The sequence below is a fragment of the Rhinolophus sinicus genome, linkage group LG06, assembly GCF_036562045.2.
Source record: "Rhinolophus sinicus isolate RSC01 linkage group LG06, ASM3656204v1, whole genome shotgun sequence".
Taxonomy (NCBI): Eukaryota; Metazoa; Chordata; class Mammalia; order Chiroptera; family Rhinolophidae; genus Rhinolophus; species Rhinolophus sinicus.
Window position 1 is genome coordinate 125,380,370 of NC_133756.1, and position 913,902 is coordinate 126,294,271.

Genomic DNA, 913,902 nt, shown 5'->3' on the forward strand with positions numbered 1-913,902 from the left:
TTCTTTCCGTTGGCTGAAGGCCTCGGTTCACCTCCATGTGGTCTCTAGTCTCTTCTCTCCCTCTTTATGTGGCCTCTCCAACTGGTTAGCCAGACTTTTTACATGGCAGCTCAAAGCTTCTAAAAGCACACAAAGGGAAGTTGCCAGGCCTTCTGACGGCTTAGGCTCATCACTGGCATGCATCAGTTCTCACGTTTAAAGTAGGGTATAGGGCCAACCCAGATTCAGGGGGAGGGACCACTTAAGGATGTGAATACAGAAGCTATTAGCCATTCAAATAGTTCACTGGAGGCCTGCAAGTGACAGTGCAACACCACTGAATTGAAAGCTATTTCAGTAATTGAGGCAAGACATGATGGTGGTTTGAACTAAGGTGTTAACAATAGAGATTGTGAAAATTCACTGGCTTCTGGATGTGTTTTGAAGGTAAAGTTGAGGGGATTTGCTGATAGCCTTGTATGTGTGAGACAGAAGAGTCCAGAGTAATTCTGAGGTTTCAGATTGAGCACCTGGAAGATTGCCATTGACTGAGAAGCCGAAGAATGAGGGAGGGGCAGGTTTAGGGGGATTATCAGGAGTTGTGATTTGGAATTTTAAGTTTGAGATTTCTATTGGACACACAAATGGAGCTATCACAGAGCCGCTGAATACACAGGTTTGGAGAGGCCCAGTATGGATATATTATTTGCACGTTGTCAGTGTGTAGATGATATGTAAAGCTGTGAGGCAGGATAACATCACCAAGATAGTTTGAAAACAAGGAAGGGAAATTTTCAAGTGCCAGAAACCAACAAGGAGCCCAGAGCTAATACAGTAGGCAGAACTGGAAGCTGGAGCAGAATAGGTCTTAGTCTTGAGGATGGCATTTTAGTGTCGACATGGCAACAGGAGATGAGACTTTGGCCTTGATATGATTTGGAGCTGGAATAAAGTATAAAAGAGTCCACTAAAAGTATAGCAGAGTGAATGAAAATAGGTACTCCATGGAGAAATTCCAGAACAGTGTGGACGAGTAGACGTTTCTAAAACCTTGCAGAGAGAAACAAGTTTTCTATGAAGGCTCAAAGGTCAGAATGCCTCTGAATGCTCAGCTTTCTCATGGAAAGCTAGGAGGCAATGGCAAAATGCCTTCCAAATACTGAGGAAAAAATAATTTTCAACTTAGAATTCTAATCTTACCAAGCTATCAAGTGAGAATAGAAAAAAATATTTTCAGACATGCAAGGTCTCAAAAAATGTTAACTTCCAATGCACTCTTGGGACATAATGGGAGACTTTGCTCCATTAAAACACAGAGTAAGCCAAGAAGTAGAAAGAATGGGAACCAAGAGACCAGGTCTTCATCACAAAAGAGAGGAAATCTCCAAATGATGGTACATGGAGAATCCAAGATGACGATGATGCTGCAGCCGTAGAAGAAAACCAGTTCATACTGGCGAAGTCAGAAGGCTCCAGAGGAGACTTCATCAAGTAGATGGAATAGATAGAGTGCCTAATGTGAATAAATGTACCTGAGAGGAGATTTACACAGCTGGTGGAAAGTTTGAAGATACATTACGATAGAACATAGAAAAACTAAGCAAATACAAAGTTAGACTTTTTTTAAAGGGAAAACAAAACTAAAAATAAAAGTTGCCAATTGATCATATGAAGAAACGTACATGTTAAAATCAAAATTCAGTAGTTCACTGAGTAAGGGCCACGAGTGGTAAGTACTTCTTAGTTTTTATACACTGAAATTTCCCCACCGCCCAATACTCTTGAATAATAATTTGGCTGAATGTAAATTTCTTTCATTCCTAAGACTTTTGATTCAATTCTGGGAAAAAAAAGAACTCAGTAATTTTCTCTTTCAATATTGTTTTTTCTACCATTTCTTTTATTTCTCTTTCTCTGGAACTCCTATTATATAAATATTTAAACCTTTTAATATGTTCTCCATGTTTTTAACTGCTGTTTCTTTTTGTTCATTCTGAGTTCCTCAGTTCTCTCTTCCAGTTGTCTAATTTACTCTTTGAACGTATTTAGTCTAGGGTTTCTCCCATTTATGGTCTTTTAGATTCAATTAGGGTATTTTTCATTTCAAGGATTTCTAATTGGTTATTGTTCATATTGTTTCATTTCAGTCTAGTTTTGCTTAATAATCTCCTTTTGAAATGGAAGATGTGCATTCATTTCTGAACATTTTCAACCTACTATTTTAAAGTTTTTTTATAAGTTTCCAGAGGAAGTTTGAGAACATTTCTGATCTGATTGTTAATTTCAAGGGGTATCTTTCTCACCAGTAGGTTCTTTCAGACGTTTTGGAATTCTGGTTTGCAAATTCTTTGTGAGTGAGAACATATTTGTTTTGTTTAATTTCTCTCTTTCTTACTTTCCTCTCACCCCTTCTCAGGATGCCTCTGTCGGGCCCTCTGGGCCTCAACCTAGAGCCAGAGCTTTGGATCATGATTCTCCATCCCAGGGTATTAGGGATATGACAGATCTAGTCACGGGCCAGTAGGCAGCTTTACACTTCCTGGTAGCAAGATGTTCTCTGTTCCACCCCCACCTGGGCTCTAATAAAGCCAGGTCCACAGATTGACAGCTGTTTTCTTCAGCTTCTTTTCAACCACATTGTGGGGAGCATATTTTACCCCCACGGGACTTGAACTTTTGCACAGCTGCCAGCGTCCAGCTTCCAGACTTAGAGCACACAAGTTTTCGTCTTCAGCTCCACTGATCTTTCTTTGTTTCTATTCCATTTTTGGTTCATGAAGATAAGTAAGAGTCCAGTTGTGTGTTTTTTTAAATCATTTTTATGTTTTAAATGTCATGGCTGGCTATGTGTTTGAAACAAAGGGGTTTTTGGAGACATAAACTCACTTCCTTGTGTTGACGTCAACCTCCTCACACCTGCTTTTCCCCCCACCCCTCTGTTGAAGCCACCAAGTCAAAGTCACTGGCGATCTCTAGGTTACCAAACCCAAAGGGCATTTCTCTGTCCTAACTGCTCTTGACTCTTCGGCAGCTTTTGACATACTGCTCTGTTCTGAAAATATCACTCTCTGGCTACACAGCATTTTCCTGGATCTCGTTCTTATTATCCTTTGCAGCTCAATAGATCAGCAATGTTGAGATATTCCTTTGTCTTCTGGCATTCATTGTTGCTGATGAGTAGCTTGCTAATGTTTGTCAGTCTTTTGTAGGTAGCTGGTCTCTTTCCATAGGTTGCTTTCAAGATTTTTGTTTCTGATATTTGATTTCTCCAATTTTACCAAGCTGTCGAGGTATGAATTTACTTGTACTTTGCTCAGTATCTTGTGGCCTGCACCTGAAGGATAACGTGAGTTCAGGTCCCACATTGGTGTAGAAACAGGCTTGGGGTTCCAATTTATTACAGATGATTCTTTTCCTCCCTGTGACCCCGGCCAATGGCAGCCTTGTTCTTTCCCCAGGCTGGTAAGCAGAGTTTTCTATCCCGTGGGGAGTAGACGGGACCTTTGTTTCAACTTCAGGTCTTGTCAGGGCTCAAGGCCTCATCTTTTGTTGTCTCATCAACATTAAAATCCCTTCTTAATACCTATCCTGTTTTAGCTTTGGATTCTGCTCACTATGCTAGTTTTGGGTTCCCTTTTGATTTCTGGCACCTCGGAATTTCCCTTTCTTGCTTTCAATCCCCTATATGTCTTCAGAAAAAAAAAAAAAAAAGAAGTATCCAGCATTTCTCTTTGTGTGAATGGTGAGTCTGGCTTCCGTTCTGTCAGCTTGCCTTATTTTAAGACACTATTGTGGAACTCAAAGCCAAGGATTTGACTCTTTCCCCTCACTGGGCTCTTTTGAGTCCTCTTTCCTGTACAACTAAGATAGCCTAAATTGAGTTTCAGTCAATTGAATCCAATTTTAATACAGTGGGGTTTGGGAATTTCTGGCCTTCAAGACAAAGTTCAAGTTCCCCAAACATTCTGACCCAAGATATGTTCCTAACTCTATTTCCTAGTATCCTCTCTAACACATCCAATGTTTTTAACAAACCAGAGTTCCTGCTCTTGTCTCTGTGCCCCTGAGCTTTCTCACTTCCATGACCTAGAACGTGATGCTCCCTTTTACCCGTGATAGTTTTGCCATTACTGCAGGCCAATCCAACCTGTCTTTCAAAATTCAGCTCAGTTGATGTTCCTGTGAAGCCTGGCTAATCTTTTCAGCCTAAAGTTGTCTGTGCTTCCTCTGGATTTCTGTGACTGAGAGAGGCGGCTGGGCGGCAAAGGACTGAATCTGCAGATTGACATCAAGACCTGATTCTGCTACACCTTAGCCATCTCTTTTTACCTCCCCGATCTTCAGTTTTTCTTACAGAAAACAGAGATGGAAATATCTACCCCTACAGAGTTCAAGTTTCTTTTATCCCTCTTTTGGTTTTGAGTGACAGAGAACTCAACCCAAAATGGCTTCTGACAAAAGGGCATTTATTGGTTTATAGAGGGGCAGAGATGGTTTCGGGCATGGCTGATTTTAAAGTTCAAATGATGATATCAGGACTCTCTTCTCTCAGCTCTGCCGTTTGCTTTGTCACCCTCAGACTCAGATTCAAAGAGTGGTTAGATAGCTGGCAGCAGTTCTAGAACCATGTTTTTCACTGCTTTGTGCTTCAAGTTCAGCGGTTTTTGTGCTTCAAATCCAGGACACAAGTGTGAGAACCTCTTTCTCAGAAGTCCTGCTATATTCGCGTTGTTCTCATTGGGTCAGGTACCCATTCCTGAAGTGGTCCCTATGGCCAGGAGCATTTGAGGTTTGGATTGGCTGGGGCCCAGGAGACTTGTCCTACTTCAGACCCTGGGGTGCAGCCCTGGCAGCAGCACATGACATGGGAGTGAATGGGTGGTGGCTCCGCAGGGAGAAGTTAACCTTTCACTGAAGTCATGGATAAGTCAGCTCTAGCTTTCTTCCATAGTGGGTGGGTGAGATAAATAATTTCAGAAAGATGTGTCCTCGCTTTGATTGATTTGTTGACTTGGCCAACTTAAGGCTCTTCAGAGAAACGAAAAGTCCTTCTAGTTTATTTATTCGTTTATTTTATTTCTGGTTACTTTTTCTCCTTCTGCCCTCATTATAAGGGGGTGGGCTTCAGGAAAGTGCAGACTGAATGAAAGAATTTCCCAAAGGCACTGATCAGCAGGGCAGGTTTGAGGCTCCCCACTTAAAGCATGAGCTTCCAGGAAGTTTTGAGTTTAATTAAAGTAACTCAATATCAAATCTAGTGGACCAGTCGGCAGCCCGGCCCAGTAAATCTGTTCTCCCGTATTTGGTGGTTATGCTCATTTCCTTAGATTTCCTATCTGAACATGGAAGCTGGAGTTACTGGTACCATACTGGAGTTTGGGAAATGAGCTCTTAAAAGAGGGAATGAAGGACCCAGATCACCTCTTGAAATAGGCTGCAGGTGGCCCCTGCTTCAGAGTTGGACAGAAGCTGCGTTGTGGCTGATTTTGCAATAAACACACTAACTCTTTGCAGCCATAAGTGTTAAGTAGGAAAGGTGATGAGGCCTAACATATAACATATTGGGGCTGTAGGGACCCTGCAGTTTTCAATCTGCCTTCTCTTAAGTTGTAGCAATGATGCTGTTCCAGGAACCTGGGCCCTAGCAGGGCAGAAACAACAGGGACACTTTTTTAGGTAAGGAAAGGTCCATGATTACAGGTATTCTGAACATGGACATAAACACTTGACTAAATTGCAGAGTCATTGTTGGAAAGTGTTTCAGTTCCTGTACTTCAAAGACAATTAATTGCTAGATGGTGGGGGAGTGGGAAAGAGAATTCCCCAAAGGCATTGTTAGCAGGTCAAGAGTCACCAAAGGAAAATCTGAGCTGGGTGGGCCCACAGCACCCAGCCTGGTGTTTGGGAGGTTGGGCAGCAAAGCTGGGTATTGCTTAAAAGGAACTCCCTGTTCACTATCTTCACTTCCTGGACTGTGCCAGTCAGTGCACACTCATTTCTGGAAGGATATCCCTTGACTTCCAGGTTCTGACCTTGCCTTCCCTCGTGTCTCTGTCTTTTCCCCAGTGGGTATCTTATCTGTCTTCCTGACACTGGCTTCCTCTTGGGGCCTCAGCAATGCGCTCACCACTTTTTGGGTAATGTTCTCCTTGCCTGAACGTGCCCTTTGGTCTCTCTTCCCCATAGGTAGCCGCAGGTGCTCTGCCAAGGGACTTGTAGCAACAGGGCCTCATAAAAAGAGGCTGGACTTGGAAGCCACACCGAGGTGAGTTCAAATCCTTGCTCTGCCATTTATTAACAGGGTGAGCTTGAGCAAGTTATTTCATCTCTTTGAGGATCCTCATTTGTAAAATGAGGATAACTGATCTTATTGGGTTTCTATCAGGATTTGAGAAGATAAAGGACTTAGGACAGCAAACAGGTTGCCCCTTTGTTAATGGCAGCTCTTATTAAGAGTGACGAGCAGGCTGGAGAAGACACATCACACAAACAGGACCTTGCCACCTCACCAGTGATAGCATCTGACCAATAGAATCAGACGTTACCCTGGCGGAAAAATCCTGTGTAGATGGAGCCTCCACTTCCTCATTTGTAACCTGCTCTAATGTTTCACAGTCTGTTAGTCAGAACATTGTCCTTAATATCTAACCTGTGTTCCTCCTGCTACAATGTGTCATATCACACTTATTTTAAAATACTGTAACACACAAATAGGCCCATGAAAATGAGCAGATTTTTCTCTGAGTCAGAGGCATTCACAGGCTTTAGGATTACTCTTCTTGTCTTCAAGAAACCAGGAAATGTTTATTGTATGACCACTGCAAACAGGGGCTGTGCTGGGCTGTGCTGGGAAGGTCCAGAAATGTGTAAAAAGACTCTCGAGACTCATGTCTTTCTTGGACCAGCAGTCTCAGTCTCTCTCTCTCTCATTTTTTTCAGTTGTAAGTGGATGACTGATTCCTAATTTATAAACCCTAGGAACACAGCAAAGGAGTTTAGTAGGACTAATCGCATTCGTGGTCCATCACTGATATACAACATGCTTTGGCAAGTATTGAAATGAAAACTGTGTGTTGGCCGTCACAACTGAAGGATGTGACACTAGCCAGCTCCATGCAACAGATCATTTCATTCAACTCTGCAGGTGCATTTTGCTGCTCATCCTTCTTGCTTGGCTCTTACTATGAATCACATCTTTTCGGCTACATGGCCCAGAATCTGAGTATCTAAGAAGCTCTTGTGGGAGAAATATGCTTGTCCTGCCTGGCAGCACAGGGCCGATGTCTCAGCTTTCACATACATCCCCTCTATGGACATGCTCCAAGCCTATGGGCTGAGGTTGCAATGGCAGCCCGTAGACCAGGGACATCCTGTAGATGTGTTCTGTTTGGCCACACAGTGTTTTGTTTTTAAATTTGAATTGGTTGCCCTAATCTAAAACTTGATGGATTCACACGATCCAGGTTACTGGCTTTTCTTGAAAAAAGGGACGATCTGGCAATGCTGAAGTTGCATTTCCTCACAGTAGCATCACCTAGGGCTGAGTGGAGGTGATCCCTGTAGATGGTATCACCGTTTCCAACTGCCGCACTCTCACTCACTTTCGTTCATGTATAGAAACTGTCTGGGTCCTGAAGGCATCTGAACTGGGGACTCTCAGCCTGTGAAATCCCCTTTGGTCACTGATAGAGAGCACAGTGGCTAGCAATCTTTTCCTTCGGGCTCTCTAACTTCTCTTTCTCCACAGAAATCAGTGTTTGTGAGTCCTGCAGATGTGCCTTCCCTGAGTTTATATTTAATGCCACAGTTGAAGACATGTCATGTAACCTGTGGGTTCTTACATAAGGATCAAGGGGATGAATCCTATGAAATTTGCCTCTTTGCACTGTTTCTAGGTTCTTTAAAATCCAGGGGGCTTCTGTGTGTGCAGTGGAACACTCGCTACAACTTCCAGTATAACTGGTGCTCAGTTTATCAAATGTATTTATATACCTGATAAACAAAACTTAGAAAATAAAAATTTCTTAAACTGTATTTTTACGTTTAAATCCTGATTATAAATTTTACTTATTTTGGGTGAAAATAACAGAAAGCCCTGAATCAAATGGCTTCAACAGTACAGAAATGTCTGATCTCACATACCACGAAGCCCTGGGGTGGGGTGCGCTTTTGTCCCAGTGCACCCGGCTGCAGTTTCACATCATTCTGCTTCTCTTGGCTGTGCCCTGCTCCGTGTATTGGCAGCACCTTCAGGCTTGTAGCAATGTGGCAACTACGATAGTATCGTATTCAGATGCAACAATTCAGAGGAGGAAGTGGGACTCTTATTTCTCTTTTTTGGGGACTGTGGAAACCTCTTCCGGAAGCCCCACAGTGGACTTTTACTGACATCTCATTGGCCAGAGTTGTGTCACTTACCCATTCCTAAACCAATCACCTGCAAGGAGAATGAGACTGCCAGCTGGCTTTTACTAATTGTCCCAGAGTGGAATGATATTGGGGTGTCCACCATACTGATCACTACATAATTTAATTAAATTCCCTTAAACAATCCAAGTTATAATCATAAATCCAATAAGACTGATTCCTTGAACATTTCCAACATCCTAACACACCAAACAGCAGACAGAATCACGAAAATAAAATAGTCACAAAGGCTATAGCCACATTTAAATATAATTTACAAATAATAAAACCATGGATTTAATTTCTTTCTCATTGCCTCTATACTTATTCTTGTAGGTAATATTTATTTGGATACTTTTCTAGGGTTATAGTAATTTTGTTAGACCCCAAGTTAAAATACCATCTCATGCTGGCCAACGTAGGTCATTTATTTTAGGTTATTGACGTAGGTCAGGGTTATTTATAATTGATTCTTGGCTGGAGCAGGGGATTTGGTGGCACCTTATAAACCTGAGCTGGCATGCATCAGGCTGCTCACCCCCTTTATCACAGCTTTATTGAGATAAAATTCCATCTCATACAATTCACCATTTAAAGTATACAATTCAATGGTTTTTGGTATATTCACAGAGTTGTGCCACCAGCACTACAATTAATTTTGGAACACTTTCATCACTCCAGTGAGAAACCCATTAGCAGTCATTCTGCATTTTCCCTTTCCTCTAAGCCCTAGACAACCACTAATCTACTTTCTGTCTGTATGGATTTACCTATTTTGGACATTTCATACAAATGGATCATATTCTATATGGAGACTGAACCTCTTTTATCATTAAACTTTATTTGCTCCATCAGTGCCTATACCTTTCATAGGGGATTTCCTGAAATCATGTATTTTTAAACTTTTGCTTGGGTATTATTAAATAACTGATTGTACTGTCTTTGTTAAATATCGACCCAGTTGTTTGGAATGATTGGAAATATAAACATGCCTTATATATTGGGCATTCACTCCCTTCCTTTCTTCCTCCATGCCTTCCTTCTTTCCTTCCCTCCTTCCACAAATAAGCATTGAGCACATTCTCTGTATCAGGTATTGTGCCAGGCGCTGGGGATACAACTATGAACACGCAGGGAGGCCCTTCCCCGCCAGGACTTACAGTTGGGTGGAGGTCCTGTCCCGTCTGCTGATGACATGAGGAGGAAAGGCCATGTGGGTGCTGCTGAGTTCCCATTCCTGAACTGTTCACTGGGCCCCAGGTAGCTCCCTGCTCCTTCCCACATTGCCAATCTTTCCCCATCTCTCCTACCACCTAACCCTTGACATACTTTCTTCAGGTATCTAATTATCCTCATTTATGCAAACTTTTCCAAACATGTTTAATTACCTTATTATCACAACAACTCATGAAATATGTATCACATTTGTTTTATTATCAAGTTTTATTTGATTGCAAAAATAAACTGTCCATTTATTTCATACTTATACTGAGATTCTTCCAAAAAAGGATTAAAATTAAAGCAGAACACGGGTCATTTATAAATAGCCAAGGTATAGATAATAACAGCTAACTGGAAAATCTGTCTTACAGTTGAGCACTAATTTACCTTGGACCAAAAAAAGAATGCAAATAAATCGGCATCTATGAAGAGACTTCTGAATGGTGATAGATGACTCAAATAAAGATTATGAACGGGATTATAAATCATAGATTTGGTGAGGGGTTACAAATTAAGGAAGTATATAGTAGACTAAGGAAATATATTACTAGAGCAAAAATAATTTAGAATTGGATAAAAATGGGAAGTTTTAATGAAAACTGATGGACTTGAAACATAGTCTTCCCGGTCTGTCACCTGGAAACAACTTTACTCACTTCTAAATGTTGATTTGCACACTGAACATCCAGATTTTGGATTCTTCTATGCTCCTTAAAAAGAAACCAGGGCTTTTTGAAGCATAGCCAATTCCATGTCTTGGAACATGGAAAAATCAGGAGGGGTTTGTAACATCCAAGAAAAGGATACTTGCAAAAATATTTGAAATAGTGCTCATCGGACAATGAAGCCAATATAACAGGGTTCTCACTGGCCATGTGATTCTTTTGAGCATCAGAAAAGAATAATTACAGTTAATTATAACATTTGTAAAATCCATGTCTCAAAGTGAAAAGTTTTGAAGAAGTATATGAAAAAGTAATTATAATACAAAAGTAGGATAAATACAATAAAATATATTTAAATTCTTGTTAATTTTCAAAGTAGGTGTTAATATTTTTGGCTGCTTTGTTTCTTCTGTTAGGTACATTTTTGTGTATAAAGTATAAATATATATTTATCTCTGTGTAATGAGGGAAGAGTATATACAAGGAAATATAAGTAAGCCAAAAAGTTATGTGAAAGCAAGGATTGTACCAAGAGCAGGAAAAATGATTTAACACAATGGTCACATAATAACGTAAAAAGAGGGACTGATAATGTGTTCCAGGATGATGCACTAATCAATTGTCATACAGAAAGAAAGCCAACCCAGTAGATTCAATCCTTTGTTTGCTGGAAGCTGAAATCTTTGGATGATTCTGCTAGTATATTAAAGATTAGCTGATGGGAGAGATGGGGAAAGATTGGCAATGTGGGAAGGAGCAGGAAGCTACCTGGGGCTCGGTGAATAGTTCAGGAATGGGAACTCAGCAGCACCCACATGGCCTTGCCACCTCATGTCATCAGCAGATGGGACCAGAACTCCACCCAACTGTAAGTCCTGGCGGGGAAGGGCCTACCTGAAAGTTCATTGTTGAATCCCCAGTGCCTGGCACAATACCTGATACGGAGAAGGTGCTCAATGCTTATTTGTGGAAGGAAGAAAGGAAGGAGGGAAGGATGGACGAAAAAACAATTTTAAAAAATTTTTTATTGGGAAATATTGGGGAACAGTGTGTTTCTCCAGGGCCCGTCAGCTCCAAGTCATTATTCTTTAATCTAGTTGTGGAGGGTGCAGCTCAGCTCCAAGTCCCATTGCCGTTTTCAATCTTCAGTTGCGGGGTTCCCAGCCCACCATCCCATGTGGGAATTGAACTGGCAACGTTGTGGTTAAGAGCTTGTGCTCCAACCAACTGAGCCATCTGGCCGCCCCAAACAATTTTTTTGGATGTTGTTGATTTCCCCCATCTTTATTGAGGTATAATTAACAAAAAAATGTTATATATATTCAAGATGTATGACTTGATGTTTTGATATACATTGTGAAATAATTGCCACAATCAAGCTAATTAGCATATCGATCACCTCACACTGTTACCATTGTGGGTTTTTGTTTATTCTTTTGTGGTGAGAACACCTAACACCTACCCTCTTGGCAAATTTCAAATATACAATAGTCTGTTAACTATATTTACATTGCTGTATATTAGATGCCCAGAGCTTATGCATCTTGCAAAACTGAAACTTTGTACCTTTGACCATCTCCCTATTTCCCCCTCCTGTAGCCCCTGGCTACCACCAATCTACTCTTTGCTTCTGTGATTCACATATAAGTGAGATCTAGCGGTATTTGTCATTCTGTGTTTGGCTTATTTCACTTAGCATAAAGTCCTCCAGGTTCATCCACGTTGCTACAAACATCAAGATTTCCTTTTTGATAAAGGCTGAATAATATTGCATTCTCTATATACTGGGGGTCAGGGTAGCTACAATTGAAGCTTTCCTTACCATTCCCAGGTCAAGTAGGCTAAAATTTTATTCATTAGAGATTAATTTACAGTCATAGGTAACACATATATAAAACACTCAAGGACTGGCTGAAGGTAGAGAAGCATTGGTCATTCAAACCTAATTGTGGACTGCTTTAACTCAGATTGCTTTCCTACACTCAGGAGAAAGGGAGTTTTGATGGAGAGCGTGGAAGGAAAGGATTAAGAACTAATTCAGGAACGAGGGGCGCTATGAAGGGAGAATGAGGTTGAGAGGGTTGCTAGGCGTTAGGGCGACTTTGGACCTCTCTGGCTGGACTTTCTTAGCCTTTTTCATAAACTCCTTTTTAAGCCATGCCTTAAATCTTGGTGTTTGCTGGGATTCTACCTTTGTCTCATCTTACTTTCTACTTTCTCTAGCTGATCTCATACACTTATCTACTTGTATGTCACACCTGGGCTGGACATTACCCATAGCCCTCCTGCCACACTCTTGTGTTTGACCGCAGGAATTCCTGTGTACAAATCAGACCCTTTTTCAGGATCTGCCTCCCACCCTTGGGCTTGGAGCTTTGCCTTGGTCCATTTTCCTGATTTCTGCACCACTGCTTTTCTACCAGATTCTCCTCCACTCTGTCTAGTCAAAGAGTCTGTCTGGTTTTTGGATTCAATATCTCCTAAAAAACACATGTTTGATCACCTTTCTGATTGTAAAGACCAAGGTTCCTTAGCCTATGATTCTGACACCAATTCTGATGTGTGGGTTTTTCCTTACACCAAGCAATTTTCCAACACCAGCCTGTGTCTATTCTGACAGTATTTACCCAGAGAGCATCAGCTCCCACAAATTAAGGGCTCAGTCCCCACAGGACTGCCCTGACTTCAGGTGCCTATCTCAAGTCTAAGCACCTGTCCATCTGACCAACTGGCTAAAAATCAGAGGTTCCTACAACCAACTCTTTGGGTTCAATTGATTTGCTAGAGTGGCTCACAGAACTCAGGAAACCAGTTTACTTACAGATTACTGGTTTATTAGAAAGGATATTAAAGTATATGAATGGAAAGCCAGATGAAGAGATACATAGGATGAGGTCCTGAACACAGGGGCTTCTGTTTGCATGGAGTTTGGGGCCTGGCACACAGATGTGTTCAGGTTCACCAACCTGGAAGCTCTAAACCCAGTCCTTTTCTGGTTTTATTTATGGAGGTTTCATTACATAGGGATGATTGATTAAATCATTGGCCATTGGTGATTGAAGTCAACCTCCAGCCCCTCTCTGCTCCAGAGGTCAGAGCGAAAGTTTCAGACCTCTAATCAATCTGTTAGTTCCTCTGGCTACCAGCCCCACCCTTAGGTACTTTCCAAAAGTTACCTTATTAACATAACAAAAGACACCTTTATCTTCTCACCACCTAGGAAATTCCAAGGGTTTAGGGAGCTTTGTGCCAGAAGAAAAAGACCAAACATATATTTCTTATTATAAATCACAATGTCACATAGCCAAAACACCATGTGTGTTCCTACTTCTCTTTCATCTCCCACATGCTTCTCCCCCCCACACTTCTGCACACACTACTACCTTTTTCTGAAATGCCTTTCCTTCTACAACTGCCTGTGAACTTTCACTAATTCTTAAGATTCCATCTCCACTTCCTCCGTGATGGATTTTTATGCATTCAGATCTGGCCTTGGTCTCAGTAAAAGATCATTAACCCAGGATTTTCTGTATAACATTGGGTTCAGCCTAAACTCCAGGTAGTGACGTCTGAGAAGGCTTTCAGAGTTAGCCCTGTCCCACAGTTCTTATAATTAAGAGACCAGATTTTGCTGCTTTTGCACCTTGAGCAAACCACCCAACCCTAAGGCCCCAGAGGTCTGTCCTTGTTGGCAGAACTCTATTATTATTATCCTCCTTCTTGTTCATCACCACTGCCCCTCCCATTTGGATGGGCTATAGTGATTATGCTTTCTCAGCTGTTATCTTATTTCTTCCTCACAATAACCCGACACTGTGAAGCAGAGAAGGCTTTGGTCTTTACCAGTTGAGGAGACTGTAATTTCACCTGACTGAGGGCCTGGGGGTAATTCTGGCTCCCTGTGGCTCAGTTTAAATCCTGGGACTGGCTTATGAAACTTCCCATGGCACCAGAAGCTTCCTCTCATCCCCAGGAAAGCTGTGGGGTAATGGCAGCTGTTGAGTGGCCAGTGGCCCAGACATCACTCCCACATCTGCCAACTTCACGCACAGTTATTCAGCATTTCTGCTTCTTGCTGCCAGATCTTTGGGGAAGATAAGAGCTCTCTAGAGCTAACCCGCAGGCCCGGTGTTCCTGTCTTCTTAGGATTCAGAGTTCTGACTTCTCTAATTTCTCCTCCCACCTCAGCACTCCTGCCATTGTTCTCCACACTCCTGTCACACTGGCCTTCACTTGGGTTTCTTGACTACACCATGGTCTGCCTAGGCTGTTCTTTCTGTCTGGAAGGTTCTTCCCTCACTTTTTGCCCAGTTAACTGCAGCTTATCTTTCAGGACTCAGACCCATTGTCACTTCTCATTTGCAGGCTTTCCTGTCCCCAAAGGAGCAGCATGTTCACCTGCATGCATTCTCCTATCAGCCCATACTTTTCCTTTGTAGCACTTAGAAAAAAAAAAAAGACAGAAGGGTCTGTAACATGGTCCAAGGGGAGGGAATGCCATTTATTTGTAATACTTAGAAAGCCACGAGTAAGTGTTAGCCATGACTGAGCTAGTCCTGAATGAAGGAATACAGTCCATTCAACCAAAAGGAATTTTGAAAGATTTCAAGTCCTTCATCTGTACCTTTCAAACACAATGGAACTATGTAGTCACCCATGAGACCTCGGAATTCCCCCTTTCCCATCGTCTGCCTTCACAGTCTACAGCTGCTTTTCTTCTCAGCAACTGTCCTTTTCCCCAGAAAACTGCACGATGAGACAACTAAAGAGTTAACAGGAGCTAGTTTGTAAGCTACTAAGAATGAGCTTAAAAATTAACCACTTGGCTCTGATTTCCCTGGCTAGCACTGCACCTGCAAACTGACAAGCACCTTACATCCATCATAGGTAGGAACGGAACAGTCCCAATCACAATGGCAACCCCCTGCAAGCTAACAAATGCCTATCATAGGTGGGAACAGAACAGTTCCCGAAAGAAGCCAGTTGTAACAGCAACCCCCTGCAAGCTGACATCCATCACAGACGGGAACAAGACAAGACAATTGGAACGGGGCAGCCCCCCTGCAAGCTGACAAGCACCCTACATCCTGCATAGGAAAATATAAAACTCCAGCGCTCCTTCTCATCGGGGCAGCCATCTTCTCTAGACACTGCCACCGCCGTCCTCGCTGCCCAACTTTCAATAAACTTTTTCTTGCTTTCCTACTTTTCAGAGTCTCACGAATTCTTTCATGTTCTGTGAATACCAAGGGGTAATTATAAACCAACACACTGCATTATGGTCTCCTTTCCCTCTTCTTTTCTTCCTGATTCTCCATTACAAAAAATAAAAACAAACAAACAAAAAATCTCAAACACTGGTCTGGAAAGGTAGGACTCTCATTGGAAGGCAGGGGAGAGGAAGAGTCTGAGTAAGGCTAAGACAGAATCTTCTATGGTGGGAAGGAGAAGGAAATGTTATCTTGGGAACATTATCTTGTCACTGTTGTTTGGTTACCCAATTACCCAAGACTACATAACAAACTGCCCAAAACTTAATGGCATAAAACAGCAGCCATTTTATTATTTTTATTTATTTATTTATTTTATAAGTAATTGATTTTCTACTTCTTTCCTCCTTTCTTCCCCCCCCCCCCCCTCCAGTTCAAGCTGTTGTTTCTCAGTCTAGCTGTGTAGGACACAGCTCCCTGGCCCATGCTGGTATTATGAGCCTTGCGTTCCCCCTCCCCACCCCCCACCCTTCCCCCTTTCCGCTTTCCCCTCCCCCCCAGGCAGTCGGTCATCGGTCTTAGGTGGGCCGCTCATGATAGCATCCATTTTATTATGCTCATGATTCAGTAAGTGGCAAGTTTGGGCAGGGCACAGAAGGGATGGCTTATCTTTCTTTCCCAATGTCTGGGGCTTCAGCAGGGTTGGCTCAAATGACTGGAGAGGGCAGGGACAGCTTGACTGGGGTAATATGTCTGGAGTTTCGGTTCTTCTCCATGTAGTATCTGCTGGGACTAGAATGTCCAACGTGGTTTCTTCACTCATATGTCTGATGTCTGGGTTGGAATGATTGAAACAGCTGGGGTCTGGCCAGCATTGTTCTCTCTCTCTTCACGTGGCCTTTCCATGTGAGTTTAGCTTCTCACAGCATGGCAGCAAGGTTCCAAGAGTGAGAATCCCAAGAAATCTGGGTGAAAATTATAAAGCTTTTTATGATCTGGCCTTAGAAATCCCAGGCTGTCACGCCTGCCACATGTCATTAAATCCAGCTCATATGCAAAAAGAGGGGAATTAGACTTCACTTTTTGATATAATGTGCAGTATGGATCTATAGAGAAAGACAGAGTTAATGGCAGCTGCCATTTTAGAGATTATCTACCACAATCCTCACCCCCCTCCCTGCTACCACAATTCATGTATGTTTCATGGAATTCTCATGAAGTCCAGAATCTCATCAAAATCAGGTTCAGGTGGATGAGGCTCCTTGATTGCAGCTCTTCTTCATCTGAAGAACTGTGAATTAAAGAGACAAGTTATTTGTCCCTTTCCTGCCTGTATTGGGGGTCAATTACCAGGTTTGATGATTCACCAGGAGGACTTACAGGACTCAGCATATAGCCATATTCATGTCTGAGATTTATTACAACAAAAGGATAATCAAAAAGCAAAATCAGCAAAGAGAAACGATACATAGGGGCAAAGTCTGGAGAAAACCAGGTGAAGCTTCCAGAGTCCTCTCTCAGTGGATTTACACAAGACATGCTTAATTTCTCCTAAAATGAGTTGTGAAAACGCCTGTGAAATGTTGCCAACCAGGGTTTTTAATTAATGGCTAGTTATGTAGGCAGTCTCAGCCTGGCATGTACCCAAATTGCAGACTCCTAGAAGGAAGACAGGTGTTCAACGTAAACCATATTACTTGTAGAAACAGTTTAGGCACAGAGAGCGAGCTTACCAGTTCATGGTGGAAATCTTCCTGAAATCTAGGTTGCCAGTTGCCAGTCAAAGGCCAATCCTATAAGTAGAACTTGCTAAGGATAAGCATCAGGATTGCTACGTTAACTTTTTGTTTTTATGTACTGGCCAACATGTCTTGGTAATACAGGGACAGAATAACGACAATAAACGCTCCCATGTAAAAAGTGGAGGGGAGAGGGATGAGAGGCATATAGCTGTCACTGGTCCATAGCAAGTCTGAAATCTATCCAGGCACATGTTTCTAGTTCCTTGGCTAAGGCCCGGCCCTGCTGCCTGGGAGTGTTTCTTGGCTCTTCCCCATGGGCTCTTGGCTTTGCACTCAGTCATTCTTCCTTTTCCATAAGAAATGCCCTATGTTTGCAAATGAGTGGCTTTTTCAGCCTACTTCTTGTTCACATAAAGCTGGGTGTCCCGAGGCTTCTTTTCATTTTGAACTATTTCTGTTATTTTTAGTCCCAGTTGGTAGCACTTCTACTAATACAATTCTCTTAACACCACTGTGGGTTTTCTGTTAATTGTATTTATGTTCGTTCTATTATATAAAAGCCACATCCTAAAATATCCTAAAGACAATCCCCTTTCTTCCTTGGGCTAAGAATCAAGATACTTTGAGATAATGCTCTTAAAAGTCTTAGAGCCTTTAGTCTAATTGGGAGTATCCATGAAGTAGACCCTTGAATCTTACATCTGTTTCCGTGCTGAAAAAACTCTTGAAATAATTTTTACCCAGAGGCCATATTTTACTTGAAGAGTGCTGAATTTAATCTTTGCTTAGTCTATATCTTGTTTTGAGAGTTTTAAACTGAGAGAGACTGGGGGTTAGAAACAGTTTCATTTTTGCACCTAGCAAATCTTGACTTGTACGTATATAGTTAGTCCCTTTAAATTCTGCTTGAAAATTGAACAATTGCTTCTTTAGTTCAACTCCCTTTTTGTATTTTGTCTCAGACAAATAGAAGAAGCCAATGGAAATTTCAACATTCTGATTGGAAACTCCTTAGCCGCATCACAGATCATTAAGTATCCTTTATATTTTTCATTAGATACCTTTTCCAATTGTAATGTTACCCCAGGCAACATTGTTGTCAAGCTTTCTGCCACTATATAACATGGTCATCTTTTATCCAACTGTATTAATTTGCTAGGTGCCATAATAAGGTGCTCCAAACTGGGAGGCTTAAACAACAGAGCTGGGTGACTCAGACAACAGAAATTTATTGTCTCACAGTTCTGGAGGCTAGAAGTCTAAGATCAAGGTGTTAGTAGGGTTGATTCCTTCTAATCTGTTCCATGACTCTCTTAGCTTCTGGTGGATTGCTGGCAATCTTTGGTATTCCTTGGCTTGAAGACCCAATACCTTGATCTCTGTCTTTATGTTCACATGTCTTTTTCCCTGTGTATATGTTTTATGTGTAAATTTCCCCTTTTATAAGGACATGAGTCATATCGAATTAGGGCCCATTCCAATGACTTCATTTTAACTGGGTTACCTCTGTAAAGACTCTATCTCCAAATATGATCACATTCTGAGGTACTGGGGGTTAGGATTTAAACAAATAAAAATTGGGGGAGACAATTCAATTCATAACACTAACCTTCAATTGCAATTCTGTCACTGTCTTTCAAGCCTTCACTTACGGCCACTTTAGCTCCTGCCCAAAGTGCACTGTCCAAAGCCAATAGCACATATATTTTGTTAACCGTATCTAACTTCACCAATGTCAGTATCAGTTAAAGGCTGATCAGGGAAGCAGCACCACTGTGGAATACAGAATTTATTATAGGGATTATATACATCATAACCGCAGAAGAAGCTAAGGAAGGAAAGGTCTGAAAGGAGATGGCTGGAGGATCAGAGAAAAGTGATTAATCAGGAATCACAAAGAAAGCTGGTGAAAAAGTCTGTGGAAGGCTGTTACTTCTGCATCCAGTAATGGGCCTGAAATTGATAGGTCATTATGTCTAGCACTCAGGAAGAAAAGTTGGATTGAATTGGGGGAGAACGAAGACAAACTAGAATCCACGAGGGCAAACTGGAACCCATGAGGACAAATGGAACCCCTAACTATCTCTCATGTTGATGAGGCAGATAGTCTGCAGAGGAAGTTGACGCCCTTTCTGTGGAACTACATATGTGCCTGTCCTCTGGGCTCAGAGAAGATGAAATAGGAAACGTGATGGGAGCTGGAGGAACTGGGGTCCGGCTGCTGCTCTGCATCGACAATGTGTGCCAGCAGATCAGTAACAAGTTTAGAGTCTGCAGCTGACACCTGGCACCTATATCAATCATTAGAGCACAGTGTGGCCTCACTTGCTCCTTCCAAATCTTAACACAAATTTCTCTTGTGGCCAAATCTTAACACAAATTTCTTTTATTCTGGAGCCGGACTTGGAAGGAAAATCTGGGAAACTAAATTCCAGTTTAGCTAAACTGACACAGTACAAAACCGCCACAAGTCAAACATCAGTAGTTGCCAGATACCGTGCCATGATGCTGTGTCTCATATATATTATTTTTTCATTTAAGCCTGATAGCAGTTTTGTAAGATAAATATAAGCACCCCCATTTTACAAATGAGGAAATGAAGCCTCGTATTTGCTCATAGTAGGGCAAAATGGCGGAGGCTGGATCCTGCCCTACGTCTGTGTGATAGCCAGCTTCCACGATGGCCCCAGTGATTATTGCCTACTGGTGTTCATGCTCTTTTTTACGTTCTCCTCCCACATTAACTAGGTCTGACCTGAGTGATCAGTAGAATATTGCAGAAATGATGGTGAGTGACTTTCAAAGCTGGATCATAAAAGACATTGCAGCTTCTACCTTTCCCTTTTTAGGATTACTTGCTGTGGAGAAAGCCTGCTGACATGCTGTAGGACACTCAGGAAGCCTGTGGACAGACCCACATAGGAAGAAACTGAGGCCTTTCGTGAATAAGTTCACCTGGGTGAATTATCTTGGAAGAGGATTCTCCAGCACCAGCCTAGCCTTCAGCTGACTACAGCCCCATGTCCTGACCGAAATCTCTCAAGAGACCTCAAGCTAGAACGATACAGCTAAGTGGCTTCTAAACTTTGGACCCACAGAAAATGAGATAATGTTGATTACTGTTAAAGCTGTTAAATTTGGGGATAATTGGTTACAGGGACCGATAAGTAATATAATCTGTTAGGTTTCAAAGCACAGCTCTTTCCATGACATCATTCTGCTTTAAATTTTGTTTGACTATGAGAATGGGGATTGTGGAAGAACTAGGAATTTGGAAGTTCAGAGTATCCTGGTTATGTGATTAAAAAAAAAAAAAAAAAAAAGCTTTGAAATATCTGGTGCTCCCAGGCAGAGAGAGAAGGAGGAGTGTCATCTAGTGGTTAAGCTGAACCTTGAGAATTAGGAGGGTTTCTTTTTTGTCACTACTCAGGGGAAGCTGAGTTGGCATGAAGAAATTAGAGGTTTTATCACTCGCTTCTGCTGACTATCAGACTTGGGTTGGAGTTGAGAAAGATAAATGATAGGAACTGCATTGTCACAGGCAAGCGAGGAACCCACAGTCCTTTCCTTCGCCCCCTCCCTTCAACTGGGCCTCCCTCTCTGCCCCACGATGCTCCCTTTGGGCTCACATTCAGGAAGGACCTTCCTTTTCTGCTCTTTCCTAATCACTTTTCATTATGACACCCTTTTCCTTTTTTATAAAGTACATATGTGTGCATTTAGGAACATACACTAGGAAAACAAAACCAAACTTTATCTGAGAGCCATCTCCTTTCGAAAACTCTTAGTATTTATTCTTCTCTCCACATTGTTCAGATTTGGTCTTGGATCAGAGAGGCAAGGCATTGTGCCTGGTGACCCAATCAGGTTGGAGTCAGCCAGCAATAATTATTATCCTAGAATGCAAGCACCAGAACCTATCCAGAACATCTGGTACAACCAAATTCATTTACTGTGTGAAGAATTTGAAGCCCAAAGAGCTCAAGTGACTATTGATACCAGATAGTAATTGAACATCTACAACGAAGAGGATGCTCTTTTAGATTTGGATAAGTTCCTTTAAAAGGTCAGCCCGTTCTGATTAGTAAGATGGGTGGAGTGGTTTGCTGGGGTCCTCCCAGATTTCCTATTATGTAATCACAGAGCCAGGAACAGCAACATAACCCAGGTCAAACCCTTCCTAAGTTGTAAACTGACCTTTCAACAGCTGGGTGAGAAAGAAAAGATTGCCTGACTTTCTGACTTCTAAGCCCTCCTTAAACCTTGTCTCTGTGCCTCCAGACCCTCTGATGCACAGTAGGCATCAGAAGCCCTTCCCTGCCTCCCGTCCTCCTCCACATCCTCTCCCTCTAGGGACAGCGCTAGCATTTGAGCTCCTGCCTGGGGACTTTTCGGGGTTTTGTCTGGTCTCTTCAGTGATCTCCTCCCTGGGGTAGGACCAGGACGCCCTTTTTCACTGAGCGGCGCCAGCTGGAGCCAGGCAGGCTGCTCACCCCGACTCTCATATTTTCCCTTGGGATAGGGGGGCTCTTGTTTAGGGAGTACGAGAGCACCGAAAATGGCCCGAGCTGGCCTGGGGAACTCTAGGGGGCTGCGGGGTGGCGTTTACCATCCTGGCCAGGGCAGAAAGCAGGGAATTCCCACCGGCAAGGATGGGAACCGACCCCACGGTTCCATCCCAGCGCGCGGCTCCAGGCAGGCGCCGAGTGGGCGGGGCCTGGCGGGGGCGGGGCCTGTGAGGTCAGGTGACTGCGCGGCGGGCTGCGAAGGCCCAAGGGTGTCGGACGCGCTGAGAGGCTGGCGGGGCAGTCGGGGTAACAGGGCCGCGGCCATGGGGGTCTTGAAAGACGAGCTGCTCAAGGCTATCTGGCACGCCTTCACCGCACTGGACCTGGACCACAGCGGCAAGGTCTCCAAGTCCCAGCTCAAGGTGGGCGCCCCCGCCGGGGTCTCGTACCCCCGGCCTCCCCGGCGCGCGCTCCACGGGGTGGAAGCGGGACCCAGCGCGCGGTCACTACAAGGTGGGGCCGGCCGGAATGCGGCCCGGCGGCCTGCTGGGGCGGAGCGGGCAGAGAACGGGATTTGGCACTTTTTGGTTCCCACTTACCCTCGGGCCAGTGTGTAGTTCCCCTCAGCGTTCCCCATGAGCTGGGGAAGGCGGCGGTGGGGTCTTTGAGCGGCGAGCGGGACTCGCTGTTGGCGCGGGGGCCCCAGAAAGTTTCAGACTCGGGGAGGGCGGTGGGAGACCCTCTTAGACAACCTACCCAGAGTGTACCCCTAATTTTGGGAGAGGAAGGGACTTGCCAGAGGTCATTGGGCAGAGCCCTTTTCAGTGCGCTTTACACCGCGTCAGTCCTCAAACCGGCCAGCTGCACCCGAAGCAACCGGGCAGTTAAAGAAGGGAGAAGTGCCCCAGAGCCCATCCTCCAACGGCCTCCTCCTTTGGGGGCTTTGGCGGTGGGGGAAACTGTGATTTGTGAAGACTTCCCCACCAAGCGTCCTCAGGTCTGGAACTACTCGAAGGCGTGTCGTGTCCCGCAGGGACCTTACTCCCGGGCCAGGAGCACTGATCTTTCTGGCTCCCTGTAAAAGCGACTGCTTTTGCAGAGTCTTTACTGTGTCTGCCAAAGATCCCATCATTAACTGAGAGTATAAGAAATAAATAAAGGAATGCTTGTAAATTGAGTAACCCCAAGCAGGGGAAGTGGCACTTAGCCAGGAGCAATTGGCAGCTTCTTGAAAGTATAAAATATGGAAACAGACAAGAAGAGCCATTCACAGGCATTTTCAAATATACACATTTTGGATCTGAATGGTTTTCTTAGCCTCTTCTGGGAATTGGTTTCTGAAGATTGGGTTTGCTTTGTATATTTTGTGCAGTAATCAGGAGGTTCTTATGAGTAGTGGCTTTTATGCCAGTAGGATTTAGCATTCCCTCTGTCTTTCTTTGGCACTCCTCCTTTTCTCATTTATAAGATCATAGTCTGGAAAGGTCCACGGAAATCATCAACTTAATCTTTATTTTACTTTATTTTTTAAAATTAACGCACAGTAAAAGTGACTTTTTTGGTGGATATTTTATGAATTTTAACACATATACAGATTTTGTATAACTACTACCAAAATCAGGTTTCCATCAGTTCTGTTTTCCTAAAAAACTCCCTCATGCTGCCTCCTTACCCCCAACTGTGGGCAATCAATGATCTGTCCTTAATTGCTGTAGTTTTATCTTTTCCACAGTGTCACATAAATGGAGTCATACAGTATGTGACCTCTTGACACTGGCTTCTTTTATTCAACATAATGCCTTAGAGATTCATCTGTGTTGTGTGTATCAATAATTCTTTTATTGCTAAGTAATATTCCATTGTATGGATGTACCATGGTTTATACAGTCACCCTTGAAGAATATTTGTATTATTTCCAGTTTTCTGCGATTATAAATAGAGCTTCATTTTACTTTTTACTGTTTTTACTTTTAATTCACCTATACTACTATATTTAAAGTGGGTTTCTTGTAGATAGTATATAGTTGGGTCTTGTTTTTCAATCCATTCTGACAGTCTCTGTCTTTTAATTGGTGTGTTTAGACCATTTACATTTAGTGTAATTATTGATATGGTTAGAGTTAAGGCTACTATTTTTTATTTGGTTTCTGTTTGTTTTCTTTCTTTTTTTGTTCCTCTGTTTCTTCTTCTTTTAGATTATTTGAATATGTTTTAGTATTCCATTTTAATACTGAGTTTTTTTTTACTTTATTTGTATAGTTTTTTTTTAATGGTTGCGCTATGGATTATAATATATACATAATCCGTATATAACTTTTAACAGTAAACTTAGAATTAATATTTTACGACTTTAAGAGGAATGTAGAAATCTTGTCATCATATAGGTCCCTTTAACCTGCCTGCTTTATGTTGTAATTATCATATTGATTAATTTTCATACATTTAAAACCCTATCAGACAATGTTAAATTTTTTGCTTTCAGCCATCATCTTTATTTTAAAGATCTCTCAAGAGAAGAATAGTATTCCCCCCCCCCCAAGATACTCCCACATTACGCCTTAATTTTATAGATAAGGTAGATGAAGCTTCTGAAATGTTTGGTGACTTGCCAAGAGTCACAGTTGCAAGTAGTAGCTAAATCTAGAACAAAGGTTTTCAAACTTTTGAGCCAGTGTTTTCCTCTTCTATTTGATTGCATAAATGAGATATTTTCTATTAATTTTGTTGCACTCCATTCAAAACTGTCCTTGTGGATGCTAATAGCAAAAGTGTTTAGAGGATTCTTGACTGCAGCTTGGCAGGAAGTATTAAAATCCCAGTTCGTAGCTTTCACCCACAAGATGTTGATAACGCAACTGTGCAATGTGTTTTGTCTCTCCCTTACCTACTTTACTGAGAGACTTTGGGTTGACTCAGTTTTGTTCATCTTGCTAGTGTTTCTGGAATTGAAAATACTAAAAAATATTTTCTATTTAGGTCTTTATCTTTTGTTTTGACTCTGAAGTTTGATGTTCATTAATCTATTGGAGTAGGGTTTTTACCTTAATTTGATCACTCATTTGTTCATTTGTGTGTTTACTCTGTGTAGAGTACCAAGATAATTTTGTAACAAGATTAGTATTTTTAGGCCCTTACGAGTTAATATCTCCTAGGAGGATATGTCACACAGAGAAGCCCCCCTTATCGGTGGTTTCACTTTCCATGGTTTCAGTTACTGGTGGTCAGCCATTGTCCAAAAATATTAAATGGAAAATTCCAGAAATAATTCATAAGTTTTAATTTGTGTGCCATTTTGAGCAGTGTGATGAAATCTGATGCAGTGTTTTATCCCAGTTCCACCCATCTGTTTGTCCAGCGTATCCACAATGTATACGCTACCCACTTGTTAGTCACTTAGTAGTCGTCTTGGTTATCAGATCAGTTATCGAGAGAGAGACTACATTCACATAACTTTTATTACAGTATATTATTATAAGTGTTCTATTTTATTATTAGTTATTGTTTTACTGTGCCTAATTTATAAATTAAACTTTATCATGGGTATGTATGTATAGGAAAAACGTAGTATATATAGGGTTTGGTACTATTCGCAGTTTCAGGCATCCACTGGGGGTCTTGGATTGTATCCCTCATGGATACCGGGGGACTACTGTAATTGTTTTATTAAATAGTAGACTAAAAATTAAGTATCCAAAAATGAGGGTTAAAATTTATCACTTTGGAAACTATATGGACATTCTAAAATATTTTTGACACTTGTCTTTTTGAATTACCTTCACAATTTTTGACACAATGAATGGATGCATTCACTATGTAATGGACAGTTAATTTGTTAGATACTGTGCCAAGTGCTAAGAGTGATAATGGTAGTAAAGGTCGGGGGAAAAAGAAACAAATATGAATCTTTACCTTCAAAGAGTTTAAATTTTGGTAGGCAAATAAAGAGAATAATCAACCATTAGAGAAGGCACTCTGTGTGTGTATATAAAATATTGTTATTCAGGCAATTACCCTATCTTTAAGAACTGTAAAGTCTGTTGGTAGAGATAAGAAATACAGAAATATTATTGGATAGAAGATGTTGAGTGTGACAGGATAAAGGACCATGAGATTTTGGAGAGACAATTACTTTTTACTGGTGGGATTACTGCATGAAAAAAAAAATTTTTTTTTGAAAAAATTTTTGAAATGAACTCTGAAGACAGCTAGGATGTGATTATGTAGTAATGGGGAGGATTAAGCCCATTCTTTTCATTCATTCATTCAACGGATATTTATTGACTGCTGTTAGCTCTAAGGCATCCCTGTGAACTATTGCAACAGACAGGAATTAATCAAGCATTTGTGGGGACTTTTCTGTGTAACTTTTCTTGATTGGAGTATAGAATATGAGTGGGTATGTGTACTGTATATGTATAAAAGAGAGTTATTGCTGGTGATAAAGCTGTAGAAATAGCTTGGGGTTAATGGCTTTGAGTGCCAGGCTAGTTAGGTAGATGCCACAGGGCCTCCAAGTTTCTGAGAGGTGGTGGCCATGATCAGAACTGCACTTGAGGAAGTCACTTGGGCAGTAACATACATACTGGGGTTGGAGTAGATTGGGTAGATTGGAATTAGGAAACTATTGCAGTAGTCCTGATGAGAGGTAATGGGGGTTAGAGGTGGTGAGGGTGGACCGGGGGGGACGGTGGGTGAAGGAGCTTTGCTGTCCACAGGCCTGGACCCATGACTGGGTATGAAGAGAAATGGAAAGGATAGAGTTAGAAATGTCTCACATTTCAACTGTGGATAACCAATGGATAGTAGTGGTTTTTAATAGAAACAGGAAAGTTATGAGAAGAAACTGTTTAGAGAAGAAACAGTAGTTAGCTTTGAACATGTGGAGGTTTGTTTTATTTTGTTTTGAGGTCCTTGATGGATGGATGTTTAGCTAGAGGTAATGCCCTCGGGAAGTGTGGGGCTGTTGGTATAGGATCCGGTTGTTGGAGCTTGAAAAAAGAAGAGAAGAGATTCATCAATGGCATTGGGGAATGGTTACAGTAGGTGGTAAGAGGAAGAATAGAAGCTAGGGAATCAGAAATGAGAGATAAGAACCCTTTGGGGCAACCCTGGAGCTGAGGGAGAAGAGAGTTTCAAGGAAGACATGGTCTCTTATCTGTGAGAGTTAATTTATTATTATTATTATTAACATATATTTTAGAGATTATAAAGTAATGAGATTGATTCTTCCTTGCCATAATTTATAAATGACATATTTCCTTAAAGAAAACTTGTGAAAAATTTGGAGTATTGGCATCATCTTGGAAATAAATTTATTTTTTCTAAGGAGATTAATTGCTCCTAAAATTTGCAGTACAGTACTCATTTAGATAAATGTGTTTGGGTCACTCTTATAATCAAATATTTTATTTGAGGGTCCCCAGTTTAATACCAACAAAAACTTATTTTTTATACCTAATTTTTATTATTAACTAATAGTATATTTTTAAGTAAAACAAGAATTACTATATAAATAAATTTTGAAACTTAACCCCCCCCAAATTAACATATTATTTTGCTGTTGCAAACGTGGACTTTCATTAAATTTATCAATAAGATAAAAATATAATACAATTTAAAAACCACTTGTGACTTACATAAGCTACTATAGAAGCTGACGGTGGGTTGTCCTCTAGTGATAGTGATGGTTCCTTGTTAAAACAACTAGGTATGCTGTCATTGTAGGTCAATATCTTTTTCATCTTTCTTAAAGTACCCCCCTCCCAAAAAACAAAAGAGGAAAATGCCTCTGCCTCACTTTCCTCACCTCCATTCTTTCTCCCTCTTCCTCGCACATTCCCTGTGATCTCACTGGGGTTTTCCCTGGCAATCTGTGCCCCCTCTGCAGGGGACCTCTGTCTCTCTGGCTCCAGTTGCCGCACTGCTGGCTCCTCACCTGAGTTGCAGCGGTACAAGTCTTCACTCACACACTCAGCCTATGCACCGCACAGAAATCATCAGCTACATTAGCTTAATTTGCAATTGGACTGTTGAAAGGCAACTCATTTTTTTTATTGTCATATTGATTTGGTGTTACTCCATTGTTTTAGGCTGGGATACAGAGGGATACTAAACTAAGTTCTTGTTTCAAGATAAGCTTTTTCTGATTGTGGAGAGATCTAGGTTTCAGCTGCTGAAGTAGATAGCATTAGGGTAATGATGGGGGAAGGAATCCTCAGAAACACATTCTCTACTTGCTTTTAAACTTGTATTCATGAATAGTCCTTCCTTAGAACAAACTGTATAGTTTAAGACTTTATTATTTGTTTTGAATGCAGTTTTGGTATACTCTGTGATAACTGATGGCAGATTAAAAACTACAAATAGTGATTGATGGAAACTTTAAAAAATATCGATAGGAAGGTGCTAGGTACCTGTAGGTAGCTAAGTAAATGTCATTGCTTTGAATGTTAGAAAAATTTTGTTGAACTTTTTCTTGGTTTGTTTTGGTGTTTGTGCCCTTTTTTTGTCTTTATTTTTTTTAATGAGGTACATTTATGTGTGGATTCCATATTTTAGGAAACCTTATTAATATGCCATCTGAAAAAGTCATTGTTACTTTTAGTTTATGATGTAAATTTGCAGAAGTCATAATGGAAGGTATAGGGCATATTATTTGAAGTAGAAGCAATAATTATTTTTTGTTCCACTGAGGTTTAAAATTATCTTCAAATTATTTAGAATTGCAGTGGTCTTGCTAAAGAATAATAAATCTCCAGTGTTACTTAGGAATACATAACAATTCCAAGAAGATGAAGGCTATTTAAACAAATATACATCAAAAAGAAACTTTGAGACCGCCATCTTCCAGTAATTCGTCAAAATGACCAACACAAAGGGAAATGGGAGAGGCACCCGCTATGTTCTCTAGGCCTTTTAGAAAACATGGAGTTGTTCCTTTGGCCACATACATGCGAATCTACAAGAAAGGTGATATTGTAGACATCAAGGGAATGGGCACTGTTCAGAAAGGAATGCCCCACAAATGTTACTATGGCAAAACGGGAAGGTTCTACAATGTTACTCAACATGCAGTTGGCGTTGTTGTAAGCAAACAAGTCAAGGGCAAGATTCTTGCCAAGAGAATTAATGTTCGTATTGAGCATATTAAGCATTCTAAGAGCCGAGCTAGCTTCCTGAAACGGGTGGAGGAAATGATCAGAAAAAGAAGGAAGCCAAAGAGTAAGGTACCTGGGTTCAACTGAAACGCCATCCTGCCCCACCCAGAGAAGCACACTTTGTGAGAACCAATGGAAAGGAGCCTGAGCTGCTGGAACCCATTCCCTATGAATTCATGGCATAAGTGTAAAAAAATAAAAGACCTCTTTAAAAATATTTCTCTTGAGGAGTGTGGCGTCTCCTCCCCCAAAGAAATATTTAAAGAAAACTTTTGTGTCATAAAAAAAAAAAAAGAGGAAACTTTGAATAGTTTATATATCTACGTGGTATAAAATTCTTAAAATTCAAAAGGGCATTCACAAAAGTGAGAAGTAAGTTTCCTCCAACCCCTGGAGCATACTAGTTCCCTGCCCTGGAGGTAACCATTATTACTAGTTTCTTATATTCCTTCCAGAAATCAAAATGTACCTTAAAATTAATACTTTTATTGTTATAGTTAAGTGTTACCCTTCTAAATATAGCAAAATCTAGTGATATTTTTGCAACCTCTATTATAGCTTTACTTTGCAATTATGGTTGCAGTGTGAATTACATGTCAGTGCTGAAATGTCTTGAAATAAGCTTATTTGCTCTGCACTTTTATTCCGTTGTTTTTAGAAACAGAGGGTTTTGTTTTGTTTTAAGTTGTGCCCTTTTGACGTAAAAGACCGTACAACTAGTGAGGATCTAAATGAAAAAAAATTTTTTTAGGAACAATGTGTAGTTTGAGTCTTTATTCATTTCTCAATGATAGATTTTTAACTAAGTTTTTTATTCTTTGCCTTGCAGTTGGTTTATGTTTCTTGTGAATAATGTGTGTTTTGTTCTCATGTAGGTATTTAGCCTCAAAATGTATTAACTTTGCTGGTTACAAAAGTAATTGAGCCAGGCAGTTGAAAATATAAAGGGAGCAAGTTGCAGTAAAGGGTTTTTATTGGGTGAAACTCAATGTAAAAGATATGGTTGGGAATGTAGTGAATAATATGGTAATAACTGTGTTTAGTGCCAGGTGGGTACTAGACTAGTCAGGGGGATCACTTCATAAATTATATAAATGTCTAACCACTGTGCTGTATACCTGAAACTAATATAAAATAATGTTGAAGGTCAACTGTAATTGAAAATGGAAAAAAGATAAGGTTAATTCTTGTGAAGTTGGAATGTATAGTATTCCCTCCCTAATCTTTAGTGATTTGATTCATGTAAACCCCTGTGGTAAAAATTGTTTCTGTTGAGGAACTAAAAATCTAATTAAAAAATGGGGTTAGGGTATCGGAGTCATGAGTGAGCCTATAGAAGTCTTTGTAAATATATATATATATATACATTTCACCAAAATAAAACAGTAAAGACAGATCTCTAAATAAATAACGTATAAGAGACATTTAAAAATCTTAAAATGGCAATAATGGATTCTGGGTTATTTCCCTTCTCTATTCCTTACTTGCTAGAAACTTTATGTGGGATAGCTTGGAAATTTTTGTTTTTTTGAAATACGTGTAAACTTTTGCTTTGCTGAAGGTAATATGCAAACTGTGAGGCACTTTTTGTGTGTGTGAGGCTCTCCATCTTAACAGCCAGCGCATTTCTAATCTTATGACTCAGAGCTCTTAACCTTCCTGATCCCTGTTTTGTATTTCCTTTGGGGTCTCACCACAGTCCCAGAGGTACATAGTAGCTGGAAGCGAGAGACGGAAGAGGCTTTGTGTGACCTTTTCTCACTGTTTGCCCTCACAGAGTAGGTATTTCTCATTCCCTCTCCACAAGAGGGTTATTATAGTGCCCTCGGTGATAATTAGCACATGGGAACCCAGGTACTCTGACCGCCTCCTCCGTCCTGCTTCCCTGTGTTCCTCTTCCCATCCTACTGCATAAGCTGCAGGTAGCCCTTTGTCAGAGCTTCACTTCATAAGTCTATTTCTGCTCTGCTTTCTGCTTTATTCTCTTCTTATTCTACTTTAAGGTTGTTTCCTTTTTTTTACTCAAAATCTGTGTCTGCTTGAAACTGTAATTCCCAGCAATTTATTACTTAATTGTAGAAATGTATTTAGGAGTAAATCTTCATATAGTCCAGTTTCATAAAAGGAGATCTTGCAATTAGGGAGAGATTTCTGCAATATTAGAAGAGCTAATTTTTTTCATCCTAGGACTCTTTTATATCTTTGCTTCTTTAGGAGTAATAATTAGTTTTATGACTATGTTTGATTTGGGCCAGTACAGTGGTATATGTGTGTATGGTATACCAGCCGGAAGAAGTAACACCAGTTAAGGATACAAGTTCTGCTCAGATGGACAACTGGCCAGATAGTTGAAGGTATCATATTTCACTGGGGAGACAGCTCTGGGAGGATGGCACACTCTTTCCTTACCAGGGAACAAATCGCCATCATTTCTATCAGTTCATAAGGTGATGGATGTCTCAGCCAGATGGTTGTTAACCCAGAGTTGAGAGCAGGAGCTGGTGGCCAGGAGCCTAACCTCTCAATGACTTTCTTCAGGGATGATTTGAGAAAGCGCTATTAGCTAATGGTGCACCACTGTTAGTAGGTGGTGCTAGATTGGAATTCTGAGATTCTTTACTTGGGTGACTTTGGGATATTTGCTTAAGGTTATCTGTTAAATGGGAATAAGAGGACATTTAACAATAAGAAAAAACATGCAGCATTGTTCCTTACCTTCATGAGTGTGTGTGGTTTAGTAAAGATAATACATGAAATGATTACAATAAGACAGCATAAAAGCAAGTTCTAGAGAGTGTGGAAAATGAGTGCTGTAAGCCATGCTGTCCAGTAATGTTAGCCATTAGTCACATTTGGCTATTAAGTATTGAAAAGTGGCTAATCCAAATTAAGGTGTGCTGTAAATATAAAATACACACTGGATTTTAGAGATTTAGTACAAGGAAAGAATGTAAGATGTCTATTTAATAACTTTAAAATATTGATTATATGTTGAAGTTATGATATTTTAGATATGTATTATTAAAATTAGTTTTACCTGTTTCCTTTTACTTTATTTTTATTTTTTAATTTAATTTACTTTTTAAAATTTTATTGGGGAATATTGAGGGACAGTGTGTTTCTCCAGGGAGATGTCCTTCAATCTAGTGGAGGGCGCAGCTTAGCTCCAAGTCCAGTTGCCATTTTCCATCTTCAGTTGCAGGGGGCACAGCCCACCATCCCATATGGGAATTGAACCGGCAACCGTGTTGTTGAGAGCTCGTGCTGTAAGCATCTGAGCCATCTGGCCGCCCCTCCTTTTACTTTTTAAAAATGTGGCTATTAAAAATGTTAAATTCTATATGGGGTTTGCATTGTATTTCTGTCAGACCGAGCTGCTGTAGAAGTTCAAAGGAAACAGAAAAAGATGCAGACAGTTGGAGACAAGGAAAGTTTCATGGAGGAGCTAGAACAGCAGCTGTTTCTGGCCGGAATGGGACAGTTCTCATGTCCATTATAGTCACAGAAAGATGGCAGGTATGGTGGTGGCATTGTAGATAAGAGCAAGAGCCCAAACTTGGGGTATTTGTGAACAGTAAGGAAATACTCTGGGTGGAGTAGGATGTTTGTTTTGAGGCATAGTGGAAAATTAGGATTTAAAGGGAGGTGGGGTTACATTTTACATGTTTCTGTTCTTGCACAGAATAAATGGTTACTATTCATTTGTTGACTCTATTAGAATGAGTAGTTCAGAACTGATCCTGTAAAGAGGGGAAGTTAATAAAACTTTCTGGGTAGATATATGATGGAGTTTTGAGATTATTCTGATAATGTGGGTAAGATGATTAGAGGTGAGAGGCTGGAGATCGGGACCCCAACTGGGGGGCTGCTATGAAAGCTGATGAGTCAGTTGATTGGTGCTGGATGGGGATGATGGTAGTGGGAATCAAAACAGATATGTTTCCTAGCCTTCTAGAGCTTAAAGTCTTGTGAGTGATACAGACCAGCAAACGGGCAGTGAACATATAGTGAGATAAAGAAAGTACAGTGCTGGGGACGGCAGAGGAAGGGGGCCTACCTGGCCTGCAGTGAGAATTAGAGGAGGTAGGTCAGAGAATGCTTCTAGAGGAAGAGACATTTGTCGCTGACCTGAAGGGATGTGTGAAACTCCTCTATAAGAATATCTATAATGAAAGATTTGGGAGGTAAATCTTTTGGAGGAACAGGAGAAAGTGTCAGGAGAGAGAGCACTGGTTGGGGAGTCCGGAGACCTGTCTCTGCTCCCGTTAGTTGTGTGGCCGTGGGAAGTCATTTCTCCTTACAGGGCTTCAGTTTCCTCATTTGTAAAATGTGGAGGAAAGGATAAGCTCTCCCAGGGTTAGCCTTCTAATTGAACTTTGTTAGCATGGTGTGTTTACCCCGCTCACATCCTGGTGAGTGGTTGCTATTCAGCAGCTCTTTGTTAGGACCTCAGAGGGGAGAACGGTCTCGCTGCTGTTGGCCCCCAGCCCTTGTTCCCCAGCCGCACGTTCTCTGGTCAGCCTGAAGCAGACAGAGCAGCTCACTCAGTGCAGACAGGAGGTGGCATAGGGGGGCTGACTTAGATCTGGAAATAAGACAAACGAAGTCAAAGAGGTACAAGAACAGAAGAGTCCATAGTTTTGTTCTTAGGGGAAAAATCGTACCAGAGCCAGAATCAGGGCGGGAAACCTGTTTTTGGGAGAAAAGTTCTCTTGGATTTTTTGGATGTGAGGCAAATTTGGCATAGAAATCTCTAGTATTAGTGATATAAACCAGAGCTCAGCTGAGAGGTCAAAACCAGAGAGAGACCTGAGAGTCATTAGAATAGAGGTGACTTAATGTTATCAGAATAAAAGTACTTTTTAAGAAAAGAACAAAGAGAACGAAGAACTAGGGCTCAAAAACTGAGCTTTGGGAAATGTCCAGAGTGAGGGGTGAGGGAGGTGATCCCATAAAGGCACCTTGGTAGAGGAAAGAGAAGAACTTAGAAAATAGTCTGTCATGGGACCAAGAGAAGGCTAAGAGGTGGGGCTGATCCACACTGCCGCGTGCCAGACCTGGGAAGGTGACTTGTGGAGAAGGTGTCTGTCCCAGGTTGGGTCCTCAAGGGAGCAGATGCTGAGAGAGTCAGGAGTACAAGGGTTATTGGGGAGAAACACCTAAGGAAAAAAAGGAAAGAAGAAGCAGGATTAGGAAAAGGAGCTGTCAAACCATGATACGAACTTGACAAAACTTGTAGCGCTGGAGCAAAGATGGCAGGTTAGAGGACTCCCACGGTGGGGAGAAATGACACTAGCACGTTGCTCAGTCATTGGCTGAGGTGAACCCTGCAGTTACTAATACTGGAGGCTCTCAGCTAATTACAGTCCTCGTAGCTGGGCAGCAGTTCCTTTCTTGAGGAGGGATCTGGGTGGTACATCTGTGTCTGCCACAGAATTAAACCTTTTAAAAAAGAAATGTCAAGAGATTGCTAGGGATAGAGCCGTATTATAGGGGCCACAGGAGTCAGAGTGGTCAGAAGGTGGGGTGGCAGAGGTAAACCTCGCATCAGTGATCGTTATCAGCACCTTGGGCGCACACTCTGGCTTCAGGGAAGAGTGGACTACGAAACTGAACTAATTTGTCTTCTATGGAGTTCTCTCTCACATACTTCTTAATTCTTACTGCGTCCTTTCCTCAAAAATCTCTGTTTGAATTTTGAGGAACTGGACTGCTTTACTAGCTCTCAGGCCTGATGAGTTATGCCTGCTAGTTCTGGTGGTGTTAATAACTAATGGAGGCATTGTTTTTTACTCCAAAAGTGATCTGAATGAGAGATTCCAATTAAACAAAAATTCTTTCCAGAAAGCATGTGCTGGTGGTATAGTGAAATAAATTCAAAGACACAGATCTAGATATAGATGATAGAAAATAAAAATAAAAAAAACAAGATTCTCAAATGGGATTCATTTAGCTAACATTTGTTGAACATCAGACATTCTCATCAGGCACTTGATTAGGTTTTGGTATTGCACAGCTGGATAAATATAAACCCTCTCTAAGGAACTTACAGAGTAGTAGGAGAGAGAGGCACACAGAAGCTTACTGGAGTTAAATCTTACAAATGCTTTATCTTCTTAAATACATTTGTCTAGCATGAGGCTGGAATCTAAGGGGGCTGTCCCAAATTGGGAAATTTTGTCGCCCATGGTGTGGTTTCTTCAAAAGGCATGGCAAAGCGTAGTTCTTGGATGACCCAAGTGAGTTAATTCCATCAACTTTATAGTCGTGATCTCTTCATATTCTGTAATTGTATAGGTGCTCTCTAGCTGGAACCCCTAGACATATTTAATTTAAAAATTTTCCATAAATATAAAGGCTGCACTTTTTCTTACTATAAAGATAATACCTAGAATATTCAAACAACACATATAGAGGCAAAGATAAAAGTACCCAAATTCCACCACCAAAGGCATATTAACTTTTCAGTGAGTATCATTCTAACGTCTCTCTCTCTCTCCCCTCCTCCTTTCTCCCTCTACCTCCCTCGCCCCCTGCATGCACATATGTGCAGGCAAACACGTGCCTATACTCGTGTACATACATACGCATCCCATTTTATGTAAATGGCATCATATTTCACATGCTTTTGTAACCTATTTTCCTTTTTTTTACCATGTTAAACATTTTAAAAATTTTAATTACATTTATTGGGGTAACATTGGTTAATAAAATATGAGTTTAGGTGCACAACTTTATAATACACCATCTGTATACTCCTTTGTGTGCTCACCACCCAAAGTCTAGTCTCCTTCTGTCATCATACATTTGACCCCCTTCATCGTCTTCGTCCTCCCCCTACCTTTTCCCCCTCTGGTAACCAGCGTTCAGTTGTCTGTGTCTATGAGTCTGTTTGCTTTGTTTGCTCATTTGTTGCTTTTTGTTTTTCATGTCCCACATATGAGTGAAAGCATGTAGTTCTCGTCCTTTTCATCTGACTTATTTCACTTAGCATGATACTCTCAAGATCCATCCATGTTGTCGCAAATGGCAATATTTCATTTTTGATAGCTGAGTGGTATTCCCTTGTATATATGTACCACATTTTCTTTATCCAATCATCGGTTGAAGGACACTTCTGTTTCCTTGTGTTGGCTATTGTGAATAGTGCTACAGTGAACAAGGGGTACATATATCTTTACGAATAAGTGTTCTCAAATTTTTTGGGGTAGATACCCAAAAGAGGGATTGCTGAGTCATGTGGTATCTCTATTTTTAAGTTTTTGAGGAACCTCCATACTGTTTTCTATAGCGGCTGCACCAATCTACAGTCCCACCAGCAGTGTCTGAGGGTTCCCTTTTTTTCACATCCTCCTCAACACTTATTATTTCTTGTCTTATTGATAACAGTCATGCTAACAGTTGTGAGGTGGTATCTTATTGTGGTTTTGATTTGTGTTTCCCGTGTGAGTAGTGAAGTTGAGCATCTTTTCATTTGTATCTGTTGGCTGTATGTATTCCTTGGAAAAGTATTTATTCAGGTCCTCTGCCCATTTTTAAGTTGGATTATTTGTTTCTTTTGGTGTTGCATTGTATGAGTTCTTTTTTTTAAATTTTGTACGAGTTCTTCGTATATTTTGGATGTTGTATATTTTTGGATACCCCCTTATTAGACATATTGTTTGCCTATTTCATTGGTTGCCTTTTTGTGTAACTTATCTTCTTAAACAGTATGGTAGGGTCATCTTTCCATATCAATGTGCATAGATACAGACACCATCCCTTATAATGGCTATGAACTATTTCACTGTGTCGATGCATCAGAGTTTATTTAATCACTTTCCTATGCACAGATATTTAAGGTGTTTTGATGTTTTGAGCTGGGGATGCTGCTAAACATCCTGCAACACATAAGATACCTCCTCGTGCTCCCCAAACAAATAATTATTTGGCTCAGAATGTCAGTGGTGTTGGAGAGAGCCTGTTCTATACCTTCTCCAGTGTTGGGTGCTGGCAATCTTTACTCTCCTCTGTTCTATCTGTTCAAACACCAGGTATTGTTACTCAGGCAAAAAGTAATACCTCTTTTAATTTGCATTATTTTTATTACTAGTGAGGTTAAACGTCTTTTCTGATATTTATTAGTCATTTGTTTCTTTTGTGAATTTTCTATTCATGTCCGTTGTCCATTTTAAATTAGGTGTTCATCTTTTACTTAGTAATTTCTAAGAGTAATTTGAATATTGGACCTACTAGTCTTTTTTGTTTGCTTATGGTGTCTCTTTTTAAATGGAAATTAAAATAATTTTTATGTGGTCAAATTTGCCAATATTTTATGTTTGATTTCTGAAGAGGGCTAAGTTAATGACTTATTCAAGATAACTTATTAAAGGTGGTTCACTTAGAATGTAACCCAATGGCATATACTGTCGTTTAGTGGCATGTATTTTATGGACAGCATCACAACACATGGTTTTGAGTTAGACATCCTGCCGAATCTATCCATACGTGTTACGCTCCTTCTGAGTTCTCCCCTAGCCCTGTCCTAGGCACTGTGAAGGGACAGAAGAAAAGTATTAGGCAGCGTTTCCTCCCTCACTGAGCTGCAGTTAGGTATTTGAGACTCCACTAGCGTATGAAACAGAATTCATTTAAGTGCTGAATAGGAATTCAGTGGACAGAGAAGGTCAGTGAAGGTTTCCCAGAGTTTATGAAGAATGAACCCGCCTTGAGGGATGTGACTAGGCAGGAGGGAATGTTTCCAGGATAGGGCATCATTGTGGGGCAGGCAATTAAGAGACCTGGGTTCTCGTCCCTGCTTTGGTACTAGTCAGTGTGTGACTTAGGCTCCAGTCCTTTTATCTGTGAATTAAGGGGACAGGAATAGGTTATTTCCTAAGATTGTTGTCATCATTAAAGTATTATGGTTTTACTATTTCCTGAAAATTTTGGGAAAGAATTCATTCAGCATTTAATGAAAGCCTTCTGCATTCTGGGTAGCATGCTAGGTGCTGTGGGAATGCAAGGATGGGTAAGACATAGGCCTTTCAGAAATATTCAATCTTATGGGAGAGAAAAATCGTGTGTGGTAGTTAGTATAAGATAAGAAGTACAGAAAGCCTGGGAAATAGTCGGGAAAGAGCATCTCGATTTGGGGTGGTGGAAGCTTCAGAAAGGGGTGGCATTTATTAGGTAGAAAGGAGGTAGGGATGGTTGGAGCAAAGGCCTGGCGGAGAAAGGGGCTGGAGACAGGGTTTGTTGGGGTACAGAGAGTAAACTTGTTTGGCTGGATTTGTATGGATGGTGCAGAGGGGTGGGACAAAATAAGGCTAGAAAGATAAAGTAGGGGCTGGCTTGTTGAGTGAGTTAAATGTGGAGTTCAGATACATACTTGTTTTTACTTCTGTGTGCTTTTGATGAATTTTAGACAAGGGGATAATGTGATATAAGCAGCTCTTGAAGATGAATTTGGTAAGTGTCTAGGATGGGATTGACTGCATTCCCATGGCACCTAGCATGCATCAACGATGACTTTGAGATTTCCGAGGCTGCATATAATAAAGATAATGTAAGAGAAAGCAAGCAAAACTTAAGCAGTGACAAGCAGGATGAAAGGATATTGTCAGGAAAGGGAAAATGACTCCATGTAGTAAGGGGCAGGACTTCTATTTAGACAATGCTCTTAAGGCAGGGCATAGCACTGGTAGGAAATTGGTCATTCTGGTTCATTGTTACGAAGAGTTTTCTGGTAATTTGCCATTAGCTTGAAATTTTACAAATCAGACAGGAATTTTCATGTTTTAAAAACAGTTTGCCCATTATGAGTTATAATTCTGTAATTGTGTCTGTTCAGATAAGCTTATTGGAGTAGTGATCTCCACCCCTCCACCCCCCTTCTTTTTCAGTGTTGAATTTTGTCCATTACGCACATCCTGTAAAGGGAAACTGTGTGACTGGGGGGGCACATTTCAGAGAACCTTTATAATCTCTACATCTTTGGGAGGGAAGAAGATAAACATTATGCACTAGTGTGTTAAAACACTGTTGGTTGTTCATCACCCTTGATTTCATTTTCATGGTAGTTGGAGGAAAATGCTTAAAAAGGGTGAGTGGCAAACCACTGAACAGGAACAGACCACACGAGCAGGGCTCATGCAGTTAATTAGTCAGCTCTTGTCAGCAGAGGCCCTGTAGGGCAATAGCACGCAGCTGCGAAGGAACTGGAGAAATGGATTTCTCCGTGGTTATGGATCTTTTACTGTAGTAACAATACTTGATTCTCCAAATCAGGGGAATGAGAGCAAAGCTGCTTAGCAGTCATGTCAGTGATAAAAGAATGGCCTTTGGAGGAGCAGGCACTTGAAGTGGGGTAAATTCAGCTTTTGGAAGAAACTTTCAAGCACTGTGATTAGAGTGCTTCAGGGGCAGTCCTTTTACAAATCAAGAATGTGTAGTTCTCTTTCCTCCTGATTGCTTTCGTCCTGATCTCCTTTCCAGCTTCCTCATCTGGAGAGGAGGCCATTGCTTCTTGGAACAGTTTCTCCCAAAGGTGGGTGCTGGGAGATGGGGGCTCCCAGAGAGGGAATGGTCCCAGATTTCTAGGCATGTGTAGTTCTTCACCACTGGATTTAACTTGGCTCTGCTAAGTAGCTCTGGCCGTCTTGTTGGGTCTCCTGGAGAACCGACTGGGTGGGGTTGTGCGAGCACCAGGCCATCATTGCACCTTAGCAACAGCAAGAAGCACTTCTGTACAGGAAGGGCTCTCTTTCCAGAAGGAGAGGGGAGGTGGCACGGAGTGGAAGGGCCCCAGAGCACAAGGTTTAGTCTAGTCTAGTTCTAGTCCCAGTTTCACTGCAGAGAACTCTGATTTGGGGCACATCTCCTAATCTGTCAAATAGCAGTAATACTCTCTCAGGGGCAAGACTCAGACCAACTCATGGATGACGTGTGTACTCTAAAAACCATCAACTGCTGTATAAACTTATGGAGCATTTACTTCTTGTCAGTAGTTTATATTCTGACCTTCGAGATTTGGTTTCTTTGTACGTTTCACTTTTTATACAAGAAAATCTTGAGATACTGTCTAGGCTTTTAAAAAATAGTTGATAAAGTTTTTTAAAGATAACACACAAGTTTTTCTCTTTTAGTAACAAAAACTTTTCAATTATCTATTATTTAGTTTATTTTGTTTGAAGAAGACTTCCTTCTTCTAGGCCTTACTAACACTAAATTTCTGATCTAGATGATAGTTCTTTTGTTGAATTCATGAAACGAATTTGGGTTGACAGTTAAGGATTGGGCTTTAAAAACTTTTTTTAGAGACAAGTCCAGCTCCCCAGTTTGCAGTGAGGATACTGAGACTAAGTGAGAAAGTAGCAAAATATTAAAATATCTAAAAAGGGAAAATGGCAACCGCTGAACAGAAACAGACCGACCGCACGAGCCCGGCGGGCACCCGGGTCTCCTCCTGTGAGTTCTTGTCACTATGATGTGCCGTCTGCCTCACAATTTGCTTAACTAAATAAAGGTAGTTAAGAAAATCATTACTGAATTCAGCTATCCCTATATTTAACAAAAGTACTGTTTAATTGTCCAAGGCTAGAGTTCAAATCCAAATCTTCAGTGGCATCAACATATTGAATTAAGCATCTATACATACAAAGAACATTTGACTTTAGAGAACTGAAAACCTAATGTTCCTTATCACTAGAGAGTGTTGGACTAGGGATTACAAAACCTGAATTCTGGTCTCAGTTCTGCTAAGCAACCTTAGTCAATAAAAACAAATTTAATCTCTTTGAGCCACTGCTCACCATCTGTAAGAGGAGAAGAATAGCAATATGGTGTCCAAGGGGCCAGGACTTAAGTTGGAGGATCTATGAAACCCCAAAGCAGAGAGAGGGCCGGGCATGGGAAAGATTGATGTCTCCTTTTTTGTACCCTGAGGATTTTTGCATTAATTAACTACTTTCTCATGTTATTTCCCTGTCTGGTAAGCCTTTCAATTTTCCCAAAAGCTTTTCCTACTCAAAAGCTCTCCTGATTTTAAGGTCCAGGTTACTTTTCACTTCCTCTCCAAAGTCACTGTTGCACACACTATTTCTCCTTTCTGAACTCATTTATTGCCCTTATATCGCATTCATCCGTTAATCATGGTATGTTGCTGTGGAATATGCCTTTTTTTTTATACCTAATCTCTAGGGAGTAGGTTAATGTAGAAGACAAAGTATAGACTTTGAAGATAAACAGATTTAGCTGTGTGATCTTAGGCTGGTCACTTTTAAAAATATACATTTTTAAACAGGTAATTTTTTCCCCCAAAACAATAAAAAGGGAAGTTACAGTGAAAAGTTGCCTTCTCCTGGTCTAGCATCAAACTAGTCTTTCCCCCACTGTTAGTTTTTTATATGTCCTCCTGGAGTTTCTTACTTTTTGTCTTCCCTTTTCTTTTACATAAAATATGGCACACTATAAATAGTCTCAGGCTGTTGCTTTTATCACTGAATTTATCTTGGAGATCTTTTCATATCAGTATCCAGTGAGTGTCCTCATTGTTCTTAGCATTTTATGAATGGATCATAATTTAACCAGTGGTGGGAAATTTTACTTGGGTAAAGTCCCAAATGATTTTGAAATTTGAAGGACTTTTGATCCTTACTAAGAGATATGTTATTTCTCTAAAACTTATATTTCTGTAATATGTTGCAATTTTTAAGCACTTTACATTCTTAAAGTTAATCCTCACAAAACCTCTTCAGGGGTAGCTAATTACTGTACAGGTTTTACTAGGACAATAAGAGAAAGGAAATATCTATGTAGGATTTTTCTGACTGCGGTGGAACATTCTTCAATAAAAGCTCCACCATGCTCTTTTCATGTGCTCTACTACTGGCAAATAGAGAGTTTGCTCGAGAAACACAGCCTGCTTTGTAGGGGCTGATAAAAGTCTTCGTTACTTCATTTATAACCACTTGTGAATTTACTTCCTTTACTTTACTTACTTCCTTAAAACCAGTAGAGCATGTAGAAAAGGATCTCCACATAAATGAAGCTTTGAGAAACAAAATAAATGTAGAAAGAAGATATGCAAATGTTCTTTTTGTAGATTCAATATTTTAATTATAAAAAAATCCTAACTGAAATATGTGTATGCAGAAAAAAATGACTTGCTTAATAGAATTGAAAGTCTTCATTGAGATGAATGGCTCTTAAAGTGATTAAATGGGTAGGACTGAGAAAAATAGGAAATATTTTAACCTGGCACTTAACATTTAATAAGATTCTCTGTTAAAGGAAGTGCAACCTTAGCTATGTAATTTGACCTGTTTAGAATGCACCAAGGAAATGGAAGACATTTAAGTTTTATTTTTAAATTTTCATTTAATGTGAAACAAGATTAGTACTGCGATGGCCCAGACTGCTAATTTAACTGCCTGAATGTTAAAGTATGCACTTAGATTATTGCCAGGACCAGTAACCCTTTTATATATGGAATGCTAATTTTCTACAAAATATTTCAACTATTTTGGTAACTCCTAAGACATTTTTGCTACTGATTTTTCTCATTTATAAACTGGGCCCTTGATTTCTTTCTCTTTTTACATTTATGCTCTTTTATACTTATGCTGAAAATAGCCTAGCATCGTAGAATTTTAGAGATGTTTGGGCACTTAGAGATTACTAATTAATACTTGGTATATTTGCATATTCATTTGGTCCTTTTTCTTGAACAAATAAGGAAACTGAAGCCCAGAGAGGTTGTAATTGGCCCAGATCAGGCACCTTGCCTGGAAACCCCGGCTGCAGCTACCTAGTACCTATTTCTTTTATAGCTCTAATTGACTGATACTATTCTACTTGGGAAGAAGTTTAATTTTGAACATATTCTCTTGCTCCTTCTCCCCTTTTTCTTTCTAATGTGTACCAATTAATAAAAGACTTCAAGGAGTATTATAGTCACAGATCTTGCATGGAGCATGGCTCATTGTAGGCATGTAAGAGAGACTTGTTTGAAGTGAACCAAAACTGAGGATGGAATGAGAGACATTCATGGGTAACCACTGGAGAATTGGCAGCTGAGCCATACTCACCCCACATTTGCTAGTTTATTCTCCATCTTGCTCTCCCCAGGGTAGCCAGTTGTGTTCAGATGGTCAAAGTGCCATGTGCTGGTTAGTGGATGCTTTTAAACCACCTTCTTTCCCCCGTAGGTCCTTTCACATAACCTGTGCACCGTGCTGAAGGTTCCACACGACCCCGTTGCCCTTGAAGAGCACTTCAGGGACGATGATGAGGGGCCTGTCTCCAATCAGGGCTACATGCCGTATTTAAACAAATTCATTTTGGAAAAGGTATGATTCTAACCTCTTCTTGCTCACAGCATTGCTTGATTTGCACGTTTCAGCTGCGCCCCAGAACCCCTGGTTGGTGAGAGTTCACTATGGAGTTCACTGTGGTGTGAAGCATCAAGTGGGGTGATTCAAAAAGGAAAGAAGGAATGAGGAACCGACTATTTCTCCCTCTTCTCCACTGTTTCTAAAACTTGTTTTGATATTTTCCCAACTTGTTCATTTTCTTAATAAGAACTGTATTTTGTATTAATCTGTACCTTTTTTCTCTCAGGGTGTTTTTTTTTCTTTTTAAATTTTGATTTCCCCATGTACTGGCAATGATTGTTAAAGCATGGGTATGATGGGGTAAAACGTGAATATTAAAGGGATGTTAATTATCTTTATTAAATAGATATTACACCGCAAAGGTTTCATCCTAGACTTTTCAGTGTACCACTTGGATGCTTCCTCTGGATGTTATGAGTAAAGATGCTGCAAAAAACCTATTATGTGTATGGAAGCCAAATATAACCTATCGGCACTGGTTGTCATGTTCAGTTTCTTCCGTGGTTTGGATAATTAAAAATTGACACAATTAAGTGTTGAATTTAATGTACTTTTATTTCTTTTTTAGGAGAAAATAATTTAAACTGATGGCACATTTAAGTAATTTAAAAATTGGTGATTAAAAAATTATGAAACGTAGCACATGCTTGTTTTTAAATAGGCAATTGATACAGAAATTTATGAAATAAAAAGTGAATTTTTTTTACCCTTTTTAGTCCGACTCTCTAGGAGTAATCACTGTTAACAGTTTGGTAAATATCTTTGCAGACCTTTCTGATATACATGCAAACACATACCTACACAATATACAATGTTTTGTTCCCACATAAATAAGATCGTGTGTATGTATGTATGTATAAGTTGAAGTATTCTATCAACTTATTTTTATTAAACTGAACAATATTTTAGTGTCATTTTCCATATCATGTGCATTTAGTTTAGGTATGAAAGTAAGCATATATTCACATGAAGGGTTGGGAATTCCTGCTTTTTCATATTTATAACACCAAGCGTGAAAGTTTTTTAGATATATGAGTATTTCACAAATGCCTTTCAAAAAGTGACAGTGATAATATTTTTAAATTAAAAATAAAATGCATTTAAACAGCTTTATTTTCCCGTCACCTAAATACCACGACTGTTTACATATTTTTTTCCTATGGCTCCTTTAGGTTTTTATTGCTTTTTAAGTGTATAAATTCTTTTTATAGTTCAGTATTTTTTTATAATAACAAAGTACAGTAATTAAAATTTATAATAATAATTTGTTAGTAGTTTGGAAAATGCTAGATGTAGGTCAGGATTCTTTTTAAAAATTACATTATATTTTTCAGAAATTTTGTAGCAAAGATTATCAAAATTACAGGCTGTTCCTTTATGTAGTATTCTTTGTACCTGTGTCTGTTATTCCATGTCACTCTCACAGTTTTCTGCTCTTTATTGTGTGTGTGTTTTATATATATGTTATATATGTTTTTAAAGTGTTTCCCTTGCAGAGATAACATTACCTTAATCATGCTTTAATTAGGAAAAAAAAGAGAAACCACACTATAATGAAATGTAAGGTTTAATCAGACTCACAAAAGCCATGTTGTATGATTTCATTTATGTGAAATGTCCCAAGTAGACAAATACATAGATATGCAAAGTAGCTTAGTACTTACCTGAGGCTAGGGGAGATAGGAATGCTGAGTGACTACCAATGAGTATGTGGTTTCTTTTTGGCGTGATGAAAATATTCTAGAGTTATACAGTGATGATGGTTGCAAAACCTTGTGAATATCTAAATAAAACTACTGTATCATATACTTTAAAGAGTGAATTTTATGATATGTGAATTATATCTCAATAAAAAAGATTTAATCAAATTGTACAGTGATGCTGTACTATTTTCTGGAGCTTTTAAAATAAATATTTTTTATTATTTTTTCAGTTACAGTTGATATTCAGTATTATTTTATATTAGTTTCTGGTATACAGCATAGTGGTTTGACATTTATACAGAGGGTGCCAAAAAACATGTATACATATTTTAAGAAAGGAACACACTATTAAAATTGTAATACTCAATATATACTGATAACAAAAGATGAATGCAAGTCACATTTGACTTCTGCAATTACAAGAGGTGCTCAAAGTGGTTACCATTAGTGTGATTTTAATACAGTGTTTTCCTTTCTTAAAATGTGTATACATTTTTCGGCACCCTCTGTGCAGTTTATGCAATGATCCCCCTGATTAGTACCCCCCTGGCACTATACATAGTTGTTGCAACATTATTAACTATATTCTCTATGCTGTACTTTACAGCCCCTTGATTATTATGTAACTGCCAATTTGTATTTCTTAGTCCCTTCACCTTTTTCCCTTTTTCATCTAGCTCCCCCCCAACCATCAGTTTATTGAGCTTTTTTTTTAATGATATTTTTTATAATGTAATTCCTTTTTTTTTTTTTTAAAGATTTTATTGGGGAAAGGGAACAGGACTTTATTGGGGAACAGTGTGTATTTTTCCAGGATTTTTTCCAAGTTGTTGTCCTTTCAGTCTTAGTTATTGTGGAGGGCGCAGTTCAGCTCCAGGTCCAGTTGCCGTTGCTGGTTGTAGGGGGCGCAGCCCACTTTCCCTTGCGGGAAATCGAACCGGCAACCTTGTGGTTAAGTGGACGTGCTCCAACCAACTGAGCCATCTGGGAGCTGAGTGGCAGCTCAGCTCAAGGTGCCGTGTTCAATCATTAGTTGCAGGGGGCGCTGCCCACCATCCCTTGCCGGGAATCGAATCTGGCAACCTTGTGGTTGAGAGCCCACTGGCCCATGTGGGAATCGAACCGGCAGCCTTCCAAGTTAGGAGCACGGAGCTCCAACCGCCTGTCACCGGGTCGGCCCTTATTGAGTTTTTTTGACTGCTGTTATATTCATTGATCAGGTAGCTCATTTATGTAGTATATTGTGTTATATATAAATGTCATACTCAGCAAATATTTGATGATCTGCTGTGTACATGTGTTTAATCTTAAAAATTAAAGACAGTAAGCAGAATTATGTCTGTTATTAAAATATAGAATGTGCTGGGATATTCTTGGAAATCTGGAAATTGCTTTGTTTTTTAGTGCTAGAATTTGTGTGGGCTAGGCCAGTGGATAGAGAAACATGGTTTAATATCTTTTTTTTCATTTTTTATTTTAAGGAGGGTGCAGCTCATAGTGGCCCATGCGGGGAATGAACCAGCAACCTTGGTGCTGCCAGCACCACGCTCTAACCAACTGAGCTAACCGGCTACCCTGGTTTAATATCTTTAAGTGCTGTACCCTCATAATACTGCATTTTTTTCTCCTTGGTGTAACTTTCTTTAAACATCTTGGATTTTAAGTTTTAACATGTTCTTTATTTTAGTATTTAGGTATTTTAAAATTTTGTAACTGGGGAGAAAATACAGCAGTATTTAAAAAGTCCAAAATTAGCCAGTAAATTTGGAGGAAAACTTATTCACGGAGCAAGTAAGGATGTGATGAAACAGTGAGCCCTTGTTTATTGTTGCTTAGCCACCTGGAGTGGAATTTTGCCAGTCCTTCAATCCAAATAAAGCTGCCAAAGTTTCCGTGGTGTGGGTTTAAATTGAGCAAAGATTAGTGCTTTGTTTTGAAACTTGGTTGAAAAAAATACACATAGTAACTGAAGAATGTTAACTCTAAACTTAGAGATTGTCATCAATTATGCAAATAAAATGTAAAATAATGATTACACATTTGCAAGATGTGCTTCCTTAGATACATTGTCTCATTTGATCCTCATGTTAATCCTGCAATGCCTAATTGGAATTCTTATCCCCATTTAACTCAGGAGGAAACACAGCATAAGATTGCCTAGCTAATAAGGGGTAGATAGATTTTGAACCTAAGCCATTTAACTTCTGGACCAGTGTTCTTTTAACTGTATTATTGAGGGATTAATTACCCCCTTCCAGAATCATTATGTTTTCCCAGTTATGGGATACATAGGGCAGGGTGGAGTGGCTTAACAGCCATTCCGATCATCTCAAACTAGCTCAGCTTCCATCTAGTTCTCTTAGGTTTTCTCTCGTGTTTTAAGACGATTTTTTTCATCAGTATCTGGTGTTCCTTGGTGTTCATTTTGGTCATTTCCCCGCAAGTTGTTTTAGTGTTTTTCTTCCTTTGCCTAGGAGAAGTATTCTAAAGGGGTTGGGATCAAGACATAAATTATATTGCAACTCGCTTTCCAAAAAGTAATTTTTCCATTTGGTTTCTATATTTGCTTCCTTAGAGATAATCATTGCTGTTGTTCCTTCACATTGACAGAATTTAATTTCAGGTCTCCTGAGAATTCAAATGATTAATATATCTGTTGTTCTTGTATTAAATATTTTGCCTCCCCTCTGAGTATTAAAGTTTTTTTCTTTGATTGTTTGCTAAATTCCTTCTTTAGTAAAGAATGGAATTCTGTAAACATCTAGGATGATTTTTTTTTTTTTTTTTTGGCAGAGAGATAACTATACCTGGATTATCTGACAGTGAATAATTGAAGAATGTGGTATATTGTTAGCTTTTTCCTATGAACTCCAGCCAATAGACTACATCAAAAACTAGTTCTGCTTCAGCATGTTTATGAGGCAGTCTAGTTCTTTCATGAGATTTAATTACCTATTAGGCTTTCTGGTCTGAATCATTGTCAGTTCTTTTCCCCGATTCTATATATTGAAGGTTGGTCTGGGCTATGATTAAAACCAATAATCCATTGGCAATATGCTAAATCCTAATTGGGGAATCTGTTGCTGTCTAACATAATCCTTGTTTTGGTCTTTTTGGAAACATGTATCACACAAAAGATAAACACACGAAGAGAAATATTTCAGTTCAATATAATGTCCCTTCTCTAGCGGCTAGCAGCCTCTGCATTCAGTTTTCTTAGGCTGACATTTATACTTTCTTACCAGATTCTTGCTGTTCACATGTCAGCTGTAGTTTTTCCATAAAATGAGGTTTCAAATTTCTGTTAGTTGAATGGATATGCCTTCACTCAAAATGTCTTCAAATGTGTGCCAATAACAATTGTCATTTAATAGGAAGTGGTACTGCTTGTAAATACCTCAAACCATACTTTTGCATGGTTCTTTCTTATTGTCCTTTAGCCTATGTTATTTTTTCTTTTACTGTTGCTTGAAAGTTATATAGTGTTAATTTGGCACAACGGCCTAGTTGGACTCTACATTTTCATCGTATTTGTGAAGTTGTATAGGACTAAAAACTTCTGAGTGAATACAGAGGTTCCATGCTGAGAAATATGGATGACTGTGCCATTGAAATCCAAATGTAAATCTGAGTGATGTAGTTTAAAGAAATAATGGTTTTAAAAATAACAGCTTTATTGAGATATAATTCATGTACCATACAGTTTAAGTGTTTAAAGTGTATAATTTATTGATTTTTAGTATAGTCACTTTTTTGTGCAACCATCACCACAACCAATTTTGAAATATTTTCATCGCCCTCCCTCAAAAAGACTGTTCCCATTAACAGTCCTCTCTCCTTCCCCACAGCCCTCTGTCTTTGGATTTGCCTATTCTGGACTCACAATATGAGTGGAATTATGTAATATGCGGCCTCTGGTGTCTGCCTTATTTCACTTAGAATGGTTTCAAGTTATCCATGTTGTAGCATGTAGTGGTGCTTTGTTCCTTTTTATGACTGAATAATATTCCATTATGGATATACCACATATTGTTTGCATATTTATTAGGTGACAGACATTTGACTTGTTTCCACTTTTTGATTATTATGAATTTGCTGCTCTCAGCATTCATGTTCAAGTTTTTTTGTGTAGATGTGTATTTCAGTTCTCTTGGCTATATACCTAGAAATGGAATTGTTGGGTCATGTGGCAATGCTGTGTTTAACCTTTTGAGGAACTGCCAAACTGTTTTCTGTTGTGCATTTTACTTTCCTACCAGCAATGTATGAGCATTCTAATTTCTTCATATCCTCACCAGCACTTGTTATTTTCTCTTTCTGATTATACCCATCCTAGTGGGTGTGAAGTTTGATATCTTACTGTGTTTTGATTTGTATCTCCCTGACGGTTAATGTAAAATACTGTTTTTGAAGCAATTTTGTTTATTGTAAAAGTAATATAGGCTATGGTTGGAAATTAAGACAAAAAATACTATTGTTATGTTATTCATATGTATGAATTTTGGTGAAAAGCCAATATATGTTAAAAATAAGAACAACTCGACACATTTCTTTCTAGGAAATTATCTTTCAGTTGGATACCTTGAAACCCCTGGCAGCTGTTTTTAGTTTTCCAAAAGATGTGAGACTATCAATTTAATGTGTGTGATGTAAACTGGGATTTGGGAGCAGTTTGTAATCTTAGATGAGCTGGAGTATGGAGTCAGATTTCTAGACCTTTTATAGTTATAACAGACTTAGAGATCATCTCTATTGAAGTCCGACATCCTTATTATGGCGTTCAGGGCTGTGTTCGATCTGGCCTCTGCAGCCTCTCCAGCCTCCACTTCCTCCTCTCCCCTTCTTGTTCACTTCAGTGCAGCCATGTTGGCCTTCTCTCTGTTCCTTTAATTATGAAGACTCGTCGTGCCACAGAGCCTTCAGACATGCTGCTTCCTCTGCTGTAGGACTTCTTCCACCCATAACATGCAGCTAATTCCTGTTCATCCTTTAGGGCTCAGCTTGATTGTCACTTCCTCAGAAAGGTTTCTCCAGGTAGCACTCCACCCTTCCCAGAACTAACCAGCTCTCCTGTAATGTCATAGCATCTTGTGCTTTTTTTTTTTTCATAGCATTTACCACAGTTTTCATCATACAGGTAGGTGGTTGTGTTATTGCTGTGTTGTTTGACATCAGATTCCCCACTAAGTTCTCTGATGGCAAGGTCTGGTTCACCATTGTCCAACTCTTGATTGTTCCTTTGTGTGCAAACTTTTTTTTTCCAATCTTTAGTTGTAGGGGGCGCAGCCACCATACCATGCAGGAATTGAACTGGCAACCTTGTTGTTGAGAGCTTGCGCTCTAACCAACTAAGCCATCCCACCACCCCTGCGGAGCTCAGTGGCAGCTCATTGTCTTCAATCTAGTTGTGGAGGGCGCAGCTCACTGGCCCATGTGGGAATCAAACTGGCAACCCTGTAGTTCAGAGCTCGTGCTCTAACCAACTGAGCCACGTGGCTGCCCCTGTGTGCAAACGTTTTTAAGCTTGATGTAGTTACATTTGTCTGTTTTTGCTTTTGTTGCCTGTGCTTTTAGTGTCATCCAATAAATTGCCCATTCCAATGTCATGAAGCTTTCCCCATGTTTTCTCCTAGGAGTCTCATGGTTTCAGGTCAGACATTTAGAACTTTACTCCATTGTGAGTTAGTTTTCGTATATGGTGTAAGATAAGGATCTATCTTCATTCTATTGAATGTGGATATTCAGTTTTCCCAGCACCATTTGTTGAAGAGACTATCCTTTCCTCATTGTGTAGTCTTGGAACTCTTGTTAATGATCATTTGACCATATATGTGAGGGTTTATTTCTGGACTCTCTATTCTATTTTATTGGTCTATGTGTTTATTTTTATGCCAGTCCCATACTGTTTTGATTACTGTAGCTTTATAATATGGTTTTTTTTGGGTAATATGTTTTGAAATTAGGAAATGTAGGGCTTCCAGCTTTGTCCTTTTTCAAGATTGTTTTGGCCATTCATGGTTCTTTGAGATTCCATATGAATTTTAGGATGATGTTTTCTGTTTCTGCAAAAAAAAAAAAAAAATGCCATTGGGATTTTGATAGGAATTGCATTGAATCTGTACATTGCTTTGGGTAGCGTGAACATTTTAACAATGTTAAGTCTTCTAGTCCATGAACATGGGATGTTTTTCCATTTATTTGTGTCATCTTTAATTCTTTTCAGTAATGTTTTGTAGTTTTCAATGTACAAGTCTTATGTCTCTTTTACGTTTATTCCTAAGTACTTTATTCCTTTTTATGCTATTGTAAATGGGATTGTTTTCTTAATTTCTTTTTCAAATTGTTCATTATTAGTGTACAGAAACATACAGAAACACAACAGATTTTTGAGTATTGATTTTGTATCCTGCAACTTTGCTGAATTTGTTTATTAGTTCTAACAGTTCTTTTGTGAACTCTTTAGAGTTTCCTGCATATAAGAAAGATATGTCGCCTGCAAACAGTTAATTTCTTTCCAGTTTGGATGCATTTTATTTTATTTTATTCACTGATTGATTGATTGCCTAATTGCTCTGGCTAGGAATTTCAGTACAATGTTGAATAGAAGTGGTAAGAGTGGTCATCATTGCCTTGTTCTTGATCTTAGAGGAAAAGCTTTCAGTTTATCACTGTTGAGTATGATATTAGCGTGGGCCTTTTCATATATGATCTGATTTTGTACTCACTAAAAAGGTATAAATGCCATCATTTAATATTCTTTTACCTTGGAGCGTGATTAAACTAAATAATAGTGGATGAGATTTTAGAGGAGGAATGATCCAAACAGACAGCTTATTAAAATTAAGTACGATACAGTGAACTTGGATAAAAAGGCCACTGCTTATTTCCCAGGAAAACTAATTCATGGAAAATATGCTTGGTTCCTGATCCCACTGTAATTTGACTTTTACCCAAACTTCTTAGCTGTCTTGAAGGTAACTACTGACCACTGAAGTGCAAAACCAACTTGCTTTGTCAGTGAAAGAGTAAAAGTTGCAAATATTTTCATTTAGTAAAATTAGCATATCCTTAATCTTAAAAACATCTCTTAAAAGCCTTCATTATCTGAAACGACATCATTCTGACCCAGTGTTTTCTTTTAATGTCTCCCATGAAAAAAGATGCTGCTGATTCTCTTCGTGCAGATAACAGAACATGTGTAGTATGACTTACAATCGTAACAAATTCTCCACTTATGTTTGAATTGCCTGTATGCATGTGAATTAATATCTCCATTGCTGTCGCTATAAAAGTCTCCTGGCACACCGATGAGGCTTTATGCTTACTCCTGAGCATTCTGAGAGTTACACATATGAGAGTGGTCATATTAAAAAAAAAAAGTTCCACAGCAAGACAGTTCTGCTGAAAAACATCCCCATTCCCTACTCATAACTTACAATAGCTATAGGTTAATACTACACACTAAAGTATAATTTACAGGCATACCTTGTTTTATTGCACTTCACTTTATTGCACATTGCAGATACTGTGTGTTTTACATATTGAAGGTTAGACCCTCCACTAGCAAAAAGATTACGACTCACTGGAGGCTCAAATGATGGTTAGCATTTTTTGGTCATAAAGTATTTTTTAATTAAGATATGTGCATTGTTTTTTCAGACATAATGCTATTGTACTTCCCCCTCCCCCCCCAAAGGACACCTTTTGCTTTTTTTAAAGATTTTTATTGGGAAGGGGAACAGGACTTTTATTGGGGAACAGTGTGTACTTCCAGGACTTTTATCCCAAGTCAAGTTGTTATCCTTCAATCTCAGTTGTGGAGGGTGCCGTTCAGCTTCAAGTTGTTGTCCTTTCAGTCTTAGTTGTGGAGGGCGCAGTCAGCTCCAGGTCCAGTTGCCGTTGCTAGTTGCAGGGGGCACAGCCCACCATCTCTTGAGGGAGTTGAACCGGCAACCTTGTGGTTGAGCCCATGTGGGAATTGAACCGGCAGCCTTCGGAGTTAGGAGCACGTTGCTCCATCCGCCTGAGCCACTGGGCTGGCCCGCTATTGTACATTTTAATAGACTACAGTATATTGTAAGCATAACTTTTATATGCACCAGAAAAACAAAAATTTGTATGACTCAGTTTATTGCGACATTCACTTTATTGTAGTGGTCTAGAACCGAACCCACCATATCTCCAAGGTATGCCTGTACTTGTTAAATATACTAGGCTCCCATACACGTTTAAAAAAATTACGTATTAAAAGGGCAATGATTTAACCCTATAAATTATTTTCTAAATGACTTACATATGAGAAACTAAAAGTGTGGATAAGTAACTATTTGAAACATGTTTTAAATAAATTAAACCAAAACTGACACCTACTAATTAAATAGAGGTTCAAAGGTTATGTGGCTAGATCTCTCTTTTTTTTTAAACATTTTTTTTTATTAGTTTCAGGTGCACAAAACAATGTAATAGTTAGACATTTATCATTTATATCCCTCACACAGTGACAACCCCCCTCCCCAGTGGTCTTTTCTTAAACTTCCCCCTAATCTCTCTGTAGCATTTGGCACTATTGATCAAACCTCTTCTTAACTTTTTCCTCACTTTATGGTTCTCCTACCACTTTGACTGTTTTTTTAGTCATCACAATTCTTCTTTCTACTGTCACTTTGCAAATGTACGTATCATACCCGTGTTGTGTCCAGCATGACAAGAGCAGTGGGAAGCAAGAAGGGCAGCACAAGGTTAAGAAAGACAGTGGACAAGAGTAGAGTGCAAGTGGGGCCAAGGGACTCAAGTCTCAAGGACTGAGCCCCGAATTGGGCCAACACATGGCTTTTATTAGTTAGGTGTGGAAGTAAAAGAAGTAAAGCTTGTCAGTCTCAAGATCTGTGAATCCCATACATTACAATGGGAAACTGATTTAAGCCAATCACCCTTGCCTGCAGGCAGCGGAACTGTAAGTCTCAGGATAAGTACTTCCCCAAGGGATAAACTTGATGCATATGAATAGATGGAGAGCACATCATTGAGTCACTTCCCCTGCAGGTTTGTGGGAAGGAATGCAGCCACAGAGGCAGAGGCTTTCATTGGGAAGGGGGGGGCTGTGCCCACCTCTATGAACCCCGTGGGTTCTCCTGTTGGTCCCCACTTGACTGCGCCTGGCTTGAGTTGCCCCCCCCCCCCCTTCGTGGGGAATCTTACCTGTCATTGACTAGCCAGCCATCTCTTTGGGGCCAAACAGGGAGACATAAAGTGTAAGCACAAAGGTAAAGCAAAGTCCCTGAAAGGATCCGTCTCACAGACTCTCCTTTCTTTAGGGGCAGGTACGAGGGGGCAGACGGGTAGGCTGCTGCGTGGCAACACCCTTGAGGTTCTGTTTCTGATCCCATCTCTTTTCTTTCTTTATGTTCTCAGTGATCTCATTGACTATTGTGGTTTCAGTCGTCATTGGCATTCAGTTGATTCACAAATCTGCCTCCGCTCTTAGGTTACAGTTTCACTTCTTTGGTTGTCTTTGGATACCTCCATCTAAATATCTTACCAGAACGTCCAGTTGAAGATACCCATAATTGAAAACTTTATCTTTCCTTCTCCCTTGTTTTTGTCTCCTTCACATTGTGACTATTCCCCAAGTGTAGTTGGTGTGCTTCTTCTGCCATGCCTTTGCTCATGCCATCTCCTTTTCTGTCCTTTGGAATACTTTACTTTGCACTTTCAATATACTTCAAGGTCCTCCTCAAATACCATGTACAGAGTACTGACCTGGTTGCAGATGACCTACTTATTCTCTGCTCCAAAATCCTTCAGATGAGGGTTTTCAATAGGCTATTTTTTAAAATTATGAAGCTCTTTGTGATCTGGTCTGTGTTTGCTTTTCCAGCCATAAATCAGGCCACTCTCTGTAGGAACCCTATAATTCACCACATAATCCACACAGAATTACTTCTTGTTCCTCAGAGCAATGCTATATGCTTTTGTGCATGGGCCATTTCCCCTGGGTGGCAAATCTTCCACTTAGTGTTTTTTAGGGGTGTGGGTGGATGGCATTGATGGTGATGGCCTTTGAAACTAATCCTATAGAGATGCCTTCCGTCATATAGCAGTTGGGCACAGTAGAAAGAAACAGCATTTAAACTCTGATGGTTTTGATATTTACCAGCCATATGAACTTGGTGCTCAATTTTTCTGAACCTGTATTTCCTGATTTGTTAAATCGGGCCAGTATTTAACCTTACAGGGCCAATGTGAAGTTTAAGAGAGAAACTGCATATAAAGTGGTGAGCAGATACTAAGTCCTCAATAAATGGTGTTAAAGAAAAAGAAAAAAGAGCAGCAGCAGCAGCTAGTGCTTTCCCTTCATGGGATCAATTGTGTGTGATGGGGGCGTGGGAAATGGTGCCACACTGAGAAACGGTGCTGAAGGCAGAGCACAAAGGATGTCTTCCTACTCCTGCAAACTGGTGTACAAGCTACAAATTCTAGTTTGAGATCAAGGGAAACTTCTCCCTACAGCCTGCTAGTGACTTCTTCCTTACAGTACACACAACACTTTGTTTATATTTCTCCAAAAAGAAATGCGTTTTGCTCAGATTGTCCTGTGTCTTCCATAATGTCCCAGAATGGCTTTTAAAATGAAGGTTGTTGCTCCCTTCTACTCTTTCAATACAAACAAATCCTAGCGATTTAATTTATAAGGCTCGTCATTATCTGGTCTTCACCTACCTCTCTAGCCTCATCTTTCACTGTGCCCCATGCAGTGGACATTTGTAATTTTTTTTGTCTGTCCAGTAGCTGACATCTTTTTTTTTTTTAAATTGGGGAAGGGGAACAGGACTTTATTGGGGAACAGTGTGTACTTCTAGGACTTTTTTCCAAATCAAGTTGTTGTCCTTTCAGTCTTAGTTGTGGAGGGTGCAGCTCAGCTCCAGGTCCAGTTGCCGTTGCTAGTTGCAGGGGGCACAGCCCACCATCCCTTGCGGGCCTTGTGGTTGACAGGATGTGCTCCAACCAACTGAGCCATCCAGGAGCTCAGCGGCAGCTCAGCTCAAGGTGCTGTGTTCAATCTTAGTTGCAGGGGGCGCTCCCCACCATCCCTTGTGGGACTCGAGGAATTGAACTGGCAGCCTTGTGGTTGAGAGCCCACTGGCCCATGTGGGAATCGAACCGACAGCCTTCGGAGTTAGGAGCATGGAGCTCTAACCGCCTGAGCCACCGGGCCGGCCCTGACATCTTTTTTATAGTTGGGAAAATCCACAACTTCTTGGTAAAGGACAGGACCTGTCTCACATCTCAGATATTGAAAAGTTCAGATGCTCATTTTCCCTGTTCCCTGGCAGTTAGAGTGAAAGGATGTGACCCAGACTCAGCCAGTGGACTTTGAATCTGCAGCTGGGTCAGTGGCAGTGGTGACGGCTGCATGTTACAATGGCAGTGGTATGTCCACCATGCTGTTCCCATGAGTAGTTTCAGTCACGGTTTTGACTGCCTAGCCTAGCTTGGTAACAGCTGAGATTTTCCAGGGCTTGTGTTGGATCTTTGAAGTTACCCATTGTTTTTCCAATAAATTCCTTTTCTGTTCAAAGGAACTCAAGGTAGTTTCTGTTGTTTGCACTTATTGAAGATCTTAACGCATACCACCCTTTAGCACCAGGTGCCCCATTCACGTGAAACTTCGTACGGTTCTTCCAAACTGACCACGATTGTCTCCACCTCTGGGTGTTCTCACATTCTATTCTTCTTGGGACACTCTAGTCCGTTCTTGAAGTGTTTGACTTTTGATGGACACAGCTCTGCTATGTCACTCTTTCTGCCAGTCTTCCCTCAATTCTTCTATTTATTAAAAAAAATTTTTAAAAGCAAGCTCTGGCCAGTTTTATTAGGGAAAACTTTTGCATGATTTACTTTTCACCAGTCTGTTCTGGCATGTTGCTGATGATACCAGAATCACCTGGATCAATGAGAGCCAGTGTGCATAGCCTGTAGTCTTGCCACTCGCTGAGCGCCGTTCAGTATCATTGCCCCCGTAGTGATGGACGCCAGTCTTGGTCAACATGGCGTAGTACTCTGTTGCAGATTTCCTCAAGGCTGGGCAGCTGTTGGCGAGGATGACCAGTTTCGCTTTGCCTTGTCTGATCATTTTCAGAGTCTGCTTGTACCCCAGCTCGTACTTTCCACTTTGCATAACATGTTGGAGCCTAGAGTTGATTGGCTTCAGTGACTTTTCCGTCTTGTGGCCACCGTCTTGCTCCCTTAGGTGTGGGACAGCCCCCAGCCAAGAGCAGCCACCAAGATCTCTTTTCCCAGTTGTTAAGACGGGGTCAGCTCCTCCATATTTCCACAGAACCCTCTGCTTATCTCTATTCTAGTGTTCATCACACCGTATTGTAATGGTTTTGACATTCCTTGGAGGCATGGGCTAGTATGTTAAATGTCTTTGCATTGTCCCTAACAGGTATTTATTACTATCTAAGTTTTAGTGAAAAACTATTGAATTATACACCATGTTATATTAAAATTTGTCTATTTGTATATCTGTTTTCCCTAATAAACTGAATATTTTAAGAGCAGAGACCAAGTTCTTCTTCATCTTTATATCCTTAATTTGTAGCATAGTACTTGGCTCATAGTAGATGCTGTGGGAATGTTAAATGCATGATTGAATGACTGAATAGCAGAGCTGTCTTTCAGAATTTCAGTTAAATAGTCTTCCCCAAAAGAAAGTTATCTTCTTTGACTGTATAGGTAAAGATACTATATGTGGCTCATCTTGAGTAGTTTGACATTCTCAACTCCTGTATATCAGGATTGGTAGTCTATTTGGAAGATAATGTGTATATATGAAAAAAATAACTGTGTGGCAAGTCAGTATTTTATGCACCGAGTAATGAGGACAGCTGTTGCTTCAGTGTCATACTGAATATAACATCCTTAATTGAGCCTTTGAAAGGGTGGTACCTAAGCATATACTTAGAAAATGGCTGTTGGTTAATTGGATTAATTAAAATGGAAGCCTATACCCTGTTTCCCCGAAAATATGACCTAACCGGACAATCAACTCTAATGCATCTTTTGGAGCAAAAATTAATATAAGACCTGGAATTATATCATATCATATCATATCAAATCATAAAGACCCAGTCTTATAGTAAAATAATAATATTTTACTTATTATAGTAAAATAAGACTGGGTCTTATATTAATTTTTGCTCCAAAAGACGCATTTGTGCTGATTGTCTGGCTAGGTCTTATTTTCGGGGAAACACGGTAGTAGGCTTTGTCTTTCTGTTTTACTTGTTTTATATTATACTGCTTATTTTGGATTGGTTCATTTGAATTTTTCCTCATTCTTTTTTAGGTCCAAGACAACTTTGACAAGATTGAATTCAATCGGATGTGTTGGACCCTCTGTGTCAAAAAAAACCTCACAAAAAGTCCCCTGCTCATTACAGAAGAAGATTCATTTAAAGTGTGGGTTATTTTCAACTTTTTATCTGAGGACAAATATCCATTAATTATTGTGCCTGAAGAGGTAAGGTGTGGCTCTGGGAAGTTTTTAGATGGTCATCTTAGTATTTAATAGACTTAGCTTGGAAGTAGTTATGTTAATTAAGTGTAGATATGGAAGGAGATCCTGGACTAGTCTTTTTGAATCAGAGGCAAAACAACTTAAATCCAAAAAAGTCCAAACCTTAGTGTTTTGGGGTCATGTAATACCTCTGGAGATTTGCAGACAGGGTGGGACTCTTCCTCTCTAAATTGCTATAATTATAGATGAATTTACCTTTATGTCCAAAGGGTATTTATTTAGTACAAGTCACAACATAATTTTCTGTCTACTTGCATATTGACAAAACCGTATGAACTGGCTGAGTCATGCTGTATGGGAAACACATAGGATTCAGAATGTTCTCAAGGCTGTTTTATGTGAGGAAATGCTGTTCTTGTTTCAAAGTCCATGATGGTGACTGTTTACTGTACTTTCCAAAGTAAATGAAAAAGGACATTTGCTTGTTTTGTTTTGGGTTTTTTCCCCTGAGCTTCCAAAGGAAAAACAAAAAGAGGAGTAAGGTTTTGTGCTCTCTTACTGCCCTAAAAAATTACACATGTAATGCATGCTTATTACAATAGTAAATTTAGAGAAGCCTCATAATATGCAAAATTAGAATCAGCGGTAGTCCTCCCCTTAAAAAAAAAGTCTATAATCCCTTGTCCTTGGACAAATTATTTAATCTCTTGGGTTTTAAATTCCTCATTTATAAAATACGGCTTATAATAATGTTAACTCTAAAGGGTGTGAGATTCTTCATTTAAAGGACTTAGCTTAGTGCCTGGCATGTAATATGTACTCAGTAAATATGTTAACTCCTATAACTACTATTGCATATGTTTTTGCACACTAGTGTGCATATTTCCTAAGGATAGGAAATTTTGAGGTCTGTGGAATTTTGAGGTCTAAGGAACGCATACTGTCAAGGTATTAGATGAACAAGGCAGAATGGCCCTTCAGAAAGACTATACCAATTTAAACACCTACCAGTAGTGGTTGAGGGTGCCCATTATTACCCATCCTGCTGATACAGAGTCTTGTCTGATTTCTCTGATTCACGTTCATGTGAGGAAAATCTTTTTAAAGGTTCACACTACAATATTTTATATAAAATCAGCAAGCGTTTATTGACTGCCAACAATAAGTGAGGCAACAAGAGGAATACAAAGTGAGAAAGATTACTTCCTGCCTTCAAGGAATTTGCAGTGTGCTGGAGGAAAAACAATATAAGTCAAGTGTAATTCAAAGTAATAAGAGAGATGCAAATGTTATAAGAGAGATGCAAGTACCATGCAATTACAGAGAAGGGAAAGATTTATACCAGCTTGGGGGAAGTAAGGGATCAGGAAAGGCTTTTTAAGAAAGGCAATCTAATTAGTAGTTAAAAGCAGGGTCGTAAGCCTTTTCAGCAAAGGGCCAGAACAGTAAATATTTGAGGCTTTGTGGTCCGTACTGTCTCGAAGCTACTCAACTCTGCTGTTACAGCATGAAAGCAACCATAGACACTATGTTGCTGTGCTTCAATAAAATCGATGTTGAAATTTGAATTTTATGTAATTTGCATGATGGGTTATGAAATATTATTCCTTTGATTTTTTTTTATTTAATTCCCAACCACTTAAAAATGTAAAAGCTCTTCTTAGATCATGGGTGTATGAAAACATGCTGTGAGCCAGATTTGGTTGCTGGGCTAGATTTGACTTCTGGACTGTAGTTTGCTGTTTCCTGGTTAAGAGCAGAGGTCTGGAGTTAGATTTCCTAGATTTGAATTCTGGGTCCATCATTGTTCACTAGATGTGTGATGCTGGGCAGTTTACTTACTGTTTTTGTTGCAGTCTCCTTAACTGTAAAATAGGGCTAATGTTAATATTTGCCTCCTGTTGTTCTCGTGAAAATCAAATGAGAAGAATGCCTGGCCCTGAGAGAATGCTTGTTAAGTGTTAGGTATTATATTTAATATGGTTGGAAAGTAGCACTTGTGCTGGGTCTTAAAAAAGATGGAAGAGTTTTGACTTATTGGAGAAGGCAGAGGAGAAGAATTCTGGATGGAAGAAACAGTGTACAAGTTTATATGAGGCAGTAAAGCAAATGGTGTGTTTTGAGATGAGTGAAGAATGCTTTCTTGGAACCATTGTAACTGGCTGATTTAAGCCAAAAAGGATGTTGGGTAGTTCACAGAGTCACCATGATGGTTGAAAAACCAGGCGTGGAGGCTGTGCAGCCTGGAACTACTCTGGTCATACCAGCGCGGAAGCACAGGGAAAATGCTGCTGCCACCAGAGGGTAGATGTTGCATTTGTGCCATGGAACACCTCTGGCCCTGCATGCTGGGTGCTCAGACCTTCCTGCAGCTGTTCTTGCAGTAAACCAGGGAGAGTTCTTTTGGTTGCCCACTTCCCAGGTCACAGTCTGGATGATGCATCTGATTGGTGTAGCTTAGGTCAGGTGCCATAAGCTAGCTGCAAAGGAGGCTCAGAAAGGGTACATTTGCATTTTTACCTCCTACATTGGGAGGTGGAGAATCTCTAGATGTAAGAAGGGGGTTAGATGCTGGGCAGTCAAAAAAAATGAACCATATCCTTTCTAACTGAAATGATGGCGGTGAAGGAGAGTGGTGATAGATGAGGCTGGAAAGAATTTTGACTTTATTCTGTAGGCATTGGGGAGCTATGAGCCACTGATGATTTTTGAGCAAGAGAGTGACAGGTAAATAGATGAAATACGGATAGATGGGAGGTGGGACGTTAAGAAAAGGTAGGAGGCATTGAGGACTGAAGTAGTGTCAGTGAGAATGGAAACAAAGGCCAGGTGGAGGGACCTGGAGGTCACAGGACCAAGCTCAGAATGCTTTTCTGTGCAGAAATGTAGGTAAGTTTCAGGCTGAGTGATTGGGAGGGAATATAGTGTAATCGTTTAAAGCATGGTCTTTGAAATCACCTGCCTGGTTTGAATCCTGATTCTACCACTTTTTGGCTATGTGACCTTGAGTAAATGATTTACTCTCTGCTTGGGTTTCCTCATCATTAAAATGGGGATAACTCCTCTCTGTACAGGACTCTTGTGAGGATTAAAATTGTTGATGTATGTGAAGCATTTAACACAGTGTCTGGTTCCATGGTGAATGGTGTGTGCGTACACACATGTACAAATGAATGAGAGGACAGTGAACAAATTGGGGATGTGATGTGTAATGATGGGTTTGGTATATTTGGCATTTTAGGTGGAACATCTTTGTGGAGCTGACCTGTATTCAACTGAAGTGCACATCGAGAGCCCGTGAGAGGCCGGGGCTGGAGACAGAGATAGGGAAGCCATGGGAAGAGGTTAGATCAGGTCGGAAGAGGACGTAGTGGGAGTAGTGAGGCTGAGGACAGAAACTTGGGACTGTTTCTACAGGAGGAGGAGGAAGTAGATTTGGTAAAGAAAGCTGAATTGAGAAGTCTATGAGGTAGGAGAACTGGGAGAATGTTGAGTCATGGGTGCCAAAGAAAGAAAAAGTTCTCAGAAGCAGAAAAGTAGTTACTGGCATTCGATGCTACAGAAAACTTAGTGATGAGTGAGAAGTTGCTCTTGGATTTAACAATTAGGTGGTCATTGGTGACCAAGGAGAAGTCAGTGGTAGGAACAGTTTCTTAGTACTCAATAGCCACAGTGATGTAATTGTGCATGGATGTTAAAGGGGAAGTAAAAAAAAATGAGCTATGGAATTTTTGTCCACAAAAATTATGTAGCTTAATATAGAGACATATAGAAGGGAATGGCATATTGAGTAGAAAGAGATCTAATGGTATATCTTTTAAAATGGTATATATTATAAAATGGTATTTTGAAAACATAGCTGCTGCTTGGAAGAATTATGCTAATAAAATTTCCAGTATCGTCTTTTAAGACCTCTGAAGTTACACTCAGTTTTCCAAATTTATTTGTGTTTTCTTTGGAACTGGAGGAGGGGTGGGTCTCTTACCTGTGATGTTTTGGTTCTTCCTTGGCCGAAATATTTGTGTTGGGCTTGAAAGTGACCTTGTCTTGATTTCAGAATTAGAAATTAATGAGCAAGGAGACTTACCTTCTTCCTCGAGGCAGCACCTGCTTGCTGGGAAGGACGTGTCGTTGGCTTTGAATGATAACTGAGTGACAGGCTGTGAAGGGAGCCAGTTAGCATCAGCTTTCTGACTGCTCTGCCTAAGAAACCCACCAGATTTCTGCTCCAAGTGGCCCAAAGAATGGGGACCCACGTGAACTTGGATGTATACCATGACTATCCTTTCTGCGCCCCACTGCCCAGCCAAGACTCCGTGCTTACCTTTATTTTTGTGGGCTGACAGAAATGTCTTGGTCCTCTTTCCAGATAAATTCGTCACATTTGAGAAGAGAGCAGCCTCTCCGACTTGGTGGAGTAGCCAGGCAGCACACCTTGTCATGTTCTTGTCTGGACTTACTCCATGTTTTGACATCCTTAACTCCTTCCATTTCTTCTGGTTAGAAATAGAATTACAGTTAGTTTTACAGATTATTCCTCTGTGGCCAGGAGGACTTCTGTGGGGAAAGAAGGATCATTGGAACAGATTTATGTGGAATTGCTTTGTCTGGCTGGTGAACCAGCCTCCCGAGGTTTAAAATATGGCCTGGTATTTATTGAGCTCTTAGCCTATCTCCTGGCCTTTCACCAAGGACTGCAAATTCAAGGTCACACTATTTTGTGGCAAACACTAGAGCCATAATATTTCTTAAGGTGGCTATTCTCTGTTAGATTTTCCTTCCTTCCTAAATACTTGAATACCATTTTTAAAAACTATATTTTGAACTGGTTTTATTTAGAATTATAGATTTTAATAAAATTCAATGTGAAAACATATAAATAAAATTTGAAGTAGTGTCTTAATTTGTCATGATTATGTACATGAGTTTAATTGTAATCTTATCAACAGTTTTTAGACTTTATACATTTAAAGTAATTCTTTATGTTTCTAATAATCAACCTACCATAATGATCATTTGCATTTTAAGTCCTGACTGTTTTTGAGTAAGATTTTATTCTCCAGCTTCAATTAATATTATATAAGTAACAGTGGTTGTTATATGAATAACATAAATGGTATAAATAAATTTACTTTTGACTCAGTTTCCCATTACCCAGAAATTAGTGTCAAGAATATTGAATAAATATTTAAGTGACTTAACACAAAAAAGTCAAGAAATAGTATGTCGCCATTTGAGAGGTTTCTGTAATTTTTGTCAAATGGTATTCTTGGAAATGTGTGTCTGTAAAGTATAGTTTTTACATTAGTGTTCATTCCCACAGAGCCAAGAACAAAATAGGATGTGTCTGTTGTGTGCTTATTTGTAAGAATTGCCTTGATAAAGTTAAATATCAAACCCGCAATAGTTTTAAGAGACCCTTCATGAAATAAAACCTGAATTATAGTTAAGCCAGTAAAGGCTCTTTTAAATGATGACAGGGAAAGAACTTTTAACTAAATGCATTTTGGAGCCAAAGGCCTCGAAAATCACATGCAGCTTAAAAGTTTATTCTTTGTTATTTTTGGTGAAACTTGCTTGGAAGGAGGAAGTAAGCTGCTTCCTGAAACTGAATGAGCTCTTAGAATTGATGCAGGCCACTTGAGACTAACACGGCAGCACGTGATTTATTATTTAGTATAATTGAATAGTTGAGAATGGTAATGTTTGTCTCTCCTTGGCCCAATATAATGAATTGAGAGGTCCTTAAGTTATTTGGTTACGATGAGTGTAAGATTGTGCCAAAAGTCAACAGGAAGTGAATCTAGATTAGTTGTCTGGCACAGTCACTGGGAATGCTGAATAGATACTGGGTGCTGATGACAAACTCGCAAGGGTTTGGGAGGGCACCTTCAGAAAGGTTCCGGATGAACCTGGGACGCTGCCTCTAGACCTGAGTTTGCTGCTAATAGGTACTTTCTGAGTCACAAACATTACAAAAGGTCGTCTGATACACAAGAGGAATTGAAGCTCAAAGTGCGAGGGGCTTGGGTTCATTCATAGTGGTAGGTGAGAAAGCGCTGAGGCTGCATTTCCTGACTTGGGACAAGTGGCCAGCCATCTTGGCACGCTCACTTTTCATCGTCCTGTGTGTACAAGTGGCCGTACGCATATGCTTACATTGGCCTTGCTACTGGAAATTCTAGTTGGGCCTGTTCTACCTTTACCCCAAGTTGTGATCAGGCAGCATGGGCCCTGCCTTCTTTTTGCTGCCTTAGGGAGATTGAATTTCTGTACATTTTAAGGCCTCTAAGGTATTTTGCCATGGGCAATTATTTATTTTAATGTTCTTTTTGACTTTCTTTTTCTCTGCTTTTCTTCAGTCTTGCCTGAGTTATTTCTCTCTTCTGTTTTCTGTCTCATTCTTTCCTTCTCTCTTCCCTTTCTCTCTCTTCCCCTTAACCATTTCCTTTTTCTCTCTTCTACTGACTATCCCTGTTATTTCTATTTAAGAGCCAAGAAAATATCTGATAAGCTTCACAGTAGATGATATATCTCCAACAAGAGAAAGGAAAGACCTAAGTGTGTTTTTCTCCAACAAGTAAACATTTCTTAACCACCTACTACCATGTTTCCCTGAAAATAAGACCAGGTCTTATATTAAATTTTGTTCCAAAAGACGCATCAGGGCTTATGTTCAGAGGATATCATCCTGAAAAATCATGCTGGGCTTATTTTCGGGGAAACACAGTATATGCTAGATTTAGGAGATTAGATAATCTAGATACTAGAGAATTTTACACTATCTCATCAAATTAAATCAGTAGAACTCTTGGTATTTTTTGACCTTGTAATGTTTTGTGAATATACTTTTCTTTGCAAACATGTTTTTCCTATATTTTGCATTCTTTTTCTGTTAAAATGTTATTTCACAAACAATATTATAACCAAGATAATAGAAGTGTAAAGAAGAGAAAGAAAAAATAATTCACAATCCTATCTGTAACAATTAGACTTACTGTTTCTATGTTTTCCTCTAGTATTTATCAAAATATTTACATAATCTTTATGAAGTGGAAATCATATGTAAATTTAATTTTGCATTCTTCTTCACTTTTTGTTATTTCCTAAATGCTTTCTTAAATGTAATTTAAAATAGTTGAATACCATTTCAGTGCAGATGGGAAGTTATATCGATGGAGTACCTACTGTGCCAGACATTGTGCAAAATGTTCTATATTTGTTTCATTTTTATCCCCATAGTAGTTATAAGTGATGAGTGTCACTTTGCTCATTTCATAGATGAGAAAATCGGGCTTAGCTTACTTTTTATTTCAGTTTAGTAAACATTAATTGAGCTCTAATATATTCTATGTAGCATGTTGAGTTCTGGAGATTCAAAGATGAGAGGGACATGGTCCCTCCTATAAGGAATTCAGAAAATGGTGCGAAAGCAAATGACAGAGATAATTTTGATACAGTATGTTAAGCGCAGGGACATAGAACATCTGACCTGAGTTAGGGTTGGTCAGAGCAGTTTTGCTAGAGCTGGGCTTCGCAGACTTTAATGTGCATATGGAAGTTCCTGGGGTTCTTGTTTAAAGGCAGATTCTGATTTGGGGGTCTTTGGTGGTATCTGAGATACTTCACTTCTCCCAGGCTTCCAAGTGCTGCTGTTCTCACTTGGAATGGGAATATCCTAGATGATGTAGGATGTTGAACAAATACCAGTTAGCCAGGCAGGGAAATGGGTAAAGGAGGACAGCATGGGGGGAGGCATAGAAGCATAAAACGTGTGTTAAGTGGGTAAACTACTTATAATCTATGACAAGTGTTGGCAAACTCTGACTCGCTGGCTGAATCCAGCCCACAGTCTCTTTTTGTATTGTCTATGTGCTAAGAATAGTTTTTATGTTTTTAAAGGTTGTTAAAAAAAAACAAAAAAACCCAAACAAAAAAGAGTATATAACAGAGATACACAAAGCCTGAAATATTTACTTTCTATTCCTTTACAGAACAAGCTTGAGACTCCTGATCGCTGCTGTTGCTAGTGTTGGTGGAGTGTAGTCTGCCGCGGGCATAGCGGAGGACACGTAGAGACAGTGGGCAGGGGGCTGGTCACCCAGGGATGTCCAGGAGATAAAGGCCAGGAGAGTGGCCTTTATTTTTGAAGTGACAGGGATCCAGGCCAGAATCCCTGGAAAAGAGGGGAGGTCACAGGCTTAGGTTTTGATTTGGAAAAATCTCTCTGGCAGAATATTGATACAGGGGGCAATGCTGGAGGCTAGGGTACCAACCGGGAGGCCTGAGCAAAGGCAGACAGAATATCGTGTTGCCTCGAAAATAAGACCTAGCCGGACCATCAGCTCTAATGTGTCTTCTGGAGCAAAAATTAATATAAGACCTGGCATTATATTATATTATACTATGTTATGTTATATAAGACCCAGTCTTATAGTAAAATAAGACCGGGCCTTATATTAATTCTTGCTCCAAAACACGCATTAGAGCTGATTGTCCGGCTAGGTCTTATTTTCGGGGAAACATGGTAGGAGGAGACAGATTTGAGAACTGTCTTGAGCACCGTTGTTTATTCTCTTTTGACTGCAACCTATATAGGAAGATGAACATTTTATTTCATGACCCAGCACATACAAAGCAAAACTTGATGCAAAACAGTATTTGTCTTTATTATGAGTGAAATCAAATATCTTTCATTCCATTAAAGAAAATGCTGGTTACTATCCACTAAGGTGATTTCATATTGGGTCCTAACTAAGTTTGAAAAAGACTGATCTAGGGAGGTAAAAACAGTAGGATTTTGGCACTGATTTGATGTAAGGGAGTAGAAAACAAGGATCCTGCCGTGGTAAATGGTGTTGCTCCCAACTGAAATCAGTAATAGGAAGGCAAGCCACTTGGAAGGTAGAGGTGGCTTGCTTGGACATGTTGAGTTTGAGAGCATTGTAGGATACCCAGGCTTTTCAGAAGATAAGAGATAATCAATTTCTCATTACATTAGTATTACTGCCTCACTGTTTTGTTTAACTGCTATGATTTTAACAACAGGATTTTTTGCACAAAGGTATATGTTTCAGGACTTAATAAGCTCTTCCAGCCCAGGCCAGGAATTCAACCATTGTTCGCAACATTGTCAGTGTTTTCTCATGGGAGGAAGCAGCATGGATTTAAAATAATTGGCTTACGTGGAAAATTTGTAAATTGGGGAGTAACTTGTACATACTTTGAGATGCTTATTTAATTTAGTGCTTGCATATTAGTTCAGTAAGATTAATATTCTGCTCTATTGAAATATTTATCCAAGAGGGAGTAATCAGATCACATTAATTAGAGTATGGCAGAGGATGTGTGCAGTTTGCTATAGTTCTGTATACAACTATAAGAGGCTATCGGCTTTTTATTCCTTTACTTTTTCTAGGTTAATATAGAACCAGTAACATTTATCCATACCTTCTTCCCTGATAGTATCATGATCCTTTAAAGATCCATTCTTGGAACTGTAAAAGAATATTTCTTAAATTGACCATATTAGTGTAAATAATGTAGATACATACCTAAGTTAAAAAGTTATTTGTTTTACCAGGAAACAATAATTTTTAAATTCTTTCTGTAGATTGAATACCTGCTTAAGAAACTGACAGAAGCTATGGGAGGAGGTTGGCAGCAAGAACAATTTGAACATTATAAAATCAATTTTGATGACGGTAAAGATGGCCTTTCTGTGTGGGAGCTGATTGAGCTTATTGGAAATGGACAGTTTAGCAAAGGCATGGATCGGCAGACGGTTTCTATGGCAATTAATGAAGTCTTCAACGAGCTTATATTAGATGTGTTGAAGCAGGTAAGAGTCCCTTAACACTGTATTTCTTCTCACTTTTAGAATTTGACATGGAAAAAAAAAATTTTTCATCACAAAGATGACTGTAAGTCACTTAGACTTTTACACTGATTTAGAACAGGAATAAAGTTTCTTATTTTCCCAGTCTTATAGTAAGCTTTCATTTTGTATCTCTGAAGTACGGTTAAGCATTGGGAAGTTACATTTTGAAAGAACTGTTTAAATGATCACATTTCCAAAAGTATTTTAAAAGTGCTTTCATGTCATGTGTACATTCATACTTACTGATATGTAAGATCCCCATGGCATCTTGTTCAGAGAAAAAACAGGTTGTTGAACAGTAGGTATCTTGTAATCTCTTGCATGCAATGTGATATGTGCATGTAGAGCTGGAAGACACTCACCAAAATGTTACAGTGATTGCCTTTAGATTGTGGGATTCCTGTAAATTTTGTTTTATTTTTTATTCCTTTATTATTATTGGACTTTCTGTGTATATGATTTTATATTATTTTTATAGAATCAGAAAAATATTCTTAATTTTGGAAATTTTGCTAAATAAATACCTTTATTTAGCAAAGTTGCATTTATCTTATTAGATATGTTTGTTTTCTCATCACCTACATAGCATCTGATATGCGTATGTGAAACTTAATGCTTATTAAATTGAATTTATATATATATTTAGTGGACCTTTCAAATTTCTTACTTTATTATATTGAATAACTGATTTGGGATTTCCTTACTTTGGTCCTTTTTTTGCTTAGTAGGTGATATTGTTGTTTTTGTTCTTTTTGCCTAATGGAGCCCATCAATAAACATTAAATGAGACTTAATTTGTAAAGGTTTTTGGTGTTACAAAGAGGTATGAGACATGGTCTCTGTCCAAATTTATCCATACCCTCTTCCCTGATAGTATCATGATCCTTTAAAGATCCACTATTGGAACTGTAAAAGAATATTTCTTAAATTGACCATATTAGTGTAAATAATGTAGATACATACCTAAGTTAAAAAGTTAGGCTTTTAGGCTTACCAGGATGACAGGATATAGGGCTATAGATGAATTTCAGTATGAGATAGCATTTGTTTAAATGTCTAAGGATTAGGAAACTGAACAAGTAATATGATTAAAACTTACTATAATAATCAAATGATACTTACCCCCAAGCTAATATCATATCTTTTTTTGGGGTCGGGGGGCGAAGGGGAACAGGACTTTATTGGGGAACAGTGTGTACTTTCAGGCCTTTTTTCCAAGTCAAGTTGTTGTCCTTTCAATCTTAGTTGTGGAGGGTGCTGTTCAGCTTCAAGTTGTTCTTTCAGTCTTAGTTGTGGAGGGCGCAGCTCAGCTCCAGGTCCAGTTGCCGTTGCTAGTTGTAGAGGGCGCTGCACACCATCCCTTGTGGGAGTCGCGGAATCGAACTGGCAACCTTTGTGTTTGAGAGAACGCCCTCCAACCCAACTGAGCCGTCCGGGAGGCAGCTCAGCTCAAGGTGCCGTGTTCAATCTTAGTTGCAGGGGGCGCTGCCCACCATCCCTTGTGGGACTCCAGGAATTGAACTGGCAACCTTGTGGTTGAGAGCCCACTGGCCCATGTGGGAATCGAACCGGCAGCCTTTGGAGTTAGGAGCATGGAGCTCTAACTGCCTGAGCCACCGGGCCGGCCCCATATCATATCTTTAATGTTATGAATAGTCTACCATGGACTGTCAGCACCTTTTAATATTTAATATTTAAATTTCAGCTGTTCTCGAACAACCCTGAAGGGCTTTGGCCTATAATAATGTGTAATTTTGCTGAAGTAAAAATTTGAATTACACATCTTTGAGGCTGATATGTGGGAAGGAAGTATAGGATTAGTATGTATGAGCGTAGAAGCTACAGTTAGAAGCCAGCATCCTAACTATTGGTCCAGTTCTTTTTCTGCTCATGTGGAACAGAATTCATCGTCCAGAATAGTGTGAGGTCAGGTAGAAAGGTAGGTTGGTGTCAGAGGAGATTGGTTGAGAAGATACACTTGGCCATGTTGATACCTTTTAGCATTTTCATTGATTGAGGTTTTAATTTACTAAGAATCACTGTTAGGGGTAGGGGCGTGTGTGTGTGTGTGTATGTGTGTGTGTGTGTTTGTGTGTGTGTGATTTAAACGGAATAGACTGAATAGTATAATGAACTTCCATATATCCATCACCCAATTCCAGTAACCACCAACATGTGGTGACTCCTGCCCTACCTACTTTTGCTGCTCCTGTATTACTTGAAACAAATCTCAGACATTTCATTTTATCTATAAATATTTCCATAGGTATCCCTAAAAGGAAAGGAATTTAAAAAACACACAATGCTATTAACATTCGGGATTTTAAAGTTTACTATCCATATAGCTTTGCAGTGAGGGGAGGGGTTGTCTCTGAGTGTCTAAAATTCTGTGTAGACTTTTGTTTGCGTATGCTTGCATGAATTTGACTGGATATAGTGTCCCTGGCTTTCATAGATCCTCAAAGGGTTCATGATCCACAAAGGACAAGAACCACTGATATTTATGTATTCACGACCATATATCAGTGAGGTAATGGAGTAGGCAAGAATATCAGGGAAGAGAGATATTAGTTCTTGTGAATAAAAGGACAGGCATTTATATCAGATTTGATGTCTCATAGGGTTACATGATGAAAAAAGGCCATAGACGGAAAAACTGGACTGAACGCTGGTTTGTACTAAAACCCAACATAATTTCTTATTATGTGAGTGAGGATCTGAAAGACAAGAAAGGAGACATTCTGTTGGATGAAAACTGCTGTGTAGAGGTAAGTTTTCTGGTGCTGCCCTCTGCTGCTCAAGTAGTTTATCTTCCTTCTTCTAGACTTGAGAGCCTTAACATAATCTTAAAATTTACATTTCTAAAATAATATAGTCATAAAATCGCCATAGTTTCTGAACTAAATATTAAAGATACCTGACAAAATTTTTATCTAATGTGAATTTATTTCCTGTCTTATACTCAGGAGCAAAGTATAGGGATTAAATCCCATTTACTTGTACATTTAAGGAATCATTTATTAAATAAAATGGAGTCATAAAACACAAAATAAAGCAAAAAAAATTTCAGGAAGACTGTGTTTGAAATCATGATTGTATCAGAAAATCTGGACCATTTGGAGTGCAATAAATAAAACTGATGAAGATGTGACCTTTGAATATTTTGGGTGACTTTCAGGACACTTTATTTACAACTGCTAATTCTGTAAAGAAGTGAAGTCCTCAAGAACATAATTTTTTGAGTTGTTAATTTATATCTGAACTACTACCATGTCTGTATTTGTTGAAGAATATTTAAAATACCTAAGATCTCACTCGTAAACAATAATGTATTTTGATGGATGAAGTGGTACAGATATATTAATGTCTTAGGGTGTGCAATGCCCACTTAAGGGGTCTTCTTAGAATCAACTAAACATGGAGACTCTCAAGGTTATGATAGGCCATACCAGCCTCCTTCTAAGGATGTAGGACAGGAACCGTAACTTGGAGCAGCAGCATCCCAGGTGTAAGGAGAGGAGAGCTACAGCAAGCGGGTGTGGAATCACCCAGGCCTCCCCAGGCTTATCACAGAGTCAGCTATTGGAACAATTCCATAGGTGTACCTTCCAGGGTTCCTGTAAGGGATGTGCTCAAGTACAAGAGTCACTGCTCAGTGAAGCCCAACGCATGGCATCCCGATCAGGTGTTGGTGGTTCTCCCAGTCCAGATGTGGTATGCTAATCAGGACGCGTGGTTCCCGTAGTGATGTCTCCTAGGGGACAGCATCAGTAAATCAGTAATAGGCACTTACAGATCTATATTTTTCACTGACGTTGAATTTCAGCCAGATTTGTATACATAGTTAAGATGGAATTGAATTTAAATACTTAAAAATGAAATTTTAAAGAACTAATTTTCCTTTCTGCTTTAGTCTTTGCCTGACAAAGATGGAAAGAAATGCCTTTTTCTCATAAAATGTTTTGATAAGACCTTTGAAATCAGTGCTTCAGATAAGAAGAAGAAACAGGAGTGGATTCAGGGTATGGTAATTTTGTTATTTATTACGACATAACTTGAGAGCTGTCACTTTTCTGTTTTTGAATTTCATTAGAGATACTAAGGGGTTGTTTCCTCATTGTCTATGGTTATTTCTGTGTGTAACATAGTAGCTTAAAAAAAAAAACAGTTAAGAGGAGTTCCCAAATTTTTCATCAATTTCATTTGCATGTGAACTTGTGGGAAAATTGTAAACTGGACATTTTGAGTTTTTTGCTCTTACTATTTAAAGAGTATGGAATTTCCCCTTTTAACAACTCTGAAGACTTTTAAAGTGGCCCCCGTGAGTGTTGAGTAATATGTAAAACAGAAGAGGAATAATGTAATAGTAGCTTTTGAATAATTTTCAAGATCTGTTATTTCCACAAGAAATCACTAGGTTCAAACACACACCTTAAGAACACAAACTTGATTTAATAACATTTAAACTGAAGTATTTTTCCAAAATTAGTAAAGAATGAGACACTATATATGAGATTTTGTATTTTTAAATCATGAAAGGGGATTCTGAATGTGATATTTTTGGACATAGATATGTTACCCGGACCTGAATTTTCTGTTTTTTGAATCCGTCTGCCTGCATGCACTGGCCCAAAGAAATGCATGAGCAGGAGTTTGCAGTATAGAAAGAAAAATAGTTTAATATTGAATTGGCCAATATGGAGGCAGGAAGCTAATGCTAAAAACCCGACTACCTGATGGTGTGTAGGTTGCAGATTATATGGGGCAAAATCACAAGACACTGTGGGTTAGGAGTTTGGGGTCCGGCTGGGAGCTGATTGGTTGGGAGTGAGGTAAAGGTAATAAACATTTCTTTAGGTCTTGAGGACAGCTCTGAGGTCTTTTCCAGCTTCCCTCTGTCTGGTTTCATGGGAAAGTAGCCAGGGGGTCATTCCACCTTAGGGCTCAGGAGCTGAAACATAACTCAGGTCAAGATGTTATCTTTAACCTGCCAGAGGTCCAGACCTGTGACCATGAGTCAGATTTGGCTACTGTCTGCTGCTGCCTCAGGGGTTGCTGATTATGGGGGAAAGGGTAGCTCTCTGAGGGGTGTATAGAGAGAGAGGGATATGCTTTCCAGAGCTGGGATTTAAAACTAAATTTAATCAAAGTTATAGGGACCCTCGGTTTCAGGTAAAAATATATTATATTGAAAATTGTGATCATTTTTGATGCGGTTTAAGAGTTTGAGGCAAGTGCAGCTAGGTTTGAATCCTCTTTCCTGAGTCACTTGGGTTGAGTCATGAATTCTGTAGCTGCTTTCCTCTTGTGTGGAATGGGGATAATAAGAATTAGATAATGAAGATATACTTGCACATTTTAAAATGGCTTATCCTTGCAGCAATGTTTGTGATAGATTGCAAGCAACTTAAATGTCCATTAATTGGGAAATAGTTGAATAAATTATGGTACAGTTACACAATGGAGTACTGTGCAATATTTTATGTATAGTGTTTTGTATACTGATACGGAAAGCTCTCCAAGATAAATTAAGTGAAAAAAGCGAGGTTCGGAAGAGTGTGTTATTCCACTATTTGGGTCAAAAGAAGGTGGAAGGCGTATATACATGTTTATTTGTAAATACTTAAAATATCTCAGGAAAGAAGCATAAGAAACTGTTAGCATTAGTTGCTAGGGGGAAGGGAAACCCAGTACTTGGGGATAGGAGTGGGAGGGAGACTTCCTCCATGTCCTTTCATGCTTTTGAATTTGAACAATGAAAGTATTAGCTATTCAAAAAATTCAATTTATATAATTGAAACAATCAGGAAAGAAATCAAATTTCATATAAAAATTAGATAATGCACATAAAAGGTATATATATAGCAAGTATTCAATAAATGGTAGTTACTGTTATCATTCAGGAAGGGGGTGTAGAGGGAGATGGTTTCATGAGGCATAGATGAAGGACAGACTAAACAACGCAGGTAGCAAATCAGATACCAGGACTTTGAATCTCAGCCCTTCCTACGTCTGAATCTTATTTGGCCTTCTGCGAAGTATGGAGAAGAGTTGAAAGTGTTTTAAATTCTTCCAGTGTGTTTGGTATTCCTGAGTCAAGTATCTGTTTAAGCTCAGATGTGCAGTTGTGGAATTTTGGAGCTAGAAGGGACTTTCGAGATCCTGTCTCTCATTTTAGAGATGAGGAAAGTGATGCTGCAAGAGCTTGTGTAACTTGCTCAGGGTCACAGTGCAGCTCAGTGACAGAATCAGAATCTACACGGGGTCTCTGTCTGGTTTTCTTCCCACTGTGCTTTTTGCATGTTAGGCTTACAAAGAATAAAGTGTATTTCCTGTTTTTTCTTCTACATCTTTTACAGCCATTCATTCTACTATCTATCTGTTGAAGTTGGGCAGCCCCCCGCCACACAAAGAAGCCCGTCAGCGTCGGAAAGAACTCCGGAAGAAGCTGCTGGCTGAGCAGGACGAGCTGGAGAGGCAGATGAAGGAGCTGCAGGCTGCCAATGAAAACAAGCAGCGGGAGCTGGAGACCGTGAGGAAGGTGGGAGTGGGCGCCTGGCTGGGGGCGGCTCTCATTTCATTGCAGGAGCCACAGCTGCCTTACTTTGGAGTTTTGATTTTACCAAGACCAGGTTACTGCAATTTTAGGGGGATTGTTTTTGGTGAACTGTGTTCTCAGGAAGTGTATCTAGACCACTGAATGAGACACCGTAGTTTTCCTAGCCCTGATAGAAGGGTGTCAGAGCAGAAAGGACATTTCATTGACCAGAAAAGCGTATTTATAAGAATGGGCACAGTTGAATTTTGTCTGAGAAAGATGAGAAAGTTTATTCTCCTATGGATGTCAAGGTCCCTTTTGGTGACCTGGGCAGGGTCTGTTGCTTCTTTATTTTTCCCCCCGTTAGCTCCCATCTTCACTCATGAGTACCTTGCAAGACCCAAGTATAGGACTGTGGGTTTTACTTACTGTTTGCAGTCAAAGATACAGTCTACCCAAACTCTCCTTTCGTCTCAGGGGTAGGGGGTCAAGTGCCATGGGCTGTACAGGATAGTTAATGTTTACTGGGGAACCCTGTTCCTCAGTTATATAATACAGTGGTTCCGGGGGTGGCAGTGAGTCCCCAGTGTGTGGGCATGGTCTTTGGGACACCTCCGGGATGAGCCTGTCTGCCTTGAATCATCAGTGAGCTCCTGTTAACCACGAGCTCAAAGACCTTTTGTGTCGTTCTCTGCAGCACCTTTGTCCTGGGGTATGGAGATTGTTCATAGTACAAAGCCCCACATTCGTGATGCGGTTCTCCCTTTGCAAACCATGGAAATGCTGCACTCTATGCTGACTTCCTCCGAGTAGACTCCAAAACTGTGTTATACTTTTATAATTTTAAGAACCATGGGAGCATACAATCTTAGAAACAGTTGTTGCTATCCAGCGCACCCACTTTCTAAAAGCAGCCCCTTAGGCTTCACTTCTCTTCCTTCTGAATCACTCCCGCGTCCTGCCTCTTTCTGCTGCAATACGTTTTCTTTCAAGACTCCCTTCACGGGCTCGGATGAGCACCGGCAGTACGCGATTGCTGCTTCCTCCATCCCCTTAGCACACTGCAGAAATGGGTGTTATGGGAGTGCGGTGGGCATCTATCTGGGCTTGGTGTCCCTTTATAATTAAAAAACATTATGAAATATGCATACAGAGGAGAATATAAAATATGTGTATACAAATAATTATGAAGTGAATATTCCTGAAACCACTACCTAAATTAAGATAGAAGCTCCTGTGTCCTTTCTTTCTTCTGTTTAATTTTTAAAAATTTAAAAACAGTAAAATTTGTGGGTTTTGTATAGTTTTTTTTAAATTGATTTTTAAAAGAATTTTTTTTATTGGGGGAATATTGGGAACAGTGTGTTTCTCCAGGGCCCATCAGCTCCAAGTCTTGTCCTTCAATCTAGTTGTGGAGAGCGCAGCTCAGCTTCAAGTCCAGTCACTGTTTTCAATCTTAATTGCAGGGGTGCAGCCCACCATCCCATGTGGGAATTGAACCAGCAACCTTGTTGTTGAGAGTTTGCACTCTAACCAACTGAGCCATCCAGCTGCCCCGGTTTTTGTGTAGTTTTATGAGTTTTTACACATGCACAGATTCTTGTAACCACGACAGACATAATACAGAACAATTCCAGTGCCTCAAAGAATCTCCTCATCCTGCTCCTTGTAGTCAGACCCTAACCCTCACACCAACCCCTGGGAACCACCGATCTGCGTTCTGTTCCCATATTTTTGCCTTTTCGAAATTGTCATATAAATGGAATCATACAGTTAGGTAGGTTTTCAAGACTGGATTCTTCCACTTAGCTTCGTGCATTTGAGATGCATCTATCGCACGTCCTTTCGGACTCTTTTAAACTCAGGCTTCTGGGAGCATGTAGGTGCCCTGCTTTGTGTTATGTGAATGTATGCCCGAGGCTAGGCCCCTGAGGCAGCTTCCCCACTGCCTAGTTTTATAGAATTATTTAAGCAACTGATTTGAGGTTTGATGGATAAGTGTTAGACAATTACTACAGGTCCCTTAATCTTTAATTGTCTTTTTCTTATCAAGACATAAAATTCTCCAATTTTTCATGGAAGCATTTTTAGAAAAATACTGCTTAGGTGAATATTTCAATCACCTGGAATTAGGTTACATATTTGTGAGTTTTGTTAAGATTCGAGACTGCTTAGTTAATTCAGAAGAAGGAATGAGAAATCATGGTATTTTTAAATAAATTAATAGATTTCTTTAAAAGGTTTACCAAATAACTTTTTTTGAGAAAAGACTTAGATTTTTTTTTTCTTCAGCTAAGACAGCAGATGATTTATTATACGCATTACATTCAGCCACAACTGAGAACGGAACTTGTCCAGAATGTCACAGGTCCGGAGCAAAGGACTGTTCTGTACGAGTAAAGTGGGTTTCTCAAAAGGTGGTAGCGGGGAGCAGATGGCAGTGTATGTTCTAGATCCATTGAGAAGTCCTAGATGTTAGGCATGCAGTCCAACAATTTGTTCCAGTATCCCTGGCCTCTGGCTTTCCTCATTTCTGCTCCTGTGGCTTCCACTGGTGCACAAGCTAGCGATTTACTTGGACCTCTGCCTCATCTTTCTTCTTTTGCGCTTCAGCCTAGGCATTCGCTTCTTCCTCCACCAACCACCTCCGCTTCTCCCCAAACTGTCCTTCATCTCCCACTACGTCTTGGGCACCCTTGAGAACCCATCGGTTCAGGAAATCATCAACTTAGATTTTTTTAGAGCAGTTTTAGGTTCACAATAACATTAAGAGGAAGGTACAGAGATTTCCCATGTGCCTCCTGTCGCTACACATGCAGAGCCTCCCCCATTGTCAAGTCCCCACCAGAGCGGTGCCTTTGTTACAGTTGGTTAGTCCACACTGACACTCGTGATCTCCCTAAGTCACAGTTTACATTTGGATTCACTCTTCTTGTACATTCTGTGGGTTTGCACAAATGTATAATGGCATATATCTACCGCTAAAGTGTCATTTAGAGTATTTTCACTGTCCTAAAAATCCTCTGTGCTCTGTCTATTCATCCATCCTCCACAAACAATTTTTAATTCTATTTTTCTTTATTTTAAAAATGTAATCATTTGAATAGGTAATACAATCATATGGTCCAAAATTTTAAAATACAAAAAGGGATTCAGTGAAAAGATTTCCTCCCACGTCTTTCTTCCCTCTGCCCAGTTCCCACCTCTTGCCTAAAATGACCACTATTTTTTATTTCTTATATATCCTTCTAGATTTATTAAATGTATATATAAGAACATATGCATATGCACTCTTATTTTCCCACTCTTTAAACACAATATGTACATACTCGATCTCATGGTTCTGCAACTAGTTTTTTTCAACTTATATATATATTTGAGATCTTTGCATTTCAGTATAAAGAGAGCTTTTTCATTCTTGTTTATGGCTATATAATGTTCTGTTAAATGGCTGTATCATTACTTATTTAACCAGGCCTTGGTAGATGAACATTTGGGTTTTAATCTTTTGTTTTAGTAGACAATACTGCAGGGGATTATTTTATACCTGTGTTCCTACACATGTTCTAATGTATCTGTAGAAAAAATTCTCAGAAGTGGGCTTGCTGGATCAGGGAATATCTATATCTATATCTATATCTATATCTATCTATAATCATGAAATCTAGGCTGATGAAACAGCCAGCATCTCAAATCTTGCTATTCACTGTATCAGAGTTCAAAGTGTTCTAGGGTTTGGCTATTAAGTACTTCAGCCCAGAAATGTCACACTTCACTTCTGTTTACAGTATTTTGACCAGAACTAGTCACGTGTTTCTGATGAGAAGTCAGCAATCAATCTTACTGGAGTTTCCTTCTAGTGAATTTTTCATTTCAGTTATTGTACTTTTCAGCTCCAGAATTTCCATTTGGTTCTTTTTATAATTTCTATCTTTTTATTGGTATTCTGTATTTGATGGGATATCATCATACCTTCTATTACTTCCTTAAACGTGCTTTTCTTTAGTTCTTTGAACATATAACTTCTGTGAAGTCTTTGCTAAATCCACCATCTGGGCCCTTTCAAAGGCAGTTTCTATTGCCTACTTTCTGCTCCCTGTGTATGAGTCACACTTTCCTCTTTCTTTGCTGAAAGAGATTTTCATAATTTTTTGTTGAAAACTGGACATTTTAGAGAACATATTGTAGCACTCTGAATACAGCTTCCTCCCCTCCCCCAACTGTTTGCTGGTTTATTTGTTTAGTAGTGTGGCTGGACTAGTGGCTGGACTATTTCCGTGAGGTCTGTTTTCTTCACTGTGTAAAGCCTCTGTGCTCTTCAGAGGAACAGCCTCAGGCACACACACAGTGCCCTGGCATGACCTGATATTAGCAGGGCTCTCTTTGAAAGTCTCTGTCACTCTGCCTCTGTTGGTGTCACAGCCCTCTCTGTTAGAGCTCACTAATCTCCAGTGGTTGCTCTGTTGTTTTCAGCAATACCCTGGGTCCTACAGTGCCCCACAGTCTGATATTATTTAAATTCAGGCCCACAGGTAGTCTTTAAGACTGGTTCCTACTGGTGAGGGCTCTTCTTGGCTGTCTTACCCAGGCTCTCTGTGTCAAACTTCCAGCTGGCCTGTGGTTGCTGGTCTCGCAGAGCTGGGAGCCTCTTATTCCTTACCACTAAAATCGCCATTGTTTGCAAGAGCATCTTTAGGCTTGAACTCCTCACACTGTGTTTTAAATAAAGTCAGTTCTCTTGGGGAGAGCTTCCGAGCCTGCCTTTTTCTCTGGGCAAACCTCTGCCAGTGTCTGGAGCTGGGGGCAGACAGTGGTCTGCGTCTTGTTGAGTGACACCCCTGCTTTATGAACCTGTCACTAGGTGGAGGTCATAGCCTCTGGTCTCAGCTTGCTGCTCCCGGTGTGGAACCTCTGCCCTACAGGTGAGTTGGGACAGAGGTGATCGTGCCCAGGATTCTCAGCCCATCATACCTGAAGTAGGACTTCCATCCTTTGAGTGGAGCTGGCTGGAGGAAGAGAGCCCCAGACCTCACAGCCACTCTTGCCTGGAATAGGGTTTCTGCAGCACGGAGCTGGGGAGGCTGAGAAATACTGTTGCCTGGCCGTCCTGGGGAGATGCTGCCGCCCTGAGCTGGGAGCTGAGGCGAGAGGCAGCACTGCGTTGTTAGTTCCATTGCTCGGGGGGAGCTTCCTTCTCGCTGACAGCATGGGGGAAGGGAGCCGCTGCCATAGACTCACTGTTATTCCTGAGATTTAGCTGATTTTCTTGGAAAAACGTTCTTTTGCTGTATGCCCTTAGAATAATTCCCAGAGACTTGCAGAGTTTTCATTTGTTTGTTTTTAATTGTTATTTTACTGGGGAGAGGGTCCCTGGAGTTCCTCATGCCACCCTTCTGGAAGTTGAGCTCTGGTAAAAGTTTTAAGGAAGAATGTGTGAGGTGACAAAGCTGTACAGGAAGAACTCAAGAAATAGATCTCGAACCTCATGAATGCGTTTGCAAGTGAATTTAACTCAATGATTTAATTGCAAAATGTTCAGACTTATTTGTTGGAATGGCTTTCCAGCAGATCTGAAAGTTTTTATTCTGTATTTATTGAACATGAACAATGTTTGAATTCTCACATATGTTTAAGTGTGACCATTTCTGTCTCCACTTTCACTGTAACATTTCCTGCTTTTCTGTGGATGGGTTTTTGATTGGGTAGAAACTGGAAGAAGCAGCATCTCGGGCAGCAGAAGAAGAAAAGAAACGACTTCAGACGCAAGTGGAACTACAGGCCAGGTTCAGCACAGAGCTGGAGCGAGAGAAGCTTGTGAGTACCACACGGCTGGGGAATGAGGCTGCATAAGCTCACAGAGCCATCCCGGTCGGGGGAGGGGTGGAGGTGTAGAGACAGGAGTGAGGCCATCTTGTCAGCTTGACTCTGCCACTGACTTGGCAGCAGGCTATTGGGAGAAGTTATATATTCATTCATTCATCCATTGTTGGTTTATGGAGCCCCTTCTATGTGCTTGGCACCATGCCAAGGATGTAAAGGTAAAAGACATAAACCTTGCTTTGAAGACCCCAAAGTAGAAATTTATGGAATTGGGTGATACGTACTGTGGTTAGGGCGACTATATGTCCTGGTTTGCCCGGGACAGTCCCTGCCATCCTGGTGTATTTTCCAAGGGTTCTGGCTTGGAAAATAAATAACTATGGAAAAAGTAAGCATAGGTTCCATGACATTTCTCCTCTATAATGAGCAAAGTGGGGGTTTCTGAAATCATGAGAACGCATGAATCTGGTCTGCTGTTCTGGGCAGCTCTGATTCATCTTAGAGGTCCCCATCCCCAAGAGAGCCAAGGTTCACGTGGTTCGCTGGTTCCTGGAGCACAGGTTTTCTCCCATGGAGTTGTGCTGAGCCCGCTGCCTATTACACAGATGCTCATCACGTCACCTTCAGTAACTCTCTGTTGTTTTGAGTTGAAATGGACATGTTTGTGTATTGAGAAAAGCACAGAGGAAGGCAGACGTGATGTAAAAGAATGCTACACGCACAGACAGAAGGTCTGGGTTTGTTGCCTCTCTGCTCCTTCTTACTGAGCATTAGTTTTCCTTTAAATTAAGGGGATCAGCATATGACCTCCCACAACTGTTACGAGGATGAAGTAAGCTAATGCCGTTGAAAATATTTTATAAAATGCAGGCATATATGTTACTATGTGTGCTATTACATTTAGGATGCCCCTGTCTTATGATTCTGAAGGCAGAGATTCAGAATCTTTAGTTCAGAAGAGAGAAACCATAAAGTTGTTAGGAGGAAGTGCCCTAGGGAGGGAGAATGGAGGGGTGCTCGGCAGACGGGTCCGTGCAGGAGGCGTCGTTGCAGGTCAGGGTTTTCTTTTCCCTTTGGTGGTTCTGACCAGGAGAGGGGTCATTCCTTTACAGAAGGCTCTGTTGGTAAAGAGCTTGTGTCTTTAAGACAGAAAAGAGAGAGAAATTATACAGGGAAACATTTTTTTTCTCTTGACTTGAGTCTTAAAGTGTGGAGTGGAAGGAATGGAGATATACCACGGCACTGGGCTTATTGTTTGTTATTGTTTGTCCCTGGACTCTTTGGATATGATCTTGGTGTTGGTATTGGGTGTGGTGCCCTCGCTGCCTCCACCTTCCATCCAAGGTCCGAGGGACAGGTCTGCCACCCTGTGGGCTATGGCGACCTCTCAGGATGGTGGTGGAGAGGGAGGCCTTCCTTGCGGGTGACGTCAGCCTGCGCTTAATCATGAGCTTTTTGTACCATCAGATCAGACAGCAGATGGAAGAACAGGTTGCCCAAAAGTCCTCAGAACTGGAACAGTACTTGCAGCGAGTACGGGAGCTGGAAGACATGTACGTAAAGCTGCAGGAGGCGCTTGAGGATGAGAAGCAGGCCCGGCAGGACGAAGAGACCGTGCGGAAGCTTCAGGCCAGGTGCCAGACCAGTTTGTACACTGTGCTTTATGTACTTTGCTTGGGCTAATAGTTTCTAGGAATTACTGACACTCTGGAGGAGAGGGGGAGTGTCTCTGCCAGATTGGGGAGACCCCAGCGGGTTGGCTGGCTGTGTTGTGTATTCTCAATCTGGGGCACTGGAAGAACCTTGCTTCTGGGGCTAAAGACGGCCTTATATCTATTTTAGAGCAGTCCTCTGGGTATATTTGCTTGGGTGCCCTTCGTCGTATTCTAGAATGTCCGTGGGCCCAGGATCAGCTCTGGTGAGAACCTGACTTCTTCCACATGTTCCAGACCAGAGAGGACCCTAGGTTTGGGGACAGGGGACTGCTTCAGGGTAGAGTTGCAGCCACTTTGGGGGGATAAGGAGGAAATAAGCAGTTTCCTTTGGGTCATTCAAGATTGGAGACATTCCTTAAATAATTATTATTTGAAATCTTAGTTTTAGAAGTTCTTAAAACTTAGATTTTTTCCCCTCTTATACCTTTTAAAGCCAGTATACTGTTTATGATAGTCATGTTCTGGGTGAAAATTCTAAATTTTTGGCTTTTGTAGCAGCAGGGAGGGCAAAGTAGAATGAAGACCCCAAAAGGAAATTTGAGCTATCCTCATCCAGTTTCTAACTTGCTCTCCCATTTACTTTCTTCAAGATGTCTGGGCTGCAACACTGAAAATATTTACCTCAGCAGCAGCAGCTGGTTGGTGCAGATACACCTTAGGCTTTGAGCTATGACGCCCTGTTTTGGGAGCAATTGTGAGATGAGCTGGGGCAGGTTTTCCATGGCTGCCATGCCACATGTGGAGCAGCCAAAGATGTTCATTTAGTCTTTAGGGAGGAAGAGAGAAAAAAAAGGAGGTCTTTGCTGTGTACTTCGCCAAAATGACTTCAAAAATAAATAGCCTTTAAAATTTTGATTCTGTTAAGGAAAAATTATCTTCCAAATAGAAACTTAAATGCTTAGCATATTGCCTGGCATTTATAGGTCCCACTGTATTTGTTCACTGTACTGCAATGGTATCCAGATCCTTGGGACTGTCAGCCAGTTGTCCTTGGCAGTGATGATAGCACAGGATTCTACCTGGGAAGGTTGGAGTCCCATGTGACTTCCAGAGAGGCATTCTAAGGGACATGAGATGTTTTTTTGATCCTCTTTATTGATAGTTCGGTGGTAAAGGAATGCACATGGTCAGGCAAATTAAGAATTTATTGTAAGAGAGATAAGTCTATTGGGCTGAGCAAAGACAGCTACAGTCTGGGCTGCATGTCTAAAGGAGACTTGCAGCCCCGAAGGAGGGGGTGAGGAGGGTTTTATAGGGGCTGTTCTGACAGGGGAGCATTGTTTGAATAGAAAACGTTGACTGCCTGTAAGCCAGTAGCTGCTTTGTGGCTTTTTCTGTTATCGCAAGTTTAGCTCAAGGTGCTTAGTTTATCGCAAAGTGCAGGCCAACAGACATTTTATTGTTTTCTTGCAGACATGGCTCTGTCTGTAAATCAAGGTCTCTGAGACCTAACATTCAGCGACCTAACTTTAAGTCAAGGTCTCTAACATTCAGAGACCTAACATTTATAATTTGCGATATGTTGGGAATTTATAGATTGCCCCTGTGCAGAGAATTTATAGGTGAGCAATGGTGCATGTATTAACTCTCGACAGTTTTGAGAGAGGTTGATTATGCCACAGCAGAGATTATACCACAAAGTGAATTAGATAACTCTAGAAATTTATTACAGTATTAGTTATTTTGTGTTTGTAGAATGAATGATGTTTTGAATAAGAGACAATTTTGGATAATAAAACTTGTTGTTTTTAACCAGTGGTAAATATCAGAATCACCTGTAAAGCTTTCACAAAATACATGTCGGGCCTGTCTCACATTTACTGACTCAAAGTATCTGTGGCTAGGAGCCAGGTACTGTTATTTAAAAAGCTCAGGCTAATTATTTGGTGCACTCTGGTTTAAGTACATAGCAAAATGGTTTCAAAGTTTTGAATGCAAATATAACTATTATATACAGATCTGCTCCAATAAACTGAAATTACTGTACAAAAGTTAACTTTTTCTTGGTGTGCAAAGGCCACTTTATGAATACAATTATTTTACTATTCTAAATTATTTTTCTTTCAACTTTGTTTTTGGAACTTGAAATGGACAAACTGCCCCCCTCTGGTGGTCATTTTTAAGTGAGGCAAGTCCTTCTCTTTCCGGAAGTCCCAAAAGGTGGGCCTCGTTCCGAGAGACATTTTGTCAGATTGGCAAAGGGGGCTTTCTTCTTGTTTCCACTCCTCAGAGGAGACCTTTCTGGGTAGAAAATCATAGGAAGTCGTCATGGAGTTGGGATAGAAATATTTAAGCCTGGCACTAATGAAATGAAACATAATCTTAGGCCCAGGGTGTATGACAAGGGTTAATCCTGTTCTTTCAGCATTAGCGAGTCATTCTTGGAATATCTGGCATCTTGCCCTTGCCATAGATGGTCTTTTCTCTGTCAGTGTCTTAAGTTTCCCCAGAGATACTTTTTAATAGTAAATTGTTTAAATACACGAACTTTGATTTGAGCCATCGGGGTCTTGTAATTTTTTTTTTCATTAAAATTGAAGTTTGTTGTGATATGTTGTGATATGTAATCCTAAAGGTTGTCCAATCTCTTCTGAATAGGAGCTCAGAAGAAAACTGTTCATTTAACATTTGGACAACTCAGTTCCTGGAAAGCTCTTGAGGCAAAGCCACATTCTGCCCCATTATAACTGCCACCCACTAAGTTTTTGGATCTGTAAGGCCTAGGAGCATACCTTAGTCGTGTCTGTGTGCCACTGGCACATGGTAAACGCCCGAGGGATAGTTTTTGAATGAATAAATGGATCCAAGTTTTATTCACTGGGGCCACGTGAAAGAATAGGCTCTCTTTTATGATCACGTGATAATACCTTTCATTTATTTGAAAGCAGTTAGGAACTGAGCTCTGGAGTGAGGTCTGGTTTGAGTCTCAGATCTGGTAATTTCTAGCTGTGTAATTTTAGAAAAGTTATTTCACTGCTTTCAGCCTTCAGTGCCTTATCTGTAAAATAAGGGTAACTGCCAACCTCGTGGGGTTGTTGTAAAGATTAAATAAGATAATGCATGCAAAGTTCTTAGGGTACGGTCTGGCATTTGGTAGGCACTCAGAGTGTGTTGGTTTCTGTTTCTTTATTTGCAGATGAGGAAGATAATGTGAAGAATATCAAAATAAGCATTTGTAAAAGATATTGACAGGCTGGAATGATTGTTTTTATACTAAGACGATAGTTTAAAATATCAACAGAACAAGTACAGGAGCCAGGAAACCTGGCTAAATAGCAATTCATTTAAAAAGATTCGGGGTTTTACTTCCTTGTCGTATGATTGCCAAAACCTCATATACTCTCAGGCAGCATTAGTGAATGCAAAGGACCCATAACAAATGAGGCATTATTCCCTCTGTAATAATAAGAACTACTATTTAGTGAGCATTTTCTACGTGATGGGCACTATTCTAAGTACCTTACACACATTGTCACATTTAACTCATCAGCAAACTTTTGATGGTGAGTGTAGTTCCTATTTCTTTTTTGTAAACAAGGAAACTGAGGCACAGAGAGGTTAAAATCTTTGGTCGGGCTTGTTTACAAACCACAGAAGCCAACCTGAGTTAGCTAAAGTAATAAAATAATTTTGTGGAAGATTCCTGAGTAGTTTACCAGTTCCACAGAAAGGGAGGTGGCCAGGCCTGGGACACAGGCAGGAACCAAGGGAGACTCAGCCCAAACCAGGCCAAGGGAAGAGTCCAGTTGGGATGCACTGATGCCAGTGGGTGGTCACTCCTGCCGTCACTCGACAGTGGATATTGCTGTCACTAGCAAGATACATTCTCCACGGTCTTTGCTTCTTTGTGTCAGTTGCTTCAGAGTCAGTGTTCCGGGAGGGACACCTGCTTAGCCAAGCCCAGCTGAAGCCTTCACCAGGCCCTGGCTGCCACCAGGCAGGGGGCAGGTGTCTGGCCTATGGCTTGTATAGTGGGAGATGGGCCATACTTCCCATCGAGATGCCTACTGTGACAGATTCCCTAGATTCATGAACGGGGTTCAGATGCTGGGCAGCCTAAATACCTGCAAATGTCCATCCCCCCTCTATTCTTTCACCACTAGGGTGAAGAAACAGGGGCCGGCCCTTCCAGTCTTGTTCACTGTCATACTCCCCGTGCCTAGAAAAGTACATAGAAGGTACATAATAGATGCTGCACTGGTCAGACTACATTTGCAGTGTTGTATTCAGGTGTGGACCTCACACTCCAAGAGACACCTGAGGAGGGCGCAGATCGGTCCTTTGTGGAACTAGGGATAGTGGATGGGAGAACTCATTTAACACGTTGCCTACGGATCACGAGAATCTTCACGAGGGATTTAAACCCCGTCGTATGCAACGTGTTAATTGAGGAAGAACTCTCTAAAGATTGAGGCTGCCCATAAATAGACTGACCCGATCTGTGACACTGACAGAGAATTTGAGCAGAGTTGTACAATCGTCTCGCAGGATGTTGTAGAGGGAATTCTTACAGTGGTGTGGGTGGGGTTTGGGGCTGGAGGAGTTGGTGGTCAGATAAGGGGCACACAGTCTGTTAATTTACTTCCTTTGTTGTTGGTTTTAGAAGAGCGGATGCTCTTAGGTAATACCGTGTTTCCCCGAAAATAAGACCTACCCAGACTATCAGCTCTAATGCGTCTTTTGGAGCAAAAATTGATATAAGACCCGGTAGTATATTATATATTATATTATACTACACTATATTATATCCAGTCTTATATTACAGTAAATTAAGACTGGGTCTTATATTAATTTTTGCTCCAAAAGACGCATTAGAGCTGATGGTCTGGCTAGGTCTTATTTTCGGGGAAACACGGTAGTAACTGGCCTGCCACGTAGCGTGTTGCCATAATACTGATGGTCAAGCCACTAGAGATGAGTCCTGTCCTGGGCTGGCATCTAACCACATTGTCCACACTTTGGATACAGGTTTGGGCTGTATGTTAGTTTGTTTATTTAAATATCTGCATAGCTGGCTGTTCTCAGATAGGTAGCCTGATATTGAAAGGTAACATTTTGGAGTCACACAGACCTGGTTCAAAATCCACTGCTACTTGTGCAACATACTTTTAAACTGTTTGATTTTTGATTGCTTCATCTGTAACTGAGGGATAATAATACTTTCCAGAATTATTGTGGGGTTAGCAATAATGCAGGTAGAATGCCTGGCATGTTCAGTAAATGGTATCTATTATTATTCTACTTTTTGTTAGTTCCTTCTTCCCTGATATGCATTAGTTTGTCAGCGTTTTCCTTGATAATAGGTTTTTACTAGATGAAAACTATTTGAATGTTGTAACAACCAGGCAAATTTCAAAACTTGGCCTTACCCCCTACCAGGTGAAAGACTTGGTACAGGTCACTTAACCTTTGTGCCTCACTTTCTCTGTCTCTAAAATGTGAATAATAATACTTAAGTGTATTGTGAGGATTAATTGAGAAAATACACTTAGTTCTTGACCCAGTTCGTGGCACATTAAGCCCTCCTTAAATGTTATTATTTTTCAGAAAGGGTGAAACAGAGTTTGGAGCAGGACACATGGGTCACCTTGCCAGTTTTGTGAACCTGGGCCTCTCTGGCAACTGGTTGCCTCCTTGTAAAATGAGACGCAGATTAGATGACCTCAAATATTCTTCCCTGCTCTAATGCGCCCCCATCAAGTGCTGGGTCATGTGTGGTGACCCGGCTCATTTGATCCTGAGCTGTCCACATTGCAGGTTGTTGGAGGAAGAGTCTTCCAAGAGGGCTGAACTGGAGAAGTGGCACGTGGAGCAGCAGCAGGCCATGCAGACAACTGAGGCAGAGAAGCAGGAGTTGGAGAATCAGCGAGTTATGAAGGAACAGGCGCTGCAGGAAGCCATGGAACAGCTGGAGCAGCTGGAGTTAGAACGGAGACAGGCGCTTGAGCAGTATGAGGTAAGCGCATCCCTGCAAATGTGTGTGTTTGAATGTTAAAGAGCAAACATTTTTTAATAAGAGAACATTTGCATAGCTATGGGAAGCCATAGTAAAAGTTTTGCTTCACTGTAAGTAAGAAGGAAGACGTTTGTATAGGTGATGAGACAGAAACCACACAATAACTCAAACAAGGGAAGTTTAATATAAACAAGTATTAAATATAACAGGATTAATTACGAAGAGGTGAAGAAAACTCTGAACACAGGAATGGCAGATGCAGGACGCAGCTAGTGCCTCTAGGACTGAGGCAGAGCACCCAGGAAGGAACATCTGGAAGAGGGTCCCCTTAAGCCCAGCCCTGTGAGCCAGACCTCTGTGCGGAGGGCACAGGCTTGGCCCGCTGGATGGCAGATAAGCTCTCCTGGGTGCTGTGCCAGCAGAGCTCCCTGGGAAGCTGCCCACAGGCAGGTGCCACTGAAACTCAGTGGGGTGAACACCATAGGTGTCCCGCGTACCACAGGAGCACAGTGAACTTGGAAGCAAAGCCCCTTCCTCCTCCACTGTCCCTTCAGCACCCTCTACTGACAGCTTACATTGTGCCAGCTGGTGTGGGAGAATTAAATGTCAGAAGCGGGACAATGAACTTGGAGCTGAGAGGCAGTAAGCCGTAACTAGCACACAGGATTTTATATTCATCTATAGTTAGTGTGGATTAGGTCCTGTGTGTGACCTCAGGCAGGTTACTTAACCACTCTGAATCCTAGTTTCCGCGTCTATAAAATGGGAGTGACAATAGTTTCTTGCTTCTTAGAGTAGTTGTGAGGGTTTAATGAGATAATCCGCAAGCATATAATAAGTGTCCAATCTTTGTTATGTGGCTCTTAGGCAACCAGTGTTTGCATAATCCCAAATCTCCTTTTGTTCCAGGGAGTTAAAAAGAAGTTAGAGATGGCAACTAATAAGACCAAGAGCTGGAAGGACAAAGTGGCCCATCACGAAGGACTGATTCGGCTGATAGAACCAGGTAACACATTCTTTGAGGTTATCATTTGTTTATTCAATTTATTTTTCTGTTTTATTTATGTATTTGAATTGTGCAAAGAAACTTCTTTAGCTCAAATATACAGAAACCCAAGCTGTTTAGGGTAAATTTCTCTTGACTGATTTAGCCTCTACCAGATAAGAAGGCCCAGGTAATCCCCTTTGTGTACATCTTCTGGTGGTTCTGGCTGGTTATGACATTTATGGGTGTTCCTCAGAGAAGAGATGAAGTAGGAGAGCTACTCTTTTGTCTGTGGAAAAATGATAATGCTCCTTGAAGAATACATACTTCCTACATTTAAAGCACGTTTGTCTTTTAGGTTCAAAAAACCCTCACCTGATCACTAACTGGGGCCCTGCAGCTTTCACCCAGGCAGAACTTGAAGAGAGAGAGAAGACCTGGAAAGGAAAAAAGACCACAGAGTGACAGCAGTCACATCAGTTCTGTAGATTCCGAGTGTCGCTGGAAAGCTTTATGCTAAAGACAACAGGGACTGGCTTTGCGGCTTCTAACTCTTCTTCCTTCAATACTCCTATTGGGTCAATATACCAAGGAAGCCTGATTTGTCTTCCTGCAAATAAGGGCTTACCAGAAAAGAAAAAAAAAGTCAGCATTGTCAAGCTCTTAATAGACTCTTTCTTTGAAAACTTCAGCTTCTGAAAATTCCTTTTTAGCTCTCAGATTCTTGTTGGAACAAGGCCACGTACAAACAGTGCAGTTGGCGCTGTCGTCCTCATTGTTTGGAGGGGAGCGGGGTTTGGTGCTCAAGTTCACTGGATAATCAGAACCTCTGAGGACGGGTCAGTCACTTGCTGTGGCCACGTGTCCTTCTCCAAGTACCTGTTTCTAAACTAGATGGGCCAGTCTGCTTGCCCTCATGTGCCAGTTCCCATGGGATGCCTTCAGCTGTTGCTGCTCTGATAGAGAAGTCACTAGCTGCCCGTGGACCTGGCTTTGACTAAGTGGTTATAGCCCATATATGCGTTGTACAGACAGTTTCTATTTAATGCAGTGTTACTGATTTACATTCTGGCTTCAGTGTCACTATCTAGGAGGAAGAAATCCTTTTAAACAATGCTTTGGCTAAGATAGATATAGTAAGTCCTCACTTAACATCATCGATAGGTTCTGCGACTTTAAGCGAAGTGACATATAGCGCAAAAGCAATGTTTCCCATAGGCAAATTCATATAAACAAGAGTTAAGTTCCTATGGCGTCTCATCAACATTATAACAAAACTACGTTGAATGAAATGGTTATTTGAAGACGTGCTGTACTTATGAATCAAAGCACAGAGATGAACTAAGTAAATCCCATTGGAATGATATTTTTATACTACCATGTTTCCCCAAAAATAAGACCTGGCTGGACTATTAGCTCTAATGCGTCTTTTGGAGCAAAAATTAATATATGACCCAGTATTATATTATTATATTATATTATATTACCCAGTCTTATATTATATTATAGTATAAGACCCAGTCTTATACTATATTATATTATATTATATATTATACCAGGTCTTATATAATATAAGACCTGGTCTTATATTAAAATAATACCGGGTCTTATATTAATTTTTGCTCCAAAAGACGCAGTAGAACTGATGGTTCGGCTAGGTCTTATTTTCGGGGTAAGACAGTAACTGAATTCCTCCTAAGGTTTAAAATGGTTTCCACTGTCAAAGTGCTGATGGACCCCTTGATTTTACTTTTGTAGTTACTGTACAGAAAATTTCAGGAGTGTGGGAATGCTTGTCAGAATCAGGCCTTTTACTTCATAGACAGGGATATGTTCATTTATAGGAATTATATGTGAAAAAAGTTTCTAAAATGTATTTTTGTGATGTGCTGTGTTGAGGGAACAAAATATTTATAATTTTCAAACATTCTTACCTAAATATTGTACAATGTAATATGCTGAACATTCTTAATTTTTTGCTAATTTTCTAAGGTATAGTAACAATGTTTTATATGGTTGTTTTTTTTTTGTAAAATGGGCTCAGTAAGAAAATAAAAAATACCAGAACTACATTTTAAACTGTCTGATTTAATAAGACAATTGGGTAAAGTTTGTATATGTGTGCATATTTTTCATATAATGAGATGGGCTTGGTTTAGGGACATTTCCTGAAAACACTGGGTTTGGAACCTGTCATGCGGGGTCTCTGGTCCCGCTCCCCACATAAGAACGCAGGACATGGTGAGGCCAAAAGGGAACACCCACGGAGCCATGGATGGGGGGTTCATACCACTATAGTCTCGCTGGCGGCTGGGTTGGAGACACAGGAGGCAGGAGCCACACGATCCGCAACCTGCTGTCTGCTTCTTGGTCAGCCCACCAACCAGTGTAGCAAGGGCAGTTACATGTCAGTGGCTAATGGCTAACTGGTGAGAGCTGATGGCCAACTAGTCACAGCTGATGGCCATCTACTACCCAAGCCAGCAACTTTCCACGTGAGGCTGAGAGCCTGGAAACTGCTCTCTGGGACTCTGTCCCCACACTCTACCCCTACAGGGTCTCGCCTCACAATTTATGTGACAAGCATCTTCAGCGAGGGGCCCTGTGCAGTATTAGCCTATAGGCACCTACAGACAGAAAGAAATAGTCGTAGGAACCAACAATGGCAAATCTCTTCCATCTGGGAAGATACATGCTAGCTTTTTGTCCTGGGAAAGGAGGGTTGCTGCCACGGGCACCTTTCCCGGTTTGTGGTACCAGACCTATATGGCAGTGCTTGGGTTCCCTTGCGTAGTTTCAACATGTAACAACAGGGGACCCCATAATAGGCCATAGTGAGAGCACATAGGTTCCCCGCAAAATCATCCTGGCATCGGGACCTCCATATACCACAATCAATTGCGGTGGCCACTTGGCCACCACCCCTGGCATCACTTGCAAATCATGGGTCACACCAGCCCCCCATGAGGCTATCAGGCCCAACCACCGATAGTGGGGGCTTTTGATCCGCCAGGGCCCAGTCCGTTGCTGCCGTTCCCCTGCTTTCAAGCATGTGGGTGCTGGCAGCAAAATGTTCCCATTTCTGCCGTAGCCTGGCTTTAACAGAGTCTCACTGGTGGTAACTTGTAATTGAATGGGAGCGGCCGTTCTATGTAGCAGAGCTTCTACTGGTGCAGGCCCTCCCTTCCGTGGTCTCTCATTCAGGATTCTTAAGACATCCCATAGACGCGAGGCCCAGTCACGCATCGTGGGAGGGTGTTTTGACACCCGGAGGCTTCGCTTCAAAACTCCGTTGCAGCATTCAATCACGCTTGTGGATTGTACGGAGCATGAAACAACCATTGCACATCCATCTTGGCACTTCTTGCCCCGTAAAATGGGTACCCCTGTCACTTTCAGTGACTTGGGGGCGCCCATAGAGGGCGCACAGCTGTGTAAGAGCGACCACTGCATGCTGCTGATCCGCAGCCGGAAATGGCCAAGCAAACATCAACCCCGCAGCAGTGTCCACTGCTGTGAACGCATGCATCACATTGCGGGCTTTAGGCACGGGTCCAAAAGTAATCTACTTGCCAGCGAGTAAGGGGCACCCCCCTTTGTGTAATCAGCTGTGTCTCCCAGGGGAGCCTCTGCCATTGGCGGCTGTCCTCGGCACAGACGGCACAGTCATAGCAGGCGTCTGCTGTCTCCTGCCATTTCAAAGGCAGACCCCAGCGTCTGCTCACCTGCCACATGGTTCGGCTTCCAGCGTGCTGCAATTTCCTGTGCAGCCAATGGGCCATATCAGTGGCAGGGCCCTGTTCTAACCATCAGACCCGTGCTAGGGCATCTGCTTCATGGTTACCTGGGGACACTAAGGGGGAGTGACCTGTGACATGCATTAAGGTCACCTACTTTCTCTGCCTAGGTCCCAGAGGTCCTGCCACATGGCTTGACCCCACAGTGGATGGTGTCCTACAAACCAGTTTTGGTGTTTCCATGTAGGGAGCCACAACGTTAGGCCCCGGAACACCACCCAGCTATCAGTACAAATAACTAGGGGCCGGGGCTCGTGGCTGATTATCATCCACACAGCCCAAAGCTCAGCCCACTGGCTACTCTGGCCCGTCCCAGTATCAAACTAAATGGTGTCTGTTTTGGGCTGCACACCAATAGCCATCCAAATGGCTGCAGCTCCCCGGCTGGAACCATCAGCAAACCAGGCATCTTCAGGTACTGGGGGCTGTCCTCTGTAGGGTGAGGGCTCCAAGTCCTCCCTCCTGGGGGCTGCTGGTCCTGCACCTGAGCTATTTCATTAAGTGCGTCCTCCAAGTTATGATGCAAAGCAGCGAGGAACATCCAGCCCACACAGCAGGCTGTCCCCTTCACATCCCCCGGCAACTGCTCAGCCAGAACCTACAGGGCCCTCTCCATGCTGGCTGGAGAGCCATCCATGTCCTCCCACCCCTCCTCGGGGGTCCAAATTCTGAGAACAGTGGCTACTGGGTACCACACACTGTGAGGGGGCCACATGTCCTGCCGAGAGTCAGACTCTATTCCTACCTGGCCAGAATCCTGCTCGCGCGCCAGGCGTCCAATTGGGTGGAGGCCTTGGTGTAAAATATCCACAACTCTAGGAACCCACAGCAGCAGCAGACCACCAAAAGGAAGATGACGCCTGCCACGGCCAACAGGGTGGCGTGCCATCCGGAGGCTTCAGAGGACCACCAATTCATCAAGAGGTCACATCTCTCCCGGGCAGACTGCGTTTCCTGCTCCTGGCGCCACTCCTTACGAGCCTCCCAAAACAGAGCTTTTATATGTATAAACTGCTCCATTACCCCTTTGGGGATTCTGGCCGACACCGTACCCTGCTCACTGCGCCATTTGTCATGCAGGGTGTCAGGCGGGGTCACTGGTCCCTCTCCCCGCACAAGAATGCAAGATATGGTGAGGCCAAAAAGGAATACCACCACGGAGCCATGGATAGGGGAGTCATACCACTATATTCTCGCTGGTGGCTGGGTTGGAGACACGAAGCAGGAGCCACACGATCAGCAACCCACCGTCCGCTTCTCTGCCAACCAACCCACCCACCCCTTAGCGTAGCCACGGCAGTTGTATCAGGGGCTAATGGCTAACTAGTAATAGCTGGTGGCCAACTAGTCACAGCTGATGGCCATCTACTACCCGAGCCAGCACCTTTCCACGTGAGGCCGAGAGCTTGGAAACTGCTCTCTGGGACTCTGTCCCCACACCCCCCCAAACCAATGCCAACATGACGTTAGCTATGGCCTCGTGTTTGGTGTTTGAGTCACTAATGTGGGAAACCATGGCTGACGTGTCAGCTCGCAAACGGGAACTTACAGAGATGATTTTCTCCCTCATTGTTGCTGTGACCTCCAAATGCTCTTAACTCTGCTTTCCCAAATTCATTTTATGCCTTTCAGGTTTTCTTTCAGTTTTCCCAGAGTAAACTGTGTGGTTTTGTGTTTTGGTTTTACATGGTTACCAAGATTGAAACACCTATTGTGGACAAAGGAGGCTGCTCGGTCCAGCTTGTGTCCTACGACGTTGATCTTCCTCTTCTAGAGGGGAGAGCACACTGGTTGGTGCTTTTTAATACTGTTCTTTCTTCACCACAGTGGTTCTCAACCAGGGACGATTCTGCCCTTCAGGGAACATTTGGCAATGTCTGGAGACATTTTTGGTTGTCACAACTGGGAGTGTTCCTGGGAGGCCAGGGAGGCTGCTAAACAGCCGACTGTTCACAAGACAGCCCGTGGTTACAAAGAATCATCCGGACTAGATGGTGAATAGTGCCAAGTTTGCAAAAACCTGCTCTGCAGAAAGGCAGGTTCCATTCTCCAGAACACAGCAGGCTTTTGAAGGCAGGGTTTCCCTGTAAGGAGTCCCAGGAGTTGACCTCTTTGGTGTAAATGGGGAGCACCTGGAAGGGAGAGGCTGTTTGCTTTGTGAGCTGGCAGGGAGCTTTGGCACCCCATGTGGGGCGTTGTGCTTCGGAAACTGTAAATGCCTTTCAACATAGACCCGAAGGGAATTGGTTTGGATATGTTTGAAAGTTTTTCTGTGAGGCAGGTTGCTGAGGCATGAAGTGTAAAAGCTGCTGTGAGAGACCTTGATTTCTTTCCTTGAGTGGCTAAACACAGGCAGCGTCTGTCAGAACCATTCAGCAGCTGGTGAGGGACGAATGCTTAGATTTACCACCCAGACGGTGACGTACCTCGTTGAACACTAGTGTCTGTTCCACTTGGCCAAGCCTCCCTCGTACTTTCAGGGTAGTGCCAGCAGGGCACAGCTGCCCTAGTGGAGCGAGTGTAAGTTAAGGTCAGGCCATGTGGAAGTGGGGAAGAGGCACTGGGCTTTCAGCAGTTCCTACTAGGTGTTCAAATTTTATTGAAAGGATCAGTTTTGGGAATAGTTTGAGGAATATCTGTTTCTTTCCCCTCTCTTCCTCTCTATTCCCTTCTTTATATATCCATCTTGAGACCTGTGAAAGTCACCCCTCAACTCTGGGAAGCTACTAAAGCTAAAGACACCTACCCTCTGGGCCAGCGGTTCCTCTCCCAGGAAATGAGGCCACATGTCCACCAAAGACCCTAGAAGCATGTTCACAGCAGTTTTGTTGTGCGGGGTCCCTGGTCCCCCTCCCCACATAAGAACGCAGGACATGGTGAGGCCAAAAAGAAACACCCACGGAGCCATAGGTAGGGGAGTCATACCACTATAGTCTCTCTGGCGGCTGGGTTGGAGACACAGGAAGCACACATCTGCCAGTATCCCAACAAGGGGTCTTCCTGCACCCCCGTCTTGCTGGCGGCTGGGCAAGACATTCGAAGTAGGATCTACACGATCTGCAATCTGCCGTCCGATTCTCTGCCTGCCAAACAACCAACTATCCAATCAAACAACCAACCAATCAACCAACCAACCAACCAACCAACCAACCAACCAACCAACCAACCAACCAACCAACGTAGCCACGGCAGTTATATTGGCTAACTGGTTGTAGCTGATGGCCTTCTACTACCCAAGCCAGCACCCTTCCAAGTGAGGCCGAGAGCCTGGAAACTGCTCTCTAGGACTCTGTCCCCACGAGCTTCGTTTAGAATGGCCCCAAATCAGACGCAACCCAAATGTCCATCAGTAGAGACTAGATCGATGAATTGTGCTGTAGTCAGATAAGGCTTGTCGCGCGGGTTGGCCTGCGGGGTCTCTGCTATTATATTAGTGGCCAATGGCTCGCTGGTTACAGCTGACAGCCAACTAGCCACAGCTGATGGCCATCCAATCACAGTTGATGGCCATTTACTTACTATCTGAGTGAGCACCTTTCCACGTGAGGCCTGGAAACTGCACTCCTGGCTCTGTCCCCACAAAGCTACTACACTAAGATATCACTGAGAGATGCAACAATGTTGATGAATCTCAGACATTATATTGAGCAAGAAGCCAAACACAGAGAACAATGATTCCATCTGTATTAATTTCCAGAACCAGCAAAGCTAATTTGTGGATTTTGAGGTCAGAATTGCAGTTACCCAGGGGTGTGTGCATGGGGGATGTTGATGGGAAAAGGGAACCAGTGAACCTTGTGAGGTGCTGGAAATGGGTAGGGGTTACACAGGTGACATGTATGGACCTGACACCCAGATTGGTGCAGTTTACTCTTCGTAACCAGAGTGCCTCTAGCACACTAGAAGTGGGTAGTCCCTAGAGGTCAGCTGGTCCAAGCCCCTCACTTTGCAGAGAAGGACCCGGCAGCGGATGATACAGGTCCACACTGGAACTCCTGACCCTCTTCTGGGATGTGGTTCATCACTCCACCTGCCTCCTCTTGGGTCCTCGGAATACATTTGGATGTCTAACATTTTTATCTTGGTGTTTCTGTCCCCTATGACCCATGCTCTCGTCCTATGCTCAGCTTCCACTGACTGTTGTGAGGCTGCTGAGTCTGTGGCCCTGGGTCATGGGTAGATTGTGGTGGACACTAAGTTCCAACCAGGGCTAGCCTCAAATTCCTTTCCTGTCCCACCACATAGACGCAGCACACTGCTTCTTAGGGTTATGCGCCCACAGGAATGCAGGCCTGCCTGATTATGTCCACCTCCTCAACAGCAGTCCACAGGGTGCTGCTGGGGCCAGCGGGACGTGAGGAGTGGGGTGAGGAAGGGAAGCTTTGTTTAGCAAACCCCCTATCGTTCAGCTCCAGCCCAGAAGCCTTCCCACTCCTCCCCATCCGAATCCCTTGTTTCCTGTCCCATGTCACCCTGCCTCTTCCCGTCAGCCAACACTCTTTGCTTTAACTGGCAGCCCATACTGGCTCTCTGAGAGCGGGCCTCCCTGGGCCCCACTTTCTACATTTTCCCTCTGCTGTTTCAGGGTCTCTGCCCCTCCTGATGGGTCACTCAGGACTGTCCTAAGCCAGCTTCCCTGGGAAGATACCCTTCCGGTTTCAGGCTGTCAGGACTACTGCCACCTCCATGGTCATCTGTCTCTCCGCTCCCTTCAGAAGCTCAGGCCCAGCCCCCTCCTCTCATGTGAGAAAAGTAAATAGCATCACTGTCCAACTCTGCCAAACTGGGCTCTCTGTTTACAGTTGAGGGCATTTGTGTCTGAAATATTTGTTTACAAGGAACACACAGCTATTCGAGAGAGGTGTACAGATGGAAGATTTCAATCCCGAGTCCCGAGGCCCCGTACTCCTCACGGCACAGTTAGCTGGAAGATGGCTAAAGGGACAGAGTGAATGGCTTTTTTTTTTTAGAGTGGCTGCTCTCACAGCCTGAGATTATAAGTGGGCAGTGCTTGGTCTTCAAAAGTACTGAGATGGAAAGGAGGCTGATTTCAGAGAGACACAGACTTGGATTCTATTCATGGTTCTACCTTACTGTGTCACTTTGAGTGTGTTAGATTCAGGGTCTGCATTCTCTAAGGGAATACTGCACAGGTGATGTGTCCTCGCAGAGTGTCACATCTGGAGGCACATGATGCCTATCTGTCCCTCCTTGGTGAGGGGTTGGATAACCTGCTCAGGTTTCTCCACATTGCAGAGACACACTACCCGGGATGTTTCATCACAGTGCATTTTCTTTAGAAAGTCATGTGGCCAGGGGCTTTCCATCTTGGCTGGGCCAGGCTACGAAATGGGGATTTTGCGGGGGTGCTGGCAAGTTCTGAGAAATTCCCACAGGTGACTGAGATAGGTCAGTCATGCAAGGTGACTGGAGAGTTTGGGAAATACCCAGAGTGCTCTTTTTACACTTCTACAGGTGGGTATCACTTCAGAGGTGTCCTGTGAAGGCAGGTAGGTATTTGACACATGTTTGAATGGATTAGTGAACAAATGAGGTCCTAGGGTGGGGGCTTCTGCCCAGCAAGGCTCCCACTTCCCTAGTCACACCAGCCCTTTGGAGGCCCTGCCAGGCCATGGAGTGGATCTCAAGGGCCTGTGACTGCGGCCTCCCAGTAGAGTCCTAAGGACCCTCAGCCTCTGCTTTTCCCTCAGGGATCCTGTGGCTTCCTTGGTGGCCATTACAGCTTTTCTACTGGGGAGGTGGAGGCAGAGCTGTTCACTCTACCTCCCAGGGCCTCAGCTGGCAGCTGTGGCTCCCACTACCACTTCTGATGTTCTTACTGATTCTGCATCAAGGGTCCTGGCTGGCACTTCCACTCCGAACTTTCCCAAAAGCAGGCCCAGAGCTTTTTTTTGTTTTTGTTTTTTAAATTAGTTTATTATGGTGACAATTGTTAGTAAAGTTATATAGATTTCAGGTGTACAATTCTGTAATACATGATCTATATCTCACATTGTGTGTTCACCACCTAGAGTCAGTTCTCTTTCCATAACCATATATTAGACCCCATTTACCCTCTTCTAGAACCCTCCTCTTTCTTCCCCCCATCAGACCTCTTTAAGGACGGGATGGCAGCCTCATGGTCGTATTGCCAGCACATGGCACCTTTTCTGAAACAAATCCCTGTCCTCAGAATAATCCCAGATACAGTCCTGCCCCTCTCCCATTCCCCCATCAGAGCTCCACAGAGAACCTGGAAATTCTCAAGAGTTTCTGGTCCGTTTGGAATATTTACCCCCCTCTATTCTAAAGTTGGGGACAATTTTCCTTCATGTCTTCTTAAATAAAGTTAGTCCCAGCATATGTGAAGTATCAACCCCAAACCCTCAAGTCCAACTACCCATTTTCCCCAGAGACTTCACCCAACTAGATACACTAAAACTTACAGAATTCCCTTGAGGAATAGGTCAATTAGGCCTCCATGTGATTTTTTTTTTCTTTTTTAAAAACTTTATTTTTCATTACAGTTGACATTCAATATCATTTTACATTAGTTTCAGTTTCAGGTGTATAGCATAGTGGTTACATATTTATATAATTTACGAAGTGATGAAAAAAATGGTTCGTAGTTTTACTTTAAAAAAAAAAAAATCACAAATACATACCCAATGTGGAAAACGGAGAAAAAGCAGGTATGCAAAGAGAATTAGACACGTAACTCTAACCTCACACTCCGCAGACAACCTACCAGGATTGCTCGGGCAGCCCCCAGGCCCTCACTTCGGCTCCTTTGCAAGAGGAACACCCCCCCGCCCACATGAAGGACAATCCCCCCATCCAGCGTCTCCATGGCAGGTCGTCAATCCGCCCACACCCAAGGCAGTGGAATGGTCACGCCTTAGAGGGAAAATGACCTTGTGCCTAGGCACGCGCAGCCAGGGCGGGGGCCTGGGCGACGCGGCAGCCGGTGCGGCGAGGCCGGCGGGGGCCGCCAGGTGGCAGGCGTGCGCCACGGCTCCCCACCGGACCCGGCTTGCAGCCTCGCGCAGTCCTGCCCGGCTCCGGGCCGGATGGATCTGACCCGGCGGGGTGGGGTGCGCTGCAGCCTCGTCTTCTCTCCTCAGGAAGGAGGCGGCCCGGAAGGGGCAGCGGGTCACAGCGGTGACCTGCCAAGAGCTGAGGAGACCCACAGGCGCTGAGCCCACCGGGAGCCAGCCCTGCCCCCTCTCATTTTATTTTCAACAACCCAGAAAGTTGGCGCTATTTTACAGATGAGGAAAGTGAGGTTCAGAGAGTGAGGCAATTGCCCAAGGGGACACAGACAATGATGGATCTGGGATAAAACCCATATGTCCTGACTCCAGGGACTCTCCCAGCCAGCCATTCCTGGCATGTACCAGGGGCCAGCAAGTGCAGGCCTGCCTGGGAGCACCTGAGGAGAGAAGATGGGGGCAGACCCCTTGTTCTGCCTTAGCCCATGAAGTGCTCTTGGAGGGCCTGCTGGCACCTTGAGGCATGTTGGTCATGATTCACACCATCCTCCCACCCCCTATCCCCAGCCTGGGCCCTGTTTCTGTGAGTGTCTAGGAAAGGGACAGCCCTCTCCCCTCCTCTGCGTCTTCTGTGGACCTGCTCTGTGGAGGCGGGAAGGAGAGTGGGTGAGGAGGAGCAGCCAACAAGCAGGAGCCTGTTTCCTGACTGGTTTGACCCCGGCTGTCCCTGTGGAGGCCTCAGCAAACAGAGCAAGGTCATCCAGGGCGAAATTCCAGCCTGAGCCCCGAGCAGTTACTTCAGTTTTCCTGATAAGGCTCAAGAAGGGACACAGAGTGTCCTCCCCACACCCACACCCTGTCAGCACCTCCACTCTTGTGAAGCCTCTGCTGCAGACAGCCTGCCTGGAGGAGACAAAGATAGACCCGGACAGATAAGGAGAGAGACAGCCAGGGAGAGATAGGGCAAGGAACGCAGAGAGAGAAGGTGGGGGAAGGGACAGGGCAGGACCACAGCCCCATAATGGGTCTAGAGCCCGGAGATCAGAAATGGTCCCTGGACTGTGCTTGCTAAGGCTACCGCTGAGCATAGATGTTGGGGAAAGATGCACCCATGGCTGAAACAAGGGTTTGTTGGAGTGTGGTAGAGAAAAGGATTGGGCTGGCAGCTCTGTATCTCTGGGCCTGGTTCCTGATTTGTGCCAACCTGGGTGGATCAGGGTGATGGAGGAGTTAATGTGGGGTGTGGCCTCCGAGCCTCCAGGAGGCTGGGTGGGGGAGACTGAGAGGGGAGGCCCTGTATCTGTGGTGGAGGGGTGGGGGTGTGTGGGGGGAAGCGGGGGGCAAATGCAACTGGGCCCAGACTGCTAAGTCTCTCCTGCTTGCCAGAGGCTCCTGGCAGGGACTTTTTCCCTGCACACTGTGATACAATGTTTGCACCCAACACTGGCTGTTTGGCTTGGCAAGTGAGCAAGGCTGTAAAGTCAGAGCTGGCCTGGGGGTGCCCAGTCACTGTATGCAGCTGAATCAGTCACAACCACTCCCCCCACACCCTGGGGGGCAAGAGCCTATGCTCGTGCCTGCGCACACAGACACATCCGCACAGGTACGTACAGATGCCATGTGTAGCTGAGTCATAGCTGCCTCCCCAGGGAGCACGTGCCTGCACACACATGCACACCGGTACCCACAGACGCCGTATCCACCTGATTCTGAGTCACCAGCACCGATGAATCCTGAGGGAGGGCACCGAGAGTATGTTCTGCCATCCTTATTTAGACAGATACCCATCTATACACGTACATACACAGGCCCAACATACATCCTGTTGTGCCTGCTACGTCATACTAGGGGGTCGACAAATATTTGTGGAATGAATAAATGAGTGAAGAAATGAGTGAATGAATAAACAAGTGAACATGTGAGTGTTACCCTCACTGCTTGGATAGTTGGTAAAATCGGTTGGGGCAATGCTACAGGGTGGGTCCTGAGTCTGTGTCTGTAGGGAGTTGTCACTCCAAATATAGCCTCCGTGGGCGGGCAGGGAGCCAGGGCTGCCGCCCAGACTGTGACTTCACTGGGCCTGAGGCCCAGCCTCTGAGGAGTTGGAGAAAATGAACAGAAAAGAGGCCCCAGCTTTTCATAGCCAGGGCTGAGCTGTGAGACTGGAGTTGGTGGGTGACTGGGAACTCTGGAAATGGCACTTGCTTGAGCTGTAGGACAGAGGGCTCTGCAGATGGAGCCAGAAAGAACGGGTTCTGGGCTGGGCTTCCCGGGAACTCCTTGTGCTGGACATCTTGGGCCGAATGTGCAGGAGGGGCAGCCCCATTGCCAGCTGGGGCAAGCAGTGTCTGTGCCCACACCTGGTGGTGGCCAGACCAAGGCCCCATTAGACGGTCCCCCAGCTGGGTGGGTTTGCTCCCAGGGCTGCTCCCCTGTGTGCTTCTAGAAGCTTCCTTTCTCTAGCTGGACTATTGCAATATTATCCCAACTGGTCTTCTCGCCTTTAGATTCTCTCCTCTAATCCATCTCATTCATAGCTGCTTGTGTTGTTTTTTAAAATACAGATATGATTATGTAACTTTTCTGCTCAAAATCCTTCCGTATGGTGAACACACAATGGGATTTATAGATGATGTATTACAGAATTGTACACCTGAAATCTATGTAACTTTACTAACAATTGTCACCCCAATAAACTTCAATTAAAAAAAAAATCTTTCCATTGCTTCCCACTGCTTAGCAATAAAGTCGGATTGCCTTAGTCTGGTGCTCAAGACCCTTCATAATCTGGCCCCACTCCACCAAGTATGTTTTCAAAGGCTGCTGTACAGAGGAAGAGCTGTTTGGTTGTGTACTGAGGGGTGGATGGGTGGACTCTCAGCTGATGGATGCTTATAGGGAAGAAAGCACCCGTGGACGGTAGACAGATAATTAGATGTCTAGGTGATTGGGAGGCTGGCTGTAGGATGGTGACATGGATGGGTGGCTGGTTGGAAATCAAGGCTATTTTGGTGGCAAGGAACAAAAACCCGAATGTCATCAGGAAAGGGGCAGGGGATGATTGTGGGGATACAATGGGCAACTTTGCAGATCTCACTGACGTTCAGGCCTCATGAAGATCGGAATGGCGGCTCTTCTCCCATCTCTTGAGGAGCTTGGTCTCTGTCACCGCTGCTTTTCGGTGTGTTCTCTTTCCTCTCTTGGCTGGCTTGGTTTTCCTCCTCACAGGCCAGCAGCCATCCTCTCAGTCACTCTGGCTCCTTCCTTCCATAGGTTTTTATGAGGGGCTGATTTATGTGCCTGTTTGGACTTAGATGATGCTTCTATGTGCTGGAAAATAGACTATGAACAAAACAAAGATGCTGCCTCCAGGAAGCATACTTTCTAATGGGACGAGACATATATATATATACATATCACATAAAAGCAGGTGTACGGGAGGTGGTGCTACATGCTACGGAAATGACAGAGCAGGGCCAGGACTGTGGGAGGTGCGTGGAGAGGGCAGGTGCTGTTACATACAGGGTGCTCGGGGACAGTATCTCTGATCAGCTAATATTTGAGCAGAGATCTGAAGAAAGTGAGAGGTGAGCCCTGAAGGTATCTGGGGGAACAGTGTTCTAGGAAGAAGGCATGACGAGTGTGGTGGTATGGCTGCTGCAGAGTGAACAAGGGGACAGCTATAGGAGCTGAGGTCAGAAGGACGCAGAGGACAGACCACGAAGGGTTTTGCCACTGTAAGGACTTAACTTCTACTCCCAGAAAGAGAGGAAGGCATTGGAGGATTGGCATTGGAGACAAGAGCCATGCTCTTACATCGGCCCCTCTGGCTGCGGTGTTGAGAACTGACGGGAGGGGCTGGGGTGGGAGCAGGGAAACAAGTTAGGAGGCTCCTGCAGGAAGCCGGTGGGAGACGCAGCGGGGTAGTTTGGACCAGGGTGGCAGTGCATAGGTGGTGATCAGCGGTCGAGTTTCGGATGTATTTTGAAAGGTGGAGTTATCAGCATTTGCTGATGGATGGGCTGTGGGTGTGAGAGAAAGGAACATTCTAAGGACGACTCTAAGACTTTTGTCTAGGGCAACTGTAATGATGAAGTTCCTGTTTCTGAAGAAGAGAATTAAGTTTTACTTTTTGGTGCGGAGGGCATGCAGGGCGAGGAATTTCATTTCAGTTCATGTTCTGATTGCTATTCCTACTGATACTCAAATGGGGATATTAAGAGGCAGCTGGATAGATGAGTCTGAGGCTCAGGAATGAGGTTTACGCTGGATTCCGCTGTGGAACTTCTAGCTAGCTAGATGGCATTTAAAGCCGTGAGACAGATGAGATCATCTAAAGAGAACAAAAATAGAGATGATTGGTTTGAGGAGTGACACCTGGGCCCAGTCCCCTGTTAGAGGTTTGGAAGGAGAATAGCCACCAGAGGAGACCTAGATGGAGTGGCCAGTGAGGTTGGAGGAAAACCAAGAGACGACAGAGTGAAGAAATGTTTGAAGCCACAGGGAATGAGTGCTGTGAAAGCTGCTGACGGCTCCAGGAGGATGAGGCCCAAGTGAACGTTTGATGGGAGACAGCAGTTTCTTAGTTCTCACTTAAGACCAGCATTTGCATGGCTCTCCCGTAGGTGAGGTGGCCCCATTCAGATCAAATGTGGGCAACGGGGACAATGTGGCTACCCAACCCTACCTTTCAGCACAGGCAGTTTTGCATTCATCCTGGATAACAAGGGTTTAATGCACAGATGCGGGGGTTGCCCAGCAGTACCCAGGATGCCCTACAGTACCCGGGGCGCCCAGCAGTACCCGGGGTGCCCAGGAGTACCCAGGATGCCCTACAGTACCCGGGGCGCCCAGCAGTACCCAGGATGCCCTACAGTACCCAGGGCGCCCAGCAGTACCCGGGGTGCCCAGCAGTACCTACATTGCCTGGGCTGCATGATCACTGTGGATCCCAACTCTTTCAATGCAGAGGCGAACAGCAAGCTTTATGGAAAACTCTGTGGAACAACAGCTTACCATCATTCAGGATGGAATCTGGAGCTTGAAGTGTCTCATAATACCTAACATCTGTACTCTCCAAGGAAGAGAATGTGTGTGATTGTCTACGTCTGCCACCTCTAGTACAGACAACCTCTTTTGGGCAGAGTTTTATGCCAAGCCACTCAAGTTATAAGTTGTATATGTGTGCGTGTATATACATACACATATATATCACACAAAGCACATATGAGATCTGACAACTAAGTTCGTGAACTCACCCTAGATAAAGTGCTACATACCTCATTGCTGAATATCATTAGTCACCTTCAAAGTACTCCCCTTGGGAAGCTATGCACCGACACCAGCGCCTAGTCCACCCTTCAAAGCAATTTTGGAACTCTTTTTCTGGAATGGCAGTCAGAGCTGTCATCATATTATCCTTGATGTCCTGAATGTCATCCAAATGTCTTCCTTTCAATATTTCCTTTATCTTCAGGTAAAGAAATAAGTCATTGGGGGCCAGATCAGGTGAGTAGGGAGGGAGTTCCAATACAGTTATTTGTTTACTGGCTGAAAACTCCCTCACAGACAGTGCCGTGTGAGCTGGTGCATCGTCGTGATGCAAGAGCTCCTTCGGGACCATTTTTGCACATACCTTTCTCATGCCAGGATTTTCAGTTAAGATTTTTCCTGTTTCTCTATCAATGTTTACTTGGTTTGCTATGCTTTTCACAGTCAGCCAACGATTTTGACGCACAATTCAACAAGTTTTTGCAATGTTTTCATCAGTTCTGCTTGTTACTGGCCACCCTGACCTCTCTTCATCAGTGATACATTCTCTCCCCTCAGAAAAACATTTGATCCATTTCTACACTGCTGTTTTCTTCATGGCATTATCCCCATATACTTGGACTAACATGTCCCTGATTTCACTTCCACTCTTGCCAAGTTTAACAAGAAATTTAATGTTTAAAAAAAAAATTAATGTTTGTTCGTTGCTCTAATTCAAGCTCAGGCATTCTCGCGATGGCGCACAGAAACACGCAACAACAGTAATGAATGCTCCTTACCTTCTGGTAACCACTAAACTATTGTTTGTGTCTATGAGTTTTGTTTCATTTGTTTGTCTTGTTCTTTTGTTGTTTTCAGTTTTATATACCACATATCAGTGAAATCATATGGGGAGGGGGATGGCAGATGAGGGTAAAAGGGATCAAATATATGGTGATGGAAGGAGAACTGACTCTGGTGGTGAACACACAATGTGATATATAGATGATGTATTACAGAATTGTACACCTAAAATCTATGTAACTTTACTAACAATTGTCACCCCAATAAACTTTAATTAAAAAAAACCCCCACAATAATGAACACCACTCAGCAAGACACCACCACACGTTGACACAAACACAGCTATGAGACACTGATATGCCAAAGTTATGAAACTTTGTTTGTACAGTGCTGCCAATGTAAGATCACTGTGGCAAGTTCGCGACCTTAATTGTCAGAACTTGTGTACCAATGGCAGTCGTGTCTCAGAATCACTGGAAGGTGGAACACAGACTGCTGCGGCCCCCAGAGTTTCTGACTCAATAGATGTGGGGTGGGGCCTGAGGATTTGCATTTCTAACAAGTTTCTAGGTGACACTTCTGGTCCAGGGACCCCCCTCTGAGCACCACTGCCCTGTGGTACGCCTGGGACTCATCTGCATTGGCAGGGCCAGGTGCTATTGCCAGGGTGCAATGGAGGGATCAGGGAGGTCATCCAGCAGGTCTCCAGGCTTCTCGTCACTGGCAATGGACTTTATGCCCATGATAGGCCTTGGGGCCCGTGGCTCTTCTCCCGGAGATGTAGCACCATCAGCATGGCCCACCACTGTCTGCCCAGCTAGCTCCAATCCCTGCTTTCCACAACTAGGGTTAAGTGGGGTCCATGAGGTGCATGCACTTGGCCATTGAAGGTGCTAGACTTTGGCTGTGGGGCACATAGAGCAATCACGGGCAGTGCCCAGCCAGCCCAGTGCGCAGGGTCAGAGGGGTTCCCTCTGAGCCCCTGGTGTTCGCTGCACCTCAGAAGCTGCCCTTGGACCTGCTAGAAGCTGCTCTCACCTTCCTTAACCTTAGAACCCTACAGAAGTTTCCCTCTCAGGACAGAACAGGATGGGGTGACTCTTTTTTTATTTTTTTTAAGCTAAGAATGGTTTTTGCATTTATTTATTTATTTATTTATTTATTTATTTATTTATTTAAAATTTTATCGGGGAATATTGGGGAACAGTGTGTTTCTCCAGGGCCCATCAGTTTCAAGTCGTTGTCCTTCAATCTAGTTGTGGAGGGCACAGCTCAGCTCCAAGTCCTGTTGCCATTTTCAATCTTTAGTTGCAGGGGGCGCAGCCCACCATCCCATGCAGGAATTGAACTGGCAACCTTGTTGTTGAAAGCTCGCACTCTAACCAACTGGGCCATCTGGCTGCCCCACCGGCAACTCAGCTGCAGCTCGTTGTCTTCAATCTAGTTGTGGAGGGTGCAGTTCACTGGCCCATGTGGGAATCAAACCGGCGACGCTGTTGTTCAGAGCTTGTGCTCTAACCAACTGAGCCATCCAGCTGCTCCAATGGGGCGACTCTTGAGCTGCTCCCCGTGCCTCTGGGGAACAGTGTGATAAGAGTGGGCCATGAAGACACTATTGGAAGGAGGCCATGGGTCGCACGTTCCCTGCAGCTCAGCTCTTGCCTGTGCAGTGGCCCTGGCAAACCCTGCTGCAGGCGCATACCTATTTTTCTGCGTGTCATGCCTGCTTTCTCAGGTCTTACCGACAGGATCCTCCTCAGCAACACAGAAACATGCTCACGTCCCACTTGCCTTAAAAACGAACCAACAAAAACCCCCTCTTTGACTCCATGCCCCTCCAGCTGCTGCCCCAGCTTCCTCCCTCCCATTCACAGTAAAATTCCTCCTGTGAGTGGCTTATTCACATCACCTCTGTTTCCTCACCTCTCAGTACCTCCCAATCCACTACAGTCTGGTTTTGTAATGCAGGGACTCTGATCCGCTCCCCTCGTAAGAACGCAGGACATGGTGAGGCCAAAAGGGAACACCAATGGAGCCATAAACAGGGGAGTCATACCACTGTATTCTTGCTAGTGGCTGGGTTGGAGACACAGGAAGCAGGACCCGCAATCTGCCGCCCGCTTCTCTGCCTGCCTGCCTGCCTGCCTGCCAGTCAGCCAACCAACCAACCAACCAACCAACCAACCAACCAACCAACCAACCAACCAACCAACCAACCCCTTGCTAACTGCAATCTGCTCTTGCTAGCTCAGCCACGGCAGTTATATCAGTGGCCAATGGCTAACTGGTTACAGCTGATGGCCATCTACTACCTGAGCCCGCACCCTTCCACATGAGGCCGAGAGCCTGGACACTGTTCTCTGGGACTCTGTCCGCACAGGCTTCTATGCCCCTCACTCCCCTAAAATGTGCTCTGTAAAGTCACCGTTGACCTCCAGGACTCTAAATCCTAAGTAACTTTTCAGTCGGCCTCTTCCAAGTTTGTGGGCAGCTTCCAGCACTCCTGAACACTCCCGGCTCCTTGAAAGGCTCTTCTCCACATCTTGCATGGGCACGCCATTCTTCTGGTTCTTTCTACAGCCCTGGCTGCTCCTCCAATTTCTCCCACCAGGCCCACCCTCTGTTGGCCAATCAGCAGCAGTGTCCTCCAGGCTCAGGCTGCCTCTCTTTTCTTTTTCTTACTCCTTACTCTCACCCTTGGCAACTTTATCCATGTCTCAGCTTGGATGGCCGTCTCTACTTTTCTGCCCCCAAATGTGCATCTCCAGCTCATTTCTTTCTGTACCTCCAGCTGTTCACTAGGACATCTGAAAGCACCTTGGTCTCTATGTGTCCAAGGCTGAATTTACAATCCTTCCTCCTCCCCGCCCTCCACTGCATTCCTGGTCAGCCCTTGGTGCCCACATCTCAGTGAGAGGCACCGCCAACTGTCCAGCTGTGCAACTCAGAAACCCAGGGGGCCTTGGACACCACTCCCCCTCAGCCTCCATGGCAAGACTACCACCAGCTTCTCTCCATCTTATTTCTTCAGTAGCTTTGGACTCTGTAGTTTTTCACATCTTCACTGTCCCCTCCTAATCCAAACCACCATCATCCTTCCCAGGACCACAACAACCTCTTAAGTGGTCTCCCCACATCCCCCTGGCATGCCTCCAACACTCTTCATGTTGCAGCTACTCTGCCCCTGGGTTCTGCCTCTCGGCTCAGAGATGGAGAGAACACTTGCCTGGAGAGGGTAGAGCCTGCTTAGGGTCACAGCAGGGCCTGAAGTCCAGGCGCCCTGTTTCCAGGACAGGAAGGCTGACCCACATGTAGGCTGGAGGCCCATTAGACACAGAGCTCAGCCAGGCCTTTGGAACGGAGAAGAGGCTCTGAAATTTGCAGTATCAGGTTTCAGAAAACACAGGGTCAGGGTCAGCAGAGCAGCTGGTAGTGGGGAGGGCCAGGCCTAGCTAATTTCCTGTCAGAAAGGCCCCAGCCCCTCTCTGGCTGGCCACAGGGGAGGAGATGCCGGGAATGGCTCACATTCCTCTGGCTGAGGCTCCACCGAACCTCCTCGGGGGACCTGAGGGAGTGAGGAAGTGGATCTGCTGAGGCCAGAGCTGGGGGCTCTCTGCAGGGACCAGGCATCTGTTGTCCAACCCTCAGGCTGGAGTGGGGCCAGGGACTGGAGAACAGATGCAAAGGCCATCACAGCTGCTGAAGCTTTCGGATAAATGCCCGATCTCGTGTTTCAGATGAGGAGACAGAGGCTCAGACAGGACCAGATCTCACCAGGATCACGCAAATGTCCAGAACTCTCTACTTCTTCTGGCCAGTCGTGCATTTCCTAGAAGGTTGAGCTGTATGATGGTGGGGCACAAGCTGGGCTAGGAAGAGAAGCAGGACCCCTCACATCCAGATCAGGATATATGCTCTCAGGGGCCTAGTGGTGGTGGGCAGCCTGTGTGCAGAGGGCGTGAGGTGCTGAGTGGCTGTGGGCCACTCTGTGCTCTCCCTGGAGGACCTCCGCTCATTACACCACAGAGGGAACCCTATGTCCTGGGCTGGTCCCCAGGAGGGGAGGCCATGGAGGTAGGCTCCTGGTCTTAAATGGCCCTCTAAGTGGCCGGGCCAGGCTGGGTGGGAGACGGGTCCCTTGCACCTCAATTGTCTGGCACCAAGACAGGCCTGGTTGAAGTACGACGGCTGGAGAGGGCGAGCCCAGGATGCAGTCACACAGGCCTGTGTTCAAACCTGGCTCCATCAGATGCCACCATGTCACCTGAATTGGTCATTTCACCTCTCCAAACCATGGACTCCTCAGCTGCAAAGCAGGGAGGGGCTACTCAATTTCTTTCTTTCCATCAAGTTGTACGGTGGGTCTGTGACTAGGGCAGGGGGTCTCCTGCCTGACGCTGTGGCAACCCCTAGGAACCCCCTCCAGAGCCGGGAGGTGCTGCCTATACCTTCTGCCAACCCACACCTGCACCCCGAGGAAGCACGCGGCTTGCTTGTGGAGTCTGGGCCAGGGCTCTGCTCTCAGCCTGGCTATCCTTCCCCCACTCCCGGCATTTGACTGTGAGCTAGGGCTATTTTCTGGGGTCCCAGGCATCAGCCTGACTGCCTGACTGCCCCTCGCCCCTTCTCCACCCTTTGCCCCCGTTGTTAGGCCCCAGTCCGTCTCTGCTTGTCTCTGAAGCTCCCACGTCTATTCTGCCCACTGCCTTCTGAACAACTACAACTACCGCCTTCCCTCCTTCCCGGTCCTCTATGCATTTTTCACGAGGGAAATCTTTCTAAACATGCATCACAACCTGCCTAAGCTTCCCTTCTTGCCGTCCTCCACCTCACTTTTGCTCAGCCAACTCCTTCTTGTCGTAAGACGCAGCATGGATGTCGTTTACTCAGGGACGCCTTCTCTCATCCCCAGGCTGGACTAGGACCTTCTCCCCTCTTTCTACAGGCCCCTAGCTGTCCCCACCCTCTCACAGCTCTGATTACACTACATTTTGTACCTTGCAGATATGGATAATGGTTTATTTTACTTGGGGTCCAAAGTAGCCAGAACAGGCAGCAGCATACAGTAAGCATCAATAAACATATGTTGAATGAGTGAACAATGAACAGACAAATGCATAGACATGTGGACACACTGTGGTTTGGGGTGACCAGCCCATTCACAGTAGGTTCCATCCTACAGTTGGAGGTCTGGGGGGACCTGTGCATGGGCAGGGCTAACCCTGGCACCTCACATACTGGGGCCTTGCAGAGAAATGACTTCCAGCCACCTCCTATGGGTGAGGCTCAAGTGATAGGACAATGGCAGGGACACCCAGACCCACCTGCTATACTCAGTGGTCCCCAGGAAATGTGGATGTTGAGAGAGGTCTCCAAAGACAGGTGGAATCCAGACAATGGTGGGCTGTGTCTGGCAGGGTCCCATGTATGAGTGTCTGTGTCACTAGGGTGTGTACAAGCGTGCCTGTGTGAACAGGCATGCCCCTGTGTGTTGTCTGTGTGTCAGGACTGTGTGTTTGCATGTCTGTGAGTGCCCCCCTATCAGGGCCCAGCAGCAGCTCCCTGCCCAACTCAGCCCTCTGAGCCCACACCTTCCATAGCACCTCTGCTCCTGCCTTCCCCCATCTCCCCCAGGCCCCTCTCCTGTCTGGGTCCCTGTCCTGGGCTCCTGTGCTCACACACAGCTCTGTCACTGCATATATCACTGTAGTTCATCTGTATGATGAGAAACAGGTTCCTGTTGCTGTTGTAACAAATTACTACAAACTTAGTGGCTTAAAACACAGATTTCCTTGCAGTTCTGGAGGTTGGAAGTCCATCATGGGTCTCACTGGGCTCAAATCAAAGTGTCGACAGGGCTGCATTCCTCCTGGAGGCTCTAGAAGATGACCTGTTTGCTGGCCTTTGCCAGCTGCCCACGTTCCTTGGCACATGGTCTCCGTCTATCTTCAAAGTCGGCAATGGCCGGGCGAGTCTTTCTCCTATCACATTGCTGTGACCCTTGCTTCTGCCTCCCTCTCCCACTTGTGACGACACTGGGTCCATCCAGGATAACCTCTTGAGATTAGCTGATAGGCAGCCTTAATTCCACTTGCAATGTAATTTTCCTTTGCCACATCAGGTGGCATGCGCACACGGTCTGGGGATTAGGACGTGAACATCTTTGGGGGGACTGCCGTTGTGCCCACCACAGACGGTCTGTTCCTTCTTTCAGTTGTGAGATCTCTGGGCCTGTGCTGTATTTCACTCATCGCTAGTCCTCAGTGACCGCCTGCACTCGGTGTTTATTACGTATTTTTAAAAAAATAAGATTTGGGGAAGGAGAACAGGACTTTATTGGGGAACAGTGTGTAGTTCCAGGATTTTTTCCAAGTCAAGTTGTTGTCCTTTCAGTCTTAATTGTGGAGGGTGCAGCTCAGCTCCAGATCCAGTTGCTGTTGCTAGTTGCAGGGGGTGCAACCCAGCATCCCAAGCGAGAGTCGAACCAGCAACTTTGTTGAGAGGACGCGCTCCAACCAACTGAGCCATCCGGGAGCTCAGCGGCAGCTCAGCTCAAGGTGCTGTGTTCAATCTTAGTTGCAGAGGGCACTGCCCACCATCCCTGGCAGGAGTTGATTTGTTGAACCGGCAGCCTTGTGGTTGAGAGCCCACTGGCCCATGTGGGAATCGAACTGGCAGCCTTCGGTGTTAGGAGCATGGAACTCCAACCGCCTGAGCCACTGGGCCAGTCCATTATTACTTATTTTTTGAACAAAGCTAATTTAACCAACAATTTACTGAGAGTCTATTTTGTGCAGGGCAATTTCACGCATATTATCACAGTTTTTATTCCATTTTACGGTTGAGGAAAATGAGGCTCAGAGAAGTTAGCGACCACCCTAGGCCACAAAGCTAGTGAGTGATAGAGTCAGAAGCTTCTGTGCACACTGACCTCAGGCAGAAAACACTGATGCCTTTGTTTCTTTGGGTCTGCAGTTCCCAAAGAGATAAAAGCCAGGCATTTTGTGGTGGCCGTGAAAATATACCTCTTAGATTGCAGATCGGCCGCTGCTGCTGTGCTATGTCCCATCACTGCTTGTAGTGAATTCAGTGTTGGCACAAGGACCCCCTTTGGCCTGGCCACTAAGACCACAGCCTAAGACTATTTCACCCCACCCTCTGTCCTTCCGTCTCTCCACTGCAGGGGTCAAACCTACATCACAGTTGGATGGCCCTCCCAGCTGCCCCCCCAGCTCCCTACCCATCTTCCCTTACAGGTGTTTCCCTAGAAATCTCTTGCACATCGAATCCTGTCCTCGTGTGTACTTCTTCGAGGACCAGCACTAACATGAGTGGCATGAGGAACCAGTGGTACGGTGGGGATGTGGGGCTCTCAGGAGGATGCCATCCTGGGTGATAGGGCCTCAGTCCCTGGAGCAACTTAGCAGCTCAAATGCTAAATGTCTCACAGGGGAGACCTGGGAAAATTCTAGAGGAGAGGAGTGCTGTGGCAGGTGTGATCACTTAGGCATTTGAAAAATATGCCGAAAAATGCCTTCAAAAATTGCCTGTGGTTACTGCTAACTTGTATTGGTGCCCTGCAGAGGGCTGGAGATGGACCACTAACAAGCAGTTAAGGGTAAGTGTGAAAGGCAGAGAGCCTCCGTGGTAACTTTCAAAGAGGCCCTTATCTCTTGCAGTGGAGAACAGATATAGCTGAGAGGCACGCTGAAGACAAATTGTTCGAGTTGCAGAACTCCTGATAAGTCTGAATGCTCAGCCAAGGTCATTATGTGAAAGTCAGGCCCTGGTGGGGAAAATCTGGAAACCTGAAACTTGAGATAAAGACATCTGGATGGATGCCCCAAAGGATGTGGGCGCTGCAGCCTCCCTGCCCCTCTCAGCTTGCAGAGGTGGCCCACTCTTCCTCGTAAGATCTACCACCTCTGCTGTGCTACAAGATGCCACAGAGGCCTCACCCCTGCAGGGCTACAGGTGCCCCCTCAGGAGTTGCCCCCACTGAGGAAGGACATTATTGTCCTGGCTGCCAAGGACAATAATCAGGGTTCAATTCCAGAATAATCTGGCTGGGGACATGCTTGGCCTGATAAAAGAGAGAGATTTTACCATGAAAGAATAGTAACTATCGTGGATGCTGGCAGGAGCCAGAGGGTACCTGCGACTGGATTTTGACATTGCTTGGTTAAGGAGCTGGCATGTAATATTGGATAAGCAAGAATCCATTGACTTGAGGGCACTTTCTTGAGACACAAGATTTAATACCCCAGATAGGACACCAGGGGCTGCAGTGGCTCTTCGGAATCTGGAAAAAGTAGTGGCCAATCTTTAGCAAAGTGTTAATACCAGAGTTCTCCTGGCAGATGGTAGAGAAGATATAAAAAAACTGAAGCAAGTTGGCATGCTGGAATGGATGCATTATATAAGTATGATTGGCGGGTCAAAGGGGCAGGCAAAGGGGTTTGATCCACAGAAAATTGTGGAGATGGTGAATAGAGCATGGTGTCCCTAAGGACAAAACAGATGGGCAGCCAATAAAGCCCTGCTCAATATCTACAACCAAAGAGCAGCTGAAAATGAAGAAGCAGAAGCCAGGGGCAACAGAAAGTCATGGTCCCTTGCTCACTTCCCCGACCTGAGCCAATTTTCAGATATGGAACCCACTGGGGGGCAGGAGGGATGGGGGCAGGTCTCTAGGAGGAAGGACCCTGAAAAATTACAGCAAGTAGCATCATGATGATTCCTTCAGTTTGCTTTTTTTCCTCCTAAGGACCTATGGCCATTTATTTAGGTGATTGTTCCCTAGAGAAAGGGGAATAGTAGACACAGAGGTTGAGTTAACATTAACATCTGGAGACTCAAAGCATCACAATGGACTCTTTTTCAGAGTGGGGCCTATGGAGGCCAGGTAGTAAGTGGAGTCCTGGCTAAAGTCGGGTGAGCAGTGGGTTCCGTAGGTCCACGAACCCACTCAGTAGTCCCTTGTATCCTAGTGTTTAATTAGAATTCACATGCGGTGACAGCTGGAGTAACCCCACATTGGGTTCCTGGCCTACTAGGCAGGAGTTACCATGTTTCCCCCAAAATAAGACCTAACCGGACAATTGGCTCTAATGCATCTTTTGGAGCAAAAATGAACATAAGACCCGATCTTATTTTACTATAAGGCTGGGTATAATATAATATAATATAATATAATATAATATAATATAATATAATATAATATACTGCATCTTATATAAGAGTGGGTCTTATATTAATTTTTGCTCTAAAATATACACTAGAGCTGATTGTCTGGCTAGGTCTTATTTTTGGGAAAACACGGTATCACAGCAGAGAACACCAAGTGGAAATTCCTGAAACTGCCTTCTCCCTACTCCCTCCCCTGCCCAATGTGGTAAATAAATAACATCTCATCCCAGGAGATGTGGCAGAAATTAACAACATCATTAATACCTTAAAGGATGAAGGGGTGGTGGTCCCCACCATTGCTCCATTGTAATTCACCAGTCTGATCCCTGCAGAAAGCTGACAGAGTCTGAGGGGAGACTGTGACTGGCCCCAGGCTTACCAAGTAGTAGCCCTGCCTGCAGCTGCTGTGCCACACTTGCAGTCACCATGCACGCAGGCTAATAAGGCCTCTGGTATGTGGTTTGCAGTCATTGGGTGAATGTGTTCTTTTCCATTCCAATTAGAAAAGAGGGTCAGAAACAGTTCACGTTCACATGGGAGACAACAATGCGCATTTACAGTTTTGCCTCAGGGCTATGTTAACCGGGCTCCCTGTCATAATATAATCCCAAGAGCTCAGGACCATCTGGATATCCCACAGAGCATCACACCGATCCATTATAGCAATGACACTGTGCTTGTCACAAGGGATGAGCATGAGGTGCCTCTATGCTGGAGGTCAGCTAAGTCACACGCACTCCAGAACGTGGCATGCGAAACTTATGAAGATTCAAGGACCTACCACTTCAGCCAAGTTTTCAGGGGTTCAGTGGCTAGGGGTATGCCGGGATATCCCCTCCCGAGTAAGAGAAATTGCTGCATCTTCTATCTCTTACTACAGTGAAGAAAGCACAGTGCCTGCCTGGTAACCCTTTTTTGGGTAGAGACAACACATTATTCTGGGTGACATGAAAGACTGGCAGCTGTAGGTGGGTCCCCTAACAGGAAGAAGTTCTGCAGAAGGTCCAGGCTGCAGTGTAAGCTGTCCTGCCATTTGGGTCACACAATTTGGTACTCCCGAGTTGGAAGTGTCAGTAGTGGTAATATATGGAAGGGGCATGAGGACTACTTTTACAGAAGAAGGAACTAGAAGGTTGGATTCCAAGCCAGGTCCATGTCATGAGACACAGAACTCAGGCAGATGTTAATCAGTCACACAGAACAGAGTGAGGGAAGCCTAGTGAGCAGAGATTCCATTGTGATGGCCTTCCCGTAATTAAACCTATTACCAACTAGCCACAGGCTGTACTTTACAAAAGTTAAAGACAAACCTGCCCCTATTCTTCTTGTACCTTGCAAGCTTCCCCATACCAAGAAGTTTTCCATGGAAACAACAAACACATATAAACCCTGCCTGTCAGGGTCTCTCTTCCATTAGTGATTTAGAGACCACCACTCCATCTGTCGGGTGGCCTTTTCCTTACTTACTGTCTGTTAAGTAAACTTATTTTACTGTATCAGCTCATGTTTGAATTCTTTCCTAGGTGAAGCCAAGAACCTTCTTGGCCCAGGGCTCGAGTCCCGCCTCCAGGGGATTTGCACTGCCCACATCACTGGGAAAGGGAAATGATATAGTATGGAGCTTATGGCAAGTCAGTCCCAGTGGGAGAACTGCAAAGCAGGCCCCTGGGATTCTACGGCAAGGCCACGCCATCGGCAACATAGAATTACACAACTACGGAGAAACAATTCCTGGCACATGATGAAGGTCTGGTAGAAACAGAACACGGCCATGGCACACCAGGTGGGACACCGCCAACTGCTCTGTGAGCTGGATGCTGTTGGATGCATGAAACCATCGTCCAATGGGCCTGGCTGCAGTCCATAAGATGGAAATGCTACCTCTGGGATTGAGTCTGAGCAGGGCCGGGGGTGGGGCGCAAGTTAACTGCTTGAGGATGTAGCTAGAACGTGTCCCCCGGCCTGTACCTTTGTCCACCGGGAGGGTCCTGTACAACCAGCTGAAAGAAGAGGAAAAATCTGGAGCTTGGTTTATGGGTGGTTGACATGGCACATGTGTACAAGCTGAGGATGGACAGTGGCGGCATGACAGATGTGTAAGGGAGGGAACATATTCCTCCTGGGTAGAGCTGTGAGCAGGGTACTTGGTTATGTACTTTGTGCACAAGAAAAGTGGCCCAAGGGGCAGAGAATATATACACACTCTTGGGTAGTAGCCAATGGCCTGGCCATTTGCTCAGGGGCCTGGAAGGAGGACTGGAAGACAAAGCGAGGAGGTGTGGGGTCGGCATGCAGATGGATACATGGGAGAAAGTGTGAAGTGGGAAGAGTTAGTACCACCTGCCAATGCCCATTAGGAAGCAGCCAACACAGAAGAGACAGTGAATGTGCAAGTAAACAAACGACCTGGACAGTCACATTGGCAATCCTTGTCATTGGCTGCACTGGAACCAGCACACTGGGCATGAGTGGCCAGTGGCACAGGCAGAAGCCAAACAAGGGCGGACGTGGGCCCAACAGCACAGACGCCCACATACCAAGGCGATTCCAGGTCCTGCTGCCTCTGAATGTCCAGCTTGTCAGGGTCAAAGACCAGTGCTGAGCCCCGATCGGGGACTATTTCTCGAGGCAATGCGCTCACCACCTGCAGGCAGGTCACCCACATGAGCCCCTCCTGCCTGGAAGGGCCAGCAGCGGGTCCTCACAGGAACATATACATTCTGGGGATGGCTCTGCCTTTGCTGAGCACACACTTCAGGCAGCACAGCATTCTGGGACTTCACCTGCTGTGGCCGCAAAGAATTTCACGCAGCACAGCACTTAACTAGGGCACAGCCAGGGTCCTGTTGAACATTTATGGTGCCAGCAGGGCACTTTGAAGGCCTGTGTCCAGAATCCAGGAGGGGCTTCCTTGATCCTGATCAGCAGTGGGGGCAAGGCTGCTTCTACAAAACGGGAACGAATGTGAGGAGCCCAGGTGATCCACTGGGCACCTCCAGTAATTGTCACTGTAATCGTCACAGGACAAGTACAGCAACTCTGACCTGAGCAGGGTTTGATATACACCCCCTTTTACCCCCTGGAACGAAGGTGGGGCACACTACCAGGTAAAGCCGTCGACATCTGCTGAGGCTGCGGAGGGTGAGGGAATTCAGAATGGAAGGTGAAGAGGGAGAGGAATTAACTGCATTGACGGGCTGTAGTTAGGCCCCTGACCTCCCTCTTTCTCTCTCTGAGTTTCCCTTAGGAATAGAGGACCCAGGAAAACAGGGAGGAGCTGCTCTCTGAACCTGGTGAGGAAGCAGATCTGGGTGGCCCAAGGGGTGGATGGTGACAGCCATGAAAAGACTTCTCTCAGGTCTCTGACTGTAGGGATTGTAAGTGACTGTCGGGCCCAGCTGCCATGATCTGAAATCTATCACTGTGCTGCACCGAGACCACGTTTCCCACGGGCTGCCTACTGATGACAGTGTGGCGGGGACCCCAGGCAGGCCCCTTCTTGGGAGACGTGGGATTCCTCTGACGATTTCTGATGGCTTGAGCACTTCTCACCCGCCTCGCCGAACTTCCTTAGAACTGCACTGCAGTCTGTCTCCTCTGCCCAACTTCCTTCCTTCCCTTTCTCTTTCACAAGAGTCACACGTGCATCACGGCCTCCGGGCTCTTCCGGCCTCCTCTGCTTTCCTCCCCATTTGGTGTCTGCATCTCAAGAGGACTGGGACTAACACCCTGTTACTCCAGCTGTGGTCCTTGGGCTAGCAGCCTCGGCAAGACATGGAAGCTTGTTAGAAATACAGCATGTCTACCCCACCCCAGACCTACCGAGTCAGAATCTTCATTTTAACAAGATGATTCATAGGTACTTCACAGTTTGAGAAGCACTGATTTTGATGATTTGGGCTTTTCCAGCAAATCCTTTAAATCTCAGTTTGGAACCTGAGTCTTTGCAAAGGTAAACAGTTGAAACCACAAAATCACAGATCACCTGGGTCCTTCATTTTATAGGTCAAAGCTCAGCAAAGTTAAGGGATTTGACTTCAAGGTCATACAGTGAATTAGAATGAAGCCTGCAGGTCTCTTCCTGCCACTGCAGATTCTACTGTGAGCAGGATACTTGCTCTAAATCTGCATTGTCTAGTATGGTAGTGTGGGGACAGAGCCCCAGAGAGCAGTTTCCAGGCTGTTGGCCTCACGTGGAAAGGTGCTGGCTCAGGTAGTAGATGGTCATCAGCTGTGACTGGTTGGCCATTGGCTGTTACTGATTAGCCATTAGCCACTGATATAACTGCTGTGGCTAAGCTAGCAAAGTGTGGCGTGGTGTTGTGGCGTCCTGGTGTGGCATGGCGGAGTGTGGATTGCAGATTGCAGAGAGGCGGGTTGCAGCTAGCAAGTGAGGTTGGTTGGCAGAGACAAGTGGATGGTGGGTTGCGGATCGTGTGGCTCCTGCCTCCTGTGTCTCCAACCCAGCCGCCAGTGACACAATAGTGATATAACTCCCCTACCTATGGCTCCGTGGGTGTTCCTTTCTGGCCTCACCATGTCCTGTGTTCTTATGCAGGGAGAGGGACTAGAGATCCCAGAAGAGACCCACCTGTCACCCTGCATGACAGGTAGCACTGGAAATGTGGTATACTACTACTACTGCTACTACTGCTACTAAACTGGTCTTTGTCCTGGGTTCCTGGCACTGAGTTCCTACCGGTAAAACCCTTAGAATTTCTTGAGTGGCGGGAGTGTCTTGTTATTCACCTGTGTTTATGCAAATAGAGTGACTAGGCTTTAGGATGGGGGCTGGTCAACAGAAAGACCAACCTTTGAATAGAGGGTGGCAACTTTCAGCTTCTGGGCAGGGGAGGGAAGCTGGAAAATGAGTTATAAGAAGTCTTGAACAAAATTCACAGAGCTTCCCTGTAGGTGACCATATAGAGGTGCTGGGGGGTCGGGTGGGGGTGTGGCATGCCCGGAGAGGGCCTGGAAGCCCAGCACCTCCCCCCCACCCCAGCCCTAGGCTTCTTTTCCATTTGGCTGCGGTTGAGTTGTATCCTCTGTAATACACTGGTATGGTAAACACTAAGTGAAGTGTTTTGCTGAGTTCTGTGAGATCTAGAGGATTAGTGAACCTGAGGAGGGGGTTATGGGAACCCCCCAAATTTATAGCCAGTTAGCAAAAAGTATGGGTGCCCCCTGGGACTTGCAGTTGGAATCTAAAGTGGGGGCAGCCTTGTGGGACAGAGCCCTTAACTGTGGGATCTGTGCTAACTCTGGAGTTAGTGTCAAAATTGAATGGAACTATTAGACACCCAGTCGGTGTTGGAGCATTGGTGAGGAGAGATGACAGGCATTCGGTGTGAGTGGTGTCTGAAAGCAGATTACATACTAGTCCAAACTGTGACGTGCTGCAAGTGTAAAATAAACCCTGGATTTTGAGGACTCAGTATGAACAAAAAATATAACATATTTCATTAATAACTTTGTGTATTGATTACATGTTTAAATAATAATTTTGACATATTGGGTTAAATAATGTGTATTATAAAAAATAAAATGAAACGTCATTAAAAGTCAACTCTTTTTTTAAAAAAAACTTTTATTTATTTTAAGTGTGTTTTTCCAGGACCCATCAGCTCCAAGTCAAGTAGTTGTTTCAGCCCAGTTGTGGAGGGTGCAGCTCACAGTGGCCCATGTGGGGATCTAACTGGCAACCTTGTTGTTAAGAGCACCGCACTCTAACCAACTGAGCTAACCAGCCGCCCAACGTTTTTTTTTCTTTTAAAAAAAGGCACATAAGTGTTTAGGATTATATGAATGCTACTCTAAGCCCCATCTTTTCATTAATACTGCTCTATTCTTTGTTTTATTCCTAGTTCCAGTCGCCATTGCTGAGGGCATTTCCTGGTTATCAGCTTGTTTCAGAAATTCTTTATGGGGTAATGGGGTTACTTAACAACTGGTAAAAGAACTGATGAAATACCTAGAAACGACAATTTCCATTGAGAAGCAAACCTACCATGTCATAACAGTTAAACTCTAGCTCTGGAGTGGGGACTGAGGGGTGGGGAGGTTTGGGAGGGGAGGAAAAGGGGCTGGGGGATGGAACTGGCAGTAATGTGCTACCCTGGGTCTGCACCTTTCCAGAGCTCAGACACAGAAAGGCTTTGTCACAGGAGCCACAGGTGAGGAGGGCCCCCTGGACGGCCCTTGTGGCGTGCCAGGCCCTCATCCTTCTCCCTGGAAACTCGGTGCCCCTCTCGCTGTCGCAGCCCAGACCTGGGGAATGAAGGGCATGTAGACAATGACCCTGAACACAGCTTGTGCTCAGCTCTGTGTCCCAGTTGTTTCTCTCCTGACTGAAGGTCAGGGGTACAGCACAGAGAGAAGTGCAGGTCGCAGGGCCCGCCATGAAGAAGAGGGGCCCGAGGGCCTTTACCTGGATCACAGGAAGCCTCAGCCTGAGGAAATCGGAAGGCTCGAGGGGGATGTCACTGCCTCACCTTGAGTCTGTCTCTGTGGCTCTTTGGGCCCCTGTACCTGGCTCAGAAAGGGCTCTTGGATAGCAAAAGACTTAAGGCGGTCAGCCGTGAGAAGGGAACATGCATTCCGTTGGCTACATGTTAAGATGTGGCCAAGGTCTCCAAGGTAAACTGCAAGGGCTTAACTAGAAGAAGTGTTGTTCAGAGACGAAATTACTGTTCCTTCATTTGTGCTGTTTAATAAGTTCCAGAAGCAGAAAAATCTCCTACAAAATTAGAGTTCAATTTCTCCTGCCTCAAGTTTTCACAAAATGCCACATGCCATGGGAGTTGACACTGTGACCCAGAAATGGCAACAGACTTAATTTTCCACAGTTCGTGAGGGGCACAGGGTGGAGCGGTGGCCTCAGGTCTGTCATCTAAACAGCAGCAGTGTGTCCAGACCCTGGACGTTCATGCCAGCATGTCCAATGTCTGGTTATGTCCTCAGCAAAGGGCAGTGTGACACTAATAAAACCAGGGCATGGAATGGGTTGTGCTGTGTTTTACCCTGGAACCTTTAGTCCCATGTATGAATCTCAGTGTTGTCACCTGAGGGCCGTGCACTGAAGAATGAACTGTATTTCACAGCAAACGAAGGAAGCTTTTTCTTAAGAAATAAATTTAATTTGAGGTGGTTAGTGAATGTAAGGCATGTAATGCCTTCATGAAAGTTAAAAGAATCCAGTTACAAAAGAAGCACTGTGTAGTTTCAAATAGCTGAAGGTACAATGGGCTCCATATTTTACATAGTACAAAAAATTATTTCATATACAAAGAAAAAATACAAATAATGTGCAAAAACCATTTTCACAGGTGGCAATTTATAAAATGAAAATGATAGAAAATCCTTCATTCTTATTATTCTCCCAATTTCTTATATATTAACAGTTCTATTTCCTAGTGTGTAGATAATTTTAAACTTGAATATCTGATTTATTTTTAACCTACAAAGTCAAAGTGGTTATGTTTTTAGAAAGGGAACGATTTCGCTACTGAAATATTATGACTGAATCAGTTTAGTTAATTTTATATTAAATTATAAGCAGACTATCTGAAAAACAAGGATACAGAAATCATATATACACATTTTTGAAATATTAGTTTGGTATTTAACATATTAACATTCCAAAACAAATGCAATGACCTAGCGACCTCTGACTCCAGTTGGCCGCAGTGCCTGGATCAGAGATGCTGCTTCTGTTCCTCATGAACAAACAGCATTCCACAGATCTGAAGCTGATCAAACACATGGTTACCAAAAGTAAAGAAAATCTAAAACCAGTTCTTACTGTTCATGTGCAGAAGTGTTGTTTGGGTTTCTGATCAAGCCGCAGTGTGCTGCGGTCCACACCAGCCCTCGTCACAGGCGTGTGGTCATGAACAGCTGGCTCTGTCTTTCCAACGTCCTCATCAGGAGGTCAGTGCATGGGTTTGTTCTGTGGGTTAGTGCATTCAGCGTTCTGCATGTTATTCTGCGTGAGAAGCTGGCAGGGAGCAGAAGAATACACAGGAACACAGGGCCCTGGACCCTCAGAGAAGCCAGGGTTTTGGAAGCACTACTTCCCTGCGTTGGCCTGGTCAGTTTTGCATCATTCCCTGGACAATCTTCCCATCAGGATAATCCTGTGTGCCTCTCTTTCCTGCCACTGAGCACCAATGTGAACCCCAATGGCATGGCAAGAAGAACCTTCTGGCAGCACCAGAGAACTGAGCATCTCCAAGGTCGGGCCCTAGAGCAGGAGCCTCTGACAGGAAACCTTCTCTATGCAGAATGTAACAATCTTGGAGGGTTTTGAGTTTTGCTTGTTAGAAAGCACTCCAAGGAAACTATGACCTTGGAGAGCAAAAAGGATCCAACTTTCGTGAAGAAGGACCCAAGTGGGCGGTAGCCATTTTGCCTACGGGATGGATGACAGTTGGCTCAGGAAGCATTCTTCTGATCCCTAACCACTAAGACCCTGTTAGAACAACTAGTGCAAGACTCGGGGAGTGCCTGGGGCTCTTGATCAGACCTGTGTGGCACATCCACTCAGGCTAAGTAAACACAGCAACTGCTGAAAGGGAACTGGGTAAGACTGGGCAGGAGAAGCTCAGGCGCTGGGTTGCTTCAGCAGAACCCAACAGGAAGCTGTCAGCTCCTCAATGGCTCATGCACTTTTTTCCTATTTGGCGGCATGAGTCTTTCCTCCCTCTTCTGGTTGGGTGGATCATGGGCATCAGGCATCAGAGATACAGCTCTGGATTCTGTCTATCCACTGCTGGGCACTCTGTCCGTCCTGGGCACAGAAGTTATACACACGTTTGCTGGTCTTGAGCTGCAAAGCCAAATGAAGAGAAGCAGAGATGAAAGGCAGGGCTGATCTATGGCTTCGGACAAGTGTGTGAGTCAATCCCTGCCATCTTCTCTTTCTGTACTACCCCAGCACATCGGAATTTCCTCTCCCCTGCACTACCGTACCGTCATTGCCGTCCTAGTCACGTTGCGTTTCCAGTCCCCAAAGTGATAGGGGACGATTACCATCCCCATGGCAGATTAAACCTGCCAAAGGGTTCTGGCAGAACAAGGAGACACACCAGGGGAATCTTACTCTGCATCTCCCTGGGGCCTTCCTACTAAGGAGGCGGCTCAGGAATGGCGGGACCTCTGGCCTTTGCCATGCACTGGACCAATACAGCGAAGGCACCAAACAAATTCCCTGTGCTCCTTGGGGAAGTCTTAGACGCATCCACACCACGGTGAAGTTGGCTTTTGTGTCCCCTTCCCATCCCTGTCTCTAGTCTTCACTTGGGGCCACGCTGGACACCCAGAGTCAGGGAAGCAGCCTCCTGGCCTGAGCAGGGCCCTGGAGTATGACCTCTGCCCTTTATGAAGCCCGGCTTGGCTCTGGGGACTGGATAAGTCCCTTATCACATCACCCAAAACAGGCTCCAAGGCCCACCTAAGGGCTGCTGAAGATGTTAGAGTCATCATGTGTGATTAAGGACAGCTTTTTTGTGGGTGGTCAAGCATGCAGACCACTGAAATGAAGGAAGTAGCATCTGTTTTTGACAGTAGGTGGTGAGAGGAATAACTAATAATATTAAACAAGGAGTTCATTTGTTTTTGTATGTGTTTGGATACTTTTTGCAGGACTGCTTTGTGTAAAGCAACGTGCAGCCTGCTGAGACGTATGGACAGCTGGGACAGGTCAGGTTGGAGATCAGAGTGCCAAGTTCAAGTTCTGTTGTAATTCCCAAAGCCAGGGGTCTGTGACCCATCTACAATCACCACCGATTGCTCCATAATTCTCGGAGGTAGATAGATGACAGGACCATGTGTAGACGGAGCCAGGAAAAGATGACTTACATCGAAGAAGGCCTTGTCGCTTGTGTGCTTTGGGGCCCCCATGCTGGGGCCAGCAGGGACAACCATCTCTACTTCTGCCAGGTCAATGTGGCCTTTACAGCTTGTGTCCTCGCCTGAGTCATAGTATCGCAGCTGGAACCAAAAGGATACAGATGGGATGTAAGAGACACACAAAGGGAAACCCACACGGCTTTGCAAACTGTGTCTGAACACTTTCGTCTGTATCTTGCTAAACTATGCCTGGAAGAATAGACAAGAAATTAAAAACACTGTTGTCTCTGGGAAAAAAAATACTAGGTGACTATAAGAAAGGAGGAAAAAAGACATATTTTTTGAAATTTGAACAAATACTAAATAATAAAATTAAATGTCAACTAACAACTATAAAAATATATATAACATAAAAAAGGGGTTAATGTTTAGACTATATATAGATTTTTTAGAAATTGATAAGAAAAAGATAAACTAGTTAAAAAAAATGGTCAAAGGATCTCAGTAGGTAAGTCACAGAAGAAACACAAATGACCTGTAAACATCTGAAAAGATGGGCAACCTCACTGTTCAGAGAACAGTAAATGAAACCAATGAGATTTCAATTTGTATTTAGATTAAGAAATATTAAAAATGGCTGATAATACCTAGGTTGAATGCAAAGCCCTAGGTGCTCTCAAACACTAATGTGAGTAGGAATATAATTTGTTAGAAATTTTTGGAGAACAATTTGGCAATATCAACTAAAATTTAAAATATTTATGTCTATTGATACACCTTTCCCTATGGAAACACTCGCACACGCATACATGCATACAAGAAAAAAAAAAAAACATGTATAAAGAGATTTCCTCAGCACTGTTTTTTTTTCCAGTTAAAAATTGAAAAGATGTATCTGCCTTTCAATGGGGTGTTGTTTAATTACATGGTAGTGCACCAATAATATGGAACACTATACAGCTTTTCAAAAATGATAAAGACCTATATAAACTTGTAGGAAAATATGTTCAAGATACATAAAAAAAGTAAGTTGCCAAATAGCATGTAGATATAAAATGATTTTTGAAAAAACAGAATAAATAGCATAATATTTGATTGAGTGGTTACTACGTACCAGGACTGTTCTGACTATTTTGTATATAACTCATTTTAACCTTCCCAGCAACTCAAACTATACATACATATGTTTACATGTATATATGCATAAAAATTGTTTAGAGAAATATATACCAAATTGTTAACAGTAGTTATCCCTGGGAGTTGGGGGCAAAGGGGACTTTTCCATCTTTATGAGATGTTTGAATTTGATATAACAAACATGTATTACTTTTGGAATAAGAAAAATAAATGAGAAAAATATTTTTAAAAATGAAAGAGATTGCTGGTAAAATAGCCTTATTGGTTCCCAGTCTGATTTCACTCTCTAACTTACATAGCAAAAATGTGTCTGGTGCCTTCCTCACTGTGGTTCTGGCCTCAGACTTTTATTTTTTGCTCCCTTCAGGGATGGTATAAGTAGGGTTAAATGGAAAAACTGTATATCTTTCGTGCTAAAGAAATCCAAAAGGTTGGTAAGAACGCAAACATCATTTGATGTAATTGTAAATTACAGAAAAATGACGACATTGTCCTATGTTATATTTAGTGGTTTAATGGAACTTTTTACACAGTGTAGACTGTGATTTCAGAGACATTGTTATTTTAAGGTACAGCCCCATACACAGTGCTTCCACTGCATATTTGAAAATAAATTCCCTACATTTTTCCAAAAAGACTCTGCATAACTGTTATGAAACCCTTTGATCAGAGGAGTGGTGATCCCCATATAAAGTCTTCACCTGGAAGGAGCATTCTAGATGCATGTCCAACCAGAACATTGTAGAGGGGTAACAGTTCATATCTTTCTCAACAGACTCCATTTGGGACATGAATGCATTGAGAACCAAAATGTGTACCCCTCTGCCTCAAGGATGACTTGTCAGTTCCAAGGTAGAGTGAGGCCAGCAGTCAGAACACGGGAGGCTACGCAACTCTCACTAGTGAAGGGTGCAGAGGGGCTGGAGGTTTCGGTAGGGGCCCCTCCCCCGAGATCACTGGAGCAAAGGTTATGACACTGAGGATGGGAGGGCCACTGCAGCAATGGCTAAGAACCCAACAATAGGCAAAAGACTTCCCGACACTGGGATTCCAGGTTTGGGTGGGTACACCCCCTTCTGCCTGCTTTGGGAGCCTCTGTTGCTGCCATCTTTGAGGGATAATGATGCCTTCTTCAGTACACGGTATAATGATGGGCACAGGGATGGTGTTCAATCACATCAAATAAATTAGTGCCCTAGGTTCTGAATGGATGCGTCACGCTGCAAGGCCAAAGGTAATTTGTACTCTGGGCCGTGCTCACAGGTGCAGGTTCTACGTGCATGTAGCATACCACACGCTGCAAACCTTAGGTCCTCTCCTGGCTTGGAACTTCCCTCAGAAGGCTATTTCCCTTGCTCAGGGACATGCTGGGTCCTGGGAGGAGCCCCCACACAGCATATGAGAGGCCTCTGGAAAGCAGTATGTACGGGATCTATCTGCTGAGTCACACAGCAGCTGGGCCCTGAGCCTCGCCGAGACAGAAGTGATTTCTGTAGGCTTTCACAGAACTACCTGATGTTTTGTTATATCCAAAACGAACCAACGGGGCTTCCAACCTTTCAGCAGAGCTCCTCTTTTGTAAAGTGTTCCTTCAAAGGACCTAAAAGAAATGACAACAGGGCAGTTAATTTTGATTTTTCACTTAAAAATTTTTGTAAAGGGATGTCTGTTGTTTTTGTTTGTCAAATCTCTATTTCCCTCAAATGTTCCAAAACAAGGCCAATCAGAGTTCTCCCTAGAATATTTCTGCTAGACCTTTGGGGAAAGACTGCTTCGTTCTGCTGGAATGACCAAATTGCTGGGCCTGGCGCTCTGAGTAGCCATCTTTTGTGCCATGCTGGGCCTTGGCAATCCAGGGGGAAAGCAGAGCTGGCAAACGGACAGAAGGCTGAAGCCTGTGTGAGCAACTGGCACAGGCCTGGCCTCCCAGTTTATGTGAATAAATGCTTTTTGCCTGAGCTAGCATGAGTTAAAGAGTTCTGATGCCTGCAACTGAGAAAGTGCTGGCTGACACACATTCCCTCAAAAGATCTGGCAGATGTGAGATAAAAGCAATCAGGACTCAACCACAAATAGCTACAACCTCTTGGCATTATTCTAGTTGTAATTTTGATTTTTCCTCTTCAAAGAACCCTCTAACACCTTTAAAATAGAAACAGAGAAAGAAACAAAGCAAATCCATTTTAAGTCTTCAGAAGACTGTACCGCACAGGCCGGGCTCATTACAGGGCCTGTGGTGCAGCCTAGGAGGGTGGGTGGGGAGAGTCTTTGCAGCCCACCCAGCAGGGCTCAGCACATCAACCTGTTTTCATCATTCTTGGACGTGTACTGGCTGTACAGCGTGGCTGCTCTCCGGTCCACTCCATTGGATGGGGCGGGGCTGGCACCCTGCTCCTGCCCCGGGCTGCTGTCCGGGAGGTGCAGCAGGGACCTCTTCTGATAGGAAGGGAGGTTGGTAGACACAATTCCTGGGGAGCCTGAAGGGGGTCTCTGGGGCTGGAAAAGACAGAACAGGAGTTAGGAGAGCTTTTCAAAGACTAAGCAACTCATCCGGTAATTTTCTTCCTAAAAACTTATCTCCAGCAAAACCTGGACCAATAAGCAAACTATATGTATAAAGCTGTTTATCCTGGAGTTGTATATAATAGCAAAACATTGGAAACAGCCTAAATGTCTATCACTAGGGGATTGGTTAAAAATCAAAAACTTCCCCCAGCATTTTTATACAATGGAATTCTAGACAGCCATTAAAAATGATGCTGATTTATATATAGTGACAAATGGAAGGACATGTATGCCACATATTAAGTAAAAAAGAAAGCAGGTTTTAAAATAGTATGTATAGAAATTCCTTTTATATGTGTGTTTCGAATGATAAAGCAAGTTTGAAAGCATAGTGGTTTATTTCCAGGTTATAAATTGTGGGTGATTTTTATCTTCTATTTCATAACCTTCTGTGTTACTTAAAAGAATACATATATCTCACTTTTATAATCAGAAACAAACCCAAGAAACTATTTTATTTTTCTGAGGAAAAAGCAGTAAGACATCACCCACCTGTGGCCTGTCTGATGACAGCTCCTCAAGTGCCATTTGAAGGCAGGAGACATAGCCCAGGGGACCCCTCCATGCCACTCTGAGGCTCTCTTCTGTCCATTCTCTTCTGATATCTGACCCTGCTGACCTCTCCTTTCTCCCCGAAATGCTCTTCAGAACACTGCCCTTCAGAACACTGCCCTAACTTCCTTTCTGTTGCACTTGGAGCCAGTCTGACACAGGTTTGACTCGTGGCTCTACCAAGTACCAGCTGTGTGATCTCTGTGCCTGCCCCTCTGGTATGAGATGGGACACCACTCCCTCACCGGGGGTTACACAGGATGCTAAAGTGTATATGACGCACATGTGACATGGCTGATAAAAGTTTCTCAAGTCAAAAATAGAAAACGGTGTGAGAAGCAGAAAACAGTATTTAGTTTTAAAATATTTTTATATGTTTCTTAATTCAGAAAGAGAAAAGGGGGTATGAACACTAGACAATAGCATATTTTGTCATTTTAAAAGACTTTATTTTTCTCTGATTATTTCTCTGGAGCAAACATGGTCTTGGTGTTCCCCTCCTCCCTCATGTGGTAGAAGATCAGCTGAAACCACGAGGCCCCGAGATAGAAAATAACCCAGTAATTTCCCCTGGACACAGGACCCTGAAACCTAAGTATTATGTCACTGTGGGAAAGTGAGCCACTCAGGAAGCATTCAGTCATTTGGAACTTTCTGCCCTGGAACCCCGGGGCATGACCCTCCTCTCTACCCTTCCCTTTGGCTATAAACCCACCTGGGTGACCTGTGGCAGTGGACCCCACCTGACCTAGCGCCCTCAAAAAGCTCAGAAGTAGTTCCTCAAATGACTTTGCCAACTCACACGGTCTGCTCTGGGCTCTTCTTTAAGGTCCACGGTTACCCTTTCCCACAGCTGCTGCCACTTCTCAGGGGTTTGGTTCAGCTTATGCTCCAATCTTTCAATTTCCTGCAAAGTAATTAAAAGGGGTTTTCTGACAGTTAAGTAATTCATAGAAACCAGGATGTGTCCTAAAACCACATCTCCTCTGTACTGGGCCCAGACGAACAGTACGGCCAGAGGGCAGCTAGACATTGGTAAACACAGGGCCCCCGCAGAGGTTTCCTAAGCCAGGAAGAGTGGCGGGAGCTCTAGCTGGTGTGATGCACTGTGGCAAAGACCATTTATTAGGATCTGTAACCAGGACTTTTTGTACAGAATGGCTTAAATAGAGAGAAGAAATATGTAACCCCAACACCTTCACCCCTGGCCATCCCATAGGAAATCTGATGGCCACAGCAAAACGTCAAGCATTCGGCCAGTGTCCAAACCCTAACAGCTGAGGTAGAAGAGAAGTCTGTCCTTCACAGAGGAACCCCTCAACTGTGATGATTCAAACCAGATGTGGAAAGAATGAATCCAGAAATGCCCAAGGAACAGAGTTTCCTTCAGGCAGGGAAGCTGGTGAGTGTTTTTACTGTGGTGCACTCCTCCTGGTCAGGAAACCAGACGGGGACTCTTCAGGAACTGTGACCCCTGTCAGGCTCCAACTCTTTCCTCAGGGCTGCTGCTCTCATCAGGGTGGCTACTGCCAGGATGGTTTCACTGCAGAATATTCCTTGTAGAAGATGGCTGGCAGTACTCCTATCAGGCCATCAGCAACTCACACTTCTGACCAGAGGAAGTGAAGCACCCACAAAAGCCATAACTTAGGCCTGACACGCTGCTTGGGCAGCTCTCACAGCTGAGAGGCTGCAAACTGCTCCATTGTTTGACTGCTTCCTCACAATGCTGGAAAACTCATTTTTTATTGAAACCCTTTTCCAGTAGCTGAGCCTGGTTCTCCGTTGAAGTTGGGGAACAAATCTGGTTTCCTGCTACTCCTGAGATGCCACCTATAAAACTAGACCCGAGTGAGGAGAGTCATGTCTCGAAGCCTGTGAACCCATCTTAAATGAGCCTGGTTCCCGAGCCCTCACGCACCTCCAGGGCCCACGCTGCCCGAGGTGTGTCTGCACACTGTTCACTTACACTGAAGAGGCTGGTGAGCGCATCGGGCTGACAACAGCTGACATCGTCATAGCACGGCCACACTGTTCTCCTGTGGCTCTGGGGCCCAGTGTCTCCGGCCAGTTCAGAGTCCTCAGAGGGGAGCTGCTTGGGGGTCAGCATCATCCAGTCATACGAAGGCCCTGTGGAAAGGGTCTCCTCTATGTAGTAATCCCACTTCTTGAGGCTGGAGACATTTACATTGGGCTTCAGGGCCTGTTTAAAGAAAATTCTGAAATATAGTTTCATCCTAACCCCAAGTTGACTTGCAGGTCGGTCCCTAACATTTGCAGGGCCTGGGGCAAGAGTATGAATGGAGGTTCAAGCACTACATTTTGTCTAAATATTTAAATGTATAAAAATAAATGATTAAATAAAATATGTTCTATCTTCCTACCTCGACAAATGTAACTTCTTAATGACCTGGAAGGCCAAGCTCAAATTGAGAATTCTTGGATTCCTTGGAATTCTTACCACGAAGTGTGTGGAACTAAGGAAGCCGGCCCCAGCTCCCAGTCGCTGGCCTAAGCCCCTGCTCCTCCCACCTCAGCTCTGTCCTATATTCTGAGGGTCTTTCAGGAATGTGTGTGTACGCCCCAGCCCACGCAGCTCAACTCTGTCAATAGCTACTTCTTAGCAGCCCTTTGAGCACTGGCTTGCGAGACAGACTTGGAGAAGTGGGCTGGTGAGTAACTTGAATTTGGGTAAGGAGTCTTGAGGTACCACAGCATGGTTTAGATGAAGGAGGGGCACCTAAGCACGTACCCTTTGTTTCTCGCACCCCTCAGCTCATGAGGAAGGAGCAGCTGGAAAAAGGCCAGAGTGGGGTGCTAACGCGTGGGGCCTGAACGCGTGGGGCGCGAGGCAGGGGCCGTCTTGCCCTGAGTAAAGTGCTCCTGCTTATCGAGCCAGTCTGTTCCACCTCAGAGCCTATTTTCATATAGATGTGTGTGGTAGAGCGGGATTGCCCCTGAGAAGTCATCCTTCTTGGGCGGGGTTCCAAGCATCCCTGTTTCCCACCAAGGTTGTTCGTGGCTTTGGTACACATGGACTTAGAGAAATCTTTTCTAAAGGATTTCAGATTTTTTAGCTTAGACGACCTGTTGAGGTTTTAAGCTTTACGTGTTCTCTCTTCCTAGGGAAAGTTGCCTTGCTTTGACTTTCTTGAAGTTATTCCTTCTAGGTTTTGGGGCCAGATCCTAATTTTGTGGTCAAGAATTTGGTGAACAGTCTCCATTCCATCACAGTCCAAACCAAATAGTGTACCAAATTTTTGAATAGCTTTTGGTATTAAATCTAGTCAAATGTTTATAAAAAGCCTATTATGTACCCTAAAAGTAAGGAAAACTTTAACACAAAATATTCAGAAAACGAAACAAATGCTTTCTTACTGTACCTCTATTTCCACTGGTGAATATAAATAATTAAAGAAAATGGGACTCCTCTTGTGCATTCTGTCAATACATTCCCAGATACAAATTCCTTTTTTGGCATGTTTATCTCCTTTATCATCAAATAAAGTTCCTGTAAATCCAAAAAAAATTTAACAGAAGTCAAATAAATCAACAGTTTGCCTAAAAGTATGATCAATGTAGCTGATGAAAAGTGGAATATTTCTCATAGCTCTAGAAACAGTAACGTACGTGCAGAAACCTTAGAAAATAACTGCAAAGCTAAAGATAGGAATGAATATCCCAGTTATACGGAAACAAATCCAAATGGAAGGAAAACATCTGATAAGGTTTCCCCAAGCATTTAGCAGTATATTGTGACTTTCTTCCAATCTACATTTTACATCTATATCGAGATTCCCAGAGGTCCGTACCAGGAGACATTCTACACATTTTTCAAGAGAAGATGGGAGGACTTAGAGTTGATTTGATGAAACTCAGTTAAAAACATAATTTTATGTTTCTTTTTTAAGTTGTTGGCTGTTTATTATGAAGCCATTTAAAGTGTTTTCCTGTTTAGTAGTTTATATATACTGCAAATCATGGTCATGGAGACTTGGGATGACAGAAGGGTGTGGTCTGTATCCTTGGGTGACTTAAAAACAAAAGCCGAATTTGGGGGCGAAGGGGGCCCTTCAGGGATTTTCTGACACTATTTTTGTACCTTTCAAACAGTCAATCTGTTACTTATATAAGCCCACTTTGTTTTTAATAGAGAAGAAGATGTGTTAGGGTGAGGCAGGAGGTATTTCTTTAAAAGGCCAGACAGGGTGCCTCTCTCAGCAGTGCTGTCTTGCTTTGAATGAAAAGACTCAGTCAAAAATCAACAAGCATTTGACCAGTTTATCAGAAAAGAATGTCTTAAGCCCAAGGCTGCACAAAGTCCTGTATAAGACTAATGCTTTCTTCTCTACCTTTTAACTGCAGAGTCCAGTGCAGTAGTTCTCAACCTTGGCCACACGTTAGAAAAACCAAGAGCTCTAAAAAAATCTCAATGCCTAGGTCCCACCTCAGACCAAATAAGTCAGAATCTCAGAGGATGCGCCCCAGATATTAGTTATTTTAAAAGTTCTCCAAGTGACTTGAATGTCCAACATATAACCAGCTCTATTTAATGCCTTCCCAACACAAGGGTACTTAAGAAATGAAGGTTTCTGATTATGATGTGTGGAAAGACAATTCTGAGTCAGCAAAGGTCTGGAAGTATAACAGGATGAGAAATGGTCTCACCAGTGCTGGCTCCCTTACCAAAAGTATGAAATACCATACTGGACAATTTTTATTAAAATGCATGCATTTAATTTTTTATTAAAATGCATGCATCCTGATTTCTTATTTTAAACTGAGAACATCAGGAAATATATCAGCTACTAGAAGAATATGAACATTCAGGTACAAATAATATTCTGAAAAGAGATTTAAAAAAATTTGCTTGTCTTCTTAACAAAAATAGTCATGTGTATTCCCCCTTCTCCTCTCCCTATAACAGAAGGAAGAATGTAAAATCCCCTTGGGGAATGTTTTCACAGGGGCTGACTTTCAGTATCTAGTCTCTACAATTATTTCTGCTTTTAAACTTTATAATAATGATATCTAAAATTTATTGAGTGCTTACTATGTGCTAGCAATTGTGCTAAGAAATTTACAAATATTTCCTAATGTGATCATCATGGCTCATAGGGGTGGGTGCTTTATTGTCCCCATTCTAAACATGAGGAAACTGAGGTAACTAACTTGTCCAAAGTACTCAGCTGGTAACTAGGAGTGCTGGCATTTAACCCCAGTCTGTTTGCTCTGAGCCCATGGCCTTAAATGCTATTCAAACTGCCTCTAAGGGCAGGTACCTATTCCTACCTGGGGTACCTGGGGTACAAAAACTGAGCCAAACATTTCTCCTCAAACAGTGACACCACTTTGAGATATTAAAATAGTAAGCAGATTTAATTTTCAAAGGTGCTACAGGGATGACATCTTGGAGTGCCTAAGAGTTAACAAAACACATAATTTTCGACTTGGGGAACACATTCATACCCACTCTACTTTTGTAGTTCAGGGTAAAACACTTGAGGGTAGTTATATTATTAGAGTTTTTAATTAAAAACACACAAAACTAACAAAAAAGATGGAACAAGAGCATACAAACACGTACCGTGCTCTAATCTTTCATAGTCTGAATCCAGGAGAAATGTTTTAAAGCGATTAGATACATAGTGGAAAGCCAAGAACTTTAAGTAATAGAGATTGAATTCAAACTCAGTTGGATACTGGTTGTGAACCTGAAACACACAAGGCAAAGAAGAGTAAGAATCAAACAAAATAAAAAGTGGATGCTATGCCACTGAATGCAGGAGACTATTTGGTCACGCAATCAATCGAATCCCTACCATGAGTGGAGGTGGGAAGGGAACCAGCCTTTGTGAGCACCTAGTATGTGCCAGATGCCAAACTATGGGTTGTTATAAACATAATCTCATTTAATCTCCATAACAACATTGCAAGATAGGCATTATTTTTTTTCACTTTATTGATATAACTGACATATAACAGTGTGTAAGTTTAAGGTGTACAATGTGATGATTTGATACATATACCTAATGTGAAATGATTACCACAACAGGGTTAGTTAGTACCTCCATCACCTCACATAATTACTTTTTTGGGGGGAGGGTGAGAACATTTAATATCCTCTTAACAACTTTCAAGTATATATAATACAGTATGGTTAACTATAGTCACCATGCTGTACATTGGACTCCTAGAATTTATTCCTCTTATAACTGTAAGTTTTTACCCCTTGACCAACATCTCATTCCCCTCACCCCTTAGATCCTGGAAACTGCCATTCTACCCTGTTTCTATGACTTTGGTTTTTTTTTAGATTCCACGTACAAGTAAAATCATATAGTATTCGTTTTCCTATGACTTATTTCACTTAGCATTACGCCCTCAAGTTATCACAAATGGAAGAATTTAATTTTTTTCCTCACAGCTAAATAATATTCCATTCTTTACATATATAACATTTTCTTTATCCATTCATCCCACAGATGGACACTTAGGTTGTTTCCATATCTTGCCTAGTGTGACTAGTGCTGCAGTGAACATGGGAGTACAGATATCTCTTTGAGATAGTGATTTCATTCCCTTCAATATATACCCAGAAGTCGTACTGCTGAATCATATGGTAGTTCTGTTTTTAATTTTTGGAGCAACTTCCATACTGTTTTCCATCGTGGTTGCACCAATTTACATTCCCACTAACAGGACACAAGGGTTCCCTTTTCTCCACACCCTCACCAACACTTCTTACCTCTTGTCATTATGATAATAGCCCCCCTAACAGGTGTGGGGTGACAACTCATCATGGTTTTGATTTGCATTTCCCTGATCAATAGTGATGTTGAGCACCTTTTCATGTACCTGTGGCCATTTGTATGTCTTTGAAAAAATGTCTATTCAGATCCTCTGAAGATAGATATTATCCCCACTTTACAAATGAGGAAGCTACTAATGAGGATGAGCAAGATTAAGCAGTTTACCCAACATCACTTGGCAGTAACTAGTGAGCCCGATTCGAACCCTGGCTGGTTAGGCTCCAAGGTCTGTGGTTCATTCACTGCCTTATACTGTGTTAGGCACTTGACAGATATAAATTAACATAAGTTACGGTTCTCACTTTGCAGGCACTTGTGTAATAGTGAATAATACAACAAGAAAAATGGTACTTACACACGTTTGTCAATGAAAGGAATGAGAAGGCCCTTTAGGGGGAGAGCAAGAGATGTTTTCTGGACAAAAGAAATGTGTGCCTTTCTGAAGGCAATGCAGAAAAGCCAACAGAGAGAGAATAAAATGTAGAGAAAGAGCTGATCACTAAGTAGATAAGGCCCTGGGCAAACAAGAATGAATGAAGTTGAGGGCCCAGAGACAAGGAACAGTCTTGGAACTGAGAAGGGATAGAAGAGAAGATAAAAAGAAAGATAGTTCCAAGTGCAAAGGGGAGGGAGAGGAACTCATGCCTTTTAACCTTAATTCTTCATCCGTAAATTAGGTAGTAAGGTCACTGGACACAGGATAAGGGAATGATATGGGAGTGAGGGAACAAGGCAGAGCTTGGACAGGTCACTGAGCTATAGCATACTTTATGCAAACTGTATGCAGACTCTGAGGAGCCATTGTATTTACGTTGGCAGAAGGTAGGCTGATGACCCTGTGACATTCTCCAATCCACCTAGCAATCTCACATCTATATTGTTCAAACAGTGTCTCATGACTAGTTAGAGAATTCTGTTTGCTTGAGATAAGTTCCAATCATAATTGCACTTGCTTAAAAGCTGTTTCAAATGAACACTGAAGGCAGGCTATCTAAATGCCAGCTTTCCTCTCCATGTTTAATTTGGCAATGTGGACCCACACTTCATCAGCCAAAGTGAGCTGAGCAGGCATGTGTATAATATGTTGTTTGCCCAATAGATCAATTGGGATTTAAAGTCATAATCTGTATATCACTTTGTCAAAGTTTATTGTCTGGTTATAAACCTACAACATTTTCTTACTGGCTTTTTAATTGAACTAAAACTTTCGCTTATGAGTGAAACAAAATAAAACTGATTTTAGGAAGACTTATTACAAAGAGAGTTTGACTCTTATGCAATGGAACTGCTTTCCTGACCTGAGCCACTGCCCTTTGTGTTACATCAGGTCTTCACAGGACAGGAGTGTTTTCCATGGGACAGTTGTGACATGGCTCTGAATAGCTAGGTAGAGTGCCATATTTCAGGTAATTAGAACTGTAAACATATGTATTAAGTATGAATTTTCTCATCAGTGAAAATAAAAGGATTAGACAATATGGGTTTCCTGTAATTATGCTATATGAGCCACTAATTATAAAGGTTGAACATACTTGAAGAGTTTAGTTATAACTAAATAAAACGTAAGACAATATGACACATATTTAATGTTCAACAGTTATTATTTTGCAGCATTATAACTGGGCATAAAAATAAGTTAAGTGGTTATTTTATTTAGCAATACTTTCTTCCATTTCTATAATGGAAACTACAATTTTTAAAAATAGCTTTTATTTCCTTGTTTTGTTAGCCCTCTATGTCTTTGGCTCAACTGTCAACCATGTCCCGCAGCACAATAGTCCTCTTCCGAACACCTCGCCCTTATTGCTACAGATGCACACCAGACCAGGCCTTGGGTTTGCCTCTCCACTGGGCCTGGTTCTCTGGTATTCCTGGCTCCTTTCTAAACATGGTTCAGAACTAAAGTTTTCTGCGCTTCCCCTCATGACCTGCCCTTTAATGCCAAGTAAAGCTCTCTAGTCCGAGCTCCTGGTTTGGAATCAATAGTACCGCCCGAGGGGCCAGCACACACAATGAGATGGGGTGACTCAGCCTGTGGGTGGCAGGACAGAGGAGGCAGGCCCAGGAGGATGGAATCTGATTCCTTACCATCTGAGTCTCAGGGAGGAGAAATCTGCAGTGTGCTCAGGCAGAGTGAGCTACAAGAACAGCTGGACCCCAACAGCCCCTGAAATAAACCCTGGTAGTCACTGGCCAGCCGCCTGCCTCACTGTTTTCAGGCGAAGAAGGGTTCAGGGCTATTTCCACTGACCCAGTCCACAATAGTTTCTAAAAACTCTTTTAAGAACTTTTATTAAACAAAGCCCTAGAATAACAAAACATTTCTCTCAATGACTGTTCTCCACAGGAACCACTGGCCTCATATATTATCTCTATCCTTCCTTAATTATTCTGATATTTAATATGTTTAGGAATATAATTTTGAAGACCCACTTCTGAGGTTAAGCAGGATGGAAATAATGAATATGACCTTAAGCTGAACTTACAGGCCTTTCAGGGAGATCATATGCTAGAAGTAAAAGCAAAGCTCTATAAGTGGAAAAATGCTTTCATAGCCCACTGTACTGAGCAACTGGCCTCACCAAAACCCTGAACTCTACAATTACATTAGAAAGTTAGACACTTCTCCATGGCCTCTGGCACTCACCCGACTTGAATTGGAATTAGTGCGTAGAGCGCATCAAGGTCATTAAGGTGTTAGTGCTTGGGGGAGGGAGGGAGGGAGAGAGAGAGAGAGAGAGAGAGAGAGAATCTGTGTACCGCAATGGCACCAACATTTGCTAACTGCTTGGGGCTGAAATACAATCTGCCTCCAAACTGGGGTTAATTATTAGGTCTACTGAAAGTGGAAGAAAAGATACTGAGCATTTTTTTTTTTTTTTTTTTTTTTTACTGTTTGGCAACAGTTTAAGCAAAAAGCAAAAAAAAAAAAAAAAATCAGATTGATGTGAATGCTGAGTTGATAAATACCTAGATACCACATTTGGAATCTGACATTAGGAAACACAAGGAATTTTCTGAAATGTCTTTCCACTATAACGAGAAATGAAGACCTGACTGCATTCACGAGACAAAATATGGTATTTATATTTCCAGTAAGAAAGAAAAATTACACTGTCCTCATTTAGTCATACATCCCAAGGACTCAGTTTGTCCCATTCATTGGCTTCTTTTCCTCCTTGTAAATGGGAGACCTAGACCCTTCTGCAGTACTACACCACAGTGGTCTCCAAAAGGCACAATCCACATGCTTTCTTCTCCTGATGAGGTATAATTGACATACAATAAACTGCACATATTTAAAGTGTACAATTTGGTAAGTTTTGCCATATCTACACACCTATGAAACCGTCACCACAATCAAGATAATGAAGATATCAATCATAACTCCCAAACGTTTCCTTGTGCCTTTTGCCTTCTGCACCCTCCTAAATAACCACTGATTTGCTTTTTGTCACTACAGATTAATTTGCATTTACTAAAACTTTATATAAATGGAATAAGTACATATGTACGCTTTTTGTCTACCTTCTTTCACTAAGCATAATTATTTGAGATGCATCCATGTTGTTGAGTTACCAGTTGTTAATTCTTTTTTATAGCTAAGTAGTATTCCACTATATATGGACATACCACAATTTGTTAATTCATTCACCTGTGGATGGACATTGGGTTGCTTCTATATTTTTGGTTATTACATACAAAGCTGTTATGAACAGTTATGTACAAGTCTTCATAGAGTGTAAACTTTCATTTCTCTTGTGTCACTGCCTAGAAATGGAATGCTGAATCATATGGTAGGTAGGTATATTTCACTTTTTAAGAAATGGTCAAACTGTTTTCCCAAATGGTTGTTTAATTTTATATTCCCACCAGCAGTATTAGAGAGTTCCAGTTCTTCCACATCCTTCAACACTCGAGGCAGTCAGTTTAAAAAATTTTAGCCATTACAATAGGTACGTAGTGGTATCTCACTGTGATTTTAATTTGCATCTCATAATGATGAATGATGTCAAGTACCTTTTCATGTACTTATTTGCCATCTGTGTATCTGTGGTGAAATCAGTACAAATATTCTGCCTGTAAAAAAATAGGTTAATTGTTTTTTTATTGTCAACTTTTGAGAATTCTTTATATATTCTGGATACAAGTCCTTTAGCAGATATACGATTTGCAAATATTTTCTCCCACTTGGTGATTTTTCTTTTCATTTTCTTAACAGTGGGATTTCTTTCTTTTTTTTTTTTAAGAGACTGACCTTGAGCCCTTATGTTTTTTTCTGTTTTTTTTTTTTTTTTTTTTTTAAAGATTTTACTGGGGAAAGGGAACAGGACTTTATTGGGGAACAGTGTGTACTTCCAGGACTTTTTTTTTTTTTTTTTCAAGTCAAGTTGTCCTTTCAATCTTAGATTGTGGAAGGTGCCATTCAGCTTCAAGTTGTTGTCCTTTCAGTCTTAGTTGTGGGGGGTGCTGCTCAGCTCCAGGTCCAGTTGCCATTGCGAGTTAAAGGGGGCGTAGCCCACCATCTCTTGAGGGACTCGAGGAATCGAACCGGCAACCTTGTGGTTGAGAGCCCACTGGCCCATGTGGGAATCGAACCGGTAGCCTTCAGAGTTAGGAGCATGGAGCTCCAACCGTCTGAGCCACTGGGCTGGTCCCTTAACAGTGGTTTTTGAAGAATAGTTTTTAATTTTGAAAAAGTCTAATTTATCAATTTGTTCTTTCATAGATCATGTTTTTAGTGTTGAATCTAAGATATCCTTGCCTAACCCAAGGTCACAAAGATTTCTTCCTGTTTTCTTCTAAAAGTTTTATAGTATTAGGTCTTACATTTAGGTTTATGATCTCTTTTGAACTAATTATTATATTGGTGCTAGGAATGGAGTAATTTTTTTTTTTTTTTGGTATCTGGAAATCCAATTGTCTGGCACCATTTGTTGAAAAGACTATCCTTTCTCTACTGATTGCTTTTGCAGCTTCATCAAAAATAAATTTTCCATATATCATATATGTGGGACTATTTTTGGAGTCTCTATTCTGTTCCATTGGTCTGTTTGTCTGTCTTTACACCAGTTATCACACTGTCTTGACTGCTATAGCTTTATAATAAGTCTTGAAATCAGGTAGTACTAGTTCTCCAATTTTGTTCTTTTTCAGAGTTGTTTTGGATATTCTAGATCCTTTGCATTTCCATATGGATTTCAGAATTTGTTTACCAGTTTCTACAAAATAGCCCCCAAGGAGTTTCTTTGTGATTTTTGTGGCAAAATCATTGTGAATTTTTCATTTTTCATTGTGACACCGAATCTTTAGATCAATTTGGGGAGAGTGACATTTCAACAATATTAAGTCTTCTGACTCATGAACAAGAGTTATCTCTTGATTTATTTAAGTGTTTAATTTCTCACAGTAATGTTCTGTAGTTTTCAGTGTTCAGGTCCTTAACATATTTTGTTAGATCTCTTTCATGTTTTTTTAATCGTCTATTAAATGGTAATGATTTTTAAATTTTAATATTCCAATGGTTAATTTTTTTGTAGATTCCATAATCATGTTGTTTGCAGATAAGATAATTTTACTTGTTCTTTTCTAATGTGGAAGTCTTTATTATTATTTTTTTGCCTTACTGCACGGTTAGGACCTTTAGTACAATACTGAGCAGAAGGAGTGAAGCAGACATCCATGTCTTGTTCCTGATCTTAGAGGTAGAGCCTTCAGTCTCTCACTATTAAGTATGATGTTAGCTATAGGTTTTTAAAATAGATACTATTTATAGCTTGAGGAAGTTCCTTTCTAGTCCAGGTATCCTTAGAATTTTTGCAGGAAATAGATGTAATATTTTGTCAAATGTTTTTTCTGCATCTATTGAGATGACCATATGGTTTTTCTTTTTCAGTTTCTTAATATGGTGAATTACAGACTGATTTCAAATGTGAAACCAACAGTGCATTCCTGGAATGAATCCCACTTGACCATGGTACATTATTATCTTTTAAACATATTGATTTATATGGATTTGATTTGTTAAAATTTTGTTTAGAAAACATGAATCTATGATCATTAGGGATACTGGTCTACAGTTTTCTTTTACTGTCTTTGTCAGGCCAGGGTAATGGTGGTTTCACAGAATGAGTTAGGAAGTATTCCCTTTGCTTTAACTTTATGGAAGAATTTTTGTAGAATTACTATTATTTCTTTCTTAAATACTTGGGAGAATTTACCAGTGAAGCCACCTGGGTCTCGAGTTTTCATCATGGAAAGGTTTTAAGTACAATTTCAATTTCCTCAATATTCAAGTTATGTACTGGGGGTTCCAAAAAAATGTATACTAGTGAACACTTTGGTCAATGTTGTTCAAGCCATAATCAGAAGTGTCTGGATGCTGATGGTAACCACTTTGAGCACCTCTTGTAATTGCAGAAGTCAAACGTGACTGTCTTCATCTTTTGTTATCGGTATATATTGAGTACTACAATTTTAATACAGTTTTCCTTTCTTAAAATTTGTATACATTTTTTTGGCACCCTCTGTGTTTCTTCTTGAGTGAATGTAGTAGCTTATGTCTTTCAAGGAATTTGTCCATTTCACTTAAATTGTTGATTTTTGGGGGCACACAACTATTTATAATATTCCCTCACGATCCTTTTAATACCTGTAGAACCTGCAGTGATGTCATCTTTTTCATTTCTAATATTGATAATTTGCGTCTTTCTTTGATGAGTCTGACTAGAGGTTTATCAATTTTATTGCTCTTTTCAAGGAAGAGCTTTTGGTTTCATTAGTTTTCTTTATGGTTGGCCACAAGATTTTGTGGGTCTAAAGGCAAGTCTCCTCAAATAAATTTAGTCTTATTATATTATGTAGAATTGGGACTGACAGGCATCTCAACAAATAAATTAATTCTACATGAGCATGTCCTAAAATATGCCAATATATAGAGTTTTAGGCCTCTCTTAGGCATCATCTGGATTCTGTTGTTCAAATAATTTTACATTTATCTTCATGAAGATAAAAATATACAGATTTAAAAGACTAAGATGTGTGAAGCATTTCAGTTTGGTTTCCATTATGGAGTGAAACCTGCCAATTTCACTTATTTATAAGAAATCTGAAATGGAATTTGGAGAAACATGAATTTAGAGACTTATTTTTTGCCCATGTGCCATTAAGTACTTTGTAAAACTTAAAGGCCCATAAAAATAAGCTATGACTCAAATCCCAGGAAAGGTCAACATTTTGGGAATAAAATATAATAAGTTAAAGTTTGATTTGCTTTCAGGAATTACAAATATTAAGCTACAAGAGACCCTATATAGAATGGTATCAATATTTTAGAAACTGTATGGTTAGTCACACTCTAGAAAAATAAGTGGCTAATACCAGTTTTTGCTGTTTCACAGATTGAGTTTTAACAAACATTAATTGTGTACCTTTACTGTGCCGATCATTTTATATTAAGATTTTGAATGTTTCATATATATATGTATATATATATATGTGTGTGTGTGTGTGTGTGTGTATATATATATATATATATATATATATAATATGTAATATCTATAAACTGAAGCACAGAGAAGTTAAATAATTTGTTAAAGGTCAAAAATTAGTAAGTGAGACTGATACACAAACTCAGACACTTGATGGCTCAAATATTAAAAGCTTTAATGCAAAATAACTTTGTTATAAAACAGCTTGGATTATGTAATTTTTTGCCAGTTTTCAGTTGACTAGGAAGCAGGTAGATACCAGAAACTCTTGAGTATACCATGAATCCCGTTAATTGCAGCTATTTTGCCAATAGTAATGGATACATTTTAGAGTAACCAACCTGTGTGAGGGCAGTTTAGCTCCTCACACATGTGCTCACAAGGAAAGCTCCTATCTTCAAAAGATGAAATAGCTTTTCTCTTTGGAACGGGACCTAGCATAGTGCTGGCATACAGTAACTGTGAGGGGAATCATATCGCAAAGCCAGAGCTGAGTGAGTTGATTTACAATTTGAACCAACTTCAAAGGCAAAGTTATAACTGTTATTTGTTTTTCTCAAAGTAGGAAATAATGAAACAGTTCTAAGATATCCTCAAAGATTTACTCTAATGCTGAAATAAAGGAGTTGCTTTCTTATGCTTCATGTTTTCATTCATATTATACACATTTTTCTCCTTGGTATATTTCAAAAAAGAAATTTTAGGTAAAAATTTCATTTTTGTATTTTGGATGTATTTTCCTTTTGAATTTGGTTCAACTATTTTAAGAAAAGGAAGTAGCCTGTAATGATATCATTTGAGCTAAGCCAATTTCTTTTAGAAGCAACAAAAAAATTTGCCAGATGTTGTTATTATGAAACAGTGATCTAGCATTTATAATTCATCTGACACCTGGATATACTGGCGTAAACAATGGCTTTTTATATGATGAGGCAGTTCCAATTTAAGATCAGTGCTTCATCTGGTTTTTTTGTAACTCTTATTAGTACTAATGGACAGGTCTAGGCATATTTCCATGGACTGCCTTTTGGCATTCAGCATGTTAGAAATGGTTAATAAGCAGAGAACACATTTTGCCCGGGAAAGTTTTGCTTGCTGCTGTGTAATTTTGCACTTATTTTTAAAATGTTGTTGGGCCTGGCTCTGTTTTATGCCCCTGAGAGACAGCACTAATTCAAATTGTCTGGCAAAAGCCAGAGTCATGTAAAGCACGAGTGTTCACTTGAAAAGTATTTAAAGAAGGCATTTTCTAATGCCTAAAACCAGTATGTAGGAGATGATGAAACACTACCTTATAATTAAGTCAGCAAGAGTCAGAAGCACTATTTGTTAACTATAGTCTTCTATAGTCTCCTGTTTTTGAATGAATAAACAATCCCTTTTCAGTAGAAAATAATTTGCTTCACCAAAGCTGATGCCTATCATAACCACGCCTCCTTGACATACTGCAATTAAGGTCACATACTTGCTTTGCCATGACTTGTCTGCACTCAGGTAATATATATGAAGTGGTAAGTCAAAGGAGGGTTCAGACAAATTTTTTTTAAAAAATTTATATTTTAATTAAAAAATTTTAATGTGCTATAACCAGATTTGAAATCGTACTAAAGAGGTCTTGAGACTCTGAACACTATTATTTTCTACAGTTTGTGAAGCATTCACCTATAAATAATTGAGCAATTGAGCTTTAATTAAAAGTCAACTTGTTTTCAATTTCAGAACTGGATTATACAGAACACTAAAATTTTAAGTCCTTATTTAAAATAAAAAGTTATCAGAAATTAAACCTAGGGCCGGCCCGGTGGCTCAGGCGGTCAGAGCTCCATGCTTCTAACTCCGAAGGCTGCCGGTTCGATTCCCACATGGGTCAGTCAGTGGGCTCTCAACCACTAGGTTGCCAGTTCAATTCCTCGAGTCCCGCAAGGGATGGTGGGCAGCGCCCCCTGCAACTAAGGTTGAACACGGCACCTTGAGCTGAGCTGCTGCTGAGCTCCCGGATGGCTCAGTTGGTTGGAGTGTGTCCTCTCAACCACAAGGTTGCCGGTTCAACTCCCACAAGGGATGGTGGGCTGTACCCCCTGCAACTAGCAACCGGCAACTGGACCTGGAGCTGAGCTGCGCCCTCCACAACTAAGACAGAAAGGACAACAACTTGAAGCTGAAAGGCACCCTCCACAACTAAGATTGAAAGGACAACAACTTGAAGATGAATAGCACCCTCCACAACTAAGACTGAAAGAACAACAACTTGAAGCTGAACGGCACCCTTCACAACTAAGATTGAAAGGACAACAACTTGACTTGGAAAAAAGAAGCCCTGGAAGTACACACTGTTCCCCAATAAAGTTCTGTTCCCCTTCCCCAATAAAATCTTTAAAAAAAAAAAAGAAATTAAACCTATACCCCATTTGCTTTATATTACTTAACATGAAGTACTTTTAGCATCTATTGTAACGTATTCTAAAGATAACAGAAATGTAATTTAGTACTTCACTTTAGTTTATGTTAAAATGCTTTGTTCACACCCTTAAGAGGTGCTCACAGAATACAGGTGACATGCCAACATTCTAGACTGTTCCCATTCTCACCCACTGCACCCCACCCCAACAACAAAATATAAGCATTACATTCCAAGTTATTATTATTATACATGGGGCACAGTGATGTTCCCATCTGGGAGGACAGTATGTCTTATATGAGAACCTCCCATCTCTTACTGATTGTGAGTGGATTCTTTTGCTGACTCTAATGTTTAGGTATGCAGAATTCTGCAAGTTGAACATGGACATTTAACACATTTAATAGTGCATTTAACTTAAGCTAAAAGCAGCCATACAAACTCAGTCCTCTTCAGTTAAAGGAAAAGAAAATTTAAAAGATAAAAAACCTAAAAGGAGGTTGGGAGAACAGGAGGGGAGACAGTAGCAGGCCAAGAAAATTCAGCAAATGTTTGAAAGATGGAAAATAGGAGAAAGAATGACAGTTAAGTGATGGTAAGTGACAATGAGATGCCTGGAGGATGAAAATTATTTGAGCAGGTAACAGTTTGCCCGCAAATCCAGAAAGGCTCCAGACTCGGAGGCCCATGTGCTGAGTAACATCAATAGGGGTGAAATGAAAGCTAAAAATGAGGCAGTGGGGAGACCTCAAAGTGCTTTCCTACCGCATGTCGTCATGTGATTACCTTCTTGCAAGCAAGAGATTAAAGGTTTGTTCTCTGGAAAAACCAACTTGATAAGCTCTGGACTTTGGGGACACCAGACACACTGGGTTAATGATGAGGCTTGAGACTAAAAAAGCATGGAAAAAGTAAAAATCTGCACACTTCAATGGGATTTCTGCTCTGCTTCCAGAAAGTAGGCAGCCAGGCTTAGGTATTCTCTGGCCAGCAGAAGGACAAAATTTTCTCTGGAGAAACTAGGTAGCTGCTGTTATCTTTATCTGAAACTCTAGTTTATGGCGATGTTGGATTTACTAATTAAAAATATTTCTCAAGTTCACTGAAGTATAATTCACATATAATAAAATTTCCCTATTTTAAGCATACAGGTTGATTAGTTTTGGTTATTGTATACAGTCATGTAACCAATACAATCAAGATAGAGAAGAGTTCCCTTTTCTACAAAGTTCGTTCATGGCCTTCCATGAATGATCCCTTCCCCTTACTATGAGTCCCAGTCAATCACTGATATTTTTTGTAACTGCGGTTTTGCCTTTAATAGAATTTCATATAAATGAAATTATATAGTATGTAGTCTTTATTATCTGGCTTTTTTTATGATCATAATGATTTTAAGACTCATCCATGTTGTGTGTATTACGGTTTCATTCCTTTTACTTGCTGAATAGTATTTTATTGTATGAATATACCGGAATTTGTTCATTGGTTCACCAGTTGATGGAGATTTGGTTTGTTTCTCATGCTACCCCTTTACAGCTACACCCATTCCCTTCCCCCCATTATCTCCAATCCCTGGAAACAAATAATTCTCTATCTCTATATTTTTGTCATTTTGAGAATGTTACATAAATGGAATCATATAGTGTGTGACCATTTGAGATCGATTTTTTTTTCACTCAACATAATGCTCTTGAGAGCCATTCAAGTTGTTGCATGTATCAACAGCTCATTCCTTTATACTGTTGAGTAGTATTCCATGGTATGGATGTACCAGTTTGTTTAACCATTCATCTATTGTAGGGCGTTTTGTCCCCTCCCTGCCTCCAGTTTTTGGCTATTATAAATAAAACTTCTTTAAACAATACTTTTACATTTGAGGTAAGTTTCTTATGAATAGCATATAGTTAGGTCATGATACATTTAGACCATTTTCATTTAATGTAATTATTGCTATGTTATGGTTTAAGTCTGTCATTTTACTTTTTGTCTTCAGTTTGTTGTATTTTTTCCTTTGTTTTCCTTTTCCTGCCTTTTGTGGATTACTTGAACACTTTTTAGAATTCCATTTTGATTTATCTATAGTTTTTGAGTGTATCTCTACATAGCTTTTTCAGTGGTTGTTCCCAGTATTACATTCTCTATCTTATGAGTTTACTGGTGTTGACATTTTACCAGTTTCAATGAAGTGTAGAAACCTTACTTCCATTTACATCCCTCTATTTATAATATAACTATCATAACTATTTCCTGTACATATATTGAGAACTACATCAAATGGTGAAAATTTTTGCTTCAACTATCAAACAGTTGAGGAAACTCAAGAAGAAAAGTCTATTGTATTTACCCGTATTTTACTTTCTGTTGTTCTTTTTTCTTTTCTGACATTCCAAGATTCCTTCTTTTATCATTTATTTTCTATTTTACGAACTTTCTTTGGCCATTTAGGTCTATGATCCATTTCAAATAAATTTTCGTGAATGATGTAAGGGTCAAGGTTCATACTTTTCATACAGATACCCAGTTATTCCAATATCATTTGTTAAAAAGTTTCCTTTCTCACAAGGTTGCTGGTTCGACTCCAGCAAGGGATGGTGGGCTGCACCCCCTACAGCTAGCAACTGGCAACTGGACCTGGAGCTGAGCTGCGCCCTCCACAACTAAGACTGAAAGGACAACAACTTGACTTGGGAAAAAGTCCTGGAAGTACACACTGTTCCCCAATAAAGTCCTGTTCCCCTTCCCCAATAAAAAAAAAAAAAAAGTATCCTTTCTCCATGTCCAGCTGTTGTAATTGTTTTCTGTGGGGGAAGTTGTCTTTAGAGTCTTAATCCCTCATTTGTAGAGGTAGCAAACGTATTTATCTTAAACTCTATTTTACCTTGTGAAATCTGAGATGTTACTTCAACATGATATATAAAAAAGGAACAGTCACAAACTTTTATTTCAGCAGAAATTGTAAAAATTCTTTATTTTAGGATAAAAATATATAAAACTGAAATATGGACATTTTCTATATGCCCATGGAGGCTATCTTAAAAGGCTGAGTAAAGAAGTTTGTTACACAAACAGCCTATCCTCAGTTTAATTCTTATTTTAAAAAAATGTTGACATGGGTTCAGTGTAATTCTTATTAAAAAAAGTCTCCATGGGTGATTCCACTTGCCATTCTTCTCAATACATTTATGCTTGAGTCAGATTTAGGTGAGAGATGTGACTCTAAGGTTCCGTCATTTAGTCTCTGTTCCTATGTGTCCTTTAAATGTCACATTATGAGGATTGTGATCTTAATATTTAAAGATACGCATTTTTATATATCACAGACACTAAAAGAAAGTCAACTGCTTCATCTAGTGTTCAACTGAGTAACAGTGGTATGATCTAATTGCAGGGGTAAAAATAGGTCGTGTGTACTTACTGAAACAGAACATAGGCCTCCGGTGAGCAGCCTTAAGAACTTTTCAAGAGAAAACTTGACAATATATTCAAATTGAATATGAGAAAGAATAATTCTTTAAGAAATGTGGAGTCATTGCAAGTTTTTCCTTGTCTCCTCTAAAGATTTTTGTGAAAGAATAACAGCGTCATATCTGAGAAGATTATATGCTAACAATTCTACTTAGGAGATTCTAGATGATCTTGATGAAGGGTGTGAGAGCCTGAACAAGGTGGTCATTAAAATGTTCATTTATTCATTCATTATACATATTTATTGAGTGTCTACTCCATTCTAGATACTGAAATTATAATTGTGTTAGATACTAGGGATATAAAGACTGGGGATACTAGGGATATAAAGTTAGATACTAGAGATATAAAGACTATATGATATAGTCCCTGTTCCCTAGAATTCTCAGTGTAAGTTGAAGGCAATAGACATATATAAATAAATACATTCTAGCGTTATAGACGCTAGCAAGAAGTCTGTACCTGGTTCATTGGGAATACAAATAAAGGGTCAGGAAAAGGTTCAAAGATTACTTAGAAAGAATCATGAAATAAAACGTAGTGCTGAGAATAGTGCCTGGCTCATAGTAAACAGTGAATACTATTAGTAATATTTTTAATAGTAGTAGTATATAACTACAGAGGCAGAAACAGCTTAGTACATTCGGTAAGCATAAGACAATAAGAAAGATAAAAAGAAGTGCTTTCATGAAGAACTCATATACTTTCACCTATTTAGAAAAAGAAAAGATAACTGCTCTTTTCCTTTGTTCTCAGTTAAGCTTTCTGTTTCATAGACAGTGGTCTCCAAACTTCTCTGTCATCTATTTACCAAAAGAAGTATGAATAAAAAGGCTCATACTCAAATAGGAAAAAAAATACAGTAAGTCCTTATTTAACATTGTCGATAGGGTTCTTGGAAATTGTGACTTTGAGCAAAATGATGTACAATGAAACCAATTTTACCACAGGCTAATTAATATAAACACAGGAGTTAAGTTTCTATGGCATAGTTCTGGTCACAAAAACATCACCAAACTTCCAAATAAACCTCCAAAACTCTTTTAATATTAAACACTGAAGTAAATATGAGCTGTACACATACCTTTAAGAAAGAGTAATAAAAACAAGAGATTATTTTCCTACCCGCTTCTTCCAGTTCAGGGTTGTGGGTTGCTGGAATCCATCCCAGCAGCTCAGAGCATAAGGCAGTAACCCACCCTGGACGGGTGCCCTTCTATCTCAGGACGAACTCACCCCCAAACCCACACTTACTCAGACTGGGACAATGTAGACAAGCCACTTCACCTGACGTGCACATCTTTGGGATGTGGGGAGAAACTGGAGGACCCAGAGAAAACCCACGCAGACGTGGGAAAATGTGAAAACTCCACAGAGACAGTGGCTCCGGCCAGGAATTGCTTATTTTTTTTCGTCAACATTATAAGGAAACGACATTGAAAAGCGATGTTGAATGAAATGACATTATTCAAGGACTTGCTGTATACCACTTGCTGCACGTTTTAAAAGTATAAACTCAACTTTGTGACCAGCTTCTCCAGATGCTGCTCAGACAGAATCAATAGGTCTCTTCTTTAAGAAGCTGATTGGAGCAAAAACATAACTGCCTATGTGTGTGTATGTGGGGTGGGGAGTGGAGATGGAAAGTCACTGCTAATGGGTACAGAGTTTCTTTCTGGGGTGATAAACTGTTATAAAATTGATTGTGGTAATTGCACAACTCTGAATATATGAAGAACTATTGAATTATATACTTTAAATAATTTTAAAAAATTACGTAGTAAATTAAAAAGCTGATCAAGTAACTAATAGAATAAAAAACAAAATAAAACATAACCATACACCAACTTGGCCTCTTCAGAAGACCTTGTTCCAATTGTTGTTCCTGAAAACATTCCCCCCTTTCCTTCTAATACATAGTTGAGGCCAACGTTATTTCAAAGAGGCTCACTTTTCTGAAAAATATGTTTGACATGCTAGAACCCATTCATTGTGGTGCAGATGAAACCCTGTCTTTCCTAGGCCAATTTAGCCTCTGGTACCAATGCCTTCAACTTGCAAATTCAGGGCCACCTAATTCTCCAGCCCAATCCTGACTAACTCCCCATTAGGAAGTTTTACCTGATGTGCCTGAGACGAAGGTAGGAGGGAACCTAGAGCATTCATATCTCCCCTATTCTGGCTCCCACTGGATTTGGCTGGATGATATCCTTGGGTTTCTGTTTGGTCTCCTGATTAGCTCTGTTTATGCTACCTGGTAGAACTGAGCCAGCGTTCTCAACCTCATAGGCTTGCCTGGTTAGGTCCTGGTTCTCTCTCCAGGGGTTAGTCTCTACTTCCTACCCTGTTTTCCTGAAAATAAGACCTAGCTGGACTATCAGCTCTAATGCGTCTTTTGGAACAAAAATTAATTTAAGACCCGGTCTTATTTTACTGTAATATAAGACCGGATCTTATCTAACATAGTATAAGACCCGGTCTTATTTTAGGGGAAACATGGTAGTTCTTTCTCTTCTCTGTTCTCAGGAGTCTACTGCTGAGATTTCGGCAAGTCTTAGGGCTGAGTCCATCAGTGCTATGTGAAGGTACCTGGCACAGCACTGCAGTGCTCCATGAATGCTAGCTCTTTTCTTTCCTTCGTATCAAGTCAAGTTAAGCATGCTCTACTCACCTGGTGTACGCAGTCTAAGAATTGGAGGAAGACTGGAGTAAAACCACTACCCTGACAGTTGAGGGTCAAGCTGCTCCGTTGACTGAATTTATGGCCAAAAGAGAGCCACTCTTTTTCGACCAACATCCGGAAGCCTTCAAGTGTCCTATAAAAGGGATCACTGAGTAACTGAACCAAGGATGTCACCTAGGGCACAAGCAGGATAGATACTTCATTACTTTCAGTCCTGACAAAAAAAAAAAAAAAAAAAGCAAAGATACCTGGACAGCAAATTTGTTCACTGTCTGCTTCAGGATAGCGGTCAAATTAATTCTGTAAACTTTCCAGTAAAAACTAAAAATCAAATTCATTCTGGCTGCATGTTTTCTTTCAGGGAATTAAGATTTTAATCCTTACCTGGCCAGTCTGCTGACTGTGGCTTTCTTTTAGGTTAATTAATGAGGCCAGAGAATCAGTTCAAACCTATAGCTACTTTTTTGGCAGGTGGAGCTCAACATCTTACTGTAGTTTATGTTCACATTTTTCCTTTTCTCTCTGGAGTAAGGAGGTGCTTATAGAGAACCAGGGAAAGGACTGACAAAACCTGGGAAGGATGGTCCATTCCCTACCCTGCTAGTAAAGAGCTCCACTTGCATGCTTGCATGGTGCATCTGTGGTGTGGGAACCTGATGATGCTTCGAGCCAGCGCTCAGACTCTGTAGGGCCAGGAGGCTCATGGCACAGAGCTTTCTGATGGATACCAGCTGGTGGTCAACACAGGACTTTTTCTGTCCATACACATTAGTTATACAAAAGATTCATTATACAAAAGATTCATCTGCAGCATTTAGATAGATGCCTGACCACTGCGCTGTACATCTGAAGCTGAAGCTGAATAATATTGAATGTCAACTATAATTTAATATATATATATAGTGGCAGGATGTGGAGTACAACATAGGGAATAGAGTCGATTGAACTGTAACAGCTATATACGATGTCAGACGGGTAGTAGATTGGGGGCGGGGGGGTTATCACTGTGTGAGGGGTGTAAATGTCTAACCATTACATTGTTTTGTACACCTGAAACTAATAAAAACAAAACAAATGAATTGAAATACAAATTCATACAAATATAAAACTAAATATATGAAAATACGTGTAATAGTTTACTTGTGCGGTGATGTCCCAGCCTTCTTCCAAACAGACCAAAGCCGAGGAACCATTCTCAAGCACTTCCGATACAACCACAGCTAGCTGCATTATTCTGTGAAGCTATTAGAGAGGAGAAGAGGCCACAGTTAGACCAGGTGCTTTCTGAGCACCAAGAACAGACAGATTTGCTATCAAACTTAGATAACCAGACAAGTTAGGGATAAAGTATTTGGACAAAAGAAGAACGTTAGTTTTAAAAAGTTAAAGTTCTTTGTCAAAATCAAGATTAAACAATGACACATTTTAAAAGTAGGCACAATTTAAAACAGTGTGTTCAAGGGATACATAATGAAATAAATTGATTTTAAATGATTTCCCAAAAGCATAAGAGCTATAATTCCACAGAGTAGAAAAGACAGATTCTTAGTATCTGTCCCAACATAGTTATTGGACTTAAAATTTGTTTTTCTGTGATGATGCAGTAAATTCTACTTTGGATACTCTTACTTTTTCTGGAATTAGGTAGTGGGGATGGTTGCAACAACTTAGTGATTACACTAAAAAGCACTGAATTGTACACTTTAAAAGGGTAAATTTTATGGTAAATGAGTTATATCTTTTAAAAAAGACACTCTTATTTGTCTGTGCTGCACATTAAGTGGGAAGAAAACTTGTGTTTGTGCCCAGCTTTAAAAGCCAAGCCAATTTACTCACAATCCTTAGTGAACAAGGATAGTATGAGCAGGGTATATAGATTACGAAACCAAATGTGCAACATTCTAGTTTAAAAAAATATTTTAAGCATCACTTGACATAATTTGTAGAATGACTCCAACCCTGAACTAAAACAAAACAAAACGAAACAAAACAAAAGGAAACAAAACAAAACGAGCCCCTATCTGACACAGAGCCAGGCTATTGAAACACAGGGACAGGACACCTGTCCTTTCCAGCAACGGGAAGCTCCTCGCTCACGGCTCCTATAAGGCACTAGTACCAGGCCTGAATTCTCTTGGGCTTGGCATTTGCTCTGAGTTAACTTTTAAAATGCCAATATCTCAAGCAGGGCAGTATTTTCTATGTTTTTAGTCACTAACTTCTGGTCTGGATCTACTTTGGAGGAAGGAGCAGAACAGAGAATGTACCAGAAACACACATAGGTTGGGTGGTGGGGACAGTTTGGGGCGGGGCTCATAGCTTAGGGACAGAAGGGAGTATTGATCTGCTCCTTTCGTGGTACTTGAAGAATCCTGAATACCCTTAATAGTAATTAATATACCCTGATATAGACTGATACCTAATTATATAGGTGGGCTATTTTCCTATAGTGTTAAGTATCTTAAGAAGAGTCGCTGTCCTGAGTACTCGACATCATTTTCTGGCTTTTTTTTTTTTTTTTTTTTTGCCTTTTAGTCCAATATACTGTAAGAAACAACCTTTTTCCCTCCTCAAGGGAGACAGGAGAATTGGAGGTGTATGGGGGCAGGAGACAGAGGAGCTGGGAACTCGTGCAGGGGAGAAGGAATATGGACACAGCACCAGGGGCCTAAAGACAAGGCTGAAGGTTATACTGCCGAGATGCTCCCGGCCAAATGTCTGTGTCAGTGTCTAAAATATGCAGCATGTCACAAACAACTTTCTTTTTGTGGTATGGAAAACATGTGGGTTATGCGTGCTTGCATACCTATTTCTTCTTAATTTCTCAAGAAGAGTTCAACTAAAGACATTCCAAGCTTGACTCAGCTAAAGGAAGGATATGAGATTTCTCCTAAATCTTAGGTAGGCTTCAGGGCATCCAGTGCATTTTTGGTGGCTGTTTTGGGGGTTAATCTATAACCTAGAGACATGGAACAGGCAGAGACAAATCCAAGGTGGGAAAGTAAGAGAGAGAGGCTTTTGGAGTCATCTAGAAATCACATTCTGTGCAGGATCTTCACTCTGTTGACAACAGAGCAGGAGCCCTATAAATATCTGTTAAATTTATTGTGCATCAAAAAGTTACCATCTGAAAATAATGATTTCCTCATCAGCATCCTATGGGGACCACGTTTTCACTTACACAGAGATATTAGGTAATAAAAACCCAGCGATGAAGAATTCTACCCCCTCCTCTCCTATATCATATGGTTTCCGGGAATGGAAAGGGCAGGATCTGAGGGTACCCAGTAAAGGGGTGAATGTCAGGTAGTGGGGGAACACAGAATTTTTTATTTTTTTTGGTCAACTATCATATCCTTGAGTTCAAAGACAAGTTAGTTGCGCCATACATTACCTGTGGAAACCATTCAGAGTCTTCGAGGGCTTTCAGGAAGGTTACTTCTGAGTCAGTAGGAATGGTGCTTGGGACACAAGCTCTCATCAGCTTTTTAAAACTGGCTTTCACTTGTCGGATATCATGAAATTCAACAGGAACAAACTCACAATTTAAAGCAAATTCTAACTTAAAGTTCTGTGGATAAAGAAGCAGAGAATTAGGCAGATGAAGTGCTATAGGTAAAAGAGCAACGCTTTCAACAGGGCAGTGCTTAATGATATACTGTTAGTTGAGGCCAAGTAGCTGCAGAGGCCGCAATGGGTCAGAAAAGTCAATATCGTGTGGCTAATGTGTCTGTACTGCTGGAAAGAGCCATCAATAAGGCCTGGTGATGCGACTTGGCTTCCTGTCATTCTGAGAACCTGATGGAGTTTATAACACCAAATATAAGCCAATTATAAAGTCATGAACCTGGAAGTCTAAAGAGGAACCAGTGACACATGGACAGTATGATTAATATAAAACTATAAACTAAGTCTCCCCAAGATACACACTGTAATTAAAAGATAACATACTGTTGAGATTCTAGAACTCTGCAAATTAAACACATACACATATCTGTTTCTTATTAAACGTGCAAAACAGTTATTGTAAAATGAAAAAAAAAGTAAAGATAAAAATTGAGAAGGAAATAAAATCACTATCTCACCGTCCTAAGACTAACATTGTAGTTACTCTTTTAACGTCAATAATAAAAAATTATATACAGTAAGACATGAAAGGCTTTGTTGGTTTCTAGCCTTGGGACAATAGTTTTTCACTCAATATGACACATGTCAATCTATATTTTAATACTTTTATCATTTATATCTTTAATCCATATGTAATTTATTCTATGGGAGGTTGCACTTGTAATTAAAGAATGCTAAACTGATGGTCCCATTGCAAATTGTATTTTGATAATCTAGTTACCTAATTCTGAAGATTTAAAAATTCTCTAACTTCTCTTGCTAAAGAATGAATTAATTTTCTCATATTCTTTCCACTTTCCTCACCTTCTGCCCAGATTACTCTCTAGGATCAATTTGCTTTTCTAAGAGTAAAACTGTTTTTTAGATGTTGGTTGTATAACAATGTAAATGTATTTAATATCATTACCTGTACACGTCAACATGGTAAATTTTATGTTATTTGTATTTTACTACAATTAAAAATAACTGCTGCCAAGGACTTATATATAAGGTATATTTATTGTTTTTTATTAGTTATTTTAGAGTACTTTTAAAAAGGTCTATTAAAGTTTTAAAATAAAATAAAAAGCAAAAACTCCCAAGTTTTTTTTTTTTTTAATAGCACTACTAATATATATCGAGAAGAAAAGTTACTTTGTCTTAGTAATTCCACTTTTAGGAATAATTTAAAATGTAGGGAAAAAACTCCTACTGAACTGTACCTCAATAAAAAAATTAGAAACTATATGCTTGAAAATGTGATTGCAATTTTACTTATTGAAGATAAAGAAACCAAAACTTCCAACAATATGGAATGTTATGTAGTATTAAAATAATTATGAAAACCATTATACAACATGAAAACATTTTGTGGCTTGAGATAAAGAACTTAGCAGTATATACTCATATTAATTCTTTAAAAAACTCATAATAGATAAAAGATAGTTTGCTTTTCAGGAAAACTAGGTTTTTTTCCATTACCTACTATAAATGAGCTTGGTATGCCTATTTTATAAACCAGGAGATATCAACCATAGTGTTGAGACACACTGTTAGGTCATAGGAATTTGTTACTATACAATATATATATGGTATTAAAGTATGTGAATTTAAAAAGGTAAATAAGACCAATTCAAGATTATTTAGAGTAAATCACTCTCACTTACTTGCTTTTCTATGTTTCCTTTGTTGGGAGAAAAAGGTGTGGAGCTGCAACTAGACTGCACTGTGAGAGCTAGAATGTGGCACACATCACAGATATGGACCCATACTCTACAGACACAGCTGATTTAATAAAAAGCAAAACTTGAATGGGATATACAAAAATCCTAATAACTACTGTGCCAGGATGGTGAAACTGTGTTCTTTAAATATACTTATTTATTAATAAAAGGAAGGAAGGAGGGAGGAAGGGAGAGAAGGAGGAAGGGTCCCAGGTGGTCAGTCTTTCTTACTCATATCTGCATGATCACACAGCGAACCTGAGGACTGATGTGGAAAGGCAATGGCAGAGGTGACCATTCAAGAGACCAACCTCGGATCACGAGTAAATGGTGCGCTGAAGTGTGGAAAGTCTGTACTCTGGGAAAGACACTGGTGCCAAGGAGGCTGTGCTGGCAGCCCTGGAACAACCCTGCAAGGTGTTCTGTTTCTCTGGCTATGAAATTATCTGCTGTATCAGAAGACACGTGTGCATATTTAAACACTGAGCATTACCCAGCAGTTTCATGCCCTCTACCCTAAAGGTTGGTGACTCAGTGATTGCAGCAGTCTCGGCAGTGGGAAAAGAGCTAGCAAAGCCAGCTTGCCACAGAAGAGATGACTCAGCTGCTGGCATCTAGACGACCAAGCATGTGGGATCCTGCTCACAGCCTCCGCGCCACAGTTCAGCTGGAGGTCTGTCTAGATGGCCCAATGCTGACTGGAGCACGGGACTCCACTTTGAGGGGATTTCTGAATTAACAAATACTTTTATTTCCCACACAACTATCAGTAGTAATAACATTTATTTTGTAATGTGTGAATTGCAAAAACATTAAACCTAAGGAATTATGGGTGCTTTTGGAGGCAGAGACTATCATTTATGGGATCTGAGCATAGTGAAACTCCTTAGCATAATAATTTAAAAGAATAAAGTTGATCAGCATTACTAATATTTTGAATTGTCTGACACGTCTTAAGACATGTGTCTTTGTATATATAGCCTTGCAAAGTTTTAAAAAAATGTAACTCAGAAAACACAGCCTTGGCCTTCCCTTGCTCCACATGCACTGCCAGTCATCTTCTTTCCACTCCTCTGCCTTCCTGTAGCTTTGTCAATCGGTTTATAACAAAAACTTCTGTTTCGCCATAGCCACAGATTCCTAAGGAAGCTGAACGAAGGCAGGGGAAAAAGAGCCTATTGAATAAGCCTTATTATTTCTTTTTTTGTGTATATTCCTGATGTTTATGCTGATCTTTTTATGATTATGAAAAAGGACTTATTTTCATGGCTAATAAATATGCATGTGTGTATGAATATCTACCTACCTACCTACCTACCTACCTACCTACCTACGTATATCTAAGTAGACATACATACATACATACATACATACATATAAAATGAGCTAACATTTTTTTGGGATTGATTATTAACTCCAGCTTAAGAATCGACACTGCAAAAAAATATTTTCTAGGAAAACTGGTTTCTTAAGTTTTATAAACTGCCTTCGTGCATCCGTAAAGTTTTTCAGTGAGAAGAAGAAATCTTACCCTTAGTTGTGACTTTTCACCAAATATATAGAGGGCTGCTTGGCGTTTCAAGAGCTGGTTTTGCAGGTAGGTGCTGTTGTTAAAGGAGGCCGAGTGATCCTTGCCGGCCAGTCGGGCACCAACATCAACGAAGGACGTTGGAGAACTGATCAGGCGAGTGCTAGAGCGCAGACTTGCCCATACACCTTCACAGAAGCCAAAATAATTGAGTGAGGTAATCTGATGTGGGAAAGCCACCGAATAGGGAAAAAGATGCATGCTCTGTAGGTATAGTTTTAGAGGTAGTATCAAGGTAATTAATCCAGGTAATCATGGATCATATTGGTCATCTGCCGTTTGCTTTTGCAACATATAAGCATTATTCAATACAGCACTTCAAAATTATACAATATTAGGCATGGAAGGACCTAAGAAATCACCCAAGTCAATCTTGTTGTATTTTGATGTAAACTCCGTGTTTATAAGTAAATACTGAATAGAAAGAGTGCACTGACACTGGGAAACAAAAAATGCTGGCGGGGGATAATGAAGCCTTGGGAGAGGAATGTGGAGCGACTCCATTTCTCAGGGCTTCATGAAAGAAGGAACATTCTTCTGCTTTAGTCAGTCAATTCAACAAGAAATCTAGATTAAGAAGTAAATTAGAACTTTACTAAAGCTACTAAAATCTCAGGCTGGATTTAGAATTAATATTTGTATATCATGCCAAAATGATGCAATTTTAAATTACTAAAGATTGTATTATACTCATTTTCCCCAGTATCCATGAAAAATAATGAGAAGATATAAGTTTAGTAATGTACATTTCACTAAATCTTAGGTTTTATTTAAAATTTATAGTCAGAAGCATATGTCTTCTAAGGGAAAGGCCAAGCTGAACTGTTAGAAGAATCTCATGTTATAAATTGACCCTAATTATATTAATTAGAAAATCAATATGTGAGACTATTAAATATTAAATAGCCAAACACACAGGCATATACTGAGTTTCAAACAGGACTAGCACTGTAGCACCTTCCAAACAATGGAGTCCCTGTAAATGCCCACAGTCGGTGGTGTTCTCTCAGTGATGTGATCACGGGTGTAAGATGCCGCCACTGCTTCCCTAAAGTGGGTTTTCTTCTCTAGATTTGGAAAGGCTCTTTGAGAAGTTTTAATCGTTGCCAAATGTTAAATCAAGCCATCTTTCTAGTGACTAGAAGTCATTATGATAATGTCACATCCGCTTCTCTCTTTGTAAGTATTTATAGGGGCAGGAGACCAATTTCTAAGAAAAGGTTTTATAGGTGATTTCTGCTTAACATGGATAAATCCTTCTATATAACCTACTATGAGCTTGTCTTAGATAGTATGGTAAGTTTTTGTAAATGAAACCACAGAGGAAATACAGAATGTGGGTGAGAATGAAAGATAATTTGACAAACAAATGTTAAAAAAATCGCTTGTAACACATATGCTTTCATATGAAGATGGTTAATAAGAGCGACATATCATGACATGTAATACAGTACCTTGATTATGGACTCTTCCCTTAGTTGAAGATTTGGGATTTGACTGAGTAAAACATTTATCTCTGTACCCATGCACTGGTCGGTAAGATTAAAGACAGAAGGAGGAATGAAATGTATATAGCAGCAAACATCAGAACAAATTGAGTAAGAAGAATAGGTTATTTAATTTTTAAAATTAAGTTAACATAGCAGAGAAATGTAAATAAAAGTAGAAGATTTGATTAACAAATAAAAAGTTCCACAGTCACACAAAAAAGATGAACTGAGCGCCTGTTAAATGAAATTTCAGCACCTGTTTATAAATATAAGCGCAATGAAATGAACAGCACAGCAGAGAGTGCCACTAAAAAATTATACCAAATGGAATAAGCTTTTGAAGATTGTCATTTGGTGACAATAATAAATTAAGGAATTTAGGGAGGGGGTAAATATTAGGAATACACTGGCCCTAATATTGAAGGAGGCTGATTGATTGGCAAATGTTACGTGTCTGTCACACAACACGTTTGCTCTTTGAGCAAGGTCATCACATCAGGAATGAAGCTCTAGCAACCATTTGGAATAACCAAGAGCATGTTTTTGCAATAGAGCATTAAGAATTGCCACACTATCTTCTTTTTTTTCCTTCATATGGAAATTACACTTATTTTCCATAAACAAACAGGCGCAGCAAAAATTCATGATCCCGTGACAATCCCCAATGCCACTAAAAATACAGCTTGTGATGATTGAATTTATGACTTCTCCTAAAATCCCTACTTGCATCAAAATGATAGGCAGTATCAGAGATAATACTTTTGTAATTTGAGTAATATTGCTGTAATATTTCCAACAGAAAGAAAGCACTTCATGACTACTGCAAATTTTACCTGGCAATAACAAAAATGGTGAGCAGTAAGTAACAGCTACATTATGTCCTGAGAAAAGGAAATGCTCAAGTCTATTAAGGAAAATGATTCTGTTATTTATTCAGGATTGAAAAGTTGAGCAGCAGTATTATTAAGCTATACAATGCAACACTGCATAAAATACGAAATAATTTGATAAAAGAAAAATCATTAGAAGTGATTTTTCATTTCTGCCTCACTCCTTTGGAAGCAGGAAGTGAAGGGCATTGATGACTTTAGTCTCCAAAGTAAATCTGGAAGCTAAGCTTTGCAGAGGCTGGCTGGTTGCACGGAGAATGCTGCTGCAAGACAGCAAAAACCTGGGATGGCATGGCAAAGGCACACGGTCTCCTGTGTGCTGGCGAATGCGCTCCTTTCTGCCAAGGTTTTGAGCTTTCCTATTGGAGAATGGGACATTAAATGCTTAAGATAAAAGTGAATGGCTGGTTCCTGATTCTGAAATACTGTTCTCTAAACACATCACACTTTTTTATGCTCATCCCTCTGCCTGGAATGATTTCTCCTATTTCTTTACCTGACAAATTCTTTGTCCCTTAAGACCCAGAAACAAAGTGAACTCCTTTGAAAACCATTCCTGACTGTCCCCAGACTTGTAGAGGGCTCTTCTGAACTCTAATCACATTTCATTGTGATTATTTGTACATTTTATTCTACTAGATTGTGTGCTCCAAAGAGCAGGGACCTAATAATATTTATTCTTGTATCCATACTGAGAGGCTGCTAGGGTACTAAAAATATTTGACTATTTTCTTTTTTAAAAATTGATACACTATGAGCTGTTATGGTCTTCTATATCTTCAACTCAATTATTTGACCTAAAAGAATAAAAAGAGGGGTATTAAATTAAAAATAAATTAAACACTTCCTCCAAATTTAAGCTCATTAATAAGCTTGTGATAAATTGCCAAGTTTATCATGTAGCAGAAAATCAGCAATGAGAAAATGTCCTGTACTGATATGGGGCCAGCAGAGGTCTTTGATAACTGTAATCCCATCTGGCAGTTGCATTAACCAAAGGAATTACACTATTCAATGGTGGTGAGGTCTACTTAGCTTCCTGAGTGATTCCTAGGTGCATTTATTGTAAGCCTGTAACACAGGCCTGGAGTTGTTTTTCAAAACTGCAGCATCCGCCTTAGTGGTTTGTGAAATCATGTTAGTAGGTCTAATCAGTATTTTTAAAAAAGTGAAACAGATTAAAATCGAAAATATTATGTGCACTGCACGTGGTTTAAATGAATATTGTTTTGTGAAACTTTCGTTTTAGTATATACTCATATACATTGTGCATTGTGACTTAATCCTACTGAATTGTGATATAAAATGAATACGTATATATACTTATAGACATAAAATGTATTTCTTACTGTGAGTCAAGATGAAACAAGTTTGAAAGCTATTGGTGTAGACTTAGAGGATATGTGCTCAATCTTCCAACCTGGCTTAAAGCAATTTAAATGCAAATGTAGACTTTCCTCCCATTTCAGTGGAGTATTAGGCAACAATAATGATGATAGCCACAACAGTAATAATAGAACTAACATTTATTGAACTCCTATTATTATAAGCCAGTTACTAAGTTAAGTGCTTTACATATATTATTTCTTTTATTCCTTGTAAATACTCTAGAGCTAGATTCTATTAATTATCTCCATTTTCCGGATGAAGACACTGAGAATTAAGAGGTTTCCTAAAGTTCTCACTATCATACACTAAGTGGTAGGGCTGTGGTTTGAATTTGAATGTAACTGAACCAAAATCCTAGTGTCATGTCACCTAAGCAAACACGTGATCCTGGATCGGTCCAGCTGGGTCTGGCTAAGAGGACTGCTTCAGGGAAAAAGTGACGCAATTCATCCCACCCATGGGAATGCATTGTTTTTCAGAGCACGAGTGTTTCCTAACCACTGGTGTTGTTCCCTCCACTTTGTTAAAACCAAACAAAGAAGAAAAGGAAAAGGAATGCTTGGGTTGGATACGGGAGTGGGGTGCTGTATTTATCAATGTGATCTTATGCCTAGTACAGTGCATGAGATTCAAGCTACAGTCACTGAAATGGACTGAACTCATATTAGTCCCAGTTATGCTGTTATATGCTAAGTGACCTTGTCATATCTCAGAGCCTCTTAAAACACCTATTCTGGAGGTTATTTCAAGGATAAAATAACCCATATTGAGTTAATTAAAGGGCCATGGAAATGCGAAGGATGAAAAATTAAAAAGCTGCCTCCACGCGGCTACTTCTCAAATATACCTAGCTATTGTATTTTTATATTTAAGAGACAGTAACAATTTTCTCATGGTATTTTTCTACTCAACAAAATAATTTATCAAAGTTGTAAGTAAATGTGTTTCTTTGCATGGGGCTCAAAAGCTAGTTTAATTTTAAATGAAAAGCAATGCGATCTTTTCACATCCTGATTTTTTCTAACCTGGTTCTTCTGTAAAGAAGGTTGCTTCCCCTGCCTTAGGAACTCATCAGCATGCATACTGAATGCAAAATGATCACCCTGACTGAAAAAAGGGTGAAGGAGAAGGTGGAGATTAATCTAAACTCTGGCTCATCCGAGTGAGAAAGGTACACAGTGGAAATAGCAAAAGCAGGAAACCAGGAACTAAGATTCTATGACAATGAAAGGAATGAAAAACAGTGAAAATACACAGAAGAGAATAAAGGAGGAGGTTAAGAGCAAAACTGAGAGCTAGGAGGCGCTTCCCACACTGAGTAAATAAGGAACTTCTGGAGAAGTGGTGCTTAGCCCTCTGTACTTGAGGGGAGGTATCAGGAAATGAACTACGCGCAGGGCAGTCAAGAGTCTACCCCTACTCCTGCCCTAAGTGTGTGTCTGCCTGTTCAGGTTAATAAGGAATCTTCTGAGACTTCCCAAACTTGCTTGTCCCAGTCCATTCTTGCTATTCTATGTGAGGAGGGACGACAATATCAGAAGAGACAAAGGAAGCAGATCTAGGGATCACAGAAGAAGTTCAAAGTGTCTGGAAACAGGAGGATCTCATCTGACAGTTAATCAGTGGGACGCTGGGAAATTTGGGAGGTTTTTGGGAGTGCAGAATTAAGAGATGGAATAAAAGAATACGACTTATGTTTCTGGATCCTAGCTGAAGATTCCAGAATGATGGGCACCCGGTTAGGAGCAAAAACACTGTCATAAGAAACACACCAAGGGGCAGCCAGATGTCTCAGTTGGTTAGAGCGCGAGCTCTTAACAAGGCTGCTGGTTCAGTTCCGCATGGGATGGTGGGCTGCGCCCCCTGCAACTAAAGATTGAAAGCGGCGACTGGACTTGGAGCTTAGCTGCGCCCTCCACAACTAGATTGAAGGACAACTATTTGGAGCTGATGGGCCTTGGAGAAATACACTGTTCCCCAATATTCCCCAATAAAATTTATATATATATATAAAAAGAAACACACCAAGTTCACAGTAATTTTCAGAAGAAAGTATTTGGGAAGGGTGTCAGAAATAATAATTATTACCTGATTATGCATAGAATGGATCAGAAACAAATTAAATAGGAGATTTAACCCAAAAGGTAAATATAGCCTTCCAGGTACCTTTGAGAAGACATAGAAGGGACTCATAATTAGAATGTAACCATTAGTGGGGATCCCCTTATATAAAAAAAGCCATGAGTCTGAGGCCAATATATATGAAAAAACTTATGCAGTTGAAATAGATTGATGAATGAGCCTTAGGTACCAACATAGGAGAGACAACTTTGTAGCTAAATTTTATATTACAGGTCACTTGGCTAAATGGAGGAATAGATAACGTGTTCTTGATGAAGTCTGCAAAGGTGAAATACAAGAGCTAGGTGTGGGTGAGGGGCTTCAACTAACCAGACAAATGCTGGAAATTGCATTCTACTAAAAGTTGAATGGAAAAATTGCTGACATGCCTTGCTGACAGTACAAACTTGGAGATGGTTAATAAAGTAATAAGGAGAACAGCAACCTTGAACCAAATTTGACAAGAGGGCTTGGTGACAGAAATACTAGGAACCTCAGGAGAAAGTCACTTTACTGTTTACTGTTTTTAGTTCAGATTCACCAAGAAAGAAATGATGAGAAGAATGAAGTCTGTATCTTAAACTTTAAAACAATGGTATTTTAAAAATTCAGAAAAAAACCTATATATGACTGTCATGGGTTGAACTGCTATGTCCCACCACTCCCCAATTTATATGTTGTAGTCATAACACCTAGTACCTCAGAATGTGACCTCATTTGGAAATAGGGTTGTTGCAGATGTAATTAGCTAAGATGAGGTCATATTGGAGTGGGATGGGACCCTAATTCAATATGATTGATGTCCTTATAAAAAGAGGACATTTGGAGATAGACACACAAGGAGAATGTCGTGTGAAGATGAAGGCCGAGATCTGGGTGATGCTTCTGTAAGGTGAGGAAAGCCAGAGATTGCCAGCAAACCACCAGAAGCTAGGGAAGAGGCATGGGGCAGACTATTCCTCACAGCCCTCAGAAGGCACCAACCCTGACAACATCTTGATTTCAGACTTAGAGCTTCCAGAACTATAGACAATAGTTGTTTAAGCCACACAGTTTGTGGTACTTCATTATAGTAGCCCTAGCAAACTAATACAATGACCTTAAGGCCTCATTAGGAAGATGGCTGAGAAGGTTGAAAGCTCTTAGGAATCCTGTTATAGCAGAAAGTTCTAATGAAGTATAACAATAAGTATCCAAAGAACCAATGTGATTGCCAGGAGATGTGCACAGTAATCTTGGTTTTCAAAAGGGGGAAAATTTTTTGTAAAATAGAGCCTTTAGGCTGATTTTGAATCAAATTCTAGAATGGATTATCAATGGACTATTTATGATTACTTAGGAAAAAGCACTAATTCCTATAATGAGTCATGCTAAACTAACCACAAAATCTTTTGTGATACAATTAACAGTTTGAAAGATTGGAAAATATTGGATTAAAAAGACTGGCAGAGGTTTAAAAATATGGGCCAGGTGAGTTTTAGCAGAAGGACTCGTAACTAGTATAGATGAACAGATGAATCTCTTTCTTCAGAGAAGCCTCTATGCTATTTTGCTAAAGGCTTTTGTCCTTAGCTCTGGTTTGGTCAACATTTTTTTAAACAACAAATCACACGAGAACAGTGATCAAATCAATGGAAGACAAGAGGTTTGGAAAAACAGCAAATACAGCAGTGGAGAGAATCAAGATCCAAAAGTCTAAAATGACGAAATTTCATAGGTACAGTATATAGTATATTTAGGTCCAAAAACTAACCCTCAAGACTAATATATTAAGAATGGCACATGTGAAGCAGACAAAGATTTCAAATGACGTTAACCTGAATATGGGTTAGCCTAAGGATGGACGGGGCTGTCCCCACACCCAACGTAATCTTAAGCTACATGAGTTCAATTCTGTGGAGTAGCCACAGAATGAAAAGGATGGCGAGTGGACTACAACCATCTGAATTGGGGATATTTAGAGTTAACTAAAGTTCCCAGAGACAAAAGATGAGAACAGTTTTTAAGTCTGAAGGACTATACTGGAAGAGATAAGATTTAGAATTTTCTAACTTTAGAGGCCAGAGCTTGGGTCAATATGTAATAGTTCATGGTGGTAGATTTTTAGATCAATATGAGAAAGAATTTCTAACAAATAGAGTTGCTTACAAATGCAAAGAAATGAGTTTCCCATTTCTGATGTTGACACGGAACCAGCATCACACACTCAGTGCATTTTCAAGGGCACTCAGCATTGCCCAGGGGTGAGAGGAGGAGTCTAAGATCCTGTGACTCCACTGAGAAACAGTAAGACTTTACAAGCAGGATACCTAGTCTGGAATTTCCTCCAAAATGTAAAAGAATCCACCATAAACCTCCAGAGACCAAAGTAGACCAATTGTTGGAGCTAAAAGAGCCAATACTCAGCCTTTGTCTATTTCCTCATGCAGCAGCTATAGCCCAGAGGAAAAAAAGGTAACCTGGGTATAATTCTCTCTTATTCTCCAAACTAACATTTCAGACAACAGGAGTAAAAATAACAGGCATTGGAGGCACCGCCCTGGGGTTTGGGATCACTTCTCCCTAGCTGTTCATGCTTCTGTGATCAGGTTTTCTACCCTGCACACCTGAAGCCTCAGAGAGTACTCCAAGGGCTGATTCACCAGTTAGACAGGCTCCCCTCACCTTCCAATGCTTCCAAACTCATCAATACTTAAGATTTCAGCAATTATTATACCTCTTGTTCCAAGAGGCTAACCTCATTTGTCACCATGCTAAGAATAAATTTGATCATTCATTTAGAAAAGGGTAATTAAAAACCATTTGAACCATAATTAGTTGATTTAAAGTATCACTATCTAGAAAAAGGTTTTCTGCTTTTAAGGTTGTGTCAGTGCTCGGTTATAAAATCAATCTTACTAACCTCCTCGAGCAAAGCTATTGGATGGGTTTACATCCAAATGTCCTGGCACTACCTGCTTAAGCACAGTGGACATTCTTGAAATCCTCCTTTCAGGCCCTAAAGTCAGCCAAAAAGAAGAACAAAAACCACGTCGTTCGGGTTAACATTACTCAAATGACAAAACGTTATCTTCATGTGTAGCATGTCTAATTGCTGCCAAACATTGTACTTTTTAAGTTTCTAAAGCTTTAATGGAGATAACAAGGCACTGTTACTATTTTCTCAGAGATACACACATTTGCAAGATTATAGCGAGTTAGGTTTGGCAAGTGCAATCAGAGAATTTAATGATAAATGAAGCAAAGCATGCATGGTGTTACTTTACAAGAAAAGCCACTTTCTGCTTATGTTGAGCTAATTCAAATAGCTGATTAAGCCAAGGAGACCAACTTTTCAAGTCACATGCTCCTGTGTCTAACACATTAGGGTTACCTCTACATGAACCCTTTGGGGTTCCATCACATGATAACTGAAACAAAATATTAGTACAAGTCTTAATGGCTTCATCCAAATCTAGTGAAAACAAACTGTACTGCAAATCATAAAAGGCTGCAGAAATTTCAGGAATTTTAAACTTATACATGATGATTTTAATAAACATACATTTAATAAACAGATATTCAACTTATACATTCAACTTTGTAATAATATTTTTAAGTCTATGTAAAACAGATTCTAGGAGGAAAAAAAGCCCAGATGACTTTATTTATGTTCCCTACCTCTTCTCCTATTACTCTTTTAAAAAGGAAATAATTGAATCTCTAAATTTGGTTACTATTTAATAGAAATTAACAGTGGTACCCTGATTTCTAAGTAAAAGGAGCAAAAGTTACGCTCCACAAGGTAAAACTTTAGGGGGTCATGTTGAATGAACAGAGCAAATAACTAATGAGACTAACCCCAGCAATGAATCTCCCTTTTCATAGCTGTCAAGAAGAAAAGTACTACCAAATCTTACCTGGAGACAGAGCAAGTGCTGGCCTGACAGTAAGGGTGTTATTACCACTGAGTTTCTGATAGACAGAAACTGCACTCAGTAAGGCTTGCAAGTACTTTTCTTGTTCTATGCTGCTGGAAGATTCTAAAGAGGAGGTAGGAGCTATAAACGAAAAAGATAATGAATAAAACAAACTGTGTTAATCAAAGAGGCATATATGCATTTATGTATACACATTTTTTTGCTTATTCTTTCTATATACAGTCTTCGAGTAACCACACCCAAATATAGAAACCAGCCCCACTTAAAGCTCCAAACTATTAAATGGCTAATCCTCCTATGATATTAGTTTCACCACACCTACTTCTTGATTGCCTCATCCTCCTCCCAGAAAGAGCCTAGGTCTGGAAAACCAGCTCAGGGCTGTCCTTCCAAGCACAGGTGTAGTTTCTCATTATCCACGCAACTCAAAAGGAAGATTCACAAAGGACAACATCTCTTTGATGATCTCCCCGAACTAGCCTGTTCATGCTGTTTGGGAGCAGAGGATGGAGCAGGTTCCCCTGCATCCCAGGATGGGCAGAGGTTAGAACTTCCCAATACCAGGGGTCATGTCCTTGTAGGGGTTATTTACAGGGAGACTGGAGGAAGATGGAGAGAAGACAGGAGCAGCTATTGCTAGATTCCCTGGTCTTTGTAAAAGAGGGGCAAAAAGTATGCACAGATGGAAACAATTGTGAGAGCAATTCTGGGTTGGAGGATGTCTGAGCCTGGTTTGTGTGGAGTAAAACAGAAACAAATGAAATTGGCCCAGAATTTTAAAGAGGCAGCAGGAAGGACTCACTAGAAGGACAATAAATATTAACAAATTTTCTTACAACCTGAATAGGAAATAGCATTATTATATTAAAATTAGCATTATTATATTACATTTCATCAACTTTAAGAGGTCATTATTATATTTTATGAACTATGTCATCTATTATAAAATATACCATTTTATGTACTAAGAATAAAGAACTCTGCCATTTAAACTATGACAGAACTCTTCCTGATCACTTCAATTGTAAAATGCATCCCGATTTCAAAGGTATTAAAATGTGAGCAAATGTGTAAGCTCAAAAATATGAACTAGTAAATTTATATTATATTAAGCATCAGAAACCAGTGGAAAAAAATAGTTCAATTTTTTCCAACTAAAAGTTCGGCAATATGCTCATCGATGCTCCTGAAATGATTTGCTCACTTTATGTAACCTACATACTGTGTTCTATTATACCCACTATATAGACTGGGAGGATTCCTCAGGGCAGAAACACTTAAAAGCCAACTGACTTCCCTTATACCAATGTTGAGATTCCAAGCCAGGTAGGATAACAGTAAAAAATATATGTGTTGTATGTGCTGCCCTCAGTCAACCGAATGATCAAAGACACATTGGCTAACTTTTAACTTTCAGGAGGCAAACGGAAGGGAATAAAGAAGAGACATCAAAAAGCACATGGTTTTACCTGCTGAACCACAGAACCTAACTTACCTCACTTCGAAAGAGGAAAGAATGAAGCCACTCCTAAATTGGATCTGATATCTTAGTGGCCCAGTGTTTAATTTTCTTGAGCATCTACTATAAGCTGGAAGTTATGAGAAAGGTCAGCAAAATATAGCTCCTGACTGACTTTAAGACCTCAGATATGGTGCTCATAAACATCCTCAGAAAAAGAGATAACAGCACTTACTATTTCTGTTTTCTTAAATTGGCCACCCTCTAGCTTCCTAAAAATGTCTTTGCTTCAGAGCCCCAAAAGCAGCATTTTGGTCATTGGCTTGCTGACTTGTTGGTGTACATGTGTGTGCGACTTGTAGGAATGAGACAGGATATCTCATATCACACGGGACAGAATTCCTATTTGCCTCTAAAGCTGTTAAATATATATGAATGCTTCCCAGAAGAGAAAAAAAAGATTAGTATAATCTAGTTTCCATCAGTGGATACCGAAAGGAAAGGAGCTTAGAACCAAAGACTTTATTATGTTAATTTCTATTACAATCCAAATATAGACAGACATATTAAGTAAGATATCAAATTCAAAATGGAGCCCCACACTATCAAGCACAGGTCTTGTTTAAGCTGTGCCTGCTGTATGGGGCACAGTGGGAAAGTTTATGTGTGAGAGGCTTGATGACACGGAACAAGTGGCGTGACCAGCTTTTATACCTTTTATTTTTAAGAATACTCTGAAATGAGAGGATCATAATTGTGTTGTAGAAGATACTTACCTGACTGAGGGGAGTTCTGAGATTTGAAAAGCCCAACTACTCCCTTGCCATGGAACCCTCCAGATCGGAGGAGAAGGGTACTGCTTCTTGAGTTCTTCCAGCATACAACAGGCAGGCGATTGTGGCGATAGCAGCGGGCTACTCTTGGTAAACTACTGTCCTGTACAGCGTGAGGTACAACCAAAAGGCCAGGATAGCTTCAGGAACATGAAAGGCAGAAAGAGAATGATTTGGGTGGGTGTGGGGTGGGGAAGAAGGGAAAAGAATGTAGAGAGTGGGAGAGAGAGAATATGATAATATGACTATCATGATACCACAGTAATTGTAAGACTCAGAAACACTGAGGCGTGAGACACACATTTCAAACACGGAACGCAGTCTCAGCTCAGTTCTTCAGGGGTTGAGAAGAAAAGGCCTAGATGCTGAAACCAGCGAACTCATCGACTAATCTGTAGTCTTCTGGGAAATAAGCCCCTTTCGGTGCTATTGCAGAATTTTGCTGAATAACCCGAGCTTAGAAAATGAAAAGGTTATGTGGAATTATTAAAAAGACCCCTGTTAAACTGATGGTCTCCCTTGCCTTACACGTTACTTATCGTCAACTTGAAATAAAGATTGTAAGATTAATGTGCTCATATTAATGTCAACTTTATGAGAATGACAAGTCAAACTGTCAACTCATTAGATTGCTGGAAAGACAACAGTGAATAGAGAACACTAATATTAGACTGCCTGACATAGCGAAAGGATTAAAATCAAATGATTTCTGGTATGAGAACAATATATTCAAATGTCAAAACGAGTTTAAATATTTTATTAACACCACATGTAGATAATTAAAAAAAGATTAGCTCATAAAGTTATAGGATATGATGTTGGGAAAATAAAAAACAGACAAGAGTACCTTGTTTTTATGGATTGGCAAGTATAAGTAGACAGGCAGGTTTCAGAGTCATTTCTTTCCTTTAGCCTATTTAGAAATGTTACACTAAAGAGATTTCAGATTAATAAACTTCCAACTTCTAATCTCATATATTTTTTTTATTGTGGTAAAATATACCTAACATAATATTTAACCTGTTAACCATTTTAAGTGTACAAATCAGCGACATTAAGTACATTCATAACCATCACAACTATTTCTAGAATTTCTAATCCCTAATCTTGATATAAGCCAGCTGAGAGGAGTGAGAGGAAATCCGGTTCATGGTCAGGTAAATCATAGCCCTCAATGACTTTAGTGAATGCCAGATTAACTTTCCATACTTACCCAGAAATACCTTGGAAGCATTCTGAAAACCTAGCACTTTAGTGCCGTAAGAAGTTATAGGCTGTTTTCTAACGCCGCCAACTGATGAAGAGACCTAGCTATAGACACAATCATTCACGAAGACTGGAAAAGCAGTTCCATTATTAGGGCTCTCTATTTCAAACTCCACTTTAATATCTGTTCGCCCCAACCTGCCCCCCCCCCCCCCCGCACTGTTTCTACATATAATGATTTTGTGTATTAGATAAAGGAGTATTGCTTAATGGTTTCAGGCACCGTTTCAATAACTGGGAAAAACCAGTATACCTCTTCACTCCCTGCCCCCTGTAGTGGACTGTCCCTCTCCTTCCATGGGACATGAGCACCACATACCATGCTCTGCTATACACAGGATCTAAGACTTTCCTGCTACCAGGCAGGAGTGACAGCTAGATTGCCACTAGTGCTGAGGCAAATATTGTTGAGCCTGAAGACCAGCAGGGATACTCTCATTTACAATGAAAGGTACCTCCATTTACCCTGCCACCCAGCTTATTCCCTACCCAGAGCCATCAGCTCTGGGCTCCAGAGTAAGCCTCAAGAGGGAGACTGGGCTTCAGAAGCTGCTGTGGAAACTTTTTAATCAAAGACTAGCTTGTACAAATGCTTGAAGCATAAATGAATTAATCCCAAAAGAAATCCATATCACTATCTCATAGGTTAAGAAGTGGACCATTACCAGCATCCAAGAAAATTCCCTTGTGTCTCTTCCAAATCACTATTTTTCCCTCCTTCTCAAGGAGTATCGCTATTCTTGATTGCTAACAACATGGATGAGTTTTGTTTGTTTTTAATTTTAGAAAAAAAGAGATACAATAGAATTTATTCTTTTGTGCCTGTACTCCCTATGCTTTTTTTGTTCAACATTATGTTCATGAGATCCATCCACATTATTGCATATAGCTGTACTTTGTTCATCTTCATTGCTGTATAGTATCCCACTATGTGATTATAGCACTATTTATCTATTTTTCTACTGTAGATTTTGAGTAGTTTCTAGTTTTTGATTGTGTAAGAAAAATGTCTCCATGAACATTCTTGTAGATGTCTTTTGGGAGCACATATACATTTCTATTGGAAATTCTGCTCCACCTAGGAGGAGATATGGTAGATAACAGGTTATGCATACATTCAATAGATATTTAGATTTTTAATAGATGCTGCCAGACAGCCTTCCAAAGTTCTTTAACCAATTTACAATCCCATCAGCAATAAATGGGAGTTCTGCTTGCTCAACATTCTTACTAGAATTTTGTATTGTTGGTCTTTTAAATTTTAGCCATTGTTTAAAAATAACTTATTTTTCAATTATAGTTGACATACAGTATTATATTAGTTTCAGGTGTACAACATAGTGATTAGACATTTATATACCTTATGATCACCCCAATAAATGTAGTACCCATCTGACACCATACATAGTTATTACAATATTAATGACTATACTCCCTATGCTATACTTTACATCCCACGACTATTTTTTAACAACCAATTTGTACTTCTTAATCCCTTTCCTCCCTTCACCCATCTCCCAATACCCCTCCGATCTGGCAACCATCAAAATGTTTTCTGTATTTATGAGTTTCTGTGTTGTTTGTTCATTTATTTTGTTTTTTAGATTCCACATATAAGTGAAATCATGTGATATTTGTCTTTCTCTGCCAGACTTATTTCACTCAACATAACACCCTCTAGGTCTATCCATGTTGACTTAGATGGTAAGATTTCATTCTTTTTTATGGCTGAGTAATGTTCCATTGTATATATGCATATGTACCACTTTTTCTTTATCCATTCATCTGCTGATGAACACTTAGATTGCTTCTTCCATATCTTGGCTATTGTAAAAAATGCTGTAATAAACATATAGATACATATGTCTTTTCGAATTAGTGTTCTGGTTTTCTTTGTATAAATACCTAGAAGTAGAATTACAGGGTCCTCTTTATCTCTTGTTATAGGCTTTCTTTTAAAGTCTATTTTGTGTGGCATAAGTATTGCTACCCAGCTGTTTGTTTCCATTTCCATGAAATATCTTTTTCTATCCCTTTACTTTCAGTCTGTGTATGTCTTTTGATCTGAAATGAGTCTCTTTTAGGCAGTATATGTAAGGGTCTTGTTTTCTTATCCATTCAGCCAACCAATGTCTTTTGATTGAAGCATTTAATCCATTTACGTTGAAAGTAAAGTCATTGTTGTTAGATATGTAGTTATTGACATTTTATTATTCATATTTTTTATCTTTTATTTTCTTTAACTAAGTCCCTTTAACATTTCTTGTAATATTGGCTTGGTGTTGGTGAACTCCTTTAGCCTTTTCTTGTCTGGGAAGCTCTTTATCGGTCCTTCAATTCTAAATGATAGCTTTGTTGGGTAATCTTGGTTGTAGGTCCTTGCTCTTTATTACTTTGAATATTTTGTGCCAATCTCTTCTGGCCTGCAAAGTTTCTGTTGAGAAATCAGCTGACAGTCTTATGGGAGCTCTTTTGTAGGTAACTGATTTTTCTCTTACTGTTTTTAAGATTTTCTTTTTGTCTTTAACCTTGGTGTTGGCCTCTTTGGGTTCATCTTGTTTGGGACTCTCTAAGCTTACTAGACTTGTATGTCTGTTTCTTTCACTAGGTTAGGGAAGTTTTCTGTTACTATTTCTTCCAACAGGTTTTCAACCCCTTGCTCTCTCTCTTCTCTTTCTGGTACCCCTATGACATGAATGTTGGTATTCTTGATGTTGTCTCAGAGACCCCTTAAAATACCCTCATTTTTTTGGATTCTTTTTCCTTTGTACTGTTCTAATTGAGTGTTTTCTGCTACCTTATCTTCCAAATTGCTAATTTGATCCTTTGCTTCATCTAACCTACTGTTGATTCCTTCTAATGTATTCATTTCAGTTATTGTATTCTTCTTTTCTGACTGGTTCTTTTTTTTATGTTTTCTATCTCATTTTTATGTTTCCTATCTCTGTTGAAGTTCTCACTGAGATCACTGAGCATTCTTATAACCAGCGTTTAGAACTCTGCATCTGTTAGATTGTTTGTCTCCATTTTGTTTAGCTGTTTTTCTGGAGCTTTGTCCTGATCTTTCATTTGGAACGTGTTTTTTTGTGTCCTTATTTTGGCTGCCTCCCCATGTTTGTTTCTATGTATTAGGTAGAGCTGCTATGTCTCCTGGTCTTGGTAGAGTGGCCTTATGCAATAGGCCCAGTGGCATAGTCTCCCTGGTTACCTGAACCAGGTGCTCCAGGTGTGTTCCTTGTGTGGGTTGTGTGTGCCCTCCTGTTGTAGTTGAACCTTGATGGCTGTTGGCACATCGATGGGAGGGATTGACCCATAGGCTGATTGGTTGTGAGGACTGGCAGTGATTACAATGGAGGAACTGTTGTGCAGAGGTTGACCCTATGGAGAACGATTTGGTTTAGTGTGGCTCTGGTGCCTGTTGAGTCTGACCTTTGGGTCTGTTGTTTGAGGAGGTGGTTAGGTGGTACACTCATGTGGTCTGAAGCTGGTCACTGGGTGTGTTGGTCCTGGGGCCTCTTGGCAGAGGCTTTGGTGCAGGCCAAGATCACCCTCTGCTGGTGCCCTGCCTAGTGCCACTTGGTATAAGCTACAAAGTGTTCTTCAGATGTTTGCCACTTGTGCTGGCCTTGGATGTGCCTGGGAGAGGCTAAGCTGTGAACAGAGGCCAGCTGCTGCTAGTGCCAGGCCTGGGGATGCTTAGCAAGAAGTACTGGACTAGGCGAGGCCAAATTTTCCTTGTTTGGGGTTTGTGAAGTTTTGAGAGATTTTAGGAAAGACTGCAGCATGAGTCATGATAGGCAGTTTGTATGGAAAAGCCACTGGAAGTTGGGTGGGGCGGGGTCTGAGAGAATCATCAGGGTGGGGTGAATGGTGTTAGCTAGGTTGATGGAGACTCAGAATGGTGGGAGGGCTCAACAATGGAATAATGGCTTCTGCCAGCACTTCTCTCTGGGAGAAAGCTGCCCCTCCAACCCTTGCCCTGAAGTCAGACAATTCAGTTCCTTCCCACATGTCCCTGCTGCCTTTCGAGTTGCCACCCCAGTGCTGGAGCTCAGAGTGAGTACATCAGTGAGTAAGTCCGTGCATGGGCTCTTTAAGAGGGTCATTTGGGTCTCCAGCAACCCTCCGTCTCATTCAGCCATAATCTCCAATGGTTTTCACAGCCAGAAGTTATGGGGACTTCTCTTCCTGTTACTGGAATCCTGGGCTGGGGAGCCTGGTGTGGGGCTCAGACCCCTTACTCCTCAGGGGGGACCTCAGCAGCTGAGATAGCCCTCCCTATTTTTAACTGTCACACAAGGGTGTGGGACCAGCCTGTTCCGCATCTCTGCCCCTCCTCCCAGTCTCAAGGTGGCTTCTGTATTTCCTTAATTAAGGACTTCTGTTCAGCTAGACTTCAGATGATTCTCAATGATGGTTGTGTAGTTTAGTTGTCATTTTGAGCTGGTCGTGGGAGGAAGTGAGCACAGCATTTACCTACTCTGCCATCTTGACTGGAAGCCCTCAATTTTAGCCATTTTTGTAGGTATAAAGTAGTCTCATTGGGATTTTAATTTATATTTATCTGAAGACTAATAGGTTGAGCATCTTTTCAGATATCTATTGGCCACCAGGATATCCTCTTTGTGAAATGCCTGTTAAGTGTCCTGCCATTTTTATTGCCCTTGTACTCTCTTAATGATGTCTTTTGATGTAAAGAAGTTCTTAATTTATCAATCTTTTACTTTATGGGTAGTGCTTTTCCTGTCTTAAGAAATCCTTCCCTACTTCAAGATCATGAAGGCATTCTCCTATCTTTTAGAAGTTTTATTGTTTTAAACTTTTACATGTAGATCTACAAACCAATGGGAATTGATTTTGTGTATAATGTAAGGCAGGGGTCAAAATCAATTATTTTCTTGTATGGCTATCCATAGCATCAATTATTGAAAAAACATCTTTTATCCACTGTTCTTAAGTGCTATCTTTATCTTAAATCAAGTGTTCATATATGCTGAGCTCCTTCTATGTTCTTTATTTTGCTCCAATCGTCTGTTCATTTACCCTTGTGTCAATCTCATACTATCTTAAATACTACAGCATTATAAAAAATCTTGATATCCTGTAAGACTCTCCTGACTACTCTTGGTCTTTTTCATTTTGATGTAACTCTTAGAATCATTTTTTCAAGTCCCATAACATTTTTCTGAAATTTTGTTTGGGAGTGCATTGAATCTATAGATCAATTCCTGGAGAAATTATAGTTTTAAGAGTATTGGGTATTCTAATCCAAGAACATGAAATATCTGTTTATTTATATCTTTAATGATCGTCAATATTGTTTTGACTGTTCCATGTAAAGGTCTTACACATCTTTCATTCGATTTATTCCTAAGTATTTAATATTTTTTAGTGATACTCTAAATATTATCAGTAGTGCCAAAATAACATCACTTAAATTTCAATTTTTAATTATTTGTTTTTAATTAGTTTTTGTATAATGACTTCATACTAGTGCCCTTACTAAATTCAGTTACAAATTTTAAAAGTTTACCTGTAGATTCCTTTAGATTTTCTATGTATATAATCAGGTGATCTGTGAATAATGATAGTTTTCTTTCTTTCTTTTCAATATTCATATCTTTTCTTATTTAGTACAACACTGAATAGAAGGAAATAATTGCCATCCTTGTCTTGTCCTGATCTTTAAAGTTTTCAATATTTTACCATTAAATAACTTTTGCTGTAAAAAATTTTAGACACTTACTAGATTAAGGAGCTTCCATTGCATTTCTAATTTATTAGTTCTTTTTCTAAAAATCATTTTATAAAACTATTTTATGTATATAATAAATTTATATTTTTCTTCTTAATTCTTTTAATGTGGCAGCTTATGCTGATTGATTTTCAATTGTCAAGCCAGTTCTTTATTTCTGTAATAAACTCCACTTGGTCATAATGAACTATCCTGTATGAGATTAAGTTTTTGTCACTATGAACCATCCTTCTTTACTGCTGATGAAATTTTACTTTAAGATTTACTTTGATATTTATATATTTACTACAGCTTTTTTTTTCTTAAGCAAAAAAAAATTTATTATCTTTTAGTCCTAGAGGATAGAGGTTCAAAATGGGTTTCACTGAGATAAAACCAGTGTCAGCAGGACTGCATTCCTTTGGCAACTCTAGGAAAGAATCCATTTCTTTATCTTTTCCAGATTCTGGAGACCACCCACATTCCTTGGCTCATGACCTTCCATCTTCAAAGCCAGCAATGGTAGGTTCAGCTCTTTTCACGTTGAATCACTCCATCATCATGTCTCTTTCTCTGACTCTGACCCTTCTTTTGCCTCCCTCTTTCTGTTTTAAAGACTCTCGTGATTACATTGGGCCCACTCAGATAACCAAGGATAATCTCCCTATTTTAAGATCACTTGATCAGTAACTTTAATTTCCCTTTGCCATGTAATATAACATATTCACAAACTTAAGGAATTAGGACATAGATACCTTTGGGGAGCCATTATCCCACCTTCCATAGTCACTCTAGTTCTGGATTTGTAGTCATTTGATATAACAAATTTTCCTATGTTTAAAGCCTACATAATTTGAGTCTGGTCTTGATTTATTCACCATAGTCTCCTTATCACCACATAGCACAATGCTTGGAATATAGTATATGACTGATAACTACTGTTGAAAGATGTATTTATTGGTGCTCTTAGTGCCCAGATAGTTTAGGCCGGTGATTTTCAAACTAGATCCCACAGAATCCGAAAGTGGCACTGCTGTTCCTTAGGGACCACTTGAGGATGGAGAGGGGAAACTGCTAAGAAGACGGCTGAGTAGGGCCCCCACTCCTAGCCTAGCTTCAATCGAAGCAATTTGCCCTTATCTATTTCATACTTTGAGATTCCGTCTAAAATTTTATTCATGAGAAGGGATTCTACTGCTGTAGAAAGTTTAAAGAACACTGGGATTAGATGTTTCAGGTGTTTGCTTATGAAGATATTCATATAATTTTGTAAGATAAGCTGAACCAGCTGTCTAGGTGAGTCATGTAACGAGAAGGATGTGCTTCACGTGGTGCCCAGCTGAAACTGCGTTGAGTAGAACTGGAGCATGAGACAGTCTCTTTACAACTCAGCATTCTAAATAGTTTCCTGTTCAATTCCTCAAATATTTTCTTGCAATTAAGCAATTCCTTTGGTCCTGTAAGTTTCACAAAGCTCCTTAGAATTCAGTTGGACATGAAGAACTGCCTTTTCCAAGTAGCTGGGTGATCTTGGACAAGTTGCTTGACCGTTCCAACCTCAGTTTCCTCTTTTGTAAAGTGGAGCTATCTAGTCATACTCTCTGGCCCCAGGGAATTTACGTGACTTTGTAGAGAATGGAAGGAATCCTTTGCAGTTGTCAAATGGGCTGCAGATCCCAGGTAGAAACAGGATGAGGAGACTTCTACTACTGAGGATGTTCTCCTAATACTGAGATGTCAACCACCTATTTATAGTAGTATGGCTGACGGGCTTGGGCCTTGGGTCTCCTTCTGGCACTTACTCTCCCAGAAAAGAAAAGTCTTAACGTCCTCTGGAAGCCAGATCTGATTCTAGGAGATGAATGTTTCACATTTGAAACCCAAGCCTCCCACCTAGTGTTGCCCACAGAAAAGGGCGTGAGGAGGGCAGTGGTCAAACCTACCAGGGCGACGAGCCTGACTCAGAGCCTGGCCTGGGATAGGCATTTGGGTGCTCAGAGCTGCTGCCATGCTCCTCTTTTTCTCCCGAGTTTGTATTAGTGATGTGGGGGTTCATGCAGGGTCCCTGCCTGCTTTCAGACCAGAGCACGTTTATGGGGTGTTAGACTTTGTTGCCCTGTTCTGTGCCCATCACAACAGCTTTTTTGAAGTAGCTTTGCATGGGTGTCTGTTCTTTCCTTTTACTCTCAATCTTTTCATAGTCTTGTATATTAGATATATCCCTTAAAAGTAGCATAAAGCTTTAAAAAAGTCTGATAATCTTTTTCTTTTAATTGGAGCATTTAGTCAATTTATAAGTAATGCAATGTAATTATCGATATTTGAATTTAAATTTACCATCTTACTAGGTGTTTTCTATTTGTTTCATCTGTTCTATGTTCCCCTTTATCTCCTTTCTGGCCTTCTTTTGGATTATTTTTTATTATTCCATTTCCTTCATTCTAACAGCTCGAGGGATATATATTATTTTATTATCACCATAAATGCTTTATCACAAATGTTCTAATAAGTGGTCTATTAAAATTTTATTTTGTTTCTGAAGACTGAAATGATAAATGAGGTCTATTTTCTCACCGGCAGGCATGATTTTGATAGCAAGCTTCTCAAATAGCAGGACATCACACCCTGACACTACCACTTATATTTATCTATAAAGAGAATTTAGTTAGAAGGACAGAGCATCCAGGAAAATTACTATATACCTGACAGAATCACAACCTTTCAGTACTTAATGCAATTTTTTTATTTGGCCCAAATCTCAAACTATATTCTCAGTTTGTTTGTTTTTAAGTTTCACACTGGTAGTATTTGTAAACTTAAACTGTCATTTAAAATGAAATATAGTTCCTCGACAATAGTAGAGTTGAAACTAATAGTAACATTAAATCAAGAATTTATAAATTAAAAAAAAGAACTAACCTGGAGATGAAAATAATTTAACTTGTGGATGGTGGAAATGTAGTTTTAAAAAATATGAAGCACGGCATAGGGCTTAATAGATATAGAAAACAGCAAGAGGTAAGAATGAAAAAAAGAAAATGAGTTCATTTACATTCTTTAAGTAATATCCCTTGAAAATATTCTAATTAGATGGCATAAGAAAACCCTGTCTACACTTGGGTCAACAATTTACAGCCTGTGGGCCAATTGGCCCCGCCCACTCATTTGCTCACTATCTATGGCTGCTTTTGTGGTAGTGTTGAGTAGCTGCAATAAGAGACCATATGGCCTGCAAAACTGAAAATATGTACTAACTGGTTCTTTAAAGAAAAAGTTTGTGGACCCCTGGCCAACAGCAGACTTTCATCTCTCCTGTCTGCCTGGGCATATTCTATTCTTACTTCAAGTTATCTTCAGGCATGCTAGAAAAGGGGCAAATGGAAAGAAAAAGGCAAATAAGGGCATTTCATAAAGGGGACAAAAACTATTATTACCTTTGACCTTCTGGTCTAAGGTAGGCACTGTTCCGTAATGTAACTGCACTTCTGGGAATGTCAATAGATGCCTGTTCATGCTTCATAAAGGTCCCTTAATCACCCACATCCCTGGAGACCTTGCTCCTATTTTCTGACATTTCTCTCTCTCTCTGGGCTATGGAGGCAAATAGCCCATTCAAGACTCAAATGGAAGAAAGGAAAGAAAGTCTCTTTTTAGAGCCCCCAACACACTTACCTCCGGCAGAGTGAATACATCCTGTTGGAGGCAGTGATTCGAAAATACTCTGGTTTTGAGCGAGAAGAACTGCCACTTATGGTTCCCAAACCTAAACGCTGATAGTCTCGGAAGCAAGCTTTTTCTACCAACTGTTCCATCGTAGACTTCTCTGAGGCTTTCAGAGTGGTGCTTGTGGGGAGTTCACTCTCATCTGAAACTGTGATGGCAGAAACAGGTTTTGAAGAAATGATATAGCTCAAAGTAGAAGATTAAAAACTTCCTTTTGAAGAGGATCCGTAAACCAAGAGAGGTTTATATTAGCGCTACAGGTACTATATATATCACAAATTAAATCATGTAACGTCTATGGGGAATCATTGTGTTCAAACATAAATTAGAACGGTAATGGATAGTTAGAAAAGAAAAATATCAGAAGCTCAAATAACTCAAAATGTCAGGGACATTAACTAAAAATTTCTAAAAACAATATAATTTTGAATTTATCACTTATTTTTCTGTTTCAGTCAGGCCTGCTTTTTAATGCCAAAGTGCAGTGATCTCTATTTAGGACTTCATAGAATAAACACTCGAACTTTGTCAGAGGCTAAACCTGTCAGTAAAATTGATCTTCAATATGATCACTATACAAACTCATCATCCAGGTTTCAGCTAACTTTTCAGAGCATAAACTTTTGTTAAAAATCTCTAGACTATGCAAAAGTTCACTAGCGTTGGAAAAGACCTTTTTTAGAGAGGTATGAAGAAGTTATCGCTTTTTTGTAGAAATATTTTTGTCAGAGGATGTGGTATACATGGGAAACTCCCTCACAATTTTGCAATCACAGGTTACAGAATCCTTTAAAATTTTAGATGTGGAAGAATTTACCCAATAATCAAGTATTTTAGGGAGGACTTAAAAAAACACACAACATTCCTAGTTGGTACTGCATGTTCTAACTAAAAAAAAATTCCATTGTTAAAAACTGTCTGAATTTACTTTCCAATTATTTTTAAAGTAAGGGAAGTTAAATTAAGCTTTCAATGTTTTTGGAAATGTACTCAAAGTTTTAATGTCAAAGAGATCAATATGCCTCTCTTCCATTAAAAGAAGCAAAAAAAACAACCTAACAACTTATCCTTGTAAATATATGATTGTGTGTCAGTTTATGAACTTCACAATGCAAGTATTATTATCAGGTATCAGTTTTGTGTTGGGCTTTTATTTTCAAAGGTGCAAAAAGCATTACATAATTAGGTCTTTTGGTGGAATAATAGTTTTTGCTCCATAAAATCATAAAAACTGTGAGTTAGAAGAGTCAATAGTGATGGGTAGCACTAATTTTCCAGGTCACTATGAGGAGGCCAGGGTTCCAACAAATGGTCATTTCAGTAATGCTATGGTGAGTCTTTACATTGCCCCAGAGGCAAGCTTGTAGGTACATATACTGAAATGGAGATCTTTGGACTGTACTTTATCTAAAGATGATGTTTCTTTCTTTAAAATGTTGTTGATGATGATGATGATGATAATTATCAGAAGTCGTAGTTAAATAAGCACTGGTAATTGATGCTAAGATCCTGAGAAGGAAAAGGGTGCAATGGCGTCCTGTCTATTAGATCAGATTCTCTCGTGCGTTAATTTCGTAAGCATACTCGATACTGGGTTAAGGAACAGAGAACAGTCAATAAGATGTTTTGCTACTGGTTTTTTGCCTCTGTTTTCCTGACTGAGAGGTATCTCAGATTCCCAGATTCTGTTCTTTTAAATATTTACCAGGCATTTTTTTTTCTTAAATCATGTAAGAATCCCTTCATCTTAGGTCCTCCATTTTGATTAAGAGCACCCACAATATTCTTACCAAAAACCCAAATCTTCAACTTCGACTATTCAATGTCCTTATATCCTTATTCTTAATCCTTAACAATAAGCTATAGGGACTACTTTATAACTAAATTTCCTATGCAGTGGGGTTTCTTTCTTTCTCCCTTTAAAGAGACACACATAACAATGCTTCTATGGATTTAGTAAAGGATAGTATATCTTTTACTACATTTAGTATAATTTAATAAAATCTTATCTGAACAATGGGATGTTGGGAAAATAAAATTTTTTTTTCCAGTTCTCAGAAGTTCTGAGTGAAAAGCTGGTAAGTGCCTCCAATCTTTTTATGAGATCTAGGTTTTAGTGAGTCAGGTTTAAGTGCAACTACATATTAGTTTCTTGTTCTTACTCACATAAGAAGAAAGAATAAAATTGACTCAAGGAGGAAAAACAAGTTCTCACATACCAGATATGTCATCTTCTTCATTCCATCCAGGACGATTCACTCTCTCTTCCACAATTGTCCCTGTCCTCTTCTTCAATAAATACTGACGCCCAATTGTCATTTTCCCTGCCCTTTTGGCACCTTTCACAATCGTTTTTGAGAAAGTGCTGCAAGTCATAAAACCAAAAGAGAATGTCAATTTAATATGAAGATACTGCCATAGCTCAACTTGTTTCTTTTCTCTTTCCACAGCCACTAGTATTGTTCAGATCCTCATTAAACCTCTCCTTCTTTAGACCACTTTTTATGTGGCAGCAAACTAATTTCCAATAAAACAAAGCTGTCACCAGGATACTGTTTTAGGTAAAAAGTACAAGAAGCTAGAGTGGGACACAAATTACTTATCATCCCAAATCTAAACTCAGGTTGGCTTTTTGGTCAACATGTGCCTAACCCAATCTGGTTATCCACGCCACTGCCTCCACCAGTGCCCACAAACTATGCTTATGGAAGTCCTGCAAGGAAAGCCAGCCTGCCCCCTTCTCTACTGATTCAAACTCTTTATACCAACTCATAGGCTTTTCTTTGAGATCATATGACAATTATAGTTGGTAACACCTTATTTCTTAAATGTTCTAAGTGTGTATGTGTGGTGTCTTGCCTCCTCACACTTTAAACCTTCTGAGATATGTAAAAGAATAATATAATTACCCTTTTTGAGAGGAGAAAAATCAGAAATCAGAAATCTTAGCACCCTTTTGAGAATCTGCTTTAATTAAAGGGAAACTAGGATGTAAATCACACAGACCTAATAGTACTTTATTTATTTAAATAGTTTACCTTCTCTTGCTGATAGAAAATCTGGGTACAGTGTTTTTACAATCACAGACAATTAAACAAAGAAACTACTTCCTAAATAATCATATTGAGATGAAGGTTTCAAATAAAATTGTTTTTGATTATTATGTTTTTCTCTATTACAAAGAACAGAACTTTTTCTGTGTTTTCTTGCCATTCGGTGGAAAGGATTCTTTTATTGTCAAATAGTTTTGCCAGATCCTGTCTTTAGTCATTTGAAATGTAAATCTGAGGGTTATGAAACATGTTTTAGATAATTGTTAGAAATCATAAAATACTGGTATTTCCTAAATTAAAGCCTATTGTGAGTCACTTCAGGTGTAACTTAAACTCAACAAGACTTTTGAAAAATTTTTCCAACTAGAGCTATATCCTTTGTTTTATACACTCAAGAAAATTCTAAGATGTTTTAAGTTTTAAAATTGCTGTATCTCTTTTGCAACTGGATAGTATAAGCTTGATACAATAAGCTTCATTTCATACATATATATATTTAAATTTATTTATATATAATATATAAATGTCCCCCCTGATAGTTTCTAAACATAAAACACCATGCAAAGCTTTGTTTCTTCCACAGAGGATGGGGATAATGAATATCATAGGCTCCTCTGTGGCTCCACAGTGCTAAGGCAAGATTCTTGGTTCACTGTTTAAATACCTAGGAAGCTGGTCATGCTTCAGCATATCACACCTGGATATGTGTAGTCTTCTTTGCTTACCAGGTAACTGTGGTATAGGTGGCTAGCTATGCAACTGAGAGATGCAACTGGAACCTCAAATCTTCTCTCATGCCGAGCCTACCTCAATTTCAGGCAAAGGAAAAGCTTTTTCTCCAAAGTCTGCAGAGAATGCCCTAATATGTAATTTGCATTGGCATATGCCCAAATACCAGGTGATTAATGATGAATAACTGAAATTTTAGCCCTACATTTTGTCACTAATTGATGAGAATTTTAAACCAATTGTTATTTTGTAATAACTAAAATTTAAAAGTTTCGACATAAGTTTCTAAAAATTTTCATCAGAAAATAAGCGTTCCTACTAAGAAAGAGGACAACTAAATACAATGCCTGATCTTGGATTGTAGTGTATACCAGGAAGGAAAAATAAGTAGCTATAATAAATCATCAGCAAAATTTGAATATGGACTCTGAGTTAAATAAAAGTTTTATACCAATTAAATTTCCTAATTGTGATTACTGTACTGTCATTATGTAAGATAATGTCTTTGTTCTTAGGAAATATAGACTGATGTATTTAAGGAGAAAGGGGTGTTAACGTATGTAACTCAAATGCTTTAGAAAAAAATATATATGAAAGAGAATGATAATGAAAATGGAACAAAACATAAACAACTGTCAATCTGGATAAAAGGCAGAGAGGAATTCTTTGTACAAGGTTGTAACTTTTCTGTAAATTTGAAATTGTATCAAAACAAAAAGTTACCCAAAAAAAAAAAAAAAGGAAAGATAAAGGCTCCCATATTTACAACACAGCAAAACTGTCTGCCCCACCTGGATATTTACAAAAACTAAAGAAATTGCTCAAAGACAGAAAGTTATCAATATGGGAAAAATGGACAATAGAATTTCACATTCTAAAAATGCATCATGAGCAATGAACATGATCTGTCAAGCCTCGTGTAGCTTTTAATTTTTGAAACTTGTTACATATATCAGTACTGCTGTTTCATAACTTTCTGAGCTTGGCCCAATGGGCTTGACAGAATAGCAAACAAAAAAAGAAGTCCTTACACCTTGACCCCAAAAATAGGCCTCTTCTCCTGACAGTCAACTATGGGAGGACTGAAATGAAGAAACCAGACTGTATTCTTACCGAAAGGAAGTGTTCTTTTCCTTCTGTTTGGGTAAAATTATCTGTGGGGTAGTTTGTCCAGCAGCAAAAGCAAAGGTGGTGAAAATGGACTGAGGATAACGGAACTTCATCAACTGCTTCTTAAAAATCTCTACTACTTCTGGACTCACTTCTTCATCAAATGCTACTTTAATCAACTAGAGACAAAAGAGATTAAACATATCAGAAGCATTAAGGATTTCCAGATAACTTCCGCCCCAAACGACTGAAATAACAGAAAATAACAATACTAAATGGAAGAGTTTGGAGGCTGAAGAGAACTTGGGTATTATGCAATATAGTTTTTAATTTTAAAAATAAAAATTAAGGCACAGAGAGGTTTAATTGCCACAGATAGTTAGTTGACAAGAAAAATCATATATCTTGAAGTTGGGTTGCATTAAGACATTCTTTTCTATGATGAGATGAGATAGGGAAGTTAACTTATAGTAGCTAAAGTAGGAAACATGTCTTCATTTCCCAGCTGTTGGTTCTAGAAGGGAATTGGCCTAATCAGCTCTCTTCCCAGCCAGAAATACTATATAAATCTAGGAAGAAAAATTCGGTGCGACTAGAATCCTACCAGTGTTGCCAGGCCATTTTCTAATTTAGAGTCCTTGGGCAGTTGGAACAGTGACTAAATCCCTAGGAAGTCACTGCTCTCAGGTGATGGGAGCAGGTCTGGAGCCTAGAGACCTGCAATCTCACATTTCACACAATTAGCATAGGGAAGCACTAGGGAGGCCTTCTTGACTGGAAGGAATGAGGCAAGAATTGGAGCCCTAGGAAATCTGAGAAGTCAGAGACAAGGCATGAAGAATAGCAAGAGCAAAATATCATAGACTGAGAATTGTTAAAAAGGAAAAACTAAGAAAAGACCACTTTTGCATCAGTAATTCCACAATTCTAATATGTTCAGAGTGCCCTGGAAAAACCTTTGCTTTATTAGGGGTTATGTAGTTAGTACCAATAACACTATAGTCCTAATTATAATTCTCAGAGTTTCACCTCTTCCACAGAAGGCCATAAAGCATTTCCTTCTGAAACAGCTGCCAAGAGAATTGCTTTCTATCTGAAGGCTATATCACACACAAATTGAGGTATGACTTGTCTGAGAACAGGAGTCAATTGTGTATCTCTCAATTTCTAAGATCACTAAATATGGACAGATAATTTGTTGGTACTCTGAGTTGGCCACAGGGTTCACAAAATGAGGAATTAAATCCAAGACTATTCATGTGTTTACTCAGTTGAAGATTACCCTCTCAGATCCTCTGATCCTTCTCCACAGAAAGTGGCCATGACATCAATTGTAAAAAATTTTAAACAACAGAATGGTTCCCTTTCTTAATACCTGAAAAGATGCTGATGTGATCTGCAGTCCGTCTTGCATGTTCTGCTGTAGCTGGTTCTGCATTGTGATCTTCTTTTCCTTGGTGATGGAGGCAATGGGAAAACTTCGCACAACTGTCTGCTCGCCAACTATAGGAAGACAGGACAGAGACTCAGCAACAGTACTTTACAGCTCATTTCTAGAGTCTCTGCTGCTCATTTCATCAGCCTCTGTTGGAGAAACACCCAGAGAAATGCCCTTTGGAGAGGATAATGCCCAGAAATGCAGTGAGAGAAAATGCTGTGAATCTAGAATCACATTCACTAATTTTACTGCGTGGCAATTCACTCCTGAAACACAACCCTTTCCACAGTGGAGGAACTGTCACAGACAGCCTGCCTTCGCTTTATTCTCCCAACCTCTGTGTGCCAACGTAAGATCACCTGGTTTAAGGCAATCTTACAGGAAGGGCAGGTTTCATACCGAATAAAAGAAGTATCTTCAGATATTGAAAAGACAACCACCATCTCTAATGTAAAAATAAAGCAAAAGAGAAAGTTTTAAAAGTTTGTTTCCATATGTGGTAAAGGTGCTGTACTATGTGTATGTGCCTTTGGAAGATATAGGACTGGGCTTAGGCCCAAGATTTTTAGGAGTTTAAATATTAAAGCAAAAAATGGAAAATATAATTAATTATCAACTGCCTGAGGTTAAGGAGATGAGAGTCTCGAAAAGAAGTGGCACACGTGAAGCCTCGCTTGGAGAGCTTACAGCTCCCCAAGGGACAGGAAAGTCATACATAGAATATAACAATATGTAATTAGCTCTTAGGTTTGAGGGAACAAGGCTTTAAATATTTCAGAAAGGGCGAAGATTTCTGCATGCTAGATGGCTAGAGAATGATTCTTGGAGGAAGTGCGAGAAACGTGAGCTTTAAAGAGAGTATAGGTTTGGGTCTGCAGAGGGGAAGAGGGAGGACATTTCAGGCAGTGGTACCAGTAACAGCACAGGAGCAGCAACAGGCAAGGAAGCCAGAGGGTGCGATGTGAACCAGCTTTATCTGACTCACGTGCCCACACCCATATCCACTTATCATCAGAACTGCTCATGCCCTGGACCTATAAATTCCCAGCCTGCAAAATTCTGATTATCCTCTATGTTAAGGTCACACTCAGAGGCTACACAAAATCAGGATGTACACAGGATTCAAGGTCACAACCTATGCTTATACAACACATGTAAAATGATCAGGTTTCTATGTGTCATTAAAGGAGAACTTTTAAATTAGAAATTTAAAAAGGGAACTAAAAGAGGCAAATGAAAACATTTTTTTCTGATAAAATAATTTTCCTGAAATGTGAAATTAACCCACAAATTGACAGGAAAAAACAAGAGAACAATACAAACTTCCATACTAAGTATGGCATTGATTTTTAAAAAATAAATAAATAAATTAGAGCAATTTAAATGACCAAGTAAGTGTCTCATGTGTGTGTGTGTGTGTGTGTGTGTGTGTGTGTGTGTATACATATATATATATATATATATATATATATAGGCATATATGTATAGATGCCCAAAATGTATGTTTATGCCCATTGAGCTCATAAAAGTCATAGAACAAAAAAGTTATTAAGTACTAGATATTTAGTTTCTTTAAGAATACATAAGCTTTCAAATACAAATATAATTTATATACAGTAATATCATAGAAGAGGGCTGAGAAATTTTGCTCTATTCTCATTTTTTCAAAATGAGCACAGCTATTCCTATAGATACATCTTGTTTATTGAAATTTATGCGCGTTTTGCTTATTATATGGTAAGCAATCTTTTATGTCCAAGATAATAAATCATCTGATTCTATCCACATAAGGAATTATACAACTGTGAGATTTTAAAGATACTATATTTTATACATCCGAATTCTACGGTCTAACAAAATGCATAGCACACAGTACATACTTATCAAAAGCTACTGAATGAGTAATTTCAGATGAGGAAGGAACTTTAGCGACCATTTATCCCAATGGTTCCCGATCCTCACTATGCATCACAATCATCTCTGGGGCTTAACACTTTGTAAGCGGGCATTTTCCCGCCAAATCGCGTCGTAACGTGGGGCTTTTTTGACATTTTCTCGCCAAAATTAGACTTTCCGTAAAATAGTCATATCTTTCGATCTATTTGATATTTTTCTATGAAACTTTCAGTGTTTTAGTTTAAAAAGAGGTCTCTATTTATTTACTTTGCAAAATTTTTGCCGGTTCCAACTAGAGGCGATATGACGAGTTTACTCGTTTCCCGCTTAAAAATACAGATGCCTAGGTCTCTCCATTCCTAGAATCCTAATTCAGATTTGAATTCAATTGTTTGAGGGTTGGGTCCAGAACTGGGTATCTTTAAAAAACTTTCTAGATAATTCAAATTCATCACAATCAAGGTTGAGAACCACTGCATTATCACCAATCAAGCTCAATTCCCTAATTTTATACAAGGGGAAACTGTAGCCTTACAGTTAACTGTAGGACTCAGAAAGGTGGGGCAAATCAGCAAGGGACACTGTTAGCAGCCAGATACTGTGAATATTCTAAGGACACAATATGCTGCCTCATGAAATTATAATCATTTCAGTGAACTTACGGGTTCTTCAAATAAGACTCTATGATCCAAATTATCATTAGCTGTGGTATACAGAAATCTTCTAAAAAATACCTGTGTGGTAAAAGCCTTACTTTGAATCTGAAAAATCTGCAAATCATTGTACATAGATGGAATCCAAACCTCATGTAGCACACAGATAGCCATGTTCGGCTGGCATGTGTGAGCCATACCTAGTTGATCATGGGGAGTCCCTCTGAACAGAATTCTGTATGTGGTGAGGAACAAGGCTCCTTCTGCTGGCAGCAGCTGGGGGCCTCCAAGAAGGCCCCCGGTAGCTTCTTCTCTTCCATCAGGATCCAGTAGGACGCGAAGGCCTTCACAAACAATTTCTTCTCCTGGCAGTAGAGCAGGTCTAAGAATCTTGGGCTAACAACAGAAAGAGTGTTTTAAACACAACTCTTGTGGGGTCTCCAACACTTAGACAAGGCTATTTTTTTAGTTACAGACCTAAAAAACTTGAGCCAGACTTCCCAGGTAGCCAAAATAAGAAGACAGATTTGGGAAGAGGCAGAAATGACAGATCTGCATCCAAATATAAAAAGATTCTTTGTAGCATTGCTTATTAAAAGTAAAATCATTGGAAATTACTAAAATGTTTGAAATATCTAGTCAATGCAACTTTCTGTAATCATTTTTAAAAATGGCATGAATCTATATGTATTAACATAGAAGGTTATCCAGAACACATTGTTAAGTAAAAAAAAACAAGTTGCAAACCAGTATGTATATTATGATCCCCTTTTTAGGAAAAAAAAGAAAATTGTAAGAATATGAACCATTGGGCTGGGTAAGAAAGGTAAAGGGATTAAGAAGTACAAGTTGGTAGTTACAAAATAGTCACAGGGACGTAAAGTACAGCATGGGGAATATAGTCAATAATATTGTAAAAACTATGTATAGTGTCAGGTGGGTACTAGACTTTCAGGGGGATCACTTTATAAATTATATAAATGTCTAACCACTATGCTGTTCACCAGAAACTGATATAAAATAAAATTGAATGTCAATTATAATTGAAAAAAATATATAGTCATTGAGATGTAAAGTACAGCATAGGGAATATAGCCAATAGTATTGTAATAACTATGTACAGTGTCAGATGGGTGACAGACTTATTGGGGTTATTACTTTGCGAGTATATAAATGTCTAAACATTATGTTGTTTTGTATACCTGAAACCAATATAATATTGTATATCAATGGTAATTGAAAAATAAATTTTTAAAAATTAAAAAAAAAAAAGAAAGAATATGAACCAAACTATTAAAGGTGGTGTTATTGTGGTTAAGGCTAGAGGTGGGATGGGGTGGGTAGGACCATGGGGAACTTTCACTTATACAATGAGTATCTCTTTAATGTTTCAATTTTATATAAAGAACACTGCTACTTTTGTAAGCTGGAAAAACACATACTTGAAAAAATGGATGCATCTTTAAGGACCTACCTTTCTTGGCTCTTATTGAGAATTAACACAATAAACAACTGAGTAATGAACATTTACATTGTGAAATAAGGAACCACATGATACTCTTCTGAAGAGTTTAGTTCTAAAAAAAGAAAAATCCATCTCTTCTGAAGTTGTTTATTTTTTGGTAAACAATAAAAGCTATATAAATCAGCCTTATTGTTTTTCTTGGCTCTAGGATGCTCAGAGCTAAATGTAAAGCCCAAGTATAACGATCACTGTATCTCAGATTTCTGATAGAATTATCTTTCCTATCCATCTGGCTTCTGATTTCCTTTGAATTTATTTTTAATAGTTGTGTTATAGGTAAGAGGGTCCTGAACCCCAGTCCACAGTCTGGTGCCAGACTAGCTGCAAAGTAATTGTCTGGGCGGCTTGTTACTGCACAGAGTCCCAGGCCAAGTCCCAGCGTGCTCCACCTCAGGAGGCTGGGGTGGCGTTCAGGACTCTGTTTTTAACAGACTTCCCAGGTACTTGTGATATGTGCTTGTAAGGTGTACAGATTCAAGAACCTGGTGTTTTATGGTAATTGCCTTAAATACATTTTTTGGAAGTAGGCAGAGCATAAAATCTTGGCTTAAAGTTAGAATGTTCATAATTTATGTCCTGTCTATAAAAGTAGACTCAACAAGAGATTATTATTGTTCCTGTTGAATCCACTATTCAGGATCCTTTTTGTGAGGATCTATATGATAAACTCCTCTGAAAGTTTAATGTATCATTAAAAGTGGAGATGGTCTCTGTAAAATGTTAGGAGAAGGTACTTTCTGGGGTACAACAGTCTATTGCTGCTTTTTAAAGAAGCAATGTTATACTCTGAAAGTATGTGGTCTGCAACATTTACCTTCTGTATAGGTGGAAGTCTTCTACTCTCTCGATGCACTGCTTCTAGGGTTTCAATGTGCATAGCTACAATTCCTAGGATGAATCAGAGTATTCAAAATGAAAGAACATAAAACAAGCAGAATTAAAATAAATATTTTAGAATTAAAAACTAATCACATTTTGGTGGTTCCTCAAAGAGTTAAACATAGAAATAACATATGACCCAGCAATTTGACGCCTAGGTATATATCCAAAAGAAATGAAAACAAGGCTCACACAGAGACTTCTATGTGAATATTCTTAGTAGCAGTGTTCCCAATAGCCAGAAAGTGGAAACAATCCAAGTGTCCATCAACAGATGAACGGATAAACAAAATGTGGCATATCTATACCATGGAATATTGTTCAGCCTTAAAAAGGAATGGAGTTCTGACACATGCTACAACATGGATGAACCTTGAAGACATTATGCTAAGTGAAATAAGCCAGACACAAAAGGACAGATATCATATGATTTCACTTACATGCAATATATAAAATAGGCAAATTCATACAGACAGAAAGATCAGAGGTAACCGGGTAGGGAACGGGGAGTTATTACTTAATGGGTACAGAGTGTCTGTTTGGAGTGATAATAATGTTTTGCTAATATATGTATACAGTCGTAACGGTTGTATAACATTGTGGATGTAATTAATACCACTGAATTTTACACTTCAACATGGTTTAAAATGGTAAATTTTATGTTATATATATTTTACCACAATTTAAAAATATTTGAAAAAACTAATCAGAACATAAATACAGTTGGCCTTCCATATCTGTGGGTTCCACAGCAGACTCAACTAACTGTGGATCAAAACTATTCTGAAACAAAACTATGTTGTTGCTGACACGTACTATGTAATTAGCTAGGCCTATGATGTGTCTGTACTGAACATGTACAGACTTTCTTTGTCATTAGTCCCTAAACAATACGCAGTATAAACAACTATTTACATAGCATTTACATTGTATTCAGTATTATAAGTAATCTAGAAATGATTTAAAGTATACAGGAGGATGTGCGTAGGTTCTACGCAAATACTACGCCATTTTATATAAGGGACTTGGGCATCCACAGATTTTGGTATCTGTGGGGGTTCCTGGAACCAATCCCCTGCAGATACCGAGGGAGGGCTGTAAATCACATGGCCAAACTACGTGGAAAACAAGTATTACAGGTGTTATGCTGGAAAAAGTAGACCCATAAGAACTATTCTTACCCAATTATCTCCAATATTTTGGTTATCTAACACCTGCAAAGTGATTACCTGGGATCATGCAATGAAGACTCTTGATGTGATCCTGAGTAACTCCACTCTCTGTACAAACCTTGTCAATAAATCGGGTTATGAAACGCACAACAGAATTGGCAATGTCATTATTCTCTGAATCTTCAAATCCACTTTCTGTATCATAGCTCTCAGCTACACTTCCTGCAATACTAAGAAAGTTAAGGAAAGAAATCTCAGTCAGTACATAAATATGACAAATTACTACTATATCACCATCAATTTCCATAGCAATTTAAAGTTGCTCAAAGAGATGTATACTCAAGTAGAAGCTCACTTAACTCCATGGTTCCTTTATAAGTGACCGTGGTGAAACATGGTACTCCACTTGCCTACATTTGGAAGCTACTGTCAGGCATTGCCCTTTGGACCCAGATTTATTTTTGTAAGGAATACCTTCTTGTTATTTCCCTAAAGGAACTCAGGAACCATAGAAAATAAAGCAAAAAGCGATGCTTTCATTTATTATCTGATACTTGAACCTTCGGGAAAAAACACACCAAAAAAACCTGTCCCCCCAAGTGAATTACCACATAGAATCAGACAAAGTCATATGGCTATCTTTGGCCTTTGGCAATCGCGGGACATGTTCCTTGGTAGGCAAAGCAAAAGAACTTTTTTCAGCAAATAGCACATTCTTCTAAATGGAAGAACCAAATTGTCCTATGAACCCTTCTCTTGTCAATATTTATCTCTCTCTGAGTGGAACGCAACCCTTTAAAGCCATCAGTCTTCTGTACGTGATAAAATCATGCAAGAGAGGGGAATTAATTTGAAATGGAGCAAATGTGAAAGCTCAGTCCTTGCCCTTGTTGCTCATTTAGTTCCCACTATTCAATAAATACTCCTGCCGCCTATGTCTTCTTTTAGACTGCTAATCATGGAAAAGGCTCATGTGAATGTTCTAACCTATTCAATTCTCCTTCCTCTTAATCCAGCCACGTTAGCTGAATCAGTGTTCAAGTAAAGCTAAGCAGTGAATATGGCTATCACACCGTCCCAAAGCATTAAAGAACTTAGGTGCCTCAGCCACTCACCATGTAAATCAGGTTGTAGAAAATGTCATGAAGGCAAAAAAAGCAGGGTAGGAGAAAGAGTGATGGTTGTGATACTTAAGATAGAGAAGTCAGGAGGGCCTGTCTGGGTAGGCGACATTTGAGCAGAGAACTAAAGGACGTAAGGGAGTGATTCTTAGGACTATTTCAGTGAAAGTATTCCAGATTGTGGGGACAAGTACAAAGGCCCTGAGGCGGTATGATGCTTAGGGTGTTTGCGGATTAGCATCAGCAGGGAGACCAGAGTGGCTGACAGAACAGCGGCAGGAAATGAGGTCAGAGCAGTAGCCAGAGGCCAGATCCCGTCAGGTTGTGTAATCCACTGGTTTCACTCTCAGCGGTACGGGAAGTTGTTGTAGGGTTGAGAGCAAGGCATGGCTGAGGTCTTGATTACAGGCAAATGCACTGTATAAACTGAGGAAAAGGAGGGCCAAGAAACAAATAATCACTTTGCCAAGAAGGAGTTCGTTAGTAATTTTCCAAAGTGCTTTCTGAAGGGCTGGATCACTAGTGGATGAGACATTTGAAAAATCAGGTCACGAAGGAGAAGAGAGTATGGGAGGTGGTTAAGCACCGTCAAATGAGATGAAGGTTTTTTAATAGAGAAGAGCTGAGCAGGTCTGAAGTTGGAAAACATGGTTAATTTTTGAAATATACACAGTAATATCTGCCCCAAACACTTTATATTCTGCGTGTCCACATTCCAGTACCTGTTTGTGACAATGCTGTTGCTCCCACTCTCCCAGTCGCCTGGTGCCGATGTTCTCAGAAGCTTGTTTTTACTTGTATCCAGTGGAACCAGAAGGTTGACCATGAGGTTTGCAAAGTGAATGGCCTGACTGAAGACAGTGCTTTCCTCACGTTGCACCAGCTCTTGCTGAGTTGATTTGCTCAGAGTAGGCCACAGACGGAGCTGCTCAGCTGCCAGGTCCATTGCTGTCTTCTCCTGATATTGGTCATCAGAAAACTTATCCTAAAAAAAACAAAGCAACACAATCAAAATCCATCACCTCATATGAGCTTCAGAAAATAAGATGTTTTACTAATTCATCTGTTAAAGACCTATACTGGCAAACATGAAAACATACACAAAAAGATAACAACAGAACAAAAACCTAGCCTTTTTTACCCAGATCCAGTAGGCCTTGAGTGAAACCCAAGGAAGAAGTAGCAAAGCACAGATGGAAGCAGGTGACATTTCACTGCATTTATTTATCTCCATGGCTCCCTCCCTTTTTGGTTGCCAGTTGTAACAAATTATTGACCCAAGTATGAATGTTCCAATAGCATTTACTAATACTGATATGTTTCTTTTCTTCTGCTCTTTGGGAGGAGATGGAGAACCAAAGTCATGAAGTACAGAGCTAGATTTCCTTGTAAATGTGGGAGTCAAATATTATCACCCACATGGGTATATGGGGGACCATGGGATTTGTAAGAGTGGTTTTCTAGCAGGGTGAAGAGTTAAACAATAAGAGTAATCTACATCTGCATAGCACTATACAGCTTGTGAAGAGCTGGACACCTATAGTCTCACTTGTATCTAACCCAGGGCTTGGAGACAGGCTTCTTTAGAATATAGGACACAGAAGCAGTGACACGTGTTTGGTCTACGAAGGCTTTTTAGATATATCAATGTTACCATTACAGCTGCTTAAAATATTATCAAAAGCACCGCACCAGCCCAATTATTTCTGGAACATGACCTCAGGCTAATAGTGTCTGCATCTGCTACAAGTTACCTACCCAAGGGTATTTGGTGTTTTGAAAGAAACATCTGAGTTTTAAATTTACACTATCACAATAATAATTTAGAACATCAGATGTCAGGTAGTATTATTTGTTATTAAAGTTTCTATTCTTATCATACTCAATAGCAGACCAATAATATGTTTAAAATTACACAAGGCATGGAAATATTGAATACTACTGTGTGGTTTCTGTAGATATTTAGGTTTATTTATCTCCCATAACATAAGGCCAATTTAAATGGAGGATAATGGAAAGGACCAGCAGCAATGTATTAACCCAGCAGGTAGAATGAAAAATTACTCTGAAGTGAATCAACATTGATAGTCAGGCTTTAATGCTGCTTTATGTTCAATTAATGAGAATAATAATTTCTAACATTTATTATTTACTATGTGTCAGGCACTCTTCAATACATTTTACTTGTATTTGGTATTAAAATCTTACAATAATCGTATCTATTCATTTTACTAACAAGGAAATAAGGCATAGAGGGTAACATAAATTGCCCAAGACCAGACAGCTAGTGAACGACAATTTAAAATTTCAGAAAAATTTAAACTCCTCTTTCAAATTAAAAACAATTTTTTTCTCTATTTTAAAATATTTTCTTTAAACTATTTGATGCCAATAAAATATACAGAAACATGTACAATATTCCTAAAAGAGAACCTAGATTTATCTCTGGCATACTTTTGGGCGGGCACACTTCTGAGAGCTACTGAATTTTACATTTACTTTAGAGTCAATTAACTTTATTTGACATTTCTTCAAGAAGTTAATTGCATCTGCCTAGGTATTTTAGGATTGTTCTTTTTGTTCAACTTCCTAGAATTGTTTCTAGGGAATTCCTAATTATTAAAATATAATAAAACAATTCTAGTGCTAAAGCACTGTTCAAGAAGTTATGGAAAAAATATAACATCAACAGAAGATGCTGTATCAACAGAAATCAACAGAAGAAAGATCTCACCACAGAGTTCCCTAACATAAACTCCAAACACACTGGTAGAAAGTGGCTAGATTTCCTTTGCCCTGGGGATATCCGAATAAGCTTTCCTTGAAGCCAGGATCCCAGACCCGTGCAGGTACCTTTCTTCTCTCATCTTACCTTTTGCTTCAGATATGAGGCATGATTGTCTTCCTTGGCTGAGAGATACAGTGAGCGAACTTGTTCCTGCACTGCATTGTAAAAGGTTGTCTCCCAAAACTGCTGATTCGCCCAGATGGGGTGGTCCTGCACACAGGTGTAAGCAAATTGGCTGACTCCAGGCGCCAGTTTCTGTGAGAACACACAGTAGACATCACCATGAGGCTTGCAGGGTTATGACAGTTCGGAAGGTTACAGGGGCTACAGTTAACCATAGATGTGCTCAAAGGATTTATCTAAACAATACCTTATGGCAGTATAAGTTTAGCAAAGAGCAGCTTGCTCATTTTTTAACCGGCAGTTTTGGGCTTGCTAGCAAACCCTTTAGGATCTCGGTCACTTTATCAAAACGAACATTTTAGCAACAGCTAAAAATCTAAGTTATATGAATTAGAGAATATATAGAAAGTACTTATACTGCACCATACCCACAGTAGGCACTGGAAAGTTGGTAGCTTTATTACAATTGGAACACAAAATAAAATCTATCACGACCTAAACATAAAACTCCAGGTAATTTAAAATTTCTTCTACTTGGTTTTAGAGTACATTTTTGGGGGGACATTAATTGAATGTGAGTGAGCCAACAACAGCCTGGCCTTACACACAAAATGAGGGCGTATCATGCGTTTGGGACTGAAGAGGAATTGCACTGTCCATACTGCTCACTCTAGCCCTTTACTTCCCCAGCGAGGCTGCTGCCTGGCTCACATACGCTCTAGCAGAGGGTCCTGGGCTTCAAGAGCATTTTCTGGTACCCAAGTCTGGGACTGGGAAGGTAATCCCAAACCAAACTTCTTTTCCAGGACTTCCTGCTGGGCTTTGGAGTAAGAGGAAACCTTCTTCTATGATTAACTACAGAAGGAAGGAAAACTAACTCTGCAGCCACTTGAGGCACTTCATAAATATTTATGTATCTCATTTAATACTAAAAATCCTGTAAGATGAGCGTTATTATTGCCAATTTAATGAAGAAAAAGCAGAAGTTCACAAAGGTTTAAGTGATTGTCCAAGGCCATATAGCAAGTGGTTAGAACTAGGTCTCAAGCCCAGAGTTTGGTTCCAAAGCCCCTGGTTTTAATACACCAAAATGTCTTGCAAAGAAACTGAAAGCGAATCATAAACACCAATTAGCACTGCTGTCTGTTTTTTCCTGCACTTTCGGATTTTGTTTCCCAAAGTTATATTCTGCCTTGAAACGTCTGACATGATTTCAATTAACAAAGCATTTTAATTTTTGGAATTTTTATAAGAGTTTACTTGAGCCAAACTGACATATGCTAGGGAGCACGATTTCAAATGTTCCCTGAATTTTACATTTTACAGATAATTTGCATTGCCAAATTTCAGTTAATGATTTAAGTCATCTCCACAGCCATTGCTTTCACTTCTAAAAGTTAAAGATGTTTCGAAAATTTAAAATCCATTATTTCTCAGTACACATTCTCAATAGATAGACAATTTTTTGTCCGTTTTATTCTTTTGAACTGAGTTCATCTGTTTTCTGTGAGTAGAACTAAAGTTTCTGATAATGTAAGTCTTCTTTTGAAGCAATTTAATGAGTTGAATTATCTTCTCCTGAAATGCTGGACACTGAATATCACTTTTAAGGTTATATACAAAACAATTATGTAGCAACAGTTGGTTCATTTCTTAGGGATGCATAACAGATGTGTAAGATATTTTGTGAAAATTATACGCTCAGTACATGATGATTTTCTCCTTACTCTTGGGCAGACTAAACCTGGAATTGGAATAGGCACCAGGCAGACCATGGAATGTAGTACCTGTGTAGTTGGAAGTGGTGTGGCTGTGGTTTTGCCTGTGAGAGTCTGTACTTCTGCATCCCATGTGATAAATCCCTTTCAAGATAGGTCTGTGCATTGCTGCTGAGGAGATGGGCTACGCGTCTATTAGATGGCTAAAAACTGGGGCTGACCATGAAGCAATAATCAGAGTTCCCCAAGTGGAAGTTACACAAGGATTATTGCTGATTTTCATAATGCTGTCTGCCTATTTCAGACATAGCTACTATATAAATAGGGAGAAATCATGGACAAAACGTGTGTGGGGCCATGAATATGTAAGCAAAAGCCACCGACACTATGAATCACATGTTCCTATACTCTGCTGGAAGATACTTGGGATGCACGTTGCACAATTTTTTCTTTTGCCCCTAAGTACCCTAAGGACTAACAATGACCTCTTGGCAGTGCACAGGCCTATTCTGAAAGAGATATTACAGGCGTGAAATTCAAGCAAGATAAAGGATAATTCCCACTGTCTTCCCCATGAATACAGAGGCAGCACCACTTCTTATAAATGCTATGTAATGAATAGCAGCTCTTAAAATTTTGTAGTTCTAAAATTATATTAATATAGATGAGCTCAGAAAAAGCAGCTCTTAACAGTTTCTCACAGAGTGCTTTTAGAATCATCAACACATAAAACGTTATTAATTATAAATTTCTTATTACACCTTGACAGCTCTACAGGAATCTGAGAATATTTATAGAGAATATATGCGTGAGAATATATATAAAGAGTACCAAAAATGTATACACATTTTAAGAAAGGAAAACTGTATTAAAATTGTAATACTCAATACACACCGATAACAAAAGATGAATACAAGTCATGTTTGACTTTTGCAATTATAAGAAATGCTCAAAGTGGTTACTACCATCAGCATCCAGACACTTCTGATTATGGCAAACTACTGCTTGAGCAACGTTGACCAAAGTGTCCACTTGTATACATTTTTTGGTACCCTTGGTGTGTGTGTGTGTAGAGAGAGAGAGAATTTATAGAGTATTTATAGAGAATCTGAGAGAAAAGCCCTGCCTTTCTCTTTTAGAGTTTTTCTTACTGATGCTGCATATTCACTTTCCTTGGCGTGCATCAGTTACCATCTTCCTGTTTATTCACAAACTAAAAGTGAATACGTCCCTAAATCTTTTGAACAAAAAGGGAACTACCTGTATGTGGTCCAAGGCAGAAGAATAGTGTAAAAGAGAGGACAGTAGCCCAAAGGGCCAGAACCCACAGCTCGTTTACTAGGTGAGAATTATAGAGGAGTGAAGTGATGATTATAGGATAATCAAGTGGCAACACAGTCACAAATGACTGTCATCTTATACATGCATAAAAATCATTAATTCAGAAATACTTCAAATATTATTTGTCCAAACATGAAATTTGCCTCCTTTCTTTGTGGTTTCAATTGCAAGCACGAGCACTGTGTCCCTGGCTGTAGGATGGGCAGGTGTGCTCTTAGGACCAGAAGAGGGCAGTAGCACCTTATTCTGCTTAGGTTCCATCAGGGCTTGAGAGAGGAACTGCAAAAACCGAGCTCTGCAGTCTGGCTGGGCTAGAAAGTGGGTGGGTGGTAAGGTGAATACGGCCTGTCCTCACTGTACATTTGAGAGACTCTAAAAGAAAATCAATTTGCCCAAAGTCATACAGCAAGATTGGTAGAAGAAAGGGGAACAGAAATAAGGTTTTCAATTATTCTACATCATTTCTGTAAGATACAAAAATTGAGATATTCCACAAAATAAAACTATAGTATAATTACTTAAGAAAGATGCAGTGGCAGTTTAGTGTTTCAGATTCACTATACCCTAGGTGTGACAGTATAGCAGTTTTAGTAAACAAAGAAAATAAGCACCTGTGGATAAAACTATCTTCTGATTCTAATCACCTCTTTGGCTTGAAGAAAAAACTTTCCCAAGATGGTCTCTCAAAATGGCCAAATAGGCCAGTTTCGTGGCCTTTATTTTGTACAAATATGAGACTTAATCCACTCTGAGATTGTGAGAGCAGTGGGTAGGGAATGTTGCTGACAGATGACATCTTTCTTTCCCTTCAATTTTGGCAACCATATTTACTTTATATTTCATAATAATTCTTATGATTCTGTCCTAAAGAAACAAGTGATATTTTGCCATGCAATTTTACGAGATGTTTAAGAATGTGTTGACTTCCTTCCTTATCTAGAAAAAATAGCCCTGAAGGTACTAGATTAAGCAATGCCATTCGTTTTCCACAAAGCATTCAAAGGAAACCCACTAGGCGACAGGATATAGAGAATAAACTCAGGGGGCTCACCAACCAGCAGGCCAGATTCAAATCCAAATAAATGGACACAAATCATCTCAGAGACAAGTTGGTCAAGGGAAAGGTTAAGATATCAGTATCAGGGGCCTGTCTGAGGCTAGACATGTTTGCTCTCCAGGTCCAAGGCTCCAATTAGGGAACTCAGAGGGAAACCAGATTTCAGGGGGAAAAAAGCTAGCTAGCAGGACTGATTCCATAAATGTGTAATGGTCTAAAAGAATAACGCAGAATACAAAGATTCACTGTTTAAATTGCCGGGTATTTCCTATGCAGTTCTGGACACTGAAATACAAGTGTACCTCATTGTACAGTACGGGGATGGTGCCAGCCAGTCCTTTTACAATTCTACACTGGCCTGACCAAGTCCAGATTTAAGTCACTTTAAGAATTAATTAGTATTTTCTGATGAACTTTGGAAGTGCTTAATCTTGAGAGACAAAAAGACAAACAAAAGGAAGCTAAGAATAGAAAAAAAATGTATAATCAAAATCTGTGTTTATTAATTCTTAACCAAACCTTAAAACATATTTATTTTGTGAATATTTGTTTTTAACCAAAGGACATACAACATTATGGATTTGGTTGCAGCCCACTGTGTACCTCTCTTGGTCTAATTTTCCACCTATCCCAGAGGTAACAATGATGCTACATTAGGTAGTTTTCATTTCCATTTATGTTTTATACCTGTATATAACCATAAAGAATATACAGGATTACATTGCAGGTTTTATTTGTTGATGATTTTCCAAGTATACAACTTATATTTCATTGATTTATGTAATATTGAACTGAACGATGTAATTATTTGAGACAAAACACAGTGGCTTTTGTAAACATACAAATCAGAAGGGACAGAAGAGTGGCCTGTAAGCAGTAAGTATTAAGGATACTGTGTTAGTCAGTGGGATTTAAAGAATGGTGAGTAATCGGATTAATTAAAGGGGGGGTGATTGTGAGTAGCTACTACAGCTTTTCCTTTCTACTACCTGATACTCTCAGATTAACCAGTGCAAGTAACCTCAAATTCAGAAAGCTCTAACCCTCTCCTAGGTTGCTTAGATGATCCAGGCACACAATTTCTGTAGGAGAAATTCATTCATTCAGCAGCATTGGCCAGTATTCATTTGATGTGCCAATGTCAGTAGGTGGAACGACAGGTTGAAGTCCTTAAATCACTTATCTTTCTAATGATTCTCTGTATTAAGTTGCTTAGCAAATATTGAGAGATCAGAGCATGAATCAATGTATTTCCTTTGTGGTCCAGAAATTAGTAGAAATCAAATACAAGCTTATTGTCAAGTCCTTTGCCTGGATTTGGTATTCTTAAAAATATAAGACAGGATCCAATCTGCTCCCCCCACTCCCTTTTTGCAGGTTTTTAAACTTTATATAAATGGTACCATATTGTGTCTTAATCTGCAACTTGGTTTTTCACACATTATGCTGCTAAGCTTATTTAGGTAATAATTATTATTATAACTAAGTATTGAGCTCTCAATATGTATATTTATTAACTTAGTCCTTACAACAACCTTATAATCCATTGGGATAAGTACTATTATTAACCCTGTTTTAGAAGTGAAGAAACTGAGGCACAGAGAAGTTAAGAAACTTGTCCAAGTAAATAGTGCCAAGAAGTGATGGAACCAGAGCTGGGATTTGAACCCATAAGGTTTAGCTACAGAATCTAGCTTCTTAATCACTGCATAATTTAACTACTGTACAGAATTCCACTGTATGACTATATAGCGTCTTCTTGTCCTTTTCAAAGGACATTTGCATTGTTTCTAGCTTTATGCTATTATAAACAGTGGTGTGTGAACATGTCAACTGTGAACTTTGATAACTGGTCTCAGTACCATTTCACAGTGCCTGGAAGTACTTGAGAGGGGTAAGAAATACGGTAATTCCTGTTGTTATCTGTACCAATAAACATTTTTGGGTTATTGTACATTGGTTATTTTTCCAATGAGAAATTATTTAATGCAGATTTTTTGCAAATCTACTATTAAAAAATTAACAATTCTTTAACATAAAATATCTAGTCAGTGTTTAAATTTTTAATTATCTTATATTAAAAAAGTTTTTGTTCCCTTTTTAAAAAAGTAATGTTTGACTCAGGAAGGCCCCAAATAAGGTCTATATATTACCATTAGTTTATATGTCTCTAAGGTCAGTTTTAATCTATGGGTGCCTCTCTCATCTGCCTGCCTGTCTCTCTGTCTGTCTGTCTCTTTTTTTCCCAACTTGCAACCTATTTGTTGAAGAAACTGGGTCATTTGTCCAACAGAGTTTCCACAGTCTGGTTGTTTCTGACTGCATCGCAGTGATGTGACACATTATTTTGTCCTTTTTATTTCTAAGTTGGTCGTTGGATCTAGAGGCTTGATCAGAATCAGTTTGATTGTTTGGCAAGAATACTCCATAGATGGTACTACTTACTGTAAGAGGAACATCTGGTTGTCTCCTTTTGTGATGTTAAAGGTCATTGATAGTCAATGCCTAGATTCATTAATCATTAGGTGTAATAAAATAGTGCTATTCTCATTCTAGCACTACTTCCTCCTTTATATTTCTATAAAGAGAAACTTCCCCTTGTCAACTGTTTGGTGACCCAGACATATAGTCTGCATTAGAAAACAGGATAAATACATGATTTTATCCCTTCGTTTATCAGTCTTTTTCTTAAAAAGGGTGTTTTTTTTTATAACATCCATCATAGATTACCAATTAGTTATTTTTATTCATATTCTTATGAACTCATGGATTTTTAAACATATTGGATTTAATTATTCTTAAACCTGTTTAGAAACAACTCTCCCCCACCCCCAAAAAGAAATCTACCATAAGTGTTTACTGAAAACTTGTGTTTTTAATTAACTCAGTACCATGCACTATGGGACCCCTGTCTACAAAGTGCCTGTGAAGAGACAGGAACTCCACATGTGATGGCCAATGAATCTAATAATGTTGTTTATGACAGTACTGTAAACTGGGAACACATAACCAGCAAAAAGACGAGTAGATACATAACAAGGTGTTTCCTCTGAGGTCTAAGAGCAAAAGGAGCAATAGAAGAAAGGCATCACTGGGTTCTGGCACAGGAAATGACGGAATTTGGTGAGTCATATTTCTCACTATGTGTACTTGCAAATGGCCCTAAAGCTCAACAAAAATGTTTATCATGGCATTATCTTTCACAGCTATACCCCCCTCCAAAGTTAGCAATTTTAATGTCTAGCTATAGAGAAGAAAGGTTAGGTACACTGTTAACACAAAAGGATACCACACTGCTATTAAAGTGGTTAATTTGATGATGTGCTTATGAATGAAGTGCTTATGCCACATTTCAGTAAAGAAGTAAAATACGGTATGATTATGTTTGCAAGGACACAAAGACTGGGAGGAAAAAGGTAAAATGAAAATGAAGTAAAGGTAATGGAATTTGGAATAATTTATTTTCCTTCTTCAAAAATAATTTTAAGAGATATTTTTATTAAATGTGGCAGTTCAGTATTCTTTGGTCTCCAAATCGTACTAAAATGGCAGCAAAAGAAAAAAAGAAAAAAAAAAAAAAAGAAGGCAAAAATATGTAAGAACAAAGAGAATGAGAAAGGAAAGAACACCAGATCAGCAATATTAATAAAATTTTAGAAGTTATAAATGAATTTAAAAACCAATAAACATTTTGAAGATCAGATAAAGCTGACACTCTGTAACTACATACTATTTAGAGAAGCAAAAGCTCTTTTCACACTTTAAAAAAGTGAATTTTATGGTATATGAATTATACTTCAACAAAATCATGAAAACGACCTAAATGTTCACCAACTGGTGAATACAATGTGGTATATATGTGCAATGCGGTGTAATACTCGTATTATGTGGCAATAAAAAGACACGAGGTACTAATATATGCTACATCATGGGTGAATCTTGAAAACATTATGTAAAGTGAAAGAAGCCAGTCATAAAAGACCATGTATCGTATGATTTCATTCAGATAAAATGTCCAAAATAGGAAAATCCATAGAGACAGAAAGTAGATTAGTGGTGGCCTAGGGCTCAGGGGATGAGGGTAACGGGTCGTGACAGATAATGGGTATGGTGCTTCATTTTGTGGTAACGAAAATGTCTTAAAATTGATTGTAGTGGAAGGGAATAAACCAAAAACCATTGAATTGTGTACTTTAAATGGGTGAATTGTATGGTTTGTGAATTGTATCTCAATAAAATATTAAAAAAAGGTTGCTGACAGGAGAAACTGGGTGAGGACATGTGGAAACTATCTGTATTATCTTTGCAACTTTTGGTAAATGTCAAAATACTCTAAAAGTTTACTGTAAGAAAAGGATGGAAAGCTGGTGTGGCTAAGATGACTTAGATTTCAAAGCAAAGAATATTACCACAGATAAAGATGGTCATTTCATAACGGTAAACGGTCAGTTAATCAAGAAGACACAAAAACCCAGTGTTTATGTACCAAATAAAAGAGCTTCAAAATACATGTATGAAATCTGATAGCAATGCAAGGAGAAATAAATATATAACTATAATTGGAAATTTGAATCTCTCTCTCTAAATAATTATTAGAAATGTAAGCAGAAAATAAGCAAAGATATAATAGACTTGAATAACACTGTCAACTAACTTAAGCTGATTGGCATTGATAGCACAACAGAAAATACCCATGCTTTCCACATGCATACAAAATATTTACCAAGATAACATGCATTCTGGGTGATAAAATAAGTCTTAATATATTTAAAGGGGGTTCAAATTATACATATTCTCTGATCAAAATGGAATTAACTTAGAAATCAATAACAGAAAGGTATCTGGAAAATCTCCAAATACTTGGAAATTAAATAACGCATGGATCAAAGAAGAAATAAAAGGGGAAATTAGAAAGTACTTTGTATTAAATGAGAATGAAACTACAACATATCAGAACTTGTGGGATATCACTAAAGCAATACTTTGGGGGAGACTTATCGCATAGCACTAAATGCCTGTATTAGAACAGAAGTATGGTCTCAAATCAATGACCTCAGCTTACACTTACAGAAATTAGACAAAGAAAAGTAAATTAAAAGTCAAAGCAAGCAGAAGAAGGGAATTAATAAAGATTAAAGCACTCACTAATGAAATAGAAAACAAACAAACAAATCAATGAAACCAAAAGCAGGTTCTTTGAGAAGATAAATAAAGTTGACAAATCTCTAGCCAGACTGATTAAAAATAAAGACTAAATTACCAACATCAGAAATAAGAGGTAACATTACTCAAGATTCCACAGATATTAAAAGAATCATAAAGGAATAGCACGAACAACCTATGCCAACAATGACAACTTAGATGAAACAGGCAAATTCCTTGAAAGATACAAACCACCGAACCTCACTGGCACTTAATATGTATTTAGCAAACCAAGGGCTCAAGGAGATAGTGGGGGCTGTGGCACAGTTGTACAAGCTCATTGTACAACAGCCAAAAGCCCATATGGGAAGCCATGGACATCTCTGGGAAAAGTGAGCGCTGCCTGGATAAAGGATCAGTAAGTGGTTTAAGGATCTGCAGAGGCAGCGAGATGGGCCGAGCACCTGGAAAAAGCTGGCTATGGCCACCCAGCTCCAGATATCCTGCATGGACATCTAGGTCAATACCATGTTAGGATAGAAAGACAAGGGTATGTCCCCTGAAAGAGCACATTTCTTTCCTTTTGTGATTAAAGAGTTTAAATCCTCTGATTTGAATAATGTTATCACTATCTTAGGACAGTTCTAATGACAGAGAATCTAGAGGAAAAATACAATTAGCAAGCTCTGATTTTAATTGATATTAAGTTGAATTTTATTACCAAGAAAATAATCCAAGAAAAATGAACTTTTTCCTTATACTATTTTCTACTTCTTACTACTTCTTACTGAAAGCAAAAACCACAGTACTATTGAATTACAATTTTGTAGTACATCTTTTCCTTCCTTGGTTTCCACCTATTCAACTTCTCCAGAAACAAACAAAAAATTTTTAAAATTATTTTGTTAGAATTATGAAAAGCAAAGTAACTCTTGAAAGCATTTCCTATAAACAACAAAATCAACATCTTGGGACCTAAATTTCTGAACTTCACTGAAGTGTTGACTCAAAAACTTAAGACTCTTGTCAATGACCAAATAAAGACTTAAATTGTAGGTTACATCCATGGCATAGTCAACTGTGGATGAAGTAACTGCAATTGTTACTTCAGTGCCTACATTTTCTAAGGGTTTTATTTTTGAAGAAACTGTGGTCTTTAAAAAATGAGTGACGGCCAGCCAGTGTGATTCACTAAGGTGGTACCTACGTAAAGTGGAGGCCACAGAGCAGTAAATAATGGGGTTAGACCTTGAAAAGTTTCTGACTGATAGAATCTTTTTAGATGAGTCACCTAAACTCCTAGCTTAAGTTCATTATGAAGATAACACCTTCTTGACTTGGATATGTATCTTATAAAGGTAGACCAACCTATTTTTTGAGAAGAAAAACTTAGTATTATAATCTGACTATATACAATGGGAGAAGAAAATGAATTTCTTGAAAAAGAAATATGCTTCTGCTTTTAAGAAAAACAGCTCTTCTTCAACTTTAGTTCTACTGCTTCTTATTTATTTTGGAAAGATTCATTAAAACTGAGCCTCTAGAAAGAGGAAGAAACTGTTGACCTACTATACTAGTCATTTCCCAGGGAGAGTTATCTATTGAATCAAATCCAGTGGGTCACAATTATTCAAGTGTTTGCATGGGTAAGCCCACAACTATACCTAGAATTCTAGAAAATAAGTAAATAGCAATTATCTGACTAAAATTAACCAAGACAGGTCCAGGGCTAAGAATAAATAGCTGTAAAGATATATTAAATGGTTCTAGGACTAGACATGGCTTTCAAGCTCCAGGGGATCATTTCCCATTTCTAAGTCTTTTAGGAGCAGCACAAAATCCACCTCGCCACCCCCAACCCCTAGACTCTACCTCCATTTATTAATGTCTAGAATTTTACTATTCATATTTTACTTGTATAGTTTAAGGCTGAGTTCCTACTAAAAAGCAAATAGCCTTGCAGGTCTGGGGATACTTTTACTCATTTGCCCACAACTGAATATGAAAGAAGGCTCTGAGATTAAGTTTCCTTAAAATGGTAGAAAAAGCAGTCATGAGGAAATTGGAAGTCTGAAGCAGAAAAAATAAGGCGGCCAATGAAGCTGGAAAAGGGAATGAAACAAGGCTGGGGAAACCATATATTCCCCCAATTTGTCTGGTCAACTCTCCCTAGGAGGGAGGTCCAGTTTGGGTCCTTAGAATATGCAGAGAAAGGTTCCCAATTTGTGGAGAGGTGGGAGGAGCTCAGACTCAAAGTCCAGAAGTGGCAGTAGATTTTTCTGCCTATCATCAAACACTTGTGAAAGTGTGCACCTCTAAGTGTGAGAGCAAAAATGTGAAAGTATACAGGTACACACAAACATATAACACTTGTTAAACTTAATCACTTGTTTGAAGTACAGACTCATGAATCTAAAAGAAACCCCAGAGACACTTTAGTGTTTTCATTGACATATGGGGGATACTAAGATACACAGAACTAAAGGGATAGAACCAAGGTCACACAACTAGTAAGAGAAGTACTGAAACCAGAAAATGACATTTTATAAGGTACTAAATAATTTGGCCACATCCTCTCTTTCTTGACTTCTGAGTGTGGATGCCATCCCTAAGGGGAAAAGAGCTGAATGCTCTGTGTGCTGAACATACTCTTTGCTTTCTCACTGCCATGACACTGGTTAAGCTATTTCTTCCAATAGCTTAATTTGGCACCAACACAAATGTCTGGTTTAAGTATCTTAAACGTGGGTATTGGAGACACATAGAATGCTTGCTGAATTCTAAAAAGGTTAATTACATATTTCCAAGGGTTTGCTTCTAACATTACAATTTTTATTCTAATTTAATTAGCTGGAAATGTCACCCAAGGGTATACTAAAATGATCTAATTTCTCATAGTCATTCCAGATGGTTCTCTGACTTCTGGTAATCTCCCTGCCATCAATACTGAAGCACTCCTATGACTGAGGGTTTCTTCCCCCTGCTTTCATTTCCCCAATACTGAAATCTCCCTCTGAAAGCGGTTTCTTTTCATCTTTATGTCTCCCACATCATGTAAAAATCTATCAGTAACAAACAGGGACAACTGTAAAGCTGCAGAAATTAAAAACAGATCTCATGAGTTTGGAACAAAATGTTTCCCTCTGGAAGTAAAGGTAATTTGCTGAGTCACTGAGTCAAGTATTTATAGCACAACATAATTTATTTTCTGCCGTAATAACTTCTTCTGTAATTCAGCAGCTCCTCCACAAGTCTCTATCAAAACTATGATTTCTCAAAAATGCTAACAATGCTGACTAATAAGAAGGAAACAGTGCTACCCAAGCAAAATTAAATTAGAAGAGTAATCTATTTATAGTTCTCTGTAGGGACAAGTTGTTAATAAAATCTTTGCTTTGGCTACTCAAGAGTCATGAGTTTTGCATTTTCCATTCTTTTCTCAATTACTTTATCAAGCTGTACCTCACCAAAGGTTTTCTAATTCCTTTCCTTAGTCCCTTTCTCTACGCTATCTCACAACAAGAATTCACAACCAGAAGAAGCTAAAAGTTACGTGTTGTAAAGCTGGCACCCTCTTAGCTCCATCTGGCTGCAGATGTTTTATTTTGGCTCTCTAGGGTTTTTTTAAAAAAATTAAGGCAACATTTAAAAATGAAGAGATTCTACATAAAAGCTAAATTTCCAGCTTCTCCTGAGAAATTGAAAGATGTGCTAACAGTTCCTGCATTCCTGCCTGGTGACAACTGCTGGAGATGAGTAGTGGCTGCCTTCCGTGACATGCTTTTCCTTTGGCCTGTTTAACCCATTTACATGATTTGTTTGGCCTCTGTGGGCCTCTGGTTTTTAAGTCTTGCTAAAAGCCAACCACGCATAGGAAACTTTCCGTGTGGCTCTCTACCTAAGTACTCTCATCAGCACTTGTCTGTTACACTCGTCTACTCAGGGGCTTCTGCTCCTCCAGCTCTTAGTCCTGAACATTTTCTACACCGCTGTAAGTTTCAGAAACACAAGTCACCGCCCTGTTCAAGAATATGCTATTGCACGCTTCTCAGTGGCCAGGGAATAACATTAGTCTGAATTATTTAACATGACATTCTAGGCATTCTGTAATTTTATTCTAATGACCTTTCTTGTCATAGTTTCCAAATCTAATGACTAAGTAGATTGACACTATCCTAAATGGAAGTGTCAAGTGGACTGCTATTAAGTTCTGCCCTTTTCAACATTTTAATCAATGATTTAGATAACAAGAAGTATGATTTTCAAATTTAAGAAGGAGAAGGAATAGGGAATATTTATAATTTGTTGATACCCATCCTACAAGATGCATGCCTTAATCCTTTTACTATCTTTGGCAAGTGCTCACCATGTAAAACAAAATCTCAGGTCAACGGTGTTTTAAGATTATCCACATGTCAATCATAAACATAAAGATACTAATGTTCCTTTGTCTTTCACAGCATAGTAAGCATTCCTCAAGCATTTCTAGATATAGAATCTCATTTCTGTAAGACCAAGAAGAAAAACAGGATGACAGATAAAAGGTCTAAATAAATTGAGGCAATGATTAAATAAGACCCACATTTGGACAGAAGGCTCTCTGCACAGCACTGGCAACTAAGGATAAATTAGACTATAAACCACAAACATTTTTCAGCGGACCAAAGATGTGTTTAACACTCTGATGGGGGCTGGGATGGTAATTCTCAAATGTACTATCACATACAAGGTCTGAAAACATTGGGATGGAGCCACTGAAATGGCATATAGTTGTGTCACAAAGAACGTAACTGCCAATTGTGACACAGCATCCTGTTACAGAGAGTTATGCTGTAAAAATGCAAAATTTATTCCGAAAAAGGTGATATAGTCCAAATTTTTTTTTTTTTTTACTCAATCCTAGAGAATTCAAATTCTACTCCTGGTAGACCAATTTCTCATGATAACACTCTGACATGGGGCACACCCAGATGTCAGCTGAAACGCACTTCCCAGAAGTCATGTCAACTTCACTTAACTTTCTTGGACGGAAAAGATAACAGATTTTAGTTTTGGCCAAGTATAGTCTCTGTAACTCCCCCTACAATATCAATTAAACAAATAAATTTGTTTTGAAGAAAAACAACAAAGCAAAATGTGGTGCTTTCCCACAGCTTTCCTTGTTACACCACAGATCTTTATAAAATAATGAGTCAAGTTATCAAACATGCAATTGGGAAATCAATTACTTAGTAAATAGACAAAAATTCTGGTCCAATACAAATGTCTCCTTAACTTGAGAGACACCGAAAATGCAAACGGCAGCCAGAGAACATATCAGAAAAAGCGTTCTAGGACTTACTTGAGCAAAAACAAACCTCTTTATTATTTGTTAACTTCTGAGAATTTTAAATTAGTACTTTGTTATTTTATAGAAAATTTCTTACAAAATTCACAGGTATCAGGATGAAGCCAGTAAAATTTTGATTGTAACCATGAGGAAGAACAAGAATTATTAACGGTGACACAATATCCTGAATCATAAAAGTTATAAAATTGCCTAATTTCAGCAGATATTGTAATATGTGAAGTAATTTGGCACAAGACCGTTGATTAACACTTCCATATAAGGTAGTTTATTTTTGTGAAACTTCTAAAACAGTTCTTGAAAATATCTTCTCTTGCACTAATGGGTATTTCTTTTAAACCATATTTCATTGCAAAGTTAATAAAACATTGTTTAATTTATGTGGGTCCCCAAACTCAAGCACCTACAACAGCTCCTTACTGCTCAAATTTGGTGTCAGAACTGGCAACAAAGATCTACATACTGATAATAATGTTATTAGCTAACACTTACATAGCACTTACAACGTACCAGTATTTTTTTTACCTATTGCTACATAAAAATAACAACCCGAAAGTCAGTGGTTTAAAACAACCATTTCATTATCTTCCACTACTTTAAAGGTCGACTCATAGTTAGGAGAATGGGTTCTACCTGAGTTTAAATAACTCTGGGTAAAAGTAGGGTTTTAAATCTCATAACTTCTCAAGGTTATGATTGTGAGGATTAAACGGATTAGACATTATTAGCATTTTCACAAAAGTTAATGATAGATTCTCAGGGTTTTGGGACCCTTAAAGACTTCTGAGTCCAACGGTGGAACTTTAGACACTGATATCCAGCCTCAGCCCTAGACATTTTGTTTTCAGCTGGCTTTCAATGGGAGCTTTGCATCTGTGGTCTTTAAAAGCACTCCAGGTGATTTTAATGCACATCAGAATGGATAGTCATGGCTCCAGGTGAAAGGATTAGAGCTCATATAGAGAGCGCAACGATACAGTCAGGATACTTGGGCTCTTGCATTGAACATTGGATAATCAATTCAACAAGCTTTTTGGTGACATGCTCTGGACCATTTAAAGATGGGAGTGGGTTTCAAACCTTTTTTAAAATCTAGTTTTAGCTTTTCTTCAAATGAAATCTTATCTGTAAGTTCAACGTGTGTAAAACACACAAAAGGGAAGTGGGTTGGGGGTTAGGAATTTCTGCTACAGTGCATTAGCTTTCCCATTGCTCTTTTCAGTAGGAAGCGGACTCTAACTCTGCGTTTTTCTCCTATAGTTTTGGTGGCACACTTGCTCCAAATCCCAAGGTTGCAGATTTCACTTTTTTCTGGAGCACAACCGAAATGAGGCCAAGAATTTGTCGCAGAGCTGTGGGTGCACAAAGTACCTACTTGTGCTCACAAGAACCCTGGCCCAGAAGGGTCCTTATCGGTTCAGCCCCTGAAGGAGGCTCTGCAGCCTGTGCCCCGTTTCTGACTTCTCAGACTTTCTCATGTGTCTTCTGAGCTAAATCAAGAATTAGCCACTTTTTTCCCAACTATTCTTGGAGATAGTAAAAGAAAACCTAACAAAATAAATTATGGATTCAATTACGTAAACACATTCCAAACATTTCATGGAGACACCCTAAGGTGGTAAAAATATAAACCAAAGCTTTTTGGGATCTAGATATTCAAATAGTGTAATTTCCATTACTACACATGATGTGAACACTGGATCATGTACTTTTAATTGCATTATTTAAAATTCTTGAAATTGTCTTTAAGTAATTTAAAATCTATAGTCCAACGCTTATGTTGCTTGTGAATAAAACCGTGTCTACTAGGCCTGTATAACTCACAACCGTACTGCCAACCACCAAGTTTTATAATAGGTGGGACAGTGGGTGGAAATAGCAGAGATCTCATAGGTTCTAAGCAAAATCAGTGGACTTCAAGGCTGGCTGGTTCTTTTCCCAACTTAGGGGGCATAAACAGTTTATACTCCATCACCATGTGTTCTATACATGGTGATAGCAAAGTAAGAAAAGAGATACTTTTGGGAGAACTTTATTTTCTCTAGAAGATGAAAACATTCAAACAAATTTCCATATTTTGATGAAGTTATTCTGTTGTAAATTTTTTATTTTTAAATCTGTTTGTCAGGGATTACGTGACTGCCCTGGGGTCCTGCAATAGGACCCAGGATCCAGGATGCCAGGTATACTATGGCTGGGGCAGAATCAGACTCAGAGGACCACCTCTGCAGCCCTGGCCCCACCTTTTCAGCAGATGAGATGCCTTCTCCCTTCAGTGTATTTTCAGTACATTTTTTTCTAAAAAAGAAAATGTACTTGGAGGGGCCAATAGAATATATCAAATTCCATTGTACTGTAGAGTAAGTTAGATCCTAGATTCAGCTCATAATTATATTTCTTTTCTCATTGTTTTCTTGCAAAATAAATGATTTGTTAATATTTAACGGCACTACACAACCTACTAAACGACTGCTCAAATTAGCAACTTTCTTTTTAACTTCTATTCTAAAATGGGAATTTTGCCACCTCTCTTCATCTATGTGTGATTTTCTTGTGCTGTCTCATTCTTTGGCTTTTCTTCCTTTTCTGATTCCATACATTTTTTTCCAAGTTTCTGACCTCTATTTAATTTTCTCTTCTCTCTTCTCCCAACAGGCTTAGTAATCATCTGTCTTTAGAAGCCTCTCAAATTTATATTGTTAGCCAGACCTATCTTTCAAGTTACAATTCTGCAATTCTCATTAATTTCTACACAGATCCACACAGAAGTTCTGTAACAGAGGCAACAAACTGGCAGCTTGCAGCTCTTTTGTTTTGTTTTGAATTTCACTATTCATTAGTAAAATTTTTAAAAAGCAGGTTGCTGTCTTCTTTTGAAAAGTGGAATACCTGGCAACGCCATACCCACATTTTTGCTTGGCAACAAATGACTGGAACTAAGCACAAGATGTTCCTTTCACATGGAACAAGCATTCTCCAGTTCTATACAATTTCCATCTCAATCATTTACATTACTTGTCTGGCTTCTTTAAGCATTTGAGTTTGCAGTCTTGTGACAGAAGATAGGAAGAACAGATTGAAAGCCTGATTAGAACTTTTAGACTCCTGCTACCCAAAGTATCAAATGTTTACAGTGACTGTTTACTTCTAAACACATATCTTTGCCTTGATACCATTGGGGAGTTAGTCAGATATTTTGTTTGTTTTCAGTTCAAGTAATCAGTATATGACCTTTCGGTAGGGAGTGGACAGCCTGATAAGTAGAGTGGTGTGCGTGTGTATGTACTGGGGAAGGGTGGTTTTTAATGGAGCCTTGGAGGTTTATCCCAAAGTTCTCTTAACTCAAGGGCTACAGACAAACCACGTCCTCCATTCTTCTACAACTCCCCCCTTCCCCACATTATTGACCTGTTAATGCCATCAAAACTCAGCACAGAGACAATAAGAATTAAATGGGCCGTTGGTTTGAGTGCCGATTCTTGTGTTAGACAACTAGTGTGTGTACCTATAGGACCTCTGATTGGCTTTTACCACATTCATAACATTTCCTGAGAAAACTGAGCTAAACTTCACAAGAGGAACAGAAGGAGGAGGACGTGAAAAAGGTGTAATAACAACAACCAAAAAATCAGCAGCAGTCATTAGCATTTATTGAAGGCTTATGTGCTGGGCAGTAAGTACTTCACATGTGCTATAGCATTTAATGCGATAGGGAAGAGACTATTACAATCCTTATTTATAGTTAATGACACTCAGACACAGAGGCGTAAAAAAATATGCCCAAGGTCACAGGCTATAAAGTCTTACTCTGATTCCAGTGTCCATTTTCACTAGATGGTTAAGATTTCTGAAAGGGGAAAGAAGCTGAATTTTGGAAGCTATGTACTGTGTGTGCAGTGGTTAAAGGGATGGATTCTGGAGTTAGACAAAACTGGAGTATGAAGTCTAGTTATTACTCTTTTCAAAAAACAGCTTTGGGCTTTGTTGATCCTCTGTACTGTATTTTTGTTTTCTCATTTCATTCATTTTCTTCATTCATTATTAAGGACTGATTATGTATGTACACAACACAGTCTAGGGATATACCAGCGAACAAATGCAACTTCCTGCTTTCCTGGAGCCTAAATAATAGTGGCAAGACACAGAAAATAAATATAGTAAACATATGTGATGCACACACACACACAAAAGGGACGGGGGAGTAAGAGTGCAGGAGAGGAATGGGAAATTTTTAAATAGGGCTATTAGGACAGGCCTTCCTGAGAAAGTGACATGTAAGCAAAGATAAGAGGGAACCGAGGGGCATAATCATGGAGTTAATTTAGGAAAGTGCCTCTGAGTAGGACGAGAAGCAACTGGAGGGTTCTGAGCAGAGGAATGACATGATTTGACCTAAGTTTTTAAAAGGGCAACTCTGGCAGCCATGTTGACAATAGAATGTAAGGGGCAAAAGTGAAAGCAGGGAAAACAGTAAGAGGGTAATAATCCAGGCAAGAGATTCCCGTGGTTTAGAAACTGTTCCATTTATGAGTATAAACATGTTTACAAATTTCAGTCTCCCACTCAATTCTGAAGGCTTTAGGTGCCAGTATTGCTAGATGTTTTCAGGTTAGCTGCAACCTTAGCTGGCAGCAGCATACCACCTGCTTCCTTTCCATTTTTCACCCTTGAAGATTTCCCTCACTTTCTTGTGCTTAGTTAAGCATTTAATAAGATATTTATATTTTATCCCGCATTTTTAGTGTTTTATTACTGCTGCTGGTGGTGTTTGGGTGCGGAGGGGTGTTTCAGAATATCTAATATGCTGTATCTCCAGAACAGAAATCCACTTGAATTTGAATTTGAAAAAAGGTTCGAATTCCACCTTTTTCTGTTTATTAGTTGTATGATCTCGGCAAGTTATTTAAATTTATCTTGACTCAGTCCTCAAATTTAAAATGGAGACAATAATACCTAGATCACGAAGTTCTGAAAATTATGATCTAATGCACATAAAGTACTTAGCCACAATGCTTGGCACACAGTAAATGCTTAATCTACTTTCACTTTCATTAGCATCATCATCATCACCACCATCCTTACAGCACCTTATACATAGTAGGTACTCCGTAAGTGATTGCTGAGGCGGTCTACTGAAAACGAATTCCAAATTTACATCTGTTGAAAATGAATTCCAAGTGTGCTCAGTGGGGAAGATGTGCAGCAGGCTTGTCTCTAAGTGTATATATATCATGACCAGACCCAACTGTATAAAAATGTACAAGGAGAACTCTTGCCACCCACTCCTTTAAAAAAAATGAATAGGGGCTGCACTCATAGAGCTGTGATTCATTAAATACCTTCAGTTAAACACCCATGCTGTATCTACTGCCACCTCCCATTACTCTAGGACCAAAAGTGAAGGGGAGGTAAACAGCCAAACGTCAGGCCCAATAATCTCATTCCTCCAAGAATCGTCCATGTAAACAGAGGGAAAGAAAGCAGATCTCTTCTCTGTAACTTGTGGGTCCCACTGAAATGTTAGTTCTTGTTTTCTTCCAGGCAGTGTTTCCTCAGGAGCTGTGCAGCTGATACGGTGGCAGTGGGTAAGCTATTCACTAAGTTCCCCGGAGGCGGCACAGGGCCCTGTATTTCCATGGGACTATTACACTCACTAGCTATTTAAAGAAGATGATATCAGACAAAAGTTTAATTGATCTCTATTTTAAAGTGAATATAATTAAAAATTTCCCCCAAAATGTATCTCAAATATAATGTTATTTGAATCGTAAATCACATAAGAGTCTGAAGGTCAGTACAAGTAGTTCTGGAGAAGTGGGTAAAGATTTGATCTAAGATCAGTTAGCTCGCCACAGGAAAATTTTATTTTATAACCTGAACTAATCATGAGGGGAATCTGGCATAAAACAATGGATGGCTCAGAACTAACTCAATTCCTCTTCTGAAATCAGCTCACAGTCTTTGTGGTATTTGTGGTGACTGGGCATCATCATCCATCTTTATTCCATTATTCTCTACAAAGGACAGCCCATTACACCAGCACATGTTAATAATATAACATATTATTATATATTACATCATATATATTACATGTTATATAATGTTAAGATATCAAAACAAAAAAATCTTTTCAGAGGTTTAACAAGTTAAAATGGCTTTGAACGTGGCTTACTTTTTTGACTCTGATAATATCTTTGTGGTTAATTTTTTTTTACTTGCATAATGAATTCTGTATACAAATCAAAACTATCAAGTATTAGAAAATCCATGAGGGGAAAATTATTTCATGAGCTTGCACCTCGTTTACTAAAACCTAGATATCTGAATTCAGATAAGCTCAAATTTTAGATGACAAGAATTTCAGATCATGTTTTAAGGAAGAATTCAAAAAATAACATGATTATATATAAAAAATGAGAATAAAAATAGTTATTAAATCATGAATATAAAGCATTTCACATAGTTCCTGGTATGTCAGAAGTATTCAATAAAAGTAATCATGATTATTATTATTCTTTCATTTATTTTCTGTGCCCAATAGCTATAATAGTTATATTAAAATTAACATTAATATATTAAAGATCATATTCACATGACAGTTTATAGATAGGGTCTTATGAGTGTCATTATTCCTATTAAGTCATTCAGTTTAATTGGGCTCTAGTGACACTGGAAAAGTATACAGACAATTGCCTACGTAGTTGGGTCTAGATCACATGCAACATAAGAAGTTATATGTAAACTTCGGTTTGTTGTGAACCAAATTAAACAAATAAATCAACCAGTAATAGTGAGGAAACTAAGTTAAGTAAAAGAAAGTAATTACGTACCATCATTATGTAGAATCTTTTCAAGATTCTATATATGTGTGTGTGTGTGTGTGTGTGTGTATATATATATATATATATATATATATATATATATATATTTACTATCAGTTACTTTGTGATTATTTCTTTTTTATTTTTCAATTACATTTGACATTCAATATTATATTAGTTTCAGGTGTATAGCATAGTGGTTAGATATTTACATAATTTACAAAGCGATCCCCATGATAAGTCGAGTACACACCTGGCACCATACAAAGTTATTACAGTGTTATTGACTATATTCCCTATGGTGTACTTTTTTGCAAGAATATTTTTATAAATGGTACCCAATCTATTACATATACATATTTTAAATATCCTTTTAAAATTAGATGGTTTCCCCAAAGCACTTATGAAAAGTTTCTGGAACTTAGCTGAGGATTTTATGTAACCAAGAGTCTGATCTTTTCTTAGTCTATAAAACACCCTTTACAATAATTGGACTCACATTATGTTCTCCCAATCTCTTAGTATAGTAGACATTATTCCCCCTTAAGACACCAAATTCCAGAACAGAAAAACAAATATTAAAAAACTAAGAAAAGAGTTAAGTCAGACCATCTTCCTGTTTCTAAGCATCTGGTTTGACCCCCACGTTGAATGGTAATTTGTATTTCAAACTCTGCCCTGTTATGCAGTAATCTAGAAGAAATGTCAGGCTCCTCCTCTAAGGTGTATATTTCTCAGAGATTGATTGGAGTTAACCTTTTTGATTGAAAATTGATAATAAATCTCGAGGTTGAAGGTTAACTGTTGGTAACAAATTATCCTTTGTGAATAACAACTTTCTCTATAACATTAATAAAAGTGTCTTGACTTGTGTAGCTTTCATGTATATTAATGTTGAAGGATGCTCTAAGACTAGCTGAAGTAAAAGAAATAACAGGAGCGCTTTGAAAAAAAAACAAAAGAGGAGGCAATGAAGAATGAGCCCAGGAAAGCATGGAAAGCTGATTAGAAAGCCTGACGGGGAAGGGTTTAAATATTAAGTATTATTGAATAGCCTGAGGGTTATTTATAAGTAACCACGTTACTTTAAATTTGTTTTTGCTATTAGTTTATTTAAATCTTTTTTAAAAAGTATGAGTGCAGAAGTGAAAAATCCTTGTTATTTATACATTATTAAAATCCCTTAACATGGCACACAAGGCCCTTCCCTGTTCCACAGACTACGTTTTTTTTCTTTCTGCCGCCAATCTCCAGTCACAAGTCCCAGTTAGTGATTCATAGTGTTTTCTCTGCCTGTAATGTTTATGTCTTCCCTGCCCACCCACTCCTCACCTCATCCCCACCTGTAATACAAATGCCTATTTATCTTTCAAGGTACGAATGTGACAATTTCTTTGTAGTGTCCCTTGCTGCACCAGGAATTAAGGTACTTACAGTACTTACGTTATATCTATTTTTGAACACTCATAATTTATTTTACTAAACTATCTTTTCTGTAAGTGTGTGCACTCCTCAAGAGCAGAGTCCATGACTTGTTCACCTTGTATTCCTAACACTTGGGACATTGTAGTAGCTCAATGTCTACGGAACTGAATTGGATTAAATTTCTTTTGGAATAGAGAAATGACCAGAGTCGGCTGCCTTATTTTCTGCAGAATGAACAAAAGGGCCCCAAACCATGGATCATAATATGAAAGGAGTTGAAATGTCTAGAAAAATACTCCACAAATACTTATTAATTCTTCACTGAAAAAACACAATAATTAATATCCGTTCTGGAGCTTCTGAATAAATTACTCCATAGATGCCTTTTTATCACTAGTTTAAACAGTGAATATAAACTTATATTAATGAAGAACAGCAATTCCAAACTAATTATAACACATGGTTTTTCAGCAGAGGTTTTCTAGGAACTAGAAGAAAGGAGCAGCCATCGAAAACTGGAAAGAAAAAGTGTGAGGAGCAAGAAGAGGTTGTGATGAGAGGGAGGAGGAGAAAGGAATGCTAAGTTGTACTAAAGAACAAGAAGAAAATGAAGGGAGGAAATAAAAGCAAGACACTATTTTTGGCCATTCTGAAATTCTGCTGTGCTGGAGGCATCTGCAATAATAAACACATTCATCTCTTTTCCAGGCCAAATTTGGATTTAGCCTGTCTTCACTCTCAAACCTTTTTCTGCTGACTTATTTTTAAGATTAGTATTTGATTTTACAGCAAAAAAAAAGATGAAAAAAAAGGGCTTCATCACTCTCCCCTTTTTTTTTTTTGCCAAAAATGTAATCCTTTGAGACCTTTTGTAGGGAATACAATGTATCCAGATCATGAAGTCTTAAGAAAAACAGAATTCTTTTCCTATTTTATATATTTTATAGACACTCTCTTGTCATTTACCAATGGAAATAAAAAGTTAAGAACTGGTGAAATATCTATTTTTTGTATTACTATAAGATTTTTTCTTCTAGCAGCAATCATAATATCATGAACGTGTATTCATTTGGATCTATCAGTTAGAATTATCTATAAGTTATCATATCTATAGTAGGACAAGTCAGATCCATATTAATGATTAAGAGGCAAACCCAGTTAATTATTCAAGTAACTTCTAAATCATCAGAGAAATACAAAAGTGCACATGGTGTGATTTTTGAGCACTTGGTATGTTTTCTATTAGAAAGATATGGAAATTATAAATTTATAAGTAATGATATGTGACAATTATTTATTAACTATAACATACAATTAATCAGCATCTCCTGACTTTGTACCCACCCTGCTGGATATATGGGTGAAAAGGGTTGGAGAAATGAGGGTGTAGGAATGATGCCAAGTCAATACCTCTAAGCAAAAAGACAGATAAAGCTCCCAGAAGTATGCTGCAAAAATTGGACTCACATGGAGAATCTGTTATAGCTCAAGAATGCAAGCTTTGGAATGCGACAGAACTGAGTCTGATCTGTGGCTCTGCCACTAACTTAGCTAAGTGGGACAGATTCTCTCTAAGCCATATTTCCTCCACCTTAAGATGGGAATAATATTCATTGAGTTGGATTAGGTACTGTAAATCAAATATAGCATCTTGTATACATAGCAAGAATTCAATAAATATTAGCTATTATTCTCATCACCTTCCTCGGGATTTCTGTTCTTTACCATGTTCTACAGGATACATGGGCTTACACAAGAAATATCAAGCTTTGACATGAAAGATGCAAGTAACAGATTTTAGGTTACTCATTTTGGAGGGCAGGGGTTGAGACAGAATTACTGCTAGTCTGGTGGCAGGAAGGTTATTATTCTGGAGATGCTCAGGAAATTCTGTGGTTCTACATACCTTCATGTATACTTTCTGCTTCTCTGATTAGGAAAGCAAGGTTTACACAAATGACTTTTTTCAGGGAGTGATCAAGATATTTCCTATCACACTACCCTGAATATATTTGCCTTAGGCTTTTATATTTTGAAATGGATATACTACCTAGGTCTAAAATTTTATTTACATTCAGATAAACCAGTGGATGTTCACTTAGAATGTATACACAGAAGTTAAAATTTAGCAATACAAAAATCAAAGAACTATAAGATCATGTAGACAGAAATGTAAATTATACATTTTTTCTAACTGAAAAATCATGCTTTACATTTCTAATTTTTTCCTAATGTATATATTAGAATATAATTAGTCTAATTATACATTACATTTTGAATTAGATACAATTTGAAATAATACAGAAGGTGACCGATGAACTCTGGGTATGGAAAATTCTTAATTAATAATTAAAAGTCCTAAAGAAATCTTTTACCAGCATGTGCGAATGTCAAATATATTATGTTCAGTAAAGGAAGCCAGACATAAAGAAACATATATTGTATGATTTCATTTATATGAAATGTACAGAAAAGGCAAATTTATAGAGACAGAAAGTAAATTAGTGGTTGCCTGAGAACGGGGAGTAATCCTAACAATTTAAATCTGGCTGTTAAGGCACGACCTTCAAGAAAGGCTTCATAAGTTAAAGAAGCATGAATTACATACAACTTATTAAAAGGAGAGAAAAGTGAGAAGAAACTGTAGGGGAAAAAAACCCCTAAACTGATGTCACAACAAATTCCCAAGGATCTAAGATAGACAATGTTATAAGTGGAACATCTTCTATATTAAGTAAAGCTCTAAAAGGCAAGTATTACATCTCATCTGGGCCAATGAAATATTCTGCTCTTATGAAAATGCTAAACATGTATACATACTATCTTTTCATTAAAAAGAATATATATATGCAGTCATCAAACACAATTAGGTATACGTGCTATCTACCTAAGGTATATGGAAGGCTCTCCAAGATGTACTACTTAGTGAAAAAAGCAATATAAGGAAACTGTGAATGGTTTGATTACTTTAGTTTTTTTAAAAAAGATAATTTTATCTGTATATTCTGGCAATAAAGCATGACTTTACACCCTCACCCCCTCAGGAAGAAATCAACTATCAGAGGAAATGGGAAACTGTCAGAGGTGGGAATGGGAGCTTTTCTTTTGCATTTGTATCTGTGCTATCTCAATTTTCTAACCATGTATAAGTATTACTTTTATTTTAGAAAATGTCTGTCTGATTGATGGAATTATTTATTGTATTAGACTAATATAAGCTCCTGGTGGCCATGTCAGTGTTTTATTCGTATTGCTGCCCATGATATTGCCAGACATAGTAACTTAGTATATTGAGATGCTCAATAAACTTGTTCTGTTGAAAAAAAAGGATGAATAAATGTTATTAAAAATATTTTTAAAGTAAGTTTAAAAAAGACATGGAGCTGAGACCATTCTCTGAAGCAATGCGAGCATGGCCCAGGAATATATACTGGCTGAACAGATGAGAATGGCTCATTTGCAACCTATGGCCAGGAGAATACAATTTACATCTACAGATTTTCCTGAATGAAGAAAGAGTCTATGCACCAGAAATAATCTGCCATAAGACAGAAATTTAGAAAGTATTTAAGAATCAGTATGACCCACCCTCATCCTCCTAAACCCTTCAGTGTCAGTTATCAATGTGGTGCTTCTTTCCTCCAATTCTACCTTTCTTTGCTCTGCTTGTTTAAGGTGACAGGAACTGGACCTGTAAACATTTCTCATTTGCCAGCTGGCACACTATTAAGCTTTGTCATTAAAGAGTACTGAAAGGACATTGCAGTATGAGTGGTCTGTCTTCCTGGTTCTGGTGTGCTTTTTCCTTCTGGTTCCTGTCTCATGCACCTGCTAGGGGGATGCTCACCATTTAGTAAGTCTCAGTGGTACCCCAGATGGTGGCTTCCTGTCAAGTTTCTCTGGCACCCTAGTGAGTGGATTCTTAGCAAGTCTTGCCAGAACTCCAGTAGGCAGTTTCCAGCTGGCAAGTCCTGGTTTGTGGCACCTCAGTGAATTTCTTTGTCATCCAGTGGCCAGAGCAATATCTTTCCAGCAAGGTTTGAAGCTCAGTCACGTTGGGGATGAGCCCTCTTCCAAGTCTGTTCCTTTCATGGGTACTCTGCCTGAGTCCTAGAAGTAGTAGCTGCTCCCTTTATCTGCTATTCCTGTGTTCTTTGGAATTCTCTTCACTTCTTAGTAGTTAACCCCTGCTACTACTGAATAACTCCTTATATTAAATTTTCCCTGCTCAAGTTACTGCTGTGGTTTCTGGCTCCTCAATGGACCTTAACTAATTCACACCCAAACCAAATCAAGTCAAACCAAGCCAACAACAAAGAATTAAATCCATAAGCCCACCATTAAAACATAACTTTGTATTAAGTTTGATAATACAGAGAAACAGCATAGGCATTTAGTCTAACTTGTTAACTGATTGTATAAAACGTCCCATGGAACTAAAAAAACACAGTGTAATGGTTTTATACTGTGTAAACTGAGCTGAGCTGGAACTACGAGGTCTGACAATTAAGTGCACAAACTTGCTACTGTGCGCTTCCACTGGCAGCACTGTACAAACAGCTCCATAAGGTTTCATAATCTTGGCATATCAGTGTCTCATAGCTGTGTTCGTGTCGACGTGTGGTGATATCTTGCTGAGTGGTGTTCGTGACTGTTGTTACACGTTTTTGTGTGCCATCACAAGAATGTCTGAGCTTGAATTAGAGCAACGAACAAACATTAAATTTCTTGTTTAACTTGGCAAGAGTAGAAGTGAAATCAGGGCATGATAGTCCAAGTTTATGGAGATAATGCCATGAAGAAAACGGCAGTGTACAAATGGATTAAATGTTTTTCCAAGGGGAGAGAACATGTCACTGATGAAGAGAGGTCAGGGTGGCCAGTAATGGGCAGAACTGACGAAAATATTGCAAAAATTCGTCACATTGTGCGTCAAAATCATCGGCTGACTGTGAGAAGCATAGCAGACCAAGTAAACATTGATAGAGAAACAGTTAGGAAAATCTTAACTGAAAATCTTGGCATGAGAAAGGTGTGTGCAAAAATGGTCCCGAAGGAGCTCACCAATGAACAAAAGCAAAGGAGAGTCGAAGTTTGCCAAGACCTTTTGGAGAGGCAAGACGATGTTTTGGGCCGTGTTATCACTGGTGATGAAATATGGGTGTACCAATACAACCCTGAAACAAAGCATCAAAGTGCACAATGGAAGTCAGCCAATTCCCCATGACCAAAAAAGTTCCGTCAGTCCAAATCAAGAGTCAAAACGATGTAGCTAACCTTTTTTGGTATCAGAGGGATTATTCATTATGAATTTGTACCAATTGTACAAATAGTTAACCAAGTTTACTATTTGGAAGTGCTGAAAAGGCTGCATGAAAAAGTTAAAGACAAAAACGACCTGAACTTTTCACCAACAATTCATGGCTCTTGCATCAGAATAATGCACCAGCTCACATGGCACTGTCTGTGAGCGCGTTTTTAGCCAGTAAACAAATAACTGTATTGGAACACCCTCCCTACTCACCCGATCTGGCCCCCAATGACTTCTTTCTTTACCTGAAGATAAAGGAAATATTGAAACGAAGACCTTTTGATGACATTCAGGACATCAAGGATAATATGATGACAGCTCTGATGGCCATTCCAGAAAAGTTTCCAAAATGGATTTGAAGGGTGGACTAGGCACTGGCGCACAGCTTCCCCAGGGGAGTACTTTGAAGGTGTCTGTAGTGATATTCAGCAATGAGGTATACAGCACTTTTTCTAGGATGAGTTCGCGAACTTAATTGTCAGACCTTGCATATTTCCCAGAATTCTCTTTCCTGCATGGTTCTGGGTTAGAGTTGGCCACAAGAGAAATTTGTCCAAGATTTGGAAGGGAAAAATGAAGCAGTAGCCCTTATACTCTGAAGGTCAGTACAGGCTGGCAGGAGCTGCTGTAGGTCATATACTCGTACTCTGTCATTGGTCTGCTGGTTCATCTTGTTGATGTGGAAAAGGAACTGAGCCCACAAATCCTCTAGTTCCTGCCGGATCTCCTCCCTTCGTGTCTCCTAGTGCAGAGCCAGGAACATGTGCAGCTCCATGGCCAATAATGCTGCTTCTCTTGCAGGTCATATGGGTTGTCGCGGTTGGAGGACTACCTGCTGCCCTGAGGACCTACAGCGAGGTTAGGCCCACAGGTAGACTCTAATTCAAAGCCTTCAATAAACTTCTTTCCCAGCTTCCGTAACAGTGTAAGGGCTGGTCCCTATAAATCCCTTACTTCGTATCATTCATGGTACTTCTGCTATCATGATCAAACACTCACTAGCACATACTGTAAAATGGTTAAACGATTCAGCTTAAGAAAAAACCAAACCATTGTGCAACGGGTCACTTGAACAATTCAGTTTCTACTGTCAATTCTTATTTTACCTATGTTTTTTCTTATTTTCACTTCTACATAATAATATCTAAGTTTAAAAATATCTTAGATGTTGAAAGTGGGAAAATTTTTAAATGCTTTATTTTATTTTATTTTTTAAACAAATGCCCTGTGAACGCTCTTAGATGCTATGAAGCTAGTTAGATATAGGATGGAGTTTTCTGGCTGCTCTGAGACATGGAGACAAATTTCCTAGGTGGCTTAGGACCCAGGAGAACCTGGCCTATTTTTGTCACAGTGTTCTCCATGCTAGCAGGGGAATGAGATAAAGAACTAAGTTCAGAGAAGGCTAGTATGTATGCATTAAAGAAAAACTGGGGGTACCTGAAGCTGAGCTTAAGCTGAGAAGGAAGACCAAAAGACGATGCGCAAACTTCGACAATGTCATTAGTTCTAAACCCAAAACTCATTTGTTTGACATTATTGAGACTTATACTTGTTTCCTGAGCATGCTCAGTATGACTTCCCAGTTCTCAGAAGTGTGAACCTCATAAATTCCACATCTGTTTTACAAGAGGATAGGAAGGCAAGTAGGAAAAAAGAAGGATATGCAGTGACTTTGCGGCAGAGAAAGCGCTCTTGTTGGAATAAGACCTTTAACTCTGAGATTGTAGACAGACTATTTGAATAAAGTTTTTAAAAAACTGGCCTTATCAATAAATATTTATTGAGTGCCTACTAGCTACTAAAAAAGTAGCTAGGCTACACCAGTTAGAAATGGTGGATAACACACAAAAAAAGACAGGCAGAACAGAAAGAATAAGACATCTGAGGGCTAGCATCTGAGGGCACGATCATTTCATGGCTAGGACTCTACATGAGGCATTGTATCTGGTGCCTAGTTCTCTACTAAAACAGATCTGGGAATGTTGAATAAGCTCTCCTGACTTAGAGCCCATGAAAACAGGGAGCAGCTTAAGTCAGAAGTCCTTCCACACTACCTTCTTGAAGTCCCAGGCCTCCTGAAGTTAACTGTGTATGGCTGAACAGTGAGTCGGCTGGCTGCCACAGGTTTATCATTTCCTATAGCACATCTCAGAAGGATGTGTTAAATGCGCTGTTCAGAGTGTGGCTATTTAACTTCTTACAAATCCTTCATAGGAAAAGAGAGAGTAAGACGAATTTGCTGAATTTGTTTGCCATAAAACTAATCTTTTTATGAAAAGGCATGGATGGAAAATGTAATATATGACAGAATTAAGAGAGTCACTAAACATTCCAGAAAATTCTCAGAAGGTTCAAAGAAATTGCCATTGAAGTTAAACTCTAATTTCTGCCTCCATTTAGTTATTTAGTTTGTTCATTTGTTCACTCATTCATTCAACAAATATTTACTGGTTGACCTTAGGATACAGCATCGAATAAGACAGATAATATCCCAACCTCATGGAACTTACTTTCTGTAGTGGGGGAAAATAGTCAAATGTAAACAAATCAATATATAACATAATTTCAGTTGTTATAAATTGCTATAAAGAAAAATAAAGCAGGAATGAAATGGGTGTGATTCTATCTTAAGAGATGATTTAGTATTATAGATTAAATTTTCTATACATAGTATGCAATAAATGTTATAATAAATATAACTACAGATATGTCTTAGATATCCAAAGGGGACAGGATTCTTGTACTGAGTACATTTATACAAATTATAATGAGCTTACATATAGATCAATACAACTTACCCTATAGAAAGCACTGGTCAAAGGGAGTAATGCTGCAGCAATGTTATATTCTTCTAAACTTGAACAATCCTTAAACAAAACAAATTAGTATTAGGACATTTATCAGAAATCACAAATATATGGAAATAAAAATCTGAAATACATTGTTTCCTGTCCTATGGGGTTCTTACTTATTCCAAATTGTCACTAAGGCTTAGCACTGAGGTAAGTTTGAAAAAAGAAATTCTGTCCCTGAAGCACATTCTTTTAGAAATGAGATAAAAATACATTTGAGAAAGATATTTTCATATACCAGTGGTGAGCAGCTACCTTTACTTACCTGCTTTACAAAATTGTGACAAAGTGTGTAATTTATACAAAAAAAATTTGGAGGGGCTTTTAGTATATTTAACTATAGTATTTCATTGAGTCTAAGATACACATTTTTTCACATTTTAACTTCTTTGAGACATCTTATAACTGATTGGAAATATTTGTTCTCTCTTAAGTGTTACATACAAAGGGTATTTTGCTATTGATCAGGCAAGAAATATCACTGATGCTGAAACCTATTGGGTGGGATAGTCAGAAAATCTCAGTGGGAATGTAACATGGTTCAGCTGCTAGTAAAAAACAGTATGGCAGTTTCTCAAAACTGAAAAATAGAAGTACCATAAGATCCATCAATTCTACTTCTGGGTATGTACCCAAAGTAACAGTGACTTGAATAGATATTTGTACATTCATGTTCATAGTGGCATTATTCAGAATAGCCAAAAAGTGAAAGCAACCCAATACCTAGATGAATGAATAAACAAAATGTGTGTGTGCATGTGTGCACACGTGCACACACACACACACACACATGCATGTGCACACAAAATGGAATATTATTCAGCATTAAAACGGAAGGAAATTCTGACACACGCTACAATATGGATGAAACTTGAGGACATGTGCTAAGTGAAATAAGCCAGCAAATACTGTATGATCCAAGCTAAAAAGCTCTTGCACAGCAAAGAAAACCATCAATAAAATAAAAACGCAGCCTACTGAATGGGAGAAAATATTTGTAAACTACTTATCCAGGAAGGAATTAATATCCAAAATTTTCAAGGAACTCATACAACTCAATAGGAAAAAAACAAATAACCCAATTAAAAACTGGGCAAAGGAACTAAACAGACATGTTTCCTTCCAAAGAAGACATACAAATGGCCAACAGGTACACGAAAAAGTGCTCCACATCATTAATCATCAGCGAAATGCAAATCAAAACCACAATGATATCACCTCATACCTGTCAGAATGGCTATGATCAAAAAGACAAAAAGTTACAAGTGCTGGTGAGGATGTAGGGAAAAGGAAATGTGTGTACATTACCCTGGTAGGAATGTAAACTGGTACAGGCACTACGGAAAACAGTATGCGGTTCCTCATGAGATTAAAAGCAGAACTACCATATAAACCAGTAATCCCATTTCTGGGTATATAGCCAAAGGAACTGAAATCATTATCTTGAAGTGATTATCTGTACTCCCATGTTCGTTGCAGCATTATCACAATGCCAAGGTATGGAAACAACCTAAATAGCCACCAATGAATGAATGGTAAAGAAAATGTGGTTTATATATACACTGGAATATTATTCAGCCTTAAAAAGGAAGGAAATCCTGCTATTTGCAACAACATGAATGAATCTGGAGGGCATTATGGTAAGTGAAATAAGCCAGATAGAGAAAGACATATACTTCATGGTATCATCTATAAGTGGAATTAAAAAGAAAAAGTCAAACTCAGAAACACAGAGTAGAATGGTGGTTGCAGGGGCTGGGACTTGGGGAAATAGGGAGAGGTTCAATTATAAGATGAAGAAGATCTGAGGACCTAATGTATAACATTGTGACTATAGTTGATAAAACTGTATTGTGTAACTGAAATTTGCTAAGAGAATAGAACTTAAGTATTCTCACCAAAAAAAGGTCAATAAGTGAATATGTGAGGTGATGGATACGTTAATTAACGGTTTTCAGAATCCTTTCACAATGTATATACTATAGCAAATCATCACGTTGTACACTTTAAATATATTACAATTTTATTTGTCAATTATACTTCCCTCAATAAACTGGGAAAAAGTGTACAGTTAGGCCAGGCAGGAAAACACCACACCTTTTTCCTATTTGGCTCCTGTTCTCTACCATCTCCATGGATTTTATAAAATAATCCCGGAATACGGCGAAAGTGTGAATCATCTTTTTCTGCCTGACTTAGTCCTCACCCCCTTGCTCAGGACACTGTTATGCACAAGAATGTCATCCCCTGTGTCCTAGCACATCTGAGTTTCTTTAACAGAAATGCCTTGCATGTTTTTGAAGACTGTCATGAGGCCCAAGGCAATAAAGTTCAACAGACTTGAGCTGTAATCTTCTCCTAAGGAAATGGTTGGGATGCCAAGATGCCTTTGGACTTTGATTTCACAGCAGGGCTTCATTTGTAACAATTCTGTCCAAACTTTAAATGACAACAGCTGTGATATGAAGTCCAACACACTCATTTATAAAAATTTCCCACAAATTAAAAAAAATTAAACAATGGGGAATTTCAATCCATGACCAATTAGCAGGGAACAGGCAATCATAAAACATTTAGGAGCTATTTATTATCTTACAAAATGTTTACACATTGTAGTGCATGTCTCAAACCTGAGCGCCAGTCAAACGCTGATTGCAAAATATAAATATAAAATTCTTTGCAAATCACGTTAGAGACATTCTAAGTTAATTAGGTTGAAAAATGGGAAAATTTTAGAACAATAATTCTACAACTATTGACATAGCAACAGCATTCCGGAATAGTGCAGTTATCTATTGGGGAATCAGTCCATAAATACACATCCTGGAGTCCCCGTGCTTTGGCCACATAATAGCAATGTAGTTACAGGCATACCAGGCAATTTATAAACTTGCAAGGACTTGAATACTTATACATGTTTTATTCTGAAATTTGCTATGTAGTTTTCCTTTAATTTTCCTGCTACAATTGAAGAGTGAGCCCTGCAATCTTAATTTCCCATTACCCTCAATTACTTCGTACTTTCAATCTGCATACCTTTGAACTGTCATGACCAGCATTCTTATTTCATAAAACTTTGGAATCTCTCAAAAACGATACATTTAAACATTAAAGAAAAAAAAAAAAAACGATCGAAAGGCACAACTGTCTTTTGCATAAATGTCTTATACAACTGACTTTTCTTTAGAGTTTAAATTAGACATAGCTTGGAAAAAAAATGTTTTTTGAATTGTCCAAACATTGAGAACATTTGCACCTTCTATACAGGGGCAAACATTATAAAACGACCAAAGCCAAAATACCTCTTTATATTATATTACTCTCCTGCTCAAAAATGTCAGCTGTGTTCTGACCATTACAGGATAATGATCAAACTCTTCTTCTAGGCTTGTAAGCCTTCCATGGTGTGGACCCATTTCCACACCCAACTGACCATATGACCCTACTGCTGAAAGCTTTACTTATCATCTTCTTTCCACATCATAGGTATTCCTACCATATCTAATACTCCTAGGAATACCATCTATGCCTTGCTTTGTTATTTACATCGTTCCCTCTTGGCACCTCCATATGCATGCTCCTATATTTTCCTACCCTTTCCAAGTGCAGTGCTAAGTGCGCGCACGTACATGTACACACAAATTCTTACTGTAGTTTCAGCCTCAGGTTATATTTTAATGCTAAATAAACTTACACAACCGTAGAGAATGTATCACAATTTTGAATACTATGGTCATTTACTATGTACCATGATTCCCATTGGGATAGAAGGTGAATGCTAGTCATGACAAATAATATCTAGGTTTAAGTTTTTGAGAAAATGGGCCAAATCTGCTTCAATTTTATATGCCTGGAAACTAGAACACTGCACCTGGCATATAGTAATAATAGCTAACACTTATTGAGTGTTTACTAAGTATCAGACAGGTTTTAAGTATGAATTTATACAAATTATTTCATTTAATTTTTACAACATCTCTAGAAAATAGATACTATATAATTAATTATGCCCACTTTGTTGATGAAGTAACTGAGCTTCTCACAGTTTAAATATTTGCCTGGGATTACGTGCCCACAAATGGCAGATCCAGAATTCAAAACTAGGTACTCTCACTACAATATCTGTGCTTTAAACCTCTATGTTCTCTTTGACTCTTAAATGCAATAAGGCATGGAACAAAATCTAAAAATGGCATCTGTGGAAACACATAATTTAGGCAAAAGAAGAAGTCTTCCAGTAATTATAAATAATGTCCTCAAGATAGTTTGAAACTATATTACATCTATGAAAAAGCAATTGAAAAATTTAAATGTGATTGCTAAAATTTAAATGCAAAGGAAGGGCTGGAAGAAAAACTTTTTTGTCATGTATCCTTTTATGTCATCTCTATCTTCAGGAATTTTTTAAAAGTTAAGAAATATAGAGGATCAAGTCAATGCTTCTAAAATATGCCTAACAGGAGTGTGGGAAAAGAATTTAGGCTTCATTTGCAAAGGGTATCAAATAGGATAAATGAGAAAAGACATTTGGTAGAATGAATAATATGTGGTATAATGATATAAAGGAATACTACATGAAAGTAAAAATATGAATTATAGCTATATCCAATATCATGGATGAATCTCCCAAACACAATTTTGAACCAAATAATTAAGACAAAAAGAATACATTACCACCACTATCATCATCATCATCATCATCATCATCATCATCAAATTAGTCAGCACTGAAACATACCTTCTTGATTAACCTTAGCCTCTATCTCTATTTATCCCATCAAATATATAAAGGTAAACATGTGCCAATACAATGTAGGATTTCATAAAATCTACCATAGTGATGTGAAAGAATTGTTTAAATCAAATCATAGGATACAAAGGATAATCCAACAAAGTTAGATCAAGTAAAAAGATAATCAGTTCGATGCTTTCATGATATGTACTTCAAAAGAAAATGATTTGATGTCAAAAGATTGAGTCTCTAGGGGAAAATAATGAAGGCTTTAAATATTTTTGCAAAAATGATCATCTTTAGGATAGTGCTATAAAAGCCAAACAAAAAGTAAGCTATCATGCAATTTTGTTAGAAAAATTATTTTAAATACTCTTCTCTCCCCAAAACAAAAGTCAGATTCATGCTTGGGTTCTAAAAAATATGAACACATGATAAATACTGTAACTTAAGTATTTGTTAAAATAAAATTTTATAATTTCTTCTTTTAAATGTAACGTCAAACAAACACTTTCCCCACCATTTGGTATGAAATTTTAGCCCCTATTTTAAATGGATTTACTGGTGGTGATAGTGAAAATTAGCTCCACTCTTAAGGATCTAAAGGATGCAGGAGTGATGGCCTCTGTCATAACTCTGTATTTAATTCTCCAGTCTGGTGTCTGCAGAAAGCAGACAGATTCTGGAGCATGAAAGTATTCTACAGCAAATTCAATCAAGCAGTAGCTCCAACTGCAGTTATATAACAAAGTTGTGTTGCCTTTGCTAAAGCAGACTATCATGGCTTCTAGTGTATTATATGCAACCGCTGATTTGGTGACTATGTTCTTTTCTATTCCTATCAGAGAGGATGGTCTGAAACAGTCTGCATTCGTATGAAATGGACAATGGTAAACATTTGCAATTTTGCTTAAAAATATGTTAACCAAACCCCCTCCCATCCAAATTCAGTCTGAAGAAATTTGGACCATCTGAACATCATATAGAACATTATACTGATTTACCACATTGACGATATCATACTCATCAGTCTGGACGAGCAAGAAGTGGCTACTGTGTTGCAAACCTTGGTAAGACATACATATGGACTACAGAGCATGGGAGAAAAACCTTATGGAGGTTCTAGAATTCTAGGACATCTCATTCAAAATAAAGGGTAACTTATTGTATCTTATATCTCCTACCGTGAGGAAAGAAGCACTACTTCTGTAGGCCTCTCGGGGTTATAGAGGTAGAATATTCCACATCCAGGACTACTGCTCTGGTTCATACCAAGTGACACAAAAAGCTCCCGGCTTTGAGTGGGACCTCAGGCAGGGAAGGGCTCTTTAGCGGATACAGGAATCAATAAGCCCTGCTTACCATCACACCCAGTGATCCACTTGGAGAATTTGCACCTTCCATTGCTGTAACTCTGAGCTCTGCAAGGTTAGAAATTCTAGACCACAAAGGAAGAATATTTCTACCAGAGGACAAAACAAGAATCTCATCAATCTATAAACTACAGCTATTACTAAGACACTTTAGGCTCTGAATGCCCAGGGACCAGAAGATAACAAAAGAGTTATTGTTCTGACAGAGATAACCAAACCTGAATGCCAGGTGGGGGTAGGGCTAATGCTACACGTGGGAGTACGGAGGAGTATGTTTGGCACTTGGGTAAGTCCCTGGGTACCTCTTGGTACTTCCTTGCCAAATTCTGATGTAAAATGAACCAGTGCAGAAGCCCTGAGCTGAGAAAGACATGGTGACCAGGGACTAAGATCCCTCCAGGATGAGGGCCTGGGTCATGTTGCCAGGAAGCCACTAAAAACAACAGAGATGCTAGTTAGGGATAACGGAATCAGGAATGGATAGTAGAGAAGGGAGGTAAGTATCACTTGCAACCTACGATCAGCTATAGTAGCAGGGGCTAAAGATTTTCCCAGTTACCCTTTTCAAAGCTTCTCCCAGCAACAAAGGAACACTAGAATTCTGGAGGAACTTTTCCTAGATACATACGAGTATTAAGAGGTGGAGCCAAGTAGCACAAGGGGTGAACATGGCAATGCCCTATCCGGATACCCCTTCAAGGAAGGACTTGTTGCCCCCATGACTAGGAGTGCTGTCAACAGCCCTTCTCAAGGCAGCCAATATTCAATATTCATTGAATACTGAATATTCAATCAAGGTGGGGGTATAAAGACCCAATCACTTTGGCTTAATGTGGGACAATTCTGGCTCCGGAACTGTGTGGGTTTCGCTGAGGCTATCTTTGGGCCAACAACAATATTGCCTGACTTCTCCTTCTGGCCAGTTCTACTTTTTCCTCCCTTCCACAGGTGTTGACCCCAACAATACTAACAAACATCTTTTGCACTAAACTCTGACTCTGAATCTGTTTCCAATCTGAAACAACTTCCCAATAACATAGTACTACACATATCTTTGCTTTGGATTCTGTTTTCTGGGGAGGCCAGGCTAGGACAGATCTAGAGTTTGAAAAGATCGCTATGGCTACAGGATGATGAATGGGTTTAGAACAAGTATAGACGTGGGATGATGCTCAGAAAGGGACTGTAGCAGTCTAAATGGAATAATGATAGCTTTGAGTAGGGTATTAGATATGGAGGTAGAGAGAAGAAGGCTGAGTTAAAAGATTTGTATGAGGTAAAAATCAGTACAACTTAGTTGAGGCAGAAGAAACTGTCAGGAATCTTAGATTTCTGTTTGTATAACTGGATCAATGATGATGCCATTTGCTGAGATTGGGAACGATGTAAGGGGATCAGGTTCGAGGCCTGAGGAGTAGAGGAGATGGATATCATGAGTTCAGTTTGTAACTATTAAAGGTGAAGTGTATTTGAGACATGAAAACAAAGTACCAGGTAGCCAATAGGCTATGTGGGTATAGAGCTCAGAGAAAAGGTCTGGGGGGAGAGAAATAAACTTGTGAGTTATCGATGTTCAGGTGGTAATTTAAGTTGTGGGTGTAGATGAGATCATCCTTGAAGAGGGTATAGAATGAGAAGGGGGGAAAAAAGAATATAAGTCTTGAAAAATTAAAGGCCAAGTGAAGAAGTATGAGCTTTCAAAGATGGAGAAGGAATGGCCAGAGAGGTAGGAGGCTATGTAGGAAATGCTTCATCATAGAAGGCAAGGAAAGAGAGCGCTTCAAAAAGAAACTCTAATTGATAAACTGCTTCCTCCATCTTCAAAGCAAGGAAAAGCTGGTGGACTTAACCATGAAGCGATAACATTAATAATTTATATAGTTTACATAGTTTCAAAGTAGCTCCTATACTGTATATTTTGTTTGCTTTCTTTTGCTGCCCCTCCCCCAAAAGACTATATCTTAAGTTCCTGGGAGGTAAAAAAAGAGTGAATTATAAATCTGTCACATTTACAAGGGCTAATCACATTTAGAAGAGCTAACCAATAAATAAAACCTATAGAATAACCTTTTACATTAGAAAACCTTCATGTATATAAGTCAAGTTATATAGAAAAATAGTTCTTTTTAAAAGCATTTTAAGTCCATAAGTTATTATTATGCTGCTTATATAATATCAAAAGATAAAACAATCAAATCTTTATATAACCAATTATCACAATAACTAGAGACAATTTTCTTCATGATTTATACTGTAAAAATAACGATAACATAACAGCACAGGAAAACTTAACTCACCCTTAGTTTCAAGAAGACTATTCTGCAATGTCATTGTAAATACTGTGTTTCCCCAAAAATAAGACCTAGCTGGACCATCAGCTCTAATGCATCTTTTGGAGCAAAAATTAATATAAAACCTGGTCTTATATAAGACCCGGTGTTATGTTGTTGTTATGTTATATTATGCTATATAAGACCCAGTCTTATATAATATAATATAAGACCCGGTCTTATGTAAAGCTAAGACCGGGTCTTATATTAATTTTTGCTCCAAAAGATGCATTAGAGCTGATGGTTCAGCTAGGTCTTAGTTTTGGGGAAACAGGGTAGTTAAAAATGGACATTGGCAGAAAAAATTTATAGTCTAAGACTATAATTGCCCAGTAGCATTATTTATGAAAACAGTTTTGAAAGTAAAAATCAAGTTCAAATCTTTTTGAAAGTCAAAATGCAATGAAGGAAAGATATGAAAATGAGACTCAACTATATATAGCCATCCTTAAAGTTAACTAGGCAAAGAATTATCAACCCTGTGGTTAAATATATATTTTTTTCCGAAGCACTGATAAGAAAGACACTCAGTAAAATGTGAAGTGTTACATAAGGTCAGGGTAGTAACATGAAAGCAGTCCTGGGAATCCTAAGAAAACAACGTACAGTTCTGAACTTATTTCTTAATAACAACATAAAACTAGATACTAGGCAAAAGATAAACCCCCTCTAGATTGATTTTGGCCTTCTGAAACCCCCAACCCCATTTTCACTGGCAAAGGTCATTACCAATGACCTCTTACTTGCCAACCAAATGGATAATGTTTAGATATTTAATTTAACCTCCACACCATTTGTTAAGATCCTCCTCCCCATCCTCCTTTTTCTTTTTTTAACACTGCTTCCCTTTAAAAAACAAAACTTCCATCTCATAAAGATGTAGGAAACACAGATAAGTGAAAAGAAAAACATCTTGCGATAAATCCCACAACCTTTAAGCAACCAATGTAACATTTTGGTGTCTCTACTTCGTATTTTTCCTAATCACAAATTACATATTTAATCGTATAATTTAACTTTATTTTTTATACAGGCACTTCCTTCTTAAACTAATTTTCTTCTTTGGCCTCCATAACCCGACTTTCTACTAGATCTATTACATCTAATGACCCTTTTGTTTTAATATCTTTATTATTCTGCCCACCCCTTAAATATCAGTATTTCTCAATTTTTTTCATCCTCAGATCTCTTCTTTTATATTACTTACTTTCCTCAGACTGGCTCAACCATTTCTATGGTATAATGTGGCACTGAAATCTTATTTCCAGCCTAGACCACCTTCTGCAGCTCCAGCTGACTAGACACCTGCAATCCAATGTCTTGCAAAGATCTCAAAGTCAATATATCTTAAACTGAATTATCTCTACTCCCTTCCCCTGCCTTCAAGCCCAATATTCTTTCATACCACCTTGGTTAAAAAAGACCAGACTTGATTTAGTCACCTAGCCAGAAACCTTTGTATCACATTACACACCCTTACATTCAATCAAATATCAAGTTGATACTTCCAATGTGACCTTCCTTCCACGTATCCATCCAACAAATATCTTTAGTTGAACTAGGTGCACTGTGCTGGAGGCTGTAAATTAAACAGTTCTATAATTACTTCCCTCTTGAATCTTAATCAAATACTGTTAATTCTGTCTTCATCACTTTGTCATTTGTTCCCTTTTCTTCATACTTACTACCTTTGTTTGGACTTTCACCATGGCTATAACTTTGTTACTCCTACCAATTACTGAGCCTTTGGGGGTAATTCTGCAGTCTAAATCAGAATGCTTCTCTGCTTTCCTCCCATCCTCCTAATTCCACATTCTGGAATGTCATTGTAAATAGTTAAAAATAGGCATTGGCAGAAAAAAAATTTAATTGTAAGACTATAATTGCTCAGCAGCATTATTTATGAAAATCTTTTTGAAAGTCAAGATACAATGGATAAAATACAGGAAAGTATTTTCTGTTAAGTCAGTTACCCTTTGTCCATTTGTTTTCTGGGTGTAACTTTCTTAAATAACACAAAAATATACAAAATAGAAAGAATCTATCTAGGTAGGACTGCTGCAGAAAAGACAACAAAGGCTGTAGGGACTGCAAAGGTACTGGATGTGAGAAAAAAGTGGCAAAGTTATTGGAAAAAGAGAGGAATTCTTATAGCAAAAGAGGAATCAGGGTTTGTTTTTTTTTTTGTTTTCATGAAGAGATGGGCAAAATTGGGAAGAGAAAAAATTTATTCTAGGTTGGGTGACTCAGCTTTGGACAATTGGGGGCAGAGGGTACAGGAGGGAAAGGCAAGAGCTAAAGCAAACTTATCATATAGAGAAGCTATCAGTTTTGAGTATAGTTTATAAGACCCGTTATGGACAGTCTAGGAACCAACAAGAGCAAAACATATCATTAATTAACACACATATACCTTAGTATATATCTGTATAAGACCTAATCTATCTTTCAAAATCTAGAAGAAATGAAAAAATTCCTAGAAACATACAAGCTACCAAGACTGGGTCAGGAAGAAGTAGAATATCTGAAGCCCATTACTAGTAAGGAAATTGAATTAGTAATCAAAAATCTCCCAACAAATAAAAGTCCAGGACCAGACAGCTTTACTGGTGAATTCTACCAAACATTTAAAGAAGAGTAAATACTAATCAATCTCAAATTCTTCAAAAATAGAAGAGGAAAGAACACTTCCAAGCACATTTTCTGAAGCCAACATTAGCCTGATATCAAAATTGGACAAGAACACCACAAGAAAATTACAGGCCAATATCCCTGATAAACATGAATGCAAAATCCTCAACAAAATACTAGAGCAAACCAAATTCAACAAAACATTAAGAGGACTATAATACCAAGATCAAGTGGGACTTATTCCAGGCATGCAAGGATGGTTCAACATCCACAAATCAATCAATGTGATACATCACATTAACGATGGATAAAAATCATATAATAAAATTTAAAAAATAAAAAAATAAAGGAAAAAAATCATATGATCATTTCAATAGATGCAGAAAAAGCGTTTGACAAAATTCAACCTACATTCATGATAAAAAAAACTCTCAACAAAGTGGGTATAAAGGGAATGTACCTCAATATAGAATAAGCCATACATGACAAGTCCACATCTAAAATTTATCATGGTGAAAATCTAAAAGCTTTTCCTCGAAAATCAGGAACATGACAAGGATGCTACTCTTGCCACTTTTAGTATTGGAAGTACTAGCCAAGGCAATTAAAGGAAAAAAAAGAAAAGGACAAAAGAAATAAAAGTCACCCAATTTGGAGAGGAAGAGCTAAAACTGTCATTATTTGCAGATGATATGATCTTACATGGAGAAAACCCTAAACACTCCACCAAAAAACTGTTGGAACTAATAAAAAATTCAGTAAAAGTTGCAGGCTACAAAGTTAATATAAAAAATCTGTTTCATTCTTATACACTATTGACAAACTATTGGAGAGAAACTAAGAAAACAACCCTATTTACATAAAAAAAGAATAAAATACCTAGGAGTAAATCTAACCAAGGAGGTGAAAGACCTGTACACTGAAAACTGTAACATAGTGATGAAAGAAATTGAAGAAGAAGAAAATAAACAGAATGATATTCCATGCTCACAAACTGGAAGGAAAATGTCCAATCATCCTAAACCATCTACAAATTCAATGCAATCTCTATCAAAATTTCATTGGTATTTTTCACAGAAACAGAACAATCTTAAAATTTGTATGGAACCACAAAAGACACCAAATAGCCAAAGCAATCTTGAGAAAGAAGAACAAAGGTGGAGGTATCATGTTTCCTGATTTCAAACTATATTACAAAGCCATAGTAATCAAAACAGTATGGTATCGGGTAAACAATAGACACATAGATCAACGGAACAGAATAGAGAGCCCAGAAATAAAGCAACACATATATGGTCAATTAATGTACAGCAAAGGAGCCAAGAATACACGTGTACAATGGGGAAAAGAAAGTCTCTTCAATAAGTGGTGCTGGGAAAACTGGAAAGCCACACACAGAAGAATGAAACTAGACCACTATCTTACACCATACACAAAAATTAACTAAAAATGGATCAGAGACTTGATTATAAGACCTGAAACCATAAAACTCCTAGAAGAAAACAGGCTGTAAGCTCTTTGATATCAGTCTTGGTGATGTCTTTTCGGATTTGACACTGAAAGCAAAAGCAACAAAAATAAAAGCAAACAAGTGGGACTACATCAAACTAAAAGGCTTCAGTACAGCAAAGGAAACCATCTATCAGATGAAAAGGCAACCTACCAAATGGGAGAAAATATTTGCAAATCAAATATTCAGTAAGGGATTAATATCCAAAGTATATAAAAAACTTACAAAATTCAAATATTCAATAAGGGATTAATATCCAAAGTATATAAAAAACTTACAAAATCAATAGCAAAAAACCAAACAATCTGATTAAAAAATGCGCAGAGGTTCCAAATAGACTTTTATCCAAAGAAAACACACAGATGGCAAACAAGTACATGAAATGATGCTCAACATCACTACTCATCAGGGAAATGCAAATCAAAACCACAATGACAGGGGCCGGCCCGGTGGCTCAGGCGGTTAGAACTCCATGCTCCTAATTCCGAAGGCTGCCGGTTTGATTCCCACATGGGCCAGTGGGCTCTCAACCACAAGGTTGCCAGTTCAATTCTTCGAGTCCTGCAAGGGATGGTGGGCTGCTTCCCCTGCAACTAGCAAAGGCAACTGGACCTGGAACTGAGATGCACCCTCCACAACTAAGATTGAAAGGACAACAACTTGACTTGGAAAAAAGTCCTGGGAGTACACACTGTTCCCCAAGAAAGTCCTGTTCCTCTTCTCCAATAAAATCTTTAAAAACAACAACAAAAAAACACCTTAAAAAAACACCACAATGACATATCACCTCACACTTGTTAAAAAGGCTTTCATCAAGAAAACAAGAAGTAACAAATGTTGGTGAGGAGAATAAGGAACCCTTGTGTACTGTTGGTGAGAATGTAAATTGGTGCAGCTACTATGGAAAACAGTATGGAGGATCTTCAAGAAATTAAAAATAGAACTATCTTATGATCCAGCAATTCCACTTCTGGATATTCATCCAAAGGAAATGAAAACACTAACCAGAAAAGATATCTGCACCCCCAACATTCGCAGCATTATTTACAATAGCCAAGACATGGAAGCAACCTAAATGCCCATCAATGGATGAATGGATAAAGAAAATGTGATACACACACACACACACATGAATATTATTTAGCCATAAACAAGAAATCTTGCCATTTGTAACATGGATGGACCTTGAAAGTATTATACTAAGTGAAGTAAGCAAAACAGAGAAAAAAATTATTGTATGGTTTCACTTATATTTGGAATGTAAAAAAGAAATCCAAAAGTTGAAGTCATAGATACAGAGAACAGACTGGTTGTTGCCAGAGGTGGGGGTCGGGAGATGGGGTAGTGGGTGAAATGGGTAAAGGGGGTCAAAAGGTACAAACTTGCAATTATAAAATAAATAAGCCATGGGATATAAAGTATAGCATGATGATTATAGTTAATAATACTGTATTGTATACGTGAAAGTAGCTAAGAGAATAGGTCTTAAAACTTATCACAAGAAAAAACTTGTAATTGTGTGGTGATGAATGTTAACTGTATTTATTATGATCATTTTGTAGTAGACACAAACATCAAATCATTATGTGGTACACATGAAACTAATATATGTCAATTGCATCTCAATAATAAAAATAACAAACAAAAAAACCTAGTCTGTATTTCAGAGTATACACCTGAAGGACATTTATAATTAGGCTGCAGATGATTAGAACTCCTCTACTCAAGTGATAAGGTTTTCATTTCTTTCATATGTGAAAGGAGACATTATCTAAGAGTTCTTTGTGATTTTATCTTTTCTCTCTAAGATTTTAGTGCTGTGTAGAAAAGTAGCACCTCCAAGTACTAGTTTTAAAAGACTAGCTGCAGGAGGCCGATTTTCTGAAACAATAGTGATTGCCTGGTAAACAGTGAGTTTGGTTGTGGTGCCCAGCACTTTATTTCTGAATGTCCAGGTGTCAGGATAGTGGTACCCTAGTCAGGGAAGTATGAAGAGAGAGGCCTCGTCTTTCTAATGCTTTGGTGTTGTCAGCGCTCCGCATCTGCGTCTACCCTTATGCTTCCCACTCATTGTTCCCAATGCCCCACTTCCTTCTTTTTCTTGTCCTGTTTGCCTATCTTGTCTTCTTAGTCTATATAGTAGTTCACAAGATGTGGTCCCTGGACCAGCAGCATGAATATGACCTGAGAAACTGTTAAATATGCAAATGCTCAGGTTCTACTCCACCCTAGTGAATCAGAAATCTGGGTGTGGGGACCAATGATCTGTGTTTTAACTAGCTCTACAGTTATTCTAGTGCATTTTAAATTTTGAGAATCACTGGTCTATATTGTATCACTATTGTTCTTTCTGATATGACCTTGAACCATTCTGGAAAGAAAGGGCTATGTATCTGACTTGATTTCTAGATTCAGGTGAATGTGTGAAATATTTTGTTATTCTAATTACTGTGCATTTGCTTAAAGTAACTAGCACCACATTTTTAAAAACAAAATCTTAAGTGTTTCCAAAAAGTAAGTTTACCTTACTTAGTTTATATTTATAGGTCATCATTTTTTTCAACCAATACATATGGGCCTACAAAATGAAAACTTATACATGGTCCCTACCATTGTAATTCAAAGGATTTACAAGCTAGTGGAACTGACAGGCAGGCCTCGCAAGAGCTAATGCAAATCAGTGTTTAATGTGCCACACAAGCAGAAAGAGGTGTTAATGGAACATAGAGGAGGAAGTGATTCACCATAGCAATCAGAAAAATCTTTATTGAGGGGCATCTGGACTGGACTGGAAGATGAAGAGGTTATTTGGATTCATTCATCTTTTTTCACATTTTTCTCTAATTTTTTGCTCTTATATGCCATTAGTTAACGGCTGTTATTTTGTATATGGTTTTACTTGCAGTGTTTTAACAATATATAAAGCTTAAACATGACACCCAATATATATTCTGCATTAAAAATGAGGTCCACTGATTTTAAGAAAAGCAGTTTTGTCTCAAGAGAAGTCACCAATATTGAGCTAGTTTATATTTATTTAAGTGAATTTTAAAATTTCCTTTACATAACCTTGAAGAAAGGTTATTACAGCCCGAACACTATTTTATTGTTTAAGGACCATGTGTGTATATTGGAAAAAGCACAGGACTGAACATCACCAAAGCCGTACTGTTATGCACAGTATGTCATTATCTAGTACTTTGATCTTGAGCAAATCACTTCACCTCCCTGGACCTTAAGTTTCTTCATCTAGAAAAAAATTTGGACTCAATGATTTCAAAGGACCTTTATTTTTGTTTCTTATTAGCTAAACCCTTTTGAATTCCATTTATGATTTCAACTGGTTCAATTATTCAAATATTCATCAAAAAAGGAAATGGCTCTTTTTGTGGCTATCTTGACAAATATCCTCTGCAAATACTTTGGCTACAGAGTAGATTCCAGAAACTAGTTGTATGAAGCTGACAGAACACAATGTTAGTCTCGAAACGTGCTCATGACAGACCACATTAGGAAAGAGTGTCCTTAACATTACATTACTTCATCTCTAAAGAGAAATGTCTCAAGAGTTCACAGCAGTGGTCAAAACGTTGGCTGAACAACATTTTGATGCGTTATTGATAGAAAAGTCATTTCTCAAACTGCAAAACCTGCTCTGAAACATACCCTAATTAAAACAACGACAACAAAACACATAGGGCCAGAACAGCATTCCACAATTCTGGAGAGCCTAAGAGATTTAAATCAAGTGGAAAAATTTTTGCTCCAGTGACACAGACTTTAGGAGGTGATGAGACTCTGAAAACATGGCTGAAATATTTCAGACCAAATATAATTCTTAGTGTACAGGAACTTCATGGAAATTGTTCAATATGTGAATTTTTGAACCTGTCAAAAGTTGAGTAAACTTAAAGAACGACAAGTTACATAAAAAGGTACATATCTCTGACTCTAAAACAGGTTCTAGATCTTCACCATTGTCTCTAACCTTTCTCCTCCTTGCACATGGAGGTCATGCTGTGAACTGCAGGAAGAGGGATTCCTTTTGGAATGTACCTCCTTACTGGCCAAGTGTCTGTACCTAATTGATTTTCCTCACCCTTTTAAAAGAGTACCTCTAATTCCTTGCCCTATGTACCTGCCTAAAGTTCAGTCAAATATCACAGCAAGATCCAAGCTAAGTGGATTTCACTAAAGTGTCAAATGGGAGGCAGACATGGAGTTATAGACCAGAAGGTTTAGTAGTTTGGGTTGAGTTTCATGCTAGTTCCATTATTAAAAAGGAATCTTTGCTAAATCTCTGGTAGGGCTTTGTTCTTTTTTTTTTTAACCAGTCTTCTATTACCAAGGTCAAAGGAAAATGAATGAGGTAAAGTGAAGGAGGACTAGTGTCTTGGGCTCACGTTTGAGTGTGATTCTAGAGCAATTATATCTGACAGAAATTATAATGTGAGCCATACATTTAATTAAAAATTTTCTAGTAGCATGATTTAAAAAAGTAAAAAAAAAAAAAAAACAGGTAAAATTAAACATAATAAATTTTATCTAACCCAATACATCTAAAATATAATAATTTCAACTTGTAATCAATATAAAAATCATTAATGAGATATTTTGCATTCATTTTTCTCAGTCTTCAAAATCCAGTGTGTTGCACACTATAGCCCATCTCAATTTGGACTAGCTACATCTCACGTACTTGGTACATGAAATGTACCATATGTACCACATCTGAATAATGCTGCATTAGACTGCCATAGCCTTAATATCTGGGTCTTGTCCCTAAGCTATAGAAACTATGATTTTCCCCCTATTTTATTCCCATAACTGCTCTTTCCTTGGCTTAATTGCTATTTTTGGAATATCATTTAGAAAATTTATGATAGGGCACTAAACTTCTTATAGGGCAACTAAAAATTGTCAATCTCTTCAGGCTCAAGAACAAGGTTTGGATACATGTAATAAAGCTTTTTTCATGAATTTAATCATAAATAAAAGAGAGAAGAGATCAGTCTGAACTTCAAAGGGTATCAAAGCCAGGCAGACTCAAAGACTGAGATATGGATCTCTGCTCTCTGACCTTGTTATTAAATTGAGTTGTCTCTGTTGCAAATTCTCTATAATCTGGGTTAAGGTGTACTTATTAAAAAAATGTTTCTCATCCTCCTTGTTTTTTTCTCTTTTCACTGTGAGGCTTGTTCATTTCTGTGCTGAATAAGTAGAAAAATATTGGGGGTAATAAATACTAATTCTCCTGTAGCTATTAGAAACTTGTAAACTTCTTTTGACATTAGTGAACTTTCAAAACTGTAATGGATTTGAGAATCAGGAAAGTTTTACCTTTTTCGTTTTTCAAAACAAACTACCACGGCAAAATTCTTATGTAGGAAACAAACAACAACACATCCCAACTTAAAATTTCACAGTGCTACACCCATCAAGGTTCGTATAGAACACACATTCTTCTCCAGTGTACAAGGAATGCAGGACTACTTACTAATATAAACCATACACTAGACCATAAAACACGTCTAAATAAACTTAAAAGGATTCAAATCATAAGAAGTGTGTTCTCTGACCACAAGGGAATTAAATTAGAAAGTATTAACAGAAAAATCTCTGAAAGATCCACAAAAACGTGGTAAGTACATAACCTAATTCTAAATAACCCAAAGGTTCAAGAAGAAATTAACGGGAAATGAGAAAGTATTTTGAAATGAATGACAATTAAGATATATCACATCAAAATTTGTTGGTTATTGCTAAGGTAATACTTAGTGGAAAATATAGCACTAAATGATTGTATTAGAAAGAAGAATGTCGAATCAATTACCTCAGCTTCTACCTTAAAGAAAAATGGAAAAAGAGTCAATTATACATGAAATAACAGGAAGGAAGGAAATATTACACAAATACTGGAGCAGAATTCAATAATAGAGAATAAAAGCAATAGAGAAATCTATGAAACCAAAAACTGGTTTGTTGAGAAATTCAATAAAATAGATAAATCTCTAGCCAGACTAAGAAAGGAAAAAGACAACATATTATTGTTATAAGAAATGCTATTACTAGACTCTACAGCTATTAAAAGGATAATAAGGAAATATTAGAAAATTTCATAAATCGTTCATAAATTGAACAACTTAGATGAAACAAATTCTTGTAAGATACAAGCTGCCAAAGCTTTTTTTTTAACTAGGTAACTTGATACTACATCTATGAAATAACTGAACTTACAGTTATAAACCTTCCTACAAAGAAAAATCCAGGGCTGGATAGCTTAACTGGTGAGTTCTACCAAATACTTAAGGAAGAAATAATACCAATTCTAGACAAACTCTACCAGAAAATTGAATAGGAGGAGGATATACTTGCTAACTCATTTTATGAGGTTAGCAATATCCTGCTTCCAAAACCAGACAAAGACATTAAAAAATAAAACAAAAAAACTATGGATTAATATCCTTATAAACATAGAAAAATTTTAAACACAATTTTGCAAATCAAATTCAGTAATAATTTAAAAATTAATACATCATGATCAAGTAGAATGCAGAGTAGGTTTTACATTAGAAAACCAACGTAACTAATCCTGTTAAAAAAATAAAGAGAAAAAAACATATGAGCACCTTAATAGATACAGAAAAAAAAGCATCTGACACAATCCAATATCCATTCTTGCATTGTGTTAATTTGGGGAGAATTAATATTTTATTATATTAAGTCTTCCTGTCCAATAACTGGTCCAATTTTCTATTTTTGTTTTATGCCTTTCAATAAACATCCTTGATAAAAACTCTCAGCACCCTAGAAATTAAAGGACACTACCTCAAACAGACAGACAGTATCTATGAAACACCTAGGTTCTGGCAAATATGTAAATGTTGTAAACATTGGCAAAGAAGAGATAAAATTATCATTTGGGGCGCTGATACTATTGTATGCCTAGAAACCACAGACATTCTAATAGAAAACTAAAATTAATAAGAGAATTTGGTAAAATGGATAGTGATAAAATAAATATACAAAATCAATAACTTTGAATTATTTTGGCAAAAAGTAACTAAAAATGGAAATGGGGAAACTGATCTATTCACAACAGAAATGCACACTATAAAATACGTACTAGGAAATACATTTAACAAAGCAAAAAACTTAAAAGAAGATTTTAAAAGCTTAATGAACTTAGCTTGAAGTAATTCAGTTTCAACATTAGATTGTGCCACATTAGTATCACCTACATCATGTGATGCTCAGCGGTTGTTGTGATTTAAAAGCAAGTACTATGCTTAAAGCAAAGTGAAATAGGAAATGTAGGTGGTTTGAGTGTCTGTGCAGTACTTAACAGGAGCATACAACCCATCAGTAAGCAATTGTAGTTATTTAAAAATAAAATACAAGTAATAATTTTTTTCAACTTATGTGTATTATTTTTTCAAGTGGTTATTTAGTAGTAAGGACATAAACACACATTAAGTTGGTCCTAACTACTTAATTAGTGAAGCTGTTACGTATTTCTTTTGGCCGAGGGGGCACCAAGAAACAACTAAGGACTCTGTGAATTCAGAAAGTTTAGGAACTTCTCAAATCTGTAGCTTAAGAAGTTAAAAATAACAATAAAACTGGCAAAATCAATTTTAAAAAAGAAAATTTCTTCTTAAAAAAGAAGAAATCAACAATAGACAAATCCCTAGGGAAAAAATTACCAAATTCATGAAAAATGAAAAACCTGGTTAGTCTATAATTAGAAATTTAAAATATACCTGCAAGAAAACTAGGTTCAGATAGATTTACTAGTGAGTTTTTTCGAGGCACACCCTTTTTCATCTAATGCACACTCTTTCGGAAAACTTCCTACTTCATTTTTCTGACACTAAGTATAACCTTGCTCCAATACCAGTGAAGAACATTATGAGAAATTATAGGCTAATCTCAATCATGGGAAAAAATTCTAATATCAAGTTAAAAAAACCCATGAAAACCACTGATAGTTGCAGAAAAAGTGTTTCATAAAATTCAACACCTTTTAATAATATGATAAAAACTCTTTAAACACTAGGAATGGAAGAGGACTTTTTAACCTGATATAGGACAAAATATTTTTAGCAAATATAAAGCTCAATGATTAAACTTTAAAAGAACGGTGCTATCACTTCTATTTAACGTTATACTACAAATCCTTGACAGACAATAAGGAAAACAATGTATAAAGTCTGGAAAATATGATAAAAAACATTACTATCACTGGATGACATTATTGCCAACATAAAGAACTAAAAAGAATATGTAGACAACTTACTAGAATTAAGGAAGCTTGCAGTACTAATAAATACATTTACTATAATTCTACATGTCAAAAAAAGCAATTAGAATATATAATTTTAAAAGATACCATTTACAATAATAACGTTAATAACAACAGCAACAAAATAGGGTGACCAGGAAGAGATCTAACAAAAGATGTATCAGACCTTCATGGAGAAAATCATAAAATGTCATAAAAGACATTAAAGGCCTATATACATCAAGAAATATACCAAGTTTATGGATAGACAGACTTGTAAAAATGTCACTTCTTCCCTAAATTAGTCTATAGGTTCAATATAATTTTAATCAAAGTCCCAATAGAGTTTATCATATAATTCAATGTGATTTTAAAATTATATAGAAAAGCAAACTGCAAAGAACAGACAAGATATTTCCTAGGAAGATGTAGCATGGAGACTTGCCTCTCAGGTATCATTTATTATAAAACTTTAAGACTATGTGATGCTTTTGTGAAACTAGGCAAAGAGATCAACAGAGAAGTAATCCTGACAAACACACATATTTATAGAAATGTGATATATGAAAAGGCAGCCACAGCAAATCATTGGAGAAAGGATACATTATTAAATAAATCATTCTGTGGGCAATGGTTGCAAATTTAGAAAAAAGTAAACTGGATCTCTAACTCATATAATCCACAAAAAATCAATTTCAGATAGATTAAGGACTTAAATATGAAAGGCAAAATTATTAAGCTTTTAAGAGGATATGTTATCCTCTTTTGCCCTCATGGTAGGGAAGGATTTCTTACATGAGACACGAAAAAGTACAAACCATACAGGAAATGATTAATGAAGTTAACTACATTAAAATTACACACTTATATTCATAAAAGATATCAAAGACAAGGAAAAGAAAACCACAAACTAGGAAGAGATACCTGCAGCATGAAAGGATTGTTGCTCAGAATAAATTAAGAACTCTTACAAATCAGTGGGGTAAAAACAAGCATTAAAGAAGAACGGGCAAAAGCAAATAGGTATTTCCTTATATAGAAACACACAAAGCCAATAAACATGAAAAAGAGTTGCATTTTATTAGTTATCAGGGAAATGCAAATTATAACTATGATATACCCTTTTACAATCACCAGATTAGTAGAATTTAAAATTATGAGTTTTTTAATAGAAAAAGTTGGCAAGGATGTGAAGTAACAGGAACTCTCATACACTGTTGTAAGACTTAATTTGTAAAGGTATTATAGAAAAAAACAATTTGTTATAATTTAGTAAAGTTGAAGTTGCACAAATTCTTGACTCAGCAAGTCCATTCCTATGTGTTTATACAAGAGAATTTCTTGCACAAGCACATCAATGTGTAAGAACGGTCATTACGACATTATTTTCAGTTATAATACTGTTTCCATCGACCGCAGTGAAAACAGTCCAAGTATCTTTCAGCAGCACAACAGACTCACACGGCAGCGAGTATGAATAAACCATAACCACACGTATCAACATGGATGACCATTATGAGCAGTTGATCAATAAATACGTACTGTATTAATGAAAAAAACACACACCAGGATGATCCCAATTATATTAAGGTAAAAACAGGCAAAACTAAACTGAATTACATTTTAAGAGTACACATAGGGGTAAAACCATGAGGAAAAGAGAAGGAAAAAATAAACTCAGTTCAGGAGAGTGGCTCTAAGGGAGAGGAAGAGTGGGAGCAGTTGAGGTGAATTCAATGTTCATGTTCCAGTTCTTAAACTGGGTGTTGGGCACATGTGTTTATTGTTTTATTATTCTTTAAATACATGTCATAAATACTATATACTTCACAAATAGAATGTCAGAGTCACACAATGACTACTTGAAAACAAGGTCAAGTTGAGATGGAGAACAGGTAAAGCAAGGGTTACACACTAGGTAAGAGTTTTAGTAGCACATATTTGCATTACGCGCACAACTCAACTTTTTGCCTCATCAAAAATACAAATTACTATGTACTTATCATGGATTGTTCTCAGTCAACACACAGAATGTCAAATCTGTTATTGTCAGCAGTCTGTTAAATTTCCATTAAATGTCCCTTAGATGTATATTGTAAACACTCAATGAAATCTGGTATAACTAGGTGGGATAATATTTTAAATCCCACTTGCAAAAGCAATTATTTTATTGCCCAGAATATTTGGGAATTATTGTTGGTCTTTTTTAACACATTTAGTCAGATGTAACTGAGATAAGTATAATACAACAAACTTGCAGACAGTAAGAGTGCTACTTAATGATTTTTCCGACCTGTACCTGAAGTTGTTTCAGGAGAAAAGCAACTTAAGGATGGAAATCTGGAATTGGCTTTTTTACTTGATTAGATTCAAAAGCATTAATAATTGGGGGAGGGGGATGAATAAGCAAAGCAAAGAGGATTTTTAGGGTAGTGAAAATCTGTAAAATACCAGTGATGGATACATCTCATCACACATTTGTTTAAATCCAATGAATATACAACACCAAGAATGAAACAAAAACAATGGGCTTTAGGTGATTATGATGTGTCAATGTAGGTTCATTAATTGTAACAAATAGACCACTCCGATGGCGAATGCTGATAGTGAGGGAGGTTATGCATGTGTGGGGGCAGAAGGTATATGGGAAATCTCTATAACTTCCCCTCAATTTTGCTGTTAACCAAAAACTGTTCTAAAAAATGTTAATGATTATTAAAAACAAAAAGTTTTAATAAACCTTTTGCCAGTGGTTAATGAGAAACCTTTAGTTCATGGCACTCAATGGCAAAACAATTCCCTAAATTATCACCTATAGACAACTATAATAAAAAATATATAGATAATCAAGTAATTGTTGCCATAAACATTTTAGTTCAAATAAGGGGAACAGTGAGGCCAGTGCACTATTTCAGAGTGTACTAGAGAATTTGGAGAAAAATCAGAGTAAGCTCTGGGTGTCAAATTTCTATCACAAGGTTCATTTAAGGGATGAGAAGTTTCTATGACTGCTCTAAAAGATAAATCAAGTAAGATTCTGTAGCTGCAGGGTTGAGATGTTTAATGATGATAACAAATTCTAATCCTGTAGGTGACTAAATTATAAGACAAACTGAGTTCACAACCTCACAGGGTCATATGTTACATTAGGGTATTGACTGGAAAGAGGGTGGTGACTTTGTGCTAAGCTAGAACTACGTTCCCCAAAATTCCCTTCTGTATGGTTCTGAGTTACAGTTGCCAGAGATCTGGAAGGTGGAAGCAGTTGCCATGCTTATGCTCAGAGGTCAGTGTAGGGGTAGGTGCTGCATACTGTCACTATGTGCTGGCTCATCCTGTTAGTCAGGCCGGCAGCTCCTCCAGCTCCTGAATTTTCTCTTTCACCTTCTTTGAATCCTGAGCTAGTCTATGTGCAGCTCTGCAGTGAAGGGAATTAACTTTTTTTGCAAGTCAACTATATCATTAAAGTTGAAGGCTTAAAGGTGGTGAGAGATACACAGGGGCTCCAATTTGTCCTTGCTTTCCCCTCTTCAAAACAGGAAAATATATGTTCTACATAATCTACAAATTATCAACTAATTACAGGTGTGCAGATAAATCCCATATTTTAATTCATGTACTAGGCAAGGGTAAATTTGAACATTGTACTTTATTACATAGGATTATAAATAATTCCTTTAATATACATACATGTTGCTATGTATACATTTAGCATATTAAAAAAACAACAACTGGTGCATAGTACTCTATGGTGTACAACCACCAAGTTTAATCCAGTGACAAACACTGAGATTGCCCCAATCTCCTTCCTGCCTTCAGAAATAAGAGAATAAGCAGGTATAAGCCCTTTATGGTTTTGTGTAAGATCTCTCTCTCTCTTTTATCAGGACTACTGCTGGTCATAGGGTATTCTTCTAACGAGGTAACATCTGATCTGATTGCTCTTCAAAATGACTGTACCCACCTCTGCTCTCACTAGCAGTGAATGAGGATCCTTATATTGTCATATCCCTACCAATACTTTGTACTATTCTACTTTCTAATTTTTGCTAGTCTGAATATTATGAGTTATTGTTTTAATTTGCATATCCTTATAGCTTTTGAGTTCTGTCTTTTATAAAGAGCCTATTTACATCTTTTTTTTCATTTTTTCCATTGGGGTTGCTGTTTTATTCTCTGTGATTTACAGAAATTCTTTGTATATTCTAGATGCTATTTCTTTGTTGATTTTAGACAGTAAAACAGCAAGATATTTGGTCTATTAATATCTGTATATTAACTTTATCCATGTCGTCCTTCATTGATTAAAAGTCTTCATAACTTAAGAAATCCACCTGTTTTTTTTCTTTGTATTGTTACATTTATGTTTTGAATTTAAAAAATTTCTTCCCTGCTGTTAGGTCACAAAGATATGAGCTTCATTTCTCCTATTAAATTTGCAGTTTTATCTTTACAGTGAGATGTTTCATTTCTCTGAAGAACACCTTTATACTTGCTGCTAGCTAGAAATGCTTTCTTTCTCTTTTCATATATGATCTGATTTTCCCAACACCATTTACTAAACAAACTCTCCTTTCCCCACTCATTTGTGACACCTATTAAGTTCCAATAAACAAGAGTCGGTTTCTGTGCACTCTATTCTATTCTATTTCACTGGTTTATCAATCTGTTTGTGTTCTAATACAATACTGGTTTTATTATTAGGATTTCAAAGTATGTCCTGAAATCTGATAAGGGAAAGACCCCTCTTCTGTGTTCTTCATTTCTTTCATATAAATTTTAGAAGAATATTACCAAGTTCCTCAAAAATTCCAACTAGACTGATTTAAAAACGGGCAAAGGACTTAAATAGACATTTCTCCAAAGAAGATATATGAATGGCCAAAAAGCACACGAAAAGATGCTCCACACCATGACCATCAATAGGAAAATGCAAATCAAATTCACAATGAGATACCACCTCACACCCTTAGGATGGCTGTTATCAAAAGAACAGAAAGCAAGTACTGGCAAGGATGTAGAGAAACGGGAACCCTTGCGCACTGCTAGTGGGAATGTAAAATGGTATAGCCATTGTGGAAAACAGCATGGCAGTTGCTCAAAAAATTATAAGAGAATTACCATATGACCCAGCAATTCTACTTCTGGGTACATACTCAAAAGAATTGAAAGCAGGGACTTGAAGGGATATTTGTACACTCATGTTCACTGCAGTATTATTTACAATAGCCAAAAGGTAGAAGCAGCCTCAAGTGTCCATCGACAAATGAATAGATAAGCAAAATGTGGTATATATTGACAATGGAATGTTATTTAGCCTTAAAAGGGAAGAAAATTCTGACACATGCTACAACATGGACGAACCGTGAAGACATTATGCTAAGTGAAATAAGTCAGTCACAGAAAAGACAAATACTGTATGATTCCACTTATATGAGGTACTCTTAGAGTAGTCAAATTCAAAGAGACAGAAAGTGTAATGGTGGTTGTGAGGGGCTGGTGGAGAGGGGAGAAATGGGAGTTATTGTTTAACTGGTACAGGGTTTCAGTTTGAGAAGATGGAACAAGTTTTGGAGATGGATGGTGGTGACAGTTGCATAACAATGTGAATATACTTAATGCCACTGACCTGTACACTTGAAAATGGTTACAATGGTAAATTTTGTTATGTATATTTTAGCACAATAAAAACAATCCAACTAAAGTTCATTCATTCTTTGAGCACTTCTATACTTTTTGGAATATAAAGATACTCCAAACCTTCCTTATATTTTTCCTTAACCTAGTATTCGCTCTAGCTATTTCTTCGAAGAGTCATTTCTTCCTTTTAGTGGGTACTAGTATTTAGTAACCAATATCTGGATACTAGATGTGTTCATTATTACTGGGGTGTCTCTGTTGCCAGGCTCTCTCAATGACTAGAACTGGGACATATATATATACACACACACACACACACACACATATATGTATATATACATATATATGTACATACACATGTACATATATATGTATATATACATATATATATATATATCCAAAAAAATGTATACAAGTGGACATTTTGGGCAACGTTGCTCAAGCAGTGGTTTGCTGTAATCAGAAGCGCCTGGATGCTGGTAGTAACCACTTTGAGCACCTCTTGTAATTGCAGAAGTCAAACGTGACTTGTATTCCTCTTTTGTTATCGGTGTATATTGAGTATAACAATTTTAATATAGTTTTCCTTTCTTAAAATATATATATTTTTGGCATCCCTGTATACACCCACACATATACACCACTCCCACACATATATACACATTTCCTCTTATATTTATTTCAGTATCTATATATATGTTGAAAACCATGAATTCATATCATTAGCTCTAATTTATTTAAAATCATAGGATTTATTCCAGCTTTCTCCTCTTCTGGATTTGTACCTTATTCTCTATCAGTGAAAAACCTGGCCACCATCATCCTCAATATATTTACTTATTTGCTCAGTCTTCTAAATATATTCTGATTCTACTGGGCCACCAATACCACCTCACCTAGACTTCGCGTTTGTATGCATGGGGCCTGGACTCTGCCTGGCTGCCATTACTGCCCTGCCTGAGCCTGCCTAATGGTACTTAAACACTGGGGGATGGAAGGAAAGGAGGGAGGGAGGGAGGGGAGGGGAGCGGAGGGAGGACTTTTAAAAATTTTACTTTTTAGTTGGTTCTTGCCGGTGGAAAAAAAAATGCTATTGATTTTTGTAGATTGATCTTATATTCAGCAACCTAATTGAAACATCTTAATAGTTAAAGTAATTTGTTTAATGTGGCACTTTTCCTGGGCAGAGGATCATATCATCTGAAAATGACAGCTTTGTCTTTCTCTGCTAAACCTTAGATCTCATTTCTTTTTCCCCCTTATTATTTTTTTTAATTGAGATATAATTGACATACAACATTGTATTAGTTTTAGGTGTCAAACATAATGATTTAACAACACTGTTAAGAGTAGTGTTAACAATATCTTTATCTTGCTGTAATCTTAATGGAAGCTTTTCTCTAAAAACAGTTTGCTAAGAATTGTCACAAATACACACTGAACTTTATTAAATGCCTTCTCTGTGCTGATTAAGATGATCATACATCATTCTCATTTAATCTATTAATGTGGTGACTTACACTTAAAAGAATCCTGGGATCAATTCCACTATATTGTGACATTTTATTTTTTTAATGCACTCCTGGAATCAATTAGCCAATATTTTATTTAGGAGTTCTGCATTGACATTGATATGAAAAACGGGACTCTTTTTTTTCTTTCCTTCCAAAGTACTTGTTTGGTTTGGAATCAGATTTACACTAGCCTTATAAAATGATATCAAAAACATAATGCTGAATGACAAAAGAAACGAATGAAATATATAACATACTATTTACATAAATTAAAAATACATGTGCACTAAATAATATGCATGTTTCAAGAACATCTGCATAAAAATAATATATTAAATACAGTAAAATTATTGGGAGAGATTAAGAGCATAATGGTGATAAAAATAAACAGGAAAGGGGCCTTGCATGGACCAGAGACGATCGTGCGCTATAAACTGAGGAGGACCGGGATTGCTCCTGGTGAGCAAGGATGAAAAAAAGCATCCTGAGATCATGGACCTGGGGGGCATCTAGTCCACCTCCCCAACAATGTAGGAATCCTTTTTTCAGCTTTCCTGAAAATGACTAAGGAGTATTTGATGGAATACTCTATGCAATGGGGATTGCATATCTGTAAAGCTGTCCATTTCGTTGTTGAAAGTTTTAAATATTAACTCCAATCTTCCCTTTTCCAGACTTACCAAATCGGAGATTCTGATGATAGGACCCAGAAATGCACGCTTTAAAAAATTTAAGAAAAGTTCTGAAAATGACTATACCAGATAACAGGGCACTGATTATTCAAATCTAGCTACATATCAAATTTACCTGTGGAACTTTAAAAAACTACAAATGCTTGAGCTTCATCCCTGGTGGTTCTAACGCAGGAAGTATGAACACTGGCTCATATCCGTGACAGCACTGCCTATTTGGACCGTATAGACCAGCTGTACGTGAACTTTAAGTTTTACTTTCAAGCAAGGGTCATGAACTATCAAACTATCCATCATATTATCTTAGATATTTCTGTGCACAGAGACGCAAAAGTGAACAGAGGCTGGCTCTAGTTGAGGATTGGATTATAGCCAAGAAAGGGTAAATCTCCTGGCCTGTATAGGGACGGAAACTGCTGAGGCAAGCAGTTACTTATATTACATTCACTTATTTGTTTACTCATTCATCAAATTTTTTATTGACGGACCATGTGCCATGCATAATGGGGAATATAGTTAAGTCAACAGGCAATTTCATTACATGTGATATGTGCTATTGCAGGGTCACGGTGGATAGGATGGGGCAATACAAGACACAGTGGAAGCACATAGAAATGGCTACCAATCCATAATTGATGGGCTGAGGAAGGCTTCCAGGAAAAAGTGACATATAAACTGAGATTAAGGGATAAGTAGGAGTTAGCTAGGTGAAAGGGACAATTAAGGGAGTGGAGTAGAAAGAAATAGTGTCCAAACTAAGGCAATAAAATGTGCAAAGGCTAGAGGATTGACAGCAATGAAAGATGAAGCTGTAGAGGTAGGAAGGGCTCAAAATATGATTAGAATTTACTCTGAGGGCAAAGGGAAAGGATATTAAGTTAGGAAGTCACAAGATCCAATGTGAATTGTACAAATATCATTTTGGTAAAGCAAGGAAACAGACATAGCAGAGGGACGGGTCAGGATAAAAGTAGGGAGATCAGGTAAGAAGTTGGTGCAGTAACAGAGTTAAGAAATGTTGGTGACTTAAACCAGGAGAGTGGAATTCATGGATCGAGAAAAGGAGATGGAGTTGAGAGACACTGGGAAGCAGAATCTATAGGACTCAGTGTCTGATCAGACATGAGGATAAGTCTAAGAGAAAAGAGACTAATTCCATGTTTTTGGCTTACTGGTGCCATTTGTTGAACTATAAAACTCAGGAGTAAGAGTTTGTGGATGATGGCTAGAAATGAGGATAAAAGATGACTATTTCAATTTAGAACATAACATCTAAATAGCTTTGTGACATTCAAGTAAAGAGGGACAATAGCCACAGAATATTCAGTTCTAGAACAGAGGAGGTAGATTTGGACTTGAGATACAGATTTGGAAGGCATACGTAAAGATGGTAAAGGGAATGAGTGAGATTGCCTAGGGGGAACTTAGGTTGGGAGAGCTAAATATGAATCTACAGATGCAAGTGAACATCACCTTTTGCGGGATGGGGGAGGAGAAGCCCTACCAAAGAGACTGAAGAAGAGATTCAAAAGAAGTAGAAAACCAGGAGAAATGGTATCATCAAAGGTAAGGGAAGTGGGTTTTGCAAAGAGATGGCAGTGGCCATCACCAAATGCTACCACTAGATTTATCAATGAGTTTTGATCAATGATCTTGGTTGAGTGATGGTAGCCAAAGATTTGGCCTTAATCTTACAGCTGTTAGAACAGCTTCCTTCTTAATGAATTTTCTCCTATCTAAAACTCAAAGCTGTTGACAACCAAGTTAGTTCCTTGATAAGTAACTTATAAAAGAAGACTTTTATTTCAATAATTACTGCTTCCATGGAATTATATAATCATTCATGTATTCAAACAATATCTGAATACTTTCTATATGCCAGTTGCTGTACTGGAGATTGGATATACAATGGTGAATACAAACAAGGTCTGTTTTCATTCAGTGAAGGTGGGGGCTTTTCAGTAGCAATTGTCATTATATTTTAAAAAATGAAAATAAAGATCCACAGGTTTCCAGAATACAGGTTCCTGATCTAAACTTAAGTTTAATTATAGAACATCTATTGCCATAATTTTTGAAGAACACAGTACCAGTGAGTTAAAGTCATAAACAAAACAAAACACAAACTAGATTTAGAACTCACCTCCTCAATTTACAAACTGTGTAATTTGGGAAAATTACTTAATTTCTTTGAGCCTGCTTTCAGGGGTAGTAGTGATGGTATCTGACTCAGCTTCAGAGCCAAAAAAAGCTGGTTGTGTGACGCAGTCCGAGTGATCGGGGTACCCAAGGAGGAAAAGAACAGGGCAACTGTAGATGCTGACTAGGTGGTCCTTTTATAAGGGGGAGTGGGAAATCAAAGCAGAGTTGGGGAACAGTGATGAGAAGCAGGAACTGACTTTGTTCAATGGCGCCTTCTCCTTAGGTCACCCTCCATCAGAAGTAAACCGAAGGATGATGACAAAATGAAAAGAATGTGTACATGGTGAAGCTTGTAGACTGCGAGCTTCATGATAGCATGGCCTAGTTGAACTGTTCTGTTCAGACACTCTTATATATCAGGATCTTTAGTAAAATCTTTCTTTTTAGCTGGTCACATTTCTCAGAGAACTGTCTTCCAACGTCCTGCCTTGTTGGCAGGCTGCCAGAGTTCTGAGAGCTGAAGGGAAAGTTGACTGGTATTCTCAATATTTGGCATTCACTTAACCTCCTTGCTTACAACAAAACAGAATTTCTCTCAGCCAGACCTAGTGTCTCCCAGGCTAGTGATGTCCTCTCTCTTAAAAATAAATACACAAACAAACCTCTAATCTTCTGTCAGGGTGGGTAATGGAGAGGCAGCTGGCTGTTTACATAGAACTGGAAACGGATCTGGGAGGGGAATCCAACTGCATCTTAAGGAGACTTTCAACCAATCCTCTTTTTAACATTTTAGCCCCATTGTAACCTCCCGCTTTCAGAGATAACTTGATGTGTCTCATTACTGAGCCTTTTGCTGTCCTGCAAATTGGGCTGCTTCAAGGCTTTTAACAATTGTCAGTTAGGAAAAGGCTTTCTTGGGTCTGCTAAGCAAAGTCACTTATCTATCAGTATTCTATATTCTAGTTTCCAAAATGTTGTTGTTGTCTCTTGTTTTGCATGTGTCTATGTCTTTTTTAAAATTGTTTACTTTTGTTTTAGTGGGGCTTGGGGTAGTAGCTGAGATTAAATGTACACATTCAATCTTTTCACTTTAACCAGAAGTTACTCCATTTACTTCTCTTGTCTCATCTCCCACTACCTTTGTATACTACATTCAACAACATGGAGAGATTTTTTTCAATTTGAAAAAACACAGGCCCTCTACATACTTTTTTTCTATTGGCAAATCCTCTGTCTGGAATACTCTCCTTCCTAATCCTTGTCTGACAAATGCCTTCTGTGACCATCTCCCTCCCATTCTAAATCTAGTAACCCCGTAATAGGATCTATATTACTTTTTCACACATCTCTATGAGTGCACACACCACTACATTAAAAATATTGGTTTACCTGTGAAGTTTTTCTTTTAGACTGTGAACTCTTTAAGAACCAGGATAATATCTTAATCATCTCAGTATGTCCAGTACTTAGTACCTAGTACAGACTAGTATGCAGTAGAAATCAGTAAATGTGTGAATAGAAAGAAAAGAGTAAAATACAAGTCCTCATTAAACAAGATGTATTTTACCAATTAATATAATCTTAATGTGTTAGTCTATTCCAGGCTGCTATGTGGTTTATAAATAGAACTTTATTTCTCACAGTTCTGGAGGTTGGAAGTCCAGAATCAGGGTGCCAGCATGGTCAGATTAAGGCTCTCTTCAGGGCTGCAGACTTTTCACTGTATCCTTAAAAGGGGTTAGGGAGCTAGTTGACTCTCTTTTAAAAGGACATTAATCTCAGTTGTGAGGGCTCTGCCATCATGACCTAATCACCTCCCAAAAGTCCCACCTCCTAATACCATCACATTGGGGGTAAGTTTCCTAATGTATGAATCTAGAAGGGTACATTCAGACTACAGCACTTAACAAAATCCCCCAAATTTGCTACCACATATATACAAACTGGTCATCAGTGCTTGAGTGTCTTTAAAAACTTCTAGATTAAGTCAATCTGATGTGGAAAGTTTGGGGTTCCAGAAGAGAAGCTTTTTTTCTCATACTTTTAAACCTCTATGTGGTTTCCTATATTACTCAAGAGCCCTTAGCCCAAGAAGCCCAATATAAGAATTTATCCAGCAACCAATGAAATTTTATAAAAACACTTTGTTGGTGACTGAATTTTCGTCTGTGACAAAATCTGAGGTTTGACTTTGAAGCCTCTCCTCTTTAATAAGGCAGCACCCTTGATTACTTTAGAGATACTGACCACATCCAGCTGAAGTCACACTGAGCCCACAGTTTAGTAAATCACTTTTTTTTCTTCACAGTAAGGCTTTTTCAATGAATTGAAATTCACCGATTTACATTCTGGTACAAGTTCCTGATCTTGTCACAGACTAGTACTTTGAATAGTGCTGTATTAAATCATCTCATTATATCCTCCATGTATCTTAACCGCTCTTCCATATTTTCCATTTTCTTGTCTCTCTCTTGTCCATTATATGTAATTGCTTCAGACGTGTATCTGGTTCACTATAATTCTTTCACTGTGTCTAGTCTGATGTTTAACTTATCCCTTTTCTGAAATTATGGATTTATTTCTTTGTTTACTTATTTTATCCTCCAAATTTCAAACGTATATCAAAATTGAATTTTATAATGAATACCTGTATACTTATCACCTAGAATGTATCATTAAATGTTCACTATGCTTGTTTTATCATTTATCTATCCATCTACCTATCCATTAATCCATCTTATTTTTAGTGCTTTTCAAAGTAAATCACAGACATCAATTATACCTCCCCCTAAGTATTTTAGCATGCATATCATTAATTAGAGTTCAATATTTGTTGACGCTTTTCTTTTGCTGCACAATTTACATACAACAAAAATATAAATATTAAGTGTACATTCACTTAGTTTTGACAAATATGTCATAATGTTTTTAAGATCTAAATGGTTGCATGTATTGTTAACTTGTTCATTTAATAGGAGTACATTATATGAATATATGATAGTTTAAAAAAAATCTATTCTCTGACTGATGGACTCCTGGGCTGTTTCAAGTTTTAGGCTATTACGAAGGAAACTCCTATGAATACTTTTGCGTCTTTTTTGTAGATGTTTCCCTTTTCTTTTTTTTTTTTTATAAGACCCAGAGGTGAAATTACTGGATCATAGGATAGACTTGCTTAGATTTATAAGAATCTCTCAGACTTTTCTCTGAGTGTACCCGTTTACACTCATAACAATAAAGTGTGAGAATTCCTTCTCACAGAATAACTTTAAGATCACAAAAAGCAGTTACTTTACAATCCTGCCAATATTTGGTGTTGTCAGACTTCTCAATTTTAGCCATACTGGTGGTTATACACTTGATGCATGAACAACACAGGTTTGAATGGCATGGGTCTACTTACATGCTGATATTTTAAAATAAATAAATACTTGTACTGTTTTTTAGTATAAGGTTGGAGGTACAAACATGCAGAAGGCTGACTGTATATATTGACCTATGCCATTTTATATAGACTTGAGCATTCATGGATTTTGGTATCTGTGGTGGGGTAGGGGTGGTGGTGGTCCTGAAAGCAATTCCCCTTGGACACCAAGGAACAACTGGGTGTAGTTAAGTTTCGGGGAGAATCAAGTTATACTCGGATTTCCTACAGGGGGAGGTCAGTTTCCCCAACCTCTACGTTGTTCAAGGGTCAACTGTATTATCTCATAATGGTTTTAATTTGCATTTCCCTGGTGACTAATGGTATTAACACTTCTTCACGTGTTTACTGATCATTCACATACCTGATTTTGTAGTGTCTGTGCAAATTGTCCAGTTTTAAAAATTAATTTGGCGGCTTCTTCTTAAGTTGTAGAAGTTCTTTCTATAAACATGACACACCAGTTTTTTGCCACATATATATTTTGGGAATATTTTTTCCCAGTCTTACCTATTCATTTTCATAATGGTATCTTTTGATGAGCATAAGTTTTAATTCTGATGAAGTACAATAATCGTTTTTTTCTTTTTTGGTTATCACTTTCTGTGACCTAAGAAACCGCTGTCCATTCCCAAATCATGAAACTACTCCACGTTTTCCCCTAAAAGGTCTGTGTTTATATTTTTTGTTTAGGTCTATGCTCGACCTCAAATTAATTCTTGTGTTTGATGTGAGATAGAGGTAGAATATCCATTTTACCATAGGGATGGATATTCACTTACTCCAGCACTATTTGTGGAAAAAACTTCTCTCCCTATTGGATTACTTTGGTGTCTTGGTCAAAAAACAAACAAACCATAAATGTGGGTCTGTTTCTGGGTGCTCTTTTCCCCCGATCTACCTGTTGATGCTATGGCAGTACTACACTGTCTTGATTATCACAGGCTGATAGTAAGTCTTGAAATCAAGTAGTTTAAGTCCTCCAATTTTGTTCTTTTTCAAGACTGCTTTTGCCATTCTAAGTCCTCCGCGTTTCCGTATGAATTTTAGACTCAGCCTGACAATTTCCAGAAAAAAGTCTGTTACAATTTTGCTTGAGATTGCATTCAACCCATAGACCCATCTGCAGAGAACTGACATCCTAAAAATAGTGAGTCTTCCACATCCTCTGAGTTTTTACTTTTAATTATTATATAATTTAAACTTACCTGGTCATTTTTATTAGTCTCTTGTTATTTGCTTATTTTGTATTCCATCTTTTATTTATTTAAATATTTTAATTATTATATATTCAAATTGGATAATTCCAATACATAAAGTCTTTGGTGGGTCTAAATCTGTTGTTGGTTCTGTTGACACTAATTCATACTGGCTCATTTCCTTGGTATTTGGTCATTTTTAAATTGTGAGTTCGTATCTTACTGAATTTAATCTATGGGGATCCTGATTGCCTAAACTAGGGTGGCATTATTCTAGACCGGATTTACAATTGCTTCTTCTGGAAGCAGAGGTGAGGGGCATGCCACTGAATAGGGATTATCTTACTCTTCTTCCATGATCTAGCCTGATGCAAAACTCTCAAGTTCAACCAGCTCTCTTTATAGAGGCCAAAACTTAATTGCGCTTACAAATCTGGTTTTCCCAACTGCTAATTGCTCAGAATTTGGTTTTCCCTGTTTGTCCATTTCTTGAGAGTAGAGGTTTCCTTTTCCACTTGGGAAAAACAATGTATCAAAACCATTTTTGGGGGTAATTTTCTAAGATCTATTGTTCTTTTAGTGAGAGGGTCCATCATAGCATGCAGTTTGTTTTGATTCTGGAAATGGAGGATTTCACTGTATTGTCAAATTGTAATTTGTTAAAAGAGCATAGCTAAGATCTTGACATGTAAAGTTTTCATCATCTATCTGCTAAAATGGAAATAGTTAAGGCCATGATATTTTTAGAGATTTATAGTAGCTTCAGTTATAAAAAATACTAAAATATGATCAGTTATTTGAAATAAGATGATATGTAGGAATAATCTAAAACCTCTATAAACCAGTTCTAAAAAATTATCCTGGCATTGAAATAACCTGATAAACAGAGTAAGCCCTTGGCAGTACACATGTTCCATTTCATTTTCCCTTGAGGATAGGAAAAACAGAATAACTTCAAGATCACGAAAAGCAAAAATTACCAAAGTTTTTGAATCCTTACCTAAAACATAGTTTATTTAGTTGATGTTTCTTTTTAAAACACCAACACAGATGTTTGGCTTCTTTGCCTTGACTCTACGCTTTTGTAAAAAATGTTCAGAATGTCATGTTAAATTCCCTCAAGTAAGGTTGTTACAACAAGAATATAAATACTAATAAATCCCAAGTTCGTAATAAATAACCCATTAAAATAAGAATATCACATGTGAGTCCATTTATAACTCAGAAGAGCCTCTATATAATGTTAAACAACAGCATGTGCTGGGATGAAGATAGAATCTAATTTTATGGATTTATGAAATATTGAATTATAAAATATTACATGCCTATCAGTCCAGGTATACCTGAAAGCAGGAAAAAAAATCCATGCCTTCTTTTTTTCAGAAATATTATTCAAAGGAAAAAAAAATATTTGTAGTCCAAGGGTACCTGACAAGTCAATAAGTGACTAAGTAGTATATGATAAAATTAAGTTTAGAGAAAGTCTTATAATTTAGTTCTTCAGTTAATAAACAGCACAGACAGAACTAATAGTAGAAAGCATCCTAAAATAGTTTTTGTAGTTTTATCACCAATTAGTTTAGGGAATCAGGAAATTACCTAACTATAGGGCTTCTAGAAACCTTGATCTGTATAACGAGAATACCAAAGTAACATTAACAAAGTAACAAAAGACATGTGGCTTTTTTTGGGCAAATTTATTATGCTGTATTCTTCTCATAAAGTTGTGATAATTTTCTTTCTACAAAAATGAGAATCTTTTAAAAAAAATTATAAAATAGATGCTTGTTATATTTTATATAATTTACCGTGTGTGTGTGTGTGTGTGTGTGTGTGTGTGTAGCTGAGAAAGGTTTGTATTGAAGGTCAAAACTCTTCTAATCCATATGCCAGACATAATCACTATTAAGAATTTAATGTAAATATACTTCCAGATTTTGAGAATGATATACATACATACATACATACATCCATACACACATGTGATTTTAGGTCAAAAATAAAATCCTATCTACTTTATGTAACCTCCTCTTTGCTCACTTAGCAATATGTAAGTTTCTCAATATGGGTACATATTATAGATGCACCTCTTTGTACTTAATAGCTGAAGAATATTCCAAAGAAAAGCTGTATCATAATTAAATTAATATCCAAATGGTAACATTTGGTTGCTTTCAATTTTTGCTATTATAAACTATTATAGTGAGTCTCTTGTACTCTAAAGTAAGATTATATTTCCCGTAAAAACGAATCATCACTTATCTTGTTAATTTGATTAAAGAAGAAACAAAGAGCTTGTTATAAGATTACAATGCTTGATTTTAAGTTAGAATTTCTGAGAAAGACACCCTTTGAAATGGTTTTGTAAAGATAAATATATCCTGCCAAAAAATCTAATAGCAGTGCCCTAAGACATAAATGTGTGTAAGTTATAAGGTTATATAAAGAATAATGATATAATGAACACCCACCTAGTTTAAGAACTAGAGTATTACCATTACCTCTGAAGATCTCTATGTTCACTGCCCTTCCTCTGTCCCCCAGAGGTAATTCTCTTCAATATTCTGTTAATTATTTCCTTGACTTTCTTTTTTTCTACCTTAATTGAGGTATAATTGGCAAGTAAAATTGTAGTATACAATATGATTTAATATACATATACATTGCCTTGCTTTTCTTTAATTTTACCACATACAGTATATTGTATCCCTAAATTAAATATCCTTAAATAATGTTACATGTTTTAAATTTTATCTGAATGGAACCGTATTATAATTGAATTGCCTTTTTATTTTTGCACAGAATTATCTTAATATTCATCCACATTGTTCCTTACAGCTGTAATTCATTCATTTTCGCAGTTAAATAATATTCCAATATAACAAGATAACATAATTTATATATCTATTCTGCTGGTTGGCATATGAATTGTATCCAGTTTTCTGCTATTTCAGACAGTGAACAATTTTGTACATGTCTCTTGGTGTATGAGGGCAAGAACTACTCCAAGAATGGAATCACTGGATTACGGAATATATTCATATTCAGCTTTATAGGAAAATGACAAATTATCTTATTTCGTGTTATCTTATATCTTACTATATTTTTTAAAGTGACTATACCATTTTATATTCTAACCAGCAGAGTTTACATGTTCCATAACTTCACCAATACTTAAAATAAGATTTTTTAATTACTACAAAATTGTGAATATAAAAGGCTATCTCATTGTGGTTTTAATATAGATTTCTCCAATTACTGACCTGGATCATTTTTTTATACACCTATTATCCAAATGGGTTTCCTTTACTTTTAGATACTTTTTTAGTTCTCTTTGCCCATTTAGAATTTGGGTTGTCTTTTCTTATTGATTTGTAAGAGTTTTTAAAATCTGAATACTAATCCGTTGATAGGCATATGCTTTGCAAATATCCTTCCCTCTGAGGTTTGCATTTTCACTCTCTTTGTGGTATTTGTGATGAACAGAAATTCTTAATTTTAATGTAGTCAAATTAATCTTTTCTTTTAAGGTTGGCACTATTTGTGACTTAACAAATATTTTCCCCACCCCAAAGTCATAAAGATATCTCCTTTATTCTGTTTGAAAAATTGTATAGGTTGTCTTTTCATATTTAAGTCTTTAATCCACATGAAACTGATTGTAGTGTATGGTGGGAGGTATCTACATTTTTTGTATACATGATACATTATGTATACATGGTCACCTAATTGTTCTGGCATTATTTATTAAATTTTTCATCTTTTTGACACTTAGTTGAAGTGTTAACTTTGTGATAAATTGTGTTTCCATGTATGTGTACATCTGTTTATGAACTCTATATTCTGTTCCATTGGTCACTTTGTTTGATTGTCCAATATCGCATTGTCTTAATTACTAAAATCTTAAACTAATTAAAATTTTTTTTAAGTTTTATAGAGGTACAACTGACAAATAAAACGATAAGATATTTAAGTGTTGATTATAATGATTTGATATATGTATACATCGTAAAAGGATTCCCAAATTGAGTTAATTAACATATTCATCACCTTACATACTTACCATTTTTTTGATGCAAACATTTAAGTTCTACTCTGTAAGCAAATTTCAATTACATAATACAGTGTTATCAACTATAGTCAGCATGTTTTATATCATATCCTCAGGCCTTATTCATCTTATAGCTAAAAATTTGCATCTGTTTCTAAGAGTTTGACTATTCCCCTCTCCCCGGGCCCCAGATTCCACATGTAAGTGACACCATGCAGTAGTCATCTGGCTTATTTTCATTTAGCATAATGTCTTCAAGGACCATCCATTTTGTCACAAATAGTACGATTTCCTTCTTTCTCATGGCTAAATAATATTCCTGTGTGTGTGTGTGTGTGTGTCACACAAATCATCTTTATCCATTCTACTGATGGACACTTAGGTTTTATTTCTGAAGCTTGGCTATTGTGAATAATGCTGCAGTGAACACGGGAGTATAAATACTTCTTTGATATTATTTTCATTTCCTTTGGATATACCCAGAACTGGAATTGTTGGATCACATGGCAATTCTCTTTTTAATTTTTTGAGGAATCTCCATACTGTTTTTCATACATTCCCACCAACAGGGCACAAGGGTTCCCTGTTTTCTACATCCTTGCCAATACTTGTTATCTTGTCTTTTTGACAATAGCCATTCCGACAGAGCTGAGGCGGTTTTGATTTGTATTTCCCTGATGATTAGTGATGTTGAACACATTTTCATGTATCTATTGGCCACTTGTATGTCTTCTTTTAAATTAATTTTTGATATCGGAAAGGCCAATTTCCACATTTTTCTTTTCTTTTTAAGGAGTGTATATATTGGTAATTTTTACGGTTTTGCTCTTCCAGTTGGGATTCTGATGGGAACTGCATTGCTTCTTATTTTGGGGAAAACTGATTTATATAATTTTATAATACTGAGTCTTCCAATCTATGAACATGGTATATCTTTCCATTTATTTAGACTTTCTTTCATCCACATAGAATTTTATTATCAATCATACCCTGCAATTCTCACTTTCCAATTTACCAGAATTTAACATGAATTTTGTTCAGCTTCTCATGAGTCCCATAGATTGTCTTTGAAATCTTAATATTTAATTACATTTTTCTCCTTGTGCAAAAAGTTTGAGAGAGGATTTTTACATCACTTGTAAAGAATATGATGCTAATGTCACAGAATATCTGAAAAGGGAGACAGGATGGGGAAACCAAATTATTTGCTTCTTCTAAATTATGTCTTCATGATTTTGTGGGAAGTTTATCTCTGTAAGATCATACACATATTTTGAAGCTATCTAGAAATTTATTTTTGTGCTTCACACATACAAAGTGCTAGTACATACTTAGCTGAGTAATTCATTAATCATTTGGATTATCCACCATTCATTAACCTCTACCTTAATAATACAACTGAAAACTGATTAGAAAGGGCTGACATGAATACAGGAATTAAGTAACATATAACCAAATATTTTAAAGATGACTTCATTTTCAGAAAGCTTGCTTACAGAACTAGTAAAATAACTTAGTACTTTTCAAGAGAAAACAAAGAATGAAAAACTTTTAATATTTTACAGAGTAATAAATTACTGTTTCTGACAGAAATGGTATGGATATTGGCTCTTCATCCTATAAGCTGTGGAAGGCTCAAGAAGGTGATATATCAGTAATTACTGAATCTCCTGGAAAAATAAAAAGTATTCTCAAATAAGAATAATCAACTGAAAGAACTGAAAATTACCTGTAGCGTACAGTTCATCATCCTTATTATGTAGTCAAACTGTTGATGGTCTAATATTGCCCGGTTTTGCTGCACATGCAAACCCAGTTCATCAGTGAGACACTGTCTTGCTGCCTTTCCTTTAAGGGCTCTCAGGGCAGCAGGAAGGGTCTGAGGATAAAAGAGGAAGAAGTGAACAAAAGGCACTGGAAAAAAAATTAACTTTTAATCTCACTGAAAATTTAAGTGCATTTTGTAAACCATTTAACAGTTATTAGTAAAATTAAACTAGAACAGAGTTGCTTTGAAATTAAGAACAATTATAAATAAGAGGATTTATAGTTATTTTTATTTGTAAACTAGTATGAAAAATAAGTAGAATTAGTTTATGTGATAAATTTAAAAAACATTAACTGTGCTTCAAAAAAAAAAAAACTCATCAAAACTTTGGTCACCAAAATGACTACTGCTTCAGATCACAAGTCAAAGCCACAGACACTCAGACACCTTCTTTCAATAACTGGCCACATCTCCATGACAAGAATAAAGAAAAATTAAAATGACAAGAAACACAGGTGGCTTTCTACTTAAACTGATCAGTTATGTAATCACTACTCAGTTTTTAATTTTATGACTGGAAAATTCTACAGTATCGTCTCCTCATTTCAATATCACAATAAAGAAAGAAAAAGGACTCAGAGCAACAAATGGAAATCTTTAGGTTTATTCATTAAAATTCTTTCATTTCATCACTCACAAGAATGCCTCTTCCAGTTCACTATGTAAAGCCTAGCTAATATACTTTATATGAAATAATAAAAGGTCTATTTAACTTTGAAAACCTGAAAAATAAATAGACAAATCAGCCAAAAAAAAAAAAGGAAGTGAAGAACTCTGGGAGTAGGAGGGCATAGTAGTATTACAGGCAGGTACAAGAAATAGGGTGTGAAAGCTGAAAGCAAGAGAAGCCAAACAAAGTCTGTAACACTTCAACTGTAAGAAAAAATGGAAACCAAACAACCTCAAAACATGAAGGGGCTTGGGGTCATTTAGTGTGAGGGTAAAAACTTTACTCTTTACTTGACATGCCTTACAAGCCCCTTGTAATAGATGTTCTGAACTATGACAAGTCACTAAGGAAAGGTTAAATTATGTTAGGCATGATTTATTAAAGGCTAGAAATGTGCTTTATTGAGGTACATTTAAGTTGAATACTACAGTTTCTATGGTTCATTACTTATTCTTATTAGATTCTTTGTAATAAATAAAATTATATTTAAAATGTTAAATTTCTAAACAATATGCCAAAAGAGGATTTAAGGGACAATGTGTAAAGTTTGAGGGAAAACAATGACTACCAATATTTCTCTGGAAGCCATATAATTAGGTTTGGCTGAGATTATAAATTTTAGACACTATTTATTTAAAATGATCAAAACACTTGACAAGAAAAAAAGGATGAAATTAGGGGAGAGGCCAGTTAGCAAGCCAAGCATGTAAATCTGAAAGGAAAATGATGAATTCTTACTTGGGAAAGATGGCATTTTATTACCTTTTCAGTCTCCAATGTTTTATTTTCAAATATGAATGAGATGCAGTTTCTAACAACTTCCAATCTCTGTGCACTGTTGAAAATTGTTGTCACCTTATCCATTATCGAAACTAGTAAAGGAATATAAAGAAAACACAAATAAATTAAAAACACCTTAGGCAATTATAAAAGCAAGAGAAATATTACCGTTTACAGTTTCTATGACCGACACTTAGAATTGTTTTTTTTCCCCTTGTTATATGGCATTGAAGGTATTCCACTTCATTACTTTCATTACATTTTTAGGTTTTGAAGTGTCCACTAGTCAATGGTTTATTGAGGATAATTTCACAGGATAGATTCCAATGATAACACTTAAATCTTATGCAAAGTAATTCATATTGCACAGTAAAATTATATTAAGAAAAGCTAAACATTTACTTTAACTTTAATTATAAACAAACTGATAAGAAATGTTTGGAGTACAAGATCATGCAAAGTAGCTAATATTTATATGTAAGAGAGCTACTAATGGAAAAAGAAGTTGATATGTCTAAGACATTACCAAAGAAAAACCACACACCACAAAAAATTAGATTCTATTAATACAAAGTAGAGTATAGGGAACATGAAGAAGCATTGTACAAAAAGAGGAATGATCATAGCCAAATAATTGTTATACAAGTTTGGGACAGTCACTTTTCAGTCCTGTGAACTTAACACCTGTAACCTCTACCATAATGTTGGATAATTCTAGTCTATACATAGGCTAAAATTATTAAAAATAAATTTAATTTATTAAAAGAATGTCAGAAGGATATAAATGAAAGTAGCATTTGTTAAACAGTATAATTTCTCAAAGAACTATACTATATCATTTGTACAAATGAGGTAGCATCAATAATTCTTAAGCCAAAAAGAAAGATCCCTTATATTTCATGGCTGTTCTTAGAATGAATCTATATAATTGCGTAATCCCTTCGGCTCCCCACCAGACCTAACAAGAAAGATACCTTACCCACTAGCATCTCTTCAATTTCATCAATATGAAACCTCATATCCTTCAAATCATTTAAAAATTTTTTTGGAATAATTATAAGCTCACAATAAGTTGCAAAATAGTGCAGAGAAGATCCATGCACTCATTGCTCAGCTTCCCCCAACGGTGACATCTTACATAACTATAGTGCTGTATCAAAATCAGGAAATCAATTGATGTAATATAATTAATGAGACAACAGATCTTACTTGGAAAGCACTAGTTTTCTTCAAATCATTTAACATTAATTTTCTGCATGATCATGATGATTAAATAGATAATTTCACATGACTTTTCTTCTGAAATGCTCATTCTTAATTGTGGGCTCTGGTGCTTCCTTCCCACACATGTAGGTTAGTGGCATAGACTCAAACAGAAATCAATCTATATTGAGTAGAAAACTTCTTAAGAGTCTCCAAATAATACCACATAACTTTATTGAGAGAGTAACATCTTTTAAGCTATGTTTATAAACTTTTAATTCTAAAATCTCTTCAGCAATATTTTAAATTTTCTTTAGGACAAGCCATTAAAACACATGAGCACGCGTGTGTGCGCACACACACACACACATTTTCTCATAATGAATCTGTTTACCATCTGGGAATTATTATTTTCCTTTGGAGACTAAGACTTAGTTCACTCCCAGAAGAAAGTTCTTCACTTGGAGTTACTGATACTTTGGGGATTGGCCAAATCCCCAGTTGTGGCATTCTAATACTAGCTTTCTAACATTCGATAACAGCTCTGATTTACGGGTACCTAACTTCCCAGGACGTCAGGCTTGGCTAGCAAATGCTAGTGCCAGGCAATCATCATTTCTCTGGCCCCTCTGAGGAACAGGTGTAAACTAATTAACTTCTCAAAATGCAAATGTCTCTTAAGATGACAGAGCAATTCTACATTCATTAAATATCATGTAAAATGAATATTCATAGCTTTTAATTTTAGTACAAGGGAAATCCTGATTCTGATTGACCCAAATGAACCAGAAAGTTGGATACAGGCTCCTGCATTCACTCATTCATTCATTCATTCATTCATTCATTCATTCATTCATTCATGTATTTTGGTTTACAGGAAGTGCATGCAGGGCCAAATACAGAGTCATGTGTATCTCCAAATGCATCTAAAAAGAGAATTTGAAGTGAACTGAAAATGAAGTAAAAAGAGTATACAAAGATGATATTGAGACAATTGGGGCTATTATTCACGCAAATTAAATTTTAAACAAACTTCTAATCTGTTCATGTGAGTATTTAAATAAAGTATTCAATCAAATTGTGGATATCAAAATTACATGACCAAAGTCCTTCAAAAAATAACTATTTAACCTAACATGTCTACCTTTTCCGTCCTCTTGCCTATGTGAAGGTACAATCGACATTTAAGTAAAGGCTGTTAATTCTTAGGAAAATAATGGCAAATTAACATTACTAAATAAATAATAAGTAACATTAACATTACTACACAAATGTTAACACATAAATCATTAGCATTATTACATAAATAATATAATTTTAAATTGATATCCATTAATAATAAAATGACACTCACTTCTGGGTATGATGGAACTGTTTGTAGCAAACTAAAACTCCTACCAGGAACAATTATAAAAGTCAGATAAAATGCAAAAACTATTTTAATATATCAGAGCACTACAGAAGCACAGGATTAGAGGACCTAAAATTCCAGAGAAGGGAAAGGACTAGAGTTACACAGCCATCTACTTTTTCCCTATGAGATTTGCCAATATTCGGTACAGACAAGAGGCTGAGAATCTAGGCTTGATTCTGGCATATGGCTAGGTTGACCAGCAAAGTTTCTAGTGAAAGCTGAACTGACAAAAATGGATGTGTGCTAGTTTCTAGGTAAATCTCTAAAAGAACAGTAAACAAATGTATAAATAACAACAGAGATAAATTATGGAACAAGAAAAAGTTTATTAATCTGAAAGAAGGAAAGAAATCAGGGGAAAATGTAAAGCGGGATCAAATACAAAAAAAAAATAACCCAGTAAATTACATGAAAGCCACTATACTAGTAATTATACTTATATAAATGAGCTAAATACAAGTAATACACTAAGATAGTCAGACTGGCTAAAGAATCCCACACCTGCTGCTTACAAGAGGCATATCTTAAAATATAGGGACCCAAAAAGTTTGAAAATGAAAGGATAAAAACAGATAAGCAATACAAACACTAACCAAAGGAAAGCTGGTGCAGCTTTATAAACATCAAAGTATACTTTAAGACAAAAGCATTACTAGAGACAAAGAGGGACATTTCATAATGATAAAGGGATAAATCACCAAGATGCTCTAACACTTGTTAATACACATGCATCTAATAAATCAACTTCAAAATATAAAAAGAAAAAATAGAACTAAAATGAAAAATAGGCAATTCTACTGTAACACATCTCTCTCAATAGCTGAAGAAAAAGAAGAGATAAATATCAGCAAAGGAAGACAACTCACAGAATGGGAAAATATATTTGCAAATCATGCATCTGAAAAAGGACTTGTATAAAAAATATATAGAGAATGTCTAACAACTCAATAATAAACAGACAAATAGCCCAATTTAAAAATGGGCAAAGGATCTGAATAGACATTTCTCCTGTAAGATATAAACATGGCCAATAAGCGTATGAAAAGATGCTCTGCATCATTAGTGCATGTGGTGAAATCAGGACCATACCTCACATGTGGGAATGTCAAATGGTGCAGCTGCTTTGGCAAATAGTCTGGTAGTTCCTCAAAACATTTAATGTAGACTTATCGTATGTCCCAGCAATCCCACACCTAAGTATATACCTGAGAGAACTGAAAATACACGTCTACACAAAAACTTACATATGAATGCTCACAGCAGCATTATTAATAGTACCCAAAAAGTAGAAATGAACCAAATATCCATCAACTGATGAATGAATAACAAAATGTGATATACAGATGGTCCCAACTTACGGTGTTTCACCTTATGATTTTTGAACTTTATGATGCTCCAAAAGCAGCATGCATTCAATACAAACTGTACTTCAAATTTTGAATTTGGATTGTTTCCCGGGACAGCGATATGTGATGCGACACTCTTATGATGCTGGCATTGGCAGTGACCACAGCTCCCAGTCAGGCAGGCGATGGTGAAGGTGAACAACTGGTACTCTACAGTGTACTATGTGCCAGCAGTTTTGATATTGTGTTCTGAGCACACTTAACGGAGGCTAGGCTGAGCTATGATGTTGGGTAAGTTTGGTGTATCAAATGCATTTTCAACTTAGGATATTTTCAACGGAGGATGGATTTATCGGGATGTAACCCTTTCATAAGTTGAGGAGCATCTGTATATCCATACAACGGAGTATTATTCAGCCACAAAAAGCAATGAAATACTGATACATGCAACATGGATGAACTCTGAAAATATGCTAAATGAAAGAAGCCAGTCACAAAAGAGCACATTTATAAATGTCCAGAATAGGCAAATTTGTAAAAACAGAAAGCAGATTACTGCCTCAAGCTGGGGAAGGAGTGTTTGGCGGGTAAATGGGAGTGACTGCTAATGGGCATGAGTATTTCTATTTGGGGGTAATGAAAATGTTCTGAAATTAGATAATGGAAATGGTTGCACAATCGTGTAACTATACTAAAGACCATTGAATTGTACACTTTAAATGGGTGAATTTTATATATAAACAGACAAATACATACCAACAGGTGGACCTGCTGGCACAACACATTTCTTTTCCACTCGTGAAGCAGGAGGTGCATTCTGGTTCTTAGCAAAATGTTCCTCTATTAATTCCTGCACCCGGGTTTCATTAATCTTTGGGAAAGGAAGAATATGAACTCGCAAGTGGGATCCTTCTGTTGGGCGTGGAACTTTCAGAAATGCCATATGAGGATTTGGATTCTCCTGCAACATCAAACATAGGTAAAGTTAATTCAAAAGTTAAAATAACAGTGGCAGATTGCCAGGAAGGCAGTGGGAGCTCAGAGAAAGACAAACTAAAATCAGATGGATGAGTGACTGTACATACATTCAGATATATGCCATAAAATCTAGAGTACCAGAATCTTACTTCTTACAGGATCTACCAGCAGCATCTGAAACAGCTGATCACACTTCTTCCTCTTCCATGAACACTTTCTTCACTTGATTTCTAGGTCTTCTTGCTACACCTTTACTTATTTTTCATCTCCCTAATCTCTTAACTATGTGAATACCCCTGGGCTCAGACTTTGGGCTTTTTTCCTATTTATATTTACTTCCTTGGTGGTAACTTTCAGTCTCATATCTTTAAACAATAAGAACGGTATAATTCACAAAATTTTACCTCCAACTGAGCTTTCTCCTGAACCCCATATCCACTATTCAATTTAAGTATTTTCATTTGGATTTAAAATAATCTCTTAAATATATGTCCAAAATGGAGCACTTAATTTTCACCTCCTCCAAATCTGCTTCCTACAGTCTTCCCCACTTCAGTAAATGGCATATTATTTTTCCAGTCACTCATGTGAAAAGCTTAGAGCCATCTTTAATGCCTTTCTCTAACACCCAATTATCCATCCCTCTGCAAACCTTCTGGACTTTGCCTTCAAAATATGTTTATAACCTAACCACTTTTCAACACCTTGGGTCAAGCCAACATCTCTCATTTACTACAGAACACCTGTCTCCTAACTGGTCTCCTGATGCCACCCTTGTTCCCTCCCTCCTCTATTCATCATACTGCAGATAGAGTGAACTACTACTAGTTAAAAGTATGTTAAATCATCACCTGACTACTCTTTTCTTTCAAATAGCTCTTTATCTCACTCAGAGTAAAATGCAAAGTTTTTATGGAATTGACAAGGCCCCCACAAGATCTGGCCTTTCTATATGACCGAGTCCTACTACTGTTTTCTTCATTCATCTGCTCCACACCATAGACCTTCTTCTTTCTGACTCAGGGCCTTGCATTTACTGTTCCCTCTGCCTGGAATGCTTGTCCTCCTCCCCACACACACCCCCCCTCCCGATTTACAGCATTCTCTCTCCCTTCCTGCATTTCTTTGCTCAAATGCCACCTTTCTTGGCCACCCTATCGAAAATTATACTCCCCAACCCCTTATATTTTCCTCCTTAGCACTTATCATCTTCTCACATAATATAAATTTTATTTAACTTGTTTATTGCCTATCCTTCTCTCAAGAAAATGAAGCTCCATGAGGGCAGACATTAGTCAATTCAAAAAATATTTTTTGATCTCTGCATCTAGTAACTGCCTGGCACATAGCAGGCACCCTAAACTACTTGCTACTATATCCTAATGAGTGGGGCACAATGTTGAACACACACTAGGATTGCAATAACTGAATTAAATGTGTCAGCTAATATTTTCATAGACCCTCTGGACTGGCATAGACTTTTTCTAGTCACCTAGTTAAGTAGGATTATATTTCAAATATTACAGGACGAATGGAATCCATCCTCTTTATAAAGTTATCTAAGGAAAGCTGCTTTACACTCATTCTTTGACCAATTCTAGCATTTATTATCCTTTGTGACCAGAAAATTCCTTTTCCCCCCTGAACCTATGTTATTCATGCTGTAGATTAAGCTCTACACTACCCTATACATTCTCTGGACAGTTAAAATGACCAAACACCATCATCTATTAGAGCTGCCCCCCACAATTCTTTTTGGTTATTTGGCCCAGACCCAGACAGAAGAAAGGCTGGGCCATGGCCAATGATATACGTAGCATATCTCAGCAATATAATGGAAACAATACTCCTTTAGAGTGTCAGAAAGGCTGGGTTCTAATTTTGGCTCTACTTATGTAATTCTGGATAAATAACTTTGCTCAAGACATACACTTAATGCTTCTCTCACAAGGTTCCTGAGAAGGTGAAATCAGATATAAAACTTGTTATTGCTAAAGCAGCCCTCATACACACTTTGCATTTACCCCTTACATTATTAGCAAAGGCAGGGAAGAATAAATAAGTAAATTCCTATGCTAATTCTTCATGATAAACACTTTCTAAACTCTATGTTGAAAAGCCTGTTCTAAAATTATAGCTGGATTAACACCAACATCACTGGTCTGTAGTTTCTGAACTTGCCTTTTTCAAAAAGTATTAGGTTGGTACAAAAGTAATTGTGGTTTAACAGGTTAAAAACAATTGCAAAAACCGCAATTACTTTTGCATCAACCTAATAGTATGTTCTTGTCTGTTTTTTAGGCACAAGTCTAAGATATCTTTTCAAAAGTTATATTAATAAATATCAATTTTCTAAAAGCCATTGAGCATATTATTTTTTTTCAGGCTGGGGATGTAATTCATATGGATTTTGAGCTCTAAATCAGAATAATTTAAAGTATATTCTTCGCTATTTCTATTTATGCTTATTTTCTTTATTAAAAATAAAAACTTTATATTTCCCATGACCTATTTATTTAATATTCATTACAACAAATTTTTAAAACATGGAAAAGTAAAAGTAGCGATGCCAGTATCTTTCTAGCTCTATTTTATCTATCTTTCTTCCTATATATTCTTCTATATTGTTCCAAAAATGATTTAAGGTGTTTAGAAAAATAAAGATACACATATTGTTTCTAGTCCAAATCCCATAATGTGACAAGTTCATCCTAAGCTTTGTAAGGAAGAACGAAGATCCAAAAATAGTTAAGGCTATTCTGAAGAAGAGTAAGTGGGAAGTCAAACTTTTCAGATATCAAAACTTATATAAACCTTTAATAACCAATACAGTATGGGAATTGGTATTAGTGAAGGGTTAAAAGAGCTAATGGAATAGAGAGCCCAGAAATAGGACCATGTGTGAAAACGTGATAGAGACAGGTGGCAGGTGGCACTACAGGTCAGAGGTAAATAAAGGGTGGACAATTCAATGAGAGAGGGAGTATTTTTAACTCATTGTCTCTGATGTCAGATCACCTGGGTCAAATCCCAGTTTAGCCACTTACTAGTAGTGAGACCTGGTGTAGTGTCCATTCACTCACCACTTGTATTTTAGTTACCTCATTTGTAATGAAGATAATAATATAGTACCTACTTCATAAGGTTCTTGTGAGGATAGAATGAGTTGTTATGGGAAAGCTTTTAGAACACACACACACACACACACTTCCCCAGAATAAATCTGAAAGCTGTTTTCCAAAAGTCTAGGGTACATTCATTTGAAAAATATTTATTCACTGCATATTCTATTTCATGACAGCAGGCCTCTAAAACCAAACAATCTCTTTCTCCCAAGATTCCCATATCACCAGCTACTTATATTTTAATAATAATAATAAATGGCTTAAATAAAAACACTAACTAAAAAAGATATTGCTGTTAATCATTAACAGTGTTTTTCTTCTCATAAGCAGTTTGAAATATTGTAAACCAAATCCATATACAATTCAGAATAATAAGCATTTATTTTTTATCATTTTAAAGCAAAGTTCAAAGATGAAGCTATCCTATAGCTGTACAGATAGTCTACATAAAAATTCAGATTATGGGTTAAAGTTACTAAATTATAATTCAATTATGTTTAGAAGATTCAAAACAGGTTCATGCCCCCAAATATAGTATATTTGGTTTTCTGACAGCTGTGTCTGTACACTGCTGCCCTCTAACGGGGAGTGTGGCAAATACAAAGGATCACATTCATCACCTACAATACACCCAGCTTGATCACATAATGACTTTTGAGAAGACAGTAGAAATGAGAGGAAGTTTAAGGCTCACTGAACTCTACATATTCTTAGAAACATCTGCTCTTATTTATAATTCCAAATGAATTTGGACCAGTCCCTTGAAGATTACTGAACTCATTAAAAACTGCAGCCCAATTTTGTTGTTGAATCTCCTTGTTGAAACAAGGAAATTCATCATTTTCCAGTAGAACAAAGAAGGAGCCAAATTTTCATCTTTAATTGCAGAGAAATGCAAACATAAAATAATAATCAAGGAGTTACACATCTAAACACTTATGGTACTTATGGTGAACACGGTAACAATTTTGTCCAAAGCAACCAAGATGAACTGCCAAAAAGCTGGCAAAATGCACTTCCACTCAAAGGGAATTTTGAAGTTGGATAATGATTTTCAAGAAATGGTCTCTGCAGAAAAAGTTGAGAACCATATGACTTCACTCATATGTGGGATATAAAACTGAAAGCAACAAAGGAACAAGACAAACAAACAAATAAAAACCCACAGACACAGACAACAGTTTAGTGGTTAACCAGTGGGTTAGGGGAGATGGGGATGGTAGAAGAGGGTAAACGGGATCAAATGTCTGGTGATGAAAGGAGAACTGACTCTGGGTGGTGAACACACAATGTGATATATAGAAGATGTATTATAGAAATGTATACTTGAAACCTATGTAATTTCACTAACCATTGTCACCCCAATAAATTTAATAAATCAATCAATCAGAAAAAAGGAAAAAAAAGGTCTCTGTAACCCTGCTATAAGGATTTATTATAGTAATGAGAGGTACAATGATTTTCTCAGACTTGAAAAAATGACACACATACCATCTGGTCTGGAAACATGGATTTTTCTCTATTCTTGGCAAGCTAAATGAGAATATGTCTTGGGCTTACTGAAAAAGAGGCTGAAAATGCACTTCAAATAAAAGCACAGCAAAGCAAAACAAAACAAAAAAACCCAACCCCCTACTGGAAATTCAAAGTAGGCAAGACCACATTGGGAAAAAGTTTCTTCCTACACATTGGTTTCAGCAGTGAATGACGAATCAAAGTGACCTTGTTAGAGGTTACCAAGTTTTCCATATTAATTTAGGTATTTAATAATTATTTAATATGCACCAATTATACCTAGAGCTGTGTGGGACAGCAAGTTATACAAATCCTTTCAAATACAGCTGAAACCAATACTATCACTGGGCTAAGTTGTTAAACACTGAGAAAATGTAACTAGACTTTTTAGATTTGCCTGGTTGTGAAATCAATATTGATGAAATGAAACATTCTCAATTTTCCATCCTTCTGGGCCTGTCAATGATCACCCAACTGAATTAATGTCTCATCCTTAATACAAATAAATTTGGTATATGACTTTAACATTTAATGCGCTGGTTGCCCTAATCCAGGGTTGCTCAACTTTGGCACTACTGACATTTTAGGCTAGATAATTCTTGGTTTTGGGGGGAGGAGGGTGTCCTATATTTTGTAAGATGTTTAGAAACATCCTTGACCTCTACCTACCTATCAGATGCCAGTTAGCATACCTTCTCCAGTTGTGATAACCAAAAATGTCTCCAGATATTGTCAAATTTCGGAGGGCGGTGGGGGTAGGAGTGGGGGAGAGGTTGCCCTTGTTGAGAACTTCTCTAATTCATGATTCTAGATGGAAGCTTTACATTCTAAGACAAGTATTACTTTTACAAGTACCAAGGAAGGATATAGTGACTAGCTAAGAGACCTACAAGCATATTCTCACTCACCTAGTCACATGCAAATTGAAACCATAATAAGATACCACTACATACCTATTAGAACAGCTAAAAACAAAACCAACCAAACAAACAAAAAAACAACCGAGGGGGGGCAGGCCCAGCGGCTCAGGCAGTTGGAGCTCTGTGTTCTTAACGCCTGAGGCTGCCGGTTCGATTCCCACATGGGCCAGTGGGCTCTCAACCACAAGGTTGCCAGTTTGATTCCTTGACTCCCACTAAGATTGAACACGGCACCTTGAGCTGAGCTGCTGCTGAGCTCCCAGATGGCTCTGTTGGTTGGAGTGCATCCTCTCAACCACAAAGGTTGCCAGTTCGACTCCCACAGGGATGGTGGGCTGCGCCCCCTGCAACTAACAATGGCGACTGGACCTGGAGCTGAGCTGCGCCCTCCACAACTAAGATTGAAAGAACAACAACTTGACTTGGAAAAAGTCCTGGAAGTATACACTGTTCCCCAATAAAGTCCTGTTCCCCTTCCCCAGTAAAATCTTTTAAAAAACAACAAACAACCGAGGATACCAAGTGTTGGTGAAGATATGGAGTAAATGAAACTCATATACTGCAGGTGGGAATGTAAAATGGTACAGATACCTGGGAAGACACTCTGGCAGTGTTTTAACATTTTGTTATCATATATCCCAGCATCCTATACCTAAAACTTTACCCAAGAGAAATGAAAATTTATGTTCATACAAAAATCTATGCCAATGTTCAGGGTAGTTTTATTCATAATTGCCTTCAGTTGGTCAACAGATAAATAAAACTTTGGTATATTCATACAATGGAATATTACTCAACAAAAAGAAATTAACAACAGATATAAGCAGTGACATGGGTGAATCTGAAATGCATTATGCTAAGTGTAAGAAACCTAACTCAAAAAACCATGAAAGAGGTAAAAACTACTCAGACAGAAAACAGATCATTTGCTAAGAGTCTGAGGTGGTGGGAAGATATGACTATAAGCGAGCATTAAGGAAATCTGAGGGGTAATAGAAATGTTCTATGTCCTTATTGTGGTGGTGGTGGTGGTGGTGGTTGTATAACTTCATTTATTTGTCAAAACCCATAGAACTATACACTAAAAATGGCAATTTTTACTATATGTAAATTATATCACAGTAAACCTGACTTAAAAATGAACAAACAAATCAGATAAGATAGGGGAAGGAGTTTGATTTTTACGCTTTGGGATTTTTATGCTCATTTCCTCATAATAACCTAAAGAAGCTGTTTATGTTTTGACTTTTTAAGACTAAAGATGATTACAGTATTTTCATTCCTTCCTATAACAATAACCACACAAAATCCCTTTACTCACAGTTACCAAAGAGTACAAATATCATCAGTGTAGACTAAATTTGCCTGGTAGTGAAATTAACTTTCTGCAGAAATGTAAAAGGTATAGATCTTATGTGATTTAGAATGGCTATTCCTTTATTTGGGTTTTGTTCTCCTGTTAAGATTTTTAAAACTGTTTTAATACCACAAGGCACAACTAAAAATCTCATATTATTTTATAAGAAAGTCCAAGTGCTCTCATTTTTCCTTTAACTTTTAGGAAAACTGTCAGACAAATCACACCGGCCAGCTAATATTTATGTAGTACTGCAAATGCAAAATTAGAAACGCTGCACTATATAAAACAGTAAAACATGTGTCCAACTAGTTTCTTGATGTCTTGAAATGGAGGTTTTATAAAGTTCTTGTCCTGGCCTATCTTAATATTCTCATTTTGTGTGCAGTCAGTGGTCCTTTACAAGTGTTTATCAAGAATCACAGGGATAGAGCAGGTAAGTAGCTAAATGTGCTGCTATGCAGATTGAAGATTCTGAAAGCCAAAGTAGGCAGACCCAGGATTATCAATTGGACCTGGAAAGAAAAGCTGCATAAATGTATGGCCAATCATCTGCATGATATAAAGCTTACCAATACTTACACAATTTGTCTCTAATGTATTTATTCCGTTCCTTCCCCTTCATTCCACTTTCCTATTCCCCTCCTTCACCAAAGTCACCAAATACCCTTTTTAATTATTTAGTAAGCTTCAGAAAGACAGAAGAGCAGCTAAACCCAGTTACAATTCACCCTATTCACATCTACTCACATTCCTACAATTCATCCCTACTCACTAAAAAGCAATATAAAGGAGTGGTGATAAGAAATTGGAAAATTAAGGTTCGTTTCTGAGGTATTTCAAAGGGAAGTGACGGAGAGAGGCTAGATACACATAACAGAGTTCAGAGCAATAAAATATTTACAAACCTCTAAATGGAATAACCAGGTCTCAATTATAGCCCAATAATAAGGAAACAGTCAAATTATATGGTTGGTTCTTGCTTACCAAAAGAGAATTTAAGAAATGTGATTAAAAAAAAATTGACTTGTTAAAAATGAATCATCTAGATTATTTTCCTTGCACTGAGACCATTGAGACCATCCTTCTTCTCTCCCCTCAACTTCCTGCATGACCCAAGAACTTAACTTTACCATCATACTCTGCTTTCTAACTTTGTAGAGTATTTACTTCAAGAATGTTGGGAGCACGAAAGACTTTTGAATCTTAAAACTAGAAGGATTCCCAGAAAGTCTGGGACAATGCATTGGGATATTCTCAAATTCTTACTCATCATGTACGTGTATCCTCTTCTCGAGGATATTAGGAGAATCATGTACCTAGAAAATGGCTGGCAATAGTAGGTGCCTAATAAATGAATGAATGGAATTGATTATATTAAATAGAATAGAATTAGATGGTGGTAGGGGAAAAAGTCCAAAAATGGCTCAAGAAATGTAGAGTTCATTTGAAGGGCAATTTCCAACTCTTACCTAGTAATGAAATCCCTTACGATGACCACTTTAAAAGTGTTAGAGGCAGAGGTTGTTTGTGTATTACATTCACCTTTAAGAATATATAATTATTAGATATTTGTTTTACTACAGTTTTCAGTTTTGTGTTGGCTTAGTGTTAGCTATGTATCATAAAATTTAAGTTCCAGGATGACAAAAAAAGGATTTACTTCATTTTTGCATTAAAGTGGCTCGACACACCCCCTTACATACATTGTATACTTAGTCATGTAACAGAACCCCAGCTCTGGTTACTTATTGGCTATAAAATTTTGAAGTTCTGGAATAGGCTTGTAAAGATCTAAGAAATACACATTCAATATTAAAGGAATCAGTCCCAGAGTATCAAACACTGACTTCCATTTGATGTTTTGCTATTCTTCGAAAGCTAACTCTTAGTGGGCAAGGGAAAAAAGCTTTCTAATCTTCAGTTTCCTCACATATCAACACCTGCTCTATCTATTTCACAGAGTAATTTTCAAGATCATATGAGAAAGCATGTTAAAGTGCTTTATAAAGGACTAAGTATAAAGTCAGTCATTGGAAATATCACTATTTTTCCAACTGGAGATGAGCCAGCCTAATGGAGTGAAAGAACACAGGCTTAGTAACTGGACAGATGACAATTCCTGAATCTAAAATCTGAATTCAAGTATTTATAGCCATATGATCCTGAGCCAACTATCCCCACTAAAATGGGGATAATGGAACCTATCGTACATTATCATTATGAGGATTAGGGATGATGTATGTAAAGTGTTGATACGTCACAAGTTTTCCTTCTGATAAAACTTTTCTTAAATTTGCAGCACACTAATTAAGAATTAGACTTAGTATAATATTGAACAGTTATATGTGGAGTTTAGGGTATCAATCCAAGGGATAAATTTTAAAATAGCTTCAGAAATAAAATTCATAAGTAATTGAATAAAGAAACATAATTTAGTATTCTTTTAGTATTCTTGCTTTTATCCAATTGGTTCTCAGATTTGGAATGGATGTGACTGATGACCCAACATCCAAAACGGTGCATCTATGCAAGTAATTAAGTTAAACAATACCAGGATATCGATCCCAAACCCTTCTTAACTATATCTCTTGAAAAATACATCTTCCCTCAACTTTACCTTGGAAGACCATATTTTCCACTTACTTTCCTTTTCTTAGTAAAAGTATTCAACTCTGAAAAGCTTTACAAGCAGTAGGAATGACTAGTAATCATTAACCCAAATGCATTTTTCTGCATGCACACAATCTCCCTGTCATCTTAGGTTCTCAATCTTCCTGGTATCCAAATTATTATTTCACACATTATCAGTGTGAAATATCAATCTTTTTAACTTACTGCATTTCTTTTATATGGGGAATATTTTCACCCTTGAGTTTCTGTGGCTGGTCACTTGACATCTTGCTGTCTTTCCTTCAGCTTTTCACTCCCTATCTATTCAAAACAAGCCAACTCAAATGATTTTCCTGATCCAGTGGACAATCACTGTACCAAGCTAAAGCAGAATGCATTGGTCAGTTCTATCTGAGATAGTTCTGGTCACCAATAAGTATAATCTTTATGTCTTAAAGTCTTATAATCTTAAAATGACATTATCTTTATGTCTTAAAATGTCTCCTAAGAAGACAGAGACCTAAATGAAAATCACAGTGAGGGCAAATGACAAACTGGAAAATTACGTGAATGACAGGAAAAGCACTTTACAAAATAAGGTCTATTTTGATGTACAGCACCAATTGTAATATCTTATAACGTATAGTCCCAAACGGCTGAACTCACAGTAAAAAGATTATCACTAGAGAGATGAAACTTGTTAGTTTTTCAAACAAAACACTTTATTAGTACTTTTACAATTAATGACTGTCTAAATAAATATACTTACTTACATTTTTGAATAGTTGCTCAGCAAGTTCTCTGACATGCTTGATCACCTTCAATGGGTTATTTTCTTCAACTTTAATTCGCTCTACTTCAAAAGCTACCAACTGGAAAAAAGGATCAAATAGCAAAACATCAACTTCAAATTAGGCTAGAAAACTGTGTGTTTATTTCATACATTTGCAAACCAACAAGGATCCAAAATACATACTATTATTAAAACAAAATATTTTAGGTTTTCACTGGACTTCACCTCTATTCTAGAGTTACAGAGTCAATCGAGTCCTTAGTCTGCTGGTCTCTCTCTAATGACTTAGGGCCCTATTTTTTCTTGGGAATACCGTGTTTCCCTGAAAAATAAGACTTAGCCTGACAATCAGCTCTAATGTGTCTTTTGGAGCAAAAATTAGTATAAGACCCAGTCTTATAGTAAAATATAGTAAAATAAAACTGGGTCTTATAATATAATGTAATGTAATGTAATGTAATGTAATGTAATGTAATGTAATGTAATGTAATGTAATGTAATGTAATGTAATGTAATGTAATGTAATGTAATGTAATGTAATGTAATGTAATGTAATGTAATGTAATGTAATGTAATGTAATACTGGGTCTTTTATTAATTTTTGCTCCAAAAGACACATTAGAGCTGATTGTCTGGTTAGGTCTTATTTTCGGGGAAACACGGTAGTCATTTCTGGAACTCAGAGAGAACCTCTCATTTTCCAGACCTCACTGAGAGAATTCTCTCACTCCGAGAATTTCAGATGGTCAGAAAGTCTTCAAACATTTCCCTCACTCACAAAACATGAATCAAATGTTCAAGTCAGTGGCTCAGAGGCCAGCCCTAGCTCTGCAAGTCCCTAAATTCCTGAGCTTCAGTTTCTTCATCTCTAAAGTAAGATGGTAAGCTTATTTTAATAAGAACAAGATGATTTTTAGGCTCCTTCTAGTCTCAAATTGTATAAACTCTAATCCATTTCCCTACTAACTAATTTGAAGGGAGAACTGTGTGAGTGTGTATACTTGGAGAAAAAAGTACCGACAGGAAAAAAGCTGTGTGTGAGAAGGATGGCTGATTTTTTTAAAGAGTATAAAATTTTTTTCTTTTAGGAACTAATAGATTCACTGAAGCAGACAGACATACATACTATGGCTTCACCTATTGTAGGCCAGGATTCAGAAAGATTGTCAAACAAAGGCAAACGTCTCTTTAATTCTAACAAGCCTATTTGATGGGTGTATGGGGATGAGACAACACACAATACAAGTTGCTTCTCAAAGCTCCATAAACCTGTCACGTGGTAGGCTGCCCTAGGCTAAATGAAAACAAGGATCCCTTTCCCAGTGGCAAACACTACTTTCCTACACAAATACATTCACATGCAAACCAATTAAATGGCCAAAGAGGGTAGAAGAAGAAATTAGGTCTAATGTCTCCTTCCTTTTAGGTCCTTCACTAAGGTATATATATGAACAACTGGCTTTCAAGTAAGAACATCAACAAGACACCAAAAATCATCACTATAAGCAGAATGCAGAACTGGATGAACACTAAGGTGAGACCCAAATAGGAACCCTGGACAGAATCCTTGCCTTATCATGGTTTCTATCGAGAGGAAATATATATCTTATGTATATAAATGTACATAATAAAAGATAGGTTGCCATACAAAGTTAGAGACACAAAATAAAGCTTAATGCAGACTAGTGGCTCTCAGAGTCATCTACTCTAGGAAAGACTGGAGGAGGTGGTGAGATAAGAGCAGAGTATGAAGAATGGAAAGTCATGGTTAGACTGATAGAAGAGGGCACTTCAGGCAAGGGAAGGACTTACAAAAATAGTCAGAGGCTGCAGCAAGCAAGTTTTCTGCAATTAAATCTGATTTATTAGTTGAGATGATATTGCCAGAGGGAGCTACGAAGGGAATTTGGATGGAAAAGAAAGGGGATACATAAACCAATGTCACGATTAAGAATGCTTCAGACACTAATAAAATATAGGAGCTATAAGACTCTGAAGAGCATCTAATTTAACCCCATAAAACATTATGTATCAATTACTTAGTTCAGGATCTAAAGGCTGATATATGTGAGTGTTAGATAATCAATGACTATGTCACATTTATTTAATAGTGGTATTAGGGCATCAGTGATTAATAATTGATCAGAAAGAATTGTCTGTCTCAGGGCAATCACTCCTAAATCTTCATAAGCTTTGTGTTAATTATAAACAAAAGCATCTGGTGCAGGTCTCCATACTCAGAACTAAAACATGTGTCTCTTCTTTCATTCTTACCTGTGAACACTTAAATATCTTTACAAAGAATAAAAGATCCTTCTCTGAAGCAAGGATCTTTAAAACTTTAATTCCTATCTTCTCTATATAAAATAAAACCACCAGCAGCAAAATAAGATCACTATACTATTCTCCTTTCTTGGGTGCTAAGAGTGTTTTTCTTTTATAGACTTCAAGGAACTTTTAGATTTATTGGTTCCAATACAGTGCTCTTTTGAACTGAAATGGGAGTAATATTCGTTGTTCTATCCACCTGAATGGGTTGCTGTGAAAAATAGTTCAATGATAAATGGAAAAATGAATTAAAATAAGAGAAATATCAACTAACACAAAATAGCATCCTTATTATGAGTCACATTTGTCCTAATTTTCTCTTTATATAGCCAATTCTTTGACGATGAAGACTTAAATCTGCCTTCCATATATTTAGTATCTCTCAAGGGAGCTAGCTAGACAAATGTTGATTATTGATTAGTAAGAATGCTAAGCTAAACTATGGCTCTAGGACACTGATAGACTACATGTAACTGTTTGAAACCACATATCTATACATTAAACTTAGACCTTTCTCTCTATGAAACTGATGAATAGTGTTATTGCCTTCAAAAATAACAGCTCCATTTGTACAATCACTGTCAATTTTTCAAAAAATTTTAATCAACTATTTAAAATTCAGTTGTTCAAGTTTTTTATGTACTTCTAAGACACCCTATAATTACGTTTTTTTCTAATTTTTCTAATCCACATTATAAATACCAAGATCCAAATACTATTTGGATTACTTGATATTTAATTTATACTTATGATTTCAATTAAAAGTTTAAAATACTACTTCTCTACTTTTAACCACCAATTTTGTCTGTAAATAATGCATTCATTTGATAAGAACTATACCTCATCAAAGAGATCACAGGATCTATAGGGAGGGCCTCTTTCTGAAACAAAACCTGCAAATGCCATTCCATTGAGAACTTTAGTGAGGAAATCATTCTCAACCAAACCACGCTGCCCCAAGAAAGCTGTCTGTAAAAAAAGAAAATGTGAAATGAATAATTTATCACTTAGTAATGAATGCATGAGCAAAACAAAATATAATAGAAAGATAAAAACCTGAATATATAAATATCTTTATGCATGGATGTGTTATTATGAAATACATTTCTCTCAAAAAAGGTTTTTGATACCTGAAATACTACATATACTAGAAAGAAAATGAATCTGTCTATAAAGCAGGAGGGGAGAAATAAAAAATTAACACTCAATTTTAAAAGAAAAATCATTTAAAGAATAACATACTTAGAAGGTAAACATGCCAGTTCCATAGTATAATATTATTAAATATTATCATCTAACCACACAAAGCAGAGATTTTAAAGTAACTTCATTTGATAAATTAAGGTCAAAATACATGGCTAGCAATAGACAACCAAGTTGTTTTATTCAGAGTCTACATTTTGGACAGATACAACACGGTATTGTATCTTACCTTGTGAAAATGTATTACTGGTTCTGCATGAATTCTTATAAGTTGTAGGCACGATCTATATCCTTGGAAAAGTTGTGCAAATAATCTAAGAAAAACTGCACGTACTTCTTTATCCTGAAAATATAAGAAGAAACATGTTAGGTAATGGAATTTCTTAAAAAACAAATGAAATATCACGAAATCAAAAAATTGTAAAGAACCTGAGGGATTATTTAGTAAGTCTATCTGTCTGTGCTTCCTACACATACGTCTCATTTGTGGCAGCCTTGAATGGTGGGCATCCAGTCTGTCCCACTGTTGGACAGTGCAGGCTATTAAATAGTTCTTTTTAAAATTGAACCAAACAAAACTAGATCCAATGTTCCTATCAAAAAAAACCATAAGTCACAGAGTCTCCCCTTTATCATGCTAAAGAAGGGCATATTTCCCAAGTCATTTGATTTTGATAGCCATCAAAAGAATTTGTCACAAATATAAAAGGAAAAAAACACCTCTATTTTAAAAGCTTATAAAATTTTTCCAAAATTCATCCAAATTATAAAAATCTATTCTTATATTAGTAATGTATGACTTAAAAATCTATTTTGATAATTCAGGTTTTAATAAAATCATAGTTTTAGAACTGTAAGGAAACTTACAGACTTATTTAGTCAATCCTTTAATTGGTGAGGAAATAGTCAAGAATGCTTAAGGAACTTGTCAAAGGTGTCCATCTATGAGGCTCCTCACTGGCCACAAAGGTCATCTCTTAAGAAATGTGCTCAGCAAAATAAAAAAGGGACCTTTCTTATATACTCACCCTTTTATGGCTTCTAATTAGGACTATTTTCATCTACTCCTTCCTCAAACTTAATTGTCTCTGGTTGTCAACAATCTCTGTTTCCATTTTTTGTAAGCTTCCCTTTTTTATCCTTGATCGACCCTTCTGATTTGCTGCTTGGCATGGTTTTCCAGGCTATAACCCAGGTTCTGATTTTTTTGGTCCCATACTTACTCTTGCCTCCTCACGGCAATAGCTGTAGCCCTCCCTTCTCCCTACCTGGTTAATGAGCTGCCCTGTGGCTCTTCCTTGAGCAGTTCACAAGGTCAGTCAATGGCAATTCTCTTAATTTCTTTTTACTAGGCTGCCCATCTAATCCCCACCTTTTATGTTTGTTTGTTTTTATTTTAAACTATGCTGTCCATCTCACTCTCATTATTTTTACAAGTCTATCCATCTAATTCGGCATCTTTAACAACCATACAAATAAAAGTACAGCTCTCTTTAAAAGCATCAAATTTTACTCTTAAACTTCTTACCAGCATTTTTGAGTGGGATAAAGCTGTTCGTGGAGGGGGAAAAGCATGATCTGCTACTTCCAAATCTGGGTGTAGAACCTAAAGCAAAGAAGTTTTGTTATGAAGAAGACCTTAATATCAATAAAACCTATTATTTAATCTACTTGGAACATTATGATGAAAAAGTGCCAGTACATGAATCATAGTATTGTTCTCTAGGAAATACAACACAATTAGCTGAGGCAACGTCGGTATGTACTATTGTGGAAAGATCTCAAAAACAAAATGATGAGACAAGTAAAGAGCTAACAGAAGGAGCGAGCTTTTGGGCTAACAGGGGTGAGCTTAAATATTAACCATTTGGCTCCAACTCCCCTGGTTTAGCACTGTACCTGCAAGCTGACAAGCACCTTACATCCATCATAGGTAGGAACAGAACAGTTCCCAATTGCAATAGCAAACCCCTGCACACTTACAAACACCCATCATAGATGGGAACAGGACAGTTCCCAGGAGAAGACAATTGCAACGGCAACTCCTCTGCAAGCTGACAAGCACCCTACATACTGCATGGAAAATATAAAACACTAGCACGCCTTCTCATCGGCACAGCTGTCGACATCAGACTCTGTCCTGGCAAGCTTCTTCTGCCAGTATTTCTCTTACCCCTCTGTCTCGGCAGCTCTCTCTATCAGACTGCCTGGACAAAATTCCTTTTGCCAGTTCCAAACAGAACTCTCTCTCTCTGCCTGACTTTCAATAAATCTTTCTGCTCTCCAACTTTGTAGAGTCTTGTGAATGCTTTCACGTTCTGCAAACAACCAGGGGTTAATTCTATGCTAATAAATAAAATATTTAATGAAAAAAAATGTTCTAGAAAAACACACATAATATAGTCTCATTGATTTGAAAATAAAACAAAATAAACCTTAAATTTATATATGTACATGTACTGAGAAGGGAATGGCCTAGGGCAGAGCTATTTGTCTACACAGTTGAAAATTTTAAACAAGCATTTGTTTTTATGTTTCTTAATATAACTAAAAATTAATTAGTTAATTAATTAACTGAAATGTGAGGAGAAAGAAAATAAGCTTATGATCCTTACAGTCCAGACAGGTAAAAGTACAATACAATGAGGCAAATACTATAAATATAAAGAATAACATGAAATATCAAGTATAATTAATTCAACCTATGCAAAGCTAATAAACGAAGATAACATTTGAGCTACGCTTTGAAGGAAAGCAGGTTGGGGAGCAGGTGAGAAAAAAAGATCTGTGCAGAATTTATACAGAGAAAAAGATAAAACTGCATCAGTATATAGCAAATTTTTGCGTTTCTATTTACAGAATCATTTTCAAATACTCAGGTTTTGGCAGTATACTTAAAATAGACTGAAGGATTCAAAACAATACTTTAAAATGACACTAAAATATTGAAAATATTTATAGCCTAATCACCCAAACATTACTACAGTACAATATCTTCATGTTTATAAAATCATCCAATGGTTATTACACAGTTCAAGTACTGTGTTGCCATTTGATTACAATTATTTACTAACCAAATGAAGCTCATATACTTGTGTATCAAAGCTCCGACATGGTCCAAACATGATTTCATTTTGGTCCTAGTCTGACAATATACTATACTCTTATGTCTTATTTATAGTACCACACTGTAGCACATAATCCACCATTGTGCTTGATAACTACAAAAACAGGCATGCTCAGTTTTGCCAAAAATGTATTTTACTCATTGATTAAATTTGGTGGTACACGTATTACAGGTCAAGGTATACATACCATTATGCAGCAAAACCTCTACCAAAAGCCAGTGACTTAAGAACTAAAATCTTAATCTGTGTTAATTTTAGTACTTAATCCCTGAATAATTACAAATTAAGTAATCACACATAAGATTTAAAAACTTAAAGACTTCTAGAAACATTAAACTTTTTTAAACCACTCAAATACTACCTTCTCAGCTTTTAATATATCCACATACCACCGATGTAATTATTTAGTTAATATTTTTCTTTAAATTGTCTTTAAATCAATTTACCTCTTTGAATCTAGTGTTTTCTTAGATGTTATCATCTGCAAAATTACAGGTTTTACGTGCAATTTTAAATAAACACTATAATACATATTAAAACAAAAATGGTTGCCATACACAACCCCAAATCATCTCCATACTTCACTTTGAGAAACAGTCATTTTGTCATCCTATGTATAAAACAGTCATTCTACAGATAAAGACCAGGAAACAGAGATCTAGAGATGGAATGTGATTTTTTCAGTAATATTCAGTGGCAGAATACAGACTGAATTTAGGTCTTCTGAGTCCTACACTAATATTTTTTCCACTCTATCACACCTTGTATTCCAGATTACAAATTACATTAGGAAAAAAAAATCAATCGTCTCTAAATGTTCCTATCCTATAGCTACCTCTACAACAATAGAGACTAACATAAATTTGAAATTTTCTGAGAATAAAATCCCTCCTGGTAATTCTAGACTTCTGAGTTCCTACTTAAGTTTCTATCAAAGAGAGAAAAAGAAGATTTTAAGCAGTTCAGCCTGGAATATTATTGAAGAAGAATATGAAGGCCTTGCCAAGACATGGAAACAACCAAAATATCCATCGGTAGACGACTGGATTAAGAAACTGTGGTACATTTATACAATGGAGTATTACGCAGCCATAAATAAGAAATAAATCTTACCATTTGCAACAACACGGATGGACCTAGAGAATATTATGTTAAGTGAAATAAGTCAGACAGAGAAAGACAAATACCATATGACCTCACTTATATGTGGAATCTAAAGAAAAGAATAAATGAATGAACTAATCAGAAACAGTCTCAGAGACATAGAGGAAAACTTGAGGGTTGCTAAATGTGGGGGGGGGGATAAAGGGAAGGGAAGGGGATTAGAAAGCACAGTCTGTAACTACAAGATTGTCACGGGGCTATACAAGTCAATTTGGGGAATGTAATCAGTAATGTTGTAATGATTCTGTAGGGTATCTGATGGACACTTGTCTCATTAGGGAGACCACCTCAGGGAAAATGTAGATGCCTGATCACTGCACTGTACACCTGAAGCGGAAGCTGAACAATAATGAATGTCAACTACAATTTTATACACATATATACAGTTACAAGAGGTGGAGTACAACATTAGGAAGAGAGACAGTGGAAATGTAATGGCTGTGTACGATGTCAGAGGGATAGTGGATGGGGGGAGGGGAGTTGACAATGTGTGAGGGATATAAATGATAAATGTCTAACTATTACATTGTTTTGTGCACCTGAAACTACAAAAAAAAGAAAAAAAAAGAATATGAAGCCCTTGAAAAGGAATATAATGGCTTGAAAAGGAATGCAGAATTTCTAAGTTTCAATTTTTTGATGATGGTTAACTGGACACCTAAAATGTCAGTCAAATAAAATACTGTGCTTTTAAAAATCAACTGAGATAAAATAGTTACCAAAAAAATTAAATTTGTTTCAGTGGGAAACACCCAGAATGTTGGACATTTAATCTATCTATAAGTTACATCTTCCTGCAGTAAACTGAAAACGTTGGCAAAACAATATCACACTATTTTGCAAGTAGCACATCTACTTAAGAGGAATGAGATGTCAATAAGGAGGTTGAAGGAAAAGGAACAAGTGCTGGCTTTTAATGGGGGATTTTAGAGCAAGCAGTGATTTTGGGGCAGAGTCTAGTCTTGTTTTCACAGGTGTGTTTCCAATACCTAGGACAGTATTAAATATATATATATATATAAAATAAATAGGCTGAGTGAAAGAATGAAAGTAGAACAAATACTCAGTTAAGATTCAAAGAATATTCTTTAAATAATATCTGACATAGACTCCTATTCTAAATACTACATGAGACTATATTCATGTTTTAAGAACTTTCTTTTTTAAGTAATTACATTGCCAATGATATTTAATTCTAATTATCTTATTTTAGATTTAAATTAAGAAAATTACTATTTAAAAAAATGCCATACCAAAGAAAGAGCTGCTTGAGTCTGATGCAGAAGTGGTTCCGGGAGGGAAGAGAGGTGAATACATTCAGGAATTTTAATAGTGCCTCCATCCAAATCTGCTATGATTACATCTAACTAAAAGAGATAAAAAAAATTAATATAATTGCTGAAATGTATTTGTTGTTAAACTAATTTGGCCTTCACTAATTCAAAATGAGAAGCATCGGTGTGGAAGAGCCTCTTGGCTGTTCACAGCAATAGAATGCTGGGTTGATGGCTTCCCAGCTACTGTATACAGTAGTCCCCCCTTGTCTGCTGTTTTGCTTTCTGAGGTTTCAGTTACCCTCTGGCAACTAATTCAAAACTATTAAATGGAAAATTCCAGCAATAAACAATTCATAAGTTTTAAATTGCACGCCATTCTGAGTTGTGTGATGAAATCTTGCGCTGCCCCACTCCTTCCTGGCCGGAACGTGAATCATCCCTTTGTGTAGCGTATCCATGCTTTATATGATACCCACACATTAGTCACTTAGTAGTCAACTTGACTGTTGCATTATTGCAATGTTTGTTTTCACATAACCTTTGTTTTACTTAATCATGGTCCCAAAGTGCAAGAGTAGTGATACTGGCAATTCGGATATGCCAACGAGAAGCTGTAAGATGCTTTCTTAAGTGAAAAGGTATATGTATATAGGAAAAAACATAATATATATATAGAGTTCAGTACTATCTGTGGTTTCAGGCATCCACTGTGGGCCTTTTAATGTATCACCTGTGGATAAGGGGAAATTACCACATTTCCCCGCTTCCTTTGAAATTAGGTGTGTCATGTGATTATGTTTCTGCCAATGGAACATGAAAAGTGATGTGTATACCTCTGAGCACTCAAAATAGAGGGGATGTTAAGGCACTACCCCTTCCATGGCTGAAACTATGGACTGGCAGCAACCCAACCTTGAACCCTCAGATGATGACAACACCTGACAGGATTCCGGTAGAGAAACAAGAAGGAAAGAAGCTTGGACCTTCGATGAGTTCATGGAGCAAACTGGTCTGGCATAATGGAACACCGCTACAGACTGCCATGTAAGTATTAAATAAAATTCCATTTTGTTTGGGCCATTGCATTTTGGATACTTTATTATAGTAGTTTACCCATAACCCAAATAGCACAGTAATCATTACAAGAGTTAATAAGCAAAGCAATCAGTATACATCAAAACAGTACTGTTTAGGTACTCAAGAAAGTAAACTACTTTTAGCATTTTACAAAAATTTATTTTACAATAACTAACATAAAAATGTAATAGAGACACTAGCCAAGGTTGCTGAAGTTATTACATTGATAACAAGTTTAAAATTCACTCTAATTTATTCATCAAAAAATTAAGAAATTTACTTTTGGCAACACTTGGTTCGTTCCCCCTCCAGAGAAAAAAAATTACTGGGAATAAACTACCTAAAAACCAGATGGATATGCTTCCAATTAGTACTAACTAGGTTTTACTGAATACGTTTATTAATTTACACATATTTTTATATGGTGATATCAAAGTTACACAGGAACTAGATGTTAACATATAAGGTTAGGGAGAATGATTAATATATGAATGAGGGCCCTGTTTACAATTAACTTGTTGAATCAGTTTAAATAACACCTATGACTTAATTTATGTATTAAGTACCAACTGCAATTATGTATTAAGTACCAACAGAGCTTACCCCTTTGCTGGCATTTAAAACTAAAACAAAAGTAGAATTACAAAATTTTAAAGATATGTGGATCATGGATGTCATATAGCCCAACTTTTTAAGAAAAGAAGTGTTCTTAAACGCCCTGGAAAGTGTCATGCAATCTATTCCTTTGCACTCTACTTACAGTGCTTGAAAGTATACTTCCTCACATAAGGAAATCCATTCATCATCATTGGGCAGCTCCAATGGTTGAAAACTCTCATACTGAGCCTAAATTTCTTTCTACATCCACTATAACCACTTATTCTATTTCAGCCTTTTAGAGCTACAAAAAGTAAATCTTACCCTTCTTTCCTATAACAGCCACTTAAATATTTATATTTAGTTATCAAATAGTATCAGGTTATCACCTGACAAAATTTCCTTAGGGCCTCACAGGATATATTTTCTAAACTCTTGACAATCCTGGATGTCCTTCTCTGAAGTGTATTATTTTATTACAATCCCTCTTAACGTGCAGTACAGGGAACTAAATACATTATTTCCAGAATTGGCTTGAATGTTGAGTATTACTTTGTTTCTTTGGTATTTCTATTCATATAGCATGAAGAATAGATAATTTGGTGGGGTACACACTGAAGTAGTATTCCACTAAAACCTTTCACTCTTTTGCAAATGACTTTTGTTTTTTAGTTATACCATTCAGCATTAACACAGGCCTCATTTCAAAATATGAATAAAGTACTCACAACAAAGGTATATATACAATACTAATTAATACATTATTTTATTTTCCTTTCCCATAGATAGGATGAAGAATACAGAAAGATAAACTTAATTTGCATTTTGCTCCAGAAGAGGAGCATTTTAAAATATTAATGAATCCATTTTGTAAATAATATTTCCTACAGGAAAAATTAATATATTTAGTTTTTTTAGTGATGCTTTTTTTCCCCAGCCAATTGTTCCTATAAGGAATGCAACAGATCTGAAAATAGCAATTAGTTGAAATGTTATAAAACTCAAAGAAATATGGAAATATGATAAACCTCTAGCCTAAATAATTGGCAATTTAAAGATGAATACTTACAAGTTCATGGACATCAGTTTTAAAGACAGAATGTACTCCAATAATGAAAGGTGTTGGAGAACTTAGAACTTCCAATAGCTGAGCTGGGAGAATAGGAATATAAGGGTAACTGAAAATAATAAAAATATATGTGAGATATATGTGTTTTTCCATAATATAAACATATTTTTCTTTCATTTTTATGCTGTATGAATTTTAGATTACTTATGTCTAGAAATTATCAATAATATTCTTACAGTTGTTAATATTTAATTTTTGAAAGGACAGATTTAAAAAATCTTCATGTGAAAGATATCAGAGAAAACAAGATATAAAGTAAATGGAACACAGGGCAGCTTCCTTATCCCTTCTCCTGCTAGGCAAACAGTATTCTTGGTTTTTTAAAATTTTGCTTGAAAGCATTTTTCCTTACATAGAAAGCTAATATCAGATGGTAACATCTAATAACTGACTCCTCAGATGAGCCCAGCTCTCCCCTCAATACTGGTGATGATTTGTCTACATAAAACAATATTTCAAATTCCCTTTTCTGTACTCAATTTTTGCATTCAATAAGAATGGCGAAGTAATATTAAGGCCTAGAAACTCTTTTAATCTATGGATTAAGAAAAGCAGGTAGGTCAAAATAAAAATAGTAAGATCTGGAGACAGTCTAAATTTTTTTTCTAGTATATATGAACCTAAGTTTCCTAGATGTTATAATTATCAAATTGACAAAAAAGTATATTGAATAAAATATTCTATTTACAGCACTACCAGGCATCACTGTTTAGATTTTTTTTTTTAACTTTTTATCATAGAAAAATTTTAACATACCCCTCAAATAACAGAGAAAAAAAGGAAAATGAAGCCCTATGTATCCAATCCAGATTTGACAATTACCAATGTATAATCACATATATTTTTCTATGCACTTCTATTCTCTTCCCTACTGTACTGTTTGAGGCAAATTCCAGACATCATATTATTTATATATAAATACTTTAGTAGATATCTAAAAAAGATAAGGGCGATTTTTTTTAACAAAACCATAATACCATTATAATCCCCAAATTAATAATTCTTTAATATCAAATAATCATATAGCACTAACTTAGAACATTTATCACCAACTGTATTCAAAGAGAACTAAATACTACTTATAATACTATTGAAATTATTTTTTTACTAAATCAACACTCAGTAACAGACAGCTTGGAAAAGTTCCAAATTCTAGGTTAGATTTCTATCAGAATCATGACTTTGTACAATATGCCCTGTGGTTCAAATCTATTATGCTATGACCTTTTGACTAATCATTAATAATTAATGCATAATTCGGAAATAAATAAAAGTACCAAATGAAAAAAATCTCACCTATATTTAAGAGGAAACATTAAAGATTCCAGAGCTCTGCAAGCATCACTAAGTCTCTGGAAACTTGCGGAATGGAAGAGAACCTTATTTTCTGTGAGGACTGCACAAAAGAGGCTGAGGACATTTTGAATTCCTGAAAAACACAAGAGTGAATGCTTACCAAATGCATTTAATTTTATATGTGTTGCCCACAAACACAGACTTAGAATGACATGGAATGAAAAAGCCAGTATTTTTGAAATCTCTGAAGAAAAATATTTGGTTAAACTATAAACTTCACATAAGCTATAGGTATTTGTTTCCCAAACTTTTAGGTTGTTTTTCTTTATTCTTCAAATCAGTATAACTCATTGAACATACTGGTTGTTTGGAAATACACTATTACCTTCTTTTCATTTCATCTCCAAGGTCTGTACTTAAATTCCTATTTTAGATGCTGGCATTGTTCTAATAACTTCTTTTTCCCTTTAAAATCCATTTGTCTAATGTTAATATAACCACACCATCTTTGCTGTTGACATTTTCCTGGTATAACTTTTTCCCTATCTTTACTTCAGTTTTTTCCACTTCTTGTAAATAGAGTATAGTTGACATTTAAAAAAATCCAATCTGACAACTTTTGTCTTTTAACTAGACCATTTAATCAACTTATATTTATTGCAATTATTTCTATATGTACATATATATATATATGACCATATTTTATACTTTTATTTGTTCTACCTCTTTTTTTCCTTTCTTTATGATTTCTATTATCCTGGCTCTTTAATCCCCTCTGGCTGTGTGGAATTTATAAGCTCTGTTCTTATTTTTATTTTTTTAGTGGCAACTCTAGAAAATACAGCATGGATATTTATCAAATTGAAGTTAAATAAGTACATAATTTCTTATTTTCTCTTTTACTACTGAATCACCTTTTTTTTTTTTTTAACATATCAGTTCAACCTTAATTACATGAACCCAGTAAATCAAGAGTTTCCATTAGTTTTCTAAAGGTAAAATACTTGCTATATTTCCCTTACCATAGCTTGTCCCTTCATGTGACACATGCAAATTTCTTCTTGGTCCATTATTAATTGCTGCAGTCTTTTATCATTTCCAACTTATCCCATATGATACATCTGAATTTACAGTTCAAGTTTTTAATCTCTCATCTAAGAGTTTCATAGCTGATTTCCCTTATCCAGTCCTTATTCACTTCAAATCTAACCTTCAGACAGTTTCTAGCATCATAGACATAAAATATAAATCTGATTATGTCATTTTCATGCTTCAAGCCCTTCAATATCTTCTAATCCTTTGGATTAGTGATTTTCAAATGCATTCCGTTCTGCAGAAGCAATTTAGTAAGAGAAATTTTGCTTCAATGTGTTTAATGTATTAATCTCTCTGAGATTCAGTTGGTAGAATGAGGATTATTATAGTTGTTATCATTAACTTCCTTTGAAGTTAGGGTTCTGATGCTAAAAATGTTTGAAAACACCTAACCTACAAGATTAAGTCTGAGCTCCATGCTAAAATGCCTTCATGGTCCTACTTCCATCTTTCCAATCCCGTTGTTCCATCCCACACTTGTGTGATCAATATTGAACTAACCTAGCTCTCAGAACACTTCTTTCAGTTTGATATCTCTTCTACTTTTGCTCATGTTCTTTCTGCCTATGTCTCCTTCATTAAAATTGAGTTCCTCAAAGGTAACATGGGACCTTATATACTTCTATATCCCTCTTACCAAGCACAGCACCTACTACCGTGTTTCCCCCAAAATAAGACCTAGCCGGACAATCAGCTCTAATGCGTCTTTTGGAGCAAATATTAATATAAGATCCAGTCTTATTTTACTATACTATAAGACCAGGTATAATATAACATAACATCACATCACATCACATCACATCACATCACATCACATCACATCACATCACATCACATCACATCACATCCAATCTTATTTTACTATAAGACCGGGTCTTATATAAGACCGGGTCTTATATAAGACCGGGTCTTATATAATTTTTGCTCCAAAAGATGCATTAGAGCTGATTGTCCGGGCAGGTCTTACTCTTGGGGAAACACGGTATAGAGTAGGCACTCAAAAGTGTTTCACTGAATGGACAAACTCTGAATGGCAACGTGAATCTCACTATTAAAAGATGTTAAAACTTGATGTATTATAGAATTGTACATTTAAAACCAATGTAATTTTACTAACCACTGTCACCCCAATATATTTAATTAAAAAAAACAGTGACTTAAAAAAAAAGATGTTAAAACTTTCATTAAAAGATGTCAGAGAATATCTTTATGAAATCAGGTAGGGAGTGTAAAATACACAAATCATAAATAAAAAGATTGACAAATTATGTTATTTAAATAAAAAATTTCTCCATCCAAAAATAAATTTAAAAATGAAGACAGGTTTCAAACAGAAATCATCTACAAAGTATATAAATGTAAAAAGATAAGTATCTAAAATACGATTTTAAAAATCCCCACTAAAATCAATAGGAAAAGAAAAAACAAAAAAGGAATACAGTTGAGCCTTCTACAACATGGGTTTGAACTGCTTGGGTCCACTTATATGTGGGCTATTTTCAATAAATACTGTAAATGTATTTTCTCTTCCTTATGATTTTAATAACATTTTCTTTTCTCTAGCTTACTTTATTGTAAAAATACAGCATCAGTGTTTAATACATAAAACATACAAAATATGTGTTAACTGACTGTTATTGGTAAGGCTTCTGGTCAACAATAGATTATTAGTAGTTAAGTTTTGGGGGAGTCAAAAATTATGTGGCTTTTCAACTGAGGGGGGATTGGTACCCCTAACTCTCATTTTGACTGAGGGTCAACTGTAATATGAACTTACAATCTACAGAAGAGGAAAGCAAAATAGCTGATAAACATGAAAAGAGGCTCCAGGATTTCTGATCAAGATGTCAGAGTAAACGTGGTGCTTGCCTCCTTTCACAACTACATCAAAGTTACAACTAAACTGCAGAATAACCATCATTGAGAACTGCTTAACGTCTAGCTGAACTGAAGCACTACAACTAAGGACATCCAGAAGAAGACACCTCAAGACGGGTAGGAGGGGCAGTGGAAAGGGCTGTTCTCACACCTATGTGAGACCATTAAAAATCCGGATGAATATCTTGGCTACAGAGGTCTTCATCGGAGGAATGAGGGGTACCAGCCCCACACCAGACTCACCAGCCCAGGGTTCCATTGCCAGGGAGAGAAGACCCCATAAATTCTGGCTGTGAAAACCAGCAGAGATTGTGGCTGACTGAGATGAGGGCGGCTGCAGTTCCAAATATTCCTTTTAAAGGGCCTGCGCACAGACTTACTCACTAACCGACTCTCTCTGACAGACTCACTTCTTCTGAGCTCCAGCTCTTAGGCGAAGGCTTGAAAGGCACCAAGGACATATGGGGAGGAACTAAAATTTCTGGCTTCAGGGTGAGGTCTATAGGGGCAGCTTTCTCCCAGAAGGAGGAACTGAAGAAAGCCATTGATTCTTTGATGAGCCCTCCTTCCTCCTGGTGCGCAGACTCAAGTAGCTGCCATATCTGAGCCTCCATCAACCTGGTTAACACTGTTCTTTCACCTCTCCTGGTGATTTCCTGAGAAACTGCCTCACCCAATTTGCAAATCCAACCAAACTGCTTCCAGTGGCTTTTCTGTATAAATAGACTGTCTTGGCTCAGGCAGTTCACTTTTCTAAAATCTCTCAAAGGATCATAAAACCCCCAAAAAAACACACCAACCAGCCTCTGGCTTCAGCATGTCCTGTAGCTCTAGCTGAGCAGCCCTAAGCCTGACACTAGTCACTGCTGGCCTCTCAAGACACCTCCAAGCCCAGTGCAGGCAGTAGCCATCTGTGGATTACTTTGTGACTCATGCCAGTTGGCCCGTGGCCAGGCACAGGCTATGGGTGAACTTGGCCTGAAGCAGGTCCCCTCTCAGGAGTTCCTGGAAATGGCACACCTGGTGGCCAGCTTCGGACTTAGCCAGAGCATCAGGTAGCCACCTCCAAGGATGACACACCCAAAGGTCAGGCACCAGAGCCCAGCTAAAGCAAATCCTGCTCTGTAGCGTCAGCTCCTGCACAATAATTCCTTCACTGTAGTCACGGCCAGTCCTCACAACCAATCAGTCCAAGGGTTGATACCTCCCATTAATGTGCAAACAGCAACCAAGGCTCAACTACAAAAGGGGGGCACACATAACCCACATAAGAGACACACCTGAAGCACTTGCCTCTGGTGACCAGGAAGACTGCTCCAGGGGGCCACATAGGACACCTACTACATAAGGCCACTCTACTGAGACTGGGAGGCATAACAGCCCTACCTAATACATAGAAACAAACACAGAGAGGCAGCCATAATGGGAGACAAAGAAACATGTCCCAAATAAAAGAACAGAACAAAACTCTGAACAAAAAGCTAAACAAAATGGAAACAAGCAACCTACCAGATGCAGAGTTCAAAATGCTGGTTATGAAATGATCAATGATCTCAAGGAGAATTTCAATAAAGAGATAGGAAACATAAAAATGGAGATTGAAAATATGAAAAAGAATCAGTCAGAAATGAAGACTACAGTAACTAAATCAAGAACACATTACAGGGAATCAACAATATTAGATGAAGCAGAGAAACAAATCAGCAATTTAAAAAATAAGGGAGTAGAAAATACCCAATCAGGACAGCAAAAAGAAAGAATCCAAAAAAATGAGGAGAGTTTAAGGGGTCTCTGGGACAAACTGAAGCACGCCAACATTCACATCACAGGGGTTCCAGAAGGAGAAGAGAGAAAGAGCAAGGAATTAAATACCTATTTGAAGAAATAATGATGAAAAGTGTCCCTAACCTGGCGAAGGAAATAAATATACAATCCCAGAAAGTGAGAGAGTCCCAAACAAGATGAACCCAAAGAGACCCATATCATAATTAAAATGCCAAAGGTTAAAGACAAAGAGAGAATCTTAAAAGCAGCAAGAGAAAAGCAGTTAGTTACCTACAAAGGAGCTCCCATAAGACTGTCAGCTGATTTCTCAACAAAAACTTCACAGGCCAGAAGGGATTGGCAGGAAATATTCAAAGTAATGAAAAGCAAGGACCTACAACCAAGATTACTCTACCCAGCAAAGCTATCATTTAGGATTGAAAGGACAGATAAAGAGCTTCCTAGACAAGAAAAAGCTAAAGGAGTTCATCAACACCAAATCAGTATTGCAAGGAATCTTATAGGGACTTCTTTAAGATGGAAAAAAAAGATAAAAAATATGAATAATAATAATAAAATGGCAATAACTACTTATCTATGAATAATTACTTTAAATATAAATGGATTAAATGCTCCAATCAAATGATAGGGTAGCTAAATGGATAAGAAAACATGACCCTTACATATGCTGCCTACAAGTGACTCATTTCAGATTGAAAGACATACATAGACTGAAAGTAAAGGGATGGGAAAAGGGTATCTCATAAATGGAAACAAATAACAAAAAATGCAGGGGAAACAATACTTATAACAGACAAAATAGATTTTAAAACAAAGGCTATAACAAGAGACAAATAAGGACCCAGTAATCCCACTCCTGGGTATTTATCTGAAAAAACCCAAAATGCTACTGAGGGGATGTGTGCATCCATATGTTCACTGCACCACTGTTTACAATGGCCAAGACTGGAGGGAGCCTGGGTTTCTGTCGGTGGATGAAAGGATAAAGCAGATATGGTACATGTATACAATGGAATATTGCTTGGTCATGGAAGGGAATTAGTTTCATGCCATCTACAGTGGCATGGATGGACCTAGTGGATATTGTGCTGAGTGAAGTATGACAGACAAGAAAAGACAGATGCAATGTGATTTCACTTATATGTAGAATCTAAAGAACAAAATAAACAAAGAAAACAGAAACAAACTCACAGATACAGAGAACATTTTGATGGTTGCCAGATGGGAGGGGGATTGGGGATGGTTGAAAAAGGGGAAGGAATTAAGAAGAACAAATTGGTAGGTACAAAATAGTCATGGGGATGTAAAGTAAAGCATAAAGAATATAGTCAATAATATGGTACTAACTATGTAAAGTGCCAGGTGGGTACTAGACTAGTCAGGGGGATCAGTTCTTAAATTGCCTAAGTGTCTAACCACTATGCTGTACACCTGAAATTAATATAAAATAATATCGAATGTCAACTTTAATTAAAAATGTAAAAGGGGGAGAAAATGTGAAGGGAGTAAGAAGTTCAAATTTCCAGGTATAAAACAAGTAAGTCATGGGGATGTAATGTACAGCATAGTGAATACAGTCAATAATATTGCGATAGCGTGGTACAGTGTCAGATGGTTCCTGGACATTTATCACGGTGATCACTTCTTTAGGTATATAAGTGTTGGATAACTACAGTGTACACCTGAAACTAATATAATATTGTATGTTAGCTACATTTTAATAAAAATTAAAAAACATGAATAAATCTTCTAAATACAAAATTGAATGAGAAAAGGTGTAAAATAATTATGTAGAATTATAGCATTTATGTTTTGTTTAAAAACATACAAAATACTACTGTGTATTATTTAGGTATATATAAACATACAGTCATATAAAGAAATGTCTGGGACTAATAAACACCAAATTCAGGATAGCGTTCGTTTGGGAAGAGTAGGCATATGCAGAAAGTTTCAACTATATTTATTAAACTGGATTATGGATACATGGATTTTTAACATTTCCTAGGAAATAATTTAAACCTTACATAAAAGTTGCAAGAATAAGAATAGTGCATAGAGCAACCATCTAGCATTTGCCATGATTGTTCCATTTGCTTTAACATTTGTACTTATGTGCTAGTGCGCACTCTCTCTTCCTACACACACCCACACACATATTTTTCTGAGTCATTTAAGTGTATACATCATAATATTTACCCCTAAATACTTCAGTGTTTTTCTTAAGGATAAAGATAATATCTTTCAAAACCACAGTATAGTTATCATCTTCAGCAAATTTAACATTGTTACAATATTTTAAGTCTAATCTGACATTTGTATAGTCATGTGCCATATAATGACATTTCAGTCAACGATGTAATGCACATAAGATTGTGGTCCCATAAGATTATAATGGAGCTGAAAAATTCTTATCACATAGTAACATCGAAGCCACTGTAACTTCCAGGGTAATACATTACTCGTGTGTTTGTAGTGATGCTGGTGTGAACAAACCTACTGAGCTGCCAGTTATATAAAAGTATAGTACATACAATTATGTACACTACATAATACTTGATAATGATAACGACTATATTTTATTAATACATTTACTATACCATATATATTTATTATTCTACTCATAAAAAAAGTTTGATGTAAAACAGTATGCCATGTTACACTGGCAGCAGCGTGTCTTGATTATATCATTTCCTCTTATGCTTGACTTAATCTCACGTTAAATGATTATATCATTTCCTCTTATGCTTGACTTAATCTCCTGTACAGCAACATGCTGTACAGGATTGTAGCCCAGGTGCAGTAGACTATACCATAAAACCTAGGCATATAGTAGGCTATGCAACAGATTTGTGTGAGTACAACCTATGATGTTCGAAAGACAACGAAATTGCCTAACACCACATTTCTTAGACATATCCCCATTGTCAAATGGCACATGATTGTATTCCAGTATTGTCCACTGACTCAGTAATAATTCTTTAGAGATTTTCCCCCACATTCAAGATTCATTCTAAGATCAGATATTCCATTTAGATAGGTGTTTTTAGTCTCATTCAATATGGAGCATTTCCACAACCTTAATTTTTTTTTTTATTCAGGTGAAATTTATATACCATAAAATTAACCATTTTAAAGAGAACAATTTATTAATTTGCTTATGTTGAATCATCCTTGCATCCCAGGAATAAATAAATCCCATTTAATCATGGTGTATGGTCATTTCACTGTATTGTTGGATTTGGTTAGCTAATATTTTGCTGAGGATTTTTGCATCTTCACATATATATGTGCGCGCGCACACACACACACACACCCCTGACAAATCCTGAGCTCACACCATTACTTTCAATTTTAATCCATTTCCACAGGGTTGCCCCACTGACTCCAATACATATTTGTACTTCCCTTCTTCTAGTAAGAACCCTGGATCTTAATAACATAAACACATTTATTCACTTGCTGAATCTTGTATTACATATAGAATAGTTGCAGAATTTTTTAGCCATTCGAATTCTAAACACCACACCAGCTAAAAAGGAATTAACAATTTATTTGCGATTCTCTCCTCAAACCTGTCTAGTACTGAGGTTATATATAGTCATATATTGTGTTCTTAAGTTACTTTAGTTAGTTTTTACTCTTTAGTGTGCTTATGTTATTCACTTGAAAGATAGTGAAGTTTGTTTCTGTATGCTTTCAGTTTTAAGATTTTCTTTTTCATTTTTTCCCGTCATGACTGATCTAATATTATTTTCTGAAGATATAAAACCTCAACACACTTCCTGAAGTCAAAATGATATAACAAGGTCTACTCAGAGAAGTGTCATTCCTCCCCTGAACTAATAATATTGTGCCAATATCAACTTCCTAGTTATTATAATGTACTATGATTATATATTAGTTGGGGGAAGGTGGGTGATGTATACTTGAGGATTCTCTGCACCAATTTAGCAAGTTCTTCTGAGTCAAAGTATTTAAATGTTTGTATTTTTAAAAGTCTGTGGTTGTATTAGTTTCCAATAGCTGCTATAACAAATTCACATAAACTTGATGGCTTAAAACAATACAAATATATTATCTTAAAGATCTGGAGGTCAGAAGTCCTACGCTTGGGTTTTTAAGCTTTTACCAACTGCCCACATTCCTCTGCTCATGCCCCTTTTCCATCTTCAAAGCTGGCAAAGGCCAGTTGAGTCTTTCTTCTTTATGTCTTGTCAGAGTGCATTACTTTGACACTGACTCTTCTGCCTCCTTCCTTCCTTCCTTAAGAACCCTTGTGACTACACTGGGCCCATATAAAGGAACTGACCCTCAAGTTGGATTTTGAAGGATAAGCTGACGTTAGTTAGGGAGACAAGAGCAGCAAGGCTTTCAAAGCTGACAGACCACGTGCAAAGAAATAGAGGACTTATAGAGGAAAAGGCTCTAAGAGACCTACAAGTAGTTGTGTCAAGGGAAGGTTCATGAGAAGGAGTCCTTGCTTTTTTCCTGAAGACTCTAGGGAAGAACTTTTCCTCTCCACTCTTATCTGAACCCTCTGCATTTCCCCACAAAAAAAGATAATCTGTTCTGATAATCTATTAGAAAATAAAACTCACCGTCACATCATTTAGTAAAAGAAAATTGTGAAGAAGGAAGACATGCAGTTGTAAGGGATTCTACCCTACTTAGTATCAATGAAAACAACCAGTTGATGAAATCAAGGGTGAAATATTATTACACTATACTTACCAAGACAGGATTTATGTGTCATGCAGTAGAAATGAGTTAGGGACAATATTCTAGTGCTCAAAGGATAAGTTTTTCATTACCCAAAAAATTATACAGTGTAATACAGAATAATTTATCCACATCTAATTTACCCATACCTCAAATATTTTAAGAAATTTCATTAATATTTTTATTTCTACCTAACAATACTTGTTGCTACGGTCATAATACACAGTTATTTAAAATCCAATGTCTTTGAACTACAAGTCATAAGCAGTTTTCTACATAACCTTGAATTGTCCTAGTCTTCAGTAGCCAATGTCTAGCCAAAGCTGCACAATAACAGCAGAGAAGACAATATGAAAAACAAACAGTCCAGTGATAATTACTACTGATTTCAGTACAATGGTACATACACATCCTGTTGATTGTTCAAATAGTAAAACATCCTGAAAAATTACTTCCTGAGCTTAACTTTTCTTTAGGGTTAAAGTTCTAAAATTCATAACATCAAATATTAACAAATGTATTTGTTTCCCGTTTTGAAAAAACAACACCAAAAACTTTTCTCCAGAATCTTCTTGTTCTCTGAATAATATGATATGCTGCACAAATAGAACACTACATCTTAGCTTTCAAATGAAGAATTGAAGGCCATGATTTCAAGACAGGATATATTTCAGAAAGCTTACAATTTATTACACTTCTTTCTGGTCAATCCACAATGACAAAAACAATATAATAATGGTAATGAAAAAGGAGATTTCTCATTCATTCAATCTGTTGAGTATCTACTATGCTTCAGGCACTGGGAATACTGCAGTAAAGAAAAACAAGATCCCTACCTTCACAGATTAAGTAAAGCTTGATGTATTTTATATAGTTCAGTTTTATAATTGAGGCAATGTTTAAAATTTGTTACCATCCAGAATATTATTTCCAAATGTTAGAAATAGAAATCTAAGTTAAAAAAAAAAAAAAGTTAAGAAATGTAAATGAATTGGGCAACCCATAAGTGGGTATAGTTTAGTGGTTACGAACACACATTTATCACCTTGAGGGTGACATGAATTAAAATATACTCTCTGTGCTTATAAGTAGAGTTTAGCAATATGGTAAACTTTAAATAGGAGAAGTCAATTAACAAATACATATGACCACAAAGAATTCAAATCTAAAACTGTATATATCCTAAGTAATCCATAAAAGACCAACTTAACCAAAACAGTGTAAAAAGGTACAGCACACTTCCTTCCTTGTTTAACACTATAATTGGTTTTCTGAGTCTAGGACAATCACTTCAACACCAAACGGCCCAGATTCCTAGTCTCTGTGCCTTTTCTGATTGACCAGGTTTTAAAATCTACTTTAACATCTAAATTTAAGAAGCAGGAAGAGAGAAGGGACTTAGGAGTACAACAGCAAATAAGGGGAAGGATAATAAAGTAACTGGAGAATTAAAGCAAGGAGCAGAAATAACACTTGTAAAACTTCTTCCTTTTTTTCTCCCTTTTCCTCCCGTCCTCCACTATTAAATCTTTACTGGACTGCTGAGATATATAAGAAACTGCTAAACTCTAGGGATGGATAGAAAGACATGTTTTTGCTGTTGTTGCCTCTTTCTTTTAATTAAAGTTTATTGGGGTGACAATTGTTAGTAAAATAACATACATTTCAGGTGTACATTTCTATAGTACATCATCTATATCTCACATTATGTGTTCACCAGATTAAAGACCCTTGAGGTAGGCTCGTACAAGCTCACAATTCAGTGAAGATGGCAGATTAGTAAATAAATAGTTAAAACACAAATAATAGAGATATGGACAAAGTGTTATAGAGCACAGAAAAAGAGGACGATTTGTCCTACCATAATTTATAAATTGCATATACTTAAATATTGGAGTAGCCATATTTCAAAAGAAGAAAAATCTCTAAAGTGCTAAAAGAGCACAATAAAATTTTAGACAAGAGAACTTTGTGACAATGAAGGATAATACTTAATGACAATGAAGGATAATACTTAATTAACCCAGAGCATTTGCATTCATTAAAGATACAGTACAAAGAGTCAGTACAAAGATGGAGACAGCTATTTAATAGCAGCATGTCAGCACCATAAAAGGTAAAGAAAGAAGACAGTTTTGAACCAGGATTCTTCAAACTATCCTCAAATTATATCATACAGCAACCACATACTTTATTTATGTGTAATTCTAACAAACGTAGCACACTAGTCAACAAATCCTTAAATGATCAATGACTGTCAGTCTTTGGTATTTTAAAAATAGTTTCCTTTACAAAACCAGCGTAAATATTTAATTTTTAATTTTGAAAGGAAAGCAATTAACTTCCTGATAACATTCTGACTATTATTTCCTACAATCCTATGCTCAAGCATCATCAAACATCAAACAACTATTTCATAAAGGCCTCTCATGGCTCTAGAACACTGCTTACGTTCTTCTTTCTGCTTGGAATGTCCATCTTGCTCTTTTCTACCTAGTTAAAAGCTAGCTATTGTTATCTCTATTATTGCACTAATTATACTGTACTATCATTTAAACTAAAAGTGTACTATCCACTAAGCTAAAAGTATATCTGGGATAAGGGCTATGATTTTTTTTATTTTTATATTCCTATGACTACCACAGAACTTGACATATGGTAACTGCTTTGAAAACATTTGATGAAAAAAATATATTCCTGCAGGTAGGAATTACAGGAACAATATTCTTTGTGATATTTATTACAAAAAAATTAAATTAGAACAGTCTTCCCTAGAGATCCTTATGCCTTTGGAGGTGAGTACACATGGTAAGCAATTTCTCCAGAAAAGTGCTCCAGAACAAGCTAGGGAGAAGATTTTATTTGTTTGAAATCCCCAAGGAAAATTGCTAATATTCAAACTGTTAAAAAATAATTAATCATAGATATACAGTTATATCAAAACACTATTCCTTCTTCACCTAGAGGGCAATATGCCATTCATAGTAATGGTCTAAACTCTTGTGCACTCAGTTTCTTCAACAATCTTTTTTACTATATATATTGAAAAAGAAAATGCCCACTTCATTTTCCCCCATTATAATGGAGAATAAGACTAGAACAAATAATAATGCTATATAAATAAGCTAAAAAAACTAAGTGAAAGTAGAAACGTGATCCAAGGTACTAGATTTTGATCACTAAAGAAAAATCATTCTATCTATGATTGATGCATTATTCGTATGGTTCATAAATTTACCAATCAACATATTCTTCTTAAAGGTGTTTCCTTTAAAGAGAACAATTTTGCACAACCTAACCCTTCATTCTTTCCTCTGGTATCATTTCATCTTTCTATTTCAGGAACATAAATTATTTTTGAAATTCTTATAAAACTTACTATCACTTCAAAAATAATTACATAGCATTATAGACAGAGATTTTCCAAGGAAAGACAAAAGAGAGAATACCAAAAGTTTTCCATTAAAATATTTAAAAACAGAAATAACTTTCTGAATAGCAAGTTACAGTTACAATCAATATTTAGAGAGTGTTTATGTACAAAGAAATGTTTGTAAGATAAACTGAAGATACACTCGAGCAAACATTTAATAATTTTTAAAAAAATCTATACTTAGTATTAGAGATAATCAATACAAATAATAAATAGTAGATAATAATTAACTATTATTATTGACCTAATAATAGTTAATGAAAAACTGGCTAAAGTCAAATATGGGTAAGTAAAAAGACAGTATGCATATAAAAAAGTATATACCAAGAATGAATCATGAGGAAATAAAATTTCGAATAGACCAATAATAAGTAAGGAAATTAAAACAGTAATCAAATCCTCCCAACAAAGAAAAGTCCAGGACCAGATGGTTTCACTGACGAATTCTACCAAGCATACATGTATAAAGAAGAACACCAATTCTTCTCAAACTCGTTTTAAAAAACTAAAGAGGAAGGAACACTCCCAAATTAATTTTCAAGGCCCACGTTATCCTAAAAACAAAGCCAGACAGTCCCCAACTTACTTGTACATTGGTGTTCGACTTACGATTTTTGGACTTTACAATATACATTCAGTAGAAATTGTACTTCGAATTTTGTTGAAAACTACAAGATTTTGAGGAAACAAATAAATGAAAGGTATCCTGTGTTCCTGGGTCAGAAGAATTAATATTGTTAAAATGTCCATATTACTCAAAAACATCTACGGATTCAACGTACTCTCTCTCAAAACTGTAATGATATTTTTCACAGAAATAGAAAAAAAAATCCTAAAATTCATATAGAACCGTAAAAGACCCCAACAGCCAAAGCAATCCTGAAAAAAGAAGAACAAAGCTGGAGGCATTACAATTCCTGATTTGAAACTATATTTCAAAGCTATAGTAATCAAAAGTATAGTACTGGCATAAGAACAGACACATAGAACAATGGAAGAGAATTGAGAACGTAGAAATAAACTCACATATATATAGTCAACAAACACTTGACAAAGGAACCAAGACTACTCAATGGGGAAAGGAGAGTCTCTTCTCTACATGGTGCTGGGAAAACTGAATATTCACATGTAAAAGAATGAAATTGGACAACATCTCACATCAGTCACAGAAAAATAACTTGAAATGAATCAGATACATAAATGTAAGAACCCAAACTATAAACCTACCACGTTTCCCCGAAAATAAGACCTAGCCAGACAATCCGCTCTAAAGCGTGTTTTGGAGCAAAAATTAATATAAGACCCAGTATTATAGTATATTATATCCAGTATTGTATTATAGTTATGTTATGTTATGTTATGTTATGTTATGTTATGTTATGTTATGTTATGTTATGTTATGTTATGTTATGTTATGTTATGTTATGTTATGTTATGTTATGTTATGTTATGTTATGTTATACCCGGTCTTATAGTAAAATAATACCGGGTCTTATATTAATTTTTGCTCCAAAAGATGCATTAGAGCTGATTGTCCGGCTAGGTCTTATTTTCGAGGAAACAGATTATTAGAAGAAAACAGAGAAAAACTCCCTGACATTGGTCTTAACAATGATTTTTTTGGATGTGACATCAAAAGTGCAAGCAGCAAAAGCAAAAATAAATAAATGGGACTACATCAAATTAAAAAGTTTCTGTACAACAAAAGAAACAATTAGTAAAATAAAAAGACAACCTATAAGAGAAAATATATGTAAACTATTTATCTGATAAGGAATTAATATCCAAAATATGTAAGGAACTCATACAACTTAATAGCAAAAAAACAAACAATCTGATTAAAAATTGGGAAAAGGATTTGAACAGACATTTTTAGAAAGAAGACATACAAATGCCAACAGGTACACGAAAAGATGCTCAACATCACTAAGCATCAAGGAAATGCAAATCAAAACCACAATGAGATATCATCTTACACCTGTTAGAATATTATCAAAAAGACAAGAGACAACAAGTGTTGGCAAGGCAGTGGAGAAAAGGGAACCGTGCTCACCAATGATAGAAATGTAAATTGGTGCAGCCATTATGAAAAACAGTATGGTGTTTCCTCAAGAATAAAACAGAACTACCATATAATCCATCAATCTCATGTCTGGGTATACATTTAAAAGGAAATGAAATCACTAACTCAAAAAGGCATCTACACTCCTGTGTTCATTACATCATTATTCACAACAGCCAAGACATGGCAACAACCGAAGTGTCCAGCAGTGGATGAATGCATAAAGAAAATACGGTATACATAATTCAATGAAATACTACTCAAACATAAAAGAAGGAATCTTGCCTTTTGTGACAATATGAGAAAACCTGAAGGCATTATGCTAAGTAAAAGAAGTCAGACTAACACAAATATCTTATGCTTTCATTTATATGTGGAATCTAAAAGAGGTGAATTCATAGAAATAAGAGAGTAGAATGGTTTTTGTCAGGTGCTAAAGGGTAGGGGAAATGGGGAGATGTTGGTCAAAGGGAATAAATTCCAGGTATAAGATGAATAAATTCTGGGGATCTACGGTACAGCATGGTGACTATAATAATACTGTATTACATATACACTTGAAAGTGTTGAGAGTAGATATAAAATGCTATTAGCATACACACACAAATAATAATTATGTCAGGGGATGGAGGTTTAACTAACCTCACTGTGGTAATCATTTCACAATATATATGTGCATCAAGTCATCACATGGTAAACTTTAAACTTATACATGTTTATGTCAATAATATCATTTATCAATACAGCTGGACAAAATATAAACACAGATGACTCAAGACTAAAACTTAACTATGAAAACTGAGCAATGATAGCTGAAGACCCAAGATCATGTTAGTCTGTGACTTTAAAAATGTCTAATAAATAGTACACCGTAAAAACTGGAGACTAAGTATTCTAAAACTAGTGAGTCTGTAGTTAAAATCCATATTGTGGGTGAGTGGGTACGACAAAGATGTCATGAGAATTTCACAAAATTATTTGGGTCAACACCTCAGGAACACCTGAATTAAAAAGCTATGGATTAGATTTGAAAATCAGAGGGGCTACAAAAACCTGTTCCTGTGAATACAATCTTATTAACATTAAAAAAAGCCCTCCAGTTTTCCACACTTAAAACGTAAATCACATAAGCTGCAACAACGAACAAACAAAAAAAGATGGGAAGTAAGAAATTAGGGTAATTAACAGGAAATTATGGGGAATGAGGGAGGTGATGGCAGAAGCACACATAATTATTTCAGGCAAACACAGAGAACTCTCAAACTACGGAAAACAAATTTATTATCTTAATCCTTGGAGAGAAGAACCAAGGAAATTTTATCATTACATTTAGACCTTTCACAGGAAGAGTAGTCAAGGCTACAAAAGAATCTTATACTCTTATCTGCTTCCTGTCTGTGCTGTGTAAAATCCACCACTACCACCCGACCCCCAACCCAGGTAGTAAACTCTGATAATAGTCTAATATTGGCTTTCCACAACACTGTAACCAAAATGACTGGTGATAACAGCACGCCTTTAGACAGAATTATCAGTACCACATGCTCTAGAAACTACAACTCTGCATACAGTGCTGTTTTAGAGGCATCTTTCTTTCTTCTTTCCTTTCTTATCTTTTCCTTATTCTTTCCCTGAAAAAGTAAATTTTGAATATGTAAGCAAAAGATAATTCAGCTCAAAATACTAGAGTGAAATAATGAAATCTGATCTTCAAGTGACTAATCATGTGTTTTGGCACACTTCATCCATTCACAAAACATCTCCTAATGACATATAACTGCAATTCACTTCAAGGCTAGTGCATTCATTCATTTATTTAACAAACACTGATGACTTCTGTGCTCAGAGCACAAAGATAGATATACAGGATAAAAAGAACAATAAGTTCTAACTATTCTTTTATTCTCTTATTATAATGGCAGTTCTTGAAATTCACAGTCTACTATGGGAAAATTCCATATTATGAATAGGGAAAAAGCATAGCGCATAATTTCCATATGATCCCTGGAGAGATCTCACAATCAATATTATCAGCCCTGTGATACTTAATTCTATACTTTTTGTTATCTGAAACGGATAAAATCTCTAATTTGTTCAAGCATTGTACTTTAAAAAAAAAAAGGTGTATATATATATATATAAATGTGTGTGTGTGAGAGACAGAGAGACAGAGAGACAGAGAGACAGAGAGACAGAGAGAGGAGAGAGATAGTTTGACAAGTTTTGAAAAAAAATTTTTATTGCAAGATAAACACAAATACAGAAAACTATACAAATCAAATATAAGGTTTAGTGAATTATCTTATAAACACTACCTTGGTCAAGAAGGAGAGGTTTGTTGGGAACCTTTCTGCCATACGTAAACATTATCCAGACTATTCTATTAACTGTTTCTCTGATTTTTACTATAGATAGTTTCATCACCCAAATGTGCATCCCTGGACACAATAGTCCAAACTCACTCTATTAAAAATGGGATGTGTTTTGAATCTCTTTTAATCTAGAGGTTTCTCCTCCATTCATTTCCTTTCCTTATAATTTATTTGTTAAAGAACCTGGGACATGTTACCAACAGTTTTTGAGAGCGTGGATTTTGACAAGTGTAGTCTCTCACTGCAGTTCAATATGTTCCCCTATCTTCCATATTTCTTGTGATCAGACTCAGATTTAATCCCTCTGGCAAAACTATAGATAATGTTTGGCAAGGCTCAGCACATAATATCTTCTTGTTTTTCTTCTTATGGTAACAGTTATTGATGCTTAGATCTTGATTCACTGAATTTTGTAAAATTACAATGTTCTATTTCTATAACTTCTTTTTCATTTATTGATAAAATGCTTTTAAAAAGAGACAATTCCCTTCATCTACTATTGGGCTACCCTGTACTATAGTTCATATAAACAATGCAGAATAAACACTTGATTCATTTCCTTTATTGATAAATTTTTCATGGTAAAAAATTGGTTCCCTGTTATATTCTGAGGTAACCATATTTTAATATGATTATGAGTTCCTGGATTTAAAAATATTTGCTGAGTTTCAAACAACTGCAATTATCATTTTTGAAACTCAAACTGTACCATCTTAGATCAGTTGCAAGCCTCTTCAAGATGGCTTCTGAGTTCTTCTGACAAGGCCCTAGTGGTTTTTTCATTATTGAGATAAAATTCACATACCATAACATTCACCCTTTAAAAGTGTACAATTCAGTGGTTTTACATAGTCACAGGTTGTAAAACCATCACAAGTGTTTAACTCCAAAACAATTTCATGACCTGAAGAGAAATCCCATACTCGTTAGCAGTCAATTTCCATTGTCTCATCCCCCCTAGATCATGGCAACCACTAAACTACTTTCTGTTTTTATGGATTTGCCTACTCCAGACATTTCAGATAAGTGGAATCATACAATATGTGTCCTTTTGTGTCTGGCTTCTTTTACTTAGCATTTGTTTGCAAGATTGATCCATGTTGTAGCATGTGTCAACACTTCATTCCTTTTTATAGCTGAGTAATACTCCATTGTGTGGATATGCCACTATTTGTTTATCTAGTTATAAGTTGACGGACATTTGGGTTGCTTCTATTTTTTGGTTATTATGAATAATACTGCTATGAACATTTATGTACAAGTTTTTATGTGAACATGTTTTCAATTCACTTTTAAAATTTGATATATTTTGACACACATATATACCTGTAAACCATCACAATTAATATAATGAACACAAACATCCCAAAGTTTCCTCATGTCCTTTTGTAATCTCTCTCTTCCCACCCCCAAGGCAACCATTGCTCTGTTTCTGTCACCATAGATTATAGACTACATTTTCTAGAACTTTCTAGAAGCCAAATTATACAGGCGAGGGGAGTTCATCAGGTTTTTTCATTCAGCATAATTACTTCCAGATTAATACATGCTATAGCATATCAATAATTTATTACTTTATATTGTTTCGTAGTATTCTATTGTATGAATATGTCAGATTATTTATCCCTTACTATCACTATTACTCATTACCACTAATGGGCAATGAGCTTGTTCCCAGTTTTTTACTATTATAAAGATAGGGATATGAATATTTATGTACAAATATTTCTATAGACAATGCTATCATTTTCCTTAGGATTTTGCCTAGGAGTGAAATGGCTGGATTATTTAGTTTACTTAATTTTTTAAAAAAGTCAAACGGTGTTCCAAGATAGCTGTCCCATTCCCATTTCCCTTAGCAGTGAATGAAAAGTCTCAATTCCTCCACATCTTTGCAATATTCAGGCAGCACTCTGGAAAGCAGGAAGGCTAAAATATAGCTCCTCACTCTCCTTCCTGAGGGGTAAGCTTCAAGCTGTGCACCTTCTCCCAATTATTCAAAGTGGTGATGGTTAGAGCAAACCCCCTCTCTATACCCTTTGTTCTTAGTGGTCCTTAGGCATCCAAACTTATGTGTTCAGGTTTTACCAAGGAAGATTCCTTTATAAAGCTCTCATGCTTTGAATTGGAGCCATAAAGGAACAAACCTAGGAGTAGGTAAATCATGAGTTGACAGGCCCCCTGAAAAACTGAAGTACAGCTTAAAATCATTTCAGTTCCTTGAAACGGATTAAGGTTATTCTTGATGCTACTATCTCTAGCCATATAGAAGAAATAAAAGTAAATCCTCTCTGGAACAAGATAACTGCAACTGCATTCTAGGCCTCCAAAATATCTATACATTTATATACATATGCCCAGCACTCAGTCAAAAATAAACAGGAATCCCTGGTACCCTCACTTTTAAGTTGTATCATTCCTTAAATGAAGTACCAGCTGTCAAATGTACAGAGGGCACTTTCTAGTGTCCTTCCCCCATTTCTTCATCCTAGCCATTACTAGAAAATTGGAGATAAAGTCCTGATACAAATGGTGGGATGAGATGAATGGGATTTTTAGTTCCATCTAACAAAGTTTCTACAAAAGTAATTCATCTATGGAAAAGCAAAATATACTATCTATTCATATTTTAAAGTATAAAGAAAATATGTCTACTTTCGAAATATCTAACTAACTCCGGAGCAAAAGGGGCCTGGGTTAAAGATTTTAAAAAACAAAAAAATGAGTGCTAGTTAAGATTAGGACCTATGTGATTATATATTTTATATATCAGGTATTTAATGGTTCGCTTTTTATTTTCTTCATTTACATCAGGTGTTATGAGCTTAAAATAAATCTTTTTTTTGGTATGCTTCCATAAGAGGACATTGAAAATGGGAGAACAGACGTACCGAGCTGCTGGAACAGGAGAGCCACACTAGTGCCTGTAACAGGAAGACTGTCATGCAAGGGAGTCTGAATCAGCTGTCTATCTCCCGCACCCAAGGAAAACAGCTTCTGCAGAATGGAGAAACACACACAAACACATTAATGATTTCTTTTCAGACATTTTCTTAATAAAATAAAAAATCCCTTTGAAGTTCAGATTTATAGCAGGTGATGATATTAAGATAATATTAAGATCAAATTAACAGACGCAAAGGGCACTAATGTAGCCCGAAACATTCAAGTTAATTTCCGTCAAACTGAATATAGTAAAAGAAAATTCAGTAGTTAAAAGTTGAAATTTTAGTAACGATGAAATACAAAAATCACTGACAATCACACATAGCTAAAAAATAATAAAATGTTAAAGTCAACATTTATATGCTAATTATATCAATAAAACTAGGAAAAATGAATGTAATATGAACCACATAAATAATTTTAAAATTTCTAGCTGCCACAATAAAAGTTTTTAAAAATTAAAAATAAGTAAAATAAAATCAAGTCAACAAAAAAACCATCATAATAAAGGCCCATAAACAAGCTCACTGTTTTAAAGTTAAGGTTCAATTGTGACCACTCACATTTCAAATTCTGCCCTTGGAGCAGAAGGAGAAGAATGAGGGAGGAGAGAGCAGAAAGGAAAAAAAGAAATAAAAACGTAAGAGTAACAAAAGACATCTGCATAGACAGAAGACAATTAAAAAGGTAAAGCGTGACGAAAAAGGATGCCAATTAAATTGTAAATAACTTCTTTGTCAGACTGAGGATAAATGATGTAATTTTTAAAGGACTATCCTCTTCCGCAATGTTACATAAGAATAAGCAAAATAAATGATCAACTAATCAATTTTAGGACTTAAGGAAGAGTCTTTTTTTTTTTTTTTTTTAAGTATGGTGCCTAAGAAACATTGTCATAGAGTTGAGGTTCTTATTTTTCTACTTCAGAGACAAATATGAAAATCTCAAGACATACAAAAGATGAAAAACAAAGGATCTCTGGGAAAGTTTTACTTCAGTAAAAGAGCTTAATGTCCTCATTTGAGGCTCAATTTATGACAAAAGCCTTGGGAAATTTTAAGGCATTGTTCACATTTTTCGAAGATCTGTGATTTTGGACCATGGTCAACATTATTATTAAGTTGGTGCAAAAGTAATTGCGGTTTAAAAGATTTAAAAAAAAATTGCAAAAACTGCAATTACTTTTGCACCAACCTAATACTAAAGGCAGCAAACTGAGATAAGAAAAATAAGCCCTCTTCTTTCAAAGTTTAAATGTAAGCCATTCTATTAAAGAGTACACACAACACACAAAATGGTTTTAGGACCACATATTATTATTGTTATCCAGGGAAATGAATAAATAAATAAATCTACTCAGAAATAGTTACAAGGTTATAAAAAAACTGTTTTGAGAGTTTTCTTAATGTTATCTCCTAATTTTTTTCACTCAAAAAAATTTTAGTTTAAGTTAATAAAATGAGGCATAATTCTATAGCGCAAGAGGAGTAGAAATAACACATTTTAAAAGTTCAACTTAAAAAAGTGGATTTCCAAGAAAATGTAAACTACAGTTCAAGTTACACAAAATATGACTTCCAATTATGCTATGTGAAAGGTGACCCTGTGTTAAAATTAACCTCACGACCTAAGAAAAGAATGGAATCTTGGGTCTCTAGGAGGCAGACCATAGGGACAATGCTTAACTAAACTAAGATCCTCTTTAAAACGAAAATATTTAAAGAATTCTTTTTTCCCCCTTTTCTTCACAAATTAAATTAACCGGAGGAGAGGAGATGAGGAACAGGCCCTCTTCATCTCCCTTTTGATTCTATTTACCTGAGACCCTCCAGCCGCTGGGACAAGGCACGCACACAGATTTGCAATGAGGCTTTCCAAAGAGACATTCAGACTGTCCACATACACAGTGTAGATCAAACCCAGGCAAGCCTGCAAAGGAAAGACGCATACAGTCATTTCATGGAAAAAGTAAGCACTAAAATAAATTGTTGTGACATCTGCTCCTAGGAAAATTTCTCTTTGAACCTAGGAAAGTATATTCTACAGTGTCCATGGAATACATTTTAAGCAGCAAATGTTATTAAGTTTATTAAATTTTCCTCCAGAACCAGAAGCTCTAAATGAACATTTGAGATGAGCTTATTAAAAACAGAAATCTATAATTTGTAAAAACAGGTGTTTGGGCTGAGATAACCACTCTAGCAAATTTGTAGGGCTTTAAACTGTTTTTGTCTCAACTTACTTTGCAAAACACCAATTTTTAAGATAAACATTTGGTAATTTTACCTTGTTTTGTGATTCTTCCAAATTCAGAACATTTATTCTACATAAAAATTGAACGTGAATTTTTACAAAAGATGACAAAATAGATCGAGGATATAATTTACACCTTAGAAGAAAGTAGGTGGTAAAAAGGAGACAAAATGTAATCTTTCTGAATCTCAGTCTGTTATAAAATGTTGTAACTCTGAAAAATTAGTATTTGTTAGGAGTCACCCCATTGTCATTGCTTTCTTGACACCAAGTTAATTTTTCTAGAATACATATAATCTCAACAATATGGAAACATTTGCCAGAAATTATGTATTAATTTCCCAAATCCTTGGGAAATTTTAAGGTATAGTTTATACTTTCCAAAAGAACATATGTGATTTGGGACCATGGTCAACATTACTATTGAAAGTAGCAACTGAAATAAGAAAAAAAATAAGCCCTCTTCTTTCAAAGTTTAAATGTATTTATTTATAACTAAATTCAAAGATTTTCTTACATGTGAAAATGCTGAGTGTCTAAAAAACATAATATCTGGAAGTAAACAATATTTTAAAGTTATGTTGGCAGTGGTACAATCAGAACTATTTGAAATCACAAATATCCATCCTATTTACTTCAATCTGGACTCCTCAAAAGAAGGTGAGTAAAAATACACCAAGTAGTTATATTACTATGCATTTTAAATTTGCTACAGGTAATCAAATAATTTCTTTAAGATACCTAATTTGAGTCAGTAAACATAGGACCTTTTTAAAACAAATACTACATCCTTAGAAATTTAAATAGTCACACGAACTTACTCCGGTATTAACGTCATCCAACACAAATACATTTCTTCTGTTCACAGAAATTTTATTTTATTGATAAATTCCTAAATCAATTTAAAGATATTTTAAATACAAAGAAGTTGTTACCATGGTTCACTCAAAATAGATTTACACAATAATACAAATCAATAATGACAACTAAGAGTTCTTTACCCTAAAAATTTCTGGATAATCTAATCTGGATACCAACACCAGGCTTTTGGGAGCAAACACTTCTGCAGGCTGAATTAAACCAGACACTTCCACTTCACCTTCAATCTCTTCCTTCTTTGTTCCCTAGAAATAGAGGCACTGTGATCAATAGATTTTCCTTGGTTTATAACTCATAAAAGATAGACATATCAATTTCATATAATTTACAAACTCCAAAATTACAAAATATAATTTATAATATAATTTACAAAATAAACTAAAAAAGCATACTTTGAAAGGAATCTAAGAAGCAGGCAAAGAAATTATGAAGCAGGGCATACTTACTACATTTTTTAAAAGCTCCTTCAGCTCTAGACATATACCACAACTTTGAGTATTTGGTTTCTGTGTTACGTACCAGTAATCAAAGGTAAATAAGACACATGCAAGTTATTTTAAACGGCAACACAAAAACTAAAAATGACACTCATTTTTCATGTTTGTTTTCCTGTTTGTCCCAATCTTTCAAACAACAATGTTGATTTTTTGAAGAGAGAACATTTTTACACACAAAACAAAGTTTCAGAATATGCTTCATATCACTGAACTGTACACTTAAAAATGGTTAAAATGCTAAGTCTTATGTCATATATATTTTAGCACAATAAAAACATCTAGAATAAAAAAATCTAAGTTTCAATTAAAATACTGGTTAATGAAGTATACTTTGAAAAATATTATTCTCGTTTGTGAGTTAAACATTTCCTGTGCAGCTACTGTTCCCATCATGATACTATATGATGCATTATGAAAGTTTTAAGCCAAAAAAAAAGGACAAGGTAGTAAAGCAATGATTTATTTCTAGGTGATATTCTAAGATGCTAGGACATTTTCCCAAACTACAATGTTCTTTTCTTTCCTTTCCATTAATCAAGGGTCCGGCTTAAAATTTATCTTCCTTCCTGAAGACTGTTCTTTACCTATTTTTCTCTTACTCTTAATTCTTAGCACAGTTTACCAACATATCTATCATGCTTGCTCATAGTTATTTCTCCTGCCAAACCTCTCCCCAAAATGCCACAAAATGCCATATCCAACTGCCTGCTTGACATCTCCAGTTGGATGACTAGCAGGTATCTCAAACATGTCCACAACATAGCTCCAATCTTTCTCCCAAAATTCCATTCCTCCTGCAGTATTCCTTATCTCAGTGGAAATCCTATTCTCCCATTTGGCAAATCAAAAATCCTGATTCTCCTTTCTTTCAAATCCCATATACAAACTGTCAGCAAATCCTGATTTCTTACCATCTCCACTTCTACCATAACACTGTGAGCCACCATCATCGTTGTCTGGATTGTTGGAACAGACCCCCTCAGCCTCCTCTATTTTTCTTCAGCCCCACTATGCTTCCTGGCTACTCTTCAAACATACTGGGCATGTTCCCAACTAAGGGTCTTAAGCACTTGTTACTCCTTTACCTCCTTTACTCTTTCCACAGATATCATAATTACTAATTCCCTCATCTCCATTAGGTCTTTATTCAAGAGACTTCTGCTCTGTTATAAGCCTTTGCTGATAGGATCTAGTACCTACCTGGCACTATACCTAGTAATTACAATATTATTGAGTATATTCCTTATGCTAGACCCTACATCCCCATGACTACTGTGTAACAACCAATTTGTACTTCTCAATCCCTTCCCCTTTCACCCATCCTTTCCCATCTTAAAGAAGTCCCTCTAAGATTCCTTGTAATACTGGTTTGGTGGTAATAAATTCCTTCAGCTTTTTCTTGTTTGGGAAGCTCCTTATCTGTCCTTCAATTCTAAATGACAGCCTTGCTGGGTAGCGCAATCTTGGTTGTATGTCATTGCTTTTCAAGGTGATAGATGGGAAGGGGATGGGGGCAGGGTGAAAAAGGTGAAGGTATTAAGAAACACAAATTGATTAGTTAATACAGTGTGGGGAATATAATCAACAATGTTGTAAAGATCATGTAAGGTGCCAGATGGGCACTGGACTTATCAGGGGGATCACTTCATAGACTGTGTCCAAAGCACTATACACCTGAAGCTGAAGTAGAATAATATTGAATGTCAACTATAACTAAATATATAGGTGTATATACTCACGGGATGTAGAGTATAGCATAGGAAAGATAGTCAATGGTATTGTAACAGCTGTATAAGATGTCAGAGGGGTAGTAGCTTGGGGGTGGGTTATCACTTTATGAGGGGTTCAAATGTCTAACTATTACGTTGCTTTGTACACCTGAAACAAGGAAGGAAGGAAGAAGGAAGGAAGGAAGGAAGGAAGGAAGGAAGGAAGGAAGGAAGGAAGGAAGGAAGGAAAGGAAGGAAAAAGCCTTTGCTGGCATCTTACTAGGAATTGCAAGGCCCTAACACTTCCTATCCCTTTTCCTTATATTATTTTTCTCCATGGCATTTGTTACCATCCAACATATTATCCACTTCACTTATCTTGTCTTTGGCTCCATTATTTCTATCTGATTTCTATCTGATTTCTTCCCTGTTAATTTCCCACTTCCTAACACAAGAGCTGGGCACATAGTTGATATTTAGTATTTATTTACTCAATACATGTAGGAATGAATTTTCTTGAAATAGTTTTCTGGGTCTTTTACCAAGGGAAGTCTCTTTCACCCTACTCATGGTAACCAAGAATTGTATTTTCTATCTCTTTTGGAGGCCGTATAGTTTCTAGTACAGTGAAATATAACCAAGTTGTTAGATGTCTATGAAATGCACATATCCAAAGGGAACTATCCATTTCCTTTTTATATGTGTGATAAGGTCCATATACTCTTGAAAGATTTTCATTTGTTACAAAGCAAAAGCTAAAATTAGGTTGCTTTGTTTCTGGAATCCTTAGAAATAATAAAAATGTGATAAAGATAAATTTACCAAAGATTTCCACACTTAATGAATCATATTCTTCATGGATTACTAATAAATTTGAAATGACAAAAGAATGACTGAAATTCCTGAAAGAGATAAAGCTATCCACATTTTTATGAGATTGTGATAAATGCCCTAGAGTGCCATTAGAAGTTAGCTTGAGTAGTAGATAACCATTTCAAAAAAATGAGGAGTAACCTACTTTAACCAAAACACAAAATAGAATGCACTGGTCATTTCTTAAAGCTATTCTTTAATTAAACTTTCATCAAATGGAATAGTTATTAACAAGAAAGAAAAAAGGTCCAATATAATGTAAATCAGTATTAAGTAAAAACAATTCCACTTTTATTTATATACTCATTACAGACGTTGACTTTTACTTTGTAAATGTGCTATAAATCATAAGGTGTTTTTCTTTTTAATTCTAACAGCCCTCCTACAAAAATACAATGTCTTAAGAGAAAATTCCTATCCCTTTTTGCAGCGCAAAATGTACTACTATGAAAAAAAAATTTTTTAACTCAAAAAATGTTGGTTAAAATAAAGGTTTGTTCTAGGAGACAGTAACGTGGTATTTTGATCAAAATTTTCTATAAATAATTTATCATGTTAGGGAATACTGCCTCTTCTCTATAGCCGCTCGAATATCTTTTATGTAATAATTATGTAATTATACCAGCTTTACTTGGTTTGTGTTTTACAATGACAGTCACATATTGAAAATATGTGAGAAACTTAAAAATAAGCAGGAAATTAAAATATAAGCTATGACTGTAATAGATGTTATAATAATGCTTTGAAATTTAATTTTTCATAGTATAAAACACTGACACATCATTTATCTCACTGGACACTACTTGCAAGCATTCTTCTAACCTAAAATTATTCCTTCATTTTAGTAGGTCTGCTTAAAGATACAAATTTACCTTTAATACTGTCTACTGAATTGTCTCACAGTGACTTGCAAGGTCCCTTATCTCTTATACATATCATAAGCACACACCACAGCTTGCCCATTTATAGATTTTTTTCCCCTACCTATTATTACTATGGATTACATCTGCTAGTGGGATTCCCAACTTCTATGTAGTTTACATTCTATGTAGCTCACATTCTCTATCCACAATAATAATTTCATCCTCACCAAAACAATCTGCCCTAAAAATGCTATTGCCCTTTAAACACGTCCTGAGACAACAATGCGAATAATTACTAGATTATTGATTTTATGGGTAACTCCGCACAGTAGATAGGCACAATCTTCAGGAAGTTTATCCTATCAATCACGTTGAAACTTCAATCTCATCTCTGTTGCACTGCTGATACTTAATTCTTGTTCCTTCTACCCTGAAAAGACCTGTTGTATTCAGTATCGTCTCTGTGTTAAGTTCATTTTCAACAATAATGTTTCACACTAAAACTCTTACTACAAAATTTCTTTATACACTCAGTTTAAAAAGAAGGATAACAGGAATTATGCAAATATAAAACTTTTAGTTCTACATTTCCTTTTTGAAATGTAAGTTATTTATTACAGTGTACCATTACATAGAATTGCCTCAGCTATTTAAGGACTTTAAAACTTTCCAAAATTGAAAATAAAGGAATCTAAGTAATTACAAAATTCTGTAAAGTTCCCTCTGAAAATTGTCTTCATTTCTTGCCAAAAAATCTGGTAATCATGTTGACATGTCCACATGATAAAACCTAGTTTATCCTTGCATTGGTCTGGAAAATAATTTTACGAGAAATACACATTTTAGGATAACAAGCTTTCTCAGACAAATCAGGTCACTGGTCTTCAGTTCAGAATTGAATTTTCCTCTAACAAACAAAACAAAACCTTGATATTTTCCCTTTCAATATCTCTTGGGCTCTACAGTATTTCGAAGGTAAGACAAATTCATTTGTAGGGCTACTATAACAGAAATCTTCCTATTTTTAAGTGGAACAAACTCCATATATTTTTTTTTTTTTTAAACATACTCATAAGGCAGCATTTTCCAAAGTATTTTTACTGGAAGCAAAAAGATATTACTTAGCCAAAGGGTCTACTAATCAAAAATTTCGAAAACAGTAAGTTAAGCCAAGTTGAAAAGGATTCATTACTGCAGAATTTCTCAGACTTTGATATGCAGATTTTATTTGTACAATGCCAAGCAAAGGAGATAAAATATGAAAATATTCCTCAAACTCATTGGACCAATGAACTATCTTTATTACAGAACATCTAGAGGACCTAATGGTCTCTGGAACACATGTGGGGAAATGCTGTCATGAGCTATTTTAGGATATAAAATGTGTGAAACAAGTATGTATAGGTTCATATGTTCTATATCTTTAGAATGTTGGGTAAGTATAATGCTTATCACATAAATAGATTGTTCTAGTTGATCTCAGTTTCATTAATTCTCATATTTCATAAAATAAGGTAAGATTTGAAAAGATTAGAAAATGGATAAGGCTGCTGGGATCTATGGTGCTACATGGCTGCCATAAGAAAATATTCAACATGCCTCTGGCCCCTTCTCAGCAGACGAATTAGGAACTTCTACTCTTGACCAGTGGTTCTCAAGCTTTCATGTGCATCAAAATCATGATGCAGGGCTTGTTAAAATAAAGTTCTGGGTCTCACCCCTACAGTATCTGATTTAGTAGGTCTGAAGTGGGGTCTGAGAATTTACATTTCTGACAAGTTCCCTGGTGATTCTGATACTGTTGGTCCAAGGACCACACTTTAAGAATCACAGCTCTAACAGTGGAAATGTAACGGCTGTGCGCGATGTCAGAGGGGTAGTAGATGGGGGGAGGGCGGTTATCACTGTGTGAGGGATATAAATGATAAATGTCTAACTATTACATTGTTTTGTATACCTGCAACTAATAAAACATAAAAATTAAAAAAGAGAATCACTGCTCTAGACTAACTAATATGACAATATAAAAGAAAATAATAACAGCTAACATATATTCTATATGCCAGACACTGTACTAGGCATCGTATCAGTATTAATAATTCATTTATTCAATTAAAGTATTAAATACTATTTACCAGGAGAGGAAACCAGGACTCCTTGGAGAAATGACACTGTTTTATTATCTGGCTCAGAAAAATATACAAAATGAGCCTGTTCATCTTATTGTATCAAAAAGTAAAGAATCAAAATGAATAAAAATTGTAGTTGATTGAAATCCATCAAATACACAAAAATCCATACGTTCATAATGATAATTTTTTAATTGGTCACTACCGAAGATTGCGAGGGTACCAACTATTCTGAAAAATTTTAGAAAGGGGAAATAAATTTACTGTCTTTTCTATCAAACTGTAATTGATGAAAGTTTCATTTTGTAAATTTTAATTAATAAGTGCAGAAGGAACAACAGAACTAGGAAATTATATATGTTTTTCAATTTCTATTGAAATAATCTATTTAGTCAATGATCACCAATAGATACTAAAACCATTAAGTAAAAGGTTAACATACCCCACACCCACAAATCAATTTTAACATTACCAAAAGTAAAACAACCAGGTATTAAGTGCCTCTTGATGTGATACCACAGGAAATACAGTACAATCTTTGAAGTAATCTTGCTTTAAAAAGTTAAATGTAAATCTAATCAAGCCTCTAGATCTAATTATCACTTTATGGAAACTATGGGGAATAGAGGTACAAGTTAAATAATAATTTGGGAATTAACCAGTCAAATCCAGAATGTAGGGCATTCCATTGGACAAATGAACCAGTTTCCTCACCATCCCCAAAAGAGGGGCTGTTACAGAGGAAACTTAAGAAATAGCAACCAAATAAAATGTGTAGATGTTGTTTAAATTCTGATTTAAATAAAACAAGACATTTCTGAGATAATTCTTTAAAATTTGAAAACATATAAGTTGATTACTAAATGATATTAAGGACTTACTCAAAATTATAATACATTTGCTAAGTATTATAATGGCAATTGGTAATGTAAAAAAAAAAAGCCCTTATCAGTTAGAGATGCATACAAAAATATTTACAGGTGAAATATGTTTGGGGTTTGCTTCAAAATGCCTCCCCCTACACTGCAAACTGGTGTGGCCTAAATGGAAAACAGTATGGAAATTCCTCAAAAAACTAAAAATAGATATACCTTATAATTGAGCAATTCTACTTCTGGTATTTATCAAAAAAACAAAAAAAAAACAAAAAAAAACATTACTTCAAAAAGATATATGCACCTCTATGTTCATTACAGCATTATTTACAATAACCAAGATATGGAAGCAACCTAGGTGCCCATTGATATATGAGTGGATAAAGAAGATGTGGTATATACTCTACATGCAATGGAATATTACGCAGCAATAAAAAAGAATGAAATCTTGCCATTTGTGACAACATGGATGGCTCTAGAGGGTGAAATAAGTCAGGTAGAGAAAGAAAATACTGTATGGTTTCACTTATATGTGGAATCTAAAAACAAACAAAACAAAAACAGACTCAGAAAGAGAGACCAAAGGGATGGGGACCAGACAGGAGGGAGTGGGGGGATGGGTAAAAAGGGGAAAGGGAATATAGTCAATAATATTGTGATAAGTTTGCAAAGTGACAGATGATTACTAGAAGTAGTGGGGTGATCACATTGTAAGATATAAAAATGTCAAATCATTATATTGTACACCTGAAACTATTATAACTAACGTAAGATTGTAAACCAACTATACTTAAAAAAAGGCCTTCCCCTTAAAAAAAAAACACACAAAAAAAACTCAGGGTCTTAAATTTTAAAAGATTGACATAAAGCTGATAATTTCTAAAGTGGGTAAAATACAAGGGAGTTCATTATATTATTTACTTTAATTTTCTGTATGTTTGAGAATTTCCATAATAGAATTAAAGCAAACAAAACCTTTATTGAGCACCTACAATGTGTCGGCATTGTTCTATGTAATGAGGATTTTAGCATAAGTCAAAGAGACAAATATCTGTATTCTTCCTATAGATCTATATTCTTGTAGATATAAGTGCATTATCTCATTAAACATTTCCAACAACCCTCTGAAGTAGGTACTATTATCATGCCCTATCTATAAAGAAAATAACATAGCAAGAGAGTAAATCATTTGCCCAATGTCACACTTGTAGTAAATTACAGAACTAAGGACTAAGTCCAGAGACTGCTCTGTTAAAAGCTAACAGGGATCTTAGAAAAGCATGTAATTCTACACTCCTATTTTATGTACAAGCAAACAGAGATTCAGAGAGGTTACATGGTTGGCATATAAACTGTAAAAGATAATGATATATAAACTTTTTTATGCACTTTACAAATTATGTACTGGGTGCCTAGGTGCCAAGCACTAAGGCTACAGTGGTTACAGAGCTGCTGCTCTTATGAAGCATACATTCTGGTAGGGGAGACCAAATGAAAAGATAAATAAACAAATAAGCAAAATAATTTGTTTGTGGTAAGTCCTGTGAAGATAAAAAAGAAGATGAAGAGATAGATAGAGTGACTGGCGAATGGACTAATACATAGAGCCAAAGAGGTCAGAGAAGACCTCTCTGTGAAGGTGATGCTGGAGCTGACATCTACAAGACAATAAGCAACTAGTCTCTTGAAAAGTCTAAGGGCAGAACATTCTATACAGAGAGACAGGCAAATGCAAAGGGTCTAAGATAGGAAGGAGTTTAACATATTTTAAGAAACAAAAAAGGAGCCAGAAAATATGAAACCTAAGTAGCTAGAGGAAAAATCACAGCAGCTGAAATCGGAGAGGTAAGTAGTGGCTAAATTATGAAGGGCCTTGAGGCCAAGACAAGGATTTCGGATTTTTGTACTAAATGCCATCGGAATCTGTTGAAGGGCTTGAAGCAATGAGAGTGACCTCAACTCTGTTTTGAAAATATCACAATGATGCTGAATGGAGAATACCTAGCTTGTAAAAAGGCAAAAGGAGAAACAGAAAGAATGGTTAAAAGTCTGATAGTTCAGACAAAATCTATGGTGAAGTGATAAGAGGGGGAGATAAAGAAAACTAGATGACTGAGGATTTATTTTGGAAGTAGAATTGCTGATGGCTATACTTAATGTGAAAGGCTAAAAAAAAGGGAGGATAGGGGATAACTCTAAGTTTTTTGTTTGAATACCTGGATGGATAATAATGCCATTTATTGAGATTAGGAAAACTAAGAAGAAACAGATTGGGGATAGGGATGGGAGAAAGGAATGGAGCGAATCAGGAGACAATACACCTTGCTTATAAAAGGCTCAATAAATGTGAGTTCCGTTCCTCTTCCATCCAGTGTTTTATCCATTATTAAAAAAACAGGACAGCAAGAACCTGAAATTCTTTCTAGAAATAAAGTCAATTATATCTCAAATTATAAAAAAGAAAGAATGGCTATAAAAACAATTTAAAGGTAATAAAAAATGTATTGACAAGGGATTATATCAATATAAACAACACAAGTTTAAAAAATACTATATAGTGTGTATGTGTGTATTTCTATGTATGTATATTTTTTATTGAATATGTTCACATTTTTAAAATGAAGAAGTAAAGGCCTGGAAGGTTATACTCCAAAAGATTAGCAGAGTCTTTGGGTGATGGGATTACGGCTGACAGACCACATAAAAATACTATACACATAAGCAGAGAAAAACAATTTTCTAAAATGTTTACATTTGTACTATCTTTGTAACAAAAGGTTCAAAGTTATAAAAAGTAAACAGTAATGTATCAGTATGTGTTTATTTATTAAACACTTACTACATAGTTGGCCACATAGTGGGTGTCACAGGATAGCTACAGTCCCTTGAATCAGGAAATTTATAATCTAGTTTAAGTGCTAAAACCAACACAGATGAAATAACAGCAACCAGTACAAAATAAGTGTAACATTTTGAAGTTCATATTTAAAGTGCTCAAAAAACTCTGAGGAGGGATGAGGCCCACAGCAGTGAACTAGGATTTAAAGGATAAATAGAACAGTCAGAGATAAAGGGAAAGAGAAAAGGAGAAATCCAACAATGCTGTAAAGTTAGAAAAAAGCAGCATGCTGTGTACTCTAATCAGCTTGAACTGTAATATACACCTACCCTGCCATTTCACTCTCCTAATTTCAGTCCTTTTAAAAATGTATCTTTTAAAAATATGAGCTAAAAACACTAAATTTTTATGCTAGGCATATTTATCTACAATTCTCTGCCTATGTTGACATTATTAGTTGATAAAATTGATTAATTTGCAATACATTTTGATATAAGAAACATAATGGTAAATTTGTTGAAACTTTAATTTTTGGCATATTTTATTTCAATAATTCTTACTGCATACCTTCTTTAAAACATCTTTATCCTCCAATTAATATCATGTGAATAAATCTGAATTAATGAATTAATCACTATAAACTGAGAAATATGGTCACTGGCACTGAGGTATGTTCCTGCTCATCATCTACCATATTTTGCCGTGTATAATGCGCTCCCATGTATAATGCACATCCATGTTTTTGGCCCAAACTTTCAGGGGAAAAAAAATCTTTCATTTTAATTTTTTAATTCAAATTTTTATTTGTTTACATTTAGGTACTTGTTTTTGTATTTTAAAGGAATTTTAGTATTTCTTTTTTAACATGGTACGAGAAATTTTAAGTAACAAATAATTACAAAACACAAGAACAGATACAAGGTACAATAAATTTTATGTACCAGTAACAAATTTACAATATTTATGCATCATAGAAGGCCAAGAATTCTTCATCGTTTCAAGTTTGTCGTAAGTTCAACAAAACCGATTATTGTATTCCAGGGTATCATTTTACATACGATATCATTATTGATTTCTAGAGTTACGCTTTTAACTCATAAGCATAAATAAAAGAATTAAAAACATTTATATAGATACACAATTAGTACTAACCATGTATGACGCGCATCCTTACTTTTCCCTCACAAATTGGGGCCAAAAAGTGTGCATTATACATGGCAAAATACAGTATCTCCGAGACATAATTGATTCAACTTTCATTTGTTAGAAAGTACTCAAGAATTCTTTGGTGTATCTTATAAAATTATTAAGAATATCTAAGACTTACATAACACGTCAAAATTATGAGAAATATTATTAAGCTAATCTTTCTCTCTGGAGAAAAAGAGGTAGAGTCAAACTTTTGTGTGTAAAGAAACAGCAGATAAACTTCATGTGTGTTTTCTTTCTAACAAGTTTAACCATTTCAAAATTAGGTTCTCATAAATTCAAGAACATTATTTTGTGAACCACCACAATCAATGGACTTTTCTGAAAGTTCTTTTCTACTGTTCGCTGAAATTGGTGAAAAAACTGACAGAAAAATTAGAAATGATAAAACACTAAATCACTTTTTAGCCGAAACAATTACATCAATATTATTTGACAAGTTAGAAAGTCATAGAACTTAAGTTTACCAATTCATAGGTTAAATAAAATATCCTTCCCTGGAATCCCTGATAGAGAAGTTTATAGGGTAGGCACAAAGATCAAGATTTCAGCTTAATTTTCTTAAAGAATACATGTGGAAACCTTGTTTAATGATCATGTAACATGGCATACTGAAACATTCCATAAAGAAATAAAACATTTGGTTTTAAGCAACTATCAAGCAATAAATTCTAGCAATGCATATTCATCTAAAAAGTATGGCTTGTTCAGATGAACAAGTATGGCATAGAAATAATGTTCTGTGATCATAATTTGGGTGGAAATTTTAAAGTATATCTACAGTGAACATAATTAAAATATATCTTTAAAATCACACAGTTATTATGATAGAATAATAAAAATAATATAATACTAGAAGGTATCTACTTCATTTTACTAACACTCTCATGCCAAATGACTTGCCAAAATCATAAAGCTTATTAAAGGTAGAATGGGGATTAACAAGTCAAGTTTTCTAATTCTTGGGCTATTTCTCTTTCTCTTGTATTCTTATATATAACCTTTATAAGAAATAGGTATTAGTTCAAAGAAACTGTTTAGAAGAGATGACATATGAGAAGTCAAATTGTAACTCTAGAAAGATATTCAGACTTTTTCCTTTAAGCATATTTCGATGTAATAATCCTTCTTGTGTTTAATTGAAATAATAGTAACAATACACAGTCCTTATTATAGCCCTTCCTGGTGTAAAATTGTTGTGAAAATTTTAAAAAAGGCATTTAATGTTGTAGGACTTTGGGAATTATTCCCCAAACTTTCTCCTGTTGTTTTAATGTCTCATATAATTTTAAACATATAACTAATTATAGCTAATTCAGTGAAAGTTTTTCCCTACAAAATGCTTCTGTGAGGATGTCAAGGGGACTGTTAAGATTCAGCATTCTGTCCATTAGCCAATTTTCATTTGAAAAAGGGGGAGAGGACAGATACAAAATCCTTTGTAAAAAACATAATTTTCACCATTCTTACTATATGAAGAATCATGTGGATATTTGCATATGTTGCAAATTATCAAACTACAGAACAAACTCAGAATATATAAATCCCCCAGTTTTTCCTGTTTGAATTATGTTACTTATGCTAGTTTTCACTAGACTCTCTTTGTTGAATAAGGTATGAGGATTAGTCTCTAGAATATTATCAAAAATAATGTTGATTCTATTAGAAGCAGCTTATTTCCACACTTCTCTGTGCATGCTTTCTAACTCAGTTAGGTAGATTATCATTAACAAAACCCACCTTCAGGGAATCAACATTTTTCCAAAAAGACATTCATCACAGGATTATTTATAATATTGACAAAAGGGGAAATCAATGCCCATCAGGAAATTAAGTGTATTATATCCATGTGATAGATTTGTATGTAGACATTAATTATCTACAAGAAGTTTTAGTAAAAAGAAAAACCAAACCTTTATTATTCAAAGAAAATAGGTCAAACCATTCTTTTTTTTCTGTTCTCTTACTTTTCTCCCAATACATTCTAAATTTTCTACAGTGACCACAGTGTAGTTTGATAACCAGGGGGAAAGGGTGGTGAGTGGGGGGTAAAAGGAAACAAAGAAAAAATGACTGGGTTATTCTTCAGAAAAATCTATCAAATATTTTGCATGTGATTTACCCCACTGCTGCAAGTTTTCCCATCAGTTTAGAAATCTATTTTCATTACTTCATTTTCCTGTCAAATTACTCGATCACTTGGAATTATGAGCATTTAAATTTATTTATTTTATTACAAAGCTCAACTATTTAAACAACACTTATTTATTTATTTTCTTTCTTTTCCCCCCCCCTTCTTCTGTCTCCTCCCACCCACTCTGGTTCAAGCCGTTGTTTCTCAGTCTAGTTGTGCAGGACACAGCTCCCTGGCTCATGCTGGTATTATGAGCCTTGGGCTCCCCCAGGCTGAGGTAGTCGCTGGTTGTCAGTTGGCCACTCACAGCAGCTCACGGCCGCTTTCGACGGCTACCGGCCACTCACGTTGGCTACCGGCTGCTCATGGCAGCATGTGGTAGCCTACAGCGGCACGCAGCAGCCCACAGCAGCCCACGGTAGCTCATGCCAACCTCCGGCTGCTCACGGCAGCCCAGCTCCAGGGAGAGTGATTGTTCACAATCTTAGCTGTAGAGGGTGCAGCTCACTGGCCCATATGGGAATTGAATCAGTGACCTGGTGTCAGGAGCACAGCGCTCCAACCACCTGAGCCACCGGGCCGGCCCCTAAACAACACTTATGAAAATGCAGATTCCACTGATTTGTAATGTTTCCATTGTCAGATATTGATAATAAATAAGACTAATTATGGTCTTACTCTTGACACTTATTGTCGAACCAATAACACACTAATATAATTTTTACAGCCTTGTTTTAGTATTTGACATTGGTATTTGGTCTTTGGAGCAAGATAGATTCAAGGTGTTTCACTTAGTACCCGAATGAGTCTGGGTAAGTCTTTCAGCTTCATCTACAAAATGGGAATGTTAATAGAACTGCCATATGATCCAGCCATCCCTCTTCTGGGTATCTACCTGAAAAATTGAGAAAAACTTACTTGTAAAGATATATGTACCCTTATGTTCATCGAAGCATTATTCACAGTAGCCAAGACATGGAAACAACCTACATTTCCTTCGACTGAAGACTGGATGAAGAAAATATGGTACATACACAGTGGGATACTACTGAGCCGTAAGAACGGATGAAATACTGCCATTTGTGACAACATGGATGGATCTTGAGAGTATCATACTAAGCGAAATAAGTCAGGCAGAAAAGGACAAGAACCATATGATCTCACTCATATGTGGGATATAAAACAAAAAGCGACAAATGAGCAAACAAACCAAACAAGCAAACTTATAAACAGAGACAACAGTATGAAGATTACTGGAGGGGAAGGAAGGCGGGAAGTATACGAAGGGTAAAGGGGGTCAAACATATGGTGACGAATGGAGACTAGACTATGGGTAGTGAGCACACAATGCAGTATACAATGATGTATTACAGAATTATATAGAAACTTATATAATGTTATTAACCAATGTCACCCCAATAAACTTAATTTAAAAACATCTGTATTACACAAAAGAATAAAAAATAATGGCAATGTTAAAACATACTGTGTTATTCCTGTGAGATGAAAATAAACTACATGTGAATTAAATAAAATGGAATAAAGTAAAGTGTAAAATAGCATAGTGCCTGGAACATGATAAACCTTCAATGTATGATAAGCACTAAAATCTTGTTTCCTACCCATAAGCTTTTTACCTGGATTGTCCTTTTTTCTTTCTCTTAGTCAGTCTTAGCTGTTGCATTTTAAATGTCCACTAAGTCCTTTAAACTTAGTAAGACTTTTCTAGCTACCCAGTCTTCAATTATTAACTCTTTCACTGAACTGGTTCTAGCATATGGTTTTGGTTTTGCCTCCCAAGCTATATTTTAAGCAAATTGAGATAAAGAAGCATATCTTATGCCTGCAATGTGCAATGTAGCTCCCTTTTTATTCCTCATCTTATTTCCCCAAAGTACCCCCATTCGTTGACCCCTTCCTTGACATTTTGTTTGCTGACATACTGAATGTCTTTATTGCAAATTGCATCATTATCATTGGTTCATAAACACTTTTAAAAACATCAAAAGACTTTAAAATGATAGAATAAAAAAATTATGTAAGTCTGTCAATTTTTTAAAATAAAGCACAAAAAACAATCTCACATCTATCATAATTTACTGATTATTTTTTTAAATTTACAATTATATTGCCTAGTTGAATAATTTGGGGAATATATTATCAAAAGTTTTATGCCACAGTTTTGCTTGTAATTTTTGACAGTGTACTATATCTTGAAGAGTCAGTGTACTGTATCTTTAACAGTCAACGCAACATTGTAAAAGTTGTACAATTATACTTTCAATGGTGTTATGTCCCTAAGTTCCTCCTCTTTAGACTTCCAAATAATGTGTCATAATATATTTGGGATGAAGTAATATACACCAGCTAAGAATTACAAGATCTATCTTTGAATTGATGATGTGATCCAAAAATAAAAGAAAAACACATTATTTAAAAACAACATATTAACTGTTCACACTGAAAAAGGGAACATTAGTGATAACCTAAAAAGGAATATCATCTGCATTTTTGTTTTTGTTTTCAAGTTCTCCGTCCTTGTTAGTACCATTTTTTGGACCAATTTAAAAAATCGTTAACTTTCTGTTCTAAGCACAGACTGAGCACAGAACAGCCACCATACAATTCTGGCTAGTACCTACTACCTAAGCACAAATATGTAGGAGCCCAAAGTTTTATAACTCTTTTATATTTTCAGAATTTGGGCAACACTCATAAGAAGTAAACTCTAACCTTCTATAAATTGATTGTAAAAACTAAATAAATTATATTTTTTGGTCAACTTAAAATAGCAAATGGGAAAATATCTGAGCTAAAAACAGTAATTTTTTATACATGATTCCAAACACACAAGAACCCAGATCTTGGTTTCTAATATTATTCTGTACTCAAATGTGCCAGGGTTCCTTGGAGAAATGACTGATTTCAAGGCTGAGGAAGGGAAAGAATAAGATGAGCCTGGATTAGTTGGTATGAAAGAAAGTAAAAAAAAGTTTTTAAAAAAATTATGGGGCCATGTCAAAAGAATATAGGAACAAATCTGAAGGGGTGCCCACTGGTCAAATCTAGGATAATTTGGGCATTAAAACAAGGAAAACCATTAATTATACACTACTAAAGAAAAAAGGAACTGGAACACGAGTCTTATCTCAGATAGACAAGATGGGAATGCTCTTTGCTTGTAATGAAGTGTCAACTGCTGACTGGTAATGATAAGGGCATATGGAGTTGGAAAATCATCATTTTGCAACCATCAAAATAAAATTTGGCACAAGAAAGAATCATCACTAAATGATATACCTAAGAAGGGGTATGATCAATGAGTATAGAATATTTGCATAGTCTAAGAGTGTTTTCTTAAAGTGTCTTGCTTATTAGTTGCAAGCAAACAATTAGCAACTATACAATGGAGATATGTGACAATCACTTGATCAGCTACACAAAATTAACATCATCAATGGAAGGCAGGTAAATATTGTGTACTTCCAGATGTGATCCTTAGAAGAGCACCCTTAGAAGAAACACACTTAGTGTCCCAAATGTTGGTAGTACTCCAACTGTTGATGCATAACTTGAATGTAAAGATGAATAACACCGGAAAAACACAAAATAATAAGCATTCTACTAAAAAAGGGCATGAAGACTTGCCTATTCAAAAATATCAATGTCATAAGACAAAGGAAGGCTGAGCAACTATTCCAGATGAAAAGAGAGAAAAGAGAAATGATACTAAACGCAATATGTGGTTTTAAACTGCATGGTGACTGGGGGGACCAAAAAAGGGCTATAAAGGACATGATTAAGTCAAATGACAAAACTGAAATACAGGTGGTAGACTAAAGTATAATATTGATGTTAAATTTCCTAAGATTGATAGCCATAGTATGTCTATGTAAAAGATCGTACTTATTCCTACGAAACATACTAAAGACTTCTCAGCAAAGAGAAATGACACAAGAAAATTTACCTCAAATGGTTCAGAAAAAAATTTATATTGATGTGTAAGGAGAAAGAGGTAGTGAAGGATGGAGGGAGAGATCTATTAAAAATAATAAAGTATTATTTATAATAAAGAAATGGAACAAACTATTAAAAATAGGTGAATATGGGTTAAGGATATATAGACATCTGTAATATTCTTGCAACTTTTCTGTAAGTTTAAAATTATTTCCAAATAAAAAGTTTTGAAAAATATCCAAGAACTCCTAGAACCTCTTTACACCTGCTATATTCTTTTTTTCTTTATTAAAGTATAATTGACGAAATTATAAGATATTTAAAGTGGTGATTTGATATACAGATACATTGTAAAAGGATTCCCCCCTTATCTAGTTAATTAACACATCCATCACTTCACATTTTTATCTTTTTTTATAAGAACATTCATGATATAGTCTTAGTAAATTTCAATTATACAGTATAGTATTACCAACTATAGTCACCATGTTTTACAATAGATCCTCAGACCGTATTCATCTTATAGCTGAAACTTTGTACCCTTTACCAATCTCTCCCTATTTCCCCAACCCCACACACCCTTATGATCACCATTCTACTCTCTATTTCTAAGAATTTGACATTTTTTCCCCCTTAAGATTCTACATATAAATGATGCCATACATTATTTGTCTTTCTCTGTCTGGCTTATTTCATTAACATAATGCCCTTAAGGTTCATCCATGTTGTCACAAACAGCAGGATTTCCTTCTTTCTCATAGCTGTGTGTGTGTGTGTGTGTGTGTGTGTGTGTGTGTGCGTGCGCGCGCGCGCGCGCGCCCATCAGTCTGTCTCACATCGTTATCCATTTAACTGTTGATGACACTTACATTGTTTTCATCTCTTGGCTATTGTGAATAATACTACAATGAACATGGGAGTACAGGTATCTCTTTGATATCCTGTTCTCATTTCCTTTGGTTATATACTTGAAGTGAGATTGCTGAATCTTACAGCAGTCTATTTGAAAATCTATTGAGGAACCTCTGTACTGTCTTCCACAGTGGTTGCACCAATTTAGTTTTCACCAAGAGTGTACAAGGGCTCACTTTTCTCCACAGCCTTGCCAATACCTACCTCTTATCTTTTGATGATAGCAATTCTATCAGGTATTAGGTGATATCTCATTGTGGTTTTGATTTGCATTTCCATAATGACTAATGATGTTGAGCATCTTTCCATATACCTGTTTGCAATTTGTATGTTTTCTTTGGAAAAATGTCTATTCAAGGCCCATTTTTCACTTGGATTGGTTTTTTTGCTATTAAATTATGAGTTCTTTATGTATTTTAGATATCAACACCTTATCAGATATATGACTTGCAAATATTTTCTCCCATTCTATAGTTTGCCTTTTGATTTTGCTTATAGTTTCCTTTGCTGTTCAAAGCTTTTACGTTTCATTTAATCCCACTTATTTTTTATTTTATTGCCATTGCTTTTGGGGTCAAATGTAAAAAATCAACACTAAGACCTTCATCAAGGAGCTTACCCCCTAAGTTTTCTTTTAGCAGTTATTTGGTTTCATGTCTTATATTCAAGTTTTTAACTCACTTTGATTTATTGTTGTGTATGTCTGAGAATGGAGATCCCTAATTTAATTATTTTGCAACTGGATGTCCAGTTTTCCTAACACTACTTATTGAATAGACTATCCTTTCATCCTTCTATATTCTTGGTACCTTTGTTACAAATTAATTGACTAAGCATGGGTTTATTTCAGGGCTCTATATTCTGTTCCACTGATTTATGTGTCACTTTTATGCCAATATCATACTGTTTTGATTACCATAGTTTTATAACATACATTAAAATCAGGAAGTGTGAAGACTGCAACTTATCGTTCTTTCTCAAGATTTCTTTGTCTATTTGGGGTCTCTTGTGGTTCCATATGAACTTTATGATTCTTTGTTCTATTTCTATGCCATTGGAATTTTGATAGGGATTGCACTGAATCTGTACATTGCTATAGGTAGTATGAACATTTTAACAGTATAAATTCTCATTTATTAGCATGGAATAGCTTTCTATTTATTAATGGTCATCAGAGACATTGGTCTGTATTTAGTTTTCTTGTGGCATCCTTGCCTGGTTTCGATAGCAGGCCTTATAAAATGAGTTGGGAAGTGTTCTCTCTTCTTCTATTTTATGGAAGAGTTGAAAAGGATTGGTATTAGTTCTTCTTTAAATGTATGGTAGAACTAACTGGTAAAGTCATATGGTCCTGGAGTTTTCTTTGGTGGATTCTGATTACTGATTCAATATTTTTACTACAAATTGATCTGCTCATATTTTGTATTTTCTCATGATTCAGTCTTGTTAGGCTATGTTTCTAGGAATTTATTCATTTCTTCTAGGTCGTCCAATTTGTTGGCATGTAATTATTCATAATAGTCTCTTATGATCCTCTGTGTTTGTGTGGTATCAGTTCTAATGTTTTCTGTTTCATCTCCAATTTTATTTGAGTGCTTGCTCTTTCTTCTTGGTAAGCATAGCTAAAGGTTTGTCATTTTGTTTACGTCTTCAAAAAACAGCTTGATAGTTTCATTGATCTTTCATTTTTACTCTCCATTTCATTAATTTTTGCTGATCTGTGTTATTTCCTTCCTTCTACCTACTTTGGGCTTTGTTCTACTTTTACTAGTTCTTTAAGGTGTAAACTTAAACTGCTTATCTAAAATCTTTCTTTTTATTAACACTAGATGTTCATAAGTGTTTATCACTACAACTTTTCCCCTTTATCTGCTTTTGCTTCATCACATAAATTTTGGCAGATGTATTCTCTTTTTCGTTTGCTGCAAGATATTTTTTTATTCCTATTTTGGTTTATTTTTTTTTTTGACCCACTGATTATTCAGGAGCATGCTGTTTAACCTCCAAATGCTTATGAATTTTCCAGTTTTTTTCCCTGTAATTCACTCCTAATTTCATACTTTTGTGATGGGAAAATATGCTTCTATTATTTCAGTCTTCTTAAATTTATAAAGCTGTTTTGTGGCCTAATATATGATCTATCCTGGAGAATGTTCCAAATGTGCTTGAGGAGAATGTGTATTCTACTCCTGTTAGATGGAAGATTCTATATATGTCTGTTAGATCCATCTGATATAAAGTGTTGTTCAAGAACCATTTTCCTTATTGATTTTCCGTCTCTATTATCTAGCCATTGTTGAATGTGGGGTACTGAAGTCCTTGGCTATTATTGTACTTCTGTCAATTTTTCCTTTCACATCTGTTAATATTTGATTTATATATTTAGGTGCTCCAATGATTGATGAATAAATATTTACAATTGTTATATTCTCTTGATGAATTGACTACTTTGTCATTAAATAATGACTTTCTTTGTCTTTCATAATGGTTCTTGGCTTAAAGTCTATTTTGTCTGATGTAAGTATAGCTACCACAGCTTTCTTCTGATTTCCAAAGAGATAGGATATCTTTTTGTATCCCTTCACTTTCAGTTTATGAGGTCAGACAATTAAGTTCATAGACTCATCCTACAAAAACTGCTACATACCTCATTGCTGAATATCACTATGGTCACCTTCGAAGTACTCCCCTTGGAAAACTATGCACCAATGCCAGCGCCTAGTCCACCCTTCAGAGCAATTTTGGAACTCTTTTTCTGGAATGGCCATCAGAGCTGTCGTCGTATTACTCTTGATGTCTTGAATGTCATCAAAATGTCTTCCTCTCAATATTTCCTTTATCTTTGGGTAAAGAAAGAAGTAATTGGGGTCCAGATCAGGTGACTAGGGAGGGTATTCCAATACAGTTATTTGTTTACTGGCTAAAAACTTCCTCACAGATAGTGCCATGTGAGCTGGTGCATTGTCGTGATGCAAGAGCCATGAATTGTTGGTGAAAAGTTCAGGTTGTCTAACATTTTCACGCAGCCTTTTCAGCACTTCCAAATAGTAAACTTGGTTAACTGTTTGTCCAGTTGGTACAAATTCATAATGAATAATCCCTCTGATATCAAAAAAGGTTAGCAACATTGTTGCAACAAGTTCGTGAACTTACTTGTCAGACCTCGTATGTGTGTCTTCAAAGCTGAAATGAGTCTCTGGTAGGTAGCATATAGTTGGATCCTGTTTTTTCATCCATTCAGCCATTCTATGTGTTTGGATTGGAAAATTTATTCCATTTACATTTAAAATAATTATTGATGGGTATGTACTTACTACTGTCATTTTGTTCATTGTTTCCTGGCTGTTTTTTAATTCTTTTGTTCCTTTCTTCCTTTCTTGCCTTTGCAATTTGATGATTTTATGGAGTGGTATGCTTAAATTCCTTTTTCATTATCTGTTGCTTTGTGGTTATCATGAGGTTGGTATAAAACAACTCATATTTATAACAGCCTATTTTAATTGATTACAACTTAACTTTGAACATATTCTAAAGCTCTACATCCCCCCATTTTGTTTTGATGTCACAGCTCATATCTTTTTATCTTGTGTACCCATTAACATATAATAATTATACTTCTATTACTATTTTTGTTTTTAAATCTTCATACTAGCTTTATAAGTGACTAACGCCCATTACAGCATTAGATTTTTCTGAATTTTACATATATTTACCTTTACAACTAAGATTCATACTTTCATATGTTTTCCTGCTATTAATTAGCACCATTTTGTTTCAGTTTAAAGAAGTCCCTTTATCGTTTCTTGTAAGGCAAGTATACTGGTGATGAATTCCTTTAGCTTCTGCTCATCTGGAAAACTATCTCTCATTCTGAAGGAAAACTTTCTGGATGGAGTATTCTTGGTTGTCAGTTTTTGTCTTTCAGCATTTTGATTATATCTTCCCACTCCTTTCTGGTCAGCAAAATTTCTCCTAAAAAATCTGTTCAATGTCTAATGGGAGTTCCCTTTTACAAACAAGTTGTTTGCCTCTCACTGCTTTTAAATTCTCTCCCTTTTATAAACTTTTTAAAATTATAATATATCTTAGTCTTGGTCTCTTTAGGTTCATCTTGTTTGGAATTCACTGGGTTTCCTGGATCTGGATGTTTGTTTTCTTCACCAGGTTAGGGAAGTTTTCAGCTATTATTTCTACAAATAAATTTTTGCCTTCCTCTTCCTCCTCTTCCCCCTCCCCCTCCTCCTCTCCCTCCTGGAAGCCCTACAAGCCCCACTTCCTCCTGGAAGCCCTACAATGCAAATGTTGGTCTGTTTGATGTTGTCCCATAAGACCTTTAAGCTATCTTCACTCTTTTTCATATCTTTTTTCTTTTTGCTATTTTGATTAGGTGATTTCCCTGCCCTGTCCTTGAGTTAACTGATCCTTTCTTCTACTTCATTGAGTCTGCTGTACCCTCTATTGTATTTTTCAGTTTAATTTTTTATACTTCAGTTCTGTGACTTCTATTTGGTACTTTCTTGTATTTTCTATTTATTTGCTGAAATTCTCAATTTGTTCATTCATTCTTCTTCTGAGCTCAGTGAGCATCTTTATGATCATTATTTTGTATTTTTAATCAGGTAAATAACTTATTTCCATTTCATGAAGGTCTTTTTCTGAGGTTTTATCTTATTCTTTCATTTAGGAAATATTCCTTTGTTTCTTCCTTTACTTGGACTCTCTATGTTGGTTCCTATCCATCATATAAAACAACGACCTCTCCTAGTCGTCAAGGAATGGCCTCTTATAGGAGATAAACTGTATCACTCAACCTTCTCCTAGCTCATGGCTGGCTCTCAAAACTTTGTGATTGTCCAAGCATCCTACTTTATCCTTAGTGCTCCCTGTTGTTGAGGGTGTTCCAAGACTTGTCAGTGTAGTAAAGGCAAGGATTTCAGTCAGCACCTAGACTGAGGATGATTGAAAGTCAGACCCTCAGGCAGCAGCTTTTAATGTATGCAAATATGCCTCTTTCAGTAAAATACTTGGAATTGGGTGTTTCTGTTCTGTCTGCTCCTTCTGCGCTGAACTCTTGGGGCAGGCGGGGGGGCAACAGATATACCCAGTTAAGAACTTTATTTGCTACAGTCCTGTGGGACCAGGGAGCTCCAGGCCCACTGGCCACCAGAACCAGGGTATTTAAAGGGTGTGTCCCTTGGATGGCAGCGGAAAATCTAGGTACCCAGACGTGTGCACAAGCTTTTTCCAAAGAGAAACCAGTGAACTGGAGTGAGCCAGAGAGAGAACAAGAAGACAGCACCTGCCAGCCTCTTTCGTCTCCAAGCAGAATCAGAATCAACCCCTAGATATGAGTTTAATTAGAAACTTGAACTTCAGGCAGGTTTTAAAATATGCAAACAGGACTCCTTCAGAAAATGACTGGGAGATGGGCATTTCTCTCTGTTCCCTCCATGCTGAGCCCTGGGGGGACAGCCACTGCAAATCTTTGCAAAACTGTTACAAATCCTTTGTTTGCTACAGTCTGTTAGGTCTCATAAACACAATTCTCATTGGCTTTGAGAGGTAGGTGTTTAGGGGAGACATTCCTCAGGTGAAAGTCTTAACAGTTGGGGGTAGATTATTGGGTCTGAACTTGTCATGCCTCAGGGAAAAGCTGGAAATTGTCTAAGTTCCTTTCTGAATGCCTGTCACTGTGCCAGGGGTGGGGTTTATGGTGAGAGTTTGTCTCAGCCTTTCCTATACATTTCAGTGTGGGTATTTTCTCATTTGCCTGATATATAAGAGTTGCTCAAGTATTTCTGGATTATTTTCAGAAATAAAATTTCTGAAAAATGGGAATTGCTCCCTGTGTAGCTTTAGATTCGGTGTGTCCATGAAAGGAAGTGTTTCAGGATCTTCCTGTGTCACCATATTGACTGGACCCCCCCCCCCCCCAACACACACACATTGCTCCTGTATTACTTTTCTGCCAGTTTACTTGGGGGGGAAAGGAGATGGTAGTGAAGGAGAGAGTAGGGAGAACCTAAATAATCACAGTTAGTTTCACTAGACAATTCTAAGGAGTTGTGAAGAGGTACTCTCAAGAATATGGAAATAAAGGAAAATGCTGCATTCTCAGCACTGACTTAAATTCTAAAGATCAACATAGATAGAAATGAAAGGTCACCTGAAAGAGACATAAGCTTTTGACCAGAGAAGACTCTTGATCTTCTCTGACTGAATTGATCATAATAGGAATTTGATCAGCTATTTGTTGGCAACATCCACCAAAACACTGTTTAAAACGGAGATGACTATAGACATAGACTTTTCTATTCACTGACAACATAATCCCTAATTTCAAATATAAAAAATGGGCTATATTAGTCTGACAGGTGTTAAATATTTGACATTAGACATTCCTTAGTTTGATTCCATAATCAAAATGCTTCTGATTTTGATATGGCTTCTCATAAATATCTGACAAGAAGAAGAGAATGTACTGATAATCTAGATAATGCATATTTTACTTTACTTAACCTTTCACTTATCACTGTAAATTAATAAACGAGCATGCTGGTTTTAATACATTAGTCTAATGAACTTAGATAATATGAGTCTGCATCATGAAAGGTGATTTGTCTCCTGTATCCTGAAAATCAGATTTCTGCATCTAGAAAATTCAGATCTTGGAATTTAATTAAAGCAACCAAAACAAATGCTCCTTTGTGACGCTGTTTCAGAAAGCAAGCCAATCCCTTTCCCTAGTGGTGATACTCATTCATCTGTATGTAGCGAAAGTACAGCAAATAATGCAAATTGGCTCACTCACTATCCTCCAAACTCTTTTATAGTTTCTTTCTTGGACGACCGAGCTTTGAAAGCGAAACAAACAAATAACAACAACGAAAAAGCTATGTCTTATTCCCTTACAGGGGAGTGGAATTTTCAATGTAATCTGACTCTCTTAAGGAAACAACCCATATGAGACCTAAAGCAGAAATCATCAATTTGAGAATGTGGCTCCACATGAGAGACTAGATTTTTTATGGCACCTATTTTGAAGATTATATTGTCTGGTATTCAACATTATAAGTGCTAAGTGGTAAAAGGTGGGGAAAGTATGGTTTCTACTACAGCAGCTCCAAACTAGGCAGTTCCTAGTAATGCCCAGAAATTACATAGTACTTACCCACCATCCATGAAATTATATAAAGTACCCAATACATTTTCATAAATTTTTTTGCATAAATTAGAGAAAGTAGATCCAGTTGTCTGAAACTAGGAACCCCAACTAATACTCTAAAAGACTCGGTATTTTTAACATCTTTAGTTATAGCCTATGAATTTCAGTTCCATTATCTTGATACTACCACTACTAATAGTATTGTGTTAGCATTTACTTGAGTGCTTCAAAAATAATATCAAGAATTGTGATAAGTGATCTATAAACATTTTGATTAAATACTCTATGTTCTCTGAAAGATCCCCTCGGGAAAAGACTGATAGAAAATTACAGGTTCATCATAAAAGGATACAAATCTTCTGAAACCAATTCATAGATATGCTATTCTTAGAAGAATTCAGATTATAATCAATATTTTAAAAGAGAACAATTAAACTTGGAAGCAACTTTTTGTTTTTGCTCTCATTAACAATATAGTAACTCAGTATTTTTAAAGTAGCCCATAGAACTCAAGCTGGCAGTTCTATCAAAAACAAATATGGCATAAAAAGATTCCTAAATGCTGTCCCTTTAGCTATATTTGGCTAGAAAAGTTGTTGTACCTGAAGATTGATCTCTGCTTCATAGAAGGTTAGGCATGAGCAGTAATGTCGATCCGAGTCAATATCTGTTAGGACCACCACAAAAAACGTCGGCTGCTTCCTCTCTCTGGACAGCTGCCATCCGCTGGGCTGACAAAACTAAATGGGATAGGGAAAAAAACTGTCACATTTTAAAAGTATAATGAAAATTTATTTTTACAAATCTGAGAAATGGTAAATGTCCCGCTATTTAAAAAATTTCCACCTGATGTAATATGTTACTTCAGCCAATATAAAAAATGAATCATGTACAGATTCATAATGTAGAACACCTTCACTAATATGCATATACATTTTATAAGAATAGCCTAGATTTTCCATAGATCCACTCATTCTGAGACAGGTTGGTATACATAGGAACACAGCACCAAAATGAGAGACTTCCCCCATTAGGACAAATCATAAAGTAAGTTAAAGTGGTAAGTCTCTACCACTGATGGAAAACAGAATTATTTTTAAAATTTCTCCATAAATCTATGAGTCTTCAATTCAGTACAATGAAAAAGATATCTTGTTCAAGACAGACCACATTCTAGGCTATAAAATACACTTTAGCATATTTAAAAGAATAGAAATCATATAATGTGTGTTCTCAGAACACAGAATTAAATAAGAAATCAGTAACAAAAAGATAGCTAGAAAATCCCAAAATACTTGGAGACTAAATAACACATTTCTAAATAAAATGTGGGTAAAGGCGAAATCGCAAAAGAAATTTTAAAATATTTTGAAATGAAAATAAAAATACAACTTATCAACATGTATGGGCTTCAGCAAAAGCAGTACTTAGAGGGAAATTTATAGCATTGAATGCATATATTAGAAAAGAAGAATGATCTGAAATCAATAATCTAAGATTCTATACCTTAGGAAACTATAAAAACAAGAGCAAATTAAATCCAAAGTAAGTAGAAATAAACATTTTTTAAATTAGAGCAGAAATGAATAAAATTGGCAAGAGAAATGCAATAAAGAAAAATCAACAAAACCTATAGCTGGTTCTTTGAAAAGATCATTAAAATCAACCAGCCTCTAGCCAGGCTAAATAAGGAAAAAAGAGAGTGGATACTAATTACTACTATCAGAAATGATCCCATGGATGTTAAAAAATAATAAAGGAATATTATGCAAAACTCCATGCCCACAAATTTGATAACCTAGGTGAAATGGACAAACTCCTTGAAAGACACAATCTGTTAAAACTCACAAGAAATAGACAATCTGAATAAATCTGTATCTATTAAAGAAATTGAATCAATAATTAATAACCTTCCAAAACAGAAAGTATCTGGCCAAACAGATTCACTAGTGAATTCTACCAAATATTTAAGGGAGAAGTTAAACTATTCTCTACAATCTTTTCCAGAAGATAGAAGCAAGGGAAATATGTTCTGACTCATTCTATGAAACCAGCATTACCCTAAATGCCATAACCAGAAAAATAATTACAAGAAAACTACAGGCCAATAGCTCTCATGAACACAGATGCAAAAATCCTCAACAAAATGTTTGCACATCAAATCCAACAATATGTGAATAAAATTATACACTACAACCAGTAGGATTTATTCTAGGTATGCAAGGTTGGTTCAAAATTTGAAAATCAACCAATCATATCAAGAAGCTAAACCAAAATATCACATGATCATATCAATAGATGCAAAAGAAGCATTTAAAAAAATTCCATTCATGACAAAAACTCTCAGCACACTAAGAATAGAGGGCAAGTTCCTTAACCTGATAGAAAACATTTACAAAACAAATCTAGTTAACATCATACTTAACAGCAAGAAACTGGAAGCTTTCTTGCTAAGATTAGGAACAAGGCAAGGATGTCCTCTCTCACATCTTTTCAAAATTGTACTGGAAGTCCTAGTAAATACAATTAGACCAAAAAGAGGGGAAAAAAGGAAAAAATTTTTAAATGTACATATTGGGAAGAAAGAAATATAACTAACTATCTTTGTTCCCAAATAACGTGATTGTGTAGAACATCTGAAAGGATCAACAAAAAGCAATAGACCTAGAAATAATAAGCAATTATAGCAAGGTTCCAGGACACAAGATAATAAAAGTCAATTGCTTTCCTATACACCAATAATGAACAAGTATTATCTGGAATTACAAATACAATAGCATTTACATTAGTATCCCTCACACGAAATGAAATACATTAGCACCCCCCCAAAAATGAAATACAAGTCTAACAAAATACACAAAAAGTTCTATATGAGGGAAACTATATAACTGGTGAAAGAAATAAAAGAATAACTAAATAGATAGATTCCATGTTCATGGATAGGAGGACTCAATATTGTCATGTGTCAGTTCTTCCCACCTTGATCTATAGATTCAGTGCAATCTCAAATCAAAATCCCAGGAAATTATTTTGTGGATATTGACAAATTGATTTTTAAGCTTATATAGCGAGGCAAAAGAACCAGCACGGCTACAGTAATTAAGACTGCGTGGTATTGGTGAAAGAAGAGACAAATTAATCAATCACACAGAATAGAGCCCAAAAATAGACCAGACAAATATAGTTAACCAAACTTTGACGAAGGAACAAAGACAACACAGTGGAGAAAAGGTAGTCTTTTCAACAAATGGTGTTGGACCAACTAGATATTTACATACAAGAAAATAAATCTAGATGCAGACCTTACACCCTTCACAAAAATTAATTCAAAGTGAATCATACACCTAAATGTAAAACACAAAACTATAAAACTCCTAGAAGATAACATAGGAGGAAATCTAGATGACCCTGGGTTTGAATGACTTTTTCACATATGACACCAAAAGTATGAACCATGAAATAAATAATTGATAAGTCAGACTTTGTTAAAATTACAAACTTCTGCTCTGTGAAAAACACTGTCAATAAAATGAGAACACAAGCCAAAGACTAGGAGAAAGTATTTGCAAAGACAAATCTGATAATGTACTTGTCATCCAAAATATACAAGGAATTCTTAAATCTCAATGAGAAAATGAACAACCCAATTTAAAAAAGAATAAAGGACCTGAACTGACACCCCACCAAAGAAGATATGCAGAAGGCAAATAAGCACATGAAAAGATGTTCAACATCATGTCACTGGGGAATTGCAAATAAAAACGAGATACCACTACACACCTATTAGAATGGCCAAAATCCAAATGCTGACAATTCTAAAATGCTGGCAAGAATGTGAAGTAACAGGAGCTTTCAATCATTGTTGGTGAAAATGCAAAATGATACAGACACTATGGAAGAGTGAGGCAGTTTCTTTAAAAACTAAACATACTCTTAGCACATGATCCAGCAATTGTGCTTCTTAGTATTTACCCAAGGGAGCTGAAAACACACATTCACACAAAAACCTGTACATAAATATTTATAGCAGCTTTATTTATAATTGCCAAAACTTGGAGGCAACCAAGATGTCTTTCAGTAAGTGAATGGACAAATAATCTGGCACATCTACACAATGGAATATTATTCGGCATTTAAAAGAAATGAGCTATCAAGCAATAAAAAGGCATGGAGAAATCTTAAATGTATATTACTAAGTGAAATACACCAATCCAAAAGGGTTAAATATGGTATGATTCCAACTATATGACAATTTGGAAAATGCAAAACTATGAAGACAGTAAAGAGTTATAGTGGTTGCCTGTGGTTGAGGGTGTGATAGAGACATGAATAGACAGAACACAGGATTTTTAGGGCAGTGAAGCTATCCTATATGATACTATAACTGGATACAAATTATCATTCATTTGTCAAAACCTATAGAATGTAAAACACCAAGAGTGAATTCTAATGTAAATTAGAGACTTAGGGTGATAATGATGTGTTAATCAATGTAGGTTTATCCATTGATTGTAACAAAAATACCTTTGTGGTGGGGAATATTAGTAATATGGGAAACTATGTTTTGGAAGTAGGAAGTACATGGGAACACCTTGTACTTTCTGCTCAATTTAGCTGAGACTCTAAAACTGTTCTAAAAAGTAAAATCTTTTTTACAGATCTGAAGAAAAAGAAGTATCTTGATTAGCAATATTGTTCAAGAGCTAAAACAGAAATAGAAATGAGTTCACCAATACAGCAGCTCTCTGTGCCAGATGACTCTGTTACTGTGCTTAATAACTGCAATTTTGAGCAATTTATTTAATCTCTCATTGCCTCAGTTTCCTCATCTATAAATGGTAGACTATTAGTACTTACCTGCTACTAATCTTAGAAAGCTTACATAAATTAACACATGCAAAGTGCCTCTCAGAATAACTCCTGGCATATAATTCAGTGAGGTAAATGTTAGTAATTACGATCATTACCCCTTTGGTTCCAGCCACAGTTCCTATCATCATATCTGTAACACTTTCTTTCCCCTTCTTTATCAATTTTTCCAAAACCTGTCCCTCCTTAATTGCTGCACTGACTCAGCATAAAAAGAGGAAAAAAGTAAAATCTGGGTTATTTCCTACATTTGGGGAGAACTTAATCACGTTTGCAACTTCTCTTCAGAATGAAAAATTCTACCAGACCAATATACTTTAATGTAACAGAGTATGAAAAGTTCACTGATGTGTTTACAGATTCCACACTGTAACTAACCTTTAAGAAATGACTATTTGTTAAATTTTGCTGTGGTATTCAAATAAGAGTTTCCACAATTATCTGAAAAGGTTATTAAAATACTCCTCCTTTTTCCAACTACATATTTGTGAGGCCTGATTTTCTTCATATATTTTAACCAAAAGAAAATATTCCAAGAGCTTGAAAGCCGAAGTAGGTATGAGAATCCAGCTGTCTTTATTAATCCAATATCAATGATATTTACAAAAATATAAAATAATACTACTCTTTACCCGATTTTTTTTGTTTGGGGAAACACAGTTATTTTTCATAAAAATATGCTATTTACTATGCAATTGTTTATTGTTATTTTTAAATGAATAGCTTTAAAATTTCTAATTATAATTTCTAATACATAAATGAATAGATAAAACTACATAAACAAAACTCCTTGAGGATCCTCAATAATTTGTGAAGCCTTTTGTGGGCTTGAAGCCTGCTATTCTAGTGAACTGGGTGTTAACATTGTAACCAGCCTTGGTTTAAGCTACTTGGGTAGCAGAAAAGTATAATCCTTGATAGAACTGGGGAATTTTATCAGATTACAACAAAACCCAGAAGTTTCTTTCAAAATCTTCTCACGCTCTCTCAACAAACTTCTTTACCGGATTAAGTACCTTTTTCTAAATTGAGTTTCAATCAGTTTCAAAATCAGGAAAGAGGTGTCTGAGCTTGGTAATAAAATGATATAATGATTTACAGAGCCTACATCATCAGTTCCACTTGTCAAGAAACAATTCTTCTGATACAAAGTGAATCCATTCTGTAAATTAATAGCAAATAATCTTATTCTCTTAGAGGTTTGTCATTCATTATCATTCGCTGCTCATAGAGCTTGGTAAAGGGTACAAAAAGCTATACACTACAGAATGACATTATTTTCACAAAGTTTGAATGAAATTATATGTTTTCAATAAGGATTAAACTAAATTATTTTGTTAGTTCTAATTCTATAAAACATACTAACTTCTCAAACCAAAGGTACCCATCATTGAGGATAGTTCACAAATAACAAAATAAATTTTATAAGCAAATGGATCTATTACTTAAATAAGCAGATATTTTGCTACTGAAAACTAGAAAAAAAAGCTCTTAATGTGCTCACTTTTCTCAAATGCTTTACACATACACAAAACATAAAAAATAACAGAATAACCAAAAAAATGTCCATAGCATTATTGTGACTAAATTTGAATTTGATCTCTCAAAAGTGAAATATTGTAGAAGGTTCTCTGCATAACATTCTCCCTTAGTGTTTCCCAAGACCTTCATCCACATCTATAAATTTATAGCTCACTGAGACACATTTTATTGTCCAAGTTTTATATAAAAAAATTTAAAGTATCCCTTTTTTAAAAAGCCTGTCAGAAAATTATTTCTTCTAATAGAAAATAATAAACATACAACATCCAGAAGGAGAATATGAGCATTTAGGTTGTAAGACCTCCTTAGTTACTTAAATGGCCTCATTTCCCTGAATTCTGTTAAATTCTGATTAAAAAATAAAAAGTATTAACAATAAAACTTTTGGGAAATTCCAAGGATCATTTTTCAGATTTAATAAGTACTTCTTCAAAACTAAGCTGACTGTGACCACAACTAAGATACTAATGATAGTTCATGGTCAGCCTGGTCAGGTATTTTTTTACTAAATTTTTCAAACAGGCTGTCAAGACAGTCAACTAGACACTGGTTACACATGAGTTCTCTTATTTGACATTTAAATTACAGCTATATAAAGAAATTCTTTTATACTATGCACTTAAAAAATCAGGATATACTCCACAGGAAATTTGACACTGTATTCTCAAATGAAAAATATTAATACACATTCAGAAAATAAAAAATAGCTCTCACAACTGAGTCTACACAAATGTTTTATAAAAGAATAAAATTTAACCTTCAGTTAAATGCATACTTTTCAAATTCACTGTATTATAAGAGTAAGTAATAACAGAATATGAGGTATCAGGAGATAGCCCACTATTTAATAAGAAGTACTCCTCAGGTTTGGTCTGAAATATAAAAATGCTAGCTGGTTCAACCATTTCAAATCTTAAACAAAAGTATGCTAAGGAAGTAATAAACTATGAGGGAGTAGATACTACAATTCCTGAACCGGAACTCAAGTCACATTTCTGACAGGAATGTGAGAGACTATTTAGACAGCTGGAAACAAGGTAGTCACTAAGAGATAGTAAGCAGAACGATAAGCATTAAACAAACAGGATAAAATCAGGATTTTGCTCTCCCAAATGCCTTTATTGGCAAACAGAAAAAAAAATGCTATCACAGGTGCGAAAGTGTTTAGAATTGACTATCATAACTGACTGGCCTACATTTGCCCTCCTTTCTCAAATCACTGAGAAAACACATATCTTTAGAGTGATATTATCAATGGACATACCATATAAACTAACAAATAATACTGTTTTCAAATATACATGATGAGTGTATGTGCAACAGTTTATGTTTCTGACTACTCCCTTCTTCTACTTGACCCTCATCATTTCACACAGAACATGCTAAAAAAAATTTTACAACATATCTGGGGACAGTCAATACAGGGATTCCTTTTCAGGATGTTATCTCTTTCTTCAGCTCCAGTTTTTTTTAAGACCTTGGCATAACCTGGAAACAAACGATACTTCAAGTTTGCAACGTTAGAACTGACAGCCATTACTAGACTCCACACATTAATGAATTACAAATACCAACTTTGTTTACTTGCTTGTTTCTTTTGCACAAATGTATGAAGTAGATCATTTGCAAATAGGCCACCTATCTGCAAACAAAAGTGTCAATAATTCCTATTTGTGAAATACTTTACATAAAATTGTATCCTACAAGACTCATTTTACAAATGACTAACCCAATGCTATGAGATGTTTAGGTCATACAGCTAGCATGTAAGAAAGGCAGGGCTAGAATTCAAGTCTCTCTATCTCTAGGAACTGTCTTTTCACTGCTGAAAAATATCTTTATAAATCACCCTATGGGTATTACTTTATGTTAATATAAATTCATGGTAGAAAAATTAGAAATGAAAAAAAAAAACCTAAAGTGTTTGACATGCTAAATTCTTTGACCGGCAACCTTGCAACATTTATCTCTGGATGTGTGTAATACTTAGATAAAAGGGAATATATTATATATATAGTTGAGTCCTGTTTTTCTCCACCTTCTGTAACATGTACGTTTTCCCATGTACTCACTTATATATAAGAAAATTATTTCTAATGACCGAATATTACACCATTATGTAAGTATACATAAGTATCACAACTTAACCAATCCCCTATTGTTGCTCATTTAAGGTGTTTACAGTTTTTTTACTAACAAATGCTGGGATAAGCATGGTATTTTATAAATCTTTCCAGGCATGTCTCATTATTTTCTTAGGGAAGGACTGGTTTTGTAGAGCACAACCAAAATGAGCACAAAAATGTTTAATTACCCTTGAATTCCTTTTAAAGGTTAGGCAACCTCTAAATTATTTTGTTTTGCTGATAGATTTCTTAAAAGGACCGAAAAAAAAAAAAAAAAAAAAGAAAACAAAGAACAATATTCTGACCAACAAAGAACTGATTTGTGAAATAAAGTAACAGAAACTTTGGGAGACTGAAATCTGTTGCCAAGCCGGGCCAGGGTAACGTCAGGTGTTTGCTGGCATTACCATACATACACGTTTTTTAAAAGTTCAGAGTAAACTCTGTAGTCATAATAGAAGCCAATTTGAGATTTGGGAAACTCTTCAATGTTTTTCTACCATAAAACAATGGGTATTACATATATGTGTCTAATTTTAGTGGACAGTTTTTGATGAAGTATACTTAAAAAAAGACTACAATCAAAACAATTTGCTTTAAATAACATTAATTTAAATGGCTCATCTACACTACTTTTAGTAGAAATTTACATTCAGTTATTTTATTACTACTACACTTTACATTGTCCTTATCAGTATAAAACTTTTATTATGTGTAAGATGATTGTGTGCCTAGAGAATCCAAGCAAATTGTCTACATACTGTTTGAATTAGTAAGAAGTTAGTTTTGTCTGTAGATATAAGAACATGTCAAAGTCAATACTTTTCTTTGATACCAGCAATAAGTAACTAGGGGGAAAAATGCTATTCATAATATTAACACATTCTCAAAGCCAGAGAATGAGGTAACTTAATGTCCCAAGTTTTTAATATTTTGGTATATCACTCTCATAAAAAGCCCTACATATAAGGCTTTAAATGTAAAATTTCAAGAAGCAAACTCCAAAGAGAAAAATGAACATTTGGAACAGATTCTAATATTCAAGTTTTGAAAAAATACACCTGCACATGATTTACAAATTTAAAACAATTCCAAGAGGAAGAGCACAAAATAAGTTACTAATAATTTCCAGTTAAGTATGGCAGATGAAACAAATGTGCTTACCTCTAAGACCTCCTGAAAACCCTCCAAAATTACAATAAAAAAAAAATACAAACAGCAAAGCAATGTGAAAAGAGGTTAACAGGTTTAAAATGTTAAGATTTTGGAAGCAGAGATCGGTTTACGCTACAAATTCTGGGAAAAGATAAGGAATGGGAGACACCCCGTATGTATGAATGTCACCAAATATGGAAGAAAGATCAAACAAACAAACAAGGAACTCTGTGGCCATAAAGACAATGCATGGAGAAACAGAAAGCTTCTAACACAGGAGAATGAAGACTTCAAAATCATTAAGAAGAGTTTATATATCAAAGACCATTTACAGAACAAGAGATGAAATTTTAAAAAAAAATTAAGTAATAATAAAGGAACTAGAAACCTGTCCCAATAGATGCCTAAAATGGAGAAATGGAAAATGGTAGCGAAATAAGTCAAAAAATTGGATCACTGCAGGAGCTCTAATTCTTAGAACAGGAAATTCAGAAAGAGTACATATAAAAAATTTATAAAAGAAATAACAACACAGCCCTATCCTGCCCAAATAAGCCAAGAATCTTAGGACAGGACTAAATTTCCATATGTCTAGCATAATCAATTAATGTTTTTTAAGACCCATTAATTTTAACATATCATCATAATATTTCAGAAAATGAAAGATAAGGAGAAGATCTTAAAAGTTTCCAGAAAGAAAAAAAATCAATATTTTACAATGGATCAAAAATCAAAATAGCAATAGAAACCTCTTAATATAATTAATCACATTAATAGACATAATCAGAAAAATAATAAAGTCAACTCCAAAATTATAAAATAGTACATAATTCATCACTCCCATTCTTAAATAATATAATGAGTTCCACTATCACTGATATTATTTACTGGACATAGCTGAAGCAATTACACTGGAGAAAGAAATTAAAGACACAAAAATTAGAAGGCAAAATTATTATTTGCCAATAATATGATTATGTAACCTAGAAAACTGAAGTGGATCAACTAAAAAACCGCTATAAACAATAGGAGAATACAACAAGATAATAAAATATAAAATTAATATATATAGATGACTCTCACTTTGGACTCTCACCTTTACCCTGTACACTGAAACACCTTAAAAAGCTGGACAAAATGTATGAAATAATGGTTTGCAAGACGCTGGATATCAGACAATGAAGGACAAAGATCCTTGAAAGGAAGGACACAATGTGTGCTCTACTACTGCCCCCGACTCCTGCCTTGAGAGAGATTAGAGGCCAAGTGGAGAGAGGAGAAACAGAGTCAAAGCTTAGGGGACTCCCTAGATAACGAGACATAGCAAAGGTGCTTTGGAGACCATGGCAGCTAAAGTTGTTAGGACAGAACACAGGATAGCAGGGATCTGCACAGAGAAAGAACGTGGGAGATCTTCAGAGGGTTCCTCTCAGGAATTCAGCAGGGTACTTGATCAGTGTATATGTGTGAGGAAACTAACTGAGGCTGCCCAAAGAGCCACCTGAAAAGATTACAGAAAACAGTGCCCATCATTTAAGCTTGACTGAGAAAAGTGCCTATTCCCACCATCGAAACTAGAAAAATTCATAGTTCATGGGATGCTGAAGAGAGTACACAGAAAGGTCTTGCATCAGTAGTGGGAATAATTAGTCCTAGACTAGATTTTCTCTGAACTCACATAACAAATCATAACAGCAAGATCCAAAGAGATCAAATTGTTTACAAACAACTGCATCTCAGAAGCTCAAGATTTATAGAAATACAAACTATCCACCACACATCAAGATAAAATACATGATGTCAGGCATTCTACTAAAGATTAACAGACATGCAAAGAGATAGGGAATGATAACACATAATGAGAACAAGCAATCAAAACTGATCTAGAATGATAGATGATAGAATGAACAGAAAAAGTAGTGGAAAATGTTACTATAACTGATTCCCATAAGTTGAAAAAGTTAAATAGAGACATGGAACACAGAAAAAAAAGACTCAACTTAAAGCTCTAAAGATAAAAACTACAGTGTACAAGAATTAAAAAAAATATCTGATGGGATGAACAACAGACTAAATGTTACAGAAGAAAAGATTAGTAAACTTGAATTCACACCAATAAAAATTATCTAAAATGAAATACAGACAGAAAAAAGAATCCTCCAAAATGAAATTAGCATCAGTGAGCTCTGGGACAACTTCAAGCAAACTAATATATGAGTAATAAGGATTGATGAAGTGAAGAAGAAAAACAGAAAAAAACATTTGAAGAAATAATGGCCAAAAAGATATCAGATGAAAAATATGGATCCCTACAAAACAATAAAGAGCACGAAAAGTGGTACCTACATGGGTAAATACATATAATTTAATATTATTATTTTACTCTGTTTTAAAGATGACTGGCTATATAAACAAAATAACATTGCAGCATGGGGTATGTATAAATGTGAAATTTATGTCAACAATAGCTCAAAAGTTGGGAGGGGAAAATAATAAAAGAGAACAGTAGTCCTGTATGGTTCCTATACTATAGGAAAGGTGGTATAGTATCACTTGAAGGTAGAGTGTGATAAGTTAAATACACCATAAGTTAAAGATGTATAAGACCAAGAGATGACAAAACAGAGCTAAAACTAGTAAGCAAACAGAGGAAATAAAATGGAATAATCAAGAAAAATGCTTGGTTAAATCTAAAAGAAAGCAGAAAATAATGGGGAAGAAAAGGCCAATGAGATGAACAGAAAGCAAACAGCAAAATAATAGACTTAAGCCTAAACATACTAATAATTACATTAAATGGCGAAGATACTGAGATTTGATTAAAAAGCAAGACCCAACTGTATGCTAACTATAAGAAACACTTTAAAAACAAAGATCCAAAGAAGTTAAAAGAAAAAGGATGGAAAACAGATATCCTATGCTTATATTAACCAAAAGAAAGCTGAGTGGCTATGTTAATACAGTATTAATGTAGATTAGAGAACAAAGAATTATAACAGGAACAAATAAGGCATTTTATATTGACAATATGGGCCAATTCATTAAGGGGATATAAAATCCTAAATATTTATGCCCTTATTGAAGACCTGCAAAATACACAAAACATATCTGATAGAAATGAAAGGAAAAAAGACACAAATTTCCTCTATTTAGTCAAAGATATCAAAATCCTTCTCTCAATAAATGATAGAACAAGTAGAACCAAAAAAAAAAAAAAAAAAAGAGTAAGGATGTAGAAGATTTGAACAATAATATCATCCAACTTAACCTAATTGATGTTTATAGAACACTTCACACAACATCAGCAAAATACACATTCTTTTCAAGCACAGTTGGGACATTTACCAAGATAAGAACATATTCTGGGCCATAAAATAAGTTGTAATAAATTTTAAAATATTCAAGTCATGAAAACTGTTCTCATACCACAAAGGAATTAAATTAAAAATCAAAAACAGAAAGATCTCTGGAAAATGTACAGTATCTAGAAACTAAATAACACATTTCTAAATAATTCACGGGTTGAAGAAGAAGTCAAAGGGAAATTATAAAGTATTTTTAACCAAATGAAAATGGAAAGAATATCAGATGTTGGGGTATGCTACTAAACCAGGACATAAAGGGAATTTAGGGCACTAAACACTTAAAATAGAAAAGAACAAAGGTCTCAGTCAATGAACTCATCTTTTACCTTAAGAAACTCGATAAAGAGAAAATTGAATTCAAAAGAAACAGAAAAAAAAGGAAATAATAGGGATCAAAACAGAAAACAATTGAATATTGATAAAAGAAAGTAAAAGTTAGTTCTCTGAGAATACAAAAAATATGACAATCTTCTAGCAAGACAACTGAAAAAAATTTAAAACACAAATTGCCTATATCAGGAATGAGACAGATGACATCACTAGAGATTCTACAGCTATTAAAAGGACTATAGGGAATCGTATGAATAAACTTTGCAAATAAACTTGACAATTAGATAAAACAGACAAATTATCTGAAAGACACGAACTATCCAAGCTCACTCATGAATAGCCTAAACAAGCCTATATTTATCAAAGAAATTGAAATTATGGTTAAAATCCTTCCCATGAAAACTACAGTCCTAGATGGCTTCATTAGTGAGTTCTACTAAATATTTAAGGACTCAATAATAATAGCAATTCTACACAAACTCTTTCAAAAGATTGAAATGGACGGAATACATCCCAACTCATTCTATAAGGCCAGTAGTATCCTGACACCAAAACCTGACAAAGACATTACAAAAAAAGAAAACTATAGTCCAATATGCCTCATGAGCATAGTTGCAAATATTCTTTAAAAAAATGTTTTTTAGTAACCTGAATCTAACTGTAAGGCTTGCAGCGAGATAATGAGGCTAAGAGAGTCAGGAGGGTTGAGAAAAGTGAGTGCTTTATTCTGCGCTTCTGGGCGAGGTTCACTGGTCTGCAGACGGGGGCCGGCAAAGTCGGGCCCAGGGCAGAGTGAGGGAGGCATATATGCGATTTTTGGGGTGGGGGTTGCCTGAGTGAGGTGGCAGATGAGCAGGCCTCCCCAGTGCAGATCGGGGGGCGAGCGGCTGCATCCGGAGTTGTTTATCGCATCAGCGGTCCGCTGCCTTTTCTGGAAAATGCCAGGGGCCTCAGTTTCCGTCATGCGGGGAGGGGTCTGACTTGGCAGAGGGGTATGACTTGGCTCCCGGCCGCTTTGACCATGCCCGCAACTGATCTAACACTAACAATATAGAAAAATGCTAATATGAGGTATGACAATTAAGTTAGCAAATTTGCCACCATGTGCTTATATTGGCATCGATATATAAACATCTTGGTAAGGTTTCATAACCTTGGTATATCTGCATCTCACAGCTGTATTCATGTCAACGTGCGGCAGTGTCTTGCTGAGTGGCGTTCATTATTCTTGTTACGTGTTTTTGTGTGCCGTTATGAGAATGTCTGAGCTTGAATTGGAGCAACGAACAAACATTAAATTTCTTGTTAAACTCGGCAAGAGTGGAAGCGAAATCTGGGACATGTTAGTCCAAGTTTATGGGGAGAATGCCATGAAGAAAATGGCAGTGTACAAAGAGATTAAATATTTTTCGGAGGGGAGAGAACGCATCACTGATGAAGAGAGGTCAGGGCGGCCAGTAACGAGCAGAATTGATGAAAACATTGCAAAAATTTATTGAACTGTGCATCAAAATCGTTGGCTGACTGTGAGAAGCATAGCAGACCAAGTAAACATTGATAGAGAAACAGTTAGGAAAATCTTGGCATGAGAAAGTGTGCACAAAAATGGTCCCGAAGGAGCTCACCAATGAACAAAAGCAAAGGAAAGTCGAAGTTTGCCAAGACCTTTTAGAGAGGCAAGACGATGTTTTAGGCCATGTTATGAAACATGGGTGTACCAATACGACCCTGAAACAAAGTGTCAAAGTGCACAATGGAAGTCAGCAAATTCTCCATGACCAAAAAAGTCCCGTCAGTCCAAATTAAGAGTCAAAACGCTATTACTAACCTTTTTTTGTATCAGAGGGATTATTTATTATGAATTTGTACCAACTGGACAGTTAACCAAGTTTACTATTTGGAAGTGCTGAAAAGGCTGCATGAAAAAGTTAGACAACCTGAACTTTTCGCCAACAATTCATGGTTCTTGCGTCATGACAATACACCAGCTCACATGGCACTGTCTGTGAGGGAGTTTTTAGCCAGTAAACAAATAACCGTATTGGAACACCCTCCCTACTTACCTGATCTGGCCACCAATGACTTCTTTCTTTACCCAAAGATAAAGGAAATATTGAGAGGAAGACATTTTGATGACATTCAAGATATCAAGAGTAATACAATGACAGCGCTGATGGCCATTCCAGAAAAAGAGTTCCAAAATTGCTTTGAATGGTGGACTAGGCACTGGCATTAGTGCATAGCTTCCCAAGGGGAGTACTTTGAAGGTGACTAGTGATATTCAGCAATGAGGTATGCAGCACTTTTTCTAGGATGAGTTCACGAACTTAATTGTCACACCTCATACACCATGATCAAGTGGGACCTATCCCAGTAATACAGGGTTGCTTTATATTTGAAAGCAATCAATGTAATTCATCATTTTAACATGTTTGCACAAGAAATTAAAACAAACTAAAAAAGAAAAATGATATGATCATTTTAATTGAAGGAGAAAAAGCATTCGACAAAATTCAGCATCTTTTCTGTTAAAAACTCTGAGCATGCTAATAATAAAAGTGAATGTCCTTAACCTGACAAAAAGCATCCATGCAAAAGCTAACATTATACTTAATGTTGAAAAACTGAATGCTTTTCTGCTAAGATCAGGAACAAGATAGGCATGTCTGCTGTCACCACCTCTATTCTACTTTGTGTTGCAGGTTCTACCCCAAGCAATCAGGTGAAGGGTAGAAGCGGGGGAGGGAGGGAGAATGGAAGGGAGGAATCTATGCCTGTGTATAAAATATTCAGGTTTAATTTGAATAGTACAATGAAACCCATCTACCCTTATCTAGATTCACTGCCAACATTTCACCACATACAAATATTTAGTTTTCTTTCATGTATCTTATTTAGTCTTTAAGGTAGAATTTATTAAGTTTGTAGTTACTAAAGTTGAAATTTTATAAATAGCTTCTAAGAAAAGATAAATCATATTATCAAGACTTTGAATATTTTATGAAAACATTAAGATTCTAGTCAATACAGAGAATTAATATTTCAAAAATCTTACAGACCCAATAAATTTGCTCACTTCCTGAAGCTTATTGCCCTTTAAAGAGTCAGGAAATAGCTTATTAGTTATAGATATACTTTTAATTGAAAAATGGAAATTAAAAAAATACTCATAAGAATTCCTTGATTTTTTTTTAAAGAATTAAAACTCAAAAGTTAGTGCTTAAATAAAGGAAACAGGTGAGTTGCAATTCCTCTTCCTTTCTGGTTTATAAACACTGGAATTTTACTAATTTTCTGGATAACAAATGAAAGTGATGCTATCATTTGGGGCTTTTCCACTTAATAGTTGCATTATCATAATCTCAAAAAACAAAGAACCCATGGAATCTTGATTTTAACTGACTCCTTCAAAAGACTATATAATGTGGCTAATATTACATGAAATTTAAACTTGAGAAATTACATGATATTTGAAATATTAATTTGCATTCTTGTCCTTTAAAGTACTTCAAAATTGCCCAAAGGAGAAGTTAACGAGAATTACTGGTTTTCTACTTAAAGAAAATAGAATTCAACGGCCTGCTAGAACCTAACACACAGCCTCATCTAAAGGGCAAAAGGAATGCAAGAGGTATTATTATTTTTAAGGCAAAAGTTTATAAAACAAAGGGGAAAAGTAGATGCTACCTACCCAAGGAAAAATAACTTATTAGAAGGTCTGAACAGGGAGAAACCACACAAGATGAAATCTTTTATGACATAAAATTACATACTATATATTAAGCTCAGTATGCTAAAAGTTGGCTTCAAAACAAAGTACATGCAAAAGTATCAACAAAATATCAGCAAATTGAATTCTATAGTATATAAAAATACTAAACCCAAATAAGTGGGGTTTATCCAGGCAACTTAAGACTGGTTCAATATTCAAAAACAAATCAATATAATCCATCATATTAACAGTCTAAAGTAGGGGTGTCAAAACTGCAGCCCACGGGCCAACTGCGGCCCACAATCCATTGTTAATTGGCCCGCAGCAAATTCCAAAAATATATTTAGTTTACTTAAATAAACAGGTGAGGCCATACGTACTTCACCTTGAGTGACTGGCCCAGCTGTTTGTGTATTTTACTGCATATGGCCCTTGGTAAAAAACGTTGAAAACAGTTTGGACACCCCTGGAAAGAGAAAAAACTACATCATAGTATCAGTAAATCAGAAAAAGCAGTTAACAAAATTTCAACACTCATCAGGATAAAATTCTCAGCAACCTGGGAATACAAGGGATCTTCCTCAATCTGATCAATGGTACACACAATAAACCTATAGCTAACATCGTCATTAATGGAGAAAGATGTAACACTTTCCTTAAGAACCGGAACAATGCAAGGATATATACATTCACCATTCTGGCAAGAAAAAGAAAGAAAAGACATATAGACTAGAAAAAAAGAAATGTCCCAATTTACAGGTAATAAGAATGTCTATGTCAGGGCCGGCCCAGTGGCTCAGGCGGTTAGAGCTCCATGCTCCTGATGCCGAAGGCTGCCGGTTCGATTCCCACATGGGCCAGTGGGCTCTCAACCACAAGGCTGCCGGTTCAATTCCTTGAGTCCTGCAACTAAGATTGAACACGGCACCTTGAGCTGAGCTGCCACGGAGCTCCCAGATGGCTCACTTGGTTGGAGCGCATCCCCTTAACCACAGGGTTCCCGGTTCAACTCCCGCAAGGGATGGTGGGCTGCGCTCCCTGCAACTAGCAATGGCAACTGGACCTGGAGCTGAGCTGTGCCCTCCACAACTAAGACTGAAAGGACAACAACTTGACTTGGAAAAAGTCCTGGAAGTACACACTGTTCCCCAATAAAGTCCTGTTCCCCTTCCTCAATGAAATCTTAAAAAAAAAAAAAAAAAAATAAGAAAAGAAAAGAAGCAAGGATTTGAATAGACATTTCTCCAAAGAAAACATACATATGACCAAAAACACATGAAAAGATGTTCAACATCATTAGTCATTAGATAAATGCAAATAAAATACACAGTGAGACAGCACTTCACACGCATTAGAATGGGTATAATCAAGTGATAAAAGTGTTGGCAAGGATGTGGAGAAACTTGGAACCCTCATACACTACTGGTGGAAATATAAAATGGTGCCGCCCCTCTTGAAAAACAATCTGGCACTTCAGCACAAGGTAAACACAGAGCTACCATATGACCCGGCAACCCCCATTCCTACGTAGGTATGTATCCAAGAAAAATGGAGATGTGTCCACACAAAAACTTGTGCATGACGATTCACAGCACATTATTCACAACAGCCAAAAACTGGAAACAATCCAAATGCCCTTTAACAGATAAATGGATAAACAAACTGTGGTATATCCAAATAATGGAATAGTAAGTAATAAAAAAGGAACAAACTACTGATACATGCAACAACTTAGATGAATCTCAAATATCTTATGCTAATTGAAAGAAACTAGGACCTAAAGGTTATATACACTGTATGACTCCATTTACACGGCATTCTCAAAAGCATAAAGCTACAGTAATGGAGAAGGTATCAGTGGTTGCCAGGGTTTTTGAGTGGCAGGAGGTGTGATAATAAAGGGACAGCACAAGGAAGTTTGTTGGACTGATGGAATTGTCCTGAATCCTGAAGGTAGTGGTGACTACAGGGATCTAATCATATGATAAAATTCACAGACCTGCACACTAAATAAACAAAAAGGTCAATTCTACTGTATAATAATTTAAACAAAACTTTTTCGAACAATAACAAAAAATTCTATAAATCCGACCCAGTAGCTTCCTATGAAAATAAAATTAAAAAATAAAGTAAAAAAATAAACATGGCTAAATCGGAGTGTTTACAGCCAAATAGGATATTTTTCCGGGGGTTTCTGATTACTTAGGAAAAAAAGTAGGTGTTGAGTGTACCACAATTTATGTTATGGTTTTCCTAGAATACCGGGAAGTAAGGCTTTCAGTGCATGTAGTTTATTTGGGAGATAATCCCAGGAAACTGTGATAGGGGAGTAGGAAAACAAAGGCAGCTACGCTCTATGTTAAAATGAGCAGGCTACAGTTGCAGCAACTGGAGCTTACCCATGCTGAGGAACTCTGAGACACAGTGCAGGACATGCATTCAAGTTGTCCCACTCAAAGGGGAAAGGAGCTAGAGGTTTTGCCCTCAGTTTCTGTACGTCAACAATCTGTACGTGCCAATCTGCAGGGGCAGAGCAGACACTTCAGGACAAAGAAGTCCCTCGAGCTAAAAATCACAGCTTCTGCCAGTCAGATGTCAGGACAATGGGCATAGAAATGGAAGGTACTAATGGAAAATGGCTAGGGTACTGAGGAAAATGGACAGTGCACTAACAGCATTTGCTCCAGATGGGTAAACATGAGTGGTTGGATATGAACAGAATTATCTTTGAAAAAAAAAACAAGAAACTGTCTGTTGAGGGTCAAAAGAGAGAGGTCACTTTACTTTCAATTCTTTTTGAATTTTTCACCATAAATATAAATATTATCTTTTGAAGCCTAACCACAATTATCCAAGAGAGAGATGATGGCAGCTGGGATTGTGCTAATAGTGTTGAGAGATGGGGAAGAATAAACAGGTTATTTTGAAAGTGCAGTTAATGTGATGAATGGAGTATGTGAGGGAAAGAGAAGAACCCTGAATGAGATTTAGGTTTCTGGGGTCTAAGCAACTATATTGTTAAATGGGGTCAATAATAGTACCTTTTTCGTAGGGTTGTGAAAATGGACGTGCTTAGAATGGTGCCTACTATGTAAATAAGTACTCAATAAAGGACACATTAAGAAAAATAAAGTAGGCTTGTACATACACTTAGCTATATTTATGTGTTTCATATATTCCTCATGAAATTGAAATCCAATTATTTTAATTTTCAAATTATTAAATTGCTTATTAAATTGAAATTAAGCAACAGCAATTTCTTTAACAAATGACTTGCTAGGAAAATCAGGCAAAGAAGAAAATTACCAACTAAGAAAGGTTTAAGAGATCTATCAACTAAAAGCAACATATGGAACTTGTTTGGATTTTGATTCAAGCAAACCAACTGTGAAAGATAGTGGAAGCACAACACACACACATACACGCGTAAAGGGGAAAATATGAAGACTGTTGGATATCTGGTGATATTAAGAAGTTATTATTAATTTTTTTAGGTATGATAATGACATTGCGACTGTATCAAAAAACAAAAAAAGGTCTTATCTTTTAGAATACAGTGTACTGAAATACTTATGAATGAAATGATAAGTTGAACCATATGGAATTATCACTTTGTAGGGAAAAAGTGGATGGATATATACAAGTTCATATGATCCAATTGATATAATATCTGTGATTTGTTTCAAAATAATCCAACTGGAAGGGTATGACATTGATGAGTAGACAGCTTATCAATGAAAAAAGAATGAGCCAGAGTTAATGACTGTGATAGTTAGATGATAAGTACATGGTATTTCATTATTTTGATGTTTTAATTTTTCTATGTTTTTAATGAAAAGAGAGAACCCCCATCTTATATAACGATGCCTTGTCCAATGCTCATTGGCACTCTATATGACATACAGTAAATATCAAAAATATAGATGTTGAAATGATGTCTAAACCAATATTCTTAGAAAGGCCCATCTATAAGAAATGATGGGCTAACAAAAACACAGCTAACAGTATAATCTGTAATCGACAACCTAGAGGAAGACTAAAAATAAAAGTAACAAATTAGACCAGCAAAGGAAGACAAATAAAAAAACAAAAATTAGAAACAAAATGTTCTTCAACTAAAACTCGCACTTGTGACTTACTATGATTGAATCTTCATTCTGCAGATTTGACTATCTGTTAAGGTTTAGGATAGCTGTATGTTCTTCACACAATCTTTTCACCTGCTTGTAGTCAGTATTTTAAATGATTTCATTTAGGCTGATTAAAAACATTTGCTCCAAATTCTATTACCTATCTCTGTTTACTAGATGCAGATGTTGGCACAGAGTAGGTAAGGATATAGAAAATTCTAAATTATGTCCATTAAGCTCTCTAGAGTCATTTTTTATTACATCACAATTTTAAACCTATATAAAAGATTTCTTAAAAAATAAGACATTTCTTGCTTATAGGCAGTCAAATGTTGTCTATACATGTAATATATATATTACATACAATTTGCAAATATAGTCAATGTTAATAAGGATAGACTCATTCTATCTTGGATCTCTCTGCAAGATTTTATTAAGACATAATAGTTCAAAAGTTATAGAAAAAAATATTTCTGAATATTACAAAGAACCTTTTAATAATGATAGCTGTCAAACAATGGAATTAACTATCTCCTAGAGAATAAGAAAGTACCCTTACTGGACATATTAAACCAAAAGCTAGATGGCAGCTTATCAGATGTACTAAAAAAATAGATTAATAAAGAAGGCTGACTTAATAATCTCCTGGCCTCTGAGACCAAACAGAAAAGAACTGATTCCTGATTCTAGCCCTAACTTAGGTTATGATTTTGGTGAAATTACCTAATTTGTCTGAACCTCTGTTTTTCTTGAACATAAAATACATCTTATTTTGCTGGTAAGATTAAAATTTATAATGCAGGTAAATTGTTTAGCATAGTACCTGTGGCACAGTAAATGCTTAATAAACACTATTATGGAAACTTTAGACTGTCACACAGCTGGTACTCAGATACACTAGCAATCAATGTCACCTTCATGGCTACTGCTATTGCTATTATTACACTAGGGAATAGTAAGTGGTTGATGAACAAAACAGAGGAAACCTCCTCACCTGAGACATAAGGGTGGGATAGTAAAAGGAACAGAAGGCCATTGTTGGAGGATAGAATCCAGGTCCTGTGTGTCAGTATTTCTAGAAGTAATAGGTGCAGTGATGGTGACCCTGAGGCTGATGGTAATTAATTCAATTTGTTTACTGAACAACTAGTATGTGTCAAGCACTGAAAATAGTGTGTCAAAGATAAAATCCGTACCTTGTGGGAGTTTACTTTGCAGTGTTGCTGGTGATTCCAATAATGCACTGCTGTTACTTAAAGTAATTCAGGAAAACTCCTGAACCTGAAATGTGTGTATAGTAGCTGTCTCTTTTGTGAACCCAGGCAAGGGTGCTGGGAATGGCTACATCCCCTTAAGTGGCTGGTACTATAAAGTTTGCAAAGGAATAACACTTCAAATTACAGTGGTACCTGATATAACACCATCAAATATACAGTAAGTAAACCTCACAAAACACCTGTAATAAAATCCGAGAGCAGCCACAGATCAAATGAAAGTATGTTTCCAAGTATCAACTCAATTCATGGCTGAGATTTCAATGGCAAAAATAACCCAAGTCTTACTGTAAATCGTGACTGTTTGCAACACTACACACATGCTATCATTCTTTAAAACACAAGATACAGTGTAACTTGTGATTTGGAAATAAATCAAAATATTCATCTAAGGAAAATAATGAAATATGATTCAAGCAGTTCAAAATTTGTTAGTTTTAGTTTCATAAGCTTTATAAAAATATGTTTGGTATGAAATGCTGACACTGTTTTTGATAAGACCTGTCTAAACAAGATGAGCATTATTTACCAAAACAGAAAAACAATGTTTTAGCCTGATATGGGCAGTTGACTAGCTTTAAATTCTATCATTTATCAGTCACCCAGAATATTTATTGCTTATTTACTTAATGCAGCCTTTCTGAGAAAGGCACTTGCAGAATATTCACTGGCTGCTAAATATTATTGTTAGAAGCAGCAACCAGAGATGGTTATCTGTTTAAGCTGTTTATCTTTGTCCCTTGAAAAAAAACTACAGCAAACAGAACAAAATGTTCTACTGCAAAAGCGCTGTCTAAAAGTATCTGGATAATAACCAAATGGGTGTTTCCATGGAAATTAGAGGTAACAATCTTTGAAAAGCAGGCTGGGGCGGGGGGAATCTTCTTTTCAATAATTACATTATTAAAAAGCAAAACATACGAGATTGGACAATTAAGTCGGCAAACTCATCCTAGAAAAAGTGCTACATATCTCATTGCTGAATATCACTACAGTCACCTTTGAAGTACTCCCCTTGGGAAGCTGTGCACCGACGCCAGTGCCTAGTTAGTCTACCCTTCAGAGCAATATTGGAACTCTTTTTCTGGAATGGCCATCAGAGCTGTCGTCGTATTACCTTGATGTCCTGAATGTCATCAAAATGTCTTCCGTTCAATACTCCCTTTATCTTTGGGTAAAGAAGGAAGTCATTGGGGGCCAGATCAGGTGAGTAAGGAGGGTGTTCCAATACAGTTATTTGTTTACTGGCTAAAAACTCCCTCACAGACAGTGCATTGTCATGATGCAAGAACCATGAATTGTTGGAGAAAAGTTCAGGTCATCTAACTTTTTCACGCAGCCTTTTCAGCACTTCCAAATAGTAAACTTGGTTAACTGTTTGTCCAGTTGGTACAAATTCATAATGAATAATCCCTCTGATACCAAAAAAATCTTAGCAACATCGTTGCAACAAGTTCGCAAATTTAACTGACCTCGTATAAAGAGAAAACTTTTCCTTTGAAAAAACAACATCCAAATCACTCATTCACACAAGAAAATTGAGAGCCATACCTAACCAGCGTGTGCCTAGACCCAAGCATCAGTAAGAATGAAGATTCAATAGCAAGGTTTGACCTACATAGCAAACAAAAAAGGAAAAGAAGAGATAGCTAAGTGGTCTCCAATCAGATTAGATCAGGAGAAAATGTTTGGCATATAAAATACACTAACAGTACCCCTTATGTTCACATAGTACCTTGGCATTTTTAAAGCACCAGGGTTTTGGATGAAAGATCAGCTTACTCAGTGAAATTTTTGCTTACTTCCTGAAGAGAAATTGCTCCTTTTGGGGGGTATCCTCTTAATTTGTTGTTTAATAACTGTATTTGACCATTTATCATAGACCACCTTATATTACACTTGATTATAAAACAAGCTGTATGTCTCATTATATTATAAATAACCATAGAGCTGTGCTTTATTCAATTACTTCTCTAGAACCTTGCAATATGTCTCTCTCCAAACAGGTGATAAAACTTTGAATTTGACTCTATTATCCTCTACAAGGACACAACTATCCCATGAGATAATGAAAGCAGATATCATACCTGTTTTATAGAGGAGGAAACTGAAATACAGAAAGGTTAAATAATGTGCCCAAATTCACCCAGGTAGGCTCCAAGACCTCAGATTTCCAGGCTAATAATGTGCCTTTGTTCTACAATGTTTAGAAGACTTGGGGAGCAGAAATTCATGGAGAATTAATTCACAAAATTTGGACTGAAACTAAGCAATCAAAAATTTGCAATGCTCTATAAAGAAACCACTTATGTATTACCTATGGCAGAGGACCAGTAAAAGAATAACATTTGATTTGTAATCCTGAGTTTTCCTCTCTGGTCCATTGAGAATCAGGAGGAGTTAAAACAGGTATATTTATTCTTAAATCTACTAATATACAAATGTGACTTCAAATCAGGATGGCATAATAGTGAACCTTCGATCATTAACTATATACCAAGACATGCACAGTGCATATCAAATATATGAAAAGATAACAAAAGACACAGCCAGGTTCAAAAACAAGATAAACATCTACAGTGGCCAGTAATAAAACAGAAATGGTTTTTTAAAAACAAAGTAAACTTAGCTAAAAGCTCAGGCCTGTTGACTATAGATTTTAAACAGGAGTGACAGAGTTCAGTACCACACCTGCCCTGGCCTTCAAGCAATAAGCTGCTGGTTCAAGAAAGGAGGCTAGAAAACACACAAACACAAGCAGTCAACCTTCATCTGGGGCTTTTAGAAAAATGCCTGCCCAAGCGGTGCAGGGAAAGAGTGCTGACATCACCCATTAACCTATTACCAGAAACTGAACTGAAGTACCAAATGTTTGTCATTTCTCCAATATAACTTGTGATAGAATCACTGAAATTCTGGAATAAGACTTGGTTCTGAATTGGGGACGGAGGGGTAAAGTGAAAGTTAACTGAACACCTAGCGACAGAGAGGTATAAGAGAGAGGGGAAGGGAAGAGAAACACAACAGCAGAAAAATAACTCCCACTCAAAATGAGCCTGCAAAAAATATTCAAAATCGTATGGGGAAATTTAATGGTAAAAATTATAGCCATCAAAAAGAATAATCAGAATGTGAATTTACTCTGTATGAAATTAATTTTCTAGAAATAAATAACAAAAATGTTTGAAATAAGTTCATATAGAATGTTCAAATAGATAAATGAGAGCAAAACTTCAATTGAAAATGAATAAGAAATAATGAAAACAATAGCAGGGGAAGAAAATAGGTATGAAGAGAACTCAATTAGAAAATTTAAAAATAAAAATAGAAATTGAAACAAACAAAAAACTCAATAGGTGAAATAAATGCTTCTCTAGATAAAGAGAGAATTCTTGAATTATAGGACAGTCCTAATACATTCACCAAAAACTCAGCAGAGTCAGAAAACACAACTTAACTGAAACCACAGCTAAAAGACATGTAAGATAGACTGAGAGGCTCTAATATTCATGTAATATGAATTTAGGAAAAAGGGACAGAATGAAATGGTGAAGAAACAATAATTGCTGAAAATTTGAGAACAAAAGAAAAATCAATCTTCATATTAATAATGAAACTAGACATTTGGAGTCAGCATCAAGAGAAAAATTTTTGAGATTGTTTCTTAATCTGTGATTTTCTGAGAAATCATAGATTTCTCCCGTTTCTCAGTATCCTACCAATCTATCAAATTACACATTCTCATGAAACTAAGGATAAATGAACTGGTTGGGTCAGATGGCATCTGGTGGGAGTAAGAGGGATAGTTTCAGTAATCCAGCTGTAAGGGCTAGAGTTGTCTGACGGGAGCGGAATATAGACATTCTATTACCACGGCTCCAGACAGAGTTCATTTGACAGGCAGGGGAAGTGCAGTCAGATGGTGGCTTTACTCTTTTGCTTTCTCTCTCTCTTCTATGCAATTCAAGTAAACTCAAATAATAAGTCAAATTAACAATAAGTACTGAGTACAAGATCCTGTACTACATACTAGAAAGGTTACAAAAGCTATCTTACCTTTAAGAGTTTACAATTTAGATAAAACAAGATTTAAAAAACTGAGAAGTAAAGGATAGGCCAAGATGAAGTAATAGGGGACTAGATCTAATCTCCTGCCAGAAACAGATTTTTTAAAAACGAAAAAAACTAGGCAAAATATTTAAAATAGTTTTCAAGAAACTGGACATCAGGTAATAAAGGGCAGTGATCCATGAGAGATGAGGTGACCCCTCTGATTGCCTCAGTTTCCAGATTGCAGTACAGAGAGGGATAAAGTCCCGCAGACTCCCGGAGTTGAGAAGACAGAGCAGATACCCAGAAAGGCAAGGGAGCTAGAGTTTGCAGAGCAGAGTACTACAGCAGAGAGAAATGCTCAGAGAGAAAAATCCAGAGGGTTTTTGCAGAGGGTTCCCCTCAAGTATTCAAGAGAATGAATCAGAAGCAGAATAAGATAAATAATAAAGATCAGAGGGGGTTTAAAAAAAACAAACAGAAAACAATAGAGAAAAATCAATGAAACCAAAAGTTGGTTCCCTGAAAAGTTCAATAAAATTTATAAACTTCTAGCCAGACTGACCAAAGAAAAAAGAGAAGACACAAATTATCTATATCAGGAATAAAAAAAATTACTACAGATCCAACAAAATACCATAATAAGGGAGTAATTCAAATAACTTCATGTCCATAAACTCAATAACTCAGATGGAAAGGATAAGTTTTTTCAAAGACACATTTCAAAGACACTGAAAAAGAAATAGATATCCTGAATAGTCCCATATCTTTGAATTTCTGGTTTAAAACCTTACAATAAAAAAAGTCTTAGGCCTTATTGCTTCATGAATAAATTCAAATAAACATTTCAGGAAGATTAAAATATTAATTCTACATAATGATTTCCTGCAATAGAAAAGGAAAAAATGTATCAAAACATTTTTTTGAGGTAAGCATTACCTTGAGACCAAAACCAAACAAAGACATAACAAGAAAACTAGAGACCAATATCCCTTATAAATATAGATGAAAATTCCCCAACATAATATTAAAAAATCGTAACCAGCAATATGTAAAAGAATAATACATCCTACTAAGTGGAGTTTATCCTGGGAAGTCAAGGCTAATTCAATATTTGAACATGGATTTAGTGTAATTCACCATATCAAGAGACTGAAGAAAAATATCCTATGATCAGCTTGTTTGATAGAGAAAAAGCACTACAAAATATTACATCCATTTGTGATTTAACAATGGAATGAAAATAGAATGAAATAGAACGATACTTTCTGAGCTAAAAAAAGGTTATCAACACAAAACTTAAACCTAACATTATATGTAATGGTGAAACATTGAATGTTTTTGGCCTCAAATATGAAACAGGCAAGGATATATGTTTTCATTACTACTACTTAACATTGTAGTGGATATACAATTAGTGCAACAAAAAAAGGAAAGGAGGCATACAAATTGGAAGGGAAGAAGCAAACTGTCTCCTCTATTTATAAGCCACATAACTGTTTACATTAAAAAAATCCCAAAAAATCTACAAAAAGCTACTAGAACTAATCAGTTAAGCAAGGGTACAAAACACAAAGACAATATTTTTAAGTACCACTTACAAGTGCATCAGAAAACATGAATTATTTAGGAATAACTCTAACAAAATATGTGCAGGAATAAATCTAACAAAAAAATGGAAGAAATAAAAAAGCTCTCAATAAATAGATACATCATGTTAATGGATTGGAAGATTTAATTTCGTTAATATGTCAATTCTCTCCAAACTGATTAAGAGATTGAACACAATCCCAATCAATATCACAGTAGGATTGTTTCTTTAAAAATCTGCAAGCTGATTCTGAAGTTTATATGGAAATACAAAGGAACTAGAACAACCAAAATAATTTTGAAAAAGAAGAAAAAAATAGAAAACTCATAGTACCAAATTTCATGACTTTAAAGACAGAAACAAGTATCAGTGGAACAAAACAGATTCCAGACACAGGAACATACATATATGAACACTTGATTTTCATAAAGGCAATTCAATAGAAAAAGGATATTTTCTCAAATACTGGCACTGGAACAATTAATTGGATGCCCATGTCCACAAAAGTAACCCCTGAACCATAATTTTCACAAGATACAAAAATTAACCTAAAATGGATCATAGAATTAAATGGAAAGGCTACAATTATAAAACTGCTAGAAGAAAACATAAAAGAAAATCTTTATGACCTTAGATTAGGCAAAGCTTAGATATGATGCCAAAAAGCACAAAAGAAAAAATTCATAGAGTGGACTTCACACACACACAAAAAAACACCAAAAAAAAAGCCACTGCACTTCAAAAGACAATGTTTTGAAAATGAAAACATAGCTACATATTAGAAGAAACATTTACAAAAAAACCCCATAAATCCGTAGAGACTACATAAAGAACTTTTCTTGTTAAGTCAATAAGGAAACAACTAAATTTTTTACATGGGCAAATATTAGAACAGACATTTCACCAAAAAACATATTTCAGTTGGCAAATAACCACAATAAGATACCAATACACACTTGTTGAAATGGCTAAAATTAAAAAGATTGAATCTACCAAATGTTGGCCAGGATGTACGAGAACTAGAAGTCTCATACAGTGCTTGTAAGAATGTGAATTGGTAAACTGTGTTTGGAAAAGTTTAGCAGTTTTCTCAAGAAGTTAAATGTACACCTAGCATATGATTCAGTAAGTCAAATTTCAGCAATTTACCCAAGAGAAATGAAATCATGTGTAAACATAAAGACTTTACACAAATGTTCTTAGCAGCTTTATTGATAATAGCCGAAAAATAGAAACAACCAAATGTCCATCAATAGGTGAATGGATAAAATTGGGGTATATATATAAAGTGAGCTATTACTTAGCAATAGATAGATATAATTTATTGATACATTCAATAACAAATATGAATCTCAAAATAATAATGTTGAGTGCAAGAAGCTAGACCAAAAAAGATACATACTGCATGATTCTATTTATATTAAACGTTTTAGAAGATGCAAACTAATCTATAGTGACATAAAACCTGAGACTGTCAGTCAGAGAAAGAGAAACTTTCGGGAGATGATACACATACATTCATTTTTTTTTATAATTTCAAAATTTTTATGGGTGTACATGTCAAAACTCAAATTGTACACTTTAAATATGTACAGTTTATTATACTTCAATTTAAAAAACACATGAAAATAAATATTTCCAGAACTTTGAGAACTTAGTATACTTGATCCTCTTAAACAGTGAAATTATATAGCTCCATAATTTTGTATACCAAAATCATTATAATGTAAATTTTTAAAAATAATGACCTAGCTAATTTGTTTTTTGCTCATATGAAAATTTTACTCATAAATCTACAAAAAATTTACAGAAAAGAAAAATAAGGCTACTTACAAGAGTAAGGCCCTTAAAAGCAAAACTGTGTTTTACTCATTCATTAATCATCATAGCCTAGGGCACTGCCTGGAACAGAGTAAATTAAACGTTTGCTCAATTAATAAGTTAATATGCTCAAATCGCTTCCTACTCCTGCTCCTTTTCAATTACTCACTAGCAAAGTCTAATGTTAAGACTCTTTATAATATGGAATTATTCCACTTCTAAAACATCAAACTCTGACCTTTCCTTCTTCCTAGCCCCCACTTTCTCACCTTCTCACAATCTATTACTTTTCCATTAAACCATATATCCACTTCCTTCATACTGTCTGCTAATTCTCAGCTACTCTGCCTCACAGACCTTACTACTCATCCTAGCTCCCAAAGTAACAAGGTCATTAAATAAAATAAACCAAATTCCATTGCCCAACACTCAAAGACTTTCTTACAGAAATTCTAGCCTCAAAATATTTTCCATATTTTTCTCTTATTGCATTTCTTCAGCTTAAACAACTACGTGCTAAAAAAGCTTTCACTGTTTTCAAACATACCTGGGACTTCCTTGATTCTGCATCTTTCAAAGTGTTCCTTTTTTGAATGTCTGCTTCGTCTCCCAACTGTTCATCAACGTACTACATAATTTTTCAAGCCTTAACTCAAGCTCACTTTCTCTACAAACATGTCCTTGATTCACTTTAATTAAAATAACTATTGTTTCCTCGGATACCCAGAGTACTTTATTTAATACTTCTTGTAAGCAAATATTATCTGTACAGAGGGCAGTCTAGGACCCAAAAATATATGTAAATGAAAGAAATAAGATTGTTAAATTTTAAAGAATCAATACATTTTAATATAATAAAATCACCTTTTTAAGAGATTCTGGTATATATGCCAGACCAAGACACAACTAATGACATTTTGCGTTACTAGCTTGTCTTGGTCTGGCCTGTAGACCAGGACACAAAAATAATTGCAGTTTAAAAGGTTAGATTGCAAAAACCACAATTACTTTTGCACCAACCTAATATTTAAAAACATATTTCCAAAAGAATTGTATTAACTAGAAAGGATGGAGAGAAATGGGAAATACATAAACACTCTAATAAAAACTCAGCAAGTACACCAATGTTCATAGCATTATTATTCACAATAGCCAAAAGGTAGAAACAACCCAAATATCTATAAACAGATGAACAGATAAACAAAATGCAGTATATACACAAAATAAAGCATTGTCCAGCCTCAAAAAGGAATGAAAATCTGATACATGCTACATGATGAATCTTGAAGACATTATGCTAAGTGAAATAAGACAGACACAAAAGGATAAATATTGGGCCGGCCTGGTGGCTCAGGCGGTTGGAGTTCCGTGCTCCTAATGCCGAAGGCTACCGGTTCAATTTCCACATGGGTCAGTGGGCTCTCAACCACAAGGTTGCCAGTTCGATTCCTCAACTCCCGCAAGGGATGGTGGGCTGTGCCACCTGCAACTAAGACTGAACATAGCACCTTGAGCTGAGCTGCCACTGAGCTCCCGGATGGATGGCTCAGTTGGTTGGAGTGCAGGATCTCAACCACAAGGTTGCCGGTTGGATTCCAAGGGATGGTGGGTTGCGCCTCCTGCAAGGAACAATGGCAACTGGACCTGGAGCTGAGCTGCACCCTCCACTCCACAACTAAGATTGAAAGGACAACAACTTGACTTGGTAAAAATCCTGGAAGTACACACTGTTCTCCAATAAAGTCCTGTTCCCCTTCCCCAATAAAATCTTTAAAAAAAAAAAAAAAAAACATTAAAAAGGACAAACATTGTATGATTCCACTAATATGAGGAGTTACTGTTTAATAAACACAGAGTTTTTGTAAGGAATGATGAAAAGGTTCTCTAGATGGATGGTAGTGATGATGGTTGTATAATGTAACCATATTTAACACGTTGCGTATGGTGGGGTTTAAATCCCTCGTGAAGATTTTCGTGATCCGTACGCAACATGTTAATGCTGATGAACTTAAAATGGTAAATTGTATGTTATGTATATCTTACCACAATTAGATATATAAACTTAGTGAGAGAAGAATTGACAGGACTCACTCAAATACTGCCCAGGTAGAAGGACCATGTCCACCTAACAGATATAAATTTACTATGATAAATGAACATGCAAAGTCATCAGAAAATGGCATAATTAAGTAATCCAAAAACCATTTCCTACTTTCTAAGTCCTAAGCATTAGGCAGGTATGCTAAAGCAAATACACATCCTTCTTGAATTTCCAGCTCTGGAAGCTATGAAAAAGGAGCTTCTACTAAGAAACCTAACTTTTATGGTACTACAGTTTTCACGCAGGAAAATACAAGAAAATAGTATTTGAGAAATAATTATTGGAAACTCATCAACTTGTAGAGATGATATAACTGAAATATCACTGAGTACCTACTCTATGCAAGATATGCTACAAATTAAGTACAATGAAGTATACTAACGTCACTTGGGGGGAATACAATCCAGTTTGGGACTAGATAGGCAAATGTTAAAAAGCAAAACACAATATAAAATAACATACACTTTGTGCCAAATGGGTAGAACAAACAATAGATCCTTAAGGAGCTAAAAAGAGGAAGAAATCTCCAGATCAAACGCAACATAAACTTTCCTATGAACTTGTCCATGGTTTTCAAGAAGTGTCAGTAATCTACTTGGTTACTACTCTCCTCCATTTGAAGTCTTCCCTAATTATCCTAGCCTTTATATATCATTTACCATACCATACGCCATATTCTGTATTTAGTTACTGTAAGTAGGCTTGTCACCCCAATGACTGTGCATTAACAAAAGGTATCCATATTACTTAGTATAATTCTGTACATACAGAAAGTGCCTCATAAAGACACAATGAACTGAAATGAATGTTTCCAAGTAAGTTAAGAACTCAGGAATAATGCCCGATGTATACAATAAATGGAAATAATTAATTACTATGTAATGTTTCTAATACAGATAACTTTGGGGGGAGGGGGAGGGGGAAAAGAAGGACCAATATTTCATCATTTTTCTCCCTTCAAAAAGTATTAGCACTATGGACATGGAAGGCATTTAACAATTGCTTTTATTTCAGCATAATTCTATACTTTATAGGTGACCCAGTGCATATTTTTGTGGTTTGCTGCAGAAGGAGATATATTTAATGAAGCATGAGATGATCTAACACCAAGAAAATTGTCAGTTACGATAAAGTTTCAGTTCCCAGTAGATTTCTAGGGAGTTTCTGGGCTTTGCTTCCATGTTTCTCTTACTTGGAAGAGGTCCAGTGGCTATTAACCCAATTTGGAATACTCCAGTAAAAGTTTCATTCAATTTATTTGTAGTTTAAAATTTAATCATCCTAAACTAATTTATAAGAAATTAAAAATTAAAAATTTCAAGACTACCAAATATAATTAAACTCAACTACAGAGGAAAAATCATGTCAAACATAATCTGAAGTTTTAAATATTTTTTTACAAAATAACTTTTCAAACTACATACAAAAGCAGAACAAAAGCAAAATTATTAATTTTAAGAAAGAAATTAAAATAAGAACTTTCAAGAAACTGTAAGGGTCTAAGGCCCTAAAAAGATTCATAATTTGACAACCAGAATTATAACTAATATCCTACTTTTTTCCTTAGTGATAATGTATACCAAGTGCTTTTATTTCCTAGAAAATAATTTTATCACTATATTTAGTTTTAAAACATCTTACTCTAAAAAGTAGAGATCGGTGAGCACAGGGTGTAAATTGCCATTTTTGCAACCTATGTATAGTTGTAATTAGCTGAAGTATAAAGATTTAAATGAAAAAATTTGATCTACCCCAAAATAGAACCTAATTTTCTCATACAAATATGAGAAAGGTAGATCATAAGTCATTTTTCAGTGCTCCCATGTAATCATATAACTCACAGTATTTATCACATATCTGTTTTCTCTGATGTTTACAACTAGAAAATCAATGTGGCAATTTAAGTCAACTTGTTATCTGTACCAAAGTTACAATTTCTGTGATAGGAATGAAACAGGGCATGAATTACAAGCAAAGAACAACTATTAAAGATTCGGATAAGAGGATGGCACATATACAAGGTGTGATCAAACAATACGGTGAAGGTTTAAATTTTTAAAAATTATTATAGAAGACACATTGCCATTAAGCCCCCTCAAAATACTCCCCCCTCCTTTCGAACACACTTACCCCATCGTTATTGCCACTTTCTGAAGCTGTTCTGGAAGTCCTCTTTCGTGAGTGTTTTTAGTTGCACTGTCGTGGCTGCCTCAATGTCCTGAATCGATTCAAAATGTTTACTTTTCATGGTCATTTTGACTTTGGGGAAGAGACACTCATAAAAGAGGACTTCCAGACTGCTTCTGAAAGTGGCAAGAACAGTGGGATAAGTGTGTTCGAAGCGAGGGGGAGTCATTTGAGGGGGATTAATGACAATGTGTCTTTTACTGTAATAAATGTATTTTATTTAAGCATCTACCATATTTTTTTAATCACACCTTGTATATGCATTTAAATTCAGTAGACTAAACGAATCTGGCCAACACCAAAGTGTGTGTGTGTGTGTGTGTGTGAGAGAGAGAGAGAGAGAAGAACCATGAATGCATTATTCGCAATTTTACCTTATATTCCACTCAGTGAAATTATACCCTATAATGAGCGTAAGATGAGAAATGAAAATCTGTTTTCCATATAACTGACTCAATTCAAGAAGGGGAAAAAAATTATTTGTACCATGTGTGATTCAAGTATTTAAGCCACAATTTATAATTTCCAATTAACATAAACCAGAAATAAAACTAACAACATCGTCTAGTGCTCAGGTGGGAAAAAAATAATAATCCATTTCTACCAACAATGAAAGAACCAGCTGCTTTAGATGCAAGATTTAGTTTTATATTATCTCTGTACTATACAGATTTATCAAATTTTGTAAGATAACTTTGGCCATTTAAGACTTTTGCCTTATGTGCTAACTTTAGAACCTAATTCTCACATGATTCTCACAGATGTAGCAGTTACTGCACAGAAGTTACCACAAGCTAAGCATTTTTCCAGTGTTATTTTAAAAAGTAATAATGGATATATAATTTCTGTTCTTAAATTATAACTGTTCGGAAAATAATTAATTTTTGAGTATGTTCTTTTTTTCTAAACATGAAAAAATTCCCCCCAATACTTCTGAGTACTCAGTAAATGTGCTTTTTGTAATAGAGCCATGTACCATAGAGTCTGAGAGAAAAAAAAAAAAAAGTACATGCTAGGATGAGAAACACGTATCTTAACAAATAAATGCTATCCTTATTTCAAACTGTCATTCCTTAAGCCTCTTTTAATAGTTCAAAATGTTTTTGAATTTCTCTTGAGATTTCTTCTTTGTCCCATGTGTTATTTAGAAATATGTTGTTTAAACTCAAAGCATATTGGGCTTTTCCAACTATCTTCCTATTACTGATTGCTAGTTTAATTCCATTGTGGTCTGAGAACAGACATTGTATGATTTCCATTCTTTTAAATTTGGTAAGGTGTGTTTTAAGGCCCAGAATGTATTTTATCTTGGGGAATGTTCCGCATGAGCTTGAGAAGCATGTGTATTTTGTTGCTGGATGAAGCAGTCTACACACGTCCACAGCCAATTGATGGCACTGAGCTCAGCTATGTCCTTGCTGATTTTCTGCCTACTGAAGATTTCCAAAAGAGGGGTGCTGAAGTCTCCAACTACGCTATCGTGTTTGCCCGAAAATAAGACCTAACCAGAAAATAAGCCCTAGCAAAGTTTTCAGGATGACATCCCCTGAACATAAGCCCTAATGCGTCTTTTGGAGCACAATTTAATATAAGATCTGGTCTTATTTTCAGGGCAACACGGTAATAGTGGATTCATCTATTTCTCCTTGTAGTTCTATCAGTTTTTGCCTCACATGTTTTGACACTCTCTTTAGGTATATACAGGTTTAGGATCATTATGTGTTCTTGGAGAATTAACCCCTTTAGCATTACGCAATGCCTTTCTTTATCCCTGGTAACTTTCCTTCCTCTGAAGTCACATCTGTCTGAAATGCAGCTACTTCTGCGTTCTCTTGATTAGCACTAGCATGGCATATCTTTCTCCATCAATTTACTTTTAATCTATGTGTATCCTTATACTTAAAGTGGGTTTCTTGTGAACATATTGTTTGGTATTGCTTTTTGATCCAATCTCACAATGTGTCTTTTAATTGGTACAAGTAGGTCTATAATCTGAACACCTTCAAAGACAGTTTTTATTACCTGCTTGTTTTCTTAAATGTGGAGCATACATTCCTATTTCTTTGCCTGTCTCATGATTTTTGGTTTAGAACTGTACATTTTAGATAACATATTTATTAAATCTGCATACCAATCTCCTACTCATCCAAGGATTGTTGCTGTGGTTTACTTGTTTATTTCTTTAATGTCTTGGCTGGACTATTTTAGTGATGTCTACCTCCCTCATAGCTTCCGACGTTACTCATCAAAGGACACAGCCTAGGGTGTGCACACAGATCCTCTGGGATGACAGGAGTTTGGGCAGGGCCCTCCTTGTCTCTTTATCTGATTTCTCTGTTGTCTGCCTCTGCTGGTATCACCCCAAGCTGTTAGCCTCTCCTAACTGCTAGCTCACTGTTCTGTTGTTTTCAACAGTGAACTGGGCATAAATTGCTCTAGTCTTACCAATTAAATCTTGTCTAGCTAGTCTACAATTTGTCTTGTTGGACTCAGGGAGCAGAGTCTTCTCTAATTGCCTCCCATCAAAATCACCAATGTTTCTGAGCACACACTTAGGCCTGAACTTTCCCACCTCCGTTCCAAATAAAGTCAGTTCCCTTGTGGAGAGTTTCAGAGTTCTCTGCTCTTACGATCTGTCTCACCCACTGTGCAAAATTTTTGTACCACTTCTTTGGAGCTGGCAGTAGAGTGGCCAGCTTATCTCAGAGCTAAAATATAAAAACATAAATATCCCCTATTTATGAGTAGGGTACTGGTTGGGCGCAGTCATTTCTAGTCATCTCATCTTCCTCTCCCAGTGTGAAACTTCCGCCCTACTAGCAAGCTGCGCGGAGGGCTACTGAGGCCCTACCAGTCTCAGCATGATGCCCCTGGGGTAGTGCTTCCTTCTCCCTAGGGGGGAGACTGGGTGGAGGATTAGAGTCCCAGACCTTTTACCTGTGCTTACGTGGAGTACAGCTTCAGTAGCATGGAGCTGGGGAAAAAATAAACAATGCTAGCATCCTGCCCCTTCTGGAGAAAAGCAGTCTTAGACCGGGAGCTGAGGGAATGGGAAGTGCGATAAAGCCTGCATACTTGTCCGAACATACTTGGGGTAAGGCTTCCATTGCTTCCATTGAAAGAAGGAGCAGGCCCTGGCTCAAATGCCATAGACTCTCACTGTTCTTATTGAAACACAGATTTTCTTGAATAAATGTTTCTTCATTGGGAATACGACCTTAGAACCATTTCCAGAAACTTTAAATACTTGGTTGAGATTTGTTTGAGTATTTAACTTTTAGTAGTTACACTGGTTTTACTGGGAAGAAGGTCTGCAGAGCATTTCGTGTCACCATTTTATTTTTCTAACTTATTTATTTTAAGTGTGTTTTTCCAGGACCCATCAGTTCCAAGTCAAGTAGTTGCTTCAATCTAGTTGTGGAGGACGCAGCTCACAGTGGCCCATGTGGGGATCGAACAGGCAACTTTGTTGTTAAGAGCACCGCTCTAACCAACTGAGATAACCAGCCACCTCTCGTGTCACCGTTTTAGAAGTAATCTCTGACTGTATATTTTTTTGTCTTTTATTGAGTGTTAAACAATCCTTGTATTTCTGGGATAAAGCCCACTTGGTCATAGTACATTACCTAGTTTATATATTGCCAGATTCAAATTGCTAATATTTTGTTAAGTATATCTTTCATGTACCTTCACTAGGGATATTGGCCTGTTGTTTCTTTTCCAGTGAGGTCTTATTCTGGTCTTAAGATCAGGATAATGCAGGCCTCATTATAAGTTCGTAAGTATTTCCTCTTCCTCTATTTACTGAAAAACTCTCTGAATGATTGGAAATAAGTTAATGCTATAAATATTCAAAAGAAAAAGAAAAACACTGTGTCCCGGGAATGATATAGGTGGTAGAATCTGAGATGTCCTAGAAAAGATAGTCCTTGGATAGTGGGGTAAAGAAATGGCATAACTAAAGGTACAAATATAGAAAACTTGAAACCAACCTTAGGAAACAACTGGCCTACTCTGCTAGAACTCAGCAACTTTTGGAAACTTGGCAATGAGCCACTAACACATTTTATAAATAGAGTTTATATCTCCAATTTTCAGTTCATTCATGATGAATTATCACAACACTGTAATCTTATTAAAATATATGAATTGTGCTAATCTTTATACAATACAAACATGGTATCACTACAATATACTCGTAAATACCTATAGAATGATAGAAGTTGGGGTATTTGATATTATTTTAGTCTGTGAAAGATTTCAACTCAATTTTTTATTTAATTAAGGTAATTGGTATATAACATCATATTATCATATTAGTTTCAGGTGTACAACATAATATTTGATAACTGTATACACTACAAAGTAATCACCACAATAAATCTAATTACTATCCATCACAATACAATTGACCCCCTTCAACCATTTTGACTAACTCCCCAATTCCCTTACCTTCTGATAACCACCAATCTATTCTCCATATATATGCATTTTGTTTTTATTTGTTTTATTTGTTCATTTGTTTCATTTGCTAAATTCCACAAATAAGTAAAATCATACAGTATTTATCTTTCTCTCTCTGACTTAAATTTAACTTAGTAAAATACCCTCAAGGGTATACCTCAAGGTCCATCCATGTTGTTGCAAATGGCAAGATTTTCTACTTTGTTATGGCTAAGTAGTATTCATTATATAATATATACCACAATTTATCCATTCATCCATCAATGGACACTTAGGTTGTGACCATATCTTGGCTACTGTAAATAATGCTGTAATTAACATAAGGGTGCACCTATCTTTTCCAATTAGTATTTTCATCTCTTCAGATAAATACCCAGAAGTGAAATAGCTGGAAAATAGGGGACTTCTACATTTAATTTTTTGAGGAACCTCCATACTGTTTTCCATGGTTGTTGCACCAATTTACATTCCCACCAACAGTGCAGAAGGGTTCCCTTTTCTCCATATCCTTGCCAACATTTGTTATTTCTTGTTTGCTTGATGACAGCCACTCTAAGAGGTGTGAGGTGATAATCTCACTGAGGTTTTGATTACATTGCCCTGATGATTAGTGATGTTGAGCATCATTTCATGTACCTGTTGGCCATCCGTATGTCTTCCTGTGGAAAAATGTCTATTCAGATCCTCTGCCCATTTTTAACTCAGATTGTTTGTTTTTCTGCTATTGAGTTGTATAAGTTCTTTATTTACTTTGGATATTAACCCCTTATTGAATATATGATTTGCAAATATTTTCTCCCATTTGGTAGGTTGCCTTTTCATTTAATTAATGGTTTCCTTTGCTGTGCAGAAGCCTTTTAGTTTGATGTAGTTCCACTTGCTTGTTTTTGCTTTTGTTGCCAAATCCAAAAATTCACCACTAAGCTTGATATCAGAGCTTATTGCTTAAGCTTTCTATTAGGAGTTTTTTCACTTTAGGTCTTCTATTCAAGTCTTAATCCATTTTGAAGTAATTTTTGTGTGTGGTGTAAGATAGTGGCCTAGTTTCATTCTTTTGCATGTGGCTCTCCAGTTCTCCCAGCACCATTTGTTGAAGACAAAAGTGTCCTTTCCTCATTGTATATTATTGGCTCCTTTGTTGTAAATTAATTAACCATATATGCATTGGCTTATTTCTGAGTTATTATGTTTTATAGATCTATATGTCTGTTTTTAAGCCAATACCATATTGTTTTGAATACTATGGCTTTGTAGAATACTTTGAAATCAGGTAGCACGATACTTCCAATTTCTTTTTTCTTCTATATCAAATTGCTTTGGCTATCTGGGGTCTTTTGTGGTTCCACATAAATTTTATAATTATTTTTTCTATTTTGTGAAAAAACGCCATGAGAATTTTGATAGGGATTGAAATGAATCTGTAGATTGTTAAAATGTTAATACTACCCAAGTCAATGCCAATTTTTCCTATCCATGAGTATGGAATATCTTTCCATTTATTTGTGTCTTCAATGTTTTTCATCATCGTCTTCTGATTTTCAGTACACAGGTCTTTCACCTTGTGGTTAAATATATTCCTAGGTTTTTTATTCTTTTTGATGCAATTTTAAATGGGATTGTTTTAATTTCCCTTTCTGATAGTTCATTATTAGCACAAAGAAATGCAACAGATTTCTATATACTAATTTTGTATATTAATTGGAATGTTGTATTAATATTTCCATTTTCATTTGTCTCAAGGTCTTTATTGATTTCCTCCTTGACCCACTGATTGTTCAGTATCATGCTGTTTAATCATCAATTTTCCAGTTTTCTTCTTGTAATTGACTTTTAGTTTCATTCCATTGTGGTCAGAAAATATGCTTGATATGATTTCAATCTTCTTAATATTACAGAGACTTGTTTTGTGGCCTAACATGAGACTATTCCATGGGCACTTGAGAAGAATGTGTATATGCTGCTTTTGGATGGAATGTTCTGTATATATCTATTACTCCATATAATCTAATGTGTCAATTAAGGCTGATGTTTCTTTATTGATTTTCTATCTGGATGATCTTTTCATTGATATAACTGGGGTATTCAAGTCCCTTACTATTGTTGCACTGCTGTCAATTTCTTCTTTTAAGTATGCTAATAGTTGCTTTACATATTTAGGTGTATCCATGTTGGGTGCATATATATTTATAAATATTGTATCCTCTTGTTAGATTGACTCCTTTATCATCACGTAATGCCCTTGTCTATTATTATTTGTCTTTGTGTTAAAATCTCTATTGTCTGACATAAGTATAGGTATACCACCTTTTTTCATTTCCATTTGCATGGAAAGTCTTTTTACATCCCTTAATTTCAGACTGTATGTGTCCTTAAATCTGAAGTGAGTCTCTTACCGTGTTTCCCCGAAAATAAGTCCTAGCTGGACAATCAGATCTAATGAGTTTTTTGCTCCAAAAGATGCATTAGAGCTGATTGTCCAGCTAGGTCTTATTTTCAGAGAAACACAGTATGGACAAATATAGATTAACCTTGTTTTCCAACCTGTTCAGCCACTCTGTCTTTTGACTGGAGAATTCAGTCCATTTATATTTAAAGTAATTATTGACAGGTACGTACCTATTGCCATTTTGTTCATTATTTTCTGGCTGTTTTGTAGTTCCTCTGTGTTCTTTTCTTCTTCTCTTGCTCTCTTCCATTGTGATTTCATGACTTTCTTTACGGTTACATTTAGATTCCTTTCTTATTACTTTATTGTGTAAACAATAAGTTTTTGGTTTGTGATTACCATGAGTGTCATATGTAACAGCCTATGTATATAGCAGTCTATTTTAAGTTGATAGCAACTTTAGTATGAACGCGTTATAAAAATTCTACATTTTCCCCCTTCAACCCCATGTTTTGTTTTTTGATGTTATATTTTACAACTTTTTGTTTTACGCATTCCTCAATTATTGTTGTTACAGTTAATTTTACTATTTTTATCTTTTAGCCTTCATACTAGCTTTATAATTGGTTAATCCACTACTTTTACTATATATTTGCATTTACCAGTGAGATTTTTACTTTCATATATCTTCTTGTTATTAGTGCTTTTCCTTTTCGGGTTAAAGAAGCCCCTTTAACATTTCTTGTAAGGCTTTTTTAGTGATGATGAACTCCATTAGCTTTTGCTTCTCTGGAAAACGCTCCTTTAATTCTGCATGATAACCTTGCTGGGTAGAGTATTCTTGGTTGGAAGTTTCTTCCTTTCATCACTTTGAATAAATCAAGTCACTCTGTTCTGGCCTGCAAAATTTCTACTGAAAGGGCAGCTGGTGGTCTTATGGGGGTTTCCTTGTACGTAACAAGTTGTTTTTTCTCTTGCTGTTTTTAAGTGTCTCTAACTTTTGACATTTTTATTGCAATGTGTCTTGGTGTGAATCTTTTGGGTTCATCTTATTTTAAGCTCTCTGGGATTCTTGGACTTGGATGTCTGTTTGCTTACGAGAGTAGGGAACTCTTAAGCCATTATTTCTTCAAATACATTTTTGCCTCATTCTCTCTCTCTTCTCCTTCTGGGACCCCTATAATGTGAATGTTATTCTGATTGATGTTGTCTCAAAGCTATCTTCACATTTTACAACATTTTTTTTTTCTTTTTGCTGCTCAGTTTGGGTGAGTTCCACTGCCCTGTCTTCCAGGTCTCTGATCCATTCTTCTGTTTCATCTAGTCTGCTGATGAGCACCTCTAGAATATTTTTCAGTTCAGTTACTGTATTCTTCAGCACTGTGACTTCTGTTTGGTACTCTCTTACATTTTCTATCTCTTTTTTGAAGTTCTCACTGTGAGCATCTTTATGATTACATTGAATTCTTTATCAGGTAAATAACTCATCTCGATTTCATTCTGTTATTTCTTCTGGGGTTTTACCTTATTCTTTCTTTTGGAATGTTTTCCTCTATTTCCTTGTTTTACTTCTCTTTCTCTCTCTCTCTCTCTCTCTCAAACAGCCACCACTCCTAGTCTTGAGAGAGTAGCCTTGTGTAAGAGCTTATCATTCAACTTTGCCCAAGCTCTTGGTGGTCTCTGGAACCTTTGTGATTGTCTAAGCAGTCTCATTTATTCTTGGTGAGTCCCAGTTGTTAAAATTGTGCCAAGCCCTGTCACTGTTCCAAAGGGAGAGATCTCAGGCAATACCTAGTTTCAGGCTGACTGGAAGCTAGACCCTTAGGTAGCAACTTTTAAAGTATGCAAATATATACATTCCTGTGGGACTGCAATCGTAACCCACACTGGCAACCAGACAAGGCAATTTTGAGGTTTCTCTTTGGTTATAGTTACAAAAACTGGGGTTCCAGAGGAGTGTATAAACTCTCTTGTGGGAGGTACTCCTCATTCCTTAGGGAGAAGCCCCGTATTTCTAAGAACCCTCCTGACTGCAGGTCACTGCACTGGGGGTGGGGTTTTTGGTGAGACTGCGTCTCTGCCTCTCCCACCTATCTCGATGTGGTTCTTTTAGCTTTTGTTGTGGAGGAGTTCTTCAACTAGTTTTTAGGTCTTATTTCAGAGGGAATTGATCCATATTTAGTTGTAGGTTTGGTGTGTCCCTGCGAGGAGGAGAGTTCAGGATCTCAGTACACTGCCATCTTGAACCCCGTTCCTGCACTCACTTCTTATATTTATGAATATCTAATTTATGAGGTCATACCACTAACACAGGCTGAAAATGCCAAATACTTGCTCTCAGTCTTAGTTGCACCCAGGGTAAGGCACATGAACACACCTCTGCCAATCTGCAATTACCAGTTACACAGCAAAGCAAGAATAGGTGATGAGAAGTAGCAGTTACATCCAGTTTTCAGGGTGTGGCAGACTCTGTAACTAATATTATACATAATGATGAAAGATCAAATGTTTTCCCCTTAAAATTGGTAACCAGACAGGATGCCTGCAGTCACCACTTATATTCAGTACAGTACAGTACAGGAAGATCTAGCCAGTGCAATAAAGCAAGAAAAAGAAAGAAAATATGCCTACGTTAGAAAATGGTCTTTATTAGTGGACTGTATTATCTAGGTCACAAGTCAGCACACTTTTCCTTTAAAGGCAAAGATGGTAAATATTTTAGGCTTGTGGGCCCTTTAGTTTCTATCACACTACTCAACAGTGCCATTGTTGACTGAAAGCAGCCATAGACAGTACAATAACATATGGCAAGATTGTGTTTCAAAAAACTTTATTTACAAAAAAAGTGGTGAATACACAGGCCATAATTTGAGGAACACAGGCCATACACAGTGGTCAATACACAGGCCATAGTTTGAAAATGTGATAGAATCTACCAAAAACGCTAACAGAAATAATAACTAAGTTTTAAATGGTTGAAAGAAACAAGATTAATATAGAAAACTCAACTGTAATTCTATATATTTGTAATAAACAATTGAATGTGAAATTTAAAAACACTGCTACTTACACTAGTATCAAAAATATGAAACAGAGATAAATATGACAAAGGCTGTAAAAAAACAGTATACTGTCAACCATCCTCACATTGGTCTATACATTCAACACAATCAAATCAAAATTCCAGCAGGCTTTTACATTTAGAAACCAAAAAGCAGATTACAGAATTTGTATGAATATGTAAAGAACGAACTAGCCAAAACAACTATGAAAAAAAGAGGGATAGATCAGATTTCAAGACTCATTATAAAGACACAATATTCAAAATAGTGTAGTAATGACATCAAGACAAAAAAATAGATCATGGAACGGAATAGAGAGCAGACACAAATTCAAGCATATATAGACTACTGATTTCTGACATAAGTACAAAGGCAAATTCACTGGAGCAAGGATAGTCTTTTCAACAAAAAGTCTCAAATAACTGGATTTTCACAGGCAAAAGTGAACTTTCATCCACACCTTGCACTGTATGCAAAAATCAATTGAAAATGGGTCATAGACCTCAATTTGAAACTCTAAAAATAAATATTTAAAAAGAAACATACACTTTTTTCCAATGTGGTTATACCATTTTATATTTTCACACACACTGATGGTGAAAACATAAAATGATATAACCACGTTGGAAAAAAGGTTTAGACATTTCTTTAGAAAGTTAAACATACACCTATCATCTGATCCAGCCATTCCACTACTGGCTTTTCACCCAAAAGAAAAAAAAAATCATGTGTCCAAAGAATACATAAATGTTCCCTGCAGTTTTATTTTTAATAGCCCCAAACTGAAAACAACCCAAAGATCCGCCAACAGGTAAATGGACGAACAAATTGTAGTATATCTACACAATGTAATATTACTCAGAAGGAAAAAAAAAGAACAAACTACTGATATATGATACAACATGGATGAATCTCAATATAATTGTGTTAATTGAAATAAGCCAGACAAAACAGAGTACACAGTATATGATTCCAATTCTATAAAACTTTAGAAACTGCAATCTAAATCCATGGTGACAGAAATCAGGTAAGCAAATTACTGGCTAAGGGAGGTGGACGGGGAAAGGTTGGAGGGAAGAATTGCAAAGAGGCAGTGGAAAATTACTAGGGGTGATGAATTCATTCATTATCTCCACAGAGGTGGTTTCATGGGTGTATACATATGTCAAAACTTTTCAAATATATGTAGTTTATTATATGTAAATTATACCTCAGTAAACCTGTTGAAATACAAAAATTAAAGAAACGTAAGAAAAAAATCTTTGTTACATTGATTAAACAATGGTCTCAGTGATACACCACACAAAAAAAGCAGTTCATTAAAAATTTGTTAAATTGGACTTTATTAAAATTAAATTTCTCTGCTCTTTGAAAGATACTTATAAAGGAATGAAAAGACAAGACACAGACAGAGAAAAAAATATTTACAAATCATATACTGGTGAACTACTGGTATCTAGATTCTTTTAAAATCTCTAAGCTCAGTAAGAAAACAAAAAACCCAATTTTAAAAATGGGCTGAAGATCTGAACACATACTTCGCCAAATAAGATACACAGATGGAAAATAAGCACATGAAGAATTGCTCAATATTCTAAGTCACTAGGGAAATGAAAATTAAAACCACAATGAGATGCCACTACCCAACAGTCCAATGGCTAAAATTAAAAAGGCTGACCCTACTAAGAGTTGGCCAGGGTGTGGAGGCACTAGGACTCTGATATACTACTTGAAGGAATGTAAAATGGTACAATGTTTTCAAAACACATTTTGGCAGTTTCTTTAAAAAGTTAATTAAATACAAATAGATAGTTAAATATATGCAATCATTCAACTTCTAGGAATTAATACAAGATAAATGAAATCATATGTCCACGTAAAGACTTAACACAAATTTCATAGCAACTTTATTTATAATAGCCCAAAACTGGAAATAACCAAATGTTCATCAACAAGTGAATGGATAAATTATGGTATGTACATACAATAGAATACTAATAAAAAGTAAATTATTCATACATACAACAACAAAGATGGATCTCAAAATAAATATGCTGAGTGAAAGAATCCATATTAAAAAAAGAATACACACTGTATGACTCCATTATATAAAATTCAACAAATTGAAAACTAATCTTGTATCCATTTCATTGAACTGCTGTGACAAATTACCACAAATTCAGTGGCTTAAAACAACAAAAATTTATTCTGTCACAATTCTGAAGGCCAGAAGTCCAAAATCAAGGTGCCAGTAGAATTGAATCTTTCTGCAGGCTCTGAGGAAAAAATCTACTCTATGCATGCCTCTTGCCTAGCTTCTGGTGACTGCCAGCAATACTTGGCAATCTTTGGCTTGTAGATGCATCACTCCAATTTCTACCACCCTTACATCACCAACTCTGTGTCTTCTCTTTCTTTCCTAAGGATATTTATCAATGGATTGAGGGCCCACTCTAATCCAGCATGAGTTCATCTCTAGATTCTTGATTACATCTCCCAAATAAGGTCACATTCAAAGGTTTCCAGTGGACATATCTTTTGAGAGGCCACCATTTGACCCACTACAAATATATAGTGAAATAAAGTAAATCAGTGGTTGTATGGGAATGGGGAGAGATGAACAGAAAGGATTAACAAAGGGACATGAACAACTTTTGAGGTGATGGATATGTCTGTCGCATCCAGCGCAACACGGGCAGTGAGGGTGCGAGAAGGGGCGGTTTGGGTTAAGTTTTTAAGAAAGAAACAAACAGAGACTTAATGCAGTTAAATCTCTCCGAAGGCCAGGGGTCTCTCAGTCTCAGAGGACTGGAGCCCAGAATAAAGCCGATTGGGGTTTTTTTATTGAATAGGTATAAAAAATAAGAGAAAGCAACATTGTTTCTTATATGGTCTCTGAAACTCACACATCATAACAGAAAAATATTTATCTCAATCACCCTGTGTCAGTCAACAGTTGAAGCACAAGGTCCCACAATTGTCTTAATTAAGGTATGTACCTTCTCAGGGTCAAGTCTCTCATTTTGTAACAGTTCCGTTGAGCTAAGTGGAGAGAACTGATCTTTATTGTTTTTGTAACTTCTCTCACAAACAGGTGCCAGGGAAAAGGCAGAGCCGGCAACAGCTTTTCCCAGGCAGGGGGAAGGGGAGGCAAGGACCTTCCCATATTTTTCTAAGGCAGCTCATTGGGGGTCCCCACTCGGTTCCGCCTGGCTTAGGTTGTATCTCCCGTGAGATATCTTACCCGTCTTTGGCTGCAAACCTTTTGGGGACCAGACAGAGAGACATAAGGTGTAAACATAAGGATGGAACAAAGTCCCAGAAAGGCACAGTCTCACAGACTCTTCCTTTCCCAAGGAAAGACACAGGGGGACAGTTGGCTAGACTGTTGTATGACTACATATGTCCATTAACTTGATTGTGGTAATGGCTTCATGGAAGTATGTTAAAAGTTATTCAAGTATACCCTTTGCAGTAAGAACACCACCATTTCACATGTCTTGAGTCTCAAACTACAACCATCAAATGGTATTGACCAAGGTACATGACCACAAATTCAAATTAAGATAAAGGAAAAGGGGTTAGAAAAGGCTATGGTGTTGAGAAAGGAAAGAACAAACTGAGCTGTAAATTTAATGAATGACAGAGTCTAATGAGGGAGGTTCCACTACCTGAAATGAAAAAAAGGTAAAAATTTGGAAGCTTAAAATTACCCTGAAACAGGGCCTGCTACAAAGACACTCAAGAAATACTTCTAAAAGTTAAATATATACATATGTACAGAAAAAATCAGTATATCAGTGAATTATATACATGAAAAGATCAGTGTATCAATCAATGAAGCATTCACTCAGAGTTCCCTGTGGTAAAAATAGGGCAGTATTATTCATAGGTCCTTGGACAAAAAGTAGGGCACACAGAACGTCAAAGTAGGTTGCCAGAGCAAACTGGTAATAGGTAACTTATTAAGGTGGCTGTATATATCAGTATACTGCAAATAATAGTAACACTAATATAAATATGATCAAGAATTTAATGTTTCCATCTTAATTCTCATTTGCCAAGAACAAAATTCTATATGCCAATGTCTAAAGTGGAATGAAAGGTTAAAAATGAGGAATAAAAGAAAGAAGTAGAAACCCTCAAGGACTGGTCCCTTCCAAGACTCAATATAATACCTACAATTTAGTGATGCACTGGAAAATCTGCTAAGACACAAAAATTCTTGCCATATTGTTTAGAAACCAGTAAATCAGACACATATGCAAAATGTATTTTTCTATTCCACAGAAAGTTCAAAGTTAAAAAACATAGAAAAGCAAATAGCTGTAGATTTATCTACAAATAAACTTTATTACATTATATATGGAAAATATATGACATGTTAAAGGGCCAAAAAATAATCCTTGGAAAAAAACAAACATCCCCTTTAATGAGCAACACCCATTTGTTCTGATGTACCAAGTTTAATTCACATGACTAGCAGCTTGGTTTGGCAATCTCAATGCATAAGATAAATAATTCATAAAAGTTTGACAATATTATTTTTAGTTCACATGCTTCTTGGAGTGAGCCCATAAATGCTTCTACTTTATGTTACTCTAGGGACTCCATTCAGACACAAATACATTTGTTAGAGAGACTGAGGGAGGAACTCAGTACATACACCATTATATTCTGAGAATCCAAACTTATACATCCTATTTGGGCAGACATTTAGAATACAATTTAAAAAATGATTGCTGTTACTTCTAAATGGAGTCAATGAAGTATGACAGTAAAATCGAGAGTACACAATACTATGTACGAGAAGTACATTTCTACTAATAGGTAGGATCGAAATGATCATGACCTGATAAGTTGAACAATTTAATTGATCTCTCATAAAACAATGTTTGAGAATGGTTACACAAAACATGTTACATATAAGCACTGTTTACAAGTAACTTGATTATATTATGAAGCACAAAACATTTTTATTTTCAGTGAGGGAGAAATATATCTAAAATTAGAACTTAACACAAATATCTGATTCAATTGTTTCTCCAACTACTTGCAAACAAAATATTTCAAATTCCGTACAAGATTCTGCAAACCCATGAGTACAAACTCTAATCTTGACACTGAATTTGGATCATCTCCATAGAGGAAATCCATGAACCAGATGTGAATTTATTCTTCCAGATGTATTTTATATGTTTGAGGAAAAATAAAACATTTTTTCATTGTTTTTATTTGAGGCCACTTAAAAATATACTAAGATAAGAATAGCAAAAAGGAAAACCTACAAATGAGTCTTCTACTATTCTAAAGGAGTCATTTACTGAATTATTCCTAATCAAACTACACACACACAACTGCTACATTACGGACGAACATTAAAGTAACTGGTAATTCAGAATCAATTTAATATTTATAATCCACCAATTTTCTCAGTGTTTATTAGCCATGCTAATTATACCAAATTGTTTTAAACTTTTGTTTTGACATTATACAGAAATTAAAGAAGAGAAAATATACCTACAGTTTTAACTAAAATGTCATGATCTCAACATCTGAGATTAATTTCTACACAGAAATAAATGAATCACAGCAAAATTTAATAAAATTAGTAATGCACATGAATATAACTATATAGTCCCAAAGTTTGAAATCTTTTTATAATATCAATGACACAAGTTCAATAATTAAGAGCTTGAATATCACAAAAACCAACCTCCATCATACTAAGATCAAAACTAACTAGAAACAAACAAAAATAGCTCCTCTGGCACATACATTTCCTTTGCCCTCCACCGGAGATCGTTTAAATATTTAACAGCTCCTATTTAACTTTTTTTTAATCTAACCAGGAAAATGAGTGATCCTGATGAAATGTTTACTTTTATCCAGGAAAAGGATATATACACATACTAATTAGTTATGATAGCTGAAAGTGGGTGTAACTTTAATAAATATTTATATGAAATTTGCTTAATACACCAAGAAATAGCAGCTAATGATACATCAATTCAAATTACAGAAATATAAATATACACACACAAGCACATTACAATGACTTAACTTTTATACATCTTATGTTTTTAATGACTTAATCAGATTATTAAAATTATGATATCCTGGCATAAAATAATGTAAATATATTAACTTATTTTAATTTTAATAAAAATAAAATTTTATATTTCACAGAAACACTTTATGGTTATATTTAAATTCTAAACTAAAAGAATAAACTTTCATGGTAGGAAATATTATATAAATAATTACTACTCAACCTACGGGATGGGGATGATTTCATATATGCATCAAAAATAAGTATGAAGTAGTAAACAAGAATATATGCTATGGCTGCAGTAAAACTGCAATAACTCAAATCAGAGAAAGCAGTGTTTTTGTTTCCAATACTATAAAGTACCAGAAATGCATCATTTTACACCCACACATACTTGTTTAATGCACAAGTTTGGTGTTGTGCTAATAACTTGGCTTCAAGAAGAACCTCTCTGGAAATAAGTAATTGTGGTTGGATTTTAAATACAAATAAATTAAGAACAAAAATTTAACTTAAGTGCTCTATTACAGATGTTTCCTTTTCACTATTTAAAAAATGTATCAAGTGCAAAACTTTATTCAATTAAGAAGAAACAGTTATAAGTTTTTTAACTTCACATTTGAATTTGAACATAAAAGTTACTCTGAATTGCAGAAAAGTGAAAATTCTCTGATTTCAAAGAACAAAAAAAAATATGAATGACACTATGACATGAAATTAAAATGTCACCTTCTACGTATAATAGGATTGAACCCTTCATTTCTAAGACATCTCTGGAATTAGGGGGAATGACATCATAGACATGGTGGCGTGATGTGAGCCTCTTGAAATCTCCCCTAGAATTTACAACAAATTGAACAACTATAACTCCACAAAGGACTCCCTGTGCAGCTGACAGGCAAGACTAAGAGACTCGCAACTGAAAGCATCTAAAGGGCGACCAAATTGGGCGAGCAGGAGGGAAGCAGCAAGTATGGCGACAAGGGCTATGTGGGCTGCACAGGACGCAGACCTACTTCGGAGCTCGGAGCTCCCTGGATTCCGGAGCTACCGCAGTTGAGGGAAAGGAAAGCAGTCCCGGGAGAGGGAAGAATTTGGACTGCTAGAGCTCCCCTTATGGCCAACAGTCCCTCCTGAGGGATCAGCCTGTAATACGGCTGAACCCAACACTCACGACAGAGAGTCCTCGGAGCAAAGACTGAGGGACAAAAGGTGAAAACTGAGGTTTACGCCCTCACTGCCAAGCAGATGACTGAAAGCTTAGGCACAAAGCCTAGCCACACCTTCCCACCCTCCCAGAGCTTCCCACACCCCCACCCTCGCAGTGCTAGAAGCTGAAAGTTACCAATGTCAGATCAAAAGAACAGAATATTTGCAGCTTTGAGAACTGCGGCCCGCAGCCAGAAAACTCACAGCCCAACAAGTTCCAGTGAAGGGGAGGGAGCATTAGGTACAGGACGGGATGTGCTGGTGGTCACTGCCATTGCTTACAGCCACCTCTGACAACCCACCCCAATCCGCACCCACATATGTGGGGAGATCCCTGCAGGAGTAAACAGAGCCGCTGAAACACACAGGCCCTGAATCTGGTGCAGGAAGAGCTTTGGAACTTCAGAAGCTCTCCACATTCCCCATAAGAGTGATATGCTGAGACCCAGGCAACATGCTCAAAGAGAAGCCCACATTCCAGGCAACCCCCACCCCTTTGTGTGAGAAGCCAGAACAGTGCAGAACAAATATAACACTACAGCATGAGAGAGAATTAAAGGCTGCTGGAGAGCAAAGAAAAGACCTCTTCCTACCAATCTGCTGCAGAACCCACTCCTGTAGATGCCTAGAAGAGAAATAATAATTCACTAATTTCTATGAATAACCAAAGTAACAAGGCAGCTCAGAAAGAAAATGAAAAGTCTCAAGAAAATGAACTTAAATACATGGAAATATATGACTTAAATGACAAAGAAGTCAAGATTGCAGTACTGAAAAAGCTCAACAAGATGCAAGAAAACAGGCAGTTTAAGGAACTCAGAGACACAATCAAAGAACAAAATTAACATTTTACCAAAGAGATTGAAATTTTTAAAAAGAACCAAATAGAATTTCTGGAGATTAAGAACACAATAAAAGAAATGAAAAATGAAATAGCCAGCTTACGTAATACAGCTGACCAGATGAAGGAAAGAATCAGTGACATCGAAGATAGAAACCTGGAAATGACACAGATGGAAGAAGAAAGAGACTTGAGAGTTACAAAAAATGAAAGAACTCTACAAGAACTTTCTGACACCCCCAAAAAGAGCAATATAAGAATAATGGGCATACCAGAAAGAGAACAAAGGGAGAAGGGAACAGAGAGTATATTCATACAAATAGTTGACGAGAACTGCCCAAACTGGTGGAAAGAACTGGATTCTCAAACCTAAGAAGCAAATAGAACACCTAATTACCTCAACCCCAACAGGCCTTCTTCAAGGCACACTGTACTGAAGTTGTCAAAAATTAACGACAAAGAAAGAATCCTCAAGGCACCCAGGAAAAAGAGGATGGTAACCTACAAAGGAAAGCCCATTAGGTTATCATCAGGTTTTTCAGCAGAAATTCTACAAGCCAGGAGGGAGTGGATTAAAATATTCCAGCTATTGAAAGAGAGAAATTACGGGCCAAGAATAATATATCCAGCAAAGATATCATTCAGATATGAAGGAGGAAAAAAGACCTTTCAAGACATACAGAAGTTGAGGGAATTTTCTAATACGAGACCTGCACTACAAGAAATACTGAAGGAGTCTATTCAACTTGAAACAAAAAAGCAAAAGAATACAAAACCATGAGTAGTATTACCAACAGACAGACAGAAGCAGGAAATGGCAACCCCTACACCAAATAAGATGCTATACACTTAAACATAATATACAGGGTAAAGAAGGGGGGAAAAAACACTTAAAGAAAAAGAGAGAAAAGACAACTTGCTACTGCAACGCAGGAATCAACTCACAGCGTATTAGGGATAATTTGTGACAACCAAAACATAAAATGGGGGAGAATAAAGGTCTGAACTGGCATAAGGGAATGGACAAAATAAGCATGCTGAAAAAAATGGAATGAATATTCTAAATATGAAACTTTCTTTACATAAACTTAATGGTAACCAGTAAAAAAAAAAAATCCAGAACTGAAAAATATGTAACATAATAAAAGAAGAAACAGAGGGAAAATCATAGAAAACTACCACACTGAAATAACAGATAATAACAAAAAGGCAAAGAAATAATGGACACACACTCCTACCAGAAAACCAAATGTAGAATGATAGGAAATCCTCATATATCAATAATCACCCTAATGGACTGAACTCACCAATAAAAAGGCACAGAGTAGCAGACTGGATAAAAAAACTAAACCAAACCATATGCTGCCTCCAAGAGACACATCTCAGCTATAAGGACAAATATAGACTCAAAGTGAAAGGGTGGAAACTGACACTCCAAGCAAATGGTAATCCAGAGAAAATCAGGTGTAACCATACTGATATCAGATGAAACAGACTTCAGGATAAAAAAAATAACAAGAGACAAAGATGGACATTTCACAATGATGAAGTGGACTGTAAAACAAGAAGACATAACAGTCATCAATATGTATGCCCCCAATCAGGGAGCACTGAAATATACCAAGCAACCACTAACAGAACTAAAAGGAGAAATTGACCAAAACACAACTATAGTGGGGACCTAAATACATCATTGACAGCTATGGATGGATCATCCAAATACAAAATAAAGAAATATCAGCCCTAAATGACACATTAGATGAAATGGACATAATTGACATTTACAAAGCACTTCATACTAGAACATCACACTATACATTCTTTTCTAGTATACATGGACATTCTCAAGGATAGACCGTATATTGAGACATAAAACTACCCTCAGCAAATTTAAGAAGACTGAAATCAAACCAAGCATATTCTTTGATCACAAGGCTTTGAAATTGGGTATCAACTGCAAAAAGAAAGCAGGAAAAGCCACAAATATGTGGCGATTAAATAACTTACTTTTAAAGAACGACTGGGACAAAGAAGAAATAAGAGGAGAGATCAAAAGATACATAGAAACAAATGAGAATAAAAATACATCCTACCAAAATTTGGGGGGATGCAGCAAAAGCAGTTTTAAGAGGGAAATTTATATCATTACAGGCCTATCTCAAGAAGCAAGAAAAATCCTAGATAAATAACCTCATGTTGCACCTTAAAGAACTAGAAAAAGAAGAACAAATGAAACCCAAAGTCAAAATAATGAAGGAAATAATAAAAATCAGAGCAGAGCTGAATGGAATAGAGAACAAAATGACAACAGAAAAAAATTAATGTGACAAAGAGCTGGTTCTTTGAAAAGGTTAATAAAATTGACAAACCCTTGGCTAAACTAAGATAAAAAGAGAAAAGACACAAATGAACAAAACCAGAAATGAAAGAGGGTAAGTTATCATGGATGCCACAGGACAAAAGGATTATCCAAAAATACTACGAAGGACTATATGTCACCAAATTCAATAACCTAGAAGAAATGTACTAGTTCTTAGAAATATGTAGCCTTCTTAGACTGAATCATGAGGAACTGGAAAGTCTAAATAGACCAATCACCACTAAGGAAACTGAATCAATCCCAAAAGCAAACCTTCCCAAAAGCAAAAGTCTGGCACCAGATGGTTTCACTAGTGAATTCTACCGTACATTCAAAGATCTAAAACCTGTCATACTCAAACTCTTCGAAAAAACTGAGGAGGAGACAATACTCCCTAACTCATTTTATAAGGCCAACATTACCCTGATACCAAAACCTGATGAGGATAACATAAAAAAAAAAAGAAAATTACAGACCAATATCTCTGATAAACATAGATGCAAAAATCTTAAAGAAAATTCTAGCAAATCAAATGCAACAATGCATTAAAAAGATTATACATCACAACGAAGAAGGGTTCATCCTAGGGGCACAAGGATGGTTCAACATACATAAATCCATCAATGTGATACACCACATAAACAAAATAAAGGACAAAAATCGTATGATTATATCAATAGATGCAGAAAAAGCGTTTCACAAGATACCACATCCATTTATGATGAAAACACTCAATAAAATAGGTATAGACAGAAAACACCTTAACATAATAAAGGCCATATATCTGAAATCTATGTAATTTTACTAACAATTGTCACCCCAATAAATTTAATAAAATAAAATTAAAAAAAGAAAAAAAGGTCATATATGACAAGCCCTCAGCTAATATCATAATTAACAGTGAAAAACCGAAGCCTTTTGCTCTACGTTCAAGAATATGACATGGCTGTCCCTATCACCTATGCTTTTCAACATAATATTGAAAGTCCTCCCCAGAGCAATTAGGCAAGAGGAAGAAATAAAAGGCATCCAAATTGGGAATGAAGAAGTTAAATTGTCAGTTTTTGTAGATGACATGATGCTATATATAGAAAACCCTAAAGACTCCACCAAAAAGTTATTAGAAACAATAAATTAATACAGTAAAGTTGCCGGCTACAAAATCAACGTACAAAAGTCCATTGCATTCCTATATACTAACAATGAAATCTCAGAAAAAGAAATAAATAAATAAAAAAAAAATTCCTTTTGCAATTGTAACAAAAAGAATAAAATACCTAGGAACAAACTTAACCAAGGATGTGAAAGATCTATATACTGAAAACTATCAGACATTTTTAAAAGAAACTGAAGAAGACACAAAGAAATGTAAAGGCATTCCATGGTCATGGATTGGAAGAATCAACATACCGTGTGGGAGAAGACCCGGTCTTATATTAATTTTTGCTCCAAAAGACGCAATAGAGCTGATGATCCGGTTAGGTCTTATTTTCGGGGAAATATGGTAGTTAAAATGGCCATATTACCCAAAGCAATATACAGATTTAATGCATCCCCATCAAAATCCCAATGGCATTTTTTAAAGAAATATAACAAAAAATCATAGGATTTGCACAGAACCACAAAGACCCAAAATAGCCAAAGCAATCCTAAGAAAAAAGAACAATGCTGGAGGTATCACACTCCCTGACTTTAGCTTGTACTACAGGGCAACAATAATCAAAACAGTATGGTATTGGCAGAAAAACAGACACACAAACCAATGGAATAGAACTGAGAACCCAGAAATAAGCCCACATAAATATGGACAGATAATTTTTTTCACAGAGGCCAAAAACATTCAATGGAGAAAAAAACAGCCTCTTCAATAAATGGTGCTGGGAAAATTGGAAAGCTATGTGCAAAAGAATGAAACTAGACTTCTATCTGTCACCATGTACCAAAATTAACTCAAAATGGATCAAAGACCTAAACGTAAGACCTGAAACAATAAACTGCATAGAAGAAAGCATAGGTACTAAACTTATGGACCTTGCATTCAAAGAGAATTTTATACATTTGACTCCAAAGGCAAGGGAAGTAAAAGCTAACATAAATGACTGGGACTATATCAAAGTAAAAAGCTTCTACACAGCAAAAGACAAAATAAAAGACAACGAAACAAATGGGAGAAGATTTTTGCAAACAATGGCTCCGATAATGGGCTAATATCCAAAATATATAAGGAACTCATGCAACTCATAAAACAACAAAAACAAACAATCCAATTAAAAAATGGGCAGAGGAACTGAACAGACATTTCTCCAGGGAGGACATACAAATGGCCAACAGACATGAAAAAATGCTCAACATCACTAATCATCAGAGAAATGCAAATAAAAACCACAATGAGATATCACCTCACCCCAGTCAGAATGGCTATCATCAACAAGACAAATAGTAACAAGTGTTGGAGAGGCTGTGGAGAAAAAGGAACCCTCATACACTGTTGGTGGGAATGCAGATTGGTGCAGTCAATATAGAAGGCACTGTGGAGGTTCCTCAAAAAATTAAGAATAGAATTACCATATAACCCAGCAATCCCTCTCCTGGGTATCCACCAGGAGATCTGAAATCTGAAAACATTTATACATAAAGACAAATGCTTTATTTACGGTGGCCAAGACATGGAAACAACCAAAATGTCCTTCGATAGATGAATGGATAAAGAAGTTGTGATATATATACACAATGGAATACTATTCTGCCATAAGAAAAGATGAAATAGTACCGTTTGCAACAACATGGATGGATCTTGAGATTATAATGCTAAGCAAAATGAGTCAGACAGAAATAGTAGAGAACCATATGATTTCATTGATATGTGGTATATAAAACTGAAAACAACAAAAGAACAAGACAAACAAATGAAGAAACAAAAACTCATAGACACAGACAATAGTTTAGTGGTTACCAGAGGGTACGAGGATCAAAGGGAATCAAATATACGCTGATGGAAAAAGAACTGACTCTAGGTGGTGAACACACAATGTGATATATAGATGATGTATTACAGAATTGTACACCTGAAATCTATGTAACTTTACTAACAATTGTCACCTCAATAAACTTTAATTAAAAAAACACAACAACAGGCCGGTCCGGTGGCTCAGACGGTTACAGCTCCATGCTCCTAACTCCGAAGGCTGCCGGTTCAATTCCCATATGGGCCAGTCCGCTCTCAACCACAAGGTTGCCAGTTCGACTCCTCGACTCCCGCAAGGGATGGTGGGCAGCACCCCCTGCAACTAAGATTGAACACGGCACCTTGAACTGAGCTGCCACTGAGCTCCCAGATGGCTCAGTTGGTTGGAGCACGTCCTCTCAACCACAAGGTTGCCAGTTCAACTCCCACAAGAGATGGTGGGCTGCGCCCCCTGCAACTAGCAACGGGCAACTGGACCTGGAGCTGAGCTGCGCCCTCCACAACTAAGACTGAAAGGACAACAACTTGATTTGGAAAAAAGTCCTGGACGTACACTGTTCCCCAATAAAGTCCTGTTCCCCTTCCCCAGTTAAAAAAAAAAAAAAAAAATCTTAAAAAACAAAACAACAACAACAAAATCTTAAGAATTACTGCTAAAAAAAGCACCAAAAAAACATGAAATGGACAAATTGTTTTATCTTCCATCATGACAACGCTTCGTGTCACATATCGCTTCTGGTATATGGCAATTTCTGTCAAATAAAAACTTTATGGTGTGTCTTCATCCACCTTATTCACCAGATCTGACACCCTGCAACTTTTGGCCTTTCCCCAAAGTCAAAATGATTCAGGACATAGAGGAAGCCATGACAGCGCAACTAAAGACACTCACGAAAGAGGACTTCCAGAACTGCTTCAGAAAGTGGCAAGAATTGTGGAATAAATGTGTTCAAAGTGAGAGGGAGTATATTGAGGGGGATTAATGGCAATGTGTCTTTTACTATAATAAATTTTTCTTATTTAAACATTCACTGTACTTTTTCATCACACCTGTACTCTCACCATTCATTAGTAGTACATATATCTCATTTTCTATTTATAACTATTCTTTTCTGTTTCCTGCTAACTCTGGATATTAAATCCTATAGCTCTCCTCACCTATTTTATTACTTCAATTATTAGTATATAATACTAATTGAGACGCCAATTAGTATTGGAGTCCAAATTCAACTAGACACATAATACTGCTATAGGCATTATGAAAACACTATATAATCTCAATTCTAAGATATATCTTTCACACTTCAAAATTTCTATAATCAGGATGGCTCTTCCAATTAATGTCACAAAAAACCTACCGGTAATTATGCAGAAAAGTAAATTATGACACCACTACAAACATAATTATACACATAAAATATCTGTTCATCTGAATATCACTTTGCATTTGTAGCAGCAAATGTGATTGAATTTTAATTCAAACTTAAATCCCTAGTTGTGTGTTAAATTTTTTACAAGATTATACTTTGTGATGCTCTGAAACAAAAAGTAAGAATATAAATACAAATTTGATTGTCACATACCAGATAAGATAATTAAATACAATGGAAAATGTGAAATCTTTAAGAACTGATTGCTAAATTCTAATGCCAGGACAGAATTTATGCATCAGGAAAAATCCAGATATTCTCTTCCAAACATTTCAATGAAGCACTGATAGATTAATTATCTAAAATACTGCATTTATCATGTAACTCTCTTGTTCATGAATCTATAACAGCTTCTTTTTACCTCCTTCAAATATACACTTTTACACAACTTTCAAGGCCATCCATTATCCAGCTTCATAAATTTATGCAATTTTAATAAACATTTTTCTCATCTTCTACCTCCCTGAGTCTCTGCTTCAGTCAATCATTCTCTTAAAGAAAGTCCTTATCTTTCTTACAACCCTGGCTTCATCTTCTTCACTTCCCCGATCCTCTTCTTCCTAGAGAATAAAACCCTACCATCTTTCATCACAATTCAAGTCTAAATCTACTTAATTTTGAATTCCTGTTGTAGCTAGAAACAATATTACATAAATTACCAAGGGTACTTATCTATTAATTTGTTTAACTATTCCTTTTTCCTAACTTAGGGCTTAAGAATCTTGGAAATATGGACAACATCATCCATCCTTTCTCTTCTCCAAAGAAAAGGAGGACTTAAAAGATAGGAAACTAAATCTCAGAGAAATTAAATTAAGTGCCAGATCAAGAGCTAAGTAATTCAACCTAGTCAAAAACCCAGTTTAGTGATCTTTCCCTTCAACACAGTATTGACACTTGAGACAAGTAGCTAAACAAAAGATATGTATCAGACCCAGGTCCTATTTTGCTTTTTCAGTTTTATATAAAAAATAAAATCACAAACAGGTCCCATTATATGTTAACCTACTGAAATTCCTCTTTCCCAGTTAGACTATAAGTTTATGAATTCTGAATTAAAGTTCCAATACAAATTAGGTGTGATTACTGGGAGGGGAGCAGAGAGAGAGGATTAGTTATGGACTTGCTTAGAGACACCAAGTTGTATTTAAACTTGGTAAAGGAGCCTCCGGAGTCTCTCTTGGGTGCTATTTACACATTTTTTTTTCTGATTACATTCATGCAATATGATTCCATTTGGGATTTCGAGTAAAGTTGGAATGCTGTATTCCCTAAAGAGCGAATAGTGTTTAGTTTAACAGGGAAAAAAAAGAAATGTGATACTTCTGGTCAAAAGTTCTCTTTCTGGAATTCATGATAAATGAAAAGAATTTTGGCAGTTCCTATGTCATTCTGCATCTCACAGGCAACGTGCAATTCCTCATGTCACTACCACTGAGTTATTCATTGAAACAACTGATCTTATTACAAAACAAGTTAAAGAAACAAACAAAGCCTCCCTCAGTTCCTGCCTTGATTCATTATTAGAATTCACCTTTCCTTTCACCTCACCCACAGTCTCAGATATTGAATACCAAATGTAGGTCTCACTGAAAGACAGGACATTAGACAATTTAAACATCAGCGAAATTGAATTCATCTATCCTTAGTCACTGACTAATGATTCTATTCCTATTTGTACATTTTTAAAGTAATACTATGTCCTTCCCGGAAGTTCTTTTTGCATTCCGGATTACGACAGGGACTGAAGTACAACAAAGGAAAAATGCAAAATGTCAAGTGTCAAGACAAGTTAGAAGCATACACACATTATGTAGGTAAGTTTGGTCAAAGTCCTGTTCAGTAAAACATTAATCTTTATGAAAATTTTAAAGAAATATTATTTATTCTAAAGAAACTTAATTCTGCCTTAGCATCAAATTTAAAATGTGATACATTCTAACATATGTAAGGGGAAAGTATTTACAAAGTATTTCACAACTCTGTAATAAATAATATTTGATTGTACCAAACATCCTATTTTCTAATGTCGTGTGATACTCGGATATAAGAAATATTACCATCAATTTTTCATTGTCCCCCCTCCGCAACCATCCCAAATCAGAAATACGATTGAAGTAGTTAAAATTTATTTCTAAAATTTACCTAGAGGAGCTCCAAAATACAATTTTCTAAGAACATTAGAAATCACAAACATTTTAACAGTTGTGTATACTCTTTATCTAAATCGACCAGAGTTCATTTAACAAATGATTACTATCTTTACTTCTGCTAATTATCTATTGGAGCACCATATATATGTATGCAGATGTGACTCTAACAGAGGAAGATATCTATATCTAAATATAAATATATAGATATCTTCCTCTGTTAGAGTCACATCTGCAGGAAAAAGGCTACTAAAAAAAGAAACAATCTGCTGTTCCAAGTTAATATCCTGCCAGTGGTTATTTTGTAATGCTCAGGGTTGAAAAATGTTCTTAAAGAAAACATTTTATATTCTCATATATTTACAGCAGAAATTCCAGACCCAAAGAATTAAAATGGTAATTATATTTAATTAGTATACTTTACTGAGTAAGTCTGACAACTTTGTCTGGGTCTCTGATTTATACCATATTTTGTAAAACCCAGTAATAACAAAAATTGTCTTAATACTCCATTTCCCTTGCCTTTCGCACCAAATATATTTACCATTTATGATTCTCATGTGCAAATACTAGCATCGACAACAAACTAGAGACAAATTTCATTTTGAAAAATCCAGAAAGTGAGAACTTGGATATATGTACAGATTAAAATATTGGAGGTATACAACAACAAACACCGTTCTAGTTTAACTGTTCTCAATCTTCTAAATAAAGCAAGTTTAAGTTAAATGTTATTTAACTGTATGGATGCCACTGCAAAGTTAAAGGTAGATTTAAAAATTCTTAACCAAGTGATATGCTATTATCTTGTAGACAGTGGTGAGAACCATTCATAAGACAACTTGATACGTTTGTTTTCACAAACTTATTCAATTTACTATTAAGAGGGTTCTCTGATTTCAATTCTGATGGCTGAATTAACAAATTATTGCTTAGTGAATTAGAATTTAACAGTATACAAATCAAAGAATATTTAATTTCCTGGAATGAAATTATTTACAAGATCACATGGTATCATCTACTTAGTGGCTTGTCTTACAATTCTTATGTTTTTATGTTTATTTCAGTGGTTCTCAAAGTTAACTATACTATGGAATCATATGGGAGGCTGTTAACTTTTTTCAGCACCATGACCCCATCTCACACCATATAAATCAGAATACCTTGGCAATTAGGCCTCAGTATCAATTTTTTTTATTCTTAACTGTGGTAAAAACATAACATAAAATTCACCACCTTGGGCGGCTGATGGCTCATTTGGTTAGACTGTGAGCGCTGACCAACAGGGTTGTTGGTTTGATTCCCACATGGGCCAGTGAGCTGCGCCCTCCACAACTAGATTGAAGGACAACAGCCTGGAGCTGACGGGCCCTGGAAAAACATACTGTTCCCCTATATATAGATATATAAATGTATCTATATATAAAAATACACACACACACACACACACACACACACACACACACACACACAGCTTTGAGACTCGGCTTTCAATTATTTTGGGTATATATCCAGAAGTAGAATTGATGAATCATATGGTTAATTCTATTTTTTAATTTTTTGTGGAACCCCCATACTGCTTTCCACAGTAGCTGCACCATTTTACATTCCCACCAACAGTGCAAAAGGGTTCCAAAATTCTCCACATTCTTGCTAACACTTGTTATTTTCTGGTTTTTTGAGTAGTCATCCTTAGGGGTATGTGGTGGTCTCTCATTGTGGTTTTGACTTGCATTTCTCTATTAGTGATGGTGGCAACCTTCAAGGAATGAATAACCTTTAGAGTCAGAGATATGGCATTGACATTCGAAAAGAAAATAACGCACAGGCTGGTAATGGTTGAAATACACTTAGATGATAGTAAAAACTTTCAGGTAAGACTTGTTTGTTTTCTTCCATCCCATTCAAACTGCGTCCTTCCTTGAACCTCCTTAATCTCTTTTTTTTGCCACAGAGGATTCTCTCTTTCAATACATTCTGTTAAGAAATAATTTAATATGAATTTGGGAATGTTTCTGATTTCTCACTGGGATATTTATATATAAAGCCTTAACACTGTTTAAATAAGGAAAGATCTTTTTTTCACATGGTAAGAAGGAGAAGCTTTAAGCCACAACTACAAGGCAGAGGTAGTCACAGTTGGTACTCTTGCTCATAAGTCAATTTTGAAAATGATTAACTACTACTGGCCACCGTATTTCATCTAAGGCTGACCATTTATAGAAAAAAACAACAACAAACTAACATTAATTTAAAAATATACTATGGTACACACCAAGCACTTACTATTTCTTAGTTATTTTAGTGTGAAGCTAAACTTCAGAGTAGGTCCTAAAAATCTAATCAGTGTTTGAGTCAAAAGAATCTTCCAACTTTTCATTTGTTCAACACCCTCAATTATGCAGAATACAGCCAAGATCCTAAAAGCAGGCCATCTAAGCAAATAGTTAAGTAGAAAACTTAGATATCAATCTTTGTTAAAAAGAACTTGATTTTCCTCATAGGAGTATCCTTGGACTCTCACTGAGTTATTGGATACTATCAGTTTACACACAATTTTAGCAAATTTAATTATATGATTTTTCCATCTAGAATAAATGAATTTACACTGGGGGGGGGAGACGAAAACATGGAAGTCTGAACAAGCACAATCAAGGTTGAAGTCCTTCTACTTACGCACTGCATATTACTTGCAAGCGTCACTTATTACAGCATATTATGAGAAGTGATATTCATATTGAGTAGCCTTACTCATCAAACAAAGGTTAAATTACATTGGTATGCAATCTTGGAAAGGTGCATAGCTTGTTGTAGCATGCAGGCATGCGCGCACGTGCACACACACACACACACACACACACACACACACAGTTTGTCCACACCTTTCTAAGGCTTTCAAACCTTGACTCTCATGAGTCACCACATAAGCAGCTCTTTAGTTGGCTGTTCCCTTCCTCCCTGCCTAGTCTCACCATTCCAACCACCTGACTCAAGTAGAGGAAACCCTCTCCCTGTTTTCTCTACTGAAAGTAAAGAATACATCAGAATTAGAGTGTCAAAAAATACCACAAAATTGAATCCTAGACTGTTCACCTTTGGAAGAGAAAAGTAGGGAGGAAGAGTATTAAGAAAAAGAAATGGAAGTAAGAAGTGAGACATGAGGCCCAGCTTACAAATACTTGTAATTTATTTTAGTAAAAATATTGACTCCTCTTCTCTTAATAGTTTATTTATAACAAACACTTTGGGGAATTACATGATATTAATATTTGTTCTGCTTTCTTCTTCTTTAATATCAGTAGGAAAAACTGAAGGGCTTTCCTATTACCTGGGTAGTTTTATAAAACCCCTCAACAAGAAATCTCCCAAAGGATGTCGTATTTAAATTTTTGTATTTATATCCAAAAAAAATCTTTAAAATATACAAGAATTAAAATCCTCTATCCCTACTTGAAAAAAAAGTAAAACTTTTTCTTATGCCACTAAATAAATTTTCCTATATTTCTTCATACCTACCTGTAAATATACACATTTAACAGTTTAATAAAAATTAATATCTGTCCACATCTTTTTCTCATGTAACAGTATCATGGAGAGCTTCCAGATAAATCTACCAGTTCTTTTCCATAAATCTGAAACTTGGTATATTTACCTAACCATAAAGCTACTGAGAAGGTTTTTAGTATTTTGCCATTATAAGAAAGACCAATTAACATGTTTGTTGTAACAAATTTGAATCTTATTATTAATGCATGAATATGCCTACAGTTACCAACAGTTGCTTATAGACCTTTCATAGTTTGGCCAATCTCATAGCCAAACTCTTCATTCACTGTTATTTTAATATGCCTGTAAAAAGTATGACTGCAATTGGAGGCAGCTTCTCATGGTTACTGGCAATGTGAATGCCTTCTTCAGTGAACGGACAGTTTGTATTTTTCTATTTTTTTCTCTTGGTTTTTATTATCCAACTCTAGTGCTCATTGATTAAGGATATCAACCATTTATTTTCACTTGTTTGACAATGTCTACCGCACTATACAGTGTTAAAAAAATTTTATCCAAAACTCGGAAATGAAGAGTATAGCACATCTTTTCAATGTCTTACTGGGGTTTTGTTTTAACAAGCCCACCAAAGGATTATTTAATTTTTGAGGAAAATAAACCTGTGATGGACTTTCTAACTTTCTATTTAAAGATTAGAGCACAAACACTGGGAAGTTCCATGTAACTTATACTTTTCTATCCTAGAGAAAATATAAACCTAAAGGGTATGGTTTTATAGCTTTGCAGGATATTAGCTAGTTTTGTATCTTATCGACCTTTTTCTTATGGCATCTTTTTGAAAAACGAAAACCTTTCCAGATAGATTATACAAGTCGGTTCTCCAACTGTTCTGGAATCTAGCTTTATTATCTTACAAGTTCCTGCATTAATTAAAAGGTTGAATGAGTTTTTGACATGTGTTCATTCTATATTTGTATGACAGATGCATTTCTAATATTTGAAATTATACTTTGACAGAAGCATTTAATTTATTTATGGATAGATTTCATTTTATTCTTTAAGGCTTCTGGGCTTTCTATTTAACTGAGGAAGGCCACGTCCATCTCTGCATTGTAAAAACAAATAAAAATGTACATTCTTTTATATTTACCACAGATTTTTTTAACTGTTTTATTAAGAATTTTATTATAAATACTATAATCATGTAGTTTTACTCTTTCAATATGTGATGAATTATATTGATATAATTCATTACAGTAAAACATGCTATATTTCCAGAGTAAAAACTACACAGCATATTACTCTCAAAACACACTAATAGACTCAATTATCTAATACTTTCTTTAGGAGTTTTGCATTTATATATTCTTTGCATTCTTCATTAGATTTTCTGTATTAAAGTAATGCTGTCTTCATATAATTAACTGAGATGCTTTCTATATTTTCAATGTTTCGAAATTGTTTTAATAAGTGAAGAATTACCAGTTGCTTGCTAATGAGCTATAGTAGAGAGGGCAGTAGGCCAATAAAACCACATAGGTCTGCTGCCCTTTTATATGACAGATCTTTAACAATTCTTTTAATTATTTAAATTAATTTTTTAATCTTAAAATAATTTTAGATTTATAAAAAGTTTTAAATGTAATACAGAGTTCCTGTACATTCTTCACCAGCTTCCTCTAATGTTAACCTCTTACATAGCTATGGTACCTATGTCCAAGCTAAGAAAACATTAGTATAATACTATTAACTACGGTACAGACTTTATCCAGATTCCTATTTTTCCACTAATGTCCTTTTTCTGTTCCAGGATACTGCACTATTATGTATTCAGTATCTTGACTCTTTGGTCTCCTGTGACCCATGACAGTTTCTTAGTCATTTCCTTTTCACAAACTTGACCGTTTTTAAAAGTACTGGTCAGAAATTGTGCAGAATGTCCTGCACTTTGGGTTTGTCTAATGCATCCTCATGCCTAGACTGCCGTTACAGGTTCTGGGGAAGAATGCCACAGGAGTGAAAAGCCCTTCTCATTGCACGGTATCAAGCAGTACACGCTATCATCATGACTTATTACTAGTAATGTTAACGTCGATCACCTGTTTATTAACTGTGCTTTTTCACTTCATCCATTGTTATCAGTCTGTTCAAATTTTCTACACCTCCTTGAGTTTCAAAATTTTAACAAAATTTATATTTTGTTAAAAAAATAATTTGTCTCACCTAGAACTTAACAACTGTATATGTTGAAATTGCACAAATCTTTTATTCTTTATTGTTAATGTCCTCTACAACTGTGGTTATATTGCCTTTCTCAGTCCCAATGCTGTATATCATTGCTTTTGTTCTTTGTTTTTTTCTTAGATTTCTTTGGGATTTGTCTGTTTTGAGTTTTGTTATTATATTTTTAGTTTTCTAATTTACTGTCACCTGTTAACTCTATTATTTATCAAACAGGCAGTATTTAGATCTTGACAGATGGCCAGGGCATTGACAGATCAAAAGAGAAGGTAAACAGAACAAAGCAGATGACTAAAGCAACAGAGGACTGGAAAATACGGGACATGTAATGTGACCTAGCTATAATATATAATACATGCAGGAATGGCAAAGTAAGAAAAGATGTAAGCAATATTGAACAGGTTGGAATAAAATGCTACACTCAATAAATAGATTTCAAAAAACTACATATAAAATTTCCATATAATCATCCAGCAATCCCACTTCTGGGTATATTTTCAAAAAAATTCAAGTAAGATCTTGAAGAGATAGGCACACGTATGTTCACTGCAGCATTATTCACAATAGCTAAAAAGTATAAACAATCCAAATGTCCACTGATGGGTGAATATATAAACAAAATGTGGTATATACATAAAAGAGGTATTATTCAGACTTCAAAAGGAATTAAATTCTGCTACTTACTACACCATGGATAAACCTTGAAGTCATTATGCTAAATAAAATAAACAAGAAATAAAATGACAAATACTGTATGATCCTACTTATACGAGGTACCTAAAACAGGCAAATTCCTAGAGACAGAAAGAACACAGGTTACCAGAGACTGAAGGGAAACGGTAATGGGAAGTTATTACTTACTGAGTACAGGGGTTCAGTTTGGGATGATAAAGTAAGTTTGGGAGATGGATGGTAGTGATCGCTTTACCACAATGTGAATGTACTTAATGCCACTGAGCAGTACCTCAAAAATGGTTAAGATGGTAAATTTTATGTTATGCATTTTTCCCCAATTTTTGTAGTGGTAAGATACACACAAAATTTACCATCTTAATACTTTTAAATGTATCATTCAGCGGTATTAAATGCATTCATAATATTGTGTAACCATCACCACTATCTATCTCCATAATTGCTTTCATTTTGTAAAACTGCAACTCTCTACCCATTAAACAATACAGTAGTAGTCCCTGCTTATCCTCAGAGGGATATGTTCCAGGAGCCCCAGTGGATGCCTGAAACTGTGGACAGTACTGAAACGTATTCAACTTCTTCAATGCTGCCAGAAACTTGGTAGCACCTGTCTTCATCGGCAGACACGGCCTCTCCTGCAATTTTTATATTTTTCAGTCCAAACCTATTTCTGAATCTGTGTAACCATCCGTTACTTGCAGAAAAAGGCTTGGTGCCACTCATTTTAGGGGCTCCCTTGCTGAAGTATTCATATAGGTTCAGTGCTTTCTGGAGCAACAAACACACTGCCATCATTTGGAACACGTTTTCTGTTCCTGTCTTCCACCCACAAATTTAATGCCATTTCCAGCTTAACTAAGTACTTATCATGTTCTCTGGCCGTAATTTTTGCAGTTTTGGGTGTGACAGCAAAACTAGCATTAATTACTTTTTCATTCTTCATAATTTCACGGATAGATTATTCTTACCACAGATCTTAGCAACCTCAGCGTATGATATTTTCACTTTCCTTATTAAGTTGAGAACTTTCACCTTTTGACTTAAAGGAAGCGTTTCATGGCTTTTCTTTGGCATATCCAAATTGCCAGCACCAGTACTCTTGCACTTCGGAGCCATTATTAAGTAAAATAAGGGTTATCTGAACACAAGCACTGCAATATCGCAACAGTTGATATGATAACAGAGATGGCTACTAAGTGACTAACAGGCAGGCAGTGTCTACAGTGTGGATGCACTGGACAAAGGGATGATTCACGTTCCAGACAGGAGGGAGTGGAACAGCACAAAATTTCATACACCACTCAGAATGGTGCACAATTTAAAACTTATGAACTATTTATTTCTGGACCTTTCCATTGAGTGTTTATAGACCAAAGTTGACCACAGTAACTAAAACTATGGAAAGCAAAAGCTTGGACAAGGGGGGACTACTGTAACTCTCATTCTCCCCTGCCCGCAACCCCTGGCAACCACCAGTCTACTTTATGTCTCTGTGATTTTGACTACGCTAAATACCTCATATAAGTAGAATCATACAGTATTTGTCTTTTTGTCTTTTAGTGACTGGTTTATCTCGCGTAGCATAATGTACTCAAGGTTCATTTATGTTGTAGCATGTGTCAGAATTTCCTTCCTTTTTAAGGCTGAATAATACTGTATTATATGTATGTGCCACATTTTGCTTATCCATTCATCCATCAATAGACACTTAAGCTGCTTGCACATTTTAGCACAATTTAGCTATTGCTGATAACATTTTGTATGTGCAAATATCTCTTCAAAACCCTCCTTTCAATTCTTTTGGATATACCCAGAGTGCAATTGCTGGCTCCTATGGTAATTCTATTTTAAAATTTTTTGAGGCACCTCCATACTGTTTTCCATAGTGTTCCAATCAACAGTGCATGAGAGTTCCAATTTCTTCACATCCTTGCGAACATTTTTTTTCAGTGCATGAGAGTTCCAATTTCTTCACATCCTTGCGAACATTTTTTTTCTGTATTGTTTTTTTTAGCAGCCATTCTAATGGATGTGAGATGGTATCTCATTTGCATTTCCCTAATGATTAGTGATGTTGAGCATATTTTCATGGGCTTATTGATTATTTGTATATCTTCTTTGAAGAAATGTCCATTCAAGTCTTCTGTTCATTTTTGAATCAGGTTGTTTCTGTTGGTTGTTTCTTCTGTTTCTGGTGGTGAGTTTGCAGAGTTTTTATTCATTCTGGATATTAATCCCTAATATATATGATTTGCAAATATATTCCCTCATCCTGTGGTTGCTTTTTTACTCTGTTGACACTGTATTTTAATATACAAATTTTAAAAATTTTCATGAAGTGAAATGTGTCTATTCTTCCTTTGGTTGCCTGTGCCTTTCATGTTATATGTAAGAAATTACTGCTAAACACAATGTTTTTAAGCTTTTCCTCTATGTTTTCTTCTGAGAATTTTACAGTTTTAGGTGTTACATTTAGATCTTTGAGCCATTTAGAGCTAACTTTTACATACAGTGTTAGGAAAGGATCCAACTTGATTCTTTTGCATGTGGAGATCCAGTTTTCCTCACACCATTTGTTGAAAAACTATCCTTTACTTGTTGGATGGTCTTGGCACCCTTGTCAAAAAGCATTCGATTATATATGCAGGGGCTTATTTCTGGGCTGTCTATGTTATTCCATTGGTCTATACGTCTGTCTTTATGCCAATACCACACTGTTTTGGTTGCTACAGCTCTGTAGTAAGTTTTGAAATCAGGAAATGTTAAGTCCACCACTTTTGTTCTCTTTCAAGATTGTTTTGGCTATTTGGGTTTCCTTGAGATTCCAAATGAATATCAGGATGAAATTTTCTATTTATGCAAATAACATCATTAACATTTTGATAAGGATTGTTTTCGGTCTGTAAATTGCTTTAGGTAGTACTGACATCTAAAAACATTAAGAATTCTAATCCATGAACATGGAGTGTGTTCTCATTTATTTATGTCTTCTTTAATTTCCTTCAGCAATGCTTTGCAGTTTTCATTGCACAAGTCTTTCACCAATTTGATTAAATTAATTCCTAAATATTTTATACTTTTGATGCTACTGTTAATGGAATTATTTTTCATAATTTCCTTCTCAGATAGTTCACTGTTAATTATACAAATGCAACTGGTTTTTGTGTGTTGACTTTGTATCCTGCTACTTGGCTGAATTCGTTTATTAGTTCTAACAGCTTTGGGGGGTGGGGTGGGGGAACATTTCGGGTCTTGGGCAAAGAAGATCATACCATCTGTAAACAAAGATAATTTTACTTCTTCCTTTCCAATGTGGATGCTCTTGTTTATTTCATTTTTAATTACTCTGAGTAGAACTTCCAAGTATTAACAAAAGTGACATAAGTGAGCATCTTTGCCTTCTTTCTGATCTTAGAAGAAAAGCTTTCAGTTTTCATGTTGATATTTGCCATGGGGTTTTCAGCTATGGCTTTTATCATGTTAATGTAGTTTCCTTCTATTCCAGTGTGTTTTTATCATAAAAGGGTGTTAAAACTTTGTAAAAGGCTTTTTCTGCATCAACAAGATGATCATGTGGTTTTTTCCCCTTCATCCTGTTAATGTGGTATATTGATTTATTTTCATATGTTGGAATACCCTTGCATTCCAGGAATAAATCCCAGTTGGTCACTGTGTATAATCCTTTTAATATGTCATGAATTCAATTTGCTAGTATTTTGTTGAGGGTTTTTGCATTAGTATTCACAAGGGATATTAGTCTGTGGTATTCTTGTAGCATCTTTGTCTGGCTTTGGTTATCTGGCCTCAGAATGAGTTATGAAGTACTCTTTCCTCTGCATTTTTTGGATTGGTTTGAGAAGGACTGGTTTTAGTTCTTCTTTAAATATCTGGTGGACTTCATCAGGGAAGACATGAGGCCCAGGGATATTCTTTTTAAGAAGAGTTTTGATTACTGACTCAATCTATTTACTAGTTATGTACCAGTTACAGATCTACTCAAATTTTCTATTTCTTAGAAAATTGATTTAGTGATTTAGTCTTAATAAGTTTTTTGTTTATAGAAATTTGTCCATCTCATCTAGGTTACCCAATTTTTTAGCATACAATTGTTCATAATACTCTCTTATAATCCTTTTCATATTTGTATAAGTCTGTAATAATGACCCCACTTTCATTTCTGACTAGTAATTTGCGTCTTCTCTCTTTTTAACTGAGTTCATCTAGTTAAAAGTTTGTCAATTTTGTTTATCTTTTTAAAGAAAAACTTTTGGTCTCATTGATTTTCTCTGTTGTTTTTCTATTCTCTATTTTGTTTATCTCTACTCTAATCTTTATTATTTCCTTCGTCCTGCTAGGTTTAGGTTTAGTTTGTTTTTTTTCTAGTTCCTTAAAGTTTGTTATGTATATTTTATCACAATAAAAAAATAGTTTTCACTTATTATCTCCCCAAACTCTCTGACAACATGTCTGGCTCTCAAAATTATTTTTAAAGAATAAATTAACAAGAGAATTAGAAGACAAGCTGAACTGGGAGGAAATATTTGTAAAAGACACATCTGATAAAAGAACTGGTACCCACAGTATATATTAAAAAAAAAAACCTTAAAATTCAACAATAAGAAAACAGGGCCGGCCTGGTGGCTCAGGCAGTTAGAGCTCCATGCTCCTAACTCCGAAGGCTGCCGGTTCGATTCCCACATAGGCCAGTGGGCTTCAATTCCTCAAGTCCCACAAGGGATGGTGGGCGGCGCCCCCTGCAAATAATATTGAACAGGGCACCTTAAGCTGAGCTGCCTCCCAGATGGCTCAGTTGGTTGGAGCGCATCCTCTCAACCACAAGGTTGCCGGTTCGACTCCCACAAGGGATGGTGGGCTGCACCCCCTGCAACTAGCAACAGCAACTGGACCTGGAGCTGAGCTGCGCCCTCCACAACTAAGACAGAAAGGACAACAACTTGAAGCTGAATGGCACCCTCCACAACTAAGATTGAAAGGACAACAACTTGACTTGGAAAAAAGTCCTGGAAGTAGACACTGTTCCTCAATAAAGTCCTGTTCCCCTTCCCCAATAAAATCTTAAAAAAAAAAAATAAGAAAACAAACAACTCACTTAAAAAATGGGCGAAAAACCTTAATAGATACCTCACCAAAGAAGATATACAGTTGGCAAATAAGCATATAAAAAGATGCTCTACTTCATATGTTATCAGGGAAATGCAAATTAAAACAACAATGTGATACCGCTATGCACCCATTAGAATAACCAGAATCCAGAACACGGACAAAATCAAATGCTGGTGAACATGAACCCTCAGACCCTGCTAGTAGGAATGCAACATGGCAAAATGGTACAGCTACGATGAAAGACAGTTTGGCAGTTTCTTACAAAACAAGACATAATCTTACCATACAACCCAGCAAGCACCTCCCTTGCTATTTACTCACAAGTTTGAAAATTGTATGTCCACATAAAATCCTGCACACAAGATGTTTATAGCAGCTTTATTCATAATTGCCAAAACTTAGACGCAACCAACATGTCCTTTAGTAGGTGAATGGGTAAATAAACTGTGGTACATCCAAACAATAAAATATTATTCAGCACTAAAAAGAAATGAGCGATCAAGTTTGAAAAGACATGGAGGAACCTTAAATGCACAGTACTAAGTGAAAGAAGCCAATGTGAAAAAGCTACATACTATATTATTCCAACTATATGGCATTCTGGAAAAGGCAAAACTATGGAGGCAATAAAAAGATCAGTGATTGCCGTAGGGTTGGGAGGCAGGGGGATAATAGATAGGGCACATATTTTTAGGCAGTGAAAATACTGTGTATGATATTATAGTGATAGACATATGTCATTGTACATTTGTTCAAATCCATAGAATGTACAACAGCAAGAGTGAACCCTAAGGTAAACAACGGACTTTAGGTGATTATGATGTGTTAATGTAGGTTGTTCTTGGTAAAAAGCATACCACTCTGGGGAGTGGTGTTGATAATAAGTGAGGCAATGCATATGTGGGACGGGGGATACATGGGAAATCTTAGCACCTCCCTCTCAATCTTCCTGTAAATCTAATGTCTTTTTGTAAAAAAAAAAAAAAAATTAATGAACTGGCAAACAGTTTCCCCGTCAGTTTCCTCACAATCTTCTGAAGAGGCCATACTATTCCTCCAATGCTTGCTACCTTTTCTCATGCTCTTTTCTCCCTGAACTTCCACTCCCTCTACATCCCATCTTCCCATCTAAATTTTACCCATCTTCCAAGGATTAACTTTCTTCCATGAAGTCTTTCCCAGGAATTCCAGTTTTACTTCTACTTCCTGTCCAAACATCCTTTTGTGCCAAAGTTTGTAGGTTAACTATAATCAATGTAAGCATTTTGTTTATTATCGTCATACACAGTATCTACTGGAACAAGATTGAACACACCCTAAGAGAGAGGGATTATATCACGATTCTTTTATATTCCTACATTGCTTATCACAATGCTACACAATAGGGAATAGAATACAAAAGTAGTTAAGAGCTCAAGCTCTAATGTCACTAAGTCAATGCAAAACCCAGTTGTACCACTTAGTACCTCATATGATGCTAAGCAAGTTAATCTCTCTGAGCCTCACTTTTTTCATTTGTAAATGGGAAGAAATTTGTAAATGGGAAGAATAAAAGTATCTACACTTTATAACATTATGTGAGGATTAAATTAATTAATAAGAATATAAGCAATCAATAAAGATTAGCTTTTAGTATTACTATTAGAAAGTACCTTATAGTATTTAGTATAATTTATAAGAAGTTTAATTATAAATGAAACTTTCAAACTATGGTAAATCTACAACACACTAATACCAAACTTTAGAAAATAACATGATAAACACATACTTGTTTGTTTGCCAGTTCATTATCCATCTTCCTAACTAGACTAGCTTCATGCAGCCAAGGATTAATTGTATTTTACATACTACCACAGAGAAAGCACCTGTTAAACTGTCAGAGAAACATAGTTATGCACAAACTGGCATTCAAATAACTACTGAATAAATTAATGTAACAGCTAATATTTTATAAAGTCCTGAGTTTAAACAGATGCTTACATCACTGACAACAACAACTTCTTTTCCCTTCAAAACAATCGATTCTGCCTTCCTCAAAACTAAAAGTAAAGGTTATATTTTTGTAAGGGTCACGACAGAGTATCAATCTATTTTGGCCCCCACCTATCTTACAATATATTCTAATACCACGCCATCTAAAGAATCTAGTGGTACAGCACACACTGATTAAAGACACTGATGGCTGTGGAATTAAAGTATAGTACTGAACTTCAAAATCCTAAACAAACTATTGTTGTTTAGACTGAAAGTAAGAAATGATATATTTTGTCAGTTTTATTAATTTATAAACTTAATTATAGGAAAAAATGCACAACAAAAGGTAGGGAATTTATAGTTGTAAACCTTTCATCAGTTTAAAACAAGTAGGGGAAATAGCTGTGTTTTCTTTCAAACTATATTTCCTATTAATTTTATATGAATAAATGTTTACTTTTTTCTGCTTGTTTTCTTATCTAGTTTTAGTTATCAAAACAGGAATTCCTCTCCACCTGAACCAACAGACAGTAACCAAACAAGTTCGCCACAGGCTCAGAGAGTCATGTCTCCCATAGAATACGACTATCTTGCTCCTTTGCTATTACCGTGTTTCCCTGAAAATAAGACCTAGCCAGACCATCAGCTCTAAAGCGTCTTTTGGAGCAAAAATTAATATAAGATCTGATATTATATTATATTATACTAGGTCTTATAGTAAAATAAGGCCAGGTACATATATTATATTATATTATATTATATTATATTATATTATATTATATTATATTATATTATATTATATTATATATTACTATACTATATTATATTACATTATATTATATTATACTGGGTCTTATATTAATTTTTGCTCCAAAAGACGCATTAGAGCTGAAGGTCCAGCTAAGTCTTATTTTTGGGGAAACATGGTATTTCCTTGGTGGTAAGAAGCCTTCAGAAAAGTGGTTTGCTTGTTACCTGTGTGCAACTGCTCTCCTCTCCTCAAAGTAATCAATAGCTATTAAATAAACACATAACCACACACTATGCTTTAAGCCTTGAGGAAACTATGAAATTAAACAGTAAATAAAGCAGGTATTCTCTTATATGAGCTTACAACCTTATTAGATCCTCCTGTAATTTTTAAAAATGTATCTATTTTTATTACCTTTGATTCTCACTTTGCCCTCACCTACCTAAAAACCCTCAGCAATCATAGGTTGAACCTGTAAAATATATTGCAAATCCATCAATTTCTCTCCATATCAAATGCCATCGCCCTGGTTCAAACCACTTTTTTAAACAGAACTATTGCAATAACTAACTAACTTACTAGCTAACTAGCTAATAAACTAACTCACTGATCTCTTGCTTCCACTCTTGTTTAGTTTATAGGCTATTGTGTGAGCTTTCTAAACCCTAGATGCATTTCAATATTTTTTTATTAAGTTTAAAAAATTTATGAAAACTTACAAATATTAAAAAAGAGAAGAATCTAATGAACATGCATATATATCTGCCATCCAGACTTAACAATTACTAAGATTTTGTCACAAATACGTTTTCTTAAATTGGGGTATAATTGACATATAACAGTATGTCAGTTTCAGATGTACAACATAGTGATTCAGTCTATGTACACACTGTGAAACGATCAGGTCCTCCTCTAAATTTGTTGAAATCAATTAATTGTAAATCATCTAACTCTCAAAAGGATTTGTACCCAGACATAAGAATGATTATTTTCTCATTTTCTGGGAAGTCTATAAAATGAATTTTCAAAAAATTATCTCAAGAATATTAATTACACATGTAACTCACCTAGAGACAGCTTCATTATAAATAATAAAAAGGGATTGTAAAAACTACTCTTAAATTTCAATATACCTTTGGCAAAACAATATTTTTTAAACTTTTTATTTTGAAATAACTGTATAATCTATGCAAGTTGCAAAGATTAAAAGTAGAGACAGGCTTCTTGTACTCTTTACCCAGTTTCCCCCAATGGTTACTTCTTATACAACTACAGTACAATACCAAATCCCACCTGTTCTCGAGAATTTTTTTCGCTTTCCCATTCCCGAATCCTGAGAAAAGTTGGTCTGGAAATCGGGAAAATCGGCTCCTTGAACCCAGGTGGTTGGTAGTATTGGCCGTCACTTTGTGGAAACGATTCATCGTGGATAACAGAAAACAGTTTATATCTCAGGATTTGGGAACAGGAAAGCGAAAAAAAATTCCTGAGAACGGGTAGGAATTCCCTCCCGGAAACCCTAGTACAAATGTGTATGTACAATTCTGTTCAAATATATACAGGTCATTTTATCACCTGTATATATTTGTATAATCACCATCACACAAACAAGAAACAAAACAATTCCATCACCACAAAGATCTCCCTCATGCTTTACAGTTCCACGCAACTCCCTCAACCTACCTAAATCCCCTGGCAACCACTATTTCTTCATGACCTCTATAATTTTGTTATGTTGAGAATGTTATATAAATGGAATCACATTCTGTTTGAGCCTTTCTGAGATTGGCTTTTTTCACTCAACATAATGCCCTTAAGACCCATTCAAGTCATTGAGTATATCAATAGTTTATTACTTTTTATTGCTGAGTAGTATTCCATGGTGTGTGTTTGTGTGTGTGTGTGTGTGTCACAGTTCGTTTAACCAGTAACTTATTGTAAGACATTTCAGTTGTTCCCAATTTTTGAAAATTGAAAATAAAATCACGTATAGGTTTCTGTGTGGAAATAAATTTTCACTTTTCTGAGAGAAATGCCCAAGAGTAAAATTACTGAATCACATGTTTATGTGTATATTTAGTATTTTAAGAAATTGTCAAATTTTTTCCAGAGTGACAGTATCATTTTAGATTCCTACCAGCCAGTGCATAAAAGAGATCCAGTACTTCTACATCGTTGCCAGTGTTTGGTATTGTCACTATTTTTAACTGTAACTGTTATAAGTACACAATAATATCTCATTGGAGTCTTACTCTGCATTTCCCTAATGGCTAGTGATGCTGGACATTCTTTCATGTGTCCATTTGCCATCTCTATATTCTTTTCAGTGATCTTTTCATGTCTTTTAGCCATTTTCTAAATGGGTAGTAGTTGTTGTTGTTGTTGTTAAGACTGAGATTTGAGAGTTCTTTATATATTCTACCTATAAGTCCATGCCAGATGTGGTTTGCCAATATTTCATCTCAGTCATCATTCTCATCACAGAGTATATTTAGCAAAGCAAAAGTTCTTAATTTTAGTGAATTCCAATTTACAAATTTTTCTCTTATAGATCATGCCTTTTGCATCGGGTCTAAGAAATCTTCATCAAGCTTTTAGTTCCCAAAGATGTTCTATTTTTCCTTCTAAACGTTTTATAGTTTTACATTTTAAACTTCAATCTATGATCCATTTTGAAATATTTTTATATAAATTGTGAGCTCTGGGTCAAGATTAATTTCTTTTGCCTATGAATACCCAATTGCTCTCACATCATTTGTCGAAAAAATTATCCTGCATTGAATTGCCTTTGCACCTTTGTCAAAGGGTCAGGTAGCTGTAACCACAATGGGCTATTTCTGGGTTTGCTATTCTGTGCCATTGATCTGTGTATGTATACTTCTACCAATACCACACAGTCTTAATTACTGTAGCTATATAAAAAGTCTTTAAATAAAGGAGAGTGATTACTCCCACTGTATTCTTCTTTTTTTCAAAAGTGTTTAGCTATCCTGGTTGCTTCACCTTTTCATATAAATTATAGAATAATCTTGTCCATACATAGAAAAAAATCTTTGGGGATTTTGATGGAAATTGTGCTAAATCTATATATCAATTTGGACAGAATCAGCATCCTCGCTATATTGAGTCTTCCAATCCATGAACATGGTATGTCTCTCCATTTATTTAGATCTTCTTTGATTTTTATTCATCAGCATTTTATAGTTTTAGCATACAAGTCCTGTGCATGTTTTACTGGATTTATTCCTAACTACATAATTTTTAAGTCATTATATATGATATTGTATCTTTATTTCAGTTTCCACATGTTCACTGCTAGTACACAGAAATGAATTTTTGTATGTTGGTCTTATATTCGTAGGATATGAATATATGAACTCACTTATTAGTTCTAGAAGTATTTTTGTGAAATCCTTGGGATTTTTCAGATAGATCATCATGTCACCTGCAAATAGGGACAGGTTTATTTCTTCCTTTCCTATCTATACATCTTTTATTGCCTTGTTTTGCCTTATTTTGCTGACAAGAATTCTAGTACTATATGCAATAACAGTAGAGCAAGTAAGCAATCTTACGGGGAAAGCATTCAGTCTTTCACTATTAAGGACAATGTTACCTATAGGCTTTTTGTAGATGTTGTTTATCAAGCTGAGGTAGTTTCTCGCTAATCCTAGCTTTCTGAGTTTTTTGTTCTTTTTTTAAATCATGAATGGGTGTTGAATTATGTCAAATGCTTTTTCTACATTGATTGATATGGTCATGTGATCTTTATTCTTTACAGGTTAATATTATATTACATTGATTTGATTTTTAAATACTGAAACAGTCTTGCATCTCAATAAACCCATTTAATTATGGTATATAATTATTTTTGTATATTGCTGAGTTCAATTTGATAATATTTTGTTAAGTTTTGCATCTATAGTCAGGAAAAATATGGGTCTGTGGTTTTCTTTTTTGTATTGTCTTGTCTGGTTTTGATATCAGGGTAACACTAGCTTCATAAAATAAATTGCAAAGTGTTTCTTCTTTATTTGTTGGAAAGGATTATGTAAATTGGTGATAATTCTTTTTTAAACATTCTTAAATTTTTATTAAATTTATTGGTGACATTGGTTAGTACAATTATATAGGTTTCAAGTGTACAATTCTAAAATACATCATCTATGGATTACATTGGGTGTTCACCATCCACAGTCAGTTTTCCTTCCATCACCATATATTTGATCCCCTTTACCCTCTTTTACTGACACCCTCCTCCCTTCTTTTTAAAACATTTGATAGAATTCTCCAGTGAAATCATCTAGACATAGAAATTTCTATCTTGAAAAACTCTTGAAAAATGAAATTTCCGTAATAGTTAAACTGTTATTCAAATTATATATTTCATATTAGATGAGTTGAGTAGATGAGTTGAGTAGTTTTTACTTTTCAAGGCTTTGGTCCATTTTATTTAACTTGTTAAATTTATGTGTGTAGTTGTTTATAATATTCATTAACTCTGATGACTGCAGGGTCTGTAGAGATATACCCAGTTTCATTCATGTTATTAATAATTTGTATTTTCTCTCTTATTTTCTTTGTCAGTCTTACTAGTGGTTTATCAATTCAAAGAGCCAGCTTTTTGTTTCACTGATTTTCTCTATTGTTCTCCTATTTTCAACTTCATTTGTTTCTACTCTTATGTTTATGATTTCCTTCCTTCTCCTTCTGTTGAGTTTATTTTGCTCCTCTTTTTCTAGTTTGTTTGTTTGTTTGTTTGTTTGTTTGAAGTAGGAGCTTAGATTATTTATTCCAAACTTTTTCTCTTTTTCAATGCTGTTTTACCTGCATCTCAAATATTTGGTATGTGCAATTTCACTTAATATATTTGTAGTATTTCTTTTTTATTTCTTTTTTCATTTCTTTGACCCATGGATTACTTAAAAACATATTGCTTTGTTTTCAAGTGTTTAAAGATTTTCCTGTTATTGATTTCTAGCTTGATTCCATTGTAGTCAGAAAATTCATTCTGTATGATTTCAATTGTTTTAAATTTTTCCAGGACACAAAATTTTTAACCTGAAAAATTATAGATTTATGGAATCTATAAATATTTATAGAACAATTCTATAAATGTTCACTAGATTCTATTGATTGATAGTACATACTTGCTGATTTTTCTGTCGAGTTCTATCAATTGTTGCGAAAAGGACGTTGCAGTCTTTTAATTATAATTGTAGATTTGTCTGTTTCTCCTTTCACTTCTATCAGTTTTGCTTCACATTTTTGGAACTCTGTTGTTTGGTGCATACACATTTAAAATTGCTGACTTCTTGATGGATCAATACTTTCACCCTTATGTAATGTCCCTCTCTCTCCTGGTCACTTTTTTTTCCCCTGAAGTCTGTTTAACCTGGTAATAATATAGCCACTCCTACTGTCTTTTGAAAAACGTTTGCAGGGCATATTTTTCCATTATTTTTCTTTCAAACTACTTACTGGTATATTTGAAGTGAATTCACATAAACAGCATAAAATGGATCATGATTTTTTTTTATCCACTCTGCCAGTATTAGTCTTTTAACTGGTATACCATTTACATTTAGTGTAATTGTTATATAACAGGACTTAAGTCTCCCATTTTATTTTTTGGTTTTTGTTTGTTTTGTTTTACATTTCTTTATTTTCTTTTTCCTCCTTTCTGTAGGTTATTTGAACACTTTTTTAGAATTCCATTTTGATTTATTTTTAGTTCTTTTGAGTATATTTTTATATAGATTTTTGTAGTAGTTGCTCTAAGTATTACATCACATATACCTAACATCAGAGTCAACTAATGTTGATACTTATCCAGTTTGAGTGAAGTGTAGAAACTTGATCTCCTTTTATGTCCCTTTAGCAGCCCCCATTTATAATACAGTTATTTTAAATACATCCTCTACATACACTGAGAATCACATCAGACCGTGTTATAAATTTTGCTTCAACTGTAAAACATAATTTAAAAACCTCAAATGTTCCTAGTTTCCTTCTTTTAACAGTTACCTTCTGTTTTAGAGAAATTCGTTTAGTCATTCATGTGGGGTAGGTCTGCTGGTGAGAAATTCTGATGTGTTTTCTAACACCAATAACCAGTTCTCTGAAACCAAAACCAAGTGTCCAACAATTCAATTTAATTCTGACTCTAACTACCTGATGTTAACGGGGACGGGGTGATAAGAGTTCCCATGCCCTCTCCAGGCAGGTCACCCTCCCAGCAAGTTGATGTGTTCACCAGCCTGGAAACTCTGAATCTCATTATTCAGGAGTTCTTACAGAACTCAATTTCTAGGCCCCCTCCCCTTTCTTGGAGGTTGGTAAGTGGGGCTGAGAGTTCCAACCTTCTAATCACTTGGTTTTTCTGGCGAACAGCCCCAACTGAGATTATCTGGAGTCCCCACCCTGAGTCACCTCAGTAGCATAAATTCAGGTGTGTTTCTTTATTCTCTCAGCCTCTATATTTTAATCAAACCTTCGAGGTACAAATTTCGCTCAATTTATGAAAAATGGGTGCCATTCAATTCATTTGACAAAATTAGTATTTGTCAAATGAGTTAAATTGGATTCACTTTCTACCAGAAAATGTCTGAATTTATTTAAGTAATGTGTTAATATTTATCACTGTGACAATCAACTGGTTAACAAATTCTGAGGTAAGGCTGGGAAAAGAAGGGTAGGGAAGGGCAGGAGGCATAGAGATGACAGGTCACTGAGGAAATTTGCTGCGCGGCTAAACATAGGTGCCCTCATATTCAATATTTCTTAACTAAGTCTTTTATTTGCTTTGTTTTTAAAGAAGTCTTCTGGGAAGGATGCAGTTTTCTGAAATCAGTCAGGAGACAGAAGAGATGAAAATCTTAAAGAATCTCTGTTTGGGACCCTGGGACAACACATCTTATTATGCATCTGGATACACACAAAATACTTTTGTCTTTTGTGAAGGAACAAAGGGGGCTATTGTTAAATGGAAGGTGGGAAAGGGAACTACTCTAATATCAATATATATATATATTCTTAGAAGGATGAATTTGGGGAAAACAACAGAAGTTGAGAATCTGAAAATGGATTCCTTTAAAACTATTCATGTATGAGTTACTCTTTGGAAAAACTTCATGTACTCCAGTATTAAGATTGGTAATTTGTCCATCAATTAGACTCTACTAAGAAATGAGTCTGGAAACCCATGTGAGAAACTAATGAACTCATATAATAAACAGTGTTAATGCACAGGGAGATTGTATTATAAGCTATTACTAATCAAGAAATTACATGTTTACATTTGGTTTGGAAAAAGATGGAAACTATTGTTTTGGTTACATCTGAGTACTAAAAACTACTTCTTTTAGGGAAAATGTTAAAATATTCATTTATCCAGTCTGTTAACTATTATTTACTAAGCACCTTATCATATACAAAGCACTGTGATAGGCCCAGTCCCTCTGGGGGATCTAAAACTAAATCAGACACATTGCAGACTCTCCTGCAGCTTTTCTCTCGCGTTAGAACATTGCCATCTGATAGCACGTTCTGTGATTATGGAACTGTGTTGTATCTCTACTGTTAAAGATGGTATCCACTAGATACACCAGGCTACTAAGCACTTGAAATGTGGCTAATGCAACAGAGGAACTGAGTTTCTTATTTTATTTATTTTTAATAATTTTAATTTATATACTCACGTGGCTACTGCTAGAGGCTACCACATAGAGTGTAGCATCAGATCATAATAAAGGTCCCCTGCACTTAGTACTATGTGTTCCCAGTTTAAAGCTGTCCATGACTTGTCTGAATGTAAAGCAGGTAACACAGGTGTGACTGGGCTAGCCCCACCCTCACTACTGAGCGCCGACTGGATAATCGTTTGGCTCCTACCCCGCAGGCCCAGGTTAGCAGAAACACAAGTCAACTAAAGCAGACGCTATCCAACAGATTCAGAAGGGGAAACGAAATTCTCAGGTGTGATTTTGTGGGTAAGGGGCCTTTGAACATGTGAGCACAGGAGGCTAAACTTACATTTCACATAACTTTATTTAAAGATGAGTAAAAAAGTCTGGGCTGTATATATTTTTATTGTGTGACAAATATAAAAATGCTTTTTTCCTTTTAACAAATATGAACTTAACTCTGTACCTATGAGTAAAAGCATAGAGTTCATGTAAGGGCTGCAGTATCATGTTCTGTATACAGAAGAGGTTTATTATAGTGTTTCCTGGTACTCAGGAAAGAACAGAATGCTGGGTTATTATAAATCATAAAGAACACTATAGCCTCTAAGTGGAGACTGTGCTCTAAATGGAAATATTTACAGGAACAAAAACTTGAAGAAGGTGGCAGTACACCAACTCTTTCCGTTGCAAACAATGATTTTCGTGCTTGCTGGTTTTGTCCTCCTCTCCCCTACCACCCCGTCCACTCTGGAGAAATGCAAATATCTAATGATTTTAGAATAAGAAAGCGATCTGGGTCCCTTAGCTAATGTAACAAGTATACTAATCTGGAAGGAGTCTAGAAATCACCTTTTTCAAAACACATTAAAATTGTATTATTATCCATCAAACCAAGTCATCAAAATTGTAGCTAGCTTACTTCAAGCTTCTAATGAGATGTGCTGCTTAATAAAATAGTAGACATCTTTTTGTCCTCAGATGAGTATCACAGTTTCAGAGCTCTCCTCACAAATACAAATAAGTGAAGGACTAGAAATCCCATCAGGAGGCAAATAAGGAAGAAACATGTATCCAGTTTCCCACTAAGACTCCTGACTGCTATGTTCTCTCAAAAATAACCTTAAGCCAATCACTATCAACCTTATACAAAACTCATATTCATCAAGAAACAATGCCATAAAGTCCTGACTTCTTGTAGCATTTGATGTAACTTCAAGTTAGTGACAACAGAATTAAAAGTTATTCATCCTCTTGAAGCTCTAAAGCCTTGAAACTCTGCACCTTTCCTTAAGAAACATCATCCCTTAAGACTTCAGCCGAGATTTCTTTTCTCTCATTGCTGATACTGAAATTCTGAGAAGGAAGCACATACTGAAGTCATCATCGTTGGCAAAGGCAGAAACTGTACCATTTCTGAACACTTTAAACATTCCTCTTAGCAAAAAGCTTGGATACGGATATTGTGACCTAAAATATTGTACAAAAGCTTCTAATTTCTATGGGCAAAAAAGGGGCCACACACTAAACCTGACAAGCACAGGAGAGGCCTGCGTGGTGGGCCTTACTCAGAGACCAAAAGTAACCAACCGCATAGGACAGTCTGAACATAAAAATTCCTAACTAATATCCGGTCATGCCAGGTAATCACAACCTAGGCCCGTAGCTTCCTTGACAAAGGTCAATCTTTACGTTAAGTGAGCCTGTCTTTTTGCGTCTATGTTTTCCAAGATAACATACCCTTGGAAAGTCAAAGCAATCCTTTTTTCCAGACCCCTCAGGGCACACCCACATGACACCACAGAATCCCTCACTGTTATCACGTCCCCTGAATACCATCTCTATAAGCTGTAAATGTCAATTATTAACTATCCTGTACACACCAGTGCAAAAGTATGTGTTTCTCTGTTTTACTTTTTATCCAATCTCAGAGATTTCCCTGCTTTACTTTCTTTCGCCCTCTTTACCCCTTCCAATTAATTAGGCATTGCAGTCTTTAGTCAATTAAATAAATTTTTGCCTGTAAAGGGAGATTAAAGAAAGGCATAGCAGGAAAAAATCTGCTAGCCCCCTGTGACAGAATTCCATATGAAACAATATGCAATGAATGAAAATAACACTAGTTATTACTCCTGTTCTGAAATAACCCAAAAAAGCACTAAAACAATTAATAAAGTCAGATGTTATTTTACAAATTACAAAATTTACAAGAACTATGCTCCTGGCAGAAAGTGTGTGACAAATGTTTGCTGAGTAAACACGTATAAGCATAAATGAACTTAAGACACATTCCAGTAAGTTGGATGACGTAAGACAAAAAGTTCCACAGTCGTTTTGTACATGATCTTCTATACTCAAAAAATCTTTATGGTCCCATTGCACACAGAAAAATATTTACACTTTTATGTTTGAATTTTAAACATAATGAAGTATTAAGAGCCATACAATTGGGCCCTACTACCTTTGCAACCTTCTCTTCTGTTATGATTTAACATTAATCCAAATCCAAAATAAATCCTGAGCTTCAGGCAATTTAACATCCTATCTCAGGACTTTTGCTAAAGCAATACAAATTCATTTTCTCTTTAGCATGTTCAAGTTCCACTATGTTCCAATTTCTCTTGCTTCATAATCAACTATCCCAAAATGTAGTAGCTTAAATTAAGCACAATTTTATTATACTCACTGAGTGGGTGGATCAGAAATTCGGATCGTGCAAGGGCAGAACACTATTCTCATTCTTCGACCAAATATCAACATAGAAGATTAAGATCAACAGATTAAAATTAGTTATTTCTGAAGAATAGGATTACTGAGGGAAGAGGGAGTGTTTAAATGGAAATTTAATAATTTAACATTGAAATTTATTTTAACTGAAATACTTTAAAATTTGTTTCAAAAAAATAAATTTAAGTTTTAACTACATTGATCTGTTTTGTTTAAATAATGAAATACATGTTATTGAATAAAACTATCCAGACTACAAAAGCTATTTTTTAAGCAATTCAGCAGGAAATATTTCACCTTCGAAATAATTGATCATCTGTTTTAATTCTATTTTAAAACAAATGTCCCACATTTCCACCTGGATAAAACACTTCAGACTTAAAAAATACTTCAAGGAAAAACATTTATAAATATGGCAGGTATAAAATGGAGGCATTTAGTTTTTGATGTTTCCCCGCCCCAAGTCTGTATTAAAAGGTCAAGTGCTAAGTAAAAACAAGAACAGGCATGAAATGGGAGGGTAAATAACCAAATAAGGATAAAGGCAGAACTGGAGCAATTACCTAATATATTAAATTCACAATCACACATGACTTCAGCCTTCTGGAATTGGGGTGTAATCATTATAGAAACATCAGTCAGCATTTCTTGTAAGACTCCTAGATAACTCAAGCGTTCCTCCCTACTTTCTATGCTAAAGGTTGATATGCATCTCTCTTGGATGAGAACATTTATATTTTATCATCAAATCTTATATTCTGATACACATCATCTCTAACCTTCAAGGACCCAATGACATTTGAAAATATCTGTATTCAATTATGTATACACACACCATACTTAACATCTCCAAACATGTCCATAATATAGTCCAAGCAATCCAGTTCTAAAGAGGGTCTGGAATGCTGACCAAAAAATCCATTGGCATTTCTTTGCTCACCTCGCCCTCTTTCCTCTGCATCCTTCTTCTTCCATTGATTAGGTAAAAAGACTGTAAGATTCCATATACCCATTGACACCTTTCACTAAAATTTCTTTCCTCTAAGAAACAGCATACCTAAAAGGGCTTTGAAATAATAGTAAAGTGCTATTCAAACGTTATTACTGAACAGAGCTTATCTTCTTGACTATAAGAACAAATCACATTAATACAATTCAAAGTTTAAAGTTATGATAAAGCAGTAGATAGAATGTCCTGCAAATAATCATATTTTTTCTAAACAATCTAAAAATTTCAACTGCATCTTATCCTGTAATAGAATAACTTTTCAACTGCCCTCGTAATTTTATTCTTCCCTGTCTACTGGTATTTCCTCATTACAGGAACAATTACAAATGAGGAAAACTGCCAAGCACTTTAAAGTGTTTATATCTTTTAAAAGATCCAACTTGTCAAGCCACCAGATCATTTGCTTTACTAAAAGTAACCGAGTATCACAGTTGGCCTGATAAAACCCATTTCTATACAGAGTTCACTCTTCCAATTGCCAAAGCTTTAAAAAAAAAAAATCTAAACTGAAATGATTGTAAAGTAGGCTTTTCCCATGTTAAAACATTCCTTGCCACAAAAAAATATTCATCTAAATATTTTTAGATATAACATGTCTAAATTTTACCACAAATATATGCCGGTTCTTGAGGCGTAACTGCAAACCACTAATCATCCACAACCACACCCCTAGACTCCTTTCCTAAAGATAAACAACAATTTTTCAAAGGTAAAAAATGCAAATTCTTTTATCTCATCTGATCAGCTGCTACTACTCATAAGCAAAACTGATTTAAATAACCTTCTCATGTCTTCTGTTTTGATTTTCCTTTTTTCACACAAGGCACTCTTGGAGGTGTATAAGTTAATTCTGTGATACACATCCAATGTCAAAGAGCATTCAAAAGCAGCAACACTGGGAAACCAAAAAAACGAAAAGACAACCTACAGAATGGGAGCAGATATTCTTCAGTTATACATCTGATAAGAGGTTAATATTCAAAATATATAAGGAACTCATACAACTTAATACCCCCAAAAAAAAATCCAATTAAAAAATGGGCAGAGGACCCAAATAGACATTTCTCCAAACAGGACATACAACTGGCCAATAGATACAGCAAAAGATGCTCAACATCACTAATCATCAAGAAAATGCAAATTAAAACCACAATGAGATATCACCTCACATCTGTCAGAATGACTATCATCAATAAATCAACAAACAAGTGTTAGCAAGGATATGGAGACAAAGGAATCCTTGTGTACTGCTGGTGGGATTATATTGGTGCAGCTACTATGAAAAACAGTATGGAGGTTCCTGAAAAAATTAAAAATAGAACTACGGGACAGCCAGATGGCTCAGTTGGTTAGAGAGCGAGCTCTTAACAACAAGGTTGCCAGTTCGTTTCTCACATGGGCCAGTTAGCTGCACCCTCCACAACTAGATTGAGAACAACGGCTTGAGTCTGGAGCTGTGCCACTGGTGGGCAACCGGTTGGTTCAGTGGTTAGAGCATAGTGCTCATACCACTAAGGTCACCGGTTCGAGTCCCACATGGGCCAGTGAGCTGCGCCCTCCACAACTAACTAGATTGAAAACAACAACTTGACTTGGAGGTGAGCTGAGCCCCCCACAACTGGATTGGAAAAACAAAAAACAAAAAGACTTGACATCCTGGAAAAACATACTGTTTCCCAATATTCAATAATAATAATAATAATAATAATAATAATACTAGAAGAACTACCATGCAACACAGGAATTCCATTTTGGGTATATATCCTAAGAAATTCAAAACACTAATTTGAAAAGATATATGCATCCCTATGTTCACTGCAGCGTTATTTATAACAGCCAAGATATGGAAGCAAACTAAGTGTCCATTAATAAATGAATGGATAAAGAAGATGTGGAACTTACAATGTAATATTACTCAGCCATAAAAAAAGAATGAAATCTTGCCATTTGCGACAACATGGGCGGACCTAGTGGGTACTAAGTTAAGTGAAATAAGTCAGACAGAGAAAGACAAATACCATAGGATTTCATTTATATGTAGAATCTAAAAACAAAATAAATGAACAAACAAAATAGAAACAAACTCATAGAGAGAACAAATTGATGGTCACCAGATGAGAGGAGGGTTCAGAGGATGGGTAAAGAAGGTGAAAAGGACTAAGAAGTATAAATTGTCACTTACAAAAATAGTCAGAGGGATGTAAAGTACAGCATAGGAAACATAGTCAATAATATTGTAACAACTATGTATGGTGTAAGCTTATTGGGGTGATCACTTCATAAGGTATAAAATGTCTAATAAGGGCCAGCCCAGTGGCTCAGGTGGTTGGAGCTCCATGCTTCTAAGCCAAAGGATTCCCTCATGGGCCAGTGGGCTCTCAACCACAAGGTTGCCGGTTCAACTCCTTGACTCCCACCAAGGGATGGTGGGCTGTGCCCCCGGCAACTAACAACGGCAACTGGACCTGGAGCTGAGCTGTGCCCTCCACAACTACGATTAAAAGGACAACAACTTGACTTGGAAAAAAATCCTGGAAGTACACACTGTTCCCCAATAAAGTCCTGTTCTCCTTCCCCAATAAAAATCTTTTTTGAAAAGTCTAATAATTATATCATACACCTAAAACTGTACATCAACTGTAATTGGAAAATAAATTAATTAAAAATAAATAAGTTATTAAAAATAAAATATTTTTAAAGAATCAAAAAGATCTGTAATTACAGTAATAAAACATTTTCAAAGACCTTTTCCATCTCCCATTTCTCTAAAATAAACAATAAGACTAACATGATTTAATAATTAAAACTACATAACTGATTTTCCATACCTTGGTTCTACAAATTTGAGACGGTATAGAGGACAGGAATGGAAAGAGAATGAAGTCTCCTGGGGTTGCTTCAAATGAAGGAAATCACTAAGTTTTATACCAAAATCACAGTGTTATTTTGGAAAACATACCCTAATAATGTCAACAATAGTAACAGCTAACACATAAAAATTACTATGTAGTAGGCACTGTTCTGAGCACTTTATGTGTATTAATTCATTGATTCTCACAATATTTTTATTCCTATTAGACTGATGACAAGAGGCAGAGAGTTTTTTGTATAATTTGCCCAAGGTCACAAGGTTTCTAAATGGAGGAGCCAGAATGAAAACTCAAGAAGTCTGCTCCTGGAGCCCATGCTCTCCTTAATCACTTTACCAAATTATCTTTCTAGGTGCTAACGTCATTTGGAGAGTCAAACTGGACAGAGCTGAAATTATTTCTGCTTTCTCTCTGCCCTGTCAAGGTACTGCTACTTTCGCAGTCACCCAAATTTAAATCTATGAAATAACTTTCAGCCCCTCAGTGCATTCCATATTCAATTAGTCATTCAACCAAACACTGTTAATTAAATATTCCATCTCCACTCCTACTGTCATCATCCTGGAGATTCTAAAGCCAAAAACTGCATCAGCTTTTCAAGAAGCCAATAACTCATGCCAACCTTATTAATAAAAGATCTTTTTCATATGAACTCCAGGACTCTTATACCAGTTTTATGGGACATAATTATAAAAAATTTTTTTCCATTTCCTCAAACAAGTTCTCCTTATTAATTTTAGTCCATCATTCTAGCCTATATATTAACTTTCCCTTCCAGATACATACCAAACACTAACTGGATAAGCAAAACTTTAAAATAATTTAAAAATGTATCAATCACATTCCTATTCAAATGACACACAACAGCTTTAAAGTTTTAGTCCTGAAAATAAGCTCTACAGGAAAGGAGGGTAGCTGAATCAAATGGAGTTTATAACCTTTAATTACACTTGGGAGTAGGGTGCTCTCACTTCAATTACCAGAATCATAACTTACGTTACCCTCAAGGGAGCACAGTGCTTCCTTTAATCCATTTTAGTTCCAACGGGTATCAATGAGACCGTTTGGAGACTTTAAAAGGACTTTACCAACTAGGGAGAACCAAACAGAAATAGAGGCCAAGAAGTACAAACTGGCAGTTACAAAAGAGTCACAGGGACGTAAAGGATAGCATAGGGAATATAGTCAATAATATTGTAATAACTATGTATGGTGTCAAGGGGATAGTAGATTTACCTGGGGATCACTTAATAAGTTATACAAATGTCTAACCACTATGCTGTACATCTGAAACTAATACAATATTGAATATCAACCGCAATTGAAAATTTTTAATTAAAAAATTGATTAATTAGTAAAAAGAAGCTCCACAACAGTCCGCGCGGCACATGGTAAATCACAGTGCTCTCTAAGCGTGTTCCCTTCTGCCACACAGAAGTGGCTGCTTACACAGCACACCACGGTGCATCACGACGGCTCCCAGTGTGTCTCAGTATCTCCACACACCAATGGTCCAGCGGGTGGCACAGGGCATCATTTGGCAAGTCCCACACTCAGCAACCACAGCTCATTTGTTCTCAGTATTCATCAGTTCTAATCTTCTCCAAACCAGAGAGTCGCCCAAAGCTCTAGAACTACTCTGAAGGTCCCTCATACGGATTCCTCGCTTCCCAGCTCCCTTTGTGCCAGGATGTGGGAAGAGAACTTCCTCTTGAGAGGCAGAAAGAAAGAATAGCTAATTCTGACCTATACCTTGACCCTCCTATTTTGTTTGTTTTAAATCTGGATGAAAAGACTCTTCTAGCTGTTTGGTAACTGACAATATAAATGATTTTAGTCAATTAGTGTACTTTTACCTCCACATATAAGGAGGTCTCAAAAGGCTAAGGTGATCTGGTATTATAAAATACATCTCTATTAGTATTTGAAACTTGCCACAGGTATTAATCCAGTGTGATGTAGATGAGATTAACTTCACATTATCCAATGCCTTGTAATGTTTTAATATCCTTGTGGTACGTATTTCAGCCTACACCTTTAAAAATGACTGCCATGGCTCCATTAGCAATAGCTGGCACTAGTCTCCAGTCTCCACTACAATTTGTTGCAAAGATCACCAACAATAATGCCCAAAGAGCTGCCAGTTAGAATTTCCTTTTGAAAAGCAGAAGGCAACCTACTTGAGATCCTAAACGTACACTGGCACAGTGTTACATCAAGCATCACATGGAACCAGATCCCCATCTTATTCATTTCAACTAAATTAAGTGTCTGAAATCTCATTCTTAGTAGTATAATGTAATTAAATAGAGTGGTAAGAGTCCACATTCTGCCCTGCATGTTCTAGAAAATCCAATTTTATTAGGTTGAGCCCTATATTTGTAATTTAATGACACATAAACATTATAGAACCTCCAACTTTTGAAAAGAGAATTTGAATATGTATGTATTTTAATACAAATTTAGTGAGCAAGTTTTTGAGGGGAAAAAAGCATAGCATTTTCAAGTACAGTAACAACTGGAATATTAACCTGAATATTTCCAGTTAATGCTCTTATAAACTTGTGGAAAAGAACAAGACCACTGAATGTGATGTGTATAAGACTATGATGGTGAATATATAATATATACAAGAGGAAGTCCACCATCACTATACAAACGCTACTACACTGACCATGAGGGCATGAGCTACATCTGTCTTATTTACCACTGTATTCCCAGCACCCAACACATTGTCCAGAACCTACCAGGCACTAAAAAAATACTTAAGGATGAATCATATTTAACATAAGCTAAAGCTACATGGCCACTTGACAAAGGTACGTATACAAACTTATTTAATCATCAAAACTTGACCAGAAAACCTTTCTAACCCCTTCCAAAATCTAAGATTCCGTAACATTTTCATCACTACCCCAGTGAAGATTTTAAATGAGCATCACATTCTATTACTGCAAAGACCTTTAGAAAAATGTCTACAATAACTAGAGGCTGCATTATAACCTACCAGTCTTTTTATATAAATCTTTGTCAAGGACGGGAAAAAGAAAAAAAAAAACAGAGTGAAAGAGAATCACTAAATATTATTGACCTTAAAGGACAAATTAACTTTATATATTTCTATATTTAGAAACTAGGTAATGATAAATCTTAAAATAATGACCAAGTCTATGAGTTGTATTAAAACAATAAACCATTAAATGCTGTATTATATATGCTAACAAATAATTAGGGAGAAAAAGTCCCTAATATCAAAAGTACATAAAATCTTTTTTTTTTTTTTAAAAACCCTAATTTGAAAAGTCCTGTATCAATTAAGCAATTTCTCAGTTACAGGACTGATTTTAAAATAAATAGAATTTTTATATTTGCATTTAACTTGCTTCAATGATAAACTGCAAATACGTGACTCTACATCTCTCTACCCTGTTCTTTGTACTTGTATGGAATACAAATATTTTTTGAAAATCTTGTATCATATACAAATAGGTTGTACATTAAATGTGTAACCTATGTGATTACAGAAAATTATAATCACGGTCATACACAACTCATATATCTGAATAACTCTGGACTACTTTAAGCCAAGAAAGCAACATCTACCACTCTTCATATTAAATATTATATTCTTTAATAGTTTGGTAAGGTTAAAAGTATATAGTTACAATTTGTTTAATAATATCAAAAATAAGCTTTTAAAGCGAGCCCATTTGCTGTCTTTAGATTATCTGGCAAGCAGCAACAGATAACTGGTTGCCTTGATTGTTTACAAACTAATAGGCCACCACTGTGCCTATCACTGCTCTATTATTTTTTAACAGTACTTACCACTGCTCATGTACTACATACTTACTTACTCGTTACAGTTAGTGCCAGTCTCTCTCCACTAGAAATTTAAGTTCTAAGACACAGATATATCTGGTTCACTGTCGTATCTTCAACACCCATCCCAGTGCTTGACACATAGTAAACACTCAATAAATATCTGTTAAATGACATTAAATCGCTGCTAAATTTTCAAAATGGCTATAAATTTTAAAGCGAAAGTCTGGAAAAATGAGCAACCTACAAAAAAAATTTGTGTTTTTCCTACGTACTCACAAGCTAGCTCTCTAATGATCTTTTTTTAAAAAAATCAGCAGTGATCTATACACAGAGGGTGCCCCAAAAATGTAGACACATTTTAAGAAAGGAAAAAACTGTATTAAAATTGTAATATTCAATATATACTGATAACAAAACATGAATACACGCCATGTGTATAGATTCTTTTCGGCACCCCCAGTATATTGTTTTTAGTTTCTGGACTCCACCTCTGTCCCTTCTTCATGTTTAGGAAATAAATCTTCACTTTTAATAACAGCATCACATCATTCTGCTTAAAGTTGTCACTGTTCTGTGAGACAAAATTACAGCTATTACGTAGGTAGAACAATAATAATATAAGTAAATATTTATGTAAAATTTAAAAACATCTTTCAGAAATTTTGAATAGGCCACATTCAGTTTAAAAGTTGGTGGAATGAGTAGAAAATATTACTTATGAACAGAGAGCCTTCCTGTGCCTCTTTTCAACTCAGAACATGTCTCTTCTTCCGTTTACCTGGCCTGTCAGAAAGCCAAGCATTTAAAACCACAATCCCGTGTTCTACCTCATCTTGTTTATCAGTACAGTCGCTGCCTGGGGAAAGAGCCCAGTGGACCTTAAACAATGAAAACCACAATTAATTCACAAATTGATAGCACTTCTCATGTAAGTTTTACTGCTGTTTATTCCTCTTTCCAAAGTACATAGTACTGAATACTACCCTTAATAAAATCATTTGGTCAGTTATGAACCCAAAAGTGGAATCCACAAGTTTTTCATTACAAAACTCTGGCTGTCATAATCAAAGCTGTTCTTGAATTCACACATACCATAGGAGCTTCTTATAATTACAAATACAGTCTTCCCTCAGTATCCTCAGGGGATTGATTCCAGGACCCCCAAGGCTACCAAAATCCTCAGATGCTCAAGTCCCTTACATAAAATGGTATATTGTTTGCATTTAACCTCCACATATTCTCTTCTATACTTTAAATCATCTCTGGATTACTTGTATTATAATACCTAATGCAACAAAAATCCTATGTACATGTTCAGTACAGACATTACCATCGTAGGCCTAACTACTTAGTACATGTCAGCAACAACGTAACATTTTTATTGACTATTTTCCATCCATGGTTGGTTGAATCCGTGGATGTAGAATCCATGGATGCAGAGCCCATGAATATGGAACCCGTGGATACGGAGGGCTAACTGTATGGTCTAGCTTTGGAAGAAATAAAAGCTACCAACTCCTTAATTACCACAGATTTATATCCTTAGACACTTCTGATTTTAGTGTTAAAACACTTTTCTAATGCTTTCTAATGCTAGTTAAACCTTCCTAAGTAGAACAGACTTACCCTGTTAATTTTTTTAAAGTAGCAGGGAAAAAAAATCCATCTAACACAAAGAATAGAACATTTTATTTTAGTTTTAGAAAAGCTTTAGCAGGGAGCCAAATACCAGGGTTTTATTATCATCTCTGCCAATTGTTGTTTTATGACCTTGGCAAGTTATTGAATCTCTTGATTTCAATATTCAATTTTTAGCATGAATGGAGATGAGTTTTAGGACTTAAAATAAATTTAACTTACCTAAAACTCTCAGTTTTTGTTTGAGCTTTCCAAATCTTCAATTTACACGAGTTTTCCCAACTTTTGAAATGATCTGTCTAAATTTCACATACATTTCAGATTCTGGATAATTCTTAGCCTAAATTCAAGTATCTTTAAGTTAGCCAGAATTAGCTGTTTAAAGAAATAAACTTCACTAAAGATGTATTATCTTTAAGATTAACTTAAGAAATATTGACCCTATTTTTATCTTTTATTACATTTAAGGCGATTTCAGAATTGTTTCTACCATCCCCCTTCATGGACACATTTCAGTGTAACAATAGTAAACTACTGCTGACATAAGTACAAGCTACATAGAAATACTTCCAATTAATACATATGTATATAACTTCAAGGCACTTCTTAAAAATAAGGAAAATCTAGTGATGATAAAATTTGTCATAATAGTGACAAAGCCACATCACTGGAAATTTTATAGCTGATTAATAAATTTTTACTTCTCAAACATTAAAAAACTTTTCTTCAACAACTATACATATTTGTGTTTTGTCACCTTAGTTAACACTCTCCCCCTAAAATTGTGTATATTGGTGATATTAGTGACTTTTTAATAGACACAGAAGTACCACTAGAGGCCACTAAATACTTCACTTTTTAAAATTGACACATGTATAAGTTATAAGGAGATGACTATGCACAGTAATATCCGTCACTGTGAAAGTCCTACATGAATACTCAAAGCACAATAAAAACTCAAGCACAAAGATGTGAACATATTTCATGCAGTAAATAGGATGTCTGGATTACCAAAGACCTTGATTAGACCAAGAACTGGGAGGGAGGGGATGGGTACTATCAAAATATCTTTCCTTATATACCTTTGAAAATAGATTATATAACCTAGGTTAATGTTTTCTCTAAATAGCTGTTGCCATTTATAATCAAATTATATACCTACATATAGGTCTATATACTGATACAGATAAATGAAATCCCAGACTTCAGTATTCTTTCCTCCATATCACAGTCTTTCACATATAATAATGTTTTTATATCTAAAGTTGGCTACCATCTATAGCAGTTAAAACCTTGATAAAGAAGTTCTATTGTCAGTCATCCCACAGATTTGAATATACCCAAAATTCTGGTTTGAAGAGGAAAACCTGGCTCAACAGACGAGGTGACACCTGAGAAAACTTTGTCTGAGTTCCTAGGGGAACTGCTACTAGTCTCCCATGTCCCCTCATTTCTTCCATTGACTCCTCCTCATTAAAGGCAAATAGCAAAAAGCAAAGAGCTCAAGTAGCATCCAGAGATTCTATAGAGTCAAGTAAAATCTACAAAACAAAATGGGACTTTTTGCTATCTGACTATCCATCTTTTTTGCATGATGATACACTATTTTTCAAGGGTTTTCAAGTACTCCAGGGAACCTTTATTAGTCATGCTTTTGGCATTCTACCTAAAGCCTTTGCTTAAAGAAAGGTGGCAAAGATGTTCTTGTAAGTTTTCTTTTAAAACCTTTATAGTTTTAGCTTTTATATTTAGTCTATGATCCATTTCAGATTAATTTTTCTGTATGGTGTGAGGCAAGGCCAAGGCTAATTGCTTTCCAAATGGATACTCAGTTGTTTCGGCACCATTTGTTGAAAACCCTATCTTTTCCACAACTGAATTACCGTGGCAACTCAACTGAAAATAATTTACCATACATGTGTGGGTTTGCTTCCAGACTGCGGCATGGATCTACATGTTTATCCTTAAGCCAACACCACAATGGTGTATACGGAGCTGTACAGTACGTCTTGAAACCCGGTAGTGCAAGTCTTCCAACTTTGTTCTTTCTTCTCCAAATTGTTTTGGCTATTTGCTATACAATAGGTCTTTTATTCATTCATTCATGTCACTGCATAAAGCTCTATCTCATACTTTTCTAAAAGAAAATGTTAAAAAGTATCAGATAGAAGATGTACAAATGGCTGACAAGTACATGAAAAGATGCTAACATCACTAATCAGTAGGGAAATGCACATCAAAACCACAGTGAGATAGCACTTCACACCTGTTATGGTGGCTACTGTTTAAAAAAATAATAATAATAACAAGTGTTGGTAAGACGTGGAAAAATTACAATTGTTGTGCACTGTTGGTGGGAATGTAAACTTGTACAGCTGCTATGCAAAACCGTATGGTAGTTCCTTAAGAAATTGAAAATATAATTACTGTATGATCAGCAATTTCACTTCTGGATATATACCCCAAATAAATGAAAGCAGGAGCTTGATACTTGTACACACATCCATAGTGGCATTCATCACAATAGCCAAAAGGTGGAAGCAACCCAAATATCCACTGACATGATTGGATAAACAAAATGTGGTTTATACACACAATATTATTCAGCCGTAAAAGGGAAGAAAATTCTGATATGAAGACTATGCTGCAACATGGATGAACCTTGAGGACATTAGGCAAAGTGAAATAAGCCATCACTAAAAGACAAATACTGCATGATTCCATTTCCATGAAGTACCTAGAATAGTCCAATTCAAAGATACAGATAGTAGTCAAATTTATAGGCCCCTAGTGTTTCACCAGAGCTGTTTACTGGGTATAGAGTTTCACTTTTGCAAAATGAAAAAGTTCTGGAGACTGGTTACAGAACAGTGTGAATGTACTTAACACTACTGAAAAGTACACTTGAAAATGGTAATGGAAAAGATACCAAACTATGGACTAGCTCTATCTGAGACATGTAGGCAATCCAGTTAGAGCACAGGAATTGCAGAAAAGGACAATCGAAGGCATGATTAAGATTCAAGTACAAAACACTGACAGAATAGTGATATCACCACTTTCCAGAGAAAACAAAACACCAAAAAAACTGAATCCTATAGAAAGTCTGTAGTAAGGGGACCACAAAAACAATAAAAAATGGAAAAAGGACTAACTAAACCTGAAAGAAAAAATTCAGATGATGATGACTGTGTTGATTTTTCTCTGACACCAAATGTGTGAGTTTTTTCCAACACCAACTACCGTGTTTCCCCGAAAATAAGACCTAGCTGGACAGTCCGGCTAGGTCTTATTTTCGGGGAAACACGGTAGGTACCCAACAATTTAATTCAATTCTGCCACTAACTACCCTGAATTAGCATAAACCCCACAGGTCAAGGGCTCAGGAGTCAGCCCCACAAGACTACCCTCACTTCAGATGCTAGCTGCAAATGGGGTACATCCAGGATACCCACACTTCCGTGCACACTACAAATTCCAGCGTGCACACAACTGCCCCCCTTGGGTTTAATTTGCTAGAACAACTCACTGAACTCAGGAAAACAGTTTACTTACATTTAACAGTTTCTTATGAAGGATACAACTCGGGAACAGCCAAATTGAAGAGATGTATAAGGCAGGATGTGGAGGGAGGGGGCAGTGCAAAGCCTCCATGCTTCACCAAGCACACTACCTTCTCAGCATGTCAGTGTTCATCAACTTGGAAGATCTCCGAATCCCTTCATATAGGGGTTTTTAGTAACATTTCATAGGTAGGCATGATTGAGTCAATCATTGGCCATTAGTGACCGAACTCAATCTCCTGCCCCTTTGCCCACCACAGTGGGACTGAAATTTCTAACCCTCTAATCAGTGGTTGGTTTCTCTGCCTATCAGCCCCCTTCCTGAAACTACCTAGACCCCTAAACCCATAAGTCATCTCATTAGCATACAGAAGATAGTAAATTCCAAAGGTTTCAGGAGCTTTTTGCCAGGAACTAAATAAGATAGTGACTAAATATTTATTTTTTAGTATACCACAAAGCCTGAATTTGTGATGTCAAAAAAATAAAGTGGTCAAAAAAAATGAAGACAAGGGACAAGATCTTTGAATTCAGCAAGAACACTGTGGCAGAGTAAAGCTCGTCGGGCACTAAATCACTTTCACTTTTCTCTTAGACACACTTCTAAGGCTTTACTTGCCCAACTCCCATTACAGTTAACTGTACTGTATGGTTGACTTGTGATTAATGGAACAGAACAGAAGTGATGTATTCAGCCTCCCAGGCCTGTCCCACAAAACCCACCTTTATGTACTATCCTCCATGCTTTCTCTTACTACTCTGTCAACTGGATGTTGATGCCCATCGTGACCCTGAGGACCACACTATAAAGATGACAAAACCCACTCCCTAATTAGACTTTATGCAAATCAAAAGGAAAAAATTTCTATCATGCTAGCCATTAAGATTTCAAGGTCTATCTATCATAACAATTAGGAGTATAATAGCAAAACCAGCTCAAACTGGTCTTATTCTGTTTCTAACAGGATGAATTGCTTTGCAGAGACAATAGGCCAAAACCGCAGGTCATGCAGCCAAAGCATGCACAGAGGAAAGAAATTTGACCTCCTGTTACCCCTGGAACCAAAGTCTCATGCACCTGCCACCACAGAACCCAAGGACCTGGATGGACATGACCAGAACTTCAACACCAGAACCTTTTCAGAAGCGAAGGGTCCGCTGTCCAGGAAGATCCGCTGCTGAAGCCCCTTACCACCTTACCATAAATGCCCAAGTTCCAAAGCTCTCCAATCAAAACCTGCCCTGGCAGCACTTCCACATTATCAGCCTGTTCCCCCAAAGCCCTAAAACTTGCCGCAAACTCGAGATCGAAGAGACAGATTTGAGGCTTGCCTCCTGTCTCCTAGCCATTCAATTTCCACAATAAAGCCTCTTCTTTTCTCAAAAGCTGATGTCATAGTATTGGCATCCATGCAAGTTGGGCAGCGAGCCCTTGCTCCTTAACAGTGTTACCTTAATGAATTCAGAAAAAAATTAATAAACTTCAACTCACAATTTCAGAATGGAGAGTACATAAACTATACTTCAGAATAAACCCGAGATGTGGGGTGAAATGGGTGTACGACATGAGAGTGGCTGGCAAGACATCATAACATTACAGTTTATTAAAATGTTAACAGACAATCAAGTGTCTGATAAAAGCCAGCAGGAAAAGTAATATTATCAAAAAAGGTAAATTAACTTTGCTCAAGGTTTTAAAAATCCAGATCCCATATTCTTTCCACTGTACCACACTAGTCTCTTAGAGAAATGGAGACAGCAAATGAAGACGGATCATTTGAAATATTTTATAGTATAGAAGAAATAGGATAATAGCTAACAGAGATAAAGTCAAGGAAAGTTTTTTTAGCTAATATTAAAGATACTCGAGATCTATGAAAGCAGAAGAGTGGGGGGGGGGGGACTGGAGATTAAGGATAGAATAACCATAGCGGTGATAAGACATGCGAGATAAGTAGCAATATTCCATGTGCTAACGAGGGCCAGGCTCTATGCAAACATGACTTTGTAAGGTTAGGTCTCTGTAGATCTACATCTTCCTTAGGAAATTTTCTATGGCCTCAAAGCACCAGGCGTAGCAGAAACACAGCATGGCACGAAAATCTTGTCTAAGGTGGTTCTGAGAACAGTACTAAAGCAGCAGACCGTGAAAACTGGGTAAGTGAAAGGTTCTCTAGCATAACTGAGACTATCGATACATTAGCAAAAGAAGCAGAATTTTAAGTAACTTGAAGTCTAGTACACGATAACAAACCATTTTTAGTGAGCTTGGAGGAATGTGAGAAGAATAACACGACTGACTACACTCCATCTCAGAGATGTTAAGAGAATCTACCATTTCAGATGCATCCTCTAGACTCTCTCAGGTTCCAACCTGCCACGTGGTTTTATTACTTCAAAGAGACAACTGTCTGGGAGAAGGAAACAAAAACGTAAGCTCAAAACACCACTTTGCAGGTTAAAACCCATTTATATCCACTTGCTTTGTTGTGAACATAACTTAAAAGGTCCTTTTGTAGTCCTCAGGATGACCTTAAGCCACGTCTCTATACTTCATAGCAGTGTTGTTTTCAGCCTCAACTCTATGCATAATCAAGTCCTTTCCCACGTCCTTCACAACAACTTCATCACCAAGCGCCCCACCTACTGCGCGCGGCACAGTGGTTAGATACTACCTAAGTATCTTCTATAATTAAATTTTTTATTTTTAGCCGACTTCTTGTATTTCTCAAATCTCTCTGGCTGGCAAATTATCCTGCCTGTCTTTATTCTAAATAATTACACAGCTGGCTTATTATACTCACATGCAAGAACCAACATTTTTACCTATTATATTTCATCTTCTTAGATAAAGGGTCTATAACTCCAGCCTTTTATAATCTTTGTGAACCCTGATTCTGTCATCCAATATGTTCATTACCTTTCTCATACTCCTTTCATGCATATCCCTCTACAAAGAGGGGAGAAAAGTCTCTTTCATCCTTTCTGCACTCAGTTCCCTGACCCAATAGTATTTATGTCTAGGTCAGAAGGATGACTGCTTTCTCATTTGTTGTAGTCAATGCATTCTAAACAACTTAAAGAATTAAAGCATCACATGGTACTTATATTTACTTCTCTGCCCACAAACAGCATCCTACACTAAGGCTATTTCTCCTATGTTACAACTGCAGAATGTTCAATAAAAGATTTTCTTCACTCTTCTCCCCTATCTATACTTACAATTACAGAAAACTGGATTCATACTGAAGGGAGTTAAATCATTAGTCTATAATGTAAATAACTGAACGAATTTCTTAAGAACCTCAAATTTAGAAATTCTAATTAAAAGCTTATTCCTCTTTTACTCAAGCCACAACATCTTTTTAACACAGTACTTTAGTCTTTGAAAAAATATTAGATAGATCTACGAACGTCCCAGTATAGACATTCTCAAGTAAAGATATGGCACATTTTTCTGAATTACAATATAAAAAAATTCACTTTTGAGACAGGGCATCTTTAAAAAGAGGCAGTGCCAAAACAATACTATTTTGTTGATGTCCAAAACCTAGCCAATGAAAACATGTGTGCCCATAATCCAAAATAAGACTGTTAGCCATAGAATGCCTCTGCAAAACAATTCTTAAATTTTCTTTGAAATATTGTCACTAAAATTAACTGAAACTTTATTTATATGACTGTCTGTGGTTTCCTTGTATGCCTAAAAAACACAAGAAAAAGATAAAAATATCTCAGAATTGGAAAAGTAGTCATTATGTTTGGTTTAGCTTATTTTCATATTTTTATTTTTAAATTCCATCCAAATTAAAGTTCAGCATTTCTCAATAGAAGAAAAGAAAAGAAAAGCAAGGCAATTTCTTTACATAAAAATGGAAAGAATAAATTCAGTATCCTCTAAATTAAATTTGGTATTTGACTTATTAGTGAATGAATGCCTATAATCCTCCCATAAAGTCAAAAAGTTCAGTCTTTAGATTGAACACAATTATCTTTCATTTAGAATTTAAATACATCAAATATATGCAGTCTGGGGAGGAGAAGTGGGAATAGAAAATAATTTTAATATAGTATTATGGTCTGAATTCAGATTTATCGTCAGATAAAATAAATAAGTGAAGCTGGTTTCTATCCAATAACACAGCATTCTTTTAACATTTCTAACCCTCACTTCTTCGAAATTATAGAACCCTGTTTTCAGATCCTGCATTTACACTAAAATACAAATGATATCCATAACTTAAACTGTTACTGTCAGAATATTCTTAGATCTTGGTTGAGACTAAGAGGCAAAAGACCTGAGTTTGAAACCTAGCTCTGCTGCAACTTAGCCGTTAGATCCTAGAGAAATTTTTTAAACTTCCTAGTCCTCGGTTTCCTTACCTGTACATTAGATACACTACCATAAACAATCTAATTTATGTGAATTCATGATAATCTATCAATCCTATACAACTGTTAGATACTAACATTAATGTTATATGCTAAAAATTGTCCACTACATTAAAAGGGATTAAGACTTTTTCCCCTGTAAATCATCAGGAAAGGGTCAATACCACCCTGGGATCAACAAACCACTTAGGGATGGAGCCAGATCACCTTCAATCAGTCCATGATTTTATTAGTCCTACCTCTGGTCTTGAAGCTACAGGAGTTACTCTAGGTTACATAGTATTTCACAGTTACTCAAGTTACTGCTGTTCATATGCAGAGCGTTGCGTGTCCCTAATACATGAAGTATAGCACAAAGCAATAAATAATTGAAAAGACAATGAAAATTTAACAATTAATGATTCTATTGTTTTCAAATGGACTTTGATAGATATTAGATAAACAAATTTATTTTGTACTTGACACACAGCACAATAAACACTAGAGGATCAGAACTGCTACTAACTATATAGAAAAAGGAAAAAGAAATTTCCAACGTAATCCAGCAGATCAAATATTCTTTAAATTGTAATCTAGCCCAAAAAAACCTTCAAATCCTTTGCTAAGAATCAGCCAAGAAGTCATCTAGGAAAATACCAAGTGAGGACAAATTCTGTCTATCTCCTTGCATCTCCGATTCACCAATCAGCAACACATGACTCTACTTGTGATCAGAGAGACACTGATAGCACTTGAACCCAGAAGTGTCTATCATGCCAAGAAAAAAAATTTCTAACTAGTATAATTAATAAGTGTCTCTCCTTCAATACTGGAGAAACACCTAAGGCAACACAGTATCTGTCCCCTTGGCTTTCAAAACACAAAAATTATCCTCACAGCTAAATAGCTAATACCAAATCATGATCTCTCTCTCTGCCCCAATAACTGCTCTTGAAATTCATACGGTGGTTCACTGTTCATCTTGTCAAAGTGATAGAGTTCACATTCCTCCATACTTTGATGTGATGGAAGTAAGAACTCACAGAAAGATCTAAAAGGTCCCCAGCAATGGAAATTTCCCCTTTCCGTCATCACTAAAAAGATGCTTAGAGTTTAAAAGTTTTAATAGTTCAAATAAATACCTAGTTATTCACACCATAAGACCAATTACTAATACTTGTAGGCATGTGGGGGAGAAATAAAAAGGAATTTAAAGGGCTCTGAAAAAAGTTATTTTTCCTTGGATCCTCATTCTTTCCCCATTTTTGTTTAATACCAAAATTCAAGATTTACCTTTCCTGTGGGCCTAAAGAACGCACAGCCTTTTTTACACAGTTAGGTTAAAACAATCAAAATTAGGAATTCAGTGATATATCTTTTATCCTCAGTGAAGCAGAAATGGACAGTCATCAGCTAGAACGAGAAAATTCACAATTTTCAGCATCAGTTTTACTCTGAATGGGTATTTCTGATTCACGCTAACAAGAGAATGAACAATCCTTCCTCTTGGGCAGGGATGCAAGATGTCAAAAAAACAGCAACACTGACAACAGTAATAATAATAATAATCAACCAGCTACCTCATTTAACAAGCAGTTACTTTATGGAAGACCTTGTCTAAGCATGTGTATTTTTAACCCATTTTATCTTTAAAAAACCCTATGAGATCAGTATTGTCATTATCCTCATTTTATAGATGAGGATTCTGCTGCTCAAAGAAGTTAGGAACTTGTCAAAAGTCATATCATACATCCAGGATTTTAACACAAGCAGTCTCCTCCAGAGCCTGCACTCCTCACTGTTGTATTACACAAATGTTCTCTCAACAAGAATTGCTTTGAAGAATACTTCTCATGTCTGTGTATGTACACACACACACACACACACACACAGACACACACACACACACACACACAGACTGCAGTATGTTCAAGAACCAAACTTTAGAGTCATATTGCAAAATGTGTTAGTGATCATCTTTCCAGGCCCTCATTTTACCACCATGGATCACCACCACCAGATAGAATGTCCGAGCCATCATAAATTATGCTCACCCATTGAATTCCTATAAAATAAAAATATTTTTTAGGACTATGTCAACCTCTGACAAAAATACAGCAGTTGAATTGCACTATTATAAAGCAACCTAAAGATCCTGTAGCTGAAAAGAAAGAACTTGATTTCTGATTTCAAGACCAACTCAACATGACTAGTTACCATTAAACAAACCTTTTGGTTTTTTTGTCTGTTTTTGTTTGGTTTTCACCAAAACAATAATCTGGAAATTTTCAGAAAAAAATGTTAACAAATGGGGCGGCCCGATGGCTCAGTTGGTTAGAGCCCGAGCTCTCAGCAACAAGGTTGCCAGTTCAATTCCTGCATGGGATGGTGGGCTACGCCCCCTGCAACTACAGATTGAGAATGGCGACTGGACTTGGAGCTGAGTGGCCCTGGAAAAACACACTGTTCCCCAATATTCCCCAATAAAATTTATTTTTTTAAAAAATAGGTGAAACTAATTTAAAAAAATGTAATAAATGTTATGACATACTATCACTAAAACTACTGGGTTAAGAGACAGGAATTTTTCAGCTTCCCAAGCACATAAAGATCATCAATTTCATCTTTAATATTAGAGAGAAGTTTAAATAGAAAAAAGAACAGCAAAACAGGTATTCCAGAATCAATGTTTTCAAATGTTACTGTACTTAGTAGGGAAGGATTGTTTCTACTAACATGTTAGTTAAATTACCAAATTATTTAACAGTAACTATAATATAAATATAACCATAAATGTACATGAAAAGAAAAGTATCATTATAAAAGTACAATAATGCAACAACTTACCAATTCAATTCCCTGTGGAAAAGGTGTATCAGCCCAGTCCTTCTGTGGAAATCTCTGGATTATTTTTCCCAGACCTGCTCCTGACCCTAGTAACAAAATCAAAATTTAAGTTATAGGGTATTAAAAAAATCTGAACACTCATTATAGTAATACTAATTTCTAAATGAATATTTGTTGAATAAATTGATACACTGATTAAACATTTTCAAAAATATCTACCTTCTAAACACAATACTGAAATGACAGGCAATCCCTAATCCTATAGATTCTCAAGAGTCACATATGTGAAAAGCTAAGAAAAGTAGACCAAGGCATTGAAATCTAAAGTCTCCATCATACCATGGAAGTAACTACCTTTATTTCCAATAAGGAAAACAACCTTCTCAAGTATCTCACATTGAAATTTTAAAAGAACAATGTAATTTTCAGTGACAAATGAAATGGTACTGTTAGCACTAAGCTTCAGTTATGGGTTATAAAGACTGTTTTGAGTAAAATAAAGATTTTTAAAGTGTCCTGGGAACTTGACCATTGTCTAGGCAAGGTTTCTCAACATCAGCACTATTGACATTTGGGGCCAGATGTAATTCTTTGTTGTATGTTTCGGGGGAGGTGGGATGGATCCCCTGTCCTGTGCATTGTAGGATGTGCACTGTAGCCTCAACCCACCAGATGTTAGTAGCACCTTACCACCAAGTCCTTACAATCAAAATTGTCTCCAGACATTGCCAAATGTCCTCTGGAAGGGGCAAAACTGCCCCTGGTTGAAAACCGCTGGTCAATATCATTGCAATAGGGGTGAATAAATTTTTTCGAATTAGTGTTTTGGATTTCTCTGGATAAAATATCATTAACCATAAAATTATCCTGTGACACTAAAAGAATGGGTCAACTTTTGCTTGAACACTATGGATATAATCTGTGAGTAATTTGAGGATGCAAAGTATATGTTTGACCTAAACTGCTTTTTGCTATACTTTTTTTTTTTCATAAATTTTATTGGAGAATATTGGGAACAGTGTGTTTCTCCAGGAAACATCAACTCCAAGTCTTGTCCTTCAATCTAGTTGTGGAGGGCACAGCTCAGCTCCAAGTCCAGTTGCTTTCAATTTCAATTGCAGGAGACACAGCCCACCATCCCATGCGGGAATTGAACCAGCAACCTTGTTGTTGAGAGCTCGAGAGCTCTAACCAACTGAGCCATCTGGCTGCACCTCTGGCAACTCAGCGGCATGGGGATCAAACCAACAACCCTGTTGTTCAGAGCTCACGCTCTAACCAACTGAGCCATCTGGCCGCCCCTTTGCTGTATTTTTTAAAGACCTTCATGTGCTTGCATATTCTAAATTTTGTTCTAGCTCATTCTGAAGTGAAAGCAACAACATTCTGATTTAATTATATATATATATATATAACTTAAGGAAGCCTGTAACACCTGATTCAATGTGTTAATAATATACTTTTTAAATAATCATTCACTATCATCCCTCACCCTCATCCCTGTAAATTCAACTTTTCCCTTGGCCCTTACCTAGAGTCCAATCACCTTATGGCCAAATTTTTAACTTAAAAGAATAAGTGGAAAGTTAAATTCATTTTACTGACCAACTCAGTACTATATTCTAAGACTGAGGTCATATCTGAAAGAGGCAAAATAAAAACATCCTGAATTAACAATTGTTGCAGCACAGGAACTTCTCATATATCCATCATTATAGGGGAACAAAGGATTTCATTAACAGTAAACTAAACTAAAAGTGGTTTATCATAGGCACTCATTTTTCATAATCCACCTCGTGCATCACCACTTCTGACACCCCAAGCAGAGCTAATTCAACACATTGCTGGGTACTGAAGATACACAAATGAAAAAGACATGGCCCCTAACCTCAAGGAACTCATAATCTATTAGGAGAAATAGACAAATGAACTGATAATTTCAGTATATCATAGTAAGCACAATGATAGAAGGGAACTTAGGTAGCTTAGCAGAGAAGACCATGGAAAACTTTCTAGAAGAAATGACAGCAAGCATTTTCTTCCCTATTAATTTTCCCTAGCATACTGAATGCCTGACACTTAGTGCATATTGAGTTAAATGTTTATTTTAATAAACTCATTAATATTGACTGAAATTGTTTTAAGCTTATGTCTCCGTTTTTTTAAACAGAAATAAATGTATGTTATTTATCTCATATTTAATCAGGTGTCCCTATACTGTTTATTAAGTTCTGAAAATCATACCTAATGTATTTTAGGCTCAAGAAACATTTTACCATATTAATTTCTATTAATTATGAAAATGCTAACTGCAGAAACATTTTTCAAATACATAAAAACATAAAGAAGAAATCACCCATAATCCTACACCCGAAGACAATTACTGTTAATATTTTGCACTTAGTTTATCCTAGGGTTATTTGTTTGTTTTGTTAAGTTTTTTGGGGGGAGGGGACATATGTATTTTTTCTATGGAACTGAGATCATACTAAACCTAGCTTTAGAAATTGGTTTATTACTTAATATTTTACAATGGGCCTTTGATGATGTACATACATTTTCTAGTATCTCACTATTATAAATAATACAACAAAAGCATCTTCCTATATAAATCTTTATCCTCACCTCACTTTTCCCCAGAAAAAAATTCTTAGATATACAGCTACTAGGTCAGAGTATGAAAATTTTAAAGACTCACAAAAAGCCAAAGAGCCTACTAGAAAGACATATAACAATTTTTTTACATTCTGTGTATAAGAATGACCCTGGCATTTTCACTACATTCTCACCAACTGTTTTAAAATTGTTTGTTTTAATTATTGTGAATTTGACAGATGAAAAGTTCCTCTTTGGCAGGAGCATAACTTACAAAAGTTCTCCAGAAGCAACATGTTATTTACCAATTTCATAATAATATGCAGTGTTTCAAAAACATGAAAGCTTAGTGTTCACTTCAGCAGTTCATACACTAAAAGTGGAACAATACAGGGAAGATTAGCATGGCCCCTGCGCAAAGATGACATGCAAATTCATGAAGCAGTCCATATTTTCAGAATATTATACTAAGTGAAATAAGTGAGACTGAGAAAGACAAATACCATATGATCTCACATATATGTGGAGTCTGAAGAACAGAATAAGCGAGCAAACTATAAAGAGAAATAGACTCAGAGATACAGAGAAAAAAACTGATGGTTGCTAGATGGAAGGGGTGAGGATGGGGGAAAGGTGAAGGGACTAGAAAGTACAAATTAGTAGTCATAATATAGTCACGGGAATATGAAATACAGTATGGGGAGTATAATCAACAATGTTGTAAAGATTATGTAGGGTGTCAGATGGGCACTGGACTTATTAGGGAGACCACTTCATAGACTGTGTAGATGCCTGAGCACTGCACATACACCTAAAGCTGAAGTAGAATAATACTGAATGTCAACTATAATACACACACACACACACACACACACACACACACACACACACCAGGGGTGCCAAAAAAACGTATACAAGTGGACACTTTGGTCAGCATTGATCAAGCAGTAGTTCGCTGTAATCGGAAGTGTCTGGACGCTGATGGTAACCACTTTGAGCACCTCTTGTAATTCCGTGCTTCCCCGAAAATAAGACCTACTCTGAAAATAAGCCCCAGTTAAGATCGTCAACAAGACGGACGCATTTAGTATGTTATGACAATGGTCCAGAAGAAGATGACATGACTGTATTTGAATAAATGTAGATTGCTGTAGATGAAAAAATAAGACAACCCCTGAAAATACACCCTAGTGCATTTTTTGGAGCAAAAATTAATATAAGACCTGGTCTTATTTTCAGGGAAATACAGTGTAAGACTCGGTCTTATTTTCGGGGAAACACAGTTGCAGAAGTCAAACGTGACTTGTATTCATCTTTTGTTATTGGTATATATTATTATAATTGTAATGGTTTTCTCCTTTCTTAAAATGTGTACACATTTTTTGGCACCGTGTGTGTGTGTGTGTGTGTGTGTGTGTGTGTGTGTGTGTGTGGCGTCGGGATGTGGAACTCAGCATAGTGAAGATAATCAATGTATTGTAATAGCTACAATATACACGATGTCAGAGGAGTAGTAGACTTGGGGGGGTTATCACTTTGTGAAGGGTGTAAATGTCTAACTATTACATTGCTTTGTACACCTGAAACTAATAAAAATTTTTTAAAAATGAAAGCTTAGTTTGAAATGCTGATATAAAATTTATAAATACTTCATGAGTGATAAGACTTTCAGTTATATAATAATGTTACTTGAAAATGGAAATTAGATTAGAAAAAGACAAAAATAAAAATAGCAAAACAATCTTTATCTACAAATAAAATATGGAAAAAGCTATAATAGCTTAGTTTCCAAATATGTAAAGTGCTGCAGCTAACAACTTTTGAGGAACCTATGAAAGGGCCCTACAAAAAGTAAACAAATATTTTCTGAATCATGTTTTTTGAATTTTAAGCATTTAGTCTCAATGTTTAAACATTTCCCAAGTTTATGTATTTTATCTGATTACTATTCTTACAGGCAATATTGGTTTTATTTAAGAATGCTGAGAGGATGACATTTGATATTGAGCACGGAACAGTGAGAGAAGACTGTTCTAGAGTCAGATGTCCGTCCACCTATGGACTGATCCTTACGTCCAGAGGTGAAATAGGCCATGTCAATCAGAGTGGCTGTGAAAGCAGCTCCCACATATTAAACAGGGCTGGGTAAGTGGGTAGAGGGAGGGAGAAGTTACTTAAAAGAAAGGGGACCACTTCCTAGAAATGAGAGGTGCTAGGCAGACAAAATAGATTGTCCACTGCACTGTATGCAGCTAACTTGGAAGGAAGAGGGAGCAGTTGTTAGTCAGTCAGTGCCTTCATGGTTTCCTTCCCAGCCCATACTCTCTATCCCATCATAAAATCAAGATATATGGTGACTAAACGGAGTTAATATATAAAAAGTGGGGATCCTCAGCAGGTTACCAGCACGTGTGGAAATGGCTTACTTTGAAAAAAGCATATATGCTAGGCAAACTGCCCACAGCAAATTTAGAAAGGGTGAGGAAATGTTGGCGTGGTCAGGCACACTTTCCCCTCCTTCACGTTTGGTAACTCACTTTCCCTTGGGTCCTGGTAGGGCTATCAGGCTACCCAGGCCCTCACAAGCATTAGCAAGTGACCTAGGATGATCTAACCATCCATTACCCCCAGGCAAAGTGACTGATCTAGCCTTGGCCAATGACTTTAGAAAAGTTAGACAGTCTTCTCCGGGGTTGCCTACGGACGCTGTAAGTGTGGAGTTGCCAGTAGCTATGAGAAAGAAGTATCTGCAGAAGAACTGAAGAATGAGTAGGGGTTAGTTGGGTGGAGAAATGTAACACAGTACTCTGTTCTACACAAAATAGGATGCTCGTTATTTGTTGATTGCACCAAATTGACAAAAATTAATTGAGTGCTTTCTGTGTGTGGTTACAGTGCAGATGTACCAAGTATATACTGCTTGATTTAATATAGACTCGGAACTTTGAGAAATACTACTCTAATACATAATTCACTAAATCTTTTTCTATGATGTTTATCTAAACAACTAGAGGAGAGATTATCTACAGCAGACTTGTTTTATGAAGTCCAGCTGCCCACAGCCCCTTCTATCAAAAATAGCACCCACAGGCCGGCCCGGTGGCTCAGGCGGTTAGAGCTCCGTGGTTCTAACTCCGAAGGCTGCCGGTTTGATTCCCACATGGGCCAGTGGGCTCTCAACCACAGGGTTGCCAGTTCAATTCCTCGAGTCCCGCAAGGGATGGTGGGCTCCACCCCCTGCAACTAAGATTGAACATGGCACCTTGAGCTGAGCTGCCTCCTCGATGGCTCAGTTGGTTGGAGCGCATCCTCTCAACCACAGGGTTGCCGGTTCAACTACCACAAGGGATGGTGGGCTGCGCCCCCTGCAACTAGCAATAGCAACTGGACCTGGAGCTGAGCTGCGCCCTCCACAACTAAGACTGAAAGGACAACAACTTGAAGCTGAATGGCACCCTCCACAACTAAGACTGAAAGGACAACAACTTGACTTGGAAAAAAGGCTTGGAAGTACACACTGTTCCCCAATAAAGTCCTGTACCCCTTCCCCAATAAAAAATCTTTAAAAAAAAATAGCACCCACAGTTCAAGGAAGGGCAGCAGTTATATGCAGGAGCATACGATCCTACCATTCTCTCACCAGACAGACAGAAATTACTAAATCACTTATTTGGTTATTACTTTTACTGTTACCTGTCTGTCTCACTTCACTTTTGGGCCTGCTTTGTTTACTGATGTATCCCAGGCACTTGGAATCATTCCCGGTGTACCCGGTGTAAGTATATTAGATACTTAATAAAATACTTATTGAGTAAAAGAATGGGACTACTAGGTGGATAAGGGCATCTACAAACTGGCAAGCAACTTATGACCAGAATGACCTGGCTGTAAAAGTTCTCCTAGATGAATCAAATTGCTCTGCAAGGGAATTTTAAATTTTAAAAAAGGAGAGACTAAAGCAGCCAAAAAGATGTATAAAGACTTGCTATGATGTAGAGAAAAGTCAGGCAACCAGAGGGGGTCATGTGTAAAACCAAAGTTAAAGCACAGCAGAACTCTAGGCAGAGACATACCAGCAGAAACAGGTTAACAGTCCACACACCCAGAAAGGAGAGCTACCACAACGAGGAGCTGTGCAAGTAAGCTCTGCCTCCTGTAAACTCCAGCAGCACTGTACTACCTGTCATTAAACTTACGGTATCCTTACAACATTCCTCCCTCTTAAGCTAGATTGGGTCTGTATTCCTGGTCACTTTGAAACTGGTAAAGGATCTGGAAACAATACATTAAAAGGTTTAGTCTGAAAACTTAAAACGTGAGAAGCACATATGAGGACTTTCTACAAATCTTTAAAGAGCTATTACATAGAAGAAGATACAGTGGAGCAGACTAGAGCCAAATATATATCAGAGGACATATTTTTGAGTCAATATAAAGGAAGAACCTTCCAAGAACGAGCACTATCAAAAAACAGAATGAACTGCCACAGAAAGCAATGGCCAGAATTGGAGTTTTAGTACAAGACACAAGTTTCTGTGGTCTGGAAATCTAGGCTAAATAGTATGTGGATGAATCCAGAAAGTCTGACTATTACAATAATTCATTCATTCAACAATAACATTATGCCAGGCCTTGTGTTAGGTGCTAAGGAGAGAAGGATAAAACTTGCTGTGAGAATATTTGGGACTCGAACTGAGGTTTCTGAAATGCAAATAGAAGGGCAGATGCAGACACAGTATAACGACAGAGTAAAGATTAGGAAACAAAACAATGTTGTTTAGAAATCAGGTCAGGAGTCTAATGGAATCAGAGACAGAAAAACTAAAAAATTCCACATTTTGGAACAGAGATATTTCTTATTTTTTATTTTAAAATAACAGCAACATCATTTAAGTCCAATGATGAGAAATGTAAGCTTCTGAGAATCCAAACGTGCTGCAGATGACATGGTATTATATATAAAAAACTCTAAGCACTCCAGCAAAAAGCTGTTAGAACTAATCAACAAAGTCAGTAAAGTTGCAGGATACAAAATCAATATATATAAAAATCTGTTGTGTTTCTATACACTAATAACAAACTATCCAAAAGAGAAATTAAGAAAACAATCCCATTTACAATTACATCAAAAAGAATAAAATACCTAGGAATAAATTTAACCAAGATGGTCAAAGACCCATACACTGAAAACTCTAAGACATTGATGAAAGAAATTTAAAAAGACAAATAAATGGAAAGATATTCTGTGCACATGGATTAGAAGAACTAATACTGTTAAAATGTTCATACTACCAAAAGCAATCTACAGATTCAATGCAATCCCTAACAAAATTCCAATGGCACTTTTCACAGAAATAGAAAAAATAATCCTAACATTTTTATGAAACCACCAAAGACCTTGAGTAGTCCAAGCAATCCTGAGAAAAAAGAACAAAGCTGGAGGCATCACACTCCCTGATTTTAAACTATACTGCAAAGCTAGAATAGTCAAAATAGTATGGTAAACATAAAAACAGATACATAGATCAATGGAACAGACGAGAGATCACAGAAATAAACCTAAGCACATATGGTCAATTAATTAATGACAAAGGAGCCAAGAATATACAATGAGAAAAGGAGAGCTCTTCAATAAATGGTGCTGGGAAAACTGGACAGCCACATGCGAAAAAATGAAATCGGACCATTATCTTACAAAAGCAACTCAAAATGAATTAAAGACTTGAACATAAGACCTGAAACTATAAAACTCCTAGAAGAAAACATAGGTGGTAAGCTCCTTGGTATCGGTCTTGGAGATGATGTCTCAAATATGACACCAAAGAAAATACAACAAAAGCAAAAATAGACAATAGGACTACATCAAACCTAGAAACTTCTGCAGAGCAAAGGAAACAATCAACACAGTGAAATGCAACCTACGGAATGGGGAAAATATTCGCAAACCATACATCTGATAAGGGGTTAGTATCCAAAATACATAAAGAATTCCTACAACTTAAAAACTAAAACAAAAACCCCAAATAATCCAATTAAAAAATAGGCAAGGACTTAAATAGACATTTCTGCAAAGACATACAAATGGCCAATAAGCATATGAAAGATGCTCAACATCACTAATCGCTGGGGAAATGCAAATATCAAAACCATAATGATGTATCACCTGACACAGGTTAGGATGGCCATTATCAAAAATCCAGAAAATAACAAGTGTTAGGATGCAGAGAAATCGGAATCCTTGAGCGCCGTTGGAATGTAAAATGAATGGTACAGCCATTATGGGAAACAGTATGGAGGCTCCTCAAAAAAAAAAAAAAGAATACCATATGATTAGGCATTTTCACTTCTGGGTATACATTCAAAAGAACTGAAAAACTGAAAAAAGGATTTCAAAGTGATATCTGCACACCCATGTCCACTGCAGCATTATTCATAATAGCCAAGAGGTAGAAGCAACTGAAACATCCATTAATAGATGAACAGATAACGAAACTGTGGTATATATATAAAACAGAATGTGATTCGATCATTAAAAAAAAAAGGAAACTGTCATATACTACAAAATGATGAACTCTGAGGATATTAGGATAAGTAAAATAAGCCACAAAAAGAAATACTGCATAACTCCACTCATATGAGATATGTAGAGTAGTCAAACTCTCAGAAATAGAAAGTAGAATAATGGTTGCCAGGAATAGGAAGAAGGGGAGAAGGAAGGGAGTTGTTCAATAAGTACAGAGATTCAGTTTTGCAAGATGAAAAAGTTCTGGGGATCTGCAGCAAAACAATGTGTGTGTGTGTGTGTGTGTGTGTGTGTGTGTGTGTGTGTATAAAACACTATTTACTGTACTATATACTTAAAATTGTTTAAGATGGCAAATTTTGTTATGCATTTTTAACCACATTTTTTTTTTTAAATAAAAGACACCACAACCAAATACTCATGGGCAACATTTACAACAAAATTAGGTGAAAAAGTATCCCCCAAATACTGCATTTAGAGTAAAACCACTAACATTCACAAAACCTGGGAAGTATCAGCATCTATACAAGTGTAAGAAGGAAGCAACAATAATGGCTTCAGAAGAGGAGACATGAGAAGAGGGGAACCCTAAAATAACCAATAAGTGTTCACTGAGAAGCCAAATGGCCAATTTGAGAATAGCAGCTGAAAATGGAAGAGCAAGGACAACACTTTTGCAACAAAGACTAAAACTGCAATCTAGACCCCCAAACTGGAGAAACTGCAAGGAGTAGAATCAAAATTGAGCAGGAAACGACTCAAGCTACCTGACGTAAAGACTTATAATAAAGCTACAGAAATTATGACAATGTGGTACTGCCATTAGAATCAACAAATAAATCATATTAACAAATAATAAAAGAAAAACCATTACTATCTCAATAAATGCAGAAAAAGAATTTGACAAAATTCAATTAAAAAAAAACACTCAGCGAAATATACATAAAAGAAAACTTCCTCAGTATGATAAAGAACAATTATAAAAAGCCAATGGCTAACATCAGACTTAATGGTTAAAAAATTGAATGCTTCCCCCTAAGATTCAGATTTCTGTTCAACATTATACTAGAAGCCCTAACCGCTGCAATAAAACAAGAAAAAGACATAAAAGCTATACAGATGGGAAAAGCAGAGGTAATGTTGTCTTTATTTGCAGACAACCTGTAAAATGTCCTACGAAAACTGAAAAAAGGGGCTAGAACTAATAAATAAGTTTACCAAAGTCTGAAAGGGTCAATATAAAAAAAGATTGTATTTCTACAGGCTAGCAATAAAAATTTGTAAATACTATATGCTATAGCATCAAAAACCATGAAATATTTAGGGCTATTCACAGGTAAACAGATAAATAAATTGTTGTGTATCCATATAATGGAATATTATTCAGCACTAAAAAGAAAAAACTGCTGATATATGCAACAACATGGATAAATCTCAAAATACTTATGCTGAGTAAAAGAAGTCAAGTGCAAGTAAGTACATACCACAGGGTTCCATTCACATAAAACTGCAGAAAAGACAAATCTTATCTATAGTGGTAGAAAGCAGATCAGTAGTTGCTCAGGGCTAGGGAAGCGTATTAAGGATTAATATGAATAAAAGGGACACAAGGAACCTTTTTAGAGTGATGGAAAATTTTTTATTGCAGTGGTACTTATATGAATAAATACTTGCAGTACCAGAAAAAACAATCTGGGTGAAATACTTGTTTGTTTAGATTTTGCCTATAGTCAGAATGGAATCTATCATAATACACAGAAGGATGAAAGACTCCTGGCATAATTCATCTGCAATGTATACTTTCCTCTTTAATAGTTTACTCTGTATTTGAACATGCTCTTCTAGTCTGTGTTTGGATAGGTATCGTGACACAAATGTGCAATATCTCAGGGCAACCTATTCTATCTTTGGATGATTATCATAGATCTTTCTGAGAAACTGATATAGGAAACTTAATTATACCATGCATATTATCATAATCAATCTATCAAATTCTTTTATTTCAAAAAATGGCATTAAATATGTGAAATGAAAACTGAGAAGACAACTGTTATCTGTTAAAAAAATTAAGGAGCATAATTATTTCTCTCTCTTCTCTAGCTCTCTTTATATATGCCTTTTGGGTTTTCGTCATGAAATAGGCATCTTTAGATGAATTTGAATAATTTTAAACTCTTTCTAAGCCTCAGAAGATAGGAAATGCATTTAGTTATCAGGTGTACTACATTAAATAGTGTACGCCAAAGATTCATGTCTACCTGGAACTTCAGAATGAAATCTTATTTGGAAATATGCTTTTCAAGATGCAATTAGTTAAGATGAGGTCATACTGGATTAGGGTGGGCCCTAATCCAATGACTAGTGCCCTGGTAAGAAAAAACAGAGACAAAGATACACAGGGAAAACGCCATGTGAAGACAAAAGCAGACTGGAGTGCTGCAGCTGCAAGTCAAAGAATGCCAAAGATTGCGGGCAGCCACCAAAAGCTAGGAGAGACGCATAATACAGACTCTCCCTCAGAATCTTCCAGAAGGAACTAACCTTGCCAAGGTTTGATTTGGTGTTCTAATCTCTAGAACTGTGAGAGAATTAATTCCCATTGTTTTGAACCACCCAATTTGTAATACTTTGTTACAGCAACCTTAGAACTAAAATATTTGCTAATAAACATTTCATTACCTTAATACGTAGGTATTTGAGTTTGTTGACATGAAAGAAAAACTTGAGAAAAAAAATCTATTTTGTTGTAATATCTACCTGTTGGTCACAGTCCCCATTCTTAGGATAAATTTAGTCCCATTTCTATACACTAATCCTTCAAATATTTGAATACAGCTAACAAAAATCTTGTCCCCAGCCACCTCCCGCATACCTTTCCCCCATGCCCTGATCTTCCCTTTTTCAACTTTAAATATTTTCAACTTGTCCCATGGATCTCAATATATTTTTTCACATGGTTAAGAACATGGACTCTGGATCTAGACTACTTTTATTCTAATCTAGTTCCACCATTTACTTGCTACATGAGCCTGGGAAAATTGCATTACCTCTTTGCGCTTCATTTTTTCCTGTATGTAAAACAAGGATACTGTCACCTGCCTCTTCAAGTTTTTGTGAGGAAAAATATGAGTGAATATACATGTAAAGTGTTTCATCAAGTACTTGGCACATAATAAACACGATATCAATATTTATGATGATGATGATGATGATGATAACAAAATGAGTGTGTGACAGTTGTCTGAGTAGTACTCAGAGCTGGAAACAATACTTGAGATTTCTAAACTGATCTAAGTGATACAGACAGAACTGTTGCTCTAGATACCTGTGCTACTAACAATGAAACTTGGTATTAGGTCTTTTGGTGACCACAAGACTCAAGACTTTTGAATGGAATATATAAAACCTTTTTTAAACATGTTTTGATGTACTCCTATGCCTGTACAAAAGGTGTTTCAGACTCAAGTTATCTCTGTTAAATTTCTTTAGTCAGCATAGCACACTCACTTTTAAGATCCTATGTCTGTCACCCACTGTATTTATATTACTCAATTCTGGGAGTTTTTGTGTTAGGGCATACATGTCATAAAATGTGATCATTTTAAGTTAACAGTTTGATGAGTGTTGACAAACTCAGGAAAAACAATTTCAGTAAAAGAAAAACAAAAATAGAAATTATTTATTTGTATTATACTAAAAAATTGCTCAAGGAGCTCCTCCAAAACATATTTTCAAAAATAACTTCACCAATATTGGCATAAATCTGATAAAATTTTTTCATTTTCCCAACTGGAAACAAAATTTCCACAGGGAAAAAGCCTTGGTCAAAATATGCTATATACACACGACTGACACTGGCACTAGTCCCGCTGTTCCACTCTATCCCAAAACAATCTGCTTGGAATTTCAGCACTGAGCCTAGCACCTGTTCTCACCTTCACTGGGAATATCACCTTAAGGGAAATGATTGAAGCAAAAGCACAGTGCTAGGAAAGCAGAACTTCTGACCTTTCCAGTACATATAACTTATTTACTCATCTTAATAGAGTAGAAGCTGATCAACAGGAATGTAATTTACCTGTTCATAGGTAAAATAAAGATGAGGGTCATATGCAACTTGCAGGTCCCAGGTTTCCCATCCTTGATTTATAAAATATGCTTTTTAGCAAATGATAATTTTTTAAAAATATTGTTTTCTTGTTCACCAGAAGATTTGTGTTATAATGCCAAAATAATCAACCAGAAAAAAATCAAAGCTCACCAAAATAAGTAGGTCTAATTGTTCCAGTACAGACCAACTTTCAAAGGATAAAGAAAATAAAAACTGTTCATTCACTGAAAAGAAAGCATGCAGGAAATCATTCCACAAAAGGCTTTCATATTTGAGCCATTCAGTTTTTAATCAAAGAAGTCTGTTTATTTCAACTGAAACAAGCCTTTTTTGTGGTTATTCAAAAATTTAGGTAGGAATGTAATGTGATTTTCCGATTATCCAGTATAATCTCCTATTATTCAAAAGATTTATGAGGAACACACAAACTATTATTTTTCCAGAGTTAAACTTAGCAAAGAACTCACGGGCTTTTACAGGAGTGAAAAAGAATACATTTAAAAATTGAACAGAATACACAGAAAACAAGGTGTACCATTAAAAATAAGTCAACAGCAGCCATACAAGTCTCTATTAAACTCATAATTCATTGATAATGTATAAATCCAGTGAGTTAGAGAATGTCAAGATTAAGAAAAATAGAGAAGAACACTAATTGAAATTAAAACTAAATACATGATTTAATGTTTTGATAAAGTTCTTCAGATTGCATCTTCTGACTGAAGAAAAATGCCTTCTTTAGTAGCAACGAAGGAAGAACTACTGGCATCTGAAATGCTGTAAAAACGATATAGTTGTGTATCAATATTTTTTAAAAACAAAGCCTTAAAAAGTCTATACCCCCAAATAACTACCAAATATGCCGCCACCCAGCACCCTTCGCAATCACACTAACAGTTCCAATTCTTATCATCTTTCACCTGGGTGATGGCAGCAGCCTCCTCACCTCCCTGCTTTCTGTTTCTCTTCCCTCTAACATGGTCAGGCTTCTGGCAATATGGAAATAACCTCTGTAAAGTCAAAGTTCATCATGCTAACTCTCGTGATCAAAATCATTCAATTCTCCCAATGGCTACATAATAAAATAGCCCAAATCGTTACTTTAGGGACTTCCACATCACCCAAGATGAGAGTAGCAAATACTGGGTTTACCCTCCAACCAGCAACAACTTAAAAAACAGATGAAATTATATGAAACAATGGTTTCTCAGACATTGACATCAGGCAGTAAAAGACAGTAAACACTGAAAGTAAAATTAAGTGAGCCCTACAACTGCCGCAGCTTACTCCCTGGTGAGAGTTTCCAGACTGCATGACAGGAGTGGGTGAATCCAAGCGGAGTCCCAGCAGGATCCCTGAGCTGAAGCAATCAAGTTGGGAGTCGCGGAAAGCCAAGAAGGTTAGAGGGGAGAGTACCAAAGAGAAGACCGATTCACAGGAAAAGAAAAGTCCAGAGATCTACAGAGGGTCTGCCTGAGTCTTCAGCTGAGTACCCAATTAGTACTTAAATGCAAGAAAACCTCCTGAGGTCAGGGAATAAACTACATGAAAGAACACAGAGAATGATCCCCAGAGCTGACACAAGACCAGAAGTAATCTGTGTTTCCAATAGCTAAGAGTAAATAAAACTGCCTTAATTCCCTGAGATTCAGGCAGAGAATTAAGAAGGATATTGCCTCAGTAATGTGGAAAAATCAGCCCTAAACTAAATGCTGTTATGGGCCCACCTAACAAAAAAACAAAAAGCCTCAAAAAAAAAAAAAAAAAATTAAGTGATTTAATTACATCCCAGAACAAAGTTCAAAAATATTTATAGGAACACAAAAATACAACATCTGGCCAAAAAACACCAGGCATGAAAAGAAGCAGAAAAGTGTGAGCCATAATGAGAAAATTCAATCAATTGAAACAGACTGCAAATAGACACACATGATAAAATTAATAGATAACGATACTCAAAGTTATTATAATTGTGTTGCATATTTTCAGGAATAGAGACATGAAAAATATGCTGGGTAAAACTAATGAATTAGACACTAGAGAAAAAAAGATCAATGAATTTGAAGTTATACCAATAGAAATTCTCCAAAATGAAAGAAACACAAAAAGACTGAAGAAGAAAAAAAAGTACATACATACATGTATATATATCCAATGACCAAAAAGCTCAACCAACCCCAAACACAAAAAAACATGAAGAAAGCTACACCAACACATATCACAGTCAATGTACTTTAAAAATATATAAAGAGAAAATCTTAAAAACAACAGCAGAAAAAAGACACTATATACAGAGTAACAAAGATGAGAATGACAGCAGAATTCTCATCATAAACTATGCAAGCCAGAAGACAGTGGAGCAACATATTTAAAATATTGAAAGAGGGGTGGCCGGTTAGCTCAGTTGGTTCAAGTGTGGTGCTAATAACACCAAGGTTGCCGCTTCGATCCCCGCATGGGCCACTGTGAGCTGTGCCCTCCTTAAAAAATAAATAAATAAATAAAATATTGAAAGAAAAATATGTCACCTCAACATTTCAGGTCCTGTGGGCCTGAGATTCCTTTTCCCCACCAAGAGACATCAGCCATCCCAGACTGGGGAACATTTTCTGCCACCTCAGGCCGTACCAGCATGGACCAGTGGGGGAACCAGATAAACCAAGAAAAGCAAAATAACACCATAAAAGCTCTGAAAGTTAAACTGCCACTAAACAACAGCTCACAAAAATAGGCCATGGTCGGGGCCGGGGCCGGCCCGGTGGCTCAGGTGGTTGGAGCTCCGTGCTCCTAACTCCGAGGGCTGCCAGTTCGATTCCCACATAGGCCAGTGGGCTCTCAACCACAAGGTTGCCGGTTCCTGCAGGGGATGGTGGGCTGCGCCCCCTGCAACTAGCAACCTCAGCTGGACCTGGAGCTGAGCTGCGCCCTCCCCAACTAAGACTAAAAGGACAACAATCTGACTTGAAAAAAAGTCCTGGAAGTACACACTGTTCCGCAATAAAGTCCTGTTCCCCTTCCCCAATAAAATCTTTAAAAGAAAAAAAAAAAAATAGGCCATGGTCCATGTGCTAAAGCTAAACAGAATGTCTAACTTAAAGTCCAGGATATCATAACAAAAAATGTTACCCATCTACCAGGAACCAGAAAAATCTAAACCTGAATGAGAAGACAATCAACTGATACTAACACAGACATGAATCAGATGTTGGAACATCTCGCAATCTTTAGTTTCTGTACTGGGGCAGGGTGGATGGGTGGAACTGCCAGAATTAACTTTTCTTTCAACATAGAATTTAATCTGGATATGACCCTAATAAATATATCTAGTTCTGGGGCTTTGACTCTCTCCTATTCCTCCTATTCTACTGAAAGAAACTAGACTATATTCTAGGGCAAATACAGAGACATAATAATTAACATTTTCTGTACTCACTGTAACAAGCTAAAAATAAGCTCTCAACCCACTCCCACAAGTAATGCTTCAACTGCTTAAAGACAACTGCTGTGTCTTCTCAAAGGTAAATATGATTTCCATTTCCCTTCCCATCTCAGTCACTCTGCTAAGGCTAAGGGTCTTTCTATTTCTCAAAACATCACTATATTAAAGACATCAATGGTAATTATGAATAAACAGAAATAAGACAAAAATACAAATATCTTCTTCCCACAGTAAATATCTTCAAACTAATCCAAGAAAGCCCTTACAGATACACATATACACCACTGAGTCTTGTTTTAAAAAGAACACTACGTTGGTAACCAAGAGATCTCAGGCTGTCTTAGCTCCATCTCTCACTGGCAACCTAAGCAAAACTTCTCTGAGCCCCAGTCTTTCACCTATAAAGTGATCTTAGGTCCCCTCTAGCTCTAAAATGATAATGCATCATAAATAAGCACCTAAAAATGTGGAATACGTACATCTTACCACTAGAGGGCATAAAACCTTGGTTGGCAACCTAAAAAGTAGACAAAAATCTCTAGATTACCTTGCTAGGAAAACTATACTCATTTAAAGTATATGAATTTAAACAAAGCTTCAATAACCTGCCTGCTGGCAGAGAACCCCAGGCTACTGCCTAAACACTATTATTTTGTATGATGTAGAATGACAGACCTCTTTCAGGCCTGGTTCAAGTTATCTTCAACCAAACTGAGTATCACAAAGACATGCTTATTGTGTAATACTGAGAAACCAGCAACCTAACAAACAACAGAGAAGAAGTAGGGCAGTAAGAACATAGATGGAGGGAAAATAGAAGGAAGGAGGAGAAAAAAAAGCAGCTGGGGTTTTTGTTGTTTTGTTTTTTGGTGTGTTTTTTGTTGTTATTAAATTTCTGCAGTATATTTATACCACACAATATTTAGCCCCTGTTGATGATACAGCAGGAAACAGTATTCCAACATGAAAATTTCTTAGAAACAGCTTAAAAACACTAATATGTTGGTAGTATGTATAATATAATACATCAATCCTTTTAGAGTAAAAAGAGAACTGCAAATTTATAACACAAATCTTCTCTACTGTGACCTGCTCTATCATTTTCAATACGGTTTTAAAATATCCCCAATTGAAGATAAGATTATTAAAGATAGGTACTTAGTTTTAGCATTAAGAATGTTTAAATACAACATTTTTAAACTGGGGATAACAGTTACTGATTGAACAACAGCAAAGGTCATCATGTTCATCTTCCTTAAACAAGAGATTCCTATCTGTTGCACAATGCAATCAGGCATGATACACCCAAATTTCTCATTAAAACTCATCTAACATGTCCCTATTAATAGATTCCCTAGCCCTATATCAAAGAAGGCAGGAAAATCTCTAAGTTTAAAGAATCTCTAGCAACCTGCACTGTGCCTTGCAAGAACTATGAGGTGTCATCAAACAATATGGTGAATGTTTAAATAAAACAAATTTATTGCAGTAAAAGATACATGACCATTAATCCCCCTCAAAATGCTTTCCCTTGGTTCAAACACTTATCCCATCGTTCTTGCCACTTTCCTGTTCTGGAAGTTCTCTTTTATGATTATCTTTAGTTGGGTTGTCGTGGCTGCCTCAATGTCCTGAATCAATTCAAAACATTTACCTTTCATGGTCATTTTAACTTTGGGGAAGAGCCAGGGGTCGCACGGTGTCAGATCTAGTGAATAAGGTGGATGAGCACACACTGTAATGTTTTTATTTGACAGGAATTGCTGTACCAGGAGTCATATGTGACATGAAGCCTTTCCATTATGATCACAAAAGACGCATGAATGCTGCTGCCGAGAGCCATCCAACGGAAAGGCAGGGATCTTCAATATGGAAAGTGGCCAAACTTCAGTTAACAGTGTGTGACAAGTTTCAACTTGTTTAGTGCAGTCAGTCAGGTGTGAGCTACAAGTGAGATAAGGTATGTTTTAAAGTGTGCCATAAATCATGGATCACGAACAACGCATTAACATGGAATGAGGAAACAGTTCCATCCTCCATCATGACAACGCTCCGTGTCACACATCCCTTCTGGTACAGCAATTTCTGTCAAATAAAAACATTATGGTGTGTCCTCATCCAAGTTATTCACTGGATCTGGCACCGTGCAACATCTGGCTCTTCCTCAGTCAAAATGACCATGAAAGGTAAACGTTTTGAATGGATTCAGGACATTGAGGCAGCCACGACAGTGCAAGTGAAGACACTCAGGGAAGAAGAATTCCAGAACTGCTTCAGAAAGTGGCAAGAACGATGAGATAAGTGTGTTTGAAATTAGGGGGTATATTTTGAGGGGGATTCATGGCAATGTGTCTTTTATTGTAATAAATTTTTTTATTCAATCACCATATTGTTTGATCACACCTCGCACAGATGCCAAATTTCTTCCCAAATGAGTTTAAACATGTCCTCTATCTACAACATTCTCCCTTCACAAATACATATGCTTTCGTATCTCTAACTTCCTATCTCCAACTCAAAATTCACCTTTAAGCAGAACAAGAGCACAAATAATCCAAGCCTTATGTTTTCTGCTCAACTCTTTTCAAAAATCAAACTTCCATGGCGGATGGGTGGCTCAGTTGGTCAGAACACGAGCTCTGGGCAACAGGGCTGCCGGTTCGATTCCCACATGGGCCAGCGAGCTGCGCCGTCTGCAACTAGAATGAAGTCAATGAGCTGCCCAGCAGCTCAGCTACCAGGTGGTCAGATGGCTCAGTTGGTTGGAGCCCAGGCTTTCAACCACAAGGGTGCTGGTTCAACTCCTCGACTCCTGCCAGAGATGGTGGGCTCCGCCCCCTGCAACTAAGATTGAACACAGCACCTTGAGCTGGGCTGCAGCTGAGCTCCTAGGGAGGTCAGATGGCTCAGTTGGTTGGAGCACGTCCTCTCAACCACAAGGTTGCCGGCTCAACTCCTGCAAGGGATGGTGGGCTGCACCCCCTACAACTAACAATGGCAACTGGACCTGGAGCTGAGTTGCGCCCTCCACAACTAAGATTGAAAGGACAACAATTTGACTTGGAAAAAGTCCCGGAAGTACACACTGTTCCCCAATAAAGTCCTGTACCCCCTTCCCCAATAAAAAATGTTTAAAAAAAAAAACCAACTTCCTATTCCTCAAAAAGAATTAAACAAGTTATAAGGCTGGTTATAATATACTCTACTACAGGTTGTTTTCCCCAGGTTTCACTCTCCTGAAAACAAACATTGCCTTCTCCTACCAGATAAAACAGAATCGTTGTCAAGCTCCCAAAGCCATCTATACCCCTATTTAAGCCTTTCTCCAGACAGCAAATTAATCATGACCAAAATGAGATTTTCTATCATTTCTACAAAACCTGTATGTGCTTCTTCTCCATTCCCTATCTCAGAGAATGGCACCTTATTCATCCAGGCATTCAGTGTCTCAGGATTAGGTGCAGCAGCTTGACAGAAAAATGTAAAATAATAGCAGTTTAAACAAGGTAGAAGTTTATTTCATTTCATGTAAAAGAAGTCTAGAAGTGGGCGTCCAGAACTAATGACAGAGCTCTGGGCTCAGGGAGTCAAGTTCTCCCAGTTCACCACTCTGCTATCTACAGGGTTCAGCCCTCATTCTCAGGTTAATATGCCTGTTAGAGCTCCAAACAACATGGCCATGTTTCAAGCAGAAATTGAGAAAAAGGGCACAGATTATTTAAGGAGAATTCCTAGAACAACAATTTCATTTATATATCATTGACCAAAATCTAGTCACATGGCCCAACAGAAAGGGAGTCTTAACAAAGTGACAATTGCGCTGCTAAAAAAAAAAAAATCTGTTTCTAAAGAGGGAGAGAAAAATAGATATTAGGAAGCAACTGGCAGTTTCTACCAGAGTCTACCCATTAGTCTGACAAGAGCCAGCACGATGTGCAGAACCATCCATTAACCAGGAACATAGGGGACTCCCCAGGAATAAAGCCCTGGGTGTGGGGTTGTGAGAGAGCGAGCTGTACAGAAAGAGCCTTTTGCTCGTGCGACACACATTTGCCTTCAGTACCCGCATCTTGCCCTATCTAAAACATACCACTTCTATTTGCTGAGGGATTGCTGCTTGCTGGGCTTGCAGCCTAGCAAGACAGTTCATGTTATTCAGTATCTGAGCATTTGTTTTCTATCAGCCATAACAGCAGGCCTGTAGCCTTTTTTAAAAGTAGAGTATTTGTTTGCCAAAGAGGATATACTAGTAGCTTAGCTCCAAAAGCAAGGGGCCCTCACTGTGATTCTCCTGTCAGGACTTGCAACAACCTCCATATAGCAACCTAATGGCAGCTTTATGAATTACTCCGTAAAGGGGTTGTAACTGTACACTTAAATGTAGTATATCCTGACTCCAAACCCAAAGAGACCCACCAGTTATTGCACTTCCTTTCGGTGGCAGTGATATAAGACGCAGTAGCTTGTCTTCTACTTCAGAGGGGATTTATCAGCATACCCCAAAACACAGTAGCCTCAGAAACTTCACCTAAGGTGTCAGATACTTAAAATTTTTATAGGCTGCACGCACTACCCCCATTTGGGTCTTTACAAAGGATCTAGGGTGCCTTTTAGCTCTCTCTCTAAGTGCTGTCAATCAGCACAATGTCATCACTGGAGGGGCCAGTGGAATATAACCTGAGATGGTGAAATGAACAAAATCCCTATAGACTAAATTATGGCACAGAGCTAACCATGGAGGCAATATGGTGCCAATGTACTACATTGTTGGCTATTTCTGATGTTTCTGGGTGGATGGGTGGCATCTGATAAATCAACAGTTAATCACCAGGTGTTGGGATCTGTTTCTAGTGAAGAGACCACATGCGGAGCACCAACTACAACTAGAGTGGAGGAAGAAGCTGATGATCGTACACCATCATTCTCTAAGATCGACCTTGCACACAGGCACATAAGAGTTAAATGCAGCCTGAAACTTTCCAACCCTGAACCTTTCAAGTCTTTAATTCAGGTTATGAGACTGCTTTTGGTTTACTATCTTGGTAGAGAGACAGAGATCCAGGGGGTTACACTTGGCTCTTCCTACCATAATTACTCTTAATCCATGGATATGGAAGCCAATTTGGGAATTCTCCCAGCTGTCAAACACATTTATTTCAAATATGCACTAAGAAACAAGATACAACCACAGGATGAAATCACAGACCCACCAGATCCACTGTGAAACAGTTTCAAGCCGAAGCTCCATTCCATACCTGATTTCCACAAGCTCCCATTCTGCCTAGTGGGACACAGTGGCATCCTGAGTCACTAGGAATTAGCATTAGCTCGGGTTCCAATCCCTAAAAGGTTTCAGTATTTTCCCTTCCCTGATGCACAGTTACACTCATAAAATGGCCAACAGTTCCTTTCTTTAGAGAACATTATGAAGAAAATGAACTGCACCCACTTGTGGTATGACCTCAAGTCCTGCCTCAGAGGAAGGCGCGGCAGTGAGCCTTAGATCGACCGTCCATATCAGTCCTTGAGCAATTTGCCTACTATGATAACCGTGGCTACTACCTTGCCTCTGATGGTTAACTTGTTACTTGACTTGCCTCTGACTTCCAGGATCCCACTGAATTTAGGGGGCCCATTTTCTAGCAGCATCTCTCATAGTCATACTAAGGCCAGAGAAGACAGTCACCAACAGCACTTGTGAAGACTGGGGCATTCCCTTCACCATGTTCCCAAAGGCAGTAGAGAACATTGAATCTTGGGGGACATAATTAGAGATTAAGGAAGTCAGCTGCACATAATAAATTCAGCCCCACATTCCTAACTCTCCAACTCTGACATCTCCACTTTGTTCAATGTAGGTCACTAATGAATCGAAGTCTCAGTCAACCAAATAAGCAAACAATTAGAACCAGTCCTTGGGGCTTGAGCAATCACCAAATCTAAAATTTCTCATAAATGAACCCACATTAATAAATTCAGCCCAAACTAAAATTAGTTCCTCTTTTCCTGATCTAGCACCCTCAAAGTCCAATTTTGTATCTATTTTCCTAGATTTTTTGCTAATATAAATTAGTAAACTTCTTGCAATTCTTTTAATACGTAAAATTTGTCTTTGGTTTTGAAATTGGCCCCTTTTGACTTGTTGGGATCTGACTCCAGCTACAGGTCTAGAGGTTGCAAGGTGGTAGGGGTGGGAATGAGAAGAGTCATGGCTCTACGAGATGAGGTCATGACAGCACCTTTAAGCAAGGCAGGTCCACACTCACCAGTCAAGGAAAGAGGGGTTGCTTCTGTTCTCTAGAAAGGCTCAAAAAAAATTATCGGTTAAGGATACATGAAGTAATCCAAATACTGCCAGTATGACCAATCCAATTTTTGGAATCTCACTCGTTCCCAATCAATGCCCAACTAATACTTAAGAGACCTGATGAAGCTGTGGATTTGACCTACATGGTAGTTCAATAACTTGTTGAATCAGAGTCTGCATCTTATTTTGGCTTTGACAATCCTGTAATTAAAAGGTGTAAAGGATTCTATTAAGCCAATCACAAAACTCTTTAGTTCTCTAACTATAACTTCAGATTTTTAAAATGAAACAAGATTTTAAAACTCTAATCCTGCCATTTCCTTTAAATGAGTTTCTCAAACTCAGCAGTACTGGCGTTTTGGGCCAGATAACTCTGCCGTTATGATAGGGAGGAGGCGGTACTGTATGGCAGCGTCCCGGTCTCTACCCATTACATACCAGTAGCATCCCCCTCCCCAGTTATGACAACCAAAAGTGTTTCCACACATTGCCAAAATTCACCCCAGGTTTAGACCCACTCCTTTAAATGCTGCAGTAGGGTTAAAATCAGCCAATCTTCCTATAATCTTAATATTACTTTGTCTCCAATACATTACACAGTCCACCAAAGCTTTGCTTTCAACAGATTACTTCATTCCAGGTGAAAACAAGTAACTTTCACCACTAGGTGCCATGAACTGATTACCCATGACCCTTCATATTCCTTGGGGAACTGTTACCTGCAACTCTTTTGGTACCAATTACCGTATTGGTCCAGAACCGCAATCCACTCCAGGTAGTTGAAGCAAAAAGCGATTTAATATAAGAATCAGATGCTCACAAAATCACTGGAAAATTGGAAAGGCATGCTCTTGAGTGACTGAGCTCCCAGAAACAACTCCTAGCCCACAGAACCACTCTGCCTCAGCTACAATCAGGAAAGTTGTTACTATCACTGCAGGAAGCTGGCAAACAAGGATGCAGCTGCAGAAGCTGCAGAAATAGAAAGCCACGCACTAAATGAGGGAGCTACCCATGAACTGCTAGCTCAGAACCACTCTGTCTCACAATCCATGCCAGCAAAATCCATGCCCCCTACCACTACACCTACGTGGTTCAGTTCCAAATCAAAGTGTACCTGAAGGATGGAACCTAAATCACGTCCAGAAACAAAGCAGCCCATAGGGAAAGAAGGTACTTGTCGGAAGACAATATATTAAGTCCTCTCATTCTGAATGTTACATTTCTCACTACCATTTTAAAAAGTGGTATTCTCCAAGAGACATATTGAGTTTTAACCTATCTATAATGCAGTTTCCTGAGCCTGAAAACCAAGTTTCAGAATAAAGTAAATGCCATCTTGTAGGAGGAACCTCTGATCATCTGGCCTTCCACAAAGAAGAGTCCCTGCATGGATAACAACCATATACCTCTTGCGGCTTTGATCTGCAACATTCTCCCACACCCACTCCAATGGTTTTGTTTTGGGTCCTCATCCTTCTTGCATGGACTACTGCAACAGCTTCCTAACTGTTCTCCCTGACTTCACTGCTGCCCTCTCCAAACCATTTTCTTCAATGCTGCCAGAATTTGTATAGCATGTTACTCAACTTACCTGACTTCTTACCACATTCAGGATAATGGTCAAATTCCTATTCATCTGAGCCTTACCTAACTTTCATTCATATCCTTATGAGCACTCTAGCTTCAACAACCTATTTGTTGCACCCCAAACAAGTCAGGTCCATTCAAACTCATCTACATATCTGCTTTTGAGTATACTGCCCCTTTTGCCAGATGCTCTCCTCTTCAACCAATCTCCTTTTCTCTCATCACCAGGTTAACTCTTATACATTTTATAAGATTAACTTCAAGCGTGATCTCCTTTTAGAAGTGTTTCCTGACACCATGTGTCCCAAGTCTAAGTGTTCCTTTTCTGTTCTTCCATAATACCTCATTCCAAATTTTAAGGGGAAAAAGACAAACAGTTATGTAATCTCCAGCAGGACTTAGCAGCTCTAAAACATAAGAGTTAAAAAATGAATTGCTAGGCTCATTCAATGCTGGTATTACTAGATGAAACAATCAGGAAAACAAAAAAGCTGAGGGTAGAGTAGACCAAAATTGAAGTGAACAGTTATGGAGTTCTAACTGGAACAGGGAAAAAAATGATGCTAAAATGGGGCTGACATATTATTTCACTGTATTGTTGTAAAAATCAAAATTATTTTAAAACTTTGTTTTTCTTTACACTGAGTCAAAATCTTCTCCAAGTATTTTCATCAATTGATGTCACCCGGAATTACAAGTATGTCTTCCTTCTTTAACATGATTGCTTATCAGCTGTTTGAAGGCCAAAATCATGATTTCCCTATTCTCCTATTTCCTCTAACGGAACTGAGTTAATTTTCCCATTATGTATTGCTCTCTAATCCTTATTACATTATGTCCAATTAAAGTTAAGCAACTTAAGGAATATGGAAGAATAATTAGCTCAGAATAATAACTTCTAAAAGGATTAAAAAGCAGAAAGATAAATAAATTCATCTTTGAAAATTCATCTTTGGAACAAACAAATATTTAAATTTGTAAATAAATTAATGTCTAAATGAGTATTCTAGAAAGTCACAACAAATAATATAAGAGCTAAAGATAGGCAGAACGTATAACTAATTTCTTTTTCTTTCATAGTATGTAATCAGCAGACACTATACATTTGATAATTCAAGAAACAGAAGTTCAATAACATTTAAAGTAATAAAGTATTCTCTATATTAATAATATTAACATAGCAAACAAATATCAGGAGGTAAAGGGAGAAGTTAGTTATGAGGTTTACTAAATTCCCCATCTTTCATATTGTTGTCTAAAGTTGTTCAATATATTCATTCCTCTATAACGTGTCCACCAACAAGACAAAAGCAAACAAACTGAAAGGAGCTCTTACTTTAAGGAAGCAGGAGTAAGGGTGACCAAGGTAAGGGAGACTTTTTACTTTATATTCTTTTTATTCACTAAATGTTTTGTTAACAAAAACAACTAACTAAAAATAAAAGTTACTACTGCATATAATGTGGGGGGGGGAATAAGTAATAAAATCTGATTAAGTACTCAAGAAAATAAAAAAAGAAATGAAATGACAACTGACAACTTTAGTTTCTACTATTTATTACTCAGAAAGTATCATTGCTATAAAATCACAAAATGCTTAGTGCTACAAGTCAGAGACGGTGATGCCTCTATCAGGGACCAAAATGCACTGCTGCTTCCTGATAACATTTATGAGGGAAAAAAACTCTGAGCCCTAGAAAAATGTTACTGTTTTTACAATAATCTCTGAGAGGGAGGAAGGATAACTTCCAATCATTCTGGACTTCTCCTTGTTCATTAACACAACACAAACCACAAATCTTACCAAGCCCCACAGCTCCTACTCCTAAATTCTCAGTTGAATTCTATCTCCTCTCTATTACCCCTCCCGTAGGCCTTCATAATTTCTTGCCTTATTTGGTATCCCTACTTCCCATTTCTCCCCCTTCTGTACACTGATACCAAAATAATCATTCTAACATGCAAATTTGATGTCACACCCATATTTAAAACATGTCAATGGCTTCCCATTATCTAAAATTTAAAATACAAAGTCCTGGCCTGACGCTCAAGGCCCTTAATGATCTGGCTCCAGCCCAATCTCTCTGGCTTCATATTTTCACACATTCCCATATATACCCTACAACTCTGGCCACACTAAAACTCTCTGCAATTCATTGAAAGAGTTATTCATCCTTAGCCCCCACATATTTATTTAGTCTTCTCTCTTCTTCCTAGAAAGCCCCTTATTCCGTTCTTCAGCTGGCACGCCCTATTGCTCATAGACAGAACACAGCATTTGCATCCTCCCAAGAGTATTCTTGTCTCATCTCTGACCTACCAGGGTTAAGGTTCCCTTCCTCTATGCTCTTCAAAGTTTCCTGTTTATCACTCTGTCATGTCTTCTGTCACTTATATTACCATTTTCTGTCCACCTGATTGTCTTCCCCACTAGAATGTTATCTCTTAAGATCAGAAATTGTGACTTTTCTCTTTGAGTCAGGCAATTTTACAAAGGCAATTTTCAAAATGACAATTTCTTAACTAATTAGCACATGATATAAAAAGCTGGTATCTACAGCAGGCAACTGAATCAGGAAGGGAATTTCCCTACACAAAAAAGGAAAAAGGGAGACTTCTGCTTCGGGTATGACTGAGTAAGCACCTACCAAATCAAAACTCCCACAGATAACAACTATAAATTGTGAGGAAAAAAACACAAAAATCAACCACTTAAAGGCACTAAATAGTGACCAAAAGAAGGCAAATATTAGAGAGGAGTCAATACTTAGAAGACAGCAGAATGAGGAGAATTTCTCATGTACAACTTTTGCCTGACGGCAGATCCAGTCAGCACCACAGGGAGTACCTAAAACTCTAATCAATCTCACAGCCGTACTATGTTGAAGAATCAGAGGACAGAGTTCAGGGAGACCACAGACGCTGAAAAGTAAAAGGAACCTCAGAAAGAAGAGAGCAAAGGTTAAGAATTACTATTGACCTAAGATACTACTACAGTGAACCACAGTATAACTTAGTTTGTCAATAGTGTAAGATAATTCATAGATTAAGATTCTCCAACACTTTTCAGAGATTATATAAATGCCTAACCACTGCGCTGTACACCTGAAACTAATTAAAATAATACTGAATGTCAACTGTAATTTAAAAAAATACACACACATATATGGTAGTACTAAGAGAGAGAGAGAGAGAGAGAGAGAGAGAGAAAGAGAAAGTGAAAGTCATGGGATGTAAAGTACACCATAGGGAATATATATCTAGTCGGTGGTATATAGTGTCAGATGGGGAGTAGACTTGGCGTTATCACTTTGTGAAGGGTGTAAATGTCTAAGCTTTATGTTGTTTTGTATATCTGGAACTAATAAAAATAAATACATAAATATATAAAAAGAAAGAAAGATAAAAAATAAAGATTTTCCAACAAAACAAAAGCATTTGGTCTTTTGCCCCATCAGGTTGACTCTGGATGAAAAGCCTAGGAAAGCAATGACTGAAAAACAAATCTACCTGTTTGACAAAATTCTTTACAGGAAATGGTTATAAATATTTGAACTATAAATAAAGGAGATAAAAAACAAACACATGGTAGCAAAAGTAGATAAGTTAATGTCACATCTGTGAAGATATATTATCCCCCAGACAGTCCTTTTTCATAAACAAAGGAGTAGAATAACGCTGAAGACCATTACTTTCCTAGTTAAGCTGCATCAATATTTTAATGTTTACTTAGATTGACCATATGATTTCCTCTCATTTTTCATATTTATTGCCATCTCTAACCAGTTCTAAATGTTATGAACAATGACCAATTTTGCTACAAGCTCTTTTCTGAGCCAAAAAAAAAAGTTCCAAATTATAGAAGGAAAGCTCTGGCCCACTAAATTAAGAGAGTTATCTAAGATCATACATAGTTAACAGGTGGCAGAGCCATACAACCAGGTCTCTTTACCCAAATACTGAGTCAACTATGTCAAAAAAAGAAAGAAACACAACTTCCATTATATTCCCTGGTCAGTAATGCCACAAGCAAAGTTCTGCCTGTTCCTCCCACCCAGTGAATCAGTTGGTCCCATTTACACCAACTAAGGGAATTACTGGGCTTTCCTTGAAGAATGTGTGTGGTAGTTTTAAGCAAGATGGGCTCTTTCCAATTACCAGAACTATGCACAGATTCATTTAAGTTACTTCATAAGGAGAATTTAGTGCAAGAATATGTGGGTAGTGTGGAAGTTCAAGAAAAGTCTCCACAATCGGGCCTCACTGATTTCAACTCGTCAGAATAAAATAGAATTGGTAACCCAACAGGAACTCTGATTGGTCCTTGTCATCATTCAGTTTCTTGACTCTGCCTCTACTGTGACTGTGGTTACATTTCACTCTCCACTAAGACTGCTGCTCTATCTACTTAAGGTCTCTACTGTCCTGCAGCTTCTGCTTACTGCTTTCTTTGCTATCTCCTATTCAAATTCCCTAAGAAGGAAGATCGGACTGAGTAAACTCATCATTTGTAAGACAGAGCTACTGAACAGTTCCTGGATCCGGCTGCTTTAGAAGCCACTGGCCTACATATACATCACTATGCCAATCCCTGGTCCAATGACTTATTACAGAGGGGAGGGGATTCATGATACAAAACAAAGGGTAACAACTGACGCAAGCCCTTACAGCTTTTTTCAGAAATGGGCTGTGGCTGTCGCCCACACTCAGAACATCATGTTTGTCCACATATATTTGTTTTATAAATCAAAACATTAGGAAAACAGACTTTAAAATCTGGCAAATCTTTTCCAGAGCATAATCTGTCGGCATATTGTACTTCTTACACACACTCGCCTACACAGATCTCAAACAGTAACCTCATCTCACACCACCCCCCGTAATTTCTACTCCTAGGTCTAGAAAAAAATCGTTCTTTTAAATTTTTATTGGGGAATATTGAGGAACAGTGTGTTTTTCCAGGACCCTTCAGCTCCATGCCAAGTCGTCGTTTTCAATCTAGTTGTGGGGGGTGCAGCTCAGCTCCAGGTCAAGTCGTTTGTTTTCAATCTAGTTGTGGAGGGCGCAGACCCCTGGCCCATGTGGGAATCGAACCAGCAACCTTGGAATTGTAAGCACTGCACTCTAACCACTGAGACAACCGGCCGCCCTAGGTCTAGAAAATTTAATAGCTTCTCTCCCATCAATGTCTTTTCTCTGAATTGAGAGTATCCTTGGAACCTGTATTTATTCCATATTTATCCTAAAATGAGCACCCAAACATTTTCTAGCAGAAACACAGTTAATTTTACAGACCACCACTTATTAAGTATTTACCATGTCAAGAAGTGGGCTAAGCACCTAACAGGAAACATCACAGATTAGCAAATTAAGGCCCAGAAAGACTAAATTCTTATCCAAAATTACATCGAACAGCAGAGCTGAAATTAAAATCCTACCTGTGTAACACCAAAACCCAGGTTTTTAACAACTGTCAACGACCGCCTAATAGAATTACCAACAGTATTTTATAACACTAATCTTACCCCCCCAAAATAGAAAAGAAAACCACTACCGTACTCTCATGCAATGCTTCCCAAAACAGTGCTCAGCGAGGTATCTATCATACAGTAAGAGTTCTGTGACAAAATAAGTGTGGGACAAGGCTATATTAAAAAGAGTTCATCAAACTTCCATATAGCAGGGATTCTCAGATCACACTGTGAATCTCTAACAAGTAAATGCATTAAGCAGTTTCCCATATATATTTAGCCGAAGTTACCGCTCTTCACAGGCTGCTGCCTGGAACTGATATCATGTGTGATGCACCTCAGAAAATATTTATCTAGTAAAAAATTTCACATGATCATCTTTTTCTTTGATAATTTCACCTAAACTAGGTCAGTTCGTTATCAGTAAACCTTATACCTGCTGACTCACTTCTAGGAGAAAATGTCATAGCCACGCTGAGGGCCAGTGGCCATGTTTTGGATATGACTTTACCTCTGCTCAGAAATGATGACTGGACAGGATAGGTACCTAAAGAACCCATTCACTTCCTGTAGTTTGCCTCAAAAAGATTAGATGGGCCAATACAATTTCTCCCAAGAAATGGAAAACAATAAAGCAGAAGGGCTTAGAAGAGCCACAGAGTGGAAGCAGTACAGCTATAGAAATCACAAAGGAATAGGAAACTACTAGGGAGCAAAGGAACTGGCCAAAAGAAAAAAAAGGGGGAGCGGAACACAGAAGGCACGCAGAGATAAGCAACAGACAATGTGTTTGCCGTGGGGAGCTAGTTCTAGCTCCTGTATCTGAACCCTTGGATTTCTATGTGATCTTCATTACACCCTTACAATAACCTCCCTTTTGATTGGAATAGCTTAAGCTGCTCTCTTTTCCTTGCAACCAATCTTATTTAAATTCAAACGAAGAAAAGTTTAATCCATTTCACTAAAAGGAAGCAGTATAGCTCAGGCGTCAAAAGAGTATAGATTATAAAATTAAAATGCTTGGGGTCAAATCTCAGGTCCTTTACTGTAAGAAGCAAAACTTTGAATGAGTTACCTAAAGCCTCCATTCCCATCTTACAGAATTTACAAATGGAAAAGAGTATCTCCACCTCCGTAAAACTGTAAGGATTAAATGAGATGTTCATAAAGTGCTTTGTACATATAGAAAGTAATGAATAAATGTTAGCTATTATTACTATTAATTTGCATGTATGTACTTCTTTCTCTCACTCAACATAAAAATCTTGTCCTTAGATCATGTCTAAGAAAGAAACAAATATCTTATTTCTGGATGTAAAAATCTGATAAATATATATATATAGATTTCAATTTACTAGTACAATGTAACCACAATGTCTTAACTCTAGGGAATCTCTCATCCTTTGTACATTTTACAGAACTAATATCAAACACTCTGAAAATATTTTTGATCTTAATGAAATCATTTTTCCACAACAGGATAAAAAAGTTACATCAGTACCAGATACACCTTATCTCAAGCATCAACAGTTTTAAAGATTCCAAAACATAACTTTTAAAGGATAACAAAATGAATCTATTTTATAAAATAATAACTTCTTTTATTCAAAGATTATTATATCTGGAATCAATATGCAGACCTATTGTAATAACAAGAAATACAAAGGGAACAAATACATAGTAGCTTCTAATGAGGCCTTTTAATAACAAACAATTTGAAATCCAAAGACAAGTGATCTCATTACCATTTACTGTGTTTTTAACCCTACTAATGCCTGGATCATACTAGATTCACTTCATGCATTCAAACGGTTATTTACTTCCTAGGAATAATTCATAGTTATTTCAATAATTATTTATCTAGGGGCTTGCCCGGTGGCTCAGGTGGTTGGTGCATCGTGCTCCTAACGCCAAGGTGGCTGGTTCAATTCCCACATGGGGCAGTGAGCTGCGCCCTCCACAACTAGAATGAAGTCAATGAGCTGCTCAGCAGCTCAGCTCCCAGGTGGTCAGATGGCTCAGTTGTTTGGAGAGCATCCTCTCAACCACAAGGTTGCCAGATGGACTCCCTCAAGGGATGGTGGGCTGCGCCCACTGCAACTAACAATGGCAACTGGACCTGGAGCTGAGCTGTGCCCTCCACTCCACAATTAAGATTGAAAGGACAACAACTTGACTTGAAAAATTCCCGGAAGAACACACTGTTCCCCAATAAAGTCCTGTTCCCCTTCCCCAATAAAATCTTAAATATATATATATATATATATATATATATATATATATATATTTAATATATATTGTTTAATATACATACATATATATGCATATATATTTTATGTATAAATATATATAAATATATATGTATGTATATATATATACATACATATATATTTATCTATATCATTCTCCTCTGATTCAGATAGTCTGGGTTCTCCTGTTTGATAGCAAAGAATTAGATCAACTTTAAAAATTATACCAAAATTTTTAAAGCCCACAATTTATTTTATTAATTTGTCCCCCCACACCCACAAGGTGTTAATTAAAAATCTATGTTATTTTTTATTCAATAGGATTTACTATTTTTCACAAGTAATTGAATCTGTGTTCACTAAAAAGGCACAATCTGGTATAGGCAAAAAGAGCTAGCATTTAAGTGCTACTACATATAAAGTAACAACACAATAATAAAATGACAATCCAATTTTGACATGGACAAATATGTAAACAGACACTTCACCAATAAGCAAAGAAAAAACTATCAACATAATTAACCATCAGAGAAATCTAGAAATTAAAACCATAATGAGATACTACTACACACACCCGAAAATAGTTAAAATAAAAAAGATTGACACCAAATATTAATCAGATTATAGAGTAACTACAACTGTCATACATTTTTGGTATGAGTATAAAATGGTACAACCTCTTTGGGAAAAGATGTGGCAGTTTCTTATAAAATTAAGTATAAACATACCTATGACCCAGAAATTCAACTGCTAAGGATTTACCCAAGAGAAACGAAAAAGTATTTTCACAAAAAGACTCATAAGACTATTCATAGCAGTTTTATTCATTATAGCCAAAAGCTAGAAACAATCCAGGTATCCAACAATAGAATGGATAAGCTGTTGTATATTTACACAATGGAGTATTATATAGCAAAAAAAAAAAAGGAGCAAACTTCTGACAGACGTAACAATGTAGATGCACCTCAAAAACATGCTGAGTGAAAATAAGCTTTACATAAAGGAGTACATACTGATGATTCCATTTACATGAAACTCTAGAGGGGCAAAATTAATCTATGGTGAAAAAATATCTGAACAGTGACAGTGATTGCCTCTGGGAAGGTAGGAGCAAGAATTGACTGTGAACAGATATAAGGGAACATCTGGGGGTAATGGTACTGTACTATAGCTTGATAGGGGGTTGGGCTATACAGATATGTAAAATTTCCAGGAATGTAAACAACATTTGTGTATCTTATCATATGTAAATTTTACATTAAAAGATGGTCAAAACATATTGCATTCTAGTTCATGATATGCATGCCAAACTCATTATGGGGGGGTATACTGATGTCAACAATTTACTTTGAAATGCATCCAAAAAAAGAGGGCTAAATGGATGATAGAGGAATACATGGATTAACAGGTGATAAAATAGGTACAGTAAAATATTAAGGTAGGTAGTAGGCATGCAGTGTTCACTGTAAACTTTTCAACTTTGCTGTAGCTTTGGAAATTTTCATAATCAAATGTAGAAAAAACTTACCCAATCCTCCAAGATTCAACACAAAATCAATTATGTCCATGAACCCTTCCCTATAATGTTCAGCCTTCTGAACACTAGTCTTACTGCCTACAGCACTCATCTGACAATTTTCACATATTGTCTTAAATCAGAATGTAAGCTTCTTGGGGGCTGCTTCTTGATAGTGGGGATAGAAAAGACTGTAGCAATCTGTTCATTATGCTTTCTATATAAGTATAAATTCTTTTAGAGCCATAATTTCCAAGAGACAACTAACCTGTTAGTCAACTAAAACATAAACATATAGATGTATATGTTTATATACATACACAACACACACACACAAACACACATACATATTGAAAACTAAAGTAAAAACCATGATAACTTTTAACCAAGTACCCTTGGTTTTTTTAGTCCTTGATTATTAACAAAATATCTTATGCCTACTGAATCCAACTAATAAATTCACTTGTGCAAACAGAATTGGTTGATGCTTTCTCAAACTATTCCGTGAAGAGCTATGGCAACAGAGGTTTCAGATCTTTATCTGAGGATAAAGCCTCAAGGAGTTACGTGGAACTTATAATTTCACAACCACATAAGATGGAAAAACACTTATGTAAAAAATGATGACATTCCTTAAGACTTCTATTGTTCAATACATTTCATTAATCCTAAGAGTTTTACTACTTTCCTGTTTCAAACCTTATTTGCCACATATATTTAGGACAGTAAAATTTCCTGACACTTTATAGATAGCTTCTTTCTATATCTGTTAAATGCAAATAATAAAACATTTAAGAATCCTGTTATCCTACTTTAAATAAAAAATATTGGCATAAGAAATCAACATTTATGCATTAACAAAAGGAAATTAAACACATATATCATTCATATTTTATAGTAATTTTAATGATTCTACATTTTTAGCCCCAAAAGAAAAAACATGAAGCTAGAAGTATCAGATACAGCAAATACTCAAACAAGCTGTGTTTTGTTTTTTTTCAATTTGTCTGGATTGTTATGACATAACTCTGGGAGAAACTACGATTTACTTTCTGTTTAGAGGGGATGCCCTAAGTGCCATGACCAAGAGAATGATTATTGTATTCTTAATGACAACTATGGTTAATTCAAACTACAGACATTTTAATGACTAATATCAAGAAAAATGTAATGATTTTATTGGACTAAACTATGAACTTTAAATAAGCAGGAGACCTTTACTACTAATCTGTAATGTAAACTAGGATAAGTACCTAATTATACAGGCTTTAGAGTCCTCATTTACAAAGTGAACAGTCTGTACAAAACCTCTATGTTGTGCTTACAAATATAAACCCGTGACTATATTAGAGAATATTCAACAACGATATGCCATATCGAATGGAAATTTTATCCAGGCCAAAATTAAAATCTCTGAAACACATTCAACATATTCAAAAGTTCTTACGGGAAAAGTGAGGGAATACTTGAACAGTCTAAGTTACCCATCTAAAAAGAAGAAAAAGTATTTAATATTCAAAAATAATATAACTCTATAACTAGCACTACTTGGGAAAAGTTATCCAAACAGGTCTTAAAATAACAACGATGCGATAACTACAAAAAATATCCATGATTTATGAAGTTAATATAAAAAAAAGTAAGAACTACAAGATAATTCAAGGTGTTTATATGAATGCCCTTCCATCTTAGGTAAAGTCTACCAAGAGACATTTGGAAATGGCAGGCAGCTTGGAGATCTTAAAGCTTAACATAGTCAAATTCCAAGATTGTCCTCCTGCCATACTCCCCTCTTCATGGCTCCAGAGTGTTCCTTATTATGGGGAAGGAATAGCCAGCAACCATAATCTTTCCTCTTACTCCCATCAGTAAGTTGTAACAGTGTCTCCCTCATCTCTAACCCTAAAAATTAAAATACATCAGAGAAATTAAACTTAGGTTCTCATCAAAAAAATGCTGAAAATAAATGATTTAGTGGTTATAATAAAGACTGCATCTATTTACACTAAAAATTCTCTTTTTAAGGAAGATGATATAGAAAGGTGCCTGTTTAAAAAAGAGAATGGCTAGGGTATCCGATGGACATGTGTCCCATTTGGGAGACCACCTCAGGGATGATGTAGATGCCTGATCTCTGCACGGTACACCTGAAGCTGAACAACAATGAATGCCAACTATAATTTTATATAAATATATATATATATATACACATATATATATGTGTGTGTGTATATATTTGTATGTATATGGTTACAGGAAGTGGAGTACAGCATCAGGAATAGAGACAGTGGAAATGTAATGGCTCTGTGCAATGTCAGAGGGGTAGTGGATGGGGGGAGGGGGGTTCACACAGTGTGAGGGATATAAATGATAAACGTCTAAGTTTTGCTTTGTCTTGTGCACCTGAAACTAATAAAATTATATTTAAAAAAAGAGAGAGAATGGCAACAGGAGAAGGCTGGCATCTAGGCTGCCATCACATCTAAGTAAATCATTCATTCAATATTCATTCCACACATATTTATTAAAGGTCTTTTATGTGCCAGGTATTTTAACCTCTATTTTAACTATGGATATGGACCATATTTCCCAGTAGCCCCTTTAGCTAACTTTCAGCCAAAGGAAATGATGTGGGCCTTTAAAGGAAAAGAGCTATACCTTCTTCCCTACTTCATCCTCCTGCTTGAAATATAGACGTGATAGAGCTAAGATGTTAAGTATAAAGCTGGAAGCAGCCTGGGTCCAGATGGTTGTACAAACTCAAAGCTGTCTACAAGGAAACCTTTTTGTGAAAGAGAAATAAATTTCTATATTGTTTAAGACATTTATGTTAGGTCTCTACAACAGGCAGCCAAACAGAGTGCTCTTTATGGTAATCGAAATAAGGACTGAAAAGCACCTGAAATGTATGGCACTGACTGTGGGAACTAACAGACAAACAGGAATGTTAGAAAATTTCTAGAAGAAAAATAAAATATTTTGAAGTGAAAGTGAGGGAGAAAGGAAAAAGTGTGGCAAGTTTCTGACTTTGGTGAATGACCAAGAGGAAAAGGTTTGGAAGAGCCAGATACAAATACTTAAATATGTTTAATTTCCAATTCCTACGAAACATTTAGGTGGGTTTTTTTCTTTCTCTGTAGGCAATTGTACCTCCTAGTCCCTACCTACATACCCTTCCGACTATCTTCCTGATGCTTGGTAGCTGTCCAACACCACCTGATCATTACAAATTTCGTAGGTTTCATACTGACATGGATGTGAGTCCCTTTTTTTGGTTTTCAAAATAACATTTATTTCTGTGCTTGCTTCAGCAGCACATATACTAAAATAACATTTATTTTTTAAAAGTTAACATGTGCACATAATAGGAAACTGAAAACACAAGAACAAAGTCATCATCATCACATGCAATTTAGTTTAATACGTCCGTCTAGGTCCTCCGTGTGTAGCTACACAACTAAGCTTCCATTTTTATGTAATTAAGATTGTACAGTTATGTATCAAGCTTTTTCACACATCATGAATATTTATCATTTCAAAATCCCAAAGCTACATGAATATTTTGATAACGGACAACACACTATACCAACTCAATCTGGAAGAAAAAAAAATGTAACCCTGCCTTTCTTGGCAACAAAAATTTCATAAAGGACAAAAATGGCAACAAGCCTCTATGATAAAGATATTGGCAGAGTTACCATTAAAATACTGCATTCCCTTAATGTTCAATTAAAAAATGAGACATAAAGGGGAGGTCGGATGGCTCAGTTGGTTAGAGCGCGAACTCTCAACAAGGTTGCTGGTTCAATTCCCGCATGGGATGGTGGGCTGCGCCCCCTGCAACTAAAGACTGAAACTAGCAACTGGACTTGGAGCTGAGCTGCACCCTCCACAAATGGCTTGCAGGACAAGGACTTGGAGCTGATGGGCCCTGGAGAAACACAGTGTTCCCCGATATTCCCCAATAAAAATTTTTTAAAAAACCAGAGACATACAACAACAGAGTACACAAAGTATTCTAAGAGAATTCATTATGGTCTATACTTTTAAAATATTAATAAGGCAAATTTGCACAGAAATACTTAACAATGTATTCCTATAGTAAAGCCAACAAATGCACGCTCATCAATGGTTATCAACACAATGTAAATACGAACACATCTGCATACAGCCCTCCCTCTCTAACCTTCCTTCTGTCCCTCTGCTGCCAACCTCATGAACAAGTCTGGAAGTCCATTTCTCAGACATGGTTTAACAATTCCATGTCAAAACTGGCTCTTTTCTATCAATTATAACAAAGATATTTACAAATTGTTTAATTCACTAGCTCTACTTTTTATCACAGTCGGGACATCTAAAAAGCTCAGATGTTGCAAAATAAAGAAAGAACCTTGTCCATAACAAAGACAAGTACTTTACAAAAATGCACACATAGACTTATGATTCTAACCTAAAACTGTCTTCTAAATGTGGGGATACTGGCCAAGAGCCCTTCCCTTCACCGTTCCTCTTCTCCCTCGTCCACCACTTCAATGACTAAGCACAGGCCTACATCTAGTAGCTCCAAGAGGTGGATTAACAAAGACACTCCCAGAAGACAGTCCTTCCTAAAAACTAACAAAAGGGCAATTGTAAAGGGATTATTGGATGTGAGCCCTTTAAGACAAAAACTGTCTCTCTGCTAGTGAGATTGATCAAGCTTAGCAAAATCAGACAATTTTCCAGAAGAATAAATCCAGTGTCCCTCCCTCCCCTCCCCAATCACTCAATAGACACTTGACTGAATGGCTAAAAGGAAGCCATCTGGCACTCCACTTAAGAAGGGCTGCTAACCTTTCTTTAAAGGAGAAGAGTCCAGCTTTTCCCTGAAGCTCTACTCCTAGTGGTCTAGCCTGTAAAAAGGGCACATTCGTATCAGGCTTGTTTTTAGTTGTAGCATCATGCCTGGCACATAACAGTCAATAAACATACCTCAAATAAACAACTAAATAATATACTTTTCTGGAGCTCCCCCAATTTCAACAGAGGATTCAGATACTGTTACCACCAGTTCTAGCTGTATAACCTTGAGCAAATTACTTAATGTCTCCAAGTCTCAGTAACTTCAACCTATCTCATATATTTGTTGTGAAAATTAATAAAATTAATAAAGTCTGGCACATAGTACTTGACAAATGGCAGCCATTAATAGAAATTATGTGTCCCACCTTTCACACAATTAAAAAGGCCAGATACTATTATCATATAATTTCCTGATACATATTACAACTTTATCAAATGCTATATAATGTTTTCAAGTGTCCTTCATTCTTCTACAGCCACATTACTCAAACACACAATCTGAAGAATAGCAATGAAAGGGAAGGGGAGGGGTAAGTGGAGGATAATAAAGTTTTTTGGTAATATAGTTAACTTGTATTTTCCAAAACTTTCAGTTTTTCACTATCCTAAATGAATTTTTTTCCATCTCATTTCTTTCCACTAAAAAAAAAAAAATGAGCTTTATTAATTTAATCCTGTGTGAATTTTCATTTACTCAGCCTAAAATTATCTGGTAAAATATGTCTCAAAAGAAAAACAAGTAACATTCTTTTCAAATTCCATACAACCGCGTGGGACAGTTATATAAAGCATTTGTAAAATTCAGTCCCAACTGCTACTTTCCATTGCAAATTAATTTTCATACTATTATTTTCCAAGTTTGTTCTGACACTTGATTTCTCTGTCTAAATGTAACTAGACATAGCTTAAGCTGGAAAAAACAAAGGACATTTTTACCTACAAGCAGATGTCATTAACTATACTCGTAAACAGATTTTCCCTCCCTTTTCCCGCCTCCCCCCCACACTCCAGTTCAAGCTGTTGTTTCTCAGTCTAGTTGTGTAGGACACAGCTCCCTGGCCCATGCTGGTATTATGGGCCTTGCACTCCCCCTTCCCTCCCCCGAGGTAAGTGGTCGCCAGTCCTCGGTCGGCTGCTCACAGCAGCTCACGGCAGCTCTCGCCAGTTGCCGGCCGCTCACGATGGCTGCCAGCCAGTCACACTGGCTGCCGGCTGCTCATGGCAGCATACAGTATCCCACGGCAGCACACAGCAGCCCATGGCAGCACAAAGCAGTCCACGGCAGCTCACGCTGACCTCCAGCTGCTCACAGCAGCCCAGCTCCAGGGAGAGCTGGCCCAGATTTTTTTTTTACTTAAATACTTGACCAAAATTAGTTATTTTCTTTAAACAGGAATCTCCAGTTTCAAATTTTTAAATCTTGTATTTTAAATAAACTGTAATAATAGAATATTTGCTTGAAGGAGAAAATAACTTAAGATGTCCAGTTCTCAAACAAGTGAATTGTTTTCTTCAAATCATGATACTAATTGACCATGTAAATTAATAAAGTACACAAAGGGTTATAATCGATCAGGGAAAAGAAGTCATCTATTGAATGTTCTCATTGGTGGGAAATGAGCCTTTCAAAGGAAGACACAAATTCTTTCTCCTAACTTAGTCTATTAGGGAAATCACTGAAAAGAAAGCTCTGATCCATTTGATTCTCAGTAAATAATCATTCACCTCCCATCAGGTAAGGTAGTCTGCTAAAATAATAGAAATATCTCTGCAGAAGGACTTTTTTTCCAGTTTCAAAAATTTCTCCACTCAAAGAATACTGGGATTTATGTAGACCATGTCCTCAAAGAATTCTTTCAGTCTGGATAAAACAGACAAATACAAAAAGAAAGATCTTTGGAATTTTCAGAATTCAGATTTCTGGTATTAAGTATTCTTAGGACATTAATAAAGGCCTATGACAAGAAGCAATTTGTAATGTTTCAGAGACATAACTGGAATTAAATATATGGTCTGATCTCCCTGATCCAGTCCCTTGGCATTCTTATCTTCCTCATCTTCATGAAACTATGCAGTTTTCTCTGTTTTTACTTAATCAATAACTTCTGTTAAGTGATTTTTTTTCTAATTAAAATACCCCTAAAGGAAATGGGACTATAAACGGACACAATCTTTCTGGAAGACAATTGAGCAATAGACCTCAAAACTATTTTCAAAAATATTCTTTTGGCTTTCAGGAAGGGCTGGAATCAGAAGTTAAATGATGTTTCCAAAGCTGCGTCTTTCTTTTTTCTTTTTTTTTTTTTTTTTTTTGGCTTTCTTACTCTGTTCAATAGACTCTCAAAACATGGTAAGGAAAAACAAACTAGCAGCCCCAACTTAGTCATGGTGTCCTACCACAGTTATTCCTATAGAAAAAGAGAGACTTTCCTTGTTCCTTTCAAAAGAAAAGACTCAGGGATGGCTCTAATTGGCCCAGCTTAAGGTAAGGGGTGGGAGTAACTAGGACTGACAATTTCCCAGGACCACAGCAAATACAAAACATGCTTCCCAAAGGAAGGGGTGCTGGGCAGAAAACTAACATGTTCATATAAATGTACATATTCTTTGACCCAGCAATTCCACTTCTGGAAATTAAAACTTATACTATTATTGTGTACCACACACTATTTAAATAATTTATAAGAATAAACTCATTTAATCTTCACAACAGCTCTATGAGGTAGATACTACTTACTATTATCCCATTTTAAAGATACAGAAACTCAGACACAGAAAAATTAAGCAACTTGTCTAAGGCCAGAACTACTAAAAGACAAAACCAGGAATCAAACCCTGATCATCTATCTGGCTCCATCCCATGCTTTTATCTACTAAACTTTACTGCCTCTCTTTTTATCTACTTATCCCAAGAAATTAAAGATGAATACGAAGATTTAGCTAGAAGGATTCATCAGAGCACTATTTGTAACAGCAAAAATTTAGAAATAACCAAAATGTCTAATCATAAGAGATTAATTGGTAAATTCTATGTACATTAAATTATATGTTAAAATAATAACACATTTTTAACTAATAAAATTCAATGATATATTCAGAATACGGAAAGTTATAGGTATAGTTATAATTAGTCAGTTATAATTAAATAATAAAGTTTTAAAAACACAGACTGCATAAATGAACAGATGCTGTGAACTTGTTTTGTAAGAAGAAAAATAAAAACGATGATACATATAGATGGATATATAGATGCACACAAAAATCTCTGAAAAGTTATATGTTAACAGTTCAGCAGTACACCAACCACTTCACACCCACTAGGATGGCTATAATCAAAAAGACAGATAACAACAAAGGAGTAGCAACTGCAAAGTCAAGGAGATTCCTCAAGAGAATGCCAAGTAGTTCACTATAGTTGAGGGTTACTTATTGCCAATTATCAGCTCCTCACAAAATTTCCTTAAGTCTTTCAACAATTTCTTCAATAGCCTCAAACCTCATGACAGGGAAATACAAATAATTCTTAGCAACAGGGTGACTTCACCATACCATTTCTTTAAAATTACCCATTAGAAATAAACAATCCCTAGTAAGCCTCTATGTATTACCATGTTTCCCCAAAAATAAGACCTAGCCGGACAATCAGCTCTAATGCGTCTTTTGGAGCAAAAATTAATATAAGACCCAGTCTTATTTTACTTATGTTATATAACAGCGGGTCTTACATTAATTTTTTAAAAGACGCATTAGAGCTGATTGTCCGGCTAGGTCTTATTTTCAGGGAAACAAGGTATGTTCATGGAAAAAAGACCAGGTATGCTGTTCTGTTTTGTTTTTTTAATTAGATACTTTGGTAACTAATTATTGTTTAATCATTAATAGGAAAGAAACAGACCCATTATACAAGAGAGTAAAAAGACAGCAATAGGACAGCTTTCAGAAATCATTACTTCAATTTAACTGTACAAATTAAATCAGTCCAGGATTTAGATGTTTTGAGACTGAGACTTAAACTATTGTTTTTTTTAAAAACTGCCTCAACTAACAGTCATGCCTACTGACTAATAAAAAATGGTATCATTATTTGTTCAGATTAAAATCAAACAGGAAAGATTACAAAGCATCAATTAAATATAAATATGAACACATAGTTCTACAAAACTATTTTTCTTTTAAAAGTTACAGAAAATATGATGCTTGTTTAGCTGTGCTTTGATTTGTACATGAATGTTATGATCATGTTTCTAGGTAACATCAAAGTTTTGTCAAGGCTGGAACCATGGATGGAAAACAGGAACAAATACAAAGACGTCCTCTTCCCATACTTCTGTATGTGTATCTCCTTTTCTTGTGTTGAATTCTAATACAGCAGACCAGTTGGTACTGTAGTTTAAGGCATCTGGGTAAGGAATGGAGTATCTCCTGCAGCACAATCCTGGTATAATCATTCAGAAAAGACAGATCCTTGGGCAGGAAACCAGAATCAGGAAAGTGGACCTCAGATATATCTGATAGGAATGGACTGACTGAGGGCCCCCATCTAAGGCCTAGACTGAAGGAGACATGTTGAAAAGAAAGATGACCTCCATCATATAACGGCAGGCCAGAAACTAGGTAGCACGGTACCCCCTTTGTGAGACCACAGACAGAAAAGGTTTAAACTGTACCTTGCAAACCAGACAACTGACTTAAAAGGTACTCTCTGGCCTCGTTATTCTTTTGTCTTGTATTTTAGCCTTTAGAAAAGTCGTTTCAATGTGCCCACCTTATTTCAGCTGTGTCTCAGCAAATAAAGGAGAAATCACTGGGTGGGGAGGGAGGTATTTGGGCCAGATTGTTCAGAAAAAAGTGACATTCCATGACAACACTAGAGAAATAGAATTGGAGCTCTGTGGTCAAGCTGACCCTTCCGAAGTGATAGCTTTCTTTCCATTGCCAACCTTGAAAGACTGGGGTTTCATTTTATTAGGACACCTAGAAAGTTTCTGTACAAGTACCTACAACCAAATTAACTGTGACAAGGTCTGAAGAGATAGGTACCACAGTTAAGAGTCAGCAACTTTCTGTAGTGTTTGAAATTTTATAACAAGTATGTATTACTACAATAAGTAAAACATGAAATAATTTAGCAACAGGCAGGTCAGTCAAAGCAGGAATATACTAATGCACCAGAACCATGAGTATGAGTCAAATATGAGGTAGAAAAATAGATAAGCATAGTTTCTAATCACCTGGACAGAAGAATTCAAGATCCAAGAAGATCAGTCAAAAAGTAGGTCTACAAATGAGTACACTCAAGATGGGAGTAAAACAGGATGCACAGATTGTAGTGAAAAGAGACCAGACCACTATTCTGAAATCAAAGGCGATTAACTTGCTTCCTACAAAAGCAAGCACTTTCCCAAGGTGCTACCCATTTGTTTTTGTAGTTGTGAAAGCACATCACTTTAAAATAATTTAGTGGCAATACCCTAGATCCCAAGACCAAAAAAAGGTTTTATTCCTTAGGAGCCTAATTTTCTGTTGGGACAACTTGGTGGGTATGACACACCCATCTCCCTATGATATCCTTCTTGCGTGATGTAAAACTAAATTATTTTCAGTTATATGTAGAATGTATCAAATATTGCTTTAATTTCATGTTTTTAGCTTCTAAGCAAAATATATACCTTACAAAACCAGAATTACTTTTACTTATGTGACTTTTCATTAACCTTTATTCTATGGCTTAACAATCTTGCATAAAAAAACAGGTTTCCCAATCCTCTTCAGTTCCAAGACTGCAATACAATCTTAAAACAAAATGCCAATATCCTAGAAGAGGTAAAACAAAAATTGTTTAAGGAATACTTTAACAATTCAGTGCTCCAAAATAATATTTTAACATAAAATGAAATTATATGTACCTGTGAAGGTCCACTAAGTGGCTTCTTAAAGCAACTATTAAAAGAAAGTAGAAAATAGAAAACAATGTGATGTTTCATTCCTATCTATGAATCTATGTGGTATTCATAATACTATAGATTACAACATGCTTTACGTTTCAAAACTTGAAAATTCTCTTCAAGTTTTGGGCATAGTTATAACTAAATAAAGCATTAAATTTAAGAAGCTTGAAAAGAAGCAATTTTTCTGAGATTACATAGTTAATGATCTTTTAACAGTGATCACTTTGCATAGCTTAAAACTTATTTTCTACAAGACCTTACTGATAAGTTAAGGGGAAAAAATGTTTCTGACCATAATTAGGAATCCAGACTCACCTGTTATACCAAAAAATAACAACCATACTTTGCAACAGAAAAATATTTTCAAAAGCAAGTTCATCTTCCTGACTGCCAATGTTCTCCTATGTAAAGACCCTCTCCTACATAAAGACCCTACCTAAGAGGTTTTTTAATTTTGTTTTCCGTAGTATCAAGAATTTCAACTCTTTCAAAATAGAAATAGACTCAGAGATGTAGAAAAAATAAAACTGTTGGTTGCTAGATGGAAGGGGGGGAGGTGATGGGGGAGGTGTAGGGATTAGAAAGTGCAAATTAGTAGACACAATATAGTCACAGGGATATGAAATACAGTATAGGAACTATAATCAACAATGTTGTAAAAATTATGTAGGGTGCCATATAGGCACTGAACTTATAAGGGGGATCGCTTCATAGACTGTGTAGATGCCTGACCAATGCATTGTACACCTGAAGCTGAAGTAGAATAATAGTGAATGTCAAATATAAACACACACACACATACACACACACACACACACACACACACACACACACGCATATATATATATATATATATATATATATATATATGGTCACAGGATGGGGAGTATAGCAAAAGGAAGATAGTCAATGGTATTATAACAGCTATATTAGATGTCAGAGGGATAGTAGCGGGGGTGGGGTAGGGGGGGTTATCACTTTGTGTGGAGTGCAAATGTCTAACTATTACATTGCTTTGTACACCTGAAACTAATTTAAAAAAAAGAAAAAAAAGAATTTCAACTCCAAAGTTGAAGTGCAGAAAGACAAGAAAAAAATGAAATGGAAACTGGCCTATAGAAATAGTTGCAGGGACAGGAGAGACTGTCTTAGCTGCTTGTGGGGACAGAGTCCCAGAGAGCAGTTTCCTGGCTCTCGGCCTCGACTGCGGGCGTGCTAGCTTGGGTGGTGGTTGGCCACTGGCTGTAACCAGTTGGCCAATTGGCTGCTGATGTTACTGCCGTGATTGCGTTGGTTGGTTGGTTGGTTGGTTGGTTGGTTGGTTGGTTGGTTGGTTGGTTGGTTGGCAGGCAGAGAAGCGGACGGCGGATCGCGGATCGTGTGGGTCCTACTTTGTGTGTCTCGGCCGGCCACCAGTGAGAATATAGTGGTGTAACTCCCCTACCTATGGCTCTGTGGGTGAGTTCCTTTTTGGCCTCAACATATCCTGCGTTCTTATGTAGGGAGTGGGACCAGAGACCCCGCATGACACCCTGCATGACAAATGGCGCAGCGAGCAGGGTATAGTGTCGGCCGAAACTCTCCGTAAGGTAATGGAGCAGTTTATACGTATGAAAGCTCAGTTTCAGAAGGCCCGTGAGGAGCTGCGCCAGGAATGGGAGGTGCGGTCTGCCTAGGAGACTCAAGCCTCAGATGGCACACCTCCCTTTTGGCCATAGAAGGTGTCGCCTTCCTTTTGCTGCTGCCATAGGCTCCGAGGGTTGCGGACATCTTACACCGAGGCCTCCACCCAATCGGACACTTGGCGCAGCGAGCAGGATTCTGGCCAGGTAGGAATGGCGTCAGACTCTGGGCAGGAGGACATGTGGCCCCCACACAGTGTGTGGTACCCGGTAGCCACTGTTCTCGGGAGCTGGACCCCCGAGGAGGGGTGGGAGGACATGGATAGCTCTCTGGCCAGTGTGGAGAGGGCCCTGCAGGCTCTGGCTGAGCGGTGGCCGGAGGAGGTGAAGGCTACAGCCGGCCGCGTGGGCTGGATGTTCCTCACCACATTGCATTGTAACACAGAAGATGCGCTTAATGCAATAGCTCAGGTGCTGGACCAGCAAACCCGGGGGGAGACACTGGAAACTCAGGACTGACGGTTGGAGGAGGTTCTCACCGTGGTGCATCACAACTCGGAGGAAACATTTGCTGGAAAAGCCCAGGTACGGGACCAGGTATCCCGGTGGGAGGCATTGGAAGCTCGGGTCCGCCTGTTAGAGGATGAGCCCCACAGTGGAGACTCTGAGGCAGAGGCGGACGATGCGAGTGGAGACAATGTAACTCCCAACCCCCAAGCCCAGCCCATCTTGAAGCTAAAGGTAAAACGTGAACAACCTTTGGGCCACGGGGGCGTTGCTGCCAGCAACCCAGCTGTGACTGAGTTCACAACCTTCACCCCTTACACTCCCACTGAGTTGCAGGAGCTGGGGAGGCGGTACAGACAGCGCCCTGGAGAGCCAGTCTTGCCTTGGCTACTACGTTTATGGGATGAGGGGGCAGACAGCATTCTCTGCTCCCCAGGCGAAATGGAAAAGCTAGCCTTCGTGACAGTGCATCCATCCTTGCGACAAAGTTTACAGAATTGCCATAGGTTGGCCCAAGACCAGGGCAACCACACTCTAATGGAGTGGCTCACTGCTGCGGTGCCCACAGTATGGGGACAGGCTGGCGAACTGCCAGACACTGTGAGTCAATGGCAGTCATATACTGAACTTACTCAAATCATCCATGAAATGGGTATGAGACATGCAATGTTCAACCCTAACATGTAGGGGCCGGATGACGGGCGTTTTACGACCAGCATGAGAGATCTGGTTTTGGATACTGCACCTGCGAGTGCTTTTGGATCCTTGGTTGCTATTTTTACGCCCTACGTGGGTCAGTGGATCCATGAAGTTACCACTGCCATGGCCACCCTAGGTGGTCGCCAGCAGCAAAGGAAGTTAAGACAGGAGGTCCGAGAAGTTAAGACCTGGAAGCCCAAGCCAAAAGTACGGGGTGAGGTCACGGGCCTCAGAAAGTAACACACATACATGCAGATGTGGCGTGATCTCGTGGCAGCAGAGGTTGATCAGGAAAAAATAGACCAACAACCCAATACACTCTTGTTGGAACTTTGGAAACAGCTGCAACCGGAACAGCAATTCTGGCGAATCCCAAAGAAGTCTAGGAAAGCGCGACCCGTGCCCCTCCAGGACTTCATGTGGCTGCTTGAAGCCGACTCCTTTTAGCTTGATTAGGGGTGGGCCAAGGGACCAGGTCAGAGGCGACAAGCGGGAACTATCCATACATTAGTCACCCTCTAATGTGCAGAGGGTTTGGCCCTAGTTGACAATGGCGCAGACTGCAGTGTTTTTGATGAGAAACCCTGGCTGTGCCCAGGAAGCTCTGGCTGTGCCCAGAAAGTAGGTGGACATCGACGGACACCCCCTGGGACATTACTTGAACTGGACGGTGACCTTTTTTTTTTCGTGAGCTGGGTTCCTGACACAGGGCCCCTCGTGGAAGACGCTTGTCACATAGATTGTGAGGTGAGACCCTGTAGGTGTGGAGTGTGGGGACAGAGTCCCAGACAGCAGTTTCCAGGCTCTCGGCCTCACGTGTAGGGGGTGCTGGCTCGGGTGGTGGTTGGCTGTTGGCTGTAGCCGGTTGGCCAACTGGCTGCTGATGTAACTGCCGTGACAGCGTTGGTTGGTTGGCAGGCAGAGAAGTGGACGGCAGATTGCGGATCGTGTGGATCCTACTTTGTGTGTCTCGCCCGGCCACCAGCGAGAATATGTGGTATGACTCCCCTACCTATGGCTCCGTGGGTGTTCCTTTTTGGCCTCACCATATCCTGCATTCTTATGTGGGGAACGGGACCAGAGACCCCCACATGACACCCCGCATGACACTGCTCTAATATTAATTTATTACTTATCAGTTCTCTTCTGGTCCCAGTATTTCAGCCAAATCGAGGATCTACTCATTGTTTACCACTTCAGTGATTTTTGCCACTACTACTGTCCTCTCATCTAGAAATCTCTCCCCTATTCCTCTCCTTTTCTTCACCCCCCAGTCCCTATAATGTATTTAAAGAAAAGTTTTGATTTAAAGTCAGGAAATCATAACAAACAACAAGTGTTAACAAGGATATAGGGAAAAGGGAACGCTTGTACACTATTGGTGGGATTGCAGACTGGTACACCACTATGGAAAACAGTATGGAGGTTCCTCAAAAAAACTGAAAATGGAATTACCTTATGACCCAACAATTCCACTCCTGGGTATCTATCCAAAGAAATCCAAAACACTAATTTGAAAAAAATATATGCACCCCATGTTTATTGCAGCACTATTCACAATAGTTAAGATATGGAAACAAATGAAATGCCCGTTGATAACACAATTGGATAAAGAAACTGTGGTACATTAGACAATGGAGTATTACTTGGCCATAAAAACAGAATGAAATCTTACCATTTGCAACAACATGGGTGGACCTAGAGAATATTATGCTAAGTGAAATAAGTCAGTCTGAAAAAGACACATACCATATGATCTCACTTATATGTGTAATCTAAAGAACAGAATAAATGAGCAAACAAAACAAAAATAGACTCAGAGATATAGGAAGAAAAAAGTGACAGTTGCTAGATGGGACGGGGTGGGGATGAGGGAGAAGGTAAAGGGATTAGAAGGTACAAATTAGTAGTCATAATATAGTCACAGGGATATGAAATATAGTATGGGGAATATAATCAATAATGTTGTACAGATTATGTAGGGTGTCAGATGGGTACTGGACTTACGAGGGAGACCACTTCATAGACTGTGTAGCTGCCTGACCAGTGCACTATATACCTGAAGCTGAAGCTGAATGATACTGAATGTCAACCATAATTAAATATATATTAATATAGTCACAGGATATGGAGTACAGCATAGGGAATATAGTCAATGGTATTTGTAATAGCTACCATATATATGATGTCAGAGGGGTAGTAGATTGGGGGCAGTTATCACTTTGTGAGGCATGTAAATATCTAACTATTACATTAAACGTCTGTTGTTTTAAGCAACCAAGTTTGTGATAATCTGTTATAGCAGCCATAAGAAACTAATACAGTGTTGGAGAGCCAACCTGTAGCTATTATACAATACACTGTACTGTTGTTAAGACATTTTAAAAAGTGAGGATTATTTCTCTAGTACTTAGCTCTAATAGTGTTAATGCTCCCTTAAAACTCAAGCTTTTTTCTTTTCTATTCTTAATCTTTTTGTTCCTATACTCCAAAATAATAGCATCTATAGAACTATACGTACAATTTAAAAAATCTAGCCTAAATCTAATGTAGTTGAAATTCATTTAAACTTAAGCAGCAGTTGTATAAAATATTTCCATAGGCAAAATTACTTTTTCATTCATTTTTTCAGCAAACAATGGAAAATTTAAGAGCTAGAATGGGCAAAATAAAACTTACTTTCTGAAAAATTCTGCAATGAAGGCATTGATAAGTGTAAGGAAAAGTAAAATAATTAAGAAATTATAAAACTTATCTTTTCCTTCACAATGTAATTATAGAAATAATTTTAAACGAATAGCCTTTATAAATAATTTCATAACCCAAATAATGACTCAAATTCAGCAATAATTAAATAACAGGACATTAAATCTTGTGATATTTAATGATCTCAGTTTTCACAATAGTAATGTTTTAGAATTAGGAAATACTAGTCCACCAACACAATGATTTAGTCAGTGGCTTCATTTTTATAACAATTTTTTCAAACTTTTTTTTATTAGTTTCAGGTGTACAAAACAATGTGTTAGACATTTATCACTTATATCCCTCACACAGTGATAACCCCCCGCCCCCCATTCACTACCCCTCTGAAGTCGCTATAACAATTTTTTAATGAAGATGATCATCATGTTGGACACAACAATCTATATAATATGTAAATGAACCAACAACTGGGAAATAAAATTGCTGCTCAGAAAGTTATTTTGGGAGGTTAGGTTTCTTAGGAATTAATTCATTATTTAGATAAAATTTAAAATTTTATCCTGAAGTCTCTCTGTTAGCACACTTGACCACTATCTTTCCGCAGTACTCCCCTGCCCATTAATGTTAAGTTTATTTGTAGACTTCCAGTTCTGTAATATGTCTATGTGACTTATCACCTCCCACAAAGTCCCCACATGTTTTGACATACCCCATTACAGAATATCTCCAGACTAATGAAATGGCAATTTTATTTTCCAAAGTACATACTCTAGAAGGGAGGAGTCAGAGCTCACTGATGTATTTGTATCCTGTATACATATGCTTGAGACCCCAAGTCCTAAGGAACTTTCCTCCCACACCTATCCCCACCCACTCCAGCATCAACTGCTTTCCTTCCATGGATTTCCACTCTTCTTTCTGCTTTGATGCATGCTCAAATCCTATCCTATACATTTTTTAAAACTCTCACTGGACCTCACTATTTCTATAATTCCATTCAAACATGTCTTATTGAGCACTAATTAATTAACCAGATAACTGGGAGATATATATATGTGTGTGTATATATATATATATATATATATATATATATATATATATATATATATATATATATAAAAGGCTTTTTTGTCCTGAAGAGAAAGCATTCAAAGTTTTCCAACTAGCTATTCCTGCCTCTCAAAATCAGATGACTCAATCAGCTGGTCTTAGTCTAATCTGCTGCCTCCACCTCCTATCCTTTCTCCTGCTTAAAGTTTTGCAACTTGGTTTACAACACAACACTCCAGCTGAAAGACTCCTGGGGTAAGACTATCCTCAATATAAATTCTCTAAAGACAGCATGCTCTACTGGAGTACAGACATCAGGAAACTTCAAATCCAGGATTTGTCCCTCAACAGCTGTGTAACCATTCACAAGTAACAATGGGATATGGAGCAGTGGAGAGGCGCCTTGGTTCCTTATCCATAAATTGGATTGAATTAAATGATTTATAGTTAACTTTCAACTCTAAAATTTCATGGAACACAAAAGATCTTCATTAACTCCACATCTCACTGATCTCTACGTGCCACACCTAACACTGAGAAATAGTCCCTCACTTTTTATGACTCTGGATTTCTGAAACAGAAAACTCTAATTTATAACGGTTTAAACATATAAGGTTATGTCTTTCATGTAATCACGCAAGGTTAGTGTTTCACGTAGAAAAAGAAAGGGCAGCTATGAAAATCCCACTGTACGTCAAGGGTGGACCACTGATCTACATGGTCCAAAACAGCTAGCTGCTGGAGCTCTAGTCTTTGTATCAGCACGCCAGTCTCAGGAAAGAGAAAAGCTAGGAAGGCGTACCTCCATCCTTTAAGAATACTTTTGGGATACTGTCCTCATCATTTCCACTTTCATCCAACTGGCCAGAACTTATTCCTGTTTAATATCTGTTAGAAACTTGAAAACAGCATCTCTTCTGCAAAGGCTGCATCTGTAGCCAAAAACAAGGGGTTCTATCACCACCAAGAAAAAGAATGGCCATTGGGGAAGCTAAATGTCTCTCCCAAACTCTCCAAGCCCTTCTTCCATGGTTCCTTTTATCTTCCATCCTCTTACCAATAGTGTTCCCCAAAGCTCAGTCCTTGGTCCTCTATTCCTCTGTCTCTACACCTACTTTCTGAGGTTACTCACACAGTGTAAAAGCTCTATCTACTCTGATGACTCTCAAGGCTTTGTGTCCCATCTTTTGAAGTCTCCACTTAGATGGCTATAAAATAAAACCCATTACCTCCCAAACCCACAAAGATAAACAGCAATTTTAAAAGAAAAACGTATTTAATCTTCTTACTTAAGTCATGGTATCACAAATACCTCAGACCTTCAGGTTTGAAATTTTGAAGTCACCTCTGACTCCCCTTTCTACTTTCCACAAGCCATGAGTTGCAGGTCATAGTGAGCTTCTAAAAAGAAATGAAATAAATTGGACTACATGAGGTTTATACAGCGTGACTTGGGATATGCATTTATCAAACTGGTTTTGCACCCCCGCCCCCAACACCACTGTAATGTTCTAAACTCACTATCCTAATTATCAAATCCACGAGCCTATTTGTTATAGACTAAATGTTTGTGTCCTCCCAAAATTCATGTTGGAACCTAACCCCCAACATGATGGCATCCAGAGGTGGGGCCAAAGTGATGGTATTTGGAAGTGACTAGGTCCTGAGGGCAAAGCCCTCATGAATAGGATCAGTGCCCTTATAAAAGGGACCCTAGAGAGCTCCGTTGTCCCTTCCACCACGGCCATCTGAGTCAGGAAGTGAGCCCTCACAAGACTGAATCTGCCTGTGTCTTGATCTGGGACTTCCCAGCCTCCAGAACTATGAGAAACAAATGTTTGAGCCACTCAGTCTATGGTAATTGGTTACATTAGTCCAAATGGACATAACATTTTCAGAGCTTTTCACATTTATTCATCATTTCCCCCTCTTCAAAATTCTCTACACTCAGGGTTTCCATGATACCACATTATCTTGGTTCTCTTGCACTGACCACTCCCATTCATTATCCTAGCTGTTATTTATCTATAATACCTCTTAAATATTGAATTTTCTCTGTTGTTGTTTTTTTGTTGTTTGTTTTTTTTAAGATTTTATTGGGGAATGGGAACAGGACTTTATTGGGGAACAGTATGTACGTCTAGGCCTTTTTTTTTTTCCAAGTCAAGTTGTTGTCCTTTTCAATCTTAGTTGTGGAGAGTGCCGTTCAGCTTCAAGTTGTTGTCCTTTCAGTCTTAGTTGTGGAGGGCGCAGCTCAGCTCCAGGTCCAGTTGCCATTGCTAGTTGCAGGGGGCGCAGCCCACCATCCCTTGCAGGAGTCGAACTGGCAACGTTGTGGTTGAGAGGATGCGCTCCAACCAACTGAGCCATTCGGGAGCTCAGCGGTAGCTCAGCTCAAGGTGCCGTGTTCAATCTTAGTTGCAGGGGGCGGAGCCCACCATCCCTTGCGGGAGTCGAGGAGTTGAACCAGCAACCTTGTGGTTGAGAGCCCACTGGCCCATGTAAGAATCGAACCGGCAGACTTCAGAGTTAGGAGCATGGAGCTCTAACTGTGAGCCACCCAGCCGGCCCCTCTGGGTTTAATTCTTAGGCCGCTTTTCTTTCCATTCTATACACCTTTCCTGAACAATCTTATTTTTTTCTTTATATCTGACAATCAGATGACTATCGGTTATCATCAAAATAAATCTCTAATCTTCACTTCTCTCCTTACCTCCTGACCCATATATCTAAACACCTAAATGACATCTCTACCTTGATTATAAGCAGGCACATTTAATTCAACATATCCAAAACCAAGCTCTATGTCTCTTTCCCTTATCCAAATTCATTTCTTCTCTTGAATTCCCTATTTACATTCAGAGCATCAGCCATCCAATTACCCAGGCTAGAAACTATGTTACCCTCCATTACTTTCTCCTTTACCACTCACATCTATTCATTACTAGTTTTAATAATTTGAGCTTTCAAATTTCCCTAGGATCCATATCTTCCATTCTATTCCCACTGTACAAGCTCCTGAGTTTTCTCACACTGGTCTTTCTCCCTCCAGTCCACTGCCATTTCGAGTCACATTTCTAGTTGTTTCTTGTTTTTAAAGAACCCCTACGTTTCAACAGACCATACTGTCTACCAAGTCGAGGCTAAATTCAATAGCCTGATACACAGAGCTTTTTACAATCTTACCCCAACCCACCACCAACCCACTACAGCATCAATGCTTACCTCCATTCCCATCTACACTACTCTTCTCTCCATTCCTGGAACAACACCGTTCACATACTTACATGTTTTTCTCTCTGCCTGTACTCTCCTTTCCACATGGCAATTCTTCTTTTAAACAATGTAACTTTTTTTCCTTTTTAATTGGGGAATATCGGGAACAGTGTGTTTTTCCAGGACCAATCAGCTCGAATATTGAGGAACAGTGTATTTTTCCAGGACCCATCAGCTCGAACATTGGGGAACAGTGTGTTTTTCCAGGACCCATCAGCTCCAAATCAAGTAGCTGTCCTTCAATCTAGTTGTAGAGGGTGCAGCTCAACTCCAAGTCCAGTCGCCGTTTTCAATCTTAGTTGCCGGGGGCACAGCCCACCATCCCATGCTGGAATTGAACTGGCAACCTTGTTGTTAAGAGCTGGCGCTCTAACCAACTGAGCCATCCAGCCGCCCCCACATGGCAAATTCTTATTCATCCTACACAACTTGGTATAAACATCACCTCTCATAAGACGTCTTCTCTTTCTCTCAGTGAAGTGGGTGCAGTTTCATTTATCATTACTTATTGTAAGACTGTCTCCATTAATGACTAATTTAGAAATAGGGTATACTCTTTATTCATTTATTTTTGTTCTAGACAGTGCCTGAAAACCAATAAATAATTACAAATCAATGAATCCCAAATGGTTCTTGACAGTTGGCAAGAAATAGTAACCAAGAAATCCCAACTACTTCAATACAGAATTTTGAAGGGGTAAGACACCCAGCTGACTATGAATTACGGTGGTTTAATAATCACCAATTATCAATTTTTAAAATGTCTCAAACTATGATATTTCAGGTATTATGTATGAATTTACCTTTTAGCTTATCTCAATTATACTGCTTAAATAAAATGAATGAAATACCTAAGAAATATTTCAAACGTTTTCTCTAATATACTTAAGCAAGTTGATATGAAAAAATACAAGAACCTCAAATGATTGTGATACTTGACTCCAGGTTAAATACCATTTAGATAAATGGATTAAATTCTAAATGTATTAAATGGACAGCAAAAGTAAATAAAAAGAAAATAATAAAGGCACATAAGGGAACTAAACCACACAGTCATTATCAAGTTTTCTTGGACGAATCTCAGTAAAAATAGAAGAAAGTAAAAACAAAGATAGCTGAAAAACTTCACCTATTAGAAACAAATGATATTCCCTAATTATTATGCCGCAGTATATATGCAAAGTCAGAAGTCTTCATTCCAAATTATCAAAATCAAACTGTCATAAAAATCAGTGATTTTCAAGCTATAGTCTCCTCAGCGTGACAGTATTTTAAGAGCACAAAACAGGAAACAAGTTAAATACACAAGAAGACTGAACAAGTAAGGATATACATTAAGGATAAAAGAAGCTAGAGTCTCACTGACAGAAGAATGTTACAAATATAAAAAAGGAAAAAAAACAAGAACGAACCCTTGAGTGTTGGACTGAAATTGAAGGTACTGGTGTCAATTAATCATTTTCAATAGATACAGACAAACAAATAAATATAGGTGTGCGCGCGTGCGCGCACGCGCGCGCGCCAGCTCCATCCATTATGAAGGCCTGGGAGGAGTGACAACCCAATAGCAATAAACATACAGGCACTGAGATCTTAGCTTCTAAATGTCATTCTCCAGTAAAAGGATCCAGGGTTCCCTAGAGAAATGGCTGATTCCAGAATTAGGCAGGAACAATACAAGCCCAGAACATATTCCTGTGACAAAAAGTAAAGACATGCTCAAAGAATGATGGGAACAGGGACACAGCAGCCAGCATGAATGAGCTCTCATTGGCCAAATGAAGAACAATTTGAACATTAAAATGAATAGTAACAGAATATAATCCACTAAAAACACAGAAAATCCTGAACCCCAACAGATATGAATAAAGAAACACATTAAAAGTTTGATGAGGAATACGATTATTTACATAGTTGCAAAGTACTCCTCACAAAAACTGTTTATTAATTAACTAATACATATTAACTTTATAATGAAGACTGGCAGACATTGCTTATATTAAGCAATCAAAGTCAAAATCATCAATGGGACAAATTGAAATTTTGCACCACCTAATAGGATGCCAGGAGCATCCCTTCTACGACATTCGTGCCCAAGTACATAACCTGTACGTATCTAATCATAACAGAACAGATTATCCCATATTGAGGGGTATTCTATAAAATAACTGCCCCGTAATCTTTGTAAGTGTCAAGGTTATGAGAGTCAAGAAAAGATGAAGGAATTGTTCCACATTAGAGAAAACTAAAGAGATATAACAAATAAATACAACACGTAATTCAAACAGGATCCTTTTGCCAATAAAGAGATTAATGGCACAATCAACAAACAAAACTTAAGCCAGTCTGAGAACTAAATGGAGTACTGTATCAGTGTTAATTTCCTGATTTTGATGATTGTATTGTGATTATGTAGGAGAATTCCTTATTTGTAGAAAATGCACACTCAAGCATTCTGGGATGACAGGGCATCAGGTCAGCAGCTTCCTCTCACTGGTTCAGGGGAAAAAAATCCTCTGTTCTGTACTTGCAAGTTTTCTGCAAGTTTGTGATTGTTTCAAGTTTTTTTTAAAGTGAGAAAAAGTAATGTCGCTAAAAATGAAATTATGTTAAAAACAAACGGTGAGTCTCCACATTGTTAATCTTTGTAAGGAAGAGACACCAAACTATGCAAAATTACTAGGCACTGATAAATAAAATTTTGGAGAGAGAAGATACTTTAAACCTCAATCAGGTCATTAATGGTGAAAAATTAAACATAAAAAGTTCCCACTGAAGGAAGTTATTCGGAGAGGAACAGTGAAAGGAGCAGTGAACCAAGAGTGGGTAGAACAATGGTATTCTGACGATACAAATGGCTGTGACCATCAGCAAAACACAATCTCAGCACTTCCTCTGAAAAATGAAGGAACTGTCTAGCTGAAATCTAAAATTCCTGGCAAGTGTGCGACCAGAAGTACCCAGAAATAGATGTGCTTCCCCAGCTCAATTTATTACATTATGCTTAGTTATACAGTAGTACAAAGGAATACAGATACAAAACAAACGTGCATGTACCCTGAATTATCTTAAAGTGCAGAAGTCCATCAATTAAATTAAAATGCATTTGCCAAATTGTTCCTTGTGAAAATTTTGAAACGAATGAAAAGAACAATTAAAACACGTATTAAAGTGCAACAAGAGCATCCTCAGCGGCCTGCTATCTTTACTTCAAGGATAGTGTTCGGACTCATTCTGAAATGATCGTCACGTTTGTCCTGAAATACCAGGGCACAATTCCTAGAAATGTTTAAAAGTTCATGGATCCTTCCTTCTTCCCCGGTACCACGCCTTCCCTGGGGCAATGACTAGACCTGCCCCCAACAGCACAGGGGTGAGGTAGCACTGGACTCTCAGCACTGGACTTCCTTTCGGCGAGGACAGCCCCCCTCGTCATTCGTTACTCACTCAGGATGCAAGGCATAAGTTTATCCCCGAGGAACTTAGCACAGTTGACTCCCGCCCTCCCAGCCCTGCAGTCCTGGTCCAATCCTGCCCGCACCAGGGCCCTTCCAGAGCAAGGGTCGCGGCACCCTTCCTCGCCCCCAGCTGGCTCGGCTGGGCCGCCCTGGGCCCGGACGGACGCGGCTTCCTCCCCTCCCCCTCCCCTCGTGCCGGTCTCTCACGCCCACCGCGAAGCTCGGCCTGGCCGACAAGGCCAGACGCCGACCACCATCTCTGCTGCTGCCCGCCCGGTCCTCCACGCCTCCCAGCAGCGACGCCCAGCCCCACAGAGCCCACTGGACAGCAGCCGGGGGCGGGGGCGGGGAGGCCCGGGGGCGGTGCCCGCCCCACACCCTTACCTGGCTTCTCGTGATCGTAACCTACTACGATGAAGTAGTCGGCCAGCCGGGCCATGGCCGCCGCCGCCGCGCCCGGGAAGCTAGTGCCCGTCGCCGCCCTCGCCGCCGCCGCCCACCGGGCCCGGGAGGGCTCAGCATTTTCCCTGCAGCAGCAGTAGCGGCAGCGGCGGCAGTTCAGCCATGTTTGACAACCGAGGCACGCTCTGCGCCTGCGCCGCGTCCAGCGCCCGCTCCTCCTCCCCCCCCCCCACTGGTTCGGTGGCCGGAGCTCCGGTGGTGAGCCCACCCCCACCCTCCGCCAGCCGTTTGCGCAACTGAGTTTGGGGAGTGGGCAGCTGGGCGTATTACCGCCACAGGCCGCCACTGCAGCCTCTCGAGGGGGTTCACTGTGAGATCTGGCTGCCCCTTCGTGGCCCACTTCCACCTCCACCTCCCCCTCCCCTATTTTTCTTAAAGCAGGGTGTCCTTCCTTCCGCCTTCTTTACTCTTTTCTTTCTGGATCTGGAAGACTAGGATGGTTGAGGGGTTCCCTGGAAAGTTTGCTGTTTCCCTTCCCCCCTAAGATAAGATTCTCCCGCCCTCGACTGGAAGCATGGAATTTGCACCGCCAGGGCTTTTGCTGCACGTTTCCTGTTTATGTTTTGTAAAAGGGAATTTTAGGAACATACCACCCAGCATGCGGGGGAGGGAGAGACTTTTGCGCAATCTTCAGAGGCACCTCGTGCTTTGGTGCTGGGTGGGCTGTGGGGCGGTTGGCCTGGGCTTCCCCCGGAGCGCCCCGGGGCGGGGCTGGATTCCACCCAAGAATGCGGCATCCCCGGGATTGTACTAAACTGACTGGGTCCCGCAGAGTCCGAAGGAGGAGGCTCCTCTCTCCCTGGGGGGAAGGGGCGGCGAGGGGTTAGGCAGTACCAGGGCTGTTGTAGCGGGATCAGGTGGTGACTCCCAACTTCCCTGCTCAAACACGCAATAAAATGAATCAACTGACCTAAGAATTATCTATGTCGGGTTTTCTTTTACTGCACCTCTTATTGATCGTTTCGAATTTGGCTGGTGGGTCACCCAGATGAGCTTTCTTTGTTATCTGTTAGTATGTCATAAAGTTTTAGTAGCAGGATATGTTACAAGTGGTAGACTGAAGTTTTGAGAATCTCCATGTTTTGCAAATGTGATCCTCTTCGTGGTTGCTTATCACTACTCGTTATTAATTGAAGATTCAACCCTTAACCATTTACACATAAGAGTCTGATAAGTGCTTAAATACAGAGGGTGCCAAAAACATGTATACACATTTTAAGAAAGGAAAAAACTATCAAAATTGTAATAATATATACCAATAACAAAAGATGACTACGAGTCACGTTTCACTTCTGCAATTACAAGTGGTGCTCAAAGTGGTTACCATCAGCATCCAGACACTTCTGATTACCTCGAACTATTTGAGCAACAGTTGACCTAAGTGTCCACTTGTACATATTTTTTTCGCACCCCCCGGCATTTTAATGAGTGTAGTTTTCCTCAACTATCAACAGGAAGTGCAATGGCTGGAACTCAGAACTGAGCGTCCACAGAGCTCCTGACAGTTTACTGTAATTGACCATTTCCTCTTTCTGTGCCACACTTCCATCATCTGTAGATTGAGAGGGTGGCTGCCCAATAAAAACTGAAACTCCAGGGTGAAATACTTTCTAGTGCATTTGCAAATTGCTTGTTGTTAAACTGAATCAGTCTAACTGCAGGGGTGGAGGGAAGATAACAGATTGAGCTCGAAAATGATTAAAACAAAAAAGCTTCAGTCATGCCTCATGTAAGAATCCTCTCTACAACTTCCCTGAGAGCGCATCATCCAACTTTATCACGTTCAGTAACTAGTAATCTTACTTCCTTGGGAGGCAGCTCATTCCAGTTTAACAGCCCCTTTGTTAGTTCTTCCATGGTAAATTCTTCCTTGTTATGTCAGAGTTGTCCTGTAGCTTTCCCCGATTTTGCTCTCTGAAACTACTCAGAAAAAAATTAAAAATCTATCTTTGTATGATACCCTTTCAGATTTTTAAGGCAGCTATCATGTTCCTTACCCATTTTACTTTTTTTTTTAATTAAAGTGAGATTCACATATAAAATTAACCATTTTAAAGTGTACAATTCAGTGGTATTTAATGCATTCAGTGTTGTGCAAATATCACCTCCATCTAGTTCCAAAACATTTTCATCACCCAAAAGTAAACCCCAAACTCATTAAGCAGTCACTCCCATTTCCCCCTCCCCCAGACTCTGGTAACCACCAATTTGTATTCTGTTTCTATGGATTTAACCTATGTTAAAGAAAAAAACACACATGCTCAAAATGGCATCACTCGTGCTAAAAGCCCATGATACCAAACCTAGATTTAATATCTGACCCAACTGCAGCTTCAACTTCTCCCAGAAACATAATCTTAATCAACTAATAGGAATTTTCTGGACAAGCACAAGTAATCGTCACATGGGCCCTCTCCATTACCCATAGAAAGAAGAGGCAATCTGCATAAAAAATGCTTCCCATTTTCTTCCCAAAGAAAATATGTCAGGGTCTAAGAATAATTCTTTTTTGTTAATAGCTCCCTTGCCCCACCCTTCTTTCTATAAAAACCTTACATTTTATACAATCCCTCAGAGTGACCTAGTTGTTAGATGGGATGCTGCCCAATTCAGGAATCACTTAAAGACAGAGCTTTGGTTGAATCTTGTTTTTTAAAACCTATTATAGATATTTGATATAAATGCAATTATACAATATGTGACCTTTTATGTCTGGGTTTTTTCATTTAATATAGTATTTTCCAGGTTCATCCACATTGTAGCATGTATTTTTACTTCATTCTTTTCGTGGTTGAATAATATTCCATTGCATGTATATACCATATAAAATCCAACTTACCTATTTTTGTTTCCTGTGCTTTTAGTGTCATATCTCAGAATCCATTTCCAAATCCAAGGTCATGAAGACTGATTCCTATGTTTTAAGAGTTTCATAGTTTAGCTCTTGTATTTAGGTCATTGATTCATTTTGAGTTAATTTTATATATGACATGAGGTAGAGGTGTCCCATTTTACTTTTTAAATATGTTGTTTTTTATTTCATTCACAAGTGTTTGTTTAAATTATTTTAACTTTTTTTTAAATCAAAACTTAGTTGTTTTTCACGCTTAAAAGCAAATGCCTTGTGCTTTTAGACCTATCCCATCTGTTAGGTCATGTAAGTTGCCACACCATTTGTCCATGGGTGTTTTGTAGTGTAGGGATTTTGATATATCCCAGGTATATGTATAAAGGCACCATGTGTTTATATACACACATGAACATATTTAGCATACACTGGAGTTGTGCTTTGCTTTTCAGCCAACAGCTACCAGTCTGCTGAAACTGATAAGCCCTGACAAGGCAGCCTGATTGCTGAGATTGGCTGAAAGCCAGACTGCGATAACCACCATCACCTTTCACCAAAGAGTGAGAGAGTAAAGCAAGCCCAGATTTGTTTTACAGAAACCTGGCAGGAGCAGGAAGGGAGAAAGAATATGCAACACAATGATGATGTGTCTGAGCAGAAGGCTCTCTTTTACTCTTTAGAAGACAAAAAGGAGATGATTACGATAGTAAGACTGAATTATCAGCCCGCTGCTCCTACAGTTGGTTGTCATGGCGTGAGTGGTTGATCTGTACAGTCACCTCAAGTGCTTCCTGTGGTTAGCCACTACCCTTCAGAGAGGCAGTGTGAGAGTGTGACTTGACCAAATGTCCACAGGCAGGGCTGGGGCCTCTTCAAATGGTTTCTACCAAACAGTGACGGAGACTACGCAGCTGTGACAGGAAATTCCCTGATCCATTGCCACATCTCCATCCACTCAGTTGCCTAAGGGAGAAACTAAATGATTGTTACCCTTGACACCTGCCTCTCTCAGCCCCAATTCATTAGTCAGTCCTATTGATCCTAGTTCCCAAATACGTACACTTCTCTTCACCCTCATTGCCACCGCTTTAGTCTGAGCCACTATCACCTCCCACCTTGACTATTGTAATAGCTTCCTAACTGGTTTCCCCTCTTCATTGGTGGTTCCAGACTTTCCATACAGGTAAAAGTTAAAGACAGTAAGTGAGTAGGGAACACTTTCTTCAAATTAAATGTGTATAGCAAACACTATTTCTATCTCAGGTGTATTTCAGGCTGTGGGAAGGAGGCTTCAGAGATGGCTACTAGAAATTGTCCTGCAGTTTCTTTCACATGTGTGATTATATGAATAGTTGAATCTTGACACTTGATGAAGTACCCCTAATATTAGTAGCTATAGTTGAATAGGTGCTGTGAGAGATTATAGGCTGCTTTGACTTAGATTGCATGTTCATTTGGTGAGCAGGACTGGCTACACAGTTTGTGGAGTCCGATGCACAACGAAAATGAAAGACCCACTGTTCAAAAATTAAGAGCTTCAAAACAGTGACAAGCAGAGCATTAAATCAAGTGTGAGCCTCTGTGCAACTGAACAAGGAGCATGTCCATGAAGCTGGCTGGGTTGATGAAGCTTAGGGTGGAGTGTGTGGGGGGAGCGGGGATTAACAAAGATTATGGGGGGACTAGGCCCACTCCAATCTCTCCAGGGAGCCACCACTCTACTGCTTCCTTTCTTGCTCATTCCTAATCCATCCACCACATTGAATAGTCAAAATGATCTTTTAAATAAATGTGTATCAGGTCCTGTCTATCCTCTCTTCAAACCTGTCAATAGTTTCCCACATCACCATGAATAAAGTGCAATAACTTCATCATGTCCCAAAGGGTCCTATTTACTCTAATCCTGATGACCGCTTTAATCTCGTTTCATGTCACGCTTCTCCTTCACTTGATGTATTTCAACCACACTGGCCTCCTTTCATTTTCTCTAATGTACCAAGTTCTTTCTCATCTCTAAGCCTTTGCACATGCCAGTTCCTCCAAGACTAGATCCCCCTAGTCTTGCTTTTCTTTTAGAACACTTACCACACTTTATAATCATGTATATATTCCTACGAAAATTTATGTCTGGCTACCCTACCATGCTGTAAGCTCACTAAGGGCAACAATGACGTTTGCATTGATGATTAGTGTATGCCCAGTACTTAGCACAGAGCTAGGCATGTAATACATGCTCAATAAATATTTGTTGAAAGAATGAATGAACTTTCAAATCATGCAGGCCCATACGTAAGAAATGCCTCATTCCAATGGTTCTAATCTGATAGCACAGGCTCCCCACCTGGAGTTAAGTGGCCATTTTCAAAGGCTAGGGATGACTGCAAATGGTCTAATCATCTCTTCTATAATCTATTTATTAATGCCATTCATTGTGCCATCAATAGTAGATTTATCTTGAAGTCATTTCATCTTGTTCTGTTGTAGCTGTTAGTATAACAACAAGCTTCTGTATGTTAACCACCTTCTCTGTGTTCTTTTTCATTTGTTCTATGGCAAGTTACATTCTTTAACCTTCAGAGAGGTTTGTCTTCTGATTTTATCACATAAAAAGACTGATTATATCAGTCCATCTGTTTTGTGCAGGAGCACAAAATGAGGCAGCAAAAGCATTAGTTTTCTTTATGCTGATGTTCTGGAAAATATTATGCCCTAAAGAGAGATGTTAACTGCCCTTTCTGCCTCCACCACTCCAAGACAGAAATTATGCTATAGAAACAGTACTTTTTTTATTCTGTGTCAGCATTAACTTGGTTAACCTACTGAAATTGTATGTCTATTTTATACTTAAATTGGTTTATGTGCATGTGCATTTTTCTGGAAAGAACCTATATTTTATTAGCTCCCTGGAGAAGTCTTGGAGTGGTGGAGGCAGAAAGAGCAGTTAACATCTATCTTTAGGGCATAATATTTTCCAGAACATCAGCATAAAGAAAAGTAATGCTTTTGCTGCCTCATGTTGTGCTCCTGCACAAAAACAGATGGACTGACAATCACTCCTTGTATGTGATAAAGTGCCCTGAATTTTGTATCCTGCTTTACTTCTTGCTGTAAATGACCAAATCTGCAAAGCTAATTGTGTTCTTTCTCTGAATCACTTTGTGTTATGACTCCAGGATGCTTCTTTATTTTTTTAATTTATTGGGGTGACAATTGTTAGTAAAATTACATAGATTTCAGGTGTACAATTCTGTATTACATCATCTATAAATCCCATTGTGTGTTCACCATCCAGAGTCAGTTCTCCTTCCATCACCATATATTTGATCCAGGATGCTTCTTGAACCTTGTTTTCAAATGAACTTTATAAACAAGCTCTAGGCTTAGCAAAGGCATTTTGAACCATATGAATAATAAACGCATTATAAAATTTCCTGTTTGAAAAAAGAAACGTCTGAAATAATTATGCAGTGTACTTAGCTACTCACTTTTCGTTATTCTTATTAATATTATTAATATTATTTATTGTTTCTTACTACTTTTCTGCATAACCTCAGTGTGGTCAGACTGGCTTTAGAGACTGGGTCCACAATGTTTGCTGAGAAACCACCACCACGATTTTTTTAAAACTCCAAACATTCCTAACAGTAAGACTTGGATTTAGGGCCTAAAAATAATTTAGTTAGAATGTGTAGAAAAAATTAAGACATTTTTACACAAGCTTTTAGCATATTTGTATGTCTGTATATGTGATGTCAGCATACACATATTTATTACAGTGCTTTGTAATTTATTTACAATCTAACCTTTTAAAAATTCTTCGGCACAAAAAAGTGGATCCGCGTTCATCAGAATTTCTTTTTTTTGCTCCTCTTTTCTTGCCTGTGAGATTTTAAACATGTTTCTTCCTTCACTTCCTTCTTTCCTTGTACTCAATGTGAATCTACAATCACTGCGACTTGGATGGATGAAACTCCACATTAACAAATCACCAGGAGCAGAACTCCCACTGTGGTGTTTCCTTCTAGATCTGACCATTTAACAGAAAAGGCATTCTAGTGATTTTTTTTAAAACCGATGATTAAGTAAGTGAACTCGCGGTTCCACGGGGGGGAAAAAAAAAAGCAGATGCCAACATTTGGCAAATTTTATCTTTTTTCAGCTTACCCCACGATGCTTTGGGAGAACATACTGGCCCCTGTCGCCCACCCACGCAAACACACACACACACACACACACACACACACACACACACACACACAAACACACAACCTTCGAAGATACGAATGTGCTGCCAAAATCCCTAGCTGCCAATACAGAACTTGAAAGAAAGAAGTGGCGGGGTTCTCAAAGCGTCAGATCTACAAGGTGTACCAGAGCTACAAGGCGCACCTGGGCTGATAAGGAGCGTGCCAAGGCTCTCAGGTGGGAATTCCTGGCACCGCGTCTAGGCTGCTGGCATGGGCCTTGCATCCGGGCGGAGCACAGCTGAATCTCCACTCCTGGATTTGCTTTGCTGTTGAAGCCTCCCGAAGCCCAGAAGCCTCCCGAAGTCTGCACCAAGAGCTCGCTTCGCGATCCTGCAGCCTCAGCGAGAGCTGTTTCCCCTCTAGGGGGTCAGGGTGCTTTCCTAATGGACACAGAAAGGAGACAACGAGATACAGCCGCAGAGTTCTCTGCAGACCGAACACCCCCGGGCTGGTGGGAATTGGAAGGAACGAGTCCAGACCACTGGACCTTCCCTGGCTGTGGGCGGGCGCCCAGCTGTCCTTGACCTCCCCAGCAGTTCGAGGCACGCGCTGGAGAAATGAAAGTAAAACCTGTCTTGGCGCGGCCCCAGCTGGAAGCTGGGGACAAGTAGGTCGCACCCTTAGACAAGACAGATAGCCAGTCCTGGACAGGGTCGGTGCAAAGAGCCTGACTTGCAGGGGACGAAATGAAAAGAAGAAATGGGAAATGAGAAACAAGCGATAAAAACAAGTTAGGATGGGAAGGATCCTGGAAATAGAGCAGACGCACAGTTAATACCTGCTGTCTGCGGTGTGGACATACCAGCCACCTACCCTGTCTACTGCGGTGACTGCCCTGCGGCCAGCCAGGCGGCCCGAACCCAGCCAGTATGCTGCGCTGCACCCCTCTGACCATCGGTGTCCCGAGCCCTTACCAGAGCCAGAGCCAGGAATCTGTTCCCTGCCCTCGGCTGGAACGCAGGTCCTCTCAGGTGACTTCCTCCGGGAAGAGTCCTCAGAATAAATAAATTCGGCGCGCCCTTCCCTTTCCCAGGTGCAATGTCCACGGCTCAGTCCTGAGAGTGAAAAGGCGGCTGAGCCAGCAGTGCGCGGCCCAGACCAGGTAAGGTCCGCGCGACCCAACGTCCAGACGCCTTTGCGGTTCATACTGTATGGCAGAACCAGTATGACAGAGCAGGTAGGAAGTTTAGAGATCTGCTGGGGGCACATTATAGATGGGGAAACTATTGGAAGGACGTGACTTGCCCACACAGCGAATTGCTATAGGGTGAGTCCCAGTGGTTTAGCGTCCTCGACCTCCCTACCTGGCTTCAGGACCTGCGACTGGAGTCGTGGTTGATAGGACACTGGAGGCCCGTATGCAAGAAGTAGGGACCCTCGGGATGCGTTCCCTCCCCAGTTTGGCCCCATAGAACACAAGTAAGAAAGTGGAGTCAAGAAGCAGTGATTGAAGAGCACAAAAGGGTGACAAACGTGCTTGGGGGTGATTCATCAAGAACAGGCATAAATCCTTGGGCGGGGGCTAGGACTCTTCTCTCCCCCTTGACGAGATGATGACCCCAGTTTACAAAAATCCACGCCGCGCCCCAGTCTGCCATGCTTGCTTGCGGGGACCGAGTTAGGACTCTACTGCTTACTAATACCTCTGGTGTGACTTTGGGCAAATATTCTACGAACTCCAATTTTCCACTTAGTGAAATGAGAAAAGTAATGTTACCTTCCTTCCCTAACTCAAGGGTAGGTGTGAGGATCAAAGGAGATCAGGATGTGACTGTGCTTTGTAAACTGTAAAGCTATTACATACGTGAAGCATTAGTGTGCTCCCTGTCAGTAAGTCCTCACGTTTACAATGGGTGAAGGCTAGGAGGGCAGTCAGGCAAACTCTCAGGTTGTAACCTTATAAGGCATAATTGGATTGCGGGGCGGGGGAGGGGGGGCGGTTAACGAAACGGTTTGTTTCTTCTTGATTTTGGTTATTCCTGTATTTCCAAATAGACACATAAATTCTGAAACATTAGATAAATCCCCCCTCCAAATCCCAATTCTCAGATTAGCCTTTCCGAGCCTTGCCCCTATTGCGAAATCTGACTAGCCCATTCCAGAACCTCGGAGTCTCCGCCGCTTTTGGGGGGATGGGGTAAAGTGTGGGGTGGGTGGGTGGGTGCTGGCGAACCCCACTCCTCTAAGCAAGCGCTCTGTGCCTCGTCCCTGAGGCTCCGTCCGAGAGTCTGGGGTCGCGGCCAGGTCAGGCTCAGAGCCGGCAGGGGGCGCGGTATATTCGAGGCCATAGCTCCCGAGGGCCAGGGGCTTGGGCCACTCGCATGGTACCCTCGCTGGATCTTGCAGTTCCATACTAAGAGGCCTCGCACTCTGGGCTGCATAGATCCTGAGTAAGAACCCCAAGGGGTTGTTTCAGCCCTACTTCGCGCGGGCTTACGGTCTGAATCCTGTGCCCAGAGTCAGGGCTGTGGTAGTTCCTGCACTGATCTCCTGAAGCTCATCTCCAAGCCCTCTGAGCATAAGGGACTCCCTACCCCCAAAATCCCACACCCCACACCCACAGGCAAGCAATGCGCGCGCCCGAGTGCAGGGGCGCGCGCGCTGCAGGGAAGAAAGGGAGGGCGTGAGGGCAGCTAAGGCTCCGCCCCCCCCGTACTCCTATAAAACCGAAGAACCAGGGCCAGCCACTCAGTGGTTTCTTGGTGACACTACGCGGAACAGCTCGATCCTTGCCATCTCTGGTTTCTCACCGCATCTTGGACGTTGGGGTTTTGCCAGTGCCTGAGCGACGTCTCGAACTTTCACCCTCCCCCAAATCTTGGAAGATCACCCCCTCAGCAGGTAGGTGCGGCAGACGGGGCGGGTAAACCGGGGGGAGGAGGGTTAAGCTTGCCCATGCGAGAGACTGGGAGCGCTGGGTGAAGGGTCCTTTGCGGGGTGCGTCCCACATCCAGGGCCCAGTTCGTACACACAACTGAAACTCCAGAGACCCAGTCCCCTCTGCTCCATCAGCCAAATTCCGAGAAGTTAAGCAGGGAGCCTTTGGGAGCCTGACACTGGGCAGCGGCCTCCCATGCGGAGCCTGTCGCTCTCCCCGGGGGTGCAAATGCCGCTGGCGCCTCTCTGCGCCCGGGGGAGATGAGCGTCTGAGCCAGCCAGAGTTCAGGCTAAGCCAGTCCGCGCCGGGGCCCCCGCCGGCCCCCCGTGTTCCTCCGGGGCAGTGCGGCACGCCAAGGTACTCACGTTCGCTCCTTTCTCGCTCCCCAGGGTCTGCGCATCACCGAAGGGATGAAGCTGATTCCAGTCGCTCTCCTGTACTTGGGCTCGCTCGCCTTCCTAGGCGCGGACACCGCACGGCTCGACGTGGCGTCAGAGTTCCGAAAGAAGTGAGTCTCAAGCAGCGCCTTCCGCAGTCCTTGTACCTGGAAGACAGGGAAACTGGCCGTTGGTCCGGGGGAGTTAAAAGTTAAAGCTAGTAGGGGCGATCCGGGGCATCGCATGGACGCGTGCGAATCGAGTCTATTTGTGTTTTCTAGATGGAATAAATGGGCGCTAAGTCGTGGGAAGAGGGAACTTCGGGTGTCCAGCAGCTACCCCACCGGGGTCGCAGACGTGATGGCCGGGCCTGTCGAGACTCTCGTTCAGCCCCAGGACGTGAAGAGCGCCTCTCGCAGCACCCAGGCCAGGTAACTATGCCCGGCGCCGTCGCGGGGTGGCAAGGGTAGCTCCCCTCCACTACCCTGGCTCAGGAGGCGGTAGCAAGTTCCAGCCCCCTCTGGTCCTAGAATGCCTCCGGTTCCTGTGGCGGGGCCCAACCCCTGCTTGATGCGGGTCTCATGTTGCCTTCCTTTCCCCCTCCAGCAGTCCGGACGCTGCCCGCATCCGAGTCAAGCGCTACCGCCAGAGTATGAACAACTTCCAGGGTATGCGGAGCTTTGGCTGCCGCTTCGGGACATGCACCGTGCAGAAGTTGGCCCACCAGATATACCAGTTCACAGACAAGGACAAGGACGGTGTCGCCCCCAGAAGCAAGATAAGCCCCCAGGGCTATGGCCGTCGGCGCCGGCGCTCCCTGCCGGAGGCCGGCCAGGGCCGGACTCTGTTGTCTTCGGAGTCGCAGGCACGCAGAGCTCCTGCTTCCCGCGCGCATCAAGTGCTCGCCACCCTCCGTAGGATTTAGGCCCTTGAGGCGTCGGCCATCAGTCGCGCATACATCCGATGGCGCCTTCCGGGTGGAGGGCTTCCCTGAGCTGAGCCTCTCAGCAGGTGGGGACCGGGCTGAGTCCGCCCTGCAGAGACTGGGAGTGCAGGAGGCACCGTTCGGCGACGAGCACTGGCTTTGCAGGAGGCGTCCCTTCTCCTCAGGCAGCGTTCCTTTCGCCCTAACCGGGCCCGGGTGTCCCAGGGGTGGCAGAGGAATCCGAGGGAGTTGTCTGCCAGGCTCACGGAGAGGAGAAACAGAATCAAATGCTGAGACCCCCCGGAGCAAGGTTCTGAGCCAAGGCCGAGTCCGCCCAAAAAACTGATTTCTCATGGGGTGTCACCCCACCGGGGCGCAAGCCCCATGATTACTTGAACTTTCCAAAACCTAGAGAGGAAAAGTGCAATGCGTGTTGTATATACAGAGGTAACTATCAATATTTAAGTTTGTTCCTGTCAAGATTTTTTTGTAACTTCAAACATAGAGATATTTTTGTACGTTATATATTGTATTAAGGGCATTTTAAAGCAATTATATTGTCCCCCTCCTCAGTATTTTAATACGTGAATGTCTCAGCGAGGTAACATTGTTGCGTGGAATGTGTGAGAGTGTGCGTGAAAAAGACTGATTACCTCTGGTGGAAGAAGGAAACGCCGTGTCACTGTATAATCTATTTACATAAAATGGGTGATATGCGAAGTAGCAAACCAATAAACTGTCTCGATGCTGATTCATTCTCGGGTCACGCGTCTTGGGAGGAAGGGTATCCCTGGTGCTGGGCGGCCGGGGAGCCTTGGGTCGCGCCACCTGGCGTGGGACGGTGGGACCGCTGCTGGCCCCTCTGCGTCCACTGTGCTGTCCCAAGCTCCGCTCTCCTTTTGTGGAGCGCGGAGATTCGCAGAGACGCCAGAGGTCACAGCCTCATGAGGCGGCCGAGCCGGGTGGGGTAGGGTGATCCCTAGTGGGGAGGCGAGCTTGGACTCTCCGGGTTACGAAACGGAGTCGCAGATTCCATGGAGTTGTTTAGGGAACCCTGCGCGAAAGCGCGCCTCGGAGAGTTGGGGTGGTCTCCCGGGCCTTCTAAGTGAGGAGTTCCGCCCACCCCAGGCTGCTGCGGTGTTAAATGTTTGAACCTACGCCAGCAAAATGTTTGGACTCCTTAGGGAAACCCGCAGCGAGACGAGAAACCCCAGTCTTCTACCGGCCGATGCCCCAGCGACCCGGCGGGCTCATAAGCGAGGCTGCAGCGCCCCCAGCTGGCCACTTTGGACCTGTCGCAGAGTGTTAGTACGTGCGGTTTAATCTGTAGTTCTCCTACGTGGGAGTCAGCACACAGCCTTAATGAAAGAGCAAAGAAAAAAAACATTTTGCAGATGCCAACCAGGTCCGGCCGTCCAGACCTGCACGGCTGCTCCCTGTTCTGGGACCGTGACTCAGCGCCCACATGCTGCGCAGTTTGCAGCTGCTGGCCGCAGGCCGGCGGGACGGACGTGCCGCCGGAACCGTGCGCCTCCGACGGTCTGAGACCTTCATTGTTCCCCCTCCCCTTGCTGCTTTCCTCTTCCTTCCTCCTTCCCGAGCCTTTTTCATTTTTTCTCCACTTCTCTCCAGCTTTCCTTTCTCTCCCTTCTTCCTTCCTCTTCCTTGCTTTCTTTATGCCTTATCATCTTAGAAGGCTGACTTCAGTTCCGGTGATAGAAGGTGGAGGCTAAGTCCCACTGAGTGACTAAAAGAACAGGGGACATGGGAACAGGACAGAATGGGATGATAAGGGAAGACACCCCTGATTTTGATTTCCCTGCCCCATTTGTCTCATCCAATATCCTGAAGACCCAGGGTGGAAACCAACTGCTTGTCCTTTCCAGAAATTTTCCCTGGTCTTTTCACTTCCAGGCGTGGCTGAAATGTTGGTGCTTATAGGTAATCAGAGAAACCTTACTGATGAAGAAAATCTGAGGGTGAGTTTGGAGAATGGAAATGTTCCCAGGGCAGCCTGCCTTCTCCTGGGCCTTTTTCATCAATTGCATATCACAGTTTTGAGGGTCCAGGAAAGCTCCTTTCAGAAAAAGCCTGCACATACACTGAAAGAGATATGTCCTAAACCTGGGGTCCAGAGACAACCTGCTTCTGAAGCAGCTTCAATTCAGAAGAAAATAGACCCCAGCACATGGAATTTCCTTAAGACCAGACAAGGCCTCAATTTTTGTCATCTAGGTGTTGATAGTGTCAATCTCCATATGGTTCATTGTCCTATTTGATCTTAACAATTTTGTGAGGTTCATCAGAATCGAGGGGATTACAAATGACAAATGCAGCGGCATACCACCTTTGTCCTCAAGGGCCTTTTAATAAATATTGACTTAGAACTCTGTGCTAAGCACTGCAAAAGGTATAGGGAATGTATGAATGAAAGAGTGACTAAAAATTACAGTCATGGAATTTCTGTGCCAGTGAGTGGTTCTGGGTGGTCTGAAGGGGCTACAGAAACTGCAAAGAGCAGCAGACACTTCAGCCTCGCAGATAGTGGCTCGGGATTAAATATTCACTCTTTTCCTTGAGCCAAGGTTTGTCCCATAGCCACAGAGCCCTTCAGCCAAACCTCACTCTGGCAGAGTTTCAGCCAGCCAACAAAGCTGCCAAAGGCAGGTTGGGTACTAGCTTAGGGCTGTTCTGAGCAGGGAACAGGCATCTAGCCTTCTGCCCAAGGAGTCTTATGACTCCCTTCAGGGAATCCAAGGCAAGTGAAGGAGATGGTTGAAAGAGGCAGCTGCTTAGCTGGAGTTCTTTCCAACTGAAAATCCTGTGATTGGAAACATGTCTGAAGAGACAGATCCTCCTAAGACCAGTCTGGTACAAGTTCAGGATTGACTGAAGGTCACCATCAACCCTGGGGACCTATTCTGTGAGCCATTCAACGTACCTTCTGTTTTTTTTTTCATAAGGTGTTGAAGTCTGTCAGGATAAGGCCTCCTGATGCCAAGAACACATCGTTTATCAACAGTGATGAGTCATTTGTGAGCTGATTCGACCTGTCCTCGGCTAAGGAGTAGTCACAGCTTTTATCTTTAGCTACTGTTGCTGGCTGTGGGAATGGTACCATCCATATGTGATCAAACACAGGGTACCAGGCAATTTCTTGAAAAGCCAACACCTTGGCGAACAGCTAAGAGTGGAAGGGAGTGATGGGGAGCAATGGAAACATTGTTTTTTCAGCATCTGCTTTGTACCAGACATTCTCCTAGCCACTTTATACACTTTATCTCATTTAATTCTTACAGCAGCCTTGTGAAGTAGGTGTTTTTGATCTCTGGTTATAGATAAGGAAACTGAACTCAGAGACATAGAGTAACTTAGCCAAGGTCACACAGTAAGTAATAAGTACTGGAGTCTGGATTTGCACCTAAGTGCTACAGGCTATTTTGATGCTATGAAGACATTGAGAATAAAGTGGGATAATTTTAACATTCGAATTCTCAAACCAGATGTCCCCAAATGTCCTTTAATATGGGGATGGCTTGGGTAGGTGATTTACACCTGTGGTTCTGAAAGATTTACATGAGGCTCATAGGACTGGAAAGAACTGCTTTAGCGGTATCCTCAATGAGGGCAAAATAAATAAATGAAGTGAGTTTTAAAATTCTTGGTCCTGGTTTGAAGCAGGGACTATAAATCAGGAATAGTCTTTTTTTTTTTTTCCTTTCCCCCTGAGCTAAGCCACTGACCTCTTTGGTTTTTATTGCCAAATATAGTTAGAACATACACTGAAGGCCTCAAGAGCGGGCTTCTGAGGAGAAGGCCTTCTGAGCTATTCCTGGCCAAACAGTCCCACACTGTAGGTCTTCAGTCGCCTGGAAGAACACCTGTGTCTACAAAGCTGCAAATAGAGTTTCCACCCTTGAGGTAGGACCTTTTGTCTTTGGCAACTGCTGCCCAAGGCAGCTTTTCAGAGGCTGTTGTGAGCTGACTGTGAGAGTTATGAGTGCTACCCTTCCTTTCTTCAGCCAAGGACAGGGCCTTCTTATCCTGGGTCCCACAGAGGTTTCTGCCAAAGCTGGATTGGAGGTTGGTCTTCGTTTGCATGGGGAGAAGGATGAGGCTTTACAGCTATCTGGTGTCCCACTGGTCTTGTTCCAGAGCTATTTTGGAACATTCTGGAAAAAAAACAATAAAATGACTGTGACCACACAGGCAGCCGAATTTAGTAGGTTATTGTACATTTATCTAACAGCAAGAAAGTAATGCTGAGTATTAAGGTGAATTTTTGAAACACGAAAAACGTATTTTACTTATTACACAATATTTATTCAGTGCAGAAAAAAAGAAAGGATTCACCTTTCATACCACTTTCAGAGATAACCACTATTAATATTTTAGCATATACACTTTGAGACATTTATATATAATACATACTTTTAAAAATTGAACTTAAATGCAGAGAGCCGAATTACACACTCCTCAATTTAAGGCGAATTGTCATCACTAGTCTCAGGCTTCTCTCTTCTTTCAATTATTTTATTTTTTCTCCCTTAATTCACATACCCCTTTCCATCTCCTTTATAGGAACCCTCTTTAACGTGTTTGATAGCTGTACTTATTATATGTATATAATCTTGTAAAATCTGTTGTGGTGTTTTGTGACTATGTCTTTTTAACATACAAATGTATTGAGTTAAAATTTTTCCTACTTAAAAATAATTATCTAAGTGGGTGGTTTTTTCTTACTGCTACATATTACTCCATAATATGTATGCATCTTCCGCATTTTGCTTTTCTTATCTCTTAAAGAGGGAGGACACTTGGGTTGTCTCCAGCACCCCTCTGCCACAAATAAGATAAACATACTGTTTCGTGTCCTCTTATGGATTGGAATGAGAATTTCTTGAGGTTATATATCCAGAAATGGCGTCCCTTGGTCAAAAAGCTTCTACATACCAATTATGCTAAATTCTGTGAGATTGCTTCCCAGAATGCCCGTACCAGTTTGCATTCCCACCAGCAGTACCTGAGAGTTCTCACCTCTCCATGTCCTTGCCAACCTCCACATGGATCCACTTTTCTGATGTTTGCCATCGTATAAAGTAAAATGGCACTACTATTTTAATTTCCATCACTGATTGTAAGTGAATTTCAGCACATCTTCACATATTGGTCATTTGAATTTTCCCTTATAGGCCATAATTTTTTTTTTTTATTATAAGAGAACAAATCCACTTTATTTACTTTTCAGTAAGTTTAAATCCTTGAGGGGTACAGGTTTATACAGATTGTGTGTCCTATGGCTTTAGCAGGAAGGTTGCTTTGGGATATGGCACGAACCATACCCGTTTCCATCAGCACGAGTTACTTTTCCCCAGATTACTCTGGTTTTGTTCAGTTTGCCACCAGGAGTCACTGTGTTATTCTTTGCCTTGTACACATATGCACATCTCTTGCCTAGGTAGAAATCAGTTTCATCTCGAGCATAAACACCTTCAATTTTAAGAAGAGCTGTGTGCTCGCTCTTGTTCCGGAGACCCCACTTATAGCCAGCAAAAATGGCTTTGGACTACAGCCTTCCAGACATATTTGTCCTTTTAGAAGTCCTGTTCCCAGCAGGCCCCCAAATTTCAGCAGCAAGAGCTCCACTCAGCTCCACAGGCGCCAAGATGGCGGAAAAGACAGGCCATACAATTTTTTTAAATGTGTGATCATATTGTTCTGTAACTTGTGTTTTCTCACTCACCAGTATATTTTGGGCATCTTTCCAGGTCAATAAATATATCTATACAACATCATTTTTATTGCCTGCATAGTATTTCAATCATATGAAAATGTCATAATTTGTTTAACTACTTCTCTGCTATTGGGCATTAAGGATTTCCCTCCTACATTTACCATGGAAAATGCCCCGATAAACATCTTTGTGCATTCATCTTAAGGTTATTTAATGAACTGTTTTAAGCATAAATTCTTGAAAGAAAAATTATTGGGTCAATGGGTATTGTTTTACTGTTGTTAAATTTGATACATGCTGCCAAATTGCCCTCTGGAATGACCAGTTTTTACTACTACTAACAGTGTATAAATGTCAATTTTCTATATTCTTAGCAAAACTGACCATTATCCTTCTTTTCTAATACTGTGTTACTCAACAGATAAATATGGTATTTCTTACTACCTTTATTTTTTAAACTTTTGTTTATTTTAAGTGTGGTTTTCCAGGACTGATCAGCTCCAAGTTAAATAGTTGTTTCCGTCTAGTTGTGGAGGACGCAGCTCACAGTGGCCCACATGGGGATTGAATCGGCAACTTTGGTGTTAAGAGCACTGTGCTCTAACCAACTGAGCTAACCGGCCACCCCCTCTTAATTACTTTTCAGAAAGTTTTATTCTTTTCCTGTTTTTGAGACTGCATTTTATATCTTAATAGTTCTAAATATTAGCTTATATTTAGCTTATAGCTTCATTCTAGTAACTCTATTATCTTTAGCAGCTGACTCTTGTTCATTGTGATTTGTTTCCTCCTGTTTTGGATTCTGAGCTCATTTTAATAAAGCTTAATCTATGGTTATTCTGTATGGTCTAGGCTGAGGTGAATTCCTCCAGAGAGTTTTGTGTCTGTCTCTTCTTATTGCCCCAAAGTTATTACGAGCCTGGGACTATTTTTAATACGAATTTTGTGATTTGGTGTTCCTAAACTATGCACATGTACATGTGTTGGAGATGTGGGGTGTAGCCTTTTGAGGTTTTACTTGAATGGATTTATTTTAATGTCTCAGTTCCTTTTCTTCTGTCCCTAAACAAGTCTCTTTTTTACCAAGGAGAGGAAACCCCTCCCCAAAGCCCAGGTGACTACTTTTCAGCTCAAGCTTTCCATTCTGGTTTTTAGTGATATTGGTTTGGTCTCCTGTGCATTTCCTGTATTTTCATGGGAGTTCAGTTAAGCATTGAAAAGGATGTTAAGTATATTTTAGCATTTCTATAGCAGAATTTTCAGCTTAACTAGTCTGCCATATCACCAGTGTCATGCGGGGTGCCATGCGGGGTTTCTGGTCCCGCTCCCCACACCAGAACGCAAGATATAGTGAGGCCTAAAAGGAACACCAACGGAGCCATGGATACGGGAGTCATACCACTATATTCTCGCTGGCGGCTGGTCGAGACACAAAAGCAAACATCCGCCAGTACCCCAACGAGGGGTCTTCCTGTACCCCTGTCTCGCTGGCGGCCGGCCAAGACACAGGAAGTAGGATCAACATGGTCTGCAATCTGCCATCTGGGCTTGCTAACACCACTTACTAGCCGAAGTCTGCTGTAGGCTTCTCTGCCAACAAACCCACCCCTTGCTAACTGCAATCTGCGCTTACTAGCTTAGCCACGGCAGTTATATCAGTGGCTAATGGCTAACTGGTAACAGCTGATGGCCATGCAATCACAGCTGATAGCCATCTACTACCCGAGTCAGCACCTTTCCATGTGAGGCTGAGAGCCTGGAAACTGCTCTCCGGGACTCTGTCCCCACAACCAGAAATAGGAATTAGCATTAACTATCCTCATTATTACTTTAACTTACAGTATTTCTTTGGTCAATAGTGAGATTAAATATTTTTCATATCTTTGTGATTATTTATATTTCCTCATATATATTTAGTTCTTGATCCTTGTATTCTGTTGGAGTGTTTGTTTTTTCCTGTTGATTTGAAATACTACTTAATGATTAAGAATATTAGTTTTGCCACATATACACATTCCTTTTTTCCTTTTAGTGGAGTTTATTTTTGCCATATAAAACTTATCAATATTTATCAATTTTTCCCTTTATAATTTCTTCCTCTGTTGGGTTGCTTAGGAAGCTCTTCTCTGTCTCACTATTTTAGAATATTTACCTATTTTTTTCTAACACTTTTATGACTATTTTGTACTTTGAACTTTTTAAAGCAACTGGACTTTATTTTGGTATATGATGTGAGGTAGGGATTTACCTTTATTTTTTTCTTCCATATTGTTAGCCAGTTGTCTAACACATAAACTCAGTAGTACATATTTTCTGTAGGATTCGAGAGGCTTCCTTTGTCATATACTACAGAGGCTTTCAAGCTGTGTTCTACAGGGCCACAGGTTACTTCTGCAGTTTCCTGGGGAGACAAGGAGGAAGCAAATGAGCTAGACTCTTTTCCAGCTTCTAGTAGAGCAGTTATACTCTTTTTTTGTTTTATACGTTGAGGCTCCATGTCAGATTTTATCTGAAGAATGAGTTCATCTGCCTGCAAATCAATAATATAATAAATTCTTAAACAGTAAATATTTGAAACTGTTTCTGGTCTTTTTATTCTCTCCATTGCTCAGTCTGTCTTTTCCTGCACCAGTTTAACAATTTAAAACATTATCATGAAACTTTTCAAACTTACACAAAAAATAGAGATAATAACATAATGAACTTCCCCATGTACCTATCATTAATATCCAACAATTGTCAAGCTTTTGCCACACTTAATTCATTTATTCCTTTTTCTTTTCTGTTTGTTTTGTTTCTTGCCAAAATATCTGGTTTTCTCTTTTCTTCCCTCCCTCTCTCACTCCCTCCCTCCTCCCTTGCTTTCTTCTTTTATCCTGTCTTATTCTCTTTTCTTTTCCCCAGATATCATATCATTTTACCCACACTTCAGTATGCAACGGTTAAAAAAGAAAAAAATTGTTTCCTTATGCAACCAAATGCTATTGTCACATTTAACAATAATTTTGTGGTATCATCTCATACCCCGTCCACAATCAAATTTGCCTTATTGCCTTAAAAATGTCATTTGACAGTTGTTTGTTCAAAACACACTACAGACAAGATTGTTATATCTCTAACATTTCTTTTAATCTAAAGCCACCCGCCTCCCTTTTTGTTTTTATGCCATTGACATGTTGAAGAAAATAATTTTTAATAATTGTCATTTATAACTTTTATTATCAAGATAAATCTTGATTCTCTACTTCACTTTGCCTGTGTAGACTCAGCCAGAACACACTGGCTGGCTCACTTGTTAGGGTGGGGTGGGGGTGGGGGAACTGGAGTGGTTGGTCACTGCTGCAGTTTTTGTTACAGAAAGAGAGAGAGGGGGGGGGGAGAGAGAGAGAGAGAAAGAAAGAGAGAGAGAGAGACAGAAAGAGAGAGAGAGAGAGAGAGAATCTTGAAATGTTAATCTTTGTGCTTTTCTTTGCTACACTTTTTCCACTTGACCTTTCCCCTAGTAAATCAGAGGCATTGCTTTGAGGAGAATTAGGATTGGTACAACCAGAATGCAAAGAGAAAGAAACAGAATAAAACAGTCAATGTTCAGTTTTCTGACTTTTAAAATAGCCTCTTGAAGCCCACATCAAAAACAATAGTTTTGAAAGCCAAAGCCTTTTATTTGCAGAGAACAAGGTTTTGTTGAAAGAAGAAAAGGCCCTTGAGAATCAAAGAGGAAGGCCCGGAAGCATGAGAGATTGGGCTTTGCCCTAAGAACACATTGGGAAGAGAGCCTGACTAAGCCTCTCGTACACCCCAGAGTCCTGGGAGGGAAGGGAGGACCTAGGAGGTTGGAGTGAGGCCTGGGTGGGGAGTCACACCAAGGGGAGGACAGCAGCTGGAGACTGCAGATCAGCCCCCAGGAAGCCCATGGAGGAAGATCAATGCTTAGAGCTCATCTGCCATTTGAGAGATTCCACTCAAAGAGCTAGATTAGTTGTTCTTTGTACCACTGCGGGGGGCTTTCATCATCAACAGCCTGCAGGTCACGTTCAGATGGCCCAGCAGAAGTGACACTTGCCTGGGCCCAGTATCATTGTTGAGCCCTATCCAGATTGCTTGGTGGGGCAGAAAACACTAATAAACCACCTGCAATTTCTTAGATCAAAGGGCAGGGGCATTTTACATCTAAGGAGTGATGGAGCTGAAGGCAGAGCCACCCCCCTCTGTATTGGGTGGGACTGGACACTGGGGACACCTGCTGCTTTACATTCACAGGTCACATATGGGACAGCCTAGATCCCAGCCTAGTTTTGCTTATGTTCTAGCCTGGTTTTGTCTCAGTTTGATGGGTTTGTTCTACCAGTTACAGCAGTGATCCTTAACCTCATATGCCTGTTAAAAATTACTTGGGGGAGCTTTAAAAAATACTGACACCAGGCCCATCCCAAACCAATTGAACTAGATTTTCTATGAGTGGGTCAGAATGTCACTGAGTGATTGAGAGGAGATTACATCTTTGTGAGACCACTTAAATTTGTTCAGCCCAGACAGTATCATTCTTCAGCTATTTAAAAAATGTACCCCAGTCATCATAATAGACTGAAACCAAGAGTTAGTGTTTGTGTGTGTGTGTGTGTGTGTGTGTGTGTGTGTGTGTGTGTGTATGTAGTTAGTTTTAGATTTAGGGTTGTATCCAGTAACACAGACAGAGGTAGAAGGGTTGAGTGCAGCTAGCAGGGCAAGTGTTTGGAGAGAAGACCAGCTGTAGGAGACGGAAAGAATGTCAGCTCAGGGTGAGGCGACAGACAACAGTTGGTTGTGCTGTAAGGAGCTGGCATGAAGGAGGAATAGCAGGAAGCAACAGGGCATCAAGTGTGGCAAAGAGGACAGCAGTGGACATTCTAGGAACAAATTGTAGGCATGCCCCAGGAAAGTCCAGCTGTAGGAGACAGAGAGAGCGTTCTGCTCATGACAGCTTGCTATGAGCTGAATTGTTTCCCCTCCCCAGATTCATATGTTGATTTCCTAACCTTCAGAACCTCAGAATATGACTGTATTAGGAAATAAGGCCTTTAAAAAAGTAATTAAGGTAAAATGAGGTCTTGTGTATGGGCCTAATCCAATATGACTGTTATACTTGTAAGAAGAGATTATGACACAGATTGAGGGACGACCATGTGGGGACACAAAGAGAAGGCGGCCATTTGCAAGTCAAGAACAAGGCCTCAGAAGAAACCAAACCTGCCGGCACCTTGATCTAAAACTTTTAGCCTCCAGAATTGTGAGAAAAAGATTTTCTGTTGTTTAAATTACTCAATCTATGGTATTTCATTGTGGCAGCCCTAGAAGACTAATACACTGCTGTCAAAGGGATTGGTGAGAGCAGGGCAGTGCTGTGGTTCTAGAGGTAGGACATCATGTCTGGGTCTCAGTGCCAGGCACACAACAAGGGTCAAGGAACCAGGGCTGGATCACTGATTCAGGGGAAGTAGGATCTTATTCATTCATTCATTCAACAATATTTTATTAAGCTCCTCCTCTGTGCTGGCGCTCATTCCAGGCACCTGATATACTGTTATTGCAGTGGTCCAGATGAGAGGTGATGTTGGCTTGGATGAGGAGGGTAGCAAGTGAATTGACAATGAAACTTCTGAGCAAGGAGATAATGCTCCTTTAGTTTCCCTGACCAGGCATGTACCTACCTGCAGCGGGGTTTGAGTGACCACATTTTTGGAGAGAAGGAACTGTGGAGCTGGGACCAAGCAGGTTATTTATAACTAATCCAGCAATGTGATTTTTCTCTTTGGGAGAAAGTATAGTTTCAGTTTATATGAAGTTTTCACTGGCACCTAGATTAACAAACTTGGATGTTTTCCCTGAATGTCTCCATCTCATGGTTTTGAATTTAACATGTAACACTCCAACTTTATCTTGACTTCATTCGTTTTTCTAAAATGTCAAAGTTTCTTTCCCAAATCATGTTTCAGTGGAAAACCCAAGCATTTCCAGGCAATAACTCCATCATCTGTCACTGCAGACAGCCATCAGCTAAACTTCCCTAATCATAACACATCTGCTCCTCCAGCCCTGTGTGACCATGAGCATCAAAAAAATCTCCAAAATAAGTATCCATCCCAAATCTCTGCCCCACCGCCCCAGTGTTCTATTAAATGAAAGACAAATTGTCAGCACCAAATAAGCCCATTTTTATGAAAAGCCGGGAAGTCTTTCGAAAGCTTTCAGACTAAACTGTCCTGTTAAACATGACACGTCGATGATGGGAAATAGTTGCATCTATGCAGTCCCTGGTGATCGCTGCAAATTCTGGTAACTGGGGACTGCTTGGACTCAGGCACCCTCTCTACTTTATCCCTGTGGAGGACTCTTTCCTCACCCCATTATTTGAAAAATTAAAGTGATGTGAGAGCCCAACTGATTTCCACTCTGCCCTTCTTTCATTGGCTGGTAGCATGGGGTAATGGCAAAGAACAGAAGCTTTGAAGTCAGGCACCCTCGAGTTTGCAGAGGGATTCTTCAGCCTCCCAGCCCTGTAATTGTGGACAAGTCACTTAACCAAAGTCTCAGTTTCATTAGCTGTAAGACGAGGATAATAATATTTACCTTATAGGCTTGTTGTGAAGATTAATGATACGAGTATGAAAGCATCAGCGCCCTGTGCCTGGCAGTGTAGTAAATGCTCATTAAATGGTAACTCTTTTTAATAGCAACAACTAAGGATGCCCTGATTAAAAAAAGCAATAATAAAAGAAAGAAAGAAAGAAAAGTACCTACTCTTTCCCCATGCCAGAACCCAAAGCTGAAACAGCAGGTGACCATTTCATGTTGGATTAATCATCTTTAAAATGAGATGGAATCAATGATCTCTTTCCTTTCCTGTAGCTCCAGCATTCTAAGATCTTGTATTCACGAAATGAACATTGAAGAACCAAAGAAATTAAACCATCTTTTCTGACTAGTTCCTGTGGAGGCTCAAGCCATGCTTCACTAGTACTTCCAGTTCCAAAACTTATCGGATCATGTCTTTTCAAGAGAGCAGTTTGGAGGAGGTGGCCTGGGTGGAGAATACCACTTAATTTCATGGCCACAAAAACAATTCTTTCTTCATGGTAATAGAATGAAAGCAAAGGGACATTTGACCTTTGCAAGATGTTTTTTAATGCAAAGTACAAGGTATGCACATAATCTTATTTTCTGACGATGCTTTAAAAAAAAAAATCTGGCATATTAAGGACTCCATTTAAAAGCACTGAAGATGGGAGCCAGAAGGAAACTTTTTCTTTCTGAACAATGACCGAGAAGGGAATTCTAATGAATATTTTGGCACACATATTTCATTTTCTGGCTGCTTCAGGAATCCAAGAGCCAGTAGGTCATAATTAAAGCCAATAATGGCAACTCCAGACAGTTATTCAAATATTTTCCTGGTGCTGTCAATTCTCTGCATTAAATGATTTAACATCATATTTGGGGAGTGCAGAACATAAATGCAGAGAGGGAATTAAATGTTATGAATTTTGGAACATTTGCTGCAAGTTGCCCCCAAAGATATTGTTTATTACATTCAAAGGAATCATAGAATGTTTTCTTTAGTAGATAATTTTATAAGACCCTTTCCATGAAGTGAACTGTGAAGTGTGTCCTTAAGTCCTCAGAACAAGATCACATTTTCTGCAGGAAAGAAAAAAATCGAGTTTGGGACTGAAGTCTTGTGTTATGTAAATAAATGAATTTCTCCACTGCATCTTTCTGGAATGTTCTCTTTGATCACCAGGAGCTGTTAATACTGCAGATATAGTTATATAACTTTCGAAAGGCCAACGCTACATACTTTTCTCTCAACTCCACTTCCAAAAAGAAGATCCACAAATATATCTGTTTGTAAAATCTGTGTAGGATCTTGGAAATAAGGTCTTCAATTTTATCTTTGTTTTTTTCCCTGTACAAGTTTTGTATCTTTAAAAATAATAAATATGCAAAATCCTCCAGGTCCCCCCCCATCCCGTCCCTACTTTAAATAATAAGAGTTTCCTCCTAGATGGAAATTAAGCAACTCTGTACGTGTGGTGGGTGGGGGCACACAAAAAAAATTTAAGCAATTCAATTTAAAGAGGGTCTGTGAAAATCCTGAAGCACCATTTTGGGATGAAACAACTGGCTAATCACTTCTTAAAGGTAAAACTGGATTTGCTCTGCAAAACAATTCAGCAGAAACTTGGGTTCCAAACTCCAGTGCTGTGTTGTGGCAATGGAAACTTTCCAGCCACAACTGGAAACTGGGAGCCAAGCACACTGCGAAGGCAAGGCAGACATGTGAGGCCAAACCAGACAGTAAACTTGGCACTGTCTGTTCCTGAGCCCAGAGCTACAGCCGTCCAGTGGTGAGGTACCCTTCAAAGGTCTCGAAATCTCTAGGTGCACCAGAGTCCAGATTTTAAAATCCCTTTTCTTTCCCCCATCTTTCTCTGCCTACACATTTCACCCCATGGTTACATCATAATCGATGGTGAAACGCTGTGAGGTGTGTACACAATTCTTAGGCATGCATCCTCTTAATCATGCTTGGGTTTCTTTGAGGACTTCCCTGTTGTGAATGAGCAACTCCTTGACCTTGGGCAAGAGAACCTGAGATGCAGGGCCACAGCCTCTGCCTTTGTGATCAGGCCCGTTTGTGGCAGCCACTTTCCGGCTTGGCTTGTAGAAACACGCAGGCCTCTGGCTTGGGGTCACAGGAAGACTTTCTTTGGGTTCTCTTGTCAAAATGCACAGAGCCCACTTGAGAAGTCACTAGTATATTCTCTACATTACAGGATGGCAGGGTGCCAGTTTCTCAGCCAGCTGGCTGACTCAGAGATGAGGAGATTATTCCATGACACTTTGTTTTCATTCCAAACCTAAGGGTAAAAAATGTAAAACTTTGCTGCCATCTGCTGTTTTTTTAGGAATAAATTCTTGAAATGATTCTAGGATGTTATGTGTTGGTTTATTTTAGCAGTGTCTTGAAGAATTTGGGGGATTTCAGAATATATGTTTGTATAGTTGGGTACCAGCTGGCCTGTCAATTCCTAGGATGGGTTGTTGGCCACACGGGTGGCTTCTTTCTTTCAGGTCATTAAATTCTGTCTTCTCCATCCTTTGGTGTAAGCTTGTTAGGGGCAAGGGAGCAGGAGGGAAAGACCAACTCCCTGAACCTAGACAACCTTCCAAGGGAGCTCATGCAGAGCTCTGGCCAATGAGCTTTAAGTTTGGAAGCCCTTTCCTCATGGGACAATGATGTTATGGAAGCCATAATGGAAGGCAAATTCCCCAATTTTCACAAGGGTATGTCAGTGGGTAGAGTTTCTTGAAAGTACCTCTCGGAAGCACGCTTTCTCATCAGAGATGGCTATAAACCTTGGTATGAGTTTCATTTTGTGATGTCTCCAAATGTTTTATTTTTATCTTCTCTGAGGAAACTGAGGCAGAATAAGGAAGAGGGGTTTCAAGGAAAATGAAGGCTAGCCCAATTTGAATCATTTCCAGGTGAGAATTTTTAAGCTTAAGGTAGATGATGAGTGGGGGAGGGAAATAGCCTATCCTTGAAGCACAGGTAAAGAGCACGGGGAGAGTTGATAATTATAAGCTAATTTGGGCCTGAAAGGCCCTTAGTCATCTTACTGGAGGCACCCAGGGGACAGAGACTTCCTAGTCTTGACTATATTTGTAGTTTGTTGCTGCTCCAAATCCAAATCAGAGGGTGGAATTTTCCTCTTTGCAGTCTCCGGGAAGGTCCATTTGTATGTAAATGAGTTCCTTTCTTTTGTCTTTTGAGAATTTTTTCAACCAAAATCTTTTTATTGACAGAGATTAATGACTCTATTAAGCATGTTTTTGTGTAATTCTAAGTGCCTATTCTTCCTCTTTTTTAAAAAAAACATGTAAGACCTGGGACTTTGTAGATGGATACAGAATAAAGTTTTAGAGAAATGACCCTTGATCTTTGTGCTATCCAAGAGAAGACATCTGAGTGGTATAAACACTGAAGTTCTCAGATGGCCTATTACTCAGTGTCTGACATGATAGTTTACATGCGGTAGCTTGTTTATTGAATGAATGGTCAAACTTATGTCCCAATGTTCTTGCCAGGAGGTCTGTGAGACCTGTTGGTAGGAATGGGGGTAGAACAGAGCAGAAGGAAGAGTCTCAGAGTTAATAAGGTGCAAAATCTGTGGTAGAGTGAATCATAGGAGCCAGAATGCTATGGTCGGGTCAAAACTGAAACCATAAAAACTTCAAAATATATGTGTATTACTTGCAAATTAAATATAATTCTTGGGGAAAAAAATCAAAGAACAAGAGGGTTATAATGTACAAAATTCCTCCTTCCATGTCTCATTCCCTAAACATGGCATTGTAATGTCTTGCACAAACTTGACTGTGTTTATGCTTCACATATTCTTTTATTTATGTCCCGTTGTTCTTGCTCAGGATTTTGTAAAGTCTTTGGAAAAGTTCCAGCCTGGGGCCGGCCCGGTGGCTCAGGCGGTTAGAGCTCCATGCTCCTAACTCCGAAGGCTGCCAGTTCGATTCCCACATGGGCCAGTGGGCTCTCAACCACAAGGCTGCCAGTTCAACTCCTCCAGTCCCGCAAGGGATAGTGGGCAGCGCCCCCTGCAACTAAGATTGAACACAGCACCTTAAGCTGAGCTGCCTCCCAGATGGCTCAGTTGGTTGGAGCGCATCCTTTCAACCACAAGGTTGCCGGTTCGACTCCCACAAGGGATGGTGGGCTGCGCCCCCTGCAACTAGCAATGGTAACTGGACCTGGAGCTGAGCTGCGCCCTCCACAACTAAGACTGAAAGGACAACAACTTGAAGCTGAACAGCACCCTCCACAACTAAGATTGAAAGGACAACTTGACTTGGGAAAAAGGCCTGGAAGTACACACTGTTCCTCAATAAAGTCCTGTACCCCTTCCCCAATAAAAAAAAAAAAGTCCCAGCCTGTCTCAGCTGTGTAAAGAGTTCAGGGAAGACGTTTTTATACTACTAAATAAATATCAATATTTCCCTTGGGGGCTGATGTGATAATGGCAATGGGAGATCAAGTGGGAGAACCTAGCAGGAAGGAAAATTCAAGAGGACTGGATTGGATAGTAGTTTCAGCTTTCCCTCCTCTCCTGGAGAGTCTCTCTTAACTTTTTTAGGTTTTTTAATTGAGGTATAATTGACAAGTAAAATTGTATATATTTCAAGTGTTAAATGTGATGATTTGATGTATGTATACATTGTGAAATGATTACCACAATTAAGTTAATTAACACATTCATTACCTTACATGGTTATTATGTGTATGTGGTGAGAATACTTAAGATCTATCCTCTTAACAAATTTCAGGTGTATATCACAATATTATTAACTATAGTCATCATGCTGTACATTAGATTTCCAGAATTTATTCATCTTGTAACTGAAGGTTCATACCCTTTGACCAACATCTACCATTTCCCCCTCCGCCACTCCCTGGCCACCACCATTCTACTCTCTGTTTCTATGAGTTCAATTTTTTTTTTTTAGAGTTCACGTATGGATGAGATCATACAGTATTTGTCTTCTGGAGATTCTCTCGATAGTGCTCAACTTCTAAGGTTCTGGATATTTTTTCAGGAAGGGAGGCAACTTCTCAGGAGAATACTGAGGTTGATGCCTACCTGTGTGCTCGACTGAGTAGCATGGCAGCCCCACCATCCCACGCATCTGTTGATCCCTTACTCCCCCTAGAAACCCTGCTCCTGTGCAAAAGTAAGAGCTGGAGGCCCCATTCTGTTTCTGCCCTCTGGGGTGGGGAAGAGAATATAGTAATTACAAAGAGAACTGAAGACCTACTGTAAGATAGGGCAGGTGAATGGTCAATTCTTCCCCTCTCAAGGCTATCAGAGCTCTATGCTGACAAAGGTTATTTTGCAAGGGTATTTATGAGGCTCCCTGGTGACTAAATGAGCAAGACCATCGTCATTACATCTGTAAACCCGTCCTCTGATGAACACACACTCCTCCTGGATGGTGTCAGGACATGGTTGTTTGAATGTTTTAGATACCAGTGCTTGCCCCTCTTCTTGTGCTTGGTAACCAGGATGCTGTCAAGAAAATATAGCAGGGCTTCTATGAGCTTAAAAAAGAGCATTTCAAAATATTGCGTTAGCCTTTTGTCCTTTCAGTCTGTTTTTTCTAGAACAAATGTAATCTTACTTGCTACAAATTCTGTTTAATATAGCTTTTCTGGTGAGTCACCTAAAGTGACGCTTCAGATATGGTATTGTTTTAGACATGTCAAGCTTGAAATGTTAGCCAACTTTAGTAACTACTCTTTGGGAGGATCGGTGATGTGCTCTTACATGTGTTTTGGGAAAGATCCTAACATGTCCAGAGAGAAAGATATGCCTCAGACAAGTCAGTCAGCATTGTGCATCTCAAAATATGCTACAAGAGCTTCAGAAGTTTTAAGGCTGCAAGAAGCTTTAAGGAGTGCTTTCTGCAGGCTCGAACTCCTCATGGCCCAAGACATGTGAAGGTCATCATACACCAGCCCCTACCCCAACAAGTGGACAGAAGTGTGGGGAAATCTCCAGGAGGCCATGCGGAGGGGTCAGAGGACCTTGCAGATGCTCTGAGGAAAAAACTGAAGCTTTAAACAGAACATCATGCCATGACTTTAAAGGTCATTATCTAGTTCACACTTACATCAGACTATAAATATTGTCAGAAAGTGGTTAAGTTTGCCAGGACCATGAAGGGTGAAATCACTCAAAATAGACCTCAGGAATCTTCAAAGCCCAGTGTGGCCGTGGCCGGCCATGATGCTCAAACCTGATGAAGCCTCATGAGATACCTTGACAGAAATGAGAAACAGCAGCTGCTTAAAGGAAAACTTATACTCACTGACCCTCAAAACTTGCAAAAGCCTTTCAAGCCACATGAGTACACATTGTCTTTCTCTCTTCCACCAAATGGACGTGGGGTAAAAAGGGGAGACTCATACTCCTTAAATGAAGTCCCTTGTCAGAGACCAGCTGTACTACGGCCTCTGAATGCTCCGCCCGTCTCCCTTGCCGTGGTGTAGCTTGTTGCCCAGTTAGCACTGAGCAGTAGCTATCAGCTCTACCCACTGGCTGGCCCCACCCTCTATTGGCCAAAGCCAGGTCACCTCCTGCCAGGCAGTTGCTGGGTGAAAGTCCAGAACAGCGCTCCTGAATAAACAAGTCAAAGAAAGGCAGTTCCCAGCAGTGGATGGGGCTGTGCTCCAGAAGTCTATTTGCAAATCTGTCCTTTGGAACTTGGAAGACATTCCCCAGGAGGAGCAATGGTATGCATTGTGCTAAGGTTCCCAGGCTAGCCCACAGCACTGATGTGACCCAGAATGAGCTTGGAAAGCAGTGCTCTAGAATCACCATTGTGGGTTACAGTCTCCTCAGACATTTGCCGAGCTAGGAAATGGTAGCAGCTGACGTGGGGATTCAAAACTGCTTCAGATTTGTGGGGTGGGTTGATTCAGTGGCTTTTGGGTGCCAACAGTGGCTGAGATCTTCCCAGTCCCATAAAACCCCTGCTCCCCTTTTTCCTGCCTACACACTTTAGGCTGAGGGCAAAGGGATGACTATTCCTATTTTTCCTCTGGCTGGTGTTGGGCCAGACTGGCCTGGGTGAGAATCCTGACACCACCACTTACACAGTTGCATAGCCTCGCTGAGCTTCAGTTTCTCCTCAGCAAAATTGGGGTAACATATACCTAAGAGAGCCTTGGGGTTGCCTCCCCAACATCTGTTCTCCTTCTCTTGGTAACTACCATGACTTTTGTCAGGGTGTTCACATCTCTCTGCAACAGACCACTCCATTCTTGAAGGCTCAGATCTAGTGTGATTCCATTTCAAGACACTTATAATAGATAGTGGGTGCTGGCCTAATCCAGGCCAGTGAGCTTGCAGAATTTTACTGGTTATCAGGGGAAAAAAAGTTCCCTCTGTCCTGCTAGCTAAGAATGGGGAATTATGTGGTTCCAGTAGCAATGGAAAGCCACCCTGAGATAGCAAGAGGGGACAGACCTAGATGGAAGCTCTCACTGCGGGTGACTGAATGGAGAGATAGAAAACAGAGGACTCCTTGATGAAGTTGCTGCACTCCTAAACCGACCCATCTTGAAGTCTGTTCTACTTCTGTGTTTTAAGTGTGTGAACTAATAATCCTCTTCACTTCATGCCATTTTGAGTTGAGCTTTCTGTTCTTGCAATGGAAGACATATTAATTGATATACTACAGCACAGGATTTACCATGGGTAATAAATGAGATAAAGCATTCATAGTATTTAGCAGTATTCAGCACTGAGCCTCACTTATAGACATGACCCCACACCTCCAGCCCAAAGGCATTAGTGGGACAGGCCACAGTTTCTCAGGCCTTTGTTGGGATAAGGAAGAAGAGGGTCTGGAGCAGCACATTCTGACTAGACCTTAGCCTGTGTTAGGACTCGGGCATCTTGCCTGGACTGGGAGATGGCCCTGCTGGACTGGTTCTAGTTTTCAGATCAATCCCTTTGGAGGGAGTGAGCCTTGTAAATCTGGGGTTCCCCTAGATCCTGGGCAGGTATATACAGTGAGAAGAGTTACTTGAAACTTTGTGCTTTTCTTCCTTCAAGTCATGTAAAAATGTTGACTAGGGAACACAAGGAGAGAACCATCATTTGCTGGAGCAATAACAAAGGACCTATCTTTGAGATCAAGGTTAATGTCTTCCGTTTTTCTTTCTTTCCTCCTTATGCTCCTCTCTTCCTTACACTTTTTCACACTTCCAGTTCTCACCAGGCCTGGGGAAGAAGAGAAGTCAGATTTGAGATGGATCCCTGGAAAGGAAGGGGAGATATTTACTGGAGGGGAAAAGGAGATCTAACTCTGATGACTTCTTTGCATTTAAGAGTAGCAGGGGTCTCAGTTTGCAGCCTACATGGTGGCTGTAGACTCTTATAGGAGGTTGGCAAGGCCGGTCTCCTGGAGTCTTTGCATGAGGAATAAGAATCTAGGCAGGGCAGTGTGGGTCAAGGACAAAGTTGAGTTGTAACCGTGGTAGGAGGGAGGAGTCATTTGGAGCACGCGTAGTGGCTGAAAGTCAGATTTCTGGTCCTTTCATCACCTCCTGATTAGACCTGAGTCCCTAGGGAGAGGAAACTGCAGTAGAAGAGTAAGTTCACACAGAGCTGGCACAACAGAAATCTGCGCAAGGAACCTGGTTCACGTGACATTCCTGCTTTGCATAAAAAGGGCAAAGCTCATTTGTCTCAGTTTAGCTCACTGCTTTTGAAGTATGCTTGAACCAGGATGGAGACGGAGTGTAAGCGTTTTCTTACTGAAATCAAGTTTCTTCACAAAAATGGGTCAAGGGTGCCATGTTCCAGTGGGAAAATGGATGCCGAGAAGTGAAAATAGAACTCCAGTGTGATCTAACTAGAACAGGATTGAGCTGCCAGCCTCTTATCTGGACACTAGATTTATGACTATGGTCAACAACTGCCCTGGCCTTTGTTTTTATCAGTCACATTCCATTAATGCCTCATAATGAGTTCGTGGTCAATAAAAAACCCAGTTGTTTTTACATGAATTGCTGCCAAGCCAGGAATCCCCATGAATTTGTACTGTTGACTTTTTTGAAAATAAATACAGAACCTAACAGTGATCCTTGTTGAATTTCATGCTGTTCAGATTATTTCGTGTCTTGCTTCTTTCTTCTATTAGCTATTACTCTAAACTTTGTGCTTATCTTCTTTATTCAAGTCACGTAAAAATGTTGACTGGGGCAGGATATCAGAAGGGTGCTTGTGAGTCTGCATGGGAAACTGCCTGTTGATGAACACCCAGTTATTTATGAACCTTCGATGTACATGGCTATTCAGTCAGCTGTAATACTTTTATACCATTCACCCCCTGACCTTATCCTTCACTGGATTGTTAGATGCTTTGTCTAATGCCTTACTGAAATCAAGTTACACTGCCTTTGGCGTTTTGACCCTTAGCAGTCTGGCACTTACTCAATACCTTGCACGTGGTAGGCTCTCCATAAATGTTTGTTGAATTAAATTGAATTCCCTGAATCATCAGCTTAGTAACCACATATTTTCAAAAAGGGAAATGAGGCATGATTAATTGATGGGACACTTAGTTTCCTAGTGCTCTTTATATTTCTTTCCATTGTTTTAAATCAAAATATAAAAAAGGTTACACATTATAGAAAAATAAAATGTAGACTATGATTGACAATAACCATTATGCCAATTATTGTCATTATCAATATCCATTACTATAATGTTTTTTCTTTAAAAAAACATAATCATGTTAAACTTCATTTTTCATTTAATCTATTTTGGCCATCTTTCTATAACTGAGTAGAATTCAGTTGTATGGATCTCATTCTTTTCTAAGTGTTTTAACAAATTGTCTGTTTAAATTCTTCAGGTTCTGGCATCACAGTTATTTGTCTTTAAATTATGGAGTTAATCCATTCATCCTAAGGTACATATATGCCAGATAGTGGGTCAGAATGGTGAGGAATTATAAAGAAAAATCATCAAGGTCCCGATCCTTCAGAGGCTGGGAATCGGATGGGGGTCATGAAATAAGCACAGTACTAGTGATGGAACAAGGCCCCATGTGTTCAGATTGCTGAGAGGAGTGTGTCAGGTGCTCTGGGGCCTTGGTTAAATGCAAAGGATGGTAATTCTCTCTTCTGGGTGCTTCTTGGAGCTTGGAGAAGTAACCAAGAGATGTTCAGGCAGCTGAGGCTCTCGTCACAGCCTGAGTTCTTCTGCCACTCTTAGACCTAGGACAGCTGAAATGATGGGCTGTTTGCCTTCAGACAGCTCCTGCACAGGCAATGTGTCCAAAAGGCGTTACTTGCTCTGGGTGAGGGCCCCATGGCCCTTCCCTGTATCTGTAGTTATCAGATTAGTACAGGGTCTGGTCATAGAGACCACAACAGACAGAAGAAGAAGAAAAAGACAACAAAGCAAAAGCCAATCGTGGCAGGCAGACTTTCAAGGTGACCTCCATCTACTTTGCCTTTGGCATTCACATCTTTGTATAGTCCCCTCTTCAGGAGTGTGGATGTGGCCTGTGACTTCTTTCTAACCAACAGGATACAGTACAGGTGATAGAATGGATGTGATTATTGGTTATGCTGCACATGGTCTTATTGCCGTCTTACTGAGATTCAAATTTGCTTTTGAGGAAGCGAATGGCCATGTTGGGATCCCTAAGTACCAAAGACCTGTGAGAAGTCTCTAAGGGCTGCAGGTGGCCACTGGCTGACAGGCACCATGAAACTGAAGCCCTGAGTCCTACAACTACAAGGAACTGAATTTTGCCAACTGACCTCTGAATGCGCTTGGAGCAGGTTTTTCCCTAGGCTAGCCTCAGATAAGAACACAGCCCTGGATGATACTTGATTGCAGCCTTCTGAGACCCTAAGCAGAGGGTCCAGTTCAGTTATGGCTGGATTTCTGAACCCCAGAAACTGAGAGAATAATCATGTGTTGTGTTAAGCAGTTACATTTGTTATCTAAGCATCAATAGGTAACTAATACATCAGTGTTTGATCTCTATTGCCTTCCATAAGAACTGCAGGGTAAAAAAACAGCCAGAGGGAAGAGAGGCTGGAAGGGAAACTCAGCAACCTTTATGAAGAGAACAAAGTGACTAGAGAATGTGCTTTTGGCAGACCTGTAAAGGTCTGCCATGTTCATTCATTTGTTCATTCATTCATTCATTCATTCATTCATCAAAGGATGTTAAGTTGAAAGTATGGACAGCCACATCAAGATAGATGTATCCAAATATACGGTGATGGAAGAACTGACTCTGGGTGGTGAACACAGAATGTGATATATAGATGATGTATTACAGAACTTGTACCTGAAACTTATGTAACTTTATTAATAATTGTCACATTAATAAACTTTAATTAAAAAAAAAAAAGATAGGGCCAGCCCGGTGGCTCAGGCGGTTGGAGCTCCATGCTCCTAACTCTGAAGGCTGCCGGTTCGATTCCTACATGGGCCAGTGGGCTCTCGACCACAAGGTTGCTGGTGCAACTCCTTGAGTCCCACAAGGGATGGTGGGTTCTGCCCCCAGCAACTAAGATTGAACACGGCACCTTGAGCTGAGCTGCCTCCCGGATGGCTCAGTTGGTTGGAGCGCATCCTCTCAACCACAAGGTTGCCAGTTCAATTCCTCAAGTCCCACAAGGGATGGTGGGCTGCGCCCCCTGCAACTAGCAACAGCAAATGGACCTAGAGCTGAACTGCGCCCTCCACAACTATGATTGAAAGAACAACAACTTGACTTGGAAAAAAGTCCTGGAAATACACACTGTTCCCCAATAAAGTCCTGTTCCCCTTCCCCCATAAAATCTTAAAAAAACAAAAAAAAGATAGATGTGTCAGCCAGGTTTCAGGGAAGGATATTGTAATAGACTGGATTGTGCCCCCTCACCCGCATTCAAATATTGAAGCTCTAGCCCTCAGCGTGTGACTGTATTTGGAGAGAAGGCCTTTAAAGAGATAATTAACTTACTATAAGGCCATTATGGTAGGACCCAAACAATTCGGATTGGTGTCCTTATAAGAGAAGTTTAGGACATGCAAAGAGACACTAGAGATGTGTATGCACAGAATGGCGACCATGTGAAGAGGCGGCAATGGTACAATTATCTGGAAGCCAAGGAGAAAGGCCTCAGGAGAAACCAACCCTGCCAAATCTTGATCTTGGACTTCTAGCCTCCAGAACTGTGAAGAAATTTCTATTGTTTCAGCCACCCAGTTTGTTGTATTTTGTTATGGCAGCCCAAGCAGACTAATATAGTTATAGAAATCACTCTAGATATTTTAAGCACAGAAGGAGTTAATGTAGGGAGTTAAGTGCTTTCAAAATCATTGGAAGAACTGGAGTTGCAGGCTGCCACCAGAACTAATGTGCTGGAGAATGTACTGCTCTGGCTGTGATCTGGGGATCATGAAGCTGATGACTCTTCTGTCAATTCTGCCATGGCCATCACAGCTGTCTCTTAACACCAGGAAAGTGATGAGCAGTCACTGAAAAGCTCAGATCAGCTACCCCTAGTTTGCTATATTCAGGTGGCCATGGCCTGATTGCCAGGAGAAAATGGCAGTGGGTGATGCTCTTCATCCCATTTATACCTTCTAAATCTCATGTGAGGATCTTAATTGAATTTAGTATCCTGGCTGAAAGAGAGCTGTAGTTTTTACTTTTCAGCTTGTGTAGCACAGGAAGGCCCAAACGAGGGTATGGGAAAGGATGCTGGAGCCTGGAGACATATCCAGCACCCTATACTAGACATCAGAGCAAAGCAAGTGCCAAGACAAATCAACCTGTAGGCATTCAAAGTTAGATGCCTGAAACTGGTAACAGAATTAATTAATCACCTACATCAAAGGTATAAAATGGCATAGAAAAGAAGATTTCTTTGTAAATCTTGATAAAGAAGACTTCTTTGGAAAAGTTGTACAGTTTTGTCTCCACCTATCTCAAGTAATAGGACTGAATGCTTTCCTGCTCACCTCAGGTGGAAGGAAAAGGGATTCAATAGACCATTCTGAGAGCTTGATAAGACTCTCCTGAAACTGTGGGCATGGGAGGGTTCATACTGGACTTTTATCTGACTCTTACTGGACTTTTATCTGACTCTTGGAAAGTGTATAAGATGGAGGTGGTTTGCGGCATTGCTCAGACCTTGGGAGTGAAGGAGAGATGGCTGATGAAGGCAGCATTCTCTTCTAGAGTTTGTTGTGGCAGAGAATGTGTGAGTGTTTCAAGAGCTATGGAATGTCACAGGAGAGGTGAATTGGGAGAGACACTTGAGTTGAATCATTGAAGAGCTAACTAAGCTGAGAAGGGCCAAGTATGGCCTTCCAGGCAGAAGGAACAGCATGTGATGACTCAGAGGCATGAAAGCGCCTAGAATGTCTGAGGAAAAGTTAAATGGCAGATTACCTGTGGTGTAATTTGGGGGTGTGGGGAGTATAAGAAATTGGCTGGAAAAAGCATACTTTGTGTTTCTAAGTTTAGCCTTTGTCCTTAGGAACTAGGGAATTACTGTAGAGTTTTTTCCTTTTAAATTAATATACTTTTCAGAATATTTTAGATACACAGAAAAACTGAGCAGATAGTACAGCAACTTCCCACATGGCCATACATAGTTTCCCTAATTTTTAACATCTTTCTTACATTAGCATGGTTCATTTATTACAATTAGTTAATCTATACTGAAAATTTATTATTAACTAAAGTTCATAGTTTATTCAGATTTCCATCGGTTTTTTTTTTTTTTTTTTTTTTTAATTTTTATTGGGGAAGTGTGTTTCTCCAGGGCCCATCAGCTCCAAGTCATTGTCCTTCAATCCAGTTGTTGAGGGCGCAGTTCAGCTCCAAGTCCAGTTTCCATTTTCAATCTTAGTTGCAGGGGTCACAGCCCACCACCCCATGCGAGAATTGAACCGGCAACCTTGCTGTTGAGAGCTCACACTCTAACCAACTAAGCCATCCGGCTGCCCCTAATTTGTACTTTTTAATCCCTTCCCCTTTCACCCATCCTTAACACCCCTCCTGTCTTACGAAGTCCCTCTAAGATTCCTTGTAATACTGGTTTGGTGGTGATGAACTCCTTGAGCTTTTTCTTGTCTGGGAAGCTCCTTATCTGTCCCTCAATTCTAAATGACAGCCTTGCTGGGTAGAGCAATCTTGGTTGTATGTCGTTGCTTTTCATCACTTGGTATATTTCCTGCCACTCCCTTCTTGCCTGCAAAGTTTCTGTTGAGAAATCAGCTGACAGTCATATGGCGGCTCCCTTGTAGGTGACTAACTCCTTTTCTCTTGCTGCTTTTAAGATTCTGTCTTTGTATTTGACCTTTGGCATTTTAATTGTGATGTGCCCCGGTGTTGGCCTCTTTGGGTTCATCTTATTTGGGACTCTGTGCTTTCTAGGCTTGAATGTCTATTTCCTTGACCAGGTTAGGGAAGTTTTCTGTCATTATTTCTTCAAATAGGTTTTCAATTCCTTGCTCTCTCTATTCTCCTTCTGATATCTCTATAATGTGAATATTGGTACACTTGATATTGTCCTGGAGACCCCTTAAACTCTCCTCAATTTTTTGGATTCTTTTTTCTTTTTGCTGTACTGATTGGGCATTTTCTGCTACCTTATCTTCTACACCACTGGTTGGATTCTCTGCTTCATCTAATCTACTGTTGATTCCCTGTAATATAGTCTTCATTTCTGTTATTGTATCCTTTATTTCTGACTTGTTCTTTTTTATGGTTTTCATCTCCATTTTTATGCTTCTAATCTCTCTGTTGAAGTTCTCCCTGAGATTATTGAGCATTCTTGTAACTAGTGTTTGGAACTCTGAATCTGATAGATTGCTTTTCTCCCTTTTGCTTAGTTCTTTTTCTGGAGCTTTGTTCTGTTCTTTTACTTGGGACATGATTCTTTGTCTCCCAATTTTGGCTGCCTCCCTGTTTTGTTTCTATGTATTAGGTAGAGCTGCTATGTCTTTTGGTCTTAGTAGAATGGCCTATGTAGTAGGTGTGCTGTGGGGTTCAATGGCAGAGTCTTTCTGGTCAACAGAGCCACACGTTCCGAGAGTGTCCCTTGTGTGGGTTGTGTGTGCTCTTCTGTTGTAGTTGAGCCTTGGTTGATAACTGCACATCAATGTGAGGGACTCACCCTTGGGATCACTGGTTATGAGGACTAGCCTTGACTACAGTGGAAGAATTATTGTGCAGGGGCTGATCCTATGGCGCTAGCTCATTTGGAAGCTGGCCATTGAGAGCACTAGCCCCAGGACCACCTTGGAGGGGATCTGCTGTAGGTCTACTTCAGCCACAGCCCATGCCCCACCTGGGCCACCCAGTGGGAGTCAGAAAGAAATCTGCAGATGGCTGCCGCCTGTGATATGCTTGGAAGTGCCTTGAGAGGCCAAGCCATGAACCTAGGTCATCTGACGCTTGTGCCGGCTTAGGGCTGCTCAGCCAGAGTGACAGGACATGCTCAAGCCAGATGCTGCTTGTCTAGGTTTCACGAACATTTGAGAGTCTGCAGCTTGAGCCAAGGCAGGCATGAAAAAGCCACTGGAAGAGGCCTGGGTGTGCCCCAAAATTGGGTGGGGCCAGGTCTCAAATCGCCAGGGCATGGAGAACTAATGGGGGTGTGGGGGGGTGGGGGTGGAAGGACTCAGATATGGCGGCCACCTGTGTTCACACAGTGGGAAGGGGGAGAGCTCAACATAGAAACAATGGCCTCCACTAGATCCCTCATCCAGAAGAAATCTGCCTCAAGAGCCCCTATCCCAAGCCAGACAACTCAATTCCCACCATTTTCCCCTGCCACCTTTTCAGCTGCTACCCCAGCACTGGAACTCAGAGTGAGTGATTCCATTGGTGGGGAAGTCTGTGCACACAGTCCCTTTAAGAGGAGCACCTGTGAGTGCAGCTGTACTCAGTCTCACTTAGTCACTATCTCTACTGGTTTTCATAGGCAGAAATTATAGGAACTTCTCTCCCCGGCAATGGAACCCTGGGCTGAGATGGATGGGAATCTCTCATTCCTTTAGCAGATGCGGGGGGACCCCCACAGCTGAAATAGCCCTCCAGATCTTTAATGGTCACACAAGGGTGTGGGACCAGCCTGTTCCGCGTCTCTGACCTTCCTACCAGTCTGGAGGTGGCTTCTTCAGCAAGTCCTTATTTGAAAGGCTTCAGTTCAGCTTGATTTTAGGTGATTCTCAATAATGGTTGTTTTGTAGATTAGTTGTAATTTTGATGTGGTTGTGAGAGAAGGTAAACACAGCGTTTACCTATTGTGCCATCTTGGTTCCTCCCAGATTTCCATAGTTTTTACATATGCTCTTTTCCTGTTTCCATGTAGGATACCACATTACATTTAACTGTCGTGTCTCTTTAGGTTACTTGTGGCTCTGACAGTTTCTCAGACTTTCCTCTTTTTGATAACCTTGGCTGTCCTGAGGAGTACTGGTCAAAAATATTGTAGCATGCCCTGTCTTGAAATTTTTCTGATGTTTTCCTTGTGATTAGACTGGGGTTGTGGGTACTATGGGTTTTTCAGTATAATTTGATCAATGTTTTGCAAAGGTGATTTGCGGCCAGTGTGAAGGGTAAATGAGATGGAGTATATTAACTTGGTACCTTCTCATTAGGAAGCCCAGTCATGGCTTACCATCACAATTATTATTATTATTATTATTAAATAAAATCTTACTCTTTAATATGGCTGACACAGCCTGACAGGATCTAGACCCAGCCAGCCTTTCTGACCTCAGCTCCTTACACTCCTCTCCTTGCTTCAATTCCACTGGTTTGTGCTTCCATTTCTTGAAGATGCAAAGCTTGCTACCCTCAGGACATTTCAGTGATGTTTGCTATGTAATGTAGGTAGAAGATGAGTTGGGGGCCTGAATTAGAGAAGGAGGGGCAGATTAGAGAACATATATGTGGCAGAATTGACAGGATGCTGACTGATTGGATAGGTGAGAAAAAGAAAAGAGAGGAGTTGAGCACAGTTCTGAGATTTGTTTGAACATCTGAATCACTGGACTTAAGCATTCACTGAGATGGGGATGCAGGAGTTTGGAGGGGGAACGTCATGAAAGCGTGATGACACACACCAAGCGTGATTTGCTTGTGGGACACTGAGATATTCTTGTCCAGCAGGCAGTTGGAAATCATGAGTCTTAAGTTCAGGAGGGAGGTTGGAATAAGAGTCACTGCCAAATGAGAGATTGTGGTGGGGACTCAGATTATTAATTCAACTGGGATAAACCCAAGGGACATATTTGCAGTAATTCAAGCCCTTGGCAAGAATAGTTTAATGTGAACTTCAGGTCAGCAGAGAAATTAAATTTATTTTGGAGACTATCAGGCAGAAGGAGGCCAGGGCTTTGGGGAGGATTCTGTGGTCATTCCACTTGCAAGGCTTAGGCTAATGAGTGCTTCCTTTCTACTGGAACGAAATTTTGGGACTTGAAAAGGCCTCTTTATTAACTAATTAATATAGCCTCAGAAAAAGTAGCAGAGAGGTTTGGGGTTCGGACTGAGTTATATGAGTGGGAAATAGAGTGGTGGACAGACCAGGTTAGGATGAAATCACTCCCAGGTATGTTATTTCTTTACAGTTTTTATACCATGGTATTTACATTAAAAGAAAATTACAAAAGTAGTACAGTCACGTTTTGCAGATACTATAGGTTGGCTCACTCAGTAACCATTCTAACCAGCTTCTCCCTTATCCTTTCTACTCTAGAGGCTGAAAAGCAATGTGCACAAATTCCAAGCTCTCATTACAACCTGACGTGGCCACAAAACATAGTTTGGGTTAACGAGAAATTTCCAGAAGTCCCCGAGGTGGACTTCCAGTTCAGTCTCTCTCTTTTTTTGTGTGTGTTGTTGTTTTTTAAAGGAGCATGCTGCACACAGTGGCCCATGCAGGGATGGAACTGGCAACCTTGGTGTTATTAGCAACACGCTCTAACAAGCTGAGCTAACTGGCCACCCCAGGGCTTCCATTTCTGAATAGAAAGGCACAGATTTGTGAATAGAAGCCTTTTTGGCCTTCTGCCTTCTTCCAGCTTGGAGCTCAGATACAATGCTTGGATATAATGGCCATCTTATTACCAACAGAATGAAAGCTGTAAGATAACAGTGGAGCAGAAGGATAGAAGAAACCTGATTCCTTAATGACATCCTTTAGCAACTATGCTGGTTCTGGTCCGTCCACTTCTGGATTTTGTGTTATATGGGGAAAAAAGCCTTAACTTCTTCACAGCAGTACACTGGCTGTCAACTTTAGCTGCCCATTAGAACCACCTGTGGAATATATATATATATATATATATATATATATATATATATATGTCACAGGATATAAAGTACAGCATCAGGAATATAGTGAATGGTATTATAGTAGCTATTTACAGTGTCAGATGGGTAGTAGACTTGGTGGGGTTATCACTTTGTGAGGGGTATAAATGTCTAATCATTATGTTGTTTTGTACAACTGAAATAAAATAAAAATTAAAAAAAGAATCACCTGTGGAGACTTAAAGTTCCCAGTGCTTAACTTGCTCTGTATACCACCAATTGAATAAGAATTTCTGGTGCTGGAACCTAAGCCTCAGTAATTGTTAAATCTCCCCAGGTGATTCTAATGTTTAGCCAAGTTTGAGAATCAGTGGTTAATAAACCACTGTCTTTTGTTTTTGTTTTGTCTTTGTTACCCCTACCTGGATGCTATTGTTACAATACATGTGTTGAAAGTATATTTGAACAACAGAAGCATATAAATCTCCCTATTTCCAATCAGCTCTGTCTGAATCACAATCTTAGAGTGCTGTGCCATTTCTTTCAAATTTTCCTCTCTATATACAAAAGTATTAGGTTGCTGCTAAAGTAATTGTGGCTTTTGTAATTATTTTTAACCTTTTAAACTGCAATTACTTTTGCACCAAACTAATATATTAGTTTTCCATTACAAAAATCATTCTAGAGGCTTGTAATACAGGGTCTCTGGTCCTGCTCCCCGCATAAGAACATAGGATATGGTGAGGCCAAAAAGGAACACCCACGGAGCCATAGATAAGGGAGTCATATCACTATATTCTCTACGGTGGCTGGGTTGGAGACACAGGAAGCAGGAGCCGCAATCTGCCGTCAGCTTCTCTGCCAACTAACCAACCCCACTCATTAGCTGCAATCCGCTATTGCTAGCGTAGCCATGGCAGTTATATTAATGGCTAATGGCTAACTGGTAACAGCTGATGGCCACCCAGCCACAGCAGATGGCCATTTGATTACAGCTGATGGCCACCTAATGACCGGGCCAGCACCTTTCCACGTGAGGCGGAGAGCCTGGAAACTGCTCTTTAGGGAACTGCTCTCCTGGCTTTGTTCCCACAAGGCTGTTCAAGTGGAGTCTGAGAAGTGACACTGCTAGATAGCCCAGAAAAATTAGGACAATGGTGACTTCAATTTTCTATATTCATAGACCATTACAGAACCTGGGAAATGCCAATATTTTAGCATCCAAACCACCTCTGCCAACCTGCCTTTAGAATTTTAAAATAATAGAAAATAATACTTAATTGATAGTCTAATCTTCTAGTTCAGAAGTTTTAAAAATGGCATAAAACTTTCTGTCAATGCTTAAATATTTAACTGTGAGACACAGAAGATGTTGAACACTATGTTGCTGGGCTTCAATGTAAGGTAACCCTCAATTTTTGTGTAGTCAAATCTTTTTTGGGTTCCTGCTTCGGTGTCAATTGTTTAAGGGTTGGTTCTTGAAGAAGCATCATCTTTTTGGGCTCATGTTTTTGTTTTAAGTTGCAAATCACTTTGAGATCCAGGAGAGGTTGAAATTGGCACATGTAAACATTTTCAGCAGCTCTGCTATTTGACAGCATATCTAAAAATGTATATACAAATATCTCTGTATCTGAAAAGACCTAGCTCCAGAGTGAGGATTTCTGTAGTAACAAAGTATTAATTTTGTCAATTTACATGTAACTTGTGAAATATATGCTAATTTCTTTCTCATGGGAACAGCATTGCACAAGTCCTGGAATGAGAAAGCATGGGTTCAAAGTCCACCTCTGCCTCTAATGGCTGTGTGACTTGGGGCATATTATTAGCTCTCTAGGCTTCACTTTCCTAATCTATAAAATAGAGATATTATTGTGAAGATTAAGAAGATTAAAGGAGATAATACATGTAAAACAATTAGAAGTGTGTCTACTATAGGAAGGTATGATAATTAAGTTCGTGAACTCATCCTAGAAAAAGTGCTACCTACCTCATTGCTGAATATTACTATGGTCACTGTCGGGCGGGAGACCCTGCTCGCTGCGCCATTTGTCGAGCGGGGCGGCCTGCAGGGTCTCTGGTCCCGCTCCCCACATAAGAACGCAGGATACAGTGAGGCCAACAAGGAACACCCACGGAGCCATAGGTAGGGGAGCCATACCACCACTGTCTCACTGGAGGCTGGGCCCACCGGACGCCGACCTGCTGTCCACTTTTCCGCCAACCGACCGACCGACGACTCTTCTCCACTCTCTCCTCTGTTCCTCTCTCTCAGCTCTCCTCTTCCGCTCTCCTCAGCCCTCCTCTTCCGCTCTCTTCGGCTCTGCTCGGCTCCTCGGCAATCCTCGGCAGTCCTCCGTAGTTGCAGCAGTTATACCAGTGGCCAATTGGCTAACCGGCCACAGCCGACGGCCAATCAGCCACAGCCCATGGCCATTCACCACCCGAGCCAGTATCCCTTCACGTGAGGCCAAGAGCCTGTAAACTACTCTCTGGGGCTCTGTCCCCACAGTCACCTTCGAAGTACTCCCCTTGGGAAGCTATGCACCAACACCAGCGCCTAGTCCACACTTCAAAGCAATTTTGGAACTCTTTTTCTGGGATGGCCATCAGAGCTGTCATCGTATTACACTTGATGTCCTGAATGTCATCAAAATGTCTTCCTTTATCTTCGGGTAAAGAAAGAAGTCGTTGGGGGCCAAATCAGGTGAGTAGGGAGGGTGTTCCAATACAGTTATTTGTTTACTGACTAAAAACTCCCTCGCAGACAGTGCCATGTGAGCTGGTGCATTGTCGTGATGCAAGAGCCATGAATTGTTGGCGAAAATTCAGGTCGTCTAACTTTTTCATGCAGCCTTTTCAGCACTTCCAAATACTAAACTTGGTTAACTGTTTGTCCAGTTGGTACAAATCCATAATGAATAATCCCTCTGATATCAAAAAAGGTTAGCAACATCGTTGCAACAAGTTGGCAAACTTAATTGCCAGAACTCGAGTATGAAACCTAATAAATATTAGCTCTTATGATTATCTGTATTATCTGTATTGACTTGGCCACATTATCCTGAATACCTATGCTCAGATCCCATTTTGTGGGATTTGTTTTCCCCAGACGTTCAGGTGACATGGATTTCCTCCTCCTTTCCCCCCATTTTCTACTGAATTCCTTGTTGGGAGTTCCCCACTAACGTCTCATTTCCCTCTTATCTTCTCACTCTGCACATTCTTCCTAAGCTCTAGTTATCACCATATGTTGAATAGTTCCCACATCTGAAGCTCAGTCTAAATCTTTTTAACATATGCTCCAGACTCCGGTGTCCTTTCAGACATTACCACTTGGATGTTCTATACCATTTTATCCCCTAAATGGTATTCCCTATTGCAGAGAATGGCACCATAATTCACATGCTACATAACACGTGTGTTGCCCAATTTCTGGATGTAATCCTTGCCTTTTCCCTTTCACATCTATTAAACAGTCTATCAATTGTGTCTCCAATTCACCCCCTTCTTTCCATCCTAGAATTGCTACAATTGCAGTTTAGGCCACTGTTATTTCTTTCAATGATTGCAGTAGCTTCGCATTCTCCAGCCTTCACTCTGTAGCTTTAGTAATATTTGTAAAATATAAAACAGTCTTAAAAACCTTCAATGATTCCCTATTGTCCTCAGGGTAAAATACAAACTCCTGAACAAAGTTTATAAAGTTCTCTCATGACCTGGCCCATGTTTATCCTTCCAGCCTCACCCTGTGTCCTTCTCTTCTTCAGATTCTAAGGTCCAGACTTACTGAACGAATCCAGCGTGCTGACTGCCATCTCAGAGCCTTGGCACTTGCTTCTCCTTCTACTAGTTTCTTCTTGCCCCCATGCTTTGCCCTGCCCCACTTTCTCTGCCTAACTCCTGATCCTTCACATCTCAGCTGAAGTCTCATCCCCTCTCGGAAAACAGCTTGATACCCACACTCGGGTTAAGGGTGCTTCTTTGTGTTCTGTAGGACTGATTCTTCTTCTCATTGCAGTTAATCATTCCATATGGTAATTATCTGTATCAGTTACTGCAGGGAGATGCAGATAAAGCTTGAAAAGATGCAGAAAAACAATCAATACTTACTACTCTATTTGGCATTTCCTCCACATCTGAGAACAGCATACATTTTCTAACTAATTCTCTTGTAGGTCTTGGAGGGTTTGGTATGTCTTTATATGACATAGATCAAAGGTGAATGCCTGGTCCAAATGGGAGCAATCATGGTATAAAGGCTGTGGTAGGTTAATGATAAAGCATAATGATGCTGGTTTCAAATTCCAGCTCTTCCCTTTAGTAGTGTGTGAATATCTTTGTCATTTTATCTTTTCATCTGTAAATGTGTATAATTATACCTGCCTTATCACAGACGCATCTTGAAGAATGGCAGTGAATTATTGTGAATCTAATCAGGTGGTGTTTACAGAGGAAATTTCATTGTTGAAACAATTCAACACACATGTTATGTAGCTGTTGCTCTGAATGCTTGTTTCTCTGTACACGTTAGTGTACATTGTTAGGCCAACAGTATAGCTTCACTATCCCACCTCAGAAGTGTAGCAACTCTCCAGCGCTATGTCACAATCTTGTTCCAAGGAACCTTGATTGCCTTTCTCTTCTGAATCACTCTGGTTCCTTAGACTGATAATGTCATGCTGATGCTATCTATCATACTTCCTGGTAAGCAGGATGTAGCAACTACTCCAGATACATTGGAAAGACAGATGCATGCGGAGGGTGTAAAATAAATTCCACAAAAATTCAGAAGCTTGTCAGCTTGGTAAAAGTTCTAGAGGTCCAGTGATCTGGGGCACATTGAGATATGTCTTCCAAAGTGAAGAAAAAGCTGCTGCATCTGGCCCCTCCCACCATTAAGAAAAAGGTCCAATACCTACTAGGACCTCTTTAGGTTTTGGAGGCAACATATAACTCATTTGCACATACAACTCTCATTCTTTTGCTGAGAATCCTGAAAAGCTGTCAGTTTTGGCACCTGATAAGAGCCAGATAAAAGAAGGCTCTGCATCAGGTCCAGGCTGCCATGCAACCCACTGTGCCTCTTGGGCTGTATACGTAGCACATCCAATGGTGCTTGAAGTACTTGTGGCAGATAAGAAGACTTGAGCAGGCTTGTATAGGTGAGTCAGAGACCAGACACAGGATGTTAGAGCAAAGCTTCACCATCCACTGAGGACAACTATTCTCTGGAGAAACAGTTTCTAGGTTGGAACCCAGCCTTACTGGAGACTGAATGCTTGACTACGAGTTACTAAGTTACCATGCAACCTAAGTTGCCCATGGTGAACTGGATGTCGTCTGACCCTCCAAGCCACAAAATTGGGCTTTCACAGCAGCATTCTCTAATTAAATGAAAGTGGTATATATGAGATCAGGCTCAAGCAAGTCCTGAAGGCACAGAATAGTTGCATAAGCAAATCACGCAGATGCCTATGGCCCCATTGCCTTTTCCCTCTCAGCTTAAACCTGTGGCCTCTTGGGGAGTTCCTTACGACAAGTTGGCTGGAGAGGAAAAATTCCAGGCCTCTTTTAAATATGCATCTATACAATATGCTGGCCCGAAGTGGATGGTTGTGGCATTGCAGTTCCATCATGGGGGGTGGCTTTGAAAAGTCAGAATGAAGGAAAATCCTCCCAGTGGGCAGAAGTATGGATTTATATTGACTCAGGGATAGTGGCTAAAGGTTTGGCTAGATGATCAAAACTTAGAAGGATCATGATTGGAAAATCAGTGACAAGAAGATCTGAGAAAGAGGTTTATGGGTAGAACTCTCTGAATATGAACAGAGTGTTAGATATTGCATGTCATTGAATGCTCACCAAGCAGAAATCTCATCAGAAGAGGATCTTAATAAGCAGGTGGATGAGATGACTCCTTTGTGGGCATCTGTTAGCCTCTTTCCTCAACCACGCCTGTCTTAGTCCAGTGGAAACCAAACAAAGTGGTCCATGGAGGTTATTCATGGGCTCAGCAAAATGGACTCCAATCACTACTGCTGAGTGTCCCACCTGCCAACAGCAGAGACCAACAATAAGCATTCAGTTTGGAGCACCAGGCAGCCACCTGGTGGAAGGTTGATTACAAAAGATCACTTCCACCATGGAAGGGACAGAACTTTGTTCTCAATGAAATAGACACTTTGGGTATAGATTTGCCTTCCCTAGTCACAATGCTTCTCCCAAAACCACCCCCTAGAGATTTACACACTGTGCTATTCACACGGTACTTCACGGAGCATTGCTTCTGATCAGGCTACTGTGTGAGAGGAAAGGAAGTGCAGGGGATTTTTAAGAAGCAACGTATATGGGGAAGGAGAGAGAGGGAGAGAGGAGAGAGGAAGCACTCTGCTACAGGGAAGTTACAGAGACTGGGGAAAAAAAAGAGGGAGAAGGCCAATGGAGGTGTTAGATTAAGATCTGCTAGTGGTCTGCAACATAAATGTCCCTCTCCGTCCTCATGGAATCTGTGAGGACATTACTCAATGTGGCTTTAGAGGTGGACTTGTCAAGTGCTGGCCTTGAGGTGGGTCCAGGATGATGGCACGGGGCCAAGCATCATGGTTACAATTAAATGAGACAAGGTAAGTGAAAGCTCTGGCCCAGCACCTGGCCCGTGGAAGTCCCTCAGTAACTGTCTTTCCCTAGGAGCCCATGACCTTGGCTTACCTCCTGCATCTCCCCAACCACAGCACAGGGCTTAGCATGCAGACTTCTGAGAATGTCTGCCTCCCCGCCAAGTGGGTTTTCCAAGGGCTCTGCTTGACAGCATGACGAAGCACTGAGCTATGGAGACTTCTGTGCCACTTCACTCTATGCAGAATTCCTGCATGCCCCATGAGCTAGGAGCACAGCTGATACACACACACTCACAAAAGAAAACACTCTTTAGCCTGGTTGGGAGACTCCTGGGTAAGCACTGATGTAATTTGTTTTCATAAAAACTGTCACAGGTTTCTGAGTTAAGCATTTGCTCAGCTGGCCTTTGCCAAAGACGGTTGCTTTGTGTCATTGCCTGTTGACAATGGTCACAGTCACACATTGTCCCTCAAAACCCAAAACATTCCAGGGTAAAATAATTCCGAGGGCAGGAACTCTGACATGCTCAGTGTCCTATGCCTACTGCTTAGCACAGAGCCAAGCACAAAGGACACATGTGGTGAAAGTTAGTGGGATGGAAGAATGAATGTAATGTCCTTCTTTGAGTCCTCTATTTTCAAGCTCTTCTTTATGTTCTTCCTTTGGCATGGGTCCCTGCTCACTGCAGGTGTCTCCTAAGAGCTTGTGTCCCTATGTTTCCTTCTCATCCTGGAAACGGAAGTTCATTTTGAAGGCTGCTCTATTGTTTATCTTGCTTGTAATCCCAAGCTGAACGGGACTGATTTGTTGTATGCTTGGCTGGTCTTCACGCAGCATGTTTTTGTGATACATAACATTTCCTTTCAGACCAGTGTGGCCTGGTATAGTAGCAAGAAGCAGAGCACCCAGTGCTACTAGGGTTCTACATTTCAGCTTCCCCACTTTCTAACTATGTCATTCAGGCAAGTTAGAGGAAACTGAATTTCAGTTGCCTCTGTCCATAAAATGGGTCCAACAAGGTGAACCTGGCTGAGATTGGACCCACACATTTTTGGATTTCTTGATAAGCAGAGACTGAAAAAGCGCTGTCATTTAAAATTTGCAAGCAGTTTTATGCCTCCTCAAAGAGGAAATGTCTGGGAAATGCCTCCTATGGGCAAAGATCTTATCCTGGAATGGAGAGGGTCTGATATTCTGTGGCTCCAAAAAACTGAAATGCTGAGCAAAACTGTGTAAAATATTGTCATTACGCTAGGCAGAGTTGATCTCTCCAAATGGTTTCCTTTGGAACAGTGTTTATTTCCTAAGTATGCATTTAGACTGCCATCTGTTTGTTTATTTTAGAAAACGGATGAGCCATTTTTTAACTAGTCAATCATAGAAGTTCAGGAGCTGAGACATTGAAGATGGCTGGAAGACTGTATCACCCTGGTTATAAATTCATGTCCGAGCGAGAATGCGAAACAGAACCTAACTGGGTTCATGGGGCTCAGCACAGGCTGGGCCCTTAGTGTCACACACATGGTGCTCTATGGTCACAATGCTTGCTCTAATATCATTTAGAAGTTGGAGTTTTCCCTGAAATGGACTTTAAATTCTCTGGCCTCCTGAAACAAGTTCAATCCTAACTCAAGACATAAAGACAAAAGAGACGGGCCTTAGATTGGAGAACTGCCTCCTCTCTCTGGACCTCAAGGTTCTGAGGATGCTATTAGAGAGTATTTGCACTGTGGGAGGCAGGCTGGCCCGGGCCCCAGGGCAGCAGCAGAGAGGAGCATACAAGTTACACCAGGGGCCTAGGAGATTTGAGCAAAAGCATTGGGTTTTAAGTTTCTCTCTGTTGTAATCCTCTTCTCTCCTCTGCAAGTCTGTATTAACACAATGGGAAAATGGGGGAAGGGGCTGTACAGCTCATGGTGGGCCAGAGCAGAGGGCTTAGGAAAGGCCAGCCCAAGGGAAGCTGATGTTCAGACCCGGAAGTCCCCCCGGTGGAACGTGCAGCTGGCTGAGGTGGAAAGTATGGTAGAAGTGGGCGGGCCACGTAGGCGCTCCTCAGGGAAATTTGGTAAAAGCCTGGATTTCTTGAAGACAAGTGGGATGGGGCTCAAGCTACAGTGATTGGGGCATTAAGTGGAAGCATGAGTTTATAAACTTGTGAAGTCCAACGTATTTGAGTGACACCAGGATATTAGTATCTATTTCATTCAGCTGTCAAGGGCTTGTTATTTCAGTTGGGTTTTACTAAGTGAAGCTACTATAATTACTAGTGTAAGTTGAATTGATCGATCTCTAAGATGCCTTCTTGCTCAGAAGTTCTGGAAGCACCTCTAGAGTCATCCTGGCTCAAGTGTCTGTCCATCCTCTTCACTCACTGTCCTGCACTCAGCTGGCATGGAGTGTGGGGCAATGCTGGAAAGTTTCCGAATGTGCAGCCAGGGCAATGTTGTAATGCATTTGGAGTCATTCTTAAGTGGAGAGAAGCTTGTACTTCAGATAGTCACATTCTTGGAAGTTGTGGTCCTGAGGTCTCCCTGGTTGCAGGAGGCCAATTCTCATTTATCTTGTGACATGCTGAGGTATTTCTTGAGTATTTTTAAAAAGCAGATGAGACATTACAGAAGGAGCACAAACAAACTCTCAATTTCAAAATAGCAAAACAATATAAATCTTTCTTAAAATTTACACATGAGCATGTCATGGCCTGCTATGGGACAAAGCCAAAAGGCCATGTGGCAGATTGTGTTTTCCAAAGATGGTCACAACAAACACCATCTCTCCTCCCACATGCTGTTCTTATGATGATACTTTGAAATTCCTCTTTTTTAAAAAAATTTTTATTGAGGAATATTGGGGAAATTAGGGAACAGTGTGTTTTTCCAGGACCTATCAGCTCCAAGTCAAGTTGTTGTTTTCAATCTAGTTGTGGAGGGCGCAGTTCACTGCCCCATGTGGGAATCGGACCGGCAACCTTGGTGTTATGAGCACCACGCTCTAACCACTGAGCAAACCGGCCACCCTGACATTCTTCTTCTTGAGAAATGGGACCCACGTTCCATTTCATTGAATCTGGGCAGACCATGACTTTGGGGGAAATAAAGCTATATGACTGAGCCTAAGTCATAGAAAATGATATAATTTCTGCCTAGTTCTTGTTCGATGCTCTCATAGAACATGTATTAGGTATCTATTGCTGTGTAACAAATTGCCCCAAAACTTAGCAGTTTAAAACAATATACATTTTTAAAAATCTATTTCAGTTTTTCTGAGTGAAGAATTTGACCATGGCTTGGCTCGCTCCTCTGCTGCATGATCTCTCACAAGGCTACAACCAGTTCTTCGAGGATTGCTGGACTAAAGTCCTCAGTTCCTCACTGGCTGTTGGCTAGGGTAACCCTCAGTTTTTTGCCATGTGGGCCTCTCCAACTTGGCAGCTTGCTTTATCATAGCCAGCAAGAGAGAGAGAGTCTGGCAATAAGACTTAAGTCACAATTTTTTGTAACTTAATCCTGAAAGAAATATTCCCTCAATGTTACCATATTTTGTTGGTCAGAAGCAACTTACTCAAGGGGATGGGATTACACAAGGCTGCAAATACCAGGAGTTAGGGAATATTGGGGGCCATTTTAGAGGCCTCTTACCACAGAACCTAATCACCATGGTATGAGAAAGCCCAGATGGGGAGGCTACATGTAGACCTTCCAACATTAATTAAACACATGAGAGAAAGAGCCATAGATAATTCCAGGACCCAGTCATTGAGTAACACCCAGCCTTTTAAACTTCCAATCTGAGGCTCCAGACATTGTGAAGGAGACACAAACTGTCCTTGCTATGACCTTTCCAAATTCCTGAGCCATGTAAACCTTGAGAATAATGAACTGGCTGTTGTTTTACACTACTCAAGAGTAACTAGAACAAGCTGCGTATCTTAAAGCTTAATTGCTCACCTGGTTTGACCATATAAAATGCCCATTGCACATTTTTTTTTGTAGCTAGATTGATATCACATTTCAGCCCAAAGTTTGCAACCTAAGAATACTCTAAGAGTCCATGCAGGTTCGAGAAACTCTGAAACTTTCTGATTGCCATAGACACTACTTACCTTTTGGCTCAGCTGAAAAAAATAGCACCCCACTTTGGGTGTCTTCCCTGTCGCTACAGATTGTAAAATGCTTACGCAAAGGGCACAAGACAACTCAAATTTTCTCAGGCTCAGTTCTGGATTCAGCTGAGCTTTCATGGTCATGGGCACACTTCGAATCAGACAGGATGTTCTAAACTTTATCAATCCATACTGAATAGGACAATCATAGTGCTTGGTCTGGTATGAGCTATGTATCAGAATAATTCTGCATACTTTTTGTTTGTACATGTGTATCAAGGTGGAAAATTTTTGAATTACCTTATTATTTAGAACTAGAATTCCTCTATGGGAAGGAAGTACCTTTTGTGGAAGAAAGAGTTTGGTGAAGAAGCAGTAGGGGGTGCATGAATATGCCCCCTCCAGCGTCTCTGTGTGAAATAAATAAAGGACTTTGTTTCTGACTTTGGAGAGATGGCAGGGACAGGAAAGAACTGAGGACAGAGAAGGGAGAAGGAAGACAGAGGAACCAGGAATATGTGAGGGTAGTTACAGTGAGGGAAAGTGCAGTGTTGGGACCAATAAAGGAAACCATCTTACAGGGGTGGCTGACAAGGGCTGAGGAGGGCAGGAATGTACAATGAAGATTTCCAGGTTGTCTATTGTACAGTGATGGGACTCCATCCCTGTGACCCCCAACATTTTCATCAAGGTCTACTAATCTCATCTATGGTGTATCTAGTTTTGTTTTTTTTTCCATGAAAGGGCTAAATTTTGTGCCTAGATTGATATGGTGCTGAACAAAGACTGTACTCAAAGAATAATACCACTGAGAGAGCAGGACATGAGAATACACGTGTGCTGGGCATTTACAGAAATCCTAGAGAAAGCTTTGGAATTCCACAGATCGTGGTGATGTATATTTTTGAGCAAATGTTGTCTAACCCTTGTGATGCAGGGAGGTCCCAGATGACATCTGGGCCACCTGAGCATCTACATATGTCAGTCCCAGTCCGGTTCCTGCTCCTATGTCCTTCCTCAGTTTTCTACGTTTTCTTTTCCCTTGGCCTATATAAGTGACTCCCTGAGCTGCACTTACAGGCCCAGCCCTGCTCCAGGTCCCTGGGACATTCTGGAGATGCAAGAGGCATTTAACTAGATCCAACCTGATGATCTAGGGCCACATAAAGTCAACTTTGCTGCTTGTACTTTCCTGACTTCACACACCTGTCCTACAAACTGGAATCTATGTGTATCTTGTTCTCAAATTCTGGGGCTTTCTCTCTTTGTCCACCTTTGGGGAGGGGAGGCCTTGGGATCTGTAATTGGATTTCAGCTTTGGAATCTATTCCTAAATTTCTTTTCTGGTATTCCACCTACTTGTTTCCTCTAAGGACTGAGAAACCTCGAGTTCTGGGCCTAGATCTGATACAAAATTGTTATTTGACTTTTTCAAAATCCCTTTTACTCTCTGGCTCTTGGATTCCTCATCTGTAAAACATTGTAGTAGGGATGGTGATTATTAACTAAACAAGTTTGGACATGCATTGTATAGGTTCCTCAGCAACATGGACTGTTGGGATGGGTCCTGGGATTCAACTGATCCTGGAAAGGGCTATAAAGTTGTGGGGAATTCTAGCCAGGTTTGTGATTTCAGGGCTCTGTCAAGTGTTAGGGTGCACCCATGGAGAGTAACATAGAGACAGGCACAGAATCTTGGTTTTTCAATACTCAGGCCATTAAACACGCAAATTCAGTCAGTGGCTGGGAGCTGGCCCCTGTGGGAGGATGCTGGCCAAGGTAGACAGGGACTCAGAACCACAACCAGATCTCAAGCCAAGAAGACTTGAGTTCAGGGCAAGAATCAGTTTTCAGGGGGCAATGGAAAGACAGCTGGGGAAACTGAGGCTGAAAGTTAGGTATATGGACTGAATCCATATAGCTAGCAGGTTGTGACTAGGAGACCATCGTGGTTATTTCTAGCTTACCAGTTTTTCTTGGATAAAAATAACAAGATTATTTTTGGGCAACGTTATTAGCTAATGCAGTTGAAATTGCTTAGGTCTTCCCTTTTTACTCAAGCTGCCCTAGAATGGGGCTAAAGCTGCCTATGGAGGAGGATGGATTGCTGATACTAGATCTCTCCAGGCAAAAGATTCTAGGATTCCTTGAGTAGTCTCAGACATGTCAGGAGTCAGTGGAGGACAACTCATAGTACCTTTCATGCTCGTAGAGAGTATAGGCCAGTGCACACTTGGATTGCGCCCTTTTACATCATGTGTGTTGGGTCAGTCCTTGAGCAGATCACCACCCATACTTGTGGAGTTCACTCCAGTGTGGGGAGAGAAATCACAGTGTTTGACACATAGCAGGTCCTCAATAAGTCTTGGTTAAATAAATGAAACATGAAAGTTGAATAAAATGAACAAGAAAGACTGAAGGCTGAGAGAAAGGATAGAACAGCAACGATCCTGGGAAATAGTTCTATTTGCTTCATGTGATCCTTACCATCAACAACTGAGCCATAACCTTTCCCCTGTAACAAGAAAAATAATTTTCAAAACATATTTTCAGATTATAAATTGCCAGAGCTAGGGAGATGTTCCTACCCTTGACACAATAATCCCACTCTTGGGATTCTATCATAAGGAAATAATTCAACAAAAACAAAAAACTAAATACACAAAGGTATTTATGACAGCATCATCTGAGGCAGCAGAAAAATGGAAACAGCCAATGTATCCAACGACGGGGCAGGCTGAGTAAATTTTGGTATCTCTACTCAGTGGAATTTTCTGAAACCATTAAAAAGATCACTATGAAGATTATGTACCAAGTAAGAAACAACATAAATAATTTAAAAAAAAAGAAGTATACAAAATTCCTCATCCATTATTAGTGCAAATGTGTTGGGTACTCTTCTTTGTCTCAATGAATTAATTTTGTCCAAGTTCCTATTGCTGTGGATAAATTCCAAAAGGAATGTAAAGTTTACTTCAGAATATCTAATGTTCCCTATGCTTGCCCTGATTTAAAAAACGATACATATAGGAACTCTGGGAAGATGACAGGTGTGGGGTAATGTATGTTTTTGAATCTCCTTGAATCACCATATAAAAAAATAGACCAAGCAAGTAGTTAACAAAATTAAAGACCTAAAGATAGCATTTACACTAAAGCTAGGTGACAAAATACAAGCACCAACAACCATGATATATTATGGGCATCTGTGTGGGAGGAAGCAAAGGGAAGCAGCAGGGAGTCCGAAGGACCTGATATTAGACATAATGGAATTTGGGAGCAGCAGCTAAAACTGGAAGGAGTTTGCCCACCCTAATAATGGATGAGAACAAAGGGCTTGTGGTAAGGCCTAAAGGATTAGGGAACTCTAGCTTCTTTGAACATGAACTCCTGAAACTGAGTGTTATTTAAAGACAGGGCCCCACACTAAGGGAAACTTCTAGGAGAGGAATGAAAATTGATAAGATAGAGACAAAACAAAACAACAAAAACTGAAAAAAGAGGCCGGACTAGTGGCTCAGGCGGTTGAAGCTCCGTGCTCCTAACTCCGAAGGCTGCTGGTTCGATTTCCACATGGGCCAGTGAGCTCTCAACCACAAGGTTGCCACTTCAACTCCTCAAGTCCCGCAAGGGATGGTGGGCTTCGCCCCCTGCAACTAAGATTGAACACGGCACCTTGAGCTCAGTTGGTTGGAGCGCGGGCTCTCAACCACAAGGTTGCCAGTTCTATTCCTTGACTCCTGCAAGGGATGGTGGGCTGCTCCCCCTGCAACTAGCAATGGCAACTGGACTTGGAGCCGAGCTGCGCCCTCCACAACTAAGACTGAAAGGACAACAACTTGAAGCTGAACAGCACCCTCCACATCTAAGATTGAAAGGACAGCAACTTGACTTGGAAGAAAGTCCTAGAAGTATACACTGTTCCCCAATAAAAAAAAAAAAATTCTGGTCAAGATGGAATTCTTAAAAACAAACAAACTGAAAAAAGGGAAGGTTCAGATACAAGTTGGGAAGGAGAAAACAAACAGAAAATTTCATTAAAAAAACTTTAAAAAAATAAACTTTTAATTTTAGAATGCAGACTGGTACCTTTTGACATTAGATGAACACAACAGAAGGGGGAGCTTGGTGAAGTAAAAAAAAGCTATTTGAACAAAATTCAGGAAAACTAAACACATATCAACATAATCAAGGTAAAAATTTATCTGAGGAAAAGGAATAAGCAGCATTCTAATATACCTCAAGACAATGAAAGCATGCCAGAGAGTCGTGCTCAAAAAGGAGATGAAAATATGACATTCTATTTCAAAACAAGAGATTAAAGAATGACCTAAATAAGAAGTTGAAAAACTTAGAAATGAGACAACAGAACTAAAGAATTAGAATAACAGAAAAAATTATTTTAGAAATGAAGACTCAATTAGAAGAAAATGAAAGTAGAAAACAAACAAACAAAAAATAATGCCTTAAGATAAATAAGAGCAAAGGGGAGTTAAAAATAGCCTTTTCATTTGGAAATAATTTTAGATTTACAGAAAAGTTATAAAGGTAGAACAGAGAATTCTTGTATGCTCTTCACCCAGCTTACCCTAATGTTGATATAACTGTAGCACATTTGTGAAAACTAAGAAACTAACATTGATACAATATTATGAAAAAAACTACAGACTTTATTCAGATTTCACCAGTTTTTTCACACTAATGTCCTCTTTTCTGTTTCAGGATCGAAAGTTAATTACTTTGGAAAACAATGTACAGACACTTAACAACATAATATTTGCAATGCCCAGCATCCAAAAAATTGCTAGTTATGAGAAGAAGCAAGAAAGTGTGACATATAAATAGGAAAAGAATCAGTCAGTAGAAACAAATTGTAGATGTTAAATAATGGAATTTGTAGAAAAGAACTTTAAAAGTTATTATAAATATGTTCAAGTATTTAAAGAGTAATATAAACATAATGAGAAAGGAAGTGATAGATGTAAAAAAGAATAAAATGGAGGATGGCCAGTTAGCTCAGTTGATTAGAGTGTGGTGATAATAACACCAACGTTGCTGGTTTGGTCCCCGCATGGGCCACTGTGATTTGCAACCTCCTTAAAAAAAAAAAAAAAGAAGAAACTGGAAATTTCAGAGATGAAAAATATAATACATAAAATGAAAAATTTACTAGATGGGTTTAACAGATTGGACATTGCAGAAAAGATCAGTAAACTTGTAGACAGAACAATAGAAACTACCAAATTGTAATATAGAGGAGAAAATAAAAAGACTAAAAAAAATGATCAGAGTCTCTATAACATATGGGACAGTAACAAGTGTGTTAATATGTGTGTAATTGGAGTCCTAAAGTGTGTGTGTAGATGGGGGGGGGGGGCAAAGAAATCATGGCAGAAAAACTTTACATTTAATTAAAACTAAAAATCCACAGACCCAAGAAGTGCAACAAATCCCAGGTAAGAAAAATATAAAGTAAACCACACAAGGCACAACATAATTAAATTGTTGAAAGCCAATGACAAGAAAAAAAAATTATATTCAACAGAGAAACTCAGAAAGAGATACATCACATACAGGGGGACAAAGACAAGAATGACTGCAAAAACACCCATTGTTTCTAACAATATGTATAAAGTAATGAAAGAAAAATCTGTCAACCCAGGATTCTCTATCCAGGAAAAAATAGCCTTTAAAAATGAAAGTAAAATAAAAAACTTTTTCAAACAAATAAAAGCTGAGACAATTTGTGGCTATCACCTGCACTACAGAAATGTTAAAGGAAGTTCTTAAGGCTAAAGAAATATGATACCACATGGAAACTTGGAACTACACAAAGGAAAGCACAGTGGAGGAAATGGTAAACATATGAGTATTTATAAAATAATTTTTCCTCAGTTTAACATTTTATTAAAATAATTCATTGCTTAAAAATAATAATGTTTCATGGTGCTTATAACATACGTAGAAGTAAAATGTATGACCACAATAGCACAAGAAATGAGATAGGGAAATAGAAGAATATTGTTATAAAGTCTATGTTATACATGAAATGGTTATTATATGGAGGTAGACTGTGGTAGAATAAATATGTATATACAAAATATGAATCAACAACTAAAAACAAAATAAAAGGCGAGGCGATCCAAGATGGCTGAGTAGATAAACACTGTGCTTGCCTCATCCCATGACCACATCAAAATTACAACTAATGATAAAACAATCAACCTGGAGAACCACTTGAAGTCTAGCTAAACAGAAGTTTTATAACTAAAGATATAAAGAAGAAGGCATGTTGAGACTGGTAGGAGCAGGGGAGATGAGAAACCGGTTGGTCCCATACCGACATGTGGTGGTTGAAAATCGAGAGAGATATCTAGGCCACAGAGGTTCCCAACGAAGGAAGCAGGGATCCCAGCCCCCCCACACCAGGCTCCTCAGCGCAGAGTACTGGTGCTGGGAAGAGGAGCCCCCACAACTTCTGGCTGTGAAAAACAGTAGGGATTCTGACCATCTGGGTGGGATGAAAGGTTGCAGGAAAACCAGACATCCTCTTAAACAGTCCATACAGGCACTCACCTTGGGGTCCGGCAGAGGGATGACTCTGGCAGCCTCTGAGATATATGGGGAGAGACTGAGTTGTGTAACTTTGGGGCGAGGACTGGAGGGACAGTCCCCATTTTCCCTGTGTGGGGTCCTTCTCCTCTGCAACAATCAGGCAGGTGCCATCTTTCCTGTGTTGAGCCCGTCCCCACAGGCCAAATCTGAATCTGATTGGCTCAGTGAGCTTTGCTGTTCCACCCTGCTGACTCACTGAGACTCAGCCTCACCCAGCTTGTGTACTGCAGGAGGCTTTATCAACAGCTGAACCTTACAGGAGCCGACAGGTGGCAGCAGACCTCAAAGTGTCCTGGCTTTTTGTACAGCTACCCCAGACCTGGTAGTGGTAGCAGCTGTCCTCAGTTCTCAGTGTGGCCTCTCCCACATGCCTCCAGGTACAGCACAGGCAGCATCCAACCATGAATCACTTTATAGCTCCTACCAGCTGCTCCCTGGTCAGTTACAGGCAGTGGCTGACATTGGCCTGCACTAGAACCCCTCCCAAGAGACCCCAGAACCAACATACTTGAAGGTTGGCTTCAGACCATAGCAGAGCACCACCCAATTAGCCCCACAAGCAATACACACAGAGGGTGATCTCAACAGCCACCAGAGTCTGCTGGGGGGAATCTTGCTCCATGGGGTAATCTTGCTACTACCCAGCAGTCCATAAGCTGTGGACATGGCCAAACCCCACAGCTAGTCAACATGCGGGTCAATAACACCCACTCACATGCCAATAGCAATCAAGGCTCAACAATAACAGGAGGGCACACACAACCCACACAAAGGACACTGCTGGAACACCCAGCTCAGGTGACCAGGAAGACTGCTACAGAATCCCTGTTACATAAGGCCACCAGGCAAGTCTGGGAGACATGCAGCCCTATCTAATACATAGAAACAAACACAGAGAGGCAGCAAAAATGAGGAAACAAAGAAATACACCCCAAATGAAAGAATAGGAGAAAACTCCAGAAAAAGAACTAAACAAAATAGAGGCAAGCAACCTACCAGAGACAGAGTTCAAAAAAATGGTGATAAGGATGCTCTAGAAACTTACTGAGAAATTCAACAAAGAGATAGCAAGCATAAAAAAGGACATAGAAGCCATAAAAAGAAAAAAAAGTCATAATTGAAGAATACAGTAACTGAAATGAAGAATGCACTAGAAGGAATCACCAGCAGACTAGACGAATCAGAGGATAGAATCAGCAATTTGAAAGGCAAGTTAGCAGAAAACACCCAATCAGAACAGCCAAAATTTAAAAAAAAATTTTAAAAATGAGAATAGTGTAAGAGATCTCTGGGACAACATCAAGCATAACAACATTCACATCATAGGGGTATCAGAAGGAGAACGGAGAAAGCAAGAGATTGAGAACCTATTTGAAAAAATAATGACTGAAAACTTTCCTAATCTGGTGAAAGAAATAGACATACAAGTTCGGGAAGTGCAGATATTCCCAAACATGATGAACCCAAACAGGCCCACACCAAAACACATTATAATGAGAATGAAAAAGGTTAAAGACAAAGAGAGAATCCTAAATGCAGCAAGAGAAAGGCAACTAGTAACTTATAAGGGAGCTCCCATAAGACTGTCAGCTGACATCTCATCAGAAACTTCACAGGCCAGAAAGTATTGGCACAAAACATTCAATGTGATGAAAAACAGTGACTTACAACCAAGACTCCTCTACTCAGCAAGGCTATCATTTAAAATTGAAGGACAGATAAAGAGCTTCTCAGACAAGAGAAAGCTAAAGGAGTTCATCCCAGTTCATCAAACCAGTATTACAAGGAATGTTAAAGGGACTTCTTTAAAATGGAAAAAATAAAAAGATCAAAATTATGAATAATAAAATGGCAATAGTTACATATGTAACAACAATTACTTTCAACGTAAATGAATTAAATGCTCCACTCAAAAGACATAGGAGGGCTGAATGGATAATAAACAAAACCCTTACATATGCTGCCTACAAAAGAATTACTTCAGATTGAAAGACAAACAGATGGAAAGTAAAGGGATGGAAAAAGATATTTCATGAAAATGAACAAACAAAAAAACAAAAACAAAAAAAAAGCTGGGGTAGCAATAGTTATACCAGACAAAATAGATATTAAAACAAAGGATATAACAAGAGACAAAGAAGGACCTAGTAATCCCACTTCTGGGTATTTATCTGAAGAAACCCAAAACATTACTTTGAGAGGACATGTACATCCATATGTTCATTGCAGCATTATCTACAATGGCCAAGATGTGGAGGCAGCCTGGGTGTCTGTTGATGGACAGAGAAGGTGGTCATATATACAATGAAATATTGTTCTGCCATGGAAAGGAATGGGTTCTTGCCATCTGCAGCAGCATGGATGGACCTGGATGGTATTGTGCTCAGTGGAGTGTCAGACAGAGAAATACAGATGCAATGAGATTTCACTTATATGTGGAATCTAAAGAAAAAATAAACAAAACAGAAACAAACTCATAGATACAGAAAACATTTGATGGTTGCCAGATTTGGGGGCAGGGGATGTGGGTGAAAAAAGAGGAAGGGATTAAGGAGTACAAATTGGTTGTTACAAAGTAGTTATGGGGGTGTAGGGTACAGCATAAGGAATATAGTCAATGATTTTGTAATAACTATGTATGGTGTCAGATGGGTACTAACTTTTTTGGGATGATAGATGGGAGGGGGTTGTGGGGGCAGGGTGAAAAAGGTAAAGGAATTAAGAAGTACAAATTGGTAGTTACAAAATAGTCATAGGGATGTAAAGTAAAGCATAGGGAATATAGTCAATAATATGATAATAACTATGTACTTGTGTAGTGCTAGGTGGTTACTAGATTAGTCAGGGGGATAACTTCTTAAATTACATAAATGCCTAACCATATGCTGTACACCTGAAATTAATATAAAATACTGAATGTCAACTATAACTGAAAAATTTAAAAAGGGGGAAAAGATGAAGGGCAATTAGTAGTCCAAATTTCCAGGTATAAAACAAATAAGTCATGGGGATGTAATGTACAGCATAGTCAATAATAACTGTGACAGCATGGTGTGGTGTCAGATGGTTGCTAGACTTATCATGGGATCACTTCTTTAGATATGTAAATGTTCAATAACTATTGTGTACACCTGAAACTAATATAATATTGCATGCTAATTATATTTTTAATAAAAATCTTTTTAAAAAGGCAAGAAAATGCCTCCAAATCAGTGTAGCCATAATACTTCAAATAAGTGGAGATAAAATGGAATACTGGAAAAGTAATCAAGTAATCCAAAAAAAGTCAGGAAAAGAAGAAAAAAGGAGCAACAAAGAACAAATGTGACAAGTAGAATACAAATAGCATGACGATAAATTTAAATCCAGCTATATAGACAGTTATATTAAGCATAAATGGTCCAGACACTCCAGTTAGGAAAAGAGACCCAAGTTTGCGCTGCCTACAAGAAACCCATTTTAAGTGTAAAGTCATAGATGGATTAAAATTAAAAGGATAGAAAAAGATACACATTGCAAACACATAAGAAAACTGGAGTGGCTATATTAATATCAAACAAAGTAGACTTCAGTATTAGAAATATTACCAAGGATAATGATGGACATTTCCTAATGACAAAAGAGTCAATTCATCAAGAAAATACAATTCTAAATGTATCTACATCCAATAACAGAGCTTCAAATCATATGAAGCAAAAACTGACAACAGTGAAAGGGAAAATAGACAAATCCACAATTACAGTTGGAGATATCGACATTCCATTCTCATTAATTGATAGAATAGACATAATCAGTTTGAATAAAGACTTGAACACTATCTACCAACTTGACCTAATTGACATTTACAGAACATTAATACCCAACACCAACAGAACACACTTTTCAAGTGCATGTGGAACATTCACCAAGATAGAACACATTATGGGTCATAAAATAAGTCAATAAATTTAAAAGAGCTGTGATCACATAGAGTATGATCTCTAAAAATTAATTAAATTAGGAATCAATAACAAAAAGATAACTGGAAAGTACACAAATTTTTGGAAATTAAACAACACTCTTCTAAAAAACCCAAAGGTAAAAGAAGTGAAATTATTAGATATTTTGAATTAAATAATAATTAAAATACAATAAATTGAAATTAGTGGTATGTAGCTAAAGCAGTGCTTTCCAATAAATTTTAGCTTTAAATGTCGATATGAAAAAATAAAGGTCTAAAAATCAATGATCTAAGCTTCCACCATAAAAAGAAAAACTAGAAAAAAAAAGCAAGTTGAACACAAAATAAGTAGATGGGAGGAAATAATTAAGAAAACAGTGAAAATCAATGAACTAGAACACACAAAAACCAATAAAACAGAACATATAATGTCAATAAAACTGAAAGCTTATTCTTCGAAAAGATCAATAAAATTGATAAACCTCTAACCAGAATAGAGAGAGAGAGAGAGAAATTGCCAGCATTAGCAATTAAATCCCATAGGTATTTAAAAAATCATAAGGATATGTTATGGACAACTTTGCTTAACAAGTGAATTCTACCATATATCTATTAGGTTGGTGCAAAAATAATTGCAATTTAAAAGGTTAAAAATAATTGCAAAAACCGCAATTACATTTGCGCCAATCTAATAGCATGAAATAAAACCAGTTCTATAGAAACTCAATGAAAAAAATAGAGGAGGAATACCATCCAACTCATTTTAGGAGGTCAGCATTATCCTGACACCAACACCAGACAAAGATATTACAAGAAAGTTAAAGACCAATATCTGTCACACACAGAAATAAAAAATTCTTAATATTCCAGTAAATTAAAGTATGTGAAAAAGATAGTATACATGACCAAGTGAAGTTTATCCCAGGAATGGGTGGTTGACTAAAGATTTTAAACAGATAATTCATCAATATCTGAAGATCAGTTGACTATTTATACATATTTTACCTAGTTTGTGCATAGTTTTATTTTGCACATTTAAAATATTAAATAATCTAGAATTTATTTGGGTGTAAGGTACTAGGTGAGAATATGACATTTTTCCAAAGAGTTATTTTACCCAACATCATTTGTTGGATTAATTGACATTTCCCCATTAATTTCTGACATTTCCTTTATCATATCTTAAGTTAATTTGCATGTTTGTCTACAGTTTTGCCAATATTATAGTTTTATAATGCTTAATAATAGTAATTTAAAATGTTTTATATTTGGCAAAACCAAGGATTTCCAGTACTCTACTTGTAAACATTTTTTTCTAGCTCTTCTTTCTTAAATGTATTAGCTAACAGGTAATATACTTAATTGGCTTAAAACTCAAATCATAGAAAAGGGTATACAGATATAATAAATATTACTAGTTTCTTGTGTATTAATCCATAGATACTTTATGCATAAACTAGCAAATATAGTTTTTCTTGTTTAAAAAAATTAAATATCTACCTATCTATCATACATGCGGTAGCAAACTATGCAGTCTTATGGACTCTGCTTTTTCACTTAACATTATATCTTGGAGTTCGTTCCATTTCAGTACATAAAAAGCTTCCTTTTTTTAAGCTTTTGATACCACCTTTTATTTTTAATTTTTTATTGGGGAATGTTGGGGAACAGTGTGTTTCTCCAGGGCCCATCAGCTCCAAGTCTTGTCCTTCAATCTAGTTGTGGAGGGCACAGCTGAGCTCCAAGTCCAGTCGCCATTTTCAATCTTTAGTTGCAGGGGGTGCAGCCCACCATCCCATGCAGGAATCGAACCAGCAACCTTGTTGTTGAGAGCTGGCGCTTTAACCAACTGAGCCATCCAGCCACCCCCCTCATTCTTTTTTACAGCTGCAGATTGGATTGGATACCACAATTTATTGAACAAGTTCCTATCGATGCATACTTGTTTCTATTTTTTTATGTAATAACAGTAAATAAAAAGGACTAACATTGTACATGTACGTTTTTACGCAGATACAAAGATATCTGTAGGATAAATTCCTATAAGAGGAATTCCTGGGTTAAAAGACATGTACACTTATAATTTTAAATATTGCCAAATTGCTCTCCATAGAGGCTATACTAATATACAATACCATCAGCAATGTATGAATGTGCCTGTTTACCCACACTCTTCTTAATGACATATTTTCAAATTTTTTGATAACATTGTAGGGGGCAAAAAAACGTACATTGCCCATTATTTTAATACACATTTCTTTAACTATGAGTGATTTTTTTTTTTTTTAGTACTTCTTGACTATTACTTTATTTCTGGAAGTTATCTTGGAATTTTAATATATATTAGGTTGGTGCAAAAGTAATTATGGCTTAAAAGGTTAAAAATAATTGTAGGGGGGTGGTAGATGAGGGTAAAGGGGATTAAATATATGGTGATGGAAAGAGAACTGATTCTGAGTGGTGAACACACAATGTGATGTATAGATGATGTATTACAGAATTGTACACCTGAAATCTATGTAACTTTACTAACAATTGTCACCCCAATAAACTTTAATTAAAAATAATAATAATTATTGTAAAAACCACAATTACTTTTGCACCAACCTAACAGCATTAATAAGTAAGGTACAGCATTAATAAATAATGATAATTTTGTTTTAGTACCTCTTGTCTCTGTTTTATGCCTTTCTTTATTGTATTTGTCTTAATTAACTTCTAGAACAATATTAAATAATAATGGTGAGACCGAGCATCCTCTTTTGGTTACTGGTTTTAATGGCGTAGTCCCTAGTATTTCAATTTTAAGTAAGATATTGCTATTCTTCACCAATAAAAGATTATCCTGCTCTTCCTAAAAATTAAAATGAATGTAGAATTTTAGCAAATGCTTTTCAGGATCTAGATTTGAGTGATTTATTTTACTTATTGATGAATTGTGTAATTTAATACATTTCCTAATGTCAAACCATTCTTACATTGCTAGAATAAACCCTGCTTGGCTATCATGGATGATTTTTTTAAATGTTCTTTAAACCAGTTCGTTAATACTTTTTTCAAAAATTTTCTGTCCACATTTAAAAGTAAACTGTTGTATTTTTTTAAAGTATTTTTGTATTTTGTATTTTTGAGTATGTGCTGTTCTTGACAGGTTTTGTTATCAGGGTTACCATGACCTCATAAAATGAACCGGGCAGCTTTTCTTCTTTGCTTTTTTGCCTAAATTCCTCTCTGCTCTCCTGGCCCAGGGAGAACAGAGCTGGCCCGTGTTCGGAGCTCCTCCAGGACCCTGGTGACCTCCAGCATGTTCTGGTTCTCTTCTTGACTCTTAGTGGTGTTGTCTCTGGCTTCTCTCTACTTCTCCTTGGGACTGACTTCCCAACGTGCTCCCCTAGCTTCTGTGCTTCAACCTGGCCTTTGTGTGAACCCAGGGGAGGGGATTTCCTTGGCAGATGGAGGTTCTCCTTGCGCCCCTCCTACTTCCTCCAGCAGCTCTTCCAGCTGCAGTCGCTAGCTCTCCTGGGCTTCTCTTCCAGCTCTCTGCTGCCCTCGCCTGCCCTCTGGCCACCACGTATGTCCTTGTCATGGCTTCCTGCAGCCAGAGGCATAAAAAATGGGACTCACTTCCATAGGTTCTGTGTTTGTAGCTGTCTTGAAGCCCCTGGGAATTCTCCAGAGCAACTGGGGGTGCTGCAGTGAGGCAATGGGTTGTTCCGGCTGCCTCTGAAGAAAGAGTGCCAGGATAGACCAACATGGGCTCTGCCCTTAAGGGGGAAACACATATTTCTGCAGAAGGGCATTTCTTAGAAGGCCTGGTGTGTTCTGTCAGGACAGTTCCCTGGGGAAGAGTGGGGAAGAGGTCACATTCAGTTTGGATGTGATTTGTCTAACATGAATATGGTGTCTCCAGTCAGTTGTGGCCCATGACTTACGCCCCCACCCCCACCCCATACAGCTTCTCTGTCCTTTCCTGCTACCTGAGACAATTTGCATGTCCAGCCTTTCTGTTCAGCTGTCAGCTGTGAAGGATAACAGACGTTGAGGCCTGAGCTACGCAGTGAATTGTCTGGCTCAGGCTGAAACTTTCCTTGCCATTTGTCATTTAAGGCCAAGGCCATAGGGAGGCAGTTTTGTAAGTATGTTGTTTATCACTATTTAATCTCACCTCATGCTTAACAGCATGACATCTAGAGTCAGGCAGATTTGGGTTTGAATCCTGGGGATGTCACTTGCTAGCTGTGTGACCTTGGACAAGTAACTTGACCTCTCTGAGCCAATGTTCCTCATCTTTAAAATAGGAAAATAATAGACTTGTTAGGTTGTGGTGAGATAATAATACATATAAAATATTTGGCCTAATGACCTAGTAAATGCTCTATAGATGTTAGTTAAGATTCTTCTTTATCCTGATAATTATTGTACCTTTCTTGAGAATCAGGATAAATCCTGAGCTGACACTCAAGGCTCTCTACAATCAGTTTTCAAGCTTTCTTTCCAGCCTTTTCTCCACTGCTCCATTGTACACATTCTATTAATAAGCCAAATTTTTACCTCCTTTCTTTTGTTCATGCTGCTGCCTTAGACTAACCTCCTCCCTTCTCATTATTTGCTGAGAATCTTCCCAACTATCAAGGCCCAAGTTAACTACCACCTAACACCTGGAGAATTCCTGGCTGCCCCATTCAGAGGTTCCTTCTGCCTCCTCCTGAAGCAGTACCATTATAACCATTTTCAGTCAAGAACCAGGAGATGAGATTGGCCCCCAACAATGGAAATTGAATGTCAAAGTTATGTGACAAATGTCCTGAGTTTCTATGGGCATGCACCTCCTAAAGAGCTAATCTCTGAATGCTTCAGGCCTCAGAGGCATTGTTAGCTCCAGAATTCTCCTTGGAAGGGCAAGGGGAGACATCTGGTGGATGGAAGGGAAGCTGGACATCTGTTTTGCATGGCAAACATACTGAAACAAATTAGATTTCACTCTAATATTTATTAGAGATGGTTTAGGGGATGGGGGTGGATGGCATTGGTCCTGCTGATAAGCCATAGTTTTTTCCTAATCTCTGAACAAACGGAGTCCCTAGGTATGGCCAATGACTAAACCAGCTCTAACCAAAGATGTTCTTGGAAACAAGAATGTGGAAAAAAATACAAGTTCGTCATGTGGAATCTGCCCGGAGACAAGCCTGGGTGTTACAGTGTGTGGTCCTACAGTCACCTCTAGGTCTCTCTGTGAGATGGGACCTTTGCTTGTGTCGTGTGGGCGGGGCTGGATAGTGTGGGTGAGAACTTGAGACTCCTAGAACTGGAGCTTCTAGTCAGAAGGGAGAGAACTGGGGCCTAGGTAGGAAAGGACCTTGCTTCTCCAGGGACCTCTCACGTCTGATGGGAGATTGGCCCAGATCTATCTCCGAAGGACCATGATCAGGAGGTCAGGCTAGGGGTAGAAGTGAAGTGAGCTGGGGAGTGAGTGGAAAGGATCCCAAGGGTCTGGTCATGCTTTGGAGCGTGCAATTGGGTGAGCATGTGAGCTGGTGTCTAGGCATCCTCCCCCCCGGATCAAAGGACTGGACCAGGGATGGGGTGCAGCATAAGGGGAGAGTCTGGGAATGCCCGGGTCTGACACATAGGACTCAAGAGATGCTTGTTCCTTTGTTCTGCTATGTGAGGCAGCAAAGGATGAACTGAGTGCAGGGGTGATGGAGCAACCTGCAGAGAGCCTTTTAGAGCACAGCCCTGGAAAAGCTTTTTGCCCTACTCCAGCCTAGGCCTCAACATCCAACCCTAGCCCATTCCTTGCCTTTCTCTAGGATAAGTTTGTTGCTGTCTTAGATCTTGTGAAATCACTCGTGCTGTTTGCCAAATATTTCCAGTTCTCTCTACCAGGCACGTAAGATTGCACTTCCAGGCACCCTCGTGTTTGGCTGGAGCCAAAGTGACTATTGGTATCCAGTGAGCTGTCAATGGAAAGGACATGCACCATTTCTGGACCAGAGCACTTCATTGCCAATACAAGACCCTCCAGAGCTCTCTTTCTGCCAACAGTTTGGGTGATGTTCAAGATGAGCTCTGATCTATCAACCTGGGTTCCCAGGTGAGGAGATGTGCAGCAGAGCCTCCGGCCTCGGAGAGGTGACATAAAAGGAAAATAGACCTCTGCTGTTATAAGTCACCTATTTCTACCAATCCTACCTCACTGAAGATCCAGGTCTCTTGCCTATTGCCGGGTTTTACTGTCCCATGATATTGGAAGACCTGCTTTTTATTTTTCAAAACTCTGCACCCTCTGATTTACTTCTGTCCTCCTCTGTTCTGCTCTTTCTTTTCCTTGTTTCTTTGTTTCACACACATATCCCTGGGTCCCAGTGCTATCTTGTCACTGCTTAGCTCCATCCTTAGGGTCCCCAAAGTTCCCTCTTTGATCACGAAGACAAGTGGGCTCCTCTCAGATAAGACTGTAGAGGCTGAAGCAGGAGAGAACAGAGTATGTGTGGTAGCCAGCTTCCAAGATGGCCCTGGTCACCCCCAACTCCTGGTATTCACACCCTTTTGTAGTCCCCTCCCACTTGGTACCAGTGTAGGTCTATGTGATCAACAGAATGTGGCAGAAGTGGTAGTATGTCACTTCTAAGATTAGGTTATAAAACGTTACAGTTTCAGTCTAGTCAGTCTCTCTCTTGATCATTCACTGTGGGGGAAGCCCTGGCATGAGATGCTGTGGAGAGGTCCATGTGACAAGGAACCAAAGCCTCTTGCCATTGCTCTGTGAGTGAGCTTGAAAGGAAATGCTCCAGACTCAATCAAGTGTCAGGTGACTGCAGCCTTGGCTGACCCCTGGACTGCATCCTCACCAGACACACTGAGCTAGAACCGCCTTGCTAAGCTGCTTTCAAATTCCTGACCCCATAACAAATGTCTGTTGTTTTAAGCTCCATTACGCAGCAATAAATAATGAATGGAGGGCAGACGCTGGGAGATTGGGTTTGGGATGTCAAAGCCCAGCATGCTCATGACGACAGAGCTGGGCGTGGCCTAGGCTGTGTCCTTTGCTCTGGGACAGATTTGGCCTTGGGCATGGTTGCTGAGGGACCTCTCAGGACAGCACTCAACCCAGGGAAGGAGGGGGCAGGAAATACGAACACCGCTGGAGTCTATCCCTTAGAAGTGTCTCTTGATCTGGTCCCAACAGACTCACTCAAGCCTGTCTTGTGATGAACAGGGAGATCTAAGTAAACACTGAAGCCATTTTATGAAGAAAGTAACATAGTGACATGCTGACTACATTCCTTTAGGACGTCTTTGCTGAGTGTGATACAGAGAGAGAAAGAGACAGAGTCGGGGTGACACTGTAAGAATCCCAGCACACCTGTGGTGGGGCTGGGTGTGAGGGGCAGCTTCAGACCTGGAACCTGTAGAGCAGTGAGCAAAGAGACCCCCTGTCCCGGGGGCCACATTCCAAAGGGAGAGGGTGGAAGTTACTGAGGGGGAGCAATCCACTGGTGAAATCAGAACTATGGCTGTTACAGCATCTTCACTCATGCTTACAGCCTTGCAGGGCTTGGAGAAATTGGGGAAAATTGTGGATCTGTGCGGGATGTGGATCAAGTTGGTGAGGTGAGTGAGTGGGTGTTAGATTGTGGGCTCATGGCAAGGAAGACCAGGTCACACCATCACAGAAACTCTTCCTGTCACCAGTACTGTGAGGATGCTGGTGGGAGGGATGGGCAGTTACTCTCAGGCTCCCAATGGGGCCCTGACTGTGCTGTTGTCACAGTCACTGTATATACATGATACATATATAAATATATATATACATATGCTATATGCTATATGTACTATACACATGTAATGTACTAATGAATATTCATTATGTAATAATGTAATTATTGTATAACTATTGTATTGTACAATTGTAATGATTATTGTATAATAACGTAATACATATTATATTATGCAATTTAAATTATGTAATATATAAGAAGTTCTGACATCCAATGGACAATTGTCTCATTAGGGAGACCACCCCAGGGATGATGTAGATGCCTGATCACGGCACTGTACAGCTGCAGCTGAAGAGAGACAGTGGAAGTGTAACGGCTGTATGCAATGTCAGAAGGGTGGTAGATGGGGGGGTGAGGGGTTATCACTGTGTGAGAGATATAAATGATAAATGTCTAACTATTACATTGTTTTATACACCTGAAACTAATAATAAAAAAAAGAAAAAAGAAGACCTATACTAAAATTCAAAAAAAAAAAGAAGTTCTGACAATTAAGTTCGAGAACTCATCCTAGAAAAAATGCTACATACCTCATTGCTGAATATCACTACGGTCACCTGTGAAGTACTCCCCTTGGGAAGCTACGCACTGACACCATCACCTAGTCCACCCTTCTAAGCAATTTTGGAACTCTTTTTCTGAGATGACCATCAGAGCTGTTGTCGTATTACTTACCCTGATGTCCTGAATGTCATCAAAAGGTCTTCCTTTCAATATTTCCTTTATCTTCGGGTAAAGAAAGAAGTCATTGGGGGCCAGATAAGGTGAGTAGGGAGGGAGTTCCAATACAGTTATTTGTTTACTGGCTAAAAACTCCCTCCCAGACAGTGCCGTGTGAGTTGGTGCATTGTCATGATGCAAGAGCCATGAATTGTTGATGAAAAGTTCAGGTCATTTAACTTTTTCACGCAGCCTGTTCAGCACTTCCAAACAGTACACTTGGTTAACTGTTTGTCCAATTGGTACAAATTCATCATGAATAATCCCTCTGATATCAAAAAAGGTTAGCAACATCTTTGCAACAAGTTCACGAACTTAATTGTCAGACCTTCATATGTATAATATGTACATATATAATTAAGAAACAATAATATATGCTTGATAACAGAGGATGGGCTCAGGTCTTTCAAACAATCCTTTGCCCCCTTTACAAAGCCCTGGGTCCCAGAGGCCCTTCAGGTTTGTGCAGGAGGGGGCCTGCATGGAGGACCCAGAACACTGCAGCCATCATCCCAGGGCTGAGCGGAAGGCCCAGATGAGCGGCCAGGCCCTGTCTGTCTGGGTGACACGTGAGCCCTGCAGAGGGGCACAGGAAGCCAGCAAGGCAGAAACAGCCTGGGAACAAGTTTGAAATCTTGGCTACTTCTAAACGGGTGCAGCCTTGTGTGCTGGGGATGGTGCAGTTGGGAGGGGAGCTGTGGCTCCTGTTTGTTGTTGTTGTTGTTGCTTGACTGAGAAAGAGAACTCCTGTAGAGAAACAGGGCTTGACTGAGGTGTGAAACCGGAGTGACATCTGATTCCCAGATCTTTTGAGCTCTCTGCTCTTTTGCAAGGCTCTGGCATGGTATTTAATACCATCCCTCCCGCCTAGCCAGCTATGCTCCCCCTAGACCCTCTGTCTTTGACCAGGCCATACCTAGCACAGGATTTAAGAGTGGCGCTACACCTCCTTCATTCCTCGCTTGGCTCAGTACACAACTGTCTCTTACTGTAGATTACAATCCCTCTGAGGGCAGACATCAGATCTAATTCATCTTGGGAGCTTTTGTAGCTTCTTTCCCTGTGTCTTTCCATGTGCCTTGCATATAATAGAGGATACCAGTGACCATTTGTTAAAAATCCCCATTCCCAAATGCTCCTCTCAGCTGTACTATCTTTTCTACTTTGCCCTACAAACCAATTGCTGTGGCTTTATAACTGTACACTGTCAGCCAGAGTTCTTAAACTTCAGTTTACCTTAGTCTGTGGTCTCCAGATTCTTGCTTCATTCCTCTCTCTCTGGAAATCTCCCAGATAAATCACAAGCAGTCGTATCTATGCTACACCTTTCCACAGAATAGTATGAGGGCAGAGTTAGAAGGGCCTTGGGAGAGCATCCAGGAAGCCCTTGTGTTATAGATGGGAAAACAAAACCCCTGAGGGGAGAAGGGAATTGCCCAAGGTCATGGTTCTGAGTCAGGGCCAAAAGTCAGCTGTCCGGCCTCCCAGGGTCTTCAGGGCTCAGAACACTCTTCTTTAAGTTGCCTGAACTTCGGAAAGGGCCTTTCTCTGACCCTCACCTTTCACGCCCAGAGCAGCAGGTTGATAGCTCGGCCAGGCCAAGAATGTCTGCTCTCGGGGAGGACAAGTGCTCAGGGCCTGAGAACACAGAGCTGGGAGTGAACACAATAGCCAGTGGCCCTCGACATTCTCTCCGTGCAATGACTTCTCTTGTCAAATAGTAGTTTGACAGTGAACCCGATAAACAAATAGAGTCTTGCTGGAATTCACCCTGAACATGAACTTGGTAAAGCATTCACAGCCATTGGAACTCCCCGCCTACCCCATCTGTCTTTTGGCAGAAGGACTGTTTTGTTTTTGTGGCCTTGTGGTAATGTTTTTCTCATCAGCAGAGGCTGATTCCTGCTTGAGTCCTGACCAAGGCCGCCAGCTACATGGCATGCTGAGTTCTGGAGGGGAAGAAGGTGGTCATACCGCTTTACAAAGCTCCATACCACTGTCCAGGCTCTGCATGATCCCCAGTGAAGTCCTGGGTGACAGGTAGGTAAGTCCCTATTCATCCCTAGTTTGTGGAAGGCACTCTGGCTCAGAGGGGATGCGTGATTAACCCGAGGCCACATAGCTAGTGACTTACTGAGACTGGGGAAACAGTATTCAAATTCCAGCTCCACTACTTACTGTGACGATCACTTGCACGTCGAGTTTCTCACTCACTAGTTGTGGGATCTTGAGCATTACTTATCTGCTCTGCCTCAGTTTCCTCACCTTAAAGAATACAAATATTGCATGTCCCTCATTGGAATGTTGGGAGATTAAATGAACCAATATGGAAGGTACTTAACCATGTGCCTGGCAGTCACTAAGTGCTGAGTAATGTTAGAAATTGTTGTTATTAGGATCAAATCTGGTTCTGATCTCAAACAGGACAAGTTTCCTTTAAGCTCAGCTGGGGATCCCTCTAAGCAAAAGTCATAGCGCTGCAGAAGCCTGACAGATACTCCGGTTTGTTCACTCATTCAATTTTATTAGTATTTAAAAATATGACATTTGAAGATAATCTGTGATGCATGGTAATTAGCACACAAGGTCAGTGGTTCACAAAAATGGTTGAAATTATTATTACATTTATGTAGCCAAGTAAAAATTTAAATTTCCTCCTTTTTGTTATTCTTTGGTGTCTATAATAGATATCCGTGTCATCACATTTCATTACACGCTCCATTTAATCCTGATCATTTGCACTGACAATGACTCACATTAAGAGACAAAAATAGAAAAAAAACACAATATTACTCATAATATTCGGGAAGTGGGGGGGGGGAATGAAAGGAAGTGTAAGAATGTTAATTTCCTTATCTTTCATAGCAGCCAGTCAATGGATACTGTCTAAAATTGAAGCATGCTTAAAAAAGTAATGATTTCAGTCTCTTAATATTTTTCATAATATTTTTTTTTTACCTTAGAGGTATCTCTGAGAAATAATATCTCTTGTAGAGAATAAACAAAGTTAAGCAATTCCATTAGCTTTACCTTATTGTCTTTGTCTTTTGTTAAATTCAAGGAAAATTAAATTTTATACCTTTTACGAGATAACATATAAAGTATAATCCCTTTTTAATTAACTAATTATTTATATTCATCCATCCATCCACCCACCCATCCAGCCACTCCCGTTTTAGTTACCTGCCTGTCTATCCTCTCTGCACATATAAAGAGAGGATTGCCTGCAATGATGTTCACTTGTCTTAGTCATGATTATTTTGAGGTGGTGGAATTTTAAACATTTAAAAAGATATTCTTTGTGCTCTTCTATATTGTTTGAATTCTTTATAAGTATGTATCATTTTTACAAAAATAAAGTGTTATCTTAAAAAAGAGAGGGAGACAATGCTTCTAGATTTTCTCCAATATTTCAAGTCTCCTTGTTCTTGCCATCTTCCCTCACCCCATATACTCCAGAGGCAAGGCTTTCAAGCTCATCCAATACCTTGGTGGTTCCACTCCAGGCTCCTGCTCCTAGAACTCACATCAGGGTTCCTTAATCCTGGAGAACTTGAGTGGAAGAAATTCTTTGCAAAGAGGCTGCAACTACCCTGGCAGGGTGGCATATATATGAAGAAAGATGGCCAGAAGACAATTACCAGGAAAAGGCCTCTAAGTCCCTGGCATTTCCTTGTCTCATATATGAGGAGTCCAAGTCTTGAGGGGAAGAGTGACTTGTTCAGAGTCACCAGCCTGTTACATGCATCCAAGTCAATCAACTGCCCCTTCAAAGGCAATCAATAGTTTTCTCCAAGCATTATGGTAGGGCCTCAGGTCCTTATTCCAGGTGTGGAAAATGGAGAAGGAAGGTGAATGTCAGCATGTGGGAAAGGAATTGGGACCACAACCTCTCCTTCTCCAGCAGCTAGTCCTGTTTTCCTATTAGGTCTGCCAGAATTAGCATCTGTAGGGACTATGAGACCCTCTGGAGGCATCTACAGCATCCACTGTACTGAATGTTTAGAATCAGAGAAAACAAGTCCTGGGCAGATATCATGTCTGAATTTGAGTGAAGTAGAGAAGATTCAGAAACCTTTGCAACCAATTATTGTCTTCCCTACTCCAGCCAGGGGACATTGCCAGGTTTCCCTACATTTTCATAGTATTTGACATTTCTTTGGGAATGGGATGGTGGTAGAGGTATGGAGGGGGCTCTGTTCGCAACTCTTGAGGAGGGCAGCCCCTGTGCAACTCCAGGATATTGTCAGCACTTCCCTGGTGGACAGCTCCACAACAACCACCAGAATCTTCTATCTCAACAGGGCCACTAGGCCATTGGGCCACTAGAGTTTTATGAATAATGGCTTGTCTTTCTTTTTCTCTTCTCTTCTCTCTCTTTATTTCTTAAAAAATTCACTTTGTTGTAAGGCAGCTTCAATGCAGAGGTTTTATTTTTTAAGATACATAAGACAATGTATAAAAGGAACACCAAATTGGTCTGAATAAAGAATTCCTTTGGGTAAATATAAGAGCCTGAGTGACTTAGTTAGAAACAGCTCAGGGATGTCTGTGTCATAGCTCAAGAATCTTCTACAACAGGGTTTTCAGATCCAAACCAACATTTAGGATACATCATCTTACAAAAATTGTTTTGGGCTACTTCCCAGTGTTAATGCAATATGGGAGAGGTTAGTTGGACACTGAAATCTTAGAATTTCAAGGACATTTTCATGTTTTATGGTTAAAGTTCAGAAAATTTGAAATCTGGGATGTCTCAGAAAAATTCAGAATTATAATTATCTTGTCCATGACCAGGGGTCTAGAACGACTCAGGTAGAAGACAGATGTCTAACTGGAAATGGAGGTTCTGGAATTATGAACATCTTGGGAATTAAAATAATTGAGGGAGCACAAAGATTTTCTGTTAAGAGTAAAAAGAAAGCTTTGAAAAAGCCTGATTCCATCTATTTGTTAATAGAAGTGGAACACTGCCACTGAAGCCTGTGAAAAGGTGTATGCCAGGTCAGGTCCTCGCAGGAGAGGCTGGTTGACTTCCATTCGTCTCCTTATAAAGCAGCCTTTACCTGGAAAGTCACCTGGCCCAGAGTCTGGTTCCCAGCCTGGCAGGCTGAAAAATGCAATTTTGTCATTACTCCATGTCACTCAGAACAGGGGTTCACTGTCCAAGATCACAAGAGCTCATTGTGTAAACTACTTGCCAGGTACTCACTTGCCAGGTAGGCTACTTGCGTATGTGGATAGAATGAGCTCTGGCAGCCAGGGCAAAGTCTGCAAGTCAAGAGACACAGGTGTGGCAGTTACAAGATGGTCTGGTGGGCACTGAAATGGATAGTGCTGAGGGGATGGAAGTGGGGGCACAGGTAGCATATGTTACAGCTAACCCCCATCTCTGTTTTGTGGCCAGTTGTGAATTGGGTGCTGTCTCTGCTTCCTTTCATACTCATACCGTGTTTCCCCGAAAATAAGACCTAGCCGGACAATCAGCTCTAATGCATCTTTTGGAGCAAAAATTAATGTAAGACCCGGTTTTATATTATACTCTAAAGCTACGGTGATTAAAACACTGTGGTTTTGGCATAGGAATAGACAAACAATCCAATGAAACAGAATAGTGTGTCCAGAAACTCATCTATATGTGTGAGTTTAGCATGCGGATATGGTATTTCAAATGAAAGGATAACGGGAGAGGAATAAGGATTAGTTATATTGTAAGAGGTGTTATTAGATATCCATTTGGAAAAGAGTTAAGTTAGATTCCTATCCTACACATATACAAAAATAAAATTCAAATGTGGAATTACTAAAGAACAAAATTAAAACATTTTAGAACAAAATATATGAGAGTCCTTTTTTAATCTTGGGGAAAACCATTCTAAGCATGACACAAAAATTTAGAAGCCTGGAAGAGGCTGGCAGATTTGACTCATAATATTGAAACTTTTGTGCAAGCTAAGACACCATATACAAATTACAAACGTCAAAGAAACTCTATCACTGTCCCCCTCCCTGTAGTTCCTGTCTTTCTTTATATGACTGTTCTCTTCCCAGTCTCTGCCCACCTCCCTGAACTCTGCTCCTTCCTCTTTGCATTTTCCCCCCATCTTGTCCTGTTTTCTCTGAGTTTGTCTAACAGTCTATTTCTTCAAAAAAGCCAACGGGTCCCAGACAGACAGACAGACAGACAGACAGACAAACAACTCACACATAGATTGAGAAGGCTATAAGAAAAAAAATGGCAGAGTGGGAGGAAAGACTTGTATACGAGGTATGACAATTAGGTTTGCAAAGTCATTGTAGATAAAGTGCTACATACCTCACTGCTGAATATCACTATGGTCACCTGTGAAGTACTCCCCTTGGGAAGCTATGCACTGATGCCAGTGCCTAGTCCACCCTTCTAAGCAATTTTGGAACTCTTTTTCTGGAATGGCCACCAGAGCTGTCATTGTGTTACCCCTGATGTCCTGAAAGTCATCAAAATGTTTTCCTTTCAATATTTCCTTTATCTTCGGGTAAAGAAACAAGTCATTGGGAACCAGAACAGGTGAATAGGGAGATGTTCCAATACAGTTATTTTCTTACTGGCTAAAAACTCCCTCACAGACAGTGCCCTGTGAGTTGGTGCATTGTCGTGATGCAAGAGCCATGAATTCTTGGCGAAAAGTTCAGGTCGTCTAACTTTTTCACGCAGCCTTTTCAGCACTTTCAAATAGTAAACTTGGTAAACTGTTTGTCAAGTTGTGCAAATTTATAATGAATAATCCCTCTGATATGAAAAAAGTTAGCAACATCGTTGCAACAAGTTTGCAAACTTAATTGTCACACCTCATCTATATAATAAAATATCAAGAGTCTATATATATATATATATATGGCAAGCATAAAGCTATAAAAAAGGCAAAAGTGCTATTCGAAAATTAGATTAAGGATATACACAGGCAATTTGAAGATGTTGAAATATGATTTAGTGGGTGCTCTGGCGCACCCCTTAGATTCCCTCCTTCACAGCAGGGCACCTGTTCCCAGATTCTGGGAGTCTTGGCATCTCATGGCTCTCAACTGAGTCTCCAGGAATTGTCATTCATTTAGAACAAAAGGAAATTTTGCCATTCCTAGGAGGGCAGTCACACAGAAATCTGAACTACACTAAACATGGTGTCATTTTCTGTCATTTATAAATAAAAATGGTCTTCATAGCTATCACCACAATAATTGTGTTGATTTCCTAAGTGTTACTTCAGTCTTTTTAACTGAAACACTTAATTCTCTTCCCACACACAAAAATGAATGACCTAATCTGCAGTTACATTGATTACATTTTATTGTCTAAATCAAGCCTTTTTTGGGATTTGTTGACTTTTATATAAATCTTTGAGGTTACTTAGAAATCTGCTCCACCCTCCCTATGCTCCTGAAAGAAAATCTGATCTCTGTCCGAGCTACTCTAATGGCACACAGCTCAGAACCCGAGGGCCAGGAGAGGGGGCGGCAGCTGAATGCTTCTCCAGGATCTGACTGTCCTCAGAACACAAAGCCTGGATTGGAGCAGACCTGAAGTTATGTGATTTGGTCAAAGGGAAATGTCGCTGACAACAACAGCTGGGGTTGTAATTGTAATCCCCCTGGCAGCTCTGCAAATCCATGTGCTCACCCTCCCCCATGCACAATGTCATAGGATGTTTACTGTCCACTTTGAGCAGTTGAGGTCTGGAAAGGTCAAGGATATAAGCAAAGAGAACCACAGCAGGACTTGAACCCAAATACCAGACTGCTCACATTCTTCACTGAGGGCATGGCTCCCCTAAAAAGCCCCCTCTTCCTCTATGCTCCCACAGGCCCTGGTACATTCCCAGTTATGCCAGATTGGAAGTATCGCTGTAAATCTTGGCTTACTCTTGTAACACCTGGGTGGGGTGTGGGGTGGGTACAGTTCACCATAGGAAACATCTCTTATTGTCAGGGGTTCATATATACCTGTGGAGTTCAGAGGAAGCAGCAAAGCATTTATTTAATTTTCTCATCAAATTATTCATCGGTCTATAGAGAAGTAGCCTTAGATAGGCAAATGGAAGATCCCTTTACTCTCCTCACCTCTCTTATGACCCTCTGCTTCTTTTTTCCACTCTGTGGCCTTCCTTAGGGTCCCAACTCCATTCGGGAGTCCTGGCATCATATTCTGAGGTCTTCCGGTCTTAATGTCTTTCAAAATCATCAGGGAGAAGCGTCCCATAAAATAAATCATTCTCCTTCTAATATTGATTGCCTTCCATAGACCGGGGTTTTTATGCTAACAGTTTCTGTCATTCTACAATGTGACTATGGTTGGACTAGGTATTTAGTCACCAAAAAGGATTTATTCTTATAAAAGAAAGGATTGCAATCCAGTGTACATATAGCCTTGGTGAGCCACGTGGATAAAGAGAAAGAGAAAGAAGCAAGAAGCTCCCTTTACAGAGGGAAAGAGGAAGTTAAGGGGAAGGGCTATTATAACCATAGAGCTCAGTTATGAACACAGAGTTCTTCCTATAGGGTTCTCATGATGACATAGATTCCTCCCACAGGTTCTCCTAATGTCTGTCCAGGTGACGGTCTCTGTCATAAATTTTATCACTATCTGGAGACAAACCTTTCCCACGGGAGATGGTGGGGTTATGTGTAGGAAAGCAGTGGGCCGGGGGAAAGAAAACCTCACACTGCTCTTGGGTCTGTCTCCTCTACCAGGTAGTGGGCTCCTCTAGGGCAGGGTTGCGCTCTAATCCTTCCTATCCCCACACCAAGAACAGGGTGGGCTGCCAAGTCAAAGCTCAATGAACGTTGGACGAGTCAGTGAGCAGACCTCAGGCAGCCCTCTTTGCTCCCCTACCCACTCCTTGTTCATTCATTCAGCAACATGAACAACCATCTTCACCAGTTCTGGGCCAGACAGAACAAGCCTCCATCATTCACCAAGGGGCTTCCGAGCTGCTCTAGAGGAACCAGACGAGCCAAACAATCACAGACAGCGCTGTCTTAACACTACTAGAACTGGGGTCAACACAGGTGGGAACTCAGCGGAAGGGACTCCATTCAGACAGGGGAATCGAAGGAGGCTGAGTTCTCTCTAGAAGCTGTTAAGTTCTTGGCCAGAGATGCGGAGAGGGTAAGGGGAGCCAGCAGAGAGGGAGCTGGCCTGCAGTGGGGCCAACAAAAAACTTGGCTACATATTCACCACCCTCTGGCCAGGAGGGGGAGTGAGAAACTTCAAGTGTAGCTTTGACACTGTTTTTCTTTCTTCTGGAGAGCTGCCACGTGCCGCCACAGAGAGAGCATTTCATGGGTAGATGCAGATTATTGCAATGTGTTTATCTAGGAAACCAGAGCCCAGCTCCAGCATCTGGTTTTCAGCATAATCCTGAATGAAATCCAATTTTCCAGTTAGGTTAATAAAAATAAAACTTGGGAAGTGGTGGACTGGCTGCATCAAGGGTTGAGTCCTGGGCTCACGTAGGGTCACGGACAGCAGGGCCGGAAGGGCTTGGGCAGGTCACGGATTCATTGTGGACTGGGCATGAGGCCGGCACCAAAGACAACCTTGTGCAGGGAGGGCGAGTTGCCCGAACTGGGTCTTAGGAACACGCCTCATGGAGGAATGGATGTCGTTGGATTCTGTCTCTATCTGACAAAAGTTGACCAAACACCTCCTGTGGCCAAAGGCCTGGGCTGGGCCATGAGTGGGGGTGAGACGCAGATGTGAACCAGTGCCTGCCCTTTGCCTGCCGGAGCACAGAGCAGTGGGGGAGAGGCCCAGCCGGACAGTCTGACTGACGAGCAGGGCCCATGACAGCCCCTGTCAGTGCTCACCACTTTGAAGCTATCAGGAGAGTTGATACCAAAGAGGGACCCATTTTCAAAAGCCAGCTTAACGAAAGATACCACTGGGCTTCAGGGAGCCCTGGAGCCCAGAACTAGAGGTCCACAGGCTCTCTTTGCCCCTCGCATCTGCCAGTCTTGTACATTTGTTTCATTTTCCACTCTTGCTACAGACTGGGTTTCTCTGCTTTCCAAACTGCATGGCAAGAAAAACAGACCGCCTCATTGCTCCTGAGTTCACAGTAGCCCCCTTTCTCTCTCTCCCCCCCCCAATTTCAAATTCCTTGAAAAAAGGTGTTAATTGGCTTGGGAAGGGTGACAGCTCATTTCTTGGTAAACCTATGGCTAGGGGGATCAGGCGTGTATAGTGATGGCTCAGGAAGCCCAGCCTGAGAGCCTGCCTGGGGGGGCTCTTTCATGCAAAGTGCTTGTAGTAAAAAACTTCTCTCCTGACCCCCCGACTCTACCTTTGTGAGGGAGACATGGCAGGATATGGAGGCTGGCCTGTTAGTGTCAGAACAGGGCTGCACCCAGAGGTCCTAACTGCAGCCCAGTGCTCTTTCCACACCCTGTTCCTTTGGGTCTCGATGATGTGAAAACAACAGTGAAATAGACTCTGCTGCCTATGCACCCCCCTTTGGGAGCAGCTGTGCACAGAGCAGTGTTGATTTGAGAGACTTTGTGGCGCGGCCTTGGGAGCAAGTTGGGAGCACACACCAGGGGGTGGGTTGGTTGCAAGGGGGAAGGCCGAAGGTGTGTGTCATAGGTCTCCCAAGGGTGACCTCTCACAGGGGTGTGAGGATCCTGGGGAAGGATGGCCCCTTACTCTTATCTTCTTTATCTGGAGGCTGCTTTAAGACAGAATATAGGGAAGGCCAGACCAGGGCAGGGCAGGGAGGATGTGCCTCTTTCTTTTGAGTCCTGGCTCAACTCGGCAATCAGAATCTAAAATGGCTTTTGGTGGGGAGGCTTTTCCCTAAGGCTAGAGAGGGGAGTCCCGCAGCTAGGCCAGAGAGCTAGCTCCTGAAGGATCCCAAGGAGAAGGAAATCTGCTATCTCTCGGTCATACTTCAAATCTCTCGGTAATGACATTTTTCTTTCATTCCACCACCTTGATGTGGGAATTGTAAGCTAATGTTCTCTAGGATGCTTTGTGGGCACCTTGCTGCTTCTGCTTCTGTCTTTTCAGCACCTCATGACCACAGTCATCGCTATTCCCATTTCTAGGCCTGAGCTGATCCTGACAGCAGGCTCTGTCCCCATTCCATGGGCTGTGCTGTCGTCTTCCTACCGGAAGGCCTGGCGTGGGAGCACCAGGCGGGGCCTCTGGTTGCGCTCTTCCGGCCTGGCTGTGTTGGTATATCTATAGACTGGGCTCATACCTGGTTCATTTGGTTATACTTCTCTGAACCCACACTGCGTGGGGCTCCATACCCCGTGCTGTCCATCCTCCCGCCACTGATGAAGGGAACCTTGGGCAGCATGATGCAGCTTTACCTGGTTTTCTAGTCTCCGCTCATCTCTGTCATCTCTGCCTATTGGACTGGCTGACTTTAATGCTAATACCGACCCGAACGCCCTCTGGACAGTCCGCCTGCCCACGTTGGGGCCCCTGGCTCACGGATTATGAGGAGGCTCTCTCCATTTTCGTTTGTTCTTCCCCTTGGCCTTGCATATTTCTTTTATGTGCCTATTCTAATGACACTGACACGGGCTGCACTTCCTGTCACAGTGGACCCTGCAATGGAGTCTTCTCTCCTTTCCATTCATCTTTCTTCTGTTTGTTGCAAGGGTTGCTGTGAGTCAATGGGCAGCAGCCCTTCTCCCACTGTACCAATGAAGGATGCTGACATTTTATTTTATTTTTTTTTAATTTTCTTATTGGGGAACAGTGTGTTTTTTCCAGGGTCCATCAGTTCCAAGTCAAGTCGTATCCTTCAATCTAGTTGTGGAGGGCACAGCTCAGCTCCAAGTCCAGTCACCATTTTCAATCTTTACTTGCAGGGGGCACAGCCCACCATCCCATGTGGGAATTGAACAGGCAGCCTTGTTGTTGAGAGCTGGCACTCTAACCAACTGAGCCATCCGGCCAACCCCGGATGCTGACATTTTAGAATCAACGCTGTCATGTAAATATGTCCCAGATTATCAGGGATCATCCTGTATCAGCTCATCAAACAACGGGTTAACCTGAATCCAAGCAGCTCTGCCTCAGGTGAAGGAGGAGAAAAGCGGACTATGTTCCTCATTCTTTTGATTTTAATTCTCCCTCCGATGAGGCCGGCAGGTATCACTTGGGACACTCAAGGGTCATCTTTCTTAATCCCGATACTGAAATGACATTGTTTATATATCTGAACTTGGGTCTATAATGTTCCTGCAGGCACATTGTATGTTCTGTCTAATCACCTCTCCTTCCTTGGACATGGTTTCTATAGCTTTTGTCCAAGGCTGAAATTTTCTCATCCACCTCCCCACCCACCCACCCACCCACCCACCTACCCCCCAACCTATCCATCCAGTCAGTCAGTAAATGCTTCTGCCATGTTCTGTGCCAGGCAATGAGAACACTGTGATAAACAAGTGAGACATAGGTTCTTCCCTCACGGAGCCTGTGCCCTGCCTCTGTCTCCCCACCCAGCACCACTTGGCTGGAGTCACTGATGTGCCCACCTGTAGGCCTGGGCTCATTCTTGTGGGGATGACAGACCAAAGGTGGGGGAGATTGATGATAAACACATAAACATATAATTAACTGCTAATTGGCCAAATGTTGCATAGGAAACAAAAGGGACGGCAAAACAGAATAATAAGAAATTGAGGCGGCTACTTAGAAAGTATGTTGGGAGGAGGCTTTCTGAGGAAGTAACCTTTCAGCTGAGATCTGAAGGATATGGTGGAGGGACAAAATGTACAGGCAGCAAGAAATAAATAAATGCTAAGGCCCTGAGGTAGGAAAGAAAATGTGTTCCAGGAGTGGAAAAGAACCGTGGCTGAAGCACAGCAAATGAGAAAGTGGCAGGAAATGAGACAAGGGAGATGGGCAGGAGACATAATACACAGCTTTTTGGTCATGGTGAGGAAGTTGGGGAGGAAAAAGGGTTAAGCGAGGACTGATGTGACCTGATTTATAGTTTTAAAAGGTTACTCTAGTTGCTACGAGGAACATAGATTGGAGAGGGGCCAGTGGAAAGCAGGGAGACCCAGTAGGAACTACGTATTGCAGTCTTCCAGCTGAGAGGTGATGGTGGCTTGATCCAATGCCATGGCACTGGAGACGTATTTTGGAAATAGAACAGCAAGATTAGATGTGGTAGGTGAGGAAGACTCCATGTATGACTCCCACGTTTCTGGCTGGAGAAATTGGGTGAGTAGTGGTGCCATTGACTGAGGGATGAGGAGATAGCCAGCAGAGAAGCTAAGGAGTTTGAAGGAGGAAATCCAGAGGTCAGATTTGGGCAGTTAAGATACCCATTAGACATCCAAGTGGCTCATGTAGGCAATTGGATAAGTGAGACTGGAGCTCAGAGAAGAGATTTGGGCTGGAGTTAAATAAATCTGAGTATTCAGCACATGGAGAATAGATGAGACAGTAGGGACACTTTCTTATCTGTTTCCCTGGGAACTCTGCACCAGAGCTAAGGTCTTTCATGCTGTCTTTAGGAAAAAGTTCAGGGATGGGGGTCCTGGGACACCCTTCTAAGAAGAGTGAGGGCTCTTGAGTTCCCGTAGGGCCAGGACTATTAGTGATTCAATTGGGGCAGGAGAACTTTGTCTTCTCCACTGGGACCAGTATTTCCTAAGATTGTTCTAAATTCCATTGATTATTTTTTGCTTTGTCCTGGAAACAACTATTTTTTTTATATAAGCCCTCTCAGAAAGTGACAAATAATGGAAAAATCCTCTTAGATTTGGACTCAGCAAATGCAGAGATGGCACATCTTGCTCTGTGGTGTGGAGGTCATCCCTGAGGTCACGCCACAGACACAAGAGCTGGAAAATGGATGCAGGTGGCCAGGCATAGCTTCACGCAATGTGGAGGGAGGGCAGGGGAGCATTTGGATGTATCTGATATTCAAGGCAGGAAGGGAAGAATTGGAAAAGGAGAAGAAAACATCATTTCTGTGGGGCGGAAGAACACAGTGTACTTCCAGGAGGAATGTTTCCTGCCTGGGGCTCTGGTCGCTCCCTATGCTTGAGCCCTCTGGGATAGAAGACTGTGACTTGATCCCAGGGACCCTCCAGTGGAGGTTTCTGCTGCCATCTTCTTGACTTTAGGGACACGATTGGGGAAGCTGAGTCTCTCCCTGCTCCCAACGTGCAGAGGTTCCTGAGCTATGTCTTCAGGGATGAAGTGCCTTAACTCCTCCCGCCTGCTTCTGCTCCTCGTTTCTTTATTGCTCCCCCTCTTTCTCTCTGCTCATCCTTTCTCACATCTTTATTTCCTGAATCTCCTTCTCACTATGGAGTGAAGAGTAGGTAGGGGTGATAGTGTTGGCCATAGTGTAGAATGTTGATGGTGGGAGCAGAAAGTTAGTGAGGAAGGAGCAGAGAAGTTTCCACACTCAGTGACCCCAGAGGTACTTCTTCAACACACAGGGCTGCGATATCCAGTAATCAAAGAGGAGGTACAGGGTGGAGATGGACACTATGGTGGGCAAGGAGAAGAGGAGCAGCTGTCTCCATGGGCACATTTGCTAGAAGACAATTTTCAAAGTGGTAGCTTGACATGACAGTTGTTAAGATTATAACAAAAAAAGATTATAGAGCCAGCAATGTTGAAAGCACAAGTATAAACCTGTAGAGATGGTAGTCAAAGTGTGGCCCCCTGGTGGCCCTTCTCCCTCACTGCCCTTCTCCCATCCCCAGTTGCTTCTCATTAAGGTTAAAACCTGTGCCACCTGTGGGGATGAGGTAATGTAGTAGGGAGACAAGGCAATGGCTGTTGAAAACAAAATCACAGAGGTCTCTGTGGGGTACATTGTGGCCCAAGGATGGCTGGCCACAGTAAAGCCACCCTTCTCCCCTTCCTTTTTTCTCCACCTGTTATGAGTTTTATGGAGTTAATACACCCACCCTGGACCAGCACTCCAATGGCTTCTCATCTTTGTCAGAGCAGAATCCAAAGTTCTTATAGACCGAAGACCCCACATGACTGGGTCTCCCACTACTTTTCCTACACGCTCTCGTGTTCACTCTGTTCCAGCCACACCAGCCTCCTTGCTGCTCCTGGAATAGGCCAGCATGTCACCCTCAGAGTCTTTTCATTCGCTGTTTCCTCTGCTTGGAAAGCTCTTCTCTCGCCGACTTACCTGGCCCATTCCCTCACTTCCTTCAGGGTTCTGTTCAAATGCTTCCTAACAAAAGGCTTTCTCCAGGCATCTACATAAAGTAGACACCTCCCTCACTTACTTCTCCACTATCTACCCCCTTACCATGCTTAATTTTTCTTCATAACTCTTCATCATCCTGTAACATATTATGTATCTATCTGTTTGTTTCTTGTCTGTCATTTCCTGCTTGGATGTAACTGTTTTGTTTACTACTGCATTCCTAAAGCCTAAAAGACTGTCTGGCACATGTAGGAATTCAAGAAATATTTGTTGCGTGACTGAATGAATGACTAAATCTGATGAGAACAGAGATTTTAACGACTCTTGAGCATTGATACGTAATCTGCAGAATGAATGTTTGTCACATTTATCAACATTTTTCTTTCAATTAAACCATGTTCTAATAATCTTGTCTCATCAGTGCAAGGAACTCATCAAGGAGCTATGAGCGAGGCTATTCCTGGAAGGATTGCAAGGAGCAGGACAGACCGGCAGAATGATACTCAAACCGGGCCCTTGATGCCTGAGAAGTGAACCATAGCACTCCCAGGACTTTCACAATGATCTCACACTCGTTTGAATTTCCCCGGAAGAAAGACTGGGCTATACCCCTCTCTGTGGATGAAGTGGAGCGAAGGGGTGTATTAGTCAGGGTTCTCCAGAGAAACAGAACCAATGGGACATACACACACACACACACACACACACACAAGTCTATCTATCTATCTATCTATCTATCTATCTATCTATCTATCTATCTATCTGTAAAAGATATCAGAAAGCTGCATGGAGCATGGACAGGAGCTGGGTCAGACGGGAGAGGAAAAGTCAGGAGGAAAGAATGGGAGATGAGAGAGGTACAGATTTGAAGGAAGAGATATTGAGGGACTATCAGCTAATGATACAATCTTTCAGTAGACTGGGTGGAGAGGCTATTCTGAAAATATTATACTAAGTTTGGCAAAGGAGGCTCGAAGGGAGAAAAGAAGGGTGGGCTTGTTGGCTAGAGAAGTGGGGAGACTCCTGGGTTGAATGAGGGTCTACAGGAAGGCTCCCTGGCAGTGGGGCCAGACTTCTCCTGTAAGTGACCCTCCTGCAGTCCTTATTGGCAAAAGGTTTGGGGACCAGGAAAGAGGGGACTGGAAGTCAAGGAGGCCAGATGGTGTATGGCTGACCGGCACTGGGAGAACTGGGAAAGATCCAGCGCCTGGAGTTCATTGGCAGGTCAAGGCTAGGCAGAAACAGGGAAATCAGAGGTACCTCTGGAGGCAGCACTCTCAAAGGGGGATTCGCCAGCCAGTGGAAGGGGCAGGTGGCTCCTCATGGTGACCTGTCCCCGTGCTCCTGTGTAGGCTCCTCCCTGGGGCTAGAACACACCTGCTTCTATCACATCCTTGCAGCGGCAGCCCCAGGAGCATCTCCTTCCCTGACCTCTCAAGCGGAGACACTCACCTCCTCTGTGCTCCCAGCCACCAGACTCGCCCTCCTTCTCGCACTTTTCAGGCTGGATGAAAGGTGACTGTGCCCATCTACTCCCCCATTCCCCACGTCCCCCAACCATGAGACTGTGACATCTGGGGTGAACAGGCTTGTATCTCCCTCATCTGTGGGTCCCCTGAGCCTGCACAGCTGGTCACAGCCTCCTTTGGGTGTTCAATAACTGTGTCCTGAAATGGGGGTCTCTTGACTGTGTGCTTACTAAGGAGCCCTGCCTGTCAAGACCTGGGGAGCCCCAGCCCCGGACTGAGAGGAAGGGGAGAGGGTGTGGTGGGAGGACGGGTGTCTCCTTGCTCTTTGATTTCCCTCTTCTTTCTTTCCTGCCTTCCCCACACCTCATCTCCAATGCAAAGTCCCTTCTCTCTCTTCCATTCTCTGTTCTAGGGGAAGGTGGTAGGAAGATCCCGACCAGATGGTGGCCTCTGACGTGCAAGGGTCCACGCGGCCTCCAGATGCCCAGCACTGCGGCACGTTCAAGTTCAGACCAACCTCTAGCCTGGGGACGAGGATCCTCAAGCGGTGGGCAGAGCATCCCGGAAGGGGAGGCGGTAGAGGGCGGGCACGCAGTGCGGAGGGACCACGCCCGGAGAGACAACAAGGGGTGCCTTGGGGACTGTCGCCGAGGCGCACAGACCGGCACCTCCCTGACTCCATCCCAGGAGATTCGGGACTGCTTGGAGACCTCAATATCTTAGAAAAACAGGTCAATCACACGCAAAGAAGCTGCTTATGGTCGCAAAGCCGGTTGCCAGAAATGTAGAGCAGTCACGGAGGGCTTGCGCTGCCACGCCCGGGGCTGTGTGATCTAGTGCCAGCCACAATCTCAGTTGTCACATCTGCAGAATGGGGATAGTAATAGGGCCATTAAATTTAAAACTATTCTGAAAGTGTTCTTTCATATCTGTCATTGATAGAGGCTGGGCTGTCCCTAGGGCTTCAGTTTCCTGATTTCCAGCCCAATATCTTTTGCATCCATCAATTGTCTGACAGAGCTAAGGGTGTAAAGTTCTACTTGAGGTGGGCCACCACTCTGAGGACAGTAAGTTCTCAAACAATCACTGTCAATACTGCTGGCTGACTCCTGCGGGGACTTTCACCTGCATGGTAGGGGATGCAGTAGAGGGGATTGTGGGCAGCAAAAAGGAGTGAAACGTTGTTCCCCCCAACCCTTATCGAGAGTCCATTATTTATTCAACAAATATTGATTGAACACATACTATGTGTTTAAGACACCATAGATACAATGGTGAGCCAGATAGTAAACTTCTTAGTCTCATGGAAATTCTGGAACTTTTTTCAACCTTGGAAATCCTGACTTATCCCACCCTAGATTAGTTTCAGGCTCCCCTAAACCAGGGGCCAGAAGGTTCCTCCCTTCTACCCTCAGTCCCAGTCCTGCCCTCTGTTAATAATAGCCTTGAAAGAGCTCTGGCCTGGGGCAAAATACCAGGCTCAGCAGGAGCCATGCTAAGGCCTTTGGAGGCCAGAGATCATAACTCCTCATGCCTCCTGCTCTCCACTGCTTCCTCAGGAGGTGTATTCCCATAACCGGTGGTGAGCCCTGGGCTTTGTCAAGCATGGGCGGTCCTCAGAGTCTGGCTGGACTCACCCAGATCAAAGTGTAGCTGAGCTCAGGGTTCATTCCCTCTGCCCCTCTACCTCGCTTTCAGAGAATTCAGTCTCACTCTAACTTTCCAGCCTCAACTTTAGGTGCCAGCTCAAGCCTTCCTGAAATTTCCCAGTTGTTGGTTCTTTCTGACTGTGTTCTAGTTTCGAACGCCTAGGCTCCTGCTTTTGCTTGGAGCTCAGAAACCCAGGCCTAGAGCCCCTGAGAAGTGAAACTATGGCTGATAATCTTCAGGATTCCCAAACAGCCTAGCTGAGATGGAGGCAGCCTGGGTTCCAGGATGGGCATGAGGAGGTCTGGCGTTTGGCCTGCTGCTCCTGCTTGTTTGCTGTGTGATGCAGGGCAAGTCACTTTCCATCTCTGAGCTCAGGTTACTCATTCATCTCTATCCATTCATCCATCCAACAAGCCTTCTGACTATTCCCCATTTCCTGGGGCTACTGGATAAAGGCCACTCAGCATGGCCTTTCATGGTCTGAGCAATCTAGGAGGGATCTGGATGAGAGGTTTTGCTTCCTAAATGGCTCTTATTCTGCCCTGACTTCCTAGTCCTTCACACACCACACCTGGAGCCACCGCTGGTTTCCTGTGCCAGGTAGGCTGGCAGGGACATACTCAGGATAACTGAGTACAGAGAAGCTCTCTTTCCCAGAATTTCCTGGGAATCCTGGCTATCTGGTGCTAAAAGATCCAAGGGCTTTGGAAGAAGCTCTCCTAGCCCCTGAGTTTAGGCCTAAACTTGGGGATGGGGGTGGGGGACATGGAGAAGCAGGTTATGAGAACCAGGGAGGGCCAGCTGACCTGGAGAGACTCAATGGGATAGGCCTCAGTGGACAGCCCAGGGAAGAGAAGATGGAAAGACAGAGTTCTGTAGAAGTAAAAACCAGGAGAGACCTGGAAATGGTCATGTCATGGATGGGTTGGTTTGACTAAAAAATGGGGACTTAAGTGTGCTGCTGCCTTGGTGGCCAGACTTTAGCGGGGAGCACGGTCTGGATATATTGAGCATGTGTCCAGTTCCTTCACTTAACTGCAGTGCTTAGTTAGGGATTGGCGCATGGCTCGAGAGCTGTCTGTCAGAGGGAATTCTAGCACTGGAGCAGGAGCTTTGGGGAAGAGATTTGTTCTTTTCCCACTGGACTTGTATCTGGGAAGATGAAGGCTTAGAGTTGCTGGTAGTCATTGTCCCTTAGATGTGAAATCTGAGATTGAACATGGAGGAGAGCAGAGCAGAGGCAGAGCTAGGCTGGGAGATGCCATCATTTGATGCCTTGACTGAAGCTAGCTGTCCCTGGGAATTTTACTGTCATGGGCCATTTTTGGCTTGAGCCAGCTAGAATTGCATATGAGCGTGTGTGTGTTTAATCACTTGCAACCAAGAGTCCTACTCGACATAGAGCCCATGATAAAATCTGTCTTCAGAAAGACCAAGGTGATGGGGCAGATTCCTCAAGAGACCATCAAAACAGTCCTACAGTGACTCAGGGGAGCTCATATGCAGATGACTGCTGTCTTGTGCAGGGTCTAGTGGGGCCCCAGGGATCCAGGGACAGGCAGCCTGGGGGGCCCATGGCTCCAGGTGAGGCGTGCCCAGAGTCTGTCCACCTGGACACCACTGCACTTGCCATGCTGTGCTGCATGTATGTGTGACTAGGAAGAGGCGGAGCTGGTTACTGTTAACCTCTTCAGCCCAAGGTAAGTCTGTTTACACAGTCCAGGGAAAAGACACCAAGACTGGCGCTTAATCTCCCGGCAAGCACATCTGTGGAGGGGGTGTGTGCTTCTGAAGATCCCTCTTAGAAGCGAAGGCTGAGAGAGAATTTTGTGCTCTCTGACATGCTTTATCAGAGTCATCACGAGGTAGCCTCTCCCTCATTATGACTTAACCTTCTGCCAGCTCTTTTCAAAATGGATTTCTGAGTCTCAACCCAGAAAAGTGGGGGCTAAACAGGGAGCCAGGGCCTCTGGTCTCTAAATGTGGCAGACGAGGATGAGGATGGGCTAGAAGTGAATGCTAGAACATACTGTGCATAATTTGTAGCTTGCTGGATTTATACTCAGAGCAGAACTGAAATGATCTCAATAATAGTACATGGCCTGTAGCTCTCATTTTATATGAAAACTCTGTTGTCCTCAAAAAATTTGACTGCCTTGCATTAATGATCCTCAACTTTAATATGTTCCAATTTTCACCTAACTGTCACTTATATAACTATCAATTGATACCTTGAAACTGGTACTTCATCTATCAGCTGATGGAGGATGACTTTCTGTTCTCTCTTGGTGGCTACTTGTTACCTACTGCTGCTAGGGGATAAAAGCCGAGGCTTCTACCTAGGCGATGAGGTTGGGGTACAGGAAGTGTTTATGATGGAGCTGGCCCCCTTTCCCTCAGTGTGCCGAGGGAACTCCCCAAATCCCTTGGATGCTGGGTGCCTGGAGCTTGCCTGCTGACATCAGATGGCTGAACAGGGTGGCTGCTTCCTTTCCCCCTCTCTCCTCCTGCAGTCCTTGCATCTGGTGGGGGTGGGGAAAGGGTTTGGTGGCTGGTGGTTCAAGGTGATGGCAAGGGTGGTCTTCTGACCAGGGATGGTAGAGATTTTGCCCATGCTGTAGTAGTGGAGAAGATGAGGGCAGAGAGGGGGGCTGGAATCATGGAATAGAAGCCATAGCCTTGACCTCCCCAGGCCCCATGGCGCAAAAGGGGCATAACCCCTAAAGGCAGGCAGAATGCCTGTGTAACACGATTGATGTTTTTGCAAATATAAAACTGATTAATTGAATTAAGTACTCCTTACGTCACTGTTTTCCCGCAGAGCCCCAACAACTAGGATTATCACTAGAGGGCAGGAGAGGCTTCTTCAGTGAGACAACAGGCCTCCAGCTCGGGCCACCACTTCTCTCCCGGTCTGGGGCTGTGCTGCCTAATCTTTCCTCATTCACAGCACACACAGAAAATGAGAATATGTGCATGGCACACTGGGCTAAAATGAAAGGGACTTGGGGACACTTATATGGGGCTTACTAAAAAGAGTACCCTTTTTTTCCATGTTATGTAATTATAGTAAGACACAAAGTAAAATATTAATATTGAATATATATGAAATTCTAAATAAAATTATTTCAAACATTTTGTGGTTAAACATGATCTTGCTCCCATTAACATGTCTTTTTATATCTAATTCCAGGCTGAAATGGCAACATGAAATTTATGATCAAGATTTTTAATGATTGCTTCAAATTTTTGGTAATGCTCATTGACAAGAAATTTTGTTTGTACAAATTAGTGATAAAAAATTAAAAACAACTTTACAACCAGTCAAAAATTTATTGCCATTGAAACTATTTTAAAAGAACATCACAAGCCTTTTCTTCTATTGATAAACGCAGTGTTGAAATTTCTTGTAATAAGACATTGGATTTAGCATTCATCAAATCTTTTCCACTTGAGTGTACCGAAATAATGATGAAGCAGTAATTGGCAGAACACACATGCATTTTTAAAGCAGTCACCGTGCAGCCAGCTGGGATGGGGACTACAAAAGCCCAGCTGCTGCAAAAGCTAGAAACAGCCCATATATTAATACACAGAGTGAAGGGCTCTGTTTGTGCCTTCTGACCTGACATGACTACGCATAGCACTGCCTTTCACTCCAAAAAAAGGCATCAGCTTGTTGTTGATAACACACTGTTGATAACATGGATGAATCTGAAAAATATTATCCTGAATGAAAGAAGCCAGACACAAAAAAGTACATGCTGTATGATTGATTTCATTTCTTTGAAATTCTAGAACAGGCGCAACTAATTTGTATTGATAGAAAATAGACGAATAGTTGTCTGGGGTAGTGGTGGGTGACTACCAACGGGTACATAGGAACTTTTGGGGGTAATGATGAGGTTTTCTATATTGGTTGCAGCAGTGGTTACACTGCTAAATCACCCACATATACATTTTTCAAAACTCATAGTACTGTTTATTTAAAATGGATGCATTTTATTTTATGCAAACTATATCTCACTAAAGTTTATTTCAAAAGAAGAGAAGGTACCACTTTGGACAGTAAATAATATGGTTTCTGTGCGTATGCACGAAGAGATTCAGGGCTGCCATCTGATGCTGTGCCCACCAGGACCTTCTTCCTGCTCTGCTTGCCCCTGCCTCCACCCCTCTTGGCCTGTCCTCTGTGCTCCCAGGGCACGTGGGACCACACACCTCCTTGTTCACAATGGGCTATGGCACACTCTGTAGCTGGCTGCCGATAGGACACATGCAGGTAGCGAAGGCCTCCCTCACTGCTTGGGGGAAGATAATTGTCCTTGCTGCCCAAGTGGGCTGCTTGAGGGGATGGCCCCCCAAAGAGCGATAGGTGAGGCGTTCCCCAGGAGTGAGCAGCCCACGTGAGCAGCTGCCCGCTCTCTGGAGGGTGGAAGACACCACCACAGCACTTTGCTGCACGCCTGTGGCCTGCTGAAGTCACTCCCACTAGAAAGCTCTGCTCTAGGGAGGGTAACTGTTCCTGTCCCTAAGGCTTATTCATGAGGCTGGAGTCAGAAAGGGGAAGATCTTACATAAAGGAAATAAATTAATACCCACTTCTTGGTCTGAGCCAACTGTAGGAGGAAGGAGGAGAGGGAACAAGAATGGGAGAAGGAGAAGAGGAGGGCGCAGGGGGAGAGAAGTGAGAGCAGTCAGAAGCATGGGTCTTAAATTCCCATGCATGCTTTTATGTGTTTTTTAGGTGTTGGCATGCTTTTATGTAAAGGATTAAAGAGTAAACATTTTAGGCTTTTGTGTCCTCTGGTTTGTTGTAACACTTAACTCCGCACTGTAGTGTGGATGCTGCCGTGGACAATATGGAAGTGAATGAATGTAGTTGTGTTCTGATGCAATTTATGAATAGATGGTGAAGTTTCAATTCATGTAATTTTCATGTGTCACAAAATATAACCCTTCTTTTGATTTTTTCCCCCACCATTAAAAAATGTGAAAAACATTCTTCGCTCTTAGGCATTACAAAACAGGTGGTGGGCTGTATTTGGCTGGCCTGGCATAGCTTGCCAACTCCCGGTCTTGTGAGGTGTGTGTAGTATGAGGGTTCTTGAGGGTGCTGAGCTTCTGGAAAGAGATGGCGTTTGGATTTCTGGGTTTCAACATAGTTACAGAAGCCATGACCTTTAGCTTTACTGGGATGTTCTCAGTTCCTATTTGTTTTACGTGGAACCCAGAAGTTCTCTTACCCCTGGAGGAGAGAATATATTATAACTTTCTGAGAACAGCCCCCATCCATAATATACAAATGTATTATCTGACTTGCAGTCATTTGAATGTGACTTTCAAGTAAGTTTTCAGAAAACATTCTGTCGGACATACATAAAATAATAAAAGAGACATAAATTGACATAAAAATGCTTTAGGAACAAACAGGTTATGAGTAATCAAATTGTTTTTGAGGTCTAAAAAAAGGGTATGTGAGGTGACCACCTCAACAAAGGCCAGGATGGGAATCCCTTCAGGCACCATTATAGGGAGCTAATTGGACACTGGACCAAGGGCCCACTGCAGTCAGTGCCCTTGGTCCCAGAGTGGGCAGGCTAGGTAAGCAGCATCCCCTGTGGGAAGGGCTGGAATGGGGCCTGTTTCTTGGCATGCGTGATGCCTAACGCCTGCACAGCCAGAGCTCTGACTGCATGCACGGAATCCACAGCCACCTGGGCTTGTTGCTGCTTGTGTCCTCCCTCTTCAGCCCCACATCTCACTCTCGTCCTGTCCCCCCGGATCCTTCCTTTCCTCAGGCCTTTCTACTTCGTGTCACTGCACAGTCTTTTGGTTTTGCTCTTGAGGGTTTTGCTGACATCAGGAATTTGTACCTCAGGATAGTGCTGCCGCATGGCTCTTAACCCTTCCGCCCTGGTCACTTGAGGGGCTCTCCTGAGCCCACTGATTGTGAATTGAGTGGGGGGAAAATGGTAGTTTGGCTCAGGAATAGTGAAGCTGGGTGATATTCCCGGTTCCCTTAGCTTGCTCACCCCCACCACCTCCAGCCAGCCTTCATAGTCCTGCCTCTGGGGGGGTGTAGCCATCGGACGGCTGACCACCCTGATTTCTTCTCTGCTCCCTTCCTTCACTCCCTCTGCCCTTTCCATTCACTAGGCATCTTTCCTGTGTAGTCAACAGATTGTAATTGTGGGTTCTTAGGTCTGCCTCCCCTTAGGGCCTGGGCAGGGTTGTGTGTGTCCCTCTAGGACCTAGATCAGGGCTGGGTCCAGAGTGGGCCTTATAATGTTTGTGGGCTGGAACTGAACCAGCACTTCACTAGCAGGGTCTTCCCAGCCTTTGCTGGAAACTGCTGCCATGTCCTCAAGGGCCCTGAGCCACCGAGGATGCCTGCTAGTTGCAGTCCTCCAGAACACTCTGTTATGTTTACTCACAGGGCATCCAGGGGTGGGAAGGGATGGGGGCCATGGAGAGAGCAGCTCTATAACGTCACAGGACAGAGAGGGATGAAGATGGGAACAGGGACAAAGTCAGGGTTATAGAAAGGGTCTTTGGCAGGAACATTTATATGGAGTAGGGGCAGAGAGAACAGGAAGCAGAGGGCATGGGGGTGGGGGCGAATGAGATCTGTGCCCCAGCCTTGGTGCTGGGTTTCCTGCTGGGCCCTGCCTCTCCTAGGGAGAACCATGCATAGCAGACAGGGGCAGCATGCGAGAGACCCTTCGGCATCCCTGGGCTCTAATTATGGAGGCTTGGACATGTCTTAGTCCCTGGGGTCTTGTGAGAGGGAGTTTCCATTCTTAGGTTTTCTCCACTGAGGGTTCCAGAAGATAATTGCTGTGGGAAAGGGCAGTTTTGAGTGGCAGGAAGGGGATTTCTCTGGGGCCCAATAGTTTGTGGATTGAGTGAGTCACCGGGCGGGCTTTGGACAATTGGTGGCTGGGACCACACAGCTCAGTCTTTTGTGGCACTGGCCTGAGTTGTCGCTGCTGCTTTCATCTTAATTTTTTCATCCTTTCCTCTACAAAAGACATTAAAAGGGGACCTCCTAGCATCAGGCACTGACAAGAAGCTCAAAGCCAAGAGCATGGAGGAGGGGATAGGTGAGAAAGCAGATGACTTGCCAGGTGACAGATGCTTTAATAGGAAACTGCAAAATGATGACGAAGGGCTCAGAAGGGAGTGCCCAAGTCTGCCTGGAGTTTGGGCTCTTGAGGACACCTTCCCAGAGCACACAGCACTTTTGCAGATGGGGGTGTGGGAGGTAGGAGGATGATCATTTCAAGCAGAGAGAACAGCATTTGCAAAGTCATGGAGATGAGAGAGAGCTCTGGGGACATCCCTTCAAGCAGTCAGGAAGCTTTGACACCAGCACTTGGGAGGGTAACCCAGGATGAGCCCTGCCCAACACACACATACACACACACAGACACACACCTCTGTTTAAAAACTAAGGGCCCACTACATGGGGTATGGTCGGCATTGGGGGGGGGTGCTCTGAAAGGGTTAAATATTAGGTTGGTGCAAAAGCAATTGTGGTAAAAGGTTAAAAATAATTGTAAAAACTGCAATTACTTTTGCACCAACCTAGTACTATCGGCTTCCACTATAGCTTCCAGGAAAGCACACTGCTGGCTGTCACGCCCAGGCATGCATTCTACTCTCGCAGTCTAGGGGAACGCCACACTGTCCTCCCCATACCTTCCTCTTCCTCCCCTCAGCTCCAACTATAGCACCTAGAGAAAGCCTATGAGAAAGAAGCTCAAAACAAGTCTCCTGGGTGTGACAACCATGGTAATGGTCTCAACCACAGTCAGACTGTGGATGCCTGGTGGGTGCAGACCAGTCTTCAGGAAGGGGGGGGGGCGGCAGCTCCTGCTTAACACCTCTCTCTTCTCTAGTCTCACAGCATCTAACACAGCAGTAGTATATACACCAGGATATTCCCTTGTGAATCCTGGCCCCAGTTCAGGTGTTGGAGGAGCTTAATAGCATCAAGACTTGACTTCTATTCCAGGAATGGTTTGGGCATGTTGGCTCCCATGCTGACAGAATGGAGATTGGGCTTGTTGAAGTTTGAGAAGTTTCAAAGAGTGTTAAGAGCAATAATTCTCTTACAGTTCTTGTCCTGCACTTCTTAAATTGGGATATGCAATGCTATGCCAAGGATTAGCAAAGGTAGGATAAATGTGGACCATCTTCCTGGAGCATCAGTTTGATGAGAATTGTTTTCGGGGAATACCACTCCCACCCATGTTTATATTAAAACAAATATACATATAGGAATAGAATGCACCATTTGCATAAATGTTTAAGTGACTAGGGAACCCTGATAGAACTTGAGTTTCAGGGATATATTCAGGGTATCCTCCCAGGCCCTTTGGAATTGCATTCTTTCCTCTGCTAAGAGCACTGTCACTCTCTCTACAGTTTACAAGTGAGGAAAACAAGGTCCAAAGAGATGGGTCAGTGACCTGCCTAAATGACACCACAGAATAAGAGGTGGGGGTGGGACTAGAACCCACAACTCAGGACTCTCTACATTTAGCATGTTGTCTATGACACAACAGTGAGTGTAAAGTTTCATGTTTTAGTATTTTAGTTTCAGTAGTGCCATGGAAATAACCAAATCCCACCTGTCGGGTGGCCGGATGGCTCAGTTGGTTAGAGCACAAGCTCTGAACAACAGGGTTGCCAGTTCGATTCCCACATGGGCCAGTGAGCTGCACCCTCCACAACTAGATTGAAGACAACGAGCTGCCACTGAGCTCCCGGAGGTGGGGCTGGATGGCTCAGTTGGTTAGAGCACGAGCTCTCAACAACAAGGTTGCCAGTTCAAAAAACGGTGACTGGACTTGGAGCTGAGCTGCGCCCTCCACAACTAGATTGAAGGACAATGACTTGGAGCTGACGGGCCCTGGAGAAATACACTGTTCCCAAATATTCCCCAATAAAAGAAAAAGAAAAATCCCTCCTGTCAAAGTAGTCTTTGAACATGATGGGAGGGGGTGTGGAGCAGTAGAAAAAGTCAGGGACTGAAAGACTGTATTTTATCCCCAAGCAGTTCTTTCAATAACAAAGCTCTGTGACTTCAGACAAATTGTTTAACTTCCTGGGCCTTCCCTTCCCTATGTGTGAAATACCGTGGCTAGATAGATACTGTGTAACAACCAGCTTTCTGTGAGTTGGGACCACTGCTTGCCTTCCCAGAGACTCCAGCCCTGTGCTTGGGCTCTTCCTGGCCGTTCTAGAGTCTCGGAGGAGGGGGCAGCCTGCACCTCTGCATGACAATTCCCCAGGAAGACTGCACATAGGGCTTGCACAGGGTCTGGAAAATCAGCCTTTTCCAGGGTTTTATTGGGGATTCTGTGGCTACTAGATTGAGGTCAGAGCCACTCAATCTGCTCAGCTAAGGGTGTTTGCTGGGAGGATACACTGGGCAGTGTCAGAGCCCAGGACTGGAAGAACTGCCAGGTTCTGGATTTTATTTCCCATCATGATGGTTTTCTGGCAGTGCAGTTAGGGAGGGGACCTGGGGGAGTCGGCGCTTCCTTATAAAGACTTCCTCCCTATCCTCCTGTTTTCAGCCCATTTCTCACCTTGGCTCAAATTCATGAGCCTTTCTGGGGTTCAGTGATTGGAATCAGTTTGATTCTTGTTGGCACCCCTCTCCCCTTTGCAGTGCTTTGGTTTTAGCTTTCTCTGCTTTGCTAAGTTAGTTATCATTATCCAGCCTCTGGCCTTTTCTTTTCCAAGGTGTATTAATTACTTTTGTCTTCTCTCACCTTCATGCCCTTCTCTTTGTTTTTGTGGGCTCATTAGTTTTTATTTCATCAATTTTCTTTAGTGGGTGTCAGGAGGGAATGGAGATACGTATGTGTTTAAACCCACATGTTTAACTAGAAGTCCCAGTCACCATTCAACATGTTTTTTCATCTCCGTCAGTATTTTGAAATTGTTCTTGTCAAGGACACACAGTATTTTCACGTTGCCAAATCTAACAGTCACTTCGCTGTCGTCACAATACAGTCTCTCAGCAGCATTCCCCGTACTTGACCATTCCCTTATTCTTGAAAAACTTGCTTCTCTTGACCTTCATGATAAAACATTCATCTGATTTGTCTGTTTCATTCCCTAGCTACTGGTACCGTCACTCTCTTTTGCTAATTCTTTCTCTTCTGGGAACTCTGTGGACTCCTTCCTTGGTCCTCTTCTCTATCTATACCAGGGGTGTCCAAACTGCGGCCCGTGGGCCAACTGCGGCCCGCAATCCATTGTTAATTGGCCCGCAGCAAATTCCAAAAATATATTTAGTTTACTTAAATAAACCAGGTGAGGCAATATGTACTTCACCTCGAGTGAGTGGCCCGGCTGTTTGTGTATTTTGCCGCATTTGGCCCTTGGTGAAAAACGTTGAAAATAGTTTGGATCTATACCTTTTTCCTAATTGATCTGTTCTAGTCCTCGGGCTTTAAATCTCTCCTATATACCAATGATCCCCACATATCTATCTCCAGCCCCAGCCCTGATATCTTCCCTGAATTCCAATTGCTCACTGGACATCTCCATTTGGATAGCTCACAGGCACCTCAGATTTAACTCCATTGAACCAGAACTCTTGATTTTCCCCTGAACCTGCTGCTTCCTGGTGTTCTCCATGTACGTAAATGGCAGGTCCATATGTCCCATATGTCCAGTTGTCCAAGACCAAAACCCAAGACCATGCTTCACTCTGCTCTTTCCTTCTGTGCTCCCATTTACTACATCAGCAAGCCCCGTCAGGGTCTCCACAATGTACAATTGTGTCCACTTCTTTGCAACTCCGTTGCTGCCCCTGCCAAGGCCACCAGCATTAGGTCTTGCTTGGACTATGCCAATTACCTCCTGATTGACTCCCCTGCTTCCACCATTGTTCCCCACATCCCATGATCCACCTTCCACACTGAGGCTGAAACGATTGCATTAAAAATGTCTATCAGGCCCTAATTCACCTAAAGCAGGAGTCAGTAAACTATGGCTTGCTGGCTAAATCTGGCTTGACACCTGTTTTTATGTTAACCATCAACCAAGAAAGGTGTTTACAACTTGAAAATAAATCAAAAGAAGAATAACATTTCATGTCACATGAAAATGATATGAAATTCCAATTTTAGTTTTTATAAGTCAAATTGTAATGGAGCACAGCTACATGCAGTCATTTGTGTGTTGTCTATGGCTGCTTTCCTACCACAGAGAGGTTATGACAGAGACTAGATGGCCTCCAAGCCTAAAATAATTACTATCTAGATCTTTGCAGAAAAAGCAAGATCTAGATAGTAATTATTTTGATCCCTGACCTAATCACAAATATAGGTCAACCCTTTACTCGTTTAAAATTCAGTGATGGGAGAATATGGTAACATGTGTTCTCTTTGTGAGAATTAAGGAATTCTCCAAAGTGTTTGTCTCATTGGGAGAAACTCTTAGGACGGGGCTAAATCTTCCATAATTCTAGATAAAAAAGAAAATAGATTCCTTCATCTCATTTGAAATCCAAGAGCCAAGATGCACTAATTATCAAAAGTTATTTAAAAGTTCAGTCAAAACTAGATTTATGAATGGATTGGAGTAACTTCCTAACCTTTCTTGTAAGCATGTCCTTAAGTTAGAAATTAGCTGTACAGTAGCAAACTAAAATATGAAAGGGGTTTGTACTAAAAAAAAAATCCTATCAGGTTATGCCACTCCCTTGTTTAAGATTCCCTAGTAATGTCCTGTGGCTTTTAAAATAAAACCCAAGTTCCTTACCAAGGCCTCTGCTCTTCTGCGGATTTCTTTTACCACCCTTCCTTGTTTCACAGGCTTCACCTACACTGGCCTTTCTGTTGCTCTACCATTTCTACCCCAGGACCTTCACACTTGCTTTTCCTCTGCTCAGAATGTTCATTGCAGCCGCAGCTCCTCATCATTCCTGCGTAAGTTCATGGTCGCCTTTCCGGAGAGGTTTTTTTAGTCTATTTTATTTGGAGTAGGCAGCCCTTCTCCCAAATCACTCTCTAGAACATCACTTTGACTTGTTTGTGGTTTTAAAAATTCATAGCAAATATCATTATACAGAATTATCTCGTCGGTTTATTTGTTTACTTACAGATCATCGAACTCTCCCTATTAAAAAATTAACTCTGTAAGGAAGAGCCCTCATTTGTCTGGTTCATATGTTGAATCTTCACATGCCACAGTGCTGGGAATACAGTAGGTGCTCAATAAATATTTGTGCAATAAATGAATGAATAACCAGTTAAGCGAAAGGGACTAGGAACAGGGTCAGTTCTCAGAGTAGAGGATTTGGCAGGACAGATACCTCTGAAATGGTCTCTTGAACTTTTACTTTCTTTCCTCACTCTAGGCCAGAGTATTACGTGAAGTCTGGGAATTTTATAGAGGGTCAGTGAGCAGAAATTGAAGAGTAAAGGTGAAGACAAGAAGTGGGGAGCTGGCTCAGTGGCGCGGCTCTGCAAAGATGTTGCTCTGTTCTTTTGCCCAAAGCAGCACAGTTTTTCACTGTGACCTTATGTAACTTTCCGTGCAACTATCTTTCACAGCTTCTTTTGGGTAATTTTCCACGTGGTCAGCCAGCTCCATCAAGTGCAATCGTGACACTCAGAATGGCTGGGGGGTGGGGCGGGGGGGCCTGAGACCATCAAAGGAAGGACGCGTGTGTTGTTTGCGCCACATACTGATTCTCATCTCTCATTTGTGTAGGACAGTCCAGGACTGTGACACACAGGATGCTCTCTTGTGGCTCTTTTTTAAAGAGAATTGTTAAAAGAAGCCCATTTGTTTCCATGTTAACACTGAAATCTGTGGTCTGCGGCTCAAAGCAGATGCTTCGACACAAATTCTTTGCGGGACTTTGGGCTGTAGTCTGGGAAATGACTATCACAGTTTCCTTGCCTTCACGGTTCTCTGTGGTTATTGAAGATTTGGGTTTCGGGGAAACAACAAAAATAAAAATAGCGACAAACATATGTATAAAAAAGAGAGGGTGAGATAAAACTTGAACCTCTTGAAGAAGGCCAGGAGGGCAGCCGTGCGCCTGCGCACATTTCTTCTACGAGTGATCTGATGCTCTAGACGGGTCACACTGCTCCTGCAGAATGTTTACAGAACTAAGGCAGTGGGGGGGTCACGCTTTGGAAACCTGCGTGTCCTCCTCCACTGCGTACCACTCAGGGCAGGCTCTACCCCCGGATAGCACAAGCCAGCTGTGCCCCCCAACCATGGAAGCTTCCTCCCTCCATGCCTGTCATCCTGGGACTGGGATTGTCAGTCCTTTAGTGACTCATGGAAGAGGCATGGCGAGAAAAACACTCCGTCGTCTTGCAGAGACTGGGCATCTCCCAGCAACACATTCTTATTGACTTCACAGCACAGCTGGCTGGCAAGTTCCCGTGCCATGTACTCAGTGATGTGTGTACTTGTTGTTTGTTGGGCCCCTTCTTGTCTGACCCAGTTCTTAGTCCAAACCCTGCTTCTTAGTTAATCCATGTGCTTGTATAATATGTGGCACACCCACATAGTAATGAGGCCCGTTCAGGCCTTGTTCTCTAACATTCTGGCTTGGTCTACAGTTTCTAAGGATGTAGGTGGGGAGAGTGGTTCCCTGGTCTGCTCAATCTAGGTACCAGGATCTAAGCAGCGACTACCTGTTGGAACTCACCTGGCCAAGGTGTCTTTCTATAATAACAGATTTTTTTTATTTTTTATTACCATATCCAGAGAAGGGCTTTCTCTTGGCACTCTACAATGGCAATGCAAAGGTTAATCTAGAATGACTAAGCTGACACTAGGAGATGAGAACTATACAAGAGGATTTCAGCAAATGTATATACACGCAAGTAACCACAGAGAAGATGACCTGTTGTTCAGTGAGTGATGCTAATCGCTCTTCACAAGGGGACTGTGACAACAATAGCCAGAGACGGCAGGCAAATCCCCACAGTCCTGATTCTGTCAGCATCCTTTTCTTGTGTTGCCTTAGCCTGGTTTTAGTTCTTAATCCTGTTCTATGTTTCAAGGTGTCCACATACTATGTTGTCTGCATGGAAATGATTTACTTTCTTGAAATGGGGTTTAATATCAAGAGTGGGCAATGTCCAATCTTTCCAATAGCAGTTGCTCAAAGTTCACAGTAAAAGAGAAACTCTTCAGTGGCTATGTTTTGGAGGAGGTTTATTTTCATCCAGTATGTCTGGCTCCGCATGGACTGCTTAAGATACCATAGACTCAGCACGACATTAAAACAGGCCTGCAGTGTCCCCTGGTTCAGAGCTGGGGACCTGGACCTCTCCTGACAGCGCCATACACTGTGGATCGCTCCTGATCCCTGCTGTTCCTGACCTGGCATTTTTTTCATCTTTGGCTTCACTTTACCTTTTGCATCTGACATTTGGTCCGTGCTTCTGGCTCCATGCTGCCTATGGCCACCTGGATAAAAACTCGCTTTGTAGCCTTGCTCCCAAAGTTCCTCCCTGGCACTCGTCCCTCTAGGCGGCCTTTGCCAGCCTTATCCAGTTGGAGAGCAGGGACTAGACACATCTGAGTGTCTCTGCCAGCCTCCAGCTGTGCTTAAGACTGGCATCTCCTCAGCTGTGCCTCATGCTGGGCCATGCCCTGAGATGGGGCCAGCAGACACGGTGGATGCTTACTTGCAAAAGGCTCCGTAATGTCCAAAGTCATTGATTCCCCATCCTCTGGGTTTCTACCATAAGCATCCCCCTTTTGTAGCCACTTAGAGTTTTACTGTTTAACCATTTCATGACCACATACGAGGGCCACACACTTACATTACTTTCCTGAGAGCTCCTGTTTAGTAATTAATAGTCCTTACATTTTTTCAGTGACTTATGGTTAACAGAGTACTTTAGTATATTCATATATGTCATCTCATTTCTATACTTCTTCCTACTTTGTTTTACAAATAGGACTCAGGGTCATTTATCCATTAGACTCAGTAGGGCCGAGGACCCATGAAAATGTTTTAATTTCTTTTAATACAGAACAAAAAAAGAATTTAAAAATAATTAATATATGATAATGAATCAAGTTAGGATTATATTTGTCTTTATACCAATACATTCAAACAATGGAATTTAAAATATCATTTTGTGGAGGAAGAAACTCATGAAGGCAAAAATGTCAGGGGCTCACGAAAATCACAAAATAGCCCTGACAGGACTGGTACTCTACAGTTGGCACTAACAGTGACGTGCTATGTAAATTTGGATAAGCTTCTTAACATATTACTTTTCTGTACCAGAAAAAAATGGAAAGAAAATTTTCAGCACCCATTCATTTCCCAGAGGTTTTACTAAGATAAAGGAAATAACACTGAAAGTACCTAAATATTTTAGAAGAAAGGCTTATATGATAGGTAGGACTATTCCTGCTGTGGATAACAGGTATCCACCTCAAGTTAGCCTAGACAAAAAGAGAATGTGTTGGCTCTCATAACTGAAAACTTCAGGTTTTAGCTTCTAGAATAGCTGAACCAAAAAAACCCCCAAATTTGCCAGCAATCTGTTTCTCTATTTTCTTCTATCTCTTGGGATGACTTTCCTCTATGTTGGATTTCTTTTCTAGCACATTTTCTCCATATGTTGAAAGAATCCCAGAAACTCCAGGCTTTTTAGGATCGTTAAGCTTGCGACTTTAGAAGAGACCCCTAGAAGCTCAACCAGTTCCTCAGAGGACTCCAACTGGTTTTTGCTTAGATGTCTTGGGTTTCCCTGTATCTAGGGGATGGAGTGCTCTGTCTGCCCAGCTCCATTGTTTGCCCCATCTCCTCCTCCTCATGACTTGATTGACAGTCTCACAAGACTCCCTTGGAAGAGGGCAAGGCAGTTTCCAAATGAGGAAACACAAAGAGACCAAATTGCATGTTAAGTCCTGGACTGCACCAGTCGGAGGTACTGTTGATATTCTCTCTGCTGCAGGAAGTTAGAACCAGTTGAGATTTGCTCAGAACTTCTACTTAACTTTCCAGACCTGAGTCCTATGGGAACCCATTAAAGTTTAATAGAGACCACATGGACTCATTTAACTTACACAAAATCTGTGAGGCAATTATTAGCTCCAATTTTTTTTTTCGCTTTAAAAAATCTAGTGAACTTCATTTTTAGAGCAGTTTTAGGTTCCCTGCAAAACTGAATGGAAAGTACAAAAAGTTCCCATATACCTCTCACCCCACCCCCAACCTCCCCATTATCAACATCCTACACCACAGTGGCACATTTGTTACTGTTAGGTCTCTGAATGTTAGGTCTCAGAGACCTTGACTTACAGACAGTGCCATGTCTGCAAGAAAACAACAAAATATCTGTTGGCCTGCACCTGCAGACAGAGCCAAACTTGCGATAACAGAAAACACCACAAAACAGCTACTGGCTTACAGGCAGTCAGCATTTTCTATTCAAACAATGCCACCTGTCAGCACAGCCCCTATAAAACCCTCCTCACCCCCTCCCTCGGGGCAGCAGTCTCCTTTAGACATGCAGCCCGGACTGTAGCTGTCTTTGCTCAGCCCAATAGACTTTCTCTTAATAAAATAGACTTTCTCTTTCTCACAATTAACTTTCTTAACTTGCCTGACCATGTACGTTCCTTTATTGGCCGACCTATCAGTTACAATCAATGAACCTACATTGACACATCATTATCACCAAAGTCCATAGTTTGCCTTAGGGTTCACTCTTAGCGTTGTCTATGGGTTTTGACAAATATGTGTAACGATGTGTATCCACGTTTGTATAATAGTATCCATTACTGTAGTTTCATTGTCCTAAATCTTCTATGCTCGGACTATTCGTCCCTCTGTCCCACCAACCCTTGGCAACCATTAATCTTTTTACTGTCTCCATAGTTTTGCCTTTTCCAGAATGTCATATAGTTGGAATCATATAGTATGTAGTCTTTTCAGATTGGCTTCTTTCACTTAGTAATATGCATTTGTTTCCTCCATGTCTTTTTATGGCTTGATAACTCATTTCTTTTTAGCACTGAATAATATTCCACTGTCTGGATGTACCACAGTTTATCTGCTTACTTACTGAAAGACACCTTGGTTGTTTCCAAGCTTTAGCAATTACAAATAAATAAAGCTACTGTAAACATCCATCTGTAGGTTTTTGTGTGGACATAGTTTTCAACTCATGTGAGAAAATACTAAGGAGTACAATTGCTGGATTGTATGATAAGAGTGTGCTTTGTAAGACACTGCAAACTATCTTCCAGTGTGGCTGTACCATTTTGCATTCCTACCAGCAATGAATGAGAGTTCCTGTTATCATTCTGTTCCAAATATCACATTCCTTTGTGGGAGAATCTGATTGGCCCACCTTCGGTCAGGTATCTATCCCTGGGCCAATCAGGTTGAAGGGCCATGTAGCACAGATATGGCTATGGGGGGGGGTCCCCACCTTTGTGTAAGGGCTGTTCTCAGAAGACCAGGGAATCACTGAGAGCCAGTTGACCGCCCAAAGGGGTATCTATTGCAAGCACGTGGTTGTATCAGTCAGGATCCTGGCATACTCAAAAGTGGGGTAATTAAAAAGCATTCAATAAAGGATTAAACAGGGAGACTTTACGGAAAGAACAAAGGGTGTTGCAGTATGTTGGGGCTAGTGACATGAGGAGCAGTTACTATGCCAGGCCTGACGAGGAAAGAGGAGATAGTGGTTTCTGGAACTTTTGGAGAAAGCTGAAAGGAGAAGACTGCCCGAAAAGTAGCTGTGGTTTTTTAAGGAGAGGGTCACAACCAACCCTCAGCAACCGAGCAGTGTGGAATCGAGGAAAATAAATACCAAGATTTCACTCTCCTCCCATCTGCTCATTTCTTGGACACAACTGGAAGCCAGAGAGTGATGGAGGCCCTGGGCATGTAGAGAAGAAGGGTGGAGAGTAGATATGGAGGGGCAAATAGAAGACAGCCAACATAAAAAATAATGTAAATCCTAACTTACGGATGAGGACTCTTAGGTTTGCAGGAGTTAGTGACTGGTTTAGAATCACACAGTGAACTCAGAGGAAGAACTGGGGTTTAAACTCAGTCAGTCTGACTCCAGAATCTGTGCTGTTAACCACTGTACTCTGTCACCTCTAAGATGAAGACCCTGAATCCAAACACTGGATTGACCACACATAGCTCAGGTGAGTAATTTATCTCTCTGGTCCCCTCGCACCATTACCTCTTAGCTGCAGCAGCAACAAGAGCCCGTAGTCCAGTCCCCCTCAGAGTTGTGTTGATAGACTTACACTTGCTGGTTTCTCTCTATTCCCTCCTCCTGGGTTTCACAGAGCCAAGTACTTTGGAATATCAGAGGCAGTCAAAGTGGAGTCCAAGCTTCTTGCCATGGGGCAGGCAGCTCCTCTCTCCTGTGGGCAGAATTGTGATTGTGTTTACATTGCACTCCAATTCTTCGAAGTCCTTAGGGGAACATCTGAGACTTGGACCGTGCACTTGTGAGAGCTAAAACTATTATCAGATGCCTGCGCATCTCACATAAATAGGCCCATTAGCACCTCATCTGTCTGACTGCATTTTCCTGCCATTGCTTGGAGCCCCAGACAAGCACGTTTCTGATCTGGCATGCAGAAGGAATGTCATTAACAGCAATAACATTCACTGTACGGTTTTATTTCCTGTCCCATTATTTTCCAGCTCTTTAACTAACATTGGGTAACATCTATTATACACTTATCGGGTGCTGGGCACTGCACTGTTTTTACATGGATTGTCTAATTTCATCTTGAGAATAAACCTAGGAGGCTAGAAGTTTGGTGCTACTTAACCCCCACTTTATAGGTGAGTAAACTGAAGCTTATAGGGGTTAAGTATGGTACTTTAGGCAATATAATTATTAAGTAATAGATCCAAGAGTTGAATCCCGATAGCCCGGCTCCAGATTCCATGCCACTTAACCATGATACCTCCTCCTGTCTGTGGATGTAAAAGGGGCCATACACTCAACCTGACAAGCTCAGGGGAGGCCTGCGTGGTGGGACTTACAAACTCAGAGACCAAAAGTAACCACATAGGATGATCTGAACATAAAAAATCCTAACTAAAAGAGAGTCATAGTGAGTAGTCACGGCAGTCACGTTCTAGACCTGTAGTTTCTTTAACAAAGGTCAGTCTTTACCTAAGTGAGCCTGTCTATTGTCTTTTTTGCATCTAAGACAACATAACTTTGAAATGTCAGAGTAATCTCCCTTTTTTTTTTATTACTTTCAGGTATACAAAACAATGTAACAGACATTTATCATTTATATCCCTTACACAGTGACAACCCCCCTCCCCCATCCACTATCCCTCTGACATCGCACACAGCCATTACATTTCCACTGTCTCTATTCCTAATGCTGTACTCCACTTCTTGTAACTACATATATATAAAAAATTGTAGTTGACATTCATTATTGTTCAGCTTCAGCTTCAGGTGTACAGTGCAGTGATCAGACATCTGAACCATCCCTGACTTGGATGAGAGTAATCTCCTTTTCCAGACTCCTCAGGCACACCAGAGTCGGAGACCATAGAACCCCTCATTGTTACCTTGTTTCCCACCTATCATCTCTATCTCTATGTGCTGTAAATGTTAATTACGAACAACCTTGTACCCACCAATGTAAAAGAAGTGTATGTTTCTCCATTGTACTTTTTATCCAATCCCAGAGATTTCCCGCTTTGCTTCCTCCTGCCCTCTTAATCTACCACTAATAGATTTCATGTAACCCTCCTTACATCTCCTCCTTTTATTCTAATGCATAAAAGAAGCTGCAAAACTGCCGTTCTCTGGAGCATTTTCTCAATCTGTTGAGATTTTGCTTAAGTTTGGCTCAAATAAACTCATTAAAATTTTCTACAGGTTTGGACATTTCTTATGTTGACATGTTGCGCAACTTTGTGAGTATAAGTATACATTTTAACAGGATGAATATTATGATATGCAAATTATATCTCAATTTAAAATAAAAGAAAGAACAGAGGCACAATAAATTTGGTCCCTTTCCCTTAACAATAAGATTCACAATCCTGGCCAACAATATACTAATATATGAATATTGAGTGATTTGCTAGAGTGCATAGCTTTGGCTGTTTTCTATTCATTTGGGCAGGTTTGAATAATTTTGATTTTATTAAAAGCATATCTTGAAACAAAGATTTGGGTGCAAGTAGTTTATTTTTACTGAGTAAGTTCCCACACCCAGAAAGGAACCACGCCAGTGACCAAAGGGGAGAGCAGAGAGGTCACCCACAGCTTCTGCTATAGGTATATAACAACCTAGTGTAATAGTAAAATGTCAGGTTTACTCTGAAAGGAAAAGGTCACTGAATTTCAGTAACTGTACACTTTCTTCATCTGAGTAGCTCAGATGTCTAAGAGTGCATGCCTTGTACAAGGCTCAGCAGGAATCACACCAAATCTTTGCATTTACGTGAGACACAGATGCACAGAGGGGCCATTTAACAAATTATTCTAGCTTTTCAGAACAAACAAACAAACAAACAAACAAACAAACAAACAAACAGAAGAGAACTGGCTGTTTTGCCAGCAGAAATTTAATGGAATAGACAAAGTCTAGAATGAGGCCTGCAGAGTTAAAAAAGTTGATTGCTTCTAGTTTCCAAATAGTAAGATGGGATTTTCAAAGGCTTTGAGTGACAAAGGCCTAAGAAAATGTCTCAGTGGATTAAAGTGAATCATGGAAAATATCTGATAAAGAATGTGTTCCTTTGTTCTAGTTAGCTTCAAGGAAATCACTCTCACATGGAAAAAGAGAGCTTGGGGGCAAGAAGATAAAAGAATAAAGCAAATTTGAAAATTCTGTCTTACAAAAGGAATGTTGAGTGTGGATATTGGCAAATGAAACGGTCAGGATGCAAATAGATCAGAAGCTTTCCAAATTTTTGAGAAAATTGTATTGTCAAAAAACCACAAGCCTGTGTAAAAAGCATGAGTCCGTTAGTTAAGCCTCAGAAAGACCTCTGGCAGGAAGTTGCACAGCCCCTAAGGAGAGCCTTCTCCCCAACAACCTCTTTAGTTGTAGCCAGGGAGAATAAGTGTCTAGGGGGAAGCCACTCAGAGGGTGGTGCCAAAGATCACAAAGAACAATGGATGAGAGAGTTTCTGTCCAGGGTAGGCATCCTTTGTAATATCTGCCCATTGATATTTCAGCATTGTAATACCAGTGTTATCTGCAGACCAGTAACTACTGTGGGTCTCTTTAGTTTTCCCCTTTTCGAATGGGGGTGCTTATTGAAGTTATCCTATTCCTGCTCCATCATTGAATATTTGTATGTTGGCCTGAGTACAGGCAGACTACTTGCGTTTGTAGTTCACAGGTCTTCAGTCTAAGAGAAGTCACATCTATTACTGATGGAGGGTACTACAAAATGCAGTGACAGACTGGACTTTGGATCGTCTTTCATAAGGAGCAGTTGACGGTGTTCTACTTGTGGAAATAAGAGAAGAAAGGGATATTTAATGTGTACTGTGGTGGTGACTGTTGCTATTTACCCAATAAGCTCACCATGTGCTCATCTAAATTTCCCAGCCTAAGATGTTGGCCAGTAACCTTTCTTTCTTGTAATGTCTTTCTGAGCTTTTGGTATCAAGGTTTTGCAAACTTATCAAATAAGTTTGGATGTTTTCCCTCTTCTTCTAGTCTCTTGATGCATTTGTTTAGACCTGTATTATTTATTCCTTTAATTTTTGTGAAGACTTTTGAGGCTATAGTTTTCTTCATGGAAAAAGTTTTAATTTCAAATTTAATTTCTTTGATACAAATAGGACTATTGGTATTTTCTATTTCTTCTTGTGGATTTGGTAAACTGTATTTTTTAAAACCTTGTATATTTCACCTACATTTTCCAAATTAATGGCATGAATATTGGCATGTAAAATGTCAATTTTTGGTATAAAGTTGTTTATATTCTCATTATCTTTTTAAAGTCTGTAAGGTCTGTAGTGATATCCCATTTTTATAACTGATTTTGGTATTTGTGTTTTCTCTCTTCTTAGATTTGTCTTGCTAGGGATTTATTAACTATTTAATCTATTCAAAGAACAAACTTTTGACTTTGTTGATTTTTCTCTATTGCATGTCTTTTTTTATTTCATCGATTTCTGTTCTTTATTCCTCCCTTCCACTTTTTGGAGGGTTTAATTTGCTGTTCTTTTTCTAGCTTTTGAGTTGGAAACTTAGATCATTGGTTTTCAACCTTTCTTACTTTTTAAGATATCGATTTGAAGGTATGTTTTCTTCTAAGCACTGCCTTATTAGTGTTATTAGCCACACTACCTCCCTTCTCCCACACAGCAAGTAGTAAAAGACTCATAGATAGTGGAAATGTGGGATGGAACCTGCAGGAATCTGAGTCACTTGATGAAAGCCATCCATGCAGGAGAGCTACCTGACCTGCATTGGCTTGTGATATAAGCAATATAAGAAACATAACTCTGATGTGTTAAACTACTGGTTTTATTTGTTTGTTTTGTATATGTTTGCAATAGCCTAGCCTATCTTGGCTTATACAAGAGGACTGTCTTGCATCAGCTCCTGTATTGGTCCATATTGCAGTTTGCCATGATCTCTTCTCTTCGATTCCTCCAAATATCAATATTATGAGATTCTTCTTATAAGAGATTTTTTTTTTAACTGAAGATGTGGTAATAGAGGGTTATTACAGAACAGCACAGAATAGGAAACAACTTGAAACTTAATATGTCTTCCCCTCCATCTCATAGGAAATTTTTTCATTGTCTTTTTTATTTGACCATGTCCTGTTACCAAGTTTTTGAATTCCCTTCACTATTTAGACTCTTCTCTCACAGTTCATATTCTCTCTTCTTTCCAGCCCTCCTATTCCAGAGTATCCCCAAACTCTCCAGCTTTTACATACACCTTTCCTTACCTTGGATAATATCAAAGTCCTAGTCATGGCGGCTTTCCTACTGACCAGAGCATACCCAGAGGTCTGGGGCAGAAATGGGGCTGTGGGCAGCCTGTTGGAGAGTCAGGGCAGGACCTCTAAGTTGAGAGGTTTTTTTCTCCAGAATCCAGAGTTGCAGTTTAAAAAAATTTCCTGCTACTTTTTAAATATGCTCAGGTTTTTATATATTTTATTTTTCACATAGTTGAAATCCTGCTGTGTCCTATACTTCTTGTTCTCTCATGGGCATTTATTATGTGATCTTGGTAAACATGTTATCACATTCAAATTTTTTCCTATTTAAAAACACAGTTATCAGTCCTAAGGGGTATAAGAAGGACATGCAATTCCCTGAAATCCCACCCACTGGACAGAGAGCATTTAGTAAACTGGGCTGCTGCCAGCTGGACAGAAAGAATATTCAGAAAGTCTGTGAAGTGACTGCTTGGACAGAGCTGGGCCTTAACAGCTGTAAGAGAGCCACGGGCCTGGTGAGAAAGCCTGGTGCCCTGAGAACCAGGACTGCCAGATTCAGATGCATCTGGGCGTGCCTGGAGCAGTTGTGGGGATGGGGATGCAGGCAGCAGTCTGTTCTCAGAAGGATCTAGAAAGCTCTTGGGAACGAGTCCAGCTCATGCACATTGCACACATTGCCCTGGCCCAGCCTCAGAGGGAGGGGCTACAATGGAAAGTGAATCAAAACAGGGCTGTTGCACTGAGATTTCTCGGGGAGGATTAGGCCACCTAGCTTTGTGTTCTCTGTAATAGTGACCCCTGGAGGACAGGGAGGGGATGGTGGTCAGGATCCTTCTCCCTCCTGGTGTATAACTCGAAAACAAATTCGACTTAGCTGCATGAATCACAAGCTGGACCAAACTGTGTTGGTCTGAAAAGCAGGGTCAGAGACCTCCACATCAGGCTGCCACAAGAACTGGCCGTGACTTCAGTGTTCAGCCTGACTGGGTACCTGTCACCAGCCAACGAAAAGGCAAGGGAGGTGAGAGGGCCAAGGTGGTGACTCTTAGGACTGTTCCCGGATCCTCAGCCGAGAAGAGAGAGGGGTGGACAGGCTCAGCCAGGAGCCTGAAGTCGTCGGGTTCACAGGGAGGCCCACAGGCCAGGCTAAAGGCAGGAACACCCTGTGCTGAAGAGTAACTCCTGCAGAGGGCTGAGATCTTTGGAGAGGTCTGGAGATGTAAGATTGGGCTGTGAGGAAGATGGCCTAACAGGCCCAAAAGAGTGGGCCAGGTAACATGAGACAAGTAAAGGTAACTTGGAATCTGGCTCTATTGGAAACCTGCCATTGTAATCAGCACAGCTGTTCTTTGGCTTGTCCCTTCAGGCTGGGGAGGTAACACCCTGACATTACTAGTCCTTGAGTACTGGACACATCCTCATGGCTTCCTACACCCTTTCCACATCTTTGTAAGTAGTCCCTCTATTAAATTATCTATCAAATCAACTATCTTAATATGAATGTATCATCTGTTTGCTGCTGGCACCCTACTGATAGACACCATTCTGTTGATGGCTCTGAGGAGGCCCTGTGTGACTCCCTGGCTCTCAGCAATCATCAGCTCTGGAGATGAAGGATGGGGACAGGGGTCTAAATAGTGGACTCCTGCAGGGGAGGTGTATGAGGAAAGCACAAAAGGTAAGGATGGAGACTGTGACTTCATTAACGTACTTTAGAGATTCTTGGTAGGAATGGAATTTGGCAATGCATTTAGGCCTAACACAGTGGGACGGGTAGAGGTTTGATAGATCTGATTTGAAGAGGGGGCGGGATGGTGTTACTAGGAGGCAGGAAAGGTTAGAGACCACAGCCCAGGACCAGTAACACCACTCAGATCTTATTTCAATTGCTCTTTGGAGAAGGACTACAGAGAAGGCCAGACTCTGGAGAAGGATGAATGATTAAAGTTGGAGCCCACTGAAGAAAGAGCAGGTGGGACGGCTGGTACCTAGCCCTGGCATGCCTGCACAGGGTCTGGCACTAGTGGGCCCCTCTATAACTTTGGCAGAAGAAATGAAGATGCTTACAAAACAGCATGGGGACAAGGCCTGTCTTCTCCATCTTCTCCACTGACTTTCAGAATATACTCACATGGAAGGAATGCTTGAGAAAGACAGACTGGAAATATTCAGAAAACACAGGGGTCGGGAAGGATGGGCATGAGGAATTTTAAAACAGGTTTGTTATAAATTTAATAAATGCAGGAAAAAATGACAGGAATCAGAAAAGTTCATTTAAAAAGAATACTACCCTGGAGCACTAAATCTGGTTTTATTTACCCAGGCTATGTGGTACTTCCCTCAGTAAAATAAGGAATTTATGCACATTGGAAATAGAGCTTTATTGTGTAAACTTAACAGAATGTGCAATCATGAATACATGACAGAAATAAAGTATATGTTGGGGGAATGATTCAGGTACTGCTCCCCTAAATTCTCCCAGGGCCTTTGCACATGTGATTCGTGATGTCTACCAATGTCTAGAACCTTCTTCTCATTGCTCATACGTGGAAGCAGCTCAGGACTTCTTGTTATGCTCTGATACAACTTTCACTTCTTCTCAGCACTACCACAGTTGGAAATCATGTTTTTGTGTGGTCACTTGGTCAATGTCACGTCTTGCTCCTTAGCTGATAATCTCCACAAAGGCAGGAACTGTGTTCTGAGCATCACCATTGCTCTAGCACCGAGTACCAGATGTTTTAACAGTATTTCATGGTTGACTGCCTGAAGGACTTTTAAAGCATGTTGAGACTGGCTTCCCAAGTAAGAAAAGGTGAAACATATAATTCTGGTAACCTTGCGCTTACATGAAAATCGGCAGTTATATTTGGAAAGGAAGGCTATGCCTTGGTGAAGTTATATGTGAGAGAATAAATATCAATGTCAGTGGTGTTACAAAGTTACTCGGTGTGGCTGATTGGAGATAAGTGGAAGTCTGACATAGTGGCTTTATTAAAAGATATTTGGCACGTGTTCTCTGCCGTTTATTCTTCATTCCTCCCTTCTTTTTTCTTTTCTTTTTTTTTTTTTTTGATGTTAAGAACACGTAATATGAGATCAACCCTCTTAACAGGTTAAGTGTACAATATAGTATTGTTATCTATAGGCACAGTATTGAACAATCTCTAGAACTTACTCATTTTACATAACTGAAATTTTATACATGTTGACTAACAACTTTCCATTTCCCCCTCCCCTCCAAGGTCCTGGCAACCACCATTCTATTCATTGCTTCGATGAGTTTCACTGTTTTATATAAGTGGTGTCATACAGCATTTGTCCTTCTGTGACTGGCTCATATCACTTAACATAATGTTCTTAAGATTCATCTATGCCTTTTTTTTTAAGGCTGAATAATATACCATTGAATGCATATATCCCATTTTCTTTATCCATTCACCCACCGATGGACATTTTGGTTGCATTCACATCTTGGCTATAGTGAATAGCACTGAAATGAACATGGGGGTGCTAATATCTTTTAGAGATCCTGATTTCAACTCTTCTGGATAAATATGCAGAAATGAGATTGATGGAGCATATGGTAATACAACTCAATAGCAAAACAAACAAACAAACAAACAACAAAAAGCTAATAACACAATTTTAAAATGGGCTAAAGACTTGAATAGACATTTCTCCAAAGAAGACATACAAAAGCCCAACAGGTATATGAAAAGATGTTCAACATCACTGATCATCAGGGAAATGCAAATCAAAACCACAGTGAGATACTACCTCATACCAGTTAGGATGGCTATTATCAAGAAAACAAAAGACAAGTGTTGGCAAGGATGTGGAGAAATTAGAACCCTTATATACTGCTGGTAGGAATGCAAAATGGTGCAGCTGTTATGAAAAATAGTATGGATGTTCTTCAAAAAAATTAGACATAGAGCTACCACACAGCACTTCCTCTTTCTTGTTCCATGAAACATAGATGTAATGGCTAAAGCTCTAGCTGTAGGTTCTTCTTAGCAGAGGAAGGGGCATTGCTTCCTAATTCCAACAAGGATGAGGGCCATATTCAAAGGATGGTGGAGTGGTGGATGGAAAGAGTCTGAGGATTTTTGAAGTACCCATAATACCCAACTTTGGACTATTTAGTGAAATAAACTTTTCTCTTATCTCACTGTTATTTTGGGTCTCTGTTACTCTCAGTTAAATTTAATTCCAACTAATACATTTGGGAATACTAAATTATTGGTAAAACATAAGCTTTCATTATGTTTATTTAGAAAGTAAATGAACTTTGCTATAGGGTCACTAGGAATTGATCTGGTTCAAGTGGGGATTATGTGGAATGTGATTAGATATGAACTATACAGATGGGCCAGTGATTGGAGCTTACCTTTTAGAAATGTTAACAGGTGATAGACACCAGTGACTTTAAACTGATTTATTTTGTTTTCTCGGCAATTCAACCTTTAGACAAATCATGAACTATGGGAATCTTTGCCCACCCTAAGGTGTTTGGGGATTATCCAGTTTTCTCCAGATTTCTGAGGATTTCTGGGTGAAGCTTCTGTGTCATAGTGACATTTGGGTTTTCATTCCTTGTTATGTGTTGATCGGCTGTCCTCTGGCAGCTGTTCTCCGTTCTTTCCTGGATCCTCCCGAAATGGAACACAACTCTTCATTCTTTGCTCCTTCAGAGCACCTCTTAAACCACTTTTCCTGAAGGTTTGGAGATAGGTGGATAGTTGATAAAAAAGCCATTTGTCCTGGGCCCATTCACATGTAATGATACAAAGAAACAGCAGAGCTGTGAAATAAGTTCTTTAAAAAATTCATTTCTTGGGGCGGCCGGGTGGCTCAGTTGGTTGGAGCACGAGTTCTGAATGACGGGGTTGCCGGTTCGATTCCCACATGGGCCAGTAAGCTGTGCCCGCCACAGCTAGATTGAGGGACAATGACTTGGAGCTGGTGGGCCCTGGAGAAGCACACTGTTTCCCAGTGTTCCCCAATAAAATTTATAAAAAAAAAAAATTCATTTCTTGGATTCTTTTTTGTTGTTTCAATAATTTTTTTACTGTAGTAAAACATATGGAACATAAAATTTGCCATCTTCACGTGTACAGTTTTATGTACACATTTTACATGTATAATTTTGTGGCATTAGTCAACGTTCACAATGTTGTGCAACCATCACAATTTTTTGACTTCCCAAATCAAATTCTTATGCAGAGTCCTCTGGTGTTTTTATCCTCAGTGAAATCATTCTTAAATAACAGAAATTCAAGAACTGGAAAAATCCCTATGATACAATTTAAGCAGCGCCGATTCCTCCAGATGTCCCCGAGAGAATCCGGAGCTGAGGATGGATTGTGTACCAATGGTACTGTCGAGGACTGATGGTGGCCAGCCTTCTGGAGTCTCACACCAACTGGGAAGCAGACACTGTGACAGCATAGCTATACACTCTTGCTCCTGGTTCAGCCTTTGACCCTGTTGCTCAGTGAATGATCGGGCGGGCAGTTCTGAATCAGGGATTGGGAAGAAGACAGCCTGGGACTAGAAATGCTAGAAGCTGCAGCCTGAAGGTCTTGGGAATGTGTATGGACCGTGTGTGTGTGTGTGTGTGTGTGTGTGTGTGTGTGTGTAGGAGGTTGTGGGGGAGACTTCATCTCTGGGAGGCAGAGGTCACAGCCTCATCTGAGGCTCTTCTCTGCCCACCTCCCTTTCTTTCCTCCCAAATAATTTTAGAGGGCTAGGGTGATGCTTGAATTTGACATCTGAATTTCAAACTATATGGTAAGAGACAAGGGAGTCGGCGGCAGATGAGTTAGGGAGTTCAGTGGGTTAAATGTGCAAGGCTATAATTCCCATCTATAGAAGTCCAACTGCAGAGTCTCACTGAATCGTATAATAATTAGGCTGAGAGTGGAGCTTTGGAGTGCAGGAAAGACACAGGGACGTGGGAATGAGATAGTGGTAAGCTGGAGCAACAGCCTAGGATGACCTTGCACAGAGTCCTGGAGGGAAGGCAGAGACAACAGACCATTCTCAGATGGGGAAAGGGACTGCTAATTCCTAGACTTCAACTGAATCACTGAGACTATGTGCTGATCAGCAGACAGGCATGTCCTGGGGAGCAGCAGCCCCCCGACTACTGAGAGTGATCCGCGGTCATGTGGCGTGGGCCCTAAGCCTCAAATACCCACTCATTGACCCTCCTTTGCTCCAGTCCAGAGAAGAGTGACTGAGGGACTCCAAGGTTCCCAGTCACTCCAAGACTCAACACCAGTTCTCCTGAACTTTCTCCCTTTCCCTCTCCTGACCTGGGCACGGTGCTTAGGACATCTTCCCTTTACTTCTCGTCACATGAGCTCCAGTTCCAATCCTGGGTGCACGTGCTCTGGGTCTAAAGACTAGCTCTCGTTCACACTAATTTTCAAAGTGCTCTGGTTTCACTCTCTCCTTTCTAGAAACCCATTTCAGAAAGACGGAACCAGTTGTTAACTCTAAGAGGACTGTTATACCCACTGTCAGACTCGAGCTTGCTTAGGGCTGACTGACTGACTGCATGGGCACTAAATCCCTGGGAAGGGAACTGAATCTTGAACTGGAAAGAACAGGCAGGTGGGGGAAGGCTGTACTCCCATTATGCCCCAGCATCAGTGGAGGCCACAATGCCCTTCCACACCGGGAGCCAGGAAGACTGCCCTGGCACTCTTTTCCCAGGTACCATGTACTCCTGATTTCTGCCCTGTTGTCAGACCATATGCCATGATTTCAGTCCACTCAATTAGTAGAAGGCCTCAGGGCACTTTGTTTTGAAAACTGGATCTATTTGATGAGGCTCTGCTAAAGTCCTCTCAGAAGCAGAGCCCCTCTCTTAACCTCTCCTGGGGAGAGATTCTGGCTTCTGTAGTTGGGGAGACTATAAACAGAGACAGAGAGATTGGGCATTTGGAGGCTGCCATGCCCATCTTGGATGTGTGTGTGTATTGTGGAACAACAGACGAAAGCATTAGTGTGTGTGTGTGTGTGTGTGTGTGGAGGAGCACTGACCCCAAACCCTTTTGGGTTTCCCCCTATGTCCCCAATGGCGTCAGGAGTTAGAGCAGTATTAGAGGTTTAGAGGTAACACCCGGCTCCGGTCCTGGTGCACTCCAAGGGGTTCTAGTCTGAATGACAGGAGCAACGGGCAGACCGAAGGAGAGCAGAGGCTGTAGGACGTCTGCCCCTGGTGGCAGAAGCGTGGAGAAGAGACGGGTGGTGCTGGTGGTGGGGTGGGGAGGGGAGGTGGTTGTGTTGGTAGAGGCTAGTTAGCTGGTGTTTACACTGAACTGAGGTGATGGGAGGTACGGATTAAATCAGTGATCTTTAAAGTGGGTGTGAAGGATGATCCATTGGGATGTAAAAGAAAAATGAAAACTTCAGTTTGTATTTGTTTTAGTGTAAAAATAAACTAAGATTCACTATATGGATCGACACAGGTACCCTGACTCAGCTCTTGCATCAGATGTCCATGTCATGTGTCACAGTAGAGGTGTCCTCAGGGAAGAGAGGGGTTTCTACAGTACGGAGCAGGGGGGTGACTCCAGTGACGGCGGTACCCTTACTGGTCCAGGTGCTTTCAAGTGAACTGTGAGGTATTACAAATTACTTGTCTCCCAGGTGGTAGATAGGCAGATTATATTTTGGGAGAACAAAATTCACCTTCAAGGTTCTTCTGGCTGGTCTAATAATAAAAAACCCATTGTTCTATATGAGAATTAGCAAGAGAAAATAACCAAATTTAATACATACAGATGTATGGAAACCCCACATACATGAGAGAGTCAGAGACCCCACATGCACGAGAGGTTCAGAGACAGAAAGGGAACATGGATATACACGTAAGACATCCTGAGCTAGAGATGAGGTAGGGTGCCTTAGCGACATCAAAAGGTCATTGAAGGATGATAAGAAGAGCAGGTAAATAGAAGTTTGCTCTGCCCTGCAGATAGGTCAAAAGAAGTTATCTCTGATAACCTCTCATGGGCAAGGCCTCTAATTCAAATTCTTCTAGGTAGTTCAGGTGGTGAGGGCAGAAGTGTCTTTGAGCCTATGGCTAAAGTTGCCTTTATGTCAAACAATCTGCATACCACAGAGACACATCTTGGGGTGACTTGGAATATCCCACCCCCAAAATATCTATCTGGACCCCTAAAATATCATCTATCATTTAACTAAACCAATTATCACAAAAGGGACAAGTAGTTTGAAAAGATTCTTGCAAAGAAATCCATACATTGAAAATAATATGAATAGTGCAAGCAAAAGCAAACTAAGAAAAAATGGCAGAGCTAACAATTTTCTACTACTTACATGATAATATCTCTGACGATGGAGCTGACCAGAAAAAAGTTCAAATTTATATATAAGACTACTTGAAATATGGATTTACATCACTATAGTTAACCAACCTAAGGGTATATTGGTCTTGGAGGTATTAGCTAATAATGATACAAATATGCCACCATGGTTAGCATGACATGTAAATTCTATACAGCCAGAGCATGAAGAAAAACCTCTACAATTTTTTGGGGTGGGCTATTCTAAGTCATGTAATACTTAGTTGTGTACTTTTGTGAACTATTATTAAATGTAATAAACATATTTAGAAATCTCTTTTGAATAAAAATCTTTTACTTAATAGTAAAAGGCAAAATGCCAGTCAATATCATTGGAAAAAAAAACACTGTCCTATATGGCATATTTAAAGTGATGAAATTAGTACACAGAGAAGACGGCAACACATAAAAATGCATTCTGTAGAAAGACATACAGAAAACATTGCTGAAGATTTGAAGAAAAGGTTTTAGTACACATGATGTGTTGTGGAGGTTAGCTACATGGTTGGATGTAAGATGCTAACATGTTTCACCTTAAGTCTTTGCTATACTTTTCCATGACGGCATTCACAAAGAAATACTTTCTGGGATCTACTAAAGAAAAGATGTGCTTATAACATGAATGACTTACCTAATATAACATGCTGTGGTTTTTATGCGTAAGAAAAAACACTGATGGAATGGATGCCCTGACTGGAAAACAAAACTGAGGGTTGGGGGACAGGGAGGAGCTAAATATAAAACTCATCTATTGCATCATTCATTTAGAATGAAGAAACAATGAAGAAACACAAGTTAAAAGAGCACTACAGGATGTCAATAATAAGGTTAATTTGAAAAAATTCTTAAAATAGAGCAGAATCTTTATAATACTTTGTAATGAGATGTGAAATGAGACTGAAAATCTTTATATTACTCAAAGGTTTACTGATTATCTCCAGGCAAAGAATTTAAAAGATGTGTTTCTTTAACAAAAGGACAAGTATTTCAAATTTGCTGAGCGCTTATGTGCTGGCTTGTGACTGTCACAAGTACACACATACACACATGCACACACACAATGTATCCCTTCAGGCAAAGGTAATATTTTAGCCATGAATATAACTATGTTTTAAAAGAATCATATGAGGAAAGCACTTTGAAAATTTATGTTTGGAACTGTTACCATCATCATGTAATTTTAATGCCAAAATAAATTGTGTCAGTGTCACTTATATAAACTGTGTCATAGTCACAGTCTTCAAAATTTAAGTATACTTTTAAACCCATTTTACAATCTTCCAAATGAAGAGTTTCAAGATTTTTAAAAACAATCTTATTGTCAAAAATATCCACAGGAACAACTGATGAAAACATCATTGAGAAGGTTGGCTTCATGCAGAGTTTTCTGGTGGAATTTCACATTTGCAAAATTAATAGATGGGATTTAAACAGTGAGCATTATGACTTAATAAGTGTAGTCAAAGATAGAATTCTTCTATATAGATATACTTATTTTTGCAAGGTATCTTTTTTTTTTTTTTTTTTTTTTTTTTGCAATAACAGCCATTAGGACCAAGTATGGATATTCACTGTATTTAGAAGCATACTTTCTAGTCTCATATTAAACTAAGATTTATTAAAACCCTTTGGAATCATGTTGCTCTCACTAAACAGATTTTTGCTAATAACTTTAAAGTGAAAGAAAAAGGTATATTGCACCGTTCATTAAAAATGAAATAATTTAAAATTGTTTCATCTTTACCACATCCTTTAACGGTTTTTACTGTGCTTTATAATATATATTAATACAGTTGCATGTGCATATCATTTATAAATAAGTAAATTGCAAATACGAGGCTACAAGGTATAAGGAATAAAACTTGGTGCTTAAATGAGACAACTGTGAAAGCGGTTTTCACAGTGAGGATAGATAGTGGGTGCTCACTACGAATGGTTTCATTTCCCCCTTGGTGACAAATTTGATGTGAGAGTTGAAAAAGAGAAAATCAAGATAACTCCCAAGTGTTGCCTGGGAGAGTGAGGGCTGGTGCTATCATTCACTAAGACTGGAAACTCAGGAGCACTGAGCAGATTCTGGCGCATTCCTGGGAGGAAATTAGGAGTTTGAGTTTGGGTATGTTTTCATGAGCCTAGAAATCTCTAGTCAAGATGTGCCCCAGGAGGTTGGCTACACCATCTGCAGCTCTGGAGCATTCTGGGCTGGAGATGAGGTTCAAGAGTCATTAGCTGGCAGGAGGTTGTTAAAACCATGAAAGTGGGTGAGATCCCCAGTGGGCCAGCCAAGTGAGTGAGGATGCAGGCCGCTGTGGGACCTGCGGGAACACACCATCAAAAGTCAGGCGGTGGAGGCCGGGAAGCTGCATTCACCAAGGAAAAGTGCAAAATTTGGTGAGAGGGGAGACCTGAGCCACTGCTGGAAACTGTGTACTCCAAGTATTACAGACGGAAGGCGTGGTCAGCAGGTTCAAATACTGGGGAGAGGAAAGTGAGGGAGGTTACCAAGTACTCGCTGGCTTTGGCAACTAGGCGGTCAGTGTGGACTTGGAGGGGCAGGTATATAAGCCAAAGAGCAGAGGGCTGGAGAAGAGGGGTGTGTGTGTGTGTGTGTGTGTGTGTGTTCAGTGCTGAGTTGGAGGGGCGGGCGTAGAAGCCAGGGAACTGGAGAAGGTGTGTGTGTGTGTGTGTGTGTGTGTTGGGAGCTGCAGGAAGGTGACCCAAGGGACCAGACGGACGCCTGGGAGAAAACCTATACTTTGTGGGTCCGTTCAACTACAGGGAGTAAGTCACCTGCTTGGGGGCCGCGACCCCAGAATCTCACCTTGGGTAAAGTCCCGGCGGGGGAGGAGGTTCGGACAAATCCTAACACGTGGGAAGCGCCCTCGGGGCCCGCGGGTGGCAGCGGAGTCGAGGTCCCGGGAGCCTGCTGGAGTCTGACCCGGGCTGAAGCGGGCGCGCTTCCGGCCGAGGGACTGGGCAGCCGCTGCGCCTCTGGCGTCTCAAGTTTCCCGTTGGCAGCGCGGCCCGGGGGCTCAGGTAGCGGCAGGCCTGGTTGGCTGGAGGCGGGTAGGGCTGACCTGCGTGGCGGCGACGGCGGCCCGGCCCGCGCCCCTCTGCTGCGGGTTCCTCGCCATTCCTAGGCTCCACGCCCAGGTAGAGCACCGACCGAGGAGGCACGCGGCTCGCCAGCTCTTCCCTGCGGCTCTCCTCCTCCCGCTGGGCGGGCCCGGGGGCTCTGGGGCGGGGGCTCTGGGGCGGGGGCTCTGGGGCGGGGGCTCCGCAGCCCTGCGCTGTGGGTGCCCTCCTGCCGCTGCCGCGTGCTGCACCTCGGGTTCCCGCCGAGCGCGGGCGGGGGGCGCGGCCTAGCCCGGATCGGGCCCCAGCTGGCTGCAGTGCGGCGCAGCCCTCTCCTCCGCGCTTGCTGCGCGCGCTGCCCAGCGCTGCCACCTGCGCTCCAGCCCTGCGGGCCGCCCCCTTCGGGCCCACGGCATGTCCCTGTGCCCTGAACCCGGTGAGTGCGCGCGATCCTGCGCTGCTGACCTTGGGTCCGCGCCTCGCGGACCCCGCGGCCCAGGGCGGGAGTCGGAGCGCTCTGGTGTGGGATCCCTGGTTTTAGGATTCCCAGCTCATCGAGGCGGCGCCGCCTAACGCAGGCTCATCCACCGCCTGGGCCCTGGCCTCTGCCCCTGCCCCTGTCCTTGCCGTGGCCTGGGCTCCAGAGGCCCCAGGTGAGCCGTCACCTCAGTGGCATCTCAGCTCTCTGGCGGCCTACATTGGATTCACAAGGTTTAGAGAAATTAAGGGACCCGGGACTTGCCGCCACTTAAGCGCCAGGACAAGTTTCTAGGTGCTTGAGGACTGGCCAGATGCCAACGGCTGAGGTGGATTTCCACCTGGAGGTAGGAGGATGGACAAGTTGACAGTGTGATGGTGATGGGGTCGTTTGAGGCCTTCATCCTTACCTCTTTGGCTCTCTCCTGGCAAGGGCGGTGTACTGCGCTCTGGCAGTCTGCTTTCTGTCCTTGAACTTCCTGGCAGCTGCTTTGCCAGGGAAGCTGCTAATGGCTTGTCTTGGCTGGAAGATGGCTCTGGGGTGTTTTGAGCGGCCCTGGAGTAGGAGATGCTTGCTAACTAGAGTGTCTTTTCCCCAGACTGTTAGGTCCTTGTATGTGCCTGGAAGCTTGGTGATGACAAATTAGCAAAGGAGCTGAGTGAAAGCTGGAAGCACTAGGATGAACTTTAACATGGTCCTGAGCTCTTGTTGGCTGTCCCCCTGGATGTGGTGACCAACATGTGGCTATCTTCAGGGAAAAGCTGGCTGCAGCTGGAACGCTCAGAGGAGAAATGCTTCTGTGAAGCATTAATGCTGGGTGGTAGTCAAGCCATGGAGCCAGGCAGACAGCCCCTGTCAGCTCCCACCTCTCTGAGTGGTGATAGCAGGTTTGTGGTAGTTAGCCTGGCCTGGCTGCAACTCTGAGGGCCTGGCTCTCTGTGAAGATAATGATAGGAGGCTGCCTTATCTAAAAACCACGGGGCTTGCCTGGGTGGGTTGCTGGAAGACTCTTGGGCCTGTCAACCCCACCCTTAGCCCCACCTCAGTCCTAAGATCCTGGATAAGGGGTGAGGGGTTGTCAGCTAGGTCAAGAAATTGTGAGAGATGAGCCCTGTGTTTCTTGTCCTTACACTAGGTGAATCACTCTTCAAATGCCTCAGAATCAATTGCAGATCTTGAAAATGTCATGGGCAGATAAAAATTATCCTTAGAGATAAGCAGGAGGTACCCTTTCCTCCCTTAAATCTACTCATTGACCTTCCTGGTTCAGCCCCCAAATATAGTAATCTCTTAGTTCTTCTATATGCTGGCTACATATCCAGGATGGGCTTTGGGCTTTGATATATGAGGGGGATACGGCATGAGAGGATGGGCGCATGGCTGGAGTGCTGGCCTTGCAAAGTCCGCAAGAAGTGTCATTCATAAAGAAGGCTGTTTCTCCTGATCTGGTTTCACATGTAAACATGGTTTCCTTCTCCTTGCGCCCAAGTAGAAGCGTGAGAGAGTGCCTGGCACAAAACAGTGCTCCATAAATATTGTTGAATAAAAGGATTCAGTGTCTAGATGAAACGTCATGTTCATTTTCCTAGTTGGACTCTCTCGTACCTGATATGATGGCAATGATGTTGATAGATAAAACTTGTAAACAACATACTATGTGCTAGGTACTATTCTAAGCACATTACATAGGCTAAGCAATTTAATTGTCCTGGTAAGTTATGAGGTGAGTACTGTTATTAAACCTATTTTATAGGGAGTAAAACAGAGCCAGAGAAGTTTAGGAACTTGCCCAAGGTCATGTAACTAAGTGATAGAACAGGATTCAAACCTAGGTAGTCTGGCTTGAGTCCATATTTTTAACAATTCATTGTATTGACTCTTGAGCCTGCTATGAGTAGATTAATCATTAGCTCATTTGTTATTTTATGCCTTCACTCAACAGATGTTTACTGTTGCCTACTATAAGCCAGGCATGGGGACACAGTAGTGAATGAGTGGAGAAGGTCTGTCATGGAGCTGATATTTAGCAGGTGAAGCCCCTTTGCCCTTCTCCTGTGTGAGTTATATACACGTCAGAAACAATAAGGTAAATGAACCCATTACAGGCAAGCCCACAGCATCCTTCTGGGGAGGGGAGAGTAGTGTCTTTTTTTATGAAACATAATTTGATTCCAGCCTTTGTTGTCTTTGGGGCTTGTAAGGGGCACTTAATTGATAAAAGTGAGTGCAGTCTGGTCTCCTGGGCAGGAGATGCAGGCCCTGGGCCTGGGTATCATAGATTGTCTTAATTGTCCTTCAGAAGGGAAATAGGGCTTGGAGCTTGGGACCTGTGCTTCTCAGTCCAAGGAGACTTCTAGGCCATGAGGAGGAGTGATATGTTAGGCTCAAGGTGGGATTGTGAGGTTCCGAGTGAAGCTTGCCCTCTTGAGACAGAACTGTAGTTTCCTTTTAAACTACCACTGTTCCGAAGGTTCTTGTTGCTCTTTGGCTCTAATAGAACCCTTAGCCATTGTCCCAACCTGTGCCATGTCTGCCCATCTCTGTCTAGTCCTGATGGAGTGGGTCTCACTCCCTTGCTGGGCCCCAGGAGGGCAGCTTTCTCTAGGTTGGAAAGTGAAGGCTCATAGTGTAAGGCATTTTCCAAAACACATGCCATGGGATATTAATAGGTGCTTTTTCCTATGGTGATAGCGGTGGGGTAGGGGGTCAAATACATGTGTTGGGTTAAACAAAGTTAAGTGGCTTTCTTCACTGAAGGACATCTCGGGTGTTTAGAATCTGCTGGTAGGAATTGCACATGAATCCCCATAAGGGACTATGGTATGCAGTGTTTTCCAAGCCTTCTAACCTTTGACGTTCTAAGACTATACTTTGGGAAATGCATGTTTAGACTAGGGCTATCCTCAATCTGGTTCAAGCTGCATGCAGAATGAAATTCCCTGAATGTGTTGGTTCCAGGTAGGTTCTCAGATGCATGGGCTAGGATGTTCCCATTGCAGCCTCCTTCATCCCCCCTTCCCCCAAACATACCAGCAGAAGAAATCATACGTTCTCATTTCTGGCAGAATAGTACTAAGGTCTTGGGATTTGTTTTGCTCTATATTTTAAGTCTTTCTTAAGTATTTAATGAATAAATATTACCCCCCCACCCCATCCCCCCACCCCCCGTCTAGGTTGTTTGTAGCCTGCTGGTTGCGCTGTTTATGAAACAGCTGTGAGGCCAGGTGGGTCATAATCTCTGGGTAGCTAAAGCCCAGCAGTGGCCCAAGGATCATGTGTCAACCCTGCAATCCTGCTCTGTACACACAGGAATTATTATGTGGTCTCAGGAAGGCACAACCTCGCGATTGGACATGACGAGGTGACTCAGCCTCAAATCAGGGCTAGAGGCAGCCTCCCAGTAAACAACTGACCCGTCCTTTCTGTGCTCTTCTCCCCAGGATTTCAACAGCACCACAGAAATAACCATTTTGCTCACGGTTATTTCCCAGACCCATACCACCTGTCTAAGTCACTGGGAGGCCGTGCGTCTGACTGTGCCTTCTCACACAGGGCTGTCCTTCTTCTACAGGGCAGATGAAGAGTGGAGCTTTGCGCCCTGAGATAGTTTTAATCTACCCTACTTGCTCTTAGAGGACTGCTTCTGTGGGTCACTGGCGGCAGCTCCACCTTCCCCAGTGGGAGCAGCAGCTGCTGGCGGCAGTGTGACTGAATCCAGCCAAGGCTCAGGAGTTTTCTCAGAGCTGGAGGCCCATGTGGGAGTCGTGAGCGGCAGTAAGGAGAGGGTGGGGCAATGGGCTCAGGTGTGTCAGGCATGACATACTTCCTGTGTGTGTGTGTGTGTGTGTGTGTGTGTGTGTGTGTGTGTGTACTTGTACGCAGTCGTACTCTGGTAGTGCTTGGCAGGCTGCCCAGTCCCCTGTGATATGCAGCTTCTTTGGGGCAAGAAAAGAAGGGGTGGAATAAGGCATGCCAGCTTTTCACTCTAGCCTGCTGCTGCTTCAGTGCCTCCTCTCTCTGAGTCTGTCCTTTCCTGGGAAAGGAGGGAGCGGTTCACGGTTGTTCCTGCCTTTGGAGGAGATGGGGAGGGTGGAGCTCATACTGGCAACTTGGCTCAGTGCTCCCCCTGCCAGTCCTGGGGTGCCCTCAGGAGGGTTGCTTGGGGGTGGGGGACCTTGTGAGGGGAGGCAGGGCAGGTGGTGCTGTAGACAAATCCCTGTGGTCAGATGAACCCTATCACCATGTCAAGCCTGACGTGGGATTCAAATCGGAAGCAGCAAAGGTGATGATATCACACATTGTGGCTCAGCTTTCAGCAGGGGTCTGGACGTTAGAGGGAGGCCATGCTTCTGTGATTGGCCAGGAAGACTGAATGGACGGTTGCGTTGGGGCAGCAGCGTTTTTAGTTTCCTGCTCTGGAGATGGCTGTGAATAGGGCCAGGACACTGCATTCAGGATGCAGCAGCCGTGGGTAACTGGCATAACCTGGGCCCTTTAGGACTGTTGGAAATTTTCCACTTCCATTTCATATTCACGGGAGAATTTCCAGCCCAGACTTTTCCTGCTCTTGCTCAAGACTGCTCACAGATATGCAAAGTAGAGACCTCCCACCCCAGCAGCGACAGGACCCAGCTAGCTGCAGTTAACACTGACTCAGCTCAGCCTCCCGGGCAGCACGCACCCCCTGGCCCCAGTGCATTGCCTGTGTGGCATCCTGAGGAGCAGCCATGGAAACGCCAGCACCAGCGTCAGGTCTGTGTTGTGGGTTCTGACAATGGGAGTCTGGCAAGAGCAGGAAAAGCTTCATTTGTAGAAGGACGGGATTTCAGTGCCACTATGCTTCCTTTCTAGAGGGGCTGTGGTGCCATGAACAGTCAGTTTGTTGAATTTGGTGGCATTTTACAGCTTTCTAACTTTGGAACACTTCCACAACACACATTGGAGGGTGTTGTATATAACGAAGAGATGAGCTGTATGCTGGTAAATTCATAGTTGAGCCTCCCAAGCCTGCTCGCTCCAGCTGACAGTTGAAAGCCAGGCTTGAACAAGCAGCTGAAGCTGAAGCTGTGCGTCACATCTGCAGAGTGGGCTTTCCTCGGCTGGCCTGGCCGGTGTCTGTAGGTTTGAGAAGAGAGACAAGCAATGGAGGGAGGAGTTGGCAGGTGGGCTCTGTCTGCCAAGGATGTCCAGAAGACAGCAAGTGTACAGGAGGCTCCTAAGGCCCGCTGACTTAGCCTAGCACCAAGGCTGGGTTACTGGGTCCACACTAAGGCATGGAGTGAAGTTTTCACCAATTATTTAAGACATGGGTAGTAGTCCTGCAGGAAATTCGTATGGGTTCTATAAAAAGAAATAGGTCTTTGGGGCAATGCTACTCTGTGACCCTTGAGTCTTTGATGTGCCTTGTGAGTCTGGGTGAGGGACTTTGGAATGCAGCAGCTCACTCGTAACTGACCACAGGAGCTGTTTTATCATCAGCAACAGGTATCGACTTCTCATGGCACCCAGTTTCAAAAAGGCTAATTTAAGCTATTTAAGCTAAAGAAAAAGGAAGATCTTTTGTGGAAAGATACATCCTGAGAAGTATGCTTAGTTCACTTGAGCAAACTAAACGTGTGTCATGGAAAAACAAGGCAGGACCTCAGAAACAAAGGATGCTTCCAAATGCCCACTTTGGGGCCTAGAGGGGTGTAGCTGGGTCAGGCCTGTGTGTGGTTTGAGGGGAAGAGGTAAGAGGTAGGAAGGTGCTGGTGAGCAGCTTCCATCCAGGGCAAGAGCTAATGCAGAGATGGGTGTCAGTGATGTCATTCCCTTTGGACTGGCCTCTCTGGTGTGGGTTAGGTGGGTGAGGACTCTAACTGCCAAAACCTGGGATGTGCAAGTTTGATTTGTTTTCCTGTTTTTCTCTCTTTTTATAAACTCTTCCGTCTCTTCATTTTCTTTCTGTCTCCTCTGTATTTGTTAAAATGACATTACAGCAGCATTAATGGTCAGAATCCGCTATTGTCTCCCTCACAGGCAATCCTGCCATCTGGTCATTTGAGTGTGTGTCTCTCTTACAACCCTTGTCCATAAGGGGATATGTTTTCTATCATCGTAATCAAAGCATGGGTACAGTTTTATGTATTAATTTTTTCACTTACTGTTATTTCGCAGGATATTTTTTTATGGAATTGCACTGTCATAATTCGGGTTGCTTAACAATTTTTTTCAAGCGAGTATAATTTGGACATTTTAAAGCTATTTATATAAAGAGTACATGTAAACATCATTGTGCCTTTTCCTTCCTTCAAATTCTTTTCTTAGAAGCAATTTCCAGAAGTGGGTTTACTCTGTCAAATGGTATGGTTTCTTTGTGGCATTTGCTACCCCTTGCCTGGGGCCTATTGGATATCTACTTCTGAGCTGCCTGTCAGGTTTTGGAATGTTGCCCTAGACCTTAGAGTTGGGGGGTGGAGGTCCAGCTTTGTTCTGACCTAACAACTCCTCCTGGGTCTAGTTCTTTGTCTTTCTCTTCATTTTTCTTCTCTGTCACCTTCTCCCAGCCTTTGCTCTGATGGTTTCCAGCTTCCTCTTCTCTCTGCTATCAGGACGTGGCAATCTCGTCAGCTCTGTTCCTCTTTCTCTTTGCAGGATAGGCCTTTGCTCTCATCTTGCTCTCTGCCGCCAGAGATTGGCACAGTTGCGTGTTAAAATACCTCTGTCTGAACCAGCTCCCTCCTCCTCGACCCCCCTGAGGGTCAGAGAGACCCTGGAAAGGCAGGGTCCTTGGTGTGGAGAGAAGGAGGAAATTGTTTTCATAATCAAGGGGCCCATAGATGTTCTCTGACTGTCCGTTACTAGCTTGCTTTCCTCCTTCCTGTCTGTGTCATGAATTAGACCCATGTGCCGCAGAGAAGACCCGAGCAGCAAGTCTCGTAGGCACAGGAAACCTCTCTGGTACCTAGAATTATGGCTCTTAGAACTGAGATGGCCTTGGGGACCAGCCAGTCCATCCAGTGCCTTTATCTCACAGCAGAGACAGTGGCGAGGTGCAGAGGACTGTCCCACGGTTACTCAGTGAGTCCCTCCTCCCCTGTGATCGCTTCCTCTCCGGGCCAGATAGCAACTGGGCACTGTCTCACATTCATCCTCATTGGCTGGTCTGACAAAACCACTTCTCTCTTTAAGCCTTCTTTAAAGAAACCGTGGTAATAGCTGGACAGGAAACTCTTCTTCCAGAGCCACTCTTGGTGGGATGGCTGTTGAAAGGATGCACCACTTCCATAAGTGTGACGCTAGGGGCAGTGGGAGAGCTGCCTTGACACCCAGATAGACAAAGAGAAGCAGCACAGCATAACAGTTAAGAGTACAGCTGCGGGAACCAGGTGCTGGGTTCAAATCCTTGAGCAGAGGCTCAGAGAGAAACAGGATAGGGGAGCCAAGGCTGAGAACAGCACAGGTCTTTGCCCACTGACTAAAAGTGTGACTCTGGGAAGGGAGCTCTCTGTGCCTTCACCTTGGCATTTGTAAAATGGGAATAACAGGATTAACGGAGTTAGGAAGTATAAAGAGTGTGGCAGAGTGTACTTAGTAAGTGCTATGTAAGCATTGAAAGAAAGAAAAACAGAACATAAAGGAGCCAACCAGGTGATTGGGCAGCTACCGATACTAAGGAACTAGTACGCAGAGAAGTGGCTAAGGCAAGCTGCTTGGAGGAAGTGAGTTTTCAGCTGGGCTCTGGAAGGCAAAGAGTATCCTTGTCCCCAAACCTGTATAGTCTAGTCATCCCCTCTTATCTGTAGTTTCACTTTCTGTGGTTTCACTAACCCGTGGATGACTGCAGTATAAAAATATTAAATGGAGAATTCTGGAAGTAAACATCAGTTTTAAATTGCCCACCATTCTGACTTGTGTGATGAAATCTTGTGCCTGTTTGTTCTGTCCCACCCAGGATATGAGTTATCCCTTTGTCCTGCGTATCAATCCATGCTGTGTATGCCACCCACCCCTTAGTCACTTAGCTGTCTCCATTATCAGATGGCCCCGCAGTGCTTATGTACAAGTCAACCTTGTTTTACTTCATAATGGCCCCAAGCCATTCATATAACTTTCATTACACTATCTTATCATAATTACTCTATTTTATTATTAGTTATTGTTGTTAATCTCTTACTATGCCTAATTTATAAATTAAACTTTATCATAGGTATGTATGTATAGGAAAAATCATAGCATATATAAGGTTCGGTACCATCTGGGGTTTCAGGCATCCACTGGGGGTCTTGAAACATATCCCCTGTGGGATAAGGGAGGACTACTGTATTTTATTTGCTGTGTCTTGTTAGACGTTCCAGAGGGTTTTGGAGATAGTGGAACCAGGATCACAGGTTTTTTCTTTTCAGCAAAAAGCCTTGTTTTATGTGATAAAGAATGCAACCCTGAATTCCCCAGCGCTCTGCTGTCATCTCATGGGACCTTAAGTTAATCATTAAACCCTTCGGGCTTTGGTCTTCCCCTCTGTGCAGTGGGAGTGAGGTTTGGTTATTGCTGTACCTGGAATGGCTTCCTGGTAGTCTGCAGGGGGAGGAGTCTGAACGCTCCCTTCTCCATCATGGAAACAAAGTCGGGAAAGGTAGGGCTGCCGGTGTGCTGCAGATTTCCTGAGTTCAGGCAAGTGGAAGCACACTTAGTTGGACAGTTCATTCGTTGATTCTGGACACTTGCTTTCTCATGAAATGTAAGTGGCCCTCCACTCTTCACATCCAATTACTTGTTGAGCTAGTTTTAAAATTGGCATGCTGGGTTTGGTCTGGGGAATTCCTGAGTAGACAGCTGACCTCCACGGACCAGGGGTGCCTGGCCTTTATTTCAGTATCCTCTCCTCTCCCACAGGATGACTCGGGCCATCCAGTAATTCCTGAAGGTTAATACTCGTTCTTTTTCTGCCAGCCGAGATGCCACGCCAATTCCCCAAGCTGAACATCTCTGAGGTGGATGAGCAAGTCCGGCTCCTGGCTGAGAAAGTGTTTGCTAAAGTTCTCCGAGAAGAGGACAGCAAAGATGCCTTATCCCTCTTCACTGTCCCCGAGGACTGCCCCATCGGGCAGAAGGAGGCCAAGGAGAGAGAGCTGCAGAAGGAGCTGGCGGAGCAGAAGTCTGTGGAGACTGCAAAAAGGTTTGTCCCCACACCTCAGCTGTCATGTGACCCAGGTAGACTGTGGGCATGCGTCCTGAGATGAAGTGCCTCATGGGAACTGGCTTATCCCTGGGGGCTGGGTTTGTTTCTTAACCAAGACCACTTCATTCACCACTTATTGAAGGATGTTTTGGTGCCTCTGTTTGGTTGAAACAATCAAAAACCCACTTTCTCCCTGTTCCTGTTTTAACAACAAATCATGTGCAGAAACACATACCATTTCCAAATGACATTTCCATTTTCTCTTTTGGAAATTTGAGGATTTCTTGGGAAACCTCAGTTTTCCTTCTTTTCATCACTTGACAAGTAATTTGCATTATTAATGAATTCAGCTTACTATTTACTAGGTGCTGTTTGGGGCACTGAGGATGCAATAATGAACAAGACAGATGCAGTCCCTGCCCTGTAGAGCTTATAGCTGGTCTAGACAGTAATTAAGTAACTGGACAAATTAATTTAAAAATGACAAGTTATGATAAGTGCTGTTATCAGTCAGAAAAACAAAACCATTTTGAGTACTGGAAATGGGATTTTAATGCAGGGCTTTGGTTGGTGGTGGAGAACTGAGAAGACAAGCAGGGGAGAAAGGAAGCCAGAGATTAGACACAGTAGGAAGGAGTTACCAGCCTGAGCTGAGAGACAATGGAAAGAGGTGGTGTTGCTGAAGCCCAGGGTGGAGAAGTTGGAACTGTGGTAGCCTTTTCAATAGACACTGGAGCCGAGGAGGTAAAGCAGCAGCTACAGAGATACCTCCCAAGGCAGAGACAGAGGCAGGAGATGCCCGCCTTTAATCCTTTTGGCACCTTCCGGTTTCCCCCAGTGGTGTCCCTTGGCCAAACCTAGCCAGAAGCCAACTGACACATAGCTGGAAACACAGGAGAGGGTGGGGAGTGGATCTGAGGATAAACAGGCACATAGCACAGGTGCTATGAAGGAGATGAATAAGGAATTGAGAGGGAGCGAGAAGGAGGGGTGAGGGGGTTAGTGGGGGGGCATGGATAGTCCTTTCTCAGACTGGGTGTTTAGGGAAGGTCAATTGGAGGAGGTGACATTGTAATAGATACTTAAAGGGTGTAGAGGAGCTAGCCACGTGTAGAGCTGGGTGAGAGCCTTACAGGGAGAGGAGCCAGGAAAAAGGTCCTCTCTATATTCAAGGAGGCTCATGTGAGGTGGAGATGTGGTTAAAAGGGTAAGTGCCATGAGCGCAGGCATCAGATCACACTGGCCTTGTGCTCCGTGATAAGAAGTTTGGATCTTTGTCCAAGTGCAATGGGAAGCCCTCACCCTTTCCCAGTTTATCTCACCTGGGAGAACAGAATTAAAGAGTAAAAGAGCTTTGAGGAGGTGTCTAGTGGGGTTCTAGCTGGGTGCCTGCCTGGCCAGCACACTGCAGACCTCAATAGCTAATGTAGGGGACCTGGAGCCTTCTTTGCGACCAGTCAGCGATCAGGCTCTTCCTAAGGTATCTCCTTATGTTTAAAGGCAGTTCCTTTCCTTTCTTGGTAGCATAGAAGTTTTTTCCTTAGCTTTTTTGGGGAAAGAAGTAAAAAGTTGCCGACTGGTATAAAGGCAAGAACAGAGCTTCACCGTCCATACAATAAGTGCTTTCCTTCCTCTGAGGGGCTGTGAGCCCATGAACTGAAGAGTCATTGGTGCCATCAGCCAACTGAGTGCCAGCCTTGTGCTGGGTGAGGTGGGGTGGCAATTACCCAGGTCATTCCTGGTGGGTAAAGAAGAGCATGACTGTAGAGCCCTTTGCCCGCACCGCACTGGCTTAGCAGAGGGCGACTTTATGAACTCACTGGTCTGCAGGACCTTCTGTGTCTTATGAAGTGAGCATTTGAGAGTCTTATAATGAGAAGAGATGGAGTCCTGGCATTTTTTTTTTATTACCAGGAGTAAGAGGTTTCTGAGGCCAGTTTCCATGACAGAGCAACACTGGGCCTGACATCTACAAAAAGAGATTGTGCTCTTCTTATCAATGCCCAAGCCTCATGGCAAAATGAAAGCCTTCTTTCTTTAAGTCCAAATGGTACTCCGTGGCTTCAAGAAATTCCTCTGCAGAGATTTTGTTCTGTCCCTACTTAGTAGGTTGTGGTGGTCTTAGTTTGCCTCCATCCTCCCCTTTTGACTGGAAGCTCCTTGCAGATGGTATCTGGCTCCCACTCTACCCCCAGGATCCAGCCCAGGACTTAGTGGGCAGTGGATACATGGCAGAGGAAAGACATCCTACTTCTCCACTCCTACCACAAATACTACATCAGGGTGGCCACAGCTCCCTGGACCATCGTTTTTCTGCCACTCTTTACTGTGCTCTGTGACCTTGGGCAAATTCGGAAATCTCTCATCTATACAGTGGGGATGGTAATAGTGACTACTTTCATGGGTGTTGTGAGGAATAGGAGAATGAACATATGTATAGGCTTAGAACAATGCCTGGGTCTCAGCCCCATGTAAATGTTACCTGTTCACCTTCCTGCTGTGGGAGATGGGCAGCGGAAACAGCTACTGCTTACTGTGGGCTAAGAGCTGGGCTGTGCAGTTTGCTTTTGTTCTTTAGTAGCCACCTCAAGCTTATCAAGTGGGTGCATATTCTCATGATCTTGATTTTGCAGATTAGGAAACTACAGCTCCAAGAATTTAAATTAACTTGCACTAGGACACGTAGTAAGTAAGTGACAGAGCAGGGACTAAAACGCAAGTCTTTTGAATCTAGAACCCTACTCTTTGACTGTTATCAGTCAGGGGTGGAGTCTTTAGTTTCATCTCTAGACACTGGCATGTCATTGGGGCTACTCCCCAGGATATGTAATTGCCGACTTCTGAATGAAATGGAGGGCAGCTGGGCCAAACTCCCCACTGCCTACTGGCTTCTTTTCTGCCAAAGGACAGTCTGGTCCCTGGATTACCTGTCAGATATCCCAGTGTCCTCTGGGGCTGTGCACCCCCAATTTTGTCTTTCAACTTCACTGCTTAGTAGAGGCACCATTATGCAAATATTATTCAGATGTGGACAGTTTCATGCAGGAACCCTCCCCAGCTTCCTTTTTATCTCTGGCTCCTCCCTGACATTCTGGAATATAAATGTCGTGATATGGAGCCTTCCTGCAAGGAGCCCACCGGCCTGGAGCCAGTAGCAGGTCTCCAGATATGCAGAGTGTGTGGATTTGTGTTTCAAACTGTGGCATGAAATGGGGCTTCCAGTTTGGAAACGGCCCTTCCTCTGCCTGATTACTCTGACAAGCCTGAATACTCCTGATGCTTGGAGAAAGTTTTTCTTTACAACCATTTCCTTTTTCTCTCTTATTATTATTATTTTTTTTAAAGAAAGAAAGACAATTCTGGGTCTACTGTAAATGCACAAGCTAGAGCCAGGAAGTAAAACAGCTTCTTACAAAAAAGGAGAACTTGGTCTGTGAATAAGAAAGGTGAGCACCTAAAACATGGCGGCTTGCTGTGTAGGATTCCAGTACCTGTAAGAGCTGAGCTGGGCCCAGACATCACCCTTCCAGGTTTGGGGGCCAGTCCACGGAGCCAGTGCTCCAGGCTGCTTGGAGAATCACTCATTTTGCAGGCTAGGCCCCAAATAGCAAGTCAGCAGGGACAGCTTGCTACAGGGCCCTGCCTTCTTAGGAAGATGACATTGTCCAGGTCTCTTACTGGGATGCAGGGGTGGCTCAAGGTGAGAGTGAGGGGTAGACTGTCTATGGAATCAAAGGCAGGAGGCAAAGACAAGAAGTCAGGAAAAGGCTGGTGGTACCCAGAAGCTCCCTTTTGTAAATCTTACCATATTACTTATTTTACGAAAGTACATAGTTGGAACTCAGCCAACATTGACAACCACATGAAAAATTTCTGAGCAATCAAAATGCACATTGTGCTCCCCTGCCTCTCCTATTTCTTTTTCTTTTTAAACAGCTTTCTTGAGATATAATTCACATATCATATAATCCTCCCATTTAAAGTGTACAATTCGATGGTTTTATTATATATGCAGAGTTGTACAACCATCACCACAATCAATTTCAGGACATTTTTATCATCCCCCAAAGAAACCACATACCTTTTAGCTGTCATCCCCCCAATACTCCGATCCCATCTCCTGTTTATTCTTCCTTTATACAGAGTTCTGATAAACTTGGTTATCTTGTTTCTTATCCTGTGACAGATTTAAGGAAGCAAATTAGAAGTGGGGAGAGGGACTTCTAGAGGATGCAGGGTCACAGGAGTGATGTGTGGTGATTGAGTCCGGGCTTTGGAGCCAGATCACTGGGTTCAAATGACAGCCCTATGTCTTACTATGTTGCTGCCCAGGGCAAGGCTCCTAACTGCAGGAGCCGGTTTCCTGATCTGCATAAAAGGACCTATCTTGTGAGGATTAGATGAGCTAATATGCATGAGTACTTAGCACAGTGCTTGGAATATCATTAGTGTTCCTGTTTTGGTTATTGTTATTATGTGATAGTCAACAGTGAGGGAGAAAGCAGAATAATTACCAAGAGCAGATGAAGAATTCTAAGCACTGCAGTCTCAGGGCAAAATACCTGGAAGACACCGGTCATGTGACACAATGACGACTCTGAGTTACGGAGAGGACCTAGATTGTGTTGAGTATGCTCTGATTAAGATACAGGAATTACGATTTTCATTTTAAAAACCCACACCAGAGTTGGTCTTTTTTAAAATTAGGGTATAAAGGGGACAGACTTTTCCTGAAAAATGTAGCTCCCCAGAACAGCTACTTCCTTGAGAATGTATTGAGTAAAGTAGATAAACAGATATTTGTTATCTGTTGAGCATAGCACAGCTAGTGTTGTTACATCATTTTATTTTACGAAATCAGAGGTAGTAACTTGTTTCTTCAGGGCCGTTGACAAAGGAGCTTCATTGAAACTCAATTCATCTTCTTTCCATGTTAAGAATACAAAGTTTAAGAGTTCATTTAAAAGGTGGTGAAGATTGTATATCGTTTTGACCTCTGGGATCTTTTGGGAGGAGGGGCAGTTGGGAAGGACTGGGGAAAAGGAGAGCGGAGGAGGCAGGGAATGGAGACCTACCTTTGCTCAGGAGGGAGGGGAGGGACGACAGCCATAGGTGAGGGCAGGTTGTCAGGGAGCAGTGAAAGGAGAGAGGGGTTGAGGTTGTGAATCTTTACACCTGTTGGGCTTCAGGTATGTAAATCAAAGCTATACCTACTTGGTCAGGCCACAGGTCACTTGGTGCATGTAGAAAAGTGCTCTCCGTGGGGCCCCAGCGCCCTGAGCATACCCACCTGTAGGTTCCCCAGGCAGCAGCATGCAGCATGGTCCGCCTTCTCCTTTCCGGATAGGGTGGGACTTCTGGTCTGAGTCACAGAGTAGGTGTCAGCTCCACAACTGGTCCCCTCCTTAGACCTGGGATCCTCACTTTCGTGTGAATCAGTGACAGTGAAAACCTGTGGAAGTGGGGAATGCCTGCCCCACCTAATGACATGCGGGTACAAGTTGTTAATAAAACCCACGCTGGTTTGTGACTCTTGCCTCAAACCTATGAAGTATCTCATCTGGAGGGGCATGGGCTCCTAGAATGATCTGAGTGTGTGTGGGGGAGGGGTTCAAACAAGCCTCCCTCTTCTGGAATGTTCCTCTCTCCCTCTGGGAATGATGCAAGGAGACTTCTCTGGCCATCCTGCTCCCCTGCTCCCACCCCGAGTCTGGATTAGGTGTCTCCTCCGGGATCCCAAAATATCCAGGGTGTATCGTCACACTGACCACGTGTGAGGACAATCTGTTGAACTATCCAGTGATCAGTGCTATTACCAGTCAGCCGCTGGAGTCAGGGCTTATAGTTTATCTACCCGTCTACCCCCAGGGCCTGGTTCATGGTAGTTTATTGAATGGAGTGGGGTCCATGTGTGGCCCCCTGACTCACTGTACTCAGTTGAGAGCCTTTGAGGAAAGGTTTGCTCTAGTGCCTTTTCCTGCCTGGAAATCCTCTGGACAGATCACATAGGGCAGTGGCCTTCAGAAAGCTCCTGGGAAGATGCTGGCTGTTCTCTAGAAGAGCAAGGAGGGCCCTGGCTTCTTAACTTGGGTTTAGCATATGAATCTAATATTATAATCAACGGTTTTGGGGTGCCTGGTTCCCAGGAGCTGAGGCGAGTTGGGGAGTGGGGCAGGGTAAAGGTGGGGACACAATGAATGGCGGGGACAGCCAAAGACCGTAGAGTGGGTAGAGGCACTGATGTGGGTGATGTTGGATCTGCTGGCAGTTTCTGAGTGCGGGCCGGGATCGTGTCTCGTGAAGCCGAAGAATGGAAACACGGACCAGGGAGAGGCAAAGAGTTTTAAAAAGAGTATAGTTTATTAGAGGCAGGAGAAGAGGTTGCAGCTCCCGAGCAGGAGGGGGTCCCGAATGGGGCGTGCCCCATGACAGAGGCAAAAGCTCTTACTTTTATACCTTCCCTTGCCTGCTTGGGGAAGGGGAGCTGTTTGAAGACGGGAATTTGTTTGAGAAGGGAACTGGCACCTTCTAATGAAATTCGTCTACCAGGTTTGTTCTGCTTGCCCATCCTGAAGGAATTAGCAAAGTAACCCAGTCTTTATCAGATCAGCTCCGTTTGTGAGGCCAAAAGGAATTTTATGATTAACCTCAAGGCCTTGTTACATTATGTCCTGGAGCAAAGGAGTGATTTCAAAACCTGAAGTTTTAGGATATGGCTGCCTTTTGTTTATTCTACCTGGGACCTCCCTGTCTACCTAGGGACATGCTAGCTCTCCTGTATCAGCACCAGACAGGTGCCAAGATATGCTGTACACCTCCTTGTGTTGGCAGCCGGGTCAGGCAAGTAGGTCCCAGTGGCCCGGGAGGATCGCCCGTTTCAGGGAGCACTAAGCTGCTCTCTGGCCCTTTGGGGTCTCAGGCGAGTCCTCACCGCCCCACACCCTGCCAGCTCTTTGGCAAGAGTGCGTTTCTGCCAGGTAGACATGCGAGCAGGGGAAGGAGGGGGTGTGCCAGCTGTGGCAGACTGAGCTGGCTTACTCTGGTGCCCCAAGGGCTAGCACGAGGTACAACAGGTGGCACTGTGGACAGACAGATCTTGGCCCGTCATAAGGAAGTGCTTTCTAACAGTGGCAGCTGCTCATGTAGATTCACCTTGTGTTTATGTGCCGAGCACTGGCCTGGCCCAGAGTAGGCGCTTGGTAAATGTTTTTTGAAATAATGATTGAATGCTGATGTCTTAATTAGAAATGTAGTGAGCTCTCTGTCACTGGAGCTATTCAAGAAAAAGCTGCCTTAGTGAGTCAGAATGTGTAGTCTGCAAAGTCCTTTATAGCCAGAAGACCCCATGGTTCTAATTCAAATAAAGCTCATGGTAACTTTTTAAGATTGTGACACATGTGGAGCTTCAGACAGCCCTGAGAGGGGAAGAAGGACGTGTGTGGACACACACACACACACACACACACACACACAGCTGCTGATCTCACCTGTGTTGGCTGAACCTCGGTGGTACAGAATGGACACTAGATATGGGCCTATGGTAGACGGAATTTCTAAAATGGCCCCCCAGACATGTCCCTCCCTAATCTCCAGACCCTTTGACTCTGACGAGACGTCATTCCTGTGATGATGCTGTGGTTTATGACAAGCGGGCTTGAAGATAGGGAGGGTACTGGCTGGGCCTGGCCTCCTCACATGAGCCCTTAGAGCAGGGAGCTTGCCTAGCCTGGTTGTAGAGAGGGAAGTCAGAGAAATTTGGAGCACCAGAACCATGCTCCATGCTGGCTTTGAAGATGGAGGGGTCTGTATGCAAGAATCAGAGAGCGACCCCTGTCTGGGAATCAGCAAGGAATCAGGGACCTCAGTCTATGGCCAGCCACTGGAACTGGATTCTGCCAACACCTTATCTGATTTTGGGAATGGGTTCTCTCTCAGAGTCTCCAGATAGGAGCTCAGTGTGACAACATCTAGATGTTGGCCTTTCGATACCCTGAGCACAGAGCCCACGCCTTCCCACTTCTCACCTACAGAACTGTGAGCCAATAAATGGGTGTTTGAAGCCACCAGGCTCTGGAAATTTGTTACGCAGCAGTAGAGAATGAACAAAGGGCCCTCTCCTTGGGCTCCATTTACCTTTTCCAATTTTTGAGATACAAGCTTAGTGGTTAGCTCTGGTTATTTCAGGCCCTTGCCTAAGGTGAGTGGGCCCTGAGGAGGAGCTGGCCCATCTGTTAAACCTTGTGCCGGCAAAGTCTGAGCTCCAGCCCTGAAGGTTCACATGTGATATCTGAGGCTCACCTGTAGACCAAGGCTAGAGCCATCATGGGTGTTTTCAAGAAGGAGTATTCTTTGGGCACCAGCTTCCTCACTGGGACAGAAGAATGTGGACAATCCTAGGACAATCCCAGTGGGATGTTGGCTCAGGCAGCCTTCCAGCTTTCTGATTGTGGGGGGCTTTTTTTTATCGTTCTTTTCACCTAACACGTCAGCTTGCTTCTGCTTGGCAGGACCAGCCCTCAGGCGACACTTGCTGAGGCCTGTGGGAAGTTGGCACAGAGATTAAAAACAGTGACCTGGCAGGCATGTGAGTGACACAGAAGCCAGAGTCTCATGGGGACCTAATGGAGCCTGTCAGAATGTGAGAGGGAGCCCAAAGAAATGGCTCTTCCTCCAAGTGTGAATGTCCAAATGGTGCCAAAGTGAGAATCTCATTGCTCAAGGTGAATCTGCCTCTGAGGAATGATGGACGGATATGAGCTGGCACCTTCCTTGGCTCAGCTCTGTGTGATGAATGGCTGGCAAGCTGGGGGATGCCTGGGCCGGAGGCTCCTGGAGTTCAGGCTTTTCCCCAAACAACCCAGTGCACCTGTTACGCAGGGCCAAAGACAGACTCCTGGAAAGGGGCCACCTCTATTTTCTAGGAGTAAACAGCCTTGTCTCCAAAGAAGTGATAAGGACCAGAGAGCTGTGGCAAGCGGTGGGTGTGTAAACAGAGGAAGGAACTGTGGTTCCTGAGAAGTTGTCAGTGGGTTTGTGAGGAGACCTGACCAAGAGCCAGGAGGAAGACAGCTGCTTCCTGTGAGCCATGATCCCCTTTTAGAGATTAACCAATTTCTCCACACCCTACAGGTGTCACTGGTGTCTAGAGAAGAGGAGGGGTCCAGGGGAATCTGGTGGGTCGCCAAGTCCTTTGCTGGTGGCTGTAGGCCCTGGTTGTGGTGGAATAAATACCCAGCAGGCTGCTAGGTCCTCTGGCAAAAGGTCGGGCAAGTAGTCACCTTGTTTCTGGCATTGGACACCACTGAGTGGCAGTGCTAGGGGCTAGGCTTTATTGGAGGCAAAAGAAGACATGCCTCCGTGATGGCCTCATCTTACAGCTGTTAACTCCCTTCCTGGGGATCCTAGGACTTGGGGTGTTGTCACTTGAAATGCTACTATTTAGTTAATGAAGAAGGTGAGTATTCACAAATCAGCCTTGCAAATAAGCATGAGCTTGTAGCATTTTAGACCAACCAACCTTGTGCCCACTTCTATAAGAGTTTGTGAAGTCTTTTGATGCCACGGTGACAGGTCCAGAGGGACCTGAAATTGGTGCTGATTAATCCCTTTTCCACAACAGAGACACAGATCTGTACCTGCCTTGCAGAAGCCACCAGGAGGGCATATGTCAGGCTTGAGGAAGGAGCCGCAGGGGTGACTGGTTAGAGTGGGTACCAGGGAGGGAAGAGGCCGAGGGCTAGCTGCCACTTTGCCTCGTGACTTTGAGTAAGCCCTTTCCTGTCTCTGGGACCTCAACTCCTTTATGAAACAAGGAGGTAGGATCGGTGCATTGTCATGATATCTTCTGGCTCCAGTGCCCCAAATTTCAAACTCTGTGAAATGCAGTGTAATTTTTCTCTATGACCCTGTTTATAGTCCTTCCTGAAACTGTTGATTTGCTGGGACTCAAAGTTTGGGTTATCTGAAGATAGCATGCTGGTTGATTTGGCATCACCCTCGCGTCTCCTGTCCTCAGTATTAGACCCCTGCAGCATGGTCTGCCCTCTGTCCCCAAGTCACTGACTACTCTAGTGCTCTGTGTGCAGTGCAGAATAGCCCAGGCCATTCTTAGTGACCTCAGGAAGGAGTATCTGGAGGGCTGTTCCATATCTCATGCAAAGAGACGTGTGTAAGAGGAAGGCATAAGTAATTATATCTTCTAAATGGTAGGGCCAGCACCAGTGATTAATCAGAGCAAAATTCTCTTGCCACCTGCAGAACCAGACTCCTTATCACTCACCCGAATTAGCTACTGATGTCTCCCACTTTTCCTTGTCCTTGGATTTTAGAAAGAAAAGTTTCAAGATGATTCGGTCCCAGTCCCTGTCTCTGCAAATGCCAACACAGCAAGATTGGAAGGGTCTCCCGACAGCCAGTCCAGCCTTGTCTCCCACAAGCCCTGTGCTCCAAGAAGCCACTTCCCAGCCCGTGCCAGCGCCCTATACTGTGTCTGAGTTCCAGCGGGTCACCATCAGTGGAGATTACTGTGCCGGGGTAAGGTATTTCCCACACCACTTTCTGTGGGCTCCCCTGGGGTCTATGTGAGGGTTATATGTGCCCCATGCAGAGGATGGGGGGCCCTTGGGCCATTGGGGTCATGCCCAGCCCTAAAGCCTGGCCCGGTTTGTGGGTGTCTGGGAGGCGGCATATGTGAGGTACAGGAGTCTGAAAAGAAGGAAGGTCCTAGCAGAGTTTGTGGGGTATGGGTGTGTTGTCTTGGGTGTGCTCCCTCCCTATGACTTGGGCCTAGGGCTGCGGGCTGGCATACCATGGCCGTGGCTTGTCAGTTCCATATGTCCTCTGTCCCTGCAGCCCACTGAGGAAGCTGCTGGCTTGGACCCTTTAGTGTTTCCACATGTTGAAAGGATTCAAAGTCCTGGTGTTGACTAGTTTGCTGATTCAGCTCTTCCCATGTGTTTAGGCTCAGTATCCTTAAACATTGGCTCTCCTCCCAATCCGGAAGAGAGAGTCTTGATGAGAAAGTGAACAAGCTAATTTCCACACCAAGTCAGTTAACTCCGTCACTGAAAATGTGCTAATTTCACCTGGTTGGGTGATGCATTTTATTGTTTACTTTGTGAAGAGAAATATCACTAAGCTAGTGCCAGGGTTAAGTTTGGCTCTATCTTCCTGGCCCCCAGTCTACTACTGTGCCTCAATTGGTCTTGTTATTCTCTTCTTTCCTTTTTAACAGTCGTTTTAGAACATGTAGTAGACCTGAGAAAGCAAAGTGGCTTACTGCTCGCCTTACAAATTTTTCCCTAGCTTAAATTTATTTATTTTTTTGTAGAATAGAGTATTTTTGCATGTGGTGTAAAATTTCAAAGGTACAAAGATTATGTTAGTGCCCCAGCTACCCAGTTCCCCTCCTCAGCAGCCCTTGGTTTTTATTTCTTGTGTGTTCTCGCATAGACGGCCTATGTATCTACAATTAATTATGTCCACACTTTAATTATTTTTACAGAAATGGTAGTTTACTATACACATTACACTACTGAATCTGACATTTTCTTACTTAACAGTACATCTTGGAGATAATGCCATATCAATAGATAAAGAATTTCCTTGTTTCTTTTTACAAATGCATAGTATTCCCCTGTGTGGATGTACAATATTTTATTTAAGTTCCTGTGGATAGGAATTTTGGTTGGATTGGAAACAACACAGGCCTTGTCTGAAGATGCAGCCTCTTGACCAGGAGTCCTGGGTGTCCAGCCAGCCTTTGGCCTGTGGGCCGAGCAGTGACAAGGGAGAGTCAAGGTGGTCTGACAGCTGGCTGAATGGGACGACATCCGCCTGGCACATCAACTAGCTTCTTTCAGTCAGCCTCCTGGCTGGTGCATCAGGAAGCGTGGAGTCCCTGAGCTGAGCAGGCCGTCGGTCCCCAGAGAGCTACAAGTCGATGACAGGCAGGCTGAACTTGCAGAACTTCTTGGCTCCCAGTGGGTCTGCTGCCAGGCGTGAGGCCTGCTGTGCTGACAAGTTCATTGGTCCACTGGATCCTTGAGTACCCTCTCAGATATCTTCAGCCATGGCCTGAGCCCCTGGCCAAGCTGAGTCCATCAGTTCTGCAGACAAAGATTTTGGCTTTGTTGTCGACAGGGGGATATTTTTGCCTAAAGTATTTGTATCTGCTCACCTGTTCCAACTATTCTCAAAAGACATCCACTGGAAGGGGTAAAATGGAATTAACACACCCACTTGGGGACACTTGGAGTCAGGAAAGGAGAAGCTACTTCCTTAACAAAAAGCAAGGAGTAGTATTTAGTAAAAGTATAAAACCATGTATAGGGAAGATACATGCCAACTTCCTTCCTCTGAGGATGGAGTGGGGTTTGAGAGGGAGGAGGGTAGAGTTTTAGCTGTATCTATGATGATTTTTTTTCCAAACATATAAGAGATCTGAAACAATGATGAAAAATATTAAAATTGTTAGCTCTGGAAGGTAGATACACAGATGTCTATCATATTATCTGCAGTGCTTGTCTATATGTTGAAATATTTCAAAACTAAAAGTGATTTTTTTTATTAAAGCAGAGGAGGCCACCTTCAGGCCCCAGCCCTCCCCACTTTGCTGTCCAACCACATCTTGCACCCCCATCTGCTATATCATATATCCACTGTTATGGCTGTCTGTTTAGCTGCTGTCACCCCAAGTACATTCAGATTTCTACCACACACATCCTTCCCAAACAGACTAAAATTAATGAGCCCACTGGAAGGTGGGAATTTATCTCATTCTTTGAATACGAGGCAGCCCTGGGAAAGCAGAATGTCCTTGGCCTTTGGGGATCAGTCAGAGCAGAGTCTGAAGTTTGACTTTGTAACTTCCTGATGTGTGATTTATCCTCTCTGGGTCTTGGTTTCCCGATTTGTAAAATGGATTGCAGTGAGGACCAAATAAAATCTACAGAAAAGGAGTGGCACATGATACATGTTAATAAGTGCTTGTTGACTGGGTGAATTGGGGTGATTGCCAGATGAATCAAAAGCCTGGGGTTGGCAAAGCAGCAGATGGAGCACACAGAAGTTTTCATTTTTACCTTCGAGGGACCCATGTATTTTCTCAACTGAAAAGGATGATACCCTCATCAGGGATATGGTCCGGGCTTTGCCTCTTCGTGTGCTGGGTGCAACAGCAGGTCTGTGGTTTAATCAGCGCGCTGGAGGCTGGCCTTGTGCTGTGCAGGCCAGAGTACCTGCCTCCCTCCCAGCAGCCCTAACGCTCCTCCTGTGTCAGGGGTCCCCGGGACCACCCCTGGGTTCAGTGATTTTCTAGAACACCTGGGACTCATCACATAACTGTGCTCTGACTAGGATTTTTTACAGTGAAAGGATGCAGAGCAAAGTCAGCCCAGGGAACAGATCCCTGGGGTGGAGTCTGGAGGAAGCCCTCTCCCAGTGGAGTCACCACAATACAATTCCTCAGATCGCATTGTGACAACACGTGTGAAGTGTCATCTATCACGGAAGCTCGTTTAGAGACTTAGCGCTCAAGCTTTTTATTGAGGTTGGCCACACATCTGCATAGCACGTCCCCACATTCCAGACTTCCAGAAGGAAATAGGTGTTCGGCATAAACCAGAGTGTCTGTACAAATAGGTTGGGCATGGCGAACCACTCTTGCTTAGTTAAGGAATAGTAGGAATACCCGTGAAACCCGAGTTCCCAGCTGCCAGCCAAGGGCCAGCCCTTCAGCAGATCGCGTTTGGGCCAGTGGTGTCAGGCTTGCTGTGTGAACTCTCTTCTGTGCCCCCTTCTGCAGATCACTGTGGAAGACTATGAGCAGGCTGCCAAGAGCCTGGCCAAGGCCCTGATGATCCGGGAGAAGTACGCCCGGCTCGCCTATCACCACTTCCCACGGACCACGGCCCAGTACCTGGGTTATCAGTGGGCAGACATGGCACCTCCAGAAGAGGGCTGCCCAGGTATGGTGCTGTGGCTACAGGTGGGGTCGCAAGTGGGGCATGGCCCGAGAGTTGGCTAAGACATTTCACTGGCTGGGTGTATTTCCCCTGGATGGTGTTTTAAGGGCAGGACCCTGGTGTCGGCTTCTCCTACATCAAGTTTACTGGCTTCCCCAAGATTGATTCTATGTGCACTGGGTGCCTGGCCCTGGGTAAAGCTGAGCTGTGGGAGTTAAGAGAAAGATGAAGGCAGTCCCGATCTTGGGAGTCCTCCAGGGAGACAGGCAGTGTCGCATGGGATGTTCAAAACAACACGATCAGGCAATAAATGCCGAATTGGGGGTGGGGTGGGGTGGGGGTAGGTACAGGGAGCATGTTCTGGGCAGAGGAAGTAGGCTCTGGAGTCAAATCCATCTGTATCTGCTCTAAACTCTGCTACTTTTTTGGGCAAGGTATTTCTCCAAACCTCAGTTTCTCAGTCTATAAAATGGGAATAATACTAATCCTGGACCTGTTGTGAGGATTAAATGAGAGAATGCATGTGAAGTACTTAATGTAGTTCTGGCATCCAGTGAATGTTCACTAAATGGTAGCTACATTTATGCTGTGGAGTTTGGGGAAGGGAAATTAGAGAGGGCAGGGTGGTTTCTGGTGGACTCTGGCCTGTGAAGAACCCAGGAACAGTAGGGGCTGTAAGTAATATGAAAGAGGACAACAGGAAACCTCGATATTGAAAGTTGGTGATGGGGGATCCGATGAGGGCCTGTTGGTCTGTGCCAGTGCTCAGGACCCTAGCTGCCCCTGGGGTGAAGTTGGTGCTAAGATGTCTCCCATCTCTGGCTTCCTTGAAGCTCTGAGACCTAGTCTTTGAGCATCTGTTACCACTTGGGCTCTGTGTCAATCTTAGCCCTTCTGGGACCATTTCCCTGTCTGTCTGAGGGAAGTCGATCCCACCTGCCCCAGTTTTGGCAAGGGCAGACAGGGATGGCTGTCAAATGTGTACTTTATCCAAAACAGAGTACCCAGAGGTCCTGGGCATGTGTGTGATGGGGTGGAGGCTGTGGCGTCACGCAGGCATTTGTTCTGCCTACACCTGACAGTCCACTGGCATGTTTTAGGGATTCCTGAGCTGGCTTGTGGCTGTGCCTGATGGGGGGGGGGGACATCAGTGCCCAGATCTGTGCTGCTTCAGCCCCTATGACACGTCACATCTGCTCCAGGGGCAGGCTATTCCAAGCACTGACGGGGGACACCCAGGCAGGTCACCCCACCGTAGTTGCTTCCTTTAGTGAAGATTCCAGGTTTTCCTCCTGCCCAGGCTGGCAGCTGGGCAGCTGGCTGCTATGTGGGGTTGGCTGATGTGCAGAGTTAAAGCCCCCAGTTCTACTGCTATTTAGCAGAACCTGTTCCTTGGCCAGAGACAGAGTTTATCAAGAGTCAGGAAAACTCATTATGAGAGTAACGAGAATAATGCCCTATAATTTATTTGTTGGGCTTTACTATTTACAAAGCATTTTCCTATACCCACTATTGCAGCCCTCGCAACAGCCTGTTAAGGCAGGGGGTGTTATCATCAGATGAACAGACAGGATCAGAGATGTAAAGGGGTTTGCTCAATGTCTCATAGCTGGGGAATAGCCAAGAGTAGTTTTCTGCCTCCTGCGGGCTAACTCAACCCATAGGGGTGGGGACAGACAGCTCTGCCGTTGGCATTCCCTCCTCTGTGGGAGATAAGCTATCTATTTTCTGTTCCTCTGGGGAGGAGGGGTGCTTCTTCATCTAGCCCCTTGGTCTCTCTGGGCTCAGGAAGATGTGGAAGGACAGGGACAGCTATTCCCACTGAGCCATCACAGGTGCTCTCTGTTCTCTTATTAGGAGAAGATAGAGCTGCCCTTTGTAATATGCCTAGCATCCCTGAAGCACCCAAGAGGCTTCAGTTCAGTTCAGTTAAATAAAAAAAAAAATGTATCGAAGTGCCAGCTACGTGCCAGGGACGGTTCTAGGAAACAGGGAGATGGCAGTGCACAGAACAAACAAATACTACGCAAGATAACTAAGTGAAATTATTTTGCATGGTGGTAAGTACTAAGGAGACAAAATAAAGCAGGAAAGGGAATATGAGATGCTGGGGTGGGGGTGGGGGGTTGGAGGGCAGCTGGGTTTTCTGTAGGAAGAACCTGCCTTCTGAGCCCACGTGAGCTCATGAGCTCAAGGGCATTTTGGCATCACTCATTCCTGTTTTGCAGACTTCCACCCTCCCCCACCGCCCCAGGAAGACCCTTATGGCCTGGATGACGCGCCCCCCAACTTGGGCTACCTGGTCCGCATGCAGGGCGGCATCCTTTTTGTGTATGACAACCAGAAGATGCTGGAGAGCCAGGAGCCCCACAACCTGCCCTACCCCGACCTGGAGACCTACACGATGGACATGAGCCACATCCTGGCTCTTATCACGGATGGTCCCACGTAAGCCAGCTTTGCCCCGTCTGCCTCTGCTTGCATGGGAGCTATTCTGTAGGAACAGGTGGGAAAGGCTAACCCTGGGCTTTCCTGCACTCAAACCAGCCCAAAAAGAGAGTGGTTTCCCCTATACCCAGTCTCTGTGGGTTTCTGGAATAATTTTCCATCGTAGGTTGGCATATTCTTAGAGTTGGTACTACCTGTCCCTTCTCCATACATAGGCGTGGAGCTTCTGAGCTTCTGTTTGCTGGTGGCCACCTGTGTACCTTAAAATGGCTGTCACCCCTGTCCCCAGGCAGGACGGCAGCCTGGCAGGGTTACCAGCCCAGGGCATTCCTCTAAGATGATGGAGAAGTGATGCAAACTGTTGCTTCAGGTGTTGGGTTTTCCGTGTTTCTGGAGGGGACAGTGCAGGGAGCCTGGGAATTTTGTGCCCCCCGCCCCATGATGCTTGTGGGCTTGGCTCACGCTGACCTGGCAGGTAGTTGTCTTCCTGAATTTGGCCCCTCACTTTAAAAAAAATAAGTTTTGTTTTTCAATTACTGTTGACATACAATATTCTATTAGTTTCAGGTGTATAACATAGTGATTAGACATTTATATACCTTACGACGTGATGATCTTGATAAGTCTAGTCCCCATCTGATATCATGCATAATTCTTATCATGTTATTGACTGTCTTCCCTCTGCTGTACTTCATATTCCCATGACTATTTTGGAACTGCCAATTTGTACTTCTTAATCTTTTCCTTTGGCCCCTCACTTCTTGGTGAGCACTTAAAGCTAATCGACAATGGAAGTTCACCAGGCCTGGACTCTGAGCCTCCAAGAGGCTGTGCTGCGCAGGGTGTGCCCAGGCAGAATTGGAAGTCTGAGGGAGGGGGAGTGTGCTGGTCACCTCGGGGGCACTTCTCTTTTGTCCTGCCTTTTGGGTTCTACTGGGAATGGGTGTGAGGCTAGTCTCCAAGGGAGGAGAGTGGGCCCAAGGGGGTGTGGCTGCTGGTCCTCACTGATCTGAGGGCAGAGATAAGACCTGGGAGGGGGTGGGGGAGTTCCTGGGAGGCTCACCTCAGCCAACGTGAGGAGCTTTGAGGGGAAGCCTTGGCAGAGAGGGAAACGGCTCAGTGGCTGTCCTGTCTGGGAGGCTGTTAAGGTAAGTCCTGCTGGCGAGAGATACTGCGTGAGATGACTTCTGAAATCCCTTTTCAGTCTAAGACACTCCTGTGCTCCGCTCTGGGGCTCGTCTTGGCAGACAGATGACGGTGCTGTTCCAGGGGAGGCAGCCATTCCTTCTGAGAGTCCAAGTGATTGGACGCCAAGGGAGCTGCTGTTAATGTGGGGGCACAAGGAAGCACGTGGCATGAATTGTGGTTGAGGGTACCGTGTGGCTGTAGGCACAGGCATGTGGCCAGGCATCCGGGCTGCGTGTGGGTTGGCAGTTGGCCTTGCACAGTAGGCACTCCTACCCCCAGTGGCTTTTGCCAGCTGGTGGGGGGGGGGGCATCAGTCCTAGCAGAGATTTCTCTCCTAGTAACAAACATGTCTACATTCCTCTGAGATGTTTGTTACTACCTTCCATCTGCCCACAGTGCAAACCTCAGAGTTGAGCAGTCCTCGGGCTGTGGGGCTTGGGGGGAAGCCATTTAGTCAGAGGGTGATTCCTCTGCACGCCAAGGTGGGCAGGTCACTCCTGATAGTTTGACTCTATTACTGATTTCCTGGGCAGAAGTCAAACTCCTTTCGAAGAATTCAAGGTGGCTGAACATAGACGGGAGGAAAGGAAAAGGAAAGGATGAAGGAGGGAGACTTTTAATGAGTGTCCACACTGCTCAGAGGCAGGCCCTTCACATGCATAAACACCAAGTTAACCCTCCGTCAGTCTTGGGCATTGTCAGCTCCATATTTGTTCATGGGAAGCAGAGGCTCGAGATCAAATTGCCTAAGCACCTAGAGCTAGAAGTCAGAGAAGCTGTATGAGGTTGCAGAGTCAGCTCCACTGCCCTGAATCAACTGCCCACTCGTTCCACAGAGTACATGGATGTGCTTACACAACTCAGCTGGGTCTATAGAAAGCTGGAAGCTCCTCATCCCTTTCTGCTCCATCCTGACCTCCCACCCAAGGGGTGGTCCCTGCAGACACTGGAGAGCGTGATAAGACTTCTCCTCAACTATGGTTTCTCCCCCTTCCCAACCTGCAGGAAAACATATTGTCACCGGCGACTGAACTTTCTGGAATCCAAGTTCAGCCTTCATGAGATGTTAAATGAAATGTCCGAGTTCAAAGAGTTGAAGAGTAACCCCCACCGAGACTTCTATAATGTGAGAAAGGTGCGTTAGTGGGCCAGCGTGCAGAGCCACCCTCCCGGACCCCTCCTGACCTACTGGGATGCCCTGAGCTATCTGGGGCTAGTCCCCTGTGTGGCCTGCCTTGGCCAGAGCAGTGTGATGTGTACGTGCAGAAGGCGTGTGTTGCCTTCCGTGCATCAGGCCGTACCTCAGATGGGACTTGGCACCCATATTGTGTACCTGTTGCAAGTGCCCTCTTCCCTGGAAAACAGGGCATGCCCTGTTAACAGGTCATGAGTTGAGGCCAGGTTACTTTTAAGGTAGAGGATATATTAAATTAATCATGGAGAAAAAAAGCTGTTAAGACCTCTTTGGACTTGGGAGTTTATGATATTGCTTCCTTTGGGATCAGGTGTGTTTAAAGAAAAGTATGTGTTTCCTCTCTGCCCCTCCCCTCGAGTGGATGAGCTGGCTTGACCTGGGCTCAGATGGCAAATGATCACAGCCTCCGGCTTTTCCAATTTCTTCCATTTACTTACTGTACAGTGAGGCAAGGGATCAGTGCTAAGCATGGGGCATTTGATGTTGGAGAAGAGTCACTTCCTGACTACAAGAAGTTCCCAGCCTGTTACAATTAGTGTGATAAATGTGACAGGAATGGCTTTCATGAAAAGGCCAGAACTGACTTAAAGAGTGGGAGTTAGCCAGGAAAGGGTGAGGTAGGGCAATGGAAGTGATGGCACTCCAGGCAGAGGGAACAGCATATGCAAATACCAGGAGGGAGAGAGTGGTATGGGAGAAGAGAGAGACTATGAGTAGTGCATTGCCATAACTGCCAACAATGCAGTGTGGCTGGAGCTCAGGTGTAGGGAGAGAGGGGAGCGGTGGGCTGCAGAGGCCTGTGGGGTTCTGGATCATGCAGGGGCTCATGGGTTTCTCAGAGGAAGCAGGGAGGGGCTGGGGTATGGTAATAAGCTGAGAGAGAAGTTCATGGGGGAAGGGTGGAGATTAGGCTGGCTTTGCCTGGAGGAGGGATTGCCACACCTGAGTCACAGTGGGGTTGTCATCTTCATAGGGGCCTCGTCCCAGGTGGGACCTCTGGAAGATTGCCCCTCCTTGGGGTCTGCCCTGGGAGGAGTGGCTCCTTTGGGAAAGCCCAGCTCAGGCTGGGGGCGCTCAGCAACGGTAGATGGAAGGTCCCCTCTGGGGAGGCCCCAAAATCATGTTTGTTAAACATCATGGGGTCTGGTATAGATTCTCACTTGGATGGGATCGTTAAGAAGTGAGAGTGTGAGGCTTATGAAGTGTCTATTTCCAGGTTGAGGTGAAAGGATGTAGGTTAGAACCACCTACCTGGCATTTTCACCTTCAAGCACCATTTGTTCCTTCTCTGTGAACCCTAGGTGTTCAGACAGGTGGGTGCCTCAGTCTTTATGCCAGCTCCTCTCAGCCCTGTCTAAATACAGCCTACATATCCAGCACAGGCCCAGATGGGCGTCCAGGGAAACTCCTCGCCCAACCCGGTGCAGGCCTGCCCTCCATATATGTGAATGCTCTGGGCCTGACTGCGTCCTGCTGCCTGACTGCACTGATTCCGACACTTTGCTACTGCGGTGGGGTCCCAGTGGGTGTTCCGGGGCCAACCAGCTTCTCTCTGGCCACCATGTGGGAGAGAGTCCACCCATTCTCGGGGTTCCCTGTCATTCTGAGGTTAGCGTGCTGTCTGGACAGAGATGACCTTGACCCCTGTGCTGTCACACAGTGGCCTGTTCTCTGTCACCAGTCAGTCCATAAACATAGGCCCAGGTCTGCTCTGAGTCAGGCCTGCGCCTGCCCCTCCCTGTCTCCTGGGGGCTATATCCTGTGGGAGGAGAGCTGCCTTTCTGAAATCCAGGATGGGCTGGGAGGGTGGCCTCCATAGTCCCAGATGGCGATCAGTATTGTGGGGTAGGCTAGGGCTGTGCTCAGAGGTAGGAGCTGTGCATGGCTGTGATGTGGGTAGTATTTGTGAAAGCACGTGCAACATTGCAGTGGGTCATGAATTACGACATCCTGAGGTCCAACCAGCAAGACTGTCTAACTGAGACAATTATTTTCTGCTCAGAGCTAAGAAGGAGGGGCTGAGTATGCTTGCTGCTTGGGGAGGATTAGGCCTTATCCACTTTGGTGTAAATGTAATGTCTGGGATAGCAAATAGGTTTCATCTTCTGTGCCAAACTTAACCAGTTGGGAGTGGCTGCCTCAGGCTTCTCCCAAAGCTTAGTGAAAAGAGGCTGTAATTGATTACTGATATCTGCCTGGCTATGGAAATGGTCAGTGTTGGCTTAGGGCCCAGCTATGGGCCAGCCCTGTTTGGAAACTCTACTGTTTGTTTAGAACTGGATCTTAGATGAAAGAAGGTCCTCTGGTGAATTAAAAACACTGACATCTAGTGATGTCTTACTTGTTCCAAAAATAATCACCTTGGAGATTCTGAAGTTTGGATGCTTCCTGGATCATTCCCTTGTTTCTTGTTTTCCTTCCTCATATTGTGACTCAGGGGAGTAATGTTGTGCCCCCTGCAGGGTGTCACTGGGAAGCTGGAAACACAAACAGAAAGCCCAGAAGGTGCTGAGTCATGCTGAGGTAGTTGAGCCCAGCTGTGTCAGGCCTCGCTAAGCCAGGCTAATGTTCTCTTGTGCATCCATCCACATAAACCAGTATGGCTGAGGTGCCTGTATGTTTACACTGTATTTTTGGTGCTTTGAATCATTTCATTTCTCTGATGTCTGGTGGTCTGTCTTTCTGGTAGGAGTGGCAGGATAGAGCAGGACAGTGGCAGGTAGGAGTTAAGGCTTCAAGTCAGCCTTGAAGCTCAGGCTAAGGAGCTTGGGCTTTATCTTGAAGACATGGGGTCCTTTATAGTTTTGTTAACAGGAGCGTGGCCAGATCCAATCTATATTTTAAACAGATCTCTTGATGCTGGAAGGAAGTGGATTGGGCAGCAAGGCTAGGGGGAGGGAGCCCCGTTCTGAAGTCTGGAGGAGAAATGGGGAGGGGGCCTCCAGGCGTTGGGAGGGGCTGCCTCGGTGGCCCCAAAGGTGCTGAGGGTTGGACATCCTAACTCCTGTGGCCAGGGGATGTGGCCCGGCTCACGGGCTGGCGGGTGCTGTGTTGTAGGTGGACACGCACATCCACGCAGCGGCCTGTATGAACCAGAAGCACTTGCTGCGCTTCATCAAACACACGTATCAGACGGAGCCCGACCGAGTTGTGGCGGAGAAGCATGGCCGGAAGATTACCCTGCGGCAGGTATTCGACAGCCTGCACATGGACCCCTACGATCTCACTGTGGACTCGCTGGACGTCCACGCGGTGAGTAAGCGTCTGCGCAGTGTCCCGAGCTGTCCTGGTTGGGGACTCAGCCCCCCTGAAAAGCAGCCATGATGGTGCTAGGAGAGAGGCTGGCTGTGGGAGCAGCTCTTTCTCTTCTAGCTGTGGAGATGGTGAGACGTAATTTGGATCAGAGAATAACAGGGCTGGGAGCAGCCCATGGGGCAGGGGAAAAGAGTGTAGGACTTGGAGTCAGGCAGGTCCCAGTTCTAATTCCACGTCTGTCACTTAGGAATTGTTTGCCTTTAAACAACACACGCTTTTATTTCCTTGCCTGTAAAATGGTGGCTGCCATGGGCCTATTGACATTACAAAGTTATTAAAATACTAAATGATGGTGCAGTTACTATGAAAAACAGTATGGAGTTTCCTCAGAAAGCTAAATATAGAATTACCATGTATTCCAGCAATTCCACTCCCAGGTATGTATCTCAAAGAACTGATGACAGCAGGGACTAAAACAGACACTTGCACATCAGTACTTATAGCAGCATTATCCACGATGGCCAAAAGCTGGAAGCGACCCAAAAGTCCATCGATAGGTGAATGAAAAAACAAAATGTGGTATAGCCAAACAATGGGATATTTTTCAGCCCTAAAAAGGAATAAAGCACTGGTACCTGCCACAACATGGACGAACCTTGAAAATTTTTTGCTAAGTCAAAGAAACCAGATAAAAAAGGACAAATAGTGTGTGATTTCACTTGTATGAGGTACGTAAACAAATTCATACAGACAGAAAGGAGAATAGAGGTTACCAGGGGCTGGGGGAAGGGGAGAATGGGGAGTTATTGTTCAGTGGGTACAGAGTTTCAGTTTTACAAAATGAAAAGAGTTCTGGAGATGGATGGTGGTGATGGTTGCAGTGTGAATGTATTTATTACCACTGAACTGTACACTTAAAAATGGTTAAGATGGTAGATTGTGTGTTATGTATAATTTACCACAATTAAAAAAATCTGTGTTAAAAAAACCCAAAAACCTGTGTTAAACAAAATGTTGAATGAGATAAAGTGCCTCACAAAATCTAAGCTTTAATAGGACACATTTTGCTATTGATTGTTCAATAGTTCAGTATTCTCTGCTCACTCAGCCAGTCATGCTCCTAGCCATGGTCGCTTGGAGCACAATGTCCCCTGGTCCCTCTTCACAGAGGACCTCACAAAAGGACCCCAGGGCTCGCCAAGTGAGGATACATGGTTCTGACCCCAGTACCTTCCAAGATTTCATGCAATAACTGACATAGAAGACATCTTTCAGTGTGGCTACACATAAGGTTTGGAGAGGGGAATGTGTGTGGTGACTATAGAATGACGTGGTGATATAGGTGGTGGCCTTCTCTCTCCAGGGCCGGCAGACATTCCATCGCTTTGATAAGTTCAACTCCAAATACAACCCTGTGGGGGCCAGTGAGCTGCGTGACCTATATTTGAAAACTGAAAACTACCTGGGAGGAGAGTACTTTGCTCGGATGGTTAAGGTGAGTGAGCCCTCAGCCTCTCCAACTCATCCGCAGACACCTGACAGCATCTGCTTTCAGAGGATGGGGGGCCACGCATGGCCTCCTTGTCTTCTACCCCTTCCCAAATCCCTGTCAATCCAACATCCAGCTCTGGAAAGGCTGAGATGCTCAGGCGCTCAGTGCTCCAGCCTTGGCCGCCAGCTCCTGACCACGTGCAGGCTGGTCCTGTGTGTGCCCTCTGTGCCAACTGCAAACGAGGAGGGGGAGGGTATCCACCTTGGGAGCACTCACAGCGTCCAAGCTTGCGGTCCTGTCTGTTTGCAGCCTAAACTTGGCTGGGAGCAGCTTAGCTCCATGCGGAGCCATGTCTGCTGCCTGGCCGGTTATGCCTGTGACGGTGCAGACCCAAGGCCTATCTCTAAGAAGGAGCCTCTGCTGAGGCAGAGTGAGTGCTTCCTCTGCAGCAAGGCGCTGCAGATCAGGTCTCCCCAGCCCGGGAGCAGATGGCTGAGGGAGCTGCAGGGTCCAGCAGCTGGGGTGCTCTTGGCCTGACCTGAGCTCTTCTTGGTGCCAGGAGGTGGCCCGGGAGCTGGAAGAGAGCAAGTACCAGTACTCAGAGCCACGGCTCTCCATCTACGGCCGCAGTCCTGATGAGTGGCCCAACCTCGCCCGCTGGTTCATCCAGCACAAGGTCTACTCACCCAACATGCGCTGGATCATCCAGGTGCCCCGGATCTAGTAAGTGAGGTGGCCCACTGTCCATCTGTGCCCTTTGGGCTCCAGCCGGCCCTGCACGGGCTGCTGAGTCTGCACTATTGAAGGGTGGGATCTGTTCCAGTGCCAGCTCAGGCCTCTTCTCTCCAGAGCTTTTCCCATAGAGAGGGGTGGTCAGCAGAGATGTCTTTGGGACAAACTCGTACTCTGTGAAGAACATACGTGTGCAAAGGCCTGGTGGGAACGACTGCCCATCTTCTCACTGCAGGACGTAGCTGTCCTTTTGGGTGAGCACCTGGGTATGAGTAACCTTGTGGTGGTCTACATTGTTGGCCTTCTCCCTGGATATGGCTCAGACCACCACTGTCCTCTCCACTTGTCTGGCTGATGTGGGGCTCATGGTCCCTGGACAGGCTGGGGCCTGTGGTTTCGGGGAACTGAGCTGAGTGGCAGAGAGTTTGGATCACAGGGAAATAGGAGGATTCATTTCTCAGACCCTTGGTCAACCTGAATCCCTCCATCCTTCTCCCAGCATGGCCTCTGGCTTGAGAAAGCCCTCTGATGGGCTTAGGTAGGTGTTGAGTTTGCAAACCAATGCCTAATATTGCAGAACTTGCTAGGAGTTGAGGAGGGATCGTGTTCAAGCCACATCTCTGACTCTACTCTGGGTGTTTAAATGGGGACACGAGCTGCCTGAGGAAGTGACTGAGGTTGGCCTCCAACAGGCCAAGGGGGCAGGTGGGTCCACCTTAACCATGGAGTCTTTGCTTCCCTCAGTGACATATTTAGGTCAAAGAGGCTGCTGCCAAACTTTGGGAAGATGCTGGAGAACATCTTCCTGCCCCTTTTTGAGGCCACAGTCAACCCCCAAGATCACCGTGAGCTTCACCTCTTCCTCAAATATGTAAGTGTAGGTGGTGCCTCAGGCCATGTGCACAGTGGCCTGGAGGGGAGGAGTCCCTGTGGGTGGCATCGGCTTCCCTTGTCAGAGCCTGTGACTCCTGTGCCCAAGGTGTGGGGTCGCCAGCCCCAAGAGGCTGAATTTCTAAAATAACACCTTCTCCCAGGGAGGGAAGTCCCCTTCTCAGGGGCAGCTCAGGGGGGCGGGGTTCGGGGAGGGGTGCTGAGCAGGCAGCAGGGGCGAGGACTGCAAGTCAGTTCCTGGCCAGGTGGGGCTGGAAAGCCTGGATCCCGCCTCCTACACTGGGGGAAATTGGGGGGTGGGGGGCAGGGCGTGGATACTCTGGCTTTCAGAAGCCTCTGGGCTTCTTAGACATGCAGACATTTCAGCTCTCCTGCTTTTCCCTAGAAACTGTGGTCCTCACTCCTTGTTTGGTTAAGTACACAAGCCCCACAAAATATATTTATCTTCCATATGTGGTTAGTTATGGGAGAGAGAGAGATGGAGGAGAGACTGAACCAAAAGGGCATGAAGGGGACAGGAGCTGGTCCCTCCCTCTGGGTGCCTGGCACAGAGGTGGCTGGAGACAGTGAGAAGCAAGTTCAGTATCTGGTGGAGGTTAGGGGCTTGATTTCTGACAAGGAGGGAGGGAGGGAAGATTCCAGAGGGCTGGGGCGATGGGGGAGGGGTGATTAAGTGTAAGTGTGTGTGTGTGTGTGTGTGTGTAGGGGGGAGGGAGGGTGGCGGGGCGGAGGGAGGCTACCAGGAAAGGGTTTGCACAAGCTGAGGGACAAGGTTGAATTTATATTTTAGACAAACACCATCCTGGCTGTTGTGTAGAGAATGGCCTGGAATAGAAGGTGGCTGGAGGTGGGGGGAAGAGGGCAAGATGAGGGTCGGCGGCCTGTTCCGGCAACGCAGACAGATGATGGGCTTTGAACTCACTGGAACAGCTCACATTTAGTGTTTCCTGCCTGCCCCCGTGTTCCACACCACAAAATGATCTCGCTTCAGCCACACAGTTCCCCTACTTTACACCATTTTACACCACGTCCTTGGTGTTAGTAATAAGCAGTATTATGTGCTTGCTGTGTGTTAGAACCTGTGTTAAGTGCTCTCCTTGGATTGTCTCATTTAATCCCTACAACAGCCCTTTGAAGCACCAGCTTCCTTTTACACATGGAGAGATTAAAACAGAGATCAGAAAGCTAAAAAGTGGCAGAACTGGAATTCACATCCAGGAGCCTGACTCCTGAGCAGGAGTCATTATCCCCCTACCATGCTGCCTCCCGAGTAGGAAAAGTATGGCGCATACAGGAGGCAGGCCCGGGACTCTGGGCAGAGCGGTGGGCATAGGTGTAGGTTGACCGGACCTCGGCAAAACCTGAAGGTGAGTGAGAGGGAAGTCTAGGGGGCCTCCTGGTGCCTGGTGTCTTGAGAGGTGGATAGTGTGGCTTTTAGGGGCCACTGCTGACAGTGGGTGAAGAAGCCTTGAGGAGAAGAAGGAGGAGGATGGGGGGGAGTTGGGTTTGGACATATTTTGTGCTGAGGCCTATGGGAGGTCCAATTCGAGGCCCTGCATTGCTTGCATACTGAGGGGCTGACATCACCCCATGCCAGGCCCTGAGAGTTCCCGTGAAGCCTGGAGCTAGTGAGTGCAGAGCAGAACTCTGGACAGATAGCAGCACTGTGCCCACTCCCCATCCCTCGGGCTGGTCACTGGGTCCCCAGCTGAGGTGTGAACCTGAGACCCTGGACTCCAAGGCCTCTGGCAGCTCATCTGCCCGGGCTTGATGCAGGACCCCTCCTCCTGCCCAGGTGACAGGATTTGACAGCGTGGATGATGAGTCCAAGCACAGCGAACACATGTTCTCGGACAAGAGCCCGAGCCCGGACATCTGGACCAGTGAGCAGAACCCGCCCTACAGCTACTACCTGTACTACATGTACGCCAACATCATGGTGCTCAACAACCTCCGCAGGTGGGTGCTCGGCCCTGCACACGCGGCCACGGCCCTCACAGGTAGGCATGCCCACTACAACACACACCATCATACATAGCACCACGAAGCCAGAGCCCACGCTGGCACACACACGTGTTCACGCACATGCCCACCCACACCTACATGTGTACCTGTCCATCCCTGATATGATACAGACATACGATATGCCAACACATAGGCATGTTCACCTGCAACCACACCAGCAGTGTTCACACGTGCACTTACTCATGCAATACATGATTGCACCTGCTATGTGACAGGCACTGTCCGAGGCATAGGGAGCAAAGCAGACTAAGTCGATGGCTTCATGGAGCTTATGTCCAGATGTCTTACATGCACGGGCTCCCGCCAGTGCCTACATGCCAATGAGGCACACGTGGCAGGAGGCAGATGCCTGGGGCAGCAGAACACTGAGCTACCTACTCCCCTCCCTGCAAATCTAGCCACCCTCCCGCCCCTCCTGGGTCATGGGGCCTCACTAGCTCAGCCTAAGCCAGTGCTAGTTTGTGGGTGTGGAGGTTTTGAATGGGACTGTGATTGAAAGAAGATGGCCTGGTGCTGGGGTGGGGGCAGTCCTGGGCTGCCTTTTGGAGAAGGGGCTCTAGTTCTGGCTTTGCCACTGACTTGCCCGGTGACTTCTAATGTCTGATTGCACTTTCTGGGTTTGCCTGTTTTTATAACAAAGAGGTTGGACTTGATAGTTTCCTAGGGCTTTTCCTGCTCTGAAGGTCTATGAATCTGGACTATAAGGAAGGCCTGGTGAAGAGGAGAAGGGGAGGTGTGGATGGAGGACAGGGCAGGGTCTCTTTCTACCCCTAAGCCCCTTCTCTGTTCCCCAGAGATGACGTCTCTTGGCTCTGAGGAGCTCTGTGCCTGGGCCTCTGCCTTTTGGGAGGGGTAGTTTCCAGGGTGCCCTGCATCAGCTGTGCTGAATGCTGTGGGTGTCTGTCTCCCCTGGAGTAGGCCCTAGGCCTTGGAGTCCCAGGAAGGGGGGACCAGGGGTCCTTGCTGATCAAGAGCCTTCACTCTCCTGCAGGGAACGAGGCCTGAGCACATTCCTGTTCCGGCCTCACTGTGGGGAGGCTGGCTCCATCACCCACCTGGTGTCTGCTTTCCTGACTGCCGACAACATTTCCCATGGGTTGCTCCTCAAGAAGGTAACTGGGCCACTCCTAGTCACCTGCCTTTCCGTGACAGTCCTGCCGGGGGCTCCCCTGGGGAGAAGAGGGTTCCGCTGGGCTCTTGTCCGCCCGCTGAGAGCCTCTGACCAGTGATGCTAAAAGGCCTGGACCTTTTTCTGGGCTGGGCTGTCTGTAGTCATCTTGGTTTCATATTTAATTATGAAAGTGATACTGTTAAATGTTATCACAATTTGGATTTTCTGAAAAATGGAGAAATGGAAAAAAAGCCTTATTGCTATTGCTTTAATCAAAACAGCCGTTATTAGCTTTGGACTATTTCTAATTCCCATATTTTTTTCCAGAACATATTTCTAAAATGCTTATTACCATAATGAACCCAAAGCTTTGGTTCCCTCTTTGTCCCTTAACTTTGTATAATAAGCATTTTTCTGGGCTGCAGCATAATATCTGTGCTCCTCATTCTAAAGGCGTTAGAAGAATGGCCTGCCCTGTGGATGGTCTATAATTGATTCAACCAATCTCTAGTTGTTGGACAGACTCCATTCAACTTTTCGCTGCTGTAAATAATGCCACCGTGAACTCTCTGCATTCAGTCTTCTCCTTAGTTTGGATCACTCCCATAGGAACCATGTTTGCTCAGACTGCTCCCCTGCCCTGGTCTGGGGGAGGTCTAATCAGCCGTCACATTTCCATGCGGGGCGGGTGCTACATCAGGAAACCACTCTAGCCTGGTCAAGTCTGCCCCTTCCCGCCTCTGAGGAACTGGAGTGTTTATAGTCTCAACCTGAATGTTTGTGGTCAGAGCAAAAAACAACAAAAGTGGGGCATCTCCTGGCCTGACCCCCTGGGGTCAGCCGTCCTTCCTGCCTTGAACTGTGCCTCCTCTTTGGAGCCAAGAGGGAGCACTTCCTACACCGGGCAGGAGGGCTGTCCCAGGGAGAGATGGGCATGGGAGGTGGGAATGAGGTGGCGGTGAGGGTGGGGACTGAGTTTGGAGAACTCGGGCTTGAATGGGGGCTTGCATAGACCCCACCCAGACCCCTGGTTTCCTCTGATAATGGTTCTCCCCTCCCTCCCTCCGTCTCTCCTGTCTCTGGCACTGTCACCTGAGTTTGGTGGTTCTTTTGCAGAGTCCGGTGTTGCAGTATCTCTACTACCTTGCTCAGATCCCCATTGCCATGTCTCCTCTTAGCAACAACAGCCTGTTCCTCGAATATTCCAAAAACCCTCTGAGGGAATTTCTGCACAAGGGGCTACATGTTTCTCTCTCCACCGATGACCCCATGCAGTTCCACTACACGAAGGTGAGGACTTTAGGGGCCCCAGCAGCCACCAGTCCTGGCCTGTCCTCCCACTGTAGGCACCTGAGCACATGGGTCAGTGCTGCTTTCGGGGTAGGGCTGGTGGCCCGGTGAAGACAAGAGGTAAGCTCCTGGTGAGAGAAGTGTTCCTCCCAGGAGCCCACTTTTGGGGTCTTTGAATCCTTGAAGGCACAATTTCATTTCTTTGCCTTTCTGTATTTTCCCTTTCTGTGACATATACCAGCTCTGTGATGTTGGAAAAGTTACTTGACCTCTCTGTGTCTTATTCCTCTTCATGTATAAAATAGGGATAAAATTGTCTCTACGTCTTATGAGGATTGCATTGTGAGGATTCATTAAGATAATGAGCCAAAGAGTCTAAAAATAGTGTCTGCATATAGCATGCATTCAAAATATTAGCCATCATTTTTGTTAATACTATTATTATTATTATATTTTGGATCTCTGGGGAAATGGAAAAGGATGGGAAAGGCGCTGTCATGCATGGGGACCAGCCATTAGTGTACCAAAAACATTTTGATGATACTGATAAGATAGCCACTGATTAGTAAAAATTGACTGCCAGAGTCTTCTAGGACAGGGTCTCCAGGCTTTTGGTCTCAGGACTCCTTTACAGAGGCCCTTAGAGAGCTGTTGTTTATGTGAGTTATATCTACGTGATGTTTACTGTGTTAGAAACTAATGAGAAATTGAAAAATATTAACTCATTTAAAAATAACTTTAATAAACCTATTAAATATTAACATAAACAGCAGTTTTTATGAAAAATAACCTTATTTCCCACTGAGAATGGCATTTACATTTTTGAAAATCTCTTTAATGTCTGGTTTAATAGATAGCAGCTGGATTCTCATATCTGCATTCAATCTGTTGTGATAAATTGTTTTTATCAAAGTATTGAAGATACATAAAGATACATAGTTGGAAAAGGGAGGACCTTTTAAAAGGCTTTGGGGAACCTCTCCCTCCCCACCCAGGGATCCTAGAACCACATTTTAAGAACCGCTGCTCTAGGATACAGAGGTAATTGGGTGGCAAAGAGGTAATGGCAGCTCTTTGACTAATGTCAGACCTTTCACATCCCAGAAGATAAAGCAAAAGCACAGCTCAAACCCAGGTCCTTTGGCGAGTACACCTTCTCAGTGCTGATACGTGATCATTTCTCATTCTTATATAAGTTTCCAGCTCTGCTCTTTACTCAGGCTAACTTTTATTTTTGGACAGTCTTAAGAAAATGGTCTGTTAAGTAAAAAGCAAAACTGTAGAGCAGGTACTAACAGTATGCCTGATCCAGGAGACTGTCACAGGAGAGCAGGCTGGCGTCCCCATGACCGGCACAGAGCTTCGAAAGTGTGCTGGTCAACACATAAATGTGGCGGTGTCCTTTGATCTATCTCTCCTGGGTAGCAGATTTCACACAAAAATGATCTTAGGAGTTCGTCATGTAAGGGGGAGGCTGTTGTTTGATTATCCAGGTGCCAGTCATTAAAGAAAAATTAAATCTGCAACATCTGCCCCACGTTTCTTGCTTTGGAACTATGTGAAGCATTGAAATGGATAGTTTCCCATCTAATACGTTCACTTTTGGGGGAATCTAGGAAGCACTTATGGAAGAATATGCAATTGCAGCTCAGGTGTGGAAGCTGAGCACGTGTGACCTGTGTGAGATCGCCAGGAACAGCGTGCTGCAGAGCGGCCTCTCTCATCAGGTACAGTGGGTGAGGGTACTGCCCTCTTCCCCTCCTGCCCTTTCAGCACATGTACAGTGAGTGCCTGCTGTGTGCCTGGCATGTCCTAGGGTCTGGGATCAGTGATGAACAGGACAAGCAGAGTCTCTCTCACACTGACACTCATGTTCTAGGGGAAAATCCTAGGGAGGAGACTTCAGAATTTTCATGGCTGTTCTGTTACGTTATTCAGAGCTCTACTCAAACGTCACTTGCTCAGCAGCCTTCCCTGATCACCCACTCTGCCATAACCATACATTTGCCATCATTCTCCATCCCTTTAATCTACTTTTCTTCACAACATTTATTGTTATTGACATTGTAATATGTAGTGATGTGTTTTTCTCTTTCCTTCTAGAATGTAAGTTCCATTAGAGCAGAGACTGTTTTGTTCAGCATTTTATCCCTAGGGCCGAGAATAGTCAGTCCCTGGCACATAGCAGGCACTCAGTATTTCTTCAATAGGTAAATAGTACCTAGATTGAATAAAAAACTGGGGATGGGACTTGGATATCAGTCTTTTTTTTTTTTTTCATAGCTTCCTCAGTAATTCTGATGTGCAGCCAGGGTTGAAAACCATCGCTCTAGATGTGTCTTAGGTCCCAGGAGACCTCCTCTGGGTGATGTCACTGGCATGGGAGGAGGGCTGCATCAGTGCTACTCTTAGAGATGTCAATGCAAAGGAATTAAAGGCCCAAGAGTCCGTCTGTGCACCTGGTTCCGTGGACTGGTGCTCCCCGGAAACACCTCACTGCTTGCCTTTGTCATCTCCCGGGAGGGACTAATTAGATTCTTCACCTTGCCTTTTCCCTCACCAGCAGCTCTTCCTTTCTGATCAAGGGAGGCACGGTCAGAAATGAGGGGAATGGATGTGGTTGTCAGGGTGACAGCCTTGAGGACACAGAGGCCAGTGGGGAAAGATGTCCTGATGAAGGAGCTGCTTCAGGGCACTCATCTGATTTGCTGTGGCTCCTGTCACAGCGGCCATGTTGATATGGAAAGTGAATCTAAGGTGTATTGTTTCATTTGTACTTCTTTTGGTCCACAGGAAAAGCAAAAATTTTTGGGACAAAATTATTATAAAGAAGGACCTGAAGGAAATGATATTCGAAAGACAAATGTTGCTCAGATCCGGATGGCATTCCGACACGAGACCTTATGCAATGAGCTCAGCTTCCTGTCCGATGCCTTGAAATCAGAAGAGATCACAGCCCTGACCAAGTAGGCCCAGCACTGGACATGCATTTTAACTTTGTGGTTTAGTTTCAAGTCTGCTGTGAGTAACAGTGGTCAAAATACCAAACTGGGACTTTCCTCTTGGAGAGGATGCCTCTGGAGAACTTTCACACCAGTGATTTTGGTTGCGTTGTTCAATTTAAGATCTAACATGCCCACTTGTTAATATTTCTGAGTAATAGATGGTGACTCCTCCTTGGGGACCTGGGAGCTGAACACTTGTTTATACTCATTCCTAATTATCCAAGTATTTCTCTTGAAACCACTAGTGCTTGCGTTGTTGGGGCTAGGATCTTCCATGGTCCAGTGTCCACTGATGGGAGGTCCGTGTGGTTTTCTACCATAGTCTTTTATGGGCCTTGCAGGCTATTTGGTAGTTGTTCATTTCAGCCTCTGGCTGGCTGGCTGCCTTAAACAAAATCAATTTCAAAGCTCCCTTCCATAAGGGAGCTACTTTGAGACAATTAAAATAGAAAACTTCCTTGTGTTTTTTTTTTTTTTTTCATAAATTTAAGCTGTTTTATTTAGCCCTCCATCCTCCTTTCTATTTAGGAATCCAAATGTGTACATTGAAATAGTCACTCCTATTTTGTGTCTTGGTTTCCTCATCTGAAAAGTGAGGGTTTGGACTAGATGAGAGGTTTTCAAATGGTGTTCTGTGAGTCAGGGGGAGTGAGGCTTTGGGTGCTGCCTTTACATCTTCAAAGAGACTCTGCTTTCATCAGTTTTTCATTGGGATTTATATGTAATTTACATTTGAACTGAGAACTTTGAAAAGCACAGGAGTAGGTGGTCTCGGTTCCTTAGGCTCTAATATTCTATGGTTATAGCCCAATCATCATTATAGTTATGATGGGTGAATTAGGGCCAAAGAAGTGAAATTTACTTGAGGTTGCACAGCTAATAAGTAATAGGAGTAGGTGTCCCTACTCCTGATTCGGTCTTTCCCCCACTATTCCATGAGGCCTCTAACAAATGGTAGAATTTTTATCACTGTACCCTGGGGCATTTTTTTTTTAAAGATGAAATTTCTCCCTTACCTAATATGCAGACCTTTTTCAGAAGATGTAGGTGGTCCCAGGGGCCAGGTAGAAAGTATTTTTTAAGACCAATCTGAATTTTAGCTTTACCCACGTATTCTTCATCTGTGTTACTAGTGCCTGGTACCTCGTAGGTGCTCAATAAACGTATACTGAATAATGAAATGAATTTCTCTTTTGGCAACTTTTTAAGGATATGTGCTCCTGCTATACAACAAGCTGCTCTAGGACCTTCCTAAGTATTTCTGTGGGCAACTGCCAACTATGGGAAGTCCTTCTGAATCATTATGGGGTTAGAAGAACCCCATTTTTGCCTGTGAAAATGCTTATTTGACTTTAGATTGTCTTGTACTGTGACTTTTTAATGCTTGTTCCCTTCACTTGTCAACTTTTGTACAATTTATTGTACAAACAATAAATGTGTGTTTTTTTTTAAAACTAGGCAAACATATATGCCATCTTACAGCTAATCATGAAACTGAATGAAAACCCAGCATTTATCTTAGGTATTATTTTCGAAAAGACCCCGTTTGTATACATTTGCCCTAACACAGCAGGCATTGTAGTTTTTCATTGTAATTTTATCTGTATCAAGTATTTGTTTTTAATTATTAAATAAAGTCTGTTGGGACTGTAGCTCAATAATTTAAAACTATTTCAAATTAATACTAATTTAAAGCAAATTTTTTTTTTTTTTTTTTTACTTTAAGAAAAGGTTGGGCATCAGGAAAAGCTATCAATAACTACTAATTTATTTTTAACTAAGACTCAGACATGGATGACATTCGCTAGGAAAACTAAAAAATTTCAAGCTGAAGCTCACCAGACTCAGAAGGTGAGTTTTTCTGTTTTGCTGTTTTTCTCTGACTTCTGCCCTGTTACAGTTCGTGAGCAAAGCCACATGTATTTGTTCCCTTTTCCGTGGATATTACTTTAATCTGTTCAGCCAACATTTGTTGGATTTTACATGTCCTGCAAACTTTTCAGACACCTTTTTCTATAGCACTTTACACTTTTATTACATCATTGTACCTAACTGGCCTTCTTTGGGGGGTGAATGCTACTTTCTTTTGTGTTCACAGTTGGAGTCAAAGGCAACTACCAGGGGTGCCAAAAAATGTATACACATTTTAAGAGATGTTATCTATGTATTACTTTTCGAAGTTAAATGGAATTACGGTAGCAATGTGTAGTATGATATTCGCTCAAAAGATGGCATTAATCAAATGAATGCTGGCGTCACTATGTGACAGGCAGGCCAAAGAAAATGGTGGAAATTAGAGAATGTTGTGGAAGTACAATGACACAGGAGGCATGAGCATGCAACAGACCCTCCAACACGCCTAACAATTGCATGCAGTCCTGAGACGCATGGTACTATGTGTAATGTGCTTACTGGACGATCTGGGCGGCCTCCCACAGCAACTAGTCCTGCTTCTTCTGCTGTGGTGCTGCAACAGTTTACACGCTTGCCACAGAAGTCTACCAATGTTCGCTGCAATCAGAAGTGTCTGGACGCTGATGGTAACCACTTTGAGCACCTCTTGTAATTGCAGAAGTCAAATGAATAGAAGTGACTTCTATTCATCTTTTGTCAGTATATATTGAGCATTTTTTTTTTTTTTTTTTAAGATTTAATTGGGGAAGGGGAACAGGACTTTATTGGGGAACAGTATGTACTTCCAGGACTTTTTTCCAAGTCAAGTTGTTGTCCTTTCAGTCTTAGTTGTGGAGGGTGCCGTTCAGCTTCAAGTTGTTGTCCTTTCAGTCTTAGTTGTGGAGGGCGCAGCTCAGCTCCAGGCCCAGTTGCCGTTGTTAGTTGCAGGGAGCGCAGCCCACCATCCCTTTCGGGAGTCGAACCGGCAACCTTGTGGTTGAGAGGATGCACTCCAACCAACTGAGCCATCCGGGAGCTCAGTGGCAGCTCAGCTCAAGGTACCGTGTTCAATCTTAGTTGCAGGGGGTGCTGCCCACCATCCTTCGTGGGACTCGAGGAATCGAACTGGCAACCTTGTGTTTGAGAGGACACAGTCTCACCAACTGAGCCATTTGGGAGCTCAGCGGCAGCTCAGCTCAAGGTGCCGTGTTCAATCTTAGTTGCAGGGAGTGGAGCCCACCATCCCTTGTGGGACTTGAGGAATTGAACTGGCAACCTTGTGGTTGAGAGCCCACTGGGCCATGTGGGAATCGAACCGGCAGCCTTTGGAGTTAGGAGCATGGAGCTCTTAACCGCCTGAGCCACTGGGCCGGCCCTATATTGAGTATTTTGATTTTTGATTTTAATAGTTTTTGCCTTTCTTAACACGTTGCGTACGGATCACGAGAATCTTCACGAGGGATTTAAACCCCGCCGTACGCAACGTGTTAAAATGTGTATACATTTTTTTGGCACCCTCTGTATATACTAGCCCATGTTTCTGAAAGAAGTTTTTGAGGCATGTTATCCCTTACTTACTCTAAACGGTTTGACTTCACATTATGTGTTACTTCAAATCACACTGCTGAAATGATCAATGTCTTTGCTTTTTGCCTCAAGAAAACAAATCACAATTCCTGGGTTGGTATTTACCAAGGCCTGTCTTGGGGCCTTTACTTCTTTTTATCTTGGATTAAAGCAGAGTTGCAAACACCTCCCTCTGTCTTTCTTTTTACTTGTTTCTGTGCTGGTGAAACAACATTCATCTTTTTCAAGGTTTGTGGACACAGCTTAAGGTGATATGTTGGTAATATACCTAAGTATTCTATACTTGAACAATGACAAATAAAGAACAAGGGTAACTAACTGTAATAAAAGGAACACTAATCAGACAAACATAGTTCCTTGGAAATTTTTATACTCTCCACCTCTAAATAAATATTTTATTAGGTAGAGGATGCCAGAGAGTAAGACAGATGCAAGATTATGAAAATATATCTGAGGAGGCTTTTAAAAAAATGTCTTTTGATACCAAAATGTGTGCTTCTCCATGATGATATACATCACTAATTTTAATTATAAACTACCACTCCTTCTTACAAACGACTTTCCTCTTCTCAGCACTAAGATTCTAATATGCTTCCCTAATTACATGAATTTTATCTTAGAAATGATTTTACAAGGTAAACATCAAAACTGCCACCGGGTGGAATATTTTATCAATTATTTTTACTGTCCAATAGGGTAAAAAGACATGGAAACAGATGAAAATCTGCTGTCAATTGTTTATATTATATTGTCATTGTGTTGCCCAGCATAAATGAGGGTAATCAGCTGATTTCCCTAATCTTCAAGTAGTTTTCTTATTCCTAGATAGACAAAGTAAGCTTGACTTAATGAAGAAATAACCAGTTTAAAAATGCAGATTCTTCGGAATGACTTTTAATGAAGCCAGCTCCCAATGTTAAAAAAAATTACTGAACCAAAAGATATTTTCAAGCAGCCTTATTACACAGAAAAAATTAGGTATAAGGAAATCGACTCCAATTTGAAATGAATTTTAAAATAGCACACAACCCACCCACCAGAGCACAATACAAAATAGTCCTCTAAGGAATATAAATATTTAGTATGTTAGAATGTGAAACTACATGATAAGAAAAAAAAACCTCCAATTAACTGAAATTTACTTACTAAAGATTATTTATTGCACAACATATCAGTTTATCCTACGAATAAAACAGATATTATTCTCAATTTCGAAATTCAGCACATAGTCAAATCCATTTTCTTAAACTAAAGTTCTGTAGCATTATATTATGAGTAACAAACCCTTTGTTATTGAGTTAGGATAGGGAAAACTTTATAACTTATAAAACAAATTCCTTAGAGTTCATGAAACCATTTCACAAATCCTAGAAGGCACACATTATATTTCCTATCATAGTAAGTGCATTTAAGTACTTCATAATTAAAAAAGACAAAGCTGTACAGAATACAAAAAGTGTACATTTCATCCATTAAACAAATTTACAACTTTTATGATCAGTTATTACAGTATAACATACCTAACATTTACATCTAAAGAATTATTACCCAGTTTAATGGAGTGAGCAAAAGCTATGCTCATTTATTAGATAAGGCTAATAAAAACATTTTATATTTCACAGTAGATCAGTTAGTGTCTTGGAGCTCATGCTGGAGAATAAAAAGGTTTGGGTAATATCAAGTTACTGTGCTCACTATTAAATAATTCCTTGAAAGGTAAAGGATTCTGAGGGATAAAATCATTGGCTATATCTGGAAAGATCCAAAAATCTGTAAAGCAACTTTGTTCATTTTCAGAAACATTCTTACATTAGGCAATCTGAATTAGACTCAGCAAGTCTACTCCAAAAGGACAATTTAAAATCTTAGAGCTGAAAAAGATCTCAGAGGATCATCTATCCCAAGGTTTTCAAAATATGTTCCACAGAATACTAACAATCTATGGAGCAGATTCAGGGTTCTGCAAATTTGACTTGAATTTAATTAAAAAATTTTAATTAAGAAAAACAAGTCCTACCATACAACTGTGTTACTTAACCAAATTCTAATATCCTGGATATCACTGAGGCGTTAATACATGTTTTCATTGATTGACTTTATATAATATTTAGTATTATAGTATGTGAAGTTTATATAGGACATTTGTATTAATAAAATAATGACATAGTGGTGTAGGGTATGTGTGTGCGTGTGCATGCACGCAGCACATGTATGTGGGGTTCTGAGTAAGATTTTACTTGGAAAAAAAGATTCTATTGCTGAAATAAAGTGTGAAAACCACCGATAAAGTTTCAGTTTCTAAAATATGCACCTACAAACCACAGGAAAGGACTTTCTCAAGGTCACACACCATAAAGTGCAGTGCCAGGTTGTATGATAAAGTCCCCAGTACTCTGCATAAATATCATAGTGAGTGTTTAGCTATTTGGTACTGAGCCGCCCCCATCATGAATGTCAACCAATTAGTTATCAGTATTTTGGGGGTAAAATCAAGCTACCTTTGGTCAGGCGTTTTTCCTAGAAATGCATCATTTAATTTGCATGCCTACTAAAATCCCAGTATCCAAAAATTCTGCCATCAATAAGCAGCAACTTAAATTGTATATTTTGGTACTTCAGAAAGTAATATTTGCAACTTACCAAAAAATAAGTCAGGAAAGTTACACGGAATGTTAACACACTTTTAAAAGGCGACATCAAGCCCTAGTTGTATTATATGCTGAAATATTAATGTTTAACATAAAACGAATTTTACTTTATAAGCAAAATTTTTTAAAAAATGGCCAAAGTACCACTGAACATTATAATTCCATAGGACGATACTCTTTCAAAGGAAGTACAGTGAAACAGAAAACCAAATCGTCTCCTAATTTTCAGAGGTGTTTTATGTACATAAGGGTAAAAGGCTAAATCCTATTTTATTCTCTCTGAGTCTAAGAAGTTTGAGGACTTGGCCTCAGAAAGATGCCTTCGAGTTAAGAAAATAAAAGCACCATAAACCAATATTGAATGACTTTTCATAATATGGACATACGGAATTTTGTATGTGTGATGAAAAATTTCCTTCTGAAACTCCAAGATGCATGAGCATAATCAAAAGCTATTTAGAACAGTTCCCTTGCTGTGGGAAAACATTTCCAGAATGGCCAAGAAGATTCCCCAGCAAAAATCCATTTACAAGGCAAAGTTATGCCCACCTTTATAATCCTCACCCAAATTATACAGCATGGGGGAAAAAAAACCTTCTAAGTAAAAACATGTAGTTCCAAACACACTGCTAAAGTTATGAAAAACTGGATCATTTCAAGTAGAAATTATTAAAGGAGCAATCATTAACCACGAGGGGGCACACATACTCCTTAGATTCCAGCAGAAAGACTAATTTTAGTAGTAACACCCACTTTGATATATTCTACATTTTCAGTCATTTAAAATTTTCTCTCAGATGGCCACAACTTTTTAACATTCAATGGTTCATTTTAAACCTAACTAAACAGGTTCCAGAATACTCCTACTCTGAAAAATAGTCTTTCAGAAGCCTCTGGAAATATTGCTGTTACATCAGCAAAGGATTCAAGAGCAGTTAGTTTCAAACACATATTAGAACAAATAAATAATAGGAAAATATGGTCTAAAACAGTAGCAAATTTTAGTTTACCATAAATGGAAGACATGAAAAGTTCATCAAAAGAAATGGGACAAATTGTCAGAATAGCAAAAATATGAGGGTGGGGAAAATTGATTTCTCTGTACCTGTGCCACCACATGCCTGCATTCTTTCCCCAGGACCAGTGTTTGTAGCCCACAACAGCAACAGAACAGAGCACTTCACCTCAAGGTCATGGCCTGTGGGGCTGGCCCGCCTCATCAGCCATGTTAAGAATATAGTTAGCCATGTCGTCTTCAGTGGGTGCATTTGACACCACCCACAATTCGTTTGCTCCAGTCATGTGCAGGCGACAAATAGGGCAATTTCGATGTCGATCACTCCTATTAGGGAAGTCAAATAAAGAACAGTTTGTTTTCTTTTTCTTCTTTTTTAAAAAACAGGTTTGTTTGAAAGGTAACACATGGTTTTAAAAAAGTAGACAAAATACAAGAATAGTGAAAAATAAATTTCTCCCTCCCACCTTGATCTTTAATTCTTATCCCCAAGGCAACCACCACTACCAGTTTCTTATATATTCTTCCTGAGACAGACGAAGCATGACCAAGTTGTGTGTATTTACATCACTGCTCTTTTTACTAGTCAGTATGTCTACTTGTAGGCCATTATGTATCAGTACATGCTCGAGCTGTCTATTCTTTTAAACATACTGTACTGAATGGGTAGGCCATCATTCATTTAACTAGTCTCCCACAGAAGGACATTTTTTTCCTGTCTTCTGCTGCTCCACACAACTAAATGGAAACATTCAAGGTTTAAAAGATAACTTTACATGAAGAATAATTTTCCTGATAGGGAAAGAGCTTATATATAATTACTTAAATAAGATTGTTTTCCAAAGGGATTTTTCTGTCATGTGAAACATTATTTTGGAAATTTCAAAAATACCATATTCGAGCCAGAAACATGTCATGCAGGGAAAATGTTTTTCTCTTCATCTCTCAGTGAAATCTGAGACCAAAGTAATTAAATCATATCAATTGCTCTTTGGCTTTTGTGCAAAAATGAAGAAATTCTGTTCCAGAAACTAAATGTGAAAGCTAGAGCTGGCATACATTATTCAGATTCATTTCTGGTTCCTCAGATATTTTGTAAGATAATTATGTGTGCTCTTCTGTGCACAAAAGTCACAATTTTAAAACAGTTAACTTCTGCTTCTGGCCGATAGGAACAAATTTATCTTTCTACTTACAACAATTAAAACACAGGACAAAATACATGAAATAATGGTTTTCAACAATGGACATCAGATGACACAGGACAATAATCCCTGAGAGAGATGGAAAACAAAGAAGGTGAGCCCTATAATTGCCCCAGCTTACTGCCTTGAGTTTCCAGGCTGCAGAGCAAGCAGGGGGAACCTAGATAGAGCGAGGCAGGTCCCTGGAGGGACAGAGCTGAAAATGTCAGGAGGCTAAGACAGGTGGAGTTCACAGGGCAGAGTACTGGAGTGGAGAAAGTGGCACAAAGGAAGAATTCCAGAATCTACTGAAGGTTTCCTAGAGTATATTCAGCAGAGTAATGATTAGTGTGTGCATGTGAGGAAACTACTTGAGGCTGAGGAAATCACCCAAGAAGGATTTGAGGGAACAGTACCCAAAACTCACACAGGGTGCTAGAAGATGGCCTGTTTCCACCAGCCAGACTGGAAAACCTAATTCACGGAGCACTGAGTAGAGTTCTCTGCAGGGTCTTGCCTCATTAGTGGGACATAATTTGCTCTAAACTAAACACTGCTCTGGTCCTGCCTAACAAATTGTAAAAGCAAAAGACCCAAAAGGATCAAACTGTTTCCAAGTAACTATATTCCAGAACAAAGCTCAAGAATATTTATAGGAATACAAAAATATCTAGTACCCAAAAAGGTAAAAATCACAATGTCTGGCACCCAATCAAGAACTACCAGGCATAAAAAGAAGCAGAAAAATGCAATCCAAAATGAAGAGAAAAATTAAAACCAATACAGAACTGAGACAGATGTTAGAAGTAGCAGACAAGAAAATTAGTTTATGATAACCATAGTCCATATATTAAACAAACAAACAAAACAAAAAAAAGACCAGAGGAAAGATCAAACACATTAAGTAGAGACATGGAAAACATTAAAAAGCTCAAACTTCTAGAGATGAAAACTATAATATCTGAAGTAAAAAATACACTGAATGGGATTAATGGCAAGTTAGACATGTAGAAAAAAAGATTAGTGAAGTTGAAAAGACATAGCAATATTTACTACCCAAAATGAAACAGAAAGAATGCCTCAAAAAGAGAAAAAGAAGGAAAATAGCATTAGTGAGCTGTGGGACAACTTCAAGTGGTCTAACATAGGTATAGCTGTGGTCCCAGAAGGAGAGGGGAGAGAACAGAAAAAATATTTGAGAAATAATGACTAAAAACCTTCTAAAATTGATGACACCATAAATCTACAAATCTAAAGATCTCAATGAATCCTAAGCACAAGGAACATGAAGAAAACTACTCTAAGGCACATCATAATCAAATTGTTCAAAACCACTGATAAAGATAAAAACCTTAAAACAGAGAAAACAAACAAACAGAGAGACGAAAAGCTACATTACCCACACAGGAAAAAAAGATAAGGATGATAGAGATTTCTCATAGGAAACAATGAGAATGAAAAATGAGAATGAAGCATCATTAAAGTACTGAAAAAAAAATTACTATCAGTCTAGAATTCTACCTACAGAAAAAAGTATCTTTGAAAAATGATGTTCAGACATTCAAGAAAATCCTATGGAATCTATAAAACAGCTATCAAAACTAATAAATGAGTTTAGTAAGGGTGTAGGATACAAGATTGATACATAAAAACCTATTGTATTTCTATATATTAGCAAGAAACAATCATAAACTGAAATTTAAAAATACCATTTAAAATAGCATAAGAAATATAAAATACTTAGGGATAAATCTGTCAAAGATATGCAACACTGAAAACTACAAAAATTGATATGAGAAATTCAACAAGACCTAAATAAAAGGAGAAATATACTGTGTTTGTGGATTGGAAGACTCGATATTGTTAAGAAGTCAATACTCTCCAAATTGATCTATTTATTTAATGCATTGCCACTCAAAATCCTTGTAGCTTTTTTGTAGAAATTGACAGTTGATTCTAAAACTCATATTGAAATTCAAAAGACCTAGCACAGCCAAAACAACTTGGAAAAAGAACAAAGTTGGAGAACTAACACACCCTGATTTTAAGACCTATAAAAGCTACGTTAATCAAGGTCATGTGGTCTTGGTATGAAACAAACAAATAGAGAAGTGGAACAGAATAGAATCCAGAAATATACCCACATATATTTGAGCAACTGTTTTTCAACAAAGGTGAAGAGGCAATTTAGTGAAGATAGTGTTTTCAACAAAATGTGTGGGAACAACTGAAGTCATATGCAAAAAAGCAATTTTGATTGATACCTCACACCATATTCAAAAATTAACTCAAAATGGATCATGGACTGAAATGTAAAACTTAAAAACCATAAAAATTTCGGAAGATAGAAAAAAACCTTTGTGACCTTGGGTTAGACAAAGATTTCTTAATATGACACCAAAACCACTATCCATAAATCACAAACTGATATACTGGACCTCATCAAAATTAAAAAGTTCTACACTTTGAAAGACATTCTTAAGAGAATGAAAAGATAAATCTCAGAGTGTGTTAAAATTTTTGCAAGTCATATATCTGATACAGGATATATATACATAATATAGAAAGAACTCTGAAACTTAATATGAAGCAACCCAATAAAGAAATGGGCAACAGATTTGAATGAACACTTCACCAAAGACATAGGGGTGGTAAAATAGCATATGAAAAGATGCTCAGCATCATCAGTCAGTAGGGAAATGCAAATTAAAACCATAATGAGATACCACTATGCATCTATTAGAATGGCTAAAATTAAAAGGACTGACCATACCAAATATTGACAAGGCTGTAGAGCAACTGCGACTCTCATACACTGCTGGAGAGTGGACAAGGTCAGACAATTAAGTTCGCGAACTCATCCTAGAAAAAGTGCTACATACCTCATTGCTGAATATCACTACGGTCACCTTTGAAGTACTCCCCTTGGGAAGCTATGCACTGTCACCAGCGCCTAGTCCACCCTTCAAAGCAATTTTGGAACTCTTTTTCTGGAATGGCCATCAGAGCTGTCATCGTATTACCCTTGATGTCCTGAATGTCATCAAAATGTCTTCCTTTCAATATTTCTGTTATCTTCGGGTAAAGAAAGAAGTCACTGGGGTCCAGATCAGATGAGTAGGGACGGTGTTCCAATACAGTTATTTGTTTACTGGCTAAAACTCCTTCACAGACAGTGCCGTGTGAGCTGGTGCATTGTCATGATGCAAGAGCCATGAATTGTTGGTGAAAAGTTCAGGTCACCTAACTTTTTCACGCAGCCTTTTCAGCACTTGCAAATAGTAAACTTGGTTAACTGTCCAGTTGGTATAAATTCATAATAAATAATCCCTCCGATATCAAAAAAGGTTAGCAACATCATTGCAACAAGTTAGCGAACTTAATTGTCACACCTCCTAAAATGGTACAACCATTTTGGAAAACTGTTGGCAGTTTCTTAAAAAGTTAAACATATACATACCTCATGATCTAGCCATTCCAATTCTAGGTATTTACCCAAGGAAAAAAACCCAAAATATATATCCCTAAAAAGACTTGTCCACAAATGTATATAGAAGCTTTATTTGTAATAGCCAAAAATTGGAAACAACCCAATGTCCATCAACAGGTGAATGGATAAATAAACTGTGCTATATCCACACAATGAATACTACTCAGCAATAAAAAGGAAGGAACTATTGATATATGCTACAACATGAGTATATCTCAAAATAATTATATGGAATTAAAGAAGCCAGACAAAAACAGAGTACATACTACCTGAAGCTGAAGCTGAACAATAATGAATATCAACTACAAGTTTATATATATATGTATGTATATGTATATACTTAGAAGAAGCGGAGTACAGCATTAGGAATAGAGACAGTGGAGACGTAATGGCTCTGTGGAGGCGGGTTGACAGTGTGAGGGATATAAATGATAAACATCTAAGTATTACTTTGTTTTGTGCACCTGAAACTAATAAAAAAAAATTTTTTTAAATAGAGTACATACTGTATAATTTCATTGACAAAAATTCTAGAAAAATCCAAATTATTTTATAGTGATTGAAAGCAGATTAATGGTTTTCTGGGCATTGAAAGGAAAGGATGGGAAGGAGACTTTACAATGGGGCAAGAGGTAACTTTTGGGGGTGACAGATTTGTTCATTATCTGTATTGTGATGATGGTTTTTGTGCGTGTGGACATGTCAAAACATATCAAATTGTACTTTAAATACATGTAGTTTATTGTATATTAATTATAAATTCTCCCAAATGCTTGATTCTTATTTTGTATAATAAAGTTCCCACCAGGTCCAATGTTCGTTTTTATATTATTTCTTCTAATCACACGTAAAGGAAAACATGTAGAAATAAGAAAAAGGGAAGCATGGGACTCTAGACTCAAGTCAGGCACAAGTCTTACAACAAAAGTAAACTGCCAAAACTAAGATACATCCCCACATTTTATAAACTACAGGTATAGGAATACAAATATTTTTAACCAGTAGGAGACATGCCATCAAATTCAAAGGACTAAAGAACAAAATCTCTTACACTTAACTACAATATTTTTGTATTTTTGGAAGTTTCTTCACATATACTCTCCCATTTGACCTTTGCCTATCCCGTTAAGGCAGCAGATCACTTACCATTTATCAATGCACTTCTGGCAGAAGCTGTGAGTACAGGGCAGGATGAGGTCCACCCGGCTATCCATGCAGATACAGCACTCCTCCTCATCAGTCAGCTGCTTCACCCTGCAGTGTGCAAACTGAGCTAGAGCAACAATATTCTCTGCTGTCATTATACTTTACATTTTGTTTCCATAGCCTTAAAAGCATTATCAAACATCTCTGTACCCTCGGTTTAAAGCAAACGACTCATGCAAAAATCGGACTAAATCAACATACCTTTTGGGAACAGCATATAGTATAATAGGGAAGAGTACTAAGGGGTACAAATTTTATAAAGAAAGGCAGGAGAAAAGATAAATTCTGCAATGGTTAAAAAGAAAATATGGACAAAAACTGGAAATGTTCTGGTCTTTCTGAAAACAACTTGGCCCATTTAAATCATATTGGATTTATATAAATGAATTCAACCAATATATGATTTATTCACCATGCAGGATACGAAGCTCTCTAAAATATGGACCTTGCAATTGGGGCCTTACTATGCTCATGTTGATAATGGGCATATAAATGAAAGAATAGCTTCCTCTTAAATGTCAGGTGCTATAGGAAACACAAAAGAGATAGAAAGCAAAGTCTCTGTCCTCAAGGAGCTCTTTATTCTTGGGAAGAAAAGAAATGTCAGATCTACTCTAACCACAATTTGGAGTGTCCCTGGATGAACCAAGTGCCTTTGCATGTGGTGTTTTCCTTTCCTGGATACACTTGTGAGTTTGGTAAACTTCAATCTCAGTAACTCAGCTCAAAATATCATCTTTCTGTTCTCAAAGCAACATTTGCCTCAGTGAAAGGACTTACATTTTGTATTTTAAGTGGCTGCTTATTGGTGGGTCTATTCATAAACTGTAAGTTCTTTGAATAAAGGAGTATGTCTTAGGTTCTCAATAAATGTTTCCTGAATGATTTTAATTTGCTGTTCTTTAATTTTTAGGCTTTCTTCATCAAGCATGTATTACTTTTACAATTATACAAAAATTGAATGTTTCAACGTATAGCTACTAAACTATCAGCTTCTTAAGGGTAAAAGCTATCTCTAACATGTTTTTAGTTCCCTGTTGTGCTAATACCACTGTATATACGATATTGAGCTGTCACTTTAAAATTTGTCAATTTGAACATAAAACAGAATATAAGCAAATGTCAAATGTACATTACACGTAGTAAGTCCTAAGTAAACAAAGAAGAAATGAATTTATTTCAAACTTGTTGGAAGGATGAGGTAAAAAATGATAGGATTTCAACAGAGAACATGTTAGGTGAATAAACAAAGCTGTGGAGGTAGGGAAAAGTGTGTGTGTGTGTGTATGTGAGAGAGAGAGAGAGAGAGAGAGAGAGAGAGAGAGAGAGAGAGCCTGGCATGATGCTCCAGGAAGAGAAAAGTTTGCTTAAGTATAGCAGAGATAATCTGATACTTGAATTTCAAAATAAAAAGTTTAAACTTGTTCTGATAGGCAAACTAGAATCAGAATTTGATCAAGGGGAAAGTAAACCCCCACTGAAATATACTTTCAGAAGATTAATTGGGAATACAGTAGGAGGGACAGTCTAGAGGGAGGAAAACCAATTAGATCCTTATTTCAGCAATTCACTTTGGAGACAATTAGGGCCTGGTCTAATGGACATTACGAAAGACAAATCATCAGGATGTGGTAATAGATTAAACGTTATGTTCAGTAATGGGCAAAATAGGGTAGCCACTGAATTGAAATGGGGAAACTGAATGAAAACCTAGATGGATGTGGATCTAACATATTTAATGTTTTTCTGTGTATATTCAGCTCAACGTTTAAGTGCCTTTTAGGTGCTAATGCCATGCCAGACCCAGATGAAGTGGGATCTCTGCTTTTGAGGAGCTTACAATTTGCGTCTAAGGATGTGGGCTTGGGCATCAGTAGCAGAGAATACAACTGAACCCATAAAGAGTGACAGAGTTCTGAAGGTTAGAGGTCACTCCTCTGTTAGGAGCAGAGGGCTATAATGAAGAACAGCATTCTGGATAGAGGTAAAACACAGAGCCGGTGACACAGAAGCAGCTGGTGGAAACTGTAGTGTTCACTTGATGTTTTGCTGCCTTTCAAGCAGTGCAGTGACAAGAAGGAAGAAGTGTTTTGCTCTACTAGTTCTTGTTAGACTACTTCTAGAGTATTCCGTTCTATGCTCCCTATACTGAAAGATATATTGATAGATGAACGGTCATCCAAGAAAGTCTCTGGGACAGAGAAGAGACTCATAAACAAAGGCAGAAGGAACTGGGGATGCTTATCCATGAGAACAGAGACTCAGTGAAAACTGGATTATTTTTTTCAAATATTTAAAAGGCTGGAAGAGAGCAGACTCTTGGTGGAATTCCAAAGGGCACTGCCACTTAAATATGCAGATTACAGTAATAATTTATGAATTTAACCTTACAGACGTATTATTATGGGCTAGATACTGTTCTAAACATGTTATACATATTAACTCACTTAACTCTTTCAAGAGTCCTATAAAGCAGATACTATTGTTACCATCCTCTTTTAAAAGATAAGGAAACTGAAGAGAGTCTAATAATTTGTTCAAAGTCACACAGTTAGGAGTACAGCCAGGATCTGAACACAGGCAATTTGGTTCTAGAGTCTGTGCTTCTTCAAGAGAGCCAGATTTTGGCTACTCTGAGGAATATAATGCAAAAGGGAAAGTTTCATAGTAATTAGAGCCATCTGTGTATGAAAAGGCTTGCTTCCCTGAGTCCTATATAACTAACTGCAGGTGTTCAAGTACAAGTTGGACTACCACTTGGCTAAAGGTCGTAAGTAGTCTTACTACTCAAAATGTTATCCATGCATCAGCAGCAGTGACATTACCCGGGAGCTTGATAGACTCTCAAGCTCCCCCTCACAACCACTGAATATCAAAGTTTAGGAAGCACTGTAGTACAGGATCTTCATGCACCAGAGGAATAACGTAGTGGTTAGGAGCATGGCTGTAATGCCAGACGGGCCAAAATGTGAATCTCAGCGAGGCCCATTTCTAGCCATATCACTTCTCTGTCTAAACCTTAGTTTCTCTTAATCTGAAATGGGCCAATAATTGTATTCCAATCAGGTTCTTGTGAGGATTTAATGAGTTTATACATGTGAAGCATTCATCACAATGCCTAATACCCTATAAGCACTAAATAAATGTAAACCAATAGAAATATGCATCAGGTGTAAGGCTAAACCAAATAAATACCTCTTAAGATCCCCTTCAACTTGAAAAGTCTGTTTTTATATGAACCAGTGTATCACGGTATAACTAGAAACCAAAAAGCATACAAAGGCAAGAAGCAGCTCTAACCTACCAAGCAGGCATTGTGTTTCCCAGTCTTGAGGGCACCTGACAAGGGATAACACCCTTACCTCCTTCATTAAGATGATTGCAATAAGAAAAAGTATCACTTTCATTTAATTTGCTGTCATAGAACTTAAATATACTGGTAAATACTATTCTTAACTTTCAAAATATTTTTAAAAAAGAAAAATCACCATTCTGAAGAAGGAGAGGAAAAAAAGAAAATCAGATGCCTGTCTTTGGAAGATTAACTTTACAAAATACAGGAAAGATAAGCCTAAATGCTGCCTATAATGTTCTAAAACTCACTTGGCATTTCAGTAACACTTGTACAGCCCAAACCTAGAAAACCAAACAACCCTATTAAAGATAAACAGGAAATGATAAATGGAAAGTACAGTTTTACTACAACATAATATTTGGAAACCAGTTAGTTAAGAATGAAACAGAAAATACAACTGGAAATGAAGCAATAAAAGAGAAATTCTTGTTAAGCATATTCTTAACTTGAAGATAAAAGACACTGTTAATACAGATTTCTGCTGTCTACCCAGTATGTCAATAAGACAGGATGTCAACATGTTTGGACCCACGTAAGACTTTTTCCAGTGAGGCATTTACAAAATTTAAATTATGGTCATGGTTGTCAAATGGCAACAGGTGGGAGCTTTCCTATGCCAAAAGCGTTAGAGAGAAGGAAAAGAAAGTTTGGATAGGACAATAATATATTAGGCCTGAGTAAACAAGCGCAATCACAGAAAACTCTAGCTGACTTCATTTCCTTCTGGTATATGCAATATGTACATCAATATGTACTTGTTCATCAGTATGTACATGTTCATTCCTGAGTGGACTGCCAAATCCTGGAGCCAGTATTTAAAAATATAATGCTCCAATTAGTCAGATACTTTTAAGGAAAACTGGAATGGTTTTACTAGATTCTTGGCCTTAATTCCCTGAGGGACTTTGAGTGTGTAAGAACCTAAGTACCTATCATAAGAGGCACATTAACTATAAATCTTTTGTCACTAAATGCAAGCATGTAGAGTGGAGCCTGGATTCATGGAAACGGGGTTGACAGAAATATTAGTTGGTGTGAGCCATGTTAACTTTTCCTTAATTTGGCACTCTAACAATGTCCTGAAGCACAGAATAATCCAAAAGCTGATCTGGGACATGGTATCAATTGAGACAAAAAGTAATGTGATTTACGATGTCACAAACAGCACCAGCAAAAAAACTAATGAGATTTCAGTAGCTCGCATATTGTAAAATGAGAGAAACATAGTACTTATGTATTGCATACCTTCCCATCCAAAGACTAGCCTGACAAGATGTTACAGATGATGAGTTTTCACCAGCGTCTTCAGAGGTGGAGTTCTGCGCCAATACTCCTGCTGCCTGACTTGTGATGTCTTTATAAAGTTGAATAAACTGGTACAAATTCATGATCCGTGATGCCTCCACAATGCCACTGCTTTTGTTAATCTAAAAATACCAAAAAATGAAAAAAAAAAAAAAAGTCGATAATTTCTCTGATCAATTTTTTCCCAGAAAAGGGGAACAAATATTTAGTCAAACATCCTATAAAGTAGAAGTTTTTCAGGTTTGCAAATTACCTAACAGGAGAGCAAGAGTCTCAACAAATGAGTAAGATCGTGTTCCCTGTATTTGTGGAGTTCAAAGTACTTACACACATGCACCTCACTTGATATTCACAATAACCCTGTAGGATTGATTAGTCATCATCCTGTTTAGAGTTGATGAGGTCAAGCAACTTCCCCAGATTTAAGAAATGAATTTTAGAGACAATTCTTTGAATTTTAATTTCTTAAAGACTTTCTTAATTAAAGGATTTATTTGAATCCAACAACCATATGCCATTCTACTATAACTGAAACAACAGACTACTTTCTTGAATATCTTAAGTTCTATTTTGTACTCAAACTTCCAAATGAAGGTGAGAACATTAAAGTAAATCCTAACAAAAAGTGATTGAATTTTCCCCAGAAAGCCATTTTGAGCTATAGCAAAAAAGTCATTTAATAGGAAGTAGAACCAGTAGCCTACAGGTTGTACCTATCCCTGCGCTAGCTTATATTCTTAATGTGAGGAGATATTTGGGGCAAGTGTGAGATAACAGGTAAGGGGAGAGAATATCGCTTTCATAAGATTTCGGGACTTGTGGAGTGGGGTATATGTTCATTTCTGAAATGACGAAGCCAGTAGAGTTGAAGAAGTCGAATTAATCAGCCACACGATAGATATGTGAGACTGCCTTTCAGCACAGGAGACGATATGAAGACTGGGGGAACAGAAGTAAGCAATGAAATCTATGAAGTGCGTATCAAGGTAAATGGAACAAACAAGATCAGAAAATACTTAGAAATGAAGAATGCAGGGAGATACACAGACAGAGGGTCTTAAAATTGTGACTGAAGCAGGTTTTGAAATGTGTTGATGGAACCGGGGATATGAGAAAGTGAAGTCATTAGGTTACATGTTACCAAAAAAAGCAACATTTCCATATTTGGAATGAAAATAATAGTAGCTGTAACTAACATTTAATAATTGTTTACTACTTGAGAAGGCAATGAGAAAAAAAACAGAAAACTACCATTTATTGTCTACTACTTGAGAAGGCAATGAGAGGAAAAACTGAGAATCAAGTATGAGTCAGATTCTATATAGTGAAAATGGTAAAACCATCGCTGACAATCAGAAAACTGATTAAATTTTGGGAAGGTAAGATCTACATGGAAATGCAAATATGCAATATTCTTTGTAGTAAAAGACTAGACATGGGGTTGAGAAAAAATAAATAGAATTAAAGGTGGTAGGAATTTATAGAGGCGTACAAAATAGATTGTCAGAGCTGAAGAGACTGGCCCAGTCTTCCTTTGGAACTGCATAGTTTAGAAGAAATTAGGGAATAATTCATATAGACAAAGTTAATCAAACTGCAACTATTATAATCATAGGATTTATGCAACAAATATGGACGTTACAGTATTATGTGCACTGCTCTAGGCACTGGTGACATAGTGTGTATAACAGACAAAAATCATGGCCCTCATGGAGGTTCCACTATAGGCAGGGGAGACAGATAATAAAATACAGATTAGGTAAGATGGAAGTGTTATAGAGAAGATTAAACAGAGGAGATGAAATGCTGAAGGGTTGCAGGGAAGGCCTCACAGAGGTGACGTTTAAGAACTGGAATAGGTGCAAGAATGAGAGAGCGAAGAGTGGGAGAAGATGATGTAGCGGGTGAGGTAGGGACAGGATGTATAGGCCTCTCCTGATCAGAGCAATGACTTTGGCTTTTATTTCAAGTGCATGGGAAGTCAATGGACAGTTTGGAGCCAAGGAGTAATATGATCTGATTTGACTTCAGATTATGAGTGGAATAGACTGGTTGTTATGCTGACACGAGGCAGAATGGGGAAAAGGGCAGAAGCAGGGAAACCAATTAGGAGGCTACTGGAATAACCCCATGAGAGACGATGGTTGCTAGGAATAGGGATGGTCAGAACTGGCTAGACTCTTAAATATATTTTGAAACCTGACACAGGATTCACATATGGATGGACTGTGGGGTATAAGAGAAAAAGAGAAGTCATTGATGACTGCAACGTTTTGGTCTAAGTTACAAGGCAGATGAAAATAATATAATTCATGAAGCTACCTTAGTCCATAATTTTAATTAACCCATTAATATTTCTAATATTATTCCCATAAAACATTCCATTTTAACATCATTTAGATTATTTTTAATAGTGAATTAAATATTGTTTGAGGATAATCATGATAGTAGATGGCAGTCAAGATAAAGTCTTATTGTAAACATAGGTTATAGCACAATTGTTTATTAGTGGTTTAAGATTAAGAGATACGAAATTTCAGTCTCCTATCAGTTTTTCATATTGGACGCCAATTCTTTTTCTAATGTAAACACTGATTTCTCATAGATTCTTAAAAACAAAACAAAACCTAAGGAATGCAAATAAAACATTTCTCTAGATTTAAAATCAAGAAAATTTACAAAAGATCTGATTGCCTGCATTTTTAATATTTTTGTCTATTTAGAATCTTTTTTTAAGGAAGATGTCAAATCACATACAGATGTAATGGTTGGAGATACTGAGGTGAAAAGGAATTTGACTAATAGTAATATTAAACATTAATTCTGTGTTTGTTAAAGAGGAGCAACAGAAAACTAAGGAATCAGAAACCTGATACATTTCCATTCCCACAGCTTTCTACAATTTATACTGGCCTCTTTTATACTGTGAACTGAGTACCTTATGAAACAAAGATGGAGAAAATGTAATTTAGGTACTATACTGTATCAATGAGCAAGGAAAGCTTCAATCTATCCCAATCATTTAAAAATGAAGACTTTTTTATTTCTTCAACAGATTTTTCTTCACTTGTACATTGAGTGCCCTCCAGCTGCAAAACACTACAGGCTCTAGAGATACAAGGATGAATCCAGACAGAGTTCCTGCCCTCAGGGGCTTACTATCCAGTAGGGCAGCTAAGAACCTAAATAAATAATTTTATTCTTAACATAGAATTTAATTATTAAGTATAAATAAAATGCTACTGGAGTTTAGAAGAGGCAAGATAATTTCTGTTAGGGAAGACTTTATGGATGAGATGGTATTTGACGTGGGCTTTTAAAGAGACATCAAGTTTAGACATGCAGAAATAAAAGGTGAGGCAGAAACTACTGGCTGCTTACACCAATGCTGTTCCCACTTTTCATTGCCAGCCCTAATTTTTATTTTGGTATCTACAACTCCCGGAAATGACTCAGGAGTTAGTCCTGGTTAGTGTAATCTAAACCAATCCTGGTAATCACACCCCTTCTGTCAGCGTGGGTGTAAGGGGATGTGAGTTAATATTGACCCAACGAGCTGGGAATAGGGATCTGCTAGGTCTTTGAATTAACCAATCCAGGAGCTACTTTATATCAGGATTTCTTGATAACTGAGAAAATAAAAAACTGTTTTTACTTAAACTAGTGGGACAGGTTTTCTGTGACTTGCAGCTGATGGCAACTTAAATGACAGGAATGGACAGTCTAGTTTGAAGGAACTCAATGAGTAAAGTCACCGAGGTGGGAAAGTAACAGCTATATAGCCTTAAATTATTTAAGCCTGGGGAGACGATAAAGTATAAAAGGGGATAGTGGTAAATAAAACAGAAAAGATAGTTTGGAGCCATATCGTAGAGGGCTTTGAATGCCAGGTTAAAGAGTTGGGACCATTTTGTACCCAGTGAAGAATTGCTGAGGAATTTTAAGCAGGCAAGCGATCTGATGAGAGTTGTGCTTTAAGAAAGGTTAGTCTCACAGCATCATAAATTAGAATCAGGAGATGAGTCAACTATGGAGATTAGTCACAGAATCTAAGGTAATCTGGATGAAAAGAAAGAGGTACTTGCGCTACAGTTACAGTCTCCTTGAGAGCATGGAATTTATCTTATAAACACACTGGAAGTGAAACCTGGCAAAATGGCTGAGATCAGATGGCCGGTTACTGTGGAGGAGAGGGCAAGAAAAGGAGTAAGAATGCGTGTTTTTCAGAAACGACCTTTGTCACTAGACTTCTTATAAATTCACCCATGTATCCTTCGAAGTTGACTTTCAAATAGTCCTGAAAGATTATGTGCAATGTAAGTTTGCAGCTGTGGGATGATGGGAGTAGGAGAGATACTGAGCCTATCTGAATGAGTCTAACATGTTTTTAGTTCCGTTCTTCATCTCTTATTTACCTTATTCCTTTGCAAAGTAAAAAGTTGCAGATTCCTAGAGTTCTTTTGGGAGTGTATTTATAACACTGTTAAAAACCCCTAATAAATTTACTGTAAAGATAATATAAACCCAATAACAGAAATGAAAAAATAGAAAATGGAAAAAATATGTGGTTGGTATACAATTTTTGAGCCCAGGAATGGAAATATAAATAACAAAACACTGTCTTGCATCAAATTATCACGATTTCAGTGTGTATTCTATTATTATTATTTGTAACACATTATATATTGTATAAATTTACACTACCACTCATAGTAAGTAGTACATTAGCTACCTCTGTGATGAATGCAAAAAAATTTTGACTGATGTAGCTATTATATCACTAATATCTAATAGCTATTATATCACTCTCTAACAGTTGGACTTACAAAAAAAATCAACTAAGCAAATTTCAATGTGGACAGACTCAGCTGAATGGTATTAAACTATACTGTGTATTTTCTCTAAATCAACTGTAAACTTTAACAGGTGCCACTCAACTTCAGGCACTTAGCCAAGTCTGGAATGAACATCTATCTTTCACCCTCTAATACTCTTTATTTATTTTATTTTTATTTTTCAATTACAGTTGACATTCAACATTATTTTATATTAGTCTCAGGTGACCTCTAATCCTCTTGAAACTTCTTTTAGTACTTAAATTGATTAGAACTTATAATTTAATCAACTATCCATAATCAACCCTGCTACACTTAAAACACAGTAGTGGCAATCAACCCCATGGGGAAACATGGCATACTGTTTGGGTAACCCTCAGGGTCCATGATACACAAGAAAATAATTTCCTTATCCAGGAGTTCTTTAGGGATTGGTCAGGAATGGACTTGAGGGCACTCATGACTGCCCAATTTATTGTTTATATGCATATGGATGATTTTATTGTTTGTTTTAGAGCAGGGGTTGGGATAGGAGGAGGTCTAATAAAATCCGTTCCTTCATTTTCACCGAAAGTTCCATGGCCTCAAAAAGGTTAAGAAACATCTCTTCTAATCTACCCATTAGTGAATGAGTCTTCCTAATACTTTATGACAGCTGCCATTATATTTTTTTAGCACAGTTGAAATACTCAATTATCTAAAATTTAAAGATGAAATAAGAGACATGGTGCATTGATGGTGAAAAATCCATTCTATAAAAATCAGAAAACAAAACAGAACAACCAAACCTTTCTAATGGATTTTAAAATGATTATTAAATAAATGAAACAGTGTTCTTAAAAAAATGATCTCCTAAGATAACTTTAGTTTTTAAGGAGTCATCTTAGAGCTAAGTAGGGCGACACCTTAGGATTCTATAGCCAGCTAAATCCAAAAAGAGAGGTAGAAAGTAAGGATGAGTTTACTACCACCTTCCTTGATTATAAAAATCTCCGCTATGTGGCAATTATACATACAACCAGTGAGATTCAGTTAACCTGGAAGGCAATAATAGTATCAAAACTATGCTTTACATAATTGTATAAATAAATGTCAATAATAACCAAATTATTAACATTTATTTTCAATATATATATTACACTATTAAATGTGGTCCTAACCATCAAAATAGTTTAAGCTCTGAATCGGAAGTCGCTATTACTCTCACCTTGGTACAGACCACCCGTACAACCACTTTCCAAAAGGCAGAGGAATCAGATCCAGGTTGTACCTCAAAGAGAAGATGTTTTTCCTGGCCAGAAGCCACTTTAGCAGTTCTGAAGAGACAAGCACATTTGTTAATTTTATGAAAAGTCATAGAAAATAATGGAGCTATGAAACCAGATTCAAGAAACACTTTAAAAGACAGAAGGAAATTTGAAGAAAACACACAAAGACAAATAATAATGATTGTCACAATTAGATTCTTAAAACATAAGGGTAGGAATGTTTTGATTAAACATACAACTTAATTTTAAAGTCAACAGCATACTGGAATGATATTTATAAATCTGTTTTTGTTGTATCTGTTATCTCAATGGTCTTTAAATTTCTAACAAAGACATCTATGAAAAACATGTCCAAGGAGTCAGGTACTTAAAAGAAAAACTTTAGCTGGTTTCACTTATACAAAGTTTGACTATTGCCTCAGATATGTATATAAAGTGTGAAAAAATCTTGCTCTTGGTTGAGTCCTTATTTAAACACAATACTAACACATCTCTTTGAAAAAAATTTTCTTATAGATAATTTGGGTCTGGATCAAGCAAATGATTTTGAGACACTTTAAATACATCTTTACTATCTTCCACTAGCAGAACAATTTTAATCTAGAGCCACAGGATTCTAACCTAAAAACATAACACTTTTAGAGGATAACTCAAAATCATGCCATTAAAGCCTATCTAAATCAGTTCAAAGACATATTTAAGTATTCCTGCTCCTTTCTATCATTACTCACATTTCTTTCCAAGAACCGTGGGGCTATCATACTCAGAACTAAGTGACTTACAGCTCAATAAATTGAGGTCATTGAAAATTAATCAACTAGCCCTAGGTAACAAAGTTGGCCAGTGAAGGTAATTCAGCTGTGCCAGTTCCCAGTTCTCTTTTCTAGCTATCAAGCCATGCTTCTTCTGTAGAGGTTTAACTTTAGTTCTCAGATAGCACTGTGCCCAACTCTGACCCACGAGAATTGGTTTTAAGGACCAAATCCAGTCAGAAAAGTCCTGAGCTAAATAAATAAAAGGAAGATATTCTTTTCCATGACCTCAGTATTACACAGTAAGCTTAGCTTGTGGATGCTTTCGTAGGACACATTTTATTCAGTATCTTTAGGCCAAAAGGCAAATTTTGTATAATGGACTAGGTTTATGTATTTAAGTTCCAAGACTCTAAAGCAGGGTGTCCAAACTTTTTTCACCATTTTTTTACCAAGGGCCATATGCGGTAAAATACACAAACAGCCAGGCCACTCACTCGAGGTGAAGTATGTATTGCCTCACCTGGTTTATTTAAGTAAACTAAATATATTTTTGGAATTTGCTGCGGGCCAATTAAAAATGGATTGCGGGCCGCAGTTGGCCTGCGGGCCGCAGTTTGGACACGCCTGCTCTAAAGGGATGGCAAATGTCACTGATGACTCTTCATAAGAGTTGAAATGATAAACAAAAAACCACTCTTATGATACTATTAAATTCTCAACCCAATTTCACTCCTTAAGACTATGGTCCCAGAAGTAATGCCTCAAATCCTACCATTTGGATGCTGTAAAAAAAAAAAAAAGGAAAGAAAGAAAGAAAAGAAAAATGTAAAATGCTAAAGTTTTAAAAACACATGACTACATTTTTATTGTAAAAGATCAGACAATACACAAATATACACAGTAAAATGTAAAATCTTCCTCACTGCCCCATTTTTCCACCAACTCCCTACAGACCTAGTATGTATGTATCCTTCTAGTTCATTTTCTATGCATTTACATACATATATATCCATACAGGATCCATTCATATAGCCATAGTGTTTGTTTGTTTTTTAAACAACAAACAATTAAATCCAGTGTTCTTAAAAGAACTAATCTTCTAAGATAAACTTTTAATTCTTTATTCTTCATGACTGGCTAATAACAGTAGGCTCCAGTCATGTCCATAAAAAGACTGTATTTCCTTCTCTTTATCTAATGTGTTCCACATGGCCAAATATGTTTCTTATCAACCAGTACAGCTACCACAAAGCTTAGGGAGCAGGTTCATGTATCTTACCCTAAACTATTAATAGTGACTATAAGTAAGTTTATATATATACTAAGTGGGTCCAGACTTCTAAGTGATTTTGTTTGGCCTTTTGGGGGTTTAAGGAGAGGTTAAAGTGGAATATACTTAGGGAGAGCTAGATCTGCCATTAATACTTGGGTAATCATTTTAGGCCTCAGTTAAAATGTCCAACCCTCAGCAAAGTGCTCTATACATACTATATGCTCTATGAGCGTTAGCTAAATTGAACAGACTAAAGAACCTTTATGATCGAATTTAAAAATTTAAAAAGCAACACCATAATTATACCTCAAGGGAGGTAGAATATATGTATATGGAGAGGTGGATGTAAGTGCTGCTAGAGAAAGACTTAAGAGAAAGAAGTGACATCTGTTCATCTGTCATTAGGGAAGAAAACACAAACAACAAAAAACAATATTTTAAAAGCATAACAATCTGGGGCTATTCAGGGACAAAGAGCCCTGTGTATTTTAATAGCTTCTATACTGATTAGTATAAAAATTGATATAATAAAGGATAAACTCACAAACAAAAGACTAAATTCTATTAAATGTGCACGTTAAGAAGGTAGACAAATTTATATTCCATCTTAGACATTAATCTATTCAAGAGTTAAGTAGAGATTTAAAGATATTAGCTAATTAGAAAATAATAATAAATGCAGTATCTTATTCTTCAGCGATGATAAATGAATTACTATAATATATATGCATTTCTCTGGCAAAATAATGGCTCGGTAAACAAACACAGAAGATTTACTTATTTATTAACCAGATGAATTGGTTGATATATAGAAACCCGAGTGCCCTTCGACAATCCTAGAAGCCTTTCTCTAGAGTGACTCATTGGCATATTCTTTTCAGTACTTTCCCTTCAGTACTTTCAAATAAGAATCAATTTATATGTCTGTGTTCAAAATGTAATTTTATGTTTCTTCCGTCTCTTTTGTTCCTATTATATATTTTAAAAGTCACATAGAAAGTCTTATAGTAGGCACTCAATCTTTATTTGCTAACTGCTGCTGAAAACATTAAGTCTTACCAATCAATACTTCTGGTTACTTCTCAGACAGCCATGACATATGGGGCATACATAAGGGGGTAAAAATAAAATGATAAAAAGAGCCAGGCTTACACATCATTAAGTTCAGCTACTCTCCCAAGAAATTCTTCATAAGTTAAGGAGCCACTTTCTCGAACCAGTGTGATATGTTTTGCTACTTTTTCTGGTAACTTGTTAAGAACCAACTGTGTCTGATCCGAAATTTGTTGTCCCATGATGAAATGATGTCTTCTGAAATCCAGAAAGAGTGCTGCTTCACACAGTTTCTGTCAAATACATATAAAAGTTACTTTTATATATAATATAAAAATAGCAATCTACCCATCCCTTCAAGAAAATAAAGAAAAACTAGGAGTACCTTTAAGTGAGAATTCAGTAGCCTTACATGAGCCTAATGTGGAATTTATTTAAACTATATTTTAAAGTAAAGATTTATATTTCTATTTTTTAGATCACATAGCTAAATGAGAAAACAGGATTCACTTATATTATTGGGAGGGTGATGAATCTCTATTTCTATAATTTTGCCAAGTCAATACCCATTATATATAAACACACATATACACACACACACACAAACACACAGACAATTCACCCAGAAGCATTTAAGTGACTGTATCTAATAGGAAGCTTGTTTAGCCTTATACAATTTTCCCCAGAACATGTCTTAACTGCTTACCACCTGTCAGACTCCAAACTAAGGGCCTTCCACATATTATCTTATTTATTGCATACAATCCTAAGAGGTAGGCATTACTATATTCCTCTTTTACATGTAAAGAAACAAAGCTAAGAGACTTATCTGAACAGTTGGTAAGTAGTTGAAGTGAACTTTGAACTCATGTTTTCCAGATTCTAGTGTTCATATTCTTAACCACTATGATATATTATGATATGTAATCATAATATAATTATATCAGCTAAAAAATTTGTTGTTGAACTACTTTATGAATGTGCAACTTATTTTTAATTGTAAAATATATGTAAATGAAACAGATTTTTGGTGTGAAAACCCTAAGAAAATTAAAATGCTACATAATTTAACCACCTCACATTTTCTGCTTTGAAAAAAGAGACAGCTCTTTTGCCCTTTAATTCCTATAGGTGTTTTAAACTTAGAATTTATGTAACTTGTTTTTTAAATATAAAGGTGATATTTTAGTTAAAAGGTTGGATTAATCTGTCAATATAGATCAGTAAGTTATTGAATTGATTTCAAAATTTAACCACAAAACACTTATTTAGTAACCACTTACTCTAAAGTCTTGAAAATATAATTCTATATATCATGGCTAGTGAAGAGTTGGATTTGCTTATGATACGTAGATTTTTCCTTTAGTAAATAATGATTTATTGGAATATCAAGCACTAAGAATATGATTAAAACAGAAAACAAGATAAATTTTTAGTATTTATCTATGCTGACATATTCTATAACTGAATATGAAGATCCCTGTATAATATGAATACTATTAATAATAGTAAAAGCAAATATTTGTTACTAACTAAACAATCATTGTGTTTAAATGTAATCTTCTAAGTACTTTACATGTATTTATGAATCCATTCATTTACATCCCCATAATGACAAATTTATAGATGAAGAAACAGGTTAGGATAGTTAAGGAAACAAGCACAGAGAAGTTAAAGTAAAAGTCACGTAGCTAACAGTAGGGTATTTTTTATAAAGTTAGAAAAAGAAAAAAGCATTACAATTTTAAAAAATCTGATCCTCCCAACCCTAAGAAATTCCATTTTATTTACCTTTCAAAGACTATCATTTTATCTTACCTGAATTAATACTCATATCATATAAAGCAGGTGAAATAGTAACAATTTCATAGGAAAAATTTTGCCAGGAAACCTATTTTATCATTTAATCAAAAAAATAATAAAGTTATAACTCTAAAATATAAAATGTATAACTTGAAAATATAAAAACATTTACAATAAGAGTTCTTAGTAACCATAAACATGTAAATTTTGCTTTTACAATTTAATGTACTGCTATTAAAATTTAATGTACTGTATTTGTGATTTATTCTTTAGTCACATTAAATACAGGAAAAGAACCATTGTACTAAAAAAGAAAAACTCAACAATTACTGTTTTGAATCTGAGCTTACTTGGCAACAATAAATGTTATATTACAGAGATAAATGAAAGGAAGTTGTTGAGGAAGATCCAGGCCACCAAAAAAACATCTCTGAAGGCAAAATTATATATTTTAAATATAGCCAAGTGGATTCATAGCAACTGTAGCCAAAGAGAAACAAAGAGCTTAGAGGAGGTCTCTAGGGTATTCAACATTAGTGATTTCTGGATCTCGAAGACTGGTAAAATTTCAGAGTGCCAAGGTGTTGCACATTTATTTTTATTTTAAGGATAGTTTCCAAAAATAAACAAACAAATAAAATCCCCAAAACTTAACAAAAAATTTACAAAGAACAATTTATAACCTGAAAAGTAGAAGGTATACTAGAATAAAAGCCCTTCACAAGAAGGCAATAACTTCACACTGACCTATGCTACATATATACACGTACACTATCGCCCTTATTTTTCTTGTTCTAATCCAAACTTGTGAAAACATCATCAGAAGCCAATGGTTGTAGACTGGTGTTAAGGAGCCACTGTGTTGCATGGCCTTTTTAAAAATTAAATTCAAGAAGTTTTATGTACTTGGCACTATGCTATGTTCTGGGGATACAATAGTGAATAACAAATCTGGTTCTTGTCACCATGGAGCATCTGCTACAGTGGAGAAGAGACAAACAATCACATCAAGAATATATAATTACGGGGCCACCAGATGGCTCAGCTGGTTACAGCGAGAGCTCTGAACAACAGGGTTGCCAGTTCAATTCCCGCATGGGATGGTGGGCTGTGCCCCCTGCAGCTAAAGATTCAAAACGGCGACTGGACTTGGAGCTGAGCTGCGCCCTCCACAACTAGATTGAAGGACAACAACTTGGAGCTCAGGGGCCCTGGAGAAACACACTGTTCCCCCAAATTCCCCAATAAAATAAAAAATACACTAATCTCAACCTATTAAAAAGAAATATATATATACATATATGTGTGTGTGTGTGTGTGTATATATATATATATATATATATATATATATAGTTACAAAATGAGAAGTGCTAAGCCAAACAAGTACAGGGTGCTATGAAAGCCTATAAATGGTCTATAAAAGGCCTATAAATGGGGGACTTGACCTAGTCTTGTGTCAGGGAAGAAGTCCTTGGGCAAACAACATTTGACTTGAGATTAGACAGAGTTAGCCAGAGAAGAGGGGTAGAGGCATGGCGAGGCAAGGACATTCCAGGCAGGTCATAGCAAGTGCCTAACATAGAAAGGAGGTAATCAAAACAGGCCAGAGTGACTAAGGCAGAGAGGCAGAGGGAAAGATTGGCATCAAGAGATAGACTGTTTATCATTTTTATTGATGACCCAAAGACAAGACCTCATGCCGGCCCAATCTGTGGATGACTAAAATTAGAATGAATGAAGAATGTCCCCTGAACTTGTCTCTTTAGGGAGACCACCTCAGGGAAGATGTAGATGCCTGATCACTGCACTGTACACCTGAAGCTGAAGCTGAAGAATAATGAATGTCAACTACAAGTTAATATATTATGTATATAGTTAGAAGCGGAGCACAGCATTAGGAATGTAGACAGTGGAAATGTAATGGCTGTGTGCGATGTCAGAGGGATAGTGGATGGGGGAGGGGGGTTGTCACTGTGTGAGGGATATAAATGATAAATGTCTAACTATTACATTGTTTTGTGCACCAGAAACTAATATAAAAAAGTAAAACTTAAAAAGAAAGAGGGAAAGCCCATTCATGGGAATCTGGGGCAGAAGCAAATCAACTACTTCATGACAGGAATTCCCTTTGAAAACTTATTTTTAAAGTAATGCTTATTTACATTCTTCTCCACAATAAACCTGTGACTAAATGTAAAACAAATACACAATTATCCAGAAACATCAGTTTTTTTCCACCAAATTCTTCAATAAAGTTTGCTTCTTGAAAAAAATAAAATAAAAGAATGTCCCCTGAATACCAAAATCAAGACTGAAATAGATACTGATATTCTGAATGAAATAAATCATAGCGAATATAACTAAAAGTTAATTCTGAATATATTTTGAAAAGCCAACTGCACAAAAAACACATAGGTAAGATGTGTTTAAAAAGTAGTTAAAATATAAAAGGTCTGAGGGTTTCAGTCAAAATAAGTCAACGGTAAATATGGACAAGAAAGTTGTTAAATACTCCTAAACTCTTGCTAGAAGCATATGTCTAGTGCAAGAGCCTAATCCCATTGTGCTCTGTAATGGTTAAACCACATTGAAGTTCTGTGATCAGCTCTAAGCAGTCACTTTTAAAGGGCACTAATCATTTGAATATTTTGGGGAGAGTGTATGTTATAGAACTAGTAAAGGAAACAAAGCATTGTATTCTAGATAATCATAGTAACAACATGTAGCAACATGATACTAGGTTTGTTCAAATACTTGAAGAGCTTTCATGAGGAAGAGGAAGTAAGATTTACTTTATATAGCTAGAGAACAAAATGGCCAATAAGTGTCAATTAGGCAGGTTTCACATCAATATCAGAAACTTCCTATCAGCCATAATTATCCAGAAGTGTTAAGGGCTGTCTTGTAATGTAGTGAGCTTGCTTTCATTGAAGTGTGGAGGTGTTTAAATAAAGATTAGAAGTTCACCTAATGAGTGTTTTAGAGAAGATTTTTGCTCTGGTGAGATGTAGAGCAGGTGACCTCTAACCACTAGTATCTTACTCTCAAAGTGAAACTCAAGTTCCCTCTAGCTTTCCTGTATCAATCCAATCAAAATACAATAAAAGATTTTACTCAACCAGACTGAAATCTTTAAATTATACTTACACTACTTAACAAATAAAAAATTAAACTTTTGAAATATATGGTCTTAGTAGGATCAAACATGTAATGATAATTTAATCAACATGCCCACCACATACAAGTATTTAAAAAGAAGCCTTAATTTAGTCACTGTGGGGACAGAGCCAGGAGTGCAGTTTCCAGCCTCTCGGCCTCACGTGGAAAGGTGCTGGCTGGGGGTGTGGTGGGGGGGTGTAAATGGCCATCAACTGTGATTGGATGGCCATCAGCTGTGGCTAGTTGGCCGTCAGCTGTAATAACCAGTGTGCCATTGGCCGCTAATATAACTGCTGTGGCTATGCTAGCAGCGGATTGTGGCTGGCAAACGCGGATTACAGTTAGCAAGTGAGGTTGGTGACAGAGAAGCGGCCGACAGATTGGGCATCGTGTGGCTCCTGCTTCCTGTATCTCCAACCCAGCTGCCAGCGAGAATATAGTGGTATGACTCCCCTATCTATGGCTCCGTGGGTGTTCCTTTTAGGCCTCACTATATCCTGCGTTCTAGTGCGGGGAGCGGCACCAGAGACCCTGCATGACAGTCACTTATTACGTATTTATTGATTAGAAAATGGTCCCTTTTGTTTCTGCATTGTTTTGATCTGGTGCCCTAACTCTGAATGATAAGGTTTATAATTTGAGGCAGCACTGTGGGGACAGAGTCCCAGAGAGCAGTTTCCAGGCTCTCGGCCTCACGTGGAAAGGTGCAGGCTCGGTTATTAGATGGCCATCAGTTGTAATCAGATGGCCATCTGCTGTGGCTGGGTGGCCATCAGCTGTTAACGGTTAGCCATTAGCCACTAATATAACTGCTATGGCTATGCTAGGGGGTGGGGTTGGTTGGCAGAGAAGCATGGATGGTGGATTGCGGATCGTGTGGAGCCTGCTTCCTGTAGCTCCAGTCCAGCCGCAAGCGAGACTATAGTGGTATGAACCCCCATCCATGGCTCCATTGGTGTTCCTTTTTGGCCTCACCTTATCCTGAATTCTTATGCAGGGAGTGGGACCAGAGATCCCATATAACAAGCACATTAATTTGTTATCCTGTAATTGTATTTGGTATCTGGGAATCCTGACCACTACTAACTCCTTCAATTAAAAGGGAACAAAATCTAGAGATTACCAAAAGAGCCTGGAACAGTAATTCTCAACCTGGTACAGTGCAGAGAACCTAGAATTTACAGTTCTTTCTGAACACCATAAAATAATGATAAATGTTAATGTCATCACTAACATAAAAATATGACTCTGTGATGTGTATGCAATATAAAACCATACCCAAGAGTGTATGTTCACAAAAATAATCTGTTGAGGCCACACTCTAGTCACCCACCACAGGTTTTTCCATGTCCGTTGTTGGTGACTTTGCATATTCTTCTATCATAGCACATATCATCAGCTAGGTCAGTTGACCACGCTCCTCTGTGAGCTTCTTGAACATAGCAGTTGTGTTCTCTCTTCTGGTAGATACCGTGTTTTCCCGAAAATAAGACCTAACCGGAAAATAAGCCCTAGCATAATTTTTCAGGATGACATCCCCTGAATATAAGCCCTAATGCGTCTTTTGGAGCAAAAATTAATGTAAGACCCGGTCTTATTTTCAGGGAAACACAGTACATAAGCACACAATAAATGTTTATAAATGGATACAGAAAATATTGTTGACAGTTTTTAAAAAAAATTATTATTCATTTAGTATTCTTTTGACTCTTGTTAACCTATCCAATTATTTACTAATACTAACTTAGAGAGAAGCTGAAGTCAAAAAAATATATATGGAAGAAAAGATATAAAATTGTAAAACTATATCATTCGACTAATGTATATGTAAATTGAGGGATACTCATTATTTGATATTAGCAAAGTACGTCCCTCTAGATCATGGAACAATAGTATTGCATAGGAATATAACATACAAACCACTCACATAGGATTCAGCAAAAGACAAATCTCTGGTCAAGATTTCTCAAAAACGAGCAGCTTTTATACTATTGTGCCACCTATAATTTAGTCCTTTCTAACAGGATAACAATGTGCTTTCAAAAAACATTTGAAGGTTTTTTTAAAAAAATAAAGAACAACTGTTATTTTGAAACTCATAAGAATATCAAGGATTCCAAAAATGCCTCATTCTCTAGTGGGTGGTAACATACACTTGATCACTTCTTTTTCTAACAAATGAATTGTTGTAGTTCAAATATTCTTTATAAAGATATAAAATCACCTCATGGGTAATAAGGCAAAAAACAAAAACGAAAACCAAAAAACCCAACAACCCCCAAACCCAAACCCAAAAACCTCCATGAAAATTTAAATCATATCCATTCATAAAAGGATGAAAGCAGAGTTGAAAAGCCTGAAAGTGCAACAAGATGACTGACTAGTTCACAAGTATTTACAAAATCTCTCTGAAACCTGCTCTCCATGAAATAGTGTATCAACTATTTTACTTACAAAACATGTTTATAATTGAAGTAATCAACTATTTTCATCATGAGGTCAAACTTTATTAACATCGGTGATTAAAACCTACTAAAAACTAGGTCCCTAAGGATATTTTATTACTCATTGCTTACTCAAACTCTAGATCTGTAAGCAGATAATAGCTGTTCTGCAAGACAAGAAATCAACAGCAGTTATAAAGATACATAATGAAACAATTAAACCAGACATAGTCACTATACAGTCTAGAATGCCTGTTCTGGGCTCAAAGATCTTAATCAGAAAAATTTGTTTATAAAAAGAAAAACTACAAAAAGATAGTGCTTGCAGATTAAGAATACAGATTTCTGTTAGCACCAGTGTGTTTACTAAGTACATTTCATATTTGGAAAAATACACTAAGTAGACTCGTAAGAATCCTCTCTGGACCTTCCCTGATTTTTTGGGAGAAGGGTAAGGAAAGTGTTACCTGTTTAGATGTGAACTAAGAAGGATCGGGTTACACACATCAAATATAAAGTTCACTCACACCAAACGACAAAGAACGTATTTTGTTAATACACAATCATATTCTGGAGGAAAACATTTAGAAACAGCAGCCTGGCAGCATCAAAGGCAAGAAGAAAAATCCATGCTATTTTTGAGTTTTGAATTCAGAAAGCACCACTTCTTAGAGCGGCGACTTCGATACAGAGGCGACTCACTAATTTAGTATGGTTGGTCCGCGGCACCTCATGCCCCAGATGCAATTCTGAATGGACAGATCTCAATTTATAGCAAGAAGAATGGGCGGAGGGGAGTGGAGAAAAATAACTTTATGCATAAGATCTCAGAATTGAAAACCATAGGCAGCTTTACAAAACACGCCAGAGGAAAGAACTCACACCACTTGGCACCATGAAATAGGAGAGGGGCAGAATATGGACGTTCACTGCAACTGAAATAAAGGAGCTGGGGATCAATTTGAATAATAATAAGTCCACTTTTTGTAACAATACAAAGAACAGAAGAAATAATTTCCAAAGCCAACACAACAGGCTTCCTTTCCAGAAATCATTACTACAATTATTAGCAAGGAAATGCTCTGTCTCATCTGGGTCTTAAGGTAGTTGGTTCAACAAGGCACAGCCTTTGAGAAGGGGGGCAGCCTAAACTAACTTAGAAATGGAGGGCCAGCGAAGCTAAGCAGATCGACTTGGCCGGTTCTGAGCTATTGTTCCAGGCACAGGGTTTCTAACCTGGGGTAACCGGTGCGGCGGGGCTGGTTTTTAACAGCACCAGTGTGTTTACTAAACCCACTGGCCACCCTGGCCGCCTCAGCCCCTCTCAAGCGCCCTAGGACGTGGAGCTTGTAACCAACAGCGACTTCCGCCCGCCGACAGACTACGCCCGCGGCAACATTCAAAAGCGGCTCGGGGCTCGAGGAGGAAAAACTCCCTTCAGGTCCCTCAGATCCACCCACCAAACGGGACAAGTCACCGCCCCCCGCCCGCACCCCCGCCCCGCCCGGGCCACTGGAAACCGCTGGGTGCGTCCCTCCCCCGCAGCGCCTTCTTAGCCGTCCCGCGCCCTAAGCCGAGGCCTAGATAGGGCGGCGGGGCGAGGCCTGTCTCCCCACTGAAGCCCGGCTCTGCAGTGGAGGCCTGGCTGGTGTTCTACCCCCCGCGTGACGGTCGTGGAGCAGGCACATAGGGAAACAACGAAAGGACAGCCCTGCGCAGCTCACCTCAGTTTCAAGGCATCGCGCTTCCGGGCGGCACCGGCGCCGCCTCAGCCAGCCGCTCAGATCTACAGGCGGCAACGTACCTCAGCCCGGCGACCGGGTCGCACCTCCGTGACGCAGCAGCCCTGCCCCCGGCGCGTTGCCTGGAGACAGTGCCCAACCTTCCTCCCGAGCGCTCTGCTCTGCTCTCTGGCAAGGCTTCTCCAGAAGATCTTCGAGGCCCGAGCGCCGGAGGCCATCTGAGAGGGAAGGTGGCAGCGAAGGCCAAGGAAGGAGACGTGCCTAAGTGGCGGCGGGAGAGGCCTCCCCTGGCAGGCTCCTCCAGGTAGGGACTCCATGGGGTGGCCGTGGGAACGGCCTGGCCACCTGCTGCCTCTCCTGGTGCCATCTCCAAGAAGCCGTCGAAGGCCCAGCTGGTGACAAAGACCACTTTGCAAACCCTGGTTTGGTCAAAGGTTGGATTGCAAGCCACCACTTATTAGGCCTCCGGCCTCCCACTGGTTATAGTTACACAAAGAATATCTGGTTTCTTACCATGAAATGGGGCCGATTATGCTCTAGACGTAGCTAGATAAGAAGCATAAAAGAGACTATATGGACATTAAGTAGTACAGAGTCCGAAATGGTAAGTCCTGATAAATGGCAGCTATTATTACCAACACAGGTTGGCGATATTATGGCTTTGCAGGACATCCACAGTCAACAATTACTATCCACTAAGCATTTGTTGTGTGCCAAATAAGACACTAAACACTTTACAGGCATTGCACTTGTTTAAGTAGTTTACTCAAAGTCACACAGCTAATAAACAGTGGAGCAAGGTTTTAAGCCTAGGTATGGCTGACACTATTGCCTCTATACTTAGCAGCTAAATTAACTTTTTATGCTTGTTAATGTTTCCATACCTGTCCTTCCCCAGTCCTTTGTAGATTTACCCTGTGAAGAACTAATCCTACCCTCTAATAATTAGTAGATCATATTTATTAAGCCCTTTACTATGTGCCAAGTCCTGTTCTAAGTATTTTAAAGGGATTAATTCGTTTAATCCTCACAGCGATCCTATGAGGTAGGTATTATTAATACCTTCATTTTACAGATGGAGAAACAGTCTTAGGAAAATGAATTAAGTTTTCCAAGGTCAACCAACCACTAAGGGGCAGAGCCAGATTCAAATTCAAGCCAACTGAACACAGCCTGTGCTTTTAATTCTTGTTCTAAAATGCCTCAGTAAGATGGTAAGATGGTTCATCAGGACCAGGTTCATGTCTGTTGTGTACTCCTTTTTTATACCTCGTGGAGAGTGTACTGAGAATTGTCTCCCTGACAACCAGAACAGAGCCTGGAATGCAATAATTGTTCAATTTTTGAACATTTGATGAATATTTGAATTAAATTCAACAAGGTCCTGTAGGTGAGCCTAATCTGGGCCTGGGAGTCAGGAATATTACTTTGTAAAAATTGCCTTCAGTTAAATGTAGTATTGGAGGTTCTAGTCAGTACAATTATCTGAATTGATCTAGATTTAAAGGCAAGTCCAGTAACAATCTTAGATTCCTTTGTGGAAACTATCAAGCTACTTCTAATTTTATATGGATATACACAGGACCTAGAGTAGCCAAAACTTTGATCAAGAAAAGCAAAGTTGAGGTGCTCGCTATTCAGAAGTGAAGAACTCAAAGACACAAGTGTCCGAGGAAAGGTGCTCTAGATGCTCTCTAAATCCTTGGTTATGGAGTATTTGGCTCATCCTGGAGTACTCAGCTTGGCTGTCCGAGTTGCTTGTGGCATATGTCTGGGCTGGGGCCTCCGCGTACACTTCAGGACAATCCCCAGAAGCTTAGTGAGTGAGACAGACAGAGGGACTGGAACTGAAACAAGTATCTTAGGAGAGACTAGGTAGTACAAAATGATTCTTGTGGTTCGAAATGACGGAAAGATGAGAAAAGGGAAAGTGGTTGCCCAGTGTTCTCATGCTGCTGTTTCTGCCTACAAGCAAATTCAAAGGAGAAACCCTGAATTGTTCAAACAGTGGGAGTACTGTGGCCAACCCAAAGTGGCAGTCAAAGCCGCTGATGAAGAAACTCTGGCTGAATTACTGACCCACACGAAAATGCTAGGACTGACTATAAATTTAATCCAAGATGCTGGTTGTACTCAGATTCCAGGGTCTCAGACTGTCCTAGGAATTGGGCTAGGACCAGCAGACCTAATTGAAAAAATTCCTGATTACCTGAAATTTTAGTAAGTGGAACTTTGTATGATGACAGTCCCATCATCACAAGCATTTGAAACTGTTAAATTTAACAATAAGAGCTGAACTTATCTCTCCCTACCCCCCAAATAATGAAAAAGAAAAGCAAAGTTGAGTGACTTGAGCTACCTGATTTCAAGATACTTCTCCAAAGAAGATATATGGATGACAAAATAAGCACATGAAAAGATGCTCAACATCATTATCACTAGGGAATGCAAATTAGAGGCACAGTGAGACATCACTGCACACCCTAATCACTAGAATGGCTAAAATTAAAAAGACTGATCATCTGTTTAACTTTAAAAAGTATTGGCAAGGATGTGAAACAACTGGAATCCTCATATACAACATGTTGGGAATGTAAAATGATACAACTATTTTGGAAAACAGTTTGGCCTTTTTAAAAAAGCTAAACATACACCTAGGTGCTTACCCACAAAGACTTGTACATAAATATTCAATAAATATTCATAGTAGCATTATTTGTAATAGGCTCAAACTAAACAACCCAAGTGTCCATCAACAGGTAAATGGAATACGAATTGTGGTATATTCACACAGTGGAATCCTACTCAGCAATAACAAGGAATGAATGATTGATAACACTCAACAACATGGATGGATCTCAAAATAATTATTCTGAGTCAAAGAAGCCAGATCCCTCTTCAAATATGTATCGTGCGATTCCACTGATAGAAAAGCCAAACTAGTGACAAAAAGCAGATCAGTGGTTGCTTGGGGATGGGGGATGGAGTGGAAAAGTAGGGGTGGAGATGGGTGGGAGGGTGGTATCACAAAGGGTCAGGAGGAAACTCTTTGGTTTGATGGATATGTTCATTTTCTTGATTATAGTGATGGTTTCACAGGTGTATAAATATGTCAAAACTTCTCAAATTTTAAACTTTTATCATGTAGTTTATTGAGTACCAATTATACCTCAATAAAGTTGAGGGGGAAAGACATATCTATTTAAATTTTAAAAGGCCTTCTATTTCAGCCTAATCTGAGTCTTGGAGTCAGGAAAATCACTCTACAGATTGCCTTCAATTTTATAAAAATAGGGCCATTACTCCTTTTCATACCTTATGGAAAATGTAGTGAGGATTGGACTATAGGAGAGACTACAAGACAAATTTAAAATGAGCATTAAATTAGTATTATTGACATCTCTAGATAGTTCCTTCTCATTTCTACAGCTTTTTTCTTAATTTTGCACAAGCATAATGAATTAACTAGAATGTAAACAGAATAAGACAGTAATAAGGATGATCATAAAAGCAATAGTAGAAGAGATTAGAAATTCTCTTTGGAAATGGAGTTATGAAGTTTTTTTTGTAGCTGGATAGGGAAACCTTTGTTTTTCTTATATTAAAAAAAGTACGAAAAATGTTTGTAGGAAATCATAAATATAAATAGTAAAAGTTATGGAAGAAAAAACCACTGAGTTAATCCTTTTATAAGAAGGATCCTTTTGTAATGAATCTTGCAATTTGTAATGTGTATTCAGATTTTCATAGTTTATATAGGTATTTTCCAGTTAAAACACAAACGCTTCAATAAAATTGTAGTAAACACAGCCCTGTAGTGAAGACCAGAGAAATTTGAGAGACTTTTGAAATGATATTTTTCTAGGAAAGTATGTCCAATGCCTCCCGCTTTCTGTAAGGTCACTAAACATCTGTGACGAGACTGTGGGAATATGTGAGGAAGGCTTTTAGTGGCTGTGGATTGTAAATATTTCTAACTTCCTGTTGTAATTCATAAAATCATAAAGTTGAAAGAACTGCCTAATCCAACATTTTTCTTTTATAGATGAGGAAACTAAGATCCAAAGATGGGAAGTGATTCACCTAAGGACTACAGAGAAAGTTAACTAAACTGGGTTAGGATCCAGATTTCCTGGCTACTACTCGCCTGCTTTTCCTCATAATACCCTACTACATACAATTATATCAGTGTAGAATACAGATGAACAATGGGTCGCTTGCAATTAAGATTGCAGTTAAGATTAAGGCTTCATTATCTTCCAGGATTCTCCTTTCTGGCTGCTTCTCAAACTCTGTCCTTAGACCTCTGCTTTTATTTTTAAACATTTGGAGAGCTCATGCACTCAATAGCTTCAATTATCACCTGTATTCAGATGATTGCCAAATCAACATTACCAATTGTTATCTTTCATTGGTGTTCCAATCCTGTACTTCCATATTTACATAGACTATCTCCCATAGAAAGGAATGTACCGCAGTAATGGCACCTGAACTCAATAATTTCCATATCAAAATGCTTAAGTATTCCTTCTGGTCTTCAAGGCCAGCTCTTATGAAGAGATTTCTTTCTGTCTCCTAAAGCATCCTGTCATGGTGTCCTGTACTTTCTTTGAAATTTCTCCTCGTTTAATTTTTTTTATCTCTATTTTGAGTTCTTATGTAGTGTGTGCTAGGCACTGTAAGTGTCCTATATTTATTATATCATGTAAGCCTCACAATGATTCTAAAAGATAAATGTTAAAGACAGATACTAATATCATCTTAATTTTGCAGAAGAGAAAACAGTCCCAGAGAGGTGAAATAACTTGCCCAAGTTCACATAGTTCATAAACGACAGAGGAGGGATTCAAATCCACTGTCTGATTTTAGAACCTTAGGTTTTAGATACTGCACTATAGTTCTATTGAGTTTACCCTATTTTACCCATTCCATACTATAATCTCAGTCTAAGTTCCATGTTATCTCATATAATATCATCTTAACTGATCAACTTATCCTGAAATGTATTTATTCAGTCCATTTTGTTTCTTGCTGCCAGAACAAGCACCTTTAAATATTATCTTTATTAAGTCTACACCATTCAATATTAGGCCAGAGCAGGTCAACAAAATGGACCCCAGTGTTTGGGAACCCGTTGTAAATGGATGATTTTACCACACCATTGCCCCTAAGATCTATCTGGATCTTGGGGAGAGTCAGTTCTGTATATTACCTACCCCCATTGTTGTTATGTCAGTCCAAGCCCCCTCCCGCACCCTCCCCCACAATCCTTCATCACTATGTTTCATGATCACTGATCTCAGTGCAACTCTTTATGGCCAAATTTCCTTTGGCATACCTCCTCTTCACCCACCTCCGACTAGCTTCCGCTCTGCCTCTCATTTGGGCCTCAGGAATTCCCATTTCCTGACAACAACTCCTCTGCCATGCTCTGCTTTTTCTTTGAACACTTCCTCCCTTACTGAAACCAGAGAAATCCACTTCCCTGACAATCTTTTTAGCTACGAGACAAGTTAACATTTTCTTCCCTAGCTGTCAGTTCATTTCATACAAATGTTTTACTACTACCAGTTAGCCATTTCTGCTCCTTTAAACACTTCCATCGAAGTCTGTTTTTTTTCTAAGCCAGCTAGGCCTAATAACTCCAGATCAAAGAAGTCATGTTTCTCCTCATGCAAATGCACGACTTAAACCTTAACGTTCTCATATATAAAGCAAGGAAAGAGCAATCCAATGCCTACTGACAGGGCCAGGGGAAATGAAGTGAGGAAGCTCAGGAACAACATAGAGTACTTGCTCCAATCCTGGGAGCTATCCACCTTGGTCGTTACGGTCCTTGTTGCCAGACAGACAGACCAATAGGAAATGACCCAGACTACTCTGAGAGAGCAGAACCCAGGTCAATTTATCATCACTCTTCTACATGAAAACAAGGACTAGAAGCAGCCAAGAAAGGGCAGGCTGGAACTCATGGGCAATGAACTGAAACTACTATGCACACGTAGAATTTCTTCTTCTGTGAAGCCTCAGTTCTGCTCTTAGATTCTTTCAATGGAATGAATCAGACCCATCTGGATTATCTAGGATAATCTTTATTTGAAATCAATTGTTTATAGACTACAATTACATTTACATAGTACCTTCATAGCAACCTTTAGTGTTTGATTGAATAACTAGGGACTAAAGTCTAGCCACATTGATACATAAAGACTATCTATCACACTGGGTTAATTGTTGTATAGACTACTATTGGATAAATCCCTACATTCTGAATTTATCTGTTTTCTTCCTTGTGGTGTCACCTACCTTCTTCCTTTTCTCCCCATATTTCCTAAATGTGGTTTGGCTTTAGAGGCTTGATTGATTCAGGTTTGTCTGTTCTAGCAAGAATACCTCATAGGTGGTGCTGTGTGCTGCATGTTGCATCACATCAGGAGGCCCACAGTATCTGCTGGTCTGACTTTAAGACTGAACACTGGGGTTCTAATCAATATTTCATCTAATAGTTTTGCCTATTGTAATGGTAGTTTGAATCAGTTTTACTAGGTTTATAGAATGGCAATTTCCAAATTACCTATTTATTAATGTCATTCTGTAAAAAGCTTTTCCTTATGAACCAGGGCTATTTGGTTACTTTGAAATACTGTCCATACTGGAAAGGCAGGAGAAATGCAGAATTCTTTCCTTTTAAGGAGTTGGTACCTAGTTATTTACAGTCGTGTCCAATGTGTGGAATTTTAACTTTTTTAGTGTAATTATAAATTCATGAGTTTTATATATATGTTCAATTGCACTTATTACTTTTGGTGTTTTTATAGTCCCATTTTTTGCCAATGGTAACCATATCATATTGTCTTTTTTGACAAGACTTTGATAGCTGCCTTAAGTTCTGGTCTCTGGCTTATCTTCCATATTTCTTGCTCTAGACCTGGAACTAGTCATTCCTAAAAGGAGTTCTGAATTTTTTCACTGGTCAATGGTATTTAGAGACCACAATCTACCTGCTACATGTATTCAGTGCTATTGGATTGTCATCACTTATTGTTCTTTTCTGTGGACCGATATACAGAATATATATATTTGAAAAGAAAGCAACAATCTAGAGTTCATACTGATATTCCTAATTAAAATTTAATATTACAAGATTTTAAAGTTAACTTTGATTTTATATTTGTATCTTTTTAATCTTACATTGAAAATCTTAATCCCTAATAACATTTTTATTTACATTATAAGATATAGAAAATAGATTCAAAGTAATACAATATTATTATTGACTATTAGGTTACTGAATGAAGTTTACTCGTTCTGACTATTCTGTTCTTAGAACATATATTACTAAGGATGTAGAGTCAAAATACTATATTATTGTCCCTTGAAATAATTCTTTTTTAGTAGTTTCTCAGTTTTTTATTTTCAGGAATGCTTCTTAAATTTAATTTTACGTTTGAAATGTAAAAATTTTCTGTTACCAAAGTCAGAACTATATAACAGGCATATTTGGCTAAGTATCCTGTCCATTCCCAATCCTCTACCTTGTTACCTCCTGATGCCTATATTTAAATATTTTGGTCTTTCCAGGATTTTTGCAAATATAAGTAAATACAAAAATAAAAGAATATGTTTGCATTTCCCACCCCATTCTTACGCAAAGTGTAGTATTCTGTAACTTCCTCATTTTTCACTTAATAAGATATCCTAGAGATCACTCCATATCAGAGTAATTAGTAAATAGAGATTTACCTCATTTTTTTTGACAACTACATAGAATTCCAACATACGGATTTACCATAGTTTATTCAACCAGACCCCTTTTGATGGACATTTGGGTTGTTATTACCCAGAGAATTCAACAGTATATGATCTTTTGTATAAATAACTTCACTTTTTTTCTTTTTTTGCCAGATATTACCAAATTGCTCTCTAATTGCTCTCAGCAGTAATGTATGAGAGTGATCATTACTCTGCACCTGGACCAGAAAGAATATGTTGTCATATTTTTATATTTGTGGCAATCTAATGGAAGTAGCATGTCAGAGATTAGTTTTAGTTTTTCTTATTATGAGTGATATTGAGCATCTTTCTTATATATCGTTTTCATTTTTGTTGTGATTGTCTGTTCTTACCTTTTGTTCATTCCCCCTACTGGGTCTATTTTAAAAAATAGAATGTTTAAGAGCTCTTCATATATTAAATACATTAGCCCTTTGTCTATGTTTCAAATTTCAGATAACTTTTTCCAGTTTATAATTTGTCTTTTGACTTGGCTTAATGGGAATTTTTGGCCACACAAACTTTTAAATTTTTATGTAGTCAAATTCATCAAACTAAATATGTAGTCTAGTCTTCAGAAAGATACCAATCATGTGTTTATTGCTTCTGGATTTTGTGTCATAGTTAGGAAAATTTTCCTTACTTTTAGGTTATAAAGGAATTCACCTGTGTTTTCTTCCAGTAGTTATAAGTTTTTGTTTATTACATTTAAATCTTTGCTCCATTTATAATTTATCCTGGCATATTATATGAAAGGTAGATCTGATTTTATGCTTTTTACTAAATGGTTCTCCAGTTATTCCAACAGCATTTAGCCCATCTTTCCCCCTCCAATCTTATTTGTCACCTTTTAACATATATTAAATTTTCACATGCACTTAAGTTGATTTGAGATGTCTATTCTGTTACATTGGTCTGTTTTTTCATGTACTAGTGCTATGTTGTTTTGATTACAGGGGTTTTATAATATGTTTTAACATCTGGTAAAGATAAGTTCCCCCTCTGTTGCTCTTTTTTTTTCTTACCTCCTGAGGGAGAGAACTCATCTGAAGGGAAAAAAAGTCAGGCCATTATGATTGACCATGTAATAAAGCCTTAGTCATGGGATGGGGAGTAGGATGGAGTGAGGTAATTTTGACAAAATTTTTGTCCATTATCCAGTTCCTGTGGAATCAAGTCTAAGTCCCAGATTTATAGAGGGATGTTAATAAAAACTGAAAAAGCTTTTTGCACTAAGCAGACAGCGTATTAGGTTATGCTAACTACTGCTTTGGTCCATTTTTAATGGCGTTAATCACAAATGGAGAAAGAAGAACTCTAGTTCTCCTCTTGTCCTACATTAAGGTTGCTAGATAAAATACATGACACCCAGCTAAATTTGAATTTCAGGTAAACAGAAAGTGATTTCTTAATATTAAGTATGCCCCAAATATCACTTCACATAAATATACAGGACATACATTAAAATATTATTTGTTGTTTACCTGAAAATAATTTTTTTTCAATTATAGTTGATATCAACATTATTTTATATTAGTTTCAGGTGTATAATGCAATGGTCAGACATGCATATAATTTATAAAGTGATACTCCCAATCAGTCCAGTACCCATCTGGCACTGTACATATTTATAATATTATTAATTATATTCCCTATGCTGTACTTTTTTCTCCCTGTGCTGTATTTCTCATCCTCATGACTATTTTGTAACTACTGATTTGTACTTCTTAATTCTTTTACCTTTTTACCCAGCCCCCTAACCTCCCTCCCGAATCTGGCAAACATCAATTAGTTCTTTGTATCTGAGTCTGTTTCTGTTTCGTTTGTTTGCTTATTTTTTTATTTAGATTCCACAAATAAGTGAGATCATATGGCATTTGTCTTTCTCTGTCTAACTTGTTTCATTTAGCATACTGAAATTCAAATTTAATTTGACTTCCTGATGTTTGTTTTGCTAAATCTGGCAAGCCTATCTATACGGATTTCTAAGCTTTGCTACTTCAAGGATTCCAGTGCATCCGTGCTGGTGTTAGGCAACAGCAACTACAATAGTACTTGGCAGAGATGGCAGCATCTAGAGAACTTTGTGGTTGCTGGAGGAAAAGGCAGCAGTTTCTAGTGGACAAGTCATCATTTAGAGAAGTTGCATTGTTACTTAGTAGGTGCAAACAGGTATATTACCTAGGAAGCAGGAGCAGAGTCTGGCAGTCATTGCTGCCTTTTGAGTATGGCAGTTCCCAGAAGATATAGGAGCAGTGCTTAGTAGAGGCAATGGTACCTGGTAGCTGTGGTGATACCTAGAGAAAATAGTCATGGTGCTTGGTGGGAAAGGAAGAAACCAGCAGAAGTGGTCAGTGTGCCCACTGGAAGATAATGATAGCACTCACTCGAGTGGACTTAAACTAAGAGCAGTGGAAAAAAACCTAATGCCATATGGAAAGTGATCACACTTGCTTGTGAGCACATTTGAGTCTCCTGCTTCCAGATAAACCAGGAGGGTTACTTTTTTTCAAGGAGCAGGTTCTATCTTAACAGATCCAGAGAAATGCAAGTTACATTGGTGCTTCTCAAGCCATCACCCTTGGAAAAGAGAATAAAGGAAGTATATAGTAGTGTAACCAAGTTAATTATCTCTGCCCCTATCTACACTTTACTGCTATCAGCCAATAACCCCCAGTGCAGGGCCCTCTGTGGAACCCCTTTTGAGCATGGGCTGAAGCCTGGAGGCCTAAGTAGAATCCAGAAAGAGAAGGATGCAACAGGAGCCACACATTCACTTATCTAACCCCATGTATAGATTGGGAGTGATGGATAAGGATGGTTACCCTGCCGCTAAGGACCAGGGCCTGCCAGGATCTGAGGCAGGAGGCAGACAATTGAGTGACGTGAATGGGTACTGAGTGTTAAGGAAGAATAACTCCATCTATCAGTAAAATATGGCCCTGCAGAAGTGTTGGCCTTTATCAATCAGGTTAGCAACTCCTTTTTTAAGGGGAGGTACTGAAGGGGTTATTAGTAAAGGGAGGTGGTAGTAAGGATGGAAATATTCTATTCCATTAAAGTTTGAAGAGTTCCTCAGCTCTGGACACCACCTCATGACTTTTTCCCTCCATGTGGATGCAGACCACCCAGCTTACTCACTGACATATTATTGTGTCATTTTGATTGAGCACTTTAGTGCTTTGATCTGCCTGCATTGGGGTTTCAGACACAGGGCAATTTCCCCTGTAGACAAAGCCAATCTTTTAATCCAAATTAGGATCAGGGTTGTCTCTTGCCTCTGTCCCGAAACTGGTCAATACCCGTGGTGAATTCACATCATCTCTGATGTCTCCTAGTGGCATATACCTCATCCCACACTCCCTTCCAGATTTACAACCCAGACGTATTTTTCTATGCTGGATCTTCAGATTTAGACATCGCCTCCTCATACCTCTATTACATACAAGTTTCTGTTGTGTTCTTCCACTTAATAGTATATCTTTAATAGCTTCTTTTAAAAAAAATTGAATGGAGAAAACATAACATGGTTTTAAAATATTTTGTTATGATACTTATATATCATTTTTATGAAGTATTTGTTATTACTATTATTTGGGATGTTGACTTTTGCTGAAATGATAATATTCATAAATAAAAGAATATGCATAATGGAGTATTTGATTTGGTCTTTTGGTATTTATAGAGATTTTACTTTTAATTAATTTTGTCTTGTTTTGATCACAGAAAAATGTCTTCAACTTAGCAAAAGACTCAACCCAAATAAAATAACAACAGATGGAGTAGTAATAAATAAAAGTCTGGAAATATCCCCAAAAGCTTCTAATTTTTAGAAAATGATAGTATTTAGTATGTAGAATTCCAGATTGCCAAGAAAGCATCCTAAATTTCAAAGACTAAAATAAAAAACTTGAGCCCAAGAAACCAAATTTTTGCCAATATTTATTGACTTTGTTGTTCCTGAGGGAGCTCAACATTTTTGACTTGACCACAATCCAAAACACATTGTGGTTTCCATGTTAAAAGAAATAACATGAGGTTGCTCACAGAGGTGAGTCAATGGCCAACTCAGAGACTAAAGTTCAAGTAGAATAGCCTTTGTGCATTCTTCTGGCTTATTCACAACTGTATTCTATACCAAAAGACAGTCATCAAGAAGAACAATATTTACATGGACAGAAACAGTTGGCCTTATATTGAATGATCTTAACATTCAGTACAGATAGCTTGATAAAGGTTATGACCTAGATCTTACAGAATCCCAAAGAATGTATGCATTCATTCAACAGCATTTACTGCGAGCCAATTAAGTATGTGCTAGCTCTGCATATACTACACAAGTGCTAAAGATGAAAATAAAAATAAAATATGTATGCAACTAACAATAATACAATATAATATATGCTAATATAGATATATAAATAAAATGCAAAGAGAAGAAACGAGGAGTCATTAATGTGGTGGGAGGTAGCCTTCTAAAATGGCTGCCAATGATCCCTACCTGCTGTATTCATGGTCTTATATAATCCCCTCCCCTTAGATGTGGGTTGAAAATAGTGGTGCTTATAATGAATAGAATATGGCAAAAGTAATGGAATGTCACATCTAAGATTAGGTCTAAAAGATTATATCTTGTATCTTGCTAGCACTGTCTATCTTTGGTTCTTCTCTTTTGCTTGCTCTAAAGAAGCAAGTTGCAATTTTCTGAGCTGCCCCAATGGAGGGTTCCATATGGGAAAGTAGTGAGGGCAACCTTTGGCCAACAGCCAATGGAACTAAATCCTGCCATGACACCTTAGTCTGCAGCCACAATATATAATTGGCTATCTAGGCAACATTGCTTCCTCTTTTACATCTCTGTGCCTTTTCAAGATCAAAAAGCTCAGATTATTGTTCTTTCTTATGTTTTCCTGTCAAAATATGAGTGAACTTGGAATTTATTCCTTCCCTAGTAGAGCCTTGAGATGAATATAGGCCTGGTCAGCACTTTGATTGCAACTCTGCGAAAGCTTTGAAGCAAAGGACCCAGTTCCTGATCTACAACAATGCAAGACAATAAATGTTGTTATGAGCCATTAAATTTGGGGGTAATTTGTTATACTGCAATGGATAACAAATACAATTAGGAAGAAAAGCAAGGGTAATTGAAACAAGACACAGCATTTGTAAAGATGAGAGGGTATAGTGCAAATTAAATTCTGGAATAGCAAATGATCTTCTGTAGTTGTAGTATGAAGTATCCTTGTAGGAATGCTGAGATAAGCTTTATGATGAGGATTTGAGGCCAAATTGTAAAATGTGTTCCGTGTCATATTCACCAAGTTACACTCAAAGGAAACAGAAACTTCCACATATCCCTCAAGTCTCTCTTGACATCTAGCCCCATGTAGATTCTTTCTCTTCCGCACTCCCCTCTGTCCCTGCCTTCTCCTCATTTCTTTGTTATATAGGTTAATTTAGACTCTCTTCAGCAAGGTGAATCCTTCCTTTTTAGAAAAAGAAATAAGAAGGAAAATCAGACTGGCAATTAGAGGAGTAAAGGTCACGTATTAATGTTTGTCCTGCCACAATTTTCACTGTCAACTATTAGATAGTTTTCTTTCTTCTTTTTTTTTTACCTCCAAAGTAATCTCTCCCTAGTCCCTCCCAAGACACTTGTGTGTTAATGCCTTTAAAATCTTTATCTTTAGGAGTTCCAGTCAAGATCGCACAGTAGGTAAACACTGTGATTACCTTCTCTTACGGCCATGTCAAAATTACAACTACAAAACAACCTTCATGCGAATCACCTAAAATCTTGCTTAACCAAAGCCCTGCAACTAAAGACATGCAGAAGAAGCCACCTCAAGACAGGTAGGAGGGGCAGAGATGCCAAACAGGCTGGTCCCACACTTGCATGTGACCATTAAAAATCAGGAGGGATATCTCAGCTGTGGAGGTCCCCTCTGGAGGAGAGAGAGGTCGTAGCCCCACCCCAGCCCAGAGTTCCCGTGCTGGGGAGAGAAGTCCCCATAATTTCTGGTTGTGAAAACTAGCGGAGATTGTGACTGAATGAGACAAAGGGCGGCTGGAGTCCCAACTGCTCCTCTTAAAGAGACCATGCATGGACTTACTTTGAGCTCCAGTGCTAGGGAGCAACTAGAAAAGCAGCAGGGGCATATGGTGGGGAACTGAGTTGTCTGGCTTAGGATGGGCTGGAGGGGCAGCTTTCTCCTGGACGGAGGAACTGGCGGAGATCATTGCTTCTTTGTTGAACCCTCCCTCCTCCAAGCGCGCAGACACAGAAGGCCACCATATCTGAGTCTCCTGTATTCATTCACCACACCCTGGTGATTCAAGACCCGCCCACCCAACTTTCAGGCACACCCAAGCCGCTTCCAGTGGCTTTTTCATACAAAATGACTACTTTAGCTCATGCTGCAGACTTTCCCTAGGGTCTCTCAAAGGTTTCTGGAACCCAGACAAGCAGAATCTGGCTTGATCATGTTCTGTACTAATGGCTGAGCAGCCCTAAGCCCGCCACCAGTGACAGCCAGCCTCTTGAGGCACTTCCAAGCATGGCATGGGTAGCAGCCAACTGCGGATTTCTTTGTGGTCCCTGCCAGGTGGCCCCAGGTGGAGCATGGGCTGCACCTGAACTTGACCTGCAGCAGATCCCCTTCAAGGCAGTCCTGGGGCTGGCTCCCCCAGTGGCCAGCATTGAAACGAGCTGGAGCATCACCCAGCTGCTGCCAAGAATGACACACCCAAGGGGCAGATTGGTCAGGCACCAGAGCCCTGCAGAAGCAGATCCTGCTCTGTAGGGTCAGCCCCTGCACCACAACTCCTCCATTGTAGTCACAGCCAGTCCTTACACCTAAAGGTCAGTACCTCCTATTAATGTGCAAATAGCAACCAAGGCTCAACTACAAGAGGAGGGCACACACAACCCACACAAGGGACTTACCTTGAGTGTGTGGCTCAAGTGACCAGGAAGATTGCGCCACTGAGCCCCACAGCACACCTACTACATAAGGCCATTCTACTAAGACCGAAGACATAGCAGCCCTACCTAATGCATAGAAACAAACATAGTGAGGCAGCCAAAGTGGGGAGACAAAGAAACATGTCCCAAATAAAAGAACAGAACAAAGTTCCAGAAACAGAACTAAACAAAATGGAGACAACCTACCAGACGCAGAGTTCCAAACACTGGTTATAAGGATGTTCAGTGATCTCAGGGAGAACTTCAACAAAGAGATAGGAAATATAAAAATGGAGATAGAAAACAAAAAGGAACCAGTCAGAAATAAAGAATACAATAACAGAAATGAATACATTACAAGGAATCAATAGTAGATTAGATGAAGCAGAGGATCAAACCAGTGATGTAGAAGATAAGGTAGCAGAAAACACCCAATCAGAACAGCAAAAAGAAAAAAGAATCCAAAAAGTTAAGAGTTTAAGGGGCCTCTGGGACAACATCAAGCATACCAACATTCACATTATAGGAGTACAAGAAGGAGAATAGACAGAGTGAGGAATTGAAAACCTATTTGAAGAAATAATGACAGAAAGCTTTCCTAACTTGGAGAAGGAAATAGATATACAAGCCCAGGAAGCAAAGAGAGTCCCAAACAAGATGAACCCAAAGAAGCCAACACCAAGACACATAAAATGCCAAAAGTTAAAAGTTAAAGACAAAGAGAATCTTAGAAGCAGCAAGAGAAAAGTGGTTAGTTACCTTCAAGGGAGCCCTAATAAGACTGTCAGCTGATTTCTCAACAGAAACTTTGCAGGTGAGAAGGAATTGACAGGAAATTCCTTGGATGCAAAGCAGGGACTTACAACCAAGATTACTCTAGCCAGCGAAGCTACAATTTAGAATCGAAGGACAGATAAGAGCTTCCCAGGCAAGAAAAAGCTAAAGGAGTTCATCACCACCAAACCAGTATTACAAGGAATCTTAAGGGGACTTTTTTAAGATAAGAAATAAAAAATATGAATAATAAAATGGCAATAACTACATACCTATCAACAATTCCTTTCAATGGAAATGGATAAAATGCTTCAATCAAAAGACAGGGTGGCTGAATAGATAAGAAAACAAGACACTTACATATAATTCCTACAGGAGACGCACTTCAGATTGGAAGACACACACAGATTGAAAGTAAAGGGATGGAAAAAGATATTTCATGAAAATGGAAACAAAGAAACAAAAAGCTGGGGTAGTAGTATTTATACCAGCAAAATAGACTTTAAAATAAAAACTATAACAAGAGACAAAGAAGGACCTAGTAATCCCACTTCTGGGTATTTATCCGAATAAACCCAAAATGCTACTTTGAGGGGATATGCTCATCCATATGTTCATTATTTACATAAGCCAAGATATGAAGGCAACCTGGGTGTCCCTGAATGGATAGATGGATAAAGAAGAGGTGGTACATATATACAATGAAATATTACTCAGCCAATAAAAGAATGAAATCTTGCCACCTGCAACAACATGGATGGACCTAGAGGGTACTGTGCTGAATGTAATGAGTAAGACAGTGAAAGACAAATGTCGTATGATTTCACTTATAAGTGGAATCCAAAGAACAAAATAAACAAACAAATGAAACAAAACAAACTCATAGATACTGAGAACATTTTGATGGTTGCCAGATGGGAGGAGGGTTAGGAGTGGGTGAAAAGGGGAAGGGATTAAGAAATACAAATTGGTTGTTACAAGGTAGTCATGGGGATGTAGGGTATAGCATGAGGGATATAGTCAATAATATTGTAATAACTATGTATGGTGTCAGATGGGTACTAGATCTATTGCGGTGATAGATAGAAGGGGGCTTGGGGGCAGGGTGAAAAAGTGAAGAGATTAAGAAATACAAATTGGTAGTTACAAAATAGTCATTTCTTAGTCAAAGTCTAGGAAATATAATCAATAATATGGTAATAACTATGTATAGTGCCAGGTGGTGCTAGTCAGGAGCATCACTTCCTAAATTATATAAATGTCTAACCACTATGTTACTTGTATATACTTGAAAATAATATAAAATAATATTGAATGTCAACTAATTGAAAAATTTAAAAAAGGGGGAAAAGATCAATAATATTGTGATAGCATGGTACAGTGTCAGATGGTTGCTGGACGTATGGTGATCACTTCTTTAGCATAGGGAATATAACCAATAATGTGGTAGTAACTCTGTATAGTGCTAGGTGGGTACTGTTGAATAACTATGATGTACATCTGAAACTAATATCATATTGTGTATTAGCTATATTTTAATAAAAAATCTTTAAAACACTTTTTATCTTGAGTCTTTCCTTTCCCCATATCTAAAATTTTACCTAATTTCTAGATACTTCCACCCAACTACAAACAACACATAATCAAGCCAAGCTCATTATCTTCTTGCTCGAATATGCTTCCCTTTTCTTCATTCCCTAACATGGCTAGTGAAATCACCCTTTGTGTACAAGATAGTTGCTCAAGTTGAAACTTCACTGTCATCTTTGAGTTATTATAATATCTAATCAATTAGCCAGTGTTTCTGATTTTAGTCTCAGAATTGTCTCTGGAATCCATTTTCTGTCCATTCACACTGCCTCAGTCTAAGCCTTTATCATTTCACACTGGCACTCTTTGTCTTATTGTCCTTAGTTCCTCTTCTCTCCTGTTCAGTGATTCCCATTCATTGGTCCTGGGACTAGCTGGATCAGATTTTCTGGGAGTGTTTTGCTTTTGTGAGTTTGTTTGCTTCAGTACAGACCTGTAGGTCCTAAACATGAAAAAACACTGATTCTGTTGGGCTGGGGTGGGGGCCTATGATTTTGAGCTTTTACAAATTTCCATAGGTAGGTCTAATGATCAGATAGGTTTGGTTTAACTATATATATATATATATTTTTTTTTTTTAATTACATTTATTGGGGTGACAATTGTTAGTAAAATTACATAGATTTCAGGTGTACAATTCTGTATTACATCATCTATAAATCCCATTGTGTGTTCGCCACCCAGAGTCAGTTCTTCCATCACCATATATTCGATCCCCCTTACCCTCACCTCCCCCCCTGGTTTAACAATATTTTTAGTCCATATTTTATACCACCACCATCAGAATCATATTTCAGAATCCCCCACATCTTATAGTATGCTCCTATGATGATCATAATGCAGTGATGCTTTTCTGTACCAAGCAGAGAAAATGTTTAGCATAGGAGTGAACGTGCCGAAGAGTCTGTCACTTGCATGCCTTCCCAGATATTTTGTTTCTGTACCACAAACAACATCATCAAGACAGTCTCGCTATTTTCTCTCAAATATGCTCTATTTTCTTCATTTCTCTCTCTTTTTTTTTTTTCAATTTCTTCCCTGCTGCCGTGACACCTTAGTCTGCAGCCACAATATATAATTGGCTATCTAGGCAACATTGCTTCCTCTTTTACATCTCTGTGCCTTTTCAAGGTTAAAAAGCTCAGATTATTGTTCTTTCTTATGTTTTCCTGTCAAAAATTTTACATATCTTTAAAGGCCTAGCTCAAATACCACCACATTCATGAAGCCTTTCCAGATAAAATAAATCAGTAGTTTCTCTGAGTTTCCATAGTCTGGGTCTAAATTATAGCACTTAGCACAGTTAGATTCAAAGTACTGTGCATTATAAATTGTCTTTTCTGCTAGATACTGAGCTCTCTGTTTGATGGTGATGGTATGTGTATGTAGTGAACAAGGCTGGGGTAGGGAGGACTGTGGAAGGAGAGACAATTGGAAGGGCAGGAGGAGTTAGATCCCAATCATAGTACTTGTTTACATGCTCTCAGCGTGTTCACATTATTCTAAAAGATTATCTTAATTGCAAGTCAAATTATTTTCTCTAGTTGGTTAGCAAAGGCCAATCCTTTGGCTGGTACTTACCAATAAATCAACATTGGTTCATAGTAAAATGGGAAAAATAAGATGTAGTTTTTCATAAAACTAGATATTTAGTGACTTCTCTTTACTCTGATTTTATATCCATCTTTTTTGTTATCTTTCATAGAATGATAGTGATGTTAGATTGTAATAAAACTTTCAGATGTCTTTATCTGAAAAAATTAAAAAGTTAGAAACCCTAATTTGGTCCTCAAATTTAAATAAGAAGTATTGGTCTGTGAAACTGGAAAATCTTGGGATTGCTGTTGTCTGGGTTCTGGAAGAGGGCCTAGAGGCAATGACACCCCTGTAATGAAAAAAAAAAGGGGGGGGACCAAGGATTCCTGAAGAAATGGCCGAGTCTGGGACTGGGGCAGGTAATATGTAAGATGAGCCTGAATCATCCTGTAGTGCCAGAAAGTAAGTAAGTGCCCCCCAAAAATACCACGATGGAGGTAGGTTAAAGGGACACAGGAGCAATTTGAAAGCATTTTCAATGGGCAAAGTTGGAACAATTTGAGATAAATAAATAAATAAATAAATAAATAAATAAATAAATAAATAAATTGTATTGTATTATAACCTAAAGTATAAGATAAATATTCATGAGTTCATACTGATATAAGTAAATGATTGGATAAATTAATGAGGGAGAATGAATGAATCTTCTGTGTAGGAGAATTCCAAATAACTTATGTAGATATTCTACTTTGCAGGAGGCAGAGCATAACTCCCCTCTGCTTAAGTATGAGCGGTGCATAATGACTTCTTTCCAAAGAGTACAGTGTGGGTAGAGAGAAAAAGAGTAGCTTTGCATTGGAGAAACTTGATGAACACTACGTCAGCCAGGTGCTCAAGGTTAACATCAACAGTGATAAGGCATGTTGATAGTATGTACCCTTGATATGCTATGATGAAAATGGCACTTTCCCTCAATGGTATTCCTCTCTTCCTCCAGTGTAATCATGAGAAAACATCAGGGAATTCCCAATTGAGGGACATTCTGCTTTACCTGACCAGTACGCCTCAAAACAGACAAGATTATTAAGAACAAAAGAAGGCTGAGAACTGTCACAGCCAAGAGGAGCCTAAGGAGACATGATGGCTAAATATAATATGGTATCTTGGATGGATCCTGGAACAGAAAAAAATTAAATAAAAACTAAGGAAATCAGAATAAGGTATGGATATCAGTTAATGATAATTTATCAATGTTGGTTCATTAATTGTGACAAATGTACCATACTAATTTGCTAATAGGGGAAACTGGGTGTGGGGTATATGGGAACTTTTTGTATTATCTTCACATTTCTTATTGTAAATTTAAAACTGTCATAAAATAAGTTTATTTTTAAAAAGTAAACGGCCTTCTAAATACTAAAAGGGGACATCCTAAATCACATTAGCACTGTTTGGAACCTTGGGTATTTCCTGAGGACCAAACATAGAGGAGAGTGCTCCCAGCTGATTTTAGGATTATTAAAATGCTCTTAGGTTAAAACAACCTCACATATAGACTATTATGGGGTAAACAACTATATTTTATTTACATTTTACTGGAAGATTGAACTGACAAATAATTGCTTTTCTTCTTGTTTGGAGACTTAAATCTTTTTTGGTGTGAGTGACTTATTCCTTAGTAAGAATTTATTGCAAATTATTACCATTGTCCTTAGAAACCTGTTCTTTCCTAGAGCAATTGGTTTTGCTTTGGGCCTCAGCTAAAGGTCTGGGGAAAGGCAGTAAAGTATAGGATTCTTTGGTCTGGAAATCCGTATGATTCAATGTTGTTCAAACCAATGGACATTTATAAACTCTCACTATATGCAAGCATGTGCTGGGCCTCAAGTCATCTGCTTTACTCCAGTTTTCTACCCTTAGAAATCAGCTTGTCCTTAGTGGAACCATATTGGCATGTTAATATTTGAGAGCGGATCTGGTCTTTGTACTTCTTTATAATACGTATACAATTTTACAGGAGACTCCTTCTCAGGACAGAGTACCTTTGTCCAAAGAAATCTTTGAGCCAAGGAGGCAGGCATGAAGAAGAGGCATTTCTGGGCAGGGCAATCCTTTGTACTACCTGAGAATGTAATCATATGGCTGTGTCTACCTGCCTCATTTGAAGACTGGCTTTGGTAGGCTGGATTGTAGGTCTGACCTTATATTCTTCCAATTTTTCTTTGTTCAGTGGAGAATAAAGAAAATTTGACTAGGAAGAAGGCTCTCCTTGAAGCAATCTGTGACACTGATCTTCAGTTTTTTACTCTGTGCAAATAAAGAGTTTAGAGGAGCTTATCTCAGATCCTTCTGAGACTTACAGTGTCTGACCATATGAACTGGACAAGGTAAATCTTTGTTGAGGTTGGTGTCTGCCTCGATGAGGGGATGGTTTTCAGAGTTCTTGGGGGTTTCTCTTTTTTCCTTATTATTGCAAATGGATTTATTAATAAGAAAGATTCCCTGCAGTTGACACAGGAGTTGTTTTTCTTGTCTCTCCACTGTTGTTTTTGGCAAGTAACCAATTTCAAGCTCACACATTGGAATAATTTATACCCCTATATTGTCATTGGCAAGAGAAGCATGGTGGCATAAGGAAAGGAGTATGGGCTCTGCAGTCATTCTGACCTGGGATTGAATCCTATCTTGGCATTTAACTAGATCTGTGCCCTCAGAGAAGTGATTTAACTCCTCTAAAAATCCAATTTTCTATTAATAAAAAATGATTGTAATAATTCTTCCCAATTAAATGGGACAATGTATAAAAATGACTTATCACTTAGCAAGCAGGTGCTCAATAAATGTTAACTTTCCCTCTCTCCCTCCCTTCTTCTTTTCCTCCCTCCCTTTCTCCCTTCCTCCCTCCCTTCCTTCCTGCCTTCATGATGGAAGTCACACATTTTATCAGTATGCTTGCAATTGACATTTGGACTATCTAGCGATTGTGTGGTCAGGTGGGTTTTGCTTCCTTTCCTTTTCCTCCTCCTGGGTAGGGCACGTACCTGTCTAAATTAACAAAAGATGAGAGTATCCTAATACATAATAGATGCCCACAAGATGGATCTAGAGTAGGGATCTGATTCTTTTTCGTATACACAGGAGGAAGACCACTGCTTAGACTTTCCCCTCTTTTTCTTCTTTATTCCCCGAGAACTAGGTGAGACTGATAAAGCTTAAGGACTGACAAACCAGAGTTTCAAACTCAGAGACTTCAGGACAGGCAGGTTGTAAATGAGTGGAATGAGCTGGGTGTGAGAAAAAGGGCAACAGTATTACAAGATCCATAGAAAATGGCACCTGTATTTTGGCTCGAGGGTGCAATAGAGGACTGCAAATTAGGACTGTGGTGATATGGAGACAGCATAACCTTTTAAAGGGGCCACTTCTCAGTATCAGATCATTATTTCTATGATGCATTGTGCATTCTCTATCTCTAGATCTTCCCATTTTTCAAGGAAATCCCAAAATACAAATATGTGAAATGTCTTGATTCTTAATTCTTGGCAATTAAACCAAATTTCAGATAATACTCTGTGGGTCAACCAAAAAAAGACTATGCCAACCAGTTATGGCCTCTGAGATCAAAGGATCATGCAGTTCTGGGTCACTTGTGAGGGGAGGAAGATATTAGCAGTCTAAGGAAGATCAGAGAGGGAGAGACAGAAAGCTAGAGAAACAGGACAAATGAGCTATCCCGAATCTCTTGCTACCCAAGAACTTTGAAATGGATTGGAATGTAGGACCTGAATCCCAAGAAAAGGACTGTTTTAGGTGTGTGTACTTGACCAACTTAAAAGGAAACCTACGTATGAAGCAAGAACAGCCCCATGTGATGTATATACTACTGGGTTTACACTTGTATGTATTTCCACAACCAAAGGTGTGTCTCTTAGTTTTGCAAATAATGGATTACTTTAATTTTTCATGAAAGGTGTAATACATCTATATAAATAATAGAACAAAGAAGGTTTCTAAATGCTTTTATTTTTCAGCACAAATATTTACAAATATTTCTGCACCTTTCAGGCTCTTCTTGCTAGAAAAAGGATAGATAGTGATACATTTGTTAATGACATGAAAAATGTGCTTTGGTGTGTAAAGTTAATAATGTACTTTGTATGTATGTTAATAATAAATTAAGGTTATAATGGTTGCTTTATTAGAGAAAATAATTAATAGATTAGTCTCAGCAAAAACATAGTTTTGGAAGTGGTTAAGCCAGGAATATCAAAACTGATAAATATTAGCTTCAGACATCATTATATGCAATCTCTTAATGAATAATATTCAATTACAGAATGTAATATCTTGCACAGAGCCTTACGTATAGTAGGTATTCAGCAAATGTTTGTTAAATTATATTGACTTTTAACACAGTAATTTTCCGCAGTAATAATTTCTATAACTCAGATAAAAATAGAAATTTGTAGCAGGGTTTTGTTTTGTTTCTTGTAAAACTATATTCTTCTGGAGAAAATAGCAGCAGCAGGAGAGACAGAAAAGAAAGTGGATGTGTTCTAAACAGTGATTCCTACTCAAATTATTGAGATGAATAATTTGACCCTGTCTGTATTTATAGTCCCTGCTGATAATATGCTGTCGATATCCTTGGCCTCATTCTTTTTCTCTATTTGTTTTGGCTTTACAGAGATTAGGTCTCAAGTCACGGGAATCTCTATGGCCTTCAGTTGCTAAACTTTTCCTTCCTTCTTTTGCTCTTGCCTGTCTCAGAAGGATATGCCAGGTGGTGTGAATGTTTTCTTTTCAGAGCAGTAGAGGGATCTGGGCTGTGGAGTCAATAAAGAAAGCCTTGGTCTCTGGTTTCGTGGCTCTGAACTCACCTATTGTCAGCCAGCCCAGAGGCCTCTTTACAAATGTGGTCTGATTAGCTGTTTTAGATCCTTGTGCTTTGCAAAGCTCTTTTCTCCCACTGGGATATTATTAGGACATAACCAGGTGAGAAAGGCTGTGGGAAGCTTTGGAGGTAGAAGGATAGGATCCAGAAAGGATTACAGTAAGAAGAAGGGAATTCCCTTTGGTTGCCTACATAGTCCAAAGGTAGACTTGAGCTGATTCCAGTTAGGAAGCAAGGCTGGACTTTCTTGTTTGGTTCTTTGGCCCTTTTCATTTCCCCATCTGGGACCAGGATATGCATCAGGAAAGAAAATCAGCCTTGGCTGTGTTCTCTCCTTTCTCATCTAAACTTCAGCTTCCAGGCATCGCACTGTAGTTTTCGGTGGACTCTTGGGCTCTTCTGGCTTTTTATCAGTTATCTTTGATTCCTCATTAGGGTTTCCGTCATCAGCCTTCTCCTCCTTTACTACTTTGGTTTCAATCATTTCCTTCTGCTCATTCTTGTTTGTAAAAGGGAAGGCCTTCACATACCTGTAGGCATAAACATAAAGTTAGAGTGAGAGACTCCTATTTAACACATATAAAAGTAGATAATGCTTTGTCTGTGATGGCCGCATTGACACAGTACTCTGGATACCTTTATTTAAGAGAGATGTTAACACATGCACACTCAGATACATTAACGTATCTGAACTAATGGAATCATTAAATGGGTTAGTAAGCTCACAGGCCAAACTTTAGGCTGACCTCACAACCCTCCCACCAAAAGCAAAGAATCAAAAAGCAAATATAGGGCCGGCTGGGTGGCTCAGGCAGTTAGAGCTCCATGCTCCTAACTCCGAAGAATGACGGTTCGATTCCCACATGGGCCAGTGGGCTCTCAACCACAAGGTTGCCAGTTTAATTCCTCGACTCCCGCAAGGGATGGTGGGCTGCGCCCCCTGCAACTAAGATTGAACACGGCACCTTGAGCTGAGCTGCCACTGAGCTCCCGGATGGCTCAGTTGGTTGGAATGTGTCCTCTCAACCACAAGGTTGCTGGTTCGACTCCCACAAGGGATGGTGGGCTGTGCCCCCTGCAACTAGAAAAATGGCAACTGGACCTGGAGCTGAGCTGTGCCCTCCACAACTAAGACTGAAAGGACAACAACTTGAAGCTGAACAGCACCCTCCACAACTAAGATTGAAAGGACAACAATTTGTCTTGGAAAAAAAAAAATAAGGCCTGGAAGTACACACTGTTCCCCAATAAAGTCCTGTTCCCCTTCCCCAATAAAATCTTTTTTTTAAAAAAAAGGGTTAAAAACAAAAAAGCAAATAAAGCATATACATTTTTCCCTAGATGTCAATCTTTTCTTTTTTCTTTTTTTAAAAACAATTTATAGTTTTTGATTTTTATTTTTTAAGATTTTTATTAAAATATAGCTAACATACAATATTATATTATTTTCAGGTGTACATCATATCATAGTTATTCAACATTTATATACCTAAAGAAGTGATCATCATGATAAGTCCAGCAACCATCTCATACCATACTATGCCATCAAAATATTATTGACTATATTTCCTATGCTACATTACATCCCCATGTCTTATTTATTTTATACCTGGAAATTTGAACCTCTTATTCCCCTTCACCTTTCTTCCTCCATTTAAAAAATTTTCAATTACAGTTGACATTCAATATTATTTTATATTTATTAGGTTGGTGCAAAAGTAATTGCGGTTTAAAAAGTTAAAACAATTGCAAAAATTGCAATTGTTTTTGCACCAACCTAATATTTCAGGTGTACAGTATAGTGGTTAGACATTTATATAATTTAAAAAATGATCTCCCTGACTAGTCTAGTACCCACCTGGCACTATACATAGTTATTACCATATCATTGACTATATTCCCTATGCTTTACTTTATATCCCCATGACTATTTTGTAACTACCAATTTGTACTTCTAAATCCTTTCACCTTTTTCACACTGCCCCCAGCCCCCTGCCATCTATCACCCCAATAAGTCTAGTACCCATCTTATACCATACATAGTTATTATAATATTATTGACTGTATCCATTATGCTATACTCTACATCCCATGACTACTTTGTAACAACCAATTTGTACTTTTTAATCCCTTCCCCTTTTTCACCCACACCCCCAACCCCCTTTCCTATCTGGCATCCATCAAAATGTTCTCTGTATCTATGTGTTTGTTTCTGCTTTGTTTGTTTATTTTGTTCTTTAGATTCCACATATTAAGTGAAATCACATTGCATCTGTCTTTCTCTGTCTGACATACTTCACTCAACACAATACCCTCCAGATCTATCCATGCTGCCACAGGTGGCAACAATCCATTCCCATCCATGGCTGAACAATATTCCATTGTATACCAGGGGTGCCAAAAAATGTATATAAGTGGACACTTTGGTCAATGTTGCTCAAGCAGCAACATAATCAGTTTGCCATAATCAGAAGTGTCTGGACACTGATGGTAACCACTTTGAGCACCTCTTGTAATTGCAAAGTCAAACATGACTTGTATTCATCTTTTGTTATCAGTATATGTTGAGTATTACAATTTTAATACAGTTTTCCTTTCTTTAAATGTGTATACATTTTTTTGGCATCCTCTGTATGTGTACCACCTCCTCTTTATCCATTGTTCCATTGACAAACACAGGCTGCCTCCACATTTTGGCCATTGTAATAATGCTGCAATGAACATGCTGCAATGCAAACGTCCTCTTGAAGTAGCATTTTGGGTTTCTACAGATAAATACCCAGAATTGGGATTACTGGTTTCTTCTTTGTCTCTTGTAAAAGCCTTTGTTTTAAAGTCTATTTTGTCGGGTATACGTATTGCTACCCCAGCTTTTGTTTGTGTGTTTGTTTGTTTTCATTTCCATTTTCATGACATACCTTTTTTCATCCCTTGCCCTTCCATCTATGTGTGTGTTTCAATCTGAAGTGATTCTCTTATAGGCAGCATATGTAAGGGTTTTGTTTTCTTATCCATTCAGCCCTCCTATGTCTTTTGATTGGATCATTCACATTGAAAATAATTGTTGATAGATATGTAGCTATTGCCATTTTGTTATTTATAATTTTGATCATTTTTTTTTCCATCTTAAAGAAGTCTCTCTTTACAATAGTCCTTGTAATGTTGGTTTGGTGGTAATAAACTCCTTTAGCTTTTTCTTGTTTGAGAAACTCTTTATCTGGCCTTCAATTTTAAATGATAGCCTTGCTGGGTAGAGTAGTCTTGGTTGTAGGTCCTTGGTTTTCACTACGTTGAATATTTTGTGCCAATCCCTTCTGGCCTACAAAGTGTGTGTTGAGAAATCAGGTGAGAGTCTTATGGGAGCTCCCTTATAAATTACTAGTTGCCTTTCTCTTGCTGCTTTTAGGATTCTCTCTTTGTCTTTAACGTGTATCATTCTAATTATAATGTTTTTTGGTGTGGGCCTGTTTGGATTCATCTTGTTTGGGACTGTGTGCTTCCCAGACTTGTATTTCTATTTCCTTTGTCAGGATAGGAAAGTTTTCAGTCATTATTTCTTCAAATAGGTTCTCAATCCCTTGCTTTCTTTCTTCTTCTGGTGCCCCTATGATGCAAATGTTGTTACATTTGATGTTGTCTCAGAGATCTCTTAAGTTATCTTCATTAAGGTTCAACCACTGAAAGAGCCTTGTTTGGTACATAAGGTGGGTGAGGCAGGGTCTCAGGGAGTCACTAGAGTGGGAAGAGTTGTGGCCACCAGGTTAATGTAGATTCTGGTTTAGTGCCGGTGCAGAGCCTGAAGCTACTCAGCAAAAGTCTCAGAGCACATAAAGTCCAGTTGTTGCCCGCTTGGGTCCTGTCACCTCTGATAGTTTTTCCAAGAAAGAGTGCAATTCAGGCAGGGCTGGCTGCTCGTGGAAAAAGTGTCTCCACTGTTCGGATGTTGAGTAGGGTGGGTCCAAGCAGATTCAACAGGGTGGAATGAGCAGAGCCCACCAGACCAATCAGATTCAGATTTGGCCAAGAGCATGGGGCAAGGGCTCAACACAGGAAAGATGACACCAGCCTGCTGGCTTCATGGGAGAAGGACCCCCTACAGGGAAAATGCTGACTGTTCTCCAGCAATTTTCAGAAGCCATATAACTCAGTCTGGCCCCCCATATTTCTGACACCTCTGGGTTACTGTCCCTCTGCTGGAGCCCAAAGTGCCTGGGAGTGAGAGTGTCTGTGCATGGGCCCTTTAAAAGAACACGTGGGTTTCCTGCCTCATTCAGTCCCACTCAGATGGTTGGAATCCCCACTGTTTTTCACAGGCAGATGTTGTGGTGGCTCCTCTTCCTGGTACAAGTACTCCAAGCTGATGAGCCTTGTGTGGGGCTGGGGTCCTTTGTTCCTCCAGGGGGAACTTCTGCAGTGGAGATATCCCTACTGATTCTCATCCACCACACGGAGGTTTGGGGTCAGCCCATTTCATGTCTTTGCCCCTCCTACCCATCTTGACATGGCTTTTTCTTTATATCCTTAGTTATAAAACTTCTGTTCAGCTAGACTTCAGATGGTTCTCCAGATTGATTGTTCTATAATTTAGTTGTAATTTTAATATGTTCACAGGAGGCAGACACAGTGTTTATCTACTCTGTCATATTGGCTCTCTGTCTCTCTTAAGATTTTTCCTTTGTCTTTAACCTTTGGTATTTTGATTAGGATGTGTCTTGGTGTGGGCCTCTTTGGGTTCATCTTGTTTGGGACGCTGTGCACTTCCTGGGCTTGTACGTCTATTTCCTTCACCAGATTAGGGAAGTTTTCTGTCATTATTTCTTCAAATAGATTTTCAATTCTTTGCTCTCTCTCTCTTCTCCTTCTGGTACCACTATGATGCAATTCATATGCTTGATGTTGTCCCAGAGGTCCCTTAAACTATCCTCATTTTTTTTTTGGATTTTTTTTTCTTTTTGCTGTTCTGTTTGGGTGTTTTCTGCAACCTTATCTTCTAAATCATTGATTTGATCTTCTACTTCATCCAACATACTATTGATTCCCTTTAATGTAGTTTTCATTTCAATTATTATATTTATTTCTGACTGGTTCTTTTTTATGTTTTCTATCTCTGTTTTTATGTTTCCTATCTCTTTGTTGAAGTTTTCCCTGAGATCATTGAGCATCCTTCTAACTAGTATTTTGAATGCTGCATCTGATAAATTGTTTGTCTCCATTTTGTTTAGTTCTTTTTCTGGAGCCTTGTTTTATTCTTTTATTTGGGACATGTTTCTTTGTCTCCCCATTTTGGCTTCCTCCTGTGTTTGTTTCTATGTAGTACATAGGTCTTATGTAACTCCTGGTCTTAATAAAGTAGCTATGTAGGGTTCCAGTGTTGGGAAGAGAAGTCCCCATAAGTTCAGGCTGTGAAAACCAGCAGAGATTGTGGCTGAGTGAGACAAGAGTGGCTGCAGTCCCAGGTGCTCCTCTTAAAGGGCCCTCACATGGACTTACTCAATTCTATGCCTCCTGGTCTTAATAGAGTAGCCTTATGTAGTAGGTGTCCTGGGGGGCCAAGTAGCACAGTCTCCCTGGTCACTTCCAGGTGTGTCCCTTATGTGGACTGTGTGTACCCTCCTGTTGTAGTTGAGCCTTGGTTTCTGTATGCATGTCAGTGGGAGGAATTGACTCTTAGGCTGATTGGTTGTGAGGACTGGCCATGACTACAGTGAAGGGATTATTGTGCAGGGGCTGAGCCCACAGAGCAGTATTCACTTTAGGTGGACTCTGGTGCCTGTCTAGTCTTTCCTTTGGGTGTGTTGTCCTTGGAGGCAGCCAGGTGATGCTCAGGGCTCAGTCCAAAGCTGGCCACTAGGTGTACCAGCTCCAGGGCCTCCTAGTAGGGGATCTGACACAAGCAAAGTTCAGCCACAGCCAGGGCAGTGTGCCCTGCCTGGGGTCACCTGGCATGAACCACAAGGCAATCTGCAGATGGCTGCCACTCACGCTGGCCTTGGAGGTGCCTTGCGAGGCCAAGCTGTGAACTAGGCTGGCTGTTGCTAGTGCCTGGCTTAGGGCTGCTCAGCCAGAGGTATAGGAACATGCTGAAGCCAGAAACTGCTTGTTTGTGTTTTGTGAACCTTTGAGAGGTTTTAGAAAAGTCCACTGCATGAGCTGTTTGTACATAAAAGACACGAAGTGGCTTGGATGGGTTAGCAGGTTGGGTGGGGCAGGTTCTCAGGGAATCACCTGGGCAAGGCAAATGAACAGTGTTAGCCAGGTTCATGGAGACTCAGATATGGCAGCCACCAGAGTCCACACACTGGGAAGGGGCAGGACTCAACAAAGAAGCAATGGCTTCTCCCAGTTCCTCCATCCATAGGAAAGCTGCCCCTCCAATCCTTGCCCTGAAGCCAAACAATTCAGTTCCTTCTCATATGTCCTTGGAAACTTTTGAGTTGCTGCCCCAGTGCTGGGGCTCAGAGTGAGTGTGTCCATTATTGAGTAAGTCCGGGTGAGGGCCCTTTAACTGGAGCACCTGGGACTGCAGCCACTCTTGTCTCACTCAGCCACAATCTCTGCTGGTTCTCACAGCCAGAACTTATGGGGATTTCTCTTCCCAGCACTGGAACCCTGGGCTGGGGAGCCTGATAGGGGGCTGGGACCCCTTACTCCTCCAGAGGGGTGTGGGGGGAGGGGAGGAATACTGCAGCTAAGATATCCCTCCCAATTTTCAATGGTAACATGGGGGTGTGAGACCAACCCATTCCGCGACTCTGCTCCTCCTACCAGTCTTGAGGTGGCTTTTTCTGTATGTCTTTAGTTGTAGGGCTTCAGTTCAGCTAGACTTCAGGCAATTCTTAATGATGGTTGTTTTATAGTTTAGTTGTCATTTTGATGTGGTCATGAGAGGAGGCAAGAACGGCACTTATCTTCTCTTGACCAGAATCTTTATTTCTTGATTTTTAAAGGGACAGCCATTAACCTATATCTAAAGCCTGGATGACAGGCATGTGCTGAAATAGTAGGAAAGACTGGGTTAGGTGGCAGGGAGGAGAGGTCATGTGAGGGAGAAAATTTACAGTATAAGAGGATTTCCATCTCTATGTTGACCAGAAAAATGCCAATAATGACCCTGGAAAAAACACAAGATAAGGGTATAACAAAGATTACAAGAGTAATGAGTGCTAATAACCCCACCTTTTGACGTAGCAAACTGCGAGACCAGCTGCAGCAGCAAAGAAGAGGAGTGCAAGCACTAGCAGAGTCGTGGGAACACCTGGAGGAAACAGAGACATGGCCTGTTGGTCCATTGCTTGTACATTATTGGGCACTAGTCTTCTAATGATTCTTTTTTACACATTATTAAGACAACAGATATTGAAGGAGGAAAGCCTTCTCTTTGATCTTATTGGGGCCTCTTAGGGTGTTGTGCCCACATCTGCATCTTTGCTTCTTGCCTATAGAGTCCTTGGCCTTCCCTCTCATATTCTCTCTACTCTATAAGTTGCAATATGACAGAGTCTATTTTCTCTCTGTGGCTTTGAGATGATAAGTTTGGAGCTAATTAAATGTAAGACATTTACTTTTAACTAAGAAAATAAACTTTTTAATCATAGGCATTTAAGGTGTCTATTTTAAAAAAAACTTCTATATATTAATAGATTGTAATTTATTTTTAAAAGTCTTTGAGTTTTAAAAGTGAAACTATTTTGCACTCATGATTTTTAGTTTAATCATTAAGGTTTTTTAGAGACCTCAAATTCTATGACTTTATGAAGATTGAGTTTGCAATAAGCTTTTACTATTTGTATTTGGCAGCTCCATATAATACTAGGCTGGAAAAAGCCTAGTTTCTATGTATTGTCTGTTATATAAATGTTCATGTGCGTACACACACACACACACACACACACACACACACACACAATGCACACACAGAAAACTTTACCTCCAAACCCGACATCTTTATTCTTGAATGCTGCTTTATACTCAATATATGGTTCAGTTTCTGTAGATGTGGTGATAGTTTCCATAAAAGCTTCTGTTATGCAAATTAATTTTCTTTTCCGTGGAGTAGAAGTCGAAGCCAGAACAGGAGTATGTGTAAGAGAGTAAGGTACATCAGTAGATGATGATGAGTATATACTGTCGCTGCCAGTCATTTCTGTTGTGTATGTTTCAGTTTGAGTGTTGACTATGGGATCTTTGGTGATGACAGTTTCTGGTAAGCATGAGTTAATCCGAGTATCTGTTGAAGAGGGAAAAATGAAATAATAAGTAAGTACTGCAACAGCCTCTTAATTGGTCTTCCTGCCTCTAGTCTTGCTCCTGTACAAATCTCTTTATCCTGCAGCTGGAATGGTCTTACAAAAATATAAAGCTAATGAGATCGCTTCCTTCATTAGAATACTTCAGTCACTTTCTCTGCTGCATGGCCTATAAGGCCATCCATGATCTGACCCTTGCTGACATGGAGAGCCTCATGTGATCAATCTTTCTCTCTTTCCACCTGCCATATTGAAATTCCTACAGTTCGTTGATATGCTTCCTCTCACATCTCTCACAAGCTTTTGACCATCATGCTTTTCTCACCTGTAAGACTCTTTGCCCTCTCTTTATTTAGCTAACTCTTACTTGTCCTTCGAGTCTCAGATTGAACGTCTCTTTCTTGGTCAGACTTGATGACTAGATTGGGTCCCTAGGCATATGTTCTTATATCTCTGTTTATTTCCCTTGTCACTGTTCTCATTACACTCCTCCCCACTGGTCTGTCCTGGTCATCATGACATGTGCACTATACCTGGCACATAGTATATGCTCAATATTTGATAAATAAAGGGAGGAAGGAAAAGTGAAAGGAAGGAGTAGATAGGGAGACCAAATATACTCTCGTACACACATGACACCACTTCAGGACAAAGGTCTACTAAAACCAGATTTCTCTCTGCTCATAAAAAAAAAAAAAAAAAAAAAAAGAGGGGAGGGGTACATTAAGGGAGAGATATAGGCTTGCTTTACAATCTGTTGAATGTGGTAGAGAGGAAACTAACATTTGTTGAGCATCTTGCTCTGAGTCAACCATAGCACTTCATTTGACAATTTTATTGAACCATCATTTATATAGGAGGAAACTGAAGTTGGGAGAAATTGAATGACTTGTCCAAAGTCACAGAGCTAGTAAATGGCAGCACCGTGAATATGTTATAATATGGATTTGCATCTGTCTAAAATCCCTAGGTATTTGTGGCAGTGGGTAGCATCAGCTGGAATGTTAGCTATGAAGAAAAGTTTTTCCATTCATTTTTGAAATTAAATTATCAATCAAGGTCATAGATATAATACTAATGATAAAACATTTGACTACACATGTATTCAGTCAGAATTTTATACTATTCATTTTACTTTGAAAATACCTCTATTCAAATAGGCATCATCCTTGACTTTATTTGCCCTGAACTTTTAGCTACATTTCCCATTTTTGAGCACATGCTGAGTTCTTGCCTCAGAAAATGAAAATTTTTTAAAATATCAAGGATTGAAAAACATACTGAGCATAATATATTGTGTTGGGAACTGAAAATATAGAGACCAATATGGCATGGTTCCTGTTTCTGGGAAGACAGAAATATTGTACTCTGATAAGGACAGGGCGAGAGCACTGGGGATTCACAGAGGATATGGCATTTGGGCAAGGTGTGGAGGGCTAATGTATTCATTCAACAAATATTTATTGAACTCCAACTCTGTGCAGGCACTGTTCTAGGTGCCAGGGATGTGGTGCAAACAAGACCAAGTCTCTGCTTGTAAGGGGCTTGTATGCTACTGGAAGGATAGAGGTAACAAATAAATAAGCCAGAAAATCAGAGGATGGTAAATGTAGAGAAGAAAATTGAACAGGATAAGGATTAAACTGGAAGGGGTGGGGAGCAGGGGACAGAGAGCTCTGGATAGGGTGATAAGAGAAAATCTCATTGGGGAGGTGATACTTAAGCTGAGATCTGAATGATGAAATGTAGCCAGTCATTGAAGATCTAGGGCAAAAGCATTGCAAGTAAAGGGAACAGGAAGTTCAAGAGACCAAAGTGTAATGAAAGCATGTTTGATGGAGGGAAAAAAAAAAGTCCTCATGGTGGGAAGAGAGGAGTACATCTAGTATGGTATAGAGGAGGGATGGAATGTCCCAGTCAATAGGAATAGCATGATCGAAGAATCCAGAAGGTTGAAAGTGTAGTTATGTTAGAAAAATGAGAAGGGGCATAATGTGGCTGGAGAGTAAGGGGTGTGTATGATTGGGAGCATGAAAGACTACAAGCAAGAGATGAGACTGGGAAGATTGTTTGGAGCCAGAGTATTGAGACTCGTGATTGCCATGTTAAAGAATTTGGAATTTATTCTGTAAGAAAAGGAATTTTTGACTGGGGTCCACAAACCTCCCTACGGATATACAAAAGTCCTCATCTATGCCCACTTTTACGTGAAAAAGTCTTCCTAGTTTATTTACATCACATTCTCAAATAGGAAGTTATCCAGGTCTTTGAGGCAGAGGAGTAACATCATTATTAGTGGAGGTGTGTGAAGGATGAAATACGGAAGGGAGAGAGTACAATCCAGTAGTAAAGAAGGAGATGATTGCAACTGCACAGAAATGGGTGAATCCAGAAGAGTCTGGAATCCTAGAGTTTAGATCTTAGAGCTCTTTTAGGGAAAAGTGATTCTCAACCCTGGCCATGGGTTACACTCATCTGGGGAGCTTTAAAAAAATATGGATGCCTGGGACACACCCCAGGCCTGTATTATTGATGTCATCACCATGGGAAAGTGCTACATGGAAGTAACATGATTTAAGATTTAAATCCTGGCTCTTTCCCTCATTGACTGTGACCACAGCATGGTACTCTCTAACCATCAGCTACTTCTCCTGAAAAGTAGAAATGATACACTTGTGTCATTTTGCTGAGGATTTAATGAGATAGTAAACGTGTAGGACTTAGCACAATGTATGGGCAGAATAGATAAGATCTGGAAGAAATAGTTTCCTTTGCCTCTCTGTACATTAAGTATAGCCGAGAAGGCCATCGTGTGAGGGAGCAGCAACAGTCTGGTCCCATGATCCTTAACTGGTTAAGGGCACAGTATACCTCACTTGGAAGTGTTAGGACCTGGCTCTCCTTTCCCTTCAATCTATAAATATATATTTCTCTAGAACGTGCTGGTACTCTGATTAAACAGAGTGGGGTTATAGTCTAAGAGGAAAGTTAAGAGTAGAGCGTACAGGAGGGCTTCCTGGAGAAGATGTCCTTGAGATTTGAATAGAGTAGGAGTTAGCCAGGTGACGAAGAGGATGGGTACCGTGGCAGAGGGAACAGCATAGAAAAGATGGTACATGCAGAGCTTTCAAAGAATTTTGGTTTGATCCCCAAAGCTCACAAAGATAGCAATCGGAAAGACAAATTGGATATGGTTAGGGGTCAGGGTTGAAGTTACTCTGATCCTCAGACCTCACAAGATAGTAATAAAAAAGGAAGTTGCAAAACCAAAGAAACATGAGGTAAGTTTAGGATTAGCATTAGAATGAGGGTTAGTGTAACTCTGATCCTCACAAAAGTGGCAAACAGAAGCATGTGAATCTAATTTATTTCAAGCCGATAATATAGTGACACAATTCACTTTTGTATACAATTCTCTGACAGTACATCTTTAGAGGGATATCTTCTAAGATAAAAGAAACGCAAAGAAATCTTAAATTCCACTCAGTAGATTTATTATTCCTAATAATGTTGGTTTTGTAATTTTGAAACTATTATAGAATAAGAAATTATATTCATATTATTTATTGGGAATTAAGATGTTCCATATAAGAGAGAAAAGCAATACAAATAAAACAAAGTAAGGAAAAACTCGAATTGTTAAATTTGAGTTAGAAATATCAAAAGAAATCCATAACTTTACAACATATATGTATGTATGCATGCATATGTGTATACAGAGGGTGTCAAAAAATGTATACACATTTTCAGAAAGGAAAACCGTATTAAAATTGTAATACTCAATATATACTGATAACAAAAGATGACTACAAGTCACATTTGACTTCTGCAATTACAAGAGGTGCTCAAAGTGGTTACCATCCAGAAACTTCTGATTATGGCGAACTACTGCTTGAGCAACGTTGACCAAAGTGTCCACTTGTATACATGTTTTTGGCACCCCCGGTATGTATAGAGGGTGCCAAAAAAATGTATACACGTTTTAAGAAAGAAAAAAACTGTATTTAAAAAACTGTAATACTCAATATATACCAACAACAAAAGATGAATACAAGTCATGTGTACACATTTTTTTGGCACCCCCGGTATACATATGCTTGTGTTGGGGGAAATCATCAGGAGGATATGACGGTCAGTTGACCCGAGAGCTGGACCTGGGCAACTGGAGGCTTCTCACCCCCTCACCATCTTTGGAAAGTGCTTTCTGCTTTCCTTTCCTGAGCTAGAAGCTGCCCAGGGACACAGCCCTGAGATAGTAAGGTGCTGTTGAGACCATGTGGGTGGTGTATGTGACTGAGCCCGGTTAAGGCCTCTGTGTACATGAGTGAACCCAATTAGGGCCTCTATAGAAACTTTTCAAATCTGGCAGGCAATGAGGAAATCTACTCATCTTGAAGCTGCCCAAGGTAAGCCTCATAGTAAGTTTCCTTGTTTATTAAACCTGCCATCTACCAATCTGGTCTGCCTCTTTTCTTAGTCTCTCCCTGCCCTTTGCATACAGGGGCCAGTTTCAGATTATACCTCAGAAGCACCTAAGGTTGCAAATGAATAGTATAGATATATAGATATAGATATAGATATGGCTATATATATCCTTTTTATTGGATAGCTAGGAAATATATGTATTGATATATTTTATTGTATATATTAAGTACATATTAATTATATACTTATTTTATATTAAATATATATATATTTTAGCTGTCCACTAAAAAGGACTGAGAAGCAATGAAACTTCCAGTAGTAATGAGAACAACTTGCATCCAGATCTTGGTTTCTAATTAACATTCTCCATTAAAACGAACCTGGGCTCCTTGGAGAAATAAATGGCTGATAACATGTCTGGGACAGAAAAAGTACAGAGTGAGTCTATTACTATGCCAGAAAGTAAGGAATTGCTCAAATACTAATGGGATTAAGGACAAAAGTCAACTAGAGGGGGCTCCCACTTGCCAAATTTGGGACAATTTGAGCATCAAAAAAAATTAAAATTGTAAAATTGATTGTAATATGTTGAACATAGAGAATAAGTAAAATGCCATGTATCTATGATAGTATAAGAGGGAGGAGATTGTGTGTGTGTGTGTGTGTGTGTAGAGAGAGAGAGAGAGAGATTCTTCTTTATCAAAGATGCCAGCTAATGTAGTAAGAATAGATTTAGAAAATAACTTTTTTTCTACACCCCCCCCCCCATATAATAATTGGTTCCAGCAAGGATCACCAATGGCTGCTTAAATTCTTAGGTAAAAGATAGTTGGGGATCAGAATATTTGCATAGTGCCAAAATATCGATTACCTACTACCCAAAATATAGATTACCTACTTATTGCAAAAGGGAAAACATCTTTACGAGTTCATTAGAGAGGTCTAGCAGTTACTACCTTACTCAAATGATCAAAATTAACGTATTAATAGTGGGACATACTGACATTAAGTACCTTTTGTTGGGATGTGATCCAAAGTGCACGATATCATCTATGAAGTATTTTTGCCAAAAATATCAAGCATGTATTTAATTAAGCCTCTAGACCTAACTTTAAGTATATAAGAAATATAGGGGGGCATAGACGTACAAGTTAAATGAAACCATGGGGAAACTCACAAGTCTAAGTCCTCTTCCCCTGGCTCCTTTGTGTTGACTCTAGAGGACTGCTTATCCTATCATCACATTGAGAGCTGGCAGGAAGGCCAGGCAGGCAGTTAAAAGGCCCGGCCATTGACAGGCACGGGCCAGCTAAAAAACAAGCAGGCATGTGAAGCACCAATTCTCCAGCCAAAGACTATAGGCTGAAGAGGCAAAGGAGAGGATGATGGTGGAAAAAAATGTTGGCAGAAGCTTTCTGTTACAGTCTTGACTCTGCACCTACTGACTATAGGACTTGGAACAAACCAAACCTCCATTCTGAGCTAGAGTAATTTCATCCATGAAGTGAGGGGTGGGGACAAAGTGCCTTTCAGAGCCTTTGCTATGCCAAAGCCCCTGGCTCACTGAACTACTTAGACCCCATGCTGCCTTTGGGAAACATAATGTTCCTGATGCATGATGCACATTTATCTCTTGGATCTTACAGATGATTTTGGAATCTAATCCTCGTATATGACCACTTAGCTGTCTGACCTTTAGAAGGTCAGATTTTTGAGTTTGTGTGAAGAAATAAGCATGAAGAGTGAAGAGTAATAAACCAGACAGAGGGTCTTATGACAAACTGAGAACAAGTATTTAGTAAAAGAAAAACCTTTCTGAGAAAGTACTTAAAACTCTGAGTGGGCAAAGCACTTCGGCTAAGGCAACCAAAGTGTCCAAGCAAGGTTAAAAGGGTGACTGTGTGACTATGAGCAAATCAGTCCTACTTTCTGGCTTCAACTCCTTCCTTCCGAAAATGGAGATCGGGTCTTGCTCTAAAAAATGTCAAATACAGCATCTGAATTTCCTCTCCTGTAAAAGAATGTAGGAGAGTGGAAAGAGCATGTTTTTAGCCTAAGACCTACCTATGATTGAATCTTTGTCATAATGAGATCTTAAACACCTGTACTTACATCCTCTGAGCTAAGTTCTTTCCTGTAAGATGGGGGTGATAAAGCATACCTCATGGGGAGATTGTCAAGTTTCAGTGAGATAATTTAGTACATTGCTTTGTCCATAGTGAATGTTTCCTTTCCTTCTTTTTGTTTATCTTATAGGATGGAGTGGGGGAGATAATGGAGCCTCCTGGGATGCCCTCTCCTTATGTTGCCATTCAACCATATTATCCCAAACTTTTCCTCGGAGGGGCACACTATCGCCTCTAGCCTGGTCACAGAATCAGTCTTGGAGTGATTAAATGGCCATCACTATGATTGCTTCTGCTGCTGCTCAGGGTCACTCTTCTCAGACACATCATAGAGCTAGAGAAACCCAGAGAAAACATACCACATGGCGAGACTGCAGGTCTGACTTACCAGATGAGTTGTAACAGTAGGCCTTGTACTTTTGGCTGGGTGAATTTCTCCAAACCAGGACACCCATCCCGTTCTTTCCACACTTGGGGTTTTTGGAAATCCGAGGGATGACTAAGAATTTATCTGCAACCCATCCATAGCTGTAACAGAATACACATTAGTTGAATGGATACATTTATCTCTATGGCTGAGCAAGAACACAGAGCCCAACGAGCTCCAGCCATGTTTGTGAATCCACTTGTTTCTCACCTGCAAGTCTCAAAGTTGGATCTCCATGCTGCCTCAACCTGGTCTTTACTCGCCAAAGTTAGTCCCATCAGCCTGCAGGCCTCGTTGGCTTCTGTGAAATTCAACTGCTCAGCTGTCTTTTTGGTCAAAAGGGTGACCCCCACAATTCTGCATGGACCTGAGAGGGTAAGCTCTGCAAAGGAATCACATAGATCCTCAGTTTGCTGCTGTCCTTGCTCACTCCCCTTCCTAGTAGAACATTATGGTCTTGATAGAGCAGTGAGGTCATGTTGGCTGGGATTGAAGTTTAGAAATAACAGGACACAGGCCAGACGTTTCCCCCCCAGAACATCCTGCTGGGTTAGGTGGGTGCTTGGTTTGACCCAATCTGTACTAATCATCAGATCCGAGTCCACTGCGTTAAGGGTCCTTGCTCATTCCATGGAGACTTCAGCTACCAGTTCCTGGGGTGGGGTCTAGGTGATGCTGCAAACTTTTTGGAGTTTATAAAATGAAGGGCCTGAGACTTTGAGAAGATAGACTTCAGGTCTCTGGTTAATAAAATATTAGCAATACTCCAAATCAATGTGGGTTGGGGACACCGCTGTTTCTGAGATGGGCTAAATAATGTTGCACTTGGTAGAACATGAGCTTTCTCAGTCCCAGGTCTTCTCTGACCAGTAGGGGGCAGGCTTACTCAGAAATTCCTGGAGGAGGTGGGCAGTAAATCTTACATGGCAGATAATCTAAATAAAGGAAGTAGAATTTTAGAGTCAGACCTGGATTTGAATCTGGCCTAAATTCTGTGACCTTAGGCTAGTTACTTCATGTCTTTGAACCTCAGTTCCCAATAGAGAGTAACAATATCTATCGTATAAGGTAGTGAGAGTTAAATGAGTTAATTCAAATAAAAATGCTTAGCATAGTGCCTGCTATGCAGTATGTGCTCAATAAATCATAAATATTACTATTATGTTATCTTTAAATCATTTTGGTTTTAGTCTTCTAATAGTCTCCCTGGGGAAGCTGAGGCAGTCGAACAGTTAAGATGCGAATATTTTACTCAAAATCTAATGAATCTGAGGGTTCTATTGATCCCTTCCCCCTGAGTTCTGAGATTTATAGACCTGTATGAAATTGAGAGTTGCATTTCATTCAGGTACATTATTCCTATTAGGCTTCATCCCCAAATGTCCATAAAAGGGCATGTCAATCTCCCAAGCTTGCTCACAGATCTGGGCATCGGATGCTCAGTCAAATGCTTTGACCGCTTTCTAGGTTGGTATTTAAATGAAGTTTCTTCTTGAAAACACAGAATGAGAATTTCCAAGTCCTCCATGTGACCTGGCTGTGCTCTGAAGCAGGGGGCTGTGAGCAGGGAATTATATATGATGTACAATGCTGGGGGTGCCAAAAAATGTATACAAGTAGACACTTTGGTCAATGTTGCTCAAGCAGTAGTTCGCCGTAATCAGAAGTGTCTGGATGCTGAGGGTAACCACTTTGAGCACCTCTTGTAATTGCAGAAGTCAAACGTGACTTGTAGTTATCTTTTGTTATCGGTATATATTGAGTATTACACTTTTAAGAGTTTTTTTCCTTTCTTAAAATGTGTATACATGTTTTTGGCACCCTCTGTATTTGTGGATGGTCTTGTTTGCTTCCAGATCCTGCTCTCACCAAAAGAGAGACCAATACTCCAATATGACAAAACAGTCTCTTATGAATATGTGCACTAATACTAATACCTACACCAACACTGACGTAAATGCTAATATGAATATTAATTCCAACTTCTGTAATCTGTTAATGCTACTCTGTGCCAAACCCTGTCTCTTTTAACAGAAAATTGAAGCTCGAAGAGATTCAGTAACTTTGGGGTACAAATCCACTTATGACAGACTCTAAAATCCCAATTCTTAGCTAGGACACTGTTCTGCTTCCCACTGTGCCAGGGGAAAGACGAACACACACACACACACATACAAACCCCTAGAGCTGCACTCTTGGAACACACCATTTGTCCTAGAATTTGACTCATCTAGCCCAGGAGCTTGCTATTGCTCAAATGGTTGCTTCTTTGGGAATACTTGCAAGTTTATTAATTACACTATAAAGTGGTCTTGATACTCTCTCATCATACCTCACTTTTACTCTAAATATTAATATTATGAGTAATGATAGACCTATTCGTAAAAGATCCAGCTTTGACTATTTCTTCTGTTGTTAACTGGGTGTGGGACCTCAGGCAAGCTAGCATTCTCATCTGTAAAATGGGGATGGATTTATCTTCTTCACAGAATTTTTGTCAGAATTAAATTAGATACTTGTACCTAGCAGAGACTGGGTCCGTAGTAGGCAGTCAACAAATATTAGTCAATTTTAAGCTTTTCTGTTTCATTTAAGGACAAAAGAAAAGGAGCTGGTATGCAAGGGCTACCCCAGGAATCTTTAGATTTTTCAGGAAACAATAGGCATAATAGAAATAGTATATGCTTAGGAATCACACAGAGCTGAATTCAAACCCAAGCTTTATTATTTACTGCCTAGATGACATTAGGCAAGTCACTTAGCCTCACTGAACCTGTTTCTTTGTCTATAAAATGTCTTCTTGAGATATTCTCAAGCACAGGAACATACAATTTTCCTTTCATAGTGCTCAGATTTTCGTTTTCCCAGGGCTGTAATGAGTGATTTGTGGTTACAGTTTTTGCCTACGATGCAGAGTGAGGTTACCATTTAGCCATCTCAAAAGCCCAGAAATAATTTCAAATCATTCCTTTGGTAGAGAGCTGATGGCTAATTTTCAAACCTATACTTTCACAAATTCTTTTCAGTTAGTTTCCTATTTACTGCACATTTAAAAACATATGCATTCCATGAATATAGTAAAATTGAAATTAAAATTACTATATTGGCACTTCCAAAAATATAAAATAGGACAATATTCTGTGAAAGTTAGCCATTTTTCCCAGGCTTAGTGATTGCTTAGAAATTTTCACAGTCATGATTTCTTCTTCAGTGAAACACTTAAAAACAAGTGATCTCTCCTCAATGTTTTGTTTCAAAATATTCTCATTAAAAATAGTCCATAACCAAAAATAAAAGTCAAGATAACAAAAAGGTAAAAGTGAATAATTTTGGTGAAGTTGACAATATACTGAAAACATTTCTGGCAGACGAATACTACCAGTTAGATCTGTTGATATTGAGGATTGCCCCCCACTCCCAGCAATCCACAGTCAAGAACCTAGTAGGCTTAGGACAGGTTTTAAGATCTTGCCTTGCCTCAGGTTGGCATTCTGCTAAGAAACCTACCTTCTACCTGGAGAGAGCCTTGGACCAGGAGCCTTGTGGTCCAGATGGAGGCAAGAAGCAACACCAGGCTGAAGCACTTGGCCATTGTGCCAACCTCTTCAGAGACAGAGAAGCACCTCAGACAGCCACAGGCAGTAACAAAAGCATGCAATCACCAGTCTGGATGGAGACTTCTGGAAATACGTGGGGGCCCCCACTGTTCCACTTCATAACTGAGACATCCGGATTTCCCTGCTTTCAAGCTTCTAACAAGCTCGCTGGGGGAAATGAGTGATGTCCCTTGATTGGCCAGGCTATGTTTTGTGGATGGCTTTCTGGAAAATGTAGCTAATGCTGACTCAGAAAACACAGAAATGAGGAAGGCAGATAGCACAGTGTGAACTGCTGAAGGTTTCCCCGATTCCCATATTCCCTGCCACTGCCCACCACCCCCACCAGCTCAGTTCTCACACATTCATTGTTACTGCCTGTAGAGCCCATGCGTTTATATATGCCTAGGAATGTCTCTGTCTCTAAAGGAGATTGAGCACGGATTGTGCTTTTCCTCACACAATCAGTGGGCCTTTTTCCAGCTGCATATTCTTGTGACCTGTGGGGGAATGATGCTAAAGCTCATGAAAGCAAATGCCCATTTAAATACCAAGGACAGAGTCTTCATGCCTCCCTTTGGGACCTCTTTTATACATTTAAATTTTCTACACCACTACAGGTGATTCCTTCTTCAAAGAAACCAGACACATAAAAAAATTCATATTGAAAAATACGACTGGGGGGCAATTTACAAAATTAGTCATTTTATGAAAGGGTTTTTGACTTTACAACAGAAATCACTACAGGGGTCCTTTATATAATAACTCTTTAATAACTCCTTTTACAGACCAAATACATTCTCTGGTAGACCAAAAGTCAATTTAGACTTCCCCTTTGTCATTTGATGAATGTGAGTTTATCCGTACTGTGTATGAGCAGACTGCACTTTCTGTTTTCCCAGCTGGATTTGCAGTGGTTTGTCCTCCGTAGTAATTATGGAATTCTGACTTGAGAGCAATGCCTTGAGCAAAGGTTTATGAATTTTCTCCAAAATGAATGTCATTTATAGGAATAGTGTATGGATAACTAATTCTCTTCCATACAAAGGGTATCCATCGTAAGTTAGATATCTGAACAGAAAATACCAATAATGAAAGGAGAATCTGCTCTGCACAAACACAGGGAAATTCTAAGAGACCATGAGATAGCCCTTAAGTATCTCCAGTATTTAAATATCTTAATGTCTTTAGACCTCCTTGCTTCACTGAGCACAAGCACCAGGCTATGGGTCCACCAGAAACATATATGACTATCACCACGGAACCAGGTACCAGGAAGGCAGGAATCATGTCTTCTTCATCATTATCCTTAACATGTGAGTTTATCTGTACTGTGTATGAGCAGACTGCACTTTCTGTTTTCCCAGCTGGATTTTCAGTGGTTTGTCCTCCGTAGTAATTATGGAATTCTGACTTGAGAGTAATGCCTTGAGCAAAGGTTTATGAATTTTCTCCAAAATGAATGTTATTTATAGGCATAGTGTATGGATAACTAGTTCTCTTCCATACAAAGGGTATCCATCGTAAGTTAGATATCTGTACAGAAAATACCAATAATGAAAGGAGAATCTGCTCTGCACAAACACAGGGAAATAAGTATCTCCAGTATTTAAATATCTTAATGTCTTTAGACCTCCTTGCTTCACTGAGCACAAGCACCAGGCTATGGGTCCACCAGAAACATATATGACTATCACCACGGAACCAGGTACCAGGAAGGCAAGAATCATGTCTTCTTCATCATTATCCTTAACATCCAGCATCATGCCTGAAAAAGAGCTGGCCTTTAAGCGTTTGCTCAAGTATTACAAAAAGAAAGAGGGAAGGAAGACAGGGGGTGGGAAATGAATCACAGAAAGCAAAGCTTTGGATGGGAGAAATAGCTTATAAGAAATGAGAAGCTTGACCTGAATTTTGGAAACCATCTCCCTAGAAGGGGACTTGTTAGATAAAAGTAGTCTGCGTGACCGTACTAGTACTTGATAATGAGCTTCTGGAAGGGGAAACAATCTTATTTTTTGGATATCCCTATTGAGAGAAGTTAAGCCACCACTGGAATATGATTGGAAATGCTTGATGGGAACTTGTTGCCTCTCCTGTTAAGCATAATTGTGCTCAGTTTGCGCTTCCAGGCCTCTCACCCGAGATAAGTTTCTGAAGAATTTGTTGCCAAAAGCTTAAAGCTAAAGTGGAGAGCTATGAAGCAAATATTGCCAGATAATCTCCCATCACCATTTTGAGAAACAGTGGGTATGGAAAAGGAGCTAGCAGCAGCACTGTCCCCTTCTAAAATAACAGCTCGTGCTGTAATCAAGGAGAACCAATAATTTTAAAACATTGTAGAATTAGAAGGGAAAATTTAAAAAGTTAAATGAAAATGAAGATGACAACAAGTTTCAAAAACGAGCAGAAAACACGCAATATCCTGGCCAGTTTTCTTGTTCCCTGGATGTGGAACACATGAGTGAAAGTGATATTTAATCTGATGCATGCAAATAACGATTTAAATAGAGTAGAAATTTTGAAATGTGGCATCAAATAAGGTAATATGGTACAATCCAGAGTCCTGGACTGAGGGTAATATCTTAAATTTTAGTTTAAGGTCTAACACTAATTATCTGTGTGACCTTGAACAAGTCACTTAACTTCTCTGAGCCTCAGTTTTATCATCTGTCAAGTAAGGGAGTTGAATTATATGAATTTAAAAGTAGTGTAGAAATATAATTCTACAGTACTGATATGACAGGGATTAGTTGTTTTCTAAAATACATAAATAGGCAAATGTTTTAGTCACTGTAGTCTGTTATAACAAACAACACCAAATCTTATTGCCTTAACAAACTAAAAGTTTATTTCTCTCATGTTACAACCCAATGGCTGACAATGGTGGTGGTGATGGTGGTAGTGTTGGTGTACGTGTGTTAGGGGGAGGGATTTTGCTCCCACACAATTATTCAGAGACCGTGTAGCTGTACCATCACCCAGTACCTCAACCTCCCACCTCTCCTTCCCAAGATCTACATTGAGCCAGCAACCAAGGGAAGGGAGTGTGGAGGATTGTGCTGGAGACAGCTGTAGTAGCTGGGCCTGGGAAGTGGCTATATGACTTCTACCCATACCCCATTGGACAGATGTTCCCATCTAACTGCAAAGGAGTCTGGGAAGTGTAATCTAACTGTGTGCTCCAGAGCAAAAGGAAAAATGGTTTGGTGAACACAGCAGTTCCTGTCACAGTTTACTTTCGTGATCTCCCAATTTCGGGTTCACTATTCCTACCGCACATGGAATACAGTCACTCTGTTCTCAAGGGAGACAATCCAAGGTCCCATCCAGATCAAAGTCGTGATCTCTGAATTACGTTCAGTCTTCTCTATCGGGTCCAGCTGTGGCACTTTGTGGTCTGGTAACCTATGAACTAAAAAAGTTTTATGCTGCGCCCCACCCCCCCGCCACACACACGTAATGGTGAAGCAGGATCTGGGCAACCTCAATGCAAACTGCCATGTGTAAAGGAGAGGGATAGGAGACACAGCAGTCACCAGTCACTCAGCCGTAGGAGTTCTGGAATACCAATGAGGAGACATTATAAAGGCCACCATATCAGCTTTCTATTGCTGTATAACAAATTATTCCAGAATTACTGACCTAGAACAATACCCGCTTATTATCTCACCACTGTGTAAGTCAGAAGTCTGGCTGGGCCCAGCTGGATCCTCTGCTCTGAGTCTCACAAGACTGAAATCAAGGCTCTGGCCAGACTGGGCTCTCACCTAGAGGCTCTGGGGAAGAATCCATTTCCACGCTTATTTAGGTTGGTGGCAGAATTCATTCCCTTGAGGTTGTAGGAATGAGGTCCCCATTTCCTTCTGGCTGTCAGCTGTGGTCCATTCTCTGCTCCTAGAGGCAGCCCACATTTCTTTTCATGCAGCCCACTTCATTTTCAAAGCAGCAATAAAAATCTGAGTCCCTCTCACACCTCTAATTTCTCTGACTTCCACTTCTACCACTATCCAGAGAAAGCCTTCTACTTTGAAGGGTTCATGTGATTATACCGAGCCTGCACAGACGATCTCCCTATTTCAAGGTCAAGTGTACCATATAACAGGAGTGAGATCTCATATTCAAAGGCTCCAGGGATTGGAGTATAGGACATCTTTCAGGGAGGCATTTTAGAAATTCTGCCTATCACAGTTACCTACCTGTGATTAGATCCTGATTCTGCTTTCTGGGAGAAACTGCCATGTGCCATGTCCACTGTTCTCTGTAGTGCTTCCTTGTATATAATCTTCCTTAGCCACATTTCAAGTGGGTATTAGGGAGTCTGCCTTACTTTTTAACATTTTTTAAAAATATTTTTATTAAAAATGCAGCTAGCATACCATATAATATTAGTTTCAGGGACACACTATAGTTATTTAACATTTATATGCCGAAAGAAGTGATCACCACCATAGTAAGTCCAGCAACCATCTGACACTACCACACTGTCACAATATTATTGACTATATTCCCTATGCTGTGCATTGCATCACCATGACTTATTTGTTTTCTACCTGGAAATTTGGACCTCTTATTCCCTTTCACCTTTCCTCCCCTTTTAAATTTATAATTATAGTTGACATTCAATATTATTTTATATTAATTTCAGGTGTACAGCATAGTGGTAAGACATTTATATAATTTAAGAAGTAATACCCCTGACTAGTCTAATACCCTCCTAGCATTATACATAGTTATTACCATATAATTGGCTATATTCCCTATGCTTTACTTTACATCCCCATGACTATTTTATAACTACAAATTTGTACTTCTTAATCCCTTAATCTTTCTCACCCTGTCCCCCAACCCCCTCCCATCTATCACCCCAATAAATCTAGTACCCATCTGACGCCATACATAGTTTTTACAATATTATTGACTATATCCTTTGTACTATACCCTACATCTCCATAACTACGTTGTAACAACCAATTGGTATTTCTTAATCCCTTCCCCTTCATTTACCCACACTCCCAACCCCCGTCTCATCTGGCAACCATCAAAATGTTTCCTGTATCTGAGTTTGTTTCTATTTTGTTTCTTAATTTTGTTCTTTAGATTCCACATATAAGTGCAATCACACTGCATCTGTCTTTCTCTGTGTGTCTTACTGCACTTAGCACAATACCATCCAGGTTCAGCCATGCCGCTGCAGATGGCATGAACCCATTATCTCCATGGCTGAGCAATATTCCATTGTACATGTGTACCACCTCCTTTTTATCCATTCTTCCATTACTGGGATGGACACCCAGGCTGCCTCCACTTCTTGGCCATTGTAAATAATGCTGCAGTGAACATATGGATGCACATGTCCCCTCTAAGCAGCATTTTGATTTCTTTGGATAAATACCCAGAAATGGGATTACTGGATCCTTCTTTGTCTCTTGTTATAGGCTTTGTTTTAAAGTCTATTTTGTCTGGTATAAGTATTGCTACCCAGCTTTTTTTTTTTTTCTTGCCGTTTTCATCAAATATCTTTTTTCATCGCTTTACTTTCCGTTTGTGTGTGTCTTTCAATCTGAAGTTATTCTCTAGGCAGCATACATAAGGGTTTTGTTTTCTCATCTATTCAGCCCTCCTATGTCTTTTGAGTGGAGCATTTAATCATTCATTAACATTGAAAGTAATTGTTGATAGATATGTAACTATTGCCATTTTATATTTCATATTTTTGATATATATTTTTTCCATCTTAAAGAAGTCCCTCTAACATTTCTTGTAATACTGGTTTGGTGGTATTGAACTCCTTTAGCCTTTTCTTGTCTGTGAAGCTCTTTTTCTGCCCTTCGATTTTAAATGCTAGCCTTGCTGGGTAGAGAAGTCTTGGTTGTAGGTCCTTGGTTTTCATCACGTTGAATATTTTGTGCCAATCCCTTCTGGCCTGCAAAATTTCTGTTGAGGAATCAGGTGATGGTTAGAAAAGTTTTCTGTCATTATTTCTTCAAATAGGTTCTCAATCTCTTGCTTTCCCTCTTCTCCTTCTGGTTCCCCTATGATGCAAATGTTGTTACACTTGATGTTGTCCCAGAGGTCTTTTAACCTATCCTCCTTTTTTTTGGATTCTTTTTATTTTTGCTGTTCCAATTGGGTGTTTTATGCTACCTTGTGTTCCAAATCGCTGATTTGATACTCTGCTTCATCCAGTCTGCTGGCAATTCCTCTAGTACATTCCTTCATTTCAGTTATTGTATTCTTTACTTCTGACTGGTTCTTTTTTATGGTTTCTATTTCCATTTTTTTTGTTCTTGCTATCTCTTTGTTGAAGTTCTAATTTAGTTTCTTGAGCATCCTTATAACCATTGTTTTGAACTCTCTCTGGTAGGTTTCACTTGGATTTTTCTGCTGTTCTTTGATTTGGGATACATTTTTTTGTTTCCTCATTTTGGCTGCCTCTTTATGTTTGTTTTTATGTATTAGGTAGATCTCCTATTTCTCCTAGTCTTGGCTGAGTGACCTTATGTAGTAGGTGTCCTGTGGGGCCCAGTGGCAGAGTCTCCCTGTCCACCCCAGCCAGGTGCTCCAGGCTATGTGGGTTGTGTTTTGCCTCCTGTTATAGTTGAGCCTTGATTGCTGTTGCCATGTCAGTGGCTGTGATTGACCCTTAGGCTGACTGGCTGTGGTGTTTGGCCATGTCCACAGCTTATGGGCTGCTGTGTGGGAGGCTTACCCCACTGGCTGGGATTTGCCCCAGTGGGCTCTGGTGCCTGTTGAGACCACCCTTTGTGTGTGCCACTTGTGGGGCTAATTGGGTAGAGCTCAGCTATGGTCTGAAGCCAAGCTCCAAGTATTTTGGTTCTGGGGCCTCTTGGTAAAGGCTCCGGTGCAGGCCCAGGTCAGCCACTGCCTCTGATTGCCCCAGGGTCTACCTGGTAGGAGCTACAAAGTTATCCCCGGTTGTTCACTTCCTGTGCTAAACCTGGAGGCATGTGGGAGAGACCACGCTGTAAACCAAGGATGGCTGCCACCAGTATTAGGCCTGGGGTAACTCTAGCATTTTTCAGACACATTTTTCCTCCTTCAGAGGAGGCCTGCTCTCACCTGCCAACTCCCTTAAGGTTCAACCACTGATAAAGCCTCAAGCAGTACACAAGTTGGGTTAGGCAAGGTCTCAGGGAGTCACTAGAGTGGGAAGAGTTGTAGTCAACAGGTTATTGTGGACTATGGTTTGGTGCCAGTGCTGAGCCTGAAGTGACTCAGCCAAAGTCTCAGAGAACACCAAGACCAGTTGCCACTTGCCTGGGACCTGTGGGACTCTGATAGTTTTTCAAGAAAGAGTGCAATGTGGGAGGGGCTGGCTGCTATCAGAAAAAAGCGCTTCTAGCTGTGCTTGACTTAGATGGGGTGAGGCCCCAGCTGAGTCAGCAGGGTGGAGTGGCAGAGATCACCAGACCAATCAGATTCAGATTTGGTCGTAAGCGTAGGGGGTGGGCTCAACATAGGAAAGATGGCACCTGCCTGCCGGCTACACGGCAGCAGAACCCCTCCCTGGGAAAATGCCGACTGTACTCCAGTCATCCTCCTGAAGCCACACACCTCAGTCTGCCCCGCCATGTGTCTCTGAGGCCCCCCAAGTCACCATCTCTCCACTGGAGCCCAAGGTGAGTGCCTGTGAGCGAGTGAGTCTGTGCGCAGGCCATTTAAGAGGATGTCTGGGTTTCCCATAGTCTTCATCCCACCTGAACAGTCGGAGTCTCCACTGTTTTTCACAGCCAGATGTTGTGGGGACTCCTCTTCCCGGCACCAGTACTCTGGGCTGGGGAGCCTGGTGTGGGGGACGGGGGTCCCTCACTTCTCCATGGCAGAGATATCCCTTCTGATTCTCAACTGCGCCTCCGCCCCTCCTACCAGTCTCGACGTGGCTTCTTCTTTATCATTTTAATTACAGGACTTCTGTTTGGCTAGACTTCAGATGGTTCTCCAGGTTGATTGTTCTACAATTTAATTCTAATTTTAATGTGTTCATGGAATGATGCAGACACAGTGTTTATGTACTCTACCATCTTGGATCTCTCTTGTCTGCTTTACTTTTGCTATCTGCTTTCTGCTGGTATAAGCTTAGTATCTCAAAAGTGGTTTTCTAATTTGAACAATCAAAGGAGTTTTTTGTCAGGGCTTATATTTCTTTGTAAATACAATTCCCTCACAAACTTAAATTTCTGATCTATTTGCTTCCATTTTATTCCATGAGCCAATAATTATACCCCTTATTTTCTCCCAGTCACAATTCTCAAGATGTATTTCTTTGTTTTCTCAGCCCTATGCCCCTCTCCCTATCCCATTTAATGGTGGCTAGTTCATTTGAGATCACAAATGGAACAGCCATTTTCTTAATCTGGTTTTTGCCATAGGGCTAAGTTGATCTGAGTTCAATGGAGAAATTTTCAACTGAGAAGTCTTTTCACTCAAAGCTCTTTTTAGTCTTACTGTTTGGGGTTTAGAAGCAGTCAGATTTTCTAACACTTCAATCTGAGCACTCTCTAGATTTCTTTCCTTTCTGCTTCCATAGCCAATTCTTTGCTGAGTGCTTTTTTTTTTTTTTTACAATACCTTGCCAAAGGGAGCCAATACACGTTCACATACTCCAGCACTCTGATTCTTTCCAACCACTTCTCCTAGATCTCTAGGCTGCCCAGGGGCTGCTTTTCAAGGTATCATGAGTAAGACTTTACCAAATATTTTTGTTTTATTCACAGCATGGGTCACACTATTTCCAGTCCCTGATACCAGTTTCTTATTTCCTGCCACTTGACTGCTAAGCTAGTGCTTCATATTTTGAAAATTTGTTATTGAAGTACTCCATTTCTGATTCAAATGTATGCATTAGTCATGGTAGGCTGCCATAACAATTCCTGAGTTTCAGTGGCTTAATACACTAAAATTTTTGTTTCTTGTTCATGTCGTAGTTGAATGCTGTGAGTGCCTATTCAAAGACTGAGCTTTCACCTAGTGGTTCTGCCCCCTTTATGAGCCTCAGGACCTCAGATGAATCCTCTGGATTTGGCAGGAAGAGGAGAATAAAGAGGGTGTGAAGTATTGGGCAAGAAAGTTTGTTTTTAGGAAACTAGATTTGGAAGGTCTATATTCCTCTGCACCTAGCTGCAAGAAAAACTGAAAAATGTAGTCTGTCTATGGAAATCAGGTTGGTAAAAAGTCAGCAGTCTCAATCACAGCAAGATGTATTAATTAAAAAAAAAAAAATCATAGGCCAGGAAGGTACAGGAAACTAGGCTCAGGAATGGGGAAAGGGAGAAGGCAAGGAACTGATCCAGCCCTTGGGAGGTAGCCCATTGTCCAACAACCCAAGACTGGGGACTTGTGGCTTGCTTCTGGGAGACACTAATATCCAAAGGGTTAGGGCAAGGTTGTGGCTCAGCTCCACAAAATGAGGAGGCATTTAGCTGCTGCCAAAGGTTTGGAAATGTGCTTTTATTTTCAAACTCAGGCACGTGACACTCTATAGTTCAATGCTAGCACACCTGTGTGAGGATTAACAGTAGGAACTGACAGCCAGTGACAACAAATCCAGCATCTCCCTCTCCATTTACTCTGCCAGGCTATACACGGGGAGCGATACATATTGGCTTTGCAGCAGCGGCAAAGTGAAGGTCCTTTTAGAAGGTGACATCAACAATGACACAAACAACACATCACTCCGCAACTGAGAATAAGCACCCAGAGTCCTAGGGCTAAGCAGAAATGTCAGACTTCAGAGGCGTTTTGAGGGGAGCTTTTATTTCAGATCAATATCAGTTGGAAATACAGGGCCTGTTTCTCCCCATTTCACTGCTGCTTTGGCAACAGTTCCAGCTGCTTCAGGTCAATCTTTGCTTTTCAGAAAATAAATACCCATGCGTACTTTTTCAGGAATGCACTTGGAAATGTAGTTACTCTTATGCCCCTTCTTTTCCTCAACCGCCCTTACTCTCAGAGTAGGTTGGGTGAGGGCCTGGTCTCGGAATACTCCTGTAGGCCTTTTTGTGGAGCAGCTGGAGGTTCAGCAGCTCACTGCACCCCCTCTCCTCGCTTTTGTCTCACATGAAAACAAAGGTGGAACCCTGTGTCCAAGTAGGCAATGGGCCAGCTCAGCCTGGTCCTTCTTCAAGGGAGACTGAGACAACATTGCCAGCCTAGAGTCCTGTCTCACAGCCACTCTCTCGAGAGCTCTATTTGAATCCTGTCTTTGGCTCTGAGGGCTTAAATTCCTTCAATGTGTCCGGTCCCTCTGGAAGGGGCAGGGTAAACCATCCATCCATGTCCCCAAAATTCATCTGCCTTGATCTGCACCTCTTTACCTTAATGGCACATCCTTGGTCAACCCTGGCTTGGGCTTCACTCACAGTGATTTTCTAGCCACTGTAAAGGATGCCCCTGTAAGTCAACATGCTGTTTTAAAGTGGGCTGAATCAAGCCCAGTTCTCGAGCTTGGAAATGATCTTGCTAGTTGGGCCTCCTTTCTCTCAGAGTAGACTGAAAAATATTAGAGTAAGTTGAGGCTAATCAAGATGTTATTTTCTTATTGAGATAGTGGTGGTGATGGTATTGGGAAGTATGCAAAATGTCAGCTGTCCCCAGGCTGCTCTCTGCCACCTTGAAGTTTCTCTTGTTCTTTTGACCAACATTTAATGACGCCCTCCCAAGCATTAGCCGCCATGCTAGGCCCTTTCCCAGAGAATGGGTAAGACATGGTTCTTGTCTGTGAGGACACACAAATAAGTTACTGTGATAAACTGTCATAATGGTCAATAATGGAGATGTTTAAAAGAAAGAACAGAGGAGGGTGTGTTCTACGGTGTGGGGTATGGTGGGGAGTTGGAGGGAGGTCATTAAAGCCTGTATGGAGGGGATGATTTTTGCTCTTGGTCCTAAAGAAAAGAGAATGGCAGACGAAAAACTAATGAGTGGAGGAACAGAGCTCTGAGAGAAAACAGGTTAGTTTGGGAACCAGAAATGATTTGGAGAGGCTGAAGGGCCACATGGGGGAGAGGGACTGGAATATAAGACATGCAGTTAGGAATGCAAGTTAGGAAGAGGCAAGTTCGTGCACAGTGGTTAGCGGCAGTGGTTACGAGCACAGCCCCTGGGCCGCCTGCCTGGGTTTGAGTTCCAGCCCCATGATTTACTAACTGGATGTCCTCAGAGAGTTACTGTGGCTTTGGCGCTTCAGTTTCCTTGTCTGAAAATGGGAAGAGTAGTACCCACCTCATAGTGTTTTGTTTTTCTTGAGGATTAAATGAATTAATACCTATATGATACCTAGAAAAGTGTTTGTCTCATAGTAAGTTCTATATGAATATTAGCAAAAACAAACAACATCAACAACAAAACAAAAACAAAAGCAAAACAACCACAATAAAACCCACACAGAAACCAATAGCCCCCAAAATTGTTGAGGGATGAATGAAGGTAGTGGCTGTGCAGGTGGAGCAAGACATCAAATTGAAGATGGGATGTCCTCCCTCAGTGTTATGCTAAACAGTTGGGAACGCTCTGAAACAGGTTTGGGTTGGAAATCCCATTTGAACTGAAGCACTAAGGTGCAACTGCACACTTGTATGTGGGCACACGGGAGGTAAAGCAAACCGTGTCTACTTATTCACCAGAGAGGTGGGTTAACTGCTCTCCATGGGGAGAGCACACATCGGGAATAGACTGTGCTGTACAGCAGCTTAGAATTAACACTTGAAATGGAGACCAGCAAGTTCACCTTTGCAACCATGAGTTTTCAGTGGTTTTCAAACATCTTAAATCTACATGGAGAGCTCATTGCACAGGGGTCTGGTGACTGCCCCAAACCTAGTAAGAATCTGTGGGTTGGCTTTATCCAGAACACACACCCAGAGCACAGGTTTGGAGGGTTGTTGGCTTCATGCACATGGTTGTTGGCGTGCTATGTGTATGTGTGTGTTGTGTGTGTGTACAGATGCATATATATTAATTCACATCTTCCCATTTCAAGCACAGAGCTAATTTCAGCCTAAATATTTTTCTGAGAAACCTTTCCTACTTCTGTAAAGACAAACTCTGATTCCAAAGCGGCAGAAGGAGAGTCAGTGAGAATGAGATGGGAAATGGGAAGATATTCATGTTGTGACTCCAAATTCCAGGCCTGATCCTTGGGGTCAGAGTTAGCCATTAGGCATAATTCTTCCTGATTTCCTTTCGTGAAGAGGGAAACACCTTCACTCCCCTGCAGTGAAGGAGTTTTAGTTTTCCTGGCCATCTGAGCCAGGGGCAGGTGACCTTCCCTTCCGTTCGAGTCCCTTGGTGAAGGTGACTTCTTCGTCCACCGGCTGCTTTTCCAGGGCAGTCTTGTTGATCCTCCAAGACCATCAGTGACTGTTTATGAACAGCTCCCACAGAGGTGCCCACTGTGAAAGAGCCCCTGCTTATTTCCCGATGGGCTGGCGGCAGTGTGGCCACACCCAGGCCTCACAGCACTGTACTTGGAGAATGGGCGGTGGTCTGTGCTGGAGCAGGGCACTGGCTGGATGTCAGGCGTCCTATTGCTCTGTAGGCTGCTCATGCTGCAGTCCTGAGCTCCACCAGGACTCCCTCTGGGCTGCCGAGCAAGTGGATCTCCCAAGGGGCTCATCAGCCTGCTCCACACAAGAGTTATAGGAATTGTACAGCCCCAGCCCAACAGTCAGGACGAGCATTGCTGCGGCCATCATCCAGATGACTTGCCAGTGCTGACACAGTTTGGGATACATGACTTGTAAGAAACGAACCAATTCTTCAAGTTTGCTGTCAAATGGAAAAATAGGGGGCAGGTTTAGTATAGTGGACACATCTCTGATGCCCAGACCCATAATTCTCTGCCCGGAGTACCTTCCATGCTGTCTAGACCAGTGGTTCTCCAACTCAGCTGGGTATAGAGTCGCTTGGCAGCAATTATTCAAAATACCCCAGCTCTACTGAATAAGAGTCTCCAAAGGTATGGTCTAGAAATCTCTGGTTTAAAATTCCCCCCAAGTGATTTGGATGCCACCAGTCCATAGACTCGATGTTAGGAGCTACTGAGCTAGAACACACATGAATGGGCGAATGATCTGTTCACAAGATGGTCATGATATCGGAGCTCTCCTAAGCCCAAAGATACGAGGTTGTCCTGACCCCTCTGCCCACGCATCCAACAGGACCAGCATCCTTTCTGTACTTCGCAGTAACAGTGATCAGTTTCGAGTTCGAATCTTTCTCGGCCTCCATGCTCAGATGCATAGTCTGTTGTCCTCAGTTCCACATCTGACTATGTCCAGTGTGGAAGCACTGTGCTAAACTCCTAGGAGACTCTTGATGTCAAGCGATAAATAGTGAGGAACAAGATCAACCTCAAGAGCTCATTTCAAACCTTTCCCAGGGGCAACCAGAGGACTAGTAGCCTCCAGCCACCTCTGCGTGGCTTATTTAAGATGTTTTCTCAACCCCATTAATCTTCATTCCCTAATTTTCCCCTCTTCCTCTTTCTCTTCACTCTCTATACTCTTTTCTTTCCCCTTTCCACTCTCTCTTTGCTCTCTTCCTTCCCTCCCTCCCACCTTTCTCTGCCTCCAGTTTTTGTCTATTTCATTCCCTTTTTTCCTCTTCCTTTCTTCCCAGTTGCTTTTCAACGCTTCCACTCTCTTTATGGCCTAAGGAAAAGACATTTGGTCAGACGACCCGCTTTAAGAGTCCATTCTTGGAGCTCTCTGGAGAAGCCCTGGACACATTCATTAAGCTAGAATTTCTTCCTGTTTCTAATCCCAGATCTATTCTTTTTTTTTTAATGAGAATACTGAGGATCTCCCAATGGAGGAGGTGAGAAGTGACAGAGGGGCTATCTGACTATCTCAAGGCTCACACAGACACTGAAATATGCAGGCCATTTGCTGAGACATGGAGATCTCTGCTTCACAGTTAGGAGAGAATAAATGCCTTACCATGGTTGGAATGACTCAACAAATGCCCTTTAGAAAGGGACCACGTGCCTATCTCAGATGCTAGGCTAAGGCACTGATTGGCTTCTTTTCCATGTGGGAACCTTCTGCTGATCATTTAAAGAACAATTAAGTAAAGCAAAACAGTGGGCACATTAGCCAACGTGAAAATCATTGGCTATTTTCACAACTGTTGGGAAGGGAGAGTTTGGAAATGGAAGCTTATTTTCTTTCAGCTCTATTTACATTCTTTAGTTTCTATTTCTATATTATTGGATGCTAAAATGCAGTCTTTCTTTTGGGCTGTATTTCTATGCTCAAAACAAGCTACCACAGTAGGGAGAATCCCACTCTAGCACCACCCTTAAGTGGGACTGTAAAGGAGGTGGTCAAGGTTTGGCTTCGTGACCCTTAGTTGGTCCCCCATTTCCAACCTATTATAGAGGTTTAGAAATAGAATTAGATTAGAAATAGAATTTCTTTGGAAATCAATTTTTGGTTGTTCTGAGTTCTACCCATTCCTCCATCGGGAGGGGTAAGGTTGTTTCCCTTCACCTTGGCCTAGAGGGAGAGGGGCTTCAGGGATGCTGCTTAGAGAACTCAATATATTGCAGGAAGAAGACCACAGTGGCCTGGTGTGTGACTCACACCTGAGAACGCTGAAGCACAAGAATCTTGCTGAAGTGCTTTGTGGCTCAGAGTAGGGGGCCGTGATGGGGAAAACTATCCCCACACCAGTAGTGGGCCAAAGGTACATCTTTCACCTTAGCTGAATGTAGTCAGGTGAAGGCCTGGGATGTCATCGGTCCGGCCTGGAAATACTACCTAGCAGCTGAACAATGAAGGTATACTTCCAGAAGCCCAAGGACCAAGAGAGGCATTTTCAGTAACCAGCTGGAAGAGATGCATTTATCCTAATAAAGGGACCTGCAGCTGAGACAGCCTCAGCAATGGCGTGAGTGTGTGTGATGCTGGCGTGGAAGGAGTTGTTTTCTCTGAAGGTCCCATAAAGTGCCATACTGAACAAAGTCAGAAAGACAGCTTTCAACCCCTGCCAAGGCCTGGAGCCCAGTCACAATAAGACCAGTCAAGTAATGCCTTTCCGACCCCTAATCTGGATTCCCTTTCCCAGGGTTAACCCCGGAGAGGCCAGACACTGCGTTAGCACAGCTGGGGTGGAGAGTAGGAGTGCAAGCAGGAGATGGAGCGAGAAGCCATGCTCTCCATCCCCACTGCAGGCTTCTTCCTGAATCAGATCACAGCCAGCGGAGGAAAGATGCTTTAACTTTATAAGATGTTCAAACTTTTGACTGTTTCCGGGAACTGGCCATTTTAATTACCGAAAGGAGGTTATTCTTGGCATTTAAACTTGACCAGAGTACTTTCGTTTCCTGAGAGTTATTGGAAAAGTAAAGGAATCTGCCTCATATCATCTTAGCTCCATGGAGCAGGTTTGAACAGGCAGTGGGAGAAAAGACAAAAGTTTTCTATTGTACCTTATGAGTCTTACTTGTTCAATGTATTACAGAAATGTCAGAAGACTGTGTTTTCTGTTTTATATGGTTAAGATATTGGATTGAGTCACCAAAGGTCAGTTAAGCTGATCCTCCAGAAAGGAATATTTATAACGGATTACATTATTACATATTATTAAATAGAGGAGAGAGTCAGACAAAAAGACTTTAGTGTTTGTTGTTGAATCTCTCAAATAAGGGGTCAGCTTCTGGGGGTTAGCCAACTTTTTTGGTTTTGTTTTGTTTTGGTTTTTGAAATTCACTAAGTAGGACATGGAACTTTGAATGACTTCAGACCTTGCTTGTTAGTGAGATGCCAACATGTCGTGGGGGAATCATGTTTGGTGCAGGTGCCTGCAGGCCACTGTGCGTGTAAGGTACTCAGGAATGAATGGACTGCCTGACATTGAAGACAACAGTTCTCAGGTGCCGTCTGGCCTGGGTCACAGGTGCGGAAGGGAGGCTCTAACTTTGAGTGGGCAGTTTAGATGACAGCAGTGTCAGTGGTTATGGAAAAGATGATGCCGCTCTGCTGAGAAGGTGAAGCTACTCCCCTGTCCTGAAGGACAAGGACCCTTCGGAGGGCTGTGCTGATGCCTGGTACCCACTGTCACCTGTCACCTGTGGCAATGTCATGTACTCAAGATCAAATGTAAATCTGAATGGGACGAAAGGCTGGGGCAGAGAACGAGGCCTGTCGGGAGCAGCAGGACCAAGTAGACTCTCTTGGATGACGATGCGAAGGGCGGCCATTGCCGTGTGCTGCTGACCAGGAGCTGTACAGAGAGGGACGCAGGTACGACCTTACTTTCCCTGGAGTTTCATGAAGTGGGGGGCAGCGGGGGGAGTGCCAATCGCCTGAGATCAAATTAGCTGGATAAGGATTCCAGCCCTGTGCTTTGCAAACCAGACTGTTTATATTCCATGTACTCTCTTTGTTTAGTTCTCTTTTGTTTTTTCTTGGTGTTTGGAAATGTTAGAAGTCCCAGCCTGTGTTAGCTGGATTGAAGGGAGCCAAAGGAAGGGCCGTTGCCCAGGCCCAGGCCTGCCTGCAGTACAGTGTCAGAAGGCAGTGTGCTGGTCTGCAAATAAGAGCAGAGGGCTCCCAAGCGGGAGACAAGGCCTACGGAGAACAGGATCCAGCTGCTTGGAGTAGGGACTGTGCTTTCGTCGTTAAAACCTGGGGGTTCTTCCATTGGGGAGGTGGTGTGTCGTAGCACAGGTTTGCTTCCAACGGTGAAGCAGCTTCTCTAGCTCTATTACACTGCGGATCCTTGAGCATGCGGGTTGGCTCATGCAGGCTGAGACCTCTCACCCTGGTTGAATCTTCCATCAACTGGCTGTATTGGTTGTTCCTCTGGGCTTTGAAGCGTATCTATCTAATGTCTAGTGTTCATTTTATTACCTTATTACATGCATGTGATTTCCAGAGTCTTCCAGCAATGAGGCATAAACACATAGCCTGTCCCAAGTTTAGCTGCTGATTAGATAATTAACTGGAGCCATCCTCGACCCCAGGATAGCCTGGGGGTCTAAAGGCAAATATTTTGGTGAAGTGTTCTAAGTTTGCAGTAACCACATTTTTAAATATCAAAATTCAAGACTTCTGGTTTGAATGTACTAATAGAGTCAATAGGGCAGAATATGTGAAACTGGGGCTATCATTAAAATCCAGGATGTTGATATGGTCACTATATCCATAGGGCACATAAAGTATATATTTTAAAAGTCAAGTATTTCCAAACAAAAGTGAAAAGCAGTCAAGATGACCAAGCTTGTGTGATCAGCACAGAAGATACCCGTTGGAGACTCACCTTTGCCACCAAGTTGAGTTTGTCCCTTACTCCCATCTGTTCTCTCTGCCTCTGTTCTTGTGAGAAACTCCCTCTAGGGCTTTAGGCCAGCTCCCCTGCCCTTGGCTGTTTCATGGGGATACCTGGGAAAGGAGCTAACTATGGTGAGCTAGGAGGGGCTCCAGTCAGGGTCCCTCGGTGTCTCAGCTGAGCTCCTGAGGGCTGCTGGCCCCACCCTTGACCACCTCTGACCCCTCAGCTCTTGCAGATGTCCCCTTGTTAACTATGTTGGCTCTTTGGGATTTCCTCTGCCTCCTCCCCCAACACGAGTGCCTCTTGGTTTCTGTTGGCTGCTCATTTGGGCCTTGGACGCACTGATGCCCGGGACTGGCACCTCCAGAGATATCGTGCAGCTCAATGAATTGTGACCCATTTCAGCAATGGCCAGGGCTCCAACCTGCTTCTTGGGTCCCTTTCTTCTTCCTCAGTTTCTTCTGCCTCTTCGGGTTCCTCAGGACTCTCACTCTTCTGTTCTTCCTCCTCCTCCTTTAGGTCTTGAAGCTCTTTGGTCTTCTTTAGACCTTCCTGATATCTGGAACGCAAAAAGGAACAATCAAATCTGGAAAGGCCAGGCACAGAGCATCTTTTCCAGAGTTCCTAGAGGGAGGGGACTTGAGCACCTCCAATAATTATGCACTTCCCCTGGTTCCACACAACAGGAAAAAGCTGGGAAAGTCTAGTGAATCCCAAGGTGGCTCATGTCAGTACAATTTCCCCTCACTCCTCAGTCATCCTTCCTGTTTATGAACGTGTGACAAAACGGACAGGGAAAAACGTGGATGCAGTCTCCCGACTGGGTTCTTGTCCTATGAAACGTTCAGCAGGGTGAAGATTGCATTTGCTTTCTGTGTAGTAACCTTGGCACTTCAGCTCTTCACCCGTAAAATGGAGAGGGTGGTACCCATCTCCCAGGGTGTTGGAATTTTTTGAGGACGTGCCAGGCTTGATCTAGGGAAGGTGACAGCCATCACACAGGCTTGTTGGAAAGTGTTATGGAAGGGACAGGCACACAGCTTGTCCTAGAGAGGTAGTGAGTAAATGCTTACAAAGCCAATGGAGGCATTAACTCTGTGAGTACAGTGCACAGCTGTGTGTGAAAAGATAGGCTTTCCAAAATAAATCCTTCTGATTTCCTCCTCTCAGGATCAATATTACCCTGAACATACAATTTCTGCTTGTCCTACAGTGGAGAGTTTAAGGGTAGCACAGTTTGGCTGGGGCAACCCCACCATGGTGTACGTGGCTGCCCCACCAAAGCCGACAGGTTTCACATCAGTGGGAAGCAGTGTCTCCCTAGGAGCCATGGGGAAAGAACTCAGGACGTGATGCCTGGTTAGAGGTAATTCTCTAATTCTCTACCTGGCTGGGCTTGGGCTCTGCTCAGTACTCTGTTGCATCAGTGACTGACCAGTCAGAGGTGCTATTGAAGCTCAATTAGAGAAGGGACAGCTGGAATTTGAGGAGACTCCAGCTTATTGGAAGAAGGGATGGCTGGGGCAGTTCTAGGAAGTGGAGTAGCAGCTGACCCGAGGCATTTTTGGCAGCAACGTGACTGCTCTGGCTGTGCAGGAAGCCTCAGGCATTACCAAGAGGCACCCACCCAGGGCCCTTGATTTCCAGACCATTCTGGGCAGTGACGCTCTGGTGGCTTTCTGTCTAAAAAAGAAAGCAATGTAGATATTGTCTGACCATACCCTCTTGCCCTGCTTCCTCCGGTCCTTCCTGTGGAACAGTACTGTTCTTTCCTATGTAGTTCCTTACTGAAGCAAGGAGGTCCTGGGGCTACTAGTGGCTTCCCTCAATGCTCTAAGAGATTGGAAAGGCCCATGGGAAGGTATCTTCGGAGACCTGCCAGGTGACCTCAGGGCAGCTGAAGTCTGACTTACCCCTTGTTGTACGCTTCTTCCTGCATCCTGGCCTTGGTTTCCTTGCTAATCTCCTCCAGGCTCGGAGTCGGCATGGGAACAGAGGCTTCACAATCTGGGTCCCCATTTGTTTTTCCACTAGTGAGAAGAGGGAAGTACAGGGCGTCCTTTCAGGGACAGATTGGGCATCTGAAAACCAAACCATGTCTTTGGCCTGATTCCTGATCAGAAGTAAGGAAACTCATTGGATTGAATTCATTTCAACCCTTCTACCTTGAGACAAGATTTTTATAAACTCCTATTCTGTGAATGCTCTCTAGAACCCAAACATCAAATACTGCGCCAGTTCCCCCTTTTCCTCGTGTTCCCAAATCCACCTTTATTCTTATTCCAGGAGATACTGTGGGTAGATAGACAGCTATTGGGAGCTCCACATGCCAAGATGAGGAAGATGGAAGCAGACCAAAATGTTTGGGGTAATTCCATTCCTGTGTCCTTCTTTTGCTTCATTCATGTAAATATCTACCAAGTACTGACTAATTCACAGGCACCTTATAATGTGCTGGGGATACATCACAAAATAAATGATCTTTGCCAACATGGAACTTAGCAGGTGGGAAAGCCCAATAAAAGGAAAGAAAAAATATGTAATTCATTACAAATTGTGATAACTTTTATGAAAGAAACAAACTCTGTTCAGTGATAGAACATAACAAGGACAGAATCTGCTTAGATAGAGTGGTCAGAAAAGGCCGGAGGTGGTGTAACTGAAGCACAGCCTTAAAAGATGAGAAGTCAGCAAACAGAAGTGAGGCTGGGTAGAGGATGCAGGATATATGAAGACCCTGAGACACAAAAGACATGGAGATATTCGAGGTACTGAAAAGAGGGAGTGAGGCAGGAGTTAACTTTTGGACAAAATAAATTTTCAGTGCCTGTGAGGTATCTAAGTGGAAATATCAAGTAGATAGTTGGAGAAGAGTGCTAGGATGGAGAAATTAATTTGACAACATCAGAATATAGACGATATTTAAAATGAGGGGGAAGGGATAAGTTTGCCTAGGGAGTTAGTATGACGAAAGCTGAGAAGAGGACCCAGGATCAAGCCATGGACATCTCTACCCTTAGCTCAGGTGGAGAAGGAGGAGCAGACAGAGAGGCAGGAGAAAAACCAGGAGAACATGGAGTCCTGGGAGCCAAGGGAGGAGAGCACGTTGAGGAGGGAGAGTTAAGTGTGTCATACACACACTTCTAAGAATCCAAGTCAGATGAACACAAAGTGACTATTAGATTTGATACTATGACGGTCAAGAGGAGCGTTGATGAAGGGTGAGAGCCAAAGACAGACTGGAACGGACTTGGTAAAGAATGGGAGGTGAGCAAGGGGAAGGCATAAACACAGTAATTTGACTAGGAAGGAGAGTAGAAGAGTGTGTTGGGAGAATGCATAGCTGAAGAAGTGGGTCATGGGATGAAAGCCCATTTGAATGTGGATAGAAATGATCCAGTAGAGGGGATGAGAGAAAGGAACAAATTCTTTGGAAAGGGAAGTAGAGACAGACCTTAGAATGACTGAGAAACTTCTTGGTTATAACAAAGGGAGGAAGGAGATGAGGATGGTAGTTGTAGGTTGGGGAGCTGGTGAAGGAAGACGAGAGAGCTCCTATCTGATAGCTTAAATTTCTTCTATAAAATGGAAGACAAGGTCATCAACTGAGAGTGAGAGGTAGAGAGGCCTAGGAAGGCTAGAGGAGAGAGGAGAAGGCATAAAAGAGTCACGTGAGAGGGGGAAACAACATGTTAGAGAATCATGGTAGGATGGCAGGGCAGTCCTGGGAGCCCATTTGAAGTATGGGATCACAAGTTTAAAGGAAGTATCCAGATGGCCGTGCCTTCCCTATATATCCTGCTGCCCTCCCAGTATCCAGAATCCAGATTAACAGAAGTCAGGTCAAGAGGAGTCCTCAAACAAGGCAGAACAGTGAGCAGAGCTTTTCAGCCAGGGCTCTGAAAGCTCACAGGCTTTATGAGAGAGGCTTATATATTCTCCTCATTCTTGGCATCAGTTTCTCATCTTCTTAGTTTTCCTCAGATCTTGTAAAATTTACATTTCATTAGTCTGGAAACCAAAACCCATTGTGAACAAGGAAAATAACACTCTAAAAATATCAGCTATTCATAACATTTCTCCTTTTGCAAATTACATTATCCACTCCCTTCCATGTGACCTTTGCCTAATGTGCAGTTTCCTATTTGTGCAAACGACTGGAACAAGAGCAGAAAAACATAGCTACAGCCAAGGACAAGGAAAGTAATTATTTTATTAAATGTATTTATATAGTAGAAATAAAACATTTCTATGAAATAAAATAACAGACTTTAAATTTCTTTTATCTACAGCTGTCAACCTTAGGAGTTAATGATAAACATGTCTGAGGGAGGGCAGCATAGTGCAGAGGAAGATAAACTACTTGAGGCAAACAAGGGTTCAAACCCCAACTCCAACACATGCAAATTATTTCACTTTCCTAAACTTGAGATTCCTCAACTGTCAAATCAGGATAATATGTACCTGAGAGTGGTAGTATAAGAATTAATGAAGAAATATAAGTAAACTTTCTGCAATATGGTACTCAACAAATGATATTACTTATTATTATTATTATTATTAGTTATGTAGTAAACTTATTGTAAATTTTAGGAGCCATCTGAGGTTCTTCCAAAGCTGATCCATAAAAAAAATCCTAACTGATAAATTACCAGGTGATTATTTATAGCTTCAAGAGAGAACTTGATATAAATTACTCTGACACTTCAGAATTGGAGGAACCCTAAATGTGACTTTAAAGCAGGGGTGTCCAAACTTTTTTCAACGTTTTTTACCAAGGGCCATATGCGGTAAAATACACCAAAAGCCGGGCCACTCATTCGAGGTGAAGTACGTATTGCCTCACCTGGTTTATATAAGTAAACTAAATATATTTTTGGAATTTGCTGCGAGCCAATTAACAATGGATTGCGGGCCGCAGTTGGCCCACGGGCCGCAGGTTGGACACCCCTGCTTTAAAGTATGGTAAAATTGACATAAAAGTGCTTTAATACATTTCTCAAGTGCACATGTATTGTGTGCCATTACACACTTAGGCACCTTCGAGTTTTGCTGACCAAGTGACGGTAAACAAAACTTTCACTGTCCTCAGGTTGCTGCTCTGTAGAGACTAAACTTTTCCCTTGTAGAGCCAGGAAGCCATTTCAACAACCTTTTCACATGTGCATCGTCTGTCTAGCTCTCCCAGGTTGAGTTGATCACTGTGTTCAACTTAACTCACCTGTGGGGCTTTAGTTCTTAACATGCTTTCACATGCATTCTCTCACTTGACCTTCCCAATGATAAGAGCTAACATCCCCTGTATCAGTTTCTGTGCTAATATCTCACTTAAGACCACCTGAATGACCCAATAAGATAGGTAACACTGTTGTTCTCAATTTGACAGGCAAGGAGACCAAGGCTCAGAGCAGTTAAATAATGAGCCCAAGATTACACAAGCAGTGCTTGGTCGAGCTCCGATTTGACCCTGTTCAGTCTGACACCTGCCCATGCTCTTGACTGCACTACAGTATCTCCCACCACGTGGGGTATTTATTACCCCATTTGAAAGATGAGAAACTCAAGTTCAGGTTGATTAAGTGACTTGCTTAAGTTCACATTATTGGTGGTTGGTGGGCCTGGTTGGGACTTTCACCTTGGTCTTCTATTCGTGTCAAAATACAATTTCCACACCTCCTTAAGCCCTCCCTTTCAACAGAAGTCTTTTCCTGGGGCTCTGAGCAGTGTGTGGGGTTCCAGGGAATCTTTTTTTTTTTTTTTTTTTTTTTTTACCTTTTTTTTTATTTATTAGTTTCAGGTACACAAGACAAAGTAATACTTAGATGTTTATCATTTATATCCCTCACACTGTGTGAACCCTCCTCCCCCCATCCACTATCCCTCTGACATTGCACAGAGTCATTACATTTCCACTATCTCTATTCCTGATGCTGTACTCCGCTTCTTGTAAGTATATACATACACACACACACACACACACACACACACACACAAACTTGTAGTTGAAAACTGTTTAACATGAGATGGGTTAGGAGAACCTTTGGTTTAATACTGGGATAGGATGGGAAATAGGGGAAATACACAATATGTAAAATGTTTGCTGTTATCTCCTGAACTCTAGACTGAGATCTAAACTGATTTCAGTTCCTGAAATATTTTCTTCAACTACCTGGAAGTTTTTCCTGTGCCTTGTTGTGAAACCTCAGCTCAATGCCTTCTCCTCTGTGGAATCTTTGCCAGTGTGTACCTCTCTCCTACACCCTCTGGTTGAATTTGATCTCTCCCTCCTCACAGCACCTCTGTTGCAGCATAACTTGGAGATAGGGCATTTTTGTGTTTTATACATGCCCATCCCTCCACGTGACTGTGATCGCGGGGAGGAGGGCGGTGTGAGTTAGAATGGTGCTGGCACAGTAAGTGCCTTTAAGTGTTGTTGAGTTACATTGACTTCACGATGGCTCATCCAGTCCCTGCCTATTAATCTTGTAAAATGGGTAGAGCCTCTCTGTAAATGTCTATTTCCTGAGAACGCAGTGTTTGGGTTGGACTGAAGGAATCTCTATTCATGGCTGTAAACTTGGAGCTGGGCACAGCCTGTGCCCACCCTAGGGATTTCTGGGCCAAACGCTCAAGGATCTTGGCATCTATTCCCAGACTAAAATCTTGTGTGCTTTCTAAGATAACTCATTAAACTCAGACCCATTGTTCTCTCATGTCCACCGGGTCAACAGTGTTTGTCACTTATGCTTAGGTCTCAGTAATTTGAGGGCTGTTTAGTCAAAATGTGTTGCTTGACCAGCCGGTATATTAGAGTCTCCTTTCCAATGGACAGATCTTACCTTCTTGGGCTCAGCTATGTCTCTAAGCCACCCTGACTGCCACAGCTCCCTCAGACAGGCCCAGCCCAGTGGACCTGAGCTGGAAGAACTTCCCTCCTCCCTGTCACCCAGCAGCAGAGTTCTCAGGTCCACTACTAGCTGACTGAAGGCTAATTCATCCAGAATTACTCTCAGGAAAGGGGAGTTGCTTACTGCGCGTATTTGATGTCATGTGAAACCTTGAAGCAGCTTACCCTGGTTGCTTCAGAAGTGTAGGAAAAATGGCGATTTTAGAGATTATAGTTAAAATTGTTCTGTGATTTATCAGCATCATGGTGCCTGTTATGAAACCAGCCCTGTATGTCATCCATATCGTGGCTTTGCTGATCCCCCAGTGAATGGTTCCACATATGTCCTCTGCTTCCACCCTCTGCCCCCTCTACTCAACAGCCAGCCAGGTTCTTTCACAGTAGCTCACAAGAACGCTTTCAAAAATAGCTGTTAAATCCACCCTCTTCTCTCCAGTCATACTGAACTTCATTCTGTTCTTCTAGTTGGAGGGCCTATTAAGAGGTTAAGGGCACGTATTCTGCTATCTATTAGCTGTGGAACCTCAGGAAGTGAGGATTTCTCTGAGTGTCAGTTTCCTCATCTATAAAATAGGGCTATTAATACTATCCCTATCTCAGGGGATTATTCTAAGTGTTCAATTAGGTCATTAATGTAAAGCAATTAGAACAGCACTTGGCGTAAAGTAAGCATGCAGTAAATAATAAGAGTAATTATTGTTATCATCATCATTATTATTCCTTGACTACTCCATGCTTTCTCACCTCAGAGCCTGGAATGTTGTTAACCTCTAGTTCACCTCGTTAACTGTATAACTTTTAGGTTTCACTTCAAAAGTATTAATAAATTCCTAGAGGAAACATTTTCTGAGTCTCCTCTCCCCCACAATACAAAATCGGTGTTAAGGCGCTCATTTTATTGTGTGTTGTTCCCTTAGCAACCTGTATTTCCTTATAATATCATCCGTCATACTGTATTATAATGGCTTGTTTCCCATCTGTCTTTCCCATTAGACCGTGAGGTCCTTGAGTGAATTCTAGTTGCCTGGCCCTTGGTGATTAAAGGTCAAACGAATGAAAGACAATGAATAAATAGTGGAAAAAGCTTCCTACTTGTGGAAGCTTTGTCTGTTTTAATATTTAAGACACTTTAAATATAGTAGTCCCCACTTATCCATGGTTTCACTTTCTGTGGTTTAGTTTACCTGCAGTCAGCTGCAGTCCAAAAATATTACAAGGAAAATTCCAGAAATAAACAACTCATAAATTTTAAATTGTGTGCTGTTCAGAGTAGGATGATGAAATCTCATGTCGTCCTGCTCCATCCTGCCTAGGATGTGAATCATCCCTTTGTCCATCCTAGCCACACTGTATATCGCTGCCAGTCCCTTAGGAGGTCGACTGTCACCATATCACAGTGCTTGTGTTCAAGTAATCCTTATTTTACCTAATAATGGCCCCACAGTGCAAAAGTAGTGATGCTGGCAATTCAGACATGTCAAAGAGAAGTGGAAAAGTGCTTCCTTTAAGTGAAGAGGTGAGTACAGTACAGTGAGATATTTTGAGAGAGAGACCACATGCACATAATTTTTATTACAGTTAATTGTTATAATTGTTCTTTTTTATTTTTAGTTGTTGTTAACCTCTTTCAGTGCCTAATTTATAAATTAAACTTCATCATATATATATATGAAAAAAATATAGTATATATAGGTTTCAGTACTATCCATGGTTTCAGGCCTCCACTGGGAGTCTTGGACGTATCCCAAGGGAGGATACTGTATCACTCTCTGTATTTTTCTCTAAGTCTATAGGTTCCTAGACCCTTGTTGAGTAAAGAGTAGTTTACTATGAAGTGACCTACAAGAATAAGGCAGAATTCTCTGAAGTCACATTGGGCAGTGCAATCAGCAATCAGGTATTTGCTTGAGCACGAGTCACAGGCAGTTTGATCTTTTCACCATCTTTCACCTGCTTAGCCAATTCCCTTCCTGTGTTGTCACTGTATGCTTAGGGAAATGTGAAATCATTTTAACATCAAGCTGAATACAACAATCTAGAAAGTAATGTATATTAACTTATAATGCATTCTTTCTCTGTAACACTATGGAGAAGGTAGCTAGAATCGACTCTATCTGTGTTAGAATGGAAGGTATGAATTCATTGTTGTCTTATTGTTAAGCCTCTTAGCAATCTGTTAAATGTTTCCAGTTTCACGAATTCAGATGAAAACCACTTAGCATATTTTAGAAATGCAGAGGGGGAAGCTACTGTTAGTCCTGACCCCTCCTCCTCTGAATACTCCCTCCCCTTTGTGCAGCCATCTTTATAGGCTGGGTGTATTCCCAACAGGAGAGTCAGCCTCAGCATGCCTGCTGTGATGGTGGTCGCTCTGGGTAGCCTATAAGAGTGAGCTGCAGATAGCTTCTTGGCGCTTCTTTCTTGAGTTGCCTCGATCTTCACTCTGTCTGTACCTTTCCTGGTTCTGAAACCTCAGAATGGTGATGTCACCATTGATGCTCATTTGTTGCTACTTCTGATTCAGTGCTGCTGCCTGCTGTCCTCAATTTTGCACCTCACTTTCTCCTACCAGGGATAGCTCAGGTTCTTGATGATCCCCACTACCTCAGATAGAAACTCTCAGCTGGCCTGAACATTAGTTCTAGAGCATTCAGGCCCTGCCCCATCATGATTAGTCTGTGGAGGAGCGTGGAGACATAAATTTTTTGCCTTTACTGGCTCTTTGGTTGAGAGTTAGGAACAAGGCCTTGTTGGGGGCCCTCCTGGAGAAGGGGTTGTTGCACCCAAAGGCAGGATTGGAAGGGAGAATTTTAGTGCGCTTCTCGTTCAGGGCATAAGTGACCATTTCTGGAGAGATTCAGAGACCACGAACTAGGGATTTGGTAAGATTTTTGTAACCTTGATTACTTCCGTGTGGTTGTTAGTTTGTCATCCCTTTACAATTTCCTTGTAGTGATCAGGAAAACAAGGAAACAAAGAAGCAAACAAAAACACCCTACATGACATGAAGGACCTATAAGCTTATGTGGGGTGAGGTGGCAAAGAGAGGAAATGCTGGGCAAAGTTCAAGACTAATGTGGGGTGAGTCACTGAGGGACAGGTTGGTGGCTGATATACGGAGAGGTGAGGAAAACAGGCTAAGTCTGGGGATGGAGAGCTTGGGAGCTTGTCTTCACTAAAAAGGGGCCCAACGCAGACATTTCTTTCCAGGTCAAGCAAAACTATTCTAGCAGCAATGGAAAATAAAGAACTAAAGCTGTCTCAAGGCAAGGAAGAAGGAAGAATAGAGGTGTATGTTCTACAAAGTGAGGAAAGACACAAGGGGAAAGTTCTGAGACATGGCAGCTGTGATCCAGATGTTTTCCAGCAAGCAAATGAAAGAATTTGAAAAGCAAGTTATAAACCCCTAAGAGCATGTAGAAGTAGTCTGCCTTGCTCTGGCTAAGGATGAAAAACCTACAAATTACATAGATGCCTAGAAAAGTTAGGCGTAACAGACACTGTTGGTTGACCATGCAATTTTCATCTCCTTCCTAATTCCTAATAGCAATGTGATTTTGTTTAGGAATTTGCTCTTTATGGAGCCGTTTTGCTACATGGGAAGCTGACCCTCTCTTTCCATCTCCAGGAGATAGTTTAAGACTATTATGGCTATTCAATTCCCAAAGCCTGTGATTGGTTTAGAAAAGGATCATGTTCCAAATTTGCCAACAACATAACAGGGAAGACTAAAGAAGGATTCCTGAAGAGATGGTCCCTTTTCCTCTAGATATTGTCATGTCTGGAGAGGATACCTGGAACTAGCAGCCATTTGCCACAAGCCTGCTGATGAAGTCAACACATAAAGTGGGCAGAGGCAAGGAAATCGTAGAGCGGCCGAGCTGGGGCCCGCCTGTACCACACATGGAGCAGCCCCACCTCTTTAAGTGGGGGGCTTTTCTCTATTTGTAGTCCAAAGAATCCCAAATAACAGAGAAGGCTTCCATCTCTCTGGGCTTCTTAGATCATGGTACCCTTGGCCTCAGTCACAGTATCTTCCTGGAATTTAGCAAACTGGGTCTGAAATCTTTGTGGGTCTCAGAGTCCTATGCATTTCCTCGAGAACCTAAATTTGCTTTTCATCGCATTTTGGGAGGGAGGATGTGAGAAAAGGTAAGTTGAGGAAATTTTCCTCAGAGATCCCCAGATTTCCCCAAAGAGGAAAATTGACAAACTTACTTTTCCAAAAGTGCAGGCAGTGCTGAGGTGACGACAGGTAGGTTGCCTTTCCCGTTGGGTGATTCGGACTGAATGGAAAACAGGAGAATTGAGGATCAGCGAGGAAGGAAGAAGCCAGAGCTGCTGGGTCTCTGATGATGCTGGGGGCGGAGGGGCTGCTGAGGCTTCTCCTCCTTCCCTTCCCTCACTCTCCATGCTTTCTAATCTTCACTTGGGAGCAGACATTGGCCCATGCCTCAGGCCTTCTCTGTCCTCCTTTCTTCCATGTTCTTTCCCTTTGGGGCACATGAATCTTGTAACTTTTCCTTCCCTTCCAAGTTTCATTGAGCAAAGAAAAGTTTACATTTTGAGGCTCCATGGTGGCGGGGAGCCATCCGTTTTTCTGTCTCCTGTTTACTGACTTGGACTAAGTACCCATGGGCCTCCGACCAAATGCAGGCCCCCTGGCCCCTGGGATGGATTCATGCAAGCCCATCACTGCCCTGGAGATACAGCTCCAAGCACAGTTCTCAGGCGATGCCCGTCATTACTAAAAGCTCAAGCCATTAGAAATGTCTTTATAATAAATTCCCTAGGACTACCACATCGTTTTGTGGCACTTGATTTGATTTAAACAACGGTTCTCAACTCTGGCTGCACATTAGAATCACCTGGGGGAGATTTTTTAAAATACTGTTCCAATCCAGAATCTTGGGGTGGAGAACATTTAAATAGTACCCCACGTGATTTTAATGTATAGCCCGTTTGCCAACCCCTAGTCTAAAGGAATACATACTTTTAGAAAATTTATACATTTAATATAGTACGGGAGATAGGTCCTTTAAAACATACTAACTAGCCCTCCTCCTCAAGCTCCTTTTTACAAAAAAAATGTTCAGGTTCCTTTGTTTTAGTGGGAGATTTGGGAGTTTATGTTGATTTCATGGATGGACACGCTCAAGGAAGGAAGAAGTGAAAGAAGTTGAAGAGTTATTGCTACCTACTGGCATAATAGAACTTGACTTTACTTCACCTATTGTTTACACAACCAGATTATTTCCTTATAGAGTAGTGCTGGTCATGGACAGGGCATAGAGAAACACCTGGAGAAAGAATTAGAAGTTTGACGTAGGATTAACAAGATTCACAAAGGCCTGGGATGTGGAAAATATTTTGTTATGTAGGAACTGTCTTTGTTTTAAAAAAATTAAAATGTTTTTTTTTCTGATTATAAATAATACATTCTCTTTATAGAAACATAAAAGGGCATCAAGAAAATAAAAATCACCTGTGGTTTTACCATTGTCCAATGATAACCATTATTAATAGTTTTACATATATTCTTCCAGAATTTTCTATGTCTACACATAGAATAGCACTTTTAAAAAAAACTACAAAACAGATTATACTGTATATACTGGGTTTTTTTGTATATAGTTTTTAATTGCTTTGTTAATAATAAATTATGGATATTTTTCATGTCAATAAAGAATTATATTTTAATCATTATTTTTAGCAGCTGCTTAGAAACCCCTTATAGGCATGTCCATAATTTATTTAACCAATCTCTTATTAATGGACATTTGGGTAGTTTCCAGTTTTTCATTGTTGTAAACAATGATGCAATAAATTGAGTTTAGATAACATTGGGTCTAAGAATTCAAGCTCTGGATTCAGAGAGCCTAAGGTTTAAAGCTCAACTCAGCAGAATGGGGAAAAAATCATACCCACCTTGGAGAGTTGTTGTTAAGCATGAAAAGAGATACCACTTGTAAGGAACACTCTCTAAGATGCCAGCTTACTCCAGGATACCAAGTCTTCTCAGGGCACCGGCAGACATGGAGCGTGGTTTCTATTGGGCTTTTTAACCTATAGCTCAGAATCTGTGCTGGGAATGTCCTCACCTTGTTGACCCTGCCCGGCTCTAGGTCACCCCCATATTAGTGAGCCTGAGGGAGAGGTGAAATAGGGCCAGCAGACAGGCATTATCATACTCACCAGGGCTGGTAAGGAAGGGATGGGTGATGAGCTTGGAGGTTGGCTGGGCAGGTTCAGGGCATTAAACTTGGGAACCACAGCGACGCTGACCCTCCGGCGGGGCATGTTCTGTAGAAAGAAAAGGGACTGGGTCCACTGTCATGGAGGGAGCAGTACCTGCAGTTCAGAAAGGCCTGGAAAATGTCTAATTGCTCCTAACGCGGTAATAACTAACATTCACAGCATATTTTGGCTTTGGGGTAGTGATGGTGGTGGGGGTTGGTGTGGAGAGAATAGCCAAAGTTGACACAAACTTTCTGTTAGTGGTGAGTGACTTCTCAACATGTATTTCTTTTAGCTTATTATATACTGAAGAAATGGAGCAGAAACGACCTCCACTGTATAGTGTATGAAAATGATGGCAATACCAAGATATGCATCATTTTATGTTCACTTAAGGTACAGTCAGGAAAACCATGAGCAAGAGAAGCGTGGAGGGAGTGACTAGCAGGTGTAGGAAGCTGAGTTAGAGACTCTGTCCAGAGGTTCTCTGGCACCCATGGATCCAGAATGAATGATCTCCTGGGTGACTGTGGAAACTTCTGCTGTATTTCCTCTGGGAGTCCTGGTATTCCTTGAACATGCATACCTTTCCCAGCGTGAGGGACATGGACCGTGCTGTCCGAGGAACCCCATCTTCTGCAACAGGAGGAAACAGAGAAGAAAACTCAGGTACGTTTTCAGAGTAGGCTCCACAGGGAACAGAAACTAAGCCAATGTATTTATGGGCCAGAATCGGCCCTCAAAGGGTGGCCCACAAGCCTAGGTATTGGGGACATTGAGTTTGACACCTCACTCTCTCAGACAATTATCTGCATAGTGGGGACTTTTTTTAAAAAATAATTTTTGATTCAACTGTTTGTTTTTTTTGTTTGTTTGTTTTTTTGTTTTTAAGATTTTATTGGGGAAGGGGAACAAGACTTTATTAGGGAACAGTGTGTACTTCCAGGCCTTTTCTCCAAGTCAAGTTGTTGTCCTTTCAATCTCAGGTGCTGTTCAGCTTCAAGTTGTTGTTCTTTCAGTCTTAGTTGTGGAGGGCACAGCTCAGCTCCAGGTCCAGTTGCCGTTGCTAGTTGCTAGTTGCAGGGGGCACAGCCCACCATCCCTTGCAGGACTCGAGGAATTGAACTGGCAACCTTGTGGTTGAGAGCCTGCACTCCAACCAACTGAGCCATCCGGGAGGCAGCTCAGCTCAAGGTGTCGTGTTCAACCTTAGTTGCAGGGGGCGGAGCCCACCATCCCTTGTGGGACTCTAGGAGTTGAGTTGAACCGGCAACCTTTGTGGTTGAGAGCCCACTGGCCCATGTGGGAATCGAACCGGCAGCCTTCGGAGTTAGGAGCATGGAGCTCTAACCGCCTGAGCCACCGGGCCGGCCCCTAGTGGGGACTTTTTTGAACAGAACCTTTATCCTAAGTCCTCTGGGCTCTATGAGAAGCCCCAGTCTTGGACCTCTGATCTCCATCTGACATCACTGCACAGTCTCTGCGTAACATCTTGGATTTTCCTCTAAACTTTGGGGATCTCTGAGGAAAACTGCTTGTAGCAATACCAGGGCTTATTGGGTCATTTCTTGCTCATTCAAGGGATGTACAGTCAGGGAAATTAATAAGCAATGAAGGAGCAGTGTCAATAGTGAATAGAAACTTGTTGACAGGAGTAGTTTCAATATGTTATCTACAAAATTATTCAGAACAAAGGAAACCAACACTCCAGGATATCTTTCTCCTTAGTACATAATTAAATGATATAATTCTGTAAAATGTTTAGGCACACCTGGATAATGCTGCCACCCGAAAACATCAATATGTGCAGAGAAAGGTTTTTGAAAGCTCAATTCAGTTTGATTCAGTTTGACCGATATCATCTAGGCTATATACTTATTTATTCCTCATATCCATATATCTTAGGTGTGTCTCTTGAAAAGCACATAGATGATTTTTTCTTAATCTAATCTGAGATTTTTCTATTAACAAGTTTAAGCTGTTTATATTTCTTGTGATTGTTGATATATTTCTACCATCTTAATTTATATTTTCTATTTACCGTGCTTCATTGATTTTTTTTCTAACCCACATTGGTTTGGAAGTTATACATACATTTTAATTCCAATCTTTAGTGTGCCCCTTAAATTTTTAACATTTTACATGACTTTAAATTTAATTAATATCTCTATTCTTTTCCAGGATAAACCTTAAAATAATGATAATTACCCCAAATCTTAAATTATACCAATCTCAGTATTTTTATTTCACCTTGCTTTTGTAGTCCCAAATTATTCATTATGATACTAGTTGTTTTATACAGTGAATGCTTATTTTGATTTACCATGTTTATAAATGTCTTTGATCACCATTCTTTTTTTGCATCCTACTTTCTTTTGATCTCAGTTTTATTTTTTCCCTAAGTACATCCTTTAGTTGTTCTCTTGGCAGGAGTCTGCGAGAGATAAACTCTCTCAGTTGTTGCCTCAAAATATCTTTACCTAGCCCTCAATCTTGCATGATCATTTAGCTAGTTATATTTTCTCTAGGTTGGCAGAATTTTCTCTCACCTCTTTGAAGATTTTACTTCTGGTATTATTGCTATTGAGCACTGTTATTCCTTTGTAAATAATCTGTCTTCTCTCTGGTTACTTTCAAGATCTTCACTTTGTCTTTGCTGTTTTGCAATTTCTCTTTGATGTGTTTTTATTTCTCCTACTTGGCATTCTCTGTACTTTCTGAATCCAATGATTCATGTCTTTCTTTAGGTTTCCAGATTCTGAAAATTCCTGTGAATATTTTCTCTCCCCCATTCTCTCCTTATGGACCAATCTCCCAATTAAATGTATTTGGAACTTTCTCATTCTATTCTCCATATTCCATATCTTATAGCATTTCTTTCGTACTTTTAATCAATTTATCCCTCTGAACTTCATTTTGGGTGACTTCTTTAAATCTATCTTCTGGTTAACTAATTGTTTCCTCAACTGTGTCCAGCCTGATTTAAATGTTGTACCAATCAGCTAGGTTATGCTATCATAATAAACAACCCCAAAGTCTTCATGGCTTATAACAACAAAATTTATTTCTTGCTTATGCTACATGTCCTTTTGCTTCTGGGTTGGCAGCAGGCTCCTCTCTGCATTTTCTCACTCGTGACTCAGGCTAATGGAGCTTCTACTATTTTAGATCTGTGATGATTGTCATTTCGGGTGAAAGAACATAGGGTAAATCACATAGTAGTTTCTTAAAGGCCTCAGCACAAAGGTGAAACATATCCTTTTGCTCACATTTTATTCACCAAGTCACATGGCCTTGCCTAACTTCAAGGGGATGGAGAAGTGTGCCCAGGGGGAGATCGGGAATAATGAGGAATAGCCTCAACTGTAGTAACTACCACACCTACACTGCTGATTTAATTTCCGTGACTCTATTCTTCATTTCTAGGAGTTCTTTTTTATTGTTTTTTTTTATAATTATATTATTTTTTATGTTTTTGATTCATTCTTTTATGTCTCTAATAATTTTAAACATATGTTTTTAAAAATTATCAGATGTTTTATTATCTGTGGTCCTTTAGATATAATCCTGTTGTGTTTGGTGTGTTTGATGATTCTTGCTCATGGTGGATTAATTTCTTGTGTATTTTATAATTCTATACTCTGAACTCATCTTCGGTGAGGCTTTGTTTAGAGGGTGTGTCTCTCCAGAGTGGTTTTATGTTTGTTTCTGACAGTGTTCCTAGAGTTCGCATTGTGATCTTCTTTTCAAATTCTCTGCATATTGCATCATCACTTCTGTCATGTACTTTTGAGACATGCATTTTTCCTATGAGGAAGGAAAATAAAATTTTTTTTCCTCTTAGAGCCCAAGTAGAACAGACAAACTTCCTTCATTTGCTTCTCTGCTGTTTGTCTTTTCCTTGTCCAAGTTGTGTTTAAAGATGCAGTCCTTGGAAAAGTCTTAACTTTCTATGGGAGTCTCAGAATCAACTCAATGCCATGGTTGTCTGAGGCCTCATCTCAGATGGTATGTGAGTGTAAAAGCTCAGCATCCAGAAAACTGAGGCTGACTCTTGTCACAAGGAGGATGCAGGGTCAGCTTGGTTTCAGTTCTCTTTTCTTTTCTTGTATTTGAGTACTTCAATTTCTTTTCTTGTAGATTCAGCTGTTCTTTTGGACTAATGTTTGCTTTATTTTATCCAGCAGAAAGTATTTGTAGTCAAAAGGTTTCAAGTTTTCCAGTTGGCCAAAATAGCAGAAACAAAATATTCTATATATATGAAGAGTTTATACAAATTAATAAAATACCAATCTTACCAGTGGACAAAAGATATAATTAGAGAATGTATAAAAGTGGAAATACAATTGTCCAGTGAACATTTGGAAAGGTCAAAACCTACAAATTAAACAATGAGATGAGATACAATTTTAACCCATCAAAGTCAAAGATATTTTTAAAAAGAATGGACAAGAATGTCAATGGCACAATGAATTGAGCATTATGATAACATGTTAAATGGAACTATCAATGAGTTATTTGAAAATAATATGCTTTAAGTGCCTTATGTCTTTCTCCTGACCTAGTATTTACTTCTAGAAATCTATCTTAAGGAAATAATACAAAATGCAGACAATCAGTATGTTTCATATTTAGGAAAAAAAAGAAAAAGGTGTTTTTTTTTCCTTTTAAGTGTGTATCACCTTTCTTGAAATCAGAGGTATTTTTATTTCACTATAGTCTTCAGAGTCTCAGGCAAAGACAAAGATATCCAGAAGTTATGTAAATGCTTAAAAACAAACACTATTAGGGAATGGTCAGGGAATATCTGATGGACACACTTATTGGGTGGGTGCTGGCCCCTCTGCACCAGCCCAAGCCGAGGTATAGCTTGGAAAAACTCGAGTGGGAACAAATGTCTAAAAACCACATCTTCACCATTCAAGATTCAGCTACATCTCCCTTCTTATGATATTCATTTTTTCACCTCTTCCAGACTGAATGTAGAACTCAGCTGTGCTCCCCTTGGAAGTCTGCTTGCTTCTGTCACAGCACTGGCTACACGGCCCTGCCCTCCCCACAGGTTGGGAGCTCCTTTGGGTCAGGGACTCTGTGCCCCTTACCTCTGTATTCCAGTATCATGTGGGGCACACCAAAGGGGCTCAATAAACATCTGTTGAATCAAGGAATGAGACTCATTCACTGCTCATTCCATAAATCTTGGCTAAGGTCGTTCACAGGGGACATTGCACCTTGCAGGACAATAATGAGAGAGCCCACGTATTAGGATTTCTATGATGGCAACTTCCCCAACTTCCAACACTGACAGAGAGCCATTTGTCAGAGTCCCAGATGCATGTGGGTCAGGAGACTTGCTGCCAAGATCCAAAGCAGACAGTCTGGAACATGTGTACACGGCCTTCAGACTCTGGGAAGCATCATTGATATTCCCCAGGAAACTTGTGTAACCTCCTGTTTATAAAGGTTTCTCCATCTGTTATAATTTCTGTACTTTTCCTCCTCCTGCTTTTGGTAACACGGATGTTTGCATTCCACAGGGATTCCTGTTGCTAAAAGGTCTGTTTTCTCCTGCTAACACCACCCACTCTCATCAGCCAGAGCCTAAACATTGGCAGCTCCCAAGGAGAGATCCTGGTCCCGGCACAGTCTTCCTGTTGGGCTGCTGCAGGTGCGTCCCAACTCATCTCTCCTTACCTCAACAGCTACGCTCCCCTCATGCATTACCCACTCCGAAGTCAGACAAATCTTCTAAAAATATGGTCTGACCGTGTCAGGTGACGCGAACTCACTAGTGACGCCTCACTGCCCCAAGGACAGAAGGCTGGCCTGTGGCCCTGGCCTAACAAGTCTCACCTTCAACCTGTTATCATCACAACCCAACACTGCAACCACATCAAACTGTTTCGTGTTCTTCCCATCCCAACCCAACACCTCTGTAAGTGCTGTTTTCTCCACCTGGGATGTATTTCCCCCTTATGCCTGGAAAACTAGTTTTACTTTAAAACACTGCCCGGATGTCATCCCTCTGTAAAACTTTCCTTGACTCCCTCAAGCAGAATCAGGTGGCACCTCCTTTGTGCTCCGATAACAATTTGTATAAGATTTTTTTTAAGAGTCTTTCTTTAAAACATTTGTCTTGCCTATCTTCTTTAGCCAGGCTCTCACTCCACCCCCGCTGCTCAGACGTCATCTCTCACCTTGACTGTTGTAATAGTAGCTTTGTGGGGTTCCCTGGTGCTGGCTTTGCCCCAGTAATGTACTTTCTAAACTCTATATATGATCATGTCCTTTCCCTGTCTAAAATCTTTGGTTGGATCTCTGATGCTTTCCAAAATAAAGTTCAAATTCCTTAACATGTACTGCCTAAAAGGGGACCCCCAAAACACAAAGGGTCTGGGGTCTGTTGTTTCACAAAGTAGAGAGAGCTCTTGCAGCCTGTGGGCTTCATGTTAGTGGTGAGCTGCTCTGGTTAATTGTGTCAGGAGTCAGGAGTCTCTCTGGGACCATTTGTGTTTACTGGTTCCAGGCCCTCAGGCTCACTGGAGCACCTGCTGTGAGGCCCCTGTGGGCAGCATTGGGAGGGGCCATGAACCTTGCTCAACCTGAAATAGGTCCTGGGGCTGCCCTGATATGAGGTGTGATCAAAATATATGGTGAATGTTTAAATAAAAAAATTTATTACAATAGAAGACATATTACCATTAATTCCCCTCAAAATACTCCCCCTCACTTCGAATATACTTATCCCATCCTTCTTGCCACTTTCTGAAACAGTCTGGAAGTCCTCTTTCATGAGTGTCTTTAGTTGCACAGTCGTGGCTGCCTCGATGTCCTAAATCATTTTGACTTTGGGGAAGAGCCAGAAGTCACACATTGCCAGATCCAGTGAATAAGATGGGTGAGGTAACACCATAATGTTTTTAGTTGACAGAAACTGTTGTACCAGAAGTGATGTGTGACATGGAACATTGTCATGATGGAGGATGAAACCATTTGCCCATTTCATGTTAATGTGTTGTTCATGATCCATGATTTACAGTGCACTTTAAAACAAACCTTCTCTCAACCATAGCTCACACCCGACTGACTACATTGAAGAAATGGAAACTTGTCACACATTGTTACAGGTTTAATGCGCCACTTCCCATATTGAAGATCCCTGCCTTTCCATTGGATGGCACTGGGCAGCAGCGTTCACTGTATTTTTTTTATCACACTGGAAAGGCTCTGTGTCACACATCGTTTCTGATATGGCAATTTCTGTCAAATAAAAACATCATGGTGTGTCCTCATCCACCTTATTCACCAGATCTGGCACCGTGCGACTTCTGGCTCTTCCCCAAAGTCAAAATGACCATGAAAGGCAAATGTTTTGAATTGATTCAGGACATCAAGGCAGCCATGACAGCGCAACTAAAGACATTCACAAAAGAGGACTTCCAGAACTGCTTCAGAAAGTGGCAAGAACAATGGGATAAGTGTGTTTGAAGTAAGGAAGTGTATTTTGAGGAGGATTAATAGTAATGTGTCTTTTACTGTAGCAAATTGTTTTTTTAATTTAAACATTCACCATATGTTTTTATCACACCTCAGAGGTGTGATCCCATCCTAAAGCCATCAGGGACCCACACTACAGGGCCAAGATGAAGGCAGGACCCTAGTTTCTTACCAGAGGTTCCGCAGCTGCGGCTCGAATTCTGATTTGCAAGTTTTTTAAATTCCATGAGCTCTGCGTGGTCTTTCTCATATGTCCTCTTCAGGTTCTCCACATACTGCATCATCACCTCTGTTGCTTTTGACATGCGCTTTTCCTGCAGGGAAGGAGAGTGTGAGCACATGGGCATCTGCAAGAAAGACTTGGCACTTGTTTGCTCTGAGCAAGGCTCTGGGCTGGGAGAATAAAAAAGATACAGGAACCAATCAGATGTGGCTCTGCCCTCTAAGAGTTTGTTGACCAGCCACATAAGCTGAGAGGGGTGTCTCAGGCACTTGCACTTGGAGAACAACAACAAGCACAGCTATAATGCCTCAGGGGATGGCAGGTGGGAGAGAGTCATCTCTGCTTGCAGAGAATGTCAGGAAGGCTTCATGGAGTTGCAGTGAAGTGGCTGTAGGGTGTTGGCAGCATCTGGGAATTTACAAGATATGGGCAGGAGGGACAAAGAACATTCAGGCCAAGGAGTTCCAAGAGGGTCCAGAGGTAGGAAACCACAGGGCTGGTATCTAGGTAAGGACTTATCCTCCAAACAGGAATCATTTGGAGAGAAAAGAGGGAGCAATTAGGAATAATGCTGGGACAATAGGCATATACCAGGACTGTCTGGAAAACCAGGAAAGTACAGGTCAGCCTGCTTATGTAGGAGTCAATAAGCAGTTGGGTTGGATTTGTTCACAGGAAGTAAAGGTACTTAGGGCTGGGTTGTGATGGACCTTGAATGCTAGACTAAGGAATTTGGACTTTTTCTGCAAAGGGGAGCCATGGACAGTCTTAAAGGAAGGGAGTGACATAATTAGGCCACCAGTGGAGATTAGACTGACGGGAGTGAGACTGGTGGTGTTAAGAGCAATAAGGAAAGAGAGAACAAATGTTTGAACAAGTCTGGTGGAATTTGAAAGAAGGTGAGGACTGAGACTCAGAAGCTAGAGGTGGGGAAGCCATTGGAGAAAGGTGAAGACTGGAGTGAACAACGCGTGGCCTAGAAAGATGTTTGGGAGGGCTGTACAGAAAATGAAAGATTTCTCTCTGCTTGTACTCCTTGGATCACTCAGACAGCCTAGCCCAGGGCCTACCTAGCCACAGAGGGACACGCTCATGACCATGTCCTGAGCTACTTCCTTTGAACTCTCCCTTTGTGGCTACTCCCAGCTGGAGTGGCTTCCTGGGTGCTACTGCTGAGTCAAGTGCTCTTTCCCCAGAAGAAAACCAGGGGTGGGACAGCCAGTGGCGTGTCTTCCTTTTGTTCTATGGGAACTGCCTGGGATTGTGCCCCGGGAATACCCCGCTGATGAAACCAATGCAACAGGACTCAAGTCCACGGCAATAGCAGCAGTGATAACAGCATCCAGGGGCTTTACCAGTATGACAGCACCCCTACATGGCAGATACTATCATCACCCGCATTTTACGGTTGGAGAAGCTGGAGCACAGAGAGCTCAGTAACTGGCCCAAGGCCACATGGTGAACGCCAGTGGAGCCCAGAATTGACGTTAGGCCATCTGATCCCCAGACACCATCCGGGATCAGGACAGTGTTCTGTGTGCTTCAGGACCTCCACACGGCTGAGAGGGAGCCAGCCCTGGGCCGGCACCCCAGTCTGCCACGCCTGGTGCTATTACCTTTCTGAGACTTCATGTCTTCATCAGGGGATAAGGATATTTACTTTACAGGGTTGCTAGGAGGATACAAAGAAATAAAGCAGTTTTTCATAAAGCATGTTTTGCCAAATACTAGTTCCATGGGAATTAAATAGGTATTTTGTGAGGAAAAATAAAAAGGGGAGATGGTTCTTCAATCAAATACATTTGGGAAATACAGAGATAAACCTAAAGAAGCTTCTTCACTATAAGACTCTCAAAGGCTTGATTATGCCATTATGCTTTAGGACTCTCCAAGAAAGGAAGGGAGTGTGTAGTAGTTCCCACACTTATGTGTCCACAGAAAGATTTTCGAAGGAACACTCAAAGGTTTAGCGGTCCACCAAAAATTCTCTGGAAAACCCGCAATAATGTGCAGAGGAAGCTATCAGTAAGTGGTCCGTGTGGTTGTCGCTGCTTACATCATTGCTCTGGTCACTGTGGGTGGAACAGAGCCAGTCAGCAGGGCTGGGACCTGGCGAGGGCAAGGCTCACCTGGCGGACGGCCCCCACCATCTCAGCTCGGCTGGAGAGGCGGGCAGCCAGGCGGTGCAAGACAGCGATGTCCTCCAGCAGCTTCTGGTAGGTCTCCCGGTGCTCACTGTGGTGCCAGAGTGAAGCGGAGGACTAAGGAATGAGAAGGAATATCATTCAGGGTCCTCACATACCACGACATGACTTGGGCTCACACAGGGTAAGCCCTGGTCCCCATCCTGCCCGAGAGGCATGACCTCTGCAGGGCCTGGGCTATAACTTCTTCTGGGGATTGGAAAAGCCCAATGTGGACACACTCCACCTGGCTGGCCTGAAAGCAGGAAATCACACCCAGGTCTCTGGTTGCCAAGGAGCTCCCTTTGCCATCCCAGGTCACCCAGCCTTGTCCTGAGAAGCTCGCAAGGGCTCAGAGACCGTACACAGCTCTGAGGTAACCAGGCCTTCGGAATCCCTGCCTCAGCTACTTCCAGCACTCAGGAAGACTGGCTGGCTCGGCCTTGGCCTGATTTCTCATTTCAGGAGACTCTACTTGGTGACTGAGAAAAGCAGGATACCCGGCACAGTCCTTGGTGACAGTCCCTCCTCCAAGGATTCCCCCGCCAGGTTCCACAATTACCGTAAGGGAAGCTTTGAAGTTTTCCAGTTCCTTCTCAGTGTTTTCCTCTGTCAGGTTGCGTTCCCTTTCAGCCTGGTTAATTCTAGATTCCAGGGTGTAGCTGTCATTTCTAAAGGCCAAGGACAGTTGTACAAACACGTTCTGTTGGGAACAAGAGTGTAGGAGAGGTGCTAGGAGGAGCTATTGCAGGGAACAAGGCTGCAGGTATGTTTCTTGCATGAGCATTTTACATCAGCCTGGAACCCGTCACCAAAGCAGCCATACATGTGAAACTCTCCCTTCATAGTCAACTTCACAAACGACAGTGAAATAGTAACTGGAGGTCCATGTACGGTCCTTCCCAGGACCAGAAGACCAAATGCGTTTTACTGAGAAATAATAAGAGAATAACACTTTGCTTTTCCCTTAACTTCAAGAAAATAACATCCTGTATTTTGGTTTAGATAAACGAGGGCCAACATAGCTGATTGTGTAAGCAGTCTGGATTCATGCTAGGATTTATTGCATGTGGAGTTTGGAGGTTTCACGTGAAACCACTGTAATGAAAATTAGAGATGTAAGTCTTGTTGACTTAAAGCAAACTTCAACCAGCATCTTGCCTGAGTATTCCAAATCCTATATTGAAAACAGCTCTAAGAAGCTGCCAGGAAATTAAAGAAGGCCAGGTATGAGTCTGTCGGGAGAAGCTTTCTGGAACAAATATTCCATGCTAAAAATGCAGCCTGCATGAATGAACTTTGAAAGGTGGCGTTGATCAGACATGGAACTCCTGGAATAATAGGAAACTACTGGGGAGGAGAAATAGACAGATGGACTCTACACAGGAAGCAAGCACTGGCCTTCAGTTTTACAGCCTTCATTGCCCGGCCTGAGTCAAGTGGTAGCAGACTCACACTGTTGGGGTGAGCCAACTCTGCCTGAGCCTCTGAAGTTCATGTACCAAGGCCCAGAGTGGGCAGACATCTCCAGACAGAGAACCGAAGGTGCTGAACTGACCCAGTGATGATCACAATATTGAAAGCTATTCTTTACTCAGCATCTACTGTATGCCAGCACTGCTATGAGTTTTATGCACCTTAGCTCATTTAATCCCACAACAACCCTCTTGATAGGAACTGTTGTATCCATATATTGGTAAAGAGACTGAGTCCAGAGAGTCATTACTTGTTCAAGGTGACACAGAGAGTAGCAGAGCCAGGATTCAACCATGGATGGTCTGATACCAAAGCCTGTGCTACTGTCACTGTGCTGAGTACTGATTGTGTCAGTATCCATCTGAGGACAGAAGCTGGCCGTTAAACAAACCTCCCAGGGGCTGCCTTTACCAATGTCAGTGGGTGGGGATTCTCTGTCCTACCCAAGCCTCACTCCAGCTAAGTTTATCAATAGTGTGTAATGTTTAGTTCTCCATACTGGGATTATCCCCTTAACGAAAGTGTGAATAAAACCCAATCAAGCCCAGGCTTCATAATTTCATAAAGCACTGGAGTTACTTACCTCAACTTCTTTCTCAGTGAGTGGAGGGGCACTGTGAAAAAGAAAAGACATGCAAATGAACTTTATCCAACCTATGAAATGAACCAAGAGGTGACTTTGAAAAACCAGCAGACCATATGTTTCCAGGAATGGAGTAAGGGGAGTTGATGAGATGGAAAAGATTCAGGGTATGCTTTGTGTGAGCTATAATCTGTGAGAGATTCTACTAGATATTGAATCCTACAGAGGAAGTGTGGTGGAAAATATTAGATACTGGGGTCAGTTCTCCACTAGTGCCTCTACTATCCGTGACTTTGGACAAGTTATTTTAATCGCTCTGTTGGCTCATTTGTAAAATGGGAATAATAATACCTACTTTACAGGAGTCTTATAAGTAATATATGTATATACATATGTATGTATAAGTATATATGTGTGTGTACATATATTCACACACATATGATATCCACACATTTATGTGTAAACGTGTCTGTACATGTGTGTGTACACACACGTGTATATACATATGACATCCACACTCAGTAGGCACTTGGGAGATGTTAGCTACTATGACTCACTCACAGGCTTGTTTTGAGGACTTAATAAGAAAATGCACGTGCTACGTACTCTGTAAACTGTATACATCTGAGGGCTACCCGGGCCTTCCTGCAAAGCCTGACCCTCCTGTCTCTGAGGGTTGTGACAAGGATGCATGTGGGCCAGAGAATAAAAGGTAGAAAAGAATGGCCAGAGCTCTTCTCCACAGTGAGAACCACTTATAACAGCTGGAATCAGAGATCTGGCACGAAAGTCGCAGCAAGCACAGAGGTGTCATTCTGAGAGGTTCCTTGTCGCGTGTGGGTCCCACAGCAAGCAGTTCTTTTATCTGCATGCTCCTTCTGTGTTGCTGTTGCTGGTAACTAAAGCTAGCCCTGTTCTGAAACCCGGACAATGTAAATAACACATGGGCCCTTTCCTGTGCTGGGGCAGAAGGACTGGGAGGAGTCCTACCAGCGTCACAGGACTTGGCAACAGAGTGTGCCATTGATAAGACTCTCAGGAAACACAGCTTCCTCCCTTTGACAGGTGTGGAGGGACCCCAGGAGCAGAGGTAGGGGTCAGCTGTCTCTGTAAGGGGCTGGTTCTCACCCTAACAAGGGACTGTGAGAGCCTTCCTGTCAGGATGAGGCAACAAGAGCCCATGGCCAGCAAGTCAGCAGAGTACATACAGAGCACGGGATAAACAACTGCAAGGATGTTTGATGCTTATAGTTCTTATCACGACCCCACCCGTCAGGCCCTTTCCTCTGCGGTCCAGCCAACGTAATCTTAACTCTCTTATAGAGCATGCAAAGATTGCTTACATGATTTATCAAAACTCATTGAACTTGCTTTTGACTCCTGGTTTTGTTAGGATATTATGTAAAATGTACATATTTTTATCACTTGTTAACCAAATTTATTTTTCTATTTTGATGACTCATCATTCTGCTGCCCTTTTTTTTTTTTTTTTTTTTTTTTTTTGCTATAGAACACACTTAAGAAAAAAGATAACAAAACTGTACAAAGCCCTGAGGATTCAGGGAGGTGTGATTTCAGTAAAGAAGCCCCATGAGACGGCCAGCTCCTGAGGCCGACAGCTATGCCTTGTAAACTGGCATCGGCAGCTAGGGGACACAGCTACGGGCTTCCAAAAAGACAGAGGCCTAGCAGGGATGTCCAAGTAGACCGCCACGGATGGCATCCCCTGCCTCCGCATTCAAACTCCCTTATGAGGCCTTAGAATAAAATCAAGGCCCTCTGTGAACCAGCCCGTTAGATTCTGCCCTTCCCACTGTCCAGCCACATTGCCATTCTGTTCCTCCAACACTTACCTCGCTGGGGCCCTAGGGACTTTGCATTTATAGTTGTTTCCTTTTTTTCACTTTCTTTTGTAACAGCTTTATTAAAATATAATTCACATATTATAAAATTTACCCTTTTTAGACTTATAGTTTGGTAGTTTTTAGTATATTCATATAATTGTACAACTATCGCTACAGTCAATTTTAGAAATTTTTCACCATCCCCAAAAGAAACTCCATAATCGTTAACCGTCACTCTCCGTCTCCCCCAACTCCCATCCCCAGCCAACCACTAATCTACTTTCTGTTTCTGGATTTCCCTATTCTGGATATTTCACATAAATGGCATCATACAACATGCAGTCTTTTGTGACTGGCTTCTTTCACTTAAAATAATGTCTTCAAAGTTTATTCGCATGGTAGTATACATCAGTACTTTATTTTTATGGCTGAATAATATTCCATTGTATAAATATATCACGTTTTATTTATTCATTCATCAGTTGATGGACATTTGGGTTGTTCCCACTTTTTGGCTATTATGAAAGTGCTGTTACTGAACATTCACATACAAGTTTTTGTGTGGACATATACTTTCATTTCTCTTTGTTATATGCCTAGAAGTGGAATTGCTGGGCCATATGGTAACTCAACATATGGCTTTCTGAAGAACTCCCAAACTGTTAAAGTGGCTGCACCATTTAACTGAGGATTCCAAGTTCTCCACATCCTCACCAACACTTGTCATTGTTCATCGTTTTTATCATAACCATTCTCGTGGATGGTTATCCAGTAAAATGGCATCATACTATCATTTTGATTTGCATTTTCCTACTCACTAATGATGTTGCACATCTTTTCATGTGCTTATTTGACTCCTCATATATATCCTCTGAAGAAATGTCTACTTAAATCTCTTGCCCATTTAAAAAAAATTAGTTGTCTTTTTATTGCATTACAAGAGTTCTTTATATGTTCTGGAAATAAGTCTCTTATCAGTACATGATTTGCAAATATTTTCTTCCATTCTATGGCTTGTTTTTTTTTTCACTTTCTTGATGGTATTGTTTATATCACAAATTTTGAATTTTGATGAAATACCATTCATCTATATTTTTCTCTAGTTCTTGTGCTTGTGTTGTCATATCTAAGAAACCATGGACTAACAACCCAAGGTCATGAAGAGTTGCTCTTATATTTTCTTTTAATAGTTTATAGGATTAGCTCTTACATTTAGAACTATGATCCATATTTGTGTATTGTGTCAGGTAGCGTCTGACTTTACTCTTTTGCTGTGGCTATCCAGCCATCCCAGCACAATTTGTTGAAATTACTGTGCTTTCTGTCTGGAAATTTTTCCCCTGAAATCTTTGCATGGATGACTTCTTTTTGTCCTTTGCGTGTCTCAACTTAATAACAACGTTATCACAGAGGACTTCCTTGACCCTACCCAGTGTTCCACTCCCATGTCGTTCTCTGTACGTGCCTGTTCTGTGGTCTTCCTAGCAGCTCTGCCATCTAAAATCATTCATTTGGCTACTGCAGTATTATTTGTCTCCCCACCCAGATTGTAAGCACCATGAGAACAGGCACTGTGTCTGCTTGTTCTCCATTCTAATATCTGGCACATCGCGGGCACTCAATAAATATTTGTTGATTAAATGCCCATTTATTTCTCCTGTTGGTGTTTGACCCCGGGATACCTTATCCAGTGACATCTCCTCTTTGCACTCTTGTTAACCAACCACTCACCATTTCCCTAATTTGGGTTCTAGACCTGGTTTTTCCACTGAACCCATTCAGCTTGCTGACTCCATGAGTTCCTTTCTCATATGGTCCAACCCCAATTCATGTAGTTCACAAGGAATATGAAACAAACTCCGTCTGCATATTAAAACTCAAGTGTAATCTTCCCATGTGTCTGCTGGGGGAAGGAATCTTGGCACTCTGGCTTCCTTCGGTTTGTCCATCTATCCCAAACCCCAAACCAGAGCTAGAGAGTTCTTGGCCCAACCAAGGGCCCAATTTGGAAACAGCCTCTACTGAGGCCAGAAGCAGGGAGCCTGGTTTGGTGGTAGGAGCAGGGCGGCTGGGGACAGGCGGCGTGGCTATGGACGCAATGCCTGTGAGCCCCTGACCTCAGTGCTTCAGAAGCTCATCTCATTCGTTGACCATGCAAACCCAGAGAGGCCTCATGGTCGGCAGCCAGCAGCTGCTCATTTACTCAAGGAAGACAGAACTGCTCAGTCTCCCTTTCCTGGGGAAGCTGGGGAAATTTAGTAGCTGGAGGTGTGCCCTAAGCATACTAATTACCTTCAACTTCACAAGGGAAAAAGAAGCCAACCACACTCGTGACCAGCCTTGTGCCTTGCAGACTGAAGAGCACTGGTGATCATGTTGGTACTTCTGACAGGCCCCTGGCACAGCTGCAGAGGCATTAGGTCTGGAATCAGTCCCCCCTAAATTCAATTCCTAACTCCATCACTTGCCAGCGTGTTGCTTTGCTTCTCTGTTCCCTCAATGCAGAGAAAACAAAATCTTCCTTTTCTGCTTCACTGGGTTGTCACAAACAGAAAATGACGCTGTGCACTTGGGGTGCTTCTCCTTTGGTTTCCTGTCTCTAACACCCCTTCTCTGCCTTCCATGAATGTGAACTGGCCCAACACATGCCCTCCTCCAGCTGTGCATGCAGCCTGTTTCTCACTTGTTTCTAGCACTTTTCCTGATATTGGTTTAGTTGCTAGGTCCCTCTGAATGGTGCCCTGATGACTGTATTTTAGGTGATTACAGTGTGGAATTTGCACACATCACACCCATGGAGAAAAAACTTGTTTTCCTTTCATATTTACCCCCAAATTGGGGCATGCGGTTATGTCTGAGAGTTCCTCCTAAACTGCCTTTCTCCCCCAACAGTCCAGTGTCCGGGTTGCTGACATGCAGGTGCCCACCCAGTCCCCATCGCTGAGTGGTACCCTATCTTCTCTCCTTCATATTCCGAGCTATTCCCTTTTCAACCCCACTGTCCAGGGCCTGTCGTGAGCTGGTCCACGTCCCTGCTCACATAGCATCTCATTTAGCTGGTGCAGCACCCTACCAACAACAGAGCACTTACAATCCCTGTTGTGTAGATGAGGAGGCTGAGGCTTGGGAAGTGAAGTCACTTTGTTCCCATGTGTGGAAGAGCCTGGTAGGTTTTCCAAGCAATCCTTCTTCATGTGGTTCCAAATGTTCTACACCTCTATCCACACAGATATCAGACCTAGCATCTCTCAGTTATAGGTAAATGGTGGATGTGGGAATAAAATCATGTCTCCTGGCCCACCACCCTCTGCTACCATGAGCCTCTGGTGAACCTCACCTACCCTTGAGTTGGAACCACCACACCTGGCCCTGTATTATTCTTTTTGTTTTGGATGCGTTTGCCCAATTTGGACCACTGGACTCTGACCTTCCTGGGGTCCAAAATCAAGGCTGGTGCTCTTCTATGTCCTGTCTAGAATCTAACACAGGGGTCACCTAATACAGGTCTCCTGCAACCCACGCCCTGATTTTACCTTCCTGGGAGAGACTTGTGGACCCGCAGTTTGCGCAGCAGCACATCAGATATATTGGGCATGACGTCCAGGCCACTCTTCGACTCCTCTTCCTCAATAGCTGGGGAGAGTTCAGAAGGGAGCCCTAAACGAAAACAAAAGTGCTTAGCTAATAGAATGTCTGTTTGAAATCACAGTACTACTGTTGGCCATTCAGTGGGTAAGGAAGAGCTTTAACATTTATAAGAACCTAATTATATGCCAGGGACTTTATAATTGCTCTTTTATCCTCACAATGATTTATTAAGTTAAACTTAATCATCCCATTTTATAGATGGGTAAACCAAGACACAGCAAGGTTAAGAACTTGTTTAAGGTCAGAGAACTAGTAAATAGCACAGGCAGACTTCAAACCAAGTCTAGTTCTTCCCATTGTGCCAAACAGACTCTGGAGCCAGAGGTTGGTTTCTGGCAAGCTGGTTGGCTATTTGGCTATAATGTTTACAAAAATCCACTTTCTTTGTTAGGTTTCTCAAGAGGCCTATTCAAGAGGCCTATTGCCCAGTTAGTCTTCCTCAAATGAGTTCAACATTTCCATCATCTGTGGCCTACCTAGAATAGAAATCAGCATCTGGTTCCATATCCCCATAGATAGGAATGAAACAGGGTTTTTATCCCAGGATAAAGCAAAGGTCATCAGGTATTTTACAGATCTCAGAAATAGATGCCTCCTAGTCAACAGCCTTTTGTTATCTCCTAAAACTATCTGGGGTCTACGCTCTGAAGGCAGAAAGAACAAACCAAATACTCTCTTTTTCGTAAATCTTTCTCCAGCTCTTGTACCGCTCCCAAAGATTTCCTTCTCCAGGCTCTAGCCCTGTTTTCCCAATGGCTCATTAGGACCCACTATGGCCCACGGCCTCTAGATAGCATCCCCTGTCTGCACACATTCTGGTTGTTGCTGTCCCAGAGGCCCAGACGTGCTCTTACCAAGTTCTTAGCTCAGGAGGACATGGGCACGTCTCTGCCATTGGCATCTGTTATTCACGAGCCCGGACTGGCTGTGCCTGACTGCGGGCTCACACTACAGTTACGATTAAAAGCCTCAAGTCTCTTTCGCTTGAGCCAAGTCAGGTATCTTCATCCCATACCATGGTTACTTTCCATTTGCTTGCAGGACATTATAGTTATCCATGTTTTACCCCCTCTCCTGGGTTTCAACCCGGCAGATTTCCAACCAGCTCTATCATTTTCCAGAATTGTAGGCCAGGCCAGAGATCATGAGTATACGCGTTGTTGTGGTAGCCATCCAAATGGAGCTAGGACTGGGAGTCATGTCAATCAGAAGCATCACCAAGGGAGATTATACAGAGAGAAGAGGACGTGTAGTTCGGCTCAAAGCAAAGAATGCTTACGTATTAGGTTGGTGCAAAAGTAATTGCGGTTTTTGCAATTAACCTTTTAAACTGCAATTACTTCTGCACCAACCTAGTACTTTGAGCTTTCCAATAACAGAATGGTGTTTATCAGTTTCCTGGTACTCAATGCATCCCAGCAAAGTCTGGAGGGCCATCTGTCAGAGACAAGGCAGTCAGCTGTCCTTCTCTGAACATAAGATTGGACTATATAGTCTCTCAGCTACATGTCATCTCTTGAGTTCTGTCCTGGCATTTATTGCTCTCTGACATGTCCATGTGACAGATGGTAAATCCTGTGGTGCTTCTGGCCTCACTCTACCTTTAGGTATCTCCAATATCCAGCAGAAAGAGAATTAAGCAGTAGGCCCCTGAGAAACCTATGTGACTGATTGAACTATTCGAGGTCTAACAATCAAGTGAAAGCCATACCAGGGGCTTTTGCCCAGAAAACTGCCCTAGGATGAGCACTGCCCAGCCCCCGAGAAAAGCAATTAGGGCTTCTAGCCCGGCTGAAATGACTGTCTGAAGACTGATCCGAGAACTGCTGGATCCCAGAACCAGCCAACCTCTTCCTGAAGTCAACAAAAGGAACGTAACAACAATAACAACAAAATTTAAAACCCAAAATAGACCAGCAACTCTTAAATACAGAAAAAGGCAATAATCTTTTAAAATAATGGCCAGAGAAAGACAAAACTTACTAGGAATAAATGTAGAGCTCCCACCCTTGATAACCCTTTCTTCTTCCCTCAAAGACTCAGTACTGAAAGGAAGATGTGGGAGAGAATTCTGACAAAGAGTGCAATACCACGGAATGGGAAGGGAAGTGGGCAGGCAGCCTGCAGGGGAGGTTCAGAATGTTTCTCTAGAGTAGAAGGATCTCCATTCCACCATAACAATACACAGATGCAATAAACAGCAAAAATATATGTTTGTGCAAGAGAAAAACCTGCCTGTGTCACTCTTTGCTTTTCTTGATGAGGAGGAGAGAAGAGGAAAGACAGAACGAATGCACAGTAACCTACCAGAACTGATTGCATAGAACAATATGGAGGGGTTTACCAGAAAGGAAGACAAACAGAGAATAAATAAAACAAGCTCTTTTGAGTGCGTGAGTGACAGGAGATGCCTGGAAAGCCGCAGTTGAAGCTGCCGTACACCCCTTTCTGAGAAATAGCGCAGTGGCCAAACTCCATGGATTCTGTCTATCTTTTCCTTCCTTTACCCGACAGGGCAGTAAGAGTGGCTGCTGGGAACAGCTGGGTCAAGTCTGGAAAATAAATACCTGGGTAGATTGTCTCTATAATTCTACCCTGAAGTGATAAAACAATCTATAACCCACTAGTCCCCACCCAAAGGAATAAGATAAGCCCCTACTTTGGTATAATAAACTTAAGTGTTAGACTGTGAACAAAGTTGGAAAAAGAACAGAAACCAAGCTCACAAACACTATTATCCACAGCTCCATCTGAACTTCCCCTTTTTCTACCACCTAAGCAGTAATAAAGCAGACACAAAATACCCTCAACTAAGTGCTGCAGGGAGGACCGAGATCTCAGATAAGGTAGAAAGGAGTCAGCGAAAACTGACCTACACATATCTAGGTAAAGAGAAAATCCAGGTAGCTATGCCCATATAAAAAGAAATAAAAGAAAAATAAATGGCCTGGCAACTATATAAAAATACTAAAAAGAGGAAGGAAAAAAGGAAGGAAGGTATAGAGGAAAGAAGGAAACATGCAGGGGACAGATGTCAGGGTGAAAACACAGATGCAATAAACAGCAAAAATGTATGTTTGTGCAAAACGTATATCACAAATGCCTTGACTCAAGGAAAAATTAGAACCTGAAAAAAAATTAAAATAGGAAATCAGAGTTAAAATGAGAAGATCACACAAAGATAGGAAAAGATTACAATTTAAGGAAACAATTTGAAGACCAAAATAATAGAACTAAGCAGGAAATTATAAAAAGATAGAACTGACCAATATATTGGAAATATGAAAGAATATAACAGATACAGCCTCAAACTGAATTAGTAAGGAGGGTGGGGAGATTGAGATGAGCACAGGAATGTGAAAAAGGAAAGATTAAAGTGTTTGGAGATGGAATAATGGAACTACACTTGAGCTATTGATGAGAAATTTATGGATTATGGTGTCTCTGAAGTAGTGGACAAAACAAAAGAAACAAAGAACATATCCAAAGATACAAGAGAAAAAAAAATGTTCCCCAATTGAGAGAAAAGCTGAACTTACAGATTGAAAGAACATACCATGTTAAGGGGGAAGCATATGTAGTCTAACAATTAAGTTCACGAACTTGTTGCAACAATGTTGCTGAACTTTTTTGATATTAGAGGGATTATTCTTTATGAATTTGTATCAACTGGACAAACAGTTAACCAAGTTTACTATTTGGGAGTGCTGAAAAGGCTGTGTGAAAAAGTTAGACAAAACGATCTGAATTTTTTTCCAAAAATTCATGGCTCTTGCATCACGACAATGCACCAGCTCCCATGGCACTGTCTGTGAGGGAGTTTTTAGTCAGTAAACAAATAACTCTATTGGAACACCCTCCCTACTCACCTGATCTGGCCCCCAATGACTTCTTTCTTTACCTGAAGATAAAGGAAATATTGAAAGGAGGACATTTTGGTGACATTCAGGACATCAAGGGTAATACGACGACTGCTCAGATGGCCATTCCAGAAAGAGTTCCAAAATTGCTTTGATGGGTGGACTAGGTGCTGGCCTTGGTGCATAGCTTCCCAAGGGGAGTACTTAGAAAGTGACCATAGTGATATTCAGCAATGAGGTATGTAGCACTCACTTTTTCTAGAATGAGTTCGCGAACTTAATTGTCAGACCTCTGTGTGTGTGTGTGTGTGTGTGTGTGTGTGTGTGTGTGTGTGTGATATGCTTCTCCAACTACCCTCCTAGAAAGAGTAAGCTATCTACAGGGAGAGGTGAGGATTGAGAGGTACTGGAAATCAGCTGGTCTCAGACTTCTCTACAACATCTAACACAGTGTAGCATCTACAAAGTTCTGAAGGAGTGACCAGAATTTGGAACCATCCATGTTGTCCTTCAAAAATAAAGACAATATTTTCAAGCATGCTAGAATTCAGGGAACATGGCACCTCTGGATCCTTTTAGGAAAACTACTGAATAATGAAATCCAGCTAAATAAGACAGAAATCAAAATCCTAAAATCAGGAATGAGCAGCCATAGTAAAGGGACCGGTGGCGAGCATTAAATCCTCTTACATATAAGTTTAAGGCTAAACAACTGTGGAAATTATGGTTACAGAATAAAATGTAAATATTATAAACTTAAAAATATAAAAAGAAAAAATTATCATTTGTATATGTGGAGATGGTAAGATAAAAAGAAATATGAAGGTGGGAAGAAATGTTGCCATTTTCATCTTTTTCTGCAGGAAGCCAATAATCCAAATTTGAAACATAATGTAAAAAACGTTCCTTAATGACTCCAAACCCGTAATGTGTTTCATAACATATATTTTAAACTTTCAAAAACTAATCTCTTTTTTTCAGGAGGAAGCAATTACCAAAATTCAGCAAGTCCTACAGTTTCACTTCACTTTAATTGAAGTTCAATTAAAGTTTAATGCGTTTTATTTCAAAAAGTATATCTAGCCATCTAGCATAATTTCTCTCCTTCCTCCTTCCCTCCTCCTGTATTTGTGGGGAAGGGGACCTTTGGTGTAAGCTATTTTTACTTTCTATTTTTCACTATTAATTGAATTTTAAAGTAATGAGCAGGAGCTATTTTTAACAAACGCAATAAAATTATTTTTAAAATATCTGCCTGTACTACCTCATTCCAATGAAAGCATTTGTTTCTGGTAATCTCAGGGACTTGGAAAAGTAACTTTTCGGGATTCTGCTTAAAGGTGCCCTGAGTCCTAGGATGTTCCCGAAAAGGGCAACGCTACTGGTTAGGGATAAACTTTCTTCCGATGGATCTTCTCAGGGAGGCCTTTTCATTGCCTGAGACTGAGGGCTCTGAGCCCAGACTGGGATGTCTGGAAGGACTGCCCGTTCACTGCATGTCTCTGTCTCCGCTCACACCTCTCTCAACATTCAGGGCCAGAAATCCACCCACTTCCTAGACATTGCCACCTGATCAGGATAATAAAAGCCACTTTCAACAGCTACCATTTACAGAACGTCAACTATACATTAGACACACTTTCTCATTCATTCCTTACAACAGCCCTGCAAAATAAATATTGCTAAGCTCATTTTCTGGGGAAACTGCAAGCTAGGAAACAGAGGCTCACTAATTAGATTCTCTAGGGTCCCAGCTAGTTAGTGTAGAGCCAGAATGCAAAACCAGGTCTGTCAGATTGTGGCATCCAAGCTGCTCGCCACGGCATGCAACAGGGCCAAACTCACTGTCTTCATTCTCAAGTGAGCTGCTTCTGTGCCCCCAGCCTTGAGTAATGGCACCATCCTCTCAGCCACGCACACAGACACCTGGGGGTCTTCCTGGCCTCCCCCTCCACCCCACCCTTCACGTGTCCTGCCAAACTGACCTCCAAATAGCTCTCAAACCTGCCCTCCCCACACCCCACCTGTCTATCTTAGCCCACAGTCTCATCACCTCTCACCAGGCTGTTTCCTTACCCTCTTACCTGGTCTCCCTGCCTCCAGCCTCTCCTGGTTCAGGCCAACTTTCAGAATCTGTCCAGAATTATCCTCGAACTCAGTTTAACCCTAATGCTTCCGTACCTACTGGCTCTGTGGCTTTCCAAGAGGTCCTGAATGAACTTCAAACTCATTAATTGCCCCCCTCAAAGCTGTCACTCTCCCTGATCCCTACCCACACTCCACCCGTGATGCCCATCTCTCTGGGACACATGGCCCATACTTGATTAAATGGATTCCTTCTGTTCCCAGAACATACTAAGCACTGGAAGATGCCTGCATGCCTTTGCTCCTGCTGTTTCCTCGGCTTGGGATACCCTTCTCTTCCTCAGTTCAAAGCTGCTCCTCCTGGAAACCTATCCTGACTTACTCACCCCTACTGAGCTGGCTGTTTCTTCCTCCATGCTGTTGCCTCCAGCAACACCTCACTATCCAATGTTAACAGGAACAAGGTGGATCTTAGAAGTAAAATTATTAGATAAATGAATTTGACTCCTATAAATATCAAATTTTACAACAGAAAATTAACTATGGTAGGCATTCAATAAATTCACCTTCCCTCCCAATTTCTGTCATTTCTAGGATCTGTATGGTTAAGAGCTCTAGCTTCACCACTCACCACATAGCCTTGGGCAAGTTTCTTGTTCTCTAGATGCCTCAGTTTGCTCATCTATAAAATGGGGATGGTAATAGTAGCTACTTCACTGAGCCGATACAATGTTTTTATTTGATAACTGGTCTTTATTCTATAGCAGGAACCTGGAATACAGTTTAATTCCTATCATCAAGGCTGTGGAACTCTTATCTTGCCAGCTAAGTGGGAAGTTGTACTCTGTGCTCCACAGTGTATAGGACAGTGCTAGAGATGTGGTGGGCAATCACGTGTGTTTGACTGATGTCTCCAGAGTTGTGACTTCCTTCTTCTACACTCTAGAAGCCGCATCAAAGAGCCTCATTCCCTCTGTATCCAGGACAAAAGGCTTTGGGAGCCCTCCCTGGGAGCTGGGGAGGTTGGCCCTTTAACAGGCTCTAAATACAACAGTGTATATGATCTCATGGGGGAAACTCGAGTTTCTTATGATGATTGTTTGCTGTTCCTTTTGGAGAGGGGGAAGATCCTTATCAGAACATTCTGGAGTCTTAAGAACTTTGGCTGTCCTTCAGTTTCAGAGGACTGGGGAGCTCTTTTCCCTGCTGCGTGTGGTCTTTCCAACAATTCAACCCGTGCTCTTCACAGGGACCACTGGTAGGATATTTGGGTCTCGATCATTTGGAGGTCATTTCAAGCCAAAGGTGTGAAGCTGACTGTGGACCAGTTCCTGGGCTGCATGCGGGGGGTGCAGAGATGAAAAAGGCTCAGGCCCTCCCACCCCGGAGAGGGTCTTGTCCCGGCTGTCCCTGGCTATCTCAACAGCCTGTCTTGTCCGTCTGTCTGCACTCTTGAACCCCTCTCCCAGCTCAACTCACTGTCCACAAGCAGCCAGAAGAATCTCTGACATGCAAGTCCAGTTCAGCATCTTCAGAGGTTTCATTCTGCTCTTAGAATGAGCACTAGAATCCTTAGTAGGACCGGCAAGGCTTGTGTGGCAGCCCTGCTCACCTCCCCAGCATCACTCGTTCTTCCTTCCTCTTAGACTCAGCACATGCTGTTCCCTCTACCTGGCATGTTCTTCTTCTCTTCCTCTTTGCCTAATAAACTCCCATTCAGTCTTTAGATGTCTGCTCAAATGTCACTTTTCTAGGGAAGACTTTTCCAGTGCCTCCAGATCCTTCTCCCTTATACAATCTATCGCAATATGAAATGGAGTATTTGAGTGTCTCTGTAATTTCTGTCCACCTAGATAATAAGCACTCTTCTTATTCCACAAGGGGTTTATTGCTATATATAGAAAATTATTAATTAATATATTAAATTATATAATATAAATGATTCAACAGATAGCCAAAGCAATTTGATAAAACTCAACACAAATCTTGAAACTTGGAAGAGAAGACTACTTCCTTAAAATAAAAAAATGAAAACATAAAATATAAGAAATATACAAAACATAAAATATTAATATATTTTATTTTACATATTTTTATATTTTATTACATATTATATCTTTATTCTATAATGATATAAAATATGAAATCATAAAATAATTAAAAATTAAAATAGTGCATTTATTTAATAATCAGACACAACATGATCCTTGAAAGAGAAACACAAAAATAAGTCAATTAAAAACAGAAACAAGGCAAGTTCTCCTTACCACCAGTATCATATTAGAGAATATTGCAAAATAGTAAAACATATACAGATACAAGAGAAATACATACACACACATAACTAGGACAAATAGTGAATTTGATAAAAAATAGCAGATGGTTAGATTGTGAATTTGAAAAAGAAAGGCATTCTACTAAGTGGTCAAGAGTCTTTGGATTTAGACACATGTGGGTTCCAATCCTGACTTCATCAATTAATAACCATTTGAACTTAACCTCCACAAGCCTCAATTTCCTCATCTGTAAAATGGGTGTAATAAGGCCTACCTCCTAGGATTCTTGTGAGCATCGTGTGATATATCATAAAATGCTTAGTACAGTAAGTGATCACTCTAGTTATAGTAATCAATGCTAGTTAAGCACTATAGTAATCACTCTACCATGTTAATAATATTATACAAGAAACATGTAGGGCAGCTAGTTGGCTCAGTTGGTTAGAGCACAGTGCTCATAACACCAAGGTCGCTGGTTCAATTACCACATGGGCCAGTGAGCTGCGCCCTCCACAACTAGATTGAAAACAACAACTTAACTTGGAGCTGATGGGTCCTGGAAAAACACACTATTCCCCAATATTCCCCAATTAAAAAAAAATAGAAAAAAATAGAAAAAGAAACATGTATAATACCAAGCAGCATTCATTTATGCCACTATTTATCAACTAGAAAAATCTAATGAAAAAAGTCTTCATAAATAAACAAAAATATAAATCATATAGAATGTGCCCCAATAAGATATGGGAGACCTATACAAAGAACCTTAAATATTTTAGAGGAAAAAGAAAGGAATACCTAAATTGACAGAGGCACAAACCATGTGCCTTAGTGAGAACTAAATTTTGTGAATTAAATAATTTAAAAATCTACAAGTTACAACAAACAAAACTAGAACCGTTCTTCTGAATCCAATGCATAGCTTTAGAGCAATCACAATTAAGTTGTATAAGATGGATAAATTTCACTTAGAGAAGTAGGTAGATAAGAGGCAAACTGAAAAGGACCTGGAATCCTTGAATCTTAGGTTCAAGTTAAGAGCCTTCTGAGGTCACCTAGTCCAAAGGGAGCAAGACCCACAGAAGTGGTGGGACATATTTAAAGTCTCCATTAATTGGTGTCTGAACTGATACAGACTCAACCCCTCCGACTTCTTGTCCAGTGTCTTTCCATTAATTAACATTGAATCTTTGCATCTAGACTATAATGAATATTCTGAAAAAAGAAGAGGAATGAGGGAAATGTAACCCCACCTCACACTGAAACATACCATGTTTCCCCGAAAATAAGACTGACAATCAGCTCTAATGCATCTTTTAGAGCAAAAATTAGTATAGGACCCAGTCTTATTTTACTATGCTATAAGAATGGGTCTTATATATGATATGATATGATATGATATATGATATGATAAAATATAATACAAGACTGGATCTTATATTAATTTTTGCTCCAAAAGACACATTACAGCTGATGATCCAGCTAGGTCTTATTTTTGGGGAAACATGGTATAAGACAGCAGCAATTAAAACGGTGCAATTCTGATCAGAATAAAGCAGAATCAAAGGCCCAGAACTAATCTTTGAACTAGATAAAAAAGAATGTAGTATGTAATTATCTAAGCCACAATATAATAAGAAATATAAACACCATTAAAATATTACTGAGATAACATTATCTTAATTCTTTAGATACCTGTATTTTAAAATTTCAGAGATATTAGCAAAATAAATATGAATAGATCAAAGTACAGCTAAACTAGTAGAAAATAGATTTGCTATCCCAATTAAAGAAAAGTAATATTTTTATAATGATTTAAATAATGGAAGACTTCTCAAAGGAAAAGATAGGCAAAAAAAGGTAGTATGAAAACTTTATAATTTCTCTAAAATAACACAGAACTTGTTAAAAAGCAAAAAATGATAGAACAAAAAAGTATGAGAAAATACAGCCAACAAAGGGTTAATATTCATAGAGTTTATATATATTACCAACAAAAACAAACCAACCAATAAAAAACCCAAGACCCAAATGGACACATGGGTAAAGGGATGAGTAGCTATTCACCCAATAAGGGGAAAAAAAGTTTAAGTTTGAGCTTGCTCACTAGCAAATTAATTGAAGTAATAATGAAGGGGCATTTCATACTAAGACCATTAATAATACATTGTAATTGTTATTATTATTGATTATCTGGTTCTGACTGTATTAAGGAGCAAAAGCAAAGCCAAGTCCAGTGCGGGTAGTTCTCAGGGAGACTCCTCACTCAATCTTTGCAGGGAGCTGAATACTTTGGAGGCAATTCAGTAAATACAAATGTTTCTGTCCTTTGACCCAGTGACTCTCAAGCCTGAATATTCATCCCAAGGGAGTAAATTAAAGGAAGAAAGAAACTACAAGTACAAAGATGTTTATGGTAGGGTTGTTCATCATCGTTAAAAGAAGTATAAACATCTGAAATACCCAACAATAGAGACACCAATGCAAAAAGATAGTACGCACCCACCCATTAAATGATAAACATCAGAACGAGTCAAAATATGTGTAATTAGTTATGAAGTAATTTTTAAAAAGTAGAAACAGGAAGTTATATCTACCATCAAATAAATTGTGAATAATTTATAAGTAGGCATAAATACTGGAAAAATAGAAATTGTTGCTTTTTCAGACTTTATTGGGTCTGTGGGTGAAATTTTAAGATAAATCTTCCTAGTGTTTTGAATCTGCTTTAATAAACAAATTAAAAATTAAAAGTAGAGCAGCATAGAATCATTTTTTCAAAGATGTCCTCTCAAGAGGCTTAATTTTTAAAAAATTGGTACTTAAAAGACTGTCAGAAATTTTACTTCCAGGAAACTTCTCATTAATGTGGAATAGGTAGGTGTCGGTTACTACGTTTCACACCAGGGGCTTCCAACATGGTTGGTGGTCCCCTCGACACACCCATATGGCAATCCTTAAGCAAAAGGCTTGTATGCTGAGACACACCACGGATAGCATGAGATGCGGGATATCAGGAGAGGTGAGCCAGGGATGAGGGGGTGAAGGAGCAGAGACTCAAAGTCTCAGTTTTCAGAAGATGAGTCTGGCAGGATGGTTGGGTGGGGACTTGGCAGTCACTGGGAGGGAAGGGCTAGGGTCTGGACTTTGTGGTGACAGCAGATTAGAGATGACTCTGATGTCTTGAAAAGAGGAACTATGCTATTTGGGTGGCTTCCTGGGTGTGAAAGGAAACGGAAGCATCAAAAGTTCAGTCAGCCTTCCAGACCCACTAGGTGCTAACAAGGCTGACGAGAGTTGGCAGGGTCTGGAAGGAGGGCTAGTCGGAAGGAGACAAGTTTAGAGGTTCTCTAAGTGGGCAGGAAACATGATCGGATTAATTTATTGACCTGCAAATATTTACTGAGGGCCTGCTCTACATACTGCCCACTCTTGCCACTGGAACAGACAAAGGCTCTGACAGGAAGTCTAGTGTTTACACTTTCACCTTCTTTGATCTGGCAAAAATGAATCCAGCCCTGGCCTGAGGAGACACCTGCCCCAGTCCCACCTACCTTTTTCCTGCTCAGCCGCTTCACTAAGGTCTGGAAGCTTGAGCCCCACTAAATTCTGATTTCTCATCAGGATGTGCTCCTTTTTAGAAAAAGCAAAAGACAATGTTTCAGATGAGGACGTCAGGCTGGACTCTTCTCTCAGTTTTGTCTATGGCTCTGTGACCACTCAGCCTCACGTGGGAGTCACTAGGTGCAGCCTCAGAGGTGGGTGGCCAGTAATGACAAGGTGACATCTGAGGGGCACCAGGAAGGTGGCTCTTCTCCCAGCCCATAAAGGTGCCTGGAACCCCACTCTTGGCACCACATTCCTTGAGTAAGAACTGTCTGCTTTTAAAAACTGCCTGTGGGCCTTGGTGAATGAGCTACCAGTCACACTGTGGCTAAAGGACAAGCAGAAGCTGAGCCCAGGGCTCTGGGGACAGGAGGGTCCCCTGCGTGTGTATGGGTCTGCCAATGGAAATCATCTTTTGTGAGTTCATGGCTATGCTCCAAGCTGCTGGAGCTTCTTGCCCTGTTGATCTAGGCAGTGAGCATCTACTTCCAGGAGTTGTGGCCTGCCCCACTCCGTTCCTCAGTAGCCTGTTATGGTACCTCTTGAGCTGTTAAAACTCTCCAGACAAATGAGGCCTGAGAGTTGATGCCCGAAAGCAGCAGGCCCAGCAGCTACCATCCTGCCTGGGGCCTCAGCAGGTAGAGCCCTGGAAGAAATGGGGATACCGACCACAGTATGTGGCACAGGTACGATCACACCTGCTCCTCATCCATCAGCACCAGACCACTACCCCCAAGTGGAAATGCCGGACCCAGCTCTTCGCCCCTGTGACTGGTGCTATAAAGGGATTCTCAGTCTCCCATGTGGCAGAGGCCACTTGAGTGGTTTGCCCCCTGGGTAAAGAAGGAAATGATGGGGCCAGCCGAAGATACTCATGGCCCAAATGGAAGTCACAGGACAGGGCCCTTTACCTGTTTCCTTAGCAAGCCAGAGGCCAACAGCCAATCAGGTCTCAGAATACTGGGCTAGGATGGGGGTGCTCAGGTGCCAGGGCAGAGGTTAGTGGGATGGGACCCCAGGTGCTTTGTGGCTTTCTTTGTTGCAGAGAGAAGCTTGCGGGGATGTTCAGTGGGGGTGGTCTGTTGCCTGGGCCTGGCCTCTCTTCATGGCCAGAGGTCCATGAAGGCAAGTACCTGGCTGCTTGGTCCCCTGGTACCACCTTCCCCAGGGATCTGTGGCCTACGCTGGGCAGCCCCTCCAGGCCTGTGCTGACCCACTAATCAGTGCGGTTTCCCTGTCTGGGTGGGGTTTTCTGTGTTAAAATGTTAACCACAGCAGCCAGGCCCTAGCGCCCTGCACCTCCGACTCAGCATTGTGAGTAGGATAGGGGCCAGCACTGGCGAGTATCCCTGCTAGCACAGATGCCCTCTCACTGTGCTGACTGCTGTGATGCCTCTGTTCCTTCTCTGTCCCACACTCCTCTGTGGAGGAGCCAGGAGAGTCTTGTCCAGCTCCAGCTGTGGGGGCACCAGGTCCTATCCTGTGAAGTCCCAGTCGCCTTGGCCTATGGCCTGGGTTGGCCCTCTGTGGAAGAGGGGCCTGGATGAGGACTCCTTTGTCCTGTTAACCTCTTCTGTCCTCGCACCATGCTTTCTCTCCCCTCCATCTCTGGACACCCCTGCCTAGGGTGGCAGCCCCATGAGAGACCACTGTGCCTGGTTTGATGGCCAGTAAAAGTTGGGGGACATCATGGACATTGGATGAAATTCACCATTGGGGGGAGCAGCCCCTCATGGCCATTATTATACTTGGGGACGGATTTGAGGCCCTTTGTTAACAGGCATCAGGAAGGAAAGCTTGGGCTCATGACAAAGGGAAAAGCTATTCCCTCCTTGTCTAGCCCAGTCCTAGGCATGACAAGCCACTCCATCAAGGGCTTCCTGTTTATGAGCACCAGCTCCAGCTAGAGGGAAAAAACACAGCCCAGGCTGAGGGCTCGCATGTCCCTTCACACATTACCTTCCCCTGGAGCGTGGTGTTGTGTGGCAACTACATCCCAGGCTGACCTCACCCTAGTAGGTGGGGCAAAAGCCCCACTGAAACTGGTGTTTATGAACATAGCGTGGCACAGTGGGCCTAATTTATTATTGGGGTGGGGAAGTTTAAGGCCCCCCAAGTCCCCTGGGCCCAGCTCGGCCCCAAGGTCTTCTGCCCGGGGCGGACCTGGAGCGCACAGCCCACCCCACTGGCCCCCAGGAACCCACCTCGCGGAGCTTGGTCAGCTTCTGCATGCGCACAGGCTGCACTTGTATCTGGAGGTCTTTGAGTCCAGGTGCCTTGGCCAGCTTGCTGCTAGCTTTGCCCGCAAAACGCTTCTCTTCCTCTGTCAGCGGCAGCTTGGCAAGCACTTTCTGCAGCCGGGGGCCAGGTTCTTCAGGAACACTGTCCCAGGAGACCCCCCGCAGCAGGGGTGGTCGGGAAGGAGGGGGCCGCAGCTCAGCTTTGGAGCCAGCCTTGGACCCTGTCGGCTCTCCAGCTGTGCCTTTTCCCTGCGGAGCCGGGGGAGCTGCGCCTCCAGAGCCCTGGGCTGGACTTTTGGGCAGAGGGTTGCCCTCCCTGGCTGTCTTCAGGAGCAGCTTGCCCAGCTCGCTCTCAGCAGGGCCAGGCTGGGGGCTGTTGAGGGCCATTTTCCCACCACTGCCTATGCCAGAAGCTGGGGCCTTGGAGGTGGCCTCAGGGCACTGCAGGGGATCAAAGTTTTCCTTTTGTTCTATTGCAATCTCTTTGGATTTTTCAACTGTGGGAGAACGAGGACTCAGCCTGCCCTGAGACACTTTCCTCTGGTCATTCTGCTTCCGGTCAGCTAGCCCTTTGGGGGTATTCTGAAAGAGACAAGGTAGAGGTGGACCTCAGAGGCAGGTAGGGGAGGAGACAGGTGGAACCAATTCTGCTGTGGGGCCTCTGTCCCCACAGGCTCTGTTGAGGGGTGTGTGTGAGTGTGTGTGTGTGTGTGTGTGTGTGTGTGTGTAGGGGTGTGAGCTAGGTGGAAGGGGAGGGCTTCTCAGTGAAGTCTGAGCCAATAAAAGGGACCCACAGACAAGCCTGAGGTTTGTAAAACAGAAAAGGGACCTGTCATTTAAAACCTGCCAAGAACTTCCCAAGGGCTAGGACCTATGGAGGAGAGTGGAACAGAGGACAACCTGGGGTAGTCACTGGTTTTGGCCTTAACTCAGTTGCTCCAGATTCTAGTACTGGCTCTGCCTGGCAAGGCCCTTAACTTTTAGGGACTCATATTTCTCATCAGGTTTGTGAAGCCTCTGAAACTGTATGCAAATACTCGTGTGTGTGTGTGTGTGTGTGTGTGTGTGCGCGTGTATGTTTTATATGCATCTCTCTGGGAAGAGAATTTATAGCATTTCACAATTTCTCAGCAGTTCAATGATCCAAAGGAAGTTAAGAATCATTGGATGAGGTGATTCTTGCAAAGGTGGTATCTTAATGCTCAGAAGTTTACTCTCTTTCATTTCCCAAGGGAAACCTGCTTTGTGAGGGGCCCGTGGGCCCATGTCTGGATACTTGTGTGGCTGCCTTGTGTGTGTGCTGAGACTCCCCCAGAGGACTCTAACCCCGACCCAGTTCTCGATGAGACGATGTTCTGTGCTGCCCTCAACCCCCTCATGGGCACTGTGCTCTGAGCGGCTGTGGTGCCCTTTTATTGCTCATCAGCAAAGATGAGATTTTCCTGGCTGCCCCTCAGCAGAATCCTAACCAGGCCTGGTGGTTTCCTGCAGTTTTCACTAGAGCAGTCTTGCCTGGCTGTTGCTGGTCGCTGGGGGTACCTGGGGGTGCAGGGCTATGGGCGGGACCACCACGGAGGTCACCCCTGCTGCATCCTGCTTCCTTACTCCCTCCACCTCAGACTTCCAATCACAACAGGGCAGGAACCACCTAGCTTTCCCAGCCTCAGCTCTCCCCTCATGCATACCCACTGGCAGGCTACCCAGAGCCAGCCCAGGCTTCTGGGACACTGTGTCTCCCACGCCCGAATCATCCAAATGGGGGCTTAAACTCACAGGCTCGCAAAGGTGAGGTGAAGAGACTTCGGCCTCATCCCCCTTCTGCTAGAGAAAGAAAATATGAGTCAGTCAGCACGTGAAGGGGCCATGTGTCCTCTTGAAACACCCCGAAGGAGGCCCCCAGCCGAGGTATGGAGGCCTCCCCCACCAGCACCCTTATTTCAGTGGGTCACGAAGGGCCTCTTGGTGGCTAAGGGCTCAGAGGCGAGACCAGTTGGCATAAAAATCCCAAATGAGGCCCATGTTACCTGTGATGGAGCTCCAGGTAGAGGGGACTGTGGGCCACCGCAGGCATCCAAACCTGGAAAGGTCCAGACACTGGTGAGTGATGTCCCCCGCACCCCAGACTCTAAATTGTCCCTTTAGCAAAAATACAGCTACCTTCCCAGAATGTCCTCCCTCGATTCCCTCAGGCCTGGGAGCCAGTAATGCCACCGTTTGTGGAATACCTCTCATATGCCAGGTTCTGTGGTGAGCCCGGAAACCACATAAGGAAACTGAGGCAGAGGGAGATCAAGGTCACAGAGCCAGGCAGTGTCAGCTCTGGGATTTGAATCCAGGTTGCTGGCCTGAACCTGAGCTCGCCCCACAGCTCTGGGAAAGGCAGGCTGCTCTCCCTAGCACCCTGTCCCTTCCCCTGCTGATCTGAGGGTGTGGCCCTGAAAATGCCTAATGAAAGGGGAGAAACCAAAAAGCAGAGTGGCCTCAATAGAGGCCTTTCCAAATAAGCTCTAAGCTGACCTCTGAGTCTTCTCTGGGCAGAGAGTGCCAGCCATAGGCTCCTTGCCCCATCCTCACCCAGCGTGCCTCCTCCTGGGTTAGGCCTGTCTTCCCACATTAGCTCAAAACCACAAGATAAAGTACATCTTCTTCCTCTGAGGCAGACCAGCCAGGCCCAGTGGGGTGCACCCCTGGGAAGGGGGCCAAACAGGCGGCTTAGCTGGGAAGCCTGAAGGACGGGGTCCTTCTGGTCAGACCATGGGAGGGGCTGAGCTGCCACCCAAAGGGAGAAACCAGGGTAGGAAATGCCAGGGGTTGGAGCTCACCAGTCAGCGTGGGGACAGTGAGTGAGTTGCTCCGAGAGGCTGCAGGAGAAGCTCCGGGGCTGAGGTTTGGGGAGACAGCTGTGGAGACAGACACAAACTGGCCAGCATTTGTGAAGGTTTAGGACTTCAGCCTAACAAAGACATCCTTTCAGGTATTTCTGAGCCCTGGGAGCTGGGTCTGCCTTGTTAAGGCCAGGGGCTGATTGCAGATTGCCATATAAGATGCCTACTACAGCCTAACACCTCCCTGCTGTCAGCCCATCAGAGGGGCACTCAGGTCATTTAGGGGCTGAGGATTGGGGTCATACCCTCAGCCTGCTTGGCCTGACTTCACAACACCTTCTGGAAACAAAGGACCTGGCATTGCTTGGCAGGTACAGCTCCAAAGGCTATACCTCCTAGGTTTGCCAGGATAGCCCTGACTTCAAATGCTCCCCTTGCCTTCTAAGTGCTTTCAGGCTTATCTAAAACTTGCCTCAACACTTTGCTCATGAAAAAGAGTGACTTTAGCCAAAAGTATAGCAGGGTGGATTGTGGATTTCAGGGCCCAGGAAAACCTTCCTTCTGATTCAGAAATTCCATAAAGATACAAAGACCACATTGCCTTCCCTTCAGAGCCTAGGGTCCTTGCTGGGGTCCAGAACTAGAAACCGGGGAGAGAGAGCCCAGTGCAGGCCTCTGCAGACCTTTGCTGAGGAGGTACCCAGAGAGCGGGGCCTTCTGGGAGAGGTGAGGACGCCATACAGACTCTACCCACATAGGGTGACCCTGGAATCTGTGCACACGGGCATCACAGAGAATTTCTCTCCAAGCAGAATTCAGGGCTGGGGTAGCCCCAGTCAAGTTCATGGATATCATATGGGCTGACATTTCTTGTAGAAACAGGAGGCTACAATGGTCACACACAGGCCCCAACAAACAAAAAGCAAAGTTTTCTGGGCTAGAGTTGGGTCAGTTATTTTGGAGCTTCTGAAACAGGGCACGATGTCCTCTCCTCACAGGATCCTCTCCATAAGGACTCCTGGGCCTAGAGGCCTGGGGGCAGATGAGTCACAGGCCACCCTTTGAAAGCAGGGCTCCCAGAGAAGCTGGGGCCTGGTCCTCCCCACCCCTGCGCCTCCTCAGAGGGACTCAGGGTAGCCCCCTGTACATCCTACCTGACAGGGACTCTGCAGGGCTGCTCCTGGACTTCCTCCCGCGGCGGGTCAGGAATCGCTCACTCACCGACTTGGCTTCTTCCAGCAGTGCCAGGTTTTTCTTCTTGTCCTCCTCTGAGATGCTGATGTCTGGCAGCCGGTCATTTACCAGGTCAATGACGTGCCCCGCAGGGTCTGCAGAGGGAAGGTGGGTGCAGGGTGAGAGCCAGAGAATCCTTGGCCCCTGGCTGACAGGCCCTGCCACCCCACACCTCAGCCCAGAGATGTTGCCCAGGGCAGACTTGTCCAGCCAAACCTCAACTCAATGCCGGGCTATGGAGAGGGCTGCGTGGGGACAGGCAGGGCTTCCTCAGCAGTCCTGGCCCCTCCGGCTTAGTGCTTGTGACTGTGGCAGGTCCTCTGTCACAAACGGTCATGAAGCCATCTAGGTTCCCAGGATTGTCCTGAACTCTGCTCTTAGGGAAAGCCATCGGGAGCCTCACCACTGTGCTATCTGCTCCCCTAGCATGTTCTTCCTTCAGGGCTCTGTCTCTTCAACAAACTGATGAGCCTACGGTGTGTGGGTTAAGGGAGCAGTCCCAAGATCATGGGCCAAAGCCACAATCCCATAGCTCCCGTCTCTCCCTTCTTGACTCCACTCACACTGTTTACCCCCATCCTTCTCCAAAGCTGCCCCTTCTCCAGCAGGCCTTCTCTGGGGAATGACACCCAGCTGCTTGGAAACATAAAAGTCACGCCACACTCCTCCCTCTTCCTCAGTACCCCCACATCCAACCAACTGATCGAGTTCTGGTCATCATCTATTTCACAAATGTCTCTGGAACATGCCCCTTCTCTCCATTCTTGTTCATTAGTTCTTACCTACACAATTGCATCAGCCATCTCATAGGTCTCCTATGTCCAGACCATCCCCTCCAGCCCCTTCTTCACTGCCTATCAGAGTGACCTTGCTAAGAGCCGTATCTGACCATGCAGTTCTCCTGTCTCCCCTCATCAGGATTCCTCACGGTCCCCAGTGTGACATCCAAACGCCAAACCAGGCCCAGCCACTTTTGCTGACCCAACATGCTCCTCCCAAGGCCCATGCCCTCCAGCCCCTCAGTGGTGAACGGCTCCCCAGCCTCCACTCTCCTTTCTTTTAGTCACGCTCCCCAGTTTGCTTTGGGTGAAAGCCCTCTGAGTCTCCATTACATTAGTTAGGAAGGAGCTAAACCCCACTCCCCACCTCGTCCCAAGTGCCAGGATTGGACTGTGAACCAGCCTTAGCCAATGAGTTCAATCTCCCTGGCCACAGTGATCAGCGCAGGAATGGCCATGGGTGGCCAATGAGAGGCAGTCCTGGGAATTGTATTGGGAATATGGGGAAGAGGAACTCTGTTTGCACTGATGGGACGTAATCCTAGAGTTGCTGGTCTCAAGAAGAAGCTAACACACAAGAGAGGAGACTTGAAATATGGGATGCGACAATTAGTAATGGCCCAGCTTGAGTACCTGGATTCAAATTCCCTGAAACCACATGCCTTGGTTTTCATTTGTTTTGATTGTTTTTTGCCATAAGCTAGTTTGAGTTGGGTTTCTATCATTAAAGAGTCCTGAGTAATACACACAATAGAACACTCAGTTGCTCTGTATGGCTTCTCCGTACCATGTTATTTTTTTCACCTGGGATGCAATGCCTTCCCCCCCCACTTTTGTCTATCTGTCCAACTCTCTAAGGCACAACTCAAATACTCTCGCCTCTGAAATACCTATCCAATCTTCCCCTTTCCCAAAGAGAATTGGACCCCTTGCTGCCTCAGTTTCCCTAACATTTCTATGAAGGTCCTTACAATACAATGTCCTGATTATATCTTCACTTCTCAGTCTCATCATAGACTATAAGCAACATGAAAGCAAGAACCAAGTCTGTGTCATATCTTTGCTCTGAAGGTCCAGAGCAGGCCCTGAGAGACTGTTGGGGGAACAAGTGGGTGGCCCTGCATTTAGGCACCTGCCTACCTGGGTTGGGGGGCAGTAGGGCTCTGCTTCCTGCACCCCAGAATTGAGCCTCACAGCTGTTCTCTTTTTCATTTCCTTATCTTCCTTTTCACATTCTGGTTTTTTTACCAAAAGAAACTGAGATGAGACATCTTACTTCTTTGGGTTCAAACACAGAGGGGTGAGTGATCAACTTTACCCTGTTATGCTTTGTGGAGACAGAGTCCCAGAGAGCAGTTTCCAGGCTCTCGACCTCACGTGGAAAGGTGTTGGCTCGGGTAGTAGATGGCCATCAGCTGTGACTACCTGGCCATCAGCTGTTACCGGTTAGCCATTAGCCACTGATATAACCACCGTAGCTACATTGGTTGGTTGGTTAGTTGGTTGGCAGAGAAGTGGACGGCGGGTTGCGGATCATGTGGCTCCTGCTTCCTGTGTCTCCAACCCAGCCGCCAGCGAGACTATAGTGGTATGACTCCCTATCTGTGGCCCCATTGGTGTTTCTTTTTGGCCTCACCATATCCTGCGTTGTTGTGTGGGGAGCGGGAGCTGAGACCCCGCCTGACACCTTGCATGACCTGCTTGTAGGGATGGGCCTGCCTGAGGAACAAGAGAGGACAAGGGGCCCAGCCCAGCCAAGCTGCCTGACCTCAGTCTTCCTACTCAAACACACAGAAGGTGTGTTTGACCCTTATGGTTGTAGAAATAAGATTAAAAAAAGGCCTAGCCCTTACCCACAGAAGTCAGCGAAGCAGTGGAAACCTTCAAGTGTCGGTGAGAAAGCCTCCTGTGGGGACTGTGAGCTCTGAAAGATAGAATAGAGCCATCTTGCTAAGAAAATTTGTCCACAGCTTGGAAACAGGCAAACAGATGCCTGTATATTCTTTCAAAGTCATATGAGAGTATCGTTTTACAAGCTAGACTAAACTAGGGAACTTGTTAGACATGCAAATTCTCAGGCTCCACCCCAGACCTACTGGATCAGAAACTCGAGAAATGAGGCCCAGACATCTTGTTTGGACAAGCGCCCCAGGTGACTCTGATGCATACTAAAGTTTTCAAATCACTGCCCTAAAGAGACGTAACTTGGACTACGTACTAGTCATTAGGGCCCAGACTCTGAGTGAATATCTAATTTACAGACAACTCATAAAATATAAATAATTGTTGTCTGGTAGAGATGCAAATGATTTCTGCTTGGGAGAAAAGATAAAAATATGGTTTCATTGTCCTATAGAACATTAACCTACTTTATATCTAACTTAGCAGTTTTATTCCATCATTCTTCCCCTCCCCACTGCTTATATATATGTGTATAAATTTCTTATATCCTTCTTTGAACTGGCTTTGTTATCCTGATGGGTCCCTCAGTCATGAGTCAAATATATCTTTGACACATGCTAACTATATATTTGTATGAGAATTATCTTTGTCACATTTTGGAAAGTGTGCTTAGACAATCTCATTCTAGCTAGACCAATGCATGGGCTGGTGCTGAGTGAAATGGAGTGACACCCCCATGCACGTGAGCCAGTGTCCCTCCTAAGAGGTCATGCTTCACACACGACCACTTTGGCAGGGGCAGGATTCTACAGTCAAAGACTCACATCTGGCAGGTCTGTTTGCAAACATCTGGGCAATTATTATAGAAAACTCCTCTGCTATGGTTTGTGCTCTCCTTAAAGGCTAGCAGAATGCAAAGAGCCAAATCCAGGAGGGGAAAAATAATTTGGGGGTGGGGGGAGATAATGGAAAAATCCCAAGCTCTCTCTTCCATTTTGAAAAACTGCTTGATTGTATTCAATGAAATATTTCAAGAAAGAAGGAAAGATTTATAAAAAATATATATATTGCTATCTAATCCCTGTGCTAGGAAATGTTGTTGTTCACAGTGCAAAGACCAGGCACCTGGGTGTACCTGTTGGCCAGGTTTTTGTCAGTTTCTCCTTCCGGTGAACTGGCATCCCCAGTCAGGACGATGGTGGGTGGGCTGCAAGATAGTCCCGTGGTGGGAGGGCCCTAGTGGTTCAGAACGAAAATACAGATGGAATTAGGCTTGGGATGGAGAAAGCTTCCAGGAGCTGGAGCTTTATTCCAGCATCATGACACTCAGAGCCATCTTGATAAGGGGACGAATACAGTTTATCAGGATTATTCAGAGGAAAAAAATAAATACATAGGCAGTTTCTCCTTCATGCCCCAGCAGGCATTCACCTAAGCTTCACACGATCTACTTTGCATGCACTAAAATGAGGGAACCTCTAAGCCATCCCTGGTGACAATCTAGAAAATCACTGACAATATAGGAAAAAGTGCTGTGGGGCCCCCAGACGTGTGGTCAGCCTGGGTGGGGAAGAATAGAAGCCAAGAGAAAAGGTGGTGGCACCCACACATTCCTGATAGTGACAATCCTGCATCTGGTTAATGTGCTTACAACCTCCTCCACCCACGTCATCATTTTTTTTTAAACCTTTTTGTTAAGTGTGATTGCTGTACAAAAAGCTGTATATATTTCATGTAAACTTGATGAGTTTAGAGGTAAGCATACATCTTTGAAACCCTCACCACCATCTATGGCCACATAAACCTATCCATCACTTCCAAAATGTCCTCCTGCCTTTGATTTATGATGCTAATCATAATGAGAACAGTGAGAAGAGCTACCTCCCTCGCAAAACATTAGGTCTGCGATACAGTGTTGTTAACTCCAGGCTCCTAGAGCTCCAGGACTTCACTCGTCTTGTACAACTCCCACGTCATCTTGATGGCGCCCCTTCCTATACGGCCTCGTGGGTGACTGTTAACCGTGAGAATGCCAACTGAAACACGGACTGTGCTTGCAGTGTGTGCGTGAGGTTCCTTTCCTGGGTGGAGTTTACTTTAACCATGGAAAGGTTGAGCTCTGAAAAGTACCCATTTCATGTTTTGTTTGTCATATTTAGAAATTTTCTGTCTTGCCTGAATCCTTTGGTGAACAAGAAAAAAATGGACTTTAGCTAAAATATTATTTTCACGCTCATTATATTGTATGGTTTCTGCCGCCCCTTGGGGAGGGCTTTTATAAGTTCCCAGCATGCATTGGTGCAGATGGTCTATCTAGGTCCATGTAAAGGGGCAGGAGGGGGCAATCATTCATTTCTGCGTGATGTGTCCTGAAAAAGAAAATCATGGTGGTGGTGATGGTGTTATACTATATACCCATTTCCAAGACTTGAGTATATTCAGGCTGCTAAGTAAGTAGAATACAGTTCATTTGTTTTGTTTTCTTGACATACTATCGATTTCCCAAAGCAATTTGAAGTAACCAACAGTAAAGTATAAGATATAAAAACATGAGACTATAAAAATGGAGAAACAATACGATAAATATGAATATCCCGAGCAGATAAAGAGAAATGCATGCTCCTTCTAACCATTCATGGTTCCATCTAAAGTTAAACGATTTAATCTGAAACCTAATGAAGCTGTGATGCTATGGTCCAGGCTTTAAGATGGAAAGCTTTACACAATTGACAAAAAGCCAATGCAGCCTTCACTCTCACCTCTCAAAGGGCGTGAAAGGGAACAAATCTTAACTCCCATCCTCTCCTCTCCTCTCCCCTTTGACTCTTCGTTTGCTTACCCTCCCCTCCCAAATCCTCTCTCTCTCCCTCCCTCCCTCCATCCATCCTAAAGTTACTCCTCCTGCTCCATCCAATTGTTTATTGTGCAGATTGTCTTGATTCTTCTTTTTATGATTAACTCACAAAAGTTTTCAAAAATGTTAGCATCTAAGAGAGGGGTCCGTCTGTAAACATTCGCACATTATTATGCTTTATTCTGTCCATTCATCCAGCAAGCATTTACTTACCTCTGTTATGTGTTAGAGTCTATGGTAAGGCCTGGGAAGACAAAGGTAAACCAGTCAGCCCTCTGAAATGCTTCCCAGTTAGCACAATGGGATGGAAAATGGGGTGGAAGTACCCCCCCCATGACCCCCAACCCCAGGTAACAACCAGGACTGCTGCCCTAAGTGTTGAAATCTGTGAGGTAAATGGTTTTCTGGTGGAAGTTTTCTCTGCCTTCTGGCTATAAAGGCCACTAGCAGCAAAGCTTTCCTGAGGTTGCTGTCATGTGCGGGGCTGCAGGCACCCTCACTCAGAGTGTTGGGGCATAGGTACCCCCACAGAAAGGCAGAAACAAGCCATGGGGGCAAGTGCCAAGCATGTAACCACACAACTTGAAGCTGCTTAAAAGTCAGGAGGCGAGAAGCAATCAGAAAAATTTTCTAATCCCCTGATGGAATGTCCTGGAGTGTTCCTCGCTCTCTCCTTCCAGTGTGTACAAAATATACAGTAATAAAATCAAGATTTTCTTTCCCTAATCAGCTCACAGAATGGTTGAGCAAGTTCTGGGCAACTTCTAGTGTTCTTCAAAACTGTCTTGTGGGAAACTTTCAATCTTGTGTAGGCTGTTTCACTCCTGCAGTCACTGGGGAGACTAATGCAGGAGAGAGTGTGGGACAATTCCAGGGGGCCCCTGGGGTGAAGTCTGCCAGGTTTTAATGCAATGTAAATACCCATCCCTGCTCCCACTCTGAGATGCCAAACAGAAGGCAGGGCCTCAAGAAAGTCTGTGGGGCAGTACGTCCAAATACAGAATCCGCCAGACAAGTTATTAGCTTCAGGATTTCAAGGTTCTGGGCCCTGGGAGCCATACTAATTCATGATACAGTGTGGGGGCAGAGCCCCAGAAAGTAGTTTCCAGGCTCTCGGCCTCACATAGACAGGTGCCTGGCTCAGGTAGTAAATGGCCATCAACTGTGATTGCATGGCCATCAGCTGTGGCTAGTTGGCCGTCAGCTGTAACCAGTGAGCCATTGGCCACTAATATAACTGCTGTGGCTACGCTAGCAGAGAGAAGGAGAAGAAGAATGGGGGCTAGCAGGAAGATGGCGGCTGGGCTGGCAAGTGTGGATGGCGGTTTGCGGACAGTGTGGATCCAGCCTCCAGTGAGAGTATAGTGCCGCCAGAGAGAATATAGTGGTATTACTCCCCTACCTATGGCTCCATGGGTGTTCCTTTTTGGCCTCACCATATCCTGCGTTCTTGTGTGGGGAGTGGGAGCAGAGACCCCGCAGGCCGCCCAGCACGACAAATGGTGCAGCGAGCAGGGTCTCCCACACGACATACAGCTTCTCACATACTAGCTGTGTGACCTTAGGTAAGTTCTCTCACCTCTCTGTGCTTCGGTTACCTCGTCTATAAAATAACTATCTCACAGGGCAGTTAGAAGAATTAAACAGGTTGATATCGAAATAGGATTGCCCGGTAAAATACAGGATGCCCAGTAATATTTGAAGGTCAAATAAGCAATGAATAATTTCTTAGTATAAGTATGTCCCAAACATTGCATGGATATAACTTCTTTTCATTTGTTAAATCTGGCAGTTCATGGGGGGCACCTGGCTCCTAAAAGCTCAGTAAGTATCAGATGTTCTATTCTGTTATTATTGCCAGAGACTGAATTAATTACTTTGGAATTTGGTTTTGAGGAGATTGTCATTTTTAGTATGGGGTCTGAGCAATCATTTAGAGTTAAATTAGGAGGACATAGACCTTCTGATGATGGAGCCACAGAGCGCCTCCCCTGGGCATTTGGCGTACCAGCCAGGGCAGCCCACCTCCCAGGCCACCTTCACCTTGCTCCATGCCCTCTCTCACCATCTGCTTCTCAGCCCAAGTACAGGTGCCCGTGGTGAGTACAGGCACGAGAAGCCAGGGAACAAATATGGGTAGAGGAAAGTGACACTTACTCAGACCTACTCTGTGCCATGCCCTGTCCCAGACACTTCCCATGCGATTTTTCATTCAATCCTCCCAGCAATTCTGTGACTGAACCTCACAATACCCATCTACAAATTGGGGGTGATAATACCTCCTGACCTCATAGAATCATGAGGAGGAAATGAGAGGAGGAAAGGGAAGGCCCTGACCATGCAGTATGTGATCGGTACATCTCTTTTCTCTCCTCTTTCCCATTTCAATCCTACTTTACCAACAAAAAATGGACTTGTTCAGGGCTGTGCAAGTGGGAAATAGTGGAAGGGACTAAACACCAGGCCTGTTGGCTTTCCCACTACACAAGCTCCTCTTATCGTCATCTCCAGATCTCACCTCCCCTGGGTCCTGGTGTCCCGTAAGTCTTCAATACTTCTTTCTTATTCTTCCAAGCTGCACCCTCCCTCACAAGCCCCTTCCTCCAGGCAGCCCTCGAGTCAGCACAAGGCTGCACACACAGCTGAGTAAAGATAACAGGGGCAGCCCCTCACCCTTCCAGGGGACCAGCCTCCCCGGGGGTATGCTTCCCTTCCCTGGAGTCAGCCAAGCACAGGGGGGCTGGGCCATCTCCCCACAAGCTCGCCCACCCTATAATAAGACAGCAGATCACATTTTGTTCTCCTTAAATAAACTTATAGAAACATTTAAATGTTTATTTCGCTCATAAATTCCCAGGAATGCACAACAGTTTCCTAACTGCCTGGGTGCAGGGATAAATATAGGCCAGTGTCATAGACAGGAATACTATCTTCCTTTCCCCAGTGTCACATGACTAGGCCTGGGCTAGGAAACTCTAAACAGCAGCCCCGGACCCAGCCCAGGTGGGGAGTGAGCGTTGGGCTCCTGCACTGGGCCCTGGCAGAGAGAAGGACCCTGCAGGGGGGCAGAGTGGAGAAATAAAGTCAGGATGGCCCAGACCGCGATCCCAGCTGGGTGACCTCGGGGAGGTTACTTAACTTCTCTGAGTTTCATATTCTCAAACTTTGTGTGCAGCTAATCATCCCCATTTTCCGGCTTGTTTTAAGGACTCGATGAGATAAAACCATAATAATAATGCTGGGGGTGGGGGTGGAAGATGGGCAGTGTAGTGACTATGTCCCCACGTCCCTCTCTCATAGCCTGAGGGCAAATGCCTCTGGAGAGAGGGGGTCTGGACACACAGAGGAATTAGTGCTCTTGTGACATGATTGAAGGACTCTCTGGGAACTTGAGAGAAACTGATTATTCCAGCAGCAAGTCCTAAGAATACAGGAAAGAATGGAAGTGCTTCTGCTGAGGTCTGCTGGACACGAGGATCCCTGCCAAGCTCTGCAGACCAGTTCCCTGGCTCCCCAAAGGCTCCCCAGTGCCCAGCCCATGAATGCCGCCATGTACTCAGGACCTCCCTTGCCTCTGTGACCCTCTTTCCTGCCATTGTCCACTATATTACTAGGTCAGGGATAATCACCAGATTATCTGCCTTCTTTATCACTGTTTTTACTCTCATGCCAAGACACGTCAGGAGAATAGAAGTATCACAGTGTCTATTAGCCTTACCCTGTGGAGAGTGTATCACCCAGCCAACCAGTCAGCCAGCCATTCATCCATCTTCATCTCTGTCCTTTCCTCCTCCCTCCTTTCCTAGCACTGTTCCTCCTTCCACTTATTCTTCCCTTCAATACAGGCATTTAACTAACCAGCCAGCCAGTTGTCTACCCAACCTATCACACAACCATCCATGAGTCCATCCATCCACCCCTAGGCTCTGCTGGAGCCTGTGCTGAGAATTGGAGATACACACATGAAAGACACAGCCCCTGACCCTAAGTAGCTCACATGCGGGCTGACAACAGAATCAGAGAAACAAAAAACGACAATCTCCTCCATTGCTCAGAATAGGAGCTAAGGACAAATAATTACAATACACATTCCTGACCATTGTAACAACAAACATTTCTAAAATACTTTCCGCTTTGTCTTAAGCGTTTCCACACCTACACTCCCACAGCTCTTACTCTGTGACCAGAACCACTAGAAGCCATTCTGGTGGAACTGTCCTCTTGACACTTCTCCAAGTTCTTTTCCATAGAGGATGGGGTATTAAGCGCCTGCTCTCCACGCCTGGGGCCTCTGTTGTCCAGAGCACTGGCTGTACTGCTGGGTGGAACCAGGGGTGGCGGCAAAGCTGGCAGGAACACCTTAGCAGAAACTTGGGTTTGAATCTCCACTCAACCGTGCACAACAATGTGACCGATGACAATTACATAACCTCACAGAGACTCAGCTTTTTCTTTTATAAAATAGAGATATAAGGAGGGATGAGACTACATAGCAGGTGCCCAATAGATGTCTCCAACATCTAGTGCACCAGATCCTAATTTATTCCTGATCACTTATTTGAAGATATTTCATTAATGATCTTAATTGAGGCAGTTCTTGTGATAAGTGTAAATGAGCTCAGGGAGATTTAATTCAAAATCTTTAATTGGGACAGTCAATGTACTGATTTCTAGTGATTAGAGTGTACTTATCTGCCATAGTTTTCTCATCTGTAAAATAGGATAATAATCGTATCTACCTCCTAGAGTTGTTGTGAAATTACTACATGTAAAATGCTTAGAGCAGTGTCTGTCGTGTAGGAAGCACAGCATGTGGGTTCTCATTGGGTGGGTGGGGGGTGTCCCCACTCTGTACAGTCCTTACCAGGTTCCAAGTGCTTTACATGTAATATCTATTTTGTCTTCATCTCATTCCCGACAGAGAATTGATTCTTTGGGTCCTAAACCTTTTTCCCCCACTGGGGAAAAGTGTCTCCAGGAAGGTACCCATCCCTGCTCAAGGGCCAATCCAGAAAACGCGCTCAGGACACAGCCTCACAGAGTGCATTGTCAGGAGGCTTTAGTTCTTTGTGGGTTTTGATTACAGCTTCCAATTAGGGACCTAAAGGGTGTGTTTGTGTATGTGTGTATGAGTGTGTATATGAGTGTGGGTATGAGTGTGTGTGTATGAGTGTGTGTGTATGTATGAGTATGTGTGTGTATGAGTGTGTGTGAGTGTGAGTGTGTGAGTGTGTGTGTGTGTATGAGTGTGTGTATGAGTATGTGTGTGTATTAGTGTGTGTATGAGTGTGTGTGTGTGAGTGTGTGTGTGAGTGTGTATATGAGTATATGTGTGTATGAGTGTGTGTATGTATGAGTGTGTGTGTGAGTGTGTGTATGAGTGTGAGTGTGTGTATGAGTGTGTGTGTGCGTGTGTATGAGTGTGTGTGCATGCACAGAAAGAAAAACAGGATCTAGGCCGACCGCTTTGCTGTTGTGTGAGAAGGCCTCAGCTAGTGCGCGTGTCAGTGATGGGAAATGGAGGCTTCGGCCTGAGGAACCAGAAGTAGGGCTGGACCCCGGGGAGCTGTAAACTCAGAAGGATACTCTGTCCTCTGCCTGCTTCACAGAGTGGGAATTCACACGCTACTAGGAGTTCTAGCAGAGCCCTCCTGGCCAACCCTGCTTCCCTGGCTGCCCAGTTTCCGCTGCTCCCAGGGACTCAGGCTCAGCCCCTGGAGACTCCAGCGCAGCTCACAGGCCTGACCCTCCCCCGAGGCTGTAGCTGCCTAAGAAGGGTTGTCTAACGGCTGCAATAGAGAGAGATGCTGATCACTGACAATGCCTGTGGGCTTCTGGAGAACTCAGGGAGGCCTAGTGCCTGTCAGGAAGGACAGAGAATAAAAGAATCCAGAATCTAACGTGGCCTTCAGTCCGAGGTCTAACCTGTCCCCGCTCTGTTGTCCCTCAGGCCAAAGAAGGCACTCAAAGGCTGGCTGAACGACAGAGTCTAGGATCCAGACACTAACACTTGCCCTGGGGGAGAGATGAGGAACCGGAGGCACAGAACATTTAACACTCACACAAGGTCCTCTGTTATTGGACCTGGACAGCCTGGCTCTGGCTCTCCTGAGTTCCTCACGGGTCCTGCTCCTGCTGTATTCTGGCAATGCAGAGGCTATTGAACCTACAAACAGTCTCCTTACTATCTTGACTTCCCACAGCACAGAGGTAGAGTCATGGCATTTAAAGGACGTTCAGAGACCCTGGGGCCCACCCCCTCATGTTCTAGAAATCTGGTTCTGACTCAAGATCACAGGGAGAGTGAACTTGTGGGGACTTAGAATCTGGAGCTCCTGCTATTCAACTAGGGTTCTCTGACCCTCAACTGCGTGATTAGCTCACGGAGCCCTTCCCTGCTTGGCCATCCCTAGAAACTCACCCACACCTCTGACCAATGGAGCTGTACCTAGTGTGGTTTGAAGCCATGACGGTCAGGAGGGCCAGCAGGCTTTTGTACTGTCTGGTTTTGTGTCTCCTGAGAAGATTTGAAAAATCTTTTAATTAGAGAAGTTTAGAACCAAGAGGAACTGAACTCAACGTAAAAAGATCTCTTCCCTGAGGATGGAGTTGCATCTTTGCCAAGCTTTTATTATCATTTTTTAGGAATACTTGTATTCTTGGGGAGCACAGCATGGCAGCTGTTTGGGGGAGTTGCTCAGGATTCCTCCTGGAGATAGATTTTGCATCAGAATCTGCCTTAACGACACTAACTGTTGTTGGTGAAGGAGAAGGGGTCAGGGATAGCCAAGGCAAAAAGGGGTCCTGGGCTGGGGAGTAGGGATGCTAAGGGGATGGGACCTGGGAAAATCAGGACCTGAGGATTGGGAGCAGTCACAGCTGGCTCCAGATGTGTTTTGCTGCGTCGTCATTCCCTTCTTTAATCTCCAAGCTTTCAGTAGATTAACATTTTTTTGTTGTTGTTTAAACCTTATAGTCCACTGTTGGCAACACTTTGTGGGGATTGCCACACTTGGTGAGGAGCTGTAACAGGAAAGGGATAGCAGGAGCAAAGCACTGAGTTTGGGGGAGTCCGGCCATCACCCGCAAGGAGCAGAGAGGCAATATGGAGCCACTGAGAGCAACTGAGGAGCAGCAACACCCCCCACCCCGCCCCATGGCCCAAGACATTCTTGGGAGGAGGGCTCAGTAAAACCCTGAGCTGGCAGCCAGCGGCCAAAGACATGGGGGTTTGGCCCACTATCGTTTAGAAATTCAAGGGCCCCCCCAAGGCTGCCAAGTTCTGCAACACCTTAATCCCATGAGCTTGAGATATGGAAATATGAGAGAACATTCTTTTGTAAGTATTTATTATCTAAGTCCCTACAGTTATGATGTGCAAGAAAACAAGTATCACCATAACATGAAAATATTCACTGAGGATCTGCCCACTTGTCAAATTAATGCTCACTCATGCATTCTTCCCTCACTTAACAAGAGTGTATGCCTTCTGGAGGTCAGCTGGGGTGACCTCTCAGATATAACAAGACAAGTTTATACAAGTGCCAAACAACTGCAAAGTTCATGAACTCAAAGAAAACAAGGTGGGAGAACTTCACGTGCAAGGTCTTGGACCAATGAGGAGCAGATAGAGTGGGATTAGTTAACAAAAGAACATATTATGAGGATGAGGCGAGATAGATTCTTCATGAGAGAATGCTTTGAATATTGAAGGATTGAAAGAGGTGCTTGGGGAAATTAATGAAGTTCTCAATTATTAAACAGAGTCTCCTGAGGAAGGTACTGTAGAGTAAAATGTGAAGGAACTGGTATCATGTCCACAGACCATCTTACTGGTATAAAAAATAAAGACACCCACACCAAAATCAACACACTTGATTAATTCTTTGTTCATTCTAAAAAGTGGCATACAATCTGTATTTTGTAATATGGGTAGCTAAAAATAACTTGCTTTCATGATTTCATTTGTACAATACAATCTCAGTGAGACTCTTTAACCTACTTCCATCATTTCCTCTTTTATAATACAATTCTGCTAAAAATCTTCTTCACTGCTTACTATGAAAATTTGATCTTCATTTTAAGTGGATTCACTTTAAGTGATTTTTGCTGGTGCTCGTGGCTCTGACATGAGGAAGTTCTCCTCCAAGTCTTTCTCCATTTTAACAGGGCACCTACAGAGTTAGGGTGGTTTGACTTCCCAGGAGGCCTCATTAGACACAGGCTAGGAGGTTCCACTCTCAGGGTCGGTGGCGGCCTCAGGCAATTCAAAGGAACACTGTTTATTCCTCAGTGTGGATGCTGCACACCTTCCCCAGGGACCCACTGCAGCCTGCAAGGGCCATTGGCAACCCCTCTGGCCAGGCTGGGCACTGAGGCCTCAGCCCAGGGCGGTTGGCTTGGCCCCAGCCAGACTAGCCACAGGCAGGAAGGGGGCACTTACTTGACTGGCAGGGCTCTGGGCTGCCTGTGGCTCTCCGGGGGGCTCCTCGTCCTCAGGAATGTGGGGCATGGTAGCCTCCTGGCGGGAGTGGCTGTGGGTGCCCGGAACCTCTGCTGTGTCAGCCCCAAAGATGCTCCAAGAGGCCTGGGCTCCGCAGGCTGAGGAGATGCCAAAAGTACAAGTCAACTCCACTCCCATCCCTGACCCCAGCTGGGTTCCATTTCCAGGGGTCATGAGCCTCAGACAGACCCTGCTTAAGTTTGCGTCAACAGCGGAGGTGGGAATAGAGGGCAATTGGAATTGCATTTCCTCCTGTTCACTAGCTCTGTTTATAAAGTCAGAGGTGGCCTTAGAGATTTTGCATCTAATTTGGTCCTTACAATAAACACAGCTATCCCAGAAGGGAGAAAAGTACTTCAAACTCCTCAAGCCAACGGAAGACACGCCATTGGGATCAGATGTGTACTTGTCTACCATTTAGTGAGCACCTACTGGGTGCTGGGCACTGTCCTAGGAGCGTTACCAGCATCGCCTAACTTAATCCTCACAATGACCTCTGAGGCAGGCATTAATATTCACATGTCATAGATGAGAGAACTGCCTCAGAGAGCGGCAGTCACTTGCCCAAATCATACAAACAACCAAGCATTTGAACCCAGATCTTCCTGATTTTGAGGCCACTATACTGCACAGCCTTCTTTGGCCGAGTGGAGAAGAGGTGTTTCCTGATTTCCTGCCCCGGAGCTCACCTCACACCCTTCAGCAGCTCATGTGACCCAGTCTGGGGCTCTCTCACTTGCGGATGGTCCTCATTGGGCCTGTCAGCCCTGCGCAAGCCACAGTTCTGGAGGCTCGGCCTGGGTGGATCTCATGTGCCTCGCACAGGGCTCACCCCCAGCAACCTTGGGTTGCCTCCCCAAAGCCAGGCTGATCCCGTCCCTGTAGTGTTGCAGCCTTGAGTCCTGGCTGGGATTGATCTCCATTAGCATAATCTCATCCATCTCGCCACAGTGATTGGCTCAGAGACAGACCATAGATCCAGCCTAAGCCAATGAGCACGCAGCCGTGTTCTGGGACCCAATGCTTTCTCTTGCTCTGGGTGGTGAAGTGTGCAGATGTGAGACACAATGCCATTTTGCTCCCATGAAGAAGGCCAGACTGAGGATAAAACTGACACACACAGAAGACAGGGCAGAGCCAAGAGACCTGCAGAGAAATGGAGCTGGAGCCCGGATCAAAGTTTATTGGCAGGCTGAATTCTTTCTAAACTAGCCAGCTACATAAGCAATTACATTTCTTAGTGTTTAAGTCAATTGGGGTTGGGTTTACTTGTAACTACTAACTGCTCTTTCGTGTTTCTTGCTAGTCAAGAGGGCTAGGACCATGATCTCTCCAACAGCTCTGAGCCAATGGATCTGGCTCCTCTGCTTCCTCCTAGAAAAGGAGCCAAGTAATGTCGGGTCTCTATCTGGGAGGCAGGATAGCAAGGTAGAAAGAGCGCAGGCTTTGGAACCATATTCCTGGGTGTGAGTCCCCCATCTGCCACTCACTGGCTGTGCGGCCTTGAGCGTTGGCTTCGCCTCCGAGCCTTGTTTTCCTTTTCAGGGGAACAACGATAAGAATGCCTCCCATGTAGGACCGTTCCAAGGAGGAAATGAGGCAGAGCACCCAGCATGCTGTAGGTACTCACAGAAGCCATGTAGGTACAGGAGGTCCTGCAGCCCAGGCAGCTTGGCCTGAGTCCAGAGGGCTCTGCCGGCCACTTCCCACCCTAAACTCCTTCAGACCATTCGCCTGCTTTGGAGCTCAGTCAGAGGCGTGTGTGTCAGGTGTGGGCATCTGTCAGGACCGTGGCTGGTGCCAGATTGGAGCCTGCCCCAAAGCCCTCTGGCTCTAGGCCCTTTCTGAGCCCTCTCTCTGGGACAGGAAGAGTATCTGGTGTCATGAGAGGTGGCGGGGCTTTCTGACTCTTCCTCCTGCAGCCTCCAGCAGTCTGCAGCTTGCATCGGACCCAGAATAGACAGATTCCTTCAGGTCCCTTTCCTCTAGGGGGATGCGAGATGCCTTCAAGGACCCGCAGAACCAACAACCAGCCTGGTTCTGCAACTTCAGAGCTTCCCTGAGGGAGCTGCTCTGTTGGGCGGCAGATGAAAACCACCAAACGTAGATGTCAGCCCCCTGACTGTGGCTGAGGGCCGGTCCCAGGACCCATCCTGGTGGTCCTGGGTAACCCCCGGGGCCGGTCTGTAGACCCTGCCCTCAGCCACAGTCAGGGGGCTGCTGGCACACACACAGAGAACAAAGGACACTGTCATTTACTGAGTACCTACTGTGTTCTGGGTCTGATGCAAGCTGCAGACCGCTGGAGGCTGCAGGAGGAAGAGTCAGAAAGCCCTGCCACCGCCATGACACCCAATACTCTTCCTGTCCCAGAGAGAGGGCTCAGAAAGGGCCTAGAGCCAGAGGGCTTTGGGGCAGGCTCCGATCTGGCATCAGCCACGGTCCTGACAGATGCCCACACCTGACACACACGCCTCTGACTGAGCTTCCCGAGGCAGACACACAGTCTGATTCATCATGGGTAACCAGGAGATTTATTTTAAAATGTTTGTTGATTTGTATTTAAAGAACTAGTTAACTTTAGCCCCGGCGTTGGTTGATGTGACCATCTTGATTTTTGTCATTCTCTGCAGTGGAAAGGTAGTCTTATTCAGCTCTGAAACAGTTGGGGTGACCCCTGCTGGTCATCTCAAGAAATCTCAAGTGGAAGAATATTCAGGAACTGAGTCATTCATTCATTCATTCATTCATTCATTCACCACAAACACCTTACTTTACACCTACTCTACCAAGCCCTGTGCTAGGTGCTGGTGACATAAATATGACGAAGATATAGTCCCAGCCTTCAAGAAGAATAGAATCCAGTAGCAGGAGGCAGGTGGAAAGCAGTATAATGGGGTAAATACTTTGAAAGTGAGAAGTTGCAGGATCCCAGAAAAGCGTCCCTAACTATGGAAATGATGATGGGTGGGATATAGTTTTAGTGACGATTCCACATTTGAAATGGTGTTTGAGCTGAACCATGAACACTGAAATGCTGAATGGAATTGCTCTGGACAGACTAGCTGGAGACTTAGAGGGGGAGCTTAGACCAGAAGGGAGAAGCCATACTAGGCGCACAGAGCCTGCCTCTCAGGAATGTGAGCTGTGGGGCCAGGTCATGTGGTCTCCCGTCCCACGTGGTCCCAGTACCAATAAACTGAGTATCATATTTACCCAAAAGTGAGCTCTGTGATTAATTTCTATCACCTTTACTTAGACTTCAGCAGCAGTGATGTCTTAATCTCCACAAAACATATGGTGCTCTGCGCGCTGAGAAAGATTCAGACAAGTGTGAGCATGTTCAAAAGGGGGTGGGGAGCAGGGGGTGGGGAGCAGGATGCAGGGGGACAAGATGTTGTGCTTAAAGAACTAAAGGTCTTTAGCCTGGAGAAGAGAAGGTACAGGGAGAAAATAAAATCTCTTCTTTGAAAGACATTTATGTCGTTCTATTGTCCCCAAAGGACAGGAGCATGAACGGTGACTGAAAGGTCAGAGCAAAGAAAGGTAAAACTTTCTAGTGGCTGCAACCATCTGAAGATGCAGGGGCTGCTCTTTAAGCTCCCTATTTCGGAGAGTTCCAGCAAAGCCTGGGGCAAGAGGCACAGGATCCCTAACTCGTTTCAGTAGTCTTTTCTAATCCTAGAAGTCCCTAAAATCCCAGACTCTTCCTAGTGCCCATAAACCACAGGTTTGCTGGCCCCATCCCATAGTGTGATACCATCCCATGATACCATCTGGCATCATGGTATTCCAAAGTCACATTAAAAATATCTCCCTTTCCTTTCCTCCACCGCCTGCTCCTCAAGAAAGACCAAAGAGTCAATCCCTGGGTCAGAAGACAAAGTAACACAGAAATGAATTAAGTCAGGCAAGCACGAAGAGGTGTCAGCTGCTGCAGGAGAAAGCAGAGTAGAGGCTGGCTGAGGTCCCACACTTGACAAGACGGAGCCCCAAGCTCCTCAGGGGGAGCCCCAGCAGCTGCCCCTGCCAGGGCCATTTCCCACGCTGCTCCTGGCCCGTTTGCTTTCTCTCCCAACCATTATTATAAACTCACTGCTTAAAATAGCAAGGTAAAGGCAGAGTCCCTCCCCCAGGGTGACATCTGGGTTCCGCTGGAGCTCGTGGGCATGCGGACCTCTCATCCATCTCAGCAAAGTTTAGAATACAATCTCCAGGAAGCGGTGATCTAGAGCGCCTGCCCATAAAAGGGAAAAGTATTTAGTAATGTTTGGTCTCCAGCCGCTCCTTCTTTAACCCATTTTCAAGGACCTTCTTGCTGCCTCTCCAGTCTGGTCAGTAAAGGGTTAGGTGGGTTGTTAGCCAATCAGATTGTTGGACTCTATTCATTCTGCCCCAGCCTGTGTTTAGGTCTAACCTGGCCCATTTTACAGGAAGGAAAACCTAGGTACAGAGAAGAGAAGCAACCTGACTGGGTCCAATTATCTTTGCACCTGGTGCAAATGATCGAAGAGCCTCTGCTGGAATAACTATCCAATTATTTGGTGTAACTGAAAAGGTCAACTATCTGTGAACAACATTTAAATGTTTTATCTGCCCCAGCCATGCTCATGAAAGAAAGCAAACTAATATGCTTGCCTTCATTCTTTCATTCATCAGATATTTCTAGGTTGCCCACTGAGAACAGGATACTATGTTAGGTGCATTTCAAATGCTGTCTTATTTAACTCCTGTGAAACGGGTCTCATTGTTTCCATTTTATAAAGGAACTAAGAATCTGAGCGGATCAGCAATTTGCTCAAGATAGCACAGCTAACAAGTGGCAGACCAAGGATTACACCCAGGTTCGTTTGACTCCAAGGTCCATCATGTTTCTCCTCTTCTGCTCTGCCTCCTCCATCAGGAGTTCTACTGGAGTGTAGCAGCAGAATCCAGCGGAGGACCTGCCCCACAGAGAATTGAGTGTGCATTCCCAGTGAGGCTGAGGATGGTGACGGGGCAGGGGGTGTCAGCAGCAGGTTGTCAGGCCTGGGGTCTTATGAAGGCTAAAGAGTGGGCTCCCAGTTTGAGGTTGTATGACTCCCACTGTGTGTGGGGGGGGAGGCAAATCTGTCCATTCATCCATCTGTCTGTCGGTCCATCCATTCACCCACTCGCCTTCTGACTCTTCCATTCATACAGCTGTGCATTAGTTTGTCCATCTAAACTTTCACTCCAGAAAGTTCCGTGCTTGTTATGTCAACAGCACAGGCTCTGCCCCTGGGAATAGTCACTGTAGGACCCTGTAGGCTGTGGGGAGGGCAAGAGAATAGGAGAGGGCTGTTCTAACAGGGGCCGTACAAGCAGAGGCCTGCTGACCGACAACTGGCAGAACACCTCCATCCTGCACACATCAGCTGGGGGAGCTGCAGTGGCTTTCTTTGGGGGCTGCCCAGGTCATGGTTTAGCAAGGGACTTTCCGGAGACCACCCCCTTCAGTGCTCTCAGCAACCCTGTGAGGCGGGTAAAGTAGCGTGAGTACTATTAACATTATCATTAGTCCCACTTTAAAGATGAGGAAACAGAGACCTGCAGCCTTGTCCAAAGTCACATCACCCAAATGGCTGTGTTGGAAGTCAGCAGCAGGTCTGTCTGACTCGCCACCTCCTGGCAAGGCCAAGCCCATCAGTTCCTGGGTAGCCGTCTTGGCAAGCACTGGCCTCTGACAATGGCCGCAAGGATGCCTCTTCCAGAGCCTCACAACCAGCCCCAAAGAGTCAAACCACGGTGTCCCAGGAGCACAGCCTACAAGCTGAGTGGCTCTCATAGTCTCTCTGTTAATTTCTGGGTGTCGGGGAAAGACCCTTCTGGGAAGCAACAGGTTAACCCAGACTCCACTGACCTTTATGGTGACTCAGAATTCTCCGAAGGGAGTTTTTTGTTTTTCCAGCTTTGAATTTTTGCTTTCATTTTAGCAGCACAAAAAATTTGAAAGAGATCATGTTGCTATTAATACCACGGGTCTATCTCTAGATGAAGAATTTGATGGAGGAAATTGTTTGGGGTGACTGCACACGCATGTCTCTCGGTCCCTCTGCAACTTCAGTGGGTGACAGCGTGGGCCGCTGGAAGTTGACCAGTCCTGCCCCCTGCTCCCATCTGACAGGTCCAGACAGGGGCAAGGACTTGACCAATGCCACACTGTGAATGAGGGGCAGTTAGAGAAGGTCCTAGAACCCCTGATCCCCAGGCCCAGGGTTTGCTTTCAGTAAATGATAAGCAAACACGTCCATGCTGTGAAAGCAGGAGTCCTTGGGCAGCGTCTTCCGATGTTCCTTCTTCTTGTGGGAGAGAGGGGACGCTCCCTGCTCCCTGCACTCGCCCTAGGGCTTCTCCTCTGTACTCACAAACAGATAAAAGACCTTTAGACATGATTGGAAGTAAGCCAACCAGGGGCTATGCACTCTGGCGATGCTGACCAGTGGCTACAGGTGGTGGGTTTAGAGAGCTGTGGTCATCCCAGGTCTGTGCTATGCTCTGTCCTGGGGGAGCAAGGCTGGGGGGTAGAGGGTGAGAGGAACAAGGGCAGGATGAGGGAATAGAAGGAACTTTCCCAGGGATTTTTCACCCTCTGATCCAGGGGCTGGGAGCACAGAGCCTGCGGCTTAGCGGTGCTTCATGAGGCTGGCCCTGAGCACCCCCACCCGCACCAGGGTCTCCACCCTTTGGCCATGCTCTCCAGTCCTGAGGGTCTCTTGTGGGCTCTGTTGGCTGCAGGTGCCTTCCTCCCCTGATTCAGAATCCATTCTAGTCCTGGGAGTGAGCCAGCATCTTCTCAGACAGTGCCAGGTCCACACCCAGGAGGGTAGGACAGGCCAGCTTCCAGAGGAAGAGTTCAGGAGTTGGTATGGTGCTTAGTGTGGGGAGGTGGGGTGGGGGGAGTCAGAGGAGGGGGCAAGATGCAGGATAGATGGCACATTTGAAACAGTAACTGATGCCTCTCACTTTCCCTATATCTCTTTCCCCCGTTGCCCTTCCCCTCAAACAAAGAGCAAGGCCATTCCATACTCACGGTCTTGGGAGAGGGTTGTAGCAGCAGAAGGTGGAAAAAAGGGAGTTTATCTCTGCCTTATATGTCGCCAAAGGCTAGCCCTTAGGGAAACGGAAAGTGCTCAGGGCACAGAAAAGAGATTTTGGGGGAAAAAACTAAGTAAAGATAAGTCTCCCACCACCAGATACCAGTAAAATATGGGGCAAGAAAGAGACAGGAGAGGTGGGGTAGAAGCTGTGAGGGTGTGGGCTCTGGTGAGTCCCTGAGAATGGGGCCTGAGCTTGCTTCCATGGGGAGGTGGGTAAAGAACCCCAAATCTGAGAGCAGAGGTCTTATGCCCCATTTCCCAGACAAAACCCTGAGGAGAAGACCCCCAAGGGAGGAAATGGCTATTTGGTCTGACTTGGTAAGGCCTTTAGACACTCTCAGTTTCTTGCTTCCCAGGGGGTGAGGGTGGGGCGGGGGAGGGGCAAATAGCACAACAATTTCTGTGCACCTAGGAGCAGAGAGTTGCCAGAACTAAAGGTGCCTTGAAAAGGTTGACTCACAGGTTACCTACTGACCAAGGACTAATGGACACATGATGGATGTCTTGTCCAAATGCTGGCTAGGACAGATGACTTTGGACACTGGGATACCCTTTTTACCCCAATATCCTGGCGCTTAGGGAGCCCTTTGGACCCTAAATGTCACTATGAGGAAGAGAAGTGTTGGAGAAACCCTGAAATGCCTGAGACCCAGATTCTACACCCCCTGGGAAATGGTAAGGCAGGTCCCGACTTCCATCCACCACCACCCCACCTCTAGCCACGACAGGAAGTAAACCAGAACATCTCCCCAGGTTTCCTCTCCAGCTCATTCACTTCAGCAATTCTTTTTTTTTTTTTTTTTTTAAATAAGTCCACTTGAAAAAATTTTTGCTTCTTGGAAATATGTACAATTGCTCAACCGGAGGCAGTTCAAAGGCACCGGGAACAGCAGAAAAATATCTGAGCGTCCCATTTAGCTCCAAGCAGAAATAAATCTTGTCCGGTTCTCTTTGTTCCCAGCCGCCCAGCAGCCTCTTCCCTGAGTCACTCACTCCAGGGTGACATGAGTCACCATCCTGGGGTCAAGGACCACACGGTATTCCTGGGTCTGCAAGGCTGACCAGGGCACCGAGGGGCCATCAGGAAGAACGGTGGCCCACGAGCTGCCTCCGAGGTCCTGAGGCCGTCTCTGCCCTCTCCTGTGTGTGACCTCGGGGAGTCTCTCGGCCTGTCTGGGAAGGAGCTGCATTTCTAAGCCCTTCCGACCTACACGTTGTTGGAGCCTCTCCAGTGGTGTGCAGGAGCCTGCTCATGCCAGCTTACAAGAGCTGAATGGAAAATCGTCAAAAATTTTATGAGCTGGTCGTTAAACAGACATCATTAAAAATTAAGTTACCATTAAGTTGCGTTAAAAACAAATGAAAGAAATACCCCCAAATAACCACACACTAATTGTTTTGCTACATTTCACTATAATCTACATTCTTGAGATGAGTTATTCCTAGTGCATCCGTGCAGTAGAAGTGCTATACAATGACGTGTTCCTGTACATCTTTTTCTAACTGCATGTTCAGTGATGTCCAGTTAGTTGCTTGAAATTGGTGATGATGGAAGTATTTACACCACAGGAATCAGCAAATGGTACACATCAAGGCCTTTGATTCCCCGAGAGAGCCAGCTGTTAAACATTTACTAGAGCACCTCTGAGCCTCTCAGTCCCAGGCCCCCTCCTCCTCACCCCTGTCAGAGTGCAGAAGGAACACAAATGATTTTATCACCTCATCACAGCATAGTTATGGAGATTTGATTGCCAATTGCCTTTGGGTAACTCTTCCCAGGTGTACCACGGGCCGCTCACACTCGTCATGTCCCAAACAGAACTCATCCGTTCTTCCCCTCCCTAGCTCTACCCTCCCCCAAGCCCACTCTTCCTGTTCCCTAGTGAATGGCACTCAAGCTAAAAACCCAGAAGTCATTATGGCTCCGCCTTCTCTGTTACCCCCCACATTCAGTTAGACTCCAAGTCCTGTCAATCCTATTCAGACATGTCTTTGATCACTTCCTACCTTCCCATGGCCACCACCTCTGCCATGGCTTTGTGTGACCTGTGTCACTGCAATAGCCTCACTGGTTTCCTTGCCTGTGATCTGGCCGCTTCCAACCACCCTCCACAAGATGCCACGGCAGTCTCTCTAAAACATAAATTACATCACCCTTCCACTTCTTAAAATCTTTGAGGACTCTTTTTCCATGGGACCACTTCGGAGTCAAGATCCCAGTCTCTCTCTCTGGCCTCATCTCCTATTTCAACCTTGTGCTCCAATCACAATGGACCAACAGCCAAGCTCCAAACATGCCCTGCTTTTTCCACGCCCTTTGCACATAGCTTTTTCCCTATGCCTGGGCTCCCTCTGCCCCCTTTCTATGCCTGATGAACCCCTACTCATCTTTCAAGATCCAGTTCAAATATCCCCTACTTCATAAACCCATTCCACCTCTTCACCCCCCTAAAAAAGGTACTGCCTTCCTATTTCCTATGGCTGCAGTAACAAATTACCACAAACTTGGTGTCTTAAAACAACACACATTTATTATCTTACAGTTCTGGGGGTCAGAAGTCCAAAATCCGTCTCAGTGGGCTAAATCGGAGTATCAGCAGGTCTGCACTCCCTCTGCAGGCTCCAGGGGAGAAGCCATTTCCTTGCTTTTCCAGCTTCTAGAGGCCACCTGCATTCCTTGGCTGGTAACCCTTTCCCCGTCTTCAAAGCCATCAGTGTAGTATCTCATCTCCTCTCAGACCTCTGCTTCCATTTTCACATTTCCTTTCAGTCTGACTGACCAGCCTGCCTCCTTCTTATAAAGACCCTTGGGATTATATTGGGCCCATGCAGATAATCTGGGATAATCTCTCAGTCTAAGGATGCTTATTTTAATCATATCTGCAAAGGTCCTTTTTCCATTTAAGGTAACATATTCACAAGTTCCAGGGATTAGGACATAGACATCTTGGCGGGGGGTTGTGGGAATGGCAGTGGAGGATTATTCAGTTTACCACACTTCTGTATTCTCCCAGAGCACCTTGCATGCACCTCAGTTCAGCTAGAATTTGAGCATTTTGACAGCTGGGACTATACTTTATTCATATTTTTATGACTATTTTAATAAATATTTGTGTTTTTATGACCAACATTCAGTACAAGGTCAAACACAGAATGGCCACTCACTGTTTGTTTAGTTGATTAGTGACTGAAACCATATCACTAAAAAATGAAGGCTTTGTTTTCATTGGCAACCAGATTCTGTAAAAATAGAATTCAGGTAGAGGTGGCAAACTCAAATCCTTGATGGGCCAGGCAGGTGAGATGAATGACAGCCACTATGGGGTGTGGCTGACCAGAGAATACAGGTACCATCTAACAGGGCCAGGTACTATTCAATTTTAAGGTCATGAAAAAAAAAAAAAGACAGTCTTTCTTGGCCAAATCTCCCAATTTTTTAAGAAAAGTCAAAATCCCAACTGTTTAATATGAAATCCCCCAATTTACAAATGTTAGATCTAAATAAAAAATTTAGCTCGGCACGGACTCTGGGGAATTCAGAATTCAGACACGTTTCACCTCAGCTATTCAATCACTGAGCTCAGCCCTAGTTTACAACCCGGCACAAAAGCTGGTGGGCATGTACGAAGCACAGCTCAGATGCTGGTTCCTTGGAAAAGACAGGAGAGCAAGTTGCATTTTAGAACATTACCAGCCAAGATGGTTAAAATGCATAAAGGTTCGATGCTTTAGACGTAGTCTTTTTTGTTCATAATATATTGATTAGGAAGAAAAACAGATGGTATGGCTCTACTTTCATTTAAAAATCAAAGATATTTTTATGTATATATATGTTATGTGAAATATATGTGGATAGATATATGGCTTTCTCTATCTATGGAAGTGGGGTGGAGGGGAGAGAAGTTCAGAAGGCTAAAATCCAAATGTTAAAAGTGGTTATCTTCAGTGGAATTATGAATAAACTCCAATGAACACATTTTAAATATTTATATTTTTGCATTTTTTTCTACAATGAGCACGAATTACTTACATAATAAATAATAGAATTGTTAAAGGGGAAAAAAAAGGTAGTTTCTTACTGTCCTGAAAAAATTACTTAAAGAGAACAGTTTATCCCTGTGACCATGGATCATTTAGGCATCAATGGTCTTCATTTCAGTGTGTGCTAGTTGAGGCTCTGACCCTTTTTGTGGAATTCCCTGTCTAGAATTCCCTGGCCACCTTTTGCTCTTCCTTAATACTCAGTTCTAATGTCACTTCCACCAGGAAGCCTGCCCTGACTTCCCCCTCTGATGCCCTTCTGGGCTTTGTGTTCTCCCTCCCTCATGCCTCTGTTGCTTTGTCTTATAAACATGTGTTTACTAGACCAGCAGTTAGTTCTCATCCTTTCTGCTTCCCAGTGCCCTTAAGGTAGATGACCAATTTCTACCAACTAATGATGCATAAATCTCCAGGGTGGTAGAAGTGTGACTAGTCCTCTAATTAACTCTGATAAGGCTCCCTTTGTGGGACACACTTTCCCCTTCAACCCCCTTCTCAGCCATACTTCATAAAAATCATGTCTTAAGCTTCGGGACGCTGTGTGTGTTCCTCCCACCATTCCTGCTGGGGAGAGAGGGCAGCCAGCACCTGACTGTTCCCCGTAAGTGAGCCTATGCTCTGTCTGGGCTGATCAAGGCTGTTTGCTCCAAAACTTTTGTTCCTGGTTGGACCTGTGATTAATTATCCTAATATCTCTTGGTGTCTCTGTTTTGTTGTGTCATTACCAGGATGACAGCATGTATTACTGATTTCCTTGGGCCATAACCATTCATAATAGAAAGTCAACAGTGGTAGTAGAAGTATTTATAAAAATAGTTTTTGAACACTACTTATGTGCCCAGCACTGTGTCATGCTTTCTACACACATAGTCTCTTTTAATCATTATAGTGGCTCTGACAACAGTAATGATAGCTGGCATTAATTGAGCAGTGACTGTCTGCCAGGCAAGTGTAAACTCTTATGATGCTTTATCTCCCTGAATTCTAGCAGTAGCCCTGAGAAGTGGGTACCATTTTTATCCACACTTCACAGAAGAGGAAACAAAGTCAAGCAACTTGCCAAAGATAGGACTTATTAGATGGCAGTGTCAAAATATGTGACAAAAATAAGATAGGTTGTCTCTTGAAGAATCATAGAGTAGGTCTTCCAGACTAGAGTCCCCATTTTAACTTTGAATCTTCTCTGAATCCATGTGTAATGTAATTAAAATGTAACTAAAGAGTTTATTTTAATTATGTCCTAGATGGTGGTGGGCTCCTTGGAAGCAGGGCCAGTGTATGATTCATCTCTCAGGGTTTCTTTTTTTCTTTTTTTAATTGTGGAATATTGGGGAACAGTGTGTTTTTCTAGGACCCATCAGCTCCAGGTCAAGTCGTTGTTTTCAATCTAATTGTGGAGGGAATAGCTCACTGGCCTATATGGGATTCAAACGGGCGACCTGGTGTTACAAGCACTGTGCTCCAAACATTGAGTCAACCAGCCGCCCTCTCCAGGGTTTCTAGAATAGATAAACAAATGAGTGAGCAAGTGAGTGAGTGAGTGAGTGAGTGAGTGAGTGAGTGAGTGAGTGAAAGAAAATGTGTCACATCCTCTATGATACAGAGGGTTAGGAGAACAAACCCTGGTTGTTGAGGAAGCCTTGGGAAGCCAAGTGAACCCCACCCCCACCCCAGGATTGATTTCACTTGTGGCCCCATCACGGTCTTGGAGTCCCTCATGTGAGAAGTGAAGTAGACTTGGCCCCATTTTCCTCTTTCTGAACTGACATGAACACACATCACCTGGGCAACTGCCTATGCAGGTGGATGGCCTGGCCTGTCCCCATTCCCACTGAGCTTCCCAAGGTTACCAGCTGAGTTTTTCTCTCAGTGATGTTACACGGTTTCCTGTCTCCCCTGACACACATGAGCAGATCTCCCCCTAGGAGTCTACCAACTTAACGTGACAAAAGGCAGGGACTCCTCTGCTACCTTCATGCTTCTGTATGTCCATCCAGGAGTACTTTGCAAAGTGACTTTTAGGATTAACTTATCAATGAGTTTCCAGCTTTAACCTAAACCCAATAGGAAACCACAGGGCAGGTCCCCTAGCCCTTTTATGTCCACTTGGAAAGCTAGCCAATGCACTCCCCACATGGCTGGCAGTGTGTGCTCAAATGTGCCGTCACCCTAGCATCTACGCCATGGCACTCTTGGAACCACCTCCTTCCCAACAGAGTGGAGCCATGAAGTTTTGCAAGATGGTCCCAGCCTCTGATCCCAAACCCAATCACATGGCCCAACAAGGGGATTCTGATATTGGTAATCCAGCCCCTGGAAACCCCTATTCCTGTGAGGCAGGCCTCTGGGAACTGCGTCTCTTATTCCAGGGAGAAGCCCAGAGGAATCAGGCCAGCTTGATGGACCTTAATGAGACCCGGCAACAGCCAGTCCTGTCCACACTGCAGCAGGGCCGAATCTGAGCCCACAACTTCTCCCTCAGATCTTCTGGCCTCTGCACCTAAAGACGTCCATTCCTTAGGATGGGGATGAAGATGGAGAAAGACAAGCTGCTATTTGGCCCAGGACATGATATCTGTCAAGGGCCCTTCAGACTGACAGGAGGAGCCTGTCTGAAAAGCCAGGACCAGCACCTTATCACCTAGGGAACTTTGTTCCAAATAAAAATAAAATTTCTTCCTTGACTCAGTAACACCCCTATTCTCCCCCCCCCCCCCCACCGACACACAAAAGAACATCCAGTTCCCAGTGTGCCTGTCTATGCCATTCCTCCCTCTCCTTCTTTTCTGTCTCCCTTCCCAGCTTTGTTCTGGGAAGTGACCATCGGGCTTATATGCGTATGAGTCTATTCAGGAGCTCGTTTGGGAAAATCAGAAGGAAAAGATAGCCTCCACTGCGCCTGCCTAAATCATTCACTCGTTCAAGAAATGCTTGCTGAGCGCCTCCTCAGGTACTATGCTAGGCACTGGGGCTCTGCCGTTTTCCCTCAAGCCTGCCTCCCCAGAAAGCCTTCCCCGGCCTCTCCCAGATGCTGCATGCTCTCTGTTCTATGACAGCATCATGCAGCTGTCCCCATCTGCCATGCGGTGGTTTCTGTTTCCTGTACATTAATTGCATCAGCCAAGCCTGAGGGCAGAGAGCTTTCTTTTGTGCCCTAGCAGTGGGCACACAGCACAGGTCAGAGCAATTGCTCAATACCTGGTGGATCCCTCCTTTTACAAGCAAGGACTTTAGGAATCAAAACTCACGTCACTCTGTATACACCCAACACAGTATGTACATATTAGCTCTCAAACCCTCTCAGCTTTGTAAGGAAGGTATTATAGCTCCATTTTATAGACGAGGAAATCAAGCCTGAGAGAGGTACAGTGACTTGCTCTAGGTCACACCATCAGAAAACAGAGTTAGGAATAAAACGTGGGTCTCCTGCACCCAAAATGGGGTCTCTGGCCCTTCTCAAGAGACAACTCATTCCCGTTCTTTTATCAGCATAGATAGAAGAAGACATTTGGGAGACACTGGGAGACATTTCCTGATGGGTGGTTTTGATTGTTCCAGGTCACAGCCCTACCTCAGGGTCAGCAAGGACAACCCTCACTGAGGTGCAGAACTCGAAGTCCTTCCACAACACCCCCAAGCTTGACAGAAAGCAGCTGCATCATCTAAGACAGAAGAGACAGCTCTTCCCTGCTGGGATGGAGTGCCCCCAGCACAAGTTCTGCCCCCTGTTTATCTCCACTCTGGAAATCCCAGTTCTCAGAAGCTGTGGAAATATGCCCAATAACCTGGCCCTGGGCTACGGGGCAGGGTCAGGCCTAATACGTGCTTCAGGAAGCCAAAGAAGGATTGTGGCGGGCTCGGTGACAGCGGCCTTCTGGGAAGTGAAGAGCAGACTGTGATGCCAATGTCCTGTGTGGGGATGATTTCCTTCACTACTTGGGCCTCAGTCTCCCCATCTCTATAGTACTGGTTGGGCTAAGGTGCCAGCCTATGCCCCACTTTCTGCCCTTTGAGTTCGAGGTCCACATTGCCTTTTGAGACCAGTCATGTAATCAGTGGCAAGGGGACTAACTAGTATTCCCAGGACTGGAGGCAGCCTTTGGACATTTTTGCATCACATCCCTCAGGTTACAGTGATTGGTTCAAGGGTGAGCATGTGACTTGCCCAGAGCCAATGAAACACAATAAGACTCTGCTGGGCATCCTGGGAAAGAGATTCTTACTCTTAATTTCAGATCTTGAATGTAAAAGGGTCCTTCTTATGAAGAGGAAGAAGAACTTGTCTAAGAATGGATTCAATGTGAAAGAGAGCACAGCAAAGAACCAGAAAGAAACTAGGTCTTGAGGTTGTCATCTATGGCCCTGATCAAGCTATGCCTGAAATTTCTGGCCTTTTATGTTTCAAGAACCAATGAATACCTCTTTTGCTTAAACGGGCTTGTGTTGGCTTTTTTGGCACTTGCAATAAAGAGTTCCAAAGGGTAGAAACAGCCTAGCCTTTGTAAAGCGGGCTCTGCAGGGTCTTTCTCAACACCAAAGGCTTCTCTCACCTCACTGCCCTGCTGCCTACCTGAGAATTCGAGCTGGAAAACTCAGGTCTAGAGCAAACGAACTTGCCCTAAATTATTCCCTAACTAAACTTATCACCATGCCCCTTTCCTCAGAACCAGCTTCTCCTTCTGCCATCCCTGCTCCTGTTGATGGCCTCAGCAGACTCCCAGAAACGCCAGCCCAAACCTTGGACTCTCCCTCTCCCATGGTGCCTATTCCCACCCTTCCTGTTACTACATTACACATTTAAACTCAGGCTCCAGAGGAGGGACTAGGTTTGACAAGCCTCCATGTTTCTGCCTAAAAGATAACCAGATGAATGAACATAAAGCCATGTTTTTCTGAGTCAAATTTCAACCTTCAAATGACAGGCCAATGCCGTTGCCTCCTTCTGGATGACCTCCAGGAACTCACTCCACCTACCCCTTAGCTCAGAATCAGATGGGAACTGACTGCTAACCCTTCCAGGAGAGTAGACCCCAAGACGCAAGCAATGAAAGGCTGTATGAACAGGCTCACCGCGTGGCAAGCCGTGGACCCCAGACGCATAGTTTGGGGGAAGGACTCCAGTTTGCAGGACCAGGAAGAAGCTCAAACCTTGCCCATCAAGGCCAATGGAGGGGACAGGAGCAGTTGTGGATCTCAGCTGAGGTCTTTGTTTCACAAAAGCAGTCTGACCTGACCTGCATTTGCAGTTTGGTCAACTCAAAAGATGCTCCTTGGACAGAGGTTATGGCCACAAGAAGCCATGTGCTAAAGCAAACAGAGCAGTTCCCTTGGTATCTTAAATCTATACAAATAGCTGCAGGATTTGAGTCTTTATTTATTTTGTTTTATTTTTTATTTTTATTTTTTTATTTTTTATTTTAAGGAAGGTGCAGCTCACAGTGGCCCATGCGGGGAAAGAACCGGCAACCTTGGTGCTACCAGCACCATGCTCTAACCAACTGAGCTAACCAGCCACCCTGATTTGAGTCTTTAGACACCATTTGAGAGCAGACTGTGGTAAACAGTGACATGAAATGGCCTGGGAGGGTGGGAATGGGGAGGGTGAAAGCAGGACCTTGGGAATGTCTCTCCAACAGCAAACGTTGGTGTCCTGAGGCACAAGAATTTCAGCATATTGCTACTTAAACAGCCATGTGCAACTGCTGTTGCTTAATGACATGAGATAGGAAAAAACTATAGAGGATTTCTCTCTGGGGGAGTTGTCACCTTTCCACAATGGAAAGATGGGGAATGCATGCAAACAATTCCAAGACATCAGCAGAGGAGAACCTGTATTTATTGCACCAGGCACTCTACCTGACTCTTTATATTCATTATCTTATGTAGTCCTTACAATAGCCATGATATCATGAGTCCCATTTTACAGATGAGAAAACTGAAGCTCAGCAAGGATAAGTAATTTGCTCCAGGCATCACAATTACTAAGTACAATAAACAGGGTTTGAGCTCAGGGTAGCCTGACTCCAAGCCCAGGGTTCTATGCTTACTGTGATGAGGTTTCTAGGGCAACACAGAAACCAGCAGCAGCAGCGCCACGCCCCATCACCACCACAGCCACCACCACAAAAGACACGCGGCCAGAAGAGGTTTTTCTGGCTAAGGATTCACCAACTCATCCTGGAGAAAGGATTGTCCTTAACATCAGATTCACATATGTTGTCTGTTAAATTGCAGTTTGCTATTTGTTTACTATCTCTCCTTAAGGTAACTGTTTGGTGAACAGCTTACAGTTCAATCTAGGGGTTAAGCTGAGTCATTTTTCAAAAGCTTCTGGAAATGCAGAACCTTCTGGAAATCTCTCCTCTGTATTTCCAGATGAGAGAAGCTGATAACTAACCAGAAAACGGACACCTGGAAAGGGTTGGTCTCCTGGTGAAGTAATCCATCTTCCAAGTGAAACATAACTTCCTAAAACATAACTTTGGTTGTATTTTTCTCTTAAGCAAAACATTTCAGTGGCTCTCTATGCACTGATTCCCAAACCTGAGAATGCTTACTAGAATCATCTGAGGTGTTTGATAAAATGCACACTCCTAGGCCCATTCCAGATCTCCTGAATCAAAACATCTGGGGATGGGGCCCAGGAATCTGTATGGCTAACAGTCCCTCAGTGGAGTTTGACGCAGTATACCCAGAAGACCAGACCTTGAAAATCCCTAGTCCATAGATAAAGACCAGGTTCATTGGTATGCATGCCAGACTCTGCTCTGAGCTTACCAACCTCTCCTGTTTCTTCTCCAGAAACTACCACCAAGGTATCCTACACCCCAGCATCTCCTCATGTCCCAGTTTCCAGAATATTCCATGTGTTTTCAAACCTCCCTGCTACTCTTGGCCTTGAAGGCCCACCCATCTCTCCCATCTGCCTTCGTGGAAGACTCTATTCATCCGCTAGGAGCCCCCTCATGCCTCATGACCTTCACCAGATTAACCCCTTCTGTGCAGTTCATTTCAGAATTTTAAATTGTTTAGTTGGGAATTTAGACTGTGGAGCCAAACAGGGTTGGGGTTTACCTAGTATTTGCCAATTCCTAGTTCTGTGACTGGCTATTGAATCTCACAAATTGTTGTGAAAAAATAAGGATACAAATATATGTAAATTGTATATACATTGCCTTGTATAAATGGTCTAGCATAAAATAAGCTATCAGAATGATAGCTTTTATTATTAGTATTATTATTATTATTTGTATACCCATATTATGATGGCATTCCTCTTATACAGGGTTTGGCAAATTATGGCCTGTGGGCCAAGTCTGGCCCACTAAGTGTGTAAAGTTTTATTGGAACACAGCCACAATCATTCATTTATGTATTGCCTATGACTGGTTTTACACTACAAGGGCAGAGTTGAGTAGTTGAGATAGACAGACTCTATCTGACTCACAAAACCTAAAATATTTACTATTTGGTTTTTTATAGAAAAAGTTGCCAAACTTGCTCTAACATAATAGCAATTATTTGTTTTCAGGGTGGTCTTTTCCACATGGCTGACAGCAACTCAATGGTTTTCGTGGCTGACTCCTATTCATCCTTCAAAACCCAATCTTTCTCATTTTTGTTTCCTCAGCATTTGATATATAATTAGGATTTGGCAAATGTTGCACTGAATCAAATAATTCCTTAACTCACTTTAAATGCACACATCTCCAGAAAGCCCCTAGCAGGGAGGGGGCAAGACTTCCTGAGGTAATAGAGATGTACAACTTGGGGAAACCAGGGCCACCCGGGAAGTAAAATCAGGCATTCGCCGGACCTGAGGTCTTCCCTGTAGCCCTGGTTCTGAGCCTGATTCTCCCTCCTGGGGTCGGGGAGGCCCTGCCCTCAGTGCACCACATTCCCTCTGCCTTCCTCCTCACTGGACCCCAGCACCTGGGCCTTGCAGTAGGAATATTTTTCCCTGAGGGAGAGGAGAGGAAAAGACCCTTCTAGGAAATTCTCTTTTCCAAGGTTAGTATACGCCCATTATCCAAGAAGGCATAAATAGTTGGTCTAAATGGTCTGACGACCCTCATGGCCCTTACTGTGGGCAATTTGATATACTCACTTTTAATAAATGAACTAACCGATATTTTTTTCTCTGTAAATTTAATTTTTTTTTTTTTGGTTTTGACTACCTATGAATTTATATTTCCTGAGCAAAGCTACTTTTGGGAAGAGAACTAGGATTTCAAAGCAGTGAGGACATTTCTTTGTAAGCCTGTTATGAAACCACTCTGTGACCTTGGGCCAGTCAGGCCTTTCTCTGGGCCTAGCTTTCAGCTTCTATACAATGGCTTTCAAACTTTGATTCCCTGGAGTTCTAGCCAGAGGGGTGGCCTTTCCCAGCACATGGTGACGAAAGCAGTAGCCTGACTATGGACCCTCTTGATAGAGCTTCTTTCCTCTTCCATGCCTCTGTGCTACAGTAACATTCTGCCCTGCCTTCACCCCACCCCCTCAGCAATTCATTCCCACTGCCCTTTCTTGATACTTAAAGAAGATACTTTAGCTCTGAAGCAGATCCTCGGGAGATAGGAAAATGCCATTGATGTAGCTGGAAAAATCTGAGCTGGATGAAATGGAAAGAGAGCTCTCCCCTGAGGCCGGACGAGAAGTGCATGGATGGAGGCCAAAGTCCATTCCTTCCTTGAGCCTCTGGGAGCTGGCAGCCCACCCTCTCCTTCAGAATGCAATGGCCCCTTACCTTTCACCCTCTGCAAATACCCTCATGGGCATAACTGCTGAGACTGCAGGATCCTGGTTATCTGGGGGCAAATCAGTCTTATTATGGATTGTAGTGGTTTTTATTGATTTCCTTATGGGTGATTTATAATTGCCTGCTTCCTAAAAGGGTTTGTGGCCAGATGTCAATAAAAACACTCAGAAAGCAAGAGAGTTAAAAATAAAAGCCTGAAAACGGGAGCAGAGACTGCAGAGGAGAGAGGGAGATAACTCCCAGCCGAGGTGGGATGACTCCAGCTCAGATGACCTAGAGGGAGATCTTGATTTTCAGTTCCTACTGACATAACTAATTGAGATCAGCAATAGCTTGCTTTGGGATATTGGAAAAATTACAGAGCAAAGAATATTTACATCTTGAGCTTCCAAAACTGACCCACCACTTGAAAGAGAACAAATTTAAAGCAAGCTTTTGCATTTAAGAACTTTAAAGTTCACAGGGGTCTGTGTTTAAGAACATCAAATATCACTTCATAGAAGGACTCCCCGTGCAAGTACGTTGCAATAATGTCTACGCGGCAGGATTTGAAATTACGTTTGCTTTTATTTATTTATTTATTTATTCATTCTTTTAAGCAGACAGTATAAACAGAGGTTCTAGGTATTATGTGCATGTCTGAATCTGAACGCTGGTCATCGACCCTCCTTGATGTGGCAATAGAGTAAACCCTGATACAATGAGCTCAAGGAACAGGCAGAACCACACAAAAGGATCCTTTAGCTCAGGGACTCTGGGTCACTCTCATTGGGTGGTCGTAGTGAATGAGTTATTTAAACAAATTCTGGCTTTACCAGTTGCAACTAAACAGAGATATCAAATCTTTCAGAGGAAAACCAAGAAAGTTATTGATATGAGCTGAACTGTGTCCTCCCAAAATTCATATATTGAAACCCTAGTCCCCCAGCACCTCAGCATACAGTGGTACGTGGAGATGAGGCATTTAAAGAGGTGAAAGTTAAAACGAGGCAATTAAAGTGGGCCCTAATCCAGCTGACTGGCGTCCTTATAAAAAGAGGGAATTTGGACCTGCAGAGAGATACCAGGGATGTGTGTGCACAGTGGAAGACCATGTGAGGACACAGTAAGTGGGTATCTGCAAGCCAAGGAGAGAGACCACAGGAAACACCTTGATCACTTGCTCACACCTTGATCTTGGACTTCTCTAGAACAGTGAGAAAATAAATTTGTGTTGTTTAATCTACCCACTCTGTGGTATTTTGTTATGACAGTCCTAACAAACTAACACAGCTGTTGATGGAAAATTTTTTAGCCATGTCAGGTTTAAGTTCAAATCTATTTCAAACACCTAATCTTTGGAATTGGAGTCAACGAATTTTGGGGACTAGCTGCTTTACTATTTTTCCAGGCCAACCACAAACCTTCTTTCAGGGCCTTTCTAATAAAATAAAAATGATCTGGAGTAGGCCCCAAGCAGTCTAGTTTAGAAAAAGTAAAAGTGTGTCTATTTGCAGATGACATGATTGTATACATAGAAGATCCTGAAGAATCCACTAAAAAGCTATTAGAACTTATAAATGAGTTCAGCTAGGTTGCAGGATACAAAATTGATATACAAAAGTCAATTATATTTCTATACACTAGCAATGAACAATCTAAAAATGAAATCAAGAAAGCAATTCCATTCACAATAGTACCAAAAATCATAAGATACTTAGGAATACACTCGACAAAAGAAATGAAAAACTTTTACTCTGAAAAATGACAAAACATTGTTGAAAAAAATTAAAGAAGACCTAAATAGATGGAATGCCATCACATGTTCATGGAGCAGAAGATTTAATATTGTTAAGGTAATACTCCTGAAATTGACCTACAGATTCAACACAATCCCTATCAAAATCCTAGCTGCCTTTTCTTTTGCAAAAATGGACAGATTCTAAATTTCATGTGGAAATACAAGGGACCAAGAATAACCAAAACAATTTTGAAAAAAGAAGGAAAAATGGGTGATTCACATCTCTCAATTGCAAAACTTAATATAAAACTACAGTGACACATTATGATACTAGATACTATACAAAAATAGACATAGATCAATGGAACAGAATTGACAGCCAATGAACTCTTACATGTACAGTCAATTGATTTAGACAAGTGTGCCACAATAATTCAATGAGGAAAGAATAGTCTTTTCAACAAATAGTTCTGGAACAACTGGATATCACATGTAAAAATAAAGTTGGACCCCTTCCTTATACTGTACAAAAAAATTAACTTAAAATGGATCAAACACCTAAATGGAAGAGCTAAAACTATTAAATTTTTAGCTATAAATATAGCAGTAAATCTTTGTGTCTTTGGATTAGGCAATACCTTCTTAGATAAAACTCTGAAAGCACAGACAACAACAGAAAAAAATAAATAAATTTGACTTCATCAAAATTAAAAACATTTGCACTGCCAATAATACCATTGAAAAAGTAAAAATACATCCCTAGAATAGGAGAAAATATTTGCAAATAATATATCTAATAAGGGACTTATATCCATAACATATAAAGAACTTTTACAAATCACTAATAACAATTTTAAAGTGGACAAAAAATTTGAATAGACATTTCTCCAAAGAAGATAGATAAATGGCCAATAAACACATGAAAAGATGCTCAACATCATTAGCCATCAGGGAAATGCAATTCAAAACAACAATGAGATACTACTTCACACCCAATAGGATGGCTAAAATAAAAAACAAATAAGAACAAACATTGGCAAGTATGCAGAGAAATTGTAACCATTACACATTGCTGTCAGAAATGTAAAATGATACAGACAGTTTAGAAAGCAAATTGTTAGTTTCTCAAAAGGTTAAATATAGATTTATCATATGATCCACCAATTGTACTCCTAAGTATATATCCAAGAGAAATGAAAATGTATGGCCACACAAACACATGTACACAACGTTCATAACAGCCTTATTCATAATAGCCAAAGGGTGGAAACAGAGCAAATGTCCAACTAATTAAGAGATGAATAAAGAGTGGTCTATCTAATCATTCAGACATAAAAAGGAATGAAGTACTGATAGATGCTAAAATATAAACAAACCTTGAAAACAAAACAAGCCAGTCACAAATGACCATATATTGTATGATTGCACTTATGTGAAATGTCCGGAATGGAGCAATCGATAGAGATAGAACGTAGACTAGTGGTTCCTTAGGGCTGGTGGGATGTGGGGAATGAGAAGTGACTATTAATAGATACAGGATTTTGCGGTGGTGGGGTGCGGGTGGTGATAAAATGTTCTGGGATTAAATAGTGGCAATGGCTGCACAAGTCTCTGAATATATTAAAAATGAATGAACTGTGCATTTTAAATGGGTTAACTGTATGGCACTAACAGCCTAATGAAGATGTTAAAAATAAAACTTCTGAAGAAGAGGAGGAAGAGGGGAACTAGCTTTTATCCTCACTACATGGCAACGTCTGGGGACACAGTTTCCTCAGACACAAAAGATGGAAATTAAGCTAGATGATTTCTAAGTTTCCTTCCATCTCTAAAATTCCTGAGTGTATGTAATTCAAGAAAACAGGCTGAGGAAAACAGATGGCGTACAGGTGAATGTGTCTCGGATGGGATTATGTGGGGAGAAATGAAGAAGGAGACAACAGAAAGACTGAAAGATAGAAAAAGATGATGGGACAAAGGACATGAACTCAGAGACAGACACAAAGAGACATGGAGACAAGATTATGCCCACACAAAAAAAAGAAACTGGCTGAGATGCATATGCAAATCACTTGCCCATTCTTCCGTTTAGCAAACATTTACTGAGCACCTATGAAGCACCAAGCTCTGTGTACAGTAGTAAACCAGGTGGGCTGAGCCCCTGGGGCCGGTGTAAGAGACAGAGCAGCGGTCAGGCAATTATAAGCATGGATAGTGAGAGCTGGGACGCAGTCATTCAAGATGCTCCAGAAGTACACAGGGTACGTGCATGCACACGTACACTCTCAAACACACACACTCCCACTACACCACACCCACACTACACCACACTCAACACATGCAACATTCCCAAAAGTCAAAAACATTTTTGCAGTGTGCACCATTTCTCATTTGAGGCACATAGAATTCTGCGAGAAGACGTTTAAATATATGTTGTGTTTTTACAAGTATGCGCACAAATGGGAATGGCATCTACTATTCTCCCCCTGAGGTCTCTATGAAATGACGCTCAAGGACAGGATTCTCCCTAAGTCTGGAGATGCCCGGTACTCTTTCACCTTCATCAGTGAGGACTGGCTTTGGAAACAGAACATGACCTATTTAACAAGCACACCAGCACTGCTCTCTGAGCTTTCAGCTGGAAAATTCCCAGAACACATTCTGTTCCACTCTCCTTTCATCCCATCCAGACGTGGCCCAATAAAAGCATCGTGTGATACCTGTTTCCCCTGTCTTGTAGGTCCTCTACTGCTGAGAGGCATGGGAGAGGGATTCTCAGCTCAACAGGAAAAGTGACTGTTCCCTGCACCATGTCTGCTCCCTGCCCAGTTCAACCAACACTGAGAAGGGAAAGCCAAGGAAGTTTCTGGTTGTCTCCTGCTCTGATCCCTTTTCTCCTTACTCCAGACTTTCCCAGAGTCCAAACTGCACAGTTTGCTGAAATAGCCTGAGTCCGATTCTAAGATGGTGGTGTTTCATCCCTTCGCATTAGTTTAGGAAGGATTCTCTTTGGAGATGTTGGTGTTCAGTGCTTTGGGTGCTGTGTGCAAGCACATAACCAGGAAATGCACAACAACCCAGAGCATGGGGGCGTGGGCACTGGCCTACAGATTCTGGGCAGGCTAAACCAGAGGCTGTGCTGGGAAACAGCCCTCAGGCCTCCAAAGGCCTTCCTGGCCTCTCACCATTTGGAACAACAGTGAATTAATGTGATCCAGGCACCAAAAATAGTAGAGCATCTAAAATTGCCTTCCACCCTGGGCTGGGCCAGTCCCTTGGGAATGTCAGCATTTCTAAGACATCGCCATTCAACCAGAGTGCTTTGTGTGAGACCCCAGTTTGGGTCTGGGCAACCATTAAACTCTCTTGTTCCGTTCACTCCTGCCTAGTGCCTCTCTGCTTCCCAAACAGGAAATGCCCAAGATTTATGCTTGCTGTTATCAAATCAAAGGCCTTTAACCTGGCACGTGGCTCAGAAGGGCAGAAAGGGCACCTTGCTGAACTGACCTGGGTGGCTCCCTGTCATTAGTTGTGAATTCATTTCTAAAAATGAAGATTGGGGAAGCAGAATCACTTGTGGAGGCCCTGAGCTTTTCACATGCTGTGATGCCAAAGGATGCCATTTCCACAGCGGTTTGTCTTCCTCTGACAAAATTATCCCGGGTCCCTAGGGACTTTTGTCCTCATGAACACTAGTCACTCCAAGCATGCCTTAGCGCCTCTGTACATCCTGTGCCCTAGGCATGGAATGCCCTTTACTCCCTCTTCCCTGCCTGACAAATGCCCTGTCACCCTCCTCTACGATGCCTTGCTAAAGGCATGCAGGCTGTGGTGTTCGTGAAGTTTGTCACAATGAATGTTTCTGAATGACCACCATGTTGTGTTCCACATCTAGAGAGTCACATCCCCGCACTCTTCCACCCGCTGGTCAACATGATTCCTCGTGGCCTCGCCCAGGGGATGGCAGTGGAGCAGGCAGTGAGCAGCAACTCTGCCTCACGGAGACCGACCTCCAATCTTCTAACAACTAAGTGGTCAGTGTCTGTAACCACGTCTGACTGAAATGCAGTGTGAGTGTCTCAGCTTAAAGATCCTGGGCGTTAGCTCCCATTTGCTTAGGTGGGACCCTCCTTAGTGCCTCCGCTTTCCGTCCCTAAGAGATGCTGTGCAGCACAGAAGACAGAAAGTGCTCAAGGGGTGGGGAGGGAGGACAAGCTTGTCTATGCCTCGGTTTCCTCCTCTGTAAAATGGAGATAATTATGTCCACTTCACCACAGGTGAGAGGATGAGATGATATGTATAAACTACTTAGCACAGAGTTGGTGCTTTGAATGGGGGAGTACCTGTAGTTTTTGCCTGTTTGGCACCCAGGCCCCCCTCTTCTGATAACAGCAGCATTCTAATTGCCCCTTTGCTTGTTAGAGGGGGCTTGTCAAACAGGCCTGACCCATCAGAACACCCCAGGCTCCTGGCTCTAATGATTAATTGAGATGGGCACATGACTCAGCCCAATAAATTCAATTTAGTGAAATTGTTGGAACTACTGGGGGAGTTCTTGCTACTGGGGGTTCTGAAAAGATGGAATGTAAACTGGGAACTGCAAGTACCACAGTGCCACCACGAGGGAGGGGTCACCTGAGAAGAGATCCAAGGAGAGTTGAGAGAGAGAAGGAATAAGCCCCAAGGATCCAGTTATATCTGAAACTGCCCTCGACTTCTCAATTATGTGATCCAGAAAATCCTGGTTATTGTCTAATCAAATGTGAATAAGTTTCTGTTCCAAGCAAATAAGAATCTTGGCTAATGCAAAGCTCACCAGATTTGGCTTACATTCCCCTTTCCTGCTGCCATTGCTCTGGGGACGGGGGGTGGGGGCGGCGGGCTCTCCTTGACCCCTGCACAGACTTGCCACAGCTCACCTCCCCACGCTCAGTCTCTTTCCCTTCAGTCCATCTTCTACCACACTGATGGTTCTCAAATATGGGCTCAGTCATCTGTCTTACAGAATTCTCAGCTTAGAAGCCTCTGTGACTCCCTCTTGTCTGGAGGGCAAGGCCCCACTTCCTCAGCTCCACCTTCAAAGCCCCCACACAATCTGTCCCCAATTCCCACTTTTTTTCTCTTTTTTAAAATTGAGATAAATGTACATAAAGCATTAGTTTCAGATGTACAACGTATTGATTTGTTATTTGTGTATACCACAAAATAATCACCACAATAAGTATAGTTAACATCCATCACCATATATAATTACAAAAAAATTTTTTTCTTGTGATGAGGACTTTTAAGATCTACTCTTAGCAACGCTGATTCTCTCTTGAGCTTCTCTCTCATGACCCTCTCCCGTGGCTCCCCCCATACTGTGCCTGATTTCCCACTCTGAAATTTTCACCCCACTGTCCCACCCTATGCTTTTCACCAGAAAATCTTCCACTTCTAACCTCCCTGCCAAAATCCCACCTCCTCAACTACCTTCTTTTCCAAGAAGCCTTTACAGATAGCCAAGACAGAATAAAGGTCTCGCTTCCCTGAATTTATTCCTTTGTTATACATAGTACCTGTCAGTCTGTCCTTACATGGAATAATGTACTGTACCTACATTTCAAGAGCAGCACACATGTCTTACTTGATTCTGGATCCTGGCGGGGCCCCTGTACGAAGTTGGCCGCCATAGGCCCTGGTCAGTTTGTTGACACAAGACCTCAGCTTCCAGCTGGCAAACTCTGAATCCCCTGCCCTCAACCACACTCTAGGAGAGGGACTCCTGACCTTTGGGTCACAATTTCACCTGAAAAGTTTTTTTTTTTCAATTGTGGTAAAATACATACAGAATAAAATTTACAATTTCAACCATTTTAAAGTGTATAATCTGGTGGCATTAAAAACATTCACAATGCTGTGCACCTATCACCAGTTTAGTTCCAGAACTTTTTCATCACCCCAAGGGAAACCTCATCCCTATTAAGCAGTCACTTCTCATCTCCCCGCTCCCCCTCCCCCCAGCCCCCAAGCCCCTGGAAATCACTAGTCTGCTTTCTGTCTCTATGGCTGTGCTTATTCTGGACATTTCATATAAATGGCATCATACAGTACGTGGTCTTTGTGTATCTGGATTCTTTCACTTAGCATAGTGTTTTCAAGATTCATCTATGTTGTAACGTATATAAATACTTCATTCCTTTTTATGACTGAATAGTATTCTATTGCATGGATCTGTCTCATTTTGTTTATCCATTCATCTGATGACAGACATTTGGGTTGTATCCACCTTTTGACTATTGTGAATAGTGCTACTATAAACATTACTGTACAAGTTTTTGTTTGAACACTTGTTTTTGGTTCTTTGGGGTATACGCGTATACCTAGGAGTGGAATGGCTGGGTCATAAGGCGAGTCTGTGTTTACCAGGAAGCTTCTTACACTTGCCATCTCCAATCCTCACCAGCATCCTGGGTCTACTTGGCTGACTTCCCTATTGGCTTTGTAGAAGAGAGCTACTTTATCTTAATCGTTATTGTCTCTTACGGAAAAGATGGAAAACCTTAAAAGGTGTTCCTAGTTTTTAATATCAAGCTCCTGCTGTGTGGCGCTTTCCATTGACTAAGTTATTTCAGATCCACTTTTAATTTGTTCCTCATGACAATACTCTAAGGTAGATACTATTATGTCTGTTTTTCAGGTGAGGAGAATAAGATTCAATGGGGTGAAGTAACTTGACAAGGTCATAGCTGTGAGAGGCCCAGCTGAGACTGACTCCCAGCCCAGCACCCTTTCCACACCACCACAGTAGCCCTCTTTCAATTTGCCTCGCTGTCCAAGGTCTTTTTTTTTTTTTAAATAATAGCCTTCCGAAATGTGTTCTCAGATTCACCATTGTTTAGAAATTCCCCGTGCTAGATAACTGGTCAATGCTGGCCCAGACTTCTGCACACACTCTCATTTGATTATAAATGAGGTGCCAGTTGGCACCTCATTTATAATCAAAACTTTTTTCCTAGGGCAGATTGTGCCTGTACTAAGATCAACTTTTGCCTTTTCTGGGACTTCTGGGACCTTCTGGAATCCAGAGTTAATGCTCCCCCCACTTTTTAAAAAAGATTTTTATTAAAATATAGCTAACATACAACATAATATTAGTTTCAGGTGTACACCATAGTTATTCAACACTTGTATACCTAAAGAATTGATCACCATGGTAAGGCCAGCAACCATCTGACACTGTACCAGAATATTACAATATTATTGACTATATTCCCTTTGCTTTACTTTACATCCCCATGACTATTTTGTAACTATTAGTTTGTACTTATTCTCTTCACCTTTTACACCCTGCTCCCCAACCCCCTCCCATTTATTACTCCAACTAATCTAATACCCATCTGACACCATACATAGTTTTTAACAATATTATTGACTATATTCCTTATACTATACCCTACGACCCCATGACTACTGTGTAACAACCAATTTGTACTTCTTAATCCCTTCACTTTTTTTACTCATCCCCAACCCCCTTCCCATCTGGCAACCATCAAAATGTTCTCTGTATCTATGAGTTTGTTTCTGTTTTGTTTGTTTGTTTACTTAGTTCTTTAGATTCCACATGTAAGTGAAATTTCATTATGTCTGTCTGACATTCTACTCAGCACAGTACCCTCCAGGCCCATCCACGCTGCCACAGATGGCAAGAACCTATTCCCTTCCATGGCTGAGCAATATTCCATTGTATATATGTACCACCTCTTCTTTATCCATTCTTCCATCAATGGACACACAGGCTGCCTCCACATTTTGGCCATTGTGAACAATGCTGCAATAAACCTGTGGATGTACACTTCCCCTTGAAGTAGTACTTAGGTTTCCTCAGATAAGTACCCTGAAATGAGATTACTGGGTCTTTCTTTGTCTCTTGTTATAGCCTTTGTTTTAAAGTCTATTTTGTCTGGTATACATATTGCAAACCCAGCTTTTTTTGTTCTTTTTTTTTCTATTTCCATTTTCATGAAGTATCTTTTTTCATTCCTTTACTTTCAGTCTGTGTGTGTCTTCCAATCTGAAATGAGTCTCTTGCAGGCAGCATATGTAAGGGTCTTGTTTTCTTATCTATTCAACCCTCCTACGTCTTATGAGTGGAATATTTCATCTATTTACATTGAAAATAATTGTTGATAGATATGTAGTTATTGTCATTTTATTATTCATAATTTTGATCTTTTTTTGTTTTCCATCTTAAAGAAGTTCCTCTAACATTTCTTGTAATACTGGTTTGGTGATGATGAACTCCTTTAGTTTTTTCTTGTCTGGGAAGCTCTTTATCTGTCCTTGGATTCTAAGTGCTTTGATGGATAGATTAATCTTGGTTTTAGGTCCTTGCTTTTCATCATGTTAAATATTTTATGCCAATACCGTCTGCAAAGTTTGTGTTGAGAAATCAGCTGACAGTCTTATGAGACATCCCTATAAGTTACTAGTTGCCTTTTTCATGCTGCTTTTAGGATTCTCTCTTTGTCTTTAACCTTTGCCATTCTAATTATAATGTGTTTTGGTGTGGGCCTGTTTGGGTTCATCCTGTTTGGGACTCTCAGCACTTCCTGCTTGTATGTCTATTTCCTTCACCAGGTTAGGAAAGTTTTCAGTCATTATTTCTTCAAATAGATTCTCAATCTCTTACTTTCTCTCTTCTCCTTCTGGTACCCTTATGATGCGAATATTGTTATGCTTGATGTTGTCCCAGAGATATCTTAAACTATCCTCATTTTTTAAATTCTTTTTTCTCATTGCTGTTCCGATTGGGCGTTTTCTGCTACTTTGCCTTCCAAATTGCTGATTTGATTGTCTGCTTCATCTAGTCTTCTGGTAATTCCTTCTAGTGCATTCTTCATTTCAGTTATTGTATTCTTCACTTCTGACTCGTTCTTTTTTATGATTTCTATTTCCTTTTTTATGTGTGCTATCGCTTTGTTGAAGTTCTCATTAAGTTCCTTGAGCATCCTTATAACCATTGTTTTGAACTCTGTAACTGGTAGGTTGCTTGCTTCCATTTTGTTGAGTTCTTTTTCTGGAGTTTTCTCCTGTTCTTTCATTTGGAATGTATCTCTTTGTTTCCTCACTTTGGATGCCTCTCTGTTTCTATGTATTAGGTAGATCTGCTACATCCCCCAGTGTTGGCCAGGTGGCCTTATGTGGTAGGTGCCCTGTGGGGCCCAGTGGCACAGTCTCCCTGGTCACCTGCCCTGGGTGCTCTGGGAATGACCCTTGTGTGGGTTGTGTGTGCTCTTCTGTTATAGTTGAGAGTTGGTTGCTATTGGCACATCAGTGGATGGGATTGACCCTCAGGCTGATTGAGAGTGGCGTCTGGCCACGTCAACAGTTTATAGGCTGCTGTGCAGGGGGCTTACCCGACTGGGTGGGATTCACCCCAGCAGGTTCTGGTGCCTGTTAAGACTGCCCTTTGGGTGTGCTGCTTATGGGCTAATTGGGTGGGGCTCTGCTATGGTCTGAAGCCAAACTCCAAGTATGTTGGTTCTGGGGCCTCTTGCGAGGGGTTGTGCTGCAGGCCCAAGTCACCCACTGCCTGTGACCAGCCAGGTTCTATCTGGTAAGAGCTACAAGGTGATCACAGTTGTTTGCTGCCTGTGCTAACCCTAGAGTCACATGAGAGAGGCTGTGCTGCAAACCGAGGATGTCTGCCACCAGTACCAGGCTTGCGGTAACTCCGCAAAATGCAAGGACACCCTGTTGACTGCTGCCATCTGCCAGCTCCCGTAAGGATCAGCCACTGATGAAGCTCATGTGGTATGCAAGTTGGCTGAGGCAGGGCCTCAGGGAGTCACTAAAGTGGAAAGAGTTGTGGTCACCAGGTTAATATAATTTCTGGTTTGGTGCTGGTGTTGAGCCTGAAGCTACTTGGCAAAAGTCTCAGAGCACACTGAGGCCAGTTGCCACCAGCCTGGGGTCTGTCTGACTGATAGTTCTCTAAGAAAGAGTGCAATGTGGGAGGGGCTGGCTGCTCTTGAAGAACGTGCCTCCAGTTGGAGAAGTTGCATGGAGTAGGGTCCCAGTGAGTCAGCAGGGTGGAGCTGTGGAGCTCACCAGACCAATCAGATTCAGATTTGGCCATGTGGGGGTGGGCTCAACGCAGGAAAGATGGCGCCTGCCTGCCAGCTGCATGGCAGGAGGATCTCCTCACAGGGAAATGCCAACTATCCTCCAGCCCTCAACTCAAAGCAAGAGAACTCAGTCTGCACCCATCTGTCTGACACACCCCTCCGCTGGAGCCCAAGGTGAGTGCCTGGGAGTGAGTCTGTGTGCAAGCCTTTTAAGGGGACACCTGGGTGTCCCGCTGCCTTTAGTACCCCGTGGATGGTCAGAATCCCCACTGTTTTTCACAGCCACATGTTGTGTGGGGTCCTCTTTCGGGCACCAGTACTCCAGGCTGGGGAGGCCGGTGTGGGGCTGGGATTTCTCGCTCCTCTTGGGGGAACTTTCATGGCTGAGCTATCTCTCCCGGTTCTCAACTGCCTCAGATGTTTGGTGTTAGCCAGTTCCGCTACTCTGCCCCTCTTACCAGTCTCGACATGGCTTCTCCTTTATATTCTTAGTTATAAAACTTCTGTCCAGCCAGACTTCAGATGGTTCTCCATGTTGATTGTTCTATAATTTAGTTGTAATTTTAATTTGCTCATGGAAGGAAGCTGGCACAGTGTTTTTATCTACTCCGCCATCTTGGATCTTCCCGGCAATACTCTTTTGACCACAACTGTATGAGCAAAGTCCAGAGTGTCATTAGGCTTTCTTCTCCTTCTGATGAACCTGGAACCTTGCGCTCTCTGGAAATATCCTCCCAGTTAGCCTGTTAGTGGCAGAACTCCCTATGTCCTCTGTGTGTCCCTTCCCAGGACAGCCACCATGCCATCTGCACTCATCCCAGTCCTGCAGCCCCACTGTGAGCAGTGTATCTTCTCAGCCTCTCCCACCAACCCACTGGTTCCTAACTTTCCCTGGTTTTGCTGGGTGGCTCAGCTTCCCCACACCTATACACAGAACATGGTTTCCTCCAAACCAGTGTTTCCTAAATTTGAGTGATCTGCACACTGCCCTCACATTTCTGCCATGTCTACATGCCACCTGTACATTTATTAATTTAATAGTCTTTAATTTGACTAGCAACGAGCCAAAAAGCCAAGGTTGAAATCCCAACAGGGCCATTTACCAGCTTTGTGTTGTTGGTCAAGGTCCTCACCCTCTCTGTGCCTCAGTTTCCCCATCTGTATAACAGGGGTAACAATAGTAACTACTTTAGGGGGGGTTGCTGTGAGGACGAAACGAAGTACTGCAGGTAGAGCATTAGAACAACACCTAGCACACGGTAAGCACTCAGTAAGTGTTAGCTACCTTTGTTATTACATTTATTTTAAAAGGAAACTTTATATCCCTACTGTAAGTGGAAAAATCAGTACCACTTATTCCACAAATACAGAGGAGTTGTATAAATAAATTAAATGAAAACCGGTATTAAATTCTAGCCATTTCCTAACAAAGGCTCCAGGCCTGAGGCTTTCTCTCATTTTGTCAAGAAGAGGGACAAGCAAGTGTCCAAAAGATGTAGAGGGCACACCAGACTCAAACCAGGTGAGCAACTTGTCCCGTTTTGCCCAGGACTTCCGGTTTTAGCACTGGAAGTCCTGCAGCACACTTCATTCCCAAGCTACCTCAGATGGAGACTTTCTCCTTGATCTGAAGGATTGAAACGAACTTAAAAAGGAAAAACATTCTTCTGATGTGAGTTTGTGTGTTTAGGCTGCGTCAGTCTCCCACTTATCACCATCCTGCAGAACAAGCCCGCATCACGGGCCACACCGCACAAGCCTGCCTCTGAGAGTCGAGTTTACAAATGCCATAAACATAATGGAAAGGCCGTCATGTGTGTGCCATTGAGATTGTCCCCAAAGCAAACCACATTTGTAAATGCCCAACGAGAGGAACGATGATTCAACTGTTGCACAGCTAAAATTATTCTATATTAGACAACCATTGAAAAACTATGTTTTGAAGTAGCGGCAGTGACATGGAAAAATTATTATACTGGAATGTTCCATTTAAAAAAGCAGAATAACTAAGATGTCCTTCAGGTGGTGAATGAATAAGTACACTATGGTCCATCAGACAATGGAATAGAATCCAGTACTAAAAAGAAATGAGCTATGAAGCCACGAAAAAGCATGGAGAAACCTTAAATGCATACTACTAAGTGAAAGAAGCTAATCTAAAAAAGTGATATACTGTTTGATTCCAACTATATGACATAGAAAGGCAAAGCTATGGAGACACTAAAAAGATCAGTGCTTGCTGCGGATTGGAAGAGAAGGAGGGATGAATAAATGGAGCACAGAGGATTTTTAGGGCAATGGAAATTCTCTGTTGATACTGCTTTAATGGTTGATACATGTTGTTACACATTTGTCTAAACCCATGGAAGGTACAACACAAGAATGAACCCTGATGTAAACTATAGACTTTAAATAACAAAGATGTGTCAATGTAGGTTCATCAATTGTAACAAATGTACCACTCTGGTGGGGGTGTTGACACTGGGGGATGCTACATGTGTGGGGGCAGTAGTATATGGGAAATCTCTGTACCTGTGGCTCAATATTGCTGTGGACCTAAAACTGCTCTAAAAAAACTAAGTCTTTCAAATTTTTTAAAAGCAGACTACAAAAGCACATGTAGTCAAACCCTTGTTTTATCAAATATAGAGAAATATAAAGAAAGAAACACCATGTCATTAACAATATTTATCTCTGAGTGATAGGATTCTGGAGGGACTTTTTAATTTCTTTATATTTATTTCTGAATTTCTTACTTAATTTCTATATTTCCCAAGAAAGTTAGCAAAGGGCTTACTTTTATTACATTACTTTTAGTACCAGGAAAAATATTGAATAAAAGTTACTTTAAAAACAATACCAGGAAGAAACTAACCAGCCCAGCCTTCACAAACTGGTTTTCACATGTGGGGCTGACTGGGAGAGAGGTTTTCTGTCTGGGTGACTCTCACCTGCTTTCCTTCTCCCCTGGAGAAGGCCCCCACAGAGAAGGCAGGGCTTGTCCAAGGTCACTTTGCCTCTGCTAAGGCTCAGGGTCTGAAAGCCCATCCAGTGAGGGTGTCCTGGGCGGTCACCTGAACTCAGGGTCTGGCCTCCCAGGTCCACGGGGCAAACACAATATCCCCTTTCCCTCTTTTCTTGATTTTTCCATCATTTGGACTGTGACACTTGACAACTGACCTGAGACCTGAGTTACTAAGTAGAAACAAGGTGGCATCTAACACAGGAAGTGCCCACTTTGGACCGAGGTGGCCTGAGATGGAAGCCCCGCTCAACACCTTCCAGCTGTGTGCCCCTGGGCATGTCACTTCACCTCTTTCAGTAGCAGCGCCCTCATCTCTATCTCACGGATTAAATTAAATAGCAATTCTAGCACAGATCCTGGCAAAGGTAGGAACTCAATTTATATCGATTTTCTCTCCTCCTTCCTTTTACAATTATTTACTTACATGGGAACTCAGTTCTCTGTCTCTATCCCCTGATTCACAGAACTCTCCAAGGCCTGGGACATCCCCTGATTCACAGAACTCTCCAAGGCCTGGGACAGAGTTTGGGGGCTCCCAGATCTCTCCTTCCCATCCTTCCAGGCCTCTGTTCCTCCTCAGTCAGCAAAAGAATCCCTCTGCTGACTTCCAAGCCACAGAAAGGATAGTTGAGCAGCAGCCCAGTGACTCCATGGGGCTACCCAGGAGAGGTGGCAGGATGGGGAAGGTGTAGATAACTCGAGGCCCCCACCTTGCATCCTCTCCAGCCAGGCTAGAAGAATCTGATCATCAGGCACACACACATAATAAACCCAGGGCCCTGTTTAACCAGAACATACTTTATGAGCATTACGTCCATCTCCTCATAAGAAAAAAAGAAAGAAAGAGCCTGAGCACTTAGTACGCTCCCAGCATCGCCTGGGTGTAGAACACACAGTGGAGCATGAAGTGGGGTCTCTGCTCTCCCGGGGCTCTTTCCACTCCTGCCGGAGGTGTGAGGTGCGTCCATCAACTTTTATTACCAAGACTTAGAGGAAAGAGGCAGGGACTCTTTGGGAAGCTGAGAACCGTTCGGGTAGTTCAGCCCATGAGGCACAGAATCCTCTCCCAGAGACTCACAGAACCCCTCACCCTGAGCCCACTGGTCCCCTTTGGAATTAGTTTCAAGTGGAAGGCATTACATGGCCCTAACTATTCTCATCCAAGATACTAAATCTTCTGCTCTGTCACGTGGAGGCTAGGTGACATTGGACAAGTAATTTAACATCCCCTAATCCTAGTGTCCTCATCTGTAAATATACATCCCTTGTAACATTGCAGGAAAGAGCACATGAAATCACACGGGGAAATCAGACGCAGTGTTGGAAGAGTCCTTGCTCCCCCCAGTACCCTCTCAGAAATAGAACCACCTAGAGATGAACAGAGCATCGTTCTTAAGAGCGGACCTTCCAGAGATGGGCTGCCTGGGGTCAAGTGCCAGCTGTGCTAACATGTCCCCATCTGTAAGATGAGGGTAGTAACAAGGATCCCTGCTTTGTAGGGTTGTGGAAGTCTTGAATTACTACATGGGACGTGCTTAGAACAGTGCGTGATGCATAGCAAGAATGGCATGTTTGTTTGTTTTTCTTCCAGAAAATAGGTTGATGGAGATCATTGATAATGTAGCAATTAGCACATGTTTATACCTCCCAGACAATCTCAGAGAGTATGCAGGTATGTCCTACTTACTACTAAGTATACAGGATGGTATATTACCTGTGAGTACACACACACACACACACACACACACACACACACACCACTCAATCATGGACTAAACAAACATGATGATGACAACTGGTTTGTCCATTAGGTCAGAAATCACAAGACATATTCAAAGCAGGAGTGTACTCACACTAGCATTGGAGTTAGATAGAGTTATACAGACTTGGGGTAGAGTCCCAGCTCTGTTCTCTCTTAGTGATCTCACCTTAGGCAAGTCACTTAGCCCAAGTTGCATCCCCGTAAAAGTGTTGGGGCAAGGTTGGAGGAGGTAACTCCACCTGTCTCACCAGCCAGTCATTGCCCCCTGGTGGGTACAACATAATCTTTAGCAGGCTCTGCCTTCCTAGTGCTCCCAGCCTAACAGTTCTGGGAAGCTTTCTCCTTTTTCCTGCAGGAGACCCAGTTCAGACAAGCCCGTAGGCTGATTTCTCTCCCCCTGAGACTCCTAACCAGCAGAGTGAAGAGCATCAAAACAGCAGCTGCCTAGCTCTGGGAGACAGGAGCACCGGCCAGGGGTCCTAGACCCTTCACTCTGTTTATTCAAACTGCAGAGCATCTCTGGGCTTTACAACTGTTTACTGAGCAGAAGGAAGCAAGACAGCTGGGCAGCCCTCTCTGGTTTCCACTGGCCTTTCTTTTGGAGAAAGCCAGCCTGAGTGCCGTTCACTTGAGGAATAGCTTTGACACTGAGCTCCTGGAGGTGAGCAGGGCTTGGGGCACAGGTTGGCCACACGCAACCCCTCTAAGGAGCAGGGAAAGAGCACGGGAAGGGGGGGCAAAGCTGGAGATAGAAGTAGAGATGGGGACAGATAAAAACAAGAGCTCTGACCAAAACACAGGACAGGAGGGGCAGAGACAGAAACAGAGCAGGTCAAGGATGGAAACAGGGCTGGGCCAGCACAGGGCCCAAGGTGGACATAGGGGCCACAGTGAGTGGGGGCAGGGGAGCAAAAAGAGGCGCAGGAAGCACAGAGCCGAGCTGGGAGAGGGGTAGCAGGCAGCGCAGGCTTGTGTAGTCTGGGGATCCTCTATTGCCCCAAAAGGGCCCACAGGAAATCTGGGGGTGGGGACCTCCAGTCAGAACCCATGTTTTCACCCTAACCTGTGCAACGCTTTCCAACAGCAAGCAAAAGGAGTACGATTTAGTTTAGTTAGGACTGGCAAGATTCACTTCTTTAAAAATTATGACATAAAAGTACTCAGCTGAAATGCCACCCCACAAGCCAACGCCCCTGCAAAGTTAAAGTCAAGCGCCCCCATCCCAGCTCCCTGTACCTTTAAGGAGAAGTTTCCCTCCGCTTCCCGGCTGAAGAGGCAGGTTATTCTTGGATATAGCGATGACTTACCTAAAACTGAGTTACTCCCCTTCCTCCTCTGGCCAGCCTCTCTTCACTCTGGGGAGCTTTTACCATTTAAGGTCAATGTTACATCTGGCTCCGGAGCGGAGCTCCGAGCTGAGAAGCCTCTGGCTGCGAAGCCTCCGCTGCCCGCCTCCTCCGAGAGGGGCTGGGATTTAGAGCCCAAAGCTCCTCCAGGAGCCCCCTCGGGCCCGGCTCAGGGGACTAACGGCGGGGGAAGCTGACCAGACCCCTCCAGGGCTCGGGGCAGGCTGGGCCTGTGAGGCAGCAACTCGCCCTGGATAGGGCACCTGGTTCCCCGCCCCCCCCCCCACGGGCACCCGCAAAGTGGATGGCAGTGCCCATGGGCAGCTCGTGTCACTGGGCGCTGTCCTGGCTCCACCGGTACCGAGGGAACGCTGCAGATCAGCCTCCCAGCCTGGAATCTTCAGCAGGCTTGTGAGCCTGGACAAGACCCTGGCCCCACGCCAGGAGAAACTAGGAACATTTCCTGTCCGGAGATCGGGGGGCATGGGCTGCTCCCACCTTAAACCCTTGGGATTACCAGAAAGAAGGGCCTGGAAGGTTTGGCTAATCGGAGACCGGGCACCAGCCCCAGGGACTTCAATCCCTGCTCCTCTGCTGAACAGCCCTGTGACCTTAACATCAGGGAAGCTCAGTGCCCTCCTCTCTGTCTCTAAAGTGGGGATAATAGTGATAACACCTAACTCATAGGGTTGTGGGAGGATTAAATGAGATAATATTGGGGGGTCTTAGCACAGTGCCAGCATCTCATAAGTGCCAATCCGCACAAATTCGTTTCCTGTTCCTGCCCAGACACAGGTGAGGAAGGGCTGCCTCTCTCCTGGAAGGCCACGCCCTGTCCCTACTCCTCACCCACCTTGGGTGCAGTGCTCACCTGGAGCCAAGATGATGGAGCTCCAGGTTCTGGGCAAGTCAGGTGGGAGCTCCAGCCCTCTCCCGAGGTTAGAGGCATCTGAGAGAAGCCCTGGGTAGACTTGCCTGATAAAATACAGGACACCCACTTAAATTTGAATTCCAGATAAACATCACATAACTTTTTTAGTATAAGTATGTCCCAAATATTGCCTGGGACATACTTATACTAAAAATATGTGGGGTTTTTTTTTCCAATCTGAAATGCTAATTTAACTGTGCATCCTGTATTTTCATTTGCTAAATCTGACAACTCTAGCCCTGGGCCATCACATGCCACCCATAATGTATTCACCAGTCATGCTGAGAGTTCTAGGGATTGGTGCTTCAAGGCCGGTGACCTCAAGCCATCCTGGTGTTGGCCGCGTGGCTGCACACAGTCCTTATTCCCAGCTCCTGGCCATGGGTTAGAAACCCCAGTCAGGACAGTCTTTCTCCACCAAACCTGGCCCACGGGGCCTCCATCCCAGCCCCTTCCACAGGCATCCAGTCCTGGACTATCTCTCCTCCCTGGTCGTTATGAGAGAGTCCTGACGAGAATGCAGTGCGTGTTGTCGGTTACACTCAGAAATAATTGTAATTTTTACCTGGAAGCAAAGGAGATTGTCCTGGGTATTAGCCATGCTTTTCCTCAGGTATCTACACCTACCCATCTGCTGGGTACTGGCTCCTACTGGCAAAGCCACATGGTGGTAACGACTAGAATTGCAGGTATAGGGACTAGAGGGAATTTACCAAACTCTTTAGCACCGCTTCTCCAAATTCATTGTGCATTAGAATCCCCAACTATGAAACTCCTTGGATCCCTTTTCCAGAAATGCTAATTCCATGGGTCTAAAGTAGGACCCAGGAATCTGCATTTTAATTAAGGCCCTCAGGTGATTCCAAGCACCACACACTTTAGGGAAATATGTGCCAACGATCAATCTTATAAATCCAGCATGTGTTACTACAGAGACAACCAGAAACATAGGTTGAAATGGAACCATCAGCTTTGCGTACATGTGAGGGAGAATGTGTGTGTGTGTGTGTGTGTGTGTGTGTACAAACTGTATATTGAGCACCTACTTTGTTCTAAACTACGATATTAGATTCTGCACATAAAAGCATGTATGTCTCCTCACAAGTGCTCCATGAAAGAGAACTATTACACGTTTCCATCAAAAAGGAAACTGAGACTTGAAGAGGTGAAATAACTTGCCTGATGTTCCACAGCCAGTAAGTGGTAGAGCTAAGGTGTGAACTTAGGCAGTTTGGTCCTGCAGCTCTTTCTCCTATACCTCCTCCCATTCAGCCAAGATTTCTTAAACTAGGGTTCGTGGATAGCCGTCAGGCATCACTGAGCCAACTAAAATTGTATGCAAAACACCATGTGATTTGTGTTTTTCTTGGGTATAGGCCCACAGCTTTCACCAGACTCACAAAGGAATCACCAAATAACTTTTAAAATCAATTTATTAACACAAGAATTTCATAAAATACATTACTGGAACAAGCTCTATAGAAGACAATTTAGCATTATCAAGATTATAAGTCTCATATCTTTTGACCCAATTCCACTTTCAAGAATTTATTCTACAAACACACTCTCACACCTGGGAAATGACAAATGAACAAGATTATTCATTGCAGCTTTGTGAAAAAAGCAAAAGGATTGGAAACAACATAAATGTCTACCAATTGGGGGCCATAAAAGATGATGGGGTACAACCATAACAAAGGATACGGAAGCTCTGTGTACTGATATGAAAAGCCTCCAAGATACATGGTTAAGTGGAAAAAGTAAGATAATGGAACACTATATAAATACACACACACAAATATACTTACAAGTTCGGATAATTAAGTTCACGAACTCATCCTAGAAAAAGTGCTACATACCTCATTGCTGAATATCACTATGGTCACCTTCGAAGTACTCCCCTTGGGAAGCTATGCACCGACACCAGCACCTAGTTCTCCCTTCAAAGCAATTTAGGAACTCTTTTTCTGTAATGGCCATCAGAGCGGTCATTGTATTACCCTTGATGTCCTGAATGTCATCAAAATGTCTTCCTTTCAATATTTCCTTTATCTTTGGGTAAAGAAAGAAGTTATTTGGGGCCCGATCAGGTGGTAGGGAGGGTGTTCCAATACAGTTATTTGTTTACTGGCTAAAAACTCCCTCACAGACAGTGCCGTGTGAGCTGGTGCATTGTCGTGATGCAAGAGCCATGAATTGTTGGTGAAAAGTTCAGGTTGTCTAACTTTTTCATGCAGCCTTTTCAGCACTTCCAAATAGTAAGCTTGGTTAACTGTTTGTCCAGTTGGTTCAAACTCATAATGAATAATCCCTCTGATATCAAAAAAGGTTAGCAACATTGTTGCAACAAGTTCGTGAACTTAATGGTCATACTTCGTATAGTCATACATACACATGCACAGTACATATGTGTGTGTACACACAATCTCACTAAAATTAGCACAAGAACCAAATAACATTAACATTAGCTGCCGTTGGGGGAGAGGAACTAGTGGAGGGAAAGAACATCTACCTTACTTAATATATGTAAGATTTTGAATCATACTCGTAAGAATAAATCGTGTGTTTACATTCAAAAATAATAATGAAACAAAAGTGTTGCTGTGAACAGGGATTTAATCAATCCATGTTTCAGCACTGCTTCCTCCAGACATCAGAGTGTTGGCATAAGCCTGACTAAAGGTATTTCTTTTCACTTTTTATTTTGGAATAATTACAGACACATGGACGTTTTAACAATAGTACAAAGTGTTCCACGTACCTTTCACCCAGCGTCCCCCCAGTGGTGACATCTTATATGGCTGTTGTATAATATCAAAACCAGGAAGTTGGCATTGGTACATTACTGTTAACTAGACTATAGATCTTATTCTAAAGGTTATTTTTAAAATATAACCTTCGCAGTGCTCGTTTATTCATTTAAAAATGTTTGTTGAGCACCTTACTGTGCCAGATAGAGTGTTGAATAATGGGATGAGGCAGGGATACCTCAGACCCATCCCTGCCCTCATGGGGTGTAGACTAGTGAAGGTGACCCCTTTATTCAAGTGGGAATGGCATCACAGAGGCCCAGGACCCAGCAGTGCACAAGCAGGGCTGACCAAAGCTCTAAAAAAGGAACTGTGTCCCTTGCTGTCCTGGTCATGGAGCTTCACAGCTTGCCTGAAGCTGACTTTTAGTCCTTAAAAGAACATGAGCAATTACTCAGGCTATATTTATCCCTGTTCCTGGAGCCACACAGGGATTTGGCCTCGCTTTACCAAAATCTTCAGCTCATCACTCATGCCCATCAGAGACCATCGTGTGTCCTCAGCATAACCACAGTGGGCTGGTGGAGGCACACTGACACACTGCATGGGGAGGTTCTCCCCACAGGCCATTTGACTCAAGGCCAGGGAAGTTTTAAAGTCCCAGGCCAGAAACACATCCTAGGACCAAGGGAAGCCAAGCCAGGAGCAGCAGCATCTTGCCAAGAGCACTGCCCGTTCAGACCCTGAGTGTTAAGATGACCGCACTGGGAGATTTGACCTCCCTGCCCCATTTATACTTAGGGACTCTGAGCTATGCTCAGCATTTAGTAGGCCCTGGATGAGTAAGTGAACAAATCAGTAGCCACATCAGCAGGAATTGCATCCAGGAGACAGTGGCAGGTGTCATTTACCGAACATGGTTCCAAACCCTGCATGAGCCACTTTACATACAAGGTCTAGTTCAGTCCTCACCAAATCTAAGTGATATAGGACTTCTCACCCCCACATCCTAGATGAGGAGTCTGTAACTTAGAGAGCAGGCCAGTGTCTCAGTTTGTAAACACAGATCTGACTCTAGGTCCTCTGGTGTCGAGTTCAAGACAACAGACTGGGAACATAAGTTGTCTTCTTTCCCTCCCAGGATCCTATTAACATGATAGCAAAGGACTCTGTCAGAAGGAATAAATCCTTAGCCACAAAGAGACCAAGAGGGAGCAGGAAAGAACACACTTCTGGAACCAGCAAGAGGATAGAGGAGTGGTGCCTAACGAAGCCAGGAAGAGGAGGCCCCAGCCTAGTCCTAGGCAACCCACAGAGAAGGGGGCACAGTTGTCTGGTGCCCCTGAGAGGCTCTATACTTGACAAGCCAGGTGTGATAGGGACAGAAATGAGATATGGAACAAACATAGAAGAGATTGAAAGTCTGGACAGACAGGGCTGGAAAGGAACTATTTCCAATAACTTTTGTACACAGTATTTGCACTAAATGCCTTCAGGCTAAAGGAATAAAAGAGCCATAAACGAATATTGAATAGATTTCTTTTTCATAGACATAGGGATTAGCAATTCTGAAAATACTTTCTGTGCATTCTAGGATTGAGTTAGTAAATATATTGTTATCATGACAATCAAGTTTCTCACTGTCAAAGGACAGAGTTATAAGTGGAGAGGGGGGAAAATAGAATAAGCCATGCAGTGCTATGTTGGAATTCAAGTACTGGAATGAACAGGATGGATGGATGGATATGAGGTATGATCAAAACACAGTGAATGCTGCTGCCGAGTGCCATCCAATGGAAAGGCAGGGATCTTCAATACCGGAAGTGGTGCGTTGAAACTTGGTAACAGTGTGCAACAAGTTTTAGCTTCTTCAGTACAATCAGTCAGGTGTGAGCTACGGTGGAGGAAAGGTGTGTTTTAAAGTGTGCTGTAAATCATGGATCATGAACAACGCATTAACATGAAATGGGCAAACGGTTTCATCCACTATCATGACAATGTTCCATGTCACACATCACTTCCGGTACAGCAATTTCTGTCAAATAAAAACATTGTCCTCATCCACCTTATTCACCAGATCTGGACCGTGAGACTTCTGGCTCTTCCCCAAAGTCAAAATGGCCATGAAAGGTAAATGTTTTGAATCGATTCAGGACATCAAGGCAGCCACAACAGCACAACTAAAGACACTCATGAAAGAGGACTTCCAGAACTGCTTCAGAAAGTGGCAAGAATGGTAGGATAAGTGTGGGATAAACTCCCCCTAAAGCAAGGGGGAGTTTTTTGAGAGGGATTAAAGGCAATGTGTCTTTTACTATGATAATTTTTTTTATTTAAACATTCACCATATTTTTTATCGCACCTCGTATGTGTATGGGCATGTATTTGTAAACATATATATTTATATACATACAGACAGGCATGTGTATGTGCATCAACATACATCTGTTTCCTAGCTCTGTCCACTGAGAGGGCCTGGAAACAATGATGCAGCAGTGGCAATGAGCACACTTCACACACAGATTTTGGTTTATAAATACCTTTCTCCAATAAAAGGACTTAGGGCTCCATGGAGAAATGGGTACTTTTAGAACTAGGATAGGGAAAGTACAAGATGAGTCTGAAACATGGTATTGTGCAAAAAGTAGGGAATTGCTTCAAGAATAATGACGGTGATATGTCAAAAGGACACAGGCTAGTTGAAGGGACTCTTATTGGCCAAATCTGAGGCAATGTGAGCATCAAAGTATCAAAAGATAGTAAAGGATTATAATCCATGAGTAAAATAAGAATCCATGAGTGGTCCTTAGGAGGCTGGGAAGAGGAAGGATCTCGGCATCCTGACTTTGCTTTGGGCCAGCCCTGGCAGGAACAACTACTGGAAAAATTGTCACCCTCTTTCTCTACTCTGTGTCAAGAGTATGACTTACCCATGTTGACCTCAAGAAAGAATATACCATTAAAAAGGAGTCCTTGTAGTTAATTGGGCCCAAATTCATAATCAGAGTCTAACTGTTGTTTACAGTGGCCTCTCACGCACACTGCATATCAGGGGAAAGCTGCAGACTGAGCTGCTAAGTCTCCAGCATTGCATCCGTGCCTTCTGAGTCAAACTTTATAAAGAAGATCCTGGAATTATATTTTGACCAGTCATATTTCAACCATATTGGAGACTTGCCCAATCCAATCGGAGCTGTGCAGTTGTATCTTCATTTGCATCTTTACTGACCAATCAGAGAGGCTCCATAATGACCAATCAGAACGTGTGATTTTGACCGATCAGGTCAATGCTATTTGGACCAATAGCACTGTGCAAATTTAAATCCCACATTTACATAAAAATGAACCAATCAGGGATCAGGGTGGACACTTTCTCCCTATAAAGGTGGGGGAGGCCTTTGTCTCTGGGGAGTGCACTTTTGGTTTCCTCCAGAGGCTTCTTTTCCCCAGTTTGCAAACTATCTGAATAAAGTTTCTCCTTTTATGAGCAAAATGTGACTCCTGCCCTCCTGGAGCTTATACTATAAGACTCAAGAAAGTAAGATCTATGATCTATGGTTTGTGAAAGTGGTTTGCAAACTGTCTGTCAGTATGCTTATGTAAGGTGTTATTAGTAAGACTATTCTATAAGGAAGAATGTGATTAGGACCATGGGTGGGCTGTCATTGAGTTGCACCAAGTGCTGCAGGAGTTCCAAAGAAGTGGAGACATTAAGGAAGGTTTGCTTCCCACAGGAGTTGGCATTTGAGGCATTCATGAATCCAAACAGGTCAAGATTTCAAGAAGTGGAGAGTAAATTGGGAGAGTCTTCCTAATGGAAATGGTTCAGACTCAAGTGTGGCAGTAGGAAAGTGCTGAGAAATGCAGAGGCAGAGGTGCTGTCATGAGGCTGTCTGAGTAGATCAGACTGTGAATGAGCCTTGAACCCCAGCTTAAGAGTTTGGACTTCACCTCCAGGCAGGCTGGGAGCCCCAGGAAGTGTCTAAGCAGGGACAGGGTACACTGAGAGCTGGGCTTTGGGAAGATTGTTCTAGGGCAGGGGTCAAGTCAGGGGATTATTGCTAAATGTCCTGGAAAGAGAGTGCGTTTTGGAGCTAGACAGATTCCATGGAACTGTAGGGAAATTAATTAACTTCTCCAGTATCAGTTTCCTCTTTTCCAAAATGAGTAACTGGGGATTGTCTTCAAAATAGTTAACTGTTATGGCCCAGGCCCTGGCTAATTAGAATGGAAACCAGTGGCTGTCCTGCTGGCATAACTGGGTCCTAGAGGTCCCTGCAATACCAGGCAGATCAATACCTTCAGTTGCCAGATCGTGGGGAGATCCAGAGAATCCTAGAGAGAGTCCAAGGTGACTGTGCTGATTGGGGGGCAGTCAGGCATCTCAAGGCAGCAGCTATTTACGGACTAACAGGGAAGTACCTCAATATTTTAACAAGGCATGGCCATGGTAGCGTTGCTGGGCTACACATTAGCCTGAGTGCTCCTGAAACACCCCATAAAGATGTGGCCCTCAAAAGAGAAGATGTCAAGTGTGACCAGGTTGAGCAACTGGGCACATAATAAAGTCATTTATGGAGATGGGAAAATAAGCTGAAGGGACAGGAGTAAAAGATTCAAGAATTCCACTTTGGACATGTTAAGTTTTAGATAACTACTATGAAACATCCGAGTGGAGACTGACATACGAACAGTTAAACATGTGGAGCTCTGCAGAGAAGTGGTAACAGCAGTAATGAGGGTGGGCAGGAAGAGATAGACTCAACAAACTTGTGACCTAAGTGCGTTTGGGGATGGAAAGAAGAGATCAGGTGACTCCGAAGTGTCGATCCCTGGGCAGGTGGAGACAATGTTAATGCCACAGGGAAGCCAGGACAAGGAATGCACTGGTTAAGAAAGATATGAGTTCATTTTGAGATGCTGGTGGGATGCCCAGATGGAGATGCCCAGGAGATGGTTGAAAATACAAGATGGCAAGGATTGTTGCTTGAGAGAGGTCCAGACTGGTGGTATAGATTTTGGAAAGACGGATCTCAAGGGAGCTTTAAGTCACAGGTGAAGATCATGAACAAGCTATTGGACCTTTGAGAAAGCTATGTTAATAGACTGATGGGATTGAAGCCAATTAGCCGGGGTTAACTATGGGGTTTGGTAAGGTCTTGGATGTGATGGCAGTGAGGTTCAGTTTATCATTACTCAGCAACCATGTGCTGACGTGAGTGTGGGAAGAGGGTAGGAGGATGTGGGTAAGGATGGACTGTGATACCAGGGTGACCTTAGAAGTTCCATGGGGTGGGGGATGAGGGGAGGGTTTCAGAGAAGGCAGTGCTGTGCTTTGGAGAAGTCTGGATGAGTTTTTCCCCTCCTCTGGGCTCCCCTGTGCTTTGTGCTCACACATCCATCAAAGAAGAGCTTCCCATGGCTCACATACCTGAACACAGGGGTAAATGGACAGGGCTGTTCATTGCTGCTGATGGTCATCTGGGAATTCTGGTGGTCTCAACCCCCACCAACAATACACCCAAAGAGCTAAGGGGGCATCAGTATCCCAACCTAACTCTATCCCATTCATAGCCCCCTGGAATGCTGGAACACACCAAAGAGACTCTCAATAGTACACGTCTGTCACTTGGTGGTGGGACTTTTCTGCCTTCCCTACCTAGTTTTGAGGTCCTTAAAGATAGGGACCCTAGGCAGTGCATCTCTATACTAGTAATAATATCAATGACAACAGCAATACCTAACTATTAGGTACTAGGTACTGTGCTAAGCCCCTTGTATTGATCATCTCATTCAATACTCACTAAAGCCCCACGAGGTAGGCATACTATTATTATCAATATCAACCCATCCTAAAAGTGAGGAAACTGAGGCGTGAGGATGTTAAGTAACTTGATGAAGGTTACCAGCTATCAAAAAGCAAGCTTGGATTTTAATTCAGCCAAACTCCAGACCTGTTACCCCATACTGCTTCTTTGTACAATGGCCCCAGTGCCTAGCTTAATATCTGCGACATGTTAGATCTTCCAAAAATGTTGGCTAAATTAACCTGAAAGAACTAGTAGTGATGGGGTGTGAGGAGACAGGGTCTAGGTGTTTTAGGGGATATTTGAGCTGACTTGTGAACAGGGAAAGTGAGTCAATAGGGAGGAGGAGCCTAGGGAACTCCCGTCTGCTGGGCACCACATCCCCGCTAAGAGAGAGCAGAGGCCTGGGTGCAGCCGGGTGGGGGTGGGGCTCAGTGAATAAGCCAATGGACACTTGCCTGCTGGACTCTGCTCAGTCCCAGCATGGGCCAGGCCAGGCAGAGGGAGAAATGAAGTCTGGCCCCAGGGAGACCACCACTAGACCTGCCCATGGGAGGATGGTGCCAGGTGGGAAGGTTAGAAGAGCTGTAGAAGCTCAGGGGAAGAGAGGCCTCTGGGGCCTGGCTGGTCAGGAACAGCTTCATGGGAGAGGTAGGCACTTCAGCTGGGCGTTGGGTGCTGAGAAGAACAAGGAAAATCAAGGGAGGAAGAAGGAATTCCAGGTTGGGCTGACAGGTGAGCAGAACCTAACAGGTAGGGAAAGTGCAGGAATCTTTTCAGTGGCAAAGAATAGAAACCCACACTGGCTGGCTCATGTGTAAAGGAGGCTTGTGTCAAGGATAACTGAACCCCCTAGAAAACCCAAGGACAAGAGAGGAAGGATACTCAGACCACAAGGGAGCAGAGAGCTGGCAGGACCTGAGGGCCCTACTCTGTCTATCTGTCCTAATGTCTGTATCCCTGTTTCCCACAGGCCGCATCATTCTCTCTATCCCTCTCTCCCTCTCTCCCCTCCTGTGCATCTGCTTCTTCCTCCTCCTCCTCTCTCTACTCCTCCTTTTATCTGGACACTCATCATGCTATGGCTCACATGGCCCTCAGCTCCAGCCCTCTCCTCCCCACAACCACCTGATAACTACCTTGTTTCAGATTCTCAAAAGCATCTGACTGGCTTCGCTTCTCTGTTTCAGCCAGGTCTCCTAAGTCATTAGCTACCTTAGGAGCAGGTATCTCTCTCTGATCTAATTGTCCTGGCTGGGGCCATGCAATAAATACCATGGCCCTTTTCAGAAGCCCCAACCTCAAATGCTGGTGTCCTCCAACCAGCAGTCTCTTTATTCGGGGATTCTGACTTCCTGTGTTCAACCTACAATTGTGTTGGCTCTTGTAACAACCATGTCATTTACTTGGCTCATAGAAAATCCATGGTCTACTGAGACTCCCAGATCTTTTTCACAAGAATTGAGCTATCCCTACCTTGCCTTCCCCTAAACTATCCTGAGTAACACTGTAGTTTCAGCCTGTTCTTCAAACACAGGATTTCTGTGCCGGTGCCATGACATAACAGATTGTTTATCTCACCAAAGGAAGAGTCAAACCTTTCTCAGATTCTCTCCCTTCTGGCTTCACATCGTTTTTCTTTTGGGTGAAAAAGGGAAAGAGATGCAAAACAGAAAAGGATTTTTGAGGTTTGCAAGTTGACATTCCGCCATTAAATTAATGCTAACAAAAGCTCAATTTCACTAATCCTGAGAGGAACTTGATCTCCAGATGCACTGGATTTGCTGTTTCAATGCCTGCACCATGAGACCTCTTCTACAGCCCAGAGTTGGGTGTTTTTTCTTTTTAAAAGACTTTGAAGTTGCAAAGCATATGTCACTTTTTAGAAGCAAACCTAAAAAAGCTGTGTAAGCAGCTTTGTTCAAGTGAAGGCTAACTGAATTATATAGAACAGTCCCCTTTCATAACAATAAAAGAGGAAAGAAGAGGGAGAGGGGAGAAGAAGAAGGAAAAGGACGTGGGGGATGCATTTGTTTCTCCTCATCTCCCCCATGTGTAACCCTGGGCTGCTCCGGGGCTTAGTTCTCAGACTTAGATTCTTCTCTAGCCGCACTCACTCCCAAGAGGATCTTATCTGAGCTCATGATTTTAAATACCATCTATACTCTGAAGACTCTCAAATATTTATGTCCAGTCTGTACCTCTTCCCCAGACTCCAGAGTCATACATCCAACTCAACACCGCCTCTGGGGCATCTCACATACAGCTCCAATGTCACCCACACAATCCCCATACCTGTTCTTCCCGCAGTCGTCTCCTTCTAAGTAAATGGGAAGACCATCCTTCAAGCTTCTCAAGCACAAAACATGAATCATTCGTCATTCTCCTCTTGCTCCCCACATGTCCCACAGGGAATCCATCAGATAATCCTGTTGGCTCTATCTTCAAAATATGGACAAAATCTGACTGTTTCTTACTATTTTTACCACTTCCTACTCTGGTCTAGACTACCATAATTTCTTGCCATGTTATCAGGGCAATCATCTCCTAACTGCTCTCCTGCCCCCACAAGGCAGGCAGAGTGATTCTTTTAAATTATAAGTTAGACCACATCTTACTTCGTACTAGGTACCATATGCAGCAATTTATGTACATCATTTATTCTCAAAACTTTTTCATCCGCATTTTCCAGTTAGGAGAATGAAGCTTAGAGAAATGACATACCTGAAGATCACACAGGTGCGCTATGAAAGAACTGGACCTGAATACCCCAAGGTCCATGCTCTTTCCTTCAACCCAGTTGGCGAAGAATTCTATTTTTCTCCCACAACTTATCTCAAAGTTGCCTGATCAAGCCAGCACAATCTAAAGTCAAGCTCATACAAAGAGACCTTAACAAAATTAGGTGGGTAAGGATGAAAGAAAGCAGGAAGAATACTTCTGTATGTCAGTCTTCTTGACAGCAGTTTACCTGCCCAATTTATTCCATTCAATCAGTAAATCCATCCAACTTCTGGTTTAATATGTCAGAAAGAGGTTTTTCAAGCAGATGTCCTGGGGCCACATGAGGATAACACTAACCATATTTTCTCTCCTCTTTCCCTCCTTGGGATTCTGGGCCCTGTACCATCATTTATTTATTTTTCACATCATTCTGGATGCGATATTCCACAGCCTCAGTAACTCTTTTTTCCAACAATGAAAATAATTGCACAGAGAAATATCTGAGCACATCCTCCAAACATGGAGAAATGTCCATGCTTCAGAATTCACAAATGCCCCCATTCAATCCATTTGTTTTTGTAAACTTCAACTTTCACATTTAAAATAAACCATGTACTAGACAAAAGAATTCACTTTGGATCTGAGCCTTCCTTTGTGATCTTCCTTCCTTCATCTGTATTAAAATCAAAAGACATCTTAAGCATCAAGGCCTGTTTGAGAGTCTCTAAAAGCTAGTTTTGACGGGTGCCAGCGACCTCCCTCATCTCTCCTGGGTGGGAACAATGCCTATTTTTTTGTTTTGTTTTGTTTTTATGAATGTTGAAAGCATTCTAGAAATGGAAACTGCAAGGCAGGATCCTGGGAGCAGGGCACATGGGTGATTGGTTCCCCAAGAACAGCAAGGACCTAAGCAGAGAAGGTAACCCCTTCGAAGGTGCATAGTATTGGCAGCCATGTTGATTCTGCACGTGAGCTGTCATCCTGTGGCCCCTGGGAACCTGTTTGTGACTTAAATGTGGGCATAGGGGATTGGGGTGGGGATTCTGGTGAGCCAAAAATGTGGTGTGAACCAGAAACTCTCTGAGTAAAGACAGTGTCTGCTATTAAGTAAAACACAGCTCAGACTACAAGAGGTGAAGAAGGAAAGTTCACCAAAGCACAGAACCAGACTTAATATCAGCTTGTGACCAAGCTTCAAAGCCATCAGAGAGTGCAGAGAAAAACAGCATAGGATCTCAGGGGCTACAGCCAAAGGGGCTTACCAGGAAGGGAGACAGTGGGGATCTGTAGGGTCAGTGGAGGAGAGCAGCAAAGGAAGGGTTTTACTTTTCCAGAAGTCTGAAGACCCACCCCAGTTCTGCAGGAACATGGTGCACGCTCTAGAGAATCGTCTTTGGCCAGAGCAGGGACCCCAAAGCCACAGCTTAATATTCATTTCCTATTCCTTCATTCAATACACATGTATCTTTTCTACTTCCTCCTAATTAGTCTCCTTATCGCTACTCTCGCCTCTGTCCAGTCCAACCCCCCATAGCAGCTAGAGGGACACTTCTAAAATGCCATCTATCCTGCAGCTTACACCCTCTGGCCGAGGACTCTGCCCGTTGCATCAAGAGCTCCTCTCCCTGAGCCCTCGGTCTGCCCTCCTCTCTGCTTACCAGATCCACTGCTGACCTTGGACCCCTCCCACGCCTTCTCTAATTGGGTTAATATAAAATCCCATCACAAAAGCCTGAGCAAGGTCTCCTTTCATTTGTATTAGAATAATTCTTTTCACACTTGAGGTTTAATCTTATTTTTTGAGTTTTTAGAAGAGGAAAAAGGAGAGTTGGGTACCATGAATGATACTGCCTCACTGTGACCCCCGCTTACCAGTTCACTGTGCTGTCAGCACCTCTCACTGAGGCCACCACAGACGTGTATGTGTAGCAGGTGCCAGCAGAGAGGGGCTGCTGACGTAGACTCAACAACAACATACAGTAGCTGCTGTGGTTGGGAGCAGGAGGAGAAAATCACATTGAGGTAAACTGCACTTACAACTGGAAAAAAAAATCAACTGAGTGAACTCCCCTAACAAATATAAGGCAAATAGTCACTCGTACACAGGAAAGAGATGTACCAGAAACCCTGTAACCTAACAGACTACCTCTCCTCAACATCTGGGGTTCAAAACATTGTCTGCTGGCGTAAATATGTATAGAAGACAAAGGCATTGAGCCCCTGACCCTTTCCTTTTGCAGGAGCATTATTAGAATCTCACTGATGTATGGGGGACCCCCAATTTGGGATCTGCCAGCAGGAGGGGACCCCAAGGGCCCCAGAGGGGAACACACCATGGCACGGTGGTATGCTTGGAGTGTAATGCCCGAGTTGAATGCATGAGCTAAAAGAGCTGTCACTTTAAAACCTAAATGTGAGGCACTTCTGTGAGCCAAGAGGGTATATCAGTCAGCCAGGGAAGGTTACACTAACAAACAACTCCGAAATTTCAGTGGCTTATTACAAAAAGATTTATGTTTTAGTCATGTTATTATACATACTGGCTATTCTTTGGCTGTGGGTCTGCTCCACGTACTCTTCACTCTAAGACTCATACTGAAGGAGCAACCCCTATGTGGGGCATTGTTATTTTTGTGGCAGAGAAAAAAGACCAATAGGGATGGCTCTTAAAGCTTTGGATTGGAAGTAGCACATATTGCTTCCATTCCATTGGCCAAAGCAAGTCATAGGGCCAAGATGGACAACCATGGAGTGAAAAATACAATCCTTTCACAAGGAGGACCCAGTAGTGACAATCTACCGCAGAGGGTTAGAGACCCGTGAGGGCGTTATCATGGCAGAGATCCCCACTAAAGGAGACGCATTTTCAACTATGCACAACATCGTGGCAACAGAAACAGTGAACCAATGGGCCTCTAGAATTGTCTCTCTGCCCAGCAATTGGCTGCGGGACTGTCCCTTTGGACTGAGAAAGCCTCTGAGTTATTAAAAAATTCAAGCAGGGAGATATCTCAAGTGGCAGATACTGGCATGAGGGTATTTGGAAATTTTAAGGGAGATGATTGTAGTTGTGCTCCAATTTGGGGACCAATTATATACAAAATCAAGTTGATGGCCTATGCTTTTAACAGCAAGCATTCAATCAACGGTAACTGTTTGCCAAACAAGCACTGTTCAGCCCTTCATATGAATTATTTTAATCTACACAAGAATTTATAAGTAGGTAGTATTATTGCCCCTATTCTATAGAAGTTAAAACTTAGAAAGGTGAAGTATCCTTTCCAGGGATACACAGCTAGTAGATTCAAACTAGAACTTAACTCCAGAATTTTCCCTTTAAACCACAACATTCGCTTGCCTCCCTCTGATGCCCTGCTCTGATTCCTACCTCTTCAGTGTCTTTTTCTCTTCTAATTTGACTCCATTTCCTTTTTCATGTCTCTCCTGTTTGCCTCTTAGACATTCCCTCTGCTGTTGCAGTTCTGAGAGCCTTTCCAAAAAAGGATCTCCAATCTCCATCTCCACATCCTGAAAGTTAAACCTACCCAGGTCCAGCTTCAAAGACTGAGGTTGCTCTAGAGTGCCCTGGATTCCATGCCCTTTTTTCCCCTGCCAAGAATGGCATCCTTCCCAGCCTGCAGTCCATCTCTGGCTGCACCCCCCACCAACTTCAATCCCACACTGAGAACTTCCAGCTCTGCTAGAAAAGAGGCAAGAGGCTCAGAGCCCCTGAAGCAGACCCTGCAGTGAGTGCACAGCACAAGGCTAACTTGTCAAATTCACAGGGAGAGGTCTTCATGTGTAAAAGAAGCAAACCTATACTCCGAAGAACAACTCCAGGATTATAAAACACTGAAAATAATCCAAATGCCAGAGTCTTTCTATTGTAGGCTGAGACTGTCCAAGACCTTAAGCATTCCCCACATTTGGCATTTGGAGAGTCAGCAGTTATCATTTCGTCTGAACAAATGACATTGAAAAGTTTAGCCTTAGAAGGGTGATCATATACTTTGAACCAAAAACTAGGAAGACAGTGTGGTGCGAGATTTCTTTTCTGATTTGTAAATGTACTTAAAGAAAAGGTCTCCTGACAACATAACATGTATATTACATTTCATTTTGCATTCAGCAATATTCCTAGATTAAAGAAAAATAGAATTACATGAAATTGGAATTGTACCCCACCCCCCACCAATTAGCCTGTCAAGGCAGACTTAGAGCTGATTGCTTTCTCCTAAAGTAGTATATCTCAACATGTGATTACCTACTGGGCATGCTTTAAATATAGGTCCCTGGATTCTACTTCAGATTTGGTGGAGTGCAGAATTCTGTCATTTCTAAGCAACGCCTACTAAAGTTTGAAAACCACTGTCCTAATAAAATGCAAAAAAAAAAAAAAAAAAAGACAAATGAGCTCATGTGAAATGGAATGGAAGTTTCCAAATGCCTATAACTTCTCTCAAAAAATAGTCCATGCAACTGTTTGTAAGAGATTGCTGGTACATTTTAAACAGGGAAACAAAATGAGAACTCTAATTCCTCAAATCATGGAAAAATATTTATTCCAGGAAGGAGATGTTATGTCCTTGGTAAAGAAGTGAGAGGAGAGCTTCAAGACAGAGATGCTCAGTTTTTGCAGGTGTCTTCTCTGGCTGACGGCTGCAGGGACAGACTGAGGCTGGGGGAGGAGCTAACAAGCAGCCATAGTACTGAGCCTGGAGGCAGAGCTGCAGGAGTGCTGAAAGGGCACCTCAGTTTTGTTCAGGCGTCCATCCTCCTCCATGAATCCTCATGCTTCAGTGGCTGTTCACTACACCCCGTCATCAGGGGATGATTCTTGCTTAATTTAAGCCAGTCACAGATCCCTTTCTCCTTTCCAGCTGTGGGCTTAGGCACATGACCAAACCTGACCAATGAGATAGGAAGGCAACTTCTGTTGAGGGGTTTCTGGAAGAGATGTCCTCCCTACAAAGGAAGAGATGTGGGAAGAGATCATGTACATTGTGCGGTCCAGCTATGATGCCTGAACTGCAGCAGCCATCTTGCTACCCATCTGAAGCCGAGCGTGAAATAGAACTAAGAGGCAGAACTGGGGCCTTGGGTCTTGGGGCCAACCTGTCCCTGGGCTTCTAATTTTGTGAGATAATAACTGTTGTTATTGTTTAGGACACTTTGAATTGGGTTCCTATCAAATTGCTCCAAAAGCATCCTAATTGCTAGAGGGAACTTTTTAAAACCTCCAACTCTGTGTCTAATAAATATGAAATCAAGCAGAGAAATTTTTATTGTTGCAAGAGCTGCCTCTAGAAATCCTTCTAAGGAAAGAACTGTTTTGTTGGAAAAAACATCCTGAGACTTGTTGGGGTAGAAAGTAGACCTTTAAAGACCTTGAGTATTAGCTGGAAAAGTGGTGTCAGATGGGGGACTGTTATGCGCAATAAAGGAAAAAGGAAACTTCTGGATACTCTGACAGAAACAAGAGAGAAAAGTCAACAAGAAAGTTTTGGGGTGTGTGATGTGACTCCTCTCTCTCTGCTAGGTGCACAAATACTGTGAGTGTCTCTTTTGAACACCAGTGAAGGGCTGAATTGTGCATTCAGTATTTGAATCAGCGTGGTTTACGCAGCTGCAAGAGCCTAGAAGCAGAAAGACCAGGAGAATTTACAGTAGACTCGAGGAGTGCTTTGGACTTCTCTGAACTTTGGAATCTGGGACTGGGAACAATCTTTTTCAGTGCTCAAATACTAAGAAGGCTGTCACCCTGTTTGAGGAGAAGGCCGAAAGCTTAACCAAGTCCTCTCCATATTGCAGATCATCAACAGAGGTGCAAAAATCCCAGTCAGTGTGAAGGAAACAAGAAAGTTAAACAACTTTATCCAATTTCCAGCGTTTGAAGAATGGAGTATCCCTGAGATATGGAGTAGCTGGAGCTACCTAACAGATATAGGGTCGTTCCTGCAGAACCATCAATGAATAATATAGCAAGTCCAGAGAATGTGAGCCAAGCTGCCGAGCCAGTTGGAAGTGCACCATTGGCCTGGACCTTGAATCTGGGATGTAACAAGGGGTTTGCTGATGTTCTCCAAATCTGCCCACCACTCCCATTTCTGCTATTTCGTGGGAAGAACAACGGACCTGTTAGAAGAAACCCAAGAAGTATTTCTAGGGATGACAGAAGACCCCAAAGGTCATAGGACCTACAGGTACTTTCAAATCTTTCTTACAACTGAAACCTGGGTCTTGGAAAATATGGGAGGCTTTGGGGAAGAAGCTCTGGCTACAGGGGTCAGGCTGGAGGATGGAATTCGTGATTCTTGGACTTGAGTACCTGAGTGAGGGCAAACATGGAAGACAAGCTAGCCCAGACACTTGCTGATCTGACCAAGAGGCCTGAGTATGGAGCAGAAAGGAAATGCACTCAGTCAAAACCACACAACGAGGCAGGATCCATACAGAATTCCTGGTTCCAGGCTACCTGTCTGAAATTCCAGCTGTTGCTGACTTGGGGTCCCTGTACTCATTTTCAACACTTGAAATGCATCACTTACTTACTTTAGACCAAAGCTGTTGAGGGATATGAAAGGCCTTTAATAGCTCTGGGCAGAACAGGCCTTCCTCATTCCTCTTCTGATTCCAGGCCCTGACTTCCTACAAGATAGCATCCCAAAGGGTACAGCAGATGTGCCCAGACACTTCCTGAATGACTCCCAGCCACTTTCAGCCAGCCACCATTGCTTCCCTGAGTGTCTACAGTCTCTGATATGAGCTTACAAGCTCACCAGATGGGACCACGGTCAACCTTCAAAAAGTAATGGCAGGGGGCTTGCTTCCCCTCTGAGCTCTGCTCACCCATCTTTCCACCATTCCAGTATTTTCTCAAGTGTGCACACTAGCTTTGGTGGGACTTGAATAAGCATTTTAAATGTCATTAGTTGTATACTCTGATGCACATTTTAAAAAATAAATTTCCCAAAAAGGTGAAATTTCAGAATTCCATTTTAGGTTGAACCTATGGAAGGGAGAGCAAATGTGTTCTATTCAATCCAATCCTGATTGATTAGCAGTGGTTGTCTGGAGCACTGTGTTGAGAAGGATTCTGAAGACGCATCGGGCTTGGCAAGAAAGAGTTCCATGATCGATCAGTGGATAAAAGCGTGGATGTGGTGAATGCGGTACAGGTGCCACGCACTTGCTGCTTCTGGCCTGTGGCTTCCCTAGTGTCCGTGGCCACTCTCTGTATGCATACCCTGACCCCCAACTTATCAGCACGGTGGGGCGGAGGTGGCTACTGGAGCCAGCTCAGTGTCCTTGGCATCAAAATGTGGCACAGGAACTGCAACGTAGCAGATCTCCATGTTTACGTACTGATCTGTCAGACTTCGTGCAGATCATCTCAACTGCCAGATTCTAGAAATGCTCATCCTAAACTGGGGTTCCTTTCAATCTCCCCACACAGGGAAACATTATAAGCAGCAGCATAATTCTTATAGTCCTTTGGGATAACAATTTAACAATGTCACAAGAACCACAGGGAAATGCTAACCCTTTGCCCCAGTGATACCATGCTTGCATTGCTATTCTAAGGAAACATTCAAGAATGGGGGATACGTGCATTCATGAATTTATTAAACTTGCTAAAGGTGTGAGGGACAGGCAGAGGGTCACTTTGCAGGGCACTCATGTTCCATCTTGTCAAAAACCTTTTACTTCCCCCACTCTTCCTCCCCCCTTTTCTCTCCTCCTCTCCAGATGGCCTCAGAGGCTCCAAATTCCTACCCCTCTATCATAAAGAGTAATTCAGCTCTCCATAACTCCTTCCCCAACACTCCACTCAATACCCACCCCGCCCCGTACTCTATTCAACACTCTCACTCCCCACTCCACAAAAGGCAGTAAAAAGTAGTTATTTTTAACATAGTCTTTTTCCCTTCCTCTCACATATACTATGAAATATTAAGCAGCTATTAGATAAAAGAGTGGGTTAGATCTACACATACTGACATGAAAAAAGATGTTGATGGCTTATCATCAAGTGAAAAAAAACTAATGTGACACCAGTTGCAGACAATATGTAAAGTGTGATGCCTATGTATCCATGAGGCCTGGCAGGCTACATGTCGAGCTGTTAGCAGGAGTTCCTTGTGGGGAGAACATTCATTCTTTGACTCCATACAACTGAGTTGTTTGAACTTTATTTTACAATGAAAATGTATTAGTTATGTAAGTAAGAAAAAAAAAGGTGTAGGATTCCAGAATAGGGAAAGCAGGCCAAGGATTGCCAAGGCCCTGCCTTCTTAGAGAAGCCAATTTTTATCCTTAGCTGGTTTGCTTGAGACCCAATGCTCATTCATCCCCAGCTGCCTCAAGATGCTAAGAAAGGGTGGGCCCTCCTGCTGGAGGCATTGCTTCGAGAGCCAGACTCCTTGCTCTTGCGTGACTGCGGCAGGACAACCCTTCTCTATCTGCTGTGTGGAGCAGCTTTCCAGACACTCGCCACAGGCAGTGCACAGGAGTAGTCGGGTCTGGAAGACTCCTTGTCAGGCTCTCCTTCCTCTAGTGAAAGCTGTGGCAGAAACCCTGAGGGTCACCAACACCACAAGTTCCTCTGATGAAGAGAAAGAGGTGAGGGGGTTCTGAAGGGCTGATATCCTTCCTCACCTTTCTCAGCAGGGTTAATCAGGCTTAGGCCAAAACCATCCAGTAACGCTGGAACTCCCAGCCGCAGTTCTACCTTGTTCACCCTCAATTTCTTCTCCTTGTGTCCACCACACCTCAACTCGTAGGAAACAAAGAGGATGAGTCAACAGGCTGTGGGTTTTAACCACTTTAATGGATCAGGGGAGGTAAGAGCCTTGAATGTCCTCCCAGGTCAGATGGGAGTTTCCCTCCTGGCAGAAGAAAACTCCTGGCACGTTAGTGCTGGTTGTTGGCAGGGGGCCTGAGCGCCTTACCGCATGGACCTCTCCATAGAGCTGCTGTGTATCCTCACGACATGGCAGCTGGCTTCCTCCAGAGCCAGTGATCCAAGAGTGATCAAGCTCCATCTCTCATGACTTAGTCTCAGACATCACACATCACTTCTGCCTCGTTCTTTTCACTAGAATTGAGTCAGCAAATCTAGCCCAGACTCAAAAGGGGGGGAATTATGCTCCACTTTTGGAGAAGTATCAAAGAGTTTGTGGGCATAGTTTAAAACCACCACAGTTATTCCCTGTCAGGTGTTGTACAGGTGCAAGAGGCATAGACATGAATCATACAAAATCCCGGCCCTCAAGAAACTTGAAGCTTAACAAAGGAAACTGATATGTGACACTAGATGGCATAAACTGTGGGAACACAGAAGAGGACCTTTTCTACTGAGGAAGGGGCACAGTGGGAGAGGAGTCTCTGAGAGAAGGTGGCCTCTGATGTAGGCCTTGGAGTGTGAGTAGAAACATGTTAAGAGAGATGAATTGATGCTCAACACCCATTCCAGCCTCCCTCAAGTGTGCCTTCCTGTACTGCAGAAGTTGATAAGATAAAACTACATTTCCCAGACTCCCTTGCAGACAACGCTCTGGGCAGGATTTAAGTTCTGCCAGTAAGATGCACAAAAGAAAGAGCTGGAGGGCAGAAGTCAGGCGTGGGCCAGGCTCTAATTCTTTCTGCTGTTTCTGCTGATAAGTCTGCCATGGAGGTGTTCGCTTTTTCTGCAGCACAGGCGGCAGTGGCCCCAGTGTTCATACACTGGCTCATGGCTGTCCAGAGAAAAAGTGGGACATCCTTTGGCTAGTGAGACTATGGCTGGTGTGGCATGGTTCTGGGGTGACAGCTGTGCAAATTGGCGAGTGGCTTCCTGAGAGCATAAAATGTGCAGGCCTTCCAGCATCTCTTCTAGATTTGGGGAAGGAGGACTCAGCACAAACCCTCCCACCTATGTCTATTCCTCCTCAAATCTTTTCTATCCTTAACTGAGTGAGTGCCACTCACCACTCTCACCCCCCTTTGCAAGCACTCAGAGGTAATCTTACTTTGGAAAGTACCAGAATCTTAAAGGCTTAGCTACAACTGAGAATAAAGCACTGTCATTTTAACTACCAGTTACTCCAAGTTAAAAGCCATAAAATGCCAACAAAAAAATTTAATCTTTCCATCTTCAGTCTTTTCCTGTCTCCCTCATTGAATCCATCCACACACCCGCAGGCAAAGCTGTCAGCCAAATGGTGTCACTGGATTCATTTAGGAGATAAATATGGGAACTTTAGAAAGTTTATAAATCCAGCACTTGTCAAGAATCCAGCTTTGCTTCACTGATGTTTGCCCATACTTTCTGGGCTGAGATGTGCATGTTAGGACAGAGCTGACCAACCAGCCCGGGGCTGCGGAGACACTAGCTCCTGGTGGGGTTTTTATTACCCTTGTCTTCAATAGCTAATGCATCAACATCACATGCCAGTGGGACTGTCGCTCTCCCAGCACCACACCCCCTACACACACACAAACCACCCCCGACACTCTTTGGAGACTGACATCTCCACACTCGTTTGATAAATATTTATAGCTTAAAAGATGACAGGCTGGAAAGCACACAACAGCCGTGGATCCCACCCACAGTGGGATTTGCCTGGTGTCAGCTTGGCTTGTAAACCTCTCTGAGTGTCGGGAAAAGCATCCCAGGCAGGAGGCTATAAACACACACTGGTTGGCTGAGCTCCTAATTGATGGAATCTTGAAACCGGAAACCTATTCCAGGTTTCCTGCCCAGCCCATGAGCCTTAGCTGTCTCTCCATGATGCACACCCTTGATGATGGAGGACAAGTTATGAGGATGCAATGGATCTGACTTTTGAACGATGACTCTTTTTTTGAACAGCAGTGAAAAAAACAGTATCCAGAGTCCCACACACACACACTCAAGCAGCTTCTAAACATTTTCTAGGTCCTGGACCCCTTTCAGAATATGATTAGAGCTCTGAGTATTCTCCCTAGAAAAATCCACACAGGCACAAACATACAACACTGCGCACTTAATAACTTCAGAGATGGAAAGATGAATTAGACCCAGGCTTTTGCCTTCCAGAAGCTAACACTCTTACAGAGAAGGTAAACAAATAAACATGCACATAAATAAAACTGAGAAAATGACCAGCACTCTAAAGGATTGTGGTACTGAAGTCTTTTGAGAGTTTACAGAGAGAGAGATCAAGAGTTGTAAGGTAAAGAACCAGGCAGAACACAAAGGAACGAGTCCTAAATGGACTTCATGTGTACTCCAGTAGTTCACTGAGGGCCTCTGCTCTTTGATATCCAAGTGAGGAGGCCACAGACTTCTGAATCCCATGGACAGGGGGTTTAACACCCTCTCCAGTGCTTCTGCGAATTCACTGTGGGGACCTTCGTCTCCTGGCCTTCTCAAAATTCTGGCTTTTTTACACATCATTTCTGTCCCCATATTGTCTTCCCCATCATAGAATTCAGTCACTCCTTTGGTTTCACAACAAAAAAATTCAATCATACCAAGGATTTATACACAGTTTACAAAATATGGGAGAGGGGGTCCTGGATAAAGGTCATGTTATACAGGACCTGGCCTTATGCCATCCACCGAGTCCTTCTGCCTTCTCTCCACACTTTTGTCTCTTTCCCACCTCTTTTTCAGGAGCAACTCATAAAGGTCCTGAGTATTAGTGTCAGCTGATACCTGGGCCTGGAGTGAGGATGCAGTGAGGGTTTGTGGGGGAGGGGGACTACCCTCTCTTAAGCACTTGTAAAAGCATCCTTCCAAAACACACACACAGTGCTTTCGCTAAGAGGGATTCGGCAGGCAATAAAAGTTTCTCCAACCCACTTATATTGGTTAGTTGAAGAGAACTAAATCCACTCTGGCTAAAATAAGCGAGAAATAATTTATGGCAGGATATTAAGTGTCTTACAGAGCTACTAGGAGGGATTTTAGAAAAGACTGTAGATTGAGTTTTTAGAAAATCTTCCCAAGGAAGATCCGGGCCACCAAGGAGTCTGCTCACTCTAGAACCAGGACTGCTTCTGACACAAGGCCACCCACAAAATGGATGACTCTGGCCTCCATGAGACTAGTGACAGAACACCAGGATGTCTGCTCATGCCACCAGAGAAAGCTCAATCAGTCTCTCAACTGCAATGCCAGCAGAAATAGCAGGAGCATCAGAAGTAGGGTCTCTGCCTGGCTTCCACCCAGATCTCCCACAAGTATATCTCATTGTTGGGCCTTAACTACCTCCAAATCGCTGATTGCATGGGAGTCTGGGAAATGTAGTTTTTAGCTTTCCAGGCTTTGCAGTACTGGACAGCCCACTAGAAGACAGATGGATGAAGGTGAGTGTCAATCTACTATGTATATACCACACCATATTATTTTGAATGGGGGGAGAGAGGAAGGAGATTGAGTGGAGAAAAGAGCTAACCTTTATTAGGCATCTATTATATACTAGGTGATTTATATCCATTACTTATTTAATGCCTACAACACACTATGCATAGGTATTAGCACCATGTTAAATGTATGGGAACTAAGGCTTACAGTGGATATGCTATTTGCCCAGTTCACATCAAGACAGATACCCCACTCCCACTCCCACTCCCAGGGCTCATATCAGCTAAGGAAAAGTAAATGGACCAGTTCATCCATTAGAAATTCCAAACGTTCTGCATGGTCTCCACTTTGACATCCTCTGTACACAAGCTCCTGCTATTTTGACTAACATTCACTACCACTGATCACCTCAGGAAACACCTGCTCTGCCAGCTTCTGCCTGAGACTGTCATCCAGGGTGATGTTCTGCGGGGCTGATACACCCACTGCCGCCCTTCTGGAAGCACGTAGGCTGCTTTTTAGATGCCTTCCTCTTGTAGGAGTCTTTCACTATTTCTTCCAACATTATCAACAATTCTGGAATATCCATTGTGCAACTGCTTTGTCAACCCAATCCCAACCTCAGCATCCAGGGAGTTGTCCTGATGACCTCATATTGTGCCCCATTCATTTTTCATGACAGCGTGCTCCACTTTTCCCATTCAAATGGAGGCTTTGGGTTCTGCAGTCTGCTTGTCTGTCAGTCACCAGCCACACCATACACTTAACTAATCTCAGAGTTCCTACTTCAGGGGCCCCACGCGCAGTGTCCCACAGCACTCATACTTGTCTTCCTCAGAGTGATGCATATATGGGCCTCCCACTGGCCTTTCACGCCTCAAAGGCCTTCCTCGCTACTCTTCTGTGCAGAGGGTGACTGAAACCAGTGTCTTCACAAACCTGTTGTGAAGACTTAGTGGGGTCGTCGTGAGCTGCCCTGACACGTTTGGACCTCAATAAATCCTAGTTGCTTAACCCTTCTTCCTGTGGTAGGCTGCTTCTGAAATGGTTTCTGGTGGTCGGGTCTCTGGGTATTGAGGCCCTGGTGTAATCTCCTCTGTGTGTGTTTGTGTGTGTTGTGTGTGTGCTTATTTGTGTGTGTTTGTGTATGTGTACGAGGTCTGACAACTACATTTGCAAACTCATCCTAGAAAAAGTGCTACATACCTCATTGCTGAATATCACTATGGTCACCTTCGAAGTTCTCCCCTTGGGAAGCTATGCACCGATGCCAGCACCTAGTCCAGCCTTCAAAGCAATTTTAGAACTCTTTTTCTGGAATGGCCATCAGAGCGGTTGTCGTATTACCCTCGATGTCCTGAATGTCATCAAAATATCTTCCTTTCAATATTTATTTTATCTTCTGTTAAAGAAAGAGGTCACTGGGGGCCAGATCAGGTGACTAAGGAGGGTGTTCCAATACAGTTACTTGTTTACTGGCTAAAAATTCCCTCACAGACAGTGCCGTGTGAGCTGGTGCATTGTTGGGATGCAAGAGCCATGAGTTGTTGGCGAAAAGTTCAGGTCATCTAACTTTTTCATGCAGCCTTTTCAGCACTTCCAAATAGTAAACTTGGTTAACTGCTTGTCCAGTTGGTACAAATTCATAATGAATAATCCCTCTGATATCAAAAAAGATTAGCAACATCGTTGCAACAAGTTCTCAAACTTAATTGTCAGACTTGTGTGTGTGTGTGTGTGTGTGTGTGTGTGTGTACAAAATCTCCCATGTCAACCAAGGTTGCCTGCCCTTTGAAATTCAAAACCATTGGCTTGAATCTCCTCTCAGCCGTTTCAAGGGACGAGATCCATTCCTCCACAAATTGGAATTGTGTCCCTTTCCTTAGAAGGCAAAGTTGCAACAAGTGGTCTTGGTTTTAAATATTTTCTTCTTCTCTGTTATATGTGTAAAGCTTTGAGAACTGTGCCAGGTCCACTGTAGTCACTTTGAGGACCAAGAGGCCAAAAGAGGGCTAGGAATTAACAGCCGTCCTTATTAAAGCAGGGGTTGGATCCTTCCTAAACTTTCCATAGAAGAAGTCTGCGATAATAGGAGCTGATATGTTCTAAGGTTTTCTGATATAAGAAACCCAACCCGACCTTAACTCTGCCTGTGAGTCTCTCACCTCTACCTCAGCTGTCAATTTTTTCTAAATAGGCCTTTTCTTGGGGTAGCAGGAAGGCAGCTTCCAGGGCTACGTGCTTCCTTGTTCACATCTAATGGAGCTGCGTAGCTGTATGCCTAGTCCTAAAACAATCCCAGCGGCCAAGGGAATGCCAAGGGGGTTGGGATTATGTTGATGACTTAGGCCCTGGAACCAAGAGCTGATTTGATCCTAGACTTAAACCACATTATTATTATACACAATGGGATGGCTACTGAACAGGCAAGCATAACATCCACTAGAAAACCCTTTATTAGGCTGGGTGTGGGTGTGGTGTGTGGTGTGTGTCAGTGTGGAGATGTGTGATGTGTTAATGTGTATGACCTGCTTTGTGTGTGTGTGTGTGTGTGTGTGTGTGTGTGTGTGTTAGTGCCTAGACTAATATCCTTTCCACTCGGGGCCTTTCACTCTGACCTCTGCTGCCACCACCTTGCTGGTCCCTAGGGAACACTGTGCATTTGAGCCTCTGGCTAATGGGTGTGCAAACTTCCTTTTCACCAAGGCACAGGTGATAGGTTGGAAATTTTAAAAACAACTTGACTAACAAAAAAGGAAAACAGAAAGTATATCAATTCAGAGACTGTAAGAAACTTACAGTTATTTCTGACAATGTACATCGCTGAACTAATCATTACCTCCTATTTTCCCCCAAGGTGCTATCTGCCTTTAAGCCTTCCCAGCTCCTGCCTGGCTTTAACTCACGGACACCACCTGATTCCCTGCTTCACAGAACAGTCTCCATGCAGCCAAGGCCAAAAATCCTGTCTGTGCTCACCATTTCACTTCGGGGCCTCCCGGCCCCTCCCCATCATGTTCCAGGAGACTCTTTTTGCCATTCCCAACCACGAGGCTCACGGTAAAACAGTTTCCTTATACTCTGTGTGGTAAGAGTCAGCACAATCTAAACACAAATAGAAAGGTGACCTCACACTCTCCATCAACGCACATCAGACCCCTACAAAGGACTAGACAGAAAAGGTCACCTTCTCCCCAAACTCTAGTCTAGTGCTGGTTCCAGCTGCCTGGCCTGCTGCCCAGCCCCTCCCTTCTCACTGCACACACACACACACACACACACACACACACACACACCCCTAACCAAGTGAAGCCACAATTCTGTGCAGCCCTCTGCTGCCCTCTGCTGAGCACTTGCTTAAACAGCCCTGGAGTTCGCCAGGAACTGGGGACCAGGGTTTCTCTTCCCCAACAATTTCAGAGTTCCCTTTCTGTTTGGTGGCCAGAGCACACCTCATCAATATTTTAATCCACCCATCGCTACTCAGGTGCTCAAACATAAATTAACTTTTTTTAAAGGTAGAAGGGATTTAAAACCTCAAGGTGAAGATTAAAAGGGCTTATTCATTCATTTATGAGTCAAATGTTTATTGCATGCCTACTGTTTGCTAGACATCATGTTGGTACAAAGGATACAAAAAGGAATAAAAAAGAAACTATCTCATGAAAGAATAATAAGCTGCTGGGATAGGCTCTAACAAGGGAAGCTGCTTGGGTGAGGAGGAAGCAACACTGGAGCAGAATAGGAGTCACACCGAGAACCAAATAAGGGATCTGCAGCTGAGTCTCCCGAGCAGAGACAAGATTATTGTGAAGGCTCAAAGGAAGATGACTGAGGTTGGCGGGAGCTAGAGCTGAGGTGGGGCAGTAGACAAAAAGTCTGGACTTTTCTCAGTGCAGTGGAAGCCATAGAAGGGTTAGGAAGTGGGTTTCAGAGATCAATGCCCACTGCCACACCTCTGCCTGCGCCCCAGCCTCTTTCTGGCTGCTCTCCACCCACCTCTAAATGCGGATGCTCCTTGAGGCTAGGTCCTGGGCTCTCTTCTTCTTTTCTCCCTCCGTCATCTCAACCATTCACAATTCTAAATAATATTCATATGTGAGTGAGTGCTCCACCTGGACCTCTCCTTCTGGCTCCAGACCTATGCATCAAACTGCCTACTTGCTATCTGCTTTTGGATTTACTGACGTCTCAAAATATCTCAGCCCTGCCTTCTTGATATACGAGGTCTGACAATTATGTTCGCGAACTTGTTGCAATGATGTTGCTCACCTTTTTTGATATCAGAGGGATTATTCATCATGAATTTGTACCAAATGGACAGTTAACCAAGTTTAGTATTTGGAAGTGCTGAAAAGGCTGCATGAAAAAGTTAGACAAAAATGATCTGAACTTTTGCCAACAATTCGTGGCTCTTGAATCACGACAATGCACTTTTCAGCTCACACGGCACTGTCTGTGAGGGAGTTTTTAGCCAATAAACAAATAACTGTATTGGAAAACCCTCCCTACTCACCTGATCTGGCCCCTGATGACTTCTTTACCTAAAGATAAAGGAAATATTGAAAGGAAGATATTTTGATGACATTCAGGACATCAAGGGTAATACGACGACAGCTTTGATGGCCATTCCAGAAAAAGAGTTCCAAAATTGCTTTGAAGGGTAGACTAGGTACTGGCGTTGGTGTATAGCTTCCCAAGGGGAGTACTTTGAAGGTGGCCATAGTGATATTCAGCAATGAGATAAGCAGCACTTTTTCTAGGATGCGTTCACAAACTTAATTGTCAGACCTCATAATCCCCTTCACTCCTAATCCTATTTCTCCTCTAAAATGTATACATTTATAAGGTGGATAAACTTAAATGGTCCAGAAAGGTACAAAATGAAAAGGAGGTCCCTGGGAATCAGCATGAGTTCTTCCTGTTACCCTACACCCAAGTTATCAACAAATCTTGTTGATTTTACTTGCAGAATGTGTCCCAAATTTGTCCATTTCTACCCATGAGCATGGCCCACGCTGTAGCCTGCCCACCACCATCACTGGCTGGGAACTGCAACGACCTCCTAACTGGCTCCTTCACTGCAACTTTTGCTCTTCTCCTGCCCACTCTCCACAAAACAGCCAGAGTGACAGATTTTGTTACTCCAGTCTGGGAAACTGGAGCATGTCACTTCCCTACTTCAAATCCATTAACTGCTTCTCTTTGTGCTTAACACAAAACCAAGCTCTCCACAAAATCTGGGCTGTCTATCTTAGCGACCTCATCTCAAGTCCCTTTCTTCCATGTGTACTGTGCTCACCACACTGGTCTTTTGTTTGTTTGTTTGTTTGTTTGTTTCATTCCTTCAAACAACACCAAGCTGTTTTCTGCCTCCAACCTTTGGATATGTAGCTTCTTCTACCAGGAATGCTCCTGCCTTCATTTCCATGGAGCATGTTACTTCTCATTCTTCAAATGTCAGCCTAAATGTCCCCTATCAGCAAGAACTCTGTCGACTCCATCCAAAGCATGTCCACTTCTAGGTCTAGCCAATATCAAAACATATTTTGAAACTTCAATTAATAAAGTCACTTGATATAAAAGAAGAAATTAATGGAACCCAAGAAAAACCAGACTCTAATGCACAAGGGAATTTAGTATACTGTAAAGTTGTAAAGATGGTATTTCAAATCACTGGGGAAAAGAGATTAGTAAATAAATGGTGACGGCACAACTAACCAGTTATCTACTGAGGTAAGAACAAAACTGATTGCACCCACATCAATTCCAGGTAGATGAAATAGTTAGTGTAAAAAATAAATAAATATCTAGAAATGTGGGTTAATTTAGTACTAATCTAAGAAAGAGAAGGCCATTATATCTATATGTTTCTGAGATGGCTATAAAATCTAGGAGTCATAAAGGAAAAAGTTAATAAATTTGTCCAAGTAGCAATGTAATTTTGGTATGAAAAAGAAAGGACAAAAAACAAAAAACAAAATAACCCTACAACTTAAATCAAAAGACTAAGTTCCACAACAAGGAAAACATATTTAAAACATATTTCTTAAAGAGCTCTTTTCCTTAACGTAACTCGAATATAAATAAATATGAAAAAAATTCAATAGAAAATTGTGCAAAGCATATTGATAGTTTATAGAAAAGCAAATTCAAAAGACAATGAACACAAAAAGATGTTCTACTTCATGTATAATTAAAGCAATGCAAATCAAAATAGTAAGAAAACTTTTTTTTCACTTGTCAAACTTGTACAAAGCTTCTCTGATGCTGGCTATGAAGGATATGAAGGAATTAATACTGTCATCCACTTTTTTTTTAATGTAGAAAAGCAATTTGTGCCATTATAAGTACTTACACAGTTAGTCATGGAGAGTAACAGGCCCACTGGTGAAATAGGTCACCCAAAATAAAGATGGTATCAAACCAGTGGTCAAGGACTAACTCTTAAAAAAAAAAAAAAAGGCAACTCTTATCCAGGATTCGTTTAATTTTAAAAACAATACAAGCTATCAATTCCCTCTTCTCAACTTAACTGAACAGTCTACCTGTGGTATAACTGTCAGATAAAATCATACATTTTTACAACTTGATGGTCCCAACTTCTTTTTAAAAACCGTGTGACAGAAAGGAAAGAAATAATATTAAAACAGGTCAAGAAGTACACTAATGAGCAAAAACATATGGGAAAGAGGAACATGCAGTTCTGACTTAACTGAAGACACTGAGAGAAGTCCTATCACCCAGTTTTGATTGGGAGAGGAGTCCAAGCTGATGCCGTCCTCCTGCAGGTTAATTTGATAAATAGAAAAATTTTAAAGGCACATATCCTTTCACAAGGGAAAGAATTTAGATACGGTTATACCTAAAAAAATTCAGCCACAGAAATCTTCTTGGCAGAATTGTTATAAAAGCAAAACCCCAAGTGTCCATTAGAAATAAATAAATTATCTGTCATCCACGTGACACGATACTCCACAGGGGTTAAAAAGGATAAAGCAGATCTAGATGGGTGATGAGGAAAGATTTTGAAGACATTTTAATTCTCTTAATAATAATTAAGATGATTAATTCTCAATTCTCTTATTTTCACATGTATGGTGCAGAGGGAAATGATCCCTTTTGTATAAATTATAACATTGACACGTGTGGGTACATGCATTTTCTTTTTCTGGAAGGAATCCCAGAAACTATGTCTTTTACCTTTGGAGAGAGAAAATTGGATGGGAAGGAAAGGAGCAAGATTCTCCTTTTTCATTTTGTATTTTTCTGGAATAAGGTTGAGAGACTTAACCAATTTTTACTTTGGATACATATTTATTCTTTTTTAACATTAAAAAAAAAACTTGGCACTCAACTGTTTGTGATGAAATGATGGTGTTTTAGCTCTAAACGCACCTTTCAATATATGCTCTGTGCTAAACCACAGAACTCCGTAAAGCATGTCTTCTTTAAAGTGAGCAAGATGTGATGCATTTCCAGTTGAAGGCACTGAGGGGACACTGCAGGAAGAAGAGACTTTGCTGCCATTCTCTGGGGTCAGTATGAGGACACTTGCTGGAGCCTTCCCCGGCCACGGCCCAGAACACTGTCCCTCTTAACCCTGCAGCCTCAGCCTGCCCATAATCTTTCCCCAGCTTTCTCACAAAAGCTGGAGCCCCTAAGTAGCCCACATGCTCTAAAGGTCTCCTGCCTAAGCCAGGGCCCCTGAACACCCGGGATGCCAGGTGCTGATGACCTGCATTCCAGAGGGTGGGCTATTCCTTGTCCAGTGATTCCAGACCAGTTCCGGCCTTCCCTAATGAGCCAACTTCTCTGCCATCCCATGGTTAAACCACACTGCTATGGACTGAATTGTATTCCCTCCCAAATTCATGGTAAGCCCTAACTCCCGATGGAATGGTATTTGGAGATGAGGCCTTTGGGAGGTAATTACATTTAGATGAGGTCATGAGGGTTGGGCCCTCATTATAGGATTAGTGCTTTATGAGAAGAGGTAGCAAAAACGTGCTTTCCTCTCCCTCCCCAGGTGAGCACAGAGCCAGAAGGTGGCAGCCTGCAAGCCAGGAGGAAAGCCCTCGCCAGGGAACCTAATCAGATGGCATCTTAGTCTTAGGCTTCCCAGCCTCCATGACTGTAAGAAATACGTAAATTCCTGTTGTTTAAACCACCCAGGCTACAGCAGCCCAAGCGGACAATTACACACACCTTCTCCTATGAAAGCTGAATCCCTCCCAAGTTTGTCCTTTGGGTGCACTCCCTCAGCCCTAGGGCACCAAATAGTGTCTTTACATATTATAGTTACTCGTGTATCAGAGTTAATAATGCTTTATGTTAAACTTCCTCTGTTTAACCTCCTGTGTGGTTTCCATCTCCTGATGGGACCCAAACTGATTTTCCAATATTTTCTATTTTAGCACTTATTTATTTCATAGCACTTATCCTAATTTGCTATTATTTTCTTTTATTTATTTACTTGTTGCTCATGTGCCTCCCTCTAGACTATATACTCCAGGATGACAAGGACTATGTCTCTCTTCTGTATCTTTTCACTCAGTACATAGTAGGTGCTCAGTAAAGCCTTATTGACTGAGTGGATTAAGAGTGTAGTGACTAAGAGTGTAGACTCTGAAGCCAACTCTGTGGTTTAAAATCCTGGCTCAGCCTCTTAACTGTGTGACCTTGTGAGCAGAGTACTTAACTGTGCCTCAGTTAACCCATCTGTAAAATGGGGATAATAGTTCCGACCTCATGCTGATAAATGTGAAGCATTTAGAAGAGTTCTTGACACATAGTAAGTGCTATATAAACTATGTTCCGTGAAGAAAGGTTAAGGGGAATGAAGACAGTCTGGAGATTGAATGATCATCTTCAAATATCTGAAAGACTATCATGTACAAAACCACAACAGAAATGGAAAATTATAGGCAAACCTACAACAGAAATGGAAAATTATAGGAAGTTGGCCTCGTTATAAAGCATTCAAAATGGTTTGAGCTGTCCTAGAATGATAAATCATTCCTGGTTTACCCGACACTGTCCAGATTTTAAAATTGAAATTCCCACCCTGGAAAACCAGATAGTGGGTCACTGTATATGTCCCCCAACAAGACTTCCTTCATGAAGCAGTGAATGCCCCTCTCTGACAGGTGTGAGCAGAAGCTGAAGAACCATGGTTCAGAGACGTCAGGGAAATTATTTCTGCATGAGGAAGGCACTGGGACAAGAAGAACTTTAACGCAGATTTTTTTTAAAAAGCGTATTTTCACAGAAGTATAGCATGCATGTGGAGATAGAAACACAAGGTTCAAATTCTGGTTCTGCAGCTTACTATAATTGCTGTGTGATCTTGAATAACTTAACTTTCTGCGCCTCAGTTCCCTGATCAATCAAATAGGAGTATCATTCCCAGCTTGTAAGGTTGTCTGGATTAGACCTGCACAGTGCCTGGCACATTGTAAGTATTCAAGAAATGAAAACTTTCTTTTCAGAAGTTCAAGTCTAGGCTTCTCTAATCCCAGGTTCTCTGAGCAGTGGTCCTCAAAGTGTGGGCCCTGGACCAGCAGTTTCAGCGTCACTTGTTAGAAATGCAAATTCTTCACCCGACCCCACACCTACTGAAACAGAAACTGGGGATGGGGCCCAGAAATCTGAGTTTCAACTAGCTCTCCAGTTGATGCTTGTTACACTAAAAAGTTTGAGAAGCACTGCTCCTAGGGACAGTGCTGTCTGAAACACAAAAATGGAAAATCTCTCTAAAACGTGTAAAGCTCTCCCTTTCATAAAATAAAATTGTTTTAAAATAAAAATAGTGCTAAAATATTGATCCCAATGCCTTTATTTATTTATTTTTAAACAATTGCCGGTGTAAACAGGCATCGTGGGCAGGAGTCATCTGCACTCTGGGGGGTAAATCTATCAGAATGACTTGGCCTTGACATACAGGAGGTCTGACAATTAAGTTCACAAACTTGTTGCAACGATGTTGCTAACCTTTTTTTTTGATGTCAGAGGGATTATTCACTATGAATTTGTATCAACTGGAGAAACAATTAACCAAGTTTACTGTTTGGAAGTGCTGAAAAGGCTACATGAAAAAGTTAGACAAAAATAACCTGAACTCTTCTCCAACAATTCATGGCTCTTGCATCTTCACAATGCACCAGCTCACACGGCACTGTGTGAGGGAGTTTTTAGCCAGTAAACAAATAACTGTATTGAAACACCCTCCCTACTCACCTAATCTGGCCCCCAATGACTTCTTCTTTATCCGAAGATACAGGAAATACTGAAAGGAAGACATTTTGATGACATTCAGGACATCAAGGGTAATATGACAACCGCTCTGATGGCCATTCCAGAAAAAGAGTTTCAAAATTGCTTTGAAGGGTGGACTAGGCACCGGCGTCATTGCATAGCTTCCCAAGGGGAGTACTTCAAGGGTGACCATGGTGATATTCAGCAATGAGGTATGTAGCACTTTTTCTAGGATGAGTTCACGAACTTAATAGTCAGATGTCCTACTCAGGCAAAAAAAGCACTGATAAATTGGCTAAGTTTGGTTACACTGTGTAAGCCACTAATTTGACCAATCATAAACTACAGGTCAATTTGATTTTCCACACTCATAGATGGGGGTAAGTGGATAAAACAGTTGGGAAAGAATTTCTTAAACTGTTATAACAGACTTCATTAGGACAAAGTCACCTAGATGTGAGTAAAAGAATTCTCACTGGAGCGCACATTAATTTTTTCTCTGCACTAACAAGTCCCAGGACACAGTGACATGTTTATAACATACATAAAGATAGACAAAGAATCAGGTAAAAACATTTTTAAACAGTTCTAAACTCATTTTGTAAACACAGATCTTTTAATATATTATAAAACCGATAATTCAGTCAAAACAATCCATCTTTTCTTGAATTTGAAATGCTTCTCACAATTTTTGGGAAGGAATGTGAAGTGCAATCGTCACTCTTCAGGTTCTGAAAATATTTTCAAAATATTTCTTTAGACACTTAAACAGAGAGCTTCATCTACACAATGCAGTAACATGCCAATTCCATGCGTACATTTGCCTCTGGAAGCAACATCCTTTGCTATGCTTCCAACTGTGGTTTGTATAAAGCTTTCCAAAATCTATTTATGCATTGAGCACCTTCTAGGCTCCTTACCCTGAGACAGGGGAGTATTCAAAAAGTAATCTGACTTTCAGGAAGGTCAGCATCAGAGGGGTGAAAATATCACATTCAAAAAATATATCTTAAATGTACTGTGTCATATATGCTGTCCTTCCAAACTGAATGTAGTTCAATGCCAAGATATTTTTTGAGACAATAAGAAAAACAGGAAGGAGAGAGATCCTTGAAGGATGTTAACAAGGAAGGTTTCCTGGTGGAGATCGGACACATGGTGGATGTCAAAGAATTGGTAACTTTTAATGCTATGGTGTGTTCACTTGTCATTGAACTTTAAAGAGTGTTACTTTTGTCATCAAAATTTTGCTCGATATCCTTTCTGCATGAAACACTCTTTCCACATTCTGCCTATTCAAATTCTACCCATCTTCCAAGGCACATATACTAAAATTGGAACGATATAGAGATTAGCATGCTCCCTGAGCAAATTCGTGAAGCCATCCATATTTTCAATTGGGGGATCACTGCACAAATTATATAAATGTCTAACCACTATGCTGTACACCTGAAACTAATGTAAAATTACATTGAATGCGAGCTGTAACTGAAAAAAACAATTAGTTAAAAAATTTTTTTAAATGCATCTGTAAAGACTTATACTATTTGATAGGCTCTATTAGGGCTGAATTATGTTCTCCCAAAATTCATATGTTGTAGTCCTAAACCCCAATACCTCAAAATGTGGCTGCATTTGGAGGTAGGATCTTAAGAGGTAATTAAGTTAAAACGAGGTCATAGGGTGGGTCCTAACCCAATATGACTGGTATCGTTATAAGAAGGGGAAATTAGGACGAAGACACACACAGAGGGAAGACCATGTGAAGACACAGGGAGAAGATGACCATATACAAGCTAAGGAGACAGGCCTCAGAAGAAACCAACTCTGTGGACACCTTAATCTCGAACTTCCAGCCTCCAGAATTGTGGGAAAATACATTTCTGTTGTTTGAACCACCCAGTCTGTGGTACTTTCTTATGGCAGCACTAGCAAATTAATACAGCTTCCTATTCTTTCTTGGTAATGTAGACAAACTACCTAAAACACTTCCCACTGTATCCTGCTATTTAAAAAGTATCTAATTTTAGATCTCAAATATTCTTTGTTAAGAGCAAATATTCTTTATTCCTTTTTAATAATTAGCATATTTTATCAACATAAAATAGCTCACTCTTTGGTCTGGCTAAATGTAGTATTTACCAATTCTACAACCAACCACACTATCAACAACAGAAAACTAAAGAATCTTAGCTATCTCTTTTGAAGATGCACTCAACAAAACCTACACTGACCAAATACACTAATTGCTTTACCTTAATCTGGTGTACTCAGGCCCAACAGAAAGCATGGCATTTTGTGAACAGACATTGCCC

The 913,902-nt window shown here is 40.1% G+C and overlaps 7 protein-coding genes, 3 long non-coding RNA genes, 1 other non-coding gene and 4 pseudogenes across 38 annotated transcripts; 8 read left to right on the top strand and 7 right to left on the bottom strand.

Moving 5' to 3' along the window:
• Window positions 1-288: 288 nt before the first annotated feature.
• Window positions 289-20,275, top strand: LOC141572449 (uncharacterized). Its single transcript, XR_012497806.1, has 3 exons — window positions 289-426; window positions 6,166-6,244; window positions 20,073-20,275. It is a non-coding gene; the product is annotated as an uncharacterized LOC141572449 (long non-coding RNA).
• Window positions 20,276-21,976: 1,701 nt separating this feature from the next.
• Window positions 21,977-90,758, top strand: SWAP70 (switching B cell complex subunit SWAP70). Its single transcript, XM_019728955.2, has 12 exons — window positions 21,977-22,153; window positions 43,078-43,218; window positions 58,318-58,491; window positions 68,102-68,329; window positions 70,990-71,136; window positions 72,282-72,390; window positions 74,728-74,909; window positions 80,613-80,720; window positions 82,194-82,360; window positions 88,199-88,397; window positions 89,307-89,403; window positions 89,741-90,758. The coding sequence occupies exons 1-12, from the start codon at window positions 22,055-22,057 to the stop codon at window positions 89,845-89,847; spliced, it is 1,758 nt and encodes a 585-aa protein (XP_019584514.1). The 5' UTR covers window positions 21,977-22,054; the 3' UTR covers window positions 89,848-90,758.
• Window positions 28,594-29,579, top strand: LOC109445987 (large ribosomal subunit protein eL21; annotated as a pseudogene).
• LOC109445409 (large ribosomal subunit protein eL30) lies at window positions 56,861-57,375 on the bottom strand (annotated as a pseudogene).
• A 31,770-nt stretch (window positions 90,759-122,528) lies between the features above and the next one.
• SBF2 (SET binding factor 2) lies at window positions 122,529-513,969 on the bottom strand. Of its 2 annotated transcripts, XM_019728975.2 has the most exons (41): window positions 513,755-513,969; window positions 455,462-455,547; window positions 350,068-350,205; window positions 324,426-324,548; window positions 322,990-323,100; window positions 321,117-321,222; window positions 300,879-301,011; window positions 299,523-299,631; window positions 296,756-296,869; window positions 292,739-292,816; window positions 291,440-291,553; window positions 290,848-290,976; window positions 287,660-287,758; window positions 277,135-277,339; window positions 272,398-272,507; window positions 270,867-271,016; window positions 229,562-229,630; window positions 198,560-198,730; window positions 196,410-196,672; window positions 194,624-194,796; window positions 193,330-193,403; window positions 191,191-191,386; window positions 188,379-188,506; window positions 187,007-187,182; window positions 184,331-184,476; window positions 182,061-182,259; window positions 171,332-171,528; window positions 169,076-169,216; window positions 168,079-168,174; window positions 159,230-159,414; window positions 155,763-155,939; window positions 153,509-153,610; window positions 152,357-152,542; window positions 135,105-135,231; window positions 132,901-133,028; window positions 131,487-131,720; window positions 130,320-130,424; window positions 128,703-128,896; window positions 127,913-128,000; window positions 125,273-125,404; window positions 122,529-124,241 (listed from the first exon to the last, which is right to left on the bottom strand). In XM_019728975.2, the coding sequence occupies exons 1-41, from the start codon at window positions 513,807-513,809 to the stop codon at window positions 124,143-124,145; spliced, it is 5,646 nt and encodes a 1,881-aa protein (XP_019584534.2). In that variant the 5' UTR covers window positions 513,810-513,969; the 3' UTR covers window positions 122,529-124,142. The 2 variants fall into 2 exon arrangements, with proteins under 2 accessions (XP_019584534.2, XP_019584540.2); XM_019728981.2 differs by lacking the exon at window positions 168,079-168,174 and having other exon boundaries at window positions 513,755-513,957.
• On the top strand, window positions 458,406-458,512 carry LOC141572501 (U6 spliceosomal RNA). The gene has a single exon (XR_012497831.1). It is a non-coding gene; the product is annotated as a U6 spliceosomal RNA (small nuclear RNA).
• Window positions 513,970-519,539: 5,570 nt separating the features above from the next.
• Window positions 519,540-638,128, bottom strand: LOC109446057 (uncharacterized). 3 transcript variants are annotated; one of them, XR_012497508.1, is made up of 7 exons: window positions 637,993-638,128; window positions 622,131-622,250; window positions 533,090-533,242; window positions 528,049-529,279; window positions 524,171-524,349; window positions 521,842-521,982; window positions 519,540-521,307 (listed from the first exon to the last, which is right to left on the bottom strand). It is a non-coding gene; the product is annotated as an uncharacterized LOC109446057 (long non-coding RNA). The 3 variants fall into 3 exon arrangements; XR_002137134.2 differs by having other exon boundaries at window positions 519,543-521,307; window positions 528,889-529,279; XR_012497509.1 differs by having other exon boundaries at window positions 519,543-521,307; window positions 528,851-529,279.
• ADM (adrenomedullin) lies at window positions 524,201-525,862 on the top strand. Of its 2 annotated transcripts, none has more exons than XM_019729058.2 (3): window positions 524,201-524,313; window positions 524,464-524,613; window positions 524,789-525,862. In XM_019729058.2, exons 1-3 carry the CDS (start codon window positions 524,216-524,218, stop codon window positions 525,105-525,107), a joined length of 567 nt encoding a protein of 188 aa, XP_019584617.1. In that variant the 5' UTR covers window positions 524,201-524,215; the 3' UTR covers window positions 525,108-525,862. The 2 variants fall into 2 exon arrangements, with proteins under 2 accessions (XP_019584617.1, XP_074192094.1); XM_074335993.1 differs by having other exon boundaries at window positions 524,792-525,862.
• Window positions 530,361-530,691, bottom strand: LOC109446045 (large ribosomal subunit protein eL33; annotated as a pseudogene).
• Window positions 637,170-682,148, top strand: AMPD3 (adenosine monophosphate deaminase 3). 10 transcript variants are annotated; one of them, XM_074335991.1, is made up of 15 exons: window positions 637,170-637,287; window positions 647,656-647,881; window positions 658,213-658,417; window positions 661,689-661,851; window positions 664,077-664,296; window positions 666,490-666,619; window positions 669,737-669,931; window positions 671,298-671,429; window positions 671,986-672,149; window positions 672,903-673,029; window positions 674,845-675,008; window positions 676,066-676,186; window positions 677,302-677,475; window positions 679,092-679,202; window positions 680,269-682,148. In XM_074335991.1, the coding sequence occupies exons 2-15, from the start codon at window positions 647,661-647,663 to the stop codon at window positions 680,443-680,445; spliced, it is 2,304 nt and encodes a 767-aa protein (XP_074192092.1). In that variant the 5' UTR covers window positions 637,170-637,287; window positions 647,656-647,660; the 3' UTR covers window positions 680,446-682,148. The 10 variants fall into 10 exon arrangements, with proteins under 10 accessions (XP_074192092.1, XP_074192093.1, XP_074192091.1 ...); XM_074335992.1 differs by lacking the exon at window positions 637,170-637,287 and adding an exon at window positions 637,544-637,562; XM_074335990.1 differs by lacking the exon at window positions 637,170-637,287 and adding an exon at window positions 637,680-637,727.
• A 2,690-nt stretch (window positions 682,149-684,838) lies between these two features.
• On the bottom strand, window positions 684,839-716,621 carry RNF141 (ring finger protein 141). Its single transcript, XM_074335995.1, has 6 exons — window positions 716,478-716,621; window positions 707,447-707,640; window positions 704,206-704,314; window positions 698,104-698,285; window positions 693,444-693,551; window positions 684,839-687,950 (listed from the first exon to the last, which is right to left on the bottom strand). Exons 2-6 carry the CDS (start codon window positions 707,587-707,589, stop codon window positions 687,800-687,802), a joined length of 693 nt encoding a protein of 230 aa, XP_074192096.1. The 5' UTR covers window positions 707,590-707,640; window positions 716,478-716,621; the 3' UTR covers window positions 684,839-687,799.
• Window positions 716,622-716,657: 36 nt separating this feature from the next.
• LOC141572234 (uncharacterized) lies at window positions 716,658-795,619 on the top strand. Of its 3 annotated transcripts, none has more exons than XR_012497510.1 (3): window positions 716,658-716,799; window positions 736,133-736,355; window positions 794,829-795,619. It is a non-coding gene; the product is annotated as an uncharacterized LOC141572234 (long non-coding RNA). The 3 variants fall into 3 exon arrangements; XR_012497512.1 differs by lacking the exon at window positions 794,829-795,619 and adding an exon at window positions 754,957-755,218; XR_012497511.1 differs by lacking the exon at window positions 794,829-795,619 and adding an exon at window positions 737,366-739,010.
• Window positions 716,799-723,634, top strand: LOC141572233 (peptidyl-tRNA hydrolase 2, mitochondrial-like; annotated as a pseudogene).
• Window positions 739,139-759,217, bottom strand: LYVE1 (lymphatic vessel endothelial hyaluronan receptor 1). Its single transcript, XM_019729117.2, has 6 exons — window positions 758,761-759,217; window positions 755,464-755,635; window positions 755,215-755,354; window positions 747,957-748,256; window positions 747,206-747,284; window positions 739,139-740,559 (listed from the first exon to the last, which is right to left on the bottom strand). The coding sequence occupies exons 1-6, from the start codon at window positions 758,843-758,845 to the stop codon at window positions 740,373-740,375; spliced, it is 963 nt and encodes a 320-aa protein (XP_019584676.2). The 5' UTR covers window positions 758,846-759,217; the 3' UTR covers window positions 739,139-740,372.
• Window positions 768,302-877,190, bottom strand: IRAG1 (inositol 1,4,5-triphosphate receptor associated 1). Of its 13 annotated transcripts, none has more exons than XM_074335980.1 (21): window positions 876,749-877,190; window positions 838,849-839,006; window positions 828,687-828,787; window positions 827,503-827,573; window positions 824,792-824,965; window positions 823,635-823,712; window positions 822,837-822,889; window positions 822,586-822,633; window positions 820,777-821,394; window positions 818,521-818,599; window positions 806,631-806,754; window positions 801,254-801,284; window positions 799,757-799,897; window positions 799,141-799,272; window positions 796,961-797,102; window positions 789,878-789,927; window positions 789,250-789,357; window positions 787,273-787,340; window positions 778,061-778,177; window positions 776,572-776,706; window positions 768,302-771,638 (listed from the first exon to the last, which is right to left on the bottom strand). In XM_074335980.1, the coding sequence occupies exons 2-21, from the start codon at window positions 838,915-838,917 to the stop codon at window positions 771,395-771,397; spliced, it is 2,583 nt and encodes an 860-aa protein (XP_074192081.1). In that variant the 5' UTR covers window positions 838,918-839,006; window positions 876,749-877,190; the 3' UTR covers window positions 768,302-771,394. The 13 variants fall into 13 exon arrangements, with proteins under 13 accessions (XP_074192081.1, XP_074192079.1, XP_074192087.1 ...); XM_074335978.1 differs by having other exon boundaries at window positions 876,678-877,190; XM_074335986.1 differs by lacking the exon at window positions 838,849-839,006 and adding an exon at window positions 830,619-830,649 and having other exon boundaries at window positions 828,677-828,787; window positions 876,749-877,181.
• Between the last annotated feature and the right edge of the window lie 36,712 nt (window positions 877,191-913,902).

What these genes read in the sequence shown, in the direction of transcription:
- RNF141 (XM_074335995.1), bottom strand. Translation starts at nt 707,589, where the DNA reads ATGGGACAACAAATTTCGGATCAGACACAGTTGGTTCTTAACAAGTTA. An exon ending in GTAGCTGAACTTAATGATGT is followed by an intron (nt 704,315 to 707,446) that starts GTAAGCCTGGCT and finishes TTGTCTCTTCAG; the next exon opens with AACTGCTAAAGTGGCTTCTG. An exon ending in CAGAAGTGCATTGATAAATG is followed by an intron (nt 687,951 to 693,443) that starts GTAAGTGATCTG and finishes CTTCCCTAATAG; the next exon opens with GAGTGATCGACATCGAAATT.
- LYVE1 (XM_019729117.2), bottom strand. Translation starts at nt 758,845, where the DNA reads ATGGCCAAGTGCTTCAGCCTGGTGTTGCTTCTTGCCTCCATCTGGACC. An exon ending in TCCAACTTTGAGACTTGCAG is followed by an intron (nt 755,355 to 755,463) that starts GTGAGAAACAAG and finishes ATTCTGTTACAG; the next exon opens with CTATGGATGGGTTGCAGATA. An exon ending in CTACTGTTACAACTCATCTG is followed by an intron (nt 748,257 to 755,214) that starts GTAAGTCAGACC and finishes CCTCTTCAACAG; the next exon opens with ATACTCGGATTAACTCATGC.
- SBF2 (XM_019728975.2), bottom strand. Translation starts at nt 513,809, where the DNA reads ATGGCCCGGCTGGCCGACTACTTCATCGTAGTAGGTTACGATCACGAG. An exon ending in TTCCACAGGGAATTGAATTG is followed by an intron (nt 350,206 to 455,461) that starts GTAAGTTGTTGC and finishes TATCCCATTTAG; the next exon opens with TTTTGTCAGCCCAGCGGATG. An exon ending in GAAAAGAACACTTCCTTTCG is followed by an intron (nt 184,477 to 187,006) that starts GTAAGAATACAG and finishes TATGACTTGCAG; the next exon opens with CACTTTCTCAAAAACGATTG.
- SWAP70 (XM_019728955.2), top strand. Translation starts at nt 22,055, where the DNA reads ATGGGGGTCTTGAAAGACGAGCTGCTCAAGGCTATCTGGCACGCCTTC. An exon ending in TATTAGATGTGTTGAAGCAG is followed by an intron (nt 68,330 to 70,989) that starts GTAAGAGTCCCT and finishes GATGTCTCATAG; the next exon opens with GGTTACATGATGAAAAAAGG. An exon ending in GTGCGGAAGCTTCAGGCCAG is followed by an intron (nt 82,361 to 88,198) that starts GTGCCAGACCAG and finishes TCCACATTGCAG; the next exon opens with GTTGTTGGAGGAAGAGTCTT.
- ADM (XM_019729058.2), top strand. Translation starts at nt 524,216, where the DNA reads ATGAAGCTGATTCCAGTCGCTCTCCTGTACTTGGGCTCGCTCGCCTTC. An exon ending in GCGTCAGAGTTCCGAAAGAA is followed by an intron (nt 524,314 to 524,463) that starts GTGAGTCTCAAG and finishes TGTGTTTTCTAG; the next exon opens with ATGGAATAAATGGGCGCTAA. An exon ending in TCTCGCAGCACCCAGGCCAG is followed by an intron (nt 524,614 to 524,788) that starts GTAACTATGCCC and finishes TTCCCCCTCCAG; the next exon opens with CAGTCCGGACGCTGCCCGCA.
- IRAG1 (XM_019729132.2), bottom strand. Translation starts at nt 839,046, where the DNA reads ATGGGAGTGGAGTTGACTTGTACTTTTGGCATCTCCTCAGCCTGCGGA. An exon ending in CCCAGAGCCCTGCCAGTCAA is followed by an intron (nt 828,788 to 838,848) that starts GTAAGTGCCCCC and finishes CTGAACCACTAG; the next exon opens with GGCCCTCCCACCACGGGACT. An exon ending in TACCTGGAGCTCCATCACAG is followed by an intron (nt 822,634 to 822,836) that starts GTAACATGGGCC and finishes TTCTTTCTCTAG; the next exon opens with CAGAAGGGGGATGAGGCCGA.
- AMPD3 (XM_074335989.1), top strand. Translation starts at nt 643,452, where the DNA reads ATGGAAACGCCAGCACCAGCGTCAG. An exon ending in ACTCGCTGGACGTCCACGCG is followed by an intron (nt 669,932 to 671,297) that starts GTGAGTAAGCGT and finishes TTCTCTCTCCAG; the next exon opens with GGCCGGCAGACATTCCATCG. An exon ending in TGCAGTTCCACTACACGAAG is followed by an intron (nt 677,476 to 679,091) that starts GTGAGGACTTTA and finishes GGGGGAATCTAG; the next exon opens with GAAGCACTTATGGAAGAATA.